Source organism: Eschrichtius robustus, chromosome 8 (genome assembly GCF_028021215.1).
Source record: "Eschrichtius robustus isolate mEscRob2 chromosome 8, mEscRob2.pri, whole genome shotgun sequence".
NCBI lineage: Eukaryota > Metazoa > Chordata > Mammalia > Artiodactyla > Eschrichtiidae > Eschrichtius > Eschrichtius robustus.
In genome coordinates, this window is record NC_090831.1 from 9595634 (window position 1) to 10524644 (window position 929011).

The window sequence follows — 929011 nt, forward strand, 5'->3', positions numbered from 1 at the left end:
AGCCAACCCAAGGAAGGCCAGAGTGAGCACACCCACCCCCGCTCAGGCCAGCAGAGCCTCTCCCCAGCCCCTGCCCCTGCCCCGGCCCTCTCCAGCCCCAGGCCCTCTCCTCTCCTCTCTCAGTAGGTGGCTTCTCTGCCCCCACAGCTGCTCTCTTCCTCTTCCTGGGGCACCCTAAGTTTGAGGGCATCCTTGTTTGATCTTGCCCTGTTGGTGTGGAGAGAGGTAGGTGTCTGTTTGCCGTGGCCTTTGGGTGTGTTATGGAAGGGCTGAGAACTTACTGAGGCTTCTCCTTGTCACTGTCACCTCTCCTCTCCTGGGGGGTGGGGTCACCTCCCACCATGCAGGTCTGTGTCTGGCTGCTCCTGCCCCGGAAGAGCAGCTTGACTAAGCCCGGCCTTGAGGCCCCCAAAGCCCCCAGATGGCCTACTCCGGCACCTCTCCCTGGCTCTGGTGACTCTGGTGGCTTTGGGACAAGCCCTTCCTCCCGGTGTTCCTGTCCCTGCTGCTCACACCTGTAACCCTGCTGCCTCCCTTCATCTCCATCCATTATTTGGGACCCTGCCGAGGCAAGCTGGCTCCACCCCTAAGTAACTGTGGGATCAGCACACTTCTCACCCTGGACTTCCGCCTTCTCTCAAATCCTAACCTGCTGCGGTCTAATTCCCTGTGGCTACCAGCTGTCCACGGAGAATGCCACCCGGCTTAACGCCCCCTTCTCACTGCACTTAGGAAGACGGCAACATCCTAATCAGATGGGCCTGCTGGCCTTCCAGAATCATCCCCACACACAAGCTCAGAGCGCTTTCAGGTGACAGGACCCCAGCCCCTTCCATCCTCAGGACCTTTGCACATGCTTCTACCTCTGGGAGGAGTGTCCCTGTTGCCCCTCTTCACCTGCTTGAGCCTCCTTCCTCAGGTCCTCTCCTACATGCTCTTTATTCCTTGACTTCCCCTCCCACCCCACCCTCGTGGCCCCCTTCTGCGGAGCACCTTGTCCTGAGCTAGCAAGACACACAGTACTTCCCTCTTGAAGCACGCAGGTCACCTGCAAGCATTTCATGGGTTTCTGTCATTGTTTGCGTCAATCCTCACCGCCAGTCATGGTGGCCTTGATGGACGCTGCTCTGCTCACCACCGCAGCTGCTGGCCCCAGTGCGGGGCTGGCCCTGGTGGACACTCAGGGACCACTCACTGACCAACGACAGGAGGTGTTTGCTGAGTGGCAGTTTGGCAGAGAAAGCTCCCATCAGTGAGAAAACGAAAGCAAACAGGCTTGGGTCTAGAGAGGGTTTGTCAAGGGTTTGTCTCTCAGGAGGGCCGCCTTCCACAGAAGGGGCCGCTTTTGCAGTCCTGTGTTTTGACCTGCTGAGGTTTCCCACTGAGGATGGGAAGTGTTCACATAAAGAGAGTTTCCATGCCAAAAGTACACACTCCCCCCAGAAGGGCCATGTACCCACAAAACAAACCTGCCAGCTCTGGGCATGTCAGACTGGCCGTTCCCTACAATGAAGCTGAGGTGAGGGTTTGGAGCACCCACCCCGAAGCTCCACAGACTGGGTTCAAGTCCAGCTCTTCTGGACTTCCCTGGTGGCGCAGTGGTTAAGAACCCGCCTGCCAATGCAGGGGACACGGGTTCGAGCCCTGGTCCGGGAAGATCCCACATGCCGTGGAGTAACTAAGCCCGTGCGCCACAGCTACTTAGCCTGCGCTCTAGAGCCCACAAGCCACAATTACTGAAGCCCACGTGCCTAGAGCCCGTGCTCCACAACAAGAGAAGCCACTGCAATGAGAAGCCCGCGTACCGCGACGAAGAGTAGCCCCCGCTCGCCGCAACTAGAGAAAAGCCCGCGCGCAGCAACAAAGACCCAATGCAGCCAAAAACTAATTAATTAATTAATTTTAAAAAATCAATTGACTGTATATGTGGGGTCTATTTCTAAAAAAACCAAAACACCAAAAAGTCCAGCTCTTCCTGTTAGAATCGGGGAACCCAGACGTGGGCCCTCCTCTCAGCTTCCTATCAACAGAACAAGTCTGCTAGAACATTCTCCTAAAGTTGTTTCGAGGACTACACGAGGCCCCAGGGAAGATGTCTAGCATGCCGGGGTGAGCCTTATCCAGATGCAGGGACATGAAAATTCCATGTGTGGCTCCGTGGGTAGCTCCCTCACCATGTCTGGTCCCTCCAGAACCCCAGGAGCAGGAAAGGCCGTCTCCATTTAGCAGATGAGGAAACAGAACCCTAAAGGTGGCCTTTTTACCTTTTTTTTAAAATGTAAAGTTATACTGGTCTCCCCTCAAAAAAATGCGTGGACTTAATACTTTCAATTATCCTTGCGTACACTCCTGCCACTTTTTATCGAGGTATAATTCACACAACACAAAGTTCACCACTTTTGTTTTAAGAAGAAAGTAACATTTTTTTTTAAACACTATTTAGTTGGTAGCACTGTGTCTTAGTTGTGGCAGGTGGGCTCCTTAGTTGTGGCATATGAGATCTAGTTCCCCGACCAAGGATCGAACCCAGGCCTCCTGCATTGGGAGCGCAGAGTCTTAACCACCGCGCCACCAGGGAAGTCCCCAAAATTCACCATTTTAACATGGGCAATTCGGTAGTTTTTAGTATATTAACAAGGTTGTGCGACCAGCCAGCACCATTATCTAATATTAGAACTTTTCATCGCCCCAAAGAGAAGCTGGCACCCACTAGCAGTCACGCCCATTCCCCTCTCCCCAGCCTCTGGCAACCACTCACCTACTTTCTGTGTCTATGGATTTGCCTATTCCGACGGTTCACATAAATCAGCGGTCCCCAACCTTTTTGGCACCAGGGACTGGTTTCATGGAAGACAATTTCTCCATGGACAGGGGTGGGGGGAATGGTTCAGGCGGTAATGCAAACGATGGGGAGCGATGGGGAGCATCGCATGAAGCTTCACTCGCCTGCCCGCGGCTCACCTCCTGCTGTGCAGCCCGGTTCCTAACAGGCCGCGGACCACCGGCGGTCCGCAGCTTGGGGACCCCTGGCATAAATGGAATCATACAATGTGTGATCTCATTCGTCTGGCTTCTTTCACTTAGCATAATGTCTTCAGAGTTCAACCATATTGTAGCACATGTCAGTACTTCATTCTTTTACGGACAAGTAATATTCTATTGTTTGCATATACCACATTTTGTTTATGCATTAATCAGTTGATGGACATTTGGTGGACTATTATGAATAATGGTGCTGTGAACATTTGTGCACAAGTTTTTGCGTGGATGTAAGTTTTCGATTCTCTTCGTATATACCTAGGAGTGGAATTGCGGGGTCAAATGGTAACTCTAACTTTCTTAAGGAACCACCAGATGGTTCCAAAGTGGCTGCACCAGTTTACATTCCCACCACCAGTGCATAAGGGTTCCAATTTCTCCTCATCCTTGCCAACCTTTTGTTATTTTCTGTTTTTTGTTTATTTCTTTATTTTTAAATAGCCATCAAAAAGAGTGTGAAGTGATATCTCATTGAGGTTTTGATTTGCATTTCCCTGATGACTGATGATATTGGGCAACTTTTCATGTGCTCTTTGGCCATTCATGTCTCTTCTTCAGAGAAATGTTTATTCAAGTATTTTGCCTTTTTTTTTTTTCTTTTTTTGGACGTACCGTGCGGCATGTGGGATCTTAGTTCCCCGACCAGGGATTGAACCCACGCCACCTGCAATGGAAGCATGAAGTCTTAACCAGTGAACTGCCAGGGAAGTCCCTTTTTCCCCTTTTTTTTTTTTAAAAAAATTGTACCTAATATGATTGTTGATTAATTTTTTTATTTTTGTTTTATTTTAAAATTTTATTTATTTATTTTTGGCTGCGTTGGGTCTTTGTTGCTGCGTGCGGGCTTTCTCTAGTTGCGGCCAGGGTCTACTCTTCGTTGTTGTGTGCAGGCTTCTCATTGCAGTGAGTTCTCTTGTTGTGGAGCACAGGCTCTAGGCATGCGGGCTTCAGTAGTTGTGGCACATGGGCTCAGTAGTTGTGACGCACGGGCTTAGTTGCTGCGCGGAATGTGGGATCTTCCCAGACCAGAGCTCGAACCTGTGTCCCCTGCACTGGCAGGCGGATTCTTAACCACTGTGACACCAGGGAAGTCCCTAATTACAGTTTTGAAAAATATATGGGTGTGTTGGGCTTCCCTGGTGGCGCAGTGGTTGAGAATCTGCCTGCTAAGCAAAGTACCAAACTGGTAGTCAAACCTGGGGCGGGGTGGGGCGGGGTGGGGGTGGGGCTTTTGCTCACCCGTGAAATCCCAAAGCCTGGGAACCAAGGGTCTAGAACGGCACTATCCAACCCAAAGAAATGGGATTCACCCCACATATGGAATTTTAAGCTTTCTAACAGCCACAATACATTTTAATCATATTTTATTTAACACAATTTATTGAAATATGATTATTTCAACAGGGATCCAATATAAAATTATCAACATCACATTTTACTTTTGGGGGTACTGTCTTTGACACCCAGGGTGTGTTTGCCACTGGCTGCACACCTCACTTTGGACTCGCCCCGCTGCAAGTGCTCAGAGCCCTGTGGCTGGTGGCGCACAGCACAGCCCGAGAGCTCTGGAGGCCCGCAGGCACTCGCAAGCCATTCAAGAGCAACCAGTGAATGGACCAGGGAACCCAGAGCCAGGATGCCGGGCCGCAGATCCTGTCCGGGAAGGAGCGAGATGCAGCCGGCGGCCACCAGGGGGCGCGGGCGCTCTGCCGGCTGCCCGGTTTCTCGCCTTTCTGTTCAACCCTCACTGGATTCTACGGTGCAGCTCTGGCCCGGGCTGGGGAGCTCTTATGCAAATACCCTGGTGGCATCTCCACCCGAAGAAAAACTCCCAGACATCTGGAGGTGGTCTGCCCCCCTCTGAACTCCCCTTCTTAAAGTTGAGGACCCTTCCAGAAGGCCACACTCAGCAGGTGGTGGGCAGGTATTCATAACCTAACAGAAGGCCATGCTCAGTGGGAGGCCAAATGGGATGAATGAATGATTCTCATCAGAGGCACTGATGGAATAAATGAATGATTTCCACATCTGCCGTTACGCCCCATCTCAGTATTTGAGCACAAGTGCAGAAATGGCCCGAAGGCAGGCTCAGACACTAGTTCTGACATTTCTAAAGCACTCTGACACACACCTCATTTGATCTTCACAACAAACCTTAAAGTGAATGCCCTCATTTCTCAACTGAGGGAAATGGGGATCTGTCTGCCTGCGGACCCTGGGGAGACAGGAAGGGAGATGAGCCACCCCGCTGAGACCACCGGCCTGCCTCAATCCACTTTCCACCAGGTGCTCTCGGTGGATCTGAACGCACGGTGTAACACAGTAAAAGTAAGTATTTGGTGTATACTGTCTGTCCCAGCATGGAGCTCCTAAGACCCTTGGAATTGCCTGAGTGGTGGGAGTGTCTATTGTTATTCACTTCGCCTCAGGATGGGCGGCTGGTCGCCGGAAAGACCTGGAACTATCGGCTCCCACCCAGGGGCACAGGGGGCTGGAGCTGGAGTTCAGTCTGTGGCAGTGACTTCATCACTGAGGCCCACGTAATGAAATGTCCATAGTGCTCTTGGACAGTGAGGTGCAGGCTTCCGGGCTGGTGAACACTCCCACGTGCTGGGAGGGTGGTGCACTCCGCCACCCCACCCAGAGGCTCCAAACCTCCCTTATGTTCTTCTTCATACGGCTGTTCATTTATTTCCTTTACAACTGCAAGTACGGTGCTTTCCTAGTTCTGTGAGTCATTCCAGCAATGTGTGGAACATGAAAGGAAGGGTTGTAGGAGCCCCTGAATTTGTAGTCAGCTGGGCAGAAGTGTGGGCAGCCTGCAGCAACTGCTTTCGGGGTGTGGGTAGCCTTGTGGGACTGAGCCCTCCACCTGTGGGGTCTGTGCTCACTCGGGAGGTTAATGTGAGAAATGAATTGAATCCTTTGACACCCACCTGGTGTCGGAGAATTGGTTGATGTCAGAAAAAAACAAACACAGGGCCTGGTGAAAACAGCTGCTTGGCTGTAGTTCAGCCTCTGAGAGGTGCCGAGGCCCTGGGATCACTAAGGGAATCCTAGCACTGCTGAACAAGAGCCCTGCAGGGACTGGAGATGCGTCTCGTCTGGCAGGCCCCGCAGAGGTGTTCGTGGTTGGCAGGGGGTTACTCTCTGGCGGGGTGGGACTTTCAGCTGGTCACCAGGTCCTATTTAGACCACATCAGGAGGGTCATTGTGCCACAAAGCAACTCTCTCATGACTCAGAGCTCAAGATTGTGAGAAGTCTTCCTTCCTACTGAGCTGAAATCAGCCTTTCTTGGGCTAATGCACACCTCACCCAACACAGAAGCCCCTTTCTGTTTGTCCTTCCATGTCTGGGACTACCTTGGCCGGTCATCCTCTCCACCCTCCCACCCCTACCCAGCTCCAAATTTGGGCCAAAACTCCTAACCTAGTTCCTTCAAAGTTCTAGGCCCTTCTCCAGCCTCATCAAGCTCCCTCAAGGGTTTACCTATCACTAAACCATTGAAAACGTGGCCTTGGGGCTCTGTCCAACCAACACATACACGTGGTCTCACCAGCACAGCTCATGGGCTCTTATCTCTCTTTCTTTTTCCTCTCTTTATAAAATATTTTTTAACTATGGTAAAATACAAATAACATAAAATTTACCATTTTGACCATTTTTAAGTACACAGTTCAGTGGCGTTAAATACACTCACGTTGTTGTGCAGCCATCACCACCATTCATCTCTAGAACTTTTTCATCTTACCAAACTGAAACTCTACCCATTAAACACTAATTCCCCATCCCTCCTCCCCCAGCCCCTGGCACCCACCATCCTACTTTTCATCTCTATGAGTTTGACTTCTCTAGGGACCCCATGTAAGTGGAAACACTCAGTATTTGTCCTTACTTATACTCGTAACTGGCTTATTTCACTCAGCATAATATCTTCACATTTCATCCACGTTGTAGAATATAGCAAAATTTCCTTTCTTTTTTAAGGCTGAATAATATCCCATTGTGTGTATATACCACATTTTGTTTATCCATTCATCTGTCGATGGACACTTGGGTTGGTTCTACCTCTTGGCTATTGTGAATAATGATGCTATGAACACAGGTGTGCAAATATCTCTGCGTGACCTTGCGTTCAATTCTTTTGGGGATATACCTAGAAGTGGAACTGTTGGGTCATATGGTAACTCTATGGTTTAGTTGTCTGAGGAACTACCAGATTGTTTTCCACAAGGGCTGCACCATTTTACATTCCCACCATCAAAGAACAGGGTTCCAATTTCTCCACATCCTGCCAACACTTATTTTCCTTCCTTTTTTTTTTTGTAAGAACCATCCTAATGAGTGTGAAGTAGTATCTCTTTGTGGCTTTGTTTTGCATTTCCCTAATGATTAGTGATTTTGAGCATCTTTTCATGTGCTTATTGGCCATTTATATATATTTTTTCTTTGGCGAAACATCTATTCTTCAAATCCTTTGAGCATTTTTATTATTTATTTAGTTATTTATTATTTTTGGCCGCACTGTGCAGCTTGCGGGATCTTAGTTCCCCCACCAGGGATCGAACCCGGGCCACGGCAGTGAAAGCGCTGAGTCCTAACCACTGGACCGCCAGGGAACTCTTTGCATATTTTTAAATTGGGTTGGCTTGAGGTTTTTGTTGTTGAATGTTAGTTCTTTATATTTTCTGGATATTCATCGCTTATTGATACATGATTTGCAAATATTTTCTCCCATTCTGTGAGTTGTCTTTTCACTCTCGATAGTATCCTTTGGTGCACAGAAGTTTTTAACTTTAACGAAGGCCAACCGATTTATTTTTTCTTTTGTGTGCAGGCTCTTATCTGTCTGAGTTTGCTCTGCTCACTCTGCCCCCAGGGATGGAGCCAAGGCCCAGCTCACTTCTTTAGCAGAACATCGCCGGACTGAGCACGGGCCACTCCGAACCCCGCTCCGATGAGCTGCTGTCAAGCTAGCTTCTCCAGTCTTGCCCTCTGCAAAGGGTCCTTCTATTATTAGTATTTGCAGAGTAGATATATTGGGAACAAACTATGGAAATTTTAAATAACAGGCAAAGTCACCCACCACGCCTGAATTCAATGAAATAAAATCGTCCGTGTTCTGTGCTGCCTTCAAGTCTTATCAGTGTTCATAGATGGACTCTGGCAACCATTGTGAGGGTGCAGACGAACCACACACAGAGGTCTTTTCCAATCCTGATTTTATTTTCTCCTCTTAGCCGTTCCTGCTGGTTTAGTTCACCTGCACATTTTATAGTAGTGTTTCATTTAAGTCCTGGCTGCAGCAGGCGGCCTACAGCTCAGATGGTGGGTCCCAGGCCAGTGACTGTTGTCTTCCTAACCCAAAAAGGTGGCCCTGGCAACTTGTCCTTTTCTCCCTTTCAATGACCCTCTCCTTCACGAAGAATTGTGCGCTCTGAAGGCTACCTGGCTACTAACTTCTCGCAGTCATTCCTTCAGCAAACATTTATTAAGAAACTGCTCTGTGTCAAACATCGTGCTTCGGCGCAAGAATGTCAAAATGAAGAGCAGACCCCTGCCGCAGAAGGTCAGCAGTACATGGAGGACAGACACCGGCCAGACTGTAGGGGACAAACCCAATCACGGTGGCTCCAGGACAGAGGTGGGCTGGAGACCAAGGGGCAGGCCATGCTGGGTGAGGACATGGAGAAGTGGGGCTCTCGTGAGTAGGGAGCTCTGGAGGTTCAGTCCCAGAGGGGCTCTCGTTGGGGCATCTCTGGTCCAAGATTCCTCCCCAACACGGCCAAGGCTGGGGGAGGTGCGCTGAAGGGAAGGCCAACCCTCCCTCCCACTGGAGCGTCCTGAAGTTGCTGCTGTGAGCCCCACGCAGTCATGTTCAAGGCTGCCCGCGGCCTGGCTCCAAGACTCCTGCAGGTGCAGCCCTGGCTTTTCGGAGGAACCTGGTTGAAAATCTCTTTGGTGAGGCTCGTTTCTCATCCCCGAAACCCCAGGGGCGGGTCTCACCCTTGATGAGAATTCCCAGGTGGGAGAAGGAGCAGTGACCCTGCGTGGGAGCTTGGGAGGCTGCTGGCTGGTCAAATCACAGGTGAGTTAGGACAGGTGTAGGCCGGGGAGGCCCCTACCCACCACCACACCCGTGAAAGCCAATGGCAGAAGCTCCAGGCTAGTGGGAGGCTGCTGTGTGGCCTCTGCAGCCAGTGGAGTCCCTGCCCCAGGGGGCATGGGCTCAGAACTGCACTGAGCTCCCAGACTTACCGCTGCTGCTAAGCTGAACCCTGCCCCCCGAACCCCCATGTTGATGCCCTAACCCCCAGGACCTCAGAACACAACAGTATTTGGAGATAGGGTCTCCAAAGTGGTGATTAAGGTAAAATGAGGTCATGTGGGTGGACCCTAATTCAATAAGACCTGTGTCCTTATAAGAAGAGGAGATGGGGCTTCCCTGGTGGCGCAGTGGTTAAGAATCCACCTGCCAATGCAGGGGACACGGGTTCGAGCCCTGGTCCGGGAAGACCCCACATGCCACGGAGCAACTAAGCCCATGAGCCGCAACTACTGAGCCTGTGCTCTGGAGCCCGTGCACCACAACTACTGAAGCCCACGTGCCACAACTACTGAAGCCCGTGCACCTAGAGCCCGTGCTCTGCAACAAGAAGCCACTGCAATGAGAAGCCCGCACACCGCAACGAAGAGTAGCCCCCGCTTGCCACAACTAGAGGAAGCCCGCAGCCAAAAATAAATAAATTTAAAAAAAAAAAAAGAAGAGGAGATAAGGACACAGATACGCACAGAGGGATGACCATGGGAGGACACAGGGAGAGGACCTCCATCTACACGCCAAGGAGAGAGGCCTCGGGAGAAACCAGCCCTGCCGACACTTTGATCTTGGACTTCCAGCCTTAAGAATTCTGAGGGAATTAAAGGTCTGTTGTTTAAACCCCCCGCCCCCAGTCTGTGGTATCCGTGACGGCGGCCGGAGCTGCCTAGTACACGGCCGCCCTCTGTTCCCTGCAGCCTCTGCCTTCCCCGGCATGCGTGTGTGGACGCGTCTCTTCTTTGCCTCTTTCCAGCTTGTGATGGAGGCTGTGCCTCAGCCCACTTGCACCGGGGTCGGCGTTCTGAGGACGCACACCCAGCGCCCCACACTCCATTCAAACTGCCTGGCCCGCCCGTGGGCGGCGGCCCCTTCCTTCTGACTTGTGTCCAGTCCCAGCCACTATCCCAGTTTCCCAGAGGCCACTGAAGTTCCTGGGAGCCCTGGCTGGTCCTCAACCACCAGACGTGGGTAACCCAGCCTGGCACATGGACCCCCAAGGTGCGGAGCCCCCCACGGAGGGAGGAGGCAATTCGAGCTCCATCCAGGAGATTAAGAGGAGCGGGCTGGGGGCACTGGAGGGCACGCCCTGGCCACAGAGTGTGGGACACGGGGCACTGGTGAGCCAACGTCACAGACTTTTGGTCCTGCATGTACTTCAATCTTCTTAAGTTTTCCCATTTGAAGTTATTAGTTTCCAGTCTCTTAAAATCCATATTTAGAGGAAAACAATAAAACAAATTGTGGGGAAGCAGTTTCAGAAATCTACACTGTGAGCCACCGATGTGGAGGAAACCGATTTGGAAATGCAGACGTCCGAGTGCCACCTCTGACCCAGTGGGCCAGCCCTGCAGATTTCCCAAGTAAAAATAACTATTCACAGGAGCATTGCTTATAACAAACACGAAACTGGAAACAACCTAGAGCCCCAATCACAGGACACTTAATTCTACCGGCTCATTTAAATTGGTGATCACTAAGATAACAATAAAAATGTGGCGACACGTTCAAGCCATGTAAAAGTAATGTAAAGTGCAGCGAAGGGGAGGAGAAACTATTTCATTTTCAATATACTATATATAACTACACACAGTAATTACAACATAAAAATAGATACGCATGTTGATAGAAACCAGAAGGGAACCAGAAAAAATGAAAACGGAGGGAATTGGTAGGATTATGTATGACATTTTTTCATTTTAAACTTCCTTTAATATTTTAGTAAAGTTTTAATAAATGATACTTTATAAATATTTTTATCTCCTGAACTAAAGCTTGTGTTAAACAAAGAAGCAACTCAATCCGAGGACAAGAAAGGGGATGGCTCATTGCTTAACCCACTAGGCAGGCAGGAAAACACGAATTGTTTGGAAAGAGAGAGAGAGAGAGTTATAACCCCCTCCCTGGACCTGAAGTTTACCCTTTTGCACTCTGAAAACAGGAGGATCCAGACTTTGGAAATAGAAGCATAGTCAAGGCTCTGACCCACGGCTCTGACTCTCAGTGTCGGGTTCCACTGCAGGGTAATTTCAGCTAGAGCCGGTGACTTGGAGGCAGATGGTGTGGCTGAGACTCCAACAGTGGGGACAGCCGGGGCCGGGGCTGGTCTCAGCCACACGGAGTCCAGGATGCAGGCAAAATGGCCAGCTAGAGCTGCCCGTATGGAGAGCGAGTGAGAGAACCCAAAGGAGACAGAAGGTCGAGGGCTGTGGTGAAGACATGACCCGCTGGAAAGCAGTGAGAGCTCAGAGTCCCTCAACACTCAAGGGCAAGGCGTGAGGGACCGCTGGGACCCCAAAGGGGTGGCAGTGGGCGGTGAGCAGGGCAGGAGCACAAATAATTGTGTTAAAAACATATACAGAACTCCTAGCCCAATAGAAACGTGGACAAAAGCCACGAATAGGCATTTCACCAATGAGGAAATGCCTACAGCCAAGAGGCACACACAGAGATGCCCGGCCTCCTTGTTAATCAGGGAAACATAAACCAAGGCGGTAAAAAAGAAGAGTTTTTCATCCATTTCATGACAAAAGTGAAGAATCTGACAATGCCAAGGTCTGCAGAGGCTGTGAACCAGAGGCCTCTTAAGCACGACCGAGGAGAGTGAAACCAGTGTAACAACTTGGGAAAACCATCTGGCTTTTCCTTATGAACTTGGACATTCACGTGCCTGACAGCTCAGGAAATCGCCCCTGGGTATACACCCAAGACAAAGCCCTGCACATCTACCCCAGGAAACAAGTGCCAGAGAGTCCCCTAGGCTGTTTGTGACAGCAGCCATGACCCTGATGCCCACCAGCAGACGACAGAACAGGGTGAGGGCATTTCCCCACGATAGAATATTATACAGCAGTGAACATGAATCAACTCCAGCTAAACAAACAAACCCAAAAAAGTCTGTGAATCTTCATAACATAATGTGGAGTGAAAAAGATCAAGTCCAGAAGGCTATTTATGTGATGGCTAATTTTATGTGCCAACTTGGCCAGGGCACAGTACCCAGATATTGGTCAAATACCAGTCTAAATGCTGTGATGGTATTTAGGTGAGATTAACGTTTAAATCAGTCAACTTTGAATAAAGCAGATTACCATCCATAATCTGGGTGGGCCTCATCCAATCAGTTGAAGGCCTTAAGAAAAAAGACTGGATTCCCTTGAGTAAGGGGGAATTCTGCCTCCAGATGACCTCTGGACTCCAGCTCTTCCCTGGCTCTCCAGCCCGCTGCCTGCCCTACAGATTTCAGACTTGCTGGCCTCACAGTAGCGTAAGCCAATTCCTTAAAATCTCTCTCTCTCTCTCTTCCTCTCTCCATGTATATCTATAATTGACTCTTGAACAACATGGATCCACTTATACACAGATTTTTTTCAATAGTAAATACTACAGTACTACACTGTCTGTGATTTGTTGAACCCACGGATACAGAGGGCAGACTAAATTATACTTGGATTTTCAACTATGGGGAGGCTTGGCACCCCTAACCCCCTTGTTTTTAGGGATATATATGTCCTTTTGGTTCTGTTTATCTTGAGAACCCTGACTTATACAACTTACAGTATAATTCCCTTTTTATAAAGTTAAAAAAATAAAAATAAACAATGTATTTTTTACACTTTAGGATTTCAGTCACCTCTGAGAGGTGGGGGGATAAACCCTGAGAGGAGTACATAGGGTAGATTTCAATTATTGTCAGTGTTCTAATTCTTGAGTTTTATTACAATATTATTATTGAATGAATTGATGAATGAATGATAAGAGAGAGCTGTGACGCATGGACTAATAATAAAAATACATGGTAACCAAAGATTTTGATCAATCTAATTCTGTGCATAAAATAAAAACTTAATGTCAGGACTTCCCTGGCGGTCCAGTGGTTAAGACTCCGCACTTCCAATGCAGGGGGCGCAGGTTCAATCCCTGGTCAGGGAACTAGATTCCCACATGCCGTGTGGTACGGCTGAAAAAAAACCAAAAACAAAAACTTAATGTCAGACATCAGTATGCATAATATGAATATATGTATATACACATCTAGGTGTAAGTTCGCATTTAAAATTTTGCATAGGAAACGCTCGAAAGGACAGACACTGATAACTTCGGGTAGTGGGGTGGCTCTTCATCAGGGAAGAGCCGACGCTGCCATCTCTGAATCAGTTACATTCTCTTACTTTTGCTTTTCTGTATTTTCCAAATTTTCTACAATAAAGACATTTTTTAAAAGAACACATTTTCTAATAGGAGGGAAAACACAGTAACATCACCAGGATGCCCCGTTGTAACTCAATTGTAATTGCTCACCGTGTGCTATTTTCATGCTTTACCGAGTGGTCAAAGACACGGAGAGTCGAAGATGCATACTTGCTTTCAACTTAATTCCATTAGATATTTACTGAGTATTCACTGTAAAGGAGACACGAAGATAAGACACAGTCCCTGCCCTTAAGGAGTTTGCAGACCAGCAGTAAAATAAGCCTTGGGAAATAGCTGACCACAGGGCAGAGCATGTAGGAGCTGTGAGAATACCCTGCGAGCTGTGTGTTTCAGCCTAGCGAGGACTCCCTGCTGCCCAGAAAGGCTTTGAAAACCTTCACGTAGATTCTAAATGGGCAAGCGACCAGTCCCAGAGGGCTGCATGCTGAAGTAGGCAGTGAATATGAACAGGGTACAATGGGACAAGGAGGGCCAACACAATTTATTTTGGATGATTTTTAAAACATTTCGACAACTTGAAGATGTATTTTTAACTTTGGGGGACATAATTTCAGACTTAGAGAAAAGTTGCAAGGCTAGCACAAAGAACTCCTGTACACCCTTCACCCATCCTCCAACCGCTGAAGTTTTCCCACATCTGCTTTGTTGCTCTCTGTACAGGTGCGTCTTTTTCTGAATCCTCTGAGTGTAAACTGCAGCCATGATGCCTGTTTTAATTCTAAATATTTCAGGGTGTATTTCCTAAAAACAAGGATAACCTCTTACACAACCACAAGTACAATTATCAAAATCAGGAAATTAACACCACATTATTTTCTGACCTACAGACCTTATTCAGATCTCACCAATAATGTTCTTTATGGCGAAGAAATCGCATGGTCGTCACATCTCTTCATTCTCCTTTAATCTGAAGCGGTTCGGCAGTCTTCGTCTCTCATGCCATTGGCATTTTTGAAGTTAGTTTGTTGTCTGTGATCCTGTGGATGTTCCTTCAGTGTAGGTTTGTCAGCTGTTTCCTCAACTCTAGATGCAGGTTCTGCATTTTTGGTAGGAATACTACCGAGGTGACATGTGTCCCTCTCTGTGATCATATCAGGAGACACCTGAGGTCGATTTGTCCCATTCCTGGTGATGTTACCCGCGATCACCTGGCTTAGGGTGGTGGCTGCCAGGTTTCTCCACTGCAGAGTCACTGTTTTTCTTTTTGTAATTAACACGTACTTACAGTGAGATTCTTTGAGACCAGGTCAATATTCAGTTTACCCAGCAAATTTTCACCCACTGTTTTTAATATCCATTGATGATTCTTGCCGGAATCAATTATTACTATGCTACTTGCTATTGATGCTTGTCAGATTCCATCATTTCTTCTATTCTTGTCACTTTGCTTTCTACTGAAAAGAAGAGCTTTTCTTGGGAATTCCCTGGTGGCGCCACGGTTAAGACTCCACACTCCCAATGCAGGGGGCCCGGGTTTGATCCCTGGTCAGGGAACCAGATCCCACATGCATGCCGCAACTAAGATTTTGCATGCCACAACTAAGGAGCCCACCAGCCGCAACGAAGACCCAGCGCAATGAAATAAAAAAAGATAAATATTAAAAAAAGAAGAGCTTTTCTTTCCCTCAATTACTCATTTATATCGGCATGTATACATGGAATCTTATTTTATTCAGTGGCTTATAGTCTGTTACTATCATTCTTTATTTGATGCTTAAATTGTCTCAGATTTGGCCAACAGGGGTGTCCTTTTGACATGTCCCCCTTATTTTCTGAGCGTTTACTTACTTTCTGACACAAGATATTCCAGGCTCAGCTTGTGCTTTCTGTCCTCCAGCCCTGAAACCAGCCATTTCTCCAAGGAGCTCTGGTGCATTTTAGTAGTGAATGGTATTAAGAAACCAAGGTCTGGGTGCTAGGTGTGCTCATTGCTACTGGGGTGTCATTGCTTCTAGGAAATGTATGTGTATAAATACATACACCCATACCTATATGTCTGTGTGTGTGTGTGTATATTTCTACATCTATATATGTGTGTGTTTCTGTGTTTATTTGCCTGTGTGTGTATGCATGTGCACACACACAAGTCTGTGTAATGAAACCACCAGCTCACGTTGATACCTCCAATTCTAATCCAGTCCCATAGGGCTTGTTCTCATCTTCCCCAGGCCATGTTCCTAACTTCTACCAGGTAAAGGTTCTTTAAAAGCTGCGGATTCAGTTCAGGTCATCATCATTACCACTGGCCCCAGAAACCTTCATCTCCTGACCATATGGCCTTGCTTGTGCTCAGCATGGACTTGGGCATCACCAGTGTTTGTCTAATTGGACAAAGGGCAGACGGAGGAACCCAGCAGGGGCCCGGTTCAGAGCCAGACAGCCTTCTGGAAGGCTGGACGGGGGGCTGAAACAGAACCCCTAGGAGGAGGGGGGGGGCAGAACACTGGGATTTTCTGGATGAAATGAGAAGCAGAACAGATGGCTGTTGTCCAGCTCCATGGAAAGACCACAAGTGACCTAAAGGCGCTTGGAAAGGGCAAACCTGTTCACCACGGCAGCTGGGAGGAGAGGCCTGACTAGAGGCTTTGTGGGCACAGCTGGCTCCGACTGAGCCGCCAGGGCAGCTGGGAGGAGGCCCCTCACACCCCCTGTCACTGAGGAGAGACCACGGGGATGGAGGCCGGCCCCCTGCTGTTTAAGACGTGAGCGGGTTCAAACACCAGTGACCTGAGTTACAGCCTCCTCAGGCCTGCTTATCCATTACCAGCTGATACATTTGCCGACTGTTCTATTTCTAGGGATCCTGTTCCTTTTAAGATTGTTGTGTTGGGGCTTCAACTCTCTTGTCCAACAAACGTGCCTCCCAAAGAAAGACAGAAGTCCTCCTGGGTTTTGTGTTCATGTTCTCTCAACTCAACACTGGGTCTTTGCAGAACATGCAGCCTGAGGGAAACGTCCACAGGAAGCTCAGCCACACCCATGAATTGCACCTACGGGGCAATGCTGTCTGGGGCTCTCGTGTGCCACCTGCACCCACCGAGCGGTCTGCACACATTTCACAGCTGGGAAACAGGAATGAAGCAGTGGAGGCCTGGAATGTTCCAAGGAACACGTACCCCTTCCAGGGAATCGAGGGCCACGTGACAGGCGGTGAATGTGGGGTAAAGAGGGCTTGATGGGTGTGCTTAAAGCCGCCTCCCAGCCTCTGGGAGTGTCCCAAGAGTTTTATTTTTTAAGGCCAAGAGGAGCTATGAATTATGGCGGGGGGGCAGGGAGGTGGGGCTACTGAGTTAAGTCCCGAGGTTGAGAAACTGTGCCCCCTGGACCCCAACACCAATGCAAGGAATTGATTTTCTACCTCTTGGAAGACAAAAATCCCTAGAATAAACAGCAGGTGCAGGCCTTCTGCCCAGGCCAGATGAGGCAATCTCTTTAGATTGTGCAAGAAGAACACACTTGCTTCCAGGAAACCCAAGAAAATGTCACTGGAGGCTTCAACGCACGCCAGCTGGATACTGGCCCCAGTGTGTCAAGCTGAGATGCATCTGCAGGGCTGGGTGCCCGGCCCGGGAATCCCAGTGCCAGGGCCCTCGGGGATGGCACCCCTCAATACCAGTTTCTCCTAAGCCACCAGACCGCCTTCCTCCCTTAAGCGCAGTTTCCTTCTGGATGGGAAAGGACGGAGCAGGCGAGGAGGTCACGCAGCTTCCGGGCAGCGCGCGGCAGGAAGGCTTGCGGGCAGCTTCCACTGCAGATTTGGTCACGAACACACTTTGACTCCCCTCCCCCACCGAGTCTCGCCTGCCACTCCTGCCTTCCCTGCTGACTCTGGAACCTTCTACCACCTCGTCTTCCCCCCTGCTCTGGCACCAAGGCTCATCTGGGTGGCGGGCAGCATTTCGCTTGCTGTGGGGAGTTGAGCTAGCCAGGGTGGGGTGGGTTTTCAGACTGAGGTCAAGAAGTTTCTCCAGATCCAAAGCGAGAGACAGTCTACAAAATAATGCCCCTTCCCCCCTCGGATATGTCAACTCTGGGAAAGACACAGACAGGTTGAGGGAGAAGCGGCTCCAGAGTGAAGAAGGATGAGGGCCCACTGGATGCAACGGGACCTTCTGTTGCTACAAAGGACATAATTGGGACACTTGGCAAAATCTGACTCGAGTCTGTCGATTAGAGAAGAGGATCAGATCTCTGTTAGTTGCTTGATTCTGATCACCGTGCTCTGGTTAGGCAAGAGAATGCCCTTGTTTTGGGAAAAGGATGCTGAAGGGTAAAGGGGCATCGTGTCTGCAACTTGTTCTCAAATGGTTCAGGAGGAAGAAAAACTATACAGAGCGATGATGACGCAAGTATGGTAAAATATTAACATTTGGGGGATCTGGGTGAGAAGGATTATTCTTCAATTGTTCTGAGTTTCAATTTTAAGCTTACTAGGAAAAATAACAGGAAAACAAAGGTGCGCCCTACAATGTCTGACCGCTTCCTCCTTCTCCTGGCCTGAAACCAGGAGAAGGCTCGGCCATCTGAGGACACTGGCCCCTGTCCCCCACTGCCTCAGGGGTCTCCCCAGCCCTGGCAAGGCCTGCTCCCATCTGCTGCCTCCTGCCCAGCCTCCAAGCTGTTCTAAGTGACTCGAGAAAGCGTGCGTCTTCCCGGCCTTAGCGGGATCCTGGGCTATTCAGGGAGTCTCATCCCGTGCAAGCTTCCCAAGTCTTCACGGCCTCCTTCTCAGCACGTGGCCTCACTCTTGGGCCCTGGAGCAACGCAGGAATGGCTCCAACGTCTCTCCTCTCCACCAGAAGCTCCTGTGCCCCTCCTCCACTCTCCCTGGTATCACAAGCCAAAGGATGCCTTCTTGCCTCCCAGGGCCGGCCCCCAACTCCCCCCCACCCCGTACCCATCTCCAGGACCTCACTCAACAACGAGTCCCCCACAAAGCTCCCCCAGCCTCGGAGCTGGCTCAGGTATCTCTGGGCAAGGCAGCTTCATGCTTCTCTTTGCCAGTTACCAGCTCCTCTGTCACCGGGGCAGTTCCTCAACCCATACTCCTGCCCTCATTCAAACTGTGGCAAATGGCTTCCATGCTCCCGCCAAGGTGGCAGCATCAAAGACAGAATTCAGAATTGCAGATCTGAGCTGCAGCCTCTGCTCCATACCTTAAGAGCTGTGCGATTCTAGGCACGTTTCCAGGACGGCGGGAAGTGTTTGTGTAGGTTCCCTATGAACTGTGACACCCGAGCCCTGGCCTCATTCCCTCCCCATTTGTTCACCTGCCCCTGTTCTCTCTGTGCAGCCTCCTGGGAGCTGCTGTCAAGTCCACGCTGTCTGCTGGCGGCTCCCAAACCTGCATCTCCGCTGCAGCCCCTCTTCTCGACTCCACTTCTCTGGGTCCCACAGCTGCTTAGACACCCCTCCTCCGGCACCCAGCTGGCTCCTCAAACTTAACATGCCAGTACTTAAGATTCACACTCACTAATGCTGGATTTGCCAAAAGGCAGTCACAGCAAGTGCTTAAGGCCACCAAGAAGTAATAAATTTCCAGGGGAAGAATGTGATATTCCAAAAATGCATCAGAGCAGCTCTTCCTGTTGGGTACTGTTTGTTGTGAATTACGGCGGGGAGGAGCACCTAACGTTTGCAGCATCTGGATCTCTGAAGTCTCAAATCAGTGCCCCTGTCATCTCCAACAACGGCCTCGGCTCTAGTCACTCAGAGCACAAACTCTGAAACCACTCTTCACTCCTCTCTCATATCCCCACGTCCGGTTTTTAATTTTTTATTTTTTTAAATATTTATTTATTTGGCTGCACGGGTTCTTAGCTGCGGCATGCGGGATCTAGCTCCCTGACCAGGGATCAAACCTGGGCCCCCTGCATGGGGAGCACGGAGTCTTAACCACTGGACCACCAGGGAAGTCCCCCCACGTTCGGTTTTTAAATCTGGACCCTTCTCATGCCCCAAAAAGCCCCACTGGCTCCTTGCCGCTCCACCAAGCTGCGTCCAGTCCCCTCTGGCTTGGGTGGGCAATGTGGTCTTTGCCTCCTGACCAAGCCCACCCATGCTGTCCTCTGCCATGGTCACCTCGTCCAAGCACAGAGGGGAGGCGTCACACTCCTGTTCGCATGGCTCCAGGGGCTCCCCCTCGACTCCAGCCCAGTCCCCTGCCCCCCAGTGAATGTCTCCCCCCCGGGCCCAGGTTCAGCTGCCTCCCACTCTTTTGTTCACCACCCCCTCCTCACACACCCTGGGCTCCAGCCAAACTAGACTTCTTGCCATCTGGGAACACATGTTCCCTTTGCCCAAAATAACCTACATTCATCTCCACCTGTCGAGATCTGTCCTTGAAGGGTTATTCAATAAATAGTACTGGGACAATTGGTCACTGGGAGGAAATTTTTTAGATTCCTTACCTCATACTATCCACCAAAATGTATTCTAGATAAACTAGACTTAAACATAAAATATCGAGTATCATATATTCAATAGAAATATATGATATAATCACGTATATTAAAAAAATTGAACTGTAAAAAGTCTGAAAAACGTATGATTGTCGAATAGATGAAAAGGGAGAAGATGCTCAGCTTAAAAGCCAAGAATGAAATTTCAAAGGAAACAAAGCAATGGATTTAACTCATTAAATAGAACCGGACTCATTAAAACCAAACTGATAAGAAATGAACAGAGGGGGGGACTTCCCTGGTGGCGCGGTGGTTAAGAATCCACCTGCCAAGCAGGGGACACGGGTTCGAGCCCTGGTCCGGGAAGATCCCACATGCCACGGAGCAACTAAGCCCGTGCACCACGACTACTGAACCTGCGCTCTAGAGCCCGTGAGCCACAACTAATGAGCCCACCTGCCACAACTACTGAAGCCCACGCACCTAGAGCCCTGCTCTGCAACAAGAGAAGCCACTGCAATGAGATGCCTGAGCACCACAACGAAGAGTAGTCCCTGCTCGCTGCAACTAGAGAAAGCCTACGCGCAGCAACGAAGACCCAACGCGGCCAAAAGTAAATAAATAAAATACATAAATTAAAAAAAAAAAAAAAGGCTCACAAAGGAACGGATGGGCAGGCTCATTTAAAAAAAAAAAAAAAAGAAATGGAACAGAGGGGTAGAGAGTCCTTCACATGAACTGACTGTTGGGGTCCCCTATGCAGGGAAGTGGTCTGATTAGCAAGAAATTAGAGAAGGAGCTTCATGGACACCTTTTATGAAGGCCAAGTGATGTCTGACATCACATTCCTTCCCTAGGGATTTGAAATGTCCAAATCCTCTCCAGGATTGAAATGGTCAAGGCCCCAGATTTGATGTTTTCCCCTGGACTCTCCTGTGTTTGGTTGATAGCTATTATATAATTTTGTTTGGGTCTTTTTTATGAAACAGGAGAAAGGGTGATTAAATACTTGGGGAGGGACTTCACTGGCGGTCCAGTGGTTAGGACTCCAGGCTTCCACTGCAGGGGGCCCGGGATCGATCCCTGCACCGTGGCCGAACCACGGCCAAAAAAACCGCCCCCCCAAAAAAAACCTCGGGGCATGCTTCTTCTGTGCCAGGTGTGCTTTTATGTGCATTATCTCATTTAATTCTTACAGCAACCCTACAAAATAGGTACTATTATTCCCATTTTACAAGTGAGGCAACTAAGAGATTAACTGAAATGCTCAAGACTTCACAGCTAGTATGGGATTCAGATCCAGGCAGAGTGACTCTCAGCACACACCTCCTCCCAACGAAAGACATACTTTTTTACTTTTAAAATCCATTCCTGTTTCTTCACACAATGTAACACATGAAACACGTATTCTTCTTGTAAAATGGCTGTCAGTCCCTGTACATAGGTGTTTGCTAAAAGTTAATTCCTTTCTTAAGCGCTCCATCCCCACTACCACTGCTTAGTTCAGGCCATCATTTTTTCTTATGCTGCTGTGACGGTGACGATGTTATCATGCATGTTCCAGGCACTATGTACGATATTCCACGAACTAAAAATAAGAGTGCACATTTAATGAGCACTCACTATAACTCAGGTATTACGCTAAATATCACTCACGGCTTATCAGCCAGCAATCCTATAAGGTTAGTTTTGTTTTGAGTACAGATGACCCCCATATCCTCCCTCCTTTAATTCCTCTTTGCTTATAAATATAATAACTGTATCATTTCCCTAGAATAAACCGCACTTATTTAAAGCGTACATTTCAGTGAGTTTTGACATACTTGTGAAACCACCACCACAAACAGGACGCAGACTGTTCTCGTCGCTCTTAAACTTCCCGAGCTCCTTCCCAGCTTAGCCCGCCCTGACCCCGGGCCCACGCGGGCCCGTGACGTCACTGCCCTGCGCCCCGCCGCCGCTGTGCGCGGCGCTTCCGGCAGCGAGGACGTGGGGGGCGGGGCGGGGTGGCGTCACGGAGGCGCGCGCCGGAAGCGGGCCCGGCGGAAGTGGCGGGGCGGGGCGCGGGGGCGATGGGGGTTGGCGGCGGTGGCCGGCGATGAGCAGCGGGAGTGCGTGAGCGGGCCGGCGGGCGAGGCTGGGGGGCCCCGGAGAACGAGCCGCAGGGCGGAGGGCGGGGGCGCGAGCGCGGCGGGCGGCGGGCGGCGGCCTGGGCGCGGCGGCGGCCGAGAAGATGGCGGACGGCGACAGCGGCAGCGAGCGCGGCGGCGGTGGCGGGCTCGGCGGCTTCCAGCCCGCGTCCCGCGGCGGCGGCGAGCAGGAGACGCAGGAGCTGGCCTCGAAGCGGCTGGACATCCAGAACAAACGCTTCTACCTGGACGTGAAGCAGAACGCCAAGGGCCGCTTCCTCAAGATCGCCGAGGTGGGCGCAGGCGGCTCCAAGAGCCGCCTCACGCTGTCCATGGCGGTGGCCGCCGAGTTCCGCGACTACCTGGGCGACTTCATCGAACACTACGCGCAGCTGGGCCCCAGCAGCCCCGAGCAGGTGGCAGCGGCATCGGGCGCCGAGGAGGGCGGTGGGCCGCGGCGCGCGCTCAAGAGCGAGTTTCTGGTGCGCGAGAACCGCAAGTACTACCTGGACCTCAAGGAGAACCAGCGTGGCCGCTTCCTGCGCATCCGCCAGACGGTCAACCGCGGCGGCGGCGGCCCGGGGCCCGGCGGCCTGCAGAGCGGCCAGACCATCGCGTTGCCCGCGCAGGGCCTCATCGAATTCCGCGACGCGCTGGCCAAGCTCATCGACGACTACGGCGGCGAGGACGACGAGCTGGCTGGGGGCCCGGGCGGCGGCGGCGGGGGCCCCGGGGGCGGCCTGTATGGGGAGCTCCCGGAAGGCACCTCCATCACGGTGGACTCTAAGCGTTTCTTCTTCGACGTGGGCTGCAACAAGTACGGAGTGTTCCTGCGCGTGAGCGAGGTGAAGCCGTCCTACCGCAACGCCATCACCGTCCCCTTCAAGGCCTGGGGCAAGTTCGGGGGCGCCTTTTGCCGGTATGCAGATGAGATGAAAGAGATCCAGGAGCGGCAGAGGGATAAGCTTTATGAGCGACGCGGCGGGGACGAGTCAGAGGGAGAGGAGGTGGATGAGGATTGAAACGTCTAGCTTCCCTTACGGGCCTCCCCACCCCACCGCTAGAGAGCCCCCCTTCCTGTTCATCCCAGTGAGCTAGTGGAGGGGGAGCAAGGGAGGCTCCAGAAGGAGAAAACAAAATTTAAAATAGTTAATTAAGAGAAATAACCATAAGAGAGAACAGTTACGGACAATTAGAGAAAAGCAGTTAAGTTCCAAGGAATTGACAGCAACCTACAAAGAGAGGACAACAGCGCCTCCTCACCTGAGCAAAAGTCTCAGCTTCTGTTGCTTCCCAGCTGGGGTTCCTAAATCCATCAGGATAATCCTGGGTGGGGTAGATCCTTGCACATTGGCCAAGGAACACCTCTTGTGTTACCCAGACCCACTGATGACAGCTGAATTTGTATTATATCTGGGTAACCTGGTCTTAAGATAGTGTCTGTCCCTTCACCTCTATTGAAATCAGCGTTTTGGATCTAGATCTTCATGGAATTCTTGTGAAGAGAGAGGCATTTGCAGTTACCCAGTTCTGAGGGTACAAGTTTTATGAAAAGGAATGCAACTTTTAAGAAATCATAGACAGGCAAAATAAGAATTCAAGAAGCCACCAGGGAATACAGAAACAAATCGGATCCATTTTTTTTTTAATGGTTTTGCATGGAACCTGGAACAAGGCCCATGTCTTGTCTTTGCAGAATTATTTTCCGGGATGCAAATGGATTCAGATGTCAGTCCTTGAACTAGAATCCGTTATTATAATATTTTGGAAGTTGGCAAAATTTTTTCAAAGGTAAAAGCAGTTTTTTTACATTGGGGGTTGCTGAGGTAGACACATGAAGAAGTCAGGCATAAAGCACAAGGAAAACTGTTTGAGTGGATTGGTTGCTGCTCACTAAAGTTCTTCCCCGATCTCCAAATATGGAGGTCATGTCTTAGATATGAATGAGAGCCAGATCCCCGTGGCTCCACCGTGGGAGCCAGTGAATTATGGCTAATTCGGCAGTTTCAGCCACTGGTTGGCTGGATTTTAAACCGTAAAACTTGAAGATATCTACAAAAGGAACAGTGGCTACAAGCCTGAGCTTTAATGGAATATAAGTCCTCACAGAAAAGTTCGAAATAACCAAAACTGAAGTCTTCATCTACCTTCAGTTTAATCTGTGGATTTGTTTAAATACTAAAGATCCTCAGGTCCAGAATTCCAGCAACATTTATTCTTTTAAAATAAATTTTTAAGAACTTGATCCATTGTATCAGTACCTCACAATCAAAGTTGGCAAACGATGGATGAGTGATTCAAGCACCGTGCCCTTTGGAAGCTGAAATCCATCTGAATGGAGCTGAAGTGAACGTGAATATGCTGACTATATCCTGGAAGCGTTTTTATACCATCTTGAAATTTCAACAAACTGCCTTTTGCCAGTTTATCCAGCTGTCTTTCAAGAATAAAAGTTGGGGTTTTCAAGGATCGCCTCTTCTATATTTTAAATGGATTTTCAGTATGATCTTTACTAATCAAGTTAATCCCACCCCATCAAAAGGTATTCCTAGAAGTGTCAGAACCTAGGTAACTGAATTGAATGGGAGCTAATGTTCTTTGCAAAGTTTTCAGGTATATTTTGTGCAACACCTTCTCAACCAGGAGGCAAGTAACCCCACTTCCACAATCTTAGTATTTTTTTTTAACTGCATGCCTGCCCTTTATTTGAGCTGCCTTTTAATTTATTGCATACCCTTTTTATTATCTTATTTTGGTATTCAATCTATACAATCTTTTTGTATTTATTGGGAAATGAGTAATATACAAAAAGGTCGTTTTCATGAATTAGTGGCTGAGAGGGAGGGAATACTTGTGTATATAAAATTAGGCTTTTTTAAAAATTAGATTTGATTCAGAATATCTGATCTTAGATTTTTAAAAAATAGTGGAAGAGCCACAAACATTGGTGCCCTTTTCAGACTATTTCTCTACTCTCATCATCCACAGTAGACTTTTTAAACAGATTTTTTTAAAACAATTTTTTTTTTTTTTTAATTTTTCTCCGTTGCAAAGAATGTTTCCTAAATTGTATGGGAGCAATAGTATTTTTGATGTTTTAATGACATCCGTATACTTGTACTGTATTTTGTACTACAAGGCAGCTGTTTTCAATAATGTCCTGCTGTATTTACCTATGTGTTTTGAGTGTTTATTTCTTTGCTGCGGAGAACAAATCCCTAAATAGTTTTAGTAAAGGAGCTGAGAAGCTAGCGTTATTAGGTTTGCAGAAACTGTTTAAGTTTCAAACTCTGAGGCAGCAGTGAAAATTAAGGTTGCAGCTCTTAGTTGATTGCTGTAACTTTTTCATTTTCAAAACATGTATAATTCCTGTAGAGACCAACTTGTTTTCCTGCTTCAGTGGTGGTTCTGTTGCTCAGCTGCCGTGAGCCAGTTCAGTTTTGCAAAGGTGCAGTACCTCTCCTTTCTAAGGGGTTGGTTTATTCTTTTTTCTTTTCTTTTTGTTTGGCTGAATTGCAGTAACTAGCCTTGCCCTTTCTACTCTGTAGAAATGACAGGGTCTTCACAATCCTTCACCAGTGGCTACTAAGCTATAATTAGCTGAACAGAAAGAATGTGGAAGTGGTCTGAGGCATATAGAGTATATGCCAAGAACACTACCATATATGGCATCAGCTTTGGTTACCAGAGAAATTTTCTTAGTCATTAGACCATATAACAGTAGTATATCATATGTAAATCTTTAGATATCAATTTGAGAATCCTCCAAAAAAAGGAGCAAAGAATGCATAAGCTATGTGTTGGAAAAAGTAATTTATATTAAAATTTTGACCTGCCTATGTAAGATTAAGTGGTAAACGTCATAGTGGTGGGTTTTTAAGTCTTAACCAATCTCAAAGGTTTGTTTCTCCTGCAGGGGGTGGTTCACGGCCTCTTCTCACTGCAGGAAGATTACAGGAGGATGTGGATTAATTGTAGCATTCACTGATCCTCATTCCAGTACTAGGGACAATAGAAATCTGCAAAGCATAGAGACTACACTTTTGGTGTGTGGTTTGTTAAACAAGGTGATAGTAACAGGCTAGCTTTCAGAACTCATTCAAAATATTGCTTATTAAAGGAAATGATCTTTGTTAATTTCAGTCAGAAAATGGCATTGTACAGACTATGGGAAACCAATTTTTTTGTATTGTCTTTCAACCACTATTATGAACAGTGATTTAGGGCTGTTTTTCAGCTTTGGCAAACATCCCAGCTAATCACATGTTCAAAACAGTCATATTCCTGAGAAGTAGGGAACTAAAATTCCTTTTCAGACAATTGGTAGAATGTTTGTTTCTCAAACTACTGCTGTTACAGACATGAGAAATCAAACTTTAGGAACAGAATCAAAAGAGCAAAAATCTGTGTCAAGATACTCCTCTTCCCTTCTGGTTTCTATTGTCCCTACCTATCATTCAAGTAGAATGGCAGTTGTAGTCAGCAAAGAAAATTTTCAGTGCATATGCTGCACAGTACAAAATGTAAATCTGTATGGCACCAAAAAATCAAAGTGAAAACCAAACCAAAAACCCAGACACCCTATGTTACTATGGGAGGCATGTAGGTGGTGTAAATGACTGTAGCTGTGATGCACACATGGCTACTTGTCAAGTCACTTTCCATAATTATTTACTGCAAAATGATTGAGAGGCTTTGGTGCAGGCAGCCTATTAACCTACTACTTCCTTTGTTACCTCTCAATCACTTTGCAATAAATTGCAGGTCTTTTAAGAGGTTCAAGCTTCAGTTTTCTCAAAAAACAAAACAATTTTCCTGGCTTATCTGAAAATGCAGGGTTGTGGGCAAAAGAGGCTGGTTATAATAATGCCCTCATATTGAGTGGTCTGTAAATGGCTGCACACTTCAGGCACTATAGTTGCTGAGGATGCTTTGTTACATGTGACCTTGACTGGCTTTACAGGGGGTAGAATGTGCTCTACACAAGGTATTAAAAGGTAACTATTCATTTGTGTCTACCTTGCTCTTGAGGTGGATGAAATTAAGAAGCTTGAGTGTGTAAGCCATGCACATAGGTATTCTTCACTGTAAATTTTGTTTTCATTTTTAACCCAATTATGGTACTTTGTCCAATGCACAACTGATCTCTCAGTAGATATTCATTTGAAACTAGTGTGGCCTTGATCGGTGAGAAGGGGAAGGAAAGAAGTGACTTTTTGCTTATGTAAAATGACTCGTTTGCCGAGAGTCATTCTGCAGCACTCTTAGTGTCTAATGCGTTTGTGATCAGTCTCCTTGTTGATTGGGGAAAGTTAATGTTTTTGACCCTGGAGTTATTAATTCAATTGAGTTGTCTTCTGTTTTTAGGAAGTATCAGAATTGCTGTGATAAATAACAAAGTTGACTGCTTTGATGTCCAATCTCAGGTTTTAGAGTATATATAGTGGTGTAAAATTCCACTGTTAACTCTTAAAGACAATTTTAATTTCGTACACCCTAAACGTCACCTGCATAAGGCCTGTTCAGAGAGCAGAGCCTCCCATCTTTTTGCTCCTTTTCCACTTTGTACTTCACTTGAGAAAGTGTCGCGTGATTTTACATTGTATATTTCCATTTTAACCCTGACATATTTCTCAAAGATAAAGCACTTTTTGATCATGAAATACATGGAACCTTTGTGTGATATGGATCATGGTTTCTCAGGCTCCCCTAGGTAATTTGCTTATGAATATCATTCTAACTGTGTCAGAAGAGTGGAAATCTTTGCTAATGTTATAAAGTTTGTATTATTGATCTAGAATGCATTTTGCTAGCTTCCAATGGATGGGAGAGTAAATAATGCTGCATTCACAATATAATAAGTTACTTTCCCTTGAGCCTTAAGGTAACTTTTTTTTCTGTCAATAACAGCACTGAAGTTATAGTAAATGAATGAGATTACCAGTTTTCAGGGTTGGTTTTAGAGTACTGTAAATCAATTAGCTGTCTTCCTAAACAGTTACTATTTCCATTGAATAAACTGGATAATGGGTTGGTGGGGGGGGTGGGGGGGGCGGGGATTGTTTGTAGAAAAGAAAAAAAGAAAAAAAAAAAGAACCACATTTACCTAAAGAAAAATACAGACACAAAAGAAAGAAGTACATGACAATGCCTCATTTGAAATTCCAGACATCAGGTGGAAATGGCAAATTATAACCTAATTTCCCTGTTTTTAATCTAGAAAAGCAAAGTCATTAATTTTCAAGTGTTAGCCCCCAGAAGTTTCAAGAGATAGACTGAATGATACTGATGTTGAGTTAAAGCAACTTTAACTAAATAGACAGATATTGATGTATCAAGAGAATTCTTCTTGATACATCAATATCTGTCTGCTATTTAGTTAAAATTGCTGTTCCCAGCCCTCAGTCTTAAAACTTAGTTTCATTACTGATGAATTTAACAGACTCTTATTTCAGTAAATGTGGTCCAATTGTCAGTATGAAAATTAAATTTGGAAAATACTACTGCATCATGAAGACTTATTACTCTAGTAATTTCCAGTTGATATCTGTACCCCTGATCTAAGTAAGACCTTTATAAATGTATTTTATATTTCCTAATGAAATAGAGAATATGCCATCAATGTAATCACCTTTATTTGCAATCTTTTACTTTTCATTTGAAAATCTAACTCACGCCTCTCGAATTAGACATTCCAGTGGGGATAGGTAAAGCCATGTTAAAACAATAGCAAATGCCAAATTGGTAGTGTCACTGCTCAGTAGGACTTCTAATAACAAGAGGGCAGAGCTTTATTTGATGCAAAAATGTTATTTTTTTCCATAGGTGATTCTAACAAATGATTTGATGAAAGAGTATGACTGTACTTTTGATTAACATGGGATTTTGCATCTAGGAACATATTTCATTTTCCCTATGTTATATGTAAAATATCCATTGGCATGGATAAGAGAGGGCTGATCATACCTTTAGTATGATGAAATGTGGGCCCAGAGTATTGAAGAGAAAGCAATAGACCTATTCAAGTTCATTGTCCACTAGCATATTGCAAAAGAAGGAGTTTGTCTTTTTTTTTCTTCCCTAATTCGAAGACATCAATGGGTAAACCTTTCAAGAAAATTGATTTAGATCATCTCTTATTTCTTAAAGGCAAACTCTTATCCCCAGTCTTGCCCTGTGTTTCAAGATCAGGCTGGCTCAAAGAATCTTTACACGTACTTGGAAATAGAGTGGCAAGTAGTAGATTTCTTCCCTTTTTAAATTCCTTTTTCAGGGACATATAACTGCAGGGAGAGTCCCAAGAAACTTGAAAAACAGGTACGTTTGTATCGTAGGAATTTGAGAGTTTCATTTTAAACTGTTCAGATATGAGGCGTTAAACCCTTTTCTCCCAGCCCACATGTCACGTCAAAAGCTCTCTGGATTCCTAGAAGCTAATAGATTGGGAAAAGTCCAGAAAATGATATTAAATCAGTACAGGGCACACTTTCCCCAAAAAGAGTTTTGCATGTTATGGTAGCAGGCAAGTAAATTTGAGTATTTTTCCGATGATTATCAATATTTGAATAATAACTAAAGTTACCAGTGTATTTGGACTTCTTTTTTCTAAAGTTCTAGAATGATTAGTAGGAATTTATTCTTCCTTTTGCACCTTCATGCAGATGTTTTTCCAAGACCATTTTTAGAAGTCTGTCCATCTTGATATATATTTCCAGATGACTCGCTTTCTATAGTAACCTTCATTGCCAGTCATATCTACCAGGGGCTTCCTTAGACTGGATTCTTCTTCACTCCAAAGTTGGGACTGATGTCCTGCCAGTAGAGAAGTAATTTGAATGAATTAAAACCAAATCCTGATAGCAGGAGACAGAGCTTCCTGATCTAGATGTACAACTAGAGTTTAGGTTAGAAGTTACTTTAAAGGGGGTTTTGGGGGATGTCTTCAGTCTCTGTAAATATCCACATGCTTGTGCATTGTAAACCAAGTGTGTACTCCTATGTATGAATTTGTAGAACTGATTTCTGCTTCAAGAGAAGCTGCACCTTTAATTTTATAAGGTCCCCTACACCTGTTACCCTATAAATATTTGTAAATAGAACACTAAAATTTGTAGTGATAGGATCAATTTGGGAATATCTGCTGAGAGACCAAAAAGTTCATTTTTTTAAGTACCTTGGTTAAAGAGTAAAGATTATTCCTCTTATTTTTTAAAAGAAGAATGCACTTTAACAAACACAGAGCTGCATGGTCAATTCAAACAAATCCGTGAAATGCAGTACCCATTCAGTAATCATACTTCCTGGAAACCGTTCAAAGAGTGTAGATGGGCTGTTGATCTCACTGCCTGGAGGTTGAAGCTCAGATTCCGGTCAATTTAAGAGATGAGCAGGGCTGCTTCAAAAGAGCAATGTGAATACAGCCAGAAGCTTCAGTCAGGTCTGTAAAATGGCGGGTCCCGTATTTACCACTAACTAGCAAAACTGACAGAAAAACTCATAGAGAAAAAAGAATCCTTACTGCTGGTGTGCACTCCTTACAATAGCAGACTTTTGCAGATGGAGTTTTACAGTCTATATTTAAAAAATTGTATGTTTGTAACAAATAAAGTATGCGAAAAAGAGAATGATAATCTTGTGCTGGTGTCTCTAATTTAAGGGATTACGTGGTGACCAGGAGGGAAATACCACACACCATCTGCTGGGGTTCGTAAATGGGTCTGGAATTGGGTGAGTTCCCACTTGAAATGACTTAAAAGCTGTTGCACATTTCATCTGAAATACAGCCAGTTCTAGACCCTCTGGGTTCCCATAACCCTTTTCTAGTTAGTAAGCAATCTATGGAGTAAATCAAAGTTGCACATAGTTTCATGCTTTGGTTCATATTCCAGACGGGCCACTTGTTGCTTCCCTTAATTTCTTCCTATTCTACCTGCTTTTAGTCCCTATCACTTCCAATGGCTGTAAAGAAACTGCTACCCCACGTGTTCACTCATCATTTATCATAACTGACTGCTTAGAGAGTAGATTAGGCCAGTCTCCTATAACCCAAGCTAAAGGAAAAATAAAAATTTTATGTCCATACATCCTGGCTGTAGTTCCAAATTTTTTGGTCTCACGAACCCCTTTACGTCCTTAAAATTTACTGAAGACCTTCAAGGAGCTTTTATCTTTCAGGGCTTTATCAACTGATACCTACCATATTAGAAACTGAATTGTTTTCGAGACAAAAACAACATAAGTACATGTTCCATCTGCTATAGAGCAATGACCTCACATCATTTAGCCTCTGGAAAACTTAAAAACTTGTGAGAGAATGAACAAGGCAGCTAACAATGTTGTTAGGAAAGTAGATTAGACTTCTGGACTCCCTAAAAGTCTTGGGCCTCTGGAGCTTTCTGGATCACCCTTTGAGAACCACTGAACTAGACTGGTATGTAAATCATGCTTTTCTGAAGATAAGAGGTGGAGTTGGAAAAGACCTAAGATAGCTTAATCCTTTAGTTCTCCCTATGATCTCTTTGTATTAGAGGCTCTTACTATAAATTACTCCTATCACCACCCCAGCCCACACACATACGTTACTGTCCACTTCTTTGACCTGGCAGTGCTCGATGCTGGCTGCAGAACCACTTGGAGAGCCTTGAATACTCATGCCCAGGCACCATCCATACCAACTGGATCAGAATTTGGGGGACATAAACCCAGTGTTTTGTGTGTTCTGTTCTACCTTTTTTAATTCCTGAGCTCCCCCAAGGGAGTCTAGTCAGGGATGAGACCCAGTGGCCTGTGGTATGAAGAGAAAGGGATGAAGGGCTGGGAATCTCTGCTAGAGGGAAAAAAAGAAACTCAGGATGGCAGAGCATTCCCTGAACATACGGCTTTCACCTTGTCACTCCTGTTGCCCACGTTACCCGCACTACCACTTAAACCCCCCAATAACTAATCATGGGAAAAGTTTGCAAATGGAATCATGGAGCATTGTATTGGTAGCCCCCTCACTGGGGAAATCTGGGGCTTTTACTAGCACAGAAAACCCTTCAGTGTGCACTGGCGTTGCCTGGAGAGCTGATTACTGAGCCACCTGACACCCCCCCACCCACGCACGCCGCCAGGTTTCTGAGTGTGCAGGTCTGGGTGGAACCTGAGAAGCTACATTTCCAACAAGTTCCCAGGTGATGCTGATACTGCTAGTTGAGGATCCGTCTTCGAGACTCGCTGCAGAAATCACAAAAGTTCTGGTAAAAATTACCTCACTTGCCACCAACTGGCAGAGGTCAGGAAGCCTTTACCCTGATGCATTAGTTCTGCCATAGCCCCGCTGAATTTTTTAGCTTGGTATGAAGTTGTCACCTAACAAATTTAAGGACTAGATGTAGACAGGCTATAACCTGAAGAGTTGGAGCCAGCGCCTCAAGGAATAGGGGTTTTACTTCATAGTTTCGGTATTTTGGATGTTGTAAGCTAGGTTCTATCCCCAAATCTGTCATAAACTAATAGCGTGACTGAGCTAGTATCTTTAACACTTAAAAATCCTAAGGTCCTGCAACAGTGTCTAGTTTCCCCAGAGAAGGCAAGCCTTTGGTTCTCAAGAAAATGAGAGCCACCTGGTGGTCAGTGATGAAATATTTTTAAATAACCTTTGTGAGGTCATACCATTTGTAAATTCATTCATTCAGTTCATTATTAGGTAGCTACTATATGCCATGTATTATACTAGGTGTAGAAAATATGGTCCACGGTCCGAGTGGAACTTACAGTTTAGTCCGGAGAAAGAATAGAAAGCTTTTAGAAGGAACTAGAAGGAACCAAGTCACATTGGGCTGAGGTATATTTAGGGTTCAAAAGTCCTGGTTTACGTGACCCTGGGTCTCCAGGAGGCTAGGATGGGTTGCAGCTCAAATTTACTAGACATATCTCCCTCCTCAGTAAAACACCTCTGTGCAATCTCAAATCCTGAGAAGCCGGGCTTCCCTGGTGGCGCAGTGGTTGAGAGTCTGCCTGCCAGTGCAGGGGACACGGGTTCGAGCCCTGGTCTGGGAGGATCCCACATGCCGCGAAGCAATTGGGCCCGTGAGCCACAATTACTGAGCCTGTGCGTCTGTAGCCTGTGCTCCGCAGCAAGAGAGGCCGCGATAATGAGAGGCCCGCGCACCGCGATGAAGAGTGGCCCCCACTTGCCGCAACTGGAGAGGGCCCTCGCACAGAGAGGAAGACCCAACACAGCCATAAATTAATTAATTAATTAATTTTTTTAAAAAAAGTTAAAAAAAAAAAAAATCCTGAGAAGCCGCTTCCCCAGACCCCAGGGAGGCAGTGGGCCCAGCGTAGGTGGACAGAGGAAGGAAGGAGTAGGAGAATCAGCTCAGAGCCCTGGTCCGTGTTCTCATCATACAGTTAGGACCTGGGAGGGGCGAGGTTCCATCGCCGGGGCATGGGCTCCAAGCTCACACGGAGAGTGAGCACTAGCAATGGGCTTCGACCAGGTCCAGCAGGTGCTCCTCCTTGCTCGTGCTTCCATCAGGAAGAGATGAAGCGGGACTTCCCTGCTGGCGCGGTGGTTAAGAATCCACCTGCCAATGCAGGGGACACGGGTTCGAGCCCTGGTCCGGGAAGATCCCACATGCCGCGGAGCAACTAAGCCCGTGCACCACAACTACTGAAGCCCGCACACCTAGAGCCCGTGCTCCACAACAAGAGAAGCCACGGCAATGAGAAGCCCGTGCACTGCAATGAAGAGTAGCCCCCGCTCGCCTCAACTCGAGAAAGCCCACGCATAGTAGCAAAGACCCAATGCAAAAATAAATAAATAATTTTTTTAAAAAATTGTCTAAAAAAAAAGAGAAGAATTGATGAAGAGGGACTTCCCTGGTGGTCAAGAGGGTAAGACTCCACACTCCCAACGCAGGGCAGCCGGGTTCGATCCCTGGTCGGCGAGCTAGATTCCCGCATGCCGCAACTAAGGAGTCCACATGGCACAACGAAGAGCCCACGTGCCGCAACTAAGACCCGGCACAGCCAAAATAAATAAATAAATAAACTTTTTTTTTTTTTAAAGTGAGAGGTTCCTAATGAGATCTGAGTAAACCAGTCTCCATCACTAGTAACCAGGCCTCAATCCAGGCAGTTGAGAAATAAAGAATTAGATTTGCAACATCATTCCTGGCCCGGGCCTTTACTCTTTAAAGAGACAGCACCATTGAAACCATAAAAGAAGGTATTCCCCACTCAAGAGGTAAATTCTCTTCTGTAGTACTCTGGTAGACCTCTCAGTGGGCCCAATAAAGGGCTCCAAACTAGTCAGTGGCAAGAGTGAACACACATCTAAATTGGTTCTCTCATCTGCTATACCACACTGCCACAGAAAGGAGAACACTCCTATGCTAGGAGCCTAAGATGACTCATGATGAATCCACAGGTATTCCACAAAGCTCTGCAGAACCTCATGTGATTTCTGCCCGAAGGCAGTCAGATGTAGAAACTGTGGGTCACACTCATTGTTTTCAGGAGAACAAAATTTAAAATAGTTCCCCAAGTTGAAAAAAAAAAAGATAAAAGGAAAACATGCCAATTTGATTCATTTGTATCAACGATCAAAAAATAAAATGCTAGTCTTCTATCAGGGCAAACAGCTTAGGATCCCCAATTCAATCATAAGTACCAACAGCACACCCTCTATCTGTTAAAATCATGTCCTCGCCAGAACACAGATGGTTACACAAGTCACACTGCCGGAGTGGACTGGAAGCAGATAGGTACGCAATATGAAATCAGTGGCATAAAGCAATGCAGACCTGAAAATAGCTCCTTTTATGTCATTTTGTATTTTCCCTATCCTAGGTGTCAAACCAAGAAATAGCCAAGTCAGTAAGAATGAGCAGTGGTCCATTTATTCAACTATAGATCAGGATTCCCATGGGTAGTTTATAGAACAGAGGTTGGGGAGGATGGACCAAAGCTCTCGAGCCCATCGGTACAGGACTGGCCAAGACACAACCATCACACAGGCTTCCCCATCTTCTCAACTTCGGGACTCTTCCAGGAAGCTCTCCCTAGATATCCCACCCTCAAAACTGCCCTGTCCTTGGCCTCATTTATTCACTACCCCTCATAATTGACGGGCATTGTTTTTGGCAGTTATAATCTCCAAACTTTCTTTCATCATAAAAATTAATGCAGGGACTTCCCTCGTGGTCCAGTGGTTAAGACTCTGTGCTCCCAATGCAGGGGGCCTGGGTTCAGTCCCTGGTCAGGGAACTAGATCCCACATGCCGCAACTAAAAAAAAGATCCCATGTGCCACAACTAAGACCCAGCGCAGTCAAATAAATAAATATTTTTTTAAAAATTAATGCATACTTATTTTAACAAATGTGAACAGAAGAGAATCACTGTAAAGAAACAAAAATGAATGTGCTCTCTTTCTCCAAACCCACTTCTTAAAGGTAACTACTGTTAAATAATTTAGCATACATCCTTTTGAAATTTTTCGATAGTTTAAAAAAATCTCAACAGTATTAAACGGCCAATCACATTTATGTATGTATTGATATATATTGAAAAAAATGTTGTATTAACTAAATAGGTTTAATAAGGAGTTCATGTTAGGTACATTGATGGCTGTTCCCTGTGGTATTTTCTAATGTACATATTTTTAAGCTGTGCCACAAAGCCAACAACTCTTATGCAGAAATTAAATTGAAAAGCAATTTAATTTTCATTATTTTAGGTTCCATTCAATCTGGCACAGGCAAATATACCTTCTCTGGTGGTAAAACAAAGAACTCTCCAGCCTCCAGATTTAGAGAAAATGTCTGTATTCCGTGAGTTCTGATAAATGGAGCATTTGCTGGTTGCATTTCATAGATCTGTTCTACTTTGTGTGTATTTCTCTTTCAGGTAAACAACTTGCATATAAAATTAATAAATCAATAAATGAAGTGATTGCTGAGAATTCATTCAGCTGGGTACAGGGACCCAGTTACCTTTAGCTTTTGTGTTAAGAAATTATTGTTACGAATAAGAAAGTTTCTTAGGTTTAATTTGTTATATGACCTACAGTGAGGTATTTTTGTCTGTACATTAAAAAAAATTATACCTACATCTAGCTGCTTCTGATCTTGAAGATTTTGCTCAGAATTCAGAAACCACCCTTATGAATATATCGTGTCCTCTATAATGCATAGTTCAGAAGAGAAAGGTAGATTCCCCACCCTAGTATAAATAATGTAAAAAGAGAAAGCATGTTAGGTTCTGAGGAAGAATAGCAGAAAACAGTCTTCTGACGGAAGGAGATCTGTTGTCAGCAATGTGGAATGTTCTAGTCCAGCAGCTGCTGATTTTCCAGCAGTGAAAACCCAGCTGGTGACATCACTCAGGAAAGTGACTCATCAGCGCAGTGGGATTTCATTTGTCTACTCCTCATCCCACACCATACCTTTTCTGGTGGGGACTGCAAGTTCTCTTTCGGATACAACTGCCCAACTCTCCCCAAGTTTTGTCAGCTGAAGGTTTTCTCTTTTGTGGACAAGAAACAAGTTTGTGGGGAATTTTGGGGGTTTTTTTTTGGAGTTTCTACACTGCACCTACCATTTAGCCTTCAAAGGTCACACTTTGATGGGGCTAGCTCTTCTATTTTCCCTAAAAGCTGCTTTCATCTGCCCTCTAAGGACCAGGCCTGACGTTGCTAGGGTGTGTTCCAGAGTAGAGCAGGAGGCAGTGGTCATTCTTTGATTCTTTAAGCCCAACAGGGGGCCTTTCCACATGCCCATCAAGCCCACAAACTTGGTCTTCCCAGGATTCAGTGACCAGGCATTGTGATGTTTTCACTGTACTAACTTTGAAACAAGGAGCACATAGGTTACTATGCTCAGGAGAAGGTACTCTACCATTGTTAAAATTCAATAAATATTAATAGATGACTGACACACGGAATGTTCCAATTACAACTCTCCAGACTGATCCAGGTTCCCAGAAGAAGAGCTAAACTCTCCATAACTGGCAGTTTTTCAGTGCCCTGTGCTAGAACTATTTATTTTGTGGCATTATAGACTTACTTACAGACAAAGAGTGGCAACAGTTAAGGAAATATGACTATTCTGCCATGGCAGTTTCTGGATCCTTTATTTGGGTCCCGGGGATTCTGAATACATCAAGGTAAAAGCAAATCACGTGTGTATAAGAAATAGATACAGACAATTCATAGAAAAAAAAGTTATACAAATGGTCCATAGTAATATGTTCAATCTCATTCATAAGAGAAATGAAAATTTAAGCTATACTGAGATACCATTTCCCACCTACCAAATGAGGAAAAAAAAACAACAACAACCCAACAGTCTGACAACAAACTCCATTGGCAACCACTGGCAATTCTGTGGGTAAACAGGCACATTCATATATTGCTGTGGGACCACAAAATCCCCTGTGAAAACATTTGTCAATACCTAGCAATATTACCTAAGAAGTTACCCTTTGATCCAGCAATTCCATTGCTAGGAACCTACCCAAAAGATAGCTATAGGTTTTATAGAAATAAATAAAAAATAGAATTTATATTTCTTACTCATTTTTTTAAAATTTATTTATTTATTTTTGGCTGTGTTGGGTCTTCGTTTCTGTGCGAGGGCTTTCTCTAGTTGCAGCGAGCGGGGGCCACTCTTCATCGCGGTGCGCGGGCCTCTCACTATCGCGGCCTCTCTTGTTGCGGAGCACAGGCTCCAGACGTGCAGGCTCAGTAGTTGTGGCTCACGGGCCCAGTTGCTCCGCGGCATGTGGGATCTTCCCAGACCAGGGCTCGAACCCGTGTCCCCTGCATTGGCAGGCAGATTCTCAACCACTGCGCCACCAGGGAAGCCCTCTTACTCATTTTTGACCAAATGTCTGTGTGAAACTATTACATACTATAATCCTAACCTTTTCTTTTACAGCAAGCTGAGAAACTTTTTACTTGGAATAACAAGAGAATTTCTTATACTTTTGTCTTTTCACTGACTACAAGTCAAATTTGAGGAGCCTCAGAATATTGTTTAAAAAGAAACTATAGGATGCTCGCTTCGGCAGCACATATACTAAAACTGGAACAATACAGAGAAGATTAGCATGGCCCCTGCGCAAGGATGATACACAAATTTGTGAAGCGTTCCATATTTTTGAATAGGTAAAGAAGATGTGGCACATATATACAATGGAATATTACTCAGCCATAAAAAGAAACGAAATTGAGTTATTTGTAGTGAGGTGGATGGACCTAGAGACTGTCATACAGAGTGAAGTAAGTCAGAAAGAGAAAAATAAATACCGTATGCTAACACATATATATGGTATCTAAAAAAAAAAAAAAAAAGGTTCTGAAGAACCTAGGGGCAGGACAGGAATAAAGACGCAGACGTAGAGAATGAACTTGAGGACACGGGGAGGGGGAAGGGTAAGCTGGGACGAAGTGAGAGAGTGGCCTAGACTTATATATACTACCAAATGTAAAATAGATAGCTAGTGGGAAGCAGCTGCATAGCACAGGGAGATCAGCTCAGTGCTTTGTGCCCACCGAGAGGGCTGGGATAGGGAGGAGATATGGGGATATATGTATATGTATAGCTGATTCACTTTGTTATAAAGCAGAAACTAACACACCACTGTAAAGCAATTATACTCCAATAAAGATGTTAAAAAAAAAAAAGAAACTATAGGGACTTCCCTGGTGGTCCAGTGGTTAAGAATCCACTTTCCAATGCAGGGGAAACAGGCTCCATCCCTGGTTGGGGAACTAAGATCCCACATGCTGTGGGGCAACTAAACCCGAGCGCACCGCAACTACTGAGCCCGCATGCTGCAGCGAAGATCCTGTGTGCCGCAACTAAGACCTGATGCAGCCAAATAAATAAATAAACATTTTAGAAAATAGAAAGAAACTATAGACAGGTGGGGTTTTTTTTTTTAATAAACAGATGGTATCCTATACACTATTTTATCTCTTGCTTTTCTCTTTAACTTTTTTTTTTTTAATTTATTTTTGGCTGTGTTGGGTCTTCGTTGCTGCGCGCAGGCTTTCTCTAGTTGGCGGCGAGCGGGGGCTACTCTTCGTTGCGGTGCGTGGGCTTCTCATTGCGGTGGCGTCTCTTGTTGCGGAGCATGGGCTCTAGGCGCGCAGGCTTCAGTGGTTGTGGCATGTGGGCTCAGTAGTTGTGGCTTGCGGGCTCTAGAGCTCAGGCTCAGTAGTTGTGGCGCACAGGCTTTGTTGCTCTGCGGCATGTGGGATCTTCCTGGGCCAGGGATCGAACCCATGTCCCCTGCATTGGCAGGCGGATTCTTAACCACTGCGCCACCAGGGAAGCCCTCTCTTTAACTTTTAAAGTAGATGTTTACATATTTCAAAATCGAAAGAATATGAAAAGGAAATTGAGAAGTCTTGTTCTTAACTGTCTCCATCCATCCCCAACCTTCCCACAAGTAGTGTTTGTTCTAGACAGTCCCATTTTTGTCTGTTGTCTCAGTGTCCCATTTGTCCAAGATTTAGCATTTGCCCAAGACTTTGATTTATTAAAAGGTGATATTTCTACTTTTATGAAAATAAGCAGAGATGAGTTTTAAAATCGAGAAATGTGAGTCCTCCAACTTCATTCCTTTTCAAGATTATTTTGGCTATTCTTGCTCTCTTATATTCCCATATGAATTTTAGGATGGTTTTGTCAATGAGTACAAAGAAGCAAGCTGAGATTCTGGTTAGATCTTTAATTTTTTTCACCAATGTTCTGTTGTTTTCAAAGTATGTCTTGTGCTTCTTTTGTGAAATTTATCCCCAAGTACTTTATTCTTTTAGATACTATCATAAATGGAAGCGCTTTTCAGTTTATTCATTGCTAGTATATGGAATACAATTGACTTTTTTTAAGATTTATTTTATTATTTATTTTTTTATTTTATTGTGGCACGTTGGGTCTTAGTTGTGGCACGTGGGATCTTCGTTGAGGAATGCAGGCTCTTTCATTGTGGCATGTGGGTTTCTCTCTAGTTGTGGTGTGCAGGCTCCAGGGCGCGTGGGCTCTGTGGCACACAGTCTCTCTAGTTGAGGCGTGAGAGCTCAGTAGTTGTGGCGCGTGGTCTTAGTTGCCCCATGGCATGTGGGATCTTAGTTCCCTGACCAGGGATCAAATCTGCGTCCGTTGCATTGTAAGGTGGATTCTTCACCACTGGACCACCAGGGAAGTCCCACAATTGACTTTTTTTTTTTTTAAGCTTTTTTTTTTAAATTTTTATTTATTTTTGGCTCTTTTGGGTCTTCCTTGCTGCACGTGGGCTTTCTCCAGTTGCATCAAGTGGGGGCCACTCTTCATTGCGGTGTGCAGGCTTCTCATTGCGGTGGCTTCTCTTGTTGTGGAGCACAGGTTGTAGGTGCGTGGGCTTCAGTAGTTGTGGCACACAGGCTCAGTTGTTGCGGCTCGCAGGCTCTAGAGCACAGGCTCAGCAGTTGTGGCGCACAGGCTTAGTTGCTCCAAGGAATGTGGGATCTTCCTGGACCAGGGATCGAACCCATGCCCCCTGCAATGGCAGGTGGATTCTTTTTTTTTTAATTTTTAAATTTTATTTTATTTATTATTTATACAGCAGGTTATTAGTTATCTATTTTATACATATTAGTGTATATATGTCAATCCCAATCTCCCAATTCATCCACCACCACCACCCCCCACACCGGGCAGGCGGATTCTTAACTGCTGTGCCACCAGGTAAGTCCCACACAATTGACTTTTGTATATTGTTCTCATATCCTGCAATCCTGCTGCACTTGTTTCTTAGTTTCAATAGCTTTTTAAAAAAATTTTTTTAAGATTTTTTTAAAATAAATTTATTTATTTATTTTTGGCTGCATTGGGTCTTCGCTGCTGCACGCGGGCTTTCTCCAGGTGCGGCGAGCGGGGGCTACTCTTCCTTGTGGTGTGTGGGGTTCTCATCGTGGTGGCTTCTCTTGTTGTGCAGCACAGGCTCTAGGCGCATGGGCTTCAGTAGTTGTGGTGCACAGGCTTCAGTAGTTGTGGCACGCGCGCTCAGTAGTTGTGGTCACGGCCTTAGTTGCTCCACAGCATGTGGGAACTTCCCGGACCAGAGCGCGAACCCATGTCCCTTGCTTTGGCAGGTGCATTCTTAGCCACTGCGCCACCAGGGAAGTCCCAAGATTTTTTATTTTTTTGATGTGGACCATTTTTAAAGTCTTATTGAATTTGTTACAATATTGCTTCTGTTTTATGTTTTGGTCTTTTGGCCACAAGGCATGTGGGACCCTAGCTCCCCAACCAGGGATTGAACCCACACCCCCTGCATTGGAAGGCGATGTCTTAACCACTGGACCACCAGGGAAGTCCCTCAATAGCTTTTTAGTGGATTCCTTAAGATTTTCCATGTATACAAGATCATGTCATCTGTGAAGAGATAACTTTTTCCTTTCCAATCTGGATGCCTTTTATTTCTTTTTCTTGCCTAATTGCCCTTACTAGAAGCTCCAGTACAACGTTAAATAAAAGTGGCAACAGTAGACATCCTCATGTTGTTCCGGATCTCAGGAGTATTCTTTTACTGTTAAGTATGATATTTGCTGTGGGTTTTTCAGATGACATGTATCAAGTTAAAGAAGTTCCCTTCTAATCCTAGCTGTTGAATGTTTTTTTGATGAAGAGTGTTGCATTTTGTTATATGCTTTTCCTGCCTCCATTGAGATGATCATGTGGTCTTTGTCCATTATTCTATTAATATGGCATATTGATTGGATTAAAAGGATATTGGCCAGTGGGGTTTTTTGTTGTTGTATCTATGTCTCATTTTGGTATGAGTAACACTGGCATTATATAATGAATGGGGAAATGTACCCTTCTATTTTTTGGAAGAGTTTGTGATGGATTGGTATTAATTCTTTTTTAAACATTTGATAGAATTCAACAGTGAAGACTGGGCTTTTCTTTGTAGGAAGATTTTAAGTCACTAATTCAATTTCTTTACTTGTCATAGGTCTATCAGATTTTCTTTTTTTCTTGAGCAGTTTCGGTAGTTTATTATATCTTTCTAGGAATTTGCCCATTTCATCTAGGTTATTTAATTTGCTGGCACGCAATTGTTCAAAAGTATTCCCTGATAGTCCTTTTTATTTCTGTAAGGTCAGTAGTGATTTCCCCTTTAACTTCTTGGTAATTTGAATCTTATTTTTTTCTTGTTCAGTCTAAAGATTTGTCAATTTTGTTGAACTTTACAAAGAACCAACTTTTGATTTCATTAATTTTTTTCCTATTGTTTTTCTTCTCTATTTCATTTATTTTTCTCTCTAATCTTTTTTTCTTCATTCTGCTTGCTTTTTGTTTGCTCTTCTTTTTTGTCTTATTGTTTAGGTAAGCAATGCATGCACACTGCACAAATTCAAGATGACCCAAGCTTTTTGTAAGGAAACTATTTTCCTGTAAAAATATTTGCTGGCCCTTTCCTTTGCTTTGGATTTGCTTCAACATAATCCAGTGAGGGGAGGGGCAGATGTAAATATGAATGTAAAATAAAACAAAAGTGGCCATGAGTTGATGAGCATTACAGTTGTGTGAAGGGAACATCAGGTTCATTTTACTATTTTCTTTACTTTGTATATGTTTAAAACTTTCCATAATAAAAAACTGGAAATATATATATCATAGGCTTATCAGTCAAGGTCCATTCAGGTTGCAGAAAACACACTAGTTATTTGAACAGAGAGAACTAACAAAGTATTGGTAACTGGATATAAAGTTAACTGTTAAAGGGTAAAAAGAGAACTCTAAGGTGTCATAGAGGTTAACAAATAGCAGTTACCTTGAAGAAACAAAGGGAAAACCTTAGAAACCTAGAGGAAGGGCCCTGTGAAGCTAGGAAGAACTCAAACCTCTGAGGAAGGAGCTGGCTGGTTGCTGGTGAAGGGGGAGGGAGCAATGAGGCTGGTTTCACAAATGTTGGAAAAGCTGATTTAGCTGCTCCTACCAAAGGAACTGCTGCTGCCAGAGTAAAGAAGCATTGGCTGGGTGATGGTGCTCGGAGGAACAGAAAGCACACAGAAAGGAAAAAGTCCCTTCTCCCTCCTCCACTCTTGGAGTTTCCCTCTAGTGCTCCCTACTGGCAAAGCCTAGCAGGGAAGCAGAAGGCAAAGCAGAAATGTTTGCAGAGTCCCAGCCTCAGGATCACAAAACTGAATGTAGGTAGGTGGATACTGCATCCTGATTGACCTCATTAGAACCAAGCAGGTTCTGGCTCATGGAAATAGCTGCCCAGCCACTGGGATCTGGCATAAAACTCCAGAGATTTTTTTTTTTAATATTTATCTATTTATTTTTGGCTGCCCCGGGTCTTAGTTGAGGCACAATGGATCTTCGCTGCAGCATGCGGACTTCCTTAGTTACAGCATACGGACTCTTAGTTGCAGCATGCATGCGGGATCTAGTTCCCCAACCAGGGATTGAACCCGGGTCCCCTGCAATGGCAGCTCAGAGTCTTACCCATTGGACCACCAGGGAAGAGCAGGGATGTTTTAAAAAATAAAAAGAATTTGACTGTCCTTTATTAGAGCGACTAGAATTTCTGTCTCTTAAAGACTTTATAATATTTGGGGGGAGTACTGCAGTGTTAAAGGGAAATTTAAAACTGAACACAGGGATTAAAAACTCCTGGAATCTATGTAATCATTAAGGCTCTCCTCTCTAAAGGCTAAAATACTTTTACTATACTGACAACACTGGCTGCCTATGCATAGGTAAAACGGATAACTGGAGAAGGGATGGGAAGAGTCTTTTCACTGTAGAGCCTTTGTACCTTTAAATTTTTGTACATGTGAATACACTGCCTTATCAAAAAGTGACTAAATTTTTGCAGAGAAAAGCCATTGTCTTAGATCAGGCTTCCCAGCAGACTCTAATTGCCTTCAAGAAGTTTACTGTGATTCCACAGTAACACTCTTGGCAACATTACTATAAGAAAATGAAGGAAGCAGGATTAAGTAGAGGGAGAAGTTGAACTGCCATACAGTTCAAGCACTGGTGTTAATCACACAGAAAATTCTGGAGCTGGAACGGCCCTTCAGAGTTGTCCCAAATTAAGGTAAAGCAGCTGTGCAGTTATCCCACTTCCACCAGTCGTCGGAAGTAGGCTGCCCGCTGAAAAGGGGTTAACCTTGGGTGACGCAGCTCCTTCTGGCTGCGTACAATTCCGGGGAAGAGTCTACTGGGCAATGATCGGTCAACACTCTCAGGAGCCGAAGGAATAAGTGCCTCAGTTTTGAAAAGGGCTTTGGAACTCTGGACCATAGCTTATACTATACTGGTGGTTCTCACATTTTAGCGTGCACCAGAATCCCCTGCAGGGCTTGATGAACCCCACCCCACTTTCTGATTCAGTAGGTGTGGGTTGGGGGTCAGAATCTGCATTTCTAACAAGTTCTAGGCGGTGCTGCTGCTGCTGCCTAGGGACCACACTATGAGAACCATTCCACTGTAGCTTCCTGGGTTGAATCCAGCAAAGCGGAATCACTTGTTAATGTTCGGTATTTATAATTTATAGATGCTAGTACCTAAGATTCTCTGGTTAGATGTTCTCCTTATGAGCTCATGCTGCCTTCTTTGCAACCCTAGTTCACTGTAAATTAGACTTTATTCACTAACACACTTGCTTTATAAGATAGTTAATAGGCAGTTTTTCTGTTTACAGATGGCAGAAAACTTCCATCCATTTTCCTTCAGTCTGTGGGCCTCAATATATTTCGTTCATCTCTAAACAGGATGTATAAATCACTAAAGGGATTACTATTGTCTGTGATGAGAACCAGTTTCTGTCAACCTGACTCCATTTTCATCAAATCTGAATCAATGACACGAAGGCTAAGGGGTAGAGAGTGGCAAGTGAGAAAATGAACTTCCTGTTAAGAAAAGAAGGTAACATTTATTGGATATTTATTACATACTAGGTACAGTGCTAAATACTTTCTCATACATTACTGAATTAGTGCTCGGTCACAACCTGTAAAATAGGTATTGCTACTGTCAGTTTTACAAATGACAAAATAGATAATATTAAATCCCTCACCCAGATCACACAACCAGTAAGTAAAGGAGTCTGGATTCAAACTCAAGTCTTTCCACAGACCACAATGCCTAACTAAGTGGCTTAAAAATGAGTTAGTATTCTTTCTTTTCATTAGCCAAGTGACATTTTCACGGTACTAGGTACTGTACCAAGCAAAGAATGACAACCTAAAAAAAAGAGTTCCGTGTGCCAAGGGAGACCAACACAATTCAGCATGACAAGGACTGATGACAGTAGAATACACGGGGTCATACAGGGCACTTAATCCAAATCAGGGATGTCAAGGAAGACATACTGAAGAAAGTGATGTCTGGGTTGGCCCTTGAAGGATAATTAAAAGTTAGCCAGGGAGAAGCTGAGACTGAGGACTGTTTCAAGCAAAGGCATGTGCAAAGGCAAGATGGAGTTTCAGGGCTGGTAGGGAGAAGCAACAAAACATAAGATGAGCAGGGGCCAGAAAAAGGTAGGGCTTTCTATGCCATGCTAAGGGTTTGAATTTTGTTCTCAAGTCAGTGAGGTTAAAGGAAAATATTTGTATTTCCTTTAAAGATTGTAAAGATTTGTATTTTAGAAAGAGTGGAGGGTGCAATGAAGGAGGAAGAGAATAGGACATTAGTTAACAGGTTTTTGCACTGATCCAGGAGAAAAATGACACAGGCTAAACTGAATCAGTGGCAATACACACAGCAAAAAAAAAAAAAAAAAAAAAAAAAGCCATATTTGATATTCAGGAAGTAGAGGGATCTGGTCAGAATTACAGCAGCCAAACTAGCCTGCTTTAAGTCCCTTCACAAGGGACAAGTCTTTCTCACTTCAAAAGCCTTTATACTTGCTCTTTCTTCGTGGAACACTGCTAAATTACACCCTTTCTAAATTCCATTTACTCTGCTTCTGTCTCTCAAAGCGCTGTTTCTTCCCTTCCATGCACTTGCATTTCTTGTAATTCACACATCTGCCTGTTTACTTCTTTAACATCTGACCCCTGCTGTCAAGGACCGTTAGGGCAGGGACAGGTCTATTTTGCCAACCCCTGAATCCCCAATACCCAGCACAGCGCCTCCAAACAGTGCCAACACATCACTCGGTGACTGGTTGACGGTGAACTCACAGGTGGATGCCTTGGCGGACGTGTAATGCCAGTCACTAAGGCCAGAAACAGGAAAGGAGGGGCAGCGATTAACAGTGGTTACTGCTTACTGAATTAACTCCTAACTCCTCCACCTACTTGTCAGGTTTTCCATTCATCAGGGCACCCTGCTCTCTGCCTCCAACTTGACAGGCCCCTCCTTCCTCACGCTCGTCAACACCTTCACTCGCATTTTTCCAAACTCTTATTTAGAAGCTCAGCCCCTTCCTCTCCTCGAACTCAAGTTACATTTCCTTAAAGACTCTCTTCCGTGTCAGACGGAAGAGAAATCTCACTTTGGGACAGCATCTGCCCACCTGGTGATGCTTCTGAAATGCCCGCCTGGGGAAATCCCGCCAGAACCGAATCTCCGCGGGGACTGACGGCTCCGCACACCCGGAACGCTGCCCGGCGCGGTCAGTGCAGACAACTGTGAAAAGAAGCAAAGGTTTCAAACTGCAGCGGGTGAGAACTAGCCCCGAGTCCGGGCCTGGGCCCCGGCGACGGCGGGCTGTGCCGTCCCGGGGACAACCGGGCCCGCACGCCGCATGGTGAGGTGGGGGTTGGCGGGTAGGGCAGCCAGGGGGAGCGGCCATGGGCAGGCAAGCCCTCCTTCGCGCCCGTCCCTCAACTTCGCAGAGGGAGCGGGGACACCGACCCCATTTCCGAGTTTCTTTCCTTTTCGTTGGGTGGCTAACCTAACGCCAGCGGGAAGGCGCTGAGGAGAAGGGCTGCCAGGCCCGGAAACAGTGCCCGCCGCGGAGCGAGTCCCCGCTAGCACGGAGAAACCCTCGGAATCTGTGAAAAGCAGCCAGCAGAAGCAACGACAGCAACCGTTTCCTTCCCAAACAGGTCTCAGAAACCGCAGAGCCGATGCTGAGAAAGGGCGGGAAAGCCAAAGCCACCACCAATTTTTCCACCTATTGGCTAATCCCGCTGTCGTTCCCGCAGGCCCGCCTTCCTTGCTCGCGGGCGATGTTCTTACTGGCTGACTTCCGTCAGCCGTCCGCTCTCATTGGTCAGTCCCTCCGTTCGTCAGGCTCGGGCCTTGGAGACAGGCGGAGAGTGGCGTTTGGCTCCGCCCCCGGTCGCGCACAGGCGCGTCTGTGTTGGGTCGGAGGCTCCGCCTCCGCGTGCCGTGTGCAAAAACAAACAGCCGTTAGGGAGGAGGTGCTGTGGGGCGGGGTTTGGTTAGAAGGAGGCGCGCAATTGGGCGGTCGCCGGGGTTCAAACGAGCAAGGAGAGCGGGCATTGGTCGGGGTGGTGCGAGGCGGGCCCCGGTTATTGTCCGGGCTCCGGCGGCGGCGGCGGCGGCGGCGGCGGCGGCGGCGGCGGTCGGTGCTGCTGGGGCGGCGGCGGCGGCGGCGGCGGCTCGGCGGGACCGAGGGCGGGAGCGGCCGAGACCATGGTGAAGTCTGTGGGGCGGCCGGGTGGGTGGCGGTGGCCGGGCGGCGCCGCTACCTGTTGAGGCGGCGGGCGTCAGGCGGGCGGGCGTCAGGCGACTACGACGACGGCTGGGCTGGCGTCAGGCGGCGGGGTTCCCCGCGGTCCCGGCCTCGCCCGCCGCGGCGCCGGCGCGAACTGAGGTGCGCGGGCCGAGGCCGGGTGGCCCTGAGCGGGACAACCCTGGCGGCTCTGCAGCACCTCCGCTGCCCCTGCCACCGACTTTGACTCCTGAATTGTGCGTTGGTAAAAAAAAAAAAAAAAAGTGCGGCTTTTTAGAAACGCGAGTAGAGGGAACTTGGCCCCTTGTGAAGCTGGGAGGGAAAGGCGCTGGAGGATGGCCGTGCCCCGCGCGGGAGCGAAGCAGCGACGCCGAGGCGACGAGCAGTGTGCGCCCGAGCGCCCTCCGGAGACAGCCCTCCCCGGGGCTGAACCACAAACAGAAACTGTGGTTATTGTGACGTTCTCGCGTCTTAGACCTGGCTTCGACCCTGTGGCTGGTCGCACCCCGTCTCTAACTTGTAGTTGTGCAGTTAACGGAAGCGCTTCCGCCGGCCGACTCAGGCACAGATTAGATCTGCTCTGTCGACTGATTTTGCTCGAGCGGATGATTCTCCTGGTCCTTGCTGGTGTCGAAGGTGTCACTCATTTAATTTCTAGCGACCTGCCACATATTGGCTGTCCCTTTACCAGCAGCTAAAAATACATGCACGATCGCATAAGCTAAAAATACAGGAGGCGTGGAGTTGTCATTCTTGTTTTGAGAATTTTGAACTTGAGGGGACGTGAGCATGTGTCTGTTGAACTGATATGCAAGTTTCTTGGCATCCAGTTTTCAACTTTTCCTGAATGAAATTACACTCCAGCTGGCCCCATAGGCGTATTTTCTACCGAGATGCTTAACCCAGGTTAATACTAACTCAGTTCTTAGAATCAAAAATTTTATGGTGCTTGTATTTTGTTTCTCAGTCAGTCATCAAACGTATTAAAATGAATGTGTGAAGTTGGAGGGTGTATATACAGAGTTTGAGGGGGTTGTGAAAAGAAGGTAATTATTTACTGTACAATTTTATATTCGCACAAGTTTGATTCCATAAGACTTTGTTTTTGTTAAGTATGAGAAATGTATCCGGAAACCACGGAAGTAGTCATTTAACTTACAGAGTTTTGTTTTTTTTTTTTTAATGTTTTATTTATTTATTTATTTTTGGCTGCGTTGGGTCTTCGTTGCTGTGCGCACGCTTTCTCTAGTTGCGGCGAGCGGGGGCTACTCTTTGTTGCGGTGCACGGGCTCGAGGCACGCGGGCTTCAGTAGTTGTGGCATGTGGGCTCAGTAGTTGTGGCGCACGGGCTTAGTTGCTCCGCGGTATGTGGGATCTTCCCGGACCAGGGCTCGAACCCGTGTCCCCTGCATTGGCAGGCGGATCCTTAACCACTGCGCCACCAGGGAAGTCCTAACTTACTGAGATTTTTTAAAAAACTGATTTCATGTCTACTTCCTTAAAAAGCAAATAGGTTAAATAGCAAGTATGATGTATTTGAAGTGATAAAATTGCTTAAGAGCAGTAAATTGGGACGCCTGGGAAGTTTTGCAGTTGGTACCTTTTAATGGATAACTACTACTTATTTCATAATTCAGTCATAGACAGTGATTATAGTTTTAGACTCATGCACCAATTGAGAGGTTTTTTTAATGTATTTACAGCAGGGCAAATAGAGCTGAATAGATTTATTTGAAGAAGAAGTGAGAATATATGGTTACTCCCCCATATGGTTTTGGGAGATAAACATGCGGGGGGGGGGTGATTTTTAGCCTAAAAAGTATTTTAAGGAAACCATTACAAAGGGACAAAGGGGATGCCATTTCAAAGCTTACCTTCTGCTTCAAAAATATCCTCAAACAACTAGCCAGTCATGTAAACTGATTTCTTTAACTAATTTTTCTTTTAACAGAGAAGAAATAATAGATTTAAGTAGTAAAATCAAACAGCCCAAAAGAGAATATTGGTTTCCCTCTCAAGTCAGATCCTTAGTATTTTGTCCCTAGAGGCACATAACTTTTCTGATGTATTGTGTGACCTTCTAGAAATGTATATGTACACACACTCTACAGTACTCCACTTTATGTAAACAAAAGCTCACTGCACTTGCATATACCTTGCCTTTTACACAAATATGTTTTGTGAGTTGTTCCTTATCAGCACATATCTGTAACTCATTTGTTGAAATGGCTGCATAATATCCCATTGCATGTATATACTGTGTCCTATTTGTGACCATTCATGTTATTTGAGAAATATTTCTTTTATATCAGTTGAAAGTAGTATTTGTTTAACCCCTTAAGAATGTTTGTATGTCTTTTTTTTTTTTTTGTAAAATACACATAACAGTTGACCATTTTGCCATTTTTAAGTGTACTGCCAGTCATCTCCAGAACTTTTTCATCTTCCCAAATTGAAACTCTGTACCCATTAAATAGTAACTCTCCATTCTGCCCCTTTCCCCAGCCTCTGGTGACCACCATTCTGCTTTTTGTTCCTATGATTTTGACTAGGTACCTCATGTAAGTGGAATCATACATATTTGTCCTTTTGCTTATTTCACTTAGCAAAATGTCTTCAAGGTTTACCCATGTTGTAGCATGTATCAGAATTTCCTTCCTTTTTACAGCTGAGTACTATTCTATTGTGTGTATGTACCACGATTTTGTTTATTCATTCTTCCATGGTGGACATTTAGGTTGTTTCTGCTTTTTAGCTATTGTTTATAATACTGATATAAACAAAATAGCAAATAGTATAGAAAATATCTGTTTGAGTCCCTGTTCTCAATTCCTTAGGTATGTGCCTAGAAGTGTAATTGCTAGATCATAGAGTAATTCTCTGTTTAATTTTTTTTTAAGATGCTTTTTTTTCTCCCCATAGAGCTAAGTTCTGAATATTTCTGTGGAAATGATACACACTGACATTTTTTTAAATTATTTTATTATGAAATACTTCTAGCATGAGAGTTATATTGACTTGATGAAGATTCTTCAGTCTGAAATTTGAAAAATATGTTCAAATTTTTAGAAATCTCATTTTTAAAAAGTATTTAAGGTTTGACCTTGTTTCTATATAAATTAATAAATGGTGGACTTCCCTGGTGGTCCAGTGGTTAAGACTCCCCGCTTCCACTGCAGGGGCTGCAGGTTCAATCCCTGGTCGAGGAAGTTCCACATGCCGCAAGGTGCAGCCAAAAAAAAAATGAACATCATCAGTTGTGGGACAAATAAAATTATTAAAAAATAAAATAAATGGTGATATAATACATGTATATTTAAAATTGAAGATCACCTAGATTTTTTTAACTACCTAAAGTAAAACTAGAAGAAATTTTATTTCCTAAGTTTAATTTTTTCTTTTTTTTAATTTTTATTGGGGTATAGTTGATTTACAATGTTGTGTTAATTTCAGGTGTACAGCAAAGTGAATCTGCTATACATATACATATATCCACTCTTTTTTAGATTGTTTTCCCATATAGGCCATTGCAGAGTATTGAGTAGAGTTTTCTGTGCTATATAGGAGGTCCTTATTAGTTCTCTGTTTTATATATAATAGTGTGTATATGTCAATCCCAATCCTCCAATTTATCCCTCCCCCCGCCTTACCCCCTGGGACCATAAGTTTATTTTCTACATCTGTAACTCTACTTCTGTTTTGTAGATAAGTTTATTTGTAGTCCTAAATAGTTTTGAAATAGCATTTTTGATTCTTCATCTGGAACTTTTTCCCACCTAGGCTGGAGGCAAAGCTGGAAAGGACAGTGGGAAGGCCAAGGCTAAGGCAGTGTCTCGCTCACAGAGAGCTGGGTTACAGGTAACATCCCTGCTGTTGTAATTCATTATTAAATTATTTTCTTTACTGTTACAATTCATGACTCATAGATGTTTCTTTAATTACAAAAGTGTACTTGTACTACTGGTCTTTGATAGTGAGATAAATTGGTCAAAATATAAACCACAAAGCAACTGCTTTATTTATTTGTTTGTTTGTTTGTTTGTTTGGCTGCTCCGGGTCTTAGTTGCGGCACACGGGATCTTTTTTAGTTGTGGTATGTGAACTCTTAGTTGCGGCATGTGGGATCCAGTTCCCTGACAAAGGATTGAACCCCGGGCCCCCTGCGTTGAGAGTGCAGAGTCTTAGCCACTGGACCACCAGGGAAGTCCTGCAACTCCCTTTTATATAATTTGTATTCTCTTCTTCTAAACAAGGACAAGTTATGAAAAGATCTTAAATGAATTTGGTGATTTTGCTCTCTTAAAATCTATTATTTCTAGATTATAATTATGTTCCTAGTTCTTTTATAAATTGTATCAGATTGAAGTGAGTATGCTGTGGCTTTTATTTTAAAGAGTGTTTGTTGTGGTACATCGGCTTTCAGGATGAGAGAATAATGAACTGTCCACTGATCCTGTGAATCTTTCCCCAATACCTTCAAGTGTAGACTCAGTGATATACTCAAAGCACTAAATGGTTTCAAATTTTGTATATTTAAATTGTTGCAGCTTTAATCCACAAACTCAGAATTTTCTGGATGAGTAAGAATTATTCCCTACCTGTAAGAGATACTCCTTAAACAGGAAAGTTTGAAGTCCAGACTATAAGGTTAGGATTTTTATCTTCTTGGCAGTAGTGAGCCATTGAAAGTTTTTGAGGAAGAGGACGACATGATCTGGATGGTACTGAAGGAAGGGGGGGGCGAGAACTTGTACTTGGTGGGTACGTTCTATATTTTAGAACATCATGCAAATCTCAACTAGAATTTATTTTGAAGTGTCCTTACTTTGAAGTGGGAGATGGGAGACAGATACAGGCTATTGCAGTGGTTTAGAAATAAGGTAATAACATACTTGAACTTGAGTGGGATGGAAAAGAATAGAAGGCTTGTGTATGCTCCCCAAAAATGGGAGGAGGGGTATGGGATTGAGAGGACGGTCAAAGAGAAGTTTCTCTAAGGCTTAGACCCTAAGGAGCAGAAGAGTTTGTAGTAGGGGCAAGTTATGAAATAATAAATTTAAGTGCAGTCGTCTTGAAGTTCCACTAAAACATCCATATGAAAATGTCCAAAAGTTGTAGATTTGAGTCTAGCTTTCCAAGAGAGGTGATCAAAAGAATTACAAATTTAAGGTCACTTATGTAAAATTGGTAGCTTGTGCTGTGGATAAGTTTCCTAAGTAGAGCATGAGGAAGGATCAAAAAGGCATTGGTGGACCCCTCACCATATTTGATATGGTATTTGAGTCAAAGAATGAAAAGACTGAGGAGTAGTCAGAGTTCGTATTAGAACTATGTAATTGCTTCGGCCTAAGAAGAAATGGTTTTTGAGGTTCTCTGTGTCAGACGACATAACATGCCGGTTACTGAGGATGCAGAAGGGAGTATGACATGGATCCTGGTCTCGGGGAGCTTAGAATTAGGGAAGGATGCAAACAAAACAATCATGCCTTTTCTCTTTACGGATGCAATCTGGAAGTGGCTAGTAGATTTGGTAGTTAAAATGTTACTGCTCGTCTTTCAGAATTGTGTTTAACAGAAGCCAAGGTTGCATTGGTAGAAAATGGGTGACAAGAAAGGGGTTTCAGGGTTTGCCTTTAAATCTTGCCTTTGGAAAGGAGATGTCTAGACTGTAACTGGAGGCAGTTGCTGTAGACACGTGGAGACGTTTTAAGTGAAGTGTGCAGAAGGAAAGGAGCCAGCGAAAAGGAAGCAATTGGAGCTGTTGAATGATGGAGCAGTAACAGGGTAAGGAAGGTCCTTAAGAAAGTTGGGAGTGGGGTTAGTCAAAGACACAGACAAGTGGGATTAGGGACCTTTGGAGATGAGAAAGTGCCTATTCTCAGAAAGTAGAAAGAAAGGGTCACAATGAGAGAGTGGTGTTGGTTTTTAGTTCATGCTTTACTCATATTATTCAGCCTTTGATTACATTCAGTGGTGTGATGTTAAGACTTCAGTGCTTCCCATTTGGATGGTCTCTTTCAGTTTCCCGTGGGCCGCATCCACAGACATTTGAAGACTCGCACCACAAGTCACGGAAGGGTCGGTGCCACTGCTGCAGTGTACAGTGCTGCAATTCTGGAGTACCTCACTGCTGAGGTTAGTGGGGGAAATGTTATGTATGGGAATCCCAGATGTGTCCTGGACATAAATGGCTAAAACCCATGGAATATGGGTTTGAAATAAAAAAGACACACTCTTGTTAGTTTCTTTTAATAGCAGTTTTAGATGCATCTTATCAACCTATTACCTAGTACCAGTGTCAAATAGAACTTTGGTGTGCTCTTTTTTAAAGTTAAGTAAGGGTCAATGATCCATGTTTTTAAGTGACGTGACAAACAAGTGTAAAATAATTTAAATACCATACTGCTAATTAAACGAAATACGTGTATAATCGATAGATGATATTTGTGAAGTTACAGCGTAACTTTTTTTTTTCCTTTTTTTTTACAGTATAACTCTTAGTTAATAAAGATTTGAGGTGGGGCAAAGTCTTGGCAGTGTGATGATAACATAGTTTTTAAATATCACAGCTATATTATGATGATAACAAAATTTGGTAAAAGACCTAAGCAACCTTCTGGTTCTGTGCATGGTTGTATGCATAAAATGCTGTATCTTACTCAGTTTGACTTTTCAGGAAGATAAGTTAATTGGGCAAGAGTTCTTAATTCTTAGGTCATGGACTACCACTTCCTCCATTCTAATCCCTCCTAAGGAAAACAAAAGGGAAGCCATGAAACTCCTTCAGCTACATTCCAAGCAAGGGAAGGAAGTTGAGTAGCAAGCAAGTCAACTGATAGAGGTAGCCAATCTAATAGAAACGGGGAAGCTTCCTACTTGGGAAAGATGTGGCTGGGAGCTAGGTTGAAAGATTTTGCTTTAACCTGTGTGTTAATTATCACTGCTGTCATTTCATTAACCTTACCAAGTCATTTATTTTCCCATTGGAGATTTAACATTGATAGTTTCAACTTCACTATGTCACAAGCAGGGATTTTGTGTTGGTAATGTTTCTGTATTGGTACTAGTTAAGAGCCTTTCTGCTTTATCACTCTTATACCAGTTTTTATTTGTTTACCTGCAGACTTTTCAGAAAGGTATGCATTTTGTTCACTCATATAGAGGCATAGGCTTCTGATTCAGAATTTTCAGGTCCCATCTAAACTCCCATTATCTTTATTCTTAGGAACTTTATGATTTTTTAGTTTAAGATTAAACAGTAATCATATACATAGATACATACATATGCAGTCAACGTGTATTTTCCAAATATTTAATTTTGGGGTTTTAGTCAATAATAGATGTAAAGAAAATACTGAAATCTAAGTTTAGGGGTAATCACATTTCAACGTTGGCTTCACACTAGGATCACTTATGAAGCTTTCAAAAGATACTGGTGCCAGGCCTCACCCCAGACCAGTCAGAGTTGCAAGGGAGAATGGAGTAGAGAGAGTACTGGTGGTTTTTAAAGCACGCTGATTGCTTTGGATGTACACCGAGGCTTCCCACCACTCTGTTTAAGTGAGGAGGTTCTGTGGAGTTATTTTTGTGTTACTTCCATCAAAGGTTTTATAATGCCAGTACAGTCTATGGAGGCAAAAAAAAAAAAAAGAAAAATGCAATTTTATGGCCAACTGGGACTTTGAAATTTCTCTAGTTGAAAATTGCCCTTATAGAATAAAGGGCTTCTAGCTTATTGCCTACAGATTATAGGGCCCAGTGATGTTAAAAACTCTGAATAAGAAATTATTTTTAATTATATTTTAAAATTTTTCTAAAAGTGCTAAGCAATAAATTTCAGCTGTTAAGGGCCATGAAAAAATAGACTACATGGGTATATTAAAATATATTTCTAGATGTTCACATTTATTGAACAGATTCTTGGCTAAGGGATATTATCCCTTGTCTTTATTTCTTTCTATAGAAGTAGATTTTTGCTCAAGTTTCCAGTTCTCTTGCAGAGAATGAATATAAAAGGACCAAATGAAGTAATAAGAGTTCTATAACAGCATTATAGAAATTTGGAAAAAATTTAGTGTTGGTTTATATATGTATCTTGTGTGTTTTGTGTGTAGATGCTGTAGTGATCTTTTTAGCTATAATTGCAGGCCTAAACCGAATCCTTAAGCACTTCACCCTTGTTTGATGTGCTGTCTCACGGATGCTTTGTAGGTGCTGGAGCTGGCAGGTAATGCTTCCAAGGATCTCAAAGTTAAGCGGATCACTCCGCGCCACTTGCAACTTGCAATCCGTGGTGATGAAGAGTTGGATTCTCTTATCAAGGCTACCATAGCTGGGGGTGGTATGTATTATTTTTTCTTCAGCCTAGATTGTTAACTGGCCTAACTAATAGATAATTCAGATCGATGATCCAATACATTTGTATCACCAACTAGAGAACATAGAAACTTAAGTTCCAAAAGTGTTAAGTCTGACAGTTCTAGACTTCTTCTCATTATGATCTAAATAAATATTTCTTCTCCTTGTAGCCATATACAATGCTATTTTTATTTTAGCAAGTTCTTCATCTAAATTTCATGTGTGAGACTTAAAACCTGGTGTTTAAAATATTTCCCATATCCTTTAAACTGTTTGAAAAATGATCTTGAGAAATTGCTTAATATGATGCTCTTGAAAGTCAGGGCTGAGATAATTGAATGAGTCAGGATCAGTGAAGGTGAGATATAAATTGGTGGTTCTTAATACTTTTTGGATCACATTTGGAGAACCTCTTGAAAGCTGTGGTTACTCTTCTCTAAAAAAAAGCACATAAAATCACACCATTTTACATACAGTTTTAGAGGGGGTTCCCAGGCCCCAAGGTGGGGACCCCTTGGTATATAGATACTTTAACAGAATCAGAATGTGAAAGGGGACTTAAGTAAATTTCGTTCTTTTTTAAAAGCCTTTTTGTTTGTTTGTTTTTTATATTAATTTATTTATTTTTGGCTGCATTTGGTCTTTGTTGCTGCTTGTGGGCTTTCTCTAGTTGCAGCAAGCGGGGGCTACTCTTCGTTGCGGTGCGCGGGCTTCTCATTGCAGTGGCTTCTCTTGTTGTGGAGCACGGGCTCTAGGCGCATGGGCTTCAGTAGTTGTGGCACGTGGGCTCAGTAGTTGTGGCTCGCAGGCTCTAGAGTGCAGGCTCAGTAGTTGTGGTGCACGGGATTAGTTGCTCTGCGCCATGTGGGATCTTCCCGTATCAGGGCTTGAACCTGTGTCCCCTGCATTGGCAGGCGGATGCTTAACCACTGTGCCCCCAGGGAAGTCCTCATTCTTTATATAATTGCTTTTTGGGGTTGAAGCCCTAAAGTGGTAAGATATAGCCAGTTTAGGGACTTCCCTGGCAGTCCAGTGGTTAAGACTCCACGCTTCCAGGGGGCACGGGTTCAGTCCCTGCTTGGGGAACTAAAGATCCCACATGCCTCTCAGTGCAGCCAAAAAAAAAAAGATAAAGCCAGCTTAAAGTTTTTCCACTAATACTGTTTCTTTTCATTTCATTCTAGGTGTGATCCCTCACATCCACAAGTCTCTGATTGGAAAGAAGGGACAGCAGAAAACTGCTTAGAGAGTTGTTTTAACCAACCCTCTTCCTCCCCGTCATTGTACTGTAACTGGGACAGAAGAAATAATGAGGATATGTGGAATTTTTAAAACAGTTAAGTGGAAAAGCATAGACAATTACTGTAGACATGAAAAAGAAACATTTGTATGTTCTTAGACTCGAAGTTTGATAAAAATACCTTTTCATGTGGCAACAGTTGTGTGTTGATTGGCTAGGTTTCTCCCATGTGTTTTATACAGAAATGGAATTGATAAACCATTTTTTAAAAAAATGATTTGTCTCAAAACCGTTCTGTTTGTGCTGTGTTGAAAATATTTTGCTCATACTTCAAAATTTTTTAAATTTCAAATTGGTTATGTATTCAGAAAAATCTTAAAACAGAAATTGGGAATCTACTGCTATCATGATTGATACCATATTATATTGAATCTTGGCTGCTACCTGTTAGTAGTAGGCAGCAATTATTTTACATACCACTAAAGAAAAAAACTGCCAATTAAACCATAATATGCCGTCAATTATGAGATGCATCCCAATTTCAGAGATGTTAGAGTATGAAAACATGCATTTAGAATTGATGAAATAGGATAGTGGAATTATTTGAATTATTTAATGAGCACTTACTATGTGGCAAGCCCTGTGCTAAGAGCTTTATTGATGAAGAAATTTTATTACCCCCATTTTAAAGATGTAGAACCTGAGGCTCACAGAAGTTAAATGGCTTGCCAGAAAACATTTATCTAATAGTTAGAAAAGGGCAGAACTAGGATATAAACCTAGATTTGGCTGACTCCAGAGCCCACACCCTTAACTAGAATTGAAGTTAAGGTTATCAAAGTTGTCTGCTTTTGGCTTAAAATTCCAGCTTTTAGTGATCTTTTATTGATACAGTAACATTCAGTAATTTGTACAATATTTTAAAAATTATTTTTGTTTGTCAGTTTCTGAGTAACTTGTAAGATTTAAGTTAATGTATCAGTTAACGGTCCATCAGAAAATTATATTTTTCTGCAAGTCTGGAAGTCTTCATTAAAAATGGAAATTCTTTAATGTTTTATAATACAACAGTATCAAAACAAAACTCTCATTTTAAAAAACTTATTTTATTATGGAAATTTTCAAAAATAAAGAGAATAGTATAATGAACTCCCGTGTACTCATCCTGCAACTTCAGCAGTTATCCTGTGGTCAGTTTTGTTTTACCTGTATCCCCAACCTGAACCCTCATCCCAGTTGATTGGTTTGAATCCCATTCCAGGCATGATTTATTTTCATGTCCATATACTTAAGCATGTGTCTCTAAAGATGGGGTACCTTTTAGACCATAACCACAATACCATTGTCTTAAGACAGCTAACACATTTTATAATAACAAATATCCAGTCAGTATTCAGATTTCTGATTGTTTCATAATTTTACAGTTGGTTTGTTTGAATCAGGATCCAGACACTATGTCTTATATTTTACTAATAGCTCTTAAATTTCTTTTTAATCTGTAGGTTTCTTTTTTATTATTATTATAATTTAATTTTTGAAGAAACTGAGTTGTTTGTCCTATAGGATTGTCTCTAAGTGTGGATTTTACTGAATCTTGGCACATATTTTGAAGAAGCTTCTATATTGAAAGGATCTACGATTATCCATGTGTGAAGTTTTAGTAGTTTTTAGAAACCAAAGAAGCAACAGAAAAGAAGGCAAAATAACCTATCAGAGAATAGGGTCTTGTACTAGAGTTTTCTAGATAATTGCTTCAAATATCTGTTTCCTTTTGGTAGTGTAATTATTTGCTTCCTACTGTGTTCCCAGGATTGTATTTTTGTTTTCTTTTTTTTTTTTTTTAATTTTATAGCTACTTTATTTATTTATTTATTTATTTTTGGCTGTGTTGGGTCTTCGGTTCGTGCGAGGGCTTTCTCTAGTTGCGGCAAGCGGGGGCCACTCTTCATCGCGGTGCGGGGACCGCTCTTCATCGCAGTGCGCGGGCCTTCACTATCGCGACCCCTCCCGTTGTGGGGCACAGGCTCCAGACGCGCAAGCTCAGTAGTTGTGGCTCACGGGCCCAGCTGCTCCGTGGCATGTGGGATCTTCCCAGACCAGGGCTCGAACCCGTGTTCCCTGCATTAGCAGGCAGATTCTCAACCACTGCGCCACCAGGGAAGCCCTATTTTTGTTTTCTGATGGAAAAAAATAGAACAACTGGGCCATGTGCTCTGGGCCTCACCCCCACATTTGGTCCATCTTGCTTCACCTATACACCCCTTCCTCCTGCTGGCTTTTTTTAAAGCATGTCCCAGCCATCATATTGCACCTGTAATACCTTAATAGGTAACTCTAAAAGAAAGCTTTAAAAAGAGGGCTTTTTATATTTTAAAAAAGACGGGTACCTCATTGTGGTTTTGATTTGCATTTCCCCGATTATTAGTGATGTTGAGCATCATTCCATGTGCCTGTTGGCCATCTGTATGTCTTCAAACAAATGTCTATTCAGATCCTCTGTCCATTTTTAATTGGACTTTTTTTTTGCTACTGAGTCATTTGAGTTATTTTTATATATTTTGGATATTAACCCCCTATGAGATACATGATTTTCAAATATTTACTCCCATTCTGTAGGTTGCCTTTTTTTCTTCTTTTTTAGTTATTTGTTTGGCTGCATCAGGTCTTATTTGCAGCACACGGGATCTTTTGTTGCAGCGCGTGAGCTTCTCTGTAGTTGTGGTGTGCGGGCTCAGTAGTTGCGGCACACGGGGCTCTCTGGTTGTGGCGTGCAGCTCTCTAGTTGTGGTACACAGGCTCTAGATCCCACAGGCCTAGTTGCCCCACGGCATGTGGGATCCTAGTTCCCCAACCAGGAATCGAACCTGCGTCCCCAGGCAGACTCCTAACCACTGGACCACCAGGGAAGTCCCCGTAGGTTGCCTTTTTATTTTTTTGATAGTACATTTTATTATGAAAAATTTTTACTATGCAGAAAAGTTAACTATACAGTGAATAATTCTTAACACCACCTAGATTCTACAATTAATATTTTACTACATTTGTTTTATAACATCTATTCGTCTGTGAGATGGCTCTCATTTGCCTGCTGTTTTTATTCTCTGCTTGTCCAGTTATTTCTTGTTAGAGAAGTTCTTAGACCAGATCATGTTGTTCATTATATTAGATGATTGAGGGACTTCACTGGTGGCGCAGTGGGTAAGAATCCGCCTGCCAATGCAGGGGACACAGGTTCGAGCCCCGGTCCGGGAAGATCCCACATGCCATGGAACAACGAAGCCTGTGCGCCACAACTAAGCCTGTGCTCTAGAGCCCGCGAGCCACAACTGCTGAGCCTGTGTGCCACTACTGAAGCCCACACGCCTAGAGCCCATGCTCTGCACAAGAGAAGCCACCACAATGAGAAGCCCACACACTGCAATGAAGACCTAATGCAGCCAAAATTAATTAATGATTTTTTTTTAATTAAAAAATAAAGTGCGGTCTCCACTCGGGAGGCTCATAGCCTAAGTGGGGGGACAGAGGTGGACACAGAAGTTTCCAAGTGGGGCTTCTTTGGTGGCGCAGTGGGTAAGAATCCGCCTGCCAATGCAGGGGACACAGGTTCGAGCCCTGGTCCAGGAAGATCTGCGGAGCAGCTAAGCCCATGCACCACAACTACTGAGGCTGTGCTCTACAGCCCGTGAGCCACAACTACTGAGCCTGCATACCACAACTACTGAAGCCCGCACACCTAGAGCCCGTGCTCCACAACGAGAAGCCACCTCAATGAGAAGCCCGCGCACCACAACGAAGAGTAGCCCCAGCTCACCACAACTAGAAAAGCCTGCATGCAGCGACGGAGACCCAACGCAGCCAAAAATAAATAAATTTATTTTTAAAAATTGCTCAGCAAAATGCATTAAAAAAAAAGGAAAAAGAGGAGCCTAGTACCTAGAGAACAGACCTGTGGTTGGCAAGGGGGAGGGGGTTGGCGGAGGTGTGGAGTGGGCTTTGGGGTGAGCAGATACAAACTGGTATATACAGAATGGATGAGCAACAAGGTCCTACTCTATAGCACAGAGAACTATATTCAGTATCCTATGATAAACCATAATGGAAAAGGATATTTTTTAAAAGGTGCATATATGTGTAACTGCATCACTGCTGTACGGTAGGAATTAACACAACATTGTAAATCAACTATACTTCAACTAAAAAAAAAACATGGTGGCCACATGGAGGACAAGGTGAAGGGGAAGAGAGCTTAGGAAATAGACAAACCAAGAATGAAGGGTGCCGGGTCTGGATAGACACCCCGTATTCTACTCCAGAGAAAGGGGACGGCCTTCGCCAGCTCAGCCAAGGAGGCAGGGCCTCGCGGAAGAGCCTCTTGAAGGCAGCACGTTAGAACCATTCGCCGCAACCAGGAGTGCTGCTGCCAGAGCGGTCAAGGCTTTGGGAGGACCCTGGGCCCTGCAGCCTTGACCCAGGAGGAGGTCCCCAGAGTCACAGCTTAGTCTAAAAGTTTGCTGCCAGAGGACAAAGGGAGCCATTTAAAATTCACAAGTTGTTGGAATAAACCCCAGTCAGTTCCTGTCTTCCCTATGCCTCATCCTTCCTTAGGTGTGAAGAGGAGAAAATAAAACTTCCTGTCTCTCCAGCCCAGCCTGAGATGGTCACTCACATTTATCCACCTTTCTACAAGGTCATCGATCTGTCCTCTACAAGGTCATTGATCTGTTCTTCTAAAAGCTCATTGGTCTGAATTCTGTAAGGTTATTGATCCGTCCTCTGCAAGGTCACTGATCCATCTTCTCCAAGGTGGCTGACTACACCAGCACACCTGGCGCTCAGCTCCCTCCCAGTTGATGCCAGAGGCTGTGCTGTGGGAAAGCACTCCTCTGCTCTCACGGGGAGCTGGTTCCGGAGCTGGCGTAGCACCAAAACCCTGTGCAGCTTTCACAGCTCTACCTGTGGGTTTTCCTGCAGTCAGGATTTCCTAATATTTATTAACCCAAACAAATGTACAACGAGAGGGCTTTCAACGCCAGCCTCTCCAGCACATTTGCTTCCTCTGCTGGCTCTGACTCTTCCAGCCAGCCCTCCGCAGGAGTGGCGAGCAGTGTTCCTTCCATAAAATGTCAAACTTTAATATCCGCGGGTACCTAAACAGGAGTTAGTCCTGTGACCGGTATATGTGCACCACTTCCTCTCGACGTGTTTCATGTGCATCGTGGGAAATAACTGTAATAAACTGAAGCTGTTCACGTACTGAGTGCAGTTGGCTCTTACACAGACTGATTCTTCATTCTTTCGAATCACTAACCATCGCTGGGGCTGGTTTCTGGACCCCTGGGGCAGCCCCACCCTTGGGTTGCAGGCTCACCTGGATCTGAGCCCCCAGGGCCAGTCCTTGGCCCTCCTCCCTCCCTTTGGGACCCAGAACAGAGGTCCCCAATCACCCACATTTGCTCTCCCAGAACACCACTGATTTCAGGCCCGTCCAGACTGGGGGCGCCCCAGGCCAGCGCTGGAAACGGCCAGGAACGCCTGATGGACTCGAGGGGGTGGTGAGGGGTGGGTTGGGGGCCAGTGTGGCAGCAGAGTCACAGTAAGCGGCCAGCAACTTCTCCGGCTCTAAGTAGATGTAGGTGGCAAACCCAGGTAAGCTGAGGTTTCAGAATGGGTTTCCCTCGAATCCTATGTGCTTCTAGCACCAGCAATACCGCCCCACCAACTAGTGTGGGATTTCAGGGGCCCAATTCACGTCCAAAATGTTTCATCAGAGGGAGGCTCAGGAGTTGTGGCTCACGGGCTTAGTAGCTCCGCAGCATGTGGGATCTTCCCAGACCAGGGCTTGAACCCATGTCCCCTGCATTGGCAGGCGGATTCTTAACCACTGCACCACCAGGGAAGCCCACAAATTCCTTTTTAAGAAATGAGTTGCTGAGGCAGCTGTAAAATATCTGGCAGAAGGTAGTTAGTATTCTGCATTATATGAAAGACAACCCAGACATGAAGGAGACATGGCCTTACAAGAAAACAGTAGACAAATCGGAGAGTCTTTTCTAAGGAAAAATAATATGCTTAAGATATATATGGGTCAGAATTATTTTTTAAATATTTATTTATTTAATATTTTAAATATTTATTTTTATTTTATTTATTTTTATTTATTTATTTATATTTATTTATTTATATTTATTATTTATTTATTTATTTTGGCTGTGCCGGGTCTTAGTTGTAGCACTCGGGATCTTAGCTGAAGCATGGGGGACTTCTTAGTTGCAGCATGCGAACTCAGTTGCAGCGTGCATGCGGGATCTAGTTCCCAGACCAGGGATCGAACCTGGGCCCCCTGCATGGGGGGCACAGAGTCTTACCCACTGGACCACCAGGGAAGTCCCCCAAATTATTTTTAACCAATACTTTTCAATTCATCACCTTCAATCCTGACTGCCAGGAGAGACTTCTGCTGTATAAACGGGTGGACAGTCACCCCTCTGCAGACAACTTAACATCTGATTGAAAGGTTGACCAACATGAACAACAAGGTAAGTGAAGGGAATTGCCTGGCAGTCCAGTGGGTAGGACTCCGTGCTTCTACTGCAGGGGGCACGCGTTCGATCTGAATCCTGCAAGCCATGCAGCGCTGCCAAAAAAAAAAAAAAAAAGTATGTCTTATTTTACCCATATAATCAGGAATGATTTCTAGCTTTTGTTTTAGGAAAAGTCTAAATTTTTGAGCAATATCTTTATTTTTTTATTGTATTTTGTTATTCTCTACTAAATTTTATATTTTATTTTTTAAAGTTTTATTGAAATATTGTTGATTTACAATTTTGTGTCAGTTTCAGGTTTACAGCAAAGAGATTGTCATATATACATATATATATATATATATTCTTTTTTAGATTCTTTTCCATTATAGGTTATTACAAGATATTGAAAACAGTGAGTCCTTGTTGGTTATCTACTCCATATATAGTAGTGTGTATATTACAATCCCAAACTCCTAATTTATCCCTCTCCCACCCTTTCCCCTTTGGTAACCAGAAGTTTGTTTTCTATGTCTGTGAGTCTATTTCTGTTTTGTAAATAAGTTCATTTGTATCATTTTTTACATTCTACATGTAAGTGATATCATGTGATATCTGTCTTTCTCTGACTTACTTCACTCACTATGATAATCTATAGGTCAATCCATGTTGCTGCAAGTGGCATTATTTCATTCTTTTTTATGGCTGAGTAGTATTCCACTGTGTATATATACAACATCTTCTTTATATATTAATCTGTCGATGGACACTTAGATAATATCTTTTTTCTTTTAAAGTAAATTGTTTTATTTTATTTTATTTATTCATTTTTTTGCCACACCATGCAGCATGCGGGATCTTAGTTCCCTGACCAAGGATCGAACCCACACACCCTGCATTGGGAGGGTGGAGTCTTAACCACTGGACCGCCAGGGAAGTCCCAATAATATCTTTCTTATATTAAGCATTTTGAAGTGAGCCAAATACAGTCATCCCTCAGAATCCATGGGGGATTTGTTCCAGGACCCCTTGGATACCCAAATCCACAGGGTGCTCAAGTCCTTTATACAAAATGGTGTAGCATTTGCACACAACATTGGAACATACTCCCAGATACTTTAACTCATCTCTAGATTACTTATGATACATAATACAATGTAAATGCTATGTATATAGTTGCAGAAACAATGTAAATGCTGTGTGAATAGTTGCCAGTGCATGGCAAATTCAAGTTTTGCTTTCTGGAAATTTCTGGAATTTTTTTTCCCCAGTATTTTTGATCCATGGTTGGCTGAATCTGTGGAGGCAGAACCTGTGGATATGGAGGACCAACTGTACTATTGATTCATTTTAGAATGTATATTTTTGAAATTTTAAATATTTAATACAGGTAAAAGGGATATGTGGTGACAAAGTCCTCTCTGCCCACAGGCCTTCACCCGTCTACCCAGAGACACCCACTGGGAAATATTTCTCTGTATCCTCCCAAGGGTATGTACAAGTATAAAGATACACTTCATTCTGCTTTTTACAAAAACTGTAGCATATGTTATATTGTGTTCTACTGCTCTTTGTTTTCTTCACATAAAAGTCTAGCTGAGGCTGTTTTGGAGATGCACTACCTTGTTCTTTTAAATTTATTTATTTATTTATTTATTTATTTATGGCTGCATTGGGTCTTCTTTGCTGCGCGCAGGCTTTCTCTAGCTGTGGTGGGTAGGGGCCACTCTTCGTTGCAGTGCGTGAGTTTCTCATTGCCGTGGTTTCTCTTGTTGCAGAGCACAGGCTCTAGGCTCATGGGCTTCAGTAGTTGTGGCACGCAGGCTCAGTAGTTGTGGGGGGGGGGGGGGCAGGTTCGATCCCTGGTCTGGGAACTAGATCCCGCATGCATGCCGCAACTGAGTTTGCATGCTGCAACTAAGAAGTCCCCATGCTTCAACTAAGATCCCGAGTGCTGCAACTAAGACCCAGCACAGCCAAAATAAATAAATAAATAAATATTTAAAAAATAATTCTGACACATATATATCTTAAGCATATTATTTTTCCTTAGAAAAGATTCTCCGATTTGTCTGTTGTTTTCTTGTAAGGCCATGTCTCCTTCATGTCTGAGTTGTCTTTCATATAATGCAGAATACTAACTACCTTCTGCCAGATGTTTTATAGCTGCCTCAGCAACTCATTTCTTAATTTCTTCCCACTGCGCCACCAGGGAAGTCCCTACTTTGTTCTTTTAACAGCTGCATCCTATCTCATTACGTCAGTGATTTTTAGCCAGGAGGCACTTTGGAAATTTGTGGGCCTCTGACAGTGTGGATGGGGCCAATGCTGGACATATTATAATGCCTGAGACTGCCCCACTGACTTCCAAACGTCTGGCCAGATGTTAGTGTATGTGAAAAACTCATTTATAATTATGTAAATCTAAACTCCATTTTACATATTAACATGAAGGGTTTGGTTTTGGGTTGCTGAAAAATTTGAATATCCCTGGCACTTCCGAGACCTCCAACTGCTGTGTAATGGAAGGGAAGCCTGAACTTCAGAAGGGCTTAAAGGCTACTGGAATCATGTCAAAGAGCCACAGAGGTCAACTTAGAGGGGCTTGTACTAGCCAAATTTGGGATGATTTGAGTATCAAAAACAATGAGTGCAGGAACTTCCCTGGTGGTCCAGTGGTTAAGACTCCGAGCTCCCAATGCAGGGGGCCAGGGTTCGATCCCTGGTCAGGGAGCTAGATCCCACATGCCACAACTAAGACCTGTCACAGCCAAATAAATAAATATAAAAAATAATGAGTGCAATTGTTTGTAATGCGTTTAATGAAAATCCATGAGTCCATAGTGGTAGGAGGAGGGAGAGAGAGATTAGAAGATTACTCAATTTTTCACAACTACACAATAATTGACTCGGGAATTCCCTGGTGGTCCAGTGGTTAGGACTCCTCACTCAGGGGTTCAGTCCTTGATCAGGGAACTTGGATCCTGTAAGCCACGTGGCGTGGCCAAAATAATTTTTTTTAAAAATTGATTCAGGTGAAGATCATTAATTGATGCTAAAAGAAAACAATCAGGTGAAAGGTCTGGGAGCAGGGTCTTCACACAGAGGCAAAGTATCATCCCACAGGTTACCTACTCAGCAGAAAGAATACAAAGTACCTTCCCAGTGGAGCAGTCTGACCTGTTGAGTCAGTCTGAGATCATATGCTACCTGACAAGAGGCAGGATTAAGTGCATATAGCATCACCTACAACGCCTTCCTGCATAAAATGTTGAACGTGTGTCCATTCAAGCTTCTCTGCCTAATTTCCAGTTTACAGAAAATACAAGAGCCAGAGGAACAAGCAAGTAACACAAAATGGAGACATTAGGCAGCTCCAAAATCAGGGACATTCGACGAAGTCAATGTCCTGGACTGTTTAAGTTGATGTCAAAAAAAAAAAAAAAAAAAAAAAAGCAGAGGCCAAGACCACACAGTTTAGGGCTCAATTTATATGAAATGTCCAGAAAAGGTAAATCTAGAGTCAGAAAGCCGACTTGTAGTTGCCAGGGACCGGGAGTGAAAGCAGGAGGGACTGCAAATGGGCACAAGGTCTTCCTCGTGTGGTGGATCATGGTGATGGTTGCACAACTCAGTAAATTCACTAAAATTATTGTACTCTTAAAATGGGTGAATTTTATGGTATATAAATTATCTCAATAGGCTTTTTAACATTAATAGAAATTACAATATGTTAAAAAGTGGAAGGACTGTTCTAGATTGAAAGAGACAAAAGAGACCTAACAATCAAATACAGTGTGTGAACCTAGGTTGGATCCTTGGGGGCCGGGGAGAGCGTTGTGAAAGACATTCTGATTGTATGTAAATTATACTTTTATAAAGCTGATTTTTAAAACACCTCTAGGGACTTCCCTGGTGGTGCAGTGGTTAAGAATCTGCCTGCCAATGCAGGGGCCCGCGGGTTTGAGCTCTGGGCCGCTAAGACCCCACATGCCGCAGAGCAACTAAGCCCGTGTGCCACAACTGCTGAGCCTGCACTCTAGAGCCCGCGAGCCACAACTACTGAGCCCACATGCCACAACTACTGAAGCCCACGCACCTAGAGCCCATGCTCCGCAACGAGAAGCCACCACAATGAGAAGCCTGTGCACACCGCCAAGACCCAACGCGGCCAAAATTAAAATTAAAAAAACCACCACCTCCAGAACCAGTGGGGGAAATCTGAATAAGGACCATACACTGCAGGTTTTATGGATTTTGCTTATTTTCTGAGGTGTGCTAAAGGCACTGGGTGAGCCCTACCTTATTGGATGCATGGCTGGCCCACTTCTCTGGAAGCAGCACTCGTGCTTAGGGAAGCTGAGGCCACACTGTAATCCAGATTCTGCTCACCTTACCTTGCTGGAGGCCTTCCTCATGTAGCAGCCACTTACCCTTTGCACAACTAGGTTTAAACTTGCTTTTCCAAAACCAAACAGTATGTTTTTAGGGACACACATAGGTGATAGATAAACACAAAAGCAAAATCAGGGTGGCCTCAAAAAAAAAAAATTGTGGGCCTCTGGTGAGGGATAAAGTATGCAACTGGGGAGGACTCCCAAGGGGAGTTCTTGATCTTAAAGGAAACCATGTTCATGAACATAAAGGCCTCATCTGGACCAGATCATGGCTCAGACTGCCAGGTCTGCACTATGGAATGAGTGCAAGACCTCAAATGACCATGAGGGCCTCTACAACTAGCCAGGGAGAAGTTCCCTATAGACAGTTACCTGGTCACCAGTTGGTCTGGGGCAAGGCAGAGCCAGATGCCTTCTGCAGGTAGACTGCGCCACACCAGGCCTGCCTGCCTTTCTCTAGCAGACTGAACTTCACAATTGAGCTGTCATAAACCCTGTACTCTGCATTTACATTCTCAAACAGCTACAGATATCCCAAGAACATGGTCCAAAGACCCTTCCCCACAGAGGCTAAAGCTTGACGTTATTTCCCTCAAGGAGGGCCACCACAGAATATGCCCAAATTAAGCTTTGTTAAAATTAGCTATGATTTTCAATTTTGATGGATAACCCTAAATATGCCAAGTGAGAATTTTCCACTGTCACCCTTAAAGGAGTACTGCTCCAACCTGGTCACAATCTTGAAGTTCCATTTTTTCCCTGCCCAAGCCTACATCTTCAGTATTCCACTCACAGCTTGCCCTTGGGATACTCAATCAGCAACACTTAATTCTTGGATCAGGGAAGCAAAAAACAAGATACTCTTTTAAACAAACACAGCAACTGTTGTCTTAGAAGTAATGTGTTGCTGCTTAAAATGAAACCTACATCAATACCCTAATCCAAACAAGGACAGACAACGGTTGTTTAGTTTTTATTTCATAACCATAAACTTAACTTTGCAATTCAGCTAAACTTGGAGGGGAATAAGGAAAACATGGAACCCAAAGAGGTGCAATGAGAGGACAAAGATTATAGTATATTTTGAGCAGATGGGGATGAAGGGGTGCTCTCCTGAGCTACAGAAGGAATGGTCTGGTGGTTAAGATAAAACACAAGTCAAATTTATTATTAGATTTGTCCACAGTCAGCAATGGTGATCTTCTTGCTGGTCTTGCCATTCCTGGACCCAAAGCGCTCCATGGCTTCCACAATATTCATGCCCTCTTTCACCTTGCCAAAGACCACATGCTTGCCATCCAACCTGGAAACAGAAGAATAAACATTACTAACTGCGACCTGCAGGTAGTAATGAAATAAGAGAAAAATAAGCAGCCTGCATTGTGCATTGAGATAAGAATAGTGTCCCACAAATCAATATAGCATACCCAAGCAAGAGAAGACCAGAAGAGTGGTTTATCCAGCTTTTAGTACTAGCTAATGTCGACTAGTTAAATACTAGAAACATTTTATCCTTTTACCTAAAAAAAAAAAAAAAAGTGGTAACACCAGATTACTTTAAGCCAGTCTAAAAAAGGTGGTCTCCAAGAGTCTCTAATCACTGTTAAGAATCCTAATGTTAGAATGGACCCCTAAAAATGAGCAAACAAATCACATGCTAATTAGATGAAAGCACCACTCTTAAATTCAACTACTCAACAAAGTGCCCTGGTTTTGCTATTACAGTATCTCACTTTCTATAGCGCACTATCTAAATTTGTGACTATTCATGCCCTTCTACTACTTTAGAGCAGGAAACAGCAGGGAAAGGTTGCCTTTGCTATATGTTCTGCTCTTACCACTCAGTCTTTGCAGTGCAGATGAAAAACTGGGAACCGTTTGTGTTGGGGCCAGCATTTGCCATGGACAAGATGCCAGGACCCGTGTGCTTCAGGAGGAAATTCTCATCATCAAATTTCTCCCCGTAGATGGACTTGCCACCAGTGCCATTATGGCGTGTGAAGTCACCACCCTGTGAACATAAAAGAGGAACCTGTCACTTTTCGCAACACAACTGGAAAACATGCCAAGTGTGCAAGGTTCAAACTTTAAAACTCAAGTTTAAACTAATTAGAAGGTTCAAGTGGAACCAAAATGGTAGAATTAACATTTTAGTTCATATATGCACTTAAAAAAAAAAAAAAAAAAAGAACATTTGTTTATTACAGACCACAGCAATTTAGATGGCATGGTATTAGTGCAAAATTGTCAAATAGACAAATATAACAGAAAATAAAGTATAAAAGTAGACTGGCACCAATGCAGACAGACCATATGTGCACATTCTGAAGTGTTCTGGCTCAATCCCAAATTAAGAGAACCCAAATCAGTATCAGTAAATTTCATACCTGGCACATAAATCCCGGAATTATTCTGTGAAAGCAGGAACCTTTATAACCAAAGCCTTTCTCCCCAGTGCTCAGAGCACGAAAGTTTTCTGTTAAAATAAAGTGTATATGTATATAGACACAACAGTTAAAATCAGAATACCTTTGTTAAACATTCAAAAAATAAATAAAACTAACCTGCTGTCTTTGGAACTTTGTCTGCAAACAGCTGTTAAGAGAAAATGACAGTTAATGAAAAACATCTGCTTACATATTTTGTTGCTTAGTACCCTTGCCTTTAGGGGCTTCTGAATCATAAATTCATTTTCTCACTAGAAGAGAATGCTTCTCCAGTAATTACTTTGAATCCCAAATAAGAACTGCTCCTGACAGCCTTAAGGTCCTGCGGGGTTGGGTTAGCAACATGACACCCAAAGACATGCCAAAAATCCAGAACCAGGAATGACTCAAATAGTGTGAGGCTTCTAAAAAGTGACTTAAAGCTTTTATGTGTATCACACCTACTTCTAAACAGATACATAGTCTCTCAAAGGTACATCACCTCCCCCAACTTCAGCTTGAACCTAAAGACAAGAACTTTCAAGAACAGTAAGTACTCCTGCACGATCAGGGAGTAAATAGCTGTAATTTTAGTCACTGGTAATGAAAATGCTACTACCTCCAATCTGTTAACATAGCTTTATGGATTGGATGAGCAGTCACTTCTTGGTTTCCAGGTCCCTTACCTAGTAGTGGGGTAAAAAATAAAGATTGGTTTCTAGAACAACTGCTTCGAACCTTTCCTGCATATATCAAACATTTTAGCTAAAAAAGCTTAAATACCGTAGAAAACGCAAGCCCTTGCATAAAGACAGTTTAAAGTACTTTATGAACTATTCCACAGACCTGTGATTTAAATCATCTACTGAAATCCCTGGATGTTTCTTAGAAGACTTGTTATTTAGCTTCTAAGTACTGTATACAGAACACACGGTCTCTTGTAAGTATTAACGTGTCTCCAACCCTTGTAGTCACTCGTTTCCCTTTTAGACTCTTACTAAAGTTAAAGCTGCAGTGGCAGTTCCACCTCCATTCTCACCAAGGGATCTGTCAGAGCGCCTATCTCATTTCCATTAAGCCCTGTGGCTAACCTGAGACACACAAGCTACAAAGGGTTAGGCTCAGGCCAAGTTTCCACGTGGTCCCTGGCCAATCATCAGCTGACTTCAGATAAACGTGGAGTATACATCTACTGGATGTAATATTTCTCCAAAGAGTTTTAACGTCAGGGCAAGTTTCCACATGGGCCCTGATCAATTCTTAGCTCTGACTACAGCGGGAGTGGGCTACAGACTGATCTGCATGGGGGGCTATCTAAGCTTGGACTAAGATCCTACAACCCGATCACTGGCGGCTCTTTGAGCAGTGGTAAAAGAGGATAAAACCACTTAGGGCTACACCCCAAGGCCTACCATGTTGGGTTAACTGGAACGGAATCGCATTTACCGTTTGAAGAGCCCGCCGAATTACTTAGCTACCCTGCTGTGATTACAAACTGATTAAGAAGTACCCATAACACGCCTGAACTAATTAGGAAACCACGGGAGAAAGCCTGCCGCGCTGCCGGTCTCGACTAGCCCGTTCTGCGCGGGGACGACCGGGAGGGGCCCGGGCGCCTCCCACCCGCCGTCACCGCAGCGGAAGGCGGGCCTCGGCGCCAGCGGAGGGAAGGCGGCCGGCACATTTCCGCTCGGGGTGGGGGCGGGGAGGGGCCTCTTTCTACATCAACCTCGCGATTTTAAAACACCCGGGGGAGCCCTCGAGCCGACCGACCCCGCACCCTTATAACCCACCCCTGAACTAGCAAGCGTCCTCCGAGACAAGGGATGGGCTACTATCCCCACCGGCCCTGGCGCGCCCGGCGCGGGAAAAGGCACCCTTCAGGTGCGGCCGCCGCGTCGGCTCGAAGGAAGCGGCTTCCGAGTCCTCGAGGGCGGCCCCGGGAAGGTCGCGGCTGCCCGGGGCCGACGCCCGCCTTCCGTTTGGGGCGTTGCCGACCCTCAGGGCCCAGCGGTCCCACGCGGCAGCCAACGGCTCGCGGCCCGAGCACGTGCGCGGCCGGAAGGGCGCGGCCGCGCCTCCCCCGCCCGCCCCGCCTTTGTCTGCCCGCCGCCCCCCCCACGGCCTCCCAAAATGGCCCCTCGTCAGGAAATGGCGCCGCGCCGCCCATGTTCCTCAGGCGGGGTGCCCGCACCCAGCCCCTCGGCCTCACCCCCCGCCGCCCGGTCAGGCCCACCCGGCGCGCCGCCGCCCGCCCCAACCTCGAAGGAGACGCGGCCCAAGGGCTCGCCGTCGACGGCGATGTCAAAGAACACGGTAGGGTTGACCATGGTTGGGCTGCGCGGGAGGTTCCGGGGTAGCGGCGTCTGCAAAGCAGCACGAGCCCCGCCGCCCGCCTCTCTTATAGCCGGTTCAGGCCCCGCCCATGGCCGGTCGCGCGCCTCATCTCTGGCCAATCGCGACCGTGGGTCAGTCGAAGTGACGGTGTGGCTGGGCCTATGGGTGGAGACGGCGCCGGAGAGGAGGGACGGGAGATGCGCGTGCGCGCTGGAAGATGCAGGCAGGTTCCCGCCTGCCGGCTCGGTCTCCGGGTTGCGGCGTGGGGTCGCGCGCCCGCGACTGGTTTGGGGACGGGGCTTGGAGACCGCCCTGGTGGGCCGGTTGGGTCGGTGGGAGCCCGAGAGACACGCACCTGCCTGGGCCCGGGGCCAGGACGTCTTCCCGTCGCGCAGAGGGGGCAACTGAGGCAAACGCAGGCCTCAAGGTCGCGCCACCCGCCAAGGTCGCTCGGGGTCCAGGGCCTGTGCTGCTCTGGGAGGCCAGGTGGCTTTGGGCATCACCATTTTCCCACTGCAGATGAGGATGAGGCGCAGCCGCCGCCCTCTCTCCCTTCCCCCTTTCTCCCCTAGTCTGAAAGGTTATGAAATGCTTCCAAAATACCCTACTTTCCGAAAATACCTTGTACACTCTGCTTGAATTTTCTCCAGGAGGAAGACATTAAAACAAGAGCCTGTCACTTCCCTGGTAGCGCAGTGGTTAAGAATCGCCTGCCAATGTGGCGACATGGGTTTGAGCCCTGGTCCGGGACGATCCCACGTGCTGTGGAGCACCTAAGCCCTTGCACCACAACTACTGAGCCCGTGCTCTAGAGCCCGCAAGCCACAGCTATTGAGCCCACATGCCACAATTACTGAAGCCCAGGCGCGTAGAGCCCGTGCTCCGCAGCAAGAGAAGCCAGCACAATGAGAAGCCCGCCCGCTGCAACAAAGACCCAACACAGCCAAAAATAAATAAATAAATTTATTTTTTAAAAAAAGAAAAAAGTGAATTCCCTTAGGAAAAGATATTAATAATACTTTTATTACTAGTACTAAATGCACTTATATGGCCCTGGTCTTTTGTTCGGAAAATCTTGAAAAGAAAATTTATATATCCTCTGACATTCAGAATGTTATTTAGTATCTCCAAAACCAGGATAGGGTTGTGAGAAGCAAATGAGAGTCCTTATGAAAGATGGAATCCAGTATCTGGCATCATGCCATCGCTATTAATAATGGCATTGTGAGCCTACATGTGCTCAGAATTTATAGAGAGTGTGGTTTTGTTCTCACAGCCACCCCAGAATCCCCATTTACAGATGTGGAAAGTGAGCATCCTTCATGTTAAATAGCTTGCTCAGAGTAACCAGCTTAGGAGTATTAGCAAAGCCAGAACTGGCAACTGCTTGTTTGCCCATTCCTCAGCACCAGTGCTTTGTGACCTTGAGGAAGCTGCTTGTCCTAATCTGACACTGAAAAAATGACCCGAGGCCCTCAGGCATAAACTCCCTCAACTTCTCTCTCCTCCACCCTGAACCTTAAAGCAGTTAGGAACCCCTCCTAAGAAATAAATGAATAATAAGATCGTCACTTATGACTTTCCTCGCATTACTATTCAAAGCCCTCCCTTCTCTCCACCATCAACATAGTCCTCTCACTTCTACCAAGAACTCAGAGGGGCACCCTCCACCTGCGAGGGCTAGAGGCAGTGAGGGGGAGCCAGGCTGTGTCCTGTGCAGGCCCCAAAGACGGGGGTCTCTGTGGCGGGCACGCAGGCGTGGCCAAAAGGATCCTGTCTGCAGCCAGGCCATCCTGGGCATTACTGACCTGAGTTAGGTGGTAAAATGTGCAGTAGTTTTTTGTTTTGTTTTGTTTTCTCTCTCTCTGTCTCTTTGACTTATGTATGCATTTCTTTTTCTTGCTGCACTGTGCAGCGTGCGGGGATCTTAGTTCCCCAAACAGGGCTCGAACCCTCGCCCTAGGCAGTGAAAGCACGGAGCCCTTAACCACTGGACCGCCAGGGAATTCCCTGCATTTTCTTTTTTAACAGCTTTTAACAAGTGAATTTCATGGTATGGAAGTTTTATTGCGATGTAGTTTACATACCATGAAATTCACTTGTTTTAAGCGTACAATTCAGTGACTTTTTAGCAAATTCAGAGCAGTGCAGATATCACCACAATCTAATTTTAGAACATTTCCCTCACCCAGAAGGAACCTTGTGCCCATTTTTAGTAACTCCCTGTTTCCACCCAATAACTGCTTTTAAAATTGTGTAGTTAAAAATTGATTTAGACTTGTGGTTTCAACTGGAAATATTAAAGTTTATATATTACATTTTTTTTTCTTTTATTTTTGGCTGCACTGGGTCTTCGTTGCTGCACGCGGGTTTTCTCTAGTTGTGGCGAGCGGGGGCTACTCTTTGTTGTGGTGCATGGGCTTCTCATTGTGGTGGCTTCTCTTGTTGCGGAGCATGGGCTCTAGGTGCATGGGCTTCAGTAGTTGTGGCACAAGGGCTCAGTAGTTGTGGCTCACGGGCTTAGTTGCTCTGCGGCATGTGGGATCTTCTCAGACCAGGGATCCAACCCGTGTCCCCAGCATTGGCAGACGGATTGTTAACCACTGGGCCACCAGGGAAGTCCCTACATGTTGCATTTTAACATTTAAGAGAGCTTTAGGTTCAACCTATTTAAAAGTTTATCAGAATTGTTTAATGCTCAGGGAGGTTTTTTCGTTGTTCATTTGGACAATGAAGTGCTTTAAAAGGAAACCAAATGTATTACATCTATAAATGCAGTTTAAATGTTTGAAGATATATTAAAAGAGTTCAAATCTGCCATACCTATAAAGAGACAAATATGATGTGTAAGCTGAAGAACTATGTTTTGAATTGTAGTTTAATAAATTAAATATCAGCTGTTAAAATATAACAAAATAACTCCTGAGTAGTCTTGCTACATAAGAAAAGATGCAGGGCTCCAATTCTCACATCAGGGAACCCAGGGGACTTTACTCCTCACCCCACCACCCCGTCCTCAGCTCCAGCCCCATCACTTCACAGCTTCATAGGTGCCACCCCCTCCCTTCCCCTCCCGCATCCCCCAAGTTCATGTTCAAGATCGTCTGGCTGCCGCAGAGACTAAGGAAGGGGGAGAAAAGGAAAAGGGCAGAAGGCTCGGGAGTGGTGCCATCACAGTCTTGTTTGCAAAGATTTCCCAGGAGCCCCACCCAGCGGCTTTCACCCTTGGCAGCAGGAATCCAGGATGATGAATATTTTGATCTGGGCACATTGCCACCTGAGCCACCCAGCTTCTGATAGTAAGGAGGAAGGCAAGATGGCTGCCTTGGAGAGACAGCAGGCAACATCCGAGGCAACAACTTTTGCTGACCCAGCAGAAAAGGGATGGACTGGGAGGGACCGGGAGTTCTCAGTCCTTAGGAAACCTGCACATCAGGGCACAGGGAGAAACCCACCTCAGCCTGGCCTGGGGGAGGACCACCCCCGCAAATGTTGGATTTGATGGCAGGGCGGGCCGGATCGGGGTGGGCTGCATCTGCTTAGTGAAGCCCAGATCATTCCCCATCTCCCTGGATCACCCCAGATCATCACCGGAGGCTGGGAAAGGTGGTGTCTGGTGTGCTCACATAAGGTGGGGAATTTCCCTAACACAGAAAGGGGCACAGTAACCAAAAAGGGGGGAAATGAGGCCTAAGTTAGTTAATTCAAGATTCCAGAAAATATCGGGTGCCATTATTATGATCATTATTTAATTCTCATAGCAATCCTTTGAAGTAGATACTATTATTTTGGTTTTTTTTTTTTTTTTTGGCGGCGCTGCATGGCATGCAGGAATCCTGACCAGGGATGGAACCTGTGCCCCCTGCAGTGGAAGCATGGAGTCCTAACCACTGGACCACCAGGTAATTCCCTATTTTTCCTATTTTTCACAAGAGGAGACAGAAGCTCAGAGAAGTTGAGTAACTTCCTCAAGGTCACACAGCTGCTAAGAGGTAGAGCCAGATGTCCATTCTACCTGGTTTTGGGCCCTGTGCTCCTCACCACCATGCCACATCCTGAAATGTTAAAAAATTATGGTAAAATATACATAACATAAAGTTTACCATTTTCGCTATTAAGTGTACCTTTCACAGGCATTAAGTACATTCCTATTATCGTGCAGCATCCCCACCATCCATTCCAGAACTTTTTCATCTTCCCAACTGAAACTCTGTCCCCACTGAACACTAACTCCCCATCCCCTCCCCCAGCTCCTGACCCCCACCATTCTTCTGCTTTCTGTCTCTATGAATTTGCTTGTTCTCGGAACTCCATGTGAGTGGAATCATACAATATTTGTCCTTTTGTGACTGGCTTATTTCACTTAGCATAATGTCCTCAAGGTCCATCCATGTTGTAGCATGTGTCAGAATTTCCTTTCTTTTTGTAGCTGAATAATATTGCATTGTTTATCCCTCCTTCCATCAATGGACACTTGGGTTGCCTCCATCTTTTGGCTATCGTGACAAATGCTGCTATGAACGTGGGTGAGTCCTTTCTTTCAATCTTTTTGTGTATGTACTGTGAAGTGGAATTGCTGAATCAGACAATAATACTGTTAAATTTTTAAGGAACTGCCATACTGTTTTTTAAATTAATTTATTTATTTATTTATTTTTGACTGCGTTGGGTGTTTGTTGCTGCGCGTGGGCTTTCTCTAGTTGTGGTAAGCGGGGGGCTACTCTTCATTGCGGTGCACGGGCTTCTCATTGCGGTGGCTTCTCTTGTTGTGGAGCACGGGCTCTAGGCACACGGGCTTCAGTAGTTGTGGCTCGCGGACTCAGTAGTTGTGGCTCGTGGGCTCTAGAGCGCAGGCTCAGTAGTTGTGGCACACGGGCTTAGTTGCTCCGCGACATGTGGGATCTTCCCGGACCAGGGCTCGAACCCGTGTCCCCTGCCTTGGCAGGCGGATTCTTAACCACTGAGCCACCAGGGAAGCCTGCCATACTGTATTTCACAGCGGCTGCACCATTTTACATTCATACCAGCCATGCACAACGGTTCCAGTTTCTCCACATCCTCACCAACACATGTTATATTTTCTGTTTGTTTGTTTTTATAATAGCCATCCTAATGGGTGTGAGGCAGTACTTCATTGTGGTTTTGACTTGCATTTCCCTAATGATTACTGATGCTAAGCATCTTTTCTTGTGTTTTTGGCCATTTCTGTGTCTTCTTTGAACAGAGAAACATCTATTCAAGTCTTACCTATTTTTCAGTTGGGTTGTTTGGCTTTTTGTTGTTGAGTTTTAGGAATACTTTACATATTCTGGATATTAATCCCTTACCATATATATGATTTGCAAATATGTTCTCCCATTCTGTGGGTTGCCTTTTCATTCTGTTGATAGCGTCATGATTTTTTTTTTTTTTGAGTGCCCAGGTTGCATCCATTGGCTGGATCTCAACTTTGGCTGCATGATAACTCACACTCAGTTTTGACGTGTGTGTGGGTCCGACCACCAAGGGAAGGTCAACATTACTCACAAAGCTCAGTTCTCCAAATTCCTGGGGTGATTTCAGCGAAGTTCCTGTGGTGACCATCCTGGCCTCCTCCTCTAATGCTGAAGGTGGAACTACAGTAGGTGAAGACAGAACCAGGAGGGGAAACTGAGGCAGGGACCATTCAGTCCTCTGTCCAAGAGCAGCTACGTCATGTATAGAGCCCATAGCAAAATGAAATGTGGGGCCCCTTATTCAAAAATTGTCAAGGATTCCAAGACAGAGACGGCAGAGCATTAAACCAAGCACAGGGCCCTTCTGAGCAGGGAGCCCTGTGTGGCTGCATGGGTCACATGCCCCTGATGCTGGCCCTGCCACTGCCTTTGGTGGAAAACCGTCAATCCCTGGGAGCCCTGGACACAGGGGACTTTACACACACCCCCTGGCTCTTTTCCAAGAGTCATCACCAAGTGCTCATGAGGAAGACGGGAGGCTGGTCCAGGAGATGGAGAAGACTCCCTGAGGCTCTGAGGGAGGAGCAGGGGTCCTGAGAGACTCTCCAAGGACAGGGGCTCTGCAGTAAGCACCTGGTAGTGACTGTCCGCCCTGGGGGATCATGAGTAAGACCTGGCCCTGAGGGTCAGGCACGTGGCGCTACTGGAGCCTGAGGGTGGACATGCCAGGCCCTACACCGTGTACCAGTGGGGGTGTGTCAGGAGAGCTGAGACCTCCTGAAGGACAGGCACATGGGGCCTCTGAGAGCAGGGGGATCAAGAGAAACACTACAGGTGTCCCCAGGCCACACCGACTGCCAGGCAGTGGCCATCTACCACTGAGAAGGTGAAAGAGCAGAGTGAGACCACCCGCCAAGTTGCAGGGGCACAGGGCCTGCTGCAACAGACCCTCACACACTCACATGCCAACCCTGCTAAAGGAAGGTCTGATCCTGCTGCCTGTGGTGAACTGAATCTAAAGCAGCAACAAAGTCCAGACTCAGCTCAGCCACAGGCCAGATGGGCTGAGCCCAGCACCAACAGCCAACACAGAAGGATGTGCCGTTTCCTGGGCATCCAACTCTTTACTTCAGCCTCTGCTATTCTTTACACACTGTGCTTGGTATTCAGTGACAAATCCTTCCTGCCTGACTGCCTTTGAACTGGGGCATTGGGTTTTTCCTGTCTTTGGACTGGAACTTAACACCATTGGTTCTCCTGGGTCTCCAGCTTGCTGACTCACCCCACAGATCTTGGGGCTTGTCAGCCTCCATAATCAGGTGAGCTAATTCCTCATAATAAACAAACAAACAAGTACATATATCTCCTATTGGTTCTGTTTCTCTGGAGAACTCTGACTAAATGTAGACAGCAAAACCAAAAACAAACAAACCCCAAGAGAATGTGACCCATCATCTAGAAAGGCAACAATCAATAGAACCAGACCCAGAGATAGCCTGTGTTATGAGACAAGAGACTTTAACCATGGTACATGTGTAACAGGATATACTGCAAAGGGTGGATGATGTCACGACAGGTGGGATTTTCAACAGAGAGATAGAAACGATAAAGAAGAGCCAAATGGAAATGCTACAAAGGAAAAATATGAAATTAGAAGAAAACACGATGTCAGAGATGAAGTCTTCATTCATGGATTTACAGCAGATTGGACCCAGCAGAGGAGAGAACCATTGAATTTGAAGACAGGAGTTACGGACTGAATGTGCTGCATCCCCACCCCCAAATGCATATGTTGAAGCCCTAGCCCCAAGTGTGACTCTGTTTGGAGATAGGGCCTCTAAGGAAGTAATTAAGGTTAAATGAGGTCATGAGGATAGGGCCCTGATCCAATAGAACTAGTGTCCTTGTAAGAAGAGACACCAAAGAGTTCACTGTCTGTCTCTCTCTCCATGCACACACACCAAGGAAAGGCCAGGTGAGTGAGAAGGCAGCCATCTGCAAGCCAGGAAAAGAGCTCTCACCAGAAACCACATCAGCTGGAATCTTGATCTTGGACTTCCAGACTCCAAAAAATAAATGTGTGTTGTTTAAACCACCCAACTTGTGATATTTTGTTATGGAGCTCAAGCAACTAAGACAACAGGACAATAGAAATGATTCCATCTGAAGTACAAAGATAAAGAATGGGGAAAATAAAACCACAGACAGACCATTCAAGATCTGTGAGACTCTTGAACAGTCTGACGTGTGTAACTGAAGTCCCAGAAGGACAAGAGGGAGAGAATGGGGAAGAGTAAAATTTAAATAGATAATGGTCAAGAATTTTCTAAAATTAATGAAAGAGGACTTCCCTGGTGGCGCAGTGGTTAAAAATCTGCCGGCCGATGGATCTAGAGACTGTCATACAGAGTGAAGTAAGTCAGAAAGAGAAAAACAAATAGCGCATATTAACACATAGATGTGGAGCCTAGAAAAATGGTACAGACGAACCGGTTTGCAGGGCAGAAATAGAGACATAGATGTAGAGAACAAACGTACGGGCACCAAGGGGGGAAAGTGGCGGAGGTGGTGGTGGTGGTGTGATGAATTGGGAGATTGGGACTGACAGATATACACAAATATGTATAAAATGGATAACTAATAAGAACCTGCTGTATAAAAAAAATAAATAAAATTAAAAAATTAAAAAAAAAAAAATCCACCTGCCAATGCAGGGGACACGAGTTCAAGCCCTGGTCTGGGAAGATCCCATATGCCACGGAGCAACTAAGCCTGTGTGCCACTACTACTGAATCCCACGTGCCTAGAGCCCGTGCTCCGCAATGAGAGAAGCCACCACAGTGGGAAGCCTGTGCACCGCAACGAAGAGTAGCCCCTGCTCGCCGCAACTAGAGAAAGCCGGCACGCAGCAACAAAAGACCCGATGCAGCCAAAAATAAGTAAATAACATAAATAAATTTTTAAAAAATTAATGAAAGATATCAACTGAACCACGAAGCTCAGAAATCCCAAAACAGAATTTAAAATGAACACACAAAAAATTTAAAAACTGTATCTGGGCACATCATGGTCAAACTACTGGACACCAAAGATAAAAAGAGAACCTTGAAAGTAATGAGAGAATAAAACACAAAGGGGAAAGAAACTGTAAGAATATTACTGACTTCTCATCAGAAACAATGAAGGCCAGAGACAGTGGGATGACATTTTTAAAGTGTTGAAGGAAAAAAAGCAAACAAACCAAGGAGCAGAGAATGGACTACTCAACTAATGGTATTGGGGCAGTTGACTGTCTCTTTAAAAATAAAGTTAAATCTCATAGGTCATATTTACTAATCATGTTGTTTAAATATATTTTGCTGTTTTTTTTCTTTTTCCATCAATTACTGAAAAACATATGTTATAGTATCTTATGACTGTCGGGTTTTTTATTTCTCTTTTTAGATCTGTCAACTTTTGTTTTATATATTTTGAGGCCATGTTCTTAGGGGCATACAAATTTTTTTTAATAAATTTATTTATTTTATTTATTTGTTTTTGGCAGCATTGTGTCTTCATTGCTGCGCACGGGCTTTCTCTAGTTGCAGTGAGTGGGGGCTACTCTTCGTTGCGGTGCGCATGCTTCTTATTGAGGTGGTTTCTCTTGTTGCGGAGCACAGGCTGTAGGTGCATAAGCTTCAGTAGTTGTGGCACGAGGGCTCAGTGGTTGTGGCTCACGGGCTCTAGAGCGCAGGCTCAGTAGTTGTGGTGCGTGGGCTTAGTTGCTCCACGGCATGTGGGATCCTCCCAGACCAGGGCTTGAACCCCTGTACCCTGCAATGGCAGGCGGATTCATAACCACTGTGCCACTGGGGAAGTCCCTGGGCATACAAATTTTAAATGAAGATAGAGTATTCTGCTGTCAAATCTGTCCATTGATCTGAATTTCAGCTACATATTTTTCAGTTCTTAAAGTTCTATTAGGTTCCTTTTCAAACCTGCATTATCCCTTTTTACAATGTACTGCTTCCTGTAGATATTTTTCAAGCTTGATTCCCATTCTTGAAACACAATAAACATAGTTATTTCATAAAATGGCTCTGATAATTTGAAAATTTAAAGTCTTTTTCTGTTTCCTACTATTTCTGTCAGTTCTTGTGGGCCTGGTTACCTTTGAATGAAGGCTGAAATTGTATTTAAAATTTTAGTGTCATCAGGTGAAGGTAACTTCCTCCAAAGAAGACTCTTGCTGGCTTATTCCAGGTGTTGGGAGCAATATGATGTAGGGCCATTGTAACTCACCAGACACCCAGATGGGAAAGCCCCCGGGCTACATCCCTGCAGAGCTGGTTCACTGCTGGTTTTCCCTCCTCTGGAGGTGCGGCCCTTTAGGGTACTAGCTTAATGTTCTTGGGGAGGGGGTGTCACACTCCCAACCTTGGGTGGCCCTTGAGCCTTGGCTTGTTCCCCAGGCCCCTAAAAGGCCAGCAGACATCCACCTAGTTTTGTACCTTTGATAGGAACTGGCAAATGCTCAGGGAGAAAATAACCCAGATTGACTTCTCTGGGTTCTTGCCTTCTCCTCAAGTTTGGCAACTCCACACCATCTTGTTAGCTCTAAGATGTTTTAAAGAATCTTTTAAAATATTTTATTCAGGTTTTTACTTGCCTTTAGCAAGAAGGTTGCTCCAAAGTCATAGTCTCCCATCGCTGGAAGTGGGCACGCTTCGCAAAGCTAGAGGTCTACCTCACCCCCCAGATATGCAGTTCTAGTTTTAAAGTTAAATAAAAAAGAACCAGAACTAAAGAATGAGGTACTATTTTTTACAGTCTTGGGGAAGAAAAGGCCATTATAGACTGACATGAAGGCCAGAAGCCATGAAGGACTAGATCAACATACTAATAATAACAAAGCGAAAAATCACTTCAGCAAAAGACTGTGAACAAAGTTAAATGATGTACATGCACAGCAGACAGGTTAATATCTTTAATAATATTTGAAGTGTTCCCTTTTAATTAGAAAGAAGATAAACGCTACAGACACTACAGATGAAAACCAAAAAGATGAACAAGCAGTGCACACTAAATATGAAAACGAGGATTTATCCCACTAATAATCAAAGAAATGCAAATCATAGCAACAAGAAGATCATCTATAATGTCCATTCTGGGCAAAGATTAAAACAAGAAATAACGCCCATACTTATCTCGAGGCTATGGGTTGGACACGTTAAACATGCACAGCTTTTTGTATATCAATCATACCTCAATAAAGTGGTTAAAAAAAGAGAAAGAAAGGAAGAAAATAAATAATGCCCAGGGAGTTCCCTGGTGGCCTAGCAGTTAGGATTCCAGGCTTTCACTGCTGTGGCCTGGGTTCAGTCCCTGGTGGGGGAACTGAGATCCCATTAGCTGAACGGCATAGGCAAAAAGAAAAGAAAAGAAAAGAAAAAGAAATAATGCCCAGATCTTGCAGGGAAGTGAGAATCTGGTCTAACAGGACAGCAATCTGGGAAAGAGATCACTGTTTTAGATATACATGGCCTTTCATCAAATAATGTCGTCTAGGGCAGCGGTCCCCAACATTTTGGCACCAGGGACCAGTTTTGTGGAAGACAATTTTTCCACGGAAGGCGGGGGGCCGGGGAATTGTTCAGGCGGTAACGCGAGCGATGGGGAGCGACGGGGAGCAGCACGTGAAGCTTTGCTCGCCCGCCTTCCACTCACCTCCTGCTGTGCCGCCCAGTTCCTAACGGGCCTCGGACCGGTACCAGTCCACGGCCCAGGGGGTCGGGGACCCCTGTTCTAGGGAATTCCCTGGAGATCCAGGGGTTAGGGCGCGGCACTTTCACTGCCATGGCCCTGGTTCAATGCCTGTTCAGGGATCCCACAAGCCACGAGCTGTGGCCAAAACAACACTGTCTTCTGGAAATTATCCTGATAAACTAAGGGAGCAGCTTCAGAAATATCTGTTTGCCTATAGATATGAGCATGTGAATTTGTTCATCAGACCATTGTTTGTAAGAACAAAAAGTTGGAAATAACCTATTTTTGTTTCTTTTTTATTGAGGTATAGTTGATGTACAATATTATATAAGTTTCGGGTGTACAACATAGTGATTCACAAGTTTCAAAGGTTATGTATTCCATTTATAGTTTTCATAACATATTGGCTATATTCCCTATGCTGTACAAAATATCCTCATAGCTTATTTATTTTATACATAGTAGTTTGTACCTCTTACTCCTCTATCCCTATATTGCGCCCCCCCCCGCTTCCCTCTCCCCACTGGTAACCGCTACTTTGTTCTCTGTATCTGTGAGTCTGTTTCTTTTTTGTTATATTCACTAGGTTGTTGTATTTTTTTTTTTTTTTTTTTATAAGGAAGGAACTTTGGGTTTTTATGTATGTATGTATGTATGTATGTATGTATGTATGTATGTATTTATTTATTTATTTATGGCTGTGTCGGGTCTTCGTTTCTGCGCCAGGGCTTTCTCTAGTTGCGGCGAGCGGGGGCCGCTCTTCATCGCGGTGCGCGGGCCTCTCACTGTCGCGGCCTCTCTTGCTGCGGAGCACAGGCTCCAGACGCGCAGGCTCAGTAGTTGCGGCTCACGGGCCCAGTTGCCCCGCGGCGTGTGGGGTCTTCCCAGACCGGGGCTCGAACCCGTGTCCCCTGCATTGGCAGGCGGATTCTCAACCACTGCGCCACCAGGGAAGCCCTGTTGTTGCACTTTTTATTATTTTTATTTGTATTTATTTTGGCCGCACCAAGTGGCTTGTGGGAGCTCGGACCCCGGCAGTGAAAGCACCAAGTCCTAACCACAGGACTGCCAGGGAGTTCCCTAGATTCCACATGTAAGTGCTGTCATATAGTATTTGTCTTTCTCTGACTTATTTCACTTAGCATAATGCCCTCCAGGTCCATCCCTGTTATTGCAAAATGGTAGAACTTCATTCTTTTTTACGGCTGAGTAATATTCTATTGTAGATACATACCACATCTTCTTTATTCATTCATCTGTTGATGGACACAGGTTGCTTCCGTATCTTGGCTATTGTAAATAATGCTGCAGTGATCATTGAGTGCATGTGTCTTTTCGAATCAGTGTTTTCATTTCCTGCTGATATACCCACGAGTGGAATCGCTGGCTTACATGGTACTTGTATTGATATTTCTAGTTTTTTGAGGAACCTCCATACTGCTCTCCATAGTGGCTGCACCAATTTACATTCCCACCAGCAGTGTACAAGGATTCCCTTTTCTCCATATCCTTGCCAACATTTGTAATTTGTGGGGAAATAACTTAAATGTTAATATGAGGTTGTTAATGAGCCATGGGCCGTATGTACAACAGAACACTATGCCACTGTCAAGAAATAAGGAAAGTCTATGATACAGAAAGCTACGCAAGATCTTTTGTTTGTTTGTTTTTGGCTGCACCGTGCGGCATGTGGGATCTTAGTTCACCGATGAGGGATCGAACCCATGCCCCCTGCAGTGGAAGCTCAGAGTCTTAACCACTGGACAGCCAGGGAAGTCCCCCTCCCACGATCTATTTTTAAGGGGGAGAAAGAGGATTATGTGGAAGCAAACATAGCATGATCTTGTTTATGTAAATATGTGTGTTTACATAGAATCTAAAATAATGTTAACTAAGCTTTTAATAGTGGTTATCAGTCATTCCCTGGTGGTCCAGTGGTTAGGACTCCACGATTCCACTGCAGGGGACACAGGTTCGAACCCTGGTCAGGGAACTAAGATCCTACATGCCCTAAGATCCTGCATGCCATCTGGTGTGGCCAAAAACTAAAGCAACAGCGACGAAACAAACCCAGTGCTTATCTCAGGGCAGGAAGGGGAGGAAGACCTAATAGGAGATTTTTACTTTCTCATTATTATTAGAATTTTTTTACAGCAATTCAATTTATTCAGCTGAACAAATGCTTATTTAGTGCCTATTATATGCTAGGCACTGCTTACATATATCATAAAAAATAACAAGTCGACTTCCACTAAAAAAGGAACTTCTCAAAGAGCGAAGTAACTAGTAAGAGCGAACTGCACAAAGCAATTAACTTTAGGAAAAATGAGAGGTCAGGTAAGTGAAATGTGAGCAGAATCTTGAAGAAAAAGGAAGAAACAGGGTGGCAGTTGGAGTGGACAGGGGTGGGGGACAGGCTCCGCCCACGTCCTCCCTACCACGCAAACTTCCGGCGCCGGCATCTAGGGCACATTTGTACATTTGGGCAGGGGCAGTGCTCCTGGATGTCATTCCTACACCAACACAGCAGGTGGAGGTGAGTGGACCACGTACACAGATCCACAAACCAAACCAAATTGATCCCTGACCCAGTTTCCCCTGGGCTGGATCCCAGAAACACCTGTGGCACCTCCAGCCCCACTCAACATAAGAGAAGTCAGGTGATGGGCGAATCAGGGTGGAGAGAGACAGGTTAACTGTGGTCTGGCTCCAGTGTTGCCAGCTGCCCTGCCCTCTGGGGCCCTGGAGCACCCTGGTGAGTCAGCCTCTTTTCCTGCCCGGAGCGCCCAGAGGGCAGGGGCCCCGGGGCACTCGGGCCAAACTTCGTGTGGCCTTGCACCACGTACAAAGGGGACCTGAATTCTCTCTGAGGACACAAACTACATGCAAGCAGGGCTGTCAGAACTGTAAATAGAACATGATCTCTTCTGCTATAATTTCACCAGCCTGGTCTTTTCTGTGTAAGACCCTTTTTAGATCTTGTCTTCCCCATTCTTTTTCCTTTATTTCTTTTTAATGTATAAATCAGAACTTTCCTGGCTGTCCAGTGGTTGAGGGGTGCAGGGGGTGCAGGTTCAATCCCTGGTCAGGGAACAAAGATCCCACATGCTGCGTGGCCAAAAAAAAATGTATAAATCATGTTGTGTGTACAATCTTATTGCCTAGCTTTCAACTTAGTCCTATATCATGAGCATTTAGTTCGGTTCCAACCTCCTTGATATGCCTTATACAATGTTGGGCAAAGTTCCATGCAGTGGAAGTTCCATAATCTGCTTCACTCCTTTATTACTAAGCACTTCTCTCTCCTGAGCTCTTTTTTATCTTTATAATAAGTATGTGGTTTTCCCATGCAAGGAAACGAAGGACCACTGGGAAAATGCCCGACCTAAGGTCAGAGGCAGGGAAAGGTCAAGGTGAGCCCCGAACAGCTTGGGCCAGAAAGCAAGAGTATTCAAGTCCAAATGGGTCGAGGAGCCAGGGTACCAGGGTACCACCTGTCAAACTCGGGTCAATTTAAGTATCAAGTCAATTTAAGTATCAAGAAGAATAATGACAGTAGTTACGACACATTGGACAGAAACAAATCCAAGTCCACAGTGATTCTAAATAACAAACGTGTATATAAGGGGGGGTGGGTCGCTCTTCTTCACAGAATTCCAGGCAATGCATATAGAAGGAAAGATCAAAGGAGGAAAATCACTTTGCAGTGCAATCATGGGCATCGTCAAGGACCCTCAGTGGAGGCTAAAACCATGTTGAAATGATGCTGAATGTCCTTAGTCTGCAGCCCACTTACAAATACAGTAGGCGAGAGGCCCCTTCACCAAGGGAGGCTGCTGGTTACCACTGAAAATAGCCAATGATGAGACAGCTGACCTTACAATGCAACGAGGCCACTTGGGCAGGACTCCAGACTCTGAGGAGCCCCTAGACACAGCAAATGTCTTCCTGGACTCCATGTGCACAGATAACTTCTGACAGACCATATGGGGGTCCTTCCTGCTTTCCACCTGTTTAGGCTGTTTGTTTCTTTTAAAGTCAGTAACAATAATTAAGAATCGTATTTACAAATAATATGTAAGATACCAATTTTTTAACAGACTTTTTAAAAAGAAACCTTTTTGAGAACAGTTTTAGGCTCATAGGGAAATTGAGGAGAAAGTACAGATATTTCCCATATATGCCCTGTTCCCCACCCCTGCCCCTGGCCAACCTCCCCCATTATCATCATCCCCCACCAGAGTGGTGCATTTGTTACAATCGATGAAACTACACTGACACATTATAGCCACCCAAACCCACCGTTTACATTAGGGTTCTCTCTCAGTGTTGTATTGATACATTCTATAGGTTTTGACAAATATATAATGACATGTACCCACCATTACAGTATCGCACAGAGTATTTTCACTGCCCTAAAAATCCTCTGTGCTCCACCTGTTATCTTTCAGCCCCCAACTCCTGGCAACCACTGATCTTTTTACTGTCTCCATAGTTTTGCCTTTACCAGAATGTCATATAGTTAGAATTATACATTATGTACTCTTTTCAGATTGGCTTCTTTCACCTAGTACTACACATTTAAGGTTCCTCTATGTCTTTTTAAATTTTTTTATTGAAGCATAATTGATGTGCAAAATATAACAAAAGTTACTGGTGTACAACAGACAACTCATTTCTTTTTAGTGCTGAATAATATTCCATTGTCTGGTTGTACCACAGTTTATTTATCTCTTCACCTATTGAAGGGCATCTTGGTGGCTTCCAGATTTTGGCAATTATGAATAAAGCTGCTATAAACATCTGTGTGCAGGTTTTCGTGTGGACATAAATTTTCCACTCCTTTGTGTAAACATCAAGGAGCCCGGGAACTTCCTTGGCAGTCGAATGGTTAAGACTCTGTGCTTCCACTGCAGGGGGCACGGGTTCGTTTCCTGGTTAGGGAACTAAGACCTCGCGTGCGTGCCGTGGGGCCAAAAAAATTTGCGAAAAAAACAACAGGGAGCCCAGCTGCTGGATTGTATGGTAAGAGTATGTTGAGTTTTATAAGAAACCACCAAACTGTCTTCCAAAGTGGACGGACCATTTTGCATTTGCACCAGCAACGAATGAGGGCTCCTGTCGCTTTCGTGTTTTATTTTTTATCATGAGTGTGTATTTACTGTACAAAAGCAGTGTTTCCTGCTCATGTTGCAAGGAAGTCAAGCAGACGGTGACACTGTTGGCAGGTGACGGCTGCTTCACCGAGGCCTCTCCTGTCTTGGGCTCCTGCGGAGAGGGTGGGGGAGAAAAGAGCAGACACCAGCCGCCAGAAACCTCGGGCTCTGTGGTCCTGTGTGGGCTCAGTCAGGAGGAGTTTTGGCTACAGACAGAAAATACCACACAACGCTGGCTCCGGCCACATGGACCTGTTTTGACATCAGCTATGGAATTACTGTTCGTTTTCTTAGGTGTGATAATGGTAACGTGTTTATAACAGAGAACATTCTTGTTTTTCCAAGATGCGTACTGCAGTATTTAGAGATGAAGTGTGGGGACTTCCCTGGCGGTCCACTGGTTAGGACTCTGCGCTTCCACTGCAGGGGGCGTGGGTTTGATCCCTGGCAGGGGAACTAAGATCCTGCGTGCTGCACAGTGCGGCCAAAAAAAAAAAAAAAAGTAGGGATGAAGTGTCTCTCTGCAACTTACTTTCTGAAGCTGGCAACAAAAAAAGCGAGTGTGTGCATTAAAAAATACAGATATATGGAGGGAGTGAGAGGGAACAGTAAAGCAACAGGGCAAAATATTGACAGTTGGTGAATCCAAAGGTTGTGTGGATGTTCACTGTACAATTTTTTAACTTCACAAAGATAAACTATTTAATTGTCTGTAATTGATCGGCTACAATGGGGACCATGACAGCAACCCACAGGTGAACCATGGCCAGAGCAAGAGGCTCCGACTCATTCTGGAAACAGAGAGCTCCCTGGGGAATCGGCAGTTCAGCCAAAGCCTGAGCTAAGGTAAGACACTGAGAAACCTGGAAATCTTCAGACGGGGTGGGGAGTGGGGAGGCGGAGGTGCTGCCCTCTGTGGCCAGGAAGCCTGGCTGGAGGAGGTGAGGCCAGGCTGGGCTGGCTTTGAGTTAAGGAATGTGGACCTCGTCCTGGGGCGTCTGGGGGCCACCTGCACCGCCTTCTGAAAACTGACCCCTCTCTCGGGAAGCGCTCATGATCCCACTCTAGTCACGGGGGCCCCCCTAGCTGAGCCAACCAGAGCCAGACCGGAAAGCAAACAGACGGTCAGTGCCTTTCTGTGGTGAGTCAACTTGAGCCCGGCTTGGAAGCTCAGGTCTGGAGAACAGACCTTTCAGAAAGGGGAGAAATGCCATCCTGGGGTGTGCCTGCCCGTGTCCAGCTGTCCCTGATACTGACCAGGGTTCGTGACCTTCCCCAATCAATAGAAATTGACCAGAGGCCAGACAAGAAATGCAGGCAAGGCTTTATTGGGGCGCCTGCTGCAGCAGGGGGGGAGAGAGAACAAGTAACAGTTTCCCTTGCCGGCTCCCCCAGGCGGGGCGAGCTGGTTCCTTATATGGGGTGAGGGTAGGGGTGTGTCCAGGGGTCGAGCTTAGGTGGTTTACCCACCCCTTTGGTGGTGCTGTGCACAGGGGGCATGCACAGTACCCTGCTTTTGCTTCTGACACCCTGTTTTTGCTCCTGGCTCTTCAGAAGTGGCAGTTGGGTTTTTTTTGGTCTTTTTGTATCTTTTTGTCCATAATTTGCCCCAAGATGGTTCCGAGTGGGTCATGGTCACTTGCAACCTGGGTCGTGGCTAACACCCCATGGAGAGGGTTTCAGCAGAGGAGCACCCTGGCCAGAAAGAGTTGGGTGTCGGAGGCTGGGGAGCGGTGTTAATCACTGCTGGTCATAACTAGGAACAACTTAGTTAAATGAAAATAAAAACATGAGCTTTAAGGGTCAGTTAACCAAGGGGTGCAGACCTATGATTCACTTATATCAGGTTCAAGACCAGGCTAAATTCATCTCTGGTGATAGGGTCCAGAACAGCAATAGCTGAGGGGGTGGGGGGAATGGTGGAAACATCTGTCTTCACCTGGACAGCAGTTCCACAGGTGTATGACCTTACAGAACTCAGTTCTGTATGTCAACTTTAAAAAGTGGATCAGGCCAGTGGCCAATGACTCCCAACACAAAAGGTAAACAGTAAAAAAAAGAAAAGAAAAAAGGCTTCAGCAGTCCCTGGGCCCATGAAACACTCCCTTGATCCTGTCTAGAGACTTCTCCCTCCAACCATTGCCCTGACGTCCTTGCTCCTCTCATAGAACCCGTGGCAGGCAGGATGAATGGTCTCAGGGGCCACCCAAGCTTGAAAGGTTGTTAAGGAGGACAGGGCTGCAGGGGGTAGAGCTAAGGGGGCAGGGGTGGCAGCCCCTTGCTGCAGGGAGAGGACACAGGCCACCGAGCCTGGAGTGAGAGAGGGCCAGGAACATGGCAGTGCTGCTGGCAGGGAGCTGCTGAGAAGAAACACTCAGGAAGTATTCCCTCCTCTGCAGTGTTTACAAGGGTGGGATAAAGATTGGTCTAAGCCTTTAAATGGTAGGATTCACCCATGAAGGCATCTGGTCCCAGACTTTTCTGTGTTGGGGGAGGTTTGATTATTGATTCAATCTCCTTACTCATAGGTCTGTTCAGATTTTCCGTTTCTTGCTGGGTCAGTTTTGGTAATTTGTATTTTTAGGAATTAGTCCATTTCATCTAAGTTATCTAATTTGTTGGTGCACCATTGTTCACAGTATTCTCTTATCCTTTTAAGGTAAGGCCAGTAGTAATTTCCCCAAGATTCATTTCAGATTTTAGTCATTTGTTTCTTTTCCTTTAGTCAATCTAAAGGTTTGTTCATTCTGTTGCTTTTCAAAGAAACAACTTTTGCTTACCTTGATTCTCTATTGTCTTCCTATTCCCTCTGTTCTAATAGTTATTTCCTTCCTTCTGCAAACTCTAGATTTAGTTTCTTTTTTCTACTGCCTTCAGTCGTAGTTAGGTTAACTGAGTTCTCTTTTTTGCTTTTTTTTTTTTTTTGTAGTATTCATTCATTCATTCATTCATTCATTCATTCATTCGGCTGTGCTGGGTCTTAGTTGCGGCATGCAGAATCTTCAGTTGGGCGTGCGAACTCCCAGCTGCAGCACGTGGGATCTAGTTCCCTGACCAGGGATGGAACCTGAGCCCCCTGCACCGGGAGCACGGAGTCCTAGCCACTGGACCACCAGGGAAGCCCCTCTTTTTAAATGTAGACGTTTACAGCTATAAATTTCCCTCTTTACCACTGCTTTCATTGCGTTTTAGATCTTGGTGTGTAGTGTTTTGTCTTGTAATTCATTTGTGATTTCTTCTTTGACCCTCTGACTGTTTGAAGAGTGTTCATTTACACATATTTGTGAGTTTTCCTTTCCCTTCTCTTATCTAGCTTCATTCCACTGTGGTCACAGTAGGTACTTTGTATGATTTCAATCTTTTTAATTTATTGAGGCTTGTTTTGCAGCCTAACGTGTGGTCTCTCCTGGAGAACGTCCCACATACACTTAAAAGGAACGTGTACTCTGCTGTTGTTGGGTGTTGTGTGTGTCTGTCAGGCCTAGTTAGCTTTTTAAGTTGCATATTTGGTACGTACGTAAGGATATACAACACGAAGCATAAGGTGAAAACCCATGAAACCACCTCTCCCCTTGAGGGTCAGAACACCACTGACACTGTCACTCTCCCCAGGCGCACCCCTGTGCTGTTCCCACAGGGAACACTGTGGCCACCGTGTTGACTGCCTTGCCTTCCTTCCTCACTGTCGCACGTGTGCGGATCCCATGAAATGTAGACCTGGCGTCGCGCTTTATAAAAACGGCATCACACCGCGTGAACTCCCACACCTTGCTTTCATCCCGCACTGTTTGAAAAGAGGTGGCCACGGTGACGCCGGGGCTGCGGCGCCCCTCAGACCTTTCCCTACCTCTCTGTGGGTGGAGTCCAAGCAGCCCAACTCCCGATCTCTCCACCCCACCCAGCACCCAGCACGTCACAGGCCCAGGGTGCAAAGCTGCCCCACACAGTGGGACAGCGCTCCCAGCTGTGCCCAATATCCCCCGGAAAGGAGCCCCCCACCCCCTGGGGTGGGCTCTGCTGGGTCTGGGCTTCTGGGCAAACCCCGGGGCCTGCCTCTTTGCTCCCTGCGGCACTGGGGGCGCTGTTCCTCCCTCAGCCAGGAAAGCCAGAAGCAAGGCTGCAGAGGGACATGAAGGCCCACAGCTGGGGTTCCAAAACGTCAGCGGGCAACGTGCAGCCCGCCCACACCGGACACTCCCCCCGCGGCAGGTGTCCGGGGGTGCCCTCCCTCCTCCCCCACGGGACGCGTAAGCCTTTTCTGCTGGACAGGAAGGCCCTCGGGGCGGCTCGGGGCAGCTAGCACACAGGCGAAGGCACTCGGTCCCGGCCCCTCCTGAGGCCTCTGGCCCCATAGCTGGCTCCCTGCCTGAGGCGAGCCCACGCAGTGACGCGGTGGCAGATGCGTCTCCCAGCCCTGGTGACACTTCACCAAACAGCTCTCCTGCCAAAGCCAACTTGGGAAATTCCAGGGACAAGGAAATTTACCCGGGGCTGCGAACAGCTGGGCCTTGGCTTGGAGCACGGAGCCCCACCCGGGCACGGGACGCAGGTGGAGCAGGAAGGAGGGACTCGCCAGGTCCACCACGAGGGAGTCCTTTAATAGAGATGAGCAGACAGGGGACACAGCTCGGCCCTGCACAGCTCCTCCTCCCCCACCTGGCGTGGCCCCAGGGTGGACATGGGAGAGGTGTGGTTTTAAAAAACACAGCGAGACCAATTCTTCACTTTCACAGAGAAGGGGAACTCGGGGGAGCCGCCTGCTGAAGAATCTGTACGGGGAGCCAAGTCCGAGCCCCGCCTCCAGCAGGGGGGACCTTGCTGCCGCCCACCCCTCCCCGCCTGCACAGGGCAAGGGCAGGAGCCCCCGGCTGCACAGAGGCCCAGCCACCCTACATCTGTCAGCGTTTCTACGCTACATACACTGTTGTGCTGTATGCTGTAGAGGCCCCACCCCCAGCGTCAGCCTGAAGCCTCGGGCAGGAGGAGGGACACCCCCCCGCCCCAGCCCCTGCCACAGGAGGCTGGGCGAGACGGGGCCCCGGGACAGAGCAGCCCCCGTCCTCGCCGGCCCAGGGCCAAGGGGTCATTGAAGTAAAAAGGTCAACGCTGGACAAGATGCAGGCCGGTGAGAGCAGGCAGGGGTCAGGGGGCCTGGGGCGAGGCTGAGGGGCAAGGGCGGCAGGTGTGCATGAACCAGGCAGGGCTGGACAAGCATGGGTGGGGTGCGGATGGGGCCAGGGCAGGGACAAGGGCGGGGCTGGGGATCTCATCAAAAACAGTTCTGCAGCTGCAAACTGGGCCAGCGAGCACCACCGCCCAGGGGTCCCCTCCCAGCCAGTGCAGGGCCGCCTCCAGCCTCCAGGGCCAGGCGACGGGGCACGTCCCGGCTCCAGGTGTACGTGTGGGGAGGGCCGCTGGTGTCAGGGGTGGCCGGGCTGGAGAGGAGGGTGTGTGACATCTGTGGGCATGTCCCCGTCGGCCAGGTGGTCGACAGGATCAGTTGTTCTCGAAGAGAGAGAGCAGGTCGTCATTGCTGTTTGTGGGGAGGTCGGGTGGGCCCAGGTAGGACAGCAGCTCGTCAGGGTTAGTCAGTTCTGGGAGCAGCTGAGGACAAAGCAAACCCGCCAGCTTTGGGCCTGGGTCCCCAGCCGGGGCCCCAGGCCCAGCAGGGATGCAGAGCACCCCTCACCCCGACACAGGCCGGCACTGGAGCCCCTCAGCCTGCTCTGCACAGGGGCTCTTCCAGCAAAAGACTGCTCTGTGACCAGGAATCACTTGTGACAAGCTGTCCAAGGACAACATGGGACACCCAGGACGTGAGGGGTCCCTAATGTGAACAGGGCGAATGCAGAAGGTGGGATCCCACTCCCTGGGATTTTCTGCTTTGTGCTGTGCTTTCCACATTTTTTCACGTTGAACTTTGTATTCGTTTATCATGGTCAAGGGACAGTTACCTGTCTTTCATGCACTGATTCTGGCTCACATACCACCTGTGAGTCAGACAGGTCAAATCAGACCCTAAGGCCAGGGTCACCAGCTACAAGCCAAGTCTTCTCAGGGACTCTGCCCATGCCACGGTGGCACCCAGGTCCCCAGGGCCAGGTGTCTGGACACAATCACCCCACGGCTACTCTGGATACCTCACACCCGTCAACAAAAGCGCTGACATCACCCGACCAGCTCTCCCCGCGTCTGGCAGTCACGGTGGTATCACTGTCCTCCCTTCTATGAAGCGTGTGGACCCTGGGATGACAGATAAGCCACACCCCAGCCCCGGCTCCAAGTGCTCCCCAGCACGGGGCCCAGTACTCACGTCCAGGGCCGGTTCCGGGGCCTCCCCTGCCCCAGACACGGGGGGCCCCATCATGCCTGTGGCAGCACTGAAGGCCAGCTCACCGATGGGACCCGAATTCACCGGGCCCAGGGGCTGCCGGGATGCCGGGGGAGGGTTTGGATGGTGCAGCTGGGGCCCTGGGGGGCCTCCAAGGTTGGGGGCGTGCAGCCCCGGAGGCCCAGGGTTATGCGCCGGGTCCAGGTGACCCGCTGGTGCCATCTGAAGGAGGAGAGAAGAACCTAGTAAAATGGCCCAGGGGCTCTCTGGGTGGACAGCTCCTCAGCCCCCCGACTTGGCACTGACCTGGCCTGGGAGGCAGGGGGCAGATTTCTCCGGTGTCAGGAGGCTACTGGGAACGTCGGATTGATAGGAGACAGGGGGTGGCCCCGGGGCGAACTCAGTAAGGGTCGGCGTGCTGGGCGTGGTGGGCGGGAAGGAGTCAGGGAACGTCCCGGGTCCCAGGAAGCTGGAACCTGAGAGAGGAGAGCCAGGTCCAGGTGAGGGCAGGGGGCTCATGCCGGTAGAGCACGGAAACAGGCCAGCCACAGCGTGGGCAGGACTCACTGAGCTCACCCAGATAACGTCTGACTTTATGGAAGTTGCTATTCGGCAAAGGGCATTTCTTCTCATTGCTGCTGGGGGAACTGGCTGATGACACTGCCAGGAGGCTGCGAGGGGACAGGAACGGGACCCACCACACCCAGACACTCCAACACGCGTGGTCGGACGGGGCCGGTCCATGGAAGTGTGCCAGCACAGACCTTTGCTCCAGACTACTGGGGAGGTGCGTGCAGCTGCAGCCGCAAGCCCTGCTGCCCATCCCCGCCGGCTGGGCCGAGGCTGCGCCTATGCCACCAAGTCCCCAACCAGGCCCCCAGGCTCGTGGCCCCCGGAGTGACACGTCCACAGGCGGCAGACTGGTGGGAGAGGACAGATCATTTGCCCAGGGCCATCTGCTTCTAGGGCGAGTCCCCTCTACTCACCCTGGCTGGGGTAATCGCCGGCAGCCGGGGCTGAGGGGGGCTGGAGGGGGGCGAAGGGCGCGGCCCCAGGGCCCAGGGCAGCGATCATCTCCATCACGCTGGGCATGAGCACGTGGGCGGGGCTCACGGTGCGGCAGCGCTTCAGCACCGGCCCGTCCGGCTCCTCCTTGACGTGCACGTCAGGCTTCACAGGCACTGGCTTCCAGCTGCACGTGGGGTCGATGGTGATCTCCTCGTAGTCAGAGCTGGGCGGGGACACGCGGGGCTGGTCACCACCTGTCCTGCTGCCTCTCCTGGCCCCGGGCCATTTTTAGGCAGACCTCCCACTCAAATGCTCGTGGCCACCCAGCACGTTCCACGTGCTTGTGGGCTGCGGGCCTGGCTCGGATGTGGATTCCATCCACGGCCTGGATCAGCATGGGGTGTCTCCCCACCTGTCCCAGGGCTGCCCCCTGCTGACCAAAGACGCCGGGGTTGCAGGAAGGAGACTCACTTCTGAATGTAAATGAGGATGCCCAACATGTACTGGTCCACCTCCAAGCCCTCCAGCAATGCCGTCTTGCTGTAGAAAACCAAGGGGACACACAGCTCAGAGGGCTGGCCCAACCTCCTCCCAGGCACAGGCCCTGTCACGTCTCAGCCCCCAGTGTGAGGTAACCCTGCGTGACGTCGCTGCCCTGAGCCACTCCGTCCCTCCTAGCCTGTGCTGTGAGCCCCACACCCGGCTTGTGGAAGGAAACGCCCATTAACAGCCTCAGAGGAAGTGCCACCCGCCCCCAGAGCCGTGGGGACCGTCTCTGACACACTCACTTGCACACGGGGCACCTCCAGGTCCCTCGCTCACAGTTGAGCTGTAAATAGGACTCCAAGTCGAAGCACTGCAGAGAAAGGGCGAGACAGTTCCTCACACTGGGGCTGGGGCAACCCGGCCACGCTCTGTGGTTTCAGGAACTTGGGGCGTATTTACTGCATGTGTGAGAAGGCTCGGCTCCCAGGCTTTCACTACGGCATCGTCCTAACAGATGTAAGAGACGGGACAGCCTACGCAGCCCTCCCTCGGAACGACGTGTGGCCAAAGCAAGAACTGGGCAGCTGTGCTGACAGGGAATGACCTCCAGGACGTGGCGTGGAGGAAAAAATGGCGCAGTGATGTTTACCGCTTATGTAACCAAAAGGTGGGCGGGGGGGGGGGGGGTGGGTGGAGGGTGTGTGTGCACGTACTTGTCTACACGCAGAGCGTTTCTGCAGAGACAAACCAAGGCGCTGCTCCTGGGGGCAGGGCGGGGAGAGGACAGCGCCCTGCATCCGGGATGCCGTTTAAAATCAAAATCGGAGCCCCGAGAACGCAGTAAAACGGCTGTTATACTTAGAATAATATTAGAAGAAACAAAAGCCCAGTCTGAGGGGAGAAGGCAGGGGAACCAGGCCACCTGCCCACTGGCCGGCCTGTCCTGTCACCTGCCAGCCGAGGTGCTCAGAGGCCACACCCGCTAAAGACAGTTAAAGGGCAACAGAAGTTCTGGCAAAGCTCTGCAGTGGCCACCTACCTGAATGTGGCGGCAGTCGTGGCCTCGGGCAGGGAGCTGGATCCTGCGGAAGGTGATGGGGCACTTGAGAGACACCTTGATGGCCGTCTGCTCCACCCCGTCCTCTCCGTTGGGCCCAGGGGTGCCAGGGATGGTGCCGCTGCTGAAGTTCCGCTTTACTGACATTGACAGGGGAAAGGAGGACGTGGGTGAGGGCCGCCAAGCGGGAGCCGGCCACTGCTGGCTCAGCACCTCCGGGGGGCATCCCAGGGCTGACTGCTGCTCCCTGCACGCAGCCCCCGCCCCAGAGGAGGCAGCCTTGTCTGTCATGGGGCCGGCTGCCTAGGGCCAGGGAGAGCAAGGGGCCACTCACTCTTGGTGATGCAGTGCTCGGCAGGCAGGAGGCGCTTCTTGAGGAGACCCTGCAGCACCGAGCGGACGGACGGCCGGTGCACCAGCTGCAGCACGAAGAGGTGGGACTGCAACAGGAGGATGCGGTCAGCGGGACGTGGCCCGGGGAGGCACATCGCAGGCCCGTTCTCCTCTTGTGGCTAATGCACAGGCAGGCCACCTGCTGCCCCTCCCCGGGGAGCCCAGGGGACCAGGCCCACACCTATCTGGACAGCTCACTGTGTGTCTGCACCAACCACGGCCTCTCCGTCGAAACACAATTATCTGAGAGGCCCCTGAAGGTGCCCTGCCTACAGCATCCACCTTTACCTACGCTGGTCCAAGTGGGAACATCCCAGAACTGCATCGGGGCGGCCCCACCTCTGCCCCCTCCCACCTGGGCTGACCAGTGCTGTGCGGCTAAGTGCACCCTGCCTCTTCTAGTCCTGGATCCGGAGACTGCTGGAACCTGAATGGCACCTTAACAAAGATCCAGGGTCAGCTGGCACTCAGGACCCTGTGAGCTTCCTCCAGGGAAGAGGCAGGCTCAGCTAGTTTCTCTTACATAATTAACACGAACATCAAATTTAGTTACTGAACCTAACCCGAAAGCAGCGAGGGCATTTTTATTTGAGACCCTTTACTTACAAGGCCCAGGATGGGAAGGAGGAGAGCCAGTGCCTTTTTCTTTAGCCATGACGCCCCAACCCAGCCCCGCGAAGGGCACTCACGCAGCAGCAGGCCGTGACGGTGATCTGGATGGTGTTGCGGCCCGGCTGGCACACGTGCTTCAGGTAGAGGGGCTTGTGGGAGGTCTTGTTGTCACCGCGCTCGATGGTGAGTGGGGTGGCGTTGACGCTGACCTGCACCGAGGCCGGCCAGTTGGTGTTCATCTGCCGGTCCTCGTGGTGGTAGCACTTGAACTGCAGCTCCAGGTCAGGCCTGCACGGGGAGGATGGATGCTGAGAGCGAGGGGGCGGTGCGAGGGGCTGCGAGCTGGGGGCGGGCACCCACTCACCTCAGCATCAGGGTCTTGTAGACGGAGTCACGGAGCTGGAAGGCGTGATTGCTCACGGCCAGGTTGTGCTGCAGGCGGAAGGGCTCCAGGACCACCCCATCCCGCACGGGGAAGGTCAGCCGCAGCTCGTCACAGGGGCCGCCGCCTGGAAGCAGGCCGTGCTGGTGTGAGCAGCCTGCCCCCGCCCCATCGCGGGGACCGCGGCCCCTCCTCCCCTTCCATGGGGCTGGGGCTTGGGCAGCATCTCCCCTGGGAGCCTGGGCTCGGCCTCCACCTCCAACAGGAACAGATCTTGGTGTCCCGCCATTCTGTCCTGCTTCAGTAGGAGCCCCGAGAATGATCCCTGAATCACGACCAGAGAACATGCCCCACCAACCCCAAAAGATGGTGCCTCTGGTGCTTTCAGAGGGGGTAGGAGGCAGAAGAGGTGTGAACGGGCCACCTGCCGTCACCCTAGTGCTCAAGCTAGGGTTTTAGGACCCGCAACTGCTGCTGCAGTGGTCTCCTGGAAAGCAGGAGTTCTTAACCAGGAGTGGGCTTCAGGGGGGCCCTGAGACCATACACAAACTTTGTGCACGTGGCTGTTTTTCTACAGAGAAGACGGATGCCTCAAATGGATTTGCAAAGAGGTCCATTAATAGAAAATGAAGATGAAGCCCCCCCCTCCGCCGCCCCCACCAAGGTCCCTGCAGGACTCTCTGGAGCTCTGCCCATCTGTCCTGAGAGCAGACCTCACTCACCAGGTGGTGACGGGTGCAAGCTGCTCACGCTGGGCTTGAGGTCGGGCAGGAAGGGAGACTTCACCTCCTGGCTGGTGGCCATGTAGGGGATGCTGCTGCCGGGGGTCATGGGCGGCGTGGGGCTCCCTGGCAGTGGGGAGCTGGGGTAGCCGGGGACGGAACGGGCGGGCTGTGGGGTTGAGCAAACAGTCAAGGTGGAGTGGTGTAGGGGTGGAGTTTGTTCTCGGAGCACCCAATGGGAACGGTCAGACCAGGAACGGGCAGGGAGTCCACGCTTCCTCCTGCCTGGGCGCCCTCTCTCCAGGCACCCACCCCGTGAGCCTCCCGCCCGCCGGCCCGCCTGCCCCGCCGCCCATACCCCCCTCAGGCTGGGCTGGCTGTAGCTGACGCTCCCCCCGTTGAAGCTGGCACCCTGCCCGCGGAACTGCTCTGCGGGCTGCAGGAGAGAAAACCGCGTGTGCCTGGGACTGCCGCCTGCCCCTGAGCCAGGGCCCTGGACTTGACCCTAGGAGAGGGCTGGGGACAGGGGGCCCACCACACGCACGGGTGTTGGCTTCTTTCTTCTTTATACACTTTTTGTGTCTTCTAAATAATCTACAGGGAGCACATGCTGATTTCATAATTTTAAGAATGACCACTACAGAAAAAGAGCTGACCCCACGCATCAGAGGGGTTTACGGGGAAGCCACAGAGAGGCCGAAAGGACACAGGTACACACAACTCTCCGCCCTCCAGCGGCACTCTTATCGCTCGGGCCCCTCCCCTCACGAGCTCCCGGCCCCTCTGGCCTGTCCCCTCGCTGGGCTTCTCTGCAGCAAGCAGAGGGGATGGGGACACTCAGGTGGCGTGGGTGCCTGCCTGCTGCTCCCTATGCCGAAGCTCACAGAGGGCCTTTCATACCTGGACTCCCCTCCTGGGAGCTGCCCTACGCTGATCAGGGCCCCCGGGAAGCTCCTGGTTGCTCGGTCACCCAAGCACACGCGAGCCCACTCCCCAGCCAGCCCCGGCTGCCACAAGGTCCGCCTGTGTCCCACAGGGCTTGGCGTGGACCAGCAGGGGCTGCAGAGGCCCGGGAGGAGCGGCCCTACCTTGTAGTGCAGTCCCGCGGGGCTGGGGGTGGACAGGGACGGGCCCGCGCCCTGCTGCAGGGGCAGCCTGTGCCCAGGGTAGGAGGACGGGGCGGGGGGCTGCCCGGGGCCAGGCGCGTACTGGGTGGCGGCGGGCGTGTACTGGCCTCCTGGCAGGTACTGCTGCCCGGGATACACCTGAAGGAGGAAAGAGGCAAAATGGCCAGAAGAGGTATTGGGGAAGCCCGTTCCCGGGGAGGGATGGCGGTACCCACCCTGTCAGGCACAGCCCGTTCTCCCTCCACACAACGGCTCTGAGGGCGCTTGGGGTGGGGGGCCTGGCCACTCACCTCACTGGAGTAGGCTCTCTTGACGCCCTGTCGGGGCAGGGGCTGGGCCTGGGGGGGCCCAGGGTACCCGTGCTGGGGCAGGCGCTGCCCTGCATACAGGGGCGCCAGGCCTGCTGCCCGGGTGGGGTTCATGCCCATGGGGCTCATGCCAGAGGGGCCCATCAGCCCTCCCACGCTGGCAGGGTTCATGCTGCTGGGGACACTGGGCCCCCGGGGACCGCCGTGCTGCAGGAACTGGCTGTTAAAAGACTGTCCGGCCCCCATCTGGGAAGAGAAGAGAGGAACCATCCAGGCCTTACCCACCACTGTGGGCGCCAGCCTTGTGCCCGCCCCCTGCAGGCGGGCTCCCCCCTCGCCCCGCCCCCCCCCCACGGCCCGGGTCCTCTCCCCTCAGCTCCCCACTCCTTTCCCGCCTCATCTTCATCGGCCCCGGCACACAGCGTGCGTGTCCCCAAGGCCTCATTCCTGGCTGCCTGACAAGTCCCTGCCTTCTGGACCAACGCACACGGGCCGCACAGGAGGAGCTGCGGGGCCTCACCGCTCCGTACTGGCTCAGCTCCTGGCTCTGCTTCTCCTGGAGGGCGGCCACGGTGGCCGTGGCCGTGGCTGTGGCCGTGGCGGCAGCAGCAGCCACGGCAGCAGCTGCCGCCGCTTGAGTGAAGTCGGTGGAGGGCCGTGCGGCGTGTGAGGGGAGGCCCAGGCTCCCCGGCCCCCCCGGGCCACCCGCATACCTGTAACAGACAGATGGCTCGGCTCAGAAGCGCTCCCCTGCCACCTCCCGGGGGGTACACGGCACCCGAGGGGAGCCCCATTCTTTCCCACACCCGCCCCTCGTTAGCTCGGGAGCCAGCAGGAGCAGCAGAGATGCCACGTTCAACACATCAGTGTCACACAGCTCCCAGACGCCCAGCAAGTTAGCAGCGTCGCCCCCAGAGGGCTCCTAGCACGCCTGCCAGGGGAGGGGTCCTGCTTACCCAGTGGTGAAGCCGGGGCCCCCGGGGTAGCCCCCGCGGCCGTACACCCCTTGCTGCACGTAGCCCTTGTTGGCACCGCCCTCACCGAACGCCTGCTGTCCCAGGCACTGTGGGGAGTTCAGGGCAGAGCTGCCGCCTGCCATGCCGGGCATCATGGAGCTGCCGGGGGGGCTCCCTGCGGGGCCCATAGGGTTCCCCAAAACCTACAAGGAAGCAAGAAGCACTAAAGGACACCATCCAAACAACTTGCTTCATGCCGTGGTCCTAAAGTGCTGGAAAGGAGAGGCCGGGCAGGTGAGGAGGTGGAGGTGGGGGCAGAGGGGAGGGTGGCCCAGTCGGGGGGGCAGCTGCTCACAGGTGGGGTGTGGAGGCCAGATGAAGACAGGAGGAGGAGATCCCACGCCACGTGTGAAAGAACTGGTCTCTAAGGATGTGGGAGACTCAGGAAGCCCTGGCTCCACTTCTCCGAGATCTCAGGGGGACTCTGGTGCCTCTCGGGGCGGGGCCCAGGTGTGGGCTCACCTGGCTCTGCGCCGCGTTGCCGACTCCCCACACGGTTGTGACCACGGACAGCGATCCTGCTGGCTGAGTGGCACTCTGTTGCCAAGGCACCGCCTCATAAGCGAATGGACCATCACTGCAAGGAGAGGGGCAGGCGGGGAGGCTCGGTCAGGAGGCCGCAGGTGCCTAGAACCCCACCTGGGAAGAAGCGAAGGCTGGGAGCAGAGGGGTCCCGCTCTACCACCCACCCGTGTCCTGGGGCCCGAGAGGGGAGGGCAGCAGGAGACCCCACTCACCCGTGTGGCGCGGGGGGCAGGGCGGGTTTCATGGGGTTCATGGGGTTCATTGGCTTGGGAGCAGCCTAAAGGCCAGGTCTGTGGGTGGCAGGAAGCAGCCCTCGCTGGTGCTTACGTGGGACTCAGATGCTCTGGCTGCTAGGACAGGAGGGAAGGAAGTCAGTGGAGATGCCGCCGGGAGATGCCTGTCAGCACCAAGCCCCGTCCTTCCTCTGTTCCAAGCGTTGAAGGGTAGGGCAGGTGAGACCGGGACCCGGGGACCCGCTCAGGGGGCTCAGGGCAGCCCGGCATTGGCCCTACCCGCATTGCCCACCCTGGCAGATCTCTGCCCTCCCCAGCCCCAGCCCGGAAGCCAGCACTGACCCTTTCTGGCCGGGCCCTGGCACCTGGAGCCCCCAGAACGGTTCTGGAAGTAGGCTTTCTGATCCCCCAAACTTTCCACGTTCTCCCTCCCCGACACACGAAAGCCTGGATACGCATAAAAGCCAGGGGACATCCAGGACCCAGCTGCCAGAATCCCCCGCCTCCACCCCACCCGAGGCCCGGGGGCGGAGGACAAGGCCAGAGGCCGATGGAGGGCCAGCCAGCAGGCGTCACCTGCTCAGGGTCTAGGGCCCGCCCACTATGGGGAGGGGCCTCTGCAGGCCGGGTGGTGGGGGGTGGGCCGCAAGGTCAGCTAACCTGCAGCCTGGGGCCGGGCGGGGGGGAGCGGGACGCCTGCCGGAACTAGGTGTGGAGCCAGCAGCCCATCCCTGGCTGGCAGCCCCACAGCCCCAGGGCTTCTCCCCAGGGCAGCAGAAGGGCGATGTGCACACAGGGGCAAGGCGGGCAGAATGACCCCCACAGATCGCGGTGACACTCACGGTGAGCTCCCAACAAGGCGGGGACGCACACACAGCGCAATGGGCGAAGGGTTGGTGGGCACCCAACGGACGTGGCAAGGGGCCAGTGGGGACACAGCAGCCGTGGCCGGGGGACACGCATGGAACCTGTGTGCTTGTGCCGGGATGGGGCACCGCTTCCTCCCACTATGTGGGGCTGGCTCTCTTCCCCTTAGCACCTCCGAAAACGAGCAAGGCAGCGGCTGGCTGGTCCTCCCGGCTGCCAACGCCTTCCGACACCTCCACAAGCAAACCCTTCACCAACCAGGCCTAGGGCCCTTGCTGGCACCGCCAGGGCCACCTCCCACGCACACCTCCACCCAGCCTAACCACAGAGGCACGCTGGCTGTGGTTCTCAGGGGGTCTCCGGGGAGGCCCGTCTGCCTTCTTTGGGTCGAGGTTCCATCCTAGAGCACCACTGCCTTTTAGGGGCTGCAAGGCCTCACGCACACAGACACACCACCTGGGCAAGCTAACTTCTGATGGCTCAATCCCGCCGCCTCAGCACTCACGGTGCCACCCACCCAACCCCAAGGCTCGCATTCCTGAGTGCTGACCAGGACCTCACGATCAGGGCAGCCCAAGCGAGGCAGGATTATATCATCACGTCCTCTGCAAATACACTCCTGAAGGCGGCACGCTGGGGACGAGTCCCTGACCAGGGCCCCAGTGCAGGTGAGGGATACAGTGGGGGCTGTGACTTGGGCCCAAGGCCTCCCACAGAGCACTGGGGTGAGTGGTTCCCAGAATCGCAGCAGAGCCAGGGCTGGGAGGGAAGGTGACGGACCGGTCAGACAAGAGGAGGAGTGAGGCAGCTGGCGTGCCTGCCCACCTCACGCCTGGCCCTGCTCTCCTTCCTGACGCCCCTCCCAGAGGAGTCGGGCCCCAGACCACATGCCAACCAGGAAGCAAAGGCCAAAAAAGCAGGAGGCCGGTGGCTCCAGAAGGCTCAGGGGCCCCTGGACTCAGCCCTCGGAGCCAGAATCACCCAGCCAGGCAAGGGAAGGCTGGCTGTCCCCAGTGAGGACAACCACCAGGATGGTGACACTGCAGTGGGAGGTTGGGGGCGGGGAGCGCTGCCAACAGCCGGAAACGCCCCCTAAACCTGCTGAGTGGGGCCTGGAGCAACACGCAGCGTTTTCAGGACTTAGAATATAGGTGGGCTACTCTAGACTGTGGTATTGGCAGAAGGACAGACACATAGGTCAATGGGACAAACTAGAGAACCCAAGACAGACCCAGACAAGAGTTTCTGACAAAGGTGCAAAAAACATGCACTGGGGGAAGGACAGCATTTTCAACGAATGTGCTGGAGCTATTGGACATTCACAAGCAAAAGACAAAAACAAAACAAAACAAAAAACCCCTAAACTTCACATCTTATACAGAAACTAACTCGAAGTGGGTCACAGATTTAAATGTACAGCACAAAACCGTAAGAACTTTCTTAGATTTGACACCAAAAGCATGATCCATAAAAGGAAAAACTGAAAACTTTTGTTCTGTGAAAGACCCTGCTAAGAGGATGAAAAGACAAGCTGTAGACTGGAAGAAATACCTGCAAGCCACATATCTGACAAAAGACTAGTATCTAGAGTATATAAAGAATTCTCAAAACGCGAAAGTTAAAAAAAATTAGAAAATAGGCAAAAGACACAAAAAGACATTTCACCAAAGAAGAAATACAGATGGCAAATAAGCACATGAAAAGATGTTCAACATCACTGGCCATCAGAGAAATGCAAATTAAAACCACAATGAGGTATCACTACACACCTATCACCATGGCTAAAATAAGAAATAGTGATACCACCAAATAAATGCTGGCTAGGAGAAACTGGATCTCTCGTGCATGGCTGGTGGGAATATAAAATGGTACAACCACTCTGAAAAACGATTCGGTAGTTTCTTATAAAACTAAGCATGCAGCTACTATACAACCCAGCAGCTGCACTCCTGAACATGTATCTCAGAGAAGTGTAAACTTATGTTCACACAAAAATCTGTACGTGAATGTTTCCAGCAGCTTTATTCCTAATAGCCAAAGAATGGAAACCCACATGTCCCTCAGCGGTGAAGAGTTAACCAACTGTGAGCCTGGAGGCATAAAAAGGAAGAGCTACTGATACAGGCACCAACCTGCAGGAATCTCTAGAGAATCATGCTGTGTGGAAAAAGCCAGTCCCCAAAGGTTACACACTGTATGATTCCCTTTATATAACATCCTTGAAATGACGAAATTATAGAAATGGAGAGCACACTGGTGGTTGCCAGGGGTTAAACGTGGGGAGAAGGGAAGCGAGTGAGAATATAAGAAGGTGGGGATGGAAATACATGTATCTCAACTGTATTGACGGAGTTAGTACCCTCCTGTGATATTGTGCTACAGTTCTGCAAGATGTTACCACTAGGGAAAGCCAGTAAAGGATACAGGGCTCTCTGTGTTATTTCTTATTATAAATCTATAATTCTCTCAAAATAAAAATTTATTTAATGTACAACCATGACCAGCTCTCTCTCCCCACAGAGATGCCCAGGGCAATCCTTTCCCAAAGCTGGTTGGATTGGCCAGGCCCACTCTGCTGTCCCGGAAGCAAAGGACAGGGAAGAGCGGGAGGGAGACGGGAAGACAGGCCCCCTGGCCTGGGTCAGAGCCTCAGGGCAGGTGGTGCACGCCCGAATCTGGGACTGCTCAGCCCCACTCTGAGTTCGCAGCATGGGGTGGGGCCTAAGACGTGCATTTCTAACAAGTCTGCAGGTGCTGCCGCTGCTGGTACTGGGACCACAGTCTGAGAGCCCTGGGGAGCTGGGGAGGAGGGGGACAGGGCAGGTGCAGGGCGGGGGCCCCCGTGGAGGGTGCTGGCCTGGGGCCCAGGGCAGCTTCCTACATCACGTGACTCTGGGGAATTCCACCCCCACGACTTCTCTGCTGTGGACGAGACCACAGACATTTCCAGTTCCCCCTGAGCTTTCTGTGCGGGGGCAGTGACTTCCTGACTTCCTGCCAAGCTCCTGAACCAAGTCTGGTCTCCTCCCTGAGAAGCCCCAAACTCTCCAGGTCAGGGACCCCGTGACCCTCTGCTCCTGACAAAGGGAGAGGCATGCTGTGAGCGCAGACCCTCCTCCCACCTCCTGGCCTCAGAGGCAGAGGTAAGAAAGAGCTTGGGTGTGTGTGCCTCCTGCCAGCTGGGGGCTCTCCCTGTACACGGACACTCGCTGGAAGCCAGGACCTCGGCTGAACGTCCTGGCTTGAGGTCAGTCTAGAAGGCCACAGGGCTTTCTGGGGGTCAGATTACATCTTCCTCCCGAAAAAGAGCTACAGACAGCTCACTACCCAGACCCTTCTTCCCCAGGACCTCACAGCGCCTGCACCGCAGTCTCCAAAGGCAGACATTAACATGGGTCAGCCCTCTTCTACCTCCGCTCCATTACCCCGGCCTAGTCACCCAGGAGCAGCAGGCCCCGCGACACACCACCCGACCCCAGGAGGGCAGGGACTCGCTGCCTCCCCCCGCAGCAGGGGGTCCCAGCCAGAGGAACACCGGACACGCTCAGAGAACGGAGAATGACAGCTCGAGCATCGCAGGACACAAAGGGGGGGGCTCACATGCTCCAGTGGCTGAAAGTCCTGCCCCTCTACTTGGGAGGCCACACACTGACTGGCCGTAAGTGTTAAGAGTTCATCCAGGGGCTACCCTGGTGGCGCAGTGGTTGAGAATCCGCCTGCCAATGCAGGGGACACGGGTCGAGCCCTGGTCTGGGAAGATCCCACATGCCGCGGAGCAACAAAGCCCGTGCGCCACAACTACTGAGCCCGCGTGCTGCAACTACTGAAGCCGGCGCGCCTAGAGCCCGTGCTCCACAGCAAGAGAAGCCACCGTAATGAGAAGCCCACGTACTGCAATGAAGAGTAGCCCCCGCTCGCTGCAACTAGAGAAAGCCCGCGCGCAGCAACGAAGACCCAACACAGCCAAAATAAATAAATTAAATAAACTAATTAAAAAAAAAAAGAGTTCATCCAAAATGCCCAGGAATGAGCATTTCTGAATGGCCCAGGTGTGGGTCATTTCAGAGAACAGTTGAAGGGTTGCACTCTTCTGGGCCTCAGTTTACAATGTGTAAAATAGGTACGTGGTGGTCACTCTAGGACTAGGAAAAGGGAGAACACGTGACCACCTTTAAGTCATCAGCCCCGGCTCCCATCCTGGACCCAAGCGCTAGTGGACACTCCATGGGGAGGCCTGGCTGCCCCTGGCGACCAATCCAATGAGCAGAAATCCTCCCCAGGCATACCCTACCAGTCTTTCATGAGTGGCTCTGAATCTGTCATTCATCATCTCACCTTTCTCTTCCCAGCCACGAACCACCCTCTGGGTGTGACAAGTCCCCAAGGCCAGTACTCACTGGGTGAGGCTGAGATTCCTTCACTTATCCTGTTACCTCTCTCAAGCTTCTTCAAGGGAAGCTCTCTGGTTCTAGTATGACAGGATTTGGTGGGTGAGTCTGTGTTCGCCCTATCAACTGTCTTACAGATCGAGTCACATGTTCTGTGTATTTCCCTGTGAAATCTTCTGAGATAATATTATACGAATGACTTAAAGACATCACTATGGATATTCTGCAACTATCGGGAAGAGAATATGGAGAGCAGGCTGTAGGGGAGCAGGTCGGGGGGAGGTGGGGAAGGTCCGGAGGAGCAGGGCAGGGGTAGCAGGGTAGCGGGGTTGGGGGGGACAGGGCAGCGGGGAACAGATGCGGGAGGCTAGGGCAAGACACGCCGGCGGGCAGGACACCCTCCCGCCTGAGCTTCAATATGCCCTGTTGGGAACAGGGTATCTCCACCAAAAGCACGGCTGGGGGCTGGAAGGTCAGGGTCGCCAGCCCCAGAGCATATCTCCGTGGACCTTACATCCGCGTGCCGGCGGCGCGCACGGCCCGGAGGGGCCCAAAAGGTGAGCCTTCAGGCCACAGCGCGGAGAAGAGGCAGCGGGACCAGCTTGGGCGAGGGCCCGGGTCAGCCTCCTGCCCCAGACCCCTCGGGCGCTCGGCCGGATTCCGGCCAGCCCCAACAAAGGCTCAGGTGAAGGGTCGCCTCGGCGCGCACGGGGCCAGTCGGCCCAGAACCACGACGCACGCGCGGCAGGTGCGGCAGGTGGGCGGCAAGGCCGGCTCCAGCCCCGCCGGGGCCCCGCCGAGGCGCTGCAGAGCCGGGCCCGGGGACGCCGCACCTGCCGCCGCCCGCACCTGCCGCACCTGCCGCCCCCGCCGCCCGCACCTGCCCGCCCGGTCCGCTCACCTCCAAGCGGCCCGGCCCGGCCCCTCGCCGCCGCGGCACCCGGCCCGCGCCGCTCCATGCGCTCAGCCCGCCCTCAGCGCCGCCCGCCGCCCCGGGGCCGCCACCGTCCGCGCCATCTCGCCGCCGCCCGCTCCGAGGGCACAATGGAGCCGCCGCGCTGCTCATGCATATGCATGACGCCGCGCGCCGGCCCCGCCCCCAGGCCAGAGCAGTGGAGCCCCGAGCCGGCGCTCAGGAGCGAGTGGCCGCGGGCCTGCGCAGGCCAGGGCGGCGGGCCGGGCGGCGGGCCGGGCGGGGGCGGGGAGGGGGCGGGGCGGAGAGGGAGGGCGGGTTGGGGGCGACCTGCGCTCCCCGCCCTCTTCACACCTTTCCAAACGCGGCGTCTGCAGAGTCACCCGCGCTTCCTCTTCGTTCTCCGCCGGGGCGGGGCGGAGGAGGCGGGTCCAGGAAGAGGGCGGGTCCAGGAGGAGGGGTGGGACGGGGCGGGGCCTAGAAGAGGGCGGGGCCTGCGGAGGTGACCGGGTGTCAACCGGCCACTTCTGGGAGGGGTCTTGTAAGGAAAACCACACGGAACCGAACAACTCACTTTCCTCGCTGTTCTTCCCTCTTCCCAGAGGGCGGCCCTGTTGAAGCATTCTAAAAGTCACTCGAGTTCTAGCCAGATGAAGCAACCTCTGATCAGTTGGCATCTTCATATGCTGTTAGCAGCCTTTATTTGCAACTATTTTCTACCCTTCCTTTAGGAAGACCACATTCTCCCGATTACCCACAATTTTTTTATTGTGGTAAAATACAATATCAAAGTTTACCATCTTAACCAGTTGTAAGTGTACAGTGGCATTAAGCACATTTCCCACTGTTGTGTATCCATCACCACCATCCATCTCCATAGCTTTTTCATCTCCTAAAACTGACACTCTGTACTCATCAAACAATAATTCCTCATCCCCTTCCCACCCACAATTTTACTTTCTGTCTCTGAATTTGACTACTCTAGGGACCCGATAGAAGTGGAATCATACAGTATTTGTTTGTGACTGGCTTATGTCCTGAAGTTTCATCCATGTTGCAGCTGGCATAATTTCCTTCCTTTTTAAGGTTGAATAATATTTCATTGTGTGTGTATACCACATTTTGTTTATCCATTCCTCTATCAATGGATGCCTCACAATTAACTTTTTTTAAAATTTTTATTTATTTGGCTGCGCCGCGTCTTAGTTGTGGCATATGGCATCTTTGTTGTGCCGTGCGGGAACTTTAGTTGTGGCATGTGGGATCTAGTTCCCTGACCAGAAATCCAACCCGGCCTCCTGCATTGGGAGTGCAGAGCCTTAGTTACTGAACCACCAGGGAAGTCCCACAATTAACTTTTTTTTTAAAAAACAATTCTTCAGTTTTATTTATTTATTTATTTAATTTGGCTGCATTGGGTCTTTGTTGCTGAGCGGGAGCTTTCTCTAGTTCCGGCCAGCGGGGGCTCCTCTTGTTGCGGAGCACGGGCTCTAGGCACGTGGGCTTCAGTAGTTGTGGTATGCGGGCTCCGTAATTGTGGCTTGTCCCACAATTAACTTTTAATATTGCTGAAATTTCTTCCCTCAAGGCTATCTGAACCCTGTGCTCTGTATCTTTTGAGAACCATTACTTCATTGAACAAATATGGCCGGCCTGCTGTGTGCCAGTCACTGGTCTGTGCTCTGAATGCCCCAGTGACCACGTTTGAAAGTCCTCTCTGGCCCCACTAGAAGGGACAAAGAGAAGGAAATGACTCATCAGGTAACAATGTTTCCATCAGGGCAAGGGTTAGGAAGAAAAATAAAGCAAGACCGGAGGATGGGAATGCTGGGAAATGGGAGGGGGGAATTCTCTAGAGAGCTGGCCCAGAGAAGAGACAGCGTGAAGGGGGAGGCAGGCCCCATGGAACCTGACCCTCTTCTGCCTCCAAGAGGCTGTGAGTTTGGGGGAGTTGCAGGCAGGTTCCTGGAAGAGGCCAGAAGTGGCCACACCAGGGTGCTGCATTTGAACTCTGCAGGCAGCTCTGTTACCTCCTCCCAGTGCCACTGGGAGATGCTGTTTGGTGCCCACTCCCATCTTTGATTATGTGGATTGTTAGAAGAGTCTCCCTTAGGGGACTTCGCTGGAGGTCCAGTGGTTAAGACTCTGCTCTTCTGGGACTTCCCTGTGGCGCAGTGGTTAGAATCTGCCTGACAACACAGGGGACATGGATTCGAGCCCTGGGCCGGGAAGATCCGCGGAGCAACTAACCCCGTGTGCCACAACTACTGAGCCCACGTGCCACAACGACTGAAGCCCGCACACCTAGAGCCCATGCTCCGCAACAAGAGAAGCCACTGCAATGAGAAGCCCATGCACCGCAACGAAGAGTAGCCCCTGCTGGCCGCAACTAGAGAAAGCCTGCATGTAGCAATGAAGACCCAACGCAGCCAAAAATAAATAATAAATAAATAAATAAATATAAAAGACTCTGCTCTTCCACTGCAGGGGCCGCAGGTTCAATCCCTGGTCAGGGAACTAAGATCCTGAAAGCCATGCAGCCAAAAAAAAAAGTCTCCCTTATTTACTGGAAAAAATCTGCCTCCCTAAAATCTCCCTTCTACAACTGTATAAAATGAGAATCCTCATTTTGGTATTTGACAGCTCTTCAGGTATTAGAAGAAACTTGCTCCCTTGGAATCTGCTGTTGGAAGACAAACACGCCCAGTTCTTTAAGTGTTAACAGCCACAGGATTTCCAGACCCCATTCGGATTGGCCACTCTCCTTCAAATGCACGACAGTTAGACAGTATCCTTTTAAAAGTGACACTGAGGGACTTCCCCCGTGGTCCAGTGGTAAAGAATCCACCTTCTAGTGCAGGGGACGCAGGTTGGAACCCTGGTCGGGGAACTAAGATCCCACGTGCCATGGGGCAACTAAGCCGGCGCGCCACAACTACTGAGCCCAAGCACTCTGGAGCCCGCCCGTTACAACTAGAGAGAGAAAAACCCACACGCCACAAGTAGAGAGAAGCCCACACACCACAACGAAGAGCCCACATGCTACAATGAAAGAGCCTGCATGCCGCAATGAAGGTCCCGCGTGCCGCAACTAAGACCTAATGCAGCCAAAAATAATTTTAAAAAGTAAAAAAAAAAAAAAAAAAAAAAAAGTGACACAGAGAAGGGAACACAATATTCTACATGTGGCCCGCCTAGCACAGCATGGGGGCTTCTGTGGGCCTGCTCTTTCCTGCAGTGAATGTGGCCTAAACCTGAATTTGTTTTTTAACCAGGACCTTCAGTTATTATGAATGGCTCTTAAGCACAGTAGTTTGACATGTTCTCGGCTTGCAAAACTAACTTTTAAAAGAAAAAACGGGCTTCCCTGGTGGCGCAGTGGTTGAGAATCTGCCTGCCAATGCAGGGGACACGGGTTCGAGCCCTGGTCTGGGAAGATCCCACATGCTGCGGAGCAGCTAGGCCCGTGAGCCACAATTACTGAGCCTGCGCGTCTGGAGCCTGTGCTCAGCAACAAGAGAGGCCGCGATAGTGAGAGGCCCGCGCACCGCGATGAAGAGTGGCCCCCACTTGCCGCAACTAGAGAAAGCCCTCGCACAGAAACGAGGACCCAACACAGCCAAAAATAAATGAATTAATTAAAAAAAAAGAAAGAAAAAGAAAAAACTGCTACTTTTTTTGCAACATATTCTAATTGTAGAGAATACAGAAAAATGTTCATAACAAATCAAAACCTTCCACCGTCCAAATATTGAGAGAGAATCCCTGTTATTTTGGTCTATTTTATCTCTGATGGTTCTCTCTGCATATCTGTGTGGTTTGGAGATTATAGCCTTTATGTGGTTTTGCATCCTTATTTTTTCACTCTATTAACAAACATTTCCCTTCTTATTATCATTATCTGTGATCCTCATAAAATAAACGCTGCAAAGATTTATATAAAAGGATGTTTGCTGTGGCATTATCTATGATATTGAAAAATTAGACACAAGCTGTATTCATTCATTCAACAAACTTTTGTTGAGCTTCTATTTGCCAGACACTGTTCTCATTGCTGGAAATGTGGCAGCTAGTAAAACAGACAAAAATCCCACTGTTGTGGAGCGTTCATTAGTAAGCCAATAGTTCAATTCTCCTAGGTGATAGTTTAGTAAAACACCCCCATAGGCTGGAATTTATGCAGCACCCAAAATCACGTTTTTGAAATATTTAAAGGTATGAGAGGGACTTCCCTGGTGGTCCGGTGGTTAAGACTCCACACTTCTACTGCAGGGGGCACGGGTTCTATCCCTGGTCGGGCAACTAAGATCCCACATGCGGTGGGATCGTGGCCAAAGAAGAAAGAAAGAAAGAAAAGAAAAGAAAAATAGGATACAAAGTTGTATGATGCTAGCTGATAAAAAACATTTATGGAGCAGAGAGTCTTCCACAAGCCACTAATCATTATGAGTAGAGAAAGGTACCTTTACAATAAAGACATGGATCAGACACTACGTTAACCAAGTCAGCATCACCAAGTGTGGGACCAGCTGACATCCTATGCCCTTGGTGCGATGCTCGGTGTTGACACAGAAAACTGCATTTGGAAGTTCCAGCCAGAAAGGTTCAACCTGAATCGAATCATGAGAAAACCACTGGTCTAGTCCGTACAGGGGTCAGCCTCCAGAACTGACCTGGACTCTTAAGAAATGTCAGGTCTGGAGAAATGGTCTAGGTCAGAGGATGTTGTTGAACCCAAGTTCTTGTGCCCAACGCACAGTGAGGCGGAACAAACCGAAAAGTCAGAGTTTGGAGCAGAGCAAAGTTTATTGCAAAAAACATGCAAGGTGAGTTTTTCTAGGCAAAATTTGGGGGGGGGAGGGCTGCAGGGTGTGTGACTTTCTTCTGATTGGTTAGTGGTGAGGTAGCCGGGTGGTGTTCCAGGAATCTGAAACATCAGCCTTCTGGTTCCAACCAGTCTGGGGTCTGTGTACTTGTGCTCAGCCTGAAGTTACCATCCTCCACCAGGGTGTGGGCCCCAGCTACTGTAGAAGAAGTCAGAGATCTGTTTCAGATTGCTAGGCACATCCCCCCTCCCTCCACCCCAGGAGGAGCCGGGACTCTGCCCCATGGCTTCACTAGTTTTTCTTGACTGCCTTTCCTTTGTTTCTGCCTGCATTCATTCACTCCCGTAATTAGTAACTGTTTGAATCTGCCCTTTGGAACTCAGGGAAGGTCTAGGAGGCTGAAGCCTTTTTCCTATAAATAAGAAACGGGGGACATGCAAAGGCTTTTGTACCCTAGAGGGCCCCACAGGGTCCTGCTCTATTTCAAGGACACCAGAAAGACCAAGAAGTAAATGCAGTGCCATGATCCTTGACTGGACTCTGGATGGAGGAAAAAGACATTATTGGGGGGCTTCCCTGGTGGCGCAGTGGTTAAGAATCCACCTGCCAATGCAGGGGGACGTGGGTTCGAGCCCTGGTCCGGGAAGATCCCACATGCCGCGGAGCAGCAAAGCCCGTGCGCCACAACTACTGAAGCTGTGCTCTAAACCCCGCGAGCCACAACTACTGGAGCCCGTGCGCCTAGAGCCCGTGCTCCACAACAAGAGAAGCCACTGCAATGAGAAGCCTGCGCACCGCAACGAAGAGTAGCCCCTGCTCTCTGCAACTAGAGAAAGCCCGTGCGCACCAATGAAGACCCAACGCAGCCAAAAATAAATAAATAAATAAATTTTTAAAAAGAGAGAAAAAGGTAAAAAAAAAAAAAAAGACATTATTGGGACACTTAGGGAAATTTGAATAAGGGCCAGAGATGAGATAATAGCGTTGAATGGATGTGAAATTCCCTGAGAGTGATGGCTGCATTGTGGGCTTGGAAAATGCCTTTCTTCTTAGGAGACTGTCAAGGAGTATTTAAGGTGAAGGGTCATGAGGTCAGCAACTAAAGCTCACATGATTAAACCAAAACAACTAAGTGTGTGTAGATAGAAATAAAGGAATGTGGCAAAGCGTTAGCTGGGAAATCTACAAAAAGTATTTTTAAAGGCATTAAGAAATGATAGGAAGGAATAAGCCAAATTGTGAGTAAGGATGGATGCATTATTTGTAGATTTGGTAAAAACTATTTAAAATTCTTTAAAATACTCTTGATGACTGCCTACTTTATTTGATAGGTGCTTCATGATTTTCCTTATAGGCAATAGGAAACTGAAACCAATCAAGCAGGGTAGAGCACCAATATCCTGTTTTCAGAGTTCTGACTCATTGGGGGACCACAGCCAGGAGCTACTGTCAGACTCTCCACGTAAACAGATACGTTAGGGCGTCCCAGAGAAAGAGAACCAGGCATGGCTTTCTTGACATAAGAGAAGACGATTTTGGCTTAAGCCATTTTGTGATCTAAGCCAGACCAGAATGCTTGGTCTTGAACAGGTCTCGGTAATTAAAAATCTTAAGGATAGTGAGGGAGTGTAGGGACAAGGGAGAAGCAATCAAGAAACAACAGTTCAGTGATAAAAAACAGTCCTAGTTCCTCCTCAAGGAATATATATGTGGGGCTACATCCCACAGGCCTACAAGGCCTGCACCTGCTCAGATTCAAGACCTGAGAAAGAGCGCGGAGTCAGCCACAGAGACATCAATGGTTTAATGGATGGGGGAGCTTACAGTTCTAAAGCAAGGTTCTGGAACGACTCCCCCCGCCCCGGGCGTGCTGGACTTGGCGGAAGTCGACGCTCTGGAGGTGGGCGGGGGCGGGGGAGGGTGCCAGTTACAGGGGGAATTTTTGAGTCAGATTGGCTCATCGGTTACCAGGGAAACCAGCAGAGGGGCACGCCCCTCACCGCCCCTTTGATAAGAACAATCATTAGCCGGGGCTTGGAGCAAGTAGGAAGGTCAGTCTTGTGAGCAGCATGTAAGTGAAGCAGGCACTGGTCGAGCTGGGGATGGACAGAGAGCAAGAGAACGGCCACCTTGAGTGGCCTGACCGTACACAGTTTCTCCCCGAAGAGCAAAACTGGGGAAGTTTGAAGCTAAGAGTACATGCATGTTCGTGTAGCGGCTTGGGCAGTGGACAGAGTCCAAGCTTTACTTGATTGAAGTCACGAGGCTCAGAAGACGTCACCATCATCATTAACCTTAGGTTCCTGTTGATCTAGTGGTTGAGCACCTGAGGGGGGATTAAATTCTGCAAAATGGCTCAAGAAAGTGCTTCAGGCCAGTCTTTACCAAAGAAGCAGAACTGGGAGTCTGGATAACAGGTGATTTGTTATCTTTGCTATTGTTACTTCTCTTGCCTGATAACAGTTTGATCTTTTTTTTCCCTTAAGATCATTATTACTGAGAACTGTTTAAGGGCAAGCTCTGTGGCCAGGCTTAGATCACAAAATGGCTAAAGTAAAAAATTGCTTCTCTTATGTCAAGAATGCCATGCCTGGCTCTCTTTTTAAAAATTTTAAATGTATTTATTTATTTATTTTTGGCTGCATTGGGTCCTCGTTGCTGCGTGCGGGCTTTCTCTAGCTGCGGCGAGCGGGGGCTACTCTTCGTTGTGCTGCACAGGCTTCTCATTGCGGTGGCTTCTCTTGTTGCGGAGCATGGGCTCTAGGCGTGTGGGCTTCAGTAGTTGTGGCTTGCGGGCTCAGTAGTTGTGGCTCACAGGCTCAGTAGTTGTGGCTCGCGGGCTCTAGAGCACAGGCTCAGTAGTTGTGGCGCATGGGCTTAGTTGCTCCGCAGCATGTGGGATCTTCCTGGACCAGGGCTCGAACCCTTGTCCCTTGCATTGGCAGGCGGATTCTTAACCACTGCGCCACCAGGGAAGTCCAATGCCTGGTTCTTTTTCTCCAGGACCCCCTACCTCATCTGCTTATCATACCCCCTTCTTGTCCTTGGGTGTAGCTCCATGCAGTGGGCGGACTGGTGGCCCCCAAAGACATGTCCACATCCTAGTCCCTGTGAATATCACCTCATATGGCAATAGGTGTAAGTTGTGAGAGGAGTATATCCTGCATTAGCCAGGTGGTCTCTGAAAGCATCAGAGAGAGGCCGGGGGAGTTTAGAGACAGAGACACAGACAGCAATGTGACCACAGAGCCGAAACTGGAGTCACGAGGCCACCAACCTGGAAGCTGAAAATCCTGCCTTAGAGCCTCCAGAGGTAGTGCAGCCCTGCCAACACCTTGCTTTCAGACTTTGGCTTCCAGACTGTGAGCCACTGAGTTCCTGTTTTTCTCCGCCCTGGTTTGTGGTACAGTAAGTCCCCTACATACGAATGAGTTGTGTTCCAAGAGCACGTTTGTTAAGTCCAATCTGTTCGTAAGTCCAAGAAAGTTAGCCTAGGTACCCAACTAACACAATCGGCTATACGGTACTGTACTGTAATAGGTTCATAATACTTTTCACACAAATTATATGTACATAAAAAACAAACACAACAAATAAATCATTTTTAATCTTACAGTACAGTACTTTGAAAAGTACAGTAATACAGTAGAACAGCTGGCATACAGGGGCTGGCATGCGCGTTCACATCTTTGAAAGTTCACAACTTGAAGGTTCATATGTAGGGGACTTACTGTGATTTGTTACAGCAGCCACTAGAAACTCATGTGCTCCTGCAGTGCTCTGGTTCTCGAGGACTCAAAGGTCTCCTTTCCTGCAAAAGGTCCATCAGTGCCTCCCACCTAAAACTGGTGAGCAGACCATTGTTCCGGGACTGCTCATCTCCCTGGAGCCACCTCCCCTTTCTCCAGACTGGCTGTTCCTCCCCTCTCCTCCCCAGACACCCTGACTCAGCCCGTGCTTGTCAAGGGCAGTCCTGACCGACTCTCATCACAGTGGCACCTTCCCTGCCCAGAGACAGCCAGCCCCAGGCTCAGTCCCGGGAGCAACTTCTTCCCCACTCATTCCCCAGCGGTAGTAAAAATATCAGTGGAGGCCATGTGGGATTAGCAAGATTCTCATACCCCTCCCAGCCAGGGAGGTAAAAGTGGAAGCCTAGTGGGGAACAGGAACTCTCAATCCACCCAGCAGTAATAAGGAGACCTCTCTCATAGGGTGTCAATGGAGGACCAGTGGGGAACACCTACCTTGCAAATAATAAGGAGATACTCTCCCATCTCCAGCTGAAGTGATATAAGAAGAAGACATTTTAAATAAAAGATTTAAATAAGATCCAAAGTCTCATAATCTCAAAAGGTCTAGTTTTCAATAAAAAATCACTTGTCCTACCAAGACTCAGGAAGATATCAAACTACGTTTAAGAAGACAATCGACTCAGGCTTCCCTGGTGGCTCAGTGGATAAGAATCTGCATGCCAATGCAGGGGACACGGGTTAGATCCCTGGGCCGGGAAGATGCCACATGTCACGGAGCAACTAAGCCCGTGCGCCACAACTACTGAGCCCACGTGCCACAACTACTGAAGCCTGTGTGCCTAGAGTCCGTGCACCGCAACGAAGTGTAGCCCCTGCTCGCCACAACTAGAGAAAGCCCACCTGTAGCAACAAAGACCCAATGCAACCAAAAATAAATGAATAAATAAATAAAGAAGACAATCAACAGATGCTAATACCAAGATGACAGAGATGTTAGAATTATCTGACAAAGATTTAAAGTATCCATTGTAAAAATGCTTTAACAAGAAATTATGAACATTCTTGAAACAAATTTGAAAAATAGAAAGCCCCAACAAGTAAATAGAAGATGTAAAGAAGAACCCAGTGGAAAATTTAGAAGTAAAAAACATAATAACTGAAATTTTAAAACTCAGTGGATGGGACTTCCCTGGTGGTCCAGTGGTAAAGAATCCGCCTTACAATGCAGGGGACACAGGTTCGATCCCTGGTCAGGGAACTAAGATCCCACATGCCGCGGGGCAACAAAGCCCACGTGCCACAGCTACTGAGCTTGCATGCCTCAACTAGAGAGCCCGTGTGCCGCAAACTACAGAGCCCACGTGCTCTGGAACCTGGGCGCCCCAACTAGAGAAGAGAAAACCTGCACGCCACAACTAGAGAGAAGCCTGTGCGCTCCAAAGAAAGATCCCGCATGCCTCAAGGAAGATCCTGTGTGCTGCAACTAAGACCCGATGCAGCCAAAAATAAATAAAAATAAATTAATAAATAATAAATAAATCTTAAAAAAAACTCAATGGATAAGCTTAATGGCGAATGGAGAGGACAGAGGATCAGGGAGCCAAAAGGAAGAACAATAGAAATTACCCAATCTGAACAACAGAGAGGAAATAGACTGAAAAAAAATAAACAGAACCTCAGGGAATATAACAAAAGATCTGGGCCTTCCCTGATGGTGCAGTGGTTAAGAATCTGCCTGCCAAAGCAGGGGACACGGGTTTGAGCCCTAGTCCGGGAAGATCCCACATGCTGCGGAGCAACTAAGCCCGTGCGCCACAACTACTGAGCCTGTGCTCTGGAGCCCACGTTCCACGACTACTGAAGCCTGTGCTCTAGAGCCTGTGCTCTGCAACAAGAGAAGCCACCGCAATGAGAAGCCCGTGCACCACAATGAAGAGTAGCCCCCACTCGCTGCAGCTAGAGAAAGCCAACACGTAGCAACAAAGACCCAAAGCAGCCAAAAATAAATAATTAAATTAATTAAAAAAAAAAAAAAGATCTAACATTCGTTTTCATCAGAGTCCTGGAAGAAGAGGAGAAAGAGGGCAGCTGAAAAAGTAGTCAAAGAGATAATGGCTAAAAACACCCCAAATATAATGAAAGTCATAAACCTACAGATTCAAGAAAGTGAGCAAATCCCAAAGTGAATAAACCCCAAGAAATGAATGTCAAGACACATCATAAGCAAACTTCTTTTTTGTTTTTTATGGCCATGCTGCACAGCTTGTGGGATCTCAGTTCCCTGACCAGGGATTGAACCCGGGCCATGGCTGTGAGAGCACCAAATCCTAACCACTAGACCACCAGGGAACTCCCATAAGCAAACTTCTAAAAACTAAAGACAAAAATTGTTCAAAGCGGCAAGGCAATTAATATGAGAGAGGATTTCTCATCAGAAACCATGGAGACTAGAAGGAAGTGGCACAACATTTTTCAAGTACTGAAAGAAAAGAACTGTTAATTCAGAATTCTATATCTAGCAAAAATGTCCTTTAGGAATTAAGAGGCAGTCAATACATTCTCAGATGTAGGAGAACTAAGAGAATTTATCACCAATAGACCTACCCTAAAAGAACAGCTAAAAGAAGTTCTCTAATCAGAAAGGAAATGATAAAGACATCTAAGAACACCAGGAAGGAAAAAATAACACAGAAAGCCAAAAATGTTCTCAAATAAAATAGAATTTCTTTCTCCTCTTGAGTCTTCTAAAGTATTTTTGGTGGTTGAAGCAAAACTGATAACACTGTCTGATGTGGTTCTAAATGTATGTAGAGGAAATATTTAAGACAAATATATTATAAATGGAGAGGGTAAAGGGATGTAAAAGAAGGTACATTTTTCTACACGTCGCATGAACTGATAAAATAATGACACCAGTAGATTATGATAATTTATGTATATATAATGTGATACCCAGAGCAACCACTAAAAAAGCTATACCATAGATAAATACCAATGGTAAAAAAACACCATGGATTTAAAAAATGAAATTATAAAAAAAGTTTTTAACCCACAGGAGGGCAGGGGAAAACTTAAGCTCTAACTTAGTAACAATTACATTAAATGTAAATGGTCTAAATATACCAATTAAAATATGGAGATTGGAAGAGTGGATTAAAAAATACACGACCCGACCATATGCTATCTACAAGAAACTCACTTAAAAAATAACTTGTAAGCAGATTGAAAGTAAAAGAATGGAAGACATACATATAAATTCAAATATTAATCAAAGAAAAGCAGGAGTGGCTATATTATTATCAGATAAAGCAGACTTTAGAGCAAAGAAAATGACCAGAGTCAGAGAGACACATTATATAATGAAAAAAGGGTCAATCCCCAAGGAAAACATAGCAATCCTAAGTGTGCATGCACCAAACAACAGAGCTGCAAAATATGTGAACAAAAAACTGATAAGATTGAAAGAAGAATAGACAAATCCATCATTACAGTTGGAGACTTTATCATCTCTCAAGAGTTGATTGAAAAATAGACAGAAAATCAGCAAGGATACAGAAGGACACAACAACGCCATCAACCAACAGGATCTAATGAACATTTATAGAACACTTCACCCAACAAAAACAGAATGCACATTTTCTTCAAGTGCCCATGGAACACATACCAAGATAGACCATATCATCGGCCATAAAACAAATTTCAACAAATTTAGCAGTACTGAAATCATACAGAGGGAATTTCTCTAACCACAATGGAATCAAACTAATCAATATCAGAAAGATAACATGGAACGACACATTTCTAAATAATCCATGGCTTAAAGAGAAAGTTTTTTTTAAAATTAATTAACTTATTTATTTATTTGGCTGCATCGGGTCTTAGTTGTGCATGTGGGATTTTCGTTGTGGTGCATGGGCTCTTCATTGTGGCACAGAGGCTTTTCTAGTTGTGGCGCGTGGGCTCCAGAATGCACAGGCTCAGTAGTTGTGGCACACGGGCTCTCTAGTTATGGCATGTGGGCTCTAGAGCACATGGGCTCAGTAGTTGCGGCACGTGGGCTTAGTTGCTCCATGGCATGTGGGATCTTAGTTCCCTGACCAGGGATCGAACCCACATCCCCTGCATTGGAAGGCGAATTCTTAACCACTGGACCACCAGGGAAGTCCCGAAAGAGAAAGTCTTGGGACTTCCCTGGTGGCCCAGTGGTTAAGACTCCATGCTCCCGGGACTTGTTATGCAGTAGGACCTTGTTGTTTATACATTCTATGTATAAAACTTACATCTGCTAACCTCAACCTCCCACTCCATCCCTCCCCCAACCCCCTCCCCCTTGGCAACCACCAGTCTGTTCTCTATGTCCATGATTCTGTTTCTGTTGCATGGATAGGTTCATTTGTGTCATACTTTAGATTCCACATATAAGTGATATCATATGGTATTTGTCTTTCTCTTTCTGACTTACTTCACTTAGTATGATAATCTCTAGTTGCATCCATGTTGCTGCAAATGGCATTATTTCATTCTTTTTTATCTCTGAGTAGTATTCCATTGTATATATGTATCACACCTTCTTTATTCATTCATCTGTCGATGGACATTTAGGTTGTTTCCACATCTTGGCTATTGTGAATACTGCTTCTATGAACATAGGTATGCATGTATCTTTTTGAATTATAGTCTGGATATATGCCCAGGAGTGGGATTGCTGGATCATAAGGTAATACTATTTTTAGTTTTCTGATGAACTTCCATACTGTTTTCCACAGTGGCTGCACCAGCTTACATTAAGGGAGATTTAAAAATACACCAAACTCAATGAAAACGGAAATACAACATATCAAAATTTGTGAGCCACAGCTAAAGCAGTGCTGAGAAGGAAATTTACAGAAGTAAATGCATATACTTCAATAAAAAATAATGAAATTTTTAAAAAGCAAATGCATACATGAGAGAAGAAAAAAATTCTCAAACCAATAATCTGTACTCCCACTTCAAGAACCTAGAAAAAGAAGGGCAAAATAAACCCAAAGCAAGTATCAATAGAAGGAATTAAAATTTAAAGATAAGACTAGAAATCAAGGAACCTGAAAACAGAAAAACAATAGAGAAAATCAATGAAACTAAAATATGGTTCCTTGAAAAGATCAATAACATTGACAAACCTCTAGCAAGACTGAAAGAAAAGAAAGAGAGAAGAAACGAATTACCAATATCGGGACTGGAATAAGGGAAATCACTACAGGCTCTGCAGACATCAAAAGGAAAATAAGGAAATATTATGAACAACTCCACACACATAAGTTTGACAACTTAGAAAAAATAAACAATTCCTTGAAAAGCACAATCTACCATAATTCATCCAATATGAAATAGTTATTTTAATAAGCCTATAATTATCAAAGAAATTGAATTCATAATTTAAAAACTCTAGAAAAATAAGTGTCCAGGCCAAGATGGTTTAACTGGACATGTCTACTAAACATCTGAAGAAAAATTAACACCAGTTCTACATAAATACTTCCAGAAAACAAAAGAGGAAACACATCCCAATTCATTTTCTGAATCCAGTAATTACCCTGATACCAAAGTAGACAAAAGATGGTACAAAAAAAGAGAACTACAGACCAATATCCCTCATGAATACAGATATAAAATCCTTAACAAAATATTATCAGATAGAATTCAGCAGTATATAAAAAAGAATTATATACCCTGACAAGGTGGGGTTTGTTCCAGGAATCCAAGGCTTGTTCAATGTCCAAAAATCAGTATAACAGTAATGAAGAAAAAAAATCATATGGTTGTATCAGTTGATGCAGATGAAGCATTTGACAAAATTCAACACCTATTTATGGCAAAAACTCCCAGAAAAATAGTAATATGGGGGGACTTCCTTTACTTGTTAAAGAGTATCTGCAAACAACTTACAGCTAACGTTATACTTGATGATGAAAGACCGAATGCTTTCTCCCTAAGACTGGGAAGAAAGCAAGGATGTCTTCTCTCACTGCTGTTATTCAACATAGTGATGTAAGTTCTAGTCAGTGAAATAAGGCAAGAGAAGGGAATAAAGGGCATATAGATTGGCAAGGAACAAATAAAACTGTCCCTATTGGGAGTGGCTAAAGCCTGTTCTTAAGGCTGAACTTCTGGAATCGGGGGAGTGGAGGGAAATCAGCAGGGAAATCAGAACCTCAAGTCTTGAGATGGAGAAAGCCCCAGCACAGAGGAAAGCGGGTGTGTGTGTGTGTGTGTGTGTGTGTGTGTGTGTGTGTGTGTGTGAATCCCCTGGAGGTCCAGCGGTTAGGACTCTGAGCTTTCACTGCCAAGGCATGGGTTCTATTCCTGGTCAGGGAACTAAGATCCGACAAACCACAGGTCAGAAAAAAAACCCCAGACAAACAGAGAAAGAAAGAGCTCGACCCCAGAGCCTCCCTTAGGTGGCCACACCTGACCTGGGGTCCCAGGGTGCTCAGCAGACTTTTCTGTTCCACTGTTCCCTAGAAGGCGGGGCAGAGGGGGTGCAGGGAACGGACACTGGGGTGCTGTGTGTCCAGGCCAAGGGCTGCCAATGGCAGGGAGATCCTGGGCTGGGGTCCAGCTCTGGGCTGGGGAGACAGGGTCTTTGCCCACCCACCTAACTCTAGCATATGGGGGAGGTGGGGTGGGAGAGGGCGCAAGGGTTAGGGAGGCCATCCCAGTCCCTCCCAAACCCAGGCACACAGGGGTTAATTGAAGCTGGGGGTGGGAGGGAGGAGGGGCAAAGGGAGGCCTTGCTGGGAAGGGGAGGCCTTAGAGAAGGGTGAGACCCTGGTTGAAGATGGTCAAAAGGTACAAACTTCCTGTTATAAAATAAATAATTCATGGAGATGTACAGCATGGTGACTATAGTTAATAATGCTGTATTGCATATTTGAAAGCTGCTGAGAGAGATCTTAAATGTTCTCATCACAAGAAAAAAAAATTGAAACGTGTTGACATATGTGAACTAGACTTATTGTAGTGACCATTTCACAATATATACAAATACCGAATCATCATGCCGTCGTTAATTTTATTGGATTATAGTTGATTTACAATGCTGTGTTAGTTTCAGGTGTACAGCAAAGAGATTCAGTTATACACATACATATATTCATTCTTTTTCAGATTCTTTTCTCATATAGGTTATCACAGAATGTTGAGTAGAGTTCCCTGCGCTATACAGTAGTAGGTCCTTGTTGGTTTCCAATCATTATGTTGTACACTTGAAACTAATATGTTATATGTCAAATATATCAATTAAAAAAAGGGCCAAGAGGGAGTTAAGGTCCTGGGGGGAGGTGATGGGGCTGCGGGGAAGGGGTCTGCCCTGGTGGGAGTGAGGCCCTGGGGGAGGTGAGGGCGTGGGGGAGGGTAGACTACAGTGCAGGGGTGAAGTCCTGGGGGTGAGGCCGCACGGGGAGGGGCAGAGCAGCCCTGCTGGAGGGGACCTGGACCCCATTCCTTTCAGGATGCCATGAGCTGGGTGTGGCAGCTGGGACTCCCAGGGGACAAGAGAGCTGGGGGAAATCTGAGAGGTGTGGTTAGCTCTGTAGTCCAGTCCCAGGTGAATACTATCCTACTGGGCAGCTCACTGCCCCACCTAATTGAGGGCAGAAATAGGTTTCACACTGATTCCAACTCCATTTCCACTGGAGATAAAATCACCCCAGTGGGTGGTCACTTGACACATCAAGGGTGAACTATGGGTAAGGCCTCAGCCCCACATGTGCCTCATCCCGAGCCCCCCCTCCCCCCCCAGCACCCCCCAGGCCCACCTGTCCTGGGGGCCGCTCCCGGGGACAGCCCCTCCTGTGCGGCAGGCTGACCCTCTTCCTACACTTTCACAGGTGCGGGTGTCAGATGGGCCTTTAATATCCAGAAAGGCCAGGAATCCACGTCAAGCAGCCCAGGCACTTGTGCACAAACACACTTATGCATACACACACACACACACACACACACACACGCATGCATGTGCACACACTGACATGCACACACATGCACGCTCTCACACACTGGTCTGGGTGCTCTGGAAGTCTAAGCATATAGGCTGCTGTCCTAGACTATGAGACTTCTTCCTTCTCACCACTGCTCTTTTGCAGTTTTAGGAAAGGGGCGACTGAGAACCACAGTAGAACAGACCTGACCAGAGAAGCGTTTGTCTAGCCGGTGGCCCAGCGTGGCCTGATTGCCCCTCATCTGCCGACCCACACAGAGCTGTGGGAGTGGGAGAGGCCTGAGTCCCTCGCCCTGTCCCTCGCCTCGGCTCCTGCAGATGGGCCAGTGGTGGTGGCTCCTGGGAGCCCTGGACTCCCTCAGGTACCCCACCAGGAAGTGCCCAGACCCCCTTGGGCTCTTGGCTCCCCTGTACCTACTGACCAGATTAGAAGCAGCAAGAGGTGAGGGCCCAGCTTCCATCTCGTGTCTCACCCCTACGTGCTCTGCCTCGGGGTAAGAGTGGAACCCTAACTCACCACACAGAGTGCAGGATGGGGACAGCTGCCCCCTTAGAGCACCAGGATTCTCTCCAGGGAAAGGGGCTCCTGACTCATTTTTTGCCTTTTAGCTCTAATCTGCCTGGCTGACCGCATCAGACATGGGGACAGGGTGCTGGTTTTGGAGCACACACAGACGCACAGGGGCAGGTGACAGCTTTTCCCCTGCCACTACCTGCCCAAGGCATGCCAGGCCCGGAAGACCCTTGGCCAAGCCACAAGACAAAATGAAGACATTCTGAAAAGGCTTCAAGGACAAGGGACCCGGGTGTGGCCCAAAGGATGGGGTGAACAGCAGGGAGCCCCACTGCTGGAGGGTACCCCTATGTCCACACCCAGGCCTTTCCCTGAGCTCTTTTTCAATGCTGGGACCTCTCCACCCCCCAGAAAACCAAGGCTGGCGTGCTGTGGGCTGAAGGGAGTGGGGCTCTTGTCAAGAGGGGACACGGCCTCCTCATAAGGGCTCGGCTGGCACGGCCGGCTCCCCTCCAGAGGTCCAATGAGCTGCTTGGGCTTCTGGAGGCTAACAATGTCCCAGGGCGAGCCCACCACGCACGCCGGCTGAAGCACAGACTGCAGAGTACTTTTTTAGGTGGCGTGTGTTGGGGGACGTGGGAGCAGGGGACACTCAGAAACCAGGGTGTGTCCGACACAGTCTGCAATAATGATGACGGCGAGGCCAGGCCAGAGGGAGAACGGCGGCTCGGCCTCCCCTGCGCTGCCCCGAGCACGCAGGCTCTGCGGTGAGGAGGGGCTGCTTCCCAGGCAGGGCGGAGACGCCTGGGGCGGAGCAGAAACAATGACACCACACAGGCCCAAGGATAACTTAGTTTATGGGTCAAGCCAAATGCAGTGCAAAGTTGTTTTCGTTATTTTTTTTTTTTAACCAAAATAAATAAATCAGATCTGTCCCTGTGACAGGTCAGGGGAGCTGGCCCCTCGGCCTAGTGACGCCCCTCACTCCTGCCCCTCCTCTCCCCCTTCTGACCGGCTTTGGCACAGCAGAGAGAAGGATGCTTCGGAGTCTCCACCGTGTAGAAGGAAAGAGGAAAGGAGGTGGAACTGGAGGTTAAGGGAGGGCAGGACCCAGACGAGCAGCCTGCGCCCCGGCCCTAGAGCCCCGAGTGGCGCTTCCCGCCACGCACACCCCACGGGCCCGGGCGCCACCCAGCGCCAGGCGGGTGGAGTATGCACGGCCCCTGTGCACGGCCCGGGACCCTCTCGAGGGGAGGACGTGGACGCTGGAGAGAGCGGGCCTGCCCTCTCTGTGCAGGTCAGTCTCGGGCCATCTCCCACCAGCCACCCCTCGGCAGTGCCCTCCGCTCACTGCACGGCGAGGGCCCTGACAGAACCCTCCCACCCCACAAAGCCTCTGACAGTGGCAGCTCCTCCGAGGGGTCTGGGGCGCAGCCTGAGGAGAGGAAGCCACCCTGCTGGGTGACAAGGACCGCCAGCACAAGGGTATGCCACATGAGGCCGGTCCTGGGGGTGATCTGGGGGGGGGTGAGGGCAGATCTGACCCTCCCAGGACACCTGCGGGGGCTCCCTCTCCTCCTCCCGCTCCCCACTGCCTCCATGAAGGCTGCTCAGCTGGACAGAAGTCACAGAGCCTGGGGGGCAGCCGAGCACGTGAAGGGGGAGAGCAGCCTAATTCCTAAGTGAGCGAGGGGGCGTGTGTGGTGCAGGGACGGGCAGAGGTGCGGGCAGCGCGGAGCGCTATTCTTTAGTGGAGAAGCAAGGGGCAGTCGTGAGGTGCAGGGCAGCCTAAGCAGCCCAGGCAGCATCTACGAGAACTTCTTGAAGGCGTCCAGGTCGAAGGCCGTGTCCAGGAGGCGCTGCAGCTCCGTGAGGTGGGTCTTCTTGTTGCCGGTGGCTGGAGCTGCCGCTGGGTCCCGGCCAGCGTACCTGAGGGGAGCAACAGTGAGCGGTGACGGCGAAGGCCACCGAGGGGCCCGGGCCTCCTTGCCCTCCCCGGGCCCCAGCCGACTGCCCGCGGCCTTACCACACAGGCTTGGCGCGGTTGATGGTGGTCCGCAGCCTGGGCTTCACGTAGTCGTAGTAGCCTTGGTTCTTGTGCTCCTCCTGGCACCAGGCCAGCTCGGCGTTGGGGTACTTCTGCACCTCCTGCAGCAGGAGGTCGAAGGGGAAGGGCGACAGCTGGGGAGAGAGAGAGGAGCTCCTGTCAGGAGAAGGTGTTCAGAGCACTGGGCGAGGCTGGTGTCCTAGAGGGGCTGGTGTCCCAGGTGAGGAGCTCAGTGACCCCTAAAGGATGTTCCAGAAACTCTGGGAAAGCTCTGCGGCCCAGACACCTGCAGGAGGAACGCCAGGACCGGCCTGGGCACCACCTGCCCTCACCTGCTCGATCCTCGTGATGGCCACTTGCTCTGCCATATCCCGCGCTTTGCGCTCTCGGGTAAGATCATAGTACACTTTGCCGGTACAGAAGAGAAGTCTCTTGACGTTTTCTGGGTTTTGGGCTGCAGGACCATCTTCTGGGATCACCCTCTGGAAGTGGGTACCTACAAGAGAATCCCCACAGCCGGGGGTTTGCTCAGGACTTGGCTGAGGGTGTCCAGGGCCCTCCCTCCACGAGGTGGGGCTGTGCCACAAATGACACCAGAACATTTAGTTTCTGAGGGTTAGAGCTCTCCCCCTCTCGCCAGCCTGTGATGCCCTTGCATTAATCCACACTGAGAGAGCCTAACAGGCACAGTAGGCAAGGCCAGCCTTGGAGAGCAAGTGACATCAGTTCATTCTTCAGAACGACCTGTCTCAGACTTCAGGGACAACTAGGTCTAGAAGAGCATCCCATGACCACTCTGCTCAGACTCCTCATGAGTTTACAAATACTAAAACTTTCCACACTGGAAACTAGAGCAAATACTCAGATGCTCACGGCCGGGACCATTCCCCTGCGAACGAGGCCGACTTCAGGAAGCTGCATTCAAAATGAGGGGTTCCCTTAGTGACACATAAGCAACACACAACATGCTCACATTCACATACACACGCAAATGCTAGGATTAGAAGGAAACTACCTTCACATGAGAAAGGCCAGATATGAGAAACCCACCGCGAACATCATACTCAAGGGTGAAAGACTGAAAGCATTTTCCTAAGACACAAACAAGGCAAGGATGTCCATTCTCACCACTTCTATTCAACATAGCACTGGAATTTCTAGCCAGAGAAATTAGGCAAAAAAAAAAAAAAAAAAAAGAACTAAGAAGTATCTAAATTGGAAAGGAACAAATAAAATTATCTGTTTGTTTGACATGTAGAAAACCCTAAAGATTTCACATACAAAAAAAACCTGTTAGAACTAATAAATGAATTCAGCAAAGTTACAGGATAGAAAATCAACACTCAGAATTCAGTTGTATTTCTATGAACAATCCAAAAGTTAAGAAAAAAAAAATCCCATTTGAAACAGCATCAAATAAATAAAATTACTTAGGAATAAACTTAACCAAGAAAATGAAAGACTTGTACACTGAAAACTACAGAACATTACTGAGAGAAATTAAAGAAGATACCAATAAATGGAAAGTCATCCATGTTCATGGATTGGGAAACTTAATATTGTCATGATGTTAACATTATTAAAGCAATCTATAGATTCAATGCAATCCTTACCAAAATCCCAATGACAGGGACCTCCCTGATGGCGCAGTGGTTAAGAATCCGCCTGCCAATGCAGGGGACATGGGTTTGAGCCCTGGTCCGGGAAGATCCCACATGCTGCGGAGCAACTAAGCCCGTGAGCCACAACTACTGAGCCTGCGCTCTAGAGCCCGAGAGCCACAACTACTGAGCCCGTGTGCTGCAACTACGGAAGCCCGTGTGCCTAGAGCCCGTACTCTTCAACAAGAGAAGCCACCGCAATGAGAAGCCCGCTCACCACAACGAAGAGTAGCCCCCGCTCACTGCAACTAGAGAAAGCCTGCGTGCAGCAACGAAGACCCAACACAGCCTAAATAAATAAATAAATAAATACATCTTAAAAAAAAAAATCCCAATGACATTTTTTGCAGAAATAGAAAAGTCCACCCTAAAATTCATGGAATCCCAAAGGACCCTGAATAGCTAAAACTATCTTGAAAAGAGAAAAATAAAGCTGGAGGACTCATGCTTCCTGATTTCAAAACTTACTACAAAGCTACAATATCAAAGTGGTACTGGCATAAAGACAGATATATAGACCAATGGAAGAGAACAGAGAAACCAGAAATGAACCTTCATGTATATGGTCAAATGATTTTGACAAGGGAACCAAGACTTCAATGGGGAAAGGAGAGTCTCTTCAACAAATGGTGCTGGGAAAACTGGATGTCCACAAGCAAATGATGCTGGACCCTTACACCATACAGACACACTAACTCAAAATGGATTAAAGACTTAAATACAAGACTGAAATTATAAAACTTAGAAGAAAACATGCGGAGATTGGTTCAAGATGGAAGAGTAGAAGGACGGGCGCTCACTCCCTCTTGTGAGAGCACCGGAATCACAACTACCTCCTGAACAATCATCAGCAGGAAGACACTGGAACTCACCAAAAAAGATACTTCATATCCAAGAACAAAGGAGAAGCTGCAATGAGACGGTAGGAGGCGCGCAATCACAATAAAATCAAATCCCACAACTGCTGGGTGGGTGACTCACAAACTGGAGAACACTTACACCAGAGAAGTCCACCCACTGGAGTGAAGGTTCTGAGCCCCACGTCAGGCTTCCCAACCCGGGGGTCCAGCAACGGGAGGAGGAATTCTTAGAGAGTCAGACTTTGAAGGCTAGTGGGATTTGACTGCAGGACTTCGACAGGACTGGGGGAAAAAGAGACTCCACTCTTGGAGGGCACACACAAAGTAGTGTGCACATCGGGACCCAGGGGAAGGAGCAGTGACCCCAGAAGAGACTGGACCAGACCTACATGCTAGTGTTGGAGGGTCTCCTGCAGAGGCAGGGTGTGGCTGTGGTTCACCGTGGGGACAAAGACACTGGCAGCAGAAGTTCTGGGAAGTACTCCTTGGAGCTATTAGCCCCACCAAAGAGCCGGGTAGGCTCCAGTGCTGGGTCACCTCAGGTCAAACAACCAACAGGGAGGGAACCCAGCCCCACCCATCAGCAGACAAGTGGATTAAAGTTTCACTGAGCTCTGCCCACCAGAGCAACACCCAGCTCTACCCACCACCAGTCCCTCCCAGCAGGAAACTTGCACAAGCCTCTTAGGTAGCCTCATCCACCAGAGGGCAGACAGTAGAAGCAAGAAGAACTACAATTCTGCAGCCTGTGGAAGGAAAACCACATTCACAGAAAGATAGACAAAATGAAAAGGCAGAGGACTTTGTACCAGATGAAGGAACAAGATAAAACCCGAGAAAAACAATGAAATGAAGTGGAGATAGGCAACCTTCCAGAAAAAGAATTCAGAATAATGATAGTGAAGATGATCCAGGACCTCGGAATAAGAATGGAGGCAAAGATCAAGAAGATGCAACAAATGTTTAACAAAGACCTAGAAGAATTAAAGAACAAACACCTAGAAGAATTAAAGAACAAACAAACAGATGAACAATACAATAACTGAAATGAAAAATACACTAGAAGGAATCAATAGCAGAATAACTGAGGCAGAAGAACGGATAAGAGACCTGGAAGACAGAATGGTGGAATTCACTGCTGTGGAACAGAATAAAGGAAAAAGAATGAAAAGAAATGAAGAAAGCCTAAGAGACCTCTGGGACAACATTAAACACAACAACATTCACATTATAGGGGTCCCAGAAGGAGAAGAGAGAGAGAAAGGACCCGAGAAAATATTTGAAGAGATTATAGTCAAAAACTTCCCTAACATGGGAAAGGAAATAGCCACCCAAGTCCAGGAAGCACAGAGAGTCCCAGGCAGGATAAACCCAAGGAGAAACACATCGAGACACATAGTAATCAAACTGACAAAAATTAAAGACAAAGAAAAATTATTGAAAGCAACAAGGGAAAAATGACAAAAAACATACAAGGGAACTCCCATAAGGTTAACAGCTGATTTCTCAGCAGAAACTCTACAAGCCAGAAGGGAGTGGCAAGATATATTTAAAGTGATGAAGGGGAAGAACTTACAACCAAGGTTACTCCACCCGGCAAGGATCTCATTCAGATTCGACGGAGAAATCAAAAGCTTTACAGACAAGCAAAAGCTGAGAGAATTCAGCACCAACAAACCAGCTCTACAACAAATGCTAAAGGAACTTCTCTGAGTGGGAAGCCCAAGAGAAGAAAAGGACCTACAAAAATAAACCCATAACAAGAAAATGGTAATAGGAACATACGTATCGATAATTACCTTACACATGAATGGATTAAATGCTCCAACCAAAAGACACAGGCTCGCTGAATGGATACAAACACAAGGCCCATATATATGCTGTCTAAAAGAGACCCACTTCAGACCTAGGGACACATACAGACTGAAAGTGATGGGATGGAAAAAGATATTCCATGCAAATGGAAATCAAAGAAAGCTGGAGTAGCAATACTCATATCAGATAAAACAGACTTTAAAATAAAGAATGTTACAAGAGACAAGGAAGGACACTACATAATGATCAAGGGATCAATCCAAGAAGAAGATACAACAATTATAAATACATATGCACCAAACACAGGAGCACCTCAATACATAAGGCAACTCCTAACAGCTATAAAAGAGGAAATAGACAGTAACGCAATAATAGTGGGGGACTTTAACACCTCACTTACACCAATGGACAGATCATCCAGACAGAAAATTAATAAGGAAACACAAGCTTTAAATGACACAGTAGACCAGATAGATTTAATTGATATTTATAGGACATTCCATCCAAAACAGCAGACTACACTTTCTTCTCAAGTGCACACGGAACATTCTCCAGGACAGATCACATCTTGGGTCACAAATCAAGCCTCAGTAAATTTAGGAAAATTGAAATCATATCAAGCATCTTTTCCGACCACAACGCTATGAGGTTAGAAATCAGTTACAGGGAAAAAGACGTAAAAAACACAAACACATGGAGGCTAAACAATACATTATTAAATAACCAAGAGATCACTGAATAAATCAAAGAGGAAATCAAAAAATACCTAGAGACAAATTACAACAAAAATGTGACGATCCAAAACCTATGGGATGCAGCAAAAGCAGTTCTAAGAGGAAAGTTTATAGCAATACAAGCCTACCTCAAGAAACAAGAAAAATCTCAAATAAACAATCTAACCTTACACCTAAAGGAACTAGAGAAAGAAGAACAAACAAAACCCAAAGTTAGCAGAAGGAAAGAAATCATAAAGATCAGAGCAGAAATAAATGAAATAGAAACAAAGAAAACAATAGCAAAGATCAATAAAACTAAAAGCTGGTTCTTTGAGCAGATAAACAAAATTGATAAACCATTAGCCAGACTCATCAAGAAAAAGAGGGAGAGGACTCAAATCAATAAAATTAGAAATGAAAAAGGAGAAGTTACAATGGACACCGCAGAAATACAAAGCATCCTAAGAGAAGTCCTAAGACTACTACAAGCAACTTTATGCCAATAAAATGGACAACCTGGAAGAAATGGACAAACTCTTAGAAAGGTATAACCTTCCAAGACTGAACCAGGAAGAAACAGAAAATATGAACAGACCAATCACAAGTAATGAAATTGAACCCTTGATTAAAAATCTTCCAACAAACAAAAGTGCAGGACCAGATGGCTTCACAGGTGAATTCTATCAAACACTTAGAGAAGAGCTAACACCCATCCTTCTCAAACTCTTCCAAAAAATTGCAGAGGAAGGACCACTCCCAAACTCATTCTGTGAGGCCACCATCACCCTGATGCCAAAACCGGACAAAGATACTACAAAAAAAGAAAATTACAGACCAATATCACTGATGAATATAGGTGCAAAAATCCTCAACAAAATACTAGCAAACAGAATCCACCAACACATTAAAGGGATGATACACCATGATCAAGTGGGATTTATCCCAGGACGCAAGGATTCTTCAATATATGCAAATCAATCAATGTGATACACCATATTAACAAATTGAAGAATAAAAACCATATGATTATCTCAATAGATGCAGAAAAAAGCTTTTGACAAAATTCAACACCCATTTATGATAAAAACTCTCCAGAAAGTGGGCATAGAGGGAACCTACCTCAACATGATAAAGGCCATATACGACAAACCCACAACTAACATCATTCTCAATGGTGAAAAACTGAAAGCATTTCCTCTAAGATCAGGGTCAAGACAAGGATGTCCACTCTCGCCACCATTATTCAACATAGTTTTGGAAGTCCTAGCTAAGGCAATCACAGAAAAAAGAGAAATAAAAGGAATACAAATTGGAAAAGAAGAAGTAAAACTGTCACTGTTTGCAGATGACATGATACTATACATACAGAATCCTAAAGATGCCACCAGAAAAATACTAGAGCTAATCAATGAATTTGGTAAAGTTGCAGGATACAAAATGAACGCACAGAAATCTCTTGCATTCCTATACACTAACAATGAAAGATCAGAAAGAGACATTAAAGAAACAATCCCATTCACCATGGCAACAAAAAGAATAAAATACCTAGGAATAAACCTACCTAAGGAGGTAAAAGACCTGTACTCAGAAACCTATAAGACACTGATGAAAGAAATCAAAGATGACACAAAAAGATGGAGAGATATACCATGTTCTTGGATTGGAAGAATCAATATTGTGAAAATGTCTATACTACACAAAGCAATCTACAGATTCAATGCAATCCCTATCAAATTACTAACGGCATGTTTTACAGAACTAGAAAACATGCGGCAAAAGCTTCATGACATTGGGACTTCCCTGGTGGAACAAGTGGTTAAGAATCCACCTGCCAATGCAGGGGACGCAGGTTCGATCCCTGGTCCAGGAAGATCCCACATGCTGCAGACCCACTAAGCCCGTGGGCCACAACTATCGAGCCTGCGCTCTAAAGCCCGTGCACCACAACTACTAAGCCCACGTGCCACAACTACTGAAGCCCGTGTGCCTACAGCCTGTGCTCCACAACAAGAGAAGCCACCACAATGAGAAGCCCGCGCACCACAATGAAGAGCAGCCCCCGCTCACTGCAACTAGAGAAAGCCTGTGCGCAGCAACGAAGACCCAATGCAGCCAAAAATAAATAAATTTATTTAAAAAAAAATAGCTTCGCGACACTGAATTTGGCAGTGATTTCTTAGATGTGACTCCAAAGACACAGACAACAACAAAAAAAAGAGAAAAAGTGGACTTCATGAAAATTTTAAAATTTTGTGCATCCAAAGACGACACACAGGGACTTTCCTGGTGGTCCAGTGGTTAAGACTCCGCACTCCCAATGCATGGGGCATGGGTTTGATCCCTGGTTGGGGAAGCAGGATTCCACATGCCTTGCGGTGCAGCAAACAAACAAACAAACTTCACACAGATGGAAGAAAATAGTTGCAAGTCACATATCTGATAAGGCATTGATATCCAGTAAATAGAGAGAAATCTTACAACTCAACAACAAAACAAACAACCCAATTAAAAAATGGGCAAGGACTTAATTAAACATTTTTCCAAAGACAACACACAGATGGCCAATAAGCACATGAAAAGACGCTCAACATCACTAATCATTAGGTTAACAAAAATCAAAACTGTGATGAGATACTACCTTCATGGTCACTAGGATGGCTATTATGAAACAAAAACAAAAACCAAGAAAACAAAAACAGAAAACAGTAGTGTTGGCAAGAATGTAGAGAAACTGGAACCCTTGTGTATTGCTGTGAACCACTATGGAAAACGGTATGGTATGCCTGAAGAATTACCATATGACCCAGGAATCTGCTTCTTGGTATATACCCAAAGGAATTGAAAGCAGGGTCTTGAAGAGAGATTTGTACACCCATGTTCATAGCAGCATTATTCCCAATGGCTAAAATGTGGAGGTAACCCAAGTGCCCACTGACAGATGAATAGATAAACAAAAAGCGGTATATAAATACAACAGAACATTATTCAGCCTTAGAAAAGAAGGAAATTCTGACACCTGCTACAACATGGATGAACCTTGAGGATACTGTGCTGAGTGAAATAAGCCTGTCACATAAAGACACATACTGTATGATCCCACTCACATGCAGTTCCTAGAGGAGCCAAACCCACAGAGACAGAAAGCAGAATGGTGGGTGCCAGGGGCTGGGGAAGGAGTGGTGATGGGGGAGTTCTTTAATGGGTGCAGAGTTTCAGTTTGGGAAGATGAAGAAGTTCTGGAGATGGACGGGGTTGATGGTTGCACAATGACGTGAATGTGTTTATTAATGCCACTGAACTGTATGCTTAAAAATGGCTAAGACGGTAAATTTTGTATTATGCATATTTCACCATAATAAAAAAAAAAATGGGAAAAAAAACAAAGAAGGGGTTTACCTTGACCGAAGACTAAAGGGGGTGCCATGGCTGGGAGTAAGTGGGCTCCTTTGGCCCTGTAAGCCCGGGGATGTGCGGGCCCACTGTGTGCTGTGTCAGCCACCTGATGTCTGCTGTCCGGGGGGAAATCTCAGTGCTGTGGGCCTCACCTCACACCAATGAGCTGCCGTGTTACATGGCAGGCCCTACCCACCGGTGCTTCTCCTCTGTCCCTGGCAGTGAGCTGCCATCAGCACCCCAGGAGCAGTGCCCAGGCAGCAGCGTGAACTCTTAACCTCAGACTCACTTCACTGCCTCTGAAAGAGTCCTGGAGGGCACACCCAGGCAGAGGCCACAGACCCCGGTGGGACGCGAGACATGCTGTTTGACCAATTTGCACATGAGCTCTGACATCCAGGCTGTCGTGTTCAGTGGTCTTTACCCAACGACCAAAAAATGTGGCAAGGACCAGAGTGAGACTGACAAGTATAAGCCCCCCCGAGAGTAGCAGTGAAGATCCCCTCCAAATGCCCACCCCCCTCAAGCCTACCTGGAAGCATCTCATCAAAGCTGGATCTGGCCTCAGGGTGCCGCAGAAGGGACTTGGGGGTGAAGATGATTAACTGAAACACAGGAGCACAGGCTCAGGTTCTAAGGATTCCAGAAGGAGGGCCGAAAGCAAGGGGCTGCCCAGGCCTCGTGTTCAGAACAGGCATCTAGCGCTGCCCTCCCAGCTCTACGGTCAGGGGGATCCGCAGGTTAGAGGTAAAAAGGGAAGGAAGACAGGACGATGCGGTTTCCCCTTGTCCCCTCTCCTCTGCCCTGAGACACTGGGCATCCACTCCTCCAGGGTCTGCCCCAGCCTGCTCGGAGCCCTGGGTGCCCCCTACCCTGTACCTGGGGAAGACCCCTGAGCCCTTCCTGGACGTCCCTGCCTGTGGCCAGGGCTCTCCTGTCCCATGGGCCTGCCTGGCCCTGCACCGTGACCGGCAGCAGCAGGGGGCATTCTTCCCTGGGACCCTTCACTCACACTCCTACTCACCCTTCAACACCTCACCCAGGAGCCTGCTTCCCGGGGACTCTCTGCTCCCTTGGCCCCTGCGGGGCCTCAGCTCTCCTCCAAGCTCAACGCACCATCTACGACCACCCGCCCACAAGTCCATCCTCCCATTGGGCTGGGGCCCTGAGTTCTCAGGCCAGGCCTCTCTGAGCTGGGACACCCCCAACTGACCGGCTTCCGGAAGGGCAGGAGAATCTGGCGACGCAGCACATGGAAGAAGTTGCCAGGGGTGGAGCAGTTGACGACAACCCAGTTGCAATCATACAGCTGATTTATGTCAAAGTTGGCTTCCTTAAGGTCCTGGAGCAAGAAGGGAAAGGGCCAGAGGCCAGGCGGCACTGAGCACCCCATCGCAGGGGGCATCAAGGCAGAGGGCCTCGTGGCCGCAGCCTTAGGGTGCCACAGCTCCTCCAGAGATGCACACACAGGGGACACTGACGAGAGCTCAGCCAGCCAGCCCCACGCTCTGAATGGGATTCTCAGTCCCATGTAATCCCTATTTCTCTGAAAACTACTGCCTGGCCTGGGACAGACACAGCTTCTACCTAAAACCAATTATGATGTTCCTTAGAAACAGAACCCCAAAAATTTCCTTTTAGCTCTTAAAGTTTCACTAAAATCACCCCAGAGTTCTTTCCTCTAAACTGTCTGCCTGAATCAAAATACAGGCAGTATCACTCCTAGAAGCTTCTGCTATAGCTTTCAGCGCCTCTGCTTTCTACAGCAGCAGGGACGACAGGAGGCAGCCCGGCACTGTCTTCTGTGCTCTAAGAAGGCCTCTCACTTTGTGGAGACCAGCAGGCTCGGGGCCCACCTGCGACTCCTGAGAGGCACAGAGCAGTCGTGCCTTCAGAGTTGCCCACAGACGCCCAGGTGCGCCACTCACCGGCAGGACGTCTGGGTCGTCATTGCACATCTGCAGGAACCGCTCCGGCCTGGCGGAGGAATGTTCCGGACCCTGGAACCAGAAACACAAGTTACAGATCAGGAGCTTCCCCCATGCTGACCGTTGCTTTCAGTACGTCTCTTCCTTAACCAACTTGCTCATTTTGGTCTGAAAAACACCAACTTGTCTCTTTCCTGCTGGCAGTTTAATTCCTTCTCCTCCTGCCCATGGAGCGTGGAGGGGGCGTTTCCACGTCAGGACAGGGCCCAGCACTCCTGGTTCCTCCAGGTTTCCAAACCCGAGTCTTAAGCAAGCAACCCCCCCAGGGCCTGGCGGAGGAGGAGGGAAGAGAACAGGGAACACCGGAGCCTGGGAGGCCCCTGTCCGCACAGCCACTTCTCATCAGTAACGGAGCAGGACCTGCCTCTTGCCTTCCAAGGGAGGTGGGGAACACCAGCGGAGCCCGTACGGTGCCAATTTCGGGGTCAGGGTCCTAGGCAGGCCCTTCCCACGTTCTAGGTCTGCCGGGAAGGGGCGGGGGCCTCACCATGCCCTCCATGCCGTGGGGCAGCAGCAGCACGATGCCGTTCTGCCGCACCCACTTGGCTTGTCCCGGGCAGATGAACTGGTCGATGATGCACTGGGCCGTGTTGTGGAAGTCACCAAACTGGGCCTCCCAGAGGACCAGGGCGTTAGGACTGGCCATGGCAAAACCCAGCTCAAAGCCTGCAGAGCAGGAGGGAGGGAGAAGACGGGACAGGAGTCAGCTGGTGGGCGGGAAGGGGGCTGCGGTGGGGGAGAATGGGACGGAAGGGAGGAGGGGGGAGGGGTGGCAGGGGCAGCAGGGGGGAGGTGGCAGGGAGGAGGGCCTCGCAGGCTGGGGTGCTCACCCAGGACCCCGTACTCAGACAGCGAGCTGTTGCACACGGTGTAGGGGGCCTGGTTGGGCCAGAGGTGGTTCATGGGGATGCAGGTTCTCTTGTCCACGTTCTGGTCGTGCAGCACGTGGTGGCGATGGCTGAGGGAGAACAGCACAGATCAGCAGCAGAAGCCAGCCCCGTGCACTGCCGCGGGAGCACAAAGCCCCGTTCTTAACAGAAGCGTCTAATCAGAGCAGGGAAAGGGTGCTTCTGGGTCTGAGCAATGGGATCTGATGACTGTCTCCTGGCAGGGATTTTCTTCTAGGAGAGGAACTCCAGAGCCCTTCCTTTCCATCTCCCGTGCTCTGAAGGGCCCACAAGAACACTGAGGCCATTACCTAAAAGTGCCCCGCTCCACGTCCTGGCCGCTCAGCCGGATATGGATGCCCTCCTTCAGGAGGGAGCCAAAAGCCATGTACTCTGCCAGTGCCCAGTCCACGGTCCTGTTCTTCACCAGCTCGCCACGCGTCTTCAGGATCCGGCTCAGCCCTGCGGAGACAGCGTGCTCACCAGCCGCCCGGCACACCCTCCCGCTTGGGACAAGAGCTGAGCTTCCTTCGCTCCCAGCTTTCGGGAGTCATGATTCACCGGGAGAGCGGGGAAGGGAGCTGAGTGGAGACCAGGCCAGAGAGGCTGTGACATCCCGTCCCGTCCTCCACTGCTCTGCTGGCTGAGGACCTCGCCGGGGCAGGGGTGAGGTGAGGCGAGGGCTTCCCTCATCCAGCCACCCCGGCCTTGAACGAGCAGGGACCGCAGGTGGGCGAGGACTGGTCTCATGCCGGGACACAGCTGGCACTGGACTCGGCCCAACACTTCCAAAGGTCCGGGTGGTGCCCTTACCTCCGTGAATGGTGAAGTTCTCCACAGGCACGGAGCTGGCCACGTTCCCAATGTGCGTGAGAATATCCTCCGTCAGGCCCGTGGAGGGGCAGGTCATGCTCCTGGGCTGCCCGTCCAGGGTGAAGAAGCCTAGCGGGGAAGGGGCGAGCTGACACACAGGTGCCACTCCTCACGGAGCCGTGGACACGCGAGACACTGTGCAGCGGTGGTCAGGACCGGGAGCCGAGGTCAGGGGTCTGACTCCGGGGCCCACAGGTGCTGTGGAGTGGGGAGGGGCTCACCGGTGGCGCTCCTCACTCACCAGGACCGGGAGCCGAGGCCAGGGGTCTGACTCCAGGGCCCACAGGTGCTGTGGAGCGGGGAGGGGCTCACTCACCAGGCCAGGGGGAGTCCAGCCAGTGCTTGATGTGCAAGATCTTCTCGTCCTTGGACCTGGTGAAGGCCTCCTCACAGATCTTGTCATACTTGGAGATCTCCTCCTGGAGGGTCGGGCCCGACACAGCCGTCAGGGCCGCTCTGCACAGGGCACACCAGCCTCACGGCCAGTGCGCGCCTGCACTTCCTGAGTGCAGAGTCCCTCAGACCCCACTGGCCTCCAGGCCTTCTCCCCCCAACACGCACCACCCCGTGAGGTCTGTGGGAAGCTTCCGTTTTACTGTTCTCATTCCCGTAGCTGCTTCTCCAGTTGCTGGCTGCAGATCCTGCTCAACGCTGGAGCCCTGTCCCTGCCCACCCTCTCGCCATATTCTTTCTGACGAGTTCTCATGGCTCCAAGCGCAGCCCCTGATCTTCCCATACTTCCGACTCAGCTTGCTCATATGCAGCCCTGCTCCTCTCTCTCCGTCACCCTGCACGGGCTTTCGCACTCATAACCAGCCAGAACTGACCAGGTCACAGCAGGCCCTTTACGAGCTGGATCCCTCATCAGCCTCTCGGCCTCTCACCCCTGTGCACTGGACTCTGTAAGCCAAGGAGGCCACTGCCTTGTGCCAAAGTGCTCTCAGGTCCCACCTCCCTCACGCAACTCCTCAGTAGCCTGGACTCTCCAAGAAGTTCTGCACCGAAATGCTATAGTTGGAAATATTTCTCATGTTCTCACTTGGATCCTAATTACTCTGCAAAAGCGAGCATTTGCCCTGTGGTGGGCCTTCTCTATCCCTCCTTGGCTCTGGAAAGGCCCCCTGGGACCAGAGCCGGGACGCACCTCATACTCAGGCTGGTTGACCACGCCCTGCGACACCAGCACCTCGGCATACTTCTGCAGCACGGGCTTCTGCTTGCGGATCTGCTTATACATGAGCGGCTGCGTGAACATGGGCTCGTCCATCTCGTTGTGGCCATTGCGTCGGTAACACACCTGAACACAGCCAGGAGACGCCAGCATCAGGGACCATGTTGGCCGGGACCCAGGACCCACGAGGACCTGCCCCATTTCTCCTACGTGACACCTCAGTTTACCTCTTCTAGAATTAGGGTCCTGTCTCTCTCTCCTTCACTCGCTAGAATTGCTTTGACTGTCACATGAGATGAAACGAGAGTGACCTGGGACTATCTCGGGACAGGATCCCAACTACCTTCTTCCCCAGGTCAGGTCACCCAGGCCGAAGATGCAGGAGCTCTCAGGAGGGGCAGTGAGATGCCCTGGTTCTAGGGAGCCCTGACCCCTCCCTTCAGGACACGGGCTAAGGTCACTCACCAGGTCCACCACCACGTCCTTGTGGAAGGTGCTCCTCCACTCGGCTGCCACCTTGCACACGTACATGACTGCCTCTGGGTCATCCGCGTTCACGTGGAAAATGGGGGCATTCACGACTCGGGCCACGTCGGTGGGGTAGGGTGAGGAGCGGGCCATGCGTGGGTCGGTGGTGAAGCCGATCTGCAAGGGACAGGCAGCTTGGCCAGGGGGCTTGGGCATGCTGCTGGGCATGGGTGGGGCAGAGGTGGGGTGGGCCAGAGCAGGCCCACCCTCCAGGCCAATGGCAGGGTGGAACCAGGACAGGGGGTGGAGCTGAGGGCAGGGCAAGATAAGAGGGCAGGGCAGGAGCAGGAATGTTATGTGTCTGAGGGTGAGGGCGGGGCTAACGGCAGGCAGGGTGGAGCCTGAAGGCCACTTGCCAGAGGTCACTTGGCTGCCCTTGGCCTACTCTAAGACAGTTCCCAAACACTATTTTTTTTTTAATTGTTTTTTTTTCCTATTCTGCTAACAAAATTCATACATGTTCAGCAGAGTTTGGAAGACAGTATGAAAAATTAAAGTCACTATATTCTACCAGGTTCAGTGTAAATATTTTGATGTTTTCCTTTCCAGATGATTTTCTTTGCATGCATACACATGAAATATAAATATAAAATTTCAGATCCTATCATTTCTGTAATTTTGCACTTTGGTCACTTAACATTAGCATTTTTTTCTTTGAAAATTTAAAGGCCTCACCACTTAGATGTACTAAAACTTAATCACATATTCGTAATTTTATAACCTGCATTTAACATTTATTTTCATGGGGACTTTCCTGGTGGTCCAGTGGTAAAGAATCCGCCTTCCAGTGCAGGGGATGCAGGTTCGTTCCCTTGTCGGGGAACGAAGATCCCACGTGCTGTGGGGCAACTAAGCCCGCGAGCCACAACTACTGAGCTTGCGCGCCTCAGCGAGAGAGCCTGCGTGCTGCAAACTACAGAGCCCACGCGCCACAACTAGAGAGAGAAAACCCGCACGCCACAACTAGAGAGGAGGCCACGCGCCACAACAAAGAGCCCACATGCTGCAACAAAAGATCCCGCCTGCCACAGCTAAGACCTGACGCAACCAAAAAAATAAAAAATAAAGAAAACAAATACCTAAAATTTATTTTTATGAACTACTTCAAACATATAGAAAGTATGATAATACTATAATGATCACCCATGAACTGACAAGCCAAAATGAACAAATCTTAACAGTTTCAGGACTTTTTATACATTTCTGATACAGCTGGCCCACACACAGGGAGCACGGCCCTGAAAGTGGAGGACACAGTTTCTACGTGTTGCAATATGTATTCCATACATCCATAAACAATATATAGTATCTTCTTAGGCTTATTCGTCACTAAAATTTTGATATCATTCAGACTTATGGAAAAGTTGAAAGCATACAGAGAACTCCCACACAGTCTTTACTCAGATTCACCAACGGTTGCCATCTTGCCCCTTTTCTTATTCATGCTCTTTCCATTACACACGCACGCACACACACACATTTTTCCGAAACCATTTGCAGGTAAGTAGTAGACGTCCCTATTCCCTAAAACATGGACATTTCATTACCAGCCAGAGTGCAGTTCTTGGCCCAAGCAATTTAATATTACAGAATACCGTTGTCTGACCCTCAGTAGACACGTTCCACCAGTTGTAATAACGATGTCCAGTCTTTCTTGCCTTAGTCCCGTATCCAATCCAGCACATCACCCTGCGTTAGTTGTCACCTCTCTCTAGTCCCCTTTAATCTTGAAGTCTTCTTGCTTTTCTTGGTTTTTCATAGCACTGACATTTTGTAAGAGTATTTCCATGTCTTTTAAACCATAGAGATATATAGTCTATGTACCTTACATATGGTGTCATACTCTATATGCTGTGCAAATCCTTTGCAACTTGCTTTCTGTTCAGTATTTATATTCAGGGTTCATCCAGGTTGAAACATGTACCTCTACTTCCTGTAGTAGAGCTTAGTGAAATCTAAGTACTGAATAGTATATACCACAGTTCATTTATCCATTCTCCTGTTGTTGGACATTTAGTTGTTTCCAACTTGTGGTTAATACATTGTTACACATTCTTATGGAGGTTTTCTCCAGCAAACACTGAGTTTCTCTGCAGTACTCCTAAGAAGGGAAAACTAAGCCACAGGGTCAGAACATTGTACCTAAATACCATCAAGTGCTCTCCAAAGTGGTTGTACCACTCACCCTCCTACTAGCAGCATGAGTACCCTGCATTTCCACTCACCATATTGTGACCGTTTCCCCAGGATATTAAATATTTTAATGATTATATAATACTGCTTCCTACGGCTTTGCCAAAATTTATACAAAGACTCTTTGGTTTTGATAAACATTCTTTTTTTTTTTTTAAACTTTTCCCTGAAAAAATCTTTTCTTAAAAAAATAAATTTATTTATTTATTTTTGGCTGCATTGGGTCTTCATTGCTGTGCACGGGCTTCCTTTAGTTGCGTCGAGCGGGGGCTACTCTTTGTTGCACTGCACGGGCTTCTCATTGCGGCGGCTTCTCTTGTTGCAGAGCACGGGCTCTTGGTGCGTGGGCTTCAGTAGTTGTGGCCCGTGGGCTCTAGAGCGCAGGCTCAGTAGTTGTGGCACATGGGTTTAGCTGCTCCACGGCGTGTGGGATCTTCCCTGACCAGGGCTCAAACCCCTGTCCCCTGCATTGGCAGGCAGATTCCTAACCACTGGCCACCAGGAAAGCCCAATAAACATTCTTTTTTTTTTAATAATTTGTTTTGTTCTTTGTTTTTTAAATTTATTTTATTTATTTTTATTTTTGGCCGCATTGGGTCTTTGTTGCTGCGTGCCGGCTTTCTTTAGTTGCGGTGAGTGGGGGCCGCTCTTCGTTGTGGTACATGGGTTTTTTGTTGCGGTGGCTTCTCTTGCTGTGGAGCACAGGCTCTAGGCACACGGGCTTCGGTAGTTGTGGCACGCGGGCTCTAGAGCGCAGGCTCAGTAGTTGTTGCACACAGGCTTAGTTGCTCCGCGGCATGTGGGATCTTCCCAGACCAGGGCTTGAATCCGTGTCCTCTGCATTGGCAGGCAGATTCTTAACCACTGTGCCACCAGGGAAGCCCCCTCACCCCCCGCCCATAAACATTCTTATACAAAAACATTTAGCATCTGATGGCTTCCTTAGAAGAAAAGTTCAGAAGAGGAAATCCTACGTATGTCCTTAGAGAAACAAGAGCCTCAGCAAAGCACGTCTTTCCTTTCCTGCTACAGATCTTACTGGCCCCATGTCATGACTGATGTTATCAAAAACAGTAAAAAGATTTAAGAAAACATTAGCAAAACTGTAGTTCTTACAGAAGTCTGAGAATTCTCTATTTATTTATGATGAATTGCTTTTACATAAACTCCTTTATTACACTGACTAAAGAAAAGATTAGAAATAGTCACAAACTGATGAGAACATTAAAAAAAGATGTACCAGGGAGAATTCTGATGAGCACTTACAGAGAACCTTGATCAATCCCATGGTCCATCTGGGTCTGGGTCTCGCCATAGGGAAATGAGGGTAGGGACCAGGTAAGACAGTGATCATAACATGCACATTACAGCTAGAACATCACAGAAAGTGAACTGCTTCGAAGTTTTGAGACCTCAGGCCCCCAGCTGCCCTCCCCAATATCCACCACTGTTACCGACTTCATCTTTTTTATTTTATTTTTAAAAAATATTTATTTATTTATTTGGCTGTGCCGGGTCTTAGTTGCGGCATGCGGGATCTAGTTCCCTGACCAGGGATTGAACCCGGGCCCCCTGCACTGGGAGCTTGGAGTCTTAATCACTGGACCATCAAGGAAGTCCCTGACTTCTTCATCTTTAAACACATATGGTGGGTGTACGCATACCCACCCACTCACACACACACACGGAGATGGAGCTATACTCCACATTCTGTTCTGTACTTTTTTTCCCCACTTAATGTATCTTATAGTTCATTTCAACAGTATATATAGATCCTACTCTCTCAAATGGTTTTATTACACGGCGGTTGCAGTTAACTTACATTAGTGCTTATTTATGGGCCAGGCACTATTCTGAGCACTTTATGTATATTAATTTATATGTATTAATTCATTTAAGCCTTGTAACACATGGATGGATATATCATAAATTATTTAACTAGCTCCCTACTGACGTAGTGGTAGAAATTTTGGTTTCTAGTCTTGCTGCAGCAGTGATAGCTTCCCCACAATGCCCCTCCATATTATTTATTTATTTCAGTTTTGTACATTTATTTTTTCTTCCAGTTTTATTAAGATATTAATTTTGCAGCAGTGACATATATATTATGTACATATAATATATATATTATATATATATATATTTTTTGGCCACACTGCGTGTCTTGCAGGATCTTAGTTCCCTGACTAGGGATCAAACCCGGGCCCCGGCAGTGAAAGCACCGAGTCCTAACCACTGGACAGCCAGGGAATTCCCTAAGTGATATCTTTAAAGAAATCTCTCAGTAGACGTTTGGGAGTGAGTGTACTAGTAGGAAAACCCCACAAAGTGGAACTGCTGGGTTTGAGAGCCAGAGGGGGACCCTAGAGCCAAATGGTCTATCCTGGTTGAAGCCCTGTTTCCTTCAACCCTGCAGCTCTGTCCCTGGCTGCCCCCATCCACACCACTACCCCTGCTCCCACATGGGCCGGGCACTCTGCAGCCTTCAGGGCTACCACATCAACTTGCAGATGCAGCTGGGTGGGCCTGAAGGCCCCAGATTTGGCTAACTAAGGTCCTCACCCAACCCGGACTCTGCACCTTCTTCCCTGTCCCCTGTTTTCAGTGTCTTCCCCACCCTATTAAATTTCATGCGGTGCAAAAAAAAAAGGAACAGGTCTGATTGTTGGAAGTTCTTTTCATTCAGCTGAAATCTGCTGCTTCCTGGTAATTGCTATGCATTGGTGTGGACTCTGCCCATTATATTCCTTGCTTTGTGAAGCATTCATTTATTTGAAAACAGCTCTTATGCTTCTAGGAGTCTTCTATTTTCTGGGCTACATGGTCATGGCTTCCTTTTAGGGTAATTTTCCAGACACTATGCCATCCTAAGACTCTCCTCTGGACACAGTCTCACTTAAGTTCAACCAAAATGCTTGACCTTCTGTCATAAGAAGTTTGACAAACCAAAGGGTTACCTGTACTGTATTTGTATCATGTGATTCTTAAATTCAAATACTGTTAAATGTTTATATTGCCAAGAAGGAAAGTTTCAAATCAATGAATAAGAAATAAGAAACTAGAAAGAGAAGACTAAATTAAACCCAAAGCAAGTAGAAGGAAAGAAATTACAAAGAGCAAAAACCAATGAAATAGAAAACAGGAAAACAACAGAGAAAACGCAATGAAACCAAAGCTGTTCCTTTGAAACCAACAACAAATCTATATAACCGAGAAAAAAAGAGAAAACACACAAATTACCAATATTCGGAATGAAAGGAGGGATAAAACAACAGACCCTAATAAGAGAACACTGCAAACTTTATGCTCATAAATTCCACAACTGAAATGAAATGAAAAAATTCCATGAAAGACAGAAGTAACCAGAGCTCACTCAAGAAGAAACAGATAAACTGGATAGTCTTATATTTACTAAAGAAATGGAATTTACACTTAAAAAAAAATGCTCATAGGGACTTCCGCTTCTGGAATATGGAGGAGATGTACCTTTCCCTCCTTCTCCTGCTAATAAGTACAATTAAAAACCCAGGGCATTATATATATAAAACAAACACTGAAGGTAGACAGAAGCAAGCAGATCAGCCGGGGACCTCAGGTCCCGAGGAATGACTTGTGATCATTCCCAGGGCTACCTTTTTGCCTCATATAGCCCAGATTTAGGGCTAGAGAAGCAGGCAACTCAGAAACACCAACAGGCATAGCAAAAAGAAGTTTCAAGGAAAGTGGCTCTCTCTGGCCAGAAGACCAGGAACAGGTCGCCTAGCAGTACAGAAGATTTTTAGACAATCACCACCCTGCTGCAGCCAACCCCACAGAAAACATTGTGGCCACCCCCATTTGCCCCAGCAAAGGCCCGGTGTCCCCAGTAGTCCCCCTAGGCTGCTGGTAATTAGGCAACCACTACATCCTTGGTGTTAGTGGAGGCCACTTGGGAAGCAGTAACAAAGCACCTTTGCCCCACCCTCCGTCCCCTCCCTTCCCTGGGTATCAACAGACCTGGGGTGGGGAACCTGGACCCCTACCCCACCTGGCAGTAACAACTGTCCCCCCACCCCACCTGGCAGTAACAACTGTCCCCCCACCCCGACCCGAAATGTCCAGAGGACACCTGCTATAACAGGAGGTTTAAATTAGATTCTGAGTTTCATAACATATCCTCAAAATGTCTGGTTTCATAAGAAAGCACTTGTTATACCAACAACCAGAAAAGTTTTAGCTTGATGAGAAAAAGCAATCATTAGAAGCCAACACTCAGATGACACAGATTTTAGAATTATCTGACAAAGACTTCATAAAATTAAAATTCATTAAAATTCAAAGCAAACTTCATAAAAATACCTCAATAAAAATTATGAACATGCCTGAAATACATGAAAAAATAGAAACTCAGCAAAGACACAGAAGATACAAGAAGAACCAAGTGGAAACTTTAGAGTTGAAAAAACAAAAACAAACAAACAAACAAAATCCCCCGGGGGGTTGGAAATCAGGGAAAAAAACCCCAAACCTGAATGGAGGTGCTCTATAGCAGAACGGAAGGGAGAAAGGAAAGACTCAGTGAACTTAAAGATGGAACAGAAATTACCCAATCTAAACAAATGGAGAGGGACTTCCCTGGTGGCACAGTGGTTAAGAATCCGCCTGCCAACGCAAGGGACACAGGTTCTAGCCCTGGTCCGGGAAGATCCCACATGCTGCGGAGCAGCTAAGCCCGTGCGCCACAACTACTGAGCCTGCGCTCTAGAGCCTGCGCGCCACAACTAGTGAGCTCACATGCCACAACTACCGAAGCCTGCGTGCCTAGAGCCCGTGCTCCACAACAAGAGCAGCCACTGCAATGAGAAGCCCGTGCACCACAATGAAGAGCAGCCCCTGCTCGCCGCAACTAGAGAAAGCCTGCGCACAGCAATGAAGACCCAACGCAGCCAAAAATAAATAAATAAATAAAAAAAAAGAATAAATAATCAAAAAAAAAAAAAAAAAACCACCAAAAAACACAACCAATCAACCAAACAAAAAACTCCTGGGATGGAATTCACCTGACTCTGGAGACTACTCATGGAAAAACTTTTTTCTTTAAAAAAAAAAAAAAACCCCCCTGTGTCCTGGGCTTCCAATCCCTGTGAATGATCTTTGCTGTACTCTGTCCAGATTGAAGACCATTCCTGTTAGCATCTCAGCCCCTACCCAAAAAGCAGTAAAGACTCTCTGTGTTTGGGCATCTGTTTAAAACACAGTTCAGAGATAGGTTTCTCTTTCCTTGGCACCTTTTCAATATCTATTTTATGAAACAACCTATAATGAATATTTCCATTAAAATTAATATTTTAAGAATATATAATGCCATGAGAAAACACTGTGGTAAATAAGAAGTGGATATAAAACTGTGTATACAGAACCCAGTTTCTTAAAAGAGGGGCCATCTATATGCTTGTGGGTATGGAAGAAAATATTCTGAAATAACACCATGATCTTAAACACTGTAATTAAAATCTCTCCACTTTAAAGAAAGTTTCCTGTTTGTCCAAGTTTACTAATCAGAAAACAACAAGTGTATTAAATGATGAACACATGTCATTCTAAGTAAGGCTGATGTGAGCATAGAAGCCTCAGGAGAAAGTCTAATTGATGCTGTGGCCTCCGCAGCCTTCTCTGCTGCAAAGACCCCAGAGCCCGCCTGGAGCCCAGGTTACCTGGTTGTTGACGACCACGTGGACAGTGCCGTGAGTCGTGTAGGACGGCAGGTCACTCAGGTGGAAGGTCTCGTACACGATGCCCTGGCCGGCAAATGCAGCATCCCCGTGCAGAAGGATGGACATGACCTGCAGACATGCAAAGGAGACCCCAAATGTGACATGGTCCTGACCACCACGTCCACAAGGCACACTGGAGATTCAGTCACAATCCACTTTTCAAAAAACGATGTATTTTGAGATAATTTCGAACTTAGAAAGAAAATGGCAGGAAGGCACAAAGACCCCCAGGCGCCCCCCAGCACCCCCTTCCCCCGAGGATGTGCTCCACGAGGGTGCCCTCCAGGTCTGACACCAGCCACCCCGCCATCATCTGCTGCAGAGCCAGTGCCCACCGCCCCTGCACCCACCACGCAGGACCCTCTCATCAGGAAAGCAATGCTGGCCCAGACCCCACGTGGACGTGCTCTTAGGGCCACGCCTCTTCAGCCTCTCGACCTGGAGCAGCCCATTGTGTCTCCCATCTCCACGTCACGGACAGGCCTTGGGCTCCGATGGTCCTGTGTGACCAGACTCAGGAATGGTGCATTCCACGCCAGGGGACGCCAGAGCTGGCCTACCCCACGTGGATGAAGCTGACTTGGATCACCTGGACCAGTAGCTGTCGGTTTCTTCCTTTTTTTTTTTTGGGTCACGCCGTGCGGCATGTGGGATCCTAGTTCCTCAACCAGGGATCGAACCTGCACCCCCTGCAGTGGAAGTGCAGAGTCTTAACCACTGGACCGCCAGGAAGTCCCTGTTTCTCCCTTTAAACTCACCATTTCTCCTCAGTAACGAGAACAGTGAGGAGAACGTCTGTATCTTGCTCCTTACCACACCTCCAGCCACCCAGCAGCCTGAGCGGCACCTCTGGGGTGCTGCCAGGTGTCACTCCTACCTTCACGCGCTGGCATTCCATAAGAGCTTTCTCTTCTCGACTTTTATTTAGTTGTATTAATATGCACTCACGGATTCCTGTTATATTCAACTGGCTGTAACTGACTAGTATCTGTAGTTATTTGGACGCTCACACTGTCCCAAACTTGGCGTGGGGGTCCCGTGCCATCTGGACAGGCCCCATGGCTCATGGGGGCCTCCTTGCTTTCTGGCACAACAGAGATTTCAGCCCCCTGCTGCACTGTTCCTGCCCAGCCCTGGAATCAGACACTTCTCTGAGGAGCCTGGTTCCTTCGGTGGAGGACGGCCCTGAAAACTAATACTCGTGTGCTCATCACCACTAGAACAGCACCACTTCTAGGCTCTTTCCGCACAGAGCCAAAAACCAGATGTACAGGTGCACGTACACAGAGATTTCTAAATCTGTACACTGTACAACAACGATACCTCCAATTCCAATTCTTTTTCTGGGCCTTCCTCCTTCCGCATTTATAAACACCTCCTACACCGCGAGATGCTGTTCCCACTGTCCTCAATACGTTACCTGTTTGCTTGGTACAGCCCCACGGCCCTGCCACCCCTGCTCCTTGATGCCCTCTCGCTGTGTTTCCTCAGCTCCTGTCACCTCCCTGGTCCACAGCGCCAGGAAGGAAAGGTCCACATGCTCTTCAGGGACAAAAATCTAGATTTTTTTTTTAGCAGAACCCCATGTGTCCTGCCCTGGGGGACACAGGGATGGTCTAGGAAAGCTGGAAGTGGACACAGTGTCGGGTTTGCGCAGGGACCTCCTCAGAGGACTGCAGCCTTGCCAGGGCCCAAACGACCAGGGGACGTGGCGCCTCTTCCTGCTCGCCAGGACGCGCGTTTCTCTGCAGAGCCTTCTCTGTACGACCTCGGCCTTCTGCCGTTGGGCACCTCAGGGTCAGCCTCCCCTCTCCTCACGCTGTTTCTCTTGATCTTCTGGAGAAGCTGCACTGTGTCCCTTGCTAGGCTGCACTCGGTCCCTCGTGTTCCCTCAGCGCAGCGCTGCTTGCTCAAATCACACACCCTGGCGGCCCGATCTGGACCCAGGTAGGAGCGGGCCTCCATCTGTGGCAGGCTACCTGCGGCGCTAGGGAGCTGCTTTCCCACACGAATGCCCCAAGGGCCACATCAGCCCTGAGCCAAGCTGGGTCAGGCTCAGTCTTGCACCAGGTTATAGAACAACCTTGGCCACATTTATAGAAATTACATAGTTTTTTTCTGAAACACTGAAGGTTATGTAACAAATACTCCAGCTCCCTGGATTCTGGGTTTAACAGAAATCAGATAATTGCCTAAGGGTTTGGGAAGAGTAGCAAGGAGAGCAGGTGTGAAGGACTAGTGGGGTCTGGACCCACCCGCTGAGCATGGGCAAGGGTGGGCTCAGATAGAGGGGCGGGGGCAGGGGCCTGGAGGGATGGGCCGTCCACGCCAGGCAGGGTACTCCCATGGACAGGGCACTCCCTCAGAAAAGTGCCTGGTGACCACACAGGGCTAATCAGCCTCTCCTGGCCTCACAGGATGGATTGCTGTGATCATCTGAAGCATGTTAGATACCCTCCACCACTTTTCCCTAGTTATTTCATTCCTTTTCAGGATGTTTCCAGCATTCTAAGCAAGCGATGCTGGAGTGGCTTTTTGTCTGTAATTAATTAATTAAATTTATTTATTTTATTTATTTATTTTTGGCTGCACTGGGTCTTTGTTGCTGCGCGCGGGCTTTCTCTAGCTGCAGCGGGCGGGGGCTACTCTTCGTTGTGGTGTGCGGGCTTCCCACTGCGGTGGCTTCTCTTGTTGCAGAGCACGGGCTCTAGGCACGTGGGCTTCAGTAGTTGTGGCATGTGGGCTCAGTAGTTGTGACTCGTGGGCTCTAGAGCGCAGGCTCAATAGTTGTGGCGCACTGGCTTAGCTGCTCCGCGGCATGTGGGATCTTCCCGGACCAGGGATCGAACCCGTGTCCCCTGCATTGGCAGGCAGATTCTTAACCACTGCGCCACCAGGGAAGCCCTGTCTGTAATTTATGAATGTGGATGTCACAGAGTTTTCTGCAATCTTGTTCCCTTCCCTGGCCCCAAATGCCTGGGCAAGGGTCCCAGCCACAGACAGAGGAAATGCTGGAGGCACTGGTCACTGATGCTGGTTTCCTCCCTATCTGTCCCCAGCCACTGTGTCACTGGTGGTCTCGGGGGCCGCACAGGAAGCCACTTTCTACCCGCTTGGAGTTTCTGAGGCACCGTCCAGGCCCCCAAGCTCAGCGAAGTAACTCTCATGTCCCGACACCCTCCCCATGGGCCACACTCTTCGTGGTGCAGGAACCACTTCCTGTTCCCAACGCCACCTCTGGCCGGGATCCCGTTACCCTCTAACCATCCAAACACAGTACGAGTAGACTCACAGTGTTTTAAATTATAGAACCTAGTAAACTAATACTTGGTTCCACCTCTAAAAAGTCTGACCCCTCTCCAGGGCAACCCTGGGCCAGGATGCCCCCGGCCCCAGCTCCTCCCTGCTCTGCGCACAGCACAACCCCACCTCCATCTTTGTCCTTTCATCTCCAGAGAATGTCCTTTTCTGCCCGTCTACCTAAATCCTGCTGTTTCTTTAATTAAATATGACAACTACCTGCTCTATCGATGAGAGGGTTTGACTGCCTTTCATTCCACTTCCTTCCACACCTATATACCTCTCTTCGGAAGTTCTTTACCAGTGAACCTGCAGCTTTACATCACATTGTGTATGTTCTGTTAGCTCCCTCACATATGACCCTATTTCTAGGAAGAACAAGAGATGCTTGAGAGTAGGGTGGTGATGCTGACTTTGAACATGCCCCAGAATGCACACGCAGACACTACAAAAACTTGATTTTTCTTATTGCTTGGCTTTGAGGTTATCATTAAGTAGTAAGAACTGTACAGTTTGTTACAGACAGATTTCTACTTTGAGATTAAACAAGGACAAACAGTTACAATCCACTGAGGATTTCTATACATAAGCAGGCTGGCCAACCAACATTAAACATTCAGCATCACACACCTGGAAAATGCCGGTACCAGGGCCCCCGGAACTCGAGCTGTTCTCCATCTCTAAACGGTGCCACCCTGACACAAACTCGACCACCTCTCCTCCCATCTGTCAGTTTTACAATTCCTCCTTTAGTCTCACCCACACCTTTTCCTTAAGACTCTCTCCTCCTGTTCAGTGACAAACCCTCTTTGTCCACCACGATATTGTGCAAGACTAGCTTCTCCACAGGTGTGGTGACAATGAAAGCAATCTACTCCCCACCTAGCTCTGGTGGTCACAACTTGGAAGGAAGCATTATCTGTAACTGGGATTAATTTATTAACACTATGGCTACTCTTTCAAGATCCATTCAGAATATTTTGTTAAATTCCAGAAACATGAGGTCTGGGACGTGCCTGAGGCTGTGAGCCGGTCCTGGACCACCTGGCATCAGGGCCGCCCCTGGTCAGCCCCCGTGGCCTTACCTTCTTTCCCTCGGTGTCCCCGCAGTAAAACTGCTCAGCTTTAGTCTTGCCCATCACCACAGGATCAGCAGCCTCCAGGTGGGAAGGGTTCGCCACCAGCGACAGGGTGATGTTCCTGTCGGTCACACGGTTGATCCGCCGGTGATACATGCCCAGGTGGTACTTCACGTCTCCAGAACCCTGAAGGTACAAACAGTCAGTCTTTATCCTGGGCATGGAGATGCTTACTCTTCACGACAGCCCTGTCCTGTGTTATTTCTCCTCCCAGAACCCCCATCCCTGGAAGGATGGAAAGCCTTTCCCCAGAATGGCTCCACCTAGGGCACAGGGAGAAGGTCCCTCAACCAGAGGCGCACGTCCCAAACCCCAGCGGGGAGGACTGCAGGGGCTGCCAGGCCTCTGATCTCTCTTTTCTCCAGAAGGTCGGCCACCGGCCACCTCCTTTGCGAGTGGTATGGAAGATCCCAGGCCCAGGTCCTTCCGGAGAAACAAGTGGAACCAGGGTCTGGTGTGGGTCGGAGCTATGCTAGTTTCTAAAAGAAATCAGGTGTCTCACCTCATCAGCTGCCTCCAGCTTTGAGTCGAACTGACAGAAAATCTGCTCCAGCTCCTTCCTGATGACGTTTGCAAGCACGTTCAGCCGCCCTCTGGTACACAGAGGAGCGAGCAGGGCCTGAGCTGTGTTCCGGGCAGCAGGCAATGCTGTTCTAGCCCCTTCCTCCCCCGATGGACAGGCAGTGCCTCGGTTTGCAGCCCGAGAGGAGCTGAGAGCAGAGCTGATGTGGGACACTCAGCCTCTGCTTGCCCGGCACCCAGGGCCAAGACGAGGTGGGAGGAAGAAAGGTAGAAAACGGAGAAACACTGCCGGCCTGCGGCGAACGCTCCACCCTCAGCCTCCGCTGCCGCCTCAAGCTGAGGTCTCCGCTCCACGTCACCGAGCAGCCTTCCCTCTAGGTTAACCTCCCTCAGTGGTGACCCCGACAAGGGCATGAGGCCAAGATGTCTGTCTAAAACCACTATGGCCTTGAGTGTGACAGTGGCTACCGAGGGAGGGGGATGCCGCGGCGATGGCTGTCCCGGGGCAGGGGTGCAAGTGCGCTCCAGGCGAGCCAGCCTCCTCGCTTGCCTAGTGCCCCACCCCGTGCTCCGGATGCATGAAGGGCGGCCAGGTACCTGTGCGGCATCCCCATGATCACATAGTCCACTCCGTTCTCACTTGACTTGTCAATGATGGTCTTGAGGGCAGGAATCAGCACCTCGCAGCCTTCGAGACCAAAGCGCTTCTCAGATGACCACTTCCGCTGCAGGAACTCCTCAAACCTGGACAGGAACCAAGCCAAGTCACCAGGGCCAACCTTGCTCGCATGGGGCTGTGGCCACACTCCAAACCCACCCACCCCTGTCAACAGGCTGTACCACACTGACGGGACCAGTGCAGCCCCGTACCTGGTGGAGCGCACGAGCCGGGCCAGCAGGGTCCGCTTCTCCTCGTTGGTGAACTGCAGGATCCCAGGCGTCTCGAATTTCTGCCGGATCCACTGGCACTGCTCCAGGTCATTGATGAACATGAACTCCACCCCGATGTGCTGGCAGTACGCCATCTGTTTTTCATGCACACACACACACACACACACACACACACACACACACATGATCACGGGGATGTCCCCCCAGGTGTGTTGACTGCCTACTCAGCCAGAAGGCTGGCAGGAACAGGTGGCCTCCCTTTCAAATGCAACAGAGCCAGCTGTGACCTGGGGCACCAAGTCTGGGCCCACAACCTCCTCTCACTCCGAACCTGGCCATGAAATACTTCCTCCACAGAGTACAGAGCCCAATAGGCAGGGAGGGGACAGTGAGAACCACTAAGCCAAGACATGCTCCCTTCATGGCGGGAGGACAGAAGCACCAGCCCGGGGACGCGGAAGCTCCTGGGGAAGACAGGTTCTCTGACCTCAAGGTCAGACTGTGCCCAGCACCCTGAGAAAGAAAGGTCCTGTGCTGCCGGTGGATATCACAGCTCAGTGGTCACTTAAGTTTAGCAGGCTTGTATTTATTTATTTTTAAAATAAATTTATTTATTTATTTATTTATATTTGGCTGCGTTGGGTCTTCGTTGCTGCACGCAGGCTTTATCTAGTTGTGGCGAGCGGGGGCTACTCTTTGTTGCGGTGCGCGGGCTTCTCATTGTGGTGGCTTCTCTTGTTGTGGAGCACGGGCTCTAGGCACGCGGGCTTCAGTAGTTGCGGCACGCGGGCTCAGCAGTTGTGGCTCACGGGCTCCAGAGCGCAGGCTCAGTAGTTGTGGAGCACAGGCTTAGTTGCTCCGCGGCATGTGGGATCTTCCCGGACCAGGGCTCGAACCCATGTCCCCTGCATTGGCAGGTGGATTCTTAACCACTGCTTTTAGGAATTTAAAAAGCAGTGCCCTGGTGTGACAATAATTTGTTAAAATTAATTAATTTATATATATATATATATATATATCTCTCTTTTGGCCACGCTGCACATCTTGTGGGATCTCAGTTCCCTGAGCAGGGATCAAACCCGGGCCATGGTAGTGATAGCACTGAATCCTAACCACTAGGCCACCAGGGAACTCCCGACAATAAGTTTTAGAGCCCACAAATGCCTTTCAACGTCTTCGCAACAGCCATGCTGACCAAGCACTTAGAGGGCCGAGTTCTGCTTGGTGGTTCTGTCCGTGACCCCCTTTGGTTTTCACTACAGACATGGAAACTGGCTGGCACAGTGCAGGGTGAGGCTGCACCTGGGATCCCAGTGGTGGGTCCAGATCTGACACCAGAGCAGGGGTGGGCACCTCTGCATGTTAATTCCATGATAATGAAACAAAGGGACATTTGCCTGAACTCAAAATAATGGCCGACCACAACGCGCTCGCTATCATCCTAGCCGAGAGGAGGAAAATCTTGCCTAGGGACAAAAAGAGGAAATGGAGCTGGGAAAGACCTTGGTGTTCAAGGTATTTTCATTAACTCCAAAACTATATTTCCCTGATGACACCTCACGTGATAAACTGGGAACTTTTAAACTGGAGGCACAAGAAGCCCAGGGTTGGGGGGTGCTGGCCTGCCTTCCCTGACTTCAGAGCCAGCGCGAGTCACCACTTCCACCGGAGCTGTACAGTGACAGTGCCCTGATCTACTGAGCCGCAGGAGAAAGTGTATTTCTACACAAACACATTTGAGAAAACATGGCCCAGCCACAGCGTCTGTTAACATGAACCTTGAACCTTCCTCCATCAGCTTAAAAAAGGGTGCATCTTCCCTGGGACCCAAGTCTGAGTTGTAAGCCTAGCAGAGAGGAGAGGAAGGGGTGGGGAAGAGGGCAGGGGGAGGGGAGAGGGGAGGGGAGGGGAAGAGAAAGAAGGAAGGGAAAGGGGGAGAGGAGGGGGAGGGAGGAAGTGGGGAGGAAAGAGGAGGGGAGGGGGAGGGGGCTCCCTCCTTTACCCATGGAGGCAGGAGAACACGCCCGTGCTCCTTACGCCTGATGGGCAGTATGTCCATTACTGAACAATTAAAGGCTCAAAGGAAACTATTAGGTCAAAAACAGTATGTCTCCATTATTATCAGCATGGATTTAGCTATTAACTTGGACACATAGTTACTGGGCCCCTGGATCATATTTTGTTTTTCTTGTTCTTGGCTCAATCCCCAGGAGAAAAGGGCAGGGAGTGCCGATTCTTAGCTTCTCTCTCTAGTGAGACATTAGGAAGCCAAGGAATTGCACTCGCTCTAAATATTCAAAGAGCTGCAAGTTGATTATTATGTCACGGGACCAAGAACATACTTAAGTTCTGTCAGCTCACACAGCCGCCCAGTGCATGCACATGTCACGTGTAAACATACCCAACCCACCATCATCGGGTGAGTTTACACAAATATCTGTAAACAAGGAGAAGGGGTATTCCGAACTGGGACAAGTCAGAATGGGAGGCTCTCTTGGAAGAGCCCTGGACGTGGGGCCCTCTGGGGACAGGGGGTGCTATGGCTGGGACCCCTGGAGTCCAGGTCCAAGTGTCCACAACAGCCCAACTCCTGGGTTCTGGCACTGGATGAAATGAGAGCCGTGCATGGCTCTCTGCCCCTTTCAAATGCTGGATCAGTACAACCTGGGGCTCGAGCAGTCGCTTGCAAACACAGCTGTGTATCCCTATCTCTGGGAGATTTGTAAAAATGCGCATTTCCAGGCTCCAAAACCAGAGCTGACTCAGTTGGTAGTAGGTGGGCCAGGAATCTCCCCAGGCGTTCCTATTCAAGCTGGCTTGGGAATGACACCCTTTATTTACCTAATGCTTTAGGACACATTTTTTAAAGTCGGAAGCAAAGTCTACATTTTGTTATGGTTGATTGTAAAAATAAAAAAACACGGATTTTCATCAACAAAATAGCAAAAAACAAAACAAAACAATTCCCTATCCCTTACATTAAAAAAAAAATATAGGATCAAGAGAAAAACAACCTAGTCTGGAGGCCTCCTGCCAACACAAGTTTTTAGCAAGTCCACTGGAGTTTTCTGGAAACGACTTGTGTTTTCTTACCTCCAGGCGTCGGATGATCTCCCGCAGCGGAAGGGCCGACTCCTGTCCGCCGATGAACGTGGTCGTGGGCAGGTGGAAGACCTTGTCCAGGTCAGACTCGTCCAAGCCGTAGAACCCTACGGGGGTGAGGAGAGACGGGCACAGCCATACAGGGGCCACAGTTTAGGAAAAGGGGGAGGGACTCCCCAGGGGAGAGAAAAAAGAAGAACAAAATCATAAAAACCTCTGTTATGTACGAAAATAAATACTATATTACAGCCAGAAACACAAACTTTAGCAACAAACAGAAGCTGAGTATATTACTGGCATCACAGGTAAAGGAGAATAAATTCATATGATGCATATATTAGTCCAGTGCACCAATTATTTATAATTTAGAGAAAAATGTATTTCAAGGTCCCACAGACACAAAGCAATTTAGCTTTGAAAAGGCACTGGGTAAGTCAATCAGAAAGCAAATGAAAAATAGTTAAGGAGAGAATTCAAGTAGAAAATGAGGAACTGGACTAGACTAGGTCATATATGTCTTGATGGCGATGGCATTTGTATGTGGTGAGTGGAAGCTAGGAGACTGAGAAGTGAGGGACAGTCACCAAGAAGCCCAGTGGCCTGCGGGAGAGCTGCCAGGCAGCAGGGCAGAGGCTTCCACAGCCACCTCTGATGAAGGACGGCGCCGTCTCCTGGAAGACCTCCAACTGCACATGAAGACCCCTCCTCCAGACAGTGCTCGTAAGTCACAGATCTGATTATCGCTCTCCCCAGTCCAATACCGACACGTATTTACTGACTAATTGCTAAGGAACCGACTATCACTGACTCATCACTGCTATTTGCTGAGCACCACGTGCAAGGTGCCTCCTCATCTGAAAGCATATTTCAAACTGACAAACACGTGATGGAGTGGAGGGGCTCTTTCCAGGGCATTATGCGCTTGTTTCATGTTGCAATAATTATCAAAGGGGAAGAGACTTGGAGGAAAACTGTCCAGTGACACTATAGGTTAGGCTCCCACCCACAAGATATTGGCTGGAGTGAGGCAAGGTGCAGGTCACAATCCCAGACGCCAGGATGAAATGTGAAACGAGCACCCACAGTCTCTAACACCTGACTGTGCAAGATCAGACAGTCTCCCATTTCCTGGCCTAATTAAGTGTAAATAAGACAGAGGGCCCAGTAAGGGACCTAAGCAGTCGCTTGCAAACACAGCTGTGTATCCAAATCTCTAGGGAATTTGGGAGAGTTGTAAAAATGCACATTTCCAGGCTCCAATGCCAGGACTTGACTCAACTGGTCATGGATGGGCCATGAACATCCCCGGATGATCCTATTCAAGCTGGCTTGGGAACGACAGCTTTTATTTATCTAATGCTCTAGGACACTTTTCTTTTTTAAGTTTTAAAAGCAAATTCTATGTTTTTCAACCTTTTTTTGTTTTATTAAAACAAAAGCAACCTGGCTTTTTTTCACCTTGGGGTGGAGGCGGTGGTGATGGTAGAGTGGCTTGGTGAAGCTATGCACCCGTTTCCTGCTGTAATTCTATCAAGAATGAGGATGGGCCATCACGTGGGCTTGATAAAGCCTGGCTCTGGCCCTTCACAGCCCAGCTCTCAGTGTTTATGGAGGAAAACCAGAGTTATTTGGGGGACACTTTTCCTAGCTCATGGGAACACTCAGCAGTGGGGGCTCAGGGAACCGGGGTATCCAAAGAGTGCACACTCTGTTGGGAACATTTTGAACATTTTGATTGTGGACTTAACCAATGACCTGTGTGTCCCAGAGGAGAACGTGGGCTTGTCGTGACCTTTCAGCATGAAGAGCCCTCTGCCTCACCATATGTGTGATTTTTCATTTCCATCACTGTGAACTGATCATTCTTGGGCTCTACTACTAAACTTCAAAACTGCTGGCCTTGCTTCTGAGTTCTTCAGTCGTTTGAGAACTTAAATCTACAGACGTCTGGGAAGGTAGTATAGACATATTCCTACCTATTCCCCCACCAAGTGCAACTTAAAACCCCAGATATCATATATAAAACAGATGTAAGATGACGCCAAAGGGTGGAGAAAAAAGCCAACCAGCCAAGGAGGTCCCTGGGTTTCCTTTTGGGCTCCCATATCCCAGACTTGGAGCAAAGAATGTGTAAATTTCTACAGGTGTAGACAGAAAAAGCCCCAACAAAAGCTGCTCTCTTTAAAGGACCAGGAGAAAGGCAGCCTCGCAGGACAGAAAACTTTTAGACTGTAACTGCTCTGCTCCACCCAAACATACGGAACACACTGCAGCTCCATCAACACCCTTGCCAGGCTGCAGTGCACTCTGACCTCTGACCCCACCCAAAGGTTTCAGAAAAGGCCCAAGAGGAAGCCCAAACTTTCATTTCCTCTGGGAGGTAATGGACTAGCCCACTCCCCCACCCTAATGTCAACAGAGACTTTGGGGCCCAGAATGTCCATCTCCACTGGGGAGTAACTAGGTGGGCCCCTCCCTACCAGAGCAGTGTTCAGAGGAGCCTTGCTATAACAAAGATTTAAACAAGATCCCATCTCATAATACCCAAAATGTCCTGGTTTCAATATAAAAAAAAAAAAAAAAAGAAAAACCACTTAGAACAAGAACCAGGAATATGTCAGACTGAACGAGAAAAGATAATCAATAGACACTAACACCAAAATGACACAGATGTTAGAATTACCTGACTAAGATTCTCAAGAAGCCATTATCAAATAATTTCAGTGAGCAATTAAAACATGAGAGACATGAAAAAAAAAATTAAGTCTCAGCAAAGACATAGAAAGTCTCTGCAAAAAATTAAGATACAAAGAAGCACCAAATGGGAAATTTTGAAACTGCAAAATATAATAACCCAAATTAAAACTTAGTAAATGGGCTCAATGGCATTATCAGAGGACAGAGAATCAGTGAACTTAAAGGGAGAACAACAGAAATAAACCAACCTGAAGAATACAGAGAAAACAGATTGGGGGGAAAAAAAAGGGAAGAAAGTCCTGGGGACATGTGATGCTGTAACAAAAGATTTCACAGTTGTTCTGATGAATCCTGGCAGGAGAAGAGAAAGCGGGAGGCTGAAAACTTCCCAAATATGGCAAAAGACTTACCCCACAGACTCAAGAAGCTCAGTGAACTCACAGAATAAAGCCAAAGAAATCCATGTCAAAATATGTTACAATTAAACTTCTGAATTTAAAGACAAAGAAAAAATCTTGAAAGCAGCCAGAATATAGTGACACTTTGCCTAGAGGGCAAAACAACTCAAATAACAGTGGATTTCTCAACAGAGGACAAAACAACTCAAATAATAGTGGATTTCTCAATAGAAGCCATGGAGACCAGAAGTAGCACCACACTTACCAAGAGCTGAAAGAAAAGAATTGTTTCCCCATAATCCTATATACAGTGATAATATCCTATAGGAAGGAAGGAGAAATCAAAACATTTTCAGATGAAGAGAACTAAGAGAATCTGTCATCCTAAATGAATGGCTAAAAGAAGTTGTAAACAGAAAGGAAATGATATCAGAAGGAATCAGACAGGAAGAAGGAAGAAAGAACATGGAACTAAAAAATACAGGTAAATAAAAGACTTTCCTTCTCCTCGTGGGTCTTCTAAATTATGTTTGATGATTGAAGCAAAATTTGTAATATTATCTGATGCAGTTCTAAACATATGTAGAGGAAGTATTTAAGATAATTATATATTTTACATGGAGAGAATGAAGGGATGTAAAGGGAGGTAAGTACACTTCACTTGAACTGGTAAAATGATGACACCATTAGATTGTGATAAGTTATGTAGTGATATAACACCTAAACAGCCACTAAAAAGGCTAAAAACCACTAAAAACACAAAGAGATATGATAAAAGACTATATATAAATAAAAATGGAATTTTTAAAGTATAGGTTTAAAAACCTATAGGAAGTCAGGAAAAAGAAAGCGGAGAAATGAATAGGGACAAACAAAATGAAGGATAAAATGGTAGACTTAAGCCCTAACATATCAATAGTTACATTAAATATAAATGGTCTACTTAAATGACAGAGACTGATGGAGTGGATTAAAAAAAACAGGACCCAACTATATGCTTGACTTCAAATACAGTGATTTAGGCAGATTGAAAGTAAAAGGATGGAAGAAGGTATGTCATGTAAAACATGTCCAACAAAAGCAGGAGTAGCTATATTATCATCAGATAAAGTATACATTAGAGCAAAGAAAATTACTAGAGACAGAGAGGGACATTGTATGATAAAAAGATCAATCCACCCAGAAGACATAGCAATCCTAAGTGTGTGTGCACCAAACAACAGAGATGCAAAATACGTGAAAAAAAAAAAACCCTGAGGACTGAAAAGAGACAAATCCACAGTTTGTCTGGAGATTTCAAAGCCCTTCACTCAATAATCGATTAAAAAAGTAGATAGAAAGTTGCCAAAGATATAGAAAGACTCTACAACTGACAGGATCTAATGGACATTTATAGAACACTTCACCAAACAACAGCAGAGTATGCATTCTTTCCAAATGTCCATGGAACATATGCCAATTCAGACAATATAGTGGGCCATAAAAACACCTCAACAAATTTAGCAGAACTGAGGGACTTTCCTGGTGGTCCAGTGGTTAAGCATCTGCCTTCCAATTCAGGGGATGTGGGTTCGATCCCCGGTCGGGGAACCAGGATCCCACATGCCACGGGGCAACTAAGCCCGCGTGCCACAACTAGAGAGAAGCCAGTGCGATGCAACTGGAGAAGCCCACGCGCTGTAACAAAAGATCCTGCATGCTGCGACTAAGGCTCGACGAAGCCAAAAACAAAAAAATTTAGCAGAACTGAAATTATGTGGAGTACATTCTCCAACAACAATGGAATCAAACTAGAAATCAATAAGAGAAAGATAAAAGGAAACTCTCCAAATTCTTGGAAACTAAACAACACCTTCTAAATAATCCATGAGTCAAAGAAGAAATATTAAGGGGTATCAAAAAATACACTGAACTGAATGGAAATGAAAATACATGTCAAAGTTTGTAGAACACCTAAAGCAGTTCTGAGAGGGGAATTTATAGCAGTAAATGCAAACATTAGAGAAGAGGAAAAGGCTCTAATCAGTAATCTATAAGATCTTACCACAAGAGCCTAGAAAAAGAAGGAAAAAAAAAAAAACAATACAAAGAAAGCAGAGGTACGGAAATAAAGATAAGAGCAGAAATCAATGAAATTGAAAACAGCAAAACAGAAAAATCTATGAAACAGCTGGTTCTTTGGAAAGATCAGTAACACTGACAAACTTCTAACAGGACTAACAAAGAAAAAGAGAAGACACAAATTACCAATATCAGGAATAAAAGGGGATATCAATACAGACCCTGCAGATATCAAAAAGATACTAAGGGAATACTATGAACAACATACACTTGACAACTCACATGTAAACAAACCATTCCTAGAACAACACAAACTGCTGTTACCCACCCACTATGAAACAGATAATCTGAATAGCTCTAACTTTTAAAGAAATCGAATTCATAAATAAAAAGCTTCTGAAAAAGAAATCCAAACCCAGATGGTTTTGCTGGGGAATTCTACTGGATGTTTAAAGAAGAATTAACACCAACTCTACACAGTCTCTTTCAAGAATTAGAGTAGGAAGAAAACGTCTCAGCTTATTTTACAAAGCTAGAATTACCCTGATACCAAGAGCAGACAAAGACAGTCAGAAAAAAAAAAAATTACAGACCAATATTCCCTACAAATACAGACGCAAATACACATATATAGATGCAGCAATATGCAAAAAGAATTATATACCATGACCAATTGAGGTTTATTCCAGCAGTACATGAAGTTTGGTTTAATATTTGAAAATCAATTGATGTAATCCAACATTGATCAGGAACAAAGCAAGGATGTTCATTCTTATGCCTCTTAGTCAACATGGTACTGGAAGGTCCAACCAGGGCAATTGGGCAAGAAAAGGAAATAAAAGGCAAACAGATTGGAAACGAAGAAATAATTGTTCCTATTTTCAAGTGAGATGATTGTCTACCCAAAAAATTCTGAAGAATCTACTAAAAAAAAAAAGTCCTAGAATAAATGAGCTCAGCAAGGTCACAGGACACAACATAAAAACAATCAATTGTACTTCTAGATATTAGTAATGAATAGATGGACACTAAATTTTTTTTAAAAAAGGAAGTACTAACATGTAAATCTAACAAAACATGTACAGAATTTGTATGCTGAAAACTACAAAAAGCTGATGAAAGAAATCAAAGATCTAAATAAGTGAGACATACTATGTTCATGGATTGAAGGGCAACATAGTAAAGATGTCAATTCTCCTTAAATTGATCTATAGGTTTGACACAATTCCTACCAAAATGTCAGCAAGAGTTTTTGTAAATGTAGACAAGCTTATGCTAAAATTTACATGGAAAGAGATAGGCCCTAGAACAGCCAAGGCAATTCTGGAAAAGGAAAATAAAGTTCAGCAGCTACAGTAATCAAGACAGTGTGGTACTGGTGGAGAGACACACCTATTAAAAGAATAGAGAACCCGGAAACAGACCCACTGAATAAGGCCAACTGATTTTTGATAAAAGTGTATAAAAGCAATTCAATGATAAGAAAGACAAACTTTTCAGTTAATGGTGCTGGAGCGATTGACATCCACAGGCCAAAAATAAACAAACCTTGATCTAAACTTCATATCCTATACAGAAATGAACTCAAAATGGATCATAGATTTAAATGTTAAATGCAAAACTATAAAACCTTTAGAAAAATACAGAGGAGAAAATCTTCAGGATCTAGAGCTAAGAAAAGTGTTCTTAAACTTGATACCAAAAATATGATCTTATGGATCATGGGAAAATTGATACACTGGACTATAGAGTTTAAAACTTTTGCTCTGTAAAAGACCCTATTAGCCAAAGAACAGAAACAACATAAAGGTCCTTCAATGAGTAAATGGTTAAAACAATTCTGGGACATCTATGGAGAGGAATGCTACTCAGCAATTAAGAAGGAAAAAACTAGTGTTAGAAAATCATGTTGACTGAAAAATGCCAATTCCAAAATGTTACATACTGTGATTTGTAAAACATTCTTGAGATGACAAAATTATAGAAATGCAGCACAGAACAGTGGTTGCCAGGGGTCAAACATGGGGGTGGGGTAGAAGGGGAGTAAGTGTGGCTACAGAGGGGCAGCAGGAATGACCGCTGGAGTGATGTAGACCTCTGTGGCTTGACTGCTGTCAGTGTTGGTATCCTGGTGTGATGTACTATGGTTTACAAGATGGTACCACTGAGGGAACTGGCTGAAAGGCATATGAGAATGTCTCTGTTATTTTTCATAACTGCATACAATTATTTCAAAATGAAAAGTTTAATCAAAATTAGAGTCTCACAGACATTATAAGATGGAGGAAAAAGAGAACTTCTGAGTGACACCAGGCATGGAAGGAAGACTGGCCACTGGGGTGAGTGACAGCAGGCAGATGACCCCCGGCTCCCCACTCTGGATTCTTCAAAGGTGCTCTGCCCAGAACCAAGGGTCATTAAGGATTCCTTACTTCATTAAGTAACTTTTTATCAGTACTTCAGTTGTCCTTCAAACATGGGAGGATCAAAAGGGAAAAAATGCCCAGGAAGCAGAATCTGAAAGAATCCAGAGTCCAGTCAAAGGCACAGTGCAGGACATGGAGGAAAGGATGTGCCAACATGCAGCATGTAGTGTGGCCTCGGGTCCCCGCTGGCTACAGCAGGAGCTAGAGACAGCCTACGCTGAAGACGGAAGCCCAGCGAAGCGATGGTGAGACACACGTGGAGGTGAAAATGCTCTTCAGAACACAAATGGACAGAAGCTAATATGACGTGGTAAGTAGCTCTACCTGTTGGATAACAGCCAAATGACAGGAAAAACATATCTCAAGACAATTAACAAACTTCAAAACACTCGACAGAGTTGTGTCAACTTTCCCCAAATTGCATGCTGGGGAAAGATGCACATCCTGTTCAAATGAACTCCTCAGCTCCAGAAAAGTGAAAGGCTCGTTATTTTCATACCTCCTACTGTTAGCATTCGAAGTCGTTCCTTGAAAACTGCAAGATCTGAGAGGCAGAGTGGGATAGCATGGGTGAGCGCAGAGGGAAAAAGACAGGTGAGAGTTAGTTTCAAAAAACCCAAAACACCCAAAACCCTACACCATTACCGCAGGAACAGGTAGCACAAACACTGTCACACAGACATAGACACTGAAGGAGAACAAGGGAGGGGGGATAGGTGGTCTGAGAGCTACTTTGATAAACATGGAAACGGTTCATGAACAGCTGGAATAAGGTGAATCTGAAGGAGGGAAAGGCAGCTCCCTGAGACTGAGAAGCCACCGTGTGGCGGCAGCTGAGACTTCCTCACTTCCCCACCCTGAACAAGTGGCCGACACAGAGCTCTCCTGGGAAGTCAAATCCACCCAGTCCAGACTGCTTTGGGATGAAAAAACTGGGGAAAAGAAAATGAAAAAGCCTAATTATTGAGCCCCATTCCTCAGAACTGGAGCATCAGGCAGCAGACTAGACCCAAAACCTCAAGCTCCTGCTGGATTCTGAAGAGTAGAAGGTAGGTCCTCAGTATCCCCTCTCGAGAAGGTAGAACCAGGATGGAGGAACTCATCTGCTGAGGACACAGGCCGAGAGCCACACACGTGCACAGATGCACACACTCCTGCCCCACACCTGGAAGCTTGCCTGGCGCTAGTGAAAATCAAGATGTTGATCTGGACACACAAAATACCTCCTGACGCTGGTTCCCTGGGAGGGTGGGCCTGAGGACTGAGGGGTCAGAGCATGGTCACTGGCACTGTGGCTGCTCCCTGCCCTGGGAGTAGAGAGGAAGGCCAGCCAATGCATCCTTGGACGCTGATGGCAAGAGCTCTGACTCAGAGAGGACGGAGACGCCTGCTCTGAGTGGGTAAAGCTCTCCTCCTCGCCCTCGAGGACGGCAGCACCTACCAAAGACCTCAGAGCAAGGGGCTCTCAAGACAATGGAACGTCCAGGTCCTGCACAAAAGCATGGATGCTTTGCTTAAGCCAAGGATGAAGACTCTTCATTTTTTTCCTTCAATCCTCATAATCAAGACATAGGACCACGCCAAGGAGCCATAAGCGTTGCCTGTGGGACTATCTCCCCACCTCTCCCGCCACCTCCCCACGCGCCGCTGGCCTCAAAGGGAACTGCAAATGTGCGTGTGTTAAAAAAAAATCTGGGGACTTCCCTGGTGGCGCAGTGGTTAAGAATCCGCCTGCCAATGCACGGGACACGTTCGAGCCCTGGTCTGGGAAGATCCCACATGCCGCAGAGCAACTAAGCCCGTGTGCCACGACTACTGAGCCTGCGCTCTAGAGCCCGCGAGCCACAACTACTGAGCCCACGTGCCACAACTACTGAAGCCCACGCGCCTAGAGCCCGTGCTCCGCAACAAGAGAAGCCACCACAGTGAGAAGCCCGTGCACCGCAACGAAGAGTAGCCCACACGCAGCAACAAAGACCCAATGCAGCCAAAAAATAATAAAATTAAAAAAAAAAAAATCTAAAGGCAATATGGTAAAATGTTTACATTTGTTCACTCTGGGTACTGGATATGTGGATGCTTTTATCTTTATCTGCACTTTTTGGATATTTTTAAAATAAAATACGAAGAAAAGACACAAACCGAAGGAGAGTGGAAAGAGAATAGATATTCTGGTTGTCATTTACAGAAAGCACAAGGGATTCCCAGCACCTGAGCACTTTAAAACATTTTTAAAAATTACTTCTTGATGAGCACAAGATGCTCTGCTGGAGAGACAGAGAACGGCTGAGATTTGGCCGTGTTGTTTCTAAGCGAAGCGTAGCCGGCAAGAAGCAGGGATGTGCCTTGGTCTGCCAGTTCCTGGGCATCCAGGAGGGAGGAAACCCCTGCAGGGGGATGTACCCACAATGACCTTAGCTTGGCCTGCCCTCCTGAGTCACTTGGGGAACCTGATCCCAACTCTTCACTCGGTGGTCTGGTGGCACCACACACTCCACACAGCAGCCAATAAATGCTAAGTAAACTGCTCTCTATTGTTCTGAAATTATGAAAGCAGATTAAAATTCAACTCTATTTTTAGCTCATTCTTCCCAGCCATCACGGGGGCAAAACTCAACCAGAAAGAACGTTCTGGAAGGTCAGAAGGGTGGGGAGACTTCATGTCCTGCTGTGCTGGACATGAAGTAGCTAAAATGTTGCCATAATTTGGACTTTTGAATTGCCCTTTTAACCATTTAACTCAAGTTCATTTCCTAAGTTTGACAATTTGCAAACACTAATGGTCAACAGAAGTTTCACACCTTCCTCTCTTTCATTTATAGAATTTGTTTTGAGTTCTCCTTTAATTATGTTTAAATCTCACATTTAAGTAAATTTCAATCATTTTTGTCACTGTGAATAGTTATACTATAGAATTTATACAGAAACCACAGACGATGGCATTTTTAAGCTGGAATCTAACTCAAATGCTGCACTTGGAAGAGGAGAGGAAACTGAGGGCAAGAGCTAATGAGAACTTTCTCCACGTCCCCACCCAGCCAAGGGCAGCTCTGCTGAGGCCAGAAACAAGACTGCCCCACGCCCCGTCCTCACCCCAGCGAAGCAAGGACTGGATGCCAGCGCAGGACTGCAGCCTGGAGGGGAAAGAGCACACAGGCTGTCTGGAGTTGATTTGTTTCTACTGAAGGTGGCAACAAGCCACAACCCCGACCCCAAGGGACTCGCTGTCAAAAGCTGCACGCTGACCCTTCTTTAGGGCCAACCAGGAGAGGCCTCGCTAGGAAACCTGATCCCATCTGGAGACTTCCTGCCTCTCCCTAGGGAGGAATGCGGAATGTGTGCCCAGGCACCTCAGGTTGGAGCTCAACTCTCCTCCACCCGACGACGTGTGGTCGACGGCACAGCCTGGCATAAATCAAGATGCGCTTCTGGGGGCCACCTGGAACCTGGCTCCTAACAGAACACATGCTGGGAAAAGGCCCCCCTTTCCTAAGCAGTCACCGCACAATTCTAGAACATAACCCACACCTAACTGAGAAACTGTTCCAACATGAATTTTTAAATTTTAATCAAAATAATCAATAACCCCACCATCTCAATGATATTTCTGTTGCATTCACAGTATGTTCTGTGTGCACGTGTCTCATGGTGACCCTGACATGCTGGGACCATCCAGGAGCTGGAGCATGTCGGCCAAGTCTGCTGTCTACCTGTTAACACTCTCTCTACCTGTCACTGCAGGGGCCATGAGTATTTCTAGGATGTTAGCATAGGGAACCTAGGCCAGCGTTTCCCAACCTTCTCAGAATTGGTCAGAAAAGGGCAAGAACTCAGTGGAAACTCTTCGTATTTTCCACCTTATTAAAAAAATTTTGAGAGGACATCAGCCCCGCTCGCCCTGCAGACCTGCACTGGCTAGCGCTGCCCTTGGGAACGGCTTCCTGACTTCACCCAAGGCTCGCAGCTGCTCCTCCCCGCCTTGTGCTGCTCCAGCAACAGCACAATGCTCAAATACATGGGGGGTGATCACCGCCTGGGCCTCGGTTTCCCCACAAGAGGATGGAGAAATCGTGCTGCATCCACCGGGAGAAAGGAAGGGCAGCTCAGAGGTGTCATGAGTGGCACGCAAGCTTGGGGAAGGCTTCTGTGCAACAGAGGACACCGCTGCAGTCACTCACTTACCCCAGATCAACACGTGGGCCACGCTGACTCCCCCCCCCGCCCCGCCCCGCTTTGGCAGGTCCCTGCACCGGAGCTACCCTGCTTCCTCGTCACTCAGGTTGCACCCCAGTCCTTACTACTACCAACTCCTGTGGGACCGACTCTGGGTTATTTGCTCCATTTCTTGGTTTCTAAATATATATCTTTACCAGAGAGACCAGCAGCTACTTATCTCAAAAGATGGTTAATAATCACCGTAGCTCACACCTTCATGGAGCTTAGTAAGCTCCAGGCACTATTCTAAGGAGTTTATTTAATTCTGAAACAACCTAACAGATGAGGAGACAGAGACAGAGGCACACAGCTAGCCCTGGCAGAGCCGGGCTTCCACATAGGGAGCTGGCTCGAACCCAGGCCCTGAGGTTCGGATAAGATGGTGGGCAGGAAAGTGCTCTAGGGACTGTCCAGTGTCCCTGAACAGAGCGGTCACGTTGGACCAGCTGTTTTCATAAAGACCTACATACATCAAGGGTGAGATAATTCAAGACTAACTTTCCTACGCTAATCCCATTGATCATGACCTTTATGTCACACTATTTTGAATTCTCAGGATGCAGTGCCCTTTTCTCCTGCACAGGAGGGGGCTGCCGCCCAACTCTCTCCTGGTGTTTCTGAAGGGCTCCCAGCTGGAGGATGCCCAGTCTTCCTCAAATGAGCGCAGGAAGTTCTGGGCCACCTCTGTGTGCTCTGGCTTATGACCCTCGCCATGCTGACGCAAAACCTCACAGAGGCACACTTGGGGCACTATTCCAGAGTTGGATGTAAGGCAAGGCCGAGATGGCCAAGAAAGAACTAGAAAGAACGACAGAGGTCCCGCCTCTGCCCCTGCCCCTGATGAGAGCTGTGAACTGAGGACCCAGGCAGCATCAACAGGCCTGGGGGCTCTCACCCTTCACAGACTCCTGGGCTGGGGTGGCCTGGGGGGCACTTCCAAGAAAGCCCCGCCTGAGCCTGTGGGCTGCGGCGGGCGCCATCCCACCCTGACCAGTCTCGAGTGGGACAGAGAAGAGCTCCAGGCTCCCCAGGCAGTGCTAATGAGCTGCGAACCACTGAAAAAGGTCCGTTTTGATACCAAGAAACTAGCAACCAGGGATGGCACAAGGAACAGGGGAGATGCAGTTTCAGACGGGAGAAGGAGACCCCATCTCCCCTGTGCCTTTCTTGTTTAAATGCTTGACCGTGCATGGGAACGCCAGCCTCTGTGGCCTGTGCCGGGCTGGCTCTGCAGTCATCCTTTTCTGGAGAGACAGCTCCAGGGCACAGGACCTTGCGCTCTCATCAGGCAGCTGGTGCCCTGGGGCTCGCAGGCCTCTCACGTAGGGGCGGGTGCTCTGCCCTGCCCTAAGCACCTGGAGGGGACTCACGGTGCTGAGGGGGCTTCAGCACCGTGAGCACAGCTTGGGTCGGGCCTGGGTGCTGCGGGGACTAAGTGGCGAGCAAGAGGAAAGGAGCTCCAAGTGTCCTGGGGGACACTGCAAAGAGAAGCTCACTTCTGGGGTGCACTAAGTTGTCACCACTCAATAAAGTAGCAGGATTAAGCTCACGTCCTGCCGACAATCTGAACTGGCCCTATTTAATCATATTCAGGAGGGCTTCTCTAATCTGTCTTCCAAAAACTGCTAAAGTGCAGGTACAAAGTAGAGGAAACCCTGTATTACCTAGGAGTGTTTCTGAAATGAAGACAGAGCAGAGACAAACCTCTAACAGCAATCCCAGGGCCAACACTGTTTGAAATCCAGCCTTACCTGACTAGTGCCTGACCTCCCACGTCACAACTCGGACACGCCTCTAAGGGCATTCGGGCACCACAGAGCGTTAGTGACTGTTATTCAGAAGGCAGATTTCGTCCCCTCCCAAAGAGCAGCGTTAGGCAGGTAGGTAATCATCAGTTCTGTCAGCATGCACAGTATTTCTCAAAAACAACCTGGCCATTTAAAAATTAGTCACGTCGTCATTTCTGTAGCACAGGTTAGCAGCACGGTGACTCAGAGCAGGTTAACCTGAGAAAGCAACCGCAGGTGTGAGCCCAGCCACGCCCCTCTGCTCAAGACAGAGGGGGCACGGTGCGCGGGACTACAGCGCCTGCGCGCCGGGACGCCTTCCAAAGTTTCCTCAGTATGATCACCGGCATTTGAGAATCGAGACACCCAAACTGCACCACCTGCGCTGGAATTCGCCCTGTCAAAGGCAGGCCACACCGTGCTTCAGAGCAGACAGCGTGTGACAACGGTCCCGAGCAGTGCCCCGTCTGGGGCAGCACTGCCCTGAGATCTGGAAACCGAAGCCAGACGAGCTGGTCTCTGGAATATCTTCTGACCCGCCTGCCTGGGTGGGTCATCTTTTTCTCTGTGCCACAAACCTTTTCTGCCCCCAAATTTTACTTTCCAATTTTGAGACTTAGACAATTGAGCTCATACGATCTGGCTGAAAAGCTGAGATAAAAATAACTTGCCCAAAACACACTAAGGCTACATGACTGATAAATGTCAAGTGATCAGAACGAAGGAAACTTAAGAGCCTTTCCCTTCCGCCTGCGGACGTCCTGGCTGCCACAGGCTGGGCCACAGAGAGAGGAGCCAAGCAGCGCAGCGCTGGCCACTCTCAGACCCTCACCAAGTTTGTCTGTGGATGAGATAATATCAGCGGGCACGGAGGAGTCCAGATCAGCATCCAAAATTCCCAGGGGGTCCAGCTGTGCTACATGGTGCCCTCGTATCTACGAATGGGCCAGCGATGGAGAGGGAAGGACACACACAGAAGGACAGGGGAAAAAAACAGAGGGAAGGGGTAAAAAAAAAAAAAAAAAAAAAAAGGTAAAATTACACTAAAATTCGTGTTTACAGATTAATTCTCACCCACGTTTGAAGAAACAGTTACTGGAGCATCATCAACATTTACACAACTAATTCCGAGAGGATCAAGTTTTGCAATGTGGTGACCCCTGACCTGGAAGCAATAATACAAGCAGTCATTAAGCAGGTCCTGTGGGCTGTGGCGAGGGGTAAAAGTTGCACTTGGTCAAACCTTTCCCTGAGAGCGCCAACGAACCCAAACAACAAAGTCAGTTTGTAAAAAACCTTACAATAGTTTGTTTTAAAGCACTATTGTGCATAAATGCACTTTTATAAAAAGGGGATAAGCTCCTCAGGTTTTGATAAACCTGGCAGTCTAAAAGGACTCATTTCTCGGGATCCTCACAAAGCTTTCCTGGATAAACAGAAATGGGATATGCTGGGGACTTTAGCTCCAGTGCGAAGGCCACTCAGCTTAGAACACGCAGAAGTCCCTAAGGAAGGTGTGGGTGTGGTGGCCCTGCTGCGTGGCTCAGGGCACAGGGGGCACAACAGCAGACAGCTACAACAGGGACCTCGGCGCCTGATCTGAACCGTTTAAAAGCAAAAAGACACAGAAAATCCCTTCCAATTTTGTTTCTTTAAGTCTTGGACACTTTACTCCACCGTTTCTTGCTAACAATTTGGGAAGGGGAGCAGCTGCTGAGAAGTCACTTAAAGACCAACAGAAATGACTGAAGCTGAACGAGACAGGCAGTGGTCAGCACACACCAACTGTGCCTCTTTCTACAGAAACACCCACTGTGAACGGCGTGTGTCTCGTCATTTGCCCTGGGGAGAGAGCCTGACTTGCCAGGCTCCAACAGGACAGGCCCACCCTGTGCTACCTGTCCTGACACCTGTGGCAACTGGCCCCGTGGGCGGAGGGGAACGGTCCACACGGCCGTTTCCAGGAAAGAGAACGTCGGAGAGAGAACTCTGTGGTGTGACACCCCTGCTACGTTGCAGCAATGCCAGAAGAGGCAGCAGGGGAGCCCAGGTCCTGGGGGCTCCCAGAAGGGCCTCCCCGGGCCTGATTTCTCCTCCTTTCCTCCTGAGAACTACTCACAGACCAGGTGGTAAGGTCTGAATTCTGGGCTCTTCTCCACGCCAGGCGGATATCCTGGAAGGGGCTTCTGGGCTCTGAGAAAGGCCATGGGAGCCCTTGGTTCTGCATGAGCCTCCTCCAACGGGGCTGACCGCTGACCGGACTGCTCCCGGAGCGGTGGCCCCTCTGCAGGCTCAGCTGCCCCTCACCTGCCTCTCCCTGCTTCCATGGGCTCTGCTTCTGTCCCCAGACCCTACAGGTTCATTTTCTCTTATCGCATTTGGGCCCTAGCAACCGAGAAGGGGAGCAGCACACCCCTCCCGGTCACTGCTCCCTCCTGGGGATCGGCACTTCCCCTGACGCCCGGGCACTGACTGCGTTTCCCTGCCTACAAATCATCCTTGCCAACCTATGGGAAGAAATAAGGGCAGGTGCTAAAGGTGGCAGAGGATCTGCTCAAACCAGGTGGGACTGCCTGGGCTCCTTTTCTCCTGTCATATGTCATTTTTGCCTCCCTCCAGCCCAGAGCAGGGAGAGAGAGCACCTAGTGTTTGGCTGGGGTGAAAGTTAGGCGACAGCCTTCACGGGGTCAGCGGGGCGCTGTCACGGGTGGCTGGCCGCTGCCACCTTACCTGGTAGGCCCTGATGAGAGACTGCACCGCCAGGTGATCCTCCACCAGCTTGTCCACGTTGGGCTGAGCCTCCACCAGGGGCTGCGCTCTGGCCACAGCTGCCAGGGAGCCCAGGCTCAGGGGGAGCGGGCTCTGGTAGGCGGTGCCCGGGGGCGCTCCGGCGTTGGTGTTTCGGAAAAAAATGTCCCACGACTGAAGACAAAGAAGGAACACACATGTCACTCCGTTGCTCCCCTAAGGCCTAGGACTCATTTTTAGCCAAAAAGAGAACCGTTCTTGGCAGGTAAGTCTTGATTATGTCCATCTACCAGTAGCCTGGCTGGGTCAACTTCTTCCTACTCTGGACAGCCTGCTTCTGCCCCCAGAGGGCGGGTCTCTCAGAGGCTGGGCCCCTGCTTCCATCATTCCCTCAGATGCGCCTCCTTACCCCCAACCCTACGACGCAGATGCCCTCCCATCAAAACCCCCAAGGCCCAAGGCCGCGCAGCTCTGCCCGGCTTGCGGGTGCCAACTGCTTCCACGGCAGGCAGCCCAGGAGGCAGGTGAACAGAGGCCTTCCTGCCCCATCTGTTCCCTGCCTAGTCATCCGGAAGACCAATGCTCGCGGCCCTCCTGCCTGTAGGGCTGCAGCTGCCCCAGGTCCTCAAACCCCAACTGGGCCTCCTGAGGGGAACTGAGCGCATTTAGATCCACTTTCCAGACCCCAGAGGCGTGGCACAGCCTTTGAAGCCCAGGCCTGCCTGCTTGTGCTTTCTCCCCGGACACAAAACAGAATCAGGGGGACTTCCCTGGTGGCACAGTAGCTAAGACTCCGCGCCCCCAACGCAGGGGGCCCAGGTTCGAGCCCCGGTCAGGGAACTAGATCCCAACACGCATGCCGCAACTAAGAGTTCGCATGCCGCAACTATGACCCGGCGCAACCAAATAAGTAAATAAATATTAAAAATAAAAACAAAAAAACCCCAAACAGAATCAGGGCCTTCATGTAAGAGGCAGCCCGGAGCTCAGACCGGTGAAGCCTGAAGCGTCCCCACTGACCCCCCCTACAGAAACAGTCTTGTCACTAAGGGCTCAGAGTGTGCAATCAGAGGCAGAACCTCAAATCTGAGCTCTGAGATCTTGGCAAATAACCTAAATTTCTGTGCTCAGTTTTTTCACCCGTAAGATGAGGACAAAAAAAAATCTATATATTCTTCATAGGTTTTTTTTTTTTTTGTAAAGACTAAAGGCATTTAGCACACAATCTGGTAGGCAGTTGGCATTACTGGTAGTAACTGGTATTACTTCTGGTTTCAATTTCCTTTGTGCTAATGTGAACTAACTCCTCTTCCTATTATTTTTGGCTACTTTGTGTCTGATTCAATTTTTTCTTTGGCCATGCTGAGCAGCTTCTGGGATCTTAGTTTCCCGACCAGGGATCGAAACTGTGCCCCCTGCAGTGGAAGTTTGGAGTCCTAACCACTGGACCACCAGGGAATTCCCTGATTCAATTTATAGTCTGCATAGACACTGTGAACTATAATAGTTTATCTCATACAAAGACGTGAGGCTTAAAAAAAAATTTTAGAGGTCAGAGGAACTAAGACTTAATAAAATTCCATTGCAAAAAATATATATATTAAAACTCAGAGAGTTTAGAAACATGAAAACATTGTCTTTCTTCTCTGCCATGCATTTTCGAGTTTCTAAGATTCTTCTGTCAATAAACTCTGGTTAGACTTCTTGAAAAATCTGGAGAGGAGAAACTTCACTAGATTTTTGTTCGCCCTCCCAGTTAAGTGCTACCAAGATGTTGTCCAGATGGGCTCATCTGGGAGCTTGGGCAGATATCGAATGGGTCTATCTGTGTCTGGGCAGAAACCTTGAGACTGGTCCTGAAGGCTGAAGGTCTTCTGGCTTTCTCAGGCAGGCTCCTTATGACATGTAGATGTACTGACTTGGACGGTCCAAGAGATGGATGCATGCTGCCGCCAATCACAAACCCCTGGGATGCGCACAGGCCTGGAGTATCACACAGGGCAGCCCGGCCTCTCACTATAAGTGTTTCTGAGCAGAGTTTTCCAGAATGTTTATATCATTCTACAATAAGAACATAGTCCTCTCGTATTCAAAAAGATTAATTAAAAAAATCAAACTATTAGGGAGATGATAGTACAACATGGTGGATATACTAAAAACCAGAATTGTACACTTTTTACATGTGAATTCTATCTCAATCACAATTTTTAAATGTTTTAACGTATCTCACTATTCAAGGTTTTACTGTTTTTACCTTTCTGGTTAATTTTCGGCATGTCAGCTGATGGTAGAAGGGAGATCTGGGGTTCTCTTTTGGCAAAGGCCACAACACCGACTGCAGAGCACCGTGCATCACGTGACCTGACAACCAGGGGCATTCTACATCCAGGGCTTGGAACCCCAAGACCATTCTATCCCTCTGAGTCCTCTAACAGGGGTAAAAGCAGTATGCCCACCAGAGAAAGCAACTGACTTACTCTTGTGAGAGAAAGGAGAGGATGCCTCAGGGTCAGCAGCCTTGGGCAAGGTAAGGCTGCCCCAAGCTCCGCACCCACCTGGTTCCTTACAAGGGCCTAAGGAGCAGACTCGCTGGACACCCCGAAACATTTCTGACTCTGTGAGCTTGTACAGCAGGCCATGCAAGCTCCACGCATTCTGGGAGCAGCTCTGGCCCAGGGCTCTCCCTGGCCCCCACCCATACCTCCAGTAACTGAGGGCCTGGACTAAAAGGAGCCCCGCTGATAGGGCAGGGAATGCGGCAGGAGTCAGCCCAGCCTTGCATGGCAAGAACCAACAGCACCCTGCTCCTGCCTTGTAAAACCTGATCTAGTTTCTACTTTGCCCCCAGTGGGCTCTAGCACTGGCGTCCCCACCCTTACGTGTGTCCACGCCAAGTCCTGCTCTGGGCACATACCCTGGGGCTGCAGGGGGGCTGAAGGACAGGGCATGACCCTGAAACCAAGTAGCCTCTGGAGAGCAGCACACAGGATCTCAACTTTCTTCAAGCCTTAAACACTGTCTTCTGCCCCACAGAACGCATGAAGACATGTGTAGAAATGCAGTGGCAGTCGCCCAACGACAAGACCTTGGATCGAGAGGGTCCCCTGCCTGCACGCTGACCCCTCACCCTGATGGGAACCAGCTGCTGACAGACCCAGAGCCAAAAGGCACAGCAAAAACCACAAGTTCACCTCTCTTTAGAAAAATCAGCTTTGAATAACAAGAACAGTGGTGGCAGCCACAGAGGTAGGAGTAGTTACCACACTGATGTTCCAAGCACCTGGAATGCCAACCACAGCCTCCTGGGGAGAGGTTCAGGCAGGCAGGACTGACACAGGGTGGTCACCAGGCAGGGAGACTGATCAGGTTAAGTAAGACAGAGCAACCCTTACATAAACAGCATCTCTCAGGCTGGCTTACCCTTGCCAAAGCCAGCAAACAATAAAACCAAAGGATTTCCAGGGCTGACACCCGGAGGGCGCAGGCCAGGCCCCTGGGTGGCGGTGGGGCGGGGAGAGAAATCGCAGACATCGGGCCTCCTCTCTCTGACCTTCTTTTGTGCTTGGGATAAAACTCCAGGTGATTTTCAATTGGCTAAGGACAGCGACACAGACTGAAATTCTGCTCAAGCTGGAGGCGGTCAGAAAAAACTGGTTCCTACCAGTATTGCAGAGAGCTGGGAACCACTGGGAAAGAATATGCCAGGAATGCAGCTTCCTCCTGTCCCGTAATTCACCCCCACTGCGCATGCCGGCGCTCAGCTTCCCTGCGGCTCCGGCAGGCCCTCCCCCGCACGCTCTGGGCAGGTGTGGGTACCTGCACTCAGTTGAGGGCCCGGCCAAGGAGCCCACCCCAACAAACAGCAAGCCCCCTTCCACCGGATCCGATCAGTTTGCACACGTGGGTGACAGAAAGTTCCTGGCGGCATACACTTTGCAAAACCCTCGCACTGCAGCTTAAAACTGGTGAATTTTCATGTAAGTCAGACCTCAAAAAAAAGTTGACTTAAAAAAAAGGCTGTGAGGGCTTCCCTGGTGGCGCAGTGGTTGAGAATCTGCCCGCCAATGCAGGGGACACGGGTTCGAGCCCTGGTCTGGGAAGATCCCACATGCCACGGAGCAACTGGGCCCGTGAGCCACAACTACTGAGCCTGCGCGTCTGGAGCCTGTGCTCCGCAACAAGAGAGGCCGCGATAGTGAGAGGCCCGCGCACCGCGATGAAGAGTGGCCCCCTGCTTCCCGCAACTACAGAAGGCCCTCGCACAGAAGCGAAGACCCAACACAGACAAAAATAAATAAATAAAAAAAAATAAAGTAACTTTCATCTAAAAAAAAAAAAAAAAGGCTGTGAAAATGAAGGTCATTTTTTTTGGCTTGCAGGTTTCACCGCCCTTTAGAGGCCGAGCTTCTCTCCCTCCAGCATCTTCTCCAAGATGCCTCTTCCACCCTTCCCTTCCCCACCCCTGAACTGGCTTCCGCCTTCCTTCGGTAGTAGCCTGCACCTCCCCCACTCCTGCTGCCTGGGGCGCTCATCCCCTCTCCACACATTGGCCCGCGTCATCTTCAACCTGTAGCTCTGTCACTATCTGGAGAGGGTTCCCCTTCTGATAATCGCAGCCCTCATTTGCACACATCTGAACTTGAGGCTTTGTTTACCCATATGTCTACCTGCCGCCAGTTCTGGTTCTCTCCCCGGCAGTGGCTTCCCTGCTGCCAGAACCAAGTGTCTGCAGACCCGCTGCAGGGACAGGTGACCACGAGGCTGAAGTGACTGGTCAGTGGGCCCTTTCCCAAATGAAGAGAAAGCTTCAAGAAGAGGACGCCTGTGCGGTCCCACATGCCCCCTGCACGTGGAGCTTCGCGGCCTCCGTGCCATAGAGGCGAGCAGCCCTGGCCCGTCAACGGTAGTGTAGGCCGGCCACCCACCTCCCACGAGTGGGTTTAAGGCCATCAACTTGTTGCTGAAATGACTTAAACCAAAACACGATAGATTTCAAGTACAAATAAGTATAACTTTCTGGCTGAAATGAAACCAGAATGCTTACATTTAATTTTAGATAACTAAAAGCATTTAACTGTAGTGCATGAAGGCCTGTTTTCAAAAGCCATCAGCTCCTATGCTCCCCCGTACACCTCCCAGACTTCTCACAGCCCCAACGGGCTTTCCCTGCCGCCACCAGTCCTCCTCTCCCCAATTAGAGGCAGCTCTTCAAAGCTGCAAACACATCCCTTCTCCTCTGTAACGTCTAAGGAAGTTGGTCCGGTGCTTTGCACATAGTAAGTGCTCAACACACCTGCTGAGTTAAGTTCAGACAGGTCAGACTCCTTCAAAGACGAACATCTTGACAGGTGTGGTGTCAGATGCAATGTCAGGTGCAGTGGTAGGGCTGGTATCAGGTGTGATGCTAGGTGCTGTGCTCCCTGGGATGTCAAATGTGGTGCTGCGGGGTGTTAGCTGTGGTTCTAGGGGTGGTATCAGATGCAGTGTCAGGTGTGATGCGAGGTGGATGCCAGGTGCTCGGTCTGGCGTGGTCCTAGGTATGGTGTCAGGTGTGGTGCTAATAAGTGCTGTGCTAGGCGGGGTGTCAGGTGCAGCAGTGGGTGCCGTGACAGCTGTAAGACCGTGGACCGTCCAGAGTCCTCATCTCAGATAAGATGCTGACCTCAGTGGGTGTGGGACTGCTAACCAGGGGACGCGGGTGTCAGTGGTTCAGTGAGGCAAGCCGACTTTACCCTGTTGATTGTCAGCAGATCGCAAGAGTCTCAGGGCCAAGTTCCTGTCTGTGAAGGTCATGACAGAGACTTGTTCACGAAGGGTTTGGTTTTGGAGGGGTTGCAAACCTGCTACCAAGCGCCCTTCCCCACCCCGTCTCAAAGGCCCCTGATGTGTGTCAGATACGCGGGCCAGTGCAACTGGGTGACGTACCAGGGCCACGCACAGGCTGAGCCCACCAGAGTGGGCCTGCCTGCTGCCCGCCTGCTCCTGGGGGTTGGGGGCCCCCGTCCTGGCCCCCACAGGCTGGGCGAGGGCCAGGGAAGTCGCTTCAGCTCTCTGTGCCCCATTCCTTGCCTATAAAAGTAGGGAGCACAGGTTACTTAGGACACCCCTATACTTGTGTAGCTTTTTACACCTTAAAAAGCACCTGTAGGTATACTCATATTTGTTCAAGAAGCTGATGATCAAAGCTTAACCCTAGGGTTACTAATGCTTATTCTAGCTGATCAATTCTATGACTCTGGGTTCTGGACTGAACAGACCACTTTCTATCGTCCAAAGTCCCCTTCAGATGCCCTGCTGTCTCGTCTCCACCTTAGCTATGGAACAAACCCCACCCACCCGCATTATGCACCCTGGTCTAGAACATGATGTCACCTGCTAGCCACCACCACCCTCTGCTGGGCGCCCCGCCAAGGACCCTGACGTAAAACACCATGCCGGGGATGGGGTGGGGCAGCCTCTGGCCACCTCTTGAATGGACCAAACCCCAGGCTCAAAGGCCATCACAGTTGATAAACTAATGACTGCCGGCTCTGGACGTCAGATGCCAGCACTGTCACAAACAACCATATCATTATGTTCTGATACTGTCAATGCTTTTTAACTGCCACAAACGTGAAATTCAAAGGAACAAGTGACCAAGGAAAACACATGCATGGCCAAACAAGGGTTTGGCAGGTTCAGGCTAATTCAGTCAAATAAATGGACAGGCAACAGCTCCCTGAGCCAAGGATGGTCACCTGTGACTCGCTGGCCGACAGGTGCTGCTCCTCAAGGACCCCAGTGCCCTGGAGGGAGCTGGCACTGCTCTGAGGCTGCACGTCTCCCTACTCACCCTGCACAGGGGCTCTTCCAGCTTAGAAAGTGTGCTGGCAAATTCTGCATTATTTCCTAAGCGCCTAGCTTTCTGTGCACACCAGCCCAGCTATGGCGTGGAGCTGAGTGATTCATGTCTGTGCTGTGTATGAAAAGCCTGCATGGGGCAGTGTCTACAACCCTCCTGGTGTGCCCTGTCTGTGCCAACTGCTGGGCTCCATGCCTTTCCTGAAAACACCGTGTGGGACTATCCAAACGTCCCGACGAGACGATGCCCGGGGTGAGGGGGCGAGAAGACCCGCAGTGAATGGCCACAGACCTGCACAAAAGGTTCCTGCTTCAGGGCTAGGCAGTCTCGAAAGACATGCATAGCGCTGGGCTGCAGACCCCTCCAACCACAGGCAGGGCCTTGCTCAAACTGTCCCCAGTTGAGGACGGGCAGGGCCATGTCCCGACCCAGCTCACTGCCCACCACCACGTCTAGGAGGCACCAGGACCTGGGCCTGCCTGACCTGTCACCACAGACCTATTTATACTGGGAGCAGTTAAACTTGGGGGTTCTGCTTGGGGATGCCTCAGCCAGAGAAGCCAAATGAACTGTGCTCGATCAGAGCGATGCTGTTATTTTTAAAGCACAGTGTAGTACAGGCGAGAGAACATCTCCAGACAAGTTCTACTATCTTCTCTCTGTATGGGTGTACAGGTAAAACGGCAATAAACACACAAGATTAGCAAAGAAAAGCTGCCTCAGCTCTTCTCTAAGGAATCTGCTGATAGAGGAATGATACTGCCTGGGTTTCCGCCCTAGACTAAAGGCAGTGGCCCATCAGATCATTATAGAAAGGACTGTGGTAGGCTGCCCAGTGGCCACATGTCCTCCCAGGTCCACAAAAGGCCCCCTTCAGTGGCCATGTGGCTCCTCCACTGGAGGTGAGCCCTTGGGGGCTGGCCTGAGACTTGCTTTGACCAAGGCCATGGGTGGGAGTGGCAGTGTGAGTTCTGGGTGGGGCATCCAAGGCCTGCAGCCTCTCCTCCCTTCTCCTCTTGGAGCTACACTGAGGACTTGTGAGGGAGTCTCTCTGGTCCCCTGGCTGATGGCAGGGCCTGGTGGATAGGTAGCACCAAGCACCAGATGTGAGGGGGTCCTTTGCGGGGCTGCAGCCTGGCCAAACCTCAGCTGCACGGAAGCTGGGAACCATGAGAAAGACTTCACTGGTGGTGTTTCGAGTTGCCAAGTCTTGGGGTGGTTTATTACACAAACGCTCATAGAAACCAGACTTTTACTGCAGGAAAATATCATACACAGGACGCCTGTGACGGCTCTCATGCGCAGTTTTTCTGGCATTCCTCAGGAAGTGAGAGCCCTTGCCCTCTGCCTGGCTGTCCGCACCCAACAGTGCATTCTGTCAACTCAGAACTGCGACTCTCCAGGGTCCAGGGCAGCTGTGCGGGACCACAGTGGGCATCTGGTCCCCACGCGCCTAGTGGATGGCCCCACCTGGAGGGCCTAGCCCAGCTGAGCCAAGCCTCAGGCTCCGAGAGAATTCTGGCTCTGCGAGTCGGGACCACTTAAGAGACAAGGCCCTAAACTCACGACCTGCCCATGGACGGCAGAGTCCAGAGCCCAGCAGACCTTCAGACCCCTCGCGGGGGCCTGGCACAGGCGGAGTCGGGGAGTGAGTGGCCTAGGGGCTCTGGGCTGACGATGCGATCACCATCACAGCCCCTTTCTGGGAAAGGCCCCAAAGAACACCTCCCGCTGACAACGTGCTCCTTCTTCCCTTCCCCAGAGAGGAGGCGCCAGGCAGGCGGCTGGGGCAGAGCTCGCTGTGCCCTTCTCAAGAGCTGCCCCAGGGACTTCCCCGGTGGTGCAGTGGATAAGACTCTGCGATCCCAATGCAGGAGGCCGGGGTTCAATCCCTGGTCAGGGAACTAGATCCCACATGCATGCCACAACTAAGGAGCCTGAATGCCACAACTAAAGAGTCCACCTGCCTCAACCAAGACCTGGTGCAACCAAAAAAAAAAAAGGAGCTGCCCCAGCCCCGAGGTTGACTCGCTCCTTTCTTGCTCTTGGTGCCCACCTTCCCCTTGAGGTCGCTCTGGATCTCTCTCTCGTTATCACTGACACTTAAAAACCCACGATTCTTGCTTAAAATACAGTACAAAAGGACAGTCATTAAAAAATCACGCTCCCAAAGATGCAGCACGCCTTTACTCCCAGCCCGCCCTCCGGCCACTGCAGGCTTAGTTAGCTCTCCATCAGCGCCTGACACCCTCACTTTCTGCCAACTGCTCAGGGGTCCACACTCCCACAGCGTTTCACAAACTAAGCCAACACCCCTCGGCTTGATCTCGGGGCCTCTCCACGTACGTCGCAGCTCAAACTGCTGGTCTTCACTTTGCTGCCTTGGGCTCCTGGCGCCGAGCCTCCCAGGAGCCTCTGTGAGTGCTCGCTGAGTGCCCCCCGGCCCTCCCCGGGCCCCTGCGGCCCTCTGCCTTCACACGTGCCTCTTCTGGGTACAGCCACCCTGTCCCTGGCCAGACCCCTTCCTTACCCTTCAAAACTCAGAACGACTGGCGCTTCCCTGCAGAAGCCGGTGGGGTTTACTCTGTATTCTAACTGTGCTCGGCTTCCCGAAGTCCCCACGGGCCCACGAGCTAGCGGGCCCTGCACACTCACACCTCCTGGCAGCCACTCGACTCAGTCCTCCAATAAAACTGTCACGAGCTGCAAACTGCTACACACATAAGGTGAAGGCACTGCTTCAGGACCCTTACACTTTCCAAAGGTGTTAATTTTATGTCCCTGATGGTATAAACACGAATCGTTTAAGAGTAAAATACTATACTGAAGTTAGGGAAGATGTCCTTAGTTGGTTTAGTCGATTTAACACAAAAAGTCACCAGGGTTGAGATCCATCCTGATTTAGGAAGCTGAGTATGGAGGGGGAACTTCAAAGTGAGGTTTAACAGCCTCGATCACTGAAAGCCCGTGAAGTATACCACATGTGTGTTTTTCCCCAAGGCCAGCAAAGAACTAGGGCGAACCGCGGTTGAGTTTTTAAAGTGCAGCCAAGGCAGTTTCAAAGCTGCAGAATGAAAAGGAACGGTGTCACCCCATACTGGGGACGACGTGTGTCTCTTTCTGCTCTGCTTGTCTGGTTCAATTACAGAAAATAACAGCATTGTGTTTCACGAGCATGGAAGGAAGAAGCAGAAGTGCCCGGGCCAGAAGGGTGGCATGGCCGAGCTCAGAGAGGTGGGACCGAGAGTCTAGGATCTGCACGTCGAGCGCCGCACAGAGCTCTTGTGGCGACCACACTGGACCAGAGAGCTGTTACTACACGTGGGAGCTGGCCCGCAGAAGGCAGGAGAGGAAATGGACGCAGTCAGCAAGACGAGGAAGACAGGCTTTTAGGAAGTGGGCAGAGGTCACTGAGAAGGCCCAGGCAGGGGAAGTGAGCTCCGATGCACCAAGGACGGCCGTGGTGGCCCAGTGAGCAGGGGCACAAAGGGCACCACAGGGTGGAGAGGGCACACGGCCCGACCCTGGGTCCTCCCTGCAGGGCTGATACCACGCTGTGACTGTGGCGGGGGTGGAGGTGAGGGCGGGCACCTGCCTCTGCTGCACAGGAGGGGCCCGGTGAGGGCTCAGCAACTCTCAATTACCTGTCTGTGTGAAACACTAACAAAGGCAATCTGGTTTTGACTCTGTTTTTAAGACATAAATAAAAATAAGATGCCACCATCTGACTTGTCCCCAACATGGCCAAGACCTTAATGAGGGAGGGCTTAGCATGCTGACAGAACAGGCCCTGGCTGACGGGTCCTAGGGGTTCAAGGAGCGAGCTACACTGGAGCGCAGAGGCCGGACTGGAGAAAATGATGGGGAAGAGACGGCTGTCTAGGAGAGGACCACACCAAGGGACAAAGAGGAGAGGGATGGCGAGATGGAGTGCAAAGGCAGACCCTGGGCCGGCCAGGTAACTGGGCGCAGAGGCACAGAGAGCGCTCGGGGGCTTGCACCCCTGAACTGCTTGATTACTTTACCACAAACATAACAGTCCCCATTAAACATTTAGAAATAAAAGTTTTCTTTAAAAATAGGGATACGACAAAATAATAAAGTAAATTATAAAGTCAAACGTGAAAGGGTAGCTTTAAGGTAATCACAAACAGCTGAATATAGACTGAGAATGAGATTATAATATTAGAGAAGTAACTTGTTAATTTTGTTAGGTGTGGTGAAGAAACCATTCCCTTGATAGAGCCACTCAGATGCATTTATGACAGAAAAGTAAGTGGGGAAGGAACAGATTTTTAAAGACTGGCAAACTGCAGAGAGCTACTGAAGTTGCGTGATGGGTCTCCTCACGGAGGTTCATTTCACACTCCTGTCAACTGGGGGAAGAAAAAAAAAGCACAACGTGAGAGTTGTGAGTTAAGCTTTATTTGGGGCAAAATGAGGACTATAGCCCGGGAGACAGCATTTCAGAGAGCTCCGAGAAACTGCTCCAAAGGGGTAGGGGGGAAGGTCAGTATATTTGTGATTTCGGTGAAGGGGGAGTACATGCAACCGAGCACATATTTTCTGCAGAAGGTTGTTGCTAGTCACGAGGAGCACACAGCACCATGAAGGATTTTAGTACTTTTCTAGATACAGGGAGATGACAGAATTGGGCTCATAAAATCTTCTCCTGAAAATATCTATCTGAAGACCTGTTCTCCCAGCTTTTCCCAGAGCACAGAGTGCTTCATTCCTGATCTCCACCCCCTGAACTCCTTTCAGGGGGTGTTGAAGGTCAGCAGCTGCAGAGTTCATAATTTGATCCTTGTAAAGGTAGATGGTAAGTGTCAATTTGTAATTGACACCACTATTGTATGTTTGAAAACGTCATAAAAAGTTTAAAAAATAATAGGAAAGCAGAGCGTAGAAGGGCAGGGAGGGGGAGATGCTAAATCTGTGCTGTTTCTGCTGAACACAAAAAAATTCAGTCCTAGCAGTTCCTCATAAGCCCTCTGCAAAGGGAGGGAGGAGAATGATGACAGAACCAGCTCTCGGGACAAGGAATTTGACATCCCTTATCTGATGCAGAAATGAGAGCTCAGAAAGATGATCAATCTAAATCTTAAAACCTAATTTTCTTTATCTCTCCCTAAACTATTTTTTCTAACACAGAGCACAAACGAAGCATTCTTAATAAAGCCAACGATTTCCAAGGCCTTCCGTGGGTCACAAATGCCTTTGAAAATCTGATGAAAGCTCTGGATCCTGTCACTCAAAAAATGAGCATACAACAGGTATTGGGCCTAACTCAACTTGGAGAGGCGATCAAGTCCACTTTGCTGGGATGGCCGTGGAGGGACACTGCCATTGTAAATGTCCACTGATTTACACCATCCTGTCCCTCTCCCTCAAGAAGACGCTGTGTCCCCTGGAGAATCCTGACACAGAAACCAGCACATAAAATCTGGCCCAAAGACGCCAATCTGCATGTATTCTCTTATTAAACTGAAAAGTCCTTTTTTGAGATCCTTTACCCATATCCCCCGCAGAATCTCTCAAAGAGGTGCTAAAGAGGTGCTTGCTCTGACCCGCGGAGCCCAAGGACCCAATCCTCACTCTGGATTCTTCCTCAGCAGGCTGCATCTGTGCCTGTCAGTAGTCCTCTCACTGTGCTGTCCTCATCCCTGGGACAGATGGACACAGTGACCATCCCACACAACCTGAGAACCCCCAAGCGTTACCTTCCTTGACACCATGTGATAAAAATACTTTTCAAGAATAGGTGGAGCACAACTACTGAGCTCATGTGCCACAACTACTGAGCCCGTGCGCCTAAAGCCTGTGCTCCGCAACAAGAGACGCCACTGCAGTGAGAAGCCCGCGCACCGCAACGAAGAGTAGCCCCTGCTCGCCACAACTAGAGAAAGCCCGCGCGCAGCAACGAAGACCCAACGCAGCCAAAAATAAATAAATAAAAAATAAATTAAAAAAAAAAAAAAAATAGGTGGAGCATAGAGCATTTTTAGGGCAGTGAAAACACTCTCTATGATACTATAATGGTGATACATGGCATTATGTATTTGTCCAAAACCACAGAATGCACACCACCAAGAGTGAACCCTAATGTAGACTATGGGCTTTGGGTGATGATGACATGTCAATGTAGGTTCATCAACTGTGACAAATGTTGTAACTCTGGCGGGGGTGTTGATGGCGGGGAGACTGCACGTCGGGGGCAGGGGTACATGGCAATTCTCTGTACCTTCCCCTCAATTTTGCTATAAACCTAAAACTGCTCTACAGAATAAGTCTTTTAAACAATTTTTTTAAAGCAATAACGGTAACAATATTCATACAAATACTAATAATGGTAACAGCCACCGTGATGCTTTCAGCCCCACTTTCCAGAGCTCTGCACCACAGAGCCACAGTGTGCTTCTCCACTGCAACCCATTCCCGTGACGCCAGGCATTCACACACGGACGTTCCCCGACCTAGATCCCTGTTAACTCGCAATAACTCACTCAGGTGCTGTTCTCCCTAAAACCAAATATAACTTAAGAAGACTTGGTTGGTTCCACAAAGAGGTTACGTCTGAGAAAAGGAAGGCAAGGGACAGCCTGGACACAAGATGTAAGTCTGATTCTGAAACCTCCGGGCTAAGTTTATTTGAGAGATAACCTTGTAGCAACGGTCTTCAGAAACCGCTAATATCTGACATCACAGGCAGAGGCACTTCTCTCCGGGCAGTGCGTTTGTCTACAGTCTTGGGAAACACACCCCAGATCTCCTCCCATAGGAAACCAGGTCTCATCTTGCTCACGGAGCAATGCAGCTTCCAGGTTGCCATGGAAACCTTGCTGGGCAAGGAGGTTCAGACCAAGAAGCGGCATTCCTGATGAAACGGGGCTGGTGGCTCCTGCAGTCAAACGTACCCAATCTAAATGTCACTAATGCTTCAGGGTAAAAGGGTAAAGCTTACGCTCAAGGGCCCAATGGAAGCAGGCTGCTTTTAGATAACAAGTCCCTAAAATTCACAAGGAAAGAGCCAGATCAACAGTGATGACAGCCAGCCTCCGGGGGGCACTTCCTCTGCGCAGACCCTGAGCACCTCACACGTACTGTCTCCTTCACACACCCCGCAACGGGGCACAAGGAGTCTGAGCAACTTGGGGGTCTACCCTCCAGCTTCTGCTGGGCCAGCTGCCTGACCTGAAAACCAAGAAACGGTCATCAAAACCCATACATATCACTGGCCAAAATGCTGTGAAGAAGTTCTCCCACTAGGCACGCTCTGTATCAAGTAAACGTGTGAAGAGAGAGGCTCTAAGGAAGAGCCTCACCGGTTAACACAGAGAAATTATAAGGAAGACTTCACAGAATTTACTTTCAAATACAAGAGAAAAACGTGAACATACTGATCTAAAATGTCATTTATACAGAAATCACATGAAATGGTTTTCAGGTGTTCTGAGGACAGAGGGACAGAGGAGCTTCCTGCGGGGTCTCTCCTTCCGTGGGCTTCCTTTCTGCGGCATCACCATCCTGCAGCAGCCTTGGTGAGAGCCTGGGAGTGGTGCAAGTGCTTCTCTACATCCTTGCCGGTTTAACACGTTGGCTGTTCCAGGGAGCAAGGCCTTGAGCGCTCCGCACACGGAGAGAGGGACACGCCCCTCCAGAGAAGGCGGTTCCAGTTGGGCCTGGTGTGATGGCCGAGTTGGGCTGACGGAGAGAACTCGGGTCGGTGGGGCTTCCAGCCACCTGCCTGCCTTCCTTCTCGACGGTCCTCAGAACACATGCACTTACCTGGACGGCCAGCCACCATCGGCCAAGACTCCAAACACACGAAGACACCTGCTCCTCTGAGCCTTACCTTGTGTACACTTTTGGGGTTTTCCAACCAAGCATAGTACATTTCCTCCACATAGTTCGAACTAGTCCCGCTGAGGAAGGGCTCCGCAGCAACGGGGGCAGTATAGCACCGGATCTGCCCAAACGTCCTAGCTGCTGCTGGTCTGTTTTGTGAAAATGTCTTCACAGTCTGGGAAGCCGTCAATGGCCTCAACTTAGCAGCACAAGTCCTTAAGTGAAACATTCTTGTCCTGAAGTCTCTCACGACTGTCTGCACCAAAAAAAGAAAGAAAAGTTAGAAAGAGCATTGTAGCAGACAAGGCTACTGGGGGAAAACCTCGCAGACTGTGGCTGGAGGAGAAAGACCCTGTAAATGCATTTGTGGCCGCGTGCCCTGCTTCAGAGAGCACGACACAGCAGGAGGTAGTCAAACTGACCAATCTTCTATGTACAGGGCCTGTGCTCGACATGGGGAGGAGAGAACACAGCTGCAGAGGTTATGGTCTTCGCCTGCAAGTTTCAATCTAGTTTGAGGGATACGATATATCATGATAAATATGTGACGCCCTGTAAGTTTATACGTTGTATAAAACAATTATAGGAAAAGGCAACAAAGATTAATTAATGATTAGATTAATATTAATTGTAAAATGACAAAGATACTTTCTAATCTATCTGGAGACTACCGAGTACCCGCTGGACTCACGGTATTCTGGAGAACACGGAGACATTGGAAAATTATTTTGCTCACCCTCAAATAATTTATCTTTGAGCAGCAAAAAAAAAAAAATGTAAAAAATTAAAACTTACAGCGACAGCACTGAGTGCTTGAGAGGCACAGAAAATGCCAAAAGAACTCCATGGGAGAACCCAGTCCTCCCAGGTGTCCCTTTCCAGCGGCTGGGAAAGCTTGGGGACGGGCGTGGAGGACAGGGGGGATTCAGCTCTGGAGAGGCGGGGACGGCAGGCATTCTAAATATAAGAATCAGGAGGAGGAAAGACAGAGAGGTGGAAAGGTGCGAAGAACACAGAGGAGGAGCAAGAATCGTCTTGTCTGCAGGAGAGGTGGACTTGCTGGACAGCCGGGGTGCTGACCCCCGTTCCCTAAGACTGGGAGCGGGAGGAGGGCTGACAGCGAGGGAGCGGGCTCCGCAAGAGGAAGGCAGCAAGGACCACAGAAGCGTCTACCTACCTTGGGGCGCTCTATGGTCATCAACTTGACATGTTAGACTCTTCACGAACCCCACCAACTCCCTAGAAGGCAGGCGCTAGTTCTTGTTTTACAGGTCACCTTTCTGAGTTTAAGTTTTCCCCAAGGTTGAATGGACCTTGAGTTTGAGGATTGTAATTTTACTAAATCTAGTATGTAACTCTATCTACACTAGCCATTTTACAAAAGCAGCTGATGCACCCACCAGACCATGAAAGAGTTTAGACTGTCCCCGGAGGGGTCTTGAACCACTTCCAAGCATCTTCCAAGTCAGAATCCAGATGCCTCCGGGAAGAGACCCAGTCAGGAAGGGATAAGGACACTGTGCAGTTCCTCTCCCCATAAAAATCCCGGCACCTTCCCGTCAAAGCGAGAGAGGCTGTGGGAGGGGAAGGGAGCCCCAGGGCAGGGGCGAGGCTCACCACAGCCCTCTGCCCTGAGATACGGTGCCTGCTGGCCTAACACTTGGTTGCCCTTAAATCTGCCTTGAAGCAAGTGCCCTGGCTGTAAAGTTGGAATTACACCCCACCTCCACTCCTGCCTGAAGGAAATCCCAGCTCTGAGACATGCTGAGAACTATACCCAGAAATAAATGTTACATAAACTATCCTCTACACTGTTTATAAGAACCCTTCCTCTTAAGCCAAATATGATCAGAATACGCATAAAGGACACTGACAGAGAGTGTGTCTGGCCTGTTCTGCGGCTCAGAAAAGACAGGTCAGCAAAAGGGAAAAGCGGAACAGGTACTTTAAGAACAAACTAAACAACAAACAAAAACTTGCTCCTTAAAAATTAGAGATGAACAAGCCTATATTTTGCTATAGAATGCCATCTTAACTCCTTTTCTTTTTAACCTTAAGTAACTTCAGTAGTTCTTCCTACCTCCAGCTATACTCCCATTTTCTCTAATGGGCAGACAAAGAAAGACACTGATGGCAAAAATACTACTACTGCTGCTTTCCACGTTAATTTTTAGGCAGCTTGAAACACTCGATGGCCTCTGAGTTGGGGTTTTCTCCTAGAACACGGCAGTATCATCACCTCCAGTAACTGTCATTACTCAGTTGCTGCGATACCCAATTAACAGGCACCACACTGACAGGCACAAAACTGCTTGTTTCATGTGTTCTTCCCAATGCAGTCCTTCCAATATGATACTATGAACAAACCACGTTACCTAGCTATCTACAGTCACCGAATCTGACAAATAGCTCAGTGTTGCCGAGCACCATTACTAGCAATTTCCAAACTTCCCTTAAGATGACTCATCGGAACACCTGCCCTTCAGCAGATGGCTCAACATCCCCAGCCTCCACCCCGGGAAGACCAGGAACAGCTGTTCTCTATCCACGATCTGATGGACCCACAGAGCAGACAGCAGGTATATACATTTCAGATTTTGGTAGGTTCAGATTCCATGCTTCCAATTCCAGAGTCAACATTATGAATAGTGCACCATTTTTGGTAGAAACATTGAATTGTTCACTTTCATGAAAGCTTCGGGTTGTCCAAAAAGTCCAAGTGTTCTGACTTGTGGTTTAGAACAATATTTCTACTTGACAAGGGGGCCAAAAATTCTCAATGGGGAAAGAATAGTCTTTTCAACAGATGGTGCTGGGGCAACGGGAGATCCACATGTGAAAAAATGAAGTTTGGACCCCTGTCTCACACCATATACAAAATTAACTCAAAATGGACCGAAGACCTAAATGTAAGAGCTAAAACTGTAAGACTCTTCGAAGTTTTATAACTTCCAAGTTAAAATGGAGTAAATCTTCATAGCCTTGAGACAAACAACGTGTCTTAGTTAGGACACCAGAAGGACAAACAACAAAAAAAATAGACAAACTGGACTTCATCCAAATAAAAACTTTCGTGCTTCAAAGGACACCATCAAAAAAGAGAAGACAGTCTAAGAGTAAAAGGAATATTTGCAAATCATACAGCTGATAAGAACTCTTATAATTCAATAATGAAAATAAAAATAACCCAATCAAAAAATTGCCAAAAGTGACTTCCCTGGTGGCGCAGTGGTTAAGACTCCACGCTCCCAACGCAGGGGGGCCCGGGTTCGATCCCTGGTCAGGGAACTGGACCCCACATGACGCAACTAAGAGTTTGCGTGCCGCATGCAGCACAACTAGGAGCCCTCGTGCCACAACTAGGACACGACGCAGCCAAATAAATAAATTGATTAATTTTTAAAAAATTGTCAAAGGATACAAACAGACATTTTCCCAAAGAAGACACACAAATGACCAATAAGCACATTAAAAGATACTCAACATCATTAGTCATTAGGGAAAAAAATGCAAATCAAAACCACAACAAGATACCACATCATGCCCACTAGATTAGATACAATCAATACAAGCAAGTGTTGGAGAGAACATGAAGAATTTAGAACCCTCATACAATTCTGGTGGGAATGTAAGCTGGTGCAGTCACTTTGGAAAACAGTTTGGCAGTTCCTCAAAAAGTTAAACATAGAATTACCATATGACTCAGCAACTCCACTCCTAGGTATACAACCAAGAAAAACAAAAACATACGTCCACACAAGACCTTGCACACGGATGTTCACTGTAGCATTATACAAGCCAAAAAGTGGAAACAACTCAAATGTCCATCAACTGATCAATGGGTATTCAGAATGTGGTATAGCCATACCATGTAATAGTATTAGGCAATGTATAGGAATGAAATACTGACATCTCTTGCAACATAGATGAACTTTGAAACTTTTAAGTGAAAACAGTCATTCACACACAAAAAACACAAAATGTTGTATGACTTCATTTATATGAAGATGTTCAAAAGAGGCAAATTGATACAGACAGAAAGCCCAGGACTGGGGATAGCAAGGATAAGACATGACAACTAATGGGTATGGTGGTTTTTTTTTTTTTTTTTTGGGCGGGGGCGGGGAATGAAAATGTTCTAAAACTATTGATAGATAATGCTGATGGTTTCACAACCTTCTGACATACTGTAAAATGTTAAATTGTACAATTTAAATGGGTGAATTGTATGGTATATGAATTATACCTCAATAAAGTTTTTTGCTTTTAAATGTTTGTGAACAGATTTGCCCAAACCTAAACTTTATTTTTTATTTTTTTGCCACACCGCGCGGCATGTGGGATCCTAGTTCCCCAACCAGGGATCGAACCCGCGCCCCCTTGCAGTGGAAGCATGGAGTCCCAACCACTGGACCACCAGGGAAGCCCCTCAATAAAGTTGTTTTTAAAAAAGTCTAAGAAGAAACATAAACGAGCCTATCCCTGTCAATAAAGTACACAAAGTGACACTATCTGTAACCCATTAATTTCAAGATGCAAGTATAAATCTATACATTTGAGAAAAATAACATTGAAAAACCCCCCAAAACCAAAGCAAAATTTGTTTTTAAGGGTTCAGTGCTCTGTCCTTAGGAAAATAAAACAGAACTTTATCTGTGCCTGGACATTCCCCAGTCAGGCAGCACACACCTTACCCAAGGCCACCTCCCCATTCACAGGATGAGGAGATAAACTGACTCTCGAAGTCTACCACCCTCATGCTGGCTAGGCAGAGGAGTAATTAAAGAGGCAAAAACAGCCTGGGCAACTTCTCAGGACATGAGTCTTTTAGGGAAAAACACATGCATCATTAAATGATTGTTACCATTGTGTGTCGCCTAAGAACCATTTTTAAAAAACTTACCTTGAGAGGTTTTTTGTTTTTTGTTTTTGGTTTTGTTTTGGACGCATTAAGATTTTCATGATGAAACAAGAAAACAATGCTTACTACATACCTATGGCTGTTAATCCATTATTCTAGTTTTAGCAGTGATACAAAGACATTACGTACAGAGAGAGCACAAGTACCAATTTTCTCTTACTGGTTGAGAATCTCAAGAGGATGCAACGTCTTTCACTTGTGATGCCTCATCAAACATAAACTGAGGGGTTGAGAGGTAGTGCAGAGTACGCTTAAACTACAAAGGTATTTTGCCATTATTAGACAGAAACGGCGGTTGAGCCTGCAGGGCAAACAGGCAGAGTGACTCTTCCTTGCTGTGTGAGCCTTAAATGTGTCACTTGATCTGTGTTCAGTTTCCTTTGCCATAAAGTGAAGGAAGCAATCACTTCTGCTCCCTCAATGTTTTTTGTAACTATGATACAAACATGAAAGAACTTTGCACACTTTAAAAGTACTTTTATGGGACTTCCCTGGTGGCACAGTGGTTAAGAATCCGCCTGCCAATGCAGGGGACACGGGTTCCAACCCTGGTCCGGGAAGATCCCACATGCCGCGGAGCAACTAAGCCTGTGCGCCACAACTACTGAGACTGCACTCTAGAGCCTGCGAGCCACAACCACCGAGCCCACGTGCCACAACTCCTGAAGCCCGCGTGCCTAGAGCCCGTGCTCCACAACAAGAGAAGCCACCGCAATGCGAAGCCTGCGCATCGCAACGAAGAGTAGCCCCCACTCACTGCAACTAGAGAAAGCCCACGAGCAGTAACGAAGACCCAACACAGCCAAAAATAAATAAATTTATTTTTTTAAAAAAAGTATTTTTATGACTAAAGGACTACAACCTACCAGAAAAAAAAAACAAAAAACCCACTCCACAACTAATGATATGTCTTAAAAAGCTGAAGTTCCCAAGGTAAAACTAAACAGAAGTAAATTTGGAGTGGGTAGCTGACCAGATTGCTGGGGGGGCACTTCCACCTCTGAAGTGGGAACCCCAAACAAGCTTCAGTGCATGGGTCTGAAGACTGATCCATCCTTCCCAGACCAGCACTGTGTTACCAAAGGTGCCCTGACTGCAGTGGTGTATGGTATAAGTAAACAGGCACTTTTTAAAGGTGTTGGTTAAAGTAGAAATTATTAAATTTTTATGGAAAGCAAGGACACTTGTCAATATTTATTAAAAATTTAAAAAGCACATACAGGACTTCTGTTTCCCACTAAATGCAGCTAAAAACATGAGATGCTTCATTTAACACAAAACAAAACAAAAGACTCTGAAAGGTGGAGAGGAGACAGACTGGGAAGGGACTTCAGGGACCAAAAAGACTGAGCATTGAGTTCTCGGTTTTCCTTCTGCCTCATATATTCCAGGCTAGGTTCTGAAGAAGCTGGTAACCCAGAAATACCAACTAATGTAGACCCAAAAAAAAGCTGCAGTAAAAGTCTGCCCTCTCTGGCCAAAGGACCAGGAATGGGGCAGCCTAGCAGGACAGAATATTTTTAGACAATAACCACTCTACTGCAACCAACCCCACAGAAACACTGTGGCCCACTCCCACTCCACCTGGTAGTGTCAGAGGAGATCAGGGACTTCCATCCCCACCCCAACTATCTAGGAGGGAGCCTGGATTCTACACTCGCCCAGCAGTAACAGGGCAGCACCTCTGCCTTCCCAGGCAGGGTGGAATCACAAAGGTGTAATTGGGAAATTACACCCACACAGCAGTAACAAGGAGTCCCTGCCCACAGACACCAAGGAGGCCAGGTGAGGAGCCTCCACCTCCATAACCAGGCAGCACCTCCTACCCCCCCGGCAGTGTCAGAGGAAGCTCACCAACACCAAGATGACACAGATGTTAGAATTATCTGGCAAAGATTTTCAAAGAGCCAGCATCAAAATGCTTCCACAAGCAACTAGGAACATGCTTGAAACAAATGAAAGTAGAAAGCCTCAGTAAAGAAAAAGAAGATATAAAGAAGAACCAAATGGAAATTTCAGAACTGAAAATTACAATAACCAGAATAAAAAACTTGATGGATAGGTTAAACTGAAGAAAGAAGAAACAGTGAACGTGAACATGAACAAACATGAACAAAAGGAATTTCGCAATCTGAACAGAGAAAACAGACTGGGGAAAAAAAAAAAAGAACAGGACCTCAGGAACATGTGAGACTATAACAAAAGACCTAATGCTGAATATAAATGTCATCAGAATCTCAGGAGGAGCAGAAAGAGGAAGGGGCTGAAAACGTATTCAAACAATGGCTGAAAACTCCCCAAATTTGGCAAAAAGACATAAACCTATAGATTCAAGAAGCTTAGAGAACCCCAAACAAAATAAACCCAAAGCAATCCACTCCAAGACCCATCACAAGCTTTTGAAAACTACAAACAACTTGAATAGCATATTTCTCACCAGAAACTATGGAGGCCAGGAGAAAGTGGCATTAACACTTTTCAAGTGTTGAAGGAAAACAACTGTTAATCCAGAATCCTATATCCAGCAAAAATATCCTTCAGGAACAAAAGGGGAATAAAGATCTTCTTAGATGAAGAAAAACTAAAAAAATCTGCTGCCAGAAGACCTACCCAAAATGAATGGCTAAAGGAAATCCTGTAAACAGAAAGTAAATGATAAAAGGAATCCTGCAACATCATGAAGAAAGAAAGAACAACAGAAAGACAATATATGGGTAAATATAATTTCCTTTTCCTCTAGAAATCTTCTAAATGATGTGTGATTGATGAAGCAAAAATTTCAACACATCTGATGTGGTTCTAATGATATGTCCGTAAAGGAAATATTTAACACATTACTGACTGGGGGATTTTTGCAGAAACTAACGTCTGTGGCCGTGATATGTCTCCAGTCAAAAATGTGTTAAAAGACAATTTTAAGTGGAGTAGGGTAAAGTGATGTAAACAGAGATATGGTTTCTATACTTCATTCAAACTGATAAAATGATGACACCAGTATACTGTGATAAACTATGTATATATAATACCTAGACAACCACTAAAAAAGCTACACAAACAATATACTCAAAAACACTACATATAAATAAAAGCAGAATTTAAAAATGTGTTCAAGTAACCCACAAGAAGTCAAGATAAAGAAAGCAGAGGAACAAAAAACAAAAAAGGAAGTAAAGGATAAAATGGCAGACTTAAGTCCTAACACATCAATAATTACTTGATATGTTATGTAAATGACCTAAATACACCAATTAGAAAACAGAGATTGGCAGAATGGATAAAACAACAGGATCCAATAATATAAGAAACTTCAAATGTAACAATACAGGAAGGTTGGAAGTGAAAGGATGAAAAATTATATACCATGAAAACATTAATCAAAGGAAAGCAGGAGGACTATATTATTATCAGATAAGGTAGACATCAGAGCAAAGAAAATTACCAGACACAGAGATACTAATGACAAACGGTTAATCCACTAAGAGGATATAGCTATTCTAAATGTGTATGCACCAAACAACATAATTGCAAAATATGTGAATCAAACCAATAAAAGAGAAAGGAGAAAAAGACAAACCTACAATTATAGTTGGAAACTTCAACACCCCTTTCAACAAGAGATGGAAAAGCTAGACATGAGGTCAGCAAGGATACAGAGAAACTCAACGAAAGTACAAACTACCACAACTCACCCAATTTGAAATAACTATTAAAGAAATTTCATATGTAATTTAAAAGCTCCCGATAAAGTAATTTCCAGGGAATTCCCTGGTGGTCCAGTGGTTAGGACTCTGCACTTCCACTGCAGGGGTCACGGGTTCGATCCCTGGTTGGGAAACTAAGATCCCGCAAGCCATGCAGTGCAGGAAGAAAAAAAAAAAAAAGAAAACGTTATTTCCAGGCCCTGATGGTTTCACTACAGAATCCTATCAAATGTTTAAAGATTAATTAACTCCAATTCTACAAAATCTCTTCCAGAAAATACAAGGAGGAGAACTTACCAATTCATTTCATGAAGCTAATATGTCCCTGAAATGAAATCCAGACAAAGATAGAAAAAAGAAAAAGGAAAAAAAAGCTTTAAACTCATATTCCTCATGAATACAGATGCAAATAAATAAATAAATAACCTTGACAAAATTTAGCGAATAGAATTAAGCAATATACAAATACAATTATACACCATGACCTAACGGGGTTTATTCCAGGGATGCAAGGCTAGTTCAATATTCAAAAAACAATGTAATCTACCATACTGACAGGCTAGAGAAGAAAAATCACATGCTCATATCAATAGATGCAGATAAGCACTTGATAAAATTCAACAACCATGATAAAAACTCTCAGAAAAGTAGGAATAAAGGGGACCTTTAACTTAATATAAAGCATCCACAAAAGCCTACAGCAAACACATACTTAATGGTGAAAGACTGAACGCATCTTTTTAAAACTGGGAGCAATGTAAGGATGTCCACTCTCATCCCTACTACTCAGCGTAGTACTGAGAGTTGCAGCCAGTGCAATAAGGCAAGAAAAGGAACTAAAAAGCATATGTAACAGAGAGTAAAAAATAAAACTACTACTATCTGCAGATAACATGATTATCTATGACAAAATCTCAAGGAATCTACAAAAACACTCATAGAACTAATAAGTGAATTCAGCAGGGTCACAGGATACAAGATAAATATACAAAAAACAACTGTATTTCTACAAACTATCAACAGACACATGACAACAAAAAATTTTTTTAAAGGAAATAGTATAAGTCTAACAAAACATGTACAGGACTTGTATGCCAAAAACTAGAAAACACTGATGAAGGAAGGAAAAAACCTAAATAAATAGACATACCTTGTTTAAGGATTGGAAGATTGAACATAGTAAAGAAGTTATCTCCAAATTGATAAACAACTTTAACACAATTCCTATCAAAATCCCAGCAAGAATTTTTATAGATATAGGCAAGATTATGCTAAAATTTATATGGGAAGGCGAAGGAATTAGATCAGCTGAAACAATTTTGAAAAAGAATAATGAAGTGGGAAGAACCAATCTACTTAATTTCAAGATTTATTATGTAGCTGCAATAATCAAGACTTGTGGTACTGATGGTGAAATAGACAAAAAGACCAATGGAACAGAATAGAGAACTCTAGAACAGACCCACACAAGCACAACCAACTGATTTTTGACAAAAGAGCAAAAGCAGTTCAATGGAGAAAGAACAGTCTTTTCAACAAATGCTGCTGGTTGGATACCTATGGGGAGGGAAAAGAAAAGAAAGAAACCACTCAAACTAGACTTCACACCTTATACAGAAATCAACTCAAAATGGATTATAGATTTAAATGTACAATACAAAACTATAAAACTTTTAGAAAAGTATGTAAGAGAAACTAGAGCCAGGCAAAGAGTTCTTAACTTGACACTAAAAGCACAACACATAAAAGACAAAATTCATAAACAGGACTTGATCAAAATTAAAAGCTTTTGCTCTGCAAAAGATACTGTTAAGAAGATGAAAAGACAAGCTACAGACTAGAGAAAATATCTGCAAACCACATATCCAGGAAAGGACTAGAATGTATAAGAAATTCTCAAAATGAAACATTAAAAAAGACAAATGATCCAATTACAAAATGGGCAAAAGATATGAAGAGGTATTTCACTGAAGAGGATATACCCATGGCAAATAAACACATGAAAAGACATTCAATAACACTAGACATCAGGGAAATGCAAATTAAAACCACAATCACTACACATCTATTAGAATGGCTAAAATTTTAGAAAATGGTAACATCACCAAACTCTGGCAAGAATAATGGAGAAACTGGGTCACAAATACATTACTGGTGGGAATGTAAAATGGTACAGTCACTCTGGAAAACTGTTCGTCTATTTCTAAAAAAAAAAAAAAAAAACTAAACATGCAACTACCATATGACCTAGTGATTACACTCCTGGACATTTACCTCAGAGAAATGAAAACTTATGTTTACATAAAAACCTGTATATAAATGTTTATAACAGCTTAATAGCCAAAGAATGGAAACAATCCAGACGTCCTTCAATGGTTGGAGAGTTAAATCAACTGTGGTACGTCAATAGCCTGGACGCATAAAAAGGAACAAACTGCTGACACAGACAACACCCTGCATGCATTTACAGAGAATTACGCTTAGTGAAAAAAGCCATCCCCAAAAGGTTACTTACTGTATGAGTCTCCTTATGCAACGTTCCTGACACGTCAAAATTACGGAAATGGAAAACAGATTAGTGGTTGCCAGAAGCTAAGGAATTGGAAGCAGGATGGAAGTGCGTATGGCCATAAAAAGGTAACAGGAGGGATGCTTGTGGTGATAGAAATGTTCTCCATTTTGACTGTTACCAATGTCAATACCTGGTTGTGACATAATACTGTAGTTTTTGTAAAATGTTATCATTTGAGAAAAGTGGGTAAAGGGACACTGAGGCCTCTCTGTACCATTTGTTATAACTGCATATAATAGATTTGCATGTACAATTTCTCAAAATTATACCATTCTAAAATAAATTTCTCAATAATTGTACAATTATCCCAAAATAAAACTACCTAAAAATTTTAATGGAGATGATACAGTACTTTCGTCAAATGGGGCAGTGAGGAGTAAGACTGATTAAAAGCAGATGTGATGGGAACATATGTATATGTATAACTGATTCACTTTGTTATAAAGCAGAAACTAACACACCATTGTAAAGCAATTATACTCCAATAAAGATGTTTAAAAAAAAAAAAAAAGCAGATGTGATACACATAGATGTATATACAAGATATACATGTAATAAACACGGTAAATATTTCACATTTAATAAACTGTGCATTCAAATTTAAATGAAATCAACAGAAATTCATATTTCTGAAATTAAAGTTAGTCTTTAAAAGTAACTGAATTTTGGGACTTCCCCAGCAGTCCAGTGGTTAAGACTCTGTGCTTCCATTGCAGGGGGTGCGGGGTTGGATCCCGGATCCCGCATGCTGAAATCTGGTGATGGCTGCATACTGTAAACACACTACAAACCACTGAACTGCATACTTGAAAGAGTGAATTGTATGATACGTGAATTGTATCTCAATAAAGCTGTTAAGGAAGAAAAAAGTACTCGAAACGTGGAAAGTGCTCTCAAAAATATAATCAGGATACTCTGATATTTCTCCAACTTTCAAGAGCTAGTCCTCAGCTAATACGCAAAGCTAGAATAATAGTATTATATATTTTCATACCGCGCAGGTCTTGCACAAAAATCTGTGCGGTTGGACTGCTGCACGTCCTGACACAGTGCAAACAAGGCTTCATCTCAGGCGATTCATCCTAAAGCTGCTCAGAGCAGTGTACCTGGAAGTGGGCCTCTAGTCCCTGCTTCAAAGCGCAGGCCTGCAGAACAAGGCACAGAGAAACCCCAAGACAGAGTTCACACCTCAGGCCTGAGTCATCTGTTCTGGGCGAAAAGCAGAGATAGCAGTTTCTTATCTACTCAGTGTCTCGCTACAGGTTTTCTACTAAGTCTCCGTACCCAACTTACACTGACATCAGGTAAAAGGGAAAAGGTACACTAGTGTGTTCCTCGAGGAAATGCACTTCATCTCAGCATGAGCTATCAAACCCCTGGAAGAAAGAAGAGTATGGTGGCGTACTGAGTACGGTAGGGTACTGCAGGGTATTCTACTCATCAAGGTTGTCACCCCAAAGAGCTCACATAGAGGATAGATACCGAGGGTGCTGAGTATGGAGAGATCCTGAGTATATGGGTACAGAGTACGGTAGGGTGCGGCAAAGTAATCCACTCATCAAGGGCGTCACGCTGAGGAGCACGGAGAGAATGGGTACGGTGCCTGCTGAGCACAGCAGAGATACTGAGTAAGGTAAATGCTGCGGGGTAATCCACTCAAGGGTTCACCCCAGGAGACGGCAGGGAGGATGGATATAGGGGGTACTGAACACAGAGGATACTGAGGGGTAATCCGCTCCTCAAGGGAGTCACCCCAAGAAACACAGGGAGGATTAGTACGGTGGGGTACTGAAAAAGTGGGGGTACTGCGGGGTAATCCGTTCCTCAAGGGTTCACCCCAGGAACGAAGGATCAGCCCGGACAGAAGCCGACCAGCGTCTCCGCGCTCTGGAAAGGGAGGACTGCCCACAATTCGCAGCCGCTTCTTCAAGGGCGTGCCACCCTTCCATCCGTCCGGGCGCGGAGAGGACACTGCCGGGCGACTCCCACGTGACGCCTCCTCGACCTTGGGGGTCACCCGCGCCGCGGCGCCCATTCCCTCACATCCGCCGCGCGGCCCACCCCCTGCCCGCTCCAGCCAATGGAGCGCCGCTCCGCGCCCCGCGCGACCTCTGCGCACGCCCGCACCCGCCAATCTCCGCCCGCCAGGAGGCGCCCGCCGCGCCATTGGCTGCCACGCCCGTCTGTCAGGCCCCGTCCCACCCACCTATCCCCGTCAGCCCCGCTCCAGCCAGCTTCACTCCCTGTCACCGGGGCGCCGGCCACAACGAGGGCGCGGCGGCCTTGCCCCCGCCGCGACCCCCGCCTCCTGCCCGACCGGCGCGGAGCCTCCCAAATCCGGCCGATCCCGGCTGCAGCCCGAGCCTACCTGTCTCCAGCTCAGCTCCACCCGAATGAGGCGCCGACACCCCACTCCGGGGCACCAAACTCTCGGCCCCGCCCCGGCGTGTGGCGTCATCACGCCGCCCCGCCCTGGGAGGAGAGGGGCCGCCCCTAACTCGTGAGCGGGGTCTTGACGTCACAGAGTTGCGGCCGCGTTGCTGCTGGCGCGTTCTTGGGGGAGCGGTGCAGGCGCCGAGGCTGCGGCTGGGAGTCCTCCGGCCGGTCCCTACCGGGTTGCGTGACGGGTCTGAAAAGGGGGTCTGCACGTTGCTAAGTAGTGTTTCTTGCAGTGGGCTCTCAGGAGTCCTCTGATGGAGAGCTGACCTAGTCTGTGCTGCCAGACAGAAAGGAACCTTGATCAGCAATGCGCGCTCGAGGCGCAGCAGGTAGTGGCCCGGGGGAATGAGAACCAGGAGGCCCCAGCGCCGACACAACGGTTTCCCAAAGTGGGCAACGGGATCGCGGGGGCATTCACGTGGTGTGCATGGACGGTGTATCATGCCATTTCATCGAATACAAATGGTCATCAGCTTTCAGAGGTTATTTTACTTACTGCTGAAAAAGAAAAAACAGTGTTACTATGACACCTCGATCGTAAGATGCTGCTGTATTTCAAAATGTGGGGGGAAAACGGTCAGATTTGATGAAATATGGTAAATTGTAGTCAATCACATACTGAGAAAGCCCTTGCAGTTCTTCTGTCTTCATTACAGCAAGGAGAAAGCCTCATTTTGTGCTAGTGTATCTTTAGCTCCACTTTTTCTTCTTTCCCTTTTTTGACAAAGAGAGATAAGAAATTAGGCTGAAAATTTTTGGTGGATAATAATATAGGTAGAACTTAAATTACTTTGTCTTCCTGATTTGTGAGTTTATCTTTGATATTTATGGCAAGTGATACTGGTTTTCTGATTTACAGTAATAAAAAGTTTTCTTTGGGGGGACTTACCTGGTGGTCCAGTGGTTAAGACTTCGCCTTGCAGTGCAGTGGGTGCCGGTTCGATCCCTGGTCAGGGAGCTAAGATTCCCACATGCCTCAGGCAAAAAAAAAAAAAAGCAAAACATAAAACAGAAGCAGTATTGTAACAAATTCAGTAAAGACTGTAAAAATGGTCCACATCAAAAAAATCTTAAAAAAAAAAGAATATAATTTAAAAAGTTTTCTTTTGTAATAAAATATTCCATTTTAAGACTATATTAACTAGATAGTAGTATGGGAAGGTGGCATCCAAATGACTGACATTAGGGAAACGCTGTTCCACACTGTCTTGAATTGCTCTTCGGTGTTTATTCCCCAAAACTTGAAGACAAGGGCTGTGTCATGTGGCATAGCCAGGAATACTGGGGTGACAAAGGCCAGCAATCTGACCATAGGGATCTGACCATGAAAGCTCCATAGAGGACACAAGTGTCTGAATCTGGGCTGAAATTCAAACTGAGGACTTTGCCACCTGCTCACAGGTGTGATAGACTTAGAGCGATTTCTAAATTTCTAAAAGGGAAAGGCAAAGTAGGAGGTGTTTTTTTTTTTGTTTTTTTTTTTTTTGTTTGTTTGTTTTGGGTTTTTTTTTGTTTTTTGTTTAATTAATTAATTAATTTATTTATTTATGGCTGTGTTGGGTCTTCGTTTCTGTGCAAGGGCTTTCTCCAGTTGTGGCGAGCGGGGGCCACTCTTCATCGCGGTGCGTGGGCCTCTCACTGTCTCGGCCTCTCCCGTTGCAGAGCACAGGCTCCAGACACGCAGGCTCAGTAGTTGTGGCTCACGGGCTTAGTTGCTCCGTGGCATGTGGGATCTTCCCAGACCAGGGCTCGAACCCGTGTCCCCTGCATTGGCAGGCAGATTCTTAACCACTGCGCCACCAGGGAAGCCCTTTTTTGTTGTTTTTTATGTAGGAAGTATAAGTGCTTGTACGAACAAAATTGGTCTGATATGTGGGATAAGGATCTGGAGACAGAAAGTGAAGGAACCAAGGAACAAACTTCAGTATTTTATCTTCCTTTCTCTTTTTACTGTGGTAAAATATATAAAAGAAAATAATTTTGTCATTTTAAAGGACAATTTAGCAGCATTAATCACATTCACAATGTTGTGCAACCATAACCACTATCTATTTTACCACTCCAATGAGAACTCTGTAACCATTAAGTGATAACGTCCCATTCCCCTCCCCTCTTCTTTCTTAGTAACCTCTATTATACTTTCTGTCTCTATAAATTTGATGACTCCACCTACCTCATATAAGTGAAATCATACAGTACTTATCTGTCCTTTTATATCTTGCTTACTTCACTTAGCATGTTTTCAAGGTTCATCTATGCTGTAGCATGGGTCAGAATTTCCTTCCTTTTCATGGCTGAATAATATTCCATTATAGCGCTATACTGCACCTTGCCTATCCATTCATCTGTTGATGGACGCGTGGGTCATTTCCCCCTTTTGGCTTTTGTGAATAGTGCTACTGTTACTGAACCAAACTTGGGTCCGCTCACCTGACTGGCAGCAAAACTGGGTTGACACTGGGTTGTGAAAGAAAATACAGTATTTATTGCAAAGGCAAGCAAGGAGAAAAGGCAGCTCATGCTCAAAAGACCAGAACTCAGTGGCTTTCAGGAAAGGGTTTTTAAAGGCAACAGTAGGGGAGAGGGTTGCTGGGTGCCTGGTCAGCTCGTGGACCTTCTTCTGATTGGTTGGTGGTGGAGTAACTAGGTGGTATTTCGGGAGTCAGCAACATCAACCTGGTTCCAACTGGTCTGAAGTCTATGTGCTTGTGGTCAGCATGCAGTTAACTTCTTCCACCTAGTGGGGGTTTTCGTATCTGCAAAACAAGGAGATTGTTCAGAGTATTATCTGTGGCCCTTGAGGAGGAACTAAAGGTTCTTGCCTTTGTTTTATGCCTAAACTATTAGTATTTGGTCTTGTTTGACTGTTTTCCTTTGTTTCTGCATTTTCTCACTTCTCTGATTAAATTTGCTCTTTGGAACATGGGGCAGGCCTAGGAGGCTAAAGCTTTTCTACAAACAAGAGGCAGGGGAGGGACTTCTCTGGTGGCACAGTGGTTAAGTCTCCACACTCCCAGTGCAGGGGGCCTGGGTTCTATCCCTGATCAGGGAAATAGATCCCACATGCATGCTGCAACTAAGAGTTCGCATGCCACAACTAAGGAGCTCATGTGCCGCAACTAAAGGAGCCTGCCTGCCGCAACTAAGACCCGGTGCAACCAAATAAATAAAATTAAATATGAAAAAAAAAGAGGCAGGGGACACTGGGGTCTGTCCCCGGTAAGGTCCCGCAGGGTCCTTCGTGGTTTCACTGCAATGATCATTGGCTTACAAGTATCCTTCGAGTACTTGTTTACAATTCTTTTGTGTATTTCCTAGGCGTGTAAGTGGTTGGTCATATGGTAATTCTATGTCTAGCTTTCTGAGGAAGTGCTAAACTATTTCCCATAGTGGCTGCACCATTTTACATTCCCACCAGCAATGCATGACATTTCCAATTTCTCCACATCCTCTTATTTTCTTTTAAAAGTTGTATTATAGCCATCTTAGTATGTGTGAGGCGATCTCATTGTTGTCTTGTTTTGCATTTCCTTAATGACTAATGATGTCAAGCATTTTTTTATGTGCTTATTTGCCATTTGTATATCTTCTTTGGAGAAAAATTTATTTGAGTCATTTGCTCTTTTTTGTTTTTAATTTTTTTTATTCATTCATTCATTTATTTTTTGGCTACATTGGGTCGTCCTTGCTGTGCGTGGGCTTTCTCTGGTTGTGGCGAGCGGGGGCTACTCTTCGTTGCGGTGCGTGGGCTTCTCATTGTGGTGGCTTCTCTTGTTGTGGAGCATGGGCTCTAGGAGCGTGGGCTTCAGTAGCTGTGGCATGCAGGCTTAGTAGTTGTGGCTCACGGGCTCTAGAGAGCAGGCTCAGTAGTTGTGGCTCACGGGCTTAGTTGCTCCGCGGCATGTGGGATCTTCCCAGACCAGGGATCAAACCCATGTCCCCTGCATTGGCAGGCGGATTCTTAACCACTGTGCCACCAGGGAAGTCCCCTGCCCTTTTTTGAATTGGGTTTTTTGTCTCGTTGAGTTGGAGGAGTTCTTTATATATTAATCCCTTATCAGATATGTGAGTTGCAGATATTGTCTCCCATTCTGTAGGTTGTCTTTTACTTTCTTTATAATGTTCTTCATTAAAAAAAATATTTATTTATTTATTTATTTATTTATTTATTTATTTATTTATTTGGCTGTGCCGGGTCTTAGTTGCAGCACGTGAGATGTTCATTGCAGAATGTGGATCTTTTAGCTGTGGCATGTGGGATCTAGTTCCCTGACCAGGGATCAAACCCGGACCCCCTGCATTGGGAGCGCAGAGTCTTAACCATTGGACCACCAGTGAAGTCCCCTTTACAATGTTCTTTAATGAATAAAAGTTTTAAATTTTGAAGTCCATTTTATCCATATTTGTTGTTGTTGTTGCTTAGTGTGTTATGTGTCATAGCCAAGAATCCATTGCTAAATCCAAGATCATGAAGATTTCCCCTTATGTTTCTTCTAAGAGTTTTATGGTTTTAGATTTTATATTCAGGTTGTTTATCCATTTTGAGTTAATTTTTGTATATGATATGTGGTATGAGTCCAGCTTCATCTTTTTCCATGTGGAACTCCAGTGATCCCCATACTGTCTGTTGAAGAGATGATTCTTGCCCCATGGAATGGACTGGGCACTCTTTTGAAAATCAATGGACCATATACGTTGGGTTTATTTCTGTATCCTCAATTCTATTCCATTGGTCTGTATGCTCTCTTTATGCCATTACCACACTGTTTTGATTACTGTAACTTTGTAGTAAGTTTTGAAATCCAGAAATGTGATTTCTCCAGCTTTGTTTTTCTTTTTCAAGATAATTTTGGCTATTTGGAGCCCCTTACAAGTCCATATAAATTTGAGGATTGGCTTTTCCACTGCTGCAAAAAAGACTGTTAGAATTTTGATAGGGATTGTGTTGAATCTGTAGATCTCTTTGGGTAGTATTGACATTGAAACCAAGGGTAATCATCAGTTAGATCCATTAAACTTGTAACCTGCCTTCACTGATCAAGCTCGCTTTAATTGTTCCTGTAAATAAATTCTGGGAATTCCTTGGTGGTCCAGTGGGTAAGACTCTGTGCTCCCAATGCAGGGGGCCTGGGTTCGATCCCTAGTCGGGGAACTAGATCTGCATGCATGCCACAACTAAAGATCCCACATGTCTCAAGGAAGATCCCACCTGCCACAACTAAGACCCGGTGCAGCCTAAATCAAATCAATCAATCAATGTCCTCCAAGTGTCATGCAGCCTAAACAATAAAATGTTTGCCCAAGTTGTTTTTCAGGAACTTGGAGTCAGCTATGTCCAGTTTGAGCTCGTTGAGACTGGTTAAGACTACCAAGCAAGTGTCCACTTGAAGACCTTTTGACATCAGAGGGCCAAAAATTCCACCCTCAGAACATGCTAACACCACCTTTTTCTGAATGTGTCCCATGATGAAGCCTGTAGCTTAGTTGCACCTGTGCAGAATGATGATTATCTCACCTTCTTATTTCCAATCACCTTTCCCCACACTCCCCATGCTTCAGCTTTATACCGTAAATATCCCAAGCCCTATGTCTTTGGAACGGTAGACTTGAGATTTGTTCTCCCATCTCCTCACTTGGCTGCCCTGTGAATAAACACTTTCTCTGCTGCAAACCTCTGAGTCTCTGAGTTTGGCTTGCTGCTTGTCCAGCAAACAAACCTGGTTTGGTTCAGTAACAACAACTTAACAACAGTAAGTCTTCCCATCCAAGCACATGGGATGTCTTTCCATTTATTTGTCTTCTTTAATTTCTTTCAGCAATGTTTTTAGTTTTCAGTGTACAAGTCTTTTACCTTGGTTAAATTTTTCTTAGATTTTTGGGGGGATGCATTTGTAAGTAGAATTGCTCTCTTCATTTCTTTTTTCTGATTGTTCATTACTGGTGTATTGATTTTTGTGTATTGATATTGTGTCCTACAACTTCACTGAATTCATTTATTAGCTGTAGTAGCTTTCTTTTGGATTCTTTAGGATTGTTTCCATATCTAGGATTGTGTCATCTGTAAATAGAGATAGTGTTTCTTCCTTTCCAGTTTGGATGCCTTCTGTTTCTTTTTCTTGTCTAATGGACCTGGCTTGAACATCCAGTACAATCTTGAATTGCAAGGGTGAAAATAGACATCCTTGTCTTATTCCTGATCTTAGGGGGAAAGCATTCAGTCTTTCATCATTAAGTACGATGTTTGCTGTGGGATTTTCACAGATGTCCTTTATCATGTGAAGGAAGTTACTTTCTTTAACTAGTTTTCTGAGTGTTTTTTGTGATGAAACAGTGTTGGATTTTAAGTGCCTTTTCTGCATCAATTGAGAAAATCATGTTTATTTCCCCCCTTTATTCTATTAATGTGATACATTACATTGATTGATTTTCTTTTCTTTTTTTTTTTCACACACACACACTGTGATTGATTTTCTTATGTTGACTCACCCCTGCATTCATGGGATAAATCCCATTTGGTCATGATGTATGATCCTCATAACATACTGTTGGGGGAACTCCCTGGTGGTGAAGTGGTTGAGAATCCGCCTGCCAATGCAGGGGACACGGGTTCGAGCCCTGGTCCGAGAAGATCCCACATTCCGCAGAGCAACTAAGCCCATGCGCCACAACTGCTGAGCCTGCGCTCTAGAGCCCGCGAGCCACAACTACTGAAGCCCACGTGCCAAGAGCCCATGCTCCGCAACAAGAGAAACCACTGCAGTGAGAAGCCCGTGCACCTCAACGAAGAGTAGCTCCCCCCCGCCCCCGCCCTGCCGCTCGCCACAACTAGAGAAAAGCCTGCGCTCAGCAATGAAGGCCCAGCGCGGCAAAAAGAAAAAAAAAAATACTGTTGGATTTGGTTTGCTAGTATTTAGTTGAGGATTTTTGCGTCTATATTCATAAGGGATTTTGGTTGAATTTTCTTTTCTTGTGATATCTTTGGCTTTAGTATCAGTGTAATGCTGGCCTCATAGAATGAGTTAGGAAGTGTTGTCTTCAATTTGTTGGAAGAGTTTGAGTAGGATTGCTATTCATTCTTCCTTAAATATTTGGTAGAATTCACCAGGAGAGTCCATTCTTGGACTTTTCCTTATTGTGTCACTTTAGGTAATTTGTGTTTCTAGGAATTTGTCCATTTCATTTAAATTATTTTATTTGTTGTTGTGCAGCTGTTCATAGTATTCCCTTATTCTTTTTATTTCTGTTAGGTCAGTAGTAATGCCTAACAGTAAATCTAATTTCTGATTTTTTAGTGATTTATATCTTCTTCCTCTTTTTTTTGTCAGTCTAGCTAAAGCCTTGTTAATTTTATTAATCTTTTCAAATAATCAACTTATACCTTCCATGGACTCTATTGCTTTTCTATTCTGTTTTATTTACCTCTACTTCTTAAAATATTATTTTTAAGATAGCCTCATTTGCCATTTTTTCTTTCTTTCTTTTTCCTTTTTTTCTTTCCTTTTTCTTTTTTTGGCAGTGCTGTGCAGCTTGCAGGATCCCTGAGCAGGGATTGAACCCACACCCTCAGCAATGAAAGCGCAGAGTCCTAACCACTGGACTGCCAGGGAATTCCCTATTTACCTCTACTTTAATCTTTAGTATTTCCTTCCTTCTGCTAGCTTTGGGTTTAGTTTGCTCTCTTTTTTTTCTTTATTCTTTCTTTCTTTTTTAGTTCATCAAAGTGTAAAGTTAGGTTATTGATTTCTTTCTTCTTTTTTAATGCAGGCTTTTACAACTATAAATTTTCCTCTGAGCACTGCCTTCACTGCATCCTGTGGCTTTTGTTCAGTATGCTTTTTCATCATAATATACATTCTGCATTCATTCAACAAATATTTCTACCAGTTTGGTTCTAGGTGCTGGGGATACAGAAGTGAACACAACAGACAGGCAGGATCTGTATTGTCATAGTGCTGACCTTTTAGGGTAAACCAACAAGACAGAAATTGATGATCTGAAATCCATAAAACAAGGTACTGTGATAGAGAATTGCGGTAGCACTGCTTTTGTTTTTAAAATATATTTTATTAACTAGGTAACACATCCACTTGGTTCAGAAATCAAAAAGATATTAAAAGGTCTAGTTTGCAGAGTCTCCCTTGCACCACCCCTGTTACCATCCACCTCATTATCTGCTGGCCCGGCAGACCCCTTCCCTGCCAGGGGTAACTATTTGTTGGATCATGGCGCAATCAGGTATCCCAGGATGAGAGCAGAGATGGAGGGAATTCAGGGGCTTGGAGAGTGGCCATTTACCAACTAGGACAGAAGTATTTCTGTAGTTTACACAGCACAGCCATACTGGTGTATATTTGCTGAATATTCATGTTACCTATAAGTAACCACTTATATTATCGTCTTATATATTCTTCCAGCATTTTTCATGCAAATACAAACACCAAAGATAGCATACTATGTCCTCTCTTTGGCACCTTGCTTTTTTAACTTAGCAAAATATCCTGGAAATGTTTATAAATATATCAGTTCATAAAGAGTATCTTCACCTTCTCCAGTGGCGTAATTGCATAGAGTGGTTTCGGTGGCGACAGCTCATCTTTGTTCCATATGGTATTGACTGAGGCAGCTCCTCTGGGACTGAAGGATTCAGAAGAGCTTCATTCTGTTAACTGGTGGCTCAGGCTGGATCTCATATCAGCTGGGTTCTAAGAGAGTGAAAATGGAAGCCACAAGGCCTCTTAAGGCCCAGGCACCAGAGCCATACAGCTTTCCTTCCACTGCATTGAATTGGTCAGTGCAAGTCACAGGGTCAAAACCAGATTCCAGTGGAGGGGAAATGGATTCCACTCCTCAGTGGGAAGAGCAGCACGTGGACATGGGCATAGGAGGGATTGTTGGAGAAGGTCTTCGCAGACATTCTACCACACCAAGGTCCAATCAAGGTTCACATGTCTTAATTAGTATTATCCATCTTTAGTTTCTTAAATTAGTATTTACATTTCTCCCACTTCCCCCTGCCCCTTTTTTGGCTTTAGTTTTTGAAAGGTTGGAGTCAGTTGTTCCATATTCTGGATTTACCTTATTATTTCCTCATGGTGTCTTCTAACTTCTGAATTTCCTGTAAGCTGCAAGATGGACAAAGGCCTAATTGAAATTAAACATAACTTACAAAAATATTTTGTATTCATTGATTACATTTTACAATGATTATCTTGTGCCTGAACAGGATCATTTAAAAATCTAAGGACTTCCCTGATGGTGCAGTGGTTAAGAATCCGCCTGCCAATGCAGGGGACACGGGTTTGAGCCCTGGTCCAGGAAGATCCCACATGCCGTGGAGCAGCTAAGCCCATGCACCACAACTACTGAGCCTGTGCTCTAGAGCCCACGAGCCACAACTACTGAAGCCCATGTGCCACAACTACTGAAGCCCATGTGCCACAACTACTGAAGCCCGTGTGCCTAGAGCCCGTGCTCCGCAACAAGAAGCTACCGCAATGAGAAGCCTGTGCACCACAACAAAGAGTAGCCCCCACTCGTCACAACTAAAGAAAGCCTGCGCGCAGCAATGAAGACACAACACAGCCCAAAATAAACAAACAAATAAATATATTTTTTTAAAAATCTGAGATCAAGTCATTCCTTACTCAAAATTCCCCTAAGAGGTTCTCATTTATTTGCCAAGGTCCTTAAATGGTCTAAAAACCCTACCTAGTCTTCCCACGCCCATCTATGGCCTCGTTTCCTCCTACTTTCCCCCTCACTCTCTCTCCTCCTGCCACACTGGCCTCCTTGACTTTCCTCAATTCACCAGACACACAACAGCCTTGGGGCTTTCACTGTTTCCTCAGGTATCCATGTAACCTGCCCCTTAAGGGCCTCTCTCACACAGCATCTTCTCAGGGAACCTTCCTTGGCCACTCTTCTGTATCCCATCCCACATCTGACCAGACACTCGCTATATTAGTTTCCTGTGGCTACCATAACAAATTACCACAAACATACTGGATTAGAAACAACAGAAACTCATTCTATCACAATTAGAGAGTGCAGAAGTCCAAAATCAAGTTGTCAGCTGGGCTGTGCTCCCTCCAGAGGGTCTAGGAGAGATTTCATTGCTTGTCTCTTCCAGTTTCTGGTGGCTCCAGGCATTCCTTGGTTTGTGGCTGCCTCACTCCAATGCCTGCCTCTGTGATCACACGGCCACCTCCTTTTCTCTGTGTCTCTCTTTTTTAACTGTACAGTAGAATGGCATTAAGTACATTTACAGTGTTGTGAAACAGATCTCCAGAACTTTTTCATCTTACAAATCGGAAACTCTGTACCCATTAGGCAACTTCCCATTCCCCCCTTCCCCCCAGCCCCCTTGTAACCACCATTGTACTTTCCGTTTCTCTAAATTTGACTACTTACTTCACTAAGCATAATGTCCTCAAGGGTCATCCATGTTGTAGCATATTGCAGAATTTCCTTTTTAAGCCTGAATAATACTCCATAGTATATATGTGTCACATTTTGTTTATCCCTTATCTATTCACCCATTGATGGACATTGGGTTGCTTCTACCTCTTGGGTATTGTGAATAGTGCTATGAATATGGATGTGCAAATATCTTTTCATGATCCTGCTTTCAATTCTTTTAGAGATCTACCCAGAAGTGGGATTGCTGGGACATACGGTAATTCTATGTTTAATTTTTTGAGGAAACTCAATACAATTCTCCATAGTAGTTGCACCATTTTACATTTCCAACAACAGTTCACAAAGGTTCCAGTTTCTCCACATCCTCATCAACACTTGCTATTTTCTGTTTTTCTTTTTTTTAAATAGTAGCCATCCTCATGGGTGTGAGGTATCGTCTGTGTCTCTCATAAAGACACTTGTCATTGGATTTAGGGCCTGCATAGATAATCCAGGATTATCTCATCAAGATCCTTAATTACATTTGCAAGATCCTTTCTCCAATTAAGGTGACGTTCACAGGTTCCTGGGACTCATACATTGACATGTCTTTTTCCAGGCCACCATTCAACTCATTATACTCCCTTTATTTTCTTCCTTGATACTTACCTCCATCTGACATGCTATATATTTACTCATTTATCTTGTTTATTGACAGACAATAACCAAAATAAATCCTTGAGGACAAGGATTTTTGTGTTTTGTTAACCAGTGTGTTCCCAGGGTTTAGAACAGTGTCTGGCACAAATGGCTACTCAGCAGATATTGGCTGAATGAATGAATGAAGGGATAGCTAGCCTAGGTAAATGTTGGCAGAAATTCCCACCTCCCACCTTTGAGGGGAAAAGGTTTGGGACCTCGGGAATTAGATTACTTAAGTCAGGTTTCTTCCTGTGGGGAATGCAAGCTTCTTAAAATTACCCATCAATTAGGACAAATTTCAGGGTTCTCCTAAAAAAAATTAGAAATACAGATACTATTTCTTGCTAAAAGTGAATTAGGATTCCTTGGATAAATGGCTGATTTTGTGTCTAGGGCAGGAAATGTACAAAATGGAATGTAAGGAAGCCCCTGAAGGCTACTGGAATTGTGTCAAAAAAAAGCATAGCAAAAGTGTTTTATGAGAGAATTTGAGCTTTAAAAAAGGGTAATGGGCTTAATGGATTAAAACACATTTTGTCTTACTGTAACTCCTCCTTGGCTCTAGATTTAACTGTTTGAAGGATGTACCAAGGACAGAGAAACCTGTTAAATGACACATGAAGAAACAATCAACCAAATCCAGAATGTGGAAAATTCTATCGGTCAAATGATCCAGTTGCTTCAATAAGTAAATGGCATCAACATCACCATCAACAACAAAAAGGGAAGGGGAACTGTTAATACAGTAGTCCCCGTTATCCATGGATTTGGCTTCCTGTGGTCAACTGCAGTCTGAAAATATTAAATGGAAAATTCCAGAAATAATTCATAAATTTCAAATTGCTTGCTGTTCTGAGTAGCGTGATGAAATCTTGCTCTGTCCTGCCTGGAATTAATCATCTCTTTGTCCAGTGTATCCTGCCCATTTAGTAGCCCTCTTAGTTATCAGATTGGCTAGCCCAGTATCACAGTGCTTGTGTTTAAGTAACCCTTATTTTAATTAATAATGGCCCCAAAGTGCAAGAGTAGTGATGCTGGCAATTCAGATATGCCAAAGAGAAGCCGTAAATTTCTTTAAGTTGAAAAGGTGAAGGTTCTTGACTTAATAAGAAAAAAATCGTATGCTGAAATTGCTAAGATCTGTGTTAAGAATGAAACTTCTGAGGAATTTTAAAGAAGGAAAAAAGAAATTCATGCTGGTTTTCCTGTTGAATCTCAAACTGCAAAAGTTATAACCACAGTGCATGATGAGAACTTAGTTAAGATGGAAAAGGCATTAAATTTGTACAACAGAATATTTTGAGGGCCCATATTCACATAACTCTTATTAAAGTATAATTGTTCTATTTTGTTAATCTCTCACTGTGCCTAATTTATAAATTAAACTTTATCTGAGGTATGTATAGAAAAAGAACATGGTATATATAGTTTGGTACTATCTGACATTTCAAGCATCCACTGGGGGTCTTGGAATGTATCCCCCCTTGGATAAGGGGGGACTACTGTGTATCAAGAGGTTTAAGAGATATATCAATGAATGCAGTAAGCAGACCTTGTTTAGACATGATTAAATAATCCAAAGTTTTTTGAGATGGGGAGGGGGGAGGACTTGAATATATACTAAGTATTAGAATTATTAAAGAATGATTTTTAATTGTGTCGGGTATGATAATGGTATTTTTAACGGTCCTTTTCTGCTAGAGACACACTGAAATATTTACAGGTGAAACTATATATATGATGTCCAGGGAGTCTTTAACACACTTGAGGAAACAAAAATGCAGAAAGGGATAAATGAAATAAGAAAGGCAAAATCTTGATTGTTGTTGAAACTGGTTTATGAGTATATGAAAGTTCATTGTAGTTATTCTACTTTTATGTTTCGAAATTCTCTTATTAGAAAATTTAAAACAAGTTTTCAACTTTTCTTTGTTCTAATTCCATGCCCAGTAAGAAACTTTCTGGTTTGATTTTCACCTTCCTCCATCCCACAATAGGGGTGCTGTAACTAGGAGATGTAAACAGGCCTCATGGACCTACTCAGAAATTCTGAGTTTTCCTCATACTGTTCCTCAATTTTCTTAGCCCAGATCTTCAGTCTCAAGTTGTACCAGTTTGTTCCAAGAAAGGAGGGAGAAAGACGCAGAGAACCTTGAAGGGAGGAGCCGGCAAACAGGTTAAATCACTTAAACCAGAAGACTGTCCCCCACTGGATTTGTATGAGATCACATGTTGTTCACATGACTCACTGCTGAATGTGGCCAGATTGTGCCTTGTTGTTCATTCCATTAGAGAAGAGTTGAGCCATAGTCTAATATTTAACAATCAGATTTCATACTGAAACCCAAATTTCCAGCTTCTTAAAAAGTTCTTATTTTCCATCCTCACCGCAGAACTGCTGCTGCTCAGGGAGGTCTGCCTTGTAAAACTTCTTTAATTCCACAAGGATGTTTGCTTTGGTTCAATCCCACTTCTTACGGATAAATTGGAGCATATGCAACACTAAGCACGCTATTACAGGCTTTCTTTGTGTTTAGCAAGGAAGGCAGGCAGCAGAGCAAGCACTGGGCCCCCACTTCCACTTGTCACGGGCCCATCGGAGCCACGAGGCCAGGTTTCGTTCTGCTCCACATTTCTCTCCACTCTGAGCCCCAGACCACTGCGGGCCAGTGGAGCAGACCCGCAGTCCAAGGGACCGCATGTCCCAGATCTTCTTCACCTAGGGGACAATGAGCAGTCGGACAAGTTGAGAGAGCAATACGGGCTGGAGAACACAGACGGAGACGCCGCCAAGCCTCGCCCCCCCCTTCGGGAGCAGTCTAGCGACAACTGGACCGTTTCGCATCGTACCTGCTCCCACACATCTCTCACCTGGAGCCCAATCTCCACCTCCTCTCCCAGGTCAGCACCCCCGGGTGACTATCTGTGGATACTTCAGTGTGTACCCCTAGCAGGGGAGTGTCAGAAAATAACCACCGCAACACTGACATGGCATGCAAAAAAAACCCGACAAACTCCTAAAATCAGGAACACCTAAAAGCCTGTTGGAGCCCCACTGGCTCGGAATATCGTTTCCTGTCGGCTGGACTGCAGCCCCATCCAGGCAAGGCCTCGTCTCCCGGGTCAGGGCCTCCAAAGGCCGGGCGGGCCGCTCCTCCAGCCGGCACCGGACGCGCCTAAGGCTCCTGCACCCCAGAAGGACTCTCACACCGACACCCGCCCGGCCGGGGTCTCGGGAAGTGCCCGTCGGCCCCTGGGCTCCAACTTTCCCGCCTTGCGCGGATCCCGAGTCCGGACGCCCCGGGGGACCCAATCTTCCAGATCTGGGGCCCGCCCTCCAACCGTCCAGATCTGGGACCCAAGCCCCGGCGCAGGCCAGAACTCTAAGCAGGATCTGCAAAGAAGGCGTCAGTCGACGCTTACTCTCCACTCCGCCGTGCCGCTTTTACTGGGAGCGGGGCGTAGGCGCGCGCATGCGCACTGGGTGTAAAAAAAGCTAGTTGGCAGGAGACCAAACCAACTGCGCAGCCAGAGAGCGGGAGGGAACACCCGAACGTCGTGCGCCTGCGCACTCTCCCCTCGGCTGTGCATCCTGGCCTGGAAGACGCGCGCGGGGCGGGGCAGAGCGGACGCAGGGAGGGAGGCACCGCGCACGCGTATTCTGCGCCGGGTCTTGCTGCGTCGTTTGAGAGCTGGGCGCAGGTGCGCGCATGCGCACTGGGCGGAGGGGGGGGGGGCGCGCGTTGGCAGGTGTCTGGGCTGGGCGTCGGCGGGCAATGGGGTTGCTGGTGCTGTTGCTCATCGCGCTGTGCGCGGCGGGCGTCCGAGGGCTCTATTTCCACATCGGCGAGACCGAAAAGCGCTGCTTCATCGAGGAAATCCCCGACGAGACCATGGTCATCGGTCAGGCGGGGCGAGGGTGGACAGGGCCCTGCGTGTCCTCCCGACGCGGTCGGGCTCCCCGCTCCTAGCGGCGCGCTGTGGATGCCGGACCGTGGCCGGGGGAGCAGTGCCCCCTGCCCGGCGTCCTGGGAACCGCGGCGCCCCGCGGAGTGTGGGAGCCAGACGGACTAGGTAGGTTGTGACGGCTCTGTCTGCTCCGCAGGGAACTACCGCACCCAAATGTGGGATAAGCAGAAGGAGATCTTCCTACCCTCGACCCCCGGCCTGGGCATGCATGTGGAGGTGAAGGACCCTGAAGGCAAGGTAAGGCCACCTTCACTAGAGCTCTTGGGGTGGACAGAGCTCAGAAGACATGAACTTGGACTTGCAGAGGTCAGAGTAGAGGCGGGGGCTTTCACTGACTGCTGTGCTGCAGGTGGTGCTGTCCCGGCAGTACGGCTCAGAGGGCCGCTTCACCTTCACTTCCCACACTCCTGGTGACCATCAGATCTGCCTGCACTCCAACTCTACCAGGATGGCTCTCTTTGCTGGCGGCAGACTGGTAAGAGTATTTTCTCTTTGGCCATAGCTCAGAATCTCTCACTTGGTTACAAAATTTTGATTTATTATTCTTATCATTTGTAACACTTTGTGGCACAGTCACAAGCAAGAAATAGACGTTGCCCTTCTGTCCCACAGCCAGGGACAAGAGTGGGTTCCATAGCCTGAAACAGACCATCGGAGGTCCCACCACTTAGACACCATAACCTCAGAGTGTCTCTGACCTTAACGACTTTGGGGTCCAACCCTGTTTCCTCCTAGCGTGTGCACCTAGACATCCAGGTCGGGGAGCATGCCAACAACTACCCCGAGATTGCTGCCAAGGATAAACTGACGGAGCTGCAGCTCCGAGCCCGCCAGTTGCTGGATCAGGTGGAACAGATCCAGAAGGAGCAGGATTACCAAAGGGTAAGGGCATGTCACTGTACTTGGACATGGCAGTTGACCTTTATACCCACTACACTTACTGGAAGTTTCTGCCTGGGGCCTTCCCTGCTTGGGAGATCAGCTGTTCAAAGACTGGAACGGAGAGGGCTATCAGCCGTTTTTCAGCTCCATAGAATAAAGGGTAGAGAGGACAGTTCACACTCTAGCAATAGTCATTGCCTACCTCTTTACGTTGGGATCTTGCTGAAATGGTAAGAGCATGATTTCTGTCCTAGCAGAGATGCTTGTGGAGGGGCAGCGTGTCACTTCCTTGGGGGCACTTCCAGGGGAATCAGAGGCAGTATTTCAAAAGGCGTTTGGTCCCACAGTTGAGTCGTCGCACAGGAGGGAGGGGCCTCGCAAATGCTGGGACTGTCTCTCCTGCACATTTAATCCTGCGTCCATTGTCCTACGCAGTATCGTGAAGAGCGCTTCCGTCTGATCAGTGAGAGCACCAACCAGAGAGTCCTGTGGTGGTCCATCGCTCAGACCGTCATCCTCATCCTCACTGGTATCTGGCAGATGCGTCACCTCAAGAGCTTCTTTGAGGCCAAGAAGCTGGTGTAGTGCCCTCTCCATATGACCCTTTCCTGTCACCTCAGTTGTTTGGTACTTTCCCCACCCAATACCTTATCCATATGGATTTTGAGGGAAAAAACAGTGAAAAAAAGAATATAAGCCACATTGGTTCCATGGCAACAAAGCATTCAGATCAGCCACTTGTTAACACTGGTTCTCAAGGACACAGGACATTGGTCCAAGCTTTCAAATCTGTCTTGGGGTTTGTGGGGAGTCAGAACTGACCCAGGGCTAAGTCTTGCTTCTTTCACCACTAGTGATTCCTCTCCATCCTGTCACAAAATGAGCAAATGTCTCTCCTATTGCTTTAACCTCTCTCTTCGTCTGCTTAGAAAGTAGGCGACCAAAATGCCCCACCGAGGAGACCCACCTCACTGCTCCCCTGTCAGTCCTAGGTTCACTCAGTGGCTTCGTGAATGTAAATAAGGGGCAAAGGCCCCAGAGAATTGAAATGTTTTTCTATATATTAGAACTATTTTTTGATAAAAGTATATATTTTCCTTCCTAGTTGAAGTGTTACTGCCTTTGTGTGACTAGCTAAAAACACCAATGCAGTCCCTTCTGCATTGTTTATCCATGCATTCTTGATAACTACCTACCATGCCAGCTCTCAGGATTTCAGCTCTTAGGGCCAGAAAGCAGACATCACAGCTGCTCTCAAGGCCTAATCAGAGGGCCAGGCAGAGAATTCTCTGGGACACCTGTGATTTCCATCACACAGGGCCTGAATTCAGACTGAGGCAGTGACAGAGCTAGCACAAGGCAGGGCACTCTTACCCTTCCATTTCCCTTAACCTTTATTTAAGCTGTGGTAAATGTTTTCTTCATGGGAACCAGATTTGGTTCTTTATACAGATTTTTCCAGTGAAATAAAGCGTGTTGTAGTAGCTGTGTTTGAAATGAAATAAGAGGCTGTGGGCAGAGGGGAGGCACAAAGGGAAATGGAGGAAAGGCTCTTGGTCTGGGTGCCTCTGCGGCTGACCCGGAGTGGATTTCAGCATGTGGGCTTGTGGTGCTAGAGCCTGGCCTGACTGGAGACTCGGGGTTGTGGGAACGGACAGGGTGGTGGCTCGGCCATTCACAGAGGTCAACCAGGTAGACCTGTCAGCAGGGAATACTGTGAGGAGATTATGTACCCGTTTCTTAGCTCCCTGGAATCATAAATTTAAACACATCTTAGTGTACTTCCCTCATGCTCTTCTGCTGTATAAAGCTTAATGCCCTTAGTTGCCCATTCTTGACGTTTTATTTCATGGTTTTATTTACTTAAAATACATTATTTATCTGATGTACAAAAACTAAATTCTGCCCTTCTTGTTTTTTTTTTTTAATTTATTTATTTATGGCTGCACTGGGTCTTCGTTTCTGTGCGAGGGCTTTCTCTAGTTGTGGCAAGCGGGGGCCACTCTTCATCGCGGTGCGCGGGCCTCTCACTATCGCGGCCTCTCTTGTTGCGGAGCACAGGCTCCAGACGCGCAGGCCCAGTAATTGTGGCTCACGGGCCCAGTTGTTCCGCGGCATGTGGGATCTTCGCAGACCAGGGCTCGAACCCGTGTCCCCTGCATTGGCAGGCAGATTCTCAACCACTGCGCCACCAGGGAAGCCCTTGTTTTTCTCTTTACGTTCTATACTATTCCATGTGTGTACCTATTTTTACTTATAAAGGTATATGCAATTTAGTTTTATAGGCTTTGTCATTTAATATTTTTGTAGGTATTTTAAAAATTCTAATTCTGGATGGCCACATTAACGGTCCAGTGAGGTGAAATGCCATAAATGACTCTTCCAAAATTTTCTGGATATTTAAAATAGTTCTTAATTGTCTTCATGTTAGAATTAACACAGGGAAAATCAGGTAGCCTTGGAACTAGTCAGCGTGTGGACCTCTGGCCTGAGCCTCTTGGGGAGCATGGGATGTGTCAGGAAGGGAACACATTTCTGCTCTGTGGCTGTTATTAGGAATCTAGCCAGCAAATCAGACACTGGAGCCTGGACTGTGGGAATACAGGAAACTACACAGTGCTGGGGTGGCCTTCAACAGCCTGTCCAGCTGTGCATCTCAATTATGCTGATACATCAGTGTGTCCTCAGTTTCTCCTCCTGTGAATTTTTTGATAGGAAGGGGAGTGGAGTGAGGACAAAGGTGGGAGTATAGCACACCTTTACACTGATGGGCACTTGGAATCTCGATTGCCAGAGGACAGGCTAACAGGTGGTGGCTATGGGGAAAAGAAGGATTTCCATACTGGTGTGTGGTATTCAGACACATTATGGCCTAGGAAAATGTTTTTGAAAGTTCGGCTACATCCAAGGAATTCTGGTGATTTTTTCCCCCTCAATACTACCTTGATTCCATTCTGAAAGTCTTGCTTTCTTAGGTTATATAACACCCTTATCAAACAGCCTTCTACCTCCTTACCACAAAAAGCGGGTGGGGCGTAGGAGCCATTCTACTCATATCATCATCCCTGGCCCAGTCCCCATCTCCATCTTTTGGTCCCAGCCCCACTTTACCTGTGGTGCATGAATTGCTCTCAGTTCTCACCCTAACAACAGCCAGAGCCTAACCTCTGGCTCTCATGCTGGGTCCATGTCAGAGTAGATTCATACGGTCATCTGAGAAACTCGTCAATATAGATTCCTGGGCAACACTCAGGTCCAGCTGATTAAGTAGGTTTATGTTTGGGGTGGTGTGGTAGGCAGAATAATAGCCTCCCAAAGATGTCCAGTTAGATGTACTAATTCCTGAAACCTGTGACCATGTTACCAAACATGGCAAAGAGGAATTAAGGTTGCTGTCATCTGCTTCTAAAATAGGGCAATTATCCTGGATTATTGGGGTGGGGCCAATGTCATAACAAAGGTTCTTTAAAAATGGAAGAGGGAGGCAAAAGAAAGTTGCAGTGATGCGAGGTGAGGACCCAACCCTCCATTAACAGCTTTGAAGATAGAGGAAGGGGGCCCCAAGCCAAGGTGGGAAAGGCAAAAAAGGGATTATTCCTCTAGAGCCTCCAGAAGGGAATGCAGCCCTGCCAACATTGTAATTTCAGCCTAGTGACGCCTCGTCAGACTTCTGATCTACAGAACCATAAGATAATAAGTTTGTGTTAAGCCACTAAGTTTATGGTAATTTGTTACAGCAGCAATAGGAAACTAATACAGGTGGGGACTAAGAATCCTTTTTTTTTTTTTGGCTGCGCTGCACCACTTGTGGGATCTCAGTTCCCCCAAACAGGAATTTAACCTGGGCCACCGCATTGAAAACCCGGAATCCTAACCACCAGGCCACCAGGGAACTCCCAAGAATTCTTATTTTTAACCAAGCTGTGCAGGCAACATGGGCTGCTAGGTTTGGGAACCCCAGAGCAACCTACCTTTTTGTTTCTCATGCCACTTATTCTTCCAACCTTCATCCTTGTACAATCCAATTGCTATAGCCTGTCCTTTGGACTGCCTGTGGCCCTGAACCTTAGCCCAGCCTCGGTGACCTCTGTTATATGCTGGTACACCCAGCGTCACTTGCTTTCTACTCTCAAAGCCATTGCCCCGTTACAGATTCCCACGGTTCCCACCACTGCTACAGGCAAACAGCCCTGGAACACATAAGCTGGTGCAGTTTTCCTGAGCATAGTAGGTGGCAGAGCAATTAGTGCTTACACATAAACCTGACAGAGATCCTCCAGATGCATAATGGTAGGAAAGGGCGTAGAACCCACCAGTGTTTCCCAAACGTGGTAAGCTACCACCGTAGCATGCCTGTTCCTAGGTAGTACACAGACGAGCACTCTAAACATTGATGTCTTTGTCAATATAACTAATGCTGGCGTTACTGCTAGGGCGAGGCTGCCCCTGCCGCTGGTAACCTTAACCTAGCACGCCATTTGGAGGTCGTGTCAGGGAACTGGCGAGGACCCGAGGCGAGGGCCCCTCCCGGGGTCCCCGCCCCACGCCGCCCCTCCCCGACACCCCAGGCAGCACTAACCGCCGCAGCCGCAGAACCCCGGGGAACACCAGAAGCCATGGCTTCCGGGAGGTGCTGACTCCTTTGAAGCTGATTGGTTGCTGCTTTGACCAGCCCACGCGTCATTGCGTGCTCTTCCTGTCGCGCGTGCGCGCTGTCACTACAGGGCAGAAGCATGGAGGATCCAGAAGCGTTGGGCTTCGAACACATGGGCCTGGACCACCGGCTCTTACAGGTACCGGGGAGGGCTGAGGAGCCGGGCCGACGTGGAGAGGGGCGGCGGCAGGGCAGCGCGCCGCCTGAGCCGTCCCTTGTCTCCTCTAGGCCGTCACCGACCTGGGCTGGTCGCGACCCACGCTGATCCAGGAAAAGGCCATCCCACTGGCCCTGGAGGGGAAGGACCTCCTTGCTCGGGCCCGCACGGGTTCAGGGAAGACCGCCGCTTATGCCATTCCGATGCTGCAGCTGTTGCTCCACAAGAAGGCGGTGAGTCGGGGGAGGGGCCGGGGAAGGGAGCCGCAGGCGTCTGAGTGGCGTTGTGCTCTCTGGGAAAGCTGTGCCCGCCACCCGCACGCCCCCAAGTCTTGCCCAAGAACCGGGTTTTCTTTTGACCTCTTACCCGTGAAGCGTGGTCTGAGAGAACCTGTTGGTTTTGTGGTAAAACGCTCTGGGCTGGGATTCAGGTTACTTGGGCTCTAAGTCCGGGCCCTGCGACCACCATTCTTTGTGTAGTCTTGAGTAAATCGCTTTCTCTTGTTTATACTATAAAAAGGAGGCACATTTTATCCTTCCATCTGTAGGATTATTGTGAAAAGCCAATGTCGCAACGGGTACATTTTAAGTAACTTTGTAACCATAAAGTAAGTTATCCTTTTTGAGGTCAGTGCCTGGGAAAAGAGTCTTCTATCTACATTCTGAGGTGGGTAAAGTAAGTGAAGGGTTGACCAGAACACAACTGGATTGTCGTGAGGAAGTCACAGCAGTTGGGTCAGATTGTCTGGAAGAGGTAGAGAAAAGCATGCAGTGGCCGTGATGATGTGAACCGACTGGCTGAAGTCTTTAATTCGTCTCTTGCAGACAGGCCCCGCAGTAGAGCAAGCTGTGAGAGCCCTTGTCCTTGTGCCGACCAAGGAACTGGCACGGCAGGCCCAGTCAATGATTCAGCAGCTGGCTGCCTACTGTGCTCGAGACATCCGGGTGGCCAATGTCTCAGCCGCTGAAGACTCAGCCTCTCAGAGGTGGGTGAAAGCAACAGGGCTGTAGGGGAATGAGTTTGCACTGGGATGTGGGTTTGGGTTTGTGTGCAGCAAGAAAGAGGGCTAATCCAGGGTGAGGTCCCAGCTGCTACCCTCTCCCCAACACTGAGGTGTTGCCCACCTGCAGAGCTGTGCTGATGGAGAAGCCCGATGTAGTGGTGGGGACCCCATCCCGCATATTAAACCACTTGCAACAAGACAACTTGAAACTGCAAGACTCCTTGGAGCTGCTGGTGGTCGATGAGGCTGATCTTCTTTTCTCCTTTGGCTTTGAGGAGGAACTCAAGAGTCTTCTCTGGTAAGGAAAAGGGGTTGTGAATAGACACTAGGACCTAGAGCGAGGGGGCCAGTTCCTCTGCCACAGTTAGAGGCTTTGGAGCTGGTGTCTGATGGGGCTCCGTTTCATTTTAGTCACTTGCCCCGGATTTACCAGGCTTTTCTGATGTCGGCTACTTTTAATGAGGATGTACAAGCACTCAAAGAGCTGGTACTGCATAACCCGGTAAGGGCCCCGTGGAAGCATCTGGAGGCGTTGACATGATACTCAAGGACTTGCTTCTCCCTTCTCAAAGGAACCCTTTATTATTTGGGGTGGGAAATTATTGATTTAGCATTCCTGGTTCTGATGTACTAGAAGCCAGTAGTTGTAAACCATCCCCCTATCCCCCCACCTAAAATCGCTATGTAGTTCCAGATGTCTGCTGGGGGCTTCAAACCATGCTTTGCCTAAAGCCTGAAAAGGGACCCCCACGGGGCACAAAGGCTACTTTGAGCAGCAGGGCTAAAGTTCTCACCTTATGTGAACTTTACTCTTCAGAAAGGTTGCTGCTCTAGGGGTTCTCTCCTCACTACAGTAATTTATAGTGTGTTTCTCTTTGTTCTGTGCCCCAAATGTTTGTGTGTAGTTTTATGTTCTCTGTGCACTACAACGGTTAGCGTGCTTTGAATTCTTAACGTTACACAGTTGGAGGGGACCCAGGGTGCCCTGCACTAACACGTTTGTGCTGGGGTTTGTGAGCCAGTGGCTTGCAGTAGCATTTCTGTCTTCTTTTCTTTCCTGACCACAGGCCTGTCCTCCCCTAGGTTACCCTCAAGTTACAGGAGTCCCAGCTGCCAGGGCCAGACCAGTTACAGCAGTTTCAGGTGGTCTGTGAGACTGAGGAAGACAAATTTCTGTTGCTGTATGCCCTGCTCAAGCTGTCATTGATCCGGGGAAAGTCTCTGCTCTTTGTCAACACAGTGGAGCGGAGTTACCGGCTGCGCCTGTTCCTGGAGCAGTTCAGCATCCCCGCCTGTGTGCTCAATGGAGAGCTCCCACTGCGCTCCAGGTGTGTCATCTCCCGTGGTTTGGTTGAAGATAGTGCCCAGGCTCTGGGCTTGACTGATCCTCGCTGACTTTATCTGTCACAACTCTGCGGTACCTACTGTAATTCCATCCTCATTTGAGGAGGTTGAGGCACAGAGATTAAGTCGGGGAAGAGTTGAAGAAGAGGGAAGAGTCAGAAAGGGTGACCGTTTTGACCAAGCAGGGGGCGGGAGAAGGACCTCCAGCCTGCTCTTGGGGCTCACTTCCGTCTGCTCTCGGGCCACAGGTGCCACATCATCTCACAGTTCAACCAAGGCTTATATGACTGCGTCATAGCAACAGATGCTGAAGTTCTGGGGCCTCCGGTCAAGGGCAAGCATCGGGGCAAAGGACCCAAGCGGAACAGGTGAGTGCACGCTTCTCTCCTCCCAGCCCTCCCCAGGGAGACCCGCTTTTCAGCCTTTCAGAAGACTGTGAGTGTGGGGGAAGGGACTGAAGGGCCAACACACATGCTCCGTGGGCAGCATGAAGGGCCAGACTGCCTGGTTTGTTGGCGCGCCATCATCCTGTGAGGGGAGGCGGCCCAGCCTCCAGTGGCTGTGACTTTTGGGAAGGATCTTTCTTCGGGGGAAAGAGGAGTCCCAGTCTCTGTCTGCCTAACGGGTTGGCTGGCTTGGAATTGTTCTCAGATTGCCTGTGGGCAGTGTTGCCCCAGAGCTGAGGTCAGAGCCCGGTTTGGCTGCCCCCACTACCCTAGTTCCTGTTCCAGTTCTGATGCTTAAGAGTCTTACACATGTCAGGGTCCTGTAGTTCCATACAAGGCTTTGTGTAGAGATTTTGCTGATTAAATAAGCTTGAGAACGTGGCCTTGGAGGAGAGGAGGGGTCTGTCTGAGGTTGGGGCGTTTTCCTGCAGGGCCGCTGATCCGGAGGCTGGTGTGGCCCGCGGCATAGACTTCCACCACGTGTGTGCTGTGCTCAACTTTGATCTCCCCCCCACCCCCGAGGCCTACATACATCGGGCCGGCAGGTAGGAGAACTGGGGCGTGGCAGGCTGGGCACCTGAATGGAGGGCACACTGTAGGACACATAGCCAGAAACACGGGCTGGGCCGTCTCTCCTTGCAGGACAGCGCGTGCCAACAACCCAGGCATAGTCTTGACCTTCGTGCTGCCCACGGAGCACTCCCATCTGGGCAAGATCGAGGAGCTTCTCAGCGGAGGTAAGAGCCCAGCTCTCACTGGCCTGCGCCAGGGCCAGGCTTCTGCCATGACACCGCAGACCCAGTGGTGGTGATGGCAGCAGGGACGCCGGCACGAGCAGCAGCCCCCCGCACACTTGGCCACGCTGTGCGCCATGTCCCTCCGCCTGTCCTTGCCCTTCCCTGGGTGGCAGGCACTGTCCCCCTTCACAGTCAAGCCAACTGAGGTCCAGAGCCGTCATGTAATTGGCCAAAGTCATGTTTATTCTCTGCCTCATGGGGCAGAAGGGCCAAGGGAAGAGGTTTGGGAGACAGGGTGGGACTGGTGGCATCTTAGAGAAGACCCTGGGAGAGGGGGCTGCTGGGGGGTTTCTGCGCTGGCGCCTTCGGGAGGTCCTGCTGTAGCGGGGCAGCCGGGCAGCGTTCCAGGCTGCAGGAAGAGCGTGCTAGCCGGGGCTGGGCAGGGCTGCTCCACCATCCAGCAGGTTATGGGGGAGGGTCCAGCCTGGCTTCTTGTGGGGCCTCACTGCTGCTCGCCACACGGGCCGAGAAAGGACATGCTCACCGCCTGGCATTGAACCCTGGCCTTGTGTAGAAGGTGGCCTGGGGCACCGCTTGACGGGAGATCGAGGGACGACTCTGGGCCTTGCTTCTCTGTGCCCTGGTTTCCTTACCTGAAATGGGTGAAGCCCCTGCTGCACCGCCAAACCCCCCCGCGCCCCCCTGCCCCATCTTCTTTTGTCGTAAACATTGAGTGACCCAGTACGCTACTGTGACAGACCAGCATCTGACTGAAAGGGCTGGTGCTCTTTAGTGCTCCGCGGCTGTCATCACGGGGACCTTGTGGCTGGAGTAGCCTTGAAGGAGGAGAGTGGGCGGGGGGGCAGGTCCTGAGGCTGAGAGACGTGACAGGAACCCAGGACGTGGGGACAGCACGCCGCCCTCGCCACAGCAGAGCGGATTGCCTGTCGTGAACTGTCCGTGAGACCCAGGTTTTCTTGCGCACGTGTGCGCTGCGGGGAAGGAGTGGGCTGGCTCCCCGGCTGCCTCGCCCCAGGGAGTGGGTGTGGGTGTGGGAGGCTCTAAGCGGTAGGCCCCCACTAGACCCCAGCCGGAGCATTCAGCCCGGGGAGCCTTACTGCCGTCTCCTCCACAGGGAACGGAGCCCCCGTCCTGCTTCCCTACCAGTTCCGCATGGAGGAGATCGAGGGCTTCCGCTACCGCTGCAGGGTGAGCGGGGCCCCCGGGGAGTACTGGGGCTTCTCTAGGACCCAGCGTCAGGCCCTTGCTGCTGAGCACCCCGGCACGAGGGCTGGCTGTGGCTCGCAGCCCCGCCGTCTTGACCTTTGGTATCTGCCCCCAGGACGCCATGCGCTCAGTGACTAAACAGGCCATCCGCGAGGCGAGGCTGAAGGAGATCAAGGAGGAGCTCCTGCACTCCGAGAAGCTCAAGGTGAGGGGCCCTGGGGAGGGAGGGGCGGGGCTTAAGGGCATCGCCCTTCCAGGAGGCTGGCCCAGCTATGAGCATGAGAGGCAGTGGACTGGACAGCTAGCTGCGCCTTCAGCAGGTCGGTGGGGAGGAAACAGGCCAAGAGCGGGTGAAGGACGCCAGCTGTCCTGTTGGGAGGTGAATCAGCCTGGCCTCTGTGGTGGACAGTGGCTGTGCCCATCAGAATCACAGCTCCTGGAGTTTATTCTCTTGACGTGCACAGTCGCACGTGTGCCCGCGTTCGTCATGATTCCCCAGGTGGAGACACCCGGGAGTCCTCCACAGAGACGCGGGAAGCCAAATTGGGTGCCTCCACGCGGTGCGTGTTACACAGGAAAGGAAGAGGCGGCTGCTTGTGTGTCAGTGCAGGACGGCCCGTGGGGTGATGATCAGTGAGGAGGGTGCGGCAGGCTCCTGGCCTCCCCACAGAAAGGGGGGTGGGAATGGGGACACATGCCTTCCCACGTGTGCAGAGCACTTGAGGGGAGATGAGAAACCGGATCAGGAGCTGGCTCTGGAGGGGGACCAGGTGGCCACAGATGAAGGCGGTGTGAAACCTTAGCCCTTGAAATTCTGAAAGACCGATTACCTGTTCAGAAACTCCCCTGTGAAATTGCAAAAGGAGGACTGACGCTGCAGTGCCTGCTTCTCTCCCCCGCCAGACGTACTTTGAAGACAACCCCAGGGATCTCCAGCTGCTGCGGCACGACCTACCCTTGCACCCCGCTGTGGTGAAGCCTCACCTGGGCCATGTCCCTGACTACCTGGGTGAGCAGGGCTGGGGGATGGGGTGGGCGTTTGTCCCTCAGCTGCTGTACGCTGGGCTGACACAGGACCACGGGGACTGGGCAGCAAGCATGTGCACAGACACAAACGCACCTCTGTTCACTCGCTTGAACTCATCCTCACAGCCTCCTGGGTAGGCATTGCTCTCTCTGTTGGGGAGACAGGAAACCAGGCATTCAAGGCCAGGGGTTTTCGCCCCAGAGCCTGGCCCAGTGAAAGAGCAAGCCAGTACCTGGCCAAGCAGCCGCCTGGGCATGGAAGGGAGTGACCAGGTGCGGGGGGGTCGCAGGTAAGAGGCAGTGCTGCTTGTGCTGGAGAAGACTCGGGATTAGTGACCGGGCCAAGCCGGGGGTGGGGTGGCTGGAGTCTCTGGAACAGCTGGCAGAGGGGACAGAACAGACCTTGTGGGGACAAGGGATATCTGGGTTGCAGCTGTGAGGACAAGAATGGACCCTGAGATGGTTTCTATGATGTAGAGGAGGCCAAAACCCAGCTGAGGTATTCAGGGGCCTGGCTCCATTTACACCTGGGTAACGATGTCCCTTGTGTCTTTGGTAACGGGTATGTGTGACTTCTATGCTGAAGGTGCTTAAAGTGGGTTAAGGAAGAAGAGTGGTGAGTGCAGGCCCCCTTCCCCAGCACCCCCCTGGATTGGCATAAACTGGCAGGTGTGGCAGGAGAGGCCCCAGCGAGTGGAAGGGAAGGATCCAGGAGATACGGGAAAATACCAGGTTCCCCCAGGACAGTGAGCTGGCGGGGACACCAGCCGGGGTCCTGGTCTGCGGAGTGAGAAGGGAGGGGGGGGAGAAGGGGTGGGAGTGCTCTCGGGTAGCTGTGAGGTGGCTGCAGCGTGTGGCAGCCTGAGGTGGGATCTCAGTTCCCTGAGCGGGAATCGAACTCGGACCGTGGTGGTGAGAGCGGCGTATCCTAGCCCCTAGACCGCCAGAGACTAGTAGTGCCTAGGAGCAGGGCCCTGGCTTTTGTCTGCTTTGAAGAAGGAATTCAGCAATTCTTTAAAATTCAGCAAAAAGTAGTGAGGTAAGTAAAGTTTTATTAGGAGGGAAGATAGGTGCAGAGAAAGCATGGGTGGGCTCAGAGAGAGACAGAGAGAGAGCACGGGCCAGCCGTGAGCTTTTGGGGTGGTTTAAATCACTTACATGGAGGCAGTTTTCCAGTTTTCATCTGGCCAGTCATCTTGCTTTATCTGGCTCCAAGTCCATATCTGGTCTGACTGAGGGCTCTGCCAGATGTGCGCGTGCATCTTTTAGCCACGACGGATTCCAGCACGAGGGTTTTTGGGAGGTTAGCAGACCATATTATGGTCTAGCACCCCCTCCCCTGAGGAACTGTTTTGCTCATGCATAGTCTGGGAGGTCTCCTTGACCCCAAGAATGAGAAATATGTGGTCTCCTTATCTTTTACCTAAGCAGGGCTTAACCTCTCTCTGTTCCTGCCATTCCCGTTACCTTGAGGTGTCCACAGGAGACAAAGACCAACTGCTTATCCTGTTCCTATTATTATCTTTATTTTCAAAGTGTAAACAGGAGGCTAGTTGTAAATGTCTAACCTGGGGCCCATCTATCTCCTGCCTCAGGAGAGAACTCCATCCTCTCTGTCACAAAGGAGCAAAGTCATTGCCAAAAGCGTGTGACCTAAAGGGGTCAAGGTGACGTGGGAGGGTGTGGCGGTGTGATGCCCAGAGGCCTGTCAGGACCTGTGTGGCCTGGCCAGATGGGACCCTGTGCTGTGCCATGGGCAGGTGGGAGTGACAGCAGAGCCCAGGGATCATGTAGCAGGTCACGAGCAGTGATGGTGGCACCAGACAGGTGAGGAAGGATATGGGAGGAGGGGCCACATAGGAAGAAATTACATGTAGGGTTTTTTTGTTTCAGCAGCATTTTTTTTTTTTTTTTAATACTTACTTATTTGGCTACACTGGGTCTTAGTTGTGGCATGCAGGATCTTCGTGTGGCATGCGTGATCTTTTTTTTTTTTTTAATAAATATTTGTGCTTTTTTTTTTAAATTAATTTATTTATTTTTGGCTGTGTTGGGTCTTCGTTTCTGTGCGAGGGCTTTCTCTAGTTGTGGCAAGCGGGGGCCACTCTTCATTGCGATGTGTGGGCCTCTCACTATCGCGGCCTCTCTTGTTGCGGAGCACAGGCTCCAGACGCGCAGGCTCAGTAATTGTGGCTCACGGGCCCAGTTGCTCCGCGGCATGTGGGATCTTCCCAGACCAGGGCTCGAACCCGTGTCCCCTGCATTGGCAGGCAGATTCTCAACCACTGCACCACCAGGGAAGCCCCATGCGTGATCTTTAGTTGCAGTGTATGGGATCTTTAGTTGTGGCATGTGGGCTCTTAGTTGCGGCATACGGGAACTAGGTCCCTGATCAGGGATCTAACCCGGGCCCCCCCTGCATTGGGAGAACGGAGTCTTAACCACTGGACCACCAGGGAAGTCCCAGCATTTTCTTTTTTCTGTTACATACTTACTGTGACAAATTTAAATACTGTAAAGAAGTGTTTTAGACAGTGAAAGTCCCCAGAATCCCACCCCTGGGGATAGCTGCTCTTCTGGCCCTGTGCATGTGTGATAACAGTCGTGTGTTCTTAGGTGTTTTAAGTGTGGACTGGAGTGCCAGGCACTGGCTCAGAGTGGGGGAGAGCACCCTGGGAGCCAGCTGGAGGGTGGAGCTGGCGGGCTCTCGGACGCTGGCTGCGGAGAGGGGCTGGGAGCTGGCACATGGGGTGGGCGGTGGCCGCTGAGCCAGATATCTCTTCCAGTTCCTCCTGCTCTTCGCGGCCTCGTCCGCCCTCACAAGAAGCGGAAGAAGCCCCCTTCCTCTAAGAAGGCCAAGGTATGTCCCCTGGAGCCTCGGTGACAGCTGCAGGGCTCCCCTCCCACCTTGTTCCACTGTCGCCAGGATGTGCTCGCCCCTTGCCCTCAGGAGGGAGGAGAGAAGTCCCGAGGACTGGCGCCAAACTCCAGGCCACTGATCAAAGTTGTGGGCACTGGGGCTCTCCCTTGGCCACCCACGGGGCAGCTTCAAGAGCAAAGGGGGACCTGCTGTTCTTTCCCCACTGCCCTCCCCATCCTCCAAGCTGCGGGAGGAAGGTGGGCCCCTGCGGTGTCCACAGCAGCTCCTGTCCTTGGCTCACGGCCTGTATGGCTTGCCAGGTGGCAACGGCACCCCCTTCTCTGAGTCTGTCTCCTTTTGCGCACACGGACATCCGCTCGCCACAGCTAATCTACCGTTTTGCCCCCACAGAAGGTGAAAACCCAGAACCCACTGCGCAGCTTCAGGCACAGAGAAGAGAAGCGCGGACCCACAGCAGCGCCCTCCTAAGCTTGTCCGGGGCCTCTCCCGGGGCTGAGCACAGAGTGTGGAGCAGGCTTCCCAGCCTGGAGGGAGCTTGATTCCCGCACCGGATGGGCTGGATTCAGGGCAGGCAGCACTGTGGCCCTCTAGATTCATGGCCAGGATGGTGCTTTGCCTTTAACAACAGAATAAAAATCCTAGCTGCCCTGGTTTGTGCCTCCTGCCTGTAGGAAGGGGCCATCCCTGGAAACCTTGGGAATCAGAAACCACTTCCAGTAAGCAGTGCCTGGCTCTCTGCCTGCCGTGTACGGTGCCTCCTTGGCCAGAAGAGGTCAGCCATGCAATGCTGCAGCCTGGTGCCTTCGGGCCCAGGAGACACCTGCCCTCCTGCCGGCAGCTCCGGCCTTCCTGTCTAGGATCAGGCTGACAGCCTCCCTTCCCTGAAGCTCGGAAACGACTTCTCGCCTGCCGGGAAGATGGTCCTTCCTGACGACACCTCTTTCTCCAGACGTGGGTACGTTGTGAATTCAGCCTTCCACTCTCTCAGGCAGCCAGGGACAGCTGTCTCCTCCCCAGACTGCTCCCTGCTCTGCTACGTGCAGCACACCTGGGTGCGGTTTTTGTTTTTGTTTTTTCTTTCAGTTCAAACTCATTTTCCTTTCATTAAAGTCCAAGTTATCGATACATTACGTGGTTTGGTACTCAAAAAGGAAAACTTGTTCAGGTAAGGTAGTATGTTGTCGTCAGTATTTCCAGGTGATTGTTTACAATCAAGTAGCATTATCAGTAAACCCTTGGGAAGCCCATCCGTGGGGTTTACACTTTGTCAAGGCGCGGTTCCTCTGGAGTGGAGATTCCCAGTTCGTTTAAAGTTTGTCTAAGTTCCTGGATGACGTAAAGGTAGATTTCCTTATGAGGTCCTGCTTTGACCTTAACCTCTAGAATGTGAACTGCACTAGCAAAATCATTTAAGTGTCTGCACGCCTGCAGTGATTTTGCGTTCTGGAACCAGATCATAGCCAACTAGCATGTTCATCCGTTTATGCAATTCCCAAGCATCAGTGTCTGGCTTGCTGAAGTATGTCACCCAGCGAGCAACCCACTCCTGTCTCACGTGGCCCACGGGACTAGCAGCGAATTGGCTGGCTAGCGGCAGCGGGGCCGGGGCTGGAGCGGGGTGCAGGAGGACTCGAGGGCTGGTCCGGGCGACTGCGGCCGCTGCTACCGAGCGCCGGCGGTCAGCGGCGCCTAGCATGATGGCGATGGTGGCGCAAAGGTTAAGGCCGAGGAGAAGCTGGGTGTGAGCTCAGGGCCACTCAGGAGCTCGTGGGGGTCGGACTCCACCTGGGTTTTAAATGCACGAGTGGCAGTGTGACGCCCACATGCCCTGTTCCTTTGCTCTCAGCTCAGCTGCAAGGCTCTAACAGTAGAGGGTCCCAACCCCCATCCGGGCCTCCCAGCTGCCGTCTGGAGGAGGGGGGACGCTGATGACTCAGTGCCCTTGATTGTGCCGGGGAAGAAAGTCAAAAGTGCTTGAGTATTTCGTTCAGAAAGAAAACCAGGCATCAGCGCAAGCTGGTCTGCATGGCGGGAGGAGCCTGGGCCTCCGGCTGCTGTTATGGTATGGTGGGATTGGGGTTGTTGGGACCTCAGGTTTGGGGTCTCCACACTTCCTGCCCCTGTTCTGAGGGTTTCCAGGGAGCCAGGGCGTGCGTGGTAGGGGCTGCTGCTCGGGTGGGATTATCAGTGAGTGCAACAGCAGCCCGTGCAATGCGGCCAGCGTTCCTGCGGTCTGCCCTGGCTCGGGCACCCTACGGAGGTCAGTCAGTGGAGCTGAACAGAGATGGCTGCTTTATGAGTGTCTGTTGGGTCCCAGAGCTGTACCAAGAGCATTGTGGGTGTCACTGCGTGTGGGAGGAGCCGGCCTTGGAGAGCATCCTGGCCCCCGCCTGGCTGCTGCCTTCAGTCCCTGCCAGACCTCCCCACCTGCTGCCTGAGGCAGGTGAGGAGCTGAGGCCTGGCCCTGGGGACACGAGAGAGAGCCCGGGACATCGAGGAGGCTGTCTGCTCTACAATGCTGTGCCAACCTTGCACTGTAACCTTCCCTGTTCCTCTGACCCTGCCACCTCCAGGCATCCCGGCCAGTGAGCTTACATCCAGAATCAGCGCGGATGCAGGAGAGTGGGCGCCTCGGGTTTCCCCAGTGATGTTCCTTCTCAAAGGGGCCTCTGCTCTGGGCTGTGTTCCCAGCTGGGGACAGAGCTGGGGCCTGGTGGCCGCGTGCTAGTTGCAGGCTGTGTGCCGAGACCCGTGCTGAGCGTTCTACCAACATAAGGCTACTCCCGATTCCTAGGTGGGAGGCTGAGGCTCAGAACTTAGCTGGCGTCAAGGTCACAGGGCAGGTGACGGCAGGATTTGGAGGTCAGCACAGGCCTGCCCTGGTGTCTCGGGCTGGCCCGGCGGTCCACGCCCGCGGAGGAGTAGCCGGCGCTCTCAGCAGCATGGGGCAGGTGCCATCCTAGGCACTGTATTACATAAGCCTGGGCTGTGTTTACATAACCCTCGCTCAGCTGGAATGGGCCCTGGCACTTGGTGGGGTCTGAATTGAGCGGGTTGAAGAGAGTGGTGTGTCCCCATGCCCTGGGTCTGCAGAGGGAAGGTGTACGGATGTCTCATTCAGTCACACAGCCTTGGGTGGAGGCACTGCTGTCCATTTACACGTGGGGAAACAGGCCCTCAGAGGTTGAACTTGTGTATCTGATACGAAACCTGTGCCCTTGATAAGCACGTCAAAAACAGAACTGGACAGGCCCTGGGACACAGGCGTGCACGTGATGCGTGATCTGGGCTTGGAAGGAAAGAGGTGGGGTTAGCCTGCCTTAAGCTCAGCTTCATTGAGCAACAGATAAGCTTGGCCTGTTTCCAGCCGTTTCCAGTCTGGCTAGGCACAGAGCTCACGGCAAAGGGGGCAGCAGAGTGCAGGGACTTTCTCCACCCCTGGCTGGCCTAATCCCACGCGTAGGCTTGAATGGGTGCCACTGTGTTCCTGGCTGTGGGCTAGGGTCTAGGGGAGATGGACAGAGCACAGCCCCTGCATGGGAGGAGCTTTAGAGGGGTCAAGAACCAAGCTTTCAGTGCATCCCAACCTCCCCCGAGCTACAGACTCCTGAAGCACCTTTCTGCTCTGCCAACACTTGTTGGAGCTGCCAGGTGCAGGTGCTGGGCTGGGGGCAGGAGGGAGCGGGCCAGGCCCTCCAGCCAGCACACTGGTGGCTAGACTGGCACCCTTCTGGGATGTCCACAGTGCCAGGAGGGTTACCTGGGGCCTCACCCAATTGGAGGAGTCCGGTGAGACTGGAAGGGTGGGGGGAACAGCAGTTCTGAGAGGGAACAGTGTGTGTAAGTGCTCCGGGTGGGAGGGAACCCGGCACATCTGAGGATGAAAAGAAAACAAAAGCGGTTGCCACCAAAACAGGCAAAAACTGAAAAACTAACCTGATTTATTTTAAAAAGATAATAGTCACATGTTAAAAATTCAAAAGACACCAAAAGGTGCCAGTGGATTTGAAGCAGGAGAGCACCCTGATCAGATTTGGCCACGGTGATAACGCATGGGAGAACAGAGTGTCCCTAGAAACCTCTGGACCCAGAGCACGAGCCAGTTCAAGTGCATTTCCCATTCCAGCTAATTCTCTCCCCATCTGCTGAGGATCGGTGACTCAGCCTTTGGGGAATCAGTTGTTCTCGGGACTTTGGTCTTTAGCGGCAGTTTCTCCTGGAGGGAGGCAATGTCGATCGAACTGAATTCGTGCAGGGAGGCACCCCTGCCAAATGCCATCCTCTTTTCCCCGGAGAAAAGCCTTAGGGTGTCCGGCTTCTCAGCGGGGCCAAGAGCCACTTCTCGTGTGTTCACTACAGCCATGTTTATGTGGAAAAAGAAGACGTGATCCTTCTGGGCAGGAAAAGTCACCTCTGCCCAGCCTCCCACGGTGCGCCAGGCACCTCGCTGGGCAGACTCAACCTCACTCAGCTCAGAAGCTCTTCAGAGCTCGAGTGTCTGCCCACGAATCCATCCTCAAGGCCGCTGAGAAGCAGTGAGATCGACGTGGCACGGCTGAGCTGGAGAGCATGGGCATATCCGAGGTCTTCAGACCAGCTCCAAGAGCTGCCTTTGTGGCACCCGAGATGTGCCAGCCCGGCCTCCAGGGAAGCGCCTCGCTTTTCTTGGCCTCCTCTGGGGTCTCAGCTGTAAGTGGGTGTATAGTGGCCTCTCCGAGTGTCCCTGTGTGTGGGATGACCCAATGAGGCTTGGGAGCCCCTGTCCCCCCGCGCTCCCCGCCCCGTGCCTGGCTCTGCGCTAGCCCCTGGGTCCCGTGGGACGGCTCTGCACACAGCGCCCTCAAACTTGAATGCACACCTGGATCGCAGAGGCTTCTTCTCGGAATGCAGGTGTCATCCCGCAGGTCTGGGGCAGGGCCAGAGATTCTGCATTTCTAATAACCTCCTTCCTGTGGGAGCCCGATGCTGCTGGACCCCACACCAGCCCTCGAGAGGCGAGCTTGACTGTCCACACACCCATCCCATTGTACAGGTTGGAAAACTGAAGCTCAGAGAGAGTAAGTAGCCAGCCTAGTGCCAGCCAGCTAAGTGGCAGAGTAGGAGGGTGCTCAGATCAGTGGGCCCCCCTCTGGAACCCAAGGTCCAGCCCTGTCCTGTCCCTTCTCTGAGTCTCATCTTCATCTGTGAGGGGCAGTGATAAAGGGTGTAACTTTCTAGCCTAAGTATCGACGTGTCCCATCCAATATTTGTGACATACTAAAAAATTATTAGTTGTTTATCTGAAATTTAAATCTCGCTGGGCGTCTTCCTCTGTATTTACTAAATTTGGCAACCCTAGAGTGTGGAACCTTTCTTGCCTGGGCATGGCTTCCTCCAGGAAGACTTCCTGATCCCTGGCCTGGGCTGGGCACCTTTTTCTTGGTGTGTATCTGATACTGCCCTTGACCTCATTAGGCTTGTCTCTGGGGCCTGGTCTCTACTCTGGCCTGGGAGCTCTTGGAAGCATGCACCATGCCAAGTTGTTAGTGGGTTCCTGGGCCCAACCAGGACTCGCCCATGTTCATTAAAAGCTTTTCCCCTGAGAGTGTCCCTGGTACCTTGAGGGTAATTCATTGTCACAAGCCCCTCTCCTGTCTGGGGCTCTGGAGCACTATTTCCAGTTAAAAGTGGAAGGAAGGATATGCTAAGCAGGCTGGACTCTGCCCCCGATGCAACGGGCTGGACGCTCCCTCCAAGTCACCTCTGTGACTCAGGGCAGAGACCAGGCCAGGCCATAGTCCTGGGCCATCCTCTCCATGGACCTGCAGGCCCTTCCCCACCTCAGGCTCCGGAGATGCTGGGCGAGCAGGCTGGGTGAGCAGACTCCCGAGATGCTGGTGGCTGCCCCACCGGGGATGGGGACAAAGGACCAGACAGCCCTGGGCTTTCTGTCTTCCACACCAGTGCTTCCTGACTGCGGCTGAGCTCCAGGGAAAGACAATCTCATACGTTCACTGAAATGCATAGATTGGACCCTTATATGTGCAATATCCCTGCCCCCAGGAACCAGGAACTCAGCTTCCAGGAGCAAAACACATACATAAGGCAACAGAGAGGCCAAATGCTGTGATGACTAGAGCATGGAGAGCCCGCCTGGGCCTGGGGTGGTGGGCAAAGTCCCCACCACGCTGAAGAATTTGACGCGAGTTGTGAAGGACAGGCAGGAATTGGGAAGCCATGGAGGGGGCCTTTGCGGCGTCACAGCTGAGCTGGGGGACAGGGACCCACAGGACACGTGGAGAACGGTGAGCAGGTTAGCTGGCTTAGCAAAGGCTTCGTGGGGCAGTGGTTCTCAACTGGGGTGATCTGCCCCAATGCGGCCTCTGGCAAGGAGTGGGGACAGTTTAGATCATCACATCTGGGGTGGATGCTACTGGCATCTAGTGGGTAGAAGGAGGAATGCTGCTAAATCCTACAGTGCCCAGGGCAGTCCCCACGAAGAAGAGGTATCCGGCTGAAAATATCAACGGGGCCCTACAAAGCACCAGTAGGGGATGCTGAGAGCCAGGTGGGAGAGAGCAGGGAATTCCAGGCACATCACTTAGGACTGCGTATAGCTGCGGTAAGAGAAACCCCATGACAGGGATGTAAACGAAGAGGGGTCGGACTAACTGGAGCTGGATGGCCGCAGGGATCCGAGTTCTTCCATCTTCCTGCCCTGCCGTCTTTTTTGAAAATTGTGGTAAAATATACATAACATAAAATTGACCATCTTAATCATTTTAAGTGTATAATCCACATTGCTGAAGTGTGAAGTATATAAAGTACATTCACACTGTTGTGAATTCACCACCATCCATCTCCAGAACCTTTTCACCTTCCCAACCTGAAACTCAATACGTGTTAAACAATAACTTCCGACCCACTCCACGAGCCCCTGGCAACCACTATTCTACTTCCTGTCTCTATGGATTTGACCACTCTAGGGTCCTCATACAAGTGGAATCACAGTGTTTGTCCTTTTGTGTCTGACTTATTTCACTTAGCATAATGTCTTTGAGGTTCATCCGGGTAGTAGCATGTATCAGAATTTCATATCTTTTTGTGGCTGAATAATATTCCAAGCATGTATATGCCACATTTTTATCCATTCATCTGTTGATGGACACTTGGGTTGTTTCCACATTTGGGCTATTGTGAATAGTGCATCAGTGAACATTGGTGTACACCTGTTCCTGCTTTCAATTCTTTTGGGTGTATACCTTGGAGTAGAGTAGAATTGATAGATCATATGACAATTCCATGTTTAACTTTTTGAGGAACTGCCAAACTGTTTTCCATAGTGGCTGCACCAGTCTATATTCCCACCAACAATGTGTGAGCTTTCTAACTTTTCCACATCACTAACAACACCTGGTATTGTCCATTTTTTTAATAAAGGCCAACCTACTGGGTGTGAAGTGGTATCTCATTGTGGTTTGGTTTGCATTTCCTAATGACTAATGATGTTGAGCATCTTTTCATGTGCTTATTTATTGGTCATTTGTCTATCTTCTTTGGCAAAAAAGTCTATTCAGGTTCTTTGCCTGTTTTTGAATTGGGTGCTTTTTTTGTTTGTTTGTTTTGGGCCTCACTGTACGGCATGCGGGATCTTAGTCCCCCCACCAGGGGTTGAACCCGTGTCCCCTGCAGTGGAAGCGCAGAGCCCTAACCACTGGACCACCAGGGAATTCCCTGGGTGGGTTATTTTCATTGAATTGGGGGAATTAAAAAAATAGATTCTGGGGGCTTCCCTGGTGGCGCAGTGGTTGAGAATCTGCCTGCTAATGCAGGGGACACGGGTTTGCGCCCTGGTCTGGGAGGATCCCACATGCCGCGGAGCAACTAGACCCATGAGCCACAACTGCTGAGCCTGCGCGTCTGGAGCCTGTGCTCCGCAGCAAGAGAGGCCACGATAGTGAGAGGCCCGCGCACCGCGATGAAGAGTGGCCCCCGCTTGCCACAACTAGAGAAAGCCCTAGCACAGAAACGAAGACCCAACATAGCAATCAAGCAATCAATCAATAAAAAAAAAAAACAAACACACACACACTCACACAGTCTCAGTGACATGCAACAAAAAGCATTTGTTTAAAAAAAAAAAAAAGATTCTGCATATTAATATCAACCCCTTATCAGGTATATGCTTTGCAAATATTTTCTCCCACTTTGTGGATTGTCTTTGCAATCTCTTGATAGTGTCCTTTGATGAACAGATTTCAATTTTGATGCATTCCAATGTATCTTTTTTTTTTTTTTACTATTTATTTATTTATTTGGCTGCGCTGGGTCTTAGTTGCGGCACGTGGGATCTTTAGTTGAGGCATGTGGGATCTTTAGTTGCGGCGTGTGGGATCTAGTTCTCTGACCAGGGATCGAACCGGGCCCCCTGCATTGGGAGCATGGAGTCTTAACCACTGGACCACCAGGGAAGTCCCCAGTGTACCTATTTTTTTTTCTTTTACCTGTGCTTTTGGTGTCATAGCAGCAGAAATCATTGCTAAATTCAATGTCATGTAGATTTCCCCCTAAGTTTTCTTCTAAGAGTTTTATAGTTTTCCTCTTTCATTTAGATTTTTGATCCATTTTGAGTTGATTTTTGTATATGGTGTAAGGTAAAGGTCCAACTTCATTCTTTTGCATGTGGAGATCCAGTTTTTTCAGCCCCATTTGTTGAAAAAAACTATCCCTGGTCTATATATGTCTTTATTCTGGTACCACACTATTTTGATAACTGTAACTTTATAATAAGTTTGAAACAGAAAGTGTGAGTTTTCCAACTTTGTTCTTTTTTGTCGAGACTGTTTTGGCTATTCAGAGCCCCTTGAGTTTCCACACAAATTTCTGCAAAAAGTGTCATTGGGATTTTGATAGGAATTGCATTGAATCTGTAGATCTCTTTGGGTAGTATTAACAACTTAACAACAGTAAGTCTTCCATTCCTGAATGTGAGGTGTGTTCCCATTTATTTGTGTCTTCTTTAATTTCTTTTGATTTGATTTGATTTGATTTAGTTTTTTTACTGAAGTATAGCTGACTTACAGTATTATATTAATTTTAGGTGCACAACGTAGTGATTTGATTTTTTATGTATTACAAAATGATCACCACTTCTTTAATTTCTTTCAGCAATGTTTTATAGTTTTCACTTTGCAGGTCATTCACCTCCTTGGTTGAATTTATTCCTGAGTATTTTATCTTTTGATGCTATTGCAAATGGAATTCTTTTCTTAATTTTCTTTTCAGATTGTTCATTGTTAGTGTATAGAAATGCAACTGATTTTTGTGCAACTGATTTTGTATCCTGCAACTTTGCTGAACTTGCTTATTAGCTCTAGTAGCTTTCTTGTAAATTCTTTGGGATTTTCTATATATAGGATCACATCATCTGTAAATAGAGATAGTTTTACTTCCTCTTCTCCAGTTTGGATATCATCTGTTTCTTTTTCTTGTCTAATTGATCTGGCTAGAATATCAGTACAATGTCAGATAGCAGCGGTGAAAGGCATCCTTGTCTTGTCCCTGATCATAAGGGAAAATTTTCAGTCTTTCACAACTGAGTACGATGTTTGCTGTGGGATTTTTGTAAATGTCCTTTATCATGTTGAGGAAGTTCTCTCTCTCTCTTTTTTTTAAAAAATAAATTTATTTATTTATTTTTGGCTGCGTTGGATCTTTGTTGCTGCGCATGGGCTCTCTCTAGTTGCGGCAAACGGGGGTTACTCTTTGTTGTGGTGCGCGGGCTTCTCACTGCAGTGGCTTCTCTTGTTGCGGAGCACGGGCTGTAGGTGCACAGGCTTCAGTAGTTGTGGCACGCGGGCTCAGTAATTGTGGGTTGCGGGCTGTAGAGCGCAGGCTCAGTAGTTGTGGCACATGGGCTTAGTTGCTCCACGGCATGTGGGATCTTCCCGGACCAGGGCTTGAAACTGTGTCCCCTGCATTGGCAGGCGGATTCTTAACCACTGCGCCACCAGGGAAGTCGGAGGAAGTTCTCTTTTATTCCTAGTTTTCTGAGTGGTTTTTTGGTGATGAAAGGGTGTTGGATTTTGTCAAATACCTTTTATGCTTTAGTTGAGATAATCATGTGGCTTTTCCCCTTCATTCTATTAATATGATGTATTACATTGATTGATTTTCTTATGTTGAACTACCCCTGAATTCATGGGATAAATCCCACGTGGTCATGATGTACAATATTCTTAATATGCTGTTGATTTGGTTTACTAATATTGATATTTTGTTCAGGACTTTTGCATCTATATTTGTAAGGGATATTGGTCTTTTTTTCTTAGTCTAGCTAAAGTTGAACTATCTCTTGGTTTCATTGATTTTTCTCTATTGTTTTCTATTCTCTATTTTGTTTGTCTCTGCTCTCATTTCTATTATTTCCTTCCTTCTGTGAGCTTTGGGTTTAGTTTGCTCTGCCTTTTCTAGTTTCTTAAGGTGTCCAGGTAAGCCGTTGATTTGAGATCTTTCTTCCTTTTTTAAAAAAATTAATTTTTATTGGAGTATAGTTGACTTACAATGCTGTGCCAGTTTCTGCTGTACAGCAAAGTGAACCAGTTATACATATACATATATCTACTCTTTTTTAGATTCTATTCCCATATAAGTCATTACAGAGTACTGAGCAGAGTTCCCTGTGCTATAAGTAGGTCCTTATTAGTTATCTATTTTATATGTAGTAGTGTGTATATGTCAGTCCCAGTCTCCCAATTTATCACCCCCCTTTCCCCCTTAGCAACCACAAGTCTGCCCTCTATATCCACGACTATATCTCCATCCTGTAAATAGGAACAAAGGTTCATTTGTACTATTTTTTAAGATTCTACATATAAGTGATATCATATGATACTTGTCTTTCTCTGACTGACTTACTTCACTCAGCATGACCATCCTCAGGTCCATCCATGTCACTGCAAATGGTATTATTCTTCTTTTTTAATGTATACATTTATAGCAATAAATTTTCTGCTCATCACTGCTCATCACTCATCACTACATCTCATAAATTTTGGTAAATTGTGTTTTTATTGTGTTTTTATTTTTGTTTGTGTGAAGGTATTTTATAATTTTCCTTGTGATTTCTTCTTTGACCCATTACTTGTTTAAGGGTGTGTTAATCTTCACAAATTTGTGAAATTTTCAGTTTTCCTTGTGCTCTTGATTTCTAGTTTCATTCCGTTGTGATTGGAAAAGATACTTTGATGATTTCAATAATTTTAAATGATTAAGACTTGTTTTGTGGCCTAATATGTGGTCTGTCCTGGGGAATATTCCATGTGCACAAGAGAAAAATGTGTGTTTTGCTTTTGTTGGGTAGAGTTGTCTATATACGTCTGTTAGTTCTAATTGGTTTATAGTGTTGAGTCCTCTATTTCCTTACTGATCTTCTGTTTGGGTGTTCTATCCATATTGAAAGTGAGGTATTGAAGTCTCTAACTATTATTATTATAGAATTGTCTATTTCTCCCTTCAGTTCTTTACAGTTTGGGATTCTGTTGTTCTCTGTATGCACGTTTATAATTATTATAGCTTCTGGATGAATTGACCCTTTAGTTAATATATGATGTCTTTCTTTGTCTCTTGTAACAGTTTTCAACTTAAAGTCTATTTTGTTTGATATTAAGATAGCCACTCCTGCTCTCTTTTTGTTACTATTTGCATGAAATATCTTTTTACATGCTTTTATTTTTTTTCTCACTTTATATCTAAAGTTATTCTCAAAGTAGTTGTGGCTCGCAGGCTCTAGAGCACAGGGTCAGTAGTTGCAGTGCACAGGCTTAGTTGCTCCGTGGCATGTGGGATCTTCCCAGACCAGGGCTCGAACCCATGTCCCCTGCATTGGCAGGCGGATTCTTAACCACTGCACCACCAGGGAAGTCCTACTTTTCTATTTCTCCTCCTCAAACTTGATTATTTCAATTGCTTTATCTTCAGGTTCACTGATTATTTCCTCACATCTGCTGTTGAACCCCTCTAGTGGATTTTTCATTTCAGTTACTGTACTTTTCAGCTCCAGAATTTCTTTTTGATTTCTTTTTAGATTTTCTATCTCTTTGTTAATTTTGTTCATACTTTTTTTTTCTGATTTCCTTTGGTTCTTTGTACCTTTTTCCCTTTGCCTTCTTGAGTATATTTTAGACAGTTGTTAGTTTTGTTTTGGTATTTTTTTTTGGCTACACTGCACAGCTTGTGGGATCTCAGTTCCCCGACCAGGGATTGAACCCAGGCCACAGCACTGAAAGCACCAAATTCTAACCACTAGACCACCAGGGAACTCCCTAGACAGTTGTTTTAAGATCTTTTCTTATGGGTTTCCTCAGGGATGGTTTTTGTCAATTTTTTTTTTTTTTTTGGCCTCACCACGTGGCTTGTGGGATCTGAGTTCCTCGATCAGGGATTGAACCCATGTCCCCTGCAGTGGAAGCTCAGAATCCTAATCACTGGACTGCCAGGGAATTCCCTGTCAATTTTTTTGTTACTTTGAATGGGCATATTTTCTTGTTTCTTTGTATGCATTATCAATGTTTTGTTGAAAACTGAGTATTTGATTATTAAAAATGTGCTAACTCTGGAAATCAGATTCTCCCTATTCCCTAGCATTTGCTCTTTTGGTTTGTTTATGTTTTTACTGTTGAAGTTTGTAGTGGTCTGCTTATGTTTATACTTTTCCAAACTATTTTGCAAAGACTATTCCTTGTGTGTGCTCACTGAAATCTCTGCTCCTTTAGCTCATGATCAGCTAATGTTTTGGTAGAGATTTCCTTGAATGCCAGGAGCTAAACAAACAAACAAAACACACACACACACACACAGAAACAGAAAAACAAACAAACAAAACTCCACCTCTCCCTTTTTTTCAGATTGGCTCTGTGCTGGGATTATCCTTTAACATTTATGCAGGCTTGCTCTGAGCCTAGGCATAAGCCCAGGGTGAAAGCGTCAGGTCTCTGCAGGTCTTTTCTGGGTATGTGTCTTGTGCTGTGCATGCATGTGGCTTTCTAAATACCCCTTATACACAGCTGCTTTTGAATGTACTAACTTTCCAAGCTTCTCCTCTGGGCTGTGTTTGATCTTTTGTATGTCTCCACTCATAATCCCTTGCCTCAGATGTCTTTTAGGAGCAGTGGCTGTTGCTTTGTCCACCTGACTTCCACTTGACGTGAAAGAGAAGCAAGTGCCTCACATTTCTTTATGTCGCAGTTCTTTAGGTCTCCCCAAGACCGGTTAGAATGTATATACACAGTAATTTGCAAATAAGGGTGCCTCAGCTTCCACTGGTTTGAGGGAGGGGATTAGAAACTGTGTTACCATCACTTCAAGACGAAGACCTCCGCTGTGCCAGAGAGGGGGTGGGGCATGGTTGAGTAGAAACACCGGAAAACTTTCCTGTCTTTTTTGGTTTATTTTTGGCTGCACCACGTGGCATGTGGGATCTTAGTTCCCCGTCCAGGGATCAAACCTGCACCCCCTGCAATGGAAGCATGGTGTCTTAACCACTGGACTATCAGGGAAGTCCCCTACTGTCTTTTTTTTTTTTTTTTTTAACATCTTTATTGGAGTATTACTGCTTTACAATGGTGTGTTAGTTTATGCTTTATAACAAAGTGAATCAGCTATACATATACATATATCCCCATATCTCCTCCCTTTTGAGCCTCCCTCCCACCCTCCCTATCCCACCCCTCTAGCTGGTCACAAAGCACCAAGCTGATCTTCCCGTGCTATATGGCTGCTTCCCACTAGCTATCTATTTTACATTTGGTAGTGTATATATGTCCATGCCCCTCTCTCACGTCGTCCCAGCTTACCCTTCCCCCTCCCTGTGTCCTTAAGTCCATTCTCTACGTCTGCGTCTTTATTCCTGTCCTGCCCCTAGGTTCTTCAGAACCATTTTTTCTTTTAGATTCCATATATATGTGTTAGCATATGGTATTTGTTTTTCTCTTTCTGACTTACTTCACTCTCTATGACAGACTCTAGGTCCATCCACCTCACTACAAATAACACAATTTCGTTTCTTTTTATGGCTGAGTAATATTCCATTGTATATATGTGCCACATCTTCTTTATCCATTCATCTGTCGATAGACACTTAGGTTGCTTCCATGTCCTGTCTATTGTAAATAGAGCTGCAATGAACATTGTGGTACATGACTCTTTTTGAATTATGGTTTTCTCAGGGTATATGCCCAGTAGTGGGATTGCTGGGTCATATGGTAGTTCTATTTTTAGTTTTTTAAGGAACCTCCATACTGTTTTTCATAGTGGCTGTATCAATTTACATTCCCACTAACAGTGCAAGAGGGTTCCCTTTTCTCCACACCCTCTCCAGCATTTATTGTTTGTAGATTTTTTGATGATGGCCATTCTGACTGGTGTGAGGTGATACCTCATTGTAATTTTGATTTGCATTTCTCTAATGATTAATGATGTTGGCATCCTTTCATGTGTTTGTTCGCAATCTGTATATGTTCTTTGGAGAAATGTCTATTTAGGTCTTCTGCCCATTTTTGGCTTGGCTTGTTTGTTTTTTGATATTGAGCTGCATGAGCTGCTTGTATATTTTGGAGATTAATCCTTTGTCAGTTGCTTCATTTGCAAATATTTTCTCCCATTCTGAGGGTTGTCTTTTCATCTTGTTTATGGTTTCCTTTGCTGTGCAAAAGCTATTAAGTTTCATTAGGTCCCATTTGTTTATTTTTGTTTTTATTTTCATTTCTCTACGAGGTGGGTCAAAAAAGATCTTGCTGTGATTTATGTCATAGAGTGTTCTGCCTATGTTTTCCTCTAAGAGTTTGATAGTGTCTGAGCTTACATTTAGGTCTTTAATCCATTTTGAGTTTATTTTTGTGTATGGTGTTAGGGAGTGTTCTAATTTCATTCTTTTACATGTAGCTGCCCAGTTTTCCCAGCACCACTTATTGAAGAGGCTGTCTTTTCTCCATTGTATATTCTTGACTCCTTTATCAAAAATAAGGTGATCATATGTGTGTAGGTTTATCTCTGGGCTTTCTAACCCGTTCCATTGATCTATATTTCTGTTTTTGTGCCAGTACCATACTGTCTTGATTACTGTAGCTTTGTAGTATAGTCTGAAGTCCAGGCGCCTGATTCCTCCAGCTCCATTTTTCTTTCTCAAGAATGCTTTGGCTATTCAGGGTCTTTTGTGTTTCCATACAAATGGTGAAATTTTTTGTTCTAGTTCTGTGAAAAATGCCATTGGTAGTTTGATAGAGATTGCACTGAATCTGTAGATTGCTTTGGGTAGTAGAGTCATTTTCACAATGTTGATTCTTCCAATCCAAGAACATGGTATATCTCTCCATCTGTTTGTATCATCTTTAATTTCTTTCATCAGTGTCTTATAGTTTTCTGCATACAGGTCTTTTGTCTCCTTAGGTAGGTTTATTCCCAGGTATTTTATTCTTTTTTGTTGCAGTGGTAAACGGGAGTGTTTCCTTAATTTCTCTTTCAGATTTTTCATCATTAGTGTATAGGAATGCAAGAGATTTCTGTGCATTAATTTTGTATCCTGCTACTTTACCAAATTCATTGATTAGCTCTAGTAGTTTTCTGGTAGCATCTTTAGGATTCTCTATGTATAGTATCATGTCATCTGCAAAGAGTGACAGCTTTACTTCTTTTCTGATGTGGATTCCTTTTATTTCTTTTTCTTCTCTGATTGCTGTGGCTAAAACTTCCAAAACTATGTTGAATAATAGTGGTGAGAGTGGGCAACCTTGTCTTGTTCCTGATCTTAGAGGAAATGGTTTCAATTTTTCACCATTGAGAACAATGTTGGCTGTGGGTTTGTCATATTCCCCTACTGTCTTGAAGATGGCTTTTTCTTGGTTGAGCACTTGCTTGGTTGCTGTAGACCTTTGAATTTTTTCCAGAGCTCCCAGAAAGTTGGTTCTGACAGTTCTGCTTGTTTTTATAAATAACAAATAAATAAATAAATAAATTTATTTATTTTTGGCTGTGTTGGGTTTTTGTTGCTGCACATGGGCTTTCTCTAGTTGCAGCGAGCAGGGTCTACTCTTTGTTGCAGTGTACGGGCTTCTCTTTGCGGTGGCATCTCTTGTTGCAGAGCACGGGCTCTAGGTGCGTGGACTTCAGTAGTTGTGGCATGCAGGCTCAGTAGTTGTGGCTCGCAGGCTCAGCAGTTGTGGTGCATGGGCTTAGTTGCTCCGTGACATGTGGGATCTTCCTGGACCAGGGATCGAACCCATGTCCCCTGCATTGGCAGGCAGATTCTTAACCACTGCGCCACAAGGGAAATCCTCTGCTTGTTTTTTCAGTGTTTTTGTGGGAAAACAAGAGCTTGGAGCTTCCTAGTTCACCATTTTGCTGATATCACTCCCTCTGTGATCTTGTGCATCTTGCCTTTCTCCTCATGTTTGATGCCTCAGGGCCACAAGGTGGTTGCTACACCTCCAGACATTCCATCTAAGTCTAGGGCAGTGAAAAGGGAGAAATGCTAGAATACCATGCCTCCTGCATACATCCCATTTAATGAGGGAAACAGAAGCCTTCATGTTGGGGAAAGAAGATCATGGGAAGCTGATGGAGTAGGATGTACCAGGAATCTGTCTCCCCACCTAGACAACAATTGCACTGGCAGAACTTGTCTGATGTAACTATTTTGGAAACCTGGAGTCTGTTGAAGGCTTGCAACTTCCAGGGGAAGACTTGGAGGGTAAACTGGGGTTAATTTTGCTCAATTTCAGCCCTTTGTACAGTAGCACCTACCCATCCCCAACTTCCAGCCTGTCGGCAGGCAGCTGTGCACAACAGCTAGTCAGAGCCAGGGTGGACAAAAAGGACCCTATCCCCCAGATACTGGGGATCTGTGCTCTGATGGCTGATTGCTGGTTCAGGTCACAGAGGTGCAGACAGATAGGCACCTCCCCCGTTGTTGCAAGCCCCTCCCCCTCCAGGTGAAGTGGCCTCCAGAAGGTTTAAAGGACCAGTGCCCTTTTATTCCCACCTTCATTTTTCACTTTTTGCTCTTTCAGGGACCAGACATTAAAATCTAGGACATTCAAAAACAACTGCATATACAGAGAAAATTAGAAAGTGACCCTGCATGCCCAGGAAAAGTCTAAAAAAGGACTTGAGAAGACCTTAAGTTTATACCTTAGGTTGATCCTGGGCACAGAGACAGCCTACAACAATCAGAAAACAATACACAATAAACAACCTGAAACTAACACAACATCATAAGTCAATTATACTCCAATAAAAATTTAATAAAAAACAATACACAATAAACAAAAACAGTAACAAACCCCTACAAACCCTGGGGAAGGAGAGGAATCTGATTTCCAGAGTTCCCTCATTATTAAATTCACATGTCCAGTGTTCAACAACAGCAACAAAAATCACAAGGCATACAAAGAAACAGGAAAGTATGACCCATTCAAAGGGAAAAAAAAATCGACAGAAACAGTCTTTGAAAAATATCTACTGGCAGAAATACTAGACAAAGGCTTTAAAACAACTGTCCTAAAGATGTTGAAAGAACTAAAGGAAAGGGACTTCCCTGGTGGTGCAGTGGTTAAGAATCCGCCTGCCACTGCAGGGGATACGGGTTCGAGCCCTGGTCCGGGAAGATCCCACGTGCCGTGGAGCTGCTAAGCCCATGCACCACAACTACTGAGCCTCTGCTCTAGAGCCTGCGAGCCACAACTACTGAGCCCACTTGCTGCAACTACTGAAGCCCACGTGCCTAGAGCCTGTGCTCTGTCACAAGAGAAGCCACTGCAATGAGAAGCCCACGCACCACAACAAAGAGTAGGCCCTGCTCGCCGCAACTAGAGAAAGCCCATGCACAGCATCGAAGACCCAACACAGCCAAAAATAAAAACAAACAAATAAATAAATTTATTTAAAGAAAAAGATGAGAGAAGACTCCAATTACTAAAATAAAAAAATGAAAGTGGGAACATTGCTACCAATTCTACAGAAATAAAGTATTATAAGAGAGTACTATGAAAAGTGGTATGCCAACAAATTGGATAACCAAGATGAAATGGACAAATTCCTAGAAACACAGAATTTACAAAGACTAAATCATAAAGAAACAGGTAATCTGAATAGACCTAAAACTAGTAAGGAGATGGAAGCAGAATCAAAAATCTCCCAACAAAGAAAAGTCCTGGACCTGACAGCTTCACTGGTAAATTCTACTAGACATTTTAAGAATTAAGACTAATAATCCTCAAACTTTTCCAAAAAATTGTAGAGGAGAGAACACTTCCTAACTCATTCTCTGAGACCAGCATTGCCCTGACACCAAAGCCAAACAAAGACACAAGATAAAACTACAGAACAATATCCCTCAGGTACATTGATGCAAAAATCTTCAACAAAATACTAGCAAACAGAATTCAGCAATACATTAAAAGGATTATACAGTATGACCAAGTGAGGTTTATTTGTCAAATGCAAGGATGGTGCAGCATACTAAAATCAATCCATTTAATATGCCACATCAACAAACTAAAGGAAAAAAAAACCCACTTTATCATCTCAGTTGATTCAGAAAAAGCATTTCACAAAATCCAACATGCTTTCATGATAAAAAAAAAAAACAACACTCAGTAAATGAGGAATAGAAGGAATACTTCATTACAATAAAGGTCTTATGTGAAAAACCAACAGCCAACATTGTACTCAATGGTGAAAGACTGAAAGGTTTTCCTCTAAGATCAGGAACACGGCAAGGATACCCACTTTCACCACTTCTATTCAACATAGTACTGGCAGTTCTACTCAGAGAAATTAGGCAAGGAAAAGAAATAAAAGGCATCCAAATTGGGAAGGAAGAAGTAAAATGGGGGGCTCCCCTGGTGGCGCAGTGGCTAAGAATCTGCCTGCCAATGCAGGGGACACGGGTTCAAGCTCTGGTCCGGGAAGATCCCACATGCCGTGGAGCAACTAAGCCCATGCACCACAACTACTGAGCCTGCGCTCTAGAGCCTGCGAGCCATAACTACTGAGCCCTTGTGCCACAACTACTGAAGCCTGCGCGCCTAGAGCCCACGCTCCGCAACAAGAGAAGCCACTGCAATGAGAAGCTCGCGCACCGCAATGAAGAGTAGCCCCCGCTCGCTGCAACCAGAGAAAGCCTGCGCACAGCAACAAAGACCCAACGCAGCCAAAAATAAAAAAATAAAAAATAAGTTTAAAAAAAAGTAAAATGATCACTGTTCGCAGATGAGATGATCTTATATGTAGAAAACCATAAAGATTCCACAAAAATACTTGTTAGAACTTAATAAATGAATTCAGCAAAGTTGCAGGATACAAAGTCAACCCACAATCTCTATACCCGACACAATTCTATACATGCAATTTCCATACACGAACAATAAACAATCTGAAAAGGAGATTACGAAAACAATTCCATTTACAATAGCATCAAAAAGAATGAAATACTAAGGAATTAACTTCACCGAGGAGTTGAAAGACTTATACACTGAAAACCACAAAACATCACTGAAAGAAATGAAAGAAGATGTAAATAAATTGAAAAACATCCAGTGTTCATGGGTTGGAAGACTTAATATTGTTAAGATGTCAATACTATCCAGAACGATCTACAGATTCAATGCAATTCTTATCAAAAGCCCAATGACAGCTTTTGCAGAAACAGAAAAATACACCCTAAAATTTATATTGGAATCTCAATAGCCAAAACAATTTTGACAAATAACAAAGAACACTCACATTTCCTGATTTCAAAAATTATAACAAAGCTATGTAATCAAAACAACGTAGTATTTGTATAAAGCCAGAGATGTCGACTAATGGAATAGAATAGAAAACTCAGAAATAAACACTTGCATGTATGGTCAAATGATTTTTTAAAAAATATTTATTTTATTTATTTTGACTGCACTGGGTCTTAGTTGTGGCACGTGGGAACTTTGTTGCAGCATGCGGGATCTTTAGTTGTGGCATGTGGACTCTTAGTTGCAGCATGCATGTGGGATCTAGTTCTCTGACCAGGGATTGAACCCGGGCCCCCTGCATTGGGAGGATGGAGTCTTACCCACTGGAACAACAGGGAAGTCTCTGGTCAAATGATTTTTGATAAGGGTACCAAGACCATTTAATGCGGAAAGGACAGTCTTTTCAACAGATGCTGGGAAAATTGAATATCCACTTACAAAAGAAAAAAGTTGGACCCTTATTAACACCATATACAAGAGTTAACTCACAATGGATCAAAGACCTAAACTTTAGAGCTGAAAGTATAAAACTCTTAGAATAAAACATAGGACAAAATTTTATGACATTGGATTTGGCAATGATTCCTTGGATATGACACCAAAAGCACATTTAGCAAAAGGAAAAACAGAGAAATTTGACTAAATGAAAATTAACTTTTTGCATCAAAAGTCACTGTCAACATAGTAAAAAGACAACCCACAGAATGGGAGAAAATATTTGCAAACCATATATCTGACAAAGGATTAATAACCAGATTATAGAGAGAACTCCTAAAACTCAACATCAAAAAAGAAAAAAGAAAACAAACAAGAAAAAAACCTAATTAAAAAATTGGCGAAGGACTTGAATAGACATTTCTCCAAAGAAGATATATGAATGACTAATAAGCACATGAAAAGATGCTCGACATCACTAATCATTAGGGAAATGAAAATCAAAACTACAATGGGATACCACCTCACACCCATTAGGATGGCTACCATCAAAAAACTAGAAAAGCACAAGTGTTGGCAAGGAAATGGAGAAATTGGAACACTTGTGCACTGTTGGTGGTACCATAAAATGGTATAGCTGCTGTGGAAAATAGTATGGCAGTTCCTCAAAAAATTAAAAATAGAACTGCCATACGGTCCCATAATTCCATACCTAGGTATATTCTCCAAAGAACTGAAGCAGAGTCTGGAAGGGATATTGTACACTCGTGTTCATAACAGCATTATTCACAATAGCCCCAAAATGGAAGAAAGTGTCCATTGACGGATGGATAAGCAAAATGTGGTGTATACATACAATGGAATATTATTCAGTCTGAAGAAAGAAGGAAATTTTGCAAGATGGATGAATCTTGAAGACATTATGTTAAATGAAATAAGCCAGTAACAAAAAGACAAATACTGTATGATTCTACTTATATGTGGTACTTAGAGTAGTCAAATTCATAGAGACAGAAAGAAGAATGGTGGTTGCCAGAGCCTGGGAGGAGGGGAAGATGGGGAGTCAACATTTAATGGTATCGAAGTTCAGTTTCATAGGATGAAATGAGTTAGGAGGATGGATGGTGGTGATGGTAGCACAACAGTGTGAATGTCTTTAAGACCACTGAACTGTACACTTAAAAATGGTTAAGAAGGTAAATTTTATGTTATGTGTATTTTATGAACACAAAAAAATGTATGCACAAAGAGCAGCGGTTTTCAGTGGTTCGGATTTAGGGAGAGCAAAGGATGAGTAGGTGGAGCACAGGGGATGTTTAGGCTGAGACACTGTTCTGTATAATATTATAATTGTGGATACATATCGTTATACACTTGTCAAATCCCATAGAATGTACACACCAAGAGTGAACTCTAAGGTGAACTATGGACTTCAGTGAATAATAACATGTCAATATTGGCTCATTGATTGCAACAAATGTGCCACACACTAATGCAAGAGAGTCGTAATAGACGAAGCTGTTGAGGGGATGAAAGGGCATGAGAGAACTATGTACCTTCTGTTCAGTTAAGAAAAAAAAATTTTTTTAGAAGGATATTTATTTATTTATTTATTTTTGGTTGCATTGGGTCTTTGTTGCTGCGAGCAGGCTTTCTCGAGTTGCGTTGAGCGGGGGCTACTCTTCGTTGCGGTGCTCGGGCTTCTCATTGCGGTGGCTTCTCTTGTTGCGGAGCACGGGCTCTAGGCACACGGGCTTCAGTAGCTGTGGCACGTGTGCTCGGTAGTTGTGGCTCGCGGGCTCTAGAGCAGAGGCTCAGTAGTTGTGGCGCGCGGGCCCAGTTGCTCCGCGGCATGTGGGATCTTCCCGGACCAGGGCTCGAACCCGTGTCCCCTGCATTGGCAGGTGGATTCTTCACCGCTGTGCCACCAGGGAAGTCCCCCCAATTTTTTAAAAATTGAAATACAGTTGTTACCATGTTGTGTTTGCTCAATTTTTCTGTAAACATAAGACTGCTCAAAAATTAAATCTATTTTTTTTTTTTGAAAGAAGACTTCACATTGGCCAGAGCAGGATCACGGGACCACTGCTGGCTGCAAAGGAGGCTGGGAGAGCAGGGAGCAGCGTCTTTTGCCTGGACTGTGGACACAGTCCTTCACCAAATAGAATTGGGGTCTGAGGGCAAAGAAGATGAAGGGTGCGCTAAGTGACCAGGCTCCAAATCTCAACCCGTAGGCCGGTTACCCCTGTGAGCTGGAAATGACCGTAAACTGTTCACATCGCTGCAGGTCAGAGCCTTGCACACACGGTTAGCCAGGTGCCATGGCCTGGACCAACGACTGGTGGAGAATCACCATCTTACCCTGACCTCTCAGCCCAGACTGCAAACCCTCAGCACTCTCCTGGGGTGCAGAGAGGCAAGCCAGTGAGGCGTGCTGCTTCGGCCAGGCATCCCTGACCCCAGGAGCCTCCTATGCCGGCAGCTGGCCCCTCCTCGCCGCCTCCTGAGCTTAGCACCGGTGTTCAGCTCCAGTTCCCTCTCTGGGACAGCTGGGGCAGGTTCAATCCCACTAGAAATAAAGGAGAATTGAAAACGAGGCATCTTTTTACAGTTATTAAATTTGTAAAGTCTGACAACAGATCGAACGCACAGTGAAGGTGAGCCTAGTGACTTGGCACGTTTGGTTATTGCTGGTGTCAGTGAAAAGAGTCGCAACCCTTGGGGAATCCGTGTGTGTCCACCATCTGAACCCTTCACCAGACACCAATAAGCAAGAATCTGATAATTACTCAATACATCCTAGATTAGATTAGCCCAAGGGGAGAGCTGATGAACTGTGTGTACTTAGGGCTGTAAACGTGGTAGTCGTTTACACTCCCATCTCATCTCTAGAATCCTGGATTAAGGAAGGTAAATACAAAATAGAGGAAATACAGTTAGGTGCAAAGATATTAACCAAAAACCTCTTTATTGGAAGCAGCCGACCTTTGGCACTAGGAGAGCAAGACAGTCCATCGCTCTGTGGGACACAGCCCAGTGACACACACGCTAGTCAGAGTCTGAAGGAAGTGTTGAGTCTGTGTTAAATGTCAGGAGATAAAGTGGGATACGGGAGTGTACAAAAACTGCTCACGACAGAAGTCTGTGCCCAGGGCGTGGCCTCGGAGACCCCGCACACGCACAGGGAGCCGGGTGGGTGAGAGTTTTCCTCTTTTACTCAGAGTTGGATGCTGCCGCTCTCCCCCTGTGTATGTTTCAGAGAAGACCCCAGAGACCACACATCTGGGCTCCATCTCTGTGGGCCTCTGCTAGGGACAAACTAGGTCAAGGGGCTGTGCCCGGGGGCTCCACAAGTGCCAGAGGGGCCTGGGGCTGAAGCTGCAGAGAATGTCCTCAACCAGCGACCAAAGAAGATGATGGGCAAGCACACACCCTTGGGGCAGGCTCCCCACCATCTTCCGGAGGTTCCCCGTGAGGCTGTGGGTATCCAAGCCGGAGCCCACTCTTTTTTTTTTTTTTTTGGCCGCACGGCGCACAATGCGGGATCTTGGATCCCCGACCAGAGACGGAACCGGTGCCCCCTGCAGTGGAAGCATGGAGACCTAACCACTGGACCACCAGGGAAGTCCAAGGAGCCCACTCTTCAATGCACTCTGGTTGCTTCCTTCCATCCCCTGGCTCATCCCCACTGTCTGCTGGTGCCCTCTGGGATCACCTTCCAAATCAACTCTCTGCATTGGAATCCCTGCCTCAGCGTCTGCTTCGGGGAAAAGACATCTAGGAGAGAGGACAGAGTCCCTAGGTGGGAGCTGGAGTCCCAGCATCTGCCTGCCAGGGTGTATGGGGGCGGGGCCCGGGAGCTGCAGGATGGAGGTCACTGCACACGGCAGCCCCTGGGCTGCTGGCTCTCCTCTCCACCGTGGCTGACTGGGGGCTTAGGGGTCTGCCTGCACCTTCCCTGGCAACCCCCCTTGGCGTCTGGTTCCCCCGCTTTTGGCTTCTGTCTTCCCCTGTATGTGTTGGGTGGCTCGCTCTGAGTCAGGCCAGGGTCTATGAAGCAAACACAAGACCAGGGAGACAGCAGTTTCCTTCCTGCAGCTGCCTCTGGCAGGTGGCCACATGAGAGATAGTCCCCACGGGCTGCGCTTATCTGCTCAGCCTTGGCATGGGGGCCAAGGTCTGACCCATTCTGGTGATAGGGAGAGCCCAAGGGAGGCCTCAGAGCTCCCTATCTGGAAGGAGCGGAAGGTGAATGAAGTGTAACCTGGGCCCAGGGTGGGCGGGGCTGCTTGCCTGGGGCTCCCAGCGACACTCAGCCCCTCCACGGTTGGTGGGGACAGACCCGGGCACGGGACATAAGGGAGGGGTCTGGGGCGGAAGAGCGAGGCTGTGTGTACCCGTCGCACCTGGGGTCTCTGTGCGCTGTCAGACCCCAGCGAGTTGGTGTTTGCCCCTCCGCCCAGAGGAGACTACTGTCACTGTGTCACTCCACCCCTAACTGCCCCCTCTGTTATCGGGTTGTTAATATTAATTAACAACAGTTGCTAAGGATGACAGTGCAAGGGTGTGTCCCAGCCAGAGCTGGCCTGGACCCAAGAGGGCGCTGGGGAGACTGGGGGGTCTGAGGCTGGGGCTTGGGGGCGTGAATAGAGGTTCGGAGGGCCGGTGCCCAGGCCCAGCCACGTCTCCCACTTGTCCCTGGGCCTGGGACCTCCTGCAGCAGAGGCCACTTGGGGAGCTCACAGCAGGTCTCGGCTCGCTCAGCCCTCTGGCCTTGGTCACTTTGGGAAGTGGGTGAAGGGGACACCCCTGGAGGCTCATCTGAGAGGGTGGAGCCAAAGGCGGGAGGGACAAGTGAGGTGGATCATTAACCAGCTGGAAGCCCCGGGAGGTGCAGGGCTCAGCCCCATTGGTCCCCAACTCAATCGGGTGACACTGTCCCGGGTAGGGAAGCTGCCTCGTAGGCCGTCCCCAGTTTTAGTATATGTACGGCCGCAGTGAGCTCTGTGTGTTGCCAGGAGCCAGCCCTTGGCTGTCCCCAAGTCCTGGCCTCACTTACCCTCTGACCCCTTCCCAGTGCCAGGATGGTGGAGGTCGGCCTGAAGGGCTGGCTGCTCTGGGCCCTGCTCCTGAAGTTGGTGAGTCCCAGGCCCTATGTCCACTCCGGGCAGGGGGCTGCTTGGCAACAGTGAGAGAGGGCCTGGGGTCTGGGGAGGGGGCAGTTTCTAAACAGAAGAGGGATCCCAGGCTCCCCAGAGGACGGGTGCAGGTCGAGGGTCCTGAGCTGCTCAAGTCTTCAGGTCGCGGGGTTAGATGGACACAAGCGTTGAGCAGGGGGTAGCTGGGCTGGGTGTGACTGAATGCCTCCCATTCCTGGTCCGCTGTGGGTGTCCTGGCCTAAGACGGTTGGTGGAAGGTTAAGGGAGGATCCAGTCCCCGGGTGCTGATGGCATGGGTTCAAGGGGAGAATCACCTAATGAGGATTTAGCATCTAGGTTTGGGAGGAGGTCTTGCCTCTCAAGTTTCTTGCTCATTTGCACGCCTGGGAAGGTGGGTGAAGGCTTTCAGCCCCCAGCAGGTAAGGGCAGGGGAAGCTCTGCTCAGAATCTCCAAGAGGGGCCCTGGCTGCAGCTTGGGCACGGTGGCAGCTGACAGCAACGGCAATGGTGCCCCAGGTGCACAGGGCCTGCATCCACACGGCCCCTTGGAGCAGCCCTCCACCTGTCCAGAGGTCCTTGTTTCTCAGCAGGACCACACAGTGGCTTCCAGGGGTCTCCTGGGTGACCCCGTTCTCCCAACTGTCCCCTTACCCTCCGGAGTGACCTTGCTAAAGGCAGATGTGCCAGGTCACCTCTCTCTTCAGTGACCCTGTCGCTCAGGGTGGAGGCCTGGCTCTTCCCATCCGCTCACCACCCTCAGACACCACTGGGAGCCTCACGTGCTGCTTCGGCACCCCACCTTCTCCAGCGCTCCCCCCGGAATCCCTGGCATCCTGGACCTGCCTGGCATCCACCCCTCACCCGCCCTGCTCTGCTTCCTTCTCCACGCCTGTCCTGGCTGCCCGCTGCCCCATCAGCTACCCGGAGGTGCTGGCCGGCGCCGGGGCTCGGGGTGACGCTGCCCTGTTCCACAGGCCCAGAGCGAGCTGTACACGCCCATACACCAGCCCGGATACTGCGCCTTCTACGACGAGTGCGGGAAGAACCCGGAGGTGTCTGGAAGCCTGGCTTCACTGGCCAACGTGTCCTGCCTGGACAACACGCCTGCCCGCCACGTCACGGGTGACCACCTGACCCTCCTACAGAGCATCTGTCCCCGCCTCTACACCGGCCCCAACACCACCTACGCCTGCTGCTCCCCCAAACAGCTGGTGGCCCTGGACATGAGCCTGGGGGTCACCAAGGCCCTCCTCACCCGCTGCCCGGCCTGCTCTGACAACTTCGTGAGCCTGCATTGTCACAACACCTGCAGCTCCAACCAGAGCCTCTTCATCAACGTGACCCGGGTGGCCGGGAAGGGGGGCAGCCAGCCCCGGGCGGTGGTGGCCTATGAGGCCTTCTACCAGCGCAGCTTCGCCGAGCGGACCTACGACTCCTGCAGCCGCGTGCGCATCCCTGCGGCCGCCGCGCTGGCCGTGGGCTCCATGTGCGGTGTCTACGGCTCTGCCCTCTGCAACGCCCAGCGCTGGCTCAATTTCCAGGGGGACACGGGGAACGGCCTGGCACCCCTGGACATCACCTTTCACCTGTGGGAGCCTAGCCAGGCCGAGGGGAGCGTGATGCAACTTCTGAACGATGAGGTCGTGCCCTGCAACCGGTCCCAGGGCTACGGCGCGTCGGCCTGCTCCTGCCAGGACTGCGCTGCTTCCTGCCCCGTCATCGCCCGGCCCCAGGCCCTGGACCCCACCTTCTACCTGGGCCGGATGGAAGGGAGCCTGGTCCTCATCCTCATCCTCTGCTCTCTCTTCGCCTTGCTCACCGCCTTCCTCCTGTGGCCCCGCCTGGCCAAGTGGTGCCAACGCAAGACGCCCAACCCCAAGGCGAGCATCGGCCTGGCCCACCGGCTCAGCCTCTCCACCCACACAGTCCTCAGCCAGTGCTTCCAGCGCTGGGGCACGTGGGTGGCCTCGTGGCCAGTGACCGTCCTGGTGGTGTCCGCTGCTGTGGTGGTGCCCATGGCAGGGGGCCTGGCTTTTACAGAACTGACCACAGACCCCGTGGAGCTGTGGTCAGCCCCCAGCAGCCGAGCTCGAAGCGAGAAGGCATTCCACGACAAGTATTTTGGCCCCTTCTTCCGAACCAACCAGGTGTTCTTGACGGCACCGAACCGGCCCCGCTACAGGTATGACTCCCTGCTGCTGGGGCCCAAGAACTTCAGTGGGATCCTGTCCTCTGACCTGCTGCTGGAGGTGCTGGAGCTGCAGGAGAGGCTGCGGCACCTGCAGGTGTGGTCGCCGGAGGAGCAGCGTAACGTCTCCCTGCGGGACACCTGCTACGCCCCCCTCAACCCGCACAACGCCAGTCTCTCCGACTGCTGCGTCAACAGCCTCCTGCAGTATTTCCAGAACAACCGCACGCACTTGCTGCTCACGGCCAACCAGACGCTGTCGGGGCAGACCTCCCAGGTAGACTGGAAGGACCACTTTCTCTACTGCGCCAAGTGAGTCCTCGAGGGCATGGCTGCTGGGGTTGGCGTGGGCCCCCTGGAGCCCAGGCCAGGTGCACAGCCCAAACTCAGGGGCCCCGTGTGGCTCTGGGTCTCGGTCGCAGGGGCGGCGACGTGCCGCTTCTCTCCGTGCTCCCTCTCCGGCCCCCACGCCCTAAGTGGGGTGCGTGCTCACTGTAGCTGGTTTGCACCTGACCATCAGAGAGCCTCCACGCAGTCTTTCTGCAGCGCTCCTGACATAGGGCTCATCCTTGCATGTTCCTGGTCTAAGGGTCGCAGAGCAATCTGAAGGCCCTGCTCGTGGGTGTGCTTCGTTATTTTCCTTTTTGCGTTTGTGCTGGGCCTGGATGCAGGCCAGCAGGGCCATGGGTAGCCCGTGAGGTGCCCCGGGCCAGGGCAGGGGCCGGGGCTGGTTTTAGGTCCTGCTCGCCTGGGCCGGGTACCCTTGTGCAGGCTGCAGCTACACCCCCTCACGCTGTTTGGGCTTTTGTCCCCGGCTGTGTCCACTTTGCCGTGGTGCAAACAGGAGGCCAGTGAAGGCATTGGGCCTTGGGACCAAGAGCGAAGGTCTGAGAGCTACCAAGCCTGGAGGGGAGCAGGTAGGTGGGCAGGCAGCCGCTGAGGCTCTCTGGGGTTGGAATGGGCAGAGGTCCTCAAACGCCTGGTCTCAGGGTCCCTTCACACTCTGACAAAAGACCGAGGACTCCAGAGAGCTTGGGTTTGGATAGAGGTTATATCTACTGACATTTACCACGTGAGAAAGTAAAACTGAGAAATTACAAAATATTTCTTAATTCTTTAAAAATAACAATAATAGGCCCATTACGTGCTACCACAAATAACATATTTTAATGAAAAATAATGGTATTTTCTGTACCAAAAATATCAGGAGTGATAAGAGTAGCATTGTTTTGCACCTCTGCAAATCTCTTTAGGGTCTTGCTTAGCAGAAGATGCTGGATCCTGGCATCTGGTTCTGTGTTTGGCCTGTTGGTTGAAGCTCAGCGAGAATTCTTGGCCACACACTCGTGTAGCCAGAGGAGGGAGGAGTGTTGTAATAGCCTTTCCAGAGAATTGTGGATTTTCTCTGATACGTCACCAAAGCTCAGCAAGTGATCTTTTCTTTCTTTTTTGCGTTGGGTCTTAGTTGCGGCATGTGGGCTTCTCTCTAGTTGAGGCGCGTGGGCTTAGTTGTCCCTTGGCATGTGGGATCTTAGTTCCCTGACCAGGGATCGAACCCGCATCCCCTGCATTGGAAGGAGGATTCTTAACCACTGGACCACCAGGGAAGTCCCCAAGTGATCTTTTCTTAAATGTTAGCTGCAATATGGAAACTAGAGCCATGTCAGTGAACTGTCTGTACACCACAGACTCGAGATCGAAGAAGGGTAAAAATGGCAAACAGAATCTTAGTGTTATTATGGAAATAGTTTTGACCTTGCAGACCCCTGAAAGGGTCTCCAGGGCTCCCGAGGCCCCCACGCCACCCTGAGAATCTCTGGATTGGACGGGGGAGCCAGGGCTCCCACGCTTCAGGTGAGCCAAGTTTGGGCTGCTTCCCAGAGTCTGTGCTTCAGCCCCAGGGCTGGCCCTCAGAACAGGCAGGTCAGGGAGGAAGCTCTGACCCCAGGTTTCCAGTCCTCGAGTTGGCTTTACTTTGATTTTGGATGCTCACAACAATTCTTGGGTGGCCCGATTATCCCCATTTCAGAGACATGGAAACTGAGGCTCAGAGGGGTATGGTGAGCTGCTCAAGGTCACACAGCAACCAGCACTCCCAGCCAGCTGGTGACTGATGGACGCACTTGCTCACAATGAGTGCTTTGTCCATGCACGTGTCATGTGTTCGCAGAAAGGGCTCAGTGGAGGGCATGGAGACCTGCCCAAGGTTGCAGGGCTGGTACGCTGTCCAAGGAAAGAAGGAGTTCCCACTTCTGGGCCTGGAGGGTTCTGGGCTGGCGGGAGGAGGAGGCTGAGGGCAGCGTGAGGCCTGCGTGGCTCTGTTGGTGGTTAGGACCCGGGGGGCTTGTGTGCCAGACTCCGGCCCCCACCCCAGGGGAGCGTGTGTGACGCTCACCCACCTGCCGCATCTGGGAGGACATGATGGTGGAGCCGGGAGGGTGAGACTGGGGTGAGGGCAGAGAGAGCTTGAGGCCCCGCTCAGGGAGCTCCAGTTCACTCTGGATTGGGCCCAGAAATGTTCTGACCACAGGGTCAGGCGATGGTGCTAGGGGTCCGGGGTGGGGCACCCGGGCCACGGAGATGGGAGTGGGATCAGGAAAGGTGCGTTCCTCTCCCTCCAGCGCCCCCCTCACCTACAAAGATGGCACGGCCCTTGCCCTGAGCTGCATGGCTGACTATGGGGCGCCCATCTTCCCTTTCCTCGCCGTGGGGGGCTACAAAGGTAAGCTGGGTGGCCCCCGGGAGGCCAATGAGGGGACATACGGGGCAGGAGTCAAGGGCAGAAGGATGGGAGTGGCAAAGGGCTTCCTGCCGCCTGAGGGTGGCTGCAGACCTGCCCATCCTGTGTCCTTCCTCTGCCACCCCCTTCATCTTCTCCCAGCCCTGCTCAGATTCTCTCGTTCTGTGCCTGGGCCCATAGGCTTTGCCTTTGGCTGAGAGAGGGAAGTGGGGTGTAGTCATTCGACAATGACTTGGATGGGGAGGGGAGGGGGAGGGGAAACGGGTGAGGCTGGGGTCGGGGAGGAAAGCAGAGGTGTGGTTGGAGGGTAGCTGAGCATTTCTCCTTCCAGGGAAGGACTATTCTGAGGCGGAGGCCCTGATCCTGACCTTCTCCCTCAACAATTACCCTCCTGGGGACCCCCGGCTGGCCCAGGCTAAGCTCTGGGAGGGGGCCTTCTTGGAGGAGATGCGAGCCTTCCAGCGTCGGACGGCTGGTGTGTTCCAGATCGCATTCATGGCGGAGGTAGGCGCTGCAGGCTCCCCTGGCTTTGGGGAGGACAGTTCAAGTGGCTCTGGGTGGGGTCCTGTGTCCCCATCATGTCCTCGCCCCTCCTGAGTGACCTTTAGCTAGCGTCTGCCTGCCCAGGGGGATGGGGTGATGCGACAGCTGTTCTCGCAGCCTTGCCGGGGCTCACAGTGGCTCACGCACACAGTGCCCGCTGGCCAAGCCCTTGGGTCAGTGGGGCTGGTCGGGTGTGTGTCCACAGCGCTCCCTGGAGGATGAGATCAACAGCACAACAGCCGAGGACCTGCCCATCTTCGCTGTCAGCTACCTTGTCATCTTCTTGTACATCTCCCTGGCCCTGGGCAGCTACTCCAGCTGGCGCCGAGTACTGGTGAGAAGTGAGGGGAGCAGCGAGGGTGGGATGGCCCATCAGGGTGCTTAGAACCTTTCCAACCTGCTTTCCAGAGCACTTCAAAACGGCAGAGTGGACACACCCAGAGTGGCTTCCCCAAAGGGTGATACTTCTTGAAGTGTTCTGTTTCAAAAGGCCGTGCGAGTTTTCATTCTGCTCCCTGACAATACCCCACCCCCAACTTGTGCCAATGCAAAGCTCATATTTACATTGTCTTACAATGCATGCTTGAGGAAGAAGTGGCAGGCTCACAGGGCCCGCCCTTGGGAGGACGGCTCTGCACAGCGGCCAAAACGCAGAAGCATGGAGCAAGCCTGCCCTCTGCCCTCCTCTAACTCAGGTGGGGGGCACGTCGGGCAGCCCTGCAGCCAGGAGGCTGAGCCTGATCCCATTGCAGGTGGACTCCAAGGCCACGGTGGGCCTGGGCGGGGTGGCTGTGGTGCTGGGCGCAGTCATGGCTTCCATGGGCTTCTTCTCCTACCTGGGTGTCCCCTCCTCACTGGTGATCCTTCAAGTGGTGCCCTTCCTGGTGCTCGCCGTGGGGGCCGACAACATCTTCATCTTTGTTCTCGAGTACCAGGTAAGGGGGCAGGAGTTCTGCATACCCCCAACTGCCCCTACATGCCCAGGTGCAGCCCTGCATGGGTTTGCTGGGCTTCTTACTGCCTCTTCCTAAGCGCTGATGTCCATGTGTACAATTCCTGTAGAAAACAGTGCTTTGCGTTTATTTATCTTTCACATAAAGGTATTCATACCATTTGTGTCACCTGAACTTGCTCTCTGTCAGCCCCACATACTGTCTGGTAAGAGTGTCACACAGCACAGCCCAAGCTCATACTGATCGCTGCATGACAGGCCAATAAATCGAGAGACGAGGTGTTGAGGCAAGGAATAGTGACTTTATTCGGAAAGCCAGCTTACTGAGAAGGCGGTGGACTACTGTCCCAAAGAACCATCTTACCCAAGTTAGAATTTAGGCTTCTTTTATACTGAAAGGGGAGGGGGTGTGGCTGGTTGTTACAAACTTTTTGATGTCAGGAATCCTTTGTTCTTGCAGCTGTCCACATAGGTCTGCTCACAATGTTCCTATAAACCTCCAACAAGACAAATGTTAGACTCTGCTTTGCAACTTTTTTATCTCTATGTGAATGGAAAAGTGTTACATCTTTAAGGGTCAGAGCCTTGAGAATGGGCCATCATGTATATTTCAGGCCATAGGCAACATTCCTTAACAAAAGATCCAGAGCCAGCATGACTAAGCACAGGCAACAGAGCACAAAGGTTAGAGATCCAATATGGAGTCGGGTTTGTTCTTCTCTGTTCCACATACAGCCACCTCTGTCTTTGTGCTACTAGGTAGCATTCCATGGAAGGACAAGTCAGGGTCCATTTAGCCTCTCCTGTTAGTGAACATTTAGGGTTCCACAATGGGTCAGAGCAAGGATGCCATGGGCATCCCCAGACGTGCCAAGCATTTCTCTGGGCCAGACCCTGAGAAGTGGAAGATATGGCCGAGCACAGTGTCGGCAGGGTCTGCTCGCACTGGGGAGGGTGGAGCCGTTTCCTCAGGCCTGGCTGGGTCTCCAGGCGACGGCCGTGCCTGGGGGAGTGGGTGGCACGTGCCAGCTCCCTGCTGGCCTGCGAGGGACAGAGCCCTTGGCCGGATCTTGACCGTGTCCCTGCTGTCCCCACACAGAGACTGCCACGGAGGCCTGGGGAGGGACGGGAGGCCCACATCGGCCGAGCCCTGGGCAGAGTGGCCCCCAGCATGCTGCTCTGCAGCCTCTCCGAGGCCATCTGCTTCTTCCTAGGTGAGCCGGGGCAGCCCCTCCCCACCAGGTACTGGGAGTTCTTGGAGGCTGGCAGCCTCCTTTCCCTTTGTACCCATCTGAGCAGGTGCCGGGCCCTGAGATTCACCCCTGGTCCCCTCCCCCCACCAGGAGCTCTGACCCCCATGCCAGCTGTGCGGACCTTTGCCCTGACCTCCGGCTTTGCGGTGCTTCTCGACTTCCTGCTGCAGATGTCGGCCTTCGTGGCCCTGCTCTCCCTTGACAGCAGGAGGCAGGAGGTAGGGGAGGTGGAGAGACCAAGGGACCCCCATCTTGGCTGGGGCTGGGGTGGCTTTACTTTGTAGAAGTAAAGGCTCAGCGTGTGGGATTGAGCGCGGCAACAGAGTGCTGGAATGTTTGGGCCACGTAGTCCCCAATGTCCCAAAGTAACTTCGTTTTGGTAATTTGGGGGAATATGATCAAACCTCCTAAAGTACACGAGGTCATGACAAAATATAAATGAGAGACTGACAGGGAGGGAGTTCCTGTTTCCGTGATGGTGCCAAATTCAAAGGTGTTTTATCAAGGTAGAAGATAGAGATAAAGGCAACGCACAGTGGCGTGTCCCCACTGGGCGGTGCTGGCACAGGCCACCTGCGGAAGGTGGCTCTCCCGCCCCATGGGAGGGAGGTGGTCCCCGGGGTCTGTTTGGGGGCCACCTTGAGCGCCTGCCTCCTTCCAGGCCTCCCGGCTGGACGTCTGCTGCTGCGAGAGCGCCCGGGAGCTGCCCCCGCCTAGCCAGGACGAGGGGCTACTGCTCCGATGCTTCCGCAAGTTCTACGTCCCGTTCCTGCTGCACCGGTTCACCCGTGTGGTTGTGGTGACTGGGGACGGAGGGGAAGCTGGGGGGGCCTCGCACCACCCGGGGACAGGGGCCCTGGTAGTGCCCGGGGCGGCGGGGTCTGCTCAGCCTTGACCCTCGCCTCGCCCCTCATCTTTGGTGGGGTGTCCAGCTTGCCCAGGTCCAGGAGCTGAAGCAAGAGGGAGGCTGAGATTCAAGTCTGCCCAACTCCAGAATGTTCCCCACGAGACCCCGCCCAGCCCCAGCCTGGGGAGCTGCTGGGCGGGAGGCCTTCACACGGTGCTTCCCTCCCCAGCTGCTGCTCTTCCTGGCCACGTTTGGAGCAAGTCTCTATTTCATGTGCTACGTCAAAGTGGGGCTGGACCAGGAGCTGGCCCTGCCCAAGGTGAGCGGGCCCTGGGGCCACCGGTGGGTGTCCTCCCTCCCCTGCCCTCGGTCCCCAGGGACGTGAGGAGAGTCAGCAGCACACAGCGGGTGGGGCGGCATGGAGCAGGGGCGTGGTAGGAGTGCGGGACCGCTCGCCACGTGGAGCTGGGAAGAGAAGCCACATCACGTATGGAAAGCGCAGGAGCTCAGCGCCAGCCCCAGGCCACGAGAGGGAGACGACCAGGCACCCGAGGGGCTGGCCGTGGGAGCCGATCGAGATGACTGTCAGGGCAGGATTGCGGAGCACCTGCCTTCTGCTGGGCACTCCACGTCCTCAGGCCTGGGCCCCGCAGCAGCCCATGTCACTGTACTGTCCTCTGAAAGACAGTGAGGGTCGGGGGCTCTGTGGAAGGAAAGACCTCTGTGGCTTGAGGGTCCTGGGCAGAGGAGAGATCGAGGGGCGTCTGAGCATGAGTGGGATTTGCAGAGGAAGGCAGCGAGGGTGACGGCACGGACCCGTGGGAGGCTGGGGCGCATCCAGGTGCATTTCCTGGGTGTGGGAGTGACTGGGTGTGGGGAGGGGTGGGGGTAGAGCCCGAGAGCTGGAGGCCGGGGGTCGGGGGTGGGGAAGGGTGCTGACTGCCAGGCTGGGGCCAGCAAGCACACATCGGAGAGGCTCGTCTGGATGTGCAACCAGAGGTGGTGTGGGCTGGTGGCTGGGGGAGAGCAAGTCTGCGTGCCCGCTCTCCAGGGGAGAGAGAGCATCATGAGGGCTTGGACATCCAGGGCCACCCTGGGTGGGGTGATGGGAGTCCGGGTGCCGGCAGGAGCCCTGGGATGAGTAGTCTGGGTAGCCATCTGCAGGTGGTGCTGGCCTTGGAAGCAAGATGAGGTGGGAGGAGAGCCGACAGCCAGGACGGCACCTTCGAGCCACCACAGGGAGCCAGAGGAGGCAGCAAAGCCAGCAAGGGTCCAGAATGACCCTGCCACCCATGGTGGCCCTGGGGGCTGCTCACAGGGCTGAAGAGCTGCTCACAGCTCCCCAGTGCCCCCAGGACGGGTATCAGGGGCCTGGTGGGCCAAGCCAATGAGCGAGAAGGAAGGTGGTGATGGGCTGCAAGACCCAGCTGAGGTTTTGTTTATGCCCTTGGTTTATTTTTCTTTGGGGGAGATTTGTTTGTTTCTTATGACGTTATAAAACTTATTTCTTTCAATTTTTTTTTTCCTGGTAAAATATACATAACATGAAATTTGCCATTTTAACCATTTTTAAGTGGCGTTAAGTACGTTCACATTGTTGTGCAACACTCACCACCATCCATCTCCATGGCTCTTTCATCCTGCAGAACTGAGACTCTGTCCCTGTTAAACACTGACTCCCCATCCCCTCCCCGCAGCCCCTGGCACCCACCATCCTACCTTCTGTCTCTGAAGTTGACTACTCTAGGTACCTCATGCAAGTGGAATCATATGTTATTTATCCTTTTGTGATGGGCTTAATTCACTTAGCATAATGTCCTCAAGGTTCAGCTATGTTGTAACATGTGTTAGAATTTTCTTCCTTTTTAAGGCTGAAGAATATTCATATGTATACGAATGCATGTACCTCACAGTTTCCTTAACCATTTTTCTGTTGATGGACATGGGTTGCTTCCATGTTTTCGCTATTGTGAAATAATGCTGCTATGAACATGGGTTTACAAATATCTCTTTGAGACCCTGCTGTCAATTTTTTTGGGTATATACCCACAAGTGGAATTGCTAAATCATATGGCAATTCTATTTTTTAATTTTTTGAGGAACCTCCATACTGTTTTCCATAGCAGCAGCTGTACCATTTTACATTCCTACCAACAATGCACAGGGTTCCAATTTCTCCACATCCTCACTGACACTTGTTTTCTGGGTTTTTTTGGTTTGTTTGTTTCTTTCTTTTTTGATAATAGCCATCCTAATGAATGTGAGGTGGTATCTCACTGTGGTTTTGATTTGCATTTCCCTAACAATTAGTGATGTTAAGCATGTACTTATTGGCCATTTGTATAGCTCCTTTGGAGAAATGTCTATTTTTGAATTGGGTTGGATTTTGTTGTTGAGTTCTAAGAGTTCTCTAGATATCCTGGATAATTAATCCCTTATCAGATATGTGATTTGTGAATATTTCCTTCATTTCTCTTGGTTGCCTTTTTACTCTATTGGCAGTGTACTTTGATGCACCAAAGTTTTTAATTTTCATAAAGTCTAATTTGTCTATTTTTCTGTCCGTTAACTGTGCCTTTAGTGTCATATTCAAGAATAAATCTTTGCCAGGAGTTCCCTAATGGTCTAGTGGTTAGGACTCTGGGCTTTTGCTGCCAGGGCCCGGGTTCAGTCCCTGGTTGGGGAACTGAGATCCCGCAAGCCTTGTGGCATGGCCAAAACAAACAAACAAACAAACAAAACAACAAAAAATAAATCATTGCCAAATCCAATGTATTGACGTTTTCCCCCATGTTTTATTCTAAGAGTTTTGTAGTTTTAACTCATAAATTTAGATCCATTTTGGGTTGATTTTTATATATATTTGTGTATATTTTTGAAGGTCCAACTTCATTCTTTTGCATGTAGATATCCAGTTTCCCCAGCACCATTTGTTGGTGGGAATGGTCTTGGCTCCCTTGTCAAAAATCATTTGACCATATATGTGAGGGTTTAATTCTAGGCTTTCTGTTCTATTCCATTGGTCTGTGTGTCTGTCTTTGTGCCAGTACCACACTGTTTTGATTATTGTATCTTTGTGGTAAATTTTGAAATCAGGAAATATGAGTCATTCAACTTTGTTCTTCTTTGTCAAGATTGTTTAATTATTTGGGGTCCCTTGAGATTCCAGTATGAACTTTAGGATGGATTTTTCTATTTATGCAAAAAAATCATTGGGATTTTGTTTTTTTAAAAGGATCACTCTGGCTGCTGCTGTGTTTAGTTATTTATTTTTTAATTAATTAATTTATTTATTTATTTTTGGCTGTGTTGGGTCTTCGTTTCTGTGCGAGGGCTTTCTCTAGTTGCGGCAAGCGGGGGCCACTCTTCATCGCGGTGCATGGGCCTCTCACTATCGTGGCCTCTCTTGTTGGGAGCACAGGCTCCAGACACGCAGGCTCAGTAGTTGTGGCTCATGGGCCTAGTTGCTCCGTGGCATGTGGGATCTTCCCAGACCAGGGCTCGAACCCACGTCCCCTGCATTGGCAGGCAGATTCTCAACCACTGCGCCACCAGGGAAGCCCAATCATTGGGATTTTGATAGGGATTTCATTGAATCTACAGATTGCTTTGGGTACTATTGACATCTTAACAATATTAAGTCTTCCAGCTCATGAATATTGGATGTCTTTCAATTTCTGTCTTCTTTAATTTCTTTCAGCAATGTTTTGTAGTTTTCAGTGTATAAGTCTTTCACCTCCTCAGTGAAGTAAATTCCTCAGTATTTTATGGTGCTATAGTAAATGGAATTGTTTTCTTAATTTCCTTTTTGGATTACTCATTGCTCATGTATAGAAATACAACTGATTTTTGTGTGTTAATTTTGTAACCTACAACTTTGCTGAATTAGTTCTAACAGTTTTTTTTTGGTGGATCTTTAGAGTTTTACATATGTATATAAGGTCATGTATTTTATGAACAGAGATAATTTTACTTGCTTTCCAGTTTAGATGTCTTTAATTTCTTTTCCTTGCCTAACTGCTCTGACTACAACTTCCAGTATTATGTTGAATAGAAGTGGTGAAAGCAGGCATCCTTATCTTGTTCTCAATCTTAGAGGAAATTCTTTCAGTCTTTCACCACTGAGTATGATATTAGCTGTGGGATTTTCATATCTATGGCTTTTATCATGTTGAGGAACTTTGCTGTACTCCTGCTTTTCTGAGGTTTTTTTTTCGTAAAAGGATGTGGAATTCTTTTTTTTTCTGGCCATGCTGCACGGCTTGCAGGATCTTAGTTCCCCAACCAGGGGTCGAACACGGGCCACAGCAGTGAAAGCGCTGAGTCCTAACCACTGGACTGCCAGGGAATTCCTAGGACGTGGGATTTTGCCAAAAGTGTTTTCTGCATCAGTTGAGATGATCATGTGATTTTCTCTTCATTCTATTAATGTGGTGTACTACATTGACTGATTTTCATGTGTTGAACCACTCTTGAATTCTGAGATAAATCCCACTTGGTCACAGTGTATAACCCTTTTAAAATATTGTTGACCTCAATTTGCTAGTATTTTGTTGAGGATTTTTTTCATCAATATTCATAAGGGATATTTGTCTGTAGTCTTTCATGTAGTGTCTTTGTCTGGCTTTGGTATTAGGGCAATGCTGGCCTTATAGAATGAGCTAGAAGTGTTTCCTCCTCTTCAATTATTTGGAAGAGTTTGAGGAGTATTGGTGTTAATCCTTCTTAAAATGTTTGGTAGAATTCACCAGTGAAGTCATCAGGTACAGGGCTTTTCTATGTTGAGTTGATTTTTGAAAATGGATTCAATCTCCTTACTAGTTATGGGTCTATTCAGATTTTCTATTTCTTCTTTTCACAGTGTTGGTAGGCTCTGTGTTTCTCGGAATTTGTCCATTTCATCTAGGTTATCCAATTTGTTTGCATACAATTGGTCATAGTACTTACTTAAAATTCCTTTTATTTCTGTAGAATCAGAAGTTGTGTCCCCACTTTCAATTCAGATTTAGTAATTTGAGTCTTTTCTTTTTTTCTTAGTTGACATAAGTAAATCTTTGTTGATTTTGTTAAACTTTTTGAAGAACCAATTCTTGGTTTCATTGATTTTCTATATCGTTTTTCTATTCTCTATTTTATTTATCTCTGCTCCAATCTTTATTATTTCTTTTGTCTTGGTAGCTTTGTGTTTAGTTAGGTTTTTTCCTCTGGTTCTGTAAGTTGTATAGTTAGGATGATGACTTGAGATCTTTCTTCTTTTTTATTGTGAACATTTATAGCTATAAATTTCCTCCTTAGCACTGCTTTCACTGCATCCCATAAGTGTTGGCATGTTGTGTTTTCATTTTCATTCATCTGTAAATTTCTAATTTCCTTTCTGATTTGTTCTTTGACCCGCTGGTTGTTTAAGAGTGTGATGTTTAATTTCTACAAGTTTGTGAATTTTTCAGTTTTCCTTCTGTTACTGATTTCTAACTTCATGTAGTCGTGGTCAGAGAATATACATAATATGATAACTATCTTTTTAAATGTTGAGATCTAATATGTGGCCAAACACATGGCTTATCCTGGAGAATGTTCCATGTGTATTTGAGAGGAATATGTACTTTGTTGTTGTTGGGCAGAGTTTCTGTATATGTCTGTTAGATTTAGTTGGTTTATTGTGTTGTTTGAGTCCTCTGTTTCCTTAATTATCTTCTGTCTGTGTGTTCTACCATTATTGACACTGGAGTATTGAACTCTCCTACTATTATTGTAGAACTTTCTCCTTCTCCCTTCAATTCTATCAAGTTTTGCTTCATAGATTTTGACGGTCATTCATTAGGTGTGTAACTGTTTATACACACTTACTCTTGCTTTATGGAATCTTTTATTAATATATAATGTTCTTCTTTGTCTTTTGTAACCTTTTTGATTTAAAGTCTATTTTACCTGGTAGTAGGATAGCCACCTCTCTTTTGGCTACTATTTGCATGGAATATCTTTTTCTATACTTTCACTTTCAACCTGTGGGCATCTTTGGATATCAAGTGAGTCTCTGATAGACATCATGTAGTCGGATCATGTTTTTCTTATCCATTCTGTTAACCTCTGACTTCTTTTTGGAGAGAGTGGTCTATTTACATGTAAAGTAATTACTGATAAGGAAAGACTTACTTATGTCATTGTGCTATTTGTTTTCTATATACCTTACAGCTTTTTTGTCTCTCATTTCCTGCATTACTATCTTCTTTTTGTTTAGTTGATAGTGAAATGTTTAAATTCCTTTCCCATTTCCTTTTGTGTATATTCCATGGCTATTTTCTTTGTGGTTACCAGGGAGATTACATTAAATATCCTAAAATTTGTTGAATTTATCCTAGTTTAACATGAATTACATAGAAAAAATCTGCTCCTATACAGCTCCTTTCCATTTCCTTTCAGTCATTGCTATCACAAAATTACATCTTTATGCACTGTGTATCCAAAAACACAGACTAATAATTTTTTATGTATTAGTCTCTTAAGTTATGTAGAAATAAAAAAATGGAGTTACAAACCAAAGTTACAATAAAACTAGATTTTGTATTTTTCTATGTATTTACCTTTACCAGTGATCTTTATTTCTTTATATGGCTTTGAGTTATACTCTAGCATCCTTTCATTTCAACTTGAAGGACTCCTTTTAGTGCCTCTTGCAGGACAGGTCTTGTGGCAACAAACTCCTTCTGCACTTGTTTATCTGGTAGTGCCTTAATTTTCCCTTCATTTCTGAAGTACAGTTTCGCCAGAAGTAGGATTCTTGGTTGACAGTTTTTTCCCCTTAAGTACTTTGAGTATACAAACCCACCACCTTCTGGCCTTCAAGTTTTCTAATAAGAACTGTGCTTATAATCTTATTGGGGATCCTTTGTATATGATAAGCTTCTTCTCTTTTGTTGCTTTCAAAATTCACTTTTTGTCTTTATCTTTCAACAGTTGAATTGTAATGTGCCTTGGTGTGGGTCTCTTTGAGTTTATCCTACTTGGAGTTTATTAAGCTTCTTGGATGTTTATATTCATATCTTTTATCAGATTTATGAAATTTTGGCTGTTATTTCTTCAAATAATTGTTCTTCCTCTTTCTTTCTCTCTCTTCTCTTTCTGGGATTCCCATGATGCGTATGTTGGTCTGCTTGATGATGTACCACAGGTTCATTTTTCTTTATTCTTTTTTCTTTCTCTTCTTCACTTGATAATTTCAATTGTCCTATCTTCATGTTTGGTAATTCTTCTTCTGACTGCTCAAATATGCTTTTGAATCCCTATAGTGAGTTGTTTATTTAGTTATTGTACTTTTCAGCTCCAGAATTTCTTTTTGGTTCTCTTTTATGTTTTCTCTTTATTGATCATTCCATTTTGTTCATACATTGTTTTCTTGACTTTGTCCATATGTTATTTTAGCTCTTTGAGCATCTCTAAGATAGTTGTTTTAAAGTCTCTGTCTAATAAATCCATTGTCTGGTCTTTCTCAGGGATGGTGTCTGTTGATTAATTTTTGTTCCCAGGTATGGGCCATATCTTTCTGAGTCTTTGTATGTTTTATGATTTTCGTTGTTGTTGTTGTTGAAAAATGGACATTTGAGAGTCCGCAGTAACTCTAGAGATCAGATTCTCTTCCTTCCCCAGGGTTTGCTTATTTATTTATTTATTTTTATAAATTTATTTGTTTTTATTTTTGGCTGTGTTGGATCTTCGTTGCTGTGCGTGGGCTTTATCTAGTTGCAGTGAGCAGGGGCTACTCTTCATTGCAGTGCGCGGGCTTCTCATTGTCATGGCTTCTCTTGTTGCAGAACACGGGCTGTAGGTGCATGGGCTTCAGTAGTTGTGGCACATGGGCTTAGTTGCTCCGTGGCATGTGGGATCCTCCCGGGCCAGGGATTGAACCCATGTCCCTTGCATTGGCAGGCGGATTCTCCACCACTGTGCCACCAGGGAAGCCCTATTTATTTATTTTTAAAAACTTAATTGTTACTGATGTCTCTGTCCTGGAGATCAGCCTGAGATGTAAAGTTAAAGTCTTTACAGGTCTTTTCTGAGCCTTCACCTTTCCCTGGGCATGTGCAGTGACTGTTTAAATTCCCCTGTATTTGTGGTTGATTTTGAGTGTCATGTTTCTTAAAGGTCTCACTCTCAAAAGGAGAAAAGGGAGATATGAAGGGGAAAAACAATAAATCAAGCACTTGCTCTTTAAATATCTTGGAAGTAACTTCAGCTTGAGGTGAAGGTTTTAATGGTGCCTGACTCTGTGTCTGCTCTACGGATATCAGATGCAGCAATGAGTGATCAGAACACATATCCTTGATATTTAAGAGATGGGCCTTATAGCCTACCCTGGATCCTGCAAGCTGTGTGCAAACTGTTCCTGGAATGCATGCATGGCTGCCTGCTTCAGGCTGGGAGGATAAAGGATGAGTAGCCAGAACCATGCTAAGAACCATCCAAGCCTTTCTCTGGAATCTTCAAGCCCTCAATCGACCCCAGAATTCCAAAATAGTTACATCAGACAGATTCTGCCAGTGCAGTTGGAGTCTAGGTGGGGAGGTGGAATCCTAGTTCTTCCTATTCCAACATCATCCCTGATGTTACTTTAAGGTTTTATGTTATAGGAGAAGGGAACAGGCCATGCAGATGCCTGGCACATGGCCTTGAGGGTGTGCACATGGGTGTTTACAAGTGCATGTCCGTGCAGTCTGTGGTCACAGGCCAGCTTGTTAGACTGTGGCTGTACCAAACTGGGGATGATAAGAAGGGGTAAAATTATGTGTATATGTTTGTGTGTGTGTCAGAGAGTGTGTTCATGCAGGCTGGCATGTGATGCTCTGTGCATGTACCTCCATGAGTGTGTTCTGTGCATGTACCTGTAATTATACCTGGATGTGTGTACCTTGGAGTGTGTACCTCTATGGGCACACCTCTGACCATGTACATCTGTAATGGAACCGTACGTGTGACTCTGTGAGCACGTATCTCTGTACCTCTGTGAGCATGCACCTCTGTGTGTGTACCTCTTGAGCATTTGCTGGAGCGAGGCTCTTGGGGTGTGTCTGGCCCTGGCCTCACTGACTGTCCTCTGTTCCAGGACTCGTACCTGCTCGACTATTTCCTCTTTCTGAACCGCTACTTTGAGGTGGGGGCCCCGGTCTACTTTGTAACCACTGGGGGCTACAACTTCTCCAGTGAGGCAGGTTTGAACGCCATCTGCTCCAGCGCAGGCTGCAACAACTTCTCCTTAACCCAGAAGATCCAGTACGCCACAGAGTTCCCTGATGAGTGAGTGCCCCAGCCCACCCCTGTCTGTCCCCCTCCCCTGCCCTGCTGCCCACCTGCTGCCATGTGCCTGGGGAGGCCCAGAGTGAAGGTTGGACCGTAGGAAGGACCCGCTGCAGCCTGCTTGTGTGGTCCTGTCCCCTGACCTCCTCTCCCTGACCCTCAGGTCTTACCTGGCCATCCCTGCCTCCTCCTGGGTGGACGACTTCATTGATTGGCTGTCTTCATCTTCCTGCTGCCGCCTTTATGTCTTTGGCCCCAGTAAAGATGATTTCTGCCCCTCGACTGTCAGTGAGTATGGGGCCTCTGGGGGCTCAGGGCCCACTACATCTTGGGGAAACTGAGGCTAGAAAAAGGAGAGGACTGGTGGAGGATCTCTTAGCCCCTCGCGCTCTTCGGCAGGGTCAGTTGGGGCGGGGGGGGGTCCCGTCTTGGAGCACGGGTGTGGGGGACTGCACCCGTGTGTGTGGACGCCCAGCTGGCCCACCAGGCAATCACCCCCTCAGGCCCCTGCTGAGTTGTGCCCACACCCGCCGGGCAGGCTGCTGCTCACATGCCGAGGGAGTCGAGTGAGAGCTGGGATCGGCACGTGGCCCTACCCCCGAGCAGCTGCGCTTGTAGGCGGAGTGGGGAGGCCCCGTGGTGGCTGTTTCTCTGCCCCAAACTTCTCTTCCTCACTTGCTCATAGGTACCAACCGTTTCCATAACTGACAGGGGAACTCCTCCCATAGTTAGAGACAATTGCAAATCTCTCCAGAAGTACCCATGCCTGTTGCGGCAGTGGCAGTGCGTGGGGATCGTGATGGGAATGGACCACAAGGCGGGCAGAGCGGGGGCTGCCTGGCCTTCGGGGTGCCACCACCTGGAGCCCCTGCTCTCTTTGCAGACTCCCTGGCCTGCTTGAAGAACTGCATGAGACCCACAGCGGGGTCTGTCCGGCCGTCAGTGGAGCAGTTCCACAAGTATCTTCCCTGGTTCCTGAACGATGAGCCCAACATCAAATGTCCCAAAGGGTAGGCCGGGGTGGGGCTTCCACCAGGGAGGACAGCTGTGTGGGCGCCCAAGGCGGGGGCAGAGAGGGGCAAGAGGCAGTGTGGGTTCTCTGGGAGTGGCCATAGGCCAGGCACATGGAGGGGGCCCGATCCTTGGCTAACCTGCTCTGGTCTTCTCCCTGCAGCGGCCTGGGAGCGTACAGCACCTCCGTGAATTTGGGCCCAGATGGCCAGGTCTTAGGTAAGCACGGCCTTGACTGGAGGGGAAGACCAGAGTCAGCTGCTCCAGGGGCCCGAGTCCCAGGGAACAGCTTCTCCATCTCGAGCCTCCTCTCCTTCCTCCTTCCCCTTATGGGGGACTTCTAATTGCCCTGGCCCTATCTTCAGAGGTCACGTTACCCAGCTCCACATCCTCAGACTTTACCCCATTTCTGCCCTGCTTCCTTCTCCCCACCCCCAAATCCAAGGTCAGTGTGACGTTCATGGACTTTTCAGTGGCTGATGCCGCACTTGGGAGCCACCCACATCCTTTTCTCTCAGGCACAAGTCACACCCAGATGTGGGCAGTGGGCAGCTGGTTAAATGAATGACTGTTGTACTTACCCAGTGGGTGCCCTGATGCACAGCTCTGTTAAGTCAGCTGTTTCCATTTTCCTGTCTCCCTTTCTGGTCCTTTCCTATAGGAATATGTACATTGGAAAAGTAATTAAATGAATTTTAAGAATCCAATGCATGTTTTGAAACCATACAGAGCAGCGTTTGGGTTCATCTGGGAGATCTCTTCTTCTTTTTCTTTTTTTCTTAATTTAATTTTATTTTTGGCTGCGCTGGGTCTTCGTTGCTGTGCACGGGCTTTCTCTAGTTGTGGTGAGAGGGGGCTACTCTTCCTTGCGGTGCTTGGGCTTCTCATTGCAGTGGCTTCTTTTGTTGTGGAGCACAGGCTCTAGGCATGTGGGCTTCAGTAGCTGTGGTGTATGGACTCAGTAGTTGTGGCTCGCAGGCTCTAGAGTGCAGGCTCAGTAGTTGTGGCGCACGGGCTTAGCTGCTCTGCGGCATGTGGGATCTTCCCGGACCAGGGCTCGAACCCGTGTCCTCTGCATTGGCAGATGGATTCTTAACCACTGCACCACCAGGGAAGTCCTGGGAGATCTCTGTAAGCTCTATCCATCAGAGGCAGGGCTGGGACTTGAGTCTTGCACAGCAGTAGGACCAGCTGCAGAGTTTGCAGGACTGGGGCCAAACCAAAATGCAGGGCCCTTTGCTCAAAATGTATTAAGAATTCCCAAATGGTGGCGGCAGAGCCCTGAACCCAGCCGGGCGCTATCCCTTGGGGGTTCTGAGGGCGCCTGGCACAGGCTCTGACCTTTGCAGCCTCGCGGTTCATGGCCTACCACAAGCCGCTGAAGAACTCTCAGGATTACACGGAGGCTCTGCGGGCAGCTCGGGCGCTCGCAGCCAACATCACCGCCGACCTGCGGAAGGTGCCGGGCACCGACCCAGACTTCGAGGTCTTCCCTTACACGTGAGTCCCTGGGCACTGGGATGCAGGGAGGTGGGCCCGGGCGAGGGTGCTGGGCTGGTGAGGGCGGCTGCTGGGTGGGGATGGGCTCCAGCAGGGAGGCTCGGGCTGCACCTGGGCCCAGGCCCCCCAACACCCTCCCCAAGCTGCGCGCTCATCCTGAAGTGGGCGTGGGAAGCCACGGAGCAGTGACTGTGTTGTGCGACCCGCAGGATCACCAACGTGTTCTATGAGCAGTACCTGACCGTGATCCCTGAGGGGCTCTTCATGCTCGCCATCTGCCTGGTGCCCACCTTCGCCGTCTGCTGCTTCCTGCTGGGCATGGACGTCTGCTCCGGCCTCCTCAACCTGTTCTCCATCATCATGATCCTGGTGGACACTGTGGGCTTCATGACCCTGTGGGATATCAGCTACAATGCTGTGTCCCTCATCAACCTGGTGACGGTAACCTGCTGGCCGAAGGGTCGGGGCTCCAGGGCAGGAGGGGTGCTGGCCTCATAGGACGACCCCAGTTCTTTCTAGAGTCTAGGTGCTGCCCGCTGGTCTGGGTGGAGACCCCTGCCCCCGCCCTTTTGTGTCTGAAGCCTCCTCTCTCCCCACAGGCGGTGGGCATCTCTGTGGAGTTCGTGTCCCACATCACCCGCTCCTTTGCCATCAGCACCAAGCCCACGCGGCTTGAGAGGGCCAAGGAGGCCACCATCTCCATGGGCAGCGCGGTGAGTGGATGGGCTGCCTCACGTAGTCCTTGGCCGGCTGTCCTGTGCCCAGCCTGACGCCCACCTGTAACCCCCAGGTGTTCGCAGGAGTGGCCATGACCAACTTGCCTGGCATCCTCGTCCTGGGCCTGGCCAAGGCGCAGCTCATCCAGATCTTCTTCTTCCGTCTCAACCTCCTCATCACTGTGCTGGGCCTGCTGCATGGCCTGGTCTTCCTGCCGGTCATCCTCAGCTACGTGGGTGAGTGCCCAGGCTCCTCTGACACTGCCAGGCCCCTCCCGCGTGACTCCAGGCCACAGGCAAAATGCCACGAACACACACAGCCCTGCTTACCCGGGACAGTCACTGCCCAAATTGTGAGCACACAGTTCCTCCTGGTTTGGAAAAACTGCAGTTTTTCACTTAACATGTGAAAACATCTTTTTTCTTGGTCAGATGTGTGTTTCAAACACTTTCAGTAGCCGTATGGTTCTGTGCTGCGTGCTGTTGAACTTTTGATCATGACCTTCAGCAAGAAATACGTTATCACACTGAGAGGTGATGTGTACAGGCACGGACACGGACAGGCAGAGTAGAACAAGCATTTCACAAAATAACACTGCCGGAGAAGCCTCGGATATTTTCTGTTCTAGTCTATCATTGATTTTTTAAAAAAATGCTGGTGTTATCTGCGAAATTGATTTCATGACTCATTCATGGGTGACTACTTGCAGTCGAAAAACATATCCTCTCCTGTGGATCAGCCACAATCCATCTAACCAGCTCCCAGCTGCTGGACATGAGACTATTTCTGACTTTCCATGCTATTGCCAGTGCTGCGATGACCATCCTTGTGGCTGAACCTTTGACCTCATCCTCCAATATTTCCTGGAGAAAGTCCGGTCTGTGAATGTTGATTATGCATGCCAATGGTTAACGCCCTCCAGCAAGTTTTACCATTTAAACTCCTACCAGCAACACGTACATTTCTGTTTCCTCATTGTTGAGTACAGTCATATACACACCCCGTCCCCCAAAAGAGATTTTTTTTTTTTTTTGGTTGCACTGGGCGGCTTGTGGGACCTTCGTTCCCGACCAGGGATTGAACCCGTGCTCTCGGCAGTGAAAGCACGGAGTCCTGACCACTGGACCACCAGGGAATTCCACCGCCCCACCCCCACAGAGATTTAAACTGGGCCCGCAGGGCGAAGCATCCCCCCTCTTACGGTGGGCAAGCTGAAAGCAGTTCAATGCTGCACCATTCCCTGACATCCGGAATACTAACAATGGTAATTTTAGAGAAAACATTTACAGAAGGGTGTGTTTGTGCTCTAATATATGTGCACTAATCGTCTTATCACCTCTGGAGGTAGGTGATGTTTTCATCCCCATTTCACCGATGAGGAAACAGACTCCCACCCCCAGTCACAGAGCTGGTCACATGCATTGTATCTGGAGGCCACACAGCTCCAGCGCCCCTACCCAAGGCACCAGCATCTTGTAGAAACTTCCTGACCCCCTTTGGAAGAGGAGAGTGTATTGGGGATGGTGGGTGGCGAGGACAGCCCCAGGGGCCACCCAGTTGGGGAGCTACAGGTCCCACAGGTCGTGGCCACCCCTTGGAGATTCCGAGTGGCTGGGAGTGAGGAAGGAGCTCGCAGGTCCTGCCCCCTCAGAGTGGCCTGGGATCTTGACAGAGAGGTGAGTGGCAGGCGCAGAGGCCCCTGGGCCCCTCCCTGACCTGAGTCTGACAACACAGTGAGGAATGGCTTCTCTCGGCAAGGAGCGCTTGCACAGGGTGTCCAGGAAGAGAGGAGGGGGTGGCAGTCACAGGCCATGGGCGTCTGGGGGCTTCCCCTGCCAGATCCCCGGATGGCAGGGGTCTGCACTGGAAGGCAGGTGGGCCAGGGGCTGGGCGTGGATGGCGGCTGAAACGGCTACTGGCTTTTAGGCGTAGGGTGGAGCGAGGGCTGGGGTGAGGGGCAGCGGTGGAGGTGGAGGGCTTAGGGCTTAGCTCTCGATCTCCGGAACTTCCTTTTTAGGCCACAGCAAACGCCTGCGCCCCGCATCCAGCACGCCGCTTCCCTGACCGTGGTCCTCTGTATCTGTCCCTCTGCAGGGCCTGATGTCAACCCAGCTCTGGTGCAGCAGCAGCAGCAGGAGGAGGCGGTGGCTGCGGCCGAGGCGGCCTCCTGCTCAAAGCACCCTGCCCCGTCGAGCACGGCCAACAGTGTCTATGTCAACTACGGCTTTGAACATCCTGCCAAGAGCGAGGGTGGCCTGGGTAGCTTTTGACCTCACAATAGGCAGAAGTTCTCATGGAGCCGGAGCCCCTGTCCCAGCTCACCGGCCCTGACCTGAGGGGCCACGAGGGCTCCTCTGTGGGAGTCCCTTGATCCCATCCTCCCCCTCAGGGCCTGGGAGCGGCTCTCCCCACAGGAGTGCCCACGACAGGTCACCCTCTGGCCATGAGATCTCACCCACAGGGACACACGATGTGACGGAGGTGGCACGCGATGGCGTGGGTGTGATCTGGTCCTGATCCATCTCTTGAATTTGACATGTGTCCTCCTCATGCAAGTTTTAAAACTTTAGTTCTGTGTATGTAAACATATAATATTATTTCACATTTAAAAGTTTTTCTTAATTGATATTACACTTGACCTATCCTTTTGCAATGAGGTTTTTTTTTTTCATGCAGCATACATTTTTTTGATTTATTCATGTTGCTACGTGGAGATCTAGTCCAATCATTTGAACTGCGTCACAGCATTCCATTGTGTGAACGAACACGGTGTTTTTATCCATTCCCCAGCTAGTGGGCAATCACATTGTCCCCAATTATTTTTCTGCTATAAGTCCACAGTCACTTTTGTGGAATTCAGGACTCCCAAAGCTCTGAAAACCTACTGTGTTTGTCTCTTTTTCTCCTGTAAGTTTGGGACAAACTCATTTGGTGGCAAAAACCGATCAGACAAGATGTATCTATTTATACTCTATAAATAGGATACTTACACTGTTCAACCAACTTGTGAATAGTCATGTATTTCAGTGCATTAATGAGTTTGATTTCGTGTTGCTGCCCCAGATCCTCCTGGGGTCTAATATCTAATGTGCTGTAAGCATCAAATTACCTTTCTAAAAAATGTTCTAAATTCTGAAATGCAGCTCACCTATGGGATTTCAGGTATGGAACCATGGACCTGTGGGATAAGTACGTGCTTACACGTCTCCTGTCTATGTGTGGGGAGCTACCATCGCTGTAGCACTGAATGGGATACAGGCAAATGCCTCCCAGAGAGGCTGCCCTATTCACAGCAGCAGTGGATGAGGGTGCCTCTCTCCCTGCACCAATACCAACACAACGCTCCACTTACTTTTGGGAGGCAGGGGGGTAGGATTATGGATGATTATCCCTTTTTTAAAAACACTTTTTTAAAAGAAGGCTTTTAAATTTTAGAATAGTTTTGCAGAAAAATTACAAAGATAGTACAGAGAGTTTCTGTATGCCTTCCACCCAGTTTTCCCTGCTAACATATCACATTAGTATGATACACTTGTCAGTGTACAATTAATGAACCAGTACTGATAATTACTACTAACTAAAGTCCATACTTTGTTTAGATTTCCGTAGTTTTTATCTAGTGTCCATTTTCTGTGCCAGGATCCCATCCAGGACACCACATAATACTCGGATGTTATGTCTACTTAGGCTCCTCTGGGCTGTGACAGTTTGTCAGACTCTCCTTTTCTTTGTTTTTGATGACCTGGACAGTGGAAGACTGGTCTGGCATTTTATAGAATGTCCTTCAAATGGGGTTTGTCTGGTGTTTCTCCTGATTAGACTAGGGTGATGTGCTTTTGGGAGGGAGACCACAGAGGCAGAGCGCCGTTCTCAGCATATCGTGCCAAGGGTGCCCGCAGTCGCCACCACTCAGCGCTGTGATGCTGGCTCTGACCGCCTGGCTGAGGTTGCGTCTTCCCTGTACAGTTATCTTGCACCTGTTTCCGTGCTGTGCTCTTTGGCCGGAAGTCGCTATGCACAGCCCACACTTAAGGAGGGGGGAGTTATGTTCTACCTCCTGGCGGGTGGGGTGTTTACATAAATTATTTGGAACTCTTCTGAACAGGAAAATTGTCTATTCCCCTCCATTTATTTATTTATTCGGTATGATATCTATATCAGTATGGACTCACGGATACTCATTTTGTACTTTGGGTTCTAATATACTACTACTTTGAGGCTCAAATTGTTCCACGTTTGGCCATTGGGAGCTCTTTCAGTTGGCTCCTGGGTCCCTTTGGCATACTCCCATCACTGTGGATTTTTTCCCCCTTTTTGAGCACCTCCTTACTTTCTGGCATTATAAGGTGATCCAGGCTCAACTTGTATATTTCTGCTCCAGTCCTAGAGTCAGCCGTTTCTCCCAGGAGTTCTAGCTCTTCTGTTGGAGATGGGATTAGAAACCAGGATCTGGGTGTTCAGTGTGTGCGTTGCTGCTGGGGCATTGTTGCTTCTGGGTCCTCTCAGCTGAGAGAGAGCAAGGAAACATATGTGTGTATACTGACCCATGTATGTACACATTTCTATAAATATTGCTATATGTAGCCATCTGTATCTATATTAAGCTAAACAGGAGTTTATGCTGATGCCTCCACCTCTAACCCATAACCACACGAATCATTCTAGACTGCTCTCTTGCTTATCTGTAGCCTCCCATGCCAACAGTGAGAAGCCTGGCTGTACCACCCTCACCATTTACATAATTGTTCATTTCCTCTGTACATATGTAGTAGTCTCAGAAATCATAACTCATATCCCTGTGGAAAACAACCTTAGAATTAAGTGTCTATGTACAGTCCCTTTAGCCTTTTTTTTAAATTTTTTTTTTATTTATTTTTTATTTTTTTAAACATCTTTATTGACGTATAATTGCCTTACAATGGTGTGTTAGCTTCTGCTTTATAACAAAGTGAATCAGTTATACATATACAATATGTTCCCATTTCTCTTCCTTTAGCCTTTAGTCTTCCAGACACCATTCATTTCCAAAGTTACTTAGGTCAGCATCTTTTTCTACCACCCCTTTCAGAGAGGCTGTTTCGTACATTTTTAATACAGTTAGATTCTTGCGTCACATTCTTTCTTCCATTCTGGTGTTACAAAATCATGTGTGTAAAAAAGAATGTTGGGGGGGGTAATCAAGAGAACACTATCCCTGGTTGAGCCTCCAGCTGGACCCAGGCAATGGGAGACTCCTCACCCCTTCTGCTGTCCTTGTAATGTACGCTCTGCCTACCATTCCCACAGTGGGAGCTGTTTTCAGGGAAACGGCCTCGAGAGAGTAACGTGTTGATGAGACCATCCGGACAGTGTACGTGACTGAACCCAGTTAAGGCTTCTGTATAAACTTTTAAGATTCTGGCAGAATGGCTGCCCAGGCAAGCCTTGTAAGTTATTTCCCTTGCTTATTAAACCTGCCACCTACCAATCTGAAGTGGTTTGCCTCTTTCTTTGGTCTCTCCTTGCCCTGGGTGTACGGGGGCTAGATTGTGAACCAACAAAGATCCATTCAAAGTATAGGATAGACCAATGGGTATTAATGTGACAAAGTAGGAAACATTTATTGATATGGTTTTCAGATTCCATATTGCAACTAACCACTGAGAAACTACAATCTGTAGAATTTTGGTGTAGTTTCCAAGAATACTCCTCACATTTAATTAAAAAGACAAACTACTATTTGTATGAGACTGGGTTTCTTATACTTCAATCAAAACAACATATTGCAATGCAGTGAATGCAGCAGATGTGAGAATCTTGCTGTCTTCAATTAAGCTAGATAGTAAAGAGATTTGCAAAATTTAAAAGGCTGCTATGTTTCTCAAAAACTTTTACTGCTTTGAAGAACATTATTTCTTCATAAAAATATGTTAATATGTAATGTGTTTTTTATGGTTATTAGAATGCATAAAGAAATATTTAAAAATTTTCTCAGTTTTAATTTCCAATATGGTAACTACCGATAAGCATAATCTACATAAAATATTGAAGACTTTTTGGAGTCTTCAATAAATTTTAAGAGTGAAAATGGGTCCTTTTTTTTTCTTTTTCTTTTGGCCGCGCCTCATGAAATGTGGGATCTTAGTTCCCTGACCAGGGATTGAACCTGGGCCCTCGGCAGTGAGAGCTCAGAGTCCTAACCACCGGACCGCCAGGGATTCCCAGTAAATGGGTCCTAAGTCCAGAGAGTTTCAGAACCACTGCTCTAGGGCAATTTATCTGAGTTTGCCTTTATTTACAATCCATTAGAGCCCATGCACTATGAAGATATATGTTAACCTGTAGATTTTAGGCCAGTAGAGATGCAAGTCATTTCTATCCACTGGAAAAGATAATCTACATCATTTTGTAGGACACTAGCCAGCTTCGTATCCCATCTAGCAATCTTACTCTGTTTTCTCAAAGTGTTGATAAATACCCAGTTTCTCCAAAAGCTTCTCCAAACTAGCTTTATCATATCACTGGTTACTTTACTTAAAATGTATAAATGTTTCACATGTGTTCATTATATATTTGTATGAGAGTTATATTTTTAGTTTAAGATTATGCTTTGACAGACAGGACACGTATACACGCTGTGTGTATACTACGCATACAATGTATATACTACACACACATACATACGTATATGTTTATTTCACAGGATGGCACGCCAGATTCTCTACTCTGCACCTAGCTCTTTCCATTTAATATTTGTGCATGCACTCACTTTACATTCTTGTCTTCTTGTATTTATGCACTTCACCTTGCATTTCACCCACGGCTCCGTTATTAACAGGACAGACACCACCAGTAAGCGCTCGCATTTCCTCTTCTGACGCGCCAGCAAAAGGCCCCCGCTGTCCCGCCTGGGGCTCAGGTCACCCAGTCGGGAACACAACCCATAGACCACGTGACAACAGCGCGGCGCACGTAACACTTGCCCGCGCTACACCTCTTCCGCCTGTTGCCAGCATGGCCACTAGGCGCCCTCAGTCCCGCAGCTCCGGGCCTTCTTGCGTTTCTGGGCCCACGTCCCCTCCTCAGCCAGACCGCTCGGGAAGCCAGGGGGTGGTGGGGGCGGGGCCCGCGTCAAGTCGGCTCAAACGCAGCCCAGCCAAGCCCTACCGCGGGGGCGAACGAGCGCGGACCGGAAGTTTCACGGGCGCGCTGGCTGCCGGAGCCGTTACCGCAGCGCACCGGAAGTGGCCTCAGGCCGGTGTCCGGGCCGCGCCCGCAGTGAGTGAGCTTCCCTCTGGCCGGCGACGCCATGGAGCCCGGGGCGGCGGAGCTGTACGATCAGGCCCTGTTGGGCATCCTGCAGCACGTGGGCAACGTTCAGGACTTTCTGCGTGTGCTCTTCGGCTTCCTCTACCGCAAGACGGACTTCTACCGCCTGCTGCGCCACCCGTCGGACCGCATGGGCTTCCCGCCGGGGGCCGCGCAGGCTCTGGTGCTGCAGGTAATGCGCGGCCGGCGGGAAGCTCGGGGTGGGGGGAGGTGGGGGGGGTGGGGGGAGGCCGTGGGAGCCCCGACCCCGACCCCCGCGAGCGCGCCCCCGTAGCCCCCGACTCTCCGGGAGCCCAGACCCCTGCGAGCCCGCCGCTCCGTCCGCTGCCGGCCTCAGTTCAGCCTCTGGCGCTGCCCCGGACCAGCCTACTGGGGCCGCGGCTTCAGCAGACATGCTCTTGGGGTATCAGTTTACTCCTTCCGTGCTAGAGGGGCTGGCTCTCGAGCAGCCTGGTCCGACCGGGTGCACTTGGATATCAGAAGTAGTAGTACATCGACGCTCAGGGCCAGGGTCAGCTCCCGCAACGTGTAACCCTTCGAGGTGCCAGGGCCTGCCAGTCAGAGAATGAAAATAGTGCAGGCTAGACGGGGGAACGGGCGGCAGCACGGACACCTGCACACCCCAGAACTGCGACGACTGGACGTGGAAGGGAGACTGTGTGATTGATGGGTGTGGTCCCCCTGTTCGAAGTGTGACTTTTCAGGTCAAAGACAGTCATAGTAGTACTTAATAAGTTTACATTTGAACATATATCTGTACATCCCAGGTTAAGTTTATTGTATGTTTGAGGTGCTGTTAATACTTATTCAGTGACGTTGACGGGTACTTGGAATGTAATAACCAAGAGTTTATGTACTGAGTGTATTTATACTCTCAGCTGCCAGAAGCATTGGAGATACACTGGTAATGCAGATGGTTAAATAATGGTCTCTCTCCTTGGATACTTATGCTCTAGTTAAGGAGGTAAAATACAGTAACAGAGAACTATGCAAGGCCAATTATGTGACAGAGCCCATTGGAAGGAAAGGAATAGAAATGATGGTTTGGAAATGGGGAAAAGTTTTATAGAGGAGGTGGGACTTTTTTTTTTCTTCAAACATCTTTATTGGAGTATAATTGCTTTACAATGTTATGTTAGTTTCTGCTGTATAACAAAGTGAATCAGCTATACGTATACATACATCCCCATATCTCTTCCCTCTTGCGTCTCCCTCCCACCCTCCCTGTCCCACCCCTCTAGGTGGTCACAAAACACTGAGCTCATCTCCCTGTGCTATGCAGCTGCTTCCCACTAGCTATCTATTTTACATTTGGTAGTGTATGTATGGCAGTGCTACTCGAAGAGGTGGGACTTTGATGGGATTGAAAGAAGGTACTCAGTCAAGCATTGAGCCTGTTTCTAGGAACCTGAGAAGGTAGAAATGCTGGTGATAACCTCCCACGGTTCTGTAGCGTTTTACGGTTTATGAAGTGATTTCAAATGTTCATCTCCTGAAGACTTGCTACAAGCTGCAAGTTGGTCAGGTATTATTTTCCTCAGTGCCTGCATGAAGAAACAGAAGTTTAAAATGTTTAACTACCAAAGATAATATGGTCAAATGAGGAGTGAGGGTGGTATTCAGTTTCAAAACTTAAGGCTGTTCCTCATCCTTGTAGTTGTTAAGTGCCATCTGAGTGATCAGAGAGCTGTGTGTCAGAGATGGTTTTTAGGAGGCCCTTATGTCAAATTAATGCTTTCATGGAAGACTGTGAAATAGATAAGGTTGAGTTTTATGTGGCAGATGAGGGTGCCAGTTCAGCAAGGATAGGTGATTTGACCAAACTCATCATAGAGCTGGAACTCAAAACTTCATTTTTCGGATTCCAGATCTTTCTGTTCTATTATTTAACCAATCCATTGTAGGGTGGCAACACTTTTGTCTAGGGTGATCTTTTGCAGAAAAGATGTAAAGGAGAAAGGAACATTTACTGAGCACCTAGTATGTACCAGTTGTTATGTATTTTACATTCTAGGATGTTATTTATTTCTAACACAACCTGAAAGGTTGGTCTTTTCCCTTGTTTTACAGGTAACTGACAGAGGTAATTCATGTAAGACACCTACTATGCTTCAGACACCCTTAAGGTTAAGATTTGGTGAACAGTTTAATAAAGTGGGGGTGGAGAGCAGGGCAGAGAGAGGGTTGGGATGGGCCAGAGGTGATCCAGGGTTTCAAACCTGGGCACTGTAATAATGATAATGCATTCACTGAGCTGTCACCTGAGTTTAGGGGAAGAAGCTTAGTTGAGTTGGAGATGGCAGGCAGAAGTCCCTGCCCACAGGCTGTTGAATTGTGGGGCTGGATTTTAAGGAAGGTAGAGGAATCTGAGTGGTTTGAAGGAGAGGAACTGAAGGTGGAGGATAGCCCTTTGGGGAAGGATCCCAGAGAAGGGATGGGAGAAGGAAGAGGCTGTGTGAGTGGGAGGGGGATGGAGGTGAGCGGGAGGGGGATGGAGGGAAGTGGGCAGGGCAGTAAGTTTCAGGGAAACCAAGGGGGACAGTTTCCAGCAGATAGTTAGGAGGGGTGTATTGTTTTTTGCAAGTGGTTCTGAATCATCAGTATTGCCCAAGGAACTTTAAAAGAGCAGATATTCCCTGGCTATTTTGGTTGGGTAGATCAGGGGTAAATCCTGGGGAGCTGTTCTTTTATCCACAGAGGCATTTGGCAGTGGGGTGCTTGGGGGTCTCTTCAGAACTCAGGCAAAGAGGGTTTGGATGGGAGTATTGGGGTACTCTGTTCTGGAACCCAAAAGTTCTCCCTTGATATTTTGGGGTATGGGCTGTTGGTGAGGTTTAAGCCTTCTCAGACTTTTCCTCCTAATTCTTAGGGCTTGCACAGTCTGAATGTACAGCTTGCAGGACCCTCAGCAGGAAAGATGCATATAGAAATTGTATTCCACTCCATGATTTACTAGGATGTTTTAAGAAAACAATAATTTTGAATGACGTTTCATTCGTATCAGTGGGTCCTCTGTGTTTATTCTGGAGTCCAGTTTGGCAAGCTTAGAAGTCCCCCCCATGAGAGTCAGGAAAGCTGGCTCTATCTGTTCTGAGCTTGCTGGGAAGTCTTGGGAGAATCACTCTCCTCTCTGTCAGTTGAGAAGGTTGATTGGAGGTCAGGGACATCTCTTCCAGCTCCGCAGTCCGGGATTCTGAAATGAGTGCTGAGGTCAGTGGCGACGTGAGAGGTGAAGCCAGGGGGCAGGCAGGGTGCTGAGTAAGCAGGGGCGGTGGGCGCCGCAGTGCAGCGAGGAACGTGAGGCCCAGGGTCCGAGGGAGGCTCCCGGCGTTTGGAGAGATCCCTTGCTGTTGCTTCTTTTCTGGAGTTAAGATGAAGATGTGGGGCGTCAGGAGGATGAATGGCTCTGAGGGCAACGGGTCTGGTGTCCGGTGTCATTGACGTGAGAACAAGAGGAGTGAGTCAGGGGTCAGGTTCTCTGAAGAAGTAGAGAGAGATATTGTTTCCAGTTTTTAGCCTTAGGGTTTTACTTACCTTCCTCTGCCTACATCTCCTTTCAGTGTTTGGTGTGTTTCCTGTATAATTTTTTACTTTCTTCTTTCACTGGCAGGACCTTGGGCAGGTTACCCTCTCCGAGCTTAGTTTTCCATTATCTTTGAAATGTCAGTGCCTTCCTCACAGCATTTTCACGAGGGTTTTGAGAGAATGTCTGTAAAAACATTGACATAGTTAGTAACTTCTTTGGTTCTGTCTTCCTGCCCAGTGCACGCAACAGTTATTTAGCACGTGTCTGCATTCTAGCCCTTTGGAAACAGTCCTACACACCTTAAGACATTTTTATGTTATTAAGACTATTTTTTTAGAGTAGTTTTAGGTTCAGAGCGAAATGGAAGAGAAGGTACAGAGATTTCTTATGTCCCCCCTGCCCACCCCCCCCCTCCCCCAGCGTCCCCTATACCAACAGCTGCCACCAGAGTGGTGCATTTCTTACAGTTGATGGACTTACATTGACGTATCATAGTCACCTAAACCCACAGTTTACTTCAGGGTTCACTCTTACTGTTCATTTTATGGGGTTTGGACAAATGTGTGATGGCATGTAGTCCTCATTATGGTACCACACAAAGTATTTTCACTGCCCTAAAAAAATCCTGTGAGCTCTACCTGCTCCCTCCAACCTCCCTCCCCCCCAACCTCTGGCAACCACTGTTCTTTTTATTGTCTTTAAAATTTTGCCTTTTCCACAGTGTCATATAGTTGGAATCATACACTGTGTAGCCTTTTCAGATTGGTTTCTTTTACTGATATGCATTTAAGGTTCTTCCATGTTTTTTCATGGCTTAATAGCTCATTTCTTTCATCACAGAATCATATTCCATTGTCTGGATGTACCACAGTTTGTTTATCCATTCACCTGCTGAAGGATATCGTGGTTGCTTCCAAGTTTTGGCAATTATGAATAAAGTTGCTATACACAATCCGTGTACAGGTTTTTGGGTGGACATGTTTTCAACTCCTTTGGGTAAATACCACGGAGCGAGGTTGCTGGATTGAATGGAAGGGTCTTCTCCCACCCACTTTTCAAGGTGGATCTCCCAGCTTTCCTGCCTCCGGGAGGAGATACCATAGGATATATTTCTTGGTGACCCTGCCTCTTGGAGCTGTGACATTTCCTCCTGTCATTCCCTCTGGAAGGTGTGCCTTTCAATCAAGGTCTGAGGCAGAGCGCCTTCTTCCAAGAAACTTCCTTAGCTCTCTTTCACTGGAAATGCTCATTTGCACCCTCATTCTGATGGCATCACGTGTATTCGTCACAGCCTCTTCCTGTCAGAGTTGTCACGTCTGGGTCTGTCCTGGCTGCACTTCAGGGTTATGTGCGCCCTCGAATGGTGCATACAAATGCCATTTTCTTGTGCACTTTTTGGATGGAGAGTCCCAGCACTTTTGTGGGTGTGACTGTGGCCCAGAAAAGATTAATGACTGATCCACACACCAGAAAATTGAGTTCTTCGAGGTTGGGAGCTGTCATTTTGATTTTTGGTGCCCCTTGCACATTGTAGGCACATCATGGATGTTTGTTGAATTCCCAGGCTAAGACCCACACCTTCCCTCAGCCCGTGCAGTGTGGGAAGATAGCAGCAGTCCAGTGAGCCGGCTTGTATTTTGTGGATTGAAATTCAACTAATTCCCATCTTCTCTTCTTTCGTCTGAGTTGTTGGTGCCTTTACAGCTCTCAGTACCAGGACAGCGTGTTCTTTGCATTTCGAACAAGGCTCTCGGGGGCTATAAAAGTAATGACAGGTGAGACCATTTAGTTGTGCATCATTTAGACTTGAAAGTTGACCTCATAGGCGTGTAAATATTTTGAGCCTTGGCTTGTAAAGGTTTCACTTTCATTGATTTTGGAACTCCCCTTTAAAGATTGTTTTCCTAGCGGCATTTGGTGAAGTTGAAGTGCATTTCCATTTTGCCAGTGGGAACATTTTTTTTAGTCTACTGCTTTTTCATTCTTTATTTACCAGATTTTGCTGTATTTCTGCAGAATGTGTGGTACGGTACTGGGCGGATGAACTGATTGCAGGATTGCTGTTTGATTTTAGGTATTCAAAACCTTTGACCGCATGGCCCGTCAGGATGATGAAAAGAGGAGGAAGGAGCTGGAGGAGAAGGTCAGGAGGAAGGAAGAGGAGGCAGCCACGGCTGTGGCAGCGGCCACGGCTGAGCGGGAGCCGGTCCCAGCCCCGGTTCAGGAGGTGGAGGTGGACTCCACCGCAGACTCGGGCGGGCCTCAGGAGCCTCCCGGCCCGCAGGGTGCCGAGCAGGAAGTGGCCCACCGCTCCGGGGAGGCAGAGCCACCAGGAACAGATGCTGGCGCTGCTGAAGTCCCGAGGAGACCACCAGCTCTTCCCAAGTAAGAATTTCTACTTTGTGGCTTCTTTCTTTTCTTTTTTTCATCATGGTTTATTACAAGATATTGAATATAGCTCCCTGTGCTATACAGTAGGGCCTTGTTGGGTATCTATTTTATACATAGCAGTGTGTATCTGGTAATCCCAAACTCCTAACTTATCCCCACCTCCCTTTCCCCTTTGGTAACCGTAAGTTTGTTTTCTGTGTCTGTAGGTCTGTTTCTGTTTTGTATATAAGTTCATTTGTATCTTCTTTTTTTTTTTTTTTTTAAGATTCCATATATAAGTGTTATCATATGATATTTGTTTTTCTCTGGCTTACTTAGTATGATAATCTCTAGGTCCGTCCATGTTGCTGCAAATGGCATTATTTCGTTCTTTTTTATGGCTGAGTAGTATTCCATTGTGTGTGTGTGTGTGTGTGTGTGTGTGTGTGTGTGTGTGTATCTCACATCTTCATCCATTCATCTGTTGATGGACACTTAGGTTGCTTCCATGTCTTGCCTATTGTAAATAGTGCTGCAGTGAACACTGGGATGCATATATCTTTTCAGATTAGAGTTTTCTCTGGGTATATGCCCAGGAGTGGTATTGCTGGATCATGTGGTAACTCTATTTTCAGTTGTTTAAGGAACCTCCATACTGTTCTTCATAGTGGCTGCACCAGTTTACATTCCCACCAACAGTGCAAGAGGGTCCCTTTCCTCTACACCTTCTCCAGCATTTGTTATTTGTAGAGTTTTTTAATGATGGCCATTCTGACCTGTGTGAAGTGATACCTCGTTGTAGTTTTGATTTGCATTTCTCTAACAATTAGCAATTTGAGCATCTTTTCACGTGTCTATTGGCCATCTGTATGTCTTCTTTGGAGAAATGTCTATAGAGGTCTTCTGCCCATTTTTCATTTGGCTTATTTGTTTTTTTATTATTGAGTTGTGTGAGTTATTTGTATATTTTGGGAATTAGGCCCTTGTTGGTTGCATTGTTTGCAAATATTTTCTCCCCTTCCTTAGGTTGTCTTTTCATTTTGTTTATGGTTTCCTTTGCTCTGAAAAAGCTTATAAGTTTGATTGCGTCCTATTTGTTTATTTTGCTTTTGTTTCTTTTGCCTTGGGAGACTGACCTAAGGAAACATCGCTAGTTTTATGTCAGAGGTGGCTTCTTTCTTGCTTGACATCTGGTGGTTGGGTTTGTCCCTAAGTGGGTCTTACTTGGTAACACACTGACTCTATTTCAGCATTTAGTTAGCTCTTCATGTTTGCAAACTGCCTTAACAGTGTGTAGGATGGGAGGTCAACTGGTTTCAGTATTCTTCCTTTTTCTCTCTATAGGGTAAGGTAATAATCTGCCCACAGTCAAACAGCCAGTTAAGAGCTAGACCAGAGTTAGAGCACTGGGCTCATAGAGTTATGCTTTCCCGTGAGACCTGCCTGTCTATGTGTCTTGACTCTGTTTTTTCCCTGCAGGAGCAACTGCTGGGACATGGGCCCACAGTCCTCTTGGTCTAACGTACACCCAAAGAGGTTGTCTGGAATGGGGGACTGCGGACCCAGAGTCCCCTCAGAGCCTGCCAGTTAGTAAATGTATTACCTTGGGCAAGCTGCGTCACTTTTCTGTGTCTCAGTTTTCTCCTTTGTAAAGTGGAGGTGATAATAACAGCACCTCCCTCAGAGGCTGTTGTGAATATTGAATGAGCCAAGGGTCATGCAGCTAATGAGTGGTAGGGCTTAGATCAAGCCCTGTGCTGTACTCGTCCTCACTTTTCAGGAATTCTGCCTCCTGGTGCTTCCCTGCCCCTGTTTGGGTGAGCAGAGCTGAAACCTCCTTGTGTATGAGCTGTGGCAGTGTCTGAAAGACGGCATGCTGCTCCTGGCCTGCTCTGTCTTTAGGCGAATCTGCCCTCTTCCCTCTTTGGTAGGACTGTTCCCTGCCCTCTCCTGGTTGCCTCTCCCCCTTGGCCCTTCTCTGACTAAACTTCCCTTCTGTTCTTCCCTCTCCTTGCACTCTCCCTCTAACCTGTTTTGGGGACTCTTTGAATGTAGTTCCTAGTTAATGAAGCAAAGTGAACAACTTGGAGTGACATAAAATGCGGAGTAGGGGGAAAATAAATTTTGTGGAGATGGGTTGGGGCAAGACTGCAGAGTCTCAAAGTCCAAGTTCGACTGCATGGAGGGTCGGTGCCCCTAACCCCCTGTTGTTCAAGGGGGTTAAGTGTACATGCAGAGAAAAAGCCCAGAAGGAAATACATTATGAATAGTGGTGGGACTGTGAGTGTTTTTCATTGCCGTCGTTGCCCCTTACTGTATTTTCTAATTTTTCTACTATGAACTATATACTTTGCTTTACTAATTTTTTTGCATTCTTTTTATGATTTCTAAGAACTCTATTAAAAGAGGGGATTTGTTTTTAATTCCTGAGTAATAGATTAGAATAGCTGCCTTGTTGTCTTGTAGAGACCCTATTTTTTATTCTTGGACCAATGAGTTGTGTTCCACGTTAGTATCAGCGTTAGTTTTGCGAGTCCTAACCTGGTGTAAGTATAGACTGAAGACTAGAGTGTGTTCCAGGAAACCTTAGTTTGGTGCTGCAGGCTCAACGCTTCCGTGGACTGAACCTTCTCAGCCTTCAGGTATTCACTGGTTTTCTATGAACAAAACAAGAAATTGTGGTCCACATCTCTCTAGTTCCATCTGAAAGGCTGTGTTGTGGCAGATCTGAAATGGAACATGAAAGCCATCCTTGTCCTTGTTGTAGCTTTTGTGGCCCCCCAAGTCCTTCCAGTCAGTGCCCAGAATTGCTTATCCTATAAACTGTAGATCTGGGGGTTCTGTTAATTAAATAACTTAAGATAGTTATTCTTTAGGTGACCACACAGAAGCACTGCCTTTGTGGGGCACCCTGTCCAAAAACCAGTTACATACCTAGAATCTGGGTCTGACATTGCTGATTTCTGATTACTCCTGCTTGCTACCCATTTGCTGGTGGTTCTGCCCAGTATTAGGTAGTGGTGATGGCAACTTCTCTCAGTCTACAGGCAAATCACACTTTGGAGTCAACCCCCTGTCCCCAGCCTAGGCCCTGCCAACCATGGGTTAAAGTTCTTGCAGTGTACATTTTCATTTACACATAAAATAAAGTACAGATTTTTAAAAAAAATTTTTATTTATTTATTTATTTACTTATGGCTGTGTTGGGTCTTCGTTTCTGTGCGAGGGCTCTCTCTAGTTGCGGCAAGTGGGGGCCACTCTTCATCGCGGTGCGCGGGCTTCTCACTATCGCAGCCTCTCTTGTTGCGGAGCACAGGCTCCAGACGCGCAGGCTCAGTAATTGTGGCTCACGGGCCCAGTTGCTCCGCGGCATGTGGGATCTTCCCAGACCAGGGCTCGAACCCGTGTCCCCTGCATTGGCAGGCAGACTCTCAACCACTGCGCCACCAGGGAAGCCCTAAAGTACAGATTTTTACACATAAAGCCACATGCCGCCACCCTGGTGCTTAAAGTGCCCAGTTTTATTCCTTAGAGATGAGAGAATTTGGGTACACAAAAATTTCCTTGTCCATACAAGATAGCTTTGAGAAGGTGCACGTACTCTGCAAAGGAGCTTCACAGTTTATGAGTTGTCCATAGTGAAGACACTGTAAAAAGTGCTGCTTAGAGCCCCAGTGTTCATATTGTACTTGACCCAGTGATCTGTTCTCAAAGGACTTCTAGGGAGCTGGGAAGCTTTCAGAAATGCTGATGACATTACTAGTGCTGTGGAAGGAGAGAGGGACGCAAAACCAACAGCATCAACGTCCTAATCACTAAGTCGGGCACCTCTCAGAGCTGTTGGTGGGGTTTGCCTCTTGGGTTCCATCTCTGTGTCTGGTCCCACTTCGGTGGCCATAGGTCCTGCAGTTTCCCTCTCAATCTGCAGGTGTCGCTGTAGGCAAAACAGTGATAACTGCATTTGCTTGTGCTGGGATGCTGACAAAAATGTACAAAAGGCTGTGCTACCTCTGGCTTTTGCCCTTATAAATCACAAACAGAATTCTTTAAAAAGAAGAAAAGGGAAAGAAAGCACTGAGAGTAAATTACAGTTGGCCCTTGAACAACACAACCTTGAACTGCACAGATCCACCTATACATGGACTTTTTTCAGTAGTAAACACTACAATACTGCAGAGTCTGTGGTTGGTTGTATCGTGGATGTGGAACTGTGGATACAGAGGGCCGCTCCTGCGCTGTCAGTGTTGAATGGTGGTACATGCCCTGAGTCCCTCCCGAGCTACCCCTCTGTCCTGCACAGGGAAGCAGGCAGCAGGGCCTCGTGAGAAGGGGGTGTCATGGAACTACTTGATGTGTTGACCCATCTGGTGAAATCCTGGTAGAACAAGGGTGTGTTAGAAAGCTGCTCACTGCTTTCTTTTATTTTGGGTGGCACGGCCTTTGTGTCCAGCTGTTACAGGGATCCATCTTGGGAAAGGGATGGTGTAGTTTGGAAGAGAAGTTTCAGATTTCTAATAGCATCCTCAGCAGATGCTTCGTCTTCATCGTGCCTGGTTCATCTGCCCCAAGCACAGCACTGTTCACGTTCTTCAGTGCTCTTGTCCACGCAGCAAGGCCTTCCAGCACCTCTGTCCCTCTGCTGCCCGCCACAGGTAACCACGCCTTCTCTGAGCCTGGGTTTCATCTTACATCTGTTTATGGCTAGTTCTTACATCTTTCACTTTTGGGGCAGAGACTTACTCAGCCCCTCTCAGCTCCCAGCTGTGTGTTAGGTGAGCATCCGATGCGTGCTGAGTTCATTCCTTAGTGCCTCTCCTTCGGTTCTGCTCACCCGTGTCTCGTGACGTCTGTGGCTTAGATGTCCCTTAGGCGGGCTGTCACAAGAGCAGAAGGGCGCTGCTCTCTGCTGGGGCATCCTTTCTGTGTGCAGTCATGCTGCCTGAGAGCTGGCTTCCTGGGTTTGTCTCTAAATGGGGTCCTTCCTTTGTTGGTCCCTGCTTTTTCAGGTGCCCATTGCAGGAGGCCCTTTGATAGAGTCACGTGGACATACCGGAATGCTACCCCAAATACCCACCCTGTCGGCTTATGGTGAAGATTGACTGAGGTCAGTGTGTAAGACCTGGTGAGCAGGATTCCTGGCGCATAGTGAGCCCTCAAGTAGGTACGAGCTGTTCTCAGTATTGCTTTTCTTAACTTAAACAAGAACAAACTGTTTTTCTTCCTCATTATGCTCAGTGTAGACTATTTGGAAAATAAAGATAAGTGTGTAAACAAGAGAAAACATCCTACCACTCCCTATTAACTTTCTGGGATATTTCTACAGTTTTTTCTATGCAGTGTGCGTGGGTGTGTTTGAACACACACACACACACACACACACACACACACACACACAAAGTATGCTTATAAAATTGTCTTACACTGTGGCTTCTGTTTTGCTGAACATTGTATGCTGAGCATTTCCTGCATCCCTTTTGCTGATTTTGAATTCATGTTGTACACTGTTGAGTGTTTTGTGCCCAAGAGGTTCTTTTGCTCAGATGAGGTTGTTGGCTGTAATCATGCACTCAAGAGAATAGTAAACAGAAAGCCAGCAGTCCAGGGATGTCTGCCGGCTTTCCCCCACTGGGGCTCTGCTGGGCCTGCCTGCCTCAGGGTCTGTTTTCAGTCTCATCTGGTATAGAAGCTGTTCTTTCACCCAATTCACCCTGAAACTGCCCCTTCTCTTAAGGAACCTCAGGTGTAAGTGGCCTCAGGGATTTGATTTAAATCACAGATGAGGAAGACCTGATATAGGTTGTTTGTTAGAAGTATTTTTTTCCTCTAGAAGCATTGTGTTTTTGTTTTCATTTTGCAATTCATTTCTAGCTTATAGGCTTCATTTTTAGAAGAGGTTGGCCTGTATATCTTACAGCAATGACTCATGTTGAGTTGGTTGGATACTGAAGCCGGATGGTAAAAATGACCTGGCGTCCTAGCCTGTGAGAGTGAGCATAGAGTGAGCATGTTTGTGGGCGGGAGGAGGGGGCCAGTGAGACTCCCCCAGGGTACTCTTCCCTCTGGGAAATGTGTACTTCCAGATGCCAGAGCCCAGTCTGCTTCCTTTTAACAGATGGAGAAATGGAGATGAACAGTGGTGAAGTGCTTTGCTTGAAATCATAGTTAGAAGGGAGGGCCAGAGTCATGGGGAATTGAAGCAGTTCCCAGTGCGCTTAGAGGCCCAGACATGGGTATGTTCGCTTTGCTATTGTTAAGAAAAAGGAAGTACTACCAGAACTATCTAAGAGATACTTTTCAAAACTAACACAACCAGTTTCTAATTGAATATTTTTCTGTGTCACTAAAGAAGTATAACTTTTTCTGCTAGCTTTTTTTTTCTTTTTCCTATTGAAAAAAAAAGTATATGCACCTTGTGGAAAATGTATTAGGTTGAATTTAAATACAAAGGTAAGTAACAGAAGAATGCAGTGAATCCGCGTGTACTCACTGCCAACCCTGTGAAGTACACCCGGCCACTTCTCCCCCTCCTGTGTTATTCAGAAGCAAATTCTACCTCATCATTTCATCTGTAAATGTTTTCAACCAGTGTTTAAACTTCCAGTTTTCTCATAATGTCATAATTTTAAAAAAAAAGTTTAAATCTATAATAAGGCTCCAACCACATATCACTTTGTAGCTGACTCTCTGTTTCTCTTGCTTTTATTCTCTCAAAATTTATTTGTTAAGAAAAAAATCAAGTTGTTGGTATGTTGTTTCCCATTCTCTGACTGTTGCGTGGTGTAGTAAATTGGCAGTTGGATTTAGGGTCAATACTTTTGAAAGTTATAAGCCTGTGTAATGAAAGTGAATTCTCCCTAGAGGCAGCCATTGTCCGTACTTTTGTAAAAGTTTTCTGTTTTATCAACTTTTTATTTTTCGTATTCGTTTATGTATATTTTCTCTGTTGTATACGATATGCTGTGTGTGGACTTGTAGTTACACCCCCGAGCGGCTGACAGGCAGCTAACAAGGACTCAGTCTCCCTGGTGCCAGGCGCCGTTTTTCCTGGTGTGCGTTGTCACTGTCCTCACAGCTGTGGGGCTTTAAGATGCTGATTCCTGGGCCTGCCCCTGGAGATCAGGTGTAACTGGCCCAGGTGCGACCCTGTGTCGGGATTTTCAGAAGCTTTCCAGGTGACTCTGCCTGTAGCCAAGAGTCAGACTTGACTACAGCCTTTCTCTCGACTCCCTCAGAGTTCTACCCTGCGGATGTAGCGTCATTATTTAGTGAGTCTCCACAGGCAGTGTCATTAGGTTGTTTCCAATCTACTGCGGGCACAAATGATGCTGCAGTGACTGTGCTGTCTGTGTTTCTTGGAACATGTGTATGGATATCTGTTGGACGACTTCCCAGAACAGGAATTACTGGGTCAAAGGGTATGAAGTGTGTAATTTTGATGGATGTTGCTAAAGTGGCCCCAGAGAGATTGTACCAGTTTGTTCTCTCACTGCCAGGCTGTCTGATGGTGGGTACCTGACCCACCCCAGGTGCCAGCCGGCAGCCCTAACCCATTTCTTGGCTGCTCTTACCTTTGCTTCATTGGTTTTATTTGAAATGCCATTCACTGTGACATATGTTGGGTTCTGATTGGCTCTGTGTATGTTTCTGTGTGTTTCTTTCCTTTTCCATTCCATTTACTCATAGATACTAAACCATTTGTTCTATTTGTTTGCCAGTACCAAGCTGTTTTATTTACCATAGCTTCATTATGATACATTTTAATACTTGGTGGGACTAGTGTTTAATCCCTTGCCCCCAGACTTTTCTGGAAAATTTTTCCATGTGAAAATTCTGTTGAAATTTTCATTGGGAATACATTAAATTTATGTTTTGAATTAGAGAGAAATGACAGCTTTACATTATTGAGTCTTTCTGTCTAAGAACAAGGGTATATTTTATTTATTCAAGTCTTGTTTTATGTTCTTCTGTAGAATTTTAATGTTTTTATTCAATAAGCCCTGTACACCGATACTGAATTCTCTGTTTTCTAATAGTTTCTCTGTTCATTTTCTTGGATTTTCTAGGAATATAGACTCTTCAGTTTTGTTTTGTTTTTTTTATAAATTTATTTATTTATTTATTCTTGGCTGTGTTGGGTCTTCGTTCCTGTGCGTGGGCCTTCTCTAGTTGCGGCGAGCGGGGGCCACTCTTCATCGCAGTGCGCGGGCCTCTCACTGTCGCGGCCTCTCCCGCTGCGGAGCACAGGCTCCAGACGCGCAGGCTCAGTAGTTGTGGCCCACGGGCCCAGTCGCTCCGCGGCATGTGGGACCCCCCCCCCAGACCAGGGTTCGAACTCGTGTCCCCTGCACCGGCAGGCAGACCCTCAACCACTGCGCCACCAGGGAAACCCCTTCAGTTTTTATTATAGTATTTTAGTGACAACTATATTTAGTAATAAATACATCTTTAATATTTTGAATTTTAAATGTAACTTCATTTTTTTTCTCCCTCTCAAAATGTGTTGCCCCGAGCACCTGGAAGGGTGGAGCTGGCATTAGCTGCAGAGGGAAGGGGTGGGGGGTGGCTGGTTCTGAGGCTGGCAGGTTAGGCTTTGGCCGCAGCGGGGTCTTCGGGGTCTGAGAAGCCGTGAGCCATGCAGGTGGAGTCCCAGGGGAGCAGGACTGGAGGTGGGAGTTTGAAAAGCATCGGCATACAGTGGGTTTAAAGGCACAGACTGGATGCGATCACCGAGGCAGTGAGTGTAGATGGAGAAGAGGCCCAAGGATTGAGAGCTGGGGGGGTTGTACATGAGGTGAGGGGGCGTCTGCCTAGGGGGCCAGGAGAGCGGGATGTGTGACCAGGGGGTGCAGGCCCGAGCAAGGCAACCAGGAGAGTCCTGTCACGAGGGAGGGAGGCCAGTGGTGACACGCGTTGCACCGTCACATGCGCCGCTACTTCACCCTTCGCTTGCTCCCTGCAGCCGTCCAGCCCTGAAGTCCTCAGCTCACTCGTCACCCCTTTCCTTTGGGATACACTCCTGACCTGTCCCCTGGTTTCTGTTTCTGCGGTTGGCTCGCCTTGTGGCGGGTGCTTCTCTGGCCTCTGGCTCAGACCGCACCCTTGTCTCCGGCCCCGGGTGGCGGCTCCCACGTGTGTCCCCGTGTAAACTGCCTTTTTTGTGTCTTTAGCCCTCCGTGCTAGTTCTCTCACCGGGGAAACCAGGAGGAGGGCAGTCGGCAGAAAGTGATGGAGGGACAGTGCAGCTTTTCTGTCACTGTGTGCGCCTGGGTCTGTTTATCTTGTCCACTGTGTGGCCAGTGCCTGGAACGTCCCTGGCGGCATAGTTGGCACTTAGTAATCAGCTGAATGAATGAGTGATTCAAATTAAAAGTCATGTTCAAAAATGATAAACCTTTGAATTTTAACATATCTGACGAATTCCATTATCCAGTAACATTCAGTTTTTCTTGAATTTTCATAGAGTTAGGGCTTTCACATCTGTCTATGTACTGTTCATCCCTGTCTTCTTTTAGGGCAACTCAGTGTTCTGTAAACTCCCTAATTGAGTCCTGTGTGGTCATAGAGCCCTGAGGCCTCTATCGTTTCCCTGTCTCTGTACTGAGGGGCCAGGTACTCAGCTTCCCTGGTGGTGAAGAACCCTCTAGGGACAGAACCCAGGACTGGGAGTCAGGAGTCCTGGTCTGAGCGGACCTTGGGCCCTGTAGCCTGTACTGCAAGGGAGCGGGAGCAGGCCTGAGTTTTTTGTCTCTTTTTCTTAAGCCAGGGAGCCTGCCCTCCTGTGGGTAAGTGGAGTCCTGGGAAGACCTCTGTGTACACAGATGGGGGCTCAGCAGCTGGCTGACGTAGGGCTGCGGGGCACGGGTGGCTTCATCTCCAGGCTCACTTCGAGAACCCCTGGAGTAGGACGTCTCGGATGACTCAGCTCTGAATCCTGCGTGTCTGGTTGGTTGTGAGCCTGGGTTCTGAGTATCTCTCGAGGGTCAGGTCCGTGGCTTCGACAGTGCGATGGAACGGGGCCAGTCCTTCTTAGCTGAGCAAGGGCCACCACGTGTTCTCGCATATAACTCTCAAGGTCTATTTATTTTGTGGTCTCTAAAGAAAACTTTCATTTTTAGACAATTAAGATCTGCCCCCAAAAGTTGCAGAAATCATGCAAAGGACCCCATACATCCTTCTCCCAGTATGCCAGATGTCCGTGCCTCCTGTAACCAGGGGCTGCTGTGAGCGCATCTGAAGACCTTGTTCCAGTTTCATCCATCGTTCCAGTAGTGTCCTTTCTCCTGGGCCAGCGTCGCTTCCTTTGTCGTCACTGCATTATGGTGCACGTCTCCTCAGTCTCCTCTATCTGGCACAGTTTCTTAGTCTTGTCTCTCATGACCTTGACCCTTTTAAGGAGTACTGACTTCTTTTTTTCCTTGGTAGAATGTCTCTCAATGTGGTTTTGTCTGATGTTTCCTTGTGACCGGCTAAGGCTGCCGCAGTGGCTGCTTTTCTTCTGTGCTGAAGAGTTACTATTTTCCCTTTTGTGATTAATAAGTGTCTTGTGCGGAGATACTTTGAGACTCTAAATATCTTGTTTCTTCTCATACTTTGCCCACTAATCTTAGCAACCATTGATTATTCTTGCCTGAAACAGTTATTGCTGTGGTGTCTGCCAAATTGCGATTTCCTGTTTATATCCTCCTTTCTACATTTATTAATTGGGATTATGTTGCTAGGAATGGCTTTTCTTTCTCCTCCACTCACTCACTCATTCATGCACTTGTTTGTGTGTGTCATTGTGCCGTTACAGATGTTGACTCCATAGTTATGGCCCCACTGTCTTGCGTTGTTGTTCAGGGTGCCCTTCAAATGGGCTTGTCCTTTTGACACGTTCGCATCATTTTCTGAGCACTTCTCTGCGTGCTTGCACCACAAGATGTTCCATGTCATCCTGCTGTGAAGTCGGCTTTTTCTCCAAATGGCCTTGGCTTTTTTTATTTATTTATTTTTGGCTGCATTGGGTCTTTGTTGCTGCACACGGGCTTTCTCTAGTTGCAGTGAGCAGGGGCCACTCTTTGTTGTGATGCGTGGGCTTCTCATTGCGGTAGCTTCTCTTGTTGTGGAGCACGGGCTCTAGGTGTGCAGGCTTCAGTAGTTGTGGCTCGCGGGCTCTAGAGCGCAGGCTCAGTAGTTGTGGCACGCGGGCTTCAGTAGTTGTGGCTCGCGGGCTCTAGAGCACGGGCTCAGTAGCTGTGGCGCACGGGCTTAGTTGCTCCGCGGCATGTGGGATCTTCCCGGACCAGGGCTCAAACCTGTGTCCCCTGCATTGGCAGGCAGATTCTCAACCACTGCGCAACCAGGGAAGTCCCCGGCCTTGGCTTTTGATTGGAGAATGGTCTGAAATCAAGGATCTAGGCACCAGGTGTCCTGGCTTCTAGGCCTGTTTTATGCCCATTTCCTGGTTACTTTACCCTCTGAAACCATCCTGCCCAACTTTTCACTTCCAGTTTTCTTTCCCCCCTTTTAAAAAATTCATGGTATGGATTAAGACTGTGAATCTTGGAGTCAAAAGCCCTGCATTCAAATGCCAGCTCAGACCTTGCTGAGCCGTCTGGCCTTCAGGCTTTAGTTTTCCCATGTGTCAAGTAGGGGTGATGATTCTCAGCTTAAAGGGTTGTTGTGAGGGTTAAATGAGAGAGTGAAATGAGAGTGGTCAGTACAAGCTGAGTGCTCAGTTGGGTGCTTTCATTCAGCAAGTATTTATGGGATGAATACTTGTGTAGGTTTGTTTCAGGGCCTGGGGCATGTGGGGTTTGGGAGTGCCAGCCCGCTGGGGCCTCTGGCCGGCTGGGGCAGGTGCAGCGCCTCCGACGCCTCCTTGTTCCCGAGCTGCTCTACAGCTGGAAGGATGTGGGGAGAGAGGAGTGGGCGCTTCGCTGTCCCCAGTTAAAGGAGCGGTCCCGGTCCTATCAGTACGTTCTGCTTCCGACAGCAAGCGCCACGCTCATCGCTCATCTCTGGGTGGCATTGTCACGTGTGGGGTTGGAAGGAACTTCTCCTCCTCCTCTGGCGTAACCTTTCTGCCTTTCTTGGCCGGTTCTTCCGTGGGGTGGGGTGGGGTGGGGCTCGCAGTAAGTGCAGCCCGGGGGCTGATGAGGGGGGCAGTCGGAAGGAAACCAGCCAGCGCCCCTTAGTCTTCTGCAGTGGTGGCCACGAGCCCCCAGATGCTTAGACAGAATCTTCTCTGTGGGGGAACGGCAGGAAGGGTGGGAGACAGGTCTGGGCTGGTCCCCCCATGAAGCCCTGTGCCTTGGGCACCCGATCCGCCCCCGCCACTGTCCCCGGGCAGGAAGACAGGCTCCCCGAGAGCTTCCTGTTCTGCTGCTGCTGGAGCATCGCAGTAAGTGGGTAGGTAGGACTAGCTGTGACCTAAAAACGGTCGAGCATTTTCTGGGCGTCCCTGGGGAAGGCTGAATAAAGTAGGAGCAATGTCATTTCAGATGCTCATGTTCTCCCAGGAGAACAAACTTCCAGGTCTCTTCTTGCCTCTTGTTTCTGAAGGCAGTGCTGCTGACTCTGTGACCCTGGTGCCCACAGGCTGACCCTGTGACCTTGGTACCTACGGGGTGACCCCATGACCCCAGTGCCTGCATGCTGACCCCATGACCCTTGTGCCTACATGCCTGGCAGGATGGGTGCTGCACAATGCGGTGCAGTGACGACTGGTTTCCTAACTTGCTTCGTGGGACCGCCCACCCCTGCCCACTCTGTTGGGTCCGGAATAAGAGAACAGAAAGAAGTCTGTTCTCCTTCCCAAGAAAAGTCCCAAACTCTCCAAACAACAAAAGCAGCAAAACTCATGGAAGTACCTCCCAGAGCTCAGAATCAGGAAGGAGGGGGACGGTTGCCACACAGCGGATGTGGGGTGTGGTCCCTGTCCTCCGGCAGGTTGGCAGTGCCCTCTCAGCGACACAGAGTAGATCTCACCGTTAACAGCAGTTTTCAGGTTTAGGCTGAAATCTGATGAGAAGGATGTTAAGGGAGAGCCCTGCGAGCGAGGGTGGCCCCGGGCCCTGCAGTCTCAGTTGGCTGCAGGGTAGAGGCTGTGCCCCTGGGGTCCCGTGGTCGTTTCTTTATAGACTCTGCCTCCTTGTGCCAGTCTCTTCCCCACTTTGTGGCTTTGTGGCCGAGCGCCTTTGATTTTGCTGCTGCAGCCTTTACTTAGATCTGTCTCCCTTGCACCCCTCTAGCCCTAGAACTTCCTTTTTCCTTAAAACCATTTTTTTACTGGTGTTTCGAAAAATGCCGCATGCAGATATTTAAAGAGATCGCAGTAGCAGAAAGGGGGGCCATCGAACATCCGTCCTCCTCTCACCATGACCCCACCTCCCTGTTGTCTCCGCAGAGAGGCCCCCCGGCGTGAGCCCGTCACCACGGGGACACCACAGGGGAAGTCTGTGAGGATCCGAGGGTGCTTATGTGCTCCTCTCCCCTACTTTTTAAAAAAACAGGCTGTATTTTTAAGAGGAGTTTTAGGTTCCCAGCAAAAGTGAGCAGAGCACAGAGTCCGCACGCAGCCGCGCTCCCACACGCACAGCCTCCCCGTGTCACCATCCTGCCTTTCGGGTTGATTTCCTGGGGGCACAGCGCGCTGTGTGCACTGCTCGTCCCTGGCTTTTTTCACACGGCGAACCTTATAAATGTGTCCTCTTCGGTGCTCTGTGTTCTTTGGAGCGGCCACCCGGCGTGTTCCTCTGTGTAAACTGTGCTCAGTGACTCTCTCTGCTCCGTCGGCCTCGTTTCTCATGGAACTAGAGGAGAACAGTGACTAAACAGACTATGAGATTCTAACAGTCCTAAAAATATCTTCCGAAGTAACGTGTATTCACTGAGGAAAATGAATGAGGGGGCGCAGACTGTCCAGGAGCCCAGGAGTGGGCGTTGCCCTTTTTCCAAAAGGCTTTTGGTTCACAGAATAAAAAAGAATGAAAGCTGACACACAGATTTGGGCATCTCCAGTCGTGAATGTTTCTGTGCAGGCGTTCTTGAAGCATCAGTGACTCACTGGTCTGCGCTGTGGCACCGTCACCTGGTGGACCTGGAAGAGAGAAACGTGCGATTTAACCCAGCATTTACCAAATCAGTCAGACCACAGGGCCTTTTCCTTCCTAATCGGCCTGCTGTCACCTTGAGGGACTCTTTTTTTTTTTTGGAGGAGCCTGAAAGGTTGTAGAAGTACTAAGTTCTCATTTATTTCGTCCAGAAAATATATTTCTTTGAAATTTTTCATTAATTTTAATTTACACAATAGTTAAAGAGTACACTCAGAAGCATAGGCAAATCTCAGGCCCCCTTTGACCACCCGGATCGCAGTTTGCTCCCAGAGGCAACTACTTTTCTGGAGCTCACCTTTTGTGTTTTGTTTTTTTTAATTTCAGTGATCACAGGTTTTAGCTTCTCAGATGGCTGGTTGATTTTTTGGAGTGCAGTGTCCCTCCCGTCACTTGGAAGGGTGATCGTGTCTGTTGTGGAATCCTGGTGCCCGGTTCCCTCCGTGGCTCTCAGCAGCACTTCTTTCCCTGTAGAATTTGGTGGCCTCCGCCCTGGGAAGCTGGCTTTTCTCAGGGTTTGGTGATTCCTGATTTTGTGTTCATTTTTGTGCTTGAGACTCCTGTCACCCTGTCTGTGAATGCTGTCACTGTTCCACACCTGGTCTCTAGAAATTTTTTGGCGGTGGCCTAGGGTGTACTGCGCTGGTTGCTCTTCTGCAGGAATGGAGTTCCACTTCCCGGGTGTCACCAGATATGTCCCCACACTCTCTGGGCTGGGTGCCACTTGGTTCAGATTTTGTATGTGTTGGGAAGGGGGCAGGAGGTGGACTTGTGGCCCTTCTGTTGTCCTGCCGTCAGCGCGCTGGCCCTCCTTGTTTGGGAGAGACCAGAGCTGGGTCCATCTCTGCATCTTTGACCCCTCCACGCAGACCGGGGCTTGAAGCCTCCTGCTCGGTCCGTGGCCTTTCTCCATTCCGCTTAGTCTCATACACACTCATGCAGGTATGTAAAATACTTCCCTGAAGCCGGGTGGCCTCCTCCCTCCCTCCCTAAAGCTCCTAGTCACTCAGCCCCGTCTCACGGCCCAAGCTCGTTGGGTGCTTTCTCTCCAGTCCCTCTCCTCCTGCGAGCCTCACGCTCTGCGCTTCAGACTTCTGCCCAGGGGGGCGTCTCCCGCTGTCCCCCCTCCATCCTCGGCTCATCCCCTGATGCCTCTGTGGCCCTTCCTTCCCCCTCACAGGAGGGTGCTCCCCACTGCGCGCCGGCTCCTTTTCTGTCGGCCTCCCTCTCCGGCCTGTGCACGCTCGCTCCAGTGCTGTCCAGGCCGGGCCTCCCTGAAGTCTCTCGGGGGCGTTTTCCCAGCATGTGTCACTTTCTGCATCTCAGACTTCATTCGTGTGCGTAAGTACGACATAGGCTTGAGGGGTGCGCCCTGCAGCTAATTATCCGAAGCAGGTTGTAAGTCAGAAACCGAAAAGGTTATCCTGCCTGAACTGCCCCCTCCACGTGCAGCCCGGCCTGATCTCCTGGTTCTGGGGAGGGAAGTGCTCTGGGCACCAGCGCTGCCTCCGTCCACCTGCTCAGCAAGATACCATCTCAGCACAGGGCTCACCCCGTCTCTGCTGCGGGGTCGGGGCCACCCCTGCACGCTGCTGAGGGCCCCCCGACCCCGTCATCTTCCCACTGTCCCTAGTCACCAGCTCACCTGGGTCCAGACCTGGAAGGCCCCTGGAATACTTGGTAGATTTAGCCACATACTGCTTAGTAGTGGTTCTTGTAGGCCTGATGGTGGTCTGTTCAGCCACTAGCAGGCGAAGTAATACTAGTTAGCTGAAGTCATGAGGTTGAGCTGGAGCCCACCAGACACCCCGGGCCTGTCTTACAGTTGAGGCTGCTGCCCCCTCGAAGCTTTCACTTCCATCCACGGGCAGCTTCCGGCCGACTCTTAATTCAGAACCGCCTGGGGAAGGGGGTTCGGAGAGACGGGCCCCCTTAGCCAGGGTGGCACAGCACACACATCTGTTATGGGTGCAGTTTTCAAGTGCAGTCTGATGTATTTTTACAAATGAGCATTGCCGTGAATCACCACCCAGAACAAGATATTCCCAAATGAGAAATAACTGGAAGTTTCCCCACGCGCTCCCTCTGTGTGCCACCCACTCCCTTACAGTCTCTGCATATGTGTGTGTCCGTGGTTTTGTTAGATAAGCCAGTGACATTAAGGCTGTGCCGTCTGCATTCCTACTGCGAGCCTGTCCCCACAGCTGGGCAGTGGACTGTGTGCCGAGCTTTTGAATCTTTACGCTTTGAAAGATGAGATACGCTCATGTTTTAATGTTTATTTCTTTTATCATGTGTGAAGTTGTACGTAGTGTCACGCATTTAAGGGCTGATTGTACATCTTTTTTCTGAGAATACTCTGTCTTTTGCTCATTTTTCTGTTAGGGTTTGTTACTTTTTTACTTCAACTTTTAAGAGCTCGCTGTCTATATTGGGGAAATTAGACCTCTATCTGTAATATATTATAAATATTTTCCTCCAGTTTGTCTTTTGACTTGGCTTATGACAGGTTTTGCTCCAAGCAAAAGTGTTTTTTAATATTTAAAATGTTTGTGTCATAAACTTTATCAGTTTTTTTTTTTTTTTTTTTTTTTTGATTTTGAGTTAGAAAGCTTTCCCTGTGTTGAGTTCAGGAAGGGTTTCACCCATTTTCCTGTGGTACTTGTGTGCTTTTTTTCTATAGTTCTGTGAAAATAACCCTTGTGCGGTGTCATTTTTTATATCTATGCCTCTGATCCATTTGCTCTCTTTGTACGTGTGAGGTGTGGGTCCAGTGTTCCCATTTCCGAAATGGCTGTTCAGGTGTCCGTATGACATCTGTTATAAACTGCAGGGACCGCGTTTTGCACAAGGACTTGACAGGTCTGAGCCCCAGGGGATGTGAGCCTTTGGCTCAGCCTTGGCCCTCCCTGAGGCACTGGTGACACTGCCGGGGTCCGCACATCGTCCAGAAGGCGTGTCCCACGGGCCGCGAGACACCTGTTGAGCGGCACTCCTGCCAGGGAAAAGCTCCCTCACTTCCCTCTTTTAGGGTGTCTCTGAGGCACCGCTTCAGCACCTACTCCCCGAACGTGTCTGAGCGGACTTGACTGCTGAGCCTGGGTCAGGGACGAGGCGCTGGCAGAGCTGTGTGCCTGTGGACAAGTCACAGTTCCGTCCTGGGTAAACGAGGGGATTGTGCCGGGTGATCTCTGCGGTCCTTCCAGCCCTCCGTTCTGTAACGCTGGGGGCACAGCATTTGCACGGAGCACTTGTCCTGCATGGAGCCGCGGCGTCCCCTGAGCGTGGCCCGAGCCCTGTGCGCGCTGCTCGTCGGGGGCACAGGACCGGCGGGTGGCTTTGTCTGCGGGGAAACGCTGTGTGGCTTGGAGCCTCACAGCCAGCTCCTTATGTTGTGTTTGCTTTTCAGACCCGTAAGTTTATATCAAGAGGTGATTCTCTGAAGAGTTGCTAAGCGTTCATTTATTTAAAAAGTGGAAACTAGGTTTCCTCCTAAACGTCTTAACCCTGCCAGACCATGCTCCATGTTTGTGAGAAATATTTTGTGCCACTGCATTTGGCTGTTCTAGGTGAAGTCTGCCACTGTCGCTTCAGTAGTGCTGTGCTGGTCATGAGTTTTCAAAAAGGTGACTAACTTTCAGTAGAGCCCAGAATCAAACAGATTCACACACGGTTGTGTGCCTGGAAGATTCACAGTGTGACGAGACCAGGCAAAAGATTGTTAGGGTTTGTATCTAAAGTTGAGCTCTTTTCCAGGCTCAGATTAATTATAAACATACTGCCACCTGCCTGCTGTCTAGAGGGACGTGTAGAGGGGTGTGGGTCAGAGGACAGCGCGTAGGGCCCAGCGTCACCTGCGCCCTCCAGGCCCCCAGCACTCCACGGTGTCCCTCCCTTTGAGAGCTGCCCTCCCTTTGAGAGCTGGTTTCACGTACATTCAAACAAGCGGAGTAATCTGCTTTAAGGTTTCTTTATTCCACTAGAAGTTACGCTTATATATTGACCAGTTTTTCTTACCTAGGACTTCTCCTGGAGACATGACCATTAGAGGATTTTAGCAGGTGAATTGCATGTGTGTTAATTTATTATAGGTTACATTTGTTCAGTAACTGTGACTAGAACCCTGGAAATTAGTTTTTGTTGAAATTTTAGGGCAATTTGTGAAATGTTGTTTGTAAGCAAAATATATCCAGCTCTTTGACTGAGTAACTTGAAAGGTGCTCAAGGATCTGGAGGTAACACACATTTTTCTTTGTCTTTCCCTCTCTCCCAGGGAGTGTTTGTGTGGCTTTATTTTTACAGTGCTACAGAAAGTCTCCTAGGGAGGCCACCTGTTCGCGGACATCTGCCTGCGCAGCTGACTGGTCTGAGCACTGATGTTGTTTGCTGTAGAAGTTGTCCTGTCATCACCTGTTCGTCGCAAGTGTGGACAGCTTCCATGTGGTCACGGGTTCGGGGCTGGCTGCCGAGGAGGGTGGCAGTGCCCCCAGGAGCCGCCCTGTCCCACCTGTCTGGGCTTGGCTCCCAGGCTTCCCCTTTCCTCAGTTTCCTCTGTTCCGGCCGCTGGGGCTAAAGGCGTGGCCACACTCCATTCAGAGCATGGCCCAGTATGCCCTCACAGCTGTGGGCGCCGGGTCCTGACCCTCAGCGCTGGGGGTGGGTCGTCCTCTGTCTTCCCACACACCCCCAAGGGTGGGAATCAATCAGGCCAGTGACGGGAAACCCCAGTCATTTGCAACGCCTCTTCCTTTCACAGGCCGCTCTGATGTTAGAGGAGGTGTCTGTGCACGGGCCTGCCCGTCTCCCCTCGTGTCCGACAGGCGTGTTGCGTCTCTTGCGTGCTGTGCCAGGCCCTGCTGTAGGTGCTGGGGGGACAGGGGGTGCTTGCAGGCTCACGGTGTGGGGACGGGGACAGACAGCTGTAGTCCAGTGTGATGAGTGTAAGGAAGAGGTCAGACAGCTCCCTTGGACATCCGAAATGCTTCCTGGCGAGGGTGTGCTGGGCGGGGCCCCGGGAGCCAGGGGCGGGGGCTTCCCGGTCCTCCAGCCTGTGTGGCGGCAGGCGGGCAGGCACGCGAGGGCCCTGCGTGTGCTCAGGGCCTTCCCCGGGAGGGTGCAGCCTTGAAGGAGCTGGTGAGACGGGTAGGGTTGCGGCCAGGCTAGTCCTTGGGTCTGCTCTGCTGTCTGGGGCCACCTAGGACGTGTGGGTGTGGAAAAGAATCATGATGCAGTTCAAATAGACTTTATCAAAGACTGAAAGTTTTTCCAAGAAAACTGAAATCCCTTATTGCAAATTTTGTGAAAAGTGTAGCAGTCGCAGGTTGGGTCGTGGAATTACTTCATGTGGGGCGTCTTGTGGTGTTTGTGAATTCAGTGTAAATTGCAGTTGTTTCATCCTCCATCCAGGACTTAAACTTTTGATCTCCCTTTTCTTTTTTCCCCCAAAGTTAAAGCATCAGGTCCTTTTCGCCTTTATTTTCATGCCACAGTCATATTTTCCTCTATTTCTTGGAGGTAGTTGGTTCGTTAGTGTCCTTTGGGGAGAGTGAGCATGGGTAGATTGGAAGCCTCAGGTGTCATCAGTGGTGAAAGGTTTTTTCCTGTGGTTAGTATAGCTTTGGTGGTGGTGACTATTGCACGTACTGATGGTTTTTGCAAAGGGCTTCTGGTAGAGTCTGGTGCGCTGTCTGTAGAGAGTCTTGTGGTGACGGGTTGGAGCACGTTCCGGTTTCTCTGTGTTTTGCCTCTTCTGGGACAGGCCTGCTTGGTCAGCATGACTAACAAGCAAGTTTTAAATTTCAGTTAAACGTGTGTGACAGCACCTTACACCTTAATTTGCATTTCTTTAACTATAAGAAAGATTACATTTTCTATGCGGTGACTTAACCACTGGTGTTTCCTTCTGTTAGCTACTCCGGTACCTGGAATCTGGGTATTTCCCTTCTCTAGAGTTTCACAAATAAAACTTAACGTGTCTTCTTATTTGCTGCTTTTCTTTTTCCAGTTGATTCATTGAACTTTGTACAGGGAGTTTGCCACACCTGTCTTGTCTTCAGTGATTTCCTTCATGTTGTTAGATTTTAGAAATTTCTCCTTTCAAGTCGTAGGTTGGATGTTCCATTCCATTGTGTACAAGGGGCTTGAGACTGTTCTTCAATGTTGTTTGATTTCTTTAAAATGGATTTTACTGTGACTTGATCGAGTGCTGTGTTATACCCCTTTGGGTCTTTAATTGATGTTATGGTAAAACTGCATATTACCTTGCAGTGTATGTTATCATTATACTCCCATTAAATACCCTGTTAAAAGCAGGTGTATCATTGCATTGTTCACGGCTTCCTTTCCTTCTCTCATTAAATTCAGTTACAGAAAGTTGCCCTGGAGGATTATAGACAGATTTCATGTATCCTGAATTCAGTTAATATCCAAGTTTTTAATGTTTGTATTGCATTTAGGAATGGCATTTTCTTTGCCACTGTTTGTTATAGCTTGTGGCAGTTAGGAAAGCAGTTAATTAATTATAAAAGCAATAAAGGCAGGGTTTGGAAAATTTGGAAAATAGAGAAAATTATTCAAGTTCCATCAGTATTACTGTATTGTTGAATTTCCTTCCAATTAAAACAATTACATTTGCTATTTCTTTTTTTGGATCATTTTAACATTAGAAAATACTTGGCCACTATAATAGATGAATTACAAGTATATTTAAAAGTAAACTCTTCCTCCTAATTCTGTAGCTAATGTTAATATACCACGAGGTATATTCTTGCACACCTTCCTCCATGCTCACAACACACGCGCGCACACACACACACACAGTTTTTAAAAATTGAGATACGATTCACACATCATAAAATACCTATTATCATATGCTATTTAGTGTTTTTAGTAAATTTGCAAGGTTGTGCAATCATCACTACTATCTAATTCTGTTCCAGAATATATTTATTATCGCCAGAAGAACTTTATACCCATTAGCAGTCGCTCCTCATTTCCTCCCAAACCTCCCAGGCCTAGGCAACCAGCGTCCTACTTTCTGTCTATATTTGCTAGTTCTAGCATTTCATTTAAATGGAATCGTACGATATTTGGCTTTCTGTGTCTAGCTTCTTTCACTTAGCATAATGCTTTCAGGATTCATCAGTGGTATAGCATGGGTCAGGACTTCATTCCTTTTATTGGCTGAATAATATTTCCTTGAATGGATGGACCACATTTTGTTAAGTCATCAGTTGATGAACATTTGGGTTGTCTATTATGAATAATGCTGCTGTGAACATTCATGTACAAGTTTCTGTCTGGATACATGTTTTCATTTCTCTTGTGCATATTCCTAGGAGTGGAATTGCTGTGTCACATGATACCTCAATGTTTAACCTTTTGAAGAACTTCCAGACTGTTTTCCACAGCGGCTGCACCATTGTACACCAGCACTTTATGGGGGCTCCAATCTCTCCACATCACTGCCAACACTTGTTATTGTCTATCTTTTTGATTGTAGCCATCCTAATGATTTTGATATGCATTTCCTAGTGACTATAAATGTTGAATGTTTTTGCATGTGATTGTTGGCCATTTGTATGTCTTCTTTGGAGAAATGTCTATTCAGATCCTTTAATCCAGTTTTTAATTGGGTTGTCTTTTTATCATTAGATAGAAGAGTTATTTAAATGTTCTGGATACTAGGCCCTTATCAAATAAATGATTTTCAAGTATTTTCTCTCATTTTGTGGGTTATCTTTCCTCTTTCTTGAAAATGTCCTTTGAAGCTCAAAAGGTTAAAATTTTGATGAAGTCTGTCTAGTTTTTCTTTGGTTGCATATGCTTGTGGTGTCATATTTAAGAAATCATTGCCTAACTCAAGATCACAAAGATTTACTCTTATATTTTCTTAGAGTTTTATAATTTTAGCTCTTGCATTTAGGTCTCTGATCCATTTTGAGTTCATTTTTGCATATGATATGAGGTATTGGTTTAACTTTATTCTTTTGCATATCCAGTTATTCCAGCATCATTTGTTGAAAAGACCGTTCTTTTCCCCATCGAATAGACTTTGATACTCTTGTTGAAAATCAGTTGACCGTGAATTTGAGAGTTTCTGGACTCTCGGTTCTGTTCTGTTGATCTCCATGTCTGTCCTTATGCCAGTACCGCATTGTCTTGATTACTGCACCTTTGTTAGTAAGCTTTGAAATTGGAACCTTTGCTCTCTTTTTTTTAAGATTGTTTTGGTTATTCTGGATCACTTGCATTTCTGTATGGATTTTAGAATCAGCTTGCCAGTTTCTGCAAAGAAGCCAGTGGGGGTGTTGATAGGTATTGCATTGACTCTGTAGATCAGTTTGGGGAGTATTGTCATCTTAACAGTATTTAAGTCTTCCAGTCCTGTACTTGAGATGCCTTTCAATTTTATTTAGCTCTTCTTTAATTCTTTTCAACAATGTTTTCTTTTTGGGGTGTAAGTTTTATCATTTTTTTGTTAAATTTATTCCTAAGCATTTTATTCTTTTTGATGCTGTTGTAAGTGGAATTGTCTTAATTTCTTTTTCAGATTGTTCACTGCTACTGTTAATGAAACACAATTGATTTTTTCATATTGATTTTGTAACCTGCAACTTTGCTTAACTCTTGTATTAACTAATAATTTTTAGTGAATTCTTAAGCATCTATCTGTCAGTCTATCTATCTATCTATCTAGATCATGTCGTCTGCAAATAGAGATAGTTTCACTTCTTCCAGTCTGGGTGTCCTTTATTTATTTATTTTCTTGCCTAATTGCCCTGGCTAGCACCTCCAGTACAACATTGACTAGAAATTGTGAGAGTGGACATCCTTGTCTCGTTCCCAGACTTGGGGAAAAGCATTCAGGCTTTCACCCTTAGGTGTGATGTGAACTGTGGGCCTTAGTCTTTCTTTACTCTCATGTTTTGGTTGAGAACACCTCCTAGTAACTTCCTGAGAAAGTGACCATTGAGAGAAAGTTTTTGAGACCTCACCAACCTTCCTAATTTTCCTGGGATTCAAGGGTTCTTGGGATAAGGGACTTTTAGTTTTATGGGCAAACCATTGCCCACGACTGAGCAGGTTCCCAGGATGTGAGAATCCAGTGCTGAAGCAAAGAAAGCCCCAAGGAAACCACAGCCAGCCGGCCACTCTACCAAATGTCTGAATGTGTCTGTGTTGCCTTTATACTTGATTGATAGTTTGGCTGTATATAGTGTTAGGTTGGCAGCGTGCCCTGCATTCCCTTGTTTTCTTCTGGCTCACAGTGTCTCTCTTAGGGAGTCGGAGGGCATTCTGATTCTTGCTCTTGGTGGGAAGCTTACTCTTCCCCGTGTTTCTGCTCTTCCAGAAGTGTATCCTGCTTCTCTGAGTTTGGCTCTAGTTCAATTTGATGTGCTTTGTGCCTGGTGGGCCCGTCAGACTGTAGATTGATGTCCTTCATCTCTACGAAATTTCTTAAATTCTTTCTGGTTATCTCCCCCCCTTTATTTTCTTTATTCTTCACCTAGTTCTTCTGTTATTCAGAAATGGGATTACTGGTTCCATTGTTCCACTTTTTTCTTCTACGGGCACACCCTGCAGATACTGCAGGTTTGGTTCCAGACCCTTGCAATAAAGCAAATGTCAAAATAAAGCGAGTCACTCCTAGTGCATAAAAAAGTTAGGTTTACACTATAAGTCTGTTAAGTGTGCAATAGTATTATATATAAAAAACAATATACATACCTTAATTAAAAATACCTTATTGCTAAAAAATGCTAACCATCATGTGACAATGAACATAAGATTACCATAAACCTTCAATTTGTAAAAAAAAAAAAAAAAATGCAGTATCTGCGAAGTGCAATAAAATGTGGTAAACCTGTGTATTCTGTCTCTGACTTTTTTCTCTTTTTTTTCTGGGGAACTCATGCACGATATCCTCACCTGTATCCTCCAATCCTTGTATTGAGTTGGTTTTTACTCTGCTATCATTATTCATTTCCACAAGTTCTTTCTTTGTTTTCTGAAAGGGGTTGTTTTTTACATAATATTCTGTTATTGTTTCAAGGCTGTGGTATCATCTCACTATTGTGAGAGGATGGACACACACACGAGGATGGAGGGGTGTGTGTGTGTGTGTGTGCATCTGTCTCCAATTCCCTGTAGAATAAACCTCTAGGTTTTTGGAGGGTTGGGGTGGGTAGTTGCCTCTTCGTGGAATAGAAGAGGGGGCTGACTTCTTCCTAGACAGATTCCTTAACCTGTGCTCAGTATTTAGCCCCACTTCCCTACTTTCTAAGGTAACTTGTGTCCCTTGCTCAAGAGCCTTTGGGGGTTCTGTGGTATAAGAAGTGTGTGTTTGGTTTCAGGTATGAGGTGACTGTGGGACAGGTGAGTGGAAGCGATTAGCTGACAGGGATATGTCAGTCTGAAGTTCAGGGAGAGAAGCAAAAGTTGGAGCCAGGTGTGAGAGTCATCATCTTGGCAGTGGTGGTTGTAACCCTGGAAATGAAGTCTCTGAAGGGAGTGAGAAGGGCAGCGGCCAGTGAGAGACTGGGGGAAAGCATTCTGAAGCTCTGGGGACGGTTGAAGGAGAGGAATCCGTGAAGAGGGGTAAGATGGGTGGAGGGGGAATCTGAGAGCAAGACGGTTTGGGAAAGACTCGCTGTCCCAGCTCAGGTCAGCGGGCAGAGCCGGCTGGTGGGGGGGGGGGGGGGGCGGGGCGGGGTGGGACTCAGTGGACTGAAAGTGAGTTTGAGGAGTTGAACTCACCCATTCAACCCTGTGGCCACATTTGGGATGGCAGGACTTGGTAGATCAGCAGATCGTTCTGTTCATGTGCTCTTTGCATACAGTTTTGACATGGAAGAAGATTGATTGATTGATTGATTTATATTACAATGTATTTGACTTACAATATTGTATTAGTTGTAGGTGTACAACATACAGTGATTCAGCATTTTTATAGATTATACTCCATTTAAAGTTATTGTAAAATATTGGCTATATTCCCTGTGCTGTACAATATATTGTTGTATTTTATTTATTTTGTACATGGAGTTTGTACCTCTTAATCCCCTACCCCTACCTTGACCCTCTCTCTGGTAACGATTAGTTTGTTCTCTATATCTATGAATCTGTTTTTTGTGTGGTTATAGTCATTCGTTTTATTTTTTAGATTTCACATATAAGTGATAGCATATACAGTGTGTGTCTTTCTCTGTCTGACCTATTTCACTAAGCATAATCCCCTCAAGGTCCATCCATTGTTGTTGCAAATGGCAAAATTCCATTCTTTTTTATGGCTGAGTAATAGTCTGTTGTGCGTGTGTGTGTGTGTGTGTGTGTGTGTGTGTGTGTGTGTGTGTGTGTGTATCACATCTTTATCCATTTATCTGTTGACAGACACTTAGGTTGCTTCCCATATCTTGGCTATTGTAAATAATGCTGCTGTGAACACTGGGGTGCAGATATCTTTTCGAATTAGTGTTTTTGTTTTCTTTGGATATATACCCAGGAGTGGAATTGCTGGATCATATGGTAACTCTATTTTTAGTTTTCTGAGGAACCTCCCTACTGTTTTCCGTAATGGCTGCACCAGTTTACATTCCTACCAGCCATGTACTAGGGTTCCCTTTTCTCCACATCCTTGGCAACATTTCCTTTTTTTTTTTTTTTTTAAATAAATTTGTTTATTTTTGGCTGAGTTGGGTCTTCACTGCCGCGCCGGGCTTTCTCTAGTTGCTGAGAATGGGGGCTACTGTTCATTGCGGTGCGTGGGCTTCTCATTGTGGTGGCTTCTCTTGTTGCGGAGCACGGGCTCGAGGCGCGCGGGCTTCAGTAGTTGTGGCGCACGGGCTTAGTTGCTCCATGGCATGTGGGATCTTCCCGGACCAGGGCTCGAACTCGTGTCCCCTGCATTGGCAGGTGGATTCTTAACCACTGCGCCACGAGGGAAGTCCCCGTGAAGGCAGAACTAGTTGCTTTTCATCAGTAGCCTGAGTAGATGTGCTGCATTTGAAAGGCTGTCTGTCAGAGATGCCTTTCTGACACTAGTTTTGTTTGTGACTCTTCTTATAGTAAGAAAGACCTTCCTCTATAAGCCTCTACATAGAACTCTCCAGTCTACATTGCCAGAAACCGGGCTGCATTCCTCAGGCATTGTTAGTCCAATGAGGTAATTATGTTTGATAGAGCATCTAGTTCTGCTTCTTTAAAGGGTAAAATTATGGAGATTGCAAATATATATCGTAGTCTAAGGCTCCTCTGAAGCACTTTTTAGGAGGCAGTAAAATTAACAGTTCATGCTGTGTGGGGACAGGCAGCAGGAGCCAAACAGCAGAGTAGCTCAGTGAGGCTGGGTGGCATCGTGCTGCAGCTCACTGCCCGGCGCTGCGGGAGGACCTGGCCAGCCTGTGGCCTGGGTCTTGTCCAGCCGTCCGTTCAGCCCCCCTCAGAACAGCACTTGCTGGAGGGTCTCAGCTCATATGTATGCGGGGAGGGGGCTGTTAGGAAGGATCGAGTCTGACACAGAACTTCGTAAATAGTAGGAGTGTTTCTCCAGCCTGTCTTCACTCTCTTCACAGCTAAAATTCCCTGGCAGCCGGTAACTATGAGAACGGAAAGTACTATGTGCAGAGACTGAAATCCAGCAGGCATTAGTGCTCCCATGGCACGTTATTGCTTTGGCTGTACTCTTGGACCGTCATCTCTTCCAAGCTGAGCTGTTGTCAGGAGGCGAAAACAGCCACATAAGACCCTGGATGTGTATGGAGAAGCGCGTTTTGTCAGCGTGCAAGTCTGACCACACACTCTCAGGGCTCAGGGTCGTGTGGGTGGGCAGGTGGATGGCACCCAGAGGTCACAGCTGGGCCTAGAGCGTGTGTCTGGACCTGAATCGTGCAGCCTCATGTGTGTAAACTGGGGATAAGGATTGGATCAACACAACCCGTAGGTGGGTTCTGGGGGTGTCAGCCATTGCCGGTCTGTTAGCTCGCCAGCCCGTGCTGTTTCCGCGGTGAGGGGTTACGTCCTCGTTGCACTGATGAGCACACCAAGGCCTGGAGAGCCGGGCCAGCTTGTCCAGGCTTCCACCGCTGGTCTGTGGCCCAGCAGGGACTTTGACTCCAGGGTCTGTGTCCTCGAGCACTAAATTATTCTGCTTTATTTTGTTATCTGAAATCCTTCGAAGACCTTCCTTGCTTTAAGGAGGTCTGACATGTGAACCCCTTTGCCTAGTCTTTCACTTTCTCACTAGGGTCGGGTACTCATTGCTTCTCAGTGTCACATCAGCTCAGAGCTGCCGATTCCGGTCCTGACACCGTGTGGGCCGCCTGTGCTGTGTTAGAGTCTGGAATGCACCTTCTATTGTGCACATGTGTGTGCACACACGCTCACAGCAGCAACCCTCCTCCCTTCCAAAAACAAAGTAGACAGGAACACCAGGAACAGTTGGTGGGGAGACTGTGCCAGACTGTGGGGGAGATGGCATGGGAGGTCAGCAGGCTGAGAAGGGCAGGCACGCTGTCAGGAGGAATTCCTGTACAGTCAGTGCTGGAGTTCTTGTGGTCCCGCGGGAGGTCGGAGGAGAGAGGGCTTGTCTGTGTACCTGGGGAGCTGGGATGACGCGGTGAAGTACCCTGAGTGTCATGCTGAAGAAGTGGGTCTATCTTGTGGAGAGTGGGCTACCCAGTGGTTCCTAACTCAAGAGTTCTGTACTCTGGCTTGTTTGAGCGTTAACAGGGAGCAGACACAGTGGATGAGGTTGGGAATGCAGACAGGATACCTCACTGTTGCAGTGTTCCCAGGGGTGTGGGTGGAAGAGGCAGGGTTACTGCTGTGTCACCTGGAGCTTTTGGGGAGGAGAGGTCAGCCAAAGGAGACCAGGTGGTGGTGGGTGTGATGGTGGAGGGGAGAGAGGGAGACCGGGTGTCTAGGGCAGGATGTTGATGTCAGATGTTGTAGGGGAAAGCAGGTTCTGAAACAATGAAAGGCCAGTTTGGCTTTGACACTTGGAAGTCTCTGGGCTGGCCAGAGTTTCACAGTGGGGCGTGCTGGAAGGTGAGGTGGAGAGAAAGTGACTTCCTGAAGGGAAGGCGGGTTGGGAGCAGGATTTTGAGTCCTTGTTTGTTTGTCTTTAAAGTTGGGTGAGGTGTGAGGGCTGGAGCAGTGGGTGGCTGTGAGCCACGGGGGATATCTGTGGGAGGGGTCGAGCAGGAGCCGGCCAGGGGGCCTGGCCCGTTGACCTTGACAGCAAGAAGCAAGAGCACAGCCCAGGTCCCCAGGACTCAGCATTTCTAGTTGATGTCGAAGTTCTGTGTTATATAGTGTTCAGTGAGGAGTGGAGCTTTTGCTGTTTCAAAATAATGCTTCACTTTACCAAAAGCATTTACCCTAAGATTCCATTCAATAGCAGACTCCTTAGTTCATTGGAGATTTTCTCTTTGCAAATGTAGATACATGCCACACCCAAGTGAAGGTCTTCAGGGGTTGGTGCACCTCCTCCCGGCGGCCCGGCCACGGGTGGAGAAGGTGTGGAGGGAGTGATGCGAATGCCTGGCTGAGAAGAGGGCTGCTTCCCCTGCCTTGACTTTTTCTGTTTGGGCTTAACAGTCTAGGGGGCGGGCGAGAGCCAGGCAGCGGGAACCTGAGGTGGGGATGGAGGAGCCAGGCCAGTTCCATCTCAGGGAGCTGGAGAACAGAGAGGATAGAAATGGCCGGACAGGGGCTTCCCTGGTGGCGCAGTGGTTGAGAGTCTGCCTGCCAATGCAGGGGACACGGGTTCGAGCCCTTGTCTGGGAGGATCCCACATGCCGCGGAGCAACTAAGCCCGTGTGCCACAACTGCTGAGCCTGCGCGTCTGGAGCCTGTGCTCCGCAGCAAGAGAGGCCCGCGCACCGTGATGAAGAGTGGCCCCCGCTTGCCGCAACTGGAGAAAGCCCTCGCACAGAAACGAAGACCCAACACAGCAATAAACAAACAAACAAACAAACAAACAAACAAAAAAAGAAATGGCCGGACAGGGCCTGGACCTGCAGCTGCCCCCAGGTTGGCCACCCAGTCTTATGCCAAGGTCCTGTTTCAGTGCACCGGGCCTTCAGTTCGTGATCGATATTTACTTATCAGAATTTAATGGATTATGATCTTGAATTCCAGGTGTGCGTTTTTGCCTGCAGAAAAGACATTCTAGGCTTTACTGAGAGGAAGCTGGTGCATATGCAGAAGGCTGACGTGAGGGCTGACCCGCAATAGGACACCTTCAGGCTGGGCCTTAGGCTGCAGTGGAAACCCCTCTCCACCCCTGATAACTCCGGGCCTTCACAGCTGAGGAGATGGACTGCATCTCTACTTAGAGTTCCAGGGTGTTCTTGTGAGATTGAAAACAAAACTCAGACATTGGTAACTTGAAGCTTTCTGGATGGATTTAAAGGAAACAGGGGGAGAAGGTCTTCCATAAGATTATAAAGTATGTATTTCGTAAGTTCTGTGGTTTACATTTAATTTGTTCAAAACTTGTCCCAACTGTATACCAGTGTGTTAGACCCTGTGTTAGGTGTGGTTTTTCTTCTGGAAGATTGTGATCTCATATGGGACCCCATGACAGCTATGCATGTGGCTGCCTGAGTGTAAGTGCAGGATGAGCAGATAACACCGTGCCTGCTCTGTGTGTGTCTGCGGTGTCGTCTCTGTCCTGGTGTTGAGTGTGAAGGGGGAGATTCACCCCTCTTGTCATCAGGGAGGAAGCCTGGTCCTGGTAGAGGTTGGCGGTGAGGGGAAAGGATGGGATGAGCGGGCTGAGAAAAGCGGGTGGGTGAGGTGAGGCAGGCCTCCAGTGGGGGTCACCCGGCCCTCCACCCTCAGCCCCCACGTTCTGAGTGTCGGGCTCTGCCGGCCCTCCAGGTGCTCGCCCTCCTGCCACCCTTCAGGCTCCTGTGCCGCCTGCAGGCTGGGGCCCCCAGCACCCTCACCTCTGCAGCTCTTCCCATCCCTGCCGACACCCCACCACCCCGACTCCCGCCGGCACTGACCAGCCTCCTTTCCCACGCAGTGGGCGTCCTGCCATCCGATCGCCTCCACGCGGCAACCTTGCAGGGACCTTTTAAAACAATCAAATGATGTCACTCCCTGTTCCAACGCTGTGGTGACTACCCATCACTTTTTGATTAAATTCTGAACCCTGGTTTTAAAAGCCCAGGTCTTGCCTGGCATGACAGCTTCTTCTCTGTGACAAAACAGTGGCAGTGTTTACAGGACTGATGATCCAGGTGAGTAAAGATGTTGATGATTGTGACACCTGCTCTGGGCCAGGCTCTGCTCTGAGCACTTTATATGTATCTCGACCCATTTAATCCTCACATCTCTGAGGTCGGTGCTAATGCGTCCCCATTTTACAGGTGAGAAGCTTGAGGCATCCGCTCAGGGTCGCACGGCAAGTCAGTGGCAGAGCTGGCTTGGAGCTGTGCGCCTCCCTTGCTCACCGGGGTCATAGGCACCCTCCTCCTACCTGCCAAGCCTCCGAGTGGCTCCCTTGACCGGAGGTGCGGCTCTGTGACCTTTCTGAGCAACTCTAAGTTGCGGCATGCACGCGGGATCTAGTTCCCCGACCAGGGATCGAACCCAGGCCCCCTGCGTTGGGAGCACAGAGTCTTACCCACTGGACCACCAGGGACGTCCCTATTCTCTACATGATAATCCAGTGCTGTTTTATGTATTTAGCCACTCATTTCAGTTCCAGCTATGCCCACTGGGAGCTCTCTGTTGGCCTCTTTGTCCTTTTGACATTCTGCATCCTGTGGTTTTTTGAGCACTTCCTTACTTTCTGGCACTGCCAGGTGCTCCAGGCTCATCTCGTATTTTCTCTTCCACCCATTCTCCAAGGAGCCTGATTGCTTTGTTTGAGGACAGTGTTTAGAAACCATATGTGGCAGTGGATGAGCTCACTGCTGCTGGGCGCCCCTGCCTCTGGGCCCTGTCAGTGTACATGCTTGTCTCCTAATTTTTATATCTCTCTTTCTGGAATTACGTTAAAATCTTTGTACCTTTCTCTGAGAACCAGAGCATGGCGCCTGCCACCTGCACCTGCGATGCAATTAGCAAATCCGTCTAATAGGTGAATTCTGTGTCCCAGCTTGGATGTGTGCTGTAGGAGGTGTTCCTACTTTTGTGATTGATGGGTTGACTGTGAGCCCCCAGCTTCTTCTGTCGCTCTCTTGTGATGCTGGATGTGTCCTTCCCCCAACGCTAGCACCACTCAGTCGTTACCCTTCATCTTTAAGCTCTGTTTCCAGTTATTCAGCCTCATACACCGGGCCACTGATTGAACCTGCTGTCATTTGTTTGTTCACCTCCACTGGTTACTAGATAATTTCTGATGTGGTGTCCTCCTCGCTCTGTGACCCCCTTTCTACCCCAGGACCCTCCTCCCTCCTGGCCCTGTGACCCTCTCTCGACTCCTGACCTCTCCTGACCATGGTGCAGTTCCTCTCCTGCGTGTGTGATAGGTTCTCTCAGGCAGCGACTTGCACGCTGTCTTGGCTGTGCCCTCAGATGCCCAGTACCAACATGGGGGCAGCGCCATGAAGCTGTGCTGGCTCTTTCTCTGCAATACAGCTTCCCATTGTCTGTTCCATTTTGTGTTCTGTTCCACATGTAGATCTTATGCCCCGTGCTCTGAGAAGTGCCGTTCTAGGGTGTGCACCCTCCAGTGGTGTATGGAAAGTTACGTTCCTCCTGCCCTGCTCTCTGATTACCTCAGTGGTTTCCTTTCCGTTCTGTCAGTCGATGGGGGAGTCCATCATTTTGGTCGTGATTGCAGTTACTCGGGAGACCATGCAGCCCTGTGCTCAGTGGCAGTTCGGGTTCCTCCTCTCTGAATGTCCTCTTTATAGCCCTCGCCGACTTTCCTATTTCTGTTACTGATTTGTAGAAATTGTTTATATGTTCCAGTTCTTTTGTTGGTTATGTGTCACAGATCTTCCTCCTCCCTGTGGCCTACCTTATTTTTTTTAAAAATTAATTAATTTATTTATTTTTGGCTGCGTTGGGTCTTCGTTGCTGTGCGTGGGCTTTCTCTAGTTGCAGCGAGCGGGGACTACTCTTTGTTGCAGCGCGCAGGCTTCTCATTGCGGTGGCTTCTCTTTGTTGCGGAGCACGGGCTCTAGGTGCATGGGCTCAGTAGTTGTGGCACGCGAGCTCAGTAGTTGTGGCTCGCAACCTCTAGAGCACAGGCTCAGTAGTTGTGGCACACGGGCTTAGTGGCTCCACGGCATGTGGGATGTTCCTGGACCAGGGCTCAAACCCATGTCCCCTGCATTGGCAGGCGGATTCTTAACCGCTGCGCCACCAGGGAAGTCCCTGTGGCCTACGTTTTTTTTTTTTTTTTTTTTAATTTAATTTTATTTATTTATTTATGGCTGTGTTGGGTCTTCGTTTCTGTGCGAGGGCTTCCTCCAATTGTGGCAAGCGGGGGCCACTCTTCATCGCGGTGCGCGGGCCTCTCACTATCGCGGCCTCTCTTGTTGCGGAGCACAGGCTCCAGACGCGCAGGCTCAGTAATTGTGGCTCACGGGCCCAGTTGCTCCGCGGCATGTGGGATCTTCCCAGACCAGGGCTCGAACCCGTGTCCCCTGCATTGGCAGGCAGATTCTCAACCACTGCGCCACCAGGGAAGCCCTGGCCTACGTTTTAACTTTGTGTACTCATGGGGCCTTCTCATACAGAAGTTTTACATTTAGTTTAGATTTTTTTTTTAATTAATTAATTTTATTTTTGACTGCGTTGGGTCTTCCTTGTTGCGTGCGGGCTTTCTCTAGTTGCGGCGAGCGGGGGCTACTCTTCATTGCGGTGCGCGGGCTTCTCATTGTGGTGGCTTCTCTTGTTGCAGAGCACGGGCTTTAGGCGCACGGGCTTCAGTAGTTGTGGCTCGCGGGCTCAGTAGTTGTGGTGCACGGGCTCTAGAGTGCAGGCTCAGTAGTTGTGGCACACGGGCTTAGTTGCTCCACGGCATGTGGGATCTTCCCGGACCAGGGCTCGAACCGGTGTCCCCTGCATTGGCAGGCGGGTTCTTAACCACTGCGCCACCAGGGAAGCCCACATTTAGTTTAGATTTAAATGATCAGTCTTTTCTATGATATAAGGTGTCTTGTTAGTACTTCTCTACTTGGATTTAATAAAAATATTTCCCTATAAAGTTTTTAAAGACAAGTGTGTTTTTCACATATAGGTTTAGTTTTTTGCCCTTTGTCAAGCAGCCGTTCTTTCCCACCTGTGTGCCACCTTGGTGTCTGTGGGAGGGGCTGGTTCAGGGCTGGGTGTTCTCCCTGCTGGCCATTTGCTCCGAGTGCCAGGATCACACTTGACATCAGCAGGGGCTGTTTTTCTTCTTCTTCAGAATTATCTTGGTGATCCTTGGCATCCCTTCCGGTCTCTATTTTAATTCCCCTACCTCTCTTTTTTCTGGGCCTCATCCTCCTCTCTCTGTGGTCTGGACTGGAGAGATGCAGGCATGCCCACCTCGCTCTGTGGGTGAGGTCGTCCAGTCGGTGGGATGGTCAGGAAGATGTTGAGAGAAGAGGACAGCAGACAGCTTCCAGGATGAAAGGGCATTTGGTTTCTTCCTTGAGGAGTTGCGGGTGGTAGTTTATGGGAGAGAAACACTAGATAAAATCACACAGAGCGGGGCTTCCCTGGTGGCGCAGTGGTTGAGAGTCTGCCTGCCGGTGCAGGGGACACAGGTTTGAGCCCTGGTCTGGGAGGATCCCACAGGCCGCGGAGCGGCTAGGCCCGTGAGCCACAACTACTGAGCCTGTGCGTCTGGAGCCTGTGCTCCACGACAAGAGAGGCCGCGGCAGTGAGAGGCCCCCACACCGCGATGAAGAGTGGCCCCCGCTCGCCGCAAGTAGAGAAAGCCCTCGCGCAGAAACGAAGACCCAACACAGCCAAAACTAACTAACTAACTAAATTAATTAATTAAAAAAAAAACAACAACACACAGAGCATGTCTGTTACCAGGTGCACTGTGTGCATGCACTTCCACATGATTCTCACCTAAGAATCCTGGGAGGTGAAAAGGAGATGAAGAACCTGCAGCCCAGAGAGGGTGTGAGTGGTCGTAGCTGATCATCCTGAATCCCTTGTGCGTCTGATATTCCATGCTGCCCCTTCCCAGGATGGAGCCCCTGGGAGTGGAGGAGGCCCCATCCCAAGTGACCTGACCACATGTCCTAGTGATAGGAGTCGCTTTCATTTCAGATGTTTTGTTACTGATTAAAATTGATGCCTTTTAAAAGTTTTTTTTTCAAACTTAACATGGCTTTTCAAAAATACCAAAACCAAAAAACCAAAACTAACCAAACAAACACACCAAAACCAGCCCCCAAATTCCAAAACTACATAAGCTAATTTGAAGGGCCAGCTGGTAAATATTTCAGGCTTTGCAGGCCATGCATTCTAGAGCCAGAAGCAGCCGGAGACACTTTGTAAATGGATTACTATAACATGCATTCCAATAAAACTTTATTTACCAAACAGGTGCTGGGCTGTCATTTGCCATCCTGTGACCTGTAGTATTTCAGACAACGTCTCAGTAAAACACCTTGAGGATAGAACAAAATAGAACTTACATTAGCTGGCTCACCTTTGAAAAAAACCAGCCTTCTCAGTACTCGGTATCAAGGTCATTTCTTCGTGGCTCAAGACTTGTGGGTAGAATTGCCTTTTGCCACCTCAGGCCCTGACCTGCCGAGGTCCTCGGGACTCCCCTGATTTCTGTGTCCCCTTGCCACGCCTCCCCTTGCTCCCCGTCTCGGGGTGTCCACGTTCTCCTGCCCTGCTCCCCCCCACCCCCCCGAAGTCCCTCAGTGCTCGCAGGTACTGGACAGCCTGGCGCTGGCAGCTAACACTTTGCACCTTTCATCTTGGGCTGGGCACACGACTTTCCCGGATTGGGCTGTAAATTCTTTGACAGTGATAGTGGTGGTGTCACTAACCGGTTCATTTTGTCACCAGGACAGAGGTGGCCAGCCGATTGTACGGCCTGAGGCTTGCCCCTCAACCCTGACACTTTCACCGCCTCTTCACCTGGGCCCAGGGAAGCCCTCCTCAGCCCTCCCAAGTTTCCTTCTTTCCTATTTTTTGCTTTTTCCTTTCAATAAAAGTAACGCCGATCTCTCTCCTCCAGTGTGGTACTTTTCATTCATCACAACTTGGTCCACCTGAAGTAGGACTTGATGCACTTCACTTATTATGGGATGTCAGCATGGGAAAGAGCAGACCCTATGGGTTCAGAGCCACCCTGCTGTGTCCTGACATGCACATCGCATGTGCACGTTGCATGCCTGCATACGGCAGCCCCAGAGACCACCATGTCATGTGTTGGTGAGACAGCTGAGTATTGCTCACCTCGGGAGGGACAGTACCACCTCCAAAGCTCTGACAGCCTCTCGGAGGGGGGTGGTAAGGCCAGAACTTGTTGAGAATTAGAAGTTTGATATAAGGTGGGTCTTTCAAAGTGAGAACGTGGGGTGGGAGTCTTGATTAGGACTGGGTGAGGATAGTCAGGATTGGTGGAAACTGCAAGGCTATGATTTTGAGGGTGGATTCAGAGGCTGGGTGTAAACTGGAGGTTGAGTTTACATTCATGGAAGAGTTGAGGGCTCTTTGGGGAAGTTGCTGTCATGAATAGTCAGTGCTAATGCAGGCAGGGGCTGAGTGCTGAGGCTTGTTGATGTTGCAGCCAGGTGTGGCTTCTCGTCTGCATCTGTGGTGAACGTGTGGCAGTGCTCGGTTCTCATGCATGCATCTGTTTTGGATTCCGTTTCGTCCCCTCACTGAACCTCTTGCCCCTTGTCACACTGTCTCCACGGGCAGCTTCTGATGCAGGCGTTTCTGACAGGTGGCTCTGTTGCTGGGTTCACCCCTTCTGAGGTTTGGGTGCTGTTTTCCTCTGGTCTAATTGCAGGCTATACCTCACTGTATTGCGCTTTGCTTTACCGTGCTTCGCAGATACTGTGTTTCCTACAAATTGGAGGTCTGCGGCAGCCCTCTGTCAAGCAGGCCTTGCAGCGCCATTTTCCCAGCAGCGTCTGCTCACTTCAGGTCTCGGTGTCACATTTTGGTACTTCTCCCAATATTTCAAAACTTTTCATTATTATTATATTTGTTATAAACATAAAACTTTTAACGGATGAGGAGTTGCTTCTTATGGATGAGCAGAGTGATTTCTTGAGATGGAATCTGCTGGTGAAGATGCTGTGAAGACTGTTGAAATGACAGCAGAGGATTTAAATATTACATCAACTTAGCAGCAGGGTTTGAGGGGATTGACTCCAATTTTGAAAGAAGTTCTCCTGTGGGTAAAATGCTGTCGAACAGCATTGCCTGCTAGAGAAATCATTCGTGAAAGGAAGAGTCAATCGATGCGGTGGACCTCATTCCTGTCTTGTTTTAAGAAATGGCCACGGCCACCCCAGCCTTCAGCGTCCACCACCCTGATCAGTCAGCAGCCACCAACACCAAGGCAAGACCCTCCACCAGCACAAAGATTATGACTCGCTGGTAAAATATTTTTAATTAATGTATGTACATTGTCTTTTTAGACATAATGCTATTGCACACTTAACAGACTACAGAATAGTTATATGGTATAGTGTAGAGTACATATAACTTCTACATGCATTAGGAAACCAGAAAATTCATGTGACTCACTTTATTGTGGTGGTGTGGTGGTCTGGGACAGAACCCACCATATCTCTGAGGTATGCTTGTATTCCTCAATTGGGAAGTCTGTTGGGACTTGAAATAGTAAAGCTGGTCATAACTGTCCTGATTTTGGATGACTAGGAATAGAAAATTGAGTTAAAGACTAAGAATTCAGAATACTTATGGAGTAGATTATCTAGTTTTTGTTTTAAAATGTATATTTCACATTTATATACTTGTAAAAAATTGGAATGCCTCCTTCCCTTGTTGAAGTAATTAACACGATTTAAGAAAAAGTCTCACTATAACCAACTTATATCTTTAGTTAATTAGAAGAGTTCTTAGTAAATATTGATTATGTTTTTGTTGGCTGACCATCTGATACAGATTGTCAAGGACGTTCCCTAAATTTGCATTAACACCTGTCAAATGACTCATGGGCGTATCATGAGACTCCAAGCACCTTGCCTCATTTATTTTAGGTAAATATAGAATCGTCTCATATTTTTAACTGTGCTACAGAATTAATTTTACAATGTTAAAAGCACATTTTCAAAATATACTTTTTGTAAGAATTTTTTTTATTAAACTGAGCCTTCCTGACAGTGCCTTGGCCGTGAGTGGGCGCTAAGGAATGGAAGGCATCCTGGAGGAGCCGGGCTGGTGCATGCAGTGACCACGGGCCAGTCCTGTCCCCAGCTGGCCCCTCTGTGTTCCTCAGCTGGACTTTCCCTTTATATTTAGACGAGCTCCTGGTACAACTGGTCAAGAGAAGAAAAGACTACACAAGGAAACCATGTTGAATGCAAAGGGAGTAATAACTCCAAAAAGTAGAGATTAAAAAATTAGAGTATTACTGTTAGAAAATAGGCACGACGACACCCTTCAGACCTCTGGGAGGTGAGGAGCTGTGAAGATCTTTTGATGGTAGTGATGGAGCTTGAGTTAATCAAACATCTGGAAGGAAATAGGAAGACAAGTTAATAAACCGGGAGAAGGCGTTTGTAAACTATGAAACCAACGAAGAAGTCTTATCGAAAGTTTATAGAGAACTTCTTCAAACCAGGGAAAGCACAAACAAAAGCCGTGGCAGGAATTTCGCAGAAATGAGTCGCATATACGGCCAGTTAACATTAATACGCAGGGAAATGTGAATCAAGACCACACGGGAATACTATTTTTTATATATTTTTACTTGGTAAAACTTTAGAAAGTGTGCCAGTGTTGAACATGACCCAGTGGGTTGGCGGGACCCCGTGCACACCACTGGTGCACGTGAATTGGGGCAGCCCTTGGAAATGAGTTCGCACTGCCTCTTAAGGGCGGGATGCTTACTTTTACACTCTTGACCCAGCAGGCCCACTCCTGGGTGCATAGCCAAGACAAATCCTTCAGGTTTTGTGACACAAAAAGGAAAGCGTAGCATAACGAATGTCCACGAGGTTCCCCCCCTTCCTTGTTAGCAGCATGTCATGATTCATGTTTCATTTCTCTCCCTAATCCCAGACTTTTTTTTTTTTTTTGATATGGCAAATCCCAGAAATCACGGACTTCACCCATACATATATACTTCAGTAAAAAAATAAGGGCTTAAGGTAATTATCATAACTTACAAATTTATGGTTCCTTGTAATCATCTAATGTCCAGTCTGTGTTCACTCTTTCCTGATTGTCTCAAAATGTCTTTTTTCAGTTGGTTTTTTCAAAATAGTATTCCAGCAGGTCCAAACATTACATTTGGTTGCTGTATCTTCTAAGTCTCTTAATTTAGAATCATTTCCCTTCTCTTTTTTCATTTTATGCCATTTATTTGTAAAGAAACTTAGAGTTTTGTCTATTGTAATTTTCCAAGTTCTGGACTTGGCTGGTTTTATTTTTTTTTGGCGTTGTTGTTGTTTTTCTGGTTGCGTTGGGTCTTCGTTGCTGCGTGCGGCCTTTCTCTAGTTGCAGCAAGCGGGGGCTGCTCTTCATTGTGGTGCGTGGGCTTCTCATTGCAGTGGCTTCTCTTGTTGCGGAGCATGGGCTCTAGGCACGCGGGCTTCAGTAGTTGCAGCATGCAGCCTCAGTAGCTGCGATAATGTGGGCTCTAGGGCACGTGGGCTTCAGTAGTTGTGGCGCACAGGCTCAGTTGCTTCGTGGCATATGGGATCTTCCCGGACCAGGGATTGAACCCGTGTCCCCTGCATTGGCAGGTGGATTCTTAACCACTGCACCACCAGGGAAGTCCCTATGTACGTGGTTTTGATGAACATGTTCTCTGTCCCTTGTGCTCCCTATAGTCCAGTGATTAGACCTGTGGGGTGGAGTGAATTTAAGGCCCAGCGTTGGTGCAGGACTACAGCAAAGGTGAGGCTCTCTCAGGAGGTGCCTGGTATCTGGCTGTTGCGGACATAGGTGATTTTCTGATCCTTCCGTGGGCAGACTCCCGTCCGCCGCTCACCTAGTGCTCGGCGTCTGTCAAGGGGTGCTGCCCAGACTCACGTTTCCATTGCAGTTTACACAGTGGTGATTTTCTCATTCTGTTACACCTTCATTTATTATCTGGAATCCTTATAGAGGGACTTGGCTTTTCTGAAATTCCAGTTCCTGTAGAACCTTTTTTTTTTTTTAATTAATTTTCAGACTGAGCTATATACTCTGCTCACCAGAGGTAACCACTGGGGTTTTATGATCTCGTGGATCTTTAACTATTTCACATTATTCTTTTCGATGCTCAAATTGTCCCATCTTTGGCCAGCAGGAGCCCTCTGGGGGTCTCGTGTGTGCCTCTCATGGGACCCTCCTCACCTTGAATGACATCTTTGCTCTCAGGAGACTATTTAGCTTAGGCCGACTGGAGACTAGCTGCCTCTCCAGGGGCTCTGGTCCTGTTGGTGAGGCAGGCCCCCGACTATCTGGGGAGACCGATTGGTGGCAGATGCTAAACTGGTGAGATCAGTGTAGATAAACTTATTGATGCTAGATTTTTAAAAAGAAACTCAAGGGTAAAAGTGTAAGGTTATTAGGCAAAATGCATAACTTCCCTCCCTGAATGCCCCAGAAGGTCAAGAAATCTCTACTCATAAAAGTCACTTGTTGAGTCTCGCGTCCGTAGGCAGACTTTCTAACTGGGTGGGAAGGCACTGAGGAGGGCAGTGATCCAGCGCGTGGAGGGTGGTGACCCTGAACGTTTTCCCGTTCGGGCCATTTTACATGTTTGTCTTGCTTACTCTTCTTGGCCACTCTTTGGGACAGAGCTGTCAGTATTCTGGTTTTATGGTTGGGGACCAGGGACCGGAGTGCCATGAGCTGCTTGAGGCTTCATGGCTGGCACCCAGTGACATGGGGTCGGCCTCGGGCCTTGAGTGCTGTGGACACGGGGTTTTCAGCGACCACTAGGCCTGGCATAGAGGGCTCTGAGCCCCGCACCTGGGGCCCGGTGGTGTTGGCTCCTGTTGCCTGAGGAGCTGAGAAGAGGCAGGTACTAAAAAGGATCCTGCAGGTGGGAGGCCCCAGAGGAGACTGGGCAGGAGGCTGGGGAGGACGGTGGGCCGCCTGGTGCAGAGCGCCCTCTGGGCGGGTCATGTGGACAGATGCTGCCATCTGACCCTTTCCTTTCTAAGCTGCAGAGGTGAAGTGTGACGTGGTGTGGCGTGGCCATCCCAGACAGTCACAATGGCTAAGGATCCAGGCCCCGCCAGGCACGTCGCAGTGCTGAGAACGCTGCCCGTGGACCTGCTTCCAGGAGGGCACAGTTGGTGCTGGGCTTCCGAAGCAGGGAGCTGGGGCTCCGAGGTGGGCAAGTGCTCTAACAATGCTCACTTTGTATAGGTTGGAAAATGCAGAAATCCAGAGGAAAAATCACTGTGTTTACAGTGGCTGTGGCTCCCATCCACATGTGGGATATGGTGGGATCAGTGAGAAGAGAAGGAAGTCGATGATAGGTGGAGCTGGTCTGTGAAGAGAGAGGGTGAGCTGCTGTCTGCTGACCACCTAATACACCCCGCACACGCACACACGCCACGCACATGCTTACACCACACGCGCACACCACGCACATGCTTACAGCACACACGGTCGCGTGGTGTGCTCATGCACACGTACCCACGCGCGCCACGTGTGCTCGTGCACGCATAAGCCCTGGCCCCTCCCACTGGGTTCAGGGGCAGTGGCATCTACAGGTGGGTAGGGAGGTGTGGCCAGAGCTGTCGCACCTGGGCACCACTGAGGACAGTGGAGAGGTGGCCTTTGCCTTAGGTCATGAGGGGCAAGTGTGAGTGTGTGGAGGCAGGATGTTCCAGGGTGAAAGCAGCTCTTTCTGGCTCTGGGAACCTGGTGAGCACTGCCCAGCACCTGTCTTCACGTAGGGGGAGCCACCCTCAACCCCGGGAGCCTGGGAAGGGGCTTGAGAGCAGCCCTGGCTGCTCCCCGAATTATAACCCATTCCCTGTATGGGCTCCAGCCTCCTGCACAAAAGCCTTTGTCTGGGGGCTGTGACCCCTTTTACCCACGACTCCTCCTACTTGCCACTGGCTGTTCTAATTCCCACGCTGCCGCGGTGCAGGGGCGTGGAGGGGGAGAGTGGGGGCGGCCTGAGCTCATCTCCCACCTGTGCAGGTGATGCTGGCTGTGGGCGTCTGCCCAGCAGAGCCGGTCCCTTGGAGACACAGGGCCTGGCTTTTCCTTTAACACGGTCGCAACCCTGTAATCCGGTGCTGCGGCTCCTCAGGCATGGGGGCTACAGTGAGGCCTGTGGCCAGCCCCACCCCGCCGCAGCACCCTGGCTGCTGACTCATGCCCCTCCTCCCGCCCTGCCCACTCCCTGCCCTCCTTCCCCCTTCCCCACCCCCAGCGCTGGCCAGCAGCTGCAGGGGTGTGGCCGCAGGCTGGTCAGGGGGGGACAGGGTGAGGGCGGGGGCCCAGAGCACCTGCACATGACAGGAGACTTACTGTTGCACACTGTTGGCTGGAAATAATCAACTGTATTTAAAGAGAAGGTGGATTTCGAGAGTTAAAAACACCCAGCAGCTTGCTGATCTGTGCTGGGAGTGACTTTCCTGGCTCCACTGGGAAGAGGCTGAAGGTCTGGGGGGAGGGGGGCAAGCGCCTGCTGAGCTGCCCCCCCTGCGATGCTGCCTGAGCAGCACCCCTCCTGCTCTGGGGGAGGGGGTTCCCTGAGCACAGCCGCCCGTGGGGTGGAGGGTGGCTCCTTGAGGAGGTGTGACCTCGTGGCATCTCCCATCCTCTGCTCGTCTGCTGCCCGTCCTGGTCGGAGGGCCCACGTGGATGGCAGCCGATAAGGGCTTAGCCGTATGTCATGGGAAGTAGCTGTCCCCCCACTTTGAGGGGTCCTTAGGTTTATTTCCTAACCTCTGCCAGTGCCAGGCCACATGGGCTATTTTGTGTGTGGGTATTTTATTTCCGTGTTTTCATAACCTTGATTATTTCACATAGGTAACGTACACACACGATTCAAAAGGCCGTACAGAGAAGATGTATGGGGAGGGTCAGGCCTCCTCCCACTCCGTCCTGTTACTTGATGCTCATCGGCGGTATTCTGTGCACGTTCAAGTGTTTGTCAGATGTGAGCTTTACAGCTGCGGTAGGTGCTAGAGCGAGGAGGAAGCCTGTGGGTCAGGGACACGTGGGTCTTGGGCCACTCTGTCCCCCAGACCTGTTTCAGGGGCTCAGGAGGCAAGCAGGCTGTCGTGGCCACTGGAGAGCTCCCAGGAGTGGGGGCCACAGGGCAGATCATCGTCTCCTGTCAGTGTGTTCTTAAAGAGAGCTCTTTTTCTCCTGGTGGTAAAGCGTCTGCGTATTGTAGGGAATTTGGACGATACCTAAAGATGCCGAAAAGAAAATCAAACTGCATGTGATCCTGCTACCCAGAGACAACCACAGAGGCTTAATGGACTTCCTTTTATACATACACACACGCCTTTGTGTGTGTGTTTTCTTAGAAGACTGAACCTGTACCATGCACAAAAGCTGCATGTCCTTTGTCAGTTCTATAGTATATTGAAAGCTTTCCTCTCATCACTGAACCCCCTTTGCAGACGCTCGCATTGGTGGCATCCACATCAAGCTTACTCTGACCACCCTGTGACCAGGCTTTGACCGTTCCTGTCTCCTTTGCCCCACTCTGCTTTCTCTGTGGCTCTAGGTCCCCACAGGGGCCCGCCATCCCTCCCTGGCCGCGTGAGCGGGTAGTTTGGGGCTGGCATCTGTTCTGATTGGTCAGTGCCCAGCCCTGCCCCTGACCTAAACTGCTGCAAAAAGTACCACAAACTGGGTGGCTTAGATCAACAGAAATAAATCTTCCCGTAGCTGTGGAGCCGTAAGTCCAGGATCAGGGTATTGCAGGGCTGCGTTCCCTTTGGGACTCTGGGCAGGACCTTTCCTTGCCTCTTCCAGCTTCTGGGGCGGCTGACAGTCCTCGGCGTCCCTTGACTGCAGCTGCATCGCCGTTGCCATGTGGCTGTCTTTCCCCCGAGTCTCTACACGTTGTCCCTCTGTGCGTGTGTCTTCGTGTCCGGATCTCTCTCCCTTTAAGGACACGGTCCCATTGGATCAGGGCCCACCCTACTGACCTCACTCTAACTGGATTACCTCTGTGTAGACCCTGTCTCCAAATGAGGTGCTGAGAGTGAGGACTTCAGCGTATTAATTTTGGGGGACGTGGTTCAGCCTGTAGCAGCCACCAGTTTACCAGCCTAGAGAGCCTGGGCTGTGATGGAGGCCCAGCCTCAGATATGAGGTGTGTAAGGCATACCCACAGGAGGTAAGCATGTTCTTGGCTTAAAACTTTTGCCAGAAAAAGTGCGTCCTCATTAACCACTGCTCCCAACCCCTCCTGGCCAGAGGTGAGGGGCTGATGGGGTACGTGCGTTCTTGACCCTTTTCTGGGTGTTTCCATCTGTACACATGCAGACGCTCACAGTGAGTGGAATTTCGTCCGTCGGCCTCTCCCACCAGGTGCATCTGCTGGGCTCTCCGAGGGCAGGAGAAGGTGGCTGAATGAATCTGTTTTTTGGGATGTCCTTCCTCATAGGTGTTGCCTCCTCCCCGACTAAGCTTCTGTCTTTAATTTAGATCTAAAACTCACTATAATGGACTCTACGCTTATTTTTGTATGGTGTTCATACTATTATTAACACTGTTAAATTCTGTGGCAAGTATTTTATTGTATTTTATTTTTAACATCAGCTTCTTGGCCGTGCCTGTTTGCATCTGTGCTGGGTTGGTAATGCGTGTACAGGAGGATTTGGCTGACTGGGTTTTTTCTAGACTGTCTCATAAGCACACTGCTCGCATCTTAGGAGAGCCTGCAGTTTAGTACATTGCCTTGGCTTTCATTTATTTACCGGGAGAAAATGGAGGCTGGTGTTGGATTAGGATTGAAGTTGAGCAGCTGTAGGCTGAACTTGTTTTGCCTTTTTTTTTTTTTTTTTAAGAGATACGCCCTGCCAAGTAGTTTATGAGAAACCAGGCACCCACAAGCCCCAGGATTTTTTTTTTTTTTTTTTTTTGGCTGCGTTGGGTCTTCGTTGCTGCACGCGGGCTTTCTCTAGTTGTGGTGAACGGGGGCTACTCTTCGTTGCAGTACGCGGGCTTCTCATTGCGGTGGCTTCTCTTGTTGCGGAGCATGGGCTCCAGGCGCGCGGTCTTCAGTAGTTGCAGCACACGGGCTCAGTAGTTGCGGCACTCAGGCTCTAGGGCGTGCAGGCTTCAGTAGTTGCGGTGTGTGGGCTCAGTAGTTGTGGCTCAGGCTCTAGAGCGCAGGCTCAGTAGTTGTGTCACACGGGCTTAGTTGCTCCGCGGCATGTGGGATCTTCCCGGACCAGGGCTTGAACCCATGTCCCCTGCATTGGCAGGCAGATTCTTAACCACTGTGCCACCAGGGAAGTCCCCCCAGGATTTTATTAATGAGGCTTTTTGGTTTGTGGGCTGGCCTGGTTTCTAAGCTTCATGAAGACCAGGAGGACCAGGCTGTGCCATGGACTGTGGTGGCAGATACTTTTCCTAACCTTGAGGGTGCTGCACTCAGGGTCTTCTCCTTGGCTTTTCTCTTTGTTCCTGTGACCTCCCAGGAAGCCCGAGCTGGGGGGTCAGAAAGGAAATCGCCCAGAGAGAGGGAGAGTTTTAGATGCCAAACCAAGTGAGATTAGGTGAAAATTCTCACAACCTAGAGACAGTATGTACCTGGGTTCCCTGTGGCCTTCCTGCCCTGTGTGTGGGCCTGGGCTGTCATCTTACTTCTTGTTCTTTCTCAGGAGGCAGGAGCAGTTCCAGAGAAACCCCGACAGCTACAATGGTGCCGTGCGTGAGAACTACGCTTGGTCCCAGGACTACACTGACCTGGAGCTCAAGGTGCCGGTGCCCAAGCACGTGGTGAAGGGCAAGCAGGTAACCTCGGGGGTTCTTCCCAGCTTCTCTGCTCAGCTTCTTTCCTTGGGGCATAGGCTTCAGGCTGTGGGCTTCACTGGAGCTGGTCTCCCCGCTTAGCCACCAACACAAAACCGCTTCTCTTCTGCAGTCACAAGCCTGCCACCCCACATCCTCTTTAACCACGTCAAGTATGAGACCCGGCTCAGCCCCCTATGTGAATAGAACCTGAGCTTTGTCGTTGTTGTTGTTTTTTAATGACAGTATTCTCATATCATTTATTGCCTTTAGTCTCTGCAAAAGCACTACAGAGTAGGCAAGGCAATTGTTGTTATACCCATTTCACAGATGGAGAAAGTGGAGTCCCAAGAGGCAAAGCAAAGAACTACAGGTTCTTTAGTGACAAGTGGACTTCTAGTCCTGTGCTCTGCGGAGTTGTAACATTTACAGCTTGAGTTGATTTCTCCATCTTAATGAGCTTGAGTGAGTAGAAATTTAATCTTTTAGCGGGAGAGAGATGTTTACTTGGGGATGTTGCTGAGAATAACATGATTGTAGCTCGTTGGAAATAGGTAGGCATCACTTTAAAGGAAAAACTCTCAGGTGAAATGGGACTTTGTTACTATAATCCATAATATAAAACATTCCGATATATGCCAGAAACTGTTTCCTTATTTCAGTCATAATGAGAAACTACAACCTGCAAAGTAAGTAGTATCTTTTATGTTTTATAGATGAGAACTTAAGGCCGAGAGCAGTTACTTGGCTCTCCAGGTTGACATGGAGAGGTCACCGTGTGTCTCCCTCCCTCTTGCTGTGCCGGGGGCAGTGAGCACTGTCCGAGTGTTTTTGGAGGAGTGAATGGCTGAATGGGTGCCGTGGTAAAGCTGTGGTTTGATGCAGGTGTGTTTGCTTCCAAAGCTCATACTGTTTTCCCTGTGTCCCACTCCTCACTTTATAAAGCGACATAACTGCTGGCTTCTTTAAAAGAGAAGGTCCCAGAGCATGTAAAACAGAAGCTGAGTTTCATATACATTTTCGAGAAACGATGCCGTGTGAACTGGCTCTTGCTGGTCTGGATACGTGTGTGGATCCAGGCTCTGGGCAGTGAGTGAGCCCCTCCAGGCCTCCCCTCCACCCCACCCCCGTCCTGAGGGCCCTGCTGCTCCCTCCCTGGTTTCCTAGGCTCTACCTAAAACAGGCCTGCCCTGTGCAGGAGTCTGGGTGGGGCCCGGGGAAGCCTCTAGAATACTGCTACTTGCCGCCAGTGTCAGACGAATGCAGTTCATTCTGCAGCACAGAAGACAGGAGCAGGACAGGAGCCCCTGAGCCTTCACGGCTCCACGTGGGTGTGCGTCAGGGCGTCATGGGGCTGGTGGCTGCAGCAGCACTGTCTGCTCGTTCCTCCCTTTCTCCCTTTCCCACCCCATCCCAGGAGATCTCACCAGGGCTCAGTGACCCGTGACCCAATGGACTTTAGGATCCAGGTCAGACCAGGTAACTAGGGGTCATCCCCACGGAGTCCTACTTTTGATGACCGTGTTCCCTCTGATTGTGGTGGGTCATAGTGGGTGCAGGCTGACCTTCCTTGTCAGAATAGTTTGTTCAGCATCCTTTAGAGTTTTAGTGGGTCAGGTGTTGATTTTCATTTTGTTTTCTGGTAAGATTGCTTTGTGTGTAGGCGAATAAATTATGAAAAGCGTTGGTTACTGTACTTCACTACTTGGCTAAAAATGTTACAGCTTCCTGGTCTAGTGTCTGTCTTCTAACTTCTCCATGAACTTCTGGAGCTTTCTCTGGAAGGACTTGTGTTAGCCCCAACCTAAAACTAGTTATTTTGGGGACTTCCCTGGTGGTCCAGTGGTTAGGACGCCGCGCTTTCACTGCCGATGATGCGGGTTCAATCCCTGGTCGGGGAACTAAGATCCCGTAAGCTGCGCTGTGCGGCCAAAAAAAAAAAAAAAACAACTAGTTATTTTCTCTTTCTTTGACTTAAGAGACACAGGTTACCTGACATCTCTTGCTGAACTTCCCACAGCCATCCGGGAAACCTTCCCATTGAAAACAGCATCTCAGAGGTGCACACTGGTCACTGGGGTGTCAGTCTCACGATGCTGCTGTGCCCTGAGCAGTGTGTTGTGAGGCGCCTGTCCTTCGTCTCACTGTGCTAAGGGACAGACCGTCACGCCTCAGTGGTATCTCTGCCTCCTCAATCCACTTGTTGTGACCTCTGGGAGGAGATGGCCTCGCTTTCACTGAGGATAGCCCTGGGTTTTGCTCATTTCTGCATTAGACGTTTACTGACCACGTGATGCTCCCCAAGACTCGAACAAGGTTGCTGCTCTGGAGCTGACCTGCGTGGGGCTCAGGCGACGACAGCAGGTGCACCAGCACAGTTCCAGGGTGTGGCAGGTGCCGTGCGGAGCGTAAACAGGCTGTTGGCTCAACCAGCTCCGTGCGGCCGGGCACCCCTCGGGCCCTTCTTCCCAGCAGCCCTTCGAGGCGTTGCGGTGCGCACAGGGGGAAACGCGGAGACGGTGAGGGTCTCTCCAGGCTTGTTTGCTCTGGAGCCAGTGCTCCCACCACTCGGGGGGTGTGGATGAGCCTGAGTGTTTGTGACGCCGGGATTGGAAGAGGCGTGTTTCCCATAAGGCATTTATTTATCTAGTGTTGGCACTTTGTGACACCTGCTGACTTACTTTACACTAGTCTCCTATGCGGTTGAATTTTTGTTTCTCCTTCAGTAGTATTTTTCCCCATGTCATTAAAAGATTGATGTATAATTGGCATACCATGTTATATTAGTTTCAGATGTACAATATAGTGGTTTGATATCTGTGTGTACTGCGAAGTGATCACCACAATAAGTCTGGTTAACGTGCTCACCGTATTACAGAAGTGTGTGTGTGTGTGTGTGTGTGTGTGTGTGTGTGTGTGTGTGTGTGTGTGTGTGTGTGTGTGTGTGTGTGTGTGTGTGTGTGTGATGAGAACCCCTAAGATTTACTCTCTTAGCAACTTTCAAATTCCAGGTCGCTTTTATACTGCAACCTTTGAAAAATTCATGGTCTCTCTAGTTCTTGGTGATCTAAAGAGTTTTAGGCATGCCTCACTTAAAACCTAGGGATAAGTTTATTTTGTATCTCTCGGCTTTTGCTGGCCTAAGGGTTTTTTTCTGAGTTGCCACTTTCTTTCTGGGCTGGCTCCTTTCCAGCTCTTCCCTGCGGTACCTGTCACAGCTACATGTCAGCAGTGTTTATTTTTGGTTTTTGTCTGTGGCACCTATCAGATAGCATCATGATGGTAGCTGTGATTGTAGCGGCTCAGCTGATGAAGTCTCAGTTGTTCTGGGTTTGTAGGTAGCTCTGTGTGTGAGGGGCCAGGGGTGTTGGGGGTAATGGGTAGATGTGGGAGCACTGAGGGTTAACGCAGGGGCATCCTGGGCCCCCTCTTCTTCAGCTGTAGCTTGGTGCTTGAGGCCTCAGAACATTGCCCCTCCTTTACTCCTTGTGGATTTTTTTCCCTGTAGAAACGTATTTGCCTCTCAAGGGTAGTGGGGGACAGATAAGTGCATGTGCGTAACGCTTTAAGTTCAAGTGTTCTTATTTTACATGCAACCTTTTTTTTGTCTTGGTTGTTTTTATCATTTTGCTGGTGCATCTAACGGAAAACTTCTCAAAATGAAGCTTTGGTTTCATTCATGAGTGAAATGTAGTTAGGTCTTTGCTTCATCATGTTCTTTGTTCTGTCCGCTCTGCAAGGGAAAAGTAGCCGAGTTCCCCATTCTTTCCTCAGCGTAGCCATGGGGTAGGGAGAAGGAACTTTGCCATCAGGACGATGTATGTGTGATCACTAATGTCAGCTGGGACTGGTTATAAACCTGGCATTTCATTGAATCATAGGATTTTAATGCAGGAAAATTGAACTCCGGAGAGTTTTAGTCTGACTTCTCATTTTGCAGATGAGAGAGCTCTCCTGGAGACATGAACCGCTAAGGCGCCACACTGTCCGGTGAGACGGTGGTGGAGCGGAGCGCAGGACCCGGCTCCCACCTCCACCCTGTCTGATCAGTTGTCTTTTGCGTGGAAAATGTCATGATATTGTTGCACACGGTCATGACTGGATGACATTGAGTGACAAGTGAATTACTTTCCTTCTCAGCATTCTCTTTCCGCTCGGAGATGGTGCGTGGTCTTTACTGACGGATGAGGTCCTTCCTGCTGGCTGGTGGGCTCACGGCCATGCTGCATGCCATCTCTCGCCTCACCATGGGAACCTTCCAGAACAGCACCAAGGCCCCTGGGCATGTCTTGTACAGTGACGCTGTGCCCCAGAGCTTGATTCAGCTGTAGGAATTTGTGCTAAAAAGCTCTATTACACGGTGTTCCCTTCTTAGAAGGCGTTTAGAAAAAATGTAGGAAGACTCTTTTTTATAGGAAACTTCCATAGCAGAAAAGGCTAATAGGCTGCATTTATCTGTTAAAAAAATTTTTTTGTTTGAATGCATAGGACATTTATCTGTTCAAAAGAATAAAATGTTCAAGGAGAAGTTTCTTTCCTGCCTCTGCCCTTTTATCCTATACCAGCCCCCACCTCAACCTCAGAAATCACGGTACTAGTTCCTGGGATCTTTTGGCAGATGTTTTCTATGCATGTGTTGTCAAGTTGTCAAGTATGAATAAATAGCCTCGCGGCCCCACCTTCAGCACAGATGATGTGCCCCCCCCGTTCCCTCTGTCGGCCCCACCAGGACGGCTCTGGTCTCTGAGAGGTGTTTGCCGCCATGCCCCCAGGGCCTCAGCCCTGCCTGCCAGCCAGGGTGGCTGCCCGGGAAAGTCTCAGGGGACCTAGGATTTCCCGTGTCATCTGGCTCAGGCTGTCGGGACCCTGAGCCCACCACCCCTTACACTCAGGGCTCTGGTCTCTGCTGCTCCTCCTGTCAAGCTGCTTTGCAGGTCCTTACTCCATTTTCATTACATCCCTTTGGATCAGTAGTTTCTTGTATAGTTTTTTGTTTTTCTGGAGTTCCTGGCCGTCTTTCTTTTTTTCTTGTCAAAAAATAGTACACTTTCATCATAATCTCAGAATTACTCAGTCTCTCACTAGTATACTGTGTATTGTCTAGAAATCACTTCCTGCAGACCCTCTCACCTCTGACTCCCATCCGGACTGATTATTTTCTAGTTCGGTTGTATAGCTTGCATCCTGGAACTTCTTTTCACTGCACTTCTAGATTAAATTCACTGTGTTTTAGATCCTTGTTGGATCTTCCTCTTTTTTTCCCCTAGTTTTACTGAGATATATTTGACATATAATGCTGTATTAATTTCAGGTGTACAACATAATTATTTGGGATGTGTATGTTTAGCAAAATGATTACCACAATAAGTTTAATTAACATTCATCACCTCACATAGTTATAAATTTTTTCTTGTGATGAAAACTTTCAAGTTCTACTCTCTTAGCAACTTTCAAATGTACAGTTTAGTATTGTTAATTACAGTCACCATGCTGTACATTAGATCCCCAGAACTTACTCATTTTATAAGTGGATTTTGACCCCCCTCCTCATCCAGGATCTTCCTCTGTTTTCATCCTCATTTTGTTGTGGTATAGACTCAAGTAACTTTCTCGAAATGATGTGTGGTAATAAATGCAGTGTTCTTGAATGTCTTAAAATGCGGTTATTTTAAACTTTTGCTTATTTTGTGGTTTGAGTTTGTATAGAATTCTAACTTTAAAAAATACTCTCCTGGGAGTTCCCTGCTGGCCTAGTGGTTAGGAGCCTGGGCTTTCACTGCTGTGGCCCGGGTTCGATCCCTGGTCGGGGAACTGAGATCCCGCAAGCCGTGTAGTGTGGCCAAAAAAAAAAATCTCCCCTAACAAGACTGAAGGTTTTATTCTCCTGTTTTCTTACATCCGCTGTTACTGATCCTAGAAATGTCTTCCATTCCAGTTCTTTGTGAGTAAACTTTTTTCCTCCTATTTGGAACTTTTAAGACCTTATTTTAAATACTCAGTGGTATGAAATGTCATGAGTTTGTGTAAGTCATCTTTCATTCATTCTGTTCAGCCCTCATTGGGTCCTTTTAAACTGAAACCATATTTTTCTAAAGCTCTGGAAAATTGTCTTGTTGCTGTCACAGTTTCTGGAATGCCAAACTGATTGCCTGGATTGGTTTCTGGCTCTACCTTGATTTCTTTGACTTTATCTTCCAGCCTTTCTGTTGAAAATCTTATTTTCACTCTCTTTTTTTCTAACTGTTTGTTTGTTTTGTCTAGTTCTGTTTTCATATTTTATTCTGATTCTATAGATACCGTATCTTCTCAGATCTCTCTGAGGGTATAAATTGGAAATATTTTAGAATTCCCTTTTTTCCTAATTAGCTCTGTAATCTTTACTTTTTTTTTAACCTAAGTCTGTCTTTTTGTGCTGCTGCTTTTTCTCATAGAATGCAATCCTTAGTTCCCTGTTAGTTTTTTTATTTTAAAAATATATTGGGAATTCCCTGGTGGTCCAGTGGTTAGGATTCCACACTTCCACTGCAGGGGGCACGGGTTCCATCCCTGGTCGGATCCCGCATGCTGCGTGGTGTGGCAAAAAAGAAGAAAAAAAAAAAAAATCTTCCCCATTCTTTGGCGTGTGGGATGATGTTGATGGTTTTCTCCTTTACGTGTCTGAGGTCTGCCTCTCCCGTCGCTGCTCACAGCTGAGGAGTTGACTGGCTGGCTTTGCCTTGCAGTGTGTTGGGCTGGTGTCCACCCAGTTCCCTCAGACTGCCGGCCAGTTTTTCTGGAGCAGGGCCCCCTGTAGCTCCATGGCACACAGCGGGTTCTTATCCCTTCTGACGGGGCTTCCGCGGGCACGGCTGCCCGTGGACTGCCTCAGCCGCTCTGCCTGCACGCTCCACACCTGCTGACTGCCAGCCGGCAGCGCCACCCGGCTGTGCTTGTCCCTGCTCTGTGCTGTCTGTCGCCACACGCCTCTCCTTCCTCTCCATAGAGCTGTTGAAAGTTTCTCTGTCCTGGCCTCTCCCTTCTTCCCTGTGTTGTCTGGGTTTTTTCTCTGCGTGCTTTGTTCCTGTCATCTCTCTGGGCCATGGAGTTCAGGAGATGGCCGCCTGTTCCCAGAGTGACGTCTTGAACTGGAGCTCCTGGAAGCATCTCTGGTCTGGTTTCCCCTCGGTGCTTGGGTACATCCCCTTTGCGTAAGAGACGAGCGTTGTGAGAAGCTCACCCAGGTTTGGAAATTATCGTGTTACCTAAAGTTGGCCGGAGGATTTTATTTGTTAAAGTGAGCTTGCTCCTGGGAGGCCAGGACTGGTGGAGCCTTGGTCCGCTCTGTCACGTGTTCACCGCACATCCGAGTTCGTGGTCAGGGACACCCGATTTGGCCAGCGATTGTCTGCATCTGTCTAGGAGTGCGCCGGGCCGCTGTTGGGCAACTGGGAGTGGAGTGAGTTGTGCCCGTGCCTTAGCAGAACCGACTTAAGTGGTACATTCTCTCAGAAATTGGGTGCAATTGGAGCTGGGGCTCACAGGACCCCACTGGGGCCTGCATGTGGACACGGTGTGTGCAGGCATCTCTCTCCTTTCCATCTCTTATTTATGGTTATTTAAAATACAGGTAGGTTATAGTATCAGATTCCACTGACAGGTGTAGACTCCAGTTTGAAAATTCTGTGACACTGAGGGTTTCTTTTCAAGTGCATTTAATAAGCACTTAGCAAGTGACCTGGGAGGGCCATCTCCAGACTGTTTCGACGCCTTGACTGACGCCACCCACCTGTGAGAAAGGCCGGACATTGTGTAAATACTATTATAGAAGATTTTTACATTATAAAACACAAAATTTAGAATTTAAAAGAAGTGGGGGAAAAACAAACCTGGAGTTCTGTTTTCTTTCCTCTACCGTTTACTGATCTGCTGAACGTCCTGGGGTCCACGTGCTTGGAATCCTGCTGGCCGGGGTACACGCATGAAATAAAGCCCCCAGTCCAGCAGCTCCAGCGCTGTTGTGGAGACAGACGTGTGAGAGCAGGGAGAGGGCGTTTCCAGCGAATGAGGAGATGGGAGAACAAAGGCAAAATATAAAACCAGAGGACCTGGCCTCACCCTCCTGGGTGAAAGCTGAGCTGTGGCCACAGATGGCACAGCAGCTCCTGGCAGGCAGCAGAGTCGGGCACGCGGCTGCTCTGCCCACCACCCCCCCCCCCCCGGGCGTGTCCTCCAGCGCAGGGCTGCTGTCCACGCCAGACAGCAAGGTGGGCGTCGGGGGGAGCACACCCCCTGCTGCCGGCCCTGCTTGCCCTCTGCCCAGGGAGTTGGCCTCCCCTAACCGGAGTAGAGTTTGCGGCGGCAAACCAGCGGTTCCCGCAAAGCCCCCCACGTTACCGTTATGCATATCGAGACATCTTCTAGTGCGTTTCCTTGAAGGAGATGATGACGCAGAGGCTGCTTCATGTGTGAATTGGTTGGTGTGGTTTGCGTCATTCAGAGAGCCTGATGACCCTCGGGCTGGTTTTGCATCTTGTTCTCCTGCAGCATGTGGTCAGGCGCCTTGGAAACCTCCGTCCCCTCCCACCTTGGGGCACGCCGGTCACCACCTTCCCAGCACGAGATGATTCTCTTCCGCTCTGTTCCAGGTCTCTGTGGCCCTCAGCAGCAGCTCCATCCGGGTGGCCGTGCTGGAGGAAAATGGGGAGCGCGTCCTCATGGAAGGAAAGTTCACCCACAAGATCAACACCGAGAGCTCCCTCTGGAGCCTTGAACCCGGGAAGTGCGTTTTGGTAAGCGTGGGCAGTGATGCTGTGAGGGTGTTGATTTCTGCCAGCTGGGGAGTTTCCTCGGTGTTTTCCAAGCAGCTCAGAGGGCACCTTTGTGGGCCTCCGCGGACTGTCACTGCTGCATCTACAGCCTTGGCCTCTTGGCGTCCCACTGCTTGCTTCCTTGAGGTGGGGCCCGTGTCAGCAAGAAACTGAGGGGCACTGGAGTGCGGTGTTCCTCGCTGCTTTCTGTCCTCCTGCCCGTGCACAGACCACATGCGGTGACCGCGGAGGAGGTCCTGGTGGGGCATCATCCCCAGAGCGCGGCTGTGCTCACACCGCACATGTCCCCTCAGTTCCAGAGGCTTCTGCTCTCCAGGGGTTCAGTTACATCTAAGGCAAAACCAAAGAAGTTAAAAATTAAAAGGCAGATCGCTTTCATGAATGCCAGTCTGGAGGATGCAGAGTTAATAAGTTCAAACAGACAGCCTTATGTGACAAAGGCTCAAAGGCTCAACTGGCTAAGCTAGCCAAGGGTGCAGGATCCAAACGAAGGGGTACGTGTTCCAGTTACTAGATTCTTTGGTGACTGCATCCTCCCTCGTCAGAGCCTTGCACCTGGTCAGTGGGCAGCACCCAGGGAGGCTTCATACAGCGAAGGGGGACTCTGTATATTTGGGTTCGTTCCTTTCCTCTTCCCTCCTGCTGGGGTGCTTAACCAGGGCGTGGTGAAAGGGGTAAAGATGAAAAGAAAAATACTAAGTCTTTGGGCAAAAAAGACCTCAGAATTTTATATAGGCATGTTCTTTATATGTGCAAAGTGTGCCGTTCCGTCATGATCCACTTCTCTATGGGAATAGGTGCCCATGGGCCTGCCTGCTTGGTCCTGACCGACAAGGCCCGCGGTGCTCTGTTCTGGCTGCTCTCAGCTCGCAGACACACAAACCCGTTGGAGCGGAGAGGATTCCATCACTGCTGGGGGGGGCTGGAGGTCTCGGCATGCCCGGGACCCCCGAGCACACACAGGCCCCTCTGTGTGACAGGAACACCCGGTGGCAGAGTGCCGGCCAAGTCTGCCCGAGTCTTGCTTAAACCTTGCTCTGTTGCACCTCCCCTGCCCTTCCGAGGTTTCTCCTTCTCGCCACGAGTGTGCAACAGTCATGATGATTTCCCCCTTATCACCCTGGGGTTCAGTTGCTCGTCTGTTCACCCCCGTGCCTCCCCACCCCCAGTGCCGCTCCCCAGACTACGGCCCATGCTCTTAACCACCAGTTCCATTTGCAGAATACCTTCATGGGCATGGTCTCATTTGCACCTCCCACGATTGTGGGAAGTAGGAAGCCAGGGTCTCATTATCCCCCCGCCTCCCGAGGTCACGCAGGCGGCCAGCGGGAGCCCGCGGCAGGCAGCCCACCCTCTCCCGGCGCCGCTGTGATGGCCCAGGTGGTCACAGGGAGCGTGGACCCATGGTCCTGGGTGCCCCGTTGTCCACGGATGCCGGGCCTCACTCCTGTGTGGGGTTGATGGACCGCCCAGAGCTGTGCACGTAGAGCTCGTCCCGGCAGACAGCCGGTTGTGCTTTGCTCCCTCTGAGGGGCGCTTCTGTTGTCTTCAGCCCTGTTGTCTTCGAGTCCCCGCCTGGGACGGAAAGACTGACCTCATCGCTGGACCCTGAAGGTCCACAGCCACTGTTTGCCCACTGGTCTGTCGGGGTTGTAATCAGGGTACCGAGGATTCCCTGTACTTGACGTGGCTTCTGCTAACCAGGTAGCTCACTCTTGGGATTTTCGTTGCCAGAGGTGATGCTGACTTCTTCATGCCTGTTCCAGAGCCGTGTCACCTTTTTTGCGTGTTTTGTACAACTTGCGTCTGAATACGGACATGGCTCGTGGCCAGGGCATTAACTCCTTGTAATTATGGCCTCCATCTACTGGGTACACTTAGGCCCTGGCTCTGTGAGGTGCCTGGTGATGCAGTTTCATCTCTGCAAGCCTGTTATACAAATCAGGATGCGGACGCTCAGAGAGGGTGAAGAGCTTGCTCAGGGTGGAGCCAGACCCCAGGCCCAGAAGCCTCCCGTTTCCCTCCTTCTCTACCTTTCAGCTGATAGGCGCCCAGGAGCGAGTAGGCGCGGGGAGGAGAGCTGGCAGCAGCGCAGCGTAGCTTGTGACCAGCAGCCCCGGGCCAGCAGGGAGGCTGGGGCGTCACCTTCTCTGCTGACCTTGATGAGACGGCCTCGGCGTCCGGTCATGCGCCCAGGCCCTGTGGTCGCCCCAGGCTCTCCTCTGGTCCAGGGGGAGGCTTGTGCCCTGGCTGCCTTTTAGTTTTCCAGTTTGCTCTTGCCAAGCACCTGCTGCTCGAGGAGTTATAAAGAAGCAGAACTGGCTGCGGGCTGAGGTGCACCTGTCACTGCCCGTGAGCGTGGCTTCTGGCTGTTCTGCTCCTGCTTAACCCTGCGAGGTCCACGTAGAAACCTCTCTCAGAATTGCAGGTGCTAGGCTGGTTCTTTCCCGAGGGTCCTTAGAGTGGCTTTCGTCATCCGTGGATGGCATCACATTTAGAAAGCTGCTCCACCACTTGTAGAAAAGGAAGAGGACTTAATTTAGAGCATCACATCCTCATCCGGAGCTTCCCTGCCAGCCCGGCCCCCTGCACACCTGGCGTGCACCTTCTCACGAGATGCGGGGATCCTGCCTGTCTCCGCCTTCCTCCTGACCACGGTCCTCGGGTACAGCCAATGCCAGTGTCTTAATGGAGACATTGCTGCTTATGGAGCTGAAGGTTTGGTGTGTTCTCAGTGTAATTATTTATTTACTGGTAACATTGAGGACCACGTATCTGAGATGATATTGTAGCTCAGTAAGCACATGGCTTTGATGTGTGAACACCCTGGTGCCTTTGCTGACCAGAACAAGTGCCATTCCCTCGAGCCTCTGGAGGGGCAGAGCGTGGCTGCCCAGGCGGCCAGGCCTGCTTTGTGCCTCAGCCCCACTCACTGGCCGCCTTTAGCCTCACTGGACCTCCATTGCTCGATCTTAAAATGAGGCTCAAAGCCTTGGTTGGTCGATCCCCAGACATTTGTTGGTTGCTTATCACTAAGTGCCAGACCCTGTGCTGGGCACTGGGGCGATTAAGGAAAATAGTCAAGGGCCCACCTCCTAAAGACTGAGTGGGCCGAAAAGGGCCCCCAGATGTCCTCGCCAGATCCCAGAACCTGCAAATAGGTCCTTATTTGGAGACGGGGTCTTTGCAGATGTGATAAGGTTAAGGATCTTGCGATGACGAGATCATCCTGGATTATCCAGGTGGGCCCTAAACCCAGTGACAAGTGTCCTTACAAGAGGAAAAGAGACAGACACAGAGTGAAGTGAAGACAAGGCAAGGTCCCCTGGAAGCTCTGGAGGGGGTGCAGCCCTGCGACACCTTGATGTTGGCCTTCCAGCCTCCAGACGGAGAGAATAAGTGTCTTGTTTGAAGCCCGCAGTGTGTGGCGCTTTGTTACGGCTGCCCCAGGACACTAGCACAGGCCTTATGTGGCATGATCTCTGTGGGGGCCACTTGGGACAGGAGGGGTCACTCCAGGGGTGCCTGTCACCTTACCAGAGTCCGTGGTCCGAGTCCTGACCTCCCAAGCAGGCCGATGCAGACATGCCCCTTGATTCCCAGCCACCACTCCCTCCTTGCCTGAGCCGGATCCACATCAGACACGCCCGGGCAGGCTTTCAGAGCAGGCAGGGGTGGCAGCTAAACCCGGATGACAGCTCTTGCCTCCCTCCCTCCCACACTCGAGAATGTTAAACGAGGCTTCTTGATTCTGAGGCAAGCTCCTTTCTTGGTTCCCGAGACGTGAAATCAGGGCCTCCCCCCTCGTGCCTTGTTCTGTCCCAGAACCCGCCTCGGCTCGCTGTCCTGGTTTCTCCCTGCAGGTGGGGCTAATGGCCCTGCCGTGGGCACCTGCAGGCCATGGCCTCGAGCCCTTGAGGCTCTGCGGTCTTGGCGTTTGTAGCCATTCGTGAGGTGACGCCCGTCCACACGCTGACACGATCCACACTCGAGTCATTTAAAGCTGGTGCAGTAGCTGCAGAGTGTTCACAGACCTTCGTCGGCTTGCCTTAAAGCTCGCGCTACTGGGTGTGTCTGGTGCTTGAACCTGTGAGTGTTTTTATATAAGCTGTGTCCCCCGTATTTAGATTATATATTTAGATTACAGTTCTCAGAAGTAGAGTTACAGGCTGAGCGTAGTCCTTGGCCATTGCCGTGGGCTCCTCCAAGAAGGACGTCGGATTTCTGTGACATCAGCAGATCCCTGTGTGCCCTGGCACTGGGCTGTTTTTGAGTGGGGATGTGTGTTTCTCTCTGCAGTGGTTCACCACTTTTGTTTTGTCGCTGGTGGCCACCGGCCCCCTGCCTGGCTCTGAGGGGCCATCGTTCAGCTTAAAATACAGGTTAAATTACGTTAGTATTTTGGCAAGAGCCCAAAGCCTGGAAATTAGTCCAGGGACTGAAATGCGAGTTCTTGGCCTTCAGTGCTCATGTCTTCCCCAGGACCCATCGTGTTTCTCAAGGTGGTCACATTTTTGGCATCCTCACCAGCCCCTGGATCTCCACCGGGTGTTGAGAAGCAGGTAGCCTGAGTCCGCACGTTCTGGAGAAGTTGCCCGTGAATAGAAGGGACGTGTCAGCAGAACCGGAAGACCACGCTCCTGGTGGACAGAGCGTGCGTCCGCTCGTCCCGCGGGGGAGGAGAGTGGAGACGCAGCTTGGCACTGCGTGGTCACCTGCCTCGCAGCCACAGCCCACCACGGCCGGGTTCTGTCTGGCCCTACAGTGCTTTAATGTTTAAGCTTGAAACACTTGTTGATGACATTAAAACCAGGAGGTTGCCCACCGCAGTGCCGCCTCTGGCAGAGCCCTGAGAGGCCAGCGGTCTGGCCGGGGCCGCGTCCTCCCCGCAGAAGCTCCTGGAGCTGAGCGGGCCCCCGCGGCCTCTCCCTGTCCTCTGTCCTTGTTTCAAGGCGCCCCTCTGAAGCACCATCCCACAGCTTTCGCATGCATCTCCTTGGCCCAAGCTCGATCCCACGTACAGGCAGCTGCGAGGAGCCGTCCTCCCCGCCGGGCGCACTGCCTCCCTCTCTGAATAGAAGCAGCGTTCTGTGACAGAGGAGGGGAGGGAGATGAGTGTGGGTGAGTCGTCATCATCATGCCGATTGGGGTGCTGAGGTGAGCTGAGCCACGTGGAGTTGGAAGTTTCTCTGAGGACGTTTTGGGAAAACTGTTCAACCAGCACTCTGGGGGTTCCCCTGAGAAACTGATTCTGGGTCTGGGACCGATTGCTAAAAGGAACCTGGAGGAAAGCCAAGGAACGAGGGTGTGTTATCAGGTCACACAGCAACCACCCGTGACCAGCCGAGATGGGGCACTGAGTGCTGCGGGATCAGGGATGGGAATGAGTGAGCCATTGAGATGCTACGTGTCCAGGAGCCGGTGCTGACGACAGAGGGGTAAGTGGCTCCGTCGTGGAGGAGAAGGCCCCTGCTGGCCCCTGCACAGCACCTGTTGGGACTGGAAGTGTCGTGTCCCTGCCATATTGTGGGGCAGATGGAGTCAGGGAGGAACCCCGGGAATGCGGCCACGTGACATCTGTGCCTGCAGGGGGGACATCCCAGGAGGGCTGCAGTATCACCTGTGCAGGTTCTGCGGGGGCACATCCCTGAGCTTAATCCGGAGGAAGCACCAAACAAACCCCAAACGAAGGATGGTCCTTAACAACAAAAGACAAAGGCGGTGGAATGTTCCAGATGAAAGGGGACAGGCCCACTAGGATGTAGTCAGGACCCTGGACTGGATCCTGTGCAGGAGGGAAGGTGAGCTGAAGTTACTATAGTAAAGAACTTCCATACCTTCAGGAAGGAGACACTCACCGAAGTATTAGGGGTAAAGGGCCAAGATGATTCTGAAAAAATACTGTGTAATTTACCCCATATTATAAACTTACACACATAGAGTGAGAGCATATGTGCAGACACACGTACACGTGATAAAGAAAAGGCGTAGCATGTTAACAGTGGGTGACTCTAGGAAAAGGTATTCTTTGTACTTGAATAATTCTAGTAACTTGTAAGTTTGAAATTATTCTAAATAAAATGTTTTAAGAAACGAGATGGCAAATAAGCCCATGGAAAGATGCTCAACGTCGTTAGTCATTAAGGCGATACCAATTAAAACCACGGTGACATGTCACTTCACACTTACTTGATTGGCTCCTGGAAAGAATCGACAGGAGCAGGGACTGGCGACAGTGTGGAGCCCCTGGAGCTCCCCTGCACTGCGGATGGGAAGGCCGAACCGTGCAGGCGGTTTGGAAAACAGTTTGACAGTTGTTATAAAGTTACATGTGCACTTACCATGGGACCTAGCAATCCCACTGCTGGATACCTACAAAGGGGAAAGGAGACCACAAAGCCCTGCAGGCAGCCTGGTAGGTGGCCGCTGAACCCTGGAAACACCCCCCTGTCCACCCACAGGTGCGTCGGCCTGTGTCGGGGGTGACCCCCAGGCGCGCGTAGCATGGCTGAACACCAGGCCACTGCGCCCCGAGAAGAGCAGACCAACAGACACAGACCAACGAAATGGCAAAGCAAGTGTCGGGCTGAGGGCGTCGCCGTCGAAAGGGGACTGCGAGCTTTGGGGTGTGGCCTGATAGCAGTGGTGGCTACGTGGCTGCATTTGTCGAAGCTCACAGGATGCTCCCTCAGAAGAGTGAATTTTACTGTGGGCCAGCTTATGCCTCCACAAACCTGATTTAAGAAAAAAATAACAAAATGTTGAAAAATCAGAACCAAATGTTAAACCATCAGACTGTTTTATCAAAGATGTTACTCTTAGACCTGAATCCTTGAGCTCCATTCCAAGAACATTTCACGCATGTCCTCTTGATGCTGCACTCTGTATTATTCCACCTGAAACAGGAATGAAGTTCTGACCCACTAGCATGTGAATGGACCGTGAGGACATTGTGCTGAGTGAAAGAAGCCGGGCACAGGACACATAGCCTGTGGGTCCGTTTTTGGGAAATGTCCAGAACAGGCAAATAAATGATTCGTTGCCAGGGCTGGGGGAGGGACAGAGTGGGGAGTGCCTGCTCACGGGCACGGGCTCTCCTTCTGCGGTGATGAGTGTTCTGGAACTAGATAGAGGTGGTGATAGCTCAGACTCCTGTGAACGCGCTCAATGCATTGAACTGTTCACCTTGAAATGGCTAATTTTATGTTAACGTGAATTTCACCTTACATTATTTTTACTGGGGTGCTGGGCTCATATTGATGTTTATTGGGTCTGCAGAGTGCCCGTGCAGACTTGTTCTGTGGACACAAGAGGCCAGGGCAGCGAGGCCCACCAGGCTCCCTGTTTTCAGGGTCAGTCCCGTTGTGCCCCCGAGCTGTGTCGGGCCTGGATGTGTGTGTGGACCTGGCTGGGACACCCCGTGTGTGGTTCGTATGCGCAGGGACAGCAGCAGAGCCCCGGGGTGGGGATTGGGCTGACCCCACAGCGCTGTCACGGGCTGTTGGCCCGAGCATGGCTCTGTTCTGCCTGTAGCACTGGGTGATCCAGGTGAGGCGCTGACTTCTAGGTAGAGGTAATAGTGGGTATTTTACAGAGGTTGTGAGTACTAACGATACATGTTAGAGAGATCTCGGCCATGATGACGACTAACGAAGATACGAGTAAAATGAGTCTAAAGGGTCTGTTGTCTCTGGAGATTTACAGTCGTCTCTCAGTATCCTCAGGGGATTGGTTCCAGAACCCAGCCCCCTCCCCCCCCCCCCCCGAAGGATACAACGTCCGAGGGTGCTCTAGTCCCTTATATAAATGGTGTAGTGTTTGCATGTAACCTGCGCATATCCTCCTGTTTACTTCACATCATATACCTAATACAATGTAAATACTATGTAAACAGTTGCTGAAGTGCGACAAGTTCAAGTCTTGCTTTTTGGAACTTTCTGGAAATTTTTTTTTCCCAAATATTTTTGATCTGGAGTTGGTTGACTTCAGTGGATGCAGAACCTGTGGATACAGAGGGCCGACTTCCTCAGAAGTCTCTGCTGTAATGGTAAGAAGAGAATGTATTTCCCCCTTGGAAGGTTTCTGTTGCACTGGCGCAGTGATCTGCAGCTCTGTAAAGACGGGGCTCAGTGCTCGGCACTGGGGGCTCTGAGGGCCAGGTCAGGTCCGCGCGTGCAAACAGGAGAGTACAGTTGGCCAGAAGCTGGCTAGACAGAGCATCTGGAAACAGAAGCTTCACCCTGAATGTAAACAGTGGCATTGGCAGGATAGAGGTCACTCATCTGATCAGGTGGGCAGAGGGTGCTCAGAACCCCTGCCATCTTCACGCCCGCGTCCACCCAGGATGGTCAGAAGTGGGGGGACTTGCTTTTGTAATGTGCTGAGATGCTGACATTCATGCTGTGCTTGTGGTTTCCTGGAGGTTGTCTCCACTGTGTGACCCGCCCTCATCACTGCCCACGCCTCAGCCGCTCTCAGGGCCGGGACTTAGCTCTGCTGTGACCCTGTTGGACTCGGGCAGCAGGGCTGGAGCTGGCAGCACCGCTCCCTGCAGCCCGTGAGCCGTGGGGCCGACTTCTTAGGACCTGTGGGCATGCAGTGTCTTCACAGATGTCGCCTGTGGGCCAGCTCCCGGTCCACTTTGTCAGGATTGCCCACTGGCCAGTCAGCCTCTCCTCATGGTGCTCCCGTGAGGAAGGGCTCCTCTCACTGCTGGCTCCGTCATCTCTGTGGCACCTCCCTGCCCCTCTGGGCATGAGTGGGGGTTACATCCCGTCTGAGAGTGGACAGAGTGAGGGAGCGTGGGCAGCCCTCCTGTCAGTTCTTGGCCAGTCAGTAAAGAGTTTCACGATGAGCCGGCCAGTGACCACGGGGAGGGGGGTGGCCTGGGCCCTCCCTGTGTGGTCCCTGGGATGCATGTACTTGGCATCAGCTTCAGGCAATGCCCTGCTATTCTGCAGTCCCCGTCTCTGAGTTCTTGTGTCCCCCCGACTCCCCCCGTCCCTCACTGGGCTGCACCATGAGGCTGAGTGGGAGGTGAGTCACGTGCAGCGGTCGCAGGGCTGGGGAACCCCTCTTGCAGCTGCCTGTCCAGGGAAGAGAGTGAGACAAGGTGCCTGGGCGTCTGGCTGGGGGGTAGTCATTGTCAGGCTGAGTGCTTGGTCCCCCAGGTTCCAGGTCCCCCCAGCAGGCAGGAGACTGGGTGCTGCACTTGGAGGCGGGAAAGGCCAGCAGGAGGGAGGGGGATGAGCTAGCGGGGCCCGGGCAGGTGGATGTTGACAGAAGCTCCTGTTCGGGCTCAAGCTTCCCTCGGCAGCTCGGGAGATCGTGATGGGGTCTGGGTACCGGCAGATGGGGCAGCTCGGAGTGCTTGGAAATGCCCCGCTCTGGTCAGAGCGGGCTGGGGTTCTGGTGGCTGAGCGGTGCGGGTGCTGATGCCTTCGGGGGTCAGTGTCTTCTGAGAGGACCTGGGGGACAAGGACCACAGGCACCGCCCAGGCATAGCGGTGGAGAGTGGAACACTCAGAGCCTGGGGTCCGGAGCCCCCCGCTGGGTCCCCAGTGCCACCTGCCCGACACTGACTGTGTCTCTGCCCTCGTGTGCCAGGTGAGCCTGAACAAGGTGGGCGAGCACTGGTGGAGCGCCATCCTGGAGGGGGAGGAGCAAATCGACATCGACGAGATCAACAAGGAGCGCTCCATGGCCACAGTGGACGAGGAGGAGCACGCTGTCCTGGACAGGCTCACCTTCGACTACCGCCAGAAGCTGCAGGGCAAGCCGCAGAGCCACGAGCTGGTACGGGCCTTCCGGGGCCGGAGCGGGGAGGACGGGGCGTGCTGCTGCTCACTGCCTGGGACGGGGCGCCCAGGTGCAGAGCCGAGAGGTGTCTGTCCACGGGGCCCCGGTGGTATCGCGTGTTGCTAGCTGGCACGCTGGGGCCGTGCAGACAGCTCCCTCCCCTCAGCCCCTCCAGGACCCTCAGCAGCGGAGGGGCAGTCAGGCCCAGCCCTGCCTCGGGGCCGGTGCGGGTTTGACCACAAAGGGCCAACGGGAAGAAAGTCCTTCCAAGTCACTTTTGAACGTCAGAAGCGTGAGAAGTGTGCGTGGCCGGCGGCTGTGGAGGGACGGGAGGGAGTTAGTGACTGGAGAGGAGGCTTGTGCCTGAGCCTGCGGTGGCAGAGAGGAGGGTTAGTTAGACGTGCACCGCCTTCCTTCCGCTCTAGTACTCCCAAGAGTGGCTCTGTGCAGAAGAGAGGGTTGCTTTTCTCAGGTTAGTTTTAGCTCCCAGTGTCCCACGTGAACAGCACCGGGAGTTTGAGCCATGGCACCACGGCCCATCTCCAAGGCTGCTCATGTGTCAGACACGAGGCCCGCCCTCCACCCCACCCCCAGTGCCATTCAGATTCTCAGGCGTCCTGTTTTGTCTCCCAGGGGCCTACTTTGTGGCTCCTGTGAGTGTTCTAGGCCTGGGGCCGTCGAGCGCCACTGCCCGCGTGCCTGTGGTCCTTCCTGCCCGTCTCATTCGGACCTTGCATGCAAACGGCCCACCTTGCTCCTTCGAGGGCCAAGGAGCCATGGAGGGGAGCGCTTAGTGAGTGCTTTACTGCACGCAGGTTGGGTCGGGTTGGCTGGGTCATGGTCCCCGTTGCAGCACCCCTGAGAGGGGGGTCGAGGTTTAGAGGTCACAGCCCGTGTTCAAGGTCCCACAGCTGGTCTGGCAGCAGGGCTGGGGTTTGAACCCTGAGCTGGTTCCAGGCTTGTCTGTCACCCCTCCCCGAGTCTCTGAATCGCCTCTTGGTCTGGCTCCCTGACCCACCTGGGCTTTTGGGGCTAGAGGCCGGGACTACGGTTGACCATTGGATCGTGGGCATCTGCTGGTCTTGTCTACGGAAACTGGCCCCTGGCTGTAATCGCTGAGCTCGCAGGGCACAGGACGCGGAGTGCAACCCACCTCTGTGCACGTTAAGGCGGCAGTTTTATCCAGTTGTGCTGCATTTGCCTGTGGCCACCAGATGAAAGAGCACTCTGAACACTGGCCCGACGGGAGGGGACCTTGTGCAGCCATCGAAAGTGTGGGTGTCGCTGCCCCGAAGCGGGCAGGCACCTGGCTGTGAGACCCAAGTAGGAAGCCGAGTCCCTGTTGATGAGCTCAGGGATGGGGCCGGCCAATCAAGAAGGATCTGAAGAAGAGCCTTGAAGACCCTGCAGTCTAATGGAAAGACCTCTGTGGTTTGAGTCGAAAGGGATTCTGGAAGGGCTTGCCGTGTGCCAGGCAGCTTGCTGACCGTGAAGGGGCGTGAGTGCCTGGCTGAGTGCAGTGCCCTGCGGAGACCTTCAGCAGACACACAGGAGCCCGTGGCTGGTGGTGCAGGCGGCAGGACTCGGGGGTGACCCCTCGCCCAGCTGACCTGCTCCTGGACAGGCAGGGCCCTCCAGCTCGCCGCCCCTCGCTGGAGATAGTAGAGGACTGAGACCTCAGGGCCATGGTAGTAGAGGTGGGAGCACCAGCACTGCTGTCTGGGACTCCTCTGGGCTTAGCAGACGTTCGGGGACCTCCCGGCTTCCACGCGGACTGTCCTCAGCACACGGGGCCTTGAGGGAAGCGCAGCGCGGGCAGCAGGATCTGGACCGAGAGAGGAGCTTTGGAGGCGTGAGGAGCCAGCGGAGCCGGCGTGGCCGGGCGGTGAGGGAGCTGGACTTGGCGGTGCTGAAGCCACGGGCAGTCTCTGTAGTCCTCGGAGGACAGCGTCCCCCGGAGAAGAAGGAAATCGCGGCTGGAGAGTCAGCAGGACTGGCTGGTGGCTTCAGCTGGGGGCTACGGGGAGGAGGGGCGGCTTAAGAAAGCAGGTGGTGGCCGTGAGGGGCCTGGGGCAGGACCAGCGCGGGCAGCGGGCCGAGGACCCGTGGAGCTGGAGCGTGAGGGCCCGTCAGACCGCCCGTGACGAGGCCGGTGCACGGGGACGTCAGGTGGGTCAGGGCTCACTCGGGAGACGAGGTGCTCAGATGAGGGGCACAGAGTGAGTTGAGAGACCGAGAAGGAGGGGGCGTCGGAGGGGGCTTCAGAGGGGTAGGTGGGCAAGAGCTAGAGGAAGAGGGATGGGACGGAGGAGGAGGCCTGGCCCAGCAGGGCTGCCAGGAAGCACCGGAGTCAGGCTGGTGGGCGGGGCCGGCCTCTCTGGTCCCTTCTCCCCGGGGGGCGGCCTGCGGGCAGCACTGCCCACTCCTCCAGTGCTCTTCCCAGGGTCCCTGGCGTGTGTCATCTGTGCCGAGTTGGGAGTAGTATGGATTAATCCCTGAGATGTACTGCCCATCTTTGATGTGTTTGCTGCTGCACCACGTAGGTTTAATAACAGGGAAGAGAAGGCCCCTGTCAGGAGGAGAGTCCTGCAGCCTCGCCAGATACCAGGAATTTTCCCCTCAGCTCAGTCTGTTAGCCTAGAGGCCAGAGGTGGGCAGGGCTTTCTGGCCCCGTGGCAGTGAGTCTCTGTGTTTCTCCTGGTCAGAAGGAAGGGGAGATGTTCCCAGCCTGATGCATTCGCAGGGAAGCACAGAGGGCAGACCTGGGGACCCGCGGGGAAGGAGGGCCTACAGCACCGCGAGGGACCTCCCTCATGGGCGCAGCCTCCTGCAGTGCCCTGGCCCAGGCCACAGTGCTTGGCCTGCTGCTGCCCCTGAAGGCTGGATGGTCCAGGCTGCCTGTGTGCTGGGATACGTGATCCAGCAGCTTTGACCTCTGCCCCGCAGGGGCTGCAGGGGTCGGTGACTGGTGGGTCCACAGCCAGACTTCCTGAGGTCTCTCTGAGTCACAGCCTGGGTCATTCCCAGACTATCTGAGGGTCCAGGCCTTGAGGCCACCAGCCTTCTTCCTGGGAAAGGGGAGCAGAGAACCCCTCTTTGCACCTCAGTCAGCCCTGTGGGCTGTAGCCCTCAGGCCATTTGGAGTTTGGACAGGTATTTCTGGTGAGAAGGGACAGCATCTGAGCCAGGAAGATGGCCGGTGCTTCGCTGGGGACAAGATGGGGGTGGAATCTGCATGTGGGGAGCACAGTCTTGCAGAGGGTCTGCTGTCACCCTGGGCAGGTCCTCTTCCGGAGGAAGCAGAGCAGAGTCCTGCTCTAGGACGTGTGGGCCTGGTGACTACAGTTAACCTCTCTATTTTCTGTTTGTAGAAAGTCCATGAGATGCTGAAGAAGGGGTGGGATGCTGAAGGCTCTCCCTTCCGAGGCCAGCGATTCGACCCGGCCATGTTCAACATCTCCCCGGGGGCTGTGCAGTTTTAATGACCGAAGGAAAGGAAGCCCTCGCCAGCGGGGAGGTGGGGCCTCAGCCGCGGCCCTCGGCTCCCTCCTGCCGGGGACTCGCTTGTCTGGTTCACCCTTGCCATCCTTCTTTTCAAGGGTGAACCCGGCCTCCACGCTGGCCCTGCATCTCCAGACTGTTCTAGAGCAGGGCGGGGCTGCGTGGCTGCAGGGCGGGTGTTAGAGAGCAGGGGGTGTCCCGGCGGGTGCCCCACCTGGCCCGTTAGCCACTCCCTCCCTCCACATGCTGCTCTCGTGCTCTCTGCTTGCTGTTCTCACGCTTGGGGCGGGCGTGGGTGCTGCTCGCCTGTTGAAGCGCGGGCAGGGTTGTGCGGCCTGAGGGCCGGGCTTCTGGCCAGTCTGGGGAGAGCGCAGCCTTGCCCTCTTGCTGGGTGTGTTCACGTGTGGTCTTGCCCGCCTGCTTGTACGCGTTCACCGCCTGCCTCAGCCTCGTTGAGGAGCTGCGGGAACTGGGGTCCTGCCGCCGGATCTGGATGCTGGAAGAAAGTGTCTTGTGGCCTCAGGTGCAGGCACGGCAGGCTCTGTCCCTCTCCTGACCGGGCTGCCTCTGCTCCCACCCGGCCTAGCACTTTTCTCTCGGGGGATCCGGTTCTTGTCTAAGAGAGCTGGGCCAGGCACCCTCAGGAGGCCCCGTGGTGTGTCAGCTGCTCGGTGCAGCCCTTGGTCCTTTCCTGGCCGGGGCCAGACTGCACCGCACAGAGCTCGTGGCTCTGCTCCCACCGCTCTCCCAGGACCCAGAGCCTGTGCCCTTCTCCAGGACTGTGGGGCTGCCCTTCTGGGCGGTTACCTTGCAAGTCTCTGCACCTCGTGAGCTCTGTCCTCTGGGCTGGGGGAGGAAGGAGCCCTGTCCGGGGGGGCGTTCTTTCTGGAGACTTCCCCCTTCAACTGCAGAGGTGGGAGCTGCTTCATCACAGTCTGTGGGGGCAGGTTTCTGGCTCACAGCGCCCTGTAGACACATCCCTGGGTCCCCGGGAAGCGTTTGCTTGCTCTGATGCCATCACAGGAGGTGTGGACACCAGGTGGCTGGGGGAAGCGCCACCACGGGGGCACAGGGCCACAGGGCCCTGCTGTTTGCACTTGTCACCGAGGCTGCTCACGGAGCTGCTGGAGGCCCCTCTGCAGCGCCCTCAGGATTTGCACACCTGTCCCACGTAGTGAAAGGCCTCACTGGCACGTGTCTGTGAGAGAACCATTCTTAGCACGCCTCTGTCTCCTCCTCCCCTCCGCCACCCCCGTGGGGTCTTCTGCCGTGACCAGGTGGGGTGTGGTGCCTGCACCTCAGCTATTTGGGAGACTTTGGGAGCTGTGGACTCGGTGGTCAGTTTTCTTCCTTTTGCCCGATTCGATTTTCAGTGTTGCGTTTCTCCCCACCCCGCCCGCTGTAACAGCAGCGCGCAGGCATCTGGGAGTGCCGGGCTTCAGGGGAGGGCGTGCTCGGTCGCCCTTGCCGTCTTGTGGGAGACGTCTGCCCCTCGCCGCCGGCCTGGGCTCTGGAGCCTGTGCACTCTGCCTGTTTTCTCTCTTCAGACCCGGCAGCAGCAGTTTGGCCCCTGAGCTCCGTCAGCTGAGGTCCAAGGAAGTGGGGTGCACGCCTGCGAAATCACCCTGTCTCCGGTGTTGGTTTGCAATAAATCTGTATTTAAGCACTTGTGGGTCTGTGTGTGACGTTCGTTGCCAAGACAGTTCTCATTGTGTGGACATTACCTGAATTCTAGCCCTGAGGCCCGTGTACACAGCAAACGCCAAAATGGGAAATTCCTAAATATCTCCCAAAGGTGTTTCTCATCCAGCCCGCATCCTGGCGAGACTTCACACAGGTTTCAGAAATCTAATAAGCTTTTGGTCAGGAGAAAAGATTGTAGCTCTAGAGCTTGCGTGCATTTCCAAACAGGAGTCAGAAGGCTTCAGCCCGAGGGTCCTCAGTGCTGCATTTACCTGCCCGGATTCCGGAACGCTGGGCTCACGAGTCTGCCTGCACCCGCTCCGGACATAACAGGTGTGTGACACATCCCCTGCCTCAGTCACATGGCATCCTCTCCAGAACCCCCTGCCCGTTCCCCCATTCCAGGCGCCATGCTCGGTGGGCAGGACCTGGTGAGCATATCTTGATAAGCATTTCTTGAATGAGTGAAGAATGTGCAGAGGGCTCAACAGTGGAATTACCAAGCAAACTCCAAACTCCCAGGGCAGAAATAATCTGCCAGGAGGGAGAGGCACCATCTCTCAACAGTTTGCCTCCAAAGTGTGCGGGAGGGAGAAGAGTCAGGAGTAGTCTATGTGCCAGTGTGTCCAGGAAGTGGCAGCTGCCTTACAAAGACCTGACCACCCAGAACACAGTCTGGGGAACAGACCCAAACCCCGCTCCAGTCTGCTGCCCAGACGGCCAGCTGGCAGCAGGGTCAGCCCAGGTTGGACGACTTGTTTCTGTGAATGAAGAGTGGTGTGTGGACTCAGACTCGCCAGTCCTCGGTAAGTGCTCTCTCCCTCTTGGCCAGAGGGCAGGCGCCAGAGCAGAGCTCCTGCCCCCGACAGTGGCGCACACGTGGGACTGGTCCCCCGTGGTCTGGGAGTCGGGTGGTTCAGCCTGGCCGCTGCTATGCATACCTTTCCTGGACACCAGGTTGGCAAGCTCTCGCTCAGCTCCCTGATGCCCCCGTGGACATGGTTAGGAATCCTGAGGCCTCTCCTTCAGGTCCCTGTCACAACTTCAGGGGCAAGGAACAATTAATATATTCTGTAATCTCAGACTCAGCTCACGCCTCAGCCAGTCCGCACGAGCATGGTTTTATCTGGTCTGTTCTGTCTTACGTCCTTGGTTTTATTCTTTACAACTGAAGGTTGGGTCACCGGCTTGCCTTCAGAGGGAAGAAAGGACCGTCGGGTGCCAGCTGGGGGTCTTAGATCTGCCCTCCCCTCTTAAGCCGGGTCCCTGAGCTGGACACCACTCTGCTGTCCTAGCCCCACTCTGCAGGCTCTGGCACCTGCTGCTGCCGGCGTGGGGAGGGCGGGGCTGGGGTCGCGCACTCCAGCCCACACTGGGAGAGTCTGGCGACTGTGACTCGGACTTGGCTGGGCCGAGAGGGACCAGCCTGGTGGAACAGGAGTCACGCCAGCTGTGGACAGAGAGCCAGTGGGCCTGATGCGGCCATCCTCCTTGCAGGGCAGGCCCGAGCCTGTCCCCTGGAGATGGAGGGCCTCGCGAGAGAGGTGCCTGGACCCGAGAGTGAGTCAGGGCTTCTCCAGGGAGCTCGGGCCAGGCCTTCTACCACCTCTGTCCTGGTTCCTCCTGGGAGGGATCCTAGGCTCTTTGGCCAGCGCTGGATGGGGCATTAGGGACGTTTTGGTTCAAACCCCCACTGTGCAGTGGTCACAGAGGAAGTGTCACCCCCGAGGCGTGAGCTGGGCCCCCGCTCCTGCCCCCATTCCCAGCGTCACCCCGGAGGTGGCCTGGCCCTGGCTGATGCTCTGCAGGTGGATGATGGAAGGAGGGGGGAAGGCCCCCAGCATTCGCCTGCTGAAACCCTATCAGCCCAGACATGGCAGAGGAGGACCCTGAGGGCCGGCTAACTCTGGACAGGGCCGCCGGAGGTCACGGTGAAGCAATGGCGCAGCAGGGGTTTGGGGGAGGTCCCTCCTGCAGGGACGGGGAGGCTGGTCCTTGAGGGGCTGGGTAATCGGGAAGCTGCCCAGGTTATGACCTTGCAGGGACCGGGTCAGGAGCGTCGTGTTACGGTTAGGGTTAGGGCAGTGTCCCCTGGTGGGCCTGGACTTGGGAAGACCGCCGAGCTGCAGCACGGGAAGTCTGAGGCCCCAAAGATGGTGTGCCTGGCCCACACAGCGTCTCACAGAGGGTTTGGGGTTAGCAAGAGGCCAGGGAAGGGCTGCAGAGCGGGGACTTCAGGTGGGGAAGCTGCCAGCAGCCTCAATGACCACCTGTCAGGGCTGGGCCGGTGCAGAGGGCGCAGGGGCGGGAGACCACGGGCCAGGGTGCAGGGTGCTGGCAGAGGGCGAAGGATAGCAAAGGGAAGTGGAAGCGGGGGCAGGAAGGAGGGGAGAGGACGTGCCCTGCTGGGCCCCGTACATCCTGTGTGTCCTCAAGGTGAACAGCCCCATCCGTGTCTGGGAGCGCAAAGCACCAACACGGGCCACCCCTAGTCTCCCAGGTGCAAGGTTTGTGCCAGCTCCTCGGGGGAGCCCTTAACCCTTGGTCGAGGGGGAGGCAGACGGTGTTTCTGGAGCATTCCACTGCAGTGTGTTGGACTGGACAGCATCAGCACATCCTGGGTACCCCCTCGGACTCTGTGGATCAGCACCTCCCGGCGCCAGTCCCAGGACGGCGCACCCGGTGTTTACGAGGGATGTAGGCAGCGTGGCCTCTGGAACCCCCAACTTCCTGGCTTAGTGACCCATATAAAGCACAGAGATCTGGGGCGGGCAGGCCTGAGGAGGGACTCGGCAGGCCAGGTGGAGCCCACAGCACGCCCGCATACCCCAGGGCCTGGGGCCAGGGATGGGGGAGTGAGCGTCCAGTGAGTCCGGGTCTTGAAGGCCAGGGTCATGCCTTGGATTTCACCCCAAATTCCTGAGGATTCGAGCAGGGAGAAGCTTCTGATGTGTGCTGAAGAGGAGCAGGCTTGGGGAAGGGGAGTGGGTTAGGGGTGGGTGGCGGCCAGGCCCCTTAGAGCCCCCATCAGCTTCTGCATCTTACCTGCCTCCCTTCCTCCCTCCTTTACTACCCACCCCCACCCCCCAATCCTCCCTCCTTACTTCCCTGCCTGACCCACCTGGTCCCAGCTCACCTCACATGGTCCCAGGATCCTGGCCCATGACTTGCTCCACCAGGAAACTTGAAACCCTGTGCTGGCGGAAGGTGCAGGCCTGGGCCCAGGTGTGCAGGGTGACAGGTCCTGAAAAGGCACCTGTTGACCCCTCCAGGGGCATCGTAACCCCATGGATCCCCCTAGCTTGCCCCCCTCTCACCATCCCCTCCATGCCTGGAGGTGCACCTGCGGGTCTCCCCAAACTTGCCCCAGGCTGGAGGCCACCACTGGGAGGTGGAGGGTGCCTGGCTCCTTGTGCCTCAGTTTCCTCAGCTGCAGAATGACCCATGCTTGCGAAGGGCCTTTGGTGCCTGCAGCCCCTCTGGGATCCCACCCCATGGGGGGTCAGCAGTGGGGCAGGGGAGGAGCACCGCCTGCCACCCCTGGCCTCCTGGAGCCAAGCCTCCTGCCCACCCTGCACCTGCAGATCCCCCCACTTCTCCTGGCCTTGGCTGGCCCCTCACGATTGCCTTCAGAGACCCTGACAAAGGTCACCACCCCTGCCCTCCTTCAAGGAGCCCCAGCCCTGGGAGGACAGTCCCTGGCCAGGCCCCCTCTGCTCCCCTCTTAACTCTGTTCCATTTCTCTCCCCACCCCTCCCCCCTCTGCTGCTCTCCCCCCCCTTCCTCCGTCCCACTCCCCCACCTCCAATTTTCTCTCCTCTCTCCCCTCTGCTTTCATCTCCCCTGTTCCCATCCCTCTTTCCCTCCTCCCTCTTTTCTCCTCCCCACTTCCTCAGGCCTCCCTTCCTCTCCTGACCTCAAGGTGGGAAGGTGACCTGGTAGCCAGGGCAGTCAGGAGGTCCACATCCTTTAACATGTTTATTGTGGTAAAATATGCATAACACAAAATTTACCATCTTAACGATTTTGAAGTGGCATTAAGTGCATTCACCTTGGTGTGCAATCATCACCACCGTCCATGTCCAGAACTTTTTCATCTTCCCAAAGTGAAACTTCATACCCATTAAAATATTTTTAAAGGACTTCCCTGGTGTTCTAGTGGTTAAGACTCCGCGCTTCCACTGCAGGGGGCGCGGGTTCGATCCCTGGTCGGGGAACTAAGATCCCCGGTGCTGCATGGCGTGGCCAAAAAAAAAAAAAAATTTTTTTTTTAAAGTTCATTGCCGGTATTGGAAATGAGATTTTACAGAAGTCTCAGTTTCCTGGCTCTCCTGAAAGCTTGGGAGCCCAGGCAGATGGGATCCAGGCGATGGCTGTAGCAGGTGGGCAGTCAGATACTGCAACCCCAGCACTCTGCACTGCCCACCACGGGCTCCCTCTGCATCCAGGCATTGGAAGTGGGGGGCAGAAGAGTTTGTGTCAGAGTGCTGTAATGATGGAAGGACGTGACTAGCAGTTGCAGGTGGAGGGGACCGTGGGCCAAGGAATGCAGGTGGGGTCTACAAGCTGGAAAAGGCAAGGAAGAGGGTTCTCTCCCAGAGCCTCCACAAGGACACAGTCTCGCCCCACGAGACCCATCTGGGGCTTCTGACTCCCAGGACTCTTGAGAAAGTAACTGTGTTTTTTTAAGCTACTAAATTTGTGGTAATTTGTTAAAGCAGCAGTAGGAAATTAATACAGGCACTGTCAATATTTTGTACTTTAACCAGTTTAATAGGTGGGTGCTGGTATCTTATCGTGATTTAATTCGCATTTTTCCACTGGCTAACTATGGTAGACATCTTTTCATGTGCCTTTTGCCATCTATATATCTTTGGTGAAATGTCTGTCAAGTGTGTTTCTCATTTCCTGATTGGATTGATTGTTTTAACGTTCAGGTTTAAATTTCTAAAATATATTCTAGGTAAAAGTCCTTTGCTGGATATGTGATTTGCAAATATTTTCTCCCAGTCTGTGATTACTCTTTTTATCCTTTTAGCATAGTCTTCCTCAGAGCAAAAGTTTTTAATGTTGATGAGGTTTAATTTATTAAAAATGTTTTTATGAATCATGCTTTTGGTATCAAGTCTAAAAAATCTTAATGTAGTCCTAGATCTCAAGGATTTTCTATTTTTTTTCTAGAAGTTTTATAATTTATGTTTTACATTTAAGTCCACGATCCATTTTGAGTTAGTTTTTGTATGAAGTGTGAGGTATAGGCTGAGGTTCTTATTTTTACCCCCTGGTGGCTCCAGCACCATTTATTGAAAGGGCTATCATTCCTCCATTGAATTGCTTCTGCTCCTTCATCAAAAATTAATTGGACGTATTTCAGTGGATCTATTCTGGGTTCTCAGTTCTATTCCATTGAGTTATGTGTCTACCCCTCCATCAATACCACACTGTCTTGAGTGCTGTAGCTATATGGTCAGCTTTGACATTGTGAATCTTTTTCTCTTTTATACTTGTTTTGGTTATTCTAGGATCTTTCCCTTTTCATATAAATTTTAGAATAAGCCTGTCTAGACTACAAAAAATCTCATTGGGATTTTGGTAAGTAATTGCACTAAACCTGTAAATCAATTTAAGAAGAATTGACATCTTTCCTATGTTGAATCTTCCAATCCATGAATGTGGTATGTCTTTCCAGGTATTTACATCGTTGATCTCTTCATCAGCATTTTGTAATTTTCTTCATATAGATTCTGCATGTGTTTTATTAGATTTGTACCTAAGTATTTTTTTTTAACATCTTTATTGTAGAGTATAATTGCTTTACAGTGGTGTGTTAGTTTCTGCTGTATAACAAAGTGAATCAGCTATATGTATACATATATCCCCATATACCATCCCTCTTGAGTCTCCCTCCCACCCTCCCTATCCCACCCCTCTAGGTGGTCACAAAGCACCGAGCTGATCTCCCTGTGCTATGCAGCTGCTTCTCACTAGCTATCTATTTTACATTTGGTAGTGTATATATGTCAATGACATATGTACTTAAGCACTTTGTATTCTTTAGGTCAGTTATAAATGGTATTGCATCTTTTATTTTCCTCTCCTCTTGTTCCTTTTCAGTATATAGAAATGAAATTGGCTTTTTTTTTTTTAACATCTTTACTGGAGTATAATTGCTTTGCAATGTTGTATTAGTTTCTGCTGTATAGCAAAGTGAATCAGCTATATGTATACATATATCCCCATATCCCCTCCCTCTTGTGTCTCCCTCCCACCCTCCCTATCCCACCCCTCTAGGTGGTCACAAAGCACTGAGCTGATCTCCCTGTGCTATGCAGCTGCTCCCCACTAGCTATCTGTTTTACATTTGGTAGTGTATATATGTCAATGCCACTCTCTCACTTCATCCCAGCTTACTCTTCCCCATCCCCGTGTCCTCAAGTCCATTCTCTTATGTCTGCGTCTTTATTCCTGTCCTGCTCCAAGGTTCTTCAGAACCATTTTTTTTTTTTTTAGATTCCATATATATGTGTTAGCATATGGTATTTGTCTTTCTCTACAACTCAATTTCTTTAATGGTTATGGGACTATTCAGGTTATTATTTCATCTTGTCTGAGTTTTGGTAGTTTGTAATTTTTGAGAAATTGGTCCATTCCTTCTAAGTTGTCAAATTTATGTGTATAAAAGTGTTCATAGCGTCCTCTCATGATCCCTTTAATGGTTGTAGGATCTGTTATGATATCCCCTGTTTCATTTTTGTTATTGGTAATGTGTGTCTTTTCTCTTTTTATCTTGTCAATCTTAGTAGAGTTTTATTAATTTTATTGTTTTTTTTAAGAATCAGCTTTTTATTTCATTTATTTTCTCTGTAGTCTTTGTGTTTTTTATTTTGTTTATTTCTGCTCTTATCCTTTGTATTTTCTTCCCCTTCCTTTGGGTTTATTTTTCTCTTCTTTTTACTGGTTTCTTGAGGTAGGAGCTTAGGTAATTAATTTGCAGTTTTTCCTCTTTCCTCATGTACGCATAATGCTATAAATTTCCCTCTCAGCACTACTTTAGCTGCTTCCAACAACTTTTTTTTAAATTCAGTTTTCTATGTCTTACTTTTCTTTGAGACTTCCTCTTTCAGATATGTTGTTAAATTTCCAAGCAAGTGTTTGTAGAGCTTCCTACAAGCTCTTGTCTTTCTACTGATTTCTACTTTAAATCCATTATTGTCAGAGGGCATACTCTGTGTGATTCAATTCCTTTAAATTTGTTAAAGTTTGTTTTATGACCCAGGATGTGGTCTGTCTTGGTGGGTGTCAGTGGGCACTTGAAAAGAATGTGTTTTCTGCTGTTGTTGGGTGTAGAGTGTGTTCTATAAGGATTAATTCCTGTTGGTTGATGGTGTTGTTCACTTCTTATATCCTTGTCCATTTGGTAGTTTTATCAATTGCTGAGAGTCCTCAACTTCTTTTTTTTTTTTTTTTTTTTTTTCCAGCTGTGCCATGTGGCTTGCGGGATCCTAGTTCCCCAACCAGGGATTGAATGTGTGCCCTTGGCAGTGAAAGTGTAGAGTCCTAACCGCTGGACTGCCAGGGAATTCTCTGAGCGTCCCCAACTTTAATTCTGGATTTGTCAATTTCTCCTTTCAGCTCTACCAGTTTTGCTTCATGCATTTTGAAGCTCTGTTGTTTGATACATACACATTTAAGATTGCTATACCTATTTGGTAGATCTTTTTATCATTAGGTAAAGTCCATCTCTGTCCCTAGTAATTTTCTATGCTCTGAAGACTGCTTTATCTCAATTTAATATAGCCACTCCTGCTATATTAATATAAATAATAAAAATAATAAAAAGTATATGTTTTGATTAATGTTTACATGGTATACTTTTCCCATCCATTTATTTTCATTCTATTTTGAACTGAGTTCCTTGTAGACAGTATGTAGTTGGGGGCATGTTTTTTTAATCCAGTCTACCAATCTCTGTCTTTTAATTGGTGTATTTAGACCATATATAGTCAATTATTGGTATGTTAGGTTTTTATTTGTTATTTAAATTTTATGTTTTTTCCCTTTGTTTCTCATTCCTCTGTTTCTTTTTCCTTGGCTTTCTTTGGATTTCTTGAACCTCTTTTAATAATTCCACTCTGATTTATTTGTAACATTTTTTAGTATATTGCCTTGTATACTTTTATTTAGTGATTGCACTAGGTATTTCCATATACATATATAACTGGTCACAGTCCATTGGTGTTGACATTTTATCACTTTGAGTGAGTGTAGACACTTTTGTTAATGGCTCTTTATCCTTCCAAATTTTAAAACACAACTGTCTTCAGTACTTCCTCTACGTTGAGGAACCACATTAGATGGTATTAGGATTTTTGCTTTAGCCATAAAATGTGATTAAAGAAATTCATGAAGTGAAGTAGTCTATTGTGTTCATCTTTATTTACTTTTTGGCCACACCACGTGGCTTGTAGGATCTTAGTTCCCTGACCAGGGATCTAACCTGGCCTCCGGCAGTGGAAGCACAGAGTCCTAACAACTGGACCACCAGGGAATTCCCTGTTTATATTTGTCCTTTCCATTGTTCTTTTCTTGAAGAAGTTTCCAGCCTTCTTTTGTTATTATTTTCTATTTGGAGAGCTTCCTTTAGCCATTCTTTAAAGATAGGTCTGATAGCAACAAATTCTCTTAGTTTTTCTTCATCTAGGAATATCTTTATTTCCCCTGCATTCCTGAAGGATAGTTTCACTGGATTTTGCAATTGACTATTCCTTTCTTTCTGCACTTGAAAAATATTGTGCCACTCACCTCTGACCACCAGGGTTTCCAGTGAGAAATCTGCTATCATTTGAATGGTATTCCTCTATTATAAATATATCGTTTCTGTCTGGCTATTTTTAAGATTTTCTTCTTTGCTTTTAGCTTTCAGAAGTTTAATCATGATGTGTCTTGGTGTGGGGGTCTCTTTAGGTTTTTCCTATTTAGGGTTTTCTCAGCTTCTTGAATCTGTACATTTATGTCTTTTGTAAGAATTGGGATTTTTAAAAAGACCTTATTTAATTACTTTTTCAGCCCCTCATTCTTTCTCCCTGCCTTCTGAGATGATATGAGTGATATGACATGAATGTTGGATCTTGTGTCATTGTCCCATAAATCTGTGAGGCTCTGTTCATTTTCTTTTTCAGTCTGTTTTCCTCCTGTTGTTCAGAATAAGTAAATTCTACTGATCTTTCTTCAAGTTTACTGATTCTATATCCTCTGTCATCTCCAGTCTACTAGAGAGTTCATCCAGCAAAGTTTTTAATTTGGTTAGTATATTTTTCAGTTCTATAATTTTTTTGTTTTTTTAAAAATAAATTTATTTATTTTATTTGTTTATTTTTGCTGTGTTGGGTCTTCGTTGCCACGTGTGGGCTTTCTCTAGCTGCGGTGAATGGGGGCTACTCTTCGTTGCAGTGCGTGGGCTTCTCATTGTGGTGGCTTCTCTTGCTGCAGAGCATGGGCTCTAGGTGCGCGGGCTTCAGTAGTTTTGGCGCCTGGGCTCACTAGTTGTGGCACGTGGGCCCTAGAGCGCAGACTCAGTAGTTGTGGTGCATGGGCTTAGTTGCTCCGCGACATGTGGGATCTTCCTGGACCAGGGCTTGAACCCGTGTCCCCTGCACTGGCAGGCGGATTCTTAACCACTGCACCACCAGGGAAGTCCCCTATACTTTTTACTTTATAGAAAATATTTATTTTTTAAAAATTTATTTTATTTAAATTAAAAAAAAAATTTCTCCAACCCCTAACCCCACCTCTGGGAGCAACCACCAATCTGTTCTCTGTATCTATGAGCTTTTTTTTTTTTTTTTTAAAGGTTCCACTTATAAGAGACATTATATGGTATTTGTCTTCCTCTGTCTGACTTATTTCACTTAGCATAATGCCCTTGAGGTCCATCCATGTTGTCACATATGGCAAGATGTCGTTCTTTTTTATGGCTGAATAATATTCCATTGTATGTGTATACCACAATTTCTTTATCCATTCATCCAGCAGTGGGCATTTAGGTTGTTTCCATGTCTTGGCTACTGTAAATAATGCTGCAATGAACATGAGGGAACATATATCTTTTTGAGTTAATGTTTTCATTTTCTTTGGATAAATACCTAGAAGTGGAATTGCTGGATCGTATGGTACTTTTATTTTTAATTTTTTGAGAAGTTTTCACACTGTTTTCAATAGTAGCTGTACCAATTTACATTCCTACCAACAGTGCACAAGAGTTCCCCTTTCTCCACATTCTTGCCAACACTTGTGTTTCTCCTCTTTTTGATAGTAGCCTTTCTAACAGGTGTGAGGTGATAGCTCATTATGGTTTTGATATACATTTCCCTGCTGATTAGTGATGTTGAGCACCTTTTCACATACCTATTGGCCGTCTGTATGTCTTCTTTGAAAAATGTCTATTCAGATCTTCTGCCCATTTTTAAATCGAACTTTTAAATTTTTATTATTTATTTATTTTTTATTGCTATTGAGTTGTATGAGTTCTATATATATTGTGGATATTAACCCCTTATCAGACATTTGACTTGCAGATATTTTCTGCCATTCAGTAGGTTGCCTTTTCATTTTGTTGATGGCTTCCTTTGCTTTGCAGAAGCTTTTTAGTTTGATGTAGTCCTGGTTCCAGCTCAAGACTGTGACTTAGGAAGATCCTAAACACCCCTCCTCCCACAGAAACACTGACTCTACAACTATATATGGAACAATTTCCCCTTAGAAAAGCCTAAGGGCTGGCTGAGTGATAACTGTACTCAGCAAATGAGAAGAAAACCACATCGAAGTGTGTAGGAGCGGCTGGGAAGGAACTCAAAACCTGGAGCTTCTCTCTGATGAGAGGTGCCCACATCAGGCACTCCAGCTTTTTAAGACATGCACTTGAAAGACGAGCCCCTAAAACATTTAACTTTGAAGACCAATGGGGCTCACATCCCTAGACCCACAAGACTGTAACAATATGAGTGGCGACTCTTATAAAGGGCTTGTGCACTTGGACCCACCCACTCTAGGGCCCAGCTCACAGGCAGCCGATCACACCTAGACTTAAAGTGAAGAAGGCTCATCTGCTTATATTAAAGCATTGGCCTGAGAGGCAGGCATCTAATTTAACACACACATCTTAAGAGCCTGCTAGAACACTTTCTGGGGATAGAGACTGGTGGCACTTTGTGCTTTCCCTTTGCCACGCTCCAGAGCACCAGTATCTCCTGGAAGGGAACTTCTACACACATCTGATTTTTGTGGCTGCTGCCGAGGGGATGCCTCTTGATCACCTGGCTCTGGAGGTCAGAAGAGCTTGCGTTCCTCGTCCCACAGGACTGTAATAACTGGCCTCACCCAGAAAGGAGCTCATACCCTTGTCTGGTGCCCTGATTTTTGTGACTGCTTCCAGGAGACACATCTATTGATACATTGCCTGGCTTTGGCGGCCAGTGGGGCGTACACTCGTGGGTCTCACAGGACTGTAAGCAATGGAGAAAGAGTTCTTAAACAGCCATCCTCAGGCACAGCAAGAAGTAACAGACCCAGGAGCTTTGTCTTTTCTATGAAGAAGGCCTATTGGCTAATCATCATGACTGAGGCCTGAGGGGCAGGCTTCTAATTAGGTATGCATCTAGGGGCTAATTATAATCTTTTCTAGAGACCTCAGAGGGTGGATGTTATCTTTCTGCTTGTCCTCTGCCATGCTACAGAGTGCCATGTCTTCTGGAGGGGATCTTTACCTGCATTGGTGCCCTGGTTTTTTGGTGTGGTGCCCGTCTTTCGGCGGCTGCCACCCAGGAAACACCCCTTGATCACCTGGTTCTGAGGACCAGGAGGGCTTGCATTCCTGAGTCCCACAGGACTGTGGCAACTGGAGAGACGGTTCTTGGCAGGCTGCCACCCCCGGGGCACAGTGGACTGAGGCATACCCTCCAGTCTTTCTGTGAAGAAGCTTTCTTTGCTTATCTTAGAGCATCAGCTTGAGGGGCAGACTTCAGGTTTGGCACACAGTTAGTGGCTTATAGAGCCACTCTCAAGGAGTGTAGGCTGTTGACACCATCTTGGCGCTCTCCATCTGCCTTGCTCCAGCTCACTGGTATCACCAAGAAAAGAGCTATGCTCATCAGGAACCCTGATTTTTGTAACTGTGGCCCAGGGGGTAACTCCAGATCACCTGGCTCTGGTGGCTAGCAGGGCTTACACTTACAGTTCCACAGGACTGTGTATATTTGCATACTTTAAAAGCTGCTGCCTAAAGGTCTGACTTCCAGTCAGCATGAGCATGAATCTAGGTACTGAGATCCTCTTCTTTGGGACATTGACAGGTCTTGGCACATTCTTAGCTACTGGGAGCTATTAAAAATAGAATAGGCTGTTTGGACAAGTACAATATTTGAGGGAAAATCAAGAGTTGGGGCAGGGTCGAACAAGTTTTATCTTCTAGACAAGGTTACTCCTTCAAGCCCGGGAGAGGTGGTGGTTTCATCTACTGGATAGAAACCTACACAAAGAGTCAAGCAAAATTAAGAAACAGAGGAATAGTTTCCAAATGAAAGAACAAAATAAAAACCCCAGAAAACTTTAATGAAATAGTTAAATGATACTTAATTATTTACCTGATAAATAATTATCCTGGTAAAGAGTTCAAAGTAATTGTCATAAAGATGCTCACTGAACTGGGGAGAAGAATGGATAGACACAGTGAGAATTTCAGCAGAGATGGAAAGTATAAGGAAGTACCAAGTAGAAGTAATGGAGCTGAAGAATACAATAACTGAACTGAAAAATACACCAGAGGGTTCAACAGCAGACTAGATGAAGCAGAAAAAAAAAATCAGTCAACTTGAGGACAGGGCAGTGGAACTCACCCAATTAGAGCAGGAAAAAGAAAAAAGAATGAAAAGAGTGAAGGTAGCTTGAGGGAATTATGGGACAACACCAGATGGACTAACATTCGTGTTATAGGAGTCCCAGAAGGTGAAGAGAGAGAGAAAGGGGCAGAAATCTTATTGAAAGAAATAATGACTGAAAAGTTCCCTAACTTGGGGAAGGAAACAAACATCTGGAGCCAGGAAGCCCAAAGACTACCAAAAGAGAGGAATCCAAAGAGACCCACACCAAGCACACTATAATTAAAGTGTCAAAAGTTAGAGAATTTTGAAAGCAGCCAGAGAAAAACAACTTGTCACATACAAGGGAACCCCCATAAAACCATCATTAGATTTTTTTTTTTTTTTAGCATACACTTTGCAGGCCAGAAGGGAGTGGCATGATATATTCAAAGTGATGAAAGAACAAAAAAAACTTCCAACCAGGAATACTGTACCCAGCAAAGTTACCATTCAGAATTGAAGGAGAGATAAAAGAGTTTTATGGACAAGCAAAGCTAAAGGAATTCATCACCACTAAACTACCCTTATAAGAAATGTTAAAGAACCTTCTTTAAGCTGAAAGAAAGGCTGCTAAGTAGTAACAAGGACACATATGAAAGTATAAATCTCATTGGTAAAGGTAAATATACAGTAAAGGTAGTGGTTTGATTACTTATAAAGCTAGTATGATGATTAAAAGACAAAAGTAGTAATAATGAGTATAGTAATTAGCTAAGGGATACATAAGATTAAAATATGTAAAATGTGACATCAAAAACATTAAGCCGGGGGTGGAGAGGAGTAAAAATGTTGAGTTTTAGAATGGGCTCAAACATAAGTTATCAACTTAAAATAGACTGTTACAAGTTGTTATATGTAAGCCTCATATAACCAGAAAGCAAAAATCTACAGTAAATACACAAAAGATAAAGAGAGAGGAATATAAGCATACCACAAAAGAAATCAAGTCACAAAGGAAGAGGAAGAAGAAGGAAGGAAGAGACAGGAACTGTAAAAATAACCAGAAAACAATTAACAAAATGGCAATAAGCATATACCTATCAATAATTACCCTATATGTAAGTAGGGTAAATTCTCCAATCAAAAGATTTAGAGTGGCTGACTGGATTAAAAAAAACAAGACCCATCTATAGGCTACCTACAAGAGACTCACTTTAAATGTAAGGACACACAGGCTGAAAGTGAAGAGATGAAAAAAGATATCCCATGCAAATGGAAACCAAAGGAAAGCTGGAATAGCTATACTTGTATCAGACAAAACAGAGAATAAAAGACTGTAATGAGAGATAAAGAAGGGTGTTACATAATGAAAAAGGGGCCAATCCAACAAGGGGCTATAACATTTACATATGCACTGAATGTGGAAGCACCTAAATATGTAAAGTAAATATTAACAGGCCTAAAGGGGGGAAGAGACAGCAACACAATAGTAGTAGGGGACTTTAATACCCAACTTACATTCAGACAGAAAGTCAATAAAGAAACATTGGTCTCAAACAACATGTTGGAGCAGATGGACTTAACATATTTATAGAACAATCCATCCAAAAGCAACAGAATACACATTCTTCTTAGGTGCACATGGAACATTTTACAAGATAGCTTGTATGTTAGACTGCAAAACAAGACTTAATAAATTTAAGAAAATTGAAATCATATAAGCATCTTTTCTGACCACGATGGTATGAAACTAGAAATTAATTACATGAAGAAAACTGGAAAATTCATAAATATGTGGAGACTAAACAACATGCTACTGAACAACCAATGGGTTGAAGAAGAAATCAAAAAATACCTTGAGACAAATGAAAACAAAAATGTAACATACCAAAATTGATGGGATGCTGTAAAAACAGTTCTAAGAGGGAAGTGTTTTTTTAAAAAAAATAACGTTCAATTAAACAAATATTTATTAAGCACCTACTTTGTGCTAGGCACTGTGTTAGGCACCCTCACTGCATGCTGTCCACACAGCATGGTAATCTCAGAAATTAAAACCAAGAAAAGGAAAGTTGTCACAACCCTACAAACTGGGGGCGGGTGGAAGCAGGCGGAGTGCATATAGGCAATTCCTGTGCTAGAAAACACACCCACCAGAAACTTGTTTTCTTTCTCGGGACAAGTCTCTGCTAAGTGGTGGTTTTAAAGCATCTCTGTATATACTGAGAGGGAAGTTGCTGTCACCACACCCCCATACACTGAGGCCTGATGGACATTCAAATACTATGAATGCTACTCAAAAAAAGGAGGTGGAAAGGGTATTTATATTTGGATTAGAAATTACTCTTCCAGTTCATATGGTTGCAACAGCCCTTAAGAAAGATATAAACATCCCTGCCCCGACTGCATAAACGTTTAAGGTAGACCTAGTTCTGCATTCCTGAGTCAGAATTGTCCGGTTGTCTGCAAACTTGCAAGGCCAGAGAAGCGAGGGGAGATTTCTATTCTGGAGAGGAGAGAGTGGACGGCATCCCTGGTTTGGAAACACGACAACCTGCACCTGCATTTACAGAAGCAACACGAATGGGAGGACATCCTAGTGCTACTCTGTCTCACGCACACACTGGGGACTCAGGAATGGCCCTAGTTGTTGGCGCCCAGCATGGAGAGGCCCCTGCGGAAGTCATGCAGGTCGTCAGTCTTCCCATCCAGCACCTCCAAGAAGCTCTTCAGCTCCACCTTCAGGTGGCGCTGTCAGTACTTACTCTTCTCAGTGTCTGTCTTCAGAGAACACACGTTGTCTTCTAGGTTCTGACTGTCTGCTGCCTCTAATTTCTCAGCGATGTATTCACACTCTGACCTGAGTTGTGGAATGATTTCACTTTGTTTTTGGAGGTCTTTCAACTTAGTCTCCTTTTCTCAGAGTTCTGATTCCAGCTCCTCAACTCTTCTCTTCAACTGGATGGTCTTCTCCTTCTCTCTGTTTATCTCACTGCATTGCTCTTCCAGCTCATCAAATCTTGTTCCAGAGCTGGTCGTTCTCATCGTGGCAGAGGGAGAACTGCCTCTTCCACTGCTCCACGCTGGCCGCTGGGTCCTGTAGTGCCGTGGTCAGCTGGGCGTTGCTAGGAGGGAAGTTTAGAGCAGTAAATGTCTATCTCAAGAAACAAAAAAAAGTCTCAAACAACCTAACTTTATACCTCAAGGAAAAAGAAAAAGAAGAACAAAGACCAAAGTTTGTAGAAGGAAGGAAATAACAAAGAGTCGAAATAAGTGAAATAGAGACTAAAGAGACAACAGAAAAAAGATCGATGAAACTAAGATCTGGTTCTTTGAAAAGATAAAATTGATAAACCTTTAGCTAGACTTACCAAGATAAACGGAGAGAATACATAAAATAAATAAATAAAATCGGAAATGAAAGAGGAATGAACAATTATACACCAAAAAATTGGACAACCTAGAAAAAAATGGATAAATTCCTGGCAACATACAACCTACCAAGACTTAATCATGATGAAATAGAAAATCTTAACAGACTGATTACTAGTAAGGGGATTGAATCCATAATCAAAAATCTCCTAACAAACAAAAGTCCAGAACCAGATGGCTTCACTGGTGAATTCTACCAAACATTCAAAGAAGAATTGATACCAGTCCTCTTCAAACTCTTCCAAAAAAACAGAAGAGGAGCGAACTCTCCCAAACTCATCTTATGAGGCTAGCAATGTCCTGATACCAGAACCAGCTAGGGATGCCACAAGAAAAGAAAATTCCAGGCCAATATCCGTGATGAACATAGATGCAAAAATTCTTAACAAAATATTAACAAACTGAATTCAACAATCCATTAAAATGATCATACACCATGGTCAAGTGGGGTTTATTCCAGGGATGCAAAATGGTTCCACATCTGCAAATCAGCCAGTGTAACACATTAACAAAAGGAAGGATAAAAACCATATGAGCGGGCTTCCCTGGTGGCGCAGTGGTTGAGAATCTGCCTGCCAATGCAGGGGACATGGGTTCGAGCCCTGGTCTGGGAAGATCCCACATGCCGCGGAGCAACTGGGCCCGTGAGCCACAATTACTGAGCCTGCGCATCTGAAGCCTGTGCTCCTCAACAAGAGAGGCCGCGACGGTGAGAGGCCCGCGCATCGCGATGAGGAGTGGCCCCCGCTTGCCACAACTAGAGAAAGCCCTCGCACAGAAACGAAGACCCAACACAGCCATAAATAAATAAATAAATAAATAAATAAACCATATGATCATCTCAATAGATTCAGAAAAAGCATTTAACAAGATTCAACATCCATTTATGATAAAAACTCAACAATTGTAGGTACAATTTTTACTTTGTAGAAAATATTTTTCTTTATAGGGAAAATTTTTATTAAAAAAACATAAAACTTCTTTGCTGAGACTTTCCATTTCTTCATTCTTTTCAAGACAGTTTGTAATTTCTTATTGAAGCATTTTTATGATGGCTGCTCCAAAATTCTTGCCCCATACTTCCAACTGCCAGTTGAGCTTGTCAGTGCCCTCAGTTGGTTGTCTTTTCTCATTCAAATTGTGGTTTTCCTTGTTCTTGGTAATGACGAAGGATTTTCAACTGTATCCTGGATATTTTGGTTATTATGTTATGAGTCTTAATCTTATTTAACTCCTCTATTTTTGCAGGAAGTCACCCTTTTCAGGTTTAATGTATACTTTCAGGCCTCCTTTTATGGGTTAGGGTTCCAAGGTTCAGTTTTTGGAGTTCTTGCATGGTAGCGTGGCCTGTGAGACCAGCGTGCTTCCACTGGGCCTGGGGCTCTGCATGGCACTGGCTGGAGATGGGGAGACGCGAGGCTCCATGACGCTTTCTCCCTTAGGTGTTTGGTGGGGGAGCTCACAGCACCAGCTCTGTTGGGCCTCCCCTCTCCCATCCTTTGGCCCAAGGGCAGCCTTTCCTGTTGTCTGCCTGTTTTGTCGATGCCTAGTGGCAATTCAGATTGCAGGCCCCTGCGCCAGCCCTGGGTATGTGGGAGATAAAAAGCAACGCCGGGACATACAACACGTTTTTCTCAAGTCCCATGGCCCCAGCCTGCCTGCCTTCTTCTTTCCAGCTTTCAGGATCCTTTAATGGGTGTCTGCTGGATTATGTCCAGGGAGGAGGAGCTGGAAAAGGGAGTCCACGCCATCCATCCTGTTCTGGAACTGGAAGTCCAGTTCCGGGACGTTTTACCATCACAATATTTTCTCTCTAGAACGAGGAGCCATGATGGCTGCTAGATGACAGCCTGGCAGATGGCAACCCACACAAGTGGCACTGGGGCTTGAGGCTGCCGGAAGGTTCCCATCATTGTGAGGGGCGGAGAGAAGGCAGGCAGAGAGGAGCTGGGAGAGGGGTGCGAGGAAGTGGTCCAGAGCATCCTGCAGCTACCCAGCCTGCTGTGACCCCGGCCCCACAGACCCCCGTCTGATGGGGCACGAGGCACAGCACAGTGTGGAAAGTGCAAATGATCTGGGATGGGGGGACAGAGGGATGAGGAAAAGGAAAAGGGAGACAGTGAGTGAGGACAGGAGGACAGGCTGCTTCGGGAGCCTCAGCATCCATCCAGCGTCTCCTCACGGACCTGGGGGCTGACATTCCTCGCGGGAGGCTCTCACGATCCCCATTCCCACCCCCAGGGCTCAGGGACCCCCGCAAGCAAGAAGGGAAGGCAGAGCCGGGCCTGGGGCCAGGAGGAGCGTCTGGGGATGCGGGGTCCCCAGGTGGTGCAGGAGGAGGGCACTTTTCTCAGCCGTTCCAGTCCCAGAGATAAAAATACCAGTTTGCAAAATCAGCTGCTAATCTTGTTGCTAGGTAGAGTTCAACCCCAGAATTGCCATTTTGTGCTAAGTTTGGCTGAACAGCTTTTCTTGGGAATTAGACTCAGACACAGGCCCAGGTCTTAGAGGGGGCACAAGGAGACAGGCGCTTTGCTCATAGCCTTGCGAGGGGACAGACCAACAGACAGGGTGTGTGTCACACCCAAACTGTGGAGGGACAGTGGCCCCGTGGAGGAGTCCCCACTCCACGGGGAGTCTGTGTGGAGGCAGCACACGGGGCTGGGGGCTCCCAACGGGGAGGGGCTGGGGGCAGGGGATACTGCAGTGAGCACCCTTGGGCGGAGGTCCCAAGGCCAGAGGGACAAGGCAGACAGGTGACCTGGACACCGTTGAGGGAACCTTTTGTGGGAAAGGGCTTCTGTCAGTCACCATGGCCTCTGCGCAAGGCCTGACTCCCGAGATGGTCAGGGTGGAGGGAAGGGGGCGGGGTGGGTGAGGTGCGGCCTAGAACCCAGCCAGCCCCTCCAGCTGAGGACGTGGGACCCGGGGACCAGAAGCCCTAGGGGACTGTGAGCCCTGGAGGGGCAGGGGAGAGGGTTAGGAGCCAGGGGAGGGGATGAGGCGGAGGTGCTCTGCACAGAAAGGCCTGGAACTGCCGACATGGCCACAGCAAAAGCAGGCATCTTAATGACTGTAATTAAAACGCCAAGGCGGGTCTGTAGCGGCCAGGTGGTTGCTGAATCCTGCTGAAGAGCTGCAAGTGCCTGAGACCAGGGGCCGCGGGCCAGCCAGGCCTCTCGGGCCTCTGGGCCAGGAGGGGGAGGGCCATGCCCTCCTGGGAGCTTACACTCTGGTCCTTCTCCTTCCTGGCTTCATGGACCTCACGGGGACAATTGTAGGACCTTCTGAGGCTGCTTTGTTTGTCTGTTGGTTTGCTGGTTTTGGCCGCATTGCGTGGCCTGGCCCCCAGCAGGGAAAGCACTGAATCCTAACCACTGGACCACCAGGGAGCTGCCTTCCCCCGCCTGCATTCGCACCCAGCTGCATTCTGCTTCCTGTGGGCCCCTGCTCTGCTGGGAGGCACGAAGTCAGAGAGGGCTCAGGGCCCCTGGGGCCTGGTGGGGAACCCGAGCTTCCCGGGCAGAGGCCCACTGGGGGCTACCCAGCGGTGGCACCAACCAGACTGGCTCCCGCCCTCTGCTCCCAGCCTAGAGCCTGGGTCATACGGAGGGGGCCGGGGGTGGCCCAGGGACCCATACACGGTCTGTCAGGCACAGTCCTCACCCCGTGTCTGCCGCCTTCTCCTTTCTGGCCCCGGTTGTCAACAGCCTCTGCCTAGGAAGGCCACTAAGGGTGCCTCTCCAGGGCCCCTGGGAGGATGCTGACACCCTGCCCCTCCAAGTGCAGGAAGGGCTCCCTAAAATGTGACACTGCAGAGGGGAAAGCATCCTGGGCCTGGGCAACGTGTTTGATTTAGAACACAGCCCTGGCAGTGCAAGAGTCTGGCCGGCAGCCACTGGAGGCCACAGGAGGGCAGCATGTTTGCTCTCCTAGAAGCAGGAGGCGGGGCTGCCTGGCCTGTCCCCCTCCTACGGGCCACCAGCTGTTCTTTTTGTTTGTTTGTTTTAATAACAGCTTTATTGAGGTATAATTCACATAGCATAAAATTCACCCTTTTAAAGTGTACAATTCAGTGGTTGTTAATGTATTCACAGAGTTAGGCAACAATCACCACTATCTAAATGTAGACTATTTTCATCACCCCAGAGGGAAACCTCATACCCATTAGCAGTCACTCCTAATCCCACCCCCCCATCCCCAGGCCTAATCACCCACTAATCTGTATGAATTTGCCTGTTTCATAGGATGAAGTTGGACCCCTACCTCACACCATACACAAAAATTAACTCAAAATGGATTAACAACCCAAATATAAGAGCTAAAAGCATAATACTCTTAGAAGAAAACATAAATCTTCAGAACTTTGGATTTTATATTGGCTTCTTAAATATTACACCAAAAGCACCACCAACAAAAGAGAACTAGATAAAGTGGACTTTATTAAAATTAAAGATTTTTGTGCATCAAAAGACATTATCAAGAAAGTGAAAATATAACATACAGAGTAGAAGGAAATAAGGTTTTAATATCCAGACTGTAGAAAGAACTCCTACAATTCAACAACAAAAAGACAAATCAACTAAAATATGGGCAAAGGACTTCAATAGACATTTCTTCAAAATAAATATACAAATAATCAATAAGCAGGTGAAAAGATCCTCCATGTCAATACTCAATAGGGAAGTGCAAAAACCACAATGAGATACACTTCACCCATACTAGGATGGTTATAATTTTTTTTAGAAAGGCAAATAACAAGTGTTGGTGAGCATGTGGAGAAATTAGAACACTTGCGTATTCCTGGTGGGAATGTAAAATGGTGCAGGTTCTGTAGAAAACAATTTGGTGGTTCCTTAGAAACTTAAACATAGGATTACCATATGACCAAGCAATTCCACTCCTAGATACATGCCCAAATGAATTGAAAACAGGAACTCAAACAGATACTTGTGCACCATTGTTCACTGCAGCATTACTCACAATAGCCAAAAGGTGGAAAGAACAGAAATGTCCATCCACTGATGACTGGATAAACAAAATGTAGTATATCCAAACAACGAAATAAAAATGAATGAATTTCTGATATAACAGTTCGCCTTTATCCATGGTTTCACTTTCCAAGGTTTCAGTTACCCATGGTCAACTGTGATCCAAAAATATTAAATGGAAAAATTTTAGACAATTCATTAAGTCTTAAATTTCTGCAATTCTGTGTAGTGTGATGAAATCTTGTGCCATTCTGCCCGAGATCCCCAATCATTGACATCGTCTGCTCCTGACATTCAACCACTGACATCGTCATGGCTCGATGTTCCAGGATCACTCTAGTCAGATGATCCTCCTTCTCGCATATGGTCAGAAGGTCAATAGTAGCCTGATTCTACATCACAATGCCTACTTCATTCACCTCATTTCATCTCATCATGTGGGCATTTTCTCATCTCACATCATCACAAGAAGAAAAAGAGTCACTACAGTACGATAAAATGTTTTGAGAGACCACAGTCACATAATTTTTATTACAGTATATTGTTATAGTTATTTTATTTTATTATTGTTGTCAGTCTCTTATTGTGCCTAATTTATAAATTAAACTTGATCATGGGTATGTCTGTATAGGAAAAAACAAAATATACATAGTGTTCAGTACTATCTACAGTTCCGGGCATCCACTGGGGGGCTTGGAATGTTCCCCCTGTGGATAAGGAGGGACTACTGTACATGCTACACCATGAATGAAACTTGAAAACGCTATGCTATGGGAAATAAGCCAGATGAAAAAAATGACAAGTTGTGTATGATTCCATTTATCTGAAATATCTAGAATAGGCAAATTCATAGAGATGGAAAGTAGATTACAGGTTACCAGCAGCTGGATGGTGGCGGGATGGGGAGTTACTGCTTAATGGCTACAGAGTTTCTGTTTGGAGTGATGAAAAAGTTTGGAAAGCGATAGTAGTGATGGTTGCACAACATTGTGAATGTACTTAAATATCACTGAACTGTACACTTAAAAATGGTTGAAATGGTAACTTTTATATTACATATATATTACAATAAAAACAACTTAAACTTTTTTCTATGTATTTCGGTTCCAGGGGATAGACAGATTGCCCGGACAAGTTAGTTTGCCTCTCTAAGCCTCAGTTTCCTCATCTGTAAAACGGGACCGGATGTAACACCTATCCTATGAGGTTGCTGTAAAAATCAAATAACATAACACATGTAAGTACATAGCACCAAGTTTGGCACATGATAAGGGCTTCTTAGGGGGGAGCGGTCATCATTAGTTACCGTATGTGTGTGTGTGTACACGAGAGAGAGAGACAGAGAGAGAGAGAGACAGAAAAACCTGTTCAGTTTCCAGTTTGATGCCATCCCTTCCTCGAGTTACTACTTCCAGCTATGGTGAAGGACTTGGCTGGACCACTGCCCTCACTGAGAACAAGTAGAAAATCCAGATGAAAAAATTGGTTTGACGGCATCAGACAGCTGCAGACAACCATGAATTGAGGAGCCAAGTTTCCAAAGAAAAGAGAATTGGCGAGATGTGAGCTCATATTCTGCACACCACTTACATCTCCAGGTGTGAACCAGTTCTTGGCTTAGAGTGGCTAGGAATCTTAGCATAGGGCTACTACTGCTGAGAGGCAAGGAAGCCGGCAGAGTTCTCAGCAAGTTCGTGGAGAAACAGAGAAAATTTTAATTATACTGCTGACAAAATAGCCAGCACTCAAGAGGCTGGAAGCCCCAAACTCAGATGTTGCCCCTGAAGCATTTGCCTATGTATTTAATACACATGATGAGAGACTAAGAAGCTAAGAGTGGAATTTTCAACAATCTAACGGTTATGAAGAGACAAAAATTGGAATTTAGGATCTGGGTTGGGGCCTGGGGAGGGCTCCACCCTAGGAATGGACATGAACCAAAGATAGAAGGAGGCATAAGGACTGAAATCCTACCTCCTGTTACTTTGGATTAAGATAGTCTGCCCACACTCTAGCTGCCTCCAGAGGATAAGATGAACACTCTATGGAGAAAGGTAAAAGAATCCAGAACCTCAATAAATTGTCATGGACTGTGTCCAACATTCAATTATAAATTATAGACATACCAAGAAAACCTCAGATGACTCAGATCTTGGAGTTATCAGACAGACTTTAAAATAACTTTTTAATATTTTAAAGAAAATAGATGATTAGATGAAGAATTTCACTAGAGGAAAACAAAAAATACATATATATACATTTTAGAGCTGAAAACACAATAATTGATATTTACAATACAATCAGTGTGTTTATGATAGGGCATGAGAGAATAGAGAATTAATGAAAGTTGACTGTTAGGATTAGTAGAAGATAGGACAGTAGAAAATATCAAGGCTGATGCACAAAGATGTAAAAAAGATGGAAAATACAGAAAATGATGCAAGAGATGTATGGAACCTGTTGAAAAGTTCTAAAATGTGTACACTGGGGTCTACCAGCATCATCAGCACTCACTGCAAAACTACAGTAATTACCCAGGGTGGCCTTAGTCAAAGATAGACAAATAGACCAATGGAACTGAACTGAGTCCAGAAACAGGCCCACACATGTATGACAACATTAACACTTGCTTATAAATTGGGGGAAGAAGAGTCTTTTCCAAAATTACTGCTGGGTGAATTGAATACACGTATGGAAAAAAATCTTGATGCTTACTTTATATTACAGACACACACAGACAGACACACATGTGCACATGCACATACACACTCTTAATTCATAAGGATTGTAGAACTAATTCAGAGGGAGAAACGGTAAAGTTGTAGAAAAAAGACATAGGAGAATATCTTTATGAACTTGGGGGTAGGCAATAACTTCTTAAATAGGATATAAAAAGCATAATGCCACGGAGGAAAAAATTGATACATTTAATCACATTGAAATTAAGAACTTACATTTATCAAAAGATACTATTAATAATGTGCGAGAAGGTGAAAAGCCAAGCCACAGAGTGGCAAAAGGTACTTCCAATGCATATATCTGACAAAGGATTCTGATCCAGAATATTCAAGAATTTCTACAAATCACATGGTATTGAGGGGAAAAACCTGGACACAAATGAGAAAATGCTTCACAACTCCCAATTGTTGAAACCCCACAAACAGTCCATACTAATCTGTGTTGGCAAAGGTCGCCATAGCAGCTGCCACAGTGGGAGGGGGGGTCGTAACTGGGAGAGGATAGGAAGCATACAGCCATTGTTTTGTTTCCTAACCTGGGTGCTGGGTGAAGGTGGAAGTTTTTTGTGTGTACATAACTTGTGATTTGTGCACTTTTCTGTATATATGTGATACCTCAATGAAAATAATTATTTAAAATAATTATCTTTCTTGAACTTTGACCCATTCTGTTGCCCTCTCTTCCTCCTTTTTACCCCAACGAAGATGCTTCTTATTTAAATGTTTTTTTAAAAAATAATCTCGAATTTACAGAAAAGTTGCAAAATAGTACAAAGAGCACCTATATGCTCTTCAACCAAATTCCCCAATTGTTAACACTTCACTACATTTGCCTTATAAATCTGTTTCTCTATGTATTTTTTCTGACTCATGTGATAATAAGCCATAGACATGATTCTTCATTATCCCTCCATGCCCCTGTGCAAAACAAGAGTCCTCTCCTACATCAACCCAGTACAACTGTTGAAATCAGGAAATTATTCTTGCTCCAATATCACCATCTAATCCCATGCAAATGTTGCCTGTGGTCTTAATAATGTCCTTTATAGGCTCAGTGTTCAGCCCAGGACCCCGTGTTGCATTTAGCTGTTGTGTGTGTTCAGTTTCTTTCTGCCTAGAGCAGTTCTCCAGTCTTTCCTTCCTTTTGGGCCTTGAAATTTTTGAAGAGTTCAGGTCTGCTGCTTTGTAGAATGTCTCGTTTGTTTTACTTCCCCTGTGTTCCTCATAAATGATGCAGAGGTAATGCTGCAATGTCAATTTGTCCCACTCTGGTGATGCTCACTTCTGTTGTGTGGGTCAGATTGTGTCTGCCAGGTTTCTCCACCTGTGCTCTTCATTCCTTCCTGTAGATCTGAGTTTCCATCTTGTGTCATTTACCTTAAACTGTAGTGTGGGTCTTCTGTCAATGGACTCTCTTAGTTTTGTTTATGTGAATTTATTTCAACTTTTTTTTTTAAAGGACATTTTTACTGGATAAGAATTTTGGGGGGTTGATAGCTTTCTTCTTACAGCACTTTGATGATGTCATTTCATTGTTGTCTGGCTTCCATTGTTTCTGGTGAGAAGTCTGTTATAATTCTTATAATCGTTCCCATGTAAGCAACGTGTCTTTTTTCTCTGGCTGCTTTCAGAATTCTCTTTGGTTTTCAGCACTTTGTCTGTCTGAGTGTGGTTCTTATTATATTTATCCTGATTGGGGTGTGTTGAGATTATTGGGTATGTAAATTGATGTTTTTCATCAAATTTGGGAAGTTTTTGACCATTGTGTTTTCATTCATTCTGCCTCAATTTCACACTCTTTCCTTTGAGACTCCAATTATACATGTGTGAGATCATTTTATATTGTTCCACAAGTCTCTGAGGCACTATTCATTTTCCTTCAGCCTTTTTACTCTCTAATCCTCAGATCAGATCATTTCCATTGATCTATCTTTATACACAGTTTACGTTTGGGGACTGAAATTTCCAATCCATTCACTGATTAAGACCATATCTTTCTTTAATTCTTTGAACACTGTTATAATAGCTGCCTTAAAGTCTCTAAGTTCAACATCTGGGTCATTTTGTGTTCAGTTTTTCAGTTTTTGTAGATTGCTTTTTTCTTTCCTGGGGATCATATTTCCTGTTCCTTTGTATACATAGTGATTATTTTTTTAATTGACTATTGGACATTATGACTAATATGTTGTAAAACTCAAGATTCTGTTAATTTGCTCTGAAGAATTTTGACTCCTGCTTTGTAGGCAGTTCAATCACTGGGTGATGACCTTGGTTTTGTGCTTTGTTGTTGCAGATCCTGGAAAATCCAAGGTGTTTCCCAAGGCCCTCTAATTTAGCATGACCCAATCCTGCCCAGCCTATATGCACAGCCTGGCTCTTGGCCAAGGACTTGCAGGTCCCCATGTAGAGTTCTGGGGACCCGCACACAGCTCCCTCTTCTCCGGCATCCTGTCCCACATACTCCCACTGCTTCTCTGCCCGATCTGGTCTTTACCTCAGCAGGTCCATGTGACCTCTGTGCTCCAGTGCTCTGTGCCACAGAGCTGAGTGATTGTAAGTTGTCCTTCTCTCAGGGATTCAAGTCTGGCCTGTCTGTCACCTATGGCCTGAAAACAGTTGTCTCATACATTTCATCCAGTTTTATGGTTATCTCTGGTGGAAAGGTTAGTCTGGTCCCAGCTCATCCATAATGTCTAGACATGGAAGTCACAAGTAAGCTTCTTGATGGAGAAGGTGGCACTTGTCTCCACCCCCTGCCCCCACACCCTCCTTGAGACATTGCTCCCCAGCCACTGGACCCACCACCAGTGTTCTCTGCCTGGACACTTCTCAACTCTGGCTTCCAGGACTCTTTCCTCTCCTAGTTCTCTCACCCTCAGCTTGCTCCATCTGATCTCTTTGATCACCCCTTCCTCAGACCATCTGCTCAATGCAGGCTTCCCCCGGAGACCCATAATTGGCCTTTTACTCTCTTCCTGGTGACATTCACTATGGCTCCCACCCTCCTCCTTCTGATGATTCCCTGGTCTGTACCTTCAGTTTCCATCTTTGCTCTGGCCTGCAAGTCCATCTTCACCTGATGCTGCAGGTGGTGGTGCCAGGAGGCCCTGAGTGGAACTTAATGCCTTTACCCCAAAGCTGCTCCTCTCTCGTGTCTTCCCCTAACCCTGCCCCCTCAGCAGGAGTGGTCATGCAGCCCTGCCCCCACCCCCGCCCCTACTCACTTCTCCCTTGCAATGGCCACCAGCTCCTGATTCCAAATGGGTACCTTCTAGCCCCCTGCCAATAATGGTAGCTATTATTAATATTGTTAACATTAACACCATGAAGAAGGTGAGATGTGCAGTTTCCACAGTGTGGGCCCTAGCAGCTTCTCTTGGGAGTTGAGAGAAAGGGGAAGGTGAGGAGGGTTCAGGAGACCCTGGGTCCTAGGGTAGGACCAGGATCAACATGGCCCCCCTGCAGAACCCTGGGCAGAAAGCCCTGGGCACCAGCCACTTTGATAGAGACTCAGCCAGGTAGGAACAAGGGAGCTGCGGTGGTGTGAGGGGCAGCCTGCCTGGGGACCGACCGCAGTCGGGGATGCTTTGGAGCCTGTGCACACTGACTGCTACGAGGGTCCAGGCCCACCGGCCAGTCTGCCGAGACCCCAGCTGAGGTCCTGCCCTCCAGCTGTATGGAGAGGGTTTCTGTAGTCACCTTCCTGAGGGAGAAGGAGCCTCCTCCTCTTGTGACTGTCCTGTATCAGAACCCTCAAACCCTAGTGGCCTGCCAGGCTTGGGGGGATGCCGTGCAGGAGGGCCAGGGACCGGGGAAAGGGGCAGGAGGGCTGTAAGCTTCTGATCCACCAGGAAGGCCAGATGCAGGCAGCAGCTGGCAGAGGCCAAGGCACCCTGGGCTGGGGCCTGGGCAGGAGTGAGGCCACTACACTCTGCCGGCCTCCTGGCAGAGTCCACCCGACCCCTCTACCACCCACTGTCCTCAGGACCCCTGGGTGGAGGGAGCCCAGAGGGAGACCCCCATGTGATGACTGCGAGAGCAGGAGACCCTGCACACGGGGGTGGGGGGCACCTCAGAAGAGGGCCGGGGGGAGTCCTGGCAGGATGAGGGAACGTGGCCCTCCGGGGAGAGTTTAAAGTGTTACCTCCCCTCCGCTACCCGAGACCCACGTTTCCGGAGTGTGCGAGGAGGCAGCACGCTCAGAGGTAGGCGTTGCTTCCCTGGGGCTAAGACCTGTGATCTTAAAGCTCTGTTTCCATCATTTGGACCCTTTTCGGGTGGCGCGGCACGACCGGCTGGGTCACCTGCCCCTACGCCTTGGGAGGGCTGGGCTGCCCGCCACCCTTACCGCTGCCGGCCCTACAGCTCAGAGCCCAGTGTCCTCATTCGCAAAGAGGTGACCACGTGCCCGCACACAGAGGGCCACGGCTACGCTAGCACTTGAGTTACTCTGGCTGTTGGCCGCCTGGCCGTGGCCTGACACCTCTGAGGGAGCGCATGCCTGCAGTGCCCCATAATTACGGTGGCTGTGTGCAAACTGCATTATATTTGGCTCCCCCCACGCACGAGGCTCTTGTCTCCACGGAGCTCTCCCTCCCCACGTGTCACGTGGCCCGGCATCTCCATCCCCTCCTCCGCGTATCTGCCAGGCCAGTCCCAGCGGGGGGGGGGGGGGGTGATTTGGGTTGCTTCCAGTTTTCTGGGTTATAAATAGCACTGCTATGCATGTCTTTATTACAAATCCTTCTCTCCTCCGAAACCCTGAATAACCGGTGCCCAGCGAGCGCATCCTTCCAAACCCTCCTTGCTTCCCGGCGCGTCCCACCTGTGCCGTGTAGACCCTCGCTATGGACGGTCGCCTGGCAAGTGGACAAAAGGGCACCAGTGGCAGGAATGCAGCCTCTTCCAGGTTCATGGGCATAAACAAACCAAACAAAAACTAAAGGAAGGAGCACCCAGTATTTCCTGATGTTTTAGTCCTTTAAATTTAGAATGAGCTCCTCGTGCACCTGGGCAGAGGCTGTCAGGTGCCCTGGGCCCTGGTCATTTCCTGGTCAGGGCTGTTGGGTTTGTTTGCTTACCTTTTTTTTTTTTTTTTTTTCATATTCTCATTGACTTTTAAAAATAGTGCAAATATAATAAGTGAAAACATTCTTATTGTGCAAAGTTCACCATAGTTTTTGCATTTCTTCTATGGTATTTTACTTTTTTTTTGAGTCTCTATGAGTCATTTGTATTTTCCTAGAAAATTTTCCATTTCAACTATGTTTTTCCATTTATTGGTGAAATTCTGTGCATAGTGTTCTTTTGTAATCTTTATCTCTTTATTTCATTTTTGTCCCCCATTTTTACCTTTTTGGACTTGTTATTGACCAGACATCAAAAATTTGTCTATTTTATCATGAAAAATTTTTTCAAAGATCCAGCTTTTAGTATTACTGGTTAGTTTTACTCTTGGTTGTTTTTGATTTCATTAATTTCTGTTTGGCTTTATCAAACTCCTCCCTTTACCTTTCTTGAGGTTGTTATTCTTTTCCAGTGTCTTCGGCTGTAAATCTTAGTCTATTCTCAATCTCACTTGTTTTCTAGTAAGTTAAGCTGGCTTATCTCCTCTGAACACTGCTTGGCTGCATCTCACAGCGTGTGAGGCATGGTGGTCACTTGTGTCCGTTTATAAGTTTCATTTTTGTAGTTTCTGTAGTTTACAATTTAAATTTCCTGCTGAGTGGATGTAATTGGCTTCCTGTAGTTATTTATTTTTAATGTTATTGCACTGTTGTCACTGATTCCTGCTTTTGTAGAATTTTTTGAGACCCTCCTTTGTCTGCTGATACTTGGCCAATCGCTGAGACCGTTCCATGTGACTAGAAGAACATGGATTCTCCACACGTGATACCAACATTTTGTGTAATGTTATGGTTACCAAAGAGGAAAGGGGGGAGAGATAAGTTAGGAATTTGGGATTAACATAAACACACTATTGTATATATAACAGATAACCAACAAGGACCTATACTGTATAGCACAGAGAACTATGCTCAATATTTTGTGATAAGCTATAAGGGAAAAAAATCTGAAAAATACATACATATACATATATACATAATATATATCTGTGTATGTGTATATATATAAAAAACTGAATCACTTTGCTGTACACCTGAAACTAATACAATATTGTAAATCAACTATACTTCAATAAAAATAATCAATCAATACTATTATAAAGCTAAAAAAAATTTAGGGGTAATTTACATACATAATGACATGTCACACATGTAAATTGCATTCACATAAAAATGCACTGATTTTAAGTGTACAGTTTGCTACTTTTTTGACAAATGTATACACTTGTCTAATCACAGAGAAATACAGACCATTTCTACCACCCCAGGAACTTCCCTCGGGCTGCTGGGAATCAATCCCCACATTGCCTGAGCAGTGCAGCCGCTTTTCTGATTTTTATAACCATGGGTTAGTTCTAGAATTTTGTAGAAATCGTATCCTGCAGTATCTGTTCTTTGTGCCTGGCTTCTTTTGTTCAACTTTAGTTCCAAGAGATTCACCCATGTTGTCAAGGGTATCAGTAGTTCTTCTTATTTACATACACTGATTTGTTTACCTGCCCTCCTGTGTATGGACATTTATGTTGCTTCCAGTTTCAGCTACTATGAATAGAGCTGCTATAAACATTGCTGTACAAATTTCTTTTTTTTTCTTTTGACATACATTTTTTTTCTTTTGCGTAAATACCTACGAGCGGGATTAGTGGGTCATAGGGAAGGTATTTGTTTAGCTTTGTAAGAAACTGCCAAACAGTTCTCCAAAGTGGCTGTCTCTAATTTCTGCACATTTTCTTTTATAGTGCTTTGCATCCGTTAACAATAGTAAATCCTAACAGCTATTAGGTATTAGCTCCTGTCACAAAGCAGAGACTCCCAATTGGGATCAGAATTAGATCCCCGAGCTGGTGTGTACTCAGGCCCCTGCTCTTTCTGTAGCAGTGGGCTCTGCAGACATTGGCTCCTTAGGACTGACACATGGAGAATTGGTGGGCTATGCTCACGGGTAAGGTGGCAGAGACCACTGCTTGTCCCCCCTCTAAGATGCATTCTCCCCTCTTCTTCAGTGAGAGATCCCCACAGTTTAGCTGGGTCAAGACCTTTTCCCCAGCATCCTTTGCAGCTAAGTGAAGTCATGTGATAGATTCTGGCCAACGGGTCATCATGGGGAGGGTCATGTGGCCAAAGCTGACAAGGGCACTCTGTCCATCCTCCCTTTTGTTATGTGGCCACTAGGAACACGGATTTGATGGTTGGGTCTCCATGTTGGGGTCCCAGGAAGAGGGCCTGCCCCTAGTGGTGGAGCAGAGCTGTAGGCAGCTGGGTCCCTGAAGGCTACATGGAGCCGAGCAGCCATGACCGTGACCACCAGGGGTGCCACCTCTGGGTGCCTGGGGAGAAGGGAACAAACGTCTGTTTCAAGTCAGCCCCTAGCTGATGCACACAGGTCCTCTGCATTGGTGCTGGGGATCCCAGGCCTGTAGCCACTTCAGCATACCCTTCAAGCATGTGGGTGGAGGGCAAGCAGGTGAGCACAGGAGGGACCTGAGTGCAGGGTCTCCTGACTCATGCCAGGAGGCAGTTTCCATATGACAAGTCCCTGGTGTCCATGGCGAGGGAAACGAGCTGGGCATGGCTCCCAGGCCCCTCCTGGCCATTTGGGACCCTGGTGTCATGCTGCCTGCCCCTGCTGGCCTGAGCAGCCCTGGTTGATGGAGACACCTGTGTGAGCATGTGGGAGGGAACACCGGCCAGCCTGAGGCCTGGGAGTGGGCTCAGAAGGGGTCCCTGCACCCTGAGAGTGTGAATCTCCCAGACAGACCGTGCTGTCCACCTTGTGCTTGGATGCCTGGTGAGAAAGAAGGAGGTCTGGAGGGTTTGTGCCCTCATGTCCTTGGGCTGAGCCCTTGGACAGGCCAGGGGACGCTGCCCATGTCCTACTGGTTAGCTTTATTACTCTGCTTGTTAGTCATTCAGGTGGCTCAGACTCCCTTGGAGGACTCAGGTACCAAGCAGAATGTGCAGATGAAAAAATGACAGATGTGGTGGTGCCTTTGCAGCCACTCTCTCCTCTGTCTTTTTCATTCCTTAAACACACCAGCTGGTTCTGGCCACAGGGCCGTTGCACGGCTGCTTTTTCTGCCTGAGATGCCCTTTCCCCCTATCCTAGTGTCTCTCTGCCATTCAGATCTCAGCTTAAATGATGTCACCTCCTCAGAGAGGACTTTCCTGGGCACCCACTCTGAAGTTGTCACCCTGTCACCCTCTTTGCTTTAAATCTGTGTAGAGCAAATATCACTACCCAATGTTTTCTTGTTTGTTTCTTGTTGGTATTGGGTGTAAGCCCTGTGAAGGTGGCAACCTTGCCCATCTTGTTCCCTGGTGTGACACAGTGCCTGGGCAGAGCTGGACACAGTTGGCACACACTAACTGCATGCACAAGGCCAGTAGTCACCCTTGAGCAGAGTGTAGTGATTAAAGGCACCAAGTATAAAGTCAGGCGACTTTGGAAACCAGTACTGATTTTTGCCATAGACTAGCTGTGTGATCTGAGCCCAATTACAGATCTGTGCCTTGGTTTCCTCGTTTGTAAAAGGAGGCTAATTGTAGTCCCTATCTTGCAAGGTTGTTATGAAGTTTATATGAAGTGGTGGGAGTTGGACCTTTAGAAGAGTTTCCATAGTGTAGTGGGTACATTGTAACTTGTAGCTATGGCCTTCATCATCATCATCACCACCACCATCACCACCATAATTAACCACTATCACCACCACCATCACCATCATCACCATCATCACTATCATTACCACCACCATCACCATCACCACCATCATCACCATCACCACCATCATTATCACCATCACCACCACCATCACCATCATCACCACCACCATCACTACCATCATTACCACTATCACCACCACCATCACCATCACCACCATCATCACCATCATCACTATCATTACCACCACCATCACCATCATTAACCACCACAATTACCACCATCACCACCATCATTACCACCATCACCACCACCATCACCACCATCACCACCATCATCATCATCACTCTCATTACCACCACCATTACCACCATCACCATCATTACCACCACAATTACCACCATCACCACCACCATCACCATCATTACCATCATTACCACCATCACTACCATCATTACCACCATCATTCATCATCACCACTATCACCTCCATCACCATCACCACCATCATCACCTCATTATTATCACCATCACCGACATCACCACCATCACCACCACCACCACCATCACCACCATTATTCATCATCACTACTATTGCCTCCATCACGATCACCACCATCATCACCATCACTATCACCATCACCTACATCACCGCCATCATTGTCACCATCGCCACCATCACTGCTACCATCACCATCCCCACCACTATCATCATTATCATCACCATCACCATCATCACCATCCCCACCACTACTACCATCATCTCCCCACATGCCTGCCATAGTGTCCTGCATGGGCTGCCATGTCAGGGCCAGGTGATTGGAGATTGATGAACTACGGTCTTCCTGCTCTGGGGTACGGCACCCTGCTCTTCCAGGCAGATGGCTGGGACTGGGAGAGGTGGTGGCAGTGACATCCTTCCCATGACAGCAACCCCTGGAGGCAAGGGGGACAGGGGAGGCCGTGGCTTTCCTGGGAGAATGAGCCCCATATGCAGCACTTTTGGCTGTGCAGATGTGACGTTTGCTGCCATGGTGACCGTCCTAACAATAACCTCCCAGAACTGATATTCCCCACACCCACCCCAGCTGCCACCTGGGAGAGAGAGCCCTCCTCACTGACGAAAACCAGCTAGAAAGGATAAGGTGGGAGGTGGAGAGGATGTGGAGGTGCGGGTAGAAGAGGGCCCTTCCTGCAGGAGTGGTGAGAGGCCAAAGCCAGATGAGAGGGCTTCTGGGGTCTGGAACTCCAGAAAGCATCATAGCTGGTAGCCCTTCTCCCTTCCAGCTTTTCCACTCTTCTGGGAGGAACCCTCTGGGTCTGGAGGTGGGGAGTGGGTTGTCCTGTGAGTGGAGTTGAGGGACTGGGCTGTTTAGGCAGGGGCCCTCTGGGTCCCTTTGGTAGCTCAGTCATTCCTCACTGTGGTGCCCTGATCACCCTGCCCTCCCTCCTCTCCTCAGGGTCACACGGTGTCATGCCTTTAATGTTCCAGCCCAGAGGAGGGGCTGCCCTGTTGACCTCAGGAGCTAACAGGAGTAGAACGGCGGCCTCAGATCACACCCTTTCAGTGACCCTGACTTCTCGTGTAAACTTGATCCTGGGCAGCACCCCCACCCGGGGGAAGGGACCTCAAAACAGACACCCAGAGTGCTGCTGTGTCCTTGCCCAGGCCTGTAGGACGCCGTGCATGTGTGTGAGTGTGCAGTGAGTGTATATGTGTGTGTGTGTGAGTGTGCGAGTGTATGTTTGAGTGTGTGTGCATATGTGTACGGTATATGAGTGTATGTGAGTGTGGGTTGTGTATATGTGAGTGTGTATTGTGTGAGTGTGTATGTGTATGTGTGTGAGCGTGTATTTGTGTTTGTATGTGTGTGGTGTGAAAATAAAAGAGAAAAGAGGCTTAATGGGGCAGTAAGGTTTGAGTCCCAGCCACTTCTTGGCTGTGTGACATTGGGCAAGTTGCTTCACCTCTCTGTCTCTCTGCTGTCGCCCCTACTAACGTGGGGATCATAACAGTATATGTCTCCTAGGACTGCTTGAGAATTAAATGAGATAATACATGTAGAATGCATATAAGCAAGTCAGTGTCTGCTGTCACCGTGATTTTAATGCCACCGTGTCATTGCGCGGACTCAACGCTGGAAGGAGCGTGTGTGACCCTGTCAGCGCACAGGGTCTGCTTGTAGCCTCGACAGAGCCTGGTTTACTGAGGGCTGCAATTTCGTTTTGTTTGTTTGCCAATTGTATTCTACTGTGTGGGACTGCCTCCTTCTCTTTCCGCTGCAGATGGCCCAGCATGTGTGGGGAGAGGCTCCTGTGGGGCAGAACACAACCGCAAGAGCAAGCCTCTTTTGGTCGGTGAGGGGCCTCCAGTCCTCCCCTGGCTGCCCCAGGAGAGGTGGGCGCCTGCCCATGAGGAGGCACGTGGGGTGCTCTGGTTCCAGCACTGAGCCCTGAAGGTGGTCTCCCCGTCTGCCCTGCCCTGCAGAGATCAAGGCCACATCCTCCGCAGGGCCCCCTCTGCCCCCAGTCCGGGTCCGGCCTTTACCCCGAGTGTTCCTTGGCCTCCAGCTGTCTCTTGGGTGCAAGCTGGGTCTGCAGAACCACGCAGGACTGGGGACTGGTCACCACTGGTCTGCTCACCTGCCTGACAGCCATGTGTCAAAGGCATCCTGGTCGGGGGGGGCCCTGGGTCCATCCCCACCGCCCACTCCTGCCTTGGAATCTCTGCATTAGATCTTTTCTCCAGGAAATGTTTATTGTGGCTTCTGGGGCCAGCCCTGGGCTGGCCACCAAGGTGAGAGAGATGAGCAGGACGGGCCCAGACCCTCTGCCTGGGGAGCCCGTGGTACAGCAAGTGGCTCCTGTCAGGGCCGCCTGAACCACCCAAATCCGGAGCTGGCTGCTGGAAACTTCATTTCCTCAGGGCCTCCCCAGGACGGACCCCGGCCCCTTCCTCTCTGAGGAGCGTGGGGGTGCTGAGCCCAGTGGGTTGTCTTCACTGGATTTGAAGTCCGGGTTCTAGATGGCAGCCTAGGTGTGGCCCTGGGAGAGGCTCTTCTGTGGGAAACGGGTCGGCCCAGCCTCTCCTGCCCCTCCCCCCCGCTCGCTCCTCCTCCTCCTCTCCTGGGCCACTTTCAAGATGGACCCGCTTCTTCCAGGCCCGAGCTGGGAGCAGGCAGGTGGACTAGGCCTGGGAGAGGGAAAATGTGTGCCCCTACCTGGGCAGGGGGGCTGAGAGCTCTCAGGACCCCAAGATGCAGACGGAGCAGCCACTGTTTCCCTGATTCAAGGACACGCTGCCCGAACTGGCAATGTCTGTTCCTGGGACCTCTGTTCCAGACACCCCAGTGTCGAGCGCTAGGAGGCGGGAGGGAGGGAGGGAGGGAGGGGCTAGGACCATGGGGGAGGGGGTAGCCCTCACCCTTTCATCTCCCACTCCCAGTGTCCCCAGTGTGCAGGCCTGGTCTGGGAGGCCCCTGGGCAGCTCTGCCAGGGGGCTGCACTGTGCGGTGTGTGGAGTGGTGGAGACCCGGGCAGGAGGGGTCCTGTAGCCTCTCCTCCTGGGGGTGTGAGGAATGAGTCTGTGGAGGGAGGGCTCCCCCCTCCCTCATGTGCACCTGAGGCCCCTCCTGAGGTCCAGGTCAAGGCTGGCCTTCAGGGGAGAGAGGGGGCTGGGTTCACTGTGTGCAGTCTCGTGTGTGTGTGTGTGTGTGTGTGTGTGTGTGTGTGTGGCGTGCAGGGAGTCGCCAGAAGGCATCGGAGAAGCAGGCTCAGGGAGCCAGCGGTTCCCTGTGTGCTTGGCCCCAGGCGCATGGCCGCGGGTGCTGGTGCCAGCGCAGCATGTGCAGGGCCAGGGCGCGGGTGCGAATGCTGGGAGCAGGAGTGGGTGCGAGAGCGTGTGCAGGGCGCGGGCGCCGCTGTAGGTGCAGGACTCAGGTGCGTGTGCGGGTGCGAGTGCAGGGCGAGATTGCGGGCGCGGGGAGCGTGCAGGGGGCGGCGGGCGGGGCGGGCGCGGCGGCGGCGCTGACAGCGTCGCCCGCGCTCCCCGCGCGTAGGTGTGCGGCGCGCTCCTGGCGGGCACGGAGCGCGCAGATCTCGCGTGCGCTCGCCGCCCGGCGCAGCCCAGCCCGGCCCCCGCTCGGCGCCGCGAGCCGAGGTGTCGCCCGCGCCCGCTCCCGTGTCGCCGCCGTGCCCGCGAGCGGGAGCCGGAGTCGCCGCCGCCCGAGCGCAGCAGAGCGCACGCCAAGCCCGTCCGTCGCCGCCATGGCCACCACGGTGACTTGCACCCGCTTCACCGACGAGTACCAGCTCTACGAGGATATTGGCAAGTAAGAGCCGCGGCGCGTGCGGGCCGGGCCGGGGACCCCGGAGGGCGCCGCGCTCCGAGGGCCGGGACCCTGGAGACACAGATCCTCTGCGCCGCCGGCTCCGGGTGCACTGCGGCCCCGCGCGACCCCGGCTCCTCCCGGCTCCGAGCCCGGAGCGCACGGCCCCGCGCGGCCCCGACCCCTGGGCCCCCGGGGCCCAGCCGCCGGACCTCGGCGCGCGCGGCCCTGCCGGGCCCTATCCAGCGCGACCGCCCGGCCGGAGGCCCCGGCTCGAGGCGCGGGGCTCGGCGCAGCGGGGGCGGCAGCAGGTGTCCCCGGGGCGCCCGGCAGACGTGACGCATTTGGCGGCCGGAGGTCGGAGAGGAGCGGCGCGCGGGGGCGGCCGCGGGGCCTGGAGCGCGGGGGAGGGGGCGGACCTAGCCGGGAGGGTCGTCCCCGGCGCGAGCCGTGCTGTCCCCACCCCCAACAAGCGGCTGGGCGCGGGGGCGGCAGGACTTGCTCTGCGCCTGCTTCTCCGCGTGGCTCCATCCGCGCGGGGGGTGCCAGCTGCGCTCCGTGCCGCGTGGGAACAGCCTCTGCTGTGGGTGCCCAGGGGAATCGGGGTTCTGGAGGATTTTCCCCCAGATCCTTCTGGAAAGAGGAGTCTGGAGAGCTGGGGGCTGAGGTCAGGGAGCTTGGATCAGGTCACTGGGGTGAAGATGAGGGCGTGAGGTGGGAGCCTGTTGGGCTTCAGGGTCATGGAGGCAGGTGGGGGCTGGATTCTGGAGAGTTGTTTGCGGGGAGGTGATGGGAGGGACTTTGAAAGCTCGTTTCAGGTAGGGCCTCACCGGGGAACAGGTGGCTCCTGGGCTTTGCTCGCCAGCAGGAGCCGTGTAGGGCCCTAGACCTGCCTCTGCCGCCGGGCTCTACCCCGAAGCGGGTCGGCGGCTCCTCTCTGGCCTGCGGGTCTCCACTCTGTGCATCAGGGTGGCTGCACCTGGCATCTCCACGTCCGGCTCCAGAACTCCTGAAGCCCTGGCTCCAGCCCGGCGCGGCCAGAGCACCGTTCTCGTCCATCCTCCTCCAGCCCACCCCCGTGGAAGGGGCGCTGGCGAGGTTTCCTCTTACTCATCCAGCGGCAGATCTTTTTTTTCCTTTTATTAAGAAACGTCTGTGGTGATACCTTGTGTTGGCGAGGGATGCTGATCACTGATAATTGTGGGCGCGAGCTGGGAGGAGTGCGGGGGGGGGGTGTGTGTGTGAATTCCCCAGTTCTCCCTGCACGTGGGGGACGATGCCAGTTAGGCCTGGGGGGTGCTGAGGGAGTGGGGTGGAGTGGAGAAAGCCCATGGCAGGGTGCGGGCAAGGCTGGGCCCTGGGGACCCCAAAATTCCCTTCCCTCAGGTAGGGGCTGGTTGAGTGCCTGTCCCCAAGGCAGGGGGACCTGGAGAGCCGAGAAGGGGTCCAGCACACAAACTGTGTGCATCCCGGAGGCCCTGAGGAAGCTTCCGGGGTATGTCTGGGAGCAGGCCTGTGAGGACAGGCGACGGGCTGGTGGTCCTCAGGTGGGAGCAGGTGGTTGTCCGAGGCAGAGGGCAGCAGTGGGGGGAAGGTTACCCCGTTCTAGGGGACCTTCTTGTCGTTTCTCTGCTTGTGCCCAGGCCCTCCCACCAGGCGTCCTCTGGCCCTTTGGCAGAAATGCCTCTTTCTGTTCACCCCGTCTCCTCAACCTGAAGCTGGCTCTGCTGACCTCTCCTTCGCTTTTCTGTGACTCTCCCTGGGCCAGCGGCCCTGTAGGGTGGTCAGACCAACCTCGGGCCTCCGGTTCCAGCAGCAGCAGCGACTGGTTATTCTTGTCGCTGCCGTCCACACCCACACTGGGGGATGGAGGTCCTTGGGGCTGCCCTCGGGGAGGCCGGGAGGGGTGGCGGACCCTGCAGTGGAGGCCAGGCACCTCTCCAGTCGGCAGGAACGTGAGCAGCCGCGGGAAGGGAGCTGGGGGCCTGGAGGGGGAGTGGGTGAGGAAGCCTAGCTGTCGGGGGTCCCAGGGGCCTGGGAGAGGAGGGGAAGACACCCCACCAGCTGGGCCAGACCAGCACCCCTTGGCGGGGCCCCCAGGCACCAGGCCCAGTGTGGGATGCCCAGGGGCCTGTCACAGCCCTGCTGGGGCGTCCCGGGGCGGGGGAGGAGGCTGGGCCAGTGCAGGGTGAGCTGCAGCGGGGCAGGTGGTCAGGAGGGAGGGTTAGGCACTCAGGCCAGCGTCTCCGCCCGGGGCTGAGGTCTGCAGTGGCCATGTCGGTGGTTGTTGACAGTGCCTGGCCGGCCTGAGGCACAGTTGGTGTTGCTTCCCGGCCCAGGTGGATGCGTCCAAGTTTATTTAAAGCTGCAGCCCCTGGCACCAGTCAGGCAACACTAAACTCCCTGCCCGGGAAGGGCCGGGCCACAGGCCCACAGCTGCTCTCATGACGCGGTCACCGGCCTGTCCCTTCCCTGCCCTGTCCCCTTCTCCACCTGTCCCACCCTCGCCACTGCTGCCTCTGTGTGGGATCGTTCCCTGGGGACCTGGGCATCGGGTCCGAGGGCCAGGAGGAGCTCTTTTCTGGGGCTCTGCCCTTCCTTGCCCGGCCAGGGCAGGGCTCCCCGACACCAGCCTGGAGGCCTAAGTCCTGGGTCAAGAGTCACCTTGAGCCCCAGACAGTCACAGGTCAGGGCGGTGAAGCCCTCGGCCCAACACGGACCGGCTAGCAACATGGTTTAAAATGTTTCCATATTGGATAGATTTTTTTAAATGGAAAAAAACTTCCAGGAGTAGTAAAACAAACACTTGTGTCTCTTCTACCGGGACTTGGAAACTGTTCCTCTTTTGTCATTTTGGCTTTAAGTCCTTTATTTTAAATTGTAAGAAATAAAGTGTTACAAAGAAATGTTAAGGAACCATTGTCCTCCAAACCGACTGTCATGCATTTGGAATTTATCCTGCCAGACTCTTTTTGCTTCATTTACGCAGAGATAGAAGGATCGCCAACCAATACATAGGATTCTTTGGTGTGTTTTCTTTAAACTTTACATAAAAATTTGGGAACTTGCTTTTTCACCTAGCTTAGTCTTCTGGGCATCTGTGCATGGGGACACATTCTGACCTTTCGCTGCTGCTGGTGTGTAGTGACCGTAGTATCTGTAGTACGTCGTGCTCCCTTCCTCATGGCAGTCTCGGTGTTTCCAGCGTTTCTCTCTTCCACTCCTGCAGCGGGTTTGCTGGCGCGCAGGTGTGAGGGTTTCTCTAGGGTTTGTCCCTCCTGCTGGGGGTGCCAGCGGGGGTCCGGGTATTCTCTGCGGCTCCCCTGGGCCCACTCCCTCCGGCCCCCTCCCCGGGCTCGGTGCCAGCCTGATTTGTCTGGCTGTTTGTTGGGTAGGAAGCAGTCTTGCATTTTGTGTTCAGGCTCCCAAAGCTTCCACTCTGGGGAGTCATCCCCTTTAAAATATGAGTGGTTCCCCCCGGGGAGAAAGCAGCTCCCACACGGCTTTGGATCTAATTCAGGGGTTCATGGACCTCCCTCCCCTTGGCGGAAGGTTGTAACAACCTCTGAGGGGCGCATCACTTCGAACATTTGATTTTATTTGATTCGAGTTGCCGGGGAATCCCCCCTCCCCTCTCCCCCCATTTTATAGGTATAGAACTGCAGCTCAGGAAGGGTGGGCAACTTGCCCTGGCAGCCGGGAAGGCCCCCACCTCCAGCCCAGGGCACCCCTGTCCCTCCCAGCTTCCCCTGAACCTCAGCTAGGCCCCGAGCTGACCTTGGCATGTCCTTGGCTCCATCCAGCGTGCCCCAGTCGGGGGAGAGCAGGTCCTGTCCCGGAGGGTGACCCCTCGCCGGGAGGATCGCCATCGGCCTTCCGTGCTTCCTCGGCGTCCTCTCAACTAGCGAGCGGCCTGCTAAGTAGTTAATAGATAAACTCAGGAAATTCAGAGCAAATCGACTGTGAGCCTCCTGAGCTCCGAAGCCTGGTTGCCAGGGAAGACAGGACTCAGGTGGGGGAGGAATCGCCGTGTTTGCTTTCTCCGCCCTCGGGCACATTGGGTGCTTCCTGCCCCAGGGCCTTTGCCAGTGCTGTTCCCTCCTCCCCTGATGGCCACACAGGTCATCCCCCTGGCTGCTCAGCGAGGTCCCCCTGCCCCCTTCCCGCCTCCTGCCCCACTCAACCTCTCCCCACTTCTGTCTTCCCCTGTCACTTGGCACCATCTGACACCAAGGTGGGGGGCAGGTCCTGCCCACGGTGGGGTCTCCTGCACGTGTGAGGAAGGGGTGAGTGAACCCGGTGGTCTCTGTCTGCTAGGCTGGCCCCCAGCGCTGGAGTCTGGACGCCTAACGTAGGGTATTTAGAGAAGAAGTCGCGCGTGTTGAGGCTGCTGTGAGATGCACATGAAGGTGAGGCTAGTTTAGTTACTATTGAACGGTATTTTTACACCATAACCTACTTTGCTGAGAGCTAAGAATATATCTTGCGCTTGCGACTTGCACTCTTTCTCTGCTGGTAACAGTTAAATGGTGCTTATTACATTAAGGTGCTTGATCTGTGAAATAGGTACCGTGATCACTCCCAGTTTGCAGAAGAGGTGCCTGAAGCTCAGAGAAGCTCCACACGGGGCCAGGGTTTGAATCCAGGCAGTTGACTCTGGAATCCACCTTCTGCTTCTCTCAGAAGCTCATGACCCTAACTCCATTCTGTGTTTTTAAAATGCTGTTATTCCACCGGCTGACTCATGGCCCGCTTGTGGTCTCCTCTGACCCCGGGCTCCTCAGGGCCTCACCTGTCCTTAGCAGGCTGCTCACCAAGCCTTCTTTGTGCTTTTCCAGCACAAAGGCACTACCCTACGGTTCCTTTTTGTAAAAACGTCATTTCCTTTGGTCATCCCTCTGTGACAACCAACACTGTTCCCATGTGAGGCCGGCAAGGCTTGACATTTTATTTTATTGATTAAACAGACAACAAGGAGAGTATCTTATAAAGAAAAACCAATACATAAGTATGTGCAGTAAATGTGACTTCCACCCTCAAGTTTCCTCATCCCCCAGAAGAACCTGGACTGTCTATTTTTTTTTTTTTTTTTTAATTTATTTGTTTACGGCTGTGTTGGGTCTTCGTTTCTGTGCGAGGGCTTTCTCTAGTTTCGGCGAGCGGGGGCCACTCTTCATCGCGGTGCGCGGGCCTCTCACTGTCGCGGCCTCTCTTGTTGCGGAGCACAGGCTCCAGACGCGCAGGCTCAGCAGCTGTGGCTCATGGGCCTTGTCGCTCCGCGGCATGTGGGATCTTCCCAGACCAGGGCTCGAACCCGTGTCCCCTGCATGGGCAGGCGGACTCTCAACCGCTGCGCCACCAGGGAAGCCCCCTGGACTGTCAGTTTTAATGTCAGTATAAGGATATATGTGTGTGTATAGACGCAGGTGTGTATACTCACACTTATACACGTCACATGTATGGTTTTAAAAACACGGATGCAGTCGCCATATTGGTGATTCTGCAGTTCGTTTGCCTCTAACACTTTTTCATGATGATCCCTCCATGTCAGAGGGACTTTTCTTACAGCTAAGGGCCTGCCAGTTCTCTTAGAAGCAGAGATGGGTGTATAGGTGGTGCCATATTTTTAAAACCAAACATGGGGCCCCATGACAAGCACGACAGAGGGAAGAGAGGATGCTGTGTTTGAAATTGGGGCTCCCAGGGTTATCAGGAACGCCTGATCGTAGTGGATGAAGGAACACTTTTGTTCTTGGTGGGGCACAGGGGTCTTGTTCAAATAAGAAGCCAAGACCGTATTCCCCTCCTTTTTTTTTTTTTTAATTTGGGGGATCCCCCAAGAGCCTAGGGGAGAGAGATGCCATGTCGGATTTTCTTTCTTCTACTTAAAACGAAATTTTAGCAGAGCTGGTTCCCTTAGAGAGCCCATACTGAGCTGCCTGGAATTTACCAAGTGCTTTAATAAGAAAGACCAAGGGGGAAAAAAAAAAGGGAAAAAAAAGAAAAAGAAAGACCAAAGGGAGGTGACATGAACGGCGTCTGCTCCTTGGAAACATCTTGTCCCTCCCACTGCTCTCTGTGGCCACCTGGTCCACGGCAAGAGACGTGGCCTTTCTGGAGATGTCAAATATATTTTCGAAACGTTTAATTCCCTCTCTCTCCCTCCCCTCAAAATGGAATCTGATTTGGTTATTTTTAAAGCATCTTTCACAGCTGCAAGTCACTTTGTTAGTGTAGAAACGTAAAAATGCATTATGTATAACTTGGTTTTCCAAAAATTATCATACTGGCATGTTACATAGAAATGTATATTTTATTCATATAAGGATCTGAATCTATTTAAAATCTATTTAAAATGAATGACATCCTAGTGGTGCTCCTAGGTGCCTAACTTTCTGGTGGCCTTTGTCTCCTAGGTTAGAGGGTCACCAGCTCGTTCAGTGGCCGCAACTCCTGGTGGACATAGTTCTTTTAGCATTGACATAATGATCCTAAAATAACTGAAGTTATGATTCTTTGTTAAGCCAGATACAAGCATTTGTTGGATTCTGGAACAGATTGGCAATAGCCGGGCATAGATTTAAGAACATTTTTTTGGAGGACGCATAACCCACGCTGTTCTACAGGCCTAATTTGAGAACTACCACCTTTCCCCGCTTTATGAGCAGCCAGTGGGCACTGGGGGGAAGAGATGCTGTGACCGTTACCACGAAACGGGAAGCGTGTCCTGTCCTTGGATGTAACGCCCGCCATGGCGTCGGGCACATCCAAGTCGGTGCCCGTTTTCAGCGAGGAGCCGAGGGGCAGCCCCTGCCTTCCTGTCACTCAGCCCACGCTGAATTCCAGGGCTTAGAAGCGTGCCCAGTGCACAGTAGGCACCCAACAGAGTGGCCTCGTGTCACCCTCTAAAAGATGGGAGCCTTGTAGGTGGCTGGGGGCAGAAGGTGCTGGTGGTCTCGGAGGTCCTCAGATGCGCGGCCTGAGTGGCCATCTGTCTTGTCACCTGACGAAGGGAGGCATGACTTAGGTGCTGGCCACGGAGCTTGATGCCGAGGGGTCTGCAGCGTTCTGCCCGTCTCTTAATAAAGTTCTTCACGTGGCTTTTGTTCTTGTACATTGAGGTGCAGCCTGATTTTCAAAGCCGTTGTTTCGATCCAGGCCGTCTGTTAAGGGCTTTCTGGGTGAAGAACTCCGGTCTAGTTAGGAGCTGCACCTGCTGAAGAAGGCGATCAGGGCGGTGGGTCCCAGCCCCCGGCTGCACCTGGCAGGCCCCACCTCAGACCAGCTGTATCAGACACGAGGAGGACGGTGGTGATCCAGTGGGCAGCGCAGACACAGATCCTGCAGGGGCCTCCGCACCCCAGGCCAGGCCCCCATGCCTGCTCCCTCTCTGGGCTCTGTGAGAGCCTCACCTGACCACGTGTTTGGAATTTGCCTTCCTTTTTCTGAACACTCAACGAAATTACCCCCTGACCCTATCCAAGTCACCTGGAGCAGGCCTGTCCAGAAGAAACAAAACTTAAGCCACAAAGGTCAGGCACAAGTGCAATTCAAACTTTTCTAGTACTTACAAAAAACTAAACAAAGAAACGGGTGAAAAGAACTTTAATAGTATATGTATTTAAGTCAGTTTATCCAAAATATTATTTCAACATGTAATCAATACAAAAATTATTGTTCAGCTATTTTATATTTTAAAAAGTGTTATGTTTTTGAAATCTGTTGTGTGTTTTACACATACGGCACATCTCAGTGTGGGCCAGCCACGTTTCAAGTTCTTAGGGCTGCGTGTAGGCAGTGGTTACTGTATTGGACAGCGCACAACTAGAGTTTCAAGGTCATTTCTATCATTATTATTACTATTTGCAACTTTTCTGGTTTCTTTTGCTCTTCACACATTCAGCAAGTCTGCCTGCACACTGATCATTTGCCAGGCATTTTCTGGGTGCTTAGGAAACAGTTAGTGAACAAAATCGAGGGTGCCTGCCCTCATGGAGCTTATACTGGTGGCAGAGGCAGGTAATAAACATTAAACAAATTATATGATCAGGTTCTTAGGTGATTAATACTTCTGCTCTGGGAATAATTAAGGAAACTCAGGAGTGCCAGTTAGGAAGGTTGTAGTTTTAAAAAAGGTGGTCAGGCCAAGGAAAAGGAGAGAAGCCTCAAATTGCTAAAATCAGGAATGAAAGAAGGGACATTACAACTAATCTTATGGAAATAAAAGACGATAAGGGAATTCTATGAACAATTGTGTGCCAAGTTAGAGATAACCTAGATGAAACAGACCAATTCTTAGAAAGACACAAACGACTGAAATTGACTCAAGAAGAAATAGAAAATCTGAATAGACTTATAACAACTAAAGAGATTAATTAATAAATTAAAAGTTTTAAAATGTCCTACGAAGAAAAGTCCCTCAGGCCCAGATAACTTCACTGGTAAAGTCTATCAAACATTTAAAGAAGAATTAATACCATTCCTTCAAAAACTTTTCCAAAAAATAGAAGAGGAGGGAATTCTTCCCAACTCATTCTGTGAAGCCAAGAACTACCCTGATACCAAAACCAGACAAGGACATCTTAAGAAAACTACAGACCAATATTCCTTATGAATATAGATGCAACGTCCTCAACAAAATGCTAGCAAAACAAAACTAGCAGCATATAAAAAGGGTTCACTATGAGCGCGTAAGATTTATCCCAGGAATAAAAAGTTGTTTCAAGACACAAAATTCAATCAACGTGATATGCCATATTAACAGAATAAACAAAGAAACTATATGATCATTTCAATAGATGCAGACAAAGCATTTGACAAAATCTAATACTCTTTGCTGCTAGAAACACTCAACAGACTAGGATTAGAAAGGAACTTCCTCAACTTGATAAAGTGCCTCTATGAAAACCCCACAGCTAACATATTTAATGGTGAAAAACTGAATGCTTTCTCCCTAAGACCAGGAACAATCAAGTATGTCAAGCTTGGGGTCCCACTTCTAGGGACCAGTAGGTGCCTTGGCTTCCGAGCTCTGCCCCTGGCGTTGCCCCACGTGCCAGGGCTCCACTTGCTTCTGTCCTCAGTGACCCCCTCGGGACTGTCCCATCCAAGACTCCTGGGCCGGAGCCTGGGCGCTGAAGCCAGGGCTCCGGTGTCCCCGTCGTTCCAGCGTGGGCTGGGCCCTGGCGTCTCCTCATCTGTGCTCTTTCCTTCCTCGAGGGTCTGTGGCCCCTCAAGTCTGGGGCGGGGGTGCCTCAGAGCAGCAGTGAGACTTCTGGGGTGCAGAGCGTGGTCCCTGAAAGGCGGTGCTTTTCACGATGCAGGCCTGAGAGTGGGCGCGTTCGTATCCCTCCATTTTTATTTTCTGATCCGTGAACAAATGCTCGTCTTGACCGCTTGCCTGCGGGGCAGGCTGCCGAGGATGGCCTGTCCTGGGGGAGTTTAACCTCTCTTTTCCACTTCAAGCTTAGACTTTTCTTTCCTTCCTCCTTCAGCTGTGCCCAGGCTCTTCCTGGTGTGGTGACCGACGGGCCTTCCCCCCATTTGGCTGGCGGGACCCCGTGGAGCAGAGGCTGGGGGGCTGGCTTGGTCCCTCCGTTCCCCTTCTCCTCTCCTTTCTCCCCTCACTTAAAGGATGCTTAGGGGTCTCTCCTGATGCTGTCTTGGGGACGCCTTCTCCTACCTCCCCATCCTCAGGCTCCTCCGCGCTGAAATGCAGGTGATTCCTCCCTCTGGATCGAGCTGTCGTCTGAGCTCCACTCCCCTCTGCTTTCCCACGACCTGTGTCCCTCCGCCCCGAGGGACGGTTGGCGCTGGCACTGGGTGGGGGGCCAGGGCTCGGCTTTGCTGGGGACTTCTGTGCTCTCACCTCTCAGGGTGCGTGGGGTCTTCAGCCTCGGTCCCCACTGGGGCGCAGTCTGCGTGGACCCCCCTGCACCCGCTGCACCCAAATCAGCCTGGGGCTCCTGGACGAGTGGACACTGAGGCCTGGGCTCTGTGCGGCAGAGGCAGCAAGGTGGGTCCCTCCCAGCAGGAGGAGACAGTCGAGAGTGTGCCGAGACGGGGGGGCTGGGTCAGTGCTGCACCCCTGGGCAGGGTCTAAGGAGGGTCACCTCTTAGAGCCTCAGTCTCCTCATCTGTGAAAGGGGTGTGTCATCATGAGGTTAGTCACGCACGCAGTGCAGGGAGCCGGCCACGTGGCCACCCTTCCCAGGGCAGGGCAGGGAGGGCAGAGCCCGTGCACGGCTGCCCTGCGTCCCACCCCAGGGCCAGAGGCCTCTGACACTTCAGCTTTCCCTGCACTGTCTCTGGGGCCTGGGGCTGGGAGGTGGGGGGAGGAGGGGCCAGGGTGACCGTTAAGGAGGACACAGCTCAGAACCGAAGAGGGGGCCCTCCAGGACGCCCAGTGCAGTGTGGTTGGCACTGTGGTCCGGCCACTTTTCTGTGCCCAAACCAAGGAGGGCGGGGTGGGGTGAGGAGGGCACCCATGGGTGAGGCAGCCGTCTCCTGTGGGTGGTCTCTGCCGCGGCCTGACCCGCAGAGCGGCGACCCTGCCTGTGCCTGGGCCCTGACTGGGCCCATCACAGCTGCTCGTCCCTTTCAGCTCATGGCTTTCTGTCTGGGATTGTTATGCTTTTTTTTCTCTAAATTTTTCTTGTTTGTCAGCAGAGGTTAAGGTTTGATTTGTCATGTGGTTCCAAAGGCGCTCTTTTTAAAAACCTGATTTTAATTTTAATTTTTTAATTAATTAATTTATTTTGGCTGTGTTGGGTCTTCGTTTCTGTGCGAGGGCTTTCTCCAGCTGCGGCGAGCGGGGGCCACTCTTCATCGCGGTGCGCGGGCCTCTCACTATTGCGGCCTCTCTTGTTGCGGAGCACAGGCTCCAGACGCGCAGGCTCAGTAGTTGTGGCTCATGGGCCCAGTTGCTCCGCGGCATGTGGGATCTTCCCAGACCAGGGCTCGAACCCGTGTCCCCTGCATTGGCAGGCGGATTCTCAACCACTGCACCACCAGGGAAGCCCAAAAACCTGATTTTAAAGTCAGCATGACAAGTTACCAATTTCTTCCATTTTTTTCTTAATGATTTCTTAGAGATACGGCTGCATTATCCTACCAGGAGATTTTTTTTTTTGGTGGTAAAATATATATAACATAAAACTTACCATCTTAACCATTTTAAAGTGCGCAGTTCAGTGGCATTAAGTACATTCACGTTGTTGTGTTATTATCACCACCATCCATCTCCAGAATGTTTTCATCCTGCAAAACTGAAACTTTGTCCCCATTAAACACTGACTCCCCATCCCCTCCCCCCAGCCCCTGGCACCTACCATCCTACCTTCTGTCTCTGAAGTTGACTACTCTAGGTACCTCATGCAAGTGGAAGCATACAACGGTTGTCCCTTTGTGTCCGGCTTATTTCACTGAGCATAATGTCCTGAAGTTTTATCCATATTGTAGCATGTGTCAGAATTTCCTTCTTTTTTAAGACTGAATAATATTTCATTGTATGGGTGGACCACATTTTGCTTATCCCATTCACCTGTCAATGGACTTTGGCTCTTGTGGTTATTTTCTTTATTTTTAAATTTTATTTATTGTTTTGTTAAAGACTTTTTTGATGTCGACGATGTTAAAGTCTTTATTGAATTTGTTACCATATTGCTTCTGTTTTACGTTTTGGTCTTTTGGCCGCGAGGCATGTGGGATCTTAGCTCCCCGACCAGGGGTCGAACCCGCACCCCCTGCATTGGAAGGCGAAGTCTTAACCACTGGACCGCCAGGGCAGTCCCTCTTGTGGCTGTTTTAAAGAACAGAATACATGGTCTCCTCCCGCTGGCCACGGCTTCTCAACACTGGGCTGTGTGGCCTTGGGCCACTATGTAACCTCTCTGGTTTCAGTTTTCCCCTCTATAAACCAGGAGGGTTGGTCAAATGACTTTGTGGGGGCCCTCATGTCTCCACGAATTGGCTCTGTGGAAACCCCACTTCCTTCCTCTGAGACTTGCCACAAAGCTCACCTGTCAGATGCTTGGGGGTCCATAGGCCCATCACACAGGTATCTGCATTCCCGGAGAATAAAACTTAAGAGGGATAGAGTCGAATCGACCTGAAACGCAAAACAAAAACAAACCCCTAGAGCTTTAATGGATACACACCTTGCAGGAAAAAAGAATCAAATGGCCACGAAGCCCATTGTCCTAAGCTCCAGATGCCCTCGGGCCTGGGCCACTGTGGGTGGCGCGTCGCGGTCTCTGTTTGGAGCACCTGTCCCGGCAGGCGGTGCTGCTGTCACGCCGCCCACATGCCCTGCCTCCTGCCAGGGCCGCCGAACCTTCCGGTCGGTGTCCCTCCTCCCCCGTCTGTCCTCCGTGAGCTGCGCGACCTCAGCGGTGATTTCAGGCCCCTGGGGTGTTGACTCAGTGCTGTCCCTGTCGGTGACTGCCTGGCAGCGTGACGAGGGGGATGGATGCGGCTTTGGAGAGCTGCCTCTGAAGGTGGCTCCGCGGGCCCCTCGCTCACAGACCCGGGCTGGGAGGACCGTCCCCGGCCGCTGCGGCTGGGTGTGTGTGCATCAGCTGTCCTGTGACCCGAGTCGGCCCTCAGGTCCATCCACGGTCGCACTGGGAGGGCAGCCACTGGGCTGCTTTCCGGGGCGCGTTGGCCCTTCCAGCTGTGCTGGGTGCATCCCAGATGTGGAGACTGGAGCTGGGCTCCGTCCCCATCCAGGGTGGCCCCTGAGCGTGAAGGTGGCAGATGGGGGTACAGCTGGGGGCGGGCCCTGGGCTCAGGTTCTGGGGGGCCATGTTAAGAGCACGGTGACCTGGAAGTGATGTCAGTGCCCCCAGATCAGGACAGTCACCCTGAGCCCGAGGTGGGCGAGTGGGCTGACCTGGACCCCAGCATCCGGCCCCAGCTCAGCAAGTGCGAGCTGCTCCGTGTCGGAACCTCCTGTACCAGCTCCTTCGGTGCCTCTGCTGGGCCCTCCTGGGCCCTCCTGGCCTGGCCGTCAGTGGCGGGCAGCTGACCACGGACAGATTCCCGGGGGCGGGGGCATGTGTCCTTGGCCTCTGGCCTTGGGGGGTTCTCTCTGACATTCCCAACTGCAGTTTTCCTTTCGGAACAGAAATCTCAGGGTTCACATGCACGACTTCTCAACATCCCCCAGCACCCCTGTGGAGAGGCATGAGGTCTCTGCATCTCTGGGGTGAGGTGGGCGGGCAGGCAGCTCCCAGAGTCCCCCAGCTGAGCACCTCCATCACCACACAGTTCTGTCATCTTTATAATCGAGGTGAATTCACTTCCTTCCCATAACATGTTCATGCTTGTGAAAATATCAAAGTGTTTGCAGTCATTTGGTGGTGAAATGGCTTGGTGCTCTCTGTCCAAGTGTCAGTAGAAGGGAGGCCCATGATGTGACACCCCGGCTTTGTCCAGAGCACCCCAGATGGCTGGAGCAAGGATGGTGTGGGTATCCAGGACGGTTCAGGGCCCTCTCTCTGAGCTGGCTCTTCACGACGGAAAACAGAGGAAAAGTCAATAACGGTTCCGGCAACCTCTGTGGTCCCTGGTCTCTGATAATTCAGGGTGAGTTGATTTTTGCCTGGTGGGCACTTGAGGGGGACGTGCAGGCACCCCAGGCGGGGCACGGGGCCAGGGGTGAGGAGAGGAGGGCAAGAGATCCAGGATGAGGGCCCCGAGTGGGGTGCCACCTGCACACAGGGTAGTGGGAACCCTGGGCCCCTCCAGGCCTGGTGAGACCTTCCTGTCCATCCCAACGTCGTCCCCAGCCCCCAGATCATTGCCAGCTTTCCTTGACAAGCTGGAATCCCGTGCTGTCAGGATTCTGGGGGCAAACAGGAGCAGACACAAGCGCTGCCCTTGAAGGCTCCAAGTTTATCTTAGGGGCCAAACAAAAACGTGCCTTGCTCCCTCTCTCCTGAGCATGTAACACACAGGGCCACAGGGGCTGCAGGTGGCGAAGGGGTGGGGGTTGCCTTCACATATAAAGAACTCCTACAGGTCAATAAGAAAAGAGCCAAAATTCCAAGTGAAATACGGATGGAGAGTGTAAGCAGGCAGTTCACAGAAAACGAAATGGAAGTTCTTTCAACCCGTGAAAACATGAAGAATAGAAATTAAACCAGAGCCAGTGCTCGCTTGTTCCTGAGTTCACCTCGGGCTTCAGACATGAGACGGTTCTTCCAGGTGGCCCATGGGCTGATGAGGCTACCTCGATCAGTCTCCGGGCTCAGCTGTCCTGAAGCTGATGAACAGAGGCCCTGGGTGTGGGTGGGCCGGGGAAGGGCTGAGGCCCTACAGCGTAGGCAGGAGAGGAATTCCAGAGATGCGGGCGCCTCATCCCCCAGCCCGGGCTGAGCTGTCCAGCTGCGGGAGGCCCTGCTCAACCCCCTCCTCCTGCTCCTTCTCCGGTTGTCCTCCCAGCAAGTGCCCCGCCCCAGGGGCCAAGCGGGGCCATAGCGCTCCTGTTAGCTGCGCCCCAGCCTCTGCAGAGGCCACCGCAGGCCGCACCGCCGGGTCTGACCCGCAGGCCGTGCCCTGGCCTGGTGGGAGGAAGGGGCACCGGGCACCGAGGGGTCCAGGGTGGTGCTGGGGCTTTCCTGCCCTCCTGTCCCACCTCTGTCCTTATTTTGGCCTTTGCTTAATGCAAACCCAGTACTCGGGTCATCTCCATGGCTTCCGGGGGGGGCGGGCAGGGCCCAGTGTCGTTGCTACTGAAGAGTGTACTGGAGAGAAGGGTGGAGAAGGAGAGAGACAGACACCCACACGGCACGGGGGAGGGAGGGGTGGGCGAGAGTGAGGAGTACACAGACGTGAGCCTGGTCCCACAGGAGGCCCGGGAATGGCGTGTGCCCACGGAGGCTGCACGCGACAGGCTGGATTTGAGGGGAGTCCTCAGCGGAGACCAGCTCTTGCCCAGGGGCCCTCTCCCTCTTGTCCTCTGGGACAGCCTGGACCACCCGCCCCCAGCAAGCCTCTGGCCTGGCCAGGATCTCATCCACCCCACCCCCTCCTCCACACTGCACCCCATCCACAGAGGGGGAGGGAGTGGTGGCGTTCGCCGTCGTGGTCCCCTTTCTAGAGGCTCCTGATAAATGTTAACAACTGGGCTGGTGGGCAGGGGGGACCCTGACCCATAGTGCTTGCCCATCCCTGTGGTGTAAATACCCTCATCATGTCTAACGTCAAGCTACCAGCATGACGTCAACCACAACGTTTGGTTTTCTGTAGCCAGTAAGAGCCAGCCTGTGAGCCAGACCCGGAAGGAGCCCTGGCAGCTGAGCCCCTGCTCTGACCACAAGCCCCCAGCCCTTCCTCTCCGTGCTGGGGTGGCGCTGCTAGACTTCTGCTTGGCTCAGCTTCCCAGACTCAGCTGCTCCTGCTCCGCCCCCACTGGAATATTCCATCTATTCCCGCCCAACCCCCTATTCTTTCTGAGCCAACAGAGGGCACCTGATAGGCGAATGTGCAGGAAGGGTGCGGAGGGGTGTCTGCGTTTAGGTCTTGCCTCTGCCACCCACAGTGCTGTGAGCTCAGCAAGGCATTTGGTGCCCTCACCCTTCCCATCTTCCACAGGGGTCCTTACAGCCCAGGGGTTAGACACTTTGGAAGCTGTAGAGGGTGGTCCCCGGTGCTATCAGATCTGGAGAGTCTGTGACACCTCCAGCATCCTCCTCACCCTGTGCACATCCTTGGTTGCGCTGGGGTGTCAAGGTTTCAATGTGACTCAGATATACCGGAATTTTCCTTATGCTTTTCTTTCTTTCTTTCTTTCTTTTTTTTTTTTTTTTTTTTTTTGGCTGCGTTGGGTCTTAGTTGCGGCATGCGGGATCTTTTGTTGTTGCGGGCTTCTCTCTAGTTGTGGCTCGCGGGCTCTAGAGTGCGTGGGCTCAGTAGTTGTGGCGCGCGGGCTTAGTTGCCCCGCAGCATGTGGGATCTTAGTGCCCCTGACCACCCGCGTCCCCTGCATTGGAAGGCGGATTCTTAACCACTGGACCACCAGAGAAGTCCCTCCTTATGCTTTTCTGCATGTGGTTAAAAAATCCCCCAACTCCCACCCCTGTCTTAAAAAGATGCTTTGTTTTCTCTTTATACTTAAAAAAAAACCTAATGGACTTTATTTTTTAGAGCAGTTTTATGTTTACAGAAATATTGGATGGAAAGTAGAGAGTTTCCATATTTACCTCACAGCCAGGCCCCAGGTCCCTTTCCTGTAACCATCTCACTTGCATTCAGACGTGATACACTTGTTACAATTGATGACCAACATTCCTACATTAATATTAACTGAAGCCCATAGTTTCCATAGGGTTCACTCTGTGTTGCACAGTTCTACATGATTGACAAAGGTATAATGTCATGCATCCATCATTACAGTATTTCAGATCCTCTGTGCGCCTCTTTTCATCCCCTCCCATCCTCCAGAGCCCCAGACAACCACTTTTTACTGTTTCTATAATTTTGCCTTTTCCCGAATGTCATGTAGTTGTGAATCATACAGTGTGTAGCCTTTTCAGATTGGCTTCTTTCACTTAGTACCATGCATTTAAGTTCCCTTCATGTCTTTTTGTGACTTGATAGCTCATTTCTTTTTAGTGCTGAATAATATTCCCTTGTCTGGAGTTTCCACAGCTTATTTATCCATTCAGTCTACTGAAGGATGTCTTGGTTGCTTTTAAGTTCTGGCGATTATGAATACACCTACTATAACCATTTGTGTGCAAGCTTTTGTATGGACATAAGTTTTCAGCTCCGTTGGGTAAATACCAAGGAGCATGATGGCTGGATCATATGGTAAGAGTATGTTTAGTTTTGTTAGAAACTGCCAAACTGTCTTCCAAAGCAGCTGCACCATTTTGCATTCCCACCAGCAATGAGGGAGAGTTCCCGTTGCTCCACGTCCTCACCAGCATGTGGTGGTGTCTGTGTTCTGGATTTTGTCCATTCTAATAGGTTTGCAGTGGTATCTCGTTGTTTTAATTTGGATTTGATGACATATGATAAGGAGCATCTTGTCATATGATTATTTGCCATGTGTATACCTTCCGTGGTGAGGTGTCTGTTAAGGTCTTTGGCCTATTTTTAATCAGGTTGTTTGGTTGTGCTTTTTATTATTGTTGCATTTTAAGAGTTCTTTGTATATTTTGGATACAAGTCCTTAATCAGATATGTGTTTTGCAAATATTTTCTCCCATCTGTGGCCTGTCTTCTCATTTGCTTACCCCATCTTTCACAGAGCAGAAGTTTTTTATTCTAATGAAGCCCAGCTTATCAATTCTTTCTTTCATGGATCATGCTTTTGGTGTTGTATCTGAAAAAGTCATTGCCAAACCCAAGGTCACCTAAATTTTCTCCTGTGATACCTTCTAGGACTTTTATAGTTTTGCATCTTACATTTGGGCCTATGATCCATTCTGAGTTAATTTTTGTGGAAGATGTAAGGTCTGTGTCTAGATTCATTTTTTGGCATCTGGATGTCCAGTAGTTCCAGTACTGTCTTAGACTGTTCAGGCTGCTGTAGCCAAAATACCATAAACTGGGTGGCTTATAAACAACAAATATTTATTTCTCACAGTTCTAGGAACTTCAAGTCCAAGAGCATGGCTCTGGCAGATTCAGGGTCTGGCGAGACCTGCTTCCTAGATGGTCGTCTTTCCCCTGTGTCCTCACATGGCAGAAGGGATGGAAAGATTTATCTGGGGTCTTTTTTTATAAAGCATTAGTCTTGTTAATGAGGGCTCTGCTCTCATGACCTAATCACCTCCCAAAGGCCTCACCTCTTAATACTGTCCAATTGGGGTTAGGATTTCAACATATGAATTTGGTGGTGGAGGGCCGGGGGTGGGCATGGACACAAACGTTCAGTCCATAGCAAGCACCATTTTTTGAAAAGACAATCTTTTCTTCCTTGAATTGCCTTTATTCCTTTGTCAAAAATTGGTTGACTATTTGTGTGGGCCTATTTCTGGGCTGTCTATTCTGTTCCATTGATCTATTGTCTATTCTTTTACCAAACCACACCGTCTTGATTACCGTAGCTTTATAGTCTTGAAGTCGGGTAGTGTCAATCCTCTAACTTTGTTCTTCTCAACAATATTGTGTTGGCCATTATGGGTCTTTTGCCTCTCTGTCTGCTACACTTGATCTTAGCCAAAAGGCCGAGAAGCAATTTTTGCCTCTCCATATAAACTTTAGAATCAGTTTTTCGATAGCCGTAAAATATCTTGCTGGGATTCTGATTAGGATTACATTGAATGTATAGATCAACTTGGAAAGAACAGATATTGTGACAATATCGAGTCTTCCTATTCATGCGTGGGATATCTTTCCATTTATTTAGTTCTTCTTTGATTTAATTCATCAGTATAGACCTTGTACATATTTTGTTGATTTATACCTAAGTGTTTCATTTTTCGGTGCTAATGTAAATAGTATTGTGTTTTTACTTTCAAATTCCACTCGCTCATTGCTGATATATAGAAAAGAAATTGACTTTTGTATATTAATCTTGTGTCCTTCAACCTTGCTATAATCATTTATTAGTTCCAGGAGTTCTTTGGTCAATTCTTTGGGGATTTTCTACATAGATAATCATATCATCTGGGAAGAAAGAGAGTTTTATATTTTCCTTTCCAGTCTGTATACCTTTTATTTCCTTTTCTTGTCTTACTGCATTAGCTGAGACTTCCAGTATGATGTTGAAAAAGAGTGGTGAGAAGGGACATTCTTGCCTTGTTTCTGAACTTAGAGGAAAAGCACCTACTTTCTCGCCAAAAATATGATGTTAGTTGTAGGTTTTTTATAAATGCTTGCTGCGGACTGAATTGTGTGCCCCCCCAAATTCATAGGTTGAAGCCCTACCCCCCCCCATGTGACTGTATTTAAAGATTGGTTATTTAGGAGGTAATTAAGGTTAAAAGAGGTCATAACGGTGGGGCCCTGATCTGATAGGATTAGTGTCCTTATAGGAAGAGACACCAGACACTTTGCTCTTTCTCCATACGTACGCACTGAGGAAAGGCCAGGTTAGCGCACAGCAAGATGGTGGCCACCTACAAGTCAAGAGAAGAGAGCTCGCATAAGAAACCAAACCCTGCCGGACCTTGATCTTGGACTTCCAACCTCCAGAACTATGAGAAAATAAATAAATTTCTCTTGTTTAAGCCACCCGGTCTATAATATTTTGTTATCAGCCTGAGTTGACTAATACAATGCTCTTTATCAAGTTGAGAAAGTTCCCCTCTATTCCTAGTTTGCTGAGAGTTTTTATTATGAATGGGTGTTGGATTTTGTCAAATGCTTTTTCTGCATCTATTAATATGATCATGTGATTTTCTTTTTAAGTCAGTTGATGTGATTAATTGGTTAATTGGGTTACCACAATAACACGCACACAACTGGGATAAATCCTACTTGGTCATGGCGTATAATTCTATTTATACATTGGTGGATTCAATTTGCTAATACTTTGTTGAGGGTTTTTGCATCTATGTTCGTGAGAAATATTGATCTGTAGTTTTCTTGTAATGTTATTATTGACTCAACTTCTTTAATAGGTATAGGTCTATTCAAATGGTCTATTTCTTTTATTTTTTTTTTTACTTTTTAAAATTGAGGTACAGTTAATTTCCAATATTATATTAGTTCTAGGTGTACAATATAGTGATTCAGAATTTTTACAGATTATACTCCATTTAAAGTTCTTATAAAATATTGGCTGTATTCCCTGTATTCCCTGTGCTGTACAATATATCCTTGTAACTTATCCATTTTATAAACAGTAGTTTGTTATCCCCTACCCTTATGTTGCCCCTCCCCCTTCCTTCTCCCCACTGGTAACCACTAGCTTGTTCTCTATATCTGTGAATCTGTGTTTTGTTATATTCATTTGTTTGTTTTATTTTTTAGATTCCACACATAAATGATATAATACAGTATTTGTTGTTCTGGTCTATTTCTTCTTGTGAGAGTTTTGGCAAATTGTGTCTTTCAAAGAATTGGTCCATTTCATCTAGGTTTCATCAAGTTTGTGGACATAGAGTTGTTCGTAGTATTTCTTTATTATCCTTTTAATTTCCAAGGGATCGGTAGTGATGGCCCCTCTTTCATTTCTGATGTTTGTGTCCTCTCTCTTGTTATCTCAGCCTGGCTAAAGGCTTGTCAACTTTATGGATCTTTTCAAAGAACAGCTTTTGGTTTCATTGATTTTTCTCTGTTGATTTCCTGTTTTCAATGTCATTTATTTCTGCTCTAACATTTATTATGTCTTTTCTTCTGGTTACTTTGAATTTAATTTGCTCTTCTTATTTCTAGTCACCTAAGGTGGAAACTTAGATTATTGATTTTAAAATCTTCTTTCCTAATATATGCATTCAATGGTATAATTTTTTTCTAAGCACTTTTTTTTACTGCATTCCACAATTTTGATAAGTTTTATTTTCATTTTCATTTTGTTAAAATGTTTAAAATTTTCTTTTGAGATTTCTTCTTCTTTTTTTATTTTACTGTGTAATTTATTCCAAAGATTTTATTTTTAAATGTTTGTAAATTGTAAAATATTACACGTAGAAGATTTTCCATTTAAAAAATAATGTGAAACACCCCTGCACCTAAAAACCCAGGACAAGAAGGTAAACTTGACCCACTGACCTTTTCCCTGATTCATATTCCTCTGTCATTAGCCTCCTTACCCAAGAGGTGATGCTGTTGAGATTTCTTCTTTGACTCTTGTGTTATTTGGAAGTATGTTGTTTAATCCCCATGTATTTTGGGGTTTTCCAGCTATCTGTTCGTTTTTCACTTCCAGTTTAATTCCCTTGTGATCTGAGAGCATACTTTGTATTATTTCTTTTCTTATAAATTTGTTAAGGGTGTTTTCTGGCCCAGAATGTGCTCTATCTTAGTGAAAGTTCACGTGAGCTTGAGAAGAATGTGTGTTCTGCTGTTGTTGGATGAAGTCATCTCTAGATGTTAATTACATCCAGTTGATAGATGGTGCTTTTCAGTTCCACTGTGTCCTTCCCAAATTTCTGCCTGCTGGGTCTGTGCATTTCTGATAGAGGGGTGCTGGAGTTTCCAAGTGTACTAGTGGATTCACCTACTTTTCCTTACAGATCTTTCAGTTTTGCCTCATGTAGTTTGTCATTCTGCTGCTGTGGGTATACATGCTAAGGATTGTTATGTCTTAGAGAAATGACCCCCTTATCATGATGTGAAATCCCTCTTTGGCCCTGGTAACCTTCCTTGCTCAAGTCTGCTCTGTCTGAGATCAATATGGTATATCTTTCTGCATCCTTTGACTTTTTTTTCATTGTGGTAAAATATACATAACATAAAATTGACCATTTTAACCATTGTTAAATGTAGAGTTTAGTGCCATCAAGTATATTCAATGAAAAAGTTCTGAAAATGGGTAGTGGTGACGGTTACAGTGTTGTGTAACCGTCACCACTACCCATTTTCAGAACTTTTTCATCACCCCAAACAATAACTCTGTACCCACTCAGTAATCCCAGTGAGTCCCACTTCCTTCACATCCCACTGTGTCCCGTGGGCTGGTGCCCACCCTCTTGTTCCTGTTGGCTTTGCTGCCTTGAGCCCTCCAGGAAGCTTCTCAAGGATGTCTGTACCCGGTGGAACGGGGACTCAGGCGACCCCACTATGGCGGGGAGGGGTGGTGGATCTGGGCGGTACTGAGGGTGACCGTGTGGGGTGTGAGGCCCGAGAGGTTTAAGAGCAACACGGTGTCATGGACAAGCGTCAGAGTCGGGCTATTCTCATCTGTGTAGGACGCACAAACTTGACGTGACTGTATAAAGTAACAATGATGACGTGAACGCATGAGAAATGTGAAAGGATTACCCTTTGTGGTCGTTGATATCTAAATCTCATTAGGATGTAGGGTGCATTTTGTCATAAGCCCTACGTGGTCAGGACACGGCTCCCCACTCTGCTCACGGAGCGTTCCACCTGCTCCCAGCATTGTCAGAAATGGAAGAAAACGTGCTCTCTGAGCTGACGTTCTTGGCTCTTCCAGATGAAGCCCTGCTCCCCAGGGTGTCTGGGAGGAGGGCAGTGGGGGGACCTTGATGCCTGCGTGGTTGGGGAGGGGGCTTCCGATGGGAGGGGCGGCCGCCATGGCCTGGGTGCCCTGTTCCAAGGGGCAGGCAGGGAGAAGAGGGGGCCACGCTGGGGTTTCCTCCATCTGAGATGCACCCACAGACTCCGTGGGCAGCACTGCTGTTCTTGTGTTTGGGGGGGTGTCCTCAGGTGGCATTTCTGTCCCACCCTGGCCATTTGTTTCTTTGTTGGTGGATGCACTCGGAGTTGAGCCCTTAGTCTAGAAGCCCTCCCTGCCCCTGGCTCTTGGCCCAGTTGAGACTTGTTTGGGTAAAGATTTCGCTGGTCTTGAGGGCACGGGGAGGGGGAAGGGGAAGCTGGGACGAAGTGAGAGAGTGGCATGGACATATAGACACTACCAAATGTAAAATAGATAGCTAGTGGGAAGCAGCCGCATAGCACAGGGAGATCAGCTAGGGGCTTTGTGACCACCTAGAGGGGTGGGATAGGGAGGGTGGGAGGGAGACGCAAGAGGGAGGAGATATGGGGATGTATGTATATGTATAGCTGATTCACTTTGTTATACAGCAGAAACTAACACACCATTGTAAAGCAATTATACTCCAATAGAGATGTTAAAAAAAATAAAAGTAAAACAATGAAGACCAAAAACAAACAAAAAAGAGATTTCTCTGGTCAAAGAAGTCAGGGAAAGGCTGTACCTCATATTCACTGGTTGGAAATTCACAGTACAGATGACCATGTTAAAGGCCCTGGGAAGTCCTGCAGTAAAAAAGGAAGGAAAGAAGGAGGGAAGGAAGGAAGGAAGGAAAACATTTTAACTTACTGGTTTCTAAACTTTTTTTCCCACAGAACCCCCTTTGTACCTAACATCTGTGAACATCCTGTGGAGCTAATATTTGATGATGGTCATTTGGGAAATGTTTGGTCCACACAGTGGCAGACTCCATAAGGCAGAGTTGGGGGTCAGCATGTGCTATGGCTTGAATTATGTCTCCTCAAAATTCAGATATTGACTCCTAATCCCCATACCTCAGAATGAGACCTCATGTGGAAATAAGGTTGTCGTAGACGTAATTAGTTAAGCTGAGGTGGAGGGTGGGCCCTCGTCCAGTAGGACTGTGTACTTATGAAAAGGGGAAATTTGGGTAGAGACACACAGGGAGAATGCCATGTGAACATGAAGGCGGAGATGGGGGTGATACTTCTACAAGCCAAGGAGCCCCAGGGATCACCAGCAAAACCCCAGAAGCTGGAGAGAGGCCTGGGACAGTGTCTCCCTCACAGCCTCAGAAGGAACCGACCCTGCCAGCACGTTGGTCTTGGACTTCTGGCCTCCAGAACTGTGGGACGATCTCTGTTGTTTCAGCTGCCCAGCCCATGTACTGTGTTGTGGTGGCCCCAGTACCCTAGCACAGCATGGATGACTTATGACTTGAATTTCTGGCCCAGGCTCAGAGGCCGGGGCCGGGGAGCTGCCAGGATTCCAAGGAAGGACCTTGGAAAGGCCAGGGTCGGACTTTGGGGAAGTGGCAAGAGCTGGCGTTTTCATCGCTGGTGTGGTTGTAAATCACCCAGCGATTGTGCCTTTGGAAATAAACTCTACAGAAATAACCGAGATGTTTACGGCAGGCATTTACAAGGAGGGAAATTGGAAATACCCCAAATGCCTGCCAATCAAGGAAGCACTCGGCTACCCATGGAAGGAACGTTCTCTACAGTGAAGATGACAAGTATGCAATCTAGGTCAGAGAGTGGGAATTGCGTGTGAAGTGATGTTAAATATAAGAGGCCAAACACAAAGCAGGAACTCACGCGCTGATAAAAGGCATGCCAGGATGCTGCAGAGACCACAGGGATTAAATGTTGTCCAGTGTCGGTCTCTAGTCTGTCTACTTCAGGCCCTGTTCTGGAACTCAGGACGTTCTGGGTCCTGGGCAGGAGTGGGCCACGGTCCCCTGAGCTCTGTGTGCCGTCCTGTTGGTGGATGCTGGGCATCCCTCATGGGCCTGCGCTCTGGACATCGCTCTTGTACTGGGACCTCATGCTCCTGCCCAGCGTGGCACGTGCTTGCCCAGATCCCCAGCACACTCCCCTCACCGGCTCTAACCCCGAGGCCGGGGAGCCTGGGGAGGGTCCCATGCCCTCCTGGTGTCCCCGGACGGCGTCCACCAGTGAAGCAGTATGTAGCTGCCAGATCGTGCTGTGGAAGAGTCGTTCACAGGGTGGGAAAGTAGTGAGAGGGAAAAGCAGAATAGAAACGGCAAGAGGCTCCTGAGTGTTGAAGAGGAAAGCCTTCCTGTGGTGTAGACCTCACTGGAGACACATCAGAACATCGTGGGACGCCAGCAACGGGTTACAGAGATGGAGGCGGCTTCGACTCGCTCTATTGAAACCACTTGTTTACTCCATTTTCTGCTGCGAGCAGGGATTCTGTTTTTAAAATTGTTATTATAAGCAGGAAAAAAAAAAACCCACAACAACCTCATGTAGAAGTTCCTATTTTCTACCAAATTGCTTAGGTCCAGATTAAAAATATAAAGGCACCTCCCCCGTCATTTTAATCGAAGGTAGAAAAAAAATTTTTGCTGACACACAAATAAGCAGCAGCTTGATTTAGTTTAAATCCACAAATCCAAGCAAGCGAAGGGCCTGGTGTGGCGAGCGAGCGTGTCTGCTGGGCTGTCCTCCCTGCTAGCCCCCCTCCCCGCCCCTGAGCGCTGGCCCAGACCCTCCTCAGCCGAGCCCACTTGGGGCGGCCCAGGCTGGGCAGAATGGAGGTACACGGCCTCAGGCTGGTTCAGAACATCCATGTGTTAATTAACGCAGTAAATAAAACTGTCGGACCAGCCAAGTCCCTCTGCCGCCTGCTCCGCCTGTTCCAGAAAGATCTTGTGTGGATCTGCCTGGGGAGTCGGGGGCCAGGAGGGCTGTTTTCACTGAGCGGGCACCCCTGCGCTCAACCTGTGTGGGAGCCTTTACAAAACAGATAAACAAGGCTTTGGTCCTTTTCTTTCCCTCAGGACTCCTGGCTGCTTTTGGCTCTAAAAGTTAAGAAGGCCGTGGACGGGTCTGAGCCGCGGGCCCTTGGCTCTGGGGCCGTGGACGGGTCTGAGCCGCGGGCCCTTGGCTCTGGGGCCGTGGACGGGTCTGAGCCGCGGGCCCTTGGCTCTGGAGCCGTGGATGGGTCTGAGCCGCGGGCCCTTGGCTCTGGCTGGCTGTGGACGGGTCTGAGCCACGGGCCCTTGGCTCTGGGGCCGTGGACGGGTCTGAGCCGCCGTCCCTTGGCTCTGGGGCTGTGGACGGGTCTGAGCCGCGGGCCCTTGGCTCTGGGGCCGTGGACGGGTCTGAGCCGTGGGCCCTTGGCTCTGGGGCCGTGGACGGGTCTGAGCCGCGGGCCCTTGGCTCTGGCTGGCTGTCAGGAATTCCCGCTCCCGAGCATCTGAGTTAGCAGAGTGTGGACGGGATCTCCCGGGTTGTTTGGCCACCGGGTGTGTCTGCCGCTGGGCTGTGCAAACAGCTCGCAGCCCTGGTGGCAGGCAGGCAGGTGCCTGCGAGGCCGGGACTGGGAGGAGAGAGCCGGAGTCGGGTGCAGGGCTGGAGCCAGGGATGGGGGCGGTGGAGAGGAGCTGCCGCGTCCCTGGAATGTCTACTGGGAGGGATGCAGTGCAAGCGCGGAGCGGCCGCTGAGAAGCAGAGGTAGGGGCTCCCCGGGTTACACGATTCTGACGCCCGCTCCGTGCCAGGACCTCTGCACGTGCTGCGTGTGACGCTCATGCGGAAGCCCTGCAGCCCCAGGACCAGGATGCAGGGTCCCGAGAGCAGCATCCACAGTCAGCGCTTCCGCGTTCTATTCTGCAGTCCCCACCGCGGGGACAGGGCGAGACCGGACCCTCCCGCCCCATCAGCCTCTCCCACCAACACCAGCTCGGCTCAGCGGGCAGCGGGCAGAGGGCAGGCTGGGCAGCTGGGCTCGGCCAACAGAGCAGGGAGGGGACAGGTCCCCAAAGCAGGCGTAGTGGGGGCCTCCATGGGGGCTGCAGGTAATCAATGTCAGGGGCAAGTTCCAGGTGGCAGCAGGCAGGCGGGCGGGTGGGCACGGGGGCAGCTCAGAGGCATGGCCCCAGGTTGGACAGGGAGCAAAGAGAGAGTAAAGGGGACGGGGAGCCACTGGCTGGCTTACTGCGTCTGCCCAGTGTGCAGGGGCCAGTCACCCCCTTCGCTGGCGAGAGACTGACCCTCGAGTGCCACCGTGGGTCCACGCGGCCACAGCAGTGCTGGGCGCCCACCTGCAGCAGACCAGACCCCAGGCAGCTCTGGAGTTAACTTCCCCCTCTCTCTGGCCGGCCTCTCTGGTGTTGTGGTCCCACAGTAGACAGGAGAGAGCTTTCTGATCCGCCAGCCAGCAAGGACTGAAAGAGTATTTTCTTCCTTTCATTAGCTTTACCTGATTTTTAAAAGCCCCATGACATGCTTGGTGCCCGGGAGCCTCCTCCTCTGAACACGTTATTCAGACCACTCTAAACCCGAGTGCAGCAGCACGTGCCACACCGGGCATCGTGTGGCGACCTCGAGGTTCAGGGGGTGCCCCCACCAGGCCCACCCTCTTCCCCACTCTCCTCCCTGACCTTCACCCGCACCCAGACCCCCACTTCCTGGCCTCTCCCCCGCAAGCTGCGCTGGGTGGCCTTGCTCCAGGTGGCCTTCCTGACCCTGCAGCAGGCCACCACCCGCCACGCCGTTCGTGGACGGTCGGAGTGCCGGGCAGCGCAGGCAGGGCCTACCCGGATGCAGTCCACTGTCGGCCCTGTCTGTGTGTGCTTCTGCATCTTCATCCCAGCCTATCTGTGGGTACGGTGGGGAGCCTCCTGCTTTGATCAGGGGTCCCATGGCCTCCGCTCCGTAGGAGACATCCCCCCACCTACAGACGCTCCCACCCTTCCACAGATGTCCCCCACTCATCCAGGGAAGCCTTGGGAGGTGACCCTCTCCTGCTGGCCTGTGGTCCAGAGTCTGCCCCATCCCGGGCTCTCCCTGTCCTTCTAGAAGGCTGCCCCTTCTTGTCCCGCTGGCCTGACACGTGCTGAGGTCCAGCATCTCCACTCTTCACAGTCGACTGGTGGTGCTTGTAGGTCAGTCCTTACTCTCTTATCACAGTCTGGACACTGTGCCTGACCCCAGCATCCCGATTGCACGTGGAGAGCCACAGTGTAGGGCCAGAAATGGACAGATGAATAATTATAATAAAGTGGGCAAAGTGAGCCGAGACACGTGCAGCATCCGGCGTCCAGAGGAGACCAAGCTGACTTCCTGTGGGAGCTGGGAAAGATTTCCGAGAGGAGGTATTGAATTGAGTCTTGAAGGATGCGAAGGAGTTTGCCTGGTGGCCGTGGGGATGCGCTTAGGATACAGACCCGGGCCCTTTGTCTGTGTTGTTGTCTCAATGACTGTAAGTTTCCGGGGGGCAGATGCTGTGAGTTCTGAGGGAGGTTGGTGCTCACAGTGGCCTCACTGTTGTCTGTGATGTTCAAGGTGTCGGGGGCCCCCAGCCCATGGCCCGCACGGCACATGCTTTTTGGCACGCTGGCACTTCTGGGGGGCTTCCCTGTGATCGGCCTCGACTACCCAGCAGAGCGGCCAGGAAGGGGGCGGATGCCTGGGGTGGGGGTGGGAGGAGAGTGGGGGATGGTGGTGACCGAGAGGCTGGCTTCAAGGATGGAAGAGGGGAGCCGAGGGGCTGCCCGAGGGGTGGTGGTCATCGGGGGCCGAGCCTCTTCCCTGCACTCTCCCTCCGGGTAGTTAAGTCACGGAGAGCCCTCTAACTCGTGAGCTTCCCCAGGCGCCTGGCCAAGCTTTCCTGGCGACTTCCACGTGTCTGCAGCTGGGAGACTGAGCTCTGAGGGCTCCCCAGGGGCCCGGCTGCTCCTCCCTGCTTCCGGCCCAGCCTCACCCCAGGCCGGCCCAGGTTCCCCCTCATAGCTGACGGGCATTGGAGTGCAGGTGCCCCGTGGCAGACCAGGGTGGGGTGGCCGGGCCCAGGGGTCGGGCAGCTCTTTCTAGAACTTCTCTTCAGGCCGGGCAGCAGGGGCAGAAGAAGCCCTACCCCAGAGGGGCTTCCAGAGGTGCCCTCCCCCGCACCCGGCAGGCAGGACTGCGGGAGAGGAAGGCCTGCGTCCAAGAGCAGGCCCTGTGCCAGCCTGAGTGCTACCTATGAGCACCATTGTTGAGCGCTTGCTGGATGCCGGGGGCTGTGCCTGCCGCCTTGCTGGTTTCCTCCAGCGTCTGGCTCCTGCCCGCTTGGCACTGCCCTCATCACCAACCCAGAGCCTTCTACGGAGGAGAGAGCAGGGTCGGAACTGGAAGATGTGGGGCAGTGGGGCAGCCTGTCCAGGATCGTCCATCTGGCTGTCGGCTCTCGTTCACTTTATTTACGCGCATCCTGCCGTGCGCCAGGGAGGATTCCTGGCTCCCTGTCGCTTAGTCCTGTACTTACCCTGGCGGGACAGCAGCCGGTAGACAGGCTGTGTGGGCCCCTTCCCCCTCCAGGGATGAGCTCACCTTAGGGCCCCTTGGTGCCTCGCCTGGCGCCCACCATGCTGAAAGCAGCCCTCTGGCTGTTTGGAACTTCCGGCATCGTGGGGTCAGATTCTGGCATAGGAAGCGCTATCCCAGGGAGGCTTGTGAGCCAGAGCTTGGTTGTCCGTGCCCTTTGGGGGCCAGAGCACGAAGGGTGGCGGCTCAGCCCTGTACGTGTGATACCCTCCGCCCTCCTGGGCAGGAAGCGGATTCGAAGACCAGGGGTGGGCTGGGCTGGGCTGGTGAGGATGAGGCCAGTGCAGCCTCGGGCAGACAGCCACGTGGGAGCCTTGCTGAGCCCTCGCAGTGGCTCTGAGAGCCTTTCCTGCTCCTTAGATGGATGGGGTAACTGAGGCTCAGAGGGTGCAACCCGGTGCGGAGCAGGATTTGAACCCAGACCTGCTCGAAGCCTGTGGCCTTTCCCCCTCACCACGCTCTCTCCCAAGCTAGTCTCACCGGTCCAAAAAAAAAAAAAAAAAGTCATCCTTTCTTTACGTTTTTTTTCTTAAAATGAAAAACTAATAATATTTTGAGAACGTAACCCATGCACACAGTGAGAAAATCACACAGGACAGAGGATGTAGAGTGAATTGTGTGCCCCCCGCCTGACCCCCGGCTCCCCGTCCCACAGAGGCAGCCGCTGCCCAGTTCCCTGGCTGATTTTGGAAAAGCAGAGATATAGCTCTGAGCACAGCTAGGGATCATAAAGACCTGGGTCGTTAAGAAAATGTTCAAATAGATTTAGTGTAATTTTTATTTTTTTTCCAAGGAAGTGAATAGTCTGTCTTAATGAAGTTTTAATCTCAAACAGGATTAGAGCAAAAAAGCGTTCTCTGTTTAAGACGCTGCTTTCCTGTGGCCCCGAGTCCGGGTTCGGGCAGCTGGTGGGCTTCTCAGGCTGTGTGCGCGGCAGGGCTCCGGGGTGGTGGTATGAGGGGGGTCGGGGGGAGGCTGTGCCTGCAGGGCCTCTGGGGAGGGAAGGCGGGGGAGGGGCGTGCGGTCAGGGGTGTCCCCAGCCCCCCCGGCCCCATGTGCTCAACCACCTGTGGCCTTTGTGCCCACCTCTCCCTGGCGGCCTCCGGTCTCGACCCTTCCCAAGACATTTCCCGTTCCGGCTGTGTCTCATACGTGCTGTGTCTAATGTTCTTCGAAGATGATCTCAAATCAAATTAAACCGACGGTGGTGACAAGTTGAATACCGTGGAGGACCTTCTGATGGGCCCCAGGCTCCCTCCGGCCTGTGCCCCACGCCTGCCCTGGACCCACACGGGCCTGTTCTATGGGCTCTGGCTTGCCGTGCCGCCTCCTACAAACCTTCCTCCTCTCAAGGGTCACTGTTTCGGGGCCACATGCAGGATGTCTCGATGGCCTTGGCAGTGGTCACCCACTCTCCTGGGTTCCCTTCTCTTGGCTCTCCAGGCTGGTCCCCTCTCCTCTCAGAAGCACTAATGCTGTGGGCGTGTAAATGTCTCCTCTGCTATGGGACTCTGCAGCCTCTGCTGTAACTTGGGGCAGTGCTGGTGGAGGATCCGGGGGAGGGGGCCTTTGCCTCCAGCTTTGCAGCTTAATTATGCGATGCTTCTGCCTCCCTCCAGAACCTTCACCGAGTCCCCGCAGGCTGCACCAACCTATTCCGCTGTCTGGAGCTGGGCCAGGGTTCACTGCTCTGGGGGGACTCGCTGGGTCTCATAGGCCTGGGCATAGAGCGAGGGAGGACGCTTGCCCAGAGGCCCTCGGTCCAGCTGGCGCATGAGGATGCCCAGGCGGGGGGTCTCGCAGGAGCTGGGTGTGCCGGTCGGCTGGGCTCTGCCAGCTGCCGGGAAAGGGGCCCCTGCCGGGCTGGCACTGGGCGGGGTGGGCTGGGAGTCGTTTGGGGGAGGGGCGCCCCTTCCTCGCACAGAGGCTGGGCCTCATGACCGGGTGCTGGGTGTTCACCGGGGGATTAATGGGCTCCCTGCCTCTGTTTCCCATTTCTCCCCCAGGGGGGCTTTCTCTGTGGTCCGACGCTGTGTCAAGCTCTGCACCGGCCATGAGTATGCAGCCAAGATCATCAACACCAAGAAGCTATCCGCCAGAGGTAGGGAATGGCTGTGCTGGCTGGCGTGGGCCGGGGGCCGGGGGCCGGGGCTGGAGCCCATGCTGAGGGATAGGGCTCGGCCTGTGGCTCATGGGGGGGCACAGATGGAGCGGGATTCGTGGCCGCAGTGGGACGTGAACGGTGCCCGTGGCCGAATGGGGCCAGGAGGGAGAGGCACCCGCACACCCTCACATCTGGAATTGCACTGTCGCTCTGGTTTGGGGGCTCGCGGAGCCCCTGCCTCACCTCCCCGGGGCTGGACGGGGAGAGGCGTGCGGCCAGGTGGCTGAAGTGATCAGGTAAGGTCGTCTGCCCAAGAACTGTGGGCCAGAGGGGGACTCGGTGACCTGAAGACTTTGGGTGACAGGGCAATGCTTGAGGGGCGGCATGAACGGCACGTTTCCTAACTCAGCCCCCGCCGGTCTTCCGGACGCAGGGATGCACGTGGGGGCTCATCTGCCTAGGCTGGGGAGGGCTCGGGGGTCTGCAGGGGTGGGCGTGGTGCTGGCCCCGGGGCATGTGGCCTCACCCCATCCCGCACCGTCCAGAGCCCTTGCTGGGGGGCGGCCCGTTCTGGGCAGACGGACAGACCCCTGCCCTCGTGGCATCCAGTGGAGTTCCACGTGGTGGGGATGAGGCGGGACATGGGGGCAGGGGATGACATGGGGCGACAAGGCCAAGGTGGAGGTGCCGCTCTGAGCAGGTGATGTCAGAGCACAGAACCGAGGGGACAGGGGGCCGGGAGCCAGGCAGGGGGTCTGGTGGGGCCTCCAGCGTGGGTGTGGAGGCGTGGGCCGTCCCAGTGAGGTAGCAGCGCCACTGCCGCCCCCTGTGCTGGGGGGAGCCCACGGATCTCCAGCCCCCGGCTCAGAAAGGAGGGGCTGGGTGACCCCCTTGGCGGAGGGAGCTAAGCTAAGCCCCTGGCCTGACGGTCTCCCACCTCCAGGCACACCCATGACCCCACTTAGCATCCAGACACAAATGTGAGCCAACAGAGAGGCTCTTTCTCTGCAAAGAGGCCCTGGCCGTAGGCAGTCCTGGCCCGAATCCCTCCCCGAGGCTGGTGCTGAGAACGCCTCCGTCTGTAGGGTCTGCAGTTTCCAGCCTGGCGGCCTGTGTGGGCAGGCGGCTGAGCCCGCTTTGTGGTTCGCTGAGCTGCGTGTAGGTGTTGTTTGGGCGCCTGCTGTGTACCAGGCCTTCGGGGCTGAGTGTTTCCAGGGGCGGGCGCTGCTGTCCCAGCCTAGCCGAGGGGCTGGTTGCACTCGGGTGATGAGGATGACACAGGGCCCCACAGAGACAAGAGTCTGCGAGCCAGACAGCCCTGGGGCCTGTGTGTTGGGAAAGCTCAGATCCCGCAGCTAAACTGTGATCATAATAATAATGCACAAGCTAATATTTACCGAGCGTTCGCTGTACGCATGGTGCCGCCAGATGCAGGGCAGCTTCTGTGTTCCCTGACACTGGATGGGCGGCACTGGTGAGCCACCAGTGTCATGTTTTCGGGGGGATGTGTCCGCATATGTGGAGTTTCTAAAGCAGGAGGAACATTCCGCTTCATTCCATTCCTGTGGCTGGTGCCAGGCCACAGGAGGAGAGAGAGCCCACCTTCAGAGGTCCTGTGGACTAATGAGGGACACCCTCACTCATCCACCAGCTTTACCTAGCCTCTCCCAGTCAGTGCCCAGCACTGAGGACGGGGTGATGAGCAAACACACCCAAACAAGCCACTACAGCCCCATTCGAGGGGTGGGAGCACAGGGGACAGAACAGGGAGGTCGGATGGGTCTTGAAGGATGAATAGGAGTTTGTGAAACTCAGGCAGAAAACCACCTGGGTACGTTTCCATGGAATCACGCAGCTCCTTTCAAGGAACGTCACGCTCCCGTTTCTACCCTCAAAGTGTTCTATAAATCGGGAGGATCAAGGGCAGTGGAAGTCTGAAATGCCCTGCGTGCTCCACAATTACCACCTGCTCTTTCTTCCGCCGCTGCAGTAGCAGGCCTGCTGCCCACTTCCTGAGAGCCAGCCTGCTTTCTGCCATTGAGTCCCGGAGGCTGGGCCCCCAGAGACCCCTGCTAAGGGCGCCTCCGCGGAGCTGTGCAGACCTGAGGCTCCGTCAGCCCTGCGCCTGGCCTCAGTCTCCTTCCTGGCTGGGTGCAGCCTGGGTTGGATGGTGGCAGGCGGCGCCGCCAGCCAGGACTGGTCTGGAATCGAAGCAGCCAGCCCTTGTCTGTTGTCACCTTCCCTCGGGACCACTTTCCGGGCCAGGGAAGCCAGGACACCCCCTGCTTTGCCTCTACTCTTGGGCCCCTGCATTGCCCAGGTCTGTGGACGTCTTGGGCATTTTTTCCCCCTGTTTACCTCATTATTATGGAAAATTTCAAACATCCCCAAATATAGAAAAAATGATAGAAGGAGCCCCCAGCTTCGACACAACAGTTTTCATCTCCCAGGCAATTTTGTTTTCAACTGTAACCCTCCGCATCTCCCACCCCTACCCATATATCTTGCAGCAGATCCCAGACCGGCCACCATTTCACCCATAGTGTTCAGCATGTTTCTGTAACGGAAAAGGATTCGAAAAACAACTGGCCACCTCCCTGTACAGGGACCCAGGGATCTTCTGATCCTCTCCAGCCCCTTTCGGGGCTTTCCGAGCTGAGTGGGCAGCGGAAGGGGTGAGGGGAGAGGGTCTTGGGCCCCCGACACTCATCTTTACGCTGAGTGTGGGCCAGCAATGGGGCAGCCAGGCTGCTGGGTTTGGTCTCGTCGCCGCACGGCCCTGACCACCTCGCTGTATGACCCTGGCCGTGTTACTTAGCCACCCTGTACCTTAGTTTCCCCAGCCGTAAAATTGGAATAAATCTGCTATCTACCTCAGAGGGGCATTGTGAGGGTGAGAGAAGAACTAAGGTGCCTGGAAGGAGCAGGCTGAGTGTGGTGCTGCCAGGGCACCCGCTGCCTTCTTCCCCATTTCTTGCCAGACTATCCTGCCCAGCCTGCAGGCTCCAGGACTCCTCCTCCAGGAAGCCTCCCTGGGTCCTCCCATACAGCTTGGAAACCCCCAGGTCCCGAAGCAGTCACCTTAGGTATTTCGTCATTGATCACTTGCTCCTTGAGGGCAAATGCAGTGGGTTCATCTCTGCGCCTTCCCAGCTCCCAGCCCAGAGCCTGGGAAAACACACGTAGGAACATCCCACCCTCTCCTTACCACCCTTTGGGGGCTGGCTCCATAAAACCCAAAGTTCTTATCTGGCCTGACACTCAGCCTTCGGCCCTGTCTTCTCCTTCCCTCCCAGCAGCTCTGCTCAGGCACTTGGTCTTTTCTGGTTCTGTACACCCCAGGGCCTTTGCACCTGCCTTGTCTCTGGAAATGCTTTTCCTAAACTTTCTATCTGCTTAACTCCTGTTGATGACACTTCCTCAGAGGGGTTTCCCCTGAGCCTCCAGTGGGAATCTGGGACCTAAGCACCCTGTTTCTATTTTATGGCTGTCTCTCCCACGAGACTTCCAGGACTTCATCTGTTTCATTCACCACTGTGTCTTCCACACCCTGCTCAGGCCCTGACAGGTGGTGAGCTCTCCATGTTTTTGAATGAATGAATGAATGTTTTGAGTGAATGGATTTTGAATGAGCAGATGTGTAGTCTGTGCTGGAGTGAGGTTAGTGTCCCAGGTGTGAAGTTGGGATAGGGACTGGGTCGAGTGAGGTCTAGAAGAGGGTTTGCTGCAGGGTCGGGTTTGCAGGGGAGGCCCCTGGTCACTGAGCACCTGAGCATTTGGGAGGTCCAAGTTCAGGAGAAGTTCCATGGTGAAGCCTGAGGGTGGTCGGGAAGCAGGGAGGGGAGGCCTGGAGCTCACCGCTCCTCCCTGAATCCTGGTGATCACCGTGCAGCCTGCACCTGTGTTCTGCAGGGTCAGACATGCTCCCAGCAGAGAGTCCTGACGCCAGACCGGTTCCCTTCCCAGAAAGGCCATTTCAGAGATGCTTGCCCCACCTGTTGTCCTGGAAGGTGCGGGTGGAGGGGAGCGGCCCATGGGTGGGGAGGAGGATGCCAGGCAAGTGCCCTAGAAAGAGGGAGAGTGAGGAAGTGGAGACTGGACCCAGAGGCCGGAGGGGAGGCCCCACTTGTGCCGGCATCATATTCAGTGCAGTGTGGAGTGGGCTCGCTCAGCCCTGCGGGGAGGGTGTCCACTCCTGGGCTGAGGAGACAGGCTTAGTCCTTCAAGGCCTCCAATGGTAGAGCAGCAGGAGGAGGACGCTGGTGCTGGACGCAGAAAAACTGTCCCACCCGGGAACTGGCAGTTCCTGGCGCCACGAGGACACTGCAGATTACACCCAGCTTGTGCCAACGGCAGTAAGAGTTAGATTTTTTTAAATTTAATACTTAATTAAATAGAGGATTGTGAGGCATTCAGAGTCTGTGAATGTACTGAATAATGAGAGATTATTAAACTACTGTTAACAAAATCAGTTAGAGGAAAATTAATTGACGGGGTGGGGGGATAAGGAGACCATCAGGCGCGTGAGTCTTAAAAAGATTTCCTGTTGTTCCTGCGTCCCCCTCCCCCTCCCCTCGCTCACTGTCCGCACTAAGTGGCTGTTCTTGGGGCTGGTTCGTTGGCCTTTGGAGGGAGCCCCATGCACTGAGCCCCATTAGCACTTACTGGCCCCCAGCGTCCAGGGAGCAGGTGTCCCAGAAATGACCCCGGTCTGCGGCTGAACTCGGGGGAAGGACCCTGCACAGGAACGAGGGCTTCGGCATTTATTGTGTCCTGACCCTCAGCAGCAGTTTTCACGAGGTCGGTGGTGGGTGCCCCATTCCACAGACGAGGAAACCAAATCCCACAGAAGCAAGAGACTTGCTTAGGATCCCACAGCCGTAATGAGCAGAGCCTGGGACACAGGCGGCTCTAGATTTCACCCAGCTGCGGAGGACCCAGGGTGGATCAGGTGTGGGGCTGACCTCACAGGTAGAGCTGACCTCACAGGTGTGGGGCTGACCTCACAGGTAGAGCTGACCTCACAGGTGGGGGGCTGACCTCACAGGTAGGGGCCTGATCTCACAGGTGGGGGTCTGATTTCAAAGGTGGGGGGCTGACCTCACAGGTATGGGGCTGATCTCACAGGCAGGGGGCTGATCTCAAAGGTGGGGGGCTGACCTCACAGGTGGGAGGCTGACCTCACAGGTATGGGGCTGACCTCACAGGTAGGGGGCTGATCTCAAAGGTGGGGGGCTGACCTCACAGGTGGGAGGCTGACCTCACAGGTGGGGGGCTGACCTCACAGGTGGGAGGCTGATTTCATAGGTGGGGCTCACGGCACGGGTGAGGGACTCAGCGCACAGGTGAGGGACTCAGCGCACAGGTGAGGAGACAGGCCACAGATGATGAGATCTGGGGCTCACTTCTGAGCCTTCTCCCGCCCCCAGGCTGATGCCCAGTTTACCCCCAGCTACCTTCGCCTGGGGCCACCCCCTCCGCAGGGCCTGTGTGGCTCCTTCTGCCTTGGGAGGCACCCCTGCTGGAGCTGGGACAGGGAGGAGCTGTCTGGCCTCTAGGGGCCCTGGGGCTGAGCCTGCACCCTGGCCAAACCCGCCCCGGAACCCTTCGCCCAGCAGGAACCGGGGGCTCTCCTGCTGCAGCCGGCGCTGCCGCTTTCCTGTCGGCCCCCCGCGACCCACAAACGCGAAGACGACCGAGTCAGAGGATAACGGGCGCCGGGGAATCCGCGGAACCGGGTTACCGGAGGACGCGGCGCCGCATTGCAGGGTCGGCTGAGCATGCGCCTCGGGCGCTGGGCTCCCCTCCCCTTCCCCCTCGGGCACCCCTCCCCAACCTGGGCACCCCTCCCGCCTATTCCGCGGCCCCGCCCCTGCCCCTCCCTGGCAGCTCCCAGCGCCCCAGGGGCGGAGTCAGGGCCTCACTGTATAATGTCCCAATTTCAGATAAACAATATTTTTTTAGAATAAGTATGTCCCAAACCCCCAGCCAGCTTTTGGTCGACGCTGCTCTCGAATCGGGGCTCCAGGGGACCCTGGGCAGTGGGAGGGGTCTTCCTAGGGACTCGGAGGGTGGGTGGAGTAGGAGGGTCCCTTCCTTTGCCCCAGGATCAGTCTTTAACTGGACAGACCCATCCCTCCCGGGTTCTGTTTCCAGGACTTGGGTTTTTGCGGAGTTGGGGGCACCGCAAAAGGTGGGGAGGGAGTAAGAAGAAAAGTTGGGGGCCCTTGTGGGCGAGGGGGACCCCCCCAGTCCCATGCCAGGGGGAGGATGGGGGAGCAATGAGGGAACCGGCTGCGGTGGCCAGATTTAGAAGTAATTTGAATTTCAGATAGGCCGTGAAAAATATTTGAAGACAAATATGTCCCAAACTGCACGGGACATACTTGTATTAGAAAATTATTTGTTTATCTGAATTTGGGACATACTTATATTAAAAAAAAACTTGTTGCTTACCTGAAATTCAGATTTAACTGGTCATTTTGTGTTTTATCAGGCAATGTCAAACAGAGTTGTTGAGAGAAGAGGTCTTTGTCATTAATTCATTAATCAAATAGGCTAAGTCAAAACTTCCCCAAACTGGGGTGAAGGCAGGAGAGGAGAAGAAAAGGGGTGGAGGCCAGGCTGTGTGGGCAGGGGTCCTGGTGGACACGCCCTCCGTGTGCTTGGTGGCCTCACCTGTGAGGAGGAGAATGTGGCAGCTCCGTGGCCCTGTTCACTGGTGCTGGGGTGTGTCTGTTTCTGGGGCACGGCTGCCTCTGTGAACCCTGAGTCCCACGGGCTTGGGGGCCTGAGATCGGTGCTCCGTGAACTCAGGCCACAGCAGTGCCCACCCCATTGAGCTGTAGAGGGTCAAGAGGGGGTGGGGAGGTGGCAGCGCCTAAAAAGTGGACTGGCCCAGGGTTACTGGGAGGAAATCTCCACGAACTCCTGGGCCCTCGTGGGGTTGTTTTATCAGCCATTCCTGTCATTCCCCAGATCTGGAGGGGTCCTTACCGGCAGCCCTGTGCACCCCACATGCACCAAGGGCCCCCCTGGAGGTGAGCGTAGGGTCAGAGGGGCAGCCGCAGGTTTGAGGACCTGGGCTCTGGCCAGAGCGGCCGCAGCCTCCTGGCCCCCGCCCTCTTGCTCAGCACGGCAGCCCCCGGCTCCCAGCAGGCTGGCTCTCTGTCTCCGCACAGCCTGTCTCCCAGCTCCGGGGTGGGTGGGGCGGGGCGGGGTGCAGGGGCCTCTTGGTCTCCCTCCCTTGCGAACAGTAGGTCCCTAATGAACATGATGAAGGGGTGGGGGGAGCAGAGCGCTTTCAACTCAAGAACTGAGCTGGAGGAGGGGACTGTTGGGAGGCGGTGGTCTGGGCCACCAGTAACTACAGTTGGCAGGAGGAGGCTGGTGGAAGGGAGGCGTCCCAGAGGCCTTGCTGAGTCTGAGTAGGACCCTGACAGAATAAGCCCTGCACCCTCTGGGGGCCATGCCCTAGCCTGGAAAGCACGCCGTGCTGTGGCAGTGTCACGGGTGCTATCTTGGGGTGGGCTGTGATGAGACCCTACCCCCGGCGTAGGACCTATTGCACTGGGGCCGGGGAAGGAAGCAGGAAAGGAGGAGGCCACTGGTGGGCTCCTGCTGTCACCATGCCCTACTGCACTGGAGGGTGATGCTGTCCCATTTTACAGTTGACAAAACTGAGGACTCGAGAGGATAGTCATTTTTATTCACATCACCTTTTTGCCTCTTAGTCAGTGTGGGAGCCCGCCCTAGGGTCGTGGGCATGACCAAACACAGGATGGGGACCCCGGACAGCTGAGATGGACAGCAGTCTGTATCACACAGGCTCAGAGCCTGGGGAGGACACTGCACGTCACGCAGGCCACTTCGGGTGCACTCGGGGCAAAGTGAGCAGCAGACTGAGGGAGGCAGGCTTCGTGGTGACCAGAGAGTGGGGTGCCCCTGGCTCCCCCGGGGGGATGTGGTTGCTTGTTTGAATAATTCCTTGCTGGCAGGGGACCGAGGCCACCACTTGGGGATAGGTCTGCTCTGCTCCTGGTCTGCCTGGGAGGAGGGCCACTTGGCTGGGTGAGCGGGCTGGGGAGCCTACAGCTAGGCCATTCGGGCCCTCCCGGTTTCACCGGACATCAGGGCAGCACATCACACGGGGCCTCAGTTTCAGGGCTTACATCATGAAATGCCGCGTCTGTTTCAAAGCTGAGCTGTGCCCCGTGTTGGGTGATGATGGCTCTGAGCCTGAAAAGGACGACTCTTCCCGTGGAGGAGCAGCTGAAAGGCCACAGGGACCGCAGAGTGAGGGCTCTGGGGACCACGTGGCCAGCTGGCAGCCCAGAGGCCTCAGCGCTGTGGTGTGGGGAGCGGCAGGCCGCTGGCCCAGCTCCCATGCACCTGGCGGCTTGTCGTGCCCCTCGAGAGCCCTTTCTTTGTCCCAACGAGGCAGTGGCAGCTGCAGGACCCACACAGGTGCCCTCCCTGGGCTGTGTGGCTGCCGGGTGACGTTGGTGTGATCATTGCTGGTTGCGTGCCACCTTTTAAAAACAAAACACACACAAGAAGCTACCATGGGAGCTGCTCTTTTCATAATCATGGCTTTGCCAGTGCCCGCCAGGAGCTGAAGCGTGACTAGACCTTCCTGGGGACCCCAGTGCTGGATGCAGAGCAGGATGGGATGTCCCCAGGGCCCCAGATGCTCCCTGGGTGAGCAGGCTGGGGTCAAGCATGTTAGCCCGTTGAAGGCTTGAGAAGCCCCAGGAGAGAGACCATAGGATGGCTGAGGCCTCCACGCCAGCCCCCTGGCTGGTGGCCCAGCTCCGATGCCCTACCCCGCGGCCTTCCTGTGCCCCGTCCTCCATCTGAAAGTTGGAGGCGATGTTAATAACAGCCCTACTTCGCGGGGAGCCCTGGGCAGGTTGTGGGGCCTGTGAAGAGCCCAAGAGCAAGCAGCAGAGGCTAATCCGAGGCGACCCGCAGACGCTCTCGTGCTGTGGAGCAGGGGAACGACCAGCATCTCAGGGCAACGCTCCCCCGTGACCTTCCTCCAGCTCCGGAACCGGCTTGCACCCCTTGACAGTGACCGGATGGTCAGGCCCTGCTGCAGGACCCTGCACTGCCCCTGGGGTGTCGCTCCCACATGTGCCAGCCCCGTGAGCCCTGTCAGGAGGCGAGAGCCACCGAGGCCCCGGCTTGGTGACGTCCTTCCCGAAAGTCCTGTCCTCCCCTGCAGTCTGTCCGTTCTGCACCCAGAAAGGGGATGAAGCTGAGGTCGGAGCCTCCAGGGTCAGCAGGTGCTGGTGCTTACACTTGAACTGGCCTCTGTCTGCCCTGGTCCACCCACCCCCAGTCCTGCTCACCCCCTTCCTGGGACCCTGAGGGCAGGACTGTAGGCGGTAGGGCGAGGTGCGCAGGCTGGAGGGTGCCGTGGGCTCTGTTGTGGACTCCGCTGGGTGCTGTGAATGTCCAGGATGTTCTATCAGAGTCTGACTCGGCAGCTTGGAAACACAAGAGCTTCCGGCCCATGTTCCCGTGCTCTGTTCCTCTGGACTCTGAAAACTTTGGGACACGTTGAGTTAAGGAGTTGATGCTGGACGGTGAATAGCATGAGCCCGCATGAAGTGGGATGTGGATATCCGTGAGCCTCCGAAGATTCTAGAAAGCTCTCTGTGCCATCCGATGGCGTAGGCGGTGGAGACGGGTGGGAAGGAGAGGAGGGAACCCCGAATGATGCATCCCGGGGCCCAGTGGCGCGGGTCACCTGGGGACAACGGGTCCTTGCCCTTGTCCAACGCAGCCGCGGACCCCCACCTCCCTTTGGAAGAATAGAAGCCCCTGGAGAGGAGACAACTGCTGGGGTCCTGAGTGTCGTGTTGGACAGAGGCTGGAGGAGGGAAGCAAGAAAAGCAGCGAGGATGACAGGCCAGGTGCCCAGCTCTGTGGGCAGGCAGCGGGGAGGGGCCGGCAGCTGGGGTTTCCTCTCTTCCGTGGCCTCTCCCTGGGAACACCCCCCAACCCTCTTCACACATGGGAAACAGACTCAGAGAACAAGGCTTGGTCCCATTCAGGGCCCTGTGTCCAGTGTCCCCGTGGCCACCCGAGCCCGGCCCATAGGCGAGCCTGCCATGCCCCAGCTTGACGATGTTGGTTTGGGTTCACTGCTGGTTTAGCCTGGATGGAACGGGAGCCTGGGCAGCCCCCCACCCTGTGGAGGCAACAGCTGGACAGCCAGGATGGGACGTGGGAGCTGCCCCCAGCCCTGCAGGCTACGGCTGTCCTCGGACCTCGTGAGGTGGGCAGTGTGGGCATCTGACCTCCCCCCGCCGGGGGAGGGGCGGCACTGTCTCTGCTGGTGCAGGACCCCTGGCTTTGGTCACACCCACCCGGGTGAGGACAGGCGAGGCAGCCAAGGGCAGGGGCTGCTGCCTGGACTCCCCGCGGCCGCCGTCCTCCAGCCGCACCCGCACCCGCATGCTGCATGTTCAGGCAGGTGATTCTGTAGACGTGTCACCCTCGGGGGCCTGGCCACACGCACACTCCCACACCCCACAGCCTGAGGGCCGGCCGGCCCTGTCCACCCCTTCCCTGTGGGCATCCTTCTCCCCTGGGGCCTTGGCCACAAGGGAATGGATGGTGACCCCGGGGCGGGGGCCTGACCCCAACCTGACGCTCAGATCCCTGCTGACTCGGGGTCCAGGAGCTGCTGAGTTTGGCAGAGTGTCCTGGGCAGCAGCCACGGTGGCCCACGATCTCCAGCCGGTTCCCTGACATGTCCCAGCCTCCCATGTCCCAGGCCAGGACCCCAGCAGAGCCCTCTGCCATCCCCTCGTCCCCAGCTCTCCCTGGCCAGGTCGTCCTCCAGCCAGGGTGGGCAGGGGGGGAACTGCAGAAGCCCGCGGAGACCCTTGTGCAGGTGGGGTCTCCCCAGTGAACACAGCCCGCCCGGCCCCAGGGGCTAGGGGGGGTCCAGTAGGCATCGGGGAGGAGAGAGCGTTCCTGAACCCCTCCACGTGCCAGGCGGTGTGGGCTTTCCACGCGGGGTTTCATGTTCGGTCCAGCCTGACCTGTCCTTACTGCTGACTTCCCGGGACGTGGCCGCACTTGTCCTAGGCCGAGCCCCGGGGAGAGGGAGGCAGCCCCTCCTCACGGCCGGGCCTCCTGTCTTCCCCCCGCCGCCCCGTCCTTCCTGTTGCCCGTGCCCGGCGCCTCGCGGGTGTCCTTCTGCCGGTGACAGCACTGCTGCTGCTCCTGGCAGCGGGCGAGGGGCCAGGCGCCCACCCACGTCCCTCCTGTTGCCCTTCTGCTGGCTCCTCTCACCCCCCAACCGCCCCGCTCTGCTGTGAGTCACCCACAGCCGGGCAGCAGGTGGCGGCTGGGCGGGCGGCCGTCACTGGGGGGCTGTGAGGGAGGCCACCAGCCTCGGGTCCAGTCCTGGCCTCAGGACTCTGAGCTCCTCTGGGTGCCTGTTTCTCGACCGTGTGCCCCACCCTGCAGGGTGCAGCAGGGCCCGCGATCATCCTCTCCCACCTCCAAGGGCTGCATCTCCCCCCCTGCCCTCAGCAGCTACCTCTTCATTCTTGACTCAGCTCGGGCTGCCCCCACCTGGGGGACCCTGCCTGGGAGGACCCGCCCTGTTGATGAGTTAGTTTGGGGCGGGGAAGAGCCGGTTTGAGTCTCTCTCTGCCGTTCCACAGGGAGTTATTGAAGTCAAAGTTAATGCTTACGGTGAGTGGACAGCGCCCCCCTGTGGTCATTTTTGGCAGCGCCTGTCTCTTCCTGCCCCTTGGGGTCCCCTGACCCATTCCCTTCGCGGTGGTGGGTGCCAGCCACGGCACAGTGACAGCCCCAAGAGGGCCCCTCCCCGCCTCCTAGGGGTTCCTGGGGGCCCCTGGGGTCTGGGAACTGCCATCCTGTGTGGGGTGTGCACCCAGCGTGAGGCGTGCAGGGCTGCACGGGGTCACCTCCCTTCCCGGGTCACCCGGCGCCACCCCTCGGGGACCCCCAGAGTGCAGGGTAGGCCTGCACAGAGATCAAGGCAGAATCAACCAGAAGCTTCCAGGTCCCGCGTTGCTGGGGCACGGGCTACAGAGCTGAGGGTATGGAGCCTCAGGGGCTGTGACAGGAGCTCAGGCAGGTGACAGCTGGTGATGGCAGGTCCAGTGTAGCTGGTGTCTTTCAGTAAAGTGCTTTTTGTTTTGTTTGATAAGCGCTTTTATAGAGTATAAGTGAATGCTGTGTTTTATCGGTGGGGTGTTTCTCTGCTAGGAGAAATAAATAGCTTGTTTCTGCCTCTGCCGACCCCCTCGCGGGAGCAGGTGTAAGTGTCGCGTGCACGTCAGGTTGCCCCAGACGCAACAAGACAGTCACTTTTTGGCTACAGGCCCGCAGGCACTTAGGCTGGTCTCCACGTGGGGTGCGGATCCGTCAGGCACCCGAGCATTTAAGAGATGGCTGAACTCAGGAGTTCCCTAGAGCTTCACATCAGAGGGGGTGTGAGAACCGAGTCTGTGCCCCCATGAATGGCAAGCTCCTCCAAAACCCCACTCCGGTGTCCCCCGTTGAGTCTCCTTCAGGCAGCACCATCCCCCGCACCCCGCGTCTGCTGTCCTCAGGGCTCACGGCACTGCTGCACCTGCTCCTTGGGACCCAGGACCGGTGTCCCCTGGGTCCCCAGGACACGGTCAGTGCTGGCCTTGGGTCCGTGGCGGGGAGGAGGGCGGAGAGGTCTCGCTGTGACAGGGTGGGGTTCTGGAGGCTGGCGGGGAGTTTAGCTTGTGCCCTCATTCCTTGGCTCCCCGTTTTTCCATGTCCTATGTCAGAGGTCACCCTCAGACCCCAGAGGCAGGGCACGTGAGGGGTGATGCAGGGACCGACCCTGGAAAGGGGGCCCAACGCCCTCTGGGGACAGGATGCGTGGCGGTGTCAGTGGGGTGGATTCTCGGGGCTCACTTGTCCTTGCTTTCAAACCTGCACAGGCGTGGCACACATTCCGAGACACGTACCAATGTTCCATAACAAAACGCCAGCCGACGTGGTAGCAGGGCCACGAGCAGCAGGTGCCTGGGCCTCAGGGCAACTCCGGGCACCCGGACCCTCAGGGCACCAGGCCACAGCCCTGGGAGGGCCCTTTCGAGCCTCTTGGCTGGGCTCAAGGCACCGTGGCCTCCACAGCCCTGGCAGGTGCCTGGTTGGCCCCTCCTGGGGTCACCCGCTGCCTGCGCATCACTGCAGTGGGCACGGCAGGGTCTGGCTGCTCAGGAAGACTCTTGGGACCTCCCTCAGGAGGGGGTACCGGGCTGGGGTGCCCGGGGTACTGTTGGGTCCTGGGTGGGATGGGCAGCCTTTTGACTGCGTTCTCTCCATGGGCCTGCTTGGTGGTCACTGCCGTGGTCTTCCGAGTCCAGGCAGGTCCCTGGGGCCAGGGCCCCGGGAAGGAGGGAGACTGGCAGGGATGAGCGGGTGCGGCAGTTCTGAGAGGTCACAGAGTTTGCTCAGGGCTGCTGGCCGGTCCCACGTGCTGCTGCCCGCCGGGGGACGCGGTGGGGTGGAGGTGTCCTCCCAGGTTCCCACTGGTGGTGTAGAGCCAAGACACACTTCTTGCCAACCGGACTGGGTTAAATTAAACCCACCATGTCTATGGTGGGTTTTTATGATGTTCCTTTGGACATTCAGAGATGATGCCTCAACTTTGTAGAAAGAAAATCATAGGATGCAGGCAGAGTTAGGATGCTGGGTTCTTCCTCACATGGCCACGTGCCGGGCCCGAGATGGGCCTCCTGGGCCGGAGAAGGGCAGCCTCCTCCTCCAGCCCCTTCTTGTGGCTTCTGGTTCCCATCTGAGGTCATGGAATATCAGCTTAGATTTTTAATTCCAGGGCAAATGTTACCATAGCGGGTTTTATGACACACCCCTCATCATATTTATCCAGTGGCTTTGTGCTCTCTGGAGACAGGATCAAACTTCTAAAAAAAAAAAACCAATATTTTTCCCTATGATAAAAGTAACACAAGATTGTTGTCCAAGTTGGGGAAAAATATAAAGAATAAAAGTTACCCGTAATTCTGCCACCCAGAGTGAAGCAATTACTATCTTGATGTGATGTACACACTTGGACTCTTACCAGCTTGGACCACGTGTTGTGATGCAGAGTTTCAGAGCTGCTTCTGGCTGAGTACTGCTGGGCCCAATACGGAAAGGGGACAGCCGGGAGCGTCAGTGACCTGCCTGGCCATGGGTGGACACCAGCACCTGGGCTGGCAGCCTGGTATCTCTTCTTTTTTTTTAACATCCTTATTGGAGTATAATTGCTTTGCAATGTTGTGTTAGTTTCTGCTGTATAACAAAGTGAATCAGCTATACATATACAATATCCCCATATCTCTTCCATTTTGAGTCTCCCTCCCTCCCACCCTCCCTATCCCACCCCTCTAGGTGGTCACAAAGCACCGAGCTGATCTCCCTGTGCTATGCGGCTGCTTCCCACTAGCTATCTGTTTTACATTTGGTAATGTATATATGTCAATGCTGCTCTCTCAATTCGTCCCAGCTTACCCTTCCCCCTCCCCGTGTCCTCAAGTCCATTCTCTACGTCTGCGTCTTTATTCCTGTCCTGCCCCTAGGTTCTTCAGAACCATTTTTATTTTTAGATTCCATATATATGTGTTAGCATACAGTATTTGTTTTTCTCTTTCTGACTTACTTCACTCTGTATGACAGACTCTAGGTCCATCCACCTCACTACAAATAGTTCAATTTCGTTTCTTTTTATGGCTGAGTAATGGTGTCTCTTCTTGACCCCAAACAAATAATTTATCCCTCCAAACATGCCTCGGAGTAGGTCCAGATTTTTTGGATGAGGGCTCTCTGTCCTTGGTGACAAGATTCAGTAAAAAGATAGAGTTGTTTGTTATCTGCTTCCCAAAGATGGAGTCCCACATGGATTTTTCTCCTGGTTTTTATTTATGACTGCAATCAGCAGTTTTTCCAGAGAAAACTACCCCTGCTCCCACCGTCTTATAGCCTCCTGTCTCTACTCTGACCTCAGCCTTGCTCTGGCCCCATCCGCATGAGGGTAGGCTGCTCAGGTACCATCCACATCAGGAGGAATCCGCTCTGACATTATGGGGACAGGAACAAAATTGGAATGTAGACTGTGGGTTAGATTGAGTATCGTATCTGCACTGGATTTAGTGAGTGGGGTAACTGCCCCAAGATTATGTAAGAGAACGTCCTTGTGCTTACGAAACACACTGAGTGTTACCTGGTAAAAGGACACTAAATGCGGGGCTTACTTTCACATGCTTCAGAGGAGGTAAGTGTATGTATAGGAAGGACAGAGATTATACAGAAATGCGATCCAATAGTACTTTGTACTATTCTTGCAACTTTAAGTTTGAAAAATGTTCAGAATAATAAATGTAAAAAAAAAAACACTATGAAAGAACAAAACAACCCACAAACCCACCACCGTGCACATCCAGCCCTCCTAATTCCACCCTGCGAGTGAGCTGCGGTCCTGGATGTTGCGAGAACCATTCACCTGCTTTCCTCTAGAGTGGGCCTCACGTATATGGAAAGCCATCCGCCCCCCACCTGGTTATGCTTAGTGTTGCCTGTTTTTGAGCTTCATGCAGACGGAAAAGTGAAAGCCACCCCGCTTGTGTTCTTTTGCGGCCGCTTTCCACTTATCCCTCCTAATGGTGACTCTTGGGCTGCATCTTGCCTGCTGATGCTGTAGCTGCCCCACCCCCATTCCCCCCCCCGCCCCCCCCCCCCCCCCGCCGGCAGGATGGGCCACAAGAGTGCTTGCTGCGTTGGTGTGGAGGTGAAGGTGCGAGGGTCTGTCCCGAACGCCCAGCCCCTGGCCTGCGGTTCTGCCAGAGCCCTCCCAGGGCCAAGGGGCCTGGCAAGACAGATGGGAGCCGGGTGGGCAGCTCAGGAAGGTGTTAGTATCTCCGGGAGGCTTGAGTGCCCATCCTGAGAAGAGGGAGAGCCAGCTGGATGCCCCAGGTGTTTCCCAGAGAGATTCCTGTCTACAGGCATGACTTTCCGTTCAGGAGAGGCACATGTGTGTTTACAGGTATGTCCGTGTTCAGGACTGTCCTGATTCTCCCAGCCTCTGTCACATGGCCCAGGGAGAGCTGACCACACGCTAGCCAGCGGGCTCCTTTCCTGCAGGAGGACCTGTTGGTGGGCTGGGTCCTTTCCCCCAAGGAAGAGGCAGGGATGGGCTGGCAGGTCTGAGGAGGCCTACCGAGTGGCTTTACTGCTTCTGAGGACATTTTGTAATTAGCACATTAATTGTGTCCCGCTAGTGAGGGCTGTCAGGAGTTCCCTGGTGAATCAGGCGGTCCTGTGGTCTTGTCTGGTGTATTAATGTCCTCCCCAGGCCCCTGCAGTGAAGGGCTCAGTGCAAGCAGGGGCGGGGGGGTCCCAGGCCCCGGGCACCCCCTCCCCAGCCACTTCCCGCCCTGGAGCAGCTGCCATCCTGAATCCCCACCTTTCTTCACTGTCCGGCCACCCGTGTGCCAGCGCCGTGCGTGTTGGCCTCCATGTGAATGAAGCGTGGTTTGGGTCTTCCTCTGTGAGCGGCTTTTTCCACTCGGCCTCACGTTGGGAGGTTGGGGTGATGTGCACACGTTGATGGGTGTATTCTTTTGTGTGATTTATTTCTGCCTTCTCCGCTCAGTGGAAATGTGTTTTTTTCAGTTTTTTACTGTGACAATCTCCATCAGCTTTTAAAATCCTCCTGGCACCTCTGTTTGAAAGATAAAATTTCTGGCTGATAAGTCACTCGGTCCTTGGGGGGGCCGGCCTCTGGAACTGAGGTCCTGTGCCTCTCGGGGATGGGAGGAGGGACACAGGGCTGGAGGGAGGAAGGGCAGTTTCGGGATACCTGGGGTGACTTCTCTCTGAGGCTTTGACTCTTCTTCCTGCTGACGTTGCAATAAACACCGGAGCCCGGCAAAATTCAGGCGTGTGTTTTTGTAGGTTTGTGCGTAGGGGTAGGGGTCAGGTCGAGCATCCTTTGCCGGATGTCCAGCCAGAGGCCGGCCCAGGCCCATGCTGACCCGCACGCTGGTTGCACGCCCCCAGCGGGCCGACAGCACTGCTCTGCCAGCCCCTCAACCGCCTCTGAAGAACAAATTAGGCCTCAGCAGAAAGCTCTGCAGAGTCTGGAATTAGGCCAAATTAGTGAAGGATTAAATTGGTGCTGTCCGTTCTGTTGCTGATAGATGGCATCTTCTCTTCCTGAATCACCTGGGGAAACTTTGGGCCCCGAGTGAGCCCCACTCCCGTCTCCCGTGGGCTTCTCATTCCAGGCACTGGGCAGCCTCTTCCAGCCCAACGCTGCCAGCCAGGGGTCGGGGTGGGGGTGGGGGGCACAACGTGATGTGTCCCCTGGGCAGGCAGCGGTCACCCGGGTGGACACTGAGGGAGGTGGTGGCCAGGTCCTCCTGGCCGTGAGTCTCGTGGTTGGCAGTCTGTCCAGCATGCAGTCGAGGGGCACGGGGTGTCACTGGCTGCAGGGCCACGAGGTGATGCTGTGTCCCTTTTTGTCCCCAGATCACCAGAAGCTGGAGAGAGAGGCTCGAATCTGCCGTCTTCTGAAGCATTCCAACATCGGTGAGTAGCCCTCGGGGTAGGGGTCCCAGCTCTCCCATACAGCCAGCAGGGGGACCCCAAAGGCATCCCTTTCCTTCTCCATTGAAGTATCCCACCCTCAGGCCCCTGGAAACATCTCCTCCTCCTGACCCGGAGGGATTCCTGCAGGGACTTTGGGGCAACCCTCTGGGGGAGGTCAAGGCCGGGCTCCTCCTGGATGGGTCCCTGCCCACCACTCTGTAAGTCTGATCCATGATTCTGGTGAAAACACACAGGGGCCTCACGTTCCGTGGCTTCAGAAAAGCCACAAGACGGCCTGATTACAGAGAAAAAAGTTTGGAAACCGAAGACCACACCAGCACAGCCCCAGCCTGAGGTCTGAGGCCTGAGGCCTGAGGCCTGAGGCCTGAGGTTTGAGGTCTGATTCTGGAGAACCTCTGCCGTCCCCCCAGCCCGGGGCCCCTGGAACTGCCATCTGGGTCGGGGATCAGCTGCCCCTTGGGGGCACGTGGAGCCCCAGGAGCCCGGGTCTTGGCCTCAGGGAGTGTGGGTGCCCTGCCCACGGTAGGCCCCTTCCTTCTTCTTTTTTTTTATTTCTGAGATATACATTTTAAAGTAATAACTAGAATTATGACTTATAACGTTATACCAGAACATATAAGATCTTTAGAAATTTCATGTAATGTCTGAAACATTTATATTAACATATTTCCATACAAATAACCCAATGAAAGTTTAGTATTAGTTGTTCTGTTTGTTTTTTTATACTGCAGGTTCTTATTAGTCATCAATTTTATACACATCAGTGTATACATGTCAATCCCAATCACCCAATTGAGCCCCTTCCTTCTGAAACCTCAGACTGAGTAGGGATTCAGTCCAGACACAATCGTAGGAGCTGCTGGGACCCCAGACCCCGGAAGCTGGTGCAGATCTCCCGGGGCCTGTCAGCCTCCGCCTGCCCCGCTCAGCCGTGAGCGGCCCCTGTCCGCGCAGCACAGCTGCCTGTCTTCTCCACCTCTGGTCCCTTTAGGGACTCCTGAGGAGCCCAGGACCCAGCCCTTGACCACACCGGGAAGCAGCCGGGTGGCACGGGGGGAGGGTGGGCCCGCGTTCTCAGAGGCCCCCAGGGAGCTCGTCAGGGTGGATTCCCGGGCCCTCTTGCCCGCGTTCTGACTCAGTTGTGCCGGGATGACGCCCAGGACTCTGTCTAAAAGGGATGCCAGGCTGTGCTCAGGAGCCCCGTCCGTGCCACTCCCAGACCATGGCCTCGGCCGCGGGACCAGGAGGGCCGCAGGGGGGCTCGGGGTCCTCGGAGCTGGTTGTGGGAGCTGCTGCCTCCGTGGCTGTGGCCCCTCCAGGCCACTGGCTCTTGTGCAGCTGGCCCAGCCTGGGTGCGAGGTGCAGGGCAAGGCAGATCTCCTGTTCCTAGGCGGGCCCCTCGGTGTCGGCCCCAGGGCTGCTGCCGCCCTCGTGCCTGGGCCCATACTCTTTCTAATCACGGATTCTCAAGGCTGAGACTGTTGGAATCACAGCGCGCAGATTCCTGACCTGCCCCCGGGAAAGCCTGGCTCGGAGGCCTAGAGCGGGCCCAGGAATCGGAATCTGAGCCAGCCTGGTGGGTGATTCTGAGGTGGGTGTCCACAGGGACCCCAGCCCCCTCTTCACTGGGCCGGGGCATGTTTGGCAAAAGGCGGGCTCCAGTCCGACCTCACCCCTGGGCTGTTGCCCCTCTGCCCGTCCAGGTCCAGGCGCCCGAGGACCCTCTCTCCTGGTGCTCCTGGCTGATCCCACCTCACCGCCAGCTCTACCCACACCCCTTCCCATGCCAGCTCCCTCCCCTGTGTCCGCTGAGCGCCAATCAAGTGTGGGTCCCCCATTCTGAGTGGTTTTCAGGAATCCCGGTACTAGGGAGAAGACCCAGGTGTTCTTGGGTTGGTGTCTGGGGACAGTTCTTCAACAAGAAGCCTCCCTGCCCTGCCTGCATACCCCGTGTGGTTCTGGGTGGGTTCTGAGTGGTCCCTGAGGCCCGCGTAGGGGGTTTATTCTAGAACACAGGGGAGGCAGAGCTGAGACTCTGGGGGTTCAGCTGAACATTGCCTGTAGACTCAGGAGGGGCTCTCTTGATGAGTGAGTAGTGGGGGAGACTTTTGGGGGAGGTGAGGGGAGCCCCTTGCTCCGTGGCCTGTGTCTACCCAGCCCCATCTCTGAACAGAAGTGCTCCCAGCCCCGCACCCCCGGGAGAGGAAGCAGGAGCACGTTCAGATGGAGGCGGGGGAGGGGCTCTGGGAGGGGCTCCCCTTCCTGTCCTGGCTCACTCGGGAAGCAGTTGTGCTCAGGGCGTGCGCAGGGGAGGAGCCCCGGTTTGCCCGTCTGGAAGGTGGAGATGCTGCCGCCTCCTCACAGGGACCCCCCTGCGAGGAGCCGAGAGGGTTCCCCTGGGGAGCCGGGCGGGAGCCGTGAAAGCCCCCCTTTCCGAGGCAGTGTGCTGAGGTTCAGAGCTCAGAGACCTGGATTCGGGCCCCGCCTCTGCCCTCAAAAGCCACAGCAGCCCCTGAACTTCCCTGAGGCACAGTCTCCTTGTTTGTGGACTAGGCGTGCTTCACACGTGTGTCAGTCGTCCAGGCTTGGCAACTAATTGCCCCAGAACTCAACCAACAAGCGCTGATTTTCTCTGTCTCTGTGGGTTCAAGAGCAGTTCAGCTGGGTGACTGGGGCGGGGGCGGGGGGGGGGGGGCTGCCACATAATTTGTGGGATCGGTGCAAAATGAAAATGTGGGGACTTTTCTCAAAAATTATTATGAATTTCAAAACAGCAACAGCAGGGCAGGGCCCTCTGGAGCCTGGGGCCTGGGGCAGCTACACAGGTGGCCTGGCCATGAGCTGGCCCTGCCCAGGGCTCCAGAGAGAGACAGACCGAAAGAAAAAGAGAGACAGAGAGAGGCAGAGACAGAGATTGAGACAGACAGACAGAGACAGAGAGACAGACAGAGATGGAGAGGGAAGGAGAACAAGGAACACAGTGCTTTTTCTTCCCCAGATTGTGGTAAAATATACATAACAATATTTATCAGTTTAACTATTTTTAAGTGTACAGTTCAGTGACATTAAGTACATTCACAATGTTATGTAACCATCGCCCTCACCTGTACTCAAAACCTTTTCATCACCCCCAGGGGAAACTCTGCATCCATTAAACACTAACCACTCCCCCCCCCCGCCCCCAGCGCCTGACACCCACCATTCTACTTTCTGTCTCTATGAATTTGACACCCTGGGAACCTCATTGATATCGGGACCATACAGTATTTGTCTTTTGGGAACGGGCTGATTTCACTGAGCCTAATGTCCTCAAGGTTCATCCGTGTTGTAGCAGGTGTCAGAATTTCCTTCCTTTTTAAGGCTGAATAATATTCCACTGTGTGTCTATTCCACATTGTGTGTATCTCTTCATCCATCAGTGGAACTTGGCCTGTTAGCTATCGTGACTAATGCCGCCATGAACATGGGTGTCCAAGTCTCTGCTTTCAGTCCTTTGGGGGTATACCTCGCAGTGGATTCTTGGACCATATGGTGGTTCTGTGTTTAATTTTTGAAGTTATGATCCAGTCTGGGAGGGGTCATGCTGTCACCCTGCCTTATTCTGTTTGTTTGAAGGCCACACACGAGAGTGAAGGAGCCAAGCTCCCCTCTTAAAGGGGGCCCATCAGAGGGTGTGAATGCTTCTCACGATTAGCACGATGGCACATGCTGGCTGCTGGCTGCCGGCTGGGCTGTAGCATTAGGAGCTGGTGCCCGGAGTCAGGCCCCTGGGTGGAAGCTCCCCTCCCAGGGGCTTTAGTTTCTGTTCAGAGACCAGGGGGCACCTGGGCAGAGGAGACAGGTGTGGGCCGGCCTTGGCAGTGCCCTGTGTGGGCCCGTCCCGGGAAGCAGGCCCGGGCGTCTGGGGACGGGCATGACCCGCAAGACACGTGCCCTCCACGTGACACGTGCCCTCCACAGACACGTCTGTGCTGTAGTCGACTGTCCATGAGGTTGGCTCCCTCCACCTGGGGTCTCAGGAATCCCCTCGTCAGCGCATATTTACGGACACCTACCCCGTGCCAGCGGGAGACTCGGCTGAGGGCAAGGCTACCTCCACCCTCACCTCACTGGTGGGCTGTAGCCGCCTCAAGAGGTTGCTGCTCAGCACGTGAGGGTGTCCCAAACTTCCCACACTGCCCCCAGGGACTGTGGGTGACAGAGATTAAGCAGAGCCCGTGGCAGGCAGAATCTTCCACAGCCTTGTTAGAATGGGCCCCATTGGGCGGTGAGCAGAGCCCATCGGCCTTGACTCAGCAGGCAGCCCTCAGCCTTCCTCCAGCCTCCTCTCTTCCTCCCTCCGGCCTTCCCTCAGCCTCCCATCACCCCTCAGCCTCCCCCAGCCTCCCTCAGCCTCTCTCCAGCCTCCCCTCAGCCTCTCTCCAGCCTCCCTCAGCCTCTCTCCAGCCTCCCCTCAGCCTCTCTCCAGCCTCCCTTTAGCCTCCCCTCAGCCTCCCTCAGCCTCCCTCCAGCCTCCCCTCAGCCTCTCTCCAGCCTCCCCTCAGCCTCTCTCCAGCCTCCCTTTAGCCTCCCCTCAGCCTCCCTTTAGCCTCTCTCTGGCTTCCCCCCAGCTTCCCCTCAGCCCCCCGTCAGCCTCCTCTCTGCACGCTGACCCTCTCTCTCCTGGGCCTGGCTCATTGATGGCAAATTCCCACCTCCTGGTTTCTGGGGCTGGAACTGGCTTCTGGGGCTGGAACTGGCTTCCCTTGCAGGATGGTCCACCCAGGAGCTGGGCAGGTGGGCACCATGGGGGACAATGGCCCTGCGAGGATTTCCTGCCGAGATGAGGAGGCCAGTGCAGGAGGGGAAGGTGAAAGGTTTCCAGTCTCCAAACGCTCAGGGCCCATGCTGTCATTCCCCAGCTCTCCCTTCCCAAAGCCCATCATATGATGGGTCACAGGGCCCTGCCCTCCCTCACAGCACAAGGGTCCAGGGAGGGGTTCAGGCGCAGCTTTGGAGGGGCAGAAGGACCCCCTACCGAGAGCCCCCTGGCCTGGGACTCGGGGTCCTGTCCCTGGAGGAGCTGTGGCCCCAGCAGCAGGAGGCGCGTCCCTGGGCTCCCCCCACCCCCTTGTCCCCCTAACCCAGTGCTCCCAGGCCAGACTCTTTCAGGTATTACTGGGACTTTATCTGCCGCCTCTGTATGCCACCCACAGTGTTATTTACTTACTGTTTTTACTTAAAAAGATTCTATGACAATTCCTTTCTTGACTTAGTCCTGCCTGTGAAATCACGGGTCTGATGTGCTAGGTAGGTTTTCTTCCAAACCATTAAAGTAATACATAACTATTTTTTAAATGTTAAAACTATTTAACTAAAAAGAGTGTCTACGCCTACGTGGCCTTGACTCCCATGCAGAACCCCCAGTGTCTTCCAGGGCGAGGCCGAGGGCCCTGCCAGCAGGACCTGGGAGCCTGAGCCCCTCTCACCTGCTCGGGGGGCGAGGCCTGAGGGCAGCGTGGCCTCTGCCAGGAGGAAGGCCCAGCAGCACCCCAGACTTATGGACCCCTGAGGCTCCCCTGGGGAAGGGGGCTCCCCTGCATGGGAGGAGAGAAAGGCCCCCCGGGGGGGGGTCCCTCTGGGGCGCTGTCTGCAGGGCTGGCGGGGTGGTGGAGGGTGGACCCCTCCCCTCCATGCTGCCCCTCCACCCCGGGCCTTTCTTTGCTTGGAGTTCCAGGGGAGGCTGCTCGGAGGGGCCGATGTGCTGGGCCCCCCGCAGAAAGGAGTCAGCATGGGGAGAGCTTTTGGTCCCTCAGGGATTTTGCAGGAGGGGCCTCGAGGAGGTCGCAGTGAGCCGGGGGTCTGCTGTGTGTTAGGGAGATGCAGACCTGCCCGGGTGGAGTCGGGGTCCGGGCGGACCTGGGTGGGGTGAGGCTGGACGCTGGGTCCTTGAGCAGAGATTAAAGCGAGCAATGGGAGGGGGAGATGGTGAGAGAAGCAGACGTGTGAGACGAGGCGCCCTGGAGCCACCCATGCCGCTTCTCCTTGGCGACCAGATGCCCTGACTGCTTGCAGCAGGGGCCTGCCCCCCGGGCGCCAGGCCGTGGCCCGAGGTCAGGGGCCATTGCAGCCAGATTGGGGTTCCTGGTGTGAGGACACTGCTGGCCGGGCCCTTGGGAAGCCCAGAGCTGGGAGAGGGAGGATGCTGGCAGCCAAGCTGGGAGCTAGGGCAGCTTCGAGGGCGTGAGGAAGGGGCTGTGGGCCCCGGGAGAAGCTCTGCTCTTCACCCTTTCGGTGCTGGTGGCCCCATCCCTCGTGGTGGTGGGGGAGGGGGGAGTGAAGCCTAAGGAGCAGAGGGGCGGAGCGGGCCGAGGCTGGTGGGGCAGCAGCTCTGTGGGAGCTCCGAGCCCCCGTCCACACTGCTGCTTTGGCCTTGTGCGAGCTGTGTGACCCTCAGCCAGTAACTTACCCTCTCTGTGCACCAGCTTCCGCACCTGTAACCTCTCGGGATGAGCACACTGCAGGCTCCTGACACAGAAGGCAGGATCCGTCACGTGGGGGGCAGTGTCCAAATGAGCCGTTACTAGAAATACCTGCTGTTTAGTGCTGGGCGCGTCTCCACCTCAAGGAAAAGGAGGCACTGGGCTTGTGTTCTTTGTGCTGACATCCACTTCGCTGTTCACTCATTCATTCATTCCCTCATTCATTCGTTCGTCAACCCCTAATCAGCACGACACTGGCCGGGCCCTTGTTCCAGGCTCAGGGAGATGAAGAAAACGGACTAAAGCAGAGAGGGCGTGCGTGGCGTGGCGCCATCCTACCGACCATGCCGGTTCTGGAATGGGAGCTCAGGGTCTGACCTTTGAAAGTGATGCCGCACTGGGCCCTGGGCAGGTGGTCCTCTGCCCGGGGGTCCCTGCCCCCTCAGCCTGGCCCGAGAGGTTGGCGATGGCGCCCTCCGCACTCCTCTCCCATGAAGTCCCTGGACGGCTCCTTTCCAGACCTGGTGGTGTGGGCCTTCGTCCCTGCACCCCTAGCCCCACCCCTGCTGCGTTTGGGAGCAGGGGACCCGGCGGGGGCTGAGAGGGGTCAGGGTCTCCCTCCGGCAGAGGAAAGGAAAGGAAAGGCCACATCCCTGAGGCCCTTGGATGCTGGCCTGGGGCCGGCCGGCCTGCAGGGCCCACGGCTCACCCCTCGGGCTCTGCCTGCAGCGCCCACCCGGGCCCTCCCCAGCCCGTGCTGTGGGAAGCCCCAGGTCCTTGGGGGGGGGGGGTGGGTGGGCCCTCCTTGGGGCGCTTGTGCTACTGGCCATGGGACTGGACTGGTCGGAGGCGGGCTGGGCGGCGTGGGTAGGCCCCGGGCTGCTGCCCACGCTCACGGCCTCTCCCGTCCCCACAGTGCGTCTCCACGACAGCATCTCCGAGGAAGGCTTCCACTACCTGGTCTTCGATCTGTAAGTGCCGGAGCCCAGGGACTTGTGCTCTCATCTGCTCCCAGCGTTGGGCCGGGCTGGGACCCTTGGTCTCCCCAGCCCCTGCGGGCAGTCCTCCGACTCCTGGGTAGCCTTGCCCCCAGCTGCGTGGGCCAGCCTCCCTCGGCTCTGCTCTTAGCTGGTTGGCTTTGCGCTGGCGCACAGCACGGAGTCCCAGGGGGATGGGACTGCCCAGCTGGTCCCCTCCCCCACACAGAACACCTGCTGGAGGCTGGGGCGGAGGGGAGGGAGGGAGGGGAGGAGCCCCGGAGGAACGGGCCCTCGGTCTTCCTTCCCCCTCCTTCCCCTGGCTGGGGCCCACCGGCTGGCGTGATCATTTGCGTGTGTGCATGTGTGTGTAAGAGTGCCTCTGGGTTTATGATTGCGTGGATGCATTTGTGTATGTTGATGAATGGGCATGTGTGTGTGTGATTTGTGGGGCCGTGTACGTGTGTACACACGTGCACGTGATTTGTGGAAGGGTGTGCACAAGACTGCCTGTGTGTTATGAGTGCATGTGTGCGTGTGTGTTTATGAGCTTGCATGTGTGGGTTTCAGTGTGTGCACGTATGTGAGCGTGATTGTATGAACACGTGTATGTGTGTGGTTTGTGTGCATGGGTGTATGTGTGGTGTGTGTATGTGTGTGAACATGTGTATGAGTTGGGGGTGTGGACACGTACATGTGTGTGTGCATGTCCATGAGTGCATGTGTGCACACACATGTGGCTTGTGGGTGTGCATGTGCACCCACATGTGCGTGTCTGTGTACACGTGCATATGATTTATGGGGTGTACGCATGCATGTGTGTACACATGTACATATGAGACTTGTGGGAGTGGATACACGTGGGTATGTGTGTGCATGTGTGTGCACACATGCATGCGTGTGTGGCGCTAAGTGAGAGTGTCTGGGGCCTCTGCTGCCTCTCACTTCCTGATGGATTTAGAAGCGGTGATCTCATCCCCTCACTTCCCGACAGCTCCGGCTGAGTGGTGCTATATTTAGCTGTCCGTGAGTCAGCACAGCTTGGGACCCTGGGGTGGGCAGGGGTTGTAGCTTCGGGGTGGCTCTGTGTGCCCTCCATGAAGCCCAGCCCTGGGGGCTGTGGCCATGGGGGCAGGACGTGTCTCCATGGGAAGCTCCTCCCTCAAACGACAAAAGCCTCGGCCTCTATGGCCAGGAGAGGCCTGCAGGGGCTGGGCCACCTCTTGGTCCCCCGTGTCCCACAAGACACCACTTCAAGTCACCAGCTAGGTGACCAGGGCTGACCTGTGACACAGCTACCGCTGCTGGGCCGAGGCTGTGCCCTGAAACGTCTGTCCCCTGGCCCCTGTGGACGTGGCAGGCTTGCTGTCACCCCCGTGGGCCCCCAGACCCACCCAGTTCCACCAGCCTCTGTTCCAGGAAATACAGAGGCCCCCGGGCTGGAGGGTGGCCATGTCCGGGCCCCTGGTGGCCGACAGGTGGGTGGGTGTGTGTGATTCAGGAGTGGACAAGGTGGGAGAGAATGGTGTGCGTGTGTGTGTGTGTACGTGTGTGCACACTTGTGCATGTAAGTGCGTGCACGTGTGTGAGAGGGTCTTGAATCTGCTGCCCCACACAACAGGCAGGTGTGGGGAGAGGCTCTGCGCGGGGCTGGCGAGAGGAAACTGGCTGGGGTTTTTGGAGAGGGTGGCGAGGAGGGAGGACCTGGGCCTTGCACATCCTCCTCCCAAACCTCTGTGGCCCCCAGGCCTGTTGAAACTCCCGCTCTGCAGCATCCAGGACAGCCCTAGGCCTCAGGCAGCTGTTTGGGGGGGGGGGCAGGGAAGGCCTGCGCGGGGGGCTGCTGAGGGAGGGGGAGGAGTGGAGGCGTGGAGATGCCCCCACCCTGCGCACAGCCCTCCTGTGCCACTCTGCATCCCCTCTGCGACTCTGTAGCCCCAGAATTGGGGAGACGTTTCTGGCCTGGGCTGGCATCACCTTCAGGAAGCCCCAGGCCCTTTGGCAGTTTGGGGGCTCTGTGGATTTGGAGATTGCCAGGTTTCCCCACTCCCCATGCCTCAGAATGTCACGTGGCCTTGGGGACCAGGCCTGGGAACAGAGGAAAGGGCTCTCCCAGGGGCTGTGGCTGCAGCCCAGAACTAGCCATGCTGTCTGGCCGGAGCCTGAGGAAAGGGAGGACATTGGCCTCCAGACCAGGCCCTTCCCGGCCAGCTCGAGACGCCAGCCCCCTGCAACCAACTCCCTGACCTACAGCTGTGGACCACAAGGCCCCAGGTGCACAGACTGGAGCCTCCTGTGGATGCAAGGACCCAGAGGGCCTGTCCCCGGCCCCAGGTGGAGCCTCCTGGGGGGCTCCCTGTGCCCCTGCTACAGCCCCGAGCAATACCTGTGCCCTTTCCCCCTCTGCCCTATGCTTGGACTCAGGGTCTGCAGAGCCTGACCTGTGAGCTGTGTGTGCAGAGAGGAACAGTGAGTCCCGCTCGCTTGGGCTGGACGTAGAGCCCCATCCTGCTCCACACACACACGTGTGCACGCGGACACATGAGGCTCTGCTCCCTCGGGCGGTCACCTGCTCTAGCCTGAGCTGCCTCAGGTGGCAGAGTGGGACCCTAAAAGCTCCCCCAAGTCCCAGGCTTGTTGGGAGTCTGACAGGATCTGAGGGCCAGCATCTAGCCTCGAGCGGGAGCATGCCAACACCCAACGCATCCTCGTTTTTGTGTTTCTCTAGCACTAAGAGAGAGCCCGCCCACGCCAGGGCCACTGTTCAGCAGGGCCCATGCCCGTGGTCGCTGAGTGCTGGGCACAAAATGAAGCCAACCCAAGCCCCAACTTCGAGAGCTAATGGGAACTGAGATGCAAACGGAGAGATCATAGTGCATGAGGCCAGCGCAGCTGCAGGTGGAAGGAGGGTGTGGCTGCGGAGGGAGTGTCCCTCGGTGTACCCACAGGACACAGGAGGGAGACTCTGGACCACACAGGGGTACAGAAGCCCTAGATGGAGACTTCCGGTCGACTCAGAGCTTGCCGGGTGGAGTGAAGGGCTTGGGCGGACCCAGGGATGTCTCCTCCCTGCTCCCCGTGCATCCATCCCTCACCCTTGCTTTTCACCTTGCTGTCCACGCCCACGTTTCCCAGCCCAGGGGATCTAGTCATTTTGGCAAGCGACACGTGGCAAGAGGGTGTGTGGACAGAGGTCCCACTCTCCTTCTGGAAATGGGGCTTTGAACACCTCGTGACCTTGCCCACCAGGGAGGTCAGATCCAGGCAACGTCTCTTCTGGCCCCTCTGCTCTGTGTGTGGGCCGCATCTCTGGCCTTAGGGGGTTTGGCAAAGGAAAACCAGATTTTCTCAGGCCTGGAATTAGTCGCAGGGCCTGGGTAACAGTGAAGAGGCCTGACTCAGATTCCTGGGCTGCCTGAGCCCAAACTCTGGGAAAGTCCCTGAGATCATCGAAACTCAGTTTTCTGAGCTTAAGAGTACCAGTGTCACGGAGGGGGCGTGAAGGCTAAAATGCGAAGTGCCGCCCTATGTGAGTAAGCACTTGGTAAGCTGTCAGTCCCGGGTGATGCTGGAGACGGGGCGGAGGTGGTGCTGGTGATGGTGAGGATGGTGGTATTGATGGCTGTGGAGGTGAAGACGGTGGTGCTGGCGGCGGTGATGACGAGCAGGAGGTGGTGGAGACGGTGACGGTGGAGGTGGTGATGGCGGTGACAGGGCGACCTCTGTGTGCTTTTCCCACAGGGTCACTGGTGGGGAGCTCTTTGAGGACATCGTGGCAAGAGAGTACTACAGTGAGGCCGACGCCAGGTGGGTGCAGAGCCCTCACACCGTCCTGGCCCCTCTTCTCCTGCCTGGCCTTCCCTCTCTAAGCCTGGCTCCTGCCCCTCTGGCCCACATCTGCTCTCATGCACATTGTCCCTGACGTGGCCCGGGCCGATGGTCAGCTGGGCAGAAGTGTCAGGCTGCCCGCCTGGCGGACGCCCTGGCCAGCCCTGCTGGGAGCCCTCTGGGCAGGTCCAAGGAGCGGGGGCGCGCGGCTCGTGTGTCCTGAGTCGGGGAGGGCCCAGGCCTGCCCCGTCTCCCCTGGGGTGGGTGGGAACTGGCCCACAGAGGGGCCCCCCTTGGGGTGGCCGGTGGGGGGAGAGCAGACAGCGTGGTGGTGGGCGTCCTCCTGCCCTTCCCTTGGACTTGGTCAGCCCTCATGGTGGTCGAAGGGGACCGACCTTCTCAGAGATACCGTCTGCAGTGCGGCTGCTGGGAGATAGCAGGGCCCTTCCCCCCAGAAGGGTAGGCCCCCCGTGACCTGCTCTGGCCCGTGCTGTTGGCCAGATGCCACCCCGACCCGTGACAGGGATGTCACTACTGACAGTGCGTCTCAGCTTGGAGATGGCTGCGGGCCACCAATCCCGGCCCACCCAGCCTGGCCCGCCCGGCTCCCAAGGAGACACGCGTTTAAAAGAAAAAGAAAAAAGGCCGACAGTGGCCCTCTCTAGGCGGTGGAGTTACGGATGCTTTTTAATTTTTTAATCTTCTTCGTCTATTTTAAAATTTTTCTTTAATGAATATGTATTCCTTTTCTAATCAAGAAAATGAACGTTATTTTAAAAAGTAGCTTTTTGTGACTTGCTTCTGCACCCCCAGGCAACCTTGCCTGTCGGTGACAGCCTGGGTCCCTGTGAGAATATGTGAGTGGGTCCCTGGTGTCACCCAGGCGCCCACAGAGCTGGGCAGCAGGAGGCTGGGGGCCTGGCGGGCGCTGGGGTGGGGCGTTGGAGCCGGGGTGAGCTGGGGCGTCGCCCGAGGGCGCACGGGCACTGGCTGCTTTTCTGAGGCTCCTTGAGGAAGGGCTTTCATTTTGCACAGCAGCCTGGGAACGACCTGTTCCCTTCGAGAGCAGGAAGACTCCATTTTTATTTCCTACTTACAAGAAAAGTAGAAAGTAGAGCAGAGGCACCTCCTCCTGCTCTGAGATGCTCGGGCAAGAATGTCCCACATATGCGTGCCTGCCTGCTGGGTGGAGCCAGAGCCCCAGACCCAGGCCGTCCTGACATCTGTCAGGGCAGGACAGGAGAGGAGGTCCCCAGCGGCTGCCCCCAGGTCGGGCCCCAGGGCCCGCAGCCAGGGCAGCGCCGGGACCAGGAGGGCTGCCTTCCAGCGGTACCGGGGCGCCTCGGGGGGGGCGCGCTTGCCTTCACTGTCCTCTTCCCACCCCGCCTGGAGCATCCTGCCCCGGCTCCTCGGTTCTCAGCACCCACCACTGGGCACGGCCCAGGGCCTGGCAGCCTCCTGCGCTCTGTGGTTGGTGGTCTCGCTGGAGCGGGACGTGGCCCACAGCAGAGCCCCGCTCTTGGCTGGGAGCCCCCAGTGCCTGCCCCTTCCCCATATGCCCGAGGGAGGCCACACTCCCTCCCCTGCCACGTCCCCCACGCATGCCCCGTCCCCACAACACCTGTGTCCTCGGAGCTCCTCCCTTGCCCACCCTCACCTCCTACCTGCCTCCAACCTCGTCTTCTCCGATGCCCACTTCTGCCCCCGCCCCCCCCCTCCCGATTCTGTGGCTCCCCCCTGCCTGCCCAGATGGCCGGCATCCTGACCTTGCTGCCTGGGCCTCCCTTGGGGAGGCTCTCCTGGCGTTTGGGGCCCCACCCACAAATGCCTAGTTTCCTCTCATAGACTCCACCTTGCTCATAGCCAGACTGCCACGGGGGCGAGAGGGAACGAGGGACACTCTCGGGGATCCCTTCCAGCTGGCCTCACTCATTAAACCCGCACCTCAGGCTGCCCTTTTTCCCGGGAGTCCTGGACCCTGGAAGCGTGCTTTTGACCTTTGTGTTGGTGCTTAGCCTTCGGGCAGGAGGGCCTGAGAGAGTGTTGTGGACGCCCACGTGGGTGGGTCTCCCACGGGCATCGTCAGGAGCTGTGGCAGATGGGGTGAAGGCTTTCTCCCGCCCTGGGAGGGTGTGCCCCCAGGACCCCCAGTGAAAGGGGCCTGGGCTCTGCCGAGGCTGGAGCCCTAGACGCCCGGTCCGGCCGTGGTGCTGGGCACCTTCCTGGCCAGGGTGTAGGCCCGGCCCCCGCCAAGTGCGTCAGCCACCCTTCCAGCGGCCTGCCCGGGGCCGTGCTGCTCAAAGCGGAGCGAGTGATGAATTTCCAACGTGTCACATCTCTAGAGGAAGAGGAAGCAAGGCAGGAGTTGCTTTTCTGAACCTTTTTCTAACCAAGAAGGCTGGAGATTGCCCTGAGGTAGAAGTGGGATCTTTATTTTGGAGTTTGTGGGGAAAAGGAGGGGTCTTTTTCAAACCTGGGAAAGCAAAGTTCAGAATATTTAGAGCCCATTTTTAAAAACCCTGAAAAGCAATATGGCTCATGAGGGATGCTTATGGGGGCCCATGAGAAGGCTGGCTGTCCCAGGGAGGAGGGAGGGGGAGGGGAGGGGAGTGGGAGGAGGGGGGCAGGGAGTGGGAGGGGAATTGGAGGGGGAGGAGAGGAGGAGGAGGGGGAGGAGCACATCTGAGGTGACAGCCGAGCCCAGAACCCTGAGAATAACGTCCGGGACCCGGCCAGCATCTGGAATGCCGCTTGGGAACAATTCTGACCACAAAAGTGACTTTCTAAGTTGTTCAGAATATGAAAAAAGGCCCCACGAGGAAGATGGTATGATGGAAATGGCAGGCAGAAGGGAGGCAGGACCTCATGACTGGCCAGGCAGCCTCATGTCCTCCAAGGCCGTGGTCTCAGCCGGGAGACCAGGGCGAGAGCAGGGTGAGGAGGGCCCCGGGAGCGGTCCCCAGAGGTCCCTGGAGGGCGGGCTAGCTGGAATGGGCTGCTCTCCAGGCAGGTGCGTGTCCCGTCCACCTGCAGGCCGCAGAGGCCACATCTCTCCATCAGGGCGGCCACGAAGCGACCTGAGCAGGGCCTGCGGGATGGGCGGACAGGGGCTGCATCGGAGCTGTAGGGCTGGACTTCAGCCAACGGGCTGAGTTCTGTGATGCTCAGGGAGAGATGCTGGCTCAGCAGGAGCAGTCACCCCATCTCTGGCGCTGGTTTGGGGCCCTGCATCCCCAAGAGGAGGCGCGGGGGAGGGCAGAGGGCACAGCCCACCCCCATCTGAGCCAACGTATCAATCGGTGCTGCGGCCGATGGATCCCTGGGTCCAAGAGACGTTTGGGGAACACGTTCCTACGAGGCTGGGCCTGAGGACACAATCGAGAGGAAAGAACCGACATGTCCCTGTGGTCATGGAGGCCACAGTCCGGAGCAGAGACGGACGCTGCCCAGACGCCCACACAGAGCGCAGGGCCGCCGCGTGACTGCAGTGGGGACGACGTGGGTGCCTCACGCTCACTCAACACGGAGGAGAGTCCAGAGAGCGTCCTGGGGTTGAGAGCAGAGGCAAGCTCACAAGGGTGGAGGAAGAAGAGGGGCTCGACCCAAAGCTCAAGACTTGCAGGGGTCTCAGCAGGCCTGAGCTTGGAGCCAGAGCATTCCAGGGCTTTCGGGGAGTGGCCAGTGGCCCAGGAGATGCCAGCCTGTGGGCTGTGAGGGCTGCTGATGTGCTGGAGGGAGGGCCAGGGTACCACGGGGATGGCAGGGCACACGGCACACGGCTGGGATGCGTGTCCCCCAGGACAGAACCAGGGTCTGGCTGCAGCGGCACAGGCGGGGGCTGGTCTGCCCCAGGGTGTCCGAGCGCCTGTATGGGGTCGGGTGCTGCGGCGTGCGGGTGGTCCAGGGGCTCGAGGCTGAGCTCCATGAGGATGCAGTGATGCCCCCAGCATGCCTCCCCAGGGCTCTGGGTTTGCCAGGGAGCCGCAGATTCCCGGGGACTGGGAAAGCCAGCGTACCCTGCCCCAGGCCCTGGCTCAGTGGCCTCAGCTACAAGTGCTGGGCCTTTATCTGGCCTCTGTCTCCACCCAGCAGCCTGTCCTGACCTTAGAAGAGCTTCCCTGACCTCACGGCTGAGCTCTGCCCACGAGGAGGGAAGCCCCTGGGTGGGTCAGCCTGGGCGGCGGGAGGGGTGCTGAGCCCGTGTCTGCAGTCATGGGAGGGCTGGTGGTGGCTGGGTGTGGAGCTGGGGATGCAAGGATGGGGGTGAGGACCACAAAGGATTGTTCCTGGCAGATGAGGACGTTGTTGGAGGGGCAGGAGTGGGGAGGGAGGCACTGGGAGCAGGTCAGGCAGGAGAGCTCAGGGCGTGGGGTGGGGGTGGGCTTTCCAGCCCCTAGAGGCACCTAAGGGCAGGGGGTGCTGGGGGACTGTCGCCCACAGGTTTGGGCCCGGCTCCTCTTGACCCCTGCAAACTACAGGAATCCATCATCAGGATTCTGAGGTCTAGGTTTCTGCAGGGGGGAAACTCAGGTTTACTTTCCTATGCAGCAGGTGGTCTCCAGATGTGGCCAGAGGTATTTGAGGAAGAGGCCTGGTCCCCTATCCCTTCTCTGAGTTTGCTGTTAGGAAAACGAAGCCCACCCCTCCAGCTGACCTTCAGTCACCCCACAGGGTCCAGCCATGGCAGGAAGGGTCCTGAGGGAATCTGCCTGTGCATCCCTCGTCCCCACCCAGAGGGGCTGTGGCTGAGACCCCAGGGGGTGAGCTCCAGGGAGCCTGTGGCCCTCCTGTCTCCCGTGGCTGGTAACGCTGCAGGGCTGCCGTGGGAGCCCAGGGTCTGTGCCTGGCTTTGGGGGCAGCTGGAAACTTTCCAGTCCCCTGGGGCCACCTGGGGGAGGCAGGCTCAGGCCACAGGGGCTGGGGGCATCTAGGTCTGATGTTCAGGGCACGTGGCTGAAGCACAGGTGTTGGAGGCGCCTGAGGAGAGCTGGGTCTCTCCCTCCAGCCAGTAATACCCTGGAGGGCTTGGGACTTCTCCCGGATCTGGAAGGAAGCCCCTGGCTTGGGGCCCTGGGCTGTGCCAGGCTGCCTCTTCGCCAGGAGCGCATCCGGGACCCCAGGGCTGCTATGGACCTGAGCTGTCTAGCACGGCAGCCAGCAGCCAGTGTGGAGGTTCAAGTTTATTCAAGTGAAATGACTCCTGCTCTAGCACATGAATGACTGGAGGCTGCAGCATTAGCGCTGCGCCAGAACAGAGGGGGGCCCTAGTGGCCAGGGCGTCACCCCACACTGTGGCACTGGCCTGCCCTCTCACCTCTGCCCTTTCCTTGCCCGGGTTCCCCCATCTCCAGCCTGCCTTGCAGGGTGTGGGCTCAGGCCGGGCCTCCCTCCTGCAGGGCGCCCAGCTCAGGTCCAGGCTTGGCCAGCATGAGCCTGGGGAAGAGTGCCCTGGGGCCAGGCATGTCTCCTCTGAGCAGCACTTCCAAGGGCCTGGCCAGAGGGGAAAGCAGGGTGGGGGGCGCAGGGGGCCTGGCCGCACCTTGGTTCCCTGCTTCCCGCGGCCCCCTGCCAGGCTGGGGACCCCACCCCAGTGCCACACAGCACCCTGCTCCTGCACCCCCGCCTACTCTTCGGGGGCCACCCGCACTAATGCGCCTGCTGTTTGCTGCAGTCACTGCATCCAGCAGATCCTGGAGGCGGTTCTGCATTGCCACCAAATGGGGGTTGTCCACAGGGACCTCAAGGTGAGTCCCCCACTGCGCTCTGTGCCAGGTGTTTGTTGTCTGTAACTGCATGTTGTGTTTAACAGGAGGCTCTGGGCTGGGGCAGTGCAAGCGCCAGGAGACACTGTGTGCGTGGGACGTGTGCACGTGCGTGTGCATGTGTGTCTGCGTGTGAAGGTGCATGCATGTGAGAGTGTGTGTGCGTGTGCACCAGCACGTGTATGAGCACGTGTGTGTGCATGTGTGTTTGTGTGTGAAGGTGCGTGCATGTGAGAATGTGGCTCTGTGTGCACATGTGTGTGTGTGTGTGCCTGTGTGGGCACAGGTGTATGTGTGCTCACATGCACACGTGTGTATATGTGTGTGGGAGCATTGTGTGCGCATGCATGTGCGTTCACGCATGTGTGAGAGAATATGTGCATGTGTGCACATGTGTGTGCGTGTGCATGCATGTATTTGCACACGTCCCTCCCAGCACCTCTAGGCTCCAGGGCTGAGAGGGGACAGTTGTAAAAAATCAGCCTATTAACACATGTCCACGCGGGGTCTCGCTTTCTGGGCTCCGGTTGAGATTCAGACCTGGCAGGTGGGACACAGGTGATGCCCGTGTAGGTGGGGCTGATGCCTCGGGAGAAGGGGGTGAGGGACCAGCCTGGGTGGTCTCTGCAAACTTCCAGCCCTTTCTTCTAGTCTCTGTGGCCCTTGGCTCAGCTCTGGGCAAAGTGACCACAGCGCATTTAAAACAAGGTTTGTCACCCACAGGGCTCAGTGCGGTGGGAGGGTCTTCAGGAGGAGCTACACCCCATCCTCCTCCCTCCCTCCTTCTCCCCCTCCCTCCTTTCCCCCTCCCTCCCCCTCCGCCCTCCTCCTCCTCTCAATTTCTCCTCCTTTCTTTGCTTTTAACTTTCTTCAAGTCTGGGTTTGGGTCAGTTTCTTCTGTTGGGGGGTGGGGGGACCCCTGGGCCTGTCATCCCTGCTAAGAGACCTGCTGGTGGCGTTTGAGACCAACCTTCCCATGGGTGCTCGGGCTGAATGGGGTCACGCCCTTTCCTGGGCCACCGAGGGGTGTGTGTCTGTGAGCTGATCTTTGTGGGGCTGCTTTTGGAATGTTGTCCTGCCAGGAACAGGCCCAGGACCCTCTCCTGTGCCCTTCCTGTGTTCCCGCTCCCTCTCTGCATGTGCTGTGTGGTCCCCTGTCCTTTCACATGCCCACCCAGGCCCGCCGTGTCTGCCTGTCCTGTGGGTCCCCCTCTGTCCCTGTGTGTTGTCTGAATCGGCCTCATTTGGGGGCCTCTGGGAGGAGGGGCCACAGGGGAGTGGACGCGCATACCCCCTTGACTATGGGCCCCGTGATGCATAAGTAACTTTGAGGCCAAAACACGCAAATGGAGATGGATGCTCCCCCCAGCCCAGGTGTGCCCTGGGGGCAAACAGAATCCTTGCTGAAAAGAAGAAGAGGGGGCAGGAGTCTGCCAGGTGTCGGGGGAGCAGACTGTCCCTCCTCCTCTAGAGAGGCCTCCACCGTCTTGACTGAGACAGCCCCCCAGAAGCGGTGCTGTGGTGGGTGTCCTCTCAGCCCAGATGTGGAGGGCGGAGAGAGCAGAGGGGGTTGGTGCCATCTCAGGGAGCTGCGAGGGAGCCAGGGAGGAGCCCGGGGGCAGGGCATCACTGCTCGGGCCCAGCTGGGTCCCCTGCCTCTCCCCACCGCCCGGCCCCGGGCCTTCTTGTCCAGTTCTTCCCAGGGACCAAGTTCACTTAGCTCCTTCTTCCTGGGGAGGAGTGCTGGTTTGTTTCCTCGGGGTGGGGGTATCTGACCTATAGAAGTCAGGTCAAGCCCACAGCTGCAAGTCCCTGACCCCTACGATTTCAGACTTCTTTTTTTCATTTAATATTTAAAAAATTGAAATATAGTTGATTTACAATGTTGTGTTTATTTCAGACTTCTTGATGTGGGGTGTGTGGAGAGGTTGGGGTCCCCTTGCCCCACGCACATTTGCAAAATCAAGGCGTTCAGAGGTGGGCTTTCCTGGTGGTCCAGTGGTTAAGACTCCGTGCTTCTAATGCAGGGGGCGCGGGTTCGATCCCTGGTCGGGGAAGTTCCACATGGCGTGCGCTGTGGCCAAAAAAGTTGATGGGACGTGCATTAAGAAATAAACTTTAAAAAAGGAAGAAAAGGGAGTATTAAAAAAAAAAAGACCAATAATCAAAAAATAAAATGTTCAGAGGCCTCCAGGCCGTGCTGGGCAGACAGGGCTGAGTGTCCCCAGCACGCATCACCTGGAGGGACAGCGCCTCTTCCAGCCAGCTGTGTGGGCCTGGAGGAACTGGTTTCTGCCGTGTGGGGCTGGCGTACTTCATCTCTTCCACGTGTTTCGTCCTAACACCCCAGGTGTACAAGCGGTGTTAACTCAGTTCGGTTGGTGGTGTTTGTCTTTCTTGGTGGCAGCAAAGTGGCAGTGTGGTCTCAGCGGGCCTTCCCGTTGGGAGGGTGGCCTGGCGAGGGGGGCCGAGGGCCCAGAGAGGCCCCTGGCAGTCAGGGATGAGGAAGTCCAGCGGCTTTGAGCTCTGAGCGCTGACCGCTGGGAGGTGGTGAGGCTGGTGGGATAGGCTGGGATGGGAGGGGCCCAGCGCACAGGACACAGTGGACAGGGACCCCCTCGGGTCTTCGGGGCCAAGTGTCCCCAGTCACAGGGCAGCAGCCTTGGCGCTCCAGTGGGACAGGGATGAATGTCCTTCCAGCTTGAGCAAGGGCACTGCTCCCCGACTCAGGGAGGTCTGCATGGGACCTTTCCCACCTGTGGGCACTGGATGGGCAGCGGTCAAGGCAGGCCCCCTCTGCCCAGCATGGGGCCGGTGGGACTTGGTGGGCAGACGTCCTGCACTGCCCGGCTCTCGGGGGCCCTCGGTTGTTCCTTCTTGCCCTTTGAGGGTTGCCGTCCTGCAGGAAGTGCCTGAGCACTCCAGCAGGCAGTTGTCTGTGCAGCCAGTCGTGGTGAAGGGAGGGAAGCCCCTCTGCCGGTGGAGGTCCCGGGCCCCTGCACAGCCTGCCAGGGCCTGTAGGGTGTGCTCAGTTTTGGTCCCAGCGCCCTGAGTTCACAAGCTCGCGCTTTGAGAGCCAGCTTCCCTCAGCTCTGGGGCGCCTGTCCCTGCCCCCGGGGAGTGGGGGGGCAGGGACAGACTGTGGGGTGCAGGCCCGGGGGGCCCAGAGCTCTGGGATACGCCCAAGCCAAGGGTGTCAGCTGTGCTGGGGGGACACCCACGTGGTGGCGGGTCAGACCTGTGCGCCCCTGTCTGCAAAGCACTATTTTGTCCCCCCTCCCTCCCGTGACACCCCTGGGTGTAAACCACACGCTCTCGGGCCGGTCACCTTCCCCGCAGCCCGAGAACCTGCTCCTGGCCAGCAAGTGCAAAGGGGCCGCAGTGAAGCTGGCAGACTTCGGCCTGGCTATCGAGGTGCAGGGGGACCAGCAGGCGTGGTTTGGTGAGTAGCCGGCTGGCCGGCCGGGGGCCAGGCTGGGGGCGTCAGCTGCCCCCGCGGCCGCTCACATGGCCCTTTCCCCTCCCTCTAGGGTTCGCTGGCACGCCAGGCTACCTGTCCCCAGAGGTGCTGCGCAAGGAGGCGTACGGCAAGCCGGTGGACATCTGGGCGTGCGGTGAGGCTGGTGTGCAGGGCGGGGTAGGGCCGCAGGGCCACTGTGAGGGACCCGCCGCTGGGCTGGCTCACGGGGCTACTCCCCGCTAGGAGCGCCCTCTCCACCCAGACTGGAGTCGCTAATGCGATCCTGGCTGTTGCTGAGAAGCCCACCACCCCAGTGCCTGCCCTGCACTCCGCAGAGCGGTCTGGAGAAGGAGCGACAGGTGCCCGGGTGGTGGATGGATGCAGGAGGTTTGGAGACCGTGCACACCACCCTGGCGGGGCCCGTCCTCTGCGCAGCGGAGGGGGCCGGCCTCAGGCCTCTCCTGTGAAGTAGGGTGAGGGTAGAGCAGAGGTGAAAGAGATGTTCGTGCCATTCCGCCATCAGGGTCTCCAAACAGTGACACTTGCTGACGCTGGCTGCGGGGGCCGGGGGACATCCCACTGGACCTTGAGGGTCCCGGTATCCTCATGGGGCTTGCTGGCTTCGGGCAGTGACCCCCACCCTAGCTGATGCTGAGAAACTGGCTGAGGGTCCCCTAGCTGTCAGGCGGCAGAGCTGGGCATCTGACCCCCACGCCGGGGGGTCACACAGCTGACCCCACGCAGCAGCGCCCACTGGCTTGTGGCCACGCTGTGGGCTCCGTGAGCCGGGGCTGAGCCACCGGGCGCAGGCAGCGCGGGCGGCAGTGCGAGGCCCTGCGCTTGCGGTTCTCCGCAGGGGTGATCCTGTACATCCTGCTCGTGGGCTACCCGCCCTTCTGGGACGAGGACCAGCACAAGCTGTACCAGCAGATCAAGGCCGGGGCCTACGACGTGAGTGCCGGGAACCCCCCCCCCCCCGACCCCTCCCTGTCCAGGGGAGGCAGGCTGGCAGAGGCAGGGAGCGGGGTGATGCCGCCCGTTTCCAGATGAGGCCCCCCTGGAGAATCCTGTCTCCTGCCTGGGAAGGGGGCTTTAGGCTCCCTTGTGCGTGGCTTCCTTTCTTAGTTCCCGTCCCCGGAGTGGGACACGGTCACTCCTGAAGCCAAGAACCTCATCAACCAGATGCTGACCATCAACCCTGCCAAGCGCATCGCGGCGCACGAGGCGCTGAAGCACCCGTGGGTCTGCGTAAGTCACCCCAGCCTCGGACCGCCCCCCGGCGCGTCGACCCCGGCGCGCGCTCCTCGCATCCAGTGGGTCCCCTGGTTTTCCGGGGGCTGCGTGGCTTGTGGCTTTAAGGCTGGCGGGTGTAAAGACCTTAGTCCCTGGGAGACTAAGGAGCTCCGTGGGAAGAGGAGGCCCAGTCCAGGGCGTGAGGGGATAGAAGTAGCGAGGCGGGTGAGGGACAGGTTGGGGGGGCGGACGGGCCATAAGGGGTGATGGGCTGGGGGGTTAGGCAGGCAGCGGGGACAGGTGGCCTCCGCCTGCAGTGGGCGGCTGGCAGCTCCTGGCACAAGGGCCCTGGGGGTGCTGCTGCCCTGAGCCTTGCCCCGAGCCCCCTCTTTTGAGCCCCGCCTTGGGGACAGAGCTGATGCCCCTCGGGGCTCCTTGCAGCGTGTGACCCCCTCCTCCCGCCCCCCTCCCCACAGCAACGCTCCACTGTGGCCTCCATGATGCACAGGCAGGAGACCGTGGAGTGCCTGAAAAAGTTCAATGCCCGGCGGAAGCTCAAGGTGAGACGCCGACCCCAGCGAGCGGCCAGGGTGCCACGCCAGGCATGCGCGCTCACCCACCCAGAGGACCCGAGGGCCCTGCCCTGGGAGCAGCTGGAGGGGCTCGGGCAGGCCTGTGGGGGTCCCAGTCACCTAGGACGGGCTGCTCGTCAGCGCCGTCCCAGACTAGCCCCCCCGTGGCAACAACACCAGAGGTGCCCAGACGTGGGCCTGGCCCCCAGGTGCACAGCTGGTCCCTCCTCAGCCGCCCGCGCCGCCCATGAGGCATTCCTGGGGCTCCCTGGGGGGAAAGGCGCCCTGTGGTCGGTCATGCTCTCTGAGCGGGAGCCGGCTGAGAAGCTTCTGACCTGGGGCAGGTTTGGTCAGGAGATCAGCCGAGCTCTGCTGCTTGGGTGGGCAGGGGGAGGTCGGGAGGGAGGGAGGGGGGCGCCCTCCCTACAGGCTGCTCTGTGTTGGGAGCGTGTCCAGGCCTGGCGGCTGGCGTGCACGTGCCTGTCAGGGAGAGGAGGCGCCGTGGGGAGAGGCAGGCCCCCAGCTGCAGCCCCGGGGGGTCTTGAAGCCTTTAGGAGCTGGGCTCAGTGGGCAGTTTAGGGCCTGGGGTGCGTCCCTGTTTCAATGCTGGACGTGGGTGGCATGTCTGGGTGCAGCTGCCTCTCTGCGAGGCCGTGACTCGAGGTCCGGGCGGGGGTCTCCGCCTGGCCTCAGCTGTGTGTCTCTCCCCAGGGCGCGATCCTCACCACCATGCTGGCCACGCGGAATTTCTCAGGTGAGTACAGCCTTCTCCAGGAGGAGCAGGCCTACGGCGGGAAGGCTGGGGAACGACTCGCCACCAGCTGCCTGCCGTGTCCTCACCCCACTGTCCCCTCCTCTGCTGCTGGCCCGGCCCAACCTTCCTCCCTCTGAGACCCTCGGGCCACAGAGGAGGCCTGGGCTCCGGCCGGGCCCCGCGAGCGCACGTCCCTGCGTGTTGGGTCTGTGTCTGAGCTGCCCGCCGGCCGGGCCGCAGCTCCGTGTGTCTGTCCAGGCGTTGGTCGGCACCTCTGTGGCCTCGTTGTTGTCCTGAATCCTCGGAGCACCCGTTCTGTGTGTGGGTTAGGGGGCGGCTAGAGGAGGCTCCGGATACTCGGGCTGGCGGCCGCCCACCCGGGCACCGAGGGTGGGCAGGGCTGGGGGTGTGCGGCCGCTCTGGGGGGCTGTCGGCGACCCTGAGGCCATGGGCCCAGGCGGGCCCAGCGGGGACGGCGTCACCCGAGCGGGGCGGCTGCCCCCTGGCGCTCCTGTGGCTTGTCTGTGGCCTGCGATGCTGGTGCGGGAGCGTCTGTGGTCCGTCCTCGTTGTCCGTCTGCATCAGCACGCGCCCCATCCTGTTACTTCTGCTGTGATGCTGTGCTGCCGGGCCGGGGTGGGGCATGCTGTCACACCAATACTAATAGGACGTGTCCTGTCCGCACGCCCAGCCAGGCACCCGGAAGGCCCTGCTGGGGTTTTCCAAGGAGAAAGGAGGCAAATGCTTTTCCAGTGTCAATCGGTCTCCATCTTGTTTTCACGCTCTTGTGAAAGGGATTCTGGAACCATCCGTCACCTAAACTTTGACTCTAATCTTCTTCTGCTTCCTTTGTCTCTTCTCTTCCCTCACCTCGCCCACCCCTCGTCTGTGTCCGCCCCTCCCCTCGTCTCTAACCCGGTGCTAACAGTGGGCAGACAGACCACCGCTCCAGCCACAATGTCCACCGCGGCCTCCGGCACCACCATGGGGCTGGTGGAACAAGGTAGATGTCCCGCCTGTCGGCATGCAGGTCCCCTCGCTGCACGCAGCCGCCGGCTGGGCCTTGAGGGCCTCCCCAGAGGCCCCGGGAGCCCCTGCTCCCGCCCTGGACACACCCACAGAGCCCCTGTGGGCAGGGAGGCAGTCCCAACTGTCCCAGCGGCCTCAGACCCCACCTGTTTCAGGAGGGGCCAGGCTGGCTGACCCCTGAGCCGAGTTGCCCTCCATGCCTTTGACGGAATTCCCCAGTCCTGGTCCCTGAGTCTGGGGGTCAGGAGACCCCTCTGGTCAGAGCCCTTTGCTGTCTCAGGCTCACTCCCCACTTGTCCATCATGACCCCCGCTCAGAATGACCTTGACACCAACCCCAGGAAGCCTCGGGGCTGCTGCTGGGAGTTTGGATCCCGAGTGGGGGCCCTGGGGAGAAGGGCGTGGGCAGAGACCCTGCCCCGTGAGAGCCCACTCGCCACCCCGTCCACCCCCGACCTGGCCCGCACACGCTCCCAGGGCCCTGCCCTGCGCTCCCAGCCGCTCGCACGGAGCCGGTGGTCTGTGCTGAGTCCCAAACACGCACGTCTGCCCCGTGAGCCCCAAGACGGGGCCCTCGGCCACCCAGAGAATGACTCTGAAGGCCTCCTCTTGGTTTCTTTCTACGAGGCCCCCATTACCTCATCCCCAACCTGTGAGGGGAGAGGCTCATTTTGCTAACCTGTGCCCCAGTCTGTGAGGGGCAGACCTCCCAGGAGGCCCAGGCCAGCTCCCGCTCATCCAGCCATGACCTTGGCCGGACCACATAAGGCTAGTGGACCCCAAGACTTCCTAGTGGGCCCATGGCCCCAGCCTGAGCTGAGGATGGCACAGGTGTAGGGCGGGCAGAGCCAGCTGCAGCTGAGGGGCCTAGAAGAAGCCTGGCATTTCCTGCTGGTGCCTCGAATGTCGGCCGGGACAGGGCAGACGCCCAGCCCCTCCCAAGCCCGGGCCCTTTCTTTACTGCACATCCAGCCCAGCTCTTACCCCGTGACCCCGCAGGGTGCGCAGGCCCGCCTGCCCACCCAGAGGACCCCGGCCGCTGCCTCCTGGGGCTTTCAGGGCAGGGCTGTCCTCAGCAGGAGGGCCTGTGCTCCTCCCGTGAGCCCGGTGACAGGTCCAGCAGGCAGGCCCCCAGGGGTCGTCCTGAGTCAGCTTCATTTTCTGGGCCTTTCCGGAGCACCTGAGAGGGAGGGAGGGGCAGAGGGACACGGGACAGTGAGACTAGGGGCTCCTGGTGAAGCCGGGGGCAGGGGGGCAGTGAGCGAGGCAGGCGCCCACCTGCAATGCCCGCTGCCTGCAAGGGGATGTGGAGCGTCCGTGCATGAGGCCGCGAGCATGTGCGGCTCTGCCCCCGGCGCCCAGGGCCACTCTGTCCTGGGGGTGGTCTGTGCATGTGGACGGAGCCCAGCATGGCTGTCCCTGAGTGACGAGCTAGGGGACGAGGTAGAGGCTGGGCCCTGTGGCCTGAGCGCCCCCCACCCCTGCTAGGTCAGCCCATCTCAGCCAGTGCGTTGGACCCAGCAGACACGGCAGGCAGGGGGCTCAGTCCCAAGGCCGTCGCTTCTCTGTGGATGACGGCCTCTGGGGTGACATAGTGCCCTCGGCCAGCGAAAGACCTGGTGTCTTTGTAGATCTCTTGCAGTTCATCAAGGCGGCCTGGTCAGTCCCACTTGGCCTTCACCAAGAGGAGACTCAGGCAAACTTCTGGGGTGGCAGTGATGGCCTGGCCCCAAGGACCCGGGCCGGGGTGGGACAGAGGGTCTCTGCTTGTCTCCGGGGGTCTAGGGCGCCTGGTTGGTCCACCTTGGCTCCTGCTGTGTAGTAATGAATTCGATTTGAATTCGACTTGAGAAAATACAAAGGAGACTCCCTATGCCTTTGACCGCTAGTGTAGATGGGAGTCAACAGGATTCTGGAGTTATTCTCAGACAGAGATGTGAATTTCCAGGAAACACGGCGGCCAGGAGCTGCACTCAGGAAGACGGCAGCTGTGTGTCCAGACACGCTGCACCCAGACACGCAGGTGTAGGTTACAGGGGTTCCCAAGGAGGAGTGTTTGGGAATCGATTACAAGGACAGGTGTCTGCTGCAGGGCATCCTGGAGCCTGGGCCGTGGTGGCCGACTGAGTCCCCGGAGGGGTGGCTTGTTAGGGAGCGGAACTGGTACCGTCCCGTGTAGCACGGTCTGGAATGTGGGTTTTGATAGAATCAGGGACTGAAGGGAACCCTCTTGCGACCCAGGACTGTCCCAGGGTCTGACCCAGGGGCCCCCCCTTTCCTGCCCAAGGGGAAGACCAGGCAGAGCTGACTCTGCCCCCACCAGGGCACTGGGCTGGCCCTGGCCGGACTTCTCAGACCAGCACTGGCGTGCACTGGCTCTAACTCAGCCGGCCGGGAATGCTGCTGGCCAAGGCTGTGTGGCACTGGGAGGTGACTCTCCCCAAACTGCCCACCTTAAATTGGGGGCTGGGGGTCAGCTTCCTCGCCTGCTCAGCTCTCGCGACGAGTGCCTTCAAGATGGGCTGGACCCCACTTTCCTCCAGCTGTGTCCGGCCAGCTGGTCGGCCAGCATAGACAGGGTCCCTGGGCTCTGTGAGCACAGCATGACCCCCACTTCGGGGTCAGCAGGGAGGCTAGGGCCATGCTGGTCAGGAGTGAGGCTGCAGGCCCTGGAGGCCCGGGAGTTCCCATGTCTGCAGGGCTGGATTGTTCCTCTGTGGTGAGTTATAGGGAGGCGGACGTAGCTGCCACCAGGGAGGTTTTCACAGTCCCCGCAGTGGGAAGTGGGTTGTGGCCCTGAGCAGGCGGCATTTCTGGTCCTGGATGCCCGCGGAGCAGGGCTGCCAGGGCATCAGGGTGTGATCCTGAGTCTGGCCTCACCAGGTGAGGCCTCGCCCTTGGGAGGATGAACTGGGGGACGAGGAAAGGGATGACCTGTGGTCCCTTCACTCGCTGGGGTACTGTGATGCTTCTCACGGGGTGAAGCCCACCGGGCGACAGGGTTGGGCCAGGAGTCAGGCTTCTCGTTAAACTTTGGCCCGTGGATCCTGGGAGGGAAACTTGAGGGAACTGACGGGTCCGCTGGGGCGGAAGGCTGGGAACGGAAGCTGCGCCCAGTGTAGCAGGTCTCCGATGACCCCACGGGGCCCTCTGGCTGGGGGCAGCCACCTGTGTGCCAAAGCAAAGCCCGGAGGGCAGCGATGGCCACCTGGACAGGGAAAGGCAATCAGCAGGGGGTGGCCCAGCGACCTGGGACTGGCCTGGTCACTGCACTGGGGACCTTGACCAGTGGTTCTCGAACTGAAGCAGCGTCAGGATCCCCCAGAGCAGATGAACAGTTAAACTGTTGCTGAGCCCACCCCCGAGTTTCTGCCTCGGGAGGTCTGGGGCGGCCCAGGCGATGCGATGCGATGCGGATGTTGCTGGCGGGGGTTGGGGTGGGGTCCAGAGGGACCACACTTTGAGAATCGCTGCAGCTCTCTGGGTCTTTCTGATGTGCCGGCCGAGTCAACGGTCTCCAGGGATGTTCCCAGCAGGAAAGGTCCCCGCGCAGGCCTGCTGGGGGCCACCCTCCTCCTCCCTCTGGGCAGGCGGCCTCTCCTTCAGGGCTGGCCAGCCAGAGCTTTTGGAGCCGGCGGTGGGGACTGTGCCACCTTCCTTCCAGGACAAGGGACCCCACCCTCAGGCATCCAACCCCAGGGCTGCTTCTCTAATCCGCACCGGCTGTCCTGGGGCACCGCTTGGCGTGAGCGTGGGCAGGGCGGGTGAGGCAGGAGCTGCTGAGTCCCGGGCTGCAGAATTGCACTCCCTGCCTGAACGTCCACAAATCTTGTTTTCTCTCTCTCTTCCTTTCTTCCTCACTCCCTCTCCTCCCCTCCTCACCTTTCCTTTTCGGTAAGGTAAGCTGACTTCCTTTTTTTCTTTTTTTTTTTTCAAGTTCCGTAATTAAAACTAACCACTGCAGAGGGTGCAGATGCTGGGGGGCTAAGGGCCTGTGGGGTGTGGCAGGTCAGGGCCTCTGAAGCTGGCCCACAGAGAGGCAGAGGCAGAGCCAGGCCGCCCCCGACCTCCTCCCCGGGGGCGCGGGGAAGGCTGGGGTGAGACGGGCCGTCCGCTGGGCCAGAGCGTCTGAGGGGTGGTGGGAACGTGGGATGCAGGCGGCTCTTTGGACCCTCACCCAGGTGTGTCATCCTGTTGATGTCACTCAGAGCTTAAGGTCCTTGGTAGGTGGGCACAGAGGCCCTAGTTGGCCCAGTCAGCGCTGCCAGAGCAAGGCCGAGCAGTGGCCCCAAGGCTCGGGCTGCGGGGTGGTAAGAGGGAGAGTGAGGCTGCCCCTCGGGGGCTCTGAGCTGAGAGGCGTGGCCTGAGGCCTGGCCGTGGGAGCAGAGCTCCGCGTCCAGTCTGCCAAGGGAGGGGGGCCAGGAGGCTGAGAGCAGGCACCTGGGGTTGGGACGAGCCCCTCCCTTTGTGGGTGGCCAGCTGCAGCCCACCCACCCCTGCCTGAGAACATGGGGGTGCCTACCACTCCAATCTGCTGTCCTGCCCTGTGTTCCCATCTCGGGTGAGGGGCAGCGCCCTGCCTTCCTTTTCGGGGAACCCGCATGCTGCCCTCCCGGAAGCTGCTGGTCACAGGTGGGAGGAGAAACCTTGGTGTCCTCCAAGGTCATGGCAGATGGCCGGGGGAAGGCCCTGTCCCGGGGACGAGGGTCCTCGGGCAGCGCTGGCCAGGCCTTCCCCAGGGCGGCCCTGCTCGGCATAGGACACAGGCCCACTCTGTCCCCAGCTGGGCGCAGAAGCTACCTCTGCCTTGGGACCTTGGGTCCTGGGGAGCCCAGGCTCCTCGCAGGTCCCCGAGGCTGCCTCACGCCGAAGGGGTGGGCTGCAGTGGGACCCGGGCCCCTCACTCATCATGTCTGTTTCCTCCAATGCAGCAGCCAAGAGTTTACTCAACAAGAAAGCAGACGGAGTCAAGGTGAGGCGCTGCCTTGGCCCTTGGGGGTCTGGGTCCCCCCCCTCCCCCGTCTCAAGCCTACAGCTTTGCCCAATCCCCGAAGCTCCCTCTGGGCCTCCTCCCCTCCCAAGGAAGGGGTGTGACCCCCTCATTCTCTCCCTAATGGCTTCTCTTCCTCTCTCTGCAGCCCCAGACGAATAGCACCAAAAACAGTGCAGCTGCCACCAGCCCCAAGGGGACGCTTCCTCCAGCTGCCCTGGTACTGAACCCCTCAGCCCCCCGCTTCTCGGCCCTCCCGTACCCCGGCTGTGTGGTGGCCACCTGTCGGGAGGCCTGGGGTAAAGCTGGGGTCTGGCTGCCAGCCTGTCTCTGACAGACGACACTTAGCCCTTCCGGCCCCACTGCCGCTCGGGTGTGGGAGTGAGGGTGGACCCCAGTTCAGGCCGTGCCGGAGACCCCCTCTGGGGGCAGCGGACAGGCCCCTGCTGACTTGTGGGTCAGCAGTGAGAGCCCGTCAGGGAGCCGGTGAGGCTGAGAGCCAGGATCCAGGGCACCAACCTTGCTCAGCTCCTCTGCTCGCAACAGGCTGACCCAGAGATCGGCCCGGGCAGGCTCTGCAGGTAGAGTGGCCCGGGGGTCGGGGGTGAGGACAGGCTAGGCGGTGGGGACTCCCCCACCAACCCCTCTCCTGGGTGCTGCAGGGGTGCGCTGTCTGGGAGGTGGGGGCCTTTGGTTTCTCCCCAGGAAGAATGGGTGGGCCTGACCTTAGCTTCAGAGCCCAGTGATCTGGAGGGAGACAGAGACCCCTTGGTGGTTTCCCTGGTGACGGCCCAGCAGCAGCTGTCGGGTCTAGGGCAGCAGCAGCCGTGGCGTTTCCCATCAGAGTCTGTGTCCTGCAGACCCCGAGGCAGGTGGGGGGAGATACACTTCTATGGCTGTGCTGGCCTGTGGCTGCCCGGAGGGTTCAGGGGTTCCTGCTGGGGAGGGCTGGGCGGACGTGAGGTCAGAGGGACCCGCCAGCTCCAGCCCTCACCTGGAGGGTCCTGTCCAGGGGACGGAGCTGGTGGTTCAGGGTTGTGGCCAGCGGGTACCGGCCCTCCTGCCCAGTATGCTGTGCGCCTGTGGTGTCTTGTACAGAGCAGGCCATCCCGAGGGGCTGGGGTTTGCTGGTCCACAGGTTCTGAGTTTGCTGAAAGCACACTTGGTGTCCCCGCAGGCCCCAGGCCGCGCTTCTGGGAGTGAGCCCTGGACCGCCCGTGGGGAGGCTGGGTTTGCTGAATGGCCATCCAGCGAGTGGGAGGGCGGCCTTGGCCCAGGAGGGGAGGGTCCCACGTGCCGGCCTCGCAGCCAGCCCCGTCTCGGACCCCATCCATCCCATGTGCCACCACACCCCCATGACATCTTCAAATCTGTGCCCCGCCCATGCCGAGGCAGAGGGTCCGGCGGCAAAGAGAGGGGCAGGGCCCCTGAGGCAGGGCACCCAGCATGTGGCTTCTCGCCACGGCCCTCAGGCGCACGCTCTCCATCGCCCTCCCTCCCGTCGCAGGCGCCCGCGAGGTCTGGGCAGGTCTGCTTGTTCCATCCACATCGTCCCAGGTTTCTCTCCAGCTGCTCTGCTCCCCGCTGGCCATCTGCCGCCGTCCTGCTGCGCTGCCACCCTCTCCTCTCCTCTCCTCTGGGGGGCCTCCGCTCTCCTCCTCTTCTCACTTCCCTCTTTCCTTCCTCTGTGCTTCCTTCTTCTGTAGGAACCTCAAAGCACCGTCATTCATAACCCAGTGGACGGGATCAAGGTACTGCGCGTTCCTCACCGCCCTCTTGGGAGCGTCTGCTCAGGCAGTAGGCAGACCCCCTGGCCCTGGGGAAGCTCTGGGATGTTGACCCCGGGGAAGCATTTGTGCCAAGACAACTGTGCAAGGGACCCCTCCCAAGGCAGGACAGAGCCCCCCAAGTCCGCAGGCTGCTCCCTTTTGGGGAAAGGCCCCAGGTGCTGCCCTTTTTGGAGGCATGGTTGTACCAAGTCCACGGTGGACACAGGAGCCTGGGCCGCCTCATGTCCTGAGCAGGGTCCACTTCTCAGACCCTCTCCCTCCTGCCTTGGCGATGGCCAGGCCCAGCCTAGCCAGGAGCAGCCGAATGCAGGGCCCATTTCAGAGGCTCAGGGTGCCAGGAAGAGCCTGGGTGCCCTCCGTGATGCGTGGCCAGGGCTGCGTGCTCCAGGGGAGAAGGGCCGGCGTGGGCTGCCCGGCGTGCCCCCGAGTGTGGGGCAGGGAGGAGGGAGCATAGACTCCCCCCTGACCTCACCCGTTGCTCCTCACCTCTGCCCGCTGCGCCCAGTGCTTCCCGCTGAGCTGACCCCTCCTCCTGCTCCTCCTCTCTGCTCTGGCATCAGCTCCCATCCCATCGGCATCTTCACCCCGGGGCCAGGGAAGGGGCTGGCTCTCTGGGGTGGGGGGAGGGATGGGTGGGCGGCCACGCTATGTTTCCAGAACCAGACTTCTACCCGGGCCTGGGATCCTCAAAGGGTCCCCACACACCCCAGCCATGGGCCAGGACCAGGGGGCCTTGGGCAATTGGCTCTGGGCCGACCCCCAGGCTCAAGGTGCTAGGAAGAGCCTGGGTGTCCTCTGTGACTCGGGGCCAGGGATGGGTATTCCTAGGACGCTGTGTCTGGAGTGAGGCTTCTGGGGCTGTGGTGTGAGCCCTGATCCTACAACCTGTAGACACCCCCATTCCTGGCCCAGGGCCCAAAGCAGTGTGTCCTGTGAGGGGGCTGGAGGGGGCGGGGGGTCCCTTGGGGACCCTGTTAAGATGTTCCTTCTGAGGAGCAAGCAGGCCTTCTGGGGACTCGGTGACAGGTGGCTGGCACCTGGTTTTGTATCTGAAGGGCAGTAAGCCAAGAGTGAGGTAGGAGGTGCTGGGGCCACCTCTCTGCCCTTAAGGCCACCTGAGAGGTAAGGCCAGGCCTGGCTGGATGGTCCAGGCCTGGGGAGGAGGTGTGGTTACTGCTGCAGTCTGTCTGGGCCAGGCCAGGGTTCCTGAGCACCTACTGGAAGCTTCCGCCCTGTCTGCCAAAATGCACGGGCTGTGGATGATTTTGTGCTTCGCCCGGAGTCTTGGAACTCCAAAAAGCTTGTTTTTCTCTCCTGTTAATGAGTCATCTGAGCACACGGACTCTTTCCACTGGGTGTGCCTTGTGGGGAGAAGGGGAAGTTGGGGTCCTCAGCTGTTGGGGACATGGCGACCCAGCCTGGGGACAGGTGACCCCTGGGGCTGGTGTGAAGCTCCAGCGCTGCCTGTGGGTTTCTGGGGTTCAGGCCACGTCCTGACCCATTGTCTCCCCGTGTCTCCCCAGGAGTCATCTGACAGCACCCACACCACCATAGAGGACGAAGACACAAAAGGTACCCCAGCTCCCCGCCTGCGGGGGCAGCGGGGCGGGCCACTGGCGGGTGGGGAGCTGGGATGGAGAAAGGCCGAGGCCTGTGATGCGGGCGTGTCCCCCAGGGCTGACCCTGCTCAGGGCTGCAGTCCCACCTGAGCCTGGGGACAGACCAGCGCCGGGCAGTCTCCGGCATAGCATCCAAGCAGAGCCTGACGGGCCCGGGCGCCCTGAGCAGCGAGGAAGCCACTGCCCTGGGTGGGCCGGTTCTCTGCACGGGCCCCCAGATTGCTCTGGGGGCTGTGCACCCAGTTCCCACGGTTGAATTTGCTGTTTCTTCTCTCAAAGGTCCTTAAACCTGTGCCTGCCCGGCTGGCAGTTGATTCGTGGACGGGCAGCAAGGGGCATTTCCCGGGCTCGTTGTGGGATTGGGGGGTGGGCTGCAGAGACTCGAGCTCCAACCCACTCTCAGGGCTCCCAGGCCGAGCTGGGCCATGCTCTGTCTGTGCCCCACAAGGGCCCCAGGGTGCCGGGCGCCGTGTGCTCACCCAGGGCCCCCTCTTCCACCCTCGGCTTTCTCAGCTGCCCCCAGGGAGGGGATCTGGTCCCCACTCCACTCAGGCCAGGCCGCCCGTCCCCACGTGGAGGGCCCGCCTGACCCTCTCGGCCACACGCTTGTGTAGATGAGCGCTGGGTGCCCTCAGGGCTGCCCCTGGGCTGGGCAGTGGCCACTCTGCCAGTTTAGGGGGATGCAGTGACCCTGTCCTGAGTATCCTCCCTGCCCCAGAGTGGAAGCGAGCATAAGGCTTTGGCCTCTGGATGCAGGGAGGGTGGACGTTCATGTGTTTTCTCCAGACTGCAGGCCCCGAACCATCAGCGTGGAGCATAGAGGTCATCCAGACCTCTCCCAGGCCCTGTCCTTGCGGTTCTGTCCCTGCCTCAGCAGGCTGGGGGCCTGAGGCGGCCCGAGCCTGCGGGAGCATAGCGGAGAGGGCCAGCCCGGCCAGCCTGGCCAGCCTCGTCCCAACCCTTTGTCTGGCTGGGAGAGGGTGGGCAGATGCCCGAGGGGCCTCGTGGGGCAGGGCAGGGCAGGGACAGGGGCCCCGGGGGCCTCTCACCTCAGCTGTGTCATCCGTCAGATGCAGAGAAGCCTCAGTGGGCCCAGGTCTGGCCTCTGCTAGCCTTGGCACACAACCTTCCCACCTGGAGCCCGGCCTTCGAAGGCCCCATGTCCAGCCCTGCACGTGGTCCTGCGTCTGCCTCACATACCTGCTGTGATCACACAGCCCTGGGCACGCGGGGGTGATGGCGTTCCAGGAGCCCTGGACCCCACCGCGTGGCTCTCCAGCTTAGCCCCTCTGGTCCTTCTCCTGCACTCCCCCTCCTCTCCTGCGTGTCCTCACCTGCGTGTTCACGTCTCGACTGTCTGCTCAGCCCCCAGGGTCCCTGACATCTTGAGCTCCGTGAGGAGGGGCTCGGGGACCCCAGAAGGCGAGGGCCCCCCGCCCTGCCCGCCTCCGGCTCCCATAAGCCCCCTGCCCACCCCATGTAAGTAGCCGGGCCCCTGCTGCTGCGGGGGTCTCCCTGAAGGGCCTGCAGCTCCTCTGAAGGGGCGCTCGAGAGCCAAGGGCCGGCCGAGCTTGGGCACCAGCCTGCCCCCGACAGCCCCCCTCTGAGGCTCCCCAGGGTCTCTGCCCCTCAAGCCCCGCTCCGTGAGGGCCTTCCCCACTGGCCTGGGGGGCCGCCCGGTCCACCATCCTGCTTGGGTGTCAGGGCCAGGGCTCCTCGATGCTGAGACAGGCCCCAGTGCGGGAGAGAGCAGAGGCCCTGCTTCCCCTCCCCCAGCCTCGCCCGGCAGCCTCCTCATATGTCTGCCTCCTGTCCCCCCAGCCCCCAGAATCTGTGACATCCTGAGCTCCGTGAGGAGGGGCTCGGGGACCCCGGAAGCCGAGGGCCCCCTGCCCACCCCATGTAAGTAGTGCCCCAGGCCTGCTGCTTCTGCTGCCCAGCGGCTCCTGCGTCCTGCTGTGCACGGCCTCAGCTGCTCCCAGGCCGGGCTGCAGAGGCCTGGCTAACTGGCTGGCCGTCGGGGGGCACACGAGCTAACTCCCCCCCACCCTGCTTCCTCGACCCTCACCTCCCACACTGCTCCCCGCACTGCTGTCCGGGGCCCCAGGCCTCTCCCCCAGAGGGTCTCCCAGGCCCAGGGCAGCCGGCAGGGCGCCTCTGAGGCCGCCCACCCACGTGCCCTGCCCCTCGGGCCCTGGGCCATGCCCTTGCCAGTCACGCGGACTCCGTGTGGGCCCCGGGGAGCCCAGGCACAAGGAGCTGTTACAGAAATCCTCTCAAGCACAGGCCTGGGGTTTAAGGGGAGAAGAAAGGGCCCGGCCTCCCTGCAGAACTGGGTTCTCCGCAGAGGGCCGGACGTCCTGCTCATCCTCCACTCGCTCGTCCCTTCCTCACCTGTCGGGCGCCGGCCGAGGGCCTGTCCTGCACTGGGCTGCCTCCTCTGTCCCCTCCTGGGCCAGGCTGCCCTTCAATGAGGGCACCCTCCGCCCGCAGCAGCTTTCCACGCGCCTCCACCGACCTGGTCAGGCAGGTGCAGCTGCCTGAACGTTCCTGAAGCTTTCCCCTGTGCCCCACACCCTTCTCTGTCCCCTTCCATCCCCCCATGTCCCCCCGTGTCCCCCTCCATCCCCCATGTCCCCTCGTGTCCCCCTCCATCCCCCATGTCCCCCCATGTCCCCTCGTGACTCCCCCGTCCCCCACACTCTCTCTGGCTTTGGCTCATCAGCTCATAGGTTTTGTCTTCTGTGTGTTCCCCGCCTGCCTCGTGTTTCTCGTGTTCACTTCTCGTCTGCCCCAGCCCTCAGGATCTCTGACATCCTGAACACGGTGAGGAGGGGTTCGGGGACCCCAGAAGCCCAGGGCCCCCCACCCTGCCCGCCTCCGGCTCTCCCAGGCTCCCCACCCACCCTGTGTAAGTAGCACCTTGAGTGGCCCTGCTGGCTGCTCCTGGGGGCTCACAGGGGTGTGGAGACCCCTGGCTGCGGTGCGCCGCCCCCTGGCTCTGGGAAGGGGCCGGCTTGCGGGTAGGGGGACGTGGGGTGCAGGGAATTCCACATGGAGCTGCCGTTTGGCTAAAGACATGCACGTGTGGGGAGAACCAGGAAGCAGGTTCCCATGATCTACAGCCACACGCTCCCAGGGTCTGCAGTCTGTGGGTTTCTTCCGCAGCGAGGATGGGACGGGTGCCGGCCGGGGTGGTGCCTGGGGTTACTCCCCCGCTGGTGATGCTAGGGGCGGGGGCCGGCCGGGCAGGCGCTGGGCTGGGCCACCTCCCCAAGCAGGGAGGAGCCGCCGCAGCCCGTCTGCCGCCTGCCTGCCCGCCCGCCAGTATCGCTTACAGGGATGGATGACACCCCAGGGCGGCAGCCATCCCCACCTCTGGGGAGACACCGGGCTCTCAGGAGAGGCTGCGGGGCCGGGGGCCGGGCATGGCGGGGGAGAGGCTGGGTGAGTGCTGGGCCGGAAGGGTGCTGACCCCCGCCCACCTGCTGCAGGCCAGCCCCAGGGGCTGGGCTGAGAGGAGGGAGAGAGGGAGGGAGGCCCTGCGAGCAGTCGGGGAGGCTCGGAGGCCTGAATACTGTGGCCTAAATCCGGGCTTGGCTGAGGGGAGTGGAGGCGAGTGTCCTAGGTGAGGGAGCAGGGTCTTGGCGGGTGGGCGCACAGCGGAGCCCGTGGGAGTGGGCAGATCCCCTTCCCCATTTGTGCGGCGTCTTATCCGAGTTTAGAGGCCTCCACGTCCCCATCTCTGGGATCCTTGCGGCCCCTCCTTTCACAGATGAGAACGCTGAGGGGAGGAGATGCGGAGGGTTGTGCCCAAGGGGGCCACGTGCAGCGTGACCTTGGCCCAGGGCTGTGACCCACCCTAGGAACGTGCGCAGGCCATGTGGGGACCTCTGAGGACAGGGCATGCCACGGGTGCTGAGCACCCCAGGCTGACCCGGGGGGCCCACAGCACTGGCTCGCCCCTTTAGGGGTCTGTCCTGAGCTTGACTCCAGGAGGTGCGGCCACAGAAGGTGCTGTGACCAGCACTGAATGGAGGGGGCCTAGGGGCCTGGACTCGGCAGGTGTGGCCGGGCCTGCAGGGTGCAAGGGAGGGGCAGACGCAAAGCCCTGGGGGGCACCGACGGCAGGGGGGGCCCCCATCAGTCTCCCTCAGGGAGAGGGGTCCTCGTGCCTGGATGGGCACCCTCCTCTCACCCGGAGTTCCCAGCATCCCAGCTCCATAGGCCTGTGTGAGGGTCCTCGGGTGAAGGAACGTGGGTCGGAGAAGGGACTTCTGAGGGGCCGTTGCGGGGTGATATCTGGCGTTCAGTGGGCTGAGTGGGTGAGTGCCAGAGCCGGGGTGCCCCCGCTCCAGCTCTGGGACCAGGGATCGGCCCCTCCCAGCACCGAGGCCCGGGCTGCAGAGGGCCATCCCTGGGCTGGGTCGTGAGTAGCCTCCTTTCCCAGGAACGTCCCCGCCAGCTGTCTCAGCGTGTAAATGGGGTCGGTGCCCACTGGCCGGGGCCGTGTTCTCCATGATCGGGGATTACGCACAATCCAGGCTGATCCTGTGCAGCTGCCTCCCTGGGGTGGCTGGGGGCATCCTGGTGCCCCTGCAGCTGCTGAGGGACAGGGCTTGGGGTCAACCTGGGGTCACTGGGGTCCCCCTGGACCCTTTGCCGGTGGCCGGGCCTCCCTGGCCTGTTAGCTCACCCCAGGAGAGCCGGATGGGACATGGGGGCTGCACTTCAAGCCAGACCTCAGCTCCGTCGCCGGAGCTGCCTGGTGGGGAAGACTTGTCCTCAATAACAAGCGTCACCCCTGCCCCCAGGAGTCCCTTTGCACAGCGTGCCACTGGGGGAGGAAGGATTGCTCCGAAACGTGGGGTTAGACGTGGGCGGCAGCCTCTCCGAGGGTCAGGAGCGTCCAGCCCACTCCTGGGCTGTGACTGGGCTCGTGTGGCCTCAGCTTTCCCATCTGCAGAATGGACATGGTGGCTGTTTCCTAAACTTCAGACTTTGCGATGTGTGCTGTGACCCTAGGTTTCTATTTACTTAATTCTTTCTTTTTATACTGACTCCATTTTTAATTACGCTTTGTTTAAAAACGCTCAATATTACTTCATTAAGTGGAAGATTCGGCTCACCACAGTGCAGTAGGTGACTGTAAAATCAGAGCGCACGGGAAACAAAACAGAAAAAGAGTCACTCAATTCCAGCTGCAAGGCTGTTGGCTGAGGGCTCACATGGGGCGGGGGTGGCTCACGACGTCTGTGAAGAAGGGGGGTTGACAAGTGTCGGGGTGTCGGGGTGTGCAGACGTCCCCTTGGCAAGATCAGCAGGATGGCCCGGAGCTGACGGAGTAAATCGCAGGTGGGAGGTGGGGGCTCCTGAGCAGGGGCTGGACCTGGTGCCACAGGCGGGAGGCGAGGTCCCGGTGACGGGCCGCCCTGGGCAGGGACGGAAGTGGCAGGGACTGGTTGCTGCCCTCGGACGAGCCCAGGCCCGGCCGTCTGGGCGGGGTCTGGTGGGGGAGCCAGGCTGCACTGGGGGGTGATCAGAGCCTGAAGCTCGAGGCCACCTCTGCAGAGGTGACAGGTGAACTGGGGATGGGGGTGGATGAGGTCCCAGAGGAGAGAGGGTTGCCCAGAATTGGGAAACGCCCAGGCAGAAGGCGGAGAGGTGGGCAGGCTGCGGGGGAAGCACTGAGAGGGGAGACGCAGTGTGATGGGATGGGCGAGGGAGGGAGCGGTGTGTGGGTGGAGGTGTGAAATATCCAGAGGGTGAGGACAGAGGCCGGCCTGCACGTGTCTGTGTTGGGACAGAGCTCTGCAGGTGGATGTGGGGCATCAGGGCAGCTGGGCTCACAGCCCGCCTCCTGGAGGCCAGCTTCCAGGGCTGACCAGACAAGGTGGGGCTCGGGTTCTGCAGGGACAGCCTTAAGCCCAAACCCTGCTATAGTCCAGACATGGAGTTTGGTGAGGATCAGAAACAGGACACCAGCAGAAGCGCCGCCAGGTCCAGAGGGAGGGTGTCTTTTAGATAGGGGAAGCCCACGCGTGCTTGCGGGTTGGTGTGCACACACATACACGCACTGCAAACACATACACGCACTGCAAACACACGCATGCCCATGTGCCCTCACTCTCACCTGCGCACGTGTGCACGAAGGTGCGCACGCACACACACACATGCTCATGCGTGCACTCAACCATGACACCCTTGGGTGTCATGGAGCTCACCCTGCAGCCACTGTCCAGAGCCGGTGCGGCACGACCCAGGCTCCCAGCTCAGACACGGGCATGCCTGGGCTCGCGCGCAGCAGGCAGCATCTTCTACCGTGGACTCTGTCCACTTCCTAGCTGGGTGCCTGGGAAAGTGAGCACCCAGACAGCCGAAGGCACTGATGGGAGGGCCGTGGGCACATGCTTCAGAATGCTAACTGCGCCCTTTTGGAGCTGGCAACCCACGCTCTGGGAATGTAGCCTGCAGATCAACTCACGCGTGTGCTGGTCCCGGCTGCTCTGGCAGCTGAAGACTGGAGACCTACAGATGCCCATCACTAGGCCTGGTTGAGTGGGGATGCCCATCCCAGAGGAGTGGCTGTGCAGAGAGTCTGTGGTCCCGATGTGCTGCTGGGAGCAGGGGGGACACGAGTACCCGTGCTGGGAGTGTGCAGACGTGCGCAGCTGGTGTGGCCGTGACTGGGGAGGGAACTGTGGGACAGAGCTCCTGGGATCGTGCTTTCGGTGGCCTTCTCGGGTCTGAGTTTTATCACTGGCACGTTATCACTGCTTTAAGAAATCGCCACGTGTGGATGCGTTTATGCCTGTGTGCCTTTGGGTGTTTCTACATCTGCACAGAAGTGGTTAAGCACCTCACTCAGGACGGTACTTCTCTGGGGAGAGTGAGTGAAGAACAAGATTCAGGGGAACACAGACATCTGCATCTTTATCTGGAAGGTTTTATTTCTTGAAATCTATAGCAAGTATGAAAATGGTTCAGATTTGAATCAGCAGGCTGTGGGCTGTATTATTCTTTCTACTTCTTCCATGTGTTTAAAATGTTTTGCCTGAAAATAAATGGTAGTTAAAGAGATAAAGGGGCCCCCGGGTGAGCACCCGGGGGACTGGGTCTGCCTAGGACCAGAGGTCAAGTAGGCAGGAACCCGGAGAAGGCTGCCGGCCCAGGGCCTCAGGTGGAGGGTGCAGGATGGAAAGGTGATGCCGGAGGACTGGCCTGGGGGCCCAGGACCGCAAACAGGTGGGGGCTGGAAGAGGCAGAAGGCCAGGCGGCAGCCTGCGGCCTTCCAGGGAGAGAGGGCAGTGAGGCCTGCCCTCTGCCTTCCCCTGGGCCCGGCTCCCTGGCCTTTGCACTGAGGCCCGGCCCTGCAGTCTTCAATCCCCTGCCTGCTTTGTGAGCCCGCCCTGAGCAGACAGCTGCCTCCCCAAGAAGGACTATGAGAGCAATGTCCGTGGCGGGGGGCGGGCAGGAGCTGGGAAGGCTGGTCACAGTGTTGCAGCTGCCGAGGGCCCAGGGGATACAGCCGGAGGGACTGGGGCATGGCAGGCTTGGCTTCCCCTTCCTGCCTCTTCCAGACCTTTTGTACTCTGGATGGAGTATTTCCGTCTTTCAGGGATGTTGTATGTAAGACAAATAAGACAGAAGCTTGTTGGACCTGGAAATGGGGACCCCGTTGGTGGCCCTGAAGGGAACAGTCTGAGCCGGGCAGCCTCGGGGTCCCTCCTGGAGGGGGAGGGGCGGGGGCGCTCTGCGCGGGACCCCCCGGGGCTGCAGGGGGGCGGCGCGCGGGTCACTGGGCGGCTGTCCCCCACAGCGCGGAAGCAGGAGATCATCAAGATCACGGAGCAGCTCATCGAGGCCGTCAACAACGGTGACTTTGAGGCCTATGCGTGAGTCAGGGCTCCTGGGCCCATCCTGGGGCCGCGGGGTGGGAGGGGGTGGACGGAAGGGGCGGGTTCTGAGGGGCCCCTCCTCACCTGGGTCTGCCCCCCAGGAAAATCTGTGACCCAGGCCTGACCTCGTTTGAGCCCGAAGCCCTGGGCAACCTGGTTGAAGGGATGGACTTCCACAGATTCTACTTCGAAAACTGTGAGTGCGGGGCGGCGGCAGGAAGAGGGCGGCACCCCCGGGGAGCCCACGGGCCCCCAGCCAGGCGCCCAGGGAAGCCCTGTCCCGTCCTCGCCCCACCGGGAGGGGGAGGGGTGGCCGGGCTGGCGGAGCGGCGCCGGGGGCGTGGTGCCAAGCCCCTGCCCGCCCACAGTGCTCGCCAAGAACAGCAAGCCAATCCACACGACGATCCTGAACCCGCACGTGCACGTCATCGGCGAGGACGCTGCGTGCATCGCCTACATCCGACTGACGCAGTACATTGACGGGCAGGGTCGGCCCCGCACCAGCCAGTCCGAGGAGACCCGCGTGTGGCACCGCCGCGATGGCAAGTGGCAGAACGTGCACTTCCACTGCTCGGGGGCGCCCGTGGCCCCGCTGCAGTGAAGGTGAGCGCCCTCGGGGGAGGCGGGGCTGCGGAGAGCGGTGGCGAGGCGAGCGAGCGTGGTGTTAGGGGGCGGGGGCGCCGGGTCAGGGCTTCCAGGCTCCTCTCCGGGCGGCCCCGCAGGCGCCCACCTTGCAGACACCAAACCCGAGTCAGACGGAGAGCGGCCGCCCGACGCTGACCTGCCCGCCCTCGGCCCGCCCCGTTTCAGAGCTGCTGCGGCTGCTTTCACGGGACAGACTCGGTGTTTGGAGCCCAGCTGCCCTCGGGCGCACGGCCTGCCTGTCGCATGTTTGTGTCTGCCTCGTTCCTCCCCTGGTGCCTGTGTCTGCAGAAAACCAAGACCAGATGTGATTTCTTTTTAAAAACAAGACGACAGCCGCACACACAAAATTGATGTCGGATGAAACGGAAAAAAAAACGAAACAAGGGAAAAAGCTGTAAAAAGCCCTGGCGTTTGTGGGGCTTCGAACCTTCAGGCCGCTCCCCGCCCAAGCTCCACGTGTCCGTCTGCTCCTGGCCTCCTCCAGGGACCGGCCTGGGCAGTGAACTTGTCCGCAGGGGCCTGCCACCCAAGGAACGGTGTTTGCTAGGTGGCGCCCACCCCCACGCGTCTGCATCCTCCCTGCCGCGCATGGCTCCTTGTCAGGAGTGTCAGGTGTCGTCTGGGGAGGGGCTGGGGGGGCTGAGCATGGCTGTCCTCCCTCCTGCTTCCCTTCCCTCCTCTCCTCCCCGAGAAGGCGCAGGTGCGAGCTCCCGGTGTCCCTGGCATGGGTGAGCAGTGCAGAGGCTGGGCCAGCCCCTCTGGGAGGATGCGAGCCCTCGGAGAAGGCCCCGCGGGCCCAGGGCTCCAGCTCTGGCCCTGTCGGGGCCAGGGAGGTGCACTGGGTCGGGCAGGGGGTGCAGGGGGGTCACCCCTTATTTTCAGACCTCACGCCTGGCAAGAGACATGCCGAGAGGACGCTGCTGGCTGCGGCGCAGTGTGCAGGGGACCCCGGGGCTGGCCTCCCTTCTGTTCAGGCACCTCTCCCTCTTTGCCCCCCTCCCCCTCCCCCCGTGTGGGAGTGGGGCAGGAAGGAGAGAGGGGCCAGAGGCGGGTGGGTGCCTTCGGCTCCCAGGCCGAGGCAGAGTCCAGGCAGGTGTTTGCTGAAGGAAGCTGCGCTTTCGGAGTCTGGGCCCAGGGCAGCAGGGAGCGGAGGGCTGCACGGGGCTGCGTGTGACAGGGACCCCTGGGGTTGGGAGAAGGCGGGCTGGGCTCACCTGGGGTCCCCCCGCGTGCTGGCAGGCACTGTGGCGAGCCTCCGGGATGGGCCACGTGGCCAGGGGGCGGCAGAGAGAGCCAAGGGCCGTCGTCTGGGTGTGCGAGTGGGTCTGAGCTGGCCCGCTGGGCCGTGGTTGGGGGGTGCAGGGGCCGTGATCGCAGGTGCAGGACCCCCTGCCCCAGTACCTGCCCTCTTCAACTCATGTTGTTTTCAACACGGATTTTCTTTATCTTCCCCCGCAATCAAGCCAAGGGAGGGGCCCGGAGTGGGGAACAGAACACAGGATGCTGGTCTCCAAGGGGACTGTCCATCGACAGACACTCAGAGTGGATGCTCACCTGCCCGTCCGCGGCTGTGCTCAGGACAGCTGTCCCCACCCATGGACGCGGGGTGAACATCCGCCAGGCTCCCTGGGCCTCGGGCAGCGGCAGGGCCCGCCGTGGACAGTGTGTGGCCCGGCCACCCTTGCCTCCTGGGGCCTCCTCCCCTCCTCTCCCCCTTCTCTCCACGGAGCTGCCTGTCTGGGATAATTTGGGGATTTTTTTTTCTGGGGGATAGTTCTTTTGCATGACCCCTCATGAGCAAGCCACACCCGCTCTTCTAGCTAGATGTCCGCGGTGTGGCAGCGTCGGCCAGCCCGCCCTGCAGAGGGTCGGCTGCCTGCGGTGCTGGCCGGCCTTTCCTCTTCTCTCTTTTTGCTGAGTTTCATTGTCTTTTCTTTCTGAGCCTTGTAAGTGTACAAAATTATTATTTTGTTCTGTCTCGGGAAACTGCAAATAAAAGGAAAACAGGACAAACTGCTTCAAGTGCATCCGCGTGCTCTATGCCAGGACCCTGCCGACCCCTCACCTCACGGCAGGTCCCTTCGCCGTGTGGGCCCCGGGCTGGCCAGGCTGCAGAAACCCTAGGCCAGACGTCTGTTCCCGAGCCCGTCTCGGTGGACGGCATGCCCAGGTGGGGCCCCTCCGTGCCGCTGCAGGTCAAGCTCTGCCAGCTGTCCCCACCCCAACCTCTGGTTCCACTGAGGCTGCTGTCGGCCCTGGACAGACCCCTGAGTCCCCACGCCCCCAACCTTTCCCATCACCCTAGTGGTCTCTGAAGATGAGGCTGGGAGAGTGGATCTATGTGGGAAGAGCCGCAGGACCAAGGCCTGCTGCCCTGTCCGGTCTCTCCCTCCACCCATCCGTTCTTCGGGCGCGTTGACTGGAACACGCGGTGCCCGAGGCCAACCCCGGCTGCTCCTGTGGGCCCTCACGCTGAGTTGTGTAGACAGCATGTAGACGGCACACAGGCCAGCGTGGATGTCAGACACTGACGTCAGAAGCAGAAGAGCAGTGGCTGCTGAGATGCAAAGAGGACAGTGCAGGCGATGACAACAGGGGCCCGGAGAGGCTCTGCGAGGAGGCCCGAACAGCAGGAGCCCAGAGGAGAGACCAGGGGGACAGAAGGATGCCAGGTACAGAGGCTCCCAGATGGTCCCAGACTGAGGGGAGGGAGGGAGAGAGGGAGGGCCCAGGGTCGGCACAGCCAGGCGGTCCCCACCAGGCCTTCCCTCTGCAGCTCAGCCCCAGCATGGAGGGACGCGTCACCTGGCTGCCCATGGCACCCCCTACAGTGGGGGACACAAAAGCCTGCTGGGCCTCCCTCGGGAACACTCAACCTCAGCCTGTGCGGCTGAGTGAGTGCTGGCCACGTGGCTGCCTGGCCTGTCTGATCACCTGACCACAGAGCCGCATGGCAGCCCGGCCCCGTGGCTGTCTGACCACGTGGCCACATGACCACACTGCTGCATGGACACGTGGATGCATGGTCGCCTGGCCCTCCGGACATCTGCCCTCGTGGCCGCACACACTCAGGCCCCGCTGGGCGACGGCTGCTGGCGCCTGCCTGTGCCCTGCTGTCCCTCCCGCAGGCCTCTTGGCCCACCTCGCTCCCAGGCAGACCCTGGGCAGCCCTGCTGGTACCCCAGAGGCACTCTCCTGTGGAGATGGGCAGCCTCGCCTCCACGCCTGGTCCCCAGGCCCTGCTGCCTGTCTGTACCTTACGCCTCGAGCTTACTCAGCACAGAAATACAGGCTTCAAAACAATCTGATACACCAAACGCACCCACCCAGGGGGTCCAAGTGACTTATGATGAGACGGCTGCCGCTTCGGGCCAGCTCAGTCCTGTCCACTGTGACAGAACAGGTCTCCTCCTCCAGCCTCGGCATCTGGTTGCAGGCACCTTCAGATGGGCCAGGAGGCCCTCGATGCCAGCTTGTTGGCCCCGTGGGCAGTACCCGGCAGGGGCCCTCAGGTGTGCAGGCAGGAGGGAGGGCTGCACAGGGAGCACCTCGGAGGATCCGAGAGCCGGGCACAGAGAATCTAGGACAGAGCCCGCGAGTGGAGTCTGTCCCCGCTGCCGCAGTATCTAGGGCTCCACTCACCTATCAGCTGTAATCCGAGGAGCCTTTCCAGGCCAGGCCTCCCTCCGGGCACCCGCCACCGCCTCCCCCTACCCTGCCCACTGCGGATTCTGAACCCTGAGGCGTGCCAGGACTCCAAAACCCAGAGCAGGGCCGCCAGGACGGGCAGAGGGAGGTCAATGAGAGGGCCTTTCACTTGTCATTTTAAAAAGCACCTGCTTTGGGCAAAGCCCCCTGGGCCACGGGTAAATCCCCTGCCCTGGCGGGTCCTCTGAGCAGGAAGTGCCCACGCTGCTCCCTATTCCGATGGTCAGAAGTAAGGCTGAAAACAGGCCCCAGGCCAGCGAAGAGACAGACTGAGAAGTGTTTGCAGACTGTCTAATGACCAGCTGCCGAGGACATTCCCTAAACTAGGACGAGAGTCCCAGGCCTGCAAGGATGCGGGGAGCACAGGGAGCTCCCACACCCCAGCAAAGACACCCCGCTCTGGAGGAGTTCCCGTCTGCGTGGCGCCGGCTCTGTGGCTGAGGCAGCCTCCCAGGCAGGTTTCCCAGGTGTAGCGAGGACCAGGTCACAGGGTTCAGAGCAGGGCTTCTCTCTGCTCTGCGGCTCCGTCACCCACTTCCTGCTAGAAAAGTCTGAGGGGAGATGACCGCTTGGGCCTGGCGGGGAGGGGAGCAGGGGATGGTGGGTTAAGGGAGATGCTGTCTCCCCCGACAGGAACTGCCCCAGGAGAGGGGGGACCCCAAGCTCTGCAGGCGCACAGCACGGAGGGGCAGGGCTCCCGCGGAAAGGGGTCCCTGGGGCTCCAACAAAGCACAGGACTATTTTGGAATTTCAAAAGTCAACTTTATCCAGATAGGAACCTTTCAAACAGAACACAGAGAAAAAGTTAGGCTGCAGTTACTAAAATACACTTTGACAAACGACCTAACATTAGAATACAAGAGGAGCTGGGGAAATGCCGGATGCGGGGTCTCGGCCAGCCCCACCCCCAGTTCCTCCCCAGTATCCTCCGAAGTGGGAGGAGAGTCAGTCAGACAAAGCTCCATCGTTCCTAAGGGGACGTCATGGCCGCCTCAGACGCCAGCGAGCAGGCTGGGTGTGCGCCTCTCAGGGGCACCCGCGGCAGCAGGACTCACGCGGGCAGGCTGCTTTTAGGCCAAAGTCCTCTGGCCAACGTAACGCCCGGAGAAACAGGGCAGCTGGCAGGTAAATCTCTTCAGCTGGGGTCCTCGGAAGCCACGCGGATCCCACCTTCTGGCCCAAGTGAGGGAACTCACGGCCACTGGCACTTCCTGTCGGGGCAGTGGGACCTCCCAGTTAGGGCAAGAACAGAGTGCGCAGGGAAGGACACCCAGGAACGAGACCACACTGGTTGACACCACCTCAGCAGGGGCTTCCACGGAAACTGAGTCCTGCAGGGGCATCCCGAGTTTGTGTCCTCAAGAAGCACAGCAGGGCCCCAGGAGGCAGTCTGGAACATGGCAGTAGGGCCCGAGGGACCAGAGAGGCTGAGAAGGGCCCAGAGCCCCCCGGGCCACTGCCTGGGCTGCTCTGCGTGTCTGTTTCCAGGGTTGGGCCTCAGAGCCATGGGCCTCGTGCTGCTGGGGGCTGTGGGAGGGGGAGGGTGCGGGCTCAGCAGTGTTTCTGCAGGGGTCTGGGCTGGAGTGTGGAAGGCTCAGACCGTAAGTGGGGTGCTGGGAGCCCCCGGGCTGGCTGGCACCTTCTCTTGGTGCCTGGTAGTGGTGGCCACAGTAAAGGTCACTTGCTAAGACATGTTTAAGTCCCAGGTGATTGTCAGGACAGTCTTGTCACCAGAAAGGCAAGTGAAACCTGTTCATGAGAGCCTACAGCACACCCTGCTATGATCCAGATGTTCAAAGCCAAACCGCAAGTCGGGGCAGGAGCCCCTCCCCCACTTCCAAGGCATCTCTGTGGAACTCGCTGGACGGGCACTGCAGAAAGTCAATCGCAGCAGGAGCACAAACAAGGTCTCAGAACTTGTGAAGCCCAGTGGCTGTGTCCTCCCGACGTGGACGCACTGGCCCGAGCCCCCATCGGCGCCCCCCACGCCCACCGTGGCCCGCAGCGGCTGTCCCGCCCCAGCCCTGTGGTCAGGGCACCCCACTCACAGGAGTGTTAACACAGCTAGCGTACAGATAAAACCCAAAGGTGTACTGAAGATCAACAAAGAGCTGGCTCTGACCCCACCGTGGGCCTTGCACACGTCCTTCCCAGGGGGTTAGAAACGAGCCCTGCAGCATCTACAGGAGTCACTGAGCTTTATGGTTTCATTCGGCCCCAAAATACACGTTTAGGGGGCCTCAAATTACTAGACATGTGAATCTGAATGTTCCCCACCCCCAGGTCCCTTCCACCCTTCGGTTCCTCCCACGAGCTCCAAAGCCAAAGTTGAGTCTGTCCCACTCGGGTCGTGCCACGGCGGGTCTGCTCCCTGGGGGCTGCAGTTCCGATGTGAGTAACGGTGGCGTTCCAGCGCAGGGGCCTCTGCCGGCTGCTGTCACATGATCGCACAGCACGAGTTTTGCTTCCGGGCCTGGAAAGAGACAAAGAAGAGCTGAAGAGGTGGACCTCGGCGCACGTAGCACTGGGAGGTCCGCGGGGATCGGGCGGCTTTACCGGGGGCTCCGGGAATCGCAAGGAGAGAGAGAGAGAACCGGCCCGTCCGCAACACCTGGAGCGAAGCTGTCCAGGAGCAGTTCATACCCCTGAAGTTATTTTGTCCACCTTCCGTTAACGCTATCAGTAAGGAAGTAAACTTCCTGTTGTTAAGCCAAGTACAAAGAACAGGAACGTAAGTCGGGTCGGCTGAGTCTCTTCCTCTGCTCCGGCCCCATTTCCCCGTAAAGCTATCTGAACCCACAGGGGTGTTTCTTACTGAGGATGTCTTCAGAGAACAGAGAGGTTCACACTTGGTGTGTGGGGCCTCCGCTACCTTCCCTCTCGCCTCCTGTTCGCAGGTGCCCCCTAGCCCCACTGGCATCGCCCTCCAAGGCACACGTGAGCAAACGTGTGTGTGTGGATGGAGCAAGTAAACGCAGCGCCCCCGCTGTTCAAACTGAAATCCTTCGGCTGAAGGGAAGCTAACTAGGAACGTAAGAAACTCTCTGGGAAGGCGGTGCACTGCTGCTCCTCGGCAGACAGCAGGGATGCGGGGCCCACCCTTCCGGCCTCCCGGGGGAGGGGCCCGGAGGCAGGGCGGGGTAAGGCCCCTGCGCGCCTGGGCTCCCACAGCGCCCCAGTGAACCTGCGGCTACTGACCGGCCACGTGACTGACCGTTCCAAGGAAGACTTGCTTAGTGGTGAGCACGCGGCCACTGCTCTCGGGAAGGGGTGCCCGGGAGCAGCCGGGCCGTACTCACCGTTTTATAGAAGGCTTTAGACTGTATTCCCAGCACTTCGGATTTGGACACCAGGTCATCGAGCTTCTCGCCTCGCTCTAACAAAGACTCCATGGTGTTGTGCTGGACAAGAAGAAAAACAGAAAAGGACACTTTGCTCTGTTCACGAAGTGAGTAGACGCCAGCCCCCCCGTGAAGCTCAGTCACAGGAAAGCACTTCCTTTGGGCCCCTCCCCATAACTGGGACACCGCATCAAGACACAGTGTCCCAGACCTGTGGAGGCAACAGGACCTAGTGACCTTCCTGGAGAATCTAAAAGGTTCTAACTGGGACATAAAGCACTTCCCCCAAATCCTCCGCAGCACAGGCTCAGACAGCCACAGTCCAGGAGGGATCACCTACGCCTGTATTTATACACACACATTCCTACTGCACAAAACGCTTCCTGTTCCCCCAGGGGAACTGTGTCTAAATCGCATCACTGTCAATTCTGTGAGAGCACCTCTGCACTTAGGCAGTGCAGACAGACCCTTTCTGAGTGGGTGAAGGGACGGAGGCCCTCAGAAGAGCCCCCAGCCCTGCTGCCAGGACCATCAGGAAGTGGCCGACTCACTCCCACCCCAGACGGCCATTGCTAGGGCAGCTGCAAGGCCCTCAGAGGCCTCTTCAGAGCAAGTGGCATGAACCTAGCTTTGCACATGTGAAACGGCACAGAATGAGGAGTGAGCAAAAATGTCCTTTATCTCTACACACAGCTGAGCAACTCAGATTTCCACCATAAAAAGTTAACTGGCTCAAGACATGAATGGGATAAAAGGTAGCATAACCAGTAATCCAGATTTTATCACTGCAGCCAGAATGGGCTGGGTGTCCAGGACCCATCTGCTCTGTGCAGTGGAGAGAGAAGGAAAGACAGAGAGCATGTGTCCCCCGGCTCTGTGGTGCTCACATGCGCAGGTTCTGAAGCAGCAGAAGGCAGAGACAGGGCTCGGTTAGGAAACGTGGAGAAACATGTCACCAAAGACAGAAAAGTGCCGGAAAACTGTCACATCTAACTTTCATTCCAAAGTCCCAAAATGTTACCCAAGGCGTGGTTTAGCAGACCTAGGCTTGGAGCCCCTGGGATGCTCTTTATAGAACACAGCCTCCTGGGCCCTGCCCCAGACCTGAGTCCAACCCCAGGAGACGCAGACGTGCATGAAAGCTGAGCCAGCGTTGGTAGGAGTTTTATATTTGAGGTAGTATTTGTCTCGGCACCTTTTCTGGGTTTTATTTTAATTTTGGGGGGCTGTGCTGCGCAGCTTGCGGGATCTTAGTTTCCTGACCAGGGATCGAACCTGTGCCCCCGCAGTGGAAGTGCGGAGCCCTAACCACTGGACGGCCAGGGAAGTCCCCTTTCCTGGGTTTTATATCCATCTACTTAGGCGTCCATTAATTGCCGGGCACCGGCTAAGCCCTCGCCCTAAGCCTAAGCCGGGCGTTGTCCTGTGAGCAGGGGCGTAAAGATCAGGATAAGCTCCCAATCCTGGGAGCTCGCACACGAGTCGGGCTTCACGTAAACGTGCAGTGACAATGCAGCGACATTTGGAAAGGGCCCATACAGCCTCCAAGTACCCTGGTGGCCCGAGTGTGGGGCGTCTGTGCAGGAGGCAGGCAGGAAAGGGAGGGAGGGCCCAGGGTACGAGGCCACGGCAGGGAGCCTGCACTTTATCCTGGAGCTGACTTGGGAGCTGCTTAAGGACTTCAGGCAGAAGAGTGACAGATCAACAGCTACTGTCTAGTGGACAGACTGGAGGGAGGTGGGAAGCCAGGGGTCCAGTCAGAGGCAGAGGCCCCAGGAATCAAAGCCAGTGCTGCTCGAGGGCCAAAGGTAGCTCAGAGTCTTAAAAAAAAGTTGAAGCAGCAATTACAAACCAGGAGATTTCAGCTAAAAATGCAGGGTTCCCGCTCTTCTAAAACAGGCCTGATTCTGACAACTCTGGGCCTGTATTTAGTCAGAGCAGGTGAGCCTCAGTCTGCGCCGAGACCCAGACCCTGAAAGGGAGGTGCCTGCCGGGCAGTGGCTCAAGCTAAGGCAGGCACCGCAGAGGCAGGACCACAGAACTCAGACCCGCCGAACCCAGTAACTACCCAGACAGGGAGCGGGGATGGGAATATGCTGGGTCCCTCAAACAACGGGTGCCGTTAACCAAGACGGGGCGCAGGAGGGATCCTGCTGGGGTTGTCTGAGTGAGTCTGGCTTTGAGGCCTCTGATGCACGGGGACAGGTGGGCAAACACCACTTTCAGAAAAGCGCTTCGACTACAACTAAAACAAGCGTCGGCTGCGCGGGCTTGACTACTGGCAAATCTTTCTGCCCCTCAGTTTGGGGACTTGCTCTCCTACTTACTTACTTACCAGGATGATTTTTGTCTCATCTAGTTCAGCCTGCACTTTAGTCATGGGGTCAGCTTCTCGGGGGTTCTAGGAAAGAACCAACAATAAAAACGATGTCAGGACTGGAGCGGCCGCCTGGAAACAGGGCTCAAAACCAAGTGAGCTGGACACACTTCCAGAAGTGAAAAACCACAGGCTGTTTAACCACATGATGGAGAAGCAAAAGCCTGCCTAGGAGCTTGGGTCCAGGGCTTAATGTGGGTCCCTGCGTTTTTCAAAAGGACAGCAACATCCACAGAGCCCCAGCCACCAGGGCCGCCGGCTCTTCTGTTTCACGCAGCTTTGGGCCACACAGTCTTTACACCCTACCTGGTATCTACTGAGGTGACCGTCCAGGCCTGCGTACTGGATGGTATCGGGGGATCCAACTGGCCAGTCTATCCTGTCGACCTGCCTGGAGAATTCGTCCAGTACCTGCAGGACAGAGGAGCTCAGCAACACGCCCTCCCCTCTGCTGCGCTCATCCGAAAGAGAGGGCCCAGGCAGGAGGGTAGAGGAGGATGGCTAACGGCAAGGGGAAAATCTAAGCTCAAGTTCCTCCTTCCTCAGTATTCTGGGAATTAAAAACCAAGGATGCCTAGCCTGGTATGAACCTCATCTGGTGAATGATAAAAGTATTAGAATTTCAAACTACAGATTTCCACTTTTATCAGGTTATGAATTTCCAGAACAAAGGATATTGGCCCTCTAATTTTCCAAAACAATTCTTCAGAAAGGTAATTAGGTCCTTTGAGTTTAAGCAGCCACCAGATTTCATGTGCTTATAAGTGTATGAGTGTTTTGGGGGATGTGAGGCCAGGGCCTTTGAGGAGTTTATCATTAGCACCACACAAACACACTGAAGAACAAGGCGGCACTAGCCCCACAGCGGGAGAGAAGCTGCTGTAACTGCACGATGGGCCAGCAGGGGGGACTCCTCGAGCAGAGGCACAGAGGTGGGGAGGGGCCCGGTGTGTGCTGGACGGGCCTGTGGGAGTGGAAGAGGGGAGGAGGGGAGGAGGGGAGGAGGGGAGGAGGGGAGGAGGGGAGGAGGGGAGAGCATGCAGTCTAGTGTGGCTCAGAAAGAAATGAAAGTCATGACTTTGAGGGCAGAGGCAGGAAGAGAGCCAGCAAGAGGAGTGACGGGGGCAAAAGCACAGACAGAGCTGACCCGAGGGCCCCCTCCCGGAAGGAGAGATGCTGTGACTCTGTGGCCAACAAGAAGAGTCAAGGCAGCACCAGGGACACTAGTAGGGTGAGAAGCAGAAATCGGCAGGGGCAGGGGGTAGGGTGGGGTGGGACGGACGGGACTGGGAAGGCTCCCAGACTCTCTCTTGGTTTAGGGTGAGGAGAAAAGCTGAGAACAGGTTGATTTTGGACACACTATTTCGCCCCTTCCGCCTTGGGCCCTCTCGTCACTCCCGGCCCAGTCCACACTCGTCTGTCCAAGTACAGTCCAGCCGAGCTGCAGACGCACCTTCTCCAGCAAGGTAAACGCCACCCGGGATGGGTATTCATTGTCAGCAATGACCACTCCCGCCAGACTGTCGTTTCTCACGTAGACATGGCACAGATATTCTAGGGAGACAAGAGGCCAGACACACAGAGGGTGACGTGAGGGCTTTAGACTTTCTCACCACCAAAACCAGTCAGAGTGTTACAGTGCTGGGCTCCTGCCTCCTGGGCCAACGAAGTGGCTCTGCGTGAGGTTTATGGTGAGGCCCTGCACATAGGACAGCGCGTGTAGTTCTGACGGCAGCGCGGCCCAACACCTGCTGCAGGGCGAGTGAATGCCCCAAGGCCCAGCGTGCAAAGCCAGGGTCGAAAGGAGCACCAGTGGTGCAGAAACATCCCAGGTAACAGGGCCCCAGGTGCATGTCCAAGTCACATCCTTGAGCTCTAGGTCAGGCTTGCCTGTATCTTGGGAAGCTGCAGCCCTCTGAGGCTGGGCTCTGCTCCGCTCCCAAGCTGATGGAACCCTGGCCAAGCCAAGCAGCCTCCACTTTCTTAGAAATCACCTGTCAGGGCCTCAGCCTTCCTCATTACAGCAACCTAGCCTGCTCCACTCTGTGGTGGGCCTTGGCGGGGATGGGGCAGGACGGGAGGAGGAGACAAAGCCCATCCAGAAAAAAATTAGCCACGACTGGCTGGTGTCTCAAGCATGTGCTGCAGTCATCAAATTATCAAAAGGTAGTCTATACAAGGGCTTCTGCAAAATAGTCACAATCCCTGGAATTAATTTTTGTCACTTTAAAAGGATTCAGAGATGACACAGCTCACCAAATGCCTCTAAAATAAGTGCCTCTAAAATAAATGCCTAAAAATTTTTACAGGAAACCTGAATCATGAAGAAGAAAAAACTAAGGTCAAGAGGAAAAAATAATGAGTTTCCAGATTCCTGGGCAAAAATCTAAGCAGCACAGAATACAGTATTACCTCCACAGGGCTGGGTGGAAATCCTTTCCCGAGATGTCTACAACTCCCGAGGGGAAAGAGGACACAGCAGGAAGGCCGCTTACTGCTCCGAGAGGCGGACCCTAATCTTAAGCGAGCCCAAGCATTTGGGGGTGATTTTAACCAGGCAACTTCGACACCAACAGTGGGCACAGAATCTTGCGTAACAGGAAAACGAGGAGGAGGGAAGAGAGCAGCTAGCAGAGGAGCGGGGTCCTGGCAGCCCTCTCCATCACGCGGCAACCGCTCCTGCTGATGGAGCTCCGAGCTGCCTGAGGTGGGGCGGCCAGGCCAGCACACACGCACAAGGCAGCAGGTCCTCTTACCTTGTTCCTTGACAGAAGCTCTGCTGCCTTTCGAGGATCGCTCCACAATCAGCTGACTTGTGAAGGTCATGAATTCCTGAACGCTAAGAAACACAACACATATTACCTGTTCCTGTCACCTTGTCCCCAACACAGTGGAAAGGGACCTCTGAGCGTATACACTAAGGAGACGCTGTTTCTTGGTTTCATTCCTTTCCCTCCCAACCTTAGGAAGAAATAATAAACACCCTGTCAATGATCACAAATACAGGTAATTAGAAATCACCAAGACCATTCAAACCACATCTGCTTGCTACCTAGCTCGCTCAAACAAACCACTTCCAGACTTCTGGGGAACTTTCTACAAGTTATCCTTAATTTAACATTTTGGTCAGTGTATGATTTGGGGCACAGTGGAGAAGCAAAAGCCAGCTCCTGTTTTCAAGGCTCCACTAACTTCTGAGAAGCGGGGACAAGTAAAATCTGAGACAGAATCACATTAAGTGGCAAAAACTGTTCGGCGGATGCACAGTCAGTTATGGCAGCTGCCACTGGCTGAACCATGCAATGCGACACATGTCCGCAGTGACTGCTGGCTCTGAGAGAACAAGGCCTCCGGTCTGCTGGGGCAAATCCACCGTACGAGCCCGGGGCACTCTGGAAGGAATGCAGGGCAAGAGCTCAGCCAAGACGAGGAAACAGAAAATGGCTTGCACAGAGGCTGAGAGGGAGGAGGAGGTTCACGGGCCCAACAGAGACATGTGGCCGGAATGGAAGGGTCCCAGGTGACAACGGTCCAGCTGGAGGAAGCGGAATTAACAAGAAGCCTCCGACTGGGAATGCCATGTAAAGGGCCGTCAGCACAGGGCCTTGACTTGTGGAATCCACAGTTAGCCCCAGCAGATGTGGATACTTCTGAAACCGCACGGACAGCCACACAGATGAGTGAGGACTCCCGACTCGGGAGTGGACTTCCCTGGCTGGGATCCCAGCTCCACCACTTATGAGACGTGTGACCTCCGGGGCAAGGTACTTGCTGCACCAGGCTTCATCTGTAAATCGAGATTTGCTGTGATGATTAGATGAGCACTTAGCACGATGTCTGGCGCACAGTATTACTTGTTATTATTATCTTGAGAGGGTGATAGGATCAAAATGATCCCTTAGAAAAAAGTCTGAAAATAAGGAAGTCCTTGCAGTAAAGCGACAGAGCTTAGAGTGGGACTATAATTAGACAAATGAAGAACTGCATTCATTGTGAGAGTCTGCATACAAGGGCCAGAAAAGCTGGAAAACCCTTTGAAGGTTGGAGGCTTGGGTTCTGATAATCATGAGGCAGGCAGGATGTAAGAGAAGAGGACTTATGAGAAAAACAATGAGCTCGGCTGGACTACGTGTTGTTTTAAGAGGCACTGGTAGAGATGTCCCGACAGTATCGCAGTTGTGTTAATCATCTGAAACTGGCCTGGGTATCGCAAACCAGTGAGGTGAAAGTCCTACAGTGAAATCTCTGAGGATATTCAGTATACATGGGGGAGGGGAAAAAGGAAAAGTGAAAGAATCAGAATCAGCCAAGTTAGCTCCCAAAGTTCGATCACAGAAAAGAAGCAACACAGAACAGAGACTAGAGGTCATGATAAAGAAAGCTAAGAAGTACCAAGAAGGACCCAGAAAGAAGCAGAAAGTTTCGACAAAATAACAAGAGGAATTGTTTGAGATCCTGCCAGTAAGCCACTCTCATCAAGAACAAAACAGCCGCACTGAAGCAGCTGAAAACAGAAAACAGAATCCAGACTGCCGATTCCCCCAGACCCGGAGACTGGATGACCACAGACCCAGACTCTGTAGGGTCCTTCTCCTTTTGTGCCTGAGTCACCCCCATCCCTCCCACGAACAGGCTGGAAGTGTCTGTGGTAATTCTAATACACACCTGATTGTATTAAAGTGCCTCACGAATGTTCAAAAGCTTGTAAGCCCTACAAATCCCAGGCTTCCTTCCAAATCTTCATCGTAGAACCCTTCTGTACCACGAAAGCCCAACCATAAAGAGCGTACGATTTGCGCTGGAGTCCTGGCTGGTTTGGTATCCATCTCTTGGGACCTCAGTGACTTCACCCATAAGATGGGACAGTATACCAATATCTCTCATACGGAATTGCTGGAAAGCCCCACCAGATAATACAAACGTGGTTCTTAAGGTGTGGCACGTAAGCTTCCTAGGTCAGCATCACTAAGTGGGCGTTGCTGGTTTAAAATATAGATCGCTGGGCCTCCACTGGACCCAGGAATCTGAGTGAACCTGGGGAATCTGCACTTTTTCAAAGCCCCCTAATAATTTTTATACGACAGAAATTTGGAAAAACCCTGATTACAGCATTACATTCTACGGTGGGATAAGGCTTTTTGCGATCGAAAAAAACATGATTCTTCAGAGGCACAGTCCGCAGGCCGAGGAAGAGGCCCCCGCCGGCTCCACTGCGGGAGGCCGAGCCCCGGCCCTCCCCCGATTCCGGGGCCGTCTCCAACCCCGACCCCGGGCCTCCCCGCCCGGGCGCAGCCCGCCTGGGCCCGCCTACCTGGACCTCTGGAAGAAGCTGAATGAGGACACGTCGTACGCGGCTTTGAGCAGCACCGCCTTGGCATCGCCTTTGTACAGGACGCTGAGGCTGTACAGCCTCATGGCGCCGCGCCCTCGGGCCGGCTACCCGCCTGGCCGCGGGACCGGCTCGCACGGAGCAGCGCGGCGCCGCCCCTCGAGACCACCACCTGCTGCGGCCGGGTCGACCGCCGGCTTCCTCCACCTGGCTCTGGGTCCACTTCCGGCTCCGGTCATGGGCCGCCGCCCGAGGCCTAACGAAGGGTTTTCGTGCCCCGGATGCAGAAAGGAGCAGCCGGAAGCACGGGGGAGGGGGCGGGGGCAGAGTGCTGCGCGTGCGCTTGAGGTCGGTCCCCGCCCCCCGGGCTTTCGTAGGCCGGCCGGCTCGCTGCTCGTAAGTCTTTAGCGTTCCCCTGCTGTCCTTCTCTCTGCGAGGGCCTGTCCTTTTCTCCCTGGCCGTCCTGAGTTCTCCCAGGGTCCCCTCGCTTCCTCCCGGTCCGTTCTGAGTCCTATAGGGTCGCCTGTGTCCACCGGCGCTGTCCTCCCTCCGAACGGTGAGACCCAGAGTCCCACCCACACGCCAGGGCTTTGTAAACCCCACACGAGGGACTTTGATTTATGGGCGAACTGCTGTCCCTGGAAAGTGTTTTGTGAATCATATCTCCTTTCTGAGTGAAGGGCAGGGACCTGCCGGGAAGTGAAGGCATGCCTCTCATTTTCAGATGATTGAGTCCTCTCTTGCCACTCCCACGCCTTCCTCCTGCCTGCCTGGGAGCAAGTCCCTGGTCACACAGGTCCCTTCAGCACAAGCCCGCAGGGGTGAGGGCTCCTGGGCCTGCCCACCACCTGGGAAACCAGATGTCTAACCACTGATTTGGGAGCCAAACTGCTGACCTCACAGAGTAGCAGAGCCACTTCACCTCATAAGGGGCAGAAATTCATCTCCAAACTGAGGGAGCAGCTTGGCTTACCGTGACTTGGAAAACCTCATTTTGCTTGAGATGTTGGAATAATGCTTTTTCAATGGATGGGGATGAATGAGGCTCAGTTCCCTAAGGGTAGTACATCTTTCATGCTTCTTGTTTGTTAAATGGTATGTTATCCGAAAGCATCTTGCAGGACAGAGGTGAAAGGACCTTGGTGTTTGGAAGTTGGCAGAAAGGTTACACAACTATCATGCTACAAGCAGCCAGATCTGAAATGATGGGAAAGAGATGGTAATAGTTGAAAAACCAACAGCATCGCTTTAAACATTACCCTAAATCAGGGTGTCTCAACCTTGTCACTGTTGCTGTTTCGGATTGGATAATTCTTTGTTGTTGGCGGCTGTCCGTGCATTGCAGGCAACATCTCAGGCCTTTTACCCACTAGATGCTGGTGGCACCCCACCGGCCATTTGGCAACCAAATATGTCTCTGGTGGGACTTCCCTGGCCGTGCAGTGGTTAAGACTCTGAGCTTCCACTGCAGGGGGCACGAGTTCGATCCCTGGTCGGGAACTAAGATCCTGCATCCGTGTGGCCAAAAATAAACAAACAAACAAATAAATAAAAATAAAAATACAAAAATGTCTCTGGACATAGCCAAATGCACCCTGGGGAGCAGTGGCTTAGAGAACCATTGCTCTAAATATTCCTGTGGCTGAAGGAAGTTCCCACCACCTGCTTTCACTCGGCACCTTCCTCACCGACCCTCTTCCCTGGCTATTTCCAAGTGCAGAGGGTGGAGAGAGCTTTCCCACATCCCCTCCAGTTTGGTACTAAACGTTAAGAACAGACTTTGGCCAACGCCAGGCCAGTGTCACGGGATGGTGGAGAGCTGTTAGTGCAGCCCCATCCTGACTGCGCTGACATAGATGACCTCTAGGGGGCGGTTGAGAGCCATTTCTGAAGACAGTTCTCAAAGTCCCTTTTCCTTTGCCACTAAAAGTCGTACAAAAGGAGGAATCAGGAGGACAGTGTTGGGTTGGAATAGATTTAAATGTATTCACGTGACACATAATAGTAATTGTCTTGAAGTTTCCCTTACACCAAGCACTTTTCCATATGCGTCCTCATTTAATCCTCACAAAAACAGAGGAAAATATTATTACCACCTTACAGACATAGAAACTGAGCTTCAGGTTAAGGAAATTGCTCCTGAGAGGCACACGTCAACACCAAAACACGTAACAAACTTTCACAGCTCTAGCAGCGCTCTCCCTCCTCTCTGGCCTTGCTTGTCCTCCATCACCCCAGAAAGCCTCACTTGGCCTATGTGGTTACCAACTCCCCAAGCTCATCCATCTTACTGAGTAGCAAGGCCCACCTTCCACTCCAACACCGCAGCTGTCACCCAACTTGGATTCAGTCCCAGCACTTCCACAAACCACAAAACCACAAAAGTGAACAAACCATTAACTCCTCTGAGTCTCTTTCTCTCTTTCATCTGTAAAACTGGAAAAATACCCTTTCCGTAAGCATGTTGCTGGGAATGATAAGACATTATGTTCCAAGCCCTAGTCATAGTAGATGTTTAACAACGGTGATGACTACGTGTATTGTTATCATTCATGACAAAAAGGAGGAGAGGTCATGGTGGGTTGCAGGTGTCCTGCTGGCTGTGGGAAGTGGAGATTTGATGGTAGGCTGAAATCTGAGGAAGGTCTATAGATTGCAGATTAGTATTGTATCTGTTTTAATTTCTTGATTTTGCTCATGGTGTTGTGGTTATGTAAGTGAATTCTTTGTTTTTAGGAAATATACACAAGTACTCAGGGGTAAAAGGACATCCTGTCTGAAACATGCTCTTAAAGAGTTCAGATCTATAATACATATGAAGGGTAAAGCAAATGTGGTAAATTTAAAGAGTCAGGATGAAGGGTATCCAGGAGTTTCCCTGTACTGTTCTTGCAGCTGTCCTGTAAGTCTGCAATTATGGGGATAGAAAAGATTGTAGGGCAGGGCGCTGACATCATGCATGCAGCACCCACACTTGTGGGGATGGCACATTTCTCTCGAGTCCTGGCCCACCTCGTTTGCTGGGCCGTGCAGACAGAACTGGCACAAGGCTGCCCATGACAAATGGCTGAGGCTCTCTAAGTTCGCCCCCACTGGGCAAGGCAGGCTGACACCCACCTTCGAGGCTTTGCTCAGCTCCCAGAAGGCGCTCAATGTAGCTGCACAGTGGAACCCTCTAGGGAGCTGGATAAAAGCTGGCTGAGGGGCATACTCCAGGAGGCCCAGCCCAGGGGGGAAACCAGCCATTCAGTGGCCTCGGTCCCCGTACCCCTTTGTCCGGCCAGTCAAGGCCAGGGCAGCAGGGCTGTTTTCACTCTAAGCCTAACACCAGCCTCCGCAGCCTACCCAGGAAAGGGGCCCTGAAAGGGGCCACCAATGTGGTCAGGCCTCCAAAGGAGTTCAGAGCATGTCACCTTAAATATGTTGCTTTGACATACTGATTATTTTGAACCAACCCTCATTTTCCTTAGTCACTTCTCCGCAGTTTACTCTCCCGACCCCCAACCCCGCTGTCCTGTCAATTCTTCACAAATTTATTGTTTTTTTATAAAAGTATAAAAGCTTTTTCTCTGGTCACTTCTTTGGATCTTCATTCTCTCGTGAAGGCGCCTCTGTACAGGTAAAAATTTAAGTAAAACCTGTATGCTTTTCTCCTGTTAATGTCAGTTTAGTTCCTAGGCCCAGCTGGAGAGCCAAAGAGGGCAGAGGAGAATTATTCCTCCCCTATACCTTCTTAGTAGTTCACCAAGTCTAAGGAGCACGGACTTGATGCCATCAACCGGGGTCTACTAGCAGACCCAGCCCCCAGGAAGGCTGCTCGCTACCACCGCTGCTTACCCACGTGTCCTGTGCTCCCACTCGGTTCTCCAGGCCACAGGGAAGACAGGCACAGACATGGCTCTGCCACCAGCAGAGAGGGACCAGAAGATGACAGAGCAGGAGAGGACCGGGTATACTGTAAGATTTACCTGGAGGCACTGGGCAGGAAGAGATCACAGCCAAGGAAGACAGGAGGCAGCTGGGAGCTCCCTGAAATAGAAGGACAGGCACCCTCAGAACTGCCTGTCCTTCAGGGGCTTCCCAGGAGCTGTATTTGTACCACCAGGAACCCCTCCCCTGCTCCGGATCTAGGGATGGATGTGTAGCCCACTCTGGATACATGGTCACTTAGGCAGGTGACTTGATCTGAGGCACCCTTACTCCTGTGGTGCTGCCCTGCACAGAAGGTGGGAGAAAGTCTGCAGAATAGGAAGGGGGTAAGTGGGGCAGGCAGAGGCCCTGGGAGAGGGGCAGAGCCGGCCACCATGAAAGAGGAGTCTGGGCCTCACAGCAGCCTGGTCCCCAGGACCTCTGAGAGCAGAAAGCAGGATGGGAGTCATCGTAAAGGAAAAGTCACGACTAAGAATCTGAAAGTGCAAGCGACAGAGTCCCCTCCCCAGCCCATTCCAGCCCCACAATCCCTGTTCCCACATGCGTGCCAGGAAGTCTGAGCCAATCAACATAGTCCCATCCCTATTGCCTCAGAGATTGGTCTACAGATGGGCACCTGACCCACGTCTCAGCCAATCAACGCAGACCTTCTCCCCACAGTGGCAGAGTAGGCCATCCAATTAGAGCAAAGCCCAGGACTTTGTGTTTGACACTTGGGAGAAGCAATGGGATTTGCCCAGATTAAAAAGGTGAGCGAACCCCAAACAGTATCGGTACAAACTTCTGCTTAAACGTAGAAGATGAAATACATATGTTTATATGAACTCCACTAGAATGACACAAAGAGGGCAGGAGGAGAACGGCAAAAAGTAAGAGGCTAACCAGGGTAGGCAGGTTTAAATTGGGGAGAGGTGGGGTGATGGGGGCTTAGCAGAGTGAGGGGCTGAAGCACAAGGTCCCAGAGCTGCAGGGGTCGGGGGGGGGGAGGAAGCAAGGGGAGCCCTGAAGAGGCTCCCTCCCTCCTGCACCACAGATACTTCCGCCAGGAATGTACCATCCTCTGCCTCACCCCAGGGAGGAAGATGCAGGACTTTCCTATGGAGACTTGAATGTTCAGAGATTCTGCCACTTTGAGGCCCCCATAAGATCACCTATTGTTTCAGGTAGTCTCTGTTGGGTAAATGTCTCCTGTGAGGTCACTCCCAAGGCTCTGACCTGTGTGCAGTGTGGCTGCCCTTGGATCAGGTGACATTCCAGTCATCTGTGGCCAGGGAGGCCACAGGGCTGTGCAGCAGGACCTGGGACTTCTGCATGAGGACTGCCTTGGCCCCTGTCCTTGGGGGATGGTGAGCCTTTGCAGCCCAATCCTTCAACATCCCCAGTCTCAATGAACTCATTTGAAAGTGGTAAAAATAATACCAGCCCTGCCTACTGCCCCAAGACTGTCTGATCAAATGACAGAATGAATACAAAAGTACTTTGTGAATCATAAATGTTTTAATCAGTATAATTATAATGACAATTTCTCCTCCATATAAATATATTTCCTTTCTTTAGGAATAAATCTAATAAGAAATATATACGACCTATAAGAAAAAAATAATGACGCTCACCTGAAGGGCATAAAAGAAGACCTGAACAAACAGGGCAACTGGCTACATTTCTGAATGAGAAGACTTGGCATTATAAAGATGTCTGTTGTCTAAAATGGATCCCCAAATCCACAAATTCAATGCCTTTCCAATGAAATTATCAACAGCATTATTTTAGTGCAATGGGAAGAGTAGATTCTAAGATTTATATGAAAGATAAAAGCCTTATGGTAAAGAAAATTTTGTAGGAAAATAAAAGGAAGGGATCCCTTCCCACCAGATATCAAAAAACTGAAAAGTGCCAACTGAAAGAATGCAGTATCTACAGGAATGGACAGAGAGACATCCAGCTCATAGACAGAGCTGAGGCCAAGGCAGGCAGAGTACCAACAGCCACTTTTACATTCAGACAGTCCGTTGCTGACAGAGGCAGCAAAATAAAAAGAAAGAAAAGAAAGAGAAAAGGAAAGAAGGAAGGGAAGAAGGAAGGAAAGAAGGAAGGAAGGAGGAAAGAAGGAAGGAGGAAGGAAAGAAGGAAAGAAAGAAAAAGCACCCAAATGTGCCACTTCCCATCTTTGTCCCATGCACCAGAAAGGATGCCACCCAACCAAAGAGAGCTGGATGCCTGCACCTCAAGTCACCCCAAGGCATCACCTCTGGCTGGGAGCCCATTCTAGATGGCAGCTGCACCCTGGGGGCAGGGACAGAAAGCCCCACATCTGGGAACCAGGGATGCGGGGAAACCCTCCTGATGCCTCCTGGGAAGATGTGGAAGAGAGTGTGCGGTGGCCTCAGAGCAGCTCCTCACAAGTCCAGCCTCAGTTCCTGGAGCATCACGAAGTGTTCTGACAGGCTCAGATTAGCTGTGGTCCCAGACTTGGCCTGGTGGCCTTTGAGGACACCTGCAAGGTGACCAGAGCAGAGCCGTTCCCTCACAACAGAGAAATAACAATAATGGAGCATAAACTGTGGTGCAGTTATCAATACAAATCAGTGGGGAAAAGATAGCCAACAAACGTTAGACTCCTACCTCATACTATACACAAGCAAATTCCAGAGGGGCCAAAGTGCTGAACATTTTTAAAATACTGGAAAAATATTACAAGGAAATGTGGGAGAACATTTTTCTAATTTTGGGTGGGAAATCCTTTTCTTTTTTTAAAAAATTATTTTATTTATTTATTTATTTTTGGCTGCGTTGGGTCTTCGTTGCTGCGCGCGGGCTTTCTCTAGTTGCGGCGAGTGGGGGCTACTCTTCGTTGCGGTGCGCGGGCTTCTCATTGCGGTGACTTCTCTTGTTGCGGAGCACGGGCTGTAGGCACGCGGCCTTCAGTAGTTGTGGCGTGCGGGCTCAGTAGTTATGGCGCACGGGCTTAGTTGCTCCGCGGCCTGTGGGATCCTCCAGGACTAGGGCTCGAACCCGTGTCCCCTGCGTTGGCAGGCGGACTCCCAACCACTGTGCCACCAGGGAAGCCCCCAGAAATGCTTTTCTTAACAAGACACGAGCTTCAAAAAAAGAAAGCAAGACAAATTCATAAAAAAGAAATACTTCTGTGTGTTAAAAGACACCATTGATCAAGCCATATGTTTAGCAATAGGTAATACAGCATATTCAACAAGAAAAGGATTAATAGATATTATGGATGGAATATAAAAATAGTTTATACAAATTGAAAAGTAGAAGACAATTCAATAACAAAACAGTTAAGTAATATAAACAAATCATCCTTAGAAAAAGGAATACAAATAACCATAAACATATGAAAAGTTGTCCAGCACTTTGCAATTCAAATGACAATGAGATGACAGATAAGCAAAAGTTATAAAGATTCATCATCTCAAGGACTGGCCAGCATGGTGTCAAACTCCTAATGACGCTGGAAGGATTAATTGGTGAAGCCATTTGAAGGGGCCAATGTAGTCCTGTCTGCACAATCATAAAATGTGCCCAGCATTGGACCTAGCAATTCAGCCTCTAGGAAGCATCCAGAAGAAACACATACACGTGTTGACCCTGGTAAAAGGCCAAGATTTATAACAGGGGAAAACGGAAACTGCCCAGATGACCATCAATACGAAATTGGTTTAAAAATATTTCAGCGTATCCATTTGGAGAGGTCTCACTGGCCACTCCTTCTTTCTCCCTCTGCTGGATCCCAGCAGAGCTCATATTTCCCGATGGTAGTCAGGGAAGGCAGTGACCAAAGCCTGAGGGTGGCCTGGGCACGAGTGGCAATGCCATTGGCTAAGCCACCTGCTCCCTCTCCTCTGGTTCCCAGACTCAAGGGGGCCTCTCCTCCTTAGGACATGAATTTGGAAGACCCTGTGACCCTGCCCTGGGAACTGGAAGTGGCAAAGTGGCAAAGCCTGCGGTGATAAGGCGATTGGGCTGTCGCTATGGTGATGGGGATGGAGGCCTTTTGCCATCAGCCCCAGTTTTCTGCATGGCAGCTCTAATGACAGGATGGTCAGCCCTGCAGAGGCTGGAGGGTGTGAGCGCAGAGGCCTGTTCCTGGTTGCCATGGCAGCGTGGGCCCTCGCAGGAGCGCAGAAAGCCCTGGCAGGAGAATTCCCCACTCCACACCTGGTCAGAGCAGGAAGTGTTGGGCCGTGACTGAGCCTCAGGGAAGCAGGTTGGGGTGTGAGAAAAGAACGGTCGCCCACAGCTTAATTACTCAAAAGCTGTCCCCCAGCCACAGGAGGAAGGAGGACCTTTTCTGCTGAGTCTGTCTAGAGAATACCACGCCGTCACAGCTCAGCACAGCCCGGAGAGAAAGCTGACCAGTGCTGACCAGCTCTGGAGCCCGGCAATGGCCCTGCCTCGACCATACCTGGCCTGACAAGGCCTCAGTGGGGAAGGGTCCCGACTGGGACCCAGAAGAGAAGGCTGGCAGGCTTGCTGGAGAACAATGAAAAGGAGGAAACTCTGTGATTGAACCTCAAGCCAGAAGCCAGCCAGAAGGTGGACCATATTCTACCAGACACTCGGGCCGGCCGTGACCCTTGGTTGGGAGAAGCCTGGGGATATTTCTGCCTTGGAAGCCCGTTGGGGGACACTGAGGGGTTCCAGCTCCCCCGGGCGGGCTGTGGTACAAATGCTGGATGACAGAGCCAGGATGGAGATCGCCAAGAAGGAAAAGGTAGCTCTCTGCTGCATTCGGTTTTCTAGAAGTGCTTCTTACTCGTTCCTGTATTCAGTGGTTTGTTTAACTTGACCAAGTGTTTGTGCCTCAGTATCTGATTGTATGTGCAGGTGCTTTAGGGACGACCTGCTGGGAGTGAATCATGAGGCATTGACCTTGGTAATGATTTTATTTTATTTTTATTTTTTAACATCTTTATTGGAGTATAATTGCTTTGCAATGGTGTGTTAGTTTCTGCTTTATAGCAAAGTGAATCAGTTATACATATACATATGTTCCCATATCTCTTCCCTCTTGCATTTCCCTCCCTCCCACCCTCCCTATCCCACCCCTCTAGGTGGTCACAAAGCACCGAGCTGATCTCCCTGTGCTATGCAGCTGCTTCCCACTAGCTATCTATTTTACGTTTGGTAGTGTATATATGTCCATGCCACTCTCTCACTTTGTCACAGCTTACCCTTCCCCCTCCCCATACCCTCAAGTCCATTCTCTAGTAGGTCTGTGTCTTTATTCCCGTCTTGCCACTAGGTTCTTCGTGACCTTTTTTTTTTTTTCCTTACATTCTATATATATGTGTTAGCATACTATATTTGTTTTTCTCTTTCTGACTTACTTCACTCTGTATGACAGACTCTAGGTCCATTCACCTCACTACAAATAACTCAATTTCATTTCTTTTTATGGCTGAGTAATATTCCATAGTGTATATGTGCCACATCTTCTTTATCCATTCATCTGTCGATGGACACTTAGGTTGCTTCCATGTCCTGGCTAGTGTAAACAGAGCTGCAACGAACATTTTGGTACATGACTCTTTTTGAATTATGGTTTTCTCAGGGTATATGCCCAGTAGTGGGATTGCTGGGTCGTATGGTAGTTCTATTTTTAGTTTTTTAAGGAACCTCCATACTGTTCTCCATAGTGGCTGTATCCATTTACATTCCCACCAACAGTGCAAGAGTGTTCCCTTTTCTCCACACCCTCTCCAGCATTTATTGTTTGTAGATTTTTTGATGATGGCCATTCTGACGGTGTGAGATGATATCTCATTGTAGTTTTGATTTGCATTTCTCTAATGATTAGTGGTGTTGAGCATTCTTTGATGTGTTTGTTGGCAATCTGTATCTCTTCTTTGGAGAAATGTCTATTTCGGTCTTCTGCCCATTTTTGGATTAGGTTGTTTGTGTTTTTGATATGGAGCTGCGTGAGCTGCTTGTAAATTTTGGAGATTAATTCTTTGTCAGTTGCTTCATTTGCAAATATTTTCTCCCATTCTGAGGGTTGTCTTTTGGTCTTGTTTATGGTTTCCTTTGCTGTGCAAAAGCTTTTAAGTTTCATTAGGTCCTATTTGTTTATTTTTGTTTTTATTTCCATTTCTCTAGGAGGTGGGTCAAAAAGGATCTTGCTGTGATTTATGTCATAGAGTGTTCTGCCTATGTTTTCCTCTAAGAGTTTGCTGGTGTCTGGCCTTACATTTAGATCTTTAATCCATGTTGAGTTTATTTTTGTGTATGGTGTTAGGGAGTGTTCTAATTTCATTCTTTTACATGTAGCTGTCCAGCTGAGGCACTGACTTTGTTGGGCAGACCAGGTCCTCTCCCTGCTGCTCCAGACTCCGGCCCTGTGACCTGGAAGTCACAGGCTGCCAGGAGGCCCGGGAGGTGACCTCTGTTGGGTAGAGGGTCTGGGGAGTTTAGAGCCCCAGCTGGGGGGCCTGGGGCCTGGGATCTTGGTGGCAGAACCAACTGCCCAGGCATGAGGCAAGACTCAACAGACATCATGAAAGGTCTCAGGTGCCTGCGCTTCCCTGCAGGAATCTCTTCCTAAGAAGCCTCAGGGCCGTTGCTCCTGGTGAGGATTGGAGAGCAGTTACTTTTTCCAAAGCAAAGAAAACTCCAGACATCCTCTGAGGCAGCCCTGTGTGCGAGCGGAGCCAGGGCTGGTGCCAGGGCAGAGGGAAGAGCCTGCCTGCTCCCCCGAGCCGGGCGGGGCGGGGGAGGCAGAGGAGAGGGCCCATATCCAGTCCCCTTGGCATGGTTTCCTCCTCACATGTCTTTTCTTCTCCTTCTTCTGTGAAATGACGAGGTCAGCATAAACACTGGGCTCGTTCTGCTCCTGGCAGAGCTAATGATGTTGGGAGGAAAACAACCAGCCTGGGTCAGGGTGCCCGCAGCTGCAGGCAGCAGGAAGCCCGCGTCTGCTGGTTCCTGGGGCGATGGCCGGAGTTTGGATGAGAAATCCTGCGCGAAGGGGCCGTGGAGGCCAGCTGGGGAGAAGGGAGGCGGGGTCTTTGGCACAAGCAGAGAGCTGGCGTGGCGACAGTGAGAGGTGGGGCCTGTGGCTCGCCGTGGGGAGCTGGTGTGGGGAGCCCACCACGTCAGACTGGGGCTGGCCCACGCCCCCTTCTCGTTTGTCCCAGGGACACAATGCTCCACGCGGTAAACCATTTCTGTTCCACACGTGCGGCGTGCTGGCCCCAGTTCAGCAGCCAGGCTGGTTCCAGATTGCTGGTGGGGGAGGGGGCGTGTTTCACTGACAGCCTTGTCAGGGCAGAGAGGAGAGGGAGGCACCGCCTCTGGCACATGCCTTAGGGGGTACCAAAACCGTCAGTCATCAAGATAAATAATATTCTAATTCAAATTCTAAAGAATCAAAATCAATGCAAAAAATTACGACGAGCAAAATGCCAAATTTCTAAAGAAAGAGGGCCTGAGTATTACTGATTTTTTTCGCTTGTCTTAGGCCTGTGCCGGCTGCCCTTAGAGTGCCAGTTAGCAAGGTGCCAGGGCCAGACAAGGGAGGCGTGGGGCTGCGACGTCCACGCTCCTCCCGTCTGTCCTAGCTGCCCAGAGGACCCACCTCTTGTCTGGGGGCTGGGGGAGCGGGGTGGGGGCGCTTCAGCTTGGTTTCAGGGCCATCCTAAGGATCTGAGGTTTTGCTGCCAGGCCCACCCAGGTCCAGCCCTGCATCCCCGGAAGTGATACACCCAGCCCAAGCCAGCATGTAGCCTGGAGTGGTCAGCTGGGGCTGTATCCACTGCAGGCTCCCAGGAGGAGAGCCTTCAGGTTGCTTTGGAGGGAACTGAAGTGCTGCTGGTTTTGCTCGCTCTTTTTTTTTCCTTTTTAAATTAATTAATTAATTAATTTATTTTTGGCTGTGTCGGGTCTTCGCTGCTGCGCGCGGGCTTTCTCTAGTTGCAGCGAGCCGGGGGCCACTCTTCGATGCGGTGCACGGGCTTCTCATTGTGGTGGCTTCTCTTTGTTGCAGAGCATGGGCTCTAGGCACACGGGCTTCAGTAGTTGTGGCACATGGGCTCAGTAGTTGTGGCTCGCAGGCTCTAGAGCGCAGGCTCAGTAGTTGTGGCGCACGGGCTTAGTTGCTCCACAGCATGTGGGATCTTCCCGGACTAGGGCTTGAACCCGTGTCCCCTGCATTGGCAGGCGGGTGCTTAACCACTGCGCCACCAGGGTAGTCCTGGTTTTGCCCTTTCTGTTTCTCTGGTTCATCTTGCCTCTGTGACCTGTCGGATCACCTGTGGTCATCCCCCTATAATCTGCAAGAGTGTGTGGCCTCAGTACCGTTTTCAGTGGCTTCCCCGTGGGGATGGCAGCTTCTTACATGGTTCTTCTAGAGCTCCTTGGGGGAGGCCCGCTCCTACTGATGCTGCTTCCCCTCCCCTCCAGACTGTGGCTGTGGAACCCCACCACTGAGTCATTCCCTTGGCATGGAAATCTCTCTTTTTTTCCCCATAGTTTCATCATCTGTAAATGGGTTAAAAATATCATCTTTTTCTTTAAAAAAATTTTTTTAATGAAGTATAGTTAATTTTCAGTGTTTCAGGTATACAGCAAAGTGATTCAGATACATATATCCTTTTTTAGATTCTTTTCCATTATCGGTTATTACAACATATGAAATATAGTTCCCTGTGCTATACAGTAGGTCCTTGTTGTTTATCTATTTTATATATAGCAGTGTGTATCTGTTAATCCCAAATTCCTAATTTATCCCTCCCTCCCTTTTCCCTTTGGTAACCATAAGTTTGTTTTTTATGCCTGTGAGTCTATTTCTGTTTTGTAAATAAGTTCATTTGTACCACTTTTTTTTTGGATTCCACATATAAGTGATATCATAAGATATTTGTTTTTCTCTGTCTGACTTACTTCACTTAGTATGATAATCTCTAGGTCCATCCATGTTGCTGCAAATGGCATTATTTCGTTCTTTTTTGTGGCTGAGTAATATTCCAGTGTATATATGTACCATGTCTTCTTTATCTGGTCATCTGTCAGTGGACATTTACGTTGCTATGGAGTTCTATCTCTTGATGGCACAACTTCTAGGAGACCTGAAATTGGGTCCTGGACTCAGGGGTCTGCCGAGCTGTGTGCGGCAGGGGTGTGTTGGAAGGTCAGCAGGCGTCTACAGGCATTCACAGGACATAAGGCCGAGGTCCTGGCCTATTCTTCCTGGAAGTTCCTGGTCTATTCTTCCCCCTCCCTCATTTGCGCCCTTCTGCTGGTGGGCGGGAGCGATGGGGGCTCCAGAGCCCGTACAGTTTGCTTTGTGTGGTGGGTTTGGGGAGCACTTTTCAGGAGGAAAGCTGGGAAGGTAACACTCCAGGTGTCTTAGTCTGCCCGGCTGCCATAACAAAATACTGTGGACTGGGTGACTTAACCAGCAGACATTGCTTCCTCACAGTTCTGGACACTGGAAGTCTGAGATCAGGGTGACATCATGGTCGGATTCTGGGGAGGGCTCCCTTCCTGGCTTGCAGACGGCTGCCTTCCTGCTGTGTCTTCACATAGTTGCGGGGGGGAGGGAGAGCATTCTGATCTCTTCCTCTTGTGGGGGCTCTACCCTCATGCCCTCATCTAACCCTAAGCACTTCCCAAAGGCCCCACCTCCTGACACCATACACTGGGGGTTAGGGCTTCGACCTATGAATTTGGGGGAACACAATTCAGTCTATAGCATGAGGGGTGGGGGTGAGAGCCATAGGGGGCACTGACCTCCCTCCATTCAGCCCCCCTCAGCTGCCCTGGGCACTTTGCTGCTGAAGGAGAAGGCTCAGAGATGGGGTGAGTCTGCATCACTTGGCAGGCATGCTTATCCAGGTTCCCTGGCAGGACTTGTCCCAGCGGATCTGGGGCCCCAGCAGGAGAGATGCCCCTCCCCCCAAGCCCCTTGGAGACCTTGCTACTGCCAGATGCTCAGGAGGACGCGAAGCTCCAGGTGGCCCCCAAGCAGGTGTTCTGGGAAAGGGGCCTACGCAGGGAGGAGCAGATGGCCCCACTGACAGAGCGGTGATAAGACCCTGAGTGTGGGGGGAGCCAGGCTCCCCGTGGCTGGTGTGGATTCAGCAGCAGGGGCCGGGGCTGCGCCTGCCTGCCGTGGGCCCCTCTCGGCCAGGAGCCGCTGGCTCTGAGCAGTGTGAGACTTTGTCGCTGCGGTCCCGTGACAGGGCTGGGCTGGGAGGCCGTGGAGCAGAGACTGCCCCAGGAGGGCTGAGCAAGCGGCCTGCGTCCCAGGCCTCAGGGTCCAGGCGCCTCAGGAAGAGCGTTAAAGTCCCCAGCATGACCGTGCTCCGGAGAGGCGTCATCGTCTGGGGCTTCTCGGGTCAGGAGCAGGCCAAGGGCACCTGGCAGTGAGACGCAGTGCAGACCCAGCCAGGCCCACGCCTGCTCCTGCAGCAGCAGGACCGGAGGGTGGGAGCGGGGGAGAGGCACAGAGTGCTCTCGGCCGCCTCCCCGATTTCTGCAGAGCTGCCCTCCAGCCACCTGAGGCAAGAGAGGTGAGAGCTGCATTCAAGGGAGGCCCTCCAGGGAAGGTTCTGGGGCCCCCGCTGTGGGCTGCGCTGCAGCCTTTGGGGACAGCCCAGGCGTGTTCCCCATGTCCCCCCATCCCTGCGACAGAGGGTCAGGCCTAGCCTGGCCCGGCCCCTCCGCCTTCATCTCACTTCCCTTCTCGTGGGCGGACGCTGATCCTCAGGAGGACGCAGCTCTTCCTCTGTTTCTCTCTCTTTTTCTCTGTCTCTCTCTCTGTTTCTCTGTCTCTCTCCTTCTGCTGTCTCTCTGTCTCGGTCTCTGCGTCTCTGTGTGTGTGTCTCTATCTCCCTATCTCTCTCTCTTTGTCTATTTCTGCCTCTTTTTCTTTCCCTCTCTTTCTGTGTCTCTCTTGGTCTGTCTCTCTGTCTCTTCATCTCTGTGTGTGTCTCTTGCTGTCACTGTGTCTCTGTGTGTGTCTCTCGCTGTTTCTCTGTGTCTCTGTCCCTCTCTCTGTCTCGGGCTGGGTGCACATTGAGAAGAGGCCCCCTCGCCCCCCCCAAGCCTGCTGCCTCCCACATCACCCCCTCAGGGCTGGGTCTGCCCCCTGCCCAGGTTCCTCCCAGACTGGAGTCCCCTCGGGCCCCTCCTCGGCACCCCTGCTCTGCTCAGCACAGGACTCCCTGCTGGGCCCACGCCCTCCTCTCCCAGGCCACTTCCCTCCTCAGCCTCCAGGGGCCTCCCGGGAAGCTTCTTGGCGTCCACCAAGGCCCCTGGTCGTCTGACCACCACTATCTCCTCTCTTGCGCCATGTATTCTATTCCTTTATTTCTGAAAGAGCAGCCGTTTCCTGGTGACCAGTTTGTGTACAGGCCATCGAGCTGTTTAGAGAAGCCAGCTTTATGGGACTAAGTTCCAGCAAGTACATGTGCCTGATGAGGGTCCATTTCTGTTTGTTTACTTCTGCTCCAAGGAATCCCTCACTGCAGCCACTCACGTTTCAGATACGGCTGTGGTGCCAGCTCCTGCCTCCCCTTTCTCAGTGAAGTTTAAAGCCAGCTGTCAAGTTTCATAAAAAGCACCATGGGGGTTTTGACTTGGGGAGAGATGAACCTTCCACCCCAGAATATGGACCACTTCCCCCTGATTCAGATGGTCTTTTTTTTGTCTTTTTTGCTTTTCGGACACGTGTTCACATTTTCTCTCTTTGGGTCTTGGGCTCTCCTCTCCACGAGACTTGAGCTCCTGGCCCAGGCCTCTCCCTGACCCCGGAGAAAGCCAGTCTGGCTCACCCTCCTCCGGCCATTGATGCCAGAAGGTCCCGTCCTGAGGGCTGGGGTGGGCCAGGGTGCTTGGGCTCTGAGCCGCCCGCAGGCTCCCCTATCATGTGAAGAGCAGGTGCGAGGATGGGAAGGGAGCGGTGATCAAGAGCAGGGCAGCTTCCGGACGCCGACCTGGGTGCCGGGGGTCCCACCAGCTGCTGGAACCAGCGGGAATTGCCAGGTGCTGACAGCCCAGCCATGTGCTAGACCGAAGGGAGGTGATTGGGAGGGGCACTGGGGGAGCGGGGCTGCAGAGGCCACGAAGGCCAGAGCGTGTACCCAGAACAAGAGCGGTCCTGCGGGGTAAGGGGGACAAAGGGCCAGGTGTGCGGGCAGACCGTGCCAGAGAACCCACCCTTCCGGGTGGGCGGCCGGCTCCCCCTGGGCCCCGATGCCTCAGGACCCCCTGCAGTCATCCTGCCCTGCTCTTGATCACCGCCCCCTTCCCATCCCTGCACTTGCTCTTCACATGTCTCGCTCAATCCATATCTGCTCTGCCCCCCCCGGCTGCCCCCACCGTGCTGCACCTGCCCAGCTGGCGGCAGTGGGCAGGTCTTCCAAGTCTCCCCCCCTGGTGCTGGACCCAAGCAGGAGTCTCACCGAGGGGAAGAGCCCCAGCGATGGGCCCTTGCTCCCAAGTCCCCGCCGGCCAGGTCTGCCTGCTGCTGAACCACTGGCTGTTCTCGGCGATGGTTCTCAGAGGCTGTCCTGCCCCTGATTTCACAGAGGAGGGCTCTGCAGGCAGAGAAGCCCTGTGAGTTGCTGAAGTCACACAGGGTGAGTGATGGAGACTTGGGTTCAGTGAGAGCATTTGTTCTTAGGCAGTAGCTTCGTGAGCCCAGAGGTGGCCCCTGGAGAGGGCAGAGCCTGCATGGGCTCTGGAGCCAGCTCCCTCGAGGCTTGCTGAGATCTGGGCAGCTCTGGGCCTCACCTGCCTGGTCTGCAAAATGGGGCAATAGCAGCGTGTGCCACCTAGGCTGGGTGTGGAGACTTCTGTGAGGTGTGGCTGGAGGTCGATCAGATGGGGACGCGGGGACCAGGAGCTTCTGAGAGGCCCCAGGGCTCTGGCCACCGCTGCTCACTGCTCCGGGGTTGACACTGCCTACACTGTCTCCTTTGCTCCCGCCCCTCCAAGGTGTCCTAGCATAGTGTACTTCGGGGAGCACGTTCAGGACCACCGCCTTGTGTCCTGTGAATGCCTGTAGACGCCTGCTGACCTTCCAACACACCCCTGCCACACACAGCTCGGCAGACCCCTGAGCCCTGGGCAGGCCCCTGGGTGTTGAGTGGTGAGCCAGCTCGGCACGGGCTGTGGTCCTCCACACTGGGCACCCTGGGCTCGCCCATCCCTCGGGGGCCCACTGTGCCGGCCACCCTGCCCAGGCAGGAGACCTGTTTGATCTCGGAGAGACGGCAGTGAGCGGTGGCTTGAAGCGAGATCTAGTTCCCTGCCCAGGAATTGAACCTGGGCAGCCTGGATCAAAACCAGGAATCCTAGCTGCTAGACCACCAGGGACTAGAGGCTAGGAACAAAATTCCCCTGGCCCTTGCCCCCAGTGAAAAATGCATTTCTCAAGGAGGCAAAAACTGTAAAAACGGGTACAAGTTGACTATTAGAGACACAGTACAACAAGTGGGAGAGCACACAGAGAAACCGTTTGTTTAGTTAAGACAGAAGCAAGGCAGAGATGCACACCTGGAGAGCAAGGGTGTGGGCGTCCTCCCTAATGAGGAGGAGAGCGGTAAAGAAGCGGTTAAAGCATTCATATAGGGCAGTTCTTCCGGGTCTTTGTTTACCTTTGGCCAATTACCTGGTTTCTTTTTCCGCACCTGACCTGCCCTAGGACCTCCCCAACATGCGTGCGCAACTTTCTTCCATGATGGATTCCAGTCCAGAGGCCTATGGGGGGCTTTGGCATCACATATTATGGGGTAGCGCCCCCTCCTTTTTGAGCCCCAAGGAGACTTTCTGCGCATGTGTAGTGTCTCCTTTGCCCCAAGAATGGGAAATATGTGACCTCTTGATCTTTTCCTCAAACAGGGTTTAGCCCCTCTCTGTTCCTGCCACGACTGTTATCTTAAAGTATCTTCAGGAGACAAAGCCTGGCTATTTACCTTGTTTCTGTTGTTATTTCTATTTTGAAGTGCAAACAGGAGGCTGGTTGTAAATGTCCGGGCTGAAGCCCATCTTTTTCTCACCCCAAGCAATGTAAACAAGAGGCCAGTTGTAAATGCCTAGTCTGGAGCCCATCTATCTTGTCCCTCACAGGGCATCAGCAACAGACCTGGGTGGAGTACTTCAGGCCTGTAAGGACCCAGCAGATCCATCCTTTGCCCCCAGGGGAGGTGAGGGGCAGGAGGAGATAAAGACCCTCCCTTGTTAGCACTCCCCAGAGAGAGCAGAACTGGTCTGGGCACCCAGATGGGAAGGAGGCCAGCTCCACCTCCAAGGACTGCCCTCTGCTCCCAGCCTGTGCCTGGCTGGGCTGCAGGCTCAACCCCACTCTTCCCCTTTCCAGCAGGGCGGCCTTCGGCGACTTTGAAATCCCTCCAGACCTCAGTTTCCCCTCCTGTACAGTGCCCCCCTGGGCTGCTGTGTGGGTGTGAGCCCCTGAGTGTGCGCCTCTCGCAGGCATGATTAGGGCGGGGCCCTTATGCTAGGTAACCGAGCGCCGACCTTTCCAGAACAACACTTCCACCGGGAGTAGAAGCGCAGAGAAGTCCCACAAGTAGACAGATGGGAGGAGGAACGCGATGCGCCCCCTTCCAGAAGATACAGAGTCCTCGCCCTGCGTCCTCCGTCCCTCCGATCTCTGCTTCCGTCATTGTCATTGCATCTTCTTCTCTGACCTTCCTGCCTCCCCCTTCCCTCTTCTAAGGATGCTTATGATGTCATTGGGCCCACGGGATAATCCCGGACCATCTCCCTGTCTCAGGGTTCTTAACAGCTGCCACGTCCCTTTTGCCATGTAAGGCCATGTTTCACAGACTCCAAGGACTAGGAATTCTTGGGCACGGTGGCTTTGCCTCCCTGGCCACCCTCCTCCCACCTCAGTGACGGGCACAGCCCCGCCTGCCTGCCTCACCCTTTGGCTCACTGGCTTTGAGGACTTTTTCTTTTCAGCTGTAGATATCCGCCCCCCCACACCCGCCCAACCACACACACGCTTTTAATCAAATTCTGACACTTTTAGGACTCCCCTGGCGGCCCAGTGGTTAAGACTCCGTGCTTCCACTGCGGCGGGCACGGATTAGATCCCTGGTCGGGGAACTAAGATCCTGCATGCCGTGGGGCACAGCCAAAAAAAAAAATTCTGACACTTTTAATCAAAATCTTATAAAACAAACCACACAGAGCTATTCCCCCTCCTGGGCAGCCCTAAGGAGGGCAAAAGAGGAGGCTGCCCAAGCCCAGACCCGTGCAAGGTCACAGCCTGCGTTTTCCCTACGTTCAGGAATTGGTACCAGACTCCTGCGTGGCCCAGTGGAGGGCAGGAGAGGCCAGGCTAGGGGAGGGGCTGAGGGCCCATAAACAGCAGAAGGAAGGGACTGAGAACCAGGGCAGGTGGCTCCTGGGCATCTTAGGGAGTTTGGGATGAGGTGCACGGCACGCCCTTCCTTTTCAATCCTTTCCAGGTGGGTCGGCCAGGAAGGCCAGCGAGAAGGGATGCTGCACAGGGGCCTGAGGGGGAAGCCAGCCCAGATGGGATGTGCCCATGAGGGTTTCGAGGCAGGAGGAACACTCAGGACGGGACACGTTGGGTCACGAGGCCCTGCAGCACAGGAGAAAACCACTTTCCTAGGGGAGGGGCAAGGACTTGACGCTTCTGGTCCGTGAGGATGAAGGGACGGCACCGCCAGGAACAGCCAGGAGTCCCCCGCCTTTCCCCTTGTCCACGGCCAAGTGCTCTGCTTGTGTCTGATGGGTGACCCTCAAGGTGTCAGCCTTCCCTCCAATGCAGGCACATACCCCCGCACATCACCGTCCAGGGGAAACGCAGCATTTTCTAGTAGGCACGTTACAGAAGTAAAAAGAAATAGATTAATTTTCATGATGCTTTATGTAACCCACTATAAACAGAATATTATTGGGATTTCCCTGGCGGTCCAGTGGTTAGGACTCTGTACTTCCGCTGCTGAGGGCCCAGGTTCCATCCCTGGTTGGGGAACTAAGATCCTGCAAGCTGCGCAGCGTGGCCGAAAAAAAAAAAAAAATTATCATTGAAATGTGTAATCTACATAAGAACTGTTAATGAAATATTTCACGTGCTATGGTTCATATTGCTTTCCAAAGCCATGTGTATTTTCCACGTACAGCATCTCCCAATGTGGACTTGCCACATTTCAGGTGCCCAAGAGCCACATGTAGCCAGTGGCTACCACCCTCGATAGCACAGGTCACAGCCACTCTGACAGGTGGTCACCCAGGGAATCGTCAGGAATCTCTGGCCATAAGCAACGCAAACTCAATGGAACCAGAGGAAGCAAAGAGGGGCTGGACTGGCCTGATGGGCCAAGCTCCATGTGCTGAGATGAGGGCAGCTTTGGGGAGCAGGATCTGAGACTCAAAGGCGGCCAGGGTCCCTCTGTCCACCTCTGTCTGGGGCTGGCGTCACTCTCCCCACCTGACGATGGGGACCCGGTCATAGGAGCTCCAGGCTCACAGCCTTACAGCCTTATAACCAGAGAGAAAGCAGAGCTCTTCCCTGTGAGTTCCTGCTAGACACGATTCCCAGGAAGGTCTCCTCGGGGCTCTGTTGGGACCACGAACCCACTGGAGATCCACAGGGTGGGCGCAATCTGACCGGCCCAGCCTGAGGCGCTGGCTGCCCGAGACACTAGAATCAGCAGCCTTCAGGAGTCAGAGGGCTGGTGTAGGGACACAGGACAAGGGCCCTGTTCTGGGCACACCCGGCCTGACCCCCATCCATGCCTGTCCTAACAGCAGCGTGGCCCCCACACAGCCCAGCTCCACTCACCAAGACACTCACAGGCCTGCGCTCGGCTCTGTCTTGCAGAGCCCATCCTTGCCGTGTGCCCCTTGGCCAGCTGGCCCCAGCAGCCCTTCTGCCCTCCCATCCTCACCCCCACGCCTGGCTCCGCTGACCGTCCCACTCCAGGTCCTCGCCTTGCAAGCCCACTTTTCCCACTGCTTCCAGAGTGAGCCATCTAAGCGCAATTCCAGGCGTGCCTTCCCTGCACAGAACCTCCCGTGGCCTCGGCACAGAGCCAGACCCTGACCCTCAGAGGGCAGCCCAGATTATAGCCTCAAGGCCTGAAATCTGCTGCCACACTCCAGCCACCCCAGACCCAGTGCCCTTCACTGTACCCAGTCGAGCTCCTTGGCCTTGGCTGTTGTTCTCTGCCTGCCTGGCTACTGGCACAAGGAGCATGGGTGAGCAGGTCACAATTATAGCTTTAAATTTAGTGGGACTCTTCTTGTACCTCTACTGGAAGCAGCCCTCCTCTGAGAACCAGGACCTCTAGGCCCACAGAACCTAAGGTTGTGGGTACAGAAAGAACAAATTCCCCAAATGGGCCAGGAGGAGTGATGAAGAGCCTTTGGTTCCCAGACCCGTGTATTTTACCTTCTAAGGACACAGCATCACCCAGTGGCCATTAAAGAGGACATTGCACCCTGGAGGACACCCGCCCCTTCTATAGGGGAGCATCTTCAAGCTGACAGCTCAGTTGTACCTTCAGGAGGCTGTTTGACCACTGTACAAGGGGGGCAGCTTCTAGGTGGGAGGGCTAGTGGATCCTGTGGACCGTGGGCTAACTGCCAAGCCTCCTTTGCCATGAAGCGGGTCCTTCGTCTGCGATCATGTTGTGGAGGATCTCACATCAGTAGATCAGACATTCTGTGGTTCCTCGGTTGGTGGAACTGGCTGAAACACTGAACATAGGAAAGGCAGATGCGTGCCTGGAATATCAGATGAACTGTTGCCCCTTCCAGAGAGGGAAGGGTCCAGGGTAGTCAACCTGTCACCGAGTCGTGGCTGGTTGGTCTCCTGGAGGAACAGTGTCACACCAGGCGTTTAGGGTCGGTCTCTGATACTGGCAGGTCACACATTTGACAGCAGCAAAAGCTAGGCCAGCCTTGGCAAAAGGGAGCCTATGCTTCCGGGTGTAGACGCAGCTTCCACCTCCGCCACCACTGTTATTGGTTTGTGAGGGCATCGTGTAAACACTGAGCTGACGTAAGGAGCTGCTGGTCAGTCCTCCATGTGTTTATTTAGTGCCTCTTCTCTAGCAGATGGTTTCTCACAGGCTGTAACTCCTCAAACTTGTTCCCACGCACCTGGATTTATCTATACGCCTCCTCCCCACACCCCTCCTGTCCCCAGTCCTCTTAGTCTCTCTCCTTCCAGCTAAGCTATCCACCCCTGTCCATGGTCTCTGGGTACCTTGAGCTTTGGGCCACTTCTCTCTCCTCACAAAGTGCGTCACTGGGTGCCCTGCCCCACACTCTGGCTCTTGAGAGGATTTCTCCTCACCGCTGTCTTCTGGGGCCACCCCTGAGTGGGACTGCGGTGCAGCAGAAGTCCACTCCCAGCTTGTACCAACCGGCCAAGCTGACCTGTCTGTGGACCAGGCGTGGGTGGGTTTTTGCCCTCCTCCGCAGCCAGGCAAAGGGAAGGCCATCTGTGTGAGCTGAGAGAGGGGCACGGGGGCATCGGTGCAGGAGTGGTAGGTGACAGGTGGGTCTGGGCCAGCTGTTCCTGCAGCTGGACCTGCTTGAGCCTGATTGCAGATGCCCCACTTCCATCTTACGGTGGATGGCTGCGGGGCCTGCCCGATCTGATGACTTAGCAGCTCTGACAGCATTCAGCTCATGACGGGCAGTTCTGGCCACATGGTCACTCGATGTCCCATGGTCAGATGCTCTGTCTCTACCTATGCCCAGTGACAGGCCAGGAGCTGCCTTTCGAGTGGTGTTTGGTTCTCTGCTGCAGTTGGCAGGACCTTGGTCCAGAGCCTGGGGTCTGGTCTGTGACCCTCCTCTGGGGGGTTATCACACTTCACATAGTGTAACACCTCAAGTATCAGGGCTGCCAGGTCACATGGCCTTAGAGTCAGGGCTGATTGTGGCCGACTAGCTGCAGAGCCCTTTCTTTCTCTGTCTTCACTTAAACTATCAGCCTTCTGTTTCATCCGGTAAATAGGTTGGAACGGTATTACCAAGGGCAGAATATGCTGCTTCCAAAATCTGAAGAGGCCTATCAAGCACTGTGCACCTTTCTTAGCAATAAGAGAAAAAGGTACAATCATTTGTTACTCACTTGAAAGCAGTTGTCCTTGGCATGTCCAGACCACTGGGCCCCTACACATTTCACTGATGTGGCAGGCCCCTGAGTCTTTTCCTGGTGTACCTCGCCAGGACATCCATGGTACTTGCCCCTTTTGCTCGGTGGGTCCAACTAGCATGGTGTCATCAATATGGTGAGTCAATATAACGTTCTGTGGTCTGTGTAGACCAGATGGTTTAGGTCTCTTGGGACTGTACTGTGACAGAGGGCAGGAGAATTCACATCATTTGGAGCAAGACTGTGACTGAATACTGTTATCCATCTCATGTGGGTGCAGACTGCTTCTGCTCTTCCTTCCTGAAGGGAATTGTAAAACAATGAATGTCTTCGCTCGGGCTGCCATAACAAAATACCATAGCTTCAGTATGGGTGGCTTCAGTAGCAGACATCGATTTCTCGCAGTTCCGGAGGCTGGAATTCTGAGATTAGGGTACCGGCAGGGTTGGGTTCTGGTGAGAGCCCTCTTCGTGGCTTGCAAATATCCACCTTCTCACTGTGTCCTCACATGATGGAGAGAGCTCGAGCTGCCGTCTCTTCCTCTTCTTGTAAGGACACTAATCTCATCATGGCGGCCCCACCCTCATGACCTCATCTAAACCTAATTACCTCCCAAAGGCCCCACCTCTAAAAACCATCACACTGGGGGTTAGGGCTTTAACGTATGAACTCTGGGGGGACTTTCAGTCCATAACAATAAATTTGCCAGACTAATAGCTGCCTACTATGTACCTATTATAAACTGTGTTAATCTGTTTTAGAAGGGATACTGTATCTAGCACTTGAGCTGCAATTGTATAACTGAATTTGTGGTAGTCAGTCCACTGCCATCCATCCTGACCCATTCAGTTTTCAGGGATCAGACTGGAGAATTTAATGATCATATGATGTGACCCACACCCTGCGCCCTTTGAGTCATTAAGAATGGCAATCATTTCTGCCGTTTCCCCAGGATTTGACACTTTTCTTTTGGCTGGGGTGTGTGTGTGTGTGTGTGTGTGTGTGTGTGTGTGGCAATCTCAAGGGCTTGCACTTGGCCTTTCCTATTACAAATGTTCTCGTTCTATGGATCAAGGAACCACTGTGAGGGCTCTTCCAATAGCTAAGTAAATCCATTCCAATTATATGTTCAGGATCCAGGGAAGTGGCCACTGAGTGAATCCATGGAACTAGTAGATCCCACATAAGGCAGACCAGGGCCAGAACCCTATTTATCCCCTCACCCCAGTATGCCCCTGTGCTAACAGGGGAGCCATGATCATACATTGGGACCCTAGATATCAATGTCAATTGCCATGAAATAGCCATTGAAATATCTGAATATTATGTGTATTCAGGCAAATAGCCACATATCCCTATTATATATACTTGCTGTGGTGTTTCAGGGTCCTTCCTTCCTCATGGAGACTCAGTCCCTCTTTCAGTCAGTGGGTTCTGGACCTGAGAACAGGCTCGGGTTTGGAAACGACGCCTTTCCATCTTAACTTCCCACTGGGGTGGCTGACCTCAGCCTTCTGCTCACCCTTTCTTGGCCCGAAGGATACAGCACTCTCTCAGCTTTCTCCTTAGATCCCTGTAGGCCAGCCCCCTCTGGTTGTCAGTCTTGCTGCTCAGTATGGTAATTATTCCTGCTTTGCTCCTGGTCTCTGCCATTAAGGGATCTGGCATCCCCACTGCTACTAAGGAGTGTAGTTCTGAAACAACGTCTCCCCCCATCAGCCCTGGTCTACAGAGGACAGACCCCTCTGAGCCTTTCCGTTGGTGTCCCCTCATCAGCATGTCCCCTGCAGCCTTGGAAAACAGAGTGTCCCTCTACTTTTCCAAGGAGTATGGCCACCTTGTGTGTTTTCCAGTCTTACAGAGCAGATCAACATTATTATACCCATTTCTCTTATCCTTTTGATCACTTCCTCCATGGTCTGCCATATAAACTCAAGAACCTCTGCCTCCTTTACTTATTTATTTATTTTTAAAGCTTTTTTTTTTTTTTTTTTTTTTAATTTATTTTTGGCTGTGTTGGGTCTTTGTTGCTGCGCGCGGGCTCTCTCTAGTTGAGGGGAGCAGGGGCTACTCTTCGTAGCGGTGCGCAGGCTTCTCATTGTGGTGGCTTCTCTTGTTGTGGAGCATGGGCTCTAGGCACACGGGCTTCAGTAGTTGTGGCTTGTGGGCTCAGTAGTTGTGGCTTGCGGGCTCAGTAGTTGTGGCGCACGGGCTTAGTTGCTCCGCGGCATGTGGGATCTTCCCGGACCAGGGCTTGAACCCGTGTCCCCTGCATTGGCAGGTGGATTCTTAACCACTGCACCACCAGGGAAGCCCTATGCCTCCTTTTTTAAAATCGAAACGTAGTTGATTTACAATGTTGTGTTAATCTCTGCTGTACAGCAGAGTGATCCAGTTATACATATATATATATATATATATTTTAAAATATTCTTTTCCATTGTGGATTATCATAGAATATTGAATATAGTTCCCTGTGCTATATAGTGAGACTACCTCCTTTAATGTGGGTCATTGCTTTTTTAAAGCTTTGAGAGCCACCCCAGCAATGTAATGGAACCCTCTCTTGGGACCCTTGCCAGGGTGTTAAATCCGGCATCACCGGTGAATGCTCCCTTGTCAGCAAAGTCGCCCTTCTCCTTCGAGTCTTCCTGCCTTGGTCCAGCATGTGAAGGTCAAGTCTCCCACTTCCTGCCAGAACATGTTAGCCAGAGCCTGCAGAAACCTCAGCATATCATTCTTTTCCTCCCTCAGCAAGTCCAAGCCTTCCCCAACTGGCCATTTTGAGATTTGACCTTAGTACATATGGCCAGGGGGAGAGGCAGAGGCGGGTCCTGAGAAGGACATACATCGTCCCTTTGAGACTTCTGCATTGTCGTCAAGGGAAACAAGGCCTCCTTCTCACAACAAGGCTACTCTGTAAGCCCAGAGCAGAGGCTGCATGGGAATCTGGGAATTCAAAATTCTCAGGCTCATCTACACATACTCGGAAAGCCAATCACATGCCTCTCTTTCCAACTCCTCCTTCAGTGATGCCGTGTTGGCAGCTTGAAATTGGCCGTGGAGGGAGGGCTTACACCATGAAAATCAGAAAATGCTACCAGGAGCTTCCCTGGTGGCGCAGTGGTTAAGAATCCGCCTGCTAATGCAGGGGACGCGGGCTCGAGTCCTGGTCTGGGAAGATCCCACATGCCACGGAGCAACTAAGCCCGCGAGCCACAACTACTGAGCCCACATGCCACAACTACTGAAGCCCGCGTGCCTAGAGCCCATGCTCTGCAACTGCAACAAGAGAAGCCACTGCAATGAGAAGCCCGCACACTGCCACGAAGAGTAGCCCCCGCTCACCGCAACTAGAGAAAGCCCGCGCTCAGCAACGAAGACCCAATGCAGCCAAAAATAAATAAATAAAATAAATAAATTTTTTTAAAAAAGAAAGAAAATGCTACCAATCAGAACCTCCATCATCCCTGAGAGCCAGTTGTTAACCATTGGCCAGCACACCACTGCCCACACTCCTCCCTCATGGGGCAAGCTTGCCCTCTCTGAAGTTCAAATACTGCTCCCTTACAATTAAGTCCTGCATCTGGTCTCCAACTCTGTTGGCCTTTGGGTGCAGGAGACAAATACTGCCCAGGAGACCCTCCTCCTCCCCCACTTTGCTTTAAATCAAGAGATCCGAGCCTGGCATTTTCTCTTTTCAGTGCATTGTGACACTTATCCACAGCCACTCAGTTGCACAGTCCTTAGGCTGATGTCCCCCCCCCCCAAGAGCCCTCGGCGCCAGACATCACACGGGTGGTGCCTTCCCTTCCATCAGCACTCTGCCCTCACCGTGGGAATCAGTGGAAGTCTGCCACCAGTACTGCTTCTGCCACCAGTGACCCTCCTCTCCTCTCGTCAATCCCGCGGCAAACAATCCACTTCCAGAGCCCCACCTCATGTCTAAGACCAGCCTGGCACCAACTTAGGTCCTAGGAGGAGGGTCCCAGAAGGTCTGTGATGAGGCTTCCGGTGCCGGTCACTTGTGAGAGAGTGTGCTCAGGTGAGACCAGGTGCATGGGTGTTGGGGTAAGACAGGGGTGGAGGCAGACTCGGATTCAGAAGAAGTCAAGCCCCAGCCTGATCCCACGGGGAGCTCTGGAGCATGAATGGCGTCGTGAGTCATCCCTCCTGAGGCCGGGCAGCCTCTGCGCTCCTGTACTGGGCAGTCATTGGCTGCGGGTCCCAGTGGGAGGGCCAGGGCTGCCAGATTCAGCAAATAAAAATTCAGAATGCCCAGTTACATTTGAATTTCAGATAAACAACAAATAAATTTTTAATATATGTTCCCAATATTGCATGACACATTGTATTTTCTCTGCCAATCCCGGAGGCACATAACCTTCCAGGTATTTCTGGGTGGGGTGACTTCATAGACTGAAGACAAGTCTTAGGAGAAGGGTCCAGCTGTGAGCTGCTGGCAGCCAATCGGAGCAGCTGGGGAGCAGGTGCAGTGCCCAGCAAAGGGAATCGCGGCAGGTACCAACACCATCTATAACGTGATAGGTTATGCCGTGAACAGGACCACTGTGTACTCCATACAAATACAGCCACCGTTGAGTTCTTTAACAGTTCAATGATTAGGTAGTTGATGTTTTGAATGCTTTATAGTATGCAAAAATTGTTGGTGGATTGCTATATATAAAGAGAGTTTTAGTGATATTTGGAGAATGAGATGGAGTGTTTGGATGGCATCATTTATTTTTCATTTAAAACAAGGAATGTAAGCTCTTGCTGTTGGAAATTAGTTCACCAACATGTTTTCAAAGTGGCTGCAAAGTCATGAGTGTAGTTCAGCCACCTGGGGAATCCACGTGGGGAGCAGCAGACCTAGCTTGACCAGTGGCACCATTAGCCATGGAGTAAGTCAGAGGGTAGAACAGGGCGTTTCCCTCCATCCTTTCAGACACAGCCCCAACTCTGTCTGCAGGTGGTGGGGCCGGAGCGATGGGGGGAGCATGTAGCAGAGCCCCTCATGCCGTTGTCACATGGCCACGGCCAGAACCACAGCCTCCGGGAGGTGGCCCAGAAGGGTCAGGGGATCAGGTTCCAGGGAGGCTGGGGGGCCTCTGTTCAATTCCTCCACTCAGGTCTTTTCCCCTGGAGAGCCAGTTGTTAACCATTTTCCGGAAGAGCGCTGGTTTCCATCACCTTGAAGGGAGTAAAGTCCAGCTTCTGCCCCACCTCCTGGGGGCTTTCCTGAGCCACCCTGTTGAGGGTAATTACCTGTGGGTGTCCCGCCGTCCCTTGCTTCCCCCTCTCTAGGCTTTCTCTCATGCAGCAGAGCCGAATGACTTGTTAGTCCCCGCCGTGGCGGTGCGGGTCCATTAGGCTGTACCAGATACCCAACTATCACTGAGTTCTCTGATAGGGCTCATAATCTCACACCATAAATAGGCCAGAAGTGGTTCTCAGCCCAATACAGTGACACCCTGATGTCAGGCTCTGGGTCAGCTGTGCTGGCTGTCTTCGCCTCCGCCTCATGGCTGCAAGGTGCAGCCACAGCACAAGGGATACCAACAGACCCAGTGATGCTCCAAATGCAAGAGGGGTGGGCCTTCTGCTGCCACATCTTCCCTGAGTGCCTCCCTCCTGGCAGCTCCAGAAGGGGTGGGCTTTAGGCCAGACAGGGCCATCCCCCAGTGCTGGGCGTGTCACCACCTGATCCCCAAACAAAACGGAGGGTCCGTGAGCAAGAAAGAAGGGGAACCAGCAGTGGGGGGCAAGAAACAGTGTCTGCCCTCACCCCTAGGAGCAGGCATGAATCACATGTCTGAGGTCAGGTAGGTAGCAAGTGTCCACCAGCCCCCATCTCCTGCTCCAAGTGCCACGAGGGAGCTGGAACGATGACTTCCAGGGTCCTGGCTCCTCGGGGTGGAGAGACCCGCTGCAGAGGGAGGCTTGAGGAAGGCAGCAGCTCTCTGCACGGGCGCCTGTGTCTTTCCACCTCTAATGTGGATCCCTGACTCTCTTCAACTTCAGTTGCTACTCTTCTTTTTTAAATGACGATATAAAATGCATACAATAAAATTCACCTTTTTAAGTCTACAGTCTGATGAGTTTTGTCAAATGTGTACGGTTATGTAACTGCCATCACTGTCAAGATACAGAATCTTCCCAGCACCCAACAGATTCCCTCCATCCCGCCTCTTTTTCTTTTAAATTAATTTTTATTGGAGTATAGCTGCTTTACTATGTTGTGTTAGTTTCTGCTGTACAGCAAAGTGAATCAGCTACGCCTATACATAGATCCCCTCTTTTTTGGATTTGCTTCCCATTTAGGTCACCAAAGAGCACTGAGTAGAGTTCCCTGTGCTATACCGTAAGTTCTCATTAGTTATCTATTTTATACATAGTAGTGCATATATGTCAATCCCAATCTCCCAGTTCATCCCACCCTCCCTTCCCCCATTGGTATCCCTACATTTGTTCTCTAAGCCTGTGTCTATATTTCTGCTTTGCATATAAGTTCATCAGTACCGTTTTTCTAGATTCCACATATAAGCATTAATATACGATATTTGTTTTTCTCTTTCTTACTTCACTCTGTATGACAATCTCTAGGTCCATCCACATCTCTGCAAATGGCACAATTTCGTTCCTTTTTATAGCTGAGTAATATTCCATCATATATATGTACGGCATCTTCTTTATCCATTCATCTGTCGATGGACATTTAGGTTGCTTCCATGTCTTGGCTATTGTAAATAGTGCTGCAATGAACATTGGGGTGTATGTGTCTTTTTGAATTATGGTTTCCTCCGGGTATATGCCCAGTAGTGGGATTGCTGGATCATATGGTAGCTCTATTTTGAGTTTTTTAAGGAACTCCATACTGTTCTCCATAGTGGCTGTATCAATTTACATTCCCACCAACAGAGTAGGAGGGTTCCCTGTTCTCCACACCCTCTCTAGCATTTATTGGTTGTAGATTTTTTGATGGTGGCCATGCATCCAGCCTCTTGGTGTCAATCACCTCCTCCACCCCCAGACCCTGGAAACCACTGGTCTGTTTGCTGTCCCTTTGGTTTTGCCTTTTCTATATAAGTGGGATCATTGAGAATACAGTGTTTTGCGTCTGTCTTCTTTGACTTTGCATCATGCTGTGCACGTATCAGCACTCTGCCAGTCCTTCTTACCTCTCCGCAGCTGAGCCGTGGTCCCCTGCAGGGATGTGCTATGTGTCCATTTATTCATTCACTAGCTAATAGGCATTTGGGGGGTTTCCAGGTTTGGCTGCAATGAATGAAGCTGCTGTGAATATTCAATTACGAGCTTTTGTGTAGACTTGCGTCTTCATTTGGGGGGATAAATATCTAGGAGTGGTGCCAGGTGGTGTCAGGTGGCAAGTGTATGTTTAACCTTAGAAGAAACCACCAAACTGTTTTCCAAAGTGGGCTGTACCATTTTCATTCCTAATATTTGAGGACTCCAGTAACTTCATGTCCTCCCCAACACTTGCTTTTGGCCATCTTTTAACTTTTAGTCATTCCGGTGGGTATACAGTGGCAGAACATTGTGGTGTTAATTGGCATTTCACTGGTTGACTAATGAGGTATATATTTTCATATGCTTATTGGGCATTCTTTGTGAGGTTTTAAAAATTGGGTTATTGGACTTCCTTGGCGGTCCAGTGGTTAAGACTTCGACTTCCAATGCAGGGGGTGCGGGTTCGATCCCTGGTCGGGGAGCTAAGATCCCACATGCCTCGGGGCCAAATAACCAAAACATAAAACAGAAGCAATATTGTAACAAATTCAATAAAGACTTTAAAAAAAATGGTCCACATCAAAAAATGTTAAAAAAAAATTGGGTCATTGTCTTCTTATTGAGTTGTAAGAGTTCTTTATATGTTCTGGACACAAGGCATTTTATCAGACATGGTTTTGCCAAGCGGTGAGAGTAAAGCTACAGGGATCCTATTAGGAACGTGGTAACATGTTTCTATGAACAGGGTTCACAGCCTTCTGTTCCCACTGCTGAACCCCCGGGCAACAGCCCTCACCCATCACTGCAGACTTCCTGTGAGGACACCCCAAGCTCGTCTGGGGCTGGATAGCTCAGTGACTAAGAGTCACTGGAGACAGAATGCCTGAGTTTGAACCTCATATTTGCAGGGTGATAAGGGTAGGTAACTTACCTTTCTGTGTCTTGATGACTGTACCTGGCACAGCACATAAACAGCCATTATTGTTGTTGTTGTTTGTTGTTATTTTCCCAGCCCCAGCCATCCCACCTCTGCCACCTCATCTCCCTTCCCCCTGTCCCCCTGCTGTCATAAACCATCCGGCCTTCCACTGTCTGCAGGACTCAGTTGAACACACATCCCCAACTTTTGGGCTCCTCACGTACTGTCCCTGCCTGTCAAATAAGTCTTATCTTCTTATCATCTCATTAAATAAGCATTTGTTAAGACTTGTTATGGGCCAGGCCTTGCACTGGACATTTCCATAGCCGTATGAAAACAACAGCAGCGACAACAAACAAACAAAAAAAAAACCTAGCAAGACCTGGTATTCTTTTTTTTTTTTTTATAACAAGCACTTTATTTATTTATTTATTTATTTTTGGCTGTGTTGGGTCTTCATTGCTGTGCGAGGGCTTTCTCTAGTTGTGGCAAGCGGGGGCCACTCTTCATCACGGTGCGCGGGCCTCTCACTGTCGCGGCCTCTCTTGTTGCGGAGCACAGGCTCCAGACGCGCAGGCTCAGTAGTTGCGGCTCACGGGCCCAGTTGCTCCGCGGCATGTGGGATCTTCCCAGACCAGGGCTCGAACCCGTGTCCCCTGCATTGGCAGGCAGATTCTCAACCACTGCACCACCAGGGCAGCCCTAAGACCTGGTATTCTTGTTAAGGGAAGTTTTTTGACATCTATTAACATTTCTTCTATTTTTCTCCATCTGGTCAGGTTTTTCTTATCTTCCTGAGTCAATTTTGATAATCCATATTATTTGGAAAATCATCCCTTTTCTCTAGATTTTAAAAATTTATTGAAGCAAGTCTTACACATAACTTTCATAAGACATTTCAAGCTCCTCTTTATCTGTGGTTATGTCTCTTTCTTATCCCTGAAGTTATTTATTGGTGTCTTCTTTTATCCTTGATTAGATGACCAAGTGTTTGCTATTTTATTGGTCTTTTTAAAGATCTGGGTTTGGGATTTCTTAATCGAGTTTACTGTTGTTTTTGTTTGCATGCTTTCTGTACAATTTGTTTCTGCTTTTATCATTACGGATTCCTTTATTCTTAGGTTTACTTTATCTTCTCTGTGTTGGGGATTTTAAGACCTTGAGAGGAATGCTTTGCTCATTGATTTTCCATTTATTTTTTTGTGAGTGCATTTAAGGGCATGAATGTTCCTTTGAGTATTGCTTTGGCTACTACCCATACTTTTTTTTTTTTGGCTGCACTGGGTCTTCATTGTTGGGTCTTAGTTACTGCATGTGGGCTTTCTGTAGTTGCGGCGAGTGCGGGCTACTCTTTGTTGCGGTGCGCGGGCTTCTCATTGTGGTGGCTTCTCTTGTTACGGAGCACAGGCTCTAGGCGCGCGGGCTTCAGTAGTTGTGGCATGCAGGCTCAGTAGTTGTGGCTTGCGGGCTCTAGAGTACAGGCTTAGTAGGTGTGGCGCACGGGCTTAGTTGCTCCATGGCATGTGGGATCTTCCCAGACCAGGGCTCAAACCTGTGTCCCCTGCATTGGCAGGCAGATTCTCAACCACTGCGCCACCAGGGAAGTCCCTACCCATAATTTTTATTTTCGGTACACTCATGGTTATGCATTTCAAAGGGATCTGTAACCCAACTCAGATTACCTCTTTAGCCCAAATGCCATTTGCAACAATCTAATTTCCTGGGTGTGCCCTCTGTGGGTGTTGGTTCAAGCCACTATAAGTATCTGTGTTTCTCCAAATGCCTCTGACTTTGTCCTGTTGGCCCCTCTATCTGGAATGTTCTTCTCTGCTGGCCGCTTCCCACTCATGCATTAAGGGCAGCAGGAAGCAGTACTGAGAAATCCTATTCTCCAGAAAACCCCATCAGCCTCTTCCATGTTCCCCCAAGACTCTGTAGCTCTGCCAGTATCAGTTTGTATTTGTTATTTGCTTGTTCCTTCTGCTAGATTGTAAGCTCCTTGAGAACTAAAAACTAGTCATTTTCATAACCTCAGACTAAGCACAAGTTAGGTGCTTAATAATGTTAAATAAATGAGTGATTCAGTCCCCTCCCAAGCTCTATTTTTGCTCATTGGTGCTATCATTCTGAGTATGAATTAGGGCAAGCTTAATTGCTGTAACCAACACCAAAACAGGAAATGGGTCTACAGAGCAGAATTGTATTTCTGGCTCATATGATAGTCAATGCAAGTGTGAGCTGGCTGAGAGGTTGTCCTCTACATGCTAATCTAGGAATCCAGGCATCTTACATTTCTTGTCTCCACTGCCTCCTAAAGCTTCCTCATCATCAGCGTGATGAAGCCCGCAGAAAGGTAAGAAAGAATCTAGAAAAGCCACTCTCTGTTTGAAAGCCTGGACCAGGAAATGGTAGGCTCGCACAAGGTGGTACATCTCAGAGCAAGAGAGGCTGAGAATACAGAATGGCTGGCCAGCCATGCACGTGGCGTTCTTATCACAGTGGACAAAGAGGACATGGATTTTGGCCCACAGCTGGTAATCTCTACCACAGTCCATGGGTACCCTTCTTCTTACACTTAGAATCCACATTCATCCCTCCCCAAAGGTGATGAGCCAAGATCCCACACAGTCCTTGTATCCAGGGGGAGATGCAGGCAAGTAATGCTGAGCACGGTCCCATCGTCTGGGAGGGAAAGATGAGTCACCATCCATCCTTCCTCCCTCCAGGACCAGGGGAGTGGGCAGAGTGTCCACAATCAAAATTCCTATTGGGAAAGGGGAAGAATGGAAAACAGAGAAGTCACATCCATAGTGATGATGAAATCTCACCAGGCAGGGTCGGGGAAGACCTTGCCCTGGTGGGGACATGTTCTTCCATAGGACTCCAATTCTGCCCTCTGGGGGAGACTCTGCAGCCCCAGGGCCCACCCTTTGGGAGATTCTTCTTTGACCACTATCCTCTATGATGTAATACCCTTTCACAGCCTACTTCTTTCTGATAAAGTTTGGGGGCCCAAGGATTATCTTGTGGCTTGAGCATCAAAAGCTTTTTCAGGCCAAGTTCATGGGGGGTTTAGCAATACAATTCCTCAAAAACTTAGGGCATCGCATCTATTTGCTCATAGACAAATGGTGGCAGTAACTACAACCAAAATCTCTCTCCTCGACATGGTTTTTATATTGTCTTTCTTCTTAGTCCCTATTCCCCTCTTAGTGGCATCCAAAACAACAGATCACAGTGAGAATTAATCTTTGTCACAGGGCTGAGTCCTTTTGTTTACAGAAATGACTGAATGGGACTTCTCAAAACCTTCTTCAGGCTTATGTCCAGTTTGGGGGGAATCCAGAGGTACACTTCCCTCACCCTATTAATAAGCCATATCACATCCATATAGTGTGCAAGGCACCTGCTGGTAAACATTGTTGAAAGAATGAATGAATGTGCAAGGGTGATTGAGTGGTGATTCCATTTGGGGCAGTAAAAAACTTGCTTTTACCATAAAAATAAACAGCTTGTTAGTATTCTTTCTTTTATTATTGTGGCAAAACATGTAAAACATTAAATTAGCCATTTTAACCACTTTTGAAGTGTACAATTCAGTGGCATTAATTACATTCACAGTATTGTGCAACTATCATCACTTTTTCCAAAACCTTTTCATCACCCCAGTCAGAAAACTCAGTAACTCCCCATTCCTCCCCACCATTCCCTAGGTAGCTACTATTCCACTTTCTGTCTCTATGAATTTTCCTGTTTTGATATTTTATGTAAACAGAATCATACAATATTTGTCATTTTGTGTCTGGCTTATTTCACTTAGCGTAATGTTTTCAACATCCATCCATGTTGTAGTGTGTCAGAACTTCATTCCTTTTTATGGCTGAATAATATCCCATTATATTTAATAATACTTTTCTTTTATCCATTCATCTGTTAATGGAAAGTTAGATTGTTCCTACCTTTTGGCTATTGTGAATAATGCTACTATGAAGATTAGCATACAAATATATTTTTTAGTCCCTATTTTTAACTCTTTGGGGAATATACTTTAAATACTTTTGGAAATTGTTAAGCCATTATTTCTTCAAATACTTTTTCTGCCTCCTTCCATCTCTTTTCTCCTCTTGGAACTCCTACAATACTTATGTTGGAATGCTTTATGGTGTCCCACAGGTCTCTCAGGTTCTGCTTATTTTACTTCATTCTTTTTTTCTTTCTGCTAGGCAGATTGGATAAGTTCAACTGCCTTATCTTCTTGTTCACTGACTCTTTGTTCTGCCTGCTCAAAACTACTGTTGAAGCCCTCTAGCATTTTCTTTTTTTTTTTTTTTTTCATTTTAGCTATTGTACTTTTCAGCTCCAGAGTTTCTGTTTGGTTCCTTTCTATAATTTAAATTCTAGGGAATTGTCATTCCCTGTTTTTTCATACATTGTTCCTCTAATTTCCTTTAGTTCTTTATCCATGGTTTCCTTTAGCTCATTGAGCATGTTTAACTTAACTTTTTTGACGGGTAATTCCAATGTTGATTTAATGTGTTTGACTAGTAATTCCAATGTTCAGGTTTTCTCAGGGATAGTTTCTATTTATTTTTTTTTTCCTGTGAATGAGCCAAATTTTCCTGTTTCTTTGGATGCTTTCTAATTTTTTGTTGAGTACTATATTGTGGTAACTCTGGAAGTCAGATTCTCCCTCTCTGTAAAGATTGGTTTTGTTGCTTGTTGAGGACTGCAGTTGTTCATTTGTATAGTGACTTATCCAAACTATTTTTTTTTTTTTTTGCAAAATCTGTATTTCTTGTTGTATATGTTCACTGAGGTTTCTGTTCTGATTTCTCTGCAGTCAGCCTGTGACCTGACAGAGAAATCCTTAAATGTCTGGATCCAAAAAACAAAACAAAACAAAAAAATTCAAACTGTTATGTATGTCTCTTTAACTCTTCTGCTAAATGCCACCAGGGAGGCTGCTGCAGCCTGAGGAGGATGAAACAAAGGCAAGCTCTGTACTGAGCCCTCAGGGAACCACCAGATCAACCAAAATACACAGCCCAAGGTCCTGACTGCCCAGGGAACATGGGTGCCGGTCCCATGGCCGTGGTGGGGAATGGGGGTGGTAGCTGGTTTGTGTCCACTGCTCACTTACAAGCCATCAGCAAACTCTCCTTTCATCAGGCACTCCCCTGGTTGCTATAAGTGTCCAATCAGGTTTATTTTGATCATTTTTTTCTAGTGTAGTGTTTGTTTTGGTGGAGGGACTCATCTCTGGGGCTTCCTACTCCACCATTTTCTGTGATGGCATCTTCTTTTCAGAGAATAAGCTTCATTGATTTACTGTGGGAGTGGCATCCAAGAGGCTGTGGCACCTGTCTGTCTCCTTAGAACACCAGAATAATCAGCAGGCATGGGGGTGGGAGTTTGGATTAGGACCTGCTATAGATCTAGAGCTTTGGACGGCCTGTATTCTAAACTCTGACCCAGGGGTTAAAGCATCCTTTGGTAGTAAAAATAGCTACAAATTATTGAACAACTTGTATTGCCAAGAGTCTTATCTACATTATCCCATTGAATCTCCTCAATAGCCCTGTGAGGTAGGTAAGTCGTTACCTCCACTTTACTGATGAGGAAGCTGAGGCCCAGAAATTAAGGGACTTGCCCAAGTCCTACGGCCAGTGAACTGCGGTTTTCAGACTCAGGCTGGTGACCTCATGCTCCTGTGTCACCCCAGCGTTATCCTGCCTTCCTTGCATGGGTCCTGGATGATCCCACAGCCTGCCTCCCCCTCCCCAACCAATGTGCAGGACACTCCCTGTTCCTCACCCACCCTCTTCCCCTACCCCTCCCATGGCCACAGCCTTTAGGTGTCCCCCTGAAACCTGGCCCCAGGCCTCCAGGCCCACCTACTGTCAGAGGCAAGCACCATGCAATGCAGACCTTGGCAGCTGCTGCTGTTCCCAGCCCCACCAGCTGAAGCTGAGGTCTCTGAACATCTCTGGCATGGAAGCAGCTCCAGAGGCTATTTCCTGACCCTCAGCATGTGCTTGGCCCTGAAGAAGCCCTCCCCCTCTAGTCAGGAAGACATCTTCCAGTACACCTGGAGTCAGGCTGAGCTGTGGGCAAATCCTGGCTAAGTCACTGATGGCTGTGGTATCTTGGAACTCCCTTAACTCGCATGGGCCTCAGTTTCCCCACATTTAAAATGGCTGCCCTGGGCTTGCAGGCCAGTTGTGATCTGCATAAGCATCTAGCACAGCAGCCAGCATGTGGAAGCCACTGGGTACCCACTAGCTGTGGTTATCATGACCCCAGCCCACTCTGCTGTCTCTTGGCTCCTCTCCCCCTTGCCTCTATCCCTGACATGGCCACATTGCCTGACACCCTCTCACCACCGGGCCCCTGGCCTGCCCTTACACAAGGGCACAGCCAGTCTCCAGTCTACCCTGCTGTAGGCAAACACATGCAACACCATGCTGACCTCCAGGCCCCATGGCATCAGGTCAGGGAGTGCCCACGCTGTTGCCCAGCTGGTGCTGAGGGCCGTCAGGCCATTGGGGAGGGGCTGGCATGCTGGGCTCTCCAGCTCCCAGCCCCACTTTCTTTCCCACTGGAATATGGGGACCGGCAATTTGACACATTTAACTCTGAGCCTGCATCCTTCAGAGTCTGGGCATCAGAGCCTCTGTGCAAAAATAGCAGGTAAGGCCCAACCTTTTTATTTTTTAGCTTGATTTTAAAATAGTACTCCATTAATACACATTCATTGCAGAAAAACTTAGGACATACAGATAAGCAAAGAGGAAAATTAAGTCACTCATGTTTCCATCATCAAGATAACTACTATTCACACCATTGTGAAGCAATTATACTTCAATAAAGATGTTTAAAAAAAAAAAAAGATAACTACTATTACCATTTTTCTGTATTTCCTCCCATGTGTATATTACATGTAATATACATATACATGACAAAAGGGGATCATGCTATATTTTATAACTGTTTTTCCTCTCTATTAGTCTTCTATTGCTATGTAAAAAACTACCTCGAAATTTAGTGGCTTGAAAAAACAAACCTTTATTATCTCACACTGTTTCTGTGGGTCAGGAATCCAGGAGTGGCTCAGCTAGGGTGTTCTGGCTCAGTGTCTCTCCTGAGGTTTTAGTCAAAATGTTGCCTGGGGTGGCATCATCTGAAGGCTCGACGGTGGCTGTTGGATCTGCTCCCAAGGTGGCTCGCTCACCTGCCTGGCAAGTTGGAGATGCCCATTGTCAGGTGGTCTCAGTTTTTCTCAGTGGACCTCCCACTAGAACCTGAATGTCCTCATGATCTGGTGCTGGCTTCCCCCAGAGTAAAGAATCCAATAGAGAGAAAAGCGGAAGCCTCAATGTCTTTGATGGCCTAGCCTCACAAGTCACACTCCGTCATTTCTGCAATAGCTTATTAGTTACATAGGCTAGACCTATTCAGCATGGGTGGAGCCTACCCGGGGGGCTTGAATGCAAGACATGGGGCTCATTGGAGGCCCTCTTGGAGGGTAGCCATCACATTCTCTTTAAACAGGATGTCATGAACATCTTTCCATGCCAATAGAGGCAGATCAATCTTACCATTTTAAATGACTGCATATAAATGTAGCATAATTTATTTAGACAATTTCCTAAGGTTGGGTGTGAGGATTATGTCCCATTTTTGGATCCTAGAAAGAGTAACCTGGAATATCCATCTCCGAATTTGTCAGATTATTTCCTAGAGATAAATTACAAAGAAAATTAAATCATGCCTGTCAATCAGCTCCTTGAGCAACCAAGAGATGAGGGTACCAACTGGGACATGGAGAAAAGTCCCTCTGGTCCTGCTCTCAGATGCCCCACCTCTCTCTCTCCCTATTAAGTCGGGAGCTCACTATCTGCTGAGACATCCTAGCCCATTGTTGTGCAGTTCTGGGTTTTTGAGGGGGAAAGTCTAAGCAGAAACCACGTTCATCCAACCTCCTCAGGACAACCCTTGAGATATTGAAGACTCTAATTATGTTCTGGGCATCCCTCTGGAGCCATTGTCTCTGAGACCCTCCGTCTCCTGGCCCCTCTTCTCTGGACAGGTCTATCCCTTGCTACAGGGATCCTTGACTCCAGCCCAGTGTTGACCCTCTGGTGTCACTCCCTCACCTAAAGAGGGAACGGTGAGACAGGGCACACCTCTTGTGGTGGGAGCGCAGGAGAGCTGGCATGATGCATGAGAGTCTGGCTCCGGAGGATTAACTAGTATGGGGAAGTGGGGCTGTTGGACGCCTTCCTTCCTGCCCTCACAGGTGCTGGGGAATGCAAGGAGGCGGCCCCAGGAAAGGGCTCTGGGGAGGGGTGCTTGCTGGTCAAAGTGCAAGCCAGAGAGGACACTGGAAGTCCAGCAAACAAGAAAGGGGCCCACTGATCTGTGCCCAGCCCTGTCCTCTCCCACTTCCCAGAGGACAGAGCTGGAGGATTCTGATCGTCTTCTCAGGTGCCATGTGCCTGGACCAAGAGAAGAGCAGCTGCTTCTTGGCCTGGCTGGTCCAGAAGGCCCCCAACTCCAAACCCAGGGGTGAGCCCTGCCCACCCTGTGCAAACAGAGGCTCAGAGCCAGGGGCTGGTGGGACAGTGACCTGTCACATGTGGGTTTGGTGAAGCCCTTTTGGTTCTATTTTGAGAAGGGGATCAATCATGTCAAGGTCTTCCTCAGGGATGGCCATTGGCGGGAGAGCCTGGCATTCCGTCAAGCTACCACTCCCCAACCCCGCTCACTCCTGAGCTCTTAACTAATTTTAGCAGGGCTTGGCAGCTTCTGGCAGGTCCAGGCAGGACAAGTTCACTCCCAGGCAGGGAGCTGGGAGTGGGGAAGGGGGATGGTTCTCAAAGCGAGCTCTGGCCTGGATTTTGCAGACCCAAAACCCAAGGATAACCTTCCCCGCCTTTTGAGGCAGGTTTTGACGATTTACAGTTGAAGACCCCAATGAAGACAAGCATTTTCTACTTGGTAGGGGCAGATGGCCCTGGGTGGGGGTGGGGCCAGTCATCAGGGTGGTGCCCCACCTCCATCTGCTCCCCCTCACTTCCCCACCCCTCCCCCTCCCCTCCCCTCCCCTCCCCTCCCCCTCCCCTCCCCCTCCCCTCCCCCTCCCCACCTCCTGGCCCCACCCCCATCCCCCACCTACCACCAACCCTCACCCCCACCCTCCAGTCCCGCCTCTGCCCAGGGCCTGAGCCTGGCTCTCAATGACCCAACCGAGGTCTTTCGTGCAACCCCCAACCGTGCCCCGCTCCCCCCCCCAACCAATCCTGCAGCCTGATTGGCCACATGGCAGGGCTTTGAGGGCTCAGGAGAGGAGCAGCCCAGGAGGTCCCTGCCCTCTGCACCTCTGCTTCACGAGGAGTCTGCCTTGCTCAGGGCCTCGGGCCTGGCCTCCCAGCCACCAGCCTGTCTCTCCCCTCCCAAGTACAGGACAGGCCCCAGGTGAAAATTAGCCAGGGATCCCCGTGGTCTGAGACCAAGCCCAGACCCTCCATCCTGCGTGGGGCCAGCCCCTCAGCAGCCCCACCCTGTCTGCCCGGCTCTTCAATGTGCTTTCCTGACCTGAGCAGCATGATGACTGCCTACCCTGGCACATCCAAGAACTGGAGCGTGTATAGAATGGTTCTGCCCCCTCCACAGAAACTCTGGGCAACGAATCCCCACCCCGGTGGGCTGAAGGCATGGGACACCACCCCACAGCCCTCCCCCCGTGGCTCTTGTCACCCCTCACTCCAGGCAGGCCTCCTCTGCCCTTTTGGCCCTGCCTGACCCGGTGGCGGTAGACAGTATTTCAACAGCCAGCCACTGAATGCTCTCTGCAGAAGCCCTGCGCGGCCTGCGCGGGCAACTCCCCGGCTAGGCGGCCCGCACCTGCACAGGTGGGCCTCAGACTCCCGGCCTGCAGCCCAGCCCTGCGCCTCTGCAGACAGGAGTGTCTCCCCCTCCCCGCAAACCTACCTTTCGGCCCCTCAGAGAGATGGTGATGGAGGCCACAAGGAGCTGGGCCCAGACAGCTTTGAATCTGGTAAGGGTCACCCCAAAGCCAGGGCGAGTGGTCCCCGGGGCCACGGCTGGGGCAGGTTCTTCCTGTGTGGGTAGGGCAAGTGGTTTGGTGGAGTGGAGGTTAGGGGCAGCTCTGGACCCCTTGGAAGGAGGCACAGAGGTGCGGAGGCTACGAGGCAGCGGGTCCCCCCCAGTGCCCACTGTCCAGCGTCTCCAGGAGGGGTCTCCAGGGACAGTGTCTTCTAGGGGACTTGCTCCTGGAGCTGACAGTGCTAGGCTGTCCCCTGCGCTCTGGCCTCACTATTCAACTGCTACTTGGCGTCCATCTCCCCTTGGCTAACAGACGCGCCAACGTGCCTGCAGAGACCAGGCGGATTTCCCCAGCCCAACCCACCCCTTCTCAGTCTGCAGAACCTCCCCTCCTAGGACTCAGCCATCAGTATGAGGACAGTTCTTAAGGCCACGGGTCTGGACAAGGCCATGGGCTGTACAGGTTGGAAGCAAAGTGCGAGGGGCCCAGCTGGTTGGGCAGGAATGACGGGGGCTGGTGGGGCTCGGCTGGGGACACCTGCCCCATTTACGCCAGTCAGTGCTTTGGGACCCTGCCCCAAGGGCTCAGGAAAGATGGCAGGACATCCTGTGGGGCTTCTATTTGACAGATGAGGAGACAGGGAAAGGTTTTGAGAGGGCCTCCCACACCTGCACAGCAGTGGAAGGGCCCCAGAGGGCCAAGGCATGGGGCCCCTGGGCAAACGCTGGGTGCCCTGTGAGCTCCAGAACCCATCCCAGTGTCCTGGAGGGCAGTATGAGCCCTGCGTGGGTCCAGCTGCAGCCATTGGATGGCTGTGTACACACAGTGGGTGACCCTGGGCCAGTTGCCACATACTCCTGGGGAAGTGGGTCCCCAACCCGCCAGCTTCAGACCCTCCTGGAGAATCCCAGGAGAGCCAAGATGGGAGGACCCCAGAGAGCCAGAGGGCACTGGGCAGTCTGGCTCTTCTGCAAAGCCCCGGGCCGGGGCACCAGAAGCTGGAGTCCTGGGGGGCTGTGGCCCTGTCAGATGGTGGCAGTGGCCCTGCCTGGAGAGTAAGAGAGTTGCTCCGGGAGGAGACCCCCTCCCACCATGTTTGGGTGCAGCCGTGAGCCCTGATGCTGTGTCCTGTGACCTCCTGGTGAGCAGGCAGGGGTGCAGCTATGGGGGCAGGGCTGGGGGGACAGGCTCTGTCTGTGCTTTGTTCTTCTGTGACCTGGGGGGACAGGTGGCTTCTTGGGGTTCCTCAAGCAGCACCCCGCAGTTCCTAGGCTGCTCGGCAAGACCTTTAAGCCAGCTTGCACGGACACCCAGCCTGGGCTCCGGGAAGGGCTGGGCAGCCCAGCGGGGTAGGAAGGGGAGGTGGGCTCAGAGCCAGCGCCTGGGTTCAAAGCCAGCTCTGAGCTGTCTATATCTGTGGCCTTGGAAAGGAAGTGGAGATAATAAAATGCTTGGGTTCCAGGGGGATTAAGCGTAAGGGAGAACTGGGGATGCCCCAAGCGGGGCCTGGTGCATGGTGCCTGCTTCTGGGGATGTTCCCACGGGGTCTGTGAGGCAGACCTCTGCCCCGTGACTTGAACCCCACTGGCGTCCGCCTAGACACACAGCCTGGGGGGTGAGGTCGGAGTGCCTCCTCTCAGGGTTGCAGGCTAACTGTGGTGTCTGCAGGCCCCAACGCACCCGAGAAAGGGGCTCGCACCCACCATGGAGGACGCTCCCCACTGCCACGGGGGAGGGTTTCTGGAGGCCTGTGTCAGCCTGTGGCCACCTGGAGTGTTGGACTGCAGCCACGGAACCTTCCAGCACCCTTCCCAAACTGTGCCCACGTGGGCCTGGACACAGAGGGTGAAGCCATTGGGTCACGGCCCCTCATGAGTCCAGGCTCATGGCCACTGGTTGGGCTGCCATGACGGAGAGGGAGGGGATGGAGCCCTGCGGGGCCTGAGGGCTGGACCTCTGCAGGATCCGAATCGCTTTTGGTAAGAGCCCGTGACGTCTTACAGTTCTGTTTTGGGAGAGATGCCGGGCAGCCTCTTGAGGACTTCTGACAGCGGCCCTTGAGTGCATGGCTTTGGGTGCTGGCCTCACTCTGTGCGCTGGCTGCATGTGGCTGCATCTAGAAGATGAGCGGGTGGCGGCCCCTCGCCCGCACTGTGTCAAGGATGAAAGGCAGCTTGTGTAGTGCACTCAGCTCAGAGCCTGGCATATTGGAAGGATTCAGCAAATGTTAATGTTACTATCCCTCCCTGGCACATTTTACTTGAAAGCGTGTGAAAGAAACAGAGATGAGGCCAGGCTGTAGGCATGGTCCTCTGAGGACAGCCTGGATTGTTTCACAGAGCATGAGGGCCTCTCTGGGGGTATGTCCTGCCAGGACAGCCTTGGGGTGGGCTGCACCCTCACCCCATCTGGGGCTGTAGCTCACCCTAGAGCTACAGAATGGCTTAGCAAACACTGGTGTCTGATTCTGTGTGTCTTGTCGTAGACTTCGTCAGCCCCATCCGTTTGTGACCTTCCCTGGATTTAAATTCTAAGTGTGAGGTCTTGGTAAGAGAATTTGCTCCTAAGTAAGGATCTGTATGCACTAGGAATGCTTTGGGCTGCAGGAAACTAAAAGCCTGACTGACTGTGGCCTTAAGTGATTAGTATCTATTCCCACAACCGGCACTTGGAGGTGGGTGGGTCCAGGGTTGGCTCAGCACATCAGTGATGTCATCAGGGCTGGGCTCACTCTGTCTCTCTTCTCTGCCATCTATAATATGCTAACAGCCTTTTCTCTTCAGCCTTGTTTCCTCGTGGTTCAGGATAGCTGCTGCAGTGCCGGTCAGCACACCCTTATACAGCTGTGTTCACAAAGTTAGAGGCGCACTGACCTTCCCAGAAGGCCCCCCTCCTGCTAAAATCAGGCTTCCCTTCACCTGACACTGGCCGGAACTGGGCCACATGCCCATCTCTAAACAAAATCACCAGCAAAAGGGGATAAGATAGCTGGGCTTGGCTTAGCCCAGTCATGGGCTGTCCCCTGGGCCTGGGAAGGGGCTGTCTTCCTTTGATGTGATAGCTCCCCAGACCCCCACCAAAATGTGTGCTCTAAAAACTGAGGAAGAAGGGGCAAGCAGCTCTGTTGTCTCCTGATTGGAATTCAGAGCATCTCCACCCCCCGAGCTTACCTGGAAAACTGCTAGCGAGAGAGTATGAGTTTTTTGAAGAGTGGACCCACGGCTTTTATTCGAGTATCCTCCCTTTCCTTTTTGGTCAAATATATAGGGAATCGAAGTGGCCTTCTCTCCATGAACACATGCTATTGTGCAAAGGGGAAAGGGCGGCCACACCAGTGTCCACACGCAAGGTCAGAGCAGGGTCCCTGCTTCCTGGGGACTAGTGGGCATGGGCACGGTGTTTAAGTCCAATGTCATGCCACCATGAAGGGATGAGCAAGCGGCCACTCCCCCAGAGGGTGCGGGAGGAGAACCCAACCCAGGCCGTCCATACTCACGGGAATGGCGGTATTGAGCCTGAGCTTTGTGTGCCAGCCTCCCTCCCGTCAATGTATAGGGACCTCTCCTCCCTCTGAGGGCCTCAGCGCCTTCCAGGCTATGGACTGCCATGCTTTAGTCCACCAGACACCTCTAACTAACTGGTTTCACCTCTAAGTAGCGTGTCTTGACCATCACTTACGAACATGTGTACACACTGGCCCACTAACTCCCTTAGCATAGATTCCTAGAGCTAGAATGACCGGATCTTTTAGACAGTAACGCCAGCTGCCCATCGCCCTCCAGACGGCCTCTTCCAGCCTGTGTCTCACTCACTCTCCTGGTTAGCGCCTCCCTCCTCCCCTGGCCTGGATCAGGGGTACAAAGGGAGGTGCCACGTCTGCCCTCTGCCCCTCACCCTCCAACACGCCCCAAGCTGCATTTGTTTGGAAGCTGGTGTTGGAACTGTGCTGTCTTAATTTTTCAACCGGTTGTAACTGTGGTAGTTTGAAATGATGGGTCACCCTGGACCCAGGGTCCAGGGGCAAAAGGAGACCGTCGGTGTGTGGGGGAAACACCCACTCTGTGGTCCCCCTTCCCCGTACTGCACAGCCCCTCCTCCGCCCAACTGTTCCCCGTCTCCCTCCCTTTGCAGGTGGAACAGATCCTGGCGGAGTTCCAGCTGCAGGAGGAGGACCTGAAGAAGGTGATGAGGCGGATGCAGGAGGAGATGGACCGAGGCCTGAGGCTGGAGACCCACGAGGAGGCCAGTGTGAAGATGCTGCCCACCTACGTGCGCTCCACCCCGGAAGGCTCAGGTACCGCGGTCCAGGGCGGGGCGGGGATGGGGCTCACATGGGAGCCAGCAGGTCCTCATCCAGAGGCAGCTCTCCCCTGGCCCCAGCAGGGAGAAGTGCCCCAGCCCCCTCCTAACCGCCCTGACTGTCCCCAGCAGCCCCGAGTCAGCTCCCCAACATGCTGTGCCCCAGACACCAGCCAGTTCTCACCCTCTGCTCCGCTGGCCCAGCCCTGGGGCCGTCAGGCTCACTCTGGCCTCGGGACACTGGCTTTGTTCATCTCACAATGAGACACTGGTTACCCACAGTCATTTGGGGGACTCCCAGCCCAATCCTGAGTCTGGGCCATTTTCCTAGGTCTTCAGGTGGGCCCTGGGCTGGGGGCGACTTCAGCCCAAGGCAAGGGATTCCGGCTGACTTCCCCACTTCACCTTTGACCCTTTCCACAGTTTATCCTGGGGTCCCCCAGATGTCTGGCATCAGGGGCCCCTTGTCCAGCTCTCTGGTCCCCCCACCATGCCTTCCCCTCCTCCTCTCCCAGTCTTGGGGGCTCCTGCCAGGCGGTGCCCATGAGACTGATGTGCTTCTCTCTGTGGCTGCAGAAGTCGGGGACTTCCTCTCCCTGGACCTGGGCGGCACCAACTTCAGGGTGATGCTTGTGAAGGTGGGGGAAGGGGAGGAGGGACAGTGGAGTGTGAAAACCAAGCACCAGATGTACTCCATCCCCGAGGACGCCATGACGGGCACTGCTGAGATGGTGAGCAGCTCGGGCTAGGGCTGGGGGGCCAGGGACCTCGGTCAGGACCACCCAGGATCTCGGAGCTTGGCTAGTCCTGGCGGGAGGGCCCAGCTGTCCACCAGGGGCGGGCGGAGCTGTGGGCCCAGCCTCAGGGGACCCTGCTGCAGGAGGAGGAGGGAGCTGAGAGGCTTAGGTGGACGGCCACTGGGTGTGGCCCCGGAAGGTCGCACCCCTGCCCAGTTTCCCAGAAGGATCTGGAACAAGGCAGGGCAGCCAAGAGAACACGCTGCTCCAACAGGCTCACAGCCCATCGTTCTATCTCCACCCCACGTGTCGCCCTCACCCTCCACCAGCATGTATGCCAAGTGGCATGACTGCAATGATAATATCTGACCACGGGGAGGACTCAGGAAGGACCACAGAAGTAGAATGAGCCCTGGGCGGAGGTGGGGAGCAGCCAGAGTCAATCCCCGCGAGGGGCAGGGTTTCAAGGTAGGAGGCCAGTGGCCGCCTGGTCCTCGCCACACCCCCGCGTGCCGTGGGTCTGGGCGTGGAGCAACGCTGGCGCCCATCAGGGAGCTTAGTCAATCAGCAGGGCACTCTGTAACGCCCAGGTCTGTGGATAGGCCTGTGTGAATGGGGCGGCAGCTGGTCCTCGCAGGGCCAGGGGTGGGGCGGCCAGAACACTTGGAGGCAACAAAGAATACTCTATGCTGGAGTCAGAAATCGTAGTTATCACCAGGGATGCGCCTCTGTCCAAAGCCTGAGACTGGAGTCCACTGGGTCCAGCTGGGAGGGCCAGGCTAACAGAGCACAGCTGGGCTAGGGACCAACCCCGTCGTCCTGGCGTTGCCCTGTCCCGAGGGCTGCTGTCAGCGGGACTCTGGCATGGGGCAGGGCTCAGGGCCTGAGTCCCGACAAGCAGTGGTGATGAGGAGGTGGGGACTGAGGGTAGGCCCGGAGGCCACGCTTCCCTGGGGCCCTATGGCTCAGCAAGGGCTGAGGAGCACCTCGGCAGGAGGCTCGCCTCTGCAGCTGATGGCCACCTCGGTGTGCATCTTCCAGCTCTTTGACTACATCTCTGAGTGCATCTCCGACTTCCTGGACAAGCATCAGATGAAGCACAAGAAGCTGCCCTTGGGCTTCACCTTCTCCTTTCCTGTGAGGCACGAAGACATCGACAAGGTGGGACCAGGTGTAGAGTGGGTGGGGGGAGGTGGACGGACGGATGGACAGACACCCCAGAGAAAGGCACCCATGAACTCTGCCCTGTGCTGCCTTCAAATGCAGCTCCCATTGTTGGGAAAGAGCCTTGGATTCAAACTGGCTCCATCTCTTACCTCTCGTGAGACTCTGGGAAATGATCGTATTAGCTGATTCTTACTATTTGCCTCCCACAACCCTATGAGGCGTGCCTATCACCCCCACTACAGGTTAGGAAACTGAGGTGTAGCAACTTGCCCATGGTGGGAAGTGGCAGTGCTGCGGCTCAAACTCAGGCAAACAGGCTCCAACACACCTGTGTGTCATCTCTATGCTGTACCGCTGCCTGTGGCAGAGGTGGCAGTGTGCCGGGGCTGAGGGTCTACCCTGCCTTCCAGCTGGCAAGTTAGCCTGTCACAGTTACACACACACACACACACACACACACACACACATGCTCACATAGACACGTGTAAATTATACGTACGTATGCACATAAATTATACATGTGAATTGTACACATGTACACATAAATGTACACACTGCACATTTAAATTATACACATGCATGCACTCATGTCGATTATACATTCATATAAACACATAAATTGTACATGCATATTTTTATGCATACATAAATTATACATACATATATATACACAGGCCAGTTATATATTCATATATATCTACACATGCCAATCATACATACATATATGCATGTAAATCATACATATCAAGTATACATACATATAAACGTGTAAATTACACATGCATGTTTACACATGTCAAGTATACATGCTTGCATATATGCACATGTCAATCATACATATATTCACAGGTCAACGATACACACCTACACACGTTGAATATACATACATGTGTACATGTGTGTGTAAATGATCCAAACATACGCACAGTTATACATAACACACAGGCCCTCTGGGTCAGAGAGGAAGCCAGGTCAGTACTCCTGGCAGAAGCAGTAGCAGGAGCTGCATCTCACAGTGCTTTTCCAAGCCCCAGTCCCCGCTGGGCACTGAGGGCCAGGTGGGACCTTCGCACGCAGAGGGTGCACACAGGAGAGGAGCCCCACTCTTATACTGGCTGCACCCCTCTGGACCTCATCGTCACTCTGGGCTGACGACTCTGGGCTTAACTACACAAGCATTCTTAAATTGACTGGGACCCAGCCCTGCAGAAATACGAGATATTGGTAGAAAATTATCTCCAACACTTCTTGAACTTATATGGCTGCTTTGAGCCTCAGTTTCCTCAGCTTTAAAGTGGGTGCACAGGGACTTCCCTGGTGGTCCAGTGGCTAAGACTCTGCGCTCCCAGTGCAGGGGGCCCGGGTTCAATCCCTGGTCAGGGAACTAGATCCCACGTGCCACAACTAAGAGTTCGCATGCCGCAACGAAGATTCCGCGTGCTGCAACCAAGACCTGGTGCAGCCGGATAAATAAATAAAAATAAATTAATTAATTTAAAAGAAAGGTTAATTATAAAGTGGGTACACATCCCTGTGGTCCGAGTTAGCTCCCGTCCCTTCACGCCTGCCCCCAGCATCCAGCAGCCACCGAGGCCCCCCTCTCCCCCCAGGGCATCCTTCTCAACTGGACCAAGGGCTTCAAGGCCTCAGGAGCAGAAGGGAACAACATCGTGGGGCTCCTGCGAGATGCCATCAAACGGAGAGGGGTGAGTAGCACCTGCACCTGCCCCTGCCCTGGGCCCCCTCCCCCTCCCCACCTCCTGCCGGGAAGCCAGGGAGGGCCTTCTGGGCGTCCCCCCAGGAAGGGGTCTCTGCCTTCTGCGCCTGGCTGGACTGGCCTGGAGCAGGCTGAGACCCGCCCCCCCCCCCCCCCCCCCCCCGCCCAGCCCCATCACCACTGCCTCTGTGCCTCCTGGCAGGACTTTGAGATGGACGTGGTGGCGATGGTGAACGACACTGTGGCCACGATGATCTCCTGCTACTACGAAGACCGCCGGTGTGAGGTTGGCATGATTGTGGGTAAGGATGCGCTCCCTGCCTGACCCAGGGGCCTGGGCCACCACCAAAGATGGGGCCGAGGCTTCCCGTCTTCAGCAGGCTGCACATGGCCTCTGTGCCAGTCATGGACCCCAGAAGTGCTGGAGCCCAGGGTGGTCTTAGGGAGCAGCAGGGGTGTCCCGAAAGACAGTATACCAATGTATATTGGTATTGGGTGTACCAATAAACAGGTGCTGTTTATTGGTAGGAAGCATTTCAACACTCACAAGTCACTGCCTCAGATGGTGTACCAGCTGCACGTCCACCTGGCCCATCAGGATTTAATTAAATCACCTTATCTGGTAAGTTGACCGACCTGGACAGATTTGTCCAAGTGGAAGAGGATAAACCAGAGTGGTGTCATCCCTCCCTGGACAGTCTTACCACACCCCAGGGCAGCCGTCTGCCCTGCCTGAAGTGGAGGCAGGTACCAGGAAAGGAGGCAGCACTGGCCCCAGTGGCCCTTTCCCACCAACCAAGGGCCTTTCCCAGAAGTTCCCAAGGCTTTACAATGAGTGTTTACTGAGGAGTGTTTACTGGACATACAGGCGAGCGGGTATTTCCCTGGACTCTCTGGGCCCTGGTTCCCAGAAAGTCAGCATTAAATTTGTTTGCTTCCACGGCCTCTTCAGGGCCAGCCCTGAGGGTTTCTGTGTTCTTAGGACCCATCTCCAATTGCATGAACATGTTCTAAGGGGCGGGCCTGCTCTCTGCCTCTCCTCTAGTTTCTCACATCTCCTCCTTCCATTCTCACCTTTCGGATGGAAAGTTCTTTTTTTTTTTTTTTTTTTTAACACCTTTATTGGAGTATAATTGCTTTACAATGGTGTGTTAGTTTCTGCTTTATAACAAAGTGAATCAGTTATACATATACATATGTTCCCATATCTCTTCCCTCTTGCGTCTCCCTCCCTCCCACCCTCCCTATCCCACCCCTCTAGGTGGTCACAAAGCACCGAGCTGATCTCCCTGTGCTATGTGGCTGCTTCCCACTAGCTAGCTATTTTACATTTGGTAGTGTATATATGTCCATGCCACTCTCTCACTTTGTCACAGCTTACCCTTCCCCCTCCCCATATCCTCAAGTCCGTTCTCTAGTAAGTCTGCGCCTTTATTCCTGTCTTGCCCCTAGGTTCTTCATCACCTTTTTTTTTTTTTTTCTTAGATTCCATATATATGTGTTAGCATACTATATTTGTTTTTCTCTTTCTGACTTACTTCACTCTGTATGACAGACTCTAGGTCCATCCACCTCACTACAAATAACTCAATTTCGTTTCTTTTTATGGCTGAGTAATATTCCATTGTATATATGTGCCACATCTTCTTTATCCATTCATCTGTTTATGGACACTTAGGTTGCGTCCATGTCCTGGCTATTGTAAATAGAGCTGCAATGAACATTTTGGTACATGACTTTTTGAATTATGGTTTTCTCAGGGTATATGCCCAGTAGTGGGATTGCTGGGTCGTATGGTAGTTCTATTTTTAGTTTTTTAAGGAACCTCCATACTGTTCTCCATAGTGGCTGTATCCATTTACATTCCCACCAACAGTGCAAGAGTGTTCCCTTTTCTCCACACCCTCTCCAGCATTTATTGTTTGTAGATTTTTTGATGATGGCCATTCTGACCGGTGTGAGATGATACCTCATTGTAGTTTTGATTTGCATTTCTCTAATGATTAATGATGTTGAGCATTCTTTCATGTGTTTGTTGGCAATCTGTATATCTTCTTTGGAGAAATGTCTATTTAGGTCTTCTGCCCATTTTTGGATTGGGTTGTTTGTTTTTTTGATATTGAGCTGCATGAGCTGCTTGTAAATTTTAGAGATTAATCCTTTGTCAGTTGCTTCATTTGCAAATATTTTCTCCCATTCTGAGGGTTGTCTTTTGGTCTTGTTTATGGTTTCCTTTGCTGTGCAAAAGCTTTTAAGTTTCATTAGGTCTCATTTGTTTATTTTTGTTTTTATTTCCATTTCTCTAGGAGGTGGGTCAAAAGGATCTTGCTGTGATTTATGTCATAGAGTGTTCTGCCTATGTTTTCCTCTAAGAGTTTGATAGGAAAGTTCTTTAAGTCCACACCTAAACAGGAGCTCCAGGGGCCCTGGCAGTGCTCCCCTGGCTCTCTCCGGTTCCCCAAGACACCACCACCTGGGCTCTACAGCCGCTTGCCTCGGGCTCGCCCCATCTGGAGCAGAGATGGCAGAGTGGCACGTGGTCGCATCTGCCCTGATGTGCTTAGAAACATGTTTATGATAATTACCAAGAGCTAAACATTGGGAGAAACCACATCAAAGTCTGGATTTCTTTGTTTTTTCCCCACAAAAACTTGGAAGGCCCGGCATCACTGGGCCCGAATTCCAGGCAGCTCCACTGCTGGTGTGAGGTTGGCATGACTGAGTTGCTGTCCCTGATGGCTTGAGGGGTGTGCAGTCACGTTCAGATTGAAGCTCTGCTGTCACCATTTTGAAAACTCTCAGTTTATGAACAAAGGACCCCATGTTTTCACTTTGCATGGGACCCTACAAATTACAAATTCCTTAGCCAGGCCCGCCTGCAGTGGCCCGTGTGCTGCTCCCAAGGGCCCACACTGTGACTTACTCACCTCTGGGTGCCCGCCTCCTCCCCACAACAGATCCTGGGACAGAGAAGCTCAAACACATGCTTAGAAAGTGCCAGAACACAAGGGTGGCGCATAGACAAGACAAAATCATAACATCCCATACCCATCTCTAATTGGCAAAGCACTCTGACACATGTTCTTTCCCTCACTTCTCTCAACTACCCAGGTAATAGGAGGAGTAGGTGTTACCAACCCCTCTTGGGGAAGAGGAACTGCCCAGGGAGTTGGGCTTATCTACCTGAGGTCACACAGCAAACCCAGGTCTTCCAGCTCTTGGGAGAGCTGGTTTCCTTTGCTCCAGGGGATGTAGGGAGTGCTGGGGGTGGAGGGCTCAAGGAAGCTGGGAAGACAGGGCCACACGGGGCTTCCTGCCGGGGTGATGCACCCAGCCGAATCTTCATTGCGGCATGCATGACACCCATGCATCCAGGGGGCATCCCAGGAAGCGCAGCGCCAGGTGGGGCCTGACGCTGCGGCCTCTCGCAGGCACGGGCTGCAACGCCTGCTACATGGAGGAGATGCAGAACGTGGAGCTGGTGGAAGGGGACGAGGGCCGCATGTGTGTCAACACCGAGTGGGGTGCCTTCGGGGACTCGGGCGAGCTGGACGAGTTCCTGCTGGAGTACGACCGTGTGGTGGACGAGAACTCCCTGAACCCCGGCCAGCAGCTGTAAGGACCGCCCCTCCCCCTCCCCCCACGCCGGCCCCGCCCCGCTCTGGCGGCAGATGGGGCCTGCCCGCAGATAATGGGCTTGTTTTTAAACAGCTCTGGGGAAAAGCAAACTGACAATCCCTTCGTAAGCTGGCTCTTCTCTTCCTTCAGCTCGTACGCGTGTGCCCCTCTGTGAACCGGGAACAGTGAGAGATGCCAAGGATTAGTCTTTAAAAAGAGGGTCTATGGGGACTTACCTTGCGGCCCAGTGGTTAAGACTCCGCGCTTCTACTGCAGGGGGCGTGGGTTCCATCCCTGGTCGGATCCCACATGCCGCGCAGCGTGGCCAAACTAAGATTACAAAAAAAAAAAAAAAAAAGAGGGTCTGTGGATAGATGAGCGGGAACCTCCTCGCTTCCGACAGGTGACCCCTGGCACAGGAAGGCTCTGAGACGCCCCCCAGCAACGTTAACTGGGTTTAGCCCAGAGTTCCCCAAAGTACAGCTCTGAACACGTTCACAGAATGAATCATAGTATTTGGGGGGATGCTGCGGGTTCGCGGACAGCTGGAGAGCCAGAGCTTGTCCTGAGTCAGGGCTCTCCTTTATCAGCCGCCTTCTGCGGCGCACCAGGCACGTGCTAATTCTTTCATGAGCTTCCTCTCGGGCTCTCATAAGCCTCCACTAGGTCGGTAGTATTCAATGTACTACAAGATGAAAATACGGAGGTTTACAGACTCTAGCGCCACCGGGCCAACTCCGTGGATTCCAGGAGCGCAGGGACCTAGGAGCCCTAGCCAGTGAGCAGAGGCCCGCCCCAGGCTGGTCACTAGCCGCTGTAAGCCTGAGCTTCCCCAACTGACACTGGGTGATGAGAACAGCACTCGTCCCACAGCTGTGGGAAAACCCAAGTGGGCTCAGCGCAGGGTCCTTCCTGAGGATGGTCTCAGAGGGACTGAACCGAGGCCCCACAGTAGAGCGTTCTCCCAAGGCCCCAAAGCTCCTGTTGATAAATGCGGGAACGGGCATGAACGCGGTTTTGCCAAGGCGGGGGGTGGTCACAGCGTCCCACATGGCCTCCTCGTGGCCGTGACTGGGGGGGGGGGGGTGGCTGGCCTCTGCCTGCTCGTGGGGACCTCCCTGCTGGGGATGACCCGGCTGCTCTCTGTCCAGGTACGAGAAGCTCATCGGAGGCAAGTACATGGGCGAGCTGGTCCGGCTCGTGCTGCTGAAGCTTGTGGACGAGAACCTGCTCTTCCACGGGGAGGCCTCGGAGAAGCTGCGCACGCGCGGTGCCTTCGAGACACGCTTCGTGTCGCAGGTGGAGAGGTGCGCGGGTGCGCCGGGGCGAGGGGTGGGGTACAGTGGTGGCGTGCGCGGGGAGGGGTCCTGGACCCGGACCCACGGGGCGTGGGGGCGGGGCCCGGGCGGGGCTCAGAGGGCTGGGGCGGGACCCTGGTGAGGTCAGGGGACCGGACTCAGGGGGCAGGAGCCCAGGACCGGATAAGGTTCTGGGGTGGGGCAACGGCGGCGGGAGTAGCCTTCAGCCCCCAGGGGAACCCGCCGTCGGGCAGCTGACGGAGACCAGGCATCCTCTCTGTGCTTCCCCACCCGCTGTGGACCTCGTCTCACTTCATCCACACAACAGCCCCGAGGCACGGCAGTGTCACCCACGTTAGGGCGGAAACCCTGGGTTTAGAGAGGGGAGTAATGACCAGATTACTGCTGGTCCCTGGCGGAGCCAGACCCGCTCCGCTCGGAAGCCCGAGCCCCAAAAGCGCTTTGCGTGGGAGAGGTGGGCAGGGGGAGGAGAAGAGGCCGCCGCTGTGGGGATCGGGCTGGTCTGGGACCAAGCGACCCTCCCGCGACGCCCTCCTGTCCCCGCCCCGCAGTGACTCGGGCGACCGCAAGCAGATCTACAACATCCTGAGCACGCTGGGGCTGAGGCCGTCGGCCACCGACTGCGACATCGTGCGCCGCGCCTGCGAGAGCGTGTCCACCCGCGCCGCGCGCATGTGCTCCGCGGGGCTGGCGGGCGTCATCAACCGCATGCGCGAGAGCCGCAGCGAGGACGTGATGCGCATCACCGTGGGCGTGGACGGCTCAGTGTACAAGCTGCACCCCAGGTGGGCCCGCTCGGCCGTCTGCACCTCCCCGCCCGGTCCAGCCTCCCTCTTGTGAGTTCGCCTCCTAAGGGCAGAGCCCGGGCATCGGTCTCCATCTATGATATGCAGGCCGAAACGGATGCTCTCCGAGGTCCCAAGGATTCTTAATCTCCTCGCTCCCCCTAAGCCCACAGACTCAGGGGAAGGTTCCCCTTGACTTACCCCCTGCCCTGCCTTCAGCGCGTTAACTAACCGCAGCCCCGCTTGCCCCCTGCTCAGCTTCAAGGAGCGGTTCCACGCCAGCGTGCGCAGGCTGACGCCCAGCTGTGAAATCACCTTCATCGAGTCGGAGGAGGGCAGCGGCCGGGGTGCCGCCTTGATCTCCGCGGTGGCCTGTAAGAAGGCCTGCATGCTGGGCCAGTGAGAATAAAGGCTGCAAGGCAAGGAGGAGACTGTGGCCGCTACTAGACCTGGGCTCCAGGGGACACACTCCCTACAGGTCCCCCCAACCTGGTCCAGTCAAGAGGCTTCTCCTTGTAAGGACCTTGGATGCCTCCCATCCCCGCTGTCACCCCAGGAAATGGGGAGAGCTTCTCTGGGGATGCGGTGAGGCCCTGGGCAGGCCTCTTCTCTCAGGGTCAGTTGGTAGGATAGCCCTAGGGCCCTGACTGGGTTGGGGGCTGAGATGAACAGGAATGGAGAACCCCCAAAGTACCTCGCCTTTCTTGCTGCAATCAAGGGCCCAGAAGGGAGTTATTAACTCAGGATTTTGTTGCATTTCTGCACTGCTTGCCTCTTGGAGCTTTCAGCCTGGCTCAGCCCTGGCTCTGGGAAGGGGGTGCCCTCTGGACCCTACTATGGCCTGGTTTCCCTGGGAACCCAACCCACATGGGGAGGCAGCCCTCATGACCTGGCCAGACCTAGACCTGGGTTCCACAGGGGGCCCCGGGGAGCTGCTGATCACCCAGGCCTGGGAAATGGAAGGGACCAGCTCCATGTTGGAGGCTGTGGGTACCCCGAGGCCTGGAGATGGCAGCCTTTTCCCTCCCATCCTGCCATCCCTGAGTGGTTTCTGGTTCTGGGATGGACCCTCACAGGAAGTGCAAGAGACAGAGTCCCCAAAGCCCCTGCCCAGAGGGGCCCAGGAAGAGGAGGAGTCCCCCTACCCACAGACGGGCCTGGGAGCATCTCCGGGATCGAGTCCTCGGCTCCCACGGCGCTGGGCACTCAGAAACCCCAGCAGCACTCAGCACACCCCCAAGGGACAACCCAGGCCTCTTTCTTCTCACCAGACCTCCATGTACCACACCAACCTCTCCATGCCCAACCTGGGACTGTGTGGGTTTTTTTAATTAAAAGTTTTAAAAGTTTAGAATATGACCTTGTCCACCGTTCTTTGATCTCTGTGTATGAGACTGTGGGACAATAAACATATAGACGTGGTCGCATGTACACAGACACTCTGCAGGCCTAGGCGTGTTTTGGAATTTTCCATCCTCTCCACAGAGCTATGCCGGGGAGTGTGAAGAGTGACAGACCAGGCCTTAGGAACAGGAATGGGGTGGCGTGGCGGGGTGTGGTCAGAGGTCCTGGACTTGCCCAGGCCTCTGCCCACCAGCCTGTGGGATGCGGGGTGTGGTTCTGAGGTCTCCAAGAGCTCCAAGGCAGTGTCTGGGAAGGAGTGGGGTTGCTCTGGGAAGGGGGACGGCTGGTTCTTGGGACTGGTCCTGCTGCAGGTCGGTCTCAACAGGAGATCCCTTGGAGCCACTTGGGTTGTGACAGTGACTGCAGTGGGAGGCCAGGATTACAAGAAGTCACATGATTTCTGTGGTCCTTCCAATTTGGTCCTGAATGAAATGCCTATTTCAGGTTAGCCAAGCCTAGGGCCTAAGACCAGTTACTTATGAAAACGTATTTGTAAGATTTTAACATACACGCACTTTTTTTTCAGGTTTTTGGATGTTATCATCTTTTTTTAATTTAATTTTTATTTTATATTGGACTATAGTTGATTTACAATGTTGTGTTAGTTTCAGGTGTACAGCAAAGTGATTCAGTTATACATATATATATATATCCATTCTTTTTCAGATTCTTTTCCCATATAGGTTATTACAGAGTATTGAGTAGAGTTCCTTGTGCCATACAGTAGGTCCTTGTTGATTATCTATTTTGTATATAGTAGTGTGTATTCCACTCACTTTTCAATGAGAGAAACTATCCAGCAAATCTGGAATGACTGTGTTGTTTTTTTCAGAACTTAACCCAAAGTTGTGATTTTCAGTTGTCACATCCTCCTTGAGATGCTCTCTCGTTTTCTGGTATGCCTCATGTGGAATTACTTCTGATCTCTTTTGTTCTCTCGAGTCTAAATTATGCATCAGAAGTTTGTGTGAGCATCTGATGACTTCATTATCAGTAGTAATGTACTCGTGTTCCACCATTCAGCTACAGTATTTGATCTCATTTTACCATAAATTATTTCCTAGTTGTCCTTCATGTTATGGTTCAGGGCATTGTATTGGTTTTTTTTACAATTCTCTATGGAGGTAGCTTGTATAGCCTATGAATTTCGTTTCAGGAGAGTAAAAGAGGTGTTATAAAATACTTGCTATACAAAAGGGACGTTGGGGCTGTTGGATGAGAACCCTGCCCTCCCAGCTGGCCTCCCTGCATTCCTCACCCCGGTGGGCCATCTCCTGTTCCGGGTTCAGGGAGCCCCTGTCTGCCCCGGGCCCGCAAGGAGCCTCGAGGCTGCTGCTCTGGCACAGCGGACGGAGCCCGGGCCCCTCACTCTGCGGATGAACCCCACAAGAAGGGCTCGTGACCCACTTTCGTGGGGATCCCAGGGGATGCTTGGGGTCCAGGCAGTGCTCCGTGCTCCAAAAGCATCACATGGAGGCTCTGTTTGGGGTCACAGCCAGCTCAGGGCTGCCTTCTGCCCCTCGGTCAGAGGGGCCAGAGGCCAGGGCCAAGCATCTTCACCAAAACCTCTGGGAATCCCCAGGGGTCTCAGGCCAGAGACCATCCTCAGAACCACCAACTGCCCTCCCAAGCCCAGTGGGGGCCCCGGGCCAGCCCCCCGCACCGCTGCTGTCCTCTTGGCCTGAGCGGGTTCTGGGCTGGAACTGCAGGAAGGACGGTCAGGTGGGGGTTACAGGGGCCCCCTCGTTCAGCATGAGAGTGGTGAGAGTTGCGACTCTGCTCTCAGAAGGCGTTTCACCCGCTGCTGTCAGGGTGGGTAGACACCCGGATGTCACAGGTCGGGGGGGCCTGAAGGTCGCCAGGAACGTGGCTGGAATCTGCTCGGGGGCCCTGTCCTCCCCCAGCCCAGGCAGAGGCTGCCAAGTTTGGGCCTATCCTCTCCTCCTGTCCTTATTTGGTGCGCTCCAGGTGATAAGGCTGAGACATAAAGGGGGCTGTGGGCCCCTCGCAGCAACTAGGCTGCTGCAGAGGGAGACGATGGTGAGTGCCAGGTTGGGGGGGGGGCTCAAGGCCAGCGGCCCCCCAGGTGCTGTCCTTTGGGCTGGGGGAGCGGAGCCAGTGACTTCTGTGCCTGTGTTGGGCCCGGAGAGACGGTCTCCAGGGCCAGGAAGAGGACCCTGACCCGGGCTCTCCCGGGAACGCTCTGGGGAGGTCCGTGGCAGGGAGTCCTTGGGGAGCTGGGGAGAGGACCCCTCCGCACCCACTGTGTTGCAGGCCAGCAGGAAGGCGGGGACCCGGGGCAAGGCTGCGGCCACCAAGCAGGCCCAGCGAGGCTCTTCCAACGTCTTTTCCATGTTTGAGCAAGCCCAGATCCAGGAGTTCAAGGAAGTGAGTGCCCTACCCCCAACAGCCTGGGACCCGTCTGGACACTCTGCCCCCAGTACACCCCTCTTCTCTGTAGGTCAGTGGTCCTGGCCCCTGTCCTTGCTCCTCCCACCACCCAGGATGCCCCCACCTCCCGCCTCCCCTGGGTGGGGACTGTTCCCACCTGGAGACTGTGGCCCGCACCTCACAGGCCTTCAGCTGCATCGACCAGAATCGTGACGGCATCATCTGCAAGTCGGACCTTCGAGAGACCTACTCCCAGCTGGGTGAGGGCGCCCACCTCCCACCCGGCCCTGCCCTGCTCGGTCCCTGCTCAGAGCTGCTGGGCTGGGGGGAGCCCGCTGAGAGGGGATGGGCAGGCTCTCAACAGGCAGCGCCCGGCCTGTATTCTTCTCCCGGCTCACCCTCCCCCTCCTCTCACACCCCTCCCCCATCACACCCCCTCCCCCATCACACTTCCCTTCCGCTTCACCTCCCCCACCCAGAGCTGCCTCTCACTCTCTACCCTGGGAAGGAGGGAGGGGCAGCCCAGGCCCTACTCAGGGACACTCAAGGTCCCTGTGTCCATTTCACGTCCCGCCCCACCAGGGAAGGTGAATGTTCCAGAAGAGGAGCTAGATGCCATGCTGCAGGAAGGGAAGGGGCCCATCAACTTCACTGTCTTCCTCACACTATTTGGAGAGAAGCTCAACGGTGAGCCTGGGGCAGCTCTGGATCCCCCTGGCCAGGCAGCGAGCTTGAACCCCACCTGGACCCTGCCTGGACCTGGCCTGAATCCCACCCAGACCCCTTCCATACCGTACCTGGCCCTGCCCACCCAGAGGCTGTAGGGCCCACCTCTGCATTCCAGACCCATGAGCACTGATCAGCCCGAGTCTCGGGGTTGGGAAATACGCCCTCAGCTCCCAGTCCTGGTCTCCCTGCCAGGCTCACCCACCTCAGAAGGACAGCCGGTCCTGGCGCCTCTGAGCCCCAAGGGGCACTTCCTGTCGGAACAGCCTCTCGCTTCTCTGGGACTGGAGGACTCCCCCTGCACCCTGGGTTCCTCCCGGGTGGGACCGGGACGATGGCCGTGTGGCTGCTTAGCTGGCCCCCTCGGCCTCCCAGGGACAGACCCCGAGGAAGCCATCCTGAGCGCCTTCCGCCTGTTTGATCCCAGCGGCAAGGGCGTGGTGAACAGGGACGAGTAAGTGGGAGCAGCAGGGCGAGTGCCGGGGGGCACCACGTTGGACGGAAGCAGGGAGGGCGGAGGGTCCCCTTGTGAGGGTGGCCACCTGTACCTTGGGGACCTCTCTGCTCTTGTTGGGGGGTGGCCACCTGGGCCAGGGGAGCCTCCATTTTCCCCTCCCGGATCGGCCGCCCCTGCCAGGCCCTCCCCACTGCTCCCCACCACCTCCAGGTTCAAGCAGCTTCTCCTGACCCAGGCAGACAAGTTCTCTCTGGCCGAGGTGAAGACTCCGGCTCCTTCAACACCCCTCCAGGCCCCTTCGCAGGGCCCCCACCCCGCAGGGCCCTGGGGAGGTCTCGGTGACCCACTGCCCTCGTGGGCTTAGAGCCCAGGTTTCCGGAGGAGGTGCCGTCTCTCTTGGGATCTGGAGGGTGAAGGACATGGAATCAGAAAGGGAGGAGGGTGCAGGCTGGGCGAGCTGTGTGTGCAGAGGCCCAGGCGTGGGAGTGCGGTGCACCTCAGGATCTGGAAGAGGTTTCCTACGCTGGGAAGGGGGAGGGGGAGGGGAGGGGGGCCGGGCCCGTGGCCAGGGTGGGCCCTGTGACCCACGGCACCCTTCGCTCCTGCCCCAACCTCCGGCTGCAAATGCTAAGGGGCAGCGTACAGCCCCAGGGGCGGGGCGAAGGGTCGCAGGCCTCCCTCGGGTCACAGGCACCAGCCCCCAGGACGCCCTGGCTGGGCGGCGTCTGACCAGTGCCTCCCCAGGTGGAGCAGATGTTCGCCCTGACGCCTATGGACCTGGCCGGGAACATCGACTACAAGTCCCTGTGCTACATCATCACCCATGGGGACGAGAAGGAGGAGTGAGCCCGAGGCGCCAGCGGCTGGGACTCAGGGCCAACCTGTGGGGACACCTCAATAAACGCTATTTCTGAATTAGATCCGCAGTGGTGGCCTGTCTGTGACAGATGGGGTGGGGAGCCACGGGGACCGCCGTAAGAACCAGCCCGGCCCTCACCGGCCCCCTCCGTTCACCCCACACCGTCCCGTGACATATGAACCGTGATGTGCCCGGCTTACAGATGAGGACGCTGAGGCCTGCGAGGGTGCCCAGGGCCACTCCTCTAGGAGAGGAAACCCAGAGCTTTATGCCCGTCTCCACCAGGCCCGGATCGAGCCATGCGATGGGCCTCTGCCCAGCAAACATCTGCCAATGGCCCAGGGACTCTGCCCTCCTGGGACCCCATCTCTGCACACGGGCTCAGGTGGGCCTCTCTGCACGCGCGTGTGGTGTGCTGGGCCCTGTGTGAAAGGCACTGAGGGACCCATTTGAAAACACAACAGGTGAGGTGCCTTGTCACCAAAGGAGGGGCTGGAGTATACGCAGACTTCCAAAGGAAATACTCCGGAATTGGCCTCATGCCTCGGGGGTGAAAGGACCAGGCTGCCAGAGAGAGGGAGAGGGTGTCTCTGGAGGGCATTGTTAGTGTCCCATTCCCCACCTCACCTACAGAAACCAGGAGCTGGGGGGCACCCAGCCTCATCCTGGGAATGGGAGGGGGAGCAGGGCAACCTCCAGAGCACCCATGGCAGGGAGGGGCAGGGAGGGGGAGGGAAGAGGCAATGGGGAGAGAGACAGCTTGAACCTGGGCAAGACCCAGAACACAGGAAATCCTTCTCCGGACAGGAACCGGGAACGCTGAGTAAGAGCTCTCTGCCTCCCCTCCTCCCCTCCCTCCAGGCCCTGCTGCAATCCCCCAGCTGGGGAGGTGGGAGGAGGTGAGGGAGAAAGGAGGAACTGACCACATTCCCTCCAGAAGGCAAGCAAGAGGAAAGGCATTTCACCCGAGAGGTGTTCAGTTTTGATGTTTACCTGGGACTTGGCAATTTTAATTACTACATTGCGCGTTGAGATTTAAAGTTATCATGGCGCTTTCTATTACTTATTCGTGATCACAAACGTCATGGCACTGCCTGAGTTTTCATCCAGAGAGCAGGCAGCCTCCCCAACTCTGCCCCCTGCCCCCCGCAGCATGCTTGCCGGGAAGATGGGTGAACAAGATCAAGCAGGTGTTTGGAATTCCCTGGCGGTCCAGTGTTTAGGACTTGGTGCTTTCACTGCTGGGGCCCGGGTTCAATCCTGGTCAGGGAACTAAGATCCTGCAAGCCTCACAGCACACCCACACACACTAGCACAAAACAAAAACAAAGGTCAAGCATTAAGCAGGTGTTATGATTCTAGCTCATGAGTTCTGCTTGTTCAACAAACTGATTTCAAGAAGTAAGGGATGGGGCTTCTCTGGGGGCACAGTGGTTAAGAATCCACCTGCCAATGCAGGGGACACGGGTTCGAGCCCTGGTCCAGGAAGATCCCACATGCCACGGAGCAACTAAGCCCGTGCACCACAACTACTGAGCCTGCGCTCTAGAGCCTGCGAGCCACAACTACTGAGCCTGAGCACCACAGCTACTGAAGCCTGCACACCTAGAGCCCATGTTCCACAACAAGAGAGGCCACCACAATGAGAAGCCCGCACACCACAAGGAAGAGTAGCCCCTGCTCGCCGCAACTCGAGAAAGCCCGCGTGCAGCAACAAAGACCCAATGCAGCCAAAAATAAATAAATAAAATAAACCATGATAACTGTAGAAAAATGACTGATAAAAAGCTCCAAATATTAAAAAAATAAAAAGTTTAAAAATTAATTAATTAAAAAAAAAGAAGTAAGGGGTGATTTTATAATTCAAGCCTCTTCAAGGAAAAGTTGTGAAAGACTCTGAAACGGACCAAAAAGATCATGGGTGTGTGAACAAAGAATAAAAAGCGTTGTTCACCACCCAGTTCTACAAGTCACAGCCCACTGCAGTCGCCCACCATCCGGATAGAAGACAGGAGGAAGCATTCTGTGCTTTGGATAACTGGCCCTTAGATAGTTAGATGCATATCTCAGGAAGGATTCCAATAACCCCAGATTCCTGCATCTTCCCATACATTGAAAAGCACTAGAATCATTCACTTGAGATGTCTGTCCTTTGTGACTAGGAGTAATCTTTTACCAAGATGTACGCTTGACTACACGTATTTCCTGGCCAAAAAAATTGTATATAAACTGGCTTCTCCCCTTCCTCTTCAGAGCAGTTCCTCGGAGCTCGCGGAGCAGCTGTCTCTCAGGCTAGGGTCCTCCGTAAGACCCGCAGGAGGGCCTTGAGCCAGGGCCGGCCCGCTGTGCTGCTGAGTCCCTTGGGCTTTGAGTGGTGCAAGCAGAGATGGCTGTAAAGGCACATGCAAATTAAAAATGAGAAAAAGTTAATACTCCCTGATGCAAAGAAAGTAAACACTTTCCTCCCCTTCCTTAGAGCATTTCCTTTAGAAAACTTGTAAGTTCTTTCCCTTCTTTTGTGTGTGTGTGTGTGTGTGTGTGTGTGTGTGCGTGTAAATCTGTTTAAAAGCTAAATCAGCCTCTTGCCAGTTTGACAACGCTGGACCGTCTCCCAAGGACCTGGGGGCATCTCTCTGGAGAGAGGTTGCACCCCCCTCGCCCAGATGCCCTGGGCGGTAGGAGCCTGATTGCCATGGCCTGGCTTGTAAGCCTGCTTCCAGTTGTAAAGAGATGAGAAGTTTGCTTTTCCTCCGGATAAAGGCAGTTAGCAAACGCAGGCGGCCCCCTCAGCCCCAGCGGGGTGGGGCGGGGCGGGTGGGCGGCGGGTGAGTTGGGTGAAGGACAGTGCTGTCAGGCCTCTCACTCAGGACTGGCTTCTGTTTCTCTTGAGGACGAGAACAGATGGGTTGAACTGGCATGAAAGGGGTGAGACTACTTCCTGCTCTGCCATCTCTGTGACGAGCACAGAGTCCTGGCTTTGTGCTTATTCAGTAACGCATCTGTCTTCTTTCTTGTGACTTTGGTGGAGAGGTTTTCCGGGTTGGCAGGAGATTGTTTTTGAATTATCACCCCAGCTTCGCCTGAAGCTCCATCCCACGGGAGCCTCAGCCTCGCTGGAGGGGGTGGGGAGTGGGGGGATGGGAGGGTGGGGACAGAGTGGCCTCGCCGGGCTGGCCAGGTGTGCAGCGCATGGTCAGGGTGGGTCCAGGCCCCTGTTCGCTGTATTTTCTAATTTTATCCTGAGACTGTTCAGCCCCCAGCCCGGGCGCCAGTCCCTGCCCTGCCTCCACCCCATCTCAGAGGCAGGGCTCACATTCTTTCTTTAGCCATTTTGACACCACTGATAAAGTTAGAGACAGGCTCTTTTATCAGTTCTGCCCTGGCATGAGACATCTGCGATCCATCTGCTTCTCCAGAAGACGTGGCCTCTCCGGAGAATTAGCCGACAGGGCCTGGTGGGCTGTCACCGTCCCCATAGCCCACCTCGCCCACCCTCTGGTCCAGGCCCTCTCCCAGCAGGCTGACTGAGAGGATCCGAGAGATCTCAGTGTCGGTGATTTGCTCTGCTTTCACTGCAGCAAGGATGCAGTTACGCTGGAGAGGCTAGTAAATAATAGGTCTACATACACTTGCCTCTCCTTTGCAGTGAGCCTTCTAGACTCTTCTGGTCTGAAAGGCCAGGAATGTGGAGATGCAGAGGGAGGCACCGTGCTGGGGGAGGCCTTCTCCGCAGCAAAGGAGCAAGCCTGGGAGTCAGGGGGCCACACTCACTGTGTGTAGGTGAGTGACCTTGAACGACCCCTGCTCCCTCTCTGGGACTCGGTTTCCTCATCTGTGAAGGAGAGGCAGGTCTGGATGTGAACAGCACCTGATGCTTGTTGAGCACTCCTGTACCAGGCACTGCGGAGGTACCTTCCAGGGCCACACGTGGTGGGCCCCTCATTGCCAGCCTCTAGCCCCAGAGTAAAGTCTACTTCTCAGCCTCCTTGCCGGTAGGTGTGACCCAGTGGGTATCAGTTTTGCCCTTAAGAGACAGATGTGTGCCCCTCTTTACCTCCCTTCCTGGCATACGATCCCCAGGGCTGTTGGGGGGGCGTGAGCTGGACCCAGCTGGGTCCCTGACACTTGGGGGCACCACACGACACCCAGACCTCCTGTCCACAAGAAGAGAAATAAAAGTCTATGTGATCGGGCTTCCCTGGTGGCGCAGAGGTTAAGAATCTGCCTGCCAATGCACGGGACACGGGTTCGAGCCCTGGTCTGGGAAGATCCCACATGCCGGGGAGCAACTAAGTCCGTGTGCCACAACTACTGGGCCTGAGCTCTAGAGCCCACGAGCCACAACTACTGAGCCCACGTGCCATAACTACTGAAGCCCACGCGCCTATAGCCTGTACTCCGCAACAAGAGAAGCCACCGCAATGAGAAGCCCGAGCACCGCAACGAAGAGTAGCCCCCGCTCACCGCAGCTGGAGAAAGCCCGCACGCAGCAACAAAGACCCAACGCGGCCAAAAATAAATAAATAAAATAAATTTATAAAAAAAGAAAAAAAACCTTCTATGTGATCAAAGCCCTATTATTTGGAGTTTTTTTATACTTATAGCAGAACCTAGTCCTAACCAACACAGTATGGCCATTATCCCCACCTCACCGACAGGGAAACTGAGGCACCCCGTGGTTAAGCAAACTTTTCAGAGCCACACACAGCCTGCAGGTGGCACAGCCAAGTTTGAATCTGCTGTCGATCTTTGTGCGGACTGATCCCAGAGCAGAGCATGTGGCACTAAGGCTATAAGTCTGGGTCTTCCTCTCCAGGACAATAAACTGGCCACAGGTGGCCCCACAGAGCCCATGGACGGGCTGAGTCCTCACACGTGGAGGTCCCCAGGCCCCCCTCACACACCCAGGGGCTGCAAATGAAAACGTGAATTATTGATATATACCTCTTAACAGCACTCACCCACACCCTGCCAGCCTCTTCTGAGATCAGCCCAGAGTAAGACCCTTGCAACAGACACTAGTTTTAGTTCAGGACCACCAGACATATCCACAGGGCGGGGGCCACTGCAGCACTTGATTTTGTTTTTCTGATTCAATGTGCAGCTGGAGGAACATGCAGATGTCTTGGGGGTGGGCTGGTACCCCAGACAGTTAATGGGTGCTGTCTGCACAGGTGACAGTTTCCTAGCAGCAAGGAGCAGGGAGGGGAGGTGATGAGGGCCTTGAAAGGGTGGCAAGCTGGAGGAGTTGTCGTCTGTCTTGAGGTGACAGAGCCCCTGCGAGCCACGGCTCGTCTGCACACCACAGTGGGGCAATCACACCATAGCCAAGGCTTTCTGTGTGTCAAGGTCATGCAGAGCTGCTCCATCAGGAGGCCATGTCTGTTTCTCCACCCTGGAATCTGGGCTGGCCCATAGCTCGTTGGCCTCAAGCAGCCTGTGGTTCTGTCCTCACTTCCTTGGAACGGGAGGTCATTGTGCAAGGCAGAGCCCAGGATAAAGGTCACGTGAGAGAGAGGCCTGGCCCTCGGCCATCCCACCCAAGGCTGGACTTGGAACTGAGACTGTTGGACCCCTAGCCGCTGTCAAATGGCCATGTCCAACCTCAGGCAGGAAGAGACAACGAGATGTCGGGGCACCCACTGCACCACAAGAAATAGGAAATTGTTGCTCTAAGTCAGTAAGACTTGGGATGGTTTGTTTTACTGTCATAGATAAGAGGTACATCATCTTATCTATATCCTGAAGTAATGTCAAGGAGGAGGAAATTTTCCCCTCTCCCCTCTTGAGTTCTTGTGGCTGGACCAATAATAAAGTTGAACAAGACCAGTTAACAAGAGAAAAAGAAACACATTTTAATTCCTGCACATGGAGGTCTCATGGGAATGGGACCTAAGAAGCAGCCAAAGCAGGTATCTTTTATACTTTATAGACAAAGAAACCAATTTGGGAGGAGTTGACAGCACGAAGAAACTGAGGTTTTGAGGGCTCAATTGGGGAAGAATCTAAACAGAATTTGGGTTTGGGGTTGTAAATTTAAAAAGTCACGACATGTGTTCATACAGGCTTCTCGCCCGAATTTCCCATCTCTAGCAATAAGGGTGTCCTTCTCCCTCCAGGCGTAGGGAGCCCACCTTTTGCAAGAGAGATGATTTCCTACTTTCAGGGAGACAGAAAGGAGGCTCAGGGTGTCCCTCCTGCATTGGTCATTTCTTAAGTAACTTTAATTCAAAATAATCGATATGCCATTGTGGCATATTTTGGGGGGGCCCACCCTGAGTCCCAACAGTAGCACTGCCAAAACTTTAAGAAAGATTAACTGACAATTGAGATTCTTTCCTTCATTTTGACCTTCGGTTACAGGAAACAAGGCCCACTCCAACTGGCTCCCGGCTCACTGGTACCCCAGGCACCCATGGTTTTTGGTTACAGACTTACTGAGACCAGCTCCTCTGACGGAGGACACAGGGCATGGAGGTGCTCAGAGTCCAGGCTGGAGGGAGCTGAGCCAGAAGGTGCTGGAACAGCTCTGGTGGTCCTCAGGGCTGTGCCCGCCCCCTCACAGATCCCACATGTGGCCTTCTGGCCTCCTTGGGCTTCAGGCCCCAGCACAGGTACCACCTCCCTAGGAAGCCATCTCCCGACACAGGTCTGGGCCATGCTCCACCTAGGGCTTGTCCAGCCCACCCTTAGGTCAGCCCAGCTTCCCGGCTTCAGCAACACAAGCTTAGAGACGTGCGTCATCCCATCCCCAGCACCAAGCCTGGCCCGTAGCAGGTGCTCGGGGAATGTCTCGTGAATGATTATCGCGATATTATGAATCTCCCGACTCCTGGAGCCTGAGCCCGGGAAGCTTTGTAGGTTCTGTGGGTCTGTGCGGTTTCTCTCCAGGCAGGCCTTCGGCCACAGGAGACAGCACGGAGGAAAGGGGCAGGAGCTGTGGCTGCGGGGGAAAGGGGGAGCTCTTCTCCCACTGTCCCCTCCAGCTCTGCCACCTGCTGCCCTTCAGTGCCCGTTACCCCAGGGGTCTGGAACAGCCTCTGACCTCCCACCTGCCAACTCGCCTTGGCCCTGCCCCTGCCCACAGGATGCTCTGCTGACGCGCAGAGCTACGCAGCTCCAAAATAGAGCCTTATCAACCCTGCCGGCCCTGCTCTGCCGTCAGCAACACCCCCACCATCCTCCCCCGACCCGCTCCTTAACTCTCCACTTCCTCCTCCTCCCACCCCTACAAGGCTGCCCTCCCCAGCACCTCCCCAGGTGCCCTGGTCAGCCCAGCTCCAGCCTGATCCTCCTGCCCTCTCTGACTCCAGCTGCTGGCCTGACCTGACCCCCGAGACCCTCCCTGCAAATGTCCACAGCTTTCTGCTTCCAGAGTGCAAGGGGTTGTCTTGCAGTGGACAGGGGTCATTTTCCCAGCTCAGTGCTTGTCCGCTTTCTAATAGCACTGATTCCCATGGGGAATTACTTCTCTCAGAATGTGTGTGGCCCTGATGGGGCTAGTTCCTGGTAACCAACCCTACAGAGGCGAGGGGCTCAGACCTCATCTGCACAGCAGGCAGCAGGCCCTTGGGCCAGCCAGTTGGACTACCTTACCCAGACTGTTTCATGAGCGAGTAATCCAAGGGCAGAGGGAACCCTGGGGGCTGGCATCAGATCAGAGAACTCCAGACAGGAGATGACTGCTGTGCTCCCAGCTTCATGGCCCTCCCGTGGTTCCCATCTGTTCCCAAACCCAGTCCTCCAACCTCCCACCAATGCTGTGTCTCCCTGATACTGATATCCAACTAATCAACTACCTTTGGTGTTTTGTTTTTTTTTTAAATTTTATTTATTTATTTATTTGGCTGGGTGGGTCTTTGTTGCTGCGCGCAGGCTTTCTCTAGTTGTGGCGAGTGGGGGCTACTCTTTGTTGCAGTGCGCAGGCTTCTCACTTGTAGTGGCTTCTCTTGTTGCGGAGCATGCGCTCTAGGTGTACGGGCTTCAGTAGTTGTGGCACGTGGGCTCAGTAGTTGTGGCTCGTGGGCTCTAGAGCGCAGGCTCAGTAGTTGTGGTGCACGGGCTTAGTTGCTCCATGGCATGTGGGATCTTCCCGCACCAGGGCTCGAACCTGTGTCCCCTGCATTGGCAGGCGGATTTTTTTTTAATTAATTAATTTATTTATTTATTTATATTTTTTTGCTGTGTTGGGTCTTCGTTTCTGTGCGAGGGCTTTCTCTAGTTGCGGCAAGCGGGGGCCACTCTTCATCACGTTGCGCGGGCCTCTCACTGTTGCGGCCTCTCTTGTTGCGGAGCACGGGCTCCAGACGCGCAGGCTCAGTAGTTGTGGCTCATGGGCCTAGCTGCTCCGTGGCATGTGGGATCTTCCCAGATCCGGGCTCGAACCCGTGTCCCCTGCATTGGCAGGCAGATTCTCAACCACTGCACCACCAGGGAGGCCCAGCAGGCGGATTCTTAACCACTGCGCCACCAGGGAAGTCCCCCTACCTTTGGTTTAAGTTGGCCACGACCATGTGATACACCTGACTTTCACTGAACTGCAGCTGGGTCTGCCCGACTTGGGGGCCCCGATGTCATTTCAGGCCTCAGTCCCCTGCAGGGTGTACCATCCCACATCCATGAGGGTGGCCACCATCTTGGTCTTATGCCCACTGTGCCTTGAGCCAGGTTTCTCATGACCAAAGAATGGCTGAAAGCATCCTGGCTTTCAGAGTCCCCCACCTCACCTCCCAGATTTCCCCGTCTGAGCCCTCTACCTCCAGGCTCACTAGTCCTGCTCCATTGGGCCTTCACCTTTGCTTTGGCTCTTCCTCTGCTCGCCCTACTCCACTGTGGCTCCTGGGCTGCCCTGGCCAGCGATGTGGCCCCATCCTATACACCCTGTCATGTGGCTCAGACATCAAACCAGCCTATCTCCTACTGTGGCCTGTTGTGTCCTCTAAGTGACACTCCTGTCTTTCTGGGGAAGCCAAGGGCCACCTAGTCTGCCAGGTGTGTATCCAGTTCTGCTCCCACTTCATACCACTCAAGTACAAAAATGTTTCAATACAATGGTGATAACTTTTCTTCATTTCATGTTAATTTCTTCATGTTTCTATGGAAGAAGCAACTTTTTTTCAAGTATCATTGTCAAGAAATTCAATCTTGCCCTTAGACCATATAGGAAATGGGGAATGTTCATACAGTGTTCAGAGAGTTACTGTTTTTGCTTGTTTGATTTCTGCACTGCCTACTTACACTGCTGAGACCTTTTGTGCATCCAAGGACACTACCCACAGAGTAAAAGGCAACCCAGGGAATGGGAGAAAATATTTGCAAATCACATATCTAATAAGGGATTCATATCTGGAATATATAAAGAACTCCTAAAACTCAACCCCCAAAACCCAACCCAATTTTTAAAAATGGGCAAAGCACTTGAATGAAAATGTCTTCAAAGATATACGAATGGCCAACGAGCACATGAAAAGATGTTCAATATCACTAATCGACAGGGAAATGCAAATCAAAACCACAAGGAGATACCATGTCACATCCATCAGGATGGCTTCTATCAAAAAACCCCCAAAGGGCTTCCCTGGTGGTGCAGTGGTTGGGAATCTGCCTGCCAATACGAGGAACACGGGTTCGAGCCCTGGTCTGGGAGGATCCCACATGCCGTGGAGCAACTGAGCCCGTGCACCACAACTACTGAGCCTGCGCTCTAGAGCCCATGAGCCACAACTACTGAAGCCCGCGTGCCTAGAGCCTGTGCTCTGCAACAAGAGAAGCCACCACAATGAGAAGCCTGTGCACCACAATGAAGAGTAGCCCCCGCTCACCGCAACTAGAGAAAGCCTGTGCGCAGCAGCGAAGACCCAATGAAGCCAAAAATAAATAAATAAAATAAATAAATGTATATTAAAAAAAAAAACACCCCAGAAAACAAGGGTTGGTGAGGATGTGGAGAAATTGGAACTCTTGTGCATTCTTAGTGGGCATGTAAAATGGTACAGCTGCTGTGGAAAACAGAATGATGGTTCCTCAAAAAATTAAACATAGAAATACCATTTAATCCAGCAATTCTGTTTCTGGGTATATAGCAAAAAGAATTGAAAGATACTTGTCCACCCACATTCTCAGCAGCATGGTTCACAATAGCCGAAAGATGAAAACAACCCAAATCAGGGTCCATCAATGGACGAATAAACAAAATGTGTTCTATACATACACTGAATTATTGTTTGTCCATAAAAAGGGATGAAATTCTGATACATTCTGCAACATGGATGTACACTGAAGATATTTTAATGGAAATAAGCCAGATACAAAAGGACAGATATTGTATAATTCCATTTCTATGAGATACCTAGAATAGGCAAATTCACAGAGACATAAAGTAGATTAGAGGTTAACAGGGGGAATGTAGAGTTATAGTTCAGTGGATACACAGATTCAGTTGGGGATCATGAAAAACATCTGGAGATGGACAGTGGTGATGGTTGCACAGCAACGTGAATATACTTAATGCCAATGAACTGTACACTTTATAATGGTTAAAGTGGTCAATCTTACGTTATATATATTTATATATATATATATTTATATATATATATTTTTTACCACAATTAAAAAAATTTTTTAAATAAAAACACATTAGTGAGCATCATAGAAGGCCCTCTCCCTGTAATGCCATTCCACCCAGCCCTTATTTTCAATGGAAACTAGTACTTATTTGAGGGGCCCAATCCCAAAGACACCACTTCAGCCTTTTGGGACCCCTCTGCTCTTTTATATACCTACATACTTCATTTAAGAACATGTTTGGGCGACTTCCCTGGTGGCGCAGTGGTCAGGACTCTGTGCTTCCAATGCGGGGGGTGCGGGTTTGATCCCTGGTTGGGGAACTAGGATCCCGCATGCCTCACAGTACTACCAAAGGACAAACAAACGAACAAGAAAGCATGTTTCGTTTCATGCTCAGAAAATCCAAAGTGGGGAAAACAAATTAGGGGTTCCTTTTCTAAAATAAAATAAGAAGTTAGCAATTGCTGGTCCTGGTTCAGTAGCTAAGCGGTATCCGGGTTGGCATCTTTGCCGGACACTACCAGGCACTGTATTCGCTACAGAAAGAACGGGGAAAGGCAGTAGGCTGTGCCCCTCCTTCTTATCACAAAACCGGATTTCTCAGAAACCCAGCCTTCCCCCCCACCCCGCCCCCATCCCTGCCAGACTTCCCCTACGTCTCTGCCAGACCTGATCTCATCATCACCCTTGGCTGCCAGGGAGGCTGGGAAAGTCAACACTTAAGCCTTTCCATCCTTGCAGACAGCCAGGGGAAGAGAGTTAGGGAAGGATGTCCCGCCCATGGAAGCACACCCACTTGGCCACAGCCCCCCCTTTCCCAGCCACCATCATTCCTACTATGACTGTTGCCTCCGGGTCTGTCCCACACCCCCTCACCTGCCCCAAGTGCGTGCCTGACACAGGCCTGCCAGTAGCCGACCTCAGTGGAGAGGCTGCCCAGCTTCATGTCTGAGTAGGAGTATCAGGCAGGTGGGTTCCAATTCCGGCCCCCGGCTCCCTGGCTATGTGACCCTGTGCAACTATAAATCTTTCTGTAAAACGGAGATCATAGTACCTGCCTCACAGGGCTATGGTAAGACTCAATAAGATAATGCTCTTGAGACACTTCGCACATTACATGCCCCGCCCGCCCCCCGAAAAGTGCTCATCTATTCATTCAACAAATACAGGCTGAACTGGGAGTCTCCATGTGCCAGGCACTGTGGTAAGGGAACTAGACTAGCTTCCCGCACATCCTCTGAGGGCAGACTTATCCAATCCAGTCCAATTGGATGTTTGACAAATGTCTGAACGGCAGGGACAAAAGTGAAGTAATGGGTAATTAGATGGGCAGTTCAGCTGACCTGCATATGCAGAGGGCCAGCACACATAAATGTCAGGGCTGAGTCACGCTGCCTCAGAGTGAATCCTAGTTGTTACTCACTAGCCGTGTGACCTCTCAGTGCCTCAGTTTCCTCATCTTCAAAGGGTTATTGGAGGATTAGCTGAATTTGTATGTGTCAAGAATTTAGAACAGTGTCAGGTCCATAGCAAGGGCTTTTATGTGTTATCCATTAACTATTATCTACTTTGTTGCGGAGACAAGACTGGGACTTGGGAAACAGATGCAGAGTGAACCAGCAGAACAGCATGTGCTAAAGAGACTGAATCCCGGCGCTGGTGGGAGTGGAGAGGAAGCGTCATGGGGAAGGGCCACTAGGGCTCGCTTAGGAATTCCAAGCGATGTGGATTGGTGGAGATGTGGAAAAGAGCCCCCACGAAGTGCGGGACGGCACGAGAAATCCTTGGTGGGTAGGGAGGAGTGTGGATGACGAGAGGCAGTGAGGACAACAGAGACCAGGGAGTGTTGGGTGCAGGCTGGCAGGGCTGTTGGCCCCGTGCGGAGGGCCTCAGCCAGCCAGTCTGCTTCCCTGACCCTAACTCTAAGCCCTCCCCCGCTGTCCTGGATCCCAGTGCCCGGCCCTGTCCTCGGACCTGCGGCAGAGTAACCGCTCCCCTTGGGCGGTGCAACCATCGTCCTCAGCCCTGCCACCGTCCACCGCAGAGGCGGGCACCCAGCGGGGTCCTGGGGTGGTGCAAGGGGCGCCAACTCTCGGGAAGGCGCAGCGACCTCAGGGACAGGCCTCCGGGAAAGGCCGGGTCGGGGCGTCACGGCGCACACGCGTGCACACCAGTCCCTAAACTGCAACCCCGCCCCGCGTTTCCCTTGGAATCGGGGGGCGTGACCCCGCGCACGCGCAGAGCTCGGGGGGGGGGGCGCGCGTCAATGAACGGGGCGGGGCGCGGCTGTGGGCGAGCCCTGGGGGGGGTGATTAGCATGTGGAGCGCGCTGTCATTGGCGGGATGCAGCGTGGGAGGGGCGAAGCTCGCGGAGTGGCGGGAGGCGGCGCGCGGCGGCGGGCGGTCCCCGCGATGATGAGCACGGTGGAACACGCGGTGACTGGCGGGATGCCTCTGTGGGCGGGGCAAGGCGCGCGGATTGGCGGGAGATGGCGCGCGGCTGTGGGCGGGGACGCGGCGTGCGGCGAGGTGAGTGGGGTGTCGCTTCCCCGGGCCGCGTGGATGCTTTGGGGGGCTGGCTCTTTGGGTGTCCTCGCGTGGCGGCGGGTTAAGAGGCATCTCGTGAGGGAGGTCTGAGCAGGCTCTCTGCTGTATCCCCCAAGACGGCCCCAGGGTGCGGGCCGGGGCCGTGGCCTGGGGATTCAGGCCGCGGGGCTCCTTCGAGACTGCGGCCAGAGCGCTGCCCCCGCTCTGCACTTTGGGGCAGAAAGTTGATTCAGATACCGTCCCAGCCCAGAGCTGTTCTATAGGGACAGAATTCAAGCCACCTAATAGCTGTGCTAAAAAGGCGGGAGGAAGAAATCGGTTTTAGTGCCACGTCTTTTTTAACCCATTCCATGCAAACTATTATCGTCCCTGTACGCATGTAAAGAAATGACTGAGCTGCTCCACGCACTGATCTTGGAACCTGCTGTGGATCTGACGTCTACAGTACGTCTCAGTGGGGCTCCGGGCTGCTTCTGGAAAGTGGGCTCAGGTGCTGATACCTCTGCTCTCCTGGAGCTTTTATTCTAGTCAGAGGAGGCAGACAATAAACTTAAAATGTATTGTTTGTTGGAAGGTAAATGCCATGGAAAACAATAAACACTGGAGGAGAAGAAGTGCCAGGGGAGGGTTGCAGGTGGAGAAGGTGAGGTTTGAGCAGACTTGAGGGACCTGAGGGAGAAGAGCAGGTCTCCTGGTGGGGGGACAGGAGGGCAGGACCAGTGGGACAGATCTCATAGGCCACTGTAGGGACTTGGGGTTTTATTCCGTGAAATGGGGAACCTTTGGAGCGTTTCGAGCAGAGAAGTGACTGATTTATGTTTTGTTTTATTTATATTTTTAATCATAGGCTAATTATTTTATGGTAGGCTTGTGTAATAATAAGGCTGGCCTCATGCCGTGAGATGGGGCAGGTGCCAGGGAGCTGGATGGAGGCAGATGAGGAATTCCATTTGGGGCATGGAATTTGAGACCTTGATAATTGTCCAGGTTGAGGTGTGGAGCAGGCAGTGGACACTTGAGATGGGTTTGGAGAGCTCCAGGTGGGAGAAGCATTTCCTAGCTTTCCTCATCTCCCTTTTTGCAGGTTACAGGGTGAGACACTGGTATCCAACATAGTCGAGTTCCAGGTGCCGTTCTGGCCGAAGTCTGGTGTGCACTACAAGTCTCCCCCACCCTCAGTGCCCTGTGGGTGCAGTGGAGCCACACTAGGGACGCGGCTGCCGTGGAGGTTGCAGGGATTGCAGGACTGCGTTTGTGTTCTTTCAGGGACCACCTCCTCCCTGTCCCGGCCACAGCAGTCTGGACACATCAAGCACGGACATGTTTTCTGAGCAGGCTGCCCAGAGGGCCCACACTCTGCTGTCCCCACCATCAGCCAGCAACGCTACCTTTGCCCGGGTGCCCGTGGTGACTTACACCAACTCCTCGCAGCCCTTCCGGCTGGGGGAGCGCAGCTTTAGCCGGCAGTATGCCCACATTTATGCCACCCGCCTCATCCAGATGAGGCCCTTCCTGGTGAGCCGGGCCCAGCAGCGCTGGGGTAAGTAATGAGTTTGGGGAAGTGCTTCTGGGTTTGTTGGGCACGAATCTCCAGACCCTTAGGGTCGTCTGTCTTTCCTAATCAAGTGGCCCAGGCAGTGCAGGCCTTTTTCTTTTTTTTCCCCATTTCTTCCTTGGTGATCTTTCCTGCTTTAAGTTATTCGTGATGAAGCAGGACCCCCACCACCTTCAACTTTTGGGTCATGCCCCATCACCCCATTGTTACTATTTGTAAGAGTGGCTTTCTGGGACTTCCCTGGTGGTCCAGTGGTTCAGACTCCTCGCTTCCAATGCAGGGGGCATGGGTTCGATCCCTGGTTGGGGAACTGCGATCCCACGTGCCTCACGGTGCAAACAAACAAACAAACAAAATTCCAAAACAAAAAGGGTGGCTTTCCACGTAGTTTTCAATTCATCTGTTATGTCTTTAAACTGAAATTTTGTGGGTGAGACCGTGTCTTTTTCATTTTTATTGCCTGCCCCCCCCGCCCAGCACCAGGCTTGCTGGGTCTCAGCCCAGGTTGCACATTGGAACCACTGGGAAAGCTTTGGGAAGCACTGGCTCCCAGGCCTATCCCATTCCACCAGGTCAGCTGGATTGACTCTGGTTTTATTATAGGCAGCCAGGAGAACACGTGACCCGATCTCCTAGCTACATCATCATATTAGAGATGTTTTCTGTTTTCTTTACTGCTGGCAAAAGTGTTATTCACCTTTCCTCTGCCACATTAACAAGGGTCTCCTTCCTCTGGCTCCCAATGCCTTTCGCTCACTTTCCTTGAAGTCCTCGAGGACACCCTCCTCGAGCCTAAGGTCAATGTCATCTTTTAGATTCTTTACAGCAGCATCTGCTGTGGTACCAGGTTTCTCTTCTTCTTCTTCTTTTTTTTTTTTAAATTAATTTTTATTGGAGTACAGTTGCTTTACGATGTTGTGTTAGTTTCTACTGTACAGCAAAGTGAATCAGCTACACGTATATACATATCCGCGCCAGGTTTCTCTTCTAACAAAGCTGCCCAGGGACAGAAAGCAGCCATTTTATTCTGTTCACAGAGTGGGGCCCACGATGAATGGGGCCTTGGCTGGGTGATTGACAGTAGGCAGCATCGTTCACTCACCACGTGGCTTCTCTGCGTGGCCAGGCTTCCTCCCCAGGGCTCAGTCCATCTCAGAATTCATCCCTCTCCACTCACAAGTTTCCTGAACACCTCAAGCCCTTTCTTACCTTTGGCTCTCCCTGCGCCTGGCACGCTCTGTCCCCGGCACACTCTGTCCCCAGGCTTCCTTCACAACCTCAACTTAAACATCCTGTGCTTCGAGAGGCCGCCTGGGCCAGCAGGGCCTTCTCCGCATCTACTGCCTTCACTCCTGCCTGTCCGCAGCACTTGTCCCAGCGGCAGATCCCGCGTTTCCTGCTCTTGCCTCTCCCTCTGCGCCGGAAGCTCAGCGAGGGCAAGGATGGGCCTTCGGGTTCACTCTCGGTGCTGGCGCATGGCCTGGCGCCCACACTCCGCCCAGATGGACAGATGTCCCGCCCTCAGCACAGGGCCGTGTGGTTCTACCTGGTGCTCACACATGCACACTGGATCTCAGCTGGGTAGCCTCGGGCATGTTCCTTAATCTCTCTGTGCCTCAGTTTCCTCAGCCAGGTGGTGGGGTAATAATATCTCCAATGGCGTGTTGTCGGGGGTGGAAGAATTCCAAGCGCAGGGCTTGGCATGGCCACCTGGGGCTGAGTGAGGGCTTGGTGGACATTGTGGCTTTGGCATCTGTTGTCTCTGTTGGCGTCTGGCATTTCTATCCAGTGCTGGCGCCCTCCTTATCTTATTTTGAATTACTCCCCTTCGCTCCCTAGGGCGTGGATCTGTGGGATGTTCCTGGTTATTCCGGGGCAGGAGGGACATGTGCTGGAGTCACCGGGCTAAGGAAAGGGCTGGTCCCGAGTCCACGTTATCCCATCACCTCCTGTTAGCGTTTTCTCCAGGCTTGGGGTCTGTACTAACAAACCCTCAGGCCTTCTGGGACTTGGCTCCTCCCTCCTGCCCAGCCGAGTGACCCCTGCATACCACCCCTCTCCCAAGCCTGTCTTCCTGCCCGTCCCTAACGCTTCCTGTGTGTTGTTCTCTGGGATCCCAGGCCCTCTGGTGACTCCACAGGGAGCAGGATGGGGTGGGTGGGGATATGAAGTTTGAATTTGGGGTATGTCTGTTTTCAGATGACGAGGCATTTGTGGGGCGGATGAAAGAATCCAAACTCTCAAAGGAAACTGTAATATTGTTAGGGCAGGGCTGTGCTGAGACTTGGCATACCTCTTTCTAAGGATCAGCGTTATAATTTAGGTATAAGTGAAGAAACTCTGCATTAGCTTCCCGTGGCCATTGAAATAAACAACAAAGCCACAAACTGAGTGGCTTCAAACGACAGAAATTGATTCTCTCCCGGTTCTGGAGGCCAGGGGTCCGAAAGCCAGGTGTCGGCAGTGCCGCGCTCCCTCCCGTCCTTCCTTGCCTCTTCAGCTTCTGGTGGTTGCCCCGGCACCGCTGGGCCCACGGCTGCATCCCTCCCGTCTCTGCCCCGTCTTCACGTCGCCTTCTCTGCATGTCTGCCTCTCTTGCGAGGACACTTGGCATCCAGAGCCCAGGCACATTCAGAGTCCCTCTGTGCCCCTGGGGCCAAGTGATCCTTTAGGTCTAAGGGGTCCTTGCATTTGACGTTCTCTCCCTCCTAGTGGAGGCCAGGGCCCCAGGGCCACAGTGCTCCGTGGCTGTGAGGGGGTGGAGGGGGGCTCGTCTCTGAGCTCATACCCCTCATGCCGCAGGCAACGGAGTCCTAGTTAAGAAGCTGTGTGAGCTGCAGCCTGGGGAGAAATGCTGTGTGGTAGGGACCCTCTTCAAGGCCATGCTGCTCCAGCCCTCCATCCTGCGGGAGGTCAGCGAAGAGGTGAGGCCCACACGGGCTGCCCCCAGAATACTTCCCCGGGGGCACGGATGGGGCCACGTGCCTTGGATCCTGGGAATCAGGGCTGGGCCTCTGCCCATGGGGGAGGGGGCTGCAGGGCCATCTCACTGATGTGGCACCGGAGCCATAGTGGGCTCTGGCCCCATGACCACTCCCATCTTTGAATTCCAGCACAACCTGCTCCCCCAGCCTCCTCGGAGCAAATACATCCACGCAGACGATGAACTGATCTTGGAAGATGAATTGCAGCGTATCAAACTGGCGGGCACCATCGACGTGGCAAAGCTGGTCACAGGTGGGGAGTGGGGAGCGGGTGGCCCGCACCTCTGGGTGCTGGCGAGCACCTGCATTATTCTTTCAGCCATGGGTTTGGGTTCAGGTGGTGGGTGAGACCCAGGGAGGGGTCAGTTCTTCCCACCTCCGCCCGAAGGCACTTGACTCCAGGAAGCAGATGCCCAGTCCTGAGTCCTCAGTGAGAATTCACCAGCAGAGGAGAGCTGGCTGGTTTTGTCATTTGGCTGCCTGGAAGTGGGTGGTAGCCCCTCGGGCCCCCCTCCTGGGCCTGACCCTGCTGCTCCCCAGGGACGGTCCTGGCTGTGCTGGGCTCTGCAGGAGACAACGGGAAGTTCCTGGTGGAGGACCACTGCTTTGCAGGGCTTGCTCCTCAGAAGCCCACACGCCCCCTCGACACGGACAGGTGAGGAGCAGGGGCCCGGGTCTGGCCAGTGGTCCAGGGGAGTCACATTCGCTGGCCCCTGCTCCCCTGTGATGGTGACAGAGCCCCACCAGGAGCTCCACACGGCCCTCCTGGGGGACCCCCTGCTTTCCCAGCACCCAGGAAGACCCCGACTTCTCCGGCAGGTTTGTGCTGCTGGTGTCCGGCCTGGGCCTGGGTGGAGGCGGGGGCGAGAGCCTGCTGGGCACCCAGCTGCTGGTGGACGTGGTGACGGGGCAGCTTGGGGATGAAGGGGAGCAGTGCAGCGCCGCCCACGTCTCCCGCGTCATCCTCGCCGGCAACCTCCTCAGCCACAACACCCAGAGCAGGGATTCCATCAATAAGGTATGGCACCCCCCCGCCTGCATTCAAGCCCCTTCTTCCCCATGGAGGGTCGGGCACGGGGTCTCGCAGGTCTAGTGACCCAGGAATCTCCTGTGCCTGGGGGCCCGGCCTTGTCCTCAGGCCCTGCTTTCTGAGGGCAGTGGTGGGGGCCTGAGGCCCAGAACTCTTACTGTCCCCCTGCGGGTGGGGCTTTGCTCTGCTCTCAGCCCTCCTGGAGGGGGCTCTGGGTATCCCTTTGATCTAAGCCTCCCTTGGGGCGTGACAGCCTGTGTATGGGCTTCTACTCCCAGGCCAAGTACTTAACCAAGAAGACCCAGGCAGCCAGCGTGGAGGCTGTCAAGATGCTGGACGAGATCCTCCTGCAGCTGAGCGTGAGTGAGCTGGGGGCAGGCCAGGGCTCGGGATCGGGGTCTCTGGCACTGCAGTTGGGCACTGGAAGGTGGGCTCCAGCGGGGTGCGTATGGAGGGAGCTGGGCCCTGCGAGCTCCCCTGCCCCTGTGCCCTCCAGGCCTCCGTGCCCGTGGATGTGATGCCAGGCGAATTTGACCCAACAAACTACACGCTCCCCCAGCAGCCCCTGCACCCCTGCATGTTCCCACTGGCCACTGCCTACTCCACGCTCCAGCTGGTCACCAACCCCTACCAGGCCACCATCGACGGAGTCAGGTAGCCACACTCCAGGCTGACCCCTGGCCTTTTGCCTCGGTGGCACCAGGAGGGGAGGGTTGGGCCCAGGGCTGTGGAGGGCTCACCTGGAGTCGGGCTCGGGACTCCCTGTGAGGGTGCCAGGTGATCTCTGGGCCGGCAGCCGTGGGAGGAGTGCAGACGATGGCCCCCCGGGGTGGGGTCAGCCGAGCCTTGCCTTGCAGATTCCTGGGGACGTCGGGACAGAACGTGAGTGACATCTTCCGGTACAGCAGCATGGAGGACCACTTGGAGATCCTGGAGTGGACCCTGCAAGTCCGTCACATCAGCCCTACAGCCCCTGACACCCTAGGTACTGGGACTCAGACACGTGGTGTGGAGCAAAGGGCCGGGGAAGGCCAAAGGGGCTCCTATCATGCTCGGAGGGTTCCCAGCCTGGATTTGCACCCAGCAGCCTAGCCGTGACCTGTCTAAGGAAAAGCCCCAAAGCTTGACGTTTGTTTTGGGAGCTACTCTGGACTCTTACGTCTGTTCGTGGCCAAGGCCCCGCTTAGGGCTGAAGGCCATGGGAGCATATTGGGAGCTAGGGCCGGTCAGAGCACTGCACCCTGCCCCGGTGCCCATCCAGAAGGGCGAAGGTGGCAGCAGCAGAGCACACTGCCCTGCCTCTGGGGCCACGTGGCAATGTCTGGAGATGTTTTTGTTGTGACAGCTGCAGGGCTGCTACAGGGTCACGTGTGTGAGATGGCACCCCACATCCTACACGGGACAGCCCTACCCCAAATGTGTAGGTGTCCCCCGTGCTGAGGCTGAGAAGCCCCACTCTCAGCTGTAGGTCCTCTTTCTCCAGGTTGTTACCCTTTCTATAAAACCGACCCGTTCATCTTTCTGGAGTGCCCTCATGTCTACTTTTGTGGCAACACCCTCAGCTTTGGCTCCAAAATCATCCGAGGTAAGTTTTGTCTGCTGGGGGTCCCAGGCCTGGGCTGACACGAGTGACACGCTCTCAGCTGGGGCCAAGGCTCAGAGAAAGCCTGTGTTGGAGTGTCCAGGCGCCCACGGGTGGACAGCCCAGGCTCTGCAGGGACTGAAACTGTCCCCACCAGAGCTCATTCTGGTCAGTGTGGCTTTAGCCTTGGACCTTTATGGTGTCCTTGGCCCTTTTCGTTTCTGGTCTCAAGGAGCCTCTGTGGTCCACGCTCCCATGGTGCTGATGGGGGTGCTCCTGTTTACTTCTGGTGACTTCCCTTTGAGACAGGCCTCACCCAGAACCTAAGGTGCGCTCCCACGTGGCTGCTTTGCAGGCCCCGAGGACCAGACAGTGTTGCTGGTGGCTGTTCCGGACTTCAGTGCCACACAGACCGCCTGCCTTGTGAACCTGCGCAGCCTGGCATGCCAGCCCATCAGCTTCTCAGGCTTCGGGGCAGAGCAGGAGGACCTGGGAGGCCTGGATCTGGGCCCCTGACTCACAAAGGCGGCCTTGTCCAGAGAGGCCCCGGCTATTCCTTCCCCGTGGCGTCAGCACCATGGCAGCTTTTGCTTTGTAAATAAACCGTGAGTGTTTACTGGTGTTGAGCTGGGCAGAGCTGGTGGTGGGCCAGGGCACTCCTGTGGAGGGAGCCTCCCTCCTCCTCCCCTCTCCCAGCTGGTCAGGATGGCAAGCGGTCAGTGACACATCTGCCGTGAGCTTGGTTTATTGGTGTGGCCTGAGCAGATAGTTGAGAAGTCTGCCCCCCCTCCCCTGGACTCGCTCAAGCTGCCCCACCCCGGCCCTGCAGCAGAGCGGCAGGTGGAGCGGACGCCTGACACAGACCCTGGCTCCTAGGTCTCCATCACATTCATGCCCCCTCCTGGCAGGGTCCACACCGGGGGTCTTTCTGTTTGCTGATGGCCGCTGAGCAGGCCAAGGCAATGTGACTACTGGTGCAAGCTCGCGCGTTGGCAGACCTGTTCTCAGAAGTCCCCAAAGTTCACTGTGTAGGTCTCAACTGTGGTGAAGGGGATCTCCTGGCCCGTGACCATCTCTCTCTCCTCCTCCTCCTCCCCCTCCTCGGGCTCCAGCTCTGTCCCAAACTCCGTCACCACCTCCGTGTAGGTCTCGGTCTCTGACTCCTCCCAGTCAGCTGTGGTCTCGGGGGGAAAGTGCCAGGGCCCCAGGGTAGAACTCGGGGCGGCGGAGGGGGCGAAGGAGGGGGTGGGGAGCAGTGTCGGGGGGGTGGGGGGCGACGTGGGGACAGTGGACGGGCTGGTGGTGGCGTTCAAGCGCCGGAGCCTCATCTGTTCGCGCATGCGCAGCCGGTACTGCAGGCGGCGGCGTTGCATGCGCCGCTGCTGGGGGGTCATGGGGCGCGACGGGTCGATGCGCGGGATGGGCCGGTTTCCGTTCATGGCCATGATCTCCCGGATGCGCTTCCAGTTGGAGCGAGCCAAGATGAAGTTGCACTGGGTGGCCCCGATGTCGTAATCCACGTTGCAGGTCTTGGAGCTCGGGGTGTAGCCCTCCGCGTGGGCCGTCACGCGGTACTCCCCGGGGTTCAGGATGCGCCAGTAATCGCCACCACTTGCTGCAGAGGGAGGACGGGTTCGGCTGCCTAGGCGTACCCCCTCCCAGGCTCCAGTCCTCCTGTCCGAGATCCCCCTACCCCTCCCTCTGTCTGGGGGGCTCCAGAGGAGCAGGGACGTGCTGGGCAGGCCAGGCTTGCCTTGCCAACGGCACGTACAGATTCAGTGCCCCACCTCGGGAAGCGGAGCGGCGTAGAGGTATGCACTTGTGTACCTGTCTTCACTCCATGGTTAATGCCGCTCACGGAGATGGTGGCGTTGGCGATAGGGATGCCCTGCTCGTCCGTCACAACCCCCTTGATGCCGCGGTGAACCTGCAGGGGAGGCAGGGCGGGTGTCCACATGGAGAGCCCACCGGGCCTGCTGCTGCCCTGCCCCGTGCACGGGGTCCCCTCGCCCTTCACCACCCTCTCCCCAAATGCTGCCCCGCTCCTCCACCTGCCCCCCGGCAGCCCCCACACCTGCTCCATGAAGGTGAGCAGAGCTTCCTTGTTGTTCTCCCACTCTCGGGGCAGCTCACTCTCGTGCGGGAACTTGTCGCAGCCCAGGTAGATGGAGAGCTCCAGGCAGTTGGTGTGCAGGTAACTGAAGTCGTTGACAGCTGGGCAGGGCAGACACAGAGCCGCAGTCACCCCTGCCCACACCAGATGCCCCACCGCCGACCCTCCCAGGCTGACTCACTCCCAGAGCGGGGTTTCCACTTGGCCCCGTTGATGATGCCCATGCCGCCAGTGTAGTCCTGCGCTTGGCACCCTCCCCGGTAGGGCTCGGTCATGGTGAGGTGGGTAGAGGCGAAGGAGATGGCCAGCCAGCGGAAGATGGCATGGTCTGGGGTCTCTTGGGCCTCAGATGCCTCTTCCTCGTCCTCTCCCCGGGCGGCTGCCATGGCCGCGGCCAGCAGCTGCTCCTGGCTGGGCGTGCGGGCCATGTCATAGGGGTAGGACACGAGCCGCTCACCGCCGTTCAGGTTCGCTCCCAGCACGAAGGGGTTCTTCTCCATCCAGGCAATGATGGCCCGGACCTCCGTGGACACCTAGGGTGGCCAGTATGTGAGGTGTGGGCCACAGCCTCCATCACCCTCCATGTAGACCCCATACTGGTACTCACGCCCCCTCAGTCCCTCCAAGGCCCTGCAGTCTAAGCGCCCGGGCTGGGTAACCCACAGCCCACCCCCAGGTCCCGAGCTCCAGGACCCCAGGGTCTGGGCTGCTCCCGCAGGCCCTGCTGGCCAGGCTGCAGCCTCACCGTGGCGTCTGGAGACAGGTAGCGTTCAGGGATGGGCAGGTTGTTGTTGGGGACCCGGTAGGGGACCCATTTCCTCTCCTCAGCTCCCCAGAGCACAGAGTTGAGATCCGGGAAGTCCTCATAGATGTCAAAGCCCTCCTCGGTCCACAGTCCCAGCGCCCAGTTCCCAAACTCTGAGCCCTGGGGGAGCCGGTGGGGGTCAGCATCAGCAGCCCACCCCCCCAGCCCTGCCCCACCCTGGCCCTGCCCTGACCCCCTTCCCTCCACCCACCATCTGCGCTGCCACCTCGTAGCCGTCAGGGTTCAGCGAGGGCACCAGGTGGATGCGCGTGTCATGCACCAGGCTGCGCACGCGCGGGTTCCCGTCTCGGTACTCGCGGCACAGGTACTGCATTAGTAGCAGCAGCAACTCTCGGCCTAGCACCTCGTTGCCATGGATACCAGCTGTGTAGCGGAACTCAGGCTCCCCTGCAAGGGCAGGAGCCTCAGCAACCAACCAGCCTCCCGAGGCCTGAGGCCCAGGGGATCTGAGGAAGGACCCAAACCGGCCTCATCCCCAGGGGAGGTGAGGGTGGCTGAGGACTGTAGGGCCCAGCAAGGGGCTCCAAAGACAGGTGGGAGGTGGTGAGCTGGAAACATCAACGGCGCAGACCCAGCTGCAGTGCCAGGGCCTTGCCTCTATAATCTGTTGGGCGTGGGGGGAGGGCCAGGCCTCCAGGGAGTTGTCGGGGCCCTCACCCAACTCGTGATCCCCGGGGTTGTCCGAGATCTCCATGGCGTAGATCTTGAGCCCACGCGAGCTCTTCCCTAGGCTGTATGTGCGGGTGATAGTGGGGCACTGCTCGTTCACCACCTTCATCAGCTGGGTGCCAGAGAAGACACAGAGTTACGCAGCCCACCTACTCCCGCCACCCCCAGCCCACCCCCAGTGACCACACCTCTCCCACGGCCTGGGTCTGCTCTATGGGGAGGCTCCCCTGTTAGCCCTGAGCCCAGTCCCTGGGCTCAGGACAAGCACCCCAACCTGGCGCATGTCCTTGTAGCTGTGGTGCCGGAAGTCCAGGTCGTCGGTGGTCACCACCTCGTTCTGTGCGTAGTAGCTGTGGACAGCTGCAGAGGGTGGGCAAGCAGGGCCTTGAGCTGGCCACCTGCCAGCCCACCGCCGGTTGCCCCAGCTGCCCATCCATGCCCCTGCCAGCCCCTTGCACTCACGGGACACGGGGCACCCCAGCACCTCCAGGCGCATGCATAGGCTGCCGTTCCAGGTGAGTGGGTAGATGCGGATGAAACGGGCCACCACCGGCTCTGGGAGCTCGCTGAGCACGGGTGTGTCCTTGTCCACGTTCCCATGGAAGGTCTGGGAAGAGGCAGGCCTCAGAGCAGCCCCCAACCCCAGCCGAGAGCCCACCTGTGGTTCAGACGAGGGACATATAGAGCCGAGGGCTCAGGTGCCCACCATTTCCTCGTAGCCGTTGGTGTACATCACCCATGTCTGGCTGTCATTGCTGAAGCCCACGAAGAAGGAGGTCACGAAGTCGTCACTGGGGAGCAGATGGTGGTCAGGGTAAGGCTGCTCTCCCCGCCCCAGGTCCAGGCCCTCAGGCGGCCTGAGCCCCCTCTTCTGGGCCCAAGAAACTAAGAGCTAGCAGGTGTATGGCGTTGGCCCGCATGTCGGGAGAGGCTGCTATGCCCACTGCGTGGCCGTGGGCGATTGGTTTGCTTATCTGGACCCAGGGAACCGACCGGCCATAACCGAGGAGTGGCGGGTGGTGGTGGGGGGACCCTGGAGGGCCCACTGGAAGGTTCTGAACGGGACTCAGAGCTGTGCCTGGAGCCACCTGCCTCCACCAAGTGCCTGTGAGCCTGGCGGACTTACTGGATGCTGGAGTCGCGGCCCTGGGTGATGACGCCCGTGAACTTGGTGGTCCTTCTGGTGTCCACCTCGATCCACTGGGTCTGAGAGTCGTCCTCGGCACACCACGCCCCGTCGTAGTAGTCGTCCTCAGTGTCGCCGGCCTGTCGGGGACAGCAGGGGGGCTGAGCAGGCAGGGAACCCCTACCCAGCTGGGAGATGGGCCCGTCCCGACACCCACCTGCATGTTGAGCCGGCCACGCTGTGCCCCCAGGCCGTGGCGCAGCATGGAGGAGGCCCGGATCTGGTTGTCCTCGATGCGGTGCGACTCCATCCCGATGGGGGGGCACTCTGGGGACATGGCACCCCAGGCTGGTGGCCCCCTGGCTCCGTCCCTCCCTCCACCGAACTCAGAACGGAGGAGCCCAGCGCCCACTTCCCCTCACATCAGGGGGCACCAGTCAGGGCAGCTGTGCCCCAGCCTGTGCTTCCCCACCCTGAGCCTCAGCTTCCCGCTCTGGAGAATGGGCTGATGATGCCAGGCTCCAAGGGGCCGTGGGGCTCACGTGAAATCACAGGGACAGCCACCCCAGGGCCTGGCCAGTCCCAGGCATTGTCTGCATCGGGGCCATCTGCACACCTGCCTTGTGCCCCGAGCTCTGTCCCCTGGGGTCAGGCCCAGGACAGAGACACTCCAGGGCCTCTCCCTTTCGCGTCACAGGGCTTTAAGAGCAGGAAGGGGCTCTGGAGGCCTGGAGTGCCAACAGGAAATCCGCGTTTGGGACCGATGTGTGGGCTTAGGTGGGTCACGTGCCCCATCACCGTCACCTTGCGGCCCTGGCACGGCCCCAGAGCCGTCACACCCGCCCTACAGCCTCCATACACGCCCACGGCACCCCCGCCGCTCGCAGCCCTTACGCCCACTCCCAGCCCCCCACACCTGTCCTGCTGCCCCAAGCCCCCCAGTCCCCATACCCCCAGTGCCTCACTGATTTTCTCTGCGGGAGCCCACTCCTCCTCCAGCTCCTCACCCTTCCGGGGCCCTGGGGGCAAAAAAGGGAGGGAGGAGGTGCTGAGGGCCCCAGAGCAGCCGGGGGCCTGGCTGACCTCTCACGGGGACCCAGGTTGTGCGGGCCCAGCCCCCAGAGACACACCTCTGTGGTCCTTGCCCTTCTCCACAGTCCACTTGTCATCCGTCTCCTCCTCCTTGGGCCTGCTGCCCTCCTTTTTGGGTTTCTCTGGAGGGTGGAAGGTGGGAAGGGCCTGTCGGCTCAGCCCCGGGCTAAGGGGGGCTTCAGGGGGCAGGTGGGGAGGGGGTCAGGCCTGCCCGGGGGGCTGGGCCCGGGGTGGGGGCCAGCTCCCCGGTTCCACTCACTCAGCTCCTCCTTCTCCTCATCTGTTTCCAGGCCAGGGTCAGGCTTCTGGGGCCTGGGAGGCCGGAAGTAATAGTCCACTGTGGGGAGGGAGAGCCCTGATGAGATGGCCCACCACAAGCTGGGGCTCCTAGGTCCACAGGAGCCCCGTGGGCCAGACCGCGCACGGGGCGCGCAAGGAGAGGAGGTGAGATCAGGGTGGGCCTTAAAGAGTCCAGATGGGCTGAGACGAGGAGGGAGGGTCCTGCTGGAGGGGGAGGCTGCTTGGGCACAGGTGGGGTGAGCGAGACCCCGGGGAAGTCACCAGCCTGGCCCCCCAGCAGGGCGCGGCCCGGAGAAAGGTGGGGAAAGGCTGGGCAGGGAGTGGGGCATGGACATCGGACATGCCCTGAAGGACGACTGGCACCTGTGGCAGGAACGGGGGTCTGGAGGGCTGAGCTGGGGCCAAGGGGTTGATGGGCACCGAGGCCAGGAGGAGGGGAACGGGGTCCAAAGGGACCGGGAGCAGGAGGGAGAGGAAGGCGGCATGGTAGTCCCAAGGGGCGAGGGGCGAGAGGTGGCCAGGACCGGAGCTCAGGAGGGCCTGAAAGTGAAGCCCACTGGGGCTCAGGAAGAAGAGGCCAGAAGAGAGGGCGATGGGGGGGAAGAGCGAAGTCGGGAGCCAGGAAGACCCAGCCTGAGGGGGGAAATCAGATGAGGGCGGCCAGGCCGGAGAGGGCAGCCAGGTAACTGCCACCAAGCTGGAGGTACAGGCAGCCCAACCTTGGGATGCAGAGGGCAGGGGCCCTAGGCACTCACTGTCGTCATAGTCGGGGATCACGTAGCCTTCCCCATAGTTGGGTGGCAGCGGCTTCGGAGGCGGCTCTGTGGAGGTGGGAGGCAGGGGTGAGCCTGAGCCCCCTCGCCTGGCACACCGCCCCCCAAGTCTGCCAGCATCCTACCGATCCTCTCCTCCGGGGCCTCGAACCCCGGCCCGGGCGGCTCAGCCTTCTCCTCAGGGCGCTCAGGCCAGAGCTTTTCCGGCCTTCTCCTGCTGGGGGGCGGCCTGGGCTGCTTCTGGCGCCGGATGTACTCAACTGGGGGAGAGGGGGGCGCTCTGAGCTGGGTCGAGGTCAGGGAGGGCGGGGCCATGGGCGGGGTCCAGGTGGGGAGGCGGGGCCAGGGGCGGGGTCCAGGTGGGGAGGCGGGGCCCTACTCACAGTCCTCGTAGTCCTCCCGCTCTATCTGGTCGTTGTAGTCCAGCGTGGGCTGCTCCGTCTCCTCCTCTGGCTCTGAGGGAAAGCGCTTGTGGCTGCCTCATTGAAGATGCTCCCCGCCGCCGCCACCCAGGCCCACCCTGCAAACCCAGCAAGCCAGGGCGGTTGGTACCCTGAGGCCAGGTGGCTGGCGCCCACTCACCAGGCTGGCGCTCCACGTCGGTCTCTCCTGCTGGACCCTGCCAGGGATCTGGGAGGGGCCCGTCTGCAACACAAACCCCAGGAGCAGGTGGACGGGAGGCCTGCCCTGACCACGGGCTGCACAGCGAGCCTCCACGAGACCTGGGCCCTGCCGACGCCCCCTGAACAGCTCACTCCCGGGAGGCCTGGGCTGCTTCAGCCCTCAGCACCCTGCTGGCACTCCCAGGGGGCCAGAGAGCTGGGCGGCTTTCTGGGGAGCCCAGGCCCTGCTGTCTGGGAGGACCTGCCGCAAAGCTGCCCCAGCAGGCGGGCAACCTGCAGGCTTGGAGCCCAGAGACACTGTGGGCAGGTAGCTCTGGATGGGGCCCAGGGGACAGATCCCAGGACGGTGGAGGGCAAGCCCCCCCCACGAGGCTGCCAAGCACTCCCTCCCCAGGGGAGGGGCGGCACCGAGGGAGGGACAACAACGAGGCCGCAGCGCCCACCCGGTCTGGGGGCTCTGAGGGTCTGCGAGAGGCAGGGCCTCAGGGACCCGCCCTCAGCCCCCTCTTCCTGCAGCCCAGCAGGTCAGAGCCCCACAGTCTCAGAAGAGCCAGCACACACCTCCCTCCTGGGGCAGCTCCTCGAGGCCGGGGCTGGTGAGTGGGGGCAGTGGCCACTTTGGGCTTTCGGAGGGGGTTGGGATGGGGGCCTTCTTCCCAGCCAGAGGCCTCTTGGTGGCCTTGGGTGGCTTCTCCTTGGGCCTCTTGGTGGCCTTGGGTGGCTTCTCCTTGGGCTTCTTGGTGGCCTTGGGTGGCTTCTCTTTGGGCTTTTTGGTGGCCTTGGGCGGCTTCTCCTTGGGCTTCTTGGGTGGCCTGGAGGACGCCTCCGGGGGCTGCTTGGTCGCCTTGGGGCCTTTGTCCTTCTTTCCTTTCTTCCCTTTGTCTTTGGCTTTTCCTGGAGGTGCTGTTCAAGATGCAGACTCGGGTAAAATCAATGAAGAACCCCCTCTATGCCCCATGTGCCCCCCCCCCACCCCGCAGGGTGCCTACAACCTGGGCAGAGGGGCTGCTGTTAGTCCTGCATTTCCCAGATGGGGGAAACTGAGAGGTTAAGCCACTTGCAGTCATGGCAGAGCTGGCAGTGGCTTTCTGTCACCACCACACCTTGGCCTGGGTGGCTCAGCTTCCCAGGGGGTAGGCCCTCGTCCTCCCATCTACCGAAACCTCCAGAGGAGCATCTCACAATCCACTCTTTCACCGTACGGCCCCTTGGCCAGTCAGGGCCCACTATTCTGTGCTGGGCACAGAAGGGGCAGAGAGGTGACTAAGCCATCCAGGCCTGGGGAGAGTGCCCAGTCTAAGGGGGAGGCAGTCTCATCCCTGCCAACTGCCACACAAAGTAAAGGGCATGGGCCCGGGGCCTCTCTGAAGCTAGAAAAGCTTCAAAGAAAAGGGACACTCATGGGCTATCCCCTATCCAGGGGTAAGGAGTCTGGGGTGGGTTGGAAGCCATAACCATAGGGGGTCCTGAGGCCACACAGAGGACAGAGGGATGGGTGGGCACTGCAGCTGCTCGCCCATCTCGGAGTCTGGGGGAGGGAGGAAGCAGGGGCAGGGCCTAGGGCTGCCTGTAGGAATCCTCCAGGCCCCTGAGCAAATCCTGTTGAAAATGTAATGGAGTGGGGGCCACATGACCGAAATACTGGAAAATCTACAAAACGCAGACAGTCAGGAGAAACAGAGCTGCCACAGCAGCGTGCAAGAGGCCAGGACACCAATCTCGACCGGAATGGCGGGGGAGGCTGAGATGGGTCCCAGGGAGGAGCCAGGAAAGATCCAGAGCAGGATGAAGGGGAGGGGCTGCTGACCTCAGGAATGATGGATGGTGCCCTGGAGTCTCCTGGGAGAGAGATCAGCAAGACCCTTGCCCACCATCCGGAAGGTCACAATAAACAGCTAAGATTTATTGACAACTGATTATATAAGAGGCACTAGGCTAAATGCTTTGGGGATGCATCACCTCGTTTAATTTTCACAGTAACCCAGGACTACTGCCCAGTGCTCCTGGAAGCCTTGTGGAGACGAGGGTCTTCCGCAACGCCCTCCCCCGGCTCTGTGCTCCTGGAGTAGGAGGCCAGGCAGCAGGGTGCTGGGGATCCTTCCCAGGGAAGGCTGGAGGCTGGGACTCTGGCAGTGGTGTGGGCATGGCCAGTGTGTGCCACAATCAGACTGAGTGGCCCCATTAGAACGGCAGGGCCGTTCCCGTTCAAACTGACCTGGGCAGGGGGCAGCAAAGTCCCCAGTTAGTTCATGTCTAGTCCCTCTGGGGGTTTGGGGCTGTGCGTGACGGATTGGGAGGACCCAGTTCCACTGGGCAGTGGACCTGCTGGATGCGTCTCCAAACCCAAAGGGCTCCAAGCCAGCAATGACCTCTGCCTGGCACAGTGTCCCGCCAGATATCTGGGCTCTCTTGTGCCTTACAGAGCCATTCCTCAGGCTGGGCAGGCTGGACCTCGGCCAGACACCACCGAGGCCCACCATCCTCGCCTGAGGTGCAGGGCTCCCCGAGGCCCCCCATCACACCGAGGGCCACCCCTACCCGGTGCTCTTACCCTCTGAGGCCACCCCCGGACGCACCCCCGGCTTGCCCCCTGTCTGGGCTTTGCGGACGGGAAGGGTGGGTTCAGGGGGTGGTGGGGCCTCCACGTCGTCTTCCCGGGGCTCGGACTCCAGCTCCGACAGGAAGCCCTCGAGGAACTCCTCGATCTCGTCGTCTGTCAGCACAGTCTGCGGGCGCCCCCCGGGGCACAGTGCCAGCAGCGCCAGGAGGCAGCCGAGCAAGGGCGCCCCGCGCAGGACCGCCATGGTCGCGGCCCGCACGGGGGGCGGGGGGGGCCCTCCGGGGAGGGGCGGAGGGGGGCCCTCCGGGGAGGGGCGGGCGGGGGCTCCGGGGAGGGGCGGGGGGGGGTGCTCCGGGGTGGGTAGGGGACTCCGGGGTGGGGCGCTGAGGGCTCCGGGACGGGCAGTGGCTCAGGGGTCGGTGTGGGCTCAGGGATGGTCTGGGGGTTCCGAGGCGGTGGCGGCGGCTGGGAGCTCAGGTCCCGCGTGGCGCGCTCCCGCGCGCGGACCGCCTTCTCCAAAGAGCCAGTGGCGGCCGGGGCTGGGGTGCTGGGGCTTCCGGAGCCGGCTCCCCCCACCCCCGGGGAAGGAGGAGGAAGAGGAGGAGGAGCCGGGCGTGGACGGAGGGGCTGCGGGGGGAGCCGAGCAGTCCCGGCGCCGCGCGCGCTTGGCACTTCCCGGAGTGGGAACTGCGGGCTGTGTCCCGGGCCGGGGCCCGCGCCTTGGAAGGAAGGCCGCAGGGAGGGAGCGTCGGAGGGGATGCGAGGTCCAGAGGGTGCGGGTCGGAACGCTCCGACGCCCCTGCCCCGCGCCGTCTGCGACACCGCCCCCAAACCGGAGGGGAACTGGAGGCGAGATGCCCCAGAACCGGCTGGAGGTGAGCGGGACCCCTGATGGCAGAGCCAAGCCACGAACTCAGGCCTCGGGGACCCTCCCCATCTCGGGACCCGCAGAAGTGTCCCCACCTATCCTTTCCTCTCTCTGGAGCCTTGGCCTGGCAGCTCTGCGAACTGTCACCAGCCTTCATTCAGACATCCAGCTAACCTCCCAGGTCCATGAGAGCCGGGCCCTGTGCTGGTCCCCCTGGGAGGGACCACACTTTGGGAATTCACTCTCTAGTGAGGGGGACAGGTGCAAAACCGCCCCTCAAGGCAGGCTAACTGCTCTGCTGGGGGTATGAGCCCCCATGTAAGATTGCCCCTCCCCTCCCAAGGTACTGACATACTAGGTCAAGTTTGGAGGTGGGGTCAGAGATGGAGCAGGGAGGGACGAGATGCCTTTCAAGTTGTATTAAACTGTATGTGTCATTCATAGGGATGGACTGTCAGGGGTGTGGAGGGACTCAGCACTCACACAGCAATTTCCATACAAGCTCAGGGGGTTCTTGCCCTCCCCCGCACTCCCAGCAACAGAGGGAGGGATCCCAGATGAAGAGCCCTGCACGGAGGTGGGAGGCAGCAGCTGGCTTATGTGGCCCCCTTCTAGCAGATGGTACAGCCTCAGGTGAAGCCAGGTCAGATCAAGGGAACATTTTAGGGGCGGTGCGTGTGAGCCCAGCTCCGCGTGGAAGATGTAGGGGCCACAAAGCCATAGGAGATCAGACACTACCCCTGAGGACATGGGCCAGCTGGCAAGAGAGGATGGGTACCTTCAACCCAACGAACCTGGGTGCTGGGACCTACCACAGGAACAGTTCACTCACCACCCAAATAGGAGCCACAGATGTTTGCGGTCGGTTCCCCTTCCCTACGGTTTCTTTTACTATTTCCCCGCAACGAACATTTCTTCACCTCTAGGGATACACTGCTTTCCAAACAGCTGAGATCCCAACCAGGACAAACAGACGTTCCTCTCCTTCCTCTTACCAGAATCCAGTTTTTTAAAACTGTGTTTACTGTAGCTCCAGCTACCATATGGACCAGCTGCAACCGGGGCATGTAGATTGGGTAGTCAGAGGATCCCAGGATCGATTAGTAATGTCTGCCATGGGTGTTGGCTTAGGGAGTTATGCCATGTGTACCTGGTGTTTCCTTAAGTCTTCCCCAAGGGCAAATGTTGGCTGGCCCCAAATGGGCATGACACCTAAGGCCAGAGCTCCCAGAACGTTCCTCCTTGATGGGATGAGGAAGCAAGAAAAAGCACATCTGGAGCCCATGGGTCCAGTTTAGCAGCAGTCAGCCCTGAGCCAACGTTGTCTGAGGGTTTGGCCCAGTTGGGAAAACCCAGGAGAGCCTGAGATGATGAACAGGCAGCAGCCAGGGAGCGTTGTGGGAGCTGCTGGCTCAGCCTGGGACTGGGGACAGGACCCAGGGGGCTCTGCCTTCTCTCACCACTTTCTTTCAAGGCCCTTCCTTCGCTGTTCACTGGCTCACTTGTTTGTACTTAGAAAGGCAGTGGGACTATGTCAAGAGCTGGTCCCTACAGTCAAATCCCAGCTCCGCCCCCCTGGCCATCTGATCACAGCAAGTAACCTCACTGCTCCCCGCGGCCTCACTGCCGCACACCAAACAGGGACTTTGCACGTGCTGTGCCGAGCGCAATTTCCGCACTCTCAACCCAGCAGCTCCCAGTTCTTGTCACTTCCCTTAGGAGACCAAGACCCACCTGGGCTCTCGGAGCACGACCCCCCCACCCCCCCACCCCCCAGTTGGGCCTCCTTGTCCCTGCGCTGTCCTCGCCCTGCCGTGTGTACCCAGGCTGGTCCTGGCAGCAGTAGGACGAAGAAAGCTCTTACCCATAAATGTCCTCTGCGAGCCTCTGAATCATCGCTCTTGAAACTTTTGTCTTGGAATTTGTTCTGTTGCCCCCAGTTGAGTGTGTCAAATAGGGAGGCCCAAGGCTGGGGGGTGGGCGGTGGCGGCTATAGAACGTCACTTCCCTGGGAACAGCTCCCGAGTTCAGCTGGCTCACACATGGATCAGATTTGGGCTCCACATCCTCTGCCAGGGAAAATAGAAGCCCTCAGAACATTAGAAAGAAATAGAAAGAGCCTTCTCCTCAGTCACAGTGAGTCACCAACAGAAACATGAGCAAAGGCCTTGTGGGGAGCTGGGCCTGGGGTGGGGTGGGAAGGGAGTTGGGGGCCCCCCCCAAGAGTCTGGGCAGGTGGAGGGGGGCAGTGCCTGTTCTCTTTGCTGGGCCAGTATCTTCCCTCGGTGGGCAGGGCTGGCACTCCGCTTAGCTTTGACCTGCACTCAGGAAATCCCGCAGACCTAGGCCCATCAGGACCTGTCATCTAAACCAAACTCCCCAAGGGCAACAGCCCAGGCCGGGAAGAGGCAGGCCAAGAGGTGGGAAGCTTGCGGCCTCCTGTGGCTGCCTTTCACCCTTCTGGGCTTCCGGCCCCCTGCCAGCGGGTGGGGTGTCTGTCCCCACGTCCAAGGGCTCTCCTGAGCTAGTCTGGGAGTCTGCTGGACGTCCTGGGTCCCCTCACCTCCAGCTTCCTAAGAGAAGGCGGGGCCTTTCCCTCCTTCTGAACGAGGCCTACCCTAGGGGCTGCAGCAGGACTGGGCTTACAGGCAGAGGCAAGGCGACATCTCACCCTGGTGGACCTACCCTTGCTGCTTCCAGAGTTGGGGAGCAGAGTTCTTGGGGGAGCCTGACATGGGCTGGGTGTGTGTGTGTGTGTGTGTGTGTGTGTGTGTGTGGAGTTTTCCTGCAGCCTTGTGAGGGTCAGGCTGGTGGAGCCCACAGATGCAAGGGTGGGGAGACGAGGGGGCGTGGCCTGCACTCTCACTTCTGACCAGGCTGGGGTCGGTCCTGTTTAGCTCATGGGCCAAGAGCTCACCTCTGAGGGCCATTGAGAAAGAACCATATGCCAGGAGGGCTGCCTGCCAGGGTGGGAGGTCCCCGGGAGAGACACCTGGTTGAGGGCCGAGGTGCCCGTGCTTGGGGTCAGGAGCAGGGGCATTGCAGAGGTCTGCAGAGACCCATCTGGGAGGAATGGTGCAGTGTAGAGGCCCTGCGGGCTGCGGCGAAGGGCGGGGTGCGGGGGGCGATGGTGGTGGGGGAATGCGGACATATAGGCAAAGCTGTCACATGGGGGCTTTGCCCCTGTCAGTAATGCCCTCAGCGGGACAGGGGTGGGCGGGGAGCCAGAAGCTCCCGCGTTGGGAGGGGGCTGAGCAGGTTCAACAGAAATGGAACCTACCCTCTTCCCACTGTGGGGGGGGTCAGTTCCACAGGGATGAGAAATCGAAGCTTCGGCGTAGGTCGGGCTTGCCTTGTTAATGCTTTCAGGTGCGACAGCTTCCTGCATGAAAAGAAGAACCCAAGATGGACCTGGAGCAGGAAGGAGAGGGGCTTTCCGGCTTCCTTCTGCCCATCCTAGAAGCCACACTTAAAACTATGACCTTGAATAACTCGGTTTTCTCAGGCTGTAAGTTGGGGGGGGGGAATGGCTCCATGACCACTAGCAGCCCCCCGCCCCTGTTAGGAAGGGTCTCCCATTCAGACAGGCCTGGTCAAGCAAGGTTTGCCTCTTGTCTTTGCAGATCAGACAGCTTGTATCTCGAGGCAACTCTGGCTGGAGCCTTGGGAGGCATGAGGGTCAGTCTCATCCCTGGGTGGGCCCCAGGTGACCTTGATCCTGTTCCCCTCTCCCACCAGACTTCAGGGTGGGAACCCTGAGGTCACTACAAACCTAGTGACCACACCTCCACACGAGATGGACAGATGATGGAGTGGCCCCATCCGAGCACTCACTCTCCGTGTCCAGGGAATGAGGGGATCCCCGGAGGAGGGTGCCCCGAACCCTGGGTGGCCTCTCCCTAAAAACAGGCCCTAATGGGAAGAGCCATGCTCTGGGACTCTCAGGGAACTCATCCATTCTAAAGGTTCCAGCAGAGTCTCTGCACCCAGGGACACCACACCTCAGCTTCCTGAGTGCCTGAAAAGATGCCCCCAGGCCGTCCTTCTAGGACTGCCAGCCACGTCGGCAGGAGACTGCCTCATCCCATGTCACTGTAGCCTGAAAGTCCATGATCTCATCACCCTCCACTTCCGAGTCCCCAGCCCGCCCCTACCCTGCCACAGCACCAGCCCCCTCACTCTGGGTCCCCAGCGATCTAAGCACGTGTCTGTGGGTGTGTGTCCCTGATTGCGGCTCATTTGTTCACTGGGCAGGTCTCCACGGAGCTTTCAACGAGGTCCAGCCCTGAGCGTGGCCCAGAGACCCAGCAATCATGGAGGTATCCTTCCTCTGAAGATGTTCAGGCCAGAGGGAACAGGATGTGAGTGGTTGGACCTCTGGAAAAGAGGGCACAGGGGAGGGCATTGAACCCCGGGAAGTGGAGTCCTGCCCTGTGGGAGAAAGGGAAGGGGGATCCCGGCGGGGGAGACCCTGTCCCCTGGGCTCAGACTCAAGTCAGTCGCCTGCATCTCAGGCCCCAGCACGTGGACGGTGGGCTGGGCAGTGATGGTGCTTTTAATGCCTGTAGAGTGTATACGCCATCTTTCCCCATTTTCAAGTAAGGAAACCTGGGCCCAGGGAGAAGTGATGTGTCCAGGTCACAGCATGTCAGTGATGGCGTGTCTATGAGGCCAGACCGAATGCTCTTTTCCACCCGGTTTACACAGCATCTGGCACCGGGCCACCGGGCCACGGGGCTACCAGCCCCTCCTGCTGAGGCCCGAATATCACCAGGAGCCACCCTGGTGCCTCAGCCTGGGCAGAGGTGGGAAACTCACCTGCCAAAAGGACCAGTGTGTCCCAGTTCTAACTGGGGCAGCCGCAGAACACTGGGACCAGGAGCAGGAGCGGCAGAGCTCCTCCAAGGCGCCCGTGGCCTCCGAGGCAGCAGCTCAGACACGACCCAGCTGGCCAAAATGAGTGTGTGTGCTGAGGTGGGGGCCGGAGTTGCAACTGGAAGGCTCTGGAAGCCGGGCCTCTGGACACCAGCCCCTCCCAGTCTCCTGGAGTCCTGAGTTGGCCTCAAGGGACCAAGCGAGAAGGCCCCAGGCCCATCCGGTCCCTCTGCTCCTCCCTCTCAGGGGAGGCCCCTGGAAACGCCCTCTTGTCTACAGTTTGGACATTACCAGGGGATAAGTCTGCCCGGGCTCGCCAGGAGGGTGGTTCCCAGAGCCATGGGACCTGGGGTCTCCCAGACAGTGTCTAGCTCTCCGCACAACTGGCAGAATGATTTTCAAGTTTCCAACAACTTGAAAACCACATGTGATTTTCCATAGTCTGGTGCCCCCGCCCAGCTCCCCAGGCCCGGACTGCTGAGTGAGCAGAGTTCACCCGAATTCCTTCCACTCACCGCAGGACCCAGCCTCCGGGAGACTGGGGGGTCACCGCAGCCGCAGGGGGGCTGATGGGCTAAGGGGCGGGAGGCGGGCTTCCCGTGCCTGAGTAATTCTGCAGCCCGAAGACTGGGATGAGGACAAGGGCCACGTGTGGCAGTGTCATGTGACAATCAGCCAGGGTTGTCCGGTTCCAAACAGGCTCTAGTGGAAAAAACTATGCTGATCATCCCTCCCACCTTCATCTAAATTGACTCCGATGGATTGAAGATGTAGATGTTGAAAGGGAAACCATCAAAGTAGTAAAAGAAAACAGAAATCTGTGCTTATAATCTTCGTGGGGGAAGTCTTTCTAAGCAGAAACTGTAGAAGGATGGAGAATTGTGGTTGCGTAAAAGTGCTAGCTTTCTGTTCAAGATATCCTCAAAATGAAATTAACAGGCAAACAAAACACTGGAAATAGATCCACAACCCCTAGGTCAGAAAGCGAACATTTTAGGAGCTGCCCGTGGCCTCAGAGCCTCTCTCCAAGCCTCAGTTTCTCTCCTCCATACAATGGGATAATACTGACACTATCGCTCCCTGTGAAAAGGGCACAAGGATTCACTGAGATAAATCTAGAAAGCTGTGCCTGAAAAATAGTAATTCTTTGATAAAGGGAAAACATTCTTTACATTTTTAAAGCTAATTTGACCTTGTTTCCATTTTTAAAAGTGAGCCCTGAGACATAGGCCAATTCACAAAAGAAGAAACATAAGTGGGGACTTCCGTAGTGGTCCAGTGGTTAAGACTCCATGCTTCCACTGCAGGGGGCACAGGTTCGATCCCTGGTCGGGGAACTAAGATCCCGCATGCCACTAATAAACATATGCAAAAATGTTGACCTCATGAAAAATTATGCAAATGCTAATTAAAATACACTAAGTAGTACTTCTCCAATATCAAATTCCCAAAGATTAAAACCCTCCTGGTGGGCTTCCCTGGTGGCACAGTGGTTAAGAATCTGCCTGCCAATGCAGGGGACGCGGGTTCGAGCCCTGGTCCGGGAAGATCCCACATGCCGCGGAGCAACTAAACTCGTGTGCCACAACTACTGAGCCTGCGCTCTAGAACCCGCGAGCCACAGCTACTGAAGCCCGCGCGCCTAGAGCCTGTGCTCCGCAACAAAAGAAGCCACTGCAATGAGAAGCCCGCGCACCGCAACGAAGAGTGGCCCCCGCTCACCGCAGCTAGAGGAAGCTCGCGCGCAGCAACGAAGACCCAACGCAGCCAAAAATAAAATAAATAAAATTATTTAAAAAAAAAACCCTCCTGGTGGAGGCGGTACCAGGAAATCACTGTCTGAGCACTGTCCTGCAGGATCATTCGGCTGCAGAGATCGGGAACCCCACTGTGATGAGTAATTTTGTGTGTCCCCTGACCGGGCTAAGGGATGCCCAGATCAATGGTGAAACATTATTTCTGGGTGTTTCCGTGAGGCTGTTTCTGAAAAAGAGTCGCTGATCTGAATCAGTGGACTGAGAAAAGCAGATGGCCCCCCCCAGTGCGGGTAGCCCCAATCTCTGCTTGAGCTGGGACGTCCATCTCCTGCCCTCGGACATCAGCTCTCCCGGTTCTCAGGCCTTTGGGTTTGCACTGAACTGCACGACTGGCTCCCCTGGGCCTCCAGCTTGCAGACGGCAGATGGCAGCCTCCATAATCATGTGAATCAATCCTTTATAGTAAGTCTCTCTATATACATGTATATGTATCCTGCGGGTTCTGTTTCTCTGGGGAACCCTGACTGATACACTCTCTAAAGCAGCTGAGCCCTGACAGGCAATCCCACAGGTGCCTGGTAGGACAGAGGGCCTCCACGTTCCCCTGCAGCCCAGCCTTCACTGTTCACCCAGACCCCTCCATACCCCAGAACTTCAGGCTGGACTTCAGCTCGATGCATTTCCCAGAGGGGACTTGGACCAGGCAACTGGACTCCACCCTATACCTTATTCCAATCAGCTGCCGGAGGGGTCGGCCGTGTGCCCAGACGTGGCTGCACCGGCCACCTCCCCCGCAGCCAGAAGAGGACCCGAGGCCTGGGTAGGCCCTGGGCTCATCTTCTCGGGAAACTGGACGCCAGCCTCATAAATGAGCATGTGCCCCAACATCTGCACCCCTCTGCCACTCCGAGGACAGATTCTCCTGTCCTGAGGTGCATTGTGACCTCAAGGTGGGTGAAGCATGTGACTCTGGAGGTGACGAGCCTGGGATGTCCGTCCTGTCCACAGGGACTTCGGGGAATGAGGTGCTGCATTAGCCCCTGAGAAAGCCTCCCCTGGCCCCCCCGCCCTCAGACTAATACTACACGTTCCTGATTTAGTGGGAGGAAATCCCACCGACAGGTGGGCACGTCCTGCCTCAGGGGACGTATTTGCTGTTCTTTCTGCCTGCAGTGTCCTTCCCGGCTTCTCACTGAAGCATCCCCAGCTGCCCTTCGTAAAACTTCAGCCCTCTCCTATATCTGCCAAAACAAACCATCCCACTCCCATACTTTATTTCTGACATATTGACCCATTGGGCTATACTGATGGTGCTAATGGCTCCAGTTAAGTGGCCTCCTGGTGCCCATGCCCTTTGCCCTGTGCCTTGTAACCTTGTAGGCCCCTCCTACTCTGACTACAGGCTTGGCCATGTGATGGCTTTGGCCAGTTGGACAGGAACAAACTTGGTCCAAGGAGAGGCTTGAAAAAACACCTGAAGCATCCTCTCTCCCCTTCCCCACAACCTTCCAGAACAATGAGAGCACACCTGGGCTGTCCTGCTGGAGGACAAGACCACAGGGAGGAAAGCTGAGACCATGCAAAACAGGCTGCCATAGCCAGTGGGACACAAGAGGGAGACCAGCGAAACCAGCCAAGCTGGGCTCAGATGGGCAGAGCTGCCCAGACAGCTGGCAGGCAGGTGAGCTAATAAATGTGATTGTCTTAATCTGCTGAGTTGGGTGGTTGGTTACTCAGCAATAGCTAACACTTATCTCAGATGTTTATTATCTGTCTCCCTACCAGCAGTGCCAGCGTCACAAGACCAAGGGATCAGGGGCTGTGATATTTCCTACTACAGCTCTCTGGCCCACAGAGGCCCTGAGTAAATATCTGTTAAATGGCTAAATACAGGATAAATACCGTAACAGAATCTTGTGAGACAGATAACAGTCCTTGAGCTAGTCAGAACTGAGTGGAGGGTGGTACTGACACTGGTGAAGAGAATGGCAGTGGGTGAGCACCAAGGGGGTCTCGATAACTGATGCAGGTCCTGTCTGTGAGCTTCAAGACAAAGACCAGCTCAGAGTCCCCTTCCTTTCATTTTGTTGCTCCTCCATTCTCAGCATCTGGCTTCCATCTCATGATGCAAAACAGCTGCTGGAGATCCAGTCATCATTGCATCGTCCCAGCCAGTAGAAAGGAATAGTAGAGTACAATCTCTTCCTTTAAGAACTTCTTCTAGAAGCTCACACAAAGCTCCAAGTTCATTCCATTGGCCTTGACCAGAACTCAGTCACGGCCACACCCAGCTGCAAGGGAAGCTGAGAAGTGTGGTCTTTTTTCTGACAGCCTTGTGCCAGCTAAATGTCAGTTCTGTTATTAAAGAAGAATGAGATAATAAATACTGAGGAATAATTAACAGTCTTTGCTACAGCTGATATTATTTTCACTTTTGTGTCTGGTAAGATTACTAAGATCTTAAAAAGGTGTTAAAAAAAAAAAAACTAGCATCTGGTAGAGGAAGGTGTGAAAGCTGAAATCCCAGGAAAGTATAAGAATAAGAAACACATCGTGGTATTAGCCACTTTGTAATCAGTTTGTGTGTAAGGTATTCACATTCTTGCATATTTGTCTGCAGACCTGAGCCAGAAGCCCAGCCAACAAAACCAAGAAGCGCTGACCAGCTCTGTAGGAGGAAGGGGACCCCCAGCAGATGTGCGTCCTCAGCTCCTCAACCCCTGCCATTAGCGCGGAGTGTCAGAACGCCCCCAAGGCTGCTGCAGCGCCCAGAGGTCTGTGTTGAAACCCATAGCTGCTGTCTCTATCCTGATCTTCCTCCTAAGAGCCAAGCTTCTCAAAGAAGTTATTCACACTCATTTTTCCACTTCCTCAGTCCCAGGGAACTCTTCCTGCACCTGGCACTCTCACCAGGCCCCAGGGATCACCCAGAGCCACCAGAGGCCCCGTCGTGACCTCCTTCCGGGCTGGCTCCTCGTCCTCCTCCCCTGCTTCCATGGTGGGGGCCTTTGCAGCACAGGTTCCCTCCCAGTGCACACCACGCAGCCCTCACCCACCATAGGCCCAGACCCCTGCGCCCCTTTTAAATCATCCACTGGTAGTTCTTTGCACAAACACCATCCCAAAGAGAGAAGGGTTCAGACTCCATGTCTAGAACCCCAAAGACCTGGATTCTGGGAGATCACCATCCCATGGGCCTCCGAGGCCGGCCCTCAGGGTCTCCCATGGGGATGTATGAGCTCAGTCGAGCCAGCCCCGGGCCTCACAGGCTCACTTCGGGCACAGGGTCATCTCCTAGTAAGAAGCACTTGCTGAGGGCAGTAAGAATAGGATGCACGCATTTAGTGCCAGGAAGACTCGCCCAGCCAGAAAGTGTTCGTAGACTGGCTCCATGTGCGGGCATGGCCACCCCAAGTCCACACAGGGGGGGCCCGTGCCCTGGGAGCTTTCTCTCCAGCAGAGGAGACAGATGCTCTAGCCCAGTGGGCTGGGGGACATGCAGGGGACCCAACCCGGACCTGGGGACCAGCAGAGGCTTCTGGAGGAAAGAGTGAGTGGGATGAGCTAGGTGAGTCCCTGCAGGGAGGGGACGGTAACCCAGGACCCTGCTGTAGGGGAACAGCCGGGGGGAGCTCAGGACGGGCACAGTGTGGGCAGGGGGCTGAGGGCAGTGTGAGGCCCGGGTAGGTCAGCAGACCCCTGGAAGCCAACTTGCACTTGGGTTCTGTGCTGTGGGCAGTGGGACTTCATGCAGCCGAGTGGAGATGGGGAGGGCAGAGGGGCCATGAGGGGCAGGGATGCCAAGCGGGAGAAGATTCTGGGGCAGGACCCGCAGGACCTGGGCCCAGTGGATGACGGAGGAGCCAGCGAGACTGCTGGTTGGGAACTGGTGGGTGGGAATCCAGGAAGGCCCACAGGAAAGTAGGTACAGGGAGAGGAGGGGTAGACCAGCATGGGGGCCTGCCCTTCGGACAGCTGGTCACCTAGTCCTGGAACCGGGACCGTGAACCTGGCTGTGTGGATGTGGGAGTGACGGAGGGGTGAAGGGGAAGGGCAGATGCACCCAGGGAGTGCGTGGGGAGTGGGACAGCGACCCCACCACTTCCAGGTTTGATGAAAGGATCAGATGTTATGTGATGGTGGCCACTTTGCCCTGACCCCTGCCCCTTGAGATGCCACATCCCAAAATGAGTCTGTGCTCCTCACGGGGCTTGCAGGGCTTGCAGGTGGGCCCCGAGTGCCTGTGCCGGGGTGGACACACGGCGGTCCTGCCGACCTTGCTGCTGGGTCTGAAACCCTGCCAGCTGTGAGCCACTGGAAACAGAGGTGGGGCCTGGGAAGTCTCAGGGTGACTCCCACCCCACCCCTGCACCCCTGCGGTCAGGAGCCCTGGGCTAAGCACCCCTACCGGGCCTCATTGCTGCTGGTTCTAGGTCTATCGAAAACTCTTCTTGGGACTTCTCTGGTGGTCCAGTGGTTAGGACTCCGAGCTTCCACTGCAGGGGGCACGGGTTCTGTCCCTGGCTGGGGAACTAAGATCCCATAAGCCACGTGGCACGGTCAAAAGAAAACTCTTCTTATTACAAATCTCTTTATTATGCAGTCGGTGTGTGCTCATTGCAGGAAAATTAGAAAACACAAGTAGGCAAAATAACAAACTGATTATGATAAGTTTTGTTGAATTTCAAACTGTCTGATCCCCCAGAGAGAACAAGTAACAGTTTGTGACATAATCATCCGGGAGTTTTGGAAGTACATAGATCAGGAGTTCTGTGATGGAGCTAGGCTCTTTGGGTCACATCTGTGAAATGATAGAAAAAATCTCTGCCCTTGGTTCCTGGCACAGAGCTCCTAAATCCCTTGGAATTTCCTAAGTGATAAGAACACTAGGGGCATCTTTTGTTCTAATATTTGGTCTTTGAACCCACTTCCTGGCACAGAGCTCCTAAATCCCTTGGAATTTACTGGGTGGAAGGAGGATCTTTTGTTCTAATTCTGTGACTCTAAGTGGGTTCCTGGATGGCTTCAGGATCAGGGCTGGTCACCAGAAAGATCAAGCCATGATAAGGAGCTTGGAACTTTCAGCCCAGCTGGAGATGGAGTTAATGATCGATCATGCCTGTGTGATGAAGCTGGCTATATAAAAATCCCTAAAGACGGGGTTCAGAGAGCTTCTGGCTGGTGAATACATCCATATGATGGGGGCTCACCCCAACTCCACGGGGACAGAAGGTCCTGTGCTCAGGACCCTTCTGGACCTTGCCCTATTTCTTCATCTAGCGGTTCACTCATATCCTTCCGTATCCTTTGTAATAAGCTGGTAATCTAGTAGGTAAACTGTTTTCCTGAGTCCCGTGAGCTGTTCTAACAAATTATCAAATTGGAGAAAGGGGTTCATGGGAACCCCAGCTTATGGCCAGTTGGTCAGAAGCACAGGTGACAACCTGGACTCAATGTTGGCATCTGAAGTGGAGGTGGGGCCAGGGGGTTCTGCACTAACTCTGGTCAGTGTCAGAATTGGGTGAACTTAGGACACCCAGCTGGTGCTGGAGAATTGCTGGGTGTGGAAATCCCACACATCTAGTGTCAGAAGTGTCATGTGAGAATGAAGAAGAACACAGGGGTGTTTTTCCGAGACAGCACCCCAAGGCTGCTGTTCACCAGCTGTGCAAACTCCAGCAAGTCACTTGACCTCTCTGTGCCTCTCTCTCCTTCCCAGCAAGATGGGAACATGTATGTCATCCAGTGACAGGAATGTCCTGGGCCTCAATGAGCTGACACGTGTAAAGTGCTTAGAACTGCTCCTGGCAGAGAGCGCTGATCTCATTTTAAGTGCACGTGCTTAAAAAATACATTTTATTATTGAAATTTCAAACATATCCAGAAGTGGAGAGGTGATATGCCGAACTTTCCACCTCTGTCATCAAAGTTCTCAACTCAAGGCCCATCTTGTTTCATCTGTGTCCCACCCTTTCCTCTGCCTCGACATGATTTTGAAGCAAATCCCAGACATCATATGATTTCACCGGGAAATATTTTACTGTGTACTTTTAAAAGAAAGGACTCCCTCTGCTTGCCTCTCAATCCCTCTCTCTCGCTCCAACATAACCTATGTTATGAATGATAACTCTCAACCATGTTTCTTTTTTCTTTTTAAATTAATTAATTAATTAAGTAATTTTTTGCTGCGTTGGCTCTTCGTTGCTGCGTGCGTGCTTTCTCTAGTTGCGGAGAGCTGGGGCTACTCTTCGTTGTGGTGCATGGGCTTCTCACTGCAGTGGCTTCTCTTGTTGTGGAGCATGGGCTCTAGGCTCACGGGCTTCAGTAGTTGTGGCTCGTGGGCTCAGTAGTTGTGGCACGCGGGCTCAGTAGTTGTGGCAGGCGGGCTTCAGTAGTTGTGGCACGTGGGCTCAGTAGTTGTGGCTCGCGGGCTCCAGAGTGCAGGCTCAGTAGTTGTACAGCACGGGCTTAGTTGCTCCGCGCCATGTGGGATCTTCCCGGACCAGGGCTCGAAGCCACGTCCCCTGCATTGGCAGGTGGATTCCTAACCACGGCGCCACCAGGGAAGTCCCCCCCGCCCTGACTTTAGTTCTCTCCATGGCACTTTGCCCTTCTCCCGTCCTCTCAGTTATCTGTGGCTGTGTGAAAAAATGCCCCAAAGCTGATTTGTCTTAAAGCAGCAGTGCTACATCATTCCTTACCATTCTGTGAGCCATTGCATGGGGGAGGAGTCGGCTGATGTCACGTGCAGGAGTCTGCTCACAGAATCGTGAGGAATGATCTAGCACCACTGCTTTAAGACGTCAGCGGAAGCTGGTGTCCCGAGGGCTCCTGGTTCTCTATTCACGTGGTTCTTAGCACCCACAGTGCAGCCTGAGCTTCTTTCCGTGGCAGTTGCCTTCCAAGAGGGCAGAAATGGAAGCTGCAAGCCCTCGTCAGGCTGAGCCCACGCATCCCACAATGTTGCTTCTGCTGCCTTCTGTTGGTCCAAGAAAGTCCCAGGGCCGGCCCCCTATTAAGAGGAGGGGATAGACCCCACCTCTTGCCAGGGAGAGCATCAGAGGCACGATTGGAGAAGGGTGTGCACGCCTAAGGGATTGGTTCAGCCATGCCCTCTGTGCCCCATGGCACCACCCGGCACCATGTGCATTCTCCTTATTTGTCTGTCTGTCTTGCCTCTACAAAAATGGAATGAAGGCAGGTCCTTCTGTGCGTCTTATATGCTGTACCCCCTGCACTTAGGGCAGAGCTTGGTGCGCAACACAATTTTGTTGAATCAATGGTTGAGAGGCTGGCTCAGAAGTCAAACAACCACTGTTTAAATCATAATTGTGCCTCTGTGTGCACTGTAAACTTGGAAAGAGTACTTTGGCTCTAGGCCTCAGTTCTTCTATCTGTAAAATGGGGGAAATAATAGCAGTACCAATTCCATACAACTGGGAAGAGAATAAAAATGAAATAGAACAAATAATTAACACAATACGTGGCCTATACCAAGCCCTCCATAAATGTCAGTAGTTGTACTGACTAGGATCCCCCCTGCCCCACTATACCCAGATTCCATCCTTTTCCATCTGCATGTGGCCCTGACCACGGACACCCTCCTGAGCTGCTCCCCCCACCTTTCCTCCAGTGAAGGACAGACTCTGACCTTGACCTGCCCCATATCCTGGGGCAGGCTGCTGCCTCCCTATCTGGCCTCTCAATACCCTCCACCCCGTGGGCCACCATCCATGACAACTTTGGGCGTTCAGCCAAACTTTCCAGCCCAGGGCTCTCCTTGAAGCCGATAAAGCTGGAACTCCCCACGGTCATATCTGTGTTTTATTTCAATAACAGTAGTAAATTGGAAAATACCTAAATGACATTGGGTCTGTTCACTCAAGAATGTAATAATGTCATATTCTGCCTTAATATCAATCGAATTACCTGTGGTGGAAAGAGTAGATAATTGTGTCAATTGGTGACGGAGTTTAGTTCAGCAAACATCCCTCTTCTCGTAATTCTTCCAGACCACTTAGCCCTTCCCCCAGGGATTACCAACCATGCTGAGTCAGGGCTGGTTGGAAAAATGAACGCTAAGAGCCTTCATTTTAAGGACACATCTGTCTCTTTTCCATCATTCTTAGGCCAAGTCCCCATGGTGGGAGGGAGTCAGGGATTCTTCTCTACTCCTTGGCCCAGTCTTCCCGCTCCAGATCCTGCCCCAGGCCTCCAATCCCCCCACCTCCTTCTTATACAGAGCCCATCTGTTTGTGTCCCCCCTCCCCCAAATCCACATGTTGGAATCCTGATGCCCAAGGTGCTAGTGTTAGGAGGTGGGGCCTTCGGGAGGTGATTAGGTCATGAGGACAGGGCCCTCGTAGGTGGGATTTGTGCCCTTATAAAAGAGGCACCATGTCTCACCCCCTCTGACATGAGGATACAGTGAAAAGTCTGCAGCTTGGTAGCGGGCCCTCACCAACACTGAATCTGCCAGCACCCTGATTCCACATGTCCAGCCTCCAGAACTGTGAGAAATTAATGTCTGTTTTTTTCAAGTCACCCAGTCTGTGGTATTCATTATAGCTGCCCGACCGGACTTAGACACCATCCAAAAAGCATAGGGACCCACGTCTTCCTTAAAAGACAGTATAGTTTCTCAAAAATAAAGCATCTCCTTTGGTCACATAACCTGGCAGGCCCATGGCAAGCCACAGTCCCTGGCACGAGCACATCTATTCCTATCAGAAACTAAATCCTGCAGCTCTAATGGATTTTTGCAGAGATCCATGATGGGCCATGGAACCTGTCAGCAGAGTCCAGAGCTGAGCCTGGGTCGGAGGTGTGGACTCAGGGTAGTGGATTGAATGGTGCCCCCCGCCCCCCGCCAAATTCATGTCCATGAGGAACCTCAGACTGTGACCATATTTGGAATAAGGGTCTTTGCAGATGTAATTAAGAATTTCATGATGAGGTCATCCTGAATTAAGGGTGGGCCTTAAATTCAATGACTGGTGCCTTTATAAGAAAAGGTGTGGGGGGGGACGTCCCTGGTGGTCCAGTGGTTAAGACTCTGTGCTTCCACTGCAGGTGGCACGGGTTTGAACCTGGCTGGGGAACCAAGATCCCACATGCCATGCAGCGCGGCCAGAAAGTAAAAATAAATTTAAAATTAAAAAATAAAAAATATATATATATAAGAAAAGGGGAAGGGACAGAGGGAAGGCAGCCATTGGGGATGGGGCAGAGATTGGAGGGATGCAGCCGCAAGCCCAGGAATGCCAGGAGCCACTAGGAGCTAGAGGAGGTGGGAAGGATCTTCCCCTAGAGCTTTCAGAGGGAACACGGCCCTGCTAACATCTTAGAATTCCAGGCTTCAGAACTACAAGAATAAATTTCTGTTGTTTTAAGCCCCCAGTTTGTGGTAATTTGTTACAGCAGCACAGGACCAAATACACCAGGTGCTATGAACTGAATTGTGTTCCCTCAGATTCATATGTTGCAGCCCTAACCCCCAATGTGACTGTATTTGGAGAAAGGGCTTTTAGGAGTAATAAGGTTAAATGACGTCACAGGGGTGCGGTCCTAATTTGATACGACTGGTGGCCTTATAAGAAGAGGAAGAGATCTCTTTCTCTCCCTCTCCACGAGCACACAAAGAGATCGAGGAAGAGATCTCTTTCTCTCCCTCTCCACGAGCACACAAAGAGATCGTGTGGGCACACAGAGAGACGGTGGCCGCCTACAAGCCAAGAGAGAAGGCCTCAGAATGAAAGCTGCCTGCCAGCACCTTGGTCCTGGATTTCCGGCCTCTAGAACAATAAGAAATGTTTCTTTTGTTTAGGCTGCCCTGTCTGTGGTATTTTGTGCTGTCAGCCTGAGCAGACTGAGGCACCAGATAGCCCAAACCCACAGTGATGCAGTGGGTAGCTCAGGAAGGTCCAGGGAGCAGCACTAGAGGCCAGAACTTTGGGCCAGTGGCCCTCAGGAGCTCCAGTCCGACAGCATCAGCAGGCTGACCGCACACCCTCCGGAATGCAGCTGGCAAGTAACCCGCAGGAGACGGGAATCGGTGGGGGGTTGGGCCTCAGAGCCAGGCAGAGTCCCGGCCCCACAGGCCAAGGACAGGCGCCAACAGCACTGAAGCGGACTTCAAAAACGGTGCTGCATGGGGGGGTTTTATGAAGGTCACGAGGACTGAAAAATCACCCCCAGGGGCCTTTTCTGAACTGGAAGTGGGAACAGGAAATAGCTAGATGAGATTCATCTTGGAAAAATGCAAGCTCATACATCTGGGTGAAACTAATCCAAAACACAGCATGAGAAAGCACAGTGGGGAACACAGGGGAGAACTGCCACCCCCAGGGCAGCTGAGAGGGCCCAGCCAGCAGATCATCTGTGCAGCCTCTGACTTTTTCTGGGGGGTGGTCTCAGCGTGGGCAGCAGGAGGCTGGGGACTTAGACATCTGGGAACCCCAAGCCAGGTTTATTGGAGATAGAGGGCTGAGGTCTCCGCTTCCCAGCTGGCTGGACAGTGACCTGGTGGTCCAGGGAGGGGAGGAGAGGAGCACGCCAACCATCGATGTTGTGGCTTTGCCCACCTGTGCCCAGGCTTTGCCCACCTGTGCCCAGTGGGTACTGAGGATCACCCCTCACAAAACCTCCCTGGGCCTGTGGAAATCCTCATTTTTGCAAGTTGCCCAGTGTTTTAAGTATTCAGGCACGATGGGTCATTAAAAGCTGCCTCTGCCTCCCCAAGAGAGAACCCAGGTGCCCGGGATGGAGACAGAGGCCATCAAGAAGAATGGCGATGGTTTCAGGGGATAGGCTGCTGCTCTCTGAGGAAAGGCAGAACCCACAGATGGGGAACTCCAACTCCTTACAGAGAGCCTGGGAGCTGCCCCTTCCCAGATGGCGGGAGGAGAAACGAGCACAGGAAATGAGAGAGGGGACGCATCCCAGGCCTACCAGCCAGAGTGTGTGTCCTGGGCCCGGGAGGGCAGGTGGGGAGCTGGTGTGGAGGCTGAGAGGAGGCCTGGGCCGAGGCACCAGCCTGCTTCAGCCCTGTGCCGCAGCCAGGGAAGACTGAGGAGATCACATAGCATAACAAAGAGATTCCAAAGCGTAGTGCCTGAAGATATGAGAGACATACAGGAACACTCGATGTTGTCAAGATGTCAGCTTTCCCAACCTGGTCTTGGGATTCAACACAATACCAATCTTGGAAAAGGAATTGCTGGGTGAGATTTTTGTCTTCATTTTGTTGGCTATGGTTGCTAAATTGGCTTCCAAAAAGTCCCTCCTACAATCTGCCAGTTCCCTCATGTGTGATTAATTTTGTAAACGTGTCGGATAATGCGATAAGTGAAGATACTCTCATTTAAGTTTGCCCTTCCCTGATTGGACGAGTCAGGCAATCTGGTATGTTTTTGAGTAGCATTTCTTCTGTAAATTGCCTACTGGTGTTCTTGCTTGTCGTCTTTTCCTTATTAATCTGTGGACAATTTCATAATTACAGGAATTAGATTTAAATTCCAAATGTGTCACACTCTTCCCCTGGTTTGCCTTTTAATGTTTAAATACATTTTAAATTTGTATGTCTTCAAGTTTATCATTCTTTTCCTTTAGTGTCTCCAGCTTTATTGTGATACTTTAGACTATAAAAACATTCATCGACTCCCCATTACATTTTTTTTTTCTTTTTTAGATTTGAATATTTGATCCATCTGGATTTTATTTCGGTGTTAAGCAGTAAGGGAGGGAGCCAACTTCCATTTTTCCAAATGGCCGGCCAGTCGTCCTAACGCTATTCGATTGAGAAAGACTGAAAACCCTTTCCAGGGGTTTGAAGCGGTCGCTCCACCAGCACGCTCAATCGCGCGTCTGCCCGGGCCCGCGATCCAGGGGCCCCGCGCCGCCAGGTTTCCGGGGCCCATCGGTCCAGCCCGACCCAGTCGGAGGGAGCGAAGAGCAGGGGCGAAGAGCAGGGGCTGGGGCGGATACTCCTCTCCTGCTGAGAACGGATCCCTCTCCTACCCGCCAAGGACCCACCACTAACATCCCCCTCCCCACCACGCGCCGAGGACGGATCGCCTGATACCCCCACCTCGATCTCCCCTCTTAGCCTCCGAGGACGAAGACCCCAAGCCCGCGCCGAGGTTTCCCTAACCTCCCGCCTCCCCCCTCCCAGCTCCTGCCGCACCCCTTTTACCCCACCCCCCACCCCAGTCTCTCCTCCCGGGTGGTCCCAAGGATGGGACGGGACTTTCCGCGAGGGTAATTTAAATAAAAGGTGTGTGCTCTGGTTCTATTTGCATAGAGGCGGGGACTCTGGCGCTGAGAGGCCGGAACACCCAATCAGGTGAAACCCCGGGACCTCTACCTCGCTCCAAACGACCCTGGGGGCGAAATCCGCCCAGAGACTTAATTTGCATGGGGCGGGGCCTGCCTCTTTGAGTGGGGCCGGGCGCCACTTCCCCTTCCAGTCGGCTTCCGCCCGCTGGCTTCCGCCCGCTAGCTTCCGGCTTCCGTGAGGCTTCCGCCCGCCTTCCGCCCGCCTTCCTTCCGGCTTCTGTCCAGTTTCCCTCTGCCTTCGCCGGGCGCCGCCCGCGGCCAGGGCCCGAATGCTACCAAAACGGCAGCGAGCGCGGGTCGGGCCCCCGGGCACCGCCCCGTCCTCCGCGGCACGTTTCCCTGGGGTCACTGTCTACCTGGCTGAGCCACAAATGGGCCGCAGCCGCCGGGCCTTCCTCACAGGCCTGGCTCTCTCCAAGGGCTTCCGCGTCCTGGACGCCTACAGGTGCGCGGTCGTGGCGAAGCTCGCCACCAGGCGAGGCCACCTTCCTAGGGCCGACCTTTCCGAGGGGCGCGGGGCGGATCCGGCGCCCACGGCCTCGCCTCACCGGGGAACGTGGCACGCCCGTATAGGTATCACCATGCTGTCGCGCCCGGTGGGCCGGGGGACGCTGCTGAGTGGCGTGATGGCCTGAGCACAGATGCCCGTGCTCGGAACTTTGCAGCTGACCAGCCACTTTCACATATGGTGTTTCCTTACTGCTGAGGATACTGAGATCTGAAACGACTCCCACGCAGCTGACCCCTGGGCGGAGGGGCACCTGAGGTGTTTGGATTCCAAGTTAGCCCTGGCACTTCATGGTCATATAGCTTTTCTGTCAATTTCCTCTTTTGTAAAAGGGTGTTAGCAGTTAGGGCCAGGAGCGTTTCTGTAGGACAAGGAGAGAATGTATGGCGGAGGCTTTATAAAGGGCCATGTGAGTGTAGCGGTGGTTAACAGTCCTTCCTTAGGTGAATTCATCTTGCCCTGTTAGCTAAACTGATTTCTCTCCTCAGGGCTGAGAAAGTGACTTTTCTTCTACTTCAAAGAGTAGAAGAAAACCAAACAAAAACAAAACCACTACAGAAGCAATGCTGTAAGTAAGGGAGGAGGGTTCCCATGGTTTTGAAGTTGAAAGAGCAAGTGAATCAGAAGCCAGTCCCCCTGAAGCTTAGTTAACCATTCCCAGGGGTGCAGCAGACCCACTCAGGAGAGGATGATGACCACGGCCTAGAGTGTACTGGGCACTATCTAAGCCGTTTTGTTTATTAGCTCATTTAATCTTTACAGCAACCCTGCAAAGTAGATATGTTATTATCTCTGCTTTGTGGATGAGGCAATCAAAGTACAGAGATAAGTGATGTGCCCAAGGGCGCACAGCAAGTGTGTGGCAGAGCTGAGGTTCAAACCCAAGTAGTCTGTCTCCAGCACTTCGATGAAGACCCCCTCCTGGTCCTGGCCCCTGTGCCCCTGGCCTCTCCTTCCTCTGGGGTTGGGGGGAGAGGGAGACAGACAAGTTAACACAAAAAAGGGTTGGTCTTATCATAGCTAGAGCCGAGAACCACCCACAGCTCTGCAGATGCTGGCGTGGTGGAGATGTTTGTCTGCCAGGAGGAGGGGCTGGGAGGTCTTTCTGCAGAATGAATAGGTGGTCACCAGGCAGAGGGGATAGTAACAGCAAAGGCCTGGAGGCATGGAGTGAAGCAGGAAGAATGGCAGGTCTGGGAAAGGGCTCCGGGCCCCACTTCCTCTTCTTCCCTGCGCCCAGCTCGGAGGTGACACACGTCATGATGGAGGGGACCATCAGCAGAGGAGGCCGTCTGCCGGCAGGAGCGCAGGACGGCGGCCCTTCACCCAGGATGCACCCGCCCAGTGCTCTTAGATGTAAGCTGGTTCACGGAGAGCATGGCGGCCGGGCAGCCTGTCCCTGTGGAGTGCCAGCACCGCCTGGAGGTGAGCCGGGTGAAGGATGAGGGTGGGGCCCCAGAGAAGGCCCCAGCGCAGGCCGGAGTTCAGCTGGAACAGGTGACACGGCAGCAGTGCCTCAGTGTCCTTCACGTGAGGTGGGCGGTGAGGGCTCAGCCCAGACCACCAAGGGGCCCTGGGAAGCCAGGCCGTTCCCGCTTCTCCTCTCACCATTGGTGCAGACTCTCTTGAGATCCAGTTATTTTTAGCATCTTTAGGCCTTTCTTGCTTACCAAGTGGATGAGACTGTGATCCCAAGTGAAGCCAGCAGGAGGCCGTCCTCGGGGTGCTGTGAGGTTCATGGCCTCCGCCCACCTAAGTGCTCCCTGGGTGAGCACAGCTGGGGGCTTCAGCTGTGGGCTCAGAGCAGGGCTGCCCGCATTCAAATTCTGACTCTGCCTGTGAGCCACGAGGCCTCGGTGTCCCCGTCTGTGAAGTGGGGATGACAGGCACCCCAGCCCACTTGCTTGAGAGGGTTCCGGGAGGTGGCGCACATACAACACGTGCGGTGGCAGGTGGTGCCACTCCTGCTGCTCTGGCCTCTGCAGGGCGACACCGCCTCTGCCCCGTGCCTCTGGCAGTTCTGCCCTCTGAGAGTCGGCCCCTTCTGTCCCGAGAGCCCTAGGTGACCACCCAGGAGAGGCAGGGCTCCGGGGGGCTTCCTTGGCTCCTGCCCACCCTGCAGCCTCGAAGCAGCCTGTATATTGCTCCTCCCCAGGTGGCTGTGTGCAGGAAGGGGCTGCCACGCCCAGCATGGGGGCTGCCCTGTGCCTGCCAGCGTCCCACACCCGTCACGCACCACAACGCCGGCCTCTCGTGAGCCCTGGGTCCCCTGCCTCCCTGGGATGGGGCCAGGCCCTCCCCTGTCCCAGCCTTGGAGGGGGGGTGGGGTGAGGTACCCCGCCATCCCTGCCCCTCACCAAGGGCCCCTCCCTGCAGGAGGCTCTGGAGACGCTGGCAGAGGCCGCGGGCTCCGCGGGCTTCGCCGGCGGTGAGGGCCGCCAACTCTCCTTGTGCAGAGCGGCCTCAGTGCTCAAGGCCCTTCCCAGCCCGGTCACGGCCCTGAGCCAGCTGCGTGGCCTGGCCTGCTTTGGAGAACACTCGCGCAGGGTCGTCCAGGTCGGTGCTCCCCGCACTTAGCAGGGCGGGGTGGGGGGAGGCGAGGGGGCCGCAGGGCCTGGCCAGGGCAGGTGGCTTGGTGGCTCAGAGCCCAGCGGCGGCCAGCCACCCTCTTCACTCAGATTCCTCACGTGTAAACTGGGGCCACAGCACCTGCCCTAGGGGGACTGAGAGGACTCAGCCAAGGGAGCTGCCGGGAGCCTGGCGGGCTGGTAGCTGGCACCACTGGCATCAGCTCAGACTGTCCCGGATGGTGGAAGAGGACCCCTGGGCATGAGCACCTCTTTTTACAATGCGAAGTATTTGAGGACCCAAAATGTGAAGCTGTCCTTTTGTACACTTAACACTGACCGAATACATCGTGATGGAAAAGAGACTTTTGAATTCGCTTATGCTTTTAAATGAAGTCTTGTTGAATTCACCTATGTTTTAAAAGCAGTTGTTTACATATCCCGGGGCTTGTTATTTATCCGGGAGGTGGCCCATGTTCCCCGCCCTAGGGGCTTGGAGGCTCCCTGGGCACAGTCTTCATTTCCAAGTCCCCCGGGATCCTGCTTCCACAAAGCTCCCCCTGCTGGGCCTTGGGCCCCCAGCTCTCCTCTTTCCAGTCAGGCTTTGTCTTCTCCCACAGGAGCTGCTGCAACACGGAGTGTGTGAGGAGGTGGAGAGAGTCCGGCTCTCGGAGAGGTACCAGGCCATGAAGGTACGCAGGGCAGCCCCTGGCAGGGGCACGCAGCTCCACGGTCCTCCCCCAGAGCCACAGCTCAGTTCACGCCATGTCAGGCGGCAAGGGGGGCGGTGGGTCCCCCCCGGCCCGGGGTCAGAGAAGGTCTCACTGAGGAACTGGCAGCTCAGCCGACACCCGATATACACGAGGCAGCCAAACGGAGGTGGACGAGAAGCTTGTTTTGAGCACAGGGAATTTTCTAGATCACTCGGCACCATCTGTTCTTATTTGACTATTGATGGCATATTCTCAAGTATATCACATGCTCTGGCCCTTTACACAGAGCATACTGAACAAAACAAAACCTTTTTCCGGGTGCCACGGGGACCATTAAATCTGTGGGGCTGCTCACCCTCGCAGTGTCTCCACCTTTGATCTCACGTACTCATTTTCTTGGTGGCGTCCTGCCTGTGTCCGCGGTGCACCTTCCTGCTGGTCCCGCCCGTTTCCGGTCTGATAACGGAGCCGCCAGAGCTCTTGTGGATGCCTCGGTCGGGCTCCTTAGACACCCCGGTTTTGTGGCTGGAGGTTGTCAGATCAGCGACTGGTCGGGGGTGGGGGGTGGCTTCAAAAAGGGAGAGGAGCCCTGTGTGAAGGATGGGGGGCAGGGGGCTTAGGGGTATGGAGGCAACAAAGGAATTAGTGGCTGGAGAAGCGCTGGGAGAGGGCAGAGCCATCTGCTACCTCCCCCGGGGTAGCCCTGAGTCCCAGAAGGCATCCAGGCCAGGAGAGAAGTACGTGAACAATTAGAAGTTTACTGTTATAAACAACGTGATTAGGTTATTCTCAGCATCTTTCCCATCCAGTTCATGCTCTTGGTTCAGGGGATCTAGGGAAGGATGGCCAGCACAGTCCCAAAAGGGCAGGCTACAGCCAGTCTGCAGGAAGCGGGGCTCAGGGACACGAGTGCCACCCAGCTGTTCTTCCTCCCCTGGGCCTGCTCTTCTGTTTCAGAAGTCCCGGGGGAGGGGCTCTGAGTGGCTGGCCTAGGGCAAGTGCCCACCCCGTCCAACGAGCTATAGTCAGGGAAGAAACAGGTGAGTTGCTAGCGCCCACCCTGTGTGTGGGGTGCCCGTGTGAGGGCAGCTGGCCACCCCACGAGAGGTCAGCTCCAGCAGCGTAGTTAGTTTCCACTGGCCTGGACGTCTCTGCTGACCCGTGGCCAGGCAGTGGCAATGGTCGTGTTTGAACCTGGAACAGAGCCCAGCCAGTCCTAACCCGTTCCTTCCAGATCCTGCTAAAACAACCCCCTGGCTGTTAACTGCCCGTTTTTGCTGCCTATTAAGAGGCAGAGCCACAGTAATAAGTCCCAGCTGCTGTGGGGTGGGAGTGGTATGGTGTTCCCAGTGAATGCACGGACTGTCAGGATGCCTGCTTTGGTGGTGTTGGAATCATAGGCTAGAACTGTACAAGTTTTGGGGAGAGACCCTGCCGAGGAGGGGACCGAGGCCTGGGGAGGGAGCACGTGGGCTCTTTCCCTGCCGTCCCCTGTGAGGGTGGGCTGTGTAGGCCAGGCTCGGGGATGGAGTCCTGCCTGTGCACTCGCTGTGTGGCCTTGAGCAGGTTGCTTAAACTTGAAGGATGAGAGTGGGGATGCCACTTGCCCGGCCAGACGACGACTTAATGAGGCCACTTGTGTGACGCTGCAGTGGTGCTGTCCTGGGGCACGCCTTGCACGGCTCAGTGTCGTCATCCGCGTCTCGCTGTGAGAGCTGCCTCCTGACCACGCTGTGCTCATCCTCCGAACGGCACCTCACTCAGATCTTTGGGGTCGGGGTAAGGACCGCTGACCGGTGGTACCGGGAGGGGCTGCGGACGCTGGACGACCTCCGAGAGCAGCCCCAGAGACTGACCCAGCAGCAGAGAGCAGGTGAGCCCTCTGAGAGCGCTGGGCCCTGGGCTTCCCCAAAGCACCTGTGCCTGAAAGCCTCCCACACCATGGAGCCCTTAGCTCTGACGCACGGCATGTGCTCGTGGCTGCCTGTGTGGCAGGGAGCGGGGTGAGTGTGAAGACGGGCATCTTTATTTGGCGGGCTTCCTGACCCAGTGGAGTCAGGACCCAGTGCAGGCCCTTCTCAGTGAACGATAACAGTCAGAGTAGCTGCCGTGACATTCAGGATCTCCCGGTTAGACTTGTACCTGGACCAGCATGCACCCCTTACTCCTGATTCCACAGAAGGGAGGGCCTGTCAGAGCAGCCCGGGCCCCGGGCACGCTTGCTCGTGTGCTGCCTGGCGCCTTGGCCCACTGGCTGATGGCGTGGGGACCTGTGCTCAGCGGGGAGAGGCTCAGTGAGGAACCTGCTAGGGGGAGGTGGCGCCGAGCAGTGGAGAGAACGTGAACTTGAGAGTTTGTCAGGCCTGGGTTTGAGTCCCAACTCTGCCGCTTACTAGGTAGGAGACCGTGGCCCTGAGTCTTGACTTCTCTGAGCCTGAATTACGTTCTCTGTAAAGCACGGGATCCCGTGAGCTCCTTGGCGTGAAGCCAGCAGGTCGCAGGTGTTGAGCTGACTTTTCTCCGTGTGGCCTGACTGGGGACCCTGCTGAAGGAGCCCCACAGCCTGGCACTCACTGCCTCATTGAACATCTTCCCAGGGGCTGGGGGAGGGGAGGCCAGCTGGGGGTCCTGGGAGAGTCGCCTGGTCGGTCGGCAGGAAGTGAGACCACAGAGCCGTGCGTCCAGTGGAGCGTTATGGTGACACCCATCGGTTCCGCTCAGTCTCCTCTCCCCGGAGGAGAGGCCTGCAGCGCTGACTGAGCGCGCATCCTGCCCGGGGCCGTTTATTCCCACACGTAAACCTCTCCTAACTGTGTGTGTGCAAGGCCCAGCGATCCCTCTGACAGGGGAGGAGGTGGACGTGGGCTAGAGCAAGGTGTTGTTAAGCGGCAGAGCCCTCTTCTTCGCATCTCTTTATCACCTCCCGGCCCCATTTTATGGATGGGAAAACTGAGGCATTGAAAGGGATAGTCTGTATCTTGATTGTGTCAACATCAGAATTCTGGTGTGACCTACAGTAGTTCTGCAGGATGTTACCGCTGGGGGGAACTGGGCAGAGGGCACAGGGGACCTCTGTTATTTCCTTCAACTGTACGTGAACCTACAATTATTTCAAAATAAGCGTTTGATATTTAAGGGAGAGGAGGGGGTAGTGGGAGACAGCTAGAGAGGGCCGGGCTGGGCAGGTCAGGAGAGCTGTGCTGCCCACAGGACTCCAGCACCACCAGGACCTGAGCACCCCGATCCTGCCATCAGACGTGGAGACCCTGCAGCAGGCGGTGGAGGCAGCCATGGGGCAGGCCCTTCCTGGGGCCGCCGTCGCGCTGACCGGCGGCTTCCGGAGGTAACGGGGCTCCACGTGCCCTCCGGCTCAGCTCTACGCCCTTCCCAGTGAAGGCGTCTGAGGTGGGACCACCGAGGTGGGCCTTCCCTCACTGAAGGGATTCGGGAGAACACGGAGGCTGAGAGTCAGACTGGCCCCCTCTGGGGGAAGTTGCAGGGCCACGACGTGGACTTCCTCATCACCACCCCCAGGAGGGCCGGGAGGCAGGGCTGCTGCCCAGAGTGCTGTGCTGCCTGAAGAAGCAGGCGAGGGGCTTCCTGCTCGCCCCACTGACGGTCCTGCCGGGATCCTGGCTCCTGTCCCAGCCCCACACGGCGGTGCCCGGCCATGTCTGCTCTACCCCCAGGGCCTTGTCCTGTACCGCCAGCACCAGGCAGACGGCAGGCAGACGACCCCACCCACCTGCCCCGGCAGAGCCACACCATGGATGCCTTCGAGGGGGCTTTCTGCATTCTCCACCTGCCACAACCCCCAGGGGATGCTGTAGGGGCGCCCAGAGGCCCTGCCTCACCCTGACCACCTGGTGGTCACCCCCATCAACCAGTTCCCCTTTGCGCTACTCGGCTGGACTGGCTCCAAGGTAGGGAGTGTAGGCCACCCTGGGGTCTGGGGTTGGTGGCCCTGCTGATGCAGTCGCTCTTCCCCCAGCGTTTCGAGCGGGAGCTGCACCGCTTCAGCCGGAAGGAGAGGGGGCTCTGGCTGAACAGCCGTGATCTGTTTGATCCGGGGCAGGTGTGTTGCTGGGACGGGAGGCCTGGGTGGGGAAAACGGCTCTCTGCCCAGCCCACAGTCTGCGTCGGCCCCGGGGCCCTCCAGCCTGGGACCCACAGGGCCCTCAAGAGGCACCTCACCGCGGGGCTGGGCCCTGCCTGCCCTTCCAGCCTCCTCGCCACACCTGTCTCCGGGAAGCTGCCGCGGTGGTGGAGTGGCTCCCAGGCACTCATGCTTGCACTCTGTTGCAGAAGACGTTTTTCCACGTGGCTTCAGAGGAAGACATCTTCAGACTCTTGGGCCTTGAGTACCTTCCCCCCCAGCAGAGAAATGCCTGGTCCTATTAGCTGGCCCCCACTAACACTCTCTGGAAATGGAGGGTGCCATTTGAGCCAGACGCTATGGGTGTTGTGGTCCCTGAATGTTTCCAGGTGGAACATGCACTGCTGCCCCAAGTCCTCACGCCTCCCAAGTGGGAGCCCTGTCTGTGTGGACCAGCAGTCCCCCACAGACACCCAGTTCAAGGTGTCATGAAATGAGCACGTGGAACAAACTAAGCTGTATTTTCTGAATGTGTTTCTGGTGTGCGTGACCGGGGAGCATGGGTATTGGTTCTGCCCAGAGGTCAGCTACGGGGTGCTGGTGAGGGTGGGGGATGTGGACCTAAGACAGATAGACTTCCAGTTATTTCTCCAACACAAACGGGTTTATTCAGGATCAGCAGAGAATGGGTCTGCAACCATGGCAAGCCATGTGCAAGTCCCCAGCAAAAATGGAAAGGAAAACGCTTTTACAGAGGGGAAAAGGAATTTGGGAGGGCTATAGTAAACAAGAGTCCATGGCTTTTCATTGGCTGAGTCCTCATCAGGAACGAAGAGATCTTTCTTTCTTTTGGGCTCTGCTATCATCACAGGGCATGAGCGCTCCCCCTTCTGGTCTCCCAACTCTTGAGGTTTCTGTTTATTAATCTTTTTACACTTCCCCTTTCGATCAAGATGTTTCTCTGAAAGCATCACTAATCTGAGTCAGGCTTTCCAGTTTCAGGGTCTTTTTGTCCCTCAATACAAGGAAGGACATTTCCTGGGTGTAGTGTCCCACATCAGAGGGAAAGTGCACAGACTGGAGATCTATTGAGGTCATATTTAAGTAACAAGGAGGAGTAGGAGGGACAACTCTTAGGCACTTTTTATCTAAAGTCCCTGTGTTACCAAGATCCTAAACGGTAGAGATTATCTGAAGCTTTATGTAATCAAAGGTTTGGTGACAAAATTCCAACAGGCCTAGTCTGAATATCTTTGGAAAGCTGGCTCATCGGATGTCGTCTGCTTCAGTTCAGGGAAATCTTTACTTTCAGGTCACCAGATGATTTGCAGGTCCAGACAGGGTTTGGTGCTTTCTTTAGGTGTGTCATGTGAATCCAAGAGTTGTATTCCTTGGAGTTTTGCAGCACAAGGGTTGGTTAGCAGTACCTGATAGCAGCCTTTCCAGCAAGGTTGAAGAGAGTCCTTCTGGAGGTGTCTTTTCCAATAGATGAAATCTCCAGGTTGCAAGGTGTGATGTTTAAGGTCTTCATCTCCCAAGAGTGCACTCTGAAAAGGTTGCTTACCAAAACATGGTTATTTTTAATAGAAGCAATTAGGCCTTTGCAGTATTGGAGTATCTCTCTTTTTATTAGTTGTGGGTCAGAAGAGGCAGGAGCCAAGTGCACTGGGCATCCTGTGACTGCCTCAAAGGGTGTAAAAGTTCCAAAAGAGGTGGGTCTACGATTTAGAAGGCCCAACAGCAATGCTTTTGACCAAGGTATTTGGAGGGCCTCTACAAGTTTTGCCAGTTGAGTCTTAATAATGCTGTTAGTGTGTTTGACCAAACCAGAGGATTGAGGGTGGTAAGTGCAGTGGAAGTGTTGTAAAACTGGCCAAACAGCACAGACTTTTTGAAGCACCTGGCCAGTGAAATTGGTTCCTCTATCATTATGAAGTTGAAGAGGAGTTCTCCAGGTAGGGATAATCTTATCCAAGGCACTTCAGTCACAGAAGAGGTAGTAACGTATCTGCAAGGGAAAGCTCCAGTCCAGTGTGAAAACATACATACCATGACTAAAACATACTTATATCCATGAAATGGAGGAAGTTGTATGAAATCCATTTGCCAGATCTCAAATGATCCATCAGGCAATTTAAAATGTCCAGGAGCAGTACAAACAGACTTCCCTGGGTTGTACTTCAGACAATGGGAACAATGAGTAGGTACTTTCTGTGGCCTAGTTAGTGTTTCCCCACCAATACTGACTCATGAAGGCTATCATTTTGTCAGACCAGTGGTTTAATGCATGTACAGTGGTGAGGAGTGGGAATTTTACAGTCTCCGGTAGGACTGGGTTGTTACTTGGTCTGAACCAGAGCTTTCTCTTTTTTATCAAACCAACAGTCGTTGAATTTCCAATCTTGTTTTTCTTTTCCTGAGGCCAGTTTTTGGGCTTCTCAAGCCAGTTTTTAAAGGAATCACTTGAGGAAATATCCCTTTGGACCATGACATAAGTTTAGCTGCTGTGGTTCCTTTAAAGGCGGAATTCCTTGCAGAAATTGCGGCAAGGTGATTTACCTTAGCTTCCAGAGAGTCCAGTTTAGAATGCCCTGGAATCTTACTAATAACTCAAGGGTGGATAAAAGTGTTGCACCCAATAATTCCTGAACACGGGGGCCATTTTTAATTTTATTTCTGCTGGAAATAAGGAAGCCACATTGCTTCCACAACATTCCAAAATCACAAGCTACTCCGAGAACGTATCTACTATCGATATAAATATTGGCAGTTCTGTCCTTGGCTAAAGTACAAGCCTGTGTGAGAGCATATCATTCAGCCTGTTGGGCCAAAGTAGCCGTAGGTAAAGATGCTGCCTCAACAACATCAAAAGAAGTTGCACTAACATCCCCAGCACAATATCTGCCATTGTCCCCTTTTAAATAAGAACCATCAGTGAACATGAGAAGTCAGTGTTACCGACTGAAATTTCCTGTAGATCATTATGAGGAGTCAGAAGGTGGTCTGTCAGGGTTAAGCAGTTGTGAGGGACTTCCTCAGTGACAGAGGAGAGAAGAGTAGCAGGGTTAAGGTTATTACAATATAGAAGAGTTATGTGAAGACCAGCTGACGATAGGACTCCAAAGGAGGTGAGACGGCTGACTGAGAAATGTTGAGTGTGATGAGAATTCAGGAGGGCTATTGCATGAGGTCCAGAAATGATTAAAGGAGATCCCACAATGATTTTCTCAGCGGCCTTAGCCACAAGGGCGGTGGCCGTGATGGCTCTAGGTGAGAGGGGTATTTATTTCTGTGTTACAGGGTCCAGTTGCTGGCCATAATACGCTGTGGGTCGACGGTGGTCTCCATGTTTTGGGGTGAGTATCCCAAGGGCATTCCCTTCTTTTTCATATACAAGAAGGGAATCTGATCATTGGGATGCCTAAGGGCAGGTGGGTTCTTCAGACTCTCCTTTAAGTCCTTAAAATCTGTGTCATCTGGTTCTTCCCATAAAACTGGATTGGAGTTGTGCTTCAGTAAAACATACAGAGGTTTGGCCATGAGAGAAATTTGGATCTCAGTTTTGGCAATAACCAACTAGCCCAAGAAAACCTCACAGTTGGTGCTTAGTTTTGGGTTTAGAGAAACTTAGGACACCAGGAAGTCTGTCTGGAACTAAGTGTAGCCCTTGTTCTGATATCAGATGCCGTAAACAATGAACCTGGGTTTAGGGCAAACTGCAATTTATCCTCACTGCCGTATGTCCCTTTAAGGCTGAAAGTGTTAGCAGGTGGATGATGACTTCCTGTGAGGAGGTTTGAGAAAGAGCAAAGAAGCAAATCATCCACATGTTGCAGCAAAGTAGAACCTCTAGGGAACTTTGTATCATCCAAATCAGCCTTCAGGAATTATGAGAAATAAGGACTCTCAGTAAAACCCTGAGATATTACTGTCCAGGTGAATAGGTTTTCTTCTCAAGTGAAGGCAAAAAGGTATTCGCTAGGTTCAACCGGAATGTTGCAGCATGCACTGCATAAATCAAGTTACAGTAAAGAATTTACCTCCTGTGGGAATGACTGTTAGGAATGTATGAAAGGAGCAACAGGGTGTCAAGGGATAGCTATGTTGTTTGTTACTTGGAGGTCCTGGACAAACCTACACCCTTGGCTTTTAGGTTTCCTCATCTGTAAAATGGGAGTATTACAGGGACTAGTACAAGGACTAATGAGGCCCTGAACCTTGTAATCTTCAATTACGGGCTATATGCCTGGGATGGCTTCTTTACTTACACATTGTCAATTCTGGGAAGAGATTTTGAGAGATCCGTTTGAATCTTGATGGGAGATGTGCTGTGAATTTTGCCAGTGTCAGTGCAGATTTTGCCCATAAAAAGGATGGTAGCTGATTCAATAGGGACAAATGATCTGTGTTTCCAGAATCAGCTCTAGTATCATCAGAGATGGAGCAAATAAAAGATATCAAAGAGTCGTTTAATTCACATTGTTGTTTACTCTGATGACTACTGTCAAATTCTGGAATTATTTCCCCCTTTTGGGAGAAAGAAATTCTGGCCTGATGCTTCTCTAAGAAGTCTCGGCATAATAAATGGATAGAGGTGGAGGAACTGAGAAGAAAAGTGTGTGTATCTCTCAGAGGGCCTAAACAAAGTGGAATAGGTTCAGAGACAGGAGCCTGTTGAGGTTCATTGGAGATCCCCACTATTTGAACTGTTTACTCTGAGGCAGGGGCTGCTTTGTAGTAGTGGGGCTGAGCCTTGAGAGTGTGGCTCCAAGTGTCAATTAGGACTGGAAGAGATTCGCCCCCAATCTGGAGAAACGTTTCTCTAAGCCAGTTAAGAGGGAGGATTGAGAAGAGCCCCGTTGTTGAGAATTGGGAGGATGGTGGAAAAGCTGGTTAGAAGACTGAAGGTGCCTGAAGCACTTAAATTTGTAAAATCTCTTTTCCGAAGTCTTGGCTCTTTGCAATAATAGCAGAAACTAGGAGGGTTTTGGTTTCATTTAGGAGCCTTCATTTGCTGGAGTTGAAGATAAAGGATTTTAGCTGTCTCCCTTTTAGGTGACTCCTCTAAGAAAGTGAGAGAACTGGTTTGCAAGATTAAGTAAATCTGGAGTGGACACAGTTTTTCATTCCATCCTGTTCCTTTTTGCCAGAAGGGAAAGGTCCTGCTTCAGCCCACTAGTAAACATAGAGTTAAAAGCTGCCTGGGTAGAATTAACATCTGAAGGAAGATCAGAATTTTCTTTAAAAGCAATCTGAAGTCAATTGTTAATAGTCATGAACAGATGCATTAGATTATTGTGTGCAAGCCTGCATTTTGTTCCAATCACCAGGCTTTGGAAAAGCCGCAGGACTTGCCCCATGAAGTCGCCTAGCAATTGCCTGAGGCTGATCATGTGAATTAGCAGGGTGGTCTCCCGGTTGTAACTCTAAAGGCCTTTTAGGATTTTCCCAAGTAGCAGTTCTCATCCCATGCTGGGCCTGGTCTTCACCGACAAGCATATGAACTAGCTGACGTAAGTCAGAGAGACTGGGTTGCTGAGTTTGAATGACTATATTAAATTCCTCAGCAAGTCTGTGAGGATTTTCAGTTACTTTGGAAAAATCTTTGACTGTGGCTCACAGTTCACCTTTAGTCCAGGGCGTATATATACACGAAATTAAGGGTGTAAGTCTCTGGATTCTTAGGAGGCTTAATTTTAAAGGGACGGGTTCTGATAAGTTCAGAGGAAAAGCGAGTGGGGAGAGTTTTAGAGGAAAAGCGAGTGGGGAGAGTTTTAGAGGAAAAGGGAAGTTCATTGAGAGAATTAGTATGGGGAACTGAGGGGCTAGAGCAGGTGTAGGTGGCCCAGAAGAGCAGGAAGATGGCACTGGAGGCATGGCCTGAGCACAAGGGGCTGAGGGAGGGAGACAGGATGTTGCTGGAGGTGGAGCCTGGGACAAAGCAGCCGAGGAAGAAGAGCCTGAGGCTTTGGGAGCCATTCCATCTTTTTAATCATTTGTTTGCCTCAAAGTCTTATTTTGCAGAAAGTCAATTTTAGGCTGCTGATAACGTTTGGAAGCCTCAAAATACCAATCAAAATAAGCATTCCATTCAGTTTTGGAAATTTTAGGGCCCTGACAGTCCAATTCCGTTTTAAGAAAAGTAAGCTCCCCATAATGGCCATCGATATTCTAGATTGCCTTTGGTGAGGTGGGTCCATTTAGTTAGAAATTCTCATGAGGGGCGGCAATGGCGGAGAGGCCTGAGGACCTAAACCAGCCCAATGCCGTCATCACCAGGATCATCAAGGAGGCGCTCCCGGACGGTGTCAGCACCTCCAAGGAGGCCCAGAGCGCCATCTCCCGCGCCGCCAGCGTCTTCGTGCTGTACGCCACATCCTGTGCCAACAGCTTCGCGATGAAAGGGAAATGCAAGACACTGAATGCCAGCGACGTGCTCTCCGCCATGGAGGAGATGGAGTTGCAGCGGTTCGTGACCCCTTTAAAAGAAGCTCTGGAAGCTTACAGGAGGGAGCAAAAAAGGCAAGAAGGAAGCTTCAGAGCAAAAGAAGAAGGACAGAGACAGAAAAACAGATTCGGAAGAGCAAGACAAGAGCAGGGATGAGGACAACGATGAAGATGAGGAAAGGCTGGAGGAAGAAGAACAGAATGAAGAGGAGGAAGTGGACAACTGAAGAGGATGGGGAGACGCAGCTCGGAAGGTACCACTCGGAAACGCCGTACACGTTTGTGTGAAGCTTTTTCGTGCTGGGCAGAGTAGTCTTAGGCAGAAGATAGAAATAAAAACTGAATTATCATCAGGATTATCATCAAAACCAGCGCTTCCCAGACTCGGAGCATCTGAGTAGTGGAATCCTGTTTTGCTTAATCAGTCTCAAGGTTATGACTTTTTGGCAAGAGGGATTCTGAACAGCCAATTTAATTGGTCAATTTGATCTCTCTTGTTTACTTACACGTATAGTTAGGCAGTTGTTGATCCCCAGTTCCCTCTCCACCCCCCCAAAAAGTAATAATGACTTCCATGCTGCCAACTGTGTTCCGGATCACAGAGGCAGTCAAGGCTCAGGAAAAATTGGGGCTTGATCATGGTCAGCCTATTTGATTGTACAGTATTTGGCAATACTAGCTTATTTCAGGTGATCAGAATGGCTTAGCTTTAGGAAATTACTATAAGGGTTCGAGAGAACAATGAGATCTGTTCTATTGCCTCCTCACTTGACAGTAACATTAACTGAATTTTGGTTTCTACAGACCCACTTGGCTTGGACCCCTTCTATATTGCCTATAGGCATGTTACCTGCTTGGGTGGCTATGTTCTCGGCACATAACGCTTTTAAATCAACAGAGTAGAATTAGTCAAGCAAGGTTGCCAGTGTCTTACTCTTGTAAAACAGATGGTTTAGTCTTAAATGCACCTCACTGCCTGCGACTGTACAGCTTCAGGGTTTGTTGTCACCTCCTGGAAGGTATAAAATTCCAGGCTTTCTCTTCTTGTAGTCCATCTCCTAGACTTGTGACTTGGCTTTTCATTATTCCAATTCATGACAAGTTCCAGACTTTATTTCTTCTAGGCACAACTTTCTCCCTCTGTGCTTCTCACCTCCTGTCTCTGTTCTGCCTCTCCTCTGCTCCCATTCCCACTTTCTCTGTCCCTCTTTTTCTCACTTCTGCCAATCCAGGAACTTGGATGACCTGCTTAATATCCCAAAGCGTGGTTTCCTCTGATTCCCTAGTTCTAATCTCATGTCTTTTAAAAATGATTTTGTAAACCTCTCTGAACCATAAGGGAAATCTGATGGTGCTCAGGAATCTAATTCCTCCCCTAACCCATCCCCTTTAACTGCTTCTGAAGTATCTCTGTTGACCTTTCCTAGTTTTCTTTTCTTTCCATTTGGTGCTTCAAGCACTTTTTTGTTCGTCTCTAAGTTGAGTGCTTGGAGGTTGAAAGGTAGTGAAATGTAGTGTGACACTGTTAATTTGTTAGATGAATACAGTGGAAAGTTTGTTGATAAATGAGTGAAGAATATTGAGAAAATTATAATGCTTTGTATAAATAAAAATTCCTGTTAAAAGTAAAAAAAAAAAAAAAAAGAAATTCTCATGAGGAAGGGCTACAGTTTTTAAACATAAGATCAGCCAGAGGGACATCCCTGGTGGTCCAGTGGTTAAGACACTGCACTTCCACTGCAGGGGGCATGGGTTCGATCCCTGGTTGGGGAACTAAGATCCCGCAGGCTGCACTGCATGGCCAAAAAATAAATTAACAACAACAACAAAAATCAGCCAGAGTCCCTGTAAGGGGGGGGGGCTGCCCTCAAAATATTTAGATAATTGGGATCCCATTTTTCATCAGTTTTTCTCTAGAGTAAGAGAATAATTTTTAAAAAGTCTAAACAGCTCAAGCAGCTTACAGCTTAAACAGCTTGCAGCCCAGACAGTTCAAATATCTCTAACAGCCTGCAGGCCTAATACCAGCCAGTTGTAAAGGAGTAGGTTGGTCCTAGAGGAGCCAGGCCAAAGGCTTCTCAGCACAGTTCCAACAGAGCAACCGCTATTCCAAAGGAATGGCCCGAAGGCTGAACTGGCGCAGTTCCGATGAAATAGCCTCTGTTCCCAAAGGAATGGGCTGAAGCCTAGCCAGTTCCAGTTGGAAGAGTCTGATTTCAAAATCAGATGAGTACTTGAGTACAGAACAAGGCCTTATCCAGAAAGGACAAGACCTTAAAATAGATACCAGGTAAAGCCTGGAGAGCTTCAAAGAGGGCGGAGGCTCAGATCCAGGAGAAGTACCTTCAAACTCCAGGGTCAGTGAGAAAATCAGTGAGCAGCAATGGGCTCATGTGGGTACTGCACCTGTTTACTTACCAGCCCATCGGGGGTCTTCTCTGGATCCCTGTACAAGTCACCAAAATGTTGACCTAAAACAAATAGACTGCCAGTTATTTCTCCAGCAAAAATGGGTTTATTTGGGATCAGCAGAGAATTGCAGTTCAGGGTCTGCAACCACGGTGAGCCACATGCAAGTCCCCACGTGGCAAGGGAAGGAGGGGGAAAAGGAAGTTGGGAGGCTGTAATAAACAAAGAGTTCCTGTTTTTTAATTGACTGAGCAGTTGCCAGGATTGAGAAGACTCTTTCTTCTTCCTGTTGGGTTCTGCTATTGTTGCAGGGTGTGGGAGCTCCCTTTCTGATCTCCCAGCTCCATTTAATTGAGGTTTCTGTTTATTAATTTTTTACAGGGGCATCATAGCTCTGTGACCCTTGGCCAGAGACCTCAGGCTCCTCCCCTGTAGAGCATGGACCTGAATGGGGCTTTGTTTCTGGGGTTGTTATAGAGCCTGAGGTAGTGGATGGCAAGTTCTTTGCACAGTACCTGATTCAGCTTCTAGCCTCAGGGCCTCTGAGCTGAGAGGTGGAGGCGGGTCTCTTGCCTGCTCAGAATCTACCATGGGCTAAAGGGTGTGCTGGGGCATCTGGAGAAAGGGCCCAAGGGTAGGGAGGTGGGAGGAAGAGAACTTTCAACACTGACCCGCCACCTCCTGCCTGGATTAGGCCTGCATCTCTCAACCAGGCTTCCTGTCTCAACCTTTGCTCCTTTAAGGTCTGTCCTCAAAAGTCTTAAAAACAGGTCACATGGTATCTTTTACTCCTTGCTCAAAACCCTCCAGTGGATCCCCACCTCTCAGTAAAGCCAAAGTCCTCACAGAGGCCCCTGGGGGCCTCCACCTGCCTTATCTCCTGCACTACCCCTCTCTCAAGCCCCACTGCCCTGTGACGAGCAGGTGTGCTCCTGCCTCACTGCTTTCCTACTTGAACGGTCCTAGACACCCATGAGGCCAGTGGGTGTTTCATCCTCTCACTGAGGGGGGCCGGCCACGTGGTGGTCTCTCGTCCTCAAATCCCCAGGCATGCTCCTTGCCATAGGGCCTTTGCCCTTGCTGTACTATCCACCTGGAAGTGATCTTCCAACTCAAAATTCTCTTTATCAGGTGAGAACTTCCCTGGCCAATCACCACATAAAAATTATATTTTTTAAATTAATATGCCATAAAATTGACTCTTTTGGTGTAAAGGTTTATGAGTTTTAACACACGTTTAGACCCATTCACCTCCACCAAAATCAGGACAGCCCCTCATTCTATCCTACTGTGGTCATATGCTCTCCCACTCCAAGCCCACCCATTTGGTTTTTCTGGGTCTCTACAGTTTTGCCTTCTCCAGAATGTCATGTAAGTGGAACCTGACTACATGTAACCTTTTGAGACTGGCCTCTCTTACTCAACATGCCTTTGAGATTCATCTAAGTTGCTGCTATTCCTCTTTCTTGTTGCATAATATTCCGTGCCATGGATAGTCCACAGGTTACCCATTCACCTGTTGAACATTTGAGTTGTTTCCAGGTTTTGGTGATTATGAATAGACCACCTGTAGACATGCATATGCAGGTTTTTGTGTGAACAGAGCTTTTCATTTCTCTTGGGTAAATAATAAGACATAGGATCACCAGGTTCTATGATAAGTGTATGTTTAACTTTATAAGAAAGTGCCAAATTGTTTTCCAGAATGGCTGTATCATTTTGCAGTCCACTAGTGAGGAGAGCCACACATGTAAGTTAAACATGTACCAGTTGCCAGGTGCTCTGTATCCTTGCCAGCACTTTGTATTTTCAGTATTTAACTGCTCTAGTAGGTATGTAGCAGTAGCTCATTGTGGTTTTAATTTGCATTCCCCCAATGTCTACAATGTCAGCCATCTTTTCACTGGCTTATTTACTGTCTGTATATTCTCTCTGGTGCAGTGTCTGTTCAAATTTTTGCCCATTAAAAAAAAAAATTGAATTGTTGGCTTTCGTACTGTTGAATTTTGAAAGTTCTTTCTGTATTCTGTACATAAGTCCTTTGTTAGTTATGTGATTCATAAATATTTTCTCCCAGTGTGTAGATTATCTTTTCATTCTCTTACCAGTGTATTTTTCAAAGCAGATGGTTTAATTTTTGCTAAGTCTACTTTACCAGTTTACCAGCTTTTTTTCTCAGCCATTCAAAATAGCCATTATGAAGAAATTCAACAAGATACAAGAAAACTCAGAAGACAGTTCAATGAACTCAAGAATAAAATTAATGAATAAAATTAATGAAATTACTATAGAGATTGAAATTATAAAAAAGACCAAACAGAAATTCTGAAGCTGAAGAATTCAATGAATGAGAAATAAAAATCAGAGCTGAAATAAATGATATAGAGACCAGAAAAACAATAGAAAGGATTAACAAAACGGAGAGCTGTTTTTAAAAAAAATAAAATAAAATTGACAAACTTTTAGCTAAACAAACTATGAAAAAAAGACTCAAATAAAAAAATTATAAGAGAAAGAGTAGACATTATAATTGATACTGCAGAAAAAAATTAGACAAGAGATTACCATGAACAATAATTGACAACAAATTAGATAACCTGGAAGAAATTAATAAATTTCCTGAAACATGATTTACCAAACTGAATCAGGAAGAAATAGAAAATCAGACCAATAATGACGAAAGGAATTGAATCAGGAATCAACCTCTCAATATAGGAGGAGCAGACTCCCCAGGAACTGACAGCTTCCCTGACAAATTCTACTTACTAAACACTTAAAGAATTGACGCCAGGGACTTCCCTGATAGTGCAGTGCTTAAGAATCCGCCTGCCAAGGTAGGGGACACAGGTTTGAGCCCTGGTCCAGGAAGATCCCACATGCCATGAAGCAACTAAGCCTGTGCTGTGCGCCACAACTACTGAGACTGTGCTGTAGAGCCTATGCTCCGCAATAGAGAGAAGCCACCCCAATGAGAAGCCCGCGCACTGCAATGAAGAGTAGCCCCTGCTCACTGCAACTAGAGAAAGCCCACATGCAGCAATGAAGACCCAATGCAACCAAAAATAAAAATAAATAAAATTTATTAAGAAAAAGAAAAAAGAATTGACGCCAATCCTCAAACTCTTCCAAGAGGTTGTGAGGAAGGAAGACTTCCAAACTCATTCTATGAGGCCAGCATTACCCTTATACAAAAGCCATTTAGCACAACAGATGAAAAGGAACTATAGACCAAGAGATTAAAAGTGTTGGCAAGGATGTGGAGAAAAGGAAGCACTTGTACATGGCATAGGAATATACATTGGTTCAGACACTATGAAAAACAATATGAAAGTTCCTGAAAAAATTAAAAAATAGATTTATCATATGATCCAGCTGTACCACTTCTGGGTATATACCCCCTCAAAATGAAAACAGGATATTGAAGAGATATATGCAATCCTATGTATATTTATCACAATAGTAAAGCTATGGAAGCAACCTAAGTGCCTATAAATTGCTGAATGGATAAAGAAATTGAGATATGCATTTATTTATTTATTTATTTTACATTGGGCCATTTGCAACAGCATGGATAAGCCTTGTTGCAAGTAAGTCAGAAAGACAAATACTGCATGATATCACTTGTATGTGAATTCTAAAAAACCAAACTCATAGAGTAAAATTGTGGTTGCAAGGGGGATGGGATGGGATAGGCCATATATTTAAGGGTACAAATTTGCGACAAGTAACAAAAAGGTCCTAGAGATCTAGAGCAAGGTATAATGAATCTAGACAATAGAGAATAATCATCAACACTTTTACAGCATCTTTTCTGAACACCCGTTTTTTATTTTAAAAGTCTTTTTATTGGGGTATAATTGGCATATAGCATTATATTAGTTTCAAGTGGGCAGCGTAGTTATTTGATATTTGTATACATTGCAAAATGACCACCATGTTAAGCCTTAGTTACCACATGTCACCATACATAGTTACAACTTTTAAATATGTTTTATATATTTTGGACATTAACCCCATATCAGATATGATTTGCAAATATTTTCTTCAGTAGGTCACCTTTTCATTTTTTGATGATTTCCTTTGCTGTGTAGAAAATTTTAGTCTGAAGTAGTCCCACTTGTATATTTTTGCTTTTGTTGCCTTTGCTTTTGGAGTCAGATCCAAAATTTCATGGCCAAGACTGATGTCAGGAAGCTTACCACCTATGTTTTCTTCAAAAATTTTTATGGTTTCAGGTCTTGTATTCAACTCTTTAATCCATTTTGAGTTGATTTTTGTGTACGGTGTAAATTAGTGGTCTGGTTTCATTCTTTACGTGTAGCTATTCAGTTTTCCCAGCACCATTTATTGAAGACGCTTTTCTTTCCCCATTGTATATTCCTGGCTTCTTTGTCATAAATTAATTGACCATATATGTGTGGGTTTATTTCTGGGCTCTCTATTCTGTTCAGTTGATCTATGTTTCTGTTTTTAATGTGAGTACCATACTGTTTTGATTACTATAGCTTTGTAATATAGTTTGAAATCAGGGAGCATGAGGCCTCCAGCTTTGTTCTTCTTTCTCAAAGTTGCTTTGGCTCTTCTGGATATTTTCATATATGGCCTTTATTATGTTGAGGTATGTTCCATCTATACTTACTTCATTGAGAGTTTATATAATAAATGGATGTTGAATTTTGTCAAATGCTTTTTCTGCATCTATTGAGATGATGTTTTTTAAATCTTTCATTTTGTTAACTTGGTTAATACATTGATTGATTTGTGGATGTTGAAATATCCTTGCATGCCTGGAATAAATCCACTTGATCATGGTGTGTGATCCTTTAAATTATTGAATTTGCCTTGCTAATATTTTGTTGAGGAATTCTGCATATATGTTTATCAGGGATATTGGCCTGTAAGTTTCTTTTCTTGTGGTGTTCTTGTTTGGTTTTGGTATCTGGGTACTGCTGGTTTCATAAACTGAGTTTGGAAGCATTCCCTCCTCTTCAATTTTTTGAAAGCATTTGAGAAAGCATTTGGTATTAATTCTTCTTTGAATGTTTGTTAGAATTCACCGGTGAAGCCATCTGGTCCTGGACTTTTGTTTGTTGGGAAGTTTTTTGTTTCTGATTCAATTCCCTTACTACTAATTGGTATATTCCGATTTTCTGTTTATTCATGATTCAGTCCTAGAAGGTTGTATGTTTCTAGAAATTTCTCCATTTCTTCTAGCTTGTCCAATTTGTTGGCATATAATTGTTCATAGTAATCTCTTATAATCCCTTGTATTTCTGTCATATCAATTATAATGTCTCCTCTTTAATTTCTGATTTTATTTATTTGAGCCCCTCCCCGTCTCTTTCTTGGTGAATCTAGCTAAAGGTTTGTCAATTTTGTTAATCTTTTCAAAGAACCAGCTCTTAGTTAAAGAACCAGCTCATAGTTACATCTTTTCAAAGAACCAGCTCTTAGTTACATCTTACCAGCTCTTAGATTTTTTTTCTATCATCTTATTAGTCTTCATTTCATTTATCTCTGCTATGATCTTTGTTATTTCCTTTCTTCTAATAACTTTGGGCTTTGTTTGTTCTTCTTTTTCTAGTTCCTTGTGGTGTAAAGTTAGATTGTTTGGGATATTTCTTGTTTCTTGAGTTAGGCATGTATTGCTATGAACTTTCCTTGTAGAACTGCTTTTGCTGCATCCCATAAATTTTGGTATGTTTTATTTCCATTTTTATTTGTCTCAAAGTATTCTTTGAATTCTCTTTTGATTTCTTTGTTGACCCATTGGTTATTTGGTAACATGTTGTTTAACCTCGTATATTTGTGAATTAGTTTTCTTCTTGTAATCAATTTCTAGTTTCATACCACTGTGGTCAAAAACAAATCTTGATATGATTTCAGTCTTCCTAAATTTATTAAAACTTGTTCTGTGGCCTAATATATGATCTATCCTGGAGAATATTACATGTGCTCCTGAGAAGAACATGCATTCTGCTGCTTTTGGATGGATTTTTTTCTATATATTTTTATATATTTATTAAGTCCATCTGGCCTTATGTGTTTTTAAGCCTGGTGTTTTCTTACTGATTTTCTGTCTGGATGATCTATCCATTGATGTAAGTGGGGTAGTAAAGTCCCCTAGTATTAGTGTATTGCTATCTATTTCTCCCTTTATGTCTGGTAATATTTGCAAATGTTATATCCTCTTACTGTTATTGGCTCTTTTGTTATTACGTAATGACCTTCTTTGTTTCTTATTATAGTCTTTGTTTTAAAGTCTATTTTGTCTGATATAAGAATAGAAGCCCCAGTTTTCTTTTGGTTTCCATTTGCATGAAACAGCTTTTTCAGTTCCTTCACTTTCAGTCTGTGTGTGTCTGTACATCTGAAGTGAGTCTCTTGTAGGCAGCCTATAGGTAGTTTTTTTTTTTTAAATCTATTCAGCCGCTCTCTGTCTTTTGATTGGAGGATTTAGTCCACTCACATTTAAAGTGATTATTGATAGATATGTACTTATTGTTATTTTGTTACTTGTTTTTAGGCTGCTTTATAGTTTCTCTGTTTCTTTCACTTTCTCTTGCTCTCTTCCTTTGTAGTTTGATGACTTTCTATAGTGGTATACTTAGATTCCTTTCTCATTATATTTTGTGTATCTACTATTGGTTTTTGCATTGTGGTTACCATTAAGGTTACATATAATAACTTATATTTATAACAATGTATTTTAGGTTGATAACAACTTAAGTTCCAACAGATTCTAAAACTTGACATTTTTACTACCCCCACATTTTATATTTTTGATGTCACATTTTACATCTTTTTATCTTGTGAATCCCTTAACTAATTATTGTAGCTACAGTTATTTTTAGTGCTTTTTTTGCTTTAACCTTAATACTAGCTATATATGTGATTAAGCCACCACCTTTACTGTATATCAGTGAGATTTATACTTTCATATGTTTTCTTGTTACTAATTATCTCCCCTTCTTTTCAGCTTAAAGAAGTCCCTTTAACATTCCTTGTAAGGCCAGTTTAGTGGTGATGAACTCTTTTTGCTTTTGTGTATCTGGAAGATCCTTTATCTCTTCTTCAATTTTGAATGACAACTTTGCCTGGGTAGAGTATTCTTGGTTGGATGTTTTTATCTTTCAGCACTTTGACTATATCATGCCACTCCCTTCTGGCCTGCAATATTTCCACTGAAAAATCTGCTGATAGCCTTATGGTGGTTCCCTTGTATATATCAAGTTATTTTTCTCTTGCTGCTTTTAAGATTCTCTCTTTAACTTTTGACATTTTAATTATAATAGGTGTTGGTGTGGATCTTTTGGGGTTTATCTTGTTTTGATGTCTCTGGGCTAGTTGGATCTGGAAGTCTGTTTTCTTCCCCAGGTTACAGAAGTTTTCAGCCATTATTTCTTAAAATAAGTTTTCTGCCCCATTTTCTCTCTCTTCTCCTTCTGGGACCCCTATACACATAAATGTTAGTCCGTTTGATGTTGTCCTGTACATCCCTTAGGCTATCTTCACTTTTTTATATTCTTTTTTGCTCCTCTGATTGAATGAGTTCCACTGCCATGTCTTCGAGATCACTAATCATTTCTTTGGCTAGCAAACTAGATGATTTTGCTGTTGAACCCCTCTGGAATATTTTTTTTAGTTCAGTTATTATATCCTTTAGCTCTGTGACTTCTGTTTGGTACTTTCTTATATTATTGCTCTGGTTGTTGAAGTTCTCACCTATTTCATCCTTTCAGCTCCCAAGTTCAGTGAGCATCTTTATGACCATTACTTTGAACTCTTTATCAGGTAAATTGCTTATCTTCATTTCATTAAGGTTTTTTCCCCTGAGGTTTTGTTTTGTTCTTTCATTTGGAATATGTGCTTCTGTTCCCTCATTTTGCTTGACCCTCTTTGTTTGTTGCTATGTATTAGATGAAACAGCTACCTCTTCTAATCTTAAAGGAGTGTTCTTGTATAGGAGATAAACTTTATTGTTCAAGCTTGCCCTAGCTCTTCATTGTCTCAAAAATCTTTGTGATTGTCCAAGCAGCCTATTTTATTTTTAAGAGCTTCCAGTAGTTGAGGGTGTGCCAAGACCTGTCAGTGCCCCAGAGGGAGAGATCTCAGTCTGCACCTAGTTTTAGGCTGATTGGAATCCAGACCCTCAGGCAGCAACTTTTAAAGTATGCAAATAAATACAGTCTTGTGAGACTGTAATAGTAAACTCTGGCCTTGGACCAAGTGATCTAAATGTGCCCCCTGGGTGACATTTGCAAAATCTGGGGCTCCAGACAAATGTATAACCTCTTTTCTGGGAGACACCAGAAAGCTATAGCAAGGCAGAGGGTGAGTACAAAGATAGCATCCCCTGGCTTATGTTCCCTGAGAGCACTTTCATAGCCTCTAGATGTGTGGTAAACCCAAAGCCTGTCCTGCAGGCTGAAGCTCCAGGACAAGTAAATAGGCCTCTCAGGGGTGTGTTTTAGTCTGCTGTCTGTGTAGACCCTGGGGGTGGTAGTCTGCTAAGAATTATGTCTCCTTTTGTTACAGTTCTATGGGACCCAGGAACAGAAGTCCCCCTGGCCTCCAAAGCCAAACACACAAGAGGTGTCCCCTGGGCTGCAGCTACAAAAACTGGGGCACAAGACATTAAAAAAAAAAACCAAATGAACTGGGACACCAGAATGTCTAAAATCTCACCTCTAGGAGATACTGGCACCATGGAGTATTGCAAAGGGAGATTGTGGAGATGGCATTCACCAAGGAAAAAAGAAAGAAAAAACAAAGATGAGATCCACTGGTTTTAGCAAGACAGAGGGAGAGGACAAAGATGGCACCCTCAGGTTGGGGGGTAAGATGGCACCCACTGAGAAAAAAAGTGGTGCCCACCACCTGCAGGCTTTAGCAAGGTAGAGGGAGAGCAGGAAAATGGCACTCACCAGTGCCTCCACTCCAAGAGAGTCTCCCAACAGGCCCCTGCCCCTCCAGTGGACACTTTAAGATTAACAAATGAAAAAACAAATAAATGTAAAGGTATCTTATGTTCATGGATTGGAATAATTAACATTATTAAAATGTCAATACTACTACAAGCCACCTATAGAGTCAATGCAACTCCTATCAAGATTCCAATGACATTTTTTTAAATAGAAATAGATAAACTGTCCTAGGGAATTCCCTGGCAGTCCAGTGGTTAGGACTTGGTGTTTTCTCTGCTGTGGCCTGGGTTCAATCCCTTGTCAGTCAACTAAGATCCCACAAGCTGTGTGGCACAGCCAAAAAAAAAAAAAAAGAAAAAGAAAACCTGTCCTAAAATTTATATGGAACCAAAAAGACCCAAATAGTCAAATAGCCAAATAAATCCTGAGAAAGAAGAACAAAACAGGAGGCATCATACTTCCTGATATCAAGCTATACTATAAAGCTATAGGCATCAAAACAATATGGTACTGGCATAAAAAACAGACAAACAGACCAATAATAGAACATAACTGAGAGCCCAGAAATAAACCCAAGCATATACAGTGAACTAATAATTGACAAGGGGGCCAAGAATACTCAATGGAGAAAAGACAGTCTTTTCAATAAATGGTGTTGGGAATATTGAATATTCACATGTAAAAGAGTGAAATGACTCCTAACTTAACACCATTCACAAAAAATTAACTTGAAATGATTAAAGACTTAAATGTGAGTCCTGAAGCCATGAAACTCCTAGAAGAAAACAGGAAAAAAGCTCCTTGACATGGCTTTTGGTAATGATATTTTGGAAATCACATCTCAATCATAAGCAACAAAATAAAAAATAAACAAGTGAGACGACATCAAACCAAAAAGCTTCTGTTCAGGAAAAGAAACCATAAACAAAAGTGGGGACAACTTACTGAATGGGGAAAATTATTTGCAAAAGATATATCTGATAAGGGATTAATAACCAAAATATATAAAGAGCTCATAGAACTCAATAGCAAAAATTAAAATTCAAAAAGTAATAATCCAATTTATTTATGTATTTTATTTAGCATCTTTATTGGAGTATAATTGCTTTACAATGCTGTGTTAGTTTCTGCTGTATAACAAAGTAATTCAGCTATGTGCATACATATATCCCCATATCCCCTACCTCTTGCATCTCCCTCCCACCCTCCCTATCCCACCCCTCTAGGTGGTCACAAAACACTGGGCTGATCTCCCTGTGCTGTGTAGCTGCTTCCCACTCGCTATCTATTTTACATTTGGTAGTGTATGTATGTCAATGCTACTCTCTCACTTCGTCCCAGCTTACCCTCCCCCATCCCTGTGTCCTCAAGTCCATTTTCTACGTCTGCGTCTTTATTCCTGTCCTGCCCCTAGGTTCATTAGAATCAATTTTTTTTTTTTAGAGTCCATATATATGTGTTAGCATATGGTATTTGTTTTTCTCTTTCTGACTTACTTCACTTTGTATGACAGACTCTAGGTCCATCAACCTCACTATGAATAACTCAATTTCATTTCTTTTTATGGCTGAGTAATATTCCATTGTATATATGTGCCACATCTTCTTTATCCATTCACCTGTCGATGGACACTTAGGTTGCTTCCATGTCCTGGCTATTGTAAATAGTGCTGCAATGAACATTGTGGTACATGGCTCTTTTTGAATTATGGTTTTCTCAGGGTATATGCCCAGTAGTGGGATTGCTGGGTCATATGGTAGTTCTATTTTTAATTTTTTTTTATTTTTAGTTTTTTAAGGAACCTCCATACTGTTCTCCATAGTGGCTGTATCCATTTACATTCCCACCAACAGTGCAAGAGGGTTCCCTTTTCTCCACACCCTCTCCAGCATTTATTGTTTGTAGATTTTTGGATGATGGCCATTGTGACCAGTGTGAGGTCTCATTGTAGTTTTGATTTTCATTTCTCTAATGTTTAGTGATGTTGAGCATCCTTTCATGTGTTTGTTGGCAGTCTGTATATCTTCTCTGGAGAAATGTCTATTTAGGTCTTCTGCCCATTTTTGGATTGAGTTGTTTGTTTATCTGATATTGAGCTGCATGAGCTGCTTGTATATTTTGGAGACTAACCCTTTGTCAGTTGCTTCGTTTGCAAATATTTTCTCCCATTCTGAGGGTTGTCTTTTTAATAATCCAATTTAAAATTGGGCAAAGGACCAGAATAGACATTTATGATTTATGTCTATCATTCCCTTTCACAGAACCATAGAATTTCAGGGTTAGAAGAAGACCTGATTAGTAGGTAATTTCTTTTTTTTTTTTTTTTTAATTTTATTTATGTATTTATTTATGGCTGTGTTGGGACTTCGTTTCTGTGCGAGGGCTTTCTCTAGTTGTGGCAAGCGGGGGCCACTCTTCATCGCGGTGCGCGGGCCTCTCACTGTCGCGGCCTCTCTTGTTGCGGAGCACAGGCTCCAGACACGCAGGCTCAGTAGTTGTGGCTCACGGGCCCAGTTGCTCCACGGCATGTGGGATCTTCCCAGACTAGGGCTCGAACCTGCGTCCCCTGCATTGGCAGGCAGACTCTCAGCCACTGTGCCACCAGGGAAGCCCTAGTAGGTAATTTCTACTCAAGCTTCACTTCCCCACTCTAACCCTCTCTCATGTGAATTCATTGTCTTCTCTTTTCTACTATATGCACCCAGGTGGTAAGCAACAAATAACAATGGTTGCAGTTTTCTTTAATTTGGCTGATCTTTCATCAATTTACATGGAAAAATAAGTCCTTTAGTAGGCCCCAAATCATACTTTTGTTAAATGGTTTGCCTATATTATAAATTAATGTAATACAGTTTTTCTTTGAAAACAGCTAACTCTTAGAGCATAGCTTGTAAACCCAGGCTTGCCTGGGGTGTTGAGAGCCCGCCAAAGGGATAATTGCAAACAGATGTCAGATGTAGGGAACCAGATTTTTAAGTTCTTAACCATTGACTCTCCAAAATTTGAATAGTTCTTTTTTTTTTCAGTGCACATTTATTTTGTGCAGGAAAAAAACTTAATTTTTTTAGCTTAATGAATTAAAGAAGTAGTATTAATGTATATTATTCCTCAAATTCATAGTGAGTAAAATTATTTTGTTCAAGTTTTCTCCATAGTAACTTTGCTTTTTCTTTAGACATAACTATTCCAGGCAATTGGTTAGTTTTCAAAATGATATAAGATAAAGAAGATTGGGGGATAAAAGTTTTGAATAAAATGTCTAAAGTGAAAATGGAAATCTCTTTCTTATGTGTGTTCTTAAAAGCTTCTCTACAGGCATTGCAGAATAGGTATAACTTCTGTTCACTGGTATAAGACTGTTCTCCACACAGCAAGCAAGTAGTGTTCTTAGAAATATCATTATTACTAGGGTTCTTAGACACTTCTGTATATTTATTACAGAACAGGTATAATGTCTAATCACAGATATAACACTATTCTCAATGAAACAAGTAAGTACTGTTCTTGGAAAAATCTTTATAACTAGTGTGCTAAACACTTCTCTACATGCATTACAAAATGGGTATAAAAAAGAAGGAAATCTTTGCCATTTGTTGTCAATATTGATGGGCCTTGAAGACATTATGCTAAGTGAAATAAGTCAGACAAAGAAAGACAAATACCTTATCTCACTTATATGTGGGATTTAACAAACAAACAAACAAACAAACCCAGGTTCATAGGTACAAGGAGCAGATTGGTGGTTGCCAAAGGCAGGGGGTGGGAGGAGAAATTGGTGATGGGGATCGAAAGGTACAAACTTCCAGCTGTAAATTAAACAAATACTGGGGATGTAATGTACAGCATGGTGATTATAGTTAACAATACTGTATTGTAGACTTGAAAGTTGCTAAGAGTAGATCTTAAAAGTTCTCATAAGAAAAAAATTGAAACTATGTGTGGCGATGGATGTTAACTAGAGTTGTGATCATTTCACAATATATATATACAAATATCAAATAATTATGTTGTACAACTGGAACTAATATAATGTTATCTGTCAATGAAAAATGATTTTAAAATGGGTATAACTTTCATTCAGTGATAACAACACTGTTTGCAATGCAAGCTGCAAATACTTTTTAAAGAAACATCTTTATTAAAAGTGTACTTAAACACTTCTGTACATGTTTAGAGTGGGTAAAACTGGTATAACACTGTACTCAATGTGGCAAACAAGGTGCATTCTTAGAAAATCTTTATTACAAGTTTTCCTAAGCGTATGAGTACATGCATTACAAAATAGGTATAACTTCCATTCACTGATATGAAACTGTTCTCAACACAGCAAGTACAAAGAGTTCTAGAAAAATCTTTACAATTAGGGATTTAAAAATAATATTTTTATTGAACTACAGTTGATTTACAATATTGTGATAGTTTCAGCTGTACAGCAAAGTGATTCAGATATACATATTCTATATATATATATTCTTTTTCACACTTTACCTCTTTTTATCTTGTGAATTCCTTAACTAATTATTGCAGTTATGGTTATTTTTACTGCTTTTTGGTTTTAACCTTAATACTAGCTTTATATGTGATTTAACCACCACCTTTACTTTTTTTTAATTAAACTACAGTTGATTTACAATATTGTGTAGTTTCAGGTGTACAGCAAAGTGATTCAGATATACATATTCTATATATATATTCTTTTTCACACTTTATATCTTTTTATCTTGTGAATTCCTTAACTAATTATTGTAGTTATGGTTATTTTTACTGCTTTTTTGTTTTAATCTTAATACTAGATTTATATGTGATTAAATCACCACCTTTACTGTATATTTACCTTTACCAGTGAGATTTATACTTTCATATAAAAAAGTTTTATCTGAAAATTCTTTTTCAGATTCTTTTCCAGTGTAGGTTATTACAAGATACTGAATATAGTTTCCTGTGCTATACGGTAGGTCCTTGTTGGTTATCTATTTTATTTTATTTTATTTAAAAAATTTTTTTGGCCGTGCCACGTGGCATGTGAGATCTTGGTTCCCTGACCAGGGGTCAAACCCATGCCCCCTGCATTGGAAGCATGGAGTCTTAACCACGGGACCGCCAGGGAAGTTCCCTATTTTATATATAGTAGTGTGTATCTGTTAATCCCATATTCCTAATTTATCCCTCCCCACCTTCTCCTTTGATAACCATAGTTTGTTTTCTATGTCTGTGAGTCTGTTTCTGTTTTGTAAGTTCATTTGTACTATTTTTTAGATTCCACATATGAGATATCCTATAATGTTTGTATTTCTTTGACTTCAGTTAGTATGATAATCTCTAGGCCCATCCATGTTGCTGCAAATGGCATTATTTCATTCTTTTTTATGGCTAATATTCCATTGTATACATACCACATTTTCTTTCTTTTCTTTCTTCTTTTTTTAATAGGATTGTTGTGAGGTTTAATGAGTTAATATAGGTAAAGCTCTTAAAACTCCCTGGCACACAAATGCTCAATCTGTTGATGAACATTTAGGTTGCGTCCATGTCTTGGCTATTGTGAATAGTGCTGCAGTGAACATGGGGTGCATTTATCTTTTTGAATTATGGTTTTCATCTTTTCTGGATGTATGCCCAGGAGTGGTATTACTGGATCATATTTTTAGTTTTTTAAGGAACCTCCATACTGTTCTCCATAGTGGCTGCACCAATTTACTTTCCCCATCAACAGTGTAGGAAGGTTCCCTTTCTGCACACCGTCGCCAGCATTATAACTAATGATCTTAAATATTTGTCTCCATTCAGTGGCAGAACGAGTGCCACTTCCATACACAGAGATAACACTGTTCTTAGCACAGCAAGCAAGTAGAAGTTTTAGAAACATCTTTATTACATGTCCTTAAACACTTCTCTACATGCATTGCACAGTTGGGACCACTTTTATTCACTGATATAACCCTGTTCTCAATGCAGCAAGCAAATAGAAACAAGTTTACTACGAGTGTTCTTAAGCACTTCCGTACATGCCATGCAGAATAGTGTAAAGAAAAGAATGTCGCCGTCCATTCTAGTCCTACAAGGATCAAGCCATTAGCCAATGCAGTCACCCAGTGACAGTGCACCTTGAGGGGAATTCAGGGTGAGGAAAAACAGCAAACATCCTGTGCTTTGGATATACTGGCCCCTAGATAGTTAAGATGGCTATCTAAGGAAAAATTTCAGTGACCACAGATTCTTACATCTTCCCATGCATAGAAAAGCACTAAAATTAACTCTAGATGTCTGTTCTTTTGATTAGCAGTAATCTTTTGATTTTCAACTACATGTTTTTTCTAGCAAAAAAATTCATATGTATCTGTTATCAAACTAGATTCGTTTTGCCCAATGCACAGCAAGCCAAAACGCTGAGATGCAGAGATTTGCAGCAAAGAGAGGGTTTATTTGCAAGGCAGCCCCATGAGGAGGTGGGAGAACAAGTCTCAGATCCATCTCCCTGAAGGCGAGGGACTTGGATTATTTATGGGATAAAGAATAAAGCAACAGGGTAGTCTGAGGCAGGGGGAGTGTGGGGAAAGGTGATTGGAAAAGGTGTGGTAATCGTCATTCTGTGCAGGTGTAACCAAACTACAGGTCTCTGCACGTTCAAAACGGAGGCGCTTAGCACAATCTGAGGGTGGAGTTTTCAGCCCTCTGATGTCAAAAGGTCACTGAATGGACATGCGTGCTGCCCTATCCAGTCTTAACCAGCTCCGCGTAAAGTAGAGCCAACGCCAAGTTTCTGGAAAACAACTCAGGCAAACATTTTATTGTTTAGGCTACATGGAAGACGTTTAAGTCTTGAACGACCTTTAGTGAAGGCAGGTGAAATGGATTTGACTCCATACCCATGGTTTCATATCCTAGCTCCTCCCTTGCCTCTTTGGAGCAGTTCCTCAGAGCTATCTGAGAGGCTGTCTCCTGGGCTATAAGGTCGCTGAATAAAACTTAATTCACAACTTCTATGTCGTGCATTTTTCTTTCAGTCGACAATGGGCATATCCTCCATTCAATGATATAACAATGCTCTAAACACAGCAAGCTACTAGCATTCTTAGAAGTATCTTTATTACAAATGTTTCTTTTTTAAAAAAACACTTCCTTGTATGCATTGCAGAGTGCGTATGACACTCATTTACTGGTATAACATGGTTCTCAATGCAAAGAACAAGTAACGTTCTAAGGAACATCTTTATTACAAATGTTCTTAAACACGTCTACACATCCTTTGCAGAAATGGTAAATCTTCCATTAAATAATATAACTGTTTTGTGCTGGTCTCTGCCTATCAATAACCAATGTTGAAGTTGGATCAGTCCTGTGGTTCTTATGACTACAAGATGCCATTCAGCAATAACCATCAGGAAACTTTGAAAAAAGGTAAAGGTTTATTACTTATATGACCTGGAAATTACATGGCATGCCTGGAACCACACAGCGAGGTCACAGGTAGAGAGATAGCACACAGTCCTGGGGTACTGCTTTTATTGGGGTTGAGGGTGGAGGCCTAGGGTTTGGTGGGCTCACTATTGGTGAATTTAACATGTAAGAGTGGAAATTTAAAGCACAGGAGGAGAAAAAAGCAAGTGGCCCAAATGGTCAGTTATTGAAGTCAACCAAGATCTCTAAAACAAAGGAGCCTCAGTGTGGGGAGGAGGCCTGGCTCTGTATCTAGTGTGTGGCTGGCAACGTTTTTATTCAAGATGGCTATCTTGGAAGTGGATGCAACGTGTTTATTCAAGATGGCTCTCTTGGAAGTGGATGCCTCATCAATTTAAGGTTAAGTCAGGCACTTGCATTACAAAAAAGGGGAAAAAATGGTCAGGGTTTACACTACAATAACACAGATCAAGGCAGCAAGCAAGTAAAGTGTTTACAAATACCTTTCATACAAGTGTTTCTTAACACTTCTATATATGCACTGTATATTGGCTAAAACTTACAAGCACTGATACAGCACTGTTCTCAAAGCAGCAAGCAGGTACTGTTCTTACAAACATTTTTACTACATGATCTTACACACTTTACATGCATTGAAGAAAGGGTGCCACTTCCATTCACTTATGTAGCACTGTTCTCAATGACGTACGTAAGTATTATTCTTAAAAAACATTTTTATTACAAAGGTTCTTTTTTTGTAAATATTGGTTTTTATTATTAAATATCAAGCATATCAAAAATGTACGGAGAATGACCACCACTCAGCTTTAATAAACACAAACCTTCTCACATTTGATAATTTTTAATGAGGTAACAAATTACAGGTACAACTGAAGCTTCACCTGTATACACCTCAGTCCACTTTCCTCTTACCTCTTCGGAGGTAAACAAGCCAGACTTTGGTGTTTATCATTCTCATGCATGCTTTTATACTTTTAATATATGTATATACATCAAACTTTGTTTTGCATGTTCTAAAACTACTAAATCGTCTCACACAACACATATCAGTTGGCCATTTTTTTAATTCATTGTTTTTGATATGTAAAGTTAATATACATACCTTGTATTAATTCATTTTAACAGCCAAATGCTACCAACCACAATTTATTCATTCATTCTTCTAATGGATATTGGTTCCAGGCTTTTACAATTAAAAATGTTACTGCAGTGAACTTTCTGTACATGTCTCCTTGAGTACACATGTCAAGAATTCTTATAGAATATAATACCCAAAGACCGGGTATAAGCATCTTCCAATAAACTAGATGTTGCCAAACTGTTCTCTAAAGTAATAACATAAATTTCACTGCCACCAGCAAAGATGAGAGCCCACGTGAACCTCAGCAACACGTTTAAGTGTCGAGGTTGTTTTGTTTTGCTTTGTTTTCATATTTGCCCATCTGATGGCAGTGAAATGGTATCTCAGTGTTGTTTTAATGGGGAATTCTTTTATTACTAGTTAGATAAAGCATCTTGTCCTGTGAATGACTACTCAGGGATCCTCATCTATGAATTGTCCATTCATATCCTTTGATCATTTTCTTGATTTAAATGGAGACCTTGTCAGTTACATGATATGCAAACATAAGTTTGAATTTTAGTGTACACAAATTATCGATCTTTCCTTTTTGTGCTTTATGTCTTCTCCAGTGTCATAGTCTTTGCTTTTCTACAGGTTTAAAAAAGTCTGCGAAGTATAATTTAGCCAAAACAATTGAGAATATTTCAACATTAAATATAAAGCAAAAAAAAAAAAACCACAACTTTAATCATACCTGAGTGGTATGTGCAATTTAAATCAATGAAAAATATCCAATAAAATGTACATAATAAAAGATTTCCTATTAAATATTAGTAAGCTTTTATATATCTATTCCTCATATACACAGATTGTTTTGGCAGCCATTCTTCATTGCCTCTTAAAGGATCAAGCATCATAATCAGATATTAAGTAGTCTCATTGGTATCCAGATAGTTTATATATCAGAGTCAAAATTTAAGTCCCAGTTATTCCATGTAAATGTCTTGCTGAAATGCCATTAAAATGGTTGTTATTTTCCAGGGATTCAAAGAAAAATTCTATGGAGATTTTAATTTCAAATATTTTTTGAGTATCTATTCTGGGCCAGGCATTATAGATAAGCAAGTTATCCTGCTTTCATGGAGTTTACAATCTAGCAAAGAATCAAAGAATAATAGAAGAAAATATTTTACTCTTTTTTGTTGTTGTTGTTGCATCTTACATTTTTGCAAGTTGATTCTATAAACCATTTCTGGTGAGAAAAGTCAGTGTCCGTCTTTAATTTGAAGAATCATCTACCTTCATGCATAAAACAAAAATGCTGTTATCTATTGTATATCCAAGACTTACACCTCCCAAGAGTTCCAGGCTGGGAAAGAAGTGAGACTCCAATCTAGTCTCCTGAAGTTTCATTTCTCTGGTATCAAATGAATCCAGCTTCTATCTATGAATCAAGTTGAACTATAGGATTTATTAACTAGCTGGCATCATCTCTTTATGATCTCATCAGCCTTTAACCATTCCTACTGAGAATGTCCAAATCCAAGCCCCCTTGATTTTTAGGGGTCTGCAGCGGATGTTATAGAGGCTTTCACAGTGCTGCTTCTGGACTGGCACACATGGTGCTGAAGACCTAGGCCTTCCTTCCTCAGTGGATTCCATCTTCAACCAGCCCACCACCAAAACAGAAAGAGGGTATTACAAGGGTTCTTGAACAACACTCTATACATGCTTGGCAGAACGGCTACAACTTCCATCAGTGATGTAACTCTGCTCTCAATGTAACAAGTAGGTAGCGTTATTAGAAATCTCTTTATTTCAAGTGTTCTTAAAAATTCTGTACATGCCTTACAGAATGGGTGCTACCCTTTCTCTGATAAAACCATGTTCTCAATGCAGCGTGCAAGTAGTGTTCTTTGAAACACCTTTTGTTTTTAAATATTTATTTATTTAGCTGTGCTGGGTCTTAGTTGCGGCGCGTGGGCTCTTAGTTGCGGGATGTGGGATCTAGTTCCCTGACCAGGGATCAAACCCAGGCCCCCTGCATTGGGAATGCAGAATCTTAACCACTGGACCACCAGGGAAATCCCTATTTTTATATTTTAAAAGTTTTATTGAATTATAATTGATTTACAATATTGTGTTAGTTTCTGGTATACAGCAAAGTGATTCAGATATATATATTTATATATATATATATATTCTTTTTCATATTCTTTTCCATTATGGTTTGTCACAGGATACCGAATATAGTTCCCTGTGCTATACAGGAGGACCTTGATGTTTATCCATCCTGTATACAATAGTTTGCATCTGCTAATCCCAAACTCCCAATCCATCCCTCCCCCCGACCTTGGCAACTACAAGTCTGTTCTCTATGTCTGTGAGCCTGTTTCTGTGAAACACCTTTATTACAAGTGTTCATAAACACTAATCTACAATGCATTGCAGAATATGTGTCTCTTTCATTCACTGATAAAACTCTCTTGTCAAGGCAACGAGCAAGTAGTGTTCTTTGAAACGTCTCTTGTACAGGTGTTTTAAAACGTTTTTACATGCTTTCCAAACTAGTATAACTTCCATTAAATGATATAATACTGTTCTCAACACAGCAAGCAAGTATATAGCATTCTTAGAAACATGTTTATTAGAAGTGTTCTTAAACATGTCTATACATTCTTTGCAGAATGCGTATAACTTCCATTAAATGACTATCACTTTTCTCAATGCAATAGCATTCTTAGACATATCTATATTACAAGTTTTCTTAAACACTTCTCTACATGAATTACAGATGCTTATAACTTACAGTCAATGATATAACACTATTCTAAATGCAGCAAACAAGTAGCATTCTCTGAAACATCTTTGTAACAAGTGTCTTGAAACAGTTCTCCAAACGCATTGCAGATGGGTGCCACTTCCATTCACTTGTAAACAAAGAACACACAGTGTTTTCACTCACCACCCAATTCTACAAGGACTAATTATAACCCACTGCAGTTGCTGACTGACAGTGCACTCCGAGAGGAAATTAAGACAATCACAGGATTCTCTGTGCTTTGGACAAGCAGACCCCTTAGATAGTTAGATCCCAGGAAGAATTTTAACGAACCCAGATTCTTTGCATCTTCCCAAACATAGAAAAGTACTAAGATCATTCACTTGAGATGTCTGTTCTTTGTGACTAGCAGTAATCTTTTACCAAGATGTATGCTAGGCTCTAAGCATTCCCTAGCCCAAAATCATACATAAACTAGCTTCCCTCCGTACCTCTTCAGAACAGTTCCCCCAAAGCTACTGAGAGGCTGTCTCCTGGGCTATTGTCCCCAATAAGCTCCCTGAATAAGACTTAGACTCACAACTCTTTTTTAAAAATTTATTTATTTATTTATTTTTGGCTGTGTTGTGTCTTCGTTGCTGTGCGCAGGCTTTCTCTAGTTGCGGCGAGCTGGGTCTACTCTTCCTTGTGGTGCGCGGGCTTCTTATTGCAGTGGCTTCTCATTGCGGTGGTTTCTCTTGTTGCAGAGTACGGGCTGTAGGCACGTGGGCTTCACTGGTTGCAGCATAGGGTTCGGTAGTTGTGGCTCACGGGCTCTAGAACACAGGCTCAGTAGTTGTGGTGCACAGGCTTAGTTGCTCTGCGGCATGTGGGACCTTCCCAGACCAGGGCTCGAACCCGTGTCCCCTGCATTGACAGGCAGATTCTTATCCCCTGAGCCACCAGGGAAGACCCTAAACTCACAACTCTTACGTTGTGCCTTTTTCTTTAAGTCGATGCACCGATAAAACAGTGTTGTAAGGCAGATGAAAGTAGGATTCTTAGAAACATCTTAATAGGTGTTCAGAAAGACTTCTGAACTACCTTTGAGAATGGGCACGATGTCTTTTCATTGGCAGTGCACTATTCTCAATACAGCATGCAGTGTGTTCTCAGAAACATCTTTGTAACAAGTGTTCCTATAAATTTCCATTCCTACCTTGTGGAATGTGTATAACATTCATTTCCTTTTTTTTTTTTCAGTTGAAATTAATTAATTAATTTTTATTGAAGTATAGTTGATTTACAGTGTTGTGCTAATTTCTGCTGTATAGCAAAGTGACTCAGTTATACACATATATACATTCTTTTTTAAATAACATTCATTTCCTGATATAACACTTGTCAATAAAGAAGGCAAGTAGTGTTCTTAGAACAGTCTTTCTAAAATTGTTCTTAAACAATTCTGTCCATGCATTAATGAATGGGCATAACTTCAAATCACTGATGTAACACTGCTCTGAAGTCACCTACTGAGCATTGTGTTTAGACATATCTTTTTTTAACATTTTTTTTTATTGGAATATAATTGCTTTACAATGTTGTGTTAGTTTCTGCTGTACAATGAAGTGAATCAGCTCTATGTATACCTATATCCCCTCCCTCTTGGACCTCCCTCCCACCCCCCCCATCCCCCCCATCCCCCCAATCCCACCCATCCAAGTCATCACAGAGCGCTGAGCTGAGCTCCCTGCACTATACAGCAAGTTCCTACTAGCTATCTATTTTACACATTGTAGTGTATTTATGTCAAACCTAATCTCCCAATTCACCCCATCCTCCCCTTCCTCCCCACCGTGTCCACATGTCCATTCTCTTCGTCTGCGTCTCTATTCCTTCCCTGGAAATAGGTTCATCTGTACCACTTTTCTAGATTTCACATATATGCGTTAATATATGATATTTGTTTTTCTCTTTCTGGCTTACTTCACTCCGTATGACAGTCTCTAGGTCCATCCACATCTCTACAAATGACCCAATTTCATTCCTTTTTATGGCTGACTAATATTCCATTGTATATAGGTACCACATCTTCTTTATCCATTCATCTGTTGTTGGACATTTAGGTTGTTTCTGTATCCTGGCTGTTGTAAATAGTGCTGCAATGAACATTGGGGTACATGTGTCCTTTTGAATTATCTTTATTACACGTATTTTTAAACACTTCTTGACATGCATTGTAGAAATGGTGCCACTTCCATTCACCGAAGAAGCACTGTTCTCAACTTGGCAAGCAAGTAGCGTTCTTAGAAACGCCTTTATTACAAGGGTTCTTAAATACCTATCCACATGCATTGCAAAATGAGTGCCCCTTCCCTCCACTGATGTATCACTTTTTTCAATGCAGAGTGTAACTAGCCTTTCACAGACAACCTTATTACAGTGTTTTAAACACTTCTGTACATGTTTTATAGAATGGGTATAACCTTTGACCGACATAACACTGTTCTAAACACAGCCAACGAGCATTTCTAGAAATCCTTTTTGTTACAGTTGGTCTCAAACACTTCTCCACATGAATTGCAGAACGGGTGACGGCTCCTTTCTTTCACAGAACAATGGTCTTCTCAATGCAGCATCAAGTAGAGAAATATCTTGTAATCAGTGTTCTTTCACTTCTCAACATGTGCTGCAGAACGGGTGCCTCTTGCATTGACTGATATAATGCAGTTCTCTATGCAGCCAGCAAATAGCATTCACGATGACATCTGTTTACTTTATTATAGTTATTAAACACTTGTTTATATGATATTCAGAATAGGTATAAATTCCACTAAATGATATAATACTGTTCTCAACATAGCAAATAAGCAGTGTTACTAGACACAGCTTTATTACAAGTATGATTTACATTTCTCTACACGCATTGCCAAAATGGTACCACTACCATTCACTTTTATAACACTCCTCAAGGCAGCATGCAAGTAGCTTTCTTTAAAAAACATCCATATTACAATGATCATAAACTATTTTCTAATGCACTGTAGAAGAGGTGCCATTTCCATTCACTTTTATAACACTATTCTCTTTCCAGCAAGCAAGTAGTGTTCTTAGAAACATCTGTATTACAAGTGGTTTTTTTGTTTGTTTGTTTTGTTTTGTTTTTGTATAGCTACCATTGCCTTACATGCTGTCACTTTCTAAACAAATTGAAGTATAGTTGATTTACAATGTTGTGTTCGTTTCAGGCGTACAGCAAAGCGATTCAGTTATACATACACATATATCTATTCTTTTTCAGATTGTTTTCCCTTATAGGTTATCGCAAAATATGGAGTATAGTTCCCTGTGCTATACACTAGGTCCTTGTTGTTTATCTATTTTATATATAGTAGTACATATATGTTAATCCCAAACTTCTAAGTTATCCTTCCCCCTTTTCCCCTTTGGTAACCATAAGTTTGTTTTCTATGTCTATAGGTCTATTTCTGTTTTGTATATAAATTCATTTGTATCATGTTTTTTTTTTTTAGATCCCACATGTAAGCGATATCATATGATATTTGTTTTTCCCTGTCTGACTTACTTCACTTAGTATGATACTCTCTAGGTCCATCCATGTTGCTGCAAATGACATTATTTCACTCTTTTTATGGCTGAGTAATATTCCATTGTATATATGTACCACATCTTCTTTATCCATTCATCTGTCAATGGACGTTTAGGTTGCTTCCATGTCTTGGCTATTGTAAAAAGTGCTGCAATGAACACTGGGGTGCATGTGTATTTTCGAATTATGGTTTTCTCCAGATATAGGCCCAGGGGTGGGATTGCTGGGTCATATGGTAGTTCTATTTTTAGTTTTTGAAGGAACCTCCATGCTGTTTTCCATAGTGGTACAAGTGCTCTTAAACACTCTCTACATACATTGCAGATGGTGCCACCCCCATTCACCAGTGTACACTGTCCTCCATTAAGAAAGAAAGTACCATTCTTAGAAACATCTTTTTTTTTACAAATGGTGTCAAATACTTCTCTCAATGAGAAATGTGTTCCGCTTCCATCGACTGATATAACTCTGTGGTCAAAGCAGCCAAAAAAAAAGTGTACTTGGAAACGTCTTTATTACAACTGTTCTTAGCACTTCACATGCATCGCAGAACATGTTGTACTTTCATTCACAGATATAACACTGTACTCAGCACAGCAGGCAAGTAGTTTCTTAGAAAAATCTTTATTACAAGCATTTTCAAACATTTCTGTACATACATTGCAGAATGGGCATTACATCCATTCACTGATATAACACTGTTCTCAATGCAGCAAGCGTTAGTGTTCTTAAAAATTTCTTTAATACAAGTGTACTTAAACACTTCTGGGGAATTCCCTGGCAGTCCAGTGGTTAGGACTCCATGCTTTCACTGTGGCCCGGGTTCGATCCCTGGTCAGGGAGCTAAGATCCCACAAGCCACATGGTGCAGCCAAAAACAAAAGAAACCCAAACAACCCCCACCCCCAACTTCTGTATATGCACTGATGCTTGTACCTGCCACTCACTGATAGAAACTGTTCTCAACTTGGCAAGCAGATTGTGTTTTTAGAAACGCCTTTATTACAATTGTTCTTAAACTCATCTCTCTATGCACTGCAGAAAGGTTATAAGCTCCATTCACTGATGCAACACTGTTCCCAACACTGCCAGCAAGGAGTTCTTAGAGATGTCTTTATTACAAGTATTCTTAGATGTCAGCATCTAGGTGGTGCGAGTGGTTCCTATTTTCTCTCCCCTTTGATTAATAACTATTTGGGCACCCTTAACCAAACAAAAGTGCCTCTGCACGTTGCACCTGGACATCCAGGAGGTTTTCACCCACCTGTTCATCAGCATGTGGACACATTGGATCTCGGTCATGGCTATGGATCCAAAGGAGTCGGCAAGCCTCCCCCACCCCCATACCCTGTGATTGGGTAAAAGGGAATCTGCTGTGTACAAAACTAGGTGGAGGGACTTCCCTGGTGGCGCAGGGGTTAAGAATCCGCCTGCCAATGCAGGGGACATGTGTTCAATCCCTCGTCCGGGAAGATCCCACATGCCGCGGAGCAACTAAGCCCGTGCGCCACAACTACTGAGCCTGCACTCTAGAGCCCTTGAGCCACAACTATCGAGCCCGCATGCCACAACTACTGAAGCCCACGCACCTAGAGCCTGTGCTCCACAACAAGAGAAGCCACCGCAGTGAGAAGGCCGCGCACCACAAGGAAGAGTAGCCCCTGCTCGCTGCAACTAGAGAAAGCCTGTGTGCAGCAACAAAGATCCAATGCAGCCAAAAGCAAAGAAAATTTTAAAAACAAACAAAAAAACTAGGTGGATACTCATGGGCAATAGAGAATTTGAGGAGGGCCAGTCTGCCTAAAGGGAGAATTGTCATGCCATCAGAGTGGGGTAGAGATGAGTTTGGATGCAGCGGAAAGGGTAGAACTTGCCAAGGGAGCCTCCTTCCCCAGGGCAAAGCTGTAATAGGCTGGCCTTCTGGCAGCGGCAGCAGCAATGTCTCTGGCAGAGTAGGTTGAAAGCGGCGACCTCTCGATGGAGGAGAGGGAAAGTGAAAACGGTGAGCAACTGCCTGGCTCCCCCTGCTGTGCAGGTTGTAGCTGGAGAAGCTTGTTTCTCTCCAGCAGCGCTGGGATTTCTGAGGAGGGACCTCCATAAGGGGGAAGGAGGGGGGAGGGAGGAGAAAGGAAAGGAAGCACGTGATAACACCCATGGGCATTAAAGGAGCACGGGTCCTGCTGGCTGCTTCAGGACCTCAGCAGGACCACCCACAAGCCTTTGGGAGTATCCACTGGAGGATCTTCCCCTGGCCCCACTGGCACCGCGAAGCTCCAAGTGCTAAACCCACACGTCCCTCCCCCTCCCCCCCCAACTCTGGAGCCAGCTCCTTGTGTGTGCTCCCAAGTGTGAGAGCAGGGTAGGTAATCTGAATACTCTCAGAAAGATGGACCAGGGTCTGTGGACAAGGGAGACTCAACAAACTGGGGCTACAGTGCCACCTTCTGGAAAACAAAAGAGAGGTTTCCTGCAGCCAGCTGGGTGATTTATGAGAACAAGAGGAAACACAAAGGTAAGAATTCTACCACAAGAGAGAACAAGAGTGGAGCAGGTCAATCCCCTATAAACCAGGGATTCCTCAGAGAAGTAACACCAAGGAACAGTACCTCATCAAAGATAACAAGTAAAGATACTTCAAATGCTAAAGCAGCAATGCAGAAATACAAAGAACTTTAAAAATCAAGGAAATATGCCATCACCAAAAGATCAACAATTCTCCAACAGCTGAGCCCAAAGTCCCAGCACACTGCAATCTATCTGATAAAGAATTCAAAATAGCGGTATTGAAGAAACTTAATAAGCTACAAGAAGAATTAAAAACAGCTCAGGATATTAGGAAAAGGATACATGAACAAAATGAGTTACTTGTAAAAGAGATTGAAAATACAAAAAAGGGCCCAACAGAAATTCTGGAGCTGAAGAATTCAATGAATGGGATGAAGAATGCAACAGAGAGCATCTGTAGCAGAGTAGAGCAGATGGAAGATAGAATAAGTGACTTAGAGGAAAGGAATTTTGAAACAAAGAGTTATACCAGAACAAAGATAAAGAATAAAAATGAGGGGAGAAAACCTACGTGTTCTATGGGACTCAACCGAAAGGGAATACATTTGAATAATCAAGAATCCAGAAGGAGAAGAGAGGGAAAAGGGTGTAGAAACTTTTTGAAGTATAGTTGATGCATAATATTATATAAACTGCAAGTGTATTGTATAGTGATTCACAATTTTTAAAGGTTATACTCAATTTATAGTTATTATAAAATATTTGCTATATTCCCCATGTTGTAAAATACATACTTGTAGCTCATTTTATACCTAATAGGTTGTACCTCTTAATCCCCTACCCCCATATTGCCCCTTCCCCCTTCCCTCTCCCCACTGGTAACCACTAGTTTGTTCTCTATATCTGTGAGTCTGCTTCTTTTCTGTTATATTCACTAGTGTGTTGTATTTTTTAGATTCCACATATAAATGATATCATATATATAGTATTTGCCTTTCTTTGTCTGACCTTTCACGTACCATAATGCCATCTGAGTCCATCCATGTTGCTGCAAATGGCAAAATTTCATTCTTTTTTATGGCTGAGTAGTATTCCATTGTATAAACATACCACATCTTCTTTATCCATTCATCTATTGATGGACACTTAGGTCACTTCCAAATCTTGGCAATTGTAAATAATGTTGCTATGAACATTGGGGTGCATGTATCTTCTCAAATTAGTGCAGGAGTGGAATTGCTAGGTTATATGGTAGTTCTGTTTTTAGTTTTCTGAGAAACCTCCATACTGTTTTCCACAGTGGCTGTACCAATTTACATTCCCACCAACAGTGTTCTAGGGTTCCCTTTTCTCTACATCCTCACCAACATTTGATATTTCTGTTCTTTTTGATAATAGCCCTTCTGGCAGGTGTGAGGTGACATCTCATGGTTTTGACTTGCATTTCCCTGATGATTAGTGATGTTGAGCATCTTTTCATGTGCCTGTTGGCCATCTGCATTTCCTCTTTGGAAAAATGTCTATTCAGTTCTTCTGCCCACTTTTTTTTTTTTTTAAGTTATACAATTTTTATTTATTTATTTATTTATTTATTTATTTATTTATTTATTTATTTATGGCTGTGTTGGGTCTTCGCTTCTGTGCGAGGGCTTTCTCCAGTTGTGGCAACTGGGGGCCACTCTTCATCGCGGTGCGCGGGCCTCTCATTATGGCGGCCTCTCTTGTTGCGGAGCACAGGCTCTAGACGCGCAGGCTCAGTAATTGTGGCTCACGGGCCTAGTTGCTCCGCGGCATGTGGGATCTTCCCAGACCAGGGCTCGAACCCGTGTCCCCTGCATTGGCAGGCAGACTCTCAACCACTGCGCCACCAGGGAAGCCCTGCCCACTTTTTAAATGGGTTGTTTTCTTGATGTTGAGTTGCATGAACTGTTTATATATTTTGGATATTAACCCCTTATCAGTCATATCATCTGCAAATATCTTCTCCTATTCCGTAGGTCGTCTTTTCATTTCGTTGATGGTTACCTTTGCTGTGCAAAAGCTTTTAAGTTTAACTAGGTCCCATTTGTTTATTTTGCTTTTATTTCCTTTGTTTTAGGAGACAGATCCAAAAAATATTGCTATGATTTATGTCAGAGTGTTCTGCCTGTGTTTTGCTTTAGGAGTTTTATGGTATCTGGTCTTACATTTAGGTCTTTAACAGAAATTTTAATTAAAGAAACAATAGCTGAAAACTTCCCAAACCTGGATGAAGACTGAACATCCAAGTTCAAGAGGCTAATACATCACCCTATCATCTACTGACAAAAGATCTTCTCCAAGACACATTATAATGAGACTATAAAAAATCAAAGATAAAGTACTAAAAGCAGCCAGGGTAAAAACAGAATGTAACCTACAAAGGAATAGGATATCAGTGGATTTCTCAGCAGAAACACTAAGGGCCTGGAGAGAGTAGAATGGCATATGCAAAAGGCTGAAGATAAAAACTGACAGCCAGGAACACTCTATCTGGCAATGTTATCCTTCAGATAAGAAAGAAAAAGACTTTCCCAGGCAAACAAAAGCTGATGGAGTTTATTATCATTACACCTGTGATGCAAGAAATGCTGAAAGGAGTTCTTCAGGCTGAAAAGAAAGATGCTAATCAGCAACATGAAAGTATACTAAAGTATATAGTACACTGGTAGAGGTGGAAAATACATAGGCAGATTTAGAAAACTCCACTCTATAATAGAATGGAGCGTTAAACACAACTATAGTGTAAAAGTTAAAGGAAAAGTATATTAAAATTAACTATAGCTATTATAATTCATTAACAAATACACAGTATAAAAAGAGGTAAAATGTGACATCAGAAGTATAAGAGGGAAAGACTTGAGGAATTCTCTGGCGGTCCAGTGGTTAGGACTCTTCACTTTCACTGCCGAGGGCCTGGGTTCAATCCCTGGTTGGGAAACTTAGATCCTGAAAGCTGTGTGGTGCGACCAAAAAAAAAAAAAAAAAAGAGAGAGAGAGAGAGAGAAAAATATAAGAGGGGAGGAATAAAAGTGTGTACTTTATGACAAACAGAGATAAATTGCTATCAGCATAAAATGGACTCTTTATGAAATGTTGTATGTAAGCTTCATGGTAACCACAAAGCAAAAATCTAGAGTAGATTCATTAAACATAAACAAAAGGGGGAAACTGAACATACCACCATGAAGAACCACCAATTTACAATGGTAGGCAGAAACAGAGGAAAAAAGAAAGAATGGAAATACAAAACAAGCAGAAAACAATAAGATGGCAATAATAAGTTCTTATACATCAATAATCACTCTAAATGTAAATGGATTGAATTCACCAAAGACACAGAGTGGCCACATGGATTAAAAAACAGTAAGACCCAACTATATGCTGCCAACAAAAGATTCATTTAAAGCAAATATCAGATCAAAACGAAGGGCTGGAAGAAGATACTCCAAACAGGTGGAAACCAAAAGAAAGTGGGGGTACTTATAGCAGACAAAATACTCAAGACAAAAATGATGACCTGAGAAAAGGAAGGTCATTGTATAATGATAAAGGGGTCAATACATCTATAAAATATAACAATAATAAATATGTATACACCCAAACTATATTTAGGTTCTGAGGTGTTGGGTGCATACATATTTATTATTGGAACTGTTCATACCACCATGGAGAACCACCAAAACACGGGGACCCTTGTGCACTGTTGGTGGGATTGTAAGTTGGTACGACCACTATGGAAAACAGCATCGAGTTTCCTCAAAAAATTAAAAGGAAATCTTGCCATTTGGGACAACATGGGGGCACCTCTAGGGCATCATGCTAAGTGAAATAGGCAGAGAGAGACAAATTCTGTATGATATCACTTCAGTGTGGAATCTAAAAAATAAAACCAAACTCAGAAAAAGAGGTCAGACTTGTGGTTACCAGAGGCGGGAGGTGGGAGGTGGGAAACTGGGTGAAGGTGGTCGAAAGGTAGAAACTCCTTATAAGACTAATAAGTACTGGGAATGTAATGTACAATAGTGACTATGGTTGACACTTCTGGATGGTATATTTGAAAGTTACTAAGATAGTAGATCCTAGAAATTCTCATCACAAGGAAAAAACATTTCTTTCTTTTGTGTCTATAAGAGGTGATGGGTATTAACTAAATTTATTGTGGTAATCATTTCACAATATATGTAAGTCAAATCATTATGCTGTATACCTTAAACTTATACAGCGCTGTATGTCAATTATATCTCACTAAAACTGAAAGATAAAAATAAAAATGATAAAAGGACATTATTAGACATTTTCCCAAAGAAGACGTACAGATGGCCAATAGGTATATGAGAAGGTGCTTAACATCACTTATGATCAGGAAAATGCATATCAAAACCACAATGAGATATCACCTCACACCTGTTAGGATGGTTATCATCAAAAGGTCAAGAGATAACCAGTATTGGTGAGGAAGTGGGAAAAAGGAGAGCCTTATACACTGTTGGTAGGAATGTAAATTGGTGCAGCCATTATAGAAAACAGTAAGGAAGTTCGTCAAAAAGTTAAAAGTAGAACTATTCATATGATCCAGCAATACCATTCTGAGTATATATCCACAGGAGACTAAATCAATATCTCAAAGAAATATCTGTTCATTGCAGCATTATTCACAATAGCTAAGATATGGAAACAATATAAGTGTCCATCAACAGATGAATGAATAAAGAAAATGAGGTATATATAAATCTATCTATCTATCTATAGAAGCTAGAAGGCATTTTAGGCTAAGGGAAAATAGCCAGACAAAGACACATACTGTATGGTATTACTTATATGAGGAATTTTTAAAAAATGTCATAGTGACAGAGAATAGAATGGTGGTAACCAGGGACTGGGGTTAGGGGGAAGGGGAGATATTGGTTAAAGGTGCATACTTCCTGGTATATGATGAATAACTTCTGAACACCTAATGTACAGCATGGTGATTATAGTGACTATAGTTAATATATTTCATACTTGAAATTTGCTACGAGAGTAGATCTCAAGTGTTGGTAATGATGTGAGGTGATGCATATGTTAATTAGTTTGATGCTAGCATCAAGCTAATTGTTTTACAATGTATGCATATATCAAAACATTATGTTGTACCCCTAAAATATATACAATTTTTATTTGTCAATCATACCTCAATAATGTCGGGGAAAAATAATTTTTAAAAAAGGAATTGCTTTCCTATATATACCTGTAATGCACAAGTAGAATTTGAAATTTCAAACACAACTCCATTTATATAAACAGCCCCCCCCACCAAAGTTATAATTAGGTATAGCCCTAACAAAATATGTACAAAATCTATATAAGGAATATAAAAACTTCTAATGAATGAAATCAAAGTAGAACTAAATAATTGGAGGGATGTTCCTTGTTCAATGATAAGAAGATTCAATAATGTCAGGATGTCAGTTCTTCCCAACTTGATCTATAGATTCAATGTAACCAAAATCTCAGCAAATAATTTTGTAGATCAACAAGCTGATTCTGAAGTTTATATGGAGAGGCAAAAGACCCAGAATAGCCAGCACAATATTAAAGAAAAACAAAGTTGGAGGACTGACACTACCTGCTTCAAGACTTACTATGAAGGTACAGTAATCAAGACAGTGTTGTACTGGCAAAAAAATACATCAATGAAACAGAACAGAAAGCCCAGAAATAGACCCATACAAAGATAGTCAACTGATCTTTGACAAAGGGGCAAAGGCAATACAATAGGGCAAAGAGAGTCTTTTCAACAAATGGTGCTAGAATGACGGGACATCCAAATGCAAAAAAAAAAAGAAAGAAAGAAAGAAAAAATCTAGACACAGACTTTACACTCTTCACAAAAATTAACTCAAAATGGACCACAGATGCAAAGCTATAAAACTCCTAGAAGATAACATAGGAGAAAATCTAGATGATCTTGGTATGGTGATGAATTTTTAGATACAACACCAATGGCATGACCCATGAAAGAAATAATGGATAAGCTGGACTTCGTTCAAATAAAAAACTTCTGCTCTGGAAAAGACACTGCGCTGGGTCTTCATTGCTGTGCGTGGGCTTTCTCTAGTTGTGGCAAGCAGAACCTACTCTCGGTTGTGGTGCGTGGGCTTCTCATTTCGGTGGCTTCTTTTGTTGCGGAGCATGGGCTGTAGGCACGCGGGCTTCAGTAGTTGTGGTGCGTGAGCTCAGCGGTTGTGGTGCATGGGCTTAGTTGCTCCGCGGCATGTGGGATCTTCCTGGACCAGGGCTCGAACCCGTGTCCCCTGCATTGGCAGGTGGATTCTTAACCACTGCACCACCAGGGAAGCCCTGGTACAGCCACTTTGGAGGACAGTTTAGTGTTTTTTTTATAAAGCTAGCCATACTCTTACCATATGATCCAACAGTCTTGATATTTACCCAAAGAATTTGAAACCTTATGTCCACACCAAAACCTGCACATGGATGTTTATAGCAGCTTTATTTATAATTGCCAAAACTTGGAAGCAAGCAAAATATTCTTCAGTAGATGAATGGATAAACTGTGGTACATCCAAATAATGGAATACTATTCAGCACTAAAAAGAAATGAGCTCTCAAACCATAAAAAAAATGGAGGAAATTTAATTGCATACTACTATGTGAGAAAGAAGCCAATCTGAAAAGGCTGCATTCTTTATGATTCCAATGTTGACATGAACCTAAAACTGCTCTAAAAAAGTTTAAATCTTTCTAAAAAAAAGTATGCTGCCAAAAAATGTGAGAAAAAAATATTATGGAAATGTCTCAGAAAGTTATTTAATAAAAATAGTATGTTATTTTTCTAGATTTTGTTAATGTGAAATTTCTCAAAATTTGTAAATTTGTAGTTTGTGGTTTTTTATCGTTTTTAATAAATATTCACTTCTATACCTAATTTTTTGTGCATAAGTTTATATTCCTTTCCTTAAAGGGCTACCTTCCACAAAATGGATAAGCTGGAGGTCCCCCCAAATGCTGGATTCAACTCTTGGGCTTCAACTTCAACTACCCTTTATAAATACAACCCTTCCTCAGTTTAGCTGTCCTCTGACACTCCTACAAAAACATCCCAGCAATACCAACCAATTGACATTGAGATTATGCTATCTTACACTATTTTTATTTATGTTCTGTGTTTTTTTCCGTCTCCCTAGCTAGCCTGCACACCCCATTATGGACCCGTTCATCCAGTCATTTGTGCATTGAAGAAACATGCCTTGGATCTGTCATCCTTCACTCCTTCATCGTTCCTAGATAGGCCCAGATTCCAGAGTCCAAGGTTACTAGTTGCCTAGGAGATGCCTGCTATCTGATCATGATAGCGATGATACACATCCTGGGCTTAAAAAAAGCCCCACCCCACCCCAATTCTCTTCTGATGTCTCAGACTCGTCTCTCGGGCCTCTACCCAGAACTAGGAGTGATTATCCCTCCCTCTCCACACCTGCTGGGTGTTGTAAAGATCAGTGAAATTGGTCCATAAAATGTGTTGAAATCAAGAAACTGTTGCTAAGGAAATGTGAGTCAGAGGCCCCCAGATTGTTTCTTCACTTGGAATCTTCTACCACTCCAAATGGATTGTTCTTTCAACACAGAGGGACCTAAAGTAAGTGTGTTCCCCCCTATTTTTTGAGTCCTGAGAGGTCAGGCCCAGGTGTGCTCAGGGACCACTGGATCCTCTGAGACACAGCATGGGGGGCGGGCCTTGGGCTGCAGGTCTGCTGCCTCATTGGGCAGTGGGACAATCAATCCCAGCAGCCTGGCCCAATCAGAGAGCGGGCAGGGTGCTCCAGGCAAGCAGCCACGGACTGATTCAACAAAGATGCTTAGAATATTCTCCAGCTGAAGCCCTTGCCATTTTGGGAACACGATATGAGGTGTTCTGAAGTAGGAGAGCCAGCTCCTGTCACAAGGAACCCAAGAGCAGTTTCCCAGACAGTGAAAATAGTACGCTACCATTTCTGTGTATTTTTTTTAAAGGGACAGAAGAACATATGTCAGAATTCATTTTTGTTTGAATATGGTTGGACACATAAGAGACTAATTTAAACATTATGGTAAGTGGAAGAAGCCAGGCACAATAGGCCACATATTATATGGTTCCATTTATATGCAGTGGTAAGAGTGGGCAAATCCATAGAGAAAGAAAGGAGATTAGTGGTTGCCAGGTGTATGGTCAGGCCATTCAAGATGGCTGTTGTCTTGTTCCCTGTACATCCCCTGCTTGACCAGTGCCTGCTTCACTCACATGACTATCCAATCCCCTTAATTATAGGGCTTAATCAGTAACTGCCTATGCACTTGCTCCCTGCCCAGCCGCTGGTTTCCCTGGTAACTGATGAGCCAACCTGACCTCGATTCCCCCTATAAATAGTAGCCTCCTTCTCCCCAGAGCAGTATGGGTGTTGTTATGTCCTGCTTCCGTTGGTCGTACGCGGTGGAGTATTGCTCCAGGACCCTTTACTTCGGACTGGTAAGATTCCCCCGTCTAGTAAACTGTTGAAGTCTCTGTCACTGTCTGCGGGCTCTTTCTCTGGTCCTGAGGCTGAGCAGTTACAAGGCTTGCAGGCCTGCGGGGTGCAGCCCAACAATTGGTGAGCCAGCTGGGAAGCCGAGGAAACTCCCAGGAGCGCCGCGATGTCAGGAAATAAGGACGGGAATGGGAAGTTGTAGGGGAAATGCCAAGGTGGCCGTCCACTAGCATGTGGGACCTGGAAGTCTGAGTCTCTTTCCACTTTCAAAGTGGCAGCCCGGTGCTCGTGGCTCATCTCACTGCACGGGGATGGCTGGTGAATACAGACAAAATGCAGTGACCTGGATTATCTATCAGACGTTTGGGCGTTATCTGGTCCGGTAAGACAAGTATACCCCTGACCCACCACCTCTAAGCGATTACAGACACAGGCTTTAGGGTTATTAACGCAGGGATAGACTTGTGAGCTGGATGTGGCTAGTTAACCGGAAGGGTTTGGTTGGGACCTGGGGCAACGGCAAAATAATGAGTACCCTTGGGCTTCTGGTCCCAGCTACGAAAGGGGTCAGAGCAACGATATAGTGGGATGGAACAGCTATATGCCGTCTACAGTGTGTTACAACAGGTGGGAGATGTTACAGAAGGTCTATCTGAGTCATCAACGCAGAAAAACAGTGCGGGGTCTAGAATAGCTGTGCATAACATACGGGACCCCCATGGACATCGATAGTGACCAAGGAACCCACTTTACTGACCAGGAAGTTCAGGAATGGGCTGATTAAAGATGACATATGCTGGTATTTCCACCTGCCTTATGACCCCACTACTGCCGGGCTAATGAAAGGATGAATGGACTACTTAATAGAGGCTGAAACCCGCTCTCAACGTGTGGCCCAGGAGGCTAACTCAAGCCCTATGAACCCTAGCTGAACGTCGCAGGAGTAACCATCCCTGTGGCTAAGCCATGCTAACCCAGAGGCAACTAGTCAACACCATCCAAGTTCAGCTATTGACCACCGAAGGACCATTGCCAGCTATCGATCAGGACAGTAACTTGCTTTTGCCCTGGCCGTGGGATCCACCCCCAGGAGAACACATCGTATGTAAAACGGCCTGGGACTGGCAGGTAAGTCCCCCGTGATTTGGGTTTGCTGCCCCGTGGGGAATAGGATTTGAAAGATCTCACCTGTCTTCTCCCCGGCCCCAACTAAGCCGCCTTTTATTAACCATGTGGTCTGTGGTTACACCGCCTCTCCAGTGTTCAGCATCGGCTGTGGGGACCGAGGGTAGATGGGTGGTATGGTACTGCAGGCCAGGACAAAAGCCACAGGCAGGGTGGTGTTATCTCAGGATGCTGTCACTGCTTGTATTTTAATGGTCGTGATCTCCCCTGTACTGTGCCTGTTGAACGTCTTACAGTTCATCCCTGGTCTGAGCAGAGGGAATCTGTTCACGGGTTGGGCGACAAGGGTGGCCTCGCTGTGAAATGAGTCTCATTGCTGGGTCTCTAGTGAGAAGTCATTGTCATCTTCCTCCGGACTTCCGTGAGAAATTGACCCGATTAGCATCTGGTTCCAAAGTTTGCCCACCTCTTGGTGAATACCTATTTTTAGCCATAGGTATCTTACGCTTGATACTGTCTAGCTGCTGGTGTCTGTAGTGCATTTGTGGTATTTGGTTGCAGCGACCCTCTACCTGCCTGACCCCAGGGATATCGCGGGAGAGGTGCGGACAAGATTGTAAGGGTTGGGTAGAGTGCTGTACGGGTGGAGTGTACGGTCAGGCCACTCAGGGTGGCTGTTCTCTTGCTCTCTTTACATCCCCTGCTTGACCCGTCCCTGCTTCACTCACATGACTATCCAATCCCCTTAATCATAGGGCTTAATCAGTAACTGCCTACACGCTTGCCCCCTGCCCCAGCCGCTGGTTTCCCTGGTAACTGATGAGCCAACCTGACGTCAATTCCCCCTATAAATGGTAGCCTCCTTTCCCCTCAATTAGCGAAGATTGCTGCCACATCCTGCCAGTGGGGAGTTCCTTTAGGACCCTTTGCTTCAGATGAGTGAGATTCCCCTGTCCAATAAGACATTGATGGCTCTGTCGCTGTCTCCGAGCTCTTTCTTCAGTCTTGTGGCTGGGCAATGAAGAGGCTTGCAGGCCTGTGGGGCAGAGCCCAACGCCAGGGAACAGGGGAGGGAGGAACAGAGAGTGGCTGCTGAATGGGTACAGAGTCTCTCTTGGGGATGGTTTGGAACTGGATAAAGGCGATGGTTGCACAGCATTGCAAATGTACTTAATGCCACTGAACCATACACTTTAAAGTGGGTAAAATGGTAGGCTAATTTCAACATCAGTAACCTTCACGACAGCAGACAGGAGAAAAATAGGTGGATGGGGACAAGGACGGGAGGGAGGTTTTTCACTCTGTAACTTCTTATACTTGGGATTTCTGGAACTTAAACCAACCCATTCTTCTCAGCCTGCATGTATGTCACATTGGTTTCAGTATTTGGATGAGCTAGTTAAATAGGAGCACCACTTTTTTGTTATCCCAGAAAAACAATGCATGTTCTGGAAGCCTGGAGAAGCAGCTCAGTCTGCAGACAAGAAGCAACGGGAAAAAGAGCTGATGCCTGTGCAGGTCAATTAATCAGCGCAAAATTGCTCTGTGCTGAGGCAGAGAAAGACCTGCCAAGTGGAACTGCCCTGCAGCATCTTTTCCCCACCTGGTCCCTTGGGACACAGAAAAGCAGGGAGTGGGTTCAGCACCATCTTTCTGTAAATGCAGATTTCATCACTGGAGCCCCACCCACCCATCCCCCCTCCTTGCCAAGCATTGCATTAATTGCTTGTGATGAATTCCAGCTTCTCCCACATCCAAGGTAGTTAGCTCAAGAAGTCTGCTCTTGAGTTGCTTACGCATCTGTGTCCCCTCCCTCCAACCCTGACCCCAACCTCCATCTGAAGACACTTTTACAGGCGGGGGCACCATGTGTATATAGCTGGTGGCGGGCTGCCCTTCCCGGTCCTTTGCTCCCCTTGGGCTTCGAGAAGTTCATCCATTCAACTCGGTTCTGTCTGGTCCTTCCTTTGAGGCTAAAGCTTCTTCAGAGAATTTTCTTGTACTCCCTTTACTCAAGGATGAGGTTACCCACGCCCTAATCCAGACAAGCGTCTCAGTTGTAAGTTTTTAGTTTTTCCTGGAAATCTGAGTCAAGTGTCCTGCTGTGAACAGGAGTCCAGGGTCCCTGGAGAGCCTAGACGCCTGTAATATCATCCCTTACTCTCTGAGCTGCTGAAAACTAGTCTTCCAGCCCATGGCAGCACAGACAGTGATTTTGAAAAGTGACAAGGCTAGTTAGGCTGCAAACTGAAGGTGGGTCAGCATTGGTCCCGGTAAATCTCTGGCGCCCCCAAGTGCAAAGAATGAGCTGTAGAATGACTACCTTGCAAAGAAAGTACCCTAAGAGGATTCCTGGCCCTGGCGCTTGCCTCTGGCTGCGATTCCCATACAGGGTACAGGTGGGCACCGCCATGGGAGCCTTCCATCCGTGTGAAGAAATATGCCAGGGGTTCGGGAAGGGAAGTACAAGGCTTGGGAAGTGAACACTCTTTCTGACGTGCTTTTCTGTGGCCACGCCCTCATTTGAAGCGACTCTGCTGGTTTTTAAAAAAATTTTTTTAACTAAAATGTTTTTTAATGGGAACCAGAGATACGGTTACCCTTACATAGTCTGACACAAAAAAACCCGTGGGTGATCAGGAGTTGGAAGGTTACAAAATAATGAGGGTAGCACTGGGGACAGGAAGAAAGCTGCTCCAGAACCTCAGGAGCCAGGCTAATATTCCTTCTCCCTGCGATGCTGTCTGTGCTCACCCCTGGAGTCCACCTTGCCAGGCCCAAAGCCCCCTCTGTCCCCACCACCCCGGCCCCCTCGGAAGCCCCCACCGTCCCCGCCTCGGCCTCAGTAGCTGCCCCGATCATAGCCTCCTCCGCCACCACGACGATCGTCTGCATGGTTACCCCCCATATGAGAGCCTCCTGGGCCCCCCCCTGGGCCCCCTCCCGGGCCGTCTGGGTTAGGGGCCTTACACTGGTTGCATTCATTCCTCCAAGAGAAGTTCATGTTCTCACACGTGGGATTAGGACACTTCCAGTCCCCTGCTCGCTGCTGTCTGCCACTGCCGCCACTGGGGAATCCTCGGCCACTGTCACCACTGCCACCGCCTCCATAGCCTCCACGGCCTGTGGGTCCTCCTCGGCCTCCACGACCACTGTCACCACCCCGATTGAAGTCTGCTTGCCGGGGAGCAGATGAGACCTTGATAGGATTCCCAGAGAATTCTTTACCATCAAACCAGTCAGTAGCTGCTTTAGCGGTAGGTGGGTCATCAAATGACACTGTGCTATGCAGCTGCTTCCCACTAGCTATCTACTTTACATTTGGTGGTGTGTATATGTCCATGCTACACTCTCACTTCATCCCGGCTTATCCTTCCCCCTCCCCGTGTCCTCAAGTCCATTCTCTACGTCTGCGTCTTTATTCCTGTCCTACCCCTAGGTTCTTCAGAACCTTTTTTTTTTTTTAGATTCCATATATATGTGTTGGCATACAGTATTTGTTTTTCTTGCAGCTGCATAGAACAGGGAGATCAGCTCGGTGCTTTGTGATCACCTAGAGGGATGGGATAGGGAGGGTGGGAGGGAGGCTCAAGAGGGAGGGGATATGGAGATGTATGTATACGTATAGCTGATTCACTTTGTTATACAGCAGTAACTAACACACCAATGTAAAGCAATTATACTCCAACAAAGATGTTAAAAAAAAAAAATGATACTGTTGCCTCTCCCTTCAGCTTGCTTGTTTCCCTGTCTGTGTACAGATTAATCATGGGCTGTCCCGTCTTCTTGTTTGCCTTAATGATCCCAATCTGCTTGAAGTAATTGGCTACAGACTCAGTCGTAACATTCTCGCCCAGGGCTTGCACGAAGATGGTTGGCCAGGGTCAGTCCTCCATGAGTTGGCGGTCGTTACAACTGCAGCAGCGGTGGCCGTGAACCCAGAGGTCGTGGAGGCGACTCTGCGTTCTTGCCTCACTTTTCCTCCTACCTCTAGAAAGCCTGAGCTTTCTAGATCCCAAAATAAAGAAAAAAGCCCTTTACTTCCTGGGCCCAAGTTGCAGCCTCTTGACATCTGACTGCCACTGCTTCTCTTTGAAGCTGCACAAACTCATTCTTTCAGAGACCCCTATATTCTCCATAGAAATTCCCCAAGTAATCTTTCTATGAAGGTCAGTTCTGTTGATCAAGATTCATCAGGAAAGAGTGATCTTGGGGCCTCCTCCTTTTTATGGAAGACTTCATTTTATGGTCCAGTGTCTTGGTCCTGTGTCTGTACAATAATGCAGCTGTCATTATGTGAAGGCTTCTTTCTCTCCAAGGGGAGAGCCCCTCTTGTAGTCAACTGCCTGGGGAGAAACGTGGACCCCAACCCCTCTCTCCTCAGGGAGATGCAGCCTGAGATGCAGCTCAACTCATGTTACCTTGTTGCTCAAAACCCTCATGCAAGGACTCTGAAGATGATCTGGTCCTACCCCTTCTTTTTTTTTTTTTTTTTTTTCTACCCCTTCTTTTAAGATGAGGAAACAGCACCCCAGAGACATCGACTTTTTTTTTTTTTTTTTAACCGAGGTCAACCCCCTTTAGCAGAGTACCTGGGGGCTGCAGCCAGCCTCCTGACTATCTCCTGAGCTTCCATCCCCTCTGGCCCTGGAGTCTTCCAGGCTCAGCCCCTTCCTGCCTTTCGGCCTTATTTCCTACCCTGCTCCTCTGTGCTGTCAAATCCCTAACGTTCCTTGTTTTCCTCCTTCCTTATTTGGCTCAACCCAGATGCCACTTTCTCCCAGGATTCCCACGCAGAAGTGCTCCCTCCTTCCTGGGGTCCCTTGGCTTCAGGAGGTGCCTGTCCTAGGACATCAGACTCTCCAGCTGGTGTGAGCCATTCCCCAGTAAGCCGTCAGCATCCAGAGGCAGGAGCCAAGTCTTCGTCACTTCAGTCTCCCTGGAGCCCGGCACCAGCAGCGCACACACAGTGTAGGTCTCTCAGATGTTAGCGGAACACAAACGGATGAATCTTGGACACATACTGGAACCAGGAACAGTTACAATGAAAGTTGGGAAGTGTGTTCTGTTTGCTCACTGTGCTTTCCAGACTCTGTATTTTGGACTTTATGACAGTGGCTATACCCTTCACCTTGACGTGAATGGGCACCTGGGGGGACTAAACAGAAAAGTGCAGCCAGAGGGGCCTGAGCTCAATGCTGGGCTCCCCCATCCAGAACAGGGGTTGGCAAACCTTTGCTGTAAAGGGCCAGATGGTAAATACTTTCGACTTTATGGGCCATACAACTACTCTGTCACGACGACTCAGCTCTGCTGCAGCATGAAAGCAACCATATGCACTATGTCACTGAACGTGAGTGTGTCCCAATAAAACTTTACACAAACAGGCCGTGAGCCCCAAACCTGGCCTGCAGGCTGTACTTTGATGACTCCAGACTTAAGTGAGGGAACCTGGCCACGTGGCTTAAATTCTGAATCTGTTTCATCATTTGTTTTTTTTTAAAAAAAAAAAAAGTTGAGTGGAAAGTGCTTCCTGCGTATGGCCTTGTATGGGAATGATAGAGTAATTGGACTAGGGGAGGTAAGCTCTGGGCACCAGGCCTGGAGCATGTTGCTTGCTTCCTCTTTTCTTTGTCTCTTCTTTCATTCTTTTAGGTGTCCAAAGTCTTCCGCTAATGTTCAGCAGGTGCTCTGTGGGAACTGTTCCATTTGTAGATGAATTCTTGGTGTACTTGTGAGGAGCGATGAATTCCGCGTCCTCCTATTCCGCCATCTTGACTTCCCCCTCACCCCCCGTCTGCTTGCTTAGTCAATAGTAATTCATATGATCTTTTAAAGTCGGCCAAAGACTTCCTAAGTGTTTGTTAGCTCATTCTCACTCCACAACTTAAAATAGCTAGGCTTAAAGCCAATTGGAATGAACAAAAAAGGAATTTCAGGTACCTGAACCTGTTCCATCCAGGGGCAGTACTGGCTGGACACATGTTTTGCACATGCTGTTCCTTCTGCCTGGAATGCCCTTCCCTCCCCTCCCTCACCTGCCTGCACCTGCAGCAAGTCCTTCTCAACCTCCAGGGTTCAGCACATTCTTTTGGGAAGCCTTCCCTGATTTCTTGCCTAAAAAATCTTCTCCCTACACCAGCTTTTAAATCCTCTTCGTAGCATTCTTCATAGTTGTGCTTTAACATTTATTAGTTGAATAGCGTTTTCTTCCTTACTAGTCTACAAGCTGAGAGAATTGGGCGTGCCCAGGAATCACCAGGCCATCTTATTAAAATGCGGGTCCCGGTTTAGCAGGTCTGGGGCAGGCCTGAGGATCTGCATGCCTAAGAAGCCCCCAGGCTGTACCAAAGCCAAGGCTGCCAGTCAGCACACCACACCTTGAGTGTTAAGGGTTTAGCTCTCTTGGACCTCTTATTCCCTTCTTTCCCGCTTCAATTCCCATTCATGACTTTTGCAGAGAGGTTTGTCTATTTTTTCCCCTTCAACCCATCCACCTAGGTCCCCAAGGCTGTCCATTCCATTAGAGTCCCCTCCCCTATAACCCCCAACCTCCAACGTCACCACTACTAGTGCACGGGCTTATCAAGGAATTTCCCCCCAAATAGCTTTCTCTTGAAGAAATCTAGTGTCATTGGCTAAAATATTCTTTTTTTTTTTTCCACTCGATTCCTTCAGTCAGAAGACCATAAGGCAATCACGCATTGCTGGGATTTCAGCAAGAAACATTTCCTTTTTCTCCTCAATTTTGAGGACCAATTAAGCTATAGATGCAGGTGAGAGATGAACTTTTTTTAAAAAAAAGAATCAGTTTTATTCCAATAAAGCTGATTGGGGAATGTGGTTGGGATCTACAGCCAAAGAGGTTTGCTAATCTGTCCCCTCAGAGTAACTTAATTCTTCTTCAAAGCTGCAGGCCACCCCATTGCAAAGGAAGTTTCTATCCCAGCCACCTTCGTGTAGGCAAGCGGAGAACTCAGGTGCATCGGGGGGTGGCTGGGCTCTGCTGGACTTTGCTGCCTCGTCTCTCCCGCAGCTTTTTAGGACAGGTTACTATGGGAGAAGTAGGTGAGGGGCCGAGAGGGGTCAAGGGCACTATGTAAGTTATCTTCCTCCTAGAGGGACCCCCAACACTTACGAGCATTAGTACAGTGGGAGAGAGGGCTTTTTCCTTCAAGTTGAACAGAAAGCCTACTTTGTTCTGAAATCTTAGCGCTCAAATCGTCTTCTCACTAGACCTTCCAAGGAAGTCCAGGTAGCCTTAAGGCAAGGGAGCAAAGGAGGGTCACCATCTTTTGGGTACTTTGACCAAATGGCTCAGGGATAGTTGTGGCTTTTTTTTTTTTGTAGGAATATATCGTATTTTTATCTTTTTAGTTTATTTTAAAAGTAATTTTTATACAACTTTAAAAGTTACTTTCCATGTACAGCTATTAAAAAATATTGGCTATATTCCCTGTTTGTACAATACACCCTTGAGCCTACTTACACCCAATAGTTTGTACCTCTCCCTCCCCCATACTTACAGCCCCTCCCCCCTCCCTCTGCCCACTGGTTACCACTAGTTTTTTTTTTTTTTTTAATTATTTCTTATTTAGTTAGTTAGTTGTGCTGGGTCTTACTTGCGGCTTGCCGGCTCCTTAGTTGTAGCAGGTGGGCTCCTTACTGTGGCTCACCAGCTCCTTAGTTGCGGCATGCGAACTCTTAGTTGTGGTATGCACGTGGGATCTAGTTCCCTGACCAGGGATCGAACCCGGGCCCCCTGCATTGGGAGTACGGAGTCCTATCCATCGCGCCACCAGGGAAGTCCCACCACTAGTTTTTTTTTTTTTTTTTTGGCTGGGCCTTGAGTCTTGCTGAGATCTTGGTTCCCCGAGCAGGGATTGAACCTGGGCCCTACACAGTGAAAGGGTGGAGTCCTAACCACTGGACCGCCAGGGAATTCCCTAGTTTGTTCTCTATACCTGTGAGTCTGCTTCTTTTGTTATATTCACTAGTTCGTTGTATTTTCAGATTCTACTCGCGGCTCCTTCTTTGAAAAGTTGTGATTAGGGGTGGGGCATGGCCTTCAGAGGAAGGAGTATTTGGGAAACGCGTCAGTGGGGGGTCAGCCAGGATGGTTCCAGCTGCCCCAGAGGAAGGTGAGGGCAGCTGTAGGCAGAAGAGGAAGAGGCTTCTGCTGCATCTTCTCTCCTGGCTCTGTTTTCTCCCGTCTCCTCGTTCTCCTCCCTTTGCAATTCCTACGAATTAGTAAACTTGATGTTTTCATTCTGGATCTCTTGACCAAACAGAAAACAGGCTGGAGGTGAGCGGTTAACAGCATCAATTAGTAACCACACAGCCCGTGGCGAAGACTCCCTCCTGGACCACATTTAGTCCAGCTGCTCTGAGCCCCCTGCTCAGCTGGGCCTCGACCTTTGGGCTTCCCCGTCTGTCCTTGCATCACCCAGTTTTAGCAAAACTTCTACTAAGTCCCTCAATATCTGATCAAATCCCTCATCCCTCACACCTCGGTATCTAATCGCGCCAGCTGCCTTCAGCAAGAATCTCGTCAAGTCGATGTAGCCAGAATCCCCTCACCCCTGATGTTTCCCCTCAGTGATTTTCCATCCACCGACCCCTAAGCCCGCTCCTCGGCTATAAATTGCCACTCGCCCGTGCTGTGTGGAGAACTGAGCCCAGTCCTATACCAAGGTCTCTTTTCCCCTTTTGCAATTGTCCTGAATAAAAGCTGCTTATACCACTTGACTGTCCAATTCTGGTTTTCTTTGACATCCACCCATTTTTTTTTAAAATTTATTTTATTTATTTTTGGCTATGTTGCTGCGTGTGGGCTTCCTCTAGTTGCGGCGAGCGGGGGCTACTTTGTTGCGGTGCGCGGGCTTCTCATTGTGGTGGCTTCTCTTGTTGCGGAGCACGGGCTCTAGGCCCGCAGGCTTCAGTAGTTGTGGCTCGCAGGCTCAGTAGTTGTGGCACGCAGGCTCAGTAGTTGTGGCTCATGGGCTCTAGAGCGCAGGCTCAGTAGTTGTGGCGCAGAGGCTTAGTTGCTCCACAGCATGTGGGATCTTCCCGGACCAGGGATCGAACCCGTGTCTCCTGCATTGACAGGCGGATTCTTAACCACTGCACCACCAGGGAAGCCCCGTCCTACTTCTAATATCAAATAGGGCCAATATTTTGAAACAGCAGTTATCAAGCCCAAATGGGAGAGACTATTGCACTGTATTTTAATCATTGAATATGTAACATTTATCTCATGCTAGATACTGCGGAGCATACAAAAACATAGAGCATACAATATTTCCTGGCCTTGAGGGACACTTGATGTGATAATAAAACAAGAGAACAAATGGACCAATATTTATTACAAATTATTTTACATGGTGAATGGAAGAATAACCTTATGGGTTTTTCTCAGATTTAATATACTTTCCTGCTTTACTGGGAGATACTTTGGTGATGGAATAATAGAAACAGAGGTAGAGAATGGAGTTTGCCTCCATCTCATGGTTTCTAAACTAGTTAAGGCTCAATAGCAAGTGGGGAGCAGGGAAAAAACCAAGGGGGAGACATTTACAGAAGCAAGAAATCTAACACAAGTTCAGAAGAAGATGCAACAGGACCACCAGTGAAACGAAAGAGCAGCTTCCTGGGACTCGGCTCTGCCTCGAGGTCAAGCAGATTGGACCGGACGTGAGCCACGAGTCCAGACAAGCACAAGACTCCAAGTGCAAACACATGCGGCTTCCCTGGCTGTCTCCTGGGTCTCCGGTCTCCTCTCCAGGCAGCCTTCTGAGCGCTCTACCTAAATCAGAAACATGACCACGCACCCCACGCCCCCGGCACGTTAAACAACACCCTTCGGTGCCTCTGCACAGCCTGATAAACAACACCCCAGCTCTTCACCTGGCCTACAAGGCCCCCCACCATCAGATCTGCCTCCCTGGGACTCCCCACTCCAGACTCAGTGCTCCAGCGACACTGTCCCAGGGCACTGGCCAGGCTGCTTCTTACTTCTCTCTGTTCATACTGCCCCCCACCCCCGGGCAGGAAAGCCCTTCTTTGACCTTCACACAGCTGATCTCTTCATCATCAGGACCTGGTTTGGACATCTTCCCTGAACCCTCCTCCAGATGGCCAGGGACAGCCTGAACCTCCGACGTTACAATGTCCAGTTTGTGTGACTTGCTTCCCTTCCGACACTGGGAGTTACTGAGGGCAGCGGCTATGCCTTATTCATTTTTAGGATCCCCAGCACCGGGCACGGGGCACGGTCGCCCAGTGATAGTCGGTGGGGGCGAAATAAAATTCCTTAAGGCAGGAAGGAGGGTTCCAGGAACTGTTTTGCAGTGATTTAGCGCATGAGTGGGATTTAAAGGCTGGTTCTGCCATTTACTATCTGGGTGACTTCAAACAAGATTTTTTCAATATACTAAGGAAAACAAGCCTGGTAATACTCGTCCGACAGGGCCGTTGGGAAAAGTGAATGAAACTGGACATCTAAAGCATCCCGTGCCGCTCAACCAAGGGTGGTTCTCTTTTCATCCCCACCACGTGTGCCCCTACCCAAGTATCACTCCCAACGCGGCTCGTGACAATAAGCGAATCCTGTTTACCCAAGACACGTTTAATGGTAAGAATAGAGATAAAGGTCAACTCTTGATAAAAATCAGGCTCGGGTCTCGTCTGGGCAGGGCCGTGTTGCCCCATCCCTTCACTTCTTCGAGCGGCAGTGTTTCTGGATCTCTCCCGCCAGCCACAGGCAGTGCAGGATGCGTTTCTTCTCGGCAGCCAGCTCCTCTTGAGAGAACTGGCCCAAGAGTTTCTGGACAAATATATTTTGATCCTTCAGGAAAATATTCTTATTGACGCCTACGTTGGGCATATTCTCCAGGGACCCAGACTTGAAATGGAAGCTTAAATGTCTGTTTCGCTTTAGGCCAGGCGCCTTCTCTTCAATCCACGTCAACGGGCTGTGGAAGCAAGAGGCACAGGGTTAATTTCACAGAGGCGCGCATGCGGGCTGGCACCTGAGTGCCCGGTGCCAGGTCCTCGCTTTGTGCCCATTTTCCCCGCAGCTGCTGCATCCCAACCTCCACCAGCCTCCCAGACGCCATGGGTGATTATTGGCAACTTTACTGCCCAAAGGTCCTTTGTTCAATTTTGCCACCAGGCAGGGGAATTCAAAGATTCTGGTGTATCAGGTTGTTATTTAGGAGTTTTTACCCTGAATCTCACCAGATCCCTCTGGAGGATCCAGACCTGAGATCCTGTGCAAACTGTTGTTTCCAAGTGTATGTGCATTTTTATGGGAAAGGATTCTTAGCGTTCTTTCATCACATTTTCAAAGAGGTCTATGACCCCAGGCACATACCAAGACCAGATGCTGCCTGCCCACTCACAAAGCACCTGTTTCCATTTCACATTTGCCCCTCAGGCCAAGGTCAGCACTCACAAAAATCTACAATTCAAATAGGACAGACCCCCGCTAAAGCTTCTTCTTTTTCCGGATTTATCTTTTCTGTCTTTACAGTAGATAAAAGCTGTGTTATCTGCTTAATGAAACACAGAGAAATCTAAGCAGATTCGATGTAAAGTTAGAAGCTTCACTGAATAATGTGACAGGAAAAATATAAAATCTGCTCTTCAAAAATGTATTCTAAAAACAATACAGCATTGATTTAAGGACTTTCGATGGAAAAAAATCCATAATTCTTTTGCCTAAATAATCTTCAGTTTGAGACAATCCTTTCAAATATTTGCCTATATGTATATGGAATATAAATCCTCAAGTATAACTAATTTTTTATTATGTTTACTTATTTAAAAATATTTTTATGATCCTACAGATACTGCTATTATATTTTTATCTGCATATCATGGGGACAACTGATTATATAATTCATTAAATATTTCATTATTGCCAAATATTCAAGCTCTTTCCAACTTTAATATGGATATCCTGCATTCAACCTCTTCACACATATACACATATATAGTTTTCCTTCCTTCTTCTGGGAACGAAGTCTCAGGAATGAGAGGACTGGCTCTGGCTACTTTTCTTTGCTTTCCCCTCCTTATTCTTATCCTACAGGGAAGAGTCAGGGTCAAGGACAGGCAATCTGGTTGGACCGCCGTGCTAAGTAATGGAGTTTTCAGTGCGAATAGGGAAAGGGTTCAATGCCGGGCAGGCATCAGGGTCCCTGGCCTTCTCTTGTCTCCATTCCTCGGATTCACTCTTCCTCTCCCCGTGGGCTGCAGTGGGGCAGGCCCGGCGTGGGCAGGCTAGATCAGCGTGGCTAAGGAACGAAGGGGAACTACCTTTGGTTTGTTTGTTCTCTGCCTCTAGAGGGACGGGCCATAATACGGCTAATGGTGTCGGTGCGGAGTTGCAAGAAAGGGGCCCAAGCAGGTCACTTAAGATTGTTTTGGGTGCTGTAGGAAGCTCAGGGGTACCTCCAACCTGGGTAAAGGAGCCCTCCCCTTCAGCCAACCAGCTCACCCAGACCTACATTAGAGTGTGGGGTGAATGTTTAAGAGGAAAAGATCTGAAGTACATAAAGGGGGAGCCATCAGGAGAGATGTGGACAGAATAACTTCATCTTGTGGTCCTAAAAAATTATTTGCCCTGGAGGATGAGGGCATGGGGGGTAGGGCACGCCTGGCTCTGGCACCACTCCTACCAACTGGCTTCAGCAGGAGGCCTGAAACGTGTACCTCTTCTATATAGATTTGGGTTGAAAAGGTGTTCTAATGCTTATTTATTTTTTTTTTTACAAAGTTTGAAAACTGCTGGTAAAATAGGAAGAACACGGGCTTGGGAGTAAATTGCACTGGGTTTTCCTGGATAATCTGGGACCCGAGGCTAATGATACCCAACCTCGTTGACAGGTGAGGACTAGGATGAAGTAAAGACAAGGCCTGGCATGTTTTCAATAATATTCCCTTCTCGTGCCCTTCCTGTGCATTTCTGTGGAGAAGGTGTGACCATCTGGGGACCAGAGACAGGCTGCCTGAGCGTGATTCTCACACAATCACTTGTTAGCTGTGTGCCCTTAGCAAGTTTCTTAACCTCTCTGAGCCTCATAGTTTCCTAGGTGATCATAATAATAATCATAATAATGCCCACTCCAGAGAGTTGGTGTAAAGATTGTATGAGAAAATCCTTATAAAAGGACTAGGCCCTGGCACCTGGTAAGAACTCAGTAAATGTTAGCAAATACTGGCACTTGTACACCCGGGATTCAAGCAGTGATCCTGGTCTTGCTGGTCCTTTTATTGTGACCTTTCAAGGTCACGTCTGCCCTCCTCCCCAGCCTCTGCTGAGGTTCTGCTCTGTTCCACTAGGTTGTTGGAAGGCAGCTATAACTTAAGAAACTGTGTCGGCAAACGACTCGCAGAGGCTCCTTATGTTTAAAAAGACTTGGTAAGAGGCATTTTATCTTGAAGGGTGTTTGCTGGTGAAAGATCTACATTTACTGTCAGATGGGACTCATCATTATCTCAGCCTCCCAGATGGATGAGTAGAGGACTTGGTTTCGAAAAATAATACAGGAAGGACATTCAAGTAGAATCTGCAAGCGTATTATTTCTGGGATTGCATTTCTCGTCATTAGGGGACTGATGGCCATTTATGGAAGATGCTGGGAATCAGAGGGTATCACCACTACCCACCTAGAAGAATTATCAGGGTGTGTCATGAACCAGGATCAAACGGAGGCTTTAGCAACGGAGGAACGAACAGACCCCACCTCCGTGTGAGCTTATATTTGACACGAACATCTTTGGGTCTCTGGGCCATTTTAAAGTCTCTTGAACATTTTTAAATAATAAAAAAAGACTTGGTAGGAAAAATAAAGAATCAACATTTTGGGAACACTATGACATATGATGTGGTGGTAAAGCTGAGAAATAGCTGGGCATGTGATAAGCAAGCAGAGTACAATGTTAATGGCAGGATCTGGGTAGCTGGCTGGATGCTCACTGCAAAATTCTTTCAACTCACCAATGGCTGAATCTTTCACCATAAAATGCTGGAAACAATTCAGGCCATAGACATAACTGGATACTGCTCACTTGTGTGGCTTAGACAGCCGGCTCAAATCTGTAAGCTTCTCTTAACCTTACAGGGCTGCTGGGAGGATGGCATGGGGCAGCATAAGTGAAATCCCAGCACCCGTCCCACTGGCATAAGCAGACGGCCCTTCTGGAGTCGAAGGTGCAGGTCTAGGCCCCTGGGTCCCCCGTATTCTCCCTCGTGAACCCATGAGGATGTCCTTATGTTGCCTTCTCCTCGCAGCTTCTCATGACCTACCTTTTGTTCTCCGTCTCCAAGCACACGGTCATCTTCATATACTGATCTTCTTTTCGCTCTTCCAAAGTGGCGGACACGAGAGAAAGATCCCCAAAGAGGGAGACCAGCCAGGTCAGGCGAGAGATGCCGCTGAATGCAGGGAAGCCAAACCGCTCTTCTTCCAGCGGGCCAGCTGTGGGGAATCACAGACATGGCGGGGGCTGGAGGGGAGGGGCTGACAGCTGGGGGGCACGGGGGATGTGACAGGGGGCGAACAGATGTGGCTGGGTGATCAGGACACACAACCTACCTTGTGACGGGGGTGTGCAAGATGACTAATTCTGATGGAGACTTGCATAAAAACGTCTCCCCTTTTTCCTGTTTCTTAAATTCATTTTGTTGGTAAAATAAAATATTTCACTAGAAATTGCAGTCCATCTGGCCCACGGGGTAATAAAAATGTTTTAGGCTTCTAACGTGTGTGTGTGTGTGTGTGTGTGTGTATGCACACAGCACAAACACACACACATATATGTAAACATATATATCCCCTTCAGTTAGTGACTTAAATAAGTAAAAGAATTAACGTATTTTAGTCCCTCAAGCCTATATTCCTATAAATACCATATAACTGTCTGTGTAAATGATAAGGGAGTGAAGGAATTGTGATAGCTGTGGAGAAAACAGTAATACCTATAAAGTAGTCAATATCAAGAAAATTGATACAGCGTTAAGTGTTTCCTCAGTCTTCATAATCTTGTGTACAACAGTGTATTGCAAGGAGTATCTGTATGAGCAATCTGGTCAAGACACTGCTCCCCTCTCTTCCCGGCCTAAATTTTAAACATAACCTAGATTTATAAGACTTCATATCTGTTACACTGCTCTTTAAACCAAAGATTTCTTATAACTTTGATATTGACTTAAAACAACTAATAATTATGAGTATGTGCTAAAGAAAACAAAGTAAATAAAAAGATAAATAAAAGAAAACAGAGATTGTAAGTTTCATAGACAGCATGATTTCAAATCACTAGAACCTAAGTATGAAACTTACAAAGGAAAGGCAGCGCCCTCTGGGCTCTGTACTGTCTGCTCTCATTCTTTGCAGAGGACTGAACAGCTGCTACAGGTCTGAGCTCCAGTCTGTCTGCCTCGGCCACGTTAACTGTTGGGTCAACTTTGTGAAGCTACTCACCTCTCTGAGCTTCATTTTAAAAAATCTGTATAATGGGGGTAATAAATACCCACTTTATAGGATTATCATATGAATTAACATGAAATAAAATAATGTCACATACTTAGCACAGTTCCTTGTGCAGACTAATGGTTATTATTGTCTCCACAACTCTCATTATATCATCATTTTAAAGGATGAAGATGGATTTTGTGCCATTCTTTTTTTTTTCTGGCTGGCTGCACCGCATGGCATGCAGGATCTTAGTTCCCCAACCAGGGGTTGAACCCATGCCCCCCCCCCCACAGTGGAAACTCGGAGTCCTAACCACTGTACTGCCAGGGAAGTCCCTGCAGATGGATTTTGAAATGAGATTCCACTACTGTATATTTTCTGGAAACTCACAAACAGATGAATGGTTTTACCACTTGACAATGTCGGTTTCCTTTCTGTAAAGAAAGCCCTCGGGAAAGGTGGCCCAGATGCCTTAGGGTGGAGACAAATCCAAGGAGTCCACCCAAAGGAGACTGCAGACCTTGAGGCTCCAGGCTGTTCATTTCCTTCTGCTAATGGAGGTGCTCAAAGAATGACCAACATAAAGTAAATAGCTGAATATATAGTAGATCAAATATCTTGGCTGCAGCCAAGGTCCTGATAACTTGTTGGAGGAAGAAAGGGTCTATGCATATTCTACTTGCTCCACAGAGAAGTATAAACGTGTTCTCTTCTCCAAGAACCTTTCTCTCGGTCCTTTTGCAAAGAGAGCTTTCATTTTTAACCTCCTGTGGAAAAATAATCTCCAACTTGTCAAGATTTCATGAGAGAAAATTCTACCTAATCGATTGGGCCAAAAGCATAAATGTGCTTGAGATTTCTAACACGTTTTCCCCAAGGCCCACTGAGCAATCAGATCTCATTTGAGGAAAGAAGAGAAATAGATTATTTTTATTGTCTGTGGGTGCGTGGGAAAATTAAATCGGCCCTCAGTCAGAACGTCTTTAGCAGAAATGAATCCAAGCTCACATCCTAGAGAGCTCAGAAAGAACCCAGTAACCCTCCACCAGCCTCACCAGTTACATATGACCTGTGACCCCACCAAGGGCTGACCTGTGAAGAGGAGAGACCCTTTCAGCAGGTCCTTCCCCACCACTTCTTTCTTCAGGAATGCAAACTCCTCCATCAAGAGTTCAACGTGCTCCTCATGCAAGACTTTTCCTGTCACGACAAGGATGGGGTTAAAAAAAAAAAAGGCAGTCATCCTAAATCCTGTTAATTTCCTTGTATTTTTTTCATTTTTAAAAATTGAGAATGTATGTATAACTGAATCACTTGGCTGTACAACTGAAACTAACACAACATTGTAAATCAACTATACTTCGATGAAAAAATATATATATTAAAAAAATTTTTTAATTTGCTCAAAAATGCTACGTCCATGCTTTGGACTCAAGATGGCTGACTGAACACACACATTTATTTCCACCTGTATAAAAATCCTAATGAATTTTATGAAAAAGTTATTAAAAAATAAAATTGAGGGGTAATGGACAGATATAACTATATATTTAAAGTGTACAATGTGCTGTTTTGATGTACCTTTGCATCGTGGAATGATTGTCAAGATCAAGACACTTAACATGTCCATCACCTGACAGTTCACTCTTTGTGTGTGTGTGTGATAAGAATGCTTAAGACCTACTCTCAGCAACTTTCAAGTATACAATTCCATATTATTAACTATAACAACCATGTTGTACATTAGATCCTCAGAACTTCTTCATATAATTGAAAATTTGTACCCTTTGACCTATATTGCCCTATTTCCCCTTCCCCCAGCCCAAGGCAACTGCCATTCAAATCTGTTTCTATGAAACAGGCTTTTTTTTTCTTTTTAGATTCCACTATAAGTGAAACCATACAGTATTTGTATTTCTCTGACTTATTTCACTTAGCGTAATGCCCTCCAGGTTCATTCATGTTGTAGCAAATGGCAGGATTTCCTTCCTTCTCATGGCTGAATAATATTCCATTGTATATATAAGCCACATTTTTCTTTATCCTTTTCATCTCTGGAAGAACATTTAGGTTGTTCCCATCTCTTGGTTATCGCGCATAATGCTGCAGTGAAAATGGGTGTACATGTATCTCTTCAATATACTGATTTCAATTCCTTTGGATATATACCCAGGAGTGGGACTGCTGAATCATGTGGTAGTCCTATTTTTAATGTTTTGAAGACCCACCATAGTCTTTTCCATAGTGTCTGCACCAACTGATATTCTCACCAACAGTGCACCAGAGTTCTCTTTTCTCCATATCCTCGCCGACACTTGTCTCTTGTCTTTTTGATGACAGCCAATTCTAACAGGTGTGAGGTGATATCTCGTGGTTTTGATTTGCATTTCCCTGATGATTAATGATGTTGAGCAATTTTTCATATATCTGTTGGCCATCTGAATGTCTTCTTTGGAAATATGTGTATTTAGTTCCTCTGCCCATTTTCTAATTGGATTATTTGCTTTTTGGCTATTAGTTTTCTGAGTTCTTTATACTTTGGATATTAACCCCTAATCAGATATATAGCTTGTAAATACTTTCCCTCTTCTGTAAAGTATCAATTTATTGATTGTTTCTTTTGCTGTGTGGAAGCTCTTTAGTTTGATGCAGACCTATTTGTTTATTTCAGCTTTCATTTCCTGTATGCTTGGTGTCTTACCCAAGAAATCATTGGCAAGACCAATGTCAAGGATTTTTCCCTGTGTTTTCTTCTAAGAGTTTTACAGTTTCAGGTAAGTCCTTTTTTTTTTAAACAGCTCTATTTGTCCTTGATACATCTCAAGATAATTTTTGTGAATGCTGTAAGATAGGGGTCCAGTTTCATTCTTTTGCATGTGGCCATCCAGTTTTCCCAGCACCACTGATTGAAGACTATCCTTTCCCCACTGTGTGTTCTTGGTGTCAAAAATCAGTAGACTGTATATGCATAGGTTTATGCACGGCTCTTTATTCTGTTCCACTCATCTATGTGCCTGTTTTTATGTCAGTACCACACTGTTTGGATTACTACAGCTTTGTAATATAGGTTGAAATCAGGTGGTGTGATGCCTCTAGCTTTGTTTTTCATCTCAGGAATGCTTTTTTTAATTTAAAGTCTTTTGTGGTTCCATACAAATTTCAGGATAGTTTTTTCTATTTCTGTGGAAAATGCCATTGGAATTTTGATATGGACTACACTGAATCTGTAGATTGCTTTGGATAGTATGGACATTTTAACAATACCAATCTTTCCAATTCAAGAACACAGGGTATCTATCCATTATTCATGTCTTCTTGAATCTCTTTCATCAGTGTCTTATAGTTTTCAGTGTACATGTCTTTCACCTCCTTTGTTAAATTTATTCCTAAGTATTTTATTGCTTTTGATGGTACTGTAAATGAGATTTCTTTCTTAATTTCTCTTTCAGATACTTTGTTGTTGGTGTATAGAAATGCAACTGATTTCTGTATGGTAATTTTGTATTCTGTAACTTAACTGAATTTATTAGTTCTAACAGTTTTCAGTGGAGTCTTCAGGGTTTTCTACATATAAGATCATGTCATCTGCAAAAAGACAATTTTAATTTTCTTTCTAATTTGGATGCCTTTTATTTATTATTCTTGCCTAATTACTCTGGCTTCAGCTTACAGTTTACTATGTTAAATAGCACACAGTGGTTATTATGGGCATCCTTGTCTTGTTCCTGATCTCACAGGAAAGGCTTTTAACTTTTCACTATTATGATGTTATCTGTGGGGTTCTCTATATCATCTTTGTTATGTTGAGAAACATTCCTTCTACACCTAATCTGTTGAGAGATTTTATCACAAATGGATGTTGAACTCTGTCAAGTGCTTTTTCTGCATCTATTGAGATGATCATATATTTATCTTTCACTTTGTTAATGTGGTATATCACATTTATTGATTTACATATGTTGGGCCATCTTTGCAACCCAGGGACGAATCCCACTAGATCATGGTGTATGATCCTTTTAATGTGCTCTTGAATTTAATGCAAATTTTTGCATCTATGTTCATCATGGACAGCAGCCTGTAATTTTCTTTTCTTGTAGTGTCTTTGCTTGGCTTGGTATCAGGGTAATGTTGGCCACATAAAATGAGTTAGAAAGTGTTCCTTCCTCTTCAAGTTTTTGAAAGAGTTTGAGAAGGATTGTTATTAATTCTTCTTTAAATGTTTGGTAGAATTCATCTGTGAAGCCATCTGGATTTTATATGTTTGGAGGTTTTTGATTACTTATTCAATCTCCTAATCCCCTTGCTTGTTATTGGTCTGCTCAGTTTTTCTTTTACTTCATGATTCAGTCATGGTAAGTTGTGTGTTTTTAGGAATTTATCCATTTCTCCTAAATTATCTAATCTGTTGGCATAAATTGTTCATAGTCTCTTATGATTCTTTGTATTTCTGTGGTATCAGTTAAAATGTCTCTTTCCTCATTTATAATTTTATTAATTTGAGTCATTTCCCTTTTTTCTTGGTAAGTCTAGCTGAAGATTTGTCAATTTTATCTTTTCAAAAAGCCAACTTAGTTTCATTGATCTTTTCTATTGTCTTTCTAGTCTCTATTTCATTTATTTCTGCTCTAATCTTTATTATTTCTCCCTATCAACTAAGTTTGTTCTTCCTTTTCTATTTCCTTGAGATGTAAAGTTAGGTTGTTTGAGTGCTTTCTTTTTTCTTAATGTAGGTGTTTATCACTGTAAACTACTCTCTTAGAAATGCTTTTGCTGAATCCCATCAATTTCTGTATTTGTGTTTCTATTTTCATTCACCTAAAAAATTTTAAAACATTTACCCTTGATCCATTGTGTTTTCAGAATGTGTTGTTTAATCCATATATAGGTGAATTTTTCAGCTTTCCTCCCATTACTGACTTCTAATTTTATACCATGTAGTCAGAAAAGATACTTAATAAGATTTTAATCTTATTAAATTTGTTTTCTGACCTAACATATGATGCATCCTGGAGAATATTCCATGTGCACTTGAGAAGAATGTGTGTTCTGTTGCTATTGGTTGGAATGTTCTGTATACGTCTGTAAGGCGACTTGGTCTAAAGTGTAGTTCAAATTCATTAGTTCACAACATATTTCTGTCTGGATATTTTATCCATTGTTGAGAGCAGGGTATTGAGGTCCCCTACTAGTATTGCATTGCTGCCTATTTTTATCTTCAGATCTGTTTAGGTACTCCAATATTGGGAGCATACATATTTTCAATTTTTATATCCTCTTAAGGAATTGATCCCTTTATTATATAATGACCTTCTTTTTCTCGTTACAGCTTTTGACTTTAAGTCTATTTTGTGTGATATGCTACACCTGCTCTCTTTTGGTTTCCATTTGCAGAGTATTTTTCCATCCACATGAAATATTTTTTCATCCCTCCACTTTTGGCCTATGAGTGTCCTTAAAGCATAAGTGAGTCTTCTGTAGGCAGCATATAGTTGGGTCTTATTTATGAATTGAGCTACTCTTTGTCTTTTAATTGGAGAATTTAAACTATTTACATTTAGAGTAATTACTGATAGGTAAGAACTTATTGCCATTTTGTTACCTGCTTTCTGACTGTTTTATAGTTCCTTTCTTCCTCTCACTGTCTTTCTTTTTATTTATTTTTTAATTATATATTTATTTTTGGCTGCGCTGGGTTTTCGTTGCTACGCATGGGCTTTCTCTAGTTGCGACGAGCAGGGGCTACTCTTTGTTGCAGTGCACAGGCTTCTCATTGCAGTGGCTTCTCTTGTTGTACAGCACAGGCTCTAGATGCACGGGCTTCAGTAGTTGTGGCACATGGGCTCAGTAGTTGTGGCTCACAGGCTCCAGAGCACAAGCTCAGTAGTTGTGGCACATGGGCTTAGTTGCTCCGTGGCATGTGGGATCTTCCCAGACCAGGGCTCGAACCCATGTTCCCTGCATTGGCAGGTGGATTCTCAACCACTGCGCCACCAGGGAAGTCCCTCACTGTCTTTCTTTATGAGTTGATGGTTTTTGGTCATGGTATCCTTTGATTCTTTTCTCTTTATCATTTTTTTCCTTGGTGGTACTAACAGTACCATGAGGCTTTTGTAATACAACTTATAGTTATAACAGTCCATTTTAAGCTGACAGTAACGTAACTTCAATTGCATTTAAAAATTCTACATATTTACTTGCCTCCCCCCAACGAGTTATGCTATTGGTGTCCCAATTTATGTATTTTAATCTTGTGTATCCATTAATAAAATATTGTAGCTATACTTTTAATACTTTTGTCTTTTAACCTATATACTAGAGTTCAAAGTGATCTACACACCACCATTGCAGTAATAGAGTATTTTGAATTTGACTATATATTGGGTTGGTCAAAAAAGTTTGTTTGGGTTTTTCCATAAGATGTTACAGAAAACCCGAATGAACATTTTGGCCAACCTAGTATTTACATTTAGCACTGAATTTCACACTTTCATATATTTTCATGTTACTAGTTAACATACTTTCAGGCAGGTCCAGTGGCGATAAATTATTTCTCCTTTTATTTGTCTGGGAAAGTCTTTATTTCTCCTTCATTTCTGAAGAACAATTTGAGCACGTTGAATGTATCAGCCTACTCTCTCCTGGCCTGCAAGATTTCTGAAGAATCTGCTTACAGCCTTATCAGGATTCCCTTGTGTGTGATGAGTCTTTTTCCTCTCACTGCTTTCAAAGTTCTCTCTTTGTCTTTGATTTTTGTGAGCTTGGTTAAAATGTGTCTTGGTAACAGTTCCTGATTTTGATGGTTGTATGTGGTTATCTAGAGACTGTTTTTATTTGCAGGATATACGCATGAAATTATTGGGGGATGAGGTTGGCAATTTACTCTCAAATGATTCTCAAGAAAAAAAGAGTTCTCTGTACTGTATTCACAACTCTTCTAGAAGTTTGAGGTTATTTCAACATAATCTTCAAAAAAAAAAAACCAAACCAAATAAATAGTTATAGCACCAAAAATATGACAGCAAGCCAGAAACAGTCATGGATTATGAAATAAGATATAACTTCTTAGGAGAAAATGAAAAGGCGACTTGCAATTAATAGACTTGAATTCTTGACTCATTTATTTCCTCAAACATGATTTCAGCAGCTTTCTGACATAAGCAGTATATTATGAAATTCTCAAAGAAACATTTCTGGCCTCATCTTTTGAAATAGGGTGTTTTGTGTATCTCAGAAATAATAAATAAGTGTTTTTAAATTTGGGGGGAATATTAGAAGAAATAAAAATACCCATGATCCTATTTACCAGAAAGAACCACTACTAAGATATATTGGTATATTTCCTTCTTTCTTGTCATTCTGCTGTGAATTATTTTTCATGGTTGTGATTATATGGTAGAAACAAAATTATATTTATTTTTAGTTTTAAAGTGTAAACATAAATTCATGTCATTGAAGAAAATTGAGAAAATGTGGAAGAATATAAAGAAAAAAATAAAACCGCCCAGAATTCTACTAGCTAATCTCTGTTACCATTTTGTTTCATTTGCTTTTTTTTTTTTCCTTGCATATATGTGACATGATGTTTATACTGATGATTCAGCAATACAGGAACGGTCTCAGATCCTAGCTGAGAGACAATCTGAAGGGAAGTCTGGTAGTAGGTAATCGATGTCACTGAGGGGACAAGTCACTGACAGGAAAGGGGCACTAGGGAACTTTCTGGAGTAATAAAAATGTTCTGTATCTTGGCTGGAGTAATAATTACATGGGTATATACTCTGTCCAAATTCATTTAACTCTGCACTTAAAACCTCTGAATTTATCATAAGGAAATTATATCTCAATTTACAAAAGGATTAGGACTTATTAAGGTAATTAATTTAGCGAGATGAGTACCAGAATTATTATTCAGTTTCTTCAATGGCTTTGGTGTTGGCCTATTCAGAGCTGCTTTTGTAAAAGAAATAAGACATTTCTCAGAACTTCTTGTGTCATAGAGGTCTTCCTTTGTAACTAGTTTAACCATTGATACAAATGCTAGAAAAAGTTGTCTCATCTGTTATTAAATGTGTCAAACTTGGCAAGCTACCCCATCTGATTGGTGGGGTGACAGATGGGGCTGGAGAAACACTGATTCTGAGAAGAAACAGAGGAACAGCAGGCCATGCACTGCCCTGAGCCAACAGTGATTCATTTTACATGTGTCCATGAAAACAAAAATATGATTTTCCATTCCATTTCTGATATTTGAAAATGCAAAAAGTACCCTTAACCAAGCGCTAGTCAGCTATATGATAACCAATGCTGGGACTGTTTCCTATGGCATCCTGGGTAAATATGTCAGAACAGTTATGGTTCTTAGAAAACTCTTTCTTATATGAAGATGAGCTCTCCATCTCTATAATTCTGCCCCCTACCAACAGAAGCAATACAACATAAATTTATTTTCTCTTTCTGTGGAGAGCTTTTAATACATCTTAAAATGTTTCTCCTTTACATTAAATATTTAAACTCTAGTGATATGTCCAAATTATGTGTAACTTTTTAAAATTTGTTTTTGTTTTGGGGTATTATACTTTCTTTTTTTTTAATAACTATGTTTATTCTTTTTAAATTAAATTAATTAATTTATTTAATTTATTTATTTTTGGCTGCGTTGGGTCTTCGTTGCTGCGCGTGGGCCTTCCCTAGTTGCGGCAAGCGAGGGCCACTCTTCGCTGCAGTGCGCGGGCCTCTCATTGCTGTGGCTTCTCTCGTTGCAGAGCACGGGCTCCAGGTGTGCGGACTTCAGTAGTTGCGGCACGCGGGCTCAGCAGCTGTGGCTCACGGGCTCTAGAGCGCAGGCTCAGTAGTTGTGGCGCAGGAGCTTAGTTGCTCTGCGGCATGTGGGATCCTCCCGGACCAGGGCTCAAACCCGTGTCCCCTGCATTGGCTGGCAGGCGGACTCCCAACCACTGCGCCACCAAGGAAGCCCTATACTTTCTAATTTAGATGCCTGGTATTCTTTTTCTTGCCTACCTGCTCTGGCTGCAACTTCCAGTACTATGTTGAATAGAAGTGGTGAAAGTGGTCATCCTTATCTTGTTTCCTGATCTTGGAGGAAAAGCTTTCAGTGTTTTACCATTTAGTATGATATCAGCTGTGGACTTTTTATATATGGCCTTTATTATGATGAGGTAGTTTCTTTCTATTCCAAGTTGTCATTATAACAGTGTGTCTTGGTGTGGGTCTCTGGATTTATTCTAGTTGGAGTTCATTGTCTTGAATTTCCTCCCCCAAATTTAGGGAGTTTTCGGCCATACTTTCTTCACGTAAGCTCTCTGTCCCTTTCTCTCTCTCGTCTCCTTCTCTGACTTGCATAATGCATATAATGATCTGCTTGATGGTGTCCTTTAAGTCCCTTAAGTTTTCTTCATTTTTTTTTTTAACCACACCACGTGGCATGCGGGATCTTAGTTTCCCCAACTAGGGATCGAACCTGCGCCCCCTGCAGTGGAAGTGTGGAGTCTTAACCACTGGACTGCCAGGGAGGTCCCTTTTTCACTTTTCTTCATTCTTTTTTTTTTTTTGCTCCTTTGACTCAAATTTCAAATGACCCACCTTCAAGTTTGCCAGTTCTTTCTTCTGCTTGATCAAATTTATTGTTGAACCCTTCTTGTGAATTTTTCAACTCGGTTATTTTATTCTTCAGCTCCAGAATTTCTGTTTGGTTCTTTTTTTTTTTTTTATAAATTTATTTATTTATTTATTTATTTTTGGCTGCGTTGGGTCTTTGTTGCTGCATGCGGGCTCTCTCTAGTTGCGGTGAGCGGGGGCTACTCTTTGTTGTAGTGTGCGGGCTTCTCACTGTGGTGGCCTCTCTTGTTCTGGAGCATGGGCTCCAGGTGTGTGGGATTCAGTAGTTGTGGCTCATGGGCTCTCTTAGAGCACAGGCTCAGTAGTTGTGGCGCACGAGCCCAGTTGCTCTGTGGCATGTGGGATCTTCCCAGACCAGGGCTCGAACCCATGTCCCCTGCATTGGCAGGGGGATTCTTAACCACTGCGCCAGCAGGGAAGTCCTGTTTGGTTCTTTTTTATAGTTTACATTTCTTTGTTGATATATTTTCATTTTGTTCATGCACTGTTTTCCTGATTTCATTTACTTGTCTATGTTTTGTTTTAGCTGACTGAGCAACTTTTAGACAGTTATTTTGGTAATTCTTGGATCTACATTTCTTTAAGGTTGGTTTCTGCAGATTTATTTCATTCCTTTGAGTGGGCTATATTTCCCTGTTTCTTTGTATTCCTTGTGATCATTTACAGGCAAACCTCGTTTTATTGCACTTTGCTTTATTGCACTGTGCAGATATTGCATTTTTTACTAATTGAAGGTTTGTGACAACCCTGCCTTGTCAGATGATGGTTAGCATTTTTTAATACTACAGTATTTTAAAATTAAGGTATGTACATTGTTTTTTAACATAATGATATTGCACACTTAATAGACTATAGTACAGTGTAAACATAACTTTTATATGCACTGGAAAACCAAAAAATTCATTTGACTCACTTTACTGCAATATTCAATTTATTGCTGCGGTCTGGAACTGAACCCACAATATCTCCAAGATATGCCTGTATTGAGATTTGAGTATTTGAAAAAATAGCCACCTCTCCCAGTCTTTATAGACTTGCTTTGTACAGGGGAAGACCTTCACCAATAAGCCAGGCCAGAAATTCTGGAGGCCACTCAAACCTTTTCTGGAGATGTATCTTCTTTGGGCTTGCACATGTAATTTCCAAGTTAAAGAGGCTTGCCCCTGTTCTCAAGAACCTGTAATCTCTTGCTCCCTGTGGTGTCTGTTCAAAGTACTGCAGTCTCCCTGGTGCTATAACAAACTACAGTGCTCACTTCATTCTTAGCTGCCCTGACCCTGGCATCCAGTGTCTACTACTGTTTCCTTTAGCATTCCCACTCAGGAGAGACAGAAATCAGTCCTTCAAGCAGCCCTTGAAAAGCCAGAACATTGGACACATGTTCCACTCTTTCCTTTCCCCCCCTTAGATTCTTCTAATCTAAGAATAAGAAGGGGAAGGGCTAGGGTGAGCAAATGCAATGAATTTTCTTACCCACTTCAATGCAGCTCTTCTTGGCTCTGTGCTTGCCTGGGGGTACTGCAACCACTTAATTGATTTCTGGAGTACTTGCTAAGGTATTTTGGTCTATATATTGTTGTTAAGTTGGTGTCTCTGTGGGGAATGAGGTTCTTCTGAGGCTTCTTAGTCCATCACCTTGCTGACATCACTCCCAAATTATCCATAACTCTTGCCGTCCAAAATGATATAACATTAGGTATGCTGAATTGAATAAGATTATTCCTTCCTGTGCTACAGTGTAATTGCTATAATTACTGTTTCAATTCACTTTCAACAGGTTAAGTTAATACTGCTAGCTGTGAACATTTGACACTGTGGGCTCCTCAAGGGCAAGGGTCATCTTTTTGTTATCCCCTATTATCAAGGACAGTATCTCGTACATAGCGATAAGTATCATGTAAACGCTGCTTAATGAATATTCTAGTATGAGTTATGAATACTTGCCTAGAGAACAAAGGTCATTCTTGGTGTTAAGGGCTTTTCTCTTTTTCAAAGCCATTCATGATCTGTAAGCAAGCCATCCAGATTCTGCTTGCTTAAGGAGCTAATTACCAGGCTCCAATATAACAATATTTTGTTTCTCATTTTTAAAACAGTAAGTCCATATTTGATTTAGTTTTCTATAGTTTTAACCTAATGTGCTCTTTGTGTTTCACTTACATTTAGTCATCATGTCTTCTGAGGCCCTTCTTAGGTTAGAAAGTTTCTCAAAATCTCCTTGTTTTTTAATGACCTTGATAGTTCTGAAGAGTATTTAGGTATTTTGTAGAATGCCCCTCAGCTGGGATTTTTCTGATGTTTTTCTCATGGTTAGACTGGGGTTATGTGTTTTGGACAGGAAAACTACAGAAGTAATGGGCCATTCTCATCACATTATATTAAGTGTACATAAGACATTAATAAACAGAAACCTCCATTAAATAGAGTTGGGAGACCAGCACAGGGAGCTCCCATACCCTGCGATGATAGTAGAGCCCCACAGGAAGAAGACGACTCCTCTTCTGTCCTGGCAAGGACTCAGCCAATGAAAAGCCACGGACTCTTTGCTTACTATTCCCCCCCCAAACTTCCTTTTCCCTATAAAAGTGTTCTCCTGCCCTTGCTGTGCAGGGATTTGCACGTGGCTCGCCACGGTTGCAGACCTTGAATTATAATTCTCTGCTGATTCTGAATAAACTCATCTTTGCTGGAGAAATAAGTGGCAGTCTACTTGTTTTCAGTCAACAAGTACATCCTATTAACATAACTTATCATTGTTTACACTGACCTCAATCATCTGGCTGAGGGGTAGTGTTTGGTTTCTCTAGTGTAGAGTTAACTCTTTTTCCCCTTCTTTCCATCTTGTGCTCTTTGGAAGGAAGTCACTATGCACAGGACATTATCTTCCTGAAGACACTTGGTCTGTTATCTTGTAAAGTGTTCCACATTCTAGTTCACTTAATCTTTTTTGCTGTCATTTAATTTGTTCCTTCATCCCTGTATTTCTTGTGAAGTGAGAAGTTTGGTTAAAATCTCAGTTACAGGATTGATGCTACACACATCCCACCAGATGGCTTGTGATGTCATTCTTACCCAGATTAGCAATCACTTGGTTAGGATGGTAACAGTGGAGCTCTTCATTGTAAAAGGACATTTTTTCCTTTGCAATTAGCAAGAAATCTTTGGCGTCTCGTACTTTGTCCAGGGACGTTTGTGCCATGAGAAATACTATACAAAGGTGATGGCCCCAGAGCTCCCCAACCTCTTATTCATATCAGTAGTCATTCATCCATCTTTTCATTTGACAAACATCTACTGAAGGCCTACTAAGTTCTGGGCGGTGTTTAGCTTTAGCTGCTGGGGCTACAGAGAGGAAAGATGGGCTCTGTCCTCCAGCAGCACAGCCTAGTACTAGAGAAAGGCAATCAAGAGTTTCAGTAGTGTGATCTGTCTACACTGGTGATAAAGGACAAGGTCCTTTCTTTGGTGATTTTCATTCACCATACTTTGTTCATATTTTAAAGATTTAAAATAGCAAATGTTGAAACAGAGAGAGTTTTTGACTTAAACTTCATTTAACTAGCTCCATTAATCCCTAAACATTCTAGTTAGTTCTAATTGCCCCCCGTAGAGGGACTTGTCCAGTTACCATAAAAACAGAAAAATCTCTGGAGGGCGGCATGGCTCAGAGGAATGAATGTGGACTTCAGAGCCCAGAGAGATTGGAACCAAATCTCCATCTCCCATTTAGTGGTCATATTACTAGCTTTGTGATCTGGCACAAAAAATTTTTTTTGAAGTATAGTAGATGTACAATATTACATAAGTTACAGGTATACAATATAGAGATTCGTAATTTTTAAAGGTTATACCCCATTTCTGGCACAATTTTTTAACTTCTCTGAGCCATGGATTCCTATACATAAGCTAGAGAAAATACCTACCTCCAACGATTTCTAAGAGAATTAAGCAAAATAACATATGAAGTGTTTAGCAGAGTTTTCAAGTTCCTGGCATATAATAAATATTTAATAAACAGTGTTCCTCTTGAGAAACAATGAAAACTACAAACTATGTACATAAGACAATCAATTACCCTGATCTGGGCATTTTTCCATTAGCAATACAACTATCACATGAATAAAACCAAAATGAAATATAATTATATATATTATTATATAAAATAATATATAATATTAATAATATATAATCTATAACACTAGCATAGGTGGAAGCTAATTCATACTTTTCATAAGAGTAAAAGAAGCTAAGTCTTGAACAAAAGTTTGCAAATTCCCACCCATCCCTCTGCCCTGTGGGCCCTCCACACACGCCCCCTTTACGTGCCTACAGTATGGGGTGTGGGGTGGCGGTGTGGGAGCCCATGGGACCAGTAATATATCTGACATGGGGTTAAGTTTTAAAGGCATAAAGATGGTACCACAGAAATCTTAGAGGCAGGAATTCTTAGGAAGAGGGTCTGTGCTCTAGATGCACAGAACATACGTCACCTTTCTGCTCAGCCAGTGCCCACAGTTCCTTAGCTGCTGCCCAAGACAGTGTCATGGGGTATTCCACAAGGACGTGCTTGCCAGCGTTTAGGAACTGTCTTTGGAAAAAAGGGATAAATACAGAGAAAATGCACTTCAATTAAACTTAAGTGCCCCGCATGACAGAGAACAGAATGTTATAAATGCACAAAAGTCTCCATGTAAATGTGTCATGACGAAACACGGGTGAGAGTCAGGGCCAGAGGATGAGGAGAATGAACTGCATCTCACGTGATTTTCTACTAAGCGGTAAGAGAAAGGCTTTCTAGTCATGTGTTCATTTGAACACTCACCCATTCGTCTACTCACGTATTCAACCAGCTACTATGTACCAGTTACTCTGGAGGAGAAATACAGCCATGTTAGCAGGGAAATTGCCTAGTACCATATGACAGCTATAAATAAAAACCCTCGGCAGCCAGCTCTGCCTGAGGCAATCGGAAAAGACTTCCCTAAGGCTCTGAACTGGGTCTTGAAGTATCAACAGGCATTTTCCAGGTGCCAGGGTACGGGGATGTTGTACTTTGAGCGGCATATGCAGGGCGCTTGGGTGTTTACGGGGCTTTGTCCACTGGGACGTGGTGTGAATTTCAGCATTTCAGCATGGCAGGGGAGTGGGCTACAGGGAGTGGAGGGAAAACTAGGTCCTAAAAGTAGCTGGGAGCCTGATGTAAAGGACGCAGAGTGCTGTGCTCAGAAGTCCGGCTTTTATTCTCTAGATATTCCAGGAAACAAACATTGATAAGCATGGGAATTACGTGATCACTTTGTTAAGGACATACCCTCTGGTGCCACAGAAGTTTAAGGGGAACCACAGAAAGGTGTTTCTGGCCACACTTAGAGTGGGCCTGATAAACAGGGAGCAGCTGATTCTGGGGAACGGCGTGGTGGAAGCAGCTGTAGTTTAATGTAAGGACCCAGAAGGGAAGCTGAGATTCTGGGGGCGGCTGGCCCTGCCTTGTCAACTGCCAGGTCCTGAGTGGGGCTCCTCCTTCCAGGCTCAGTCCTACCAAATGCTTGGAGGGCTCTAGGCTCTGCATTCAAAGGTGGGGCGGGGGAACACTTCACTTCTCCTGCTCTACGAATAATGCGATCTCCCCACTCTGATGCCACCACTATCGCCTTACTCATCTCGTGGCAAAAACTCTTCATATTAAAGCAACTCCTAGAGACCTTCTCAGAGATCTCATGTTGTTGAAAGGGCAAAGGATAAAATGTTGGAAACTGAAAGGACTATGGCAATTCTCCTAAGGCACAGAAAAGATGGTGGCTAAGTTAAACCGCCAGAAAAAGGCAGGCACTGTTCAAACCACACTCAATAAGTTTTTTACAAAGAAATAAGATACTTTAATTGTTAATGTTTTTAATGTTTTAAATTATGGTGTACTAAATAAATATTAGTTCTACAATATTTTTCATGTCCTTATACATTTATAACCCAGAGTGAAAGTTCATATTTTGACAATTTTTAAAGGTCATGGATCCAATGTAGTCTTCCCATCAATAATTAAGACCCCTTTGCTAGATGTCAGCCTGCCCAGGCATTTTTATCGTCCCGCACTCCTGTGCAACGCAAGGACTTGAACACCCACCTGATGTAGTCTTCGTGGCTGGAGCTCTCACTGCAGATATAAGCAACCTCAACCTCTTGACTGGAAAGAGCATCTTCCAAAGAAATCTGCGGCACCCCATCAGTGCTTCCCAGCTTTCGTCTATTTGAGAGGAACAGACAGGTGGAGCTCAAAGTAGGCAGAACTGAGAAAACATGTTCTGAGAACATGTTTTCTCATCTCTGAGAAAACATCGGCTGAGAAAACATGAGTGCCATCCTTCTCCCCATCTCCCAACAATGTCCTGGTGATCGACTTTCGGAAATGAAGCGATGAACTTCCTGCCTCCCACTTCCAGGGCATTTTTCAGCACGCAGCGAGAAACACAGCCTCTGGGGTGAAGTCGGGGACCTGGCATCGAATGCCGACACCACCGCTAACAGCCCATATGACGTGGGACTCTTTGCATTACTTCATCTCTAAGATAAAAAGAACCAATCTCCTGTAATGTCATGAGATACGATCTCCACGGTCACTGCCAACTTCAAGCACTTGGCCAGACACCAGGACTGCCTAACCTAATCCAAATCCAAGACACTAACACCTTTAAGGGGCAAAGGGCCGTGTGACTTCAAGCTCCTTCATGTTCATCATGGCCTGTGACGGTCAAGTGGAAGGTGGGTGTCACTGCCTCACTTACAGCCGAGCTGACAAAGCCCAGAGAGGCAGGGGCTCCACGGCTAACGAGCAGCAGAGGCAGGACAGGAGCTGAGCCTTCTGGCTCCTGCACATTCAGAAGGACCCCTGCCTTAGGAGAGCTGAGAGCCCTGGCTGTCTGCACACTGCCCCAGAGCGGAGGCTGGAGAGGACCAGTCCTCCAACGGCGGCTGCCACACAGGAGACGCGGCAGCCGGCAGGAGGCTCGGGCCAGCTCAGAGCTCCACCCGAGCAGCAGCCAGAGGGCGTCTGGGGAAGTGTGGCTGCGGAAGGACATTACGGCGGGTTTCTTCCCGTGGGGACCACCGACCTACACGGCTCAGTCTGACCAGAGCTCCCTGCTCGTCTCCTGTGTGCCTGCCCTGTAGGGAGTATGTGCAGAGCGGACTAAAGTCCTCAGCTTCCAGTGAGCTCAGTCAGCTAGAGGGAGGAAGACACGTACACACCTATAGCAACAACACGAGACCAACAGGAGGAATGCCGTGCCGGGGGTACAGGTGAAGGGTCAAGGAAGGCAAGGAACCCCAAGTTTCAGGGTTTCAGGAGAGGCTTCCCGGGGAGGTGATAGGACTTAGCAGGGAGGTTGTGAGGAACAGGGCACGTGAGAAGGGGACAGTGTAATAACCGCAGGGGTGCGGTAAAGCAGGGATGGGGGTGAGCTGGCCGTCCTCCCGAGGGACCTGGGTAGGGTCGGCATTCCCGCTGCAGCAGTTACGGCGCCAGCTGCCAAGGGCGGGGCTGCAGGGGGAGCAGAGGCCCCACTTCAGCCTGGAGCCCGTGTCGTGCACGATCCCAGCTGCAGGCAGGGGAGCGGCAGGAGGAACGGTGCCGGCTAATCGTCCTGTCAAGCCTCCCATCTGTGCTGCTCCCTTAGAATCATTTTTAAAAAATTAATTAATTAATTAATTTTTGGCTGTGTTGGGTCTTTGTTGCTGCCCGTGGGCTTCCTCTAGTTGCGGCGAGCAGGGGCTACTCTTTGTTGTGGTGTGCGAGCTTCCCATTGCGGTGGCTTCTTTTGCTGCAGAGCACAGGCTCTAGGTGCACGGGCTCAGTAGTTGTGGCACATGGGCTTCAGTAGTTGTGGCACACGGGCTTCAGTAGCTGTGGCACATGGGCTCTAAGTGCGCGGGCTCAGTAGTTGTGGCACACGGGCTTAGTTGCTCCGTGGCATGTGGGATCTTCCCGGACCAGGGCTCGAACCCGTGTCCCCTGCATTGGCAGGCGGATTCTTAATCACTGTGCCACCAGGGAAGCCCTCCCTTAGAATCTTACTGGGAGGGGAAGACTGACCAAGGGCAGATTCCCAGCACTTCTGGGTCACCTTAGTGCCGCCACTTTAAATCCTTAAGGAAGGGCCAGGTTTCGAGACAGGCAAATTGGAAGAAAGCAGGTCCCATAAATTAAAATTTGAAAGAACTTCTATGTGGACCGTCAGGATAGTTACTTACGCTCTGTTTAAGTATTGATACTTAGTTGATTTCTCTAAAGTACTAGGAAGCAGAGACGTGCCTGACTTGCTCTGTGCCACATCACCTGCCGACACAGGGCCTACCTCTAGTTCCCAATGACTTATTGATAAGTGATGTTACAGGGCGTTAGTTTGGTGAATGGTGTGTATGTGAGGAAGTGGTTAGGGTGGAGGAAGGAGCTGAGGCTGGGGCAGGGAAGAAGAAATGCGCTGAAAAGTTTGGTTTTGAGTTACAGGAGATAAATGATACTCCTTAAAAGCGGGGCTCAGAATTATCGAAGGGGAAAAGAACACATGGTGTTTAAAAGATGGGCTTTGGAATCAGACAGACCTGCGCTGGCGTCTAGTTCTTAGATTTTTCCAGCTGTGTGACCTCAGGCAAATTACCTACCCTCTCTGTGGCTCAGCTTCTTTACCTGGCAAGTGGGTTGACATCTACGTCAAATAGTTGGTCAGGCTTGGAAAGCCCACGGCCCTGCATGGGTGGCTGTCATGGTAACTGATGTGACAGTTACACGGTAACTGATGTATCACAGCTAAAGCCTTCATTCAGGCCGACCCCCATGTGTTCACTGTGCCGCTTCAGTAACCGTCAGGCCCTGTGCTCATCTTCCCTGCCTCTGCCCGCAGTCCCCTCTACGGAGGAGCTGAGCGTGGTCACACTCACTGTACATCCCAGCTGCAGGTCTAGTTACTCGTCAGTTCCCAGACCCGTCCAAACTTGTGACCCTGTGGGGCTGACCCTGCACGGTTCCCTGGAGTGACCCTGGCGCTGGCTCGCTCTTTCCCGGGTCTGGAGGAGCTGCGTGGCCCAAGGCCTAATCCATCTCACCGGGCTTCCCGTGAATTACAAGGCACAAAGCAAAGCCACCTGGACACGAAGCCAATCAGGTTCAGGTACGCCGAGGAAGCGTGTGGATTCCGCAAGTCCCGGATCCGCACGGAGCCAGCTCTGCCGACGCCAACCACCACCACGCCAAACTTCCTCTCGGGCTGAAATGCAAGGGATCAAGGTGGGGTTTAGAAACGGTCCAGGCATCTAGCAAAGCGCAGCAAAACAAAGACATGTGGGCAGGACCAGTCAGGGTCCAGACAAGCAAGCAAGGAGCCAACCCAGAACACACAGGAAGCCGCAGCAGGTAAGGGGGGATGAGGCACTCCCTGAAACGCGGGCTCGGAGAGAAGTCAGCTCCCCCCAGAACGTTTCTGTGGGTGCTCTGACCTGTGTCGTCCACGGAAAAGGCTCTCCACTTCGACTGCCACCTCCCCCAGGATGAGAGATCTTCCTCTTTAAGCCATACCCAGCCCTAGTCTGGCAGCTCTGTCCTCCCTGAATCCCTCCTCCAGTGGACGTGCGAATCTGATACAGCGGGGAGTCATTCAGAGGCCGCAGCTGCTCAGTGAGATGTGGGCAGACAGGGCCCATGGGTACCAGACACAGTCACCTTACTCAGACTCCTCACCATGGCTTTCTGGGTTCCAACCAACGTCACTCCCACCCTACTGTGGCAGCGTACTCATTATTCAGGTACACTGCTGGAGGCTGGATGCGTACAGTATTACAATGAAAAATCAAGTCGACTTTTTCAAGTTATACAGCCACTCACTATAATCCAAACTGATAAAAATTATCTCTACACATCCCTCAAACCCAGTTCTTCTTGGACGTCTCCAAGCATAGAAACTCCAATGTCTCCCTAGCCGCTAGCATCTAGCCCCTTTCTTTCACCTTTGTCATCTGGGTGTCACCATTTCCCACTGAGTCCACCCCTCTTCCTGCGTCCACTGCTCTAGTCTTGGCCCAGGACTTGTTTGCCTCCTGCCTGATGACGTGACAAACCACCACCTGGTCTCACCCTTCCCATGTGTGGTCCCCAGGCCTGCCAGAGGAGATGCTTCAGATGAAAACTTAAGTCCCCTCCCCTGATTAAAGCCCTTCATTTTCCCAGCTGTTACAGACTGAATGATTATGTCCCCCCCCAGAAGTGGGAACCCTGTCCCCCAATATAATGGTAGTAGGAGATAGGGCTTTTGGGAGGTAATTAGGATGAGATGAAGTCATGAGGGTGGAGCCTGCATGAATGGGGTTGGTGCCCTTCTAAGAGTCACGAGAGAGCATGCCTCCTCTCCCTGCTCTCCGCTCACGTGAGGACAGGATGAGGAGTCGGTAGTCTGCAGCCCGGAAGGGCAGCCCTTCCGCCAGATCTCAGCCTGATCTCAGGCTTCCAGACCCCGAACTGCGAGAGAGAAATTTCTGTGGTACTTTATTACGGCAGCCCAAACTGTAAGAGAGTTTGTAGGACACCAACTAAAGGGGGAAAAAAAAAATCCAAGTCCACGTTCTTTACCAAACACATAAGGCCTTTCACAACTCAGCTCCAGCCTGCTTCTCCAGCAATGCCTTCTGGTCAACTCCCCCACTGTGTAACTTTAGGCTTCTGACCTTCCAAACAACTTCAAAGTACACAGAACACACATGACTGTTTGCTCCCTCTAAGTCTTTGCAAATCCTGTTCCCTTTGCCTGGAACGAACTTCTCCCCGCTGTCCACAGGGTGGATGTCCACACCTTCAAAGCTTTTAAGACTTGGGCATCTTACACTCTGTGAAGCTTTTCCTGATACTATCAGTTAGATTTTTTTTTTTTTGCATATCATAAAACCCACCCATTTTAACCAACATAAGTTTTGACCAACATAAACTCATATACCTACCACAATCAAGATATAGAACAAATGAACTTATTTACAAAACAGAAGTAGGGTCACAGATGTAGAAAAAAGATTTATGGTTACCAGGGGATAAGGGTGGGGAGGGATAAATTGGGAGACTGGGACTGACATCTATGCACTACTATATATAAAATAGATAACTAATAAGAACCTGACGTATAGCACAGGGAACTCTACTCGATACTCTGTAATGGCCTATATGGGAAAAGAATCTAAAAAAAAAAAAAGAGTGGATACGTGCATATGTATAACTGATTCACTTTGTTGTACGCCTGAAACTAAAACATTGTAAATCAACTATACTCCAATTAAAAAAAAAAAAAAAGATACAGAACAGTTCTATCACCCCCTCCAAAATTACCTGTGCCCCTTTGTAGTCAACCCCTACCCAACCCCAGGCAACCACTGATTTGTTTACCATCCCCACAGTTTTGCCTTTTCTAGAATGTCATATAAATGAAATCAAACGATATGAAGTCTTTTGAGTGTATCTTCTGCCTAGCACAATGCATTTTTCAACTATGTTGTTGCATGTATCAATCATTTGTTTCTTTTTATTACTAAGTACTAGTCATAATGGCTTGTTTATCCATTTCGCAGTTGAAGAACATTTCTGATGCTTTCAGTTCAAATGAATTCATAATTCAATTATGAATAAAGCTGCTATAGATAGTCATGTCCTACTTTTTGTGTCAGCACAGTTCTCAAACTTGGGTAAATACCTGGGTATGAGTTTGCTGTGTCATATGGCAAGTGTAGGCTTAACTTAATGAGAAACTGTCAAACTGAGTTTTTCCAAAGTGTACCTTTACACCTATACTGTTTTGCATTCTCGCCACTGATGTCTGAGAGGTCCAGCTATTCTGCATTCTCACCAGCACCTGGTGTTATCAGGTTTTCTCCTCTTTTTGTTTTAGCCATTATAACAGGTGTGCTGTGGTCTCTCACTGAGGTTTCTATTTGCATTTCCCTAATGACTAGTGATGTTGAGCACTGTTTTGTGTGCTTATTTGCCGTCTATAAATCTTTGCTGGTAAAGTGTCTGTTCAAATCTTTTGCCACTTTTTATTGGGTTATTTTCTTATTATTGAGTTTTTAGAGTTCTTTATATATTTTTGATACAATTCATTTGTCAGATATGTAATTTGCAAACAACTTTTCCTAGTCTGTAGTTTGTCTTTTCATTTTCTTAAGAGTGACTTTTTAGGAGCTAAAGTTCTTAATTTTGATGAAGTCAACTTATCAAAAAATTTTTTTAATGGATCATTCTTCTGGCTACTCCAATGTCACAAATATTTTCTTCTATGTTTTCTTTTAGACATTTTATAGTTTAAGATTCACAGTTTTAGCTTACTTTAGTTTTAGTTACTTTTTTTTTTTTGGCGGCATTGGGTTTTCATTGCTGCACACAGGCTTTCTCTAGTTGCGGCGAGTGGGGGCTACTCTTCGTTGTGGTATGCGGGCTTCTCACTGCGGTGCCTTCTCGTTGCGGAGCAGGGGCTCTAGGCACGCGGGCTTCAGTAGTTGCAGCATGTGGGCTCAGCAGTCGTGGCATGCAGGCCTTAGAGTGTGCGGGCTTCAGTAGTTGCGGCGCGAGGGCTCAGTAGTTGCGGTTTGTGGGCTCTAGGGCACGCGGGCTTCGGTAGCTGTGGCTCATGGGCTCTAGAGTGCAGGCTCAGTAGTTGTGGCACACAGGCTTTGTTGCTCCGCAGCATGTGGGATCTTCCCAGACCAGGGATCGAACCCATGTCCCCTGCATTGGCAGGCGGATTCTTAACCACTGTGCCACCAAGGAAGTCCTTAGTTACTTTTATAGTTTATGTTCTGAATTAATTTTTCCACATGGAGTAAGGTATGAATCAGTTTCTTTAAAAAATTTTTTTAGAGCAGAGAGGCAGCTTCTAGTATATGTATTCATTCCACAGGCTGTATCAACTATCTACAACTAGGCAGGGCTATGCCAGCCCTGTATTTAAATGTACCAGGATTTTAAACCCAGCTCATGTGCCTTCTTCTCTGGAAGCCATCAAGGTTCATTTTTTTTTTCCCGCATATGATACCCAATTGTTCCAATATGATTTATTGAGAAAGACCATGCTTTTTCTATCGAAATGCCTTTGTACAAAAGGAAACTGTCTTGATCACTATAGTTTTATGGTAAGTATGGAGTCCATTACTGTGAATCCACCAACTTTTTCTTTTCCAAAATTATAGTTCTCCTGCCTTTACATATAAATTTTAGACTCAGCTTGTCAATTATTAAATAAATAAAATAAAATGAAATAAAACAAAAATTCCTGCCAGGATTCTGAATGGGATTATGTTGAATATATGGATCAGTTTGAGAAAAAACCCAACATTTTCACAATAATGAATCTTCTAATCCATGAGCGTGGTACATATCCCCATTTATTTAGGTCTTTGATTTCTTTCGTTCTGTCATTTTCAGTATATGGATTTAGCACATATTTTGTTAGACTTATACTTGTTTTTTTTAATGATTTTTAGTGCTATTATAAATAGTATTTTTTTTTAACCTTCCATTTCCAATTGTTCATTGTGAGTATATAGACATACAATTGATTTCTGTATACTGACTTGGCATCTTGTAACCTTGCTGAACTCACTTATTACTTCTAGCAGCATTTTTGTAGATTCCATTAGATTTCCGCACAGACCAGAGTCAGATGTGAACAGAGATGGTTTTACTTCTTCCTTTCCAATCTGTATGTGTTTTATTCATTTTTCTTGCCTGATTGCACTGGGTGGGACTCCAGTATGATTTTGAATAGGAGTAGCAAGAGCAGACATTCTTGCTCACGTTTTAATCTTAGAGGACAGCATTTGGTCTTTTCACCAAGAAGAATTATCTTAGCTGTAGAATTTTTTGTAGATACCCTTTATCAGGATGTGGATATTTCCTTTTATTCATATTTTGCTTACATTTTAAAAACCATAAATGGTCTAATTTTGTCAAGTGCCTTTTCTATGTCTATTGAGATGATTGTGTGATCTTTTTCTTAAAGTCTGTTTATATAGTGACACCTTTCATTCCCAGGATAAACCTCACTTGGTCATAATGTATTATCCTTTATATATATTGTTGATTCTATTAGCTAAAATCTTATTAAAAATGTTTGCATCTGTGTTCATGAGAGTTACTGGTCTGTAATTCTCTTTTCTTGTAATGCCAAATTATTTCTAGTATTTTTGATTCTATAAAAGTATTCCCTTTTATACTGCCTGTATAAAACATTTTATATCACTGTTAATTCTACTGAAGAACTGCTTTTTCTTTACGGTATGAATTCTGACTGATGGAATACATGCCCTTAAAATAGGTTTCCTTTATCCAATAAAATTAAGATTACTGATAAGTTTCTTGGCTTTAGGGCTGGGCAAGTTGCTACTAGCACATTTTAGGTAAATAACATTCTTTTTTTTTCCAATTTATTTATTTTTGGCTGCATTGGTCCTCGCTGCTGCACGCGGGTTTTCTCTAGTTGTGGCTTGTGGGCTCTAGAGTGCAGGCTCAGCAGCCGTGGCGCACTGGCCTAGTTGCTCCGCGGCATGTGGGATCTTCCCGGACCAGGGCATGAACTCGTGTCCCCTGCCCTGGCAGGCAGATTCCCAACCACTGCACCACCAGGGAAGCCCTAAATAACATTCCTTACTAAACACTGTGAGATCATTCATTTGAAACTTTCAGAATAATTCATAGAAAATAGATAATATATTAAATTACACACTGAATGGTCAATCTACAACTATAGAAATTTATGTATGAAGCAGCTCTTTAAAGAAATAAGACCCACAAATATGTCTGTCTTGGGATAATATACATAATTGAAATGAATAAAATCTGGAAGACCAATATTGTAACACTATGTTCTGTTAGTCTTTTTTTTTAAAATCGTACAATTAGTAATCCATTTGTGCTTACAATATTCATACGTATGAGCTTAAAGGAAAAAAATCTCACGATAATAAAAAGGTTTTATACTCATATATACTTTTAAATTACACTACTGTTTAAACATTTTCCTAAAGTCAAACCCTCCTTTCCAGCTGGCACGGTTTTTCAAGCCTAACTCTTGACAGGGGGTGGCCCTCTGGCATTAGTGAAGTAAAGAAGGTGGTGATAAGATCAAGCTGAAACCATTGATCCAGGTCTTTGAATTGCACTGGCTTCCTCACCTGCACCTTCCCCACTCCCACCCTCATCGTCATGCCCATCATCCATAAAATGACCCACTTCTTCAAGTTTTAGATTGTTTACTTGTTTCCCATCATCCTTAACTTGGCACTATTTTAGGGAGCCTGCGGCCGACCTCCTCATGCCTAACAGGAAATCATCCAACTTGCTGTACATAAAGCAGCGGCATGGCTTCCATTACCATATAAATTGACTAAAGGAAGAAAAGAAATACGCAATGCTAAAGAGAACTGCAGCTTGTGAGGACATGTACATCCAATCCAGCCAGCCTCAAACTGACATCTTCTTTGTTTAGCATTCTCATTCATGGGTTAGCTTTCTTGGACCACTGAGTTTGGAGCCGGTGGCGATTATTCTCCAAGAACATGTGCCAATTTAGAGGCTGTGAAGCAGCAGTTTGGGCTGGGTTGGCGTTTGACGTGGCCTGAGCTGAAACGGCAGCTTGACATTGTACAAAATATCACATATCACTAATGAGCATACAAATGTTTGCCACCATGGTATCTGCTATGGACTAAAAGCAAGATACACTGGCAATCTAGCTGGAACAGCTTGCCCGAGAAACTGGTTGTCTACGTTTCTTTGTATTACATGTGGAAACAGATAACTATATGGGAATCCATCTGTGCTTGTGGAAGCGTGTGTTGTCTCAGTCTTTCTGAGAAAGAACTGGCACCTCTAGACACGATTTCTTGACTGGATGATGGAGTGGCTGATCTTGAATCATCTGGGCTAGAATTGCTGCTGGATGCTGGCGTTTCATGGCTTTCTCTATTGGCACTGGGTTTGGAGTACTGGGATGAGTTCACGAAAAATACACAAATGATAAACCATATGACACTCATTTTGTTTTCTGATCATCTTTCGGTGGCAAATGATCAGGAAGGAGTCTGCCCAAGTAGAGCACTCTGATGCTTTGTCAAATTTATTATCTCACAGTTTCCAAGGGTCTGGAATCTGAATGTGGCTTAACAGAGTCCTCTGCCCAGGGTCTTACTAGGCTGCAGTCAGGACCTGGCAGGTTACGTTCCCATCCAGAGCCCAGGGTTCTCTTCCAAGCTCATGTGGTTGCCAGCAGAATTCAGTTCCTTCTGGTTGTGGGATGAAGAGCTCTTAGAAGCCACCTGAAGTTCCTGACAAGCGCCCCTCTATATAAGCAGTTCACATCATAGCAGCCTGCTTCTTCAATCCAGCAGAATTCCCCTCTGTGGAAAGGTTTTAACTACAGAGACAATTTATTTAATAGGTATAGTTGGAATATATATACATTCAGGTTGCCACTTCTTTTTCAAAGTGCTTACGAAGTTTGAGTCTTTCAAGGAATATGCCCATTTCATCTAAATTACTCATTTCCTAGCCACAAAGGTATTCATAGTATTCTCTTATTATTCTTTAACTCTCTGTAGAATCTGCAGTAATGTCCTCTCTCTCATTTCTGATATTGGTAATTTGTGTCTTCTCTCTCTTTTTCCTGAGCAGCCTGGCTAGAGTTTTATCAATTCCAATGATCTCAAAAAAACCCCAAAAGACTATCTTTAGGTTTCACCGATTTTCTTGATTGTTTTTTGTTTCCTTATTGCGTTGACTTCTGCTCTTATCCTTATTACTTCAAATTTTCTGCTTATTTTGGGTTTAATATGCTTTTTTAAAAAAAACTCTGAGGTTGGGAATTTAAGTTATTCATTCAAAAACTTTCTTCTTTTCAAAAACAGACATTTAGTGCTATAAATTTCCCTGTAAGTGATGGCAGTGCTTTAGCTGCGCCCCACAAACTGGGAAATGTCATGCTTTCATTTTCATTCAGTTAACAATACTGTCTAATTTCCCTTGTGATTAACTCTTTGGTCTATGGATTATTCAGAAGTATGTTATTTAGTTCCAGATGTTTAGGGATTTTCCATATATTTTTCTACTACGGGTTTCTCATTTAATTCCAGAGAAGTATCAGTCAGAGAACATCCTTTAAATGATTTGAACCCTTAAATTTTAAAAACATGTTTTATGATCCAGAATATGGTCTATCTTGGTAAATGTTTTGCGCACACTTAAAAAGAATGTATATTCTACTGTTGTTGGCTGGACTGTTCCATAGGTCTGTTAGATCAAGTTGGTAGATAATGATATCCAAGTCTTCTATATACTTACTGATTTTCTGTCTACTTGTTCTATCAATCATTGATAGGTACTAGAATCTCTGAATATAACTGTAGATCTGTGTATTTCTCTTTACAGTTCTATCACTTTCTGACTGATGTATTTCAAAGCTCTATTGTCAGGAATATAAATTTTTAGGGTGGTTATGGTGTCTTGATGAATTAACCACTTTATCATTCTGAAATGACCATTTTTATTCCTGGTAGTATTTTTTGCCCTGAAATTTATTTTGTCTGATATCATCAATCTACTCTCAGTTTCCGCTGATTTGTGTTAGCATAGTGCATTTTTTTTCCAACCCCTCACTTTTAACCAATGTGTGCTTTTATATCTAAAGTGAGTTTCCTGTAGGCAGCATATTGTCAGGTCTCGCTTTTTATTCAGTCTAACAATCTCTGCCTTTCAGTGAAGTGTTTAAACAATTTACCCTATGATTACGGATATGGTTGGGTTCCAATCTACCGTCTTGTTGTCTTCTATCTGTCCAATCTGTGCTTCTTTCCCTCTTCTTCTGACTTCTTTTCAGATGAATAAAATATTTCTAATGATTCCATTTAATCTCACCTGGTGGCTAGTAGCTGTAACGTTTTTAGTGGTTTATTAAGGCCTTTATATGATACATATTTTATTTAGCACAGCCTGCCTTAAGGTAACATCATACCATTTCACACATGAGAAACTTCCAACAGCTACTTCCACCTCCTCTCTCCCAGACTTTGTACTACTGTTGTTCCACAACTTACTCACAAACCCCTCAAGGTACCAGTCAGGATTCAGTCTGGAAAAGAGAAACCATTCAGTGTGTTCTAAGCACAGAGTTTTAACACGGGGAATTGGAGGCTTATATCAGTGGTCCCCAACCTTTCTGGCACCAGGGACTGGTTTCATGGAAGACAATTTTTCCACGGACAGTGGGTGGGGGGAGTGGTTCAGGCAGTAATGCAAGTGATGGGGAGCGATGGGGAGCGACGGGGAGGGATGGGGAGCGATGGGGAGCGATGGGGAGCAGCAGATGAAGCTTCGCTCACTCGCCCGCCCGCCACTCACCTCCTGCTGTGCCGCCCGGTTCCTAACAGGCCGTGGACCAGTACTGGTCTGCGGCCCCAGGGTTGGGGACCCCTGGGTTACATGACCATTGCCACCACTGGGGAGCTAAAGCCAGAGAAGCCATCACTGACCATCTCCCTGCCATACTGAAGCAAGTGATTCTCAAGAGCTTGCCTGGATGCCAAGACCTCGTGGAAAGCATCTGCAGCCTTTTGCAGCCTGCAGCGGGGAAGAAGCAACTGTGCTCTCTCAATAACAGTGTCTTTTTCTTCAGCCTTCCAAATCCCCCAAGACTGCTTCTAACTGGCCAACTTCACACATGAAATGGACCAGTGGGCATTGCAGTTCCAGGCTTATCTTCCTTGAGTCAGGGAGAGTGTGGGAAGGAGAGGCCACAATGCCCAACTGACAACAGGCAATTTAGCCCAGTGAGTACCTTCTGGGTTACAAGTTTACCCTTTTAATTTTAACTGTTGACAGTCTCATATACAAAAAGCAGGAAGACAGTCTTTAGAGAAATCTGTACTGTAACAGCCAAAACACACACACCTGATCAAATATTTGTTTCTTCTTTCACCCAGAAAAGGAAACAAGCAATCTCCTTATGAGGCTGAATATTTACAGCATTCCTAAGATTAACTACTAAATTACTACATTTCAGAAAATAACCAGGAACATAAATTTCTATTAGCTTTAAAAGAGCCATGAGGTTAAGAAACAGCTTCATTGTCTGTAAGAAGCCAAGTTACTTTTTCTATTTTAGTAATTAACAATACACACAAACTTGTGTACAAAACCTGGCTTGCGTGGTGTCAGACTGAAGTGCTTCTGAGTTTGGTTTAGACAACATTCCTTTGCAAAACTGACACAAAGGGAAAAGATATGGGTGAAAATGCTGACATATTAACAGCTGAGTTCTTCTGTGGGAAAGAACTTTGTTTTTGACAAAAATGACTTTGCTAGACCATTTTACCTGCACCTGCTCATTTTACATGAGGCTTCTTCAAGGCATGTTCTGGAAGGAAACTGCAAATCAAAGAGGTGAGGGCTTCTGGTTTCCCACTGCACATGGAAGGAGCTTGGAAGTTGCTACTCCATCCTGATAATGGGTAAACAGCTAAACAGACTGAAAAACTAACTAAAACTAAGTCTTCCAGGATCCTTAAGAGAGGTAAGGACACAAGGCAAACCGCTGCCCCCAAGACTGGACAGACAGAGGGACTAATGCAGAGAATAACTTAGCGGAGCAGAGATTCAAGAGTAGAAACCACCACAGGGACCAGACGCCAGAACCAGTAGGAAAGCCTGAACTGTAATGGATGAGTTGCTGGGGGCTCAGTGTGGACAACTTGGAGACCTAAAAACTCCAGGGGGACCCAGTCACGGGGAGACCCTCTCAATTTTGTGAGATTTACCTCCAAGAGCTTGACCAGGTTCCCACAGTAAATACTGGAGATGTTTCCCCTTGTGCTTCTAGCAGGAGTGGGGAAAAAGCACCACTCTGAAATATACCAGAGTGTGCTGTTCTTCCGAATAAGGCCTGACCTCACAGAAAGCTAGCTAACCAGACCCTAACCTGCTGGGGAATTATCAGACCCTATCTGACTGCAGGCAAGGGAAAAACAGTTGACCCTTGAACAACATGCATTTGAACAGTGCAGGTCCACTTACATATGGATTTTTTAAAAAAGTAAATATTACAGTACTACACAGTTGCAGCTGGTTGAATCTGTGGATGCAGAACTGTGGATATGGAGGGAGCGTGTATCTGGAGGGCCGACTGTAAGTTACAGGCAGATTTTCAACTGCACAGAGGGTCAGCATTTCTAACCCCGGTGTTGTGTAAGGGTCAACTGTACAAAACTCCAGACTACTCTAGAATTCCATTTGGGAGAAGGGAAACACCCGACTCTAGCCCACTCTAGCCATACTCTCCCACCTAAGAGGGGAAGAAGAAAAAAAACAACTGAGAAATACTTGTGTGGTTCACAGTCCAGAGGCACAGGCTCACTAAAAGACTGAGACCTGATCATGGGACTGGAGAATGCTTCCCCTCCCCCTACACCTCACCACCACATGACTAAAGGCCCATTTACAGCAGCTCCTTTTACATGATACATCATGTCTGGCGATCAAGAAAAAAATGACAAGCCATAGCAAAAGATAAAAAGCACAATTTGAAGAGACAGAGCAGCATCAGAACCAGACATAACAGGAGTGTTGGAATTACCAGACTGGGAATCTAAAACAACTGTGATTACTATGCTAAGGGTCTAACAGATAAAGCAGACAACATACAAGAACAGATGGGCAATGTAAGCAGAGAGACGGAAATTCTAAGATAGAATGAAGAAGAAATGCTAGAGATCAAACACAGTGTAACAGAAACAAAGAATGCCTTTTATGGGCTTATTAGTAGACTAGACATGGCTGAGGAAAGAATCTCTGAAATTGAGGATATCTCAATAGTAACCCCCCAAACTGAAGAGCAAAGAGAACAGAGACTGAATAAATGAAGCGAATATCCAAGGACTGTGGGGACAACTACAAATGGTGTAACATGCATGTAATGGGAACACCAGAAAGAGACGGAAGAGAGAAAAGAACACGAGAAATACTTGAAACAGTAATGACTAAGAATTTCCCCAAATTAATGTCAGACACCAAATCACAGGTCCAGGAAGTTCAGAGAACACCAAACAGGATAAATACCCCGCCACCCCTGCAAAATGATGTTAGGCATATCATTTTCAAATTACAGAAAAGCAAAGATAAAGAAAAAAATCCTGAAAGAAGCCAGAGAGACAGGACTTCCCTGGGGGTCCAGTGGTGAAGACTCCGTGCTCCCACTGCAGGGGGCGCAAATTTGATTAGGGAACTAGAATCCTATATGCCGCGTGGCGCGTATAGGAACTAGAATCTTATACGCCGCGTGACGCAGCCAAAAAAAAAAGAAAAAAAACAAAAGCCAGAGGGAATCAACCTTACCTACGGAAGAACAAAGATAAGAATTACATCCAACTTCTCCTCAGAAACCATGCAAGCAAGAGGAGAGTGAAGTGAAATATTTAAAGTGTTGAGAGAAAAAAAAAACCCTACCAACCTAGAATTCCGTACCCTGTGAAATTATCCTTCCAGAGTGAAGAAGAAATAAAGACTTTCTCAGACAAACAAAAATTTGAGGCAGTTTGTTGCCAGTAGACCTGTCTTGCAAGAAATGTTAAAAGAATTTCTTTAGAGAGGAAGAAAAATAATACAGGTCAGAAGCTCAGGTCTACCTAAAGAAAGGAAGAAGGATTAAGTGAAGGTAAAATAAAAACTTTATTTTTCTTATTCTTAATTGATCTAAATAACAATAAAATAACAACAGCAACAAAGTATTCCATTATTTCTGCTTCTGTATATACTTTATGTATTTATATGCTCATGTATGCTTATACGTAAGTGCAATGAGTAATAGCAGTGACGCATAGGACAAGAAGAAGGAGTGGGGTTATTATGTTATTTTACAGTACTCACGCTGTCTGTAAAGTGGTATAGTTATTATTTGAAAGCGGACTTGGATTAGTTGTAAATGTATATTGCAAGCCCTAGAGCAACCAATAAAAAAAGGAAGTACAACCAATATGCTAAGAAAAAAGAGAAAATGGAATCACATGACACGCTCAGTTTAAATCACAAAAGGCAGAAAAAGAGTGGGAGAGAAAAACAGGACCAAAGAACAAAGGCAATGAGTAGAAAACAGTAACAAATATTAATCCACCTACATCAATAATCACTTTGAACGTTAATGGTCTAAATGCATCAGTTAAAAGATAAAGATTGTCAGAGCGGATTAGAAAACAAGACTCAGCTATATGTTGTCTACAAGAAGTCCACTTTAGATACAAAGACACATATAGATTAAAAGTAAATGGATGGGACTTCCCTGGTGGCGCAGTGGTTAAGAATCCGCCTGCCAATGCAGGGGACACGGGTTCGAGCCCTGGTCCGGGAAGATCCCACATGCTGTGGAGCAACTAAGCCCATGTGCCACAACTACTGAGCCTGCGCTCTAGAGCCCACAAGCCACAACTACTGAGCCCGTGTGCCACAACTACTGAAGCCTGCGCCCCTAGAGCCCATGCTCCGCAATAAGAGAAGCCACTGCAATGAGAAGCCTGCGCACCGCAACGAAGAGTAGCCCCCGCTCGCCGCAACTAGAGGAAGCCCACACGCAGCAATGAAGACCCAACACAGCCAAAAATAAAGAAAGAAATTAAAAAAAAAAAAAAAAAAAGCAAATGGATGGAGACAAATATACCATGCTAACACTATAAGCAAAAGAAAGCAGGAATAGCTATGTTAATTGCAAGAAGGGCATTACATAGTAATAATGGGGTCCAAGAAGACATACTAATCCTTAACACTTGTGCACTTAACGACAGGGCACCAAACGACATGAGGCAAAATCTGATAGAACTGCGAGGAAAAACAGATGAATCCAAAATCATAGTTGGACACTTCAACACCCCTCTATCAGAAATGGACAGATTGAACAGGCAGAAAAACCAGGAAGGGCATAGTTGAACTCAACACCATCAGTCAATTGGACATAACTGACATCCATAGTCTACTTTACCCCGAAGCAGCAGAAAACGCATCCTTCTTAAGCACACATGGAACATTCACCAAGACAGACCACATTCTGGGCCATAAAATACACCTCAACAAGTTTAAAAGAACAGAAGTCATACAATGTCTGCTCTGAGACCACAGTGGAATTAAACTAGAAATTAGAACAATAACTGGAAAATCCCCAACTATAGGAGATTAAACAAGTCAAAGAGATGGCTAAACTGCTCTGCAATTTAGTAGCTAAAACTTTGGCGGCGAGAACCAGCAGAAAGCAGAGGAAAGGGGAAGAAAGATGAGCAGGAAGGGGAACGTGCACACAGATTATGAGAAGGCTGAAGTATGGCAAGAAAGAAGGCAGTAAGACATGCCCAGCAGACAGGTGGGCAACGGATTTCTAGAAGCCAGGATGTCTAAAATTCCATTTCAGCTGTCTGCTGTGCTCTGCTGTCTCGAACCCTTGATCAAATGCACTATATATCCAGTCCTGTACACGTGGTATTTTAAGGAACAAAGGAACAGCAGCAGTTTCAAGACAGCAGAAAAGGGACAGACATAAGGAACAGCAGAGTGACTCAAAAACTAACTGGGGACCAAATTATAGTCACAGAGTGAGCTTGCTCTCCCTGTCTTGGACTCAGAGAAGCTGAGTGTCTGGAGCTCAAGATCTGAAGATGGAATTTAGAGAAAGTTCGGATTAAGAACACATGCAAGGCCAACTCGGGGAAAAAAAATTATTCTGAGGTGAGAGTAGAAGAAAATGTAAAATCACTATAGAACTTCAAGGTGGGAGGTTTGAGGGCAGGTGCTGGGTTTCCACTCCAGGAAGGGGTATGAAGATTTCAAATAGTCAGGAAGGACAAACTAATGTTTTTCACTTGTTTACAAGAATCAGTAAGTTTGATAACACACTGGCTGGCCTGGGAAGACAGGCGTATTCGTACGTTGCCAGAGGGGGAGAAAAACAGGCAACCTTTGTGGAGAGCAACTTGGAAATGTTTATCACACAAATATTCTTTGCTCAGAGAAATCCACTTCTAAAGCATATATGCAAGTAAAATGACGCAGGTTTATTGCAGCCTTGCTTGCAACAGCAAAAGACTGAAAATAATGTATATGTTGTTAATAGCAGACTGGTTATATAATTATGGTATGCTACACAGCTATAAAAAAGAACAAGGAAGTTCTTTATGTATTGGAAGGGACTGATCTCCAAGATAGATTGTTGGCTGAGAAAAGCAAAATACAGACCAGTGTAAGATGTGTGCTCTAGTTTGTGTAAAAAAAAAAAAAACAACAAGGGGGGGAGGCAGCTGAAGGGAAAAACTACTTGTGTATGTTTAGAATCTCTCTGAAAGAATAGCCAAGAAACCAGTAGCAATGGTTGCCTGGGAGCATAACAGAGTAGCTGGGAAAGAAGAGGTCTTCTCGGAGTAAATCTTTTTTCTTTCTAAATTCTTTAAAATTCTGAATCATGTGAACGCGTGTTATCCAAAATACAAACACTTAAAATAGATATAAAAATCTGAGGGATACTCTGAGCAGGTGAGAGCTCTACAGTTTGTACAGCCTTGGGCTTACTCGCTGCTTCTGTCCTAGGCTCCAGCTACAGAGTTGGGCGTGCTCTGCTGCCTGGTCTTCAGTACGCTCTGGCCCTGCCTGGGGCCTGTCCACTGCCCCCAAATCAGCCAGCTCCTCATACCCCCGGGCTGCATCTGCTCTCTCGACTCACCCTTCCAGCCCAACTGTAAGCTGGTTTTCACTACCGCACCTCTCTGCCTTATCACGGGGCATCTCAGATCTTCTCACTGCCGAATTCAAGGGCTTTCCCTCAGCGGCATTCTCCTGGACCTCAACTCATATTTGACACTTAAGGGGACCTTCTTTAAATTCACTCCTTCCCTGTCTTCCCTCGTCTCAAGGCGAGGTTTCCGTCTCGCACTTCGTCCTGCGCCCTAGTGTTGCACATTCCCCAGTGCTCAATCCTGGCCCTCTGTTCTCCTCTTCTCCCCATATTCCCAGAGCGGGGGAGGGGTGTCTCTCACTCTTAAGGTTTCCAGGACCACCGTTATGCGGAAGTCTCCCACGTCACGCACTGTGAACCATCCTCTTCTCCAAGCTCCAGTCCCAGGAAGAAATGCAAACCGGGCATTTCCACCTGGCCGTCCCACCCTGACCTGGATCATCATGTTCTGCGCTAGATTCCAACCACCCACCCCACCTGACCGGCTGTGCTCTGAACTTCCGGGCAAAGGCCAGCGGCTCTGCCAATTCTGCCAGGCACCCAGCTTGACATGCTGGGAAATCCTGGGAGTCATTCCTGCACTGGACAAATCCTCTGAGACCCAAGGGCTGATTACGGCTGAGATCCCGCTCCTCTCTCCCTCTCCCTCTCCCGCCGGCCTCAAGCCTCTGCAAGTTTTCCTTCCTCTACATTTCTACTGATCCACCCAAGCTCTGGAATGCATCACGAGATGACTAAACAGTCTCCGAATCACCCCATCATTTAGTCAAACCGCCATTCAGTGAGGACACACGGCGTCTGAGGCATCATGCCAGGTGCCATGGGTATGCTAAGATGAACAAGGCACACAGACAGTTCTACTCCCAGTCAAAGAACGGAAGGTAACAAAAGAAGCGATACATAAAGGGTGATGGAAATTCACACGAGGGAGGCACCACTTCCAGAGAGCCAGCTCTGAGAAGTTTTACTGGAGCAGCGAGGACCACGTCAGGCTGCCCTGGGATGAGACAGGAGAGGGAAGTGAGAAGGGTGACCACCACCACTAGAAGGTGGCCACAGGGTGTTGAAGGCAGAAGAGAAGGCAGAATAGTTAGAGGGGGACCCAAGGTCTGGGAATATTTTTAAAAGGTTGAGAGAGAAAAGGCACCAAAGAAGGAAAGGTCGAAATTATACAACAGAAGGGGTGGCTGGCGATTGATAGAATTCTTACCGGGCCAGGCTGTATGAGCTTAATATTAATGCTAAGTTTTTACTCTTTTTTTCCACAACTTCCAAGAACATGAGAATTAGAGTGAGTTACGGGGCCTTCGGATAAGGCGGCAGAGGCCCCAGAAAGTGGTTAACAGAGGTCAGCCCTGGGGTGGAGGAGGCTGGGGGGATGGGGTAGTTGGGAGACTCGCTTTTGACTATTTAACGTTTTGTATATAGCTTTTGAGTTTTGTACTAGGTCTGTGTATTGACGTTATTGCAAAACTAAATTTTTTAAAAGCTATCTTTTTTTCTTTTACACACATCTACATTCTTTTTTTATAGTCTTTTCCATTATGGTTTACCACAGGATATTTTTTTTTTTAATTAATTTATTTATTTAGCTGCGCCGGGTCTTAGTTGTGGCATGCGGGATCTAGTTCCCTGACCAGGGATCAAACCCGGGCCCCCTGCACTGGGAGCCTGGAGTCTTAACCACTGGACCACCAGGGAAGTCCACCACAGGATATTGACTAGAGTTCCCTGTGCTATACAGGAGGACCTTGTTGTTTATCCATCCTGTATATAATAGTTGCATCTGTTCATCCCAAACTCCCAGTCCTTCCCTCCCTCACCACCCCCTCCCCCTCGGCAACCACAAGTCTGTTCTCTGTGTCTGTGAGTCTGTTTTTGTTTCATAGATAGGTTCATCTGTGCCATATTTTAGATTCCACATATAAGTGATGCCATATGCTATTGGTCTTTCTCTTTCTGACTTACTTCACTTAGTATGATAATCTCTAGTTGTATCCATGTTGCTGCAAATGGCATTATTTCATTCTTTTTCATGGCCAAGTAGTATTCCATTGTAGATATACCACATCTTCTTTATCCATTCCTCTGTCCATGGACATTTAGGTTGTTTACTGTGAATAGTGCTATGAACATAGGGGTGCACGTATCTTTTTTGAATTATATTAAAAAACTACTATTAAAGATGAGTTTCTGAAGGGCATGAGAAAAATAGGATGACGGTAGCTTGACAAGACCTCATGTGTTGCTTTGTTCTGAAGAAAGTAAAAACTAAAGCAGTTGGAAATGTTGACGGGAAAGATCGAGGAGAAACGAGCCCAGCAGTGCAGCTGGTCAAGGAGGTAATCGGGGAGGTGGTACAAGGTCTGAACAGGCAGCAGAGTCTGCAATTCAGAGCGCGGACAAAGAGTGTCGCCTGCCGTTTCAGTGAAGAAAGGCTATTGAGGGCATCAAGCCCTCAGCCACTGCAGCTGCCCCCGAGGTGCATCCTGAGGGGACTCAGGATGGGAAACAGCAGGATACTGCTCTTAGGCACCCTGGATAGCTAAGGTGCACATCAAGGGAATGATTTCAATAAGCCTAGACTCTTGCATCTTCCCATACATAGAAAAGTGATAGTCATTAACTTGAGATGTCCTTTTTCCTTTAACAGTAATCTTTTGATGTTCCAATTGCCTGGGGGGTTTTTTTTTCGGGCAAAAAACCCTATATATCCTGGCTTGTCCCTTACCTCTTTGGAGCAGTACCTCAGAGTTTCCTGAGAGGCTGTATCCCGGGCTTAAGTCCTCCGTAAGTCAGCAGAATAAAACATAACGCTCAACTTTTAGGTGTGCGTGCTTTTCAGTCAATACGCTTTCACCAGAAATGTCTGGGACGGGATGCGATGGATCCTTTCCCAGTGTCCACTCCCCTTCCTTCTTCCCAGATCCAGCCCTGGGGTAGAGGGGGAAGCCGCACTGGGTGGGACTGATTAGTCTAAGCCAGTTGGCAAAATCCTGGCTCCTCTGACACAGTAATTAGTCCAGGAACGGGCATGTGACCTGGTTCTGGCCAGTAAGACCTAAGCAGGAGTTTGGTGGAGGCTTCAAGAAAGGAGTTTCCCCCTTTTCTGGGAGAGCTGCAGGAAGCCATCTCTTTCTCCCGCTCAGAGTGAACGAGGAAGCGTGTAGTCCCAACCTCTGCTGGCAGCCATCCTAGAGCCCTGAGGGGGCGCTACCTCGAGGATGAAGCCAACACTTGGATGAGAGGAGAGAGATGACAAGACCCTGGACGTCCTTGATAAGATGGCTGAGCCACTGGGTCAACCCGCCCTGAAGCCTGCCCTCCCTCTGGACTTCCAGGATAAAAACCACATTAAACTGCGTTTTCCTGTACTCGCAGCCTGGAGCTCTGTCACTGATAAGCACCCCTTCCACCATGAAAAAAGGAACAAGACAAACAGGGAGTCAGGAATTGAGAGAGATGATGGCTGATGGTTCCAGTTTTTGTCCGTCAAGTAAAAGGTGACCCAGGTGCTAAGAGTGAGGAGGGAGCTGGAAGGAGTGAGGAAGACCGGACCTGGTTGTTCAGGGCAAAGGGAAAGAGAGCCGCCTGGGGCTACGGAGCGGGGCTGGTGGGTGTGCCGAGCACCCAGATGAGGTCGAGACCGCTGCCAGCCGCAAACAGCATGAAGCTGTGCCACTCACCCAAGACCACCGTCCTGTGGGGACAGCCTCTGGGTTGGCCATGCGGGATCAAGAGGACAAGGGGAAAAGGAGTTGGAGACGTGAGCACGAGAGCAGTCGAAGAGGTGGACCCCACCATCTACGCTGGACCTGGAAGGGAGAGAGAGCAGAAGGGGCTGACGGGCCAGGAGAAAACAAAGGGACAGAGAGACTAGGCATCTCGTTGGATGGAAGACCAGGTTGAGTGGAAGTGAGACGACAGGGGGGTGATGCAGAGAAAGGTCCTTGTAAGCAGAGTTAAGTGTCCCCAGAATAACACAGGGGCCCAGCAGCCCCCATGGCCCAGCCCACTCCACCCCTAACCCAGGAGTGTTGTTTCAGGATTAACTCAAGTAGATAAATCCTCATCTCACTGAAGCTGCTGGACTGACACAGATAAGAACTCAGAGGGGCCTAATTCCTCCCATATCACCTGGAGCCATGTGTGGTGGCAGGAAGGAGGGGACATGTTTTCAAGTTTCTGCTGATGTTTCCGAAAACTCTGGAGGAAAGAAGACACTCTGTGAAGGAGAAATGAGGGACACTGCAAAAAAAGCATCCTTAAACGGGTCCTTTTAGAGGACTCACCTCTGTGTTCATCTTGGTCTCTTTCTGCAGGAGCTGTGAAGACAAAAGCAGAGGTTCAGGACCTTGGTGGCACCGCCCCAAACTCCCCGCTGACACTCTCCCTGGCCACCCCCCTTCTCCCCCCATTTCCTGTCCCATTGGCCCCCTCTTCCCCAAATGCCTTCACCACCTTGTGCCCTCCAGTGAGGGCACCCAGGCCGGTGTCTGATCTGAGGCAGGTGGTCGCTGGCCCCCCTGGGGACATCACACCAGTAATGTTTCTCTAAAGAACACTGCCAACCCCCAAGGTCCCCCTCTTATACTAGAAGGGATGCTTCTGTATACTTAAAAGAATGATGCAGGGCTTCCCTGGTGGCACAGTGGGTAAGAATCCACCTGCCGATGCAGGAGACACGGGTTCGAGCCCTGGTCCGGGAGGATCCCACATGCCGCGGAGCAACTAAGCACGTGCAGCACAACTACTGAGCCCGTGCTCTAGACCCCACGAGCCACAACTACTAAGCCCGTGTGCCACAGCTACTGAGGCCCACATGCCTAGAGCCCGTGCTCTGCAACAAGAGAAGCCACTGCAATGAGAAGCCCGTGCACCCCAATGAAGAGTAGCCCCCGCTCGCCGCAACTAGAAAAAGCCCGTGTGCACCAACGAAGACCCAATGCAGCCAAAAATAAAAATCAATAAAATAAAATAAATTTATAAAAAAAAAAAGAATGATGCATTCCCCAAAGTCGGTGCTTGGAGAGGATAGCTTTGTGTCTGTCCTTTTTTCATGGGGACAAGCAAGGCAGTAAGAAATACATACTTCTTCTCTCCTCGCTGAGTTTCCAAGGGACTTAAATATGTTAAAAGATTGGGACTGACATACACACACTACTATATATAAAATAGATAATTAACAAGGCCCTACTGTATAGCACAGGGAACTCTACTCAGTACTCTGTAATGGCCTATCTGGGAAAAGAATCTAAAAAAGAGGGGATAGATACATGTGTGTAACTGAGTCACTTTGCTGTACAGCAGAAACTAACAACATTGTAAGTCATCTATACTCCAATAAAAATTAAAAAAAAAACAACCCCACCAGTTCAGTGGGCTACTCTTGAAGCCTTAGCATTGAGGAGGAGGAAGGGAAGAGTAAACAAGCAAGCATGAGTCACAGGGAAAGAAAACGGGAAGATGATGGGAAACAGGAGAGAGAAGGAAAAGAAATAAGGAACTAGCGCGGAATAACAGCGGTCCCAAACATTAATGGACTCCTGGGGCTGCCTGTTGGAGACGTGCTTTTCTGGGTTCCACCCCCAGAGTTTCTACAGGGGAGGGAGGCTAAGAATGTGCATTTTCAACAGGCATCCACCAGGAGGTCGTGCTCAGATGGTCCGAAAGCCACTCTCAGAGCACCGCTAGAATTGAGAGTAGAACAGATGGGCCCCTAAGAATGAACGTTCTCATTCACTTTCAGAGCTGTTAGAACTGCCACTTTATTTTGACTAGGATGGTAGGTGGGTGGCCAGAGGGGACGGAGAAGGGTCTAAGGAAGCCGCTCTGGCTCTTCCACCTGGGGGGCTGTCCGAGAAGCCAACATAAAGGATGCACCCAAGAAGCCGAGGAGGGGAAGGAGGGCCCTCCAGGGCCTCCACGAAGGGAGGCTGAGGCAGCCTCCGTCCTTGGACCCGGCCCTGCGTTTGATCCTATTCTCTTTCAAAACATAGGAAGGACTAGGCATAGTGAAGTTAACCGTGACTAGCAATAGCGAAAATAGCACCCATTTTTAAAAACCTCGACTCTTGGCAATCCTAAGATCACCTGGGCTGATCACCTGGGCTGTGTGTTGAAAATAACTTGTTTTCAGCAATTCCCCTCCCTCCTCCCTTCCCGTTCCTCCTTCCTGCTTTGACAGTGGGTCTCGTGACCCAACCTGGCCAGCACACATGCTATCTTTCCTTTTGCCATCTGGAGCCTTTTCAAGTTTCCTGGAAAATCTGAGAAAAAGGAACTTGCTAGAAGCCAGACACTAAATAAAGCAGAGAGTGAGGACAAAGCGGGTGAGCTTTCTTCTCAGGTCCTGGGGAGTCAGTATGGGTGTGATGTCTTCTCGTGCATAAAATACCTCCGAAGGATAACCAGGACGCTGCCGACAAAGCCAGAAATAAGTCAAGGATGCATCTTGGGCAACAGTCTGGACTGCAGGGGCTCCTCGGAGGGCCTGGTCGGGCTGCCCGCCGTGCACAGATGCCCGCTCCAACACTCTACCGTGCTTTACTCATATTGTTAAGAATGTTAGTGGTGGGCTTCCCTGGTGGCGCAGTGGTTAAGAATCCACCTGCCAACGCAGGACACACGGGTTCGAGTCCTGGTCCGGGAAGATCCCACATGCCGCGGAGCAACTAAGCCCGTGTGCCACAACTACTGAGCCTGCGCTCTAGAGCCCGCGAGCCACAGCTACTGAGCCCGTGTGCCACAACTACTGAAGCCCGAGCGCCTAGAGCTCGTGCTCCGCAACAAGAGAAGCCACTGCAATGAGAAGCCCGCGCACCGCAACGAAGAGTAGCCCCCACTCGCTGCAACTAGAGAAAGCCCGCACGCAGCAACAAAGACCCAACGCAGCCAAAAACTAAATAAATAAATAAATAAATTTATTTAAAAAAAAAAAAAGAGGCACGGGAAGAGCCATAGACAATGTGTCACAAATGGGTCTGGCTGTGTCCTAATAAAACTTAAAAAAAAAAAAAAAATGTTAGTGTTAAGTGTCCCTTACACATGGGTGGGGAAGTCAGACAACGAAATATGAGGAGGATGGTAACAGCTGTGAGACAGCTTGTGTCGGCTGCTTTATCTACATGATCCCTAATCCTTGAAACCCTGGCAAAAAGGCTAATATTAACTCCATTTTACAGATGAGGGATCTGAAGTTCAGGGTGGGTTAAAGCACTTGGCCTTACAGTCACGGTGTTGTGGCCCTGTGCTGTAACTTCCAGCTTCCTGGCTATGGAGCCAAACCCAGACTGCCCCAGAGACCTTTCCAGGGCTGTCTTACACACACCCAGAGAGCTTTTATGATAAATAAAAGACCTGGGGTTTTGGTCTGGCTTCAGTCATGGACTAGCCAAGTGACCACAGCCAAACAGGTTCTCCATGTGTAGGCTGAATGGCTGGACTTCATCTCTAAGGTTTGTTCCAGCTCTAAAATGCTCTCTGATTCCCGGGAAAGGAAAATCTGGTGACTCTTAAAATAGTGCTCAACCTCAGTTGTGAAATGACTTTACCTAGATGCTCTGTCAGACTGACAGAGATCAAAACATTTGCCACGTGTTGGTCAAATATCTCTGATTTTTTTTTTTTTTTTTTTTTTTGGCCTTGCCGCACAGCTTAGTCCCCCAACCAGGGATTGAACCCAGGCCCCGGCAGTGAAAGCTCAGAGTCCTAACCACTGGACCACCAGGGAACTCCTCCTACCTATTACTGGGGAACTATAGGTAGGTATCATCTCTACAGACGGCAGTTTAGCAACATCTATTAAAATTCCAAATGTGAGCAAGCGAACTCTGACCTAGCAATTCCACTGCTTCCCATTTTTCTTTTTTAATTAAAAATTTGTTTTTCAAGATTTAACCTTTTATTTATTTATTTATTTATTTATTTATTTATTTATTTATTTATTTATTTATTTATTTATGGGTGTGTTCGGTCTTCGTTTCTGTGCGAGGGCTTTCTCTAGTTGTGGCAAGCGGGGGCCACTCTTCATCGCGGCGCGTGGGCCTCTCACTATCGCGGCCTCTCTTGTTGTGGAGCACAGGCTCCAGACGCGCAGGCTCAGTAATTGTGGCTCACGGGCCCAGTTGCTCCGCGGCACGTGGGATCTTCCCAGACCAGGGCTCGAACCCATGTCCCCTGCACTGGCAGGCAAACTCTCAACCACTGCGCCACCAGGGAAGCCCCAAGATTTAACCTTTTTATTGCAGTACAGTTAATTTACAATGTTGTGTTAGTTTCAGGTGTAAAGCAAAGTGATTTAGTTATCTTTACACATATACATACATATTATATATATATTATACATATATGTGATATGTATATAACAGCCAAGACATGGAAGCCACCGAAACATTCATCAACAGATGAATGGATAAAGAAGGTGTGGTACATATATGCACAATGGAATATTACTCAGCCATAAAAAAGAAAGAAATAATGCCATTTGCAGCAACATGGATGGACCTAGAGATGATCATACTAAGTGAAGTAAGTCACAGAAAGACAAATATCATAAGATATCACACTTATATGTGGAATCTAAAATATGATGTAAATGAACTAATTTACAAAACAGAAATAGACTCACGGACACAGAAAACAAACTTATGATTACCAAAGGGGAAATGGGTGGGGAGGGATAAATGAGGAGTTTGGGATCAACAGATACACACTCCTATATGTAAAATAGATAACCAAGGACCTCCTGCAGAGCACAGGGAACTCGATATATTCAGTATCTTGTAATAACCACTGCTTTCCAATTCTGTCTCCAGTCTCCACAAGAGAAATCACTAAATTGCCCTGAGTCCTTTTTTCTTGTAGAAACATTACTGCTGCTTGTCTTCCCTTTCTAATAAGAACTTCCAGAAAAGCTTTCCTATAAAAAGTCAATAAAACATTACTTATGAACTTTACTACCTTTCCCACAGAATCTGGGGAAAGCAAAACCAAACCAAACCAATTTGCAGAGATGCAGATGGATGAGAAAGGACCCCACCTAGAAACCTTACCGCCTTAGGCACCAGCAGTCAATTACCAAGGGTGAATTGCATTATTACTTATAAAGCACGTTCAACAGGGGTATCCTGGCCAGGATTCTTTCTATACTCCTCCTTCTCCAGCTTTCAACTTCCCTTGTAATAAGATGGCACTGTCGTGGTAGGCAGCAACCCCAGGCCACCTTTCAGCACCCTCCCTGCCCATCACACACCTCTCCCTTCCTCCCCACTGTCCTGCCAAGACCCGTTAAAGTCTGAACAGAACCCAGGGAGAACTTTATTCTACATTTAATACATTCTAAAAGATCTAAGACCTAACCCTATAACAAGAAGATTTACTTCTTTTCCCCTGTGCTCTAGTGTATTTTATTTTTATTTATTTATTTTTATTGGCGTAGAGTTGATTTACAATGTTGTGTTTGTTTCAGGTGTACAGCAAAGTGGTTCAGTTATACACATACAAATACTCATTCTCTTTTCGATTCTTTACCCATATAAGGTTATTACAGAATACTGAGTGGAGTTCCATGTGCTGTACAGTAGGCCCTTGTTGGTCACCTATTTTATATATAGTAGTGCGTGTATGTTAATCTCAAACTCCTAATTTATCCCTCCCCCCACGTTTCCCCTTTGGTAACCGTTAAGTTTGTTTTAGCAATTTGTGAGTCTGTTTGTTTTATAAATAAGTTCATTTGTATCATTTTTAAATTAGATTCCACACATGAGTGATACCATATAATATTTGTCTTTCTCTGTCTGACTAACTTCACGTCGTATGATAATCTCTAGGTCCATCCATGTTGCTGCAAATGGCATTATTTTGTTCTTTTTAATGGCTGAGTAATATTCCATTGTATATATGTACCACATCTTCTTTATCCATTCCTCTGTTGGTAGACATTTAGGTTGCTTCTATGTCTTGGCTATTGTAAATAGTGCTGCAATAAACATTGGAGTGCAAGAAGATTTACTTTTGTTTGTTTTTTATTTCAAGGGTTTAATATTTTTAACAATATTGAAAATATTTTTAATAATATTTAAAAGCCTAAAAGGCTTTAAGTTTCTGACTTTTAGTATTATGTTTAGAAAGACTTATATATACATTTTAATTTTCACTTAGATTTTTAACTTTTTTCCCCTTTATTTATATGTTTAGTTTTAATCAATCTAAATTATATTTTGGTATATGGCATGAGATAAGACTCTCCTGTAATCCTCCCAAATAGTTGAGTTGTTCTCACATCATTTATTGACTCTTTCATTCTTTCCCCCAATGGCTCATACTTAAATTCTTATGCATATGGTTATTCTTTCTTTCACCTTCTGGGCTGTGCCATTGACCCAGATTCCCATGCCTATAATATGTTGTTTACCTGACTGTGGCTTTACAATATGTTTTGCTATCTGGTAGTTCAAGTTCTCTCACTAACTTGTTCAGTATTCTTATCTAGTCTTGCTCGCTCAGACTTCTAGATGAAGTTTAGAACGGCTCTGTCAAGTTAAAAAAAAAAAAAAATTCCATAGGAACTGTGCCTATGATTGCATCAAATTTGTAAATTAAATAGGATTGCTCATTCAGCCTTCCCACCCAGAAATATATGGTATGCCTCTCTAGGGGAAGCCACTTAAAGAAAAGAGAAGAATCTCAAGTTAGTTCCTGAATTACTGCATAATTACAAACAACAGCTCAGGCTGCGGTGGTTCACTAGAAAGTTAAAGGAAAAAAGTCAGCACTTTTGCATAAATAACCTGCTTAAAGCGTTTTCAAATAGGCTTCTCCTTCCCCAGTATCTCCTGCAGCAGACAAGCTACCCTCTGGGAAATGGACCTAGAGATTATCATACTAAGTGAAGTAAGTTCAAAAGAGAAAGACAAATACCATATGATATCACTTATATGTGGAATCTAAAGTGTGACACAAATGAACTTATCCACGAAATAGAAACAGACTCACAGACATAGAGAACAGACTTGTGGTTGCCAAGGGGAAGAGGGTGTAGGGGAGGGGTGGATTGGGAGTTTGGGGTTAGCAGATGCAAACTAGTATATATGGAATGGATAAACAACACAGTGCTACTGTACAGGGAACTATATTCAATATCCTGGGATAAACCATAATGGAAAAGAATATGAAAAAGAATGTGTATACATGTATAACTAAACCACTTTGCTGTACAGTTGAAATTAACACAGCATTGTAAATCAACTATATTTCAATAAAATAAATTTTTTAAAAAAGAGACTAGTTCTAGACCTGGCCTGGGTACCCACTAGCTCTGTGACAGAGGCCAGGGCACATGGTCTCTGAGCAACTTGGTTCCTGCACCTTGAAAAAGCTGGGGGTCGGGGGGATGAGCTCAGACAAAGTTAAATGACCCCTACACACTCTTCAGTGCTGATGTGCCATAAATTCTAACTCACTTCTATTATTTTGTTCTCCTTTGCTTTAGCTTTCTTCCATGTTTGGTTTGGTTAACTGGAGGTTATTAGCTTCTCTTCTGGTTCTCTCAGGGACAAACAGACACACGTGAACTAGGACAAAGCTCAGGTTATCAGAGCTAGTAAAGCTGCTGCCCTGAGACGCCAGGCACAACAGTGCTGAACAGGTAAAGCTCTCCTTGGCACTCTCTCCAAACAGAAGCCACTGTCCTTCCCACCCCAGCTTTCAGGCCCCTCCCACCTGCTCCATGTTCCTCCTCGTGGCCGTTTCAAAACCTTTTGCCTTTTACTGAGAGTGATCTTGATATAACAGAAGAGAAATGTTATACCAGGAGTCAAAGCACTCTTACTAAGGAATGAACATCTGGTATCTGGTATTCAGGCTTATCAGGGTGTGTCCATTCTTTAAAAGAGCAGCTTATTAACTCAAATAATTGCAAACAATGCAACTGGAGTGCAACTAAATTTTAAAAGTGGGGTGAGACCAGGACATTCCAGGGGGGCCCATACATGTCGTTAGGCACTGATCCCCCAGAAAGTCCAGGTCAAAACCTTGGTCTCCTATTGCTGAAAGACTAGTTCTTTCTGGCCAAGTGCTTTTGGAAACGACAAACTGCTGGAACATCCGAGCACAGCACAAATGACAAGTGTGTGTGGTGGGGGCCAAAGTAATATAAATCTTCCACCCAGAAGGAATTCCTGTAAATGTAACTTTTGTCTTTAACAATTTAAAAGCTCGCTAGAAAGAATGTATTTTCTTTCCTTAGCAGATCAGTCAAGATTTTTTTTTTATAAGCAAGATTTCAGTGTGTTATCTGTGACCTTGATGTTAATTGCATAAATCATGTTATGTTCTACACTGAGCATATGATGCTTTTCTGCTGTTTTGTGCCTATTTTGTTTTCCTATGCAGCTTTCTTCCAGCTTTATAGAGATGTAATTGACAGATAACATCCTATAAATTTAAGCTGTACCTATGATAATTTGATACACGTATATATTTCTCATGCATTTTTTTTTTTAAGATGCTGCAAATTCTCAGACATCAGGTGAGAAACTATAAGGCCTTTTCAAACTCTGAGGTATTATGATGTGGTTTCTGTGATGATTAAAAAAAAGTAAACAGTAAAGCTACAAGAAAAATTGTTCTGTACAAGATATATAGAAAATATCCAACTATTTATTCAGGCACCAGCAAAGATATGTTTTATAATAGTGTACCGAACAGCACAACTGAGTTGGAATATGCAGGATTAAGAAGTTTAAAGAAATCCTGCAGTAAATTTGACCAAAATGGCAACATAGAAGGCTCCCGAGCTCCCCTTCTGCCACAGACACACTGAATGTACAGCTACACTGGGAGCAATCCCTTCTGAAAGAGATCCAGAAACTAGCTGAGCGACTCCTACACATCTGGTGAATGAGACAATATCCACATCAAAACAGGTAAGAATGGCTGAGCCAAACAACAAGGTCCTACTGTATAGCACAGGGAACTATATTCAATATCCTGTGATAAACCATAATGGAAAAGAATACATAAAAAAAGAATGTATATGTATGTATAACTGAATCACTTTGCTGTACAGCAGAAATCAACAAAACATTGTAAATCAACTATACTTCAATTAAAAAAAGATCTTTACAATGAAAACTGTAAGACAGGAATGAAAGAAATCGAAAAAGACCCAAATAAATGAAAAGATATTCTATGCTCATGGATTGGAAGAATAAATATTATTAAAATGTCCATACTACCCTAAGTGATCTACAGATTCAAGGCAATCCTTATCAAAATTCCAATGGTATTCTTCACAGAAATAGAAAAAGCAATCCTAAAGTTTGTATGGCGCCACCTAAGATCTGAAACTGTAAATCTAGAAGAATACATAAAGGGTGAGCTCCTTCACATTGGTCTTGGCAATGATTTTTTTGGATTTGACACCAAAAGCAAAGACAACAAAAATAAAAATAAACAAGTTGGACTACATGAAAGTAAAAAGCTTCTGCACAGCAAAGGAAGCCATGGAACAGGAGAAAATATTTGCAAACTACATATCTGATAAGGGGTTAATATCCAAAATATACAAGGTACTCATACAACTCAACGGCAAAAACCACAAATGGTCCAATTTTAAAATGCACAGAGGGACTTCCCTGGCGGTCCAGTGCTTAAGACTCTGCACTTCCACTGCAGGGGGCATGGGTTCGATCCCTGGTTGGGGAACTAGGATCCCACATGCCACGCACCAAGGCCAAAAATTTTTTTTTAAAAATGGGCAGAGAAACTTAATAAGCATTCTTCCAAAGAAGACATACAAAGGGTCAACAGGTACATGAAAAGGTTTTCAGCATTCAACATCATTAATCATGAGGGAAACTGAAATCAAAACCATAAAGAGAATCAACTCACACGTTAGGATGGCTGTTATCAAAAAGAAAAGAGATAACAAATGCTGGTGAGGGTGTAGAAAAAAGGGAACCTTTGTGCACTGTTGATGGGAATGTAAACTGGTATAGCCACTATGGAAAACAGCATGGAGATTTCTCAAAAAATTAAAAATAGAACTACTGTATGATCCAGCAATCCCACTTCTGGGTATATATCCAAAGGGAACAAAATAATTATCTTGAAGAGATATATATGTACTCCCATGTTCACTGCAGCATTATGACAACAGCCAAGACCCAGAAACAACCTAAGTGTTGACGGATGAAAGGAAAGAGAAAATGTGATCCATCTATAGTCAGCCCTCCACATCTGAGGATGTGAAATCCACAGACAGGGAGAACCAACTATATTCATTGGACTATACCATTTTATATAAGGGACTTGAGCATCCAAGGATTTTGGTATCCACGGGGGCTCCTGGAACCAATTCCCTGCAGATACCAAGGGATGACAATATATGGAATATTAGTCAGCCTTAAAAAAGAAGGAAATCTTGTCATTTTTGACAACATAGGTGAACCCGGATGGCATTATGCTAAGTGAAATAAGCCAGGCAGAGAAAGACAAATACTGCATGGTATCACTTATATGTGGAATCTAAAAGAAAAAAAAAACAAAAAAAAACTCACAGAAACAGAGATTAGAAAAGTGGTTCCCAGGGGCTGGGGTATAGGGGAAATAGGAAGAGGTTGATAAAAGGGCACAAATTTTTAGTTACAAAATGAATAAGGTCTGAGGATCTAATGGTAACTATAGTTGATAACACTGTCTTGAATAACTGAAATCTGCTGAGAGTAGAACCTAAATGTTCTCACCAAAACCAAAACCAGTAAACATGTGTGTTAATTTACTCGGAGAGAATACTTTCATAATGTATCTGTATATCAAATCATCACACAGTATACTTTATCTCAGAATTTTTTGGTCAATTATACCTCAATAAAGCTGGAAAAAAAAAATCCTGTAGTAGCTAAAACAGCATGGCTTGACCTTACTGCTTGAAACAGTCAGAGGTCAGAAGCAGCAGTGGCCTGCGTGTGTTATATGTTTTAATTTTCAAAAACATTTTTTGCCTATCTCCTTTTCCTCCCCTGGTAACCCTTAAGAGTTAGAGCCCTCAAACTTTCATTCTACAGAGGCAGAAGACTTTAGATCACATGCTACTCGTGGTTCTGCTGGCTCTCCATCTGCCCTGCTCCCACCCCCTCGGGAGCTGGCTGACCTTCCCAGGCTGCATCACCTGGGTTGCTTCGCCCTCCAGCTTCCACTAGGGACTGGCCAGAGGAGGAGATCCGTGGGTACAGGAGGGAAAGGTGTAACAGAGAAGAACAAACCTGACTCCATACTGGATCTATTCCTTTAGCTCTCACCTTTGCACTCTGCTGCCTGTGCTTCGTTATGCTGGCTCTACTTCTTTGTAAAAGAATGTTGCCTACAGCCTGAAATATACATGATAACACATTCTCAAGGCTCTGCCTCCCAGGCTTGACCTTTAAATGTATAACAATTTTCATTCATACAGAGATAAGAAGTTGCACAACAGAGAATCACATTCGTCTTGTTGGAGGTTTACAGCAGACCTACCTGTACAGCTGCAAGCACATCCCCTTCCGGGTCTGGCCCACCAAGAAGTTCTAAACAACCTGCCACCCCCACCCCCCCCCCGAAGCCTGAATTCTAACTTGGGGGTAAGATGGTTCTTTGGGATGCAAGTCCACCATCTTCTCTGTCTGCTGGCTTTCCAAACAAAGCTGCTATGCCTTGCCCTAACACTTTATCTCTCAATTTAGTGGCCTGTCACGCGGCTGAGCAGTACGAACTTGGACTCGTAACAAAGGGAGAGGCAGGTGAACTTATCCGCCATCTGCTGGGCTGCCACTCTGACAGTGGCCGCATTCTGCCAGGGCCACAGCAGCCCTGGAGGGCGGCTCCTCCTCCAGTGCTCCAACCCACCCACCCGGCCCCCACTTCCAAGCTCTGGTATCCCAGTCCCTTCCCTGCCCCTTCCGGCCAGGGTGGGGATGGCACCCCGCCAGCCGTCCTCCCCGGGTGTCGCACTGTCATTTGCTGGTTCCCCGAATCCTACCCTCTCTTCTATGGAGTCCCCTCAAAAGTGTCTTGCATTTTTGTGGTTTTTTCCTGTTTCCATCCTAACTGATATACTTGCCCACCAAAATCTCACCGTAAGTGGATTGTACAGCCAGGACTAAACAGCTTCCTTAGCTTAAGCTATGCCTCTCTTTCGATCTCAGTCCTTCTCCTACGTGCAAACCGGAATATGAACCTCTTTAGTGCACGTCATGAATAATTTAGCAATTTCCGTTAACCCAAGTGGTCTCAACCAACACTGCTGATTGTCATGATGAGAAGCAGGGGGGTGGGTGAGCCAGCATGCTGCTAAACATCTTCTAATACACGGGACGGCCCTCCCCCAACAAAGAGTTATCCAGCCCCAAATATCAACAGTGCCAAGGATGAGAAACCCTGGATTACTCCTCATGCGGAATGAACCACAGCTGTGACTTTCCTCCTCTCCGAAATGCTCTCAGATGCCTATAACCACTGCCCCAAAGCCAGGCCCCTGGCAGAAGTACGGGAGAAGGATTAGGGAGACGGTGATCTTCTCGGATGGGGCCAGGTGCTGGCCTGAGAGGTCCAAAGTTTAAGGTAAAAGTGACCCTTGCCCCCAGACTGGGTTTTCCTTTCTTGGAGGGAGCTGATACTTTGGGGCCTACCAAGGAAAATAAAATGGCTACATGGGGCAAAGGTCTGGAAATATACACATCAAAATCTTAACTGCAATTATGTCTCTGAGTGGTGACATTTTTAGTGATTTTGTTTCTTTTTGCTTATCTATATATTTTAAATTTTGCTATAAAGGTAAGTTAACATTTATATTTTCATTCAAAACTCTAAAAAAAGTTATAAATTATGCCATATTCACTGACTCCATCCCTCCCAGCCCCAGTTCCTCAAATGAGTAGACTTTCACATGGCAATATATCAGGGTGCTCTAATAATGAAGTACAGAAAATAATCTTTCTAGCTAATTGTAAGGAATGGCTCTACTTCCTCCAAGGCCATTCATATTTGAGGAATGAATGAATGAAGTATGTTTCAAACAACAGGAACAATGCAAATGACCAAGTTTACTTTCCTAGAGACAAATTTGAGACTCAACTAGAAAAACAGTATAGACCTGCAATGTCCTATAAGGCAGCCACTAGACACACACTTTTTTTAAATTGAAGTAGTATAGTGGATTTACGATGTTGTGCCAGTCTCTGCTATACAGCAAAGTGACTCAGTTATACACATAAGTACATTCCTTTTCTAAATATTCTTTTCCATTATGGTTTATCCCGGGAGACTGGATATAGTTCCCTGTGCTGTACAGTAGGACCTTGTTGTTTATCCATTCTAACTGTAATAGTTTGCATCTACCAGCACCAAAATCCCAGTCCAACCCTCTCCCTCCCCGTCCCCCTTGGCAACTGTAAGTCTGATCTCTATGTCTGTGAATCTATTTCCGTTTTGTAGGTAGGTTCATTCGTGTCATATTTTAGATTCCACATATAAGTGATATCATATGGTATTTGTCTTTCTCTTTCTGACTTACTTCACTTTGTATAATAGTCTCTAGTTGCACCCATGTTGCTGCAAATGGCATTATTTCACTCTTTTTTATGGCTGAGTAGTATTCCATTGTATATATGCACCGCATCTTCTTTATCCATTCACCTGTCGATTGACATTTAGGTTGCTCCCATGTTTTGGCTGTTGTAAATAATGCTGCTATGAACATGGGGTGCACATATCTTTTTGAATTATAGTTTTGTCCCGGTATGTGCCCAGGAGTGGGACTGCTGGATCATACGATAATTCTATTTTTAGTTCTCTGAGGAACCTCCATATTGTTTTCCATATAGACACACACTATTTAAATGTAAATTAATTAAATACAGAACATTTCCATTTTCACAGCAAGTTCACACTTTAATTTTTCCCCTGGACTTATTTTCTGTCTTACATTATCTCTGCTCCCAATATCTGGTTACATTCATTCTATGTTGACTTGTTACTATTCTACGTGATTCTGTTGCAAACTACCTTAGTTCCTTTGTGGAACAATTCAGGGTTACCAGTACTTTGAAATAGCTGTGTCTAGATAACCCTGTTGTTGCTGGGAGCTCAGCCTTAGTTTTTTTTTTAAGAGTGCATTTAATTCATGTAACCCTCAGAACAACATCTGACATCATAAGAGTTTCCAGTTTCCAAAGAGGAGAGCGCGGCCAGGAGAGCTTAAGGGACCTACGCAGGGTTCCTACCGAGGAGCTGAACCCCAGCGCGGCGGGTCCCCGGATTCCCTTCCGGCCGAACCCTCGACACCCGCCCGCAGCAGGAGCCGAATACCTCTGCATAAAAACCGAAACCATCACCATTTTACAAATGAAACATAGATGTAATGTTTTTAATAGTTGGTCTTTGTTTACTTGAGACAGGCCCTCCCTGGGGAGCACGTCGGGATCCCGGGCCAGCGGAGCCTCCAGAAAGCGAGATCCGCGCCGGGCCCGGGCGGGGCGAGGTGGGCGGCGCTGAGGGCTCGCGGGCCCGGCAGCGGGGCGGGCGCCGGGTCTCCCACTAGCATCAGTTTTCAGGCTCCTGCTTGAGGGTTTTAGAAAAGCCCGACGCGACCCAGATCCCCCCGCGCACCTTACCTGCCGCTGGGCACAAAGCTCGAGCTCTCCAAGCCGCCTCCGGGCTCCGTGCCACCACCCTGAGCAGCCGGGCAGAAGCGCGGCTGGGATTGGCTGCCCGGCTACGGGACTCGGGGGCGCGGGGGGAGGGGAGCCGGGGAAGGAGGAGGAGAAACGGGGCGGAGGAGTGGGGTGAGGGGAGGGGTCCCGCCTTCCGCCTGCTCCCGGGACTGCACGGCCCCAGCACTGTGCTGGCCTACGGAACCCGCAGGACTGGCTGTGAACTTGTCCGGGCAGTGTCTGCAACCCAGCTCCTGCCCTGTCCCTGCGCGAGTGGGCCGAGGGCGTGCGTCCACAGGGGAGGGAGAGCCCTAGGCGCGTGCTCCCGGGCCTGTAGAGGCGTCTGGGGCTGTGCTCGGTGTGCCCTGTCCGCTAGTGGTGCGTATCGCCTCCCAGTCCTCCGGCCCCGCTCACACCACGTGGAACCCGCTAGATCCTTTTTGGGTTAGTAGCCCCGGCCCTGGTGGAACAGGCAGGGAAGCCTCTCTCTCTCTCTCTCTCTGTCTCCGTCTCTGTCTCTCTCTCTCTCTCCCCCGCCCTCTCGTAAAATACACATAACATAAAATTTCCATCTTAACCATTTTTTAAGTGTACAGTTCAGTGGTATCAAATACGTTCACATCCTTGTGCAAAAATCACCTCTGTCCATCCCCGTAACTGTTTTCATCTTGTGAAATTGAAGCTCTATCCCCATTAAACAATAAGTCCCCGTTATTCCTTGCCCCCAGCCCCTGGTAACCACCAGTCTACTTTCTGTCTTTATGATTTTGACTATTCTAAGTACCTCATATAAGTGGGGTCATGCAGTATGTATCTTTTTCTGACTGGGTTGTTTCATTTAGCATAATGTCCCCAAGGTTCATCCATGTTGAAATCATACTGCAGAATCTCTTTCCTTTTTAAGACTGAACAATATTCCATTGTATGTATATCCACATTTCGCTTATCCGTTCAACCACTGATGGACACTTGAGTTGCTTCCACGGTTTAGTTATTACGAATAATACTGCTATGAACGTGGGTGTACAAATATCTCTTGGGACCCTACTTTCTGGGTATATGCACAGAAGTGGAATTGCTGGATCATATAGTAATTCTATCTTTAATGACTTGAGGAAACACCATACTGTTTTCCATAGTGACTGTACCAATTTCCACCAGTAGTACACCAGGGTCCCAATTTCTCCATATCCTTGCAAACACTCATATTCTATTTTTTTGATAGTAGCCATCCTAATAGGTGTAAGGTGGTAGGTATCTCATTGCAGTTTTGATTTGCATTTCCCTAATGATTGGTGATGTTGAGCATCTTTTCATGTGCTTGTTAGCCATTTGTATCTTTTCTTTGGAGAAATATCTATTCAAGTTTTTTGCTTATTTTGAATCAGGTTGTTAAGTTTTGTTGTTAAGTTTTAAGAGTTCTCTATATATTCTGGATATTAATCTTTTGTCAAATATATGATTTGCAAATATTTTCTCCCATTGTATGGGTTGCCTTTTTACTCTGTTGGTGCACAAAATTTTTAAATTTTCATGAAGTCCAGTTTGTCTATTTTTCCTTTTGTTACCTGTGCCTTTGGTGTCATGTCCAAGAAATCATTACTAAATCCCATGTCATGAAATGTTTTCTTCTATTGTTTTAGGTCTTACATTTAGGTCCTTGATCCGTTTTGAGCTAATTTTTGTATATGATTCTTTTTTATTTTTGGCCACGCCACAGAGCATGCAGGATTAGTTCCCCGACCAGGGATTGAACCCATGCCCCCTGCAGTGGAAGCATGGAGTCCTAACCACCGGACCACCAGGGAGTTCCCTATGATTCTTTTTCATTGTGGATAACCAGTTTTTCCAGCAACAATTGTTGAATAGGCTGTCCTTTCCCCATTGAATGGCCTTGGCTCCATTGCCAAAAATCATTTGACCACATTCAGGGGGTTATTTTTTGGTTCCCGATTCTATTCCATTGGTCAATATCTCTGTCTTTATGCCAGTACCACACCGTTTTGATTACTGTAGCTTTGTAATAAGTTTTGAAATCAGGAAATCAGGGGTAAAGTTGTCCACTTTAGCTCCTTTTCAAGATTGTTTTGGCAATTTGGGGTCCCTTGAAATTCCATATGAGTTTTAGGCTGTGTTTTTCTATTTCTGCAAAAAACATTGTTGGAATTTTCACATGGATTGTTTTGAATCTGTAGATTACTTTGGGTATTAATTGACATTTTAACAATATTAAGTCTTTCACGCCATGAACATGGGCTGCTTTTCCATTTATTTGTCTTCTTTAATTTCTTTCAGTCTACTGCCATCCCACCCTGAATGCACCCGATCTCATCTAATTTCTTTCAGCAATGTTTTGTGTTTTGTAGTTTTCATTGTACAAATCTTTCACCTCCTTGGTTAAGTTAATGCCTTAGTAATTTATTCAGTTTGATGGTGTTATATATAGACTTGTTTTTGTTGTTTCTTTTCAGATAGCTCATTGTCAGTGTATAAAAATGCAACTGATTTTTGTGTGTTGGCTTTATAACTTGCTACCTTGTTGAAAATTTATTAGTTCTAACAGTATTTTTTTTGTGGATTTGGGTTTTCTATATATTAGATCATATAATCCATGAAGAGAAATAACTTTACTTCTTCCTTTCCAATTTGGATGACTTTTATTTCTTTTTTTTTTTTTGCTTAATTGCACTGTCTAGAATTCCAGTATTGTGTTGAATTGAAGTGGTGAAAGTGGGCACTCTCGCCTTTTTCCTGGTCTTAGAGGAAAAGCTTTCAGTCTTTCACCATTGAGTCTGATGTTCACTGTGAGTTCTTCATAAATGCCTTTTATTATGATGAGGTAGTTTTCTTTTATTCTAGTTTGTTGAGTATTTTTATCATGAAAGGATGTTGAATTTTTTCAAATGCTTTTCCTGCATCAATTGGAGTGATCATGTGGTTTTTCCCCTTCATTACATTGATTGATTTTCATATGTTGAACCATCCCACTTGGTTATGGTGTATAATCCTTTCAATATGCTGCTGAATTCTGTTTTCCTAGTATTTTGGTGAGCATTTCTGCAACAATGTTTATAAGGGATATTGATCTGTAGTTTTCTTTTTTTAGGGTGCCTTTGTCTATCTTTGTTACCAGGGTAATAATGGGCTCATAGTTAGGGAGTATTCCCTCCTGTTCTTTCTTTCTTTTCTTTTTTTTGCATATTTGAGAAGAATTAGTATTCTTCTTTAAATGTTGGTAGGATTCACCAGTGAAGCCATCAGGTCCAGGACATTTCTTTGTGGGGAGGGTTTTTATTACTGATTCAATCTCCTTACTAGTTACAGGTCTTTTCAGACTTTCTACTTCTTCATGATTTAGTCTTGAGAGGTTTTGTGTTTCTAGGAATTTGTCCATTTCATTTAGGTTCTCCAATTTGTTGTTGTACAAGTGTTCATAGTACTCTCTTACAATCCTTTTTATTTCTGTAGAATCAGTAGTAATGTCACTACTTTCATTTCTGATTTTAGTAGTTTGAGTCTTTTCTCTCTTTTTCTTAGTCCATGTAGCTAAAGGTTTGCCAATTTTGCTGATCTTTTCAAAGAACTGACTTTTGGTGTCACTGATTTTCTCTATTTTTTTTTTTAATAAATTTATTTATTTATTTATTTATTTATTTATTTATTTTTGGCTGTGTTGGGTCTTCGTTTCTGTGCGAGGGCTTTCTCCAGTTGCGGTGAGCGGGGGCCACTCTTCATCGCGGTGCGTGGGCCTCTCACTGTCGCGGCCTCTCTTGTTGCGGAGCACAAGTAGTTGTGGCTCACGGGCTTAGCTGCTCCGCAGCATGCGGGATCTTCCCAGACCAGGGCTCGAACCCGTGTCCCCTGCATTGGCAGGCAGATTCCCAACCACTGCGCCACCAGGGAAGCCCTCTCTATTGTTTTTATATTCTCTATTTCATCTGTCTCTGCTCTAATCTCTATTGTTTCCTCTTTTCTGCTAGCTTTGAGTTTGTTCTTCTTTTTCCAGTTCCTTTGGTTGTAAAGTTAGGTTGCTGATTGGAAATCTTTCTTGTTTTTAATGTAAGCATTTATAGCTATAATTTTCCCCCTTAGCACTGCTTTTGCTGAGTCCCATAAGTTATGGTATGTAATGTTTTCATTTTTATTCATCTCTAAGTATTTGCTAATTTCCCTTATATTTTCTTTTTTGTTCCATTGGGTGTTTAAATGCATATTGTTTAATTTCCACAATTTTGTGAATTTTCCAGTTTTCTTTTTTTATTGATTTCTAACTATGTCCATTGTGGTCAGAGAAGATACTTTGTATATCTACCTTTTCAAACCTACTGAGACTTAATTTGCAGCCTAACATATGGTCTATCCTGAAAAATGCCCAATGTGCACTTGAGAAGTCGTAGTCTGTTGCTGAGTAGAGTGTTCTGTGTATAACTATTAGATCAGTTGGTTTATTGTGTTAAGTCCTCTGTTTCCTCAATTATATTCTGCCTTTTTTTTTTAGCCATTATTGTGAGCGGGGTATTGAAATCTTCAACTATTGATATTGTTATAGAACTATTTCTCCCTTCAATTTTGTCAGTTTTTGCTTCATATATTTTGATGTTCTGTAACAAGGTGTGTATATGTTTATAATCGTTAAATCTTCTTGCTTTACTGAATCTTTTATTAACATATAATGTCCTTTTTGTTATAATCTTTTTTGATTTAAAGTCTATTTTGTCGATATTATTACAGCCATATCTGCTCTCTTTTGGTTACTATTTTCATGGACTATCTTTTCCCATTCTTTCACTTTCAACGTGTTCGTGTTTTTGGATCTCAACTGCATCTCCTGTTAACAGCATATAGTTGCATCATATTTTTTTTATCCATTCTGCCAATCTGGGTCTTTTGATTGGAGAGTTTAATCTATTTACATTGAAAGTAATTACTGATAATGAGGCTCTTTTGGGTTTGGGGAGGGGGGGTTGTTTGTTCTTTTAATATTTATTTATTTGGCTGCATTGGGTCTTAGTTGCGGCACGTGGGATCTTTGTTGTGGCATGTGGGATCTTTCGTTGCAGTGTGAGGGCTTCTCTCTAGTTGTGGCACACGGGCTCCAGAGCACACGGGCCCAGTAGTTGTGGCACACGGGCTCTCTAGTTGTGGTGCGCAGGCTCCAGAGTGTGTGGGCTCAGTAGTTGTGGCACATGGGCTTAGTTGCCCTGTGGCATGTGGGATATTAGTTCCCTGACCAGGGTTTGACTGCGTTTCCCCTGCATTGGAAAGTGGATTCTTAACCACTGGACCACCAGGGAAGTCCTGAGGCTCTTTTCTTATTATGCTAGTTGTTTTCTATATGCCTTATAGCTTTTTTGTCTCTCATTTCCTGCATTACTATCTGTTTTTGTGTTTAGTTGATAGTGAAATGTTTAAGTCCCTTTATCATTTCCTTTTATGTATAGAATATAGCTATTTTTTTGTGGCTACCATGGGGATTACATTTAACATCCTAAAGTTATAACATTCTAATTTATACCAGCTTAACTTCAATAACATACAAAAACTCTGCTCCTTTACAGCTCTATCTCCACCTCTTTCAGTTGTTGATGTCGCAAAATTATATCTTTATACATTATGTGCCCCAAAACATAAACTAATAATTATTTTAAATCATGTAGAAAACAAAAGTGCAGTTACAAACCATTGTTACAGTGATATAGCTTTTATGATTGCCCTTGTATTTCTCTTTACTGAGATCTTTATTTCTCCATACAGCTTTAAGTTACTGTCTGGTGTCCTCATTTCACCTTACAGGACTCCCTTGAGCATTTCTTGCAGGGCAGATCTAATGGTTACAAACTCCCTCAGTTTTTGTTTATCTGAGACTGTCTTGATTTCTTCCTCAGTTTTGAAGATAGTGTTTGCCAGATTTAGAATTCTTATTGATACCTTTTTTTTCTTTTAGCACTTTGAATATATCAGCCCACTTCTGGCTTCCAAGTTTTCTGATGAGAAATTTGCTGATAATCTTTTTGACAATCCCTAGTATGTGATGATTTTCTTCTCTCTTGGCTGCTTTTAAGATTATCTCTTTGGCTTTTGTAAGTTTGATTATATGTATGTTGGTATGGATCTCTTGAGTTCATTTTACTTGGAGTTTGTTGAATTTCTTGGATGTTTATATTCATGGCTTTCAACAAATTTGTGAAGTTTTCAGCCATTATTTCTTCAAATATTCTCTCTACCCCTTTCCCTCTCTATTATTCTTCTTGGACTCCCACATACATTTATTCTTCTGCTTGATATTATCCTGTATGTCCCTTAGGCTATGTTCGCTTTTCAATTTTTTCTCTCTGTTCCTCATACTTGATCATTTTAATTGTCCTGTCAAGTTCACTGTTTCTTTCTTCTGCCGGTTAAAATCTGCCTTTGAATCCCTCTCATGAATTTTTTGTTTCAGTCATTGTACTTTTCAGCTCGAGAATTTCTATTTTATTTCATTTTAGGCTTTCTATGAATTGGTATTTCCATTTTGCTCACACATTGTTTTCTTGACTTTTTCCACATCTTCCTTTAGTTCTTTGAGCATCATTAAGACAGTTGTTTTAAAGATTTGTCTAGTATATCCGTCTTCAGGTCTTTTTCAGGGACAATTTCTGTTGATTTCTTTCCTTTGAATGGGCTATACTTTTCTGTTTCTCTGTATGCCTTGTGATTTTTTTGCAGAACTTTGATCATTTGAATCTAATAACGCAGTAATGCTGGAAATCAGATCTTCCCCCTTCCCCAGGGTTTACTGATTTCTCTTATTGTTGTTGTTTTTGTTTATTTATTTTTAAATTGTTGTAGGTTGTCTGTGTTGTGAGGATCAGCCTTAGGTGTAAATTTAAGGTCTTCTCAGATCTTTTGTGAGCCTTTCCCTGGGCATGTGTGCTCACTTTCCAATTTTCCCCCTTATATGCAGTTGTTTTTTATGTCCTAGTCTTTAATGTCTGGCTCCCAAAGGGGGAAGAAGCAAAAACGGCAGGGGGGGACGGGCATTGGCCCTTTTCAACCCCTGGACGTCACTTCAGTTGGGGAGGAGGGGCTTGCCACAATGAACGGAGGTGAAACGACAATGGCTGCCCACCTCTTTGACTACATCTCTATGATGATAAGCAGCAGTGATCAGAGCACAGATAATTGGAGGACAGGCTCCTGACTCCTGCAACCTGTGTGTAAGCTGCTCCAGCAACATGTACACAGCTGACTGCCATGCAGCTGGGGATGGGGGATGGGTAGCTGCTACTGTGCTAAGAGCTGAAATTGACTGAAATTAACCACTATTTACCATCGAAATCTTCCCCTGGAAGTTGAAAGCCTTCAGCAGACCTCAGAGTTCCTAAATAGTTACCTGAGACAGATTCTGACAGTATAATTGCTTTCTAGGTGGCCAGACAGATTCTTGGTGCTTCCTACTCCACTATCTTCCCAGAATCAGGACTCTGACCTGTTAGGTTGACTGGTATTTCCCTCAACAAAGAGTTTTCATCCTTTATCCTATGACCTGGCAAATCTGCTTAACTAAGTGAGAAGAGAGAAGGCAAATCTTTTTATCTTGGCTTTAAATTTTTATCCCCAGCCCATACCTGTGTCCTGAACTCCGTACTCCTCTATCAGTGGTCTACTTAATATCTCCTCTTGGATATCTGAAATACATCTCAATATGTCAAAATCTGTGCCCCTGATCTTTTCCCTAATTACTCTTCCCATATTATTACCAACTCCATCCTTCCAGTTGTTCAGCTCCAAAACCTGGTGTTATCCTTGACTCATCTTTCTCTCCCATCCCACATCCATGGGCCAAGAAATTCTGTTGGATAGAGTCTCCTAGCATATACAGTCTGACTACTTCTTACCATACATCCTTCATCTCCCACCTGAGTCATTGAAGTCTTCTCCTTCCTGGCCTTCCTGTCGTTTATCCCCACACAGTAGCCAGAGTGACCTTGAAAAAATGAAAGGTCATGTCCCTCTTCTGCTCAAAGCTTCCAGTGGTTTCCCCTTTAATTCAGAGTAAAAGCCAAAACTCTCACAACGCCCCTCAAGGCCCTAGACGACGTGCTCCTCCATTACTCCTGCAACCTGAATACTACTATCCTCTCCTTGGCTGATCCAGTTACTCTGGCCTTCTTGCTATTCCTTGAACAGGCAGGCAGGCTTCTGCTGTAGGGCCTTTGCACTAGCTGGTCCCTCTCTGGAATGCATGGCTAATTCCCATTTCCTGATCTTTGCTCAAATTCCATCTCAGTGAGAACTATCCTTGCCACCTTTTTCAAAATTATCACCTGCCCTACTCCTGACTTCCTTAATTTGCTTAATTCTTCTCATAGCACTTGTCATCTCCCAATATACTCTATTATTTATTTATTTACTATGATTATTGTTTATTATCTGTCTCTTCCATCCACCTACCCCTGCCTCTTGGGCCATGATATGCCCTTTCTTGAAAATAAAAAAAAGCTGCCACCAGAGATATGCTACATTTTCACTGGCAAGGCCTAGATCATAAGCCAAACTCTGGGGTCCGAATGTGAGATCATTTTAAATAAACCACATGGAGAAGAGGTGGTTCCCCACAAGGAAATGCTGGGTTCTGTTTCTAGGAGAAGAGATGCTGGCTAGGCAAAACCCACAGGTGTTCACTTGCTGAGACTAGCACACCCAGAAGAAATATGGGAGAGTCTGTGAGAGGGGCCACATGTGTCATTGAGTGTAGGGTGTAAGGACGAGACCGCCAACACCCTAGCTTTCTTGTAATGATGTGTCATGAATCTGTTAGTTTATTTATCTTAATCCCTGTGTAGTCTGATTTTTTTGTTCATTTTCTACTCCTTTCTTGAGTAAGAACTTCCCATGATACAAAGTAGTAACCTTCTCCAACCTGAAGGACTTTGTGATAGGTTGCAGGGGACAGTAGCAGGCTGCCTCAGGCCACAAGTAGTAGGAATCCCCCACTCAAATAACATTAAACAATAAGGAGCTGCGTTAGGGCTCCAGCTCCATTTCTCTGTCATTCGCTTTGCTGGGTTTTTTCCCCCTATGAATGACAGATTTTGTATAGATTTGTATAGATTTTGATTAAGACATCAGGATACAGTAGATGTGAAATTCTAGGACCAGATCTCCGAGGATATAAGAAGGACTCAAAGGGGAGGGATGATTTGGTGAGGAAAACTCTGAAGAGTTCTTGCTGTGCTGTGAATTCCCCTTCTCCCCGTTTGAGGGAAGCTGCAGCCAGCCAGCTTCCAGAAGCTGGCTATTTCCCTCATGTCATGCCTCCAGGCTTCCAGAAGACCACTTGGGGAACTTGATAAGTGTGTCAGTAACTTGAAGAACTCTCTGGACCGTCATCTACTCTCACCTGGGAAAGACAGGCTGTGGACAGCTGGGGTGGCAGAGCTAGCAGTGTGACGCTCTGCTGGGGCTGGTCAGCACACACAGAGGGTTGGTTCATAGGATGCATTCATGTTTCCCATGGTCAGGTGTGGGACATGCAGAAGAGACAGTCCTCCTGCGTCCAGTCCGATAAAGCTGCCTAGAGAGGCAGAGGGATCCTCTCAGGAAGAAGCTCTAGGTAAATGTCCGATTTGTAGGGACTGAGGAAGGAGTTACAATACATCTGCCTAGAGCAGGAGAATTTCTGGAGAGAGGTCCTTGGTGAAGGTCACCTCCAAAGAGTTTGTAAAAATCCCAGTCCGAAATTAAGATCATGTATGTAATGCCTCAAAATCTTCTAATAGGAACTGTTCAATTAGGTTCCATTTTTTATTCCTTACCAGTCAGAACACTTTCAGGATCTCTCTCTTTCACAGAATCAGCAAGTTGCTTATAAATTCATTTCACTCTATTGGAGAAATTTTGCAAGTGAGAGGTATTTTTTTTCCCCTGCATTTTGTTCCATCCAAATGTCAAGACCTATTTGATTTTAAGACTCAAGAGATAATGACTTCTATTTCTGGTCCCTTACCAGAAGTGCAGAATCACTGAGATTACCGGAGTGGTTAAGGTTTTCAGAAGAAACCTCTATTTAAACTACTCAGTTTTATATTTCCCTATGCCTCTCCCAATACAAAGGTCCCTGTAGCCTTAGCCCAACCTGTGATAACTTCATTTTAGGGCAGATCAAAACATGTTGGCTCCAAGCTCCAGTTCCCTCTCCCCAAGGACATCTGAGTGCAATTTTAAGGCCTTATATAACCCATTGGTTAGAATTAGTCTCATGGCTCCATCTAACTCCATGACTGGCTAGGAAATATGGGGGACCAAATGGAATGTTTGGTGGGTCTTACTCTCTCTGCCATCTAAGGGCATAATGGAGTCCATCATTCTACAAATATTTATTGAGCACATGCTGTATAGCATTGATACAAAGTACTGGGAGAACATGTGAAAGAAACAGTTCTAGATGGCATTGCTCTGAGGATGCTGTAGTTTGGGAAGAATCTCAGACAGAGGCAGGAGAGTGCAGTATCCTGCATGCATTGGCCTTTTGTGAACCCCTCTGAGATACCACCTGAAGAGGGGGACACTGCATAGGGTCCTGCATGTGTAGGTAGGAATGGTCAGCTAGAAAAAAACAGAGAGTAAATGCAAATGTGACCGTATTTATACACAGGCAGGAGACGTTTGAGGACATCAGAAATATATCTACATATCCTAAAATTTTGGATGTAGGGAACACACAGCTGGGAAGGGATTACCATATTTTACATTATATCAGAAAAAGTCCTTGTGTCCATCTGGATCTCCTTTAAGATTTGGAGGGACTCCTCCCTTCCCAGAGGATACTGCTTAGGAAAACCTACCGCCTTTCTGTAAAAGGAAGCAGTGATCTCAAGGGCTGTTTAAATTGCCTACCCAGAAAAATGGTTCAACTACTGCCCCATCAATTTACCTCTTCACCCCCTTCATCTTCCTTTGTAACCTACCTTGGGATTTCTTTATTGACTCCTTTTGCTGACCCACATTTTCTTTTCTCCCTGCAAAATGTAATTACCAATGCTAAATACTTGCAGCTCTGGTATGGCATACCCACTTTTGTTCTCACCAGCTGGGCAATAAACTTACCAAGCATCAGGGTAGTGGGTGGACTGTTATGGGTTGAATTGTGTCCCCTAAAAAAGATCTGTTGATGTCCTAACTCCCAGTACCTCAGGATGTGACCTTATTTGGAGACGGAGTCTCAACAACAGACGTATTCAAGTGAAAATAAGGTCCTCAGAGTAGGCTCTGAGCAAATATCACCAATGTTCTTATGAAAAGGAGAAATTTGGACAGACATACACAGAAAGAAGATGGCCATGTAAAGACAGAGAATTGTAGCATGTCTACAAGCCAAGAACACCAAAGATTTCCAGCAAACAATATGAAGCTAGGAATAAGCAAGGAAAAATACCTCCTCTCAAGTTTCATAGGAAACATGGCCCTGCTGATACCTTGGTTTCAGACTTCTAGCTTCCAGAATTGTGAGACAACAAAACTGTGTTGTTCTCAACCACTCAGTTTACGATATTTAGTTATGGCAGCTCATACAAAGCTACTACAGTCTGTGTATACCAATGCCAGTTATATGAGTTATTGTAATTATGTAATTTAATTAAATATGTCAACCAAAGAATTAATGCAAGAAGGTATAAGCTGAATGCTTTGAAAGACTTGATAGAAGTGAGTCTTTGAAAAACCTGCTATTGAATTAGATGTGGGCAAGCAACTGTAATTTATTGGAAGAAAAAAATGTAGGGTTCTGCCCTCAAATTGCTAAAAACAAATCTTTCATGATGCCTGGTGTGGTTCATGCAAGAAAGACGATATAAAACTCTAGTCATCAGTCATATACTCAAATGAATGCCTTGAATCTATAGAAAAGACTGCCAAACAAATATACATTTATGTATTTTAAGTTAAAATATGTGAGATATATACATATCACTTAAAAGTAATTCTCTGCCTTGATTCTTTTGGTTAATTGTTCATTTACACGCAGACTACATGAGTAAGAGGACCTCAACTGTATTGTTGTAGAGGGTTTGGAACTAGATACGAGTTCGAAACGTGGTTCAATGAGCTGTGCATCTTGTGCCAGTTTCCAAATTTTTTCTTAGTTTTAGTTACCTCATTTGTATAAAATGGGAATAATAATACCTATGAATCACATTGTGAAATTAAATGATACGATGTATTTAAATTGTCTAGCAGCATTAGATGTTTTTTCTGTCAAAAGCGGGAGAAAACTCAATCTACCATGGCTTAAACAAAAAGAGCATGTATTGGCTTGTGACAATCACAAATTTCCGAAGGTAGCATTGGCTTCAGGCGGTGCCAGACTCAATTCTGTGAGTAATGTTCCAGAACCTGGTTTCTCTGTCTACATCAATCAACTACTCCTTGTTGGCTCAATCTTTAGACAGAATCTCCGTGGCGGCTACAGAAGGCATTTTTTTCATATCCTCCCAAGTTCAAGACCCGTGACTAAGAGTCCCTGCTTTACTTTTCGAGCCCCATAAATTCCTTGATTCTGAGTAGACTACATACCCACCTCTGTGTCCATCACTATTCCAGAGGAATGCAATGATTTGATTTGGGAGGATGAGGTCTTATGCTCCACATAAAGAATGTGGACTGAGTAGGGAGAGGGGGCTTTCTCAAAAAACAGGAACAGTATCAAAAGCAAGGGAAATGAGTTTGGGGCAGGTAGAAACACTAAATGTTCATACACTAGTATGTATGTATGTATGTATGTATGTATGTATGTATGGCTGTGTTGGGTCTTCGTTTCTCAGCGAGGGCTTTCTCTAGCTGCGGCAAGCGGGGGCCACTCTTCATCGCGGTGCGCGGGCCTCTCACCATCGCGGCCCCTCCCGCTGCGGAGCACAGGCTCCAGACGCGCAGGCTCAGCAATTGTGGCTCACGGGCTTAGTCGCTCCGCGGCATGTGGGATCTTCCCAGACCAGGGCTCGAACCCGTGTCCCCTGCATTGGCAGGCAGATTCTCAACCACTGCGCCACCAGGGAAGCCCCCATACACTAGTTTTGAGGATGATGCCTCCTAAACAATCAGCATTAGCTTCCTCTGTTGTGTCTTGCACCCCCATCCCCTAACTCAGACTTCCCTTTTGGCTCTAGTGAGAGTGCTGACTTCATGAGGGCAGATGCTCTGCTCTTCCCTCTGCTTTCAAATTCTTGGCTGTGTATCCAACCAGTCTGCCAGATCAGACTGTGGCAAATCTCCTCTGGCCCTGTTCTTCTAACTGCCTTACCCGTCACCCCCACCCACCGTTCCACTTTAGACCTCCTTTAAGGTTCAAGATTACCCCTCAATTCTAGGATATCAAGATGCGGTAAAGTATTAACTTCTTCACGATTTTCATGACTTTGTTCATTTAACTCTTAGCTTTATTCTTTGTCTTTCCAAACTCAAATCTTAATTTTGATTTAAGCCACATTTGGAAACGCATCTATCTACTATCACTCGCATTGGGAAAATGGATTTTTCTACCACTTTTTCTTTAATTGTTTGGAATAGATATCCACCCAGTAATCATAATTGGCCTTAAATTGAATACTGTGGTAGAAACTACTAATCAACACAATATCTACTCTCCTGCTTTTGGTGCCCCAAATTTTAGCTGGGCACATGTTGCCCAGAACAGACCACATTACCTCATCTCCTTTACAGCAAGATGTGGCCATGAGATTAAGTTCTAGTTGGAAGTATGTGATTCATAACAATTTCCACATCATTTCCTTAAAGGACAAGGGTGTTCCCTCAACTTCTCATTTTCCCTTCTCCCTTGGTTTTAGTACCACTAATCTATTCTTGCATGTTTCTCTTCATACATCCCTGACCAATTCAGCTCAGTTGTCCTCACTAGTTATCTCTCCTCCACCCATTCCTTCATATAGGTAATACCACCAGTTATAGTCTTGGTTCTCTTTTAGTCCATCCTGGAGTCCCACAGATTCCCAAGGCTTTTGTCATACACCATATCCTAATGTCTTCCAAATGTGAACCGCTAGGGTTCATTTCTCTCTTGAGCTCCAACACTCTATGCCCAGCTGCCTATCTTATTCCAGGTGATTTTCTAAACCTATCATTCTTCTTGTGTTCATTAGTTGAAATTCTTCTCTTCAGAAGAATTTCCCCTCTTCAGCTGAAATATAATATATAGAGAAAAGGCAGGTGAATGCTTATTTATTTATTACTATTCTGTTTACAGAATACTTTGTTGGTGCCCTAACAACCCCAATAGGGGTCAGTGGATTTGTTTTAAGTATCACTATGCACAGCAAAAGAAACAATCCACCAATGAAAATGCAGCCTTCAGAATGGGAGAAAAATATTTTAAAACCGTATATCTGATAAGTTAATATCCAAAACATACAAGGAATTCATAAAACTCAATAGCAAAAAATACATAAATAATCCAATCCAAAAATGAGCAAAGGACTTGAATAGACACTTTTCCAAATAAGACACACAAATGGCCAACAAGTACCTGAAAAGGTGTTCAACATCACTGATCATCAGGAAATAGAAATCAAAACCACAATGAGATATCAGTCACTCCTGCTAAATTGCTGTTATCAAAAAGATAAGAAATAACAAGTGTTGGTGAGGTTGTAGAGAAAAGAGAACCCTTATGCACTGTTGACGGAAATGTAAGTTGATACAGCATTATGGAAAATAGTACGGAAGTTCCTCTAGAAATTAAAAGTAGAACTACCATATAATTCACTGTAGCATTATTCACAGTAGCCAGGACATGGAAGCAACTTGTGTCCACTGATGGATAAAAGGATAAAGAAAAAAAATTTACATATGTATAATCATTATATATATGAATATTGTTCAGCCATAAAAAAGAAATAAATCTTGCCATTTGTGACTGCGTAGATGGATCCTAAAGGCATCATGATAAGAGAAATGTCAGTCACAGAAAGACAAATACTGCATGGCATCACTTACATATGGAATCTAAAAAAAAAGCCAAACTCATAGAAACAGAGTAAAATGGTGGTTGCCAGTGGCTGAGGAGGTGATGTAGTCAAATGAGGTGATTGGTCAAAGGGTTCAAACTTCCAGTTATAAGATGAGTAAGTTCTGGAGATCTAATGTTCAGCTTGGTGACTACAGTTAACAATACTGTATTATAAACTTGAAAGTTGCTAGGAGAACAGATCTTAACTCTTCTCACCACACACAAAAGACCTAATTATGGGGGGTGATGGAAGTGTTAACTAACCTTATCATGATAATCATTTTACAAGATTTATGTATATCAAATCATCACGTTGTACATGCTAAATGTATGCAGTTTTATATGTCAATTATAACTTAATAAAGCTGGAAAGAAATTTTTTAAAGTATCACTATGAATTCATGGATTTTAATATACTTAATGCGTTTTGATTCAATATAGTCATTATTTTTCAAATTTGTCTCATCTTTGGCCAGGTCAAATTGATGTCTGTGTCCTTTTAACATGACTCCAGTAGTCTTTGATAGCTCCCTTGCTCTCAAACATCATGAAATATCCCAAGTACATTTATCATATTCCCTGTCCCATATCTGGTTTCTTTTCAGAAGGAATAGTAATATGTGACCACAATCTAAGCACTAGAGGTATTCATTGCTAGTGGATTGTCATTATTTCTAGGCCTTTCTAGTGGACAGGGCTAGGAAATATGTATTTATTTAGGAAAATAAAAATAAATAAATCCTGTACTTATGACAATATTTTTTATTGGAATAAAGATATCAAGTTTTTAATTCTTTGATTTTGTTTTTGCATCTCATTTTCTTATTGTGAAAAAATTGCTTCCCAACAACACTAATGTAATTACTTACTTACTTGATTTTATCCCAATACACATAGACATTAAATATTATATATATATAAACTATTGTAATAGCTTCAAAATAACAATATTAGTACAAATACAAACCAACTGAATTCAATTTACGATATCTTTGCGGGTGTTTTTTCCTTTAGATGTACAGCCAAAATACAGGGCTTTGAAGTCATAATAATTTTTCTGAAAGGGGTTATACCACTAACTTTATGCAGTTAGGTTCATTTGTTCAAATTTTGCTTTAAACAGGTTTTTAAAAAAGATATTTTAAAATTTAATTTTGACTTTTAATTATGTGAAATAATACTTGTTTCCAAAATAAAAACAGTAAAATCTGGTAGAGGTCTGGCTTCCATCCCTGTTTCCTTTCCTTTGTTCCTCCCTCACTTCCTCTAAATGATTAAATTTTATTTATTTTTTTCTAAAATATTAGCAAATACATATTCATCTCTCTCCCCTCTCCCATTTCCTATACAAAATATAGCATATTATCCATTCCCTTCTGACTCTTCTTTTTTTAAATTAATTAATTAATTTTATTTTTGGCTGCAAAATAAAATTTGGCTGCATTGGGTCTTCGTTGCTGTGCGCGGGCTTTCTCTAGTTGCAGCGAGTGGGGGCTACTCTTCATTGTGGTGCACGGGCTTCTCATTGCGGTGGCTTCTCTTGTTGCGTAGCACGGGTTCTAGGTGCATGGGCTTCAGTAGTTGTGGCATGCAGGCTCAGTAGTTGTGGCTCACGAGCTCTAGAGCTCAAGCTCAGTAGTTGTGGCGCACAGGCTTTATTGGTCCGCGGCATGTGGGATCTCCCCGGACCAGGGCTTGAACCGTGTGCCCTGCATTGGCAGGCAGATTCTTAAGCACTGCGCCATCAGGGAAGCCCTCCCTTCTGACTCTTGAATTTTTTTTTTTTTTTTATGACACTATATCATGGAGATCGACTGACCCTGTGAAGAGATATTCATTATTTCTTTTTACAGCTGCACAGAACTTCATAAAATAGATGCATCATAATTATTTGACTAGTCTCTAGTTAATAAGATATTTCAGTAAAACCCAGTCTTTACTAGTACAAATAGTGCCAAAATAAGTGGTTTTGTGCCTATTTCATTTCATATTTGTAACGTTTTTTAATGGCAGTGTAATATTCTGTCTTAAGGGTATGCTAGGTCAACTCAATCATTTTCTTACCATTGGACATTTTGGCAATTTTCTAATTTTTATTATAAAGAATGCCACAGTTAACATCCGTATGCATAATTTTATTTCAGCCTCTCTGATTATTTCTCTTTTAATCTATAGCATACATAAACCATTACCTTATAATGATGAACACTGAAAATATTATGCTAAGTGAAAGAATCCAGTCACCAAGACAACATATTGTATGATTTTGTTATGAAAGGGCACGAACAGGCACATCTATAGAGACAGAAAGTCGATTACTGGTTGCCAGGGCTGGGAGGGTAGGTGGGGATACTGGGAAGGGACAGTTAAGGGATGGGGGGTTTCTTTTTGAGGTGATGAAATGTCCTAAAATTGATTGTGGTCATGGTTGCACAACTCTGTGAATATATAAAAGCCATTGAATAGTACACTTTAAATGAGTGTATTATATGGTTAATTACACTTCAATAAAGCTGTTAAAAATAGGATTTTGATTTATGTCTGCTGCTTTTCTATTCTCTTCCTCATTAATTTCTGCTTTTATCTTCCTTATTTCCTTCTATTGCTTTTTTGTGGTTTTGTTTATTGTGTTTTTTTCCCTTATTTTTTTTTTTCCCTTATTTTTGATCTGGGAATTTAATTCATTTATTTTAATTAAAATTTTTTGATTAACAGTGTTTAGTACAATGATTTCCCTCTGATCACTGCTTTAAATGCATCCCATAGATTTCAATATGTGGTGATTTCGTTATCATTCTTTTTAATTTTATAAATTCAGTTTGTATTTCCTTTCACCAAGAGTGCAGGAGGTTTTAAAATATGAATCTAGAATTCTAGGTTGACAGTTTCTTCCCTTTCACCACACTAGGTATGTTTTGTTTCCTTCTGGCCTCCATTGTTTCAGAAGAGAAACCAGCCGTTTTTCTTATGCTTGTGTCCTTTTTTTTCCTCTTCCTATTTTTAAGATTTTCCCTTCTCTTTTGGTTTTTAGTAATTTGATTATGACATGCCTAAGTGTGGTTTCCTGAAAGACCTGGGAGATGGCTGAGCTTCCTGAATCTGTAGGTTATTGCTGTTGCTACTGTTTTAAAGCAGATTCAGAAAGCTTTGGCTAACATTTCATTTTTTGGCTTATTTTAGAATATAAGATTATGTTTTCATCCATTTGTGGGCACTTTTTTAGTGTGCCTTCATTGTCTGTAGGGATGTTATTCTGCTTATTCCTTTTTTTTCTCATAGTGACTTTTATGAGGTTCAACTGTGTGATCTATGTGCTTGCTCATATTTAAGTGAGATGAGTATTTCTATCCTAGCAGAGGAAGTAAGAGCTTTCCTAACCTCTCAGTTCTAGAGCTCCCTCTTCTGTTGTTTTCATAAAGTACTCCTCCTCCCCCTGTGAGTGTACCTTCTGTTTCTTTGCTCTTTCTGTTCCTGACCTGACCAGTGTGCTCTGCTCAATTCTACTTCCAGCAGTTTCTCCTTAAGGTGGGCTTTGCCCTGTAAGAAAACTTGGGTCACTTAAATTTGAGAGTTCGTAGGGCTCAGACTGCTCCAGCCATCCTGCCTCTCTTACTTGGGACTTGGAGTCTGCAAAGCTGTATTGAGTTTTAGCCATTCTCAGATTGGCCTTGTGAGCATTGTGACCTTGTGACATGTGGCCTTCTGGCCAAGAACACCTGTGGTAATTTGGGGGGCTCTCCAGCCCTCAGAAGACCTCCCTGCATTGCTGCTGACACCATGTGAGTTTTGTGGGAGGTTGACTCCTACCTACTCAAATTTGAGAGTTTGTGGGAATACCCAGTCACCTAGCTTGTTGATGTTGTCTGTAGGGTTTTGGCTTTCCTACCCTGTTTGCTCTGTTGTTATGGGGAGCTTTAGGGAGATTAAAAATGTATGGTATCACTGTCATTTTTCCAGAAGATATAAAGAAAGGAAACATATTATGAATTTTTTTTTTTTTTTTAAGTTGTCTTCATACTTGAATTGTAGTTAAGAAAGCATGAACTTAGAGTTCCTCAGTCTTGGATTGAAATCCCAGTTTTGCTGTTTATTATGTGATCTTGTGCAGCTGGTTTATTCTCAGTGTCAGTTTTCTTATTTGTTGGGGTGATGTTCAAAATTCTTAATAACTGGGGGAGTCCAGGTGCTGACTGATCACAACAAACGCTGTGACCCATCAAAACAGGTGGCTTTGAATAACTGGTTGAGCTGTACCAGTGCGAACTGGCTGAAGATCAACACTGCTCATCTGTCAAGTGGAACTGTAATTATATGTCTTGCGGTTTTATGAGGAATAAATGCAGTAAATCTTTATGAATGGTATTGGGCATAGAGCCTATGACATAGTAAGCATTTAATAAATAGTATTTATTATTACTACTATTAGTCAAAAGTTGGGAAGTCCGCAAACTTTTCCTAGATGTGCTCTTGTCTCTCTTAGTCCCACTTCATTGAATACTCCATTCTCTGAGTTTTTATAACACTTTGTTTAAATCACCAATATAGCATTTTATCATACTTTATTGTATTTAGTGGTAGAGGGTGGAGTGATATTCCAGATATCATTACAGAGCTGTCTGTAATTCCAGGCCTTTGTTTGCTGGATCATAGGGATGTCTGGTGGGTCTCAGAGGTGGGACCTGGTTTGTACCAAAGGTTGCTGTGGGGTGGGGAGGGGCACAGGGTCTATGGCATCAGCTATTTATCAACCAGCACAGAAATATTTTGATATCTGGCAACCAGTAGGGTCACACTGGTATGCCCTGGATGAATTTAAGCTCTTAGCACAGGTTGTATCTCCCTTGCTAGGCTGAGACTCCTTTGTGGCTGGGAACTTATTCTGACCTGGCTACTCAATACTGATTTGTCATAGGGTTAAAAAACATTCATGCACATAAAAAGAAGCAGTTAAAAGGGGGCAGGGTGTGTGTGGATAACCATCTTAGAGAAGGAGGGATTATTTTCAGAGAAAGTCTCCACAGCAGAGATGAGTAAAAACCCCTGTGCTTTAGGAGGGGCAGAAAGGCTCAATGAAGATGTACTGAAGTAAGCTTTTAAGACAAAGATGAAAACCATTCGCAGCTAATGAGTAAAACCACTCACACCTGATGGTCACAGGTATTTTGTGAAGTATTTGATAAAATGATCTTTCAGAGTAAGAGGGAAGAAGAACTGGAGGATAGAAATCTAAAGACAGTTGGGTTGCAATAACCTTAGTATAAGTTGTCTTGGAAAATCTGACTACTAAATGAAAAGATTCCTGACAAGTTTTAAAAGTCCAAGGTGAAGATGCTACTAAGTTTCTTGCAAAATAATGCTGAGTGTGAGTGAAGCTATATTTTAATTGAAAAGGCAGCATGCTTGCCACAAAGTTATAGAGATGGAGAACAAGTTACTGGTTGCCAGAGGTTACAGAGAGGGTGTGGGGCAGGAAAGACTGGAATTGACTGTGGCTATGAAAGGGTAGCACCAGGGATCCTTGTGATGCAACTGTACTGTGTCTTGCCTGGGGTGGTGGTAACATCAATCTAAACATGTGATAAAATTGCTTCGAACTACACACATGCACACACACACACACACAAATGAATGTATATAAAACTGGTGAAATCTGAATAAACTCTGTGGGTTACACCAATGCCAGTTTCCTGCTTTTGATATTGCAGCATAGTTACAAAAGATGTTATCACTGGAGAAAACTGGGTGAAGGGTGCCCATGACCTTCCTTTACATTTTTCTTCAAACTTCCTGTGAATCTATAGTTATTTCAAAATCAAAGTTTTAAAAAAGACAGCATGCATTACTTGCCAATCCACATAAAGTTTATATAATTTAGAAATTAGGTGCTCCTTTTCTTACCTCTGTCCTTTGTCCCCCAGTATCTCCTCAGGTGGAAATGTTCTTCCCTTCCTTTGTCTAAATCCTGCCTGGTTTTTTTTTAGGACAGCTTCCAGCCAGCTTTGCCTAATTTACTTTTTCCTTGTTCTTTTGTTGAGCACTTGATGTATCTTAAGTATAACCGGACTCACCCCAAATTCGTTTCTCTTTGCCCCATTTGTGGACGGTGGCTGTTGGAGTACCCAGCCTGGAATGAAGGACTCATGACCCTACCTGCTAAGAGCTCCCTTCAGCAATTGCCATAGTGGAAGAGCATTGTCTCACCCTTGGCCATGCTCCTTTCCTGAAGAGGCCCACAGCCCGTAACTAACCTATTCCCTCATCTCAGGATGTCTTGAAAAGTTCATCCCATCTTCAGAATTTTAAAGGTTTGTAGGATCTGTAGTGATAACTCCTCTTTCATCCCTGATATTATGAATTTGTGTTTTCTTTATTTCTTAATCAGTCTAGACAGCAATTTATGGATTTTGTTGATATGTCAAAGATCTAATGTTTGGTTTTTATAAATATACTGCTATTTGTTTTCTATTTCGTTGATTTCTGCTTTTATCTTTATTATTAACTTCCTTCTCTTTTCTCTGACTTTACTTGCTCTAATTTACCTAGCTTCTTTTTTGAGGTTTTAATTTTAATTGGTTTATAACATTATATAAGTTTCATGTGTACAGTATATATTTTGACTTCTGTATATACTATGGTGTGCTCACCACCAAAAATTTAGATTCTATACTGTTGACCTCCTTTACCCATTTCAACCTCCCCCCAATCCCTTTCCCAACTGGTAACTACTCTGTTCTCTGTACTTATGTGTTTGTTTTTGTATTCATTCATTCATTCAGTTATTATTTCTTATATTCCACATGTGAGTGAAATGATATTGTCTTTCTCCATCTCACTTATTTCACTTGGCATAATTCCCTCAAGCTCCATCTACATTGTTGAAATGGCAAAATTTCATCTTTTTAATGGCTGGGTAGTATTCCATTTTGTGTGTGTGTGTGTGTGTGTGTGTAGAACATCTTTTTTATCCATTCACTCATAGATGGGCACTTAGGTTGTTTCCATATCTTGGCTGCTGTAAATAATGCTGTGATGAACATAAGGGTGCATGTATCTTTTCAAATTAGTGTTTTCATATTCTTTGGGTAAGTGCTCAGAAATGAGATGGCTAGATCATATGGTAGTTGTACCCTTAATTTTTAAGGAATTTCCATACTGTCTTCCATAGTGGCTGTACCAATCTACATTCCCCACCAACAGTGTATGATGGCTCCCTTTTCTCCACATTCTCTCCAACAATTGTTATTTCTTATCTTTTTGATAAGAGCTATTCTAATAGGCATGAAGTAATATTTCCTTGTGGTTTTGATTTGAATTTTCCTGATGATTAGTGATGCTGAGTATCTTTTCATGTTCCTGTTGGCCATCTGTATATCTTCTTTGGAAAAGTGTCTATTCAGCTTTCTGCCCATTTTTTAATCTGGCTGCTTGTTTTTTTGATGTTGAGTTGTATGTGTTCTTTATGTATTTTGGATATTAATCCCTTATCAGGGATTAATCCCTTATCAGGTATATGATTTATAAATATCTTCTTCCATTCAGTAGGTTGTCTTTTCATTTTGTTGATGATTTCCTTTGCTGTGCAGAAAGTTTTTAGTTTGATGTAGTCCCATTTGTTTATTTTTGCTTTTGTTTACCTTGCCTGAGGGGACATACCTAGAAAGATATTGCTTAGACATATGTCAACGTGCATACTGCCTGTGTTTTCTTCTAGGAATTTTATGGTTTTAGTTCTTACACTCAAGGCTTTTATCTATTTTTTATTTTTTAGTATGGTGTGAGATAGTGGTCTAGTTTCATTCTTTTGCACCCAGTGTCCCAACACCATTTATTGAAGCGACTATTCTTTCTCCACTGTATGTTCTTTGCTCCTTTCTTGTAAATCAATTGCTCATATATGTGTGAGTTTATTTCCGGGCTCTCAATTCTGTTCCACTGATCTATGTGTCTGTTTTTCTGCCAATACCATGCTGTTTTGATTACTATAGCTTTGTAATATAATTTGAAACCAGGGAGTATGATACCTCCAGCTTTGTTCTTTTTTTTTTTTTTAATAAATTTATTTATTTATTTATTTATTTATTTATTTATTTATTTTAGGCTGTGTTGGGTCTTCGTTTCTGTGCGAGGGCTTTTTCTAGTTGTGGCAAGCAGGGGCCACTCTTCATCGCGGTGCACGGGCCTCTCACTATCGCAGCTGGGCCCCTCACTATTGCAGCCTCTCTTGTTGCGGAGCACAGGCTCCAGACGCGCAGGCTCAGTAGTTGTGGCTCACGGGCCTAGTTGCTCCGTGGCATGTGGGATCTTCCCAGACCAGGGCTCGAACCTGTGTCCCCTGCTTTAGCAGGCAGATTCTCAACCACTGTGCCACCAGGGAAGCCCCTTTTTTTCTCAGTATTGCTTTGGCTATTCAGGGTCTTTTGTGGTTCCATATAAATTTTAGAATTTTTTGTTCTATTTCTGTGAAAAATGTATTTGGGGTTTTGATAGGGATTGCATTGACTCTGTAGATCGCTTTAGGTAATATGGACATTTTAACAACGTTAATTCTTCCAATCCATGAGCACAAAATATCTTTCCATTTCTCTGTGTCTTCTTCAATTTCTTTCAAAAATATCTGATAATTTTCAGTGTATGGGGTCTTTCACCTCCTTGGTTAAATTTAGTCCTAGGTATTTTATTCTTTTTGTTGAGATTGTAAATGGGATTGTTTTCTTAATTTCCCTTTCTGCTAGTCTGTTGTTAGTGTATAGAAATGCAACAGATTTTTGTATATTCACTTTGTACTCTGCAACTTTATTTATTTATTATTTCTTTAAGAATGTTCCATATGCACCTGAGGAGAATGTGTATTCTGCTGCAATTGGATGGAATGTTCTGTATAAATCTATCAAGCCCATTTGGTCTAATGCTTCATTTAAGGCTGGTATTTCCTTGTCGACTTTATGTCTGGATGATCTATCCATTGATGTAAGTGGGATGTTAAAGTTCCCTACTCTTATTGTGGTACTGTCAATTTCTCCCTTTTTATATACATTTTGGTACTCTTATGTTAGGTGCATAAATATTAATAACTACTATTTCTTCTTGATAAATTGTCCCCTTTGTTATTATATAATGTCCATCTTTGTCTGTCGTTACCTTTTTTGGCTTGAAGTCTGTTCTGTCTGATATAAGTTTGGCTATACCAGCTTTCTTTTGGCTGCCATTTACTTCAAGCATCACCTTCCATCCCTTCACTTGGAGCCAGTGTTTGTCTTTAGAGCTGAGATGAGCCTCCTGGAGGCAGCATATAGCTTGGTCTTGTTTTTTACTCCATCCAGCCACTCTGTGTCTTTTGATTGGTAAATTCAATCCATGTGCTTTTACATCTATTTATTTATTTATTTATGGCTGCACTGGGTCTTTGTTGCTGTTCGTGGGCTTTCTCTAGCTGTGGGGAGTGGGGGCTACTCTTCATTGCGGTGCGTGGGCTTCTCTTGTTGCGGAGCATGGGCTCTAGGCGTGCGGGCTTCAGTAGTTGTGGCATGCGGGCTTCAGTAGTTGTGGCATGTGGGCTCTAGATCGCAGGCTCAGTAATTGTGGCGCACGGGCTTAGTTGCTCCACAGCATGTGGGATCTTCCTGGACGAGGGCTCGATCCCCTGTCCCCTGCATTGGCAGGCGGATTCTTAACCACTGTACCACCAGAGAAGCCCAATCCATGTGCTTTTAGAGTGATTATTGTTAAATGGGGACCATCTTATCTTTTTTCTGCTGGTTGCTCTATATCTCAATGTCTCTTTTCCTTGCATTTCTGTCTGCCATTTTAGTTGGCGGTTTTTCTATGATGTTTTTCTCAATTTTCTCTTTTTTAATGCAACATGCCTCTGCTCTATATTTATGTTCTGTGGTTGCCATGAGGTTTATATGAAACATCTCATAAATAAAGTAGTCTTTTTTCTGCTGATGGTATCTTCATTTTCTTATATGAGTTCCATCCTTTTTCTCTTCCCCTTTTATGTTTTTGTTGTCTCAAAATTTCCCTTTTTATGTTGTGAGTTTGTTACCAAATTGAAGTAACTATAGTTATTTTTTACTACTTTTTCTCTTTTAACCTTTATGCTGTAACTGTTTAATAACCTATTCTGATATAGAGCTGCAATTTTCTGATTCTTCCTGTGTGTTTATCACCTTACTCACAGTTTCGTGTACTTTGCCTTTTTGTTTCAGATAGAAGAGCTCCTTTCAACATTTCTTGTAAGGCAGGTCTAGTGTTGATGAATTCCTTCAGCTTTGTTTGGCGGGGAAAGCCTTTATTTGTTCTTTGTATCTTGAATGATAACTTTGCTGAATGGAGTATTTTTGGCTGACAGTTTTTATTTTTCAATGTTTTGGGTATGTTATTCCACTCTCGTCTGTCCTGTAGAATTTCTGCTGAGAAATCTGCTGATAGCCGAATGGGGGTTCATTTGTAGGTTGCCATCCTTTTTCCCCTGGTTGCCTTTAAAATTCTTTCTTTGTCATTGACTTTTGGCAGTTTTAATATAATGTGTCTTGGAGAAGGTCTTTTTGCATTGAGGTGTTCTATTAGCTTCATGGACTTGTGTACCCAGTTCCTCCCCCAGGTTCGAGGTGTTCTCAGCTATTATTTCTGTAAATAAACTCTGCTTCCTTCTCCCTCTCTTCTCCTTCTGGGATACCCATTACCCTAATGTTTCCCTTCCTAATGGAGTTGGATAGTTCTCATAGAATTTCTTTTCTTTTTAAGATCTTAATTGTCTCTTCTCTTCTACCTGTATCATTTCTAGGTTTCTATCTTTGAACTTGCTAATTCTCTTTTCCATATGGTCTGCTCTATTTCCAATGCTTTCTGTTGTGTTCTTCACCTTATTTATTGAGTTATTCAGCTCCAGAATTTCTGTTTGGTGCTTTTTTAGAGTTTCAACCTCTTTGGTAAAGTATTCCTTCTGTTTATTAATTTTATTCCTGAGTTCATTGAACTGCCTTTCTGAGTTTTCTTGTAGCTTGAGTTTCTTCATGACGGCTATTTTGAATTCTCTATGAGTTAGCTCACAATATTCCATGTTACCGTGGTTTTTCATGATGCTTGATGAGTTGTTCCTCAGCCAGTTTGTTTTACGTGATCCTAATGATTCAACAGGTTAGTCATTAGGGGCCTTTCTTTTGTTTCCCAGTAGGTGGCGCTATAGCACAAGTTTTTGGTTTCTCTTACCTGAGCTGCCTGCTTGAGAATCAGCACTTTCCACCCTCTACCAGCACTCTCAGGGCTGTTGCTTGGGGCTCTCATTGTGGTTGCTTGTGCCTCTGGGGTCATTGGTGCCTTTGCTGCTAGTGTCACTGGCAAAGCTGCATGGGGCACCAAGATGGCGGTGGCTCTGCTGCATCTGGGGTCTCCTGCTGCTGTGAGGGGAGGTTGAGGGTGGGGGAGGAACCAGGGTCACAAGTGCCTCTACCATGATCTGGGTGGTTGGGTCTGTGGGCACAGCCACTGCAGGTGGGGGCCTGAGTTACAGGCACCTCCATGGCTGGAGGGACAGGGTTGCAGGCCCTGCTGTTGCTGCTCTCTGGTTCCCTGTGGCTGAAGTCACCGCTGCAGCTGGGAGGCCGGTGTTATGAGCACTACCCCCAACGCAACTGGATTCTCTGGGGCTGCAGGTTCGACCTTTGCAGCCGGGGGTCTGGGGTCACAAACATCACCCTTTTTGTTCCCCTGGTTCCACCACTTCCATGTGTTCCATCCACCCACCTTTAGGTGTACAGATGTGTGGAATTCTCTGGCATCCTGATGTGTTCGGTAGAGGCACCTTTGTTGAGTTATGGATGTTTTACTGGTTGTAGATTGATGGGGAGAGGCAAAGGGAGCATCTCATAATGCCATGATGCTGACCAGTTTTTCTAGCTTCTTAAGGTCGAAACTCAGATTGTGATTTTCACCTTTCTTCTCTTTTAAAGCAAGTATTACTTAAAGCTTTAATTGCCCCCTAAATATCTCCAACTATTTTGGGGTTTTCCAGATATTTTTCTGTTATTTATTTCTAATTTAATTCCATTATTGTTAGAAAATATAATGCCTGATTTCAGTCTTTTAAAATTTATTGGGACTGGTTTCATAGACTAGCATATGGTTTATCTTGGTGAACAAATCATGTACATTTAAAAAGAATGTATATTCTGTAGAGTGCAGTGTTCTATGAGATATCAATAAGGTCAAGGTGGTTGATAATGCTATTCAGATATCCTATGTCTTTACTAAATTTTAATCTAGAACTTAAATTGCTAAGAGAAGAATGTTGAAAGCTCCAACTGTTATTGTGGATTTGTCCACTTCTCTTTGCAGTTCTGTCATTCTTACCAGACTTCAGTTGATGTCTGTATTCAGTTTTTGAGGCTTAGATAGCTCAAAAATTTGCTCCACACGTGTGTTTCAGGTGTCAGCTGGAAATATGGGCAGTTTATACACAGAATTTGGTCTTCTACCTGACTCCTCTCCTTCTTGGGATTTCCTTTTTGGATGTCCTCCTACTTTCCAGCTGTTGTAGTTGTTCCATACTCTGTCTTCTGGTTTTTCAAGCCAGTAAGACTGAGGGTGACAACTGGGGCCTGTCCTCAAGTGAAAATCCATAAAAATGGAAAACTCACTGAGTCCCATTTCTTTCTCACAAGCATTGACTCCTCTACAGTATATGCCTTTTTTGGTGTTCTCCTGTATCTTCAGGGGCTTATTTTTTTCTATTTGGTTCATAGTTTGCAGTTTTTGCCTTGGTTCAATGGGAAGTACTCAGCTATTATTGGAAGCAGAACCTGTTATTTTCCTACTAATGTCTATAGGATCTGTACTGATTTCTCTCATTCCTGGAATTGGTAATTTGCATCTCTCCCACCTTCCTTTTGGTTGCTCAGTTAAGCTAGAGGTTCACCAATTTTATTCAACTTTTAAAAGAACCAGCTTTTATATTCAGTCGATTTCCAAAATTGTCTTTATTTCCTTTTCTACTATTTTTGTTTTTCCCTGATTTCTTAAAGTGGAAGCTTAAATAATTTAATTTAGACTTTCCTTCTTTCCTAATATAAACATGCAAAGTTATAATTTTTCCCTCTAAGCACTGCTTTAACTGCATTCCACACCTTTTGATATGTTTTACAATTTTTATTCAGTTCAAAATATTTTTCAGTTTCCCTTGTGATTTCTTCTTTGACCCATGGGTTATTGAGAAATATGTTGTTTAATTTCAAAACACTTGGAGTTTTCCCAAATAGCTTTCTGCTACTGATTTCTAATTTAATTATATTATGGTTAGATAACATACTGTGCATGATTTCCATCTATTTAAATTTATTGAAACTTGTTTTATGAACCAGCATAATAATGAGTATTCTGTACACTTATAAAAGTATATTTTGGTTTTTGTGAAGTGTTTTATAAACATCAATAGGTCAAGTTCGTTGATAATGTTGTTCCAGTCTTCTGTATACTTACTGAGGTTTTTATCTAGTGCTATTGATTGCTGAGAGATGAACGTTATAATCACCCACTGTAATTGTTGATTTTTCTAATTCTTCTTTCAGTTTTTGTTTCATATATATCAAACCTCTGCTATAAGTTACATACAAGTTTAGGATTATTATATCTTCTTGATGATCTAACCTCTTTTTTTTTTTTTTTATAAATAACTCTGTAATTACATTAATTGGTTGCATATTTGTTGACACTGAAGGAGCAGCCCTTGAGGTTGGGGGAGGTGGGTTTTGGCTGCAATTTAACACTCTTCCCCTCTGCCCTCCCTCCAGGTCTGATCTCCAACCACCCTGTTGAGTTTTTCTGGATGGAGGGAAGCAGTGGCTGCCAGGCCTATTTCTTTTTTTAATTTTTATTTATTTATTTATTTATTTATGGCTGTGTTGGGTCTTCATTTCTGTGCGAGGGCTTTCTCTAGTTGCGGCAAGCGGGGGCCACTCTTCATCGCGGTGCGCGGGCCTGTTACTATCGCGGCCTCTCGTTGCGGAGCACAGGCTCCAGACGCGCAGGCTCAGCAATTGTGGCTCACGGGCCTAGTCGCTCTGCGACATGTGGGATCTTCCCAGACCAGGGCTCGAACCCGTGTCCCCTGCACCGGCAGGCAGATTCTCAACCACTGCGCCACCAGGGAAGCCCCTAACCTCTTTATCATTATAAAACGTCCCTATTTTCAACAGCCAGCATATTTGAACTGATACAACTTTATAACAAAACTATAGTAGATCCATGCAATTTCCCATAAAAAACATATAAAGCAAGCATAGACTTTGGATTAAAAGTGACATTTTGTTAGAGATTGCAAAGAACTTTTCCAGGTTTAAAACTGAGGGAATTACCATGGAATTTCTTATAAACAAACTAGTCAGGACTCAATTTCATGATGATAGTATGTAAGATAAGTAAGAAAGGACATTGATTCCAACCTAGCTAATGCTAATTTTATTAGTGTCTTTGTGGTAAATATTGTCTAGTTTGCACTTACTTTTATGACAAGATATAATGGCCTGCTCAATTGTTTTCTCAAAGTATCTGTGTCAAAATTTTCCCTGTTTTCTTTCAATAGCTGGATACTTCCTTAATATGCTAAGTGATATGTACCTCAGTCCCCACAACTAGTTACATGCTTAGTGGGAAAATTCTAGCAATATCCCATTAAAGGTAGGAATAAGACAAGGAAGCTCACTGTCTTCACTATTATTAAATATTTTTACTGGAAATACTAGCTAATGCAATTAGATATGAGAAATTAGAGGTAGAAAATTTGGAAAGGATTAGGTAAAACTATAACCATTTCAATGATATGATTGCAATCCTAGAAAATCTAAAAGAATCAACTCCAAACAATAAGGCATCGTAGTAATAACTAACATTTTTGAGCACTAACATTACCACCTCTATTTTAACTCATTGAATCATCATACTACCTATCAGAAAACAATAAGAAAATGTATTAGATATCCCTACAAGAAGTTCAGAAAGAGGGTGAGTTCCAGGTTTGGAATGATAATCCATCACTTCATGCAGTGGTCCTCAGCATCAGCTTTATTCCCTTGGGGCTGCCAAATGGCTACCAGGGTCAGTGTTGGGCTAAAGTTTCCATGTCAAGAGGAGAATGTGTTGGAAACTTTCTTGTAAGCATGAATCAATACCATATCAATACCATAGATAGTACATGTATATAATCTAGTTTTCTAACGCAGATGTGTGATCAAGAATTTGAAGACCACTGCCTTGGACTAAACTTGGTTAGTCTGGTTATGGAACACATCAAATTTAGGTGACCCACCAATTGTGAGCCTCATAGATTTGTGGAGGAAAGGTACTTGTGAGATAGGCTGGACCTGGGACCCTTTACTGGAGTGCTTGGTCTCATTTTCTGGAGGAACAGAATACAAAGAAACTATAAGGGACTAAAAATAACTGCACACATGTGCAGTTGGGGCAATTATGAACAATAAGATACAAAAACTCTACAAACCAACTGCCACTTCTGAGGTGCTGTGAGCAAAAGAAGGGTACTGCACGTGATCCCTGCACACAGCACCACCAAAGGGGTGGGCAGACCACCTAAACTATGCCTCCTGCCCAGCCCATGGACCTGCCCTCCTTGTTACCCCATTTAAAGACCCAAGCAGCTCACTCCGCTGCACCTGTTTCTTGTTTTCACTCCTTCCTGCTGCAGCAGGAGCCCCACAAAGCCTTGCCTAGAATTCTCCTCTGGCCTCTACCAATTTCTACTGATTAAAGAGTCTAAGGGCCTGGGTCGTAGGTAACACTCCAAGCTTGACATTGAAAAAGTAAAGGATGACGTTATTACTAGTGACGATGGCAATGGAATGATCAAGATGAAAACAGTAATAACTAGCATTTATTGAGCACTTACAAAGTGCCAGACTATTCTGAGCGCTTTACATCCTCAGGACAAATCTATTAGGTAAATACTACTATTACTCCATTTTACTAGTAAACTCCATGCGAACAGAGAACATTACAGTTTTTTCTTAGCAATGCATTACCTGGAGCACAGTAATAATTTAATAAATATTTAATGAATAAAAAAAATGAGTATTGCCAAATTTCTCAGCGGAATAGGGCAAGATGGGCTTTAGTGCCAGAGCCGGGCTCATATGGGCCGGGCTTTCGCATACTTGGAGGTGAACCAAAGCACCAGATCCCTGCAAGGGACAACACGAACCAGCGGTTTAAATTTCCTCGGCAACCGCTGCTGGACTGAATGTATGTTGCGGGCTAACGGGGCGCAGAAAACAAAAAACGGAGATTTGAGGAGACAAACCCCCTCCCGGCTGGCGTACGAGCTTCCGAGAAGCCTGGCCGCTAAGTCAATTTCAGCGCGGGACCCGGCCCTGGGGGATCCGCAATCCTCCCGACTCGCGTCCCGACTCTCTAGCCGCGCGAGGAGGCTACGCCGGAAGTCTCGACTGCTCCTCGGAGTGTGTCCACCTGCCGGCTTTTACCCCACCCACTCCCCACGCCCCACGCCCGGAAGGAGTCCTCACGCTTGCCGCGGCGTGGTACTTCAACGCCGGACAGGTTAGCGTCCCGGCGGGAGGCAAGAGTGGGGTCCCTCTCACCCCAGAAGCTTTTGTTCCCGTAGTCCTGAGGGCCGCGTTTGCACGCCAGGTGGGCTGCTGCAGGGGTAGCCCCTCAGGGGCCACCTTGCTGTCGTCGCCGGGTCGCCACCTCCCGCAGCAGCGTGGTTGGCGCCTGGGGGCCCGTGGTGGGCTCAGCGCCTCGGGATGCTACAAGGTTCCCCTCTCCCGCCCCCCTTTGTAGCTAACGGTGGCCTAGCCCTGTGGTCCTCGCTGAGCGTTCCCAGGAGCACATTTGTGAAGCGGTGGGGTCCTGTCGAAGAGGTGGAACTGGGCATTTTGTCGGTGGTCCCAAGGTACAACAGTCTGAGGAGGACCTTGCCCAGATGATTGTAGAAAGGAATTTTCTGGCTCGGTGGTCTGAATAGTTTTTGTCTCGTCACATTTGAGCTCCATACAGGGGCTGACGATAGAAGTGATTTTCAGTGTAGGTGGTTTTCAGGTGTTTAAGTGTGTGTATGATTGTCAGTCAGTCTGTGCCTGTGTGTGAGAGAGAGAGGGAGAGGGAGAGAGAGCACGAGCGCTCGGTAGCTGTGTGTAATTTAAAAAATCCGTAAATATATTTTGCTTCTTGCTTCTTCTGGTCTCTTCTCCTAATTCCTCCTTACTCTCTCACCTGAGCGGTATTTCTCTACTTCAGCTTTGGATAGAAGTAGCAATTCTCTACCTAGGCTTTACACATTTAAAACAGATCTGACCATGTTAATCCTCTGCTTAAAATCTTACTGGCCTTCCCATTGTTTCAGGATAATACAAATTCCTTAGGCTGGCTTCAAGACCCTTCAAGGTCTTGATTTTGCTGAGTTTTTCAGTCTCATCTCCTTTCATGGAAGCACACATACACACCGTATGTCCCCTGTCATGCCAACCTGCAGTAGTTTCATCTCTTTGGCTATGACAAAGTTTTATAATGGTTTACCCACATTTGGCAATTTATTTTTTCCATTCAGTCAAGATTTATTGAATTCCTGATAATTGCGGGCACTGTTTTAGGAGCTGGGGATATAATGCGGAAAAAAACCCCAACCCAGTCTATAGTCCTTTTGAAAAATAACAGCTTGACTGCGATGTAGTTCACATACCATAGAATTATAAAATACACATAAATTTTTAGTGCATTCACAAAGTTGTACAACCATCACCCCAATCAATTTAAAAACATTTTCATCACTTCCAAAAGAAGCCCTGTACCCATTAGCAGGCTCTCCTGATTTCCTCCTTACCCCACCCCACTCATAGACCTAAGGAACTATTAATCTACTGAATATATATTTGGCTATTCTGGACAACTCATATAAATGAAATCATAAAGTATGGGACCTTTTTTGATCGTCTTTCACTTAACATTCATGCTCATCCATGTTGTAGCATGTATCAGCACTTCATTCCTTTTTATTGCTAGATAATATTTAATTGTATGGCTAGTCCACCATTTATCCATTGGTCAGTTGATGGGCATTTGGATTGTTTTGGCTCTTACAAATAATGTTACTGTGAACATTCATGTACAAGTTTTTGTGTGAACGTCATGATTTCATTTCTCTTGGGTATATATCTAACAGTAGAATTGCTGGGTTGTATGGTAATTCTACGTTTAACATTTTGCAGAAATGCCAGACTTTTTTAAAGCAGCTGCACCATCTTATATTCCTGTAAGCGGTGTATGAAGGTTCTGATTTCTTCCCATCCTTGCCAACACTTGTCATTATCTGCTTTCTTTTTTTTTTTTTTTCTTAAATTCTAGCCATCCTAGTGGGTGTGAAGTGGTATCTCATTGTGGTTTTGATTTGTAGTTCCCTGATGGCTAATGAAGGTTGAGCATCTTTTCATGTGCTATTGGCCATTTGTATATCTTCTTTGGAGAAATGTCTATGCATATCCTTTGTCCATTTAAAAATTAGGCTATTTGCTTTTTATCATCGAGTTGTAAGGGTTCTTTATATATTCTAGGTCCAAGTCCCGTATCAGATATATGACTGTCATGTGGATTATGCTATAGTTCCTGTAAATGGAAAGCACATGAGGTTAATTTTTACTCTTCCTAGAGACCATGTTATAGATCTGCGGAGTAATTTAGAGTGAATTACTATGTGTGAAATACTGGGCCCAGGAAAAATGATGGGAAGAACCTGTGAGCAGCATTTTAAGATTTGAAAAATGAAGCAAGTGGAAACAGTTTATATAATTTTCCCATTCCCTACTGAGTTTTGTCTTTTCCGTATTGATTTGTAGGAGTTCTTTGTGTAGAGATATTAACCTATTGACTGTTAGATATGGGGCACATATTTTCAGTCTGTTTGCTTGTAAACTTTGTTTTTGTATCTTCTACTATGTTAAAGCTTTACATTTTTGTATAGTCAAAGACTGTCAGTCGTTTCCTTTAAAAGGCTTCTGGGGTACTGATGTAGTTTGGGATACTATTCTTAAATGATGGGAGTTACAGAAACCGACACAGTAGTTCCCTGGTTAGTGTGACATCTTGAGTCCATGGTACTATATTTAACTTTACAGGCAGGCCTTATTTTATTGTGCTTCATTCTATTGTGCTTCGCAGTTACTGTGTTTTTTACAAATTGAAGGTCCCTGGCAAACGTGCATCAAGCAAGTCTATTGGTGTCATTTTTCCAACAGCGTTTGCTCACTTTGTGTTTCTGTGTCACATTGCGGTCATTCTCACAATATTTCAAACTTTTTCATTATTATTTGTTATGGTGATCTGTCATCAGTGATCCTTGATGTTACCATTGTAATTTTTTTGGGGTGCCGTGAACCGTGCCCATAGAAGACAGTGAACTTAAATGAGAAATGTTACGTGTGTTCTGACTGCTCCACCAATTGACCGTTACCCCGTTTCTCCCTCTCCTTGGGCTTCCCTATTCCCTGAGACACAACAGTATTGAAATTAGGCTAATTAATAACCCTGCATTGGCCTTTAAGTGGTCAAGTGAAAACAAGTGTTGCACTTCTCTCACTTTAAGTCAAAAGCTAGAAATAACAAGCTGTTGAGGAAGGCGTGTCAAAGGCCTAGATAGGCTGAAAGCTAGGCTTCTTGCACAAAACAGTTAGCCAAGTTGTGAATGCAAAGGAGAAGTTCTTGAAGGAGGTGAAAAGTGCTACTCCAGTGAACACACAAATGATAAGAAAGCGAAACAGCCTTATTGCTGGTATGGAGAAAGTTTTAGTGGTCTGGAGAGAAGATCTAACCAACCACAGCACTCTCTTAAACCAAAGCCTAATTCAGAGCAAGGCCCTAACTCCTCAATTCTGTGAAGGCTGAGAGAGGTGAGGAAGCTGCAGAAGATAAGTTTGAAGCCAGCAGAGGTGGGTTCATGAGGTTTAAGGAAAGAAGCCATCTCCATAACAAAAGTGCAAGGTGAAGCAACAAGTGCTGATGTAGAAGCTGCAGCAAGTTATCCAGAAAATCTAGCTAAGATAATTAATGAAGGTAGCTACACTAAACAGTGGATTTTCAACATAGATGAAACAGATTTCAACAGATGAAACAGCCTTATCTTGGAAGAAGATGCCATCCAGGACTTTTATAGTTAGGAGAAGTCAATGCTTGGCCTCAAAGGACAGGCTGACTCTGTTAGGGGCTAATGCAGCTGGTGACTTGCAGTTAAAGCCAGTGCTCATTTACCATTCCGAAAATCCTAGGGCCCTTAAGAATTATGCTAAATCTACTCTGCCTGTGCTCTTTAAGTGGAACAACAAAGCCTGGATGACATCACATCTGTTTACAATATGCTTTATTGGCTGTTTTAAGCCCACTGTTGAGACCTACTGCTCAGAATAAAAGATTCCTTTCAAAGTACTGCGGCTCATTGACAATGCACCTGGTCACCCAAGAGCTCTGATGGAGATGTATAATGAGATTAATGTGGTTTTCATGCCTGTTAACACAGCTATTCTGCAGCATATGGATCAAGGGGTAATTTCGACTCTCAAGTCTTACTATTTAAGAAATACATTTTGTAAGGGTAGAGCTGCCAGAGATAGTGATTCCTCTGATGGATCTGGGTGAAGTCAATTGAAAACTTTCTGGAAAGGCTTCACCATTCTACATGCCATTAAGAACAGTCATGATTTACAGGAAGAGGTAAAAATATTAACAGGAATTTGGAAGAAGTTGATTCCAAACCTCATGGATGACTTTGAGGGGTTCAAGACTTCAGTGGAGGATATAACTACAGATGTGGTGGAAAGAGCAAGAGAGCTAGAATTAGAAGCGGAGCCTAAAGATGTGAGTGAACTGCTGTGAGCTCATGATAAAACTTTAATGGATGAGGAGTTGCTTCTTATGGATGAGCAAAGAAAGTGGTTTCTTGAGATGGAATCTACTCCTGGTGAAGATGCTGTGAAGATTGTTGAAATGACAACAAAAGATTTAGAATATTACATAGACTTAGTTGATAAATCAGTGGCAGGGTTTGAGAGGATTGACTCCAATTTCGAAAGAAGTTCTACTGTGGGTAAAATGCTGTCAAACAGCATTGCATGCTATAGAGACCATTTGGGAACGGAAGAGTCAATCGATGCGGCAGACTTCATTGTTGTCTTGTTTTAAGAAATGGCCACGGCCATCCCAGCCTTCAGCGTCCACCACCCTGATCGGTCAGCAGCCATCAACACCAAGGCAAGACCCTCCACCAGCACAAAGATTACAACTGTCTGAAAGCTAGCATGGTGGTTATTAGCATTTTCTAGCAATAAAGTATTTTAAAGTTATGTATATTGGCTTTTTTAAAGATACAATGCTATTGCACACTTAATAGACTGCAGTATAGTATAAACATAACTTTTATAGGCACTGGGAAACCAAAAAATTTGTGTGACTCACTTTATTGCAATATTCGCTTTGTTGTTGTGGTCTGGAGCCGAACCCACAATATCTCCAAGGTGTGCCTATAGAGCATTCATTGTTTCAGACACTTGTGCCTCCCTATCTCTCTGCCTTGAAAAATATGCTAAAATGTGCTTCAGCTTTGTTGGTTCATTTAATTTTCTATTTCAGACGGACTCCTAGAAGTTATTTCCTTATTCTCATCGTCATGTTTAGTGTACTGCATTAGATTTGTGAGAGCTGTATTGGACAGTTGGTCATCAAATAGTAGGTACTTATTACATGCCAGCAGAAGTTTATTTGAAGATTTTATTTATGCAGAGCTTGAATGTAACTGCTGGTTCTATATTGATTGGGACATGCTGGGAACAGTCGTTTTATAAAATCCTATTAACGTTATTTTGGTGTTTGTTTTTCTCATTTCATTGGTTTAAAGGTAGTGGTAATTCAGGTATTTTTAGGGTCTCTGAACATTTTGAGTAACTGAGGAGAGCTATATACCATAGCTCCTTAGAAAATTGCATTTCTATTTTACATGCAATATCTAGGGCTTCATTGTTTCCCTATGGCCTGATTTGTTAGGATGACTCTGTGTTTCTTGCTCTAGTGTTTGTTTATTTTTTTAAATTGTGGTAAAATGTACAGAACATCAAACTTAGCATTCTAACCATTTTAAGTGTACAATTCAGTGACATTAAGTACATTCATGTTGTTGTGCAACTATCACCACCATCCTCTCCAGAACTTTCATTTTCCTAAACTGAAACCCTGTATACCTGTTAAATAATAACTCCCCATTCCCCCCTCTCTCCAGCCCCTTGTAGCCACCATTCTACCTTTTGTCTCTGGAATCATAAAATATTTGTCCTTTTGTGTCTGATTTATTTCACTTTGCATAATGTCTTTAAGGTTCATCCATATTGTAGCATATTGCAGATTTTTCTTCCTTTTTAAGGGTAAATAATATTTCATTGTATGCATATATCATATTTTGTTTATCCATTCATTAGTTCATAGACATTTGGGTTGTTTACATCTTTTGGCTATTATGAATAGTGCTTCTATGAACATTGGTACAGTTATCTGTTTGAGCTCTTTTGAGTGTGTACCGTAAGTGGAATTGCTGGGTCATAGGGTAATTCTCTGTTTAATATTTTGAGGAACCATTCATATGCTTCAGTGTTTTTTGTCATTCACATAAAATATGAGATTTAAATAAACTGTGTAATTTAGGCAAGTATTAATTACCACATTTACCTTTCTAAAAATATAAGTTCAAAGAGCCATCTCCTAGTTGAAGGGATGTAGGGGTTTTTGTCTTAGGACTTGGAGATCTTGGAGTTTTAAAATTATGTACTAGAATTCAGATTAATTAACAGGTTTATCTGGATAGGTTCCCAAATCCTAAACTTCTTTTTTTTTTTGGAAGTTAAAGTTAGGAGCATTCAAAGCTGAGGGAAAAATCACACCCAAAACCTCGAAGGTGCACTAAATAGTGTGAGAACTAATAGTTATGCTTGGCTGGAGCACGAGTGGCATAAAGAGAAGAAGTGAAAGGGAAGAACTAAAAGTAGGTTTGAACCTAATGCTGGAAGGGTGCATATAGCTGAGTCATCAGTTTGATAACAAACTCCATTTTGCTTTAAGTACTATATGTATTTCTTGAAATTTTTATAAATTAGTAACTTGCCTAGAGCTTCCTCAGCCAAAACCTAATTTTGAAAGTCTTTTCATGGGAAGAAAATGTGCTTCTCTAGCTTTTCCTTTATATACTCTGCCGATACCACCCAAAAAGTATTACTTGTGCCTGGTTTTTACCTACACCTATATTCCCCAACAAAGAAAAAATTAATGAAAGTCAAAATATGACATGGTAGTTAGCTCTAAGATGTAAAATTAGTGAGACTAGCCAAGCAATTCCTACAGGAAAAATTTACAAGTCTCTGATCAGGTAGGACAGCCTTTTTTTTTTTTTTTTTAAATCAGTCATCAATTTTATACACATTTTTACACAATTTTATGCAAATCCTAAACTTCTTTATGATCTAAGCTCCTGTTTTATTTTGTTTTGTTAACTGTGTATTCAGTCTTTTTGGACAAATTACTTATAATGGCAGATGGTAAGATGGAGGTGATTTCGCATACTTGTATTGTTGCAAAGTTCTGGATTGTTCTGTTACCATTCTGCTGCTTTAGTTGGATACTCTGGCACTTACTCAGGTATGCTGTGAATACTGCTGCTTCTGACAAGCAACTTCCGCTGGTGCAAAGATATCCATGTCATTAACTAGTGAAGGATGGGAAATGGCCACTATTATTCTTTTATTACTGTACAATTAGTTTTTCAACGATTCCCCTGATGTTGGAACTGTAAGTTGTTTTGGGTACGGGGATCCCTCTCAGTAACTGGCCTCCCTGAGATAAATGGGGAAGTGTAGATAAACAGACAACAGTATGACTCAACCAAATCTTAGAAAACTAAGATCTCATGCCTGCCAGACCATCCCTCTTCCCCTTCCCCTCCATTTGCAACATCTTTCATAAACTCCTGTTTAATATTTCCTCATCACTGTTACAGCCCATACCCCATGGTAAACAGCAAGCGTATTATCAGGAGAGATGGAAGGAACAAATATGTTAATGTGACTTTTGCTCTCAGTTTGGGTCCGTTTGTCATCTGGGCTCTCACCTGATCATCCATCTTGTGGGCTCTTGGTACCTTTTGGCATCTGGCATCTACAGATGCACTAGAAAGGTCCCCAAATGGATTTGGATGCTCCAGACTCTTGGAACTTGAATATAACTTAGATTTGTATGTGATTTCCCTAGCATCCAGCAAATACCAAGATTACATAGATGCTGAGTACCCACCTTGGCCTGTTTATGCCTCAGCTCTTTGAGTAAGACAAAACACAATCACATAAAAATGCCTTTGTAATACATTTTTTTGAGGTTACCAGACAAAGGTGAATATTAATCCCTAGTTTTTGGTAATAGATTGTTACCTTTCATCAGACTTATCGATACTAGGGACAAAGTGATTTACTTCTAGTGTACGTCAGTAGCCTTTAGAAACACTTCCAGGTCCATATTTAAATATTTCAACATGCTTAATGTCAGATTAGGACCTTTCAAATTTTATTTGGGCCACAGGCCTTTGGGCTATAAATGGCAGAACTGTTGAATTTTATGTGAATACTTTTGCATTTTAGCTTTATGATTTTTCCTCCTTTCTATAAACATATGGCACTATTTTTATTCTCTTAGTCTGTATCTTTTAAAAAATTATCTTACAGTAAAATTGACAGTTTTACCTTTTGGTTTAGTTCTGTGAATTTTAATTTTTTAAATAAATTTATTTATTTTACTTTTATTTATTTTTGGCTGTGTCGGGTCTCTGCTGCTGCACGCAGGCTTTTAGTTGTGGCGAGCGGGGGCTACTCTTCGTTGTGGTGCACAGGCTTCTCATTGTGGTGGCTTCTCGTTGCGGAGCATGGGCTTTAGGCGCATGGGCTTCAGTAGTTGTGGCACATGGGCTCAGTAGTTGTGGCACATGGGCTCAGTAGTTGTGGCTCATGGGCTCTAGAGCGCAAGCTCAGTAGTTGTGGCACATGGGCTTAGTTGCTCCGTGGCATGTGGGATCTTCCTGGACCAGGGCTTGAACTTGAGTCCCCTGCATTGGCAGGCGGATTCTTAACCACTGTGCCAGGAAGCCCCTTAGTTCTGTAAATTTTAATACATGTATAGATTTGTGTAACGGCAACTATAACCAAGGTATACCTCACCTCAAAAACTCCCATGTGCTGTCTCTTCACGGTCACCTTTCCCTCACCCAGGTAACCAAAACCAAAAAAGTAAATGTCATTTTGTGCTTTTTATTTAGGGAAGCAGTTAAGGTTGTGTCCCTTTCTTTTCTATTTACCAGTGATTTTTATCCAAATGTGATGGAGCTAAAAAGGATGAAATAAACATAATCCCTTTTCATTTTCTTTCAGAAACTTGCAAACTTTCTCACAAACTTGATTAGGAATAAAAACATTTTGCTTGTGATTCCTTCCAGAAGGTGGCAGTGTTGTGCTATAATAGGACGTAAAGATCGTCTGCTTGAAGATATCAATAATTAAGTTTTTACTTCAGGAAAACAGGACAGTTAATTAAGAATTAACATTTAACTCTAGAATCTGTTTTCTTTGGATCAGTTCCAAAGTCTGTCTTATTCCTAGCAAAGCAGTCTGTGGATGAAATCATTCTTTAATTCTTTCATATTTGTTTTCAAATAGTTTTAAATGTTTGCAGAGGTAGGAGTTAACTTTAAGGTTAACCTTTGTGGCAAGAATAACTCCAGTGTTATGGATGAATCTGTGAGTCACAGAATCGGTCGTATCAATGAGACCTCAGGTGTTTTATATTTCAACCTTCTTTGTCACAGGTAGGAACCCCATCTGTAACATCCCTCACAACTGGTGGCATTAATTAATCAGCAGATGGAGCAGATGCAGAAGAAAGATACAGATTTTGATTGCCGACATCCTGAGTTTGAAGCTTTTTTTTTTTTTTAAAGAAATTCACGTTCTTTTATTTATTTATGACTGTGTTGAGTCTTCGTTTCTGTGCGAGGGCTTTCTCTAGTTGCGGCAAGTGGGGACCACTCTTCATCGCGGTGCGCGGGCCTCTCACCATCGCGGCCTCTCTTGTTGCGGAGCACAGGCTCCAGACGCGCAGGCTCAGTAATTGTGGCTCACGGGCCCAGTTGCTCCGTGGCATGTGGGATCTTCCCAGACCAGGGCTCGAACCCGTGTCCCCTGCATTGGCAGGCAGATTCTCAACCACTGCGCCACCAGGGAAGCCCCTGAGTTTGAAGCTTTAATGGAGGTATTCAGTGAGAAATGATGAAGTGGAGCTTGTGAGACATTCACACTTAGATGACTCACAGGTTTTCAAACCTAATCCACTCAAAAAGGGATTCCTTTTCTCCTTCCAGCAACTTACATCTGACAGTATATACTTCCCTGGGAACTGGGTCCACCATTTATCCAGATGCTCACGCAAGATACTTGGGATCATCTTTAAGACCTCTCAACATTCCCTTAATTCTACCTCTTAGGTAGAATTTCGCAAACCTGGTTACTTCATCTCTACCTCTCTCATCCTAGTACAAACTACCTTTATCTCTCACCTGGATAATGCTTTCTAATTGGTCGGCCCAAATGTGTTAATACTTTATTTTTCAAACAAAAGATACTTTAAGAAATATAAAATCTGATCATGTCAAACTCCTGCTTGAAACTCTTCTATTATTTGCCTTTATACTTAGAATAAACCTGAAATATTTAACTTGATCCACAACAATCCTCCCTTCCAGCCCCACCCCCTGATCTGGCCTCTCTGCTTACTGCTACAGCCTCACATCATGCCACTGTTCCCTTGTTCACTGTGCTCCATCCTCTATTCCTTGATTGGAGGAGGGGAGGAGAATAGAACAGGGAGACCTGTTTTTAAGCCAACATGCATTTTAGGTAAAGAAGTGATGGCTTAGTAATTTATTAAAGTTCGTGGCTCATGGGGACATTTTCATAGCAATCAGGAACTCATCGCTTTGTCACTTTTCAACACCTCAACTTAAATCCAGGGATAAATGCACATCTCAGTTCAGATTCTGTGTGGGAAAAAAAAAATTATATTCTGACTGAGAAAAGGAAATTCAGGACCAGGCAGTCATTACCTGTTTGTTATATTCCAAGTGTGGCTAATCCTTTGTATTTGAGAGCTTTCACTCATTGTGTCTAAAATGACTCTATTTTTGTAATTTCATCCTTCTAGCATTTAATTATGCATTAGCTTTGTTTTTCACGTGTGTGAGTCTTGCCTCAGCAACCAACTGGACCACACCACCATCTGGGGCTTAGATGCTATTGGTGGCATCCCGAATAAGTGATAGCTGTGCAGCCTGTTCTTGAGTTTCTTGCTTCCCAGGGCAGTTCATTCCTTTTTGGGATAGTTTTGTCTGTTAAGAAGTCCTTCTCTGTCTTGTACCAGATCTCTGGTTTGCAGTTTTCCCACACTGGTTCTAGCTTTCCTTGGAGGCATAGAGAACAAGCCTAACTTCTCTTCCCCCATTAGCTCTTTAGCTGTTGAAGTAGCTGTTGTAGCTCCCAGCATATTCCCCTTGATAAACCTTCTCAGCTTCTTCAAGTATTTCTCAGTGTTTTCACTCTTCTGGGCACTTTCTACTGACTGTCTTCTAGTTTAGTGTTTGAAAGTGTGTTTTGAGACTACCTGCAACACAGTCACTTAAGATACTTGTTAAAAGTGAAGATTCCTATTGGATTAAGATGGTAGATTGACTTCTGATCTTGCTCCCTATTGAAACCCCACTAAAACTATAGTAAAGATTCCAAAGGACAGAACATTAGGAAAGGAGATAAGAACAAAACAATTTGAAAAACTGAAAAGCCCAAGCAAGAGTGAATGGAAATTTATCTCGACCCCCAAGAATCATGACCCGTAAATTGGCAGAAGGAAAAACTGAAACTAATCATATTTACCCTGTAAATCCTCAAGAAGCTCAAGAACTGGGCAGTGCCAGGTATTCCTGGAAACTGGGATACAAGGGAGATAAAATAAGGAAGACTGGGTGAATACTGCTGATTAGTAACTCCCAATGGATGCTGTTCACCTTGGGACAGATGGTGAAGGCTCAAAGCGATGATCTCTGGATAAAGTAGCATTTCCTTACGGGAAGGCATTCCTAGAATTTCTCAGGAAATTTTATGTTTATTCGAATCCCAAATCCTGAGGAAAGTCATTTAAAAAGTCAGGAAAACAGAAAAAAGGATTTAAAAATTTCCCCAAGAATTAAAGCGTAACATATTATTGGATACCGTTGGTTCTAAGAGTTCCACTGGCCTCAAGTGGAAAGCAAGAAAGGGGCATGCTGACAGAGTAGAAAGTAAAGGTCTGGGAACTGAGACAGAAGCATCTGGGAGAAAAGCATCGTGGTGTAATCAGTTGGTCTTACTCCTAGTTGTTGCCATCTTATAAATATGTTTTCATGCTCTACCTGCTGCTAACAGGTATTCTTACAAGTAAAATAAGTTTATATGCATTATAAATCCTATGAGTGGTGTCCGAAGAAATAACAAATTTGGGAGCAAAATAAATCTGTAAACTGGCAGTTACAACATAATATTCTGTGTAGTACTGTTAACCTTGCTATGAGATCTCAGTGTTGTATATATAAATATTACCCAATAATTGTTGGTGTTTTCAAGTTCAGCATATTCACTGATAGACTGTGGGGTGTTTTTTTTTTTGGAAATACAGAGGAATTGAAAAGAAGGTTTGAAAGTTTTTGTGGAATACTCCAATATGAAATGAGAACTTAAGCTAAAAGCTGAAATAGTAAAAGCGATATTTCAAAGCAAAACCAAAACCAGAGTAAGCAGACAAAATAGTTTGTCGTGAAAAAAATATAGGAGTTTATATGAAGCAATATGTACCCTAACACTCAACTTGAGGGATGCTTTTTGATGCACTCTGAATTTGACCAATGTCAACACAAATGAATGAAATTTTTCTGCATCTGGAATATTTGTTATGAAAGACTATTGAACAGGACAAGTAATACATGGTATATTTTAAAATTTCAATTTTAGAATGATAACTTTTAAATATTTATAGTATTTCAACTTTTACAAGGATTTTTATTTGGCGTTTATTTTATATTAATGTTTCTTTTATAAGGTCTTTTTTTCCCCCTCAGATTTCTTGAGGTATAATTGATGTATAACATGTAAGTTTAAGATGTACAGTGTGATGCCATTTGCAGCAACATGGATGGACCTGGAGATTACCATATTAAGTGAAGTAAGTCAGACAGAGAAAGACAAATATCATGTAATATCACTTATATGTGGAATCTAAAAAAAAAAAGTGATACAAATGAACTTATTTATAAAACAGACTCACAGAGTTAGAGAATGAACTTATGGTTACTGGGGAGAAGGGTGGGGGGGGAGGTATAGAATAGATTGGGAGTTTGGGATTGACAGGTACACACTGCTATATTTAAAATAGATAACCAACAAGGGCCTACTGTATAGCACAGGGAACTCTGCTTAATATTCTGTAATAACCTAAATGGGAAAAGAATTTGAAAAAGGATAGATACATGTATATGTATAACTGAATCACTTTGCTGTACTCCTGAAACTAGCACAACATTGTTAATCAACTATACTCCAAAATAAAAAAAAGGTGTACAACATGATGATTTGGAACACGTGTATTTTGAAATGATTGCTACAGTAGGGTTAGTTAATACCTCTGTCACCTCACATAATTACCATTTGTGTGTGGGTGTGTGGTGAGAACATTTAAGATCTACTCTCTTAGCAACTTTCAAGTATATAACACAGTATTGACTGTAGTCACTATGCTGTACGTTAGATCCCCAGAATTTATTCATCTTATAATTGGAAATTTGTACCTCTTGGCCAATATCTTCTCATTTCCCCAATCCCCAGCCCCTGGCAAACACCATTCTCTGTTTCTATGAGTTTGGCTTCTTAGGTTCCACATATAAGTGATATCATACAGTAAATGTTTTTCTCTAACTCATTCCAACTCATAGTGCTCTCAAGGTCCATTGATGTTGTCCCAAATAGCAGAATTTCCTTCATTTTTTTTTTAATGACTGAATAATATTCTAGTGTATGTGTATATATCCGTTTTTTATCCATTCACCTATCAGTAGATACTTCGGTTATTTCCATGTCCTCACTATTGTGAATAATGCTGTAATGAACATGGGGAGTATGGATTTCTCTTGACACAGTGATTTCATTTCCTTTGGAAGTATACCCAGAAGTGGGATTGCTGAATCATATGGCAGTTTTATTTTTAATTTTTTGAGGAATCTCAACACTGTTTTCCATAGTGCTCTACCAATTTACATTACTACCCAAAATACACAAGGGTTCCCTTTTCCACATTCTTATCAACACTTAGCTCTTGTTTTTTGATCATACCCTTTCTAACAGGTGTGAGGTGATACCTCATTGAGGTCTTGATTTGCGTTTCCCTGATATTTAGTGATGTTGAGTATCTTTTTACGTACTTGTTGGCCATTTGTATGTCTTTGGAAAAATGTCTATTCAGGGCCTCTGCTCATTTTTTAATCAGATTATTTGCTTTTTACTATTGAGTTGTATGAGTTCGTTATATTAACCCTTATGAAATACATGATTTGCAAATATTTTCTCCTGTAGATCACTTTTTCATTTTGTTGATTCTTTTGCTGTGCAACAGTTTTTTTTTTTTAATTTTCTTTATTTTTGGCTGTATTGGGTCTTTGTTGCTGCACATGGGCTTTCTTTAGTTGCGGTGAGCGGGGGCTACTCTTCGTTGCGGTGCACGGCCTTCTCTTTGCAGTGGCTTCTCGTTGTGGAGCACAGGCTCTAGGTGCACGGGCTTCAGTGGTTGTGGCACACGGGCTTGGTAGTTGCGGCATGTGGGCCCTAGAGCATGTGGACTTCAGTAGTTGTGCATGGTCTCAGTAGTTGTGGTGCATGGGCTCTAGGGCATGCTGGCTTCAGTGGTTGTGGTGTGCGGGCTCAGTAGTTGTGACTCATGGGCTCTAGAATGCATGCTCAGTAGTTGTGGTGCATGGGTTTAGTTGTTCCGTGGCATGTGGGATCTTCCCAGACCAGGGATTGAACCTGTGTCCCCTGCATTGGCAGGCGGATTCTTAACTGCTGTGCCACCAGGGAAGTCCCTGCCAGGTAATATTCTTGATGGGAAGTTTTTTTTCTTTCAGTACTTGTACTTGGGGTATATCTTACCCCCTGTCCTGGCCTGTAGGTTTCTGTTGAGAAATCCACTGATGGTTTTATGGAAATTCCCTCATAAGTGAGGATTTTTTTTCCTTTTACTGCTTTTAAAATTCTTTGATTTTTAGACAGTTTTGAAATGTGTTTTGGAGAAAGACATTTAGGATTGAATCTTTTTGGGGAACTATGAGTTTCATGAACTTGGACGTCCAAATCTCTCCTTAGATTTGTGAAATTCTCAGCCATTATTTCTTTAAATAAGCTTTCTGCCTTTTCTCCCTGTTTTCCCCTTCTGGGACTGCAGTAGTACATAGGTTATTTCTCCTAATGGTGTCCCATAGTTCATATAGGCTTTCCTTATTCTTTTTCATTCTTTTTCTTTGTTCTTCTCTGAATGGATAATTTAGAAAGTCCTGCCTTCTACTTCACAGATTCATTCTGCTTGATTCATTTTGTTGATGTTCTCTGTTGTATTTTTCATTTCATTCATTGTATTCTTCAGCTCCAGAATTTGTTTGGTTCTTTTTAATTTCTATCACTCTGTTAAACTTGTCTTCTTTTACAAAAAGTTTTGTTTCCTGATTTTATTGAATTGTCTTTCTATGTTTTCTTGTAGCTCCCTGAACTTCCTTAAAACAACTACTTTGAATTCTTATTGTGTAAATTGCTGTTCTCCATTTCTTTGGGTTTGGCTACTAGAAAATATTGTTTCTTTTGTATTGTTATGTTTTCTTGAGTTTTCATATTCCTTGAAATCTTGCATTGTGTCTTCACATTTGAAGAAGCAGTCACCTCCTCCAGTCTTTACTGAGTGGCTTTTAGAAAGAAATACCTTCTCTCACCCATTAGGGATTCTGAGGCTTTCTCATACCTCTTCTATGCGTACACTTGCTCCACATTCCTTGTACTCTCTTGTGGCAGAATTCTTAAGCTTGTATGCCTTCTCTTGGTCCTACAAAGTTCAGTGGGTGCTGACAGCCTCCCTTTTGCTTTCCCTAGGCCAGAGCTCAATGTTCAAGTTTGTGGTTTCTCCTAAATTGGCTTTCTAGGCATGCTCACTAGCCATCTGCAAAGGCTTGCTCTTGCTGCCATGGGGAGCATGCAGGGAGCTGTCTGTGGGTGGGAGGGTTTATGGGTGAGGCATGTGGGGTGCTGGGGGTGCCCAGGAGCCAGTTGTGGGGATGCACTGGAGAGGCATTCCCAGTAGCTCATGGGCAGACCTATAATAGAGTCCACAAAGTGGTTAATATGATCTCTGTCACTTTGAGATGTTCACTACTGACCCCTGGCTGTTTTTCTCTTAGCCACGCACTGCCCTGAGCTCACAGCTCAGTATTCTGGATGGGGCCAGAGAAATGGGCCTCATTGGCAGCGTCCCACACAGCTGGTGAAGCCAAGCACTCACATGTTCTCATGTTCCCCTGCAGGAGAAATAACTGGGCAAGAAGGGCTCTCTTGGCACTGAGCTCTGCCCCCTTGTGGGAGAGATGGTACGTTAAGTCAAACATTTCCTCTTACCCTCCTCACAGGGTAGTTTTGGTCTTTTTTGTTTCAACGATGTGCTGGAACATCTCTCCTGGACTCCTGGATTTCTACAAAGGCTCTTTTGTCTGTGGGTGGTTATCATAATTGGTGTTCTTTGGGGAGATGACAGTAGAAAACTCCTGTTCCGCCATTGTGATGATATCACTCTCTCCTAAAGGCTTTTATTATCCCGTGACTGATTCATATAGAGATCATTTTTACATGTTTTTCTGATACATAATCTCACCACAGTATATTGGTTCATAATAAGTGTGCATGGATTTATTACTGGATTTTTTTTTAAATAAATAATTTTTTAAATTTATTTATTTATTTATTTATTTATTTATTTATTTTTGGCTGCATTGGGTCTTCGTTGCTGTGCGCGAGCTTTCTCTAGTTGCGGCGAGCGGGAGCTACTCTTAGTTGTGGTGCGCGGGCTTCTCATTGTGGTGGCTTTTCTTGTTGCGGAGCACGGACTCTAGGCGTGCGGGCTTCAGCAGTTGTGGCACACGGGCTTAGTTGCTCCACGGCATGTGGGATCTTCCCAGACCAGGGCTTGAACCCATGTCCCCTGCATTGGCAGGCGGATTCTTAACCACTGTGCCACCAGGGAAGCCCCTGGATTTTTTTTAGAAACAGAAAACGTTTGAATCTTTTATTATAACCTTATTGCAGAAAAATGATTCATTATGTATTTTTATGGTCACTCATTATTATTTAAAAATAAGTGAAGTCTTATGAAAAATAGAGAATAACTTGTGATTTGGGAAAGTTCAGTTTCTTGTTTCCAAATCCCAAAGAACTTGGAAATAATATTGGGAAATAAAAGTCATAACTGTGATGGAAATAGAAGAATAAATGATTTATGCATACTGAATCTGGGGGCATTGCCCCACCCCCGCTCCCACCCTCATCTCCATTTCTCTTCTAGGTTCATAGAATGCTGGTAGCCAATAGGCAATTGAAATAGTCTCAGGGGTTTCTAAGTAGCCCTAGAGAAAACACCTGACATGAATTTCTTTGAAGATCTAAATTACCAAGCCCCACCCACAAGTTCAATTACAAGCTTTTTAGTCCCCTGCTCTTAATCATAAGCAAACACCCAAGTATTACCAGTTATTTGAGGAAAGCCTCTTATATTGAAGATGGAAGATGGGAACTGAAACAAATAAACAGGGAAAAGCACTTGGAAGAGACTTAGCAAGGAGGAAAAAAACCTTTCCCTGTTATTAATATATTACGAGAGATAAGAGATGAGGAGGAAGTAAAAATAGGATTCTGTAAAAGGCATAATCAGAAAACAAAAGAATTTAAAATATTATAGTAGAAATGAAATTTTAGGAGCACTGTAAGATAATGTTCAGGAAATCTCCCAAAAAGTAGAGTGAAAAGACACATGGAAAATAAGAACACTTAGCAGACTATTCCTGAATTTCAATACCCATACCAAGAAGATCCAGATAAAATAGGGGAAATGAAAAGGAGAAAATAATAAATAATTCAAGAAAGTTATCCAAAATTGAAGGTTAGAGTTTTCAGATTGAGTGTGCCCACTGAGTGTCCGACCGAATAAGTGAAAATATACCCATGCTAAGGTACATCATTAGGAAACTTCGAAACACTGGGAGGCAAAGAGATGATTCGAGATGCAGAAAAAAGGTTATGTATAAAGGATTAGTATGCAAAAAACAGGTTATGTATAAAGGAGCAGGAATCAGAATGGCTTTGGATTTTTATGCAGCAACCTAGAAATGAGAAAACAGTGGAGCAATGCCTTCAAAATTCTGAAGGAAAATGATTTTGAACTTAGAAGTATGTACTCAGCCAAATTATGGCCAACTAGAATAAAGATATTTTTAGACATGCAAGGTCTGAAAATATTTACTTCTCTTGTCCCCTTTATTAAAAACTACTGGAAGGAATTCCCTGGCGGTCCAGTGGTTAGGACTCTGCTTTCACTGCCGAGGGCGTGGGTTCGGTCCCTGCTTGGGGAACTAAGATCCTGCAAGCCATGTGGTGCGGCCAAAAAAAAAAAAAGCTATTGGAGGATGAGAAATGAGAAACACCAATTGAGAGTAAATTAAGAAAAAGGAAGACAGTGGGGTATAGGAAACAGGAGATCCAAGAAGGAGGGAGATGAGGGGAATCCCCAGAACTACTTTTAGGAGATTCCAAGGTGCTGGCTGTGTATTGTATATAGAGGGCAACCACTCCAGTTGGAGGGCTGTGAATCAGAACCTAGAAATGTTTAAGGCAGAATTACCAAGGTGCTTGCTGTCACGGTTGTTTTTTTAACCTGAGGACAGAATACTCTGGTGAGCTTGATCCAGGATTTATCTGTTCTTAGCTTGTCTTGACTATGTACTATGGAAGTTCCAGCTTTCCCCTCATGCCCTGCTGTGTGGCTCAGCTGAGGATACTTGTTTCACCTCTCAGATATATTCTGCTTTGACCTACTCCTAAGTTCTGGTGGGTGGCCATAGTGAGCTTAGAAACACAAGATGAACAGAGCCTGCTCTCTCATCTGTATTTCTGTTGTAAGTTCAATGATACTAGCCTGCATTACCCAGCTAGAAGCCTTCACTGTGGTTGACCTGTGTTTTCCAGGATTCATGTCTTTGCCTCATAACTTGGCCTCATAACTCATAACTTTTCCAGAGACGAATTCTCTTAGCTTTCTGGAAAGCTGAAACTGGACAGTGACACAGAGACTGTTCAGTTTATCTTTCCCTATCCTTCCTTACTGTCCTTCATCTATAAGGGTACCATGCCCTTGTGTATGTAGGTGTGTGATTTCTATTAAGTTTTTAAAAACCAAAAATATATTGTTCAGGGATATATATATTTATATATGTATGTATGTATATGTGTATTAAAGGCAAAACTAATCTGAAAAGCAAGGGAATGATTAACACAGAAGTCAGAAGTCAGGATAACAGTTACCTTAGGGGAGGGAAGAGGATGAGATCAGGGGGCTTCTAAGGTCCTGGTAAAGAACAGTGTTTAAAACAGGGGCAGTGGATATATGGGAGTTTATTGTATTAATTTCTTTTTATATGCATATATATAGGATTATATGTGTTTGATACATATGAAATAGAAACTTTTTTCTTTTTTTTATATTGAAATGTAATGGTACAGATGAACCGGTTTGCAGGGCAGAAATTGAGACACAGATGTAGAGAACAAACGTATGGACACCAAAGGAGGAAGGCGGCTGGGGGTAGGGGTGGGGGTGGTGCTGTGATGAACTGGGAGATTGGGATTGACATGTATACACTAATATGTATAAAATGGATAACTAATAAGAATCTGCTGTATAAAAAAATAAAGTTAAATTAAGAAGAATTTATGAGTAAAGATAGAATGAGATAGAGAGTATAGGAGGTAGACTGTTTTGGGCAAAAATGATGAGTTCTATATTGGGTCATTGTGTTTGTATTATCCTTGGAATGTTCAAATGGAGAATGATAGCCCTATCCTCTACATTTTTACAATGCATACCTTGTTGCTCCTTTAAACATTTATTTAATTCTGCCTTGTTTTATAGCCATTTGATATATTTGTTTCCCCAATGACATTATAATCTCCTGAGGGAGGAAACTAAGTTTTACTCCTATTTATTTGTGTACACAATTAACACATAGTTTTTCAAAAAAAGCTATTTTTTAAATCTATCACTATTACATGATGGTACACAATTCATTGACTTCCGGGCTTGATTCAGTTGATCTATTTGCAAAGGCCCATTTCTTCCAACCTGCATCTCTTACAATTCCATTTATAATACTCCTGAGACTTTCACTTGATCTAATAAAGTGATTCTTACCAGGTGAAAGAAAAAAAAAAATTGAAATGTAGTTGACATATAGCAATTTATTGGTATTAGGTATACAACATGATTCGATATTTATATATATTGCAAAATGATCTACTGTCTTAGTAGCGACTTTCAAATATGCAATACAGTATTTTTTTAAAAATAAATTTATTTATTTAATTTAAAAATTTTTGGCTGCTTTGGGTCTTCGTTGCTGTGCATGGGGTTTCTCTAGTTGCAGCAAGTGGGGGTTACTCTTTGTTGCGGTGCATGGGCTTCTCGTGGTGGTGGCTTCTCTTGTTGCGGAGCACGGGCTCTAGGCGCGCAGAGGATTCAGTAACTGTGGCACGCAAGCTCAGTGGTTGTGACTCGCAGGCTCTAGAGCTCAGGCTCAGTAGTTGTGCCACACAGGCTTAGCTGCTCTGCGGCATGTGGGATCTTCCCGGACCAAGGATCGAACCCGTGTCCCCTGCATTGGCAGGTGGATTCCCAACCACTGTGCCACCAGGGAAGTCCAACAATACAGTATTATTAACTGTAGTCACCTTGCTGTACATTACAGCCCCATGAGTTATTTATTTTATAACTGGAAGTTTGTACCTATTGACCCCCCTGTATCTATTTTGCCCACCCCCCCACCCCCTGCCTCTGGCAATTGCGAATCTGTTCTTTGTGAACTTTTTTGTTTGTTTTTTTGTTTTGGATTTCATATGTAAATGAGATCATATGGTATTTGTCTTTCTCTGACTTACTTCACTTAGCGTAATGCCATTAGAGTCCAACCATGTTTTTGCAAATGGTAAGATTTCCTTCTTTTATTTGGCTACATAATATTCCTGTGTGTGTGTGAGTGTGACGTTTTCTTTATCCATTTATCCATTGAGGAACACTTAGGTTGTTTCCATATGTTGACTGCTGTAAATGACGCTGCAATAACATGGGGATGCATATACCTTTTTGAATTAGTGTTTTCATTTTCTTTGGATAAATACGTAGAATTGGAATTGCTGGATCATATGGTGGTTCTATTTTTAATTTTTTTGAGGAATCTGCATACCATTTTCCATTGTGGCTGCACCAATTTACGTTCCTACTGACTGTGCACTAGGGTTCCCTTTTCTCTACATCCTCTCCAACACTTCTCTCTTGTCTCTTTGATAATAGCCATTCTAACTGTTGTGAGATGATATCTCATTGTGGTTTTGATTTGCATTTCCTTGATGATTAAGTGATATTGAATATCTTTTCATGTGCCTGTTGGACATCTGTATGTCTTCTTTGGGAAAATGTCTATTCAGATTCTCTGCCCATATTTTAAAATCAGATCATGTGTTTTTGCTATTGTTATGAGTTCTTTATATATTTTGGATATTAACTCCTTTATCAGATATATGATTTGGAATATTTTTTCCTTTTTGGAAGCTTGCCTTTTCATTTTGTTGATGGTTTCTTTTGCTGTGCAGAAGCTTTTTAGTTTGATGTAGTCCCACTGTTTATTTTTGCCTTTGTTGCCTTTGCTTTTGGTGTCAAATCCAAACAATCATCTCCAAGACAGATGTCAAGGAGTGTACCACCTATGTTTTCTTCTAGGAGTTTTATGGTTTCAGTTCTTACATTCAATTCTTTAGTCATTTTTAGTTGACTTTTGTGTTATGTAAGATAGTGTTCCAGTTTCATTGTTTTTACATGTGGTTGTCCAGTTTTCCCAACACCATTTATTGAAGAGACTGTTCTTTCCCCACTGCATATACTTGACACCCTTGTTGTAAAATAACTGACCATATATTCATGAGTTTATTTCTGGGTTCTGTATTCTGTTCCATTGATCTATGTGTCTGTTTTTATGCCAGTACCATACTGTTCTGATTACAGTAGTTTTGTAATATGATTTGAAATTAGGGAGCATGATGCCTCTAGCTTTGTTCTTAAGATTTTTGTCTATTTGTTCCATAGGAATCTTAGGATTGTTTTTTCTATGTCTGTGAAAAATTCCATTGGAATTTTGATAGGGATTGCATTGAATCTGTAGATTGCTTTGGTTAGTATGGACATTTTAACAATGTTAATTTTTCCAGTCAGTGAACATGGGATGTTATTTCATTCCATTCTATTATTTCATCTTCTGCAGTTTCTTTCATCAATGTCTTAGATTGTTTTCAGTCCACAGGTCTTTCACCTCCTTGGTTAAATTGACTCCTAGGTATTTGTTCTTTTTAATGCAATTGTAAATGGGATTGTTTTCTGAATTTCTCATATTTCGTTATTAGTGTATAGAAACCAATAGATTTTTTTCTATTATTGGTTTTGTATTCTGGAACTTTACTGAATTTGTTTCGTAGTTTTAACAGTGTTTTGGTGGAGTCTTTAGGGTTTTCTCTATATAATATGTCAGCTGCAAAAAGTAAGTTTTACTTTCTGATTTCCTTTTTTGATTTGGATGCCTTTTCTTTTTCTTGCTCTGTGTAGGAGTTCTAATACTCTGTTGAAGAAAAGTGGCTAGAGTGGGCATTCTTGCCTTGTTCCTGATCTTTGGGGAAGAGCTTTCAGTATTTCACCATGAATATAATGTTAGCTGTTGGCTTTTCATATATGGCCTTTATTATGTTGAGGTACATTCCTTCTTTACCCACTTCATTGAGAGTTTTCTTTTTTTATCATAAATGGATGTGGAATTCTGTCAGATGATTTTAATGCATCTATTAAGATGATCATAAGACTTTTATCTTTCATTTTGTTAGTGTGGTATATCACATTGATTGATTTGTGGATGTTGAAACATCTTTGCAGCCCTGGAATAAATCCCACTTGATCATGGTGTATGATTCTTTTAATGGATTGTTGAATTGGTTTGCTAATATTTTGTCGAGGATTTTTGAATCTGTGTTCATCAGGGATTTTCACCTGTAATTATCTTTTCTTGTAATGTCCTTGTCTGGTTTTGGTGTCAGGGTAATGCTGGCCCATAAAATGAGTTTGGAAGTGTGCTCTTCTCTTTGATTTTTTTGGGAGTAGTTTGAGAAGGATTGGTATTGTTTAAATGTTTTGTAAAATTCACCAGTGAAGCCATCTGGTCCTGAACTTTTGTTTGTTGGGAAGTTTTTGGTTATTATTTCAATCTCCTAATTAGCAATCAGTCTGTTCAGTTTTCTATTGATATTTCTTCATGACTCAGTCTCGTTAGGTTGTATGTTTCTAGGAATTTGTCCATTCCTTGTACATTGTTCAATTTGTTGGTATGTAATTGTTCATAGTAGTCTTATTATCCTTTGTGTTTCTGTGGTGTCAGTTTTAATATCGTCTCTTTAATTTCTGATTATATTTATTAGAGTTCTCTCTCCTTTGTTCTTGGTGAGTCTAGCTAAGGTTTGTCAGTTTTGTTTATCTTTTAACAAAAGCAGCTCTTGGATACATTGATCTTTTCTGTTCTCATTTTAGTCTCTATTTCATTTATTTCTGTGCTGATCTTTGTTATTTCCTTCCTTCTGCTAACTTTATGCTTCATTTGTTCTTCTTTTTCTAGTTCCTTCAGGTGTCTTGTTAGATTTTTGGAGATTTTTCTTGTTTCTTGATGTAGGCATTTATTGCTATGGACTTCCTTCTTAGAACTACTTTTGCTGCATCCTGTAAGTTTTGATAAATTGTATTTCCATTTTCATTGTCTCAAGGTAATTTGAATTCTCTTTTGATTTCTTCTTTGACCATTGGTTATTTAGTAGCATGTTGTTTAATCTCCACAAATATGTGAATTTTCCACTTTTCTTCATGTAATTGATTTGTGGTTTCATAGCTTTGTGGTCAGAAAAGATGCTTGATGTGATTTCAGTCTTTTTAATATTTTAAAGACTTGGTTGAGGCCTAACATATGATCTATCCTGGAGAATGTTCCAATGCCACTTGAGAAGAATGTGTATTGTGTTGCTTTTGGATGGATATCCTATATATGTCTGTAAGTCCATCTGGTCAGCGTGTCATTTAAGGCCAATGTTTCCTATTGATTATCTGTCTAGATGATCTATCTGTTGGTGAAACTGTGGTATTAACATTCCCTACTATTAACGTACTGCTGTCTGTTTCTCCCTTAGGTCTGTTAATGTTTGCTTTATATATTTATGTGCTCCTGTGCTGGGGGCACAAAAGTATTTACACATGTATCCTCTTGTTGTATTGACCCCTTTATCATTATGTAATGGCCTTCTTTATTTCTTACTACAGTCTTTGTCTTAATGCCTGTTTTGTCTAAGTATGGCTACCCCAGGCTTCTTTTGGTTTCCATTTGCATGGATTATCTTTTTTTCATCCCTTCACTTTTAGTCTGTGTTTGTTCTCATATCTGAAGTGAGTCTCTTGTAGGCAGCATTTAGATAGGTCTTGTTTTTTTGTTTTTTTTTTTATCAGTTCAGCCACTGTCTTTTGATTGGAGAATTTAGTCCATTTACATTTAAAGTAATTGTTGATAGGTATGTGCTTATTGCCATTTTGTTAATTGTTTTCTGCCTGTTTTCTAGAAACATTAAAAAAATCAGATTTCTAGGCCCCATCTTCAGACCCAATGAAATAGAAACTTTGTAAATAATTTCCAGGACTATACATTATAAATCTTACTCTTAGATAAAAATTGTTACTCTGATTGAGTAAGTGTATTGCTCAGTATTACTAATGTGGTCTAAAGAGTACAGAATGAAGCAGATCCATTTCTTCCCTACTTGTAGTTCCAATCCTCTTATGTATATAAGAAAATTATTTTCTTCTGCCCAGTTATACCAAGGTGTATCATAACGATCCCTTATCTTTTCATGAGTCTGTAATACCTAGTTGTTGTTTAAAAATGTTATTGAAGTATAGTTGATTTACACTGTTGTTTTTAATTTCTGCTTTACAGCAAAGTGACTCGGTTATACATGTATATATTCTTTTCATATTGTTTTCTATTATGGTTTATCACAGGATATTGAATATAGTTCTCTGAGCTATACAGTAGGATCTTGTTCTTTATACATGTAATACCTAGTTTTAATTTGTGTCAGAATATGTTAAAAACCAAATCCCAAGATTTCTGCTGTCACTGTAGTGGGATTGTAAAAAGTGTGGGGTGAGCTATTACATGGTTTCTAACATAGATTAAAGATCTAAACATCTTTTTTTTTTTTTTAAGCTTACAGTGCCAGCATTTAAGGGGGAAAAAAGGCAGAAAAACCCAAGCAAACAAATGTAGTATTGTTTTCAAAGGTGACTTTGCTAGGGGCAGTAATGTCAAAAGGCTCCCATGTGACTTACTACATTCAGTTACAGTGAAATCCTGACAGCTGCCTGGCTGTTGTTTTCGAGTCACTTGTATATTCCCCAGTGGAAAATCTAGTTTTTCAGCTCAGCTGTGAAATAGATATCACATGGTTATTAGCAGTTTGTTATGGTGGAAAGGACTTAGCAACTGAGGGTTTCAGTTAAGATCTGATATCCTGTACTTTCTTTCCTGTTCCTGCTTTTTTTTAATTTGTAATTTGGGGCAGCAGTAATACCTGCTAGAGTTGGCAGGATGAGATGAGATAATTTATGTCAAGCACTTACCACAGTGCCTAGTTGCTAAAGAAATATTAGTTCATATAATATTAATTCTGTGAGTACCCTTTGCTCAAGCCAGACATTTGGGAATTGTCCAGGAATCTTTTCTCTCCTTTACCTACCAAAGATCTATCCATTTCATCTCCTTAATAGCGCTAGAACGGGAGTGAGACATGACCCACATTTTATAACAATCGGGCTTTAAGCAGGCAGTAACTAAATCAATCCTTCAGGACATCACGTTCTCTTGTACCTTTATTAGTAGTAGTCACTATTAGTTTCTTAGAACTCTAAAAGGATTGTAGTAATTTTCACTTCTATTGGCAGAATTGGTACTGTTGTACCAATTTCATAATAAATTTGCCAGCATTGGTAGAATTAGTTATCTCAACGTTTCTTATAATAAGTTGAATAGGTAATAAAATAATACTTTATTGTTATTTTTACTTGTGTATATTTTTAGGCATAACATTTTCACGTGTAAGTTTATAGGCATGCAAGATATTGTAAAGTGTGCCCTTTGCACAAACGCACTCCTGGGTTCAAATCTAGGCTGTGCAGTTTAATGACCTCGGTCAAGTTATATAAGTGCTTTAGGGTTGCTTTGCCATGTTTTTTAAAGTGGGTTGATAAGATTTGGTTACATACAGGGTTGTGATAATCATTAAAAGAGATACATTTATATGAAAATGCAAAAGGCTGAGAAAAGCCAATACATTTTTCAAGAACAAAGTGGAACAACTTGTTTGATAGGTCTCAAGATTTTTAATGAAAATTAAGCTAGGTTAATAAAGACAGTGTTCTTTTGGTACAAGGATACACAATACTCTTGGTTCAGTAGATCAGTGGAACAGAATAAGGAATCCAGAAACAAGTGTATGTGTATACAGACACTTGATTTATGGGAAAGGTGGCACACAGAACAGTGGAAATGTTGTATTTCAGTAATGGTGCTAGAGCATCATGTATATTCATTTGGAACAAAGTGAAACAAGACCCCTGTCTCACATCACACTCAAAATAAATTCCCAGTGGATTGTGGATCTATTTGTGAAAGGCAAAACAATAAATATTTTAGGCGACAGTATAGGAAAATATGTGGCCTTAGAGTATGTGAAGTTTTCTTAAAGAGCACACAAAAAGTATTAACTACAAAAGGAAAATTATAAACTGGATTTTATTAAAATCAAGAATTTCTGTTCATCACAAATCACCTTGAAAGGGCAAGCCACAGAGTGGGAGAAGGTATTTGCAGCAGTCTGACAAAGAGCTCTTCCATCTGGGCTGAGACGTGTATAAGTCTCAACTTCCTCGGTGGCCTCTTGGCTCCATTTTAGAGAGCTCTGTTAGCAATACTGACTTCATTTTGATATTCCTTTCACAGGGTTTGTGGAATGAATGAAGGCATAATAGGATTTAGAATACTGAGGGAACAGGCCTGGCGGTGTGCTCTGCAGCCAGGAGGCTTCCTGGGTGAGCAGTGAGACCATGTGGGCACATGGTGGCAGGAGAGCAGTGAGGGGTGCCTGGTTTGGGATCCCCAGAGCAGACTTGGACTTGAACCCGGGCTCTCTCATTTCTTGGCTGTGTGTTTTTGCCTCATCTCTAAAATAGGGATAGTTATAGAACACACCATACAGGGCTGGGATTAGTGATCTGACGTAGACTAGTACTTGCCCACAGGGGGTCTTCATTGTGGTAGTATCATCACTGTTGGAGTTACGGTTCCTTGGAGGTGAGGGGTGGCTGTGCCAGTAGGATGGGGGTAGGGGTCACTGCAGATCAGTGAGAAAAAGACAACCCAATAGAAAAATGAGTGAGAGACTTGAGCAGGCACTTCACCAAAAGGATGGCCAAATGTCCAGTAAAAATAAGAAAAGGTGCTCAAGACCACAAGTCATTAGAGAAATGCAAACTAGAACCCTGATGGCATATAACTACTACACACCTACCAGAACACTAAATTAAAAGGACTAACAATAGTTTGTAGGAATATGGGCAAGGAAATTCTCATACAACTGTTGTTGGAATATAAATCGGTACAACCACCTGGGTAAATTAGTTGGCAGTGTTGAAGCTGAATGTATGTATATGTTATGACCCTGCTGTTCCACTCCCCACAGGAATGGTACAACCCAGTGGTATGTATATGAATGCTTATAGCAGCATTATTTGGTCTAGCTTCATATTGGGGAGGTGTGGAAAATGTGCATCTGTGATATAGTAGGTAAGTAAATTATTATATCTTCTTGCCTAGAAATAAAATACTGTAAACGAAAATGAACAAACTCAGCTCACACAACAAAATGGATGTATCTCAAACACATAATGTTGAGCAAAAGAACCCACATGCTAAAGAATATATGCTATATGATCCCAGTGTTTACAAGTCATGATAGTTCCCCTTGGAGAGGAAGAAGGGGTTAATGATCGGGAGGGATCAGGAAGGGGCTTGTGGGTACTGGCAGTGCTCTATTTCTAGACCTCCATGGTGGTTACATGGATGCTTGCTTGTTCTAATTTACTGAGCTGAACATTTATGTTCTGCGTGCTTTTCTTCTTGTGTTCAACTTCAATAGAAAAATAAGAAAAGAACTACCCAGCTTTATAATGGCCAGTAAATATTCAATACGAGATTGTCCTTCTTACCTCTCCATCTCATTTGTTAGCATTTGCATATGTCCTTTGAATAATGATTAATTTGGGGCTTGATGATATAAATTTGAACTCTTTAAAGATTAGATAGGGGCCGTTTTAGCCAGCACACATACAGAAAGTGACTTTGCCCTTGAAAATTCAGATGCTCCAAGTTTTTGTGTGACCTACAAACTATATATTTTTTTAAAGATGACAAGTACAATGAAACTCTTATGACACATTTGTTGTTTAGTTTTCATTGTAGAAAAGTCTTAATTGTAAACAGTTGAAGCTATCACTTCTTTGGGTATTTTTTTCTATTGTTTCAAACCTTATTTTTAACCCAGGAGGTTTGTGGTTTTATAAAAGTTATAAACATTCTATTAAATTTAAAAAGTTTTAATATATTTATTTTTCAAATTGCAAATGGCATATTGTTTTGAAATTTCTTCTAATTGCTGAGTATTTACAAAAACGTTGGCTTTTATGATTATCATTTATATCACACTTGATTAACCTCATTGATTCTTTGGTAATGGTTTTGAGTAATTTCTTTGTATTATCTTCCTATAAGTCATATCAGCTATATCAATTAGTATTAATAATGGTGATATTAAAAAATCTTTTCCTCTTTTTTAAAAATATCTTATTGCACACCAGTATTCCTAATACAGTTAAATGGTCATTCTTATCTAGTCCTATCCCCTCTCCCCTCATACTTTTTTAAATAAGTAAAATTTCTCTATTTTCTCCACTAAATTTCAGTGGCATTCTTTTCTAGATTATGCTTTAACCCTTGAATTCTTAGGAAGGCTCATAGAATAAATACGGGGCTCAAACCAGAATTTAACCAGGTTCAAGGTATAGAGAATAAAGGGTCACTGAAGATTCTAATATTACTGCATGCATTTTTAGCTTTCGAATCAAAATACTCTAAGCATTTGTATAAAAGAGGTTTTCTTTTCCGTAATATGAAAGATGAAAATTTTTCTCTCCTTTTATTTGTTAATTACTAAAAGAGTTTTCACCTTCATTCCTTAAAAATAATTTAGCGGTAAAGAAGTATTTTAACTTTTTATGAAAAGGATTCTTCATAGTCATATATTGTTCTGAGTCTACATAAGCTTTTTGGTTTTGTTTGTAGCTTTCTTTTGTAGAAATGAAAATAGGTAAGGTAGGCAGGATGTATTGGCCTAATAAACTCATTACTGCTGTTGATAAAATGATACGTTAGTCCATAGTATAATTTCTTTGAGGCGGGGGACGCCTCTGAGTCTACGATAACCTGAGAAGTACTTCTTTACAGAGCACCTCGTAGAGAGGTATTTGTTCTGGGTGCAGAAGCCAATGTTGCTATGGCTTCATTTTCTTAACTTACTGCATTTGTAAACTGTAAAGAACATTAGCTGTCCCATTTTTAAAAATGGAACTACTGGAATAAAATACAGCAAGATCAGTATGAGCTTGAGTAGTAAACTATAAATTTAAGTTTTTTTCTTCCCCTCATTTACGTTCAGGGATCATCCTCCATTTTTGGAACACTTACCAGGGCTTCTCTGCTAGTTTTTTTCTCTGATGTTACCAGAAATTATATTTGCAGTCTGAGGACAGAATTAGTTAGAATGTGGGTCTAAAGAATTTTTCCATGAGACAGATCAGGCTGCTTTCAGAGGCTTGCGTTTTTTGTTCCTTGATTATGGAAAATTTCATACATAGACAAAATCAGGATAACATCCAGCCATGTATCTATGACTCAAATTGAACAACTCCAAAAGCGTTAATTTACACTGATGTTGGAATAGTATTACTGATTTGAGGTTTTACATTACTTATTATGGTCCATACTTCCTTCTCAAGCTTAAAGAATAAATTGGCCACCAGATGATGCTAAATATGCTAAATATTTAGGGCCTAATTTGGACAAGAGCCATCAGAATCACAGAGCATCCTGGATTTGCTGGCATGGTCTTGAGTTTTGTTTAGTGAGGGACACTAAAGAGGCAGAAGTTAAGTTTTCCCTTGCCCTTTAAGTGTTTACAAAGTGATGTTAAATACTGATATATAAATATATTTATAATCCTTAACATAGATCTACCAGATGAAGAATCAAAAGGGCAGACCAAAAATGTACCTAAAATAGTCCCATGCCCTGGCATTTGTGTATTTGGAAAGTCAGGCTGACTCTAATCATGCCCCAGGAATTCCCCACCTCCTGCCCAATTTCTCTTTCAACTTATTTCTCAAATGCCTTTGGCCATGACTTCTAAGATAGTTCTCATTCTGAAGTGATAGCGTGTATGATATGCTAATTAGGTGTTGGGATGTTAACAGCTTTCTAAATAGCTGTGGTATTACTTGTAAGATATCAAATAAGCTTCTCTCTAGGACATAGTGAATCAGTTAAAACATTTCTAACAGAATTGTTTAAAATTTCCTTTTTGTGACAGTGTGACAGTGGTGCCGTCTGTGGTATCTTTCAAGATTGGAAACTGTATTAGGAGCGAATATAAAACACACCCATGCTAATTAGTTCTTAGAGAAAACAGTTTTCACTTTTTTTGTAAAACAGATAATAAGTTGACTCTGCAAAGCCCACGGTTCCCTTTACACAGACATAATTACTCTGTAATTAATAAAGTGAATTAAGAGCTTTTAATTAAATTATAATAAGTACCTCGGTTACATCCAGAAAGGTGCACTGACTGTCTCCTCTCACGACAGGATGAACTATGCGCTCCCCATTGTTCTTTCTGTAAAATTTACCAAGCGAAGGGGTATGTGTGACTTCTGCCTTTGATCCCAGTGTATCAGAGTGCAGGATTCAACTTTAAGGGTTTGTTCTTCTGTGAGTGTCTCAGTGTCTTCACCTCCCACTCCTATAATTTGATGAAGGCAGTCAAGATATAATTGTAGCTTTTCTAACCCATGCTGCTGTTGAGTTTTCCAAGCTCTAGATGTCTCTTCAGTGCTAAAATAAACCCCAGAGGAATTCGAAACTTTCTGGTGGACAATTGCAAAAACGTTTAAGCTAATATAAAGCGGTCGTGGTGGTGAGGGCTTCTGACTTTCAAATGTGCAGACGCTTTTCAGAATGGATCTATCAGCCCTCATACAGACGGAACATTTGTGTGGTAGAAGTGTGTGCTTGGTGTGCCCTCCAAGCAATATCTCCTTGTGAAGGTTAGTTATTTAATCGGTAATGGCTGATAACGGGCTTTTAAAAGCACATCCTAGTTTAGATTAGTGTCCTTGGAAACCAAGTACCCAACCAAGTACGAATCACAAGTATGGCAAGCTATTGATGATTCACATCACGTAGCCACTAACACAGTTTATACAAATAATTAGAAAAATAGAGTTGTTCTTATGCTAGTTGCCTCATCATTTTCAGCTCATGGCTGCCTAGTGAATCAACTCTAAACCTTCACTCTGGTTATAAAGCAGGTTTTGCATTGCCTTTTGTCCTGTGATTCTCAAAGGTTCTGTGTAAATGTTAGTGGGTGGCAAGTATTCAGTATCTTTACAGGGTATTACAACAAGGAAACCATAGCACGGAGAGGTTTGTCATTTATACCAGTCAGCTGGGTTTATGCCTTTGCTTCTGCAAATTGTGTATTAGTTTTCATGTTTGAGGTTTTTAAAAACAGTCTTGCTTATAAGAGCAAGTTGGTTGTGTTGCTGTCAGTGAAATTAACCTGTCTGATTTATCTAAGAGCTAAACATTAGTTTTTCATATTATATGTGATTCCACAACTTTTGTTTTGACCTTGCAATCGTAAGTTTTCCTAAAGATTATGCTTTAATGTTCCTGGATTTTTATCCTGTATTATTCTAATTAATAAGTGATCTTGAGAATTTTTCTTCTGAGTTCAAGTTACATAGGCACTTTCTAATTTTGGTAAAAGGTCTGAGAAAACAGAAGAGATCTCACCGGTCCTACTGTAATTCAGAAGCCTAAGGCTCTAAGTGAAAGAGTAGTTATCTACCTTTACATCAGTAGTCATCTGTACCAACTGGTGATTTTAGAAACTCACATGGGTCTTGGTGCCGATTGCTGTGTCTGCTTCAAATTGCATTTCCACTTCACAGCCCTCCCTAGGGGTGTATTTATGTGGTAGTGTTTACAGATGATTAATATTTAAATAGAAATAATGCCACTCGAAGGTCTTTTTAAGGAAAGGAAGCTGAGGTGGAAGAGTGAGTGTGCTGGCAGCCAACCCTCTTCTTGTGGAATTCCAGAATTTTCAGAGAAGCCCTGGCAGCCTTACCATTCATTTCAATTAGAAGAAGCTGGCCATTGTTGTTTACGAAGTTTGGAAATAGGAAATTTTAATCATACAAGTTTTCTTAGAATGTAATATACTTCGTTAAAATTATGAATATTTTAAGATTACAGAAGAGTTTAGAGAATAACGTAACAAATACCCATATAGCTGTCATCTACTTCTGTCAAATTCTAATATTTTCCCATACTTGACAGGCTTTTCTTTTTTAAGAAATAAAATAGGTACAGTTGAAGCACCCTGTATAATCCTCCCTGATTCTATTTTTCTCTCTTCTTCCCTTCCTCCCCACAGGTAACCACTGTCCTGATATATATTATTATATAGAAATATAGTTACATACAAGATTGGTTCATTTTCTGTGTTTTCAATTACATATATTCAATTATATGTGTGTGTGTATATGTATGTGTGTGTGTGTGTGTGTATATATATATATATATATATATATATATACATACACACATAGCATCATACTGTAATACTTACCATTCTGCAAGTTGCTTTTCATTCGTTCAGCATATTAACAAGCATGTTGATATTTGTAGGTTGGTCATTAATCATTTAGCTGTGATATAGTACTCCGTTATATGTATCTATTATAATTCATACATTTCCTGTTGGTAGGTATTTAGATGTCTGGTTGTTCTGCATTTACAAACAACATGGGAGTGAGTATTCTTGCAGAGATCTTCTTGTGTACTTGTAAGAGAGTTGCTATGGGCCCTAGGGTCTAGGATATATACATAGAAGTGTAATTGCTGGGTTGAAGGGTATATGCATCTTCAGCTTTACTAGATATTGCCAAATTGTTCTTTAAAGTACTTGCATTATACTCCCACCACTGGTGTATAAAAGTTTCTGTTCCATGCTCCGATCATTCTTGGTTTTATCAGGCTTAAATTCTTGGCATGTGATTGGTAGGTAATGACTTTTCATATTGCTCTAATTTGCACTTTACTAATTATTAATGAGCATAAGTACCATTCATTCACACAACGGATGAACTGAGTACTGCTAAGTCCCGTGTGCTTACATTCTAGTAAACGGAGGCAGAAAATGAATAGACAGGAAAATACACAGTATCTTAGATGGTAATAAGTGCTGTGGAGAGAGAGAAGAGAGCAAGTACCTTGTGGATCACTGGAGGAAGAACATTCCAGGCAGAGAAGATAACAGATGAGAAGATCCTTGTGTGTGACATGTTCACAGAATCACAAGGAAGCCAGGGCAGCTGAAATAGAGTAAGCAAGGGGGTAGTAGGAGGTGAGGTGAGAGAATGAATAGTGAGCCTCACAGGCCATTATGGAGACTTTGTGTTCTACCTTGAGTGTGATTACCATCTGAAATGTGAGGATTTTGAACAGAGGAGTGACATCGTCTCATTTAGGCTTCATAAGGATCATAGAGTGTCGTGGTGCTGAGAGGAGACTGTAAGAGAGGCTAATGGGAGAAACAAGGAGACTAATTAGGGAGTCGTTGTTATAATTCAAGCAAGATGATGGTGACTTAGTCCAGGGTGGAGATGAAGGTGATGAAAAGTGTTCACAGTCTGGATATATTTGTAAGCAGAGTCAACAAGGTATGCTGATATTTTAGATGTGGGATGTGAGAGAAAATGTACGAAAGTTTTTGGCTGGGACAGTGGGAAGGTTAGAGTTGCCATTCATTGAAAGAGATTCCTGGGAGAATCAGGTTTGGGGAGAAGAGAGAATTCAGGAGTTTGATTTTGAGCAAGCAAGTTCTAGATGCCTCCTTAGCATTTAGGTTAAGATGTTGACGAGGCAGGTAGATAACATGAATCTGGAATACGAAGAAGTCTGAGCTAGAGGCAAGGATGTCAGCATAGAGGAGGGGTTTAAGCTGTGAGATTGGATGAAGGGATGAATGTGGAGATAGAAAAGAAGTCTGAGAAGAGCCCTGGGTCAGCCCGGTGTTCAGAGGTCAGAAGGATGAAGCTTACCAACAAGAGAGACTGAAAATGAGTGCTCGGTTGGGAGGAGGAGAACCAGAGCAAGTAGTGCCCTAGAAGCCTAGTGTGGAATCTGTTTCAAAGAAGGATTGGTTGGTGATGTCAGATATGCTCTGATAGATCAGGTAAGGTGAGTGCTGAGACTTGACCTTTGGTTTTAACAATATGGAGGTCATTACAGACTTTCACAGGAGCTTTTTCTGTGGAGTAGTGAGGAGATAAAGACTAGGTTGGTGGGGCTTCCCTGGTGGCGCAGTGGTTAAGAATCTGCCTGCCAGTGCAGGGCACACAGGTTCAAGCCCTGGTCTGGGAAGATCCCACATGCCATGGAGCAGCTAAGCCCATGCGCCACAGCTACTGAGCCTGTGCTCTAGAGCCCGTGAGTCACAACTACTGAGCCCGCGTGCCACAACTACTGAAGCCCGTGTGCCTAGAGCCTGTGCTCCGGAATGAGAGAAGCCACCGCAATGAGAAGCCTGTGTGCCGCAACGGAAGAGTAGCCCCCGCCCGCTGCAACTAGAGAAAGCCCGTGCACAGCAACGAAGACCCAACGCAGCCAAAAAAAAAAAAAAGACTAGGTTGGTATACCCTCAGAGAATGGGAAGACAGGATTTGGAGATAGCAAAAACAGACACCTCTTTTGAAGAATTTCTCTCCACGGCACAGTAGAGAAATGGGACTGTTGCTAGAAGAAGACATGGGATTAAGAAAGGTTTTTCAAAGATAGGGGCTATTATAGCGTATTTGATGCTGATATGAGTGATACAGTAAAGAGGGAGAAATAGATGATGCATAAGAGAGAGGAGAGAATTGCTGGAATGAGGTTGAGCAGATGGAAGGAGATGGGATCTAGCATACAGTGGAGGGACTGGTTTCAATAGGAGCACATCCATGGTAGCAAAGGGAAGGCAAGAGTACTTTGGCACAATGTAGGTAAACTGATAGATTCTGACTGCTTTTATTTTCTCAGTGAACTAAGAAGCCTGGGAGGGGGAAGGAGGTGTAGAAGTGAGATGAGGGGAAAAGGTGTGATCTAATCATTCAGGACAGCAGAGAAATTGTCTATGATTACAAGGCCGCAGCATGGCCCACTTGGAGTCAGTGGTCATTGGTAGATAGTGAGGTCAGTCAGCAGAGTCAAACAATTCACCTGTGCAGATAAGGTGGCGGTAGGATTTATCTAGGATTGGGGTTTGCCTGGTGATAATGATAGAGGAAGAGGGGTCAAGATAGTTGAGGGTGTGTTCAAAAGAGCGGGATTGTAATGATGGACCATGGACTCTAGGTTGGGTGAAGGACAGCGAAAGGTGGTAGGATCAATGGATTGTAGAACTGGGCTTTAAAATACTGGAGTAAAGGGACTTCCCTGGTGGCACAGTGGTTAAGAATCTGCCTGCCGATGCAGGGGACATGGGTTTGATCCCCGGTCCGGGAAGATCCCACAGGCTGTGGAGCAACTAAGCCCGTGTGCCACAACTACTGAGCCTGTGTGCCACAACTACTGAAGCCCGTGTGCCTAGAGCCCGTGCTCCACAACAAGAGAAGCCACTGCAATGAGAAGCCTGCGCACCGCAACGAAGAGTAGCCCCCGCTCGCCGCAACTAGAGAAACCCCACGCACAGCAACGAAGACCCAATGCAGCCAAAAATAAATAAATAAATGAATAAATTTATATAAAAAAAAGTACGGGAGTAAAGATATTTGAGGAGGTGAGCTGAAAAAATGAGGGGGTGGCTGGAGAGTCAGATGCTGGAAATTGAGATTGTGGAGGGGGTCAAGTTATTGGTAATGACAAGTTCTAGGGTACGACTGTGGGAATGAATAGCTGTGGTCAAGTGAAGGACCAGATTCTGAGAGGAGAGGAGGATGTCAGGGATCATCTGTGCGGATATTTTAATCATCATTTTGTTTCTAGGAATTTATCCATTTCTTCTAGGTTGTCAAATTTGTTGGCATATAATTGTTCATAGTAGTCTCTTATGATCCTTTGTACTTCTGTGGTATTGATTATAACGTTTCCCCTTTCATTTCGGACTTTGAGTCCTTTCTTTTTTTGTTTTTTTTTCTTGATGAGTCTAGCTAAAGGTTTGTCCATTTTATCTTTTCAAAGAACCAGCTCTTAGTTCATTGATCTTTTCCATTGTCTTTTTAGTCTTTATTTCATTTATTTCTGCTCTGATCTTTATTTCTTTGCTTCTATAAACTTTGGGCTTTGTTTGTTCTTTCCTTTCTAGCTCCTTGAGTTGTAATGTAAGGTTGTTCATTTGAGATTTTTCTTGTTTCTTCATGTAGACATTTAAGTTTTGTTTGTTTTTAACATCTTTATTGGAGTATAATTGCTTTACAATGGTGTGTTAGTTTCTGCTGTATAACAAAGTGAATCAGCTCTACATATACATATATCCCCATATCCCCTACCTCTTGCATCTCCCTTCCACCCTCCCTATCCCACCCCCCCTCTAGGTGGTCACAGAGCACTGAGCTGATCTCCTCATGCGATGCAGCTGCTTCCCACTAGCTATCTGTTTTACATTTGGTAGTGTATATATGTCAGTGCTACTCTCTCATTTCATCCCAGCTTCCCCTTCCCCCTCCCCATGTCCTCAAGTCCATTCTCCACGTCTGTGTCTTTATTCCTGACCTGCTTCTCGTTCATCAGAACCAGTTTTTTTTTTTAGATTCCATATATATGCGTTAGCATATGGTATTTGTTTTTCTCTTTCTGACTTACTTCATCCTGTATGACAGACTCTAGGTCCGTCCACCTGACTACAAATAACTCAATTTCATTTCTTTTTACATCCCATAAGTTTTGGTATGTTGTTTTTCCATTTTCTTTTGTCTCAAGGTATTTTTTGATTTCTTAAATTATGCATTTTGATAAGAACAGTGTTGGAGAGAGTATCACAGCCACGAGGTAAAACCATTAGGGAGTGAGGTTGGGGGTGTCATGTTGATGACCACAACAGGAGAGTTAGGGATGGTGTGGTCTGATAATGTGAGATTGAAAGCTGGACTCTTAGGGAGCAGGTGTGACGGTAGTTTGGAAGTGGCAATGAGAAATAAGAGCATCTCTCTTGCCTCCAGCCTAATGGGGGGAGAGTGTGAGAATAAAGACAGCGGACTGAAGAGGGCTGCAGGGAGAGCCAGGTTTCAGTTGGCAGTGGCTTTCAACCCTGGTTGCACATTTAAATCACCAGGGAGGACTTGTAAACATACCATTTCCTGGGTCCCAGCCCCTGGAGATTCTGACTCAGATAGTCTGAGGTGGAGCTCAGGCTTAGGTAATTTTTTAAAACTCCCAGGTGATTGTATGTGCAGCCAGGGTTGTGTCCCAAGCAGGAATGTCTGAGAAGAGGTTGAGTAATTGGGGATGATAGAGGTGTTTCTGAGGGCATTAGGGAAAGGATTCTGGAGTTCGAGAGGGGTGGGACTTCTTTTCAGAGTTTATTGGCCTTTTGAGTTTCTGTGAATTGCCTGTTCTTACCTATTACTATTTGTTTCTATTGCTGAATGTTTGATTTTTGTTTTGGTTTGAGCTTGTTATTGAAGTATTTCATGAATACTGATAAAAGTACGCACCTGCACACATTGTCTAACGAGCACCCAAATCAGGAAACAGAACGTTACTAGCCATGCAGAAGCCACACTTGTTCCCCCACCATTCCAGTCACTGTGCCCTCTGCTAGGGAAGATGTGATTTTTAAAGGTCAGATCTTGGGCTTCCCTGGTGGTGCAGTGGTTAAGAATCCGCCTGACAATGCAGGGGCCATGGGTTCCATCCCTGGTCCGGGAAGATCCCACGTGCCACAGAGCAGCTAAGCCTGTGCGCCACAACTACCGAGCCTGTGCTCTAGAGCCCGCGAGCCACAACTACTGAGCCCGCATGCCACAACTAATGAAGCCTGCGTGCCTAGAGCCCGTGCTCCACAACAAGAGAAGCCACGACAATGGGAAGCTCGCGCACCGCAACGAAGAGTAGCCCCCGCTCGCCGCAACTAGAGAGAGCCCACGTGCAGCAACGAAGACCCAACGCAGCCAAAAATAAATAAATTAAAAAAAAAATCAGATCTTATGCTGCCTGCCTTGAACAACAAGATTTCATATCAAAGTGTACTTGCCTTAGGTTATATGGTGAACCAAAATGATACATGATACATAGAAAATGGCTTGAAAATCCAGGATAACACTTCTGCATCTGAAAACTGGCCTCCTGGCAGTGTATTGTACTTGGAGACCCATAAGAGACCATGGTCTTTTCTGCCTTCTCTCTCATCAGCTCTCTCCCCCCTGTCTGACTGGAAATGAGCTCTTTTGGCAAGTGGAAACGTGCTCTAGGTGACGAGGGCCTCACCCAGTTATCCAGGGCAGTTCGGGTCTTCCGTACCTGCCTGACTGTGGTTCTGAGTCTAGGGTTAGGGCTTGCAAAACAGCCCTAAGTCAGGCTTGAGTCAGGGAAGAGCTCTGAGGAATGACCACCACGGTTTTTCTTAACTGTGACGTATGTCTCATAAATGTAAATTGCCAGGTTCTGCTTTTTGGCGGCTGTTGATTTCCAGTATTTTGACCACTGCTGTTAAAAAAAAAAAAAAAAGTTATAAAAGCTGGAGTTTTGATCTGTAGAATGAGCCACACAGTGAACTTAATTTTTCATTTCTTGACGGAAAGCCGGGAAGCAGAAGCTGGTAGGGCATTATGATGAAGCCTTTTTATTACTATCAGGAGCAGGAAATACCAGTTTCTTTTATTTTAGCTATACCTTTAGCATCTGTTGAAAAATAAAGATTGAAAATAACATCATAAATATTAAAGACCACTGGGAAAAAATGGTGAGGACAAAAATACTGCTTGCTTGCTTTCAACTAGTCACCTTGTACCACATTCTCTAAAATTCTTTGAAGTTTAGAGGAGTACAATATCAGAATATTGTTATAATTAATGTACCAATAACTTACTAATATTAAATTTCTTGAGTGAAATATTTTCATCCTCCTGGAAGTTTCCTTATACTGCACTGTTATAATAGTGACAAAGCTCAGGTGCTCTGTGACATTGTATGACAGTGAGTAAAGACAGCTTAGGATGTTGAATGGCCATATAGAAAGTCTTCCCACCTTTGTCCTAGGAAAGCCTTTGACCTTAAAACAAGGTATTTGAGTAGAAAGATCAGTGGTTGCCAGGGGTTGGCAGGGAGGGAGGGATGAATGGGCAAAATCAAGAGGACTTTTAGGGCAGTGACACTGTTTTGTATGATACTGTAATGGTGGATACATGTTGTTATACATTTGTCAAAACCCATAGAATGTTAACGCCAAGAGTGAACCCTGACATAAACTATGGACTTTGGATGATGACGATGTGTCACTGTAGGTTTATTGATTGTAATCAGTGTCCCACTCTGGTTCAGGATGTTGATAGTGGGGAAGGCTGTGTGTATGGGGGCAGGGGATACATGGGAACTCTCTGTACTTCCCGCCCAACTTTCCTGTGAACCTAAAACTGCTCTAGAAATAAAGTTTACTATTAAACAAAAAAGTAATTTACAGGCTCTTTTGATGGCATGTTGCAATATTTAACAAAACTTTCTAATGTAAAATTATTCCCTTATCCATCATAAGACGTTCATTTGACAGTGTACACCTGCTTCTTAATATTTGCCCTCAGTAAATGTGAAAAATAGCTGTTATCCTCTCAAATACTAGAACCTTGTTATTTTACAGGTGAGCAAACCTAGGCCTTTAGAGAATATGGGGACTGGGGCTTAGGTTTCCAAATGTTTAATTCATTGTCACCAGAACCACAACTTTCCTCCCATGATCCCTCTGTAAATACTGTAGTCCTAATTCCAGCTATGATGTCCTTAAACTGTTGGCTCCACATAGTTTTCTTTTACACATTCACCATTTAGTACAGGCAGTCATTTACAAAACCTGTAGCTCTCTTCTTACTGTATAAATTACCCAGATAGATTTATTTCTGAATTCCCAAAGCCTACCTTACTAATATTTATATAAGTGTTAATTGAGGCCAAAAAGTGGATATCTGGATTATTATTTTAGAGGAGATATTCCTTTACTTTTGGGTTGACTGTAATTCTTTATACTTTTCTGTATTCCTCTGGTACATTTGTGTAGGATGTTAATGATTATAATCAGTTCTTTCTGGCAAAAAGCCTAGGTATTGTTTCTGGAGATTGAGTTATATTGAATACCTGAGAATTGCTACAATCAGTAAGTATTCACATATCATGGGCAATATTCTTGTGTAATAAGGATGAACTACATAGTATATTTCAATACTTTATCTTTTTAAAATTAGTATTCTGAAATCATGTAGACTGGGCATTTGATTAATTTTTTTGTTTTTAGGGTTGTGTTCTAGGTGTTTATTAATATGTTAGTTACCAGTTTCATAACTCATAATTTGTCCTGAATGACACTTCCTGCTTCCTAGGAACTGGTTCCTCCACCGTTCCCAATCCTTCCTCCCCAACACCAAAGATTGGTTAACCTAAGATTTTCTTTCTTTTCCTAATGGTATAATATTACCATTTTATATATTTTAATTATTAGAATCATCAAAATATGTCATCTGTTGGCTTTTTAAATTTACATGGAGTAGTCAAAAATTTAAGAAATAATGCTATAGAGAGTCAGATTTTCCCACATACTTAGTGTTTTCAAGGTATCATTTATTTGGCTTCAAAATAAAAAAGTCTGCTATTCTCCATTCCCATGGGAAGATGAAATGCTAAGCCCTGGTTTTAAATTTAAGGAGAGTAAACTTCTGGTCTCTTTTATTCCTTTCTCCCCTATTACATTATAGCACTTTGACTTGGAAGAGACTTTAGAAGATAATTTAAATCAACTTTTTCATTTTACAGAAGAGGAAAGTAGGACACAGCAGTTAAGTGACTTGTAAGATCTTGCAGTTAGCGCCACATCTTGGACTCAAACCCTGACCCTCCCCTAACCCCCCACCCTCCCTTTTTTTGTGTCTTTGTCTTCTTAGTGGCACTAAGTTTCCCAGCCGCTCTACTCTGAGCCAGTCCAGTCTGCAGTACTGTTGATGCTTTCTTGGAGCCTTGTCCACACCTCTTCCTGAAGATCTGCAGAATCACAGACTTGGAATCACAATGGCTACCTGTATTTCCCCGAATCTGTGCTGTTTCCCCTCTTTAAACAACGTGGCTTTATTCATGGAAATCAGTAGAGAAGTCCCTATGGAAAGCTGCTGGCAGCACTGTGGTAGGCAGAATAATGTGGTCGCCATCCCCCCACCCCTGGCAGTATGTTCACATTCAAACCTTGGAACCTCTGAATATGGTAGGTTACATGGTAAAGGGGAGTTAAGATTGCTATTCAGCTGACCTTAAAATATGGAGATTACCCTGGATTAATTTGGTGATCCCACTGTAATCACGGGTCCCTAAAAGTGGAATAGGGAATTGGAAGAGAGAACCAGAGATGGCAGTGTGAAAAGGACTAGGCCTGCTGTTGCTAGCTTTGAAGTTGGAGGGAGGGGCCACAGTCAAGGAAAGAGGACGACCTCTACAAGATGGAAAAGGCAAAGAAACAAATTCTTCCATATAGCCCCCCGAAAAGATGTATCCTACTGACACCCTGATCTTAGCCCAATGAGATCCGTGTTGGACTTCTGATTAACAGAACTGTAAGATAATAAATTTGTGTTATTTTAGGCCACTAAGTTTGTGGTAATTTGTTACAATAGCCATAGAAAATGAATGCAAGCATTTATACCGCTCCTCAGAAAAAGTCACCCACTTGGCTTTCCCGCTTCCCTCATCACCTGATTATTTCATTGGCTGCCTTGATTTCCCTTATGAATCCTGGCTCCATGTTTCTCACCTAGATCCTTGGGTAAAACAACCCACTGTAAGACTGTCTACTCTCACTCAGCTCTGACTATCCTTAAGACACACCTCCTCAGTATTTGCTCACTGGCTTTAAAAACCACAATCCATGTTAAGAGGCTATGTAAAATTTTGAAACTATTCTGTTGTTGTCTGCTACTTTCCAGGAATTCAAGCTCAGGCTGATCCAGTAGTGCTAACCGCCCTGCCCTAACCCTTAAGAAATTTTTTTTTGTCACTTTGTAATGCTTATCAGGGAAATTACCTATACGGCAAAAAATGCAGTTGCTCATAGCTTCCTATTTATGAAAGAGACTGAGTGAAATGTATATCTTGCTTCTACTTTACAGAGGAGGAAAATGCTGGGCCATTGCCTGGTTACCTATTTTATTGGGCTGACTTGCTCAGCAGGCTAAAGTGCATGTTTGATAGCCCTGCTTGCCAAGATGTAGCCAACACATCTGTTAGCTCCTGCAAATGATGTAAGCCTTGACTTGATACAGCACCAAGTTTTTTCTCATTGCACAATGACTGTTGTAGAGTTAATTGGTATTGGGGGCTTGATTTTGCAGAAGCCTCATTGGGTCAGTGTGATATGAATTAGGACAACTGACTCCCCCAGCCTTTTCAAATTAATGTTATTCTCCATGTGGCTGGGAGGCTTGAATTCACCCAAAGTGTCTGTCTCCTCAGCACATTCTATGTTAGGGCTGCCAGAAAGGCAGCATCCATAATTCTGACTTTCTGCATTTGTTCACTCCCTGGCAGCGAAATTTTTTATTGACGCAAAATTTCTTGACCCACTGTGAAGTGAGGACCTTTCTGGGCCCTCCTTCCTGCACTATCCAGTAATTTCCCAGGTATAGGGAAGAGGATATTTTATATTTTTGTAGACCTTAGGAACATTAGTGTCATTGACCAACTAATTCTTGCAGATGGTATATCACTGAGTCTTTCTTTTTTTCTTTTATCCATTATGATAATCTCTGCCTTTTAAGCATAGTGTTTAGACAGTTTACATTTATTTTCAGTATGATCAAGTTTAAATCTGCCATCTTGCTCTCCGTTTTCTACGTGTCTCATCTTTGTTCCTCTTTCTTCATGTTTTTCTGCTTTCTTTTGGATTAATAGCGTATTTTTTTGTGATTCCATTTTATCTCCATTATTGGCTGATTAGCTATACCTTTTATTATTTTTAGTAGTTACTCTAGGGTTTATATATCTAACTTTATTAATTTACCTTTAAGTAATATACCATTTCACACAAGAATCTTGCAACAGTATACTTCCGTTCTGCACTCTCATCTTGTGCTATTTTTATCATATATTTTATTTCTGCATGTTATAAACCCACATACTTTATTATTATTAAGTTTGCTTTAAACAGCCAATTTGTTTCCAGCCTTATTGAGGTATAATTGACAAAACTGTCATATTTAAAGTGTACAACACGATGATTTGATATTTGTATAGATTGTGAGAGTATTTCCACAATCAAGTTAGCACAACCATTACCTCACTTTTTGCGTGTGTGTGTGTGTGTGTGTGTGTGACAACCCTTAAGATCGACTCTTTTAGCAAATGTCAGTTATATAATACCAGAATATAGTCACCATACTGTACATTGTGCTGTTTGCTGTAGTCATGCTGTACATAGATCCTCAGGATTTATTCACCTAACAGCTAAATGTTTGTACCCTTTGACCAACCTCTCCCCATTTCCCCGTCCCACCCCAGCCCCTGGCAACCACCCTTCTACTCAGTTTCTGTGTGTTCAGTTTCCTTTTAAGAGTCTCCATATTGGTGAGATCAGGCAGTATATTTGTTTCTCTGTCTGGCTTATCTCACTTAGCATAATGTCCTCCAGGTTCGTCCACGTTGTTGCAAATGATAGGATTTCCTTGTTTTTTTTATGGCTCAATAACATTCCGTTGTATTTACATCTCTTTAAACACAGTTTTATTTGCATACAGAGCGTTGAACACATCCCTTCACTGAAAGTGTGGGGCAGGGGGGATATGCATGGGGAGCCTGCCACCGGGTGGGAGTATGTGTGAGTGAGGTGCACAGATGGGGAAGTGCAGGGGAGGTTTCCCCAGCAGCTCAGGGGTGGCCTTCCTGATGCTGTCCTCGAAATGGTTAGTAGGATCCATGTCCCTTTGACACATTCCCGGCTCTGGCAGCTGTTCTCTCAGCCCCTCCCTGACCCTCGGTTGTTCAGCTCACCTCAGTGCCCTGGATGGGGCAGGAAAGAAGTGGGCCCCTTTGGCAGCACCCTGTACAGCTGGGGGAGCTGGGCACTCACTCACATGCTCTCACTTTCCCTGGTGGGAGAAATCGCTGGCGAGAGGCACTGAGCCGTACCACCTTGGGGAGGGGGTAATATGTTCCTTTTACCTTCTTCACTGCATCTGATCTCTGCTGTTTTTGCTCCCGTAGTGTGCTGGAACTTCTCTGCTGGACTCTGCAGTTGCACAAAAGCACCCTTCTCGGTAGGTGATTGTCCTAATCATTGGTCTTTGGGGAAAAGACAGTAGAAAACTATTCTGCCATCTTGCCGACGTCGCTTCAATTAACCTTTAAAAAGATTAAAAATGAGACAAAAATGTCCTTAACAATTAGCCATGTATTTTACATTGTAGGCCTCTATTACTTTTTGTAGTTACAAATTTCCATTTGATATTTTCCTTCTGCTGGAAGAACTTTAATATTTCTAGTGAGACAAGTCAGAGAAAGACAAATACTGTATGATATCACTTATATGAAGAATCTAGAAAAGACAAACTCATAAAAACAGTGAAATGGTGGTTACCAGAGGATGGAAGGTAGGGGTGATAGGACAGATGTTGTTTAAGGGGACAAACTTGCACCAAGTAGTAAATAAGTCCTAGAGCATTAATGCACAGTACAGAGAATATAGATAATATTGTATTATAATAATCAAACTTGCTAAGAGACAACTTAATTATTCCAACCACTAAAAAGAAATGATAATTATGTAATGTGATGGAGGTGCTGATTATTGCTACAAAGGCAATCGTATTCCAAATATGAATATTAAATCAACATGTTGTACACCTTAAATTTACACAATGTTATATGTCAAATATATTTCAATTAAAAAAATTTCTCATAGTGCAAGTCTGCTTTCAGTGAATTCTATCAGCTTTTATTTGTCTGCAAAAGTATTTATTTTGCCTTCATTTGTGGAAAATATTTGTGTTGAGTATAGAATTCTATGTTGATAATTTTTTGATTCTGCCCACTGAGAAGTGTTTTTTGAGGTATAGATGATTTCCTGCTCTGTGAAGACCCTCATCTCTGACCACTGAACCCCAGCAAGATTCTCCACAATCACACAGACACCAGATTGCAGTCAGTCTCTCTCTGTCTTTCCCTAGGGGCCTTAATACGTTTGCATGGAAGAGCAGAGTTCCTCCTTTGCCAGGGTGGCTTGTATGAGCCTGAAGGAGAAGTGATGGTGCCTCCCACTCACATGACTCTTCCCACGCTTTTCTTTAGTTTCTGTGACCAAATGGAATAGCTGATTTCCACCTGGCTCAGGGAGATCAGTTAGGATGTTATAGTTCAGGCAGAGATGACGGTAAGGTGAATTACAACCATGCTGATAGGGTTGACTTAGCTAAATAATGGTGATGAGCTGAGAGGACTGGATGTGGGGAGTAAGAGAGAAGAATCCTGGAGGCTGTGACTGTGCTCATCCTGGCAAACATTTCCTTCTTCCTTTGTATAACAGAACCCTAATTTTCAGTTGGATATATTGTTGCCCAATGAAAAGATTGCATTTTCAAGTCTTTTTGTAGCTAGATGTGACCTATCACTAAATTCCGCCTAGTGAGATGAAAGTGGAAGTGCTGTGTGGAACTTCTAGAAAGTGTTATTAAAAGGATTGAGCCCTGCTTTCCCTCTTTCCTACTGGCTGTTATGGGCATGCGATAGCAGGCACTCAAGCAGCCATCTTGCACCTTGAAGGGGAGGGCACATGTTGAGACTGGCACGTCATCAAGAGGGAAAGGGCCTGGCGCCGTGAACTGGAATACACTGGCCTGACTACATCTGGGCGTCTTTTTTTGTGAGAATACAATTACTTTCTGTCTTGTGTAAGCTGATGGCTTTGTCTGATTGATTGTTTTTGCTCACGTTGTATGTGGTTGAACTTAATCCTGACTAATGAAAGCAGGGTGACAGAAGAGGCCCAGGTTTCGATCCTGGATGACTGAACAAGGAGTGATGCATTTGGTAAAGAACAAACAGGTTAGGGACTTCTGAAGGTAGACAGTCCTATAAAACAATTAGGCACTAACATGAATAAATCTCTGCGATTAAATTATTTTTTAAAACATGAAAACAGTCAAGCTGTGTTTGAATCTTTTTTTTCTTTTGCTTTTTTAGACAGGAACATTGATCTCATACGTTAATCATGTTAGGAATTTGATGACTTAGTCTTACATCATAGTGGAGTTCTGAAGTATTAAGGCTCCGTCTGCCTCATTTTCCTGTTAATGGAGGTGCAGGTCTTAATCACATTCTTGAATTAGAAAGAGACTTTTAGGTGTCCTCAAGAGATTAATTGAAATAAAACATGGAAGAATGCATGATCTGTTGGAACTATTTATGAAGTGCTATTTTTCTCTTTGGATTAGGTCTTTACCCTCAGTCACTAACTGTTAAAGAACCTTTATCACATGTTTGACATTTCATGTCAAAATTGTTGTTGAGCACACCTAGGGAAAATTAAATTCAATTCACATTTTTGGCTTTATTATCACAAAACTTTGAAATGACAGTAATTTGGGAGTGTAGATTTTTCACTTTGCTTTTTTATCCTTCAAGCTGTTCACAGAATTTTTAGGATGCAAGTATATTTTTAATCTATTTTCTCCCTCTGACTTTTCTCTCTCAGGACAAAGATGATGGATTTGTGGTGGTAGTTTTAAGCTTGAAGCCATCAGGGAAGCATTTAAAATGTCTTTAGGCAAGCTTATCTTCCCTGTCTTCTTGTCTGGTAGTTAGTGTTGAAAGCTGAGTGTCTCTTTGCCTTTCTCTTCTCTATGTGCTGGCAAACAAGTTGGAATTTAAATGACCTGTGGAATCCTTCAAGGCAATGACTGTATGTGGGAAAAGGAAACTTTCAGGCAGATTCTGAGCTAGAACTGATGTAATGCATCCCAGAGAAGCAGTGGTCGGAACTCAGGTAGCTTTGAGCAGGTAACATAATAGCAGAGGATACTTACCAGAAACAAGCAGGTATAAAAGAAGAAAAAAAATGGAAACAGTAAGACCACTGATAACAAAATGCAGTAGGGAGTAGGATTTAGGGCCTCTCTGGAAATCTTTAGAGGTCAAAGGCTCTAAAAGCCGAGACTGCTTCATTTTTCTTTTGATCTAACAGTCATTACAAAATAATAACAATGTTCAGGTCACTATCAACATTGAAAGTCACCTATATTATATCAATTTTTTTTTTTATACCTGTTTTATAGCATAGGGCAGTGTCATACAAAAGGCCGCCTTCTCCCAAACTGTGCATTTCATTGAAAACAAAGGCAGGCATACTTGGAACTGAATTGACAGCTTTGTGGCTGTAAAGATAAATATAGCATTTTTCAGGTAGTGAATTCATGAATAATCAATGAACCAGCAAAGGACAAAAGTGACATATGGCGGCCTGGTGTGGATTCAGTGTGATTGTCACATTCCCCTCCCCACCTTTTGCCCTTCTCTAATTTATTGAAAGAAACAAAGCCAGCCTCACTAGCCAGAACACAGTACCTCTGGAAGAATCCATGTAGACAAAGTGTTAACAGGGGAGTTTATTCATTAAATGTCTCCTCTGCTGTTTGGTTGTTTTAATAGTCCAGCTCAAGTTGTCTGTGTCAATTGAAATTTTATGCAAAATGAAAATTTGACTTGACTTCTTTAAAGTTAAACTGGTAAAGCAGTTTTTTTTTTTTTTTTAAATTACTGCTACACCAGTACTTCCAAATAGGTAACACTTAACCAGTTATGCTAATTTTGCCAGAATGTTTCTCTGTAAATAAACCACGAGTGCATTGTAGCTGACTGTGTTTTCATGCCTTCACCTAGTGTGTAAACCATGAGAGAGGGAAGGCATTCTTGGTTTTTCCCTTTGCATCAACCAACACTTTATTGAAGACAATGATTTTATTATTTTTAACAAAAAACCCCCCACCAGATTTAATGAAATTCCTTGGTAACACCAAGGTTTTTCAGAATAGTATTCTGAGGGACTGTTAATGGGGAGGTATTTGTCCACAACCCAAATAATAACTGTACCACTTTAGAACATCATTCTTCCTCTGTGGCTAATGAAGGGTGGGTTTTTAGTCCAGTGAGTCAGTTTGTACCTTTTGTTTGCTTGGCTTTGTGCCAGGGATCTGATCCTGAAAGATTTAACATTGGAGAGTCTCTAAATAGCCTGATTCTCCAGTCTCTCAATTGTGCTTTAGTTTATCTAAAACCCTTGAAATTGGCAGTGGAATCAGTGGTAAGCTTTGATTATATCACATATATATGAAATAAAGTGATATAAAAAATTACTTGTTTTGAATGGCTCCTCTAACTCCTCTACACCCTAAAAAAGGTTCTGGAAACTTGCTCTTAGACTTATAGATTCCCATCTGAATATGAACTGTTTGTTGATTTATTTGTAAATAATGTGGATCTTGTGGCAGTTTTAAATGCGACCTCAGAAGTCAAGGTCTGATTTGGGTTAAGTCTGTAATATTTGACCTCAGATGACCAGATGATGGTGCACAGACCAAAAGTCAAGTCTATGGGAGTAGGATATCCATGGGACATCCCTTGCCATCTTTCAGAAACAGTTAAATTGATTTTTATGATGGAATTGGCCACCACTGGGAACTGTCATGGTGGAGAGATTATAAGAGACTCTTCGTTTTTCTTGGTGGTGTAGAGAATCCTCTGTTTTCACTGATGGATTCCAGAGGGGGGATGAACATGAAGGGAATATAGCCTGAAGAAGCCTCTTCAGAACTCACCCTCCCCTTGGTCCCTTTGCCCATTCCAGATTCCAAATGGCATTGCATGCTACACAAAAACTTTTGGACTAGGTCAAGAGCTTGGTTGTTAAGCACTATATAGAGTGCCACTTTTTGAGCTCGCAGTTGGGTATGGTAGTTAAGAACATGCACTGTGGATCTCTGCAATACAATGGTGTTATGTTGTATTTCCCAAAGATGGCTGCACTTCCAGCCCCCTGCTCTTTATAGGCTGTGACCTTGATGCTCCTCTGTTGAGAGGAGGGGTCTCTATCCTCTCCTCTTGAATCTGCACAGGCTTGTGATTTGCCTATGACTAATGGAATGTGGCATAAGTGCTGAGTGATGTCTGAGGCTAGGTTGGAAAAGGCAATTTAGCCGCCACCTTGTTTTCGGGGACACTTGCACTTGGATCTCTGTGCTGCCATGCAAGATGTCCTGCTATGCTGAAGCTTCCATGCTGTGAAGAAAGCCCAGGACACAAGAGAGGCCATATGTAGGTGCTCTAGTTGACAGCTGCAGATGAGATTCGAGATGACAGTAGCATCAACAGTCATACACGCAAGTGAAAATTTCCCCGGATGACTCCCACCCCCAGCCATTGAGACATCCCTAGTTGTTGAGTCTTCTTAGTTGTAGCCTCAGACATTGTACGTTACCTTTGTGCCCTGTCCAAATTCTTGACCTACAGATTTCGTGTATGATAAAATCGTTTTTCAAGCCACTACATTTGTTGTAATTTGTGATGTAGCAGTAGTAACTGGAATGAAAAGCTGGGCAAATTATTTGACTTTTGTGTCCCTTTTGTTTCCTATCTTGAAACTGCTGATGGTAATAATAGCATTCCTTCAGAGAAATGAGTTAATTATGTAAAGCATTTAGTAAAGTACATGGCACACAGTAAGGGTTCATTAAATGTTAGCTGTTAATTAAGGGAAATCCATTAGACACTAAGTGTTTGGGGGAGCATTGTCAAATAAGAAGTAGTGAGCTCAGCTTGACTTTATTAATGAAATGTTCATCGTGATATGTAAAAAGGAAAAAGAATGAAGCTTTTCCCGAATTTGAATTTTTTCCCCACATTTGAGGGGATGAGGCTCTGGTAATTGTTCTCAGGAATATCAGCAGGTATGGTCAGGACATGTCCTCACAATAACCCTAGCTTTCCCTACTCGCCTATTGAGAGCTATCGGCTGTGAATTAAATTAAGTGCTGTTTATATCATTGCCTTTGAGCACCTTCTGGAATAACAAATTCTGTGTGTTTACTGGGTAGAGTGATTAGTGTAGAACTTTAAAAAATCATCCTAGAATGATTATTTTCAGACTTTTAAGTGATATGGAGAAGAAATCAGTGTCTACATCACCACGTATTAAATCATTGTCATAGGTCTTTAAAAATGTATACGGTCGGTATAAGTCTTGATCTTCATCTTCCTGTTGTGAAAGAATTCTAGTTATTTCACTCTTTCTGTATTAGTCAACACCTGTCACCATATTTTAGTTGACTATATGTTCAAACACAGAGATTAAAGTATCAGTTTTTTTGTTTTAAAAAATGTACTTATTTAAAAATGTTGACTTTAGGCTAGCTATGTGTGATATGCTTTCTTCCACCTTCCCGTTAAGCTACTCAGATTGTCCCATAACAGCACCAAAGAGTTAAGTAGCAATCAACCGTTTCTTAGTTTTAGAGGCATTTCCACTAACTACTTACTACACTGAGGTTGGAGTAGACTGAGGAAGCCTTAGTGGTGTATTTATGCTTTGACTTCTAACACAGGAGAATAAAATTAGATGAGGAGGAGAAGTTAGAAAGAGGCTTTGATCTATTCCCATTGTTCACTCATACTTCCAAGATGAAGGTTACCATGAATGACTGTTGGAAGCCTGTTTCCTTCATGTTTTGTATTTCATGACATATTACAAGCCAGTTAACTTGACTAGAGATTCCTCTATCTCCCCCCACTCTCAACTCCTCCAAACTACCTTCAGCACCATTCTTTGTGCATCCATTCATAGACTAACACTTCCAATATGTAGTATGGAAGAGAATGAAAGGAAACTTAGGATGTTGCTTTCCAGGGATGCGATGCAGCTGTAGAAGTGGCGTTAAGAGGAAACCTGCAAGAGGTGTGCTCTTAGGGTTTCAGATTAGCATTTATTTTTTCTGTTAAAAGACAAACTGCAGCATGTTCCTGAGGTTATAGTAACAAAATTCTCATAATATGAGAGAATCATAGAAGATCCTAGATCAGTCCAGCATAGTTGTACTGTCTGCCGAGTATTATAAATGGAGCCGTGGCCTGTGTACATCAGCCTGTACACACAAAACCTGACCAAATTCAAGATGTGAGCAAAATTTCACCATCCAATGGATAGTGGCGGGAATCAAGGGTGATCTGTATACTCTGCCATTTAAACATTGTACATTTTCTTTTAGCAAAGATAATAATCTTTATGGAAATTATGAAAGAAATCTGTAGCGTAGAAGAAGGGAACCATTACCCAAAGATGATGAGGGAAGGCTTAAGAATCATTCTGTATGATTTATTATGGTATACAGAAGATATTTGTGGAAATGTAAGATTTTATTCTTAGCAAGAGAGCAAAAAATATGACCTCTATGAAAGCAAAACAAAAAGTCATAAGAAAAAATCAGAATGAGATTTTAAGAGGAGCTGAAATGATTTTAAGAGGAGCTAAAAATAAAACAAACAAAAAACCTGAAAATGCAATAACGGGATAAAAATCTGCAATTGCAGTTGTAAAGAGCAGAGCTGATCCTGTGGGAAATGGAATCAATCCTATATTGAGTATTTGAGATTGTCCAGAATAAGGAGAAAATGATGACAGGGAAGTGAAGTGACGAGGGTAAAGACGACAGACACTGAGGACAGAGGAGAATAAGGTATTTCTAAGGGAGAGATCAGAATAAATGTAACAAAAGCGAAAAATAAAAGTCGAAGAAAACTTTCTTGAGGTAACAACGTTCTGAATCTGCAGGTCCAAAGTGTAGGCTTCATTGTGTTCTGGGTAAAATTAATGAAAATAAATCCCCACCTGCCTGAATTCTGGTAACACTTATAATTTTTAAAGAAAAGAATTCATAGATTAAAAAATAAATAGGTTACTCTAATGGTACAGTGGTCAGTCTTACTTCACTGCAGATTTCTTTTTATTTATCCTGTAATGGATTCATTGGGCTTCTTAAAGCTATGACTTGGTGATTTCATTAGTTCTGGAAAAATCTTAGCCATTTTCTCACCTGCCATTCTCTTGTTCTTAAATTTCTTCAGTTTCTTTTGAAACTCCAATTAAATATATATTGGACTTTCTCATATATTCTTCACATTTCTTTCTTTCTTTCTTTTTTTTTTTAAAGGAATGCTATTTGTTTATTTATTTATTTTGGCTGTGTTGGGTCTTCGTTTCTGTGCGAGGGCTCTGTGCGAGGGCTCTCTCCAGCTGCGGCGAGCGGGGGCCACTCTTCATCGCGGTGCGCGGGCCTCTCGCTGTCGCGGCCCCTCTTGTTGCGGAGCACAAGCTCCAGATGCGCAGGCTCAGTAGTTGTGGCTCACGGGCCCAGCCGCTCCGCGGCATGTGGGATCTTCCCAGACCAGGGCTCGAACCCGTGTCCCCTGCATTGGCAGGCAGACTCTCAACCACTGCGCCACCAGGGAAGCCCCTATTCTTCACATTTCTTACCCTCTGTCATGCATTCATCATCTTTTTGTCTCTCTGTCCTGAATTCTGTATGGTTGCTTCCAGTGATGTGCTGTTAAACTGGTTCTCCAGGGGGAAAAAAAGCCCTGATTTGTAGCAGTTGTTGATTTCCATAGTGTAAATATTCGCAAGGGCAGTTTCAGGCAACCAACATGACTTCACTGAGGCGGAGTTAGAAGCAGCTGCATATAATTGGCTTTCACAGGCTGGTTCAGGCCAGCTCTAGCATACCTCTAGGCTTTTCTCCTGTCTTCCCATTTACTAAATATCTTTTAAGTTGCATCTAATCTGCTTTTAAACCTCTCTATTCAGTTCTTAATTGGGGTTATTTTATTTTTAATTCTTGACTTTCTTTTTTTTTTTTTTTTTTCCTTTTTCAAACTGTGTCACTGTGTATAGTTTTCACTTCTCTGCTAAAAACTCCAACTTGTCTTTTGTTTATCCTATCACAGAAAACAATTATTTTTTTGTCTGCATCTGATATTTCCAATTTCTGAAGTTATTTCCTGACCCCTTTTTCCTGTCTGTTGTTTCTGCTTATTCTTATTCCTGTTTAGTTTCCTGTGTATTCCATTATCCTTGACTGAGCCCTCGATACTACATTTGAAAAATAATTTAAGACTATTTTTAGGCCCACAGGGTAGGTACTTAGAAAATTTGCATTTGCTTCTGACAGACACTTCGGGAGTATTCTAATCCGGGATGGGTTATAAACCAAGTTTAAAGTTTGAGAAAAGCAGTTTGATCCTAGGTTATAATCTCCTTCAGATTTCAGATTCTCATTTAAGGATGTAGCCCTTTGGGATTCCAGCTTATTGTGGGGAGGGTCTTAGGTGAGATGGCCCTCAGTTTTATTTCTGTATCTGTCACCCTGAGAATCAATCAAAACAAAGGTTCTAATTTTCCAAGATCAGCGAGGACCCTTTAGAAGAAATGTGGCTTCAGAATTTGCTTTCCATGCTGAATTTTCATTCCCATCTCACTTTTTGAAAAATTGTGGTAAAATATACATAACATAAAATTTACCATTTTAACTATTTTTAAGTGTGTAGTTCAGTGGCATTAAGTATATTCACATTGTTGTGCAAACGACACCACTCTCCATCTCCAGAACTTTTTCATCATCCCAAACTGAAACCGTGCTCATTAAACAATATCCTCCTTACCCCACTCACCCCAGCCCTTGGTAACTGCTATTCTACTTGGTGTGAATTTGACTATTCTAGGTACCTCATATTAGTAGAATCATGTAATATTTGTCTTTTTGTGTCTGGCTTATTTCACTTAGCATAATGTCTTCAAGGTTCATGTTATAACATGTATCAGAATTTCACTCCTTTTTAAGGCTGAATAGTATTCCAGTGTGTGTGTGTGTGTGTGTGTGTGTGTGTGTGTATACATACACCACATTTTGATTAGCAGTTCATCCATTGATTGGAAGCTTTAGTTGTTTCCACTTTTGGCTATTGTTTATTATGCTGCTCTGAACATGGGTGTACAAATATCTGAGTCCTTGCTTTCATTTCTTTTGGGTATATACCCAGGAGTGGAATTGCTGGATCATATAGTAATTCTATTTTTAATTTTTTGAGGAATCAGTAATACTATTTTCCACAGCAGCTGCACCATTTTACATTTCCACCAGCAATCACAAGGGTTCCAGTTTCTCCACATCTTTTTTTTTTTTTAATAACCATTTTAATGGGTGTGAAGTGGTATCTCATTGTGATTTTGATTTGCATTTCCCCAATGATTAGTGATGTTGAGCATCCTTTCATGTGCTAATTGACTGGTTGTATATCTTCTCTGGAGAAATGTCTATTCAAGTCCTTAGCCCATTTTTGAATTTGCGCAGTTTTTGTTTAGTATTAGTAGTTATTTGTTTCCAGATATGAATTCCTTATCAGATATATGATTTGTAAATATTTTCTCCAATTCCGTGGGTTGCCTTTTTATTCTGTTGATAGTGTCCTTTTATGCACAAAAGTTTAAAATTTTGATGTAGTCCAGTTTATCTGGTTTTTTTTTCTTTTGTTGCCTGTGTTTTTAGTGTCATATCCAAGAAATCATTGCCAAATTCAGTGTCATGGAGCTTTCTCCCTATGTTTTTGAAGAGTTTTATAGTGTTAGCTCTTGCATTTAGGTCTTTGATCCATTGTGAGTTAGTTTTTGTATATGGTGTAAGGTAAATGTCCACCTTCATTTTTTTTTCTTTGCATGTAAATATTTAGTTTTCCCAGCACCATTTGTTGAAATCCCCTCTTAGTTTTGACTTGATAAATTCTTACTGTCTTACTATTTTTCAGTACTTTCGAAAGATGTTTTTCAGTGCTTTTGAAAGATGTTTTTAAGTACTTTTACAGATTATTGTTTCCAACAGGATGTATAAAACATATTTCACCATTTTATTGGAAATAGGAAAATTCATTGATGTTTTAAATCAATTTGAGTGAGAATACAAGTGATACCCTAAATCCTATAAAACATGTGGAGGGATATAGCCCCTATCCTTAGCTTTTAAATGCTGTTTGGTTGCAGTTTTGCACTTTTCATGGGAAAAAGGTACAGCTTATCAGCATATGTATTTTTTAATAACCAAATAATTCATTAGTCTAAATCTCATCTTCTTAGGTTATAAATCTTACTTAGAATTGAATTACTAGTGAGAGAAACAAAGATGTAATTTTCTACCAAGAATATGGGAATCATGAAAGCATTCCCATCTCCTTTTAGTGGTTATAAGTTTTTCCCCCAATCACGAGTAAGGATTAGAGCCTAGATTTTAATTTGTCACCTATTTAATCATGTTTAATTGGGTGGATGGAGGGGCAACCTCCCTATTTAAAAAATTTTAGTAACAAAGTAAATGTTAATCATACTTCTTCAGATGATACACTGCTAATATTTCATTTTATTTCTTATAGAAATTTCTTCTTTGTTCATGAATAGGCAAGTACAGGATTCCCAAAAGAGAGAGCTAGAAGCAGTCAGTATTCATAGATAGTAATTTTCAGAGATCTGTTGAGGGGCTCTTAATATTAAAGGAATCAGCAAAGCAGTGCATTAATGATTTTAGTTGGATGTTTATTAACATTTGGCTTTGTTTAAATTCATTTTAGGATTCTTTGATAAGATTTTTCATGTAAATCTTCTTGAACTATGTACCAATAGTACTTTTTTCTCTCTCAAAGTATAACCTGACTTTCCCTGTAATTATTTTACTTTTACAATACGAATTAGGATGGATTTACACTTAATCTTACAATAGTTTTCTACTTGCCTCCTTGAGCAGGGGAGAAAGAGATGGTGTTACAATATAGTGAATGTACTTACTTATTCTGTAGCCTGGCAGGGTATTTGTGCTTGTAGATGTCATGTATTATGTGTGTTGGGGAAGAAAAAAACATGAAGGGCTATTCTTGTATAGAGGGTATCTATGAAAAATGCAGAGTGTAGTTGTTGAAAAATAAACTTGGCTAATGACCTTTAACTTTTAAAATTACCTTCAACCAAGACATTTTATCAGTTTATCAACAGTTTTGACATACCTAACACCTGTGCCCTGGTTCAGCTATGCAGAGAGCACAGTCTGGGCTGGAATGAGAGTGGTCATGGGAAGTCTGCCCTTACAAGTCCTGAAGATAAGCCCTGATACTGAGTTTGGCATATTTATTCCCTCAGTGACTAGCTCAATAAAGCCTATTCATTAAGGAAATCTTGTCCTTGACTCAGGTCCACTTGTCACAAATCATACTGTCCAATTTTAGGATTACGTCAGGCTGAAATCATGGACAAAGCATGTTGCTAGGTTCATTCTTTCATAACACAAGGAGTGGCTTATTATCAAATTGCCCACAGCAATTTGATCATCAGCAGTTTTACATGTTTAGGGTGATTACTCCAACACTTCCTTAAAGCTATTGAGATTTATAAAGGCCTTTAACTTTTGGAACAAGAAAAAAATAGTCTTTGATGTATATTAAATGCTTCCCACTTGCCACACATTGTATTATATTGAATCCAACACAAGTAACATACAGTTTCTCCTTGCAGGTAAACAGAGTCTTCTTAGGAAGGTACAATACATAAAAGAGAAGAAAAGTTCACACTGAGCTGAATTTTAAGAATAGTTTTGATTTTTATCAGAGACCATCTTAGTCATTGAAGATTTCTAATCCATAAAACAGAAGTGGCAGAACTATTTGGGTGGGGGAAGACGAAGACATTTAAAAATTCTATTTAAGAAGCCATTATTGATCCTCTTTTTTATTTCAGAAACTCTCCCGGTCAGTCAGTCACAAAGATCTGATTATACTTCCAAGATACTCAAAGTATAGGAGGATAAGGGCAACTCAAAACTATTAACACGTTGCTTTTATGGTATAATCTCCATTATTCTTCATAACAGTACTCTTTGGGCTTTACAGCTGGGGTAACAAAGGCCCAGAGAGATTAAACAAGAACGGAGTGGGTATTTAGCCCCACTCCTGTGTTTCTGCAGTGTCTTCGTGAGATGCCAACTGAGTGAGAATTAGATAAGCTGTGTAGAGTGGCACAAGGGCCTGTGTGGGACCTTTAAAATATATCCTGTATTGGTCCTTGAGTCACATTGCTAGGATAAAATGTTGAAGCAAAACCATTTAGTAGTTTGATAAGACTGAAGGCGTGAGATATTTACTTTTCTTTATTATCTCGACAGATATTTGTTAAGTGCATAATACGAGTCAGACATTGTATTCATTGACTGTTCTATTTGGTTCTGCTGTCACTCTTAGTAATTTAAACATGCTTAATGCAGAAGATTTATAAGTACAATTAAGCATGAAGATCCAGAAAAAAGTAATTTACTCTGCCTCTCATCTTCCAGAAGGAGTCATTGTGAACCTTTTGGTTTATTTCCTCAAGTTATTTTTTATCCATAAAAAATAAGTCCTGTTTTATTGAGACCATGCAGCATATACATGATTGAATTCTATTATACTTTTATGTAAGTACTTTCCCCTCACAATAAAAATAGTTAATATTTCTTGAGTATTTACTATATTTTTGGCACAGAGCTAATACATAATTATTTTATATTTTAAAAATGTTTTTTATATTTTAAAAATATGTACTATTCAATACATGCAAAAGAATCTATGTGTCACATGTAAGTTACGGGTTTTTGTGAACTGATCACCCAGTGTAAGAACACATGAGAACCAACACTATTGAAGAATGGCAAAATATGCCACTTTGGCATAAGGATTATTTTGGGCTAAAGGCACTTGAAAAAAGGTGCAAGAAGGGTGCTCTGACTACCCCGCCCCCACCCTGCCCCCGCCCCATTCTTCCTGAAAGCAGGAGATAAAACTCGAAAATGAAAGATGCTCTGCCTACCATACCAGGAGGAAGCACTCTTATCACCAGAGCCGGGAGTTGAGACGGAGTATTCTGTGCAAACAAACCTTGTAAAAATAACTCCTGTCTGTCTCTGGTCTTTTCCACAGTTGCCTCTCCTTGTTCACCTAATATATAAGCACTTAGGTTTTGCCAGTTCTTTGGGTCTTCATTTTCTTGTGGACGCTTACATGTACATGAAAAAATAAAATATGTATGCTTTTCTCCTTTTAATCTGTCTGAAGTCAATTTAATTCTCAGGCCCAGCTGGAGACCCTAATAGGGTAGAGGTCAAGTTTTATAAAACTCCACTACCATTCTACCCTCTAACCTCCCCATCAGAAATACTACTATCTTCAGTTTTGTTTGTCATTTCTTTGCCTTTTTAAAATGTTTTAAAAATCACAAATTTATGTATCCCTAAGTAATATATAGTATAGTTTTGCTTATTTTTGAGGTTTTACAAAAAAGTTACCATGTATTCTTGTTTTTTGTTTGTGTCTACATGTTGTTGCCTTTAATGGTAGGTCATTCATTTTTATTATTGTCTAATATTCCTTTCTGCTAATACATCATCATATGTTTATTTATTTGCCTTTCTGTGAGCATCCAAATTGTTTCCAGATTTTTGCTATTTTGAGCAATGCTGCTATTATTGGGTTTTAGGATACGTGAATGCTGAATTTTACATGATATCCAAAATTGTGATTCAAAGTGGTTGTACCAGTTTACATTCCATCAGCAGTATATGAGTGTTGCCAATGATCTCCATCCTTGCTAACACTTTCCATTTTCCTGCTTCTTAATTTTTGCCATTCTGATGGATATACAGTGCTATTCTATGGTCTTAATTTACATTTCCCTGAAAACTAATGAGACTAAATACTTTTTCATATGTTTACTGCCATAAGTCTTCTGTGAAATGCCTGTTTATATTTCTTGCTCATTTTTTCTTTTGGGTTGTTTGTTCTTTTTTTATTGGTTTGTAGGGTTTACTTATATGTTCTGGATACTTTTCTTGGGTGGTTAGGGTTTAAGAGTTATTTTCTCCCCGTTTAAACTTGTGTACGTTTTGTTTGAATGCCTGTTTTCAGCTCCTTTGGGTACACACCTAGCAGTGTAGTTGCTGGGTCGTATGGTAACTGTATGTTTAACATTTGGAGGAACTGCCAAACTATTTTCCACAGCAGCTTCACCTTTTTATACTTCCACTAGCAGCGTGTAAGGGTTTCAATTTCTCTACACCCTTACCAACATTTGTCATTATCTGTCTTGTTTCTTTTGAAGTGTATTTGACATACAGCATTCTGTAAACTTAAGGTGTACAACATACTGATTTGATACATTTATATATTAATAATATGAGTGCCATTGTAGCAATGTTTAGCACCTTTGTCACATCACATAATTATCATTTCTTTAGGTGGTTGGATAATTAAGATCTACTCTCTTAGCAAGTTTGGTCAATATTGTCTATATTTACTATACTGTGCATTAGATATCTAGGGCTTATTTGCTACTGTTGCAAGTTTGTGCCCTTAAGCAAGGTAGTCTGTCCTGTTCTGTAACCCCCAATCCCCTGGTAACCACCAGTTTACTCTCTGTTGTTCAGAGTTTGGCTTTTTTAGATTCCACATATAAGTGATGTCATACAGTATTTGTCTATTTGTCTTGTTCTGTCTGGTTTATCTCACTTAGCATAATGTCCTCAAGGTCTGTCCATGTTGTCACAAATGGCAGGGTGTCCTTTCTCGTGGCTGAATAATATTCCATTGTGTGTTTATGGTATGTATACATACGTACATACATACCATATCTTCTTTATCCATTCATCTGTTGACAAGCATTTAGGTTGTTTTCCTATCTTGGCTATAGTGAATAATAATACTGCAATAAACATGGGAGTGCATATATCTCGTCAATAACCTGTTTTCATTTCTTTGGGTATATGCCCAGAAGTGGAGTTGCTGGATCTTATGGTAATTCTATTTTTAATTTTTTGAGGAAATTCCATATTGTTTTCTGCAGCGGCTAAACCAATTTACATTCTCACCAGCAGTGTACAAGGGTTCCCTTTTCTTCACATCCTCACCAACACTTGTTATCTCTTGTCTGCTTGATGATAGCAGTTCTAACAGGTGTGAGATGATATCTCATTGTGGTTTTGATTTGCATTTCTCCGATTATTAGTAATGTTGAGCATCTTTTTATGTACCTGTTGGCCATTTGCATGTCTTCTTTGGAAAAATGTTCTGTTTGGTTCCTCTGCCCATTTTTTAATTGGATTTAAAAAATTGAGTTGTATGAGTTCTTTATATATTTTGGCTACTAACCCCTTATCTGAAATATGGCTTGCAAAAGGTTTCTCCCATTCTGTAGGTTGCTTTTTCATTTTGTTGATTGTTTCTTCTGCTGTGCAGAAGCTTTTAAGTTTGATGTAGTCCCACTTGCTGATTTTTGGCTTTGTTGTTTGTGCTTTTGGTATCGTATCTAAAAAATCATTAGCAGGACTCATGTTGAGGAGCTTCTTCCCTGTGTTTTCTTCTAGGAGTTTTGTGGTATCAGGTCTTATGTTAAAGTCTTTGATCCATTTCGAGTTAGTTTTTTGTGAATGGTGTAAGATAGGGGTCCACTTTCCATTTTTTGTTCTGCATGTGTTTATCCAGTTTCCCAACACCATTTGTTGAAGAGACTATGCTTTCCCCATTGGGTGTATTGGCTCCCTTATTGAATATCAGTTGATTGTATTTGTGGGGGCTTAATTCTGGGCTCTCTGTCCTGTTCCACTGGCCTATGTGTCTACTTTTATGCCAAACGATACTGTTTTAATTACTGTTGATTAGCAGTATAGTTTGAAATCAGGAAGTGTGATATCTCTGGTTTTGTTCTTCTTTCTCAGAATTACTTTGGCTATTTGAGGTCTTTTGTGCTTCCCTACAAATTTTAGGATTGTTTGTTCTATTTCTGTGAAGAATGTCATTGGGATTTTGATAGGGAGTGTGTTGAATGTATAGATGGCTCTGGGTAGTATGGATATTTCACAATATTAAGTCTTCCTATTTATAAACATGGAATACCTTTCCATTTATTTGTTTCTTCTTTGATTTATTTCAACAAGGTGTTGTAGTTTTGTTTCCTTGGTTAAACATCCCTAGGTACTTTATTATTTGTGATGGTATTGTGAATAGAATAATTTTCTTTATTTCTTTTCAGATGTTTGATTATTCGTAACTACAGTTGATTCTATGTGTTGATTTTTATACCCTTCAATTTTACTGAATTTGTTGATTAGTTCCAGCAGTTTTAGACTTGAGTCTTTGGGATTTTCTACATAAAAAATTATATCATCTGCAAATAATGACAATTTTACTTCTTCCTTTCTGATATGGATGCCTTTTATTTCTTTTTCTTGCCTAATTGCTCTGGCTGGGTCTCTCAGTACCATGTGGAATAGGACTGATAATAGCTGGCATCCTTGTCTTATTCCTGATTTTAGAGGAAACACTTTCAGGTTTTCACTGTTGAGTATGATGTTAGCTGTGGGTCTGTTATGTATGGCCTTTATTATGTTGAAGTTATGTTCCTTCTACACCCAATCTGCTGAGGGTTTTTATCATGAAAGGGTGTCATGTTTTGTCAAATGCTTTTTCTGCATCTGTTGAGATGATCCTATGATTATCTATTAATGTGATGTATTACATTTATTGATTTGTGAATGGTGAACCATCCTTGCATCGCAGGAATAAATCCCAGTTAGTCATGGTATATAATCTTTTTAAAATGTGTTCTTAAATTCAGTTTGCTAATATTTTGTTAAGAATTTTTACATCTCTATTGATCAGGGATATTGGTCTTTAGTTTTCTTTTTTTGTAGTGTCACTATCAGACTTTGGAATCAGGGTGATGCTGGCCTGGTAGAATGAGTTTCGATATTTTCCATCCTCTTAAACTTCTGGGAAGAACTTGAGAAAGAGTGGCATTAATTTTTCTTTAGATATTTGATAGAATTTGCCAGTGAAACGGTCTGGTCCTGGGGTTTTCTGTGTTGGGAGGTTTTTGATTACTCCTGGGTAATCTCTTTACTCATGTGTCTGTTCAGGTTTTTTCTTTCTTCCTGATTCATTCTTGGTAGATGTGTGTTTCTAGGAACTTCTATTTCTTCTAGGTTACCTAATTTTTTGGCATATAATTGTCCATAGTAATCTTTATGATCCTCTGTATTTCTGTAATATCAGTGTAATGTTTCCTCTTTCATTTCTCATTTTATTTAGAGTCTTCTTGCTCTCTCTTTTTTTTTGTAGTCTTAGCTAAAGGTTTGTCAGTTTTGTTTATCTTTTCAAGAAACCACCTCATAATTTTGTTGAACCTTTCAACTTTTTTCCTGGTCTCAGTTTCTTTAATGTCTTTTCTGATCTTTGCTCTTTTCTCCCTTCTGCTAACATTGAACTTAGTTTGTTCTTTTTGTAATTCCCTGAAATATAAAGTTAGGTTGTTTATTTGAGATCTTTTTTTAAATATAGGTGTTTATTGTTATCTTCCTCTCTTGCTCTCTTCCTTTGTCAATTGATTATTTTCCATGGTGGTATGCTTTTGCTCCCTTTCTTAAGAAGAGAAAAAAATATTTTGTGTATGTATGTAGGTTTTTGCTTTGTGATTTCCACAAGGCTTTCATAATACATCTTATAGATATAACAGTCTACTTTAAAGTTACTGCAATATAATTTCAATCACATGCCAAAAAACTCTACCCTTTTACTCCCCCTACATTTTATAGGGTTTTTTTGGTCACAATTTATATCTTATCATGTTGTATATCCATTAACAAATTGTTGTAGCTATAGTACTTCTGTCCTTTAACCTTTATACTAGAGTTAAGTGATTAACATACCACTATGTTGGAGTTTTCTGAATTTGACTACTTAACTTTACTAGTGTGTTTCATATCTTCATATGTTTTCATGTTACTATTTAGTGTACTTACTTTTTAGCTTGAAGATCTTCTTTTAACATTTTTGGTAAGGCAGGTCTAGTGATGATGAACTCCCTCAGCCTTTTTTTTTTTTTTTTTGGTCTGGGAACGTTTTTCTCTCTCCTTCATTTCTTAAGGACCACTTTGCTAGATAAAGGATTCTTGGTTGGCATTGTTTTCTTTCAGCACTTTGAATATATCATCCTACTCTCTCCCAGCCTGTAAGGTTTCTGCGTAGAAGGCCACTGATAGTGTGAGGAGGGTTCCCTTGTAAGTGACAAGCTTCTTTTCTCTTGCTGCTCTCGAGGTTCTCTGTCTCTTAATTTTGAAAGTTATATTATAATGTATCCTGGAGAAGTTATCTTTGGATTGAATTGTTCAGAGATCTATGAGCTTCAACAACTTAGATGTCCAAATCTCTCCCCATTTTGGGCAGTTCTCCGCCACTATTTCTTTAAACAAGCTTTCTGCCCTTTCTCTGTCTCTTCTTCTGGGACTCCTATAGTGTACTGTTTATTTCTTCTAATGGTGTCCTATGAGTTCTGTAGGCTTTCTTCATTCCTTTTCATTCTTTTTTCTTTTTGTTTCTCTGATTGGATAATTTCAGATGACCTGTCTTTGAGTTCATTGATTCTTTTTTCTGTTTGATCTAGTCTGCTGTTGAAGCTCTCTATTGAATTCTTCAGTTCAGTGATTGTATTCTTCAGCTCCACAACTTGTTTGGTACTTTATGTTTTCTGTCTTTTTGTTATACTTCTCATTTTGTTCTTGTATTTTCCTGATTTCATTAAATTGTTTATCTGTGTTCTCTTGTAGCTCTCTGACCATCTTTATAACAGTTTTTTGAATTCTTTGTCAGGCAATTCGTCTATCTCCGTTTTGGGAGGAGGTCAGTTACTGGAATTTTACTGTGATTTTTTTGTGGTGTCATTTTTCCTTGTTTCTTTCTGGTTGCTGTAGGTATCTGTGTATTTGAAGAAGCAGTCACTTCTAGACTTTATGGACTGACTTCACTAAGGGAAGACCTTCACCTGCAGGTGGGGGCCTACTGGACTGCGCTGCAAACCTGGGTCTAGTGGTGCAGGGTGCCAAGTGTATGGGCGTGTGGCACCTACAGGCCCCATGGGTGCATGGTATCTTGTCAGTTCAAGCAGCAGGAATCCACTACACCGACAACTGTGTGATCCTTGGTGAGAGCCAGAGGCAGTCCACAGTGTCTGCAAGGGCTCTTGAGGTCCTCAGCAGTGTCTGTAGGTCCAGCGGCTACGTACCAGGACAGGCAGTGGTGGTGGCCAGAGTTGGTGCCACGTGCTTGGCTGCGAGGCCTGCTGCAGGTGCCTGTGTGGGCAGGATTGGCTGCAGATACATGTGCAGTGGCAAGGTCAGAGGTTCAGTAGCAGGGTCAGGGGCCAACTCTAGGAGACCTGGCTGTTAGAGTTGACTTGTGAGTCTGTAGGAGCTAGCCACGGGGCATGCATGGTTTTGGAGCCGGTATCTGGAATCAAGGCTGGCGAGCATAGAGGTGTGGCTGCCGGGACTGTCTTGGGCACACGTGAGGTGCAGGTCAGTGACAGGAGTTGGGGCCTGCTCTGGGTGCCTGAGCAGCTCTGGGGACCTGGGCTGTCACCATACGCTTGTGTGGCTTCAGGGGCTTGCCGCAGGCATGTGCATGGCGTTGGAGGCCTGTGATGGGAGTTGGCGCCAGTGGCCTGCAGGGGCTGGCTGCCAGCGTGTGCAGCTGTGCAGAGCAGTGACAGGAGTCAGAGTCTTATGTGGGCCTTAGCTGTTGGTGTGCACATGTGTGGCTGCAAGGGCCATAGGGGCAGGCACATCGGTGGGGGTCAGCTGCAGGGGCCTAGGCTGGCGTCTTGCTTGCACGCAGCTGCAGCAGCCTGAGTTGGCTGCTGGTGAGGATCCTGGGCTCAAGCGGGAAGTCGGGGGGAAGGAATGGGGAGGGACTCCAGCCCTGTTGTCACAGTGAAAACCTGTGGGTGAAAATCTCAGCAGTGAACTCTGCAGGGGATCTACAGCAGGCTGTGCTGCCTTTTGGTTTCTTCAGCTGTGAAAGCTACTGGGGTCCTCTATGGAGCAGTCTGCTGGGGTGCGCAGTGAGGTCCTCAGTGATGAAGGCTGCCAGTTCTGCAGTGTCCACCAGGCCTGTTGCTGGTGAAAGCTGCTGGGATCCTCTGCAGAGCAGGCCACTGGGAGCTGTGTTACTCCTGCCACATGGCTGATATTGGTAGCCCCGGCCCTTCTTCCTGTTCCGAGCTCTCTCCATACGTGTCAGCTTTGCTTGCCTCTGTTGGGGTGAAAACTGCAGCAGGTCCTGTGTGCAATGCCCTGAAAGGCTGGGGAAGCTAGTCACTCACCTGCTTTCCTTTTCCTGGCAAGGAGAACTCTCTCGCATGGGGGAGTTCCCTCTTGGCACTGAGCAGTGCTGGCCTGGGGGATGGGCTGGTGAAGGCAGAGTCAAACTTTCTTCTTACCTTTTTTGTGCAGTTTTCCTCAGGCTTTTTCATCCACTGTGTTGCGGATGCTTCTTCTTAAGTGGATTCCTGAGCTCTCCAGGAGCGATTTTCATTCACGAATAGCTGTCTGATTGTTCTTTGTTGGGAGATGGAGGCGGGGGTCTCTTACTCTGCCTTGTTGGTGATGACATTCTGTGTTGTGTGTTTTTTACCCACGCCCCCCCCCCTTTGGGGAGGAAAAATATTTTATGTACAGAGAATTATTCAGTGTGCAGTATTTGGGATCCAGACTTCTCTTGCCCAATATGGTGTTTCTAAGGTTTATTCTCACTTGTTCATTTTCATTGCTGTACTGTGTGTCATTGTGTGAACATACAACAGTTGTTTGGTTCTCCATTCCATCATTGAGGATATTCTTATTTGGGGCCTATTATAAATAACATGGCTAGGAACATCTTCTGTGTGCTTTTTGATGTATGTACGTATGTATGTTTTTCTATATATTTTGGAGTGGGGTTTCTGGGTTATTGGGTATGTACGTGTACACTTTAATAGATATTGTCAAACAGTAGTTTATGGTGCTTTTACTAACTTATACTCCAGCAGCAGTATATGAGAGTTCTCGTTTCTTTGTGGAGATGCATGTAAAGCTCTCACATGTTTAGTAATTATGTGGTAGCTGTTTTTGTTTTTATGACGATGACTCCCAGGTACTTTACTTAGGCACCTGGATTGGTTCTATCCACCGCAGTAGGGAATGCAGGAAGGGGAGAGCTGGCACGGCGGAGGGGAAGGTAGGGGAAGGAGCTCACTTGGGGATATGTGTAAGTGTTTAATAGAGGTTTAGTTTAAGCACAGAAGGGATGCCTGGCCTAGATATAGAGATTTGGGAATCATCTTAGCAGACCCAAATTCAAGTCATTGAATAAGATCTTAGGTGAAGATTGGGATGGGGACGGAAGTTGGGGGTCAAGTGGGGACATAATGTGTATTAGTTTGCTATGGCTGTCACGACAAAATACAACAGACCGGGTGGCTTAAACAACAGAAATGTATTTCCTCACAATTCTAGAGGTGTCATCAATTTTGGTTTCTTCTGAGGCCTCTCTCCTTTGCTTGAAGATGGCCATCTTCTCCCTTTGTCTTCACGTGGTCCTTTCTCTGTTTGCCCACATGTCTCTGTGCAAATTTCCTCTTATAAGGACACCAGTCATAATTGGATTAGGGCCTACCCTAAAGACCTCACTGTAACTTAATTACCTCTTTAAAGACCTTATTTTCAAATACAGTTACATTCTGAGATACTGGGTATTAGGGCTTCAACATATGAATTTTGTGGTGGGTGGAGGGGGAGGCAGTTCAGCCCGTAACATAGAATAAGGGGGACTATAAGACAGGTAGAGGACTACAGATTGCAGTAAGGAACTTAAGAGGACTGGCCAGAGAGGTAAAAGGAGAATAGGTAGAGAGTTGAGTCAAACAAAGGGAGGGCTTCAGGGATAGTAGAGTCAACCACAAGCCTCCCAGATTCTAAATCTAATCACTGATACCGAATTGTTTTACTTTTCTAAATTCTTTTTCTAAAATGGAGGCTTTCAGTAGAAATGCTGAAGTAAATGTTTAATAGGGTTTGCCTTACTCATACTCACTTGCAAAATAGTTACGAATCAGAGTCTTATTATATGAAGTTTTGGATGCCAGAAAATACTGAATATCTTCTTGCTGTGTTTTCACATCTTTAAGAGAATGGCCTTGAAACGTATTTTGTTCAAACAGATGAGACATCATGAGATTTAGAAATCCTAGTTTACTATTTAAAGCTTATTCTACAAGACTGTTTTATCATTTCTAAATTCTAACTGCATTGTAGTCTGGAATGCTCAAAATATTTGTGAGGAGGTTTAAGGATAATGATAAATTCTGTGAAATCACTCTGCTACGTGCCTTGTCCTTCACCCTTGTTATTGTGCTTCATATCGGACATCTGTTCACTTCTTTGCGTCTCCACTGCTACCAGCTAGTCCAACTGCCATCACCTTTGGTGTGGACTACCACAGAAGACTTTTAACTGGACTTCCTGCTTCCTTCTTGCCCTTTCTAGAGAAACCAAAAGAAACCCCCAAAACAAAAAACCAAGCCAGAGCATGTCATCCCCTGATTGAAATCTTCAGCAGTTTCTCATTATACCTGGAATTAAATTCAAACTCAACACCATACCCTGTAAAGATCTGTGTGGTGAAGACACTGCCCGCCCTCATTTACCACACTAGCCTGCTTTCTGCTGCTTGAACAGACCAAGCCCGTGGCTGCTTTAGGGCCTTAGCCTGGTTTACTTGCCCTTCCCTGGGTTTTCAGATTACTCCTTCAGTCTCAACTCAGATCTTGGCAGAGAGGCGTTCCCTCACTCCACAGCTAAAACTGCTCTTTCCCCCTTTCACTTCCTAGCATGTCACATGTATGTATGTATGTATGTAAGTAGGTGAGCAGGTTAGTTTTGTAAGCAACTGCAAAATCGTCCTCCAGAGTGGATGTACACTCCCACCGGCAGTGGTTGCTCCACATCCAGCATTTAGTGTTCTCAGTGTTTTGGATTTTAGCAGTTCTATTAGGTGCCTAATGGTATCTCATTGTTGTTTTAATTTGTAATTTCCTAATAACATTTGACATTGAGTATCTTGTCATATGCTTATGTCATCTTTATGTCTTTGTTGAACTGTTTGTTCAGATTTTTTGCCCATTTTTAATTAGGTGATTCATTTTCTTATTGTGTTCTTATTGAGTTTTATGAGTTCTTTGTATATTTTGGATAAAAGTCCTTTATCAGATACGTCTTTTGCAAATATTTTCTCCTAGTCTGTGGCTTGTCTTCTCATTCTCTGGACACTCTATTTTTTCCAAAGTATTTATCACTAACTAAAACAGTCTTATTGTTTATTGTTTGTCTCCTCCCACTACAGTGTAAAATCCATGAACAACTGTCTTGTTCTCTGCTGTATTTCCAATGCACAACATGGTGCCTGGTATTTTGGATGCAGTTGACAAATATTTGTTGACTGAATGGATAACAACTGTTAACGTTTTTAGTTTGTTTTAGCCTTACTGAAAATGGCATTAAGCTGATTAAAGTTCTCCCATCTTATTTAAAACTCTGTCAAAATTTTACCATTTTAATCTTCAAAATTAAGGATAATAGCCACTTGTAGTAGTATGAGGTGAATTTCCACAGTGGTTCAGATTAATTGGTTTAAGATACATAATTACTGATCTACACTTGCTTTACCCTCTCAAGAGTTGTACAGATTTATTCTCCAGGAAGTAGTCACAGGATTGGGTGGTGAGAACAGGAGAATGTTTACAAAGCCTTATGGGATGAATGCTGCCTGTTAGACACTGGAAAAATCTCACTGTGTTCAAATAGGTATACACGCATACATGCATACAAACGTACACACACACACACGCTGAATCTTGCAAGGTTAAAAAAAATTATTCAAATTCCCTGTTCTTGATTGCTTTTTGTTGATTGGATTTGTAAAAGATGGAAAATGATATGTTGGTCTCCTACTCTGGTTGTTTCCAATTTTTTAAAAATATTTTTTCTTTAGTTGTTTTTGGCTGTATATTTTAGTGTTACGTTGTTTGCCATTAATTTTTATAACTATTTTTGTCTATTTTTATCCCAATTAATGCTTTTTGCCTTGAATTCTACTCTTTGAATATTTCCACTCCGCTTTGTTCTTGCATGAATATGCCAAGTCTTCCATTTTTAAGCCTTTCATTGCTTTTTAAATTTTTGCTCTTAAAAGTGATGTATATTTGAAGGAGTTGTTTTTTTAAAAAATCCTTTTAGAAAAGCTATTTATTTATTTATTTATTTATGTCTGCGTTGGGTCTTTGTTGCTGCACGCGGGCTATCTCTAGTTGTGGTGAGCGGGGGCTACCCTTTGTTGCGGTGCGCAGGCTTCTCGTTGCATTGGCTTCTCTTGTTGCGGAGCACGGGCTTTAGGCGCATGGGCTTCAGTAGTTGTGGTGTGCGGGCTTTAGAGCGCAGGTTCAGTAGTTGTGGCACACGGGCTTAGTTGCTCCGCAGCATGTAGGGTCTTCCCAGACCAGGGCTTGAACCCGTGTTCCCTGCATTGGCAGGCAGATTCTTAACCACTGGGCCACCAGGTGAGTCCCTAGAAAAGCTTTTAAACGATGTTTTGGTTTTCTATTGCTGCATAACAAACCATCTCAAAACTTAGTGGCTTTAAACTTAGAACCATTTTGTTAAGTCTCATGATGTATGGTTGAAACAGCTGGATGGTTCTTTTGTTCCATGGTTATTCTGCTGGTACTGTAGTCATCTGGTGGCTCACTTAGACTGGAATGCCCATGAAGGATGGGTGGGCTCAACTGGGATCTTGGAACTGTGGGGCATGTGTGTCTGCCTATACTATCTATCTATCTATCATCTAGTCTCAGTCCTCTCCCTTACCAAGTGGCCTCTTCACTTACTCTTTTTATGTGATCTCTGTAGCAGGGCAGGGTAACCACACTTCTTAGATGACAGCTTGGAACTCCCAAGAGTGCTAGTGGAAGGCCAGGCCTCCTTCAAGCTGAGGCATGGAACTGCCACAGCATCAGTTTGGCCTCATTCTGTTGGCTGAAATGAGTCCTAGTGCCAGCCCAGGTTCATGTGAGGGGGTGTAAACACCAGGAGGTGTGGTTCACTGAGGGACAAATTGGGAACCTACCTACCACAATATGAGAGTCTAAATCCTTCACGTTTATTATTTTAATTGATGTGATATTGTTCCTATGGCTAAGGCTTTTATTTCCTGTACTGAATTTGCATTATGCTTTTAATTCTATTAATTTCTCTATCAACATCAAGGAAAATAATAGTACTTTTACCCCAGTTACGATGAATGAGGCCTTCAGCATGATTTTACTTGTATTTTCTATTTATTATGTGGAATTTTAGGCCATATTATAAATTTATTTCTTTTAAAAAGTTTTAGATGTTTTCATTCATTTTGTAACCGTATAAACAATAATTATTTAGATCTAATTAATTTAATTGGTCTCAGTGCGTGCTGTCAGTCGTAATATACCATTATTTCTAGGGAGTTTGGATTTATCTTTTGATGAAATGTCATATATCTTAACTAATGTTTCAGGAAGGCTATGTAGATTATATAATACCTGAGTTCTTTCCAAATTTATAATGCCTTCCTCTGTCTTCACACAGTTTGATTGGTCATAGAGTTGTTGTTTTGTTTTTTTTTGGGGGGTGGGGAGGGGGCTTGAGGGATCTTAGTTTCCCGACCAGGGATCAAACCCCGGTCCCCGGCAGTGAAAGCACCAACTCCTAACCACTGGACCGCCAGGGAATTCCCGGTTACAGTGTTTTTGGATCACATTCTGTGCTTCTCAGGAATTTATTGTTATTATTCCATTGTCTTTGGGAATTCATTGTCCTTTATGGGTATACCTTTTTAGGGCACTGGATTCTTCTTCTTTTTTTTTTTTTTTCATGTAATGTAAAGTTTTTGCCAGTGAGGGATGGTGAATGGACCTGGAACATGGTGTGTGTGCAGTTTTGTCTTTTTTCAACTCTGTCAAGTCTTCTAGTATAATTTTGTTTTGTCTCTTCTTCCATTTCACAGCAATTACAATGATCAGGTTTGGTAGATCTTAATTCTATAAAATTGGCATTTGTCATTTTCTCTATTTTTGCTCTTTCATTCCACATTATGGGAAAACTTATTGAATGTAACTTCCTCATTAAGAATTCAGCTTTTCTGCCATGTTAATTCTGCTGTTTTTCTCCAATGCTAATGTCAGGTCTGCTGTTGCATTTTCAAGTTCCCTTGAAATCTCCTTATCTGAGTTTTTCCCATTTCCTTCTTAGCATGATGTCTCTTTGTTCCTGTTGTACTTGGTTCTTACAGGCAGTGTCTTTCAATAACTAATTATGTGTCTAGATCAATGCTCTTTTCCATATTATTTTATTTCTTGGAGTGAATTGTTGCCACTGCCAGTCCTGTGTCTACTTACTGTAGGGTTGTACTGATTAGGATTGTAGTCTCGGAATGGATATAGAAAAAGAACTTCCGGATGGGGTAGGGCGAGTGGCTGTCAGGGCTCACCCACTCTGCGGCTGGCTGCCTGTTTCCTCATTGCTACAAACCCAGGAACTTTGGGCTGGGGGTGGAGAGAGGCGAAGGGCTGCTGCACCCTCTTCCCATGCACTTCCTGGCAACTGTGCTCTTACCCTTCAGAGGCGGGGCTGCAGTTGGCCACTGGAGTGTGTCTCTGTCTTCATTCACACTGTAATTAGTGGAAATTTCTCCCAGATTTGAGTAAATTGTTATTTTTCAAAGTAGGCTCTACTTTCTGTCTTTTCTTGTGTGTGTCTTTGTAGGTGTTTTTTGTTTGTTTTTTTGTTTTTTTTTTTACAATTAACTGCCTTTATTTTAAACTATATTTTTAAAATTTTATTTACTTTTTATACAGCAGGTTCTTATTAGTTATCTATTTTATACATATTAGTGTATATATGTCAATCCCAATCTCCCAGTTCATCCCACCACCATCACCTGCCCTCAACATTCTTAACTCAGCTTAACCAAGGGGGAAAGTTGACTCGTGCCAGGGTGCTTGCCTGTGATTATCCTGAATTCAGAATAGAGATTATTCCTCTAGAAGCCTTCGGTTATTCTAAGACTTCAGAGCCAAAACTGGTAAGCTGGCACTAATGTTTTTATGCTTAATTTTTTAAATGCTTACCTTCTTAGTCTTTTAATTTGGGGGAAGGGGCTTCAACAACAGAAATTTATTTTCTCACAGTTCTGGAGACTGGGAGTTGGAGACCAGGGTGTTGGCAGGTTGGTTTCTTCTGAGGCCTCTCTCCTTGGCTTGCAGGTGGTCTCCTTCTTCCCATGGTTTTCTCTGTGCACCTGCATCCCTGGCATCTCTTCCTCTTCATATGAGGACACTAGTCATAATGGATTAGAGCTCTACCCTACTGGCCTCATTTTAACATAATCACCTTTTTTTTTTTCATTTTTACCGAGGTATAATTGACAAATAAAATTGTAAGATATTTAAAGTATACAGTTGTGGTGATTTGATATACGTAACGTAAACACTGTGAAAGGATTTCCTCTAACAAGTTAGTTAACAAATCCATCCCTTAACATTTATTTATTTTTGGTGAGAATATTTATGTTCTTTTAATTTTTAAAAAAATCTTTTATCACATTTACTTGCATGCTGTTGTACTTTTGGGTTTTGTTATTAGCCTTTTTTGTCTCCCTTATCTCAAATATAATACATTTCATTCTTTTAAAGTTTAGCCCTGTTTTATTTCTTTTTTGCTATTCCTACTTCTTAAATTCTGTTTTTTCCTCTATTGGTCTTTTTGGCTTTATTCCTTCCTTATTCTTTCACTCTAATTTTAATTCTTACTGCCTTAATTTTTTCATGTCTGTATTCTTAAGCCTGATTCCCTCCCCTCCTCTGCCCTCCCTCCCTGTCATGGTTTCATTTTATAAAGGCTGGAAGGATGTGTAGTCTTTAAGAGTGGCAGTAGCTGTGGGCAGTGTCATTCAACAAATAGGGAAGACCTATCTCTCCTTCTCCTTCTGAGTGGATTTTATGTCTCTTTGTTCTGTCTTGACCCCTGAAATTATGACTTGGGGATACAGTGGCACCTGTGAACTTTTGGAGTGGCTTTTGGACAGCACATATCCCTTGTATGAGAAGCTGATTGTTCTGAAATCTGTGGTCTGTAATGTGTGTTTCATCACTCAGTGGAAAGACCAGGGCCTCCGGTGTCAGACAGATGCATGTCATAGCTCTGGTGTGGAATAGCTCCGTGACCCTGAGCTGCTGCTCAGGTGATTCTGATGTGCACAGAGGTTGAGATTGCACCACGGTACTGCTTCTACTCTTGCCAGGTCAGATCCTGCCTGTGGCTGGAACCCTCAGGGGTGCTTCTGTTCATCGCCCTAGTGATATTCTGTAGACCTCCTTCATCTGGTCGGGGACTCAAGGGGAGGCAGCCAGGAGGGCCCTCCAGCCCTGTGCCAGCTCCCGCAGCTGTCTAACAGATTGTCCTTTGGCTCTAGAAAGGGATTCAGTACTTTGAAAAAAGTTTGTAGACCATTGGCCTTTGGAGGCTGAAGTCACCCTTCGTATATCAGAGCAGAGCTACTTAGGACTGCTTTCTGGAGAGACCTTGCCTGTACTTTGTTCCATCTTCCTGTGGCTAACCAGTCCCTTAATTTTCAAAATGGGTCACGACCCTTTCCTCTTGGTTAACGGTAAAGCAGAAAAATTCTTTTCTTAATTGGCTGTGTAGTAGACTAATTGAATTGAAGTTTCTAGCAGATTTTCACATCAAGTTTAAATATTTCCAGTTCTTATCAAAAGCTTAGTTTTAAAATGTCACATTCTTAGAGGTAGCCTAAAGTCTATCTCTAGTTTTACAGCACCTTTTTGAATTTTTTCTGTGAGATTAGGGCCTGCTGAACACTCTATTCAAAAGCCAGCTGACGGAGCAGGTAAACTGAAGCTGGTTAAAAAGGAGTAGAGACTGAGCCCCCTTTCTCGCCTCCCACCCCAGTCCCTTCACCCCGCTTTGGCACATGAAGAGCAGGTCGATCACGACTGCCTTACCTCTCCACGGAGTCAAGGTGGCCCAGCAGAGCTTCCTACTGAGTCCTCACTGCTTGGGACGCTTGTAAAATTCTGTTTTATGTTTTTTTCGTGGACTGTGATTGTGGTTTTCATTATGAAATGTTATTAAAAAAATAGTCATTTGAAAGTTATGAACTTAAAAAACCTGGGGATGCTGTTTGTAACACCAGCCACTTGAGAGATTCCCGTTCTGAACATTGTGGGAGAGATCTTCCTCAGGCTTGGTGTGTCATTAGCAGATGTGGTATTCCTCCATGGATGCTCTGGACCTTGTAGATGCTGCGGCTGCCTTTTCTGCTGAGCAGATAGGGAGCTCAGCGTCAGATCCGTGGCCACCTTGAGGAGACGTCTAGTGCGTGACAGTGTGTAATTTGGGACACTGACTTTACCCCAGCTGTGTTTCTCTTCTTAAAATTATTTTCCACTTGTCTTCCTTTCCTCATCCATTTATTTACTTCTCTTCTGACATGCATGTCCTTGTTAGCCCCATCATCCTTTTTGGAAGAAGTTGGTGTACAAATTAGCAAATACCTAAGAACGATCCTAAATATTTTAAGAAACCACCCTCTTGATCCACTCTTACTACACTGGTCTGAGCTCTTGGCCGTGTTGTCGCAGAAGTCACCTGGCTGGTCGTGCCGCATGCCTCTCCTCCCACTTGCAGCTCCTCACCTGCAGAGTAGACCCAGCAGCGCAGGGTAGAGGGCCTTTCTGAGCAGTAACCGCCTCTATTTCTAGACCCATTTCCTGTGGCTCCGCTTCCGCTCCCCGTGCCTCTGCAGCTCTCGTTTCTGCCCCTCTGGTCTGCCTCTGCTTGTCATTTCTGCAAATCTGAAGCCCGCTTCCTACCCCTTCATCTCTTTCTGCTCAGAGTCGGTTTCCTCTGTGAAACCTTTGCTCATCCCCTCCAGGCAGGGCCGACCACTTCCTGGGTGCTGCTTCCTCTCTTGGTGCACACATGGGGGCACACCGACCAGGCTGCTCGCCCGTGGGCACCTTTGTGCAAATTAGAACAAGGCACTTTATTCAGCTTCCAACTGCTGGAAACCCGTCTTAATGAGTGTGTGCGTCTAGGCCGTTTACCCTGTGAGTGGTGCCGTGTGTGTGTGTGTGTGTGTGTGTGTGTGTGTGTGTGTGGTGGTGGGGGGGTGTGCCTGACTGTGCGGTTGTGCTCCGTGGCCTCGTCTGTGTTGGAATTTGTGTGAATTGTCTGTATCCCCAGCACCGTCTGTCTGACCCGGGGCAGGTCCTCAACAACCATTTGCTAATAAGCTAAAGGAAGAGCAAAGGTGTGAATACCTGCCACGCTTCTGTCTGGAAAAATAGGGAAGGCATACCTGACAAGGCCTTTTGCACTGAACGTTATGAATATATTGTAATGCCAAGACATTTTTTTTTTTTCTCTTCACATCTCAGTGTCTCTGAAATCACAGATCTTAGTCAGTGTGTAATGGTGGGTGAGGGCACAGCCCTGGAGCTGGACTGCCTGGGTCTGAATCCCAGGTCTGCCACTTACACACTTATTTGTGTGACTCTGGGCGTGTTACTTAACCTTTCTGTGTCTCAGTTTACTGGTCTGTAAAATGGGGATGATTAACAGTAGTTCCTACTTCATGGGGTTGTTGTGAGAATTCAGTGAACTCTTATATGCGCAGCGCTTAGAATATCACCAGGCACATAATAGCAAGAGATAGGAGTGTTAGCTATTATCAGTATCATAAAAGGCTACATAGGCACTTAATATACTGTTGTTTCTTTCTAACCCTGAGATGCTGTTTTAGTCCACTGGAGTACAGCTTACATGGATAGCACCTCGTGTCAGTGTCTGTGGACTGGTCCCATTATATGTGCTGCGGTCCCACACCATCTCCCGCCCACACCAGTTTTCTGGTTGCTGCAGCAAAACATGCACGGTACACAGACAGGAAACCAGCAGGCTTTGTTTTTTCTTCTTAATATGGCAGAAGAGTAAGAGGGAACAACCAGGGCCCTATATAGATAAGGCTCCTTTCAGAACTTAAACTCAACTTCTTTCATGCTGTAAAGCTTAGACTGGTAAGAAATCTTGGCTGTGTAAAACTAGAAACCAGAGAGAATTGGGTTTGAAAAAGTGATTTTATTTATTTATTTTTTGGCTGCGCCGCGCGGCTTGTGGGATCTTAGTTCCCCAACCAGGGATTGAACCCAGGCCGCTCAGCAGTGAGACTGCGGAGTCCTAACCACTGGGCCGCCACACAAGTCCCTGAAAAAGTGATTTTAATGTAAAGTTTTTGTTTGATTGTAGGGCAACTTTCCTTTGATGATTTTCAAGGAAGCTGGGCTACGAAGTGGCAAAAGGTAATGGTTGTTCCGGGGCCAAGTTCCCCATCAGAAGCCTCCGGGGTGTCCTCAAGTTAGACAGTAGATGAACGTCGCTCCCCAGATAGTTGTGGGTTCGCCTGGTCTTCAGTGCTCACTTGTGGCTGCAAGGCCACGTGAGGGGATGGGGTGGCTCGTGTCTGAGTTGTTTAGGACGACCTTTCCCTCGTCTCTCACGCTCCCTTTAGCAGCTACAGCCGTGCGGGGAGCCGCACGTAACTCCTGTTCGCTCGCTGCCCCACCCTGTTGAGCTCTCCTTCAAGTTAAGCAAGATCTGACTACTGCATTCTTTGGAGATGCTCTGCTCGTTTTCCTTATGAGACTAAATGGCTTTTCCCAGATCACATCACTGCAATTGACTTGACCCTCAACTTTGAGAAATACTCTTACCTACTATGCAGCACAGCCGAAACTCCCACAGCAGCTGGAGAACACTGATTTGGGGGTTTGGCATCTTTTTCTTAGTTGAACAAAACAGTATATAAGTAAATAATACAGGGATGATCTGAAACTTCACCCTCTTTAATTCGATTTATCTAAACGCTGGATTTGATGATACTTCTGTGTAGAACTGGTCAACTTTAGCCCTGTCAGAGGGTGTGTCTAATGATCAGTGCCCAGAAAGAGTATCCACATGAGGAACTTTCTCCAACAGGCCTTCTTCCCTTCAGGATTCACTTACCTTCAGGTTTCAGAAATGATAGGTAGGCAGTTGTTCTTACTCTCCGTATTCTAGAAAGTGGAGAAGCAGATAGTGAGAATGTGTTTGCCTTGACTCAGATCAGCCAGTGGAGGCACTAGCATTATCCCTAGTTCTGCACTGCACACCCCTTTAGGTCACATCAAAGGCTTTGTTTTCTAAAGAAGCACATACAATCTAAGGTTAAATATGCAAACGGGGACATATACATACTTATGGTTTATCTTTTCCTTTATGTAAACCTGGAATTTCCATCTCTGCCCAAAATCTTTTTTTTTTATTTTTTATTTTTTTGAGAAATGTCAGCAGAGAGGGCAGAGGAATTACCTCACCTCGGGTGAGGATGCCCGGATGCAGCCTGGGTGGCCAGAGCCAGCTGGAAGCCCACAGAGAACCTGACTCACAGGCGTATTCTGTGAGGTCTTTTTTTATTTTTAATTGGCTGTCAACATTTAGAATTCAGGCAATTTTACATAAAAGACCTCTTGCAAAATCGGAAGACCCATCCAGGCCTGGCCCACGTGGTGAAGTTAGCTGGAGCCGGGCTGGAGCTGCCCGTCGGCTGAGCCGCGTGTCCCTCACTTCTCAGGGTCTGCTCATCTGTGTGACTTGTGGGGCCCGGCGCGCACGTGAACTGTGAGTCCTCTAAGCCCGTGGCCGCCTCTGCTCTATGGCCAGGTGTCCAACACGCTCCAGCAAGGCCTAGGTGTGCGCGGTGGTTGAAAGGCCACCGGGAAGGAGAGTAATTGGTGCCACCGAGACCCGCGTGCTGCCTCTAGTCCCACCTGGCCTTGGCCTTCAGGGGACGGGAGTTCAGGCCGGCGGGGTGGGCACCCTGCATGTGCTGAGCTGGCTCCTTCCTCTCCGTCTCTTCATTCAGCCTGAAAGTCAGGACCACGGTGTCCTCATCCAGGGGGTGGGACGTTTTTCAAAATATGAAAGAAAGCAGCCAGTGACCGCTCCGGCCCATTTGGAGGCTTACAAGCCCAGCTATTGCACAAAAGGGTAAGCTTCCTGTTTACCAGCCGGCGTGAGACAAAGTGGTTGTACTTCCTGGCCTTGCGGGACTTGGCACACAGGCTGCGTTCTGTCCCTCAGGACAGCAGGGCTGAATGCCGGCTCTGTGCTCAGCCCTCGCCCCCATGGCCTGGGTCCTGGATGCGGGCCACCCTTGGGAGGGCACTTCGGCTTGGGCTCCAGAACCGGCCCTGGCGTTCTGAAAGGGAAGGCGGCCTCGCCTCCTTGCTGGCTTCCTCCTTAGCTTTCCTTTCCCTGTGGGGTCCAATCCAGGCGGAGGCGCTTGGCATGAACCTGAATCTAACCGTAAATTCACATCTTTTGTTTTTCAGTCTCTGGGAAGCAGGATGTCAGTGCTTCTGGGGAAACAGGTCTTTTTTACCTGCGTGGCGGCTAGCGGGGGCTGCGCCCTTTTGTACTACCTGATACAGAGTAAGTATCCGATGAAGTGCCCGAGGCAGGGCCGCCTCCTAGTTCTCTTGCCCACGTTCCTCCATCAAAGGAAATACTTCAGATGCTTTCAGCAGGTTAGAGAAAGAAGGAAAGGACTATTTTTAGAAGCCAGTAAGCTGTTCCATTGGCTATAGCTTCCTTCTTATCCTCTAATCCCAGTTTTCCCAGGAGCCACAAGAACAAATCAAAGGAATAGGACCCATTTGCATAAGAAGCCTCAAAAAAGCAAGATGGGCTTTCACTCCAGTGCACATGCAGTAGATCCATCAAGATTTCTGAGATTATAGAAAGAACAGAGGGAAGGGGGACACCAGATGGTTCACAGGTGTGGAAAACTGGCTCTTTCTCAAGTGTCCTCGGCCTGTTTGCCTTGCCATTCTCTGCTGTTGATTTAGTGGAGGACAGGACCTTGCGCAGCGGACTCTGGCAAGAGCAGAAAATAAAAGCAGTGTCCACGCTGGCAGAATCCTGGCAGATGCAGCTTCCAGCCCTCTGCACCCAAATTTGAATTTGTAAAGACAGGCCGCAATTATTGTGAGCAGCGAGACATTTAAGGGCATTTCCATGCTACTGGTTGCGAAGCAGCAGCAGCAGTTTTTTTCTGGACTGACTTTCTTTGAAGATCTTTTATGCCCGCCCAGCTTGTCTCCTCACCCTGACTCCGCAGCACTGTTACTTCCTGCCAGGATGTGCGCACCACCCGCAGCCAGGCAAACGGCCATGGCCCCTCCGCCCATTCTTCCCCACCTTCCTTCAGGGCAGGCCCAGAGGTCTCTGAGTCTGGAGGTGGCCAGAGATGAGCGTTCCCAGGGATAATTCAGACCGGAACAACTCGGCAGCCCCTCCCCTCTGCCACAGGGACGGAGGCAGGACATGGCAGGAATGAGTACACTTTCGGGTCAGGGGCCTGGCAGCCTCTCCCCTTTAGGAGGCTGGGGTCGGCGGAAAGCGATAGTCCAGTGGGCTCTGCAGCCAACTCTGGCTCTAGACTAGCTGTGTGGCCTTATGGGGGGGGTCTGGCTTCTTCCTGGGCCTCGGTTATCGATGTGATGAGGGGTAATATTAGTGCCTGTGTGCGAGGATGTTGTAAACGTTAATCTCACAGCTTGTGGGATACTGAGAAATCGCTCAGTGAAGATGAACTGCCTGGACCCAGCCTCTGCTGCTCCTCGGGGCTGGCACCTCGTTCATGCCCGCAGCACCCCCTTTCCCCTTTCCCGGGAAGCAGCACGGGAGGGGCGTTCTCCTTGGCCTCTGCAGGCTCGAGCCGCCTTTCCAGTCCATTCCTGTGGCTGGGCCTGCAGAGGGAAGTCTTTCTTGTTGCCGAACAAAAAACGTTACTTGGGAAGCTCACCGTCCTTTGCTCTCCTTGGGGCCGCTTGTCCTACCGTACACTTTCAGGGAGGTGCTTCCTGGAGTTCCTAGTAGCCTTTGGGCCAAGGATACCTGAGGCCGAGAGCAGTTTGTAAGCTTTATCTACATGAAATGTTGGCGTAAATCTATAAACTTGACAAGTTAGCGTTTTCATGTCCTGTTGCGTGGCCTGAGGGTTTTGTTGTTGTGGTCTATTTTATGCTGGTTTATCAGGACATTCCTCTTAGTGGAAGGAGCAATGTTCAGAAGTCAAGTCGTAGATTCTGGCCCCAGCTCTGCCTCGGATTAGCTATATCACTTTGAGCAAGTCATGGAACCAGAGGACTTAGAACTGAAAGAAAAGTTAGAGAAGATCTGATCAGACCCCTTAGACAAAGAAAAGAGGCAACGAATGAGGTGAGGAAATAAGAGATGAAGAAATTGAGGCGCAGGAAGGTCCAATACCTTGCTCAAGGTCACCTGCCACATCCCTGCAGATGCTGACTTCCTATGTTTTGGTTTTGGAGTCTCTAAAATGGACAGTTCAGAGTAGATGGTCCCTAATAATAATTCCACCCATAAATTTCATGTTTCTGTTTCCATGTTGTACATGAATTACATCATCTCACTTTCTAGGGAGAGTATACCTGACCAAGTTCAATTGAAAAAAAAAAAAAAAAAAAAAAAAAGTAACCATTTTCTTTCCCCCTTAGAAACTTTTTCCAGGGCTTCCTATTACCAGTGGGCGTTGGAGCATCTGCACAGTCACCCTGAGGCACTGGAAGCTCTGGGCACTCCTCTCAACGTTCACTACCTCCGACTCACCGACAAGTACAACTTCGTGGACATTGCCGATGCAAAGGTAACGTGCTCCCCCTGCGAACTGCAGGCCGGGTGCCTACTGAGCGGAGGAGGGGCTGCCGTCCTCCGGAAGGAGTCTTGGAGGATGCTGGAGAAAGATGTGGGATGGGAAAATCCACTATGTACAACTGCCGCTAGGTGGTACCTAGCACCATTTAAAAAAGCATTATGGATTAATTTATTTTCATATAGTTTTCTTTCTTTCTGGGGAATTGATGTGGCACGGAAAGCCCTGTTTGTGCTCAGGTCGCCATCTTGAACGGGAGGTTGTAGAGAAATGATGAGTGGTGGTTTGCCAGTATTTCAGCTTTGAACTTGAAATACACCTAAACTCTAGTTTTAAAGCTTATTTCCATTGCTTCCATGGAATGCCAGTCCATTTTTTCAGCTGTATCTTATCTTCTTTTATAGTTCAACTGAATATAAGAAGTGTTGTTTTCTTCTGTTTAATATGTTTTGAGTTGGAGGAATGATTCTCAGTTGTGTGGGGAATGCAGAGATGCAGAAGGCTTATCAGGGAGTTGATAGTTTCAAATTCCAGCATAAGGCAGGGTGATGCAAATGCCTTAGCAGAGGCCTGGGAGGGAGAGGTTAGTGGACTGGGAGGTGGTTGTGATGACAGGGGGGCCCCGCTGAGCAGCTGTGCACGAAGGCACGTGGCTGTGCTCCCTGCCAGTGTGTCCTCCGCAGAGGTGCAGCTGCCCAGGGAGGGTGTGGGCAGGGAGAACGGGCTGAGGCAACCAGAGGACTGTGACGTCGTCTTGTGAGGTGTGTGCACTTCATCGTGACAAGCAGAAGCCCTGAAGTATTTGGAGGACAAGAGTGAGCTGATCTGACCTAGTTTATTTTTTGTTGTTGTTTTTATTATTTTTAATGGAAATAGTTTTATTAGAGATATTTCCCCCCCTAACTACAAAAGCAATTCTTGCTCAAGTATTCTGATAAGGATAATTGATGATTTTTTAAAAAAAATTTAATTGACGTATAGTGATTCAGTCGTTTGTTCTTGCAGATTATATTCCATTACAGGTTATTAGAAGATATTGAATATAGTTCCTTGTGCTATACAGTAAATCCTTGTTGCTTATCTATTTTATATATAGTAGTATGTATCTGTTAATCCCATACTCCTAATTTATCCCTTCCCCTTTGGTAACCATAAATTTGTTTTCTATGTCTGTGAGTAAATAAATTCATTTTTATTATTTTTTAGATTCCACATATAAGTGATATCGTCTAGTGTTTGTCTTTCTCTGTATGACTTACTTCACTAAGCATAATATTCTCTAGGTCCATCCATGTTGCTGCAAATGGCAATATTTCATTCTTTTTCATAGCTGAGTAACAGTCCATTTTGTGTGTGTGTATGTATGTATGTATACCACATCTTCTTAAGCCAGTTGTCTGCTGATGGGCCCGTGGGTTGTTTCCATGTCTTGGCTATTGTAAATAGTGCTGCTATGAACATTGGGGTGCATGTAACTGTTTGAATTACACTTTTTGTTTTTTCCATATATATACTCAGGAGTGGGATTGCTGGATCGTATGGTAACTCTATTTTTAGTTTTTTAAGGAACCTCCACGCTGTTCTGCATAGTGGCTGCACCAATTTACATTCCCACAAACAGTGTAGGAGGGTTCATTTTTCTCCATACCCTTTCTAGCATTTATTATTCATAGATTTTTTGATGATAGCATTCTGACTGGTGTGATACCTCACTGTGGTTTTGATTTGTATTTCTCTAATAATTAGCAATATTGAGCATCTTTTCATATGCTTGTTGGCCATCTGTAGGTCTTCTTTGGAAAAATGTCTATTTAGGTCTTCTGCCCATTTTGTGATTGGGTTGTTTGTTTTTTTTGCTGTTGAGTTGTATGAGCTGTTTGTATATTTTGGGTATTAACCCCTCGTCAGTTGCATTGTTTGCAAATATTTTCTCCCATTCCGTAGGTTATCCTTTTGTTTTGTTGATGGTTTCCTTTGCTGTGTACAGGCTTTTAAGTTTGATTAGGTCCCACTTGTTTATTTTTGCTTTTATTTCTTTTGCCTTGGGAGACTGATCTAAGAAAATATTGCTACAATTTATGTCAAAGAATGTTTTGCCTATGTACTCTTCTAGGTACTTTATGGTATCATGTCTTATATTTAGGTCTTTTAAATCATTTTGATTTTATTTTTGTATGTAGTGTGAGGGAATGTTCTAATATCATTTATTTACATGTAGCTGTCCAGCTTTCCCAGCACCACTTGTTGAAGAGACTGTCTTTTCTCTGTAGTATATTCTTGCCTCCTTTGTTGTAGATTAATTGACCATAGGTGTGTGAGTTTGTTTCTGGGCTCTCTATTCTGTTCCATTGATTTATCTTTTTCTTTTGGTGCCAATACCATGGTGTTTTGAGGCTTTGTAGTATAGCCTGAAGTCTGGAAGTGTTATACCTCCAGCTTTGTTCATTTTTCTCAGGGTTGCTTGGGCAATTCTGGGTCTTTTGTGGTTCCATAAAAATTTTAGGATTATTCTAGTTTTGTGAAAAATGTCATGGGTAATTTGATAGGGATTGCACGAAATCTGTAGATTGCTTTTGGTAGTATGGTCATTTTAACAACATTTTTCCAATCCAAGAGTGTGGGATATTTTTCCATTTCTTTGAATCCTCTTCAGTTTCCTTTATCAGTGTTTTATAGTTGTCAGCATATAGGTGTTTCACCCCCTTGGTTAAGTTTATTCCTAGAGTATTTTATGTTTTTTGAAGCGATTTTAAATGGGACTGTTTTACTTTCTCTTTCTGATATTTCATTATTAGTGTAAAGAAATGCAACAGATGTCTACAAAGTAACCTTGTATCCTGCTACCTTGCTGAATTCATTTATTACTTCTAATAGTTTTTGTGTGGTGGTTTTCGGGTTCTCTATATAGAGTATCAGGTCATCTGCAAATAGTGACAGTTTTACCTCTTTCCTTCCAATTTACGTACTTTTTCTTTTTGTGTGTGTGTGTGATTGCTGTGGCAAAGACTTGCAGTACACTGTGTTGAATAGAAGTGGTGGGACTGAGCAGCCTTGTTTTGTTCCTGAATTTAGCAGGAAGGCTTTCAGCTTTTTACTGTTGAGTATTATTATGTTGGCCGTGGGTTTGTCATAAGTGGTCTTTATTATGTTGAGATGTGTTGCCTCTATACCTACTTTGGTGAAAGGTTTTATCATGAATGGTTGTTGAATTTTTATCAACTGCTTTTTCTGCATCTATTGTGGTGATCATGTGGTTTTTAATGTGGTGTGTCACAGTTGATTGATTTGTATATGTTCAACCGTCCTTGTGACCCTGGAATGAATCCACCTTGATCATGGTGTGTGGTCCTTTTTATGTATTGTTGGATTTGCTTTGCTAATATTTTGTTGAGGGTTTTTTTGCACCTATATTCATCAGAGATATTGGCTTGTAATTATCTTTTTTCGGTAGTGTCTTTATTTGGTTTTGGGTGCTGGTGACCTCATAGAATGAATTTGGAGGTGTTCCCTCCTCTTCAGTTTTTTTTAGAATACTTTGTATGTTTGGTAGAATTCCCCAGTGAAGCCGTCTGGTCGTGGACTTTGTTTGCAGGGGATTTTTAAATTACAGATTGTTTCACTTGCAGTGATCAGTCTGTTCAAATTATCTGTTTCTTCTTGATTCGGTCTTGGCAGGCTGTATGTTTCTGGAAGCTCGTCCATTTCTTCTGTGTTGTCCAATTTGTTGGCATATAACTGTTCATACTATTCTCTTATGATTCTGTATCTCTGTGATAACTGTTGTTATTCCTCCTCTTTCATTTCTTATTTTATCGGGGTCCTCTGGTGAGCCTGGCTAGAGGTTTGTTGATTTTGTTTATCTTTTCAAAACACCAGCTCTTGGTTATACTGACCTTTTCTGTTGTTTTTTTGATCTGTTTATTTCCTCTCTGATCTTTATTATTTCCTTCCTTCTGCTGACTTTGTTCTTCTTCTGACTCCTTTAGATGGTAGGTTAGATTGAGATTTTTTATTTCTTGAGGAGGGTGTGTATTGCTGTCAACTCTCCTCTTAGAACTGCTTTACGGTCCAGGTCAGAGTATGGACCAATTTGCTAGAAATAGTTCCCCCCTTTTAAACAGTGGACTCTTTTTGTTTTTTGGGGTTTTTTTTTTTTTTTCTATTTTATTATGAAAGTTTCAAACATACAGAAAAGATCGAAGAATTTATGCTGTGGAACCCAATATCTGCTACCTGGATTCTGTAACTAATATTTTGCTCAATGTGCTTTATCCCGTACCTGTTTGTCTAGCTCTACCTTATCTGTTCTTGAACCTATCTTATTTTTTTCAAATATCCATACACTTCACCTTTAAATACATAAGCCATATATATCATTAACTAGAGCTTAATATATTTTTTTGAGGTAAAATTTGCATTCTGTGAAAGGTACACATCTAACTGTCCTGATGAATTTTAACAAAGGCATCCACCTGTGCAACTCAAGCCCCTACCTACATGTAGACTGTTCCCATCACCTGAGAGCTGCCTCCTGCCCTTCCCAGTTGGTCCTCTCACATCCCCCCAGCTCCAGCAGAGTCACTTTCTGACATTTTTTTCCCAACCTAGTTTGGTCTAAGACATGGAATCATGCATTATATACTCTTGGGTAAGGCTCTTTCACTCTACATGTTTTTGACCTTCATCCATGTTGTTGCATATATCGGTAGTTCTTTTTTAACTGTGGATTTTAAAATAATCATTGCAAGTACTCAGAGCATTGAGTTTGGCACATAAGGTCTCCTTGCCAGATAGGAGCACTGCCATTGACCTCACCAGTCCATCCAAAGAGGGGCAGGGCATTTGAAGGGAGCCAGATGGAAAATAAGGTGAATTCTTCAGCTAGGTTCCAGTTCAAAAACAACCAGGTTCTGTGGATAATCACTGGATTTTATAGGTTATCTCTTGAGAGGACAGCACTGTATCCACTTACCTCTCTCATTTTATACCCCCAGTTGAAGATTCCTGTCTCTGGACGCAAGTCAGAGGGCTATCTCTATGTCAGCTCATCCAGAGATGCCCCCTTTAAGAGGTATGATGGGAAAGTGGGTGGGAATCAGGCAGCAGGAGGAGAACCTTCTTATGGAAACGATTTCCATTTTCAATTGTAGTTATATGATTGTGGCAGTAAGAATTAGTTTTTCAAAGCTTGAGAAGTTTCACAGCTTGGACAGCATGCCACTACTTGGGCTCTTAAGCTCAGTCCAGACATTTTATCCAGTGCACGCTACTGAATTTGAAGAACGTTACAGTTGTAGTGGTCTAGGTCTGCCATAACTTGATGCTATGTCACAGCTTCCAACGCTGCTGCCTCCGTCGTTACAAATGAATAGAGGCATGGGTTCCTGTTCCAGAATTATTCGTCACATTCTTTAAATAAGCTCTCTACCCCATTAATTGGCTTTTCTTGTCTGGTTGCCAGTAGCTACACTCACTCACTTCCCCCACGGGAAGCCTCTCTCAGAGATGTTTGCTGTTTAGCCAGGATGTGTTTTAATTCTCAAGGACAAAAGGAGCAGGCAGCCCCTGCCTGGCTCCCCTGGACTGACTGACCCCTGAGCCTGGGATTAGTGGAGGAGCTGGCCGGCTTCCAGCCAGGAGCTGACGGTCCGGGTGGGGTGGGGTGGGGGTGGGGGATTAGGAAAAGGGGAGGAGTGAGCTGCTCCTTCCCTTCCCTGGGGTCAGCCATTCATTGTTAAACTTGCCTTGATGGCGATGCTGGTTAAATAACGTGAGCCTGGAACAAAAGGTTAAAACGTTAACATACTGCTAACATAAAATAGTGTTTAAAAAACTTAAGACATTCCTAACAACTGCTTTTTTCCTTTTAAACCATGTCTTTTGCCTCAGTGTTTCGTTGACTAGAGACTATACTTCTGGTTTCTCTCAGGTGGAACCTTCAGGAGGTCTTCTTAGAGCTCAAGGATGGCCAGCAGATTCCCTTGTTCAAGCCCAGTGGAGAGAACAGCAGCGAGCTGAAAAAGGAGTGAAGGTGATCAAAGACCAGCCCCTCCGAGCCTGGCCTCCCCCCTCCCCATGCGCACCCCCGTGGCTGCAGGCCAGCCCCCAGGTCGGGCTGGCTGCACGTGTGGGCATATAGTGATCTCAGGATCATTCTAATTTGACCACAGTGAACCCTGCTGAAGTTTTTAATTTCATCAGAAAGTTACTATAATTTATAAGAATTTGAAAGTTCTCTGTATAGAAGCAAAGCACAGAATGAAAGGAATCAGTATTAATAGTGTTGATTTCTCATCTCTTTTCCTCTTCTCCCCTCTACCCCAGTTTTCAGCCCTATCAATGAGAAGGTTTTCTAGTACCAAAAAGGTTTTTAATTAATTGTTAACCTCAGAATGCCGTGGGAGAACAAGCACTTCTGTTTGGTTGCTCTATGTTAAGTAGCTTGTGGACGTATCTAAAGCACTTGGAATTTTTTTTTTTTTTTTTTTTGCTTCATTGTTGTTTTATTTTCTTCTTTTATTTAGTCACCAACTGTCTGCCTGACTGAAGATTTACAAAATAACTGCTTTAATCCAAACATTTTGAAAGCTTAAAATATTTATATGTACAAAAGCACGTGAAACATAGGAAAGTCAGTTTAAAGCTAACAGGCCCTTACACATCTTCTTTCCACACAACTTAACCACATAGTAGAGAATCTTACCTGTAGGTTTTATTAGTCTTGCAAGGGGACAAAGATCTTCCTTCCCTCTGAGCACCAGAGCCTACAAAACCCAGAAATCTGTCACCTTTGCTTTGAAAAGGCCAGTTCAACCCCCTCAGTATTCCTAGGCTTAAATGCAGTTGTAATAAAGGACATTTATGAGCTCCTTTACTGTATTCTTAATATTCATTGGAGGGGAGCCTCTCAGAAAAGATTAAGCTTAAATGTGCCAGTATAGAGTACAAGGCCTTTCATCGTTTTGGAAGTTATTTCTGTCCTGTAATTTCTTTCTTTAAAAAATATGCTCTTTGAATAGACCATGAAGTGAAAAAGTAGGTCTTTCCCTGAGAGCTTTTATTGATAAATATTATGATCTATACAGTCTTTCTTGTGCTGCTTTATTCTTTAACCATTACGTACCGTTCTGTTGTGTACATGTCACTTTATATAGTGCCTCATACCTGGCTGTTCTATAACAGCTTTTACTTACTTTCAGTGTTTGCTGGATTTTTTTCTTGCTATGGCCAAGCCACAGAAAACCGGGGCCTGAGTGGACCTTCTGTTCTGAAGTAAAAGCAAGTAACAGTTTTTGTGTACAATTTGTATGAAGAGGCTTTCCTAACCCAACTGACAGGAAATAGTATTATGTAGTGAAAAGATCCTTGATTTCTGTTTGAAAGTCACCATCTTGGGTATTTTTTCCAGTTAAGCGTATTTCCATGTACTTCTTAATGCCTTTATGGTTGATTGTGAACAGGCCGGAACCCGGTGCTTGCAGTAGACATTGTCCTTTCTTTTCTTGAAGCAATGCTGTATACGTGCAGCCCACTACTTCCTGTGTGTCCAGTAATCACTGTGATTCAGCCATGGACTCACCGTTTGAGCACGTGTTCCCAGCACACCCCATAAGAGTCAGCCCAGCAGTGACTGGAGAAAGGGCTTCACTAGAATTGTAAGAATTATAGATTTGTGAAGACTGCAGAAGAGCCATCACAGCCAACAAATGGCAGTAGGGCTCCCACGCGCCTCTACTAAGCTGCTGTATGGTCTCTGCTCACAAGCGGCTCACGTAATACTGGACTAGGAGAGTTCCAAGCAGCGGTGCTAAAACGAGGCGGGAGAGAGACCGATCAGGAGGAATCCAGGAGGCCAGTCAGCTCACTCCTCCTCTTGGGGGACTGCTGACCTCATGGGCTTTGAGATCTAAGACTGCCGACGTGATGGAGCCTGCCGTGCAAACAGAAAAAACATGAAAACGGGCCTCAGCCGGGGAGGTGTGAGCTATGCTCCAGAAAGAAGATCTGCCATTTGGCCAGTGTATAGGTTAGCTGAAGATACGGTAAAAGCAGGCCCTGGACGGGTGAGGTGGCCAGAGCGTGAATGCCAGCATTAGCATTCTGCATTGAGCTTGTAGCCATCAGGTTCTGGAGTAAGTATATGATTCTACTGTTAATGAAGGTTTAAGAGACTGTGCTGAATTATACTGACAAGACCTGTACGACTTTAAAATAAATCACTGATTTTACTGTCATTTATCCCATTTTTCTAGATTTGGCTTCCCCTTCCTTCCAACTGGTCCCCACTCACCAATCCAGGGATTTAGTAATACCTGATGAGACAAGGTTCTGCTACTCCCCAGTTTTGGTAAAGTTGCATTCAGCAAAGATGAAGCTAAGCTAAATGACACCCACGTGAAGCAGCCAGCACTTCACCGATGGTGGCCTCTGCCCCCTGGCACAGCGGGAAGGCCAGGGCGACGCTCCGTCGGCAGCGGCTCCACAGGGCTTTCTGAAGGCTGCTCGACTCTGCTGTTTCCAGCCTGTCGTATGAAAAGTATGAAGAAATACTTACCCGTCGCTGGTCTTACAGGCGAGGCAGCGTTTATACTGCTTGTTGGGAGGCTTGGGCAAAAGACGCTTTATCCACAGGAGGCCCCGTGAAGGGGCTGAGGGGGGAGGTCAAGGAGGAGGTGAGGGGGTGATGATGGGAAGAGCCTCGCCTCCTTGGCAACCTATCCGCCCTCCAGGCTTGTCTTTCCGCTGACTTCAGCAGTTGCTCAGTCGAAAGTGCTGTCAGGAATGTGTACAGAAAAACTGACATTTTACGATCCAGGGTTCAAAAGTGGGAGTTGAAAATATTAGAAACATGCCTCAGTATCATAGATCACATGCGGTATACTAGATGCCTTTCATTATTAAATAATGAGCATTCAAGGCAGAATTATTATACTTATCTTTTAATTTGTGTGTCAATAATTACCTTGCGTCTTAATAAGGTAATTTCTTACTTCCAAATTATTTTTATGAAGTAAGAAACTATAGGCCAGTCCGTCTCAGGAATGTTGCAAAATTCTAAATAAAATATTAGCAAACTGAATCCAGTGACATACAGTAAGTGGTATATTGTATTTGTCACAAAATATTTTGGTGCCTCTCTTGCACTGCCTCCCTTCTCTATGGGGAGATTATACTTCCCTGCCTGTTGAACTTAGGCTGCGTGATTTGTTCCGGCCAGTGAATTGTGAGTGGAAATGACATGCAACTTCTGAGTAAGAAGTTTTAAGTGCCAGCCCTTGGTTTGCCACGTCTTGTTTGCTCTCTTTCCTGAGATCGGAAATGTTCCAGATGGCAGCTATTCCAAGGACCTGGGTTCTGGAATGAAGATGACGTGTAGCAGAGCTACAGCTGAGCCACAGTGTGACAGGGTAGCATGAGCGAGAAATAAACCCTTCTAAGCCCTGAAGATTGGGGGCCATTTTCACTCCAGCTTAACCAGACTGTACAGTGACTAAGAGAGGTTTATTCCAGGAATGCAAGGGTGGTTCCGTATTAGGAGAGCCACTAGTATAGTTCATCACATTAGTAAAGCTAAGGAGGAAAATTAATTATATGCTAATTTTAATAGATACAAAAAGGCATTTGACAAAAATTAAGTATTCACATTAAAAATAAATGAGAATTAACAGATAAGGGATATGTGTGTGTGTATATATATATTATATTCTCAAAGCCAACATCTTATTTAGTTGGGAAACTAGTAGAGGTTTCTACAAGATAAGGATGCACTCTATTGACTGTTATTTATTGTAACATTATATTGTATCCAACACAATTAGAAAAAACAAAACAAAAACAAAACCCCAAAAAACAAGAGGCCTAAATATTAGAAGAGTAAGGCAATTAATTACTGTTTACATAGATTTTATATCTGCAAGCTGCAACGCAATCCATGGATCAATACCGAGTATTTAGTAAAGTAGAGGATGTAAGATTAATTATAGAAACAATATTCTTCACGTAAACAAAGAATAACCAGTTAGAAGAAGTAATGGAGAGCAGACAATACTTAAAATAGCAAAAAGCAAACCCAAACAAAAACTACTTAGGAAAAAAGTGAGCGAGAAATCTGCAAAACTTGTATGAGAGGTGTTAAAACACACTACTGAAAGGTACGAATGTAGAACTGGACAAAGGGAAAGACACACTATGTTCTTGGATGGCAGGATTCTTCATCATAAAGATGTCAGTTCTCCCTGAGTTAAATTTAATGTGATACCAGGGATTTTTTAAAAGTTAGACAAGCTAATTAATTATAAATTCCTTTGGAAGAAGAAATAAGCAAAGATAGCTAGGAAATCCCTGCAAAGGAGTAAGGGGGGGGGGGCTAGTCTTACAGACATTAACACATATTTGTAAATAAAATAATGAAGTGCTGGCACATGAAGAGACAATGCAATGAAAATATAGACATGCATATGGAAATCTGGTTATGGTAAAGCAGCATCTAAATCAGGGAGGGAGAGGAAGACATTTGAAAAGTGATGTTGGAACAACCTGATAGCCATATGCAAAAAGATGAAATGGGATCCATTGCTCACCATACATTCACAATTGGATCAAAAGATCTAAATGTAAGAATGAAACCATCTAAGCACTAGCAGAAAAATATGGGTGAATTCTTTTATAACCCGGAAGTGGAGAAACTCACCTAACCATGATTCGTTATAGAATAAGGAAAATTGACTGTATAAAAACAAATTTCTGCATGTCTAAAAATACCAAAAGCAAAGCAAAAAGCAAATGATAAATGGGAAAATATTTACAATATAAATCACAAAGCTTAATATCCCTAATTTCTAAAGAGTGAAAGTTGAGAAAACAGTAACCCAATAGAAAAATGGGCAAAAGATATTATGTACCCACAGAAAAGAAATGCAAGTGACTCACACTTAAAAAAAAAAAAAAAAAAGGGTCAACCTCACTCTTATAAATTCAAACTACAGGAAGATACCATTTTTCTTCTAGCAAATTGGCAATAATCCCTAAATTTGAGAACCTATTTTCTCAAAAGGCTATGGGGAAATAAGCATTTTTAAATTGCTGGTGTAAAGACAAAATGAAACAACACCTGTGGAAGGGAATTTGACAATATCTAGAAAAATGTCACATACACTTACCATTCTATGCAGCAATCCCACATCTAAGATTTTATCCCAAAGTACCCTGGCAAAAAATACAAAATGCCATTTATGTAAGATTATTTAATGTAACACTATTTGTAACAGCAAACAACTAAACAACCCAGATACAACCCAGGTATCCATCTACAGAGAATGGGTTGAATAAACGTTGACTTCCATACAGTTGAGGAGACTGTACTTGTGAGAAGGAATGTTATATACGCTTGTGTATATGTATGCATACGTTAGCTTCTACTTTCAAAAAGAAACAACAGAAGAATAACTAAAATCAGTACAAGTAGTTACCTTTGGGGAAGTAAACCAATGGCCAGGGGATGTAAGGAGGAAACAGGGATGGAAGCTGTACTTTCCTGAATGTACCTTGTTTTACACTTCTGACTTTGAAATCATGCTGTTTTGTTTTTACATAATTTAAAAATAAAATCACAAAGAAAAAAAATCTTTAAAATACTTCTTAAAATATTGAAACAAATGAACCATATAGAGAAGAAATATTTCAAGTGACTTTCAAACAGTTCTGACTCAACATCCTTGGTGGGATATATCCTCATGGCAAAAAGGAACCTGAAGAAATCTTAAACTACGTTCAGTGGTCTAGTGTTAGTGCCCACACACGCACGCACACACACACTCACTGGAGACTTCCTCCTTTCTGTACTTGTCACTCCTTCTCCAACAACAGAGAGAGAAAACCTGGCTCTCATAATCCGAGGTGTATTTACTAACTTGCTTAAATCTAAAATACACAGAAGGGAGTTCTCCTACTGTCAACTTTAAAAAGCAAAAACCCCCAGGAGGAACAAGATGGAGTAGACACACGTTTCCCTACTCTTCCCACTAAGCACAGCTAAAACCCTAGACATTTATCAAATAAACACACTGAAAAATGAAAAGAAGGCAGATTGGCTAAGGACCTTGGGACCCAAGTGATAACAGCAGTGAGTTCCCTGGGCTTGCTTTTGCCTCACATGTCCCAGACTAGGTGCTGGTGAAACCAGCAGCCTAGAAACACCAATGGCTGCAACAACAAAAGCCAAGAAAAGCCTGCTTTCTCAAGCTAAAGAACTTTAACACAGTAATCGCCCTATTCTAGCCAGATACCATGGAAAAAAACATGGCCCCAACCCTACCCTAGCCTGTCAACAAAGGCCAGGTGGAGAGCTGAGACTTGCTCCCCTTACTCAGCTAGAATGAGGCCTTCCCCGCCCGCCCCTCTGGCCCCCGTCCTCTGCCGGGGGTGGTGGTGGAGAAGGCCCAGGGGAGCTACACCCTCCTTTCCTGCCCACTGATACTCCCCCCCCCCCCCCCCCCGTGGCATCAGTGGAGCCCCTATTCTTCAGTGGGAAGCTGTAAGGAGGTACCCCTCCCCCTGCCTGGGTGTCAAAAGAGGCCAAGTGGTGAGCCTGGACCTTCACCCCCAACTGGCAGCAGTGAGGAGGCAGTGTACATAACCCCACTTCACCCACAGATATGGTGGTATCAGAAAAGGCCTGCTTTTAAAACAAGCTTTAGACAAGATCCAGAGTCCCGTGACGTAAAGCCAGATGTCCGGTATACAATAGAAAACCACGCTTTTATACCAAGAACCAGGAAAATCTCAAATTGAAAAGAAGGAAAGAATCAGGAACTCAAAGATAAAATAGAAATTACTCAATCTGAGCAGAGAAAACAGACCGACAATAATACCTGTGGTTCTATAACAAAAAAAATCTAGCATTCATGTCATTGGAGTCCCAGGAGAAGAGAAAGGTGGGGCTGAAAAAAGCATTTGAAAGAATTAACGTCTGAAAAGTTTCCAAATTTGGCAAAAGACATAAACCTATATATTTAAGAAGCCGAGTGGAACCCAAACAGCGTAAACCTAAAGAAATCTATGATAAGACAAACTTCTGAAAACTAAAGGCAAAGAAAAAAGCTTGAAAGCAGCAAGACAGAAATACCACCTTACCTATAGGGGAAAGATAATTCAGATGATAGCTCTCTCCTCATAAACCATGGAGGCCAGAAAAATGGCACAAAATTTTTCAAGTTCTAAAAGAACTGTCAACTCTGAATTCTGCATCTGATAAAATTATTCTTCAGGAATGAAGGAAATATAAAGACCTTCCAGATGATGGAAAACAAAAAGAATTTGCTTGAATAGACCTCCCTTAAAAGAATGACAAAAGGAAGTTCTTGAAACAGAAAATGTTTAGAAAAAAAAAGTCTTGGAACATCAGGAAGGAAGAACAATGGAAAAAGCAGAAACATGGGTAAATATGATAGACTTTCCTTCTCCTCTTGAGTTATCTCAGGAATTGTTTGGTGGTGGAAACAAAACGTATAACATCGTCTGATGTACTATTTACCTGAACTGGTAAAATGTTGGCATCAACCCATCTTTGTTGCTATGAAATAGTTCTGTATCTAAATTGTGGTTACAGGAAACTACATGTGATAGAATGGCATAGAACTATACACATGCACTGCTCAGATGTCAGTCTCCTGGTTTTAGCACTGTACTACAACCACGTAAGATGTGTCTGTACTACTATCTTTCCAACTCCTTGTAAGTCTAAAAACTTTGTATTTTGAAATAATTGTAAAGGTGTAGGACAAGGACGCTGAATATGCTGCTTTGAAAGGGGCAAAGATGAGGTGATGATCCTTTCCTTCCCTCCTGAATAATCTCCAGCTCTCTGAGGATTAAACATCTCTCTTCCTAAATATCTTGATTTTTTTTTTTCCTCCTAGGTACATTTCTCTCACAAGTTATTAGAAAACTGGTCACTTTACAATAATGGAGATAACCAAGAGATACTAATTTTCATGAAAACCGATCAGTGTATTGAAACTAAGAGAACATTTTTATGTAAAAATGTTGTTATACTATTGCTGATGACATATTTAGTAAAAATAGTTTAGTTATAGTAGATAAAATTCACTTGTTTTAATAAAAACTGTAAGAACGAATCCAAAGCCCTAAGATTATTCTGCCACGTAAAATGAACTGCTCCCCAAAGGACTGTGTCAGTATTGGTTTGAAATAGGAAATATCTCCTATTTAAAATATGTTTAGATTACAATAGCCTGGGGTGGGGGGGTTGGCAAACTTATTCTGTAAAGGGCCAGAGAGTAACAATTTTAGGCTGATTAGGCCATAAGATCTCTGTTGCAACTACTCAACCCTGCAGGTTTTCCCATGAAAGCAGCTGTAGACAAACGCCAAGTGAACAGGCTGTGTTCCAAGAAAGCTTCATTTACCAAACAGGCCACAAGGGTATAATGTGCTGACCTCTGTACCAGCCTAATCTCAGGTTACCTATCCTCCAGTCATGAACAAAAATTCATCCACAATCAAGCTACACAAAAATAATTTTAAAAAATGATTGTTTATGGACATTAATATGTAGCCAAAGGTAGACTCCACTGAGGTAAAAGCCCTGGAAAGCTCAACGATTCTATCCTCTGTTTTGCCGGCAGCTGTTAAGATCCTGGGCAAACCACATATTCCCTCTGAGATTCTATTACCTCCTCTCTACTTTGAGAGAATTAGAGGAGGGTATGTTATTCCTTCCCAATTTTGTTACCATGAATTTCAATTCAGCAGACTTACTTCCACTCTTACCAACAAAACTTTAGGCCAAGACTTTAAATGAAGAGTTTCAAAAGTACACTCATTTTTATTTGAATAATTTATAACATAGGTCTGATTAAGCACAATGAGCTAAAACTGACCACTGGAGGATTAGGAGTATCAAAAACCAAAACTGAAAAGAGTATCCAAAACAATAGCATCAAATAACAAAATACACAGGGATAAAGTTCACAAAGGATGTACAAGGCCTCTACACTGAAAAATATAACACAATGCTGAGAAAAATTAAAATGAAATGAACGGGAATACACACTATGTTCATAGACTGGAAGAATCGTTACAAAGTCAAATTGATCGATAGATTCGATGAATCTCAAAATCCCACAAGGCTTTTTTAGGGGGTGATTTTGGTAGAAGTTGACAAACCAACGCTAAAATTTCTTCAGAAATGCCAAGGACCTAGAATAAACAACAATCTCAAAAATGAAGGCATTGGAAGTCCTACTGTACTTGACATCAAGACAAAAAATTCTGACAAAAAGATAAGCAAATAAATTAATGAAACAGAAGAGTGTGCAGAAGTAGATCCACAGACATACGGTCAGATGATTTTAGGCAAGGACAGCAAAACAATTCAATGGGGAAAGGAAAATCGGTCTGACAAATGGTGCTGGAACAACTACATACTCATACAGAAAACAAGGACACTTGACCCCTACCTAACACCAAAGGGGACAAAGGTGTAAAGTGGATCGTGGGCCTGAACATAAAAGTTAAAACTATAAAGCTTAAAAAAAATCTTCATGACTTTGGGGTAGGTAAGGACTTCTTAAAGAGGGTATAGAAAGTATTAACCATAAAACAAAAATTGATGAATTGGACTTCATCGAAATTACAGCTACCTTCTCGTCAAAAGACACTTGAGAAAACAGACAACCCACAGTCATTAAAAAATATTTGTAACATGTAAATCCTATAAAGGACTTGTATCCGGAATATATAAAAGATTATCACAACTCACTATCCAATTAATAAAAAGGGAAAAAAAGGACACAAAAATGGTTCAACAAACACATGAAATAGTGTTTGTTCCTCATTAGTCATCAGGGAATAGCAAATTAAACCACCTTGTGATACCACCACATACCCATGAGAGTGGCTAAAATAAAAAAGATGGCCAACACTAAATGTGAAGCAATGAGAACTCTCATATATTGCTGGCAGGAATGCTAAACAGTACAATCACTTTAGAAACGGTTGGGCATTTTCTTAAAAAGTGACATATCCATCTATCCCGTGGCCTAGAAATTCTACTCCTATTTAAGAGAAATGAAAACGTGTCCACAAAAAATCCCTGGACAAGAATATCTGAACTTCCCTGGTGGCACAGTGGTTGAGAATCCGCCTGTCACTGCAGGGGACACGGGTTCAAGCCCTGGTCCAGGAAGATCCCACATGCCGCGGAGCAACTAAGCCCGTGTACCACAACTACTGAGCCTGCGCTCTGGAGCCAATGAACCACAACTACCGAGCCTGCGCTCTGGAGCCAATGAGCCACAACTACTGAGCCTGCGCACCACAACTACTGAAGCCCGCGTGCTCTAGGGCCCGCATGCCGCAACTACTGAGCCCGTGCTCCGCAACAAGAGAAGCCACTGCAACGAGAAGCCCACGCACTGCAACAAAGAGTAGTCCCCACTCACCGCAACTAGAGAAAAGCCTGCATGCAGCAATGAACACCCAATGCAGCCAAAAAAAAAAAAAAACCAAACAAAAACAACAGAAAAAAGAATATCTATAGCAGCTTTACTCATAAGAGACAAAACCTGCAACAGCCCTGGGGTCCATGAACAGACATATGGTTTTACATAAACTGGTGTGTTCAAACAGCACCACATGGCAACAACAAGGAACACACTGCTGATACAAGCACCAATATGTATGAGTCTCAAAATCGTGCTGAGTGAAAGCCACAGCAGGGTGGACATGCCACGTAATTCCCTCTATATGAATATGTGCATTTGTCAGGCTCGAGAGAGGCTGGTACGGATTTAGAGCTATACATTTCGTTACTTGTGAATTATATCCCCTACGACAATAAAACAATAGTTGGCAATTAAGGCGCTTGAGGTTAACGTTTTTAATCCAGCTCTTTTAACTCTGTAACAAATTGAAGGCCCTAAGTGCTAAATGATCTTGAACAATACTATCTTATTTTTATCAGTCTAATTCAGATTTCTCCAAGCGTGAGCTTAAAATGTATTTAGGATTTGTTTCTTGGTACCTTGAGATGATCCACGTCGGCGTCAGGGAGCGACGTCACTCAGGCCTCCGTGGACGGGGCCGCACAGCATTCGCCTCGTGTCCAACAGTCTCTAAGCGACCTCTTCTCTCCTACACTTTCTTCCAAGCTGAGGTCTGTTGGAAAAGTTTAAGATACACTGCAATTAGCATCTGACCTGCCTCTGTAACTACGAGAGAAAGCCATATTCTCCTACTTTTCATGTGAAAACAACAAAATGAAACATTAAAACACAATTTCCCAGTTGACGAAAACCACTTACGTTTTGCATATTTCATAAACAACTTCTCATCAAGCTAAAATATTATAATGTTGAATTTTATAAGTAAAACTGGAGTTCTAAATTGCATGGATATGAATAGTTTAGTCCATTGTAAACAAGTGAAAAGAAAAATCAACAGAGCTAGTTGGTTAGTAATTAACAGAAAGATTTGGTCCAACACTGTGAAGACTCTTCATGCTCTATTTATATGACAGGCACCAAAAAATGTCAATATATCCCTTTACCAGTGCAAGTGCTTCCAAAAAAGTAGTGTACAATTCTAAATTCAAGGCACCAAGAGCAGCTAAGGACAGCTGCACACTGCAAATGGCAAACTGGCCAGGTAAAAGAAAACACGTCTTTTTTCTTTTCTTTTACAAATACAGCAATTATATTAAATGTATTATGAATACAGTATAAAAAATGGCTTGGAAAAAGTCTGTTGTCCACATGATTATGATTTTAAAACTGAATAAATCCATCAAGTATAAAAATGTGTCATTCAAATAGTGGATATTGTTTTTCTCACCTCCCTCCTATTTTTGTCAGAGGTATTTATAAAAATTTGCCTAAAATTGTATTTTACCTCTTTTCAAGACTTACCTGAGGCTTTAGCATTGTGGCCATGGGTTTTCATTGACAACTGCCATTGTAGCAGAATTTCCTCTTTCTCTTTATAGAGCTTGTTTAGAAATGCTCGTTTCCAAGAAACTGTATAAATCAATATGCCAATTTAGTGAGAAAACAGTGCAAACCGAGGGTTCGAACTGCCTAATCAATTTCACCTGATGGTGTCGGAACAATACAGGGCCTGCGACACTTGCAAGGCAGGGCTGGGAGCTCGTGCAGACCACGCATGGGGAAGTCCAGCCCAGTACCCTACACACACTTGAAAACAGATGGTAGGGGCTCCCATGGTCCTGAGGCTGACATCTGAGCAACCAGGCTGGGAAGAAAGCGCCACGTGACACCCTGGCGGACTGCAAAGGGATGGGTCCAAGTAGCTCACGGTACAGAGCACACGTTGTGTGCACACAGCACACAGGTCACAGACAAGTTGTATTCACCCGATACAAGCACCTAATACAAGATAAATAAGGACGCTCAGACTGTTCTGTGTAAGAAGAATATTTAGTTGCTTTAAATTATACAGCATACGCTTTTACATTTCCACTTTTTTAAATAGGCATTTGTTCACTGTGGGCCCAGATACAGCTGAAGTGTTCAATCCTAAGTAAATTAAACGCTACTGAGTATATTCTTATAAATCTTACAAGTCTTACGGTACCTCCCTAATGACAAAGTCTCCAATGTCAAATCGTTTATGAACAAAGTAAAGGTTTATAAATATTCTGGCATTTTACCGCTTTTCCTAGTATTGCTTGGGGGCTAATATGAAATTCAACAGAAGCAGAGGCTCGATGGCCAGCATGAATGTGCTTTATATTTCTTCCCCAATTCCTGGGGATTTTATTAACAAAAACAACATAATAGCGTCTTCTCACTGACCGAAGCACCACTGTGTTGATCAGATCACACAAGAGACCAAAGTCAGGTGACAAGCGTGTGAGGAGGCAGGGGTGGAGCCTGTGAAAGAGGGTAGACAAGGAAGGTGTGATGAGGGACACGCGGAGCTGACACTGGTTTAACATTACAGGGTGACTTAACCTTGACCTTGAAAACCAGAACAATTTCAGAGGTGAAAAATCACCACCACTCTTACTAGTGATGTTGAAGAAAAAAAAAAAAATTAGCCAGGGTTTTTCACTGATAGGGCTGCAAAGCATTAGGAAAAAAACAGATAACAGAAGCCAAAACAAGTCAACATAAAGCAGTAATAAAATATAAAAATAAAACATTATTAAACTAGTGGATGTTATTCTAGGTCTCAGAAATTTGCAAAATACCTATTTAAATTAAAATCTTAGTCCCCTCCAAAAATCCAAAGTGAAAAAGTATCAATTTTAGTAAAGATATCAACATACATATATGCAGATATAGATATACATATGAATAATGCAAAACAAATTTACAAAGATGTTAATTTTGGCACTTTTACTTGGATTTTTAAGGAAAGTGACTACAGATATTTTTGCATACAAATTCTCATTCTGGAGAAACAGGATGCAGAAATAAAAGGTTCAAGCATCTCCCTTCTTAAAAAGAACTTTGAAAAGGATAACTTTACCCGTTAAACCTCCTGGTTGGCAACTTTATAAATCTGGCTTGATTTCTCTAACTCCACAAGTTTGACAAAGTTATTTTAGTTTCTACCAGTGACACCTGGTCATCCACTTTCAGCACATGTACCATTTGGCCAGAAGTCCATAAATAATGTTTCCAATGTAGAAATCTTAAAGTTCTAAAGGGAAATACTGCTCAGTAGATAAAATCTCCCGGAATGTCTTGCAGCAAAGGTTCCTCAAATTTAAATCGTTTGGAAATGGCCTTTTGCTCCATTTTCTCTTTTTCAGACTGTCTGCATTGTCCTAAAGTATATGAAGTAACTACAATCAACTCCTCTGTGACGACGGATTCCTCGGTTTCCGGCTTCTGAGTATCTGAATTACTTTCAGGCACAGAATCGCCTTCCTGGAGGGCCTGTGCCTCTTCTAATGCCCCTTTCACCTTGAGAGAAGGTTCCTGAACACTGCTCTCCATTAGCCATGGATGTTTCAGACATTCCTCAGCAGTGGCACGATCTCTGGATAAAGATACACATTTTACAATTAGGACGAAGTAGTTTAAAGCCTCAACTATAACTTAGAGCATAAGGTATTATATTTTGGGACGTATGAACCACAAAGATCTTATTGTGGTTCCTGAATAAAACAAAGTTTTAGCATTTGCATGCAAATGCCGTTCCCCACAATATAGAAAAATAGTATTTTAAGTTATCTCTGAAAAGCCCCTTTGAAAGACCAAGAACAGATGGCAAATATCTTGTTATACTGAGGTGCGGTTCACATTTTCTAAAAAACATTTTCATTTTTGCCACTTTTTCTTTCAACAGATGTAAGAAGCCAAAGGTTTCATCTAGTTTTATGTCTACACTTTCAATGTCTTCATTTTGGGGTTTCAGTTGTTAATCTGCTTTTGTTCAGATTGCTCAAAAATTGATAGAGATCAATATTAACGAATACTTACTCAGGTTTCTTAACTAAAAGTGTCTTGATGAAGTCAACAGCTGACTCAGACACAACATCAAATTCTTCCTCAGAATAACTCAAATTCATCTGTGAGATGTTGAGGAACGTTTCTTGTTTATTATCGCCTAAGAAAGGCGATACTCCCGTCAGCATGACATATGCCAACACTCCAATGCTCCTAAATCAGAATGAAAATGTAAGAAAAATTAGTATCATATTCATTTCTTGAAACTAATTTGATCAATTCATCATAAATAATTCTCACCACATATCCGTTGCCATGCTGATGGGGTCATAACTAAGAATTTCAGGAGCTAGTATCAGAAACAGAAGAAAACATTCAGTTTTGTGAAAAAAAAAATTGCCAAATTTGCTCTTAGAGAGAAAAATTTAAAGATCAAACTAAGACATTGTCAAGGTTTGGGCTAAGATGAAATAAATTCACGTGATAAGTCAAATCAATATGCATTACTGTAAAGTCTAACTAAATGTTTATAATTAACTTGCTTTTTGCACCTCTATCCTCCAATGCTGGGTCCTAGTATTTTTTTTTTTTTTTTTTAATATTTGAATACATAACTACTGCCATATAAACTGGCAACTTTTATACTTTCCTCTTCCCACACCCTCTATCTAATCAAGCGTCAAGTTCCCGCTTTTAAATCGTGCCCTCCCCCGCCCCAGTCTACAGCACGTGCCCCCTGACCCCCACTTGGTCCCGCCCTCTGATCTACTCTCTATGCTGTGGCTGCAGTGAGCTTTTAAAATGCCCACCCGTTAACACCAAGTCAGTCAACAAGGTTAGAAACAACCTGGGCATCCTTGGATGACATGCATCACACACACAGACAACAAAGACAACCTACAGGGTTGAGAAAAAGTTTGCTTTGATAATATCTAACTAGACTGCTGCCAGCCAGAGAAGTAACAGAAAGACAGTCCCAAGTGTGCAAGGACATAGGGGAAATTCAGGAAAATCCTCCCTGAAGACTACTCACTGGTATGATGCAGTCAACCAAAAAACGATTTTTTTCAAAAGTATAGAAATAGGAAGACTAGGCTATGAAAAGACAGGCAATAAGTACTGAATCCATTTAAAAACAGATCAAAGCCTAAAAAATGGTGGTAATTACAATAAAAAAGGGAATGAAAATGTTCTAGGGAAAACCAAAACACTCAAAAGTTGCACATGCCTTCGGAGTGGGAGATAAGCCTGCCCCAGAACATGAGGGGAGGAGGTGTAGGGGATACTGGTTTCCCCCACTTCTATCTGAAGCTGTTGAGCTGAGAAGCAGAGGCTACGAATGTTATTTAAAAGTTGTAAAAGAGGGAGTGCCCCGGCGGTCCAGTGGTTAGGACTCCAGGCTTGCACTGCAGGGGGCACAGGTTCCATCCCTGGTTGGGGATCTAAGATCCCACAGGCGATGCAGCATGACCAAAAAAAGAAAACAGAAAAAGAAAGTTTTAAAAGATACTACCAGGAAATTTAAAATCAAATGCAGAGTATCCAAATCACTGGAGGGGAAAAAGTACAACAGAGCCGAGAGAGCAGTAGATGGTGGGAGGAGCGGGGAAGGAAATAACATTAGCTTACTTTTCTGAGTGTTTATTACGTGCTGAGCGCTGACGTGAGAGTGTGATGGAGCAGATCCAGTGAGGTAGGACTTTCACAGCCTCGTTTCGTGGACAGAGGACCGTGAGGTATAGAGAGGTCTGGGGACCGAGGTCCCACAGCTGGCCAGTGCGGAGGGGCACACACCCAGGCAGCCCTTTCTGCGTATGAAAGGCTGGGGCGGGGCTGGGGGCACGGGGCCCCCTTTAAAAGGCAGGCCAGGCGAAGAGACAGGAGCGCCGCCTGTTTTTCTGTATTATATCCTTCTGAGTTATTTGTAGTTTTTTGGGGTTGGGCTTGTACTGCTTTTATCATAAAGAACACAGCTTTGTTTTTTGGAGGGAAAAAAGCTCTTGGTAGAAAATATAGAATTTACCAAAGAGCAGAAAGCATTGGAGGGAAACAAAACAAAACAAACAACCCCCCAGAAACTCATTCAGGGCAGTAATTCCTATCGGCATCTCGGCCCACAGCCCTTCAGCCGGCAGTCTCCCGTGCTTCTTCCAGTTTACAAGGCCTCCCGTTCATCACTGGTGCTTCCCCTGAAGCAGCAGCTTGTTAAGCCACATTCCTAACACTAACTCAGCGGTCATGAGACGTACCAGTCGGCGTACTGGAAATTGTGTTCTAGTCCACAAAAAACACACAATATTTGAAGGGTGTTTTTCTGCCTGCGATATCTTTTATTACCTAATTAATAAAGGATCTGCTGTTTCAAACTGTAGGACTTTAGAAAGTATTTTAAAACTTCAAATTATTTTTTGTACTGTCATTGCCATACAGCTTTGTTTTCCTCAACCCGACCTGTCCCCCGGGACTTTCTGTGTCCCCCTGGAATCCTTTTTTTCTTCCTACATAAATTCCCACCATCCTGGGCTCCTTCAAGGACTACTCTTCTCATTTCACCTTCTTCTTGCCACGCCCCCAAGGCCTTCTAGAAGGAGACTGCCTGTCCGCCCACTTCACGCCTCTGCCCTCAGGCAAATCTTCTTCTTCCCCCCAGGCCCGGGCCACAGCCTTCTCCACTCCTGGCCACAATGATGCTGTCACCTACGGACACAAAAGCCATCCTCCTCCTCCCAGGGCTGCCATCACCCCGGGCAACTTCCACACTGATGTGCAGGACCCTACGGCCTGGCACCCATGCTTCTCGACCTCCTGGTCTAAAGAAGCTGACCTTCCAGAGCTACATCCAAGGCCTTGTAATCACAAAGAGCCCTTTCTACTCTGACATTTTAAATGATAAAACTGTAATCCCTGGTCACACCTTTAAATTATTTTACTGCTTTGCTCTTCTACAGAAATCTTTTTTTTTAACCTCAGCCAACCACTAATTCTTTTATGCTCCATTTTCCTTCCAGTCTATCCAAAAGGTCATAGTTTACCACTTTTTCTACCAAACCGAGAAGCCATGGTTCATCACTTCAGCTGCTCTCTCCTTTTTCTTTCTGCCAGAAGCTCTCAGCCCTGCGTCAACCCAGCAGAATGCCCTGTTTCCCATATCTATGCAATCACAGGGCTTGCAATGACTTTCACAGCGTTTATTCTACCAACTTGAAGTTCTTAAAAGGTCCTTACTTGTTAAATATCCTTCCACCCTCAGACAACCTGACATCCTCTCCTATTCCTTTTAGAAGCAATCCCTTCAACTTCTCTTAGCCCTCCAGGAAAGGGACCACCAATTTGGTACCTTACTCTTTAAAGCTTTCCATTTTTTTAACTTAATACAAAGGAAGGGGTCTCTGGTGGTAGAGTTTCAACACAGTGGACGGCAGGTCCCACCACTCATCACGCCACATGGAAGCTCCCCAGTGAAGGTGACGCCCGACCCCAAACACAGAGCACACCCCACTCTCGCGAACACTTACCCACATATTCAGGAGTGCCCATGATCTCCCGGAGCTCTTCGCTGTTCTTCATGACTCTTGAAAGACCAAAATCAACTATCTTAATGTCGCCCAGTGGAGAGTCACTTGTCAGCAGAATATTCTGGGGCTACAAAATGACACCCCCCGAGTTAATAAAGCGTGATTGCACATGAGGAGCATAATGAGTGGGGAGCCCATAAAACATACAGATGTCGCCTGTGGAGCTGAGAGCGGGAGATTCAGCAGCAGACAGTCGTTCGTTAGACAGCTGTTTCTACAGCATACTTCCTATGCGTAAGGCAGCGGGCCTCATACCATCTCTTCCCTTATACCGGCTCTTCCTCGGCACGCAACTATGCATCTATTCCCATCTTAAAAACCAAACCAAACCACTTAATAAAAAGAATCCTCCCCCCATGACCCTGCATCTCTTTCTAGCCAACACTCACTCCCTCAAAGCTCAACTTCTTGAAAGCGAGGTCATCTCAATCCAGCTGAATCGGGATTTGCCCCCTGTACTCAATCCGCTCTAAGGTCACAATATCTTTAATAATCGAAGGCCCACTAAGTCCAGCAGGGGTCCTGCAGGCACTGACAGCGGGACAATTTGGAACTACTGGTCGTCCTTATATTCCCTCTTGGATCTCTTCCTCCCTCTATAGCTCCCTCTCCATTTTTTTCACGATTGTTTTCTTTGCTCTGTTTTTAAACAGTGGTGTTGCCCAAGATCTCTCGCTGGCTGGCCCTCTTCTCCCGACACTCCGCATTCTACTTCTCAGCAATTTCATCTGCTATCAAAGCTTTAGCCGCCACTTACATGTTGATCACTTCTACCCTAAGCCCTCTCTGGACTCACAGCGCCAATTAAAATCGGATCTTTTTGCCTGGCAAGGCCTTCAATGCAGTACACACCTCGGGCACCAAACCCACTGCTCTCTTCTGTATTCCCAGCCTCAGTGCTCAAGTCAGACACTGGGGAATCATCCTAAAGTTCTCTGTACCCTTCATTTTCCATCACTTTCACATCCAGTGAAGTCACCAGTCATGTGAATTCTATTTCCTAGATCTCAATATTCCCATTGCACGAAATCTGGGATTTCGTGACCCTCCTGTCTCTAGTTTCCCCACCTTCAACCCATCCTCCACGTACGACAACCTTCCCATACTGTAAGTCTGATCGTGACCCTCTCCCTGCGGTCGTCTGGCTGTTCTTCGCCAACAGACACACTCTGGTGGGGCCGGGGCGGGTTGGATGCACGTGGTGGTGGTAAGCTCCACCCAGAGGACCAGTGAGCTTCGCACTCCTGGAGTCATTCCTGCTCAGCTGAAAATAACTAGGACGTCTTTGCGTAAAAAGTCAAACTGATACATTACGGACTAGAATGTAAAATTCATCCGCATTTTTAAAATAAAATATGAGGTTTGAAAGAGGCTTATGTGCGCTTCAGAATGGGTCGGCGCTCACTGTCTTTGGCCGTTAAGAGTACTTGCAAAGGTGAACTGAGGAGCGCGGGCACCAATAACGTATACGTACCTCACCAGAGCGCCCAGCATGTTCCACGCTCCGGCCCCTGCCTCCCTCTCTAGATGCCGCTCCTGTCACCGTTCTGCGGGGAGCCTGTGCTCCAAGCCAGTCGGGCTGCAGTCCCTCAACAAGACACACGGTGCACACCTCAGGCCTCCGCTCGGGAAGGGCCTCCCCGGCTGCCCGGCAAACTTACCCTCTCCTTTTCTCTTGGCTTCCAGAACAGAACACGGTCCCGGCCCTCCTGCTAACCCCCGGGCTGCTGCCGCTGGTCCGTCTCCTGCCACCGCCCGCTAACTGCTGGGCGCCCTCCGTCTCCTGCCACCGCCCGCTAACTGCTGGGCGCCTGGGGCCTGATCCGGAGGCTACTCCCCTCCTCGCTCCACTCCCACCCGCACCTCCACCTGCCCCTCCGGACTCACAGCCTTTCTCTCTGGCTCAGCTCCCTTCAACCAACTCTTTACCTAACCTCTCCCTTTTGATGTCTCAGAGGCGCCTCCCATTCAACGTGCCCAAGTGGGACTCCTGTTTTCCTCCCAAAGCAGACTCTCCTGACGCCCCCGCGGGCATCCCGGTGGGGGCCCCTTGCGGCCAGCAGGACGCAACGCCGAGCAGCACCTCCGTCTCTCCTCTCTCCCCCCCGCCTTCGCCATTGAGCTAACGCGTCACCACGTCCTAGTGACGTTAAGTCCTAGATGTAGGCATTTCTAGACCTTGTCTGCCCCTCTCCCCACAGAACACTACCTTGAGCTACCACCACTTTCTCCTCCGTCGCAGCAGAACGCTGCCCGAACTGCAGCCAGGAGGGTCTTTCGTCCTCTGTAAATCTGCTCGGTGGCCGCCCTGCCTTTAAACCCTTCAGTAGCTTTCCTCTGCTCCTACGATAACCTCCCAGCTGCTCACTGGGGCCCACAAGCCCCGGGCAGGGCGAGCTCGTGCCGGCTGTCCAGACTTGTCACACACCCGCTCCCCGGGCTCAGGGCAAGTCGGTCTCCCCGCCGGACACTGCCAGCCACTCACACCTGTCACGCTCTCCCTCTCAACAGCATCTCTGTCGTCGCACCCCCGCCACCTGGGACGCTCTGCTCTGCTCTGCCTACGGTCAACTTGGCGAGAAGACCTAGCACGGCAGGGAAGCAGCAACGTGAAGGGCTGCCCTACGACAGAGGATGCTGAGATACAGGGGGGCCCTCTCTTTGAAACGGGTCTTACTGTCGAGCCAGCCATCCATTATGAAAATGCGTGTAGGTTTATCTCAGTCTGGATTCAGAAACAGAGGGGAAGAGGCTACAGCTCTGTGGGAACAGGAGCCACAGTCCTGGCCACGGTGATGTCACCGGGCTCAGGGCCCGGCACCCGGCAGGCCCGCACTGATACTCGCCCAGTAAATGAAAAGAGGAAAGGTGACTAACTACAAAGAAACCCTTAAAGGGTCTCTATTTTGTGTCAGGACAGGTGGTACCATAACTATGAGTAATGCCAAGCCCCTACTGTCCTGAGTTCGTACTCAGAACAGAAGACAGATGGGCCTGTCGGGCTCAACTAGCTCAGGTGCTGCAGTTGACAAAGCACTCAGGCAAGAGATGAACAAGACGGAATGATTCTGCCTTGGAGGGTTCCAGAGGAGGTAGGGGAGCAGCCCTGACGGGGAAAAAGGATTTCACCACTTATTCCGGAAAGTTTTACTGACTGCCTAGTGAGCTGTGACCTGAGGAAATGGCAGAAAACAAGTCCTCCGTTCCTTTGGAGACTTATATTCCAATAGGGTCAAATAAGTACAAATAAATAATACAACCTCAGGTTGTTTTAAGCTCTACAGAGAACTCAGAGTGGGGGAAGGAGCGAGAGAGTGCCCGTCGGGTATGTGTGTGTGCGGATGCTATTTCCAGGGCAGTCAGGGAAGGCTTCCCGGAGGCGGCATATTTGAGGGCAGACCAATGTTAGGAAGGAGCCAGTCATGGCAGAGCCTCTCGGGGTTGGGGGTGGCAGAGGGAAGAACTGCGAGCTGAAGACAAGCACAGAGGTGAGGGGCAGGTGTGAGGCTGGAAGGAAATGGGGGTGGGGGACAGGACTCGCAGGGCTTTGTGGGCCATTCGGGAGTGCCTGGCAGAAGGCAGAGCAAGGGGAGGGATGGAGGACATTCCAGGGAAAGACAAGACCGCAGGCCAAAGTACACAGGGGAGCCAGCACACAGCACGATGTGCAAGGGACTGTCAAATACAACCACGCGGCTGCGAACAGCCTTCTGAAAAATGTGCCTTTAGCCTGTTTTTAAAGTCTCTAGCGGGAGAGAGACAGAGTGAGGAAGACATGATGAAGCATGGAATGAAAGGAAAGAAATTTTACACGTAACAGAGGCAAAATCCACAGGCCATCGTGACTGATGACGTGTAGGAGCAGGAAGAGGGATGTCTCGTCCTTCGCTGACGGATACACTGGGTCCGCAGAGAGGATCATCTCTTCAGTTTTCTCAGGACCAGCCGGGACAGTTGGAGATTCAGCCTGGAGAGACAGCAAGGCCGAGGACATGGCTTTGGGGGCCCACGGCACACAGGAAAGACTGAAAGCACGGAAGTCAACGAGAGGAAGGGTGTACGGCGAGAAGAGAAGTGGGCCGAGAGGAAGGATGGCTGGTAACTACGTTTCGGGGTAAACACCAAGAGTCAGGAAAGAGAGGAGAAACGCTGGTCTGAGAGCGAGAACCCAGGTGTGACACTAGAGCAGGAAAGTCAGGGAGAACAGCGCCGTCAGACGGGACCAGGGGAAGAATGAGGGCCACAAAAGAGCTCAGAGAAAGTAATTTTTAGTAAAGTGGTGGGAGAAAAAACTAGCTTACACTAGGCTGAAAAACAAACGGAAAGGCTAAGAGATCTAGTACAGGTGGTTTTGGCTCAAATATCTTCTGATACCCTTGAAGCCAGTGCTGTCCTACAGAAAGGTAATTTAAAATGTCCTAGTAGCCATATTACAAAAAGTAAAATGGAACGGGTGAAATTAAATGTATTTATTTAACTCAATATATCTAAAAGGTTATACCCTCAACATGTAATTAATAGGGAAAATTATTGAGATAGTTTACTGTTTTTCATACTAAGTCTTTGAGCTCTGGTGTGGATTTCACACTCTGAGCACCGCCTAGTTCAGATGAGCCGCGTTCCAAGTGCTCTAAAGCACCACGTGGCCAGTGGCACTGGGTTGACGGTGCAGCGTTAAACTCCTTAAGAGAAAAAAAAGATGCAATGACACCCCAAGAAACAGTCAGGGAATTCTTAGTGTCTCTTACCCACTGTCCTAATTTACTACCACTATGCAATTATGGAATGATAGTTTGTTTTGAAAACAAATTCATCAGAATAACTAAGACTTTTCTGCCTACAGTGAAACAACCACACTGTGGCTCAGTATCATCTCTAATTTTGTATAAAAACCTGTTTTGTCTTTTTCTTTTAAATCACAGACAGTTTTGGTTACAGTAAAAACTTAAAACTGAATGAAAAACCAAAACAACAAATTGCTGTCACTGTAGAAGTTTCCATTGCAGACGCGTGCTCAACGGTTATAAATACCCAAACCAGATAAAGCACCCCCCATCCGAGATTGGGAAGCTCAACTGATCAATGTTAGAATCAATTTCTCTTTTCAATGACAAAGTAACTATAGAGGTTCTGGTAACATAAACTTCCTTATAAAGCCAACATTTTCTTTTTTACTTAGCTTCTAGCTATTTCTTCAGGAAAAAATCCTATGTAACATCATGATTATGAGACCCCAGACTTCTCAAGGCAATTTTAGTTGTATTACATTAATGATATACTACAGTACAATCAAACATCATTGTTCAGGCAAATTAGATGAGAGGAGTCTGGCTCCAAAAAGACATTCATCACTGCACATGTTTTGCCTTTCCCAGTACATCAAAAACGCCAAGAGAAATACTGCTAATCACCAGATCTTCTTAAGGTTCATTTGTGATTAACAAGACATGCTCATTCTGGGAATGTTTTTAAATACCATTTGTTCCCTTAAAGTAGATTAAACATCTTTCCCTTACATTTTGTTTACTCTTTACATTCCATGGGAAATGCTTTCTTTAGTTATTATGCAAAAGCTAGTTGGTTTGGTGGTAATGTAGTAAATTCGGTAGTAGTGTGACCAAATTATTAAAATGTTGCCTTAGTATCTGAAATCAAGGCTTGGTCACAGCATCCATAATCTGCCGAAGTGAGAGACATTAAACCTTGAAAGAGAGATTGCTAGAAAAAACACACGTCTCATAAAATCGCAGCTTTTTGGAACTTCACAGTTAACGTTTATTATGTCCTCTCATCCAACTGTGCCCTGGTTTGACCACAGGTACGTTTTTAAAGTAGACCTTACTCCTCTAAATAAAATATAAGACTATAATCTCCATCAGTTTCTGAAAATATCCATCAGTTTCTGAAAATATGTGCTAAAAACAAAGATAAGTACCTTTAAATTTACAGCTTAGTTAGACCTCCTTTCTATGGAATCCAGTTCATGACAGAGGCTGCAGCTCACAATACTTAATTCTATTTAAGATGCATGCATCCCAAGTGGTAAGAGAGAAAATAACAAGGTCCACAGAGAGGTAATGAGAGTGGAATAAACGGGAAACATACAAACTGTTCCCAAATAGACAACTGGGAGTAGAGGAGTCCTCCTAAAATCTTATTTCTCAGCTTCGTGGGGGAATCCTTTTATTTATCTGGGTATCTTCACTTCTGTACATAATCTATTTACCATTTACTGAGCAATCACCATTGAATGAGATCATTGTAGACTTGAGGCTAATCTGCTCAATAAGGCTTAAGGTACCATGGACAGCATTTTAAGGAACATTTTATCAGCCCACGAAAATTCAAGTAAATAGACTTTTTATGCACTAAAACCCAGGTCAGAGTATAGAAATAGGTTAATAATCCTGTCTAAATAAATTTGGGAAACTGTTTAGAAATGTTACATGTTACCCCTCTTTCAAGTAAAACATTGATGCTTAAACTATCAGTGATCAATTTAATCTCAGATGGGAAAGTTCCAGCTTCTAATTCCTAGTCTGCTCCTCTACTTCCCATTATACATATCACAGGGTGGACGGGTTTAATGACTGAATACCTAGTACAGAACTGTTGGAAGATCTGACCAGTACAAGACCATCTAAACACAAACAGCCTTGGATTTTAAGACTGGATTTTTTTATGCCCTTTTTGGTCAGTCCTCCCCTTGACTGATGTAAAAGCAGGCCATTACACCCATGACTAGCTCACCAAATTACTGAGATGGTATTGAGACTTGAGCTTGTCCTGACTCTGGCAGAGTTGCTGTTACTGAGACTTGTCAGTCCTGCCATGATTTACGTGCAAAGGAATGGGCTCACCCTTAATCACACACACTTCAGTGTCTTCAATTTTCATAGATGCATAAACACCCCAACATCTGCATCTGCTACTCCTCAAAGAACTTCCCACGTTCAGTTGAAGATACAGGCCTGCCTCGTTTTATTGCACTTTGTTTTACTGCATTTCACAGCTATTTTGTTTTTTAAGAATTGAAGGTTTGAGGCAACCCTGCGTCGAGCAAGCCTTGGCGCCGTTTTTCAAACAGCATTTGCTCACTTTGTGTCTCTGTGTCACATTCTGGTAATCCTCGCAGTATTTCAGACTTTTTCATTATATTTGTCGTGCTGATCTGTGATCAGTGACCTTGGCACTGGGAAAGATCGTGTGACTCGCTTTATTGCGACATTCACCGTACTGTGGTGTCTGGAAGCAAACCCGCCACATCTCCGAGGCCTGCCTGCATCTGGCTGAGAGTCTTCAGCGAATCAGTCTTTTGGCAAACTGACCGTTTGGGGTCTGACCGGACTGAGTAGTGTATTTCCCGTTCTGTCAATTACCACTTTTCAAAGAGGCAACTATAATAGTTATTCTAACTAACTTCTGTCTCTGGGACGAGAATTGCCCATTTTCACCATAAGGGGGAATAAATGGTCTACTGACTCAAAGTTCCCATATATACTGGGGTTATCACTTTTCACAGAATTAAAACGTAAGAAAACACATTTAGCTCTATAGCTTCGTCTTTCAAGCTCTGAAAGAGACTGAGAGTCAGCATTATAGACAAGTCGTCACTGGGCAGATGGTTGTTAAAAGATGCAGGACAGCAGACTCTTTGTCCAGACTCACGGGGGACATGGAAGTCAACTTGGAAGTGACCTTTTGATAGAAATCATTCCCATCTGCACTGCTGCCTTTCCAACCCCATCCCCAACCTTTCCCCTCCAGAGCTCACTGAGAAGCAAGTCTGACAGCGTGTGTGCAGAGCGTGCGGGCGGAAGGCAGGCTGGGAGTCTTCCAGGCCACCTGTCCTCTAGCTCTTCTGGGCCCAGGAAACATGCAAAGTCCTGTTTCCAACATCAAAGGCCCATCATCAAAGCCTCTATTAAAGCTGGAAAGAATTCTACACCGAGTGCACTGGGGAGAAAGGGTACGATTTATACTGAGCGTATTAGGGAGAAAGGGATATAATTTCACTGTGTAAATACACAGTTGAACCTGGTATTCAAGAACTTAATATTCACCCTTGACTGCTTTCAAGTAACATCAAAGATGCATGACACACGGTGTTGGCAACCTGTCTGACTTGCTACCTAATTAGCTCCTTTTCTGAATAATGTCATAGGTGGAGCTGTCATAAATTGAAAGCTCATTTCCTATAGGTGCAATATTATTTAAATTGGGGTTCTGTTCCTGGAGGTCGTTTTTACATCATAAAACTAGCAAAACGTCATAGAAATAAATGTATGATTTTACAAAGTTATGTGTGTAAAACCAAACATGAGAGAAGGCTTGGCACAGACATGACTTTGGGGACGTCCTCCTCACGGCTGGTACTAACTGAGGCTTCTTAAAGCCTGAGTCCACTGAAGTCTGGACTGCAGAGACCATCTCTTCCTGGCAAGTGTTCCCGAGTGAAGCCTGGCGGCTGTGTCCCGCACCCAGGATCTCTGAATTTCTAATGCATACGATGCACTAAAGGGAAAAACCAAAGCCCCAGCTCCCTTGCGCATGCTCTGAGGGTCTCACCTAGGTGATCTCTAAGGCCACTGCGGCATCAGCCTCCTGGGACTGCTCGTGGGTGCACACACGTCCACACCTGCCTTCAAAAAATGGCACTATCACTCCCATACTCTACTGTGCTGTAACCGCCCACTTTAGACACTCTACTAAGAGATCAGTGTGCCGGAGAAAAAAAGAACTGTTAACAAAATGAAATATTGGCATCTTTCAGAAAAGAACAAGAAGGTTTCCAAATAATTTCCTTTCCCCTGTATTTTTCTGTAAGAACCTAGCATTTGAAGGAGGACCTATTACCTTTCCACCTAATTTCAAATGGAATTTGATCAAGTTTACTTACAGAGTCACTTCCAGGTTATACACTGCACACTCCTTGAGAGTCTTCCTTCGTGCAAAAGAGACTAAACACTGCCATGTATACAGCACGGTATGTGTACAGTATGGTACGTGTACAGTATGGTGTGTATAACGTGTCACAGAGTGTGCCATCCAGCAGCAGCTGTCTGAGTGGCACCTGCATCCGCAGGACTGGCATCACCTGGCCCTGCCCTGAATCTGAAACTTGCTGGGGCCCAGCAATTTGTTTTAACAAGCCTTTCAGGTGACCCTGACCTGGGTCAAAGCTGAAGAGCCACTGCCTAAAGCATCTCCTTTCTGCTGGAAGCACACGACAGCAGGGGTCAGGGTGGGTGGGCAGGTGAGTGAGACGAGGCCGCAGAAGTTCAGGAGACGAAAGTGGTTTTGGGTCTGGGGGTTCGGCCCTGTCAGGTTACCCTCCTTCCTCACGCCCTCTCCTCTGGCTGACAGGGCGGGTAAGGCGCCGGAGTCCCTGGGGTGTGTCCTGCGCTAGAGGACTGTCTCACTTCCACAAAGCCCCACCTGGACTCGACAGGGAAGCAACCATGGGAAAACCAGCAGGGGTCTTAGACGCTCTTCTCCTCAGCTGCCTGAAGGAATATGCTCTGAATCCCTGCGGTGGAAACTTACTGTTTGTCCCCTGAGCGCCCGTTCTCTAGTCTTGGAGAAACGGAACTGGTCTAAGAACCCATCCCTTCCCCACTCTCAGTCCACATCAAAGCTGGGCTGGGAGCAGGGCTTGACCCCTCTAGGTGGGAGCATATGACACCAATGGCACTGGCCTGGCCGTCAAAGCCCTGCACCCTGGACCAGTGCACCAATTCTTTCTGGGTTGATCTAAGCTGGTCTGAGTGGGTCTCAGGACTTCTGAACGAGCCAGTGACTTGAGAGCAGCTCTTTCCTGCTGAGTCTCAGGGCAGTTGTGAGGCTAAAAAACGGTCGCATCTAACTCACCACCATTTCATTGCCGTTTGGAGGAGGTAGAGCTGAGAACTGAAGAAAAACCAAGCGCTGGCAGTATCTGGATGAATGAATAGTGCTGTAGCTGCAGCCAGAATTACCCTGGACTTTTTAGCCAGTGAAAGTTCCTCTTTCGATTACCCTGCTTTCAGCTGGCGTCCGAGTCACTTGAAAGGATGGTAACTGATACCACCCTTTGTATTTTCTCTCCTCCTTCCTCCCCTTCCTTGACAATTTCAAATTAAAAATCTACCTGCCTCTGATCACTTTCATTCCCTAATTTATTTTATTTATTGCTGCCTGCCTAATTTTCCACAACACTGCTTTTCAAATATTTCTGCTCAAAAATCACCTACCACTCCGTGACATGTGAACCCCGGGAATCTGGCCTTTTCTCAACTTTCAGTATCTCCTACGTCATCTTTCAATTCCAGAGGAACTTTTCCATTTATTTTTGTCCAAACACATCACAAGTATTCCTAACTCTTTTGAGTTACTTTCTCCTATTCTTCTCTACCTATCTAAATCCTAACTTTTTGGAAAGGTCTGTCTCAAGCCCTGTCTCCACCAGGAAGCCTTCACCTACCCCAGCAATACCCTCGAAGCTCCGTTTCCGGGGCAATGTATTATTATTTATCTTTCTATGTATGCATACGTGCATTCTCTCCCTGATAAAACTGGCTAGAGGATACAAGTTATGACTCAATTCGTATATCCTTGTTACCTAATAAAACACACAAACCTGACAAATATTGGAGGAAACCACTGTGAGATATTTCGCATCTAGAGTGTCATTCTCCAGCAACTTCAAAACTGTAAAGTAATTCAGCTCTTACCTTCAAATCAAGATGAACTACATCATGAGCGTGTAAAAAGCGAACACCTTCTAAAATCTGCCTCATGAGTCTCTGAACATCTTTTTCCTTAAAGGCTTCTTCTCTGTCTGCAACACACTGGTCAAAGATTTCACCCCCAGCAGCACTAGAGAAGATGAGAAGCACATTTTCAATAGAAAGGAAGAGGACTCATTAAAAATAGCCTTTTTGTTCTTAATATTTAGACACAGTAGGTATCTTTATTTACATAGACTATAATTTGAATGTGTGTAAATGTTCGTCCATCTACATGCTGAAATCCAACATTTTTTAAGTAAAAATTTAAGCTCAGATTAGCATTTCCAAAGCTAAATAAAATCAGCTTCAGAACTTCAAGAACTAAACCTTAGTACTAAAATATATTAACACACTTTCAAGTAAAAAAATTCTCAAGAATTTTTAGTTACAGAATACATAAAAACATTGTTTTTGTAAAAAATGCAAATAATGCAAATAAAGCAAATGCCCTCCATTGAAGACCCTTCCCCCAGTCCAGAGCTACATTTAGAAGTAAGCTCTGTTATCACTCAGGTGTACTCCATCCTTCCAGATTTTTAAAATATATTTAAATGCATACAAAAATATTAGTTTTCTGGATTTTTAAAGACACATAAATGGCAACATTCTAACTGATACTGTTCTATTACTTTTTAAAATTACTTAAACATGCCTTAAGAGTCTTTTCCATGATGGTTTTATATCTATCTCATAATTTTTATCTTTTATTTTTTAAATTTTTTGGCTGACTTGGATTTTTGTTGCTGCAGGCGGGCTTTCTCTAGTTGCGGCGAGCGGGGGCTATTATTCTTCGTTGTGGTGGCTTCTCTTGTCACGGAGCATGGGCTCTAGGCGCACGGGCTTCAGTAGTTGCAGCACGTGGGCTCAGTAGTTGTGGCAGGAGGGGCCCTAGAACGCGCGGGCTTTAGTAGTTGCAGCGCATGGCCTTAGTAGTTGTGGCTCGTGGGCTTAGTTGCTCTGGGGCATGTGGGATCTTCCCAGACCAGGGATCCAACCCATGTTCCCCCTGCACTGGCAGGTGGATTCTTAACCACTGCGGCACCAGGGAAGTCCTACCTCAGAATTTTTAATTCCTGCAACCTTGTGAATAGAAAAACCATAGTTTATTTAGCCATTCCCCTCTGAAGGACATTTAGGTTTTTTTTTTTTTCCTAATTATTCATGATTATAAACAATGTTGTGATGAGAAGGTGTGTGAAGGTTCCTGTCAGCTCCTGTGTCAGTAAGTAGTCTTCAACGTAGATACTGGGATGAAACTGCTGGTGTGAAAGGAATGTGCTTTTGAAATTTCAGTAGATATGACCTAGGCTCACCAAAAGAGCAGTACGGACTTAAACTTTCTTCCACCCTCTGGCCAAAGCACCTGTTTGTTTTTTTTTTTCCTCTGAAGAATTTTGCCAATAAAAGAAACAAATCATTTACAATTTTTCTTTCCCTTCAGCAGAAATTCCATATTTTAACAATTTGTTCTTACCATAAATGACAGCTCATGTCCTATCTCAAATTTTCCTTTATGTGCTTAAAAAAAAAAAAAAAAGACTGGATTGCCTCCATGAAGTTGTTATAAAAATTAATGTGAAATATGCAACTCCAAGCAGCCATCTACTGTCAAACAAAAGCTACTCGTTCGTTTCCTTTTCATAAGATAACTTAGTTCTTTCCTTCCAGCCTTCTTTCCTTCCTTTTTTTTTGTTAGGGCAATCTATTTTCTAAATTCTGTCTATAAAAGGAAACAAAAATTTTCACCAAAGTCAGCTAAGAACCTATTTAAGTTTAGCTGAAAAGCTCTAGGTAGTGAGAGTGAAAGAAAATAACTCGCTGGCTGATTCAGATTTTCATTTGGTTAAACCTATACAACTGACAATTATATTTTAATTACAGTATGAGAAAACCATACGTGAAAGCATCAAAACAATTTTTATGTAATTAACTGTAAAATGGCCATTGCATGTTCAGGCAAAGCTAAAGTGATGCATAACTCGTAAGAAAGGAAAGGGTGAGCGTTTACAACGAAACCAAAGAGTAAGTTAGTGACAGCCTGCGGTACCGTACACATGAGCAGGCAGTTAGTGAGGACGAGCTGAGTCCGCTCGGTCGCAGCAGCTAGAGACGCACCAGGACGCGATGTGCAGTCCACAGAGTGCCCTGCACGTGCAGGCTACACTCAGAGCTGCCTCTTTCCTCAGTTGAGACAGACTAATGCATTTTGGTTGCAAAAGTTCGCCAGTCTCAATTTACTGTCCTCTGGGCCTCTCAGCTCAACACTATCACCCACAATAAAATTCAATAGTGGTCAATTTACATAAATATAAGGATTTCTTCACCTAAAATTTAAGAACAATTTATTATTAGTCCTTTCCATTATGATGTTTACCCATTCTCGCTTTAACAAAAGGGTTTTCCTCTCTAAGAATTTAAGTAGTTCACATAAGCACAAAATGTGAAGCGCAAAACTAGTTTTCTAAAAATTTTCAAGGATGTACTTCAAATGCAGGCTATTGTAATAAAAAAACTGTAAAAGCCAGCCTTGAGCGATCAGTAAGACTTAACATACCCTCTCGGTACAACGTACGACCATCATATCATCTCATCCTACTTACATTTAAGCCTGACCCATTTAACTGTCATATTAACTAATGGAACCAAGTGAAATTTTACTAAGGAACAACTTGAGATGTTAAAAGCATCTGTCAAGTATAGTAACAGAAAACACAAGAATATTAACAACTACTTCGCACAAAGCACCTTCCTTCACACAGAAGTTTTTGTGTGAAGGAAGGTGCTTCACACCTTTGTGTGTGTGCTCGAGCAGCACAGTTTGCTATGTCTCCCTCTCACTACAGCAAGACTTCCACAGCTTTATTACAGTACACTTTACTCCAGCAGTGCTTATTTTCCACAACTTTAAAATTACAAAGAAATGAATTCATTTAACTTTTTACCCAAATATCTTTTACAAAACAATTAACTCAAGGGCTTTACAAAACAATTAACTCAAGGGCTTTTCAAAAATTTTTACACCAAAACGATTTTTACATAAAATATTAAGAATGGTGAATTTCAATTTTCTAGTTAGTGGTCCTCAGAAAGTTGTAAGTATCTCTTTGCCAACATTATTCAGAGCCATATAAATGATGTTTAGAAGCTAAGTGTAACTGACTTTCCCTGGCTGCTTGCACCTTAGCTAGATCACAGCTTCCAACCTTAGGCACCAAACACTCCTTTTTCTACCTAAACCAGCATTTCCATTTCTATCCCATGTAGAGGCCCCGTTTGGATCTCTACTCCCTCACTATTCAAATTCAACAAATATCAATCAAATATGTTAAGAGGCCCTGTGCTATGTGCTAGGGCAAGAAAGATAAATTATAAGTTTTAGTTGGGAAGAGAAAGATGAAAGATAATTTTAGGAATATGTATGCATAAATACACATGAGTGTGAAGTTATATATCAAGTGATTTGATAACTTAGCAAATGAGCAATTAATTGGAAGGGAAGAGAAAAAAAATCTTAGAAAGATGACACTTATTCTGAGCCTTCAGGAATGAACAGGAATCCGCTAGATGGAATGGCAGGAGTGCATCCCAGGCAGGGTGGACATATGTATAAGGGCCTGTTGCTGTGACAAATAACTGGTACGCTCACAGAAGGATAAGCAGCTACTTCCCCTTTCACCCAAATTGTACGGAACTTGCCATCTACCCATAAACAATGAGAAAATGAGCCAAGTATATGAACCAACTATTTTCAGACATAAGAACAACAGGCCGTTAGGACCATTATCCCTGAGGTGGAGGCACAAACAAGCTGATCCCTACGCTCTGTCTTTCTACTTGGAGGTAATTTACGGCACGTGGTACAGGGCTGGGGAGGATCCCAAGCAGAATGGCAGCCTTGCTAAATTGAGGGGGTAGGAAGGGAGTTTGACAAGGCTAAGGCAGCTGGACTTTGTACAGGCAGAGGACCAGGGAGGAGGGTTCTACACAGAGGGAGACCTGCAGACATCTGCTTAGTTGTATCCCAGAGTCTTAGACAAGGTACTTATATGCACATTCACTGGATAAAACTGTGAGGTCAGGCAAAGAACTACCAGGAAATCATTAGCTGAACAAGCCCTAGCATTCACCAAGGACAGAATAAGATATTTGAATTTTACCCAGTCTGAGTAGAAAAACCATGCCAAGCACCTGGGGCATTCAGCAGTCCCCCCAGAATGCCATATTTTAGCCTTATTAAAGGCTAAAGTAGCCCTAGACCTGCCCAGTAAGTCTGATCCACAAGTAATTTAACTGCCTGCCAAAACAAACATCACCATTCTTTTAGTGGAAGATCATAAAATCCACCCAGCACTGTGCCATTCTAAGTATATGGCATCCTTCCAAAAATTACTAGACATCTGAAAATGCCACCACTTACAACTCACAACTAACAGGAAAATAAAAACAGACCCAGAGATGATGGAATTGGCAGGTAAGGACTTTAAAACAGGTACTATAAATACACTGAAGGATTTAAAGTAAAATATGAACACAACAAGGAGAGAGATGGAAGGTATGAAAAGAACCAAATGGAATTGCTAGAGATGAAAAATACAGTATTTATAGTGAAGATTTCACTGGCCAGGCTTTACAGCAGATCAGACACTATAGAAGAATCAGCAAATTTGAAGACGGAAATGGAAGCCATCCATCTAAAGTACGGAGGTGTGGGGCGGAGAATAAATAGGACCCTGGGGACCTGAGCGACAGCATCAACCAGTTTAACACACTGTATTGAAGAAATGAGAGGAGAGAGGTGGGGGCAGAAAAATATCTTTTAAAATAATTGCTGAAAAATCGCCAAATCTGATAAAAACTAAAAGATCCACGTAGCTCAATAAACCCCAAGCAGGATAAACAAAGAAAATCAGGCATATTATACTCAAGTTGCTGAAAACCAGTGTGAAAGAGAAAAATCTTTAAAAAGGCACACATACAGGGGTATCAAGAATCAACACAGACTTCTTGTCATAAACAATGCAAGGCAGATGACAATGCGATGATATCTTTAAGTAATGAGAGAGAAAAAAAGTGTGCCTAGAATGCAGGGTGAGGTTGGAGAAGTACTAGCAGGAGATGAGGTAGAATAGAAGTCAGACAGAAAAGCATGGGACACAGTCCAAACAACCTGAAAAATCCCAAGTAAGGCAATGATGGCTGGTATATAACACTAAATATCTCCTTCAGAAGCACTCCCTAGCCTCTCTGGTGGAGTAAAGGTGCACAGTGCATGGCTAAAAGCTTTGGAATCACACACTCCTGGGCTAAATCTTGGCTCTGCTACTTGTGGTGTGATCTTAGGTTGATTATTATTCTGAATTTTTTTTCTCACATATAAAATCTTGTTCTAAAATTTGTAAATAAGACAATTTCAGTTGCAGGATACAAAATCAGTATACCAAAATCAGTGTGTTTCTTCTATACACTAACAATGAACTATCAGAAAGAGAAATTAACAAAACAATCCCATTTTCAATAACATCAAAAAGAATAGAATTCTTAGGAATATTTTTAACCAAGAAATGATATATCTATACATGGAAAACTAAGACACTGGTGAAAAAAACTGAAGAAGACACAAATAAATGGAAAGATATTCTGCTCATGGCCTGGAAGAATTAATATTATTAAATATCCATACTACCCAAAGTGATCTACAGATTCAATGCAATTCCTATCAAAATTCCAATGGCATTTTTCACAGAGAAAAAACAATCCTAAAATTTGTATGGAACCACAAAAGACCCCAAATACCCAAAGCAATCTTGAGGAAGAACAAATCTGGAGGCATCAGCCCAGTTTCAAAATATACTACAAAGCTATAGTATCAAAACAGTATGGTATTGGCATAGAAACAGACATATAGATCAATGGAACAGAACAGAAAGCCCAGAAATAAAATCATGCATATATCATTATTTAACTTATAACAAAGTATAAAGAGTATACAACAGGGGAAGAATAGTCTCTTCAATAAATGGTATTTGGAAAACTCAATATTCACATGCAAATGAAGGAAACTGGACCCCTACCTTACACATACACGAAAGTCAACTCAAAATGGATCAAAGACTTGAATGTAAGACCTGAAACCATAAAACTCCTAGAAGAAAACATAGGGGGTAAGTTCCTTGACATCAGTCCTGGCAATGATTTTTTGGATTTGACAACAAAAGCAAAAATAAACAACTGGGACTACATCAAATTAAAAAGCTTCTGCACAGCTGAGGAAACCGTCACACACAAAAAAGGCAACTATGGAATGGGAGAAAATATTTGCAAATCATATATCTGATAAGGGGTTAGTATCCAAAATATATAAAGAACTCATACAACTGAATAGCAAAAGACCAAATACTCCAATTAAAAGAATGGGCAGAGGAACTACATAGACATGTTCACAAAGAAGACATAGAAATGGCCAACAGACACATGAAAAGGTCCTCAACATCACTAATCATTGGGGAAATGCAAATCAAAACCACAATGAGCTATCATCACCTCACACCCGTTAGGATGGCTATCATCAAAAAGGCAAGAGACAGTAAGTGTTGGCAAGGATGTGGAAGAAAGGGAACCCTTGTGCACTGCTGATGGGAATGTAAATTGGTGCAGCCACTCTGGAAAACAGTAGGGAGGTTCCTCAAAAAATTAAAAATAGAACTACCATATGATCCAGCAATTCCACTTCTGGGTATGTATCCAAAAGAAATGAAAGCAGGATCTCGAAGAGATATCTACACTCCCGTGTTCACTGCAGGGTTCTTCACAATCGCTAACATATGGAAACAATCTGAGTGTCTGTCAAAACATGAATGGGTAAAGCAGGTGTGGGGTGTGTGTGTGTATATATATATATATATATATATATATGTATAATGGAATATTGTTCAGCCATATGTGACATCCTGCCATTAGCAAAAATGTGGATGGGACTTGAGGGCATCATGCTAAGTGAAATAAGTCACACAGAAAAGGACAAATACTGTATGATATCACTTATAGGTGGAATCTACAAAAGGCAAACTCAAATGGAAATAGAGATTAGAACGTGGTTACCAGAGACTAGGGGTGGGGAAAAAGGAGCTGTTGGTCAGAGTATAAACTTCTAGTTATAAGGTAAGTTCTGGGGATCTAATGTAACTATGATTATTACAGTTAATAATACTGTGTTATATACTTTAAAGTTGCTAAGAGAGTAGATCTTAAATGTTCTCACCACAAAAAAGAAATGGTAATTATGTGACGTGATGCAGGTGTTAGCTAATGCCCTGGTGGTAATCATTTTGCAAGATATACGTGTACCAAGACGTTGCAGACCTCAAACTTACAGCATGTTCTATGTCAATCACATCTTGTAAAGCTGGAGAAAATTTAAAACTAAAATGTACAAATAATGTATATAAAACATATAAATGATGTATACAAAGCTGGCAGAGAAGACTTAGCACAGTGCCTGGCACAGAGTAAAGTCTTAACTACGACTATTACACCTCATCTATGTTTCCACAGCAACTAACAAGAATTCTAGCAAAACACCAAGGTTGTTGCCATCATTTCTATCTCTTTCACTAAACTATAGCACTTGGAACAAAGGGGTTATGCTATTTTCACTTTTGTATTACCAGCACCTTAGTATCCAGAGCACGTGGCAGGTGGAATGAGTAATACAGTAATCATGAACCTGCCTGTTTCCATAACAACAATCTGTTGACATGGCCGAGCATTCTGATATCTCAATGTCCAAAGTCTAATTCTAAGACTTCCTCTTCAAACAAAAAGTAGAACACAAAAATTTTTGGCCAAATCATACTGTTTTGTAGTTCTAGAAACATGATCATAGAAGCAACAGAAGCTACCAAAGATTTCTAAGCAAGGGAATAATATTGCCACATCTATGTGTAGGTCACCTATCCAACAGGAGCCTGAGGGATGCCCTAGAATTGAAGCCAGAGTGATCAGCTAAGCAGCTACTGCGAAAGTCCGTGGGAGAGAGAGGACCCAACACAGAGGAGAAACAGCAAACACAATGAAGAAGGGCCCAGCAGGGGAGAGGTTCAAGTGGAAGACTTGGTAATTCATTATACACGAGCATTAAACGAGATGAAGCAATCAAGGATAGACCCAAGGTTTCTATTTGAGTGATGAAATAAATAGGGATACCACTGGAAGCGGGGAACAAAGAAACATGGGCATTAGAAGGGCAGCAATGCAGGGGTGAAAACATATTGATCGTGCATCGGTCATGATGTGCAGGTGGATTCAGGGATATGCAGTAGAGCAGCTGGAGCTGAGGGAAAGGTCTGACGCTGGAGATAAAGATTTGGAAATAATAACCAGCATGTAAAAAAATAGCTGAAGCCACAAAAATGGACTGTCATCGTCCAGGGTAAACGTGCAGAATAGAAATGTATGACAAGAGTAACACTAATGAACAGTGGGGAGCACTTGTATTTATATAGTAGATGAAGCGGAAAAGCCTCTAAGATTTAAAAAATAAAAGAGGGCCCTGAAAGCCAAGGAAGAACATAACTTCAAGAGAAGAAGGTATAATATCAAGTGTCTAAAGAGAGTAAGAAGTAGAATGAACACTAAAATGAGGCGATCGATTTTGGCAAACAGGGCTGATGACCTCATGAAAGTTTGAGGAGAGCAGATGGCAGGAGACTGAAAAGTAATGGAGGATCGGCACACGAGCAGACGGATGAGTCAATGAAGTAGAACAAAACTGACTGGAAGGTGAGGGAAGCTGTGAATTCAGACGACTCCTTTACAGACCACAGCAGTAAAGGAAAGAGAAGGGCAGGACATTAGTTCAGAAAGAGTCAAAGCTGAGGACCAGGAATTTTAGGAGAGAAGTGACTGAAATCCTGGAAGATGGAGGGAAAAGAACCACTAGAGGAGAGGGGCTCTGAGAGAGAGGTTAGATAAGTGACTAAAACATAAAACTCAAGTCCTAGAAAAGGAAGAGGATGAAAGAACATATGTCAAAGTTTTAGCCTTCGAGTTAAGGAGTGGAACCTCTTCCTCGGAACGGAAGGGAAGCAGGTGAGAGCAGTTAAGAGAGGGATGCCGAGGCGTGTGTGTCTGATGGTCTTTATTTCCTCCGTAAAGGAAGAGAAGCCTCGGTGTCTAACAGGTGGGAAGTGGGTGACACAGTAAGTGTGGTCAAGGTTTTGATTAGCTCCTGCCCGCCTGCCGGGGATGGTAAAAGAAGGGGATGAGAGATGAGGTAAAGAATTACCCAAGTACACCAAGAGCCCAGCTGAGGATGCAACTCTCACCCTCGTAATAAGCAGACTGAAGACTACGCAAGTACTCCCAAGAACGGGCAGGAGGAGGGACACACAGCGTGCGTCCCACGTTTCAAACGGGCAGAAGGAGTTGCGGAGGGAGAGCAACAGAAAGAAGGAAGTAACGCTGGTGAGGCGCTGGGGAGGGCCTAGCTGCAGTAACGACCAAGAAGGGAAGGGAATATAACGGAAGAAAAGGCAGGAGCAGATGGAAGACTGAGGACCTGCGCGGAGGCTGAAGAGCAGGTTTGGGAGGACAGGAGAGGAATGAGGAGATGACAGCTGGAGGGTCTCTTCCGGATCAATTTCCAATCCTAGCTCGAGCCTCTCCAGGACAAACCCGAAGACCAAAATCCTCTCAACCAACCTTTTTTTAACAACTGAAAAACAACTGCACGGAGATATAATCCACAGCGACTACATTTCTTAAGCATTTGATCATTTGCGGATATTTCTATTATAATGTAAAATACACAATGGAAAACACTTTCATGCTTTTCATTGTTCACATTTTATTTTTTCTTTGTAGGGATTCCTGCAAGTGAAATTACTGAATTAAAATATATAAACACAATGCTCTTGAATTATATTAGCAAGAGGAACACACTATTTTAGCCATCCAGACTTCTCCCTCTATAAACTTTTAAATAAAAACAAGGTAATAATAGACATGTTATTTTGTAACGTTTCTTTTTTTTTAACTTAATATTTTAAAACATCTTTCTATGTAGTACATCTTTATCTACCATATCTTTTAAAATGACTGCATAGCAATCCATCTCATGACATGATCACTTATTTCACCAACCTCTTACCATTAAACATTTAGATTATTTCTTTTTTTGTTATGTAGATACTGCTGCACTAAACATTTTTGTAATACATCTTTGCACAATGGCCTGATTATCTCCTTGTGAAAAAATTTATGTATGTGAGATTGCTGGGTTAAAGAGTATATATATTTTTAGGGCTTCTGACACATACTCCACACTGTTCTCCAGAAGAGTTACACCAGGTAATACTCCCACCTGTAGTATAAATGAGATGATCCAAGTCATGAATATCACTTTTCTTCATGATATCCGACGATCTTACATAGAGAGAAATCGGCAACTTATTTTTAAATTTACATTATAAAAACTGTAAAAATCAATATTTTTCATGTATGTATAGGCCATTTACATAGGTTTGTGTGTGGAATTTCTCTTTATATCCTTTCTTTGTCCATTTTTTTTTTTTTTTTTTTTTTACATTGGGAGGTTCATGTTTCTGTGTATATTGGTAAGATCTAGTTATATATTAAAGAAATATTAAACATTTTGGGTGAACAGATATTAGAACTATTTTTACCCTGAGTCTGTCTTTTCATTTTGTGTTCATATCATGTACTAATAATGCTTTTTAATGTACTCAAATCTATCAATCTTTTCCTTTGGCAGGAGAAGCAGAGAGGAAAACAGGATTTCTTAAGAAGAAAAAACTGTCCTTCATTTTCCAAAGCTGTTTTCTCTGCTGTCCTTACTTATTTACCCAAATTGGAAACATGGTATGAATCAAAACAATCATTTCTGAAAGAAGGATTAATAACTTAGACTACATGAACATATACGGGATTATAAACTGCTTTTCATTTTAATATTATCTTGGTGCCACTTACCTTAAGAAAGCCTCTAATAAGAACATAAGAGAACTTATTTTCAAAGGAATTTCATTAAAGAGTGAAAATGAAAAACGTAACATACGTGCATCCTTGCAAATGTGGGATATATTAAATGAATAAGAAGAACACACAAAAAAGTTCTGGAAAATCTTCAGATTTCTAAAGAACCAGGGCCTGCCACGTTGTCACAGATGAGTGGCACCGATAAAGGAGTGTGGACTACGAAACAAACTCAGTAAGGGAGACGATACTTACTATTCCAGAACTAGGATCATTTCCGATGGCGTCTCATAGACTTCGTGTAAATTAATGACCCAAGGATCATCCTGTGCTAGTTCAAGAACAGCAATTTCATGAATTATTTCTGTCCGACAATCTTGGCCTTTTCTTCTTTTTCTCATGAACTTTGCTGCAAATTCTTTTCCAGAATCTTTCTTTATACATTTCCTCACCACTGCAAATTTCCCCCTAGAATTACACAAAACACATCCACTGTTAAAGCTGACTTTTCAGAGATGATAAATTTTAATAAAATTTCCCAACAGTCATCAGTGGATATTCAAATTTAGGTCATATGCAATCATAAAAGTAGCAATATAACTTGGGAAACACCTCTCTAATCAAATAAAATGTAATGTGTAAATCTGCAAGATTCATTCTTCTAAATACAGAACCAAATATTAAAGCCAATATTTTTTTGCAGCGTTATATATAAATATAACTTAATTTTTCACACATTTATACATAAAAATGATTTAAATCTTAAAAAAGCCATTTGACTTTTTAAGAGAAACTGGTTATGAGAATTCCTAAAATAATGAATTTCACTGTCACTAAGTGACTCTAAGAGGACACTATCACCTTCCAAAATTATAAAAGTTAGGGATCTTATTTATATGACATCATTTCAACTACTGCATCAGCTGGAAATGTCTAGTTTTCCTATAAAGACAGATACAACAAACATTACTTTGATACACTCCACTACCATGTTATTACACTAATAAACAAGTCACAGGGGGGATACGTATAGCATATTGACTAAGGGATAAGGTCTGGAATTAGACAGATGTGGGCTTGAATCCCCAAAACGGCTCTGCCCACTCACTCGACGCATAACCTTGGGCAATTTATTTAACCTCTTATTTAAGAAAAATCTCATTTTCCTAATCTATAAAAGAGGACACAAACGGAATCTATTTTACAGCGCTGTTGTGAGAATTAAAGAATATAATACATGTCAATTGCTTAGCATGGTACTTGCCACATAGTAAGTACTCAAAAAAATTTTAGTAATCAAACAAATCATTAAGTTGTAATAATCATCACCCATAAATATCCAATACTCAAGTTGGAAGGCAACTTAGAAATCATATAGTTTTTTTTTTTTTAACCTACTGTCAAATGCCAAAGCCATGTCTTCTTTCAAACTGTGAGGTAGTCTTTTCCACTCCTGGGTGCATACTATTTTAACAAGGCTTTCGTTACAAGCCTAAACCTGGCTTCAAGTGAAGGGCTGTAGTCCTGGTCTTTTGCTGAGCAGTATAGAAGACCCCCCATGACAGTCTATCAAGTACTGGACACAGCTAATCATTCCTCATCCCCTTAGGGTTCTGGGATCGCCTCACTGTCATGACTCATAGAACTGCTGGAAAAATGTGCCAACTGAATCTGAAGCAACTGCGCCAAGTATAATCTCATCAAAATGTTACATGATTATTATTTTGCTGATGTTGGCACAATACAACTTAATATGCCTTTAAAAAAACTTGACAGGTTTTCCATATTTCATAAATAAAATAAACGACCTAGATCTTTTTCCTCTTGGAGTTTTTCAAGCCAGTGTCCTCATACTATGGTTTAAAAATATATTTAAAAAATTTCAATGCAAGGCTTTAATTTGCTCTGTTAAATTCTACTTTCTAGGTTTGGGCCCGGCATTCTAGACTACTGACGTAATTTTGAGGAATAATTCTTCCTTCTTAGCTACTGTTAACCATGATTTTCATGCCCTCTGTATTTCTGTTATACCATCAGCAATAAAAATGTTACATGAAAAAATCCTTAGGCACAGCCCTACAGATGTTCAATTAGGTGGCAATCTACCTAATAGCACCCTAATTCAGAACAAAGTTCTCTGTGTTCAACAGAAATGCGAAAGGCTTTTCCAGATTACTAGAGAGATTAAACAATAAACTATTCATCACAGACTAACACCTCTTTTTATTTTACGCCACAAAATCATTAGGCTAATAACATCTCCACTGAGTTTTAAAAGGTTCCTAATGATCTTTGGATTCCTTTAAGGAAGAGAAAAAAATCATCAATAGTTTGATTTTTTTATACCTATATTTCTGAAGTTTCAAAAGAAGAGAAAAAAGAGAAAGCCTATTTTGTAAAAAACTGACCAACATAATTGACAACAAGCGTCTTGCTATTAAATTAGAAATGGCTGGGTTGAACTACCCTCAAAGTACTCTCACATGAAACACACAGATATCTATTGCTACCATACCTAACATTCAAGGCAACAGTACTGTGTAGTAGTAAAATACTACTTACCTATCTGGCCTGAAGGTATATTTCCAAAGACCAGAGACTCAACAGAGAAATGGATCCCACACATCACTAACCTGTAAACTCTGGGAACCCTTGCTACAGAAGAACCATTGCTTAATTCAGGGGCCAGAGGCAAACACAGGGGAGAGACCTAAACTTATCTGATGTCTGTGGCCAGGCACCCATTTCTTTGGGTCACCACAGTAGGTCCCACGGCTCTCCTCCCACTCCAATCACTACTCTTGACACCACCTTTGTTTTCGAGGAAGCATTCCTCATGGCTGTAGGTCTACCCTTTTCTTTCCCCCATATCATACACTATACCGGGAGTGGGCAAACTTTTCTGTAAAGGGCCAGATAGCAAATATTTTTGGTTTTGCTGACCAGACGGTCTGATCACTACTGTTCAAGTCTGCTGTTGTAGAGTGAAAGCAGCTGGAGACAACAGGTAAATGAATGGGGGTGGCTGGGTTTAAAAAAAAACACACTTTACCAACACAAAATGTGAATTTCACATAGTTTCCATGTCATTACATATGACTTTTCTTTTGACTTTTTTCAATCATTTAAAAATGTAAAAATCATTCTATATAGCTGGCGAGCTTTACAAAAACAGGCAGCCAGCAGTAGGTTGCCAACCCGTGCACTACTCCACGCTGAAGAAAACTCTTCTACCATTCTGATACTGCACACCACTGAAACTGACAGCAAGGCAGCAGATCACAAGGGTTTGAGGAAACGCGCACTGCCTTCATCTCTGAATGACTGGGAGGGGAACCCTTAAAACTGCTCAGAGAGTCAGAAGATGAAACGAGGTTTCTGGGAACCGTTCTTTCTGTGGAGCCACGCGGTACACAGAACTGTGAGACTCGGCCTTCAAGGTGCGGGGTCCTAGTGAACACACTAAGAATTAACACCGTCACAGTGTCCCTAAATTCCACACCCACAGGGGCTCTAGTATGCATGCTTTACCACAACTTCATGGTAAACACTGTGATTGTACCTCAACTCTAAGTTACTGAGCGTTCTCCAAAGCATGAAATAAATGACGTTTCTCTGACACTAGGGGCCACAGTTACATGCAGAGACTTGAGACTGATGAGGTTCAACGGGCACAAGATGTCTGCTGCACATCTACTTCCTTTGCTGACTTACCCGAAATTCTTCCTGGATCACATCGTTGTTACAGTTTTCGGAGCTCTTCACTCATTTCACAAACATCTATAGTTCACTATTACACACTAAACTGAGAACTCAGATTTTCATTACTCATTTTTTTTGGGGGGGGGGGAATATCAGAAATGAATACATTTCAGAACTCAATGATAACCCATTCCAGGGTGGTAAGAGAGGAAGGATAAACAATGATAACAACAGGAAGTGACATTTTGAGTCAGACCCACCAGTCTAAACTTCCTCAGAACAAGGATTGGGCTTTACCAGTGCCCAACTGGTACAGCCTGGGAAGGCACAGTGAGGGTCTGTAGGTAGGTACGACACGCTAAGGAGTTTGCGCTTTATTTCTCAGGGTAAAAATGGGCACCTACGAGAATTTTTTAAGTAAGGTAAATGTTTTAAAAGGTAGGTCTGAGAGTGTATTGTGAAGTGTTAACTAGAAACTAGGGAAGCCAAGAAAATAATTCAAGGTAAGGGGTCTGAACGAAAGTACCAGCAGTGGAGGCTGGGAAGAGAGAATGCATTTACAAGACATTCAAGGTCAAGATCCATCAGCACTTCCTAACACGCTGAGTTGCAGGCAGAGATGAGGGCAGAAGGGAAAGGTGGAAGTGGAAGATGACTTGGAGATTTTTAACCTGGGTACTGGGTGATGTGGTACCATCCACTGCGAGAAAGATGAGAAGAATGATAACGGATTTGCAGGGGGCAGAGGGAGGGGGAGCGTGTTAGGTTTTGGATGGGAGAAGTTTGAGGTGCTTTTCTCTGTAAAGAGAACTTTATTTACTAGATGGATTCCAAATATAAGTTCCAGTGTTGGGTTGCCACACAAAGGTGAACAGGTAATAAAATATACAAGGTTCAGGCAAAGATAAAAAACTGTAGATGCTAATTTGAGTGGTATATAGAAGAAGCAAAATAAAAGTGAGCTCCGAGGTTCCAGGTTTGATTCTATAATAGATTACAGTAAAGTGCTTTGTTTCTCCCTGTATTCTATTAAAGTTGGTCTGACATATTAGAATTTGTTGCCCTAAGACTGTCTCCTTGGCTGGAGGATGAGTTCCAGGGACCTGGCCTCTTACTCATCTTTGCATCTCCATGTGTAGAGCCCCGCACATGGCAGGTGCTCAAATATGACATCAGATAACACCCTGAGTACATACACTGTTCATGCTATTCTGTTAAAAGAAAAGTTCTATGGCAACTTAACCTCATAAGGTTTAATGTTTTAGCCACAATGGACTACTTGCCCTTCTCTTCGTCATTGAATTTTTCTGCACTGTGCTTATTTGTTTTCTTGCCAATGGCTGGAGTATCTTTCGTCACTACTAGTAGTAAAATTCCACCCATTCTTTCAGGCCCAGCTCAAATGTTATTTTCCCCATAAGATTTTCCCATGTGGCATGTCAGCTTGCTGATAAAGGGTGTAGTGACTGATTTGTTAGATTTGGGAATAATTTCCAGAGCCTACCAAAGAGCCTTACGTGCTCAATATGCAAGTACAGTATTTGCTTAATAGCACTGGGGTAATGCCTTAAGTGCAAAGAAGTTCCGTTCAAGAAAGACCTAGAAAAGATCTGTCTTCCTTACCTCTGAAAGGAAAACAACAAAAAACAAACTCAAACTATCTACTGACCCTAAGTGTAAAAATCAGTGAGTCCATCAGATCAGACATCGACATAAGTGACAAGAGCAGGTAAGGCTTTAAAAGCCAGACTCAGTTTTAAATTCTGTCTGAACTGTAATCTTGGGCACTTTGCTCAAGCTTTCTGAGTCTCAGATTGCTCACCTGTAAAACGAGGTTGATGGCACTAACCTTGCAGGGTAGTGAACACTAAACAAAATGACATCTCCAAAGTGTGTAGCATCCAGCAAATGATCAGTAATCAGTACACAGCAGCTATTTTTATTGTTTGGGGCATTAATTTCAGATCTACGATAATTTGTAAAAAAAATAATCATATAGAACATAGGAGTTTTGGAGGTGATCTAATTTGAACTCTCTACTTGATGCATAAATTCCCTCTATAAGTCGGGTTCCTTCTTCCCTTCCTGAACAAGTGAATCAATGACTGTAGCTACTTAACTTTCTAATGCACTTGGTTCAATAATCAGATTTTATAAAATTTTGTTATTGTAGTTTTGTAAAGAGGCTGAAATTCATTAAATCCTTCAGTTTATGTATTTTTTAAATTTAATTTTTATTTTATATTGGACTATAGTTGAAGGTTTATGTATTTTAAATTAAGATTTTACTTTTAACACTGTAAGCCCTAACTTTTCAAAATTAAAGCAGTTGACTTAATGAAGCATCTGCCTTAGAGCAGGAGCCATATTTCCTAAGTAATGTCTGATGCTGAATCACAAACATAGCCAACTGTTTTTACCCATCCAAAAATATTGGATTATCCAAAACTGGAAATATTTTTCAAACTAATGATAAACTGCCAAGAAATCTTAAATAACAGTTTTGCTCAAACAAGGTGCAATTTCTACATGGATAGTATTATTTAACAAGGGTCTTTATTTCTAAAGAAACTACAGCTTACAATTTATGACATATGCTTAAGTAGCTGTAAGGTACTAAACCTGAAGCCATTACCTACAGACAGGAATCTAGGTAAAGCACACCCACCTCCCGAAACACATCCACCTGTGCATCCCCCTTCGGCTCGAACACCCTCTAATTCTCTGATAAAAATCCTTCCTTGTTCCTGTTACTCCCAACAGCTCTGAGGATAATGAGATAGGACGTCCCTGTCTACCATAACGCCCAGCTGAGACAGGCTGGGACCTGGGACCCTTCACCTGAGCGCTTGCACCTGGACAAACATCTCCTCGAGCAACAGAATACAAAGAAACTCTAGGGGCCTAAGAATAACTGCACGCATGCGCAGGTGCGGTCAGTTATGAACAATAAGATACAAGAAGGCCACAGACCAACTGCCACTTCTGAGAAGCTGCGAGCAAAAGTGGGGGGCTGCACGTGATCCCTGCACACAGCACCAGCAAGGGGGTGGGCAGACCACCGAAGCCACCCCTCCAGCCCGACCCAGCCATCGGCTCCCACCCTCACCCCATTTAAGGGACCAGCTTCCCCCCCCTCCCCCACCTTGGGGAGCGAGCAAGGGCACTTGCTTCTTGTTTTCATTCCCTCGTGCTGCAGCACGGAGTCCCAGTAAAGCCTTGCCTGGAACGCTCCTCTGGCCTCTTATCCATTAATATTGATTAAAGAGTCCAAGAACCCAGGTGGGTGACACAACCAGGGAGGGAAGCATATGACACCGAAGCTGGGCAGGGCTTGTTCCAATTTGGAACTCATTAACCTGTCCTCTCATAAAAACGATGGGAAATTGCTTTAGCCACAAGATAGACTACGGATTGTTCTTTGAGAAACATCTGTGGTATAATGGAAGTGATTTCAAAGAGTCCCAGCTCAGGTGATTCTCACAAGACTCAATCTGTGTCTTGATTTTCTCATCTGAAAGACGGGACTCCCCAAACCTGCTTGTGATGAGAAGTAAATGAGATCATGCAAGTGAAAGCACCTGTAAAACTGTAGAGCACAAGCCTCAGGAATAATAAGTCAAGCTTCCAGCAATAAAAGCAAATTTTACATCCTATATTTACCCACATTTAGGTTGCCATGGACTCTGCTGGAGACATGAAAGAAATGTGACATTTCTTAAAATAATCAACATTACATACTTTCATTACTATGGAATCAATATCGACCATTTAAAATGTTTTCTCCAAACAACCATTTCACTGAAAGCTTTATATTTCTGTAAGATAAAATAATGGGAACTCCCAAAAGAACTCAGTTTCTGTGTTTGGACAGTTAGCTCTTCACACCTCTTCAACATTTTCAACTAAATGAAAGGCCATAGAACAAAATGAATAGATCTTTGTTTTTCATACCACATCGTTAAAATACAACGTGAGTAATTAAGTTCTGTATCAGCATGAGATCGATTCGTTGTATCAGAAATGCAACCAGAGTTAACAGTTGGAAAAAGATGCAACTTTTCTATCTTACTACAGAAAGGAATACACATAAACACACTTCATTATGTCAAAACTACAACACGCAGGCAAAACTTATAAACCCTAAACAAAGAGAGCTTCTAACACAAAACAGAGCTTTTACTTCCTGAGACTTCTGAACAGTTCTCTTGTTTTTTGGAATGAGGTTTTATTACTTTTGCAACAGACAAGAAGTATTTTGAGGTCGTGCACGTTTTCCTGTTTTTGCCTTTTGGTTACATGTAAAATACCATTCACTGAGCTACACAATGAATTGCATTTTTTGAGTGCGCCCCGGAAGCTAAGTACAGCCTTTATGCTACAGATGTGTTTAATTTATTTAGTCCTCTCAACAACTCTATGAGGCTATCAATGGTTAGGTAACTTACTCAAGTACACATAACTAGTAAGTAAAGAGCCAAGACTCAATCACGGTCTGACTCCAAAGTCCATGTTCTTGACTACTGCATTACACTTCTCCGTGATGAAAAGAGAACCAAAAAGAAACAAATACATTCGTTCTCTTTTTCAGTTTTAGGCTCTTATATCAAGTATCTAACTGCATTGTTCTGCTGCTTCAGGAATTATTACTTACGTAAAGAAATTTATATAAGAAGAGATATGTAGAAGACGTCATAACCTTCAAACAAACACACTTTATAGGCGAGCTAATTTTATAATAGAGTAAAATGAAAGTTGAAACATTCCCGGAGGAATTGTCACACAGCTGGTAGGGCGCAAATCAATTTTTTTTCAGATTAAATCATTTACTGCAAAGCCTACAAGACAGCGCTTGCCACCTGAAGACATTTCAGTTTTGTAATATGTTCTCGTTTTGTGGAATGAAGCCAGACAACCAAACAACGGAGAGTCCTAGTTTTCCGTCTTCAAGAAATCAGGGTTACTTCAGAATGTCTGGAATTTTGACCAATTAGAATACCTACATGAGTCAGTAGCTGTCTACCTCTTCCTTTGTCATAAAGCGTGCACAGATCCAGTTAATTAGTGCCTAGCACAGTGAAGTAAATCTTCTCCCAGAAAGATGTTTCTCCTTGTAACATTTGGAATAAATAAGACACTTTTAAGGTAGGTTTCCTTGCCAAAAAAACTATTTCTAAACGTTACCTTAATATTTATAAGGCAGCTTGTTTTTAATATTGTAATCACTGTTACAAGGACTTTTTCCAAGAGCCCCAGGTGAAGGCTGTTACAACTGTCGGGCCCTTTCCCCATTACAACGCGGCGCGGTTTTGCAACCATGTGCTATGTGCCAGGCCCAGTGGCTTGTGCTTTACAGCCACTGCATCTTCACGACACCCCCGACGGAGACACTGTCACTATGAGGATTTTATGGGTGGCAAACGAGAGGCTGGGGAGTCTAAGTCACCGTCCAAAGGCACACAGAGCAAGCAAGGTGGGGATCTGAGCTCGGGTCTGACCCCAAAGCCTGTGCTTTTGACAACTTCTCCAAACTATTCTCAAAGAAAAAGGGAGTCGCTCCCCAAACCCCTATCACACTCTTGGACCCCTCTTCAACGTACAAGATGTAAAGGATCCAAACAGCCTTCACCTTGTGCAATTTTAAAAAGAGACCGAGTTCTAAGCCCTCCCGACCCCTACAAAGCAAGAGTGGGGAGGGGAAGAGAAGGCAAGGGCCGGTTTTCAGCTGAGAAAGTCAGACGAGGGCCCAAAGCCTACAAGTGAAACCGATCTGAACTTAAAAGGCGCAGGGACCTCATTTCAGAACGAGAGCAGCACAAACCCAAGAAACCGCAACTGAAGTCAGCAGGAGGCGGCTGACAGAAGTTCGCCCAGCGCTGGTGCAAAGGAAGCTGTCACGCTCGGCGTTCTGCTCTCTGCTCTGTCACAGCCGCAGAGGGAGAAGCAGGAACCCACAAGTTCCAGGGGCAAAACCAGAGCTGCCTTCACACCTCTGCTCTGGCTTCAGACTCGCCGCCGCGGGTAAAGGTTCGCAGCGTGGTTCCCACGCCGTCGCGTTAAGTTACCGAGCCAAGGACCACAGAGGCCGAAAGGCCCGGAGCAGAGGAAGGGGTCAAGGTTCTCGGGGACCCGCGCGGGAGACTTTCTCACGGCCGCTACCCAGGGTATACAGCACACGCCGGCGGAGCGCGCCGGCTCGGGGGACGCGGCGCGCGCAAGGGTGGCCGGGGGGCCCTGCCGCCCTAATCGCCGCCCGCACCCAGCTCTGTGCCCGGTTCCGGCGCGCTATCTGCCCCCGCCGGCCTCCCGCACTTATCTGCTCCCCGCCCGCCCGGCCCTCGCCCGCCTCACCTGCCCAGCTCCCGGCCCAGGCTCAGGCTGTAGGCGTCCTGGAAGGGCTCGGTGCACACCGCGGTGCGGATCTCCGTCAGCAGCCCGCGGGGCGGGGGCGGCAGCCGGCGTGGTGTGCTCAGACCCCCGCCGACGCGACCCGAGCCGGGGGCGGCGGCCGGGGAAGAGCCGCCGCTGCCCGGCCTCTCCAGAGGAATCATGGCGCTCGGACGCTCTTTCGTTCCGGCCGCCCGGCTCGCTCCGAGCTGCCAGCGGGTCACGGCCCCGCCTCCAGCTGCTTCGAGAACGTCTGAGGAGACCAACCGCTCTGCCCCGCGCCGCGCACAGAGTGCCGCCGGCGGCCTCCTAGCCGTCCGGTCCCGCCCCGCGCTCGGCCCCGCCCCTCCCCTCCCCTCGGCCCCCGCCCCTCCCCTCCCCTCGGCCCCCGCCCCTCCCCTCCCCTCGGCCCCCGCCCCTCCCCTCCCCTCCCCTCGGCCCCCGCCCCTCCCCTCCCCTCCCCTCGGCCCCCGCCCCTCCCCTCCCCTCGGCCCCCGCTGAGCTTCCGCGGGGCCGGAGCGCCGCGTGCCTCACGCGCGCCCTCTGCAGCCGAGGGGGAGAAGGTGCAGCCTGGCGGGCGGCCTCGGGGTGGGCCCGGGCAGTCTGCAGGCGACCAACAGCACCACCCTTCTGGCTGGAGGACCCGCTGCGTCAGCCAGTTACGCACCTGCTGAGCATCTGAGAGTTGCAAACCTGAGCCCTCCGTTAATGAAAGGCGTAGGAGCTGCCAGCCAGAGCTGCACGATCCCTTCCCTTGGGCGGGTCAGGAGGGGTGATGAGACTCAGATCAGGGCTGCTGTACAGCACGCGGAAGCTGCCCGGGGCAGCTGGTTGCTTCCCACGTTGAGAGGAGGACGTGGAGGCAAGAGGTGGATAAATATTTTTAAGCTCTCACACCAGCCCTATGAAACAGGCACTATTATACTGTCTGCAGTCTTCTCTATATTTAACTTTCAAGGTGCTCTCATCCGGTCTTGTGGCTTTAATTACATACGTATGCTCATGACTACAAAATTTTTATCTTCAGCTTCCAACCATTCTCTGAACTTCGGACTCATATATTCAAGTATACACTTGGCATCACCAGTTAGACGCCAAATTAGGATCTCAAATGTAACGAGCAAAAGTCAGGTCCTGATCATCCTTCACTCCTGCCCAGTTTCCCCACCTCGGTAAATGTAGCTCTATCCTTCTGGTGGTTCAGGGCAAAAACCTTGGCGTCAGCACTGACTCCTCTCTTTCTCTCACACCCCTCATCCAATTTATAAGTAAATCCTCTTGGCTTTACCTTCAAAATATATCCAGAATCTGATCACTTCTCTTCACTTCCACATTAGCACAATTAGCATTATCTCTTGTTACCTGCTTCCATCCTTCTTCCTCCCCCATCCCACACAGTTTATTTTCAAGGCAACCAGAGTGATCTTTTAAAAATCGAAATCAGCTCATGTCACTGCTCTGCTTAGAGTTTTGCGATGATGAGCTAGTCCACTTGTGATCAATACTCTCACTGAGAACCATTAGAAAAAAATTTAAAACAGTCCTCTACTTGAAACATCAGAGAGTTTCAAAAGCAGCAAGAACTTGGATGACTAAGATCCTGGAAAGAAGGGCAGCCCAGAATGACACCACTTTCCCATGAGGCATTTGATAATTCCAAAGCAATGACTGAAAGGGTGAGAAAATAAGTAGGACTTTAGGCATCTCACCAGGCTGGGGAGATGAAAAATTGGAGTTTAGGATCTACTAAGGAGAAAGAGCTAGTAAACACGCTAGACTTGCAGTTGGCACCCCAGAATGCTACATCCTAGGAGCGTCGGTAAAAAGGAAATAGACCAGCCCTGCTAAGGACTGAAGAACAGCTTCAAAACGCAATAGTAAATCCCCTCTAGAGAAAAACACCATCAACCAGAGCCACACATTATCTGTACAGTATTTCATACACGATGTCTGGCACATTTAAAAATTTTAAAAGGGGCACACAAAAAGAATTATCTTAAAAACTAAGAGGAAAAGACAGAAAACAGAAATAAGCAAGCAGGAGATCCAGATACTGAATCTTAAAGACAGCTTTTTGAATAATTCTGTTTAATATCTTCAAGAAATTAAATGACAAGATAGAGAATTTCAGCATAGAACTGAGAACTCCAAAGAAGAATAAAATGGACTTTGTAGAATTGGGGGGGAAAACCCCCACAAACTAAAACTATGACTGAATGGGGATGGGTTTAATAACAACTTAAGAAAAAATTAGTGAACCTGATTAGTGAACTTAATAGGTCAAAAATTATGCAAAATGAAACACAAGATAAGAGGACATAATGTTCAGAAAAGAGAATATAGTAAGTCTCCTACATTTGAACGCGTTCAGTTCCGAGAGTGGGTTCGTAAGTCCAGTTTGTTCCTAAGTCCAACAAAGTTAGCCTAGGTACACAACTAACACAATCGGCTATATAGTACTGTACTGTAATAGGTTTATAATGCTTTTCACACAAATAATACATAAAAAAACGAAACATAAAGAAAACATTTTTAATCTTACAGTACAGTACCTTGAAAAGTACAGTAGTACAGTACAACAGCTGGCGTACAGGGGCTGGCATCAAGTGAACAGGCAAGAAGAGTTACTGACTGGAGGAGGGAGAGGAGGTGGAGATGGTAGAGCTGAAGGATTGTCAGCAATAGGAGATGGAGGGCAAGCTGCAATTTCACTCATGCCTGATGTTGATGGCATAGGTTCAGGTTCCTCGCTGGATTCAATTGTATCTATCTTCTTGAAAAAACAATCCAGTGATGTCTGGGTAGTAGCTCTTTTTTTCTCATCACAGATGACATGGTAGCACTGGATTTTTTTCTGAATGGCTGCTGCAACCTTCGTGTACCCTTCTACATTTGGGTCCTGTGCCTCAAAAACTAACAGTGCCTCCTCAAATAAAGAAAATCCCCTTGCCATTTCCTGAGTTGTGAATCTCAGCAGTACCAGCTACAGCACTGTTGCTTTTACACTTGCTCCTGGACATCCTGGGCTTGAAATAAAGATACTGTACTACTGTACTCTATACAGTACTGTACAGTAAAGTACACAAAAGCACAACCACTTGTAGAGGATGCACGCACATGACAATGTATGCCAGACAGGTGAACTAACTTACGTGATTGGACATGTGAACGCATGTTTGCATCTTTGAAAGTTTGCAACTTGAAGGTTCATGTGTAGGGGACTTACTGTAAAGCACGTAAGGTATGTGTTAAAATGTTCTAACACACATGTAATTGAAGCATCAGAAGGAGAGGGGAGAGAAAAAAAAGAAGCAATAGTTTAAAGAATAGTGGCCAGGAATTTTTCAAAACTAATGAAAGACAACAACTCACAGAATCAAGAAACATTGTGAATATCAGCAGGATTTCAAGCAAAGAAAACCATACCTAGGCAGATCACAGTAGACTACTGAGAATTAAAGACAAAGAGAAACATCTTGAAAAAAAATAGGCACAGGAAGCAGATATATTACCTGCAACAGAGCAACAGTAAGATCAAGAGCTTATTCTCAAAGACAAACTGGAAGCCTAAAGACCTTCAGATAGCTTCAAAATGCTAAAAGAAATTAGCTGCCGATCTAGATTATATACTACCCAGTAAAAAATGTTCTTCAAAATTGAAAGTAAAATACAGGCATTTTAATGACAAACATTAAGATCATCAGCTGACCTACATTAAAGGAAATTCTAAAAGGAGTTTTTTAGGTAGATAGAAAATAACCCCAGATAAAATTGTGGAGATGTCTGAAGGGATGCAGAAGAACGAAGGGATTAAGCCGTGGCTAGATATAAATAAAATAGGAACTGTATAGAACAATAAAAATAATGTCTTGGGCTTCCCTGCTGGCCCAGTGGTTGAGAATCCGCCTGCTAATGCAGGGGACACAGGTTCGAGCCCTGGTCCGGGAACATCCCACATGCCGTGGAGCAACGAAGCCCACGCGCCACAGCTACTGAGCCTGCACTCTGGAGCCCACCAGCTGCAACTGCTGAGCCCACGCGCTACAACTACTGAAGCCTGTGTGCCTAGAGCCTGTGCTCCGCAACAAAAGAGGCCACTGCAGTGAGAAGCCCACGCACTGCAACGAAGAGTAGCCCCCACTTGCCGCAACTATAGAAAGCCCGCGCGCAGCAACAAAGACCCAACGCAGCCAAAAAAAAAAAAAAGGGGAGTTTAAATATATATAGAATTAAAATATACACAATAATAACACAAAAGGAGAGAGGGAGTAAATGGAATTAAAGTGTGCTAAAGTCCTAGCATTGAGTGGGAATTGATAAAAGTACCAGGCTCTAGAGTAACAACTATAATAATAGAAAAAGAATGAATAACAAGTTAAGGGGGGGGGGGGGAATGGGATGATAAAAATATTTAATCCAAAAGAAGAAAGGAAAGTAAAAGGATCATAAAGTAAGAATAGACAAATAGAAAACAAATAGTAAGATGATATGTTTAAGCAAACTGAAGTTGTTTGTTTTTTTAACAGCAGTTACTTTAAATTTAAATGGAATTTGATATACCCCCAATTAAAATACAAAGGTTCTAGACAGGATTAAAAAATAATAGCTGTGTGTGCTTCAATAAGACACCTTAAATCGCAAGTTACAGAAAGGTTGAAATGAAAAGGATAGAAAGACTTATGCCATGTAAATAGTACCTAATAGAAAACTGGTGCAGTTATACAAATATCAGACGAAGCAGATTTTTAAGGCAAGAAGCATTACTAGAGGTAAAGAGGAACATTTCTCAATGATAAAAGGATCAATCTTAAGTAAGTTATAAAAATTCTAAATTTGCAGTCTTAAAAATATAGCATTGAAATATACAAAGCAACATGACAGAACTAAAAGGAGAAATAGATCCACAGTTGTAACCAGGGATTTTTAACGCGCTCCTCTATGTAACTGATAGAACAAGCGTACAAAAGAAAAAAGAAAAAAAAAAGGAAACATTTTTAGCAGTTTTGAGCAACACAATGAACAAGCTTGATGTAACTGATGTAAATACAACACTGCAGAATACACATCTTTTTGGTGCAAAGAGAACATTTATTGATCATGTACTGGCTGGTAAAGCACATTTCAACAATTTTGAAGGACTGAAGTTCTATAGAGTGCTATGTTCTGTGATTGTAGTGGAATTAAGCAGGAAACCAAATGTTACCCATCAGTTTGATATACAACTACAACCGAAATCTCTATAAAATCACAAATGCTTGGAAATTAATCAATTCAGCTCATTTATGGTGATAGAAATCAGAAGAGGGGTTGATTTTAGGGTGGAGGAGATTGACTGAAAAGGAGCAAAAGGGGACTCTCTGGGGTGATGAAATATGCTATTTTTTCAGGGCTATGGCTTACATGGATATATGCATTTTCAGAACTCATTGCGATCAGTGAATTTAAATTACACCTCAATTTTTAAAAACTTCTGTTTTATAGAAATTTTCAAACCAATGGAAAAATGTGGGCTCAGAAATATTAAACAAAGCTAATTAATTCAAACAATGTACTCAAAGATACATCATGACAGAGTAGATTTTATCCCAGGAATGTTCAGGATGTTTCACTACATGCTCAGATTAGCGGAGAAAAGGAATTCTATCAACTTAATAAATACTGGGAAAAACAGTTTATAATATTCAATACCCATTCATGATTAATTTTTTAAAATTTAGCAACCTCAAATAAAAAGGAATAGCCTAAACTTAATAAGACATATCCCTCAAAACTTGCAGGAGCATAATCATCGAAGTCGGGGCATAATGATGACACCTGCTCTCACAACCCCTACCCAGTGTTGCCAGAGAACCTGAGTGGTTCTTGTTGGAAAGGAAGAGTTAAAATGGTCAGGAAGGAAAAGACATTATTAAATGTAGACAGTTTGAGTACATTTCTACATTACCCCCAAAGAATCGACTGAAAAATATTAAAATTAAAAATTAGACAAAAGTGATTAAATATAATGAAAATAAATGCCAGCTTTCCTACATAGAAACAATACAAGGAATGAAAGCTAATGGGGAAATTATTCTATTTGCAATAGAAGGAAAAATAAAGCCTGCAGAAACAACCCTCACAAAAAATGCACAAAGCCTACATTTCACTTTATAACTATATAGAACGTAATTATTCTAGGAGACATAAAAGAAGACAAACAGAGATACATAGCATGTTCTCTGAGGAAGAGATGAGATTCTGTAATTCTTTGTAAATCGATCAATATATTTAACAAAATTCTAATAAACCCCAAAATGATTTCTTTTGGAATTTATTAAAATTATCCCAAAGTTTATCATGAAGAATGTTCAAATGTGAGTAGCTAGGAAAATTTTGGAAAAGAAAGTTGGTAAGGAGAGAATTGTCCTAATAGACACTAAAATTTATTATGAAATAAGACAGCTCAACATAATAGAAAACATAGTTTTAAAATAGAGTTATTATATGTATGAAACTAAAATAGGTCCCAAATCTTCTAACTCATTAATTAAATTAAATGTAAAATAAATCAATTAAATATAAAAAGACTAAAATCTGGAAATAAATAGTATATGACAGCTGATTTCTAAAGGAGAAATAATTTCTAAACTATTGACTACCTAAAAATTCAAAATTCTTGTATATATTTAAAAAGTTAGGCCTTCCCTGGTGGCTCAGTGGTTAAGAATCTGCCTGCCAATGCAGGGGACACGGGTTCAAGCCCTGGTCCGGGAAGATCCCACATGCCGCGGAACAACGAAGCCTGTGTGCCACAACTACTGAGCCTGCACTCTAGAGCCCGCGAGCCACAGCTACTGAAGCCCACATGCCTAGAGCCTGTGCTCCGCAACAAGAGAAGCCACCGCAATGAGACGCCCACGCACCGCAACAAAGAGTAGCCCCCGCTCGCCGCAACTAGAGAAAGCCCGCACACAGCAAGGAGGACCCAACGCAGCCAAAAATAAATTAAAAAAAAAAAAAAAAAGTTATATACAAAATAAAAAGGCAGACAAACTGGGAAAACATTTGTAAAAAGCATTATATACAAAAATTATACCCTAAATATATAAAGAACATATGAACCAATAAGCAGTATGGCAACACTATATTAGAAAGAGGACAAAGAAAATAAAAAGTAATTTTTAAAGGGACAAATATAATAAACTCATATCAAATGTTTAAATTTGCTAGAAGTCAAAGAAATTATAAATTAACCAATGGGGCCATAAAAAGAAATGAAGTTGAACTATTTGTAGTGAGGTGGATGGACCTAGAGTCTGTCATACAGAGTGAAGTAAGTCAGAAAGTCAAAAACAAATACTGTATGCTAACACATATATATGGAATCTAAAAAAAAAAAAAAAGGTTCTGATGAACCTAGGGGCAGGACAGGAGTAAAGACACAGATGTAGAGAATGGACTTAAAGACATGGGGAGGGGGAAGGGTAAGCTGGGATGAAGCGAGAGAGGGGCATGGACTTATATATATTACCAAATGTAAAATAGCTAGTGGGAAGCAGCCGCATAGCACAGGGAGATCAGCTCGGTGCTTTGTGACCACCTAGAGGGGTGGGATAGGGAGGGTGGGAGGGAGACGCAAGAGGGAGGAGATATGGGGATATATGTATATGTATAGCTGATTCACGTTGTTATAAAGCAGAAACTAACACACCATTGTAAAGCAATTATACTCCACTAAAGATGTTAAAAAAAACTTTTTTTTAAATTAACCAATGGGGGTTCCATTTTTGCGAGTAAAATTAGCAAAACATTTTAAGGTAATTCAATGCCCATCGTTAGTGATAATGGATGGAAAGACAGGAAGAATAAAAACATAAGTGCTTTTTATTTCCTTCTTTTGTTCTAATCTGTGTTTTTCTGCACTTTTCCAAGAACTCAGTTATCACTTTCTATAGGGTATCTGACCTCATTCTACCAGAGTAAGAGTCTGGCCTCCCTGCTTCCATATCAACCTGAGCTTACCTTTATCAAACTGCATTCTAAGTGTATAATTCTCTATTTTCCTAGTTAGAGAGGACAGAGACCATTTATTTCTGTATCTCAGTGTATATAAGTGAAACTCCATAAATATTGATGAATAAATGTGGTTGAATTGAATATGTAACACTCTAAATGTCTCTCTATAGGAAATAATTAAATGAATTATGATATATTTACTTGATAGGTCATTATGCAATACTTTCACAGGGATTAGTCACACTGCCCTATACTTGTTTTGCAACGATAGCTATAAAAAAAGAATGATTCGAAATTGTTTCTATTGTATAATATATTTTTAAAGTGCGTTGAAAAGAGGTGACATGGTATTAGCACTCTAATAGTGATTCTTTTTGAGGTATGTGACTATTGTTGAGTAATTTTCTTTTATATTTTGTACTTCCAAATGTCTTTAGATGATTATATATTACTTCTATAACTAAAGTAAGTGAAAAAATTTTTAAGCTTTGTTTTTAAAATAAACATTCCATAGTCTGGCCATCCAGGCATAGACAATGGTTATTATTATTATTTTTAACATCTTTATTAGAGTATAATCGCTTTACACTGTTGTGTTAGTCGCTGCTGTATAACAAAATGAATCAGCTATACGTATACACATACCCCCATATCCCCTCCCTCTTGCGTCTCCCTCCCACCCTCCCTATCCCACCTCCCTGTGCTATGCGGCTGCTTCCCACTAGCTATCTATTTTACATTTGGTAGTGTATATATGTCAATGCCACTATTTTAAACACAACTCACACCTACCCAGCTGCTCCTATCTTTCCATCTACCGATGGGGGATTAAATCACATTCTCTTTCTCCTCTTACTTCAAATTGAAGCTTGTTGTATGTCCAAACTTCGATTATTTTTTAAATACCAGAGCACTGTCTGGGAAATTATGTGTAAGTTACAGATCTAAGCTCTTTGAGGATGAATATGTGTTTGAGATCAGCATTTCAGATAAACAACATAATTTCCTTTGACTTCTGCTGTTAAAGAAGATCGATTTGTACTTCTGATTTGGGTGCCAAAATTAGCATTCAGGTCAAATGTAATACTGGACTCTAACATTTCAATGACCATTTTTCAGAATTTAGCTTAGGAAGGAGCAACTCTCTAGGGTCATCTCTTCTCTCTTTTCCTTTGCCATTTAGCCTTTCTAAATAAGGTTGACATGTGAGAGAATGACAATTGTTCTACCAGAGTTATAAAAGATAACTTTGGGGAGGAGATTTATTGTGAAACTAAACACAAATTTACACACATTTGAGGGTTCAGATTTGAAAGCACATGGATCTGAGAGAACATAAGTGAAGCAGCTACAGCATGTCTCTCAATAGCTGTTCGGTGAATGTTGTGGAATCTTATGAAATGATCAGCTAACACACTTTGAAATATTGATAAATGGGCAACTCAATTCCCAGGTTAAAACTTTCTGTATGACTTCTGAGGTGTTTATCGATTAAGAAAACTAAATATCTCAATAAATGTAGACGAGCTAATGAAAAGCATAACAAATATTTTCATGAATTGAATGAAATTCTCTGCAGTTCTGTGTTTTACAGTGCAAACTCTAAAAGGAGCATGTCAGCTCAAGAGAGAAAATGTGGATCCACTTCAGATTGGTTGAAAATGTAATATAATTGGTATTTCATCGACTGTAATGTTTGGAGTTTTGAATTATTATTATGCGAAATACATAACAGATTGATGGAAATCTTTGAGCAAGAGGCAACAGCGTCATCAAAAGAGCCTACACATCTGAGGAAGCATCAGCGGGATAGGAGCCTAGAATCCCGTCTCCTAACTTCTCATTTAAACACTCATGAAGAAGATGCCTAGAGGAAATAACCACATGACCTCTAGAAAATAAAAGGGGGAAAAAAATCAATCTTATAGTGGACTCTAGGATTAGTGTCTATGATTTACAGTTCTGAGGTCTGAAGATACAGAGTAGAAAACAAGATTAATGGGCATGCTCACAAAATCATTTCTGATGATCTCCTCTTGGGAAATGAGAGTAAAGGTCAGCCTTTTATATTCTGCAAAGACTCTGGAAACACAGAAGTAATTATTTTGTACTGGACTGGCCTTTACTGGCCTGACATAGGAATGCTTTAATTCCTAAATTCTGTTTCCTATGCAAGATAAGGTGGTTCAGCCAGAAATAACATTTATTAATTCCCTAATGTATTCTAGGCACTGTTTTTAAAAATTTACCTGTACTTTCTTGAGGCCTCAAAATAACACCATCTTGATCTGTAGATTAAACACAATCCCAATCGAAATCCCAATGAAGTATCTTGTGGATACTGACAAACTGATTCTAAAGTTCATATGGAGATGCAAAAGACTCAGAATAGCTAACGCAATATTGAAGGAAAAGAACAAAGTCAGAGGACTGACACTACCCAACTTCAAGACAAACTATAAAGCTATAGCAATCAAGACAGTGTGGTATTGGTGACATTAGCAATATGGTGGAGTGCGAGGTTCCCAGCCCACATTTCCTGGGATCCAGGAAGGAGGCTGTGAAACCTCAGTGGAGCCCAGGACTGAGGAGGGCCACCTTGAGAAGACAGGCTCGTGTGCCACTGGCAGGCCTGCTCACCGTGGTCCCAGCTATGGAACAGAAGCGGCCCTGTTCCTCTGTGGACTTGACTTTAACCTTCACTTATTTGTCCTTCAATGCTTGTCCTTTCTTTATACAGTTCTGACTTCCTGACCTATATTATTTTCCTTTTCTCTAAAGCCTTTCTTTTAACATTTCGTTCAAGGCAGTCTACTGGCAACAAATTCCCTCAGTTTTTGTCCGAGAACTTTTTTTCCTCCTTCACTTTTTAAAAAAAATTTATTTATTTTATTTACTTATTTTTGTCTGTGTTGGGTCTTTGCTGCTGCACGCGGGCTTTCTCTAGTTGTGGCGAGCGGGGGCTACTCTTTGTTGCGGTGCGCGGCCTTCTCATTGCGGTGGCTTCTCTTGTTGCGGAGCACGGGCTATAGGGTGCACGGGCTTCAGTAGTTGCAGCATGCGGGCTCAGTAGTTGTGGCTCGCAGACTCTAGAATACAGGCTCAGCAGTTGTGGCACACGAGCTTAGTTGCTCCACGGCATGTGGGATCTTCCTGGACCAGGGCTCGAACCTGTGTGCCCTGCATTGGCAGGCGGATTCTTAACCACTGCGTCACCAGGGAAGCCCTTCTCCTTCACTTCTGAAGGATAATTTGCAGGGTACAGAATTCTAGGTTGGTGGATTTTTTTCTGTCATCACTTCAAACATTTCACTCTACTCTTAATTTCTGAGGAGAAATTGGATGTAATTCTTATCATTGTTCCTCTATAGTTAAGGTGGTTTTTTCCTTCTGGCTACTACCAGGATCTTTTATCTTTGATTTTCTGTAATTTCAAAATGATATGCCTAAGTGTAATTTATTTATTTATTTATTTATTTGCATTTATCCTGCTTTGGTTCTCTGAACTTCTTGGATCTGTGGTTTGGTCTGATATGAAATTGGGGGAAACTTTACAGTCATCACTGTTTCAAATATGTCTTCTGTTCCTCTTTCCCTTCTCCTTCTGGTGTTGCCATTACACACATGACATCTTTTTTTAGTTGTCCCACAGACCTTGGATATTGTTTAGCTATTTTTGGTCTTTGTTCTCTTTGCTTTTCAGTTTTGGAAGTTACTATTGAGATATACTCAATTTCAGAGATTCTTTCCTCAGCTGGTCTAGTCTATTAATCAGCCCATAAAAGGCATTCTTCATTTCTGTTACATTGTGTTTGATCTCTAGCATTTCTTTTTCGTTCTGTCTTAGGATTTTCATCTTTCTGCTTACGTTGCCCATCTGTTCTTGTATGTAGTCTACTTTATCCATTAGACCCTTAGCATAGTAATCATAGTTGTTTTAACTTCCCAGTCTGGTAATTCCAACGCCCTTGCCATGTCTGGTTCTAATGCTTGCTTTGTCTCTTCAAATAGTGTTTTTGTTTTTTTTTTTCTTCTGGTATGTCTAGTAATTTTTTTCTTGATGACCAGACATGAGGTGGTGTAAAAGGAAGTGCTGTAAATGGGCCTTCAGTCACGTGGTGGTGAGGTGTGGGGTGAGGGGAAGCATTCTACAGTCCCATGATCAGGTCTCAGTCTTTTAGTGAGCCTGTGCCTCTGGACTGTGAACCACACAAGTGTTGCTCAGTTTTCTTCTCCCTCCTTAGGTGGGAGAGTATGACTAGATTAAGGTGGAGTTTGGTATTTCCCTTTTCTGAAGTCAGTTAGGCTCTGGAAAGACCCCAGCAGGTTAGGGTCTGTTTAACTAGTTTCCCCTGTAGGCTGGCCTTGTTAAGAAGAACAAAGTGCTCTGGCATGTTTTGGAATGGTTCCTTTTCCCCTCTCCCTGCCAGAAGCTTGAGGGTATTTTTCTCTGATATTTGCTGTGGGAAGCTGGTTGAACTGGAAATAAGTCTCACAAGATTGTGGAGACCTCCCTATGATTGTGGGGTCCTCCTGGAGTTTTTAACTCTCAGATTTGTTCACATTGAGTTTCCAGCAATTGCTCAATTACAGTTCAGCGTTTCCTCCTCCAGCACTGGCTCCTGCGGCAATTTCTGAGAGCCTCTGCTCCGATAAGCCAAGACTCCCTGTATTTGTCCGTCTGTCTCTCCAGTCTTGCGGGCCCCGGTTGGCCCTGTGTCTTCCCCTCTCTTATGGAGCCAAGAAGAATTGAGCTTTCAGTCTGTTTCCGCTTTTTATGAGTTGTTAGGACCAAGTGATGACTTACAAGCTCCTTACATGAGGAACCGGAAACTGAAAGTCTTATTAATTTTTTATACCCTGTATGAAATTCATTCATTTATTCAAGAAATATCCAGTGATTAATTAATTAAATTTGATTAATTAACTAAATTAATTCATTACATTGATATTTAGCCAGAACTGTTTTAGGCCTTGGTGTTATAAGGGTTAACAAAACAACATCCCTGCTTCTCTGGAATTTACATTCTTATGGAGGAGGCACAATAAACAAATAGAGATATAAGTCAGGTAGAGATAACTAGTATAAAAAAACATGAAACAAGAAAATGAGATTGGGAGGGTCTGGAGACTGTACTTCATTACTCTGCTCACACCCAGTTGGGCCAGCTTTTTTTTTTTTTTAAATTAATTTATTTATTTTTGGCTGTGTTGGGTCTTCGTTTCTGTGCGAGGGCTTTCTCTAGTTGTGGCAAGCGGGGGCCACTCTTCATCGCGGTGCGCGGGCCTCTCACTATCGCGGCCTCTCTCGTTGCGGAGCACAGGCTCCAGACGGGCAGGCTCAGCAATTGTGGCTCACGGGCTTAGTCGCTCCGCGGCATGTGGGATCTTCCCAGACCAGGGCTCGAACCCGTGTCCCCTGCATTAGCAGGCAGATTCTCAACCACTGCGCCACCAGGGAAACCCCTGGAGACTGTACTTCAGATTTGTTGAACAGAAAAAGGCTCTCTGGGAAGGTGAAAGATGGAAAGCGACCTAAATGGAGAGAGGGAGAGAACCTTGCATACACACAGGGGAAGAGAATTCCAAGCAGAGCAAATCATGACTGCAAAGGCTCTAGGGTGTTAGGGTGTTTGGGTGTGTGGCTGGGAGAGAGAGGTAAGAGATAAGCAAAGTAGCCAGAGGCATGTCACATAGGGATTTACACACTGACGGGAAACCATTGGAGGGCTTGATCTGGGGAGTGATGTGATTTAACACGTTTTATAAGGATTATTCTGGCTACAGTGTGGAGGATAGACTGTAGGTGGTGAACTGGATCCAGGAAGGCCAGCTAGGAGACTGTGACAATAATACAGATGAGAAATCACTGTGGGTTGGACTAAGGGAGGTGGCAATGGAATTGGTGAAAAGCAATGAAAATTCTTTCCAGGTAGGTCCAGCAAGAATTGCTGGTGGATTAGATGTAGAGCTTGAGAGAAGGATCTCTTTCTGCAGTTTCTCTGAATCCTGGGTCAGGTATGTGTGTAGCTCCATCATGAAAGGAGCCATCACTTTAGACAGGTCACCAACATTCTTGAGGCAGCTTCTAGTTTGTTCTCATGGGTTTCAGTTCATCCTTGTGAGCTTCCTTTGTCCTGGTTCTCCCCTGCTGCAGATCTGGCTTCTCTTCCTGATTCAGACGAACCATTGTCTGCAAAAGCTTCCATAGATTTATTCACCAGCCCCACAGCTGTGTAAGGTCCGTCCCTATAATAAAGTCCTTATTCTGTATCATTCAGAGTGACTCTACTTCCCTGATCAAAACCTTAACTGATACAAGTTCGATCTGTTTTTCAGCCCAGTGAATAGAGATGTTCATGGGCCAGTTGGATATAAAGTCTAAGAGATGCTTTAGCGATATCATGAGTCGTGAGTATCTAGTGTTTTGTTATAATCCCGTGGTAAATAATGTTTAAAACTATTGGCTTCTAATTACGTTGCACTGTGGTCAGAGAATGTGGGACTATGGCTTCTTTGGCATTTATTGAGACATTGTCTATAGTCTTATTTATTTAGGAAATGCTTTTGTGCTTGGAAAGAATGCGTATTTTCTGCTTGTTGGGTAAAGGTTTTTATGGGTATCTACACAATAGGTAGGATGTGGATATCCATAAAATCCTTAATAAGTCTTAAAAATGAAGACAAAAGAATTTTAGGTGAATATTGTTGGGGGGTAAGAGGGTCATTACATATTTGTAAAATAAACAAGCCACCAAGGAGACCCAACCATCATTAACTTATATACACATAATACATAGCCTCAAAATAAATGAAGCTTACTGAATTACAAATCCAAAGAATTTTGATTTATAAATTATTTATAAAATTGACCAAAACAAATTAATAACAATAATTAACAAACCAAATCATATTTATGTGTGTTTCTATACCAAGGAAACAAACTATACTTCTTATAACAAAAACAAATTTGAATGACATTGATTAAGTACCTACACATCAACTTTTTGGAAGCTGGGGCTCAGCGTTCTCAGGGTAGAAGTCCAGCGTTCTTATCTCAACCTAATAGTTTAATCTACAAAATAAATATCAACTGAGCAATATTTGTTTGTACCATATAATTATGACAAAACTACATTTTATAAACAAATACATGAAAAATATAGATTCACTTATTTTAGAAGTTATATCTTTCAAGTGCCACGAGCTGCTACACTTTTTCATACAAGTTAAATACTTGAAGAGTTCAAGTGGCTTGTTCCAGCAAAAAAAAAAAAAAAAAAAAAAAAAAGGAAAAGACACAGTATTGTTCTTTTCATACCTGCTTTTTCAAAGTTTATAATCTGCCATCCCTGATTTACATATTTTATTTCTTCTCTGTCTGAACATTTCAAAGTACTTACTTTATGCCTCTTTTAGATTGCAGTAGTATTTCAATTTCCCCTTGTTCATTCTATCTGGCAGTTCCCCACATATTTTATAATTTTTTGTTGATGAGCTCATATAAATAAGCCAATTTCTCTTCTCGCTTCAGCATCATTATTAATTTAAATTAAACAGTGGCCACCATGCATAATAAGGTTAAACCAAACTGTCAATGCTTGGTTTCAAAAGTTATCCCAGAAAGGAAAGGATGCCTAATGGTCTTTGAATCAGTTATCTATTGCCACCATAACAATGTGCAACAATCATAAAATATCACTGGCATGTAACCATGTCTCAGCTGGAGTTTGGCTGGGTGGCTTTCATGATCTTGGCTGAGTTTGCCCTAATACCTGGGGGGTCAACTGGCTGTTGGTTGATCTAGCCTGGTCTCAGCTGGGCTCCCCCTGTTTCTCATCCTCCTCTTACACCGGGCATGCACTCCTCACAGCAGGAGAGCAGTGAGAGAGAGAAGTCAAGCTCAACTGTGCAAATACTTTAGAAGCCTCTGCTTGCAGTATGTTGGCCAAAGTAGGTAGGTCAGAATGCTTGGCTCCCAGTTGGAGGTGACAGCAGAGTTAGGAGTGTGGAAAAGGGTGTGGCTATAGGGAGGGGCGATGAATTCCATATTATGATCTACTATAATCTTAGAAAAGAGATAGTCCCCATTGTTATTTAATTTTTTCCACCAAAGGAATAAGCTTGAAAGAAGAGAATCTCTTTTTGTGGGCAAATATAAAAGTCTGGATAAAAGTCGTGACCCAATTTTTATTACATTTAAAAAATAATAGGTAACACAACATTGTAAATCAACTATACTTCAATTAAAAAAAAGTAATAGGAATTATGTAACTATAAAGGCAAAAAGAAAACTCTATAACATACACTCTTTGGAATAAAATGAAAAGAAATACAAGTTCTTGGGCATATAGGAGATGGCTAATGAAACAAGTTTTAATACTAACTCATTCAGAGTTTCCAGACATTAAAAAAATCTCTATGTTCTCCCAGCTCTTCAAGATGCGAAGGTTTTAAGGCTGATTTACTCACTTCTAGTCCCTTCTCTGTTTACTGTTTCAGGAAGAACAACATGTTTCCCTCTTGGTGATAAACCTAAATTATTTTCCCCAATTTTATACATGCTCAAATCCTGCCGCCATTATAAACACATTTCTGTCTGACTTTCCAGCGGAGCCAATGGCTTCTGTTCCCTTTCCCCATAGCATTTTGCTTATTTATTATTATTATTTCACAAGGACATCACATCTTACTCTGGGGCTGGGGTGGGGAATGGGAGAGGGACTATGCATATTAAAAACAGGGGCCAAATCTCAAATGAAGGGGAAGAATGCAGTGTTATTTGCTGGACCATGGACTCTCTGAGGGCAAAGACTCCTAAGCACAGGACCCAGCATGTAATAAGTATTCAAAAAATGCTTAAAGGAATGAAGGTGGTGGGTAGCGGTGGTTGAGTGCTTGGACTCTGGAGCCAAGCTCCTTGTTCAAATCTTGGCCATGCATTTACTTTGGGCAAGTTAACTTCTCTATGTTTCAGGGTTTTGTTTTATTTTTTCAGCTTTAGATGGGGATATAAATGTAGCTAGGGCAATACTGGGTTGGCCAAAAAGTGCCTTCAGTTTTTAAGTAAAACTAAAAGACATATTTTTCATTTTCACCAAGAACTTTATTGAACAACGTATTCACCCTTTTGTTCCACTACCTTCTGCCATTTTTTCAGGCAACTTCATAGTTCCGTCTTCCCAAAACTTTTTATCTTTTTGAGCAAAGAACTGTTCCAGGTGCCTTTTACAGTCTTCCAGGGAATTGAAATTTTTTCCATTAAGAGAATTTTGTGAAGACCGAAATAAATGGAAATCCGAAGGTCCAATGTCTGGTCAATATGGTGGATGAATCAGAACTTCCCAGCCAAGCTGTAACAGTTTTTGCCTGGTCATCAAAGAAACATGCAGTCTTGCGTTATCCTGATGGAAGATTATGCATTTTCTGTTGGCTAATTCTGGACGCTTTTCGTCAAGTGCTGCTTTCAGTTGGTCTAACTGGGAGCAGTACTTGTTGGAATTAATCGTTTGGTTTTCCGGAAGGAGCTCATAATAGAGGACTCCCTTCCAATCCCACCATATACACAACATCACCTTCTTTGGATGAAGACCGGCCTTTGGTGTGGCTGGTGGTGGTTCATTTCACTTGCCCCACAATCTCGTCCATTCCACATAGTTGTACAGTATCCACTTTTCATTGCCTGTCACAATTTGTTTTAAAAATGGAACGTTTTCATTACGTTTAAGTAGAGAATTGCATGTGGAAATACGGTCAAGAAGGTTTTTCTCACTTAACTTATGTGGAACCCAAACATTAAAGCGATGAACATAACCAAGCTGGTACAAATGATTTCCAACGCTTGATTTGGGTATTTTGAGTATGTCGGCTGTCTCCCACGTGGTATAACGTTGATTGTTCTCAATTAACGTCTCAATTTGATCGCTATCAACGTCAACTGGTCTACCCGACCGTGGAGCATCGTCCAGCGAGAAATCTCCAGCATGAAACTTCGCAAACCACTTTTGGCACGTTCGCTCAGTCACAGCACCTTCTCCACACAATGCATAAATCTTTTTGTGTGTTTCAATTGTGTTTTCACCTTTCTTGAAATAATAAAGCATAATATGCCAAAAATGTTGCTTCCATCTTCAATATTAAAATGGCTACACAAAAATTCACCAATTTTGATAAGTCTTTTTTAAAATGCACGCTGATATGATGGCTGTCACATAAAATCTAACAAAATTGTTTCGAATGAAGTTAAAGACAACTAAGTGCTACTAGAGCCATCTTATGGAAAAAACTGAACGAACCTTTTGGCCAACCCAATACATGAAAAGCACCAGTTCTTTTTTTTTTTTTTTTAAGCAGTGAAAAATTTACTGTGATCCCTCATCTTCATTAATCCATTGATTAAACAGATACTATTATTTTAGTTTTTTTTAAAAAGTGGATCTTTTATTTTTAAAATTTATTTATTTTTTGTCCATGTTGTGAGGCTTGAAGGATCTTAGTTCCCCAACCAGGGATTGAACCCAGGCCATCAGCAGTGAAAGTACAAAGTCCTAACCACTGGACCACCAGGGAATTTTCTGTAATATTAATTATTGATTTACTATATTAATCTATTTTATTTTTTTTATTATAGATAAGGTACTTCTATTTTATTTAAATACTGCAAAATGAGCATAAAAATGTCCTAATGTTTATTTTTGAGAAAAGCAAAAACAATAAGAATTTAGCTGGGAAGGGACTAATAGAACTTAGTCATTTATTTTTATTTAAAAATTTTTTTTATTGAAATATAGTTGATTATATTAAACTATTTTAAATAGCAGTAACTTATAGGTAACAATTTTATTCCTTCCATGATTATTATTATTGCAATTAAAAAGCCTTCAGTAAATTCGTGGTGAATCGTGTGGTTCGAAATATGATAGCTTTTATTATTATTACTATTACTGTTGGGGCTGATGACACTGATTAGTGTGGCAGGAAGGAGGATGGTAAGGATTGAATTGTATCCTCCAAAGAAGCTGGTTGGAGTCCTAACTTCCAGTACCTCAGAATGTGACCTTGTTTGGAGTTAGGGTCTTTCTAAAGGTAATCAAGTTACAAAATGAGATCATAGGGTGGGTTCTAAGGCAATATGACTGGTGTCCTTATATAAAGGGGAAATTTGAACACAGACACACAGACACACACAAACACACAGAAGGCAAGAACATTACCCGAGGATGAAGGCAGAGATCTCCAATCCAAGGGACGCCAAAGACTGCCAGCAAACCACTGGAATCTGGAAGAGAGGGAGGGAACAAATTCTCTCTCAGCCTCAGAAGGAACCAACCCCACCATCACCTTGATCTTGGACTTCTGTGTTTAAGCCACTCCCTTTGTAGTCCTTTGTTATATTATACTTTGTTATACAGCAAACTCATACAGAGGGTGAATACACATTGGCTGTGGATTCCTGGCATCCCCTATGGTACCCCAGGTGGATCTCAGTTCCATTTCTTCTACCCTCCTGGCAAATTTCCTAATAGTTATGCCAGGTCCGGAGGCCCAGGACCCCAAGGGATATTCTGTGACAGGGCATACCTTCTGTCCCCAAGATAAAGCTTAGTGGCTTGAGCAAATCACCTCTCCTGGTCTCAGATTCCTTGTTTCCAAGATAAACTAGTCAGACAAAAGTACCTAAGGGTCTGGTCCCAGCTATAAACGTGATGATTCCTGCGGCACTGATAAAGGTTCGCCTGACTTTCCATAAGTCCCTTCATTTATTCTGCTAGAGAACAATCCTCTATAAACATATTTAAATCACATCTTGAATATAAGCTATACATGTCAATTTTTTTTTACAGTATATATTAATGAGTTGTCAGCACAGTGTATTGGAAAAGTATGGCCATAGAAATCAGGAGATCTGAAATTTAATTTTGATTTCAGAATAATGATCAGATTAAAACACAAGATAATATAATCTACTCCTCTTTGCCAATTATGGTCTAGGATAATTTTTTTTTCTTATATCTTAAGAGAAAAATTATTTTCAGTTTGAATGAGTCTCACGTAAACCCAGCATGGGTATAAAAATGCAATAGTGAGACTTCTCAGGTTTTTCCTTCTCTCAATTCTACCCATGCTTCTTTTCTAATAATAAAATATTTTTCCTCAAAGAATAAATCAGCTTCTGACCACCCAGTGAGAGCCACATGGTTTTCTTTTTGAGACTTGGAAGGAGGTAATAAGGAGAGAATATCATTGTGGTACTGGGAATCATGGTATGTGCCACTGGACTCAACACTTTTGCCTAGAGCTAAACCTTGTCTTAGGGTCACACCGGGTGTCAGGCTGTGGCCTGAAGCCTTTGTAGAAGCATCTCAAACAGGGAGGAATTCAACAGGCCAGTGTATGCCTGATTTGATATAAAGCACACTCACAAAATCCCATAGTTTGTGCGCTGTTCTAATAGGGAACACCAGGAACTTGTTACAAAAGCTGTCCCTTTATTTGTGGATTTGTGAGCACATTACTTACGCTTTTTTGATAAATAATCTTCCCGGGGAGTACTTACCGTAGCAGCTGGTAGTCTTCTGTGTTGTTTCATTGCGTACACCCGGCATGAGCACGATGCAAACTGTTATGCATGACCCTAGCCTTCTCTTTGCAATAAGGAGCACACACAATGCCATACCAAAGTGTTTATTGACATTCCTTGAAGGTGGCAGGATGGAAGAGAAAGCTCGGCCTGAGTATTACGTGACATTTCTCTTGTCAATGTAAGCAAAATCAACCCAAGAACAAGGACTTCTCCTGCTATTGACTAAAACAAAGACTTTGAACAAAATCGTTATAGACATTTCCGTAGGTAAATTGGAAGCTTCAGGAAGTAGGCTAATGGAACAATATTTACTCTAAATATTACCTCTAGGCACCTTTTTTTTCTACTAGAACAAAGGGACTACATGTCACTAACAGGAAAGTAACACTTTCTCCTTTGGACTTTACGATGGCTGGAACATCCAGCCCAGATTTTGATGATATAGTATTGCAGTAGTTTTAAGAATGAACACTGAAGTACATAATAATAATAATTAATAATAATAATAATAAAGCACCACATTTGTTATGTAAAGTTCTAACTACTTTCATGTGAAAGTGTTTCATCTTGACTGGGAAAACATTTGTGGGAACTGAGAAATTTTCTGAACCCAAATTTGGGACACATGGTTTGACACACAGACTGATGGTGCCACAGATGTAACATTAGAACTGTTCTGGAAGGTCCAGCTCATGGGCTGGCCACACAAATGCACTTACTGTTAAAGCACAGATGGTCATGTATTAGAAGAGAAAAAGATTGAGATTCTGCATATTTAAAGCCTGCCAACAAATCATATATCACTTTTTCTTAATTTTCTCACTGCATGACAATCGTGATAGCAGTAAAAAATTTTCACAACCACGGTCAACTTACAGACATAGGGATGACAAAGAAATCAGTAGCTTTATAGTACTTCTCCTGATTCTGCAGAGTCTATTTCTGTTTTTAGGATTATCACCTTCATATGATAGATTAAAATGGGATATCCATGAAATTATCATAAATACTTCATAGTATTTTTGAAGCATTTTTTCTAATGAAAACATAAGTATTCTCTTATTTATTGTTCTTATTTGTCTCCCAATCAAAGGTAATACACTCTTACTAAAAATAGCTCTAGGGCTTCCATGGTGGTGCAGTGGTTGAGTCCACCTGCCAATGCAGGGGACACGGGTTCGAGCCCTGGTCTGGGAGGATCCCACATGCCGCGGAGCAGCTGCCCTGTGCGCCACAACTACTGAAGCCTGAGCTCTAGAGCCCACAAGCCACAACTACTGAGCCCGCGTGCCACAACTACTGAACCCGTGTGCCACAACTACTGAAGCCCGCATGCCTAGAGCCCGTGCTCTGCAACAAGAGAAGCCACCACAATGAGAAGCCTGGGCACCGCAATGAAGAATAGCCCCTGCTCCCCGCAACTAGAGAAAGCCCGCGCGCAGCAACAAAGACCCAATGCAGCCAAAAATAAAATAAATTAAATAAATAAAAAAAAAATAGCTCTAAAAGATCTTGTTTTAGGGAAATAGTGGTTTATAAATGATTAATTTTATACTATGCCTCCATGGAGAAAACTAATACTTTAAGTCAAAAAGAAATTTACACAAGGTAACAAATGGGTGAGATCTATCTTGCCCATTATGAATTATATGATTTGGGGTGGTTTGCACCTCCACCTGGTGAAATTAATAGCACAATCGAGTCCTATAGCTGTTTTGTTATATATGTAAATAAATATATATATATATATATAATGTTATACATAATTTAAAAATCAGCCTCATATATGAGGGAATATTAACTAAAGAAACATCACCTGGGACAAAGACAAATAAAGATTTTTCCATAGCAACTGTCTGTCCTCCTCTTCTCTTTGTTTTCCTTCCCTAGGGATTCTGTGCAAGGTTGTAGTGGCAATTGGGACCCTATTAATAAGCACACTTCACATTCTTTCAGGGACTCTGACACCAGTATGTCTTTCTGGAATTTTATACTTTTATGAAATGGTGCTCCTGTGATGCTTTGTGGGATATATCTGAGCCATGGCATTGGGCGGGGCAGTGGGAATAAGGAAAAGTTAGTTGAAAACCATTCATGCCCCAGTTTTCTATCTATATATAACTTCTAGGCTACCTTGTTCCTTCTGTATGTGGGAAGAATAGTCATCAATTAATCTCATTAACAGATTAATTAGATACTTGTGTAAATTGTGAAGCTCCCCAGAGCAGATTCCATCTTTGGAACAGCCTTCTCCCTTGCCAATGTTCTAATATAAGTACTGAAAAGAAGAACTGAATGCTTGAATTGAGTATCTACATACATCTAACACCAAGTTCTAAAAATGAAAGATGCCCCCTGTATTAGAGACGCTATTCTATATAGGATGGTGAAACAATTTGCATCATCCTTATGTCCTGATTTCATAAACAATAGCTCCACTGGAATCCATAACTTTCCCGATGCTGAAATGTGTCCTGAATTTTACAGATCCCTCATTCTGTATTATGTAACTTACACATTCCATCATCTTATCTTGGTAAATATTCTTTTCAGACAACAACAGAAGGCCAGATTTCTGTAACATATATATTTCCTGATTGACAACAGGTACACAGCCGCAAGGGGTGCTGAGCATTCTAATGCCTACTAAAGGAATGTTTCCTTGCACAGTGCAGGGAACACAATTAACGCATTGTCTGGATACAAACCAATATGAGCGCTAGACATGGCTCTGGATGAAATTAACTTTCCCACATTTCTCACATTTCTCCCTTGCTTAACATACTGAAGGACAACAATGTGACATTTCAACAGTTCTTTTCCCAGTGAAGAAAAACACTTTCATTAGTGACATATTTCAGACGACATGATAACAAGGTTAGACAAATAGCAAACGACCATCATGTTTGGGTTTATGGCAAATGTAATTGAGAGGTTAGGCTGTCCCTGGAGCCTGCAACTGTTGTTCTGAAAACACTACGTTTTCTGAGACATCTCTTTACTGAATGCTAAAAGAAACCGGATCCCTATTTTGACACAAATCAGTGTGCTTTTGGGGAGTTAGGTCTTTGCTCCAGGAGGACCACTATGGAGGAAGGAAATGTATTATATTTCCCTTTGGGGGGTTAGGTCTTTGCTCCAGGAATGACTGCTACGGAGGAAGGAGATGTATTATATTGCCCTTGATCCCTAACAAGCACCATCGCTCTCTGTAGCTTCCGAGTTAGTGTGGTCCCTGGGGACAATCAAATGCGAAGGAATTTGAACACCATGATGAAGGAAAAAAAAAAAACCATGAAAAAATAAAAACACTACCAAAGTTGAAATAAAAATTTGTTTGCCAAACAGGTAATTACTTGGCTTGAACAAAAGTCATGAGATTATCAGGACATTTTTCTTCCTCTGGGAAGGAGACCTGTGGCTAGATCGAACAAAGCAAAAGAAAACAGTACAGAACTCAGGTGTTCAAACCAACTGAATATGTCCTTCTAATATGTTCTAATGTCCGTCTCCCCTTTCTCCTGTTTGCTTCAACACGTTCTATACAACACAATGGGGGTAGAAGCCTTGTTGTTTATGCTACATAATGAGATCTCTTTCTTGGACTTGTGCACAAGTTTGTGCTTCTTGGGTGGTGGGTGTTCACGGGGGGTGCACCCCCCCTCCCCCCAGGACTTCTCTGAACTCAAGTCGCGCCACAATCCCCACAACCATTGGGATGCCCTGCGTTGCATCAGCAGGAGGTGTTTTTCTTGCTGTTATTATTGGTTGGAAAGTGTAATATTTGCACCATATGTCTAGGCTAGTTCC

The 929011-nt window shown here is 47.9% G+C and overlaps 19 protein-coding genes, 1 non-coding gene and 3 pseudogenes across 38 annotated transcripts; 14 read left to right on the forward strand and 9 right to left on the reverse strand.

Annotated features, from left to right (window-relative positions):
- The first annotated feature begins 22185 nt into the window (after positions 1-22185).
- On the forward strand, positions 22186-24567 carry PURB (purine rich element binding protein B). The gene has a single exon (XM_068550274.1). The coding sequence runs from the start codon at positions 22206-22208 to the stop codon at positions 23121-23123; it is 918 nt and encodes a 305-aa protein (XP_068406375.1). The 5' UTR covers positions 22186-22205; the 3' UTR covers positions 23124-24567.
- Positions 24568-38143: 13576 nt separating this feature from the next.
- Positions 38144-38250, forward strand: LOC137768965 (U6 spliceosomal RNA). The gene has a single exon (XR_011074884.1). It is a non-coding gene; the product is annotated as a U6 spliceosomal RNA (small nuclear RNA).
- Positions 38251-47628: 9378 nt separating this feature from the next.
- Positions 47629-57619, forward strand: H2AZ2 (H2A.Z variant histone 2). Its single transcript, XM_068550275.1, has 5 exons — positions 47629-47707; positions 51525-51602; positions 53766-53879; positions 55956-56085; positions 57287-57619. The coding sequence occupies exons 1-5, from the start codon at positions 47705-47707 to the stop codon at positions 57346-57348; spliced, it is 387 nt and encodes a 128-aa protein (XP_068406376.1). The 5' UTR covers positions 47629-47704; the 3' UTR covers positions 57349-57619.
- Positions 57620-69220: 11601 nt separating this feature from the next.
- Positions 69221-73073, reverse strand: PPIA (peptidylprolyl isomerase A). Its single transcript, XM_068550276.1, has 5 exons — positions 72948-73073; positions 70825-70855; positions 70648-70736; positions 70099-70271; positions 69221-69563 (listed from the first exon to the last, which is right to left on the reverse strand). Exons 1-5 carry the CDS (start codon positions 73014-73016, stop codon positions 69431-69433), a joined length of 495 nt encoding a protein of 164 aa, XP_068406377.1. The 5' UTR covers positions 73017-73073; the 3' UTR covers positions 69221-69430.
- Positions 73074-93936: 20863 nt separating this feature from the next.
- On the reverse strand, positions 93937-110144 carry ZMIZ2 (zinc finger MIZ-type containing 2). Of its 7 annotated transcripts, XM_068550286.1 has the most exons (19): positions 109716-109867; positions 103539-103673; positions 103264-103378; positions 102742-102944; positions 102306-102498; positions 101768-102031; positions 101439-101615; positions 100709-100786; positions 100351-100519; positions 99611-99755; positions 99324-99534; positions 98576-98681; positions 98224-98381; positions 97487-97554; positions 97170-97238; positions 96677-96921; positions 95997-96166; positions 95673-95912; positions 93937-94963 (listed from the first exon to the last, which is right to left on the reverse strand). In XM_068550286.1, exons 2-19 carry the CDS (start codon positions 103586-103588, stop codon positions 94856-94858), a joined length of 2769 nt encoding a protein of 922 aa, XP_068406387.1. In that variant the 5' UTR covers positions 103589-103673; positions 109716-109867; the 3' UTR covers positions 93937-94855. The 7 variants fall into 7 exon arrangements, with proteins under 7 accessions (XP_068406387.1, XP_068406384.1, XP_068406385.1 ...); XM_068550283.1 differs by lacking the exon at positions 100709-100786 and having other exon boundaries at positions 102273-102498; positions 109716-109865; XM_068550284.1 differs by lacking the exon at positions 100709-100786 and having other exon boundaries at positions 109716-109864.
- Positions 110145-127638: 17494 nt separating this feature from the next.
- OGDH (oxoglutarate dehydrogenase) lies at positions 127639-204291 on the reverse strand. Its single transcript, XM_068550289.1, has 23 exons — positions 204223-204291; positions 190668-190916; positions 175954-176145; positions 174056-174158; positions 159631-159746; positions 156517-156671; positions 156244-156390; positions 155627-155717; positions 155071-155250; positions 150626-150754; positions 142677-142856; positions 142185-142337; positions 141357-141459; positions 140981-141109; positions 140479-140629; positions 140111-140238; positions 139768-139946; positions 139221-139292; positions 138506-138634; positions 137825-137897; positions 129180-129343; positions 128827-128981; positions 127639-128729 (listed from the first exon to the last, which is right to left on the reverse strand). The coding sequence occupies exons 2-23, from the start codon at positions 190887-190889 to the stop codon at positions 128609-128611; spliced, it is 3072 nt and encodes a 1023-aa protein (XP_068406390.1). The 5' UTR covers positions 190890-190916; positions 204223-204291; the 3' UTR covers positions 127639-128608.
- Positions 204292-219126: 14835 nt separating this feature from the next.
- TMED4 (transmembrane p24 trafficking protein 4) lies at positions 219127-221728 on the forward strand. The gene is made up of 5 exons (XM_068550311.1): positions 219127-219296; positions 219499-219599; positions 219712-219837; positions 220098-220244; positions 220680-221728. Exons 1-5 carry the CDS (start codon positions 219170-219172, stop codon positions 220827-220829), a joined length of 651 nt encoding a protein of 216 aa, XP_068406412.1. The 5' UTR covers positions 219127-219169; the 3' UTR covers positions 220830-221728.
- A 3227-nt stretch (positions 221729-224955) lies between these two features.
- DDX56 (DEAD-box helicase 56) lies at positions 224956-234844 on the forward strand. Its single transcript, XM_068550295.1, has 14 exons — positions 224956-225037; positions 225127-225288; positions 225880-226040; positions 226186-226356; positions 226470-226560; positions 227142-227386; positions 227651-227770; positions 228280-228393; positions 228491-228585; positions 229721-229794; positions 229928-230017; positions 230716-230821; positions 233625-233698; positions 234110-234844. The coding sequence occupies exons 1-14, from the start codon at positions 224978-224980 to the stop codon at positions 234185-234187; spliced, it is 1641 nt and encodes a 546-aa protein (XP_068406396.1). The 5' UTR covers positions 224956-224977; the 3' UTR covers positions 234188-234844.
- Positions 234845-234913: 69 nt separating this feature from the next.
- LOC137768771 (cytochrome c oxidase subunit 5A, mitochondrial pseudogene) lies at positions 234914-235415 on the reverse strand (annotated as a pseudogene).
- A 23586-nt stretch (positions 235416-259001) lies between these two features.
- NPC1L1 (NPC1 like intracellular cholesterol transporter 1) lies at positions 259002-282686 on the forward strand. 2 transcript variants are annotated; one of them, XM_068550300.1, is made up of 19 exons: positions 259002-259055; positions 260051-261576; positions 263886-263986; positions 264336-264508; positions 264753-264881; positions 265300-265482; positions 266599-266713; positions 266843-266970; positions 267414-267551; positions 267829-267918; positions 276697-276887; positions 277051-277175; positions 277771-277897; positions 278062-278117; positions 279248-279398; positions 279608-279839; positions 279998-280111; positions 280189-280351; positions 282210-282686. In XM_068550300.1, the coding sequence occupies exons 1-19, from the start codon at positions 259002-259004 to the stop codon at positions 282383-282385; spliced, it is 3972 nt and encodes a 1323-aa protein (XP_068406401.1). In that variant the 3' UTR covers positions 282386-282686. The 2 variants fall into 2 exon arrangements, with proteins under 2 accessions (XP_068406401.1, XP_068406402.1); XM_068550301.1 differs by lacking the exon at positions 267829-267918 and having other exon boundaries at positions 276745-276887.
- A 4570-nt stretch (positions 282687-287256) lies between these two features.
- On the forward strand, positions 287257-362249 carry NUDCD3 (NudC domain containing 3). The gene is made up of 7 exons (XM_068550296.1): positions 287257-287595; positions 293024-293334; positions 338348-338480; positions 347102-347245; positions 356891-357079; positions 360454-360599; positions 362131-362249. Exons 1-6 carry the CDS (start codon positions 287404-287406, stop codon positions 360562-360564), a joined length of 1080 nt encoding a protein of 359 aa, XP_068406397.1. The 5' UTR covers positions 287257-287403; the 3' UTR covers positions 360565-360599; positions 362131-362249.
- A 37081-nt stretch (positions 362250-399330) lies between these two features.
- Positions 399331-489545, forward strand: CAMK2B (calcium/calmodulin dependent protein kinase II beta). Its single transcript, XM_068550298.1, has 23 exons — positions 399331-399395; positions 430052-430146; positions 447709-447768; positions 455167-455221; positions 458969-459034; positions 464727-464799; positions 468157-468259; positions 468348-468431; positions 469134-469228; positions 469403-469525; positions 469987-470070; positions 470794-470836; positions 471765-471839; positions 476799-476836; positions 477003-477074; positions 478561-478605; positions 480168-480216; positions 481629-481742; positions 482085-482165; positions 488083-488158; positions 488263-488357; positions 488530-488764; positions 488972-489545. The coding sequence occupies exons 1-22, from the start codon at positions 399331-399333 to the stop codon at positions 488760-488762; spliced, it is 1824 nt and encodes a 607-aa protein (XP_068406399.1). The 3' UTR covers positions 488763-488764; positions 488972-489545.
- Positions 489546-494695: 5150 nt separating this feature from the next.
- Positions 494696-503852, reverse strand: YKT6 (YKT6 v-SNARE homolog). The gene is made up of 7 exons (XM_068550322.1): positions 503544-503852; positions 500989-501071; positions 499686-499786; positions 498539-498643; positions 498191-498256; positions 495814-495915; positions 494696-494987 (listed from the first exon to the last, which is right to left on the reverse strand). The coding sequence occupies exons 1-7, from the start codon at positions 503645-503647 to the stop codon at positions 494952-494954; spliced, it is 597 nt and encodes a 198-aa protein (XP_068406423.1). The 5' UTR covers positions 503648-503852; the 3' UTR covers positions 494696-494951.
- A 67-nt stretch (positions 503853-503919) lies between these two features.
- GCK (glucokinase) lies at positions 503920-559818 on the forward strand. 2 transcript variants are annotated; one of them, XM_068550307.1, is made up of 11 exons: positions 503920-503957; positions 509049-512223; positions 548991-549153; positions 549735-549889; positions 550937-551056; positions 552673-552768; positions 552982-553081; positions 556211-556394; positions 557549-557704; positions 558268-558501; positions 558760-559818. In XM_068550307.1, the coding sequence occupies exons 2-11, from the start codon at positions 512179-512181 to the stop codon at positions 558902-558904; spliced, it is 1398 nt and encodes a 465-aa protein (XP_068406408.1). In that variant the 5' UTR covers positions 503920-503957; positions 509049-512178; the 3' UTR covers positions 558905-559818. The 2 variants fall into 2 exon arrangements, with proteins under 2 accessions (XP_068406408.1, XP_068406409.1); XM_068550308.1 differs by lacking the exons at positions 503920-503957; positions 509049-512223; positions 548991-549153; ... (2 more) ...; positions 552673-552768; positions 552982-553081 and adding an exon at positions 553336-553401.
- A 2367-nt stretch (positions 559819-562185) lies between these two features.
- On the forward strand, positions 562186-564325 carry MYL7 (myosin light chain 7). Its single transcript, XM_068549878.1, has 6 exons — positions 562186-562293; positions 562481-562556; positions 562879-562983; positions 563398-563476; positions 563690-563738; positions 564224-564325. Exons 1-6 carry the CDS (start codon positions 562258-562260, stop codon positions 564323-564325), a joined length of 447 nt encoding a protein of 148 aa, XP_068405979.1. The 5' UTR covers positions 562186-562257.
- Positions 564326-577351: 13026 nt separating this feature from the next.
- On the forward strand, positions 577352-585218 carry POLD2 (DNA polymerase delta 2, accessory subunit). 2 transcript variants are annotated; one of them, XM_068550304.1, is made up of 11 exons: positions 577352-577433; positions 578718-578991; positions 581809-581930; positions 582120-582243; positions 582531-582645; positions 582810-583008; positions 583299-583379; positions 583517-583674; positions 583878-584005; positions 584504-584605; positions 584958-585218. In XM_068550304.1, exons 1-11 carry the CDS (start codon positions 577353-577355, stop codon positions 585116-585118), a joined length of 1545 nt encoding a protein of 514 aa, XP_068406405.1. In that variant the 5' UTR covers position 577352; the 3' UTR covers positions 585119-585218. The 2 variants fall into 2 exon arrangements, with proteins under 2 accessions (XP_068406405.1, XP_068406407.1); XM_068550306.1 differs by lacking the exon at positions 577352-577433 and adding an exon at positions 577512-577895.
- A 113-nt stretch (positions 585219-585331) lies between these two features.
- On the reverse strand, positions 585332-597511 carry AEBP1 (AE binding protein 1). The gene is made up of 22 exons (XM_068550302.1): positions 597417-597511; positions 594676-596793; positions 592686-593027; positions 592084-592146; positions 591885-591956; positions 591627-591761; positions 591484-591549; positions 590688-590765; positions 590467-590550; positions 590302-590355; positions 589554-589663; positions 589337-589476; positions 588917-589001; positions 588673-588817; positions 588485-588570; positions 588199-588322; positions 587732-587928; positions 587461-587640; positions 586897-587248; positions 586677-586816; positions 586430-586529; positions 585332-586217 (listed from the first exon to the last, which is right to left on the reverse strand). The coding sequence occupies exons 2-22, from the start codon at positions 594926-594928 to the stop codon at positions 585607-585609; spliced, it is 3417 nt and encodes a 1138-aa protein (XP_068406403.1). The 5' UTR covers positions 594929-596793; positions 597417-597511; the 3' UTR covers positions 585332-585606.
- Positions 597512-598708: 1197 nt separating this feature from the next.
- On the forward strand, positions 598709-622798 carry POLM (DNA polymerase mu). Its single transcript, XM_068550323.1, is given in 20 exon segments — positions 598709-599060; positions 599807-599913; positions 603697-603865; positions 604805-604958; positions 605060-612210; positions 613874-614965; positions 616269-616302; positions 616304-616453; positions 617184-617285; positions 617408-617584; positions 618216-618289; positions 620063-620181; positions 621519-621650; positions 621794-621829; positions 621832-621896; positions 621998-622024; positions 622027-622169; positions 622171-622231; positions 622300-622383; positions 622614-622798. Coding segments are annotated over 15 exon segments (1476 nt in total). The 5' UTR covers positions 598709-599060; positions 599807-599913; positions 603697-603865; positions 604805-604958; positions 605060-612210; positions 613874-614789; the 3' UTR covers positions 622710-622798.
- Positions 622799-625704: 2906 nt separating this feature from the next.
- COA1 (cytochrome c oxidase assembly factor 1) lies at positions 625705-860649 on the forward strand. Of its 9 annotated transcripts, XM_068550316.1 has the most exons (10): positions 767278-767426; positions 812179-812231; positions 844296-844348; positions 845950-846074; positions 846419-846518; positions 848606-848754; positions 853755-853831; positions 854690-854791; positions 856269-856892; positions 857013-860649. In XM_068550316.1, the coding sequence occupies exons 5-8, from the start codon at positions 846434-846436 to the stop codon at positions 854787-854789; spliced, it is 411 nt and encodes a 136-aa protein (XP_068406417.1). In that variant the 5' UTR covers positions 767278-767426; positions 812179-812231; positions 844296-844348; positions 845950-846074; positions 846419-846433; the 3' UTR covers positions 854790-854791; positions 856269-856892; positions 857013-860649. The 9 variants fall into 9 exon arrangements, with proteins under 9 accessions (XP_068406420.1, XP_068406414.1, XP_068406413.1 ...); XM_068550319.1 differs by lacking the exons at positions 767278-767426; positions 844296-844348; positions 845950-846074 and adding exons at positions 625705-625760; positions 685349-685451; XM_068550313.1 differs by lacking the exons at positions 767278-767426; positions 844296-844348; positions 845950-846074 and adding exons at positions 666007-666069; positions 685349-685451 and having other exon boundaries at positions 855960-856892.
- LOC137768746 (DNA polymerase epsilon subunit 3 pseudogene) lies at positions 628560-633215 on the forward strand (annotated as a pseudogene).
- BLVRA (biliverdin reductase A) lies at positions 677804-736097 on the reverse strand. The gene is made up of 8 exons (XM_068550309.1): positions 735734-736097; positions 721376-721408; positions 701449-701570; positions 698435-698554; positions 696804-696901; positions 683770-683877; positions 681507-681678; positions 677804-678165 (listed from the first exon to the last, which is right to left on the reverse strand). Exons 2-8 carry the CDS (start codon positions 721385-721387, stop codon positions 677907-677909), a joined length of 891 nt encoding a protein of 296 aa, XP_068406410.1. The 5' UTR covers positions 721388-721408; positions 735734-736097; the 3' UTR covers positions 677804-677906.
- LOC137768387 (homocysteine-responsive endoplasmic reticulum-resident ubiquitin-like domain member 2 protein) lies at positions 707359-717133 on the reverse strand (annotated as a pseudogene).
- Positions 860650-867196: 6547 nt separating the features above from the next.
- STK17A (serine/threonine kinase 17a) lies at positions 867197-904897 on the reverse strand. Of its 2 annotated transcripts, XM_068549879.1 has the most exons (8): positions 904588-904897; positions 894790-895002; positions 883486-883630; positions 876585-876740; positions 872714-872840; positions 869499-869547; positions 869232-869411; positions 867197-868788 (listed from the first exon to the last, which is right to left on the reverse strand). In XM_068549879.1, exons 1-8 carry the CDS (start codon positions 904785-904787, stop codon positions 868464-868466), a joined length of 1395 nt encoding a protein of 464 aa, XP_068405980.1. In that variant the 5' UTR covers positions 904788-904897; the 3' UTR covers positions 867197-868463. The 2 variants fall into 2 exon arrangements, with proteins under 2 accessions (XP_068405980.1, XP_068405981.1); XM_068549880.1 differs by lacking the exon at positions 876585-876740.
- Between the last annotated feature and the right edge of the window lie 24114 nt (positions 904898-929011).

What these genes read in the sequence shown, in the direction of transcription:
- ZMIZ2 (XM_068550286.1), bottom strand. Translation starts at nt 103,588, where the DNA reads ATGAACCCCATGAACCCCATGAAACCCGCCCTGCCCCCCGCGCCACAC. An exon ending in GCAACGCGGCGCAGAGCCAG is followed by an intron (nt 102,945 to 103,263) that starts GTGAGCCCACAC and finishes GCTTCCTTGTAG; the next exon opens with GTTTTGGGGAACCCTATGGG. An exon ending in CCCCGGAACCGGCCCTGGAC is followed by an intron (nt 94,964 to 95,672) that starts GTGAGTACTGGG and finishes CTTTGTCCTCAG; the next exon opens with CTGCTCCCAGAACTGACTAA.
- COA1 (XM_068550313.1), top strand. Translation starts at nt 666,007, where the DNA reads ATGTCCTGCTTCCGTTGGTCGTACGCGGTGGAGTATTGCTCCAGGACC. An exon ending in TGGACATTGCCGATGCAAAG is followed by an intron (nt 848,755 to 853,754) that starts GTAACGTGCTCC and finishes TTATACCCCCAG; the next exon opens with TTGAAGATTCCTGTCTCTGG. An exon ending in AGAGATGCCCCCTTTAAGAG is followed by an intron (nt 853,832 to 854,689) that starts GTATGATGGGAA and finishes GGTTTCTCTCAG; the next exon opens with GTGGAACCTTCAGGAGGTCT.
- PURB (XM_068550274.1), top strand. Translation starts at nt 22,206, where the DNA reads ATGGCGGACGGCGACAGCGGCAGCGAGCGCGGCGGCGGTGGCGGGCTC.
- NUDCD3 (XM_068550296.1), top strand. Translation starts at nt 287,404, where the DNA reads ATGGAGCCCGGGGCGGCGGAGCTGTACGATCAGGCCCTGTTGGGCATC. An exon ending in ACGTGGTGAAGGGCAAGCAG is followed by an intron (nt 338,481 to 347,101) that starts GTAACCTCGGGG and finishes GCTCTGTTCCAG; the next exon opens with GTCTCTGTGGCCCTCAGCAG. An exon ending in AGCCGCAGAGCCACGAGCTG is followed by an intron (nt 357,080 to 360,453) that starts GTACGGGCCTTC and finishes TTCTGTTTGTAG; the next exon opens with AAAGTCCATGAGATGCTGAA.
- STK17A (XM_068549879.1), bottom strand. Translation starts at nt 904,787, where the DNA reads ATGATTCCTCTGGAGAGGCCGGGCAGCGGCGGCTCTTCCCCGGCCGCC. An exon ending in TAGTTCATCTTGATTTGAAG is followed by an intron (nt 876,741 to 883,485) that starts GTAAGAGCTGAA and finishes CTGTCTCTCCAG; the next exon opens with GCTGAATCTCCAACTGTCCC. An exon ending in GGATTTTGCCTCTGTTACGT is followed by an intron (nt 872,841 to 876,584) that starts GTAAAATTTCTT and finishes GTCATTTTGTAG; the next exon opens with CCCCAGAATATTCTGCTGAC.
- TMED4 (XM_068550311.1), top strand. Translation starts at nt 219,170, where the DNA reads ATGGGGTTGCTGGTGCTGTTGCTCATCGCGCTGTGCGCGGCGGGCGTC. An exon ending in CGACGAGACCATGGTCATCG is followed by an intron (nt 219,297 to 219,498) that starts GTCAGGCGGGGC and finishes TCTGCTCCGCAG; the next exon opens with GGAACTACCGCACCCAAATG. An exon ending in AGGAGCAGGATTACCAAAGG is followed by an intron (nt 220,245 to 220,679) that starts GTAAGGGCATGT and finishes TGTCCTACGCAG; the next exon opens with TATCGTGAAGAGCGCTTCCG.
- OGDH (XM_068550289.1), bottom strand. Translation starts at nt 190,889, where the DNA reads ATGTTTCACTTAAGGACTTGTGCTGCTAAGTTGAGGCCATTGACGGCT. An exon ending in CTCTCATCAGGGCCTACCAG is followed by an intron (nt 174,159 to 175,953) that starts GTAAGGTGGCAG and finishes GCCCATTCGTAG; the next exon opens with ATACGAGGGCACCATGTAGC. An exon ending in AGGACGTGGTGGTGGACCTG is followed by an intron (nt 142,338 to 142,676) that starts GTGAGTGACCTT and finishes GGCTGTGTTCAG; the next exon opens with GTGTGTTACCGACGCAATGG.
- NPC1L1 (XM_068550300.1), top strand. Translation starts at nt 259,002, where the DNA reads ATGGTGGAGGTCGGCCTGAAGGGCTGGCTGCTCTGGGCCCTGCTCCTG. An exon ending in CCCAGATGGCCAGGTCTTAG is followed by an intron (nt 278,118 to 279,247) that starts GTAAGCACGGCC and finishes TGACCTTTGCAG; the next exon opens with CCTCGCGGTTCATGGCCTAC. An exon ending in TTCGAGGTCTTCCCTTACAC is followed by an intron (nt 279,399 to 279,607) that starts GTGAGTCCCTGG and finishes TGCGACCCGCAG; the next exon opens with GATCACCAACGTGTTCTATG.
- MYL7 (XM_068549878.1), top strand. Translation starts at nt 562,258, where the DNA reads ATGTTTGAGCAAGCCCAGATCCAGGAGTTCAAGGAA. An exon ending in ATTTGGAGAGAAGCTCAACG is followed by an intron (nt 562,984 to 563,397) that starts GTGAGCCTGGGG and finishes TCGGCCTCCCAG; the next exon opens with GGACAGACCCCGAGGAAGCC. An exon ending in GGCGTGGTGAACAGGGACGA is followed by an intron (nt 563,477 to 563,689) that starts GTAAGTGGGAGC and finishes CACCACCTCCAG; the next exon opens with GTTCAAGCAGCTTCTCCTGA.
- YKT6 (XM_068550322.1), bottom strand. Translation starts at nt 503,647, where the DNA reads ATGAGGCTGTACAGCCTCAGCGTCCTGTACAAAGGCGATGCCAAGGCG. An exon ending in AGCTTCTTCCAGAGGTCCAG is followed by an intron (nt 501,072 to 503,543) that starts GTAGGCGGGCCC and finishes TGTGTTTCTTAG; the next exon opens with CGTTCAGGAATTCATGACCT. An exon ending in GTCACCTCAGTAGATACCAG is followed by an intron (nt 498,257 to 498,538) that starts GTAGGGTGTAAA and finishes GTTCTTTCCTAG; the next exon opens with AACCCCCGAGAAGCTGACCC.
- CAMK2B (XM_068550298.1), top strand. Translation starts at nt 399,331, where the DNA reads ATGGCCACCACGGTGACTTGCACCCGCTTCACCGACGAGTACCAGCTC. An exon ending in GGACCAGCAGGCGTGGTTTG is followed by an intron (nt 468,260 to 468,347) that starts GTGAGTAGCCGG and finishes CCCTCCCTCTAG; the next exon opens with GGTTCGCTGGCACGCCAGGC. An exon ending in GGTGACTTTGAGGCCTATGC is followed by an intron (nt 488,159 to 488,262) that starts GTGAGTCAGGGC and finishes TCTGCCCCCCAG; the next exon opens with GAAAATCTGTGACCCAGGCC.
- DDX56 (XM_068550295.1), top strand. Translation starts at nt 224,978, where the DNA reads ATGGAGGATCCAGAAGCGTTGGGCTTCGAACACATGGGCCTGGACCAC. An exon ending in AAAGGACCCAAGCGGAACAG is followed by an intron (nt 227,771 to 228,279) that starts GTGAGTGCACGC and finishes GTTTTCCTGCAG; the next exon opens with GGCCGCTGATCCGGAGGCTG. An exon ending in CGAGGAGCTTCTCAGCGGAG is followed by an intron (nt 228,586 to 229,720) that starts GTAAGAGCCCAG and finishes TCTCCTCCACAG; the next exon opens with GGAACGGAGCCCCCGTCCTG.
- GCK (XM_068550307.1), top strand. Translation starts at nt 512,179, where the DNA reads ATGCTGGATGACAGAGCCAGGATGGAGATCGCCAAGAAGGAAAAG. An exon ending in GGCACGAAGACATCGACAAG is followed by an intron (nt 551,057 to 552,672) that starts GTGGGACCAGGT and finishes CTCTCCCCCCAG; the next exon opens with GGCATCCTTCTCAACTGGAC. An exon ending in TGAGGTTGGCATGATTGTGG is followed by an intron (nt 553,082 to 556,210) that starts GTAAGGATGCGC and finishes GGCCTCTCGCAG; the next exon opens with GCACGGGCTGCAACGCCTGC.
- AEBP1 (XM_068550302.1), bottom strand. Translation starts at nt 594,928, where the DNA reads ATGGCGGTCCTGCGCGGGGCGCCCTTGCTCGGCTGCCTCCTGGCGCTG. An exon ending in CGACGTGGAGCGCCAGCCTG is followed by an intron (nt 591,957 to 592,083) that starts GTGAGTGGGCGC and finishes GCTTTCCCTCAG; the next exon opens with AGCCAGAGGAGGAGACGGAG. An exon ending in ACGAGGTGGCAGCGCAGATG is followed by an intron (nt 587,641 to 587,731) that starts GTGGGTGGAGGG and finishes CGGCTCCCCCAG; the next exon opens with GGCTCAGAGTTTGGGAACTG.
- H2AZ2 (XM_068550275.1), top strand. An exon ending in CACAGAGAGCTGGGTTACAG is followed by an intron (nt 51,603 to 53,765) that starts GTAACATCCCTG and finishes GGTCTCTTTCAG; the next exon opens with TTTCCCGTGGGCCGCATCCA. An exon ending in TGGAGTACCTCACTGCTGAG is followed by an intron (nt 53,880 to 55,955) that starts GTTAGTGGGGGA and finishes GATGCTTTGTAG; the next exon opens with GTGCTGGAGCTGGCAGGTAA.
- POLD2 (XM_068550304.1), top strand. Translation starts at nt 577,353, where the DNA reads ATGCCTCTGTGGGCGGGGCAAGGCGCGCGGATTGGCGGGAGATGGCGC. An exon ending in GCAGGGATTCCATCAATAAG is followed by an intron (nt 583,009 to 583,298) that starts GTATGGCACCCC and finishes TTCTACTCCCAG; the next exon opens with GCCAAGTACTTAACCAAGAA. An exon ending in AGATCCTCCTGCAGCTGAGC is followed by an intron (nt 583,380 to 583,516) that starts GTGAGTGAGCTG and finishes TGTGCCCTCCAG; the next exon opens with GCCTCCGTGCCCGTGGATGT.
- PPIA (XM_068550276.1), bottom strand. Translation starts at nt 73,016, where the DNA reads ATGGTCAACCCTACCGTGTTCTTTGACATCGCCGTCGACGGCGAGCCC. An exon ending in TGGGCCGCGTCTCCTTCGAG is followed by an intron (nt 70,856 to 72,947) that starts GTTGGGGCGGGC and finishes TTCTCTTAACAG; the next exon opens with CTGTTTGCAGACAAAGTTCC. An exon ending in CAAAGTTCCAAAGACAGCAG is followed by an intron (nt 70,737 to 70,824) that starts GTTAGTTTTATT and finishes TTATTTTAACAG; the next exon opens with AAAACTTTCGTGCTCTGAGC.
- BLVRA (XM_068550309.1), bottom strand. An exon ending in AGCCACGAAGACTACATCAG is followed by an intron (nt 696,902 to 698,434) that starts GTGGGTGTTCAA and finishes TTTTTTCCAAAG; the next exon opens with ACAGTTCCTAAACGCTGGCA. An exon ending in GGCACTGGCTGAGCAGAAAG is followed by an intron (nt 683,878 to 696,803) that starts GTGACGTATGTT and finishes TTGTCGTGACAG; the next exon opens with GAAAAGTCTTGCATGAGGAG.